The following is a 1,085,969-nucleotide window of genomic DNA, read 5'->3' on the forward strand; positions in this document are numbered from 1 at the left end:
ATGAGGCTTAGTTGAAAGGTGTACCATAGATATGGCTCAAGATGTTGAATTCAGCAAACTTCTGGCCATGCATTTCTGAAAGGACACTACCACTGAGGTCTCCAGTTGGAACCAAGGCCTTCAGAGCACAGGGGACTACGAGGTCCTACCTAAGTAAGTCAGACATGAGGATTGCTCCTTCACAGAAATGCCTCAAGGGTCCCCGGCTGTGCAAGGCAAATGTTATCTGGCAGCAACGTAAGAACAGGAGGTGGAAGGAAAGGTGAGAAAGTGTGATGCTCACATGTGGGGAATATAAAGCCAGGAGCAGGCAAGTGGAGAGACCCCAGGTCCTCTTCCCATCTTTGACACAGCTGGGGTTGGGCAACTGACGATGGACAGGGGGTGGATCCTGACGGTGCTATCGCTGGGGTAAATAATGTCCCAAAGAGAGGAATAGATTCTCCACTGCCTGAGCCCTTCTAAACAGCCTGGATTAAGCACTGGATCTATTAGCCTCTGAAAGGTCCTGCAACCTGGGTCATGGCAATCCCAAGCACAAATACAGGTTGGGCAGAGAATGGTTTGAGAGCAGCACTGAGGAGAAGGACTTGGGGGTGCTGGTAAACAAGAAGCTCAATATGAGCAGGCAATGCGCACTTGCAGCCCAGAAAGCCAGCCGCACCCTGGGATGCATTAAGTGTGGCCAGTAGATTGAGGGAGGTGATTCTGCCCCTTTACTCTGCTCTGGTGAGATCCCATCTTGAGTACTGCGTCCAGCTCTGGAGTCCTCACCACAAGAAGGACACAGACCTGTTGGAACAGGTCCAGCGGAGGGCCACAAAGGTGATCAGAGGGCTGGAGCACCTCTGCTATGAGGACAGGCTGAGAGAGCTGGAGTTGTTCAGCCTGGAGAAGAGAAGGCTCCGAGGAGACCTTATAGCAGCCTTCCAGTACCTAAAGGGGTCCTACAGGAAGGATGGGGAGGGACTCTTTGTTAGGGAGCATTATGATAGGATGAGGGGTAACGGCCTCAAATTGAAAGACAGTAGATTTAGATTGGATATCAGGAAAAAATTCTTTACTGTGAGGGTGGTGAGACACTGGCACAGGTTGCCCAGCGAAGCTGTGGATGCTCTGTCCCTGGAGGTGTTCAAGGCCAGGCTGGATGGGGCTTTGAGCAGCCTGGTCTAGTGGGAGGTGTCCCTGCCCATGGCAGGGGGCTGGAACTAGATGATCTTTAAGGTGCCTTCCAACCTGAACCATTCTGTGATTCTGTGATAAAGTAACCATACCAGGACACATGCTCTGGCCCTGAAGCCAACTGGTGCAGTGCTGCTTGTGTCCATACAACCATTTCCCTCAAGAGAGTGCCTTCCTCCATACTGCCTTTTGGGACCAGTCACTGACCTTTATGATCCCCTGGGAGACTAATACTACTGCTATACTGCCCTGTGGATGCAGACTGGGAGATGTCACAAGTGAAAACTGTTCCAGGATTCCACCAGCAGTGGCAAGCATGGGCCCAAGCCCTGCTTAGTCTAGCTTTAATCTGAGGGACCATGGTCCTGTAGGTTTAGGAACAGATAGAATGTAACAAAAGTACATTGTTCCAGAGACTTCGTAGCACTTTCAAAAGTATTCTAAAAATCTTTGAGAGCAATGATAAAAGCATATACGAAAATACAACCGACACAACAGGTAAAGATGTATGCTCCACAAGCCAGTCACAACTCCGGTTGTTAGACACCTGACCTTCCCCACCATCTAGGGATAATCTCTTCATCTGTTTGCATTAATAGACTTCAGTAAACTCTCTGCTAACCCTTGAATGAGCACTGGGGTACGGTGGCTAGAGAAGAGACTGGGTAACGCTGCTCCTTTGAGCCCAGGGTAATGCAGGCAGGTTTGCATTATTCTCCTGGTGCAGAAGGAAATGTGTCCAAGAAACTGTGGAGAGCTTCAGGACAGGGCTGAGTTTGGGGGGAGAAAGGACATGGAGGATGGGTCTTCCTCTGCCTCTCCAAGCTTTGTCAGGCTGGCACTGGCCAAGGCAGAGCTGGTCTACAGATAAACCGTAGCAATTTACCCACTGGTAAGGAACAGCTGTCAGCAAATTAATTTTTACTTGATATTCTCTATATAGCCCTCCAAAGTGGAGATTATCATAGACTTGAAGGGTGGGTAGAAATGCCAGAAGAGAAGCATCTTACTGTTCTTCACACAGAGAAAAAACTCCTCTTCTGCATGTGGCTTCTTGAGTGAGTCTGCATTTGCTTGTGGTAGAGTTCTCAATGCAGCAGGGCTTTTATTTTAATTCTGTAATAAAATATCTGACAATAAACTCTTATGTAATTATCTGTGCTCTGTTTCCGTCAGAAACTCACAGTATACCTGACTTCAAAAGATAAGGTTCTTTGCCAGGTAGACTAGGTCAGTTATGTCTTATCAGTAAATACTGCATCTAACATCACATCTATTTTTACTGAAGTCAAAATTACTATTTTAATGCCTTATTGGCATTTTTCACCTGAGTGTGTCACATGAAAGTATATTATTTAGCATCCGTGTGTCGCAAAAACAAAAGATGTGAAGAAACACATTGTCACCTGCAAAAATGAAAACAAATGAATAAAGTCAGGCACTTGCTGGTTGCCTCACAGGCAATGTCATAACAAAGGGCCACATCCCGTCCTTGGTGTCACCAGCGCAACTTGCAACAGGAGCACTGGCAATGATTATTTCCATTATATTCTGGTTATAAAGCAGGACAGTGAATGTGAGACCTGGGAAGAACTGTGTGCTTGAGCACAAGAACCAAAGTGCTAACTGAATCAGTGAGAAATGTGGACGGCAAATGTATAATGTGGTTTCTCAGTTGGCTTAAACAAAGGCTGCCATTGAAAGGGAGAGTCCCTCGTCATCTCTGCTGCCCACATCTGCATGATTCCTCTCCTTCTCTTCGTGGTTCACGTAATTTTACCGGGTGAGTGAAATTTTTCAGCTAGCTCAGTGGAGATGGCTTGTGATGCTTAATTTGACATTTCCAGTCCAGCAGAGCTAGGGAACTTCTCAGCTTCCAGGTCCAGTTATGTGCCTTCATCATGCCATGATGCAGGACCAGGAGGAGAGGCAGACACTTACTGACCTCTTCTGCCTCATCCTGATTTCCATAGGAAAGAATCCTAGATCTGTATGCCAGAAGGGAGCACAACACGCTGTGGTAGATCCCCATCTGGACAGCAGGGCCACAGAACCCTGTCCGGTCAAAGCCTTTACGCCTCAGGTAGAGACACGGAACAGAAATACGTGGAAATGTAAAATGCAGCATATGTGAACTCTGCTGCAGAGCTGGAGATAAATCTTTTAAATACCAGCCAATACTCCCAGTCACAGGGTCTTGAGATGTCTTCAGCATTTATCACTGAACTGAGCTGTGTCTGAACTGGGCGGGATTGATATGACTGTGATGACTTCTACACCAGCAAGCCGGCCAGCTTGGCTTGAGATCAAACTAGCCAAAGGAGTATCACTGTCAATAAGTTATGGTTTCTAGAAGCCAATGTCTTTTAACTATTCTACCACAAGAGTGCTACTGGGACGTGTTTTCTATTATCTAATTTGGTGAAGCCCACCCTTATTTAACATTATTTCAAAGTTTAATATAGTTTGTCCTTTTTTAGGTCACAGGACCCACAAATCAATATGTATTGAGTTAGCCAACCACAATGAGATAGTTAAGTCTTATCCACCACACTTTGAGCACTACCTGCATTGACTAGAGAAGGTAGAACTGGCTTCTTACAGTGAAAAGCAAGGAAAAAAACCCACTAATGATGTTGCCAAGAACTGAGCCCAAGTTATTTAAGTTGGAATTTTCACTGAATTAAACTATCAGTTCTTCCATATTGAGCAATGACTTTTTCAAATAAGCTTATAGGCATGCATTTGAAGCTTCTAGCCACGCTGTTCATACTCTATGGCCAATTTCAAACACATTAAAGGCAAAAATGCTACAATCTGACTTATACGGACACTCAGGTTCTTTCTCTGTTGCATAAATTGCATTTCAGTAAGAAGTTTCTGTATAAAACTTAGTGTTACAGATGAAAATAAATTTACTGCAGAGTGCTTGGCAACTAGACAACACCATAAGCCCATCTACACAGCTTATTTTTACACGTAGACTTTACCAGCTGGTAGCAAGTGGTTATCCTACCCGTAACAGTGTGAAAAGTTTTAGGTCTATAAAGCACCAGCTGTCATTGCCAATTCTTTCACAAAGCTCCAAATACTCAGCATTTTCCTTCAAATGTTAGTGTTTAGGTCTGTGTGGACATGCACAGCTCTTCTCTTCCTCTGATTAAAAGCAAAGACACTAATGGCTTTATGATTAATGACAAAAGCTTGGAAATGTCATTATTCACAACTTAAAACTCAAAAGATAAACAGTAATAATCCCAATGCATGTGGTTTAAAATTGTCAGAGTAATATGTAGACAAATACAAGTTGAAAAAACACAAACAAAACCCAAACTTCAGACTGGCAGTTATGAATGACCTGGAAAGGCAATTTATGGTTCACTAAGAGTGTGGGAGGGACGTATTCTTCTCAGTCCCACCATGGCAGGATCCTGAACCCAGGCAATGATTGCTTAGCATTACTACGATACACATAGATAATATAATTTTTCTAAGTGCAGCTTTCAGAGTCTTAGCATTTTTCGGCAATGCTGAATAGAAGATAATGCCTGAAGCAGCTTTCAATCTCTTGGGGATTAAACAGGCTGCTGCCCAAAGCCATGTCAAATTATCACTTTGAGGCTACCTACCAGGTAGTGAGAGACTAGAAAGCAGTCATGCCCAGCCTTGGTGTAACACCCTGCAAGACCACCACCAGAGCAGTGCCAAGGTGTGACTCGTGGAGCAATGACGGCACCCAAGCCATGGCACAGTCATTCTTGACCTGGCACAGGTCCAGGAGCTACTTTCCCTGCTTGTGGAACCAGCTCCCACAACCACCACTGATTCAGGCTTCTGACACAAGAAGTGTGTGGGCTTTTGTTTATGCAGAGCTGGGAGTGCAGCCATTTTAATACTCCTTGCCTTCATTAATTCTTTACAACCTTTTCAATCCAAATTTGCCACGTTCAGTTTTGCTTCAAGCTGCATTTATGGAATTTTTTTGCTTAACGTAGTGCTGCTCTTTCAGAAAACAGGTGAGGGATTATCTCAGACAGCTTCTATCGAGACATTTCAATTTTTTTAAGTACTTGCCTTTGCGATCTGAATTTTTTACTGCATTTTTGTTTGACAGTTTGCAATCAGGCAAAGGTCGTGTACAAAGTGAAATGCAAGGTCCTTGCACTTGCCACTTCTCTGGATTTGGTGGGGTTTTTTCCACCTTCTTTTTGTTTATGAACACAAAAGCAGTGAAAATTGTGACGCTCCTGTGATATGAAGCTTTTATTCATAATATCCACAGGAAACAGCATTTATAGTGGAATCAAGCCAAAACTATTGCTAAGATCTTTATTTCTCATAGCATTGCCCAAGTCAGGGAAGAATGTAAACTTGCTATTATTTTTTTCCAGCATTCCGCTATGTCACTACCTTTCTGTCTTTCTCCATGATTATTGTAATTCCTACTGAACTTTGTGTGTCTCATATATGACTATAGAGCAGTTTTCCTGAAACTTTGTCTCTCCCTTGTATCAAACTCTATGGAGAAGAAGATGCTACACTCACATCTATTAAACTGTCTTCCTACAGAGAGACAGAAGAGAAGGTGACAGATAAAACCTCGGTAAATCTCTAAACAAATGTCTTTAAGGGAGTAAGTTGCAGACAACCTGTTGATATGAATAGTTGGGTTATAGTGATGGCATTAACACCATGTAGCTATGACCATGTATAAATCTTTTAATCACAACCAAATTTTTCCCACCTGCAACATGAACTAGTATCAAGTGAACAGTATCATCCTACTGTTGAGGATTAACTTTTAGTTGCTTTTTGTGCAATAATCCAAATGTGTGCAAAGGCCTATATTAACCTCAAATTGCATTAAATATTCCTAATACACCACCTTCTGTGAACTGTCAATACCTGCAGAGAGACCTTTTCAAGCAGAAGTTTCTCAGTTCCTTTTAGTGTGATCAAAGCTGTTGCAAAAGTTTTCTCCATTTCCTTGGATCTGGTACCTCACTTAAATCTTTGTAAAATTTTGTGATTAAATCTTCACAGGATTAAAGGGTGAGGTTATAGAAGGTCTGTCTTGCATTTCTTCCACTACCAACAGAAAGCTCTTCTCTTAAATGCATCTGTGTCTGGTTTTGGTTCCAGATAAGATTGTGAACTTTGATTAAAAGTGATGAAGACCCTTTCAGGACACTTTATCGCTCTGCATCTTCAAAATCTGGACACAAACAAAGTCTTTGCTAGTGGCTCTCTTTTATTATGCCCTGTTCTCTGCAGTGTCAAATATTTGCTCTTCCAAGGAAGGAGACTTAAAAAGGGAGGGCCCACTCATTGTCCTTGCTGAAAAAGAGCAGCCAAGGTGGAAGAAAAATTATCATGAAAGAATTTTCCTCTAGATCTTCCAGGGAAAGCCTCAAGACTGGGCAAATGAAAAAGGCCATCTCCACCAGTTACACCTGACTGTTCAGAGAATTGAGTTTGTAATAGGAATGATAACAAATGCATTTTCTCTCATTGGGAGGTTTGCTGTCAAGGCTAGAGCCAGAGGAGGAACATTGGGCTGTACCAAAATTACCCAATGTCAAATTTAGCGATGTTAGAGTTCATACCTGCTGCAGCTGCCATTTTGAGCTGCCATTCATGTTTCCTTGCTGGTGCTGGCACTGGTGCTGTGCATTCTCCTCCACTCACCAAAACAGGCTAGTGATGTTTCCAGGACCCAGGCTGACGTTCACCAAGCCCACCCAGCAGTGCTGGTTATGTCACTGATCAAGTGAATAATGCAAACTAAGGCATTACTCTGCCTAAATGGGACAAGAGCCATTTAAAGGCAGTCTTGCCCACAGCAGGGAGAAGAGAGGGGCAGGTATGTTCTACAATGAACTATAAAAAGAGATAGAAAAGTAAATTTGTGCCCAAATAGCATACAATGATTGCAACCTCTAGTGCTGCCGTAATACAGTTTAATCACAAAAATATTTGAGCATAGCTAATTTTAACCTTCATGGTTATTATCTCTGGTTTGATAAACAATCACAGCAGAAGCCAAACAGCAGCCTTTTGTTCCCATGTCCTGTGTATGGATGAATCCTGCTTTTTTTCACCCAAATACAGTTGCAAATGCAATTGCATATTTGTGTGAGCTAGCAGAGTTATGATGGACCACAGGGTTCCACTGACCAGTGACAGGAGAGATGTTGGGACAGGTTCACGCTGAGGCCTGAGATAACAAGCATTTACTCTGATGAGGTCCTGATGCTGTGATGTTAGGGATGGGAGAGGAGGCCAAGAGAAGGGAGGTAGATTGGCCAATCTGATCCTTAGTGGAACCTCTGGTCCCACTACCACTTTTATAGGCAAATAAGCAAAACTCTAGATGGATGAAATCAGAAACAAGAGCACTAGAGATGGAATTTTTTCCATTTTTTGATACTTCCCACAACGCGCTGCATTACTCTTTATATCTTTTCTCTCCCTGCTATGTGTGTCACAGGCAGACTTGTCTGCTCCTAAAAAGTCATCACATGATTTATCTGCCATAAGGACCAGTCATGCTGTTGAAGATTTACCTGCCCCATACCTTGCTGTGGCTCATAACCGTTAATTCTTCCAGCTCATGAAATGTGCCAGAAACTGCATTTTCCTACAAAGTTGCATTGTCATTACAGATATATAAGAACTGGATGGTAGGCTGTGGAAGCCGCACATGGATGGAAAGAAGCAGGCTGTGTCTCATTTTCCAACCTCAGCAATTCCCCTAAGGGCACGTCTCCTGAGCTCACCTCACTTTTTGCCCAGGGCAGGGTTGGTCCCACAGCACGCACTGCCTGCTACCCCATGCACGCTGATCTGCCTGCAAACTGCTGAGCACAGCTCCTCCCTGCTGCTCTCTCTGTCCAAATTCTGCTCTTGTAGCAGGGTGGTCCTCATACAAAGGGTGCTCAGGTCTTTCTGCAGTGGAATGTGAATTTATCAACGTCTCCTTGGCAGCACCAACTCAGGTCTGGCCACCTGCTTTGTTCCTGCTGGGAACATTGTCTTTTTTTTTTTCTTTTTTTTCTAATGATCTACTAGAAAGGGAGAGATTGTGGGACCTGAATTTCTTAGGTGACAGACACCAGAAAAGGGTGGGAATGGGTGCTTCCAATGTGTGTGCAGGTTACGGTAAGGACCAAGGCTGCCAGAAATGCCTGTAATACTGCTTATTCAATTATTAAATCAGTGCTCTCCACTTTTTAAAGTACTTTAATATTCTTGGAGTGGGAAGATACTTAATTTGTACTTTAGATAGAACAAAGAATAGGCTGTGAGTTGATCAGATGCATTGCAATTGCTCCCATGTATTCCTCCAGGCAGGCACCCAGGATTTATTTACTGTAACGCAACAACACTGTCCACTTGGTAACTGCGCACCAGAGGATGGGAACAGGAGGGATTTCCCTGCCTGGATGTCAGGACCTTTTGCAGAAGCTGCTTCCTGTCCTCAGCCTGGCTCCCTCCAAGCAGCGGGAACATCGGCTAAAGAGTTGGGCACTGACCTCCAGCTGGTCTAGATCAGAACCCAGAGGACACAGAAGTTTGCTGAGAAAAGAGAAGGAAGGGCACTGCAGCCTTTCAAAGGTCATTCATGCCTCCAGGGCTGATCAAAGAGTCTGAGAAGTTGTTCAAGCATGTCACTAACAAACAGGCATCCAGTCAGCCATGTTGCGTTTGAGGTCCTTTGCCTAAACGGGGAGAAAGAGCCAAGAGAAAAATGAGCAGTCGGCAGAATGCATCCCCCAGTGTGTCAACTCAGCCGTTCCTGCCCCTGGTGCGTCAGCTGTCTGTCTCCCCTGCTGGAGGACAGGGCTGCAAGATATTCTCACTTTGCATGATCTGCAAAATCCTGCAGCTGAGCTCTTCATCATTAGTAACTGTTACTAGCTAACATCTACCCAAAAGCATGGATTTGGCAGCAATATGCAAAGTGAGAGAAGAACAACAGCCTTGGGTGATCCCTTCTGTGCCCAACTATCTCCACAGCAATGTGTGTTTAAGGATAATTTCAGTGGAAATTCCACACTTTGGAAACTCCTCCTCAGTCCTCTTTTTACTCCAGCCATCTTTTGAGCACAGCCCGTCAATGGCCTCTGGAGAACCATTTCTGTGGATATCAAACTTCTGTTCTAGTGCTGTTCACTTCTTTCTTTCAGTTTGTACACAGGCAGTAAACATGTCGGAATCTGCAGGATATTTTTGGAAAATGAAAAAGAAAAACATTGTGTGTATTTTGAGAAAACAAAGAAGGCAGCACACATTCTGTAACAGAGCCAGGGTGGCTGTTTAAAATATTGATACTGATACAGAAGGCCTGTTGACAGAATGATAGTTCGGCTTTGCATGTATTTGTCTTTCCCTTTGTTCTCCAATGAGACAAGCCTGTTTATTTATGCCGGGAGCAGATTGCATTGTGCAGATAAAGGCACTAAGAATGAATAATGAACACACCGGAGAGGCAAGGAGCACGCAGTAACCCTCCCTGGCCGGAGACTTTAATTCAGCGTGGTGTGCAGGGATCACGCACTGCTCGGGGTGGGAGGGAAGAACTGCCCTTTGAGCCCTGCCGTGCTCGGCAACCTGGGGTGGATTTAATCTCACATAGCTTTAGACATCTATAGCATCATCCTGGACTTCCTTCACAAGCAGTAAGAGAAATGGGCACCTACAGCAGTGTTAGAGATGCCCCATGTCAGCGGAGGTGACCCCCTCCAGCCACTGCTCACTCTCTGGCATGGATCTTCACTGACTCCAAACGGGGTCTTGGGGGACAGCGTGTATCAGGATATTTAAGTGCTGGTAGCTACATTTAGCCAACTGAATGCATCCTTGGTGGGTAGAAGGTTTTGGGTTTTTTTTTTGTTTTGTCTTCCAGAAGTTCTTTTTGCTCTAAATGTATATATTCCAACTTTTTATCTGCAACCGTTCCCTAGAGGAGAAGATACATGTGCAGCAAATCTAAGCTTATTGAAAAAAGCTTTGTTTTTCTTATTTACCTTTCTCTGACTGTAGAAATAGTCCTCTCACTTTGAAGGCTCCATGGACAACAGGGTATAAACCACCCAGTTTTAGAACGTGTATTGTGAGTGAAGCTATGAAATTAACCTTAGGGACACTGCTAGTGGTTTGTGGTTTATGAACCAGCGGGGCACCTCCAGAGAAGGTGATAACAAATTATGGAGGATGGAGAAATAAGAAACAAAATTCTGCTCTCCCTACACTGATAGAAGTGTGGAGAATGGTTATTTGGCAGTATTCACGGCAGGTTTTATCAAACTGGTGCTGCTAGCCTAATGCTCCTCTCCAGTAAGCCAGCTTTTGACCTTCATAACAGCTGAGTTAAGGCAACCTGAACATGTACTACTTTTCTCCATCACCAAGATGAGTGCTTCTGGCAGCAGAAGCATTGCAGGGGTCCCAGTCCCTGTGAATGATTTTGCTGCCCTTAGACCCAGCTTGACTTTATATTTGGGAACTATTTTTTCTCCAGGTGCAGCCTCAAAACAGTGGAGAAGAGACATTACAGGTGCTTTTCCTTCTGTATATATCTATTGTTTAAAGAAATACTGGCCTGACTGAAAAATATACAGTTTTTCTGTGAAACTCTGAAATCCCTCCATTGCCTGCTGGAGACGAGGACTAACTGTGCATCTGCTTTACAAAGAGACAGAAGCACTCTACGGTTGCCCTATTAAAATAATGACTGGCATAAAGGAAAGGTTTTGAAAACTCAAGCAGGGGGAGTAAAAGTGCATGAGAGTGTGTGTGCGCGTGTTGCATAAAAGGCTGAGTGAGGATTAATGTTATATTAGAAATTCAACAACTCTGAATCATTGCAGTTTTCATTTAATGTTTCACCAAATGACTATAACCTTAAAAGTCAAATACATGACAGATGCACTTAATTACCTCACTGTAAGAAAAATAATGCTCAGGACTGTTAAACAGAAGAAATGAAACATGACTAAGCTGGCATTTGTTACAGTGCCTAGTTTTAGTCTTTTCCAAGCCATTTGATAGTAAAGGCAAATCCATAAGCGGGAGGTAGTTACTAATGCCTTTTCATCTTCAGGGTGAGGGGAGTTGTGGTCAAAGTAACACTTTCTGTGCCACTCTCCATGCTGGGCATGGGGCTGCACCAGGTCCTCACCAGGATGCTTCTGCCAGAAGAAAGGGAGATCTGGGATGAAGAGAGGGGTAGAGACTGTGAGCACCAGGCTGTCCTCACCACTGTCGCCGCTGGGACTGGGGGAACCATCCTCTCCTGACCAAGGCCCCATGTGAGGTGACCAAGAAACAAATAACTTTGGGAAGTTTAAACTAAACAAAGATTATTTGTCACGGTAAAATGTAATACCCAGTTCCTCACATGCATGGTTCAGCACTCAAGTTGCCCCAGCAAAAATTACCTGTAGTTTTTGTGAGAAAACACAGCTGGGTGTCCAATGCAGAGAGCATTTCCGGCACGGGAAATGCTGATAACTTGTGCTCCTCTTTATCTGTTGAGAATCATCTTAATTTTGCAAAAAAGCTTGACATTAATGGTAAATCTAGCCATAGGCTGCAAAAAATATACCTTGTGAATGCCCTTGGCTACTAAGTCAGAACACAAGGCTTCTGATTGGAGTACTTTTTAACGTTGTGTTTCTTTCTTCTTCCTCTCCTTCTTCTTCTTTACTCAAATTTTTATTCATTACAAAGTCAAAAACTGTTAAGCTGAAAAATGATCACGTTTAAATTTCTTTTATGTTAAACACATCAGTGAAGCAGCAAAGTGCCTTTTGTATTTCTCCATTGCCCCAGGCATTTCTTAAAGCCTTTTCTCATTAGCTTCTTTTACCCAAATGCCTGGAAAAAGGAAAAAAAATCTTCTGAATGAATTGATTTATGAACACAGCTATTGGTTTTTAGCACTCATTTCATTTTTTGTCTTTCTCTCCTGGATAAAAGATACTTAGTCTCTGAATATTATTGGTTCTAAAAACCCTGTCTCATACATCTCATATAATCAGAGAGATTAGAGGTAGAGAAGACTTATTGGGTCATTTAATTCATCCCCTTACTATTACTGAACTGTCATCCAGACTATATATTGTACTTTGTTTTGTCCAACTCAAAATAATTCGATAGGTGCGGGCTTTTAAAATGCCTAGAAAGAAATTCCAGTGTCTCATCAGTCCCATGTTGACGAGGATCAGTCAAGATAGCCCTCGGTCTACCTAGCATAGTCACAGCACAGCTGTTTTTGTGTACAATTGTACAAGATCCTGTGATACAACTGCCACTACATGAAGCTGCTTCCCCAGCCCATCCACTTCTACATGGCTCAGATTTGGGCAGTTTTAGAAGTGAGTCTATAGCAACATTCATACTTGTACATTTGCACCCTTCCATCTCTTCCAGCTGGAGTGCTGGGGATAGGAGGGAGTGTGATAAAGCTTTCTTGTCCTAATTCCTAGGGAAGCACTGCATATCAGTTTGCTCCAATACTGGCACTTAGAAATTTCAGGTATACCTTTCTGGGTGGTGCTTTTAGGTATGTCGTTACTGTGATTTTTGTTTCTGGAGACTGCACCTTTGAATCCCATGGAGCAGAGTGCAGCAGTAGTTTGCTTGTAGCACATGAAAGATACACACCAAATATTCTCTGTATATCAGGGACTTTGCCTCATTTTTTTGCTTTTGCTCAGAATGTCCTAGGTTAAAACCGCTTTTTGCTGGCTGTGTCCTGACTGCAATTAGGTATTGGCATCCTCCTTCCCATGAGCTGGTTTTTGGGGGCAGCTGAGATCCAAGTTGAAGCATGTAATTACTCTATTGTATGTGAGTGCCTTTGGCATATTCAGATACATTTATTTGTTAATCAGAAATAACATTCGGCAAGGGCCAGGTAAGCAATTTGTGTTTGGTCCTGACAAAGTGCTTTATTTCTGGGTGGAAAACATTGCATTGCCCAAGCAACATAAATGCTGGCTAAGGTCAGTATCTTTTCAACAATATTTTATTTTGAGGTTTCCATCATTATTATAGTTTTCCAATAACACAAAACTCAAAGATAAACATTGACTGTCCTATTTCCTTGAAGGAACTTGAGCCAGATCGATTTGCAAAGTCCGTCACAGGACAGAGTTTCCTGTTATGCATGGGGCTATGGTGCCGGTCCCCCGCAGAACTGCCACGGTTGTGTTTGCAGCTGAGAAGAGGCCTCTCATGCTACAGTGTGTGACACAGAGTGCAATGATTACACTGAGCCTACGCCAGAAAAGGCCACTTGTTCAAATTCTAACTAGTTTTTAACATTTGAAGTATCCTAGAATGAGCGTTGATGAAAAAAGAGCAGAAACCAAGTCTTTCTGACAAGAGAGCCTTCGGGTAATATTGTGTTGAGGATAATGAACGGAGTGCTCAGATTTCCCTACTTCACTGTTTGTTTTTGTTTGTTTGTTTGTCAATATGAATCAAAAGAGCAGCTTCCACATATCTCAAGCACTTCCAGGGGATGCTTTTAAGCAATAAAGTACATGCTCCTCTTTTTCAGACGATGTCTTTCACGTCCTTTAGTGCTTATTGCAGTTATCTATTTAGGAGACTATGGTGAACATTTTTTTAACTTGAACTCCTGAATACATATCCAGGAACCAAAGTAAGTGCCTGGATTTCCACGTGCCAATGCCCAGGAGCTCACATGGACAGAAGGGACTGAGAGCAGGAAGAAAATCCAAGGACTTTATAAAGGTGCCTCATTTCATACAGCTCACTTCTTTGGAAAAAGAATGGCCTAGGAACATCAATAGTTACCTACATCCACTCAGGCAGACTTTTAAAACTCAGACTCACCTACAGCACTGGGATGTGTGTGCTGGGCATGTGCCCTTCACTGTGGGGACAGGAAGGTCCTAGAAAAGGGCCTCCTCAAAGATAGATCCACCTTAATGCTTGATGACTTTGCACAGAGTGCAGATGCCTGTGCAAATGCCAAGGTGTCTTGCTGGTTCGGGGTGTTTTACATTGAAAATGGCCACACCAGTTGGAGTCCAGACAGCTTGCCTTTCTTCTGCCAGCGTGGACCTATCTTCCTTTCTTAAGCCCTCTAGCGCTGCACCCTCCAGAGGCTGGCTCCTGCCTGTCAGCTCCACGCAGCAGTCTCTGGAATCACGCCAGCTTAGCTCTTTCCAGCTTTGACAGTGGCTGCTTTGAGGTGAACGCAGTGCGTTTCCAGGGGGCTGCTCATCATCCCTCCAAACCACTGGCTTCTGCAACAGACCTTGCAGATTTCTGCACTCCATTGTGTGAATCTTCTCCCTACTAGATCACACAATGAAGCTTTCATGTGACTCCACAAGAGGCTTTTCGTGTTTGCCAGCTCTTGTGATGAAAATGTGATGTATGAGAGTGATGTGGTTGGGGCTAAGATTTGAAGCAACACATGCAGGTTGCTAGCTAGAGGGAGTTTCTCTGAGGACAAAAAGTTGCCGGTTTTGGCTGCAACGCAGCACCATGGCTTCTCTGCCCACGAGGACCTCAGGACCTCACATACCACCGGCATCTGACAAGGCATCTGACATCCCATTTCCTGAAATGGGAAAGACCCTCCTGAGCTCCACTGAGTGCCTGACAGATCAGGCTGTTTGGCAGATGACCATGGGATGAAGTCCTTGTTATAGTACAAAGGTTATGGTGAGATTCAAGAGAAGATGATGGGCCATCTGTTCCCATGGAGTTACTCCAGCGGGGTTCCAGAAAGAAGAACTTTCAGAGGGAAGAAGAAATTCTTTGTTATAACTCCTGCAGACATCTCTTTCCTATGTACACTCTCATTCTGCTCACATCTAAATTCAACCACCCTTCTTAGAATATCCCATTAATTAGGAGACTTTCCTGCTTGGAAGCTCTTCCTCAGGCTATCCTCTCTTCGGCGTAATTTCTGCTCTCTGCTCTGTGTTCTGCTGCCTTTGGCTCCGATTCAGGAGTGGGCTCTAAAGCGGTGCACCTCAGTGGGATAAACAAAAAGTCAGCGATGACTTTCTGAGATACTACAGAGCCACTAGGAAAGTCCAAAGCTCTGCGCTTGACCCTCCTGCTCATGTACCATGCAGGTGGTGATGGAGGGACAAACAATCTGCATAGTTTCATTCATATTGTAATGGAAAGAACCGCAGTAGAAGAGGCAGCAAATACTATCATTAAAAAATTCAATTGAAAAATCCAGCAAGTTAGCTCTCTGATGAGCAGCTTTAAGCGTCAGGTATTTTGTTTGTTAGGATGTTAATTGACAGAAGAGCTAGGAATACTGGTTCACAGTTGAAGACTTTCTTCTGCAGAGCAATATTCCACTGAAAACTTTTTTTATAACTTGCTTATCACAGAGATTATGAAAAGAGGAGGTTGAGAAGAAGGGATCCAGGCAAAAATTCTAAACCTATTATTGAAACAGTTACTTCTATTAATCATGTGAAATAAAAAGCTTTGGGTCCCAAAGACTCATGTTGGGAAATTAAAGTTTGTAGTGTGAATACTTCTGATATAATTTCTTAGACTTGCCAGGGGTTAGTCTTCTTTCAGTACGGATTTTCACCTGTAGCAATATATCTGACATGGTCACTCTCAGGGGAGTTTTTCAGGGTAAATGAGATGAGAATCTGGCTTTTGGTGTTATAAAAAGTTGTTATTAAATTCATTTGGCATTAAATTCAGTTGTCTAAGTTTTGTCCTCTGTCCAATTGCAGGGTTCTGCCCAATAGCAAAGGAAGGTGGAGAAGAATGAGGGAGTAATCGATGCTTCTTCATGTCTGTTTTTCTGTAAGGCATCGGCAAATCCTGACCCAAACATTTGTCCAGGACTATGTAGCAACACAGTTCCACAATTTTTATTACTACCAGTTAGCAACTCTTCAAGACCCGTGCTGCACACGGTTCTCATGTTTTGGAGCTATATGCACACAACTTATCTAATTTTTGGCCTAGGAGGCAGTGGATGACTGGTAGCTCTCTGCACAAGCTGTGTCAAAGCATAGGGTGGCTGACTGTGTTTATGCCAAATGGTATTAAAGGAACAATTGCCAGCACATGCTGGCTAAAGATACGGCTTGCTTTACTTTTAAAGAACAGCCTGCAAGGTGCAACACCCACTCATCCCACTCCGGCAAGTCATGTCTGCTCAGAGATAAGCAAATATCTGTGAATAAATGTATTGCAATCTACATTTCTATCTGGATTAATGCTTGCACTGCTGTACCGCTTGGAAACTGCAGTCTTAAATCCAGGCTCTCAATGTGCTAGGTACTGTACAATGGCAGGAAAATGAATTTGGGGTGTTACTGATATTTGTTTGGGTCCCGCATCCCTGTTCACCCATCTATCGAGTAATCTTCACACTTTCCTAAGCAATTGCTATTATTTCATGGGAGGCTAGCCTTGTTTGCAAACCACCCTGGCTGTTTGAGCAGTAAGCAATATTAATAAGAAGAATGAATGGAATAACAATTAAGCAACAAAGCCAACAGTCTCTTCTGTTAAAAGGGGATGTGCAATACAGGTTTTTCTAGTAATCTTCATTATTTCCTATAAAGTAGCAAAGAAGCTGAAGAAGGAGGAAATATCGGAAAAGCAACACTCCCGATTGTGCTTGAGGGACAACTTAAAATTCTGCCTCCCTCACGCAGCTGCTTGTCAGTGGAGCACAGGACTCCAAAACGATGTCTGTAATTCAGCCTTTTCAACTTGATTCTAAGCAGAGTGCTGACAATAACTGGGTAATTGCAGATTACTTGCAGATATTCCCTTGTTCCCAGTTTAAGGGGTCTCGCAACAACAGAAACAACAACAACATTGCTTAGATTGTTACTTCAGAAACACTCAGAAATCACTGGTCTGCTTTCCAAGATGCTCCCTCGAAGCACGATATTGCCATTGTTTGTGGGTAAGCACAATGAAAGCCAACAGTAAGTGTTGTGACATACATCTGTACTGGAAAAGTTTCGAAGCGGGGGATGGGTAGGAAAAAGATGGGAAAGTGCTTTCTGTAGCTCTTTGTTGCTGTTGTGAATAGCATCACAATATCTCTTAATGAAGCAGATGTTCAGATAAACAATTTCAGGCTACAAACGCTAAAAAAAATTAGAAGTTTCCATGGGCCTTGAGTTCCAGCTCTGTTTCCCTTGTTAACCAGTTGTCATGCTCTGCTTGGCACGCCGTAAGCACAAAGGCATCTAGTGAATGGAGAATATTTTAGAAGTGGTGCCATTACAGTTTCTTAAACACATCTTGCTGTGGGCTCCTTCATCATCTTAGATGGAAACTTTGTTTTTCACACTTGTGATCCCAATTGCTATTTCTCCTTTCCTTCTCACGTGGGGCATCATGGCCCTAATACACTGCTGTTGTAAATTTGGGAAATAAGTTAATGTAAAAACACACTGATTTTGATTTAATTGCTTTTTTACTCTATGTGTCAGCACTTGCTAACTGGGATTGTGTCAAATAATCTCCAAAGCCTCATGAGAAAATTATGTTAACATCCACATTCGGTAATACTAAAATACAATTAATTTTGGGACTTGTGCTCATTTTTGGGTGTATAGATGATAAAATTGTAAGGTGAGGGGAAAAGACCTTTTGGAGGAGAGGTCTGTTTGGTACATTAAGTATGGGGTAAGAAAGTCACATCTCACTTTGGAGAAACCTGGATCACCTGTGGGTCTCACCATTGACAAAGTAGAAAACAAGGGATGGCTTTGGAGACTACTTCAGAGCACACAGCAGCTGCTTAAAAGCCTTGGTGAACCTAACATTAGGTTCAGGGCAAAGACAGTTAGGCCACTGGGTCAAACCCAGTGTTTGCACTGGGAACATCTGCTCTAGGTTTGTGTCCAGACTCTCGTGACCCCCTGTAAATCAGAGGCTTGGGCACAAAGTCCAAGCAGCCATCTGAGGAGCGTCCATCAGGGCATGCCAACCAGACGTGTGGGCAAAGGAACAAATCAAACCTGCGTACATAGCTTAGAAATATGCAATTATTTTTAAGCTGCTATGGTTGATTTTGAAGTGGCCTGCTTGACTTGTTGACAAGCAGGAATTTGGCAAATGGAAGCATAAAGCTGGCTAACGGGGAAAGGTGCACAAATCTCTGCAAAAACAATAGCTGGCTCTGTGCAATCTGGAGGCAAAGCAAAAAACATCATGTGCGCTGAGGTATAAAATGAACTGAATAAAAAGAAAAATGGGACCATAAAGGGCAACAGCAGTGACTACAGTGTAGCTGTGCTGCTTATGGCCTCCCACAGCCCATGTTAGGCAGCACAGATGCTGTAATCACTCCTCTCATGCTTTTGGCTGGGGAGATGAGTATTTTCCTTGTGAAGTGGAAGAGCTGTGTGGTGTGGTGGCCAAGACCATCTGCCAGGACCTTCACCGCTGCCTTTATCCAGCACACAGCTAGATAGCGCGCGTCCTTACTGTGAAAGTGATACAGAAAGACACAAGTCCCCTGGCCGCCCTAACTTAACTCAAATTATAAAGTAATAAGGTCTTGAGTTACAAGAGCCCTGCAGTGAAACCTCTGTGGAGACAGCTGGAAACACGATAAGTGTACTACAATAACAAGGGGTGGGAGTTAAAACTAAAGCTTCTGAATGTAGTAACGTTTGTGCAGACTGCATGAATATACATGTGCTTAACCCCGGCATGCCCCAGCTTCCACAGCTGAGTGTGCGTTTGTGTCCACACTGTGAGCCCAGGGCAAGCCAGATGTGGGAATGGCATCTGTCCTACAGGACATGGAGTGGTAACTGCTTAGGCAAAGAAAGCTCAGTTTAGCGCTCTATGAGACAGAAAAGATCCTGAATGTACAAGGTGGTATAGAGAGTAGAAGTCATGTGGATTATGCCAAATTTTGAAGAGCTGGTGTTTGGTTTTCATGCTTATTACTACATATGGATTCTTGGTGCTCCAAGGACGACAGACTGGATGCTGAGAGTCATTATAACCATCTTGCTTTTCTCATCCTCGAGGACATAGTTTTCTGAAGTCCACAAATGCAGGAAAGGGGGCTGAAAGCAAAATTCTGCTCTTTGGCTCCTGCATCTTGAGGCTTTTGCATCTAGAGACCACAGGTTATTCCTGGGCTACGTTAATATGCCTAAGGAAGATGGCTTTCCTATGTGAGTCTCTGTCAGGGACTGCAGCACCACCTCTTCTCTGTTGATTATTTTAGTTAATGACTTGAGAGGACTCCAGAGAAAGAGGGTACCTGAGTAAAAAGGACTTAGTAAGACCTAATAGGTCTTGAGGGTCTTAAGACTCAATAGGACAAAAGGAAATGGCCTCAAGTTGAGCCAAAGGAGGTTTAGGTTGGATATTAGGAAAAATTTCTTCATTGAAAGTGTTACCAAGCATTGGAATAAGTTGCCGAAGGAAGTGGTTGAGTTGCCATCCCTGGAGGTATTTAAAATATGGGTAGATGTAGTGCTGAAGGACATGGTTTAGTGGTAGCTTGGCAGTGTTAGGTTAATGGCTGGACTTGATGATCTTAAAGGTCTCTTCCAACCAAATTGATTCTATGATTCTGTGATTCTATCACTCTAAGTATGATCACAGAGGAATCAAAATAACTTTCCCCATTCAGACTTATCAAGATGATCTGCCTCTATGGGACTCTGCTGTCAATGGAGATGAAAAGGTGGTTAAAGACGGGAGGTCATGTGACCTATTTTAGATGTCTCTCTCAGTATGATGATCTTCCCCCACCTCTGTCCCCATTCACTGAATCTCCACTGACTTTAAAGGAAGCCTACAGTAACTAGCTCAGGTACAGACTTCTCCTTTTAGACAGCTAAATCCACAGGCTGATACAGGGAACCCAGGTCAAAGATGTCAAGTGCAAAAATAATAAAGAAATGAACAGAAACATTCATCAACCTCTTCTATTGGATGAAAAGCTGGTGCACCAGCAGCAGTACACAGCTATTTCTTCCTTCATTAAAATGTGCTTAACTTGGATTGCTATTCACTTAAAGGCCCTCCTTTACATTTCACCTTTTTCCTCTGAATTAGCCTTGGAACTCACAGCATTTTCTTTGAACATCGTGACCTCAACCTGTACTAAGGGTAGGGTTTTTTTCGCCAAGATTGCTGTAGTCTAAACAACGCTCTATATTAATCAAAATTAGGTCAAAACACTAATTCAGCTTCCTAATTTGGGGAGGGGAGGTCATTTGGGATGTTTAAATGATGCTGCAAACCTAATTAAACAAATCTAAAGGACTCTCAGTTTTCCCAGCTGAGAATATATCCTATGCTTCTTTCACAAAGGGCGTTGATCCTCCCAGTCACCTCTGCATCCCTCAGGAGATGCAAGGCTTTGCAGAATGAGCCGTTTGCATAAGAGAATTAAACTTGGTGCTCACAGCAGTCTCCTAACTGATAACGTGCCCAAAAGACAGCAGGGGGACTGCTTTCTCTTCTTTGGTTGGGTGCTGGGTGCCGAGCCCTGTCTGGAAGTCTACAGAGAGTGATTTATCTGGATGCCTCACTGCAGTTGTAGGGGTAATGGAAGGAAATTGCTGGAGTCTGAGTTGCAAGTGCAGCAAGTGCCATACTCCGGCACCAGTAGCAGACTACTGTATTTCTGTCAGTGCAGACTCTGTCTAACAGTGCCAGTTATGACCTTTTCCAGTCATTTATGAGGAGCGTAGGAGCCAGCAACATGAAGAAACCTGTCAGGGAAAATTCTTAATAGCATGAAATGCAACGCTAAGACAACAGTCTATAATTTCAGGTCCTCCCAGTCCCAGCACAACATGACATGACTTTTGTACTTCATTTTTTTCAAAGTGCTACAATTTCCTGAAGGCCAGGAACAGCTTGAGAGGCCAGATGAACCATGCCAGTCACAGGGACAATCAAACTGCAGTCTGGGACTAAGCCTGTGAGGAGCGGAGTATCCCCCTCAGTTCCCGTTGACCTCCGAGGACTGTTGATGTTCCTCAGAGATGTGCTCCATGCCTTATGGAGGAAAGTATCTGAGTCATTACTTATCTGCAGTAAGAGATTTTGTAAATCCATTTACTGCCTGCTCTCTGGACTTTAGGCGATGGGGCTCCGGCATGCAAGGCTGACTGCAGCAGAAATGGCTTCAGGAGTTCTTCAGTTTCCAACTTGAATATGTTGTCCCTGTTATTGGCACTGTGTGAGACCTCACCTAAGTAGTTTTAATATAAGCTGTAATCCCTACAAACACGCAGGGTTTAAGTATGTGCCATCCCTTGCTCTTGTGTGCCAGAAAGTTCTTCTGATTGTCTCTGCCCACTGCAAGTCCTTTCTTCATCCCTTGAGCCTCTCCATGCCACTCACAAGCAGTCTTGTGTAGCTCCCATGGAAGGTCTTCTATGATACTGCCTGGATACAGGCAGATGGGGAGCTGGGCATTTTAGTATGTTATTGACAGGACATATTTGAGGAGATAGCATCCCGACATTAAAAGTTGCTACCCTTGGGGTAATGAAACCATTGTTGTGTGCCATATTAGCCCAGTAGTAGCTGTGTTCAAAGTGTAAGAATAGTAGTACTGTTTACTTAAGAAATATACATTTTTAGTTTTGGAACCAAGTTACAAAAGAAGATTAAAGTGTAAAATACATCAGCAATACCCTTCTTGGCTACTTCATCACCTCATCTCTCTCCCTCTAGGTTATCTACTTAGTCTCTTTGACTAAAAGGGCTAGGTTTGCTCCTGTGCTTCTCCCAGCCTTCTCAAACGGGTGCTATGGCTCAATATGAGTGTTAAGGACTTCTTCCACACTCTGCCCTCTACATCATCTCCATCTTTCTCACTCCCTGCTAAAGAAAGTCAATGCCTTGTTGCTGGTGTCACTGCAAGATTTTGTGAATACAGCTTAATGTCTTCTTTACCTTTCTTCCTCATCCTCATCCAAGTTATCTAACGTTTCTTTTGTAAAATCTATTTGATACATCCTCATCTCAGCTAATTCAGCTTCTTGTCTGCAAACTGAGTATAATCTCAAACATTATATTATGAAACATATAACCTTAAATGTTATATTATGAAACACTTTAGATGCTCTGCATTTTCCCTGGCTTCATACCACTTTTGCTTTGCAAAGATCGTTGATCAAACATCGTGTTCCAAATAAAAAACTTGGTATGGGGTTCTTCATTTCAATCTCAAACCCTTGGAAATCATTGGTTGCATGGGATCTCTGTTCATTGGAGAGTGTCAGTCTGTGCAAGAAAAAGATAGACAAATAACTTATCCAATAGTCTAGTGGTTGTGCCAAACTGGGACCTAACTAATGTGGTGTCCAGACTATAGTTTGTTGCTCTGGATCACATTTTTCTTTTCAGTGACACTTCCAAGAAACTCAGTACTGACTGACCTGCGAATTTACCAAACTATTGCCTCTCCTGATGATCAGCTTAGATTCCTTCTGCTGGGCCATAAATCATAAACTTACCCTGAATGTTTGTACAGTGCATAGAACAGATGGAGCTGTGACCCATGGCTGAGGTCATTAAGCCTCCTATAATGACAGCAATAATAATAATAACAAGCTTGAAATAAATCTGTGCCTTCCTAGAGGTGCAGGGAAGGACATCTGCTGTAAGCAATTCTTTCATACCGGATGCAAAGAAGTACTGTGAAAGCTGTGGTTGTGATTTGTCACTGATTTCTGTGCCATCGTTACGCTTTCTCTAACCCAAATATTTTCATCTTCAGTTGTTCCCATATTGTTAATCCCTTTATTGCCATCGTTGTTTTCGTGGATACAATTTCTCCTCATAAGTGACTTTTTATTGTTACAAGCATTTTTTCATGGCCATATTGTGTTGTACAGCTGCTATTTTTCTGAGAATTGCATTCTTTGTCTGTAATTTCCTGCTTAGTACTTAGCACAAAACCCTATTGTCCTTGCCTATAATTTTTGCTTTTTTCCCTCCTCGGTCCAGTTTTCCTCTTGTCTGTGATTCAGTCTCCATAGACTTATTTCCTGTAGTATCCTTTTCCCTCTCTATAATTTGTATCTTTTGCAATATTCAGTGTGTTCCTTTCCCATTTCAAAGGAAAGTTGCAGCACTGTGTTAATCACATTCTCTATTTTCCTACATGCTGTTCCAGATTCAGCTATCCTTTCTTTTTCCTCCCATTTCACTATCATATTACCAGGGAGTGTTTTACTTCTTTATTATAATGCATTCTTTTCTGCAGTTTTTTTCTGCCACTTTCTGCCTGTGCCTTTTTAAGCTGTGTCATGTTTTTCTACTTCCAAGTTTTTGTTCTCCTTCCAGTACCACATTCTTGACTTACTTATATTTTTCCCACTCTCTAAAACAATGTCTGATACTGTAATGCTATTACAACTCCAGGCTCACACTGTTTCTAAAGTTGGTTTTGCCCCTTCGGCTTCATGTCCTGCTGGTCTGCTCTGGGGTTTGGCAGATGCTGGTGGCCATCTACTGAGACCGATGAATCCAGTGCTCAAGGACAGACTCTGAGCCTGCATCTGTTGATGGGTGAAACACCACCACTGACAGCAGCAGGACTGGGCTTTTGATGCCCACCTGGATGCTTCAGACCAGCTGCTGTCAACCCCTGAGGGCTAGTGGGGCTGGTGCAAGAGGGTGACCTCAAGCAGGAGAGGGCTTTCCCTGCCTGTGGGCAAGCGGTGAAGGTGAGCTTAGCCCTCCACAGAGGCCGTTGGCAAAGCTGCGGAGGTTTGCATGGGGAAGGACCTGGCTGTGTTTGCAAACTGTTGCTCTCCCAGCTCGCTGAGTACCGTAGGGCTCCCTGCGGGCTCCACTGAACGGTGGGCAGGAGACACAAATGTGCACCTCTCTCTCCCTGCCAGGGCATCAGCTGCGTGAGAGTCCCGTATTTCCCAAATACACCAGATCAGCCTCTTCTTTCCCACAGACACCAGGTGACTGAGCACTGCCTCTTACCTACTGTCTTATTCCCCCCCATCAGCCTGGTTTTTCCTTCCTTTCTTTGCCCCCCGCACCTGACTCTTGTATCTCTCTCTTTGAGCCACTATGTGTCTGCCTAAGCACTCTGAATATCGGGATCTAAATAATTATTTTGCTGCCAAATATTCCATTTTCTTTTCCTTTTCTGGTCTATAATTCTTCCCTGAATGGTGACTGCATAGTTAATCGCAATTCATTACACGGTTGTCAGAAATCCAAGCCCTCGCTCCTCTTGATGTATTTAATCAGTGTCCTCGGCTTGCGCGCAGTAATGTGTAGTGGGCTTTAGATTAAATTGTTACTGTTTTTTAACAGCTTGTACATCTTCCAATGCAGTCATTGCAGGACCTCGGGGGCGCTTGGATGGAGAGGCAGGGATAGAGCGAGCAGCAGGAGAAACGACTGCTCCCAAGTGTGATCGAAGGAGACGCAACTTCAGCAGCGGCTGAACCAGGACTGGTGGGAGGAGGCCACTGCCTGGTAGCTGTCTCCTGTGTTCTGTGGCCAGGTAGGGCTTGGGGATCTTGGTCCAGGTTGCAGCTGAAGCAGATCATAGAATCATAGGGTTGGAAGGGACCTCTGGAGATCATCTAGTCCAACCCCCTGCCAGAGCAGGGTCACCCAGAGCAGGTTACACAGGAATGCATCCAGGCTGGTTTTGAATGTCTCCAGAGTTGGAGACTCCACCACCTCTCTGGGCAGCCTGTGCCAGTGCTCTGCCACCCTCAAAGTAAAGAAGTTCCTCCTCACGTTTAGGTGGAACTTCCTATGATGGTACTGCTGCAGTCTGTGACAAGGGTTTTCCTTGGAAACATCATGCAAATATTTATCAAGCTTTGAAGCTTGGTGGACCAAAGATGTAAGTGAAGCAAGTGTTGTGGAGAGATGTAAAACAGTTTTCTGGATTGATTGTCATCACCGGCAAAAATAGGAAAGCTTTTGCGTAAACAAGCTCTTACTGCAGCCCAAAGTAAACTCTCCCACCTTCAAAGCTAAATTAAGTTCATGGTACAGCTTAAACTAACTTGCTGCTACCGTCTTAGTCATGAAGCATGTACACTGGTATCACACCCTTGGCGGCAGCGCAGCCTGCCCCGCGTGCCTACAGTCTGCACTGAGGACCTGCCAGAATAAGGCCAACCTTTGGGCTAGCCTAAATGTATTGCCTAGTTCATCTTTTCCATAGCCCTCACCAACACAGTTTCTCCAGACTGTATGAACAGCTGTAGGCACCAAAGTGGCTCCACACTGCAACAACTTCATTGTTCAGTCCTTAAGACTTTCAAACAGCCATAGTTCGAAGCCAACTTTAATCAGCATTTTACCTGAGAAACACAGTTGGCATCTTTATTGTCTGGGCTGAAATCTTGGATTCCCTCACTGGTTTCTTCAACAATTTTAGTACACTTCAGTCCTCCATCAAACGATCTGTTGAACACTGCTCTGGCAGTATCAAAGTCCAGAAACACATGGTCAGCATAAAAATGGTAACCAAAAAAACTATGATATATGAAGACGTGCAAGCCAGCACCGCCAGCTAGACATGCCCAGCAGTCATCCAAAACATATATAAAAAAAGATATAATAGGCTGTCAATTTTTCAACACCACCACATCTGCTCTAAGGGGGACCATCCCCCTGTCCTTGACAGTCTAAAAAGGCTGCTTGCCCAGCAAATATTTTCAACAGACAGTAAAATATGATGCAACTTTTCTCAGAAACTTGTTTCCTAAACCTTAAGCTGATCGCTAAACTCAACATTAAAAGGAAAATACCACAGACCAACGTGTACCAAGTGGAAACAGATTGTTCTTTGAGTAATGTGTATGAAAATTTTCAATATATTCCGAATCTTAAAAACATCCCCAAATCCTATGCTTGCTACACCCAGAATGTAAAATACCTCACCCACTTCATGGTGTCCTCATAGAAATTGTATGTATGAAACAGCCCCCATGAATCAGAAAGAACTTGCACAGGCAAAGCAAAAGGGCAGAACCGCACAATTGTTAGTAGGCGACGAACTTTTACAGCACAACCATTCAATTTCCTGTCTTGATCCTCAAGAGAAAGCTACAAAACACTTGCCAAAGGTGACAATCAAAAGGCATTATTCGTGATAAGAAAAAATCACAGCATCAACCGAGACAAACATTTATGGCACATTATAATTCTTCCCTTTCACCAGCACGCTCCAATTCGCTTCCCAGAGAAACCACCCACGTGCCAGGAGCCGTAAATTCTCCCTCTCTCTTTCCTCTCGCCTTGTGTATCTCCTTCCAGTAGAAGATACAGCCATGTCAACCTTTCAGTTTGTCATAGCCTTTCTTCTATACGGCAGGTATCAAACTTTTTTCTTTTTTTTTCCCCCTAACTGATTAAGAGAACCTAGTTAAATTCCATCCTTTGTTCTCAGCTCATACTCATCTTTGAAGTTTGGTTTGCCTATTCCTGGCCCAGCAAAGAGCATTTGAGCCCGAAACATATCTGTCGTTTCAGAGTAAATCAGTTGCTGTAACAACAGTCTCTGCTTAGCTTCATAATAACTTGTATCAATGCTGAAAAAATAACACCCCAAATCTATTTTGTTGTGTAAATATTATTCAGACTTGATTTTCATGGCTCAACTTGTAATTTTTAAATTTTTTTTCCTGTTTGGTTTGGTTTAGTTTGGTTTGGGGTTTTTTTAACTGTGTGGGAGCTCTAGTGGGCTAATACTGTCTGCCTTATTAGGAATGATATGAACTGGCTTAATTAATCTTTAAATAGTGTGTGCAGATTTCTGTGTATAAAATCACCTCTGCATCGACCTGTATGGTTTGCTGTACCAATACAGCATTTCATTCCTGTTCCTTTGGTAATGCAATAGAGTTCATGTTTAACTGCCTCAGCACCTAAATGTGAAGTATCAGGCTTTTAAAGCAATATGTCCGTGTTAAGCTATAAGATCTGTGTTTGTGTATCATCTACTGCAATGAGACGCTGATTCATGACTTGGTCCCCTAGGTATTACCACCGAAGGAACTCCATGCAGGGCCTAATCTTGCCGTTCATGTGGAGTGGTGTCTTGAACTTAAAATCGACGGGGTGCTAGATATGCTGCTCAGCATGGGGATTGCAAGCAGGGCTGGGCAAAAGACCTTTCTGAAGCACGAGTACATGAATCAGAGTAGCTAGTACTGGGCTTCTCATAGCAGCTGATCATAGATGGAAAGCCCCCAACTGATTTACATAGTCTGGTACATCATGGTGAGCAGCAGCTTTGAAACTGGGAAGGTTTTACCCTTTCTCCCATTGAGCACGGCACGTGATGGGAGTGCAGGAACATACCTGCTGCTGCTCCGGAGAGTGAAATGGTTTGATAGTAAAGCAGCCAACAGGCACCAACACCTGAGTTCAGGCACCTCATTTATGCTACCTCTGAAATTTAAACCGGCTAAGTGACTCCTCCTGAATTACTGTTATCAATCCACAAGGATTATATTTTATCTTTTTTTTTGAAAGACTTGTTTTCTTTCAGTCAGTAAAAGCCCATCAGACTACAAATCACTTCTGTACTCCTTTTGTCCTTAATAATGACATATTATCTCCTAATCTCTCTGTACAGGAATGCGCTAAGGAAGCTCTCAGGGATTGAAATTCCAGGGAAATGTTTCTTCAGGTGGACCACAGCAGGTGGAATGGCAGCTTTTACTGAAACATCTACGAAGAGTGACTTTTCAGTTCAGGATAATATGTACCCAGGTCTCTCTCTGGATTAGTGGTAGTGCAAACTACCTGCATTGCAAACCTGACTGATAACACATTCAGTCCTGCTTTCTTCAATATTAATTCCATATGTGTGACCCTGTGGCAGAGTCAAAGTAACTTGCATGTTCCCAAAATGCAGAAAAGACCTGGAGGAACTGTAAGTTCTCAAGAATTGATGGTGCTTTGACTTTGGTAAACATCTAATGTCATTTTGGCATGTTATAGCACCAAAAAAAAAAAAAAAGAAAAATCATAAAAACTTCAAATGTGTCTTTTTCCATTATTTATGCTAAGGACTTGTGCCTGTATGAGATACAAAGGGGATACTACTGGGGATTACTTATTTATTAAAAAATATTAGATGTAGTAGCTCAGTAAAAGAAGTGCCTGGTTCCAGTTGGGTGGAGACATTCAGCTGCACAAAAAGCACTGACTAGTGAGTGCTGGGGTGGGTAGTGGTGCTGCAGAAAAGGATTTGCACGTATGAGTAGGTGCCATGGCAAATGCGTCAATGGGATCATGAAAACAGACATCATGTTGGGATGCTTAAAAATGGTGGTGTGGGTCATCATCCATTCCCTGCAGGAAAAGCACCGATTCAGCTCAACCACTGCATTCAGTCCAGAGCACCCAGCAATAATGTGGACCACCCGTGGGAGATTTGAGGACGTAACTGGAGTTGTTTAGTCAAAGATGAGGAACAGTAACAGCCTTCATTGATGCAAAAAACATCTTATTAGCAGCAAGAGATAAACTGCTCACTCTGTTCCTGGTGGGTAGGAAGGAAAGAAACAGAGTTAAACTGCAGCAGACTCTTGTTAGTCATTAGGAAAAACCTTTTAAGGTTACTGAAGCATCAGGAGGGCCCAGCATCTCCACCTTTGCAAGTCCTTATGAAGAAGCTGTGCAGACAACTTTCGGCAATGATACATTGATGATTCTGAGCAGACCTGACCTCTGAAGGTCTTTTCTGCTGAGTGGGAAGCCAGTGGTTTGTGTAGTGCCCATACATAATTTAGGGAGCTTGCAGCTGCTGCCTATAGGCTTCCAAACCCAGCAATGCTCAAAAGTTCTTGGCTGCACATTGCTGTCTGTCTCAGTGGCGCCCAGGGGTGTAAGGGGAGGGAATTCATTTTTTTCTGTCTGAACATCAGAGTCCTCCTTTTACTTATCCTTGGCAAACCCTATGTGTTCAGGGGTGGCATGAAAAGCAATGGGAAGCTAGACCACTTCCTTTACCTAAGATATTGGCTTGGCAAAACCGAATTTTTCTTCAAGCATGGGTCAAACTTAGAAAGGAATGTCCAGAAGTCATTCAAAAAACCCAACCTTTAAACCAAAGTTTTAGTCCATTGATTGCCTTCACAGTTTTTCAATAAGACATTTTATTTTACCTTGGTCAGCCTGGCTTTACATTTTTCCCCCCAGGTTCTATATTTTAAAATAAAATATTTAGAGAACAAGAAAGAATTTTATCAAGTCGTTTTTCCCATTGACTTACAGCATTTTTTGAAGCTGTCTGGACACAGACAGGTCCATGCCTTACTTCCACTTTGGCTACTTTAAGGAGCAAATAAACATCAGAAAATCCCATTCAGAGCCTTATCTGTAAGCTCAAGTATATGATTGTCTTAGAAAGTTCATTTATTAATGATTTTGCCATGCACAAAGTAACTAGTAAAGCAGGGTGCTCAGGCCAGCTCCTGAATCACTCTTCCCTATGAAGAAATAATAGGATTTTGATTTGATTAGAGAAATGCTACTCTGCTTTACTACTGGTTCTAGCAGTCTCATAGTATCTTAATCCGCCTTTAACCTGACACCACTGGTCTGACGAGCTTGACCATACCTAGAGAGCAGACAGAGCAATGCTACAGGACAAGAAATGCAACTGTTTTCTCTCTGGTGGAGGGCTATGAAAAAAGCTGTTAAAAGATACCTCTAATAAAAAACATTTCTAGAGCCACCAGTGCTACCTGAAGAGCAGGGTGTCCTTGTAAAGTTATAGATTCCTTTCTTAGCCCAGCATGTGCAACATTTACAAGCTCATTGAGTAGTTGTTCAATAATATATTAGGTTCCTAATTATTCTTGCAGATGAGAACAGCTATATCACGGCCATCATGTTGTCCAGCTCTGCTTTTCTTATGAGCATTGATATTTGCTTAGCAGGTTTGCCACCTGGATGCTACATTTGCCTCATTTTGTTTGCAATGAGCGTGAACCTGGAAGATCTTATGATCCCTTTGCAAACCATCAGCTTCTCTGCATCGCAACTCATTTCTGGAGAGAGCAGAGAGGACTGAGCACCTCGCAGGGCCAGATTTGCACAAGAGTGGAATAACTTAGCATGAAAAATACTGTTGTAGTCAGCAAAATATTTCCCTCTAGGATTAGTGAATGTAACAGGAAAGCAAAGGAAGTTAATGTTTGCCAGAAGGGAAACAAGAAAGCTCCCCAGTATGAAGCTCAACTGAGCAATCAATCTTGAATATGCAGCCCAGCACGCCCAGAGCCAAACACCCTACTCCTTCTCCCCAGCAGGGATTTATTAGTTTGATACACTTTCCACAGCTTTCTCTCCGTACTCTACTCTCATAGCTTAGAAGTGCTCCTGGGGGGCAGGCACTTTAAAAGTGTGATTTGAGTAATTGTTGCATTGTTCCTTGAGAAGAGCAAGCGAGGAGCCCGATGCATCCCTTCCTCTGCCCAGGATGGCTGATATACAGTAGCATGTATTTTCAACTGACGAGGAATGTGGCACCCAAATGCTTTTGGTGGGGGTACTAGCCATAGCTCTGAGGCTGGTATCCCTCCAGGAGTTTGTCCCAGGGGCACTGCTGAGTGTGGTGGTGGGCTTTCCACCACCAGCAAAGGAGAGCCTGGACCAGCACTGCTGGCTGGGTGCAGATTTTGAGATTGATTCTCACTCATACCCCTAGGCACCTAACGTAGGCCATTCAGGAAATATCTTAATCTTCCAGGACAGCATAGTAGAGATAACAATTATTTTTAACCATAGACACTGCTTCCTTTAGGATCTATTGCAATTGTGAAAAAGAGAACTGATCATCTCTGTCTCTGCTGTGCTGGGATTGCAGCTGATGTGCATTATCTCACTGACTCCCTTGGGCTTGCCTCTGAGGTAGGATCACCTTGCTTAACTTGGGACGCCTGCAGGATAGAAATTTCCATCTGAGCCAGTCACCCTGACAGTCAGTGGGGACGGACAAGAACAGTCAGGGTGTAACCCACCCCGTCTCGGTTAGACCTTTCTTTTAGATGACTCACTCTAAAAGCACCTATTCCACCAATGACTATAATGGATGTCATGGTCTCTACTCCCACTCCAGACACCCGCAGTCGATCAGAATCCACCCCGTCTGCAGACTTGTGCCAGGTGTGGGAGGTCTCTGGGGACAGGACAATGCTTCTGTCCATTATACAATGCCTGACACTGGAAGGAACCATGTTTCTTACCGAGACCACCAGTTCTGACACAAACCTAGCCCGAAGGTTCGATAACTAGCATGCTGCTGCTATCAACTTGTGGTCAATAATAAACATGCTATTTCTATCAACTTGTTTTCAGTTTGTTTTCTGAAGAGGGATTCCCAAGGCAGTAGCAAACTGACCAGAGGCTGGGTCGGAGACATTGCTGACCTCTGTTTGCTGGTGCCATCACTAAATCTTAAACAGCCATTACAAAAGAAACCGTGACATAGTTTCAAACAGCCACTACCTAGTTTGAATGATGCTGTTACTTTTAAACTTCCATTTATAATGAATGCTGTCAGCGTGACAAATCTCCATTTTGTGGACTTGGTTAAAGATTTTGAAGAACATTTTTGAGGAGGGGATTGCTTTGATGATATACTTTGCACATAATACTTGAACAATCCATATCTGAAAGCTGTGTTGTTAAGATATCATTTTACTTCTGGTGGAAGCAGGGAAATGTTGATGGATTGTCTATAAGATGCATGAGCAGAGAAGGCAAATTAAACAGTGAGGTCTGGATGAATAATTATTTTGTGTACTTACCAGAGGAAATTGATTATCAGACATTCCTGATCAATTCATTTTCCCTACATCTGCTTTTTCACATGAATTAATATATTTCACTTTATGAAAATTTCATGGTCTAAGGGAGCTTTTAATACTGTGAACCAATAATGCCAATAAACTGTTAGTATGAACAGTCCAGCCTAGTAGTGATGTGCAAAAACTTCAAATGTGAAAGTAAAGCAGGTGGGAAAGACAGAGCAAACAGGAACAGCTAAATGAAAAGAAAGAAAGGTTCAGTAACTTATCCTTTGCCTCTTCCTCCTTGTGGTACTCCTTGATTAGAGTTTTCTGGCTATATGTCTGTCTGGAACTGTCTTCTTGCTCTCTAAAGCATTCTGCACACATAAGGCGAAGAAGAAATTATCTATAATGCCACCATGATTTTTGAGACTGGCTTTGCAAAATTAATGACACATACCCAATGCTGTTACCAAAACTCTGGGCTTTGAAATTTGTAGGTCAGTGCCTGGAGCCCACAGAAAGCAGCAATACGACAAAGTGCCATTAGCCCAGATTTATGTAGGGGGGACAGGAGACACGCACTTTGGGCTGTTCAGTGCAGTCAAGAATCATGAGTTCCTCCATGCACCCAGATGCTGTGGTTTGCTCCATCTGGAGTGGTGACCTTACTCTGCCTGAATCTGCAGGATTGACTTACCCTCTTACTTTCTTCCTGTCCCTTCTTGCTATCTTGTCAGTTGTGAAAAGGTCCATATAGTCTCTGCATGGACTATCTGCCATCTTTCACCCTTGCTTTTGCCAGCATTACCAGAAGCAGTTGGAAATCTGGCCCCAGAGATGATCTTTCACTCCTGCTTGGAAACTCCTTGAGGTGTGAGAGGATTTCTATGCAACTATTTAATGTTTGCAGTTGATTCGAGATGATACTGAATGTTAAGCAGACATAATTTCTGCCCCAGCTTCCATTCTTTTTATTACAGGGTATGTTTTGGTTCAACTGTGCCACCATCCAGCATGGGAATGGGAGCCAGAAAGAGTTTACAAGCCGGCAGAATATCTTTCCATGCTAATCCTGATAACTGATGTGCGTCTGCTTCTGCGGGAGCTGCTGTGTTAAGTGGGGATAGACCATTCACAGGCCATGAAAGAACTGAAGCCTGGATTTACCCAATCTAGCTTTAGTATCCACTCAGAGCACCCAAGTTGGAAGCAAGCTTACTACCTAGTCATTGGAAAGAAGTAGCACCACTAAATAGCGGGGTGGATCCCAGTGGACTGTTTTGGTTCGTTTGCTGGACAGGAGGCCTGGGCACACATCTATGTTTGGGTGAGAGCTATGGAAGTCAATCAGTTTGTCCTGTAGTCATAGGTGTCGTGCAGTGCAGAATCAGGGCTGCACCTGTGCCCACACCCCATGCACTTATGTTATTAATTCCTTGCATGGCCAGGAACTCCCCAGCTGCACAGATGAAGCAGTCATTGAAGTTCAAGCAAGGGACCAACCTGAAACAAGGGTAATGGCTGCACTCCTTGCCACCTTTCACAGAAAGCATTTCACTATTCAGTGTAGGAGCTCTCCAGGTGGGAATTTTGGAGGGTCCTGAAGACTTCCCCAGGTGGCACCTGCTGTGCCTCAACCTATTTTTATGTTTCAGGGCAATTTGTTCATTTTGACATGTTGATTAATAACCTGGATGGAGAATCTGGGCTCTCTGAGGTAGTTCTCACTGCAAAATGGATCAAACTTTACACGGATAAGAAAATAGACAGTAGAAACTTCTCTTGCAGATACAGAAAGGGTCACAAAGGACAGGGTTTTGTTATTCTGCACTGTTGCACTTTTTTATTAAGACAGGAGAAGTTTGTTTGCAGTTTAATATAACCAATAACTATGGATCATGCATTTGCTGTAGTGGACATGTAGGATATAAAAGCTGCGCTTTGGAGATTCTTGTGTGATCCAGATGGAGATGGTCTTGCAAAGCTGCTTGCAAGTCAGGCTCCCGTCACCATCCAGGCAGCAACCAGACACTGTTCAAGAGTTTTGATTTCCCATGTGAGAGTTACCCTTTGCAAAAGTTCCAATAAATCAGCTTTTATCAAACACTCTGTTGACGATTTTCTATGCAACTGTTAGGTGATGAAAGGTAAGTGAGATTCATTCATATCTAATCCCATAAAACAATTTATATTATAGCAAATTACCTAATCGAGGAGCCAGATATGTCATACAGTATTTAGAAAAATTTATCATGAGTTTGTGAGATGCAATTCTTTGCTATCAGCTCGGAGTTCTGCTTGTAATATTGTGTCCTCCCCTAAGAAACGCTTTCTGCATCAATCTCAAAAGTAGGAATGTTTTCTTAGCCAACTGTAGACTAGATGGGCAAGAGGGAATAGTAGCAAGGACGAAAGTGATGTCCTTGAATCCTTCATACAAATTATTTAGATTCAATCTGTATACAGAGGTTAGATACCAGTACATTATTCAAATCCCATTAGACTGTAACATCAAGGGTGAGATGGTATTTAGATAGATCCTGCAAACACGAATCTCCATTTTCTTTTCTTAATGCAGTTAACCTAACACATTTCACCTTATAATGCAGAATAAGCACTCTAAAGAAGCGGCAAGGAAATATAATTTAAAACAAAATCCCAGTTTCTTGATTAATCTTGCAAACAACATTACTGTTTGCATGGTTACAACTGTATCAATAGGTCCAGACTCATTTGAATTTCCAGGTTAAAATCACAACATTAAAATAAAAGGAAATTCTTTTCACCATGCATTATAAAGGACAGAAGGGCAATCAAAAGACTTAATTTGAGGGCTCCTTGTTGACTGGACTATTGACTCACTGTGATCATTACTGTGGAATTAATTTAACAGAATTTAGACACATAAAATGTAGACTTCTGGGTAGGAGTTGGTAGTTACCCTGGGCTCCCTGTTGGAAATTCAGCCAGAGAATTTTCAGAGAAGTTAAGATGCATTTCATCTCATCCTAAAGGTGTCTACAATCATTTTTTTAAAATGTTTGCTTCTCTCCACGAACTTAAGAAAACGCCTTAGCAGACTCGCTTACTAGACCACAGAAGTGTAGTGTCAGCTTAGGTGGAGCCAACACCACTCGTTTATAAGAGAGAAGCTGTAGAAGCACTTGAACATCTTAGTTGAATCTGTGAATACTAAACTGTCTGCTTTTCTTCTTGCTTCTGAAGAGAGGAGTCACACCACCATGAGTCCACGAAATTCCCAAAGAAACCCCTGGGAATGAGAGTAGGAGCACAATCCCTATCTCAGGCACATCTCATAAAACCTTGGGCTTGCCCCACACTGTCAGACCATGGGGAGAGGAACTGTCATGCTCGTTTTCAGGGTGCTAGAAACAGCATAGCTGTAAAAAGTTATAGGAGAAATTGAAAAAACTCTGAATCTTTGTTAACTGATGGGAGCTGGGGACAAGCCTGACCTGGAAATGGTTGCTTGCAAGAGCTGGTGAGCTGTACCCATTTCCATGACAGACTTTGGTCAGCAAGTCCTCTATGCTCAGTCCTAATTTCTGCTGGAGTAAGTAACTAGATTACAATGTTATAGCTACATGTGGTCCTTAGAACCAGTGAATCAAAACTTCCCTGCCTCTCCACAATCACTGCTGCTGCCAAGACGAGTGTATTTTGCACTAAACTTGAAATCTATGACTTTAAATCCGTCTTGCTCCAACAGCTAGGCTCACTTACAAAATGATAGTTCAGCCAGTTAATTTGCTGAAGAGATTATTGAATCTTGCCAAAATGCAAGAAGAAAAAGAAGACCTGGACTTTTCCATCACCACTAATAAAAAAGTGAAAGTGATGGGACAAACTGTGTGTACGGGAAATTTAATCTCTGGGACAAAACAAGCTGGTTAGCTAGAACGGGAGCCAAGCAACCAGGAGACAGTGACACTGCAATCATAAAACATTCCCATCTTTGGTTGCCAGGTTCTTAATAAATGCTCCCCTTGCTTCAATATTTTGCTCTCCACCTTCTGTCTATTCATTTCCTTGCCCTGGAAGAAAACTTCCCACTTCATTTCCGCATTTCAGTTCTGAATTCCAGCGTTCTCAGAGTTATTTTGTGTTGTGCTGTGCTATCTGTGGATGCCAAACTCTCCAATGAACTGTTGCAGCAATTTAGGAATGGCAACAAATTCCTATTTCAAGTGTTGTCCCAGCAATCAGCACAAAGGCAGGTGAGTCCATGATGGAGTTCCCAGATCTTTCTGCAGTCCTGTCTCTTCTCACTGTCAGCCAAATTTATTATAAGATCTTGACTGTAACAGAGTAAGAACTTCCAGGTGTTGACCACTAACATTAAAAATGTAGAAACAAACTATTATTAATGATACAATCCATCTTAATCGTGCGGACAGCATTCGTATTAGAGTTACTGGTCCAATGTTTGCTCTCCCTCCTTGAAGACCACCTTCAGGAAGAGGAATGAGAACCGGTGCAGCAGTCCTTCAGGCAACGCAATTTCTGGGAAATCCTGTACTACACAACACGCCCACCTGTAATCATGGACCAAAACCTTCCAGAATAACTACACATCAACCAAAACTCACCTTCTGAGCATACGACTAGCACTGCGAGGGCTGTAACTGTGACTGTTATAAGATTCTATTTCTAAAAACCAAACATTCACAAATACGTTGAAGACTGGTTGCTGCTGGCTGTTCATTGTTATAATTGTTTTTAATTACAGAGCTTGTCATGGTGAAATGTTTACAGGGCTCCCAGCTTTCACCGACTGTCAAAGGGAACAGGAGAGCTTACTCCCTCCGTGCCACTGGAAAAACTGGCACAGTATAAACCCGTCAAGTGGAAACAAGGAACCAAGCACCAGTGGTTCGCCGGGGCTTTGGTGACAGCTGCCTTCTCCTCCCCTCTTTTCATCGCCATGCTAACAGCTGATAAATGCGCAAGAAAAGGCAAAAGAAAAGAATCCCTTCAACAGGAGACAAAAATGAATCACTTTAGAATAAACACAATTCCTCACCCATGAAGGGCAATTAAACTTATTTTACTAGTGAAAAGGCGAGCTTAATAAAGTTATGAGTGTTTTAAAACTCATAAAAGAAATTTTTACATTCCCCCTTCACGGATGAGCTCTCGCAAGTCACAAGTTTGTGAGCTCATTATCAGCTGCCATTCAGGGAGTGGCAGGCTATTAAAGTGCTTTGTCAACTCTCTCTGTTTCCAAGCTTTTCACCATTAATTCAAGAGGCCTTTCTTTCCTTACACCCAAGGAATTCAAACCCAATAACAATTATGATTAAAACAAGACAAATAATGCATTCAGATGCCCATCTCCTCTCTTCATGCCAGCTCTGCAAAGTGATCAGACAAAAAATTGGTAGATTTTCTTGGTTTTTTATTCCCCCCGCAAGTAGCTGTTGGAAAATAGACAGGTGAAAATAAGTTACTTAGGCTCTGAACACGTGACCAGAGAAGCAAAGCTCAAGTCAATGTGATGGAACAAATCCCGAAGCATAGGAGAGATAAGCAAATAAGCAGGTTAAAGATAGGGATTTCAAAGCTTGGAAGGTTTAACCCTGGTTCATCCATGAGCAGAATTTCCACCATCTGAGAAGATCCATATTGCTTTGGAAGTTTGCATCATGTCTGCTGTTTTCTGCATTATTTGGATTTTTACCCCTAGTCTGGATAACTTGACTTGCCACAAATTGACTTATTTTAGTGGCTCTGGTCTAAAACTGATTTGGATTTACAGATTGAAATTGCCTTCTTTTTCAGCGCTTATACAATCACATATGCAGCGGAGTGAGCTGGGAGGAGAGGTCTTGATTCGTTTCTGGTTCCTGGGACCTCACCTACGATAGAAATGAACCTTATTTGTGACCTGCTGCATTGACGATTCCTGCATCTGCGAGTGCTTCATGCAGTTAATGCAATTCCTATGACGACAGTGGGCGAAAGCTGTGTGCGAAAGTACTGTCTTTTAACAGCAGCTATCTTGTATCTAGCAACATAAAATAAATAGTGAGCTGCAGTGCTTCCGTCACACTTCCCCTTCCTGCGGTGAGCCACACCAAAGGTACCACCTCAGATGAAATTTCAGACACCTAAAACAATAGCACAAAATAGGCACACATTCCCCAGGTGGTATTTCCAGAGGGGTCAGCATATGTGCAGTTGCAAGGACACTGCTAAAAACTCAGCTTTCATGCAGGCACCTCCATAAGTGGCCAGCTCTTAAAAAGCCAACAGCTTTGTTCCTGTGCAGGAAATGTTGAAAATGTTGAAGCTTTCAAGACGTTACTTCTCAAGATAATGACACGGCGAGAAAATCACACTTGCCTACAAAGTGATCTCCTGACCTTTTGTTCAATCTCACCCTCCTGCACTTTTTAATGCGTTTTTTTAAATGCACTGGGATGAAAAGGTTATGAGGCTGCTGCAGCGGTAGCGGTGCAGTTATCTGCAGGTGACGTTGGAGGCTGATTCAGTGACATTTTTGCTGGACCACGCACCATCAGATTTCTTCTCTGAATATGCTCATCGGAACTCCCCAGGATCTGTACAAGCACACATGTGTGCACATGTATATTTTAGGAAGCAACTTCTCTTTGAACCCTCGGATGTCAGGAATATGAGTATCGCTTTTCTTCTCCAGGACAATTATACTGTGTGCTTGTGTCTTGCTTATTAAGCCAGAGGCCATAACAACAAACCTACTGAAGATATTCCCAATATTAATCTTGTTCGTTTTTAAATCCTAGCACAGGAAACAATTTTTAAAACAAGGTGAATAAAACACCCTATCAAGCACATATTTTTACAACCTTAGCTCTCCTGCAAGAGTAAAATTACATCTAATCCTATCCACACCAATATCCTCTGCAGCTTCCGCGGGCCAAAGAGGAATCAAATCTCAATATTCAGCCCTCTACATGGTCATTGCAGAGTAATACATGAATCAGCATCGCTTATAGCACCAAAGTCAGAAGGGTTACACTAAGACCAACTGCATGTTAGCAGAATAAACTTCTGAAAATAATACGCGTTTTTCCCACTTGCAATGGTCATGTTTTTAGCAAATGTCCCCTTCAGACACAAATTCAATAAGCCCTTGGTATTCTGTGTGGCGCCCAAATATAATATCGTTATGTGATACACACCATTTTACTGCTTTCTAATATAACAGCTCTCCAGTGTGAAATACTGCTAATGATCAGCATAAAATACCGATCATTTTAGTACAGTTGTAAATCAAAATTTATTTTGTACCTGGGCTGCCATGAGGGTATGATTAACTTTTATAAAATGGGCAGGATTTGGGGAGCCGTTTGATTGGTCAATATTAGCTCTAAGCCACAGGTATAAATCTTTATGACTAAACAGGTCGAAATTCATTAGCCCCGTGCCCCTCCTTCATATCACATTGCTGTAAAAAGGCAAGAAAAAAAGTGCCGGTGGAAAAAAAATCTTTGTGTTCATTCCTTGATTTATTTTCTCCCAGCAGAATACAAATATACTGCGGGCTTTAGGTCCACACTTGCTGCATGACGAACTTTAAAGGTCTGTTACAGCCACGGGTTGGCCGTCTTTGGACAAGCCTGTGGAGGCTGCGCAGCTTGGAGGGGCTTGTGAGAGCCAGCATCCTGCAAAAGGTGCTCACCCCTCTCGGCCAAGGCCCAAAGCCATCACTGCTCCTTTCCTGTGTCCCAGGCCAAGACTGAGCAGCACGAAGCCACCTGGTGCTGCCTGGAGAGCCAAAACAAGGGAAAAAAAACATGGCATGGATTGAGCAGAAGTCCCTGTTGTTTTCAAGTCTCAGTCACTGCCTCCTCCATGGCCTGGGGCACCCACCAGAGCAGCATCTATTTAAATTGGAGGTGCTTAATTTTGCACTGCTTGTTCATTTTTTGCTTTTGTCCTTCCTCCCTAGAAGAGACAGCAGAGTCTACAGGAGATGGGGGATTCCCCCGAGCCTCTATGGTAAGCCGGTCTACAGTGCCCGTGTGCAGGTGCTGCTGCCCAGAGCCATCAAAACCAGCATGGCTGTGCTAGAAGGAGAGAAGGGGTCAGCTTCTTGCTTGCTTTTTGATTTTCTGTCTCCTTGCTCAGGCAGGTGTGGGTGCTGAGCTGCCTGGTGCACTGCGATAAAAGAGTCCTGGGGACAACTCAGCCCATCACCAGGGTGGTGAGGCTCCTGCCTGTGCCAGCCACTGCAGAGGTGCTCACAGAGCTGAGAAGCTTTTAACTTCTATCCCTCCCTTTGGGTGGGCATTGAGAATATCTCTGGGCCTACCTCGATGGAGACGTTTGCTTTCCTGCATAAAAAAATAGTCAAGAAAGAAGAAGCCTTGTTACCAAGTGTGGGCACCACCAGGGGTTTAACCCTCCTGATGACATGCTTTGCATCTATCAAACTAGTGCTGGCACCATGGGTGGAGCAGCACCCCAGGAATGTGTCCCCGAGAAGCTAATGCCCACACCTGCAGCAGTGTACGGACGTGGACCACTGCTTCAGAGCAGCAGCCACCAGGTGCCTCAGGACCCCCATGAAGCTCATCTCCAACTGATGGGGATAAGGACACATGGAGAGGCTGTTCCACAGCAGGAGCCCGGCCAGCACCTTTGTCACTCCTCTGTGCCACCCGTCTGGCAGCAAAACTGTAATAATTGTCTCCAGTTATTGTCTTACAGTTAATGATGTGTTTATGTATCAGAGTTTCTAACATGCTATAAGCAATTCTTATCATCCCTTTAAACGTCTTCCTTCAACCATTTTAAACTGCTGTTCCCATGAGATCTATAAATGAATATTTTTCATCTTAGAATCATAGAATCATTTAGGTTGGAAAAGACCCTTGGGATCATCGAGTCCAATGATCAACCCCACTCTACAAAGTTCTCCCCTACACCATATCCCCCAACACCACATCTAAACGACTCTTAAACACATCCAGGGATGGTGACTCCACCACCTCCCTGGGCAGCCTATTCCAGTGTCTGACCACTCCTTCTGTGAAGAATTTTTTCCTAATGTCCCCCCTAAACCTACCCTGTTGCGGCTTGAACCCATTCCCTCTTGTTCTATCGCTAATTACCTGTGAGAAGAGACCAGCACCAACCTCTCTACAATGTCCTTTCAAGTAGTTGTAGAGAGCGATGAGGTCTCCCCTCAGCCTCGTCTTCCTCAAACTAAACAGTCCCAGCTCCTTCAATCACTCCTCGTAAGATTTATTCTCCAGGCCCCTCACCAGCTTCATTGCCCTCCTCTGCACTCGCTCCAGCACCTCGATATCTCTCTCGTATTGAGGTGCCCAAAACTGGACACAATACTCAAGGTGTGGCCTCACCAGTGAACAATGTTATTGAAGTAATCCAAACAGAATCTGTTGCTTTATACTTGGGAATTAGGAGGCTTTATTATAGAAACTCTTCTAACCTTAATTACAGAGTGTTACTTTTGACTGCACATATTAAAAAAATATTTATTTATCTCTTGTAAATGCTAAAATATTGGCTCCAAAAACCAGTCCAAGAAAAAAACATAAATTATGTAGTAAAATATTTGTTATTTTGTTTTCCTTAAAACAGTCAGGGCATGACTAGTGCAGAGTTAGGATTAGGATAATAGTAAAACCCCTATTAGATGGGAAATAGCTTTCTTTGCTCAAAGGAAACCTAAAGAGATTTCCCCACTCAAAACAACAAATTTTAAATAAAGTTTAAGCAAAACTTGAAGGAGTATGCAAGCAAAACTTATTAGGCGAAGAGGACTCATTTCTTATCTGAGTGGTCAGAGATTTATCCTGTCTGTGAAGTAAATATCCCCTGCAGCAGATTTTAGCACCTTCCTGACCTGGTGGCCAAAAAACACATCCGAGCAGGTGAAAACGTGCTCACCGCTTCCCAGACCCTCACTGCTTCTCGTTTAGATCAGAAATGAATCATCTGAAATTTTAACAGGAGCCTTTGCCGACCTCTTTGCACGGATTTTTTGACTTCAGAGGGGACTTCCTGGACTCAGACTGTTCCTTCCAAGGGAGGATGCGCTGGTCTGTGTCTGGAGCAGCATCAAGCTGCTCAGCACCAAGCATCAAGCAGCACAGCACTTCTATGTATTGTGGATTCTTCAGAGTGATTTACTCTGATTTGATTCGATTGCTGTTAAAAGAAAACAAGCAGATAAATAGCTATGCTGAAATAAAAGCTGTTTCCCTTACTGACTACTATTTCAGGAACAGGAGAGCCTCTTCTTTCCGAGCAGTGCAGGATGGGACACATTTTGCTCCTCAGATCCAAGGAGCAGCCCCTTTAACAACGACACCAATAAGAATTATTTAATCCCCAGTACCACTTCCGAGTGGCGGCGTCTCTTCTCCGTTAACACAGATGGCTGAGCGCAGGCTGGGCAGACCTTTAAATGTTCTTCTTTGACTTATGCCCTCCGCATCCAGGGTTGATTCACAGTCTTTAGTGCCTTCGCACGGCCATCTGTTCTCCTGGCCGGCTGCCCGGGGACAACCTGCTCCTACCCTCGCCCTCGGACATATGGTATCAGTGCTGAGCGAGGGCAGTCTCTGCTGCAGGGCGAGAGGCGGCGCGGGCAGGGAATTGGGAAATTCAGGGAAATTCTCCTCTGTGTTCCCCTCCGCTCTCAGTGTCGTGATTTTGAGGACACTCAGTCTCTGCTCTGGTGGGGAATGAGGGAAATCCAGGCTGAAAAAATATCGATGGGGAGCATGAGGGCTCCCAGGGTCCCTGGTTGCTCATGCCGCTCCCAGAGGACTCTCAGCCAGGCAGGGGGGACGCAAGGTGGGTGACCCCCTTGAAGCGATTTACCCTGAGCTCCCTTGATAATCCACAGAGCTTTTTGAGTTGTCAACCATCTGACTCCCTTCAGGCTGCAATCAGACGAGCACATCCAGCTCCGAAGGGAGCTGCGGAGGGCTGGTTCCCACCAGACACCCTGCCTGCAGCCATCTACCCGCGGGCAGGTAGGGCCCCCGCTTCCCACAGGCTTCACCCAGTAACAGCTCCCACGGGATGCTGTGGGGCAAGACATTCTGGGGGGGAGCAGAGCCCCGAGGCACCCATCCTTTAAGGCTGGATTTGCATTTTGCACTGAGTCCTTTTAAGGCGTGGATATCACAGCATCAAAAACACAGCTGCAGTTCTCCTGGGTGCAACTCATGGAAAGCTGATGTTCCCCAAACCCAGCATCCCTTTAACAGCCATTGCCAAAAAAACATCTCCCTGGGAGTTCCCTTTGCGTACAGGCTGGCAGAAAGCAGCAGGTCGCTCTCACCACAGGATGCGCGGACAGGGATAATGAGCTCCAGGCTTTCATGCTTAGGGATGATTAGAGCCATAGAATTCTTCGAAGGGAGGAGATTTCCCCAGGGGATAAGGAGGCAGCAGGTTCAAACTGACAGGGAATTAAGTCAGTACTTCTTCCAGAAGATAGTCCATTTGCCATGATTTGTCACATATGTATAATTCAAGAATTAGTGTGCAGTTCTGTTCTTTCAATAGTGCCTTCTAATGGTTTTTGGAAGGATTTATTTACGAGGTCTTGTTGTGATATTTTATTAATTTTATTTGAACGTTTTATTACAGGTAACAGAAGCTGAGGAAATACTTTGAAATACTGCTACCTCTTATTACATTCATAAACTACCCTTGACTAGAGAGTGAAGTACTAGCTATTTCATGAAAATGTGAAATTAAATTCTTGCTTCACGGTTCTCTACAGATTTGGAAGATTCCTACACCCAAACCACGCTACACAGCTGCAGAGTTGGGAAAAGTGTCTCAAAATGAAGAGCCTATAGAGGAGATTTAGGAGTGAATTAATAGATTAAACAGGCCCAAATTGCTTGAGCCAGATGATATTAACTCAAGTGTTCAAATAGTACTCAAATATGAAATTGATGAATCACTAAGTATTGTTTAACTGAGCCTTCCTATCTGAGAAATGCAGGGCAACAAATACAATCTCGGTGGCAAATATAATACTACTCTTCGAAAGAGCTTTAGTAAGTGGTGTAAGAAACCAGAAATCGGTGATTTGGCCTTTGGCACCAGACAAAAAGTTATAAGACACAATAAAGAAAATAATTTGAAAATACTGATATGGAGAACTGATATATTGTGAAGAATTAATGGGATCTCTGTAAAAAAGAAATGATGTTTCACAAATCTCTTAGCATTATTTGCAATGTGCCAACGAGCATGACGATGAATAAGGTTTTGTCAGTGTAGAGAAGCTGGAGTTTCAAAAAACTTAAATTTCTCACCACAGACTGCTAAGGAAACTAAGTTCTCATGGGACAAGAGGGAAAGTTCTACTCCAGATTAATTACTGAAAGCAATTAAGTAGGAATTGCTTAATTAATTAATTAAGCAATAGGGTAGGAATGAACAGTTTTTCACACTAGAGAGAGAGAAAAGCTGGGGTCCTATATACAGAGATCCTATAAGGATCTCTATTAAGGTCTGTGTTGTTTGCATGTTCACAAATCACCCAGGAGAAGGGGTGAGTAACTAAACCAACACCTGACTGATGAGCTGTGGAAGACCCTTGTGATATTCTCTAAGTTCGAGATAAAAGACGTATTTCATTCATTCATTTCAGACCTCTTTCCCATTTCAGACCTCTTTCCCAGTTCTCATCAGCAGGTGTGTTATATGGGAACCCCAGACATGTCTTATTCTTTCTGTCGCTGGTAGAAGGTAGATCTGATGGCTGTGGTGTCTTTACTGAAGAAGTACTACATGGCATGTGGATGACTCCTGAAGCCATAGAAGATGTTTCTTTAGAAAATCCTGTCCTTCAACGTGAGACCTCTGGCTAGCATGTGATGTGCATGCACATATTGCAGTGGGGTTTCCTTGTATGCCCCGTGCCAGGGTGGTGACAGAAGCAGTGGGAAGGAGTAGAGGAAAAAAATTTGAGCTCGTGAGTGAGGTGCCCACATACCCCAAAGCAACCATAGGGCCATGGGCTTTGTGCACATGCAGGAACCCAGAATAGACAATGCGAACACCCTTCAAAGGCAACTTGCTGAGCCTTAATTTTATCTTCCAGTGGTCACTTACCTCCACATATAAATACAAACTGATAAACACAGGCAGACAACACATCACTAGTAAAATAAGTCAAAGTAGATGGAAAAGGTAAAGCAACGTTACTGCGGTGAAAGTGAAGTCCAGTAAACTAAGATAGCAGTGATATGAATATATTGGAAAGAATATTTATGTAAGTCAATACTGTAAATCCTTTTAAATCTCTCCCACTTCTTGGCAAGATGGAAACCCGCCCTTTCTGTGGCTCACTGTCCTGGCACCGCACATAAATCCTCCTAGGCAAGAAATTGATGCTGAATTTTTCTTAGCTTTTTTTTTTTTTTTTTGCCATTACTCTTAGACAAAATGAGTGTCTCCCTGTGCCAAATCTGTAAGCAGTGGTGTTCAGATTATGAGTTGAAAATTGGACCACTTGACAGAACACGCTACTTAAAGCCCAAACAAAGGAACTTTTGTCCCACAAGAAAGGAGGGAGAAGGCATCTTTGGTACAGTCCTTCACCACCTCATGTTTAATCAATTTTCCCTCAATGCAGAACCCCTCTATTTCCCTCTTTCCTTTTACTCTAACTATCTTTTACTCTAACTGAAGACTATCCTGCCTTTCCCTTAGGTAGGGTGAATCAGTCCCATCCAGTATTTACGGCAGCCCTTATTTCTTATTGATTATTTTTAGCTCTCAGCATTCAGGAGCAGTAGAATTCTCTATTGAAGTTCAACGTGAAATCTAAGTAGAGCAGCACTCTTGTGATAATTATTTTATGAATTAATTACAGGTAAGTGGCTGTGCATAAGGGCAATTGTAATTATCTGTATCATACAGTGAACTCTTGCAAACTGTCATGCACTTGGGCTTGTATACTTTTTCCCTGCCTCTTGAGAATAAGCCCATCGAAGCTAACAGAACTCCTTGCACCGGAATTTGGCTCGCAGACTGTGTTGATCGAATGCAACATTTCTGTCTTAGGCTTGTGGTTTTTCCCCTGAAGATCCTATTAGCAGCTTTTTCTTCTCTTCCATATTCTCATTCAGTTGCTGTGTGATGCAAGTTTCAAGGTCAGGCAATATCACCATGGGCCTTCATTCCAACACCCCTTCTTTGGGCAAAAATCTCATCAAAATGAATCAGGAAGGAGTGTGGAAGCATTTTTCTAATATTGCTTGCCTGTTTTGGGGATCTGCCTGAGCCCTGATTAGTTATGTGGCATCTCATCTCTGCCGCTCCACTCCGTCTTCTGAATCTTTCTAAGGAGAGTATTAAGACTGAAGCCAAACAATCATGAAATAATACAGACAATAAATTCAGGGCTTACGCACATCTCTCCTCAAACGCTCAATTGCAGTTTCATGTCTCAGAAACCAATACAGTTTGCAGAGGTCAAGAACAGAAGAACTGAGTGTCACTGGTTCATCCCAGTGGGGAGAGGTTATTTCCCCATTTCTCCGTAGGGCCAGGGTTACAGCCCAACCAGAATCCCCCCCTACAGGATCTTCTCCAGCAGAAGCTGAGCTAAAGCTACCTCCAGCCCTGCCTGCTCTGCCTGTGGCCTCATACCAAGCCTGGAAATGGTTTGCAACTATTTCTCACTACCACAGGCACTCCCCATCATAGAATCATAGAATCATTTAGGTTGGAATCCCTGATCATCCCTTTTTGCTCCCCACATCCCTCATTCTTCTTTAGCCAGTGTTGTTCTGGACAGGACTCCAGATGCACAAGGGCATTTAGGTACTTAATTCCAGTGTGGAGCAGGGAGATTTAGGCATCATAACAGAGTTGGGTTGAAGGAAACTATCCTTCCCCCAGGCGGCTTGGTTGTGAACACCTGTAGGAAAGATGGCAAAGCTCACTCAGTATAGACCGGGACAGAACCTGCAAAGGCAGGTTTAATGAGACATTTGTAGATATTCAGAAACTATCAGTATCTTGCACAGGTAGCACAGAGTGTGTGTAGGGGTACTGAAAAATTCTTGCCGATCAGGTAGGTACCATCACAACACTTGGGAGATGGGCAAGATGATAGCTCAGCCCTGATTTGAAGGCTTAAGGATCCCTTTGCTCTGCCCATCTCCCATGGGGATGTCTGCACACGTTCTGTGTAGCCCCCTAAGATCAGCTCCAGAAGGAAAACTAGTTTTTGAAATCAGAGAAGATGATTTGTGTGGGAAGAAGAAAAGATCAAAGACTAATTAACTTAGTTCTTAGGAAATGAACCACCACTCAAGCAAGAAAGAAACTAGAAAAATAAGAGAGATCTCAGGCTGTAGAATGCAGATCTGGAGAGCTGAAGTACTCTGCACAGTCTGCAGTGAGACCAGGAGGTCTTGTAGCATTTCAATAACAAAGGTGAGACAGGGTGAAAATAGAAACACTTTTCTACAAAGCCAGTTACAAAACAGTCAAGGAAGGCTAGAGAAATGTATAACCTCTGCTAAGTGCTGCTTCAAATGTGCAATTTTTTCAAATGTCAAAATCAATATAAATTATGAGGCATAGAAGTCATTGCCCCAAAAAAGTAACTTTGAGACATTTTGGTTACAGTGCTGGAAGGCACTGCATGTTAACTGCTCTTCAGGCCTTACTCAAGAAGTTCTGAGTATTTATAACACCAATGGAAGTCAGGAGAGCTGTAGCTTCTAAACAACTCCAAAAATCAAACTCTTAATATTTCCATCCTCTGGCCATTGTAAAACATTTTGATAACATTTCTGAACATCCACGGGGCAAGTAGCTACAGTCCTTCTCTTTACGGAGGAAAATAATTTTTTTAGACTTTGATTCTCCCCAGATCCCCTGAGCAGAGCTAAATAAGAGAACATGGATTATTGAAATGCATGGGAAAGGGTTAAAACAGAGCACAGGCCGAAACCTGTCCCTGTTGAAGAGTATCTAAAACTTCCATTGACTTCCATGGGGGCAGAACAACACATCTGCTTTGGAGAGGATGAATTTAATTTTATAACAGGATTAACACAGCTGCTCTGAAGGAGGTTCATCCAGCCCTAACTGCTTTCAACTTTCTGACGGTCTTTTGCAGACCTAATCTTTGACGTTGAAACGGATAAGAAAGGGTCAAAAACCCAGATGAGCTTTGGATCCCAGCATCACTGGGGAGATGAACCTTCGTTTCTAAGAGCAAAACTGGGAGCTGGAATTGCCAAGACAAGGCTCTGAGGGCAGAGCCTTTCCCATCTATTTTGTAGGAGGCTTTTAAATGGATGCTCCTTCCTGGAACGTGTCTATCAAGGAGAAAGTGTCCTGGAAGTACCAAGTGACATTTTGCTTGAGCCATCACAATCTCATGATCTTGTCAAGTCACAGGGGTTGGGCAACTAGCCACAGTAGGCTAAATACCCAGCAACACCCAGACACCTCAACCTTGCTTCACAGGCCTCTGACATTTAAAAAGCTGGGTGTTTAACTCCTCTGAAAAACAGGCAATGAGACTGAAATTCATCCATAGTGTAGACATCCCTATCTGAGCAAGTTGATGGAGGCCACAGAGGGTAGGGAACAGCTGAGCAGCCTGAGGTGGAGATCATGAATGGAGGTGATAAATCATGCCCTGAAAGTGCCTATGGTCTCTCCAATGACCATGAAGAATGATTAGCTTGGTTCACAAACTAGGTGAGATGAATCACAGCCCTAGTTAGCTAGAAAAGTGTACAGTGCATTAAAAAAAAAAAAAAAAAGCTCTGAGACTTTGCTATTTTGGTCCTCAATAAAGATACAAATTCCCAGTCTGTCTCCTGTAATTCCTTTAGGCTCAGAATAACTACTGAGCCCAGTAAGGAGGCAGTTCTGCCCTCACCCTCTAAAGATCTGAACTGCTTTGCGAGTACTGATGAATGGTGGTCCCCTGAAGAAGTTGAGACACAAACTAAGGGCCATATCACTTGCCAGTGCCATCAGAAAATCTTGCAATGGTCAGGGAATAAACTTGCTCTTCTTCAGTTCTGTCTCATGGCTGTCCATGAAACCATTCTTTCTACTGTCTGAAATCAGTAAGAGGACACAACCTCCAGAAAGGTATTTCAGACTGCTTGCATGATAAATCACCTTTCATTGTGAAGGGTGGAGAACTGACAACCTAGTGTCTACGCTTCTTAGCTGTGTCCTTTAGAAAGAAAATTGCTTTAATCCATTTTGAACTGCTTATTTAAATACTGGAAATTCGAAAGATCTATTTACATGGAAGTAAATTTCTTTTTCGTCCCTAAGCGCATCCATAATCTTATCTTCTGCTGTGGTTGAAGCAAAGTTCAAAAGTGATGTGTGGCCAAAGACAGGTTTATGATTATTTCCTTAGAATTACCTATTTATTTATGAGCTAGGTTATGAGATGGCTTATTGGCAGGTATTTGGCAGTCCCAGTTCTTTTTTTTAAGGAATATAGAATACCATGAGTGTTTGAGAAGTTGATTCTTATTAATTCTCAACCTTTTCAAAAGTCTGTTTTACTGCTGTCCTTTCAAGTGTTCCTCTCTAAGACGAGATGCTGACTACAGCAGCTCTCCTTGGGAAGTAATCAAAACCACTGAAAGAGCCCAGGAGAAGGCACAACTTATAGTCAGACTGACTCAGCTCTTAGAGACAGACAAAGTGACATCTGCCTCTTCTATCTCCTTATACTTTTAGGTTGGAGTGGCTCCTATACCTCAGCTTAGATGTCCCCTTTCCTCAGAGCAGAAATGTGGGGTTCTGGTTGGTGTCCCAACATGACCTTGGAGAAGCCATCTAGCCATTTATGGCTATAATATAGACTCTGTAAAACTGAATTCTGCAGGGACTAATCAGTATGAGCTGGGGCATCAGAAGAGGAAGAATATCTCTCAAATGTGTGTCTTTTTTTTTTCCCCTTTCCAAGATTTTAAACCCTCCATTAAGTAAATCATTTTACACACCGGAGTGCCTTTACAGAGTTGAAAACCGTAATGTTTTTCCAGGTTGTGAGTTTCCATGCTGTTATTTCACCTTTCCCTCCACACAGGTGAGCTCTGGGGGCTGAAGAATCAATTCTCATCTTCAAAGATGTTAAAGCAGTTAATAAGATTGATAGGGTTACCTTCATCTCCAGATAAAGCTGGCCAACTTTTACTCACTGTTCTGTATGCCAAAAATTTCTATCCCTCCTTTAGAAAAAGAAAAATAAAGGCTAAAATTCATTCTTGACCCATATCCTATAAACATTTGCAGACACAAAGGAAAGGAATGTGGGATATGACTGGTGACAGAACTGATTTTTTTTTTCATTGTTTTTAGATATTTTATGAAAAGGGCACCAGGAGTTACAACTACTGGGGAGTTTAAGGCTTCTACGTGTCTTTCAGTTACAATAAGTGTTTACAGCAATGAGAGGTCTCTGTTGTCAATCTACATTTCCTAACTTCTAACTGCTTGACTCTGCAGTCTCTGTAATGATTTTCTAATGAAAGTTTTGTTTAACATGAAGGTTCCTCAATCTTTTAAAAACCTACACAGAACCTCAACCTCCCCACTACACAGGATACATCCCACCATATGGTGTTGTATAGATTAGTCCATCTGCCAAAACCAGCAGAGTGAAAATGTGGTCACAGTCAGCTGGACCAATAAAGGAGAGCAACAGTAGGTCACTGTTTCCCGTGCAAACTGGCACTGAAAAAGAAGGCATGTAGGTAGCAAGAGGGCTCCACACTTTTCCACTGGTGGCAGGAGAGTCTGATGAAGGTCTGAACCTCTTTTCCATCCGTGGTGGTTGGAGTTCTTTCTGCCCCCCTTGTGGCACCAGTGCACCAGGTATCTCTCCCTTCCCTTCACTCCTGTTTGATCCCAGTCTTACTCCCCTTTCCATGGCTCCTCTTCTATTTCCTAGTGCTCTTCTCTTTGTCCAAGCACTTTTTCTAATTTTCTTTCCTTGTCTCTACCTAATTTAATTACCTCTTTCACCAGACTCTCCGTCTAGCACAGCAATTCCCCTCCCCACATTCATACCACAGGTGTACTGGGAGCGAAGAAGAGAAAGCTGTGGGAAGCACAGGAGATACAGAAACCCTTTTGTTTCCATGCCTCGCCTTCCCCTGACATTGGGGAGCTGGAATGTGTTGCAAGAACATCTGGGTCTGCCCTGGAGCTGAGAAGAGCAAATTCAGTCTCTGTCTCCATGCAAGTGCAGCGCAGGAGGGGTAAGAGCTGAAAGGCTGGAGAACCCCCAGTGAAAACCAGAGCCTGGAAAATGTTTGCTGTCAAGCTTTCAGAATTCTCTACTGATCTGGAAAAAAAAAAAGGTGATTTCCAAAAACTTCAGCTCGACAGATTTTCTAGGGATTTGCACAATTATCCTTGCTGTAAAGGTAACCCTCCTGCCAGTCTCCAATGGAGGAAGGGGTACTAAAGCTGCGAAGAAATGTCTCAAGGGTTGCTTGGCATAAGCACTGCAGCATGTTTTTCTCTACCCTCCCCTCAAAACAGCTGTGGTGCCTCTGCTGGGAGTTTCTGCGTAAGTTCAGCCTAAGGCAGACACATGGTGATGAGTTTTATTCAGATAATGGATGTTTGGCAAAATTATAAACAACTGAAAACAGGTCATTAAACAGGGACCTTAGTAATCACGTCCCACTCATGATGTGTGCAGGTACGTGCTTTTTGCATGTGTGTGTCTGTTCACAAGGCAAGAAACATAAAGCAGGTTGTTTTCCATCAAGTGAGTAGTTGTAACACCCTGACAGAGCCCCTAATTCAAAAGGTCATGGAAAAGTAAAAGCACGCAAACCCCACCTTGCTCTACAGGTCTCAAAGTTGGCTGAATAAGAATTGCTTCAAGGATTAATTCAGGCGAGCATCCTGTTCCAGCCAGGATATGCAAGCCCTGGCTGATGGGATTCAGAAAACAGAGAATGAAAAGGAGTGGAAACAGTGTCACCTTGCAAACGTTAGTTCAGAAAAGCAGTTCCACTGAGCAGACATGCTAATAAAAAACGAGACAGCGATAGCAGCCATTGCCAGGACTTTCACGCTCTGCTTAGGCTGCACCTTTGATCCTGCAGAAAATCCCCAAAGCTTCATGTCACCCGACGAGGATGCCCTGTCTCCTGCGAACTGAGCTAGTTTAAGGGAGGGATCTGTTTCTAAAGGACACAAAATGTGTGACACAGGCTCTACTTTGGAAAACCCTTATGATTTCATAAAAAGAGGGTTATGCTTCACTAGCTTGTTAGAACATGTTGAGTTTTACTGTCAGCGTAAAGGCTTCTGTAATGAAACTGATCACTGCGCTGGGTAAGATACTTGTAAAGCTTTTAACCCAATTCCTCGGTTTCCAATTAAAATAACATCTAAGAGGCAGAATTATAGAGCCATGAGATATTAGTGCAGTGCTTAAAATTAGGCTAACTCTAGAAACCCTTTCTTTAAAAAAAATATTTAATGACCATGAGAGACTCTGCAGAAGACAGCTGTGGGATGTGAGCTTTGTTATTGTTTATATTAACACTGGGTATAATGACACTGAAATCAAGGTTTTCTGGTTTGTAAATTATGCTAAAGACCAACAAATGATAATGGGCTTTGAAATTGGACTCTGAAGTAATATCAAATAGTGAATGTGATTAAATATAGATAAACAGAGAACAAGCAGTCATGGAACAAGAAACCAAAAAAGCAATTGTGAAAATGGAAATTTACTGCTGCAAACTGCCAAGAAAAGAGATTTGTCAAAGAAAGAGAAAATGGATCAGAAGATGTCCTGAGTTCAGACAGCAGCTTCACTAATGAATGCAAACAGGACTTTGTCTGTACTGCTGGGGAATATAATCAGTTGTAAATCAAAGGGAGAGGTAGTACAGTATTTCTGTACAATGTATTAATTAAAGGCCATCTACAGTAAGTGTCATTATGCTTTTGAAACAACCTAATTTCTCTTAATAGGGAAAAATAGAGATGAAGCCTGATACTATACAACTCAAAGATTCGAATGATGAAGACATTTAATAAAAATTAGACTTGTTCTTCAGTGTCTGATGAAAAAGGCCACATAGGTAAACATACAATCATAGAATCACAGAATGGTTCGGGTCGGAAGGGACCTTAAAGATCATCCAGTTCCAACCCCCCTGCCCTGGGCAGGGACACCTCCCACTAGACCAGGCTGCTCAAAGCCCCATCCAGCCTGGCCTTGAACACCTCCAGGGATGGGGCACCCACAGCTTCTCTGGGCAACCTGTTCCAGTGCCTCACCACCCTCATAGTGAAAAATTTCTTCCTGATACCCAATCTAAACTACCCTCTTCCAGTTTGAAGCCATTACCCCTCATCCTATCGCTAGACACCCTTGTAAAAAGTCCCTCTCCAGCTTTCTTGTAGGCCCCCTTCAGATACTGGAAGGCCACTATAACGTTCTCACATTGAATTAGTAACATTGCTCCTAAGACAAAAGGCACACAGGAAGTTGAAGGAGAGAAGAAATATAGTCAGCTCTGAAAACTCTTGTCCAAATTCCCTCCATCGCATGCCCTGCCCCTGCCATACAAGGGCAGCTCTGTTCACTGGGGCAGTGAAATATTGAGAGGTTCCCCTCTATGAGGTGTCCTTGATGGAGACACCAGAAATGTCCGGAGGTCCCAGTGGCCACTGTTATACACCATTTACAAAAAGGCGTGCTCTGTTCTAGAGACTTTTCAATGCCAACAAGGGAAACACAAGCAGGGAAAGAGACGTTTATAGCGACTTGGATGGGTGGTAGGAGTAGAACCAGCATCCCCACACACCACGGTTTTCTGGATTTAGAAATACACCACTTTATTTCTGAGGTGTAGAACATATGTGCAGCGAAGATTAATTCTGTTCAAAGCTTTCCCATGGGCTTTTTCAGCAACTGTGCTTCTTTTCATTTCTGACCCTCAATTTCCAGATCTGCCGTGTGCCCCTTCCCTTTACTGGTGCTGCTGTAAAGCTGAGCTCTCTAATGCATTTAATACATCCACCCCGTACAGCACAAGCTGTTCAGCATGAATGTAGTGCTCTTTACTTGTCTCTCTTGTGTTCCCATGACACTATTGTTGACAGGTTTTGAACACGTCACAGACAGAAAGGAGGGGAACGAGAAATGAATCAAACTAAAATCCCAGGCAATCAGCTTTCTTGCTTCTGAAACCTCTTTTTGCTTTATGTTTGATGAGAAAGTTCATTTATAACCTTTTTTTTAAGTGAGTTGCCTATTCTACCTTCAGGATCCTAATTGCTTTTTAGATTGTGTATATCATTAGTACTGTATATCTTCATTTTCTAGCCTAGGTAGTAATCGTGTGTTCAGTCATTGTTATACTCACCATTCTGCCAACATTTATTAAAATGAAGCAATTAACTATTGTCTTAAATGGAGTTTAGAGGTAAGGCTCATTAGTTTTAAACCCATTACAATTAAGTGGGATGATAAATGTAAAATTATTTTATCGCAGCTTTGTACAGAAACCTTGTTTGATTATGCAATGTCAGCGTTCACTTGGTGCTGAGCTTTTGCAGTTCATCTGGCCCCATTTTATGAAAACACCAGTCATTACATGGACAGTCTTATAACTGGGAAATCTATGTCCATTCACAGTCCCTGTGTTTGACGTTGGAGTTGTCCTGACTCACATCCAGTACAAGGCACCACTGCCTGCTGAGAACTGGATCTGCTGCCTTCTGATTGCAGCGGGATCTTCCAGTCCCAGGACCCGTTTCCCTCTCTGTCTTGGCCCTTTGGTGTCCAATTTTCCCCCTCACTGTTTATGAGTACAGTAGTTTAAAAAGGCCTATTCATTAGCACAAGGAGGCTGCTATTCCTCCATTCCCCTGGTGAGTCTCTCTATTGTACCAATGAGTCTCTCCACAGTACCGTATGTGCTGCTCTCTCCAGGTTAGCTGGTTGTGAGGTACGATGTCCTACTAGAAGATCTGATTTCAGAGGCTGATTTCCCCCCTGTACTCAGATTAGCTACGAACCTTTCAGATGAAGTCTTTTTCTAATTAAGGTCCTTAATGCAGGTGAACCTAATGAGGAAGCTATGTGTTCAAGAACAAGGTCAGAGAGATGAGGACTCCTGATGAGGTCCAGAAGGAGTACTCAGGGCATAATGTTAAGGCATATGATTAAGTACCTGGCTGAATGAAGGCCTCCAGATCTAAATATACCCATCCAGGCTTGCAGATACTGGTGACAGCCTCCTCAGAGGCCCCATAGCCCATCAGCTCAGACCTGAAGATGATACAGCTGCTTCACTCCTTGAAAGTTTCTCCTTTAACACATGACTTCCAGGATAGTATTTAACCATATTGCCGAGTTTGGCTTTTGTTCTTTCTTTAGTGACACAAGGGGAAGAAATATTATTATTGGGTAAGATAGGAGAGTCTGAGGGAAAAAAGAAAAATCATAGACACGAAATGCCACCTTAGGGCATAACTCTAAACAGTACAGCTTTTCTGTGCCTCTGGATAGCACTTTGAAGGTGTCTGCAGTTCTTGGAGATGGGGTATTCGTGTCCAGATATCTAAGTACACTTGCCCTTGCAGGACATGTCTTCTCCTGCAGCTTTCGGGTCACTCGAGAGGTAAATTGCATCACCACTTGCTTATATTCATGTTAGTAGATGGAGGAAATCCACCAGAATAGGGAAGGATCTCATCTGCCTGGCTCCACGCATCACTAGCTCCCTCCCCTATCTCCACAACAAGATAAAAGGGACACAGTTGGTAAACAGCTTTCTGAAATCTGGCAGGCTTTCCTCTCAGTTTGTGACAGCTTTGAGAATCCCTGGGCTGGCTGCAGAAATGCTGCTCTTGTAGTCCTTGCTGCAATCTGCTCGTGGTTGTGAAGCCACACTGCTAAAGCCAAGGGGAGTCTGGCTTCTATCTGCAGGGAGGGCATGACCAAACGCCTAAGAAATGCCTAAGAAAATTGCACTGAGTCACAAATGATCTTGCTCATCACAGAAATACCACTGTCAGATGAGGAGGACTCTGTTCCCTCACAAATCCATCAGTGAGTCCCCAAGGTGGACAGGGAAGCTCTATCAGGTCCTCAGCGGATGCTCAGTCTGGTGATATGTGCTCTGGGATGTCAGGTTAGTCAAGTCAGCTTCTGGAGAGATGGAACTGTGTGTTTCCTGAGATAAATCTCTCTTTGGAATCTCTTCAGGATTCACAGTTTCTTGCTGCGCAAGAAGACCTGGTTTTTCAGTTCATTAGCCAAAATGCAAAACGGGGCAAGGAGCAGTGGGAAAGAGGAAAGCATTTATCTCAGTTGAAAGTCAAAACCTTTGCAAATGAGGGAGTAACAAATAATTCATGTCACATTGGATAAAATCTTGTAGTTGGTCCAAAACAAAATGCTTATGTGAGGAGTCTTTTTAATGTCTGACTCTTTAATAAAAGCGGTCAAATTAAATTAAATCTCACTTTGAATGAAGGCTTCATCTTTTTAAAAATGTCAAAGCAAGAGGTGAGAAGGCAAGCTTGCAAAGTGCCGAGAGAATCACAGAATAGTTTAGCCTGGAAGGGACCTCTCTGGAGGTCTCTGGTCCTATCTTCATCTCAGGGCAAGGCCAGCTCAGATCTGCTTGCTTGAGGCCATGTTCAGTTAGGTTTTGAAAGTCTCCAAGGATGGAGATTTCACTATGTGTCTGGGCAACCATTAAGCAAGATGGTCATGGAGTACCAGTAGATGTGTCTCTACAGGAGGGGAAATCACGAATGCAGACACACGAGGCACCAGCTACCTGCCCCTGCTCAGCAGCAGACTGACCATCATACTGTCCACCATTCAGCGTATTTAACATTGTCAGGGCTGCTCTATAAATAAGGAATATAAACAGCTTTTTCAGAGACGCAGAGAAAATCAGATTTTCAACCCAGCCACCATGCATGCGTTGAGTTAGTGAGAAAGGCTGAGCCCGTGTTGCGCGCAGGTCACACCACTGTAACACCTGGGCACCACACCTGGGCTAATGGCGCTGACTCTCAGCACACAAGTACCATGAGGAGAGATGGTGCCTTTAGAAGCCTGCAGAAGGATTCACTATTCTTTCAGTAGATCTGCAGATAGGGCTTATAAAATGTCAAATGTGACGCAAAGTGAGGCCAAGCAAAGCCAGTTTGGAGCTGGACAGAAACTCACTTGATGGCCAAGTATTTGGAGATGATGTAACACTTACATTATCACTTTGGTTTGTAAAAAACTTTCCTTGAGATCCCATCTTAACCAGTTTTCAGTGATATTTTTTTCTATAAATTCAAAAGCTTCAATTTTGCCAGTGGTTTGACCAATTATTTGTAACGTGTAATGCAACATACAATTTAAAATATCAAAATAAAAACAAACAGTTGCTGATTAAACGAAATTAGTTGTTCTTTTCAATAAAAAATATTTCAGTAAGGACAGGTACATTATTTCAAACTATTCCGTGTTAAGGGAAAAAAACAGCCACAAACCACAAACGAATAACACTGAGCTTGTGTTTTCATCATAGTACCAGATTAAATTTCAAATCTGAGAATGCTTCCTGGGTCAGAAATTTTGGTTTTCAGCTTGTTCTCATTTCCTGGGAGAGGAGCTGAGGTAGCAAAGCAGACTCCAGAGAAGCTACAGATACTCTGAAAACCTGTAAGTAATATTCCAGGAAAGGTCCTTTGCGGTTTTGTACGGGAGGTACTGCTTTGATGTAATCAAGGAGAGAATTTGTGCCTTTCCGAGGGACTTTCACAGATTCAGTCACTGCCGTTCTTCAGTGTCAAATCCTCAGGAGCCAGCAGATTCATACTTTCAGCAAATAAATAAGATCAACACTGAATTATTGACTTCAGCAGCAAAATTCCAGGCAGCAAGTCTCACTCTCTTGTTTGGAAAGGGAATTTAGATGAACGAAACTCAAAGCATCTGACTTAAATGCCCACCCTGCAAATGGCTTATAAGTCCTGTAAATCGCTCTCAATTGCCAGCTTACCGGAGAGTTTCTGTTCACGATACTCTCTGATTTAAAAAAATTTGCTAGCTGCATGTGTAGGAAGCCTGGGTCACCTGCCTTCACCCACACGTCCTGTGTTTACCCAGAAAATAATGGCAGTGGATGTACTGATTTATGCGATTAGACATGACCCTGCTTCATATCTCGCTCAGAACAGAGTGCCTGTGATTAGTAGCTGTCTGTGAAATGTTCAAAGTTAATCGAGACTTAGTGGTCTCATCTGACTCCCTAATGGTCTATAATCCCTCCGCATGGGGGTTGAGATGAGTTGATGTGACGTAATTTGTAATTAGGCAGCTTGAATAGCAGAGAGCCTTCAGCTAGCTGAGTAAATCCCGCTTTCTCCAGAGAGCGTGTTTTACACAGCGTAAGGAAAAAAAGCAGCAAAGCGACCACGCGGCTTCCAACAAAGCCAAGAAACAGCCACTCACGTTGCCCACGGCTCCTCGCTTTGCTTTCGCCTTGCCTGCTGCAAATAGCCTCTTCCCTAGGAGGTTCCCTATGCTTGATAATGTGGCCTGTTTCCAGAAACAGTGGTTGCTTTCCGTATCGATGACGTGAATGTTCCGGTTGCACCTCTAAAGAAAAGGAAAGCAACGCTACATTCATTCAGATCCTCATTTCATGCCTATTTAGATCACTGCTGACTTCAGTAACCTTGAAATAATTTGATTCCTGTTTGTAGCAGATTTATTGGTTGCTTGTCACTCTATTTTAAACATTAATATCACAATTTATTTCAATAAATGGAAGAGCCAGGTGTTTTCTCAGGATTGAAAAGGTCTGTTTCTTGCCTTCTTTCTCTTAAATTTCCTGCTACAATTCAGAAGAGCTGGATCCTGGGGATCCTGACTGAATCCTTGCTAGAGCACAGGGGGTCATTGTCAGGGCTCCTGGGGATCTAAGCCTTGCTCTGGAGAGGACTGTTTTGTAGTGTAAGTTCATTTTAAGCCACTGCATTGCATTTTCACTGTTCAGCCTCCAATTCAAGATTATCTTCTCCCATCTGTTATTTATCCTACTGGTTACATGACCTGTGGATCACCCAGCTTTTCTTTTAAAATCTCATTCTACTTTGTGGGGGGTTTTTTATGTCCATTCATTACTTGCTGCTTATTTGTCAGAAAAATTGCCAGCATGCAGTTTTACCTGAAATAGTAGTAAGATGCATAATGGACAGCAGAAGTGCTTCTGCACGCTTCTATAGCTATGCGTGTTACTTTAATGTCAGCCCCCTGCCCCGAATGTGTGATCCCGGTGTTACACAGGGACAGCAGAAGTCAGGAGAAGCACACAAGTGTCCTTTGCAGCCCCTGACCAAGTCCAGATGGCCACGATGTGAGATTTTGCATGTGTGATGCTTCTTGAACAAACAGATACCCATCGGTGTGAGCTGAAAATTCATATCAGAAATTTTCACTGATTGTTTTTTCGCCGACCTCTGTAATTTGCATTGATAATCATCACCTAACGCAGCCTGTGCGTGAGCACACAGCTTTGCAAAAGTACTACTCTCTGGCAAGTGAAACAGGGAGCAGTTTTGCCGTCGTTCCTGAATTGCTGCACTTCTGCCTTTCTGGGTTGCAGAAGGTTTTGGATTCTGCCTATTCTTGTTAGTGCGAGCACTAAGATGCAACTTTTGACCAAAAATAAAATCCCCCCCTGCCCAGATAGCTCTAATTCAACTACAGCTATTGCACCTGAAACATGAATTAATACAAAGCTGTACCCTGCATTCATGTTACGCAGAGGTCTAACAAGTTGTTTGCACAAAGTCCCTTCTGGCTCTAAAGACATTCTTCCTGTCTTCTCTCCCACTAAATAATTTCTCAAGAGGGAGACTGAAAATGTGATATTGCTGCTACTGATATGCACTTTTTGCATCATATTGCATTGTTAAAGCTTTACTCAAGGCTGTATCCCATTATGCTGGGAGCTGTAAAAGCAGAGGGAAAGTCACTCTTGACCTCAGGGGAATCAGCATTTAATTTAATAGCATAAAACAAGTAGCTGCGAAAACTTGGGGATGGCAAGGCCTGGGACCATGCTGTACAAATGGAAGGCAGAGGCTAATGGGACTAGTTCAGAGAGGAGAATATATGGAAAGTTAAACCCTGATTTTTTCCACTTTAACTGCTTTCCGCTGCAATCCCTTGTTTAGGCTGCTTCAAAAGCAGAATTAGTCCCAAATGTTTTGTTTCCATTCCCATGTAAAATATAGTATTTTTTACTAGGTTTCAAATGCTTTAAATTCCTTAAATTCTTCTTGCAAAATTGTTGATATTACCCGGTGCTCCATCCATCCTTTTGATCAGGATCTGGATATACCAGACTAGCGGCTTACTAGGGCTGCTGCAACCAGGACTTGGAGCAAAGTCCCCTACACCGAAACTCAGCGTAGGACCCACCAGTTGTACTCCCTGGTGCTTCCTCTTTCACGTGTGTGGACACGTTTTTGCTACCTAAAGGACAACTAGTGATAGTCCTGGCGAAAAAGCAGAGTTGCCTGGCACCAGCTTTGCCCTTCAGCGATGAAGGATTCATCAACAGGGGAAGGAAAGCTAGTAAACAGTGCTAGGAGATATTACTCATGTTACAGGTGGGCTCTCACTGCTGAGCTCATGGGTTTATCTTTCTCTATTTTACACGAGGCCAAACATTCTCTTCCAAGCTTGGGAAGGAAGCAAGGGGCCAAGACAGGCTGCTCTTCTTCTCCAGACTTGATTTCCTCCATCCCTTCAGTCCTGCAATCAAAATATTGTCCTAAATGGCCGAAAACTGATAAAGTCCAACTGGGTTTTAATGGGCCACCCACAGAAAAAAGAGTGCAACATGGTGGATAGAGAACAAAGACACGTTTCTGTTCAGAGAAAGCTTAGCTTTCTACTGCCATAAAAAGAGGAGCCATGACTTGTCTCGGACGCAGGAGAATCCAGAGCAAGTGACTGTTCTCATGTTGCCTAAACCCCTTCCCTAAACTCCTCTCAGAGATGTGCCCTAAAATGCTGACCATTGCTTGTGGAAAGCAAAAGAAATCTCCCATGTCCCCTTGTCCCACTATTGCCCCTGTCTGTGCCGAGTAGAAGGGTTCTGGCAGCTATGTGCAAAGACATGTATGAGTGGAAGAAAAATACCTTTTCCACAACACCAAACTAAAGGCAATTTTTTTTTTCCTATGCAGCATTTACAAGCCATTACCCATCACATCCAGAGTGCTACGGGAGCTGTCAAGAGAAAGGAATCAGTGTAAAAACATTATTCCACTGGGAAATGTAAAACGGCAACAAGTTGGTCCCTCTACGATAAGTCCAACACTTAATATAAAACGACGTACAACTAACCTGCAATGAGTTCTGTGCAGGAACTCTCTTCCGGGATGCTTGTTTGTGATTTTCTTGCTTGTTCAGAAAAATAGCTTCTTATAAAAAAAAAAAATCCTTTTTTCCCCCCTTCTTTTTTTCAGCACAGACTAATGAAGAAGCTGAGTGATTCAGCTGCTAATGTGACCATGGGGGGGATATGTTTCATCATTTATGATGATTCTATGGTGATTATAACTCCCTCTCAGTTACTTTCCATGCCACGCTCTCTGCAACATGAGTAACAAGTGGCTTCAGGCACTTTTCTTCTGTGGAGGATGAAGTGTTGGCTCAGTGACCAAATCTTCTCCTCTTCGGTCTGCTCTCTGTCCTTCATGCTTTGTGCCCTTCTCTCTTCCATTTGCTTTCCCCTCACATGCTCAGTCTCTTCCCAAAACTTCATTTTACACTCCAGTTTGGATTAACCTGTGCTGGTGCATGGGTTCTCCCAGCGAGGGCTCAGGGACACTGGAGGAATTTCCTGCGAGTGTTTGCCCTGTGCTCCTTGAGCTCTGATTTCAGCTCCCAGATTGAATCCACACTAGCAAACGGTGACAAAGTGACTAACAACTGCAGCCTCTTTCCTTCTTCACGATCTTCATGTCTTTTCTTCCTTCATTCTCCCTTGATTTTCTTGCTCCAACCTTGAGGTTTCTTGCTTGCTCTATATTCTCGGTTCTTTTCTCCAATGAGAAATCTTGCATTCCCAGATATTGGCTGCCTTTATTCCTCTCATAGCTTCCTTTCCTGAAGTGGTCCACTCCTTCAAATACTTCTGAGGGAAAAAGCAGTGTTTGTGTCACTTCATGACCTAAGCTAACTTTAAAAGCCAATACCCATCACACCCAGCATGTTACTGTGGCTGTACTCACCTGCTTCCCTAATAACCTTATCACCTCCCTGGTTTCATTCTCCTCTCAACTCACTGGGAATGGTGATGACAATGATGAATTCAAGTTTATATTCCCCCAGTGATTTTTCTGGCTTGCTCTTCACCTAACTTTAGCTTCTCCCTGAACACTCGCTGACAACTTTTTTTTTGGCTACGTCTCCAGGTCTCCATTCCCTCCCTGTCCTTCTTGATGCTTAGGGTGCTTGTGATGCTATTTCTCAGTCTTTTTCAACATTTTATGGCCTATAGTCATAGAATCATAGAATCATAGAATCATAGAATCATAGATTCATAGAATCATAGGGTTGGAAGGGACCTCTGGAGATCACCCAGTCCAACCCCCTGTCAGAGCAGGGTCATCTTAGAGCAGGTTACACAGGAATGCATCTAGGCGGGTTTGGAATGTCTCCAGAGATGGAGACTCCACCACCTCTCTGGGCAGCCTGTGCCAGGGCTCTCCCACCCTCAAGGTAAAGAAGTTCCTCCTCATGTTTAGGTGGAACTTCCTATGTTCAAGTTTGTGCCCATTACCTCTTGTCCTGTCCCCAGGCACCACTGAAAAGAGCCTGGCCCCATCCTCCTGACAGCCACCCTTTAAGTATTTATAAGTGTCGATAAGATCCCCCCTCAGCTGTCTTTTTTCCAGACTGAAGAGACCCAAATCCCTCAGCCTTTCTTCATAAGAGAGGTGTTCCAGTCCCCTCATCATCTTGGTAGCCTTTTGCTGTCCCCTCTCCAGCAGTTCCCTGTCCTTCTTGAACCGGGGAGCCCACAACTGGACACAGTACTCCAGGTGCGGCCTCACCAAGGCAGAGTAGAGGGGGAGGATGACCTTCCTCGACCTGCTGGCCACACTCTTCTTGATGCAGCCCAGGATGCCATTGGCCTTCTTGGCCACAAGGGCCCATTGCTGGCTCATGGTCATCCTGTTGTCCACCAGGACTCCCAGGTCTCTTTCAGCTGCTCTCCAGCAGGTCAGCAACCTGTACTGGTGCATGGGGTTATTCCTCCCCAGGTCCATCACCCTACACCTGCCCTTGTTGAATTTCATAAGGTTCCTCTTTGCCCAACTCTCCAGCCTGTCCAGGTCTCTCTGTATGGCGGCACAGTCTTCCAGTGTGTCGGCCACCCCCCCCAGCTTTGTGTCATCTGCAAACTTGCTGAGGGTGCACTCTATCCCCTCATCCAGGTCATTGATGAATATATTGAAGAGGAGGAATAGTATCCTACAATAACAACTCTCTTCTAACTATCCTTGTATCCATGGTTTTTATTCTGCTTTTTTTATAGATCTTCTGGTCACTTTGTTCCATAAGCAGTACCAACCCCATTCCTCCCTTCATGGTCCCAGTAATGACCCATGTGTTCAGTCCTGTAATCAGCTTTCTCTGCCACCTTTCTGCTTCTTGGCATCCCAGATGCATCATGGTGACCTCGATTCTCCATACACAAAAAACAAACAGGATGGTGGCTGGGGGAAAGCTTTCCACGGGAGATCTTTGGTGTTGAACAGCTTTCTGTGCATTTTGCACTTCCATGTAAATTCCAATGAGTTATTTGTAAATAAATATTGCAGAAAAGGCATTTTTTGTGTGACCCAAACATTTGTAAAAGTTAGCTCATAGGCAAGCACATCTTTACTGTACGGCAGAAGTTTTACAGCAGGAATTTTCCAGGGCCTGCTAGACACTACGTCCTATTAAGATGATCTGTTGTAACCACTGTTCCTCCCTTAGGATACAGTAAAGAGTCATTCCTTATATATTATTTACACTGAGCTCTAGCCTGTGTAAATATGTATGGTAATGCTGAGTGTGTCATTTTGCAACTTGCTGTATTCACGTTATTTTACTTGCTGCGGTAATACTCTTATTTGCAGTGGCTGCTTCATCAGAATATCCTTCAGCAGGTCTAGTATCATCTCTCAGGCTGTGGTGCATCCGTTTTCTGAGGGATAGAGAGAAAATTGAAATAGAAGAGATTATTTTTTAAACCCCAAGATGTTTGTCATTTAGGCTGTAAATCAGCGATGCATTATACAGATACATTACTGCTTTTTAAAGTGTTTGTATTTGAAAATCAACTATGGAGGAAGCTGCAAATTCCCTCTGGACTTCCTGCCATTAGAATATTTTAGTCATGCAGCAACTTCATCCTCATTTTGAATACAAAGGGTCTGATTATCATGAATGTTAAAGACCCCCAGCCACTTTCTAGCCAGAGCAAAGGAGTGTTACCGGGAGCAGCTCAGACCTCTTCAGGCTGGTGGGACTCACCCTTGCTCCCACCAAGCTGCCAGCCTCACCCAGCCTCCCACCACGCCTGGTCCAGGGAACCCCTAGGACTGGGGTGGCACCTGTGTAACAGCACTTCATAGATTTTTCTCCCCTGAACTTGTACAGCCATTTCTTTAAGTCTATGAAAACTTTTAGCACTTAAAACAGTTATACCTATGACAAAACTCCCACAGTTTAAATATTCATTGTGCAAAAAGTACCCACTCCGTTTTTTTTTAAACTTGCCACCTCACATCATCTCTTGATGACCTTTAATTCCTGTATTATGAAGCCTATGTACAACCATCACCTTGCCACCTCCACCGTGACGTTCACAACTTGTATCTCTGCTCAGTGGTTCTACTCAGTCTAATCACTTTTTGTATGGAAATCATTTCATAAATCTATTCACCTTTGCGACCTCCTCTGAGCATTCTCCAATTGTCTATATCCTTTTCAAGATGAGAGATTAAAGTCGCAAACATTACTTCAGACGTGGGATCATTTAATGGATTCATATAATGGCATAATGATGTTTTCTGTTCTATTCTCTATTCTTTTGCCTTTTTTTTCCTGATTGCTAGTGAACATCCAGCTAATAGTTGGATGAAAGTGGCTTTTCTAACCTCAAGATGTTTTTCTTGAGTGGTAATAACTAGCTCAGAGCCCACCATCATGCACGCAAAGTTAAGATTGTGCTTTTTTTTCTTTTTGATACTTTTAAATGAAGCGCATTGCTTCACACTTAGCTGTTAAATTTCATTTGCCATTTTATCACGTAGTCACATAATACTGTAATTCTTCTGCAGTTCTTTGCAGTTAGCTTGTCTTTTACTACTCGGAATAATAAAAGATCAGCAAGCTTCCTCACCTCACTGATAAGACTCTTCCCCACATGTCTATGCGTAATTTGAAAAGTGCATGTGCTGGAACCATCTGTAGGACTTCACTGGTGACACCCCGACATGTTCCTGCCCTTTCACTCCTACCTTTCAGCTAGCTGCTCATCCATGCAAAGACCTTCTCGTTCATATATGACAACAACCAACTTCTTTTTAAAGAATTTCTGGTAAAGCACTTTCTCAAAAGCCTTTATGAAATGTAAGGAAATCTATCATCTGACTGGAGTCCTTTGTCCACAGACAAGATTCCTTCAAAGTACTCTAACAGACTTGTGCAGCGTGTCCTTTTCCTAACATATCCCCGTTTTCATCCATGCTAGTGGCAATTTTCATGCCTGCTAGTTTTGTTCTACACTACAGCTTCTACCAATTTACCCATATGAATGTCACCCTTCCCCAAAGCTAAAATTCCCTGCTTCTTCTGCCACCATCTTTTAAATCAGCATCATATTTTATCATCATATGGCCATCTACTCCTCTGGTATTAAGACAGTTTTAAACAAAAGACTATGTATTCCCTAGGAGCTCACCTATTTTATACTTCATTACCTTTAGTTTTTGGTGAATACCATCTAGTCTATGCCTTTTGTTATACTTCACTAGGTCAGTGGTCTTATTTGGCCTTATTTTTTTCTCAGAGCTCTTGTTACACCTTAATCACATTTTGCCACTCCGAGCTGCTTGCAAATGATGTGTCTGGAAAGGTTATTCAAAGATTTAAACAAAAAGAATATTCAGTTATGGGGTTTGGGTTGCATTCTGCTTGCGCATTTATTCTGATAGAACATACGAATATTATTTTTTCTTTTGGGCACAACCTCGGTTACCTAAAAACTGTTTTTTTCTAGTAGCTTTCTTTACCTTGTTCTCTAACCATGATGGCATTCCTTCTGTTTTGTTTTGGTTTTTGGGTTTTTTTTTGTGGTTTTGTTTCTTCTTTTTAATGCCTAAATAATATGCATTTTATTTGTATTTTAATATGTTATATTTAAATAATTTAAACAGTCTCTAAGATGCATGCCACCTTTTTACCTTTTCAGATGAAACTAAAAGCTAAAGAGTAAAATGCTGTAGGCAGATTGGGGATTGAGTGCTCTGTCAATCAGACGGGATTGATTCGCTAATTCTCTGAGCACAGTGACTTTACAAGGACTGCATAATCTCGACAGGTTTAACAGAATGTACTAATCTGCCAACTGAATTCAAACATCTCTGAGAGAAACTCTTCGTCGCTATGAAATTGTTGCGTGGTTCACCCCTCTCCCTTTGCAGCCTGTGCTCAAATCTCTGCTCCTTCCCAGCCCTCCCGGACAGAAGATGATCCATTGCAGTGTGTAGAGGTTCTGCTCAAGTGAAATAGCAACAAGGGTCCCTTCCCTCTCATGGGCCACTGTGCGTGGACTGAAAAGCAGGCGTTACTCGTGAAAAGTAACATTGGTGAAAAATCCGCATACATGTGGGGTCTGTGACTTGATTAAGGAGAGCAAGAAAGTAACAAATGAACAGGTAAAGCCATGTGATGGTTCAGGTGACAAGTAATTTGTCCTTCAGACAGATCCAGCTGGAGATTCTGAAACACCTGGAAGAAAATCCTGCATCTTGAGTGCCAGAGGCCTTTAAACTGGGGGAGCAGAGAGCAGAAATAGAGGTGAGCAGAGCAGGTTGATGGTCCACTTGTCTTCTGTGGAGCAGACATTCTGTTTTCAGGACTTGACCAAGGCAGTGATGAATTCCCAGGGTTTAATGCAGTGTGATTTCCAATAATGTCATTCAGCTGATTAACTGAACCATAATGATCGGAAAGCTGTAGTGAGTTCAGGCTTCTAAATTTGAATGGGGACCAGGGAAAAGAAGGTGTGTATGAAGCAATTATGCTGGTTTTACATCTGTAGCTTTCCTTATCTGCAGATCTTGTTTCAAATCCTAACTAAACCCGTGGATTATACGCTTCTTGTCTTCAAAAGATAAAAAAAAAAAAGGTTACACGGTTTAACAGAGCCTGCTCTAGCAGCTGAATTCCAGCTGCTGCAATAGTATTTCACAACGCAGTTAATTTATTCTCTTTTTCTTTTTCTTTAGAAAAAGTCTAAGCTTGAGATCTCTGGGAGTGATGTTTTTGGTAAAACTGAGCAAAAAATACTATTCTATAACCTCAGAACCTTTGCCAGTTCACTGGCCCATTTAGTGATTTTTGCTCTGCACTGCAAAATCCATGTACTAGAAATGAAGGGTGTGTACAGCTAAACACCGCTGAACCACAAAATTACTGACTGCCTCCTAAAATAGTTATGCCCCACTAAGATAAAACAGTTAAGTGCTTCATAACAAGTAAACTATTATCTGAAAAATATAGCCTTTGCTTAGTAAATCTTACGAAGATATGGAAGCTCTGTAGGAAATAGCTCAGATAATAAACTAATGAATGACAGGAAAACTTTACTGTATAATCTTGTTGTATATACATGGGCTGCTTAGCAGGCCTTATGGAATGAAGTTTTATTATCTAGTATACAGCCTTTACAACAAGGCTACATCTAAAGGTCTCCACTCATGCAGGGCCACACTGTGCTGAGGACTCTGAATACAAAACCTGTGTTACAATGGAGCAGCAGGAATTAGTAAGATTATAAAATCAGTTATGAAGTACTTACCTAAAACCTTCTTTGAAGTCAGAGGGATTTTTAATGCACCAGTCTCTTGAGTTGAAATTCAGTCCTTTCAAGACTAACTACTTGCTTCTTAAAGTTGCTACGGACTGTTGGGTCATGTAGTCTTACTGCTTACATACCAAAGACAAAAGGCTTTCATTTAGCTGTTCACACGGAGTCTATACAGGGAGCCTAAATTGTAGATAACCTTTAAGCACCTATGTGGGAGCAGTATATTTCTCCTCTGATGCTGTTGCTGAAGTTCTTCTGAATAAAGCACTTGTAGGCCATAAACTTGCAGCATCAAGTTTCATTCTCTTCCTTTTCAGTCAACTCAATAAAACTCTTCCTCTGGTGAAGAAGCAGCTGAGGGACTAAACTTTGAATTTCCAGAAATCTAGGATTGAAATCTCCCTCTCTGAAGGGAGAGAGGGTGACGAGACCATCTGTCGCTTGTTTAGTGGCCAGCCCAGCCCAAACCGCAACACAGGGACACACAGATTGCAGACACCTGTGCATCTGCTGAATTGTAAAGGGCTGAGGTGGTCCCAATCTACATGGAGCAGCAGGGGCTTCAGCTGCAACTGAATCACGCAACAGCAAACTAATTGCCACAAAGCCAAGGACGCATATTTCCATCCAGGCGACGCTGAACAAATGCACAGCTTGTACATTGTGCAGTAGATGCAATATTTTCAACACACCTCAGAGTCTATATGCCTGGGCTGTAGTACAGTTGATGTGTTACACATGAGACAATATCTGAATGTTCTGGGTAATTTATTTTTTTCTCCACTAAAGCAATACTTCCTGAAGAGGAAAAGAAAGAGAGAAGATGATGATGGACACCAAATAGGAAAGCTATCTCATCTACCAAGTTTGTTTCTCATAGCTCCTAATCCATATTTCACACTGTTAATTTGGAAAGGTTTGCTGATGAAAGCTACAAAAATCATTTTAGTGTTAGAGAAACTGTCTTAAACCAGGACGCTTAGATTTGCCCATCCAGCTAAAGGAAGAGATTAGAATCAACTCAGACTGTTGTTATCGGAGTACTGATGTGCAGGAAAAGTCCTGCTTCTGAAAGGGCTCTTTAACCTAGAAAGGAATAACAAGAACCAGTGTCTGGAAGTAAAAACAAAGGCAAATTTGAAAGAAGGATGTGTTTTTTATTAGTGTGACAATGTAACTGCTGGAAAAAATTCCCAAAGGAAATGATGGATTTTCAATTTGTTTGTCCTGAAAGCCAGCACAGCTTTCTGGAATAAATGTTCGAATCAAATACAAATTTCTGGGCTAAACAACAGTATCTGTTTGTGAACTGGAATGATGAGGAATGCAAAAGAGGTCAAAATAAGGGATCTAATGATCCATTTAGTATTTAAAGTCCTCTGAGTTCATGAAGCTAATCTTGTACCTGGTTTCACTAGGGATGCAGGGATGCATGAGTTACCCCAACTGTATGACCTGGCCTGATTACTTATTTGCAATTAGACAGATGGTCACTGTCACTTCATGTAATATTCAGCAGCCTATTGCATTTTTAGGAAACAGGGCATTACCTTGGAGGCACGATATGTGCAGTCGTGTTTGACCAAGTAATGACATGACCCTGAACAGGGGTTTCAGCTTAAACTCCCACAAGAAAAGGGTATCCAAGAAGAATTTCATCCCAGTTTGAACAGAGATTACTTGAGCCCAGTTCCAATATGATTTCTCTCTTTTTCTAAAGAACATAAATCCTCCAACATTAGGGTTATGTTCTGCATTAAGAGCCAGTGATACTGTCAACACAGCTTTGCCAAGACTTCGTCTTCACTTCATCTCCATCTCCTTTAAGAAGATGCCACACTGAAATAAGATGCAACTTGGCAATGCGGAATTTTACTATCTAACCCCTTGAATATTGTCCATTCCTCAAAGAGCATCTTCTGATTTTCTAAAGCAAAAAGGCATATCTTGCAGAAATCAAACAACTTTAGAGGAGATAAAGAGCATCATTGCCATTTTTGCATTTTTAGTCCTACTAGAAAATCAAAGAGGAATTGTTATAAATAGTTCTCAGATCCTCTAATAAGTTTATTAGCAAAAATGTTGTCTTGCTCTTTTCCACTGGGTTGTAACAGAAAAAAATAAATAAAATCACAATCTAGCATCAAGAGGGAAACTTGTCCCTAATTCAACACTGTATAAACAACTGTTTGTAGTACATTTGCTGAAAAATTATGTATGTGCTTAAGTGTATAGTTGAATCAGGACTTCTCCATGTCCCAAAATAGATTTCATTCAGCCCGTTTTCTCAAGCACAACCAGAGTTTGAAACAAGAGGATGTGTAGGTTCATATTTAACCCTTCCCTCCGTTCTAAATAATTAACCAAGATGTGTAAGAGTAGTTGTCTCAGTCACTGGTGAAAATAACTCGCTCCTCTCGACATGGGCAGCATAGGGCTACAGATCTCTGGAGATCAACCCACACCCCACCGTCTTCAGCCCCCTGGGAGTGTAACTGCCTGTTTCCCCACAGCTGGAAACAGAGGCATGATCCACACTGGGATCAGATTCCCGAGCACCAGTAAGAACACTCCTCCATGAAGACCAGCAAATATGTGCAGTGCTGCTGACCCAGAGGGAGGGTGCAAAGAGCTGCTGCTCTTCCTAGAACTCTTTGCCAAGCTGGCACTGCAAAACCTGCCTCCTTCTGAAGGCGGTGTCCTTGGAAACCACTTACCCGTGTTATCCATTATCATCCTGTTTTATTAAGAAAGTTGCAATTTTGCGTCTCTTTTGTTAGGAAGATAAGTGATGATAAATCTTAGGTTTCCATGTTCTTACCTCTCCATCTATCACCACTAGAATAACAAAGATACAAAAGCTTAATGCTGGGAGATGAAAATTATTGAAATGAATAGCAACCGAGCCTTCTCCGTCTGATTTTATTTCGCTCTCTCTCCCTCCTCTTTTCTCTGCTTACTCTTGAGAGTGGAGCTCTGTCAATTATCAGGCATCAACAGAATCAGAAAGAAATCATCAAGGCATGTCTATCTGCACTTTCCTTGTATTTCTTGTTCTCTTCCCTCTCTGTGCAAACCACTGGCAATTTTTTTTGCCTCTCTTGTCTGTCGCTGTCTATTTATTTTTTTTCACCAGCTTCACAATTAATGCATCTGAAAGGCATGCAGGATGTTTCAGGTAGCACACAGAGAGCAGCGAGCTCTCAAAAGTGAGGGCAGCAAACACACAATGCAGGAAAAAAATAGCAAAATATGATTCCTTCAGTGGCAAGCCTGGCTCACACTGTGAAACAAATGGACTCCTTTCTACAGCTGTGGACAAAATATTTCATGCTTAGAACATTCTTTTCTGCCTGGTTCAAAATGCAGATTGTGGACATTTTACTTCTGGGGCTAGCAGTTTCTATTTATATCGTGTCACTTGATTTCCCTTCTTTGATTGTGTTTCGAGTTGGCCACACTGGAACTGCAACTCTAGCGCTCACTCCACGATCGGTCGCAGTGAAGGCACGAGCCACGTACAACTGACCTCTCACCCAGGTGTCCTTAATTCCCAAGACCAGGAATTAATTTCCCATGGGAAGGAAAAAGGGGAATCCATTTCTCTCTCCCCTTCATCCTCATGAACTTCATAAGAGGAGGGAGGAGAAGGGTTTGCATCCTTTCCTCTTTCTTCCATCATCCCCCCGTGAAGGATACACTCCCTGTTACCTGCTGGGTGAAGCGCTGCCCTGGCAGAGCATGGGGCAGGCAGTGGGGCTCCTGGTCAGACAGGGCCCGTGTGCCTGCAGGAGAGAGGCAGCACACAAATCATCGTACCAGCTACTGCAGGTGTGAGCACGAAGTGTTGTGCCCCATCTGCACCTTGGCCTGAATTAATCTTATCTAATTTGGGCATTTAGATGTGCTGGGAGCCCAACCATCCCTACAGTTGGTGCAGGAGTCATTAGATCTTACTGCTCTGCTAAGCACAGCAGGGTCGGTAGCCTATTAATTTTATAGCTTAGGGTACTTCAGGTAAGTGACTTTAATTTGGGGAGAGGGAAAGCGAGGACGCTGGACTTTCACTCCTGAAGAGAAGGATTTTATTTTTTTTTCTGTAGTGAAAGTAGGCAATATTACTTTTAGACCTTCGGGAAAAGACTGAGGGAAACCGTCTCAGAAATATTCCTTCAGCTTCCTCCTCTAACCTATATATGATAAGGGGAATAAAGTGTGAGTATAGACCATACTCCAGGTAAGAGTAGAGAGTAAATAAACTTATTCTAACTAAGAAAGTGTGAGAATGGATATGTACTGAAGAAGCGTGGCTAATATTGCCCCTGTAACATGTAGAAGTGGATGGGTCATAAATCAACTTCACTGGAGCTGTAGGAAAACTGCCTGGAAAAACAGATTCTAATGCAGCTTCATGAGAAACCTCAGGCAGCTCAGCTGTAACTTCATAAGAAAATTAGATGTCTGTTTTCCCCAAACCTTGCCTTTCCTCCAAAACAGAAGTCACTCTACTTGAATTATTCCCTTCAACATGTCTTGCATACATCAAGTGGATACATCTATTTTGACATAGACTGAACAAGGCCAATTTACTGCAGTGTTGCTGGTATGTGGGTGAAGATCAGATACTGAAGATATTTTTAGTAGAAAATTATTAATACATTGTATTTACAATGAACTTCAGTCTGTGATGCACCTTACTGTACTAAAGTGGCTCTAGCAAAATATATTTAGAAAAATGCAGTAGGCAAAAATTCCATTGCAAATTTACTTTTAGAGACTTTCAAATGTATTCGTTTTCCTAATCTAGGTGGTGTAAAATGGGTGGTACATTTATCAGAAAAAGCACATTTCTAATCTATCAGATTTACGTGTGGCCTGCTATAGCAGTATCTATTACGCGAATTGCTATGTGTGAGGTTGAAGAAGGATCAAGTTGTTACTCATCCCATATTTATCACCAACAGTGGAGATTTGTGTGGTTATAACTATTATGTCTTATTAACTGGCACGTGACTATGGCACCATAGTCATCACTCCATCATTCGGGTTGGCTGGTTGGATAACAGCAAATCCCAGGTAGCACCAGTAGCCTGGGATGGATGGGGTCATTCAGGCTTATTAGTTTTGTTCCCTGCTGACCCCAGGCCCAAGCAGGCTGCTGTTTAGTCACTGGGTTTTCCCTGCACTGTGCTCTTCATGTTTTGTGTTTCTGGAGGAATCACTTGCAAGCCAAGGCACGGTACAAATGCATGGGACCAATTCAAATCTGGTCCTGTAACCGAGCTAACAAGGAAAAGCCTGTTTGGATTCAGAAGGACTTTTCTGATTCAAACCTAGCAGTTTGGGACCCAGGCTCAGTGCTGTAGAGATGTTCAGGTTATGCCTGCCCCAAGGGATTTGGGAGCACTTTCCCAGTCTCAGTCGCACATCCTGACTGCATGGCACCCCCAGGCAAAAAGCATTCTTCTCTCCTGTCCCTCGTTCCCCATGGTCATAGGAGTCAGTGCATTCCAACCAGCCTCCAAATGACAGCCTGGCTGTCCTGAGACCAGTCATAGCCTCAGTGGCTTGCACAGTTATCTTGAAGGTGATTCAAGGCAGAGGGTTTGTTGTCTTGGTTGTGATCCCTAGCAAGAACTAGGAAGACGCATTTGTCTCGATCCATCATGGTTGGAACTAATGATCCCAGCTCAATCTGAGCTGATTGAATGTGGAACTATAGAGTGGGGCTCCAACCTTGGTCCAACCAATACGCAGGAGGGGTACCTGTGCCAGCTCTAGATAGAGTAACTTTTATTCCCACCAGGTTTTTAATTCAAGTTGGCACAGCCCAAAACCAAATGGCCCTATTGCTGGCTCTGGAAATAACACAGCTGTATCTCCATGTGCTTCCTCAAACAGCACAGTTAGAGCTGAGTCAGCTCTGAAGCTTTGGCATGGATAACCCACAGCCCAGGTAGCTGAGAGTCAGCTTCATTCAGCAGTACCTTATCTTACACATGCATTTTTCAGGAGGGCATTGTAAATTTCAGTAGAAGAACACCTTGGATGTCAGCTAAGTAGCTAACCGTATGATAACCTCTGGGAGAGAAGATGATGTAGTTAAAAGGAACAAAGACATTATGTGAAACCCTGAACAGTAATCCTCACATTAGCAATACAGATATTTAAAAGGTACAGCTTTTCCCCTCTCCACATGTACAACTCCCACGGATATCACGGTGCAGATGTTTGCACAAGGATGGTGGGATCACGTCTGTGGTGATCTGAGAATCTGTAAGTGGGAGCTGACTGCCTTTTTTAAAGGGAAGAGGAGAGTGAACAAGTCAGCTACTGTAATTTAAAATGTTCAGCCTCACAGAATACCATGAAAAAAAAAGATTTTTTATTAGAAAATGGCTAGTCAAAACCATGTCTCCAGTACAAAAAGGCTGACTCTTGGACAAAAGAGATAAAACATATATCTTTGGAATGGCCAATATCCCAATGGCCAAATCTCCTTCACAGCCAGAGGAGAAGCCAAAGGAGAATGGTACTTTGACTCAAGTGGGAAGATGGGTAACCAGTCCCAGGTTTTGAGCTATTCTGAGATTTTTCTGTTGATTTTTCCTATGTAAGATCTCATGTTATTATTCTGATCCTGAACAAAACCTTCAAAACCTCTTCTTGTGTGTGTGAAGTTCACCGTTTTGTTTTTCTGGCCAGGCCAGGCTGTCAGTTCCTTTGAGGAGCGGAAAGAGGGAACCCACACAGCATATGGTAATAGTTGGCTGCATTGCTGTTCCCAAAGAAAGCTGTCTGGCTCTCCTAAAATACCGAGAGCCAAAGCATGTGAGGAGAAGCACTGTAGATTAGCACTGATATGCTGTGTTATCTCAGAAACCATAGTTATTTTTCTCAGAATAAGACATAAAAGCTCAACAGGACAAGATACTTAAAACACATACTTAAGATAGTGAGTATTCGTGAGTGAATCACTGAAATTGTTCAATCTAGCAACCTCCAAGATTAGGTTTATACAGGTATGCTGAAAGTCCAACTGTGGCCCCTGAGCGCTCATATTTACTGCTAAATATAAAGTTCACAGAACGGATGCAAGCAGTGGGCCTCTGATTTTCCACCCCATTTGGTCACTAGCTGTCTCTTTGGCTCTGTCTTGGGCCTCCCTGACTCCCTCTCTCTGACGCAACGTTTGGCATGGTTCTAGGGATGTGCTCTCCAGAGGCGGTGCCCTGAAGGCTGCATGGACAAGGCTCTCTTGCTTTCTGCTTCCCCCAACAACGGTCTTCCAATAGCCTAGAGCCATGTCCTATGCAGTGCGCGTGTTATTGGTCTTCTCTAAGAGGAGCTAGCCCCAGGCAGGGTGCACACAACCCAGGCTGTGCTGCAGGGACTTGGGACCAGGGATTACTGCCTGACCTGCCTATATTATATATGCTAAATAATATATTTATAGTAGATATGTGGGTACATTCACAGCCCCACGGCACACGCTAATCCTGTATCACAGCCCTCAGGCTGAGTCCCCAGTCTGGTTACTGTTCATGAACTGTCCTGAGCAGCCCCTAAAACTCACTGCCTCTTTAGGATCATTGCAAGGAGGTGAGATCAGATTTATATGCAGTGTAAATGTACTTGAACAGGATTGCTTCAGGCAATCTCGCTCAGCTATGCTCCTCTAAAGGTTGTGCCGAGCTGCATTGATTACGAACTCTCCCTGTCAAGTGTATTTACCAGCAGCACTTGTTCCCAGCCTTGCTGGTGGTCAAATGCCTACTGAAACACCACGAAACTGAGCTTTGCGGTTTTAATTCAAATGCTAGCATGTCATTGAAAATTATCGGCGGCCTCCCTACCCCTGGGTATCGAAAGGCCTTGGGAATAAAAACTTTAGTGGTAGCTAACAAAAGCGGTCTGAAAAGCCCTCCTCCCTGTCCCTTTCCTCCATCATGACTCTCCTGGTGACCACCGACCCTCTGATTTCAGTGTGCAAGTTGTTAACGTAGCAATTAGTGGAAGAGCTTAGAGCAAGGCAGGGACTTTGCCTAGCAGCATGGATAAGGTACTTGTGGGCTTTTGATAATCATTTAAGTGGATTTACTACGTGCCTGGTTTTCTCGGTTCTCAGGCAACCTAAGCTGCAAGTGCAGTTTTAGATAAGTTGAGGGGAAAGGCGTTTTCAGAGATGATTCTTCTGATATATTTTAGGTGCCTATTCTACAGCGAGATTATCATGTCCTAGAGTCCATTGAGTGATAGGTGAGATCTGCATTGACTAGAAAGGTGCCCATAGTGTAACACAGAGGCAGGCAGCTCCCCTGTAGGTACCTACTGCTGCGCGGATGAGTCCCATACTAAATACCCGTCCCAGTAAATTCAATCAGTCTGAGCCCCAGGATTTTTGACTCAAGCCACCTGTGAAAGGTGAATGTGCCTTAAATTGACAACTTGGGATCCCTCTGCTTACATTTCAGTAATATCGCTGTCAATATAAGGATGGTTGTTTCGTTTCATTAAGCAATTGAGTACTGGCTCTGCAGCTCTTATTTTGGGGAGAAAAGCAGCTGGGTATCCAAGCACTATAAATCAGTTTAATCACTCTACTTACCTTGGTATATGGAGTGGCTACAACAAAGAATTTAACTGACCATCTTTCTTCAGCTGTCAGCTGTTCTGGAGCAGTGGAGAGATTTCTATCCTTTAGAAAGAGCTCTGCAGCTGCCGAACATCTAAAGCAATTCAGGGACCTGTCATAGGCTTTCCTTGTGACAGCCGTGAGTGAAGCCTCGCTACAGAGGGGAAGGAAGAGAACTTACTTTGCTCTTTTAGTATGGATGTAATCAGCATCATTACCCAAGGGAATTGAGCAGTAAATCTAATGTCAACTTCAAGGTTAGTATCATCCAGAGGACTTCCCAGGGAGAGACAGGTTCACTGTGATGAAGTATTTTGACTTACTGCTGGTGCGTTACTTTTGATTATATAGCCCCGCAACCACACGAGCTGTTACCTCGGTGTCCATTTCCTACCTGTGTCCCCTTATGAAGGTGATTTTGAAGACGAAGACAGCGTGCACTGAAAACCCGCATGTCAGAGGAGGGGTTGAAGTGTCGTGTTGGGGGACAGAGCGTTAAACTGTGGTGCTCCTTGGCCACCACGATCCCAAATCCAAAGGAGAGGGTGGGTTTCATAAGGCAGCAATTTCCAGATGAATTTCAGTCCTGGCCCCTTCTTCCTCTGCAATACCACCTTCCACTCTCCTGCACAGCCTGCGCGCACGGTCTTGCTGTATGATGACTGGCCATTAATTATATTGGAATGGTGGTATTTCTGAAAGAAGCCAGAGAGGTTTCTCCAGCATTGTTATTTCCAAAAACTGCATTCATTTTCTCACTCCCATTCTTATGAGCCCTAAGCTACACCTTTCTAAATGTCATTCTGGTGAAGGTAAGAATTTCAACACACAGAGATGTTATGGTCAGTGGCCTGATATTTATCGTAACAAACACTGAGGCACTCCACTGAGCACGGGCTGCGAGTGGCTATAATTGTAGGTAATACGGGAGGGTAAGACCCTCCTGCAGAACGCAGTTTTAAATCAGAGATCAAAACACGAGACCGAACAAAATAATCACAGTAAAATCAATGGTGCTGTTAACCAGCAAAGACCCATGAAAGAGACATGAGGGAGGGTTGGTTTCTTTCTCATAACTGCTGAGTGTGCTTCGTCTTTAAAAATGCAACCAGGTGTATTTTACTAACACATTTCAGTCCCAAACTAGCAAAAAGGCTCCAAATGTTCTTTCCCCTTTCTATCCCCTTCCCAACCATGTTCCCTTCCCCTTCTCTTTTTTCTCCCTAGATGAATAGCTTGAAAGTGACTATTCATTTTTAAACACCTGTGATTGGATATTTTCCTGTCTTAACTCAAATGGATCTGTTCCCAGTGCATTACTTTATAAATTGCCTTCAAATCTGAATGCTTGCTGATGTTTGGGTGGACATTAAAAAAAATCCTCTGTTGGAATTTCACTGCACTTTCTAAATTCTCAGAATAAATTATCACAGCAATTCCTTGTAAGATGACCTTTAAATATGGTAGCAGTGCCCCCAGTAAGAACATTCCAAGAAGACAAATTTTTCTCTTGTTTTATTCCCATGTAAACCCACAGGCAAAATTTCAGTCAAAATACTTCAAAGCAACATCTGGGTAAGAAGTTTTCAATTTTGCAGAGCTCAGTGTGACCTCATAGGACCAGATTTCTCTAATCTGAAGCCTGGTCCTGATGCATATTTATGCACATGGAGGCTCACCACCGTGCAGCCAAATCATGTAAACTGCCATTTGTATATGATAAGACTTACACATGCAAGGGCTATAGCTGTTCTTGTAAATAAACAGCTTGTAAAGGCACTGGCAATTACGTACAGGGATAGCAGCCCTCTCTTCATTCCTGCTGGCTTTTGCTACTAAAGTTGGGTGAGAAATAGACAGCTTTTGTATAACCCTTTCTATCTTAACTGCATGACTTCTTACTCTGTCTTCAACTGAGATGCTGAGTGTTATGGTTTAACCCCAACCAACAACTAGGACCACAGCAACCACGAGAAAGAAAAGCAACTCCATCCCAGCTGAAATCAGGACAACTCTGCACCACAAGTTCTTGGACTTTCTCTAAAGTCCAAGAACTTGTGTTTTTACTTCTGCTTTCTCTAAAGGAAATTTAACACCCTAGGCTGAAAAATGGGTAGTATGCATGTTTCACTGTACCCTCCTAAGTTCAATTTCTACTATATAATGCAAGCTAATAAGACTAGAAACTGCTTTTGTAGTAAACCACATAATAGCTTCTCCCTAGATTGCTTCTTGGCATAATAACTTTATTTGGTGGCATCTCATCACAAGACTGATGGGGCCGTGCCTCTTTGTGGAGAACGGATAATGAAGCACTGCAAAAAGGCAATGCCATAGTTTAATTAGGAAAAAAATACATTATGCTAACTTGTAACATATGGGGCAGGAAAGAGATTTGCAATGTAACGCATTTCCTGCCTTCCCCCCCGCCCGTTACTTTTTTAGCATACAAACTAATAACCTGTGACATACAATTATAATAGTTAGAATTCTAGTACATAACGGAGATGAATGTAATTTAAACTAAGAGCTGCATGGTGACAGAAAGAAGCCTTAACTTCCATGACAAAGTGTAGTTGTAAGAGTGATCATGCACATGTTTGTGTGAGTCCTAAGGAAGGATTAAGATCGTGTATCACCGGAGTCAGCTCCACCCTGGTAAGGTTCTGTATATTTCTACTGATTATTGACAATATAGTGCCAAAAAACCCGTGGCCTTATATCACTATATCTTTCACCAAAAATCACTGTCTTTTGAAAATGCCTATTGCCTCCTACGCTGATTCCTTTCCACAGAGCAAATGGTCTCGTGGGGAGAATGCTGACCCAGGTCCAATTGCTTGCTTTGCCAAGGATGTCTTGAGGAGGTGGGAGTAACCTTTTAGTCTCCCTGTCCCACTGAGCCCACGGCCTGGTGTCATCGGGCTGTCCCATTCAAAGCCTGGGGAATGCAAATGCCTCGGAAGGGAGTTTTCCTACTTCCACCCAAGCAGAAAGGTGTCTGCACCAGCCGACAAGAGATGCGGCAGAGATGTGTTTGTTAAATCCCGCTCTCTCCACAGTTCAAGCCCTCGACGCATCACTTTCCTCCAATTCAGGATTAAGTCCTGAGCTCTATTCGTTCCTTGAGAAATACACCAGAGATCAATACTGCCTTACAAAGGATAGATTGCAGTAGTTACAAGGCTTATGTATCACACATACCCCATGTTGGATAATTCAGTAGCCATAAGGCACCAACATCGCCTTCGAGCGTATTAAAACCTTTAGTACCCACCATCTATAGAGGACAGAAAGCAAGCTAGCGGTCTCCTACTTCTCCCCAACTATGCCAAGCGAGTGCCCAAACCAACAGCCACTTAATGCATGCTTTTGGGTCGGAGGATCTTTATTCAAAATGCAATGGAGGAGCTGCAACAAGAGCAAATGAGAGAGACTTTCTTGCTTCCCAGCCCTCCCTCCCCAAAAACGAACCTCATACATACCCCAGGTTCACCTTCAGTTTTAAGGTAGGAGATGTGCCCATAATCACCTGTGATAAAAGAAAGCTGAACCCAAGTCTCCCAGATCCTGGTGGAGTGCTTTAAGAAGCTGGTTATTTCTGAAAGATGGAGACCACACGCCCAACTCAAGCCAGGTTCTGAAGGAATGCCACAACTGATGCTTGTTTTTTGCAGGCTAGCCTCAGCAAGATGTCCATCAGCCTGGGAGGAGAGGCAGATGGACAAACACAACCTTCTCCATGTTCTCCTAACTCTCGCCCACACAGAAACTCAGACAACATCGGGAGTTTTAACATTCAAATTAAAGTTGTCCAGTTTTTCACTACTGCTGGGGTGAGGTGAGGGGGCAGCAGTGAGTTTTGAGGCTTTCTTTGGATCTAGTCCTGGTTGTCTCCCTCTCTAACAGGGGAAAAAAGGCATTTTTGAGAGTAAATACACTGAAAATTGCAAGAAGTGTAGTTAGATGCAGTGGTAATTGGAGTGTTGTCTCAGTTGGGCAGAATCAGGTTCCAGGCAAATCTATCTGCCAGCGAAAATCAATCTGAAGGGAAAACCAAATCAAAACCATGAAGAAAACGGAATTAGAGTGGAGAAAATTCTAGTCTGCCATTTCCCTAACCTTATAAAAAAGAATAAGCCAATTCAACACTCCGCTGAAATGGTATTACTTTCTTATCAAACAAACTGAAAGAGAAGTCAGTGCTTTTATATATACAAACTGCATTTGTACCTATATTTTCTTTAAAAGGGTACAAGTCCAGCAAGAAAAATCTGTTTAATTTCAATTTTTTGCTGACGCAAATGAAAGAAGTGACTGAATACTTGTAATTTCTACCTTTTTTTTTTAATTTATTTTTCTATTTCAAGACCCTTTAAAATCATAATTCCTGACTACATGAGATGACCTAAAATGAGATCGCTACATAAGTTTCACTTTCTTTTTCTGGACATTAATAAACATTTACAGTATAAAGAGCTTCCTGTACCGTTGACAGCTTCTGCCCTATTCAATCAAGCTTTCTGAGTTCACAGAAATGCTGGACATTGCACTTGAGCTGTCACAGATGACAGCTGAAAAATGCTTAGCTCTAGAATCTGAATTTATTTTTTTTTATGAAGCTTGAAACGTAAAAAAGATTAATGGCAGATTAAATTTCCTACCCTCTCCACAGCTCCAAAGATAAAACTGAGTAAGAATAAGCCTCGATTAGCCTCCAGAGGTCAAAATGGGTTGGACTTCATCATGCAGAGAACAAGTAACTCCGTAACAACTTAATAGGCTGAAATTAAGATGAAAGACTCACAATAAATTTATATCATCACCCATCAGGACTTAGCAACTTGAGAAGAAATGAGATAAATACTGGCACACACATGGGGGATCCTTCAACTCAGTTTGCTAAATATATAGATAGATATGGATATCGATATAGATAGATACAGATATGATTATACTGTGCATGTGTGGGTGCACGTCTCTGTTTATACATATACATTGGTCTGTTCATCCCTAAAACCTTTTGCAGGATTTGGCCATTTTTAAGCAGATTGGATGGACAATTAAGAGCCTCCGAGTTAACACGAGATCCACGTAAATAGTTAGCCTGGGAGAGGAGGGATTGAGACTGTAGCAATTCCTGCCCTAGGAAAAGGGCTGCAGCATGAAGCCAACTTGTACTAGAGAATCCAAATCAAGGACAGCTGTTATGAAGATCCCAGCTGGAACAAATGCTTCATCTGAGCCTTGCCCTGTTTTGGAGACCAGAAAGCTTCTTTCCTAACCACCTGGTCTTCATTTCCTTCATGTTCCTGTGGCTCTCTCCCTGACATCCCCCAAGTTCTTCTTCCACTAGTAGACTTTCTGTCTTGGTTGTGCTGCATGGTATGAGAGAAATACAAAGATTTTTAGTCAGCCTGGAAGAGGAGAAATGTAACACTATTGAAGGATCAAAATGAACTGTGGGGAACTTTCTTTTGCCACCCCTTAGACCCATCCTGACATGGCCTAACGAGAAGCTTTTCCTGAAAAGAAAGTTAAGACCAGGCCCAGTGATTTTAAAACAACAACTGGAGTCTAGTTCTTTTGCAACAAATACACGTGCACTTGCAATGATTGCTAATCCTGGGTGCTGTTTCTGTCTAACTTTTAATGAAGAAAATGAAAGTTTTATATTTGTAACAACTATCTTAATAACACACCTCCCAATCAGTCCTGCACTGATTAATTCTAAATGTAACCTGTCAGCAACAGCACCCCAGTGGCTTAATTTACTTGTCAAATTAAGAGTATGCGTGCGTTGCTACAGAACCACCCATGTGTAGTGCGAGGTTAATGTGTAGGGCTTGGTACTAATGCTGCAGTCGATTGTTTTTATTTTTTTCACTTTGAATAATTCATCACTAAAAGGATCAACTTAATTTCCCCCTCCCCTTCCCAGACAAGACTGTAATTAACAGAGACCACATTCCTTATGAGGTTTTTACAACTTTAAGTACATAAGCTACACTGTGGTTTTGGTTTAAAAAAACGGACAGCGTCCCTTTAATATTAATTAGAATTAGGTAGTGTCTGCCTGTATTGCAAGCGTTTTCATCTTATTGATGAATTCTTTTGAGTTCCTATAAAGCATCATAGTGCAAATTATTCCTCATTGATCTCTCATACGGAGGTGGGGGGAGAGCCTAGGCAGAGTCTATGTTTCAAAGTAACTGGCTGTTAAATATTGATCCATTTAAGTTAACAAGAGCCACCTTGTCAAGTTTTCTCTAAGCTCCTATATGATTTGCACCTTTATTTAGTAGTCCATATAAAAGAACTTATTTCTGTAAACGGTTTGATAAAGATACCAGAAAGAGCATGCAGGAGGGAAAAAAAAAATAAGAAGAAAAGACACTTACACCTGTACAGCAACATATGATTAATTCTTTTGGTAACTGCTATAGCAATGATTGCTTCATTTGCTGCCCTTGATGCGGGGAGAATCTGTCATCTCAAAGGTTTTTTCTTGCTGTCTATGAATTCTCCTTAATGTACCTGTTGCGGGATACCCCACTTGTCTTCCCAGGCAACTGAAATTTGTTCCCATGCAGCAATGCCACAGGTAACTGCCCCTGGAGAAATAATATAGCCTGAATTAAAACAAAACAAGACACCAAACCCAAAACGAAAAACCAAAAAGTTAACCCCAGCTAAACCATAACAGATGTAGAGGCCGAAACGCCCTGTTCAGTAGAATATGTTACACTGTGCATTTTCAGGTTTTGCACTATAATATACTATAATTTCAGCTATAATAGTTTTTGTAGACACTATTAAGTTGGAGTTAATTGTGGTGCCTGAAGATGCCACCTTATTTTGTTGATGGAAGGGTTGACCTAAGACACATACCATCTAAGGGCTGACTGCAGCCTCAGGTTTTTTGGGGAACACAGACCTGACCCAACCACCAGGCCTTTCCCTGAAGTTGTTGGGTTGAACGTCCTGTTGAAACTTTCTGCTCACAGGTGGGAAGCCCTGGGGTGAGACGGGGACTGCAGCTGAAGAGCAGAGGAAGGGAGGGACCCAGGCAGTCAGCCCAGGTGAGTCTGAAGGATGGGCTCTGAGGATGAGATGAAGGAGAACATGCTCAGAGCCACGTTCAGTCTAAGTTCAGGCTATAACTAATATGCAGTTAAAATCAGGCTCAGTAGGAAAATACAGACCATGAGATACACAAGGGTGTTTTGTTCAGCAGATGAACAGCTAAGTCTTGCTACCACAAGCCGTGCTTGAACTTTTCTGAGGCCAGCCCTGAAACTCGGGAGCTGCAGAAGATCGTGTGAGAAATGAACCATACAGTGCAAAAAGATTTTGGCTGGTGTGAAACTTGGCTCATCACCATCTGCCTTTCAGGCTCTACCTTTGAGGTCAAATTCGGCACTGCAATACAGAGCAGGATCTGCAGTCCTGTATTGGAGGCTCCTCAATTTCACCTTCCTGAGCAGGAAAGCCACCTATCCTGCTCTTCTGGCTGCTCCGTCCCCGGGCAGGAGGTAGGCAAAACTTGCCCCAAACCACGTATTCAAGGCTAAATCCTGCCCTCTGGTGCACTGCCACTGAAGGGGGAAGGAAGACTTGATAAAGCTTTATTTTTCTGTACAAAATTAATGCACCTCATTTACTCCTGATTTTTCTGTCCATCAGATTGCAGCAGTCATCGTTATCTTGCAGCAGATGGACTTGTTTTGCGAAGCAGAACATTGGTATTAGGAAGGTCTGTAGTATGTCAGTTACGATTGCCAACATGTATCTCTGTCTTAGAGTTCTTACTGTGTTTTGATTTTTGTTGTGTTGTTGTTTTGGTTTTTTTTTTTAAATCTCAGTGGTAAGCAATAACTTTTCTTGCTGCTGCTTTACAGGTAGTGAGCGTGTGTGTATTCAACACCTCTTGCGATAATTATAAGGTAAATTATGTCCAAGCCAATGACACTTATACGGAAAGCACAAGGTAAAATGCTTAAGAAATGGCAGATGGATGACAGAGTGGATTCCTGGACAATCACTCCAAACAGTAGGTGACAGTTTGATAATTTCAGTGCCATGTAGCTTCATGTGCCTGCCACAGTGTCCTCTAGAAATATGCTTTTAGGCTCTTTGACTTCTTCAGAGCTTGTGGTGGCCGTGACGGGACCAGGACTCTGACCTGGGGTCCCAGCCCAAGGCTCAGTCCACTGAGTTGGGTTGTTTCACAGTGTTGACACAAGGCGTAATGGTTATTCCACCCCAGCTCACCTCTCATCAGTCACAGCTGTACCAAACTGACCCGATCAACCCTCCATCACTAAGGAGAGATACCACAAAAAGGGAATACAGATTAAATGCTTCTGTGCAATTCTTACCGGCTAATGTCACCTTCACCAGCTTATTTGTGTTTCTGTACACCTGACTGTTTTTTAAATACTGGACTGTAAAATATTTCAACTTCAAATTGCTTTTTTTTTTAATTATTATTTTTCTTATAAAAGTTGGAGGTTTGAACAGAGGGTCTTGGCAGATAACAGAATATTTACAGACAGTCTTTACATGGAGTTAAAGGGGTTTTGTCATTAACTAACAAATGGGCAAATGTACATGTGGCAATGTTGTATTGAAGCACTCAAAAGAGAGTTTTTTACTGCAAATTTTATGGGTTTAGAGTTTTGGGTTGAAAAAACTTTTGAATCGTTTAATTTTTGGACTTTCTCTGCCCAGTATGAAACGGGAGGGTAAAGGAAACGTAAAGTCCCTTCCAACCAGAAGGGACTGCCCAGGCAGAGGTGTGGGGGACTGACTGTCTGCTGGGGGCTGTGGTACAGACCACTGCAAACTGGAGGCACCTGCTGCAAGCTGGTGGGTCATATGTTGCTCATCCTCTACTTCAATTTCCACTGCAAGTTGGCCAAATAAACAGTTAAAAATGCAATTCAGAATTCAGAAGCTGCTATTTGATTTCTTCAGGAGCCTAATGCAAGTCTTCTTAAAAGCACCTGATTTTAGGGAGTGAAAGCTCACGGCTCAGCACTTTGTGAAAATGAGGAAGGTCTTTCAGGCCGGTTGTCCAATAACTGAAGCATTCAGAATAACTCATCTGGTTTCAAGAATCTTGGCTTAAAACAGCTTTTTGCTATTCCTTTTCCATCTAAGCAAATGCTTTAGTTGCCTCGGGGATACTGTGTGTCTGTGTTGCACATCCTTCATGCTAAAAAGTAGTTCACACAGAACAAAAATGAAAACTACGGCTGCTTGGGGATTTTCCATCAAAATTGACCAATGAAAAATACTGTGTTTTTGACTCAATAAGGGCAGCATGGATTTCCTCACCTCCTCAAAAAAAAAAAAAAAATTTAAGGGGATGGGGGAAGACTTTAATATTTTTTTGCTGGAAATTTTTAATGTTCTGATTTGAAAAAAAAATCACGTGTAATATATACATATAAAATTATATAATTAATAGTTATTTATTATTATATAAATTCTGATTTGGTGGATCCAAGTCTCCTTATCCTTCTCTGATGCTCAGGATCCACAGAGGGACCCCAGACCCCGTGCTGGGTTTCCTGCTGTTTCTCCAAAAGACAACCGTTTCACAACATGACAGATGAAGAGCAACTGGGAAGCCCTGGGAAATGGACTTTCCTCTGCTCCTATGAGCAACTCTGCAACAATCTTTCCAACTACTTTTCCTTTTTTTTCCAACATTTTATGGATCTTGAACTTGTTATGAAAATTATTTTTTTCTGAAAAACTTGCTTTGTTTTTCTATTTTTATTTTTCTCTTTCAAAAAAAAAAAAAACAAACTTCCTTTCTGAGGAAAAAATCTCCTTTAGGATTGCTCTAAGGAGAAAGTATCTAGTAAAGCTTGTTTTTGTTGTTTGGTTTTTTTTTTCATTTGTATGGATTTTGTACACAGTTTGACAGTTGCCAAAAGTGACCTGAAGTCCCAAAACAGCTAAGTGGTGACCAGTGCAAGGGTCAGTGATGCTCTTCGAACTTGTCACCCAACTCGTGCATGGCCAAAATGTTGCACCACCTTGTGGTCAGCAGGATAATGGCATCTACACTGCAGAAATCCCTCTCACCCCTGTGAAGGCAGTGCTCCAGCTTTAGTTCGATAGGTACCCCACATTTTCAATACAGATATACCAATATTTTTACCTGCTTCAGACAGCTTGCTGCTTCTGCAAAGGTGAGATTTAATAAAACTATTTCTCATTGCTTTGTTAAATTAAAAGGCCTCATATAGCCTTAATCTAGCCTTGAGTGCATTTGATGTCAGAGTTTATTGGATGATTTTTTAATGTTTATAATCTGTATAATTATGCAATATTTGTGTAACATGCCGTATATCATGATGTGATTTAATATCCCATATATATCATAGTGCCTGCAAGTAATGTGGAGAGATGTCTTTGAAAGGCCATTAAGTATAAATAAATTAGAGAAAGAGCAAGAGTGGTACTGGTGAATAATATTCCTCGATAAGGAGACCTCATAGACTAAATGGGATGAGTAAATTATTACTTAATAATGCCATGCTTAAAGCATTCCTAATAGTTAGGGCATTCACCTGGGAGTGTTCATGCATCTGGCCAAAGGATTGCTTACCCAGCAGCTGCGTAACGGAAAATAAAATGCAATTCCAGAAGAAGACACAAACTCCAGAAATACTAAGGAAAAGCCCTTATTACGGACTATAGATGATGTTCACCTTGGACATGTGCCTGATTTCTCTGCTGGGCAAGTTCATGGCTTTCAAGGGATGCAGGTTGAGTGCCTCAGCTGGGGCTTTCTGGACATCTCTGGTGCCCGGTGAATTTAGGAGCCTGTGGGACCTACAAAATACAAAAGCGTGGCTGTTTTCTAACTAGCTTGGGTGTTTTGCTTCCACTGAAGTCCGTTACCAAATCTAGTGCGTCTGTTCTCCAAGTGTCTTAGCGAAGCTGCCCGGCTGACCTGCAGCTGGAAGAAAAGGCGGATGACCCAAGGAGCTGAAAGGACCCAGTGGATCAGCAGCTGAGCCAAAAGCAAAGCTTGGATTCTGGATCCCACGCTTGTGCCCCAGTGTTTGAGGTACCACTTCCTCCTGAATTATGGCAGTGGGATGAGATAAGCAGGTGGGGAAAGGCCAGGAGGAGTATTATGGGCAAGCAGAGGGGTCCAGCACCCGTGGAATTAATTGGTGCTTGCTTTTTAAGCTCTCTTCTGCCATCATGTCCTGGGGGAACAACAGGCCAGGTAAAAGAGGAGTTGCAAAACGTAACTGAGGAGACAGGATGGGCTTGGTCAAGCTGGGAGCTGCTGTGAGTACACGAGGAGGAGAACGATACCAGAAAAGTGTGGAGTTTTTGGGCTCTTGCACACTTCTCAGATTCTCTGTGGGTCAGCTTCTTTCAGGTGTGGTTTTGCCACCAGCCAGCGCTGCAGCCTGCAGGGCACAGCAGAGACGCTGTGAGATGGCACTAAATGCGCTCGCTTCAGTACTGAAATTCGTCCTTTTTCGGGGGGAGGATATTGGACCCAGCTGGGCTCTGTGCTGGCAGCACCAGCTTGGGTATTCACCCTAAGTTACAGTCAGCAGGGATATGTCCCCATAGAGTCTGCTGAGCAAAGATTCCTCTTCATGATCAAGGTTTTGGGGAACTCGGAACACCTCTTTTTCCCTGCCTTTTCACAAAGCCTGAAAGTCCACATAGACAGCTCTGTTCTGGGGAGGCTTAGTGTGCACATCGGTGTTACTCTACACCAGCGTTTTCCCCATCATTACGCTAGCTTTGATTAACCTCCACTGCTGGTAGCAATAAAAGGAAAGCGAGAGTGGTGACTGGCTTTTTGCAGTTTCACTGCAGAGCCACCGAACGCAGTGTGGACAGAACAGGTTCAAGTGCTGCTGGGGTTATTCCCGCTTTCCAGCCTTTTGCTGAGTCCACAGCGGTGGTCCCAGCAGCACAGCTGCCAAGAGGAGATGCTCAGCCTTGTCTGCGGGTATCATTCTTCCGTAGTGTCTACTAGTGGATTTTTACCTATATTGCCCTAATAGAGACTAAAAGATTCCGTGAACCTCCTCTGTGCTGCTGTCATGAGAAGAACTGTAATGATCAAGCCAAACTCTGCATTAACTGTGTCCACTTGAGTGGATTCAAAAAGCTCAGTCAGGCTCCTGGCTATGACTAAATCATCTAATTATAGTCTCCCCGTGCTGTGCTTTTTGCCTTCGTTCCCGATCCATCATTGCATTGATTTTTAGAATTGTGTTCTTTAGCACTCCATGGTCTCAGTTTTCACATCCTCCTCGTCTCCTGTGCTCTCCACTTCTCCGCGCTCGCTGCATGTTGACTACTCACCTCTCTGAGCATTTTCCTTAAACCAGGCTTTTAATCGCATTTCTCTTCTGAGGTGGAGAGCAAGGTGAACCTTGAGGATTTCTACAATACTTTGACCTTTCTACAAGTGCAAGTTCGCATTAGACTTACTGCGGCCCTTTTGACCTGTGCAAAATGGATGCACCGTTCTGGTTAAGTCACAAGTGATGGTAAAAATTGCAGAGTGGTAAAGTGTTAGACTATCAACTCAGTCATCCTCCTGCTGAAAATGTCGGTGAAGGAAATCAGAAGTGTCGCGTCTTCACCATGTTATTGTGAAAACCTGAAAACCCCTGGAGTTTTCAGGTCACAGAGTCACAGGGCAGCGACACCATGCCCTAGACAGCTCAAATTCAGATCAAAACAGGCTCCTGGGAAGAACTCATAAACATGGGGAGATATTTCAAAGGTCCTTGTCTGAGCTGGAACTTGCCACTAGCTGGATTTAACAGTGTTGGCAGTCCTGCTGGTTTATCTTTGAGTTTTGTGATACCGGATGTTTCTCCAAAAGCCTCAACTTCTGGAGTCAGGATAAATATGTAAAGCTCTTGATTTTGATTTTCTCTCAATTTTACAGAGGTCATCTGTGGAGTATGAATGTGAAGAGCTCAAAAAAGCACTCGATACGTTATTAGATTTTATGACATGACTTTGGCTTTAAAATTTCATTTTGTTTTTAAATCTTAGGTCATGATTGCATGAATTTCCTTGCATCCATTTTGCATAGCTTTAGCTCAGCTCCAAAGACAGATTAGCGCTCTAACTAAATGTTCCCAAAAACTATGACTGAGCTTCCTTTTTAATACTGTTCTCAGCTGAGCTTATGTATAATCCTTTTCAAAGTGTAAAATGCCAAGGGATGTTTATATGCTACAGCTTATATGACAGTATATTGTTGTTCCTTCACACTTCACTGAACAGTCTACAAATACTAATCTATAAATCACTTACTTTTCTCACAGGCACTTGAAAACTTTGTGCTGTTTGTGGCATTGTCTGTTCTTTTCTAGATATATAAAACACTTCAGTTTAAAGAACAACAGACTGTAATGCTTTCCCATTTGTTTTTCTGCAGTATTTAGGGGCCCTCGATGAAATAAGGGCCAAATTATGCTGGACCGTGTAGGGCTGCCATGGGTATGTCCTGCTTTAGGGAAGTCGTAGGTGGATGGGCAGAGGTGGGATCTTCCTCAGTGCAGGAGGGGCACTGAGGGGCAAAGGAGGATGGTGGTGGTTTTTCCCCCAGGGTCACGTAGAGAGGCCTGGGCAGAGTTTGGAATTGAATCAATTCTTCCTAAATTTCAAAGGCTGCGCTTCCACTATGCATTCAGCAGCCTCCTTTCACGGATTAGCAAACATCAACATGCTTACTCATATTTTTGAAAGCAAAAGTCTTCTCCTGTGAACTCTCCCTACTACCCCAGTTGGAAGCTGCCCTTTCCTATGGGAGGTCCAATGCCATAAGGTTTGTCTTGGTTTTAGGGGAGAAGGGAGATTCCCGTGAGTGGGGTAGGCATTAAGTGGAAAAATAAGAAGAAGCAGGAGACTTTCCCTAGCTCTTTCTCTCCAAAGACAAAATGTGCCCTACGGTGGCAATGGACTCCCTGCCTGCTCTAATAGACTGGCTGCAAATGAATGAGGAGGAGGCTCCTTGGAAAGGCTGGTGGAGTGGTGTCTTTCGTATCCTGCTTTGCTTCAGGACCAAACTGTGATAAACCAGGATAGGGCAACACTCCCATGATCAGTCTGTGCAATGCCAAGAGTTTGCTGTGTGAGAAAGAATGTGTAGGCAGGAATAAATTTTATTCTTTTGTTTTCCTGAAGAATTTGCCTTAAGAGGTGGGACAAGAGTACGGATTCTTCAACTGCTCTGTGTAGTGGCCAGAAGGGTAGTTTTGCTTGCCTATCTCTTTTTTTTGAAAGTTGTTCTGTGTGTTTGTACAACTGCAAATAATTCCAGGGACTTCTGCATGTCTCAGTGCAACAAACCTTACTGAGATAATATAATGTAGCCAGAGCCTACCAAATACACAACTCAAAACTATAATTGGATTTATTAGGAGACATTGCCCTGGGGAAGATATGACAACCAAACCACCAAACAGAGCAGTGGGAGCAGTAAACTTCAAATCTTAATCAGTACAAAAAAGTGAAAGCCATCAGAGGGGTGTAGCAGGGAATAGTAACAACGTGGTATTTGGGGCTGATCACGCTTGATAGCTCAGCCAGGGTGCCAGCACCCAGAGCTCATGGAGGCTGGTGGTAAGTCCCCGAGGGGGACTTACTGGCAGCACTTCTGAGCTACACACCTTGTTTTGGTAAAGCCAGGGGAGCAGACACTGCACGGTGAAGGAGCAGAGTGTGGTCGTTACAATAGAAGAGCTCTTTGGAGAGGAAGGACTGACCCTGAAAAGGAGGTTTCTTCAGGGGAAACTTGTTTCTCTTATCAAACCAGTCATTACATGTCTGCTCTTCTCTCAAAATCAGCGTGACCTGCTCACAGGGAGGGAAGTTTGATGACACAACGTGGCTTTGGGACCTCTCTCCTGCCTCAGAGCTAAAAGGCCAGTTGCTCTAACAGAGTTTACCCTTTAACTACGCTTTCTTCTGCTATCTGCCCCCACGGTGGTCGCTCTAAATCCACTTTAGCCACAGAGCTGGAAGATACAGCCAGTTAAGCATGTGATGTGATACGTACCCTTCATAAAAGAAGCAGCTGGGATTCTCCAAAGCAGCATTGGCTTTGGTGCATGAGGAGCAACCAGAGCATTTCTGTTCCAGAAGCAGCGCTGTATGGCCTTGCTTACCTGAAAAAAAGAGCAAAGCCCAGAAGGTATTAAATTTATTTAAAGGTTTTGAAGTATGCTGTAGAAACGTAACAAAAATACCTGAAATTATCTATTCTGGTAGATTAATCCCTAAGAAAAAAATCCTGGTCTGATAAGATGAAGCGTGAATGCTTTTAGCCTTAGGTATCCAGATCTTCTTACTCAGACATAAGGTGGGTTGTTTTCTGGTTATTTGTGGGGTTTTTTTGCTACTCAGGGAACTGAATTTCACAAAGTTTTTGTTGCAAGCCAGAGAAGGAAGCATCTGGCCTCATGGGCTGAAGTGGAGGGATAGAACTGGGATAGAAGAAAATATCTGGATAATGACTCATGACAGGTATTTGTTTGTTTGTTTGTTTACTTAAATATTTTTACCAGCAAAGCAGAGTCTGGTGTGCAGCCCATATTTCACCAAAACAAAAGAAAAGCCCTGAACTCCAACACACCTGGAAGAGGAAAGCGAGACCCAAATCCTGCAGTTTGGCAGCCAGTAAACACCTGTCAATCAAACCACCACCACTGCAAACAGCTGGACTAACTGCCCCGAGCACCAGCGGGTCCAAAGCCCCAACCCTGGCGGAACCCTTGACAGTTTTTTAATGCCATTTCCCGCTGCCCACGCCGGGGGAGGGGGAGATTAAAACAAAATAACGCCGAAGAAGTGAGAGCCTCCCCCGGGGAGCTGGGGGCTCGCTGCGGCGGGGGGAGTTGGGGGGCGAGGCCGGGCCGGGCCCCGGGGCCGTCGCGGCGTGGGACAACGCGGGACACCGCGTCCCGCGGAGCCGTGCGAGCCCTCCCCGCTGCCGCGGCGGCCCCGGAGGGCGGGGGGCGGGCAGAACCGGGCTCGCCTCGCCTCTGCTTTGGAGGGCGGGGGAGGAAAGCGGGGACGGGGGCGGAGGGGGGGGGGGTTGGGGGTGTTTCGGTTTTTGTTTTGGAGCCGGGAAGCCGGGAGCACCGCCAAGGCGCAGACCCCGGCGGACGGGGGCAAAGTGCCGGCGCGGGGGCAGCCCGCCCTCTCCTTTCTTCCTCCCCCCTCCTGGCCCCGGCTCCGCGGGTGCGCAGGAGAGGCTGCGCGGGGCACCGCGCCCCTGAGCCCAACTTTCCTGCCCGTCCGCCGGCCCCAGCATGAACCAGACGGCCGGGGTGACCAACAATGTCCGCTGCTCCGGCAAGGGGCCCAAGGTAAGAGCGGCCGCGGGGCTCCGCGGGGCGCGCAGCCCGGCGCGAACGGGGCTCGGTGGGGTGCGTAGCGGCGGGGCTGCCCGGCTCCCCCCCCTCCCCATTCCGCTGCTGCCGTTCCCTGAACCTGGAGCTGAGAGCATCCTCCTCCCCGCCGGGCCGGGCAGCAGCCCCCTGCGCTCGCCGCCAGCCCATCACTTGGCGAAGTTCGGCATCTCTCTCCCCGCTGGTCGTGGAGCCTCCTCCTTGCAGCGCTGCGCGGGCCGGGCGGGTATCGGCTCCCGCGCCCCTCCGCGGGTGCGGTGCCGGGGATTTAACGCGTTCGGGCTGCGGCTCGGGGAGGTGTCGAAGCGGGTTTTTCGGAACCGGGGATGCTGCGGCCTCGCAGCCCCAAGTGCTGGAACGGTCCGAGCTCACGCTCCCGCTTCGAAAGGGTTAAAACGACTCGAGGGTAAAGATTTGTGCTGGTGTGTGACCTGGGACCATCTCTGTGTCTCCTGCTTTTGCTTCTTGCCACGGGGCGTTTGCAGAGCCAGCGTTAAAAAAAATAAATAACTGGGAGAAAACACCTTATTGTGGACTCAGCTGAATTCAACAGACGTGTAATTGGCTGCTCGCACCTGATCCAGATCAAATTTGCATTAACTGCTTTTTGATAGTGACAAACATGGCCCTCGCATTTGCCTTTACAACACTGACACAGTGCAATAGAAACTGGAGTTGGGTAGATGTATGTGCCCCCTTGTAGACAATTCTGTTGATGCTCCTTCTGCAACTCTTTGAAGTGTTTTTCAGTGTTTGTATTTCTGTTTTACAGTGGATTCCTTCCCTCCCTTCCCCCCCGCCCCCCCCCCCGAGGTTTCAAATGCCTTCTTGAGGTTAGTGTTTTGTAAAAAGACGTGATTCCATATTTGCAAATGCGATGCACCTTAAAGAAATGGAAAATTTACTTTTTGCCAGAAATGGTGCTCTGTTAACTTTTTTTTTTTTATTTTTCCTCTTAATACTAGCACAGCATCTCATCTTCTAGACTTGTGTTGTTGTTTGAAATGCTGGTGCTGCTGCTCATCTGGTTGGGTACTCCATGTCTAGTCAGTACAGACCTGACTCTACAAACTCTTAGGCACACGGATTTACCTTCTGCCTCTTCTTCTGTAAAGTGAATGCAGTTATTCCTCCTTTTCTCATACAATCTTTTTAGGATTAAACCCACTAATCATGGGGCTACGCAAGTATTAAAAGATGCGACATGATGAGGGCTGTGGAAGTACACAAGCAGATTAGATGAGTCTGCTGAAATTATTTACTTAGCTCCATGACTAATCATATATTTGAAGTTAAACCCATGTATAAGCTCTTTGCATAATTCTAGGGCCTTAAATTGAAGGTCCTCCGTGGGTCTTGCCTGTAATTTCAACGTTGGGCCTCCCTTCTTTGCACTTTCGGGTTTTCTTTGAGTTTTGGGTTGAACGGCTAAGGTTATTGCAGATCAGTAATAATTTATTGTATCAAGCTGCTGACCTAATGCTTTAACACAGAGGGAAGAGATAGGGCTCAAATGTGTATGTTCTCAGCACATGATAATTGATACATTTGTATTTGTCTTGAAGGCATCTTCATCTTATTTTCAAATGCTGTAGGTTGTGGATATTTCTTCCATTGGAAATAAATATATTTTTTCAAGTCAGAAGATTGACATGATTGATGGTTTCAGGTTTTTAATTAAAACACAGAAAGCTCCATGCATGACTGATTCAGTTGCAAGGAAACCTTGCAGAGTTCAAAAATTAGAGTGTATCAAACAGGGCTGAAAAAACAAATAACGGATCTATAAGAGGTCCATGATGGAGTAGACCAGGGGCAGAATAGAGAAGCTTTTTGTTATGCTAACTTCTAAAACACAGAAATGCTTGTGAGATGTTTAGTATCTTTAATATCTTTTTTTTTCTCCTGAAAAACAAATAAAACCCTAAACAAAATCACAAACAAGACTTTTCTGACTTTCCTAATTGCCTAACTTTTGAACTCACTAGCCAGTTTTAGCCCAAATTGTCAGAACACAAGTGTTGCAAATGTCAGCTTCCTACAAGTGTCATGGAAATCAATTGTTTAATAGAGAAAAAAGAGTATTTAATACACAAGTAGAGAAAGAAGCAAGGAGAAATATGGTCATACTTCCTTTACTTGCCCTATCCCAGCAACCAGTCAGCTGTAGCTGCATCATGGGCTGTCCTTTGCCCATCACAGGCTATGTAAAGGTTGTGAGGGAATGGGAGAAAGGAAGGGGTATAGCACAAAATGCGGAAGAACTGGAAGTTTATGGTGGAAAAGAAGCAGCCATGGGTGAGGGCTGGGGTGTTTGCAAGAGGGAGTGGGTTGAACAAATAATGCAGGGGCAAAAATCCATCATAAATCAAACACTGTTGTTTCCACTGCTCATGAAACCACTTGGTGTGAGTTTTCTTTCTCCAAAAAAATACATCGGCACGTTGTGTCGACTCAAAGAGCTGTAAATGCCAACTCAGTGGGGCAAGGTCATTCTTCTTCCTGGCTATGCTCTCGCTAGGCAATGGGCACTTAGACTTCCAATTTCTTTTGCAAGATTTACAGCTTTGCCCAGTTGTGATGAGCAAGGGAGGTAACAATTTCAAGGAGGGCTACAATTAAAGCCCTGAAGTAGGTAGCTTGATTGTAATTCCAAACTCTAGTAGCGCATGCCCACTAAAACATATATATTTTTCTTGACGTTTCTATGTAACGCTTTTTACCTGTTTTTAACCAAGTTCTAGTTCTAAGCCACTTGTGAGTGCTATTGAAAGACTGTGATTTATTGGCTAGAGAGAACTATTTTTGAGAAATAGTTTGTGTACATACAGCTTCTAATGCTCTTTTTTTCCTGCCTGTGACTAATCCCACTGCCTTTCCTAAGACAATTTGTGGGAGGAAGGTAAGAGGATTCACCCCAGTGCTGGAATGAAAAGCTTAATCGTAGGAACGTTTCTGATGTGTTGGGGTGGTGAGCCCGAGAGCCGCTGAGAGTCTGTACAAAACCAGCCACCTCTCTTGTGTGGGCTGGGAGCAGGCTTTGACTCCGATTAAGAAAGTACACATTATTGGAAAGTTATTGAGATCCTGGCATAAGAATTTGGGGTTCGGTTGCCAGCTGTCACATTTCAACAGATTTCTTGAAGGAATTAATGAGGGCTAACTCCATATGGGGACCCAGACTTTTCGGCACTGCATGTTGCAGCTCCTGGCTTTTGGCTTTTATTCAGCAGTCCAGAACCCCATGCCAGCCAATGCAAGGCACAGAAATTGTGTCTGAAAATTCACTTCTTTTCTTAGATTAGTACTGAGGAAGATGCTGTGAGAAGGCACTTTGTTTCATGTTGGGATTCCCAGTTTCATCTATCTCGAGAGAGGAAAATCTACAGAAAACATTGGGAGTCATTTCTTTCTTTAGAAACAACTCTATTTGGGGCCCTCCATCTGGGTGGGGTGAGCAAAGGGGTATCCTGTGGAGCAGGATTTGTGGATCTGGTGTCTTCCAAGAGTTGGTGAGGATTCAGAGACCCACCAGCTCCCATCCTTTGGGGGACTGTCATTACCAGCAGGAGACAGGCTGCTCCACAGCAGGAGCCCTCCCATCTCCCCTCTTGGAGAAGAGCCAAAGCAGAGCGCAGGGCTGTTTTTTGGAGTGGGGAAGGTGGGAAACCACCGTGTCTCTTGGGGAGGAAGGGGATGCATGGCTCCTTTATTTTATATGAAAACACATTTAGCCGAACCACTGGCACAATCTGGAGGGTAAGGTTTGAACCCCCAGCTTTGTACAGCAGCCTCAGCCGTACGTTAGTGCATACTGGTTGGCACAACGCTGCTGCTGATTCAGTCTCTTTTGACTTTTCTCTCACCGTATTTTTGAATGACTACAGCTGCTGTAGCTGTTTTGTGTGGAGCTCAGTCTTGGACATGGTCAGTGTATATCCTCGGGGTCAGGTCTCCTGACTCTGAGACCTGTTGTTGTGTGAGATGTAGGTACAGCTCCTTTGGCACACACTGGTGGCCCCAGTAGTGTATCACTGATAAGTACCCAAATAGCATATGTGTGTTTTGAGGGTAATGCAGTCTTTTTGCTACCTAAATTGCACTGATGTTGTGTTAGACGTTTAAATCTTTTTTTTGGATCTAGGCTTTAACCTCTTCCTGATTCTGGTCCTGATGTGTGGGTAGGAGATAAGTGTTTTCTTGTCTCAACAGGAGTCATGAGAGTCATTCAGGCTGTACGGTAAAATGAAGCAACGCTGAGTTAAAACTGAGCAAATGGTATGTGTGTTAATCATGGATTTTCTAGATGTGGCTTACAGGACACATTTTGGCTATAGCAGACACTAAGCAAGCACCCTTCCTCCCTCAGCTTCAAGTGTGTAAGCATGGAGAAAATCTTGTTGAATCAAAGTCTTGAGGTTGGGACTTCTGCCTGAATAACTGTAACCTGATTTTTAATCTGCAATAGTGAATGCTCGAGGATAACAGCAAATCATTTGGACAGATATTTTTTTTTTCTTTTAAAGAAGAGACAATTGTACTAATTAGCAATATTGGTATGTAAGAAAGTGGGTGTGAAAACAACTCGATGAAGTAATTTTAAGTCTTTGTTAAAGTAAAGCACACTCAATTAAGCTGAACTGGAAGTACGGTTTTGATTGCACCCTTGGTTGCTCTCCCATTGTTTTGAAAAGAACAAAATTAACCTATAAGAAAAGCAAATTGCTGATGTGGGATGTTCCTGCAGAACTGAATCTTTGCAAGGAGTTGCCCTGATCTAAAGGGGCAGTGCAGTGTTCATACAGCCGTGGTCAACAGGTCAATAATGTCCTTTTAACAGGATATGAGAGAGTTTGTTTTTTATAGTCATTCATTCTTTAAATGATTAATAAGAGATTATTGCATTTACAGTGGGTGAATCTAATTTCATTCCCTTTTACATGAACTATTCCCCCTCATGTGAATTCCACTGATTTCAGTTGAATTACTACTTGTTTCTGTTGGTTTAATTGCAGAGAGATTCAATACCTCTAAAGTTATGGAAGCAATAGAGCCACAGCATTTCTAGCACTCTTTGATGCAGAAAATGGAGATAAGGAAGCTATGGTAGCTCCTCTGTATTATTGCTGAAGCAGAAACGGGTTCAGTTTTACTTGCATCTTGCATTTTACTATGTGTGGCAAGTTACCATGTATGGGCACAGCTAAGCAGTATATTTTTGAGTTGTCCAATTTTAATACTCTAGTGGGAATGCAAGGTTGACTTCCACACCTAATAAGTGTTAAAGTAGGGCTTGATGTAGCTGCCAGGGCTTTAAAACATGATCAGTCAGCTATCTTTAAAATCCAGCCTAGCTTGGAGGGCAGTCCCTTAGAAATTACACTTCCATCTCAGAACATTAACCTTTCAGAGTGGTCTAATACAGTATTGCATGAGAGCCCCAGCAAAGATCAAGGCCCAGTCCTGATGGATGTTGCAACCCAATAGAGACAGAAACGGCTTTGCCTTCAGAGCATTTGTGGTTTAAGTTGACAATAAGAGGCAAAAAAACTGGAAGAAGGGGAGAACTACTCTAGTTTTACAGGCAGTGAAGTAAGGTGCTGAGTATAAACCACCAAGCAACAGAATAATAACAATCTCAAATTCTGTGGAAATTGCAGGCTAGGTAGAGAGGGTAGACTTGAAGTTGAGCTTCTCTGCCATGGAAAATAAAGGCAATGCTTGCTATTGGCCATTTAAGAGCCAGCTGGCTCATCAGCGTCTGTTCCTGACATCCCACGAGCATATCCCTCTCTGTGAAGCATGTTATCCCTTGCCCAGTGTAGGTGTCAGCAGGAAAAAGCTGTGGACAAAGAAAGGGGAGAAACCTGTAGACTTGAGTCCTCTGTCCATTAGGAAGCCAGGTGTTAGTTTGGCTCCTTGTGGAGCAAGGATTTGTTTTGTACGTGGCATGGAACTGCGTAGTGGTGATTTAACTCTTTCCCCTATACCGGTTTTAATTGTCTGTTTTCTCTATCCTTTGTGGGGGATCCTTCACAGAGCTGCAGAGGCAAAGCCAGGCAAAACCTGTCAAAACTAGGAGTGGTGAACTCCAAATAAAGAAGAAAAGCCAGGCAACTCCAGGGAAAGTGCTCGAAGCTGTTTTTTGTGGCATTCTCTGTCTTTCTTGAAATCTGTAAGTTTTCAGTTGATGTTATCCAGTACGGGTGCTGAATTAGTGAGAGAAGTTTTGCTTCTGTTGATAGAAAGAAGATTTCAGAAATTTCTAGGACTTTAAGCAACCCAGCCGAAGGATTTTAGGAGTAATGGCTGTGGGAAGTTCTTGACCAAATCTTGTATTATTTCAGGCAGTGAAATCTGCTTTCTCTATAATTCTACCTGTGAAGCTGACGGTTTTTGTCAGTTAATTCCAGCCATGTTCCCTTGAGTGCTTCCTGGGAGTGCCAAGTGTCGACTGTTCTGTAAAGCTCCCACCAACAGGAAATTTTGAAAGGAGGATGATGGCAGGTTCAAGACTAGAAGTTTCAGTGGAAGGCTAAAACACCCCTTTGAAGGATGGGAAGGCAGAGGGAGATGGGCAGGCTGACTTTATAAATGCCCTGACTGATCAAAAACCTCCTGGAAGGGGTCACGCTTTCCCCGACTGGAGGGAATCCAATCGCGAGATGCAACCTAGGGAAGAGCAGGCTCCTCTAGTCCTGCTGTTGATGGAGCATCTTGTCTAGGGTATTTTGGGTGATGGGGAGCAAAAAGAGCCAAGGGTTTTGTACCGTTGTGCACCAACGTTATACCTTGCTTAGAACAGCTGTTGGTTTAAGGTTTGAGAGAGCGCATGAGAATGGAGCCAGAGAAGGACCATTCTCCCCTCAGTAAATATTTGCCAGGAGCGTTATGGTGGGGCTGTGCAGAACTCGAGGGGCTTCCAGTGGTGCGTGGGATTTTGTTCTCCGTACCTCTGCAGTGCCCTTCGGCACGGGGAGCCCCGAGCCCTGAACATGAACGAGCTCTGGGGATCGGCGATGCCGGAGCCGTCCTGCTCCCCGTTGGTTTGTGGGCGCTGCTCTCTGCTGCTGTTTGTCATCTTTAATGAGAGCTGAACACGCCATAAAATTTTATTGGGTGTTTATGCTAACAAAACTAACTAACAGTTGGTGCTTTAAGAATGCAGCCGGAGCTCTGAGTGCTATAACCGGAATCTGCAATGGCTTTTTAACTGGATGGAGCAAGTGTGTGAGTGCCGATGTCGTTTAACAGTAAACTATTTTATATTAACTTTGTATTGACCATAACTGATTCATTGAAATAAAAAAAAAATAAAAATCTTAGCATGATATGTGCTTTAACAAAATAATGTTTTCAGGCATTTGCTAGCTAGAAGCTCTGTCAAAATTGTGGGGTTCATTTATAATACCAAGAGCAATGGGCTGATAATCAAAATGAATTAGCTTAGCCATTTCAATACTTTAATGCTGAAGTCAAATAACAGGAAAAATATTTATTTCAGCATTTTGATTATGATGTTTCCCAATGAAATAGTTACAATATCATGCTGTGAATGCTGTATGGACTGCTCGAGGCCATAACTTCAGTGAGAGTACAAAGGACCTCTAAGCTATAGAAAAAAAGGAAAAGAAAAGAGATTCACTTCAGACTCAGTTTCTTGTTCACTAGAACACATTTGGCTTATTTCTATATTAACGCTGTTAAGTAAACATAGGGAAGTAATTTGCTTTCATTCATTCATTTGTTTATTTAGCACTTTTATTTATTTTCATGCAGTTTTCCCATGCCTGGTGTGGACAGAGTTTGATGTTTGTGATCTTTACATTATGCTGGGCATTTTTATGCTGGTTTTAAAACAAAATAACCAGATTGACATGCTGGGATATTTTATTTTTTTTTAATGAAAAGCACCGATTTACCACATATTTACGCAGGTGTAGGTAGGGCTGGTTTGCATTTCATGGCATTACCAGAAATAAAGTTTGGCTAAAAAGACTTGTGCTAGCACTCAAGGGGAATGCCCCGATTCCTGGATTAAGCTCTGAGTTACACTGGGATACTGGCCAAGTGGTTTAGGCTTTATGTTTTCACATTGTCACTTTATCATAGATCCCAGCTCATTATCAAGGCCAGACACTGCTGCCGTCATGAAAATGTTCTCCAACCTGCTTTTAACCTCCCAGTGTAAGCGTGGTCTTGGGGATCTAATGTGAACCCACAGCAGTCAGTGGTAGTTGCATCATGCTGAGACTGGGGCAAATATTCTGCTGTTTTTTTTCTGTTGGTAATAATAAGGATGAGCATTTCCTTTGCATGGTCTGTGAGCTCTTTGGTGGAGAATAACAACTTGATAACCCACTAAGTGGGGTTCCCATCCTTACTCTTGGCCTTAAGTTATTGTTCTTAAAATCTGAGAATTTAGCAAACTTCAGTGTCATTAAGAACATATTCTCCTTTGGAATGAAGGAAAAAAGATATAGGAGGGACAGAGATAGGCAGTTGCAGGGTCCCAGTATGGTGACATGCAAACCTTGCTCCAGAAGAGGACTTTGGAGGGAAGCATACCCAAAGGGGCGAGTTGTGTTGCAACCACAGAGCATGTGGAAGAGAAGAGGGGAGCACACCAGGGTTTCAGCTCACTTGAAAGGAAGGTTATTAAAATTATAAAACCTCGGATAAATTAAAAAGAGAGCAGGTACGGCACTCCTAGGTGTCGTGGTTCAAGTAGGCAGAATGAAATAACGCTGCAGCAAAGCCAAGGCTTGTCCTCAGTGAGAGCCCCGGGGAGAGGGTTGGGGGCTGACAAAGGTGGTGGGTTCTGAGCTTCTCTCAGCTCTGCTGGCAAGTTGGAAAGGGGCAGGTCATCAACATTTTGAGGTCAGCTAACTTGCTCGTTTGCAGATGGCATCTGAAATTGGAATGCGAGGAAGAGGCTGAAATTATGGCAGACAGATGTGTGCTGCTGGTAATTTACTGCTACTCAGGGCAGCAGATATACACCATATGCCTTTTTTTTTTTTTTTTAAATGTTTAGTTTATGCTTCTAGGCTTTTGACTTTTCTTGGACTTTCCTTTAGCATCCCAACATCCTAGTGTTTGCAGATTTTTAGTGCAGTTTTTTATTCAAGTCAGATTTTGCTGGATAATGACCTCACACAGAGTCTTTGGCACTGCTTTACCTCTGTTCTCCGAAGTGGAGGATTGGTTAGCTTTTCATAAGAAACAAGTCCAGAAAAGATCCACCAGCAGGGACTCTCTTCAGTGTTATCTCTATTGCAGCACTCCATAGGAATGCTAGTTGCGTATTGGAACACAATTGAACGAGAGGCTCTCCAGCCCGAGAGCATAACACCGCTTCCTACATCAAAGAACTTACATTTTAGTTTGTTCGTTGGTTTATGATCATCTCTCAAACTAAGGATTTTATCCTTCGCTTTGTATTCTCGCTGCTTAGCATTGATTTCTGTGTGTGATCCCATTGATAGTCATGGGGCGTCTCTCACTCTGCTCAACATGAATCAGGGTTATATCTGGGACCCAGTGAAAGCACGCAGTATGATACGTTTTCCTTGACACGCTGTGTTGCTTCACTGCCAGTCCTCTTGCCTGACCACCTGTTGCACAATTAATCTGCCAGCAGAGAGGCCACCAAAGTTTTGCAGTCACTTACTCCAAGTTTAGCTGCTTGTTATTGTCATAGTTCTCTTCTCCAGCAGGTCAGGACTACCCTTGAACTTCCCGGGCCCGGCTCTCTGCATGCTCTGTAGCTCCATATTTTATGATTTGTTCCAACTTTGGTCACTTGAGTTATCTCGATCTTGCTAAAATTCCCTAAGGCTGCAGCTGCATCACAGAGCATATCTGCAACTTGCCCGTGTCTTTCACTCCTTCGTTTAGGGTTCATTCTTGCTTCCTTCCTGTATCTGCTCTGCTCTTGCTGTTTTCTGTATGGCAGGGGAGGGCACTGAATATTCCGTGATATGAAGAAGTTAATTTACTTCTAGTGGATAAAACCAGCTAGTTTTCCCTTATTTTGAATAGTAAGAGAAATCTGCTTGGGCTTTTTGTTAATCTGTGTGAATTGTTGCCCATAGAGGGCATTTATAGCATAAAAATATATTGCCTTGCTGGTTTGTCCAACTCAGGGACACCGAAGGACTGGTTCAGATTGAAACACAGGTATCTTCACATGGGCCACTGAAAAGGTAGTGACAGCTCTTGGTTGCTGCGGCTTGTGCTTTTATGAAGGTATTTCAAGCTGCCACTCAGAAACTGCACCTAGAATTTCTGGCCATGTATGCTCGTAACGAAGGTGATGAAGTCATTAGCTAAGGATGGAGGGAGGAAAGAAATTGTTTATGGACCCTCAAACTCTCTATTTATGGCAGTAATTCAAGTGTTTGTGTTTTCTTTCTCCTTTGTCCCCTTTTCTTTTATTTGCAGAACAGTAGAAAACTTCAGTGCTTTTTTATGACTTTAATGGAAAGTAATCAATGCTGTGCACCATCGCAGCATTATGATAAAAATACCTCAGTTAAAACTATCTTTGACAGCAAAATATTATAAGTGACCTCCAATGATTAGCCTTCCTCAGATACTTTCCTGAGGTAGCTTCATTATATTTTACAGCATATATTTTGCACCAGAGAAATTCTGATTGGCAGCTGATACAGACTAATGGAAAGACAGGGAGATTATTCTCTCTTATTTTAAGCACAGGAGGGACATCTGCGTCTAACTTCCCATAATGTCAGCAGAAGCAACATACCGAAATCTCTTATGTGCTGATGGAAGAATTGCCTCTAAAGGTGTAAAGCATAAAGTTTATTGAAGAACCCAGTAATGAAGAACTATGGTTCCCGGTGCTTAAAATTTTATTTTAGTGATTGTATAAAAATGAGGCTTCCAGCACTTTAAATTATAGTTTATAGAGATCTTACCACAAATTACTTATTCTTTCTTGAAACCTCCTCTCTTACTTCCTTGTGAGCGTTTGTTAGATTTGACTTTTGATGGGGAGATCATCCAGAAGGAAAAAAAAATTTAAAAAATCAATATTTTATTCAATAGAAGCTGTCACATACACTCTTATGCTTTGGAAATAGAAATTGAAAAGAGTTAGGAGAAAGCTAGCAAATTACAATGCGGTCCTACCGCTGTTATTCCCAGACTTAGCAACTTAATTAAGACCGTTATGCTGTTCATGTGAATGATGACTGTAGCCAAATGACAAATAGCTGTTCTTTGCAGAGGCTGAAGCACACAGACGCACCCAAATACTAAAATAAGATGATAAAATGTAGGTGTTACCAAAGCAAAGGTGTGTGTTTACACTGTGTTGTAGAAAAGATACCTACTGTCCCATGAGTTGTTTGAAAGCCAGGATGCATGATCTCGTCAGCAGTACCAAGTGACAGCGTTTGCCAAAAAAGGGATTGTTTTCATGAGTGGGAAGGGTATACTGGAGCATCACTGATGAGGCACCTTCTTTCGGATGTGTAAATGTGAACGAGCCTTCACATCTTGGCTACATATTTATATGTGCTGTAGCAGCACTCCTAATCACCACTATAACAGCATTCCTAAGCATGAAAATTCATGTATTTTCCAAGGTTTCCAATTTCATTTAATACAACAAAAAAGAAAAGCCAAAAAAAAAGAAAGCTCAAGTTTATAGCCAGTATTGCTGTAGAGGTGAAAAAATACCATCAGAATGATGCAGAGGTGTTGACTTGAGTCCTTAGAAAGACCAAAACGCTCTCTCTGCGCTAACTGGGTAATGGGTGTAAGGTGATCCCTGAAGGATAGGACTCAGTTTAAGGATTTCAGCACCAATATTTAGGCACCTAATTTCTGTTCACGTGTAACCTAGGGGCAGGATTTTTCTGCAGTAGTGCTGCGTGAGATGTGCCAGGTATCCTTTCAGCTGCTGTGCCACGGGGATATGAATTTCCCATGGGTCTTGTGTTGTGTCTGCCAGCACCAGCTGTGTGTCTTGGAAATGCAGGGACATCTCAAATGATGCTGGGTATCTTCATTTAGTCAGTAGAATTCTACTGGTTATAATTAGGTCAGGCAATACCTAAACTCCCATTATAGTCAATGGGACACAGTCAGTAGAGTCCAGAGAGCGATGAAGCTCACTCTAAGGTCGCCATGGGCTGGCTGCTCCCTGACTTGCTTCTTATATTCCATTGGCTTTTTTTGACTAGATCCATGTTAACTGTAATAGGAGTTTAGACACCTGACAGTCACGTATGCACCTAAACATAGGCATCCTAATCTCAAATTGCATCCTTGTAGCGTTAGCCTTGTCTAGTGTGTTGCTAGTTGTCAGTGTGGGTAAGAAAAGCTGGGAAGAATTATGGCATTAAATTCTTGTCTGTCATTTCCCAAGAGCCAGAATGTTTCTTGTAGGTCAGGACGGATGGCTGAATACTAGAGTGTAATCAGCATAGCTGAGATTGCTTTATCTATAATAATACAAGGCACAGCACTCAGAGCTTGGGGGGGAAATGACCGGTTTTATTTTGCCAAAATTCAGGTTTCAGAAAAACTTGGGTTATTCTGATCAGGGTAATTGTGTCAGCAGACTTAGGTTGATGTCTGCATTTCAATCTTGATGAATTCTTGGAGAGGCAGCCTGTTGTCTGGACCAAGAGAAAAAGGATGCCCATTTTTTTTTCTTTTTTTTTTTTTTTTTTTAAAGGGTAGTCCAGCCAAGCCAATCCTTTTGAAACGGGCGAATAAGCGTTGCAAAAATGCTGATATTGGTGCACAGAAGGTTTATGAATCTCCATGTGGAGCGGAAGGCAGATGTAGATAAAGCAGGCAAGGTTAAATCATGCTTTGCCTGTAATTGTGAGCATGATATCAACGTCGGTGTCTTTGACTGCAAGGTCCTTTGGGAGCCCTGCAGGGCACGGTACAAACATTAGCTGGTCAGCTACTACTCAGGCCGTGCCTCGTTTTGTAAATGTTGCTCTAAATAAATTTAATCAATAATGAGTTCTTGGATTGAAAAATACACTGCTTTCTGTTGATACCATATATTTTTTTGGCACAGCAGATTCCCCTCCCCTTACTGCTCTGAGAACTAGAGATGAGTATACACTTCACTGCTCAAAATAAGGACCAAGGCTCCCTCTCCACTCCCTTAACACGGGTTTAATGCCAGGATGGTGACATTTCCCTTAGTCCTGTTGTCATAACCCCAGTGGACTTCATCTAGCACATGGCTGTCAGTAAAGAAAAATCAGGCTGTGTCACTATTGCTAACAGCTCTTGCTATATTAACAGTCCTACCCTGATTCTTTCATATTTAGGAAATCAAATCTTATTTAGACCTTTGAGATGAGCAAGTGTTTGGAAGGTTATTTTTTGGGAAATATAGCTGGGTTTAGTCTCTTTTTCTGGTAGGTAGCTTTGGCTTGTTTAACATTTAGAGTTTTTTGTGGGTTTGGTTTTTGGTTTTTTTTTATTATTATTATTTAGTTCTGCTTTTTAAAGGGGATTTATTTTTCCATTTAGAAACAACTGTCACTATGTCTAAGTGACAGAATAATCTGTAAAGATCAGAGGGGAGAACATCAGCTCCTAGGGGAAAACATGGACACATTAGAAAGTTATTTTCAAAATTCTGCCAGTATTTAGTAAACTGTGTTTTAGAGGCATTATCCTCAGAAGGGAGGAGATTAGGAATGAAGGAAGAGGCAGTCATCAGCTAGGATATTTCCGTGGGCTCCATAGCAGTAGTGTTTCAGCTCCTCAAAACCTCTAATGAGATTTTCTTCAGATAACTGCTGATTGCTGTTAGATTGGATTGGATTACATTAGATTAGTGTTACTCCAGTTTTACAGACAGTGGAACTGAGAAACAAGGACAGCAGGGACTGGATTTTGAAAGATATTTAGTCACTTATGTATTCAAACATGACATTTGGTGGTCCCTGCACAAGTGTATGCTGTTACCTGGGAGGTGGGAGCTCTTAATAGAGTTTTTCCTTTTTGTTTGTTACTTTCTTTTTTGAACATCCCAGGAGTGCTTTCCTGAAACATGTAATTTTGAAGCCTACCTCGCTCTCCCGGGTTCCTCTGGGCCGCCTGTGGAAGAGCAAAAGAAATGAGTCCAGGCTTCACTGTTGCCTATCAATAAATGAACCGTTCAATTATTTTTAGCTCCGGCTGGCAGAAGGAAAGTGGTTGTACTCAGGTGGTCTGGCGACATCCCTGGAGACCACTGTAGCTGTTGCTGCTGGCCTATACATCTCTGGAACTGTAGGTTCCTGTCTTGCGCTGATTTCAGTGGGCTTATGTATCTAAACATTTCAAATGCTCTATCCCTTTAAAACTGCTCCTGGGTCTTTCTGACTTAGGAGTATCCACTGCCATCAGGAATAACAGCTTCGTGTGTAGTCCCTTGCTTCCATCTTCTAACTATCAAAAATACAATCCATTTTGTGCAAATGAAACACTTAGACCATGGTTTCAGGTAAATTTGAGTTTGGCCTTTGAATTACTTTTAAATTCACTCAGATAAACAGACCAAGGCCAGGCTGGATGGGGCTTTGAGCAGCCTGGTCTAGTGGGAGGTGTCCATGCCCATGGCAGGGCTGTTGGAACTAAATGATCTTTAAGGTCCCTTCCAACCCAAACCATTCTATGATTCTATGGCATTTGTAAACGTTAAGTTTGTGTTGTCAGAATTGGGGACCATATATGATAATAGGAGGATGCTCCACAGTGGTATTGAGGTGAGGTTTTGCAAGCTACATCTAAAACTGCCATCAGCTTCACTACTGCTAACTCTGTAAATAAGTAAGGTGTACCACCAATGAGTTATATGACTTCAATAGTCCTCAGAGCTTTGTAAGCACGGTTTTGATAGGATTGAGTTACTCAAGGCCTCCTACCTGTCCGTGGGCGGTGGGCATCTCAAAAAAAATAAGTGACTGGGCAGTGTCATCTGGAGTTGGTGGGAGTCTCCTCTCAGACCCAATGGAGAGAAAGGTGCAGAATTGAAGATGTCCCATATTTTAGCATTCCTGGTGGGCTGGTGCTGAGCAGTTTCAGGAGGTTTCAGGCTGGTTTTCAGGAAGCCCCTGTGCAGTAAAATGACAAGATCCTATTTTGAGGTGCTTAATTCTCTGCAAGGCAGTACATATAATCTAGAGTTTGGGACTTTACCAATGTCTGCTTCATTACTAAGTCTTCTATGGTCTCTCCACACTAAAAATTATAAACTGTCTTCCTGTGCTTACTACAAATTTTACAATATCATATATATCACATAGGGGAGGAACACTGATGCCCACCCAGAACTCCTATGGGATGAAAACAGAATACTACCAATTGTTTATTATTTGTAAGATCACAATCCAAAACTCCCAAAAGGGAGTTTTCTGGGATCTCCTGTTTTATCTGGTCAGGTCTGATGGCTTTCTGCATGCTGCGCCTGTGATATGTGAAAAAACGTAGATCCTTCATGTGGCTTCTGCTGTGCAAAACCCCTCCATGACACTTAATTAGCTCCAGTTTGCAAAGCTCTGAACAGAAGTCACTGAGAATCTCCCTCCTTTGCTTTCTCCTTGTGTTTGCTGCGTGCAGAGAGCAGGAACAGAGGACTGTGTAGTGACCTGAGTATTTTAAACTATGTTTTTTTGCCGAATGCTGCTTGTCACCTTTTCCCAGAGGACCTCTGTTCCCCAGCTCTGTTTAAGAGTGGGGAAGTTTGTCTGGAGTGAAGCTCTGAGGTCTCCTCATTCAAGCCCAGGTTTTTGTTCATTTGGACTCACGCACACTCTGCTTATCACCAGAGTGCTCCGCTGCTCCTTGCATTGCTCCATGACAATATTTTAGTCATGAGATTTTGGCATTGTTTTCCTCTTTGTAACATCCCTTTTTTCCCATTTCCCTCATTATTTGAAGGAAAAAGGGCAGTGAAAGTTTTTGGAATACGTGCATGCATAATTTTCTGTAAGCTGACTTGTATCCTCCTGCCTCGCTGTGGCTTGAAATTAATTTTAGATTTTTAAAGCAGTGATCTACACCATTAGAGTCTTGCTGTCTAACCAGGCACAGTGCTTCTTGAAAGCTGCCACTTCCTTCAAATAAAGATCAGAAAGATAGCAAACTGAGAAAACCATGCTGTTTAGAAACAGATAGCGTGCTTTATTGAACCAGAACAAGCAGGCTGCAGGGATGTACTGTTGGTGTGCATCATCTTCACCTGTGCATTGGTTGCACTCATGGATTGATAGCCGGCAATAATTGGCTGCGACTTTAAGACCCTAGCTGTGCCTCGTGCTTGACGGCAAAGTTTCAGTAGAAAATGTGAGTGTTATATGAGCGCCTACAGCATATTTTGACGTTGGTCTTTGGGCATAGCCAAATATCACAAGGGAAATTCAGGAGAGCACAGGGAATGGAGGTGGCTCTAAGGCTGTCAAGCTTGCACTAGCTTCTGGCATCCCAAGAAACTACTGCAGCAGCCAGAGATCAACAGTGACGGACCAGTTGAGTCTCAACACTGTCATGATGCTGAAATGTTTGAGTTAGGTTGGAAACAGGGTGCCTAACTCTGGCATGCCATTCCCAGCAGGAACCTACCCTTTCTCCTCCCCTTTGGAGTGACCTTTGCATGTGAAACCTTGAGGCCAAAGAGGAGTGGCAGTGCTGTGTTTTTGCAGCCAGCACGGCTCTTCTCAGCAGAGCCCTCCTTACTCTCTGGGTGGCTGCCAAACATTGCAACCCCCTCCTGCCACAGCGTATCATGCAATGCACGTCCATGCTGTTCCAGCTTCGCAAGCTCCCTGTGCTCTTTGCCCTTCACCGCACCCCAGCGATGGAGATCCTGATCCCCAGGGGGTCAAGTCAAGAAGCCTTCACTTGCCAGTAGCAAGTAGAGGCTGTTGTACGGCATGCAATATTTAGCACTCCATCCATCTCCTGTGCTACTTCTAAGGTTCCTTCCCTCCACCTGCTCTGAGCAGAAGGTCTGAAGCCTGGCTGAGAAATCGGGACCCTTCTGTCTAATTTGGTTTTATCTTTTAGCAGCAGCGAATTAACTCTCTTCTAATAAACGCCAGATATAATAGTAAGTTGCATACTGAATTCTGTGCCTTTCTCTTTAACGCCTTTAGTTTTTGTTGTGTTATGGAGAAACTACATGGTTTTTTTCCCTAGGAAAAATAAACATTGTTGGTCCTGACTATTCCGCTTTTGCCTGTCCCTTGATGTTTAGGCTGTGCTGCAGTTTCAGTTCAGTTTTTGCTGATACATTCAGCACTTGTGGTGGGTTTGCATATTTTCAAGATGAGAACTGGTGTCAAGCTATCCTTTTTTTTTTATTCTCTTCTGCTTTCCAACTCAGATTTTGGCCTCTCTTATGGTAGGTCGAATGGGCAATATTTGCACCCTTTGACTGCTATCTTGGCATCTGAGGGGTTTGGGATCCCAACCTGAGATTCCCCCTGTGAGGGGAATGTTTCCAGAAGGGCTTTAGCCTCCCACAGGAGAAGAACAAGGTCATTTATTCATCAAAGTTAGGTAGCTGCATATCACTTTTTAAAAATCCTAGCCAAAGTATATATACATATTTTATTTCACTATGGAATTCATCTGTTTAGATATTTAAAAAAAAATAAAATAATTACCTTTCATAAGAGGAAAGCATTTACCATGACATCCATTTCATTCTGCCCCTTTCTATCTGAAAAGGCTTCAGTTGCAACCTGTTTGGTTTTCACTGACTTCTGTAATTCTCTTTTAAAGTTCCTTTCATGGTGCACTGCAGAAGGAAAAAAAAGAAAAGACATGGAGAGATTTTATATGCTAAGGAGGCCACTTCAGACAGAGGCAATTAACTGGCGTTGTAGAGCTCATACAAGAAAATCAGGAGATGTGAACTGAAGATCAGTCTTTGAAAATGTGATTAACAGGCAGAGCTTGAAAGACTCCTGTATTGGGTTTGCATGACAAGGTTTTGGTAGCGGGGGGGCTAGAGGAGTGGCTTCTGTGAGCAGCTGCTAGAAGCTTCGCCCGTGTCCAATAGAGCCAATGCCAGCCGGCTCCAAAATGGACCTGCTGCTGGCCAAGGCTCAGCCCATCAGTGATGGTGGCAGCACCTCTGGAATAACGTATTTAAGACAGGGAAAAAGTTACTGTGAAACATAACAACTCCAGTTGGAGAAAGGAGTAAGAATATACGAGAGGAACAACTCTGCAGACACCAAGGTCGGTAAAGAAGGAGGGGGAGGAGGTGATCCAGGGGCCAGAGCAGACATTTGCCTGTAGCCCATGGTGTAGACCATGGTGAGGCAGGCTGTCCCCTTGGCCCATGGAGGCCCACGGTGGAGCAGATATCCACCTGCAGCCTGTGGAGGACCCTACGTCGGAGGAGGTGGATGCCCAAAGGAGGCTGTGACCCTGTGGGAAGCCTGTGCTGGAGTAGGCTCCTAGCAGGACCTGTGAACCTATGGAGAGAGGAGCCCACACTGGAGAAAGTTTGCTGGTAGGACTTGTGACCCCATGGAGGACTCACGTTGGAGCAGCCTGCTCCTGAAGGACTGCACCCCATGGAAGGGACCCGCGCTGGAACAGTTCATGAAGAACTGCAGACTGTGAGAAAGACTTGCATTGGAGAAGTTTGTGGAGGACTGTCTCCCATGGGAGGGACCCTATGCTGGAGCAGGGGAAGAGCGTGAGGAGTCCTCACCCTGAGGAGGAAGGAGCGTCAGAGACAACGTGTGATGAACTGACCACAACCCCCATTCCCCGTCCCCCTGCACCGCTCGGGGGGAGGAGGTGAAGAAATGGGGAGGGAGGTTGAGCCTGGGAAGAAGAGAGGGGTGGGGGGAAGGTGTTTTCAGATTTAGTTTTATTTCTCATTATCCTACTCTGGTTGGATTGGTAATAAATTAAACTAATTCCCCCAAGTTAAGTCTGTTTTGCCTGTGACAGTAATTGCTGGGTGATCTCTCCCTGTCCTCATCTTGACCCACAAGCCTTTCATTGAATTTTCTCTCCCCTGTCCAGCTGAGGAGAGGAGTGATAGACCGGCTTTGGTGGGCACCTGGCATCCAGACAGGGTCAACCCACCCGAACTCTCACTGCAGCAGACTGGGATGAGGGCATGGTGATTAGATCCTGGATCCTAAATAGTTTCCTTACTGCAAAGTGAGATGAGGACCTTGGTTCCCTTCATCCTCAGATTGACAGGTATGGGGTAATTTTGCTCCACGCTTGTTGGACGCAGCCTAGAAGTCTTTGACATAAAAGTAGTCTGTGATTACTCCTTTTTTTTTTTTTTTTACCAGTCCCTACTGAATTATTTTTGGGATATTTATCAAAAAAAGAATGCAAATGCTTCCCATCATAGTGAAACAAGTTCTCTAAGCTGTGTTGAAGATCTCTGACTGTTTTTACTCATTACAGCTGTGCAAAGCTATGAGAAATGCTGCCAAACAGAAATCCCCTGCTGCCTGGGAGCAGCCTGTTTGAGAGGGGTGAGTGACCTCCTGCAGGTGCATGGCTACTGAAATCAGCCCCGCGGACCCCGAGTTTAGGATTTAGTTCAGCTCACTGGCTGGTAACTCAAACATAAAGAATACTACCGATCTGTATCATCTTTATTTGTTTGTGCAAGAATCACATGTGGCCAGATTCTTTGCTGGTGTCGACACTGCTGAGGTCAGTGGAAATGCGCTTGTTCATGCTAGCAGAAGTGTTGGCACAGCTTTGTCGTCAACAGTCAGACACCCCCAAAGAGGGCTCATGCGTGTGCTGAGAGCCACAACTGCTCAGCACCCAGCAGGAGAATGTCCATGGGGGTGGAGGACTGGTTGGATTTACCCCAAAGTCCAGTCATGCGACAAATGAAATGGTAAAACAGAAAAAACAGCTACTAATTCCTCTGCAGATTAAAATACTGGGAAAGGGTCCTACTCCGGGAGTACCAAATGTACACAGATCAACTTCACCATGACTCAGGGGCCTAAATCATCTTTGAGCACCCGGGCAGCAGTCCAGTAAAAGCCAGATTTGTGCTCTACACAACAGATTTTCCCTGGTTCATCCTGAAACGTTGCATTTCTGGGGCTCATTTTATGCATATGAAATATTGCTAGGAAAGCCAAGATGGAAAATTCACAGATACCTTCTCAGACAGGAATTGGTAGGTCTCTGTCTACATGCGATTTTTCTAACATCTTTTTTTTCCAGACTCGGAAACCTAAGTGTAAACCCAAAACCTTGGGGTTGTCATGCAAATTTGTGACATATCTTGCACACCAGTCTATAAGGCAAGAGGTGATCTACTTTCTTTCATCAGTGCAGTTTTTCACTGTGAGAGGAATTATGTGTGTCCTTTGTTTAATACATAAAGTAATTCAGCCTGCTACTGTATGTTAAAAATTAGGGATTAGCTCAATCTGTAAAATTCCTTTAAACTGCAGGACTCGGGGTGTGGGCTTCAAAGTAGAAACACCGTTGCAACCAACTGGGGAATAAGCCAGGACAACCAGAGCAGGGACAAATGTCCCTTAGCTGCCTCCCAAGATGTTGAGGGGTCATCTCCAATGACTGACCTCCAAACCAAGACGATAAGGCCAACAAAGCAATATTTGGGTCGCTTAAGTGAGCTTCAGGTCAACAGAATCTGGTTCTTATGGTTGACTTCAACTACACAGACATTTGTTGGAAGAACAATACTTCACCTCACATGTCATCCATCAAGAGGACTCTTTCCTCATATAAATATTAGATGTGGCAACCAGGAATGAGGCACTGCTGGAATTGCTACTCACAAACCGAGAAAACCTGCTTTGTAATATCTCGGCCTTGGCTGCAGTGATCACAGTATTGTGGAGTTTGGGATCCTGCTGAGCACGCTGAAGGTTAGTACTAAGACAAAGGTTTTAGATTTTAGAAGAGCAAACTTGAGCTTGCTCAGAGCTCAGTTGCGACACAGTCTGTGGGAAGCTTCCATGGAGGATAAAGGAGCTAGCGAGTGCTGAGAGTTTTTCAAGAACGCTCTCCTGGAAGCACAAAACCAGTTCATCCCCTTGGGATGTAGATGTAGAGGGGAAGTAGATGGAGCAAAAGGTCCCGTTGGCTTTACTGCGAGCTTCTGAGTCTGCTCAAAACCAAAAGAGAAGAATACCAGAGGTGGAAAAGCAAACAAATACCTGTTGAGAACTACAAGGGCATTGCTAGGAGGTGCAGAGATGCAGTTGGAAAAGCAAAAGCTCAGCTTGAATTGAAATTGGCCAGAGATGTCAAAAACTACAAGAAAGGGTTCTTCAGGTACATAAACAACAAGGAGAAACAGAAGGAAAGGGAAAAAACGGGAGAGGTGAATTAGTCATCAACAACACTGAAAAGGCAGAGGTTCTCAGCGCTTTCTTCACCTCTGTCTTTACCAGCACTGTGGGGCCACAGGCCTTGGGAACAGCAATCCAGGTTGATGCAAACAGACCGACCACCAGTGAAGGAAGAGTTGGTATGTGAAATATTACAGGAGCTTGACCCCTACAAATCAATGGGCCCTGACAATATCCACCGGAGGGTGTTAAGAGAGATGTCTGGCATTATTCAAGACTACTGTCCATAATCTTTGAGAAGTCGTGGAGATCAGGGGATGTCCCAGAAGACTGGAAGAAGGCTAACGTCATCCCCATCTAGAAAAGGGCTTAAAGGAGGATCCAGAAAATCCTAGGCCTGTCGGTCTTAGTTCAGTCCCTGGGAAAGTTATTGAATGAATCCTCCTGGGGGCTCTCACAAGTCAAATGAAGCACGTGATTGTGAAAAGCCAGCATGGATTCACCAAGGGCAAATTGTGCTTGACATATCTGATCACCTTCTATGACAAAGTAATGGTTGATATGGAGTGAGTGGTGGACATTGTCTACCTGGATTTCTCCAAGGCTTTTTGACATGGTTCCCCACAGCCTCCTCCTAGAGAAACTGATGCGTTACAGTCTAGACAAGTGGTCTGTGTGGTTGGTGGGGAAGTGGCTGACAGGCTGCACCCAGGGATCAGTATTGGCCCCAACACTGTTTAATATCTTCATAAGTGGTCTGGATGGTGGGATCAAGTGTACCCTGATGAAGTTTGCTGATGATATGAAACTGAGTGGGCAAGCGGACACTTTGGAAGGGAGAGCCACCTTGCAGGAAGAGCACAATGAGAACAATCAGCCATTGGAATAATCTCCCCAGGCAAGTGATGAATTCCCCATCATTGGACACTTTCAAGATTCAGCTGGACAGGGTGCCGGGCCATCTTGTTTAGACCGTGCTTTTGCCAAGAAGGGTTAGACCAGATGATCCTTGAGGTCCCTTCCAACCTGGTATTCTGTCATTCTATGAATTCATCTTTGCTTTCTTAGGTTTTCCTATCTGGTATTTTTCGGGGGCTAATGGTACCCATGGAGCTGGCAGGGTTCAAGCACTGCCTGGTTCAAGTACTGATGGGCAATCAGAAGACATTGTCCTTCTTAGCTTGCCTCAGAGATGTTTTGGCCCCCTCTGTCATTTGTCCAGGTGTGTATCCTCCCTTGAAAATAAATATCTGGTGTTCAAATACTGTCTTTTCTTCTCACTTTCCTAATTAGTATGGTTTTGCAGGTTAATTACAGATATTTGTGATGGTTAATTATGTGGGTTACTTGCTTAGGAGTTGTTGACCTGGAGACATTACTTCATTGATATAGTCTGAGCTTTTTTCTTTCTCTTTTCATTTTTTTATTTATTTTTTTTTTTAGCAGCTCCCTCCTAATTTATAATCTGCTCTGCATTGAGTGTGAATTGACAGGTTCGGGTCTGGTGATCTCAAGGGCTGCTTCTATTAACCAAACCTGTCCTCTTTTTTTCTAGAGAGGTGGTTTGTGCTTTGAGAACTAAAGGCTATGGGTTCAGTGCCACCTTTTGTAGGAGCTTCTCTAGTTTCTAGTGTGTTTTATTCAGGGATTTAGGTAGAAAAATTTCAGTGCCCGTTTGAAAGCTGCAGAATGCAGTCAGGTATTGTAGCGTTTGCATGGCTGTAATACAGGCTGTTAATGTGGTTAATGAGGAACAGAGACTCTGTGTCTCAGTAATAATGCAGTGCATTAGCCTGTGATTCAGTGTTGACTAAGCTGGCACAGTTTTGTTTGAGATATTTGAAGGCAGAGCTCTGTTGACCAGTCCTGAAGTTTTTCTTGTAGCACTGCTCTCGCACTAAGCACGCCGGTATGCATGGAAGCAACCCATGCCACTGCCATGCACGTAAATCTAACTCAGTAGTAACGGAGAGATTCTTTTTTTGCCCCCATAACATCAAGAGAGACCCACTTCAAGTCTCATACCAGCAGGCTGCAGAAGTGATTAATGATGTAATTGGATCCAGCCAATTCTGCTCATTCAAGTTTTTACACACGGAGCCAGAATACATAAAAATCTATAAAGGATGAGGATTCAATTCTGCACTTTTTTTTTTTTTTTGGTGCATGAGTCAACTGCTGGGACTGGAGCTGATTTAAAATCAGAATTTATCTTTCCTCCAAAATTTTGTCAAAATTGGTATGGTTGTGTAAACAGAGCTGGTTTCCTCAATCTGGCTTTTCCTGGTGGAAATCTGTTCCAGCGGAAATCTTCTGCCAGGTCTTGTTGAAGAGCATATGGATCCTAAACCTGCTGTGACTGAGGAATAAGGCAGTTGTCTGCTTGTGCACTTAAAAAAATAATTTAAAAACTCCACAACAACAACAACAAGAGGAACTGCTGTTTTGGGACTTACCATCTCTCCATCCATCTCCGGTTTCGGCTCTCGGGCTGAACAGAATTCCTGAGCGCTCATTTTTGTTTCTGGGAGAACAGTTTTAGCACATGTGTAGCCATGCCCGTCTCTCTGGAGCAAACAAAACATTATAAAAACCTAGATGCAAGAAAAAATAAAATTAATTAATATAAATATTGCCTGTGATGGAAGGCTGTAGGTGTGCGATAGAGGCATATTCAAACTCAAGATGGAAATCCTGCTATCAGGGAGCTGAATGTGCTGTCACATAAACAAAAAACACTGTAGAAAGCAGCACGTTCCTAGTAACATTCAGAGAGATAATATATTCCATATAAAAGACAAGCATCCTATTATATGTCCTTCGATTGCATGTGTGAAATTAAATCACGGAAGTATACTTTCTTACAATGAATATATGTATCTTCTAAGAGCAATGCTGAATTTGGCTCATTGGCTCAATTCTGTTCTTTATGAACAGTATTTCTAACAAAGTCACTTAGCCAGGTTAGAGTTTGTGGGGTTTTGCCAGCTTCTGTGGTGTTTCTCCCAGCACAACTGGTCACTGGCTAAAAGTCCTCCAGGGAGGGTCAAATGTTGGCAGGAAGACGTTGCACTTCCCACAGGGACTTGGCTGGAGCCTCGAGTTAAAATGGAAATGGAAGTTTGCTGCAGTATAGAAGCAAACACACTTCTTTTCCAACACTGACATCCCAGATGTGCTTCCCGCATTATTTGAAATTCATGGAAATTAGATATTTATAGCACCGCGCTCATTAATTCAAAGAGAAATGGAGTCCCAAATAGTGAGCAAATGTTTTCAACTTTCCTGTGCTCGGTTGCATCAGCCTATTCTTAGCTTATTCGTTCCAGGTTGTGATCAAACTGGATTAAGACGTGCATTCATACGTAGTGACAAGTTTGACGCAGTGCCTTGGAAGGTGGGAGGATGGTTAACTGATTTCTACAGCTATCAAAGTATTTGCTTGTAATTAGCAATCAGAAGCATGAAAGGATTTTGTTGCAGCAGGGATAAATCTTTAAATAATGCCGGTACATTTCTCAAAGCTTGCCTTATACTGGCCTCTGTGGTTAAGGCAAATGAACAGAATTAGAGATGAACCAAAGGAAAAGGTGGTACTGGATAGAAAGGGGTAAAAATCAAATATCTTTTGAGAAGATGTCTATCACAGAATCACTTTGCATTTGAATTTTGGTGAGCCTTTTATTAGAGATGCGTGCTAGTTGCTTTTTAAACTGCTCTAAGAGAACATTCCTACTGTTCATCATCCCCCAAAATAAACAACAAATAATGTGTGAAATGTGGAATCAGGCAGGCAAAGTGTTCTGCTCGCTGTCTCATTGCAGGTCAGTGGCAGAAGGTGGGGGAGGCTTGTAGATCCCCAGTTCCCACTGCTTAGACATTACTGGCTCTTCTCGGTAGCTGCTGCCTGGAAGGGGGCAGTCAGAGCCCCAGCTGGCTTTCCTGGGGTGTTTTTGATCCTGAGAGCTCTTGCTGATGGATGGCAGTGATGGTTCTGGTGCCTTCTGGCTGCTCAGTTCAGAAATGGCAGGAAGGTGTAGGATGGAGCATTCAAGCGCTCTGTGTTTTGTGGAATGCATGTGTGCTTTGTACCCTGCAGTACAAGCTTGAAACGGCTTGTTAGGGGTGGATTTATACAGCTGACTAGTTGTAGTAGGAGGTTTTTCTGTCCCCGGAGGTGACTGTCTCCAGCTGACTATGAACTGAAGGGGGAAAAAGTCCACCTGAGCGTGCAGAACAGATTTCTGCTGAGCTCTGGATAAACACGGGCGCTGCTCTCAGCCCTGGTGCTACTGAGGGCTATGGCATGGACTAGGAAGGTGGAGGGCCTGCCTCCAGTCTGCAGTGTGTTAGGCAAGGTGACGACCATCACCTTAAATGAGTTCTGATCTCTTCTGGACCCAGTCTGTTGGTTCTCTGTCAGCAGAAGACTGAAACCTGGGTGCCAGCAGCTGGCTGGAAGTCCTGTGACTCTGCGGTACAACTTGTTCCTTTCCCTGCTGTACTCCTCATGTTAGAGCACTCTTCAGATTGCTGCCCCATAATCTGCCAGTGACAGATTTTTGGATTGAGTGTTAGTGGGATTGAATTAATTGTCCCTGCTATCCCCAGTGCTCCCTTCTATGCTGCTGCTTCCCTATGTGGTCCCTTCTGTAACGCCTGGTCCTTATGGAGAGGAGGCAGGAGAAGGGTACGTGATGTCCCCGTGCAGAACAGCCTGCACATTTCTGTTCCCTTAGACTGACAGGTGGCCTCGACTCCAGTAGATTAAATGTGCCTGGGACAGTTCTCAGACACCGAAGCCATCTGGCATAAACTGCCTGCATCTCTATTGCTAACCTCTTGGAGCCTCCGGGAAAGGATGCCGATTGCTTTTCGGCAATGGGCCATCACCTGTGTTAATTCCCAAACTGCACCCAGGAGTTGCTTGGGGGAGCACTAGGTGGCCTGGGCAAAACCCATGCCTGTGACTGTGTTAACAATTGAACTTTAGAAAGGCCTCAGTGCTAGTGCCCATGAATGGTCCTTGACACTGGTTGTGTCAAGGGGGGGTTGGAACTAGATGATCTTTAAGGTCCCTTCCAACCCAAACCATTCTGTGATTGTGGCCCTTTCCCTTCTCAGCGGACTGGTTGCAGAGTCGTGCCCAGTGCTCCTGGGGGCACAGCGGGCAGGAAGACGCCAACATTGTGAGGCCTTAGCGAAGAGAACAATCTTTTCTTAAAATCACGCAATTTCCTGATTTCTCTACATGGCTCCTGAAGTGTTTTGCTTACTGTCACAAGTCAGTAAGTAGTTTCATGGCATCTTTGGAGAACGGCAAAATGAAAGGACTGAAAATGAACACTGGCATCCCAAAGGCACCTTGGCTTGTTTTCAGTTTCTTTTCAAGGTAGCCATTCTGTTACTTAGATAGTGTAGGCACTTGGGCAGAGCTGCTTCTTTAAAGACCCATGAACGGATAGCCTATGTGTCAAAATGCAATTTAAAAATAAAAAAGGCACATAATAAAAACAATATCATTCCATAACTCTTAGTACCATTAAACCAGTCAGCAGGGGATGTAGAAGTCACCCAGGAAAGAAAAAGCATGATAATTTTTAAGAAGAACATAGCCTGCTAAATTACTTTGCAGCTTCCAACCATCTGGGGAGAAAAATAAAGTATGCTCATCCCTGCTTGGACTGATGAATTGAAACTGCAAGAAAGGCTGGGGTTTTTGTATTGCTGGTCTGCATGTTAATTCAGAGCCTGGAGCTGGTGGGTTCTGCATTGACTGAGCATAGTTAGCACGGCGGACGTGTTGAGAACTTGCCTCTCTGATATAGTCTGAGTCATTTCATTCTGGTGGAAATGGTTGCTCGATGGCAAGAGGGCGAGATCTTTAGTCTGGTTTCCTGGGGTAATGAGGTGTTAGGTGATCACAATGTGTGTGTGAATGCACACTTGCTTCTCCTCCTCCTCCCCAGCAGTTTCTTGATTCAACTGGCCAATATCAACCACATCTGATGAAAGGCCCAACAAGCTTCATGAATATCGGTGGTTTTGTAGAGGGGAGAGACTCTTTTTGAGCCTCCACCATATAAAAGGCCGCAGTATGGATTTACTCATTGGGGCACTGGAGGCACTGTACAAAAGAGGGTTAATAGGAATGCATCAGCGGGAGCTGATACCTTGTTAGACATCAGAGAATCTAGTCATGAGCCACAGAGCCATGGAAGACCAGACTTCAGTAGCTCCATTGCCCGGGGAGTTAATTTATTTTTTTCCCCTTGTTTTTCTTTCTCTCTGCCCTCCCAGCCAGCAATATAATGCTATTTTAAAGGCTATGGGTCACTAACAAATAAAGGAGATACGGCATCCTGCTTAAGGCTTCTGGAAAGTGGCCCAGCAAAGAAATTACTAGCAAAGAAACTGTCATCTAGAGCATGCTGCCTTCCCGAGGCAAAAACGTAATGGTGAAGCACGGGGTCTCTGCATCTTCCTTTGCACTCGTGGGCATTCCTGCTGTAAGGAAAGGTTGGGCCCTTTGTGGGTGAGGAGCAGTTATTGCTGCAAGGACTGGCTGTGCCGTGACGGGGTTACGGACCTTTCGTAACACAGCCTGTGACTTGTGTCCTCAGGACCAGCAGATAAAAGGGAAGCGTGTAGTTTTTAACAGGTCTTGCTCCTTTTTGGAGTGAGCAGGTTATTGCAATGTCTAATGAGTTGTTTATGAGGGGTGGGATTCCCCGGGCAAATGACCCCTGTACAGAGCCCCAGATCTGTGGGGCTCATGGTCACCCAAGGGAGGCTGAGCTGACACCCACTAATGATTCCAGTGACAGCACAAGTGGAGATGGAAGGAAAGCCGTTTCTGTAGGAGCAGCTGGGGAGATAAAAAAGTATCTGTGGCAAGACCTAGTGTCCTTTGATGCCCTTCACCAGCATGGTTATGTGTGCAAGAACTAAAACAGAAGAAGGATTGAAAACAGGTAACGAGGAGTCTGAGCCATACTCACAAGATGTGATTGTACATGTGAGCACTGTTTACCTAGATACATCTTCAAATAAGGACTTCCACGCTTTCTTCCTTTGCACAGGAGAAGCTCTGTGTAAGCATTCATGAAGCTATTCCACTGTCATCCTTTATAATCCTTCAAATTGCTCCTTACCATCCTTCATTCCCTTCCCTGTTTCTCTCCTGTCTGTATCTGTGTACTGCGTCCTCTCTAGAATTTGGCTTGAGATTTCCGGTGCACAAGCTCTCTTTCTGTCCAGATTTATATAGCACGTTGCACAATGGGTCAGAGCCCATACCTGATGAAGATACGGTATTACTTTTATAATAGTCATACTTTACACACACGGACATTTACTCATATTTACTCCTTTTTTTTTTTTTTAAATGAAAAGAGAAATGTGAACTCTCTGACATTTTGATAAAGAATTTCCCAGGTAGAGTTACTTGTGGGGTTTTGTTTTATTTTGTGGGCTTTTTTCTCCAACTATAAGGGAGTTTTATCCAGAATTTTACAGTGTTTCTCTTTTTACTTGGTGTGGAAACTCCTTTTTCCTGGTTGGAGTTTGGCTAGTGCTTTATCAGGTCCTGCGTCCTGTTCCTACCTTTTTTCTTGAATCTTTTTTAATGTATTTGGTAGTAACCTGCCCAATTCCGTCCTCGCTCTATCCATGTGGTAGGATCCTCTCCCGCTTCCAACAGGTGGCTTGGATAGCAGCAGCAGCATTTTACTCTTGATGCTCAGACCTGATTTTCTTTGCCACAGGGAGTTACGTGCTTGGGTTCATCCAACCTTATGGACAACTTTAAGTGAGAAGGCTGGTTCCCCACAGCCTCTCTTCATAGTCAGTGGGGTTTGATGGACATGCCCAAAAGTAATTTTTTTTCCCCCCTGATATATGAAACATTCTCCACAAGCGTCTGTCCCAGAGCTTCCAGTCTTGGCCTAGGCAGTGTCAGTGTTGGGCCACTGCGTTTCATGCGCTGAAAAGGTCACACAACTCTCATATATTAGGAAAATAGACTAGTAACATTACTGCTGTTTTGATTTCTATTATAATAAGAAATAAGGCATTTGGTAATGAGTTTTTCTTATGTATTGCTTGTGTTTTATGACTACATTGCCGCAGTTTATATGGCTTACTGTATATTTAACAAACTTAAAAACAAGGTCGATAAATCAACAAATAGACCATTAATGGGGATACATGAATTACAAATGAAGAAGCACAAACTAAGATCTTTGGAGTCACCTGAAGTGCAGTGAAAAAGGAAGTTTGTGAGAGCCGATCACCCAGGGCAAAGACTGGCTCTCTGACACAAGGCACTGATGATGGAGTAAGGCGATTACAGTGTTGGATTGAAACTCTACCTTGGCAGATGGGCTGTAGTTTGACGTCTTTTGGAGGTGCTATAGCTGAACGTATTGAGGGAAACCATTCCTGGGCGCAGACTGTAGTTAGAGGTAGCTGCACTCCCAACTTAGTGCCTTGAGTCAAGCACTGAAAGTCAGGTGGGATGACTCTAGATCATTCTTTATCTTTTTGTACACGTGTGAAAACTACGAGCTGTGTCCTATGATTTTTGCCTGAGGCATCCATTCCATATTTTGCATCCCGATTTCTAAAACCTAGAGTATGTCTGAGGCGTGAGGTAGACAGGATCTGCCAATTTATCAAGAGAAGTAATGTTTCACTAGGTCACAGCCACACTATGTCTTTCTAACATGGAAGACAAGTGTTGTTTAATGCATTCATCGTCATGTTACTCCTAGAAGGCAGGGAAGTCCTCCTTGCCCCTTTCTGCTATTGGAAACTGTGGCGTGAAGTAGTTCTTTGTCCAAGGTGTTTCAGGAGGCCTCTGCTGGAAGGAGGCTTGGATCAAGGTCCAAGGCTCACTTCTGAATCTGTATAAGATCATATCTCACTTGGGATCTTTACTGATGGGTTGGGACTGGCTACAAAGGTGGGTTACTTCTGACCAGGACAGATTCAGGACTTTGAAACAGCTTCTATTGCAACCTCAGAGAGATGGGGGACATGGGGATGGTTAGGAGCTGTTTGTGTACTTCATCAATTTCAGTAAGGGGCAAGAATTTAATAAATAACGAGCTTTGGGGCCGACAGGCCTCAATAGAATTTTTTTGATAAACAATACCCAATGTTCAGACTCACATCTGTCAGCTTTTGTCTTTTGCGTTTCTGAGTTTCTCATTCAAACTCTTTTTGTAGTTAAGAATTTGAATTTTGCAGGCTTGCTGTTCACTTTGTTTTGCTCTGCACTGCATTCTTTGAAAAAGCATGGGAGCTTTCCTCGATGTGATAACCAAGACTAGGTATAATATACCCAGAGAGGTCTTATCGCTTCCTTACAGTGTATAGCAATTATAGTAGCGCTTTTGATTTATATTATATTCCCCTAGCAACCACACATTTTGTTTGCCGCCTTCATTTCAGCCGCATATTGGACTTACAGCTTTGGGTTTTTTTCCTCACAGTAACAATCCTTAATCTCTTAAACAGTTCCAAATTACTTTCCTGGTCAGTGTGCTAAAACTTCTCATTTTTATCATGGTTTTTCTTTTATTATTATTATTATTATTATTACTTCTTTTTTTTTCTCCCTCCAAGCCCTGTTACTTTTTTCATTTTTGCATAAGCTTTAAGCTTGACAGCTTTAGTGATTTAACACCTGGCTGTACATTTTTTTAGATTTGAGAGGTTGATATAGGTACTCTGTGTCTACTCCAAGTTGGTATTTGCAAACTCGTCAATGCTATCCGAGTCTTTTGTGCAGAGTGAATGCTGGCACCCAGGAAGCATTTACTCCATCCACAATACTGTCACTGTTTGTGCTGCCGTTGAATTTCTGCTGTGAATGCCTTCAAGGGAAAATAGCATTTTCCTCCTCCCGCTGTCCGCTGGGAAGAGAAGAACCACTCAGAAGAGTTCATTTCTGTTGAGGGTGTTAAATTATTGTGGTGTTCTAAATTTATGTATAAACAAATGTTAATTTGAGAGCAGGCGGCTTTTATAGTGACAGAGCCATCTGTAGCGGACTGATTCTAATTTCATTTCTTTATTTCTGTTTCTGTTTCTAGAACACGACTATCACTCAGTCCATAGTCAGTGCGAAGGCGGGTGGGGGCAGCCCCAGGCAGGACCCGGTGGGTGCTGAGATACAGCCCAGCCAGTGCTAACGTGGGAGTAGTTTTCTCACGTGAATTGCTCCAAAGGCATTTCTCCCAGCCCTGCCCTCTCCATGCTGTAGGTAATGTCCATAGGCGCAAACCCTAAGGCTCCATCCTGACAAACGGTATTTTGGCAGGCACTAGCCCTGCAGAGGCATTAGGACGGTAATGGGAGCAAGTACCAGAGTATGAGTTAAAACTCCACCTTCCTGTCACCTTTGATAATCTAATCCCATGCAATGGAGCGGCCAGCCCAGGAGCCTCGGGTAAGCATACACTAATTATGAACTGGGGCTTCTCCTTCCTCTGGTCTACCCAGTGGGAGCTGGACTCTTTGAGCCAATTTCTGTATTGAAACAAGTGGCAACCTTGCCTTGGGTGGCAGATTTGAGCGTCAGTGGCACCGAGCAGAGGCGTGTGTGTATGGGGGGTGTTCGGAAAGTGAGGATATGGGAAATGACCTTTTATTTCATGATCCATCCAAAACTATTGTGATTGTATAATTTTGGGAAGGTTACAAGCAAATATGCAATCAACTCCTTTTGAAAATGCACGTTAAAGGTGAAAAGCAGCAGAGAATGAAGCGTATGGGTAGAACTGGGTGCTTTAGCACAGTTCCCGGTCCAGGAACCTGCATCCCTCAAGTGGAAGGCTTTGAAAAGTTTTCTTGCTTCTGTGGGATTTTCAAGGAGTGGAATTTATCCCTTTACAGTGCCATTTGTAGGGCATACCCCTTGGCTTTTTTTTTTGAAGAATAGCAAAAAAACCAAAAACAACTTAGGTGACTTTAGCACAGGATTTAGGAGTATCTTCTCTTACTCTGCATGTTTCAGACTCTGACCATTTTGACTTTTGCAAGTGCTTTGGATGAATTCAAATACAGGATGCAAGGAAACAAGAAAATCAACAGGTAAAATGTAATGTTAAAGCTGTAGTAGGAAAACACTGAGAAATGTCTATGCAGTGTGAGAAAACTGATAGCTTCTGAACTACCACCACGTGGGTATGTGACATGAGGGCTATAAATGCGCTAGGCGGACTGATGCCATTTCCCCCTCTTTGGATGTCTCTGGAAAGAAATAATTTCCTTTTCATACTGCTCATCTGGGTTTATAATTGGTGGCATTTACACTATTAAAAACAAGAATAGTTTTGCAGTAATTTTGCTGAAATTTAAACTAAAATTGAATTGACATTACAGCAAATTCAAAAGACGAACCATTACCTTTATTGTTCATGGGAATACGTTTTTTCCTGTGACCTTGGCATCTCAGATAGTGCCTCAGGACATTTTCTCTCATCCTCTTGGTTCAGACAAGATGATTATAGGGAGAATTTTCTGATTTATATAACAAGAAAGGGAAATGAAACCTGTATAAGAACTTTGGGCAGTCTCTGGCTTAATGCTGAAGTATTGCTTAGTACAAAGTGTGTTGGCAGAGATCATGTTTGTGAAAGACGGGCACGAGATTTCACCCCAGTGATGGTGCTGTGTATCCCAGCTGAATAACTTACACAACAAGTCTCAGATGCATCGGAAATTTATTTGGAAATGTTTCCTGTGCTTCTGTCCAGAATAAATTTTGAAACCATGTTATAGAAAATTTTTGGCTCAGGTGCTAAAATTTGAAGTAACCAGGAGTAGCAAGGTCCTTAAGGGACAGTGCAACAACCTGACAGAGTAAATGGTCCTGAAAATCTCGAGCTTTACATTGCTGATCATTTTCTTGGAGAGACATCCCTTCCAATGGGTGTTTGTATATTGCAGGGACTTCTTCATGCTGGCTGATAACTGGCATCTTTCAGCCTACACAATTTCAGCATAGATGAGGAGCAAGACCTAGTATTGCTCCAGTACCAGTGGACTCCTGGACAAGCATCTGTCCCACAATCTGTATTGTTTCCCACTAACTACTGACCTGGAAATTCACAGCTCAGATTAGAGAGATTAAATACGAGGATGAAGAGGAACAGAAAGTATGTGCAAAGATGCTTTTCCATCTTTCACCTCCTTCTGTCCCACTTAGCCATTTCTGCTGCCCTTTTTTTCAACCAGCATGAAAAAATAAAGATTTATAAATTTGTGGTTGTATTCATCTCCAGGGTAATTGCATGTCTTTCAAGGCTCAGAAGTCCTCAGGGCTTTTTAACTCATGCTGTGTCCTGGTACAGTGGAAGGATGATTAGTCAAGGTGACATATTTGCGAGGCAACGACTATTAGTTAACTAAAGTGAGTTTGCCTTTGGCAAGAGCCAGGTCGCATCAAGTGGTACTTTTGGAAATCCCACCCTCTGTCTGTACCAGACACAGCCTTCGGGTGTAACTGTCATAGGCAGATAAAAAAAATCCTGAATATTATAAACCATTGATAATCTATGGTAGTATACACTTTTCATTTTCATCTTTATAATTTTGATGTTTGGATGGTTTCATTAAATTTGGAGTGCTTGTGAGACTTTTGCTTGCTGACTGGAACTGCAGAGTTTCAAGCATATACTTGAAGAAAACTTGGATTTGGCCACGTTGACTTTATAAATTCCCCAGTCTGACTTCAAACCAGGAGGCAGACTGGAAGGAGCAGTGATGGATGCACGCTGACTACTTCTCTGGAAAGGAGCAGATTGTTATTCATAGTTCTGGACCTTCTGCATGCTCAGCATAGCTGGTGGTGCTGTTCCTGTGTCCTACCGAAGGATGGTGGCAGCACTCCAGGAAAATATTTTGTAATGATTGACGCTTTTCTTTGAGGATTGCACGCAGAGGCCCCCAGTCCTCTCTGGATTTCCACAGTGCCGTAGTCTCACCCTTCTCTTGCGTAAATCAACTGGCTTGTGCCGTGAGGGAGGCTCCCCTGATGTCACCTCTGATCTCCGTCTGTCCCTTCCGTTTGGAAGCTAGCTGAACTCAGGTACCAGCTTGGTAAAAGTTGTGTCTGTAGGAAACTTTCTGTTTTCCTTAGGAACTCTTCCGTGTGGTGCTGCTGATGAATTACCTGTCTTCCCCTCCATTTCCCATAGGAGGAACCATCTTAGCACCCTGACCTCTGCAAAACAGCCCCTTCTGCTTCACAGGTGCACGCTGCCTTTTCTCTCAGATGGTCTAACTGATTAAGATATTTCTTTAAATTCTGCACAGCTGTTCTTAGCTTAAATTTGTTTTGAAAGATGGGTGTTTCTGTGTCAGACCTGGAGAAGGTCTTTGTTTATCCAAAAGCTTGACAGTTTTTCCAGCTTTATCAATTGGTCTACTAAAAAATATCCTCTCTCTCCACAGAGAGGCAGAAAGGAAAAATTGGGGGGGGCTCATCAATAGAAAACACACTTCTGCCCATGGCAAACTGTCAACAGAGTCCACAATTTTGAGTTTTTCTTCCTAAGCATTTTACAAATGGTTCACAGCAATCTCTGACACTCACACATACACAAAAAAAAAAACAAACCAAAAAAAAAACTCAAAAAAACCCCCAGACATACCTTCCCATCTCTGGGGAGCTACGTGCCATCTTTGCCGGAAATAATGCAGGCATGATGGCTAGATCGTACACTAAATGCCTTCAGTACTTCCCACCTCTATTATCGTAGCATACTTTATCTGTCCTTGAAAAGAATTACGCTTTTATACCCAGGAAAAAAAAAAATCATCTAGTTCAGAATGGAGCTGTAAGTCTTCTCAGCAACATGGCTTACTGAAATCACATCACTTCTGTGCTCCGCTCACTCCACTGACTGCCTATATAGAGCAGCAAAAGGATTATGCAACTCTTTAATAGATTGGCTGTCATAACAAAACCCAAAATCAGGTGAGTTTGGTCTAAATTTGGGTTGTTGTGAATGCTTTTCACATAGCTCTGCATACAGCTGCAGATGTCTCAGTCTGAGGAAAATGGAGATTCATTAAAACTCAACATCTAGCTTCCTGATCTGTTTTTAATAGTTAGATTACACATAATTACATTTAGACTTGAAATCCCTAGCAGTCTCTCTTTTATAGTTTGTCTTTAATTAGCATTGATCCGGACATGCTGAGCAAAAGCTAAAATTTTAGCTTTGCCTTGTTCCATTCTTCCCTTTACTAGAGTAGTTTAAAAGATCAACTTGTCAAAAAGAATAAAAGACTCTCTCATGTTGAGAGTTCTCATAAAAGGCCCTAAGAGCTTCTATGGAGCCATTACTGTCTATTGTGCACGGCAAATCTGTAAAATACTGACATGGGGCTATATTTAATGCACTGAACTCTGTTAACATGATTGGGAATCAGCATGTTTTCCTGTGGAATTGGGCGCCTTTAGCCCCTGTCTCCAAGAAAGCCCTGCTATTGTGTACTTTCCGTTACTTACTTTATTGCTTTGAAACAGTGTGTTTTGTGGAGGAAGAAAAAAATGTAAAAAATGTGGGGGAAGACAGGAAACACTGGCATTACAGGTATGAGTAAGCTTTGTGCCGTGACAATATACATATTAAAAAGACAATTTAAGGAAAATTCATTTCTATTAAGAGTGAAAGAACTGAATGTGAAGAGACCTGAATGAGAAGCGTGAAATTATAAGAGACGGAGGAAATAGTGGGTGTCACAAAACTGTGTCAGACTGAAAAAAAACATGGGCAGAAGGGGACACTGAAACTTTGAAGAAAGATTGACGTGACAACAGCTGCAGTTAAATACTGCAGGAAAAAACATCCTTTCTACACAAAATACTGCAACCCTTGACTTTTAAGTCAGTTTAAAAGTCGCGCACAGCAGAAAAAAATAGCACAGAGGATTTGGGTAAAGGTAACTAAGATAATTAATCCTGCTTTTTTAGGAGTCTCGATCACTTAGAACTTTGACTTTATAGGAGAAAATTATCCTTTTGCATTATTTTTGCTGTAGCGTATGTACAGTCTGTGGGACACAGGCTATCTCAAGGAAGGCACAACAAGGCCACCTCATACGCTGTGAAATCTTGGTGTTCTTTCCAACAGCTCCCCCAGCAACCCACCCCAGAACTGCAAAAAGAAAAAGGAAATCGATGCTATCTTAAAAAAACCACAAAAATTTCTGCATCAAAAAGACATTTTATCAGCAAAGAGAGAAGCGGGTAAAAGGCCACAGAGTCCAGTAAGAATTTTGCTATTATTGCCAATTTTTTTAAGTCTTGCCCCAATACTGTGTGGAACTAAGAAAGGCTAAAATAGCTAAGTGGAACTAGTCAAGCTTAAAATGAAGATGAGCTTTTTGTGTGGCTAATGGAAATGCCCATTGTTAATATATGAGACACTACAAACATCTTGTCTTTTCTGAATTTCTTTGCTTGTTTGGGGTGCAATTAATTTCTCCCAACTGAGGGCCATGAGAGTTCATTTCTGTGGGCGAGCAAGTCACCAAAGGGACAATATTCAGGAAGACACAGACACCTCTCAAGGACTGCTTATTACCAGGCTGAGATGTTTAGATGAAAACTGCTGGAAATGCCCATTTCTCTCCATTGACAATATCCGACATTGATGCCTGAGGTTAGGGTGTCAGAGGAAATGAGATGAACGCCATCATCAGCCTTCGTATTTAATCTTAGCCATCACAACGTTATAATTACAGACTTCAGGCTGTAGTTTACGCTGCTTTCTATGGACTTTATTCAAGCGTGGTTCATTTTTGCGAGGACACTGGCTAAACTTCAGGAACTTAGTGAACCTTGCCGTTCATGCCTACAGCTTTTCTCATACCTTTCTGCTGCTTTCTTCTTTGCCTTGGATGCCACTGTGCTGCCGTTCTGGTGGTGGAGGACCTCCTTCGGGAGAGGTGTTTGCGTTGTGGTAGCGGCACAACACATTGCAGGCGATGTACGTGCCGCCGGCCTGGCAGCCAAGCTGGACAAAGTGGGATCCCGATTTAGTAAAGGGCTGAAAAGGTGGAAGCAGTGAAAATGAAAACAAACCCCAGATTCTTTCATAGAGGTTTCTGCCAAAAAAGAGAGGTTCGGTATTGTGAGTAAAAAAAATTTCCTTTGAATTGTATTTCAGGGCATTGCCCACTGTGTTCCAGGAAAAAAAAAAAAAAAAAAAAAAAAGAAGATTTTGTAAATTTTTTTCTGTGAATAAGCAGAATTACATCAGGGAAATAGCTGACTGTCATCCACCAAAACAAAATATTAAAGACCGTCTAAGCATTTGGATCAAAATGAACTTTTAATTTCTTTGGTTTGGACCTAAAAATTTCCATAATCGTTTCCTGATGTTTTCGCTAGTTCTTATCTAAATTTCCATGTTCAAGTATTGCTGTCTTTTGTCTCCCCGTATCATTGAACTTGTAAATCAGGTGATAGCTCCCAGTATAACAACTCAGCTTCATTCATTTCGTGCACCAGTCACTGTGTTACTGGAAAATAAGTGGAAAAACAGCTTATGCTTTTGCATTATCTAAACGCAGCTGTTCCAGAATGCATTCACCTACGGCATGAAGAATTTTTTCCTTATGCCTTTTTTACTATTTGATCAATTCCTGTGCATATAGTTGAAGTAGTTGCTGCCCTGTTCAGAAAACTTGGTCTCTTTAATTCAGTTGTCCATCCCAAAAGTTGTGTCCTCAGTAAAACTTGTCCTTACCTTACAGTGAGAGAGTAGAACCATATCAGTGTTTTTGTAATCCAGTAGCGCATGGTCCATACCCATGCAGATTCAGGAGCTTAATCTGTTTGCAGAACTTTTTACATACAGTGCTCCTCCACTAATTCATTTTTCCAGGGGGCTTGAATATACCAATATTGTATGTTTTTTAGTAGATAGGCCATTGGTAATTCTTCTCTCTGTGGAGGAATCCTGTTTTGTAAGTGCCCTTTCATGCTACAGGAATTTAAATTCATCCATGATTGCTTTCAGATTTTTTGGCATCACTGCTGTCGCAACACTGTAGCCAAAGTAACCTAAATTAATTTAGATCTACTGGCTTTGGGAGCAATTTACAGTAATTGGTGATGTGTCCTTTATGGTTAATGCTTTTTATATGTGCTTATTTTTACTTGCTGCATTAGCTTGGCACCCGAATCAGAATAGGCAAAGTTACATAATTTTGTCAAATTGTGGCTCATACATACTGATTATTTGACAAAATACTAGATTTGATCAAATCATCCTGTAATTTGCCTTGTTAACGTGTAAATACAGTTTCTTTCAGTGCTTCCTAGCCTGACTACAGCTATTTCACTTGCTTGCAAGTGTTGCCACTTCTGAGAACACATTACCCACAAAATCTATAAACAGACATCTTGGGAAAAACCTCTTCCTATCCTTGCTATGTTGAAAAGTGCCATGTATTCTTACTGTTTTATTTTTAACTAACTTCTAATCCATGGCATTACTTTCTCTCCCATCCTGAGTCTATAGAGCTCACACAAGCCCACAGAAGCTGTTGCGAGTCTCTTTCTGTTGTCCTTAGAGGGTTTTGGATTAAGACTAACGTTTTCCCCATACTGCCTTCTGAGGGATTTTCTAACCAAAAAAAAAAAAAAAAAGAAAAAGCTATGATATCATAGTTAGTCCTGCCATTCTGTTACAAAAGCACTGTATGACTACAGAGGTCTCACTTCTTCCCTCCGAAACGTCTGCTGTGTTGAGTCAATCTGTGCGAGTGAACTAAAGAGGGCCAGGGCAGCGCCTGAGAGCCGCTTGTGGTTGTCCATGCTGTTAGCCTCTTAGCAGAGCTGCTGGCATAGTTTTCATCTGTCGCTATCCCCAGAAGTGTTTGGGCACAGCTCCAGCCATAGCAGAGGCTAAAGACCTTTCCCAGTGGGCTGTCAGCATATGCTCCCTGTTTTGGAGGAGCAAGGGACTTCAGCTGGATGGATGTAACTATACTGCTTGGCCTCCGGACAGGCAACCGTTCAGTGGGTTATTTAATCTTTTTGCATAGACAGAACTATTCAAGCTGGTAACAAAACAAGCAGTTCTAAGCGATGTATTTTGTGTAGCTTTGTGTATCACAGTGGGTTGACGCAGAAGACAATGTTGCGCTTGATGCCCGAACGGGATTCCGGGGAGTTGAGTGCCTGAGGAAAGGTTGGCAGGATTGCCACTGACTACTGGACACTTAAGAGGCACAGAAGGAAATGGGAATGAGTTTTGATATCTTATCCTTCAGTCTTTGTCTCCAGACTGCCTTCCTACTTGTAGCTCGGTAGGCACAAAATGTCCTGGGCTGACATCGCGATGGGGTCACCCTCCAAATGATCCATGCAGGATGTTCAACGGTGCCTTTAAAACCCGTGGTTGCCTTTTGAGTTAGTTGGACATTATGTGTGGGCAGTTGGCTGAGAAGAAAGATGATATCCTTCACGTGTATCCTTTAAGGGAAGAACCTTCTATTTCACAATTTGACCAGAAAACAGTGAAGTTCACTATCAAGTGATCCACGTTAAGAAAAAAAGCAAACCACAACCCCAAACAAAAACCGCTATATAAAAACTTCCAACAGAAAACACAACGTTGCAGGGAGTTTTCAATTACATGATTGCACTTTTCAAAGACAAAACTAAGTACCAGAGTGACATTTAGACAAGAGACCATCCTTTCCCTAGAATAACCCTGTTTATTAAGTGCAATTGTCTTCTGCCCTTAAATGCCACATCTGTTGAAAACATTTTTTGGTAGTCCCTTAAGTCACACAAGGTGCATTTTCAATGCCCTCTGAAGGGGATCTTCCACTGGCTTGATGAGTAATCTTGAGCAAATGACTTTCGCCATTACTAAAATGAGACAGAAAAAACAAACAAAAAAAAACCAAACAAAAGACCCGATAAAACCAAAAACCCAACAAAAAACGCTACAACCTTCTCCCCTAAACCCTGAAAACAGGGAGAGGCTTCACGCTGAGGGAAGGACTGTATCGGACATTTCAGAGCATGTAAAATAACAGTTCTTCTCTCCAAGATTTCTCAGCAAACCTGCCTGCCTCATAAAATGCTTTGCGTTGGAAAACAGTGTGGAAAATGAGTCATTTCAGTTCACTGTGCTCATGTTTTTGTGGTCATTCAAGTGACCAAAGTGTGTTTCCATTCCTTAAAGTAATAATAAATGAAAAATTTACAATAAAATCTATTAACAGGTGCAATGAGAAGTTCAGATGCAGTTGTGCTCTTCCATGTCTACTTCCCAAAAGCATCGGCACTCATCAAGGCAAAGAAAGGCCAGTGCAGCCAGAGGGTATGACTGGGTACCAAGAAAAGATGTCACCAAAGTGAGAGGCAGGAGGAGAGCTGCCTTCTCAGGTAGCTGGAAGTGATGAATATCCAGAAACGATTAATCAAGAAGAGCTCCTGTCCTCCGGAGTCCCACTTATCTCCATCTCCTTCACTCAGAAATTTATGAACCCCCTTACTTCACAATTTTGCTTAAATCTCATTGAAACACTCAATGCTTGGTGCATAAAAAGATGAAGAAGGAAATGTTAAGAATAAGAGCTGTAAAGAAGTGCCATGGTTTGCTTCCCTCGAGAAAGACCATGAACTTTCACAAGGATGGTGCTCTTGCCTTGGCCTACCTTAGTCTTTCACCTTCATTTCTTATACTCTAAGCATTTTAGCACCACACCCCTTTGCTTGTGCTAACGAGCTCTCCTGTGTGTGTCTTAAAAATATAATTCCTCCACCCAGAGACCTTTCCTTGGTGTTTGGAAAGTAACATGCACATCGGTGGCACTGCATAATGGAATCACACTCAGGAAAAAAGCAATCATTTGGGATTTAGAAACCATGACAATATACCATTCAATAAGGAACTGAATTAACACCTCAAATTGCCTAGGTACGTGGGGCTGCAAAGGACATCTGGGGTTGGGGCCTGCCCTCTGTCATAGCCAGCCTCTGTCAGCTAAACCCTTCCATAAACTAATTAACTGAGCCATCTTAGAACAAATTAGGTCATTTGCTACCATTACTCCCACTGGGAAACTGTTCAAGAGTCTCACTTCTCTGTTGCTTTGAAACGTTCTTCTAATTTTCAGCCTCAATTTGTTCATGGGCAGTTTATATCCATTTGTTCTTGTGCCAGTGTTGTCCTTTAGCTTAAATAGCTCTCCTTCCTCTCTTGTTGTCTTCCTTGATGTATTTATAGACAACATTCATATCCCCTCTGAGATTTTGTTTTACTAGGCTGAACAAGACAAGCTTGTCCCTTCTCGTAACGCAGGCTCGTGTGTTGGTGTGATCGTCCTCATTGTTCTCCTCAGCACCTGGTCTTGTTTAAATTTGTTTCACCTCTATGTGTATCATGAAAAATACGAATAATTGATAATAATAGTAATTATCTCTATTCCAGGTTCAATAAAGCAAAAATAATCTGCATCAAATATGCATCAAAAATGGAAATGACACCTGCAGTAGGCGAGGTGGCAATATTTCTTATTTTTGTTAGCATTTATAAAATTCTGAGCTTATTTCAAACACGAAAGAAAACCCATTCCATACTCTAGAAAGTTTACACGTTACTTTCCCCCACTATCTGCATCTAATAGTATGGGGGGTTTTGCCACTTCCACCTGATGTTTTCTCCTCTCAGGCACTTTTTCAGGCCATTGGTTTCTTTTTGGTATGTCTGCGGTGGACGCAAAGGGGAGAGTGGGGGAACCTGTGCATTTGTGTGGCCACAGACTCCTTGAGAGGATGTTTCCCCTTTCTGTCCCCTCTTCATTCACAGAGTCCAGTTGGAGGCCTGTAACGAGTGGTGTCCCTCAGGGGTCAATACTTGGACCAATTTTGTTCAATATATTCATTAATGACCTAGATGAGGGGACAGAGTGTATCCTCAGCAAGTTTGCTGATGATACCAAGCTGGGAGGGGTGGCCGACACTCCAGAGGGCCGTGCTGCCATCCAGCGTGACCTGGACAGGCTGGAGAGCTGGGCAGAGAAGAACCTAATGAGGTTCAACAAAAGCAAGTGTAGGGTCCTGCACCTGGGAAGGAAGAATGCCAAACACCAGTATATGTTAGGGGCGGACATGCTGGGAAGCAGCTCTGAGGAGAAGGACCTGGGGGTCCTGGTAGACAGTAAATTATCCATGAGCCAGCAGTGTGCCCTTGTCGCCAAGAAGGCCAATGGCATCCTGGGCTGCATAGGGAAGACTGTGGCCAGTAGGTCGAGGGAGGTCATTCTCCCCCTCTACTCTGCACTGGTGAGGCCGCAACTGGAGTACTGTGTCCAGTTTTGGGCTCCCCAGTTCAAGAGGGACAGGGAGCTACTGGAGCGAGTCCAGCGTAGGGCAACCAAGATGATTATGGGACTGGAGCACCTCCCTTATGAGGAAAGGCTGAAAGAGCTGGGACTCTTTAGCCTGGAGAAGAGAAGGTTGAGGGGGGACCTGATTAATGTTTACAAGTATCTAAAGGGTGGGTTTAAGGAGGATGGAGCCAGGCTCTTTTCAATGGTTGCCAGCGACAGGACAAGGGGCAATGGGCACAAGCTAGAACATAGGAAGTTCCGTTCAAATACACGGAAAAACTTCTTTACGGTGAGGGTGACAGAGCACTGGAACAGGCTGCCCAGGGAGGGTGTGGAGTCCCCTTCTCTGGAGATTTTCAAGACCCGCCTGGATGCAGCCCTGAGGGATGTGCTTTAGGCAATCCTGCTCTAGCAGGGGAGTTGGACTAGATGATCTCTAGAGGTCCCTTCCAACTCTGAAGATTCCGTGATTCCGTGATTCATGTGCAATTATATGCCGGAGAAGGAGCTGCTATGTAGGTTTGCAGCACACCATCTCGTTACAGCTGACACCGCAGGTTTCCTCCTGTCCCTGTGGACAGGTTGGTGGCCTGAGGACTGGCCTCTGCGCAGAATGGGTTGAGAAGCCGTGAAAAAGGTGTTTCATGCGGCTTGGGACGTGTGGCGTGCCAGCAAAGGGTCACGTGGGGCATGGAGGTGACTTTGGTCCCTTGAGTAAATCCAAGCCTGGAGACTGGCTTCATCTTTTGTCAGACAGATCTCGTTCTCTTTCATGCTTTCACATGCTCCCAAAAGCACGTCCCGAAAGCTTCATTATTTATTATTTTAGTTATCACGTTGTGTTTGGTTTAGGGCAAGAACCAGAGATGTTGACAGCAGTGTATGAAATGCATACGAAAACAGTTTCAGGGAGTTTGTATTCTGATGCTTCAGTGCTGCATACATTTAGGTATCTATTTCACTTTAAAAAATATATGTCTCTTAAAAATATATGTAACATTTAGAAATATATGTTCGTCTGCTTCAGGTTAAGCAACTGTGAAAGCCTTTGAAGCATCATAGCCTAAAAGATGCACACAGCTGAGGTGCTTTGGGAGATGCAGAAAAGGTGTTAACACAGATTTATTAATTCAGTTACACAAACTCTCCACATGCTCTTCTCTTTATACTAAGAAATCTGACATTTATGGGCCTCACTGGGGAAGCAGAACTCTAGAAGGGACTTAAAACCTGGTGCTTCAGGTGTGGGAGATCCTTTAATGCGTAGGAGCTAGTGAGAAGGCACATACCACATTTCACAAACATTCCTGAAATCGTGTGTTATTCCTTTCTCTCTTGATATTCCTGACACATGCCATCATGAAATGGCCATTTCACGTAGCCAGCATCTAGTCACATCTCTTTTTCTCATCTAAAATACTTTCTTTCTGTCTTGAGCAGTTTCTAGACTTTAAGAGGTCTCTCGATTAGAGATGATCTAAAACATTTCAAATTTAACAATCATCAGGAAATGCAGCTTAATCAAAGTAGACACATTTTGCAGGAACAAATTGGTTTCAGTTTTGATACGATTCTAAATGGAGAATGAATGTAAATGAATCGTGTCAGCTTTGTTTCATTTAAATATATGAAATGTTTCATTTTTACTTCACTGTTTTGATTCATTTTGTTTCAGCTGTCATACTGTCAGTCAAAACACTGCTCATATTGCTGTTCATTGTGTATCTATTTATGTTTAATATTTAATATTTAATTAAAATACTTTGGCATTATCAACCTGGAACTTTCTGGTATTGTGATGGGCTTTTTTTTTTCTTTAGAGTTTTGTGTCGGTGAGACATTTAGATGGTCAATTTTTCTTTCTGTCTCAGAACTTCCTAATTCCAGGAATAAACTTGCAGTGAGCCCCTTCTCCGTATTTCTTATGCTGTGCGGGGAATACAGCTTCCCCAGATTTTCGTTTTATTACCGGATGATCCAGATCAGTCCTGCTCAGAGAGCCTTTGGCACCAGAGGGTTCATCCAGATGTCACTGAGTACCAAAAACTGGCTTGGCAGTTACAGATGTGCCTTTCTCCAGGAGATGATTCATTGTGTGGAGGGCAGCAGAGGGCTTTGGAAAAGGCAGTTTAAAGACTGTCTCTAAGAAGCAAGGGTACGAAGACTGGGGGAAGGCACGCTGAAGGCATGCTGAAGGGGCTTAGATGAGTCACAGGCTCTCAGACACTGCCTTTAGCAAAAAAACAACGACAACCAAAAAAAAGAATTATTGTGGAGCACAAGTTTTGCGGCTCAGACCACAGCAGGGAAGGCTGGAATGGCACTACCCACCTATGGGTACTTATAATGTGGATTTAGCTGTCTTTGCCATCCAGTGCCCTGCGAGCAGTTTATTATCTGGAAAGTTTGAGAGCCCTGTATTTCACTGATGGTTATGCATCGAGTGTTGCCTTCGTTCCCAGGCTGTGCTCAGACATCTTTCAAAATTATGGTAAATATTGATTTAGTGCCCTGCTTAAACATGCATCGCTGGCAGACGCTCCTCAGCAAGTGTGCCTGTGTCAAACGGAAGAATTAAATTCACAGCCAGAGTTCACTATAATAGCTGTCTTACTCATCTTGTGCTTGCCTTCTTGGAAAGCATCATGCTGTCATGTGTGTCTCTGAAGTACACAAATGAAATAAATGTATTAAAATGTTAAGATCTTTGACAGCGAAATGGCCCCTAAATGCTGGGAAAGTCACCCTTGAAAAGTGACTGTAAAAATGGTGTGTTAGGGCTGTGTGTCTCAGCTCCTAAGGGAGAGGCTCCCATCATCCCTTCCTTCATTCTCAAGTTGTACTTAGTTTCTAGCGTAGTACTTTCAGCTTGAGAAGCTGGTACTGTGATGAGCGTTTCGTCTCACCCAGTATCAGAAGTAAAACAGACATCCCTAGAAGAAACTTCGGTTCTTTGGTGTTCTTTGGTGTGTGGTGCCTGATGTGGAGCCTCTTCACCAGTGATGGGCCAAGTTAACACCTCTGGGTAGGAAAGCTTTTCTGCTGAGATTGATAGAGAAGTCTGAAGTGATTTTCATGGCTGGTGGTCTTCATGGAGAGCTTCCATGTGACCCCCTGAGAAGCACTCTGATGTTACTAAATTGGGACTTTTGCTAACTGAGTCTAATATTAAAATGAGTTTCTGGTTCCTCAGTATTAGCTCCCTTGACCATAGTTTTTACAACCACAAAAGTTTCTTATGTATGTAAAATAATACAGCTAAATAGAAAAGGGTTGAGATGGTTGTCTAAAATGGTTTGAGGCACAGGAAGGATTAAGCAGACTCAATTTAAAAAAGGAAAAAGCTAACGTCTGCTTCATAACAAACTATGTTAAGTTGTGCAGACCCCATCTCAGTTGGGTTTTTTTTCAGTGCCTATATGAAACCAAAAATATTATTCTCTTTGATGTTGCATAAAGCTCAGCCACTAGCAGTATTTAATAGCTAGCGTCTCTAGGAATTCATATTACTAAAGGAATTCAGTTTTCTTCATGTGGAACACGCTGTTGGCTGTACTGGATATGACCATTGGTCCAGTTTCTGGCTATGAGGTACTTTTGCTCCTGCCCAATGTTGCCTCTGCTATAAACTGACCGGGTTCTGCCATGTCCTGCAGGAATGGCACAGCCCTCAGCAGACCCATGAGGATATTTGCCTGGTAGTGTCTGCTGCTCTGCTTGCACAGGACCTTTTCTTGGTCCTTTCCTTTTACGATGCCACCCGTGATCTGCTTTCACCACTGGCTAAGTACTCAACACAGCATCTCGCCTAGAGCCACATCTTTTGTAGTCCACCCACATGCAGTGAAATATCAGTGAAGACTTACTTCTTTTTATTTCCATATGAAAAAATTTGTAAAAATAGGAGTTTCTGAGGTCCCCATTCTGCAAAAAACTCACCCATGGTGAAGGGAGGCACTGGAAAATCCCAAATGCTGGGAAGCACCTGTGGTTATAAAGGGGGGGGCAGGCAACAGGGGCCAAACTTGAGGCTTTTCCACAAAAAAGTGGATTGTAACCTTAACTTGCATATCGACAGAGGCTGTAAGAGGTGGTAGATATCACTAGGGGAATAGAACTGAAACCTGGAGTACCTTGCTGTTCTTGCTGTTGCTGTGTAGCTACTGCTCTGCAGCAGCATTTTTCTGGGATGGAGAGTTTTGCCTCCATTATACACATTTTCAAAATGGAGACCTGGTAGGTAGATATTGGGCCATGTCTGCATCTAGGAGGTTGACTACCTCATTAGACATTGCTTCTCAGCTAGACTTCACACTGAAAGGGCAAAAAAGAAAACTGGGCTCATTCTGAGCTCTGGAGCAGCCTTTTCCTTCTCTGAAAAGGGAAACATAGATCAGCACGGTATTTGTGCTGCTTACATTTCTTTGTCTCTTTTTTTCCTTTGTGTCTGTTTTTTCTTATTTTTAATGCCAGTGCCAGCCATCTTTAGAGGAAAGCATCTGTTTTGTGGGAAACACAAGGCAAGGCAGCTGCTGATGGCTCTGGGGAAGGAGGAGGACGTAACTCTTAGTGGTGTCATTTTAAGGTGCTGATGGATTAAATGTCAGATTCGGACAGGCTGGTGTCCCCAACATGCTCAGTGATGTGAGAGGTTAATTAATGGCACATGGCTCATTTAGATTAGGAGGGGCATCGGCTGGTCAGACTATGAGATGCATTTATGAGAGAGCATCACAGATAAAACTGGTTGTGTTGGGCTTGTTCATGCAGAAATGAGCTCTTCAGGTGGATCTCCCTACACCAGCCTCATTGACTGTGCTCCAGTGGGATTTGCTTGAGTGCCAAGTATCAATAGGACAAGAGGCGATGGCTTCAAATTGGAAGAGGGTAGATTTAGATTAGATATTAGGAAGAAATTCTTTACTGTGAGGGCAGTGAGGCACTGGCACAGGTTGCCCAGAGAAGTTGTGGTTCCCCTATGCCTCGAAGCGTTCAAGGCCAGGGTGGATGGGGCTTTGAGCAACCTGGTATAGAGGGATGTGTCCTTGCCCAGGGCAGGGGAGGTGGAACTTTAGTTGGTTGGGAGTTAGATAATCTTTAAGGCCCCTTCCAACCTAAAGCATTCTATGATTTGATAGTGTGTTTGTGCATGTTTATATGTGCGCTTTGCGTACTTGTGTGTATCCCATCACTGGCTCCCTAAAGGTCTTAGAGAAACTAAAGGTCTTCTGAGGGAGGATATCATTGATGGTTTCTAAAGAGCCAATAGAAATCTGGGTCCTACTGAGCACGCTGGCTACGATCCAGGAGGGTGTTTAATAACGTGCTAAACTTTTAGCATGGAAATAGTTACAGCAGGCCAAAGCACATGCATAAGTGCTTGGCTGGTCTGAGTCAGGTTTCTTAGCGTTTTGCAAGATGGAGACTAATGAGCAAGACTGGTCACAGTAATAGCGGTATTTCACAGAATACAGACATGATGGTTCTTTTCATCCAAGCACTTTATACAGGCTGTTTTTCTGTCTCATTTTAGTAATGGCGAAAGTCATTTGCTCAAGATTACTCATCAAGCCAGTGGAAGATTTGCTACTAAAAGTCAAGTCTCTTGATCCATGAGCCTTTCTTGGGAGTAAGTTCAGCTGAGCCTCCCTGAGGAGCCACTATCACATATGGGTGGTATCTACTGCAGTGTAGTTCTGGTTCCTTTGGTTCTACCATCATAAAAAATCACTGTGTAAGGAATTATTAGTTGCCACTTGGCCCCCATATCTCATATCGGTAAGTGTATTGGATGATGGAAAGAGTGAGCAGAACCCTTTCTTCAGTCACTGAGTGATGGTGTCACCACACCTTTTCCTGTGGGGATAAGCTTGTTGTGAGGGTATGGGGAAGAGGTGTTGCTCATCAGTCTCCTTCAGGTTTCCAACGGGAATGAGCACCACCACTGGGTGCTAATTTTGCGCTCATCCTATAGAAAGGGAGTTGTTTGAGATGGATTTGAGCTTCTTGCACCTCCATGTGTTGGCTGTGAGCCATTAGTTCTGTGAGAGGAACAGGGCAAACATGTGAAACAGTCTTTTAGAAGCAAACAATGGTCTATCCAATTCATATGGCCAGGACCATGTAAGGTATTGCTGGGAAGGTTGTGGACTGTACATGGCCAGTAACAGCAGCATGATTTTGTGCTAGTGGCAAGAGGTTCTTCAAGAAAACATTCTCTAAAAATGCTTGTGTTCCTTCATATAACGCAGAACCCCACATTTAAGGCAGACATTTCATTTTTAGGCGACAGTTAAGTGAAAACAAAACTGCTTGAGGCAGGTGTGCTGATATGTATTATTAAGAGCAGAGAGGTGAGTTCTTCATTTCTCTGTTATATATGTGGGCAACCTCCAGCAAATGGGTGTGTAATTACTGATAAATATTGGAATTAATGGGATAAAACAGTACATTAATGGAAAATGCTAAAATTGATTATTGTTCCTTACCAGTTTGTTGATTTTGTAATAAACGTTGATTTGGCTGAAGAGCCACTGAATGATAGGTATGATTGATGCCATTTCATCTTGTAAATTCTGGTGCTGTAGGTTGCTACATATCTTTATAGGTTATCAAATGAAAGATAAACATGTCTGAACATCTGCTGTTGACTGTCTTAGGAACACTTTGAGAATATATAGGCTAAGTTTGCCCTCTACTGGATTGCAAAATTACATCACTGACTTTATGACCAGCCAGAGAAGTTATCTTCTTGTTATTCCCAAGGAAGTTTTCCATTACATGATATAACACATACGTACTTCATCCTCAAGGCTATGTAATTTATTGTGTCATCTTTCCAGTCAGTCACCTTTGCTGTGTGAACCATTTCCTGAATGATTTTGTTAAGAGTTACTCCTTTTAAAAAGGACTCTGTACAGTGCTACTTTTGATTAGGGCTGGTATCTTTTTTTTTTTTTCCTTTGGATGAAAAGTTTCTGAAGTGGGAGTAATTCTGAACATCAGGAATAAACTAACAGCTGATTGACGGGAGCCATCTGCACAAACAGATCTGCTCTTTTCCCTTTGACAGCTTGTTTCTAGCAGGGGCTAGGGTCTCCAGCAAGCTGTATCCACAGCCAGGGAACAGCCCCTGAGGGGCTGCAGCTCCTGCTCTTTCTCTGCCAGTCAGGCTGCCTGCCGCGAATTTACTGAATGCTTTTAGCGTGGAGGCAGCCACTTGTAGTCAAGGCATGAAATTATGCTGCATCCTATTTCTAAGCAGGTAGGGGGATTCTTGGACTCATTTCGGTTTTTTCTTTTAATAATAGTAACAAGCATATAGATCTGTGACAGACTGTATTTTGACATCAGCTCTACAAAGGTGATCCCGGAGTTATGAGGTCATGTCCATGAAAGCTAAATTTGTATGGAATCATAAGGTATACGAGGCCAGATGCTCATCTAATGTAAATCAGTGTAAGTCCTCTGACCTGAACGGAGTTGTGTTGACTTGTGCTGGCTGAAGATTTGTCTCATTTTTAATGTCATTTCTCATTTGTTGTTTTCCTCTGTTGGATGAGCTTGTAACGAAGGTTTATTGGCCTTATCATGCCACTTCAAATTTCTGTCCTTTCTCATCATTTTTCCGTCTGCCAGGTTCTGTTTTACTACCAGAAATGCTATGTCAAACATATATTATGTTCCAAAAAGAAAATCAGTGTCTGACTGGACAATGCTCAGTAGATCTCTGTTCTGACCCTGTGTCCAGATTTTATTGGTACTGAAAAAGCATCATTCAGCACAGTGGGGCACCATTGTCACTATCTGTGGCAGTACCAATAACATGTTACGAACAGGTGATGACAATTTGTAGGGCTGCTTTTACAGGTCCCCTGTAGTCTTCCTTGGAGCCCCCAGCAGGAGTGTGAACCACAAAGCCATGCTGAGAGCTGTCGTGCTGAAAAAGCTTGGGTATTTTTTGCTGCGAAGTTGTGTATCCACAACCTGGTGTGCTAGAAGGTTGTGGTGAAAAGCCTTGAAACTCTAAAAGCTCTTTCCAATAGCACTATAGTTTTCCAGGGCCAGCAGGTTGCTTTTTTGTCATGATAGTTTTATATATGGATAACCTCAAAGAGGCATGGAGATTGAATATTATGTGAGCTGCCCACCAGTCAAGACTAAATTTGGAGGTGAGGAGGAAACCAGAATATCTTAGAGCATCGGGTATAATAGAAGGGGAGATATTTCTGGCTGGCTGATTTATTTGTCTATTTATTTCACCATCAATTTTGGAGTTAAAGTAAGTCCCTGGGAAAATGGGATAGGCAACAAATGATTAGTGGTGAAAGGTGTATGATAAATTAATGTGTCCATGGCTCTACAGTTCATCTCAGGGGCAGCACCTCCAAAGCAGGCAGAGGAGAGTCGTCTGCTTGTGTTTGGGAGGAAATCTTTTTTAAAAAGAACAGAAAAAGAAAAAAAAATTGGATATTTGAATGCTGGGTAGGTGGAAAAGGACTACTGTACCAGTGGAGAGCCCACTAACTGGGGGACCAGGGAGGCTTCTCTCAAAGTCTAGAGGAGTCAACCTCATCAGCCCTTGATTTCTGAATCTCCTTAGGAGAAGTCAAAGCTTGGCATTTGTCCCAGTAACTCATGTCTTGTAGGTCCCAGCCACTCTCTCAGTCTCTGTGGGAACTTTATGCTGTGGTTTCTTAGGTTGGACAAATTCTGGTTCCACTGGGGAATGCGCCTGAAGGCAGAAACCAGCCCAAACCCCTCAGATCAGGAGCTGTAACTGCACAGAGAATAGCCCCGCTGAGTAAGGAGTTTCTGTGTCTTAGGGGTTGTGGTTTGTTCCCAACTAGCACCTCTGTGCTGAAGTAGAAGTGCATGGACATCCTGGATGTTCTGAATACCATATTTCCTGAAATTTGAGATTTCAGGACCCTTTGGGTGGCACAAAACTCTTCCGCAGGGAGGATGATACAGCTCTGCTTTGTAAGCTTCGTGAGCAAGGCTGGTTGTGCAAGGCAGCACACAGGATATTCGCCCACTGCATGGGCCCCGCTCAGTGCCTGGAGGAGCTGGCTGGTGTCTGCTGGGTGCAAGCAGACCTGCAAATTCTGCCATTCGATGTAAATTTTTTCCTCTTTGTTAGTGAACGTTTAAGAACAGAGTATGTAGGTAGGACCTGAACAGTTGCATTATTGCTGGGCAAGCTCTTTTCTTAACAGTAATGACTTTACTTTTGGCTTCTAAGTGGTATTATTAGGAGAAATCCTGGACGGCAGTACATGTTTTTCTGGAATAGAGCTAGTAGTGTCCTAATTTTTCCATGGACTGTTGCACAGAGAAGCTAAGATCTGTGTCCTCCAAGATTTTTGGCACTTAATCTCAAGGTTGTGAGAGCACTAACAGGCTTTAATTGCCCTGAACAGCCTCACCTTGGACCTCTGCCCACACTCTCTCCTCATGGCCCAGGAGCTCTGTTTAAGCTTGGGCTCAGGTGTCCAGGGCTTGCTGAGCTATGTTGTAGGTGTTACTGAGCCCAGCCCTGTCTCCTGCTGTCCAGGCACTTACTGCCCTCCCAGGATGCCTCCCAAGCCTACAGTGTTGGTAGCTTGTCTCCAGACTGGTCTCCTGATGGAGCTTGCTATATAGACCTGGACCTGACCCACCATTGCACCTTGTGGGTGGACCTGTTACCACCCTGGCCCTGCTCAGATGCTGTGGGACAGTGCCCTGTCAGTGAGGGCTTGCACTGTGCCACCCTGAGCTCCTGGCTCATTCTCTCTGACGGAGCAGCCCTGCTTTTGCTGTTCCCTGGCACTCAGCCCGGTTGAAGTCAGTGGGCCATTTATAGACATTTCAAGAACTAGCCTGTGTCTTGCCTGAGGCCATGGAGCAATATCAGCAGACATGAGAAGTCTTCATTGAACCATCTTTCTTTTGTGCTGCATTGATCTTCAGTAATTAATAAGATTTACAAACTTATATCCATTACTTAATTGCTTCTGTATTCATAAAAATGTCACAGCGTTTCAGTTCCTTTTACATCTAGAGGCTAGAACTATGCAAACTGTGGGGCACCATGCAGATTTCCACTTGGTTATAACATAAACCTGGTAGATAGAGACATGAAGGTCTTTGTTGTTAACGCAGGCCTAAGAATTGACCACTGTAGACCGCAGGCTATTTTAATGAAAACATACTTTTGATAGAGAAAATGGAGACAAGCAATGGCAAAGAATTTGGGAAAATGAAAGAAAATCTGGAGGGCGGGTTGATTATTTTCAAAGATAGACCATTTAAAAGGGTTTGGGAGTAGATGAGGAGAGAGAGAAGAGACAGAGACCTGGATCATGAGCACCTTGCACAGAAATGGTCAAGGGGTTGTGCAGGGCCTCTCATACAGGAGTTAGAACCACTCCATTTTTCTGTAATTCATGTGAAAGGAAAAGAAACACCTGTGTCTGTTTTACTTCTGCAGGAGCCTGGCTATGATTTCAGTTCTCTAGGTATCGCAGAGCTAGCGAGTTAACTCGACTGGTAGTCTTCCATGTTTATATTTAAAAACAATAGCTATGGCATTGGAATGAATCTGTGGGAGTTATAAAGGAAAGAAAATAATTTCCCTTACGTTCCATCATCTCAGCTCACATCTAATTTATTCACTTCATCGATGCATAAATTCACACAGAAGTCAGACTCAGCTGAAAACAGAGTAGATGGAGTATTTATTGCATAGGCAGGAGCAGCCTGAGGAACATCAGGAAAAAGAGAACACCAAAATACATATTCTGTACTCCCATCTCATAAGCAACTTTGATTTCAAATTCTCTTACAGAGAGGGAAATAGTAACAGAACAACTGCTTTAACAGGCTTTATGCTACAACTGACTGGGGAACAGTTTCATCTCTCGTACAAAAAAGTGCTTACTTTTTATTTAATTTTTTTAAAAAACGGCAATGATTTTAAGAGGGAGTAAGGCATAACAACTGTGGTGGCAAATCTGCAGCATTTGGAGTTGCATCAAATTGTTCCACTATGACTTTGGCCCAGATTTGTAAGACCTGTTTTCAGTTCAAAAGTTATTTTCTTTGCATTCTGTAAAAATACTGAATGCTTAAATTTCAAGGAGGTAGCAAGCATTTGTGTGGAAGTGAAGGGGAGACAGAAGAGAGTGAATGGCTGCCTAAGGTGAGGATCTCAATCCACTTCTAACTACAGTAGCAGACGTAGGAAGATAAACTTTGTCCCACAGTAAAGTCTTCCCTAAAAACTGCTTCCAAGCTCTGTTTGTCCTCAGGTCTTCAGGCTATCTGCATGTGTCTTACGGCTCTTGGCCCTAGAGGACTTTGGGACCCAGCTCTTCGCTTGTGGGAAGAGCTGAGGAGAGGACACCTTGCCCAAAAGCTGTAGAGTGCTTGCTGGGTGTTGGTTTGCAGGCAACGCCAACACACAGACGAGCTTGTGAGCAGCATGGCTACTCAAAACCAGGACACTTGTGTGTAGGAGCCTGGGCGTATGTATATGAGCCCAGGTCAAATTTGCAGGTCACAAACCCCAGTGCCAGTGGGGCTGGCAAGAGATACCAGTGAAGTGAGGGCTGAGCAGCAATTCTCATGATTTCAGCTTTAGACCCAAACATCTAAATTCTGCTTATGTTCTGCTTTAGGCCTCCAAGTCTTCCACTGCCCTTAATTCCTTTTTCTCCATGTGTTTCCATTGAAGCACTACTGTGGTAATCTTTCCCTGACTCTGCCCATTCTGCTATGTGCCTGATCTCTGTGTCCTTTTACAGCATGGCTTTGTTAAAGTGTGCTGTTTACATTTCATATTTGCCATTAATTCATCCTTGGAACCAGTGATTCCACTTCTGTAGTGCATTTTGTTTGACTATAAATGATAATTGAGATGGGTTCACTTTGTAAAACATCTTCCAGATGGCTATCACAATAGTCAATAGCTTTTCTTATATAAAATATGCAAGTGTTGGTTACAGAAGTCTTTTGTTTTAAATATATTTTTAGCTTTGTTAGAAATAGTAGCTTGTTTTTTTTCAGCAGTCCGTACAATTGCACTTGACACAAGAGTTACGGGGGGCTTACAGGACTCAGCTTCTCTGGAAATTATTGGCTTAATAAATAATCAAATATTTTCAAACTAAACAATTTTGAGATGCAATTTGCAGGTTTTGATACATTAAAGTTTTCATGGCCAGAATTTCCACAGAAGCATTCACGTTTTCTTTTTGCTTGTGTATTCGTTTGTATTTGGAGAGGAGAAGGGTGAAGTTTTTGCTGTCTTGTAACCACGCTTTGGCTTTTCACGCCCTTGTTTCTGATTAAGATTCCTTGTGCAAGTCACTTTGTCCATATCCAGGATGTGAATAATACACCTGGTAAAGAATACAGTAGCTGAAAGCAAATGCCGTTTAGCCAAGGATCCAGGCCTGTAAAAAGAGTTAATGGCATATGAACTCCCATGATGCAAAACAGCTGCATTTCAAAACCAAGTTACTCATGCAGAATATATTTTTCTTAAAAAATTTCAGCATAGAAATATAATCTAGTCTGTAAGAGGAGGTTTTAATCAGCTGTACTTCAAAATGTTTTCTCTTGCTGTATTCCAAATGCTGAACTTCATTGGTTCACTTGTGCTGATTATCAATAAATTGGTTTTGTTTTTCAGCCATGACAAGGCAAGATGAATTTTGCGGAACAGGACTGTCTAATGGAGATGTGGTGTATAATTTGGGTGATGAATTATCAGAGAGCCGGAGTAGCCTGTGTTGTGGTCATTTTATTGTGCAGTGTAGTAATGGAGTTAAGTTATATTTACATTTTCTAATTAGAGTTTGTTACGCAAAAAAATTGTACGTAAATATCTTCTTGCCAAACCAACCACTGAACTCTATTCCTCTCTCAGAAAAAGAGAAAGAGAACAACTAAGACTGAAATAGAAAACAAAATAGATAATGGAAGCCCACTGAAATCACAGAGAGGCTCCACACTGCATTCCAGACAAGCGTCCTGCTTTTCGTCACAGCCGCGGCCTTCGCTTGTCCACCGAGTCCACGGCTCAAAGTCTCCTCCTGCTAACAGCCTTGGCCAGGATCCTTCGCTCACTGCTGCTTTGGGAAACGTGTCTTTAAAACCCCTTGGTTTTGGGATCAGCCAGGGAAAGTGCTTGCTAGAGGTGGTAGCACCCAAAAGGCTGTTTGAAATTATGGTCCCCTGTACCACGTGCGAAGGAGCTATAATGGTGACTGGGGGTGACCAGATCACAGCATATGTCATCTTCTCCCCACAGACCCCAGGCACAAAGCCTTATGCTCCGAAGGGATGGCTCAGGCTTTGGTGCTCTTCCATGCAGGGCGGTCACTCGAGATCTGGGGGAGCTGTCTGGGCTATTACTCCTCCGGGGTAATTACAGAAAGGGAGGGACAAAGTTTTAAGCAAGGAGCGTTTTTTCCTCATCTTTCCATAACATACCTAAGCAAGCTACTATCTGCATCACTGTATTGGAGCAAAACAATATTGTTGTTATTTATTTATTTAAACACACTGTATCTGCCTAAGTTAATTGAGAGTCTGCAGGGGTCCTATTCACCTCCCCATAATGAGCACCAATAGCTGATTTTCCTAAATCCAATTACAGTTAGTGGATTTGGTTTATCTGTTTATATCTATATGTCTTTGTAAGAGAAGGATGGTGTAATCCTTATTCTTTTTGATGGGATTTCTAGGCTTTGTTCTTTGCTGCTTTCCGGGCATTTGGTGCAATGAACCCCATTTTCCTTACTTAGCTGATTCACAACATATTTAAATGACTGTGTCTAAATTAGACCCAATAGGATGCATTAGAAAGCAAATTGAGAATATGTATTCATTTATGATTCAAAGTGAAACAGCTTACGACTGTATCTTTTAATGAAAATAAAGTCTGAGGCAGGTTTAAACTTTCGTTTTCCTACTTCCAAGCTGGCAACCTAACCTGATATCTAGAAAAATCAATAATAGCTTTCCCAGAGCTCCTTCTGCTTCCACTAGGAAAAGTGTTGGCCCCATATTGGGCAGCACTGAGTCTTTAATTCAAGGCAAAATGGTGATCTAAGTTATCATTTGCTTTCTACATACCTTGATTTAGAGCTCAGACCTGACCAAAGCAATCTAATCATTGTCTATTCCTCCTAAATGTTTTAGGCATTCAGAGACAAACCCTTGGTCTGGACCCATCTTACTAACAGTCAAAAAACAATCATTCTAGTGTAATATTTTATATTATTGGGTAGAAGTCAGGGCCCTGTTTGCTCCAGCGTTTTAGAAATATGATAAAAAGTAGACCCTACCCTAGAGAGTTCACATTTCATAGACTCAAATAAAGAAAGTTAAGTGATTGGCACAAGAGACTAACGAAGTCCTTGACTTTGGTGAACTCTATAAAACCATCCTAACAACTGTCTCACAGCAACAGACAACACAGATTACTTGGAGGCACGATATCCACTTCTTCAAAAGGACGTAGGTACCTAATCGCAAATAATTGAGAATTTGAGTTTAATTTACGACATACACCTAGGAAGACTAAATTGTGTGTTGTAATGGCTATCTTGCAAGATTTGGTCATCCACTGTAATGAATTCCACTGAAAGTCCAGTGAAAAGTAGAGCAAAAAAATACCTGCAGATGTAGTAGGAACATCATCCAACCGCAAGAAACATTAACATTGCCCATGAGGTGAAGAACTCAAAGTGAATTGACAGGCTTATATCAACCTCTCATCATAAAAAAAAAAAAAAAAGGAGTAATGCAATTAAGCGTAGTCTTATTTTGTTGAAATATTTTTGTCAGGCACAGAGTGTTCTGAGGTAATACAGATAATTAGCAGAGAAATTTAATCATCCGTATCACAATGGAAGAAAAAAAAATTGGCTCTTTAATCAAAACATAGACCCACCTGATCTGAAATTAGAATGTTTCAGTATGTCTTCCAGGCTAGAAGGTCTAGTTAAAAATTAATGGAAGCTGGCAAGCATTAAATTATCTACCTAGAAGATCCTATACAATTTCATGAATTAAATAGAAATACATTGATATTCACAAAATAAGTTATCTGCAAGACGACTGCACTGAAGTAGTGAAATAAAATATACCGAAGGCAGAATGCCTTCTGAGCAATATGCCCTCACCAGGGCATGTATTAAATAGAAGGTTTATTCGTGGGTCCAGATTTTCTACTTGGCTAAAGTGGGAACTGTACTATTTTATACCAATAGTGAGCTTGACTCATGGTGGTGTTACCTCTCTTATGAAGAAAGGCTGAGGGATCTGGGTCTCTTCAGTCTGGAAAAAAGACAACTGAGGGGGGATCTTATCAACACTTATCAATACTTAAAGGGTGGGTGTCAGGAGGATGGGGCCAGGCTCTTTTCAGTGGTGCCCAGCGACAGGACAAGAAGTCACGGGCACAAACTTGAACATAGGAAGTTCCATCTCAACATGAGGAGGAACTTCTTTCCTGTGAGGGTGGCAGAGCACTGGCACAGGCTGCCCAGAGAGGTGGTGGAGTCTCCATCTCTGGAGACATTCCAAACCCGCCTGGACGTGTTCCTGTGTAACCTGCTCTAAGATGACCCTGCTCTGGCAGGGAGGGTGGACCAGATGATCTCCAGAGGTCCCTTCCAACCCTACCATTTTGTGATTCTGGGGTGTTGCATGTTGAAGGAAAGCTAGACCCTGGCTGTAGCTGGGGGATTCAATGGCAGGACTTCTCTTGATTTCAATGGGAGGAACTTGCTTGGCTCTTAACGCTTGGCATTTTCTTGGCAATATGTGAGATTCGTCTTGGTTCTAGGACTTGTGGTTTTGGTATCTTTCCAACTTGGCTGGAATCACTGTTAGGAGTGAACACTTGAGCGAAGGAGAGTATGATGCTTTCTCAACAAAATTGTCATTTGAAAATGCAACTGTCAGGACGGTATTGAAATGAAATTTAAATTGTTTTAGAGGATAAAATCTGTTGCATAACAAACTTTCAAATGTTTAACACAAGTCTGTCTATATTTGCAATTCAGTGTTAATGCAAAAACTTAGCACATATGTTGCTTTTGGCATACTATGTTTTAGTTATGCTTTTGTGTATTTTTATGTGCTTGTTTTTTAAAACTCTGCAGTACCCACTTCTGCTGGGAGAAGCTGGGTAGCGCAGGATATTCTTAATTTAGCAAAGACACTGTGATCCATTGGTTAGGCAGTGGAATCGATAAAGTCCAGCTGGAAATCCAAAGTACATTTAAGGGTAAGGATACTTGCTAGAAGAGATTAATGAGATGTATGTCATTTCTACTAAAGGAACGTGCAGTTTTTAAAGTATAAAAAATACTAGCTCTGATTAACCAGAAGTGGTGCCTGCCTGAAAAGCAAGGTCTCGTAATGCTTCCTATTAGCATTTTACTGTTACCACTAGTGAGTCTAATGATTCTGCCCAGATTTTCCTAACATTCTCATATATTTAAATTTCATACACCCAGCTATTATGCAGAAGTTACATTATGAATGTTTTTCTTCCTACTCTGAATCCCTTAGCAACTTCTACAGTTTCATTCATGGAAAAGTAATTATTTGAATTCTGTATATTTTTAGCTTTTAGTAATGGAGTTTAAAAGCTGGAAATGTGGAAAAACCAGAAACATTACGGGGGAATCTGTAGTTCTAGTAGGAATCCTTCAGATTTTGCCCTCCTGTCCTAGCGTACATTTGTCAATGTCGCCTCCCGCCCAGGCTGCACTATGGAGTACATCTGCTGCCGGTCTTAGCAAGGAACCTTGCGTGCTCAAGGTGGACAGGGACTCATTTGAGTCCCAGAATTTGAAATATATACTTGGTACTTGTACCTAACAAAGTGAAAATACAGCACATCCACTAGTGCAATGGATCGTAGTATGAGATCTCCCATCTGATCTGCTTTTATGAGAGCACAGTGGAAGTTTCTGTCTAGGCTAGCTGAGGTGTCAGCATAACAACATGAAGGAGTGCCCCATGTGAGCCTGTAAGCTGTTGGACTACTCAAAAACAAGCTGGAGATCTCTGTAGCAATGTTAGGGTCTATTTGCAGCTGAATAATTCACTCGAGGATAATGGGGAATTGACGGCATTCCAGGTAGCTATCCACAGGTGATGTGTCTCAAGCCAAATCCCTGATGAATCTAACAAATTCCCATGTGTTCTAAGAACTAAATGGCAAAGCACGTATATGGGCATTTAGGGTCTAAGTGGTGCAAGAGAAATCAGATGTGTTGAGCTCCCCACTGTTTCCCCCAGGATGGAGCTGGTACATGACCAATGAACCATCCAATTATACCTTTGGTAAAAAATCTTCCTATTGGTGTAACAGGGACGCATAGGAAAGACTTTTTTCAAAGGCAACAGTTTTCAGATATGCCGTTACAAATTCCCTGAGCGCATAAAGTTGCTTGGTCCTGCACCTCACTGGGAGGGATGAGGAGTGGATGGCTACGCTTGTAAAGAAATAAGGTGGAGAACATGGGGAGAGGAGGAGAATGTCACCATGCAGTGACAATGTTGTCAGTAACCCATGAAAATTCAAGGGTTAAAAAGAATAAAAAATTAATGGTCCAAAGACAAATCATTCAAAATTCCAGTAGTTTTTGTTGTATTTCTTTTTTCCTCACAATGTCTGAGATAACATAATTTCCCTTTTTTCAGATTCTTCTCTCCCATTTGGGTTAACAAAGATGGCTTAAGTACCCTCATGCAGTAAGAGCTAGCAAATATTAACTTTTCAACAGCAGCTACACTGTCATTATTCTAATTTCTTGGAGAATTAGGGATTCTCAGAAGGAATTTTTAAATTTATTTAGCAGTGTATTTGCTTTATCTGACTCTCCAATGTCATCTTTTTACTAGAAGAAGCAATCACTGCAGTTGTAAATACACAGGCAAAATTCTAGCATGGTGTGAGTGAAGATTTTTCAGAATAGACATGTAGCATGGCTTGAATAACAGAATTCTCAAAATTGGTCTATGAAGAAAAAAATGTTGCTTGCTGTATGCTTTTTTTTTTTCCTGTGTTGTACTGATAAATAGCATTATGGACTATATTTACTATTACTAAAGCTCTGTTTCTGACTTCCATTAGGTTTGCACAGTATAACGCTCATCCATTTCATTTGAGATATCACCAATCCCATTCCTCCTGAATGTTACAAGATAATAGTAAAGCAAATACTACAGGTGAGCTCTCCCTCAGCAATTATGTCATTTTCTTGGCACTTGTTAGACCACGTGTGTGGTCCAGTTTTGGGCCCTCAGTAGAAGACTGATATAAATTGGAGCAAGTTCAGCACAAAGCCACCAGGATGGTCATAGAACACTTACCCCTTGCAGAAAGGCTGAGGGAGGTGGACTTGTTCAGCCTGGAAGAGAGATGGGTTTGGGGGTACCTGACAGCAGCTTTCCAGTTTCTTGGGGAGGTTATCAAGAAGATGGAGCCAAGCTTTTCACAGTGAGGTATGGCAGAAGGATGAGAGGCAATGGGCATATGTTGAAACAAGAGAAGTTCAGCCTGAATATAAGGAAAATCTTTATCCCTCTGAGAACAGTCAACTATTAGAACAGGTTGCCTAGTGAGGCTGTGTGGTCCCCATTCCTGGAGGATTTCAATACATGACTTGACAAAGCTCTGAGCAACCTGTTCTGACATCAGAGCTGACCTTGCTTGAACAGGAGGTTGGGCTAGAGACCTCCTGAGGTCCTTCCAGCCTGAATGATTCTCTGATCTCAAGCATTTAGACTGGATTCCTCCTCAGCATTTCTATTGAAAAGCACCAGCTTTTCTGCTTGCTTGAGAGAAAGTGGAAATCAGACTCCCCTGATGCTCAGTTCAACCTGCTGGCCCAGCGGAGGGCAGAAGACATGGCTGTCACAATGAAGCGATGTGCTGTGGACCTGGGTCTGATGGGATGTAAGGGATGAAGAGAAATCAGGGGAAGGTGTAGTATGACTTGGCCTGATCTTAGAGAGCATAATCTTGAAATTAGTCTGGAGAGAAGCCTGAGCTTGTAGGATCAGGCTGACAGGAAGAAGATGGGATCCTCACAAAAGGGTCAGACTGGAAAGAAAAAGCCGTTTGTTATAATTTGAAAACCCAAAATCTTTTATTGGGGAGAATAAAAAGTGACCTTAAATTAAGGAGAGGAAGTGAAATCTGATACTCTTAGAACTGACTTTTAGTACAGCAGCTGTTGTATTTGTCTGTGGTCTTACATCCTTAAAATATTTTTCTTTTAAAATACCGAGTAAATAAAAGTCTGCTGTAGAGCCAGCTAATACTATGTGAAATTAATTCTTTCCTTCTATTCAGAAGGACTGTTCCCAAGCTTGTTTGGCTAGTGAGAAGGAGAGCCAGCATCAAATGCACTGAATGGGTTTTATTTGATAAAATAAATTCTCCCACTCTCTTATCATCATAGCTTTAAATAAAGTATTGTGAATAGGATGTAAGCATTGTAGCCTGTGTTCCTTTTCAGATAAAGACAGTCAGCCTCAGAGTACTGAAACCCACAATGAATAGAATATCTATAAGGCTTTCTTTTTCGTTTTCTTTTTTTTTTTTTATACATATATCTCATTGTATGAGGGATGTGAGAAAAGCACATTTCCTCAAAATGTCCTATAAAAATGTTGGTGGATGAAGATGCCATGGTTGGTTTTGTACAGTACCTAAAATATGGAGAATATCTCGAGATCAGATATAAAGTGAAGCCTGTCTGAGTTCCCAGGGTTTTCCTCCTGGCATGCACTTTGGATACAAATGGACAGATTGCAGAAAAACCTCTCCTCATACAGGGGTTTCACTTAAGATCTTGCTGTTAAGATGCAGCTGGGTCTGGGTTGAACTTTCCCATGTTTATATCAAAAGTAACTCTACTGACAAAAGAGGTGCACCAAGACTAAACCAATGAATGCAAAAGTCATTAATTTTGACAGTTTTCCTCTGATAAAAAGCCTGACATGATGAAGAAACATTTTTATGTTTTATTGAGGTTTCCTGGGCCAGGTCTTTGGCCTTAAATACATAATAACCACCAGCAATCTTTTTAGCTACTTAAATCATACGACTGTATTGGGTCCCAGGGTGATTGTCTATCCTTCCACATCATTCAAAGACGGTAAAAAACGTTCCCTACAAAAATGTGGAAGAAATTTCAGATCATCTTTCTGCATTCACCATTTCACTTCCTAAACAAAAAAAGTTGATTCCTTATTCAGTGAGAGTAAGTATTTGTGGCAGCTCTAGTGAATTTCCATTAAAATGACATGGAGAACATCCCTCAAGAAGAAAAGCTCAACGGTTGTTTGAATGCTAGATGAAAAGGAGCCCACTGGGGTTAATGAACTCAAGTGAGTAATGTGGTAATATCACTTGTAGCTGTCTTAAACGTCCCAAAGCTGAAGGACAGTTTCATTGACCATTTGCAATGGAATCACCTGGCCAAAGCTTGGGGTACAAATCTGCAGTACAATTTAGTCTCATGCTTCAAGATCCAAGAGCAAGTCTTAGCTGTTCCATCAGCCAAACGAAAGCGTTTCAGACATAGAAAATATCAGCCAAAGTCATGATCAGCAGAACCCGAGGCCTTTGGGGACACAAAGGATGACGTTTTGGAATCATCTTAGGAAGTGACATAACAGTCATTTGTTAAGCAGACATTTTAATCTGTAACAAAAAAGGTCACTCAGTTTGGAATGTTGTGATTTTATGGGCCATAGGATAATTAGGCTGGAAGGGACCTCACGAGGTCTCTAGCCCACGCTCCTGCTCAGGGCAGGGTGAGCTCTGAGATCAGATCAGGTTGCTCAGCTTTTGGAAACCTCCAAGGGCAGACTTTGGCCATAAAAATTTCAGAGATAAACTGTTCACTACCTCTTTTCTCAGTGTCAAATGAGTCAAAAAGAAAAGAAAAAAAAGAGAACTAAAAGCTGCAAATCAAGAATTTCTCTCTCATAATGGGATTTTTTTTGCCCCAACATCACCAATGTCATCATCTTGCACAGCGTTGCAAAACACTGTCCCATTTCTCCTGAAATCTCTGGATTATGATGATAGGGACATAGTTCATTGCAGAAGTGGAAACACAGTAATGTACAAATGCTGGTCAAATGGACCCTGGTTGACGTTTAATAATAAAAAAACCCAACTCAACAACTGGATACTGTCAACAGTGAAACTAAGCATTTTGCCAGTAGTCTCAACTTTAAACAAAGCTGTTTTAATCAAGACAATGGCCACAGTTATGCCAATAAAAATAAGCACACAAATCCAGTAACTACATTATGACAAAGCTGAGGGAAAAATATCCAAAAAACCACTATTGCCAGAATTCAATATACGGTAAGTAATTGTATTGGTGTATAAAGTAATGCAGGAGGCAAATGGGACTACTAACTGTGAAGCAGATAACAAATATTTTGTGTTCATACATAATTAAAACACCTAAGGGTAAAATACTGAGATGCAACAGGAACTGCCTGATAAAACATCAAAATTGAAGTAAAGAAAGCAAGAGAGGAGAGTTTGAGGAACACAATAAAGAACTTCCTGCTAAAGATGCAGCATATATGAAGTGTAAGCAGTTCCCAAATAAAGACAAGGGAGAAAATAATCAAGACCTGCAAGTGAGGGGTGACATTTTTCTAGGACAAAAGCTCCCACAGGTGATCCTCAGGGACACCAGCATCATCTGCCGTTGGCATGTCTCACAGGTGCCTCGGGGTCTTGCTTCCCCATTACTGTCATTTTCAAGATATGTGCTTAATATCTTAGGTGAGGTATTTTGTATTTGAATATCTTTCAACAAGTGAGTGGCTTGAAGAAAAACACCGTGTGAGCGGCGCTATGGGATTGCACATGTGGTGCCCTATTGCTAGTGAAGAGCTATGGCCTGTGAAATAAAGATGCTGCAAGCTGTGAGGGATTAGAGTTCGAGGTGCTACAGATGGGCATAACCAAAGAACCCATGGAAGGGTCTGCAGTTCCCCCACCAAAAAAGAAAAGACAGAACTTCTGCTCTAGCCATTGGCTTAGTTAAACCTCGCATGACAAGAAGAGTTCCTGCTTTTTCTTTTTGTTTTTTCTTCTCAGCTATTAAACAAATAACTTTCTTCTCAGTTTCTTCTTTCCTTTTGAGTGGGCAACATCTGAAGCAGTTCTGTTCATGCCAAATGAAATCAGTGGGCACCTAATTGTCCTGGAGATGGCTGTAATTACTTCTGGTGCATCAGGGAGAGACAAAAGAGGCAGCTCTCTGGAAGGATTTTTTTTCATGTGTCAGGCTGAGGTGTAAATCTTTGGGATGGGTGGCAAGGCCGTTGTCCCTGGAAAGCTGCACCAAGGTAAGGGAGGTGATTCTCCCCCTCTACTCCACCCTAGTGAGACCCCACCTAGAGCACCACGTCCAGCTCTGGGGCCCCCAACATAAGAAGGACATGGACCTGTTGGAGTGAGTCCAGAGGAGGCCATGAAAGTGATCCAAGGGCTGGAGCACCTCTCCTATGAAGACAGGCTGAGAGAGCTGGGGTTCAGCCTGGAGAAGAGAAGGCTCTGGGGAGATCTTATAGCCCCTTCCACTACTTACAGGTGGCCTACAGGAAATATGGGGAGGGACTCCTTATGAGGGAGTGGAGTGATAGGATGAGGGGTAACAGTTTTAAACTGAAAGAGGGGAGATTTAGCTTAGATATTAGGAAGAAATTCTTTACCCTGAGGGTGGTGAGACGCTGGCACAGGTTGCCCAGAGAAGCTGTGGATGCCCCATCCCTGGAAGTTTTTAAGGCCAGGCTGGATGGGGCTTTGAGCAACCTGGTCTAGTGGGAGGTGTCCCTGCCCATGGCAGGGGGCTTGGGACTAGATGATCTTTAAGGTCCCTTCTGAGTCTAACCATTCTATCATCCTATGATTCTATGAGTAGGGGCCATGTTCTCGCATGGGCAGCAGGAGAGGACCATCTTCCAGCAGCTGCTCCAGCCACCTGTGGGGCAGCTCAGCTGGCGGACTGCTGCTGACAGCGGTGGAAAACGCTCACCGAAGAAGTGGGGACACCGCTAGAAAGGAGCAAAGGTGGTGGCCGGGGTTCAGCCGCAGACACACACGGGCTGTGCCCTCACCTTTGCTTTTCCCCGTGGTGGGGCCGAGCTCCAGCATCCACCTGCCGGTTCCTGCAGCGTGCGGCTTCGCCCCGGATCCCAAATCCCAGTGTTGGGGCAGGTCCAGGGAAGCCCCCTCTCCCCCAGACAGAGCCCGGAGCATCCTGCCGGGGGTGTGCGGGGCCGGGGGACGGCAGGGCCGGGGTGTGCGGGGCCGGGGGGTCTGCGGGCGGGGGGCAGGGGGGGCGCAGCCATGGAAACGCGGCGTGTGTCCCCCGCGGCAGCGTGATTCCTATTCCCCACCCTCCCTGCATCAGCCGTGGCCTGGCTGGGGCCGCGCCGGCTCTAGCCGATGAACAGTTAACGCCAGGAGAGGCGGCTCCTCTCCCCCCCCCGCCCCCCCCGCCCGGTTCCTGTTTGTAAAAGGCGCGTGCACCCCCCCGAGAGAGCGACGAGCCGGGCACAGGCAGGGGAGGGGGCGGTCGCCCTCGCCAGCTCCCTCTTTTTATTTATTGTGTCGTCGTCCCGTCCCCCCCAATCCTTCCCTCCCTACCACCTTTTCTGCAACTGGTCCCCCCGGGGTGGCCTCGGCTCGGCGGGACCGCCCGGGCTCGGGGCGGCGGCCGGGCATGGCCGGGGCGGGGGGCGTGTGTGCGGCTCCCTCCCTCCTGCCCACCCCGCCCCGCCAGCTCCCGCAGGGCAAAAGCTGAATCTGGGTGGTGACTGAGCCTGGCAGCCCCCCACCCCCCACCACGCCGCTCCTGCCTCCCCTCCCCTTTGACAGGGGCTGTTTTATTGCCTTTTTTTTTTTTTTTTTTTTTGGGCAAAAGGAAAAATATATATTGAAAGGGTGGGGAAGAAGGGGAGAAAAAAAAAAAAAAAGAAAGCAGGCACCCACCCCCTCTGCTGCTTGTAGTCCCCTCCACACCAAAAAGAGCCATCGCAAGTGCACGCCGGTTCTTCACTAAAGTGATCCAGCCGCTGGATTAAGTAACTCTGGGAGAGCAGCACACGCACGCACACACACGGCAAAAATGAAGGAAAAGGCAATGTTTCAAACGGCTAAAATGCAAGGGAACATGATGGTAAGTGGCTGCTGCTGGCGCCTCCAGTGACTGTGAGTAAGTGGCGGGGCTCCCTGCTCGGGCTCGGTGCTACCCGCACCCCCTTCCCCGCCCGCAGGGTGGGCGCGGAGCCCCGCCACGGCCGGGGCTGAGCTGGCCGGGGAGCCAGGCGAGGCTGCACCTGTGCTTAATGTCTGTGTCCCCCCCTCACCACCCCGTCCCTCGAAGAGGGTCGCCGGTGCTGCGAAGGCTGCTGGGGCGTCCCCCTTTGTACGGGGAGCTGGGGCGCGGCGGGGGCGGGGGGCGCCGGGGCTCGGCTGTACCGGGGCGGGCTGCGCGCCCGCTCCGCGCACCGCGCTCCGCCGCGGCCAACTTCGCCAAGTTGGTGACCACGACGTGCGTGTGAGCGAGCTGGGGGTTTTACGTTGCCTTTCCTCCGGCGTTACTAGTGGAAACGTTTGTCTTGATGCCATTTATTTATTTATTTATTTTAAGAAAAATCTACTCGGGATGCCTTTTAAATCAGCTCCCCCTCCCATAATCCATTAATGAAAAAAAAAAAAAAAGGCAAGCCAGCTGCTCTCCCGGAAGAAGCGCTGGTTGCCATCTTGTGCTGATGGAAATATATTTGTGTGTTTTGCCTGCTGGCTTGACCCGCTGGGGGCAGCGGGGCTGGCGGGGGTGCGGGGAGCCCCGCATGCGGGCGGCCCCGGCAGCCTGGAGACAGCTCGGTGCTGAGGGGGGTGCGCGGAGGGTGGGAAACGTGATGGCTTCAGGGCGCTTGGCTTTGAAAACAACTTATTTCAAATAACCTGAAGCCTGTAAAGGGTACCTGTTGGTCTTCTGTCCCCTCCCTCCTCTCAAGCAGAGTGTTCCTGTCTGTGTTTTGCCTCCCCTGCGAGGGGAAATGCTAATATTTAATACAAAGGTAGTATGCGTTTCTCTCATGCCTTGTGTTGACGTGTTCAAGAAGCGGCCAAAGTGTTCTCCATCCTTTAATCAAGTTCTGTAGTAAAATGCTTCGCTGGCCTTTTAAGGAAATGCCTCCTTTTCCAACTCCAATAATATTGCTTTTTCCAGTGGTAGTTTTTAAGAGGAAGGTGCAATGCTATGTGACCTGTGAATTCAAGTAAGGGAACTGAACAGGAACTTCTGCAAACATTTTTCCGGGAGAAATGAACAGCCTGTGTGACTGCATCGTACTCCTTTCCTTATGCCTTTTAAATGCCTGGGAAATATCTGGTGCTGGAACTTTTTTTAACATGGGGAAATTGAGATTATTATTTGCTTAAACTACTGATCCTAGAGGTCATTATAGTCTATGATTAGGATGTTCTGTATCAATAAGAATAAATAATTAACCACCTGAGATGACATTATTCGATTAAAGTACAGGATTAACTTAATTTACATACACAATGTGACAGAATTAATAAAAACCTTCTGCACGTTTTCCTTGCTAGTCTCAGCAGTCAGGGAATGATGAGCGGGCAGGGATTCCCCCACTCAGCAAAAGGCTAGGTAGAGCTTCTGCTGGGATTTTTGGCTAGCGCTTCTGAGCGTGGCAAAATGGATCCGCATATCCACACCTCTGCGAGATGAGCAAAGGCTGGAGTGATCGATCTGCGCACAGAGCTGTGTAGCAGGGGCTGTCCACAATTCACATCCCTCTGCTAGAGACAATAGTTTTTGCCTCTGATTCAAACGGCAGCAGGATCCGGCCCCCCAGGCTGCTAAGTCACAGTTATTTCTTACTGTCACTCCGGGGCAGTCTCCCTGCGCCTGAATGCAAGGTTTTCCTTTGAAGAACTCATTTTTGAGACCCTGTCAGTGACATTTCAAGACAAGGAAACTGTTACACTGACACAGTTGATTTCTTTAATTAATGTCAGTGTTTTTATGGGCCACCTAAAACACACACAGCTGGTTTCTGTGTTAATCTGGTCTGTGGTTGCAACTGGATCTGCAGTTTATTTAAGCAAGACTTAAATTTAGGTGAAAATTTGAGCTTTATGATCTTTGGACAGATTTTATATTTCTTCAAGGTAATAATTAGAAGACCTAATCCTGAAATCTCAAATACGCTTTTGATGGAAGTTCTAGCAAGTTAAGACTATTACTTTCTTTACCCTTTTCCTTAAGCTGTAGTTTTACATTTTAAAAAAAATAGTATTTTTTACTTATTTAGCACTTTTATTACAATAAAAATTACAATCCTGAACTAGTCGTGTCAAAACCTAATGCTGTGAGTGTCCTCCCTCACGTACCTGGCAGTCATTGGGAATACAGGGTTGTATGTGTGTGGAGTCCCAGGAGGTGCATGACAGTGTGCGCTGCATTAATTGCCTAACAGAATTTGAGAAGTCATTCAAAATTCAAAGCCCACCATGGTTCCTTTGTTTATTTTGTTTGTTTTCTGGCAGTTTTGCTGTTGCTTAGATTCTTGACAGGCTTCTAACTATGTATTGATTTTTCTTCTCTTTAAAAATCTTTCCTAAATTGAGCTATTTCATTCTTAAAATGATGTGGCGGCAAGTGATAATACTGGCACGCCGGTCCCTGGCCATGCAGTGGGCCCTTTTTAAGTGCGGTGATAGCTCATGGAGTCACTACACCTGTGATTTCTTTATTACCTAATTAGACCAGCAAAACCAAAGCCATTCTTGTGACACTGAGATAAATGTTTTTATCCCTGTGACAGTATTTCACCAGGGCTTTGTTCTGTTTTTCTTTTTAAACAACAGCGTTTACCTGGAAAGGTGCCTATTTTTATTTTACTGCTCTATTTCCCATTCATCATTTGAGCCAGGGGAATGTAACGTACGGAAATAGTCTAGGCTCTTACAGTGGGATTTCTCTTAATTCTACATAAATACTGCAGGGAGTGATCAATACGCAGTGGTTTCTTCTAGTAAGAATTGACATACGCCATGAGTTTTCCACAGTCTTTTTCAAGTTAATATGCAACAGTGTGGAAATAAACGTTTATCACTTTTGGAGATAAATTTAATGCACTTACATTTGATCCTAACCTTAGGTACAGCTATATAATTTATTTCATTACAATATTCCTGTCTCTTCCCTTACACATTCAGTTGTCAGGTCAAGGACAATAATACCAGTTACACTTGTTTTATTCTACTCTTGCTTGTGTCTTCCCAGGGACTGATCTACCATGTACCTGAGCTTTTTATTTTTTTTTTTTTCATTTTTGTTGGATCAAAAAGAGCTGTTCTGAAGAGGACCTGTAGAGTAGTGCCAGGTTCTTCTCTTATGTGCACTCATGCAAATCCTGAGAACCTGGGAATTTGGTAGAGTTACAGACAGTAAAGATAAAAAGGAGCTACTGCCTTCAGATGCAGACAATTAGGTGAGTGGAAACAATGGGCTTAGTGAAGGCAAAATTTAATGTGCTGTGTGTGAGCATGCTGTTGTTTTGGCACATTTAGTTGTCAGTGAAAGGAGTGAGCCCTCTGCTGTAGCCAGCTATCTCGGTTAGAAGGATTTTTCCGTGAAACTCTTATCTCACGTGAGAAATTTCAGTCTAGCCAGCAGCTGCTCTAATGTTTGGAAGCTACCAAGAGATGCTGTGATGTATGTGTCACTTTTCTACTTTACTCTGATGAAAAATTTATGAATGGGGCAAAAGAGGCAGTTCTGGTTCATTGAGAGCACTTGTAGAAGAGTGTGGAGATTTAGATGTTTAATTTAACCATTTAAATCCCAACTCTGATAGCTGCAGTTTGGATGTACATATAAAAGCAAATAAAAATAAGCCCAGAGGCAAGTACTGTCCCCTAGGAACTCTGCTGGCATCTCTGAGGTCTCAGAGACCTCAAGAGTACAAATGGCAAGAAGACCAAGCTACTCTGTCGTCCTTGGAGTGCTGCTCTTCCTGGAGACACACTGGTGCAGCCAAATAGGAAATCCAGCTTTGCTCCTGCCCATTTTGTATTTCTGGTGCCTCTCATGAGCAGTGAATCCATATTAAAAACACAAATAAAAGACATTGAAGTTCCATTGTAATTTCCCTTACTTGCTGTATTTCAGCCACAGGTTTATTGCTTGCAGTGATCAATCATGTTGCACTGAAACATGGTGTAATGCTTTTCAGGCAAGAATGCAGCCGACCTGCCATGGGGTAAAGAAGCTGCATGGAGACTAATTTTTCTTGAAACTTGCACAGTGAAGTAGATGGTGGAGTTTCTGATCCAGCACAGACTCCCCGCTACTTTGTCCTTCCCTCTGTCTCAGATTCTACTTGATTAGAAGCCAAATGTGGTCCAGATTTTGTGTGCTATTCATTAGCTATCTACTACCTCGGCTGAAACGTGGGGACTTCCAGAGCTGAAAGCAGGGGAACTACGGTAGCAGTTCCCAGATGAGCTATCAGGACTCCAGCTGAAGTTTAAAGCCAGACAGAAATTCAATTGCCAAACTACAGCAAAAATTGCAGCAGAAAATCTTTGGGCAGCTGCTGTTGCTTAGTGAGAGGCAGGTTGTGTTTTAAGGATTGTAACAGTCTGGTATCCTTTCTGGGTCAGGCATAAAGGGGAACAAGCGTTCCCCTTTGTTAGGATAATACATGCAGTAGGGAGTACAATCCATAGGAGGTACTGGAATTGCTGCATTGTGGCCCAGTGGAAAAAGCTGTGAGATATGCCTGTTCTAATGTCATGTTACTAGTTGATGGAAACTAAGAGTCTTTGCACATTTAGGGTGGGGTGGCAGAGAGCTCCACAAGGAAACAGCCAGTAGGATCCCAATGTTGTCCACTTAATGCAGTGCCCCTTTAGATACGTCCTTGCTTAGGGGATAGAAGTGCAGAGTCTGCCCACGGTGTATTGGAATTATAAGGGATCCATCAAAGTTGCAGGTCCCATGGGAAGTGCATGGGGCCAGTCTCAGAATAACTTTGGGAGTCATGTGAAGTAGTCCACATTGCTAGCTCACTATCTGGCAATGTGAGAATGAAAGTCTAACTTTAATTCTCATAAGTGGGGAGGTTCAAAATCTTGACTCCGATGGTGGACCTCCCACCTGCATCTCTCTCTTCAGTATCACCCAGGAGCTCCTCTGCTTCCTCTTGCTTTCAATGTAAGAGGAACACTTTTGTGTTCATTTCCCCCTCCCTCCTCTGAGTTGTCTGACTGATCGCAGGATAGCCCATCCCCTCCCCTCACTTTATAAATCTCTTCACTACTTTCCCAAACAGGAAGAGAGGAGAAACTGAAGGTACTGTCAGGATTTTACTGCTACCCACTCAGCTGTCGTTAGTAAAGCCCTGAGCAGCACAGAGCCACAGAGCCATCTGTGCCGTCAGGAGGACAGCATTGCAGTTGTCTGTATTGGAGAGGTTACTTTTGTCCAGTAAAGAAATCTGGATTCGCTTGATCTTTCTCAAGATAAATACCTAAAATGTGTGTTTTGGAGAGGTTGATGGCCTGGGGCTTTGTTTGATGAGGAGAGTTCTCCTCTCTGCACTGTGAAATGAGTCTTTCAACTCCCTTGCACCAAGTGTATCTTGTATATATAAGCGTATCCTGTGTATCTTGGAGGTTGCATTTCTTGGCACAGCTTTCTACTCACTTAGTGAGTCTATGTGACTATGTAAAGGGGAAGGCGATAGGGAATCATGCCTAAGCACACCTCCGGTTGGTACAAAACTTCTAGTAGCAACAAGCTCTGTAAAGTAGCTGACAAAAGCAGAACAAGATTCAAAGCTGGAAGTTGGGACTCAGAGCATTTTGGAGTAGAAGATAAAGCGCCCAGTTTTTTACAGTGAAGGTGATGAGCTAATGAAACGGTCTCTGTGGGAGTGCAGTAGTTTCTCTGGCTTTTGAAGTTCTTCAATGGAACAAGAAGGGGATAGGATTCCTTGACTAAACATTGACTTCTTCAGTGTAGGCATCTACATCTAAGGAAGTCAGCCTGGGCTCTCCTTATAACTTAGTCAGTGGAGTCTGGGGCATGGTTCATCCCATATTCATGTAGATTTGTAAAATAGGACAGAGGACCTGCACTTTTAAATGCCAGTTTCTCTCCATGGACTTAAGGAAATACAGGGTACTAGCTGAACCGTAAACATCTACCCTGCAGGTGTCTGTGTCTTGAGTTTGTTACTACTCATGATCATAGATATTCCAGAGCATCTTAAATGACACTAAGCACCCCATTAGTCCTGTGCAGTTACGTGAGACAAGTACGGGTCTGCACATCTATCCAGGGTTTGTCAACGACATCTGTAGTGGGATGCAAGGCTACATGAGCTGCATGTTTGGAGCTTTACTCTTTCCAGGTCCCAGCATCCTTGTGCAGAAGCAGGTTGGATCCCCCAGCACCTCAGTCCAGCTGTGGCAGACCCCAGCTCCACCTCAGCCAGATGCCATCTCACTGCAGAAATCACTTGGTCCATGATTTACATGTATACAGACCTGTTCTAGAACATTATAATGCACCTCTAGCTTTAAAATTACTTAATCCAAATAGTTTAGTGTCATCACAAACACAATACATGCATTTATTCTTCTAGGTCTGTGTGTTTGCATGTGTGTTGTCTGTATGTTATTGTACTAAACAGTGACTCACGTGAGATTAACAAGCAAAGCCCATTTATTAAATCATTGTATGTACTGTAAATCTTGTGTAACCCACTAATGCATAATGCTGTCACTTACGAAGCCTGGCATTCCTTCCCAATGGAGCATTGCATTTAGCAGGTTCCCATAGTGTTCAGTTTGAAAAGGCTGCAGCTGAGAATAAAATTTTAAAAACAAATCTAATTTACAGAATAAATCTAAACCCTTAGAGCCTGAATGCTCACAATACGCTAATCATAGAATCATAGAATTGTTGAGGTTGGAAGGGACCTTTAAGATCATCGAGTCCAACCTTTAGCCTACCCTGACAAGAGCCACTTCTAAACCATGTCCCTAAGTGCCCCATCTACCCTTTTTTTAAACACCTCCAGGGATGGTGATAGCTGTGTCCCAGCTGTAGCATGCATTCTACCTATAGATGCCATGGATTTTCTACCATTGTAAGGACACCGTAGCCAGCAGAGCTTGCGTTGTAGCAAGCAGGGCATTGTAGCAAGTGAAGTTTGCATTTGTAACGTGCCAGTTGCCCTTGAAATGGATTATCAAGGTTATGTTAAAATTCTGCTTTTGCAAAAACTGGCTTTGTGCACCTGTGGTGGTATTGGTAAGGTCCTGGGAATTCCTGGAGCACCTGTGTCGTAATGCTTAGGCTGTGCACTGGGATACGAGTGGTGTATCTTGCAGGTGGTTTCCAAGCACAAAATGTTCCCAGTGGGATCTGTATGTCCAGTGATACCGTCTTCATTGCTATGGAAGTCAAGGGTGGGAACAGGAGCAGTGGAATTGCCTGTGGTATTTTAACCAGGAGAATCATTGCGTGTGTAGCTAAATCTGAGTTCAGCCCTCAATTGTAAATAGGTGGTTCCCAATCCCAATACAAGGCACAATAGAAGAATTACAAACTCACTGCATGTTCAGCAACCAATACAGGGTTTTGTTTGTGATAGGTCCTCTTTCGCGGTATGACTGAATGTTTATTGACTTTATTACCAACTATGAAGTATTTTTACCATCTCATCCCTAATTACTACAGAATAATGATGTTAGAGGTTACCCTGAGTGCACCCAAATGTTCACTCAAATCAAGTGTGAGAAAACTGACCATTCAAGAGAATGGGATTAGCTGCAGTGGTGAATGTTGCACGGCCAGGTGAAGCACTGGACGGTACGCAGAATGGTCAATGCTGTGAAAAATCCCTCTCAAGTTACAGGAACACTGGCCAGAAGATTTTGTCAACTCAGGCATGTGTAGAGACAGTTAGACTTGGCATGAATTCCAGTCACACATTAGATGGCCTCATTTTGTAGTCATTATTCAGCACTTACTCAAGCAAAACTTTTGCTGAACTTAACGGGTTTACTACTCCTGCTGAAGTGAGTAAGAAATTTGTCTGAGGCTCAGGTGCCTTCAGACCTGCGTCTCAACACAAAACCCCACCATGTCACTAAGGATTTTCAGTATTTTTTTTTTTAAGGTAGCAAACAGTGAAATATACTGGAGTTGACCAAAAAGAAGGTGAAGGGCAGGGTAAGAAAGCAAGCAGAAGAAAAGCAGAGTGAGACAGTTATCCCAGAGGATGCTGCAGGTTAAGAAAAGCACGCTGGGGTTTTTACTTCGTCTCGTTTTGTAAGGTGTCCCCCATGGAGAACCCCATCAGCTCCTCTATGAGATGTTTCATAGAGCATGCTGCATGCTTGCACTTTTGCTTGTGTTTGTTTTCACCGATGATGATAAACTGGGAAACATGCTGGAAATGAAACAGTTTTATTTGTTTATCATTTGGGACTGAAGTTATTGCAAATGGGGAGAAAAACTGAAATGATAACTTGACATGTTTTCTGTAAGTACCGAGTAGTTCTTCTACAGTGTATACGCAACATAACCTAGAAATAAGCTTGTATGGCTCTTTTCTTGCGCCTAATTATGAGGATGTGAAAAATATGCTCATAATAATGCCTTCTCATCCATCTGTGAGGGGGCTGAAAGTACCTCTTATGAAGATCTAGTTTGTAAAGCGAATTATTGTAATGCGGGAGTATTACTATTCATGAGCTCTGAGTTTATTGACTCTGTTAAAAACCTGGATCTATGGTCCACATGAAGGATATGTAAAATGCTGTGGGTAGAGCAGTAATTCAGAAATCAGTTGCAGTTCATATCAGTATGACTGAACCTTTCCTGATCTCACTATTTGAGAGTTTTTCTCACAAAAGGGAAGTTCGTGCTACATTCCCCGTTGCTTCTATGTTATTCTCTCTGCATTTTATTTCATTTGCATTAACCACGTACATTTACATTTACTATTTGTTCAAAACTTTGTTAAAGAAGGTACTATTCAGGTGGATTTTGACATCCTTGTAGGAATCAATCTATACAAGATTCCAGACATTTTAAAAATAAAATTTACTTATCTCCTTTTTTGTTCCAGTATCTTTGGTTTTACAGATATACCTTGTTTTTTATAAAGAGAGCATGTCTCATCATTTTCTTATTCAGATGTTAACAGAACTGCAGTCTTGGTAGGGAAAGGAGGCTGTTGGTAATATCTAAGGGCAACAAATAAATAAAACCTGTACGTATGCAATTAAAGCAGAAATCACATACTCCAGAGACATGCTCCTTGTTATGTTCCCTGTTCAGCAGTGTACTTAAGCACCTGTTTAACATTAATGGTAAGCATATGCTTAAATGTTTCTGCTGATTTGGGAGTTACGAGAAGTCTGCCTTGCACACACAATAGTTGAACAGCCCGTTTTCCATCTGTGTGCGAGCCCAGAGCATGGTGCTAGCTGAGCATTTTCCAGGTTAATTAGATTGGCATAACAAGATCCCTAGCGGACTCTGTGCAGTCATCAGCTCTTCTGCGCTCTCCGGCTATCGGGAGCTCTGCTTGAAGTAGTGTATCTTTTGCTTGTAACTGAAACAGAATATTGCACTGTATTTCACCAGTGTGTTCAAATGGAAACAGAATTGAATGGATTGTGAGTACACCGTAAATACCAATTTGGCTCCATATTGCTAGCGCGAATATGGTGCATCCTTCAAATGCACAGTGTCTACCAAGGACTATTTATTCTATAGAGCTACCAATAATGGCTATGCTTTCATGAATTATGCATGTATTTGTCCCTAAACCTCACCTGACCGTGATTTGGAGTGTTCGAGATTTGAAGCTGGCTGTAACTATAAATTGCAGATATTTTTCATAAAATATAATGTCCTTACAGGTTTCTTTGCAATGTTAGAGTCTTATCATGCCTATATCTACAATAAAATAAAAAAGAAATTTGAATCAAAAGAATTCTAATTCAGTACAGGGGGGGAAAGCAAGCTTGATGCTCCAGACTCTTGCAAGAAAAGGCAAAATTACATGCAGTCAAAGGTGTTCTCTCCATCTATTCACTAAACCAAGTGAAAGGAGACGGAGTCTCATTGTAGAAATAAGGGGGTTGTTACTTGCCACATGAAGAAAGCAAAATGACCCCACAGTATGCCTAGAAGCAACTTGCCAAGGTGTAAAAATGTAGCAGTGAGAATCATATTAGCCATTGAGGCCTTTTGATGGGTTATAACGAGGAGAAAAAGCACACGCTTTTAGGGAGATGTTAAATAGATGAGGAGGAGTATGATCATTTTAGCTGAATTCAGTGGCACAAAATTTAGCTTTCCAGTATTTGCAGGGAGAGGCTGCCTTGGTTTCCTCTGAAGATTCCCTGTTTTCCCTTTTTATACAGTTCAGTCACATTTGAATCCCTGGTTTCTAGAGACTTCTCTAGTATTTAATTTTCACGTTCAGGTTTGTTTTGGGTTTTGTTTGGTTATTATTTTTTTTTTTAACCCAACCTGTTAAGTTTTTAAGGAGTTATATTCTTGTCAAGCACTGCATGTTAACAGTGACATCAAGGAAAACATTGAGACAAAGTGGGCTAATCCGCAGAACGGTGACAAATGGCTGTAGTGCTATCCTGAGCTCTCTGCTTCCTGCTATATTAAAGAAGACACATTATGAATAGATGCGACTAAAGAAAGGCAGACCAATGGAAAGGCTGGAAGGCTTTGGGCAATTTGCATTTGGGTACGGGGAAGCTTTCAATCTTCAGTCACGGTTTGAATCTATCCTAAATTGATAGTTATTGATGGTTGCTAACATCCATCGCCTGCTTGCTAATCTTTGTGTGCTGTAGAAGGAATTGAGCCCCAGCTGCATGAGTAGTTGCTGCGAACCAGCTTGTGTCTACACTGCTCAGGCATTCTCTGGAGGTGACTGATGGAGTCCATGTTGCACATCACTTGGCAGGAACCTCCCTGGTTCCCAAGCGGCCTCTTTGTTACAGGAATTAAAATAATTTGTGTGTGTGTTTTCAGCTTGAAGGGCAGGATTCAGTCCTTCTGAATGATGGTTTTGTTCTGTGACATGCAAACACATGTGTGTGGCATGCAGGGGTTGAAAGTGCAAGGCCTCCTGAGACAAGGCTGGAGGAGAGTCATGGGAGGAGGAGATGTGGCCTAAGTGTGCACTGTCTCTCTGGGACAGGCTCGGGAGTGGACTGTCTTTGTGAACTGTGCCTTAAGCAGAATCGCTTGGAAAGCAGCTTCGAGGTAAATTGCTGTGTATGAAGCACAGACACTCAAGTCCTAGGTCCTGGAGTGAAATAAAGAGCGAGTTAAATTTGTAGTCAGGACACACACAGTCTCCACTTATGGGTAGAGTCCATATGTCAAAGAATGCTGCAGTTGGTGAATTCATGCACAGGCACATCAAGAACTTGCAACACATAGGAAGTGTTAGATTGGAGGATACAGAGTCTAGTTCCCAGCTATCTAAAGTAATTGTAGCGTAGTGTCTTTGTCATTGGTGTACATAGGCGAAATTGTGCTTGTAGCTAGTAGAGTCCATTGGCTCACACAAGCCGAGCCCAGTAAACACATTTACTATCTGAAAAGTGAATTCAATTATTTCTCTTGTGCCTTGTAAATGTGTCAGACTGGCACATCCACTCTGCTACATTCAGTATCTTGTGCTTTCTCCTTTTGAAAATTCTTGTAGTAAGCCACTTTTCCTCTCAAATAACTAAACATGTAGAGACTTGTAACAGAAAAATTAAGATTGGTATGAATGAAATACAGATGCAAATGTGTTTCTGTAAACACTGGAAAAAATAGTAAAATAAGTCTTGAGAAGAGCGTCATGTACTGATAATAAAGAACATTGTTCCCAGCAACAAAACTGAGGAATGTGCTGTAGTTTCAAGCCCAGAAGGCCTGGGCTCTGATAAAAATCACAGTACAGGCATCTCTCCAGTACAAGACCGTGCTTTCTAAGGACACTAAAAGGCCACTAAATACTAGCACAATTCCTTCTCCTGTTTGCCCAACAAGGAGCTACACTGTAGTCAAACAGGTGTGTATGTCTTCAGACATACTCCATACAAGCAAAACCAGGTAATGAGCTGCAATCTTGCTAACATTTATGAATGCCTAAGTAGGCAAGATTCTGAAGCAAAGAACCACCCCTTATCAACTGTTGGCTCATAAAAGGTATGAAAGACCTCCCAAAAAACTCGCTTGCCATTGGCAGTCAAGAAAAACGCAAATGTTGCTGTGCAAACTTAATAGTTGGTATCCCTTGTCCACTGTGGCACATACGCATCGTCTCAGGCAGACCACTTGAACACGCACATTTTGATGCATGTGACAGTGTGATGAGTGAACTCTAAGAAAGAACGAGTGCAAGTAGATAAAACCAGCACATTCAGATTTCGTTAATAAATACCATCATCTTCCATAAGATCTTGCACCGGGGCTTGTTGTACTAATTTCATGCATACTCAGGAATTGATGTCTTTCATCCACTGCATGCTAACAGCAAGGATCTGTATGTTGTGGTAGGTCACGGATGATATGAGAATGGAGGAAGATTGCGTCTCCTGACCTCCCTAACCATGTGACGGCAACCATGCCAGTGAAAGACATGACTGGAAAGGATGGTAGCAGGGGGGCTGGAGGCTGTCAGGGACCAATGATGGCATGTGTTCAAGTAACGAAGCCACATACATTTGCAAATGTCTAGATCTGTTACACCTACACCATTACCTTTATCAATCAAATCTGTAATCTCATCAAGAAATAAAATCAGGTTTGTTTGACAAGACCTATTTTCCAGAAACCTGTATAGACTAACATTAATTATACTCCTATCCTTTAGTTCTTTTTTAATTGACTCCCATATCAGCTTTACTACTTTTCTATTTTGAGAAGGAGCCCTTCTAAAGGGAGACTAGTCAAGCTGTATCCTTTCTGTGGGTAAATAGGGCATTGGTTTTGAAAAGGCTGGTTGTAAATGTTGTAAGTCGTGAGAGTAAAATCAGCAAGAGCGAAGAGGAGATGCAGGGAGCCGCTTTGTGATACAAGGTGAGACAAAGCACCATCAGCAAGAAGGTCCATTCAAGATTCTGTGGCATCAGTAAAATGATACAGTGCGTGTGTCCGTAAGAGGACAGGAGAGTTTGAGGCAGAGCAAATTGATGCTAGTGAAAGTCCTAAGGCAGCAGTACTGTTATACATTTTGTTTGCAAGCAGTAGGAATGTATGCTGAAAGTGTGAGGAGAGGCAAAAATGATATTAATGATTCTGTAGAGAAACAACTTTATGATGAGAAGAAAGGCACTAACAATTCTCAGCTATAACGAGGACAGACTGGGGTAAGAAGCAGAAGAATACTGATGCAGTTCTGTGTATGCTGTGCTGGAGTGGAAGTATATGTCACGCAATCTGACGGAAAAGCCTATGCCACACTGCTATGATATGGAGCAACTTAAGAAGTTGTTAATGCAAATGTGTCCTGCCGTGGGGAGAAAAGCAAGTCTAGAGATTTGACTATAAACGAGAGGAAGGACTAACCTATGGTAATGGAATGCAAAGTGTCTGATCAAAATTCAGCATGTTAATCTGAACAGTAAATCTTTTATGTGAATGTGTCACTTGAGCCCCATAGTCTGCAAGGTTTTCTTCTTACAGTATACATTGTCCTTGATGTCCATTTTGATTGCAGAGTGTGGTAACATTTCACTGCTGCCACTTTGTTTGCCTGCCGGAGCTGCATGGAGTCAAATGGCTTTAGAGGTTTCCTGACTACTGGAGGCTCCAGGATGTGCAAGACAACTGTGATTTGTTAAAATGGAAAGTGTAGGGACTTTGCATGTGATTGAGAGTGTGTGATATTTAACCAGTGGCATTGCATCTGATCTAGTCGTAAAAAAATGAAATTTACAACAAAAACTACATTTAAATGCCAATGAGCGTAATGCTTACAGGAAACTTCACTAAGCAGTGGCCGTTGTGGTATTCTCAGCATATCTCCTTCATGCAGGCTTTGACATGTCGCATGGTTTCTGAGGAGAAACACTGTCCTGCAGCGACTACGCTTGGATTGGCATGCAGGAAATTTGCATTTAGAGGGAATATGGTACTGATTTCTTGCATGACCTTGGGCAAATAGCTGTGTCAGTGCAGGGCAGCTCTACCACCTCCTTCTGTGGTAACCGCACCCTACCCGGTGCTTCTTACTGGTCTTTACCTCCATTCCCCGTTTGTAAAATAGGGGTGTTCTTTTCTTCCATTCCCTTTCTTTGTATATTTTGACTGTGGTATTTTAAGCTCCCATACTATCCATCTGTGTTTGATTTGAACATAAACTGTGTCTTACTGTGCTAAATTTAAGTACTTGTCTGTACTTAGCATTATATTAAATGATACAAAGGTCATTGATCTATTGAAGATAACTGCGTTCAGTAAGAGATTATAGGAAAATATAAATATGTACGCTAGCAGTTGGGCTACACTTGTAGAGCAAGTTTATTCTAAATTACAAAGAAAACTGAGGATGATGTCTTCTATTCATGTCCACGTTTGTGTCTGAATCAGGGTTTTATTACGAATCTAAGCAGTATTTGTCACAGTTGGTGCACAGCAATTAACTTTTTTTAGTGCATCAGGCAATATGCTATATATTAATAAGTTGGTAGTATTTCAGTTGATGAGAAAATTCTGACTGATAGTGGAATCTAGTATAAAATTTTCAAATCAAATATTTCTTTCTGTATTTGCACCATTGACCTCATCTAAGACTATCATGGTTTTGATAATGCTTTGATTAGAAAAAGAGGAATTAAAGCACTCTACCAAAATCTGACAACTGGAAAAAACTATGAAATGTAATTCTTGATGGTTGTTTGCTTTTATGTTATATAAATAATATGTGGAAAATTAATTATTTCAGTTTTAATAAAATGAGATATTTTGATTATTGGGAACTGAAATTTTGTTTACTGGGAAGTTTCAACAGTCCTTGTTTTCATCTTGCATGGGAAGGAAAACAAATACTGAAGTAATTTTTCTGCTGAATGGAGATTTAATTTCCTTTCCTCACCTTAGTTTTGCTTTTTAGACATAATTTTCCCATCCCTCTACAACCTATCAATACCATTACAAATGTATTGTAAATTAAAGTGACTGAAGAAAGCATATTTAGACGCAAGCTATTAATCAGTGCTTAATTCATAATTTGCTGTTGTAGCTTTTATGTTATGCAAGACCACATTCTCCATGCATAACTCCTTTAATATCCAGCATGATATTTCAAGCATGAATTGACTCCTTGCAGGTTGCTTGTATAAATAAAGTGATCAGGATTGGGTCTGGAACTGTCTACAGGATAGAAACATGTTATATTAAGGAGTGTCTTGTTTCTCTGTCTTCATCAGAAAGACAGGTATCTGCTGTTTGCCGTCTGTAAGGGGTGTGTGTAACTTGCTTTATCTTGATTCCCTGTTGGATCTGAGATGATTTCAGAGGAGTCATTACAGCTATGACAATAAGAATGCAATAGCTCCTTTTCAGCCATGAGCATTCCTGTCAGAATGTGCTTTAAAAGTCACTCATTATGGAGAGTGCACTGGTGAGTACTGAAGACATCCTTAAAGGCCTTGGCATACATCATGGGTTGGTTTCAAGCAGACCATTCCAAGTTCTCCATATGGACAAAACTTTCAAACATGCCTAGCTGAATATGGCATTCACTCTGGTTTCAATGACACCCATTTAGATCTTGGTTCTCCATGCGTATCATATGCAGTTGTGTCTTTCAAGAGGAGCAAAGAGAAGGAAATGATGCTCAGGGTGAAACCACAGCATATAAAGACACTCTTCATCCTGTTTTCAAGCAGTCAGCCACTGACGGTGAATCTGGGTCAGGCAGCTGCTCTGAGCACCACGTTCCCATGATTGGTCTAATATCATCCCAGACCTGCTCGTATCGATATATCTGAACTGCTGTTACACCCCAACTCCATTTAAACTTGTCCTTGATCACAATTCCGCCTCTGTTCATTTGTTCTAAGTACTGTTCTGCCCTTGTTTGCCTTGCCAAATTTGCTGAGATGGGTGTGTTGGCTTTGGACAAATAGATCCTAGAGAAATGCTATCACTTAAGGTAATCCTTATTACATGGCAGGTTTGCGTGGCTCGTAGAGTGTAGGGTGTATTCTCAGGAGTGTGAGTTTGTGGTGAGAGATTCCAGTGTCTCAGGGTGGCTGGCAGCTATCTACAAGAATGGTGCCAACTGACTCAGAAAAGAGTTATGCACAAAAACTGGCCCGGTGGTTTGCTGTTTTTCTCCTAAAGCAGGCACCTTAGAGTTTACACTGTAAGTCAAGTGAGCTTTTTTAGAAGGAAGTAAAAGAAAAGGAGAAGAAAAGAAGAAAAGTGCTGAAGCATGGCACTCAATGAGTTCTGTGGAGATAATTTGTAAAGGATTACTTATTTAAATACTGTTTGAGTTTTTACAGTGTTCTTACCCCTTGCATGGACTGCATGTCTCTGGATCATTGTCTAAAAATAACTCTGTGAAAGCATCAGTTACAAAGTTTTTAACTGCAGTCCCAACCTGGTTGATTTTCTCCCCAGCCTGGAAAATCTAGCTTCCAACCTCTCCTTCCTTCAGGCCTTCCTTGTGATCACAAGTGTACTGTGGGATGAAAGTCATGCCCTCCTTGTGGTTTATGTCGCTGTACCTTTACAGGGTTATGGTGTATATGGTTATGGTCTTATTTTGCTGCGTTGTACAGGAGAAGCAGACAGTCTTTGAACTTTGCCAGGATACAGTTTGGATGTTATGCTGCACTATTCATATTTCTTACTATTTTTTCACTCAGCAATGTGGCAAGGAGCACTTCTGTATATTTTTGGGCAAAATATAATTGATAAATATTGAATCCAAAGCACTGGATTTAGCTGCTAGCGAGGTAGCTGCATACTTCTGTACACAAAAACTGTCAGAGTTTGTGTGCCAACTGCTATTGAGAATGAGGCGATGTGGCTTTTTTAAAGCAAAAAAACCCCACCTTCATTTCCAGTCTGCAGTGCATAAGGACCATGTCTTTCTAGCCATGCGATCTGCAGTCTTCTGTTGTAATGACAAAAAATCATGGCTGTTGGAAAACTGACCCAGATAGACCAAAGGATGATTTTGATGCAAAGGATGTTTTTGTTCCCTTTTCACTTGTGGTGCTCCAGCTTTGCACAGCAGAGACTTGTGGAGCTGCGAGTAGGATGGAGTGATCCCATAAGTGACCCTGATTATCACTTTCATAAATGACTCTGCATTTTCTAACCAAATGACCAATGAAGCAAAAGACATTGAACAAGATTTTTAATTATAACAAATGGAATCTGTGCACTCTAATCAGATTGTTGTATAGGTGGCTATTATTCATTGCTAAAAGTTAAAGCAATTAAACTTCAAGCAGTCATTGGGCAGATAATATCAAAGAATTACTTCATTTGAGGGTTTGGATTATTTTTTTATTATTATTATTACTATCTCTAGTGGAAACTCACAGGATATTGATCTTTCAAATTTGTCTAAAGGTGAAGTATTAATACTGGTGCCAAAACAGCTGTTGCAGGTGTTACTGTTACAGACTTGCAAACCTGAACAAATTTAATATTGAGTCCCCATTTTGTGAGACATGCTGTAGTCTTGCTGTAGTCTACTTGCTGTAGTAGGGAGCAGAAGGTAACTTCAGGTTTTCTGTTCTGTATCTTTTTTTTCTTTCTTTATCTGCATTTTCTATCTCTCAGCTGACTTTACTACGTCCTTTCTCCTTTTCTTTTCACGTGTATCAAAGCTGACTGCTTGCCTGTCAGACAAGTGTGGAGGGGGTATCTATTTTGGCTCTTTTGGAGAGTAGGGTGTTCTGGAGCAAGACTGAGAGTAGATGTGATCCCTCAGTTTAGTATGCAGCTTGTTGCTGATGCAGTGTGATCCTGTGTTGAAGAATAAGGCATACTGCTCCTTTGTAACGTATTTGTGCCAGGGATTTGCACTGATGCAGCTACTTTGGGGCAAAAAAATCTTGATTTTGGCAAACTCTGATTGACCTCATAGTATCTGTGTTTACCCATTTGTAAACCTGGCAACTTAATATTTGTCGATGACATGGAAGTATTGTAAGGTTTGCTGAAGAGTTGCTTTTAAAGCATTTGGAGATCCTTGGATGACAGACTCTATAGAAATGCACTGATTCTGTGCACTCTTTTAATGCTTTCCTTTTCCATTTTAAGTCCAGCTCAGCACTTACAACAAAATGTCAGCACTCTGCTCCTGTAAAAAAGCAGTTTGCTCACTGTTTTTATTGAGAAGTGGTATTTGTATTCCCCATGCATGCACACACAACGCCTTTAGAAATTAGAGTAAAGCCACCTAATTCCAAATAGATTTAGCTCACAGCAGGGCCACCACGAAGATGCTTCCACATCCAGGCTGAATGTTGCCAGAATTCCTCAGCAGGCTTTAGTTACAGAAGTGAGGAAGAAAACCAAGTCTGTAGTTTGATTGCTCTTCCCTTCAGGCCTGGTCATTTTGAATCACAGAATCAACTCGTTACTTAAGTGAGCTTTGAGTGATGTTACGAGCATCTTTCTTAAACGCTAAATGTTGCTGCTTAGTCGGAGGTTTTCCAAAAACCTTGATGAGATTTGAATGTGTGGTTCTCAGGAAACAGAATAATCCCCGGAGTGGCCTGGAAAAGCCCAGCCTGAACGCTGTGCTTTCAGAATGACCCGTGTTTTGTCACTTTACCGTCTGGATCTCGACTCAAAGGCATTTCTTTGGACGGGGCGTGTGAGGCGGAGGGTGGAGCGGGACGGGGAGGCGGGAGCTGTCCGTGGTGTCGCGGGAGCTGTCCGTGGTCCTGAACACGGCCGCGCTTCCAGGGGAGGGTGAGGGCTGAGTGTTGTCCTGCTTAGCACAGGGATGGATGAGTGCCAGCCCTCCCCCGGGTTTATAGCCCACAGGTCTCAGCCCTCTTCTTGCCAGTCAGCACACAGGGATTCCTTTGAAACTAACAAGTGATTGTAATAGAATCCTGTGTGCAAAAAACTGTAGAGAGGCTTGCTCCAAAGGTACCATGAGAATGGCGTCGTCTTAAAATATGGCCAGAATTAGCCATTCAGGAGTCAATCTGAAAACCCAGCACAAATATTCTCTGCCTTGTGTTGCTGTGTGTTGCAGATGAGGGGGGAACATTTATACAAGGCTATCTGCCCCTTTTTCCTTCTGTTTGGACATTGTCAGAGCTCATCTACTTGGTGGTCCTCAGCAAGGTTCATCTGAATTAACTAAATAGTTGTCAGTTGGCTATTTCAGTCACAATGAACTGTCATTCAGAATTAAAGTAGCCTTCATTTCATTTTATTTATTTTACTTATGAAGTGGATTAAGCTAAATTAAATTAAAGCTATTTAATTCCATATGGGACTATCCTCTCAGATATTTAATATGGCATAACTCATCCATCTACAATATAAATTTACATGTGTCTTCCCAAGAATCTCAGTGTAAACAGGTCCTTAGTCCTTATAAAAAAAAATAAATAAAAATCTTTGGTTGCTGTTAGACAATATACTTTGGAAGTGTGTAAAGCTATAAAGAACAATGGGACCAGGGGTTCACACAGGGAATTGGCATGGGACAGAAAATGGACTATAAATTCACATCTTAGATTAACTTGTAGTACTTTTCCCTCTATATAGACAAAACAGGTTCTGTTGAGGTATATAAGAATTTTCCTGTGGAATTTATGACCCTAGGTTCTGCTTAAAAATGTGATAATCACAGATTCATAAAGTGAAGTTGTAATCTGAGGCCTGATTCAGCAGGGAACACTATGCACATGCTTAGCTTTAAATACAGAGGTAGTTTGATTGACTGGTTAAGAATTGTGCTGAATTAGAGCCAAAGTGTGGTGGCTTTTTGTGACGTTTATATGGCTTCAGGATATGGATGTTCAATGAAAACTTCAATAACAGTCTTCCTTAATAATTCAGAAGTCCCGATTTTTCTTCAGAATTAATATCAGTCTGGGTGATACAATCATTCTGCTCATTTGAGTCCTGGCTGTATAAGGACTTGTTTGCAGGAAGTAACTTACTGATTACAGCTTTATTATATGCAGCAGGAGCATTGGGCTGTAACCCCTTTTTTAATTAAAGTTTATTTATTAAGGCTATTTTTAAACTATTTTTTTTAGTTTCCTGGGAAAACAGTGGTGTGCTTTCCAACAATTTTAATTTAGTTACATTTATATATGTGCAGCTTTTACTACAGGAAGTCTCTTTTCATCATTAGGAGGTGAAAAACATTAATAGCAAAACTATTGTGAAGTAATGCAAAGCTGTTGATTTACTTTATTGCAGTCACAGATTAATATATCCTGTGGAAATAATGATACAAAAGGAATCATTGGGGAAGGCTATGGGAAATCATGCACTACCTTATAATTGTTATGAAATTCACATATTTTTGCTACTATAAAGAAATCCTCCACCACTAATCCTCTTTTTGAAAACTAAAAATAACATTTTTTAATTAAAAAGAACATCCTTAAGGATGAAAAATAGCTACATGAATGATTGTACAAATTTACCTAGGCCGTTGAAAATTTCTAATATGAATGACTGTTTCTCTTCAGTGTCATTGGAATAGCACAGAAAACATCTGGTTTAAGCCCCTAGCCTTCCTGCAAAATACTGCAAAGCAGAATGAGCAATATTTGTGTAAAGTCCACAGTTACCTGATATATGAGTGGTCTGTCAGTCAAGCTTTAGGAAACATGAAGTGTACTTCAAGAAGGAACAGTTTTGTTTAATGCAGGTATATTTTTCGCTACTGATATATACATTCTTTTTTCCAAGTGTGTGGACTGAGGTTACAGATAAATATGCTGAAAAACCTTACATAGCCTAAAGTTAATAACCTAAAATAAACTTATTTTAGTATCTCAGTAAACGAGGGGAAAAAACAAATCAGAAAAACAAGTGTATTTTTCGAAGAAAGGAATAAATTTATTTCTATGTAAAAAGTTATCCCTTGATTGTAATTGCAAACTTTCAGTGGGTTTCTACACAGATGTCTAAAGAAAATTTTATAATGGAGAAATGCATTCTATAAAATATATATATATACATTCAGTAAGAAACAATTTGCTTACTAAAAAGTTAAATATGCAACTGAAGTCATTTGTCCCTGCTCAGATATAATTTTCCTCATCTGAGGCCTAGGCGAAAGACAAGGCTTTGAATCTGTAAATGCTTAAGTGCATGAGCATACTACATCTGCGTTTCGTACTTGGAACACACCAGAGAGTGTGTCATGTGCAGAGATGCTCACATGGGTGAGCGTTTGCAAGCCACCAGAGCAGGTCTTACACAACGGTGGTGCAGTGAGGGTTCAGAGCAGCACTAGTCCAACCCTCCTCCTTTTCCAGCTTCAGGGATTGTGGCTCTGTCACAACTGTTTGTCTTTAAGCTCTTACACAAAAGCAAGTATCAAATAATTTTCGATTGCTTGCAACCCTGTAAAAGAGGAGCTAATGACTTCACTCATGCATGTCAAGAGGTAGGAAACAAGGCAGTAGAGATGGAGGTAAGACAGGTCCTCAAGGTGTGGCAGAGGCAAATTTGGGATTAACGTAGAGCTGTGCCTCTAAATCTTACTTGAGGCCCTCTGTTGCGTAAGGTCAACGCTACCCTACAACCTGTTCCAATATTTCATTGTTAACTAAATTGATGTAACATTCATGTCCTTCCTATAAAGAAAAAATCTACCATGGGAACTATTACAGCTTTTTTCCTTTAAGTACTTTATTATCTGTTTTAGTACAGGACTATTTTAAATTAATTATCCTCTAATTTGTAGTTGAGGCACTCAGTGGCTGTAAGTGATAACATCTCCACAGTGCAGTTAATGTTATACTTCTTTGTGTATATAAATACTTCACAAATGCATTTTTCTCCAATGTAAATTGAAATCTAATAGGCTAAACAGGATCATTTCTGTATAGTGCTTAGCAACGCATTCCAGGTGCTTGAAAGCAATTTTGGAGAGGGTGAAAAAATTTCCACAAATCATTAATATCTTAGAATTTCTGTCAGTTTTTTCCAGTAGACCTCATATTCAGTTAATAGGAAATATCAAGATGTTTTTGAGTATGAATTTAGCTATTTGTGTGCAAAGACAGTGAAGTAATTTGGATTTTCTGGATTTTTGATAGAGCTTTTTAATGCAAGTTACTGGGATTCAGAAGAGCTGTGTGATAAATGAATGCTAGAGAGAAAATGTCATATTAGTGCTGTTAATACATTGTTTGTCTTATTAATCCTTCCACAAGGGGGAAAAAAAAAAAAAGCATGGTTACTAGGTGAGTGTTTGCTCTTTTAGATAAAGCCCTAAACTTTTAAAGTGCTCTCTGAGACATTTTTATGCATGTCTTGATTGTTATCCCTCCATCGTTTATGCTATAAAGCATTACTGGAAGATCTGGAGTAAATTTAATTTCCTTACCAGCTGCAGTCTTTTCCTTTTGGCACAGAGTGATTATGTTTGGCTGTGTTTAGAATGAGAATGGAAAAAGCTTTTCACAGGGCTTCTCAGATCTGTGGTGTTGTGACAAGAACTAAAGTAGGAACTTGTCATGGTAGAGACCCTGCGAAATGGGGAATGAGCCATTCTGCTACAGCAGCAGAGTTCCTGTTCTCCACTGACATTGCAAGGACTGTGAAGGAAGTAACTTCTTTTTGCCAGTACTCAGAATATAAACCATATTAGTACAGCTGGCAAGACACTGAAACTCCAACAGTGAGAGAACAATCTGGGATTCTTTTCATCAAGTCTACATCCAGGGTGTTGTAGTTAAAAGATGGCAAAAAGCTTTATCAGCAGTTCAGCATTACAGATGTGATTACCAAAAGTGTCAGGCTTAGCAGTGCTGTCGTTGAAGTCAGCGGGCATTTTCTCAATGACATTATGGGTATGGGAAACTTGTATGTTTTAAATAAGCAGTATGCAAATGCATGTCCCATGGGTACACTTCAAAGAGTCTCAATGCAAGAGCTTCATCATGTTGCCCTTCTCATAATTTCTTTTGATTATACCATGCTAATGTTGGCTGCTATGATACTTGGGGTAGGTATACCCCAGTATTGCTACTGAGTCTGTTCTGTTCCTAGTAAGCGTTTATCTAAGTCCCCAGTATGACTGCACCTCCAGGAGTGGCTTTGCACCAAGAATGTTCCCCTAACCTTTATGTACCTTAAAAAAACCCTTAGAAAACAGAAGAAAAGATAAATGCAGCATGATAACAGCAACAACTCCGCAAGCTTCAGTCTTTCCTAAATGCAAATCAGCGCAAACTTAGACTAATTAAATTCTGCAGTTAATGACAGACTATACAAGCCTGATTTAGCAGATCCTCTAATGAGCCCCTTGAGACTTGGAAAACAGAAGCACGCTGCCCTTATTAAGGCATAGCGTCACCATAACCTAAGATCATGGAGCTGCTACTGAGTTGGGGGCCAGGGCACTCGATAGCCAACCCAGGTTTGCCAGAGCTAAAACAAAGAGTAGAAGGGAAGCACAGCACCTTGTCATTGCTCCCTTAGTTGTTACCCACTTAGTCTGACAGAAGGAAAGTTCTCCAAGGAAGAAAAATTAAAGAGTTTGGGCCTGTTCCAGTATGTTATGCAACAAAAGATTCTTGTTTTTTGCCTGTAATCAGAGGGCTAATAACAAATGTGATTTTATTTGCATTTTTGAGCTTTGAACGTTGTCTACACACTGTTCAGAGAAAGACAGTTTTGATTTATTTTATTTCACCATGACAGAATTCAGGGTGATTTATCAGAGATCTGCAACCATTGCCATTTTTTGGCACTGTACCTCCAAATGTGTTGCCAAAGAAGTTAAATGTGAGGAAAGAACTAGTGCCGTTTTTTGCCATGTTAGAAAGAGTCCAATGCACACATAAGCAAAGGTCTTGAACTTTCATCTGAAGTCAGAGTTGACACCAATATCTGCAAGCTGTGAAACAGCTGTGACATGGAAAAGCATTCTAGGGATTAACATGCAAATAAAGGCACAAGTCTTGTGGTTTGTTTCCAAACTCCCACATTCGGTTCTGCTACAATAGTCTTTTTTTAAAGTGGAGCAGAGTTTGCCCACAGGATAGGTTTATAAGATCACTGCAGAAGCTTATTTACTGCTGTTAGGTCTTATCACTCTGATGCACTGATTTGACTTCCACGCTAGGATCCAAATTCTCTTTCAGTACAGCTCTAATTTCACAGCAAAGCAATGTCAGAGCTCCGAGGAGTGAAGTGTAAGGTTTGGGCAAAACAAGCTAGCTGTTTTTGTTAGAGCAAGCTGTTTTTGTTATCTGTGTGTTCTTAGAAAACCAAAAGCAAACAAACCCCCCCTCAAACTTAACAATTGTTTAATTTTCTTCTAAGCAAAGAAACCGTCTTCTGAACACATGGTAGATTACCATGTCATATCATCCCTTCATGAATCTGCACTGATGGTCTAAGGAGTTTCTTTTCTGCCAAGTTTCCATAATTTGCATCTGGGATATACTACTTTATAGTAGATGTGTGCTGTGATATTCCATTTCTTGACTATAGCTAAGCGTCCCCAAAGAGTCAAAGTGAGTATTTGTTCATATTGGCAGTTGTTCACTAGTTTGACAATGGTTTGCAGAGCATCTAGCACAGTAAGGCACAAACCTAAGTGAGGGCCTCAGGTGTTCCAGCGCAACAGTGACTGCCATAACCTTCTTCCTGCTGCCACATCTTCTGAAAGAGAAAGAAGACGCCAACCTGAAGTATGCATTCACACATTCACAGTGGTTCAAAAATACACTTCATTTTCAAAGAGTAACAAATAAAAGAAAAAAGCATTGAGGGTGGAGGATAAAGCAGATATTTCAGTGTTACTCATCATTACAAGTTTTCACCAGGCTTTTTAAATTCAAAACTATCTTTGATGGAAAGGAAATGAAGTTGGTGTAAATTTACATGGTGTTAGTTTCTCTTTGAGTGAAGGTTTTTCCAGGAAAGAGGAGTAGGAATAAGGAGAGGCACTGAAAGATGTTTAAGGATGAAGATAGGGAAGAAGTTCCTTGTGATGGAGAATTAATTTGTCCTTGTCTGACTTATCCTAAGAACAACATACTACTTCTGTTAAAAAGTAAGGAAACTTGAGTCTAATTGTTGTCTGGGAAAAGGTATGGGACTGCATGGTGCAATTAAATTTCTCATCCTCCCCAAGCCAAATTCCCTGTGAATCTTAATTCCCTTGATGGCTGCCCACAAGAATTCCTTGGCCTGTTTCCTGCAGTGTGTCCCCGGTGTTATGGGTAAAGGTCTTGAGTCCATTTAGACTCAACTACCAGGCCTTACTCATCTCCACTACTTATTCTTGGGAGATTGGCATGTTCTTCAGCATGATGGTCCACCACACAGCACGAGGTGCCGGGGGCTGCAGAGTCCTGAGGAGCTGCCTACTATGTTGTACACTGCTGGGAGAGCTCTTGTTTTGAGCTCAATAAAATTCTCTTGACTGGTGAACCTGACTGAACAGTTGAAGCTAAGATCTTGTGAGATGTGGGACGTGATATAATCGTTGCCTTTAATTATGAATGATCGTGTACCACTTTAGTCTGTGAGGCCTGAGTTACAGACCAGGACTCCCATGGTGCTCAGAGCAGAATAAAAACATGCTAACTTCCCCCAGAAACTCATAATTTAAGATTTACAATCCAACCGGTAGCAAAAATTAGTCTCCAAAATTACTGTGTTGTCAGAAAAAGAATTCACAAGGAAATGGGAAATCATCACTCTGAGGGCAGATGAGAGCTGAGAAAATGCAGGTCTAACAAGAAATCTACCAGTTTGAAAGTAGTCATCTGGATGTAAATTATTTTTTTAAAGCGTCTTTTGTTAATACAGTGGTTGATTAAGTACTCCCTGCGTCTGGTCCTGATTTGTTGAAAATACATTTTTTCTTTTAAAAAGTTCTTTTTCGAAGTTAAAATTTATAAAAAATCTTGCAAGTTTAAAAAATAATCATGTCCTTGCAGCTATTACCAAAATAAGTAATAACTGCTTATTTCCAGCATGTTAGTATCTAGGTTTACTTTCATAAATGGAAAATGTTAAGAATTACTTTTCTTTTAAAAAGTTTAAATATTGATTGCTAAGTGTGTATATATAAAGATATATACATGTGCATACATAGATGTATTTTTTGAGTCCGTTACAAACATCAGAAAATGAATCCTTTTCAGTGTTTCAAAAGCAGGTTTTAATTTCTCAGAGATTAATTTAAGTCGGATGTGCATACAATGCTAAAGAAATGCCTAATTTCTCTACTACAGCATTAATGTCTAATTTTCAGCATTTTCAAGTGAGAGTTGATTTTTTTTCAGTACAATTTGTTTTACAAGGTTGGGCCTCCTGCTGGGGAGTAGAGTGCTGTATCACTGAAGGTAGATGTCAAAGCAAAGTGCTTTATTTTTTTCTTCCCCTTCCTTCCTGATAAGGTATAAAACAGCCTTAAGGGTCTAGCCTCCACTGGGAAATCTAAAAGTGTCCCACTCGTTCATCTACAAATGATGTACTATCAGCTGGCACTAGTGTTTTAATCCACAATCCTGAGTAACCCTGCTGAGAGTGGGTCTAATCGGCACAGCAGTAATGGCCCAGAGGTGATGGAATTTCCCAGGTGTAGTCAAACCTAAAGGTTAAGTGCTATTCTCTCATTGTGGTTTTTAGGACTATCAGTGCTTCAGTTCTTCTTTCTGTGGACTCAAGGGCTTTGTTTATAGTTTAGGTATTGGCTTTATTCAGTGCTGTAATCTAAGTCCTCTAAAGATGCTTGCAGTCTTATCCAGCAAAAAGAGGGGAAGATCAGGATCTGATTGTTCCAGTGTAATACATTCCAGCAAACCAGTGCTAGCTTTGAAGATGTCTCTGCTAACGGGGAAATGTCAGTATTATTGTTTCATAACTTACTGAAATTACAAATTGGTGTGGTATAACTTGTGAAGGAGTTTGGTGTAAAGGAGACACCTAGAACCAGTTCTAAAGCCCCGAAGGGTTAATTGTCGGGCCCAGCCCTGGCATACCATAGCTGTGTAGGCAAAGCTGAGAATTGACAATGAAGGAGAAAACCCGGAGCTTGTTTACAAAGAGGAGTTACTGCAGAGCTGATAAAGGATTGATATAAAGCTTACTCTCTATTCCACAGTAATGCTCTGTGTGGCCTGTCCTATTCCATAATCAAAATGCCGTTGTGTGGTTTGTAGAAATTAGTGCCATGGTCTTCTTGACCTAGTAAGGGGGGCTGTTCCGTTCTGGTAAGAGGGGCTGGGACAGATTTCATAGAATCATAGACTGGTTTAGGTTGGAAGGGACCTTAAAGATCATCTAGTTCCAACACCCCTGCCATTTGAGTGAACAAAGACTGGCAAATTTATACGAATGATGTAGAGACGGTGTGTTGGAAGCAGGACAGTCTGCTTCTTCAAGCTGGAATTCGCTAGCCAAACTTAGAGGAACTTAAAAAAAATACTAAGCAAGGAGAATAAATGTGAATAAGACATAGGAATTTTTTACTGCTTTCCTCTTTTGCTCTGTGCGCTTTGTTCCTTTTGGGGATCTGATTAAATAGAGCTTTATGCTGAAGTCCTAGAGTCATTTTAATCAACTCACTGCTCAGATATCCCTTGAGTGAAAGGGCTTAGAGATGTCAAATGCAGTTACTCTTGTTGCGTTAAGAGTGCTGGAAGATGGAGGAGCAGAGAGAGACAGTGGCTGATCCCAATGTGGTTGACGCAGGTGGTTCTGCTCGGAGTGTGGTGCAGAAATCCCAGCCTGTCATCTCAAATAAAAACTAGAGAAAGGTTCCTGGGGCTCTCTGGCACAGGTCTCCTGGGAGCATGACACTGTCTTTGGCTAATAAAAGCTTCTCCCCAGTAGGGTGAGTGACAACTTACTTCCATATTTTTTATGAAGTAGACTCCTCAAACCTGGTGCCCTTGTTCATTAAAAGCTGCAGAGTTTAGGGGAGAAACGTAAATCTGGATTTGCTTTTTACATCAGAAGTGACTAAAAGGTCATCAGACTTCCCTTTGTGATTTCAGCAATTCAGATGTCTTTTTGAACTTTGTTCCTTTTTAACAGGAGTTGCTCGGTTCTTACAGTATGCTGATTACGTACTAGAAACAACTTTGAAATGTGCTGTGGGCAAAATGTCACCAGACTACCAATTTATGAAAATCATTTAAATCATTCCTGTGAGGAATTCAGTTTAGATTTCAAGACATTAATTTCTTTTAACTAGATACAATTAATTTTAGCCCATTATTAAAACAGAAAAGATAATTTCTTAAAAGAACTTAACTTCTGTGATATTTCTTGTCCACAGAGATAAAACTGCTTTTCAAAGGAGAATAAATAACTTCTTTCCAGTTATTCAACAGGGAAACTAAGTCACCAAACAAAGAGGTGACCTGAGCAAGACACATAACACCGAGTCATCTACAGTGTGAATGTCTCCATTTGTGTTTGTTATTCTGGGCTTCATTTATAGTCGGTGGAGAGAACTGGCATGTTTAGGGTACAATTCCTCAGACCTATTTTAGGTATCTACATTAGGAAGAGAGGAATCCTGCCTCACAGGCTGTTGGCTGTCAAGGAAGCTAAGGATGGCCAGCTCGGAAGTCTACAGTATCTACGTTTGATCAGATAATTCCCATCCTTAATAAGTATTTCATTCTCTGGAGTGATTTGTTGCAGTGTCTTATTTTTCCTTTATGGATAGTGAGCACTTAACCAAGGCCCAGTGAAATCTTATGTGGAGGAAGGCTGAAAATAAAAGGTGGTAAATATGTATCCGCCAAGTATCTCTAACTTGGGGAATGGTTCCCCTGTCTGTCTTTGTGACCTCCACTTTTCAATGCCCGGAGGTGAAACTTTGATACAGCTGATCACTATATGAACCTCAGGGTGTTCCTTCGTAGGAGGTCCATATCAGCACTGTTAGACAGTAGCTGGTTTATTGATTATCATTTTCACGTGTAGTCATCACTTACTATTTTCATACTCTTAAGAGGTTCCCGCTCCCTGCAGAAGAACCTGGCCATCTTTATTTCAGATCTCTGCTTGAAGTTTTGATTCAGTGTTTGGTACAACACAGGGAAGGGTGGGAGGAATAAGGTAGGTTGATAGTGACTGACTGAAATGATCAGCTGCGTTCTCCGTTTGTTGCATATCCAAGTACTTTCCTGCCCTGTCACTGCTTCCCACCTCCATCCTACATGTGAAGTTTCCAAATCCTGAGGAGCAGTTTGAATGGCTGCACTCTCAGCATGGAGTTTTTTGGTCCAAGTCAATCTAAAACTATCATCTCCTATGCTCCCTCCCTCTGCTCCTACAGTTGCACGGTGCTTTGCCTTCCCTTGCTCAGCAGTAGTGCTCATGTCTGGCGAGATCGGCTCATTGATCCAGCTGAAACTGAATCTTATTTTCTTTTGCTGGCTCTGGCTGGTTGAACGAGCTGATCTGATTCACTGAGCCACAGCATGACATCTGGGCCAACAAGGAGCATGCAGCAAAGAGGCTGGAGAAAGAACCTTTCCGGTTAGTCTTGGTATGGTGTTAGATGAGCTTTAACATGGCTTAACAAAGGGAGAGGGGAACTTTCTGGGTTTAAAGATGATATTTTGTTTTGTTTTGAGTTTTTTTAACTATACTTTTACTTGATTAATGAACGACTAGTTGTGCTTGCATGGCAAAATTGGCAGTGGTAATATAAGCAGATGTAATCAGCTGAGTTCACGGTAGCCAGTGCTGTATGTATGGTGAAGAGTAGTGCAGCGTGGCAACAGCCTGGATAGCTGTGAGTGCACTACCTCTGCATATGCCTCAATTTCCTGCCTATTTCTCTAATAAAGAATGTTCAACAGAAGAAGTAAAAATAAGTCAGAGCTGCCAAATTAGCGAGCAGCGTGGCTACCTTGGAACCAAGGTGAATGCTGACACATACATCAGTGGTTAATTGGTCACTGTAGCAATGCAGGGTAATAATCAATGCTGCAAGAACTTTCATTTTCTGCAGCTGAAAAGCAATATAAATAGAAAAGATTAATTATACTTCTGTTGCTACATAGGTCTTAATTTCAGAATAACTATTATTTTGGAATAAAAATGATTTTATTCCAGCTTAGAGTGCATGCACTGGAACAATATTAATTTACCTGTAGCCATGTTTTGTTTTTTTTATGCACTTAATTTCCCTATGTAGCTGAATTCTGAAATGGGCTGGCTTTGAAGCCCAAATGCAGCTGTAAGTGAGATGTGATACAGTGTGAAAATTGATCTGAATGTCACAGCTTGCAATGTAGAGGACACGGGTACCTGTTAGTACCTGTAATGTCCTACTCCTCAGCCTCAGGCATGATGGAGTAATCACTTTGAAAATTATCCAGAGTAGAGGGCCATCTCAAACAATTTGCTGAAAATCAGTTCCTGTGTAGGTGTTCCTGCTAAGCAAGTACCTCATTTAAGCTTCATGCTGATTAAGGAGGTCTTTCTATATACAAGGATATTAAAATGAGGTTGTTCATTTTTTCATAGTAGATTTAACAGATATTTTGTCTCTGGGGAAGAACTTTATTATTACCAGTTTCATTTGTTAGCAAGTAATAAAGTTGCATTTATTACCAAGTAACCAAGGAGAGAGCCCTGGTATCTTAGACGCTATAGACACAGAGAATAGGCAGCACTTACCCTAAAAGCATGTGGTCTGTGTGAGACAGATTTCTGGGGAACAGGTCAGGGGTCCACATTTTAGACTTCATACAAGCATTAAGACAGTTTTATGTGTATAGAGTAGGGCAGTGCACTTTTGTAATAGCTTCTGAGGCATTTTACGGTGGTTCTGCTTGTTCAGCTGGGAGTTGGCTAAAAGCAAAGCAATGGAGCAGGTGTGAAGTGAAGCCTGGGGGCAGACGATGAGAGAGGCAGAGGTGGAGAGAACTTGAGCACGTAGCATATTAGTACAGAGTGGAGGAAGCCCAGGCAGCACTGCAAGTGTTTCTGTGAACAGTTAAAGGCTCCTCATGTATTTGCTTCCAGAATTGTTTCTATTTTCTGGGGTGTCTGGAAGACTCTCTGCAGCTTTTCCTGGTGCTTTTTGCTGGAGGGGAGAGGCCAGGAGGACTGCTCAGTGGATAAACTATCCTCTTCTCAGCTTCTGGATCAGAGGAGAGAGAAGTTGTCCTCACTGGACATCACATTACTCTCCCTATCTTTCTCTCATCCCTTTCCTGATAATAATAGGAAACTCTCAAGTAGCGTTGCCGCTGGCTCACTGGTGAAACAGGGGTTTGCTTCTTGTTCACTACAGCAGTGTTTCCGTCATTTCAGCTTTCACTAGTTGTTGCAGGGATTTTATGAATATAAAGATGTTGGTAATGTTGACAATGTTAATTCTATGTAATTTTATGGGTAGCATCCTCTTAATAGGGATAACAGACAAAAGAAGGAGGTTGGAAAATAGACCTATAGGTGTTAAGTGAAATCAAGGCAATCACTGAGGTGTCCCAAACAAAAATGACAGCATTCTTCTTTTTTTAATTCAGACTGACATGACACCTTCTGCAGTCCTGCTAACAACACATGCCACAGAACATGCAGCAGGAGCAGAGCTGATTCTAGAGCGAAATTGCAAAGCAAGAAATACACAGCCTGAATCCCAGTTCTGACAGCTATTCCCAGTGACCTGGAGGGTAATTTCTGGCCTGCCACATTTGCTTCATTCTAAGGCAGCGTGTAACTCCCAACAGTCACATACTGCCCCTTACTCCTGCAGGGATCGTAGCACTTATTGCTGCGAGCTCTAAATAATACGCTCATGCACTGCAGGGGAGGGGTCCTAAGCATGACATTTAGTCACCAGCCCGGAGAACGTTCGTTGGTTGGTCCACCCCAACTTAAATCATCAATTCAGGAAAAAAAACAAGACATCATCGTTAACCTTTATATCCCTGTTCCCACGCAATGGCAGAGGAATAAAAATGGAGGTTATTGGACAGGTCTGTAGCAGTGGTATTTATTGCCTCAGGACTTCACATCAATGCGGATAATAAAATGCATATCGATATTGGCCTACATATAGCTGTGCATAAGAAAACTCTATTCTGGGAGAAGGGGCAGTTTCTCATTCTTTTCTATAAAATGTCAATGAAATCATGAGCTTGATGAGACCTCATAGGTATGGCTGTAGTAAAAATTATAAATGCTAACAGTTAAGGCTTTATTTAATTGAGCTGGGATTCTCTGGTGGCTTAAATGCAAAGTTGTTTCATCCCAATGACTGTCAGCACAAAGGATCAGTCTTTTTTGGTGATACTGTTTCAAAATGATGGATCTCTTAGCAATAAAGAAAACTGTAAATATCACCTTAAATCTTTGAAATGTAAGACAAACTTCAACTGATGTGAGCTTTAATTCTCCCTGCCTATTGCAACCCAGGGAACAAGTTGATAATACCACTACTTACGTGTCACCTTACTGTTAACAGCAGCTTCTGATAGGTATCTAGCAGAAGCCTTTTTTATCCTCTGGAGTATATGACATAGGAGAGATGTTCAGTGTTACTCTGTACAGGTGCTTTTCTGAAGTGTGTTGGTCTGGGGCTGTATTTCAGAATTTCTATATGAGAAAGAACATCGGAAAAAAAATCAGTGATCACATATTTAGTCTTTTAATGAAATGGCTCTTTTGGTGATAAACCTCTTTTGCTATTATGAAGGATATCCTTTAGAACACTATATTGAGAAAGAAGCAAATACTTGATTAGCACAGTCTTACACCACTACGCTAAAATCTCTTATTAAACTATATAATTTCTCTAGACAAATTCAGAGACGATATACATGTAAATTTGTTAATTATGGAAGTTTGGGGTTTGGATAAACATTAGGTGGTAATTGCAAGGGATTGTAACTGAATATGTAAATTAATTTTACATCTATATTTTACTCTAAGAGCATGCTTCAATAAAGTCTGTGATGAGGAGGCTGCACAAATAGTGATTCTTCATTTTTATTGGTGATTTTTTTTAATTAATAGCTATTGGACAAATTATGATTGTCTTGGATTTACCTCTACAGCTATAAAATAATTGTGCCAATGAAAAAGCAGTTGTGACTCTTGACTCCATGAATTTTTGTAGGCAAGCTGGGGAAAGGGGCTATGTACTTACCACCAAAGTACAACTTTTATAAAGAACTATTCATTTATCTGCTTCCTGGTGTAAGCAGATCATCAGCTGTAGCCAGCAGGGTAAAATTGCGCAAAGGTTCCTGTAACAGATTGCAATGCCTATTAGCACAGAGCCACACTGGTCTGGCGTGCCTGGGGTATTGCAACAAAAATGTTCTGAACTTGTAGTACTCAACAGAGTTATCCTGTACCTTTGAGTTACATGTGCTGAATGGAATAATTAGGGCAGTAATCAAGAGCTGAAACTTTACTGATGGATAATAATCCACTTTCTGGTAATGGTTGACCCCTGTGAAGAGTCAGCATGAGTTGCATTGATTAACAAGATGAGAGACTGCAGCTTGATAGGAACAATCCACTTATTAGTGTAAAACAATAGACTTACTGTAAATTGCACGGACTAACAAATGAGACAGCAGGAATAAATTGATGCTCGGGCTTTTTGAGATCTCTTGATGGAAACCCCTCTGTAGCATTAACAATAAGCTACACTTTTTCACTTTTAACTGCCTCTAAGGGAAAGCAAAACAGACCAGTATGGCAGAGAAAAAGCAATGGATGTTCAAGAAATGTTTGTCTGTGGTACACGTTGGTACTTAGGTTATTAGTCTACATAAATAATCTATGGTAAAGATCAGGAGTGGTGACACAAGACATAAATAATGTGCTTGGTAAACAACAGACCTCCTAGAAGCGGATAAGAAAATCAGTAAACTGTAGCCAGTAAAATTGTATATATGCTTAGTTTATGAAAAGTATACCCAGGACCTCCTTTTAGTAAGATCTGAGGAAGCTCCACGCCAGGCTTTACGGTTCCACTGTTCTCAGAGGTATGCAACATATCTGTACTTGTATATTGTACCTACTAGCAAAAAACTGCCAGAAAGTTTGGAATGGACTTAAAGCTGTGAGGTTAATTCCTTGAGCCCTGTGTATGACTCAGCTTTTCCTGGGTAGGACTGGGATGACAAACCTGTGTGGGTTAAATGCCAGAGGGGATAAGATCACGCTGCCTTGATAATCTGTTCCCGAGAGAGAGTTCTTTGGTGTGGACTGTGGGGTAGGAACCTCATATTTGTAATGATTTTTAGAAAGAAAAATAAAAAAAGAAAAGAGGTATTTGATGGAGTTTTACAGGCTCCGTTTCTTCACTCTTATTATAAAGGAAATATCTGAGGCAAAAAAATAATTAAATATTGATTATGGAAAAAAATACACACAACTTTGTACTGTTTTGTAATTGGGACAAGCCAATTCCAGGAAGGAAAATTGTGTTATAAAAGCAAAACAACAGCAGCAATTATAAATGAAAGCAAATAGGAATAAAAAAATGTCGCAGAAAAATCCACAGCAAAGCAAAACGTTTGCATTCATGATATGAACTTCCTGCTGACTTCAGGGAAAGAAGACTATGAGGAAAGGTGCAAAGTTTGACAAAAGATGTTACTTAAACTGTCAAGACAATTCTGATGAGCCCGTCGACAAAGTGTGGATACCTAATCTCACATGTGATGCCAGGGCCATAAATCTGAGCTAATTTATTCATGGAGAATTAGTCTGCCAGTGTCAAATGTGTATTCTGAGAGCTCGTTTACTGATATATGGCCTTAGTACAAAACACAGAAATCTACTCAGTGAAAATGTTTTTACACATTTTGGCAGTAAATGCCTACATTCAATCACAACCATAAAAGCATCTCTTGGTCCTGTTGTGAATGCTTACTGTTGACCAGTGATGCTTCCTTAGAGGTATGAAATCCAGGTTCAGTGGGGGTGAGCATTCTTGATGCTCACCATATCCTACATAAATCTGTTCCCTGTAACTCCATGGTCCTGTGCACAGTAAGCTGCCACAGGCACTTGGTGCAACGTGAAGGCTGAAGGACTTCGTGTTATGCTCTATACTGTCTTGTGTTTTGGACGGGATGAAATTGTTCAAGTGTCAAGTTCACACAACAGTGTATTTTCAGGTCAGCCAAAAGTTGTGCATAAATTTGCTCTGAATTTGGCCAATCCCTTTGAACCCCAGAAAGGGAAAAGGAAGACTTACAAGTTAAAATGCCCTGCTTTAGCATTTTCAAAATGAAATATTTTGGCTTTTCTTCTCAGAACAGTGTTTTGCTTTGTAGTGAAACCACATGTACTTACTTTCTGCAAAGCACAAAGATTATTTGTGTTTAATGAAAACCAAAGTAATGTTTTCTTATTTATTTATTTAGGAAGATAAAACATCCAACTTCTAACCTAAAACCTTCACCTCTGTGCTCTCTAGTTCTCTCTAATCCGTCACTAGCAAAAATATAGGGATTCACACAATTCAGGCTTTATTCTTCATGACCCCTCCTGTTTCCATCGAAGTCAGAGGAAAACATTTCAGGGCAACAGCAAAAGAGGGTTAGATACCGTTTGTGTCTGCCTTAGCAAGGTGGAGATTACCTGTCTCAAGTTCATCAGAACTTCTGGTTCCTTTCAAAGGTGGCTGGGCTAACCTCAATTTTAGATTCAATTTTACCTTCTTGGTGGAGGAGGAAACTGTGATAAAAAGCAACAAACTGTTGCCTTTAATAGGGTTATGAGTTCATGTTGGTGATTCCTGAAACTTGAAAGACTTGGAGGTCTTAATGGGAAGGTCAAAAGGATGAGCTTCATTCAGAGCGTGCTCTTAAGTGATGCTGAAAACTTGTATCTGTTCAATGACTTTTACAGATGGAGGTGGGAGAAACTTAAGATGGTAAAATGGCTAAATGCATTTCATGAACTCACAAAGCATGATTTTTCTTGTCATTAATGATGAGGTTCACATTGTTTAAGTAAAATCTCATGATCACTTTAAATGTTGAATGAAGAATACATATAAGCAAAATGAAAGAAAATAACTTCTTTTTTAGGAAGTTGTCTTTTTTGGTTTCTTTTAAAAACATCTTCTGTATCAGGTCTCTCATCTCTTGACTTCAGGTGTACTTTTCCTTGTCCACATTCATTTTGTGTGTTCTTGTCTAGCCTATAGTGATTTGTGATTTAACATCTTAAGAGTCTGTAGAGAGTATATGCCTTTTTTTATGTTTTGGGGAGATGGCCTTTAATTTGGACATCACTGCCATCACCAGTTTATTATAAAAACCACCAAAGCAGTATTGCTTTAATCAGTCATGTAGTTTTGCAGAATGCTGATGCTTTTGATCTGATTTACTATGTAGCAGAATAATAAAGGGGCCTGATTCTATAGTATTCCTTCAGGGGAAGTTCCCACTGTAATCACAATTGGCTCCAGGATCTAGCCAGGGAGTGCTATTGCCCGTAGTGATTTCTATTGCTTTGCAACACCTAAATCCTTATTTTATTGTATAGCATTCACCAATATTTCAATCCAGCCTGTTCATTACGCCAAAGAAAACGTGAAATCTGATACATGATAGGTCTCTTTTAAACTATTCTGTGTCTCTAGGGTGTGTGCAAACTAGTCTCATAATCCTAACCTTCGATAAATGATAACTATCAATTTACTGCACATTCCAATAGATAGCATTAGTTTATGGAAAATGGAGCAGCTTAAATCAACTTTTTGTTCCTAAATAAGACAATTAAATTCACATTTGGGCAAAAATCATCTATACCATTCTTCTTCCCTTCTGTTTTATTAGTTTTAACACACTGCAAAAATTAATTGTATCTGTAATAGTAACCGTTTTCCAGAGATAAGGATCATTTTTTCAGATGAGGTTTATTCCATCCCACAAGCATCTTTTCCTTCCACTCCTCCAAATTTGTGTTTTGGGAGGAAAGATAAGGACTTTGTGGATTTCCCCTCCCCACGCACATCCCCTATGTAGTATTGATTTGTTCTCCCATTTAAATACAGAGTTCAAGATTCAGGTGTATAAGTGCAACATAAATAAAATGGCATACTCTGCTGAGCCAAAGGGGCTATTTTCCTGGGAGCTGCAGTAATTTACGGTAGGCTTGGCACCGGCATAAATATTATCAGTTCGTTATCACAACCAAATGGTAAACCATTTCAGGCTCGTGGAAGAGCGGTGGTCTTGAAGAACAGAGAGGAGAAATAAAAGAGCGGAGAGCCGTTGCCACACATGTTGCGATGAGGGTTTGAGGCAGCCAAACCTTGGCATGGCAGTGATTGATCAGCCCTCCCCACCGCCACATGTGGCTGGGGAAAGGAGGTTGGTTTCCTTGAATGGGGGAAACGCTGATTTTTATTTTGGTGATTGATCGAACTCTGAGGAGGGTGATGGAAGGCTGATGACAAAACTGATGAGAAGACCCCAGGGGGCGGGGGCAAGATCCATTGGGGCCTTCAGCTGGAGAAGGGGCCTGGAGCAGGGCGAGCCCTGACCTGACTGGGAAGGGGGATTTTCCTTCTCTCTCCCACTGGCTTTGCCACAACGTCAGTGATGATTTCAGAGCAGCAAGAAGGTGACCATCACCCTCCTCCTCCTCGGCCTCCACTCCTCTCAGAAAACTGGAAGGCGTCCCTGCCCTCACACCCCAGCCATGAGCCTCCCTGGCTGCTCACCCCGGCTCCATGCAGCCCTCTCGGGGCAGGGCGTGCAGAGCCTCCCAACAGTTTGCCCACCCTTGCCTCCCAAGGCTTTGTTGGAGGGAGAAGCTTTTCCCTCTCCCACTCCATCTCGCGGCCTGGGGCAGCCGAGGCTGCTGGGCTCGGCTGTGAGGAGGTGCCTCAGAGGTGAGGGAGGAAGGGGGTGAGTTATGCCAACTGGAGCCACTTTTAGATACAGCCTCCATCAAACGGAGGGATAAATTAATCTCCACGATGCAGTTTCACTGTTTCAGCGACCTAGAAATTACTATGGAAATTGTATTTCTTAGCTCCTGCCTCCTGGTTCTCCTCGGGTGGGAAAGCGGAGTCAGCGGAAAGCGGTGTGGCAGGGGCCTGGCGGGGCTCTCGACACTGCCTGTTAAAAACGGCGTGGGGAGAGGCAGAAGGAGTGAAAAGGGGGAGGGAAAACCCCACCGAGGAGGACAAGTACCTCTCGGTGTGCGGTGGTGCCGCCCTGTGTCCTCTCCCCCGCCGAGCGCTGAGGGAGAGGGACCGGTGTCTGCCATGGCCGCCGCCTGGCAGGGAGCGGGCGCTGGCCTGAGGCACCCCGGGGCCCCTCGCCTCACCGGGCTGGCAGCGAGTGGGGCTGCGCCTATCTCTGAGGAGAAAAAAAGGCTTAAATGTCGACCAGCGTGCTCCTCTAAACCACAGGGAGGAGCGGGAAGTAGTTTTATTCCCAGGCAGTGATCTGGAGCCGTGCACAAGGCCAAACCAGGCGATGCGAGGTCAGCTGGTTATTTATTTGCCTGATGAACCCTCCTCTTGGATCCCCCTCCCCTTTGTCCTTCTGATACTGTTGCCAGATTTTGGCTTAGTGCATTGCAGTTAATATATGTGCATGGCTTTTTTATTATTAAAGGAAGAACTATTATGCGGCATCCCTCATGTTTCTTGCTGATGCTCGTCCGTGGAAGATGTGAAGACCACTGAACCAAAAGTTAGTCCTAAGATTTAATTTATCACCAGCACATCTGTAAGATCTATCACCTGAATGCCCTTAAGAAAAAGGCAAATCTTTTTTTGAGGATTAAGCTGAAAGTAAGGGGGGAACCATTTGGCAGAATAATGTCTCAGTAATGCTTCACTTGGGTTAAAATGCTGGTGTTTTTCATCCCCTAAGCACTTGGCTAATAGAAGGTAATAATTGGGTTGATTATAATGTTTAGTTTGTTTTGTTGGTTTATTCTGTTTCCTACTGTGAGAAATATATTTGAGGTGGCTTTAAACTGTTTCATTTTGTGGCTTGAAATCAAAATTAATCATAAGGCTCTCTTTTCTTTTTAATATAATGAAGTGTTTCAAGTTGTAAGATTCACCTTGCGTTGTACACCATCTCATACAAGCTGCATGCTTCACGGAGTTAAATAACAGAGTCAGGGCATTTAATCATAAGTAATGGCAGAGGCAGAAGCAAATTAAGAGCTGCAGGCAAGAGCAGAATAATGTGTCCTGGTGAGATTTGAGAATTGATGGTTTATGTGATTATTCATACTCCAGGAGCACCTGTGGGCTTTGCTCTTGGAAGAGCGGCCAGGTGTGGTAGACACATGTTGCACAGGACCTTCCTGATGGACAACAAGGGGCAAAAGGTGAATGAAATACACAGATGGAGCAGAGGATGATGCAACAGAAATATGCCTAGTTATGTTTTTTTAGGAGAGTAGCTGTGGGCATAATAAAGCTCTGTGGATGTTATGGACATTTGGCAGCAGCAGGAGTGGAAGAGGTCCAGTCATGGCTCCTTGGGGGAGGTTGGTTAGTGTGTAGAAGCACAAAGAGATGGTAATGCTCACAAAGTGGTTCCAGGGCACAAGAGCTGCAAAGGAAAAGGCGTTTAAACTCACAGTTTCCAGGTGATATGAAGAGACGGCAAGTAATTTCATGCTAGGCAAGAAAAACTCATCATGGATGTGATGTCATACTTGAAGTTGTATTTTATAAAAAGAAATAAAGGTTTTAGTAATATTGCAGAAAATGCCAGCTCTTGCCTGGGAACTGAGCACACAGTTATGAAGCCCTGAGAAGAGACTTGCCAGCTGAACCTTGCTGATATTTTCAGATTTCTGGAAAATCACTGCATGCACAGTGAACTGATATAATTTCAAATATTAAAAATTTATATCAATATTTATTAATGTACTTGTCTATCAAAATATGCTAATTCCGTGCAATTGGATCATCATAGCATTTAATATGTTTGGCTGATCACTTAACTCATTATCATTTCCAGCCTCCCTCTCCAATGCTTTGTGCTTGAGGCAGTCATTAATTTCCTGGGCAAAGAGGAATAACCCTCTGCCACAACAGAATTGTGGTTTACTCTCACTTTGCATGAGTGGAAATCATTTCACATACTGGGAAATAACCTGAGAGGACTTGGGAGTCCTGAAAGTAAAACTGGAGCAGTAATCTGTGATCAGACACTTCCCCTTTCAGTGCTGTAGAAGGTGGATTGAAGTCAAAGACAGTCCTCAGTGTTCACAAACAATTTTTTTTTTTTTGGCCGGTGATCATCAGCTCTGTGGTCATTTCAGTGGGTGCAGAAATGCTTTTGATTTCCATGATCTTTTTCAATGACTCCCATAATTTCTGTATTTCACTAGCCTCTGGGGCTCTATGGGATGGTTGTTTCTAGCTCTAGCTTGCCATGTTTTAGTCCCTTACCTCAAAATATGTTTTTTGCTTGTAACACAATGCAGCATAAAGCCTCTGGTGACAGTTTTCTCTGCTGTGTCACATTAAGATTTCCTGATGTTGTACTGCAATTAAAAAAAGCTTGAGCTTCCCAGCAGTGGCTGGTGCTCCTGCATGTCAGCTACTGTCAGCTGTATGCAGTACTTGCTCTTGTTTTTGTGTATCTCTTATTGACATCCTGCGTTTGCCCATTGGTCTCAGCATGGCTTTATTGTCTATCACCAGCTCTTGCTCACAAGTATTATGCTCTGCTGTTACTGCCTTGTCAGTGTTGTAGGGATAACATTGCATCCAGCTACTCAATCCTGCCGGAACAGAATTGGTCATTGACCTGATAGCGTAGCTGCCAACGTGGTGATTGAATTGCTGGCAGTTTTTCCTATAGTGTGTATACATTGATAGCCCTTGGTTTTGCTGAAGTCACATTGTGTAGCTCTGTGTAATTGGAAATCTCTGCATCTTCAATCACTGCATACATTGTCTTCTTCTCAGAATGGCTGTGGCTTTTAAAATTAAAAGATAGTGATTTTCAGCACATTTGACATGCCAAAGACTGCCTGTCTGTCTTTTGCCTTCTCCATCCCCCACCCCCTCCATGTATCCTGGACCCGAATGCCTGTGTGTCAGGTCTGCTTCTTGTTTTCTTTTTACCTTGGGCTTCAGTACTTGTTCTGTCTGTTGCTGTTTTAACCTTTTCCCTGTCAGTTCACTTACCTTTGCTGTTGGCAACCATTTCTCTAAGGTCAGGTGCAATTCAAGCCTCTCTCCTGCATGATAGAATCAAACGTCCCAAACTTTCTCTGATTAGGAGTCTCTGATGCCTACAGTTACATGCTGATTGCAGAAAGGTCTTTCTTACTACAAGACGTGACCCCTTAGCACTATGTTGCTCAGCAATGCTTGGTCAGCAACGACTAACCACTCTGTTCCATTTCTTCGTTCCGGCTATAGGAAGAAAGGTATTTCTCTCCAGGCTTTTATTTTTTCCTTCTTTTTTTCCCTTGAATATAAGTACTTACTAGACACTCTTATTAGCTGTTACAGGGTTTGAGGCAGTATTCCTGGCAAGTCTGTCTCATAGGCCTTTAATTTTTTTCCACAATTACACTGTAAAAATTCTCATTTTTATTCCTGATAGTTAGCTGTTAATACAGATTGTTCTTTCACTCACTGTCTCTGTGTTTAAGCAAAGATTTTGTGTAGAAGCTGCTTTCCTCCAGTTGCCAACCAGAAGTCTGAATCTCCATCTGCCTGCCTTAGTTTCTAGTAAATGATCTTCTGTCCTGTTACTCTCACTCCATTCTTTGCTACGTTTCTGTGGGTTTTTTGTGTCAATTGCTAGGTCATAAAATTTCCCATTTTTAAATCTGAACTCACTTTTTATTCAGATAAATGCTTGCTAAAATACTGTATGTAATATGAAAGATGTGAAAACACATTGATTGTCCTGTATCTTCACCAAACTCTTTTCAAGATCTGTTTTATTTTCTCCTGCCTTCATGGTGTTTGGCCAATGTAAACAAATGATTCAGCAATATATGAGACAATGGAAAACTTTATTTAATTTCTGGAGTGAAAACAAATTTGTTAAGATTGTTATCCACCATTACATGTCTGTGTTTTCTGGGTATTCATCTTTCTAGCCTTTTGCTATTGGCCGTCTAACAAATTCACGTCTTTATTGTTTTCTTTTTCACACACAGCTCGAGTAATAATTTTGTAGTAATCTGTATCTCGGGTTCTCCTCAATCCACATCAGTTGTACTTTTTGGTGCAGACTATAAGTAAAGTGTGATACAGACATGTTTATTGTAGGGAATGAGAGCTTAATCCAAAAACAGGATTCAGCTGATTAAAGCTGAAGCTGTCAAGAATTTAGGCATGTAAATCTAGGATTACAGTCCTGGGAACCTTGGCTCTGCTAAAGCTAAAACTAGGATACCTACATGACTTTAATATCTTACTTTTTAATCTTAGTTTGCAAGTGCCTGGACAGCCTCTCTTTGTATGCTGAGGTTTGTCTCTTTTTTTCCAATGTGTAACAGCCTCCTGCCTGTGCCATGTCAGGGGGAAGAGTGTCCAAGTCCCAGCAAGGCTGTTCTGGTAGGTGCTGCCACTCTGTACTTACCAGGCATTCATCAAATGTTACTGAAAAAAAGACCCACTTACAGCTGCTGCTTCAGATAGAATGATGGAGGAGTATAGGGGATGGATAACTTTAGCTTTTTTTCTGTAAGACCTGTGGTTCGAGTTTTCACCTATATAAAGCACAAGACACTTCCTCTGCCTGAGTGGGCTCAAGCCTGTATGTTCCTTCCCAGATGTAGAAGAGCATTTTCCCTTTGTCCTTTAAAATGTTAGCTTGCATGCAATTTGGGATTCATGGGACACTGACACCGCAAGACCCGCTAGCCAGCTGATTAAAGTGCTTATCTTTGGATGGGGAATCTTGGGTTCTCATTCTTGCTTCTAGGCCTGTTTATGTGTTTTGAATTAAACAGTTATTGGTTATAGCTCTGAGTCCTTCAAACTGATATTGGATGGCTTGTTTCATTGTATTTTTAAGTAGCATACCTGTCCTAAAGAGCCAGGTGATAAACTGTGTCTGTCAGATCAAAAACTAAATAAATGTAAATATCCCTTAGGCCAGGGAAATTCTCAGTTTACCTTGCTATTTTTGCAGTAATAAAAACACTTGGAAAAATCAGCATCTCAACTTCAAGAGGAGGTTTATACAGGAGAAAAATGAATACAGGAGAAATGTGTGCAAAAGCAATTTACTGCTTTCAGTGGCTCTCTAAAATCCCCCTTTGTTTAACCTTTATCCACAGCATATATTTAAAAAGCATTCTTTCCACACCTGATCTATCTGAGAATGTCACTTTAATCTTTGTCACTTTAGTCTATTGCAAATTGGACAGAAATCATGAATTCAGCATTTTATAAACACAGCAAATAACCTCTGGTGAGGCGCTTTAGTTTGTCTGCACTGACACTGATCTCTCTGACCTTGGGCAAATCCTGGGGACTTTGTGTGTAAGCTAGAAACTGAAGCAGGTGATACATCTGGCTAGCAACAGACCCTGTCCCTCCTTTTGCTTTTTAGGAACCCTGTGAAGTTCTCATATAGCTGCACCAAGCTTATGTCTGACCATCACCTGTGCATAGGCATTGTTAACACTTCTCTCTCTGGGATCCTGAAATACAGTTAATACCTTTTGTAGCCATTGGCATTAGTTGGTGATTAGCGGGACTTCCGCCAGAAGTATATATGGGGATTGGTCTGTAACCAGACTTAGGAAGGACCCTCACAAGACCAGCTGTATTTAGACTCTGTACTTTGCAAATAGCAGCTCAGCTTGGCATTAGAGTGCAGACATGCTTCTTCCCCTATGCTTAGACAGCAAGCCCTTGTCCTTAAGACAAAGGAGAAACTTCCATTGTTACCAAGCATTAAAAAACACTAGAGTGCCACTCTTGTTTGTCTATTATCTGATACATGCTGGTACAAGCATTAGCAACAAGGAGAAATGTAAAGGAAAGGTCAGAGCGTAATACTGATGAACTGGATGCTCCATCACTCATGTGCGCTGCCCCAGTGAGTTTGGGCAGACTGACTTGGGTGGCCTTTCAGCAGACCACTGTTCTAATTAAATTTATTGGGAGGTGAAAGAAGTTCTATGCTCTTACTGACGTTTTATATTAATATCTTGCAAAAACACTAGACTAAGCTATTTTTATGGCTTATGCATAGATGTACACATTCTGGATTGAGAAGTAATTAATATTTATTCCAATGCGAACATACTTTCTGTTTATGCTATAGTCTTGTTATTATCTTATGTTCCTCTCCTATCTTTTTATATTTGGCTATTGTACTCTGAGGTTAAGGCAGTAAGAGCCTTTGTATTACCAGTTTTTATGTTTTTGAGAGTATGTCAGTGTTGCTTAACATTTTATTGTGAACTTTCTCCCATCTTACAGTCACAATCTTGCAGTCATGTGTTTATTGGAAAATCTAATATTCAATTACAGTATTTTTAAAGGCAGTTTCTGTCCGTGATGCTTATGGACGAACTTGCAAATAGGTATCTTAGTCATTTGAAAAGCAAATGGCAAATAAAAGCACTGTAAGTAAATAAGTTTTAGACCACATTATTCTTAAGCTAGTTGCAGTATTTGAGGAAGTATTTGGTGGTGAGACACTGGAACAGGTTGCCAGAGAAGTTGTGGATGCCCCATCCCTCGAAGTGTCCAAGGCCAGGCTGGATGGGGCTTTGAGCAACCTGGTCTATGTGTCCCTGCCTATGACAGAGGGGTTGGAACTAGGTGATCTTTAAGGTCCATGCCACATCTAACCATTCTATGATTCTAAGTATAGCACTGGAATTAAGGCATACCTGTTCAAAACTTGTAGTGCTGACTTTTTGGTATATGTTTTTATCATGTGTTCAGTGATGCCTCTGGGTCCTGCTTAGAAATATAATGAATAATTATAACTTAGCAAATTGTTGGACAGAGTGAAGTATAAAGAGCATACAGGCATGCAAAAACAGAGGGAAGAAAACACTCTGTTTTATAATTCTTTTGAAGTTTTTCTCCAGTATGAAAATCCCCATATGAAAACCACACTTTATAGAAGCATCATAAATCTTCAGTAGGAATCTAAAACTTAACTGCACCAGGTGCTACCAAAAATGATAATAGATCCTCGAGTATCTTCTCATTAATTCCACTTTATTACATATTGTACTAGACATATGGCACAGCATTAGCATAATTTTAAAAAGTACTGTTAGGAAAAAAGTGGTAGTTTGTCTACATTTTCCCTTATTTACAAGGAAATGTTCACCCACCTTAAAAAGATACTAATTCAAGTTGAGCGGTAGCTATGAGCCCCATTCACAAACCAGGCCTGTGACTTTGTCTAGTGCTGTGCAAACACTGCACGAAGCCCTAATCCAGGTGCTTAGAATAAAAATGTGTACAGTGATTTCCTTCTCTGTTAGGATAACCACATGTAGAGGAAAATCCATGCAGTGAAATAGGTTCTTTTGTCCAGGAATGAGCCTTGATGGAGATGCTGAAAATATTGAGGGATATACTTGTATGTCACAACCATCTTTAACAGGTGTGTTTTTTCTCCCATGTCTCCCTGTTAGTCAGGTGCCAGTTGATGTTTGACTTTAACCTCTTAAAACACATTCCCAATTGCAGCTCATTTTAGGAGCTACCAATGTGATAAGAAATAGTTTTTCAAAAGTACTCCATAGTGGGTTGAGTACCTGGCTGGCTGCTCATATTAGTGAAATGTGGTGTTTGTTCCAATATCCAGCTCAATAGAGGACTGAGGATCAATTTTAGTTTTAGTTAACTGCCAAGGCCCAAATAGTGCAGAAGTTGCATTTTGTGTCATTTCAGACATCAAAACCCCTTAAAACAGAGTAAAGAGCTACAAACACTCCTTGGTCTCCTGCTTGTGAAAATACTGTAGGAAAAAACACAATCCTGCTAACAAAATGTCAGGTTAAGGACATTTCTATTACAACACATTGGTCTAAATGTGACTATTGTATACTGTGTGTTTACATGTCTTCTGCTGACAATGGAGTTAATAGTTTGTTATGTTTTTGTTTTAAGCACTTTATTATCTCTCAAGAAATGAGAGCTGCCAACTAGTATTTAGTGCTATACATCATTGGCTGGGCAGCAGTGTTCAAAGTGTCACTGATAACATTCTGGTCTGCTTTAGACTATGGAGACCTTGGTTCAAGTCTGTATTTAAACCCAGTGATTTTTTTTAAAAAACTCTCTCTATTCCGTACAGTTCCAGAGTGTCTGGCAGAAGTGAACACAAATGGTCCAAGCCAAGTCTTATTGGTGTCTTGATAATGGAGAAGTTCTGTTGGACCTGCCTTTCAGAAGAGGCTTGCTATTAGAATGCATGCAGCCATACCTATCTTGTATTTTTATGTATGTACTGCCAAGAAGCAATATGATTTTTCAATTGCAAAACTCATCATTCTTACAAAGTTTGCATGTGCAAAGAGAGAACAGTTTTTTGGCCTCATTGGAAAATCAGACTCCCAGGATTTTTCGCAGGTAGTACCCTCACCAGAAACAGCGGTTTTGTGTCTGTACTCTTACACTTTTTAGACCTTCAGCAACTTAGAAAACTAACCAAGAGCTCAGCCATTTGAAAGCCTCTGAAGCGGTAAGGTGGATATTATTTCTGCCTTTTCTCTTTTGATTTGTATTTCTGAGCTTCTGATAGAATTGCTGAGTTGCCCAGAATTGCTGAAACACTGTAAACAAAGCAATTTTTACTATCCTGTGCTGTGTTGTGGTCCAGACTTACTTTAGTCCTGTTGCTGTTGGAGCTTTTCAAACTATATTAAAGATGGAGGGCAGTACAGATCTGTGGGAACAGACAGGCCTATCTGTGTTCCCTGGAGAAGACAGAAGCTATGGCTTCAAAATCATTTGTACTCATCTGTGGACTACCAGATCACCCAGCAAGATGAACTGGATCTAATTTGGGTTTTGGCATGCACCCATATTTCTGTCAGCTTTCCTGGCACGTGTGCTGGCTTTCAGGGCTGCTGTGGAAGAAAAAAACATGCCTGATCTCACCAAAAGTCTGCTGATAGAACCTCAACTTGTCTGTACTTCTATAATGAACACAGACCATCAGAATGAGTTTCCACTGGGAAATGTTTTGTGTCAAATAGCTACAAGATTTTTGATCTGGTTCTGTGAGCCTTACAGCCAGGTTTGCTGTATTACTGAGCTGCGGTCTCAGCGAGGAAATGTGAAGTTTAGAAATTCTTTACTTCTTAGCTCGGCTTGTAAATAGTTAGGGGGCAAGGACATCCTTGTGCAGTTTTTGTTGCAACAGGAATTTTAATAAAATAAGGTCTATTAAAAACTTGCATGAAAATGAATTTACATTAATAAATCTAGTTTACACAAGACACTTATAGCTTGCTACAGATGCAAATGGCAAGTGAAGCCCTGAAAGTAGTGCACTCCCTAACCCCACTACTCAGGCTCTCAGTATTGTCTTTGCACTTTAGAAGTTGGTAAAACTTCACTTACTATTTTTTTCTAGGAGATTGACTACAGAGAGTGTAAAGAACCTTTAGAGAGGGTAAACAGTTATTTTCTTATAGCTTTGTGATCTGCTCAGTGTTTGACTTTTACAAAGCATTTTTCCTGATTGTAGTAGTTTAGGTGAGGCCTCTTGCTAAACTCTCCCTTTTTTTTTTTGTATTTTTTAAATAAGAACCAAGAATGATGGTAGTATCCTGTGTTGACATTCCTTGTCAAAGCAGCAGAGACTAATATATGCTAAGAAAAATGCCCCTCTTCAGACTGACAAGTTGAGTAGGCTTTTGAAACCGAGTAGTTGAGTTGGTAGTAAACCCTGTTTTAATTCTGCCAGTCTGCACTTGAGTAATGGATCCATGTAGTAGACATCTGATTGTTGGGAATCTGCTTATCACTAGACAAGATTTAGTGATAAAAAAATAAAATAAATGTGTAGTAAACAAATAAAGAAGCAAGAGATACAATACCAAAACAAGTCCCTGACATTATGCTTAGCAATAGGGATTTTCCTTATCTGTTCTAAGTCATCTAATTAGCTTCTACAACCCGTCATACCTGATGTGCCCTGGAGACTTCTTAGAGCTACATCTCCTCCTTTCCTTTCTTTCTTTTTTTTTTTTTTTTTTTTTTTTTAAAGCAGCCTGCTTTCATTTTAGTGTAAGGTAGAATGATCTAGCCTCAATCAGTCATTCCTTTACAAGATCTCATTTCTTTGTTACTTGTGATTTGGCACTGGGACATCACTGATACTATCACAGTATTAAGTAATATCTTTCCCCTGTCCTTCCTAAGGTTCCTTAATTAACACTTTTATGGCATATCTGGATTGGATTATATTCTTGGCTTTAGGCTTTAAGTTGCCTACACCATTTTACAGCCTTTTAAAAAGATGGTGATATGATTTTAGAAAATATGAGAAAGACTAGCAGCATGGAGTGATCTTAAAATTTGTAATATGTAGCTCACCACAGGCTTTTCTCAGGCATATTGTGTGTATGTACATATACAGATAAAAATTGGTCTTCTAGTAAATGTGTATGGCTAGAAACCCAAAACTGCCTAACCCTTCACTTTTCTTTCATTTACACTTTGTTAGGCTTGCAGGGATTTGACAGAGTTTCCATTGCAGGAGTCTAGTGCTATACTATATGCTCTGAGACTTATTTTAGGAAATGCTAGACTATTTTCTGACACAATACCCGACTTCAAATGCAGTAGCTGTGCATCTGTTGCCTTTTGTTGGCTGTATCCTTCATACCAAATGCTATTGCTCAGAAGAGGTACAATTTTAAGGAGATATTCCTGGTTAGGCTCCCATGTTACCTTAAAACTGATGTCTGTCTCTGACTGGGCCAAAAACCTGTTTTCTATAGTCCATCAATGAAAAACATAAAGGAAACATAAAAATACACATCTTAAGAGGCCTCCATAAATTTTGGAAGCTGTGCTTAGGGGTAAAAAAAGTCGCCCATGTTTTCTCTCACCTTCGTCTTCTAGACCCAAAAAGAACTAATTAGACCTTTCCAGGACATTGACTTTTCGTATACGTACAAATTTCCGGCAGTCAGGATAGACTTCAGGAGAATCAGTGAAAATACTTAGAAGTACTGATGTGGGGCAGGAAGAAAGCTCGATTATTGGTGTGTCCATTTTTGAGTCTTGTTCTTTTCTGTGGAAAAATCTCAAAAAACCCCTCTTTGATGCTTTGAGTTGGAAAACTGGTGTGTGTCAAACCATTTTAAATGCTGCAATTGTTTTGCAGAGCATTTTTCTCCAACGTAAAAATCAGTGAGAGAGTTAACCATGTCAGATGAGAAGTAGTCTGACGGTGAGGCATTTTCCACTCTGGTGCCCAGTGTGGTTGAGCAGCTATAGATACCGGTTCAGAATTAGAAGCTCATTATGCACTAATCTTGCATATGTCAAGTTACATATTTTCGGGCAAGACAATCAGGAGAATTTGCAGATTTTTTTTATCTTACACAGATAATTCAGTTAGCCAAAGGGATCCAGAGCAACACGGGCTGTTTCGTAAACCAAGGATAGTTTTAATGGCTTGTTTTAAAGTAGTTCTTGTTTCCCATTGAAACCCTGTGCATGTTGGCCTTCGTCCTTCTGCAGGTGAAGAGCTACTAGGGCTGGGGGCAACTGCTTGTTCTAGGCTAGGAGAGGGTGCTGTGCCAGTGAAGTGTGCTGAGTGGGTAGTCAGACTGTGGCTAGATGCCTGATTTTTACTGCTCGTTATGTACTGATGAGAAGGGGAAGGAGCTCTAGCTTCTCCTTTTCCCACTGGTATATGTTTGCTCTTCAGTAAGTGACTCTTTTCTTGATGGATGCTTTGGCCAAAAAGACAGCACTCTGCAGTGCCTCTCCCTCATTGCACTTCCAAGCCTGATGCGATGGAGTCCGTCAAAAAAAATTAGCTGAACTGTTTGTCCACGTTAAGGGCCCTTATAGATGAATGTGTACATTTAGGATCCCTAAGAATAAAACTGAGATGAAGATTAAAATATATCATTCAATTAGCTGATACCAGGAATGCGTCAGGGAAGGCTGGTGTCTTGCCAGCTGTGATGTCTACTGATTTGTTTCCAAAGCAGACTTCCTAGTCCTTTGAAAAGCTATTGAAAAATCTACTGCAGCATAGGAGGAGGTTAAGGAAGGCTGGTCCTGTCGATACATCCTAGAGTTTTTTCCTTGGAATCATTAATAAAAGCAAATAGACTTGATGCTTTCCCTGAGTTCTGCAAATACTACAGTCTGTTACTGATGCAGTAGATACACATAAGGACTCTTAGGAATTTATTTTAATGTTCAGAGTATTGATCGAATAGTAATCGGTTTCTCTAATGTTGACATCAGTTTACAAAATTATCTCTGATAATGTGCTAGTTCAGATTATGGAAAGAATCATAGATTTTGTCGCCTAAAAGGGATCATTATGATAACCTAATCAGAGCTTCTATGCAACACAAGTCCACAGGGGACCCAGTAGAGCTTCTGGGCTAGTGTGTCTGGCAGACTTTACTTGCAGAGCATATTGTCTCTTTCCTTACATAAAACTGGAATGCTTTCTTACCATTGTTCTGCCCTATGCTTGTGCTGGGCCCCGACATATGACAGGCTTCCTGCCCATGCCAGTGGCTCAAAGAATCTGATGAGAAAGGAGAAATCTGGAAGGTTTATTTCTTTTATTTTTGCATGAGATTGTTCCTGTTATTTTATTATTCTGGGGAGGTGTTCCACTACAGGAAGTCAAGTCGATAACCCTAGGGAACCCTAAGACAACACCACCTTCTTGGAACTCTAACTTTGAAATAGTTTCAAAGATGTAGTTTTGCTGTACACACAGATCCACTTATAGTGCTTAAGGCAACATACCGTTCTTGCATACCCAAACAGCTTTACTCAGCTACCATTTGTCAACAACACTTCTTTTGCTCCAGGCTATTTTGGGTAGGATATGTCATTTAAAAACAGGTCATTCTATCTATATGATTACATTAATATCTTTAGTCATGCATGCACAACACCTCCCCATTAATTAGGTACTTGTTCCTCCAAAGTGATTAACCAACTAATTTATTCTGCTAATTACCAGAGGATTTGACCCCTGACCTCGTGAATTATCATCGATTTGATTCTGTGGTAGATTCTGTGACTAGCAGATTAGAGATCCTCTCGGCTGCTGACAGTCTGCACAATCAGGGGAACAGTTCTCTCTTGAAATGGCTTTCCATCAATGGTGCACTATGTGAGGAACAGCAGGAGCTCTTTTATAGGGAGGAGAGGTGAAGCATTTCCTTTGGAGTGCTTATCTTGATTGATGATCCACAGAAGTGTTCATGGCGTCCTTGGTTAACCCCAGCTCTGGAGCTGAGATTGGTTTCCAAATGCTGGGGTTTCTGGGCTTACCTCCATTTTGGGCACTTCATTTTTTACTCCTCATCTAGGATTCCAGGATCTTCCACTTATATGTGTGCAGAAATCAGAAATTCTCCTTTATAGAAGTCGCCATAATGACTTCTCTTATGAGAAAGGCATTAGAGGTGTGGTTAGGCAGGCAGAATTCCTTTGCCATGAAAGTAACAAAACTCTTTTCCACCTGAAAAACACTTCTACCCTTTGTATTTATACTTGCAAGGGAAGATAATCTTGGTGATTATCAGCACTGTGGATTTAATCAGGTTCAACCTTCATGAAAGAGTTTAGCAACCAAAAAAGGATCATGACGTATAACTTGATGTCTCCTGGCTGCCTAAAAACATACAGTTTGCCAGTGCCAGTTATCTTCCAGGATAAAATAGTATTTTGGAAGGGGACATAAACTGGCTTTTTTTTGAATGAAAATTAGATCCTTTATCCTTTTGATTCTTTAAGACAACTGTGTTTGGAGAAAAACAGATGAAAAGTTACATACTGTGACTTTCCTAGAGCCTTTGGAGGTGGAGTATCTTCTTGGATGTCAGGACTGTTTGCTCATGGAGGGTCTCCAGGAAGGATAGTCTCAGCAATGCTATCTTTGGCAGTCCGGTGTTCTTGATATTGAATAGATATGCCCCTATTTTGGGCGGAGGCTTCTTCAGAGAGTTCTCTGAGATATACGGAGGCACGTTCTCATTCGTGAGTTTTCTGTTCAAAGTTTATGAGTTTCAATTTAACATTCTGAAGCTAGAGAAGCTTTATGTCTGCAAAAATGAAATTTGTGTGCAGAAGACGCCCACTTGAGCAATGATGTGGCACTGCTGGGGATCTCTAGTATTTTAATATTGAATGTAATTTTAGAATACTTATTAGAATGTAGTTTCAGAGTATTTTCAGTTTGGTTTAACTTGTAGGTTGTTGGACTTATTGTTGGGGTAATTCTGTGAGCGTTTCCTCAGATCCAGTCTGTGTGTAAAATAGTGAAGTTCATTAAGGCTTTTGTCTAGAGGAGGACTGAGGTCTAAAAACAGCCCCAGATTCTCAGTATTCCTTGCTTTGTGCTGCTGCATTTATGAACTCAGAACTGCAACTCACCAGGGGATGCAGTCACAGCAACTAACTGGAAAACCCAGCCTTTTGAGGAAGCCTGTCTGATTCTGTGAGCATTTCCTTACAATGAGATGAATATACTCAGTCACTTCTATTGTTTTGAAACAGGCTGCTGTATTCAGCAGCTTGCTGAAGAGCTTTTCATGTTACCTGTGTTTAAGAACTGCTGGATTGAGTTATAGATCAATCTAGCCCCAGCTGCAAGTTTCTGCAGGGGTTCATCTGTCTTTCTGTGTTTATGGAAGCAAGCAGTGTCTTAAACAAATACATTCATGCCACTGCCATCAAAGGGACAATTTATAAGCACAAATGAAACCTGGAGGATAGTAGTAAATAGCAAAAAAAAGCCCCAGAACATTAAGAATTTGTAATCCCAAATCCATTTTACTACTTTAGGGCTGAGTCTATTCTCATTTAGCGTAGTGTAAAAACAGGAGGAATAATGCTATTGAAGTCAGCAGGAGCGACGCCTGCTACAGTGAGAATAGAATCATAGTATAATCAAGTGAGGGATGCGTAGTATAATGAAAATAATCTTAAAAATATCTGCTCTGACACATGATAATTTGAAGGCTCTGAAGGTTTTTCTGCGGAATTGTATAATTTCAAATATGTCTAGTTTCCATAGAATAGAAAGATTTTTTTCCATATGGTTAAGCCTTGCAATCTCCCATGAGGACCTGAAAGCCAGACGGTAGACATTCTATCTTCTTCATCCACAGGAAGATCAAAACAAACGGAAACAAAGCTCACCACCAACAACAACTAAAAAAAAGAAATATAGGGCTAAAAGGGAACATTAGGTTTTACTGAGTTCGTTGCCCAGCTGCAAACTAAGATCAGCTCTGCCTTAGTCATTCTTGGGATGTGTCTGTTTAATGTTTTTGAAAACTGTAATGGGGTAGGTTTCACAATCTTCCTGGGTGATACTACAGCATCCTTAGAAAGGTTTTCCCTCTTTTACTTTCCTGACTTGTACTATCTGCTGTGCCGACCACAGACACGGCAATTTTTATCACTTCCTTTGTGACTGGCTGTTAAAAAGCCATTGGGCTTTTTTTTACCCCTCTCAATTAAACAGTTACTTTTTCTTCTGTGTAATTGTTTCTCTTTGTTTTTCTCCATGCTCTCTCCAAACTGATCTACATTTTGTGTCTCAAAATGGGCACACAACCCCGAATGCTCAGTCAAGTAAAAATCTTACTGGAAGTGTATTAAAAGCTCTTCTCTCCTTCACTGGTCGCAGCATGGTATTTGCATTTCCCAAAAGCATAATGTTATTGTCTCATACTGAGTTTAAGATTTAATACAAGATGCGTTCCCTCAGAACTTACATCTATCTGGAAATTCCTCAACCCATATTTGTGTACTTCCTTATTCTCACTGAAATGTACTTTCTTATCTTTATTGCATTTTTTTTTTCATTTCTCCAGTTTGAAATGTGTCTAAATTTTGATACTGTGGTGTTGACTAATACAATAGTCTGTTGGTCAGCTTATTCCAAAACAAGACATACCTGTGCACTGTAATAAGCTGGAGAGATATGTGTTGCAGGTGATGCACTCACATATGTTGACTTTGCAGTGGGTAGGAGGAGTACAGCTATACCCTTGTCATGACAAAGAAGATGCTGGTTGCATAAGCGACTGTAGATTTGTCCGGTCTGTGATGTTCACATCACCTTTCCAAGCCAAACCTTAGTGGTCCATTAATGTAAACTGCAGAGTAAAACAAGCAATCTGTTCAGCTCCTGATATAGAGGTATTCATCTCTTTGCAGAATTATACCCAGATATGTTTTATAAATAATGAGATACTACAGCATTTTCCAAACATCTATTAATATCCAGGATGTACAAGTGATAGTGATAAAAATCACTGCAGCATTACCAGTTCTTCACAGGGAGAATGTTGCTGTCATTCTTGGGCTGAAGGCAAAGCAGAAGAAATGTATTTTTTTCTGTAATGCTTTTACCCTCTAAAGAAATCAAGGTGAAATTAAACCCATCATAGCTGTGCTGAAAAGTAAAATGTACACGAGGAGAATATGAACGCAGTTTGTGGGCAGACTCTGTTTTCTGCCTCTAGGAAATACAATGAAAATACAAACCAGCTGGCTGAGCATGGTTTGTGACTGTTTTTGTAAGGCTGTAGGCAGGCTTGACAAGTCTCACATGTAAAGTGTAAGATCACACATTTGGTTTCCACCTCACGCTCCCAAATCCCTTGGCTTGTGCATCTTGCATTTGAAGTACACGTGGTTTTTCCCCTGTGCTGTGACCCCGTAGGATGCATGCTCTCCAACAGCAGCCTGGCTTCATGGTTCTTTTCTTTCATTGGGCTGTGATGCATGGGGACATATCCACATCTGACAGAAGAGACTCCACATCTGAATATCTCTATAGATTTAATCTTGTCTTCTCTGTGCACTTGATTCTGAGTATAGCAGACACTGCCAAACAGTGGTTTTTCAGTGGCCTGCCAGTAGGAGTTTAAGTACACTGATGCTTGCCAACGCATGGAGCAATTTTGGGATAGTTATACAGATACTGTTCTTCATTGCTTTTTCCATATTAGCTTAATCCACTGTGAAAGAGGATTAAACTAGAAAACAACGCTTTTCCTGTGAAAGAAGTTGATTGTAGTATTACCCTATCCTCTCTATCTCCTTTGTGGCTGGGGCCAGCTCTGTTTGTTTTTCCTCTTGCATTCACTGGCAAGTGACTTCACGTGTAGGTAAAGTCACGGGTATTCTCTAAGGATCCTTGCAGTTTTCACCACTATGAAGTCAATTGGCCTGTTCATCCCAGTTTCAAAAGTGAGTTAATGGTTGGCAATCAAAGGCATTTGTGCTCTCAAGTCAGATATGGAACTGAGTCCAGGCATCTTAGGTAGCTTGTGGTTCTGCAGACATTTAAAATGAGGAGTATTTGTTCACATTCTTATGCGTTTGTAGTGCCTTTATTTATGGTATTTACATATATACTACAGAAGTGATTATGCATGCAATTAAGAAACCATACTTGGTTTATTTTGGTTTTGGCATATTTGAAAATGATTTAATACACATAGAAATGTTGCACAGAGTTCTGGATAGATTCAATTTAGGTTAGATCCCAAGCATACCCCTTGTTTAGTAGCTGTGGTGTCTCCTTTGCTGTGTCCTAAGGCTGGAGGTCTCCCCCTGTTTACCTAAATTCTTCCCAAGAACGTATCAGAATATGTAGTTATTGAGGGCCACTCAGTCTCAGCTCTGCCTTGTCCTTCTGTCGCCACACTGCCATAATAGCTGCAAATAACAGTCTTTAATACATTTTTCTTCACAGTATTTTTATGAGAGGGCAGTGTTACGATCCACTTAAGAGACCGACAGGCACAGAGCAGGATTAATTCATGATTAATTCAGGATTCCTGATGAAATATAGACATATGCAGAGTAAACACCTTATAGTGAGCTGGTCATCCCAGTTTCATGCTGAAATTTATGGGGATCTAGTGAGTGTACTTACTGAGGCTTGCCCAGAACTCATCCCTGTATGAAATAGATGATCAAATTACTTTTAAACTAAAGTGGTTATTACTTACAAAGGGAGCCTATGTAACTAGAGCTTAGCTATAAATATTTAAATTGTAGGTGCTTAAAGGTGTAAAAGAAAGCTCAGCTCATACAGTGAGGGTATAGCATGGCCAACAGCTCAGGTGGTAAGAAAACAGTGAGTTAACTGTGGACTGGATACTTGGTTTCTAGGGAAAGTCTGACACGCTGTTGGCTTGAGATCCTTCTCTGTCGTTGTTGGGTTTGTCTTGTGTGACCTTGCAGACATAACTGAGAATGCAGGTTGAAAATGGGCGACTGTGGTGCATTGTAGCTGTTTAACTGTGTGTTCTTCTAAATATCACAAAAGAGAAGTTTTGCCATGCAGGAGCAAATCCATGGAAGTGAATGCATGTCTAAGTAGCATACTTTACCCTGGCCTATCTATCCTGTTTCCACAACAGAGGACAATCTAGAAGGGGGAAATTTGTGCTGTTGTGTTGAAATACAGGAATTTTGTGCTTGCTGAATAGTTTATTGCATGCTGTTAGTGAAGGTGTATGAAGAAAGAAGACTTACCGTGTTGATATCTGGAAGCTCTGAGGCTGGTACTCAGTATTGATTTAGTCATTGTCCACAAGAACACTAAGAATTATACCTGCTGTGGTTGTTATGCTCTCATCGTAAAGCCTTTATTGAGCAGCCTTGGCCAGTAATACTAATGGATGGAGCACTGTTAAGCGCACTGCTCTTGTAGGTCAAATGAAGTCTCAAAATTCAGTAGATGTGTGTCCTTTCTTTGTCAGTGATTCTGTTCACAGTTTTCCTGGAGCATGTTGCAACAACTAAGTTGTGTGAAAAATCTTGTTCTTCAAATAATGGGGCTTCATAGACTCTAGACACATGAGGAACCTGAATTGACAGTTACTGGAGACATTAGGAGCTCTCACATACCCTGAGACAGGATCTTAACCTCTCCTTCTAACCCTGAGAAAAGACCTGTATTCCAGTCTGGGATATAATCAAAGTAGGGACTTGAGCAGGGTTTCTGGTATCAGCATGATGTTATCAGTTACTCTACTGTAAATACTGTTTTTCATGAAAGTTTTCAGAGGGTGGGAAAACCACTTGCTAATGGTTGTAAACCGCAAAACTAATGGGCCAGATAATTGGATAAGTGTGTCATCTGGCATTATTAACAAGTGTTTTTAAGAGCTTAAAATTTCCTGTGGATCTAATGAAAATTCCAGGTCAGCAGACCCTACACTAGTATAGTTGCCTTTGATTTCATTGAAATCAGATCTCAGCATAGCTAGATACATAATTCATCTTGTAAACTTCATTGATTCATTTGCACATAGAAGCTTTCTTCCTTTGAATGTTTTGTTCTCTGTTTTGTCAAAAGTAAGGAAGCATTGATAAAGAATGCCCAGAAAGCAGGTCTGCTTTTGGTTGGAAAATGCATCCACCCGAGGGAGTGCACAGATGCAGAGGAATGTAGATGGTATTTCTGGTGATGGTAAAGTCCATTGACTTGTAGTTAATTCCTAGGAAAAGTATTGGATCCTAACAATTGTTGATCCTTCGGAAAGCTACTGGGCTTTTAATGTAAGTGAAAATTTGAGTTGGGAACATCTTAAAAGATACAGATTCTTAATGTATTCTTTTCTGCTTTAACTTTCTAAGGAAATCTTCCTATTTCGCATAATTCTATTTCTTATATACCAAAAAGAGTCTGCTTGTTTCAGAGGAGTTTGAAATATGGAATTGTAGAATTAATTTCTTAAGGACATACGTTATTAGGCTACTGTCAGAAGCATTTTCCATAAGATTGAAACGTCAGCATTACAGTATATTTATGTGAACAGCCACTTGTGATTCAAGGTCCTTCCTGACTCTGTTGAACGCTCTGTGTTTATCTGCATATGTAAGCATGTGTGTGCTGTCTAGTATGTTCATAAATAATCTTGGAATTACAGCATCAGCATCCGCCTCTTGATAAAATAGCCACAAGCTTTTCCTTCACTACAGACATTTTGAATGCAAACAACCCTGCTTTACTCTGTGGGTTTCTTCAGTCTTGCCTTGTCTTATGTGGAGAAATTTCCTGAGAATGAACATCTATCATGAATAACATCATTTTTTGGTGGTGTGAACTGAGACCTCTGGAAGTAGTACAAACAGAAATCGGCAAAAAAGATGCAAAATAAGAGTACTGAAGGGGAAAAAAAAGTGCTTGATTTTACTCTGCAAAGACTTTGTATTTTAGGCATGTGTAGGATTTAAATTTCTGTCAGCTTCGCTTGTTGTGGATTTTATTTTCTCAAGAACAACTTATTAAAATGCAATTAAGCATCATATGTGAAGAATCTTTGTGACTGAGAGCCCTTTAAGAGGTCAGAAAAGGATAGTCAGTCTATCATGATGCTTGTAAATCATAAATTTAATATAAATGTGTATATAGGAGCAGAGAGAGGTCTGAGAGAGTTAAAAAACCCAAACATTAATGGTCTTATGTTAAGTCTAGCAAATTAAAATTCTCAAATGAAATTAGTCTCTGATGTTTTACCGCCTTTGGATCATGCTCAAATGTTTTAGTGGACAACTTAATGGTAGGAGTTCTTCTGTCTTCACTGTAGGTTTCATCCTGCCTATGTTTGTTTGAGATATGTCACAGAAACATAACAAAGGCATTTTTCTGTTCTTGGAAGTCGATGATGAACCTTGTAGTCATTCCCATACTTCTTTCAGTGGAGAAGATCATGCACACAGAGAGGAATAAATCTCCTTTATGCTTTCATAGTCTTATGGCTTCATACTTCAGGAGATGAGGTGACCTACTTAGAGGAAAAAAAAAAAAGACAGTAAAAGAGAAGTAAAGGACAAAGAAGCAATAACCTACTGCGGATTCATGAAGAATCGTAGCAGAATAAACTGATCATTTTGTTTTCTGGAGGTGTGATTCAGCTTGTTTTCTGCTTAGAGCTCCTCATAGCTTAGCTTGCAGAGATCCTGTGGAAAGTGAATGCATTTCAAGATGTCAAACTGTTTTGATTAGCAGACGCTATGACAGACTGGACAGAGGAGAGGCTTTGGTATTTGGAGGGTGACAGATTTTTACTCTTAGCTTTGTGACTGGTTTTGCTGTGTGTATGTTAGTTCTCTCTGTTTCTTTTCTCACCTTCTGTCTGTCTTGCCTCTGAAGACAGTAAGCTATTCAGAGCCAAAATTGGCTTCCACTGTATGTTTATATGTTGTCTGGCACACTGAGATTCAGATCACAGTTGGGGTTTCTGCATACTGTTGGAATATAAATAATAAACCTCCTTTTTCTTTCTTTCACTAATTCTAACTGCATCTCTTGGTATTTCTCTACTTGCGCTCAGTTATTTGATGAGATTGCTGAGACATTTCAAGAAATGCCTGCAGTTCTTGCTTACTAGTTATTCTACTGATGTCAGAACATAACCCCAGTGACTGCACCTGAGCTTGGGATGGAGCATTATGAGAAATTAAGTTGAAGATGTGGTCCCAAATGGCTTTCTGGTAGTGACAGATGCAGGAATGATGATGATTTTTCTGTACATGTGATGCAATTTGTTTTGTGTACATTAAACTGATGTCAGGAACAATTGTTTTGGCCAAATGCAGCATCTTTCTCTTGCTGAAATGTTACTCACATCAAACCACACCTTAATATTCACAAATATCCCAGAAGATTTGTCAGGTCTTTGCCAGAACAGTCTCACAAAGGCTCCATACCTCTGAAATCTTGCCACTCCTTGGTTTTGTGCCAGCTCTGCTTCAGCATTAACGGTCTAGTTGCTTCTTTTTCCTCTAGAAGTCCTTCAGAATGAGCTTCACCACATAGTTCTTGTGGGGCTGCTCATAGACTACCTAATATCCAGAGACTATCAAAACTTGGCAATCACGTTTTGAAGGAAACTCCCTGGTTCCATGGAGGAGAATGTTTTTTTGGGATCCACTAGATCCACAGAGCTTTTTCTCTCCAAAATTGCCAACTTTAAGGATATTCACTTTAGGCACTCAGTTCAGGTGCCTTAGGGAGGAATGTGGGCTCTCTAGTCAATGGAGAGGAGGATGCCCTTACAGAATGTCATTTCAGAGCTCATAAATTTTAAGCATGCTTTCTTCCATTGACTGAAGACCCCAGCTGTAGAGAGTAAGTATAATTTTCTAATAGTTTCTCTTGTTGGTTTGTTTTTTGTTTTGTTTTGTTTTTTGTTTTTTTTTCAGTTTCCCAAGAACGTGAGGCATTTGCAGTCATGCTTGTGTGTTTCTGTCTTATTTTCCCTATTCTAGTAATTTGAAAAACAACTCCAGCAAAGCTGTCTGAGGGTAGAAGTCTATATTGCCACAATTTTCTTTGAAAATAGGTAGTCTGATAAGAAAAGACGCAATTCATAGACCCTTGAAGGGAGACTGCAGTGTAATTTTTGGTCTTATCAAGCACTAGAGGTCTTATAAAGGAAGAGTTATGAACTGCCACACCTGCAGAACAAACTTCAGTTGGAGCTGATACCTCATTAGACACTAGAGAATCTAACCATTAGCTGTGTCTTGATAGAAAAGTTTGCTTCACTAGTTCTGCTGCTCCACAAAAATACATGTTATGTTTTTATCTCCTGCTTTTATTGTCTGTTTTTCGGCCAGTTGTTTGTTACGTGACTGGCAAATCCAACTACTGCAATCTGCAAGCAGCAGTTCAAAATACCACCATGCTGCGAATGACCCTCATTCCTATGTACCCATTAGAACATCACCAAAGACATACGGTAAAATACAACAGAATGCTTCAGGGGACAGAAATGCAACTGAAGCAATATTTTGCTCTATACATGATCCCATCGACGCCAGTAGGATTGTCTGATGTTTAAATTAGCATATAACCTGACCTCAGCTGTTTAACATTAAGCAGTAGGGACAAATCTATTTCCATTACTCATGGCGATGGTGAATGTAAAATGTCTGCATTAAGTCATTGTGCTAATCTAAGAAAGCAAAGGTTGCTGCTCTGATTTGAGACAGTAAGAAATAGGAAGGAAATCTGTAGTAAGGAAATCGGCAAAATAAGTGGTATCAAAAAATTGCTTTCATGCAACCCTTTTTGTGCTGCTTTAGCTTTTTGCATTGTTTTGCTAAAACCAAACCAGGGTAATTCCAGCTGGAAAAGAACAGCGTCCACTTAATACAAGTTTGTGGCATTGATATTGTATGAATAGGCCACTGAACTTAAGGATTCTTCTGCCCTTTTGACATATATAGAAGGTTATAGCTTTTCCTGTGCATATTTGCTTTTCAAATAGTAGGAAGAAATTTGGTTATTGCAGGTGATGAGTTCATTCAGACTCGTAGCATTTCTCAGCTTGTAATGTAGGAGCTTGGGCAGGGAAGCAAAGCAATGAAATAGTATTCTGAACTGCTCCCTTTTATGGGTCATCAACAGGAAGCAGGTTTCGGAAAGATTAAAATGTATTTTGTAGTTGCAATATTTGCAGTTGCCATACATTTTACTGAATTGTAGTGCACTAGTGAAATGACTGGTGGTGCTTTGAACTGTCTGTGGTAATCACTTGTGCCAGAGTCATGGAAGATGTGTACAGACAAGGGCACCACAGGAAAAATTCAGAGTGCAGGAGGAGAGTGAAATGGTTCCCCATTGTAGAAATAGAAACACTTACTAAAATATCAAAAGACTGCTCATTTAAAACAGCATGCTGTGGCTGTACTTTCTGTACAAATAAACAAGAAACTTGGTTCCTTACATGTAAATAATCCCAGGAATGAACACAGTATCTCATAAACGTTCTACTGCCCTAGCCAGTACCTATCTGGGGTTAATTTGCCAGTCTTGGGAGAATTCTTCTTTCACTACGCAGAGGCCTAACGTCTTTGAAGACTGTGAAAAGACTGCCGTTGTCTTTAGTGGATTTTGGATGAAGCCTGAATTCCAGCTTTAGAGTGCCAAGAGTTTGGAAGCTCTGTATGTTTCTTGTCTGGACTGAGGTTCCAGACTTTGCTGTGCCAGTGCTCTGTGTATGTCATGTGTCTGTGTATGTATCATGGAACAGATCCTCCTCAGTACCATTACACAGCACATGCAGGAGAACAGGGTGATCAGGCCCAGTCAGCATGGGTTTGTGAAGGGCAGGTCATGCCTATCAAACCTAATATCCTTCTATGATAACGTGACCCACTTAGTGGATGAGGGAAAAGCTGTGGATGTTATCTACTTGGATTTTTGCAAAGCTTTTGACACTGTTTCCCACAGCATTCTCCTGGAGAAACTGGCTGCTCATGGCCTGGACAGGTGTACTCTTCGCTGGGTAAAAAACTGGCTGGATGGCCGTGCCCAGAGAGTGGTGGTAAACGGAGTTAAATCCAGTTGGTGTCCAGTCACAAGTGGTGTCCCCCAGGCCTCGGTGCTGGGGCCGGTTCTCTTTAATATCTTTATCAATGATCTGGATGAAGGGATCGAATGCACCCTCAGTAAGTTCGCAGATGACACTAAACTGGACGGGCGTGTTGATCTGCTTGAGGGTAGGTTGGCTCTGCAGAGGGACCTGGACAGGCTGGACTGATGGGCTGAGACCAATGGTATGAGGTTCAACAAGGCCAAATGCCGGGTCCTGCACTTGGGACACAACAACCCCATGCAGCGCTACAGGACTGGGGCAGAGTGGCTTGAAAGCAGCTCGACAGAAAAGGACTTGGGAGTGTTGGTTGACTGCCGGCTGAATATGAGCCAGCAGTGTGCCCAGGTGGCCAAGAAGGCCAACAGCATCCTAGCCTGTATCAGGAATAGTGTGGTGAGCCGGACTAGGGAAGTGATCATCCCCCTGTACTCGGCACCGGTGAGGCCCCACCTCGAGTACTGCGTTCAGTTTTGGGCCCCTCGCTACAAGAGGGACATTGAGGTGTTGGAGCGTGTCCAGAGAAGGGCTACAAAGCTGGTGAGGGGTCTGGAGGACAAACCTTATGAAGAACGACTGAGGGAGCTGGGGTTGTTTAGCCTGGAGAAGAGGAGGCTGAGGGGAGACCTTATCACCCTCTACAACTACCTGAAAGGAGGTTGTAGAGAGATGGGGGCTGACCTCTTCTCCCTGGTGACAAGTGATAGGACAAGGGGAAACGGGTTCAAGTTATGTCAGGGGAGGTTTAGATTAGATATTAGGAGACATTTTTTCACTGAAAGGGTTATTAAACATTGGAATAGGCTGCCCAGGGAGGTGGTGGATTCACCATCCCTGGAGGTGTTTAAAAAAAGGGTAGATGGGGCACTTAGGGACATGGTTTAGAAGTGGCTCTTGTCAGGGTAGGCTAAAGGTTGGACTCAATGATCTTAAAGGTCCCTTCCAACCTCAACAATTCTATGATTCTATGATTCTATGATTCTATGTGTCTGTGTGTGTGTCTACATATACATATAAGCACTGACATTTGCTAGCATTTCGAAAGTGAATCTGAAGTGCTCAAAGTCAGCTTCTCTCTCCAGTCACGTTTGGGTATGGGTGAAGGTGAGCTGGCTAAACTTCATCTTCAGTACTGAGGTCATGAGGGTGGAATGAGGAAGGAGACAGATAAGATGGCAGAGGTATTATCTGTGCCTTAGAAAGAAGGAACTGCATCTAATTCCCTTTGGACAATGCATGCTGACCTTTCTTTTCAGCTGCTTTATCCATACCTGGCCATGTGGCAGAATTATTGTTGTACTGTCTCAGGCCAGCTATGGAGATGCACAGATTTTCCTTCTGAGGGAAGCATTTTGTTTGGTGTGGCCAGCCCAGGATCTCTGATGGCCATTTTTAGGTCATGGGTGGTGCATTAGATGCCAGTTATAATCTATTGTGCCTGGAGCTGGTCCAGCACAAGGATCATGGTTGCATCATTGAGCTGAGATCAGCAGGGTGCCTGACCTGTATGCCCATTAAAACCTAAGGCAATTAGCTGAATGTTCTCCAGGACTCTGGAATGTGTTTCTAATCACAGATCTGAAATAGCACATATTTAAAGAATTAGAGTATATTGCAAAACCCACAGAGGACTTTGGTTTTCTTCCCCCTGCACTGAAGCAAGGGATAGCTGTGAAAGTGGCTGGCTGACTGTGTTTCTGTAAAACTGATTACTTTAAAGCTGTTGAAATTTTATTGAGTGGTTAATGATGTTAGGGCATTGAGAGCCATGGAGAGGCAAATTTGTTAATCATTTTAAATGTAAATAAACAAATAAGTTGTCATACGGCATGCAGTATTTCCATTCTGTTCTTTATAAATTACCCTTTCCTCCAGAACTCCCCTTTGCTCAGTGCTGCAGACAGAAAGCATCTCATTGATTTGGTTTGATGATTTTAAGAAATGAATGTGAATCATTCCATACTTCCTCAGCTCACCAGTAATCCTAGAAACAGGGAAGTAGCTGGGCATAGAAACACTGCTTCTGTGCTCCTGCCTTCCCATGCTACCCTGGATTGCAGAGCCCTCCGGCAGTCCTGTGTGGAGGGACAGTCTGGAAGCAAGAACTTGTGCTTCTTGTACGAGGGAAGTGAGAGTGGAGTGTCGCATGCTATTAACTACATAACTTGCTCATCTGCTGCCTAAAGACCCTGAGTCCCTGAGAGAAGAAAGAAGCCTGCCTCTCCTCTGTCCTTGTATGGATACACGGTAAATCAGAATTGCTGTCTGTAAGGGTGAAGTACACGTATCTTCCTCTGCTGTGCCCTGAAGCTTGGCAGAACTCTGTAAGAGATAGGTAAAGGGCAGACCACGATGGGCAGTGCTTTCTTTACACACAGCATCATCAGTGTGTAGCTCTTTGCCCAGCAAATGGCTTTCTCTGACATACAAAAACATAAGCTCAAAAGCAAAAGGTTTCAAAACAGAACATAAATAAGCACTCATGTCTGAACAGGGGAGCAAGGGGAAAATCCCTCCAGAGCACGGAAAGATGTCTCATAAAGAGAAATGAGGTAGGGCGCATCCTGAGGCAGCAAGAAAGGAAGGATGGGTTAGTTTCAGCTGCTTTTTCTAGGAGACCTGAATATCACAGGGTTGTTGATAAGTCTTAATTCTACTTTGCATGTTTTTCACTCCCCCTGAGGAGCAAAAGAAGTTACTAAATATTGAGAAGTAGTCAAGCTTTATCCTTAACAGACTAGAGAGTGATAGAGCTAGAGAAAGCAAGGAGTGAAAGAAGGATTGTAGCTTTTCACAGGGGGAAGGTGAGGGTGCTGGTTCATGATGTGATTGTCCAGAGTCTTACCACCATATTATAAAGTTGTAGCCCTGATCCTGCAAAGATTTCTGCGCAGGCTGAACAACATTTCTTACAGGACTGAGCCATACGATCACATTATTAGGATCACCCAATTCTAAGGAGGAGCATTTCCAACTTCAGGTGCAATCCTGCTATCACTGAACTCAGTGGAGAACTTTGCAGGGGCTTTGCTGAAGGATAGATGCTTGAGTAAAGGATATAACGCACAAACACACATGTTTTCCTGCAAAAATTGGGTAGTAGATTGCAGTTCTGGAGTATGTTCTAGCTCCTTGCTTCCCCTCCCCTCCAGCTGTTAATTATTCTTCTGGCTTAGATCTTAAGGGAGGAATTATTTATCTTTTGCTATTTGTGTTTCAGTGAAACATTAACAATCTCTTACTAATTGCCTGTGCTAATTATCTCAACAGTAGCAGCATTCCTGCTCGTCTAGCAAAGCCATGAAGGGAAAATATGGAGCAGGAGTAATGAAATCGCTTTGTTGTCCCCTTTCTATGCAGGCTGCACAGAAGTTGAGTAAAAGCACAGTAGATCCTGACCCTGCACAAAATACAGTGCTTAGGACATGCCCTTAGGAGGGCAGATGTTTTAAAATGCTTCTATGGAAAAGTTTGGGGTGTTTTGCCATAATTCAGTGTTTACACAGCTGTCACTCTCTCCTGTGTACATTGTCACAAAGCAACCACATGCTCCTTTGAGTTAAATATTTCAGCCCAAAGATTCAAATGTTTTAAAAACATTTGTGCATAGCAAACCACAGTGGTTTAATATAAGTGACAAGTGTTCCTCATTTGTAATGAGTGCTTACAGGCATTTGCTATGATACCAGTTATTTACAGAAGGAAAATTAGAAATGTTACCCAGCATGTTACTGGTATAATTAAACCGAGTGAAATATAAGGTAGGAGTGTGCAATAAATAATAAAATTATTTATTGAAAAAATTAAGGGCTGCTAACACTTACTAGTACAAAAGATTTTGCAATGGCAGACTTAATAAATGTGCCTTTTCTGTAGTGCTGTTTTCCACAAAACATAAATCCTTTTTGTTAAATAAGATGACTGAAAGAAAGCACAGAGTTATGGAAATACATGACTGGTGAAGAGAAGGCGATATGAGTTATTCTAATGTAAAAGGCTGTCTCACATCTCTAATGCTGACCTTTTCCCAGTGAAATACATTTACAGTGTTACACGTTACTCATTAATAATTTCAACTATCCTGGTCTTTGAGTTCACAACTCTTAGCTTGAATATGTATTTTGAAGTAATTGTGACCATTTTCTGAGAGACAAAAGAGTCTGATCATTTTTCATATGTTGATGTAACTAGGACAAATGTCTGTCCTTGGCATCCAGGTGCTTTCCTACCATTAATCCTCGCAGCTCCCTCTGGGGTAGGTGGAGGTTATTATGCACGCATTTTATTCCTGGGGTAACTTAAACAGAATCAGAGCAGCTTGCCCAAAATTTAATCCTGGTCTGACTGAAGTTAATAGGAGGTAAATGCATCACTTTGCTGGAGGCATAATTTCCCACATAGTAAAGATGCAAGTCAGTAATCAGGAGTTCCTGTCTGTGCATCCGACTGCCAAATCACTTGGCTGTGGCCTGTTTGCTGACTCTTCCTATATGTGTAGGCCAAGCTGGAGCTCCACATAAACCTGCGTGAGACGGACTCATTTTTTAAATGAGGCCAAGATGATATTCTACCTTCTTCTGCTATTTTTGTCTTTTAAAAAAGTCCTCACAGCAGTTCTCTAACTTGTAAAAATTATACATATCTTTTAATTTGCTCATTGGAAGTGTTCATCTGGTATTTGTGACCTTGATATAGAGAATTGGGTAGGTCTTGTGCTAATGTTAATCATGTGTAAAGGCATTGATAAAGGTATTTAAAAGGTTACCATTCTCAGAGGAATAATCAGGGCACTGTCTGCAAAGTAATGAAAATTTAAAAATAACTAGTTGAACAATGCAATATAGAAATGAATAGGCTGTAGAAGAACCCACATAATGTCAAGGTTGTCTGCCTATTTCTAACACCCTTTTTATCAAGAAAGGGAATATTGACATATTGGCTCTAATTTCAGATGCCCTAATAAAACAATGTCTTGCTACACAGGCTCAGGGTTTACTCCTGTGTCTGTAAAGTGTCTACAGTAGCTTTTCCTCTCTTTGTCTGATGCCGAGTATTGCAATATAGGTGCCAAATGACTTCAGTCTATTAGAGGGCTAAGGCCAAAGAAGAAGTGTGTGTCATTTGCAGACCTCTTGCACACCTCTCCTTGATACATTCACCCTCATGTCATTGCTTTCCCTTGGTCTTCTTTTGCTAGGGATGCGAGGTGCAAGCATTTGTTGAGCTGTGCATATGTAATGCATAAAGATATTCACTGGGGTTAAATCAATCTTCTTTTAAAATTGGGTCAGTTCCTTACCTATGCGAGTACAGCCCTGGAAAATGCATGTTGTGGATCACGGGTGGTATCAACTTCAGCAGCAGCACATTGTTGAATAGTCACCTGAGGAAGAAGACATAGAAGGAGGCTGAGACTCTCCTTCTCATTGCGGAGGGCTATTCCTAGTACTTCCCTGTTCATAGATGATATTCACCCTTGCACCAGGGCAATCTTACTCTTCTGGCTGATTGCAGTACTTTGACTTCAAGACCAAGGTCCAGGTAATCATCATCTTTTTCAATAGTTTTAGAAAGCCTTTCAACCTACCATGTTCTCGTTGGCACCCAGCAAAGAGATTAGAGCTGAGAAGGACTCAGGTATCAAGGCTTGAAAAATTGTGCTGCTCTGAATTGGGATGAGCAATCAATCTTGAAATGTCTGTTCTGTGGCAACCCAAAGAGTAAAAATAGTTTGGGCCAACTGAAATGATTTTCATTTCAGACTTTTTTTTTTTCATTCTTCATTGGGATTTCAAAATCACTTCATTTTTGGAAATAAATTTATGTTATTTTCAGTCTGAAAGTGGTCCATTTATATCTTCTACCCTTAAGCAATAAATCCCCCTCCGCCAATGTCTTTGAACTGGGAATTTTCTTTTAAACCAGCCCTTTTTCCACCAGCAGTTTTAACTTTGATGGATCAGCATTTTCCAAGAGTATCATCAAATAGTTCCTGACCAACCCTCTTGAGTGTCTGATAAGAGTCAGATAAAAGAACTGGAAATGGACATGCTTTCCAAATGAGAGCTCATTTTATGTGCAGTCACTATGCTTTCACATATATAGTGATTTCATAAATTTCTTTTAACTTCATTATCATATATTCTTTTTTAATGTTTTTATATCCTCATGAGCAAACAACATTTTTAGGATAAAAGGGAGGTTCTACAAAACAGGAGAATCCGAAATCATGTTTGACTCAGACCCTCCATTTAGGTTGCTGTGGCTTTTTTGAACCATTTTCTATTGTATTTTGGTATTGCTTTGTGTTTTACTGACAATTCATTATATCTCCCACAGAGACTAGTTCTGTGTGTTTCCTGTAGTGAAGAGTATTCAAATGGACTATAATCCTGTAATAGTTTATAGCAAAATCAATTTGATATGCCTTGGAAAACATTCACTTGTACTACAGTCAAAGGAAATGTGTGTGCAGAGCTGAGAATTTATACTTGTAATGAATTTTTTAAAGTTGGAAATGCATGTGCTTGTGTAATTGAGGGTTCTCTTTTGTTCTACCTAATTTTTCCTTTTTCCACCTCTTTTTAATGAGTATCCTATTTTATCACCTTAGTTAGCTAGGAAGTTTTTAGGATTTAAGCCTCTATTGCAGAAGAAGATCTCGTATTCAGCTGTATTTTGTGCGAATTTAGCTCCAAATGTTCCGAGTGCCTCCGTGGAAGTAATGAGATGAATTATTGCCACGTAGCTCTGTGTAGAGTACTTGCCTGGTAACTCATCTCTGAGTTAATATTTAAGAACTACTGCAGCACCCTCAAGTGGTGATGCTGATCTGTATTTACAGGGTTTTTTTTTCAAATGTTTATTTCTAGGATTATGAATCATTTTAATGTTTTGGGCTGACCTGCTCAGATATTGTCAGACCTTGCAGTCCTTACTCAGGTAAAGCTCCCACCGAATACAATTAATCACAGCGGAATCTGAACAACAGACTCGGGAAAGTTTTCCTTGGATTGTCAAATGATTTTATGGAAGGCATAAAGCATCCCCTGTGCCCGCAGTAATTCTGGGTTGTCTGTCAGTTGTGCTGGAATAAATAACCTGAGGACCCTACAGAAAGAGAAACCAGCATGTTAGGGTTTTTCTCAGGACTGCACTTGTGAAAGTAGAACAACTGCGGCATATGAAACACAATTGCGAACTACACAAATTGCTTGAGCCCACACACTCACCCCGGTGACATCTGTAGTAATGACTTAGGAAGAATGGTATTTCTCAGGGGTGTTTTACTATCTTTGTGGTGTAGTTCTCTGACTTCAGCTGTTTTTTCCTGTTAGCTGCCTCTTTTAAGCAAGCAGCTGTGTACTGGACCAGATGAATAGCCCTGGTTTGGGGCCCATTGCTTCCAAAATTAGCAAGTGGCATCTCTCCTGATGCTCCACCTCCTGCTAATTCCGCTAAGCTTTCCCAGTACTTGACCTAAAGAGAGTCGTTACCCCGTAGAATAAATGGCCATAGCACGAAGTCTGTGCGCTCTTCTGCCCCCAGTACAGACTTGCATGAGCAAATCACTTATGTCTGCTGGTCTCATCTGTAAGACACCGACAAGGAGTTTTATTTCAGAAGTTCACTGTAAGTCTTAATGGATGTTGTCTCCACTTTAAGGTCCTTAAGTGAAAACAGGTATCAAAATACTGACTCTCTTGTCACTTATAATAGTGTGTGCTGGGCAGAGGGCACAGACTGGTGGGAGTGGAAGTGCTCCCTCGCCACCGGCACTGCTTTGTGCTCTATGTGCTAATGCTGCAGGTTAGCAGAATGGCACAGCCGCTTGTTTACCACTGCAACTTCTACCAGGTCCAACATGTTTCCTCTATCAAACTCAGAGAATAGGCTTGACAAGCACTATAAACAAAATAATTTTATTTCTGACGGGTAGAAGGTGATACAGATTCTTGTTGGTAAAATTGTATTGATCCCAATGAATTACCCTCAGATTATTATTAAGAATTAATTAATAATTATTAAGATTTTTTTTCTTTTTTCCCTTTCTCCCAGTTTTTTGACATAGGAAATAGAAATCACTAGCTTTTTAGGCTTTGTCCTCATGTCATTCTTTTTTTTTTTTTGCCTCTCTTTCCATAAAAGACTCATCTCATTTAAAGTGTGCCATCTAGGTTGTCATGTATATAACAGACTGCATTGTGTTCGCAAGAGAAGCATGTCAGTAGAGGGCAGGGTCCAACAGCAGTGAGTTTCCAAAGGGATCTGATAAAGAAATGACAACTATTTTCCAATATGAATTAGATAATAGACAAAAATTATGTGTGATGGAGCATATTTAATATAATGTCTGTGCTCTCATCTTAACGGCCTGCTGTCAGCTTAGAAATCACACTGTGAACATATCAATATCTTTTTTATTTTATTTTTTCTATAGAAAGGCACTACTGGTTACACAAAAGAGAGAGAGAGAGAGAGATTACTTTGTAAACTTGCCTTAGGCTGCTCCTAAAATAAGCAGAAAGATGCAGTCAGACCTCTCCCACCATGGCTGCAGTACTAAGCTGGGATATGCTGGCAGCCCACACTGCAGCTGACCCACAAACCTACTTTAAAATATTTTGGGGCACGTGTAGGGCTTGCAAGGTGGCAGGATGTGCAGCTTCTGCTGTCTCTTAAACTAGGTGGCCTGGCTAGAGAATTGCCCGTGGCAGAGAGGGGGGCTGAAGCTCAGCATGAGAATCCCAGTCAAGACTCAGCCATGAGAACAGGGAGCCCCTCAGCCCTGGATGCTAAACTCAAAAACACAGATATATTACAGACAAAGCACTGCTTCTCTTCAGCTCCCTGGAAAAAGCAGGCCAAAGATGAAATCATCGTCAGTGTATTTATTTAGAAAAAGGCCTCGGTGAGCGTTCTGAAAGTAAGACTATTCCAGGCTTAAGAAACCAACAAATTCCAAAGGTTTGAGCCCCTTGCAAGTGCTTTCTCTCCATTTTAATAGAAAGAAAGCTCTGAGTGTCACAAAATGGTGAAGATGCCTTTGGTGGGAATATCCCAGGTCATTTAAATTCTTGTAAGTAAGTACAGTGTGACATCTCAAGTTCCAGCCAAAACACAATGTTGCCCCTCTTTTGGGGACTGTCCCACTTTCTGGTTATGTCATCTCTGTTATCCAGCAAATGTTTCCACCTCTGACAAGTTGTTGCCTGCATTTGTCATAACGTGCTGCAAATGTCAGTACTGCATGTGCTTTATCTTGAAGGACCCGTATGTTTATAGATGACAAAACTAGGCCATCCTAATTGGTTTTGAGGTGTCATCGACTTCCAAAAATACCAAGCAATACTGATACAAGGACATGTTGCTTTGGATCGGGATACTCTTTTCTCAGTAAAGGATATTTTCAATAAATTCATTATCCCCAGAATCAGTAGTGAATTCTGTTTTACTGAGTTACTGGATAGGCGAAGACATATTTAAATTGGTGAATAATGGCTAGAATAAACAATTCCCACAGAGAAATGGCAAACTTTGCTGAGTCTCATGAAATTGAAGAAGGTTTTAGTGTGGTTATTTATATGAAATCATTGAAGATGTAGTGTTGAGAAACAATTTAATGATTATCAGGAACCTTAAATTACAAATAAATGGTGGTGCTGTTTCTGTCTTCTCATTGCTGATAACGTTCCTGGAGGAGAGTCATCAGCTACTGTAGCAAGTGGTGTTTCATCAGAAATTGTTATTGCCTTAACAGTGGTGGCTTCATTTTTTCAACGATTGCTTTCAATGTTGGTGCTTTTACAAAACGTGGCTCTGTCTGTGTTGCTGAGGTCTTGTTGATGTCATCGTTGCAGAAACTGCGATGGACTCAAATGTTGTTTCTTGGAGCCCTCTTATGACATTTTTAGCTGTCTAGTTGCTGCTTGCCTGCTTTATGGAGAGGAACAAGAGGATCTGAATACTGTTGTGTGCTTCCATAACTTGGAGGGAATTAGATTATTTTTCTCTGGAAGAGCAAATCAGACTTCTTTCAGAGGTTTGAAATCATCAGTTGCAGTCAAAATTTCACAGGATTGCCTTTTTCACAGTCCTATTCAGATCATGATGAAGCAGCTTGTGTTTTCTTCCTTAGCAGAGTCACGGATTGCTTTTATCTTTGTGGTGAAATTATTGAACATCCCAAAGTTAGTTTTCACACTTTAGTTTGGTTCACTTGGCATGCTTTTATGATTCCTTGGCATATGCAAATAAATATATTTATAGATCTATCTCTAAGTCAAGAGGGCCTAGAAATATGTACACCTTGTTTCACAAAGCTTTGGGTTTATTTATTTTTTAAAGATGTTACTTAGCAAGCCAGTAAGATCTTTATCAGCTTAACTAGCAACTAGAAATCAAATGCCCCTAAATTTAGGTACATACAGTGAATACGTCAAGATGCATGTGAGTATCCACTGGAATTTTCCAAAGCAGCAGCTCATATTGATTACGCCATCACTGATCTGATTTTGATAATTCCAGTGTGTATTACAGTAACTCACATTGCTAAATACCTTGGCAGACTGACCTTAGCGTCTGTCATGGTTTCAGCGGTTAAACAGCTGAAACGACAGAGCCGCTGTTTGACATAGTTTGAAAGAGTGTGGTAAGGTTAAAAAGAAGCACGAATGTTGATGAGTTAAATCAAGGCATATCTTAAGAGGTAATTAAAATGAAAATCTCTCTTTGGTTGGTTTGTTGTTTGATCCTAAAAAACTGTGCTCATAAACCTCTGTTAAATTGGTAAGGACATAATTTATTAATCTCCTATCAGTATTCCATTCTTGTCCTTGTGTCTCCCACCTCTTGAAAAATGAATGCACTGTTTGGACAACCATTTATAATCCGGTATGTTTGCTGTTATATAATGGCAGTTGACCGAAAGCATTAACAAACCTTTAAAATAGCTTCCGAGAGCCTCAGTCGTTTTAGACTTTATGTTACTAAGACAGGTGAATTGGACGAATGGGGTAATTTGTACTTAGAAAACTGTAAGTGAACTGGTAAGCTTGTTTTTCTAATCAATTTGTAAAGACAAATGGGCAGGAAAGAGCATGCACCAGCACAAATAGTGAACTAGTACAAACATCTACCAATTTAAATAAATGCCAAATCCAAAAAGGAGTTATTTACTTTTGCGTGATTTCAGGGGACTTCAGATGGCTAATCGAGAACTGTGTTCCATGAAGTCCCTTCTTATGGACCACTTGGCTCCAGATGACTGGAACTCATTAGATGCTTTTCTGTTTGGTCTGAAAACTTTCTGAAGCACCTATATTGGCAGTTCTGTACATTCAAAATTGCCCTGAGAAGACAGCTCAAGGCAGCTCCTCACCTCTGTCCCATCCTGATGGGAAACAGAAACCAGACTGAAGCGTACCTACAGCCTTCAAGATCCCTGATCCGGTGTTTATTCCTAGAGAGTATCCAACGTGCTCTCTCACAGGGTGGGTTTTTTTACAAACCTCCATCATTGCTTGTTTCTTTGTAAAAGACTGCAAGAGAAGAATATTCAAACCAGCTGAAGCTGTGCCAAACTGGAGGAAGAAGTGTATGTCTTGCAGGGCCAGAATAAGAACAAAGGAGTAGAAGGGTATTTTGTTAGCCTAGTGGTAGTTACCCTTTTTGAATTGTCCATCTCTCTATATATGTATATTTTTCTCTACATATTCATATCTCTAGGGTCTTCCTTTAGTTCTGGGATTCCAAAATATAAAATTGTGTCATTGCATCCCTTGGGTCCTTTACTGGATCTAGGTTTTAGTTCTCATCCAAGCAACAAGCAAGCTGTCAATTTAGTGACAGCCAGTCTGAAGAGTCACAGGTCTGTTTAAAGGAAATCTCTGTATTATAAAGAAGTCGTCTTTGAATGAAAGTATTTTGTCTTGTCTGCTCCCTTTGAAATCTGTGGCATGCATTTGAAATGCTGACTGGTTAAATCCCTTCTGTTTCTCTAAGATTCTGCATGCACAAGTTCTTTACGGCAAGCAGAAATTCAGAATTTATCCAAGGTATGCCGCTTCTGTCTGCTATCAATTTTATACTGCTGAATTAGAGAGGAATCACATCATCTTCTCCCAACATGGGCTATTGAGGATGTACGTGTGTGGCGCTGGCACTTAAGATTGAGCAGGAATTTTGTGCATCTCCTTCACATATAGAACGGAGCATAATCTCTTGCCTCCAGACAGAGTCCATCTGAATTAGCTGATTGAAGTGCCAGTGGATTCTTTTGCAAGGTGGTTACTTTTTTTATGGACCTGCAAACAGCCTCCTTTTCCTTTCTGAAGAAAAAATTATTTCCTTTTCTTACTGAAACCCCCCTGGAGAGAACATATTAATCAGGCAAACTGGTTTTTGTCATGGTATATCTGACTTGAGCATCAAATACTGGCAAGTTGCAAAGCAGAGAAGAATATGCACAGTGGAGACCAGTTCAGCAACATTAGCTGAGTCTTGCACGGCTGCCAACTGCTCTTGGCATCCGAAGAAAAATGTATTTATCTGTAACTTTAATGCTTAACTTCCTGGCTTCTCTTGAAGTCATGGAATTGGGATCTTATCCTAACTTCTCTCAGATAAAGCTTCCAAAGACAGAACATTAATTAAAGCAAGAAAGACAGTCTTCAGTGCAAATTCCTATTTACATGTGTGTCAATACTGGGTACAGTGGTAGGCCAGGACCCCAGTGTGGTGTACAGCTGTACAAACACATGTGCATCTGTACCTTCTTTTACTTAGGCTTTGCAGTTATCTTTTCTAGCAGCAAACTTGCACAACCATTATTCCTGAGCGCTTTCTTCTGTATGGGCTTCTTATGCCTTTTTGTGCCTTTGCAACCCCTGAACCAGTTGCAAAATCATAAAAACTAAAGACGGGAAAAACCTTGTTGGTCTTGTGGTCTATCCTTTTGCCAGTTGGCAGGATTGTGCCTCACAGCACATTTTCTAGTGCCTTGTGCAGGCTATTTATAAATGTCCTCAGCATTAGGACTGTCACCCATTTCCTCTGGTAACAGTCCTGCTCATGCTACCAGGAAGTACTTGCTGATATCGAGCTGTGTGTTCTTGATTTCATTTAATTAGGCCTAGGCGTGTATTAAGACTCTTGGTGGATGAAATCACCTGTCTACTAACCATCATTTATCCACTAGGTATTGGAAGTACCCTCTGGAATAGCTGATCTCCCTGGCTTTGAAAATCTTCCCACTGTGTGGCTCCAATTAACCTTGTACCACTCCAGTCTGTCTCTCCGCTCTCCAGGCATGTTGGTGCTTTCCATCTCTGCCAGTTTTGGTCCATTTCTTCTCTGCCTCTTTGACCTCACTTGCCTTTATCTCCTTTTGCTCTCAATCCTCCTGGTACTTCACTGTGTTCCTGCCTCTTCTATGTGCTTTTGTTTTTCTTTCTTCACTGCTGCCTCTGGGTCCATCTCTTCCCCTGAACCGCCTTTTCTTCCAGTCTACTTTCTTTTCTCCCCAAAATCTTGTATCCGGTAAAGCCACCTTTGCCTACTGTTCCCAGCTCTTCAGTATCAGTATTTTCCCCACAAAAAGCCTTCATTCAACTACTTGTGGTTGCAGTGCCCAGAAAAACTAATTTTTCCAATGCTTCTCTTAGTCCAGCCTTGAAAGCTAGCTTGTTTGTTTGTTTAGGGATTTGGGTTTGTTTTGTTTTTTTTAAAAATCGTTGTAAGGCCTGCAAGATTATTTTTTTTTTAACAATCTGTGTGATGCCAGAGAGAAATATGCCTCTCTCTGTCCTAAGCTCACTCACTGCCCAATGTTGCATTTCCACAGAATTTGCGCTGAGATGCTACTAGCACAAATAATGACATAAGGAAGTGAACAGATCGGCATACTAATTCCACAGGATAAAACACCCCTCAGTCTTCAGCAGCCCTAGTGTCACTTTTCTTGACACAATGGTATCCTGCCCCCAGCACATACATTAGATCAAAATGAACGATCAAGTGTATCCCCAGGGACTGCTGAATTGGTGCATTTGACATAGGAAAGAGAATTTCTGCTCTGTTTTGGTTTGGTTGTGTTTTTAGGTGACACCAGACAGCAGATGTGTAGATGACAGAAGCCTGGGGCCATTAGAGATTTACGAGTTGGATGTTTTTATCTTGGCTAACAATAGTAAGAGGAGTTAAAATAGTGTATCTTTGTTTCTGTAGTGCTTGGAGAGTCACTGTTATTAAAAAAAAAAAAAAAAAAGAGGGATTATATTAATAAATGCAGTCATTTTAAGAGTAAATATTAATTTGGGGGTTTTCTGGAGACATATGAAAAGATAACCAGGGAATTCTAAAATTACTTTAAACGTTCACTGAAAAAGGAAAATATAAATTTTTAAATAATAAAAAGTGTACTTGAACTTTTGAAAAATTAATTTTTGTTAAAAAAAATTCACTAATCAGCTGCTTATAACTATCACCACATGAAAACTAGAAACATGTTTAGCTCTGTCTGCAACAAACTCCATGTTATTTAGATGACAAGTTCAAAGTTTAAGCAAACATAAATTGCTTAGTCAGAGCAGAAGAATGGAACATGAATAATGATGCTTGAATTCCCTGACAGACAGAAGTATATTTTTAAAAAAATACCTAAGAGAAATATTGCTGGATTTCTTCTTTGCCAGTGTTATTCTGAGAGGGCTTGTCCAAAAAGAAATTTTTTTATGTGTAGTTTTAAAGGTAGTAGGGCTTGGGTTTGACCTGCTTTTGATAGTGTTACATTAATAGTGCTGGAATGTGGGTTTGCTGTTTATTTATACAACGTGGAAAAACCAAGTGTCATTTTTATCTGTATGCTTTAAAAATGTCAGTAAAACGTAATTACTTTGCCACTGCAGGGGAAATATCTTAAGCTAACACACTTTATTTTGATGGAAATGTCACTAGTTAGGAATCAAACCTCCTTGCAAAACTTTGCTACTGAATTAAATATACAACTGAGAGACACTTGAGGACACTGTTTGTTTTGAAATGCCTTGATTTTTGTCTTGGGATCTGTTAGTGGGATTCAGGGAAAGGATCTTTCTTACATGTAAGATGTTTGTTTAAAGACAAGAATCTTACGTTTGTGATTCTGAAATGTTTTGATGCTTTAAACATATTTCATAATGCAAGTTGCTTTCTTCTCAAATCTTGCCATAGGCTGAAAAGGTCTTTTGCTGTAGTGAAACCCCGGTTACTGACATGGTGTTAGCTTATTGCTGTTTTACTGTTGTGTCTCAATGATTCCTGTGTTTCTTTTTTTGGCTTCATCCTGTTTTGTGTGCACACTGTATGACAGTATGTGGTCATATAACCAGGACATTGTAGAGGACTCTGGGCTCTAAGTCATGCACAGGTGAACAGCAAATTAACCATGGAATTGCAAGCAAGAGTAGAGGACTTCCAGCACTGAGCCGTGACTCAGGAGCGCTGAGTTGTGTCCCTCCCTGAGAGGCAAACAGGACTACCATAATACATGCTTGTAAAGGACAAGCTACATCCTGAGATAACTTGTGCACAGGCAGACTGAAGTGCTCTCCAGAGCCCCTAATGAAATCATCTGGGTCCCCTATGACTCAGAAAAATCCTCCTGCTTTCAATAATGGCATCAACAGACTGGTTCTGGTGAATCTTATTGCAGGGGGTTATTCAAGATATTTCTCCCTCCAGCTGCCTGCTCGGCCCTTCTACACAAGGTCACTCTTGCTGTAGCAGGGATAAAGAAATGTGTCTTGCAGTTCCCACCTTGTGCAAACCGTCTTCCTTCACCCACCACGATACCTAGAACATGACATGACTTTCCTTTGCTGTCCCTGGTCTGTCATGGAGTAGAGAGTTGGAATCAGGAAGGCCTTTAAATAGCTGTAATTATTTATTTCAGGGCAAATGAATCACAGCCTGAAGCTGCATGATCAGGATTTTTTGGTGGATGAGGACCATTTGCCTTGTTGTTTTTCACTGAGCTTTTGAAGTATTTGACATTGCAATTTTGTGTTTCTTTAATATAATTTTTTCCATTAATTGTGTACACACATACATGCACAATACTTGCATGCATGACTAGACAAAGTGGATTATGTGAAATCCTGGTTCTTAAGAATTAAAACCACAAACTGAATGTATTTGGAACTGAATTGGTCCTTAGTGGCTCTTTCCGTTTTGAACTGAGCTGTGAGGCAGAATGTTTTCTTTTTTCTGTACTTTCTTTGAGAGTTTTTAATTCAGTCATTTAATCTTTGGTGGTTTTTCTGCCTGGTGGTTTCATCTTGCCTTTTTGTGGCCTGCTTTGATTATTCCTTTGTGTCCTAGTTTTCCTTAGAAGTTAAAAATCTATTATTTCTTTTAATTTGATTCTCTTGTTCCTTTATTTTTTTTCAGTGCTAGTTGTCACCAATTCCAAATAGTCATAAAATCACTGTGAATGCAGTTCAAGATGGAATTTAGCTGAGCTAATTGTCCAGATTTTTGGTAGCGTATAGTCAATTCATGTCCGAAACATAACTTTACAAGGGGTCCAAGTGGCTTCTGGAAAGTTACCTCTGTTATGATGTATGTCACAATGACTTAGAAACTAGACCTTTGCTTCAGAGCATTGTGTGCTCAATCTCATTTTTTAATTAAATGTCAGGATCTCAGTTGTGAAGATCAAAATGATTCCTTCTTTCAAGTTCCATCAGGAAGGAGGCAGAGCGTTTGTTTTTGTTTTCTCTCCTGATGCGATAAGGTTCCCTTTTCATCTAAATGTTAAGACTTCATCCCTGACTTTGAAGACACAAATAAAAAGCAGCAGATGAAACTATTCAGATGTAAAGAGATTTTTGATCAGACAGTTGTTGAAATCATAGAGGGGGAGTTAGTTGTGCTTTAGAATATTGTATGCATGATCTACTGACGTGCGTTTTTTTAAGACTGATGAAATTACATATATCAAAGATGGTATTTTCTTAACAGCTAAAACTTTAAGTAAGACCCGTGTTTAGAAACATCTTAGCCCATCAAATCCACTTGCTAAAGTATAATCAAGTTTGTGAGCTCTTCAGCAGCAAGTCTGTCAATGGGAATGGGCAAACTCTGGTTTATGCTTTGTGTGTTTCCCATAAGAGGACGCCGGTAATCCCGATATCTCTGGCAAGCTTAGAGGTCAAAGAGGAGGAGGATTTCGGGGAGGAGAAGAGGGGACAGCAACTCTGCCACTTTCCTTTAAACCTAAGCATCCGTTGCTATGGAAACCCCGGAGGCTGATGTTGGAGCAACAGGAATTGTCACCCTCTGTCCCGATGCAGCCGAGCTGGGAGCGGCCGGACACCCGCTGCCAAATCCCCCACTGCCAACCTGAGCAAAGCCCCATTTCCTTCTCCGGGAGCGTTAATTAGTGGCCGCGGGTCCCCGGGGCCGAATGAGCGTGGCCCGGCGCACCCGCGCAAGGGCCGCTCAAAGGCGGCGCAAGGTCCGCGGCGGCGGCCGGTCCCGGCTCCGGTGCGGATTCGGCCCCGGCCCCGGCCCCGACCCTGGCACCGGTCCGGGTCCCGACCCAACCCTCCGCGGCTGCCCCCGGCGCCGGGGCCGCGGTTGTTTATCCCCGGCCGGTGTTGCCGGGAGCCACTTCGGGCGGATTTCCACAGAGGGGCGCTGAAGCACGTTTTAATGCAGCAAAAATGAATTAATACAAAAATAGTAAGAGACACAATTTTACCGGATTCTTTTAAAAAGCGACAACAACCACCTCCAAAAACCCGCAACCCACCCATCCTCACCCCCCCTCCCTCCTCTCCCTAGCCGTGGGGAGGCGGGGGAAGGAGGGGGACGGGGTGAAGGGGTCGGGGACCGGGCACTTGCCCGCTTGCCGGGCAGAGCTGTGCCCGCGGCCGGCTGGGGCAGGGCAGCGGGGAAGCTTTGCCCTCCCTCCCCTTGCCCCCTCCCCGGGGCCGAGCCGCTCCGGGCACACCGGCTTCCCGGCGCCCCTCCAGCTGCCGGTCCCGCCTCCCTCCTCCCCGCCTCGCCTTCCCCTTCCCCACCTCTTTTCTCTCTCACGGCTGGCGATCAGGTGTCTGTTGCTTTTTTTTTTTTTTTTAAGTTGTTTCCCCGGGAAAAAAAAAAATTAGGAAGAAGAAAAAGATGCTGAAAAGGAGATGATTGTAGAAGAGCCCTCCCTCCCCAGAAAAGCAACGTGCTTTGAATGAGGCTTCCCAGCCTCTTCCACTCCGTCTCACACACTCTGTCACTCTGCCTGTCGCTTGTGCACACTGTTGGTATGCGACCTCGGAGGCGACTGCTCCGCCACCTCTGCCTGGGGAGCCTCTGACAGCCGGCGATTGAGCCAGCCCCCCTTCCATTTTTTTTTTTTCCCCTGCTTTTGCAAACATACACGCACACCCCCAAAGCACATTTAATGCTGATCCACTCAGGCGCCATTATCGGGGGTACGTCTTCGTGGAGTGTTTTGATTCTTTTTTTTTTTTTTCTTCTTCTTCTTTTTTTTTTTTTCTTTTTTTTCTTCCCAACACTGGATGGTGCAGCATTCCCGGGGCCTGTGGTGTTACGGCTCGCTTGCGTGTTATTATTTATTTATTTATCTATCCTCTCGCTTCTCCCCCCTACCACTCCCCCCCTCCCTGCTCTCTCGCTTCCCCCCTCTCGCTTCTCTTCGGGTGCCGGTGCAGAGGACCGGGGAGCAGGAGCCCTCGCTCTGCCTTCCGCTGATGGGGGACTGAGCCTCGCCCGCGTGTAGCATGCTGTAGCCAAAAAAGAAGAGAGGAGGGGGAGTTAAAAAAAAAAAAAAAAAAAAAAAAAAGAGAGAGGGAGAAGCCTCTCTCTTTCCCTCCCCCTCGTTTCCCGCGGACTGACTTCATGGCTTCACTGTACCAGCGGTTCAGCGGGAAGATCAACACCTCCCGCTCTTTCCCCGTTCCCCCCGAAGCCAGTCACCTCCTGGGCGCCCAGAGCAGCGAGGAGGACGGCGCTGCCGGCAAGACCTCGCGTCCATTGCAACAGGAAAGCAGCCGGCCCCGCTTCCAGTACCAGCCGCGAAGTGACTGCGAGGAGGAGGATGTAAGCGCCGGTGTCGTTCGCGTGGGGCTGGGTTGGGTTTTGGGTGTCCCCCTCTCTCCACCCCCCCCGCGTCCTGCCTCTGTGCCCCTCTAGGCTGGCGGTGGTTTCTTGCGGTTTGTCCGCTCTTCCAAGCGGGTCTTTGCGCTCCTCTTCTTCCCCCGAAGTGCCGGGGATAGTACGGGACGGAGCCCGCACGGAGACGAGCCGAGCCGGGGCTTGCCCGCCCCCGCGCTGCCCCCGCACCTCTCCCCGTTACCTGGTTCCTTGCGCGGCTCTGCGCTGCCGCGGAGTAGGGCTGGGGGGCGCGGGGTCAGCATGTTTGGAAACGGCAAGTGCAAGCTCCGGCATCTCCCTCCAAGCGAGGCAACAAGGCTTCCCCCGCTATTTTATTTTTTTTAATTGTTATTCCATGTTTTACCCTTTAACACTCCCCCGGGGCAGAAAGTCTTCGCCTTGTCCCTCCCTCCTTGCTTTCCCGTCAGCCTCCCCCCAACCTGGCAGCGGGGAAACTTTTTAACCCCTGAACAGCCGTTTCTGGTCCTCTCTGTCTTCCCTCCCCGCCGCCCCCGGGCGAGTCCCCGCAAGGAAAGCTCAAACTTCGGCCGCGCACCTTCCGCTCCCGCGCTGCCTCCGAAGAGTAGCGACTTCAAAGGGTGCATCTGCGTATTGCCTTAGTAACTAGTGATTCATCCAGGCCGTAGGCTCGCTGCTGTGCCTGATGGAGTTAAACGAGCTTGGGTCGATCGTGCCTAATTCTTTTAGGGGAAAAGATGGGATTTAGGAAGCGGGGAAATGAAGAAGGGCCGGTGATGGGTCGAACCGAGTGGCTCCCCATCGCTGGTGTAGCCTGGGTGGTGTTAGGCTTGCAGAGAGATTTGAGGGTGTTTTGCCTCTGTGGAAGCACACACAAGAGGAAGCAAATGGCTGCAGTTGGGAATAATGTTTGTGTTGGTTAAAATACTTTTTGCCAGGCTGGGATGTGTTAGCTTTTCGACAGGATTCAGCTCTGGCTCTGAGAGCCTTCCCAGGAAAGGCACTGCTTGCAGCCGAGACAGCAGGTCTGCCTCACTCGGAGGAGAGAGTCGTGTTTGCAGGGAAGCTTCCTCCCGAGGAAGCTTTTAATTCCTTGTACTTGTCTTTTAATTCCTTGTCCCTTTTCCCATCCATTGGTAAGAACTTTCGCGGTTGGTAGAGCAAGTGCACTTTTACCGGCCATGAGGCAAATGGGCCTAAACCTCCCCGAGGTGATGGCTACGCTGATCCCAGGGACCAGCAGTAACAGAACCCTTCCCTGTGACCTGCTGACCGACAAAGATCTTGGCTCTGCTCTCCTTGTCCCCGGCCAACTGCGGCAGGGGACCCGTCCCCGTGCCTGGTCGCCCACACCCATCCATGACCCTTCCCCGTCGTGGCTCGGGACACAGGGCCCTTCCCGGTGACGTGCTGGTCTCTAGGTGTCGCTGCGAGCCAGCGGAGTGCCGCCGGTGGGGCTAGGCTCAGGCACATTTTCCTCATTATTTGACTGTTTTAATTTCGCTTTCCTGTATTTGGAGACGGCAGATGTCTGGAGCCGCTTCTCTGATCACCAGAAGCACTGAGCCGGGAAGCAAAGGACGCAGTTTAGCATGTGCAAGTGATTTGTGCTGACAGGCTCCAAAATAATATTAATAAAAATTATATTTAACCACTAAAAGGACGGGATTTTTTTTCTTTTTTTTTTTTCCTTTTTTTTCTTTTTTTTTTTTTTTTCTTCCCTCCCCTCAGGGTTTGTGTGTGGGTGGAGGGCATTGTTGTGTGGTGCCATCTGTAGAGGGAAAGGTGCCTGCCTAGGTGTCTCCTGCAATTAAGTGCAAAAAGCATGGCCAGGAACAGGAATTTGGGGTGACTTCTTAAACGCACGTGGGCACCTCGTGTGAATTATTTTTAAAGGGGGCAATGTGTCAGAGAAAGTTCGGTGGACTGGCTCGGGGGGGTCCAAAGGTGCTCCCGTCCAACTGGGCAGGCTGGGCTGGGGGTCTCCGGTGGATGGTCGCTCAGGTCGGAAGAATAAGGTGGTGACAAAGGCATCGGAGGTGACTGAACACACCCGGCGCCGGGGCCGGCGGAGCTGTCCTCAGTGCTGAACCCCCACCATCCCGGGGCGTGAGGAGCTGTCTGCGGTGCTGAACCCATCCGGGACCGGCGCCGAGGGGAGCTGGCGGCCGCCTCTTGTCCTTGGCCGTGGCGAGATCGCGGCGGAGAGAGGGGCTTTCTCTCCCGCCCCCGGCGGCGGCAGGCAGCTGAGCAAATGCAGCCCCGGGAATGAAATCCCCGAGGCAAAGAGAAAAGTGAGGCAGGCAGCAGGCAAGGACTATGGGAGAAGTGCAACAAGGGCGATCTGTTTGTGCAGAGTGCCAGGAGCATGTGCTGTTGCTTATCATGGGGAACATGTTTTCTGTTTTACACAAGTACTATAGTAGGGCATTCATATTTACTTTCATCCTTTGGCATCGATCTAGTAGGACAGCAAGAGCTTAAACAATAGAAACAAAGTTTTGTTGCCTGGCCACACTTGGAAATACTAAACCTGAGAATGAGGCTGTTCTGTTCCTAACTTTGTCATGTGATAAATAATTGGGAGAGAACTGAGGTTTTTTTTATAGGGTACTGATGATGACTTTCCATATTGAAATATGTCTGCTGCATTCAGTACTATATTTTTAAGCACCAGTACAGTCCTCAATGCAGTACAAAACAGAGGGAAAGACAGGATCTTGACTTTGAAGGTCACAGTATTGTTAGTAAGCATTTTGTCCACTGGAAGTACTACTGGTGGAAAATTACTAGAAGAAACCTATATGAAGCTAAAGAGGAAGCAGTAACTTTGTAATAAACAAAATTTAAAACAAAGACAGTGGTGACTTAATATGATAGCTGCTCAATTCTTTCTACAGCCACCATTGAGACGGACTTGAGAACATTGCTTTTGCAATATGGAAGTATAGCAAAGCAGAAGTCACAACATTCTTTAGTATTTTAACAAGTTTTTGTAATGTTTCAAATCATGGCAGGTGTATGAAAAATCTATATATAGTAGACCTAATTTGTGAACAAAACCTGGGTTAAATATTGTGGGTTTTTTTCGTGTTAATTATTAGCCTGATGAGACAATCATGTTATTTATGGGAGGAGTAATGAGGAAACTATGTCCTGTACAAATGACCCCAGAAAACTACTTCCCAATTGGCTTTGTGGCAGTATTGATAGTGAAGTTCATTATTGCAACAGTTGTAAACAAAATTCTGATGACATTTTTGCTTTGTTATAGGATTACCTTTTCACTACATTCATTTAGATATGAGGAAATATCTGTCAATACTCTTAGTAAAATCTAGTGTGGTGGTATAGCAGATTATGATGAATTTTGGTAACATAATTCTCCTTTTTAGATTGATGAAATTAATACTTTACATATTGTACTGTGGAAAAGATTTTCTCCTAGATGTTGACTTAAGAGGTTTTTTTTCCCCATAAAATAGAGCTTTTTCATTTTTTTCAAGCTTTTTCTTCTTTTGCATCACAGTGATTAATGAGTTTAATTTTTGCAGGCAACTGCCAGGAGGTGCTGAGTAAGATGTATCATGCTGATTGTGTATAACCCCGTTCTTTTTAATTACTGGGATGATAACAGTGCATTAATCAGGTGCATAAGAAATTCAGCACTTTTCCGTAACACAGAATATTGATCTATTCTATAAGGCACTGAGTATGAAATGATGATCACAGAAGTCCTTTTTAAATTAAATTTTGTATGATAAGTTATGTGTTAGGAATATTGAACCCTCCACTGAAACATCATAAAACTTTTGTATATAAAGAGCCATACCTTGCATTCTTACAGGTTCATTATTTAGCCAAAACTGCTATTGGCTTTAGTGTAAGACTTAACCATATAAAACCACCCAGACTCAAAGTACAATAGCTTTTGTTACTGTGAATATTCCTTCTATAGCTGAATATTTTTTTCATTCCTGCATTTGCTTAAAGCTACATTTGACCATATATTATACTTTACGAGTTTTGCTATTGGTTATTCAGATTGATTTACATTTTGAGAATATTTTCTTTCAAATATAAATAGCAATAATTTTGAAATGCTTCAGTAAAACTGTGTTTCCTGCTTGAATAAATTAAGGATTAAGTAAATCAAATGTTGTTTGTTAATAGAGTTAGTCTGAGAAAGTGAGAATCAAAGCCATTAGTGTAAAAAAAATTGTAATTTGGTATGTTAGACTTGCTGTTGCATGTAATTGAAAGTGTTAATTTTCAGTTCATTATTTGTCTAATGGGAAGAGATATTGCCTCCTAGAAATGTGTGTCAAGGATAGTGTTTCAGAAGGGTTGAGGCCTGAGCTGCAGACAACAGGCATTTTGGAAGTGGTGTGGTCTTTTCCCAAAGAGATGAGTGATTTGATTTTATGGAAGGGTTTGTAGGACTGCAGGATTCATAACATTACTGGAAGATATAGTCATTTGAATTGTAACCAGAAGTCTATCTACAGATCTGAACTGCTGTGATTATTGACAGAAGCCAGTGTTTAAGTCTGTCAGAGTCTCTTCTTCTGCCTCTTCTTGGTGAGTTCTTGTATGCTGAACTCAGTTATCCTACAGCCATTAAGATGTAGAGGGCTGGAACTAGTTCTTTCAATGGAAGTAGATAGGCCCTACTGACGTTCTGTAAGCTCACCTTTTGAAATTAATAAAAAATACAGCTTACTTCCTTCAAAAGAAATAGTTATAAACCTCATAAAAATCACAGGTTTTATTTGCATGGAAGCCTACAATATATTTTGTGATCACTGAACAATGGATACTCTAGTCTGGAGGTGATATGTTTTTTTATACTTTGCTTTATAGCTAAATTTAGAATTAACCCACCTTGTCATATTTGCTGTCAGTTTAAAATCAGCCTCTGTTTCTGCAATCTTTACTAGCCATGATGATGATACACGCACTAAAAAAAAAATCTGCCAGAGAGAATGTATTTTTAAGTATTCAGGAATAACTGTGAAGAGGCTGAATCATTTCTCTAATAGTAGTGAACCGTGCAATAAATTGGAATACCTCATGTAGAGTACTCAGCTCACGTTATTTCTCTTGAGCTAGTAGCTCAAGTGCAGAAAGAAGACACTTGAGGCCAGGGTCAGGGCAGCTTGTGTTGGTTTCCAAGGGGCCTTCAAGGGGTGGGGAAAAAAAAAAATCTATAAGTATGTGCTGCTCTCCATTCCTCTGTATATTTTTTGTTTTGGAAAAGGCCAGAAAGAAGATAATTGTCAAGGTGTCCATCACAGCTTTGAAAATGATCTTTGGGAGTCAGAAGATTTTATCCCTTGAAATAAAAAACTTTAGATTAGTTTGGGCTAATATATTTATGCTTGTGGTGGTCCAGCAAAAGGTCCCATTAGAGTTCATTAACTGCAGGTTGATTTTGCTGGGATTTTTGCCTGATGTGCTGGATGATTCCGGCACATTGCCGTGATGTACGTGCATTTTCATGCTTTGACCAAGGGGTGGCAGCGTGTCTTGATCACACTGTTCTATAGAGCGATTGGCATTTCGTTGCTTTTATAGTAAAGCACCAACCAACCATTTGTTTACATACTCATACCTACACGTGAGGGTTATCTTCAGTTCCTTATTGCAGTCTCTAGATTTGATTGACTTGGTGACAGTTTTTTAACTCTCTTTCTCACCGTCAGGGAGAAATACTTGTTTTCAAAGCTCATCAAAAAATGGTTCCACAGCAGTTTCAAATGGTCCCATATTCAAGCATGGGGGAAGGACGGGAGAAACAAATCATTCTTCTAAGGGAATGTTTTTCTCTTTTCTCCAAAGGAAAACAAAAAAACAGTCATTTCCCCAAAGCCTCTTGCACTCATACTGTGTTGTGATACAGTGTAAATTTTCAACTTTTTCAACTTTTTCACAGATAATTTAGGTTTGTAAAGTCAAGGGTTTTTTGTTTTTTGGTTTTTTTTGGTTTTTTGTTTTTTGTTTTTTTTTTTGAAGAGAGATTTATGGTCAAATCTAAAAATACATATTGGAATCTGTTTCCTAGTTAGGTGCATAAATACTCATTTTGGATCAGGTTCTCACTCACTTATGTGCCTTTGAAAATGTCTGTATTCATTAAGTTGCAGGTGTTTGGTAATGTAAGTTGCGGGTGTTTGGTAATGATGAGATTCAGTGTGGGTGAGTTAACTGAGTTAAAACATATTTTGAGCCTGTGCGTTAGTCTCTATGAACAGAACTTGTGTGGCATAATCTTTACTGCCAACATGTAACTAAAAATGAGAGTAAGACATGGGCCTTGGGCACATGCATGTTTTGCAGCAGGGAGCAGTGCAGAAGGGAACAGAGCAGTGTAGTGGTACGATCCAGTAAGGTGTTTTGAAAGGTGAAGGGGCTGTGGTTTTTGTGTGGTGGAAACACAAATCCTTCACAACTTTTCCACCTGCAGAGTGTTTGGGGACCTTAATTTCCAACATGCAATTGGCGTTTTAGTTATTTCTCAGTTTCTAAGTACTTTAATTTAGAGATCTTTCATATTTAGTTTTGTTAAAATAGCACTTGAAACTCTTACCAAAGATTACAGCAAAGAATAACATAGTTTTAAAGCCTGAGGGAACTTGTAATGTGGAGCCAGGGAGAGAGGAAGAGAGGGGTCTGATACTCATCCACATTGTAAGCAGTAAGTTTAAGCAAAGCTAATGGATGTATGAGGTAGTGTGAAAAAGACTGATATTGTGAATCTCTGCTGATGAAATCTTACCAGATTTCCATTGAGCATATTTTTTAATTGCTTATCACTTGTATAGTGTAAATTATTTTCCTCTAAACAGGGTGCTTGTTAGTAGAGCTCTGCTATTACATAGGTTCTTCCACAAGTTGCTGTCTCCGTGCCTTTTAAAACTGCATTTAACATTATTATCTTCACTTTGCAGGTGGAAAATTGGAGGCTGAGTTGACACATTGTCTCAGAGACAGTGCATCTCAGCTCTACGGCAGTGGCAGTTTGCTGTGGCTCGGCCCTGTGAGCTATTCCAGTTTCTGGTTCGGGGCTTCAGGGGCTTTAAAAACAAAAATTATTCCAGTTACCACCAAGGATATTCTTACAGGTGTAAAACTAATTTTGAAGTCTGGTGCATTTCAGTCTTTGCTGTATCTAGCACTCATTAATGACAGTTTTCATGTGACATTTCAAATGTCTGATGTTTTCCTCTCGCTGTTCAAGAGTTTGGAGCTTGCTTTGGGAGAAGGGAGATTTAAAGCATCCAAAATGAAGGATAGGAGTATCTTAATGCTTTCATTATATGATATTTTTGGGGTGGGGAGGGTAGTTGATTTCTTTTTTCTTTTTTTTTCTGTATTTGTCAGTAGCATCTGCTCCAGCATTTCAAATAGATTTCACTCTTGGCAGACCTCAAAAGTGAATGCAAATTTCTCCTTAGACTTGCTGTCTTGGACATACAGAGTTACATGAAATGGAAAAGCAGCAGTGGGAAATGCCTGGTAACCTCAGCTCTAGTTATACCACAGTCAATTTTAAAGTGTTTATGACAGAAGTATGTATGCATTCCTTATTTTCCATTAAAATGAGCTCCAGCTCTCTATAAAAGAAAGTAACCATGGTATTTTGGTCAGAGGAGAAATGAAGCCCATGGAGACTGAGCAATTACAGATGTTACTGGAGTCTCCAAGCTGTAGGTCTGAAGACACTTGGTGAGCAGAGCCAGCAGCATGTTTACACAGGATCTCTGTGGCTTCTGCTTTCCTCCCATTTTGGCAGAGGCAGAATAATGTCCAGCATCTCGGCAGCAGCAGGAGGATTGTTACTGCCTGTTGTCCCTTCTCAAGGGTATAAGCAGCAGTTTGCAGAGCCCGTCATGCAGGGTTTGTGTCTCTGGAGATGAACTCAAGCGTCCTGCAGCACCTCTTGCTAAGGTGGACTAAAAAAGACTTGTGTTTACAAGGCCAGCCTTTGGCAGAAGGAAAAGTATGAACTGCTGGCAGTAGCAAACCAGATATTTATGCTGGTGCCAAGGTCATAGAAAAGCAATCTGGTGGCAGCTGCTGCTGCTGGCAGCTAGGGTGTTATGGGGGGTGGCCCTGGGGTGGATGGCTCTTCCCATTTGCTCCCAAGACCTCCCAGTACCTTGAGAGCAATAGAGCCTGCAAGCACAGCTCAGCTCTTCCTCTCTCCATTTGCCCAGCCCTACCTTATGGGAGAAAAACTCAGTGTTGTTTGCACTGCCGGGAAGCCATGAGTCAGTTCTTCCTCCCTATCTAACAGGTGGCTGCTGGCAACCTTATCTCTCTCTGCCCTGGCGCCTAAAGATGGATCTCCCAGCGAAAACCTCAGATGGCTCCTCTCCAGCCGCTTCACAGTGACATGCCCTCTGGCATTGCAAAATGCAAGTTTCAGCTGCTGCCTGTCTCCCCTACTCTCCTCTCAGGACAGGCAGGTCGGGTTATCATGTATTCCAGAGGAACACAAGGAGCCTTGAGCAGACAGGAAAGAGGATGTTGGGATCTGCTTTAAATAGTGCTTGACCTCTTGCATAAGAGACCGATTGTCCCAAGATAAGTTTATTGCATACATGGCTCTGAGATTTGCACAGATTGCTCATGGGATTATGTTTCATGTGACCGTAGAATCCTATCTTTATTTGTTTGTCATTTATTGCTAAATCCCTGCTCATGTTTCTCTTTAATCTACATTAAATATGGCTTGTCTTTGGTTTTGTTTTTCCTATTTCATTTAGGTGACAGAAAAGAAAGGTAATATTTAAAAGACCAAACATCTATTACATTGTTGATAGGGAAGCTGTAGAAATCAACACCGACGTTGCCATAGAGACATAAATGGTTTATAGTGAACCAAAGATTTCCACTTTTACTAGTCTTCCTGCTAGGCATACTGAATGTAAGCACTTTATTGGTACAGTTCCTCTGTCTGTTCTATATTAATTCTTCTTTGTTGTTGTTTTAAACTTGTGCATTTGTAATCCCAGATACAAGAGGAGGCACCTGGAGAAAACACTAAAGGTATTACAGTGCTTCACAATGGTGTCTGTAATAAAGTGTGTGCTGTTGAAGCAGCTTCTTCGTTCTATTGTGAAGTGCAGCACAAACAACACTGTCAAAACACATACAGTGATTCACTGCAAACAAGAGTAACTAATAAAGACTGACGTAGCCAAGGCTTAGGATCACAGTAACCTGATCTATTGTACTTGCCTTGTTTTGTACTCTGTGTGTTTGAATTCTATGTGCTTGGAAGAAGCTTCTTCAAGGAGGGGGTAATTCTCACTGATTTCTGGGCACATTTCTATACCTTCTGTTTGAGGTGGCATGAATCTGTGGTAGAGCATTACAATGACCATTAGGGAAGCCTTGCCATTCCTGGGTCTGCCACTGACCTGCTGCATGACCTTCAGCTAGTTATTTATCCCTGTGGGGCAAGACCTGCGTCTGTTGGATACCATAAAGGAAGCAAGGCCGTGACTTCATTTGTGGCTTTGCCCTGGTGCTGCAGAATTAAATAATTTCCGCTTTTCGCCTAAATCTTTGGGCTAAAAAGAACCCATGAGATTATTAATAATTAGCAGTGCGGTCATTAATTCTGACAGTGGCAACATTTGTGGGAACATTGCTAATAACCAAAACAGACCTGATTGTGCTTGTTTATGATGGGCTAAAGGTCTCTCTCATTACAGTGTTTCACAGGCAGCGCCAGGAGCCGATAATCACTATAATGCACATTTTTCTTTTAGCTAAGAAAAGCTAATAAGCATCTGTAGTTTTGAAAATGTCAGATTGAGCCAAAGTGCACGCAATTAGATAAGGATAATGTAGCAGATAATAAGAAGATACATGATGCTGGATGAGCAGTTACCAGACTATTGTGCTTTGGCTGCTAAAGTGCTATGTGTCATATGAAAGAAAGTGGTTGTTGGTTGAGGGGAAACATGCCACAAGTTGTCAGAGATGGAAACGTGAGCTGATGTGGTAAAGCAACAAGGTTAGTCCTGGGGAAGTATAAACATGCATGTCAGGCTCTTGATAGATGGAAGGGTTGTCTGGGTTAAAAGTCATGTACTTGGGAAGGTGGGAGAGGCCACTGAGAAAAAAAAGGAAGCAAATGTGGAAGGGAAGATGGGCAGAATGGAGTCATTTGTGGTTGCTGTCTCTAAGGTTTCTTTTTTTCTTTTTTTCTATTTTCAAAGACTTTCTGTCTGGTGTGTGTGATGTCTGGGCTATTCTAGCTGCTTTAGTGTCTTAAAACCTTTCTGAAACAACTTCTTTGCCCAAGAGGAGATACAGCCATGATGTATTGATTAAGAGGCTGGATGTGAATTTTCAAGCACTGTCCTCAGTTTAATTTGCCACTGGGGGAAAGAATGAGGCAGACTCCAAAAGCAAGAGAAAACAACAAGGGGATGAAAACCAGACAAGGGACAATGAAAGGAAAGAAGAAAGAGGAAAGCTGTGATGCACAGAACTCTGCCAACCCTGATACTGGAAGCCAAGGAATTTTGCTTCTGAAATATTTTTTGCTATAGGGCAAAATATTTATTCTGACTGAGACAGAATGTTCCACATTTGCCCTTCCCTCCTACTTAGCCTAACCCAGGAACTAGCTCTGGGCAGGAAGGTGGGTTCTCTATAATCTGGGAGAAGAGGATTTTTTGTCTCGTATTTTCTCCTGAAATGTCTTTCCCACCCTTTTATCCCACCTCTGTTGAAGTGTTCTGATGTCCCCAGAGGAAAGAGGTTGGAAGCAATTTCTCCCATATTTTTGGTCCTGTGATAACTTTTACCAATTTTTTTTCTCTTTAGAATGCGCCAAGTGTTTCTTATCTTTATAAGATACCTGACAGAAAAGCTGGTTGTGTATAGTTCTCATCCTCTCCTCTTCTGTAAGTTTGTCTTTAGGACGATATTCCATAAATACTTACTCAGTGACCAATTATGTAGCGTTACAACTGCATTATTATCCTTAAGAAATGTTTGCATTGTGGATAACAAATTCAAGGTATATTTTGGCACTTACAAAACATTGCCCCTTTCTATTTCTATTTGCAACAGAATATATCCCTTTTTGGTGTAACTTCAAACTAGATTAACACTGTTTGTATGACAGGGTTGTACAGAAGCATGTGTTTGATACATGTGTTTGGAGAGGTCTCAAGGAGAATCTCCTTATATCCTCAGTCCTTCACTTACAGATGGGAGCTGAGGGTTTCCCACACTATTACTATCCAGTGCAGTCCACATTCCTATGTTGCGTGACATGATTGCAGTTACGTGGCTTTTCAGGCTGAGTCTCCATGTTTCCTGACCCTTCACCATTATGCATGACTGCTCAGCTAGGAGAACTGTAACTGAAAAACCCATTTTCTGTACCCCTTTCTTCTTACGTTCAGTCATTCTAGCAGACTCTTGTCCAGGTCTATCAATGTGGATTTGCAAGAACGGAGTTCATGGTCTGGGCTTGGGTTAGGTTTCTGTTAAGAAAGCTTTCAGAAAGATCACTGAAACATTCATTGTCTGTGAGCATTTAAGCTCAGGGTGGGTTGAAATTCTATTGCTATGAATTTTCAGGGAAGGTCACTTAGCGCATTCCCAGGATGCAAATTCAGAGCATGTGTAAACATGGCCAAATGGGTTACTTTTGTGGTTGTTTTTTTTGTTTTGTTTTGTTTTTACAGTTCAGTCAATAGGAAATTATATGCTCCTCAATAAGCTGTTCTGCTCCAGGCATTGGGCAAGCTTCATATTAGGGGAGAGGGCGAAGAGAGGAAATCGTCTCTCTCCTCTCATGTGGGGTCATGAGGGCGTACTGTCTTTCTCTCACAGATACAAGGATCCTCATAGCAACTGTGCAGCTCTGTAGTGCCTCCCTCCTCTTTGGATGAACTAGAAAGAAGTGTCTCGTGGCACTAGAAAGAGAAGGTGAACGTTAAGAGCAAGGTTAAAGCCAGTTTAATCACACTCTGTAAATCTGCACGTGAAATCCCTCAAATTACAACCATGTTCCTTCACTGTTTCTTCCTCTCTGTGCTGAGCTGAAGCTCTTGTGGAAGTGGGCTTTTGGCAGATAGCACAACACTATTGGGCTGGAAAGATACGTGAGAATGCCATAGTCAGCTTTTTAACTGTGCAATTTAGTATAAACTGTAGGGAGCAGCAGTGTGAATCAGAGGACTGAATTTTCTCTAAAAGTTCCACAAAAGGCTCTTTTTTTCCTAAATACAGATTGTGCCAGACCAACCTGAAAAACTGTAATTTAATTTGAAAGCACCATTCTGCATTCCTTTCACCTGATCTCGATTGGTGATGAGCCATAAAATTTCTCTGTGGTCCAGTGGAGTTCAATAGATGAGAATTTCCTAACTTCATAAAATGATTAAAAGCACTCCAAATGTATATTATTAGCAAGGCTTCTGTGAGACAACTCAATCAGCAGGCTTCATGTGCCTTTATGAAAGGTTTGGTGAGCATTGTTTGAATGGCAGATTGCTGAGATAGATACTAATTGAGGGGAAGACTAATAAAATGCAAGGCTTTATGCTTAAAGTAACTTAAAGAACAAATGCTAGTGCATCTGTGTGACAGAGGTTTTCCTGGTTTGCCACAGTGCTGTGTAGATGAACTGTACAAGGATCAACGTCTCTAGCAGTGGTAAGTGAGATCTGTATGGCTGATTTTGGCAGCAGCCCACTTCTGTGTTTTTCTTTAACCCAGTGCCTTGGACAGCACTGGAAAGCAGAAAGAAGTAGATTAGTTTTATGTGTACTGTCTGTATCTCATCTAGAAAACTCATCTCCTCCAGCATGCTGTATCATAAACCAAAAACTGAATCCACTTTCATCAAATGTTTGTGAGTGATGAACCATTTCAGGACCGTTCTGTTCTGTTCAAGGCGTTTCTACAAACAGAAGAAGAATGATTGATCAACTCATTGCAAAATACATGTTGGGCATTAGGGACTGCCTTTCCTCTCTCCCTCTCTCCCTCTCCCCCCTTTCATACAGGCTGGCTGTGACTTTCCAAACAGGCAAGACAATGTGACTACTTCTATTTTATTTTTCTCTTCCATTAGTTTTCACGAGTAGTAGGTAGAGGTTTGTTAAGGAGTGAATGGGCAACCGTATTTCTGGAAACTGAGCCTCTTAGCATCAATTTGGATACCCCAGATTTCTAAGTTTGGGTGAAGAGATCTGGTGGCTGCTTTTAGTCAAATGGGTTATTTGACAGTTTGTCTATTGACATTGCTAAAATTTCTGATGAAAACTTAGAATAAATATCTGTCATAGGTAGTTACTTCTCTTTTCTTCCCCTGGAGCTCAGAGCGCTCCAGCAAGGAACATAACCAAAGTCTGTTCTTTACTTCACAGTGACTTAATCTTCCAAGTTTCTAAATGTAAATTTGTGTGTTTGCTAAGAGGCAAAGAGGCGTTTTATACTTAATAGGTCTTATCTCTTATCAAAGCAGGAGATTAGAATTTTCCCCCTTTGCTGCTAATGGTGGAAATGGAGAATCTGTTCATCATCGGTATATCCATCCAGGAGAAAGTTTCATTGTCAGACCCAGGCATTCCCAGCATTTTTCTTGGTCAGCTTCAATAATCACTGCTTCTCATTTATTCAGGTCAATTGGCCCTTCTCTGGGGGACAGTAAAGTTTTTTAATTGGAGGATATTGTTGGAATATGAATAGATGTCTGTAATCTAGCCATAAATTGGTTTAGGCTGGAAATTACAAGATTTCTGAGATCTTGAGCATTGAAGTATTGGAAGAGTCTTCCAGTAAGAGTGGGCAAAGGTAAAAGTCATATCTAGCTTTAAGATAGATCTCTGTAACTCTATTTTTATGGGATTATATACCTGCCCTGGGAAGCAGAGAGAACATAAAGTCCCCCTTTACAACGAGATCGATTGAAATGTTGCATGCAGCCAGTGAAGAGCTCTCTGCCTCCAGCTAGGTAACAGGAACTTCAGTTTTAATTATGCAGGCTAAACATCTTTTAGAAGAATCTCCTGAAGGGTAAAGGTTATTATACTCTGTGTTTATATAAAAAAAAAAAAAGTATAAAGTGGGTTATATGGGGCTGAATCTGTCCTTTGCACGTATTTTTAAGGGCGTTTTTTTGGTCAGATTTATTCAAGAGTCCCCACATTACTGCATTTTAAACAAACTATGTCAGGTATACCAGGTATATGATATTTCTCTAAGGTTTTCTAGCTACCTCACCTGTAGGCCCAACGGTTTTCCATTTCAAGAGGCAAGATGTTAAGAGGTCTGTCACTTCTCAAGGGCAGCCGCATCTATAGGCATTTAAGTCACAAACGGTCTGTGTGGGCAAACCTAATTCAGACCAGTTATTTTTCCTTTATTGTTCGGTTCATCTAGGAACACACTTGGTGCCCTTCAATGGCTCATTGCATTATGTGGGTTCAGACTGGGTTTAACATGCGTTGTAAGGTTTGAGTCCATGATAAAACACCAGTTATTTTAGAAACTCTGCCCGGAGGAGGCAAAATGCCCCCTTGCTATGTGATGCTTTAGCAGCGGTGGCATTTATCTAGTGAGAAGTCTGGGTTTTGTTCTCAGCCTTGTTCAAAACATCTGAGGATGAGCTTTCGGCTCTTGCTGCAGGCTCAGGCTCAGAAGGTCTCTCCTCTTGTCCTTTCTGACCACAGGAGAGACGGATGAGTTGGAAAAGAAACTGAGGGAAAGCGAGCTGTGTGGTGGTGGGAAGAGCCCTGAGATGTAGGGCTCTGCTCCTCAGCAGATGTTGAGTGTAAAAAATGCCCAAGAAGGGGTACTACACATACCAGGTAATCCCTGTTAGCTTCTTCCCCTCAGTACACCTAATGCTGATTTTTTCAAGCTCATGGTGGGCTCAAAATGTTTACAAAGAATGGCAGTGCCTGGCTTGTAAGCAGCTGTGTCCTTTATTGTGCGTGGCCCTGAGCACTTCTGAAAATTTAACCTACGGCACAGGCTTGTTTAAAACTAATGCAGCCACTTCTTCAAATAAAGCGATGAGAGGCATACGTGTGAAGATATTTAATGTAGCAAGACTACTGTAAGGCAGCAAATTTCTTACCAGTTATTCCAACACTGGGAGAGGAGAAGGGTCTTCTCCTTTTTTTGAACAGCGCAGAGGGCAACAGCAGAAGTGGTGCTTTCTGAAATGGGTGCTGAGGGAGAGGTGGTGATGCTGTATCAGTGCCGTTAGAGGCAAGGGGTGCAGACGACAGCTTCTTACAACCGTGAAGAAGGGGTTTGGATGCACAGGACAGCAGGTATGCTGATGTGGTGGGAATTGCCAAAGTAATCTCCAGTTATCTCATCCCAGTAGCAGAGGGAAAGTATGCTGCATGTAAGCAGTAAGTCAGCAAACACCATGACTGTAGCACGTGACTGGGAATTAGAGAGTTGGCTTCTGTTCCGGTATGCCATTTAATTTTTCAGGAGCTTTTAAATCCCTGTGTGGTATTGGCAGATTTTCCAGAAGATTTTGGTTATGCAATAAAAACCATCTGATATTGTTTCTACACTGTTGTTAAGATGAAGCATTCTTATTATATCCTATAATCTTACTCGTGCTTTCTATTCTTGATGGTTTTTCTAAGCCCTGGGCTAAAAGGCATTGTGATAGAAATGATTCACCCAACAAAACATCCAAACTGTGAAGCATTAAAACTCCAGCCTTTTTTTCTACTTCTCAAGACAGCAAAGACCAAGCAGTACAGCTTATACCGCTTGAAAGTGCTAATATATGTTGAAGACTCAGGATTTTCATGGTTATTTGGGCTGGAATTTCACATGCCACCAAACATGCAGTTGATCTAAATCAGTGCCTCCCCAGGGCCATGTCTGCCCAAGGGATGAGCTTCCCTCCTGCCAAGGCTATACGTGCATTGCCCCAATGCCGTAGTCTTGTGGAAGAGCTGAGGGTACCGCAAGCACTGTGTTGCACTGATGCAGTGCCAGCTTTCAGCTGCTATTCATTCGTGTTAGTCAGAACTAATTTATCTACTGATTACTCACACGACTGTAAACTTTCACTTGCTGATAGAGGTCGTTCAGGGCTCCTTTGGATATCTCTGCATAGCATTACAATATACATCAGAGAAGTCATCACCACATCAGGCACTCAAAAAATACAAGCAGTGCTGGACTTAAAGTTGCCACTGAATCCCTTCATTCAACTCTCTTGTATTCATTACTCTAGTTTCCTTGTGTGCCTTACGTTAGTCTTTAATTAAATGATTGCATGTCATTGTGGGGGGTTTTTTTGCACAGGACCCCTCTTTCTGTGCTCACAGTGTTTTAATGAAAAGCTCGTCAACGTTTCATTTTTACCCCATTGTTTAATGTATGGCCCTAGGCCTTAATCTGCGTTCTGTTTAGATGTTGTTTAATTTTCTCATGGGCTCTTCCCTAGCATTTACTGGCACAGTATTTGAATGCATCTCAAAACCTAGTGAACTTGTTTTCACGGGACAGCTGCTGAGCATGAGAAGGGGTTTATTCCCATTCCACAGATAGCAAATTGAGGAACAATTCTTAATGTATTGAGAATACCTTGATGTGGGGACTGTTTTTATGGGAGTCCAAAACACAAGTCTGTGACCTCGGGGACCATGCTGACCCTCAGTATTTCTACAAATAGTGTCAGAAGTCCCATAGGTGAACGTTTGTGAAGTAAGTAACACTGTAGTGCTCACTTAGCAGAATTTAGCTTAAATGTTTTGCCCAACATCACAGAGAATCTGGTTGTAAAAGAGACAGGGAAATCATCTATGTCTTCAGGGTGTCAGCCCACTTGCTTAGTCATGAAACTGTCCTTCCTCTTTTATTCCAGCTCAGTGCTTCATTTACTGCCTGCTGTTTCTTTTCAGTCATGCGTGTCACCATGGGGCCAATTCCCTCATGAGGCAGTGGCCTTTGTAGTGGAAATCCCTGTGTGCTTTAAGACAAACCTTAGTTAAGGTTACATTAGGCTCTATCAGTTCTATATAGAACCCCGATATTGTGCCGTACTTAATTTTAAAGCAAGACTTGTAGGGAGAAGTAGTATCTTTTATTAGGGTGACTGGTCTTGTAGGTAGACAAATTTTCAAGTGCATGCACCCTTCAGATTTGAAGCATTTCTTCTTACCCCAGTTGACTTAATCACACTTCCTCCTAGAAACCCCATCTCTTTTATGTCCTCAGACCATTGAGTCTACAGAAGCAGCCCCATCTTAAAAAAGAAAGCAGGAAAACAAGAGACGACATAACATGACAGGAAATGGAGTCCCCTGTGATTCATCAGTAGGTTAGAAGTAGGAGAGTGTGACCACAGACTGTTGAGTTAATGGAGTAACTGAGAATAGTTTTGTTCTCATCCTCTCTAAGAATCAGCTATTGCGGGGAAATAAGTCCATCTCTTATCTGTAGTTTCATAGCTGTCAGGTCACTGGAAATATGTAGTGATTTGGGAATGCTGAATTCTTTTATGATGGCAAAGGGCATATTTTGGTAATTTCTACCTGACTCGTTAGGAAATTATATCAGCTGTCTCTGACACATTTCCACTATCTGTTCCCCTTTTGTATGCATGTTGTGGTTTAGGCCGGATTGGCCAATGCGTCTGTCTGTCTTTTGTATCATAACATAATTTAACAATAAATTATTTTTGGTAGAACCTACCTTTCTGTTGGTATTCATACAGTTAATGGCACAGAGAGAATGTGGTTTGTGATGGGGTAGTTATGTAAACTTAGCTGAGCTATTTTCCAAATGAATTGTATTTTTTTTCCAAAGCTGTGTAATTTCAGTTTTCATGAAACTGACAAGGTTGTTCTGACTTTATGGACAGTTTTGGCAATAAAAATTAAATTTAGGCTAAATTAAAAAAGGAGAAGCAGCAAGTTGGGTGACCAAATGGGTGAAATAATCTTTCTGAAAGTTTCGTAAACACTAAGACACAGGATTTTATGGGTCTGCCTTATAGAAGCCATACCACCTTGGAGCAAAGTTTTAAACCCAGGCATCTGATTTCCTAAGAGAGTATGTTAGACTCCATGGTAGAGAATTGTTATTGTTCTCTGACCTACATAATAATTCCAGTATTCCATGCAAAGTGGGTCAGCTCACATAGAAAAGAATTACAGTATCCTCTCCCAGCATATTTCCAAAATCTTTAGTCTGGGATATACAAGGATGAAATTCCAGGAGGTCCAGCAGTAGAACAAAAGCAACTAAGCTGAAAGAAGCAGTGTCCACAAAAACATAAAGTACATTGTTTTTTTTTCATGATCCTTCTTGTTCTCATGCATGTTCTTCTGGAATTTTATATTCTAGTTGTTACTGCACACAGTTTATTTCTACTGAAGCATTTCAAGAGACGTTTATCTTTTGTATCTTCAGTGATTTTATTCCTGAGAAAGACTAATTGAAATCTGTCTCCCGTTCATCTTCCTGCTCTGTGGGATATCACGTCTGAGTTAAGGTTAGGCAGAAATTCAGAGCTGATGTAACATACCTAGAGGATTTTCCTACTTTTAATAAAACAGAGCATCCTTAGGGTTTTAGAACAGTTGCTGGAGGAGTCAATAGGAAGAAATGTTCATCATTGCTTAATGGAAAACAATAGTCCTCCTACTAAGAGAGAAATGCAACACCATAGCATTTTTTTTTTATTGCTTTATGTGACACATGATCTGCTTACAAATTCTCTGAGTCTGGAGAAACTTCATGTACCTGGAAAACAGAAATTTGAGTGGCTCAAAGGACTAAATTTGAGGAAGAAAATTAAAATAAAACAATGCAGGTTTATGAATGAATGCAGAAGAAATTATTCCTGTGTGTGCTCTGAAGATATAAATGTCTTTTGGGAAGAAGATTTGCATAGAGTTGGCCACAAAGAGGAAAACAAGTTTAAAGTCTAGTCTGTTTGGAAGAAAGCTTCCTAAAGGTGAGATTCCTGAGGCTGCTGAGAAGTCTTCCTGGAAAGAAAGTTCAATTTCCCTTTGTGGTCTGTAAATATCTAGTAGTTTGCATTCAGGAACAATGAGTTATGGATTTAAGATCAAACAGAGCAGTGTTTGGTGCTATATCCTGTGCTGAAATGGGTAGTTCTGAACTAACTCCTTAATTATTTTCCATAATTGCATTCAGTTTATCTGATCCTCAGGTCACAAGATTTTGCTGCATTAGAACTGTGGATTTGGGTGCGGATACTGAACTAGTAAAGAACTTGTAGCTCTGAGAGCACCAGACAATATTCAATATTCCCCAAACGTGCTCAGCTCCTGTGTTAGAAAGAACAGAGGATTGCTGCATTACTGGAAATGTGCTGACATATTTAATGTCGGCATTAAGCAACAGCAGCTTGCATGCCTGATGTATGCAATGAGTTTGCACCTACTTGTTAAAGAAGAAATCAGAGTTTAGGCACGTGAGCTATTAGGTGGCAGCTCTCAGGCAGTAAGTGCCCATGTAAAGACTAAACTAATCCAAATTACTTTACATTTGCCGTGGGCTAAGATTATGCACAAAGAAAGTTACTGCAAATCAGCTGCCAACTGATAGTTATATTCCTTGCTGTAGCTCACCTGTTTGCAACTGAGCCCCAAGGAGCAATCCATCCTTTGGAGACAGCCTGTTTGTGCCTCACTCGGTGGAGTCTTGATCTGAGAGTGGCACTATGCCAATATAGTGATGGACTCATCAGTGTGAGTGAGAGCTAGCTGTTGTGCTGCTTCAAATCCCAGACTAAACTTGCGGTCTTCACTTGAATTTTTAGTGTGTAAAGCATTGGTATTCCTGTCCCTATCTACCCATCTCATTCCATGCTTCCTAACGATTGATGAAGTATTACCATTTAGTATGCCACTAATTTGGGAGCAGTATTTCTCATTTTCCCTGAGACTGGTAGGAGTCTCTCATCTCCTCTGCAGATAACCAGCTCATACTCATTCTACACCTTCCCAGAACGAATGTCTGGATAGCCCTGTGCTGATTCTGTCTGCAGGATTTCTCCGTCACCCAAAACTCGTAAGGATGCTTTACTGGTGTGGCAATTCATTGTTCCAGTCTAGACTGGACTGTAATAAGAAATGGTGCACTTAAATACAGATGTGTTTGTCTACTAGAAGGTTAAATTCATTGCAGTCTAGTTGTGTTCCTTCTGGTAGCTCACAGGTTATATGTGGTCCATGGGATACTTCCTTCCTTCCTTCCATCCGTCCATCCCTCCATCTCTTTTAGCCTAGCACAGACAATAGCAAGGTGCTTGCTCAGGAAATGCTGCACTGCCTTTGCCTATGGAAAAAGTGGAGTGGTGCTGCCAGGGCTGTGTACCAGAATTTGATGGAGCCATAGCTGTGTCTCATCCTGTCCAGCCATAGTCCAGCAATACATGGAGTATTGGTGCTGGTTGGGGCTGAAAGGCATCTTCAAAACCGCAATGTGTTACATGAGGTTGAATTGTTTGGAAGTGGTCTGACTGACACCTTCCTTCTGCATGTCCTGAGCTTCCATGAATTATGCCTGCTTTGAGCTGAGGAACCGTTTGAGATAGAGAGTAATCACAGAAGAATATCCAGTCTGATCTGAGCATGCCCTGGTGACAGAGAATCCATCAAGGTGTTTAAGTCATGCACTCGTTAATCACTTTGCTCTTAACTGCGTGCCTCATTTTTCACCTGAATTTGTCTGAATTTGTCTGGCTTCAGATTTCAGGCATTGATCTCTGCTGGGAGGCTGAAAAACTTTCTATCATTCAAAATGTATGGTGGGGGAAGAAACTAGTGCTTGATAAATGTGGGTCTCTGCTAATGTCACTTCCTTTTTTTCACTTCTTTTCCTACCTTTGACATTTAATGTCAGGAAAAAACCTTGACTTGCGTCTGCAAAGGTTTGTAATGGAATTACTGCAGCAGTGGAGGTAGAATTGCAACTCCTGTAGGTGTAGCCATGTCTGATAAAAGGCTGTTTTGACTGGGTGCCATTAGGAATTTAGTCCTGGCAGCACAAAGCCCACTGTGGGCTTCTTATGGCTGCCAGAGACAAGAAGTTTGTGTTTGCATGGCTGACCTTGCTGAACTTGCTGCTGGGACTTAACTGCTCCAGGGACCTGAACTTGCTAGAACAAAGCGAGTGTGGGCTGCAGTCTCCTATCACCGGGTAAGAAGATATACTGTGTTTCTTAATTTATTTCTCCCTGATACATATCTCTTGTCATGAAATTCAAATTAATTCTTACCACTTAGGAGTCAGCAAATGGCCTGTTTATTGTCTATGGGACTGATCAGAATGGAAGTTCTGCGGAATGATATTACTGAAGTTTGAATAAACAAGCACACTTCTGGTAGCGTCTGTCATAGCTTTAACATAAAACAAAGGTTTGGAATGTACTACTCTATAAAATCATGGTAAACACCTTACAAATAATAATAGTTTGTTTAACATTACAGTCTGGTTACATGAGAGAACTGAGCTCTGCAGGGCTTTGGCATTTACGTATCTCTGTAGATCTGGCCTAGAATCCTGCACCTTGGGCACCAGCATGCTGGACTCATGGCTTCTGTGTGCAGACCCCAAATGAAATTCAAGGATAAAAGAAAGAAAAAAGGGGAGAAGAATGAGTAAGGAGAGGAACAGCCAGTTCTCTTGCTCAAAATATACTACAAGTGTGTGATGAAACACAACAGCATATTGAGAGAAAAAGCAGAGGCAAAAATACAAAAATGGTGTCAAAAGGACTAAGAGAATAGGCTGGGAATACATGTAAATAAGACTTTTACAGGAGCCACCACTGATGCAGAGGGAGAGATGAATTTCTCCTTCCTATTGAGAGGGTATGAGGGTAGCTGGTAAACTAACCTGGATAATTTGGGGTGTGGTTAAATTGAAATTCATAGCTGCTGGAGAAGCTGATTTGCAGAGATCTGATGCTTCACCAGATACATCTGCAGGCCCTCAGCACTGCAGCTAATGCTGGTTTTCCTGGTGTGTTCAGGTCTGCTTTTTAAACAGACACTTCACAGGATGGCCCTAATGTTACTCCACTGGGCAACACGTTTTTCTATCTTAAGTTCTTAACACAGTTGAAGTGATGAGGAGAGTGATGAGACCAAGGAGGTTATCTCCTATCCTTCCAGAGCAGGCTTTTCTCCATAATACATTCTTGTGTTTGTCCAGTTTGACTTTAAATTATTCAAACTATGGGCATCCCTGACATAGCCTATTTCATAACTAGAATCTCAATGAGGCCCTCAGTTCCCAGAATAAACCCTGCTGCATGCCTCCGAGAGCTGTATGTACTGATTTGGGATGGGCTGTGGACCATGGAATGTACATTGTTCACGGCCAGACAAAGGGGTTCAGCGTGACCCTGTGATCTAAGCTGTGAATCTCAGCTTAAAACAACAATCCGTGGTTTGTCATTACTCCGCCGTTCCCCTCAACTGCCAGTTTCCAGATCAATGTACATAGTAGTGAACTCCTTCCTTTTAAGGAGCTAAGTCAATGGAAATCCCCAAAGAAGAATTGGACTCCACATTGATCAGTTGGTGGTAGCAGGTCAGCAGCGCATGTTTTGCAGCTTCAACTGTGCATGTCTGTTTTGTCATCTGGAACAGTCCTGCACAGCTTGCTTTCCCTCCTGGGAGTGAACACCAAGTGTGACTGAGCTTTGCCAAATCTTTACTTTTCTGCTTCCATGTTGCTGCTGGGAAGATGCACAGGATACACAGGATATGGAGACACTGGGAAGATTCACATCATGATCCCTGTTGCATCTGAAGACCAGGTAGCATGTCACATGTCAGGACACACATGTGCCGTTCTATTATACATATCACAAGCACAATAGTCTGAGAGGAGGATCCAGAGCAATACATAGCATAAATCCTCTATTGCTGCTGCCTCTCACATTCTTCCTGGCACAGGACAGCAGGAGGAAACATCTTTATGAGTTGAGCAATGCACTGTCATGGAGAAATGGAGCAGGTAAGTACTGAAACGGAAGATGTGCAGCATCAGTACTGCTGATTCCCAGCATCTGTAAACTCGAGCCTCCACAATTTGAGATCTACTGAAAATAATCAGGAGATTAAACAATTGTAAGTCTCCTTAAGGCCTTTTATGATTTGCTTCTGTGCCTTCAGGCATTGGGATTCTAAAGAAAGCTGAAGTCACCAAGTAAATGCCAGTACTAAAACACAGCAGAGTGCATACTGGATCACACCAAAGGTCGAAATAGTTTATTTTTTCATCTCTTTGACAATCGTCAATAGCAGTTTCCTGGAGAAAAAATATTAGACTAGTGTAAGGTAATCCTTATTTTTTAGGACACAGTGGAGTAGTTTCCCTTACGTGGTATCTCAGTGTATCAAGAAACTGGGCTCCCCTCTGCAGTCTAAATGACTGCCTAGCAAAGTGAAAGAAGCTGGGACTGACAGACGCTGACCTTGTGTCCAGTTAGAGCAATCCATTGGCACAAGGCAATAAATTTGCCAAACTGTTCTAAGTGAGAAGCGTATTGTTATTTATCAACAAGGTGAAGAACTCGTCCGGTTTCCACAAGTGAGGGTGAGCAGCAAAGCTCTGGATATTCTAGAAGTCTCTGGATTGCGTTAGCAGTATGTTTGAAATACATGTCACGGGGAGTACAGATGGGGAGGGCAGATGCTATTACTGTGAAGTTAACGCGCTGCTTCCCGAGGAGGTGTGTGTGAGCTCAGCTTTGCTGCCTCTCTTGCCCTCATGCTGTGAGTTTGTGCTGGAGTGGAGAGAGAAAGCACCAGTCTCTCCTGAGCAGTGTGATGCAGACTTGACTTTGATTTTTAGCTCCCAGGTGAGAATTGTGTAAAACTCGCATGAGTTTCAAGCTGCTATAGAAGTTCTCCAAATTTCCAGGAAAAGAGGGGAAGATAAAAGAAAAGGAAGACAGACCGAGAAAGAGAGAGTAAGGGACAATGCCCAGAAAAAGGAGAAATGAATAGATGTATGTCATTGCTTTTCATCCAAGTGGCTTTGCCACCAGGCTGGCGTGCTTGTGCATTGTAATGCATTTTTCAAGCTATATGGTGATTTGAAGCCATGTCTGGTATTAGAGACTGGAATGAAAGTAAAAAGCTGTCTGCCTTCTGCCCTGAAATTCACTCCTTGCCTTGGCTGTAAGCCACTAAACCACAATTAAAATAGCATGAACAGGATGTGTCACTGAAATGAAGATCACAGTGTTCCTTCAAACCCTCTGGTTGTGCCCTCCGGAGACCCTGAGACAGAAGGTAAGCCCTGCGTACGGCTTGCATCCCTTGGGCGCTGATGTACAGGTAAAAGGCCTTACAAGCACAGCCACGAATTTATGGCAGGAGCAGATGAGAAGACAAAAACAAGAATATAAAGCAAGTGACAGAACTGGAGACAAGACAATTACAAGTAAACTGTCTTTTCTTTTCTCTCCCTCCTTTTCCAGTGCTTTAGTGCTAAGAACAGGGCTCAGCATTGTCAGCAGTGAAGAGGCATTCTCTGTGTCTCCAAGCCCTTCAGCATGTCTTCAATAAATCAGCAATTTGATGATTGTTGCAGCAGCAGAAGCCCTCCATTGCATTGGCACTGTCGTCCACAGTAGTGAATTGCATGAGCTGATGAAGCCTCTCTGTGCGTACTCTGGCTGCAAATTCATGCCCTAAGCTGCTGTCTACATGGGCTGTTTGGCCCTTCTGCTGTGCAGTTTCAGTCTTAACAGTTAGGTGACTGGTGCCATGCGTAAAAGATTTTTAGATCATTGTGTTTTTTGAGTTGTCTCCTGATGTTTCATCATCCTCAAGGCATTTGAGCCCATCTCCCCGGCTAGTAAGATGATTTAGCCTCCTGCTATGGTATCTGTCTGTAGAGAACTGTGCTGAACTTAGTAGCCCAAGCTTGTAATAATGGCTACTTGGATGGCAGGTTGATCTGGCTTCTCTCACTGCTCCGAGTGCTAGTTATAATGTATGCCCCGCATTTGCTAGTTCTCTGGAACCTGTTAACTGATGACATATCTCTTCAGCTCCATAGCAGATCTGAGCCCCTTCAGCGTCACTTTGACTTATTTTGAGATGTAGGTGCCCACATCTATCTAGGCATTCATCAGTTGTGCCCACAGGCCCAGAGACCCACCTGACCCTTGTGTGCTCTATGGGCAGCTGCTTGAAGCCAGCTTGGAGGGACCCTTCGTGTACACGCTGCCTCCCAGGTTTGGGGGCAGGAGCTCTGGTCATTCTTCGTGGGGCTGTGGTAGAAGAACAACCCATGATTTCTGACTCTTCCTTTTCCCACCAAAAAAATATTCATCCACTGGATGGACGAACTGTTTGATTCCTGCAATTTCTCTGATGGAGAGGGGATCCCCAGAGCAGGAGAGAAATGAGAAAACCAACCATTTAGAGTTGGGCAAATCTAATATAATACCTTAACCTTTGACATGCAGGTCAAAGTCGCTTCTCTTCTGAGGGCTACTGCCAGTGGTCCTTATTCAGAAGAGCACCAAAGGGCACGATTAAGCTCTGAGTATGACACAAAAACTTCTTGGCTCAGCAGGAGACTAATGTTCTCACAACATGGTTTAAGCATGTGCTTAAAATGGAGCGCATGTGAGAGCTTTGCTGAGTCAGGGTAAGTGAGAGCAAACTGCTGTGCCATGAATAGCAATGAGAGCCAGAAAAGATTTTTCAGGACACCATCAACTTGAAAATCACACTCTGCCTGAAAATTGTATCTGTTCTAATTAGCAGTAGTCCCGTGACTGAGAGAAAGTAGCAGGGCATAAAATGTCTCTCCTCTTGGGTTGATAATTGTTCTCTTGATTGTGCTTTGAGCTCTGTTGTTCTTACTGCTTTATTTGTTTTTTGTGCTTGCTTTGCTTTTGCCTCGTGCATTAGCAAGATGGCCTTGCTCTTGCATGTGGCATGCTCCTTGCCTCAGGCTGTGCAGAAGGGCACATCCCCGGAGCAGCAGCAGGAGGGACTCCACCGCTCTTGCGGAGTTGGGTCCCCACAGGTGTCTCGCTATCCCGGTGAGTCCTCTGAGGGCAGAGGAGCAGCCTTGCTGACTTGCATGATAGGCCTGAGGAGTGAGCAGGCAGACCAATAGCACCTTTCTCTTCCTGGCCCATACACTGGACGAGGGTTAAGAGTATTTTTCTTTTTTGGGCTCTGTTATGGCCATGATAGGCAACTGAAATGAGTAGATTTAACTGTCAGCTCTGGTGCTGGGATTGGGGGTCAGGGGAGTTGTGGGGCAAGGTAAAACTTGCCTTTCTTGTCTTTGTTGGGACTATTTTTAGCTTCCCCCCTGTGTGTCCATCCCTGTGGCCACACAGACATTTGTGTCACTGTCAGGGGACGGAAGAGGCAGGACATCTTTTGGTTCTGGTGTCAGCTTAATACCTTCTCAAGTCATCTTTGTAGCTGCAATGTTAGCACCATGGGGCAAATGGGTCCTCCTGGAATGAGAACAATAGAAATACGGTTAACCAGTTTTCCCAGCTGTTTCCAGTCTTTCAGCTGTCGTCCAGTCCCAGCTATGTGCTCTGTGGGTCACCTGGAGCTTATATTCAAAACTTCTCCGCAACTCGGCACCTGACTCTTCCTCCATGGTGCAGCTCCCAGCCTGGGACCATCGGGATGTGGCGTGGAGCCAGCGGCCAGGGAAGAAGTTGTGATTTATGGGCCCCTCTCCCACCTTTCTACCTGCCTCTCCAGATGTGTCTCAGCACGACGGGCTTTATGCCAGGCCTTGCTGCTGCCTGGCAATCTGCAGGGGAAAAGACAAAAAAAAAAAACAAACCCACTGAAAATTCTGGTAACTCCTCAGTTTTGAAAGAGAAAGGCAACGCGTGCACCTGGCAGCTCTCAGCAGTGTTGCCAGCATGTCAGTAAACTCTGGCCAGCTCTTTAAAAATCCAGTGACCTGCTGATCTCTGCCCCTCAAGTGCTATTTAGGTTTTGATGGCCGCTCATGTGCTAGGATTTTGGTCTATAGCAATCATAAAGGTATATACTTTACAACCACATAAATTTTTGCACAATGGGAGGGAAGCATACACTCTTTATATCGTTCAGATAGAAACATGTTTTTCAGATAATCTGATGCCTGCTTGGAAAAATAATTTAGCAAATGGCTTTAAATATAACTGTTGAATTTGAAGTCTGAAAAAAGGCTTCTGCTAAGGATCACGTATGTATCTGGATTTCGCAATTTTCCTGTTGTCTGTGGAAGGCTTGGATTTCCGATTGTACAAATGTGGTAAGTTTAGGACCCTGATTATGCCAATCATTCATTGTCTCCATAAGTTATTTTTTGCCAGTATTGCCTGGTGTGGTGGTGACTTCAAAGCAGCAATGCCCAGTGTGTGAAATGTCTGAGCTTGGCAGGTGTCGGGTCAGAGATGGGCTCAGGGATGTTCTTTTCTACAGCAGCCTAACTGGCTGAGGCGTTTGCTCTTTCTGTGGCAGAAGGATGGGGCTGGAAGATAATTTTGTAGTACTGTGTGATCAGTCTTGAAGGAATGTTTGTTTTCATAGAAGAAAGAGGGGTGAATACGACACGGCTTGTTTACGTACCTAATGCACAGTGGTCCTTAGGGCAGCATAAACATTTCTCTGAAACAGCAGTTAAAAAAAAAAATTTTTTTCGGAGGACCTTAAGAGTGAATAAATAAAATCCAAACTATGCCACTGAATGTTTTTTTTGCTTATGTTTTTCATTCCAATCTATGTGCAAATAGGCAAAACCCCCGATGTGTGTATATGTATGGCACTAATGGCATTTAGTCAGCAGAGGGCAGGGTTTGCTGAGTAGAAATTCTTTCTGCTAAGAGAAATCAGGCTCAGGAAAGAGCTAGAGAGTCTCCGAAGGAGGAATTTTAAAGATGTCAGTGCATCAATACTTACACCACGGCCACCACTTCCCCCTGCCTTAAGTCAGCTGTTCTCCATTTCAGCTTTGACTTTGTTACTTAGATCTGCTCGGAAAAAACTTATAATTCTTTCAGGGTTTCCAGCTACAATGTACCATTAACTCTTTGGTTCAGTTAAGCTTCTTAGAATGTATTTATGAGTTTTGTAGGTTCAGGGTCTGTGTTCTAATTTTCATAAATGTATTTTTGAAAATCATTGCTGGCCACGTTCTCTACTTTGTGAAATGTTAAAAAAATGTCAGAGTTTAACAACGTAAAATTGCAATACAGAAAGAGTCATGGGGAATTTTTTCTGAGCTGAGGTCAGGAAAAAGCCAAAATCTCTTGCAGGAAGGAGTTTCAATTACAGTGAACAAGAATAAATTCTGGACTTCCTTGTCCTGGCATGGTAATAAGTACCAGACAAAAAGGTTGGGGAGAATATTAAGTATGCTGACAGTCTTTTACCTGAATCGAAGATAAAGACATTTGAGGCTTTAAACATTTCAGACCATATGTGGCAAATTATTGATCTATTTATCTTATCTAATATTGATACGTAATACCTGTGCGCTGTATATTAGTAGAAAAGTTTGTTGAACTACATAAAAAACCCAATGTTTTCCCTTCTTTGTTAAAATTAGAGCAAGAACTCATAGACAGTGAATAAGAAAACTGGTTCCTTTGAAAACTCACAGAAGAAAAAGCTGATTATATGTAGGAAGACTTAGATCTGGACCTGGTTTAAAAGTTTCCCTTTAGCTGCTGTCATCTTTGTCTGAATTTTGATCAGGTTTACATGTGATTACATATATGAAATGTGTGCAAGGTTATTTAGAGGAAAATGTCCCTGTGAAACAAAGGAGTCACAGTGACAATCAGGAAAATGTTGTTCTTAATCTCTGAAATACTTGAGGTAGTTTATTTTTGTGTTAGCCTAATTCTGCTTTCATTAAAATTTGGAGTTTCCGTTGCTTTTCAGTGTATATTATTAGATGAGTTTTGTCATTTGTCGAAGCAGTTAAGCTCTGCAGCAATCCAAGGAAATGCTACTGGTGCTTCAGACATGCCTGAAAGAGAAGGGATGAGAGATTAGCTTCTGTAGGTCTTTTCGTGTTCTTTCTTGTTCTGATGAGAGCCGCTCCACTGAGATGGCACCGCTCTGCTTCCAATAAATAGTAAGAAATGTGGGAATAGTCAGATCCTTGGAGGAGAATGAGTATTTTGGAATAGTCACTTCCTCAGGGGGGAATGAATATTTTGTCTGGGAGAGGCTAGTCCTTTTGAGGAGCCTCTTTGAGGCACCAGCTGACGTTTTGAAATGGGGACCTTCAACCAACAGCATTCTCTCACTTAACCCAATAACATAGAAGGATTTGGGTAGGAAGGAGTTAATTGGTTCATCATTCATAGTTCCTTCATTTGCTTCTTTAAAAAAAAAAAAGAAAAAGAAAGGAGGGACAATATGGTGCCTAAGCAGCGAATCTGTAAGATGTACCACATGGTGACAGTCTGGAGTTCTGGAAAGTCCCAGGACTCCCACCCACCAACTGTGCTGATGTGATTTGTTACCTTAATGCTTGAGACCATCACTGGTGAATTTAGTCTGTCAAATAAGGAGGGCTCCAAATACCTATTTATAGGTGGAGAATTGAGGGAAGAAGAGACTGAGAGCGTTGCCTATGCTGGCCAGGGAAGCCTGTGGCACCAGAAGGAATTAACTCCAAATTCTGGGCTAACACTTCTGACCACTGTCCATCCTCCCTTCCTGCAGCTTTTACCATTTATTATAGATAAAGGACTTTTTTTTTTTTTGCCATACCTGTCTCTCTAAGCAGTGAGACACTTGCAGAGGTCTGCTCTTGGCTTTGCTGTTCATACCTACAATCTTTCAGAGAAATATAAGCAGGAAAACGCCAAGCCGAAAAAATATTTTAAGAACCAAACTTTTCTGGAAAGTTGATTTCAGAAGTAAGTTGTGGATTTGTTAGACATATTCAGATTAATGCGCACTGCAGTGCAGTGAATATTAAAGGAACTGTCAAGAAGGAAAGTCTGTGTACAGGATAAATTAGGACTCTCTAGGGATTAAAAAGATGTAGGATTTTTTTTAAGTAGCTAGCCTACTATTGAAAAATAATGAGTAGTTTCCATAGCAACCTCACTTTCACATGGTGCACACATACCGTAGCAACATAAAAAAGAACAGTATCAAAGAAGGAATAAAACTGAGCTGTGCTATTTGGATTTTTAAAAATATTCCTCTGTCTTATACTCTGTTTACAATGCAAAGATCAGTAAATCGCAGAGGTTTTTTTCCCAAGAAAGTAATTATTATAACTTTCATCCCAATACTTGGAAAAAGGAGGCAAAGGGAGAAATATGAAAAGAGGACTGGAAAAGATTATGGTTCTTTCCTGTCCGTACTGTAGCTTGAACAAAGCCAAGAGTATTTCAAGCTATCAGCATCTTCTCATAGCCCTGTATCCCTAGTTGAGTTTCGTATGACCGGGAAACTACTGCTGTTATTTCCTGAATGCGCGTCAAGGTGTTTGACAATGTGTGATACACACGTTGGTCGTCATTTGACCTGTGCAGAATATTTGTGAGAAAGACCAATGGAAAAATCAAACTCTCCTGGCTATCAGTTCTCAAAATTAAGGTTAGGTTCCTCTGAAGGTTGACTAAAGGTTGTGATTTCTTCAAGCAAGGCTGGATTCCTTTGTGGTTTCACAAGGAAATCAAGTAGAAATGACATAATCTCCAAAGAGAAAGTCCACCCAACAGGTGACAAATTTGACAGAGGTTTGTTGTGATTTTTGCATGTCAGTTTGAATCCAGAATTCCCAACAACTGCTGAAGGCCATGAACTTGAGGGAACTGAAGCTCGGCAAAGTTTCTGACACCCTTACTTTGACAAGAGGATCTCTCACTGTGCGTTCTGCTCAGGAATAGTCCTCCAAGTGACCTGATGCCACAGTCCAGAAAGAAAAATACTATTTTTCTTTTCTAACCTACCTGTTCTAGAGAAAAAGTGAAAGGAGATTTTTAAATGCAAAGAGGGAAGGGATTATAAATGTAAAAATACTAAATCAGGATGGGAACAAAGAAAAAATAATTAGCAGTAATCATTATAATAAATTAGAAGACTGAGTTTCTAGACCTTTGGTAAGGAAAGACAAAGATGATGTCATTCTAAATATCAGGACTCATCAGACATAACCCTTTTCCCCCAAGAACAGATTTAGTTGGGTAATGGATGTGATATCTGAGAGTCTCCTGGCTCTGTACCACAGCCCCACATGGCACTCAAGAAACTGCAAGTGGACTAGTATGACATGTGCAGCCTGGTTAGACTAACACCTCACCACTGACTGTAACATAGTCTAATTATACATGGAGAATCATCGCAGAGCAAATGTGCTTCCTCATATCCTTCTCTATCCACCATCGCAAACCTTGTGTAAATCACCCATAAGAACTCATGAAGTTTCTGATTTCGCTCTGCTGATCTGTGTGTCAATACTAAAGACAGTGGGACCGACCCAGGGCAGCTGGGACCCGTTGGTAAGCGGAAAGAATGCAAAACACATCTGTTTCAAGAAAGTTACATATTGACAACAAAAAATATGGGTCATAGTTGATGGGTAAGGGAGTTTGTCAGGAGGAGTAATGTCTCTGGAAAGACTTTGTGTGATTGAGGAATTGCAAGTGAAGGACAAGCTCCCTGAGCATTACCATGTCCAAAGATGTTCATGTGTATTAGACTCTTCAATAAGAAGGAAGTTACAGTAGGTCTTTGACTGCCCCTGTTGTGTTCCTTAAAAACCATGTGAGTGCCTAGTGTCCATGTTTCAAAAGGAGTGTTGAACACAATGAAGAGGATCCAGAGAGAAGTCGTGGTGTTGAATAAGGGAAGGAAAATGTATTTAGTTTGTGTGGTAGGGTTTTGGTAGTGAGGGGGGCTACAGGGGTGCCTTTGGTGAGAAGCTTCTAGAAGCGTCCCCTATGTCTGATACAGCCAATTCCAGCCAGCTGCAAGACGGACCCACCGCTGGCCAAGGCCAAGCCCATCATCGACGGTGGTAGCATCTCTGGGATAACATAAGAAGGGGGAAAAAAAAGTCCACAGGACAGCAACCAGAAGAGATGAGTGAGAGAGAAAACTATGGAGAAACCAAGGTCAATAAAGAAAGAGGGGGAGGAGGTGCTCTAGGCACTGGAGCAGAGGTTCACCTGCAGCCCGTGGTGAAGACCATGGTGAGGCAGGCTGTCCCCCTGCAGCCCATGGAGGTCCACGATGGAGCGGGGGAAGAGTGCGAGGAGTAGCAGGGGGTTGGACTAGGTGATCTCCAGAGGCCCCTTCCAACCCCTGTCATTCTGTAATTCTGTGAGTCCTATCCCTGAGGAGGAAGGAGCATCAGAAACAACGTGTGATAAACTGACCACAACCCCCATTCCCCGTCCTCCTGCACCGCTCGGGGGGAGGAGGTGGAGAAATGGGGAGCGAAGTTGAGCCTGGGAAGAGAGAGGGATAGGGGGAAGGTGTTTTAAGATCTAGTTTTTATTTATTTCTACCCTACTCTGATTAGATGGGTAATAAATTAAATTAATTTTCCCCAAGTTGAGTCTGTTTTGCCCGTGATGGTAATTGCTGAGTGATCAGTGATTTCTCCCTGTCCTTATCTCGACCCAGGAGCCTTTCAGTATGTTTTCCCTCCCCTGTCCAGCTGAGGAGGAGAGTGATGGAGGAGCTTTGCTGGGCACCTGGGATCCACCCAGGGTCAACCCACCACAGGAAAATATGCCTTGTTGAGTGAGCTGAGTGAGTTTGAAGTGTTTAGTTTGTCAAAGTGAAAGTTCAGGGCTCTGCTGTATCTCTCTGATCTGCTTGAAAAGAGGTAAACACAGCATAGTAAAGGAAACTGAAATTAGGAAGAAGTTTCAAAACGATGCAGCCTGTCAGCTGAAAAACTTGCCAAGTGTCATCTATAATGAAGTTTATCCTGGGAAATTTTTTAGCCAGGATTACTCAATTGTGTACAAACCACTCTAATTGAAACAGAATTCAAATTCAGAGACTGTAGCCGCCGAGATTTCTGGATAAATGACTATAAATGTATTAATCTCTCTGATTTGTGAAAGCTTTGCCATGTGAACCAGTTATTGCACTACAGGAATTGCTTCAGGGTTGTTGATATACATCTGTCTGACTCCACCGTCAGCTCCTTGAGGTCGCTTGTCCCCCTTTTACTCAAGGTATCATTCAATCCAGACTTGATTAACTCAGTTTACCTTACATTCACTTCTGAGTGCCGGGTGACAGAAGTGGATATGTGCATAGTTATTGCAGAAAAACTGATACCTAGTAATTTCCTGTCCTCAAGTCCTTTAGAAATGCCAGCAGGTAACGTACTATAAACTGTGTTCTTTTTTTCCACTCCCAGGTCTCAAAAATAGAAGGTGACTATTTATTAATTGCAAACAGGTGAAAAAAGCCACAAAGATAATGGAATTTTGCTTTTGCAGCAAAAATTCTCACAGGTAGTAAAATGCGGTAAAGTCTGTCCTTTACAATCTAGAAAGCAGCTTCGATTTCGAAGCATCAAGCATAGTACTAGAAGGCTCATATCATTGAATTTAAGAATTTACTTATGTGATTTCCTGAACTAGACTATTTATTTACAGGGAAAAGTGCCATTTTCAAGTCAGACTGTTGAAGTAATTGTTTTTCTTGCTGATATTTTCCATCTGTTTTTCTTCTTCCTTGCACAGAACTTTTCATATGGCTTTAGTTTCATTAATATTAAACGAAAAATCGACAATAATGCAAAGGTTCTGATTTTAACTCCAGAAACACAAATTAGCAGGTAAAACCAACAATCACCTTAACCTTTCATTAATACCATCCAACACTTCTAGTTGTGTTACTTAGAGTTATGGCAGCTTCCTTGATAAAATACTTCTTAATGCCAAATGCTAATTATTCATGGGAATATGTTTTTCTGTAGCCCCAGGTTGTTGCAGAAAATGACAGCTTTTGATATTAGTAAATAAAATAATATATTGTTTCTCCTGTGGCATTTTAGTGCATACCACATCTAATGAAATGTAGATTTTTAAGGTCATTTCATTACTAATGAGCCCAATATGGTTCTTTTTGGCATCTGATTGTACTGCCGTAGTTTTAAAAACAAGTTTCTGAGTAATTTTATTTTTCTATGAAGTTCACTAGAGTTTCTTGAACTTTAAAAGTCTATTTTCTCCACTTACATTAGGAAAAAAGATCGTATATGATTGCTAGGATGAAAGCTGTGATGTGATAAGCTGAAAAAAGATTCCAACTCTTTTTGTTTCTGTGAAGATCTGAAGTGTGTTTCCCCTTCATCGGTTATATGACTCTCCATCCCACATCACTTACTTTTCAATTAACAATTTCTTTCCAATTCCATGCTCTTTGGGGAACGTATTTTTATTACTTCAGGAATCCTCTGCTGCTTTTTTACAACTGTTCGGATTATTTTAAATACTTTCCCTGTGAATTATGAAAATCTCTAGCTACTACTGCAAGACCTGGTGTTCACCAGAGAGTTATTTTAACCCATGCCTGCAGGCCTGATCCTGACCCATATCAAACAGTAGGGAATTTTGCCATTAATGCCACACAGGAGAAGATATATCCCAGCCACATGGATGCAGCTGCTGCATTTTTGCAGATGAACACAAGGCAGTGCCTGAGCTGTTGTCCTGGTAGGAATTTCCTCCCTTTGGAGTCACTCAAAGCCACCTGACCTGTGCAGGGCCACAATTAGTAGCACAAGATCAACCTTTGCAAAGCCTGTCCCCATTCAGTGTACCCATGCGGGATGCCTCTGTCCTGCTTTTCCCATCTGCCGTTGCTCCAAGGGGACGTTTGCATACCCAATAATTCTTCTAAACCCCACTGTAGCACTGAAATGCCTGAAAATAACTGCCCCTTTTTAGGTACCACTACTGACTAAAAGCAGTTTCTCGTCTTGTTTTAGCTACATGCCAAGGCACGTCGCAAGCTGCTGGTCGTGTGTCTTCTTCAAAGGATGGCTACCATCCTTGCTTACTTCTCTGCAGAGAGCAAAAGGCATTTGAAAGTACCTTCTGCCTCATCAGAGTAATGAGCGCTTAAAAAAAAAAACAACAAAAAAAAAAAACAACCCGAGAGTCAGCTCAGTGGTTCAGAATTTTGCTGGATTCTGTGTAATTAATTAAGATTTTTTTAAACGTTGGTTGCTCTGCCAGTCTGTGTATCTAGGTTGTGCCAGTTTCCAGGATTCCCCTCCACCCCCTCCCCGCCCCTCGCCCCGGTTCCTTGCACAGACGTGAGCAGCTGCAGCAATGGAAGACTTCTTTGTAGAGGAGGCAGCTCCAGTGGAACAGGTAGGCGGGCTGGGGTGGGCGCTCAGTGCCCTGAGCGTGCCGCGATGGCTGGCGATATTTAAAGCCAACAGACTTAGGCTCCCAACTAGCTTACAAGCTCTTGCTACCTGAGAAGGTGCAGGAGTGATAGAATCTCTTGGAGACACATCAGGTGTGGCTGAGAGCAGCCTCTAACGCTGGATGAAGATGTCTTAGTGTCCGCTAGGAGAAGGTTAAAAACTTCTCTGGGTGACTGAAAACCTCTGTGTTTTTGCTCACGGGGCAGGTATTGCTGTAAGCAGTGAGCTCTCTTCCAGGGAGGAAGGAATTCGGCAGAAATGATGCCGAGCAGGGAAGCTCTGAAGTGTTGCGGGGAGTGGGGAAGGAAAAGAATGGGCTGGAGGTTTCCTGCGCAGATCTGGGTGCGATGGGTGTTTCACTGATCCCTGTTCGGATGGGTGTCTTGGCGCCGTATTGCTTCTCTGTCCTTTCCACTTCACGTTGTGTTGGAGCTGGATAACTGAGGACATCGTTGCAGTACAGGTTACATCAGGACCAAATGTGCCCCTTCTGCCTTATGTTGACCCACAGCGTTTTCTTCCTATGTGATTCTTTTTTCTTTTTTCTTTTTTCTTTTTCTTTTGTGTGTGTTGTGTTGGTTACTCGTTAGCTATTTACACCTCTGCTAACCTTCTTGCTTCAGCCATGCTCTAGATAGGTGTATTTTCAGGCAAGCCGTAGCCTTGGACAAAATAATTTATAGCGATCATTGCATGGGTAAGAAATTCGAAACAGGTTAATGCCATGGAGTTTGACCAAAAGGATGCAGTGCAGCAGATGACTTGCTGGTGTTGCAGGTCCTTAGGCCAAATCCAATTTGGGGAGTATTTTCTTCATTAGGAGAAATGACAGTTACAGAAGTTACCTGTTACACTTCTCTCTTTCCACCATGCTGATGCTGTAGTGTTTAAAGAGTCTCACATTAGCAGTAATTTGGGTTGCCTAAGATGTAACTCTGTACAAACTGAGATTTTCAAGGTGGAAAATAATGTTAAGTAAATGCAATTATTTGAACTGGCTTTTTAACTGATGGGCGTATTTTGAAATGAGCTGTTCTCTTCGACTGGATCGGGAAGGTGGTCTGTGTTTTGCTGCTGTTTGAATAAGTCCTAAAAACATCAGCTGCATTAGCAGTGTCAGAACCTGCTGCACTTTTCTAGTGATCCTAATCCAGAGATAGCAGGCAGGAAATAATTGCTGAGAGCACACAATATCCTACGCCGACACAGAGTCTAGTTGGAGACCAGTGACGAGTGGTGTTCCCCAGGGGTCAGTACTGGGTCCAGTCCTCTTCAACATATTCATCAATGACCTGGATGAGGGGATAGAGTGCGCCCTCAGCAAGTTTGCTGATGACACCAAGCTGGGTGGGGTGGCTGACACACCGGAAGGCTGTGCCGCCATACAGAGAGACCTGGACAGGTTGGAGAGTTGGGCAGAGAGGAACCTTATGAAGTTCAACAAGGGCAAGTGTAGGGTGCTGCACCTGGGAAGGAACAACCCCATGCACCAGTACAGGTTGGGTGCTGACCTGCTGGAGAGCAGCTCTGTGGAAAGAGACCTGGGAGTCCTGGTGGACAACAGGATGACCATGAGTCAGCAATGTGCCCTTGTGGCCAAGAAGGCCAATGGCATCCTGGGATGCATCAAGAAGAGCGTGGCCAGCAGGTTGAGGGAGGTCATCCTCCCCCTCTACTCTGCCTTGGTGAGGCCGCACCTGGAGTACTGTGTCCAGTTCTGGGCTCCCCGGTTCAAGAGGGACAGAGAACTGCTGGAAAGGGTGCAGCAGAGGGCTACAAAGATGATTGGGGGACTGGAACACCTCTCTTATGAAGAAAGGCTGAGGGATTTGGGTCTCTTCAGTCTGGAAAAAAGACAGCTGAGGGGTGACCTTATCAACGCTTATAAATACTTAAAGGGTGGGTGTCAGGAGGATGGGGCCAGGCTCTTTTCAGTGGTGCCCGGGGACAGGACAAGAGGCAATGGGCACAAACTTGAACATAGGAAGTTCCACCTAAACATGAGGAGGAACTTCTTTACCCTGAGGGTGACAGAGCACTGGAACAGGCTGCCCAGAGAGGTGGTGGAGTCTCCAACTCTGGAGACATTCAAAACCCGCCTGGACGCGTTCCTGTGTAACCTGCTCTAGGTGACCCTGCTCTGGCAGGGGGGTTGGACTAGATGATCTCCAGAGGTCCCTTCCAACCCTATGATTCTATGATTCTATGATTCTATGATTCTATGATAAACCTGCAAGTGCAGAAGAAACCTGTGTGAATGGGGAGTCACTGGAGCGTGCCATGGTGGTGCAAGGCCTGGTTGCCAAAGCAGGACGTTGTGTTTGGGTGGTGGTTCACCAAAAGATACATTTCTCGGCTGCCTTCTGGGCAGACTCAGGATGCACAAATTTAGGAACTCATTCTGAGCTTTACTGCATGGACAGGCAGTTACTTATGTATTGGGCTTTCAGTCCTTCACTGTGAAAGGGGGATAATAGCATTCCTTGCCTCCTGGAGATGTTGTGAGGATAAATACTTCATGAGTCTTCAAGATACTACGGGACCACAGCTACATAAGAGGGCCTTGAATGGGTAAACTATGTTCACTTCATGACTGAAATGGTGTTTTGAACCCGATGAGGAGATCTGTGTCTCTGATTAGAGAAGCTGAAGAAGAACTTGAGCCTGCTCAATAGGTTCAGAAGAAATGTTCTGGACATTCATCTGATGATAATATTCTGAAGTGAAAGATTAATGTTTTGCAAAGTCACATCATGTTTCCTGACTTTTCTTTGAAGCGAAAGACCATTGTTTCTAAACTAATTTGGCAAGTACGTTGAGCTTGGTGATTTTTCTTTATGGATAGATGACAGTATCTGTGAGAAGAGTGAGGAGTTATATTCCTGTGTTAAATAATGAAGTAGGCACATCAGTAATAGGCTACCACTTCTTTAAGCAGATTTATTTGAGTGATTTAGGTATAAGCTCATAATTCAGTCTATATGGGCAATTCTCTTGTGCTGGGTAGCTCATTTTCATCTGCATTGATGCAGATGTTTGGCTACCAAGCAGAACAGGACTCCAGCTTAATGTTGGTGTCAATCTGGAATTTATGACTTCGAAAGTGGCCTGTTTAATTGCCTGTTTCCCCTGGGAGCAGTGTGCCAGCATGTAAAGAGCACTGTAGGATCCTTACAAAGTGTTAAGTTCAGCTGTTTCTTTTAGAAGTACTCCTGGAAGGAGGTACTGGGGAAGAGTGGCTTTGAATTGGTCAAATTCTGAAGTGGGGAATTTTCTGTGTGTTTCTTTCAATAGAAAGACCTTACTTACAATGATTATATCTTTCTGTAGACTTCCACATGCTTGCACTCTTTTTACAAAGGCTGATATTTTAATATGAGGAGGAGAGAGTGTGCACTGTAGCTACGTATTTGTTCTGCAAGCATTTTGGATGATGGCATAAAGAGTACAATTAAAGTTTGCAAAAACGGTAATTGCAAGCACTCTTGAAGAGGACAGACAGAATTTCAAATGATCGTGATGAATTTGAGTGACAGTGTGTAATCAATAAGATGAAATTCAATAAAAACAAATGCTAAGTATTGTAGCTAGGAAGGAAAGTCATATGACACCAGGACAAAAAGGGGAATAATTGGCTAAGCAGCTCTTTGCAAAAAAGGGGGGTTGTGGCTTATATATATAGTGGATGACAAGTTAAATATAGATCCGAAATGCGTACAATTGCGGAAGTGGTAGAACTCATTCCAGGGTGTATTGACAGATATGTTGTGTTTAAGTTATGGGAAGCAATTATTCAGCTCTATTTGGTACCGGAGAAGTCTGAAATTGGGTACTTGGCCTAACGCTTGGAGGAAAATTAGGGAAACTGGAAGGAGTCCAGATGAACTCAGAAGGGCTGAGAAACATGACAGAAGTTTGAAAAACTGTATTTATTTAGTTGAAAAAAGAGAAAACTGAGAGAAATAATTTTAACAGTCTTAGCTATACAAAAACTCTTTTTGTAATAGAGGTTTCTTCTGGGAAATCTTAATTTAAAACAACGAGATTTTGGTTAGATTTCAGGAGAAACTTTATGATAATAGATGGCTGTAGGAAAGATTATGGAACACTTTTTTTGTGAAGAGAACGATTCAGAACAGAGAAGACAAACATCTGTCAGTGGTAGATGGGAAACTGTCTGTGCTGGAAGGGACTGGAAATTCTCCTGGGCTTTCTTCAAGAGATTTTATTGCTATGGAAAGTACATGCTATGTGCTAGGAGACAAAAAAAAAAAAAAAAAAGGATTTTTCTTGCGTGCTTCACAGGAGTTTTGTGGTGCCATAGAAGAGATATGCAGAAACAAGACCTATGTGTGTGCTACCAGTCAGGTCCCGTGGAGTCAGTCGCAGCACATAGCATCCTTAGCTGTCGAGACTGTTTCTCATAAACGGAAAAGTGCTGCTGTTGCTCTCCTCTGGGTTAAGTGCCAGTGACTTCACTCCTGGAGATGAACGGCTTACTAACAAACATGAATTCAGAATTTTGGAGGAATTGTGATTCTTTAAATGATACAAGTGATTGAGCCTACATTGCTTGACATCATCCTCTATCATCAAATAACAACCCGTCCCTGCTGCAAAATTACCTACGGAAACATTTGCTTGCAGAGATGATCATTATTTTAGAGCTTTCCCAGCTTTTGACTAAAAGGAGGATATTTCACTGTGTTTTATGTTGAGCCGAGGGACACATGAATAAGAGGGTGAATCAGAGAAAGTTTTGGGAGTAGCTGCTATGATTCTTTTGCTGGAAAAGGTCCCATTTTACTGCTTGTCTAGCAGAGGAAGGGCTAAACAGAAATTTTTTTCCCCATGGGTTACAGTAAACAAAATCAGAGATGGAGAGTTGTCATCTGCCCAGGCAATTCTGGGAGAAGATCTACAGCTCTTGTGTAGCAGGCAAAGGATTTCTCTGGTGAGTTGGTATCTAGCAAAATCCTTAAATGAAAATAAGTAAATGAGGGTGCTGCTGGTAGCTGGGATATTCTTGGATTTCTAAGTCTGGTGATATTTACCAAGGTTATAATGCAAAACTTGAGCAATTCTTAATGCTTTCTGCTGAGAAGGGAGGTTGTTACAGCTTAAGCGTGATTTAACAGAGCAAACCGACATTTTTAAGAAGGACACGGATATGTCATGCATGTTTTGATCACTTTGATGGCTTTTTTTCTGGATTATCTGTTGCTGTGACAATCCAAAACTCTAGTGTAAAGCATGAAAAGGGCTAAAGCCATTAGAATATAGCCAGTAAACACTTTTTTTCCTGAAGAAAAAAACAGCCTTACCAACAACTCATTTCCTGGCTGATCAAGACAGTACATCACATTGTTGGAGTTTCCACAATAAAGTTAGAGGAAATAGAGAGTGCTGTACTATGGTATGGCTAGAGCTGGATCAATGAACAATTAAAATAAATTTATCCAATTAACTTTGCCCTTTCATCTATTCTTAAGCCGTTTGCAGATCAGCCTTGTCTCCTGTGTATTTGTCTTTGCTGCTTGAGTACAAACCAGATTTCAGTATCTAGATCCTCTGCAAATTATGATCACAGTGTTTTTCCTGTTCTGTAGCTGAATAACTAATAAATTTTAAAAGGATACTGTAAAACCAACATGGTCTTTTCTGGTCTGGTTGTTTAGATAACTAATCATCTTGAAATTCATAGATTCTCAGGATTCAGGAACATACTCTTAGATATTTTCAAGAACGTCCTTGTAGCCTGCAGCGATGCCGTGAGCCAGAGCTGTCTGCTTTTAGTAGTCTTAAATGAAATTTTCTTTAAATTTGTCCAATACCTTTTGAATCCATGTAACCTCTTAGGCCATTTTATGTGATGTTGCATAGTTATTGTATAGGAGGATAGAATGAACAAGCATTTTCTGTTCACCTTCTCCTTTCCACACATTTATATAGACTCCTATCCTCTTGTCCCTTTCTAGGCTGAAGGCTCTGAGTTTATATAGCCGTTCCTCGTAGGAGGCCAGCCTCTGTCTTCACTCATCCCTCTTGCACTTGTCTGTATGTTTTCCATTTCTACTACATTCTTTTAGGGGGAGGGAGCAGCATGGAAACAGCACACTGTCTTCAGGATGAGAATGTCCCATAGATTTATACAGTTGTAATTTTTGTTTCCTAATAATTCTCAGCATTTGGTTTGCATCCTTGGCTGCTCCTGATCACTAAGCTGACATTTTCATAGGTCTATTTATTATAACCCAAGCTCTTCTCCCTGAGTGCTAATTGCTCAAAACCCATCACCGTCTACGTAAACTTTAGGATTATTTCTCCTTTGTGCTTCATTTTACATGTATTTACAGTGGGCTCTTGTCGGCCGTTTCACCGTTCAGTCACCCGTGAGGGTTTGGTCTCCAGATACTTGACAGTCACTTGAGCAAATCTCAGCGTCATTCCTTTCCTATCCCACTTACCGTCTGTGACACGTTGGCTCTTCTGTCTTACTTGTTATTAGAGCTCGTTATGGGCATTAATCCTCGTTCCACCAAAGCTGGTGGATACACTCACAGGGATGCCCCTGGGAGAGACGTGTGCCCTGCACATGCCATGTTAAATTCCCTTTCCATGTGGTCTCCAACCTGTTGGTTTGATTTAGTAGTTGATAGTATTCATTTTCTTCCTGGCAGCATGATCAGAGATGCAGTCATTTTTGTTCAGGAAGATAATAATTTTGTTACAAGTTACATAATAAATCATAAAATAAACTGGCATTTTGGGGTTCTTCTCATGATTCTTGCAGTTTTACCACTAGACCTTGGGAGATTATACTATCTGAAAAATTTAGTCACTCTGCGGAGATAATTTGTCAGTGGTTTGAAAATTGGACATGCTAGATTTATGGTTCTGGCAAACTAATGATCTCTTTTTTCAGTGCTTTGTCAAAGCCCCTTGTGCTGCCCATGAGCCAGTCTAAGCCTGGGTGGCTGTAAGGGAGTGTTTTGGTGATTAACAAGATGTTGTTTTCATCATATATTTATTACTCTGAATCTTGTCAGAACAATTCTGATCCAGCGCATTTGTTAGATTGTATCTCTGTGTGCCATTGATGCCCCTGTGATAGTTTCCTGCGTCTGGTTGCAATAAAATTTAAAACAAAAAAAAATACCCAAAGAGCAATGTATATATTTGCATAGATTGCTGGAAAAGGTGTCAGGTAAAATATTGCTGTGTTTTTATGTGCTGAGAATGTCTTGAATTGCAGCCTTCCACCAGCTGATAAATTCCCTAGGTCAGGTACGGTTGAATGAGTTTTTTACCTTGGGAAGTCAAAATAAAGATGTGTGAGGGGTTGTTTGGAGAACTCACAAGGTGAAAGGAACAGGAAAGTTTAATGGCTTTAGGAAATGCAGTGAAGGTGGGAGAACGCAGATGCTTTCAAAGCCTGGAACCCTTCACACTTGTTTAGTTTGCATCCCAGATGTGATGCAAATGCAGATCTATTTCTTGATAAGAAGAAACCAAGAAAACTCCCTTTCTTTTAACAGTAACTCGGTAACTTTGGGGAATATCTGTGTCCCCTTTCCTGTGTATTCGATGTGAGTTGCGCTAATGCTATCGCTCGCTAAATCTTGCTGCTGATAAATACTGCAACCCTGTAGAATGCCCTGCTATGATTTAAAAATATTTTAAAGGAGGTTTTTCAGAAGCACAGCAGGCATTCAGGTGCCTAGTGCTCTTTGAAAGTCAGCAGAAACAGCAGTAATTTTTGCCCCATATGATCCCGGACCAAAAAAGCTTACGGTGCTGTGCCCGTTTCTGGGTTTGCACCACTGTGCTTTGGGAGTAGCACTGTATCGCTCTACAGTGACACGTGAGACCAAATTCCTTTGGGCTTCACATGAAAAGTTCATTTCCTCCGTTGAGCGTCACTGCTCCATATTATGCTTTATCTGTCAGGACACTGATATGTAAGCACCTGAGACTGCTTCTTTCTAAGTTAGTAGGATAGTATTGTAGTGGGTAATATGCTGCAAGGAAATAAGGCTACAGAAGGGAAGAGAGTGTGTTATTAGTGGCTAGGGGGTGGTTTTTATTTTATTTTATTTTATTTTATTTTATTTTATTTTATTTTATTTTATTTTATTTTATTTTATTTTATTTTATTTTATTTTATTTTATTTTATTTTATTTTATTATTTTTGCTGTAAACAGGAGTTGGAGCTGCTAAAAATTACTGTTAAATTAAAGAAGAGGTTAACAATTTATATTTCAAATACTTTCCAAAGAATCTTTTCTGACATACACTCTACCGTGTCTATTAATGTCAGTAAAAACAGTTTAAAAACTCTAATATGTGCTTTTTTCTATCATATCCTGATCAGGCTTTTTGCTAGGCAGATTTTCTTGCTGTTTTTCAATGTATCTGACGTATGTGTTGCAAGTGTTTTGTCCTTCTGGGTCGCCAGTTACTTCCAGACTGCAAGTTTATTTAGCAATTAAACAGTCACAACATCCACTTGTTAACCAGGCTATGAGGAACCTGGCAGCCATTTCCTGAGTCTTTATTAACAAAGAAGAACAGGGAAGCACACAGCGCGTGAAAGGACATTGTTTTCTCTGGCATCTCAGAGCACATCCGTGCTATAAGGGCTTTATAACAAAGGTCTCCTGGAAGAGCCCGCTCGCATAAGATGCAGCTTAAAATGCAGCACGAGCTTTTTACCGATGTAGCTAGCTGACCTTTCCACCTTTCCACCGGCTGACCTTTCCAATGGCTCTCCTGCCTCTTCTTCTCGGGAAAGGCTTTGTGTCCTCCATCAGCCTTGCACGGATGCTGCAGCACATGGACCGGCTGTATCCCGCATCCACTGTGTGCAGGGATTCAGCTGGAGCCTTTAACACTGACCTCAGGAAAAAGAGTAGGAAAGATTGGAGAGGCGTTTCAGGAGACAACATGTACCACATGGGCAGCTTAAGGAGGAGTGATTCATGTGATCAAGGCTCATATGGGAATGAGGTAAAGAGGAGTTCTAGGTACACAGTAAATACTGTCCTGGTGTATGTGCTCATGGTATGTTACTCAGCTATTAGATGCTTATGTAGCATTTCAGGTAATGTCTGCTCCTTATTAAACACCAGAGACCAAGCAAGACCTCGAGCTGGGCAGGTGTCTGTGTTTCTGTAGGACTCACATCGGTTGCCTATGGAAGAGGCTCCCTGTTTGAGTAAGGGTTGTGGCTGTACCTGCAGGACAGACTTTGTGTGTAGTTTTAAAAGTACAGCTGCATCTATTTATTCATTCAGCCTTACAAAACTGTCACAGAAATTTATCAGCCCAGCCACAAAGACTAATCTTCCAGCTTTAGCAGGATGGAAATACTAATGACATTTTACTCGTCCATCAAAAAAAATTATTTGTCCCAACTGAATGGGCAAGTAGAATTTGCAAGACTCAATTAAATACCTACATTTAGGAGAGTTTGTATGATGTTCTTGTTGTTAAGCACTTTCATTCTTACCAGAGCTGTATAAATTAACCACTTCAGTGCTTTCCGAGAAATCTCTTATGGGTCAGAACTCAGATTCATTGTCACCTTTTGCACTGTTAAGAGTGGCTTGCGCTGAAAGCAGGTAATAGAAAATGTCTACAGTAGCAAAGTAATTGCCACAGAATGAAGTAGTGGTAAATACCTAACACTAAATGATACATAGTAATAAATGAAGTGACACTGTATTTTCTTAAATATTTTTCTGAGACGTTAGTGCCCATTTAGTCAATTAGGAGCCACATATTGAACTGAGACCCACTGAAGCAAAGCCCAGCGATGATTACTGGTGTGGAGACAGTCCAGAGGTGCTTGTGAAGAGATTAATTTAACGGAGAAGCTGGGCTTCTCACATCTTGCTGCAGCGTCTCTGGCCTGCATGTCCTGGTCATGCCCGCTGTCCTCCAGAGGCCAGGATTGGGAAAGATGGTGATGGTCCCTGTGCTTTCTGCTCTCGTGTTGCGTATCCTTCGGGCAGAGTTGAAGAGGAGGCCCTACGCCATCCTGAGCACTGCAGCGATGAGGTACAGCTGCGTTTTAGAGCACCTTCGTACCTTAACAGTGTGATCTTATCATCTTCAGGGTTGTGATGAGAGAAGTCCCCGGATTACAGTAAACCAGTGTTTCTGATGAATAACGCACCAGTTTATCCACATGCCATGCGCCTTCTTTATAGCTACCGTGAGTCAGCTGGTGACGTTTCTGAGAAACAGGGAACCAGCGGTCGTCACCTGCAGGGACACTGCATCAGACATATTTGTGCCTGCCTTTTTGAGGGAGAAAGATTCCTTGATCTGTTTCCTAGGACCTTCCACATGCCTTAGCAGCTAAAAGATTTCTTCCAAGTAGCTGGTTTCCACTGCTGCAAAGCTAAGTGTTCTCCAGGTAGGTAGTTCTGGGTCTAATTTCTGACAAAGAGGAGATTAGTTCAGGATTTATGTAATGAAGTCCTGGATGTAGGATAAATTGAATAGCTCCATTTGTTCTGGCATAAATCACAAAGCACCTGCAGTCTGAGTGACTGTCCCTTAAATGTCACAGGGACATGGGTCATTGTGGAAATATTACAGGTTTGAGTCACACACTTAAATAGAAACATGAAAATTGGAAATCAAAGAGAGCTGTCAACTCATCGGGCTTGTCACCTTACTCGTACTGAATATGCCCTAGGGCCCATCCGGTGCGGCGTCTGTTGGCTAGAATAATACTCCACCATCAAATCAGTTCAGTGCAAATCTTGAAAGTTAACAACTACATATAAATGTAAAAGGCTCTGATGACATAAATGCATTCAAAATTACATTTTTTTTTTTTAAGTATGCCTGGCTAGGGCATTGGATGGAATATTTGTGAATAGCGTAAGAAAATATAAAGACTGTTTACAAAAAAGACCATAACAGGAAGATTTCAGTGTGTGTTCTGACATGTTTTATAGGCAATACTGAGGCAGTATGCAAAAGAAAGGGCAAATAATAAAACATTTTCCTCTTAAAAACCAAGAAAGCTTCCATCTATATTAAAACCTATAGACCACCCACCAGTTAATTAAGACCATTCAGCAGCATTAAGCACTCAGGATTAGGTAGCAAATTTGCTCAGCCAGGCAGTGGCATTAAATAACCATACACACATAACCTCAACTGGTCAATAAATCAAAGCTACACAAAATCACTACTCCCTTGCATGTCTTTTCCTCTCTGAGACTTCTTCTTCCTTTGCAACAATTGTGCACATTAAAGGCTTTTCCAGGGTGCCTGCTGGAAGGGCATCCAGTTGAGATGGACAAGGAGAAGGAACGAGTGCCAAGCCTTGAAGGAATGGTCTTGCTAAGGAGTCCTTCCTGCAAGAAGGCGCATACAGCTCAAATGCCTCTCCTGTGTGTGAATGAGGAAAGGTACACCTGGAGGTTAGACAACACCTAGTTAAATCTGTTATGAGTAGATTAGTCCTTGTGCTCAATTTCTGTGTTTTTGCAGACAGTTGGTCCATGCACTTAGTTTCTCAGTGACCTGGTTTCCACCCTTTAAAGAGTAAATAATATCAGTTCCTTTAATCACAGACAGAATAAATACGTTGCAAATGGTGAGACATTCAAATACCAGAGAACTGGAGCCAAAAACTGCCTTAAATTATAGGACATACTAGATCATGACCTGTGTGTTACAATCCATGCAAAGGCCTGTCCACAGGTGACCCTCAGCTCATCTGTCATGTTCTCCATGAAATGCTTCACATTTATTGCTTCACCCATGAGCAGGTAGAAGGTGAAGCCTTCTGGAGAATGTTATCGACATTATTAGAATCATAGAATGGCCTAGGTTCTAAGTGACCTTTTGGATCATCAAGTCCAACCATCAGCCTAACATTGACAAAACCATCACTAAACCATATCTCTAAGCACTGTGTCTGCCTGTCTTTTAAATGCCTCCAGGGATGGTGACTCAACCACTCCCCTGGGCAGCCTGTTCCAATGCTTAATAACACTGTCAGTGCAAAAATTTTTCCTAATATCCAATCTAAACCTCCCTTTGAGGCCTTTTCCTCTTGTCCTGTCATCTGTGCATTGAGCTCATCTTACAGTTGCATGGTTTTCAATGTTCTGAAAGTCTAGACGTTGTCAAAGGTCGTACAATGTAGTCCTGTCTTATTTAGGCATGGTTGTCAGGATCAGCCTCAGTGGGTCATCCCATCAGACCGGGCAGTGAAGTTCCCACCATGGGAAATTAGGTTATGGTCAGATAGCTACTGGGAGGCAAGCCATGACCTGGAGGATTGCCCTTGCCACCAGGTTTTTCATTCTTCTTAAAACAGATGTTTATTCCTAAGCCTTCCTTTAAGCAGGTGTCACTGGAAGTTGTGCATCAATATGTGAAGCGCGGGGGGGACAATGTATTAGAATTTTCTCAGGAAAAAAAAAAACGTTTTAAAATTTCCAAATAGCTCTGTTGAAACTCTGAAATAAACTTCTACAGCTTCTGCTGCTTTCTATGTGACTAAGATGGTAAGAAATACAAAGAGCTCAGTTTTAATGGTTATATCTTAAGAATGAAAGCAATAAAGAACTATAGATGGGACAGAAATGCAGGTAGGGACCAAATCAGTGGGCAAGAGGAAGGATGAAAGAGCTGTAAAAAACAGACAGAAAATTATCTGTCTGTAGCAGGCAGGAAAGCTAACATGATATGTAGAAATATTTAGAGATAAACTCTTTATGAGTATTGATCCATATTATTCATGCTTTCAAAAAATGTGCTGGGAAAAAGAAGTGAAACTCACTGTGCAAAGGGGCAAATACAGGACTGAATAAAAGTGCTTGCTGTATATACGGTTGTGTTTCCTGTATTCTATTATGGAAACCAGTCTCAAATTATTTCTCCCCCTTACAATTATCACCTTGTAATCATGGTGTCTTTTGGTTTAGAGAAGCGTGGCATTTCATGAAGAAGAATCCAAATGCAAAATCAGGTACCTGTAGAACCAAAGACTCCAGAAAGCCAGAATTTATGGTTCTGTAAACTCTTTGTAACAGTTCCTGCAAATTAGACAACATGTAGCAGTTGAAGAGTGCCAGTTTATCAGGTCAGTCGAAAAGGGCAGCGCCCACCCAAGCCCCATCCAGCACCAGCGGGATTTGAGTTTCTGGCAAATCTATTTAGACAGTGGTGGTACGTGAACAAAACCCCAGGTGATCAGGTTTGCAGCACAAACCCAAAATGAGTTTGTCACTCTTTTAAATTCCCACATACACTGGTGGAAAGTTGCCGGAAAATGAAATGAAGAAATGGCAGAAGCAGTTTAGTTTCCTGTCAGCTATGAGGTGCAGGCAACCTTACAAGAGTATGACACGTAAGCAAGCTCTTGTCAGAGTAAGCTGGGTAGTCACACTAGCGTAAAAGAGAAGGTGCTCAGATATCGATGGTCCATGGCTGGAGTTCTGTTACTGGGTCACAGTGGTCTCATCCCAGCAGCGGGCCTCTCTGTTGGCCTTCCCACCCTTTGCTTCTCAGGTAGGTTGTGCTCAAGCTGTTCGTCCTACAGCTGACCAGGCACGTACGAAAACAGCGGGAATCTGCCTGGCTCCTGGCAAGGCATACGCGTGCTTGCGGCTGCACTGCCGGAGATTCAGGTTTCTCATGCCGCACAGGAGCCGGTAAGTCTAATTTTGTTTAAATGTGGGTCCAGCAAAGTGTGGAACCGACTTTTGCTGGGCCTCAGGACATAGTCTAGGTCCTGTTTAGGGCTTAAAAATAAAAAGGAAGAGGTGGTTTGAAATCAATGAATTCTTTATTCTGCTTATTATAGGGTTAGGTGGTGCGGTTCGCTTTCAAAGTGGGTCCAAGAACCTCACCTTGGGACACACTTTATTATGAATAAGACTGTGCACATTTTGAGTGATTTGGAATAGCTTCTCTTGCACGGCTGTTTCTGGAATAATTTCTGGAATAATTTCTGTTTTAAACAAGCCCTTGTTACTTGATAGTTTTCATTCTGCCAACCCCAAACATAGCTTTCTTCTTCTAGCCTCCTTCCAGACGCCAGTTACAACTGAAGAGGTTGCAGAGGGTGCAAAGTCCAATGGACTGGCATTGCGAATACTCAGTTTTAATGCCAAACTGGGCTTCAGCTGCTCTCTCAGATCTGTGCCCAGGTCTTGAGTAGTGGAGAAAAACAGGGGCGCAGAAAGTGTACAGTATGTGTTTGTGCATCAGAGGATTTCTCCTGAGAAGCACTGAGTGTCTTTATTATTTACTATCTAATTTCAGGGGATAAATTGAGAGGCAAAGAGGCAAAGTCTCTCAAATGATCGGGCTCTTAATAAGTAGTAGCAACCCCAGTGTGACACGCGAACTGGAACGGTGTGTGGGGTCACGCCTCTCGTTCGGCAGCGAGTGACTTACATAAGGAAACCCCTGTGATTACAAACAGGTGTCACATCACTTCTTCTATTAAAGTGATCAAATGGGTTGAAATCCCCAGGGACTCTGTTATTGAGGTTCGTGCTCGGGGCTGCGTAGCCCAATTGACTGCAATCTCAGGGGAGGGGGAGCTTTGCACAGGAAATGAACTCTGGTCGGCTGAATTTTCTTTAATAATTGCCTTAAAGTCTATTATGTGTGCACCACATCAAATAATTACAGGTCCCTCTCTTTTTTTTTTTTTTTAACAATCCTGTTACCTAGGACTGTTTGCCTTGGAAAATCAAACTCAGTTATTTACTCCGTGAACTGTTTCTTCCTCTACCTTTACTGCGTTCGGGGATTTATCACTGGGCAGAGTAAAACTCCATGAAGGAAAAGCAGTCTTAAAAGTATAGTGATATGTGAATGGGCCAAACAAGGTGAAGAGCACAGAAATCAGGCTGTTGTTTCTTGCAGTGTTACTGATACATGGAATAAATCAATTTTTGGCGTTTACAGATTTTACAACCTGTTCCTTTGAGCCATTTTCAGGTTCATCTTTCATTTTGCATAGGGTAAGGGCGTTTATTGAAAACAAAGCATTTCGTTTCACAGTGACGAATTATCAGTCCGTGAGTTACTCCTGTGAAACCAGTGGCTGTTTGTAATCTCTGGGAACCCTCTTTTACCTCTTTGTGCTGCTCCCCCAGACTTCTCAATGAATAGGCTTCCGTCCCCCTTCTTGCGAATGGGGGTCCAGGTTATGTGGTTAACTTTTCTGCTGATTGTTCAAAACTAATGGAACCCAGGAGCAGTTTTAAAGGCAGGAGATGGCCTTTCACCTGCAAGATACCAGTGCCCTTGATGGACTCCACCGGGTTGTTTGAGAGCCCAAAAGCAAATACCTACCCTTGAAAGCAATCCTAGGCCACAGCTTACATTAAGTGGTGGGTGGTGAAATTAGGCACTAATTCACAGCACTTCCTGGTGCTCCTGCTCTGATACCAAAGGGTGGGAAATAACACAGAAGCATAGGATTTCCCCTTGCAATCAAACAATTTCTGACTCTGGCCCCGATGGATTTGTGCAGGTGCAGTGAAGCACACAGATGCTGGAGGGAGTTTTGACTTTCAATTTCTGTTTCAGGCTGGGGTTTTTGGTAGCAGTGCGTGGGTGTGATGCCTTAAAAACCACCACCATGTTAAGCACTCTGAATGATTTCTTTGCGTTTGAGGTAGCAACACTCATCTTTTTCTATCGGGTAACATCCCAGCTTTCCATGAATGCCCAATCCCAATTCCCTTGTAATTAAGCTGTTCCACTTCAGCCATAAATATGATCAAAATATGGTATTTTGTAGCACGGCAGCCGTTGGATTGCAGTCCTTCTGCAGGTGTGCTGCAGTAAGCCATGGAAATGCAGCTGCCACAAAAGCGTCTCAGAGAGCAGGGCCCAAATTACTGCAGCTGCATAGCAATCAGGCTAAATTGCTGTTGGTTTGATCGAAAGGACAAATAGGTTGACAACAGTACACGGCCGTATTGACAGACAGCCTTTTCGCAACAGCTATATAAGCTGAATAGAAAAGGTAGGACAGGGCTTCAGTGCGTACCCTAACAATTAGATTGCCCGTTTCTGTTTTATTTCTCCACTAAATGCTATTTTACTTGACATTTATGTGTGTTCACCACGAAAATTTTAAATTGCATTATTGAAATAAAGAATGGTATGTGAAAGCCACAAATGATAGCTCGTTTAGTGTTTTCCTTGTGGCTTTGGCTCATCGTGGTTTTTGACTTACAAAAGACTTGGCAATTGCACAAGTGGGCACACTGGGGAAAAAAAAAAGTGCACACATTTTGGACCAGATTTTTAAAAGAGTTGAATCTTCTTTGCAGTGGAGGTGTGTGGTCTGGAAGGGCGGGTTCACAGATGGGACATTTCTGTGGTGATGGGTCGTGGTGCATCCAGCAGATGTGCTGTGGGGGCAAGCGTGTGACATGGTGGTTTTCTGTTATTTTCTAGTGTAGGCAACAAGTTGTTCCGCTCTCAGAGGTCAGACTGTTTCAAAAGACAGCTTAGAAAGCCAGACGTGAAGGAATAATGCAAGAATTTGGAAAGAGAGGAAATTGAGCTGAGGCACAGAATAACTTGCAGCAAAAAAGTGACCTAAAAGGCAACAAGAAATGGTAGTATAAATACATTAGGAACACGTGGAAGGCAACATAAAGTGAAAAGCAATTACTTACTGTGGAAAGAAAACAAAAGGTGATGGCTGAGAAAAGGCTGAAATTCTTTTTGTCCTTTGTTTCATTCTTCTGAAAGAAATTTGTGACCCTATAATTATAAGTGATATATAACAAGGAGATTATAAGTGATTATAACAAGGAGATAGGCGACCACATGAAAACAGGGGAGGAGAAAAGGCTACAAAATACATAGGTAAGTCAAATGTGTTTAGTTCAGGGGTGCCTGACTAAAATTGCCTGTGAGTACTTGTGGAATGAACCACAAGGAGGGAAAAAGAAGCCTGAGAGAATGGTCAGCCAGTCAGCCTGACTCCCATAGCCCAAAGGAGGAAGGACCTATCCATTAATAAGCCTATAGACGGTAATAAGGAGATAAAATGGACCATGTGAATTTGTCAAGTTTAAATTGTGTCATCCTGGTAACAGGATAAGAACTGCCAAATGGATAAAAAGTAAGTGGTAGATGTGATACATTGTGAATTTAGTAAGGCTTTCGACACCATTCCAAATTACATTTCCCAAGCAGTCTAGAGGAAAATGCATTAGGATACTGTCATCTTGAAGTGGGTGTAGAGCTGCTTGAAAAGCAGTAGAGTAATCTCTCAATGGTTTGCTGTTGACCTGAGAGAGCATTTCGCTAGAATATACCCAGGCATCTAGCACCGGGCATTATTGTAATCAATATTTTCAGTGACTCGGATGATGGAGGATAATCTACCCTTCTAACATTTCCTATTGATGCTAGGCTGGAATGGGTTACAGAGTAGGTTGAAGTACAAGATTAGAATACAGTGTGACATGGATATGCTTGCCAAATAGCCTAAAGTCATTAAAATGAAGTTAAATAAACACAAATACTAACTACAAGACTGAAGGAAAAGAAATCAAATGCAGAGATATAAATAGGGAATATTTCCCTGGGCAGCAGCAGTGCACGTAGGGACCCGCTGTTAGAGTAAATCATAAACTAGACAGGCATTGTTGCTGCTGTTGTAAAGATGTAAGGGAATTTCATGTAGGGATGTATTAATAGGAGTAGCATGAGCAGGGTGTGGGAAATAGTTGTTCTACTATATATATAGTTTGTGCTTTAAGACACACTTTAAGAATGGTATGCACAAATCCAAGAGAATCCAGGGGAAAGCAAGAAGAATGACAAGATTAAAAAAATAAAATAAAATAAAATAGCTCTCTTGGAAGGCTGAGTTTGTTTGATTTAAAATTGGATGATTTCAAGGCATCCTCAGTGCAGAAGGGCTTCTTAGAAAATGGAGAGCGGTGAGTCAGAAACAGAGTAAGTGTGAATGGACTTAATTTTCAGTAAGGAAGATTTAAGTTTATTAGCAGGAAAAAACTTTGTGATTCTAAAAATAATTAAGCACTGGAACAAGCTTGAAATGGTTGATAGCAGAAATAGAAAATACGACCTTGTCTGATTAAGGATATTATGCTCAAACTGCTGATGCTCTTTAATAGCACTGGACAAACTTAGTAATGGTTTTCACTATCGGCCACTCAGGAATTCTCGCAGTCATTGGGACTGTGATGTGAAGGCAAGTCACTGACCAAGGCAGCTTGCGTTTTCTGTAACTCACTCTTTGCCCATCCTCAAATCTAGGGCAAAAGTGCAATTCATCAGATGCATCCTTGCAAAAAGGATGTTCCTTAAGTCTTTGCTGGCTATTCCCATTCAATGTCCCAGATTCAACATACAGCAAACCTACACACGTTGATTCCTGGTGTTCAATGGTTGTTTAATGACAGATAACTAAAAATAATCAAAATGCAATGAAACTATACGTATTATATTGCATGTTATATTTATGTATACTGCTATAGCATAATACAAAATATCACGCCCGACACTAAACTTGACTTGAATTAATTTCATGAGGGCAGTTTGCACTGCAGGTTTCCAGGTGATAATTAGCTCTGTTCAGTTCCATTTGCCTGTGAGCGTTAGGGTGGATGTGCACGAGTGGAACTCTGTGATGCCAAAGATGGTGAATGAAATCCTAGTCCTGCTGATATCAGTGATCATCGTTCTGGTGCCTTCTAAGACGGGGAAAATTGTATCAAAAGGAGTAGAGAAGAGAAATTTAGTGCAGCCCGTTTGAAACTTAGAAATAACAGTAAGTCACAAAAGCTATGCCCAAAAATAGACGCCCAATCTGAGCACCCATGTTTGTCAGGCCTGGGGATGCAGGGGTGTACTGTGCTGAGACAATACAGGCCTTTATTCCCAGTCACTGGCAGGAGAAGTTGACTGTCCTTCATAGTAGGACACGTGGAGGGTGTCGGAGAATGATCAGCACTTGCAGTCTTTGCCTGCTGAAACGTGTAAAAGTCACAGGCAATATTTCAGTGAAGCGGAAGATCTTACCTCATACTCCCACCCAGGGACAGGAGTCTCTTCTTTTCCCCCTCTCTATACAAGGAAGGTATGGGGCTAAATCTAAAGAACTTTATAATGTATTTATGCTCTTTAGTAGTTTCTGTGATTCTATGATTCTATTAATAATTATCAGGGATAAATATTATTTGCATCTTACAGATGTCTTGCAGAAAGAGGTTTTCTGGGAAAGGTGGTTTACTAGTCCCTGGTGAGCTCAGCGTGCACTGAAATGGATACATTGTTTTGTGGGGGAAAAAAAAAAAGAAAGCTGTTCTGATAAAAAATTGTTTTGGATCAAAAATATTTTATTTGATCAGTAAATGAAAAAACAAAATCAGTTCTGTCCTTCTTTTGGTCCTAGCTGCAGGCTACAATATTGCCTAAACTTTGAGAAAGTATTGTGGTTTTATGACATTTTAAAGAAAGAAAACTAATTCCATTTGTAGAATGTCCCTTTTTTTTTAACATTCCTGTTTATGAGAAAACAAATGCATAATGCAATATAGATCTTTTTATGGTGCAAATTATGTTTGAAATTGAAATGCATTCCATTTCAGAAATCATATGCTGTTCTGAAAAGTTAAATATGAGCTTGAAAATGTGGAAATAAATTAGGTCTTTTCATTCTCTCACTAGTAAACTTTAACAAATAAAATTTAATACCCTTGAAGGACAAATGATTCAGAGCACTGAAAGCAGAAAGCCTCTATGGATTTGGGTCATGCACTCAATCATTTCTTCTAAACTTAAGCATTGCTATGAGAAACACCCTTAGTTCTTTATATGTTAAAGCCTGGATCTGAACTCCATACTTTTGTCACAATTTGATTTTAAGATATAAATCACTAAACAGAAATCTCCATAAAGCCTCATTATAGAAGGGGCTTCTGTTAGAATCATTGATTGATTTGCTGATTTACTGCATGCTCATCATCGATCAGGTGAAGTTCTCAGCCTGCTGAATGTGTTCCACATGCATCAAGTGAAGGTGGTATTTATGAAATCGCATACACTGAAACTCAGACAGTTGTGCCTTTCCCAAACACAGGTTGAGCTTGGCACATCATGAAATTGTAACATGCATTTGTAACCACAAACCCACTTAAGGAAATTACTTATTTCAGAAAATGGGCTTCCACCCCATTGAAATCCACGGTATTTAAGCTTATGCTTAATTCAGTTAAGCTTGTGCTTTAATTTGCCTGAATGCTAGCCATGGTGTAATATTTATGTTTTGGTATCTAAAAGAAAGATGCTTGATTGCATTTGTTGTACACAGTTAAGCTTTTGGATTCCTATTTCTGAAAAAAACCCAAACCTTTTCATTTTGATGCTATTATTATTATTATTTATTGTTATTATTATTGTTATTATTATTATTACAAAACTTCTGAGCCTGACCGAAATGCCAAGTCTGCTTGACACATTGGCACATGTGTGGTCTGAAGTACCCAAAACGGACTCTGAGATACAGAGGTCACAATATCCTTTGGTTGAACAGAACAAGTAAAGAACATTCTTTCATGGCTTCTTCACAGAAGGAAGTGATTCTTCTTTTATTATATTTTTTTAATTCAAGGGCATGCTCAGATTAAAGAAGGATTTTATAAGGTTTTTCAGTGCTACTGATCAAAATAAATGCGGGCATTGGCATTTTTTCCCCATTTGCAACTAGTCAGAAAAATACACCCATCAAATTGGAAGCACTTTGGTCAGAGTGATGTATTTATTTCTACTCAGGTTTGAGTGCCGTACCTCATATCTTTCAGTAAAAGCAAAGTGGAGAAAGCTTAAGGCAAGGTAAAGTGTTTTCTTGGTTCAGACTTGGAAGTCCTTGCTTCCAACATGAAATGCTTATTGTGGTTTGGACAAGATGAGTAGTTTTCACCTTGTCTAAAATAGGGAGGGATTTCTTTTGTTCTGTTTGTAATCTCTCTCATCACTTCAGGTTTGTCGCTCTCATTGTAGAGGACATTCTTAGACCATTTTTGTATGACACTTAATGGTCAAGGTACAGAATCATCACAGAATTGTAGGGTTGGAAGGGACTCCTGGAGATCATCTAGTCCAACCCCCTGCCAGAGCAGGGTCACCTACAGCAGGTTACACAGGAAGTGGTTGCAGCACTAATAATAAATGCATGGATCTGGCAACTGGTGTTTACATTCAGAGTATGAGCTCAATAAAAAATCAAAAGTAACTAAAACCACAGATTATGGCAGATACTTAATTTGGAAAGCCATACGTCACGTCTCATGGCTTGATGATGAGGAAATATTTTTCATAAAAATCTTAGATTAGTCTTATTCCGTCAAGAATAAAGAATTCCTTCTGGAAGAAGAAAACTACTGGGGAAACCACAACAAACCACAGCAGGTTCCACTTCAGAGAAGCAGGCAGTCAGAAAAGCTTCTAAAACTCATACAGCAGGCACTTCTGTGGGTAAAATGTGATCGAAACACTGTGTGATAGGCTCATCTTCATGCACTACACACCTATCAGTTCAGTTAGCCTCCCTCTGGCTGATGAAATAATTACATTGAGAGCATGATGATGCTCCATTTTAAGCCTGCCATTGCTGATGGCTTATTATTTTGTCTACTTCAACTTTAAAAAGTGCAAAGAATGTGAAACCAGAATGCACAAACCTTTGGTCCCACTGGCAGAGTCTGATTTACTGGATTTCCTCTAACAGCATGACTGGAATGTCTGAAGAGGAATAACAAGCGTGTCTTGGAAGAAAAAAATGCACACCTGATTTTGCCCTGTGCAGACAGTTCATTTGAAGCGCGGAGTGCTTTTTTCTGTGTGTGCCAGAGGAACCTGGGCTGTCCCTGTACGGCTGCTCAGAGGAGGATCTGATTCCTCTTGCTCCATACCTGGTCTTCTGACAGATTTGCTGAATACTAGACTTTTCGACGCTTGTATCTGCTTTATCTAGGTAGCTCTGCTGCCTTGCAGCATGACATCCAGAGCTCTGCAGTACACCCTTTCCACTGCATGGGCAAAGTTCAGTCGTCTTAAGTAGACCTGTCTACCAGTCTGGATTTACTCCATTTGGATTAGCTGGCCCTTTTTGTTAGGCTTGTTTGTCCTTAAGACTGTAAATCCATTTTAAAAAGTAAGTTTTATGAGAGCACTCTGTATCTTTCAACATAATTATACTGTCTATTCCAAGAATTTTGGTGAGACAAATTCACCCTTGTGTCTTCGGTTAAGATGTTTATAGTCCATGTTACATTGTTGGTCAATACATTTTCCACTTTGTGACTTCCAAAGCCCTGAAGATACTCGATCATGTTCAAAACAACATCAAAGTTGGCTATTTACAACAGAATGATGAATTCTCCCTTATTTGGAGATTTTAATTATATTCCAACCCTAATGTAGTGTCCATCATTTTTAATGTCTTTGAATGCGCTAAGTGATGGTCAGCATCTGTCTCTGTGGGAGGAGAATGAGATAACTATTACAGCATTTCCAGCAGTTGCATGCCAAAGAAGGGCAATGGGTCTTAAATTCAGATTGGGACAGTGCAAGTTTTTTTCCTCCCTCCCTCCCTCCCTCCCTCCCTCCCTCCCTCCCTCCCTTCCTTCCTCCCTCCCTCCCTCCCTCCCTCCCTTCCTTCCTTCCTTCCTTCCTTCCTTCCTTCCTTCCTTCCTTCCTTCCTTCCTTCCTTCCTTCCTTCCTTCCTTCCTTCCTTCCTTCCTTCCTCCCTCCCTCCCTCCCTCCCTCCCTCCCTCCCTCCCTTCCTTCCTTCCTTCCTTCCTTCCTTCCTTCCTCCCTTCCTTCCTTCCTTCCTCCCTTCCTCCCTCCCTCCCTCCGCCTTTGCTGATGAGTGTATCCCTTATGCCACAGGGCACAAGTGGGTGCTGCCTCTTTGAACTGCACTGAGAAAGTCTACCTTTAGTGAAGGGGATGTCTAAGGAACAAAACCTTCAGTCCCACTTCTGTGTAAATGCTCTGAGCGAGCTCATCAAAGAAGCTGGCAGCTAGATAAAGGCATCTCAGACTATACAACTCTTTAGTTTTTCTTCTGTGGTTCATAGATGTCAGATCTTGTTTCTCTGATGGTTTTCCTGTAGTTCTCTCCATCTCTGGTAGTAACAGCAGAGAAGGATGAAATCTGCAATTTGTTCATGGTGAAGCAAGGCACTTAGGCAGTGGCAATTTAATTAGAATTAGAAAAGACAATAACACCATTGTGCTTTGGGTTGTATTATTATAGAGCATTAAAGTCTCAGTAAATGGCATGTCCTTTGGTTAAATGCAGAAGTTTCCAGAATAGGAAAATGTTGGCTGCCAGAACCATTAGTCCGTGGGCATGCTAACTTAATAAAGCAGTCAAAGTCATTGTTTACCTAGCTATATTCCCAAAATAGAGCCTCTAAATTCCCTTCAACTAAAAAGCCAATTTTTTAAAAAAGTTTTTTTAACAAAGACCCCACCAGGCTTGTTTCTGTACAAACGGAGAGCAGACAGATGGTCCCTGCCCTGGAGAGCTGGACTCTGAGACCTTTTCATTTCTCCTGGTGACTTTCTGTGTTTTCTCTGATTTGCACATAAGTGCTGGCAGGCCAGAAGACCTTGTTAGCTCCTCCTTCCCCCAACTCCTTTCATATGTATGCGACATTCAGCAGAGATGTGGACTTTTGAGGTTTTTTCCTGTTCTTTCACAACCCAGTAGCACTTTATAAACTCTTTCAGAGTCTGAATGGTGCCGAGTCAATGCAATCCTTCCTTGTTACTGCATCTCCTAAAAGCTCTATCAGTTTGGTAATTGTCTGGCGCATTACTCCTCATCTGCAAGCAAAATGGCCTTCTGGATGGAGGTAGAAACATTCAATACATGAGCCACTATGGAAAATTACTCTTTGATGTTAAGTAAATTGTAAGATCTACAATTATAGTAAAACACAGATATAATATCATCAGAGTTGCTATCTTTTATTAATAAATTAAGCCTTATGTTTGTCTCCAAGAGAATAATAGTTCATACAGGCTGGAAACATATAAAGGAAGTGACTTGCATTTTGCTGTGGAGAAGAAATTTCCTCTCTTTCCTTCTCTTTCTCAGCCTTTTTACTTGATTTGGCCATAAAGTTTTATTCCTTTTCAAAACTTCCCGCAGCATTTCTGTTCTGCTGTTTTGGTCTTCTTTCCTTTCTCTGTGCTGTCACCTCTCTGGAGGTGAGAAAAGAAGGATGGGTATGTGCCTTTTTCCTTTCTTTCAGATTTACTGGAAAAAAAGGAAGGAGAGGAAAAAGGGAAGACAGAATAAACAGGGGAAGATTGGGGAAGAGAGCAGGAAAAAAGAAAACTTTCTATCTCACTATGATTTTTCTAGATATTTTCTAAAATCTTGGTTTTTCTCTGAGAAATTAACACAGAAAATATATTTTTTGAAAAAAAAAACCTACTTATATTGGAAATGGTTTAGTGGATTTTTTTTTTCTGAGCTGTATTTTTTTCTTTAATTTTTCTTTCTGTTTTTATCTGTTGAGGAGTTCCAAGATTAGTCTAATACGTGTTTTTCCAGCAGACGCCGAAGAGTCCTAGTTCCCTACTCAGTCTTACTAGGCTGTAGAGTACCAAACTGCAGAAGGTACTTTCCAGACTCACGTATGTGTGTTTGACCTAAACGCAGATTGTCATTTCGTTGGGACAGGGGCTGGACCATTTGCTTTGTATGTTTGTACCACACCCAACATGGTGGGATTCATTAAAGCCAGGATCGTGGCTGTCAGGCTTTTTGTTTATCAGCTTGTTGCTCTTCTTAACTTCTGTATCTCCCCTATCTTTCCCTATTTTCTGCCTGTTTCTCCAACACTGCCCAGTTTTCTGAGTGCTTAATCTTCCTCTGTGCCTGCCACACTCTTCTGCTCTCCTTATATCCGCTGCCTCCTTTGGTTCATCTGTCCCCAGAAACGAGGTTCCTTCCTTGATTCACCTTCCCATCTTCCTTCCAGCCGCTCTGTATCACAGATCTCCCTGCATGGTGGTGGCTTCCCCGGGGAGCAGCGTGGTGCATGGTCATGGTGTTCAAGTCATCAGCATTTGTACACACCGAAAATTAAAGGGTTAGGAAAATAATGCAGTGTTAAGGATGTCAGATTAAAGGTTATGCAATGAATTCAATTAAATTGACAGTAGAGAGCTGGGGAGGCAGGGCTTCAATTTCTTATCCCAACTGGCAGTTATTTTACTTCCCTAGCTATCATTAAAGAGAAGAAAAGCTAAACCCTAGAGACATCCCTGACTGCCAGTGCAAATATTCTCATGGAAGTACAGTAAAATCCTTAACGCAGATAGGATTTATACCTTCTAAGCAGTGTACTTGACAGTCCTTAATCCTGTTGACTTAAGGCATTCTCTGAATATTCTTTTTACATTTCTGTAAGAGTGTCTGAAAAGTGGGACAGGAGATTTTCTGTCAAAAATAGTATGTAAGCATCAAATCCATTTTGCAGCTTGAAGATGTAGATTGTCCTGGAAGTAAATGGAGGGAGTTTTGAAGATAAGAGGAAACACCTTAGAGCCAATTACATATAAGAGAAGTAACCTCAAAGTCAGCTGGTTTTGTAAATCACAAACAGTATGTCAACTTTGGGCCTCCCCATGCTGTAGTTGACCGTACGATTCAGCATGAATATAATTGCTGATTATATTCAGAAAGTCAGAAAGGACTATCCCATTGAACTGCTGCATGCAGAGGTCATTAAACTTTCGCCTGACATCCCTGTATTCACCCCAATGGCTTCCAGTAAAAACAGAGATTTTAAAACATAGTGGGAAGAGCAAAACCAAGGAAGAAAAATACAGATGCAGTGTCGCTCCTTTGCTGCAGTCTAAGTGCTAGCTTTTTAGAAAAAGAAATGCAAAGTAGGTAATTCTGGTTTGTAATTGGAATAAATATAATCATGTATCCCTTCCATGTGATGATGGGGATGGACAAAAAATATACTGTCTTTTTATATAGAAGCATTTTAAACAGGCCGCCTTTTTTCTATTTTCTTACAGAATTTTAACAAGACTTGGGAAATAGAGTAGTTCTCTGGTCATTGCAGCCTTCCTGGCTGCCAGCTCTGAACAGCCACTGCATGCCATGTGCGTGTCAGCCCCGTTGGTTGTGTTATAAAGGGCTGGAAGTGGTTTAAATTCACAGATTAAGACACCTAAATATCAGTGTCTGCGTAACTGTCTGAACTCCCATTACATCCTATTCAGATCTAGCCAGTACAGTCAGTCATGCCTAGAGAACTAAAGATGATTTTCAGGCTAATATAGGTCCTTAATTCTAGGTACTTTAATTTGCAAGTTGAATCCCTCCCCTAGTGTCCCACCACCCTGTGGCGACTGTCCCTAATAACCAGGCACAGATTTCCTGGAGGAGCTGTGGGATTTTTAGCCTTGTCTCCACCCCACTGTACCCACACGTAACTCTGGGCATTTGCCCTGTCTGTATCAGGTGCCACATTGAGGGAGCTACAGGGAAGCTATGGCTCTGGGAACAGCTTCCCAATCACATCAGGGTTAAGGACATGGAGAGAGCTAAAGTTTTTCCACATTTGAAGCTCTGAATCATATAAAACCTGCCTTCATCAGTCGTTTCCACCTCAGATATTCCAGATCATTAATTATCTCTGCCCTCGCTAGTGAGTCTGACCACCGCCTCCGGCCTGTTCCTCTTTAGGAGTGTACTATTATTAAAAGACACTTTGCTCCCCACCTCAGAAGAGGTGCAGCAGCACCAGCGACATTGCCAGGAGATCAAGGACAGCATCGTATTAGTAACACAACAACTCCCTGTTCACGGAGCAGGAGAAAGGAAACGTCCTTGCAGCAATTTCAATGTTATTTTATAGCTCCCCAGAGCGTGCCAGGCATTTTCCAGATGTGAAATACTCAGTCTTCACTTTGAACAGCTTCCCACATAGTCCTAACTAAACATCATTGCAGCACGTAGTTTGGCAGGTCAGAGAACATTTCCCTGTGGTTGAAGACCAGGGAATCAGCTTGTCCTAGTTGTGTCACAGCTGCTGGTCCTCAGCCAGCCTGCCTGCCCACAGTCGTCTTGAAGACCAAAAGGGGCTTTTCGAACCACCGTTCATGAGTGCCGAGATGATTGGAGGGAGGTAGCTGTTGTTTCAGTTGCTCCCTCTAAGGAGTCGCCAACTCAATTGAACACGTAGGGAAAAATAATCTCCTATTAAGCTTTTTATTTGTATTTACTGTATTTTGATTCAGTTGTTTTTAGGCTGGTAGAGCCTTGGCTTTGTTATTTTCTCATGTGAATTGGATTTTCTTTATAGAAAAAGTGCCGACGTTGCTAACAATATTATTTTAAAAGTATTTTACATATCTGAGAGGTTCATTAAAAATGATTATACTTTAGCAATCACTCTTTCTAATATAAAAGCCAATACATTTCACATACCATCTGGAACTAGGCAGTGACTTTTTTCAATTATGTTAGGCATATAATTAAACTGAATGGAAATAATAGTTTTATAAAATATTTTGGTGGCAGTTCTGGCACTTTGCTAAACATAAAAATTTCTGAGAAAGTCAAAGTTATTTATCACACTTTCATCTGCTTTCAAGTGATGCCTTTCTTCTTGATGTGCTTGTTTGTTAGGTTTGGAAAAGTGCCGCTCTCACAGGGACGGCTGTGTTCTGATATTTTTTTTATTTTATTGGCTCCTGTAGCACCTTCCTCTGGTTTCTTTTTCAAAGCGATGGCTGCGAAACAAACCTAAAAGCGAGCTATACTCTGCACTACTAGAGGTGGAGTATGTTTTTGTGACATTCCTTGATACAGATACTGATTTAGGAGATACCAACATCTTCCATATTCCTAATGCAATGGAATGATGCATAACACACTGAAGTTAATCTGTTCCCTACCAGTTACCAACGGTGTGAGTTTGCTGCCTGCTTCCGCGCAGGTGGTAACGTCTCATCCTGGAAGTCCCACAGAAGAAATAAGACTCAAGAGAAGAAAATATTGTACAGGCAGTAGTCATTGAGAGTAAGACTGTAAACATAAATCAACCCATTTTCTGGGAAATAAAATTTTTCTTTTAGTTTTTCAAGAGGTTTACTTTTTCTCCGTGTGTTATCAGAAAGAGGAGATGTGTCTCTCCATTTATTAGTGTACTTGATCGCAACACCTCAGTTAAGCCAACAAACGAAGGCACAGAGTCACTTGTTCTGTGGCAAGACAATGACAAGCGGCTTTTAAAATAACCTCTGATTTTGAGCCCCAATGGGAGATACTGAAGGTCATTTTTTTCAGAAGCAACAAGCTCAATTAATACCCAAGCCACGACACCAGTAAAAGATGCCTATTTTTCAAAAACGTAGGCACTGACTATGCTGTTTCCTTCAGGAGTCTTTAATGACTGCATATACTATTGTAAAGGATAAGTTTCAGGACACCGGAGTTTATGTGACTATGTATCATTGCAAATGATGTAGTGACATTTCTTGGGCGCATCTCCAGACAAAGCAAGATACAGAGGGCAGCAATGTCATTTCAACCAGATAAAATGTGTTTTATCTACAGATGTTTCAAGAACAACCACATCTGACCAGAGCATTACCTAGAGAATGCAGTTAACACAACTAAACTCAGAATAAACTCACCATTTTCTGGGTAGATGCTATTCCCGACAGTCATTCGATACATCTTTTGATGAACTTATCTTTTTCTAGGAGCACAATCAGTTAGCTTTTATTCTATGAATTTTTCTTGACCATTGAGGTTACCATATTACGTGACTCTTTCTTGATGTAGAGCAGTTTTTATAGAAACCCAGATCTTGAAGAAAACTCAGTTCTGTTCCACAGTTGCTGGGCAAACATAGCAAGGCATTTTATTTAGTTTGCTTTTCTATAAGGATTAATAAAGAGTTTCCAAAGTCAGGTATCACTGACAAACCGTATCTCTCTAACAGTTTCCCATAAACAAACTTTAATCTCACAGATTCACACGTATTATGGTGTCAGACCACTTGTACGTTTCAGATGATAGTCTGAGATTCACTTACAAAGCACTTTGTATAATAAATAATAATTCTGCAACTCGTACAAAGAAAACAATACAGCTGATATGCAAAAGGCAAGCAGTACAACTCAGTATACAAATGCAAAAATGGTGCAACACAAACTAATACTATGTCACACCTTTTTTAGTGCCTTGGTCAGGGAATCCTACCATTGACCTCCCCTGGAATTGGCTTCTGCTTCACCAAGAAGCTAGGCTGAAAATTTCAGGGCAGAAGTTTGGCATTTACTCCACCCAGTGGAGAACATTTGGCTACAGCTCCAAGAGTGGTGAAAAAGGTATTTTTATTTTTTTTTAATTAAATGAAATAGCAAACGGGTGAGTTTGATATTAGTGGACCAGGAATGGCACAGGATATTTAAACAGTGTAAGTGAGTAGAAAAGGCCACCTTCAGAAAAACAAGCCCTTCACAGGAGACAGCTGGAGTTCTGCTGGTACCTTATGGTTTTTTGGATGGCACCTGTGTTTAGGCAACTGACACAAGCCCGAAGAATGGGATCTAAACATTAGGCATCTAAACGTGAGCAAGCCCACTAAGTTCCTGTGGTAGTGGAGGTTGTTGATTACATTAGTGGAGGCAGAATAATTCAGATCACCGTAAGACAGAAATCTATGTCTCATCAGTTGAACTGTGCCCAAAACTCCATTAGCTGCATCGACTGGATCTCCATGGTCTGTAGTGGGAACTCAAGAGATGTAGGTTGCGTGGCCACACTCAGGCATCAGCCTGCCAGCCCAGTCCCACCCTAAATGCTGCGTCATCCTCTCTGCATTTTTCGGTTTTAGCATTGCATGAAACTTCATATGCAGTTCATTGTAGCCTTGTGCAGGTTGTCGTAGTCGCAGTGTCAGGTTTTAACACAAAATCAAATAGGGCATTTGGTCCAAAATATGCCTGGGAGGGATTTAGGTACTGTATGATAATTATAATTGCCGTTTTCATGTATAAATAATCAAAAGGGAAACAGTTAATGTAGTGATTGTCCCAGTTCAGGGTTTATTTAAAGTTCATGGCTGAGAATCTGTTGAAGAGACCAGAACAGATATTGCTCTTCCCTTTGCTCCTCTGTTGTTTCATAGCCATCTATACATTGAGGAGGAATTCAGTGCTTTTGCTTAGCTCGCACAGTTTAGATTTTCTTCACAGCCCTTGCGGCTAGAAACAGCACTTCCAAATGACAGATGCAATGCTACTTCATGTTAATGAAATGAATGTGACAGCAACCTGAAAATGTCGCTAATCACAACTTTGCCTGGGGATATGAGACAGAAAAGCATTATTCCTGCCCTGTTTGGTAGCGTATTAAATACTGATTAGACTCCAGTGAAAGTACCTGGTATAAGAGAGAAAACGAGCTATCCCTGTCTCAAACAGTGCTTCCTTTTGTCACAGTGGGTAGTTTAACCTGTTTAGGATCTATTTTTCTAGCTATAAAAATGTCTGCAGATGATTGAGAATTACTGACTCCTCAGCACGACTCTACACTTTTGGATCTCTTAGCCTCCATTAGTCACAGTTCTGCTCCTCCTCAGAAACGCTGTTTCCTCATGGGTTTTTTTCTTCCCCTTCTGCAGGCAAGCTGGCACTGCCATCCCGCTGCTCAGTGCACCACATCATAACGGCTGCCTCTCAGATTTTCCGTTGTGAGGCTCGGAGGGCTTTTGGAGAGAGGGGAAACTTCTGCTCATCCTTAGATTGCCCTGGGAAGTGGCAAGTGGCTTTGTGCTGTGCCTTAAACTTTCCAACACCGTTCTCGCGAGCTCAATTCAGCCTGAATGAGGAACTCAAAGGCGGTGCAAGATGCTTTCTAAGCCATGCTTAATTAAAAAGTGTAAACAAGAAAGAATGAACCTTTCTGTCTTTCTCAGATCCTTTATAAGAGCCCAGATAAAATTTAAGCTCAACCTCATTGAACTGTGGTCCTCTCTCTCTCATTTTTACTGACACTTTTAGGCAATCCATTAAGACTACATCTAGTGACAATTGAGGAAAGTTCAGTAGGAACAGACTGTGCTCTGGGCTTCTCAACAGTTACCAATAATGATGTTAGAATGAAAGGACTTCTCAAAATCCAGAATAGGGTACATTGGGTATGAAGAAAGGTGCAGTGAAGATGAAGGTTTGGGTTGCAGGAGGCCTGTGATCTGCAGCTGTCTTGGGAAGTCACTTCATTCCGTGTCCCTTTGTTCTTCTGTAGTCCTCTCCTCCCCCCCGCCCCCTTTTTTTATTTTTAATGGTAGTACTTAATGGCAAGGAGTGCCTCCTGGTAGATGTTTACATGACAAGTAGTCCACAGACCCTAATTTCAGAAAGGGTTGTGGGCAAAATTATAAGCATCATTAATTATCTCTTCTGTAAGTAATTGCATTTTTTTGGATGAGCAGCTTGTTTGCTGAACTATCGGTCTGCTAAATAATAGCACCTTTGCATATTAAAAAATTTAAAGAACAAGAAAAGTCTCTGCCGTGGAGCATCTGAAGGATACAGTACTTAATGCAAGACCCTACCGGTTCTGTATTGCTATTTCTACTTTTCTTAGGCACTGTTGACTCAAGGGAAAACACGATAACATGTCCTGAACTCAGTTCAGTTTAAAACCAGTAGCTTTTTCTATGATACTCATGGTGATACTGAGCCCCCTCATCCCAAATTCATTGCAACCCTGCAATGAAGTAGACAGAGAGTCTAGGGAGATGCAAGGATTTCAGGGACTCTGAGGTGATGTTGAACACTTTTTTAATATGTCCCACTCAGGGAGCTTGAAATCTAATGGCCAAAATGCTTGAGTGAATTTAAGCATCACTATGGGTATGAAAGGCTTCTGATTCACATGTGACCATTACGAAAAAGAGTTTGATTTTATACTTTCGAGGTTCTTTGTTGTTCAACTGTTTGGTCTGCTTTCAGGGCTGTGATTGTTCTCTTCAGCCTTTGAGTATTGAGGTCAGCAAGGGACCGATCTGTTTTCTAGTTGTCCTTGAAATGTAGGCAAGAGGAGGTTTTGCGACAGCATGCTCCTTCCTCTGGCATCTCTTGTTTCTTTTGAAAGGGGAAATAAAGCAAAATGTTCCGTTTAAATACAACGTTTAAACCTGTGGGATTGTTTTCTTTGAACGTGAGGTAGGCAGGTGAATTTCTAAAGTCTCTGAGGTAGTTTTGAAGGCAGGAAACAAATGTAAGTGATTTTATGTCACGCTACCATGTGGCATTTATGTAAACGGCCGCTTGAATTACTAGGTGCTTGGGAAATCTAGAAGTGCACTTTTGAGGTACAGAAGCTATTTTTATACTTTGTTAGATAGTTTCTGAGTCCAGCCTAAAGCGGTGCATCCCTTGTTTTAAGTAGAGAGCGGGATATGTTGGGTGGAGCCAAAGTTGGTCTTTTCAGCAAGGAAAGGTCAGCCAGGAGCCGGGGAGCCGATGGGGCTGGCAAGGCAGGGCAGAGCAAGGCAAGTAGAGCTGGTCCAGGGATGGTAGCCTGGGCCTGCCAACAGGCCGTGTCTCCAGACCTGTCTGTAGGATGAGATAGGTCCACAGCCAAGCCAGAATTCAAGTCAGCAGGCCTGGACCACCAGGGCACATGGCCAGGCTCAGACGTAGCTGCAGCATCACTCAGTCAAGGACCCCGATTGAGGGTTGGAGCAAAAGCAGCTGCCAAGCGAAGGGATCAACCCGGGGTGGAGCCTCTCCCAGCTTGTCTCACACAGCCCCTTTCCCAGCAGCCTGCTCCCAGGTTGCAGCCACCCCGCATCCGAGCTGGCCCAGAGCTCCGGCAGCCAAACCCTTAGAGACGGCTATGGCTGTTGGTGCATCCAGGATCTGGACCCGCTAGAGTATGGTACCAACTGTCCCAGCCCCGAGGAGGACTGGGGAGGGGGACTTGCCTTTCCCTTGCTGCATTTGCCCTGCATACCCCCCAGTTATCTGCAGGACTGCCTGTGCCCGACGTCCCTGCTGTATGATGCTGGATTTTACAGATGCTCCTGAAGCACCTGCAGTGAGTGCCCCCAACAGTGTCCTTTCTCAGCTACGACTTTTGGCTGTGGCATAAAACTGATGTCTGAGCCACTGCGACTACATACCCCAGCCTACTAAATAGGAGTCGAGATGCTCCCTAGTCTTTCCTCACCATGTTTCAGTGTGGAATATTTAAGCAGAGCGACGCAAGTCGCTCCTGTACTTTCTATGCAGAAGGTAATCTTTTGAGTGTCTTCACCCTGCTGCTGTAATGGATGAGTCAGAGATGATAATGTGTCCTCCTCGGTGGCCAAGCCGGCCACATGAGTTTGTTGAAGGATGCTCTCTTATGTGGAGAGCGTGCATTAACTTAAGGGAAGTTTTCAGGTCTGAAGTGCTGCTGTTTTGTCTCTGGTGTCAGTCCAGATGGCCTTTCCTTTCTTGTATGTGTGTGCTGAAGTCACGTTCAACTAAAGTTAGACTGGCTCTTGTGCTGTACTACTCTGGAAACGCAACCTTTTGCTCCAAATGCAGACACTTGGTGAGAAGAAAATCAACTATAAAATATAAGATATAAAATTTGCTATTTATTTTTATTAGAGACTACACCCTGCTATTTGTATATGTGTCAAAAATATTTAGGAGAACTCAGTTTTAAGTGTAACTTCTGCCAAACCACTGTGCAGTTATGAAGGAAAGGTGACACTGTACCACTCCACTATCTTTGAATGCTTTGCTATATCTTCATGAGACACTCAGAGAACAACCTAGGAGAACAGATGGCACAAGACACCATATAACATCCTTATTCGGATGTCGCAGCAGTACAGATCTGATCTCTCCCTCCAGGGCTACTCTAGTATCTCATGAGAGCTGCACGGATGGGCTCACAGCGAGACATGATGAGTCGTGATTGCCACTGCTGTGATTCTAGAGACATTCTGGAGAATCTGTCAACACCATCTGAGATTACTAGATGTTCTCTGTTCTTTGGCAAATCAGGCTAATCCATTTTTACTTATATGGTAATACAGAAATTTCAGTAATTCCATCCTTATTTGTTTTATTTGTTGAAAGCAAGCTTTGAAAGCAGGCTGCATTGTGATATAGAGGAATCCAGGGTCAAAAGCTGCTGGAGGCTCATGTATTTGGGGATGAAAAGGAAAGTAGAGATTTGTATGGATAGGTAAAAGCAGCGTCCCAACACATTTGTTCCTCTGCACGCAGAATGCATGTTCATAGCCACGTTACATGGTGTAGACGCGCAGTGGTGTGTCACATCTGCAGCCAGCTCAGAGGGATGAGAGGTCAGACCTTTTATGTTCTCCAAGTAAAGGACTTCAGGAAATCAAGGATATGCAGAACAAAACTATGCTAGAAATGCAGACTCATTTTCTGATTGGTCTGTTTTAAAAACATAATTTGTTCACTGCAAAATGAAAACCTTTTCTTCTTTGCCTTGATAGGGAGAAATGGGAGGTAACATTAAATGAAGGCTATTCTTAAGAACTTAAATAAGAACTCCTTCCTTGAAGTTTCCAGTGTTGCCTTTGATGAGAGGGACTGAAGTTGAAATCTGAGGCCCTTTTTTGAAATGTTTTTGAATCCACAAAGACTCTGTGCTGATCTTTCTTACTCAAAACAAAACATTGTGCCTGCGGAGAGGAGAAAAGAAAATGGAAGTGGTTAAATACTCAAGAAAAGTTCTAAGCTTCTAAGCAAGCTGCTGAAAATGATAATAAATAGCAGCAAGAAGTTCCTTTCTTGTAACATTGATAAGAAAGAGGAGAAACCTGATGCGACATTGTTTGCATGTGGAGCTGACAGAGCTCCCCTCTTCAGTCTGGAAAACCAGAGCTTGCAAGAAGTTAGGAATAAACATGAAGAAGGTCTTAAACTTTTAGGGAAATGTTTCCTGTGAGAGGTGACATACCTGCCTGAGATTGCACAGGGAAAGGCAGACAGAGCAGTGCACAATCTCTGCAGCAGACTTCAAAATGGTGGGAAACTCAAAATCATTGAACTGTTGTTAATAAACGAAGAGATCGTGCCATGCTGTAATGACAAAACAATCCCAATCCATTGCTTTGACCAGTAATTTTAAGAACTTAAGTTTGTGTTCAGATAACGTGATAATAAGTAGCCTAATGAGCCAGGTACCAGACAAGGTAAAGTGGCTGGTCAAGAGGTATCAGGTTTATGATCAAAGTCTGGAAGTCTTGTCACTGTGTCTGCAACATGTCACCCTGGAATAGTCTCAGTTACGTTGTAAGCCTCATTACAAAGAGCATCTTGAGTGTTTCATTCACAGATCGTGGTTTGTACTTAATATTGTATGTGTAGTGCTTTTCAAGTTCCTATTTTTTGTAGGTTTTAAATTCACAGGTTTTAAATTCACAGAAGACCTCTGGGTCAAGCCCTGCAATTTGTGCAATTTGTCATCCAGGAAAACACCCTGTCGTATCTGGAGGTATAAACACCAGGGAATCTTCCCATTCTTTTGGCAGTGATGTGCACCTAGTTGGAAAATCAGAATCTCTGATACCTCTGATTTGACATGTGAGACATTTTGTTTGGCTTAAGGGAAATATCTCAGTGTCCTCAAACCATTTTTTTTTTCAGATGCTTAAGTGAATTATGATGGCTGCATTGATTTCATTCAGACATGTTATTGAACATGCTGTTCAGAGGCCATGTACTCCATCCTGTGACCGGGCACGTCCTTGGTCCATAGAAGACACATGCATGGGTGTTGTTCTAGGTGGGTGTTGGGTTAGCGTTGTGCTCATATCAACCATAGCCAAGACTGTGACACCTGAGAACCAGGTCAGTAATGAAAACAGGGTTACGAAGCATCTCAGGTATGACAAATAGAGCTTTCTGGCAGCTCAGGATGAGGACAGATCACAGTGTGGTCAACCCAGAGGAAAAGGTTTGCATTCATTTTGATGCACCAAAATGGTGTGTCTTTCAGTAGTGCAGATACGGAAATCTGAAATATGTGAGCAGGAGTCTTCCATGGAAAATGTTGATTCTCTGGAAATCGTGTTTCCTACTGCAAAGAAGGAGTTATTTGAGTGGTATATTCCCAACCCACTCTACCACAGAGTCTGTCTGAATCTTAGTATTGCCATCTGGCACCCAGTTGGAGAACCACAACAGCATATGCTTCTTTTATGTTACTATTTGATATTTATGAGTAAGACAACTTGATAATATATCTGGCTAATTACCTTTTAAAATTCCATGTCCAGAAAAATCATGGGAAATGTGATTCAAAACTTTGTTGAACAGAAGTGAACAGGAAAATGTTCTCAACCTGAAATAAAGAGGAAATCTGAAGTAAAGATACAGCACACAACCACACTGCAAAGCAAAGCTCTTCTCTGCACCAAGATGTGGTCAGTGAGGACTACCAAGGCATCCATCTCAGAAGTGGCCTACTGCTCTGAACTGAGCGCCGGGGTCAGACAGCATTTCTGATGCCCTCTCTACTCGAAAAGCCAAGATCATGAGAAGTTGTTGCCATTGTATGTCATGGGGTAGTCCAAAACATCTGGGAGGGGAGGCAACTGAACAACAAATCTCCATTGGCCCCTTAGCAGTACTGCCAAGTATAAGTATTTTGGGTTCCCCTTAAATCATTTACTGCTGAGCTATCCCGTAATTCAAGGAAAAAGATGGGCATTTACATTTTTGCTACACAAAGTTGCCACCTTTTCTGAAATATTTGCTAAAATAACAGTAGTCCTTTGAAAACCAGTTCTGAACTTCCCTAACAATTAAAAAAATATATCTTCCGTATAGATGCTTTTTTGACTAAGAAAAAGCCCATGGTTCTCTTGACGCAGCAGAGCACAGACCTGTGGAGGCTGTTACAGTGCCATGTAGAAACTCCCTGGAGTTCACTGGGCTGTTACTGGAATCCTGCTATAAGTTGTTATTAATTAATAACTGCAGATATTATTATTATAATTATATTATATTATATTATATTATATTATATTATATTATATTATATTATATTATATTATATTATATTATATTATATTATATTATATTATATTATTATTGTTACTGGTTACAGACTTAGACACAGAAATATCAAAACTTGATTCTTTAGCCCTTAGACTGAATCCATAGGTGTTAAGGAAAGGACAGCCATCGACTTTGCTGGAAGTTGGCTCAGATTCTGAGAGACTGCATGAAACTATATATTACTTTAATAGAGCCACATTTCACAATGCAACGCAATTTAACAGATTTAAATTGCACAACAAAGAATGCACTATTTTCTATGAGCAGTATAAAAACTGAAGCTACCTTTGGTAGAGTGTGTGCAGTGAAAATGAGAAAGGAACAGATGGGGAAGCATTTACATAGGAGATGGTAGGCAATTTCATTTTTTTCTATTGGCATGCTAATTAATGATCTTTCCAAAGAAGGAATGCTGTATAAATCTCCTAAAGGAAGGATAATAGCAAGGTCAGATGTATCTGCTAAACTATGCAGGAATTTGAATGCACAAGTATTGCAAAATCCTGTGTCAGATTAATAACCTGTTCTAAAGAAAAATTTGAAGTACTTGGTAAATACAATTTGAAATGCAGATATGAGGTAGAAGGGCGATGCTTTGGAATTTCAAGTTGCAAAACTTGAACTCTTGAGCAGTCCTGGATCCTGCAATTTGTTTAAATCTGTTGCACAGGGTGAATGTTGAAAAGCAGGGTGGGGAGCTCAGAGCTGTCGTTTTTCTCCCCTTGAGCCCATGGATGTCACCGAAGGTCTACATAGTTTAGCTGAGAAATTGTGATTCCAAGACTTCAAAGGGTTCGGTTTAGCTGAGATAAACATTTGAAACAGCGGAGGATTTTCTATAGCTTAGAATGATAGTCACAATATTTGCAGTAAGTGATGTAGCTAAGAGCTACGTAATGCTAGTGGCTCTGTAGTGCTGGTAAGTTAGCAATTTTTCTGTCTGTCCCAGGAGTATGGCTCACAACTACCAGGTACTCCTAATTGCAGTGCCTGGGCTGCTGCTCAACTAAGGAGCGTCACAGTGCCTTATGCACACCAAACCCCTGGCAGTGTAGGATTTTTCCCTTTTTCATAAAATATATGGTGAAATCGTCTAAGGTCACCCTGACAAGCTAAACCAGAGAACAGTAAGCCGGGACTCTCCATCCTCAGCTTTATCTGTCTGCAAGGCTGCACTACCTGCGTGTGGTTGTGCAGTCTCTCCTGCCTCTTCTCTCTCCTTATCTCGTGGTCTCTGACATTTTTGGCTCTCTTCCTCTATGATCTCTGCTGACTTTCTGTCCCTGCAGCCAAACCCCTGAGAATTCAGGGTTTCAGCATCTCTGTCTGTGCTAAATTATGTTTTTTAACACATGGAGATTATAAGCCTAAAATACACTGTGCCCGGAGACCACTTAGAAAACATTTTGAATAGTATGATTGTGAGGAGAGTTAAAAGATGTATTCCGGGGAAAAGACCATAGGGCCATGCTATGACTAACAGGTTGGCTCAGGACTGCGATTCTGGGAAGAGTTTGATCCGTAATATCTGTAGGAAATCTCTGCCCGCTCAGTGCCCAAACTGCTGGCTGTTACACTGAGCGAGGAACTGCTTGTTCAGAGCAGGCATTTGATCCTCCCTTTGGATCAGTTCCACTTGTAAATAGCTCTAGGCTACATTTACAAGGAAGACAGAGATAAGCTCCGAAGTCCAAAATGTAGAGCAGCCCCCTGACAGCCTCCTTGGAAGCCCTGCTGCTGGGCTTGAGCAGGGCGATGGGCACCTTGGCTGTGTGGAGCTACATGCTCAGGTATCTCACACTGTAGGCCTCATGGGCTCCATCCATTCCCCTCCTTTTCTTGGTATTTTCCATACTAGCTGAGACTCTTCTGCACAGGGAATTTTTAACAACTTTTCATCAGCCTTTAGTGGGAAGCTGAGGACGTGAATTTCATATCCAGAAATTACCTTTGCAGCACTAGGGCAAAACTCCACGTACTTCTGCAAGGAAACCTTAGGGAAACAAACAGAAAAAGAGGCAGGGAGTTGGAAATCAAGGCCTTGAACAACAGTAGCACAAATGTGATTGTCAGAAGTAGCAGCTGACAAAATAATACAGTAGAGTCTACTAATGAGTATTCACACCTCATCAGGTGGGAAACAGCCCCCATCCCAGCATTTAAAGAGAAAGAATTTAGATGGAAGAAATTAGCATCACGATTTTGTTCTGTACTTTCAGTAATAGGTGAGATTCATTAGCAAAATGTGACTTCGAGGACTTGACAAGCGAGTAGGATTCAGACGAGTACGCGTACACTGAGAAAATGAATGAACACAGCTAGAAATACAACAAGGCAAGCACTGAAAATTAATTTTAACCTTGAGATTGCAGAAAACGTTATGTATTATGTATTGTTATATTTGTGTGAAAAGGTGCAAATTCTAAGCATCGCATGAGCAAAAGAGGCTAAAATCTCCAGCAATAAATTTTCTGCAAGATATCTGAAAATAAATTTAGAGGTAAGGGTGGCTGCTAGCTTGGCTGGGTTAGCATCTAACTTAATAGAAAATGAGGCTCTGGCAATAAAATAAATAATGCTGTTTAATTACAGTCATGACCTTTAGTAATTGCTGCATTATTGCTTGGTATTGTAAGAGATTTATTGTATTTACTGAAATAATTGTGTTTTTTTTTCCTCTGCCAAAACCATCAGGCATTGGAATCGGAAAATATCTATTAGATTATCTGGTTTGTGTATCCCCTGCTGCGCAATGTCTTGTCCGGTTCTGCTGTAAATATCTTCAAGTGTCGTTTCGTGTGAAATGCACTGCAAGGTTATTCTACAGCCTGAAAGACTGGTTAGTCTTACTGTGGAAACATTTTTGCCTCTGGTGAGTTGAGGTGCAGGGTTACCTCCATCTCGTTTCTGCTGGCTGGATTACTTTTGATGCTTCTCTTCATCTACCATTGTTTTACCAACCTATTCTTCTTCACTGCTTGCACTCTTTTCCTGGAGTTGAACCCCTATGAAAAGGGAATAGTTTCTATTGGTTCGTACGACTGCTCCTCCAATACGGAAGAAAATATGAGAATGTGCATTTTTTTTCATCAAATCCTTACAACATTTGTGCAATCATTAATTCAAAAAAAGGCAAACAATGAGCACAATAGAGCTGGTGTTCTTTGAAACAAGAGATTCCCTGCTGCCCCTAGTTTCACAGCATCCTAATGGCAATGGAAGACATTCCTAGGGCAAAAGGTAGTAGTTTAAAAGCAAAAAAAAAATCAAACAAAATAAAAACAGACCTTTTGCCTGTCTAGGCCTAGTAAGGGTCCTGGTTTCAGCTGGGAAGGAGTTAATTTTCTTTCTAGTGGGTGCTGTGAAAGGAATGTCAATAATGTGTGTTGTTTTAGTTGTTGCTAGGTGATGTTTATACTTTTCAAGGACTCTAGCTTCTCTTCTAGAAGCTGAGAAGGAGCATAGACAGAACAACTGAACGGCCAGTGAACTATTCCATACCGTAGTTGTCTGCTCAGTATATTAGTGGGGGTTGGCTGGGGGAAGGAATCCGCGATCACTGCCCAGGAAGGTACCAATTCACCAGGTGGTGAGCGTGACTTATGTCAGTATTATCATTATCGTTATTTTCCTTTGCTGTTATTGTTCTATTAAACTGTCTTTATCTCAACCCATGAGGTTGTTTTTCTTTCTTTTCCCCGCCTTTTCTCGCTCTCCTCCCTGCCCTTCTGGGGGAAAGGGGGACAACTGCACCAGTGGTTGCGTGGTCCTAGGTGCCAGCTGGGGTTAAACCACAACAGTGAGTAATATCGGAAAGGCTTTATAAAAACTGCACTACAAGGGTGGAAAATAAACACGGGGATCTATACCTAATGTGTAAGATGTTTAACCAGCAGATGATAGCGTAGCATTTGTAATGAGCTCTCACACTCTTCCAACAGCTGAAAATTTAAAGAATTATCAGGATTCTGCAACGTTCTGGCATTGTGCCAACCAATGCTACGGCGTTTGGCTTTATTGGGTGGTGAGGTGAAATATGTAAGTGACTGACTGTATGGGGCTGCTAGGAATATGTACAGAGGTTGATATGGGATGTGTGTATATACCTCCAAAAGTAGATTTTAAAAATCACTTACTAAACGTGTCTGTCACAGGAAATTAATATCTGAATTTCAGGGGGGGGAGGGGGGAAGAGAAAGAATAAATCAACAAACTTTGAAAAAAATTATCTGCTTTTAGAATGAATAAGTGTGCTCAAAGAGTCAGTGTTGAAAGGTTATTCTGCCCCTTCTGCTGTCATGCCTCTGTAGTCCCCCGTGCCTCAGTTTCCCTTCATCCCTGCCTTCCCACTGGTTTCTTTCTGAGGCATGTGTGAATGAGTGAAGACAAGGGTCATTTGTATGGCAGAAGGCAAATCCCAGCCTTGCTGGAAGCTGAACACCATGAAGGGACTTGAAATTAAGTAATTTACCCATATGAATAAAACATCGAGCGCTATTTTTAGAAGCTTGACTCTTCTGACAGACCCAGTAGTTTTTCAGCTAATCTCGCTGCTGGTCCTCCTGAGCCAAGGGCTATCCCCCGTCCTCCAGAATTCAGAAAGTAACATCATTAATGATAATACTATGATTTTGATGGAATTTGCTACCTTTTAGCCGAGCACATTCCACTGGGGCCTGGAGGCTCATTTCAGAGGCAGTCTCCCTTAGATAAGCTACCTTGGCCAAACTTTCAAAAACTCATTCAGATTATTTAATTGAACCTCTCGCTCTTGCAAGGAGATATTGCTTATACTCAAAGACTTAATAAGTCTCCTGGTCTAGATAGTTCCCTCTCTGATCATTACAAGAGGCAGGGCCATTAATATCAGCTTATCAAGCTTTGCTGCCCTGTCATATTTTCCCTTCTTTTAATTTCACTGAAAGCGTTATATTAGCACGGTGCTTCTGAAGGAATATGAATTTTTTTGGCCTGATTTTCCTCCTGACTGTCCATATTTTCAAGACAGGTTATTTTGTTCATCAGCCCGTTGTAGTGACAAGCCTTTTATTTCCTTCTTAACGGATGGGAAATGCACATCAGCAGTGATGGCTGACAACGGGGTCCTCACTGGGGTCTGACGGATGCAGCCAGACCTAGACATTCTTCTGACTCCCCGTTTTTCAAATCCAGACCTTGCATTGCCTCTTGCCACTGCATGGAGCTGAGCTTGGGAGATCGCGGCACCCCATCTCTAGGCTTCATAGGGCCACATTGCGCCGAGGCAAATGGCTCTATCTCAGCTGTCACCAAATTCCTGGTATTGAGCCCTCCTAGGTAGGGGGTCACCCAGCTTATCTGGCTAACATTGCTATCTGACATTACCTCCAGGTATCATGGGCCATGTGGGTGAGACTTTCTGCAGGTAGGAAAGATCTTTAGAGAAGGCCGTGCCCAATTTCTTGTACCAGGCTGCAGAACTTACCTAACTGAATCCAACTCGAGCATATATTTGCTTGTCCAGTGGTTTGTATGCGTAATAAATTTGGAGTTTAAATAGAGCATAGGTGTCGCATGGTCTCTTGAGCCATTCCCAAACTCATCACTTATGGTGGGGAGAGCAGTGTGGGCTATAGATTCCAAGGACAAAACCAATCTCTCTTGGGGTACTGTTTCTCATTGAAAGTTGCCTGGATTGGTGATACCACTTACACTTTATCTCTGATAGACGCACCCAAAATCTTGAACTAATTCACTAGATTCCAGTGCTAACAGAAGAGTGGCAGCTTCAAAGAATCAAACTGGCCAAAAGATCCAACAAAGAAGCTTTTTTTAATCATCCCACTTATGTACTGAATAGATTGCATCCATCTTTTCATACTTGTAAAAATCAACAAAAGTGGTAAAAATGGCCCAGTAATGCTTCTCATATTATCTTTTAAGAAAAGTGAAATCTATAGCCTTTCAGAGAACTCAGCAGGACATTGCCTTTTCTTTGTTCCCCTTATTGTTCATTGTACTCAGGATAGAATTAATGATTCTCTCAAAGGCTTATTCCTTTCAGAAGTCAGTTCAGAAAAATCATCTGTCTTGGCAAAACAGCAAGAACTCTTCCAAAACAGGCCTTTCGAACTAATGGATTGCTCCTTGAACTTTGATGACCTTCACAAGCACTTCAGCTCGGAGAGAGCTCTCATCCCACAGAAACATTGGCTCCAGTGTGCTGGTGAAGGCAATGCTACAGACGTGCATTACCCCACACACATAATGAAGATTTTTTTTCCATGTGAATATTAACATAGTCTTGAACTTGCTGATCGTGACTTCAAATGGTTGAAGATTTTGATGGAGGCAGAAGGGGGAAAAAAGGAAAAAAATGTGGAAGTTGTTAAAACATTTCTATAGATAGGAATTGCCATTTCCTGCTCTAAATAGGGGAGAAGATTACGTTCTATTTTGGGAGCTACTCTGTCCCAGATAACAACATTTCTTCTGTCTGTCCTCACTTTGTCAGGACCGGGTATCTTTCCTCTTGGCACCTCTCTTCGCCTTTCAGCAACCTCCCCCTCCTGTAACCTTCGCTTATTCATATCCTTCTCACCAGGCTGCTTTATCACTGTTTCCTTGAGATTCTCTATTTCTTTCTTCCCTGGCCTTCAATCTCCTCAGATGTGCTCTAAGAGGATCTTTCTTATCCCGTATCTTTCAGCTCCAGGCTTGCCTTCCTATCCCTCCTCATCAGTTCCTTCTCTCTCAGCCTCCTCTCCCTCCCCGCTCTGTGGGAAGGCTCAGGTAGAGGCAGCCACATGGTGTATAGTCCTGTGCCTCCAGAGGGTACCCAGCGCATCCCAACCTGGATATTTATTGCCCCAGGAGCAGCAATCCTGGCAGGTTACCTCCTGCCCTTGGGCACGGCAGCCCCACGCTGCTGCCCCAGTTGTCCTTCCCTATGCACTGGCTATTTGCTGCTGCTGCAGAAGGTGGTTTGGGGGAAATATGGGATGGCATGACAAGATAAGCAGAAAAATAATGGCATATTTTTCAGAAAGTCCTAGAACTGAATTTTCCACACCCCTTGACATGAATGTTACTTTTTTGGCCAATACGGTCTCTGTGTCTGTGCATCCTCTGCCCCCTTCCCCATCCCCGGGCACTTCCATTGCTGGAACAGCTGATCTGGGGGCTTGCTGTGAACTTACGGTATGAGACTGCATTGGTCTAGGCCTTTATTTCATGCTACTTTAATTCTTTCTGTGGAAAAAAAATGCAGTCAAAACATTAAATTCAGTGCAAATCAGACACCTGGCTATGCAGGTAACACAAAAAAATTCTCCAAGTGACATTTCTGAGATAAACAATCTGTTGGATGCTGTTCCCCTGCTGAGGACTGCCCGTGCAGATGCACTCTCACAAGACTGGGTTTCGTCCAACCAGTTTCTATTGTGAAGCAGAAAAACAATTCTGGCAAACGTTTGTTCAGGGAGAGAGGCCACACAGATGTGAGGGGTCAGCTGTAAAAGAGGCATTTCAGCAAAAGAGTATGCTCTGTCTGAGCTCTCTGAGCAACGAGCCCCTCTTTTGTAAGGTGTAAAGAGATGGCAGGACCCTCTTGCCCCTAAAGCTTGGCTTCTCTGCGCTCCAGGTGTCAGGTATGAGGGTGGCATTTGCCTCTGCTTGCTGCAGAGTTCTCTGCTGTACCTCTACACCATCAGATGGGAAGGACAGCCGCATGTCTGATGTCACCGGCAGTGATGCAGCTTTATGTCCTCTCTACTCAATGTGATGCCTTATTGGTACAAACCCCCCCCCCCAGCGTAAGTTCATGTAGCAAACTCCATTTAGTCGGTGACGAATACGTCATTGCTGGTGCAGGCCTGTGAAACGCACTGGCAAAGTTGCCACTTTGACATTTCATCACTGTAACTTAAGGGAACAAAAACTGGCCAAAAAATGACATACGAATTTTCCTATCAACCTCTGAGTTCAGTCATCGTATCTATTTAAAAAGGCCATACAGCAACAAGGAATCCTTCATGAACTCAACGGGAAAATGGCATATCTATTTCTACTGGGTGTTTTCAGGCTGCCTTCAGTTTGTAACAATTAACAGGGGAAAATTATCTACTTTCCTGTGTTATTTAAGAAAAAAAAAAAAAGAAAACACATTCAGTTTCTCAACTTGTACCAGCCTGTTCTAACAGAAACTGAGGCAGTTTGCCAAAGGCTAATGATTCAGTTTTATATGATTAGTTTCTTTAGCCACATCCAGATATTTAGAGGAACTAATAATTTCTTATGCTGCTAATCTCTAAAATGCCTGCAAGGACTCAGTCTAACTACAGGACTTGAGTCATGACTTTTTTTTGTTCGTATTTTTGTTCTGTGTTGTTTGGAATTAATATGTTAACGTAAGAACAGAACAATGACAAGATTATATGACCCATATAATTTTTCAAAGCTTGGCTTCATAGGGATGTATAAGCAAAAACAACATAAGGGAGATGCACCTAGGTAGAAGCTGGACGTTTAATTAGAGAAAATTATGTGGCTATAAAATTATCAGTGTTATATATAGCTGACCTTGATCAATCAAACTGTCCTTAAGTGGGGGCACAGCCTAACCTTCTGACTGTATTTCTGCAATTTAGAGTAGACTTTGGTATTGCAGAGTGGTGTTTCAGTGATGCCTGATAGTTTGGGATGCCTTTAATCTTAAGTGTAACATGGAGAGAATTCTGATATTCAGAAATGTCGTGAAAATCAGTTCCCTTTATGATCACTTGTGCTGGACCTTTTGGACTCTGGTATGCTCAGGATTACTGATCATTTCTAAAAATGTAGCCTTATTGCATGTTGTAGTATTGTCTTCTTGTCTGTATCCCCTTAAGTACCAGCCAACACAACTGGGGTTCATAAAGGAACCTTCAGGCATCTGTACGATGCTGACTGTAATACTGCTAAACACTGCATTAAGTGGTACATATCATGCAGTACTCAAGCTCGTAAAAAAGTTTAAGACATCTGCCAAATCTGTAGATAACAACTGTGAAAAATGTTTCCCCTTTTCATTGTGTGTCTGAAGCAGCAGTGGGAGCCCCGCTCTTGCCTGCTGAAATCTGCAATGCCCCTTTCGTCTCTCCAGGTAGTGTGCCATGAAAACCTCCATTAAAAAAAAAAAAAAAAAAAAAAGAAAAAGCTTCTCAATAGGAAGGGAAGAGGGGGGGAAAGACGTCCTTTTCCTATAACAATTTTGACTCAGATTGGGTTCCGTGGCCAATGTCCATCTAAATTGTTGTAAAAACTAACATAAGAATCACCAGATCAGAATGTCACAAACTAATGCTCCATCTGGTCCAGTGTTCTGTTTCCAGAAGGGATTTCCACCCGATGCTTCAAGGGAGGAATAAAATACCAAACATTTAGAGAGTGCTATAAGTGCCCTAACCGACCACTAATGTGGTCGTTGGGCAGCTGTTAGGAAATCTAGTGGCGGAAGGATCCTGCCAGCATTTCTGCTTTTCTAGTAAATTGAGCGACGAAATGCACTTCCCTGTGGGGTATCAGTAGCTGCGATATCCAGCCCTGTGCGCATTTATCATTCCTCCTGACCTGCCATGCACTGGTGCATCCAGATGCACACACAAATCCTGTTCTCTAAGTGCAAAAAATGTGCAAGGGTTGCAACGCAATGGATCTCATCAGAGGTGAAAAGTTGCTCAGGAGACTCAGGGGGCTGAATATTTTTTAATCAAGCTAAGACATTTCCATCTGATGTAGTCACCCTAGGCTCCCTTTATAATCAAAAAAGCGATACCAGCACTTTCAGGTCATGACTCTTACGATTGGGTTTAGGTGTCTGCTTTAGGAGACAGTGGCTCCACTGACTTGAGCTCCATTGACTGCAAAAGGAGTCCAGGTTGACTAGCTCAAACGGAGATCTCTACAGAGCAAATGTCTGTGTTTCACCAAATGAGTCCCACCTTTGGTGGCAAAGCTAATATTTTTAGAGTGATAAGGGGTTTTAAGAATTAAGATCCAAAATAGTTAAGGCACCTGGGGACATATTTCAGTCTGCCCCTCTCCTTAGTCTCTCTTCTCGCCTGGGCAGTAATTACATCTAACTGAGTCTAGATGATTATGGGAGTGGGATAAGGAGATTTTTACTTTTAACTAGCAGCTCAGAATGATCCGTCTTCATAATGATCAAAATGTGTTAGCAGTAGATGGCCATGAAATGGGTTGATTGCATCACTAATGGTTGATCACACAAAATGCCCTCTGGATTAACATTAATTGGTCACCTTGGTGGAGACTTCAGATGAAAAATGTGTCTGAACGGAGACAGTGATTGGGCTTCTATTTCCCTTGTAGAGTTTGTCCTTTAAAGCAGGTGGAAAACCCGAGGGCATGGTTGCACAGTCACTAGAGGTACAGAGAGTTACCTGCCTTCTCCACGTCTGGTGTCTTCCAAAGTCACTACATCTGTGTTTGTCCTAATTGCTTTATAATTTTATAATTCAATATTAGGTTATCTAAAATACAGGTTATATTCTTAGGGGTAGAAACTGGCTTGTTGCGTGTTTTCTTTATGTCTCTTTTGTTAATCTTTCAGTTTATAAATCTTTGTCTCCCATGATGGCTAAGCAACAATAATGGAAATAATACCAGGGCTGGAAGCCCATTACCAGTCCTGACAACCTAGATCTACACAGGATATATAAACAAAAGCAGAAAACGGCTAGGCACAGTATTGTATCACCAATCAATGTCAGAGAGCAACATAATACAGAAAGACAAAACACACTCCCCCAAAAAGAACATATTATCAGGTCTGAGAATTAATATCATACCATTGATGGAAAATTAATTTGTAAAGTGTAAAAACAGGTATTGTTTAATGCCTTCCCTCACAAGGACACACAGTGACAGTTTTTATTTATCTAAAGAGTAATTGCATAGAGGGAAAAACTACCCTAGGTTTTGTGTAGGCACTGCATAGAATAACAACCTTGGAAAATTGGCTTCCTAGTGGTAGAGTCTGGGATATATTTCCTAAAAATATTGCCAGGTCTCCAACAGTGGAATCTTCTAAACTGGGGTTGGACAAATATCTGACAGGAATGGCTCAACTCTCTACTCCTACATTGTAAGTTGTTTTTTGTTTAAACTTTATTTCAGAGAATCAGGACTTTCTTACCACAAAGTGGAATGTAATTCACTGTATTTTGTTATATGTAGAACAGGTATACAGCGCCCTGGGTTCTGACCTCAGTCAAACAACAGAAATTTGGTGGAGGACAGCCCTGGAGCTGCTTGTCCTGAGCGTTACAGCTCATAGAATCATAGAATCGTTAGGGTTGGAAGGGACCTTAAAGATCATCTAGTTCCAACCCCCCTGCCATGGGCAGGGACATCTGGGCAGCCCCAGCTCCAGGGTACCTGGAAAGCTGAGATGCGCGGAGAGATCTGGTGACTCAGACAAGTGCGTCTTCCCGCGGACCCCAGAGCTCTCATCTATGCATATTTGACAATCTGCAATAAATTTAGCCTCTTAATATACTTTCAGGGTAGATGGGGTTTGCCCTGTCTTTTGTGCTTCTGTCTGTGCTTCTGTCTATCCACTTCTCTTTCATACTCCCTTTCTTAGCCCTCTTGCTCCCAAGGAAGAAGAGTGGTTCACCCAGGTGTCTCTCAAAGTGGACCCCACAGTAGACCCCACAGCCCTGCCTCTGTTGCTCCTCCTGGTTCTTTCTGCAGTCCAGAAGTTCAAGACATTGGGCACCTGAATGCAACAACATGTCACATAGCACTGGTGCTGCTGGTGAAGGAGCCGGGACTTCCTTCCCATTTAACCCAGTGGCACAAATCAGGAGTTGCTGTTGCTGTAAAACTGTCATGTGAGTGAGAATGGAAGTTTTCAGGTGGTTGATTTAGAAAACAAAATACAAAAAAAGCTGATTAATTACTGACTTCATTTACCTTAAATGTGATTAAGAAGGTTTTGCCTCTTGGGACTGAATTTCATGAAGGCATTGGCTATCTCGGATACCATGGTCTAAACACACTGGTGGAGATTTGAGGATGTTGTTGCATTTTCTTCTCTGAGTTCAACAGCTTTTATATGTGCTGAGGCTCAGAACATACGCGATGCAGGGAAGGAGACCCTATTAAACGCCTCATACTGGAACCCTTCAATCTGCGTAGCTGAGCTTGATGAAGACACTGTTTGCCAAAAGCATAAGATCCATAACAAATGGGGCGCTTTGTGACAGACAGTGGTGATGGCAGGCTGTCTCGGAGTATTTTGTTCCACCCAGAGCACATGCTGCTTTCAAGGCTTTTCTCCCACATCTCCTGCAGACTGGAAATCAGCCACTGAGTGGTGGCTTGGAATAACTAAGCGATACGTGCTACTTTTTGCAAAGGCTCCATGCCTGCAAGTGTGCATACTCATATATGAGGAAGGACTTTTTTTTTCTTTCATATTTCTCTGGCACAGCGCGTGGATGTGGCTGAAGTATTCATTCGAGTTAATATATATGCAAATAGTAGAGACCATTAAATATACATTATCTCCTCCTGCTAACAGTCTTCAGTACTTTCACACCGCTGTACTGTGACTTCTTCCCAGTGCTTTTTGCTTGCAAACGGCTGACTCTCACCCTGCGAGGGTTGGTGTTTCCAAGGAACAGGGGGCAGGTTCAGAAGTGCGCTGCAGCTCCCAGCGTGAGGGGCTGGAAGGTGATGCCAGCGACGGGAGCTGCGTGTCCTCAGCTTGCCAACGTAACTGCCTGCACAGGCGTGCTGTGGACCAGATCAACGTGCTGATAAGTGAACTGACCTGCCTTGAAAATAACCTCATAAAAAAGATGAATTTTCTGAGCCACCTCGCAGTGTGACCCTGCAAGCACTTGCATTGGCACAACGGAGGGGGCTGCACACTGCGGTGTGCTTCATGTTTGAGAGTATACTTTAAAAGTATGTCCTGGTTTTGTCTGCTAATGTTATTGAAGTGAACAGGAGTTCATGTCCAGCCATCTTTGTAGCTCACATGGGCACCATTTGACAGGGCGGTGTTGGGTAGGCAATGGGCATCTTGTTCATTAGTCTCCTGATAGCAGCAGTCAGCAGGAAAATACTTATCTCACTGCTGCAAACAGGCAAAGGTTGCCACGCAAAGCCCTGCTTCTACGCATGCAGCAGAATCAGTGCTGTCAGTGGCAAACTGAGTACAAGCAGTCCTGGTGGCAAGGGAAGAACGGAGCACTTCAGTTTTCTGGGTTTTGGACAAAAGCTATTGTCATCCTGGGGACACCACTGAGCAACTCAGGCTGGAGAGACAGGGGAAAAGTCTAGGTGAGAACATTTTTCTCTCCAGGTTTCTGACCATGAACCACGACTCTCTCTGGGCAGAGCTGGGCGCAGCATCTACAGGTCACCTGTAGCATTGGGTGTTTGCACCTGTTTTCGCCACAGTGTTCCATGGATGCATGCATGTCCATGCCCCAGCCATTGCAGGATTTTCATGAAATAAGATGGAGAGTTGGATGTTTCAGTTCCTCTCCTTTTACTTCTGGAAGGTGCTGCTCTTGTTGCAATAACAATTTTTGTGCGTGTGCGTGTCTCTGTTTTTCTCCCTGGGTTCAGCTTCTCACTTTTCCTGCTCATTGGTTTGGACTGCGTCTTCAGGTACCATACCCATTTCCAGAGACAGTTGATGAACTCTGACTGGAGTCAGCGTGCGGTTCTGCTCCTCTCACTCATGGGAACTTCCCAAGCAAACAGGACTGCAGATTGACATCTTTTCCTCTCTGTAGCTTTCCTTTGCTTTGGAGGGGTTTTTATGTTTGCTTTGCTCTGCCTGTCTAAACGTCCTGCATTTGCTGCCTTAGGTGTCACCATGAGCTTGTGCAGATATTGGTTCTGTTAGCTGGCAGAGAAATCATGTTGTCCCCCAAATTCCTCCTGTTAATAATGGTGGGGTATGTTCAAACAACTAAGTAGCTGCTCCTTCCTGTGCAGTCAGGAATCCAGGAAAAGATTCAAAGGCAGATGGAGGCTGTTAAAATAAGAGTGCTCATATGATGATAAAAGCTAGGCTAGGGATGACACATTTGGACTTGGTAATGGATGAGTTTTGAGTGTTGTCACATTTGTGAACCAAGAGAGCCCTGTGCCTTCAGCTTGGGAGACAAACTGCTGAAGTGTGAGCTGAGTTGGCTTTAACAGCAAAGGTTCGAACTCAGACATGATTTACAGTGTGAATGCACGGTGTGCATCTTATTTGCTTGCAAGAAGATAGCTAATTCTGGAGGAAGGTAAGGTTTCAGCTATGCTGTCCTTTGGTATCTTCCTGAAATTGGGCAGCTCTGAGTTTGAACTTGGCTGTTGTGACTGATGTCCAGTGCAGGGGTATGATCAGATCATGACCTGATGAACAGGCGATGCTTTGGTGGCATATGGACCCATGGGCTTACATCGGTAGATGGTGAAAGTTAGAGCAGTCCTAAAACCACTTCATGTGGCAGTGTGTGCTTGCCAGGAGAAGAGGGCCATAGCTGGTGCTCATGGCGCAGCTGAGCGCCAGGTTCAGTGTGCAAAGATGTGTGCCTGACTCTCTCCTGAGAGCGCTGTGGCCAGGATACCTCTCTCTCAGTGCGGGAGCTCAGGAGCTTGCTCGTGGATCCTTTGTATATCCTTCACCGGAGCAGAGAAAGTCTGATTATACTTTGGCATTCGCTTTGCCACCAGTGTATCTTCCCAGATTTTTCCACTATGGTGGATATACATAGAATCATAGAATCATAGACTCTTCATGGTTGGAAAGGACCTTTGAGATATTTTGGTATTTTTTTCTCCATTGTTGTATGACTTGCTGCATTAGAAAAGCTCCCTTGAGGCAGTTGCCTCAACTTTGTTTTTGCCAGTTACTCAGAGGAGTAGGAAATCGTTAGCAGCTTTTCAGGGTGGTGTGCTCCCCTCATCCCGCAGGTACTGCAGGTACTCTGTCGTTCTGTCCCACTCATAAACTGCTTGACTGGGATCTTAGAATCGTGTAACAGTTTTTCCTTTCTATTCTTATTAGGATGATACTCTACAGTTAGATGGTCACAAACTATCTCCTGATTTTTAGCTTACATTTGTCCTTTCTTCTTTATGTTCATCTGTCCTGTGTCGGTGTTGGCCTTGGGTTTAAATAGCTTTTCTTCCCCATTTCTGCTTCCTTCCCCGGTGTATTTATAGATGGCAGCTATATCCCCTCTTAGCTGTACTTTAATTAGGCTCCTGTAGTTTCTCTCATATGACAGATTCTCCATTCCCTCGGTCATCTGCCAGCCATTATTTGTGTTTGTTCCAGTTTTGCTTTCATTTCTTGTGAATATGAGTGACCAAAATTGCACCCACTATCCAAATGAGGTGTCAGCAGTACTCTGTGATTTCCTAATATTTCTCAGTCTTTACTGGAAATAAAGGCTTTCCCAATAACTCCTTGCATTGCAGATTTCTTTTTCACTGCCGCCCACACGGGTGGTTTATAATCCTGTGATCGATTAGTGCAGTCAAATCTTCTTCCTCTTCTGTTAATTTGAGATCTGCTATAGCAACCTGATTATACTTACAGGAACACACATACAGCGCTATTGCTCTCAGTAAATGCAGCTGAGGTGAGATTTTGAGCTTGCCGTAAATCTTCCGGGACGATTTTACTCCATTATGTTTAACTAAATTACTGGGTAAAAGCCGAGCCTCTCACCTTACTGGAAGCAAAGCAGCAAAACCCACAGCAGCGGTTATTTCTGGATGGCACAAAGAACATGTTAATGTGTAACCCATCAAGGCAGCCAAATGGAGAAAATTAATCTTGAAGAGCAGTCTGTAAGAACTTGAGAAGATTTTGGTAGTTTTCATGTCTAGAGTGTTCTGTTTCTTTTTTTTTATAAAACACCAATATGAGTTTTTTGTACCTGTGTTTATCTCCTTTTCTTCATCTGACTGTATTTCGTACAAAGCTCACGTAGAAGTTCTACGGTTTAATGAAGAGAGGACAGGAATTAGAGTGACACCTTATATTTGGTATAAGGAGGTTTATTTTGAGGTCAGAGTTTTTGGAAAGGAGTTGGGGGCCATCAGGGAGCAATTTGGTCATTAATCACTGGAGTCTACTCCGGCGTCCTCCAGCTCCCTCACCTTGGTAGAGATATCCTGAAAATGCCAATGTTTTGACATTTGTGGGCTTCACACTGTTTAAGTCCAGGGAGAAGCTGTTTTCCTGAACAGGGTGCCTGTCAGTGTAATGAGTGTAGTGAATGAACTACTACATTTATTTACGAATTAGTATTTTATCCTGAAACCATGGTAAAAATGTGCTGGAAGCCGCTTTTCAGCACAAAACCCCATAAACTGGTGAAAGCAATTTGAGTGATTCTGAAGTGGGTTTTATTCAGAAGAAACATTTTTCTTGGCTTCTAACCGTAACATGCAACCCACAAAGAAGAAAGTCACAAGGTAGAGTCACGTTTGGCTTGACCTTGGCCTGACGAGCAGTGTTATTTTTAAGCCCTGATCATGCCATGCGAAAGGAATGTCCTGAACAATTTCACTTACTATAGTATGTAAAGCCAAAAGCTCATGTCCATCTTTTGAGGACAAAGAAATATAAAGCAGATTCTTCTACTGCTTAGAGGAACCTTTTCAAGGAATGACTCCATTTCATTTTGGGTATCACTAGAGTCTGGGGAAATGTACCTTCAGCTGTTGGTGTCTAGTGGTGCATAAACGAAGATAAAGAGGAGAATAGCACTAAGACACTGACCCAGCTCTTACTGGGCAGGCACATGTTAGCATAAAGCTGTCAGTCTTGTTTTGGTCAGAGGCACAGTTAAACGCAGAAGTCGTACAACTGTCTTTGACACTGTCTCTCATAACATCCTCCTTAGGAAACTGAGGAAGTGTGGACTAGATGAGGTGACAGTGAGGTGGATTGAGAGCTGGCTGTGTGACAGGACTCAGAGGGTTGTGATAATGGAGCAGGGTCGAGTTGGAGGCCTGTAACCAGTGGTGTCACCCAGGGGTCAATACTCGGTCCAATTTTGTTCAGTATATTCATTAATGACCTGGACGAGGGGACAGAGTGTATCCTCAGCAAGTTTGCTGATGATACCAAACTGGGAGGGGTGGCTGACACTCGAGAGGGCCGTGCTGCCATCCAGCATGACCTGGACAGGCTGGAGAGCTGGGCAGAGAAGAACCTAATGAGGTTCAACAAGGACAAGTGTAGGGTCCTGCACCTGGGGAGGAAGAATGTCAGGCACCAGTATAGTCTAGGGGTGGAGCTACTGGAAAGCAGCTCTGGGGGTCTTGGTAGACAGTAAATTATCCATGAGCCGGCAATGTGCCCTTGTTGCCAAAAAGGCAAATGGAATTCTGATCTGCATAGGGAAGAGTGTGGCCAGCAGGTCGAAGGAGGTCATTCTCCCCCTCTACTCTGCACTGGTGAAGCCACAACTGGAATACTGCTTCCAGCTCTGGGTTCCCCAGTTCAAGAGGGACAGGGAACTGCTGGAGAGAGTCCAGCGAAGGGCAACAAAGATGATGGAGGGATTGGAGCATCTCCCTTATGAGGAAAGGCTGAGAGAGCTGGGACTCTTTAGCCTGGAGAAGAGAAGGCTGAGGGGGGACCTGATTAATGTTTACAAGTATCTAAAGGGTGGGCTGAAGGAGGATGGAGCCAGGCTCTTTTCAATGGTTCCCAGCAACAGGACGACGGGCAATGGGCACAAGCTGGAACACAGGAAGTTCCGATCAAATACACGGAAAAACTTCTTTACGGTGAGGGTGACAGAGCACTGGCACAGGCTGCCCAGGGAGGGTGTGGAGTCCCCTTCTCTGGAGACTTTCAAGACCCGCCTGGATGCGGTCCTGAGTAATGTGCTCTGGGCAATCCTGCTTTAGCAGGGGAGTTGGACTCGATGATCTCTAGAGGTCCCTTCCAACTCTGAAAAATTCTGTGATTCTGTGATTCCGTGAACTGCACTTTAACTGCACCTACACTTGGTGCATTTGCTCCCGTAACAACACTTGCCCGCATTTACCTTAACTGCAAGTGCTTGGTGCCTCACTACTAATACCACAAAACATCAAGAAGAGTTTCTCGGTGTTCTCTTACATCTAACTAATTGTAAACCAATCTAACAATGAGCACTATGCAATTTGAAGTATTCTTCTGTCTTTTCAGTGGCAGGCAGATTAAGAGCCTATTGTCAGAATGAGTGAAAAAAAAAGTCTGAAAAAATAAAGTTTGGAATAGTGTTGTTAGATAATTGAGAAGCTGATTACTGAGGGCGGTTGAAGTGCTTACAGAAAATCTAATGAGATCTATTTAGTCCTTTTAGATAAAAACAAGACATGAGTCTTTATTAAACAAAGGTCAGATTCTACTGCCATTAAAATAAATGGGAATGCTCCTAGAGGAACAATATTAGGACTTCGACATCAAATGTGAGAATAAAATGATCAAATAGATCCCTAGGACCAGTCTGTCATTTCTTTTATAGTACATAACTGCTCTCGGGGTCAACTAAACTTGGTATCCACATTTGAGATGGTGCTTTACATTTAATGAAGCATCTCGTGACCATCAGAAAGCTTGGGCTGACTCCTGAATTACTGGTCAACGCACATCCCCATAAGGGGATGTGTAAATAATGTGTAAATAATGTGTGCTCTACTGTGTAAATAATGACACATTGCACAAGTAGAACCTTGCAGTTTCAGACCTGCAGCACTTCTGTCTAGACCTTTCCTTGCAGAGAAAGAGAGGGCAAGTTTCGTAAGGGCTGTGTCAGTATTGACCGTAGTATCAAATGTAGCCTTATTTGTGGTGTAATCTGATCAAGTGCATGCTGCACAGTACTTTAAGATGTGAAGAGGAAATTTCTGTGATGCCGTAACACCAAGATAAATCTCTAGGGTAGCACAATGTGACGAAGAAAGTAGTATAATTCACATGAGAAAGTGGTGGCAACACCTTTATTCTTGTGGAGCGAGCCACTCCGTGTGCCAGATATTCAAAGCGAAGCCCTTTTATGTACCTCTGCTGAATGACTTACTTCGAGCCACCTGGGTTGTTACACTACCAGGCTTTCAATTAGAGCTGACACTTAAAAAGGGTGTCCTCTACCTCATCACAGCTGTAGAGATGGCTCATTGCGCACCACAGCACCACAGGACATCAGCTTTGAATTTGTAGCTGCCCATAACAAATCATAGCGTTTGTCAGACAAACTTATTTTCTCATTCCAAAAATGGACTTGAAATATGGTGAGGGTTTTTATGTTTTACCAAAGAGATATATTTCACACACTTTCTGCTTGCTTTTCCGTTTCCTGAAATTACAAAAGAGAAAGTAAGAAGCCCCGATGTATGAACAAATAAACCAAATGGCTCTTCTCTCTTACAGCAACCTGTGAACTGGAAAACATGAACTGTGGTCAAAATTTTTTTCATGGTTGGGACTTTCCATGGAATCTGCCTCCTGGATAGATTCTCTCACTGCCACCTTTCCCTTAGAATAAGTATCAGTACAATTTCCCGGTTCATTCACTGATTTTCAGGAAACTGAAAGATTAGCATCTTTGAGACTTCTATTTTATATGATTTTTTTTTTTTTAATTTTTGATTTAAAAAGGGACAAAGGGTTAAAAATCATTTGTGAGGAATGACAGGTATGCACGCTCACACCATCATATAAACCTCACATCCTTGGGAAACCACAAAAATAAAGCAGAAAACACTAGATGAAGTATTTCTTACCATCATTCCATTGCAGCACATTGCAGACATTTTTGAAATATCGTGTGATTTTCGTATATCTTAAGTAGCTTTCATTTTTTTTTGGCTGTAGGATTAAAACAATCCCTTTGTAAAGACTCATCATGACAGTGCTTTAAAGTGCCACGACTGTCAGCTCACAAGTCTTCTTAAAGTTGGACGGCTGACATAATAGCGTCTTTTTTTTTTTTCCACTGACCTAAATCAAGTATTGGATGGATCAAGACTTCTCCCCCTATGATCTCAAAGGAGGGATTTTTATTTTTTTTTTTTTTTTTAATGCCATGTTCGGCTATTGGTTACTTTATGCTGAGCTGTGAACTGTGTGGTTATTGGAAGCAGCATTAAAAGCCAGGGAGTGCCTCTGTTTTCAAGAATATCTATCACTCTACTGTTTTAGGCACCCGACCGGTGGTAGAATATATTTACAGCCATATAGGATACATATTTGACCTGCAGGCATCAGAGATGAACAAATCCAAATTGTCCAGAGTGAAGAGATTAAAAAAATTATGGAGGGTGAGTGAAAAATATGCATTAGTCTGTTAGAAAGATTGCAGTGGTAACAAATAAATGGCAAGCAGATAATGTTGGTGTTTGTGGACAAGCTGTCCTGCTGCATGCACGGTGTTCGATCAGACTTTTCAGTGCAGGGGTTGATTGTGTGTTTATTGTCGTGCAGATTAGTTGCATCTTTGCAAATTTCTTAGAGACATTAAGCATTCGCGTTAATTTGGCTTTTGAGACAAGTTTTAGAGAACCGGAAACAACGACAACATGAGGAAACTAAGCTAAACCGATTTCCTCAGTGGCCTTTAAAAAATGCCGTTTAAGGGTGGATGAATATAAAAAAATGAATTACAAAACAAAACCTCTTTTCCCCTCAGGCTGTATTTTAGACCTGAGATATATTGTGGAGCTGAACTATATGGAACATGTTTAAAGCCCACGTAGCGTTGGAATCTGGCATGATGGTCAAATGAATTAAATAATAATAGAAGGGCAAATTTACTTAATAAACAATTGCGTATCTTCTAGCTTGGAAATAAGAACTCAGAGAAATTGAACAGAAGATTCTTTAACAAACATAAAGTTAATTTGGTGCAACAAGTGAAATGGGCATATCTCTGATGTCTCATAAACTGGTTTTATGGGATTTCTTGAGAAGTTTGAGGTCAGTTTTTCCCATTGTTAAATATGACGCAAACAGTAGTAATTTTAAAAGTAACTTTAAAGTCATTAAATAAATTTGTTTGGATGCTTTCAGAAGATGGGGCTCTGATATCAGTTAATTAAGTTGCATAAATTAGCTTGCATTATTATTTAAACAATGTGTATTTTCCATGATCTGAAAATCTGTCGACTTGCTTCCTGATAATATTGAGTATTTAAAAGTAGCTTTGATATGAGATTCCGTCAATGATGAGAAATGATGAGAAATTGTTGATGTCTCTAACATACAGCAATTTATAGTCAGGACATTGAGCAGTAGAGGGTTTCCACATTTTTAAGTCTGTCTTGAAATAGAAGTAATGTCTCTATTTATGGTTTTGTTTGTTGAAAAGTGTTATTGCCTGAGTGAAAATTATATTTTAATCATCATACAAGTTTCATTTGTGCAAACAAGAACACTTTCCTTAGAAATTAAAACATATCCATTAAGCATAAGTAGATATTCTATCATATTAAGTGACATGAGGTAATTACCGTAGTCAAAGCATGGTACTTAAATGGGCTCAGGGAGCGGTTTAGTTTTAAGAGGCAAAATGTCCTTCTTGGATAGAAATATTTTATTTGTCTATAGCTGTGTATGTTGCTGTGCAGCTGAACACTTTGTCCTTTACCTCCTATTTGTAAAGCTATTAAACTGCAGGCTATTAAGCATCCGTTAATTGATGCATTTTGTGCTCTTCTCCCTAAAGCATTTGTCCCTATTCCATCATTGCGGTACCTGATATTTCAGGGTAATATAGCTCAAAATTAAATTTCTGCTGAAGCAAATGTCAGTTTTAAATGCTACTGTTTCTTTTTTCCTACTGCAAACTATTCTGGATAGAAGTATGTCAAAATCTCAAAGAGGGCTTTTATGATTGGGATTAAAACAAAAAGGGTAGACCTTTTATTGTGCAAAGTGTGCATTTGTAATAAGCCATAATATATTTATGCAGGAGATTATATGTCTATGATATGGCGCACACTCCCTTCCTCCACTTAACTCTCGGCATTAACTTGCTCAGTATTTATGGATATATCAAAATTATGATTTACCTTGTACTTATCATTAACGTCCCTTGCAATAGCTCTGCATAGTTCTCGCCATCCTTCAGAATACAGTCATAAAATGAAGAGATTAACAGATAATTAAATTAAATCCTTAATTATTTGGGGATGATGAATTCACTCTGTGATTCCAGAAAGGTATAGAGAGCCTTTTTCACAGGCAGTATAAATTGAAACCAATGGAGCTATGATGATTTATGCCTGCTTGAGGATCTGACTCATACTGTTAATTATCTACTCCCCTTTTAAAAACATATTAATAAAAATCGGATGTAGGAACTGTTTATTAAAATATGAAGCTTTCAAGATATTTTTGAAATATTATATGCACTCAAAAGATAGCATTGCTTGAAAAGTATCCGTCATTTTTCACACCAAATAGAATGTCCTTCAGCAAAAGGCGGGGAAACTTCACTTTTGTTTCTCCAGAGGTTTCTGACATCCATGAAAAGCCTCTCATTGTCGTCCATTAATTTCTTGATCTGGCCTATGTTTCATGGGGATCTCCAAAGCATTGGCATATATCACTGACAGTTAAATCTTCCAAAGTGCTCAGCAACTATCCACTTCTGCTGGTGAAGTGGCTGGTAACTAAACACTTCTGAAAATACGGCCAACTCAGCTAATTAAAGACAGAAAGCCAAATTTATCAGAAAAAAAAAATCAGAAAAATTAATTGTAGGGTCAAAACCAGCAGCAACAATAAGCAATCAATCTTTCTGTACTCAATTCCGAGTACATTTGCTTAAAAAAAAAAAATATCTCTACAGTCATTATAAGGAAGATTACAGATTACGACATTTAACGGGCATGCTGGGTTATCATGAGGGCTGGAGATTATAATATTTAATTTACATACTGAGCTGTCTTGAGAGCTCATTAGTAAAGGTTGTTAATGATGCAGAGATATTTGGTTAACACTTGCACCAAGCTTGGAAGGAACACTGCCAAGTTTTAGTAGTAATAAAAAAGTAAAGCAATTGTCGTGGAAACATGAAAATTGATATGAAAGTATATAAAGGCTACTTCAGAGCCACCGAGTCTCTTGTGGAAACCTTTATTTAGAAAATGTTTAGAGCACACATTATTTACTCAGTAGTACCCCCATTGTGATCCATCATACCTATAAGTATTTAAGCTCCTTTTTTTTAATGGATTTTTGACCCAATAGTCTGTGACGGCTATAAAACCCTATTATGGTCTTTCATGCCAAGTGTTTGAAGGGATATCTGGAGTAAATATGCCTTTTAAAAAATCCCTATAATTTGTTCTGGAAAGTACTTATGGTGGTGGGCTGAAGCAATTTGTTCTCTTCAGGAACAGCTCCTGGAACTGTCACTGATTCCATCAGGAAGCTGTACTTTTCTGCTTCATAATTTCTGTATTTCAGGCTATAAATTGGTATAAAAGCACGTATTCTGAAGCAATTTCTCTGTCTTGCTGCTTCTTAAAAACATGTCTTGATGAATATTATTTTACGTGGCTTGTGTTAGCATGCATAGGGACTGAGATGTAAAAAGAACATCTTATTTAAGTGCTTTTAAAATACTTTAACGTTTTGAAGAATTATAGCCTGACCCCTCAGCCCCAAAAGCAACAAGGCTGAAATGCTTATACCTGTTAACAGAATGTATATCCAGTCTTTTGGATATACATTCTGTTATACATAAAACCCTGACTTTTAGATAAAAAGGCTTTCACCCTCCCTCAAGTGGCAGTGACCTGCAGTTTCATTGCTGAGACATGAGTGCAAGTTCCAGCTAGTGAGGACTCATATTCTATTTACTCTCCATAATACATCCAGGAATATGGTGTAACTTTAAACCTTTTTTTGTGAAATGCCATTTCTTCCTTGGAGCATGCAGGACAGATACTTCTGGGTCGTGCTGTGTCATAGCAATCTGCAGGAGCTCTGCCTCTTCTGCCCAAGAAAGCGTACGCACGTCGTAAAAGCTGATGGCACAACATCTGAATGAGCAAAGATGGATTTAGGAAGGGAGCATGCATCTCAGGAAATTTCTTGATGACTTCTTTTCTGTCTCTCCCTCTAGTAGCTTTTAACAGGAGACTAATGGGTGCGAAAGTCCATCAATTAGCACTCCCCCCGCTTCCATTTCCAAGGATGCCTCTCTCATCCTCTGCAGCAGGCACTAATGGGAGAAGGACAACTGGGAGAAGAGTGCGAAAGAGGGAGGAGGCATCTGAAAGTCTTCAGATGACCCTCAGTGTGGGCAGGCAGGGAAGGGCTGGGGCACCCTCCAGCCCCTGGCTGAGCCGCTCCTCCATTCCTGCAGCGGAGAATGAGCCTGCAGCACCCATGGGTGCCTGCCCAGCCGGAGCTGGAGCAGCCCTCCTGCGGCATGAGCAGCGGGGACCTGCCCGATGCCGATCTGGTTAGTGCTGGCAGGTAGGAATGAGGGTCTGAGAGATGCAAGGGAGACAGAGACCCCCCCCAAATCCCAGGTACAGGGGTGGGAGGTGGGTTGGGGGAACCGCTTACTGTGTTGGGACAGGGCAACAGAGGGGTCAGAATCTCTGGTTTTGTGGTCCTCCCTTCAATGGCTTTGTGATCAGCTGGTGGAAGGAAGGAGGAGGAAAGAGGGACTTGGATGCAGCAGCTCACACCACCAGCTTTTTCCTGGGAGCAACTCCCGTCACTGGGAATCCTTTGTCCTTGGGTAAGTAACCACCCAGGAGGAGCAACGGTGACTTATGTGGCTTGTAGTCCCTGTGTTTGGGGAAAGATTTGTCTGTGTCCCCCTTCAAGTCCCCTGCTTTCAAGGACTTCCTATGGCTGAGTCAGGAGGCTCCGCCGTTCTCCCCTCCAGCCGGTGGTTTGTGCCCCAGCCCAGGACTCAGCCCCACTGTAAGGACTTGCTTGAAAAGTACCCAGCCAAGTGAACGGGGAGGACTATTAAACATCAGCCAGTTGCATGTAAATGTGAATCAATCACTTATTACTTCCTGTTTATGAAACTGAAAATGTCCAGTCGTTCATCTTCGGGAGGCCACTTGGCACTGCTGCTCTGTGCGTGATGCTTTTTGCTGCTGAGGATGGCTGAAAACAAACTGCATTGATTTAAAATAATAATGGAAAGCGTTTTAATATGTTCTTGGGCATGGCAATTAGTGCTGCAGAGGTCTTCCCTGCAAAGATAGATTTGCTTGAACTGGTCTTAGTTATTCAGGGCCTGCCCTTTGTGTTGGGAAACTAGTGAAACGAACTATAAATCAATAGAAATGTAGATTACAGATATTGCTGTATATTGCCCCTTTTATTACTCTTATAATGTTTCTAATTACACTTAAGTATTAATATCTGGTGTATTGCTTCAAAATGGGAACTTATTACTTAATTCACTACATACGTGAAGTGGTGGATCTCTCACTGCTCATTCCCCAAGGTCAGTAAGGGACTCCCAAGTATGGTAAAGCTGTTAGATGTAAACTGGATTAGAGAATTTACACGTGCCTCCAAATCTCAGTGACCAGGCTTTGAATTACTTGATTTAATTTTTTAAATGGACTTTGTAAAGGAATCTACAAATACATCCTATTGCAACTTTAGATTAAAGCATAGAATGAGTGAAATTGCACATGCTATTTTAAAATGCTGCTTCTGCTTTCCATTTGAATTCTGCAAAACCCTAAGGCTAAAAAAAGCAATATTGAAACTTAACACACTGATCCTGCAAACCCTTATTCACGTAAGTGATTTCACTTGGGACACCGGCTCTTTCAGTTTCTGCGGGGTCTGCCCATAAAATTAAATATACCTATTGCATTGTTAAAAAATGAATTAAGGTAGGTGTGCACTATCCTGGCGATGTCGTGAGGTTTTTGTATAGAGTGGATTGTTGTGTTGCTGAGCCATAGCTACACAGACCAGGAACCTAAGGGTGGTCTTCTGGTGTATTCATCTCCCACACCTGTGGGATGGCAATGAAGTGCCAAGGAGACCTCCTTTGGAGAAGAGGGTGCCCCCCAACATTAACATTTTGGCTGTCTTAGCAAGTTCCTTTCATTTGGAGGTTATTTCGTCTGAAGATATAGCAGAGGCTGATTGTTTATTAACTTTGTTTCAGTTTGAGTTACAGTCGTACCAGGGATGACATCAGAATCTCTTTAGCATTTTAAACAAAATTTTACAGAAGAAATCACGCTCTTAAAGTATCACACTGCAGTTCAAGCACTTCAGCAACATAAGCATAGAATCATAGAATCATAGAATGGTTTGGGTTGGAAGGGACCTTAAAGATCACCTAGTTCCAACCCCCCTGCCATGGGCAGGGACACCTCCCACTAGACCAGGTTGCTCAGACCCCCGTCCAGCCTGGCCTTAAAAACTTCCAGGGATGGGGCTTCCACCACCTCTCTGGGCAACCTGTGCCAGTGTCTCACCACCCTCATGGTGAAGAACTTCTTCCCAATGTCCAGTCTGAATCGTCCCAGCTCTAGTTTTAATCCATTCCCTCTAGTCCTACCATTACCCGACATCCTAAAAAGTCCCTCCCCAGCTTTCTTGTAGGTCCCCTTAAGATACTGATAGGCCACTGTAAGGTCTCCTCGGAGCCTTCTCTTCTCCAGACTGAACAACCCCAACTCTCTCAGTCTGTCTTAGTAGGAGAGGTGCTCCAGCCCTCTGATCATCCTCGTGGCCCTTCTCTGGACACATTCCAGCACGTCCGTATCTTTCTTGTAGTAGGGGCTCCAGAACTCGATGCAGTACTCCAGGTGGGGTCTCATGAGAGTGGAGTAGAGGGGGAGAATCACCTCCCTCAACCTGCTGGCCATGCTTCTCCTGATGCAGCCCAGGATATGGTTGGGTTTCTGGGCTGCTAGTGCACACTGACGGCTCATGTTGAGCCTCTTGTCTACCAGCACCACCAAGTCCTTTTCTTCAGGGCTGCTCTCAAGCCAGTCGCTGCCCAGCCTATATCGGTGCTTGGGATTGCCCCGATGCAGATGGAGGACCTTGCACTTGGTCTTGTTGAACTTCATGAGGTTGGCATGGGCCCACCTCTCCAGCCTGTCAAGGTCCCTCTGGATGGCATCCCTTCCCTCCAGCGTGTCAGTCGCCCCGCAAAGCTTGGTGTCGTTGGCAAACTTGCCCTGAGGATCTTAAATTCTATTGCTTCGTGGTCACTGCAGCCAAGGTTATCCCTGAGCCTCACGTTGGTCACCAGCCCTTCCCAGTTGGTGAGAACGAGGTCCAGCATAGCACCTTTTCTTGTTGGTTCCTCTACCATTTGGAGGAGGAAGTTGTCATCTATGCATTCCAGGAACATCCTGAATTGATGGTGCCTTGCTGTGTTGTCCCTCCAGCAGATGTCAGGGTGGTTGAAATCCCCCAAAAGGACCAGGGCCTGTGAATGCGAAGCCACTTCTATCTGCGTATGGAGGGCCTCATCTGCTTGGCTCTGCTGGTCAGGTGGCCTGTAGCAGACCCCTACTGTAACATCACCTTCCCCTGTCTTCCCTTTAATCTAAACCCATACACTCTCAACGAACTCCTCATCCTTCCCCATGTGGAGCTCCATCGATTCTAGCCGGTCAATGATGTAGAGGGGAACACCTCCTCCCCTCCTACCCTGCCTGTCCGTCCTAAAGAGGTTGTATCCATCTATCCCTACATTCCAGTCATGGGAATCATCACAGCAAGTTTCAGTAATGGCCACTATGTCATGGCTTTCCAGCAGCATAGTAGCCCTTAATTCATCCTGTTTATTGCCCAAGCTGTGTGCATTCGCGTAGAGGCACTTCAGCTGGGCTGGCCGTGTCACCTTCTTGTGCAAATCCCCCTTGATTCCCTTGGGGTGTCCCAGTGCGTCATAAGGTGAAAATTGAAAATTCAGCAAGCAAATGAAAATGTGCATTTAAAACTTTTTTTCAAGTGTTTACTTTTTTCGTAGATCACTTTTCACCTGTGATCCTCATTTCATGATAAGAACACGCTAAGATGTTGACTGCACATCTATTTGGAAGTCAGTCTTGCTGATGCTTTGCTAACGGCTGTTTGTAATCACTGTTAGCAGTGACAGCATGCTGTACAGAATTTACTGTAGCATTTCTATTCAGCATTTTCACTGTGATGAGATCCGAGGTTTCTGGAGTGAAATCCTGGCCTGCTTGAAGTCATTGGCAGACCTCCTTCAGCTTCAATAGGTCAAGAATTAGATGCTGAGGGTCTTCTGGGTGAATGCATCTAATCTAACAAGCCATGTGGCACAGGGGCTTAGCTGCTTTGATTGCACAGTTAGGAGGCTCCAAATATTCTGCTTTTAAATGAGATGCAGCATATTCTTAATTGATTTAATTTATTTTTAAATTATAAAGAGAGGGGAAAGAGGAAGGGAAGCACTGAAGTTCAGCTCTCCTATTCAGGGACAACATGAGCAGCTTCTTTTATTTGGCATTACTTATCTCCAGGGTGGAGGGACCTCATACCACCACAGCCCAGTCTCCTTTTGCTCTTTTCTGAAAGTACCCGTATGGGCTGCAGCTTTAGTTCCCATGGACTGAGCTTCTTGGCACTAACAAAACAATGATGGGGAGCCAGTGCTTGGCATTTGATTCACTTTATATAGCCACAATAATCTTCTTGGTAGAGTCTAGGGTTTTATTAAAATTAAGGGTCCATATGTTACTATTGGATATAGGAGCTTGAGTCTAGCCCTCCTAATTTAAGTTCCTAAATAGGATCTGGTCTTTTCCCTCTCTTTCCACGTAGGAAAAAGGGGAAAAGCTATGAATATTTTTGTCTTCCCAAAAGTGTTAATGGCAGAGAGGCTGAAATGTAATTTATTTACATTCAGCAAAAATAGCTTTTTATGCAAAAGTATATGGTTACCATTTGCTGCCTCCGACTGGAGGGCAAGTGTTTATTACCCAAGGGGTCGTGCACCTTTGATTCAAAGAATAGTTTACATAAGGAAGGAAGCACGTGAGCCTGGTCCAAGCCAGCACCTGAGGAACACCGCTGCTGGTTGATCTTGCATGTGCTCTGTGCTAAATTGTTTAATCTGAAAATTTTATAGGCTATACTCATGCAAACTAACGTGCAAAATTTAATAGCAAATAACACAGTCAGTGAAGGCCTACTTATAATCATTTATTATTGCTTTTTTTTTTTTTTAAATTTTTAAGATTGTAGTGGGGACTCCTCTTGACCCTGTCTCCTCAGAGGGTAATGGTGACTCCTCCTCCTTTGCCCAGCAACAGCGCTGGAGGATGGGAAGGTGAAAGTATCCTTGAAGTGTGGTGCAGAATATCAGTTTGTTAGATAATTGCTGCACTTAGAGTGGGTACAGAATTAATGGTATGGTGTCCTTCTGGCAGAAAAAAATTGCATGTATTAGAGAAACAGTGCTAATAGCTCAGAATGCCTCTGCAAATGCAGAAGTTTGCATAATTACACAAATTTGGTGAGTGTAAAAGCCATGTAAAAGTAATGATCTCTGATGGCAGTAAATAAAATGGCAAGTCTTTCCATTCATAAAGAATTTGTTTATGCGAACTCTGGAGTTTACTGAACTCTAAGGACTTGCGGCCTTTGCTTTTAGGTGTTTTACTGGATGATCTGGGACAAGACAGCCTGACGGTTACCTCCTTCCTCTCCAGTGAATTTTGAACAGTTTTACCACAGGCTGATAAACAGAAGAATTTTCCTTTCCACCTCCTAACACAGCATTTTCCAGATCCCTTTTGTCCTTGCCTCAGACATGCTGTGGTTGTATTTATGGCCATTTTTCTCCCATTATGATTTTGTTTTATTACTATTGGCTTCCAAATAACTCATGTGTGAGGCAAGGGGGAAAAGTATTTCTGTGTGTTGGCTCTGTTCTGCTCTAATACCTACAAGGGGGAAGGCTGGGGGTCTCTTGAACCTTTCTGAGGTCAGTCCTGATTTTGTCATTCTAGCTCATTGCTAAAAAGGAAATGTCCTTTTCGTTTTCAGCACAAAGGAAAGGGCAACATCTGGAGCTAAGTAATGCCAGCAGGCACCCCTCATGTTGGTAGAAAGCCCAAGAGGGCATTTTTTAACGAGGAGGGTGGACGGAAGCCTGCTAGGGTACATTTGAGAGCATGTAGCTTAATTCATTCAGCCTCAGAGACTGAGAAAGGGAGAGAAAAGGTCTTTCTTAATATGTTGACTGTTAGTCTCAACCATGTGGGCAAGATGGTTTTGTTATAGAAAGCTTTCTATCATCCAGCGTACCCATTTGTTTTGAACGTCTCTGTTGAGTTAATGTATTAGAATAGCTGAGCTGCATTAAGTGTAATAAAGTTGCATCCCACAGATGTTCTCGGAGAATAAAGAGGTGCAGTGACTCAGAGGAAGGTATGCTGATTTACCCCAAGATGGTATTCACATCTAGACTTTGGACTGTACAAAGCTGAGCCCTGGCAAACAGGGAGGCTTTAGAGGTGACTTGGTTGGCCCTTTGGGAATATGGCCAAACTCCTAGCTGGAAAGTCAATAGTATGATAGAATTTATGACCATTTGGTTTGAAGCTGGAATCTGATCTGTACAGAGCGTGGAAAGGATTTCTAGTGAGCGTTTCTTGCCATTCCTTCTCTTATCCTGTTGTTGCTCCCCATAAAGTTTGGAGCAAGCACTTGCTGGACCACACGAATGAAGCAGGTTTACGGCTGCTTCCTGCATTTCACTGCTTTTATTGCTTCTGTGAAGCCGTTCCTGAGAACTAAGTATCTCTCAAATAGTAACTTGATTGACAATAAGTAGATGGGATATTGCTCTCCTCAACATCTGCTACAGTTTCAGGCTATGTATAGCAATCGAGAGGGCAAAAAGTCCTCTTGCAGAAGGACACATCATCCTACTGTCTTTCTTTCAGTGAAGAGCAATCCCTCCTGGAGGTGTATCGAGACTGATGGATGGCTGCAACTAAAAGCTACACTAGGGTGGACTGAAGTATTTCGGCCCTTCGTTCTTCACAGAAGTACAACAAAGAGATGTGACATGGAGACTTCCAGCTCTCAGCTTCAGTCATGTTCCCTGTCAGCTCTGCCAGAATCCTTTGTTTGCTCAGAAAATGAAGCAGTAATGTCATCAATTACTTAGAATAAATTCGGCTTATTTTAAAAGCAATAAAATAATCATGTGAAACTGAGATCTATTTTTGAAAGACACGTATATGTCTCCCCACAAATCATAGGATTTGTGGTAACTCATAAATTCTTTATGGATTCTCCTTCAACAACTTTTTGCCTCTTAAATGTGAACTACCTTTTGGTAGCTTATAACTAATTATATTGAGGTTTAGTCACCTCGATACTACAAAAACTGATACATGAAAACTGTAGCTGTTACATAGGGCAAAGGGCTCTCCTTTCCCAGTCCGTCTCCCTAAGGCTTGATGAGTGCCTCAGAATTTGCATCTTAGGTATGTATGCACATTAATTTTGACCACTGCAGATTACGGACTTGATGTTGCAGTGGGGTTGCGTACAAGGCACCCACTGAGCACATCCATGATTCTCTGTAAGTTCAAAGTCTGGACAGTTTGCTCTTGCTGTCCTGTACAGGGAGCTCCTCTGGGAAGCGACCTAAATTAGCCCCTGGCATCTGAATACTAGGTACAAATCTGGAAGAAGCCGTGTCCTGCTGACAGAGCTACCCAAAAAGCAGGGATCATAATCCTTTTGGCAAGACTCAGCCCACTGCTCAGGCCAGCTCTTAGCTTCTGTGCATGGTCCTCCTCCCGTACGCATTTCTCCCATCTACTTCTAATCATGCCCCAGTATAAACTGACAGCATTTTTAATGTTTCTGCTGATAATCAGTCTAAAACCATGGGTCTGCTCTGAGATCTAGCTCAGGGACTGTGTCTGAGTGGCCAGGCGCAGCTCGTGGAGGTTTTGCAGAGAGAGTGAGCTCTATGCAATTCATTATTAAAAACTCTCAGTCTCTTTCTTTCACCACTGGGACTGCTCCTGAGGATGAGTCTGCTCCTGGTTCCCCGTGACTGAGCACTCAGGGACCCGTGGGGCTCCCCGAGGAGTTTGCTCCTTGCAGCAGGTCTGGGGGCAGCCTCGTGCGCAGGGCGCTCTGCCTCGCGGGGGATGCCAGGTGGGTGCCTGGCTGCTGGTACCCTTCACATGTGTGTAAACTGCGCTCATTTTCCTTCCTCATCCTCTCCGCAACTCATTTCTTCTCAGCCCATTGTACACCAGGACAATGTAAAGGGGACTCTACCTTCCTGAGCTGTGATAAAAGCGTTTCTAAGAATATCTTGCAGAAATCCCCTTGGCCTCTCTTCCTGCCATATCAAACCCAGAAATCATATTTGCCTTACCCCTCTCTGTTTTGCTTTCTGCTATGAATTCATGTCTCCTTCAGCACTCTTTCATAGGATTACATGTGGGGCGAGAGGAAATGATCAAAGGATTGGAACAATTAGTGTATGAGAGAACATTAAAGTACGTATAAAATGTTTTGATTTAATGATGAGTAATGTGGAGACGGGTTTATAACAGTCTACATATTTATGAAAGATGTAAACATGAGGAAAATGAGAAAATATTTGTCATAACAAGTTGGGGTTTAATTTACATTTAAGGAAAGAAATTTTACATGGAATAATGTGTACTGAATATAAAGCAAAGCTTCCCGCCTGTAGCATCTCTTCAGCTATGGAAGAGTTCCTAGGGGATGCAGCTAAATCCCTTTGCCTTTATATGAAAATTTTCAGCTGACCTAGAGGAAACACTAAAATATTGATTTAGGAGAACAGACTTGCATCAGTAAAGAGGTGGTCTGAATGATCTCGTGTTTGGGGTTGTTTCCCGTCACTAATTCCCAGGATCCAACTGTCTTTGAATTTGGCAAGATCTGCAGAGAGTAAACAATCTCAGAGATGTAGTTTTAAGTTTTTGTGCTCTGCAGTGAGGATAAACAGCAACTGCTGCAATCAATTCCAGCCTTCATGAGGCTATGATGATATCGCATCTAATTGCTTTGCAGACTATATTATATTTTAGCTTGATGCTGCTTAGGGGGGAAAAAAAAAGGTTTCTTATTTCCTTTTTGCACCAGCATTGCTTTAATGGAGAAGTGCTAATGCTGTTCTAGCAGAAGCAGTGTCTGTGTGGTGTGGCGGATACAGTTCCAGAGAAAACTCCCGGTATCGATGCAGGCTGGGGGATGAAGGGATTGAGAGCAGCCCTGTGGAGAAGGGCTTGCGGGTACTGGTGGATGAAAAGATGGACGTGAGCTGACAATGTGCGCTTGCAGCTCAGAAAGCCAACCATATCTTGGGCTGCATCAAAAGCAGGTCCAGGGAGGTGATTCTGCCCCTCTACTCTGCTCTCATGAGACCCCACCTGGAGTGCTGCATCCAGCTCTGGAGCCCTCAGCACAGAAAGGACATGGACCTGTTGGAGCGGGTCCAGAGGAGGGCCATGAAGATGACCGGAGGGCTGGAGCGCCTCTGCTATGAGGACAGGCTGAGAGAGTTGGGGTTGTTCAGCCTGGAGAAGAGAAGGCTCCAAGGAGACCTTATTGCAGCCTCTCAGTACTTAAAGGGGGTTTATAAGAAAGCTAAAGACAAACTGTTTAGCAGGGCCTGCTGTGATAGGACAGGAGTAATGGTTTTAAACTAAAAAAGGGAAGATTTAGACTGGATATAAAGAAGAAAATGTTTACAGTGAGGGTGGTGAGACAGTGGAACAGATTGCCCAGAGAGGTGGTAGATGCCCCATCCCTGGAAACATTCAATATCAGGTTGGATGGGGCTCTCAGCAACCTGATCTAGTTGATGTCCCTGGTCATTGTAGGGGGGTTGGATTAGGTGACCTTTAAAGGTCCTTTCCACCCCAAACTATTCTATGATTCTAAAACGATCTATTCAGACTACCTATAGCAAAAGTTATTCCTTAGCCCTTCCACAATATTTAGGAATTTCACAGGACAACACAAGCAGTAATTAATTCTCCAGCAGCCCTCTGAGGTGGGCAAGCATCAGTGTCCTCATTTTACAGGCTAGGCTCCTCAGAAAGACCTTAAATCTCTCCCAGAGTTAGAGGCATCATGTGAACCTCCACTGCTGTATGCGCTGGGGTTACTCAGCACCTTTCAGAACCAGCTTGTGTCTACAAATTGGGTTTAGATGCCCAGCAACAGTCTCCCAGGTTAGAAAACTGTTTCTTTATACGCCAGCCCAAAGGAATTGATGGCAAAGTCAGAATTATAATGTAAAGTACTAGCTTTTTCCGCTACTCCAACTTTTATCTGGTCTGCTTTTAAGCAGGCATCCCACATTCTAGTGCTAGCAGTTTTTTCAAAGGTTTTTCGACAGCGTCTGCCTGTGTCAGTGTCAGCTGCGACAGCGTCTCGCAGCCCCGGTGAAGCTCTCCCTGCTGAATATGCCCTGGGCAGAGGAGGGAGATGGACCCAGCCTGCAGGTCCATGGGCTGCGATGCTTCCCCAGCCTTGCAGGGGTCAAAGCACTTTCATCCTCCGTGGCCTCGCCAGGACCCACGCCAGTGCAGACCTCTTGGAACCTCATCACACGGCTGGGAGCTGGCACGGCAGCTCCCGAAAGCTTAAGTGTGTTCCCCCCCAGAGGTCCGGCGCTGAGAATAGCCTGGGGTAGCATTTCATCTGATGGGACATGTGCCATAATGGAAGCAGAGAGACACGATACCTGTGCAAGGCTTTTTAATCATGTTTTGCATTATCAAGATAACATCATACTGTTCAAGATAACACGCTAGTATGTAATTTGCTGTGTAGACTCCAGATGTGAGTTGGGAACCATCAGATTCAAAGGAAGAACTTTTTTCCAAAGAAATGGAGCTCTTATTCTAAATATGAAGAATTTTACTTTGAATTTGACATACTTAGTAAAAGATGATGATGTGGCAGATTTATGTATTACAGTCGCACAGAATAAATGAGTGCATAATTATGTGGATAGTAAGTGATAAAGAAAATAAATGTAAGAAAGAAAAGAATTTGTGAAAGTCAAACCAGAAAGAGAACAGTAGCAGGCATGTAACCTAGTCAGGGAGAAAAATCTTCCCTGACGTACCTCAGTTCAGAGGTATACGCTAAGATTCAGGAGAGGTTTCAGGCCATCTGCTAATGTAAAGCAGGATCAGTGCCAAGGAACACCACCTTGGTATGAAAACAATCTGCCTTTTATTATCCTATAACTTGTATGAAGTTAGCTTAGTTTCGCTGAGGCAACTAAATATGGCATTATTAAATTCTCTTAATACAAGCATGGTAAACAAATATCCACGCTGCTAATATGAAGTTATTTTACTCTCTGTAAGGTAATGAATATATTTATTCACTGATTTGGAACTCATCTGGCTTTCTGACTTCTGCCCGCAGAAAGCTGCAGGCCGCTTCTTCTGAATCTCTTTACTTCTAGTGTTTTCTGGAAATCTTTATTTTGTATTCACATAACTAAACAGCACAGATGAAGCCTACAGTTATTGCTTGTCTATGCTAAGCTCCTTCATGTATTGTTACATTATTAGATATCTTATTATTGTTCCTTGTAGTATCTTTTGCTAAGTAATACATATAGGACGACAGAAAGACTTAAGATTAAATGATAGGACTGCACTTAGCTCAGTCTTTCTGCCATTCTTCAGCATTACTTGGGATTTAGGTCATCATCTAAGGATTCATCTCCTAACTAGCAGATAGGTTTTCTTTGAATCGTTAAATCTCACAGGTCTCTTCTTCCCACATCTCTGAAGTGGTTCATGAGAGGCTTGTTCACTTATGAGCTCCTGGCATGCTCAGATAACTTTCTTACATGGCTCGACACAGTATCAAAGTCCATTATTTACTTACCAACCATAATCCCTCCTCTGGCCTCCCTGCAGTGGAATACAGCTGAAGCACCAGCCTGTCTGGGACTCAGCCGAACCCTGGCTGAGGGCTGCTGCATGCAAAAGAGCTTTTCATAATGGCAAAATCCCCTCATTTGCAAGCCCAGTGCCAGGGGCAAAAATTCCTTTTATCCTCACAAACTCATTACAGGGGAAAAATAGAAAGAAGGCAAAGAAATAACGTACTCAAAACCAAAACAGCAGTTTGATATAGATATGGACTTCTTGGTATCAAGTGTGATTCAAAGGAATTCAGAAACAGATTCCCTAGATCTTGTTATTCTGTTTTAATGTATATACGTACATACAATTACATATACAGACAGACATGCAAACTCCAAATAAGCCATAGTCCCATTAAGCGTGGATGTGTGTGTGGCTGTACGTGTACAGTAGTCATTCGCAGGAAGGAGAGCTACATTGCTTCAACAAAAGGTGTTTAGAGAGAACTTTGAACACTGTAGCGGTAAAGCCATTCCAGCAGTACAAACCTGGGGAAGATGAACCACTCTTAACTTAAATGAACTCTGCATAGGTTGAAAAACCTCTTTTCAACACTGCCAAATCTTTGAAGTGGAAATCTGCGCGTTGTGAGGGAATGATTGAAGTGTGAAAACCACCTGCCCATGAGAAGCCTATAAAGGATACCAACCTGCACCGATCAGTGTGACTATATAATACGAGCTATTGCTGTATGCCCGTCTTTCTTTGCACTGCATATTTCTCCAGCGCCAGTGTCAGTATACGGCTAATGCCATAGCAGTATGGAGTTGCCTATCAAATGCACAAGACCACACTGACAATGTAAAGGGCCACGGGACACAGAACTGGGGCAGCCAGCTTTGCTGGTGGGCTGACACAGGGTAAGAGGATAAAAAGCTTCCTAACCCAGTTACTCAAAGGCAAGTCTTGCAATGAGCAGAGAGTGGATATCCGAGTTGTGCTGTTTGGGTTGCATGAGCATGGCAAAATTCATGGGGAACTTAATTGGGAGGAGAAGTTTTACCTTCCTCTGGGAAGGTGAAGGTTTCCTCTGTTTTTTGTTTAAGAGAGAGAAACCCTCTTGTTCTGGTTTGGCAAAACTCCTTGCCATAGAGTTGGGGCCCTGCAATCCCTTTGGTCAAGGGACCAGCACCTTCCTACTCCCATCTCCATAGGCACAAGGCACTTGCAAGGGTCCCACTCCAGAGCACCAAAACTGTGCTCGAGACCAAAGGCTACATTTCCCAGGGATGTGCGCTCTCAGTCTTGTGACTGGCTTTTGTTTTTATCAGCTGTTCTCCCTCGCAGTCACAAGCCAGATTTCAGAGAAGTCTAATCAAGATGAAAGGATGGTGGCAAGCTGCTCAGGTGATGTGATGCCTGAGCAGACAGGAAAATAACACTTGAGTAAAGGTGCTATTAAGCACTTGTGGTAGATATACATTTTTTCTGCAGGGAGAAAATAACCCTTTATTATTTCTTCTTTTTTTTTTCTCTCTCTCTCTTTTTTTTTTTTTACAGTACCCTCATGCTTCATCTGTTACCATAAAGCAAACGCTGTGTATATATAAAATGGAAGGCACACTGTGATGGCTGTTCAGAGAGTTTGACAACGTGATTGGTTGAATGTCCTATAACTTGTGAATTGTGAATGTCCTATAAATATTTTAAAACTCCTGCTGCTGCTACAGCCTCACTGAAATCCAGATTGAGCCTTCGTTTTCCTGACAGCTGCTTTTGGAGTTGCAGTTTTGCCTGGTCTTGCTGTTGCAAAACTTAATTGAGAAAAACAGGTCATTGCTGGTTTAAGCCTATTCTTGAAGTATTTGGTTTAAGCTCGTATTGCAGTCATCACCACCTTTTTGTAATCTCAGACCATTTTCCCAGACCAATGGGCTCTGTGTCCCTTTGCAAATATCTTTACAATATTGTCAGGGATTAGTTGCACCAAACATTTATTCTGAGGCTGCGGGGAGTGGCTACTTGGATTTTACAGCCCTCTGATAAAAAACGGTGGCTCTTCTCTCCCCTTCTTTCTCTTGGGATATGTTGTGCACGGTGTCCTCCATGCTCCATGAGAAGTGGGTGAGGACAGTCCCCTGGACAAGGCATGACTGCGGAGCCAGGCCCAGTTCCCTCCTTAGTGGGAGATGCTTTGACAAGTAGGTGCTTTACCTTGGAAATTGATTAGTCCTATTTTTTGAAAAAATGGTTATGATAACATTTCCACACTGCACAAGCATGCTGGGAAGATAATATCCAGCGAGGAGGGAAAAGTGTTCAGACACAGCAGTGATTAGGATTGGATTTGTGCATAGATCAATGACAGTGAAACACCCTTGAATAATCTCTGCCTCAAAGCAAAATTTGACTTGCCTAATGATCTCGTTTTGTCTTGTTGGGTGACTAAAAGGTTATGATCATCTCAGGGGATCCTGTAGCTCCTCCGCTGAATGACTATGTGCAGTTGGGCTACTTTTCTACGCAAACGTGAAGGAAATCAGAGTTTCAGGGCTCAGTGGCTGGAAAAATTTCCATAACAGTTTGGGGTACAAAAGGAATACAGCATCTGCCCCACGGTCATTTCCATGAAGATCACTGGCAGAGAGGTGTAAATTAACCCTGGCCCATGTGTAGCAAGTCAATAATAGCAGGACTAACAGAAAGAATACAAGTGAAGCTTTTAAACAAACATACGTTCTAGGATTCAGCTTAATTTTCTGATTGGTTTACATATGATATTCATACCTACCAATACCTACCAATTACCTATAAAGTCTTCCACCATCTCACAAATCCTGCACTTTTCAAAAACCCAAAAACCCTCGGCTGACAATCTCACTGAAAGATTTCAGAGAGTTACTCCAGTTGTGTCTTGTTTCCTGCACTTTATAATAAGAACCAAGCAATTACTTTGTGGTTTTGTAATTTGTAAAATTGATCTGCTAACTAAAAGTCTGATTCACTGGCAAAGAAAAAGTAAATGCAAGAGAAATGTCTTCTGTAAAGGTTAAGTGTATATTTTATTTGCAACAGAGGATTAAGGATCTCACCAGAAAAGTTTTGTGTATCTGAACGGTCTTGTAAAAATGAAGCTTCTTTATATAAAAGCTGTAGTTCTGTGGTTAGTGAATTTTCTGAATCTTGACTGCTGTAGATGGTCTCTGGAATAGATTCTCCAGTGCCTACTAACATGATCGTGTTCATCCCCAGTCACTTTGTTCCATATGGATGTTAACTCTCATCTGTCTTCCCTACTGGGTTGCCTATTTCCACAAAACTTCTGGGACCTTTAATATATTTGTTAAAGTTTACTTCTTTGTGAAATTTTGTTGAGTAACCACAAGTCCAAACGCGAGAGGGGCAAACACACACACAGCATAGTCTCATCAGATTTATTTCCTTAGAAAATCTGGTTTAAGAGATCAGATTTAAAATAAGCAGGCAGCGAGGAGTTCTGGGAGTCCTGTTTCCAGTGGGTTTGAGGACACAATGATGCTCTGCAGGGTTTCAGCAAAATCGGAGTCCACAGTCAGAAGCAAGAGCAATGAGAGGGGGTTTAGGTAACAATTCTCAAACTGTTCAGGATCCTTGGAGGCAGATTCTCTGCAAAGAGAGCAGGAGATAATGGCAAAGAAATAAGTAGAGCAAAACTTGTCTGAGCAGAAAACGACTGCAATGTGAGGTAAAGCTGGAGATGGCACAAAGTGTTTGCCCTCTCGCTCTGCACCTTCTGCTTTATGGGGGTCACATGAAGAGAGGACAAGCAGAGCTCTCCTTCCCTGTACTTAGTTTTTCAGGCTTTGCTGGTAACAGAGCTGCTTCCCTAAATTATGAATCTGTTGCCTCTGAGGGCAGGTGGGGCAGCATTAGCTCATATTGTGCTCCCCTCATATTTAACGTGAGTATTTAGCATGAAAATAATTTGTGTAACTTCTGTATATGGTGTCTTAGGCTTGCGGTTTGTTACACCCCTTCTAGGGCACCAACACCCCTCCCAAAAGACCACAGGATGGAAGAGAAGGCATCAATCTCTAATCTTTGCAGTCAAAAGAAAATGTGCTCCATATCACGTGAGATTCAACTAAATAGAGATACGGATCCCTTTTTAAGCAGCCTTCAACCTGTAAGCCAACCTGTAAACCAATGGCACTAAAATTATCAGCACACAACCTTTCCTAGAGCAAGATGGAATGATGTTTAAGCACTCTGCCAGTTAATGGGTGATTAGTGGAAGCCTTTGCTCATTACTCCATCAAGAAACTTGCTCTCAGTCAAAGGACAAGCAATGAGAAATGCTTTAATTGTTCCTAAATTATTTTGCAGTAATTAGTCAGCTGCAGTCCGAAGGAAGACAATAAGTTGAGGATAACAGCAGTATTGCCTGAAGAAATATTTGTACCCAACAGTGATTACCTAAAAGCAAGGTAGTGCTTTGCAGCCGTGTATGGGTCTGGGAGGACGTGCGCCGATAGCATAGTCCTCAGTCTTTGCTGTATGCTGCCTGAGTACTTATCAACTGAGCAAAAATGCCAAAATTCTGCCCCTTTTTACATCTTGGGTCATGCTTCACACTTCCTCCAAGAGTTAATAACTACAAAAAGCATAAATAGGGGAACTTTATATATATTCTTTAGGCTGTGTGACTCCGTTCTAAGGTTAGATCGTGTAACCACAGTTGTCCACCCCATTTCCCTCCGTTTACATTGATGACTGGATATGTCTGTCATTAGTCAGTTATTAACTGTTGCAGCACGGCTCTTGCTTGAAGGTTTCTTGGCAAAATTTGAAACCCACAGAAACAATGCTGTGAATTGTGGCTGCTGCATCTCAGTCTATCTAATGGTAATGTAGGGATGGGTTTCAGTGTGGAAGTGAAAACCACCTCTAAAGTTGAGTGTGTACAGCTAATTCTGTGAACGCATGAAACATTTTGTGTTTGCAGGCTTGTGCAAGTGATTTGATGCTGTTTCGTTAATCATAATGAATCAAAAGTAGATAAAGGCACGACTCAACAAATTGTTTAGAATCAGAGCACTCCATAACTTCCGTGATAACTTTTATATATCTGGGCATGAAACATATAATTTCTTCTGTAGTCATACAGAATCTTCCCAAAATCTTCCATGTTAATTTAATAAATGTGTGTTTACGTTATCGAGTGCTAAAGACTATGTAAGTAATTCTTTTTTCTTTTTTTTCTTTTTTTTCTTTTTTTTTTCTGCATATAGTTACCAATAAAGCAGTGTCTATTCTGGACAGATAATTGAACCACTGGCACTAAGCCTGACACTGAGTACAAAAGGCACCACAAAAGGTAGCTCGGCAGCTTTTCTTCCGTAGTTGTAACTTGCACACTGCGTCCTGGGTTTTTTCTCTCTGTCTAAATCAGGCAGCTGTACAGCAATTACTGTCAGCATAAATTGAGCAAGCTTGCAAATTGTCTTCAAAGTCATCCAAGAAAGCAACTTCATCCTTCAAAGTAACTGAAATATTATGTTGATATTATATACAATTATTCAGATAATTTATAAGTTTTCTTTGGGACAAGTTAAGTGCACTTTATGTGTTTTATCTGGATGACTCCTAATGCATGGAAATGTGAATTATTCATAAATTGCCTTTTGGTTGTAGGAGTCTTTATATAGCTTTTGTTTGCTAATGCATTTGATAGGCTATTTTGTGCACTAACACATTATATAGATAATGCTGGCCATAAAACAATGCTAAATTATACATTCTGTAGTTCTGCATTAAGAGCTAGTAGAGTGTGCTTCATCAGTTTTCCTCTGTTCTACTTCACAAATCTAAAGATAATTGATACTGTGAAGCTATCATCTAACTCATCAAAAATACACTGCTGCTGAACTATTACTGTATATGTTAATGTAGAACTGGCGTTGTTGACCAATTTGTTAAAGCAGTGGAAACCTAAATATCTAACATGGAAGCTTCCCTATAATACCCAGAGTCCATTTAGGCTTCTTAAATTTGTAATAGGAACAAATAGAATTTATAGTTATCATCCAAACAAAGTAACTGATAATAATCTTGAGTGCTTGTGTGCGAATGTCGACCTCTAGCTAAACCGATGGTCTGACTCCCCCTTCCACAAAGAAAAATAAAAAGAAAAGAAAGAAGAGGAGAGAGCAACCTCCTTAATGTTTTTTTCACCCCAAAAGACACAAGATCTAAGGGACTACAAACATTTCCTGCTTCTTTTTGTGTCACAGAAGGTTTCTTATGGATGAAAACATTGCCAAGGTAGCATCCATGAAATTCTTCTGTTGCAAACTAGTGAATCTTTCCAGGCAACCTGCTTAATTTGGTCAATATGGTGCCTGGAAGCTGCTACATGGACCAGAGCTCCATTTTATTAGTGTCTGTTATGAACACAAAAGGTGGTTCCTGCTGGGAAAAGCCTGCCCCTTGTGTTCCTGACGTGTTGTTCACAGTATGAACGAGCCAAGGTGATTTAGGGAGGGCTCTGCAAACACAAAGACCCCTACATGATGTGGGGGTGGCACAATAGCTGGCTCCAGCTATGTCCTGCCAGATCCTCTGAGGGAGCAGCTCCCTCGTGCCTTTCCTCAGCCAAGGATAGCTATGATCATAATTAACAAGCAGCTTTAATACAATACAGAGTTTCAAGTGCTTATCATCAATTAGTAACTGAGTTAACAGTATTCACTCATGCTCCAGGGCACTTTGCACTGTTGGATCTCTTCAGAGACATCAGTACTGCGGCTGTCAGGCAGGGCTAAGCCCTTTGCTTTGGGTTGCTCACGCCGTCCTTGGAAACAGTTGCCGGCAAGTTAGCATTGCTCACAGTCATTTTTCATGAGCAGGGTCTTCTTAATAGACTTCTGCAGTCTCTCAAAGTCTTTATTAGGATGGATATCTCCTCTCTGCTGGCCATCTTGATGTAGGATTGCTCTCCAACTCTGGGTTTGCACAGCTAGATTGGGCGTATCTTTCCCCTCAAAGGTCAGCATTCAAAGGAACTGTTGAATGACTTAAACCCTACCGCGGTCTCCCTACACACTTGGCAGTGCTAACTCTGCCCCAGGTATGTAAAGCGGACTCTTGTGGCTTTGAACACTTTGAGACCTCAGCATCGTTCATCTTAGTGAAAGTTCCTATTATCAAAATGTGGCTGCTGTGGCAGATATGTATCCCTGAGGTATGCTGAGGAGATTTTTCACTGGAAATGGGTATTTCAGCAGACAGCAAAAGCAACAGTAACCCTAGAAGGCAAGTACCAGATGTAAAAATACCAGAATGAACAACAGAGGCAGGAGCAGGAACCATCTTACAAATTAGGGACACTACCTTTTACGTGGAACTTATGACTCTAGCCTAATGGCTTGGACATTTCCATATATGTTTGGATCCTTAGCTCATGCTCTTCTCTACCGTATGTAAGATACATTTCCTTACAGCTACCTGAGCACCTTATAGTGCCAGCATTATATTCTACCTTTGTACCATTGTTGAGAGGCACTGGAGTAGATGGATGTCCTCTTGTGTATGTAGTAATTGAATCGTGGGGGAAAACATTTGCAATTTTGTATGGGTTGTGTTCAGCTTGAGCCTGGCACCAAATCCAAGTTCCAAGTCCACCCTGAGTCCCACTTAGTGTCTGGTTTGCTAGTTCCTGTGAAAAAGGTGTTCATCTATTAGGTTTGTATCTTGCCTCTGGCAATGATCAATATGTAATGTTTCAGAAAAGGGACTAAAGGGAAAAAAAAACCCCAAAATGTAATGCACTAAACCATTTACAACACTATTAATTCATTCTCAATGCCCTATAAGCATTTTTGTGAATTCTCCAGCCTAAGCTGAGTCTGGCCTCAGGTTGCATAAATAAAAAATAATTACTGTTAATGAATATTTTTGGCATCTGGATTCAAACTAGCCTATCTTAATTAACTCAGAGCTGGTTTTCCTTAGTTTTTGAGAAAAGGAGCGGTCTGAAATACAACTGAAAACCAAAGAGAATTTGCAATGCATGTTTTTCCAAGTTCATACAGACCAACAGCTGGTCCATTGGCACCGTTCAGATTCATTTATTAAACTTTTTCCATTCCTCTTTTATAGAATCACATACTTCCCACTCTGATATAAACCAAAAGGATCCCATTAATAGCATTATACCATTCTTAAGGATCCCTGGTTATGATCACTTGTGAATTAAGCTCTGAAGTAGTTGAAAAACACTGCATGTTAACATCTCATGAGTCAGATTTACAGTTATGACTGTAAAAACATATCTGAAAACAATCTTTCATTGATTTTTTAAATTTACTAATGGTTTCTTAGTGATGTGCTGAATATGTTCTCCTTCCCCGCTGCATTCTCTTTCGTTACGGATTTTTGTTGCTTCTGATAACTTAGTTGATAGTCATTTGAGCATATTCATTCACAGGAGCTATACTTACCAGAAAAAAATTGGAAGAGATAATTTATACTTTTGAAAAAGTTATAAAAATGGTGTTTTATTTTGTTTTGGTTTTTTTTAAGATTGTTTAATTTTTATCTTAGAATTTCAGAGCTTTTCTGAATTTCCAGGGGATCCATTGGTTAAAAGTCATCAGAGTGCAGTTATTAAACTCTCTTGAATTAAGAGTGTGGATGGATGAGCAGCTTTGGAGGGGATCCAAATCTTCATAAACTTTGTGAATTAGGATATAAGTACTTATTAAAACATATCATTATTCAATTAATAATGGGAGCCTTGTTTCTATATTACTTAATCTTTGTGCTTATTAGTCTACAAAATATTTCCAAGCACAGCAGAGTATTCTAATAAGGATTACTGCTTCAATTCTAGTCTAGGAACCTGTTTCTCTGTTGCCTTGTGACTTAAGTGATCTTTTCACACTAGGGAAGATTTAGGATGAAATACTCCTAAATTAGAATTCTGCATTCACATCACTTGCAGTCTAATGTTACCCCATACTTTTTTCATGGAGATGTAGTTATATGGCCAGAGCTGCAGGCTCACATGTTGCACAGCTTCCAGATTCCTGGAGTTGAGAAGAGTGTGGAGATACCAAGCTTTAGAGGACCTGTAGGAGATAATGTGGTTCGGGACCAGAGGTATGTAGAATATAACCAAAGTGTCAGTCCTAATGAAGATTTAACATGTGTTGGTAATGGAGAGGGGTCAGCACAGTGTCTCATTGAGAACCTTTGCCCCTTCTGTTCCCTTTTGGTCCCTCTAGAGCATGTTATAGCTCAGAATGTAACAACAGAAGAGAAGCAGGGAGCTCATTAAACTCGTCTTGGAGCGTTAGGACTGTCAGCGTATCCAGACCTGCTGCAAAGGCACAAGATTGATAGAAAATGTCATTTACCTAGTTGTACTCTGTCAGCTGCCGCCTTCTCATAGAAATGACTGCTGTAGACTAGTCCTAATCACATAGTAGGTTTTAAAACCTGTTTTCATTTTTCATGGAACAGGATAAAGAATGGAGTGTTGGACACTTTGGAGATCTTCTGGTTTAGATTTTGCTTGGCTTAATTCATGATTAAATAGACTCAAAATAAGAGACTTCGTAGAATCAACTGCAACAGTTCATCCACCTTTAGAAGGAAAATTTCAGGTAGGTCAACTGTAGAGTGACAGCAGAAGGACAAAGGATAGAGAGAGCTGGGCAGCTCTGAAAAGTCAGGACCAGTAAGCAATATGTGGTTAGAAAAATCATTTCCTACATATTCCTATTACTCCAAGAACTAAGGGGACTGTGTACTTGTCCCTTGAATCCACCAGCAGAGGCTACTCAGTGTCTCTTTTTGTGTGACACGCACTTACCCAGGTTGAAACCAACATGGATTTGGTTTATTTTGGTTGGGTTGGTTTTTTTTTCATTTGCTGCTTCTTTCTTCTTCGCTTTCCTTGTTGGGAAAACAATTTACAGAAGCCAAGAGTTGTGGATTTCAACCTCCAATTTATTTTAAACATAATACATCAGCCAGACTTTTCAAAAAGGGCAAATCTAATCTCTTCAGAAGTTCTTTCCTGTCAAGATGTAAATTGCAGAGTGTCCCAAATATAGTGTATAGCATCATTGTTGAGGAGATTAGGCCAATTTCTACAATAGGTTCTAGAATCCCCTAATTTAATAAAAGCATGAAGTAAGCGTGGTCATCCTGAGGAGAAGAGAGAATATTAATGAGGCAATCATAAGATTTGCTCTCTAAAAATAATTTGATTAGTTTTTATTTTAACAGGGTAATTAGAAAAAATGATTCACATTTTACTGATTTCATTTCCGATAGTCCGTATAAGGACATAAAAATTATTAATAAAATGTCAACGTGGAATACTAATTTAGGTATATCTTCTTATGTTCCCTACTTAAATTTTGTGTTCGTCATTATTCTTCGTGTGTTGCAGTGCTTTACAGCTGAGATTTCTGAGACATACACTTCCCACTGACATTAATGGGAACGGTACATCAAAATCCACTAGGTGGCTTTGAAAATTTCAGCTATATTTTCAGTGTACTGTGGAAATAGTGCGGAATTTATCCTTACACCACCCCTCAGAGACAGGAAAATATCCTTTAAATATATTTTATTGAAGTTGAACAGTGCGGAACAGAAACGTGAGAGACATAACGGGCCTAATCCTATTGACTTATTCTGGCATTGGAAGCATAATCATGAGCCAAAACCATTGAGCATTCATCAGCAAAACTAGCCTGATACTGTATTTGCCTAATAGTATTTAAAAAGATGAGTTAGAAAAAAATCTGTGCCACTCTGATTTCTTTTTAGGTGTGTGAGGGTGTGGAGTCCATTTTCATTTATTTTGAAGTGAAAATCAAATTATGCATTTATAACTGACACTGTAATGCCTCATGGGAGATGTAGCTCTTGTGCTGCATATTCCCTTCTCCTTGGCAGAACTACATGATGCTGTATTGTTTTCTGTCTTGGAATCAAGGGCATCTCTTCTCATGTCCATCACAAAATAAATCACCTGGTTACTGTGGGTAGTCCAGGTCATTCATGAGTAAAGTGGCCAATCCATTAGTCAAACCAGCATTTTTTTAATTACAGTCATTTGGTATTAAAATTATCATTTGCTGCAAAAACGAGAAACCTGTCAAGAACATTTTCATTGTGTTGAAAATAGTTTCTCATCAAAACAATGTTGACCGGCTGATTATTTATCTAACAGACTCCTGTAGCTGGGCCAGATGCAGAATTTTTCTTCCATTGCCCCTAATTTCTGTACAATTCCTCTGCACTTTGTAACTGCTCTTCCCCCTCTGTTCACCATGTGTGAGACCTCGTTTGGACTACTGTGTCCAGTTTGGGGATCCCTGGTAAAAGGAGGACGTCAATAAACTGGAGTGAGTCCAGGGGAGGCCACCAAGTTGGTCAAGGGCTGGGGAAGGGGCGACATGAGGAAGGACTGGGGGAGATGGCTTTCGCCAGCCTGGAGAAGAGCCAGACTGGATACCTCTTGGGAGTGCACAGGTGAAAGGACGACAGCCCAGGGACACAGGTTACGGCAGCAGAAGTTAATGAATTGCTGTAGAATTTAATTTAAATCATTGTGCAGTATGTCTTCACATGAGAGATACTAACACTGCAAGGAGGCCTCAATTAAAAGTGTTGGAAAAAACTGTTTTGAAGCATGGCCTTGTGCTTATGGCAAGAAATTACAGGCTTCAGTAATGTGTGATTGATGTCAGACATCAGGAAATAACAGTAAAGTTAGGCAAAGGAGGGATAGGGTCACCTTTCGGTACTGTGGGATCCCCATTACTGGAGGTGTATCAAGACATCCTGGATGAACCTCTTTCAGGAATGGCCTAGGGGGAGTTTACTCAGGTTTTTGGAAGGACAGTTTGACAAAACAACCTCTCCCAGGCTCTTCCACACCTGTTTTCTGTGGTTCTTTCGATAAAGCGGAGGGCAAAACTTGGGGTCGGTGCCTCGGCTTGGCTGCAGTATTCTTGTGTGACCTTGGGTACATCAGTTAATTTGAGCTGTGTTTCAAGTCCATCTCCGAAGTGGAGATTATTATTAGTGTTTAGCATGAGAGGTGCAGCGAAGGTATAATCCATTAATGCTTTTAAAGCGCTGGCATATTACGTTAATGATAAAGATAAAGAAATGTCCTGGCCCTGCAGAATTTATAATCTAAAAAGGTCAGACAAAGAATGTGAGAGCAAACATCAATATCCTTGCCTTACGGATGAACGACAGGGCCGCAAGGAGAAGTGATTTGTCAAACGTGGTAAAGCAAGACTGAGACAAACACCCAGATTTGTCGTGTATTCCTTAAAGACAAGACCGTGCTTCCTCTCTTAGCATAAGCAATCACAAATATTGTAAGCGATTTCCTTGCTTTAAGCTCCTCCATCGGTGTTTCTTCACAGGAGTAATTTTTCGTGCCAGATTCAGCAGGAGTAGTACAACTGGCAGCCGCTCAATTTGACTTTATTTTAAGCTGGGAGCAAGTATTTCCAAATTAACAGGACTAACCCACTGCCGTAGCACATCCTCCCGTCTTCTGCCCCACCACAACCTGGTTCGCGCTGATGTCTTTCTCAAAGGGTGGCTTGCTTACACTGTGCAGGCACTGCTATTAATAATCGAGATGTTACTCGTTTTTTATGGGTTCCTGCTATTGCCTGGCATCCCTTTGTGCTTTTTGACTTCAAGATCTTTGGACCCGAAATTCTGCCGGTCAGTTTGTTCCAATGCTCCCTCATGCTCAGAGTAGGCTTCCTCCAGATTGCATCAGTCCTGCTCTTTTTGCATAATTAAAGATGATCTCTACAGCTTTGCTGGGTTTTGTAGACTTTACTGAGGCCTGAGGCAAACCACATTAAATAACTTATTAATTTTAAAAAATGAATTCATCCAAGAAAGCACATGAAAGGGCTGGAGAGCGCTTCGCCTTTGGATGAGAGCTGTTTTCTCTACACGGAGTGATGACGGCAGAGACAACCGGTGACTCATAAGATTATTGTGCTGTTGGAACAGCCTGTCAGAGGCTGATACATGATGCCACCAGGACACCGTCTCCTAGCAACTGCCCGGAGTTGCTGTCTTTACATTTAACCCTTCCAAATTTCCAGACACACCAGGATGCCACCAGGATGTGTTTGCACAGCAGCTTCTGCTGCAGTTTAATCGATACTTCTCTTCCACTGTTCTTTGAACAACGCAGGGCAGGCCAGAGGGCTCCAGCAAATTGACTCGGCTAAATGGGACAGATGGATCAATCTGTGATGCCAACGTCATGGCATGAAACTTGTTCCCCTTCTTTCACCTTTCTATTTCTTTTCCCTGTGCTTTTTGGAGGTGGGATTGTTTCTGCTTTATCATGTGTCCAATAACTGCTATGTTTTCACTGAACTCCACCTTAAAACATGCTTCTATGGAAGCCTGAGTTTGTGATATCCAAAAGGAATACTTTAAAATGATCAACTGGTTTAAATAAGACGGTGGAAGATCCAGCAGCAATCTGAACTTTAAGACTTTCACTTTGTTGTAGACTGGCAGAGAGATGATGCATCTCCGTGATGCAGCAGCTCCTCTCCCGTTCCCAGTTCCTACCGCAATGTGACATGTGCAAACAACAGGAAACCTGTTTCCGTGTGGAGAGGAAGACTGATAATGAAACAGTCTGCAAAGTTTTTCACTACACGTTTTTGAAAAAAAAAAAAAGAATATTGGTGGATTTTATGGCACTAATTCAGTGTCAACAAGCTAAGTAAAGGAAATCATAGTGTCATTGATTTAGAAGTACACAAGAAAGAGTTAACAATGTGAGAGAAGGTACTTATCAGTTATGTGATGGTAAAGGCATGGCTCATGCTCAAGTTGCAGTGTTTAGTAAACTGACTTTTGTCTCAGAACAGAAATGAACTTGGGTCTTTGTTTAACCTTTGTATGTCTCTGCATTTATATTCAAGAGCACTTATCTGAATGAAAAGAAAACTTTTCATATTTTGCTGTAGATCTAATTTCTGAATCATTTAGGTATTTTTTAAAACAGCATTAGGGAAGTTGGCACAGTCCAGTTGCTGTTGAAAGTGTGCTGTTTGTACCGGTCAGGTGTACAAAGTGATGTTATCCCTGTGCTATCCCTTAAGAGTGTGCACGCCTGGTGGCTGTCCCATCTGGAAGCACACATAGCATTTAGATTTCTCATTTGTACCCAAAGCCAGTGGTGCTGAGCAACTGGCACTTGCTACTTGGAAAATTAATTTGAAATTTGAAAATTGGGACCTAGCAGAGTCCTCAGCCCTCGTGGTGTTTCGCCGTTTCGAGGTCAAGTTGTGAATGGCCGAGAGGGGTGGCGAGTGTGCAGAGACAGGGTGCGTACACTGCCTGTCTTCCCACCGTAACCTCGCGCAGGTCCCGTGATCAAAGGTCCTTCATTTCTCTCTACTTACCAGCACTAACATCCCTGTTGCAAATCACTTTGGTAGTAGCTGCCATTAATTTAGTTTTGTGAATCACCTCATTGCAGCAGCACCGCTGCTGAGTGGCAGCGCTGTGCTGTCGTGCAATCCATGCTCATTAAAGAAAAAAGTTTCAGACTTTTCGCAGGTTTACCTAATATTGCAAATCTTTCAACGTGTATTAGAGCTGAAGCTTGGGGCTTGAATGCTAATGGGACTGAAAGTTAACACGGAGGTGATCTGGCAAAGTCGCCTAAGGAGGTTTTCATAAACCTTTTGTACAATATCTCTGCTTCCTTGCCAGTGAAAATTAACCTCTACTTGCACAAAAATGAAACTTCACCTAACTCATTTAGAAATAGCAGGGGAAAGGAGAAAATCAATTCATAATGAACAGTATCACATTAAGAAAATCTAATTAGAAATGGCTTCTCTTTTATTGCACTGATAATGGTAAGCTTTAAGAATGACATCATTACAAAATCCAATAGCTTATAACTGAGTGAATTTTTTAAAAAGTGTTTAAACTACCAGATCAATAAATTCACACGCCACATAATTAAATTGTACAGAAATTCTCAATAAACGCTAGTGTTAGAAACGTGGTACTCTATTTTAAAATAAAGTACACGTTATCTTGTGCTGCATGTACTTCTAAAAGTTGCACTGATATTTCTGAAGGGTGAGAATTTCCTTTTAGACACCACACTGAGGACAAAATCCTTTCTGCGCAGTCTTACTTACTCATCTTCAGCTGGAGTTGGGTGGAATAGTTTTCTGCATCTATGCACCAACTTCTCCCTAGAAATGTTATTTAGATTGGCATGTTTGGGTTTTTTTTTTAAGACTGGGACTTGAAGAAATAGTAGAAAAATTCAAAACTCTTCAATGTAACTTCCAGTATTTTCTTTTCCAATAAATCTCTTGATTTCTTCAGAAAGAAACAAAACTAAGAACACGTCTACTAACTGTGAATTGTAAAATTTTATCCAGGGTTCCCTCTGTTCTGCAGTCTCCAAATCAACTTCAGTTTTACAAAAGTAAAAGACCCACTAATGAGTTTTTATTCAGCCACTGCACGATTTAATACTTGGGATAATCCTTCAAGGTTTGGGTGCAGCTAAGATACAGTAATGTGCTGCATACCTGTTACATCCAACGGCCCAAGGAATAACTTACCAGTGTCAAAATATTTTTTTCTAAATGCGCACAGATAATCCGCACTCAGATATTGTGCCCGCTGGGGGAGCGGTGTATCTAATGTGTAATCTTTTTGTAATGAGCCTATTACTCTGGTTTCTAGGTAGAGTTCCACCAGGCATATCTGTGGGCAGTTTCGTTCGTACCCTCATTAAAAAACGTCTTAGGAAGATTAGCTGCTGTTTGGCAATTTGCATGGCTAGATACATTTGTTTATAACAAGAGTAAGAGATAATTAATACACTTTATATGGAAAGCTTCAGCTATGAGAATAAAGAGGAACAAGATACAATCAGTTCTGTTCTCTTTTTAACCAGTCAAGTGTTGCAGGAGTTTCAAAAAGTGTAGGAAAAGGATTCAAGGTTACACAACAAAAGAATTTCTCTAGCATGGAACTTGCAGATAAGAAACAATGTGCCGCACATAATACTTCTGAGATTTGAATTAAAACTGCCAGGGATATTGGCAGTGGAGATGAGCACTGTAATGCACTGTCTGCAAAAGGAGTTCATCCCTGGTAACAGAATTTGAATTATGCTTTACTAGATTTCCTGCATATGTCAAAAATAAGTAATTGCCAATTATCTCGCTCAAAAGAGCTGGTGGGGTACAATCATTTCACTTAAGCATAAGTGCAGAGCTGCAGAGCGCCGAGGAAAAAGCTCTGCAGAGGGAAAGCTTCAAGAAATAGTTGCTGATGAATCGAGATAACTTCAACTAAAGCAAAGGCTAATTTTAACTTCGTCCTAGCATGCAGATGCTCAATAGTACTTAATAATCTGCAGCAATGCACCAACTAAAGCAATGGGTTAATTCCAACAATAAATACACTTACTCACTGAGGAAGTACCATTAACTTTATTGTCCAGGAAAAAAATATATACTGGGACTGTGGCTTGACTAGAATAATTGTGGAAGGCCAAGGATGAACCTAGGTCTCTTAAGTTTACCACCCTGTCCACTGGAGGCTGCTTTCTCTGGATGACCAGAAGAGAACTAATGACAAAATACAGTTCCTTATATAATAGCCCTCCCCCCCCAACTTTTTTTTTCTTTCTTTTTGCAACATTTATTGAATCCAGATAGATAGGAGCCAGAATATTTAATGGTTAGATCAGAGTTCAGAGCCAGAGCTCCAAATTTCTATCCCTGTTTCTGCTGCTATTTCATTTTAGGCAGGTCACTTGTTAGCTTCCCCAGTGGCTAAAATGGAAATAATTATATGGAGTTTATAGTGGTGCTATGAGACATACTTGTTTTAAATTGCTTTGGGCTCTTTGCAAGAAAGACGATAAAGAAATGTCAAGTGTCGAAGTATTGCAGTCTTTTCAAACGTGAACAGGTATGCCTGGAAACTGTGCATACAGTAAAAAAAGAAAAAAGAATAGAACAAAAAAAAAATGATGTAACCATATCATAACTGTATAGGTTTGCCTATAAATATACTCATCTTATACAATGCTTGGTATGACTAAACTCCCTCTGGCACAAGTAGAACTGAGTTTGGCTCCAAATGTGAAGGTTTTGCAGATTTTTGGGTTTCTGTATATGTTTGTGTGATAGATGTATTGTATTAAGAAGAGATTTTGTAAACAAAATTTTCTGAGAGTCAGGCTCGATTGCAGTTTAGAAGTGTTGGAAGTTCTCTAAAATGTATCCCCCTGATCCTCAGCGCCTACACATAAATTCTTGAGACCCAAAGATTGCAAGTGGGGCCCGTAATAATTATGTGGGAAACAGCCAGATAGTCTCCTGCGTTAGCAAAGAGAGTGCTCTCAGCTGTGTTGAATAGGAGAGACTATCATCTCCTCAGCCCCAGCCTGCCGTGGGGAGGATATATTTAAATTCTATAAAATTAAATACTCTAACTAGTGCACCTGTGTAGAGGACCTGGCAGACCTGCCTCAGGTGATGCTCTTTGATATCTCAGGATCCTGGAGTAGCTCTTTTCTTCCCTGAGTGCAGAAGGGCCACTGTCAGGAGATTATGCTGGTGCCTCCAGGCTCATAAGATATTGAAGCGGGACCTCGCGGAAACCTGTCAGGTTCCTGTAGCTTCTGGGATCTGCTCAGTGCAGGGTGTTTTGGAGACTGGAGACAGAAGGTTAAAAGCACCGAGAGGTGCTTATGCAGGCTGCGCATCCTGAAGTCCCAGGTGAGCATTTTATCTCTGTGGTTCCCTGGGTCTAGCCTTGGGTTGCTGAAATGATGGACTGAAACTGCTAAGAGCAGCACAGCAGGCGGTGAACTTCACCCCTGGAGTTAAACAGGCCTGAGATTACCATTTAAATTAATCTGTGAGTTTTGGCCTGACCCTTCAAACTGTTTATCAGACCTAACAAACCCAGTAGCCAGAACTCAAGGGAGCGCAGGGATTGTGTGCTCAGAAATTTAGGAGAGAAGCGGTGTAAAACAGTTGTCTCTAAAAATTCTTATTAGCTTCTTAGTTTGTCTGAATCCTAAATTCAGAGAAAAATTGAGGGAGAAGGGACTGGTAAATTTGGATCTCTGTGAAGCTCCAGCAAGACCTGAGTTTGTTGCTGTGATTGTGCCGCCCACTTTGGGGTTCTATAGCGTAGTACGTGGCTTGTGGTCTGCAGGGTGATCTGGAGTCTGAACCTCTCACTGGGGTTGTGTGGTTTCCTCTGCCAGCTCCAACCCACATCAGCTGAAATAGCCTTGTTGTGTACGGTGAGGTCACTGCAACATCTATTGTCGTGGTAGGATTGTGCCCATCTTAAGAAAATAGGCTCAGAATCTTTTGGGTGATCTTTCAGATGAAAGCAAAAATAAATCAGGTAAAATATTTTTTTGAGTTTTTTAATTTATTTTTTTTCTACTGCAAGTAAATAATGTGCATATAACCTGTCAATCAGCTTGCCTTGAGGCTTGATGACTCATGAGCTAGGTTGACCTCTGCAAGAGAATCCGTTCCCTTCCCCTTCCATGGGAGACTGTGGCCTCAGCAGGATTCAGCTGTGGAGTGAAAATCCAGCCGTGTTCACAGCACTGCCTTCCACGGGGAAACAGCTGCTGCATTTTAATGTCTGACTGGAGAGAAAAGTAGGTTAGAAGGTTTTGGTGTCCCCCCTGGAGCTTCACCCCTGGCTAAGTGGATAATAGCTCTCCAGAAAAGCACTCCAGCGGTCTGGTGTTTTCAGTCCTTCCTCCCTGCAAAACTGGCTTGCTTGCCCTTCCTTAAGGAGGTGAGGAGGGTAAACCTCTGCAATTAGCAGCTGATCCTGCATTGAGGAGCTCAGGAAGATTTGATTCGCGTTTCGGGGCTGGGCTGCCTTGGAAAGAACTGGTCTGTAATCTGCACTTGACATCCCTTGGCGCTGCAGAGCAGCTGACAGGCTGCAACAGGACTCTGGTTTGCTGTGAATCCGGCCTGTAATTTCTGTACAGGCTTGATATATGTTTGCAGGGGGGAAAAAAAACCCCAAGAACAGTGCCTTGAAAGCAATGATGGCAGCCCGTGTGGGATTTCCCTCTTGGAAGTATAAATGCTGGAAAAAAATTCGTGTATGTGGTATGTATTTGACTTAGTCACTCCATGCTCTCTTGATAGTCATGGAAGAGAAAATGGCACTTCGAGGGTGTGACTTGTGACCCAGGTTCTGCCAGGCGTCCCGTGCAATATACTGGCAGATAGCTGTTGACTAGAAAGCCACTGATGACACGGAGATCTCAGGTGTGGGTATCTTCCTTTAGTCAGATGAATCCCATGCCCCACAGCTGGAACAGCTCTGTGGTTTTAGGACTCCTTGCTGTCATCCTGCAGCGTGTGTGCCGAGAATAAACGCACATCTAATATACTTTCTTTCCTAAAGTGTGACAGAAGTCTGTTCCCCTCCATCTCTGGTTTATTACCCAAATATCGCCCTGAGGACAGCCTGTTTGGAAGGTCTTTTTGGAAATCCGTTGTTATTCTTCAGCTTTTTTTGTTATGGCTGTTCTGAGAAAGAGTAATGTGCTTAGTGGCTTGACCCCAGCTTCCCCTGCTCGTCTTATTTGGCTCAATTGCTCTGGCAAATACTACAGTGGCTTGTGGGTTTGGCCATATCTGCCCGTTCTTTATAATAGGCACTGAATTGCCTTTTCCCATCCTTTTCTCTCTCGTTCAGCATCCCCCCTGCTGTGTTACTGAGGCAAGACCAAGTACTGCATAGCTCCTAGCCCTCTCTCACCCTCCGGCATCCTATTGAATAAACAAACGTTGCTTTGGCCATCCCCTACCACTTTGAAGCTGCGATTTAAATAGTTTAATACTAAAATATTTGTTTACCTTAGTTGCTCACCTTCATTTCTTCTGCGCTCTTGGAGTGATACCAACCAGCCTGAGTGATTTATTGCATTTTAATTTATCGAACTGTTCTTTCACCTCTTTTCTCAATACATCTGCCTTTGCAAGCGTCTCTGCTTCCTCACCTGTAAAGGGTCACCTTGGGATGGATATTTCCCCTTCCCCTTCTGAAGTGAAAGAGAAATGAAAAGAAATTAATTTAGTTTCTCTGCTCTTGGACTGAATCATTTACCTTCTCATCTCCTTTGATCGACACTTTTACACCACAGCGGTGCTACGAACAAACTTTCCTGTGGGCTTCCTGCTGCTGGCAAACCAGGAACTGGGTTATTCCTCACCTTCGTAGTCTTGGTTAATTCATCATCACCTCTCTACCAGCGCCTCTTTGGTAGGAGGTTTGCTGTAGACCCAGAAAATAAAGGTGTGCCCATGTGAGGTGACTTTATTACTTGCCTCTCTTTCCCTGAATGTTTTTCTGGCCTGATCTCATATGTCCTACTTGTTAATTGCATTTGGGGGAAGGAGAGGGGCTCTCTGCTGGTTCTGCTTGTTTGATTTTTGAGGACTTTTCTGGATTCTTACAAGGTGGGCATTGTTAAACTGCACACAGATTTTTCTGGGTGTTGTTTTTTGTTTGGGTTTTTTTTTCCCCCAAGGACATAATTTACCCCCAAGGACATAATTTACCGTGACTTTCTTTGTTATTTAGAAACTCCCTAAAAGGAAAACTTAAGAGAATAACAAAAAGTGTCTTAAATCAGCATGGCAGTAGGTAGGAAACACCTTGCTGGAGTTCCTGGAGGGTTGTCAAGTCAGTAAACAAAAGCAGACACTGTGCACGTGAGGAAATGGCGCGTCCCCTGAAGTCTGTGGATCTAAACCACGCCAAGAGGAAGGGAATTACTGCTGGTACTGCAGGGCTTTCCTTCTCCCGGGCAGTGGGTAGAAGGCTCTGATATTCCCCACTCACCTGATCTGGGGCTGGTTTGTTTTCCCCGGTTTACCCAGACACAGGACAGGATATATCGAGAGCACTATTTCGCTGCTTGTAGCAGAATCTTACTTCAAGATTAATTTGTTTAAAATGTGGCTACTTTGATTAGTTGACTCAGTCACCTCCAATTACAAAGAAAGTACTTGTATAATGCTGGAATTTATGTAATTTCCTCATTTTTCCTTTACTGATTTTATTTATTCTCTTTCTACATTCTATTCTCAGCATTAAAAATCTCAGCTCTTCTCTTTTTCAATTCAGTAAAATGGAAATTTATAGACATGGAACAGTTTCTGATTTAAATTAGACATCTAATTTGTTTCAAGGTTTAGACATCAGGATTGGCTGCACTGTATATAGCAGCACCAGGCTGAACTTTTTCCTTTCTTGGATTTGTTCTTCTTAGACTATCCTTTCTTAGCCCTGCCTGCCAACATCTAAAACGCTATTATCTGATCCCTATAAATACATAGTTCTGCTCCTTGTAGGATTAATCATCTCGCATAATTCTTTCAAAGCACCTTTTGGCTTCCTTTCCCTCACCCACCAGATCTCTTCTACCACTTGCTCAGATATTATTTGTTTTCATTACCAACAGCGTGCATATTTTTTTTTTTTTGTGTGTGTGTTTGTGTAAATCAAGACTTCTTGATAAGCTCCATCCTCAAAAAGTTCTCTGGTGCCTGTTTCAGTTAACCACTAACGACCATTCTTCCACCCTGTCATGTCATTGACGCATGGAAACAATGCAATTATGGTTGGTTGGTTTGGTTGGTTGGTTTTTTTATTTAGCTACATCTGTTTTAAACCTCTGTAAAACACAACAGTTGGCAGTTTACCCTGCCACTGGACAAAGTGGAATACAGCACTGTGCTGATCAACTCCAGAACAGCTTTGCAGCCTGGGTCAAGCATCAGCTAAAAGACCTGTTAAAACAGAGTCAGACTTTATGTCCTTTGCATTGGGCTGAATTAGCTCTTATTGACCGATACCTCTTTGTATCCTGGGCTGTCTAGAGAAGTTTACTGTTCTTCCATCTTCTACCCCAATTTTGAACAGAACTCCTGATTCTGACATGATATATTCAGCTGCTCCGACTTGGTCTTCTCTTGCACTCTTTTATATCCCACATAATGACTATGTGTTTTATACTGAACTTTATACTTCATCATTGTAGGATTTTATTATTTCTTAGATTCTGCTGCACTAAAAGTGCCCTTTAGAATATATTCTCCTGAAAAATCTGCATTCGTTAGGACTAACCCCTTCTTCTTTCCTAGTCCAGTAATTAGTAATTACAATTCCTGCCTCCCATGAGAAGACCAGCAGCTATTGCCAGCATTCACAGTCGAGTTTCCAAGCCTTAAAAACATCTCCCTCTAGTTCCTCCTGTGCAGAAACCATGAAAATCACCATCAGCAGCCATGCCTGAACTTCTGTGTCATTACCCAAGTCCGTCCAGAACTTCTGAAGGAACACAGAAACCCTTTTTTAAAGAATCTAGCGCTTGAATGAGTGGACCCACTGTGGAGAGGAACTTAGAGTAGCTGGCATGCGTCCTGTAGATAGTAAATTAAACTGATGGAGCTTACAAGTTTTTTCTTGGTGGTACAAATTTTGCCAAGTTGTGTTGGCTTTGTCCTCCAAAAGCTACCTATTGGTAAGGATGTTCACCTTCCCACCACACTTGGGCGTCTGTGACGTGGGAGGTGTTCTTGTATTGTTTGTGTGATATCTTAAAAAGTCAATATCAAGACTGTGGCCTTGCCTAAATTCAGAAGCTGTTTCATTCTACCGTTAGGACTAAAGCTAATGCAACAGTGTGGAGGCAGCGTGTGTAATCTGGGGTGGTGCACGCAGCCCGGGGCTGCTGTAACCCCACCAGCAGGAAAACCCCTCTGGGTCCAGCATAAGCATGTGGGTGCTCTGCCCCACAGCAATAGCAACAGAAATGGGGCAGTATAGACGGGACTGCAAAGCAAGGGTTGTTGAATCTGGGAACCAGAAGCAGGCAGGAAGAAATGTTTTTATTTGCTAATGCCAACGTTGAAAGCTCTGCATTGAGCTCGCCCTGCTTTACTTCAAAGGCTTATCACTTAGAAGATCCTTGCAAAAGATCAGTTTTCAATAGGAAGGTTTTTGGTTTTCTCCCACTGGAAATGTCTTAACTCTTCCAGCCAATTCTCATTACGAAGAAGGAGGAAAAGGAGAAAAAAAAAAAAAAAAGAAAAAAAAAGTATTTCTGAATCATTTCAGAAGTCATTGGAAGTGAAAAGAACATAATGAACAGAACTTGCCTGAGAAAAGCTACCGTTTCATAAGAGTATGAGAAAGAAAGTGACAGGTCTAGGTTTACACGGCAAATCTTCTGCAAAACTGTGATTAATACAAAAAATTCCTGATTAGACATCCAATTCCTTCTTTTCTTCTAAGTAGGAGTATCTAAATGAGCAGATAAATAAATAACCAGAGCAAAGCCAATTGTTGCAACTCTGAGAAATTCACAACAGAGAATTAAACACTTGGGATGGGGATGAGGGGAGGTAATTAAGACAAATTTGAAGTCTTAGTAGAAATAAAAATGAGGAACTTTCTGTCAATGAGTAATCTCAATTGCCAAAGTACTTGCAGATGGCTCTCAGCCTAGAGGATTTCAGCTGGGAGGATCTTCAGCAGTACAGTGAGCTCTGTGAGTGCTGACCCATAGTAAGTACCTAAACTAATCTTAATTTAAAATATCTGGGGAATTGGAAAACAACTGACTCTTGCCCGAGCTTTTCTCAGGTGCATTTTGCAAAAGGCTCCCAGCAGACAGAATGGCGCTGCTCACAAAGACATCAGTAATCTTCCCAACCTCATCTGTTCTGGTACAGACTTGTATTAAAAATAAGAGAGTCCCGGTGAAATTAATGCAAAATACAGTTGGGAACAACATAAAAACTCTTTTCTGACAGTCTTTAGACTGCTGTGAGCATTGCTCACTTCCCTGTTCCAAAAAGGATATAATAGTCCTTTTTAGTGTTTTGTTGTATTTGAAAGAGGAACACATAAGTGTTTTCTACATTTTTTTACCATTTTTTAGTAACCTAAAATGCAAATTAGATGAGGACAACATATAATGTCCTCGCTTATGATTTTTTTTTTTTTCCTGCAGGAAAGATATGTTCAGTATTTTAATAGCACCATCTGTCACAGTAGCAAGTGCCAAGCTGCAATATTGATCTTGTCACTTTGGGGAATGGTATGATATTTAGGATTATAAATAACATTTTCCTTTGGTCTGTTCATTGGCTTCTATATAAAAACTAAACACAGCTCCAGAAACCGCTCTTATCACCTCATAAGACGAGTGCTTTCTTACAATCCGCAGCAGAGGTGTCGTTAGGACCTGAAGCAGTATTTGCATTATTAGCTGTCACACCTTCGTAATGTGAATAACCTAATTGGTCTGCGCAATTTATATAGCGACAACTATAGTCACAACTAAGCAAAGATAATGGCTTCTGGTGACCACAAGTCATCGTTGGTCACTAGTTTTCTCTCTTTAAATGAGAGGTGATTATGCTGATGAGATTTTTTTTTTTTAAATAAAAAGCACTCAAGCTGAGGTTACAAAGAAAGCAGGTACTGCGTTTCTCGCTATTTTATATATCGAACAGCAGCCTTGGGGCGTTTAAAGGCTCTGTCCCCTTTGTATCATCTGGATTTTGTTTTATATTTTCATTTAGTCTGTCTTGGAAAAGAGGAGACACAGTATGTAGGCTCACTTTTTTTTTTATCTCTGAACAGACTCTCTGGAGGGGCGTGAATGGTAGGATCGGGCTGAGGTTATCATGAACCTGGAAGGGTTTCAGCGTGTTGAGCTGCTTGATTCGGAAAGAGGTTTTTCCTGGCAGGTTGCGGGTAAGGAGGAGGCAGTTCTCCTGTTAATGTGAAAACTTGTGGGTGTTTCCTTCCCCATTTGCGTTTCTGGATGTAGATGTATTTGTCAGTGCACTGGGCAAAACTCTGATGTTCATAGATGGTTGAAGACAAAGATGCTGGACAGATGTAAAGGGCAATGAAATTTTATGAGTGATACTGGTATTTTCCAGGATTTACAGGGTTGGATACTTCTGTTTGTAGTACTCTGCTGGACATAATTAACACTTTAATAATATGCCAGCATTTTTTTTCCTGCTCTGCAAACTTTTTTTCTTTTGGGTTGGATATGACATGAGTTCTATGACTGCTTTAGTAAGATTTCACCTGGGGTTTGTAGTGTTAAAGTGTTAGAATAGAAATACTTTAATGCTGCTTCTTCTGTTAGTAGTTCTGCTGCTGAACATATATTTATCCTCTGCATGCAATTTCATTCACAACTTCAAGGCAGCACATGGTGTTCATAAGTACTGCATTTTATAGATTTTTCAGGAGTTGTTATTAAAATCTCTCTTCGGGGGAAAAAAAGAAACCCTAAACCAAAAACATTTACACAAAACATCAAAAGCTTGTACTAAAATAATCCATTATAATCCCATTTTTGATTTCTGACAGGCTGGGCAAATTGATTTCATCTAAAATATTGCCCGACTGTATTCAAGGTTGGGGTTGGTTCTTTTATCTCTTTAATTTCCCTTAACTTAAAGAGATTTACAAAGTGCAGTGTTTTTACTGTGGGAAATATAAAACCTAGTAAATAGTTTTCTCGGTGCTGGATAGTGAGGATCTGGCTAATCCATTCTCTAACTCATGGTTTGGTTTTGCTGCCTGATTTCTCAGCCACTTGCTCAGCTGCGGCTGAGTATCAGCATTTCATTACAGTAATACCTGGCGTAGAGGACAGCCAGGTTTGCAGCCATGGATGCAGCAGAAATATATAGAGAGGGCACATGGAGGTTGTGTGTATGTATCGCAATGTATACGGAGCTCACACAGCTTAGAGGGGCCGTTGTATACGCATTTACAAGCAGTCGGTAGTAGAAATCAACTAACCACTGTAGAAAATTTCACATATAATTGTGTGTGTATATATATACGTATATGTTGTATAGGGCAGTCGCCAAAGTCTCCTAGTGGCACTAGCTTTTCCTCGGGCTACCAAATGTGAGTTCTGGGTAGCTTTTAAACAAGTGGGGCTCTGGCGGGGGCTGATCTGCAGCTTTCGAGAAGTCTGGTCAGGCAGCGTCCAGCCTGTGATTTGTGGCAGCTTGTCCTGCTCTCCACGGACCTTAGCATCGTGGTGGACAGGCAGCACCGTGGTCTGGCAGGGTCCAGGTCCATTTTGGGGGGATTTATTTGTTTGGTTTTTCGTTTATTTTAATCAAAAGGGAATATTTACCTCGCCTTCTCCTTGCACTCTGGCAAAATTGGCACAGGGTACTTCTGCATGCATTACCTTATGTCTGCAGTTATTCAGTGCTGGTGTTTCCCTATATGTGGGTCGCTGCTCGCAGGTGCTAATGGCTAATCCAGCCTCCTTTACTGGTGCCCGACTCGCTCTGAGCCAGTAATGCCTGGCTGCAGGTGGGAAAGGGGACAACAAGAGACACTGCTCTGCTGGAGGCTTGACGCAGTCAGCTTTTGCATACATACTCCTCTCCTCTGTCTCTTGGTGGAGGAGGGGAGCTACACGGTGGTTATCAGCCAGCAGGGTGTCGCAGGGGGTGTATATTTACAGTGAATTCAACTCCCCTGGTGCCTTATGCTTCTGTCTGCCTTCCCAGGGGCAGAAAGTGGAGGATGCGCTGGGCTGATGTGGGTCAGCAGGAGCCCAGCTGCTGGGGAGAAAGGCGAACTGGCAATAGTCTCCCCTTTTCCTTGGAAATGCGGGGGGACGACAGGGAGATGAGGTTCGGCAGAGAGCCAGGGGAGGAGGAGATGGGGTGAGAGCATGTTTTGTAGGTAAATGAGTAGAGGGAACTGAGGGGTGGGGAGGAAGGATTATATGAATCTCCTGTGATCAAAGAAAAGATTTTACGTGCTTGTCTCACCGAGAGGTGCATCTCCTCTCCGGGCTGGGTTACACAACTTGCTTGAGAAATCGCTGCTCGACAGCAAGCACGGGTAGTTCTTCCCGTTTGATGATCAAACAGGAGAGATGCATAAAGTTACCTGAAGTGCCTGATTAAAACCGAAGCCCACCCCCCACCAAATGCCTGTGCTGACAATTGTTTCGAAGTATGAGAAGTTTTGCGCAGCTGGACGCAGCCCATACAGACAAGGCGGCACCTGAGAAAAAAGGAACAATTAATATCCCTGGGGAAGCGGAGGAGGCAGTGGGGAGCGCAGCGGGGAGCACAAACCGGAGCAGAAGCGTTGCTCCGAGGAGAGCAGAGAGAGACATGCACTTTAAATGCAAATTAATTAAGCGGCAGATTTAATCTGAGGTTTATGGGCATGACTATGAAAGAAAACATGTCAGACGAATTGCAGTTAAAGTATTTGTATCTGTAAATAGCTTTTTATCAAATAGCTTTTTATCCAAGAGGACATAAAAAGCACCAGTTTTGGAGAGGGGGATGAGATCTAGGATGGTGAATGTCCCTTCATCAACATACTAGGAGTGGCTAGGTGGGGTTCCTGGGGACTAGTACCCAGTGTGATAGCTAAGGAGAGATGAGTGGAGAATGGTGGCATGGCCTTGTTTGTTAAGGAAAAGAAAAAAGAGGGAAAATGTTTGTCTCTAAGTATTCGCAGAAATATAGACTAGAGGCAAGTGACTCTAGTAATAAATGGCGCTGATGACACCTTTTCATTAGAGACGCCACAAGGATGATTGGGGAGGGGGGGAAGGCAGCCATAACATAACTGCAGCAGGACTTGAGGAATATCCTGCTTCAGCGAAGAGCAGACTGAATCATGTCAGAGACAACAACGCTGCAAGCAACTTCCCTGTCCTTGGTGGGACACAAAGATCTAACTTTCCGGAAGTTATTTACAGGGTGTTGGGTGTCTCCTTTCCCTGTTGTGGGTGTCCGAGTGGAGCATCCCCAACCAAGACGCTCTCTGATGCCCAGTGGGAGGACTTTCGCCTTGGCCCCGGCGTCCTGGTGTGCAGCAGTTCCAGCCCTTGCCCTTGTTATGGTGGTCGCTGGTTGTCCTGCCCTTGAAATGCAGATTTGGCAGGGGCTGAGCATCCACTGCCTCAGCCATGGGATCTGAGGGGAGTTGCAACTCCAGAGCAGCCGTGGGTATGTTTTGGGTCTAAACTGTGAGGCTCAGGGCTGCAGGGATTCTGGCTGTGACGGCTGCTGACTGTAAGGGAAGTTTGGGCAGGCGACCTACACAATCAAAGCATCAGAGAAAATAGGAATGGACAGGATCTCTAAAGGTCATCTAGTTCACCCTTTTGTCTGAAGGCAAGTTTAATTATACCCACACTGTTCCTGAGAGATGTTACATCTCCTTGGCCTCTGCTTCTCTAAATTAAACTGTCTGAATTCTTTCAAGTTTTTCCTCAGATATAATGTATTTTTGGAAATCTGGACTCTCTCCAATTGATTTGCATCCTTCAACAGCCCAGGGCTGAGTGCGGCTGGTACCCCATGCATGACCTCTCCAACTCTGGAGAGAACTGAGCCATAGATGTCTCCAGAAATGCATTCAGCTTTTCTTACTGATTTGAAAGGAGCGTCTGCAGAGATCAGTTTAGCATCTTGAAGAACTCTTGGGTTTGTGATATGGGCCCCTTTTACCAGCTTCTGTCAGGGTAAAATAATGGGCCAAGTCTAAATTTGAAAACTTGTAGAAACTGCCTCAATGTAAACAACTTTGAGTGGACCGAAAATTAGTACAAAGTTTTTGATAAATGGCAAAGACTCTCTCTACAAGGAAATGCTTATTGCAGCTGTCTGTGTTAGGTCAGGTCTCATTTGGCATCTTCATTTAATGATCCTGAAGAGGGAGTAAACAGCCTGTTAATGAATTTGTGTGTGATGCTCTATAGGAAGGAACTGTGAGTAATAGGCAGAAAAGAAAACTATTACAAAGGGGCATAGAGATGATAAATACTCACAGATAATGGAGTTAATTTCATCTCTGCACAATACAAATTAATGTGTTTGGGTGAAGCGGAGGAAGGGAATATGCTTAAAAAAAAAACAAACCCTGGCTTAGTTGAAAGCCTTTTATGTTTGTGTTATTGCTCCCAAAAAGCTGAATGCCTGTTGGGACTGTTCAAGGAACAGGTCACAGACACGTGGAATGTGGGAATCTCTCCTCTCAGTTGGACTATTACTGGTCTGGGTGCTTTACTACTAAGGAGATACTTGAATATACACCAAAAAAAGATAGAAATGAAGATGAAGGGGGAACCATTTAACGAGACCAGATTTGAAAACCTTGGATTGGCTGATTAACCCAAGGGACAAAGCAGTCTGTGGATATAGATTTCAGCAGAGAAAAAAGAGGTAACATTATGTCAAAAAGGAAGAAGTATGAGAAAATGCAGTTGAGAATGGGGAAACCAGCACCTGCAATAAGGCATTTGATCTGATCTCGTGTGATGGATTAGTGTAGACTAGTGCCTAGAAAGGCACTAAGGCGGGGAAAAAACAGTAGGGAAAAGCTGGATTGGTGGGAAAGATGGCATAGAGGACAAGGGGTGTCATCCTCATTCTTATTTTAATTTATTTTAACTCCCCCTCACATTATTCTGACAAGAGTAGCACAGGAGGAAGCATAACATAAATGAGAGTCTGGCCCTAAGAGCCTCTGCTGTGAGCAAGTTCCCCCCAGTGTTTCAGCTTTTCAGTTCCTTCTGCATATAGAGACAAGGATCAGACATATCAGAAACTCAAAGACTTGAACGTAAAGGCTCATAGGTTTTTATTTCAAATTATTTCCTCTCTTTCCCTTGTGAGTGTCCCAATGTACCGGAGCCTTGAATAAGGAAAATTACCTACCTGAACTGCAACACATCCAAAACCAATTCCTAAATGAATGTGTGTGTGCACACGTATAAAGAGAGTGAGGGAATGTTTAATTAAGGCTTTCCTTTAAAAAAAAAAAAGTAAATAGGTCCGCTGTTCAATGCAGCTGTCAGTCTTGTCACATCATTGTTGTGAGAAAAACTTAAAAAAAAAATAAACATCTGCATAGAGAAAAGAAAAAGGCACCTAATAATTAAGCTGGGCCAGTTAGACAGTAACTGGAACACGGATAAACAGCCACAATGTCCTTAAATATCACAGAAACAATGCAGCAATGCAGAGGTCAATGAGGGTGTTAAGAGGCATGAGTAGGGAGTGACAGATGAGGTTGTCATTGCAAAGAGCCTCCGTGAATTCTTTGCCTTAGGTATTAAGAGAAAAAGCTGAAGGTCACTTCAGAGACTAGAATACATTTTCCTGGGGCAATACAAAACGCTAAAAGGTTTTATGGTTATGCCAGAACAGATAGTTAGGCAATTAGAGCTGTTAGAAGTTGACAAGGCACTGGGTCCAGATGAGTTTCATCCCAGAACTGAGATGGAAGCAGCAAGTGGAATTGAAAGCTTTGGCAGAGATTTTTTTTTTAATTTTTTTTTTAATCCATCTGCAAGGCTTGGGTGGTTCAAGAGGATTGTGCAGAAGGGCTAATGCAGTTGCTATATATAAGCAATGCTCATGGAAAAACTCCAGTGTTAATGCAATTCTTTGGTAAGAATATAACTGATAAGGGAGAAATATGTTTCACTTCTGCAACCACATGACAGAGAATTGTTTGCTTGGGCTCGGGAAATGCGAGTTCTTGGCTTGTAAATTTACTTGAGTTTTGGAAACACATTATTGCACCAGAAGACAAATGTCAAGCAAAGTCTATAAATTATCTGACTTTCCTGAAAGCATAGCGTGCAAAATATTGATCTACTTAATAAATGCACATTGTTTCCTGAAAATGATTAAAAATTAGCTCAGGAAGAAGAGCAAATAGTGTCAGTGTCCCTCCTTGCAGAGGGGTACAGAGAGCCGGAGAGCAAACACGTGTTGTGTGCCGTCTACGTTAGGTGGGCTTTTACAGATCCTTATGCAACGTTTGCATTGTTTTGAGCGTTAGACTTACAATATTGTAGAGGAAAAAGGGGGAAATCTTATCCTTCCTTGTGCCACAGTTTGTGTTCACTAAGGGGCAGGACCGTGACAAGCCATTCAAGGCTGTGCACGATAACCTTTAGTCTGTGTAAAGTCCGTCCACCGTTGGCAGCGCCTGCCCTTGAGGCACAATTCCATATTCGAAGGAGCTCAGCTCTGTCTTGGCCTCATAAGTATTAATGATGGCAAACTGGATTGTTTCAAGCACTGCTGAATGTGATGTCGGAAAATATTTAGCAGAGGATGAAGGATGCAGTATGATAGTTTCAGCATTTCTCCCTGCGCTGGGCTACTTCCCCAGGGAGGATTCCCACACTTATTTGGAGACGGGAGCCCCCAGAAGCAACGGCAATGGGCAGCTGTGTGTGATGTTCCGCTCGATTCCTCAGGTTTCAAAGTGACAGAGGTCGGTGCTACATTGAACCGGCTGTGTCTTGAGGCAGTAGATGTGGTACTGGAGGGGCAATTTTCTTTTTTAATGTGTTTTTCCCCCGCTTTGGGTCACTTGTGTTTCTTTCTAGGGGCGTTTTGCTATCTTTTGCAGACAGAAAAAACGTTAACAGCTTTCCTGCAGGTGAGACTTCTATTCAAAGCAGAGGGAACTGCAGTCAGACCATGACACCGTAGGATCTATCCCACGGTGTAAAGGGAGCGTGCTCTCCATGCATGCCTTCACCGCGGCTCTCTGTGTTGCACTTGACCACGTCAGAACAGCCCTCTCGCGCTGGCCCGGCAGGAATGCAGATAGGAATTGCAAGTACTCGCCACCTTCAGGGATCCGGCATTGTGGTAATCTCCTCCTCCAGCATAATCTTCATAGCTGAACCACTGTTAATGCGTTCGCTATTCATCTGTTCTAGCATTTAAATACTAATTATTAGTAGCATATTCTTTTGGGTGATCAGCCCAAAGCTGCAGTGGAATAGTGTGACCTTGAGGTTTTTCTATAGACAACGGAAATTAGTTGATAATGGACAACAGTAATTGCTCGGATGACAGTGCACCTCTGGAGCTGCATCGCCACAATACATCACTGAGGCCACGAGCTTAGCAGGATTCAGGAGAAAAAAGGAATTAATAAAATGCAAACAAGATGTTAAAAATGCGTAAAAAAAATGGCATGGAGGATAATACAGAGGGTAATTATAATGTAATTATATAAATATAATTATATAAGTAAGCACTGTAGCTTCATTGGGAACACTGCGTGCATGGCTGGGCTCAGAGATGGCTGATGAGGGTGTTTTGAGGCTTGAGCAAATCTAACACCTAGGGAAATTGTTAAATATTGGTGTTATTTAGTTTTGGAAAGGAGACCCCAAAGAGGACGTCAAACTGCAGCACAAGGCTCTTCAGGTGTCAACCTGTGGGCCATATCTAGCCCATGAAGGGCAAGTGTCCTGCCAGGAATTGGCATCCCCAACTTTACCCCATGCATGAGGAGAATGGAAAGGGATGAATGAGGAGCTGAGGGCACTGTGGGAAGGGGAGATGTGTCCTCCTGCTGCCCATCCGTAGGGTGGTGAGGAAGCTGGGTGCATGAAGGGTGGTTGGAGAGGAGGGATGCAGTAAATGGACCTGTGGCAAGGCTGGGGGATAGGAAGGTCCTGGGAGGGGGATTTGGGTGAGTGAGAGGTGCTGAAGTCTGAAGGAATTGGGCAGAAGTCAGTGGTGTCCAGTAGGAGGAGATAGGAGGTTGTTGAGCAAATAAAATTAAACGGTCATTCAGCAGTTGGGCAAAAAAAGGTGTGTTTCTGATTGGGGGTGTGCAAAATAACCGTAGGGCAGGAGAAGGAAGGGGTAGGACCTAGGCACCTGTGAGTTTGGAGCCTTTTTCTCTACCAGTAGAAGGGGATGAAGGAAGGGGGTGGGATTAAACAGACTATCAGGAAATCTTTTCCCCTTCTTCACATGCAGGTGGCCAAATGGCCGTGGTCATTGTTGAACAGATACACAAGAAGCTGCAGGGAGGAAGAAGCCAGGATAGCAGAAAATGGAGCAATGATATTTCCCACCCAGACTCCTGTTAAATAGTCTTCCTTCTTACCCACTTCCCCAAAATATTTCCCTTGAAGCTCTCTGCTGCAAGGCACGATCGAGAGAAGGGAAACCAAAAGCTTCTGAACAAATGTAAAGCCTGGCGTTTCCAATGTTTGAGTTCAAATCAAATATAAGGACCTTATTCTCACACGTGGAGCTTGTTGCCAGGAGAAGGTGCTGACAAAGGAATTCGTCCAGGTTTAGGAAGAATATAGAAATTTGTATCAAAACTAAGAATATTGCTGCTGTTCCGATTGGCAGTAACACGCCTTAGGAGGGATAGTCAAACTGCATGACTTAAGTCAAATTTTAAGTGCTAGGGATAAAGATAAAAGCTAAACTGGAAGCACAGCATCCTTCCTGTTTGTTTTGGTCTTGTTTTTTTTATGATTTCTGAAATTAATTCTGCTTTCTACACAATTAATTCACCCACTTGTAATTTCTAGTCAGGTCTCCTCTGTGCTCCTGCGTTTACATGAACAAAAAGCATTCACATTTATAAGCACAAAGATTAGAAATGTATAAAAAGAGCTTTTTGGAAGGAATATTGGTATCTCTTAACAATGGAAAAATTGTGCCTTTAAGCAGGTTTGTGAAAATCTTTTTGCACTTTACTCTGGCTCGTTCTGGCTGTTGTACTATGAGGTGTGGTAAACTGATCATCAGGTTGATCCAGCGTGAAGTGTTTTGTGGTTTTTATCTTGCCTGCTGACTCAAAGATATCCTTCATTCAGAAATGGCTTCACCTGTAAGGTGGCTGGGCTTACAGGCTCCAACTTTATTACAGTATTTGACAGATTGATACCCTCATTTAATTTAGTATTGCTGTATGATAGACAACAATAGCAAAACTAACTGCAAAAACAGAAAAAAAAACCCTTTAATTTTTACATATTGAAAACAAACTTAAATTTATTTTTGGCCAGGTGGCTGCCTTCAAGCTGAGGAGAAAATGTATAATTTCATTACTCTGTGTTAAACTGTTATTTTTCCTTTGGAGTTTCTCCAGTGAAAGCTGCGTGACCAAAATCTTGTTCACTTTTGTCGTTTTTGGTTTTTTCTTTTTTTTCAAGAAACTTGAAAATGGGTAGTATTTCTGTGATATTTTTTTTTTCCATTCTGTGATTTTATTGCCGGGACAATATCGTTTCTGTTACGGCTTGTGAGCAGTACTTTGTATCTGTTCTTAAACAGATCTGGTGCATGAAATGGTGATGTTCCTGTGCTTTCTCAGGCTTTGAAGTTATTAGAGCTAAGTATTGTCAAGTTTGCTAAACATTTGGGTGGACGAGCTGCTGTACTGTCAGACCCAAACATTCAAGAAGTAATAATACATATTGAAAAGAAAAAGAGTATCGGCATTTAAAATAAAGAAAAGGAGTATTGGCGTTTTGAAAAGGAATGTATTTTCAGGCCTCTTTATCTCTCTTCTTGGTTTTGCACTTTTTGTGTGAATGAAGTCAAGGTTTTCCCCTTCTTCAGGAAGGCCAGAAATTGTTTTCTTCTTTTTAATGGAATTTGGGCTTCTTGCACGCCTCACTGAGTGAGGAGTTTAAAGAAATCTCCGTACGTCATTCTTTCCTGAAGATGTAGTCTCACCTTCTAGCAACCTCTCCAAACACGCCTGTCTGCACCATCCTTTATCATAAATACTTTCCCGCTTTGCAAATGTATTTTAACCCTCAGTAAAAGGTTGGTAGCTCAAGGAAATCCTGGGGGAGGGGAGAAAAAAAGCCACACCAAAACCAGCTGGCCCTTGGGATAGCAACCATGCTATTCCTTAGTCGCTGACTAACTTGTCATTAGGGGCAGCTGTGATTTGGGAAGAGCTGCCTCGCTTCGCCCCGGCGCTGGCTGCGTTTCCGTAGTGGATAAAGCAATTATTGTCGGTTTGCCTTGTAAATGTTGAAAGGCATCTGCTGTTCCTCCGAGGTGAATGGTGAAATGGAAATTGATGCTGATAATAAACATAATTATAAAGAAGGCTGCTGGAAAGGCTCCTGATCTGTAAGGGAAGAGTGACATTTTAGGGGCTGTGCTGTGGATCTAATGAGAATTGGTATTGCCTTTTAAACTGTCGTAGTGAGGCTGGAATGATACATCTGATAGTCGCGCACATTATGTGACACTATATTGCAAAAAGTTCTTGTTATATCAAATGTCCGTGATGGCACAATGAATTAGGTTGGAAATTCTTTCTCCCTGTACTTCACTTTCAAACCTCCAGCTTTGGGCTTTCATTGGGTTTTGGGTTGGTTTGTTGTTTGGTTTTTTTTAAATACAGAAGGGAAAGGCGACAAAGAGATTCCCTTTGAAACCTTTCCTGAGTTCAGTGAGGCTTAAACTGGCCAATCCAGACCATCGTCAGGAAACTGTAGGGTTGCAAAACGCAAAGAAATACGGATGTCGTTGTTTGGTACAAAGCACCTGGCTTGACCTGCTTGCAGGATCTAGTCTTGAAAACAGTAACGTTGAAGAGGATGAGAACACATATCATTCTAGAAGATACGAACTACCTGGCAGTTTGTGCCAGGTGTCTAGATTGAGGTCACAAAATATCAGCCTTTAAATTAGAGACATCTTTGTGCAAATGTCAGTGGCAAAAGAGTTGAGTTGAAAATAACATTAAATAATTACTGTGAAATTAAAGGACTCTTTTGAAGTTGTAATTGAGTTTGATGCGTCATGATTATGTTGTTGGTAGCAGTTCATGGCTCATCCAACGTTGTTATTGTAGAATCGATGTTTTCATTTAATGTTTTCTGGATCATTGTAATCGTCTGTGGTACTTAATTGAATAAAACACAAGATTCACTTGGAATAGGTGCATATACAAAGTCCTAAATTTCTCAGAGGAAGAATGTTTTCACTTTGTTTCACCCAAAACATTAGTTTATTTGCAAATGTAATTGATACTGGCTTGAAGAGCATTCCTGGAGTACATTAAATGGGACACCCGTAACAACAGTATTAGATTTGTGGCAGAGGAGTGTAAATAGTGCAGTATTAACTCTAATGGATTCTGGACCGTAAACGTGCCATCGTGTCCCACTATGTGTGGGTCAGGAGTCTTAGTCATGAGTGACTCTTTAGAGGTGCATTGTACAAAAGCAAAAAAGCCTGGTATTTTGAATTATCTGCTGATGCTTAACACGAAGCTGTATGCTTCTGTGGTGCTGAGCTGCAGGGTGAAGCCCAGGTCCCGGCCCCCAGCAAGGCTGCGGTCTCGGTGTCCAAGCCCAGGGCTGCAAGCAGAAACACAATGCTGAGTTCAGTGGAGCACGCATCAAACCTCACCAGGCACTGGAGGGCTGAAAGAGCCTGGAAACCAGTGAGGGAACTGCACCTTTTCAATCAATCTTTGCTCAACCCAAATGGAGATGGAACAGAAACGAAAGCTCTTGAAGGGTGAAGTGAACCATTCAACCTTTTTATAACTAGGAAGGGTGCTTTGGAACAGTTTCTGAAAGGATGGGGAGAGACGCAACGCTGTGCACACAGAAGGAGTCTTTTAGCAGGGTTCCTCAGAAGTGCGTACTGGAAAAAGAAATGTCTGTCCTGTGTGGACAAAGGAACTCACTGACAGTAAAAATGGTCAGGAATAGACAGCAGCGTGCCAGGCGGATGGCAGGCAAAATATTCTTCTTGGGACTGTAAGTTATTTTCGGCAGGATCTTGTTCTGTTGGAAACATCTCTATCCCAAAACACAGGGAACCCTGGGATGTGCAGCTCCTGGGTGCAGCTGTAATACAAATAATATTTAAAAAAAAAAGTTTATTTTTTCATTTAGTTTCATTACAATGAATTCCTAATATGTTGACTATATTGATTGAACGCAGCTATACTACAGGACTATTTTATGAATAGATGCTTTTTGGGTTTGACTTCAGCACACAAAAATGGATTTTCATTTATACTGTCTACATTGCACTTCTCTGACTATGTAAGGAGGCTTTAAAATTGATGTGCGTTGCACTTACAGCCACTTACAGCCACTTTACTGAGGCAGAGTAGTGTCAAGCAGCTTTAATGCCTGGGAGAAGAAGAGGCATAGAATTTTGCCAGGATGGAAGCTCTATCACCCTTCTAAAGCAATCAAGTATCTCTGATTACAGAAATTTAAACCTCATTTACAGTGCAAAAGTCTGATGAATATACTAAAGTTTCTGTCTCCCAGAAAAGGATTTGTACCAGGTAAATTAACTACCCCTCTTTCCTCTTGGAAGGAGAGACAAAGTGAAGAAGCGTTCTGGTACCAAGCTCTACAAAGCAGCGTGGGCTCCACTCTTTCAGCAAAGGCCTTCACGTGTCATAACGATTTATTCTACCATCTGTGTTTGTGTTAACTTCTGTTAACATGCCATGCTCTAATTGGGAAGAAAATGAAGTCTTTAAAAAAGGTTTCTCTAAGGGAACCGCTTGAATCCTCTAACCATGTTGCTAAAGAATATATCTGTACCAAAGAAAACGATACTGCAGAGTGTATTTAGCAATGGTATACAAAGGATTTCGTTTTTATTCATGTCATCCTAATGGACCAGATGATAAGAAAGCATTAAAGTGTAATGCTGGATGGACTGTAAATGAATATTTACTTGCTTTTCTACAACTAACACCTGGGTAAACCAACGATCTCAGGCTAGTGCCTAACTAGTAAAATGAAGTATTGAATCAGGTGTGTCTCATTCCGCTGCCAATACTATCTGAAGTGAAATCAGTTTGAAGAAAATACCAAACTAAAGCGTCCTTTCAAGACTACAGTTGACTATTCTGCTATTTTTGTAACTCTTAATAATATGTAGCCTATCTGTGGTGTCTATGAAGGGGAAAAGAACGTTGAAAATGAATCAATCTGTTTTGGAAAGCGTATCTCTTTACTTCATTTCTGGACATAATTAAAAGCCTGATCTGTTGGTTAGAATTTTCCCCACGTACTTTGACTTTTCTTTGACTACTGGAAGGGGCAAAGTGATCAGGTGAAGTACCGCTGAAAAATCCTGTCCATTGAAGCTTTGTACGATAGTTTCCCTTTTCATGCTGAGCTCAGATTTATGCGCAAGCATGAATGTGTATACTTTTCCCACCAACCTTTTATACTTTTAATCCTTTCAGAATAGCTGTTACTTGTTCTGATATCACCAGAACACAACACGAGGTGAAAAGTAGTTAACCAACTACTCAGTACTCTGGATTGCTTTGGGCAATGGATGGCAGATGGAATTGATTTCCCACCTGCCACTGCTCTGGCCAGCTTCTATTTCCACTATTCCATGCTTTTGCAGCTTAAGCCTCTACATGTCCCATTCTGCAGGCACTTCCCACACCAGCAGAAGTCTTGATCTATAGAGGACAACAATAGAAATGAAAAGACTGTTGATTCCATGAATAAATATCCCTGGAAAACATGTCTGAAAGACTGTCTTTTGGTAATATTTGCAATAAAAGGCTGATAGAGTTCTCAAGTGTGGTGAAATCTGCCCCTTCTTGTTTTAAAAGGTCTGCTCTGTTCAACAGAGCATGCAGTGATGGGTGTTGCAACTTCTTTTTTTCTTTTTTTTTTTTTTTTTCTTCTTCAGGTATGAAGGTGAGACTTCATAAGCTTTCTAAACGCAACGCATTGCAGTTGTAGGTAGCTCACAGGTAGAGCTGGGCAATGACCCAGAGCTTTCCAGAACACATTGTTTAGAGCAAAGCCCGATCGAAGCACATGGTATTGATCTGCTATTGCCTCCTACTGCTGACATTTAGCCAGCAGGTTTTAAGTCCTTCTGCTCCTCCTCTCGTAACTAGGCCATAGGTGGGGATAGCAAAAGGCTTGGCTGATAACTGGAAGCAGGAGTGGGCTCAGCTCTTGTCTCTTTGTGGACAGTGTTGTACTACAGGGTTTGTAGGCAACCACATGTGCCACTTGCGTCTGCGATGGACCTGTGATCTGATTTTTCTATGTGTATAGATAATGGGCATATAACGCGTAATGACCTACGTAGATTTGCAAGGTATGTGAATAAGATGTGCATTACTTATTTGTGACACGTGTACGGTTCTGTCTGGTACACTTTATCACACGCGAGCTCAAATTTCACACTCTCATGGTTTCCTAAGGGATATGTGTTCAGGGCGAAAAATGCGTATTCTTGCATAGCTTTCTCTTAGCTCCAAGGATTTGTAGGAGTTGCGTAGCAATGCTATGGAACTTTCTATTAGTCTCCAGATATCTCAAATTCCCATCCTTATGCTACTTTTTAAACTAAAGGAAATTGCAGATTGGGTTTTGTGTTTGTGGGTTTTTTTATGGAATAATTCAGAGATACATTCGTTTATTCAGTTGTAGGCTACTTTGAAATGTTGTGTCGTTATTTCTTCTTTCCTGTCTTTACAATACGCTAAAATGGAAAGGTCATAGATACCATATCAAACAATAATATGGTAAAAACTGTGTTATTGGAGACCAGCTCACTTGTGAGTGCTATAGAAAGAATGCATTTGTTGATTTGGGTTGTGTGGAGGAAGGTATTTAAGTACATCACAGAAAGTAGCTGTGTAATGTTTTGGGGACGCTGCCACCTATCTTATTCATTTTATTCACAAAAAATTAGTGAAGACCTGCAAACTGTAGTGGAACAATCTTAAAGTCGTATTGAGTTACCGTGTGTTAAGCAGAGGTCCTCAGTCCCTTAATGAATGCCACTTGCCGCTCCTGGGACCCTACGGCAGCACTTAGACATCCAGAGCAATTACATATACCCAGTTCACTGCCACTTACTCTTACTGCTTCACCCTTCCTCTGCCTGGCTGCTAGACCTCAAGGGAATGAACATTTCACATGGGAAGACACAGGGAGTAGTCTTGAACCCTGGCAAGAGCCTTTTTATGCTCCTGTACACTTTGGACACCCCACCTCTGCTGCTGCTCTTGCACCCCAGCCAGTCACAGCCTTTTAAAGCCTTGTTCTTGCTTCCAGCAGGGACAGGTGGGGGCAAAGTTGAGGCACTCTTTGTCATTCCAGATAGAGATACGAGGGCTTTCATACCTCCTCTACTTGCGGCACATCAGGCACAGAGTTGTAAACTCTGCCTGAGCGCCTGAGGTGGTAATGCTGAATGCCCGCTATGTCTCTGTAATTAGTGAACATTATCAATGCTAAGTATGTCTTACCACCTTCTAGAGGTCATACGCTGTGCTCAGAGCCCTACTGTTCTCCAGAAGGTTTCAGTAAGATGTATAGGATATCTAGATCTTAGCATCCACACAAGCAGATCAAATAGATGGATGGGAACGGGACCTTGCTGCTGCGTTACTTGAATAACTTATGCTATTTAAGTTTGTATTCAGGCAGTTATGTATTGTGTGCGTTTGCACATCATGCCATAAGATTTCCGCTTTCTTTACGGTGTCATCTGGTTTCAGATGAGTTGGGAATCTGGTTTGGTGCAGTATTCTCAGAATTGAAGAGTACCCCACCGAGGCAGGTAAAACGAAGACAGTGCTAGCACACTTGTGAAAAACACCTCTCACCTGCTGAAAACAAAGCCTCTCAAAGGTGTTCCAAGTGGCACGTGAAAACTGCTGGTCAGTTTTTAAAAATTAGAGCAAGGCATTGTTTTCATTTCTGTTTGCTTCATCACAAGGAAAGCAGACTATTGAGGCTGTACGAGTAATAAGTCAACTCTGTTTATCCCCTTCTTTCTCTTTTTTAAAAAAAGACATACCTTTACCTCTGTGTTAGGGATTCTGGGTAGGCTTTTCCAGTTGGCCCATTTTCCAGAAATAGCGTTTCCACTAGAGGGCATTCAAAATACTGGGAACAAGTTTTAGCTGTCCTCTGGTTTAGTACATGTGCTGTGGAAGACCCACAATCCAGGAAGGTGAACGCTGGGGGGACGCTGAGGCATAGAGGGGGAGAGTGGGAGAAGTGACCTGTATCTGTGCACCATTTGTTTCGTCCACCTAGGGAAGCAGAGTTATGCCCAAGTGGTGTTTTCTGCCTCTTCCTTACACCTTCAAAGACTTGAGTATAGGAATCAGAAAATATATTGGTTTTGCTTTCTCCGTGAATAAAGAGGTGAAGCAGACAGGAAGGGCCTTGGATCCCTTTGTGCCTCTTCTAGAGAAGACAAGCGTCTGCGGTGTTTTCGTTGTTCAAACTCATGAAAAGGCTACCTTGGGCTGGTGGAAAAGCTTATCTACCATAGAGCTAGTCGGAATGCAGCACCACATGTTTACCATAACAGGTTTCATCCCAAGAGATCTAGAAATACTTGGGGAAAACCCACACTAATATACAAACACTTGCAGCCATTGCAGCCCCCACCAGTAACTGAGGGCAGTGACCTCTACAACCCATCCAACTCCAGTAAGCATTTTGGAGGAGTCAGTAAGCTCCAGTGAAAATACTAGTGCAGGTGGCAGAGCTGGCACCTTTGCCCCTCTTGGTGTTGTTCGGGAGCACTTGTGAGAAGCTGTCATGAAGCTACCACGGTGTTCAGTGGGTGACCGCTCATCAGGGCCCAGCGGTTGCACCCTTTGCTACGGATGGTAGCAGTCCAAGGAGATCCTCTCCACTGCGTAAAGCTCAGCCCTGCCCAGCCTACAGGGTACGATGCAGCCACCCGTCAGGTTTTACCTTTAGAAAGTAAGGACGTTTGGTCCTTATGCATGCATCGCTTGTGAGACCTCATCAGCGGTGGGGGTGTAACTTCCAGCTAAATATGACATCGTTAAAAGATGAACGTGTGTTATGTGCATCTAGCTGCTCTAACAGTGTCAGTATTTTGCATAACCTCCCTATTGAAAGTGTACGGATCGTGTTGTAACTTCAAGTATTTTTTTTCTTTTTTTTTTTTTTTTGGTTAAAGCTGGTATAAAAGTAAATGAAAAATAACAACCATTGAAATGAAAAGTGTACTTCATAAAACAAATGCTTAAAAAGCCACATGCTGCAGCTGTGGCTTTTATGTACGAGGTTCTCTCAGGCAATTGTATGTGCTTACATAAGAAGTCTTTCACAACATTTACATTTAAACCAGTCATCATCTTATATGCAGATCATTTATTCATCCTATAAATCACTGTTGCAGCTAAAAAAGAAGATGAGGCTCTCCCTCTTCCAAGCAGTGGGCTGCTAAATAGGCTAATATGTTTGCAGCTGTTTTGAAGATGGGGATTCTCTGTTTGACAGCAATTTGGGGGGGGGGGTTATTTTGTTATCTCTGTTTTCTCATCACTGGTAATCTCTTTTACATTTTCTGACCTGGATATTTGAGTCACAAAATATATATAGTGGCTATTCTGTAAAACTTATGTTTAAATAAAGAGGAAAAAGAAAAAGGAAGGAGCGAAGAAATAAGTCTTTTCACTCCTAAAACAACAGTCAGAAAGAGCCCGTACTGAATCACTGAGGGATTCAGCTGCTACTCAGCAATAACCAGAGAGGGGTGGAAAAATGTCAGTGAAGATTGATCCCTAAGATTGCGGGGAGCAGAGATACTAAGCCAGACGGTGAGGAGGCAAACTTTGAAAAACCAATTTGGAGGCGGTTCACAGCTGGCACCGAAGTTGGGGCCTCAGAAGTCTCTCTCACACAGATAAACAAGTGAGAAAGAGGCATCTGTTGCATTACAGCTGCCAAGGTCACACCAGCAGGAAGAGGCAGAGGGGAAGAAAAAAGCCAGCGGTAGGGTCTGTATTCCTTGCAGGGATAACACAGTGCCAAACAACGATGGCGCTGCGCATCTTGTGCCTTTGGGATTGGAGTCATGGATTTAAATATATATGCTGACTTAAAAAATAACCCCACAGTGGATCAAAAGTAGCACCTTTTGAAAATTATAATCTGCTTGAATAGGAATACCTGACTATCAGCGCACGCACGTGATCTTTGGGGTAAAAGGAACAGAGTGGATGCATAATCCAGAAGTGAGAAGGGCACAAGTACCTGCTGTGTTCCCCAGAGCCCCGCTCCAATTTAGGCAGGAAAGTACTACGCAAAGCAGCTTGAAGCTGCGCACAAGTGAGCAGGCTTCTTCACAGCTTGCATCCCAGCGTTGTCTTATTTGTTTACCGTGAACCGTGGGGTCCCAGAACTTGGAGCAGCAGCGAGAAATGGGAAGCCGCAGAATATAGCACTTCAAATAAAACTATTATAATCACTTTAAACCACTTTCTCAAGCTCAAGCTAAAAAGAAAAAAAAAAAAGATACTAAGTGAGGCTTCATTAATGCACAAATAGTAGCAACACCATGGGACTGTTATACAGATCCACAAGTTGATCTTGCCATGCCCATTGTCACTGTGTCTTCTTCTGCACGTATCTGCTGTCTCATATAGCAGGAGTTTTCGAGCTTTTTTGAAGTGTATCCCCTGTAGGAACGGATATTCATGCAAATAACTAATTAATGGCACTGACTAAATAAACTGGATTTGATCTGTTAAATGAAAATACCACACCAAATTGCTTTCTTAATGATCTTGGTCATGGGTAATGGAAATGTGATGTATTTTTTATCTGTAACTATATTCATAATCTGTTATTGCCTCTAGCGTGTTCAGAGAACCTTTGAAATTGGAAAATTATGCATCTGAGTGGATCCCCAAGCCACAGAGGTTCTCAGTGGAGCCCCTGAATATTCATCTGGACATAGAGACTCCCCCATGGCTAACCCTTGGCAGAACCAACATGTTGGAGACAACTGGAGGGGGGTGACAGTAGCAGGGCTAGTGGAAGATAAAGCTTTGACCTTTAAGGATATGTATTAATTAGCTTTTTGCCCCTTTACAATAAAATTATTTTTGGGATGCCCTTTGACAAGCTGAGAAGTCTCACCAAAGACGGGATTAATTTGGTACAAGATTAAGTGGTTTTGTGGTCTTCTAATAGGGACGAGGTTGAGAAGCAGTGCTGGGGATGGTGTGTAAGTAATAGAGATGCTCTGAAGCCTTTTTAGGAGTAGGGCTGATATCAGCTCATCTACCACCTAAGTGTTTCCAATTCCTAATTCAAACTGCGGGCATTGCTGTGCAATAACGTGATGTTACTGTTGTCACATTCTTGGAGAGGGGCAGGGCACAAACGTTCTGTGCTTTCAGAACAAAACAAAATTAAATTCTCCCTCTCCAAAAGCTTATTCAGATGAGCACAGAACAGAGACCTCCAGAACGGACAGCCAGTGTGTCTGGCTGCTTTTGCAGCGTCTAAAAGCATGAACTCTTGTAAAGAGAGTTTTTAACCATGCAGCCCTCGTGGTTTTACAGCGCTCTCTTCTGCTCTGGCATCCTCTATATGAGGAGTGCTTCACCTCCAGAAGGATCTTCAGTGTGGAGGAGCACAGATCCCTCTGACTCACTGCGTCTCGGCCATAGAGGTCCAGAATAAAGAGGGGCTGTGCCATTGATTTTTGTGTGGATGAGGTGTTGGCACTGGGACTGAGGAGAATGAATTGGTCGCCAGCATGCCGTGGCACATCTGCAGGACCGTGATGATGCTATGGACAGCCTGCTTTGTACAGACTTTGAAGTTCTCTAGGAAAGTCTTTGAAGTTCTTTGAAGCTCTCTAGGAAAGCTGGAATGGTGGGGCAATAGGGCAGCTGCAAATGTTTTAAATCAGCCTTGGAGATTAAATGGATTTACAATTTTGGGAGTATTCCACTGGTCCCGGAAGAGCATGGGCAATGTAGGCCGCCTTCTCAGATAGCTGCTGCAGGAGCTGCCAGCCTGGTGTCCCCATCCTGCTGCCTCCCCCCAGCCCCCGCCCCATAAAGCTGCACCGATGCATACTGAGCACTGTTCCCCTTGCGTCCTGTGGGCTGATCCAAGTTACATCAGTCACCTTTCAAACGACTGAATGCTAAAATCCACGGCTATGACACTTTTACGAGCTCACCTCACCTCTCTTACGCTGGATGGCCAGCAGTGCTAGCAGACTCTGTCTCTCTGCCCGAGGTATCTTACTAACATCTACTACCTCTGTAACACCGTCTCCTAAAAACGGTACCCTTAGGACTTTTCCTTTGTAGCCTACCTGTGAGTAGGTTTTTCCATTGTCACAGCTTGCCAGAGTGCGTGCTTTGCTGGGCCACGTGTCCTCCCTGAACTGAAAGCAAACCAGCCAAACCGATGGGAACTGGTAGTGAGCGTGGAGCTCGGAGGGACTGGCTGTACAAAAGCAGATCGTGTGGTGCGTTCTGCTGGAGGTATCACATTACCGCACCCCAGTTACTAAGAGTTTAGACCCACTAAAAGTTTCAGATACGTAGCTCTCCATGGGATTTGGTCTTTATCGGGTGAGGGGAGAACATTAGCAGACTGTGCAAAGGTATAGTTAATCAAGTTGAATTCATTTCTACCCATTCTGCCCACTGGCTTCAACTTCCTTGATGTGGTAATGAAGGGGGAATAAATAGCCCAATGTGGTACAGCCAGAACTCCAGGTTTTAAAGGAGCAGAAGGGTTCTGCATCCAATAACTGTACCTACTGCTGTTGCAGGCTTATTACTGCCCTTGCTAAGGCTGTACTCCCTTGAACAGATGTGTGCAGCTGGAGGGCTGCCTGTGAGCGATGGCTGCTCTTGAATCTGGCCTCTGTAACATGGAGGGGAAGGGAACGCTCTGCACTGACTCCGGAGAGCCCGTTGCTGCTTCCCAGGAAGGTGCTTCTCTGCCTCCATGGGCAGCAGAGACCTTTACCTACATGGAAGGGGCAGGATCAAGGATGGTCTTAGTAAACTGATCTGCTTAAAAATGTTTGGGAGCAATAACAAACCTAGCATGCATTGCCGTAATGCATGGTCATAAACAACGGCTATCGTGCTTTAGCTCCTAAATGTTCATAGGTCTTCCTGGTGATGACTTTTTAAGGTTTTAGTCCACCTTGTCTTCCAGAGCCACTGCAGCATTATTTTCCATTGGCACCGTCCAAGGTTTGCAACAGTCTTTGAGCATGAGGGAGCTTTGTGGTGGTGGTGGAGATGCTCTCCAGGGACTCCTGGGAGTGTTTTGAGAATGATCCTGTTCCTGCCAGTCTCAGGGGAATGAAACACTTCCCTTCTAACAGGAAAGGCTCTAGGACATGTGTGACTAATTCGTTACAAGGTAATTAAAAATTATCTGTCTTACTTCAGCGCTGCGTGATTTTGTCGAAAGGAGCTCTCTGGGTGAAGATGAGTTGAGAAGCTGGGAAAAGGTCCTTTCACCTGTCACTGGTTCCTCTCCTGATGGGAGGGAAATGGCTGGCTGTCCTGCCACGGTGCTGGAGGAGCTAATGGATGTCAAGTGTGGGGAAGCCATTCATGTGGTTGTAGCTGGCATTTTGAACGTGAATCTTGGTTAACAAGGAGAGGTGTTGTCTGTGCTCATAGGAGTGCTCCTGAGCTGTCCCAGTGATGGCACAGCGTGGTCTATATGGATTAACGGAGGATGCGCATGATGGGAGTGCAGCTTGAGTGGCAGGGAGTGAACCTGCAGACAGACCCTGCGCATAGCCCACGCAGCCAGTGGAGACAAACCTGTTGCAAATGATGGGTGGGAGGGGATGAATGGCCTGAAGCATCTTCAGACTTGGCGGGTAGGAAAAATGTGCTGCCCGTATCCCTGTGATCCGCTGAGGTGCTATGGGGTGGGATGGATGGGAAGGTCATATTCCCGGTGTCCTTATGTGCCAGTGCTTCCTGCAACACCCTAAATGGGACTGTCTGTATAAATCCTTCTGCCTGAGCAGCTGCTGAGGTTGGCAGATACTGATTCTTGTCTTGTGGTGGGGATGTATTAATCTTTCATAAGTGATGACTCAGCCAAGCAATAAAGTTGGTACCCTAACATAGCACAGAGGTCAGGATGGATGGCCTCAGCCCTGCTAATATGTGAGCAGATTATTCTGTGCCTCTTCGTAATGAGTATTTCTGAATGGCAATGGCCACCGCTTCCTCCTCTAGCGTCTCCCCAGGAGGTGTTTGGCAACCTCTGAACGCCTTTGATCAAGGAAGGATGGTGTCAGAGAGCTGGAGGATGTGACTATCTTCTCCTTCCACTTTGTCCTGGCAATGAGCACGAGCTCATGGCCATCTGGGGGGACCAAACGCAGGGGTGACAGAGGGGTAGTGCCGAGCAGAGAGACCAAGGCACTTCAATAACACTGGGGTAGCGGTGCCAAAACATCGGGATGCGCTTTGAGAACAGTCAGCGTGGTAATGCACCTCTGTAATGAGGCTAAGCCATATGCATTTGCATAGCTAACTGCTGGACTAATTAGCACAATTAGCTTCCTACGTGTCCAACAACAAGCTTATTGGAAAAAATCTACATCGTAAGGAGAGTGGCTATTTCCAAAGCTATTGAAAACTGCATGTCTTAAATTGTTAACCGTGAAAGAATTGAATACGCATGGGGAGGGCATGCAAAGGTAAACAGACAGGTACAAATATATTTATTTTCAATAACAGTGCAGTTAAGTTCAGTGATTGCCAGTGCACTGAGGGGTCAGGGACCCAGTGAATGGTCTATGTTTTGAAAGGGATCTGTTTTGCAGAAATTTCCAGGGTATGCCGTAAGGAAGTTAAACAAAAAAAACCCAAAATACAGTTTTGTTCTGTTTGAATTCCTCTTGGAAAGAAAAATATCAAAAGTGTGGAGTAAAGCAAGCCTTCATTACTACCCACAACAGGTAGAAAAATAGACCAAGCCAATTGGAAAAGTCAAACTGATCCACTTATACAAGACCTTGAAAGCAATTGTGTTCTGATGGCCGGGGAAAAAAATGCATGAGCAAGAATAACCTCACTGTAAGCATCTACAAAATATTGTGACTAAAACTATTGGGACCAAAGAGATGAAATTGCAATGTAAACTGGGACTGTGTCATAGTACAACCCAGCAAGAGGTTGACACAGGCTGTTAGATTTAAATGTAAATTATTGCTTCTTGTTAAGAGAGGTGCTATTCACTTTTTTTTTCTTTTTTTTTTTTTTTTAAATGAGCTGTTGCCTGGATCCTGGTGCCTGGGACCAGGCAAGGTTGTCCAGTTTCCTACCAGCACAGTTCCATGTTGCAGATCTTCTGTGTCGCAGTTTCTATGAGCTGGTGTGATATGTAATGGTGAAAATGCAGAAATGCTTAGAAGGTCTGAGTGGTGGCTAGTAGATAATCTCTAGTAAAACTTGGCCTCGTGTTATTCTGTCCCTGAACCAAGGAGGATCAGTTTCATCCCTGGTGTAAGGAGAGATTGCCTCCAGTGGAGTTGCGCTTCCTGGTGAACGTGACCTTGTATAATAAATCCCTGCTGTAAAATTTAGGATCAAATGGGGCAATAATCACTTCCTTGTCAGATAAATACTCTGATGTTCCCTTTCCTTAGCTGGTTATCTGCAGACTCAGCAGAGATCCCAGTGTCACGTGAGTGAGAAAACATTTAGCTTTACCCAGTGCTACAGCACAGGGCTCCGGCCTCCATCCAGCCCAGTATGTTGGGAGCGCTGGGAAGGAGGTGAGGAGGGGAAAAGCAGCAACGTGGCGGTTTCGTGTCAGCTGATGCTGGGGTGAGCTGGGGCTTGCGTCAGTCCCAAGCAAATATTGAACAGCCTTCATGCTGCTCTAAGTTTTGTCCAACTATGTAAGGTCCCCCAAGGGTTACTGGAGGGCGGTACGGGCTTTATGCCTCACGCTCAGGCACACCCCGTGTCACCCCGTGCTGACAGCAAGGTGGGCGAGTGGGCTAGGAGGGCTTGTTTGACAGCTCTGCCGTGTTGGAGAGGTCTCCGTTATGGCAGGGAGTCCGCGGGGAGCGAGCTACGGCAGCGTGGAGCGGAGCAGGCAGCGCTCGCTGGCGTGTCACCCTGCAATGTGACCTACATGGCAGCTGCAAGCGCGCGGGAGGCAGCCACGATCTCAGAAACGCAAAGTGGCCCCTGTCACATCAGGGGACATGGAGAGGACCGGGGGAAGCCGGGGACATGTTTTACCCTGGTGAACGTGCCACCTTTTGGCAGTGAGGCCAGCGGCTCCCCGGGGAGCGCCGGTGGTCTCTGCATCCTGTCAGTGGGAACCTGCTTCCCCGGGGGCGCACATTGCATCCCCCCAAACTGCCCTGGCACAGCTTTCCTTCATAGCCGGGGGCCGCCAGGGCATCGGAACTTGCGCGAGTTGGGAGAAGAGGAGAGCCCGTCTGCCAGAAACTCCGCATCCGCGGGACTCCCACGTCGCTGGCAATGCGGGATTTAATTCCTGAGCGCCGGGTGTCTGCGGCCCCTTTCCGCGGGCTGCGGGAGGGGAGATGAGTGCCGAGCTCCGGCTCTGCACATCGCCAGCCAGAGGCACATTGTGCTACGAGGCGGCCGGTGCATGCGCATCGCGTCGGCTGCCGCCGTGGAGGTGGGGAGCGAGGACCACATCGCTGCCTCCCGGCTCCGAGCTGCCAGTTGCTGGTTGCCAAGCAGTTATCATTGTTTCTGTGACGATTGCAGAGGCTGTTGCTAATTGAAGAAGCCCCCACAGCATCCTTCTCTCTGCTCCTGCTTCTGCTTTTATTTTAGAGGCTCAAGGGGGAAGACAGCTAGACTAGGGCTTTTTTACATTGCATTTTTATTTATTTCTTTTCGTGGGGGTGGGAAATTTCTCAGCTGGTGATTAAGTGATGGACTAGTTACTCATCCTTATCCCTTTAGTCTTTGTGTGTGCGTGTGTATGTCTGAACACACACAGACAAGCTTCCACACACACACACACACTGTAAAATCCTGTTTGCCACTGCAGTGGGCACAAATAGGTGAGCATGACTACAGCCAAGGAGCAAAATGCATCAGGGAAACAAGCCCAACAACAAGAACAGGTAATGCTTATTTTCCTGAATTTCAAACAAATACAGATTTGCATTGTATAACTCTGTGTTTCTTGTATGATTATTGTTTTAATTTTTTTTATTTTTTTTAATCTTCTTGGTGTGCATTCCTAAAATTGTCAACTGAGTCACCAGTCAGTGGCAGGAGGAAAGTACTGTGTAGCTGGGTTCAAGGTCTGCTTTCTCGGTGTGTGTAGAGGCTGGAGGGGGCGGGGGGAGAAGCTGAAATTATGCTATTTTTACCAGCCTGCACCTCTTGCTGAAGGCTATAGAGGTTTGTTCTGTAACTTGCTCCTTGCCTGCGTATGTGGGGGGCAGGATGTTGGGACGGAGGCCCCTTCTCGCTGGAGGAAGGGGGTAAGGCTTTTTCACGGCCCCTCTGCAGATGGGTCTAAAATTGCAAAAGTGGGTTTCAGCTTCTTACTTTGTCATGTACTTTCAGGGATTTATTTTTTTTTTAAATTTTTTTTTTTTTTTTGGCTGACATTTTCTTGGAGGGACACTTCAGGGTACAGCGTGTGCTCAGGCTGTGCGTGTGTGAGCGGTGATGGTGTAGGGGGGGCGGGGGGCGCAAAAAGCAGCTAGAAGTAGGCATAACTCCCATTGACTTTGGGGAAAATTGCAGTGCTCACACCATGGCTGAACCTGATTCATTTTCTTTCTCCTGGTAGGTGCTGCATGTGTTTCTATAGGGGTAGAAAGTTAAAGACTTAATTTTGTCTGTCGTGCCTGGTTTTTTTAGAGGGCATTTCTAGCTGACTGCACTTACCAGGACAGAATGAAGTCAAAACTTTCCCTGCCAAAAAAGCAGCGGGTGGCAGAAAAAGGGGACGTATCCTCGGCTGTAAAGGGTAGGCATAAAGAGCGGTGGCATAAGGGGAAGTCTGGTTGCGATCTCTGAGCTCCAGCTGAGGATGGCAAAGGTTCGCGGGCTCCTGGCGCACCGGTGGAGCAGCAGCTCCATCCTCCTCGGCACCAGCTTCCCCTCCCCGCGCTCGGCCCCGTGCCCGGGGGGAGACCACGGAGCAGCCCGTACGCTCCAGTTCTTCGATTTTCATCGTCTCCTTAAGGCACTGGAAGTTCACTGCTTTAATCTTCGGTTAGGACAGCATGGGAGGATAATTTAAACAGATCTCTCAGGGCACAAATTAATTCTTAAAATAGTTCTTCCTGGCTTGATAGGCTGAGCGCCTCGCACGTTGTTTTTCTTTTTCTTTTTTTTTTTTTTTTCTTGGAGCTTTATTTTAGGGGATTGGGGAAAGGAAAAGTATGGGAAGACACCAGGCACCACAAGTAGCATCATATAATCTGCATTTTCAGGGTGACATTTTACTAATGCCCCAAACAGGATCAACTGTTTAGTTAAAACAAGAAGAAAACAACTTCGATACTGAGGGTAAAGAAACTGTGCCTTCATCTAACCTTGTGAGGTTTCTCTGCTTCTCTCTCCATTGCTTTTTGGAATATGTTATTTTTTCCACTGTTTGCTGCAGATTAAAATTAGTGTCGCTGTGTTTCTGGGAGGCAGGGCAGGGGTGTACAGGCAAGTGCCTTTTCTGAACAAAGAGAGCTGTGGGGCTGTCCCCTCCTCCTTCTTAGAGCTGTGTACAAGTGTCAGGGTTTTGTAAGTCAAGAAGTATAAGTCAGTTGCCTTTTATAAGGGAGCACAATTTTTGTTTCAAGTAGCATTACCTGCTGTTTTGCTACTGGCATGCCACGTCTTTTCTACTTCTCTCTTCCCATATGAAGTATAAAATGCCCAGAATAGGTCTTTGGTATTATGCAGAGTCTTGATTGAGTATATTCTAGAACTGATTGAGTTGCAATTATACCCATATGGTACGCTTAAATATTCTGAAAGTACACGCACTCTCAGCTCTGCCCTAGTGTGAGCATGAAATAGAAATACCAGGCATATATAAATATCAATGACATGGATGAATATTAATGTTCGAGTCTGTAAGCAACTTTGCTCACACCCATAATTATTATTTTTTCTTTTCACAATACATTATTAGTAAAATGGCTTGACAGTGTGGGGTCGAATCCAATCTGTGTCCATTGATTTGAGTGCACTTTCATCTTTTAGCACCAAACACGGATTAAACCCTTATCTTACTTAAAACAGTTCATAACTGAAAAAAAGGCTCTATCCAAATTCTATTTCTGGCTGCAGTTCTATTTCCAGGCTTGTGCATATCAAGAATTGCTGAGATTTTTTTTTCGTGCCTAAAACTGATCAAGAAACTGAAAATTGTAGCTGGGAGACAGTTGAAGGCAAAGTGCTAGTCTGTCTGTAGCAGACCGAGTGTTTTTCAGAAGCAGCTGCTGCTGTCGTAAGAGATTGTGACCGTCCCTTTTCTCTCTTCCTTGCTGTGACATTCCCTGGATCCAGAGGCAGGCAAGTGACACAGTTGGCTTAAGTCTATGCTGTCTCCTACCATGCTAACCCAAACAGAAGCTGGGCGTGAAAGGACACTGCAGGAACAGGGTGGGAAAAGTTTGAAAACATCTGCAGATGCTTTGCGGGCATAAATTTAGAAATCTAATTCAGTCCCATGTGTCTATATGCAAATGAAGGCATGTGCTGTCTTGAGATTTACAACAATTATAATAATTAGAAAATGATTGGGATGTGGAGATAAGCAGTGCGCTGCCTTACCTGCTTGAAGCCAGGCAATAAGCATCCCTTTCTTCCCTTTGTTAATTAAAAATGTTTCTATACAGTTTCTTTCTGATAAGCAATGTTGCTCACCTCCGTGCCGGTTAAAGTATTCAGAATTTTAATCATTTATCTCCTTGCTTATCTGTTTCACGGGTCTGAACTTTAAGTCTTTTGGGCATCATGTACAGAAAATGTTCTGTGAGTGGTGTGTAATAGTGTCTCTTACTGTCAAGTTGTGACTGCTTGATCAAGATGTAAGTTGAATGCAGTTGCCTCTGTACGCTTAGGTGCTTTTGACACGGCTATGGTTTCTTGTTCGAATGGTTGGAGTTGGATACGGCGCAGTGCTCAATGATTACAGTTGGTTTTTTTGCTAGACCCAATGCTCAGAAATGCGTAGAAAAGCCTGCAGGCATAGAAAAGACTTGGGATGTGGCTCAAGAGGACTAGTGAATCTTGTTTACTGTCTTGGGGATTGGTAGTTGCACGTGTGAGTATAGCATTAAAACCACTTTTCCATTGAAAAAGAAGAAAAGTACAACAACAGGTCAAGTACTCGGTCAAGGTTTGGTGATTTACACTGGCTGAAGATCCTTGTGTTTTAATATGAGCCTGTAAATTTGTTATCTTAGTTTAGCCCCATTCTTGTTACACTTAATGGCCTTTGGGAGTGCAAATAGCTCTACAGCCATACATAAAAATAAGGAGGCTGGTTTTTTATGAAAATGTGGTAATGGGCATAATGATAAAATGAGACTTTTAAGTATTTTAAAAAATGAGTCAGCATATCAAGGATAACAGGATCACAGATTCTGAGAGAACACCTTTTTGTAAAACATATTTAAAGGGTTGATTGGTTAATTGTGTACTTGAACACTCAGAATAAATGATTGTTCCCATTTGTTTGGCTGCATAGAGAAGAACTGTCATGGACTTACAGGGAGCGAGATCCTGCTCTGAAATGTGCTCGTGTCCTAGACAAGGTTGTTAATGATTGTTTGCATGCAGCTTCATGTAAAAGACCAAAAATTAAGTAAGGAGGCAAAATAGCTTGAGGGCTGCCTTTTATTGAAGTGGGCTCTGTGGAGGAGTGGATTCAGATCAATAGAACAGTTCTGCCTATTAGCTGTCATTAAGGTAATCAATTCTGAATTTTACAGAACAGATGGAATTCTACATAATAGGTGGCTTCAATTGGAGAGAGAACACATTTAACTTGGAAAACCTAGGCCAGACTCAGGAATAACGTGATGGAAAGATTAATATTTCATGCTCCTAATGTTCCCTTGCCACTCTGTACTTCACAGAAATAGCCTGTAGTATGTTGAAGAGTGAGTGTGGTTGGTGTATCTAATATACTCAGCTGAGGTGTGCCTTTATTTGAGTAAACTTATCCAAATAAGAAAAAAAGGATGCACTTCAGGTGCATTGTGCAGGCTTTTTCCCTGCATAGTTATAATCCAGGTAATTCTGGGATTCCCATAGCAAGGTGCGTCAATCCCCGTGTGCCCTCCCCATGTCTTCCTTCAAGGTCATAACTATCTTCAACCATCGTGAGCTGAGTCCTATGCTGTTACTTCATTCCCAGACAGTTAAACTAAAAGATATGGGTGTGCTTACATTGGGAAGTAGTATGGACCCACCCCATGAGGGCAAGAGGGGTGGTATTGAGGTCCCAAATACACATTTTGGACTGGGGGTTACTTCAGGCTAGTTCCAGATTGACGTGAGTGCCTATTAACGGTTGAACAGCATCTTCTCATTTAGCTGCATCCAAAAGGCAGCCAGTTTGTGTGCTCTGAGGCCGCTATAAAACATGAGTTAGAGCATGGTAGATGGGTACAATTGAGAGATTTGGTCGGTAGTGCAGTTCTGAATTGAACAAAAATACCAGATGTGCCCCACATGTCTTTAGGAGGGATGGGAGATGGGGTTAAATAAATGCAACTTCATGTGAGCTATGTTCCTGTACCTGAAGATATCTTTAAATGTTAATTTTTAATGTTTTGGTTTTTTTTTTTTCTGAGATGTGGCTTAAAATCATTCCATATCTGCTGTGCTCCCCCGAGGCCTGTCCAGCAAATCGTCATCCCTGGGTGCCAAATGTCCTGGTCAGTTCAACATGCTTTACCTGAAAGACTGCAACAATCCTGGTTCTCTGCGACACTACAGCCTCCTTACACCGCGTGAGCGATACCAGTTGGCTCCAAAGAGGCCACTCCACGGAGCGTACAGTTGACTCCATTGTACACAGGATGTAGTGTACAGCAGGTTGAGGCACATATTAAAAGTTGTGAATTTTATGTGTCGAAATAGGAAAGGGACTTTGCCCTTTTATTTGTCAATACCATCCCTGGTGTATACTAGACCACAAAGAACCACTGCTGAATCTTCTGTTTTCTTAGCAAGGTTCGAGGCTACGCATTGTAACCCTATGTTCGGAAGCAGATTGAGCTTTGAATGTGTTACAAGAAAGCCCTGATTGACGGTGCCATTAGGTCTCACAGTCAGACTCCCAGAATCCCAGTGGCATAAAATCCAAGCAAGGGAATTGAGGAGCACCGAGACATACCCCTGCAGTACCCAGATTCAGCAGAGGGCTGGAAGGAGCTTGGCCTGGAGCTGTTGAACAGGTGGGAGTGAGTCTCCCAGGAGATGAGCTAATTTAGCGTGTTGTCTCAGTGACTTGTGATAGCAGAGCTCCTACGTTCTTGGCTGGAGTTGAGAACTGTCATATCCGAAAGGTGAGTCCCTGCTTGTGAGCATCCCTCATTCTTGCTGACTTGCTGCAGGATTCTGGCCCTGCTTATTACAGCTGTGCAGAAATCAGGGAGCAATGTCCACTTTTGGAAGGTGCCTGCCAAGGAGAAGGGAAAGAGTAGAAACTTGACTCTGACTTGCATAGAAAACAAAGGGTTGGGGTTTTTTTTGTTTTAATGGAACTGTTTAGTGTTAGTTGTTTAAATGCATAATTTTTTAAAAATGAAATTGGTGATATGAGACAATACTTTTTTTTTTTTTATTATTCATGATAACAGCTCTGTAAATTATGTATTTTATTGTAGACCAAACACAGTCTTTCTCCAGGAAGTTGTAGAGAACATTTGTGTTTCATTCTGTTAATGGTATCTGATCTGTTTCTCAAGAGATTAAATTTCTGTAATAGCGCTCCTGAGAACACTGTATTCAAGAACATGAAATTGCATCAAACTGGAAGTCTTTTCAAGCTGTTAATTTGCCGTGAGGAATACAGGCAGCTAAGCAATGGGGAGGGGGAGACTGAGGTGGAAAGGAGCATGTCTCAAAAGGAGAAGGCTATAGAAAAGCTTTTTTGGTGCTCAGTACTGAAATGGAAGTGCTTCTGGAGGGCCCCAGATTTGTCAAGACCGCATTATGGTTGGTCTTCTAAGGGTTCGTATACTTAGGTAGGACGCTGTTTGAGATTGTGTATGCTTTACGCTCTGGCTGTACCTTGACAGGTCGAGTGGAATGTGCTCTGCCACTTGTCCGTGGGACAGTGTTGGTTGATTTCTGCTCCCTCCACTCCTGGCAGATGTACCTTGTGCTGCAGCCTTTCTCATTATGCCTTTCTTTTGCTGTTGGAAACAAGACAGAATAATTTGTCTCTGTAGTTCACGAGTTATCTGGGGGTCATGAGACTGTGCTTGAACCCCACATAAAAAAAAGTCGTCTTAGATTTTTATTTCTTTTAAACTCTTATATTAGAGCATCTGGTGCGTCATTCCAGTTGTGGACTGTTAGCAGTGCTATGCGTTGCTACAGTCATTTCATGAACAGTGGTTTCATGAACCTGCTTGAAGTTCTTATGCCTCTTATTCTGCTTCTTTGTGATCTTTATCATGCATTAAGCTGTGGGGAATCATGGCCACTTTGGATGATGTAGGCAGCACTTTTTAGATGATGTACAGTAATGTCTATTATTTATGTAGTTTATTTTGTATGTTTTGCATTCAAGTCATCTGTTCTTTTGTTCTTTCCTTTTTTCTTCCTTTCATCCTTTCTTTTGTCCCTCTGTCCTTCCTCCTCTGATTCCTAAGTGGGATTTAAGTAAGTGAAATAGGTTCAGAGGAACGAGAGTGTGGGCAGCATCAGAACAGGAAAGCTGAGTGCACCCCTTCTCCAAAGGGCTGCTGCTGATGTAGAGAAGAACTAAATGCAGAAGTGAGAGAAGGACATTGAATAAGTTTGCAAAACCCTTGTTAAACAGAAATTTGGAGAGGGACTTGTATTTGAAATCAATGAAGGTGATCAAGAATGGAAGGGTGAGTTAGTATCAATTTCTGATTTAAAAGCAAAGTTTGAGTGAGATTGTCAGGTGGTTTTGCATGATGGTTCACTGCTTGGAGCGTAGAACTTTGTGCTTCTTGTGCTGCAGGATTTTGTTGTGGCTCTGAGCAAAAGTGTCAGACATAGGTCCTTGGTCGCAGTCAGCAGCTGCTCTTGTCCTGAGGTAGTCCATTGTCACCTTACGTTGGAAAATAAAAAAGACCTGGGGGCCTCCTGAGGTTGAAATACAGGGTTCTGAGATACTGTTGTAACTCAGGCTACACAAGTAAGTACCTGAGATATCAGAGAGATGTACTCCTTGACGTTTAGAGAACGTAGGGAAAGGATCATAAGACAAAACCTGAAAGTTAAAATTCATTCTGAAGACTTAGATATGAATAAGAATTTCAGTACAAAAAGGTCAAGATAAAGGTAAATCCTGGCAGGACTTCAGATAGTTATAAGCAAACTTGCAAATGAGAGAGAGAGAAAACACATAGAATTTTGGGATTTTATCTGATTTTGGGAACTTGAAGCAATTTTAGAGTTTGAGGTAAGGCAGAGATACATCTTACAGCTCTCTGTTGCATAATGCAGAAAGACGTTTTCCGAGAAGGAGTAATTCAATTTTTTTCAATAGGAATGCTGCGGTGTAATTAGGAGCCATAGAGATGAAATGGAAAAGTAAATGTGGGGATGGTGAGCCAGGGATGTGTGTGGTCAAGGGTAAAAACAAAACCTTTCAGCAGTGAAACCAGATGCTGAAGTTTTGGGGCCCAGGAGGTTGATGGAGGGCATCTTCCTGAAAGTCAGGACGAGGCTATGAGCCAAGGCTGAAGCCCAGAGCCTGGTACTTGCTGAGAGAAAGCCCTGACAAAAGTTGTGGAAGTTGTGGAAAGAGCTCTTAAGCGTGATGGAAGTGAAGAGGACATGGCTACATCCTACCACCACTGGTGAAAATCCTCCACAGATGAAGGAAAATGAGAGAGGAGATGAGTGGGCTAAAGAGTAATTATTAACCATGTGGAGGAGTGATGGGAATTACAGCAAAATTATGCTTGGATTGGGTGGTGAAAGAGGCTTGTGGGGGAAGTAGCAGCTGCAGGTAGGCAGCTGGTTCATAAGGATCATAAGCAGAGAACACATGGCAACACCCTTCCCTGACCCACAGGGAGGTGGCAGCAGGAACAGAGAGGCAGTGGAAAGAGGAAAATCATCTATGACCATGTTGTCGTCATATAGTGATGGCCCTCTGTACAACAGCCAAGTTGTACAGAGCAGCAATGACGCTTGTTGTTCCCAGGAACACATTCGGTGGAGGATCGCAGCAGGCTTTGCAACCTTCCTGAGGGCTCGCAGTGAGGGACAGCGGCTGCTCTCCAGGGAGCATGTGGGTGATGTGGTGGCACCATGAGAGGGATGAGGTGCATGGGGAGGACTAGCTGCAAGCCTTGTGTGACAGAGGGAGTTTGGAGACTATGCCGTCTCTTGCCTTTGCTGGGCATTTGTGTTGTAGCCTTGGGCAATGCTTTGTCTCCGTATCTCCATTCTGTAACATGCTGGTAACTGTTTACCTGCCTGCCTTGAGGGAAGCAGTGGCTGTATTTTTGCCAGCTCTGAGATATCCTGTGTCATGTCAGAAATACCCTGCCTTCAAAATAAGTTGTTAAACAACACATTAACTAAAGATACTGCCTTCTCTTCTGTCACATGGTGGGGTGTGGTGGGGAAAAAGCAGCAGCTCTCTTTGCCAGGGGAGAAGATCCCCAGAAGAACAAGAGGAAGAAAAGGGTTAAGCTCCTCTTCTTGCCCAGGGAAATGGCACTGCTTCAATTATTCTCCCTTGTATTACCCATCCCTGAGCGCCCTGATTGTCTGTGCCCTTACTGCTGCTGGAGTAAAGATTATTTTTTTTTTGAGAGGCAACCTCTGTGCTGTACGTGTGATGTATGGTAACTGGCAAGCAAGGTATGGCTATTACTATTATGAGATATTATTTTGTGATGGAAACTGCAGGTGAAAAGTGCAGATAGACCATAATTTCTCAGAGTGGGATTTGTCCCAGTCTGCTGGACAACATCTGGTCACAGAGGCGTAACAGGGACTCTGTTTTGGGATCTTCTTTCTACAATCTCCTGAAAGGAGGTTGTAGAGAGATGGGGGCTGACCTCTTCTCCCTGGTGACAAGTGATAGGACGAGAGGAAACGGGTTCAAGTTACATCAGGGGAGGTTTAGATTGGATATTAGGAAACATTTTTTCACTGAAAGGGTTATTAAACATTGGAACAGGCTGCCCAGGGAGGTGGTGGATTCACCATCCCTGGAGGCGTTTAAAAAAAGGGTAGATCTAGGGGCACTTAGGGACATGGTTTAGAAGTGGCTTTTGTCAGGGTAGGTTAAAGGTTGGACTCGATGATCTTAAAGGTCCCTTCCAACCTCAGCAATTCTGTGATTCTATGATCTTGTCTCATTGCAGTGCCAGCGTCACGACTGTGTCTCCGGGCTCAGCAGCCTTGGCAGGAGAGGCTGGCGAAAGGATGGGGCAATCTCCCTGCATCCCTGCGAGAGAGGAGTGCTTTTGGAAGGCATTTCCCCTGTCTCCATGGCCACCTTAAAAAAGCTCAATTGCAGATGACCATGTACAGAGACTAGGCTAGTTTTGTTAGAACTGGCGTGTGCTGGGATGGAGCGAGTTGTTCCAGAGGGGATTGTGATGAGTCACCAAGAGAGCAGGAGCGTCTAGACATCGTCTCTCTGCTGCTGCATCAAACTTGGCGTGTCCCTTACAGCTCTTCGGTGGGCATACGCACCGCCGCCGTCCCCGTGTGGGAAAGCCTCGTGCCCGCATTGCATCCGCTTTCCCGGGTGTGAGTGCACAAGTCTGGGCTGAGTGGGGGATCAAGCCCTGGTGAAGGGCGGTGAGACAGGCTGAAGCACTTGGGAAGAGCTAAGCTGAGCTTGCACATGAAATGATCGTACAAAACCCCATTACAGGAAGAGAGAGTGAGTTTAGGTGAAACAGTAAAAGCAAGCAAATCTCAAGGCTGCGCTGTTGGTTGGGGGTTTTTTTTGAATCCTTGAGTTTACATCCTTACCTTTGTCAGTCGAAAAGCAAATGGCGTCTGCTTTTATTGTTTATAAAAACTAAAAGAGATGAAAATAAAAGTAAATTTCATATAAAGATTTGCAATGCTTTGACTAAAGTAGTTTATATTACTGCTTAACTGCTGCTGAGCTTGAAATTGGAGAGATAATAAGCCTTCATCTGAAGCAATTAGTCTGCACTTTTTGACTCCATTACCTTCGCTTATGTCTGTAGCTGAATAGTTACATGCAGATATTTAAGGCTTCGTTGTGGTATATTATTGTCAAAAGTGAAATCACAACTTAGACATTAATTTATTGTTAATTTGGCCTGTCAGAGATGCCATAATAAACATGTAATTGACCGGGGGTGAACGTATGTGGTGCATATTAGTTAGAATGCATTTGGGGCCTTTAATTTAGCTTAATCAGACACTGTGACCAACCTCTCAACTCTTTTTGTGTAGGGTTTAAAGGGGTCTGATACTTAATCTTAATGTGGCTGTAGGGATTAATGAACGGTACATTAAGTTGTAACCAGCCTTAAGTGTGCTGACAGCCTCGCACTTTTATCTTTCTGTTTTCATGGCCAGGAGCAAACAGGTTATTTTCAAGTACATGTGCAACATTTTGTGACAACTGGTAGAGAGAAACTCAAGGATGTACAGGGAAAGCATTTTGCAACTTAGCCCGTATTAAAATGAGAGTAAGCAAAGGCACAAAGTCATGGGTTTTTAATTGTGCAAAACAGTCTATGGCAAAGCAGATGATATTTCTTGAAGGATGTAGTAAGCAAAAACTTCAGGCTTTTTATTATTCTGTGGTACTAGATAAAACGGAGGAATTGCTGAAGGTGGGGAAGGATAATTATACTTACTTTCTTTTTATTTCCTCATTTTCAGATTCCGTAGATGCTATTGCACTGAGCGTAATAAGCATTGACTGCTCCTCGTAGCAGGAAATTTCTATCTAAACTTTCATCTACTTAAGAAATCCTGGCACTTCAGAGTTTAATAGAATCTAACACCACTAGCAGCCTTCTTTTTCATAATTTTCATGTCCAAATATCTTTGTTGTAAAAGTTAATTTACAAACGTTGCTGAGAATGCTGATCCATCGAATCTAATGAGTATTTGAGATTAATCTTTGTGAGTTTAATCATTGGAGGCTTCAGTTGCATTAAATTGAATTATTTTCCATGGCCTTTTACTCATAAGGTATAATACATGGTTTTACATGGATCATATTGATGCTTGACTTTGCTGTTGCAAGTCATGCTGTAATTAGAAGTTTTGTTCCAACACTCCAAGCTAAACCAGCCAGATAAAACAAAGAGCAGTTGTGAATGTATGGGACAGCAAAATCCACGGAGAAATTGATTGAAATAGCCCTGGAAAGTACTTAGCGCATAAGGTTTGTGCATTAGTAAGATGTATATTGATTAGGAAATGTTTGGACTTTCCTTGCTAAAGGCTTTTCGGTTCTCACTTGTTCAAATAGGTATCTCTTGGCAGGACTAGCTGACTTCAGTTACTACTCGTCTCAACAGAAATGTTATCTTCCTTCCCATAAGGTCTTTAAGGTTGATAGTAAGTAAATAGATGATTTCTTCATTTGGTTTTGTTCCTTGTTTACATCCCAGGCTTTCCAGTGCCCTTCTGGGAGATTAGCAGACTGTGGTGTTATCTACTAGGCATCTTTCTCTCAAATATGTTGAGGAATTCAGCATTGATACTGGGCTGCGTGTTGACAGAGTATCCCTGTTTAAAGCAGAGAACTTTAAGGAATTCTGGAAAGTGCATATATCTGAAAAATGATGAGGAGATGTTTGGAGTGAGAAGTCAAATTGAGAATGAATCTATTGACTTTATCAAGCCTTGAGCTGGCCTCTGTACTGTCTTTCACTAGTCTGAAAGCCCTTATGTAGAAAACAGGCTTTAAATCTACAAAAGCAACGAACTTGTAACTAACAGTTTTGTTGCAACTGGACCATTGTGTTTTCATGTGGCTTTTATGACAAAAAAACTAAATATGGTAAATGGCTCCCCTCTGTACAGTTCTGTCATGATGGGGAGAAATGCTTCTTTCAGAAGTAAAATTTCTCTTACGTCTTCTGCTGAGTGAACTCTGATGGAGCTCTGTCTGAGAATGGACTTCAGGGTTAGGACTACAATATACCTCAGGCCATGTTTACACGTTGGAATAAGGTTGCAGGCCTGGTCTCCTCATCATTTGTTTCAGGAGATTTATTTTAGCACCCGTTGCCTCCCATCCTCCTATTTGTGAGGAAATACTGTTCACACTGGTCTTCTCCTGACCTCGAGGTGGAAGGTGACTAGAATGCACTTGGGGACCAAGTAGGTCCACTGTCAAGCCTCCATACTAGATAGCATTCTTCCTATAAATTCCTGTAGGTTCCTACAAATTTTAGAACTTCTTCAGTCAGATATAATGCTCTCAGCATCTGGGTGGGTCAGTAAATAAATTTTCATCCTCTGTGTTGTGCCAGGGAGCAATTTTTTTGCTCTTCAGCATCCTAGTGGTAATTCCAGAAAGACTACAGTGATCAATAGCACACAGCCACTGTCACAGCCTAAGCCCAGATTTCAAGTCTTCAGTGTTCACCTTGCTGTAAATTAGAGTGGTTTGAAACTATGATGTGTTGGTTTTTTTCTGTAAAATGCAGTTCATCTGTACCAGGGATACTCCCACCAAATCATCTAACTCAAAATATTTTGAGGAGACCTTTCAAATCTCCATGAGGAACATATTTGGACCATAAACCTAGTTTTACTTAAGTAATTTATATACATCTACATTAAAATGGAAATTGGTATTTGATGGGATGGGGAATTACCAAACCAAAAAATTCCCATTGATCTATAAATTGTTCCTGCTGCCAAAATATGTGATAAGCTTCTGGTCTTATTTTTGTAGGTTTAAAATATCTGAAACCTGAAATTTTTTGTCACAGTTTGTGATACAACTGGAATTAATTACATCTCTCAATTAATATCAGAAAGCTCTTCCCCATCTCGTTCTAGGAAAGAAAAGAGTGCTTGGCTGGTTGCTACTTCTGTAATAAAACATTCTGGAAATACTGTTTTATGTACACAAAGATATGAAGTAATTGAGCTCAACAGGCCATGTAAAATACACATGAGGAATAACGTATGTACTTGAGGCTAAAAATATAAGCTTAAATGAATCCTAGTGGGATGCTCGGTGCTCATGCTACTTCTCCTCCTCTCACTGAAACTAGAGCTTATTTCTCTTTGCTTTTGTTTCCCAAATAGCTTCTTTGTCATCTTTTCCTTGACCTCTATGAAAAAGTTTGAGCAAGAATCAATTCTTTCTTCAGCCAAGTTGCTGCGGCACAGGCTACTGTAGTACACGAGTCGTGCCTAATCCTTCAGAGAAGAACAGATGTGCCAGAGGTTTGGGGAAGCAGTTAAGGAGAGATTATAACAAAGCTACACAAGTGTGCTCTTTCTCCGGGGAGTCACTCTGCAGGGGGACGGCGATACATTTTTCAAACCATGTTCCGTGTTATGTTTCATGCTATTTTATCCACACTCCCATGTTTTTGGTCGCAAGCGCCTATGGGTTGCCAGAAACGCAGCCTCCAATAACCACTGAACCTATGTTTTATCTTTCCTTGGCCCCTTTGTGTCAAAGAGAAACTGTTTCTGTGAGGAAAAGGGAATTAACTTGTTGCTGTTCACCAAATACTGTTTGTGCTTTTACATGTGGTTGGCTGCTCGTCGGGCGTAATGCATATCTTTTATTTATTTTTATTGCTGAAACTGATGGAAAAAACAAGAGATGACAGTTGCTCTAAAGAGACTGAGTTTAGATGACACTCGCATGTTTATACTTCATTACTTTTCATTGTCTTGACAGTTTCCATAGAGTTTCTTTCCATCACATAAGCCTTCAATTACCAAATGAAGATTAGTCCATGGCCCCAAGCCAAAAAACTGTTGAACAGCGTTTTTTTTAATATTATTTATCAATATGGGTAATACAACTGACTCAAGAAGAGATCAACTTCAGTTAAAGGTTTCTTCAAGACTGGTTGTGTTGGCAGTGTGCAAAAGTGAAGATCTAAGTCTGTCTGAAAAAAGTGTGGCATTGACTTGTCCAGTTGTGCTAATCGCCTTTGCAAATGTCACCTGTCACTGGATTTTCCTTTTGCTTTCAGATCCGGGGAGGGAGGAGAGAACGCACACACACACAAAAAATGTATTAAGCCAGGCTATTAGCTTAAACAAACTGACCAATAAAATCGTTGATGTCTGCTTTGTGAAATTCCATCGAGCAAGAGAAGGCTAAGAACTTTATTTAAAAAGAAGAAAAAAAGAAGAAAAAAAAAAAAGGAAAGAAAATCCACCTGTGACTCTTGCCTGCAGGAATTATGGATTTAAGGGAAGAACGATTTTTGCAGCAGCAGCTGCTGCTGTTGCTAGAATCTCCGATTCCCTCCTCCCCGCCTGGGAGGTGGTTTGTAAAGGGGTCGGGAGTCGGGAGACAGCCGCTTCCCGTTGCCCGGCTGCGGCGTTCGTCCTCCCGGTGCCTCGGTTGCAGCGTTCCCGACACCGCGGCAGAGGCAGATGGCTGAGGGTGGCACTGAAGGCTCCCCTCCATTTTTAGCAGCAGATTCCAGCACCTGCTAGCCATTTACTCTTTTTATCAGTTGGGCAACGCTGCAAACTTTGGCCACATATTCAGTTTTAAAAAAGCTGGGGTAGCTCCTGCTTTTTATTTAATTTTTCTTTTTTGGAGCATTTGGGGCAAATATCCTGCCGGAGTTTTGTCTGGGTAATGCCACTGAGGGATGCGATCCTGTTTGTTGTGAAACGCACTCTGCATGCGTGAAACGCTACTGAACAAGCTGCAGAGTATTATTTAGATCACTGGGATTTGGCAGGAGATGACCAGTTAACACGAAAAGCCAGGAAGAAAATCAAATAGCTGTGGGAGATGTTGAAAGTAACAGATGAGAAGAGGTTGCTTGCAGAATTTTGATTCTACACAATAAATTATTGCTGGCAAATTGAACTGCTGCCTGCTTTTCAGTTATATTAGAGAGCTGGAAAGAATGCATTCTTTGGCCAGGCAATCATCTGCTGTCTTTTATTGACAGGCAAGTAAAACCCGAATGGGGAAAAAGACTAATTAATCATTACTTTATGTAACCTGTACCAGCGTAATACAGTTTTGACATTTCAGTCCTAGTGTGCAGTGTTAATTTAAATTAAGTTTGGGGTTTTTTGCTGTCAGATCCAGGAATGAAACATGTGGAAATACTTGGAGGTGTTTGATGGGAGCCTAGTAGATTTAGGTGTCCAAGTCCAACTGAAAATGACAGTCTCAAATGTTTTAGCTTTCTCTATACCACGTAGCTGGTAAATAATGCCCAGGGGGGAAATTGTTGAGTCGTGATAAATTGTTGAGCATCCAAAAGCTATTGTTGGTCTCGCTGGGGACCGCTGAAAGCTCAGCGCTCTTGAAAATCCAGCCAATTATGTAGGTGCTTATGCACCAGCTTTGAAGGCTCACTTTTCTTGCGTACTAAAAAGGATGTTTTTTTAAAAGCTTTCTGCTGTTACTGGCCATTTATTTTTCCCTCTGTTTTCTTTTGAAAACACCTAAAAAGGTAGCGCACTCGAAACAAACACATTTGAACTGCTGTGTAGTGAAATTATGGCATTTAATTCTGGGAAACTGAGGGTTGTCTGCTGGTCAGTAGTAAGGAGGAAAAGGGAGCAGTTTCTCAGATTTTAGGGCATTAGATAATCCTGTTGAGTTTTGTCTTTTTCTTTGCATCCAAGAGATAACAATGGAACCGAATTGCTATTTTAGAGATAGAATATAGTTTGTTTTCTTTTTTTAATTGGAATGTAACAGACTCTGAAAGACCTCAGGACAGGAGATGCTTTAAAATAACTATTTATACTATTGATGATGATAATGAAATGTAATTATAGGCTTATGTTATTTAAATATAGTCTCCTTACAGAAAGGTGTGTGTTGCTAAACTGGCACCTTCCACATGTAATAATAGTACCTAATGGGTTCTTTGTGCTTTATGTCTTCAAATTGCCTTTAAGAATACTTTTTTTGACATCTCGGTGATGTGGGTAAATCGTATTACCCGCACGTGGCAGAAAGGGAAGTTTAATATGACAAGGAAGTGACTTGCCCAGGGCTAAATTGCTCCTGTGTTTCAACCTCTGAGCCCCCGCAATGCAACGATGTTCGGTGCTGGGGGGCTATTGGTTTGGGTCAGCACTGTCTTCAGGCACTTTGTTGCAAGGCGCAGACGTGTCCTACATTGCTTAAACATCTTGAAAATGTTAACAATGATCCATTCATTCATTTGATTACTCAGGTTTTGGTTCTTTTAAATACGATCAGACACCCTTGGGTCTTTGGATCTTTATGGGCTCTTCTAGAGGTTTGGCAGCCATTTAAAGAAGCTCCTCCTAAACCAAACTCTAACAAGTGACGGTGGATATCAACGCTCCGGCAGTAACACTTGTGCACACTATGGTTTATATGTTTGTGCACACATACAGCCCCACCAGGAAAATCATCAAATGAGCCCTTGGGCCTGCCAGCACCCGTTGAACTCTGAACCCGAGAGCAAGAAATCACTGCCTTAAGGCTGAGATGCTTCCAGAAAGGTGTTGGGCAATATCTCTCCCCTTTGTGAACGCCGCATTTTCCAGCTTCCACTGGATTTCTACTGGCCTAATAACTGACTTGGGAAAGAAAAAGCAGACTAGTACACCACTTGAAAAATGTCTCATCTCTGGAATGAAGAATAGCCCTTCCCCTGCAGGTGGTTTTAAATTTGAAGTGGTTTGTTATTTGTTTATGAAGGAAGAAAAATTTCATGATATATGGTGGTTTGTGTCCCCAAAAAAAAAAAAAATTATAAGAGCCGTGGGTGAATGCTTTGCAGTGACAGGAGAAAAAGAGCCCCAGAACTGCCTCTTGGATTCGCTGATATAACCTCCTCCCGTATCTGAGTGCCTCACCAACTGTTAATGAATTTAACATCAGCAGTAGGGATGCTGGCATACCTTATGAAGTCTGAACAGACCATTTTGGTTACTTGTTTAGTGTTTCTAACTATCACAGGCTGCACACTTACCTTTCATCTGTGCTCCTCCTTTTCACAGAGAGAGGAGGGAGGCACAACGAGATGATCCAGCTCTGTCTCAGTCCTGGCGCTTCACCCTTGCCTCCCAAGTCTTCAACGCTTTCACCACCAAACTAGCCTTTCTCCTAGAAAATTTAGTATCTCCTGTCCTCACCCGGCAGTGACAGCAGTATTTCATTACCTGCAAACGTCTTTGCTTCCCTTGAGGGGCAAAATATATGTCATTCCTTAGTGGGCAAATAGGAATGAGGGCCGTGCGAACAGCGCTGCTTTTAGCTCTCCTACTAGACAGATAGTTCTGTGGCCATGGGTCGCTGGCCTGGGAAAAAGAAATATGATGCGGTTTTCAGGAAAATCCCTTAAATTTCTCTCTTTCTGGTTTTCGTAACGTGGCAAAGCAACTGCATTTTCAGTGAGCTACAACTAATGAGGACAAGGAGGGCCTACAGAAAGTGTGGAGGCTGGAGGAAAGGGAGCCTTCCCTTGAAAATAGACGTAGTGTGTTAAAAATATATATGTGGAGAAGAGGAGAAATCACTAGTGAAATAAATCATCGTCACCCTCCGTTTTCTCTTCTTTCTGGCAATTCTGCATCTGAAACTAGACGGTTTCTGTCCTGAAATACTCCAGGTGGGCTTTCCCCTTCCCTGTAGCACTCCAGCAGTGTTAGTAGCATACAGCTGTCTCGACAGTCCTGCATTTTCCAAAAGACAAGGATTCTGGCACTTGGTTGACTGCAATAAATGCTGTTTTCAAGAAATATTTTCCAATTAAGTAAGATAGTCCATTGCCTCTAATAATTTCAAATGACTCTCCTTCCTTTGGTTTAATAGCTCAACTTTAAATGTATTTATCATACATACACTTTTGGTTGTTTGACTATTATTCACCCCTTTGTAAAGGTTCATGATATGGAAAACTACTCAAGGTATTCCTTTTATTTTCATTGCATCCATGTATTATCAAGCAACGCATACAAATATGCACACGTGAATGGGCATGCTCACCCACCCAAAACCAACCTCTCCTAGCCAAAGAAAGAAAGACAGACTTGAGCCAAATGGGAGGAAACTTGGAAAAACCACACATGTCTAATTTCAGGGGTTTCAGCAAAGCAGACTTTGATATTAGGGTGAATTATGGGGAGAGTGTGATGTTGGAGTGTAATAATGATGAGTTTACTATCTAGGACATGGGTTGAGTTGTTGGAGGTATCAGAAGGGGTGTAGGGAGCAAGAAAGGAAAGTCTGGTGGCTGAGAAGGTTAAATGCTATCATGGGGCCCCTCACTCCCTTGTGCTGTAACTTCTGTGTGATGCTGAGTGATCTCCCTAGTCATTTTTTTTACAGGTTCCATAGTTCTCATTTGTCCCATTTATTTCCAAAGCTCAGCTGGATGTAGTTGCTCGGTAAAACTCTGGATTCCAAACCAACATTATTTTTTTTTCCTGACTTTCAGGAGCGCTAGACATTTCTAGCTACAACTGAACTAGATAGGAGCTATACTTAACTATATAAAGTTATGATAATTACACTGAAAAAAAAAATCTTATCTCAGGCGTCTGAAATTGGACATCCTAAATTAGCAAAATGTTTGACCTTAATCAGTCTCTGACTCAGCTCCCCATCTGTGCAATGGGATGATATCTTCTCTTGACCACGTAGAGGTGCTGTGGAAAGAAAGTGATGAGTATTTGAAGCACTCACATATTGTAGTGAGGAGCTCCATAGAAACCGCTATGAGAAAATTGATAATTCTGCCTTTAAGGCCGGCCGGGATTGTGTGCTGCAAATAAGTCCGCACACACAACGGTGAGGATCAAATGAAATATTGAAAAGGCCTCATTACGTGTGAGCTCCAGCCGCTTGGTGCAACATCGGAGCCAGTTGGAAGCGTGTAGGATATGTAATTAGACTCTAGCACAATACATGCACACAAGGGGCTGAATTACAGCTTGTGGACCTTGAGGCTTAAGTCTGACATTTCCCAATTTACTGCTTGCGTGCAAACCTTAACCTTAAGGTAGATTTTATCTGTTATTGTTGAATACAGGTGAGATTTTCAAAAGCACTTGGCTCTGTCCTCTCTCTGTTGCTAGTAAAGATAACAGGACGTTATGGTTGACTTTAGTGGGAGCAGAGTTAGGCCAGTGTTGAGTACTTTCAAGTGACAAACCATGTTTTGTGTTGCAAATTGTCTGAAAAATACATTGGGAAAAAAAAATGCTTGAACTCAGTGAAGCTCTTGTCATTCCTAAGGGCTGTTAGCTTTCTCTATTAAGAACAACCTTGTGTGTGAGATGCTAAAATTAGGTATTGGCAGTGTTTATTGTTGTTTGCTAGTGCATAACATGAGTATGCACAATTTCTTTTATTAACCTTGAATGCAGAATTTCATTGACCTGATTCTGAACATCAGAAACCTTGAAGTAACCTACGGAGGATTTTATCTGACATGCACCAAGTAGTATTTAACTCACCCAGAGTCAAGTTTTAGTATTATTTATATTATGGCAAGCATCAGAGATCAAAACCCTATTGTGCCAGGTTCTTTATCAGATACTGCCATGAAGATCTGGCAGTTTAAGTTGACAAATCGAGTTTTCTTATTCCCGTTTTACATGCAGAGGAGGCAGAATCTGGCCTGCAGGGAGCTGAACTTGTTTTGCACTTGCTGAAGATGAGGAGAGACTTCCTCAAAGTCAGGCACCAACATCTGTAGTAGAATCAGTACCTGAATCCAGAGCTGTTGGGTCAGAAATGTAATTTTGGCAGCATTAATTCATTTCTCTTCTCCTTTGCAGATACAGTCTTCCAGCCTGCTTGCTGACGTTTTGTCTTTTTTTTTTTTTCCTTCTCCATTGTTTTAAGACTTCTTCTATACTTTTTACATATGCAGTATCTTATGCTAGTAGCAAATTACTGTCTTCCTCTGCAAAACAGAATTTTTTTCATCATAGCTTTACTCATGCCACCTACCACGCCTTGTTGGGACTTTGCAAATCAGAGTGTACTGAAGTCAGTGCTACAGCGCATTCCTCCCACCCCCAGCGTAATTTTCTACCGTACCCTTGGCATCGTCTCACGGATCCTGCACGTTTTCTTAGCGGTAAAGAAGAAACATTTTAACTCCTGCAATTTATGGGACCTCGCAGGGAAAACATACTTTCCTTAGAAGTTGCAGGAGCAAATAGAAGTATTCCTCACAGTGAGACTTCAAGTGAGTTAGCAATTGAATTGAAATACCTCTCTTAACTCCAGGAAGCTGTCCGCTTTCACAAACTAAGGGAGTGCTTTGGCAAACGTCTGTCAGATCTCTCCCCCATGGAAGCCCACTTGTCTAGCACACTATCTTTTTTCCATTCCACCTACCACGGTGATTTGTGATATCAAATAGCAATAATAGTCTTTTGGTAGCACAGATACGGCCAGGTACAAACTGAGATCCACATCATGGAAGAATGTTTCTTTACCTTGCCGGACAGGGTGTATCATGCTGAATTCTGTTTCAGAGACAATGGCATGTAGAGGTGACTAGACTAGATGAAGATAGTGTTCTTTCTGGGAAATAATTGTCTAAATTTTTGTCTAATTTTCTAATACAATTTAGTTTTCAATACCCTTTATCCTCTCTTGGCCATCAAATCTAACTCCTATTTTTCGATTATCATGTGTTTATTCCTATTGTAATAGTATCTAGTTGCTCCGGTCGGTATGATGGTCTCTGTTTCCAAAGAAATGAAGATTTAAGTGTAAAGCAAGAGTTCATGTTGATGATGAGCACAAGCAGTGAAACAGAAAGAAACAAGAAGAAAACAGAAAGGCCACTCTCTTCCTAGGGCTTGATAAGGATACCAAAGTACAGGGCTATACATTGAGCACGTTATAATACCTAGGATCAATGAATAGAAATGAATAACGTGCTCATCCCAAAAGAGTGTGACTTTTTGGAAATCAGTGTTTTCTTCAGTGGGACTCTGAAAGGGAGGAAAAGTTCACTTGCAAGTGGAATCCCTTCTCCTATTCTTATATTCTGGAGGGAATTTCAACTTGCATCTCAGCGAGCCCAGCTGGATGGTGGCACAAAGGAGAGACTCTGTGTTCGTTATTGCCTGCAGTAGTTCTGGCAACACAATTCAGAGGAGAATTTGAACAAAGTGATTTCATTATTCCTTCTCTCCTAGTATCTCATCTCTTTATGTTTTATGAGTACTGAACTCTCTGCTTTAAATTTGTTTTAAATCGTATTTCTGTATTGTTTCATTTTTTTATTGTTTTTATTATTGCCCCTCGAAAAATTCTAACAACCCTAATGAGGTAGTAGCAGTCCATATGATGATGCAATTTTAAATGTTATATATAAATTAGTCTTAGGAATAACAAGGTTTCATTCTCTCACACAACAGGAATGTATCACTAAATCTGTAATATTAGGTGTTAAATGTGTTCTTAAGAGCAGCGGGGATTTCACATGGTGTGCGCTCACGTAAGCCCATCTGTAAGAGATGAGTCAACTTCTGGAAGTCACTGTGTGACTCGGTAGCCTGAAATCTCACTCCTCTGTCTACCACACTTCAAGATTTGTTCTTACAAGGAGCATGATTTTCAGTGCTGAAAGGCTGAGACCAAATTCCTTGTGCCAGTGCACACCTATGTTTTTTGTGGGCGTCGGTGAGATTGCTGTCTGTTCCTCTGAGGGGAAAAAAATCAGTCCCTTGTTGTAACTTAGCTGATTTAGCATGGGAGAGAGTAAAAACTTTCATCCCAGTAAATTTCTGTAAGATAAAGAAAACACATGAAAATGAGATTTCACCAGAAATTGAATTATCGTGTGCACTACAAAGCTCCGTTTAATAGTGAAGTTAATGACTAATGTATTTTCATATTCCATTTCTTCTGAGACTTCAGCTGTTTTTCTAGAGCTGGATGGAGAAGCTATTCCTCAGCTGAATAGGAAGAGCATTCATCATCACTGTGGCAGGACGACTCTTGGGAGAAGTTTATAGGAAATAACTTTTGTCATCTGCCAGAAGGTTTCTGCAGCTCTTGAGCCGTTCCATTTCTGCAGGTCGGTCCGTTGAAGGACCTGGACCATCCCACTCTTTGCAGAGTACCTCTTCGTCTGCATGAGCTGTTGCAAATGGGTCCATCATTGGGACTATTTCATTAAAGTGAATAATGTCTATAGAAATCATGTCTATAGAAATCAGTATAAATGCTCCAGTTACAACCTTCTCCAGGTCATAACAGAAAACACTTACAAGCAAACCATTTAAATAAACCAATTAATAAACCCAATTTTTAATTCTGGGAACCGGGATTACTATTTAGAAATAGAAAGAGAATGTAGCGTAACCAGTAATTGCACATCAGGCTTCCTAAAATGTTAGGATTATTTAAAAAGTACCTACAAGGCAAGTGATATTTAGAGCCACTGAACTCTACTACTCGAAACACTGTTATTCTTTTAGTTATATTGATTTCTTTTGTGACTCTTGGTCTTCTTCCCAGGAACTTACAATGCTTGCTAAAAGCCCACATTATTTATCTTCTATGAACTCTTGCAGATCTATGGTACTTTAGTAAAATTCTATTTCTTAGCAATCTGCTCTAGATGACATATTTTTTTTTCCCGAATTTAGCCACAGGCTAGATTGTTTTTCATCTGATACACAAATTATTCAAAGATATGATGTCTGAGAAATATTGTGAGCAAAAAAAAAAAGGAAGGATTCTGGAATTCTCGGGTACAAAGCTAGTCAAAATTGGGATCATTTTTTTTTTAGTATCTCTTTGAACCTTCTTTCAGCACAGCTCTGATTTAATATTATTCCATGCTTTCATCCCTCCTTGCTCCTCGCTTGAGCTCAGGATGCCGGTCATACCAATGTGGGAAAGTGAGATCTGTTTACAAACGTCTACTAGCAAAGAATTCTGGGCTCAGTTTTGCTCAAAGTATGCCCAAATTATAGGAGGTATTCAATAAATCTTAAATTACACATTTACTACTCCTGCGTCTACTACTGTCTGGTCTGTTGGTAACGGTGTTGCCTTCATGTGATTCCTCATCAAACACCTTTCTGATGGTGAATTTGGGTGAGACATCCTCCCTGTGTCAGCTGGGGCAACGTCTACTCCTGAGAAAAAGGAAATAAACTGTTGGTTTCTGGAATTTGCGTGTTTGCAATTAATGTACGTATTTCTCTATTGGCAAACGTGCAGGAATGAGCGATTTGGAAGCATTTTCTCTTGCGTAGGTATTACAAGTCTTTCCCTGTGTAGTTTTAAGAAAATATTTCTTCGTGTCCTGCTTTTAGCTTAGGTGCATCAATTATTGATGTCTCTTGATAGGCAGACTTCTGGTTATGCTTAGTGGCTGCCCTTTATTATAATGATATTTTGCAACTTTTTGTGTGTATGACATGAATAGTTCACTGCGTTTCAGTGAGCTATTTCTGTCTGTTCAGTTTTATTACTAAAATTATAAAATGTGCGGTATTTAATATTTTTATTTGATATCTGTAAACAGAAAAATGGCAACTCAGCACTGCATGCACCTTGATAAATATTTTTGGCTTAACATTATTGCACAGGAGAAGACGTCACCACACAAAGCATGAATTTGCTTGCATTAACAATAGGACATTGGAAGTTCCTGTAGGAATAGTCTTGCGGTGACTTGGGCATGTTCTTTGAAGTGCTGTGTCGGAAGAAGTGCTCAGTTTCTGATAAAGGTATTCTGTTTGAAATGGTATGAAACAGTCATTACTCACGTCAGCCCCTTTGGCCAACGAACCTGAAAACATCCTCGTGCATTAAACTTGCCTTCTTCCTGACATCCCTACCGTACCAAGGCAAGGATAAGGTTGAGAAATTTCATTTATGGTTACAAGCAGGGATATCATTAGTCACCACTCATCATTAAATTATATGATTTGTTTAATGGACCTACAGTATATTTAAATTGCCTAAAAATCAATTATATTTTTTTCTACATAGAGAGTTGTAGCAGAGGGCCTACAAACACACATAAATACAAATTTATGTGAGACTGTCATAGTAGGAACTAGTCAGCAGACTGAATTGCTGTGATAATTGCTAATTCTATCAAGCCTTTCTTATTTCTAAGAAATGGAACTTGGTCCAATTGAAAGATTGTGTTTTTTCCTACCATTAAGAATGGCATTCAGTTATTTAAAAGTAAATGCCTAGTGCCATTTTCGTGCCCTTAGTTGTCCAAGACACTTGCGTAGGTTTGACATCTGCCGTATACAGAGAATTTAAGACCTGCATCCTTCTGGAGTGGCAGAGGGAAGCCAAGCAGGATGCCCTATGACATCTAAACCAGTTTGTGACATCTGGGATTAGGGAACAGAATCCTACTGTTATCCCTTAGCTATATTCATTTTTTTAGTGACCTTTCATTTCTTTCTGGTTTCCTGCAATGCTCTCTAACAGGTGATGTTATTTGCCTTCCGTGCAATCCTGCAGATCCACAATACTTTAGCAGCATTTAGTTTCTTAGAGACTGTTCCAGCTAATAATCTTTTTAAAGATCTTACATGAGTTGCCTTTCCTGTCATGTGGTTTATATCCCGTAAGTATAGTTTCACATTAAGTTCTGTATGCCTCCTCTCAGATAATAATTGTATACATTTATGAGTGACTTAAAGGTAACATGTTTTTACAAAATATATGTGGACATCATTTCAACTTCCATTGAAATGAAAGCAAGCTGCTTGGCATTTACAGAATATTTATTGTCTATCTGAAAGGATTACAAGTAGGATTACCTTCTGTATTCAAGTTTCTAGTATGAAAAAGTGATTTTATCTTCTATATTTATCATAAGCTAAACATTGAATATATGAGCCACAGAATCTGAGATCTATTGTTTCAAGTGAATGTGGGCAGAATAGACTAAATGATTATGAACTAGGTTAAAAATACATGCTATTTATGCAGTCCTCTAGAAAGCAGAATTTTTGCATTTTGCAAGAATTGATAGGATAATTTTTTTTGTATGGCTCAGCAAAAGACAGCAATAATTGCCAAAAGATTATGTACCCGCTTGTTGTAATGCATATAGAAGGGATGTTTCAGTTGCTTACACTGAAACTAGATTAAGACAGCATGTGACCGGAGAGGTTCATTAAAGTAATTCTAGTGTAATTTCAAAACCCAAAATTCCAGAACTGCTTTTTATTCGGGAATGCAGCAGGAAATACAGAAAGTGGTAGTGGCTGCTGAGGAAGGAGAAAAAATATACCATCGTCACTCACATAGACAGCTTGGAGTGTGACAAAAAAATGGAATAAAGTTATTTGCGAGACTAGTTCATACCTAAAACTGTTCATTCTGGTAGGACAAAGTCTTTGCACATTGATACCAAAACCTTTTAATTGAAAAAGCACGTACAGGCTCTTTGTCCGTGCCTTCACCTTTCTGTCCAACTCTGCCAATGACTGTAGAATCCAGCGGCTGATTTCAGCCAAACGTGACAGAGCGGGCAGTGATCTCAAAAGTCTTAAGTCCAAATATGAAAATTAGTGGCTGCATAGGAATAACGAAACTCAGATTAATGCCTCCACAGGGAAAAAGGGTGGAGGATGAACTTGACAGTTGCGTGGGCCGGCTGTCCTGCCAGCTGGCTGATCAGCACACAGAGTCGTTTCCTTTTCCATAGATAATTTTCTGGCTTGGGTTGTAACTCTGTCCAGATCACAGCTGTAAAGTTCCCTGACCCTTTTTGTGTGGTTTGGAAGAGATTTGATACTCCTTTTTCAGCAACAGTAACTTTCAGGGGAACAAGATAACTGGAATTCATAAATGGCATAGGCAAATGTTGAGTTAAAGTTAAAAAAGTGTCTAGAAGGTGAACTTTGAGGTTCTGAGCAAAAAAAGCAGTGGAAGTTGTTCGGTTTGGCTAGAATCCTCATAGAAATTCAGATTTCATAGTGCTTAGTCACAGGAGTATTGCAGCTTGGGAAATGGGCTCTAAATCCTGGGTGGCTGTAGGAATTCCCAAGGGAATAGCATATGTTGCCACAAATGAATTGTGAAGCTGACAGCTTTTCTGTCTCAGATACATAAGAGAGAAAACTCACATAGTAAGGACTCAATGGCTATGTAAATCTTCACCTGGAAGAATGTAACTTGCTTGACGGACTCCAGGCAGGCTAATGGCTTCTGGCTGGAACCACACGTGTGTGCGTTTTTTTGTATGTTGGATAATGTTATGTTAGCAGAAGTAATGGGTTTCTGTCCTGTGAAGGTCTGAATGAGGAAAGAAGTTTAGAGCTTGACAAAGCAAGAATTCCCAAACAGAATACAGCCACTTGAGATTTACAGCTGTGATGTTTAGCTTTCCTTAATTTCTATAATTTTCTTTGTTTCTTCTCTATCAATCTGTTTGTCTCCCCACATTCCTGTAACAGAGATACACCGGCTTTTTTTTCCCCCATCATAAACTCTTCTATGCTCTTTGATTCAGCTTCTTTTCTTTTCTTTTCTTTGTCTTTTTCCTCCCAGATAAATTATAGCCTTTTGTTATTGGTGGTTTTTTTTTCTCTTAATACATAAAGTCAGCTTTGCTTGTATCATCCACGCAATCAAATTACCACCTGTGCCCAAGGTTTCCAGCCAAACTGAAGACGACTAAGCCTGGCCTTCAAGCGAGTGTGCAGGAAGTTACTCCTGAAAATTTAGGAGTTCCCCTATGCCCAGAGCCGGCAAGTCGGTAATCACTCATTGGGACAGTTCATGGCCCCAGACCTTTTTCCTGTAGCTGGCTGCTGTCAGAGTGGATGTTTGTGCCCACGTGGCGCCATGTGGTCTTCACTAGGGCTCTGCATGGAGGAAAACGTGCCTCTGAGCAAAAACTATTGCCCATGGCACAAATCCTCCTCTGTGATTCATGTATACCCACAGGATGTACTCACGGAGACAAGGCTGCCAACCTAGCGTTTGAAGTCATATGCAGTTCAGGGGAGGATCTGTATTTCTGTTGATTTCTGTAAAGCATCCGCGATACTCCCATCCTATGTTAACCTGCATATTGAAATACCACCTGAGCAATTAAAGCTGTATTGTACTGGCCGTAAACAAGAATAACAGTAGGCGACAGTCATGGCCCCCAAAGGGCTTTTGTCTGAAAGACAGCATGGCCCACGCAGGAGACATGGAGAGAAGAGGGGAAAGCGGAGCAAGTGACTCCTACTGAGATAAATGCGAGCACAATAAAGACTAATATCAGGTGTGGAATGATTCCAATGAAAGATAGAATTTATTCAATAACAAATATTGTTATCTTGATGAGCCGCTGTCTCCAAGAAGACAAGCGCGGTAGAGTGAGGATATCAGTTTTCATACGCATTATTGTGATTCCACATGCATGGTAATGCTGCTGATTTCTTCCCAATGAAGTTAAGACAAGGAACTTCCAGCTACTTCAGGGCCAGATAAAAGTGTCACCAAGAAGCTTTATTTTTTTCGAGATGTGGGAAGGATATACATGATTTAAGCTGGAGACCAAGGCATTTTTTAAATACCAAGCTGCTCTGTGCCCCCTTTTTCACCCATATCCCTTGTACTTCTTTCCATTTCTAGTTACATAAACATATTAATTATGTATCTGTAATGAATAAAGTATAAGTTGTTATTGCAGTTACTACTTTCTCAAGCCTTTATATTACTGGTTGTGTCACATTTATGGGCAAATCCTGCACACCTGACTCATGCAAGTAGATCCATTAAGTTTAGAGGAGGTGTCTTTTAATTAAAAATTGTTCATGTAATCGTGACAGACCAAACAATGGCATTCAGCTGAGAATTGGTCTGTCAGTATTCACTCAATTTTAGAAGTACCCATGAAAAAACATTTTGTTTTCTCTGACTTGTCTCCCTGTATGAAGTGCTGAAGAGAGAATCATAAAATTCTCAGTAGTGAGGCTTTAAATCTTGCATCACCATTGGGATATCACGGCCTGCATTCTTTTGTACGAGGTTTCTCTGCTGTCTGCAACCCAAGGGAAACAACACACTGCAGGAAAAGCAAACCTTATTTTAAATGCTCGTGTAAACTCAGGGTAAAAGACCATTTGTTTTATGCGTAGATGTATCTATACTTGCATTTCCTGCATTTTAAAAAATGCTTGAAATATCAAGAATTCTAGGTTTTGATTTCTTATTTGAAGGGCTACAGGAAGTCAATTGTGCTGCCTCTTATGTTATTAAGAGGGCGTCCGGGCTATCGGATCTATCTCAAAATCTTCCTTTATTGAAAATTATAGGTAGTCATTGAAAGACATTATAATAGCTATGTAAAGCATAATATTTTCATGGTCTCTCTATTTATCATAGCCACTATACAACAGAAGGACTTGTATCAAGTAGAGGATGAGGAAGGATAGTGGAAAGGGAAGCAACCATTTTAAGTCTTTGCTTTTTTCAAAAAGAAGCGTAACTGAAGTGTTGAGGGAAAATAAAATGCCTCGGTGTGGGATAGGGTTGAGGTTCATGTGTCTGTGTGTGTACACACGTGTGCATGTGTATACACGTATATGTTTTCCATGCAATATAGAAATATTAGCTCAAATTTCCTACCTATTAAACACAAGATTTATTTTTTTTTCCGCATAGAGAATTTTAAATTTTATTAATGTTGGGGTTATTTTTTAAACTTGTTTTCAGTACTTTGCAATATGTTTGGGACACCTATTTTAAATACCGTCTATTTACTGCTTGTTTAATAGGTTTGTCCGGGTGCGAGGCCCCTTTACACGCCGTGTTTTGATCCAAGAGGGAAGCTCTTACTACGGTAGCCTGTGTGTCTTTCACCGAGGCAGCAGGTGTTGGCCTTGGGGCACTCATTGAGCTGGCAGTAGCGAACGGGTTGTGATTAGGTGCGTGTGAGAATGATATTTTGCATGTCTGTGTGCAGAATTTAGTTGGAGAGTATTTCTTTCCTCCCAGCGCATTTTAGAAAAGAGACTTTTTTTTCTTTCTTTCTCAGTTTTCACTGCTGGCATTTAATTCTTCTCTTCTGCAAAATAGTTATGACTATCCTATGTCATCTCTTAGTAAATCTAATTTTTGGTGTCGCTATCAGTTGCTGAATTAGCTCTTGATCAAGCAAATCAGCATTATGAATGCTGAAATTTTATCCTAGCTTGCCAAGAGCAAACAAGGGGACACCTCATAACCTTAAATAACAGTACTGTTAGCCTTAATACACAACGATAAATACACACAACCTCCCTTCCTAGAAAGCAGATTAATAAGGATGTGTCTCTGACCTGATAAGTCCTTAATTTTCATCATAAAATCAGAACTGAAATGATGGAAATGGCCTAAGAACCTAAATATATTGAAACGTTCCTTTGGTGAGCCTGCGGTATCTACTTTTTATTGAAGTAAATAATGTTACTAAATTATTTGAAATATTCGCTCAATTTGGGAGTTTTAAACTAGCCCATACAGGGCCAGGATTTCTGCTTATCTAATCCTGCCTGCTCTCTAAGGCATAGCTCTTTATACTGAAACGTGCTGTTATCAAAGAGTTCTACTTGTTCTGGGTTTCTCCTAGTTGTCTGTGGAGCACATATGCATCTCTCTGAGGTTAAAAGTGCTAGTGACGCTTGGAAATAGGGTACCCGCTCAGCTAGAGCATCGTTCTGATCCTCAATATAGAATCCAAAGTTCGCTTTGTTGTTTTGTTCGGTTTGATTTTACTTAACTGGAGTTTGAAAGTGCCAGGGGAATTTTGTCAGTGTCCTATTTCAAGGAAATCTTATTAATCACTTTCAGTCGTGCTGCATTGGTTCCTGCTGTGTGTTGTTGCTGAGGAAGGAAATTCCAGCCTGGTATTTTCATTAATGATTGCAGAAAGTTGGACTGGCACTACTTAAAAATGTTGAACCAAAAGGGGTTATATGAAGACTTTTCATAATGTGAACTACGTCGTAAGAGAAAAGTTGTACCGTGGTCATATTCTGTCTCCATTAAGGATTATACTACATGAAAGCAGCAGCTAAAGCAGCTACCTGCAGAGAATAGTAGCCTTAAGAAAGCACTGTAGGTTTTTCTATCTGTCTCTTAATACACCAGAAACTTGCAAAAATATAGGGAGTCAAGTTCTCAATGCTTTCTTGCAAAGTTGTTTTTTTTTTTAATGTAGGTTAGTGATTGATAACTAAGGTGCACCAGGACCATGTGAGCATCTACTTCTGTGAATGTTCTGTGCATTTCCGTAGACCAGTATCTTTGCCCTTTTTTGTTCAAGGATTACATACTCCTAAAATAATTCCAAAAAGAATTCCAAACCTTCTTGTGCAGAAGTGCATAAGGAAATAAACTTTAGGCCAAACTTTGAATTTTTATTTGTTGTTGGTGTTTTTCTCTGTTTTATTTGTGTTCTTGTTTGCCCGCGTGGGAATCTGTGTTACCTTTTGGGGGGCTGTTTTGTGAGCTGCCTGCTGATGAGAAGTGGACTGGTAATGTCCCAAGGACTGTTGAGTGACGATACACTCCCAGGTGCCATAGTTTGGGAATCCATGAGCTATTATCCAATGAGTCATACGTCATGAAATGCTTGTTCCTCTAAAGTCAGAGGATGAGACCCCTCAAAATCTTCTGAAAATATAGTTCAAAAATAGATGCCTGAAGTTACTTAGGATAGCTAACTTGCTCTCCTACTTACCCAGTTTACATGAAGGATCGGGACTTCGCTTCTACTTATAGGTAGTTATGTATTTGCAGACTCCTGATTCATTGCTCATATTGATACATGACATGAGTTGGTTGTTAAATGTCTTTCAGATCCTATTATATTTGCAGCATATTCTGAGGACAGAGCTTAATGCAGTGTTTCATAGTGATGCAGAATAGATGCAGGTGACTCAGAATCAGGGAGAAGTGACTAAATTATTTTGACTGCTCCTGAAGGCATTTCTGTCATAAGGAGATACTGGGAAAGGATACGAATATTGCATCAGAAGGGTACAAATTAAGTCAGAGAAAGAAAATGGAGTGCGGCAATGGAGAGTATTGGTGCTCTGGATTGGATGGAAGATAAGAAGCCTGTAGAGCAGATAAAAGCCAGCGTTGGCGAGCTCCAACGTGCCGTTTGGAGAAATACAAACTACAGCCTCAGAGATTTTAGAGAATAAAGAATTTAGAGAGCAGTACTTACGGAGGAATATTGAAAGGGAAAAGAATTAAAAGTTTCTCTGTGAAGACAAATATAACTTATTTGATATAAAGTCTTGCTTTATATAGTATGTTATTAAGAACTTGCTTGATGTAAATTAGGTTCTGTATCCTCGCTTAGCATTTGAAATATTGCATAAACTGCAACAATACTTTTAAATACTTTATCATATATAAGTACTGAAAGTTGTGTAATTTTTTTTACTTCCCCTTGATAAATGATTTGCTTAGCTTGTCGAAGCAGAACATTTTTACTGAATTCTGGTGGAAGCCCCCATGAATGATGTATAAGGTCTCACTTAATTGGTCTTTTGGTCTTTCCATTGTCTACTGAACTCACTTCGCTTCCTGACTGAGTGTAATGAACTTGCTGTCTGTAGGGAACATTGATATTAACGCTGCGGTAGTGCTCAAAGGCCCGGGGCGGGACTGGTTTAAGGTGCTGTGCAAACACACTGATGTGATCATGAGCCCCGATTTCATTTTGCCAAACTCGTTACTTGAGTTTCACGCGTGCAGCAAGCTCAGCTAAAAAATGTTTCCTTTGAAACCACGTCGTGGCAGTGTAACTACTGCTCAGCAGCAAGGAGGGCAGTCCCTTGAACCCTGCAGAGTAGGGTTCAAGGGCCTGAATAGCTGGAACCATTGAAAACATTATGTCAGGTCTGTCCATGTCCTCAAGTCCTTCTGTATTGGCCTCAACAGCTCAGCTTTCTTGAGCGGGGGTGGTAGGTTTAGTTTTTCTGCATCGCCTGGTTCACTCCCGTATTACTGCATGGATCACCACGTTGTGTGATGAGGGGACAGGAAAAATATCCTCCTAATTTTAAGCAGATATTAAGGTCTAGAGCTAGAGCTCTCATTCTCCAGTTTAATAAGGGAGTAGTGTGAAACATGCAGGTGCTGGAAAGGAAAAGTTATTCTTCTACACACATCTACTTTGATGAGAGAAGAGGAATTTTACGTATTAATGGACGCAGAACTGTGTCCAGGACACTCGTCCTGGCCTCACACCAACTGCGCGTGTCTGATCTAGCCTTGTGGGACCCCACCACCTTCCATGGTAACGCAGTGCTGGGACACTCGCAGACCTCACAGTCAGATGGTTATTGCAGAGGCCAGGGTGGACCTGGACAACTGCTTTGGGGCCGGACAGTGATGATGATATTCTTCCTTTAGTTCTCTAGATGTCTTATCAGTAAACAAAAGAGCTTGCAGGGTCTAATTAGGAAAATGCAAAGATGGAATTGATGTGCAAGCAGAATTAATTTTCATCAATTTAAATTAATTTTTAAATTTTTAAGTGAATTAATTTAAATATAATCGTTTCTATTAGGAGATCTGCCTGCTACAGGCGGTCATTGTGATCACCTCTGCAACACAGATGCGGAGAGAGAAGTACTTTTCCAAGATTAATGTATGAAAATTGGACTGTCAGTGTTCCTATTCCTGTTTCCAATTTTATCACTGATTATTAGAGTAGCCTTGGTAAAATCACTTATTCACCCTGGACCTTCTTTCACTTTTTTCCTCTAAAAGAACTCTGTAGAGTTCACAGGGGTAATGTAGGTTAAGCTTTGCCAAGTATTGTAAAGTGTTTTGAAATTACTAGATGAAAACAGGTTATCAGTGCAGGGTACTGTTAAATTATTTCACCACCAAGTGACTCATCCAGAGAAGTTAAAAATAGGGTGCCGATGGGTTTTGTCTTTCAGTTGTGTCGTGACTCTGGAATTATATTATTGCAGCTGCACAGCCAACTCAAAGGCCATGTTGCCCTCGTCTAAGACCGGACAAGCACCCTCCCTGCTCTGATGGTCTGCAGGCATTTGTGTCTGGGGCAGATGTTCGCAAGAGACTTGCCACTTGAGCAAGGGGGAACTGATATGATGAAAAAGAATTTTCCACACTGTTGTGAGGGAGACTCCACAATTCCTCGAACTCTGGTCTTGCACTGGGAAATGCGTTTTGTGGTTTTTGTAACCGCAGCTGGAAGCTTTGCAGAGAGCACACCTTATGTATGTTTCTGCTTTGCTACCCCTAGTGAGTTTGATGAAATAGTCCCAGTTATTCTCCTCTTGATCAGATTTATTTCCTCATTCAGGCTGAGCAGCTTCAGCGTGCTGCAGTTAGATACACTGAGCAGTCAGGGTAAATTTATGTCCACTTCTTCATTTTTGATTCATATACTTCTGGTTGTTTCTTGGTTTTGTTTTGTTGAGGTAGGTGAGAAGAGGGCAATGGGAAAACAAAAGAGGAAAATGTCCGTGTAATTTCCCACAATGATTTCTGCCGGGTTTTTTTTGCTCGTCGGAGGTCAGACCGTGACATTTAAGCCTTTTTGGTTGAGAGAGGAATATTAAAACCCATCAGCGAGTATTTTCTCAGTTGACACAAGCACAGATTTAGCGCAAGTTGCATGTGATGGGAGGAGAGATCAGTTCAGCTTTTCCCTGCCCCGTCTCCTCCATCTGACTATGACGCTGAGCCCCAGACTCACACAGTCTTGGTGTCGCCCACATCCTGGAGTTTTCCATGCCTATGAAGGCTTAGAGGCAGCAAAAAAAGAAACACTACGTGTCGGGATCTGGATGAGATCAAGCCTGTGCGAGACTGGGCTCCGCAGAGGGATCTGCCCTTTTACAGAGATTTCTTATCAGTGAGTGTAGCTCAGGGCCACCCTTTTCATTTGCGGAGAGGCAGTGGTTTGTTGATGATTTCTGTCTTTCAGCTTCTGTCTTTTATTTGATAGACCTTTTCTCAGTTCCGAATAGGTGAGGAATACCCAAAATGCTGTTTTCAAGTGTCCTGCTCCCAGGTAGTGGGATGTTTAGAGTTAAGTCCTGATGCCTTCTGAGGTGCCCACGAGCCTCCCATGAGCTTTGTGTCTGACCTTTACAGCTCGCTTCCTGAACAGGTTTTCAGAAGATGTGGTTTTCTACGCTTTCTGGTTTCAGTAGCAGCTCTGATTGCTGACTATTCATTATGAGGCCTAAAAACTCGTTTCCTTTACTCTCCATTTTCACATTCCTGAACGGTGACAGGTCAGGAGGTTCTTTGGTTCTGTATAGAATAACATCTGTAATGTGAGCTCAATTATTTGATGTGGTAGGCCGTGAAGTAAGATGGGGACTTGATCTGTAAAGTGCCCTGGGAGGGGACAGAAACTGGTGGCTCTATTAATTTGAGAGTGAGCTTTGGTGAATCAGGTTGGTTCAGCCAGGGAGGATTAGTCCTTTGAGCAGTGAGTCCTCCTGTATGAGACTTCTGAGGAGCTACAGCACATGGAGTGTGACAGGAGAGAGAAAAGCAAACCAGAACAATGGACTTATCTAAGTAGGAAACAAGGCAAGAGCATCTTGGCATGGTGCAACCTGGTTCCATGTCAAGAGTTACAGCCTTCTCAAGGCCTTACCTTGTATTTTTGTAAAGCAATTATATTTCAAGCTTTCTATGATCTTTCCCAGAGCCAGAGTTGGCCATAAAGCTCCAGGCTTGCTTCGTTATTCCAGTGTCTCTGTAAGATTCCCCAGCCTGCCTTGGAGGCAGTTCCCAGGCAATATGCCCAGGCTTGCCTGGGACATGTCCTTTTTCTCCATGGTGTGAGATACTTTGGGTGTACGGAGTTGCTTGACTGGAAGCACTGGAAGTGCTTGACTGGAACTTGGGGGTTGGACTAGATGATCTCCAGAGGTCCCTTCCAACCCTATGGTTCTGTGAAGGACTGTAATACTAAGATACAACTGGAGAGCCCACTGGCTAGCTGAGCTCCTCTGAACATGTGGCAGATCCTGTCCTCACAGTGCAGTACAACTCGTGAACGGCTGCAGGACTCTCCAGCGGCTGTGCCTGGCACTGGGGAAGGAGTGTGAGAGGGGCTGCAGAACTGCGTAAATCAAACTGCAGAAGCATGAGGTGGGATACAAAAGTGTGGTCTCGCACCGCATGTACTGAACTTCACAGGTCTGTGATAACCCTTTTAACTACAGCTAGATAATGGTTGGGTGGAACATCTTGCAGCTTTATGGGAGTTTTAGGTGGCTTGCTGGAAATCTTGTGTGCCTCTATGGAGACCCAACAGGTATCTCATGCAAAAGCATATTTTTGAGACAAGTAAGAGGTACGTGGTGAACTAAAAACATATTTGCATAACCTTGATAAGTCTGTGTAAGAATTAGCTTTTACATCTGGCAAATATAATACTGTGTAAACTTTCTGTGACCAAAAGATGACATTAACACAAAATGAATTGTAATTAATCTTAGTTGACTGCTAATTACCTGTAAAATCTGATTAAAGGGAAAACTAAATTTGCCTGCAGTAATTAGTGTTTCGATATGAAGTCTATGTCCATGTAAATATGTCTAGTTCTCTGTGCTAATTTATTACCACTGTTATTTATGAGCTTTTTTTCCTTTCTGCAAAGGTTACAGAGAATGAAGGACAAAATTAGAATAATGAATCTTTGTTTATTAGCACAGCATCAGAACAAATATTGTATAGACATTTTATAGACTCCAACATTACGATATTGTCAGAGAAACATAGTGTTTCAAACATATTAGCATAGAAATGGGTTTGTTTCCTATTACTTCAAATAGTTCTGCTTGCACTGGTTTGTCATTCAGCTGTCAGTAGAAAAGCAACAAACATTCAGTGTGAATTGACCTCCAAGAAAGGACTGGTGATTCTGCTATTCATTGACAAATGGATTTTGAAATATTCACATAATGAAATCCCCGGAGCAAATGGACTTTAATAGCTGATAGGGTTTCGTAAGGCAACATGAAATCACAGCTGGACATCCAGAGTGAATTTCCGTAGGGATAGCAGCAAGCATATACCCGCTTACTAATGTGATTGAAAGGAGTAGCACATGTAATTCTCCAGTCTGACAGGTAGTAAGTCTTTTCTCTATCTTTTTAGCACAAATTCATTAACTACCTTGTCCTACATCAAATTGTCTGAAGAATATTCCTGTACCAGGGAACCTCTGTAGGTATCATGTTCAAGAGCAAAAAGAGCAATCTATAAAGTATTCTTCACCGAAAACTCACAAACCTCCGTTCTTAACCGCTACACAACAAGGTGTTATTCAAACCCGCCCCGTGCTCATGATGTAGTTAGATACCACTGCATCGGCACTGAGGGGAAAACGCAGATAGCCCATCTCACCCACTTAACTACAACTTTCATGCCGCAAGATGCTTTTCTGTGGAAATAATTACATCTTTGAATAAACAACCTGAACAGCACACTTAAGCACACTCCTAGAAAATGTCTAGGAGCTTTTTGCTACTGCCCCATATGGGATAAAGAAACTCACTCCATGATTACCCTCCTGCATTGGAGAAATAACATATGCTGATCCTCTCCCTTCTACCCTTTAAACAGCTCTCCCAAACCTCGCCAAACTGATTATCAGAAGCTTTATAGCATCAGGTTATGTGAGAACAACAAATACAAAAGCTGCCAAAGTATCTCCAAAGCCACCACAAAAAAATTGTTCTTGACAACCGAATCACCACTGAGCTCTACACGTGGAAGCCTTAGAGCGTGATATACTTTCTCTAATGTACCAAATACCCTCCTGGAGTTATGTGAGTGAAACAAACAGTGACTTTGCACCAAAACGCTTCTGCACTAATAATCGGAAAAGGACAGAAAAGCCAGTATGCGGAGAAGAACATTTCTTGCAAACAACTGCTTTATCTCTGACTTGCTGAGCGTGGTTCTCAAGGGAGATGCACAAATACCTTGAGGGAGGCAATTTGGGATAAAACGCATAACTTTGCTGGATATTAGAAATACAGACACAATAGATTCATTTTTACTTTGAATTACAATTTTTTTCTAAGCCTTCCTTCTTGATAAACCCTTTCTGTTCCGCCTTCTGTCCAACCGATAGGGAAATGAGCCTTATCACCTCTCCTCTTGGTTACCCTTCATGACGGTCTTCTCTCAAGTTGTTTAGCTGATTAACATAACTAAACGAAGCTCAGAGCAGTGTGTCCCAGTTTGTACTGAGACTGAAGTTTGCTGCCTCCGTTTCAGCCAAAACTTTATCAATTGCTCTATAAAAGATACTCAGATCTTCAAATCTTGACAGTCTTATACAGATAAAACATGGTATTTCAATGTTTGCAACAAGAGTACTGGTAGCTCTCTCCTGAAATTGCTCTCCCATGAGAACAAGGGAGCAAAAGTTGAGGTAGGTTTCGTCATTCAAATAGGAACTGGAAGGATATTAAAGCAACTTCCTGAATGTGATCCCCTTCCTCTGTGCCTCCTTGGAGTAAGGGTGAATGGATGTTGTCCTAGTAGATGTCTACTGTCGTGCTCTGCTTATAGAAAGTCAAAGAAGAAAACTGTAAAAGTTTTCAGCAATATCTCCAAAGAAGTGCAGTTCTGAATTAGGCCCTTAACACTGCCTGAATGTGCCCAAAGGTTATAGTATTAATTGCTAAATACTAAATAATCCCATGACACCATCCATGTCTCTTTGCCTCTTTGAAAATTTGCCAATCTTTACCTCTTTGAAAATTTGTACTGCCACATAAATCAAAGTGGAGCGGGATTTGTTCTTGTACAGAGAAATTGATAAAACATCTATGTAATTTAAGCTTGATGGTATCCTTGGTTATTTCTATGCAATCTCATAGTTTTAAAGGTCTAGCCGTTTGTTACAGCGAGTAAAACTTAGAAATACGAATAGACAGTATTTACGAAAACCCCAGTAAAAATAGTTTGGTAATTTCTGTGGCCTGTACTTTCTAACATTTAATCTATATTCCACTGTTGTAAGTTTAACTGGACAATCCACAGTGACCAGTCTCTCACCTGATGCTATTTCGTGCTTAACTGGGCCAATGTCCGTAAGAAAACTTCACATGTCTCTGAAACAACTGTTCTGTTTGTCACCCTGGGAACTGTGTCAGCAGAGGTGTCAGACATCACGGCTATGAAGCCTGAGCTGACCAGTTAGTCTGTGAGTGGACGTCTCTATGCTCAGAGATTAATCAAAATCCCAAGTAGGTATGTGAAGGTGTATATGTAGCCAAGTAGAAGATTTCAGTCCTTATCGTTTTCTGTCCATTACCATTAATTTAGCCAAAGCGATACTATCTTTCAAACTAATGACCTGACTACTTAATTCTGTGATAAAACTGACACTGAATTTGAAAATGGCCAGGTTGTGCATTTGTGAGACTGTGTTATTCTATTCCTGTTACCTTTGTTCTTCCTTCCTTTCTTTTCCATATTCAGTCATTTCATACAGTTCAAATAAAACTCTACTTATCTTTAGGCTGGGGTCATACATCAATTGCAATGCCTGAAACTGTGAAGGCAGTTTTGTCTAGAGCCTTTTGCAATAGAAATAACAGTGCAGTGGAAACCTGTCTGATATGTACTAAACATTGCAAGGGCATTGTAACGGATCCTTTGTGGCAGATTTTCAGGCTACAGTATTTGTTCTTATTTTGGGATGAGAAGGCATCTCTCATTCATTTTATTGTGAGGAGCAGGACATGACCTCAACATCATTTAAAGAAATGTTTTGATTTATTTCCCAGTTGTATTTCTCTGCAGCAGTTTCCTGTGATATTTGATCGTGTTTAAAATCCATCCATTTGGTTACATTTTTCTGGTACTATTGGGTCAGTTGCTAATATTCAGTAGGCAGAAGACCAAACGTTTTTGGTCATTAGGTACCGAAGAAACTCTTCTGTCCATTCTTTCCTAACACGTACTGCATCTTACACAGAAACAGTTGTAAAATTACATCTTTGCTTTATCTGCTCCATAGTTTATAATTGGCGTAATTCTGAAAGGCTGAAATACTGATGCTTCTTTTGGCAATTCATCCCAACAGAAAAGCGTACAGAGGTTTGTGCCCATCTATAGGGCAAGTAGTGTGTCCATATTTCATTCCTGAAGTGCAATTCCGTTTCTCTCTAGAAAACCATGAAGAAGAATATTTGAATCAAAGATCTCGTACCAGCTTGGTTTTGTCCCAATACTGCAAATACAACCTAGATTCTCTGTAAATAGGACTGGAGTTCTACAATAAGAGCTTACTAGGAATTGTTTGTCACTGATTACTCCTGTAAATGCAGAGAAGTCTCTGTAGCGGATCCAAACTTCTTCCAGCCAAAATTGTTTAGAAACCTAAGACCGAGAAAAAGGGTAAAAAATCCATTACTTTCATAATGCCTTTTTCGTGCTCAGTGTTGCAGAGCTTTTAATCTTGTTGTCCTCAAACCCTCCAGTATTCCACATAGGCAACCGCTAAGTCCTGCAGTAACAAATACTTATTTTCTCCGAATTGCTAATTCCAGTCGATGGGAGACAGAGGAAACTGCCTGTCCATTGTGCCACAGTCCTGAGCTGGACCACTGGCTTGCTGCGGTCTTTCATGCCTGGCCTTGCTTCCTTCTAGCTTGAATTTCAACTAATTCTGCTGTTATGACAACCGAATGGGTTATAAACACTTAAAAGACCCCCAGGACACGAGCAGAAATCAGCGCATCTCCATGAATAGCAATAACTCACCTTGCCCGCAACGAGTGAGCTTTTCACTTCTGGTAGGAAGCCCTGAGAACATTGTCCCTTTCACTAACACGGAGGGCTGTAACCGTCATTTTTTTGAAATAAGATGCTTTCACTTCTCTTTTCCTGAATTAACGTGTGCAGCAATGATTTCCGAAATTAGCGTCCCGTTTCAGAGAATACAAACCTTCAGTAAAGAAACAGCCATCCCTATGAGTGGATGGTGTTTCCTCTCCAGCGTTGAGCCGGGATTCGTGTCCTTTCCTACGCCCCGTTGCTGAATTTAGGGGTGTCGAGTAGTGGGATGGTACTTAGAAATGTGCTTGAGAAACAAGGTCGTGAACCTTTCTCTGCTCCAGAATATTTCACACCACAGTGATACACGCAAGTGGACACATCTGTTTGTCGTGTGGAAGTGTGTCTCGTAATGCCAATGTAATTGAAATGCAGCAAAACTGTCATTTGTAAGTAAAGCTTTTAATCTGAATATGGAAAGGGGTAGATTAGAGAGCGAGGCAAACTTGCAGGTTTTGAACATCTTACAATAATCAGAAAAGGGAGTTCATAGGATCAGATGAAAAAAAATGTCTTTTTTCTTATGGGAGAACCTGTTCTTAAACATTTTTACATGGTAAAAGGTACAAAATGCAAAATGGCTGAAACTGCCAGGTGAATTTTCCTGTGGACAATTTAGGGACAATTCCATGGTAACTGAATAGGGTGGAGTATGCCTTTCTTCTGGTGATCATTATCAAAGAGCTGATAAAATATCTAACCAGATTAAAAGATCTTTGGTTATCAGGCATTGGCTAAGCACATTTTAACAGTGCTCTCTTTGTGCCATGGGCATGTGGGGGTTTTGGCACTGGGAAGAAGAGTGTGGTGGGTTTTTTTCCTCCTAGTGTTGAGATTTAGCTCTGATTACTGAGGCCGATTCTTCTTTTATGTGAGAGACAAAAGCAGCCAATGATTCAGTCTATTAAAGCCGAACTGTATGGAAATGACTGGTGATTCTGTGCTGGAAATCAGCGATGGGCTACTGCTCGCATTAGAATAAAAACCAATCCTGATAACATCATTGATTCAGGACTATCCAGTCTACATCTTTAAAATTCACAAGAAAAACAAAAGGAGACTCAACTGCTGAATTAATCAACACAGGCTGAACTTCTTCCCAGCAAACAGATTATCTTCAAAAGAAAAAAAAAAAAACAAAACAGAAGAAAAAAATAATAAAAAAGTAAAATTAAAAAAGAAAAAACTGAGCAAGCTGATAAGAGAGATGTATGACAGGTGTGTATAATGGAAGCTACAGAAAACAACAGACCCTGAGCAAGCTTTATTCACTTCTGTTGCAAAAAGCCAGGTAAGATTAAATCCCCCAGCTTCATAAGAAAAGAGTGGAACAGTCTCTTCCTGGCTATTGCAACAGAAGAAGGAGGTGTGAGGGTCTGAGACAAGCTTGCATATCTTTCAGTGCTCATTTCCAAGTGCTCCTTTTTTTTTTTTTTTTTTTGTGCTCCTAATTTCTCTAGGCTTCTAATTTGCCTATTACTTTGACTCAAATATCCTGAGGGCTAATCACGTGCTTGAACCGCCCCTTAGAAAATGCATAGCAAGACAACCCAGCAAGACGGAATGAGCGCTGAAGGCAGAAATAAAGTTCACCTTCGCAAATCGTAAGGAGAAGATAGGTGAGAGCAAGTAGCCCTTGCAGCAACAGCAGGCTTCAGTCTGCGCCAGCCGGTTCTCTTCCTCCTCCCATTCCCCGCAGGAGCCAGAGCCCTGAAAGGACTGGTGCTGGTTTTCGCTGCTGGAGGTTTCTGGAAGTCTATTGAGCATAAACTGTTCCTCTCAGCTGTTTTAAGCCTCTAAAGGAGGTGTGATCAATGACAAGTCAGGGTGAATGACAGGTTTCTTAATTCAGCTCACGTCTGGTAGTGGATTTTGTATCACCAGGCTGATGCATATAAACTGCGTGGCTAGACTTTTTTTTCCTTTAGCATACATGGATAATGTTAAAAATGGAACATTTTTAACTGAAGTTAATAATATTGGGCCAGATTCTCAATGTGTGCAAACCAGCTGTGATTTCTGTGGAGAAGCTCCGAGCTATCCCGGATGGGATGGCAGGTTTTTTTGGTGTACTGTCTCACTGGTCTGGTCTAGCTGGGGTTATCACCTTGCCTAAGGGAATTAGGCAAGTTCATTAGTTGCCTAACTTCCTTTTGGTATTTTGAAAGTGCCAGATGTAATTAGTGAAGTTTCTTCCACCGTGGACTTCATGCTCTTTTCTTTCCCCATGCTGCCCAGGTGCATCTGCAGGGTATGGGAAGACCATAGGACCATGGATCTGCTCCTACGCCTTTCCATTCCCCAGGCTGTCACATCCATAGTGCTGTGCAAATGATCATTTTTTCTTTCTACAGCAGTTCCAAAGCAAAAATGAAGAATGGTTCTTCCCCAGCGCTGGGAAAAAGTTAATAGCTTTGAACCAAATTAAAAATGTTGTTGCCTGTTTTGGTTTGTGGCTAGTATACCTTTAAAAAGAGACAAGAGCAGACTCATTTTGGGAACATCACAAGGAAAAAAATCGACTTTCTGTTACACAGATGTTTTGTCAGAACCCCTTTTTCTTATTGCTGCTATTAATATAGTGTTCTGCCTCTCAAGTTTTGCCTGGCTCTAGGTCTGCTTTGCTCCGGTCCCTTGGGATTGGAGTTCTGGCCCACTCCAGTCAATCTCAAGGCTGCTTTGCAGTCTCAGTGCTTCACCGAGGCCACACAATCATTTGTCTGTGCCTTCTCCACAGAAAAGTGCAAGAGTCTAGGAAAAGTTGCCTTATTTATTTTTCCACCACAGCCTGCAATTAAAAGGCATTCAAGCTGTCTGTCATTAGCAAAGGTTTTCTGCAGTCCTCCGTATCGTTATTCCAGCTGCAGCTTCATAAGCTGATGTTCTAGGTTAGAAAAAGTATTTATTGCAGAGTCAGCTGTCTGAGATTTAAGCTAAAATGCTGTTTGAATACTTTTGTGTGGTGTCGTGAATGTAGATCGGTTGAAACGCTCCATCTATGTATCTGTCTAATCATATACCTACTGCTTGAATCAATAAAGTTAAGCATATGGAGATCTATTTGAAATACACATCCAGAGAAAAGACACTTACTTTCTTTAATCTTGGACCAATACTTGCACAGAGGCTGTTTCATTAATATATTGTCTCTGAAAGGTAACTAGGTTTGTTGGAGTTGAAGTAAGATTAAATGAGTCAGCTATTGTAGTTCATCTGTTAAATCACAGCACTTTGCTCTCAGTTTGTAAAATAATCTCCAGACTAATGAAGTAGGGTCAATCACGTGCATTTTTACTGGAACCAAATGGCTATTAATTGTGTCACAGCTGTGGATAGGTCAATAAATGATGCCATTGTACACTGACTATTGCATTGCCAGAAGATAAGCCCTTTTTTTCATTATGCGGTGCAGATTTAGCGTCTGATTTCTGCCGTGTAGAAATTAGCGCACGTGTCGGGCGGAAATATCGTTGGCTACTTCATCTGAAAGCGCCCCATTGGTGAAACGGCTGACTTAGCAATGGGCAGCTGGTATTTAGCACTGCGGTAGATCTGGGAGTCATTCAGCTCCCACAGGTCCCTTTTGTAACTTCAGCGTATTGTACAACTTCTGAAAAACATATATTATCCACAGTTGTGCTGTTTTGTCTGGTGGTTCACTGGCGGATGAGAATGGCAGGAGAAACATTTGCGATAAGTAGTGCGTGCAATGTGTTGACTAGCTACTGAGGTGATTTCATCAGGGCGTGTATTGAGTATTTAATTTGTTAATAAAAAATAATCAAGAATGGGAGGGAGGGAGGACGGTGTTAGCTGGTAAGATCACACCTCCTGGTTGATGTTTCAAGGGATATCAGACAATGTCGAGCCATCTGCTTTGATGCAAACCTCTGGCACTCTGCAGAAGAGGTTTAACCAGGCTGAGAAGACACAGACAATAACAGTGACCTTGGGGAAGACTTCAAAAGGGCAGGTGAGATGAGGTGAAAAGGAGAGGAGAAAACAGCTGCCCCAGCACAAAGGGGATGGAGAAGGAGTGACCTACGTAAAAGGCTTGGGTAAACTAGACCTCATCACAGATTATTTTCTCTGTGTTAAAACTTTTTTTTTTTATTCAGTCTTTATCGTTCTCTCTTTTGTTAAGATTTGATAACCTTTGACCAATCTGATCACTTGTACCAACCTTGGGTTGAAATCTTTGAAGAGAAAAGTGTGTCGGTGCCAAACCCAGCTGGGCTCTGGGCATAAGTGCTACCGGTTCAGAGCCTGCTGTGAGAGGTCTTCAAACGGGAGGGAATAACCGGATCTTTTCCAGAAAAGCAGAAATGGAGAGGGTATCACCAACTCTTAGAGTCCATAAAGGGACCAAAGTTGCACCACACTTTTTATTTGTGGTTACGTGTGGGAAGAAATATTTCTGTCTAACAAAAATGCTCAGTTTTGTGGTTTGTTTGTGGTTATTTGTTCATTTGTTGGGTGGGTTGGGTTTTTTTTTTTGTTTTGTAGGGTTTTTTTGAGATATGCTCTTTTTTTTCCTGTTTTGCGTGGGTGAAAGCCCAAGAACTGAGTAAGTTCTTGGTAAAAAAACAAAGCTTAGAGGAGCAAACTGCAGAGAAATGAGGGTATTTGCCATTCTCCCATCTCCCCGAGGAATGTGCTAACCATTCAGCAGTTCGCTGCTCTGGGCTGGATTTCTCTGTCTTTCTTGTTGCAGCTGCATAAACAATTAAATATTAATTGGACTAGAAAAACAGATTGAAGAAAAAAGACACTCACCTGGGACGTGAGTGGCCAAGTTCAGCTCTCAGCTCTGAAACCGATAAAGTAAATTTTCCTGACCTACTTCTGAGTTGTTGGTCTCGGTCACTCGATTATATTTTATCTCTCTTTCTTGTTTTCGCCCATGGTCTCTCTCATGTTCAGACCATTCTAAACGTAAACCACCTTTTCTAATGATTTCATCAAAATTAGCACATTCCCAGCAGAAGTGTTGGTTTCAGAGCCTAGATCTTGTCAGGTTCAACACTTTTGTTTCCAGAATTTTGACTACCTCCAAAGTGTTAGGAATATTTCTTCAAATGGACCTCCTGCCACAGTTGGTTTTTTTCCCCAGATGAACCTTGGAAGCTGAAGCATGAAAATACATGCCTGTTAACTAGCTCTGCCCTTTTTACTGGGAGGATGAATGTTGTGTTACCTTTTGCAAGTTGCTAGACGCTTTCCGAGACCAAGACGTAGCATATGCTGTTTCGCTGTCGAGATAGATTATAGCAGCTATTGGGCACCCAAATACTGAGTTTGTTGCCTCAGAAGAGCTCACAAGCCCTGATTTTATCAGCACACATAGTGCAAAAAGGACAAAGAGAGGGGTCTGGCATGATGAAATACCTAATTCAGAAAGCAAAGAAGGAGGACCAGAAGTCAAAAAATGACCCCAGGGAGGTTTGTGCGGTTATACATCAGGAAGGAATAAAGCGTTGTTTTTTGGACTTTTGAGCACAGAAATTTTTCATATGCCAAATCACTGTTATGATGTAACTTCTTACGTATATTCAGGTTTACCTGTACTTCCCATCCCACTGGAGTGGAAACTAAATTAAGAATACTGCTTAAAGAGGACTCTTGACTAATATTCTTATCTTTCAGTTGTTTTCAGCTTTGAATTTGATCCCTTTTGGTCTTAGAAAGGTTAAAAATCAAATGTGGTATTTGGGATGCCGTTCTGTCCCCAGCCTGCTTCTCATAATTCTCTCAAAATTTCTATATCTGAGATTATAAATTAGCTACTGGACGAAATTTAGCAGTGATGCTCAGTACAGAGATGGCGTGTTTTGAAAACCAGGCTTAATTGTTCTCTGTTTCCTGTGCATCTCCTTTGAAGCTAGCGGAGCTGGCGTGGGAAGAAGAGCATTTCACTACTGCTTGTGCTGCCCGATGCGGCTCATCTTAAAATTTTAAACTGGGTAAGGCACAAGGGAATTTCTGTGGAGATCTCAGTTGTGAAAAGGGCACAAGATTCCCAGTAATTCTCAGAGAAGAGCTTGGCTTCTTGTTGTCACCGTTTTGAATACTGTTGTAACAAGTATGCTCTGTATTTGTCAGTATTGCAGCAACTTAGTATGCTATTACATTCAGCTGGGCAGCAGCGTTTGCCAAAAATTGTTATCCAATGAGGCAGATAAACAAAGTGTGGGGTTTTTTTGTTTTGTTTTGTTTTGTTTTTCTTTCGTATTAAATGAATTTATTAGAAGCCAAGTCACATAGACTTTTCTTTGAGCTATTTTAATCAGCAAACCTGCAGGAGCAAATGTGTTACAGGAGGATGGAAATGATCACAGAGAGGTTTGAGCCATACAAAGAGGAATTTCAGGGGAAGAGGGAATCTGTTTCTTAATGCAGAGCTGTTCACCAACGCCAGCCCAGCATTCGGCTGCTCTCACTGGAGATACAGTAAAGGGCAACGAGGCAAACTGTATTAATCAGGGATCTGTTCTGATTTTTGTCACCCCTGCTGGTCTTTTGCGTTAGGAGAGTGTGACTTTGCGAGCAGCACAACGTTAAGGACGAAATCTCCAAAATCTGCAAGTCATTCAGGGGCACGCTTGTTTTTCACTTGTCCTACTTGCGCTTATGGGCAGCGCATTGCAATTTCCAGAGGGCTCCTGAGAAGTCCAGCTGCTGGGTCAGCGACTGGAGCCGGGATCGGAGAAATGCCTCGTGGTGAGAGATGGGTTGAGCATCCTCCCTCGTTGACACGTTCAGCACACACTGGTAGATTACAGTAGCACTGCTGGGGACTGGTATTGTTGCATGCGAGGTTTCTTTTTTACATGTTTTTGCCCCACCAAAGAAAGCCCAGCTGCCAGGGCAGCGTTCACTGGGAGGTGCCTCAAGGTACCAGTATGCGTTTACTGTGCTGGTCAGCTAAAGCAACAAAAGGGTTTTAATCGTTGCAAAGGTGTTGGCCTCTGGAGTTGAGAAATCATGACTTGAGTTCTCAAGAAATTCATGGTTGTCCTAGATATCAATAAATTTAAACTGTTTGGGTTATCTTGAGTTACTCTTTGGTTTTCTGAATCTCTAAGGGATCATTCAAATCATGGTAACAAACTTTCCCTGCGCTATAAAAGCTTCCTAACCCCCCACACCCCTAAAAAGAAGCACTCTTTATTAATCATGTGGCAAAAGGAATACGAGCATTAAGGAAGTATCAAGAGTTTGCCAATACTGGTGAGTAAATCTGTGCACTTACAGCTCTTATTAAACTGAACAAGAGTCGTGGGAATTGGAAGACTGTGGGAAGGCAGTTTTAAATCTTTAAATCCTTCTGATATCTCCATGGGGGCATATGTTTTCTAACTATTTTATTTACGGCCTTCTGGCCCCTTTCCTCATCACTGATCTTCACTTACAATGCTGGCCTGGCATCACACCAAACCAAGAGACTGGTGCCCCTGGCTGAGCACGGACTCCCCCAAACTGCTCTCGGGGTAAAAGAGGACGAGAGACTTTTCCAGCCTGTCCTAGTTCTCCTTTTCACAGCACAGGTCCCACAGGCTAGGAAAACCATTCTGCCAAGACAGGGACAGATAACAGAAACGCTTCTTTGGGAAGAGTTTTAAAAAATAATGATCTGTAGCATGTTTGGATTGGACATTACAGGGAACTGAAGGTTTGCAGAGTAACTCTCTGATGCAGGAGACGGAATTCATTCTGTAGCAGCTGCTCTTTTTGCAATGCGTTTGGGAGCTCTCAGCCACGGCTCTTCCCTCTGGTCTTATGTCTGGGTGACTGGTAATTAGGAAAATCTATTAAGTGTGAACATGATTTCTGATGATCCTTCAGCTTTTGGGTCATTAGTGGACAAGAAAGTGACAGGGTTGGTGACAACCTGCTTTTTTAGTAGGCGTTCTGCACTTGCTGACGTGTAAAATATGCACCGCATTATAAATTTAGAGGTTTTTTCTCTGTAAGGGTGAGGGACTCCATGTCTGGTAGTTGTGATACTAACTGGAGACCTGTACTGGGTGTCACTGGAGGAGTCTGGCAGGTTGGACTCTTCCTGCATTGGAACCAATGGGAATGTCATTTTTTTTTTCCTGTTAGTCTCTGTACCTTGAGCCTCCTTCAAGCAGAGTGAGCTCAGGAGTACTTCAGCATTTCACGGGAACACAGGGAGGACAAGTCCTTATGATTTACCTAAAGTTCATCCTGACTAATGATTTAAAAATCAAATCAGACACTAGATCAGATGAATGAAGTTGTGAATTTTTTTTTTTCTTTTGACATGAATTACTTCTATAAAGCATTCCTAAAAACAAGGAGCCCTTCTGCTGATTAATCTTACTTAGCAGGAGGAAGCAGGAATACAGCCCCAGTGCTTCACACAGTCCTAGAGGGCTGAGCTATTTTGTTCCAGCACTTCAAAAGACAGATGAAGTAGGGAATTAATTATAATATTGATTATAGTTAAGTTAGATGAAACGGTTTGTTCGATACCAGGTGATTTTTAAAATGCGTTAAACAGTACATTATTTACAATCTCCATTTAAACAAGAGGGTCCAAATATTTCATGTAAATAAAGAAATGGATTCTGAGGCGTGGCCCTACAGACTAAATGAGTAGACTCAGGCACTTCTGGAGATTTTTGCTCTCCAAAAAAACCCATAAGAATGAACTTTGGAGGGCAGAAGATCCATCTAGTCTAGTGCCTTGTCTTCTCGGACAGCAGTCAGTAGCGGATAGCTGCAGAAGAGCATAAAAAAGGGGCAAATGCACAGCTGCGTTTTCTCAAAATGCTTTCCCTGTTTCCAGCCATATGTGGAGAAGGGCTTGCACCACCAAAAATAGCTTTCTCTAGATATAACAACATATAATGTCACTGAAATCAGTGGTATTGCCATAGATTTACACCACTGAAACAAGTCTAGCCTTTAGCTTCCCACCAAGAGAGTGCCTTTGAGTCCTGCACTGACTCCAAAAGAAATAAACAGAAAAAGGTGATTTTATTGCATTAAACCTCAACAAGGCCAAATGGACACCTTTAACAGGGATCAGAATACAATAAAAGCCAGGAGTGCAGTAGTATGTCAGTGATAAAAATCACACATCAAGATTATGAAGATGAATTATACGGCAGTTTGCGGTTTCTTTTGAGTCTGAAGATTTCTCTAGAGAATTTGACGTTTAGATATAAAATGTTTCTGGCTGATAGAGCTGCTCATATTGTTGCCATATCTTGCTGATGTTTTCCCCTGAATTGGTATATTTAAATAACATCTAAGGTTTGTGTCCTGCAGTCCTATCAGTGCTGACACTCCTTAAGCTACAGAAAATGAAAGAAGACGAGTATCTCTGAGCTGAAAAGACTGGTTTTGACTTTAAAATTTCCAGGGGTAGCCAGTAGCTCGGGGCTGTCACCGCAACCATGCTCAGTATGTGGATCTCATGATTTGAAATCTTGTCATTGGTACTGATGAGTCAATGGCCCGGTGCGTTGCTAGGCCAAGATGTGTTCAGGAAGACAGAAAAACAGTAAAAGATTGTATTCTCACCAGTCCCTGTGTGACATGTTTCTCATCAATTCCCTGTTGCTTGAGTTCCTGACCCATCTCATTAAAATCCCGACCACACACAGCTCCTGTAAATACTGCAGCCTTCTCTCCCACTATCGAGGACCTTGTGTAGCCACCAGCGTCCCCACAAGTTTCAAGTGAGATTTGGAGAGTAGCAGATCTGGGGCTTCCTCCGGCAAAACATGAGTGGAGGGGGAGGCTTCGCTGGGTTGGGAGCCACAGTTTTTATCACAGTTCTCACAATATTTGACGTTTCTCTTCATGTCCTACTCCTGGAGGCAAGTGACTGCATGCAGACTTCAACTTAAAGCAAACAATTGGACAAAAAACACATGTGATGCATGTGATTGCAATGAATGTGTTGGGAACACCAAATCCAGAAACCTAATGATACATTTTAGGTTTTCTGTTTGAAAATATTCATGGTTTCTCAAAAAATCTCATAATTTGGGCTACGTATGAGTTTAGCTTATGATCTTTGGTTACTGAAGGGTTGGCAATGCTCAGTTATCAAAAAAAAAAAAAAAAAAGTGGAGAACGATGCTTTTTTGTCTTATTTGGCCATGGTGTCCAGATATTTGAGTCTCCTGTGCGGAGCAGAGGACTTCAGTGTATGAGATTTCCAAGGAGGACCCCTGGCTTGCAGGGTGTTTCCCTTGGGTCTGGGAGAACTTCCCAATGGAAAAGTGTCAGAAGCGTGCTTTAGAGAGGGTTTATGTGTAGCAAGGCAGGGAAAATAGCCGCAGTCAAACGAGGTAGCTCTATTACGAAGTGAAGGCAGAATCCTGGAGCACAGCAGAGCTTCTCCCATACCTGTACTTTGCTATTTTCTTAGCCATTTTCTGGATGAAATACCAGCCAAATCTCCTCTCTGTGGTGGTGAATCAGTGGGAATGCTCTGTGCATACTCATTAGACTTCAAAATCCTCATGCATAAAGAAGGGCTCACAGTCAGGCAAGTGACGGTGTTCAACCAACAGCATCCTTACTGATTTTCTTTTATGTCCAGTGCTGAGAAATGTTGCACTTTAAATTGTAGTTTAGATTGGTTTTGTTGCTTTTTTTCTCTCTTAGCATGTGTTTTCACACATGGGAAATATTGTGCTGTTTGGTAGGTGTTAAGCAATTAATAAAACGGCATATTTTGCATTCGATTATGTGGGCAGAATGACAGAGCTCTTCTTGTGTGTACAGATAAAGGCAGCAACAATAAAATCCCACTGTACGACTAAAACTGTCCGTTCTGTGCGAGACTTGCACTGTGCTGCTGTTGTAGGGTTGGTTTTTTTTGATGTTAGGTATATTAGAATACCTTACATTGTGTGGTATTTTTAAGGATTTTTTTTTGGTTTCATTATTCAAAGCTGGCAGCAAAGGATTTTTACACAATTTCTCTTAGCCTTCTTTTCGGTATTAGAAATCCTGTATGGGGAGTCAGTTTTGTCATCGGCTTGGGACACAAAAGATCGGAGTTCCTCTTCTTCAGCCAGCTGTATCCTATGTGGCTTTGGGTACCGGCTGTTTGTAATAGCCTTTTGCTATGAACAGGTCAGAGACAATCAAAGATTGCCGACAAGCCATCGGCTTCTAGCGGCTTAAATGCTTTGATTATCATGGAAAATTTGTGTTTGAAATGTGTGGGACAATTCATTTAGAGAACTTTGCAAAAGAAAAAAAAAATACTCCCTAATCCTGTAGCCATTAATTTAGGGCCACATCACCTTCATAGAACTCTATACAGAAAACTTTGCAAGTCTGGATTGAGAGCATCTATACGGGTCTCGGTAGAAGGCATGGTCAGATCCTCTCCTGAAATCATCTGCCCAGGACTTCTGCTGCACGATAGACCAATAATCAGGGAACCATATGCTGCATTTCATAATTAAACTGAAATAACCTTCATTTACACCAATAAGAGTAGTAGGAATAATGTCATATTTTGCATTTAATTAGGAAAAATGAGTTGAGAAAGTATGTAATTTTCCTTTATATGACAATTAGAAATGTGCCAAAAATTTCAGTCTGGAATTTATGTGCAGCTATCCTTTGCAATTAGTCATCTTATTTACTGCCAAATAAATGTGTTTTTAGCAGAATTTCTGTGGAACTGCAATTACATCTAGGGAACGAGTAGATTAATCCCATCTGCATGTACTGTATGGATCTTTCCGCAGATACTCTGCATCCCATCCCCACATGCTGTATTTCTGGGTGACTTTCGGAATCCAATAAGACTGGCAGAAGGAAATTCTCTGCTCTCTTCAAATGAAAAACTGAAGCAATATAACTTAACCTTATTTACCAAAGAAATATTACATTTCCCTATGCCACCTCCTATCGTGGCAATTCTGAGCAGGCTGAACACATCATTCTGCTTTGAGGATAGTATTGGTTGGAGGTCGGGACCTAATCCTGCAGCCCTTCCTCCCTTTGCTAAAACCAGGGTGCGTTAGAAGAGAAAAGACTGCAGGATCAGGCCATGACACAAGGAACAATTGAATTATGGCGTGAGATGAAGGGGATAATAAATCATGTCAGGATTAACTTTGTGTTTTTCTCTTTCGGAGACAGTATGTGCCTCCAGAAACTCCTGTCCTTTAAAATGAGTATGGTACAGAGGTCCTGTTTTGAGGAATAATTGGGATTATTTGTCGTGAGGCGTTGTTAGTTGATAAATTCAGGTAGTGCTTCGTGTTTTGCACTTGTGTACAATAGACAAAACCTTGGTACATGTAAGACTATGCGCCAGCGGAGTCTGTTTGTATTGTAAGGCAGCAACATGCGTCTCCCAGTGATATTCAGATACCTACACATTGCAGCACATACATGAACATGTGGGTTGACAGCAGGGCTGGACACAAGCCGGAGCATTGGTCTTACTGCTCCCATTAGCTGCTCCTTGGCACTTTTTTGGCTCCTGTCAGTCAGCACTCTTCCGGGAACACAAGAGGCACAGTTTGGGGAACGAGGCGTCCCATGACCCTTCCAAACATGACCATCCTGTTTTGAGGAGCAGTTGTGGCATTTGGCCCACAAATCAGAGATTGAGCTCTGGCCTTGTTTGATTAACAAGATGTAGCTTTTCAACATCATTTGCAGACACACACGTCGGTCTTGCGCTTTTCGTACCCTGGAGGATCTTCCAACTGTGTCAAAGGAAAGTTCTTTCAATGTAAGAATCCCAGAGTCTGAGCTTGACATATTCATTATTACTAATAGTAAATGAGTTAATTGTGGTCACGTTTAAGTTTTTTGTTAAAATACTTTTTCAATGTGAAGAATACGTGAAGGAAATATCCTCTGAAATTTTACTATGGTATTTCACGGAACCTACCCAATCAGAAGGCCCCATTCACATCTGCAGGTTGATATTTCTGCAAATATTGCTGTTTTAACATGTCTTAGGAGTTAAACTGTACCCAGATGATGATTACAGCCATTTGCTAGACCATCTGTCTTTCAGGACTATCAGAAAGTCTAGACGGATGATACTATAATTTGGAACTCGGTATTCCGTTCCCTTGAATTTACTTATGTCATACAGAATACAGCTCAGTACCATTTCTAGTAACGATGATCTAATTGCCTCAGCCAAACTGTGGCATCTTACTGGGAATATGCATTTTTTGGATGCCTACTCAGTCACGGGGAGATCTAGAAGGGATTGTGCATAAATAACCTATGAGATATTAGTATGATTGTGCAAGTGGTATCTTCAAAATGAGGTGGATCGGGAATGTCCTCCATTTATTTCCTTCTCATTTGGAACAATGGACATGTCCATGGTGCAGTGGGGAGAAGTCTCTACACCCCGCTATGCATCATAAGCCATGTGGAGACATCACAGAAGGACAGTCACAGAAAAGTTTAGGTTGGAGGCACTGCTGCAGTAACCTAGTCCAAACCTGCCCCAAGCAGGGCTGGATTGCAGTTACATCAGGTTTCCCAGGGCCTCGTGCAGTCCAGCTTTGAAACTCTTCAAGGGTGGGGATGACACAGCCTCTCGAGAACTTGTTCAATGCTTTGCTACTCCTATTACAATTTTTTTAAATGTTTAATCGGAATTTCCCATGTTGCAACTTGTGGCCATTGCACTTGGCCTTTGCTGTGCGTGAAAGAGCTACCAAGAAATCTTTCTGTGCTCACCAAAGGTCTATACAAAAAAAAACATAAAAAATCAGGAGCATGAGAGACACTCCCATTCATCAGCAGTGTCCACTTAGAAATTGCCTGTAGATTGATCAGCAGAGTCAAGCTGCGTGCAAATACAAAGTCTCTCCTGTATATGCAGGAATCCTTGCACAATCTTTAATTACATGATCACACCCAGATGTTTTTTTTTTTCACTGGACCCTCTGTGCTATTCAGTTTCCAGGCTTGATGACTTCAGAGTTTAAGCCGAGGTTGTGTAGTGAAATACACTGTTGAGTTCCAAATTGGTTGTAGAAGTGGAGAAGGACACAGTGGATGTTACATTAGGTATCTCAAATTACAAGTAAATCTGAACATTCATCTGTCTAGGCGTTGATTCTACGTTTGTAAAAAGAGGAGAATAATTCTCACTTTCTTCAAAAAAGTGTTAGGAAGAAAAATTCCTTAAATGAATAAAGCCTGAGGGTTTTAGATTGATGAATACCATAAGCTATGGCCATCCTGGTAGGTGAAAAGCAGGCTCACAGGTAGGTCATTCACACCTACTTCCACAGCCGATATGTGACCTGTCAATGTTGACATCTATAGTATAATCTTAATGAGTGCAAGTTTCGGAAGAGGTGGTGTCCAGATATTTATTAGCGGGCTGGGATGCAATACGCTCTGACACAGCCGTGCCCAGTCCATCCAGACAGGAACAAGACCCTGAAGCAGTGTTGTAGTGCCGAGCTGTGTCCCGGGGGCTGTCTGCTGCAGAATACGAGCTTGCAAATCCCCCATGTGAACAGTGGGAGAGTCCGGACTTCACAGAGTGCTCAGACCTCGTCTGAGGGTGTAGAAATGTTAATGGAAAACTTTCAAGGGAGTTAATAATCTTTAAATTATGACATTTATAATAATGAGATTTCAGTGGTGAGTAGTAAAAAGGTGAGAGATACAAATGGAATAAAAATAATTAGTGAAATATTTGCGTTGAGCATACCCGCAGTGTGAAATAAGCTTTGTGAAATAAATGAGACACAGTCTTAGGCAAGGATACTCTGTGACAAGGGTACGGTATTGCATCCAAGTGCTTACAGCCCGAAGAGGCAACATAAGTCTTGGCTTTTTCTAATTCCTGAGACCCGACTTTGCAACGCGGGTCATTTAGTGTATTTTCTTTTAAGCATTTAATGTTATTAGTATTAAAGCATCCAAAACTCTGCCAGCATTTTTAGAGGCCAAATATATTAGCGCTCATCTGTAACAAACATGTTGCATATTCAGATAATTCATATGGTGCTTTGGAGAATCAGCGTATTTTGCTGGACATGTGGAGATTTGTGATTTGTGGTGAAGGACAGACTAGCCATGGATTTGAGCAGATGGTGGTCATTACTTGTGCCAACATGTGACTGCATTTAATTATAACAGAAGTGCTGAGGCAGATTATTTTGCTGGGGTCTTTACATATATCTTCATAGCAAAGGGAACAAGTGTTCAAGGAAGCATTGCATATAAAAGATCAGAACTGCAACAGATTCATTTAAATCATTGCTATATGACACAATACCTAATATTTAGAAATTCACGGTCTCACATAAGTTTCCAGGTAGATCCTTCACTTGAGAGCAGTAGGCTGTTCTCGATGTGCAGTGCCCACTTAATGCAATTCAATTTGATGGAAACTACATTTTTCCTTGAATTCATGAAGCAATAGAGTAAACTGGCTGCATGTAATAAATAGGTCTGCAGACCTTAAAATACAAATACAGCTTGCCATTTCAAACCACATTATATGGAATTATCTGTAACACAATATGATTCCATCTTGGGGACCACACTGTTTTATGTTTATATGCTCTCATTGGATCATATTTTCAATTTTTATGGGTTATTTTATTATTGTTTTGCTAATGACACTCAAACCTCTTTCTTTCTCCCTCCTAATGCATCCTCAGTGACAGATAGTGTGGTCTCTTGGCTGTGAGTTTGTGGTTGTGGAATGATTTTTAGCAATTAAACACTTTATTGATTAAACTATTCCTTCTGTTCCATGATTCATGTCACTAGACAGTACATGGGGAACAAAAAACAGCTGCAAGGGGAGGACAAGGTGTAGAGAAGAAGAGGGCTGTGTAGGATTCTCCCTCACCAACCCTAGCTTTTAAATCTAACTTTCAGCCTCAGCAGCATCTTGCAGTCAACAACCCGTGCTGAAATGCTCCAGCAGAAAACCACATACCGCATGCAGAAGTAGCACATAAAGCGCGTGCTGCTGGAAGCAGTACTGACGTTTCCTATGTGCTTTGAGGTATATACTGGAAAAGTGGCAAAAAGCTGGTTAGAGGCTTAGCAGCCTGCGACATACGTTGTCTGCCCTGCCTTATGTGGCTTGGGAATAGGCTTGCAGGAGCAGTTATGGCCGGGATTCAGCGTACTCCTTTTATACTTAGAGAAAGGCCTCTCTAGCTTTTTCAGAGACTTCATCTCTCTGCCTGTATTCTAGATTCCAGATCCCATATTGTTCATATTCTGTCCTATGGCTTGAATTTCCTTGCGCCTGCATGTACTTTTAGTGTTAGAGGAATTAGGATGAAACCAGATGAAAACATTTTTGCATGTTCCTTTACCAATGTAAAAGGTAGAGAAAATAAAGGTCTTCCTTTAGTAATAAAATCTTATGTTTGTTGCCATATGGCTCATTTTACTGCCCACAATTGATGAACCATCTCCTAAACCCAGCTCCTACCTGCCTGCCAAGGTCACTGATGCCTACAGATGTTGTAGGTACTGTTCTGTGCTTTTCAAATGTTTTCATATACCTTTTGATGTGTTTCTGAATCAGCAATTCTGAACTTGTCTATATCAACACTTTATTTGTCACCACGTACTTGTCAGCATTCCAGTAATCGGGGCTCCAGCTTCATCCATTTCATGATTCAAAGGCCTTTTGAGATTGATTCTTGGGCATCTCAAATGGTGCTGTTCCTCTATATTTAGGGAATTTTAGTTGCTTGAGATTAGGGCCTCGGGCACTTCTAATGTAGGTGGGGTGGATGCAGAATAAGAAATTTCGGTTCTTGGTAGGTCTGGGTTTGCAGGTTGGTGTAGGTGGCTGGGAAAGACGAGCAGACCAGACATGTCTGTATGGGAGTCCTTGGCTCTCTAGCATGGGAGAACAGGCGAGATGAGTTGGGGACACAACCAGGCCTAGCCCAAGGCTGGGGGAGACAATGCTCCCCTGCCGAGAGGCAAGACAAGATCTTGCAATTTATTCTTTGAAGCTTTGCATGCAACTGACCTTCACTTAAGCATTTTGTACTATATAAATATTTCAAGTGAGCCATGAATCAAGATTAATGCATTAGGTGACTACCAAATCATTAGCAGTGCAGGATGTAATAAAGTTGATGCCAGGGCTTTATTAAGCAGGGCGTGTTAGTCATTAAGACAAAGTAATGTTGTTGTGTAAATGTGAGAGCAGAACCCCATTTCCTCTGAGTGTCTCGTCTTAAACAGGTAGTAATGTTAGGAGTGGCAAGTAGCAAGGTAGGAAATCAGGCATGGATTAAATTGCTGTGGTGACTGAATTCTGATTAACTAATTTACTGCATCTCTTCTCGCAGGAACGATGATGCTATACCTTATTTTCTATTTGGTCTCAAAACCATAATCTGAATAGTGGTAAGAGAGCTGGTTTCTCAGAGTCAAAACCAAATATTGGAAAGAACATAGAGCTGGGGAGCACAGCAAAGCTCACCGTTTGCAGCAAGTACACAAATGTCTAATTTTCTGCCTTTTTTTTTTTTGGTAGTAACTGAATAAGGATGGACAATGAAACATCAAGAGAGGCATTTCAAGAATAAACACAGGAAAAAAAAATGGGATCCACAAATTATGTTTATGCTAGAAAATTTCCTTGTTTCATTGATCATCATTCCCTTAGTTTCTTCATTTTGTTTGGACCCCCGTATAGTCTGAGTTTGTGCTATGAATGAGATAAAAAAAAAAACAAAACCAAAACCTGCTTGCAAAGAGTTTTTTGGATAACAGCTGAGAAGTTCACAGTGTCAGCATCTTCCTTTGTTTCCATTCCTGAGAATTCCCAATGATGAGAACGTCAGCCCATTTAAGAAATGCAAACTGTGATTTGTGTTCGGACAGGAATTCTTGCACTTGCACCTGTGTTCATACACAGAGGGCTGAGCACTCCTTTCCCATCCCTTGGTGGGCCGTGGTTGGTCACACAAAGACAGGGAGATAAAATGACCTTCACTGACACTCGCTCTTATCTCTGGTGTCAGCAGCTTCCTTCCCCCTTCACTCACTGTAACTCAGGTTTTCTGTAACTTTTAGGTCATCATTGTTGACTTCAAAACTATTTTGAGCTCCTGATGATTTTTGTTTTACTCTTTGTAAATTAATCCCTTGAGCTATTGGTGCTGATTGTATCTGCTTAGTTCCATTTTTAGTCTTGTTCTGTCTTGTTCTCTTCCGTCTCTGGGGGATAAAGTTGGGGAGGGGCTGTTTGCAAGGGCATGTAGCGATAGGACGAGGGGGGATGGTTTTAAACTAGAGCAGGGTAGGTTTAGATTAGACATTAGGAAGAAGTTCTTTACAATGAGGGTGGTGAGACACTGGCACGGGTTGCCCAGAGAGGTGGTGGAGGCCCCATCCCTGGAGACATTCAAGGACAGGTTTGATGGGGCTCTGAGCAACCTCATCTAGTTAAAGATGTCGCTGCTTACTGCAGGGGGGTTGGACTAGATGACCTTTAAAGGTCCCTTCCAACCCAACACGTTCTATGATTCTATCTCAAGTAGCATCTTTACCACTCCTACTCTCTTGGTTTCTGGTGAAACTGCTGCTTTTTATCATCTTTCCATCCCTTTTAGCATTTCATTCATCACTGGCTTTTCTCACCCCCTCACACCAACGTATTTCAGGGATCCATCCAAACAATGGATCCATCCGAACAATATTCACAGAACCTCAGCTGCAACGTCTCTAGGCAGGATGGGAGCCACCTTTGATAATTTTTTTTCTCTTTCAACTCAAAACAAATTTTGGATATTTAAAGTTTTGGTCTGCTCTTTGCTAGCGCAGTGGCTTTTGTTAACAGGTTTCTCATCCTCAACTTTCTTCTTGAAATATCGTTCATCGTCTTCTTCAGATTGTTTCCTTCTTACCTAAAGGTCAGGGAGTGTTTACAAGTATAGTAGTTACAGGGTAAAATACCAACATAACATTTTCCAGCGGCCAAATCCTGCAAACCAGGCAGCTGCTATTATGTAGTTTTCGGAGAAAAAAAAAAGCCCATGGTGACTTTAAAAACTGATAGGCGGGACTGAAGTGTGTTACTGAGGAATTTAAACTTTACGTGGATATCTGTTTTAGCTGATGGCTCTGCCTTGTAAACCGCCCTGCCTTTTATAATGCATCGCCCTTAGCTGAAGTAAATATATTTTTTGTATTCCTTATTTTTGTGAGCAGTAACTAACATGTGATTTAAATGATCAATTTATAACTATCTGATGTTTATACCTTATCTTATGGTGATTTATTTTTGTGTAGAATGTGCTTTTACTACAAGTGACATTTCCATAGCGTATTGCACTCTCTGGAGTCCTTGAACTATTTCCAAGCAGTGAGCCTGCTGGGGTTTAAGCCAGTTTGGAAATCTGTCTGTTGGGTTGATGGATTATAGTCCATGTAGTGAGCACTCAGCCTCCACAAGGTTCATGGCATCTTCACCTTTAAGTATCTAATTTATGTAGAAATGCCAATAAATTATTTAGAAGGGCGTGCATGCTGATATCAGCAGTTCTGGAGCAAGTAAAAATGGTATGACTTTGAAAATCATTGGAAATGTTGGCAGATCTTCAACAATTCTTTATACATCGCGGCTATTAAATATTTGAGAAGACAAAGGCTTGTTTGTCTTCTTTTCCCCAAGATTTTCTTGACAGTTCTTTAGGATTTTATCAGATTGTTCTTGGAATAAAGTCCACGTTGATTCTGGAAAAGCATGCATCCCAGAAATGTGTGAGAGGACAACGAACGTTCACTGTAATATAGATATAAAAGAGCTTCTCCCTTTCTTCCTGGCTCATTAAGGATTTGTTCCTGAGTTTGCAGAAACCTCACGTCTATACCAATAAACTAACCACTGTAATGGTCCGTTCAGAGACAGCAGGACACACTGACACCTCCACACTGTTCAGCTCTTTTACGCTGCAGATCAAGTTGGCCACCTGACGCTCCTGGGCCGAAGTCAAAACTTTCCTCTGGGATTTATGTTTTTATCTTGTGGCATGAGTCAAAGCCATGCCAAGGAGTTGCTATGGTATGGACAACGGAGCCCCACTGCCTGGGCCAAGCCATGTTTAATGAGTATAGGCACATCTACAGGGGGCAAGGCAAGGATCCAGGTTAGCACAACATGTAGCATATCTGACGATGTAGAAGTTTGCCCTGAAAGCCTAAGTAATCCTGCCAGAGAACTGCAAATGTTGACTCTTCAGGTTAAATATCTAAATCTGTCTGAAGGTGTCTATCTAAAAGGCAGTGTTTTTGCAAGTGCTGAACACCTGAGTTCTTTATTAAATCAACAGGAATTTGAAAATCACCTTGTGGACACAGTGGGATAAAATTAACATTTATTAATGTACAGGTTATAAGAACTTGCTTTAGAAGAGAGAGGAAAACCCAGTTGCACCATTCCTACACCTGGGGTTTGTAAGATACCACCAGTCAGAGGAACAGCTGCAAACTCTAACGCTCTCTCCTTCCCCCAAAACTTCCTCTCTGATCCCCTCAAGATATCCCTGAAAGCAAAAACAAAACAAAACAAACCAGGGAAAGCAAAGATAGCAAGGGAAAAAAATAGCTTGACTAATTTTTATTTGATTGCAAATGAGAATTGTCATTGCACTGCTATGTTAGATGCCTAATAAAAAGCAGGTGCCGCTGTGCTGCCTCCCCTGTGGGAGGCTGTTCAGACGCAGGGCTTCTGCCTCCTGAGCCAACCCAAAAAGTCAGGACGTTACTTGGACACCTATTGTAAAAAGAAACATGCTGGTATGGAAGGTAAATATTTTTTACTCTTTTCATTTCATGTTTACACCCTAATAGCAGTCACTGAAAGCTGGACTTAAACGCACGCACAAATGAGAAAACAAGCTATACTGCAGATAATATTTTACAGGAATATGGCTGTTGGAATATTGATTTTCTTTAATCCTGAAGTTCACTGGAGTACTGAAGCAGTTTTGTTCTTAGCTTAGATCTGTTTATCTAAAACTTTAATGACTAATTTTTTTTTTTTTGGCGAAGCCTAACTGAATTTTACAAACGGGATTAGATCTTTAAACTCTGAAGCAGAGCTGGGAACGATTATGGAAGACCAAACTAAAGCAGTTTTCTGTTATTCGCAGTGACAGCATGGCAGGCTGCTTTCTAAGGGCATCATGTGCAAACAGCTGTTATCTTAGCATGGATCTGGCTTATGACTTTACAGCAATTTGGAAAGCTGGTGTGTTTTCACCTGAAAGAGTAACTTTGGGCCACGGAGCCTGATTTTTGTGTGTGAACACATGCTGCTAAGCTGGGGAGCAATGTGCACAGCTCCTACGGCAGGTAGTGCTACCTGCATGGACTTTGGTGCTCTGTTGACTGCTAGTAACTTCTGCATCCTTGTGGTGGCTCATTGCTATTTCAAATGAGACATCCATCACATCTATGCAAGAATCTTATTCTAACCAGTAAACGTATGGTGAGCATAGCTGCTCTTTACTGTGGCCAGATTACTGCAATTTTAGGTGTGAATCTGCTCCAGGGCATTATCTTGAGACCAGGTCAGGTAGCAGAAGACAGAGCTTCTTGAAATAGATCCTAATTCACATGAATTTGATTCATATTAAAAAATTAGCTCTCTGACGTTGTGTCAGTATGTAGAGGTAGAGGGAGCCTCCAAAAGCACTTTCTTATGGACAGGGTTGGGCGAAGCTCCTTAACAATTTTAGAGAATGTCATGATTTTCGGCTGCTGGCTGTCTCATACGTACATTAATGATGTTAAAACATTTCAGGTTGTCAACACTAATTTGCTTAACAGAAGCTTTAGTGTCAACACTGCTTCTTTTAATTAAGCTCTTTTCATGTAAAGTTAGGACAATTTCTAACACAGAGAGGTCATAATTTTGATGGGAACTTTTAGCATCCACTGTCAAGACTGCCAACAATTTGAAAACCTGGTTATTAGCAGGATGATAGTCACTACTGGTAAATTCTCCTGTATTTTTTGTGGATATATGAGTATGTCTATTGCCTGCATCTCACCCTCTGCATGCAATGCCAGCCTAAACATTGCCATCTTCTTTAGAAGCTGGAGCATTTCTTCTAGTAATTGGCAATTTACCCAGTCATCCCATTACCTTACTGGGAGGCTGGATGAATTTGGAGGAGTCTATAAATGAATAATTAGTCTGAGGAGGAATCGTATCTGAGAGAGGAGTAAAGAAGTGGTGTTAATATATAAAACTTTCTTTCTGAATAGTTATGACAATTGTGGTCATTACGTTTTGCTCCCCCATATGTTTCTTGGCTGCTTGCAGGAGTGCTTTTAGTTTTGCATTTCTTTCCAGGAGTTTTTCAAATTATTTTGTGTGTTGGGCTTTCCCTTTTAGCTCTATCTGGAAATGTCCCTCAAAGACAAGTAAGGACCTGTCTGGCTATCTCAGGGACTGCATCTCTGATAGCTGCTTTGATGAGTGAGTAACCACCTGTCTTGCAGTAGCCTGAGTTCATGTAGGGAGAAAGACAATTTAGAGCTACAAATCAAAATGAAACTACTGGTTGAATCCTACGACGTGTTGCAGCATCGTCCAGAAGAGCCTTGTTAGTGAAACTGAATGAGCTGCCTGTTGAAATGCTTAAACCTCTCAGAGAACTCCCAGTCTAAAGAGAGGAAACAGTAGAGGATGTTATCCTGCCTGAATGAGCATACATTTAAGAAGACTGTAGGTATGTGAAACTATACGTATATAATATGGTTCTGAAATAAGAAAAATACAGTGTGAAACGTGATGAAAAAGGCAGTCGGGATGAATATGGAAGTTTGAGATCTACATTTCAGGTTTAATTTTTAATCAGTATCAAGTCCATTAGAGAAGTGAAAATAGAGTATGCTCAATTGATATAAAAATATTTTTTCCAAAAATGTTAATGTCTTTATTATGAAGTAGCACCTGCTACTGCATTGAAAGTTATTAGATTGTATGTGCATGAAGTAACACCCACAGAAGTTAGATGAATAACCCATAATAAATCACACACCACAAGGGTATGCAGTTCATATTAGGATTAATTATGGGCTGATTTGTAAGTCATTATATCATAGATAGCAATGTTGAGGTTTAATTTTTCTCGAAAAACTGATGAATTCTGATATAGCTGCTTAACTGTTTCTAAGCACCCTTGAGATGCAGGCTAAAGCAAGACAAGGAAACATATCACTATTCCATTGGTTTGCCTGGTATAACGGAGTGGTTAAATCTACAGTATCAATCACTCTGAAGCTTAATTAGAGTTTCTGTTTTCTAACCCAACCTTCTAAACACCTCTTCATGTTTTGTCTTCTGAGGTGTGTGGTAGCAGGCTGTTTTTCTTATTTTTACACTCCTGATAATCTCCTCTTGTAATGGTTACACTGCGGCATCATTTTTATCTGATTTATTAAAATGATTTAAAAGCAGGAAAACACAGGATATATTCTGCCATGCTGATGAAGTTTTATGAGGTGTTTAATATGTTGTGTCAAATATAATTTATATTCTTGAGTCATTAGCATGTGAAACGCCATAATAGTTAATTCCCTTTCCTGATTAAGGGCCAGATCCACTTAGAGACAGACCCCTGTGAGTTGGGTGATGAGTTGGCTCAGCTCCCCACACTGTGCACAGAGAGGGCTGGGTGCTGCGGGGAGGCGATGCGGGAGTTTGTGCGTCCTCCCACCAGGGCAAGGATACCCCTGTTATAGACACCGGCGTTGTGTCTTGGGTCTTCCTCTGCAAAGCAAGTGTTTACTTTGCTAAATCGTATACCGAAATGTGTAAGAAGTGCTTACGCACTCATATCTGCATCCCACTGAAGTCCCTGGGAATTGAACACAAGTCTAAATGGTTTCCCTAATACAGAAGGGCATCCCATTAAATGCTTTCCTGAGTTCATCTGCAGCTGAGCAGTCCTATGGGGCATGTGGGACCAAAGGTAACAAGTGCCCTTTCCCGGCAGTATTTCCCCTGCGGATGGAGGAGAGCATCCCATCAGAAAGGAGGCAGAAAAGCCATAGTGCAGAATCATGCATTAACTGACAGCAGCATTTCTTAATTGGTATCAAAAGGATTTAGTCAAGTATTACTTGACTCAATTACTGTTTTTAGGAGCTGCCCATAATATACAGCGTTAAATTTATATTTAGATGAAGAAATCAACAATACTCCAAGGCAAATTGTGCAGTTACTTAATAAAACTTAGACAGACAAACAAAAAATAGGTATTAGAGTCATGTTTTACTTTCTTGGAAGTTACAGGTTTTCCATTCCTTGGCTTAATTGCCCATATTTCCCTTAAAATAAAAAAAATAATAATTGCCTGCATGCATATATGGATGACACTTGCAACGCAGAGGAACTGCACACGTCATCCCCGTACATCACACACCATCCCTCTGAGCTCTGAGCTTAAATGGTGCACAGAGGGTGATGTGTGCCATCTGGAGTAAGGTAAATGTCATCCCTCATGGACATGGGAAGCATTTGTCCGGAGGCCGATTCCAAGCACAGCACCATTATCAAGCAGGCCAAGCATCCCCACCTCTTGCTGACCCTGCATCCACCCACGGCAGTGGTCTTTGCCGAATCAGGCTCCGTGAAAGGTGCTCAGGCAGTTTACTGTGACTGCCATGATCATCCCAGCAGCAGCAGAGGGAAACACGTTTCTTCTTCCCTCTGCAACAAATGTTTTAATAATTGATAATGAAAGTGGTAAGCTGGAACTATATGTGGTATCCATTCATGCAGTGTAACAGGAGCTGATAAAATATACGGAGGTTACGTCCACCTGTGCAGAAGAGCAGATAACGAATAGCATGCCCGGTGGTATTCTTCAAGCCAAGTTCAAATGCTCCTGTCCTGACAAGTAATGAAGAAGCGCTGATTGCTGGCTGTGGTGAGAGTTGATTAGCCCTAACAGCCTGCTCCTCTTACCTGACGATGCCCTTATCTCCCCCCTTGCTGCTTACACTGCAGACGTGCTGCCTGTGGGCACGGATGTAAGACCAACTTCGGGGTGGGAGCATGTGTTTTGTTATCTGGCCATGGCTTTAGAGGAGACACCACTGGAACACAAGAGCACAGCGGGGAGGCTGGTGTGCCGCGGTGCGCTCTGGCCTCTCGTGCTGAGCAGAAATAAGGGGAGCTGTACCCTTGCTCTGTGCCCTGGCCAGAAAACCTCTTGTGTGATGTCCCTAACCTTCAAAGCCTACTCCCCTGCCTCAAAACCCTCATGGGAGATAATTTTTTTTGCTCTTTGTGAGCAAAGAACCCATAGGAATATGGCTTTTAGAGAGTGCTGCCTCAGTTGGAGGGGTGCTTAGGGGCATCAGTTTTTACAGATGTTTGGGAGCTTCACCTACAGGGAAACTGAGGGCAATTGGGCATTTAAATAGCTTTTACCAACCCAGCCCTGTTTTTGATGTAATTACCCAAATATCTTGTATAGATGACCGAGTAAACCTTCCATTTTCCCCACAAATCTCTGTTCCTAGGGTGAGGATGTCCCATCTCCTCACACTATGAAAAGGAAAACTATGGGGAAAAGGGCAGCAAAAGCTACAAACCAGCGAGAAGGTAGGAAGAGGCAGATTAGAGGGTGGTTAGCATCACTACTAAGTGAGGTTAATAAATTGTCAATTACTGGATCAACATCTGGATCCATACCATGGGCTCCCACTGTGCGTGGTTAGTCACTTCAAATATGGAGTGACCGACTGATGGGGAGAGGGATTAGTTCAAAATCAGAAACCTGAACTACTACAAGCATGGAAAAGTCCACACAAATGAAACTTTTCCAGCCTTTTCTCTCATTTGGGCTTTTCCTCATAGTGCTTTTTCTGCAACAGATGCGTTTGCTGGTTTAGAAATTTGAATTCTTAATATAAGGCTTAATATAAGCGGGAAATTAATTGAGTTGTAATTCGGAGGTATGTAAAGTGTGGATGGTATAGAGTATAGGAGGCTCTTGGAAAGTCCATGCTCAGCACGAAGCCAAGCATGGACGTCATAGACACATCTTTGGAGGATGTCTGGGTTCAGAAGTCTTGTTGTCAAAGGATCAGGATTATATCAAGACATCTTTCATTCCCATGGGGGATAACGACTTCCTGCCTGGATGGCAAATGTTCTCATTTCCCATGAAAAGTTGTAGGACAAAGGTTAAGTACCTCCTGTAATTTCACAAAGAAATTTGATACAAGCCTCTAGCTGTCTTTTCTACCTGTGCCAGACGTTTTTTGTTGTTCTGGAATCATAGAATCATAGAATCATAGAATCATAGGGTTGGAAGGGACCTCTGGAGATCATCTAGTCCAACCCCCCTGCCAGAGCAGGGTCACCTAGAGCAGGTTACACAGGAACATGTCCAGGCGGGTTTTGAATGTCTCCAGAGTTGGAGACTCCACCACCTCTCTGGGCAGCCTGTTCCAGTGCTCTGTCACCCTCAGGGTAAAGAAGTTCCTCCTCATGTTTAGGTGGAACTTCCTATGTTCAAGTTTGTGCCCATTGCCTCTTGTCCTGTCCCCGGGCACCACTGAAAAGAGCCTGTCCCCATCCTCCTGACACCCACCCTTTAAGTATTTATAAGCGTTGATAAGGTCACCCCTCAGCCGTCTTTTTTCCAGACTGAAGAGACCCAAATCCCTCAGCCTTTCCTCATAAGAGAGGTGTTCCAGTCCCCCAATCATCTTTGTAGCCCTCTGCTGCACCCTTTCCAGCAGTTCCCTGTCCCTCTTGAACCGGGGAGCCCAGAACTGGACACAGTACTCCAGGTGCGGCCTCACCAAGGCAGAGTAGAGGGGGAGGATGACCTCCCTCGACCTGCTGGCCACACTCTTCTTGATGCACCCCAGGATGCCATTGGCCTTCTTGGCCACAAGGGCACATTGCTGACTCATGGTCATCCTGTTGTCCACCAGGACTCCCAGGTCTCTTTCAGCTGAGCTGCTGTGTGGTACAGCCTGCTACACAGGGGCTTGTTAGGACTTTGGAAGATTGATTATTTTACACTTCATGTCTTCAGCCTGCAAAGGGGATGTGTGGTCTGACTGGATAACTCGCGCTGAGAGTATCTCCTCACGTGGCTCTTGCACCTGGACTCTCGGCATCGCTGGAATGGTGTTACCAGACCCCAGGGAAAAAAAGTAGAACTGTGCTTATTCCCTGCAAGGGAATTTTTTTGTTACTATATTTTTTATGGAAGCACAACAGAAGCAGATAGATTCCAGCTCTTTGTCCTATTACCCAGAAGATTTCTTTCTCGCTCTCAGGAGGGGAAAAAATACTGAAATCACAAATAAATACTGATGAAGCCATTAAACAAAATGGAAATTAAGGGCAAAGTGGGAATGAGATACTGTTGATGTGAATTTTAAGAGTCCTTCACAAAGGGTTCTGTAAGAGAATGAACTAGATTCTGATATTTTTTTATTAAATTCATGCCAAGAAAATGAAAAAAAAAAAAAAAGAACAATCCAAGGTTTGTAGCACCCCATTAGTTTGCTAGGAGATTTCCTGAAAATAACAGGACATTTTCATTTTACATTGTAAGGCTACGATAGCGATATTTTACGAAGGCAAAATACTATGTACAAAAACGCAATGCTTTTTCTTTTCTATTTCAAGACTGCAAAAAAGTGTTGGGCACTAGGACACAGCCTTATCATATTTCTTGCTAACGAGCAGAGGTCATAAAACATGCAGTTCTTCTTCCTCCATCCTCCTCCTACTAAAAAGCAAATGAGAGCATGTCTGCTTTGCAGTCACTGTCACAAGTCCTAGCTTTAAATTAGCTCACCGGGGTCCCAAGAGCAATGTGGCTGCAAGAGCCTGAAGCTGATCCCAGGCTGACGCCCCCAGCATTTATCCCAGCTTCTCAGGCAGGTGTCGTAGCGCCGAGATCCATGTTTCAAATACAGCCCAGCTCAAGGTGCCCCAGTGAGTTACTGGAGACACAGGGCAGATATATCAACCTTGGAACAGGTTGCCCAGGGAGGCTGTGGATGCCCCATCCCTGGAGGTGTTCAAGGCCAGGCTGGATGGGGCTTTGAGCAGCCTGGTCTAGTGGGAGGTGTCCCTGCCCAGGGCAGGGGGGTTGGAACTAAATGATCTTTAAGGTCCCTTCCAACCCAAACCATTCTGTGATTCTATGATCACCCCAACAGCCACCATGCTCTCAGGAGCACACATGGTGACGGGGTGTGCTTTCAGATTTAGGGGTCTCTTTTTCCCCGTGAGCCCAAAGAAGCCCATGGGAAAAAAGAAAGAAAGGGAAAAAGGAAAAAAAAAAAGAAAGAAAACCACTAGCTTTTAGTTCTGCAATTCCTCTGACTCCTTTGAACTTCTGATCAGACATATTTTTCATTAATTATTCACTACAGTCATAGTCCCGCACCATATGGGAAGGGAATTAGCTGAAACGATGAACCTCTGCTGCAGTTCGCCGCTGATGCTTGGTCCTACCCAACGGGGAAGGGGCTGCAGCTATTGACTTGCGAGCTCTTTCTTCAGAGGAGCCAGGGTCCAGCTCCGCTCAGCTTACAAAAGGACAGTTTGTTTCGCATTTCAAAGGAGATGAAAGCAAATGGGCAAAAAAGAACTGATTTCTTGTACAGAGCTAAGTAGGTGCGTGTGTAGAGGGTGAGTCTCTGCTTTCCCATGCCAAGAAATGGAAAGAAAAAAGGGGGTTGTGTGTGTGTGTGTATTGATGCGTATGTACTTCTCTGCTGTAGCAATATAATGCAGTGACTGAATCTGTGCAATTGTTTTCAGTTGGGTTTTTTTGATCCCGCCTCCCTCATTCCCCTTCCAAACAAATGTGACAAAAACGACTGCAAATGTTTTAGTACCATGGATTGCTTGTTTGTTTGTTTATTTTCAATTTTGCGTGAAACGGTGGCTTTGACATGGTGTTTTATCCTGGCAACCAAAAGACTAGTGCTTGACACTCCCTTCATTAATAGCTCAAACCAGCTGTAAGAGGAGGGAATAAATGGTCTATAGCAGCCTGGTCAGATACAAAAGACTACTTATATATAGTCATATAGTCTTGACATTTACCAACAGATGAAGAATTTCTGGAGAGAGAGGTAAAAAATCCCATGATACCATGAAGGAACAGGCAGGGCAATGTGGCACCTGATCAGCAATGTGGGGGACACTGCGGGAGTGAAAAATGTCAAGAGCAGAACACCCTTGGCCTGTCTTCCTCAGGGCAGCATTTGGCAATGGTCGAAGATTCATCTGTCATTAAATAACCGAGATCTTTACATTGACAGTTACCTGCTCTCTATATGGAGAGGTTTCAGTGATGGCCCAGATGAAAGGCTGTTGAAGACATAAGGGGAACGACGCAGGTATTTATGTCAATGAAGTGGAAGGAAAATAACACAGCTGATTTATCTTGAGTGGCTCGTACAACCTGGCTGTCCCTTCTTTGTGCTGCTGATATCTTTTGGCACCCAGCACGGTGGCCAGTATATGAGCACAGATCAGTTGTGCCATGTTCTTTCTTCACTTCATTGATGCAGAGCATGTCACAAAATCTTGCTGTCCTCAGCGCCACCTTTCAGTTCCTGAGTTTGGTGACAGCAAATGTCGCTTGAGAAGAGCACAAGGGCTGCAACTGGTGATAGTTTGGGGAAACATTGTGAGGAGCTGTATCAGTTCGAGGTCATGTTCTTATTGTAGTTTTGGGTGTGAATGTCACTGCACTGCTGGGTGTCCTCTTCTCTGCAGGTGAAAAGGTTACCCTACGTATAGTTGTTGTGAGCGGGAGAGGAGTCCGTAGTTCGCAAGTCAGATAATGCGGAATTGAGAGCCTGTGACAATGCGGTGAAGTTATGGGAACTGTTTTTAGCCCTCTTGAAAAAGCAGGATTTCAGCTGTCAGTTGAAATTCTGGAAGCCTGAAAAGTTTGGTTCAGATCTTCTAGACAGGTACCATGAGTCCAATAGCTTCATCATTTTTGCCCTCAAATTTCTTCATGTCTTGCGGAATGGGAGGTCTGGAGTTCAGAAACCAAACCCTGCTTTTTCTGAGTATGCAGAAGCGTGTGCGACCGGAGTTAGAGGGGTCGCAATCTGGTGAATGTGAGGAGAGCTGACAAATGGTATTTCTAACCAAAATGACTTTATATTGCATTGAAGAAACTGTTGAGCTGTGCAGGCTGGTAGGAGGGAGAGTCCTGCTTCTAATTATGATTCGACATTATCTTTCACTGATAATAGCCTTTTTATAATCAAAGAAGGTAAAAACGAAATGCATGTTGCTGTTCTTTTTTGTGTGCACCAATGAGCAATACAATCACAATGTAGTTTTAAATTAAATTCTTTTGTTCCTTTTGTTAATTTGAGTTTGATGGTTTTCCCCGGTGCCAGAGCCAAATTTACAGCCAGAGAAAATTCCCTTAAATTGATTTTTAAAAATGCACTCACATACACTACATTAACCTTTTCATTCCCTTATGGTGTGTGTCAAAGAAAAATGATCCCTGTAACTCTGCTTATTGGAGAGACGCATATGTGGAGTAGATTAATTGGTAGAGTTCCCATTCTGCTCTGGACAGATTTTTCACACGGTAAATGAAATCCTGGCTGTGCTAATGCTTGACTTTCTCTTTAAAACTACCAGTCCTTCAGCCCCCATCATTTGCCTTCTCCCACTGCTACGTATCTGGTCACTTCTGAACTCTTTTATTAGTTATGGATGAGTTTTATTTTTGAATTTAGACAGGGAGAAGCACCGAGGCCCAGATCCTCAGGAGTATTTCTGTGCCTGACTCCTGGTGAAGCCACGGGGTGTTAAGGATCTAAACACCTCTGAGGACGTTGGCCTGGGCATGGTGCAATGTGGTGTTTGCGGTACCACATAAGATGGCTAGACGAGGTACTTGGTAAGGAATCCTATACTGGAAGGTTTTTGCAGCATCACATGAGTTTAGGATGTCTTGAAGTCTTGCAAAGTGAGTGAGATGGACTGAGAGATAGAGGACCTTTTTAGGTGTCTTTAGATCAGGAGTTGATCTGAAGCTCCGCTGAGTACAGTAGCGAAACGTGGGCATGGCGCGCTCTGCCTGCTGGGTGTGTTAAGACCCCTTAATTTCAGAAGCCAAACCCTGCTTCTCGAGAGAACAGCAGATTGGTGAGGTGCAGAGGAGAATCTCCTTTCTTGGACTCCTGCCTTTTTCCTTCCCATGTCTGGAGCATTTTTTCATGGGATGGAACGAAACCGCCACACACAAGTCATTGTGTCTCCTTGGGTGATTTTTCTCTTTTCAAATCCTAGCGCGTGGGTAAATCAATATGCTATCCCTACATTTAACTTCAGTTTCAAATACATTTGCCGTCGGAAGTGAGAGAGTCCCAAAATTAAAGGGAGAATTTTGGTTACAGCAGAAATTTTATGGCTTGAAGACAATGAAAAGCAGACAGATAAACCGGCAGCATGATTCAGGAGAAGAGCTGCATTTGTCAATGCTGCTAAGATGCTAACGTGAATTGTGCAGGGAGATTAAAAATGATCAGGATAATGCAGTGGCTTTGCTGCTGGGTGGCGGTGACCCTCGTGAAATAGATCTGTGAGAAAAAAAATTGCCATTTGTGTGTCAGTGGATTTGGGGTTTTTTTGAGTGAGAATGTGGATGTCTCAGTTCCATTCTGACATTCACTTACTGAGTCTCAGGATTGTATTGAATTAAGGATATTTCTTTCAAACAAAAAATGAGCAAGAAAACTGTTCTTTCGATACAAGGAGTCATTCTCCTGTGGTGCTGTGCCGCAGCTAACACAGCTCAGTGTGGGAAAGAAAGTTGGCATCTTGCTTTCCCGAGGAAAAATGACTTACTGTTTGTTTTACTGTGTTTACTGCTGCCCAGATAGTTTTGAAAATGAAAATAAATGACTTTGCAAAGCTCTTTGTAATGTGGTGTGAGAACCCTAGTAAAAATAGAAATCAATTAAAACAGACCAAGCATAAGACTCGTAAACCTTTGGAGACCTTGGAGTCACTTTGCCTGACAGCAGCGCTCGGTGCTGAGCCAGCCCGCTGGCATCTCAAGCCAAAAGCCCGAGTACCCTTCGAAGGGCCGTAATTCTTCAAACTGCAGTTTTCCTAAGCTAGAGCTGGGCATGGGCTAGGGGGAATTAAGACCTTTTTTTAAAAAACCTCATGAACATCAAATCAGGATATCCATGAAGTGGTTTCTGGTTCAAGAATATCTGAGAAATGACCAAGAAAATCCCACTGTAATATGGGTCTCCCAACTATTTTGAGGAGAGTCTCTGCCTGTGGACTCTGCTCCCTGCCCCTGCATCCCAGCCGCACTCATGGGAGTCAGCACAGGTTGCTGCTAGCCAGAATGAAATAGTTATAACACTATAAAAATGGAAAAGACAGCTGTCCTTTTGCTGTTGTGTCCCTTGCTCTTTACCTCTGTGTGAGTAACGGTATGAACTCAAGCAAATGATTTTCCTTAAAAGCAAGCACTGCAGCGCTGGGGGTGAGCCTGGTGGCTGTAGCTCAGGTTTAGGATTTGGGATCCCTGTGAAGTTCAGGGCTGTGTTTATACGGTGAAGTAACCTGGAGGGGTGCAGGGACCAAGCATTGGTGATCACTGATGTGGTTCGTTAGCATGTTCCCAAGCGTGGTTTTGACCGGTTACTGCTGGGACCGTCCCAGGGACGCTGCGGCAAAGCCTGGGGTTCAGAGTGGGACAAGGGACCGTTTTGGTGAAGAAGTTGTGATACGGTCGTGCCGCGTTGCAGTGCAAGAGGGTTTGGCTGTCGTGGGTGAGAGCTGTGCTCGGCCAGTTGACCTTGGGACAAGAGAAAAGATTTTGGTTTCGTTTATTTGCTGTATCTACTTGCGAAATCAGGAATGGAAGGTCCAGGAGGTGGGAAGACGGGTAGAGAGACTAAGCGGAAAGGTCTTGGCTGTACAGACTGGGGAGAAGGGGACTTAGCTGGGAGAGAAGAGCCTTCGTACCGTGTTGTGCTCCAAGAACTGCTAATGTCTTTTAATTTAAAACGTTGTGTAAAACACAGGCCCAGACTTACGCATTGTTTTTCCATTGCTCAAAATTGTTGAAATTTGTTATCAGAGAAGAATATTCCTTCTATAGTTTTCCACTAAAATCTTGGCTACATACTGAAGATGGAAAAAGCGTTAAGAGACCCACACATCAAATATGACTTGAGTGTTTTGTCCTTTGATCCTAGAAACAAAAAGTTAAGAGTCTCTTAAAGGTAGAATTATAAGATAATTAGCACATTAATATAAATATTGCTACAATAATGAATAATGCAATTGTGTTGTCTTTGAAACATCCATACATCAAACAGTTTGGGTTTTTCAAAGCAGTAAATGATTGGTGCAGGAAATGAAAGTTGAGTAAAAGATGTATAAAAATAATCTGTGAATTTTAGCACCTAGAATAACTCTGGAGTTTGCATTTTACGCATCTCCTCTATACTTTGATTTTAATAAGATACTCAGATGCTTGAGAAATCCAGCACCATAATCTGATTAATTTATGATACATAGAAAAGATTAAAGGACTCAGGCATGCTACTAAAAATGTTGTTATGGACCCCAATAAGGGTGGGTTCTGGCTTGAAACGGGGAGGAATCTTTACTCTTGTGAGACTCTACTGGTTTATTTGAGGGATTTTTTTTTCCTGCTGAACTCAACTTTTATGTGAAACACACATCACTCAAGTCCCATGGAGGACACAAATATGTGATTTTTTCTGTTTCTTTACTAAATTTTGAGGGTGTTTTACTGAGCACACAAAACTGATTTTATGATCACATGGTTGATAGTTTGGACGTTGTTTCTTTGTTCAGTAAGTAAAAACATTTTACATTGTGACTCATCACGGAGGTTCAGGTAATTTTTGTGACTTCTGAAATGCCATTATTATGGGTTCTGATCAAATATTCTCTCCCCTAAAAAAGCTCTGAATTGTCACTGCAGCCTCCTCCTCCCTGCAGTGCCATCCCACACCGTCCTCTTGCCCTTTGGTCTGTCCATGCCCCTCCCCTCCCCGTGTAACTCCAGGACTCGGGGGTCAATCCTGTCTCTGACCTGGTTTGCCCAACTGCTCCCAAGGCCGCGGGACCTTCAGGAACCATCACCCTGTAGCCCTCACACCAGCCAGGGACCTCATCTGAAATGCCCAATCCACCACTGTCCACCACCATTGGTAGGGAGTAATGACAAGAGAAACGTATTTTGAACAAAAAGCAGCTGATGTATTTCAGATAGTGATGGTAGATGGTGGCTGGCGTGGTAGGTTGTACTGAGGGTGGTTCTCTCTTTCTGTTTTCTTATGTCCTCATATGTGCATGAAGCTTTGCTGTGTGTTAGTGAGGGTTATGTATGTTGACCAACAGAGGAGCAACCCTCCCGTAGCCCCCAGCTGCTTTAATTCACACATGAATTCATGTCATAATTACTATATCGCAGAAGTGTTTTCAAGTAACCTGGCAAGGTAATTTTTACTTTCTTAGCACGCAGTGCATTTTCTGCATCCTGAGTTTGATGGACACCTCAGGAGAGTGCAAAATGAAATTGATAAACCCATTTTCTTCCCCCCTGCTGTACACACCATTTTCGTGTTCCTCTTCCTACTGTTTCTGCAGTGTGGCAACCTCAAAACTCGGCTGTCTTCATGGCTCTTTCTCACATTGTTCCCAAACAAATTATTATTTAGGAATTAAATTTTCATCACCTCGTGTTTTCCTTCCTGTACCATTTAGAAACAAATTATTTACAAACTAGATTACAGAAAAAAAGATGCTTAGGAGTTAGTAAAATATAATATTGAACAGAAACCCTAATGCTGTCTTTCTACCCGGGGAGATTAAACACCTCACTACTTCCCTTATCACAAATTCTTCCTTGGTGTTCAGAGTCATAAATTAAATGATATTTTCTTTTTTTCTGAAATATAGTTTCACTAAAAATTGCAATTGCCTTTTTACAAATGTAAGCAGAATGGCATTTTTTTGGAATTAGGGGAGATGACAAAGCTAAGAGGTGGTTTTGCCAAGCTCTCAAATCTTGCAGAGAAGCTTCTTTTCCCATTTCTTGAGATCATAATTCTTCAAGAAATAGAGTAGAGAGATGTCATCCTGGCATGCCTTGGCAATATCACCTTTTGCAGATGCTTTCTGCATGGGTATGAACTGTTTCAAGGCTTGTGTGTGCATTGTGGCTAGGTTTGGAGGGAGCCAGGCTCTTGGAGCATTATAGTGTAAAAACTGGAGCTAAGCAAGTGCTGTGGCATAGAGGGGTCCTGGGATCAGTGATTTAATCCACGGCATTTGGGCTTGCCAAGGCTTTCCATGCATTTGATGAACACACAGACTCTTATGGAGTAAAATCCTAAGCATCGAACCAAGTTTTACTGGTGCCATGGCAGATATTTCACCCTAGGAGATGATTTGGTTCTGTTTTAGTGGATGAATGTGTGTGTTTATATCAAACACTGAAATAAAATCAAAGAAATGCCGTTGATTTTATGGGCTCTGTCACTATTGGGAATGGATCTTTAATTATGACTTGAATTAAAGTAGCAGCTAAGGGCCCCTGTGAGGATTCGCGGTCCCACTGTGCCAGGTGCTATAAAAACATCTAGGTTACAGCAGATGGATGAACCAAACTGATGGTGGGAACGTGAAGAAGATTAATAAGGTGACGTTAAACCCAGGCCATCTCAGTTCTTGGCTCAAGACTCACATACAGCATTGCCATCTCCTTTCTCCTGGGCACGAGTCAGAAGATGGCCATGCCCTTGGCTGAAGCCACGCTTGATGCAACAGGTCCAGCTGGTGTTCACAGCTTGAATTTTTGTCACCTTGAGGATAGGTTCCTGGCAGGATTTCAGAGCCCATGTTCCCAACTTCTAATTTATTTTGGAAATTCCATGTAGTCACTTTGTCCCTAAGCACTAGAAACAATTTGGGAATGCTTCAAATGGCAATGCTGCTTACATATACATTGCAAGGTGGTCAGATGTTGCAGTTTGGTTACTATACTTGGTTACAGAAGTCATGTGAGATGCCAGTTTGAAATACAAAGATGCTAAATTAATCTTCTAATGCTGCTAGGTCTGGAGGGGATCCAAAACTGTTTCATCATAGGGCTCATAAAAATGATGGGAAGTTATTAAATATCCATTTCTGCAATACAGTACAGCTAGGAATTCCAGATATGACTGTATTTAGATCTTTTTACAGATTTATTTTTTTTTTTAAATTTAGAAGTAGCACTGGGTTTCATTTGTAGCTGACACAGGCTGGCTTTCCTCCAGTGGAGCCAGTGATCTGTGTCAGTCAGTGCTAGCTGAGGATCTGGTGCCTTCTGCTCTAAAACTGTGGAAGCCCCATCATCTGTTAAAGCTAACAGTTAGGTGTAAGGTACAGATGGCATTCATTTTCTCCCATTGGCTTTGTAACAGAAACATGTAAGACTGAAAGCTCTATCAAAGCATAAAACATGCAAGGTTTATTTTTAAAATAGGGCTGAGTGTTACGGATACAGCCTTTTCCTCGCTTGCTCTCAAACACTGCATTAATGCCCAACCTCAAAGCATTTGCGTGTGAGTACTTTGCAGAACATCTTGAGAGGAGATGGAACTACAGGGCCAAAAGGAGTGGCTTTAGGGCATCCATAAAAAAGCTTCCCAGAAACTCAGGGCAGGACAGTGTGTTGCGTTGTGTGCAGGGCGAAAGATTTTTCTCACGGTGCTGGGGAGTAGACAGCAAATATGTTAAATCTGTTAGTAAGTCTTTGCTCCCTATCAGTAAAGGCATTTATTATCAACAGAAGATGAAGAAAAACATAACGTAGTTGTCTCTCATCTCTGCAACAGGCAGGATGGTCTTATCCGTCGGAACCCTTCTGTTGGGGTTTTGCAGGAAAGCCCCCACACATGCCATGCCTCATTTGTGAAAACAGACCAAGTTTTTATTCCTCTCACTCTGAAGTGTCACCTTTAGGATCTGAACAGCGGAGTTTCCTGTAGCCTCAGGCTGAGGCTCTCTGAGTCTCTGCAAGCCGATTGCTATTCAGCATCACACTTCAGCTGGAGCACAGCTCAGGGTGGTCTGCGGCAGCCGGAGGGGGAGGGAGGCGAGCGGGGAGGAGAAGGCAAGGAAAGAAAATAAATTTAAAAAAAAAAAAGAAAAAAAGCAAAGCAAACCGAAGTAACTCAGCTTGAATTCAGAGATGAGAAGGATGCAGTTACGTGCTTATTGTTGTTTATCCGTATTATGGCACTGCCTAAGTTCTTCAGTGATTGAGCTTTCCACTGTGCCGGGCAGGGTACCAAAAATGATTCCTGCCCACGAAGAACCTCCATCCGAAACTTAAGGCAGAGGATCCAGACAGGCGGAGGAGTGCGATGAGACAGGGAGGCAGTATCGATCAGCGATACAACCAGAGGTCTCAGCAAACCTCCTGCTGTAACCACTGCAATGCATCTAATCTAATGCCGTTATCATTGCAATTAATATTTCTTTATTGCAACACGACGTTAGTAGTCTGACCCTATGGGTTACCTACTCTTTAGCTCATTTGTTGTGCTGTTTAGCAGTTATAATCCACAACAATTTTGTATTCTAGTGATCTAATTAACAGCAAGATTATTTTTCCGCTGAATGTCACAGGAGTTTTTCCCAGGGACAACAGCATTCCCATATCTTAATTACTCGGCAAGGTTTTTATTCTGGGCTGTGTTCTGAAACTGGTGAGCTGACTTGCCAGAGACATTGCGCTCATATCATGAGGCAAAAGTTTTAATTCAGAACCAGGTAGCCTGAGGTGAAGGTGGAATACGTATCCCTCAATTTGACTGTGTGTTGACAAGCTTGCTAGAAGATTTTTCGTTTACTGTGTTTGTCAGCGTGTAGTATTTCAGGTTATTTAGTTAAAATTTAGAAGCAAGTCAAAAAAATCAAGAAGCAGAGCTTGAAGAATGGCAAGTATGGAAAGCATACAACCCCTTCCTATAAACCCCATCCTGCCACATCTGAAGCCGATAAAAGGTCTTGCATCCGCTTTTGTTTCTTACCGTTAATTTCTTGTGTTTTCTGTGTGGTTTTTTTTTTTTCCTTTTTCTTTTCTTTCTGATTTACACTGGTGTAACTGAGCAGGGAGCTCAGTCTTCTGTCTGCAGCCATGGTCCAGGTGAGCCAGTGTCACCCGCTTCAGCAAAGGCCCTCACGTACGGCACGTGTTAGATATTCCAGTATAACACACCTCGGTTTTGTTGTTAGTGCGCAGAAGTGGCAACTCCGTGTTGAAAAGGACTTAGAGGCCCACCATGACCATTCCTCTATTGATCCTTCGGGGCTTTTGGTCCAGGATGTATAGCTTTTTATAAATAATGCCAATGCTTGACAGGTGATGTCTATATTGTCCTTCTTTCATTTAGCAATGGTGACATGGCTATTAAAAAAAAAAAAAAAAAGTTGTGCCTGATGAGTTTTTGTTTTTAGAAGCTTTTATACTACTGTAACGTGGCCACCATGGTGGCAGACTTTTGGCAGGTTTCAAATAAACATGCCAGAAATAATTTTGTTGACAGCATCTTGGATTGGAGCACATCCAGCCTTCATCCATAACGTGTCAGTACGGTGATTCTTTCGCAGGCAGGAAAATATGTCATCACAGATCTGTATTTTAGAGTCTTAAAATACTGTAGATGTCTGGATTTACGGCTTCAAAGTCAACTTCACAGGTGGGTAGCGTTATTTTTCAATCATAAATGAAGATGAAAGTGATAACATTTACAGTTTTTAATATGCAGCATCAATGAAGTGTGCTTATGTTAAAACCTGTGGTAACATCTGTTTTACTTTCCTAATCCAAAAACAATTAAGATTTTATGTAAGAGAAGGAAGGGGGTGGAAAGCAAACAGCAAAGGAAAAAAGGAGAAAAAAACAGGCTGAAGGGCCTCAGCTTCCTTGCAGAGGTCACGCAGGCGTTGCGTTAGTTCCTCATGAGCAGCGAGCAGGTGACTCCTGCCGATGAGTGACTTTGTTTTAATGTTTGCTTGTGTGCTGTTTTTTAATAGAATCATTTTGTCAGAGCAGAAACTGCGCATGCTTGGTTTATTTCCCTTTGTGTAATATGCTCAGGTTTCAGTATTAAAACCAAAGTGGTAACTTTAGGATTAACAGCCACGGTTCGCGAAGGGTATTTCGCTCGCGGGTTGGTTTAGCTCTCTGTGTTTGCGTCTGCAAGCTACAATCTTTCAGGAATGGGCAAATTATGGCTTTGTGCCGTGCATGGGAAACAAACCCTCTGAGGTGCCGCTTCAAGAACATTATTTACGTGCTTGGATCTGTACCTGCCTAGGGCTTAATTAAACCCCTTCCTGGCTTCGGTCCCAAGCACGGGGGCTTTCCTGAGCGATGCGAGTAGGCAGCTGATCCGGTTGAAGGGGTGGGAGTTTGCTGCCGTTTTGCTGCCAAGGGCACGGGCTGTCACGGACCGGTGGCGAGGCTGTAATCTCCTGGAAGTAAAAGCTGGTCACAGTGACACAGCAGCGTCTCTCTGGAATTAACAGAAATACCGATAGGAAAGATGTAAGGCGGCGCTGCTATCACCTGTACAGTACGATGTCTGTGCAGCAGTTTTACTGTAGGTGATTCCATCGGAAGAGACTTCAAATGGCCGAGAGCAAAAAAAGCTGCTTCCCAAGCCTGTGCGGAATAAAGCTGTTTACCTTTCTTTGAAATGTCATTTATCTCTTCTTGCTTTTTATCAGGGGAAATTTTCGGATGGAATTTTGAAAATAAAGCGAAAACGTTCCTTTCTGCCTCCTTGCAGTGTATTAAACCCCGAAGTTTTGTTTATGAATAGTTTTCCTTCTCTCGATACACTAGAAATTCCTAGCCTTTTTTGTTGTGATTTTGCTCAAATATTGATTGGATTGCAGAAGAATTAATGGGATTGTGATGTGATAACGGATTGAGTGGAAGTATCGATATCCTGAAAGCTGAAGCGCGTGTGTGGATTTCTGTCACGCTGGGACCCGTGGATGGGGAAACCTCACTTAATGCAAGGTTTTATTAAGCTTTTGAATTACATCCGGGTTTGTGGATCGCATTCAAGCCAGTAGAACTATTTTTTTCAATTTTAAAACTTCTGACCGTACGTGGGGAAGAGGTTTGTTAGATTATTTTCAGGAATGTGACCGTTGCCATCAGTCCTGTAGAGCTGCCTGCGTCTTACCTCTGTCCTTCAGGTACTTTCAAGGCTTGGCTGGGTAGAAGCACCGTGGGTTCTCAGCTGCTTCTCCCCAGTTCTCCTGTCATCCCTCTCGCTCCCACTGTTCCCTGCTGTGAAAGGACGAATATTTCTGCCACTTGCTAACAAGACCTGGATTCTCTTCCTGGCTTTATTTTTCAGTTTGTATGTGACCCTGGGAAAGTCACAGACTCTCTTTTGAGCCTATTTGCAACACCTGAAAAACGGAGGTGTAACAGCTTCCTAAAAAAGGCGTTAGAAGACTAAAATAATTAACATTTGTATTCACGCTTAGGGTGAAGATGCTATAAAAATGCAAGTATTTATATTCTTTCTGTTTGTTTGTTGGCAAAATTGCATTCCTCTAGGCTCATGACCTACTTTTCAGATTTTTCTCCAAAAAGAATAATAAACTGTAAATTTGTTCCTTCTAATTATTTTTCATTTCAAATAGAAAGACAAGTGCAAATGAGGGGAAGCCAAGAAGGGGAAGGGGTGCTAACCTTTACACCTCTTTGCCAGAAGGAAGAGAACCATCGTGTCTTTTCCAAAACTAGAGTAAATAATGAAATACAGATCCTACCTCAGATGTTTAATGCCTCAAAGATGGCTTTCCATTGCAGATGTATAGCCTTTGTAATCCCCAAACATATAGGAAGAGAGTCTCAACATTATCTTTTTCTGTGAAATGGGATCTTGATATGGAAAAAGTTGAAAAGTATTTTCCAGCGTTTTCTGAAATCAAAATGGTGAGGTTTGCCTGACGTCCCTGTTCAGGTCGTGTTACTGTGTATACGAAAAAGGTACAATAAGTGAAATGAACTCTCTGAATTGCTTCCGAATTACAGAAGAACTTTGTCTATTTTACAGCACTTCATTTTCCTGAAAAAATTAAAAAAGAAAAACAAGAAGAATCTTCCCAAGAAGTACCAGCAGGTTTATTTTAGACCCACCATCCATCATAATAAAGGAAATGAGGCAAAAATTCTGAATTGGTGAGGTTGGCAAGGCAGAGGAGCATCCAGAGATTTTCTGGCTGTGAGGCCAGATCCCTTGAGTGAACTCAGCCTTCCAGGAAAGTGGAGCACACTGATATTTCATACAGTTCCTGGGGATGCTTCAGTGCGTGCATAAAATCACATTTAATGCACAGCGCTAAGGGGAATCCAGCAAAAAGCATGAAAGGGATAAAGTGCAATAAATATTTAAGATCTTGTGAATGCGAACACAGCACTTCATAAAAACCTCAGTCTCGAGAGCAGGGGTGTTGTATACATCGTAGGCAGAACATATGGTACAACTACGCTGAAGTCAAAGCTAATCAGTGAATAACGATTGAGCTTTTAAATCTAAAGTTTTAAGGATGTGATTAAATGTAATGTATATGCTAGACGTGAAGCCTATCTTCGTGTCCTTAGACCTACCAACCTAAGAATGCATGCCAGGTGGCCTGAGGAGATGTGATGTTCTCTAGGAAGGCAGAAGAGTTCACCGTAGAGATATCCTCATTGATTTTTACCTCCGTACGTTCCCCTGTGAATTATTTGTCTTCCTGTATTCCTCTCTGGCATCTTATTATAAAAGTCTCTTTGAAAGTTACTGTAAAGCTCTTTATTCTCAGACTTAATGAGGTTTGGTAGGAAGTTGACTTTTGATGAGTGAGTTTGGATGAGTGGTGCTGTGGGCTGCTGGTGCCCGTATGCGAGGAGGCGATGGGGAGAGTGGGTTTCACTACTGAGCGTCCTACAGGTGCATTGCGTTTATTCATTGTGTAATATGACTTGGGATGGGTTCAATCAATACCACAATGTATTATAATGGCATGAATTGTATTTGGCTTATGGGCTTCACCCACCGTGGTCGCAGGGTGCATGGTGTGGTTCTGTGGAAATAGGTTGCTATTTAGATTCTGCTGTTTGTTTCCTTGTCTAAATGCCTTTTCTAAATGTTTGCTTTCCTTTGATGTTTCTAGGAGCTGGTGGGGAGTAATCCTCCACAAAGAAACTGGAAAGGAATTGCAATTGCCTTACTTGTTATTCTCGTTATCTGCTCCCTGATTGTCACCTCTGTTATACTTCTGACGCCAGGTATTTATAACCTTTAACTCACTTCCATTCTGGTTTTCTTCTGTAATTTTACACTTCCAAGGGTAAAGGGATTGCAAACCGACTGCAAAGTCAACATCAAAGGAATCATCCTTCCTGTTCTTTAACTTGATGTGAGCTGAGCTCAAGGCCATTCCTAGGTAGATTGTTTTAGAGTTTTACATTTCAATTCAAAGATCAGGGCTGCTGCACTGAAGGTGCAAGGGTGACACTTGGTTGCCTAAACATAGATGGGGAGCGTCATTTTAGATGTGCCAGGGTATGAGAGACATCTACATAGGGCAGTCAGTTGGGACACAGGAATTCCTGAAGTTCCTGCCCACATGGAACAACAGCCGCCAGTTGGATGGCCTATCCTAGAGCATCTACAATGGCATTAGATGCCCATGCTTAGGCACCTAAATCCCATCCCATTCAGCTGTACTGTTTTTTAAGTTAGACCATAGTGTTCCAGCTTTACGAAGGAATTCCAGATATCTATGTGCCAGATAGTACTTAATGACAGCAAATAATTAGTAACTTTCCAATAAGGGATTCTCTAAATTAATCCCCTTACCAAGTTTCTGCAAAGTTTTGTGCGTGTAGCCTCCGTAAATTACTTCTCTAACAGCAGCTGCTGAGGTTGTAGGCTTGAATTTTCATGTGATATCATTATGATTGTTGATTATTACGTATTTATACAGCCCTGTAAATTTCCATGACCACTTACGGTGTAGAAATAATGTGCTTTTGCAGTTCTGAAAAGCTTGTGATCTGAATACGAAAAGACAAACGAATGAGAGATGAGACATAGAAAAGAGAATTCAGCGTCAGAAAGGGTTAGGAGCTACAAAACATAGAAGGCAGCAGAAGGTCCCCTGCAGAGGGACATAGAGGAGAAGAAAAGGGGCTCCTTCTTGGATGAGTACATGCGAGTGATTCCAGGGGACAGCAGGACAGAGCGCACAGAGCCGAGGAGGGGAATGGAGGCAAGGGAGAAATGAAACCGTAGGAAACGGAAGAGCACGGGACGGTGAAGTGGAAACATGAGATGGAAGTTGTGGAGCAGAAATGTCTAGCTCGTAGTGTGTGAACTGACACGCAGTTCAGCAGACTTTGGGGCACCTTCCCGACACACTTCTTATCCCATGGTCCTGCTGTATGATAGACTGGAGACAGTGATAAATCAGGAAAAACAGGACTGCACGGAGTTAATTTGAAAATGAGTGAAACAATCACTACGCTATACTTCTGGTTATTTATCGTCATGCCATGTTCCGTTTATTTCATGCTATCCTGACGTTTTCAATGTAAATATAAGTAGCACTTGGTCATGCCAGAGTAATTAATTAATTAATTTAATTAAGGTTAAACTTAATTAAGGATAATTTTTTAAATTACTTTCACCAGGGTTCAGATTTAACACCTCTGGCCAGTGCAGTTCATCTGTGAAGTTTTGGAGCATGGTCCGTGGACTGTACTCACATCAGGCACCACTTATTTGCAGTGACAAATATTGTCCGTTACCCGTTTTGTAATGAAATGTTGCAGTCTATTTTATGAAAGTGCAGTCCCAGACTTCTCAGAAATGCGTGTTGAAGTCCAGATTCCTAAACCCATACTTGTGGGCTTCAAGAAGCTGTCAGTGGCTCACACTGCATTAATGAGACTATGGGTACCACTTCCATCGAAGAGCAGAATTCCATACAGGTGGATACCTGGGGAGAAGCGTAAACATACCTGTACAGCCTTAACTGTGGTCTGTCACGAGTTTTTCCTTTTACGTCACCAGCTGTAATAAGGATTTATTTATAAGGGTGGTCAGAATGATATCTGGTGGGGGCTTAGAAGCTCTGGTTTCAGGTCTGGGCTCCTCTATAGACCTCATTTAGGACTTCTGCTGAACCCTACTCCCACTTGTCCATAGAGAAAATCACCCATAAAATCACTAATGGCTGTTATGACTATAGATACCGCAGTTCTGTTGTCCAGGCAAGTGCCTAGACAGAAAAGGTGTACTGAGCACTGAGACCCTGTAGTCAATGCTCTCTAATTGAGGAAGACACGAGTAAATATGGGTTATTATGATGAGGGTGAAGTGGGAATGTGACATACACGCATTGAGTTGTAAATTAAATGTACGAGTGTATTTGTGTGTTTATATCTGTATATGCATACACAAAGACATTCTCAGTTTGGGATATTTATGCACGCACGTGTATACACATAAATCATACAGTTATTAGTAGGTACTTAGCAACAACTCCAAACAGCACCTTTGAGAGAGTCTCTGTGTTTAAAACCTAGGAATATGCAAAGTCATTTTCTATGCTAAAACTTCCATTCGTGTTTTTTTTAGATTTCTAATTACCTGATTTGCTGTTAAACTGGGTTTGGGTTGTTTGATTATTTTTTTTCCCTGCTGGTGTCTCGGAACTGTCCCCCACATGCAAATGCAAAAACTCTGAGCTCAGTACTGCTTCTGTTTTTATTATGGATCCAGACTGCTTCATGGTGAGACTCTGACAAGGGTAAAATAGATAGCTTCAGTTGCTGCTGTGGCTTGACAGCAGCTGAGTTTAGTTTTCTGGTGGCCCACTGGCCCTAGAGCTTTGTTACGAGGACGCACTATGGCAGAGGGTAACAGGAGGCTCATTTCACAGGCATTTCCCACCAGCCAACGCAAAGTGAGACATTGAGACTGGTTTGACAAACGTAAAAAGTATCACATTGCTAATCCTGACTGGGGATAGCACATCCCAACAAGGTAGGAGTGGGGAAGGCAGAGGAGCCTGTCCAAAAGGAGCAGCAGAATCTGCATTTACATGCCATAAAATAGCTTACTGGAAGAAGAAATGTTTATCCTTTGATAGCCAAACTGAAAAATAAGCGGTGGATATTTGAACAAGAGGTGAGGGAGGGACAGGAGGACAGGGAAGGAAGGAGGTGTAGCAGTTTTGTGGATGTTCATGGAATGGGGAGCTGCTGCCAAGTGCGAGAGTGGCATCAGAAATGAAAAGAAAAAAACCCTCTTCGCTGGAAATATCTCGAGCGGGGTGATGGAGCCTGGCCTGGGCAGAGCACAGTGCTTGAGAATACCTCCATTTTATTTAAGTTTTCTTTCTGATGGTAATGTTGGAGTCCAGACGGACACTGTCCTGCTGGTACAAATACCCTTTTGGATTTTACCTCTGAATTCCTTGCTTGTACCTGTCTATCTTGTCCTTCTCCCCTGCCTCGGAAACCGTTCTTCTCGAAGTATTTACTGTTGGTTTGAAGGTCTGTTTTGCCATGCAACACCAAGGCATGAGATGCAGAGATGCTCTAAACCCAGTGCTGAACATCATGCAATGCCTGCAGAGAGTAATTTGGGACATATCTGGGAAACAGTGAAGCAAGCAGGCTTGTAGTCCATGTTGAGACAGAAAAATGGTTAATTGGACCCATAACTTGCATCGTGGTGGTGGTATTTCCCAATACTGTGAAAGCTGGGGTAGTCTCCTGGGGAGTCTCCTGCAAAACCAGGAGTTAATAGTGAAGTGGGAAGTAGGGAAGGTTTGCTTAGCAGAACAGATAATGATTAGGGTATTTAATAACCGAGGAAAAAAAGAATTTATATATTCCTTCAAGATTCTTTTGCGAATCAGCCCAAACCTTTAAAGAAGGTTTTAACCCTGGATTTGGCTTCAGAAAGGCTGAAATCCCTACGGGTTTCAGTTTCTCAGAGGCAGGTCGCTCACCCTGCTTTAAGATGAGCTCATAGACTCGGAGCAGTGCTCTTTGCATTCAGCAGATGTTGTAATTGCAATACCAGTGCTTTATTGCTAGCTAACGCTTAGGTCTTCTTTTATAAAATCCTAATAAAATTTCAGCATTTCTATGATTTGTACATCCTTTGGTGTTCTAGAACAACGTTCTCAACAGAAGCGGTAGCTGGTGAAACGTGCGTTTAATGGACGCGCGGTAATACCGCATGCACACGATTGCCTACGCGGAGAGACTCGGATTTCATGTGTGCGTGAGCCCTGCCGTTCCACCCACCTTTGAAAAACGTGAAGCTATTTATACAAATGATAAAAGTGTGGGACTGAGCCTTTCCTAATGGGTGGTTGCTCACTTGTTGCAACAGATGGCACCCGCACGGGTCCCGTCCTAGCAGTGGTGTTTGTGTGTTTATATAAAGATGTGCAAAAGTGTAGAGATATGCGTGTGCGTGTGCACGCACATGTATCAAAGCTGAAGAGAGGCCCCAGTCCTACAGAAATCGTGATGAAAAAAACCTTCCCCAGATTCCATTAGACATTTTGCTTTTGAAAAGGCTGCCTTCTACTTCCCCCTGTTTGGAAATGGAGGCAAACATGGACTTTTCGCACATCGGTTGCTGATATTTAAAGTTTTCTGGAGATATACCTCAAGTTTGCTCCTTTCAAATCTGACCTTTATCTGAAAAAAAGAAAGTACACCCGATTCTGTTTTAAAATTCTTACAAAATTCATAGGAAACATTTTTTGGAGAAGATACTGAGGTAGTCATTGCATAGCATTAATTCACAGCACGCCGTCAGACAGCCAAATGCATCGCCTGGTAAGCTTTGTATGACTTTTGCCAGTCAGGAAGAGCAAGGAATTATCCTGTGACCAGCTGTGCAGGAGGGTAGTTTGTTTGTTCACAATTGTTATATGTAAATATATATCACATGCCATTAAAAAAAAGTGGGATTTTGCAGAAGGGAGAGCGGCTGCCTGTTTGCCTGGTCTGGCCACTGCCTTTTGGGAGTCATCGGGGGCAAAAGGGGCTCAGGTCTGCCCAGGAATCGAGCAGGTACGCTGAGGTGGGAAGGGAGACCCTGGTGTGCTGGGTCGAGTCTGCTGAGAGGTGGACATCCATGGACACACACTTGCCCATGTGCTTGCGGTGCTCAATAGCCCAGGAGGTGTGTGAGAAAAGCATCTGATATTGCCCTGTAACTGAGCCCCAGGGGTGACAGAAAGAAAGGCGGGCACCCAAAGGGGACCAAAACCTTCTGACCCATCAAGCAGCCCATGCGCATTGCTGGAGTTGAGAGAAAGCGTGAAAGAAAAGGTTGGTACTGCCGAGGCAAAACAGGCAGGGAGGTCAGCACATAGCCCTTCTTTCTGTTTTGAGTTTTCTGGGTTTTTGGAGGATCTTTGTTTTGTTTGTGTTCTGGAGAGCAAGGGTTTATCAGTTCAGTGCTGACTTCAAGGATGAGGTGCAGACGGATGAACCCAAAAGGTCTGACCGATGCTGGGTTCCCATCGTGCCTTTAATGTTGAATCAAAAATAAAATGGACATGTTTTTCAATTGATTCTCTCGGCACGTAGCTTTCCTGTTTGAATGGTGGGTTTTTGACATGGCACTCAAGTCACAAGTCCTTATGCCACCTGTACCACTGCCTTGCTGCTGTGCTGTCAGGCCCTGGTTGGCAGCTACCACCTGGATCTGCTGGTGCGGGGGCCATGAATGCAAAAGAGGTGGTGGCACATGCTTGGTCCTCCCTTTCATAAAGTCAAGGAGGCCCTAGTGTCTCTGCAGTTGAGTGGGGACACAACTTGTGTCTGCCACCTGGCTTAGACACTCTAAGGCGATCTCAGAGACTGCTGCTCAGGAGAGGGTGGACTACCTGAGATCCTGCAAGCGCACTTCTTCCTCTGTAAATGTTTTCACTGCAAATGGTGCCAAAGGAATAGAGTGGGCATTCTCAATGAGCACTCTGACTTAACTGTGTTACGTGAGAGGTCAGTAAATATGAATTTTTTACTAAAAAAATCATTGCTTGATTGATTATTTAGTTATTTGTTTCCTCCCCAGCTCTACGGCTGAGACTGATGTTGTCTGTGGTTCATTATAGGACCTATAGCAGCACTTAGAGCTCACTGCAGGGCACCGTAAGGGAATCTCAATAATGTGCCTTAGGGATGCTCCAGGGCGTGCATGGTTCGGTTGCTACCTCTCCCTCTTCCTGCTGTCCCTTAAGAGGAGTTTGAAGAGCTGTGTCCTCATGGGGGGGAAGAGGGTGTCCATATTTCTCGGGGTGGCACTTGGGCAGCAGCGCCCGAAACAGCCCAGGGCTGTACATGGGCTCCCACCTCCTGCTCTGCACCACCTGATCTCCCCACGTATCCAGTGCTGGGGCCTTGCACCATGATGGGAACTAATTGGAACAGTTTAGTGGAGTTTCTCTGACCTATATTATCCATTTTAATAAATAAAATGATGCAGGAGAACTTGCCATAGTGCTGTCACACGGAGTGATTTAGCTGAGGACTTGTATTAACGTGTCTCAGTATTTGGAAGCCACATTGAGCAGTGTGGTTGAAACCTCAATCAGACTTTAAAAAAGTATGAACATTGAAGACTATAATTTAATTTAGTAAAAATGATAGTTCATATTGAAACACCTTTCCATGGAACAAAACATTGTTCATAGGTAATTTTCAGTGGTCTCAGGTAGCTGAGGAGCTTCAATTTAGCATAATAAAAAAGACTCTTTTCCTCAAATAAATGGCTTCAGAGAGTCTGCTTCCGCTGTTTCTAATCACTTGTTCAGTGTAACAAGTTTAGTACTAAATAGTGTCAAAGATAGCTAAGGCTGCGTGATACCAGTAGACCTCAGGCACGAGGATGCTGCAGTGAGGAGAGATGCTGAAGCACACACACCTGCTGGGGAAAAACTCACCATGTGGCCTCACATGTTCCTTTAAACAGCAAATGTGTCTAAACTAACTGAATGGTTTACATTAAACTATTTTTTCAGCAAAAAAATGGAATGTTGGAAACAAATTATTCATAGAAGGCGATTGCTTGTTATAGCAAAAGTATTACGGTTGAGAGAAAAAAAAGAGAAGAAAGAATATGTTAATGAAAATTGTTGGTTTCAGTTTTTGCCTAAAAATTTCATGTTTGAGAAAACAAAAATCCATTTTCATGTTGACTAAGCAGCCGGTATAGGGTTCTGTGGTGTAATATATATACTCTTCATCTGTAAGGCCCAACAATCTGTTGATTTAACATAAATACATCAGTTACAGGCCCAGGAGCCTCTGTGTTATGTTTATGAAAATTGTTACATAGCGGAGAGGTGGCGATAGAAATTACAAGGTATAATTTTTGGCACAGGAGAAGATGCTAACTGCAGCAAACTTCAAGTGGTTAATTTTGTGCCTTGGTTTTATTTGGTTTGACTCGTGCGTTTAGACTTGGTGGCATCCTAGATGAAACCGATTTCCTTCTAACAATAATATGTATGCGGACAGAAATCAGTTCTGTGTTTTCTTCAGATTATGCTTTGCATCAGAAATCTGCTGGCAGTCCCTGACTGAATCGTGGGAAATGCAAAGAGGACTGCATGAAGGGCAGCGGAGGAAGACGTACAGCGAGTATTTCTTTACAGGGAAAGCAGAGTGCTAGAGTAGAGTTAGGGAGAGCAAACGAAATGAAGGACACTTTATTACAGGTTGATCTTACAGTGTATTCAACTGGCAGTCTGGTCCTTCAATGTAAAAGCTGTCCAGATTTCCGTGTTTGCAAATGAAACTGTATATCCTTTCACTAAAAAGGAAAATTAGTATGGGCCAGGTATGCGAAACCTAAGGATTTGGAATTATGTCTCGTAGATTTTTCAAAAATATTTCTGCAGTCGGTTGTCTGATTCCCGTGGAGAACATTTTGTGAATTCCTGCAGTAGTGTGTATGAGCCCTCATAGGGCTAAATACCTTTCCAACTGTGGTTCTGTGTGACATTTTTTAAGGAAAGAAAAATATAAACCATAGAAACTTGGTCATTTTTAATTATTTTTTTTTTAAATTTAACTAATGATTTCAGAATACTCTTAGTGTTAAGTAGCTTTAATATTCTTCAGAACAGTCAGCATTATATAGCACTATGACATCTATAGGTGTGCTTTCATGACTTCTGAAATCTTTTTTTGATCAGGTTATGTCTGAAAATATGTGTTTTGGACCGCATCTTGGTCTTTTTGTAGTTGTTGAGTCCAGGCGTAAATAACCAGGAGGTTTCTGTTTGTGAACCACTGACAGTGGGATGGGGCTAATGTGTGACAGAAAGCTTAGCACGACCGTTTCTGTACGAGATATGATGTGACGCTATTCACAGTTGCTGTACTTTCAGATACATTTCAAAGTTGAAGTAATGGCAGTTTTGGTTTTGAATGTTTTACAGTTGAAGATAACAGCTTGTCTCAGAAGAAGAAGATAACGGTGGAAGATCTCTTCAGTGATGATTTCAAAATTCATGACCCAGAGGCTAAATGGATAACTGGTGAGTACGGCACGAACATGTTGCAGTGTCTTTGTTTCGCTTCGTTGCTCTTTGGGCATCTCTTTCTTATTTCCTGCATTGTTCCTCCTGTTCTGTGTTTTGCTCTTGATTTGACAGAATCAAGGAGTGGTTGAGGTTAGAAGGGACCTCAAGAGATCATCTTGTACAACCCCCTCCTCGAGCAAGGGCAGCTAGAGCTGGTTGCCCAGAACCATGCCCAAAAATTCAATCCTCAAATTCCTATTCCAGCTTTCCTCCTGATAAATATGCAAACACCACTACTCTGTTGTTATAATTTTTTATTTAAGGCTCTCCAGTGGGCCAGACATTGAAAACTACAGCCTTTGTCCCAAAGAGCTTCCAGCATTCAGTAGGTGACGTAGCACGTGGTTGGAAGAAGTGGTAGGAGCACTATCACAGTCATTATTTTGCCATAAACAAAACTTCAGGTTTATATTCCCCCGCCGAAACATTTTTTTCCAGCAGAGAGGTGAAGCATTGCTAAGCAACCGGGAAACAGTGGTCCAGCAGCAGCTGGGCTGGTGCTTTCACACAAGCCATGTGCTCTTTTTATCCTTTTCTGCCTTATGTTTTCTAGTCAGGGGAAAACCAAATAATACTTGAATTAATGCACATAGCATTTGCTGGAGTAGAGCTGTTTGGGGGGGATGTAGATTCCAGCTCTTGCTGGAAATTGCTGCAGTCTGAACAAGCTTTGGCAAGAATAAAATGATTTGTGGTATGCTGCTCATGTAGGTTCCAGTACAACTCCTATTATCACTGAAGTTATTAGTTTTTCTTTTGAATTTAATGGGGAACTGGATCGAATCCTTCCTCGTGTTTGACTTTCCTTGTCTGTTATGCCCATTGGGAACAATTTTAATACCTGTAATGAAAAGAGCGTTAAAGGGTAGTGCTGAATTAACGCGTTCCCCAGCAGCCCTGAGCACAGCTGCCTCCGGCTTCTCCCACCAATTCAACTACAGGGGAAAGCAACTGCGGATGATACGCACCTTCACAAACACACCTGCCAATGGGCAGGAGCTCTTTTTCAGGTTGCGCATTCTGGGGTAACGGTGCTCCCCATAATCGCTCTCTAGGAATAATGATAATGGAACAATTAGCTGCATTGCAGTCCAGAAATATTTGTCTAGCACCCTTTTTTTTAGCACTGGTATCCCTAATGGCCCTAATAAAGGAAGAAGTGTTTTATTGAGACCTTTGCTGCTATTTTCTTTATTTGCTAGAGTATGAGGGAATGATAATGAATTAAATAAACTTTAGCAGGAACAGTGAATGAAGTATTGCCATACAGTTGGGTATAATATTCCCCCTCTGATGAGTATACATGGATGTAAGGTGTATTTTCTACAAAACTGCAGTCTTCCATGAAAAAAAATGATGTCCCATGCTTTTCCAGTTACGATCACATATTGATGCCACGTATGCTTTTATTGAGGCTCCAATCTCCGCATGTTTTAAACTCCATCGCCCTACTCCTGTGTACTCTCACTGACTCCAGCACAACTTAACATCGGTCTCGCCTGATCTGAAATTACTACAATACTGTTTCTGTAAAGAACAAAGCACGGAGTAGTATTGTGAAAACCGGTAGAGATGTTTTAGAAGGACTTGTGGTGCTGTGCTACTAATAGCACTGATACTGGTTTTAAAATATCTAGAGAAATTTTATGAAGCCAATAGATATTCCGTAGATTTACCCAAGGGTGACTTCACGTTTAAGGGCAAGACTAATCTGCAGTGTCATTCATCCAAGGACCCAAAGCCATTTTACAACATTAATTACTTTTCTGCATTACAGTTGCTTTTCTCTAGCTGGCTAAGTGGTGTAATCTTGATTAAGGTCCCTGATAAGCAAGATGAAATACCTGATTCCCAAGCACACATTCTTATTGGTCTCTTATTCTCAGTTTTTAAAATGCAAACGAAAGACTCTGAAAATGCCAAAGTCAAAGTAATAAAACTTTTAGTATAACTAGAGTGCTGGGACGCCTTAGCAGAAAAATTGCATATTTTAAAATTGCATGTTTAAAATTGCGTGTCAACTCACAAAATGAGTTGGTGTTTTGTGGGGAATCCACGCAATTGTTAAAATATACCTAGCTGTTGTCTATCCTTCTTCCCCTTCTTCTCCTGTTAATTATATATCAAAATATCATGGTCATTCAGAGCTCTGCAAAATTCAGTCCTCTTGGCTCTTCATGGCTCCGTTTCCTTCCTTTCCCTCTCCATTATCGCAGAAGATGGGAGTTTGGTAGCCTCGCCTGAGATGCAGCACGTTGTATGTTTAAGAGTATTTGAATCGTCTGAGGGATTTGCTTCCAAAAGAGTTCAGTCGGTAAAATGTCTGTGTTCTTTCCTGTAAGAGAGCAGCTGATTCAAACCCTCTGAAGGAGCAAGGTCTTTCCTTTAACTTGAACGGAGCAAGTGTTAAAATAAAAATTAAAAAAGAAAAAAAAAAATGAAAAGTATTTCTATTCAGGACGGCACTTAAAAATATACTGAAAGCTCATGAAAGCTCACTGAAACTGATGGCATGAGCTGATGCTTAAGCATTTCGGTGGGCAATTGGAAAAATATTTATGATCAATATCTCTGTCATCCCGTTGATTTCAAAGGAGCTAGGGAAAAAGGAAAAAAAATAATGAACGAGTCTCAAAGCTGACATAACTGCACTTCCAGTGCAAAGATTACAGGCTTTCTCTACGCTTTCAATCCCAGCTTCTGGCTGGTTTCTGGATATGTTTGCATCTTTTTAATGGAATTGTGTTAATTTTACTTAAGTGAGGGGTGTGCCAAAGATGGAACTCTCAACCTCTAAGAATTTCTGTGATGCCACCTGTAATTTCAAATTCCAGTTTGCATATTTATCCAGTGGTTTAGGGAGAAGAAAGAATATTTCATCTAATTGGCTGCTGCTTTCAGTGTCTTCTACTGCCCCAGCTATTTGGTGTTGACTCAGTTAAGAGCACTCCAGAGGGGAGCAACACATTCATAGACCAGAACGGACTGCTCCAGAGTTTGTTCCACTTCCAAGGATTGCTATCACTTGCATTTGCCCTGTAGCACAAGTAAGCACTGGATTTACTGTGAAGCTTTCACTCTTCAGGACAACTTAGTATGTAGTATGTATGAGTGACTATATATAGTATAGTATATATGGTATGATATAGTAGGTATATAGGAGTATAGTACAGGAAATTTGAGATTGTGCTGGTGATCAAATGGCATCCCTCTACCTTGCAATCTAAGCGCAAAGAATCCGACCTGTGTCTCTGTTCCAGCCCCCTCCATCCCGTGCCTCCTCCTGCGCCCTTCTGCTCATCGCTCCGTGCATCGCACCCCGCGCCGTTCTGTTACCGTCCTCTGTTGTGAACTTCCCTTTACTGTACAGCTCTAATTATGTTGTCCATATGCTAAGCGTGCATATGAGCTCCAATTAGCAGCCCATTTCATACTGCGTATCTTAAATGTTGTATTTGGACATTTCCTCGTTTGCATATCCTTCTCCATAGCCTGTCGGGAGTGTCCTGTGCCGGCCTTTCGTTAGCCCTCTCACGGATGACAGATGGCCCACTCGTTAGTCTAGTCCCTAACTGCTTAGCAGTTCTGCTCTCAAGCTCCACATTACTTTGTAATTAGGCTTCACAATTCCTGGGCTTTTCCTGTAGTTCCTCTCACACAGGATTTTAGCTCAGGTTTCCGAAAAGCTCACTGAGGTGCTGCGATGTTCCTGTAATTGTGAGCAAAACACAAGATAAAGAGGGGTACCTGCATTTCGTGCTCAAGAGCAGCTCAGCCAACTGAGTAGTCTTGAAAACAATAATTTGTAGTCATTACCTGGACCTGGCCTGAGAAGCCGCTCGGGTTATGAGGGCTGTCTTTGCGGCTCTGTGGAGCTGCAGTGATTCCTCTCAGCTGAGAATCTGACCCCCAGCATCTCGGGAGCGCTCCTCCTTTTTCACGGGGGGGGCAGCATCCTGCCCAACGTCAAAGTAAGCAGCAGGGATTGAACCACATACACCACTTGCGGAAACTTATCTTCTGTCTTTGCACTTAATGGCAAATACATTTTGCCCACACAGAAAATACTTGGCTGCTGTTGTAGTTAGAGAAACATAATAGCAGCCTAGAATATACTGCCCGTGGTTATTGCGACTGATTGGATGCAACACGCTGTCACCGCTTACTTCTTGGAGGATGTTTTTTCCAGCCTTGCTGTTGGCATCTTGCAAGACAGAGTGTATGCAGCGGTGGCTGTTGCCAGGATTTTTGGCTGTATGTTAGTGACTGGAGGCTCCATCTAGGAGTGCATCTTCTTTGTGCTAGACACTGGCCAGGCACGGCGAGACGGTCCTTGCAGAGAGGTTGCAGCCAAATGAGAGAATAAAGGTTGAAACGAAGACCACAATATATTCAAGCAGTGAGGGGCACCGAGGCACAGGGTGCCAAAGGACACATTCAGGGTCGCAGGGAGTTGCCTTAATAAAAATCTGAAAATCAAGCCCTGCTCTCTGAGGTTCCTGCCCACTTGCTTCACCTGCAACGCTGGCGAAATAGTATTTATTCTTGTCCGAAGAGGAATGGCGGGCAAATTAGCAAAAGGCTCTGAATGGTGTTTTCAGAAATGGCTCGGTTATTTGGAAACCTGCCACACAGTGAGAGCCAGAACCGCTGCGTGCCTAGCTCGCATCTGAGAATGGCAGCTAGGCTTTTATCGCCAAAGCCCTTCTGAAAAATACACTAATAACTAATTTCTACATGTAATAGAGTAATTCTTTTCTCTTTAATACTGAAGCACATATGTTTTGTGGCATGTTTTACTAATAACATCATAGAATCTCCAGGCTCTTTTAAAGTCTAATATTGAATTTAATGACCTAGAACTAATAAGTTTTATTTACCATGCAGAAAAAAATCATTGTGTAGTAACTGAGGTAATTTATTTCAGTTTACCTTTTGTAATAATGCTCAGATCAACAATAGTTGGATAGCCCAAATGCCCCCAAGTCTATTCTGTGCAGTGTAAATCCATTGCACTGTATTGATAAAAGCACTGATGCATTTCAAATGATGCAGATGCTTGTGGAGTAAATGAATTATTTATAGTTCGCTTTGCATAGATATTAAGAACTTTGTAAGTGCTAATATTTTTCATTGTGAAAAAGGGTTTGCGTTAAGGTGCTACTTTGACAGCCCTTAAGACAAAAATTGCCCTGCTAGACAGCTACAACATGGTTAACTGGAGCGCAGGCTTGTCCAGGCTGCTCATCCACCAGCCAAAAGATTGACCGCTTCCAAGCAACCATCCAAGCTGTAAGGCAGCAGGAGCCTTTCCTTTGGCAAGGTTGGGCTGTTGGCAGGAGAGAAAAACTCATCTTTCCGTTTGTCATCGGAGGAACAAAGTCATCTTCCTTGGATAGAGCAGTTTGCAGTGTGGTTTGGGATCTGCGTTAGGAACGAGCAACACTGCCGCGAATGCTGGTGAGCCCCAGAGATGAGAGCCACACGCTCGCCCCAGTTCCCATCTTACATTCAATGGATGTCGGCTAGAAACTGCTGACAGGTGGTTTTGTTAGTGTAAATCTGGTGAAGGAATAGAGATAATTGGGTTACTCTATTGGAGTGTTTGCTTCGTTACCCACCTTGCTAAACAGAGATACTGGTTAATTAATTTCAGGGTGTTTTAAATATGTGTTAAAAGGCTTAAGTGAATGGGTTTACTGGTTTTAGTGCTTCAAAGAAAACTTGTCCTGCTCCCAACTCTGGTGTGCCAAAACTCATATCCTACCTCATGACAGCTTCTTTCTGCAACGTTTTTGTGAGTGCTCTGGCTTTTCAAGTGGTTTTGAAATATTTTCTAAGACACACAGCAAATTACCTGGAGCACAGCACATTGATTTATGATGTATAAGGTTTCAGTGAACTTCCAGCCCCAATTGCAGAGACCCAAAACCCTGAGAAGCCATAACGACAACCTTATGCTGAGGTAAAGACACGGCACTGAAGGAAAATGCTGTGTGAACCAGAGGGAAATACAGGACAAGGACTGAAGGAGGCTCTTCTGGTCTAAAGCTTCATGGAAGAGTGGGGCAGTGCTCCTCGCACACCCCCACATGGAGGTTTTGCTGGGCATGGCCTTCAGAAACCTTCTGTGTGATTCATGAAGATACGGATACTGGTTCAGTAAGCACACGGTGAGCTTTTAGGTAGTGTTGGTGTCAGTGGAAGAGTCCGTGTGCTTTCAAGGTGGTTGATTGTGGTTCTTAATCTAAACGCCTTTGTGAAGTGACATCCTGTGTTGCCAAAGCAGGCAATGGGCTCATGCTCTGTCAAGACTGTTACAATAAGCAAGAAGAGATGAAAATGTTAAACCACTTGAACCATAATTTTGATTTTTGATCCCATCCTGGATCACCACCTTCTGCGGATCTGTGTTCCGAGAGCACTGAAGAGAAGCTGCCTTGCTCCCTGCCTTTCAGCGGCTGGGCAATTGCCGAAGTTCAGTGGTGACAGTAACCCATTCACTGAAGACAGGAAACACAGGAATTAATGCCTTTTTAACATACTGTAATAGACCATGGAGGAGAGCATTTCTGCCATGTAGCTGTTTTGTTCATTACTGCTAGAGAGAATGAAATGAGAAATCAATTTGGCTCTTTTAAAAATTAATATAGTCTGCAGGAGCAAGCTGGGGAGGAGCTCCGTACCTTGGCTTTAGCAGTGCCTCGGTGCCCAGCTTCTCCGCAGCGCCGGGGTGCTGGTGGGGCACGCGCGCTGCTGTCAGACTGAGAAAAATCATCCTTTGGCCTGTACAGCAACTTCGGGATTTGGAGGAAGAAACGTACCGGAGAAAGTCCTGCTTGTGAAAAATATCACACCCCAGAAAAGCAGAAGTAACGTTGTAGTGGTCAAATTAGAGGGGTTTGTTTCTGGTTTTTTTGAGTAGCTTGATGTCTTGAGGAGGTTAAGATTTTCATATGTGCCCAACCCTATGTTTAGGCACCTCCGTAGGTAACCTAATTTCTCCAAAGCCTGATGAACTCTAAGCATTCCTCAGTGTGTCACCTACTGCTGTTGAGCCTGAGTCAGATGCCCTCCTGAGGTACCAAACTAAGTGGCCTCAGACATTCAGTGCAATAGCTTTATATTTGTTACGTCCCTGCACCATGCTAGGTAGAGTGAGGAGTCCGACCCAGGGACCGGGCCGGTGGCTTGAAGGTCGCCTGGGAGAGGTGGGATGAAAGGGAGCGAGTGATGAGGAGGGCATCGGCAGCGTCATGCTGCGCTGGGAGGACAGGCTGCAGAGTCATGCAGGGGAGAAGACCAGGCAAGCGGGGAGGTTCCTGGGGGCGTGCAAGGAGGAGCAGGAGCTGGAGTTGTGCAAAGGGCGAAAATGAGCCTGGAAGTCAGTACCATGATGTTGCCTAAGAAATGGCTTCATGGCCTAAGACAAAGAGCTGGAAAATACATTCAATTGCTTGGGTGATATAATAGGGAACAATTTATGAATCAAAGATGGCTGGAAGAGGCAGGAGATGTCCTTGGACTTTACTTCTTGTTTGGGTTCCACCAACACTGCCTAATTCTGTTCTCACTGATTTTTTTAAAAAGAGCAGGACTTCTCCCCTCAGGGAATGTGATGGTCACACTCCACATGTTGGGCCAGCAAGCTTGTTTCCTATATTTTTTGATAGCCATTAGGAAAAACAGATTCCATGTTTCCCTTTCAAGTCCAGCTCCACTAAAATTAGTGCTTTTCTCTCACTGTAACTCAGAAGCGCAGCGGTGCCTCCTGCCAGGGCTGTGCCTGCTAGCGAGGAGAGGCTTTGGGGAATAATTTGAAGATATAAGAGGTGTGAAAGCTAGGACCACTTGGGCTCCTTTGTGTGTTAAATTTGTTTGCCGATTTGAGGTAAAAAATCCATGGGAATTAGGTAGAAGCTGCCCTCTCTGCTCCTCCCCGTCGTCATGCGTCGTCGCACCAAGGTGCGCAGCGGCGTTTCCCTGGCTCTCTGTTGCCGGTGACTAATACAAAGCTGCTAAATTGAGTGCTGGGTCCTTTTACCCTGCCAGCCAGGCAGACTTACTGCAACTGCACCCAGTGCGCAGAGGGGAGCCTTTTGATTAAAAAAAAAAGGAGAACAGCAGGGATGGAGAGGGGAAGGAAACAGCACGCTGCCCCCGGGAGCGGCTGCGTCCATGGGGGACTTTTGAAGACGCGGCTCACATCGGCGGTGTTTCTGCTGCTGGAAGAAAAGAAACGCACGCGGCAGTTCTGCCTACGTGCTTAACGGTTTGAATCCAGTTAAAAAAGGATCTGGGTTGTTTTTGTTGTTTTTTTTCATCTCGTTCAGAGCGGTTTGAAATCAAAAGCTGCTGCTCTCTGAGCCGAAGGAAAGGCACTGGTTTTACAGGGGTTTAACTGGGAGAGGGATCAGGTGTTCTCTCAGTGGGTGTTAGTTAAAAATTCAGGTGAACGACTCGAGGTACAGTGTGACACTGCTAGATGCGTTCCCTGGTTGACACCTGCGAAGCGGGTAATGGTGAGCTCCCAGCGGTCCCCAGCCCCTGGGGAAGGGGGAACTGCTGTGACAGAAATTGTCTTCGATAAGCCGTTAAAAGGATGGTCACAATTGCAGCCCAGCTGGTTGAATTTGTAGTAAAATAAAGTTGTGGGGTTTTTGTTTCCCTTTGCCTCTTCAGAGGAGTATAACACAGGAAAGAGGAGGGAGAGAAGCAAGGAAAGCCATGCTCCTGGGTGATGGAGCAAGCTGGACGCAGCAGTGGGTTGCGGTCTTCTCCCATGCCCAGGAGGTTGGCAGTGTCTCACCATGAGGAGGGTTGCTTTGGAAGGGAGTAAGAAATATATTTCATTTAGATCTAGCACTGCTAAGAAAATCTGGGCAGATAAGTGGGGAATTCCATTTGGAACTGTAGGAAAGGAATATCAAGAATGAGGGTTTGTTTGCATGAACTTGCTGAAGGTTTTCCTTACAGTCAGGCTGGTGTAAGGGTGGAGAAGTTTTGGGAAAGGAGTATCTAGGAGATGAGCATCTAGGAAAAATCAGAGGGAAGAGATGAGGTGCATAATTTCAGGATGTGCTGGGCAAGAAGCATGTTCAAAGGAGGACTGTAGAGGGATGATGGAGAAAGGAGAGCTCTTCAGGGTGTTTGGGCCTCTTGTTAAGAAGCTGATCCTGATTATAATCTAATACTGATGCCTTCAGTAGAGATTTCCAGAAAGGTTTATGTCTTTCAATACAGTCCGTCTTTAGGTGCCCTCTATTCTCTAGGAGGCAACTTGCTTACTTTTTTTTTTTTTAAAAAAAAAAAAGGCAACTTTGCATTTTTCCTACTGCCCTGCCTGACTTTGATTCCTTGTTGAAGATTTTTACGTGGTACAAAGCACATTCTCCTACCTCAGTAGCTTTCCCTGAGAGCTTGCTCCACTGTTCTCAGACACTTGTTGAACGTGGAGTAGTGCTTGCTTAGGATAATTAGAGCAGCATCTATTCTTCCACTTGTTCCTTTTAATGAGCATTAAATAAATATACGATGAGACACCATAATTTCATAATTTGGAGATGAGAAATACTGTATTTCTGGTGATTAAACTTCATATCAGATATTTGTAATTGAAAATTTAGCAGGCAAAGATTTACTTATCTGAGAAAGAAAGTCTCTGGTGAGTTTGGATCTCCTGACTGTATTAAGCTGTTGAACATATAAGAAGCAGTAGGGGATTTTTTTCTTACAAGAAATAGTACCAGACTTATATAATTCATTAAAAGAAATTCAGAATGAGATAATTATCACCGATCAAGGGAATATAATTATACTTTTAAATGTAGATATACAAATCTCACATCAGTGAAAATTCAATTAAGAGCAGCAGAGACCAAATATTTACCCAGCCCAAAATTCTGTTTCCATGAGAAGGGATATGCGTGCGCACAAGGACGAGTAAGAGTCCAGCGAGCTTCACACACTTTTTAGGTTATGGAATTAGCAGTCCTCTTGTAGTTTCCCTATTTAGTAACCCAAAATGTATTTCTCTTCCAAGTCACTTGCTAAGTGTCCTGCAGAGCCTCTTGCATCCACTGTGTCCTTCATCAAGTAGTTTCACTGGCCTGAGTTCCCAGAGGAACTGCTTCCTTCTGCTTACTTGGGAGCTTGCTCCTGGTTGCTTTGCTTGATGGCCCTTAGATCAGTACCTTGGATCATCCTGGTCATTTCGTGAATGTTTTCCATCTCTAATATATCATTTTAGAGAGGACGGGATGGGAACTACACACAAGGATTACATGGAAGTATTGGGCTGGGCTTCTCAAATGTGTTCACATTATTTGAGTTTCATGGCACTTTAAGGCAAGTGCATGCATATAGTATTGTACTGTGTTAGAGTTAAAGTCTATAGGTCCCAATACCAAGTTATAGCCCACTGAGTGATCACAATGCCATAAAATCATGCGATAGAGGTCCCCAGCAGGACTTTCAGAGCTTTACGTGACACTAGTGCTGGATCTGTACACATGCCCTATGTTTTAAAACTTATCACTCTGCTGACGTCTCTTTCCATTGCCAGTAATGAGGAATAATCTCTGGTAGAAAATAAGGTGATTCTGTAAGTGATCCCGAGACAGAAGTGGTCGTGCACGCTGTGAAGTAATCCCTGATTATCGGAGCGTAATACCTCTTCAAAGCCACTTCTAGTCTCCTACTTAGCAGAAAAGAACTCAAGACAACAAGTGTGAAGAAACGAAAGAAGGAAAACAAAAGGCAAGGAAAAGGAGAGTGGGAAACAACTCCCTAGAACATTTGACTGATGGAAAGAAAGAGCTGAACACGTAACCAGGTTTGTGTATGGCTGGGCAGGGAGTTTGCCTCCACAACGCCGCCAGCTGGGTATGATGCCGGACTTTCATCTTGCTACTTGACTTAAAGTCCCAGCTTCTGGGGACAGGTGACTTACAAAAATACTTACTTTGATACAAAAAGAGAATGAAATAAATCTTAAAACTTTTTTGGTCTCAAAGAGATTATTAAATCACATGTATTGGGGCCTATAGGAGACATGGGGAGGGACTCTATGAGGGAATGTAGCGATAGGACGAGGGGTAATGGTTTTAAACTGAAGGAGGGGAGATTTAGCTTAGATATTAGGAAGAAATTCTTTACTGTGAGGGTGGTGAGACACTGGCACAGGCTGCCCAGAGAAGCTGTGGATGCCCCATCCCTGGAGGTGTTCCAGGCCAGGCTGGATGGGGCTTTGAGCAGCCTGGTCTAGTGGGAGGTGTCCCTGCCCATGGCAGGGGGGTTGGAACTAGATGATCTTTAAGGTCCCTTCCAACCCGAACCATTCTATGACTCTATGATGTCTAAATGGCCCTCCAAAGGCTAAACATACTTGGAAAAGAATTCAATGTTTAATTTCATTATAAAGGCTATTTTAAAAAAATCAAGTTTTTTATAGCCTTATTAGTGATTTGTCAACACTTAAGGTTTTTAATAATTCACAAAATCTGGATAATCAGCTTCAAAGCACATTAACTTTCCAGGAAAGGCAGATGACAATGGCATGGATGGTAAAATTAAACAGTCTAGTAAAAAGACAGTGGGAAATTCCAAAATCTCAAGCCAAAATTGTGAAAAAAATGTTTCAGCTCAGAAGCAATTCCATAAAGGGCAAAATTTTGGATCTACTGGATGAATGGTGATTATTTTGGCATGCATTGATCCTTGTAAAAAATCAACTGTACGTTGCAGGGGTGGTGAATCCAGCAGTTCAAAGAGACTTTGGCCTCATTGCAGTTGCGTTCAGTATGGTCATTTACACAGCGTAAGCCAATGCAGGTGCTGCTTGGAAGTGTTGTCCTTGCCATGTGTGCACTGTAGGAATATTTGAATACCGTGGTACCTTCAGGCAGGCTGAGAAGAGCCGGTAAGAACTCAGACAAACATGTAAAATCCAGCAATTCTGGCTGGACAAAGTGTCCAGAATTTTTCCCAATAGTCTAAGTTATTATCACCCTCATAAACACTTATTCTGTGCTCAGCAGCCAATTTTCCTGTTTCCTAGCGGACAAGAGCCCATACCCAAACCCTGCTCCTGCAGCTGAGGCTGATTGCTCTCCGGGCTGGCAGCATGGGCAGAGCCGAGCCAGCGGGGGCTGAACTGGCCCATCCCTCCATAATCGGGTTCATGGACATATGCTGGGCCATGTGAAGATGTTTTCACTACTGTTTGTTATTGCTTCAATTGATGAACTGACTCTTCTACAAGACATATTCCTTGGAAGACTTGTGCATAAGCCAGGACCCTTATTAATCATTTGGAGGTATCTTTTACTTCCTTATTCTCCTTCCCGGTGGAGGTGTGGGCTGTGAACTGTGACGTAAAAAATGTCTTAAATCCTTTCTTAAAAATATCACCGAGAGTATATGTGTATATACATATTTTTCCTATGAGTTCTGTATTTTCCTTCTTCCAGATTTCAATTTCAGAGGCAGAATTTGTGAGGGTTTACTGTTACCTTCTGCCCTGCAGCATTTAGCTAATACTGAACTCAGTAGCATGCATAAGATATGGACTTAAAACAAATTAACCTTTAACATTTATTCTTTATTTCTTTTCTATGTGTAATGCCTCACAAAGGAAGATATTTTTTATAAGTAGAACTATATACCAATAATTTTAGTATTACTGATTTTTTTTCGTAATGGGGACGGAATGGCTGATATGGCTAAATTATCAAGACAGAGTAGTACAAGTGTCAAAAACAGGAGAGGGCTTATTAGAATTCCATATTTTGTATTTTCTTTCCTTCTCCTAGGGCAGGAAACTGAGAACATATAATCAATTTTCTGGTGCAATCAGTTTTTTTTAGGGGAAACAATATTGGGCTGTATTCAGGAGAGAGCAATACTGAAAATAGCATGTTTTTATCCAGTTTGGGGGACGTTATGACCTTGATCACTACCGTGAGTTTGGGTTGCTCCATCCAAAAAAGATAGATTGTAGTGGGAATAGACATGGTCCAGAGAAGGATAGAGACCATGACAGAAGCATGGAAATGCACAATAAGAATTGCTCTGAGAAACAAAGAAATTGTGTAAGGATATAGAAAATAAAGAAAAATATGAACAAGTCAAGATCTTTTAATTGAATAAGGACATTCTTTGGGTTTAAAGCCATCTGCTGAAAGTTGTTAACCCATTGAGAACCCACTGAGAAGATTTTTTGGATCAAGAGTTTTTGTCCAACCTTTGGACAAAAAGTTGCCCCGGATTCAAGAAAGGACGAGTCATTCTTTTGGTGTAACCATTTTTCATCCATCACACTTAGACCAGGTGTTCGTATCGGCTCTTTTGCTTCAGCACCTGCATCAGCGTGTTTGCCCTCTTAGCAGCAAACCACTGCTGATTCAAGACCGTTATCATGCAGGGCAGTGCGTGATGCACGATGTAGGTTCCTTGGCAGAGAGAGGACTAGGAGCGTAAACAGGTGAAATAAGAAATTCAGGAACCATTTCTGGGATTTGGTGTGGGGCTCCCCGCAGGAGCTGACCCGGTCATTGCAGGGAAACTCATTTGGGATGTTAAGGGAAAACTCTTTACTTAGCTGACGCTAATTTTTTGCATTCCCTAATCAGTTAGTTTAAAAACTATGGGATTGTATTTGTAATTGTAAGCTCCTCCTGCCATTAGCGGTTCCCTTGCAGTTGGGTGCGAGGAGTCTCGGCTCCCCTCCAGGTGCTCTTCTTTGCCAGGTCTGCTCCCCAGCATCACATTCGATTATTTATTAATGGTTTCTTGCAAGTGTCGAAAGTGTTTCCATCGGCTTTGTAATATGGTGCCCTCTTGTGACCAGTCTAAAACCAGTAATCACACACCAGTAACCAAAATGTGTAGGATGTTGGATTTCGTGTCTTATCCGCCTTGATTTTCAAAAGCCCGAAGTCAGGGTGATCTGTCCCCAGCCAGATCCCTTCTGCAGCTGGACTTCAGCACAGTCAGACTTTGCCAGACACATCTGAAATGACAGAGTAGCATAAAAGGGATCGTGAAATAATGAAAAGATAATTGAAACTTTATCCAGAGCTGTATATACAGAAAATTTGCTTTTTAATATACAAAGATCTCAGTCAGACAGTACTGAAATTTCAGTACTCTGCCCACGATAATAATCATAAAAAGGGAAAAAAAAGGCACTTTATATGTTCTTTCCCTCCATCATGGCCACTAACAAAGGTAATTTGTTTGGGGGCAAGGAGAAGGAGGCAAGGAAATGCACAGAGGAATTAAGAAAGCAAGCCGTGGGGTCGCATTTTAAGGAGAATTTATTCGTGGATTCCTTTTATTCTCCACGTCAAACGGATTATTACATTTACGTGTAACACTTTGGGTTATGCGCTCCCCTGTGTGAAGCCGAACTAAATGAGGCAGGCAAGACCCGGTGCGTTTGGCCGAGAAGGAGAGGGGTCACCGAGCGGCGCTGCGCTGGCCTGGGGGACAAGCAGGGAGTGCTCGGAGCAGCGGTACCTGCACGGAGCCGGCAAGGTGGGGACGACAGCCAAGCAGGAGTGGCAGCTTGGGCTCTCCTGTGAGCTAGCAACTACTGTGGCAAAAGCCCTGCAGGTTTTATACTCCCGATAAAATCCGTGTCACTGTGTATTTGGAGCTGTGCCACGTGACGGAGCAGGGACGAGCTGTTAGACACTACCTGTTGTTCGCACTTTATTTTGCTGTTTAGGCACGTGGTGAGACCGTGCAAAAAAACCAACACGTGGGATGTGGATAAAGGCAGCAGGGACCGTTTCCTGGGAAATTAGCTTTTTTTTTTAGGGTTAAATTGCTCTTGGCCTGTGCTGAATGTGGGAAGTTTCTTGGCAGGGTATCAAAGGGTTGAGTATAATCTGGTATCGCCAGCTGTCCGTACTCGGGTAACCTAGGGGTCATCTGCACTTTTCCTGTTATAACATCTAGGGTTTGAAGAGCACGTGGCAGGAGCACAACTGAACAGGAAAAGAAGATGGCAGAGAATTTTTGAGGAAGATTTCTCAGCTCTGGAATGCGTTAAAGTCAGCTCCGTGTGCCGCAAAGCCCCCACGCTGCTGTCAGTCATTGCAGAGAGAGAAAGCGAGGGCAGCAAGCAACAAGATGTACGTTTTTACTGTTGTTGTTAGGATTTTTGCAGCAGTTTTGTAATCGGGATGATTTGCCCTGGGTGGAGTCAAAATGGATTTACGCAGAGGATTTCTCATTCGTTTTTTTCCTAATTGTAGTGTCTCTCTTTCCCCCCCCTCCACGTGTTATAAAAGCAGGTAGAAGCAGGGAAGAGGAGTTATTTGAAGTTGAAACGAGTTCTCTGTTTCTCACATGGACTTCAGCTTTTCATGCCTGTGCCACTAAGCCGTGATCGGAGCGTACAGAGTTCCCAGAGTGGGGCTCTTTGAAGCGGAGTTCAGTCTCGCAAATGAGAGGCAGCTGCAGAATTGTGTCTGGTTTCAAATTTGGGATTGAAATTTCAAAGTTGTGCTCTGCCTGGGTTTCAGGCTTGGTGCAGAGGTCAATGAGATTGAATAAGCTTTTCTTTTTTTTCTACATTTGGATCTTGAAAGATTTGGGATTAGACAAATAAGAAAAACAGACTGGCATTACTGACTTTTATAGTTTTAAGTTTTCCCAGGACTCTGTCTTCTTTGAGCTTTTGGCAAGTTGATTTACAAGCCTACGAGAGATGCACCTTGATATGGGAATTTTCCTGAGCTCTAGGTGTGTTTTATTTTACTAGTACTACTGTGAAAGCACTATATTGGTGCACCAAGTGCAACTGCATTGAGGTGATGAGCAATTAAAACCACTCGTGCGTAATAAAGCACATTCTATCTTGTTGCACTTACTTAATGTACCAATGCGACGTGTTATACAGCATTTAACTAAATTACGGTAAATCACCTATTTAAAGAAGTTTTCCTTTCAGACTCTCATAAAAAAAGAATTGCTGGAAACAGTGAAAGGATAATGACCCATAATGCCAGAAAGATAAAAATGGCATTTGAGTTGTCTCCTGGAGTTAAAGACTGTAGCGATGTCGTTAAAGGCAAGCTGTTCTCTCCTGTTGCTGCCTTGCATCAGCATCACAAAGTGTAACAGGCTCTTGCTTATTTCTGCGCTGCAGAGTAGCAAAGCTGAAGAAAAAGGAGTTGCTGGCGGAGGGCGGGTGGATTGAATTACACACAGAATGGTTTGGGTTGGAAGGGACCTTAAAGATCATCTAGTTCCAGCCCCCCTGCCATGGGCAGGGGCACCTTGAAGACAAAAAGCCAGGGGGCTGTGACGAGTCACAAGTGCCAAGGTCTATGAGGACCTAAGGACCAGCTCTCACTGTGGGTGGGGTGAAGCTGGGGGCACGGAATGGGGTTTTGTTGCCGTTCACCACTCGTGCTCCTTCCCTCCCTCTCTCTCTGTTATCCCAGAGCCCGGTACTGCAGCAGCAGGGGACAGGGGATGGGAAGCCTTCCCTGCATTTTCTCTCTGGGAAGCAGCTTGATATCAAAAGCAGCTTGGCTTCTGCTCTGGGGAGGGAATTTCAGATTCAGTCATTTATGGGCACGTGCTCTAAATATCAAATAGATGCGCTGCAGTATGTCTAGAAAGAACAACAAATCGTAATACTAAATGCATCGTCACAATGGTCGTCTTTTCCGCTTGAATTTGGGATTGCATCTGCCTGGACACCTGAATAGGCTTCCATCGGGGACTGATTGTGCTTTTATTTTGCATTATGTTCTGCGTGGTTAAGTTTTACAGCAGTTAGCGAGCATGCGTGGTCCTAGCGTTTGTTGAACATCCATTCCCCGTGCTTTTCTGAGTGAACCCTACCTGCCCCAGGGAGCGCAGGACCTGAGGGGGCCACTCTCCTACATGACTCCAGTTAGGCAGATATTGTCCTGTATGAATCAATGATCCTGCGGGCTACTTGATAAGATACATTTTCCCCCTTTCATGAAAGCAAAGTAAAATAAGTGTTTCCCAAAGCCTGCCTGTGTTCATCTTTCTCCCTGTTCATATCATGCTTGGCTTCCTGCCTCTTGTTTGGTGCTTCTTGTTAATGTTTGCTGGGTTGTTTTTTTTCTGAAAGCTTTTATTTCCTCTGTGAGTTTACCCTGTTCTGTCGTTTTCCTCTCCGCTTCCTCCGAAATCTCAGTCTCTCTCTCTCTCAAAACCGGTCTCTGAAGTTAGCAGGCCTGTGCTTGTGCTGCATCTGGCAGGGTTGATGGTTTTTTTTAAGGTCCTGGTCCTGCGCACAGCAGCCTGTTAACCTCAGATTGTCCTATTTCCTCCCCCGTGTCGCTCAGAAAGCACTTTTTTACAGGAAATCCTAAATCCCCCCCGGTTTACTTTCCATGCGAGACGCTCACATGCGGATGACTGTACTCAAGGTGTTTGCCTGGTGCTTTGCCTGGCGCTGACGGGCTGCTCTGCCCCCTGGGGCCCTGCTGCGTGTGGGCTGGCTTGTGGGGGCAAATGCCGATAGTCACAGCAGCGAACAACCCCCTCTGCCAAGCCCACAGCCTGCCTGACTACCTAGTTTGGTCCTGACACCGTTCCCACAGAAACATACTGTATTTCAGTGTAAACTGGCAGACTCCCCTGATCCTGCAAACATGGGTAATCACTACAAGCTGGTATTATTTTTCCTATGTGTCACAGGTATGCTGTGGATAGTCCGGATTTTCTCTCTCCAGCCAGACCCTTCTCTTTGGCCCCCGGGTATGTGTGCTGGCGGTGAGGGCTGTGAGATGCCCCAGGAGCCGCCCGAGGAGCCCACCCACTCCTTTCCCCACCTCTGGTCTCCATCCACTGTGCTGGGCATCACTTGGCCCTTCAGAAAACTTGTTGGGATACTAAACAAGCAGAAGTTGTTTGTTTTTTTAATTTGATTCCACTGCCTCATCCTCATTTATTATTCCAAATGAATACGACTGTATTCATTTGGACATGTAGTACATGTCCATGTTGCTAGTCTGAAAATACCAACTCTGTCTGAAAAAACATCTGTCCTACTGTTGCAACCTTCCTGCCTTTTATCTTGTTAGATGGTAAGTGCTAACTAGTTGTATCCCATCAATACTGGCCTGGGAGGACTCCAGGAAACCCTCGGCTGGTTCAGGTGCTGCCATCGTGTCAGCAGAGGAGCTCAGCCTGGCTGAGTGCGGAGTGATGCCCTGCACCGCGGCAGACAGGGCTGCAGGGCTGGTGGAAGGCTCGTCCTTCGGATGTCACATAAAATTCTAAAATCATAGAATGCTTTAGGTTGGAAGGGACCTTAAAGACCATCTAGTTCCAACGCCCCTGCCATGGGCAGGGACACCTCCCACTAGACCAGGCTGCTCCAAGCCCCATCCAGCCTGGCCTTGAACACCTCCAGGAATGGGGCATCTACAGCTTCTCTGGGCAACCCGGGCCAGTGCCTCACCACCCTCACAGTAAAGAATTTCTTCCTAATAGCTAATGTAGATCTACCGTCTTCCAGTTTGAAGCCATTACCCCTTGTCCTTTCACATATCCTCCCCATCTTTCCTGTAGGCCCCTTTCCAATACTGGAAGAGACTATAAGGTCTCCCTGGAGCCTTCTTTTCTCCAGGCTGAACAACCCCAACTCTCACAGCCTGCCTTCATAGCAGAGGTGCTCCAGCCCTCTCATCATCCTCGTGGCCTTCCTCTGGACTCGGTCCAACAGGTCCATGTCCTTCTTGTGCTGAGGACTCCAGAGCTGGACGCAGTACTCCAGGTGGGCTCTCACCAGAGCGGAGTAGAGGGGCAGAATCACCTCCCTCAACCTGATGGCCATGCTTCTTTTGGTGCAGCCTAGGGTATGGATGGCCTTAAACACCCGACAACAGCTTTTCTTTTTTGGAAGAGAGAGGGTGATGACATCAGGCTCTTGACTGGCTTCCCACTGCAGTAATTGGCTTCATTGGGTTGAATAGGATATGGATTTTTCACTTCTCGCAAAGCTCAAAGGACTCCTTCAGGGTTTCTAACCCCACTAACATCAGAATCAAACTGCCTGCCAGCTGGGTTGCACCCAAGGTCACGTCTAGCAAGGACCTTCCTACAGCAGCAGGGATGAGAAATAACAGCAGAGTGCCCAGTCCTCTCCTGGTGGCCCCGTGACATTCGCCGTGCCAGCGCAGAGCTCCATCCCAGCAGCGCACGTGGCCCGGTGCAGTGTGACCTCGGTCCCTGGGGAGCGATGTGGGATCGCTCCCGTGGAGCAAGCTGACATCTGCTCTCTTGACGAGGCATAATTTGTTTGCCAGCCTTGCTGGTTATGCTGGTATCTGGAGGCTCATTTATCTGAAATGGTTCAGAACAACTTCAGGATTTAAATTTCCTTTATTCACCAATCTCCCTTAATCTTAGGGATTGAGAACGATAATTCCCCCGATGCTGACTTTCATCAGACTGAGACTCATTCAATTATCTTTCACGTCTGTTGATCTGAAACTGCAGGACTTGAAAAGTTGCCTTTTCCTCTAAGTCTGTGGCTTTAAATGACTGGAACTGTCCTAACAGTCCTGATGCTACTTTCTGCCTTTCAGTAACTGTGACTGCTGACTTGCCGCATGTGAATTTCATAACTTTTTTTTCCCCACCTTTCATTCATCAGTTGCTAAACTGATAGAAAATTACAATTTTATTAAAAATACATATTTTTAGAGCGGGATTTAAATTCTTATTCCTTCCCGTATTTTATCACATAGTTGTGCTTTCCATAATCTCTGACAAATAATGAAAATTCTTCTCAAAAGCATGTGGGTCCTCCTATTATCTTATAAGCCAGTCTCTCATCTCTGATAGTGTGTACTTACTTAGTCACATCAAAGAAGCTGCACAGCCATAAATTTGTGAGCACTGACGCAAATCTCTGTTCCTGTAGCTGGATGTAATTCCTTCAGCTTCTTTGCACCACCAGCATTCAAACTTACTCTTTCTAGAGGTAAAATTTTCCCAAACCTTCTTGTCCACTCTGATGAGCTATTTAATCTGGTGCCCAGTTTGACACATAGCAACGTAAAAAGAAATGGTGTTGGTTCAGGCAACTGCTTCTGGTTGAGCTGGTGAGGGACTTTTTAGGATGTCGGGTAACGGTAGGACTAGAGGGAATGGATTAAAACTAGAGATGGGTCGATTCAGACTGGATGTTAGGAAGAAGTTCTTCACCATGAGGGTGGTGAGACACTGCACGGGTTGCCCAGAGAGGTGGTGGAAGCCCCATCCCTGGAAGTTTTTAAGGCCAGGCTGGATGGGGCTCTGAGCAACCTGATCTAGTGGGAGGTGTCCCTGCCCATGGCAGGGGGGTTGGAACTAGATGATCCTTAAGGTCCCTTCCAACCCGAACCATTCTATGATTCTCTAGACCAGTGTTGGGTCGCTAACCGTGGCAGTAGCCGATGCTATGTTAGACCTGAGGCTGGCCCCTTTCAGTGGTCCATAATGAGGCACCCCTGCATTAGGGATGACAGTGTATATCCTGCCTATTTCCTTTAATATCTGTCCGTTCATCAGTTGTCCATAAATTTTTGTACTCCCTTGTTTTATATGATGGCAAAGGATCCATGTTGTCTTGCTCTCTTGGTGGCGCCCAGCGTTTTCTTGACTGTTTAAGCTGCCTCTGCATATTGAACTGATGATTCGGGGTCCCCAGATGATACCAGCAATGGCCTCATGATCCTTCTCCTGAGTTTCAACTGCCCCTTCCAGGTTCAGCATCACGGCAGCACCAGTGGGCACATTTCCAGAGACTCCGTGCTTTTTCTGATGGTAAAACCTTGGGAAGGGTTGGCCAGGAAAATGCCTGAAAATGCGAAACCTGCATTGCAGCCGTAGTGCTTAATGCATTATTCTCTGAAGAAATTTTGTCTCGTTTTGCCCTAAAGAAGAGACGGGCGGGGAGAGCTGCCCGGGGAAGCAAACCCACGTGCGGGCTGGTCCTGGCGAGGGCTCAGTGACTGCAAGGGACACGAGCTCCCTGTCGCTAGATCTGTTTTCTCTCTGTGCGTATTTCCTGACCGAATTTAAGAGAGATGCGTACAGAGAAGCTGGGTAGCTCTGACACTGCAAATACATCATGGGTCTTGGGTTTCCTGATTTCACCCATTCTGCCTGGCAGGTTTTTAAAAATTTCTGCCGAGGCTCCCCCATTCCTCTGCGCTGACTCTGTACGGCACCAAGGCTGCTCCGTTATTTCCAGTAATCACTGCTTTTTGTAATCAGTCACTTTTGTAAGCGTGACTGCATATCTGTGTCTACACTCGCAGACACATAATGTATTCTACCAACCAGACAATTTCCTGGAAGTTGAAAGAGGGGGAGGAGTTGGCGAAGTGAACTCTGCTGTTGAAGAAATCCATTATATAATGGAATAAATGGCTTTATGCCTGAAAGTTACAATTTTCAGCATCATTTACACTGAACACCAGCCCCAAAGAAAGGCAGGTATAAAAAATGAGATGCAGCGATGACCTTTATCAGCTGTGGTGACAACTATAAATCAGGCTGCAAATTCTCATCAGCTCGCTGGACAGAATTCATTACAGGCAGAGGCTGCTGCATTGCTTTTTGTCTTTGATTGAGATATGTCCCATTTAAATAAACGCTCTTGCACCGGAACAAATCACACGTTTCAAAACAGAAGTCCAAGAATATTATTCATTGATTCTTTTGAGGACTAAGATAATACGACTTACAGGCCAGATAAACCTCACAGCGTTTTGCTTGGAATATAATACAGATCAATTTGTTCTTCTCTTAAGCAGACCAATTTTCTGTTCATTAATTCAGATGCTGTGCTGATGGCTTGTATTGAATATAATAGCAAGATTTACAGCCATAACAAATCAGCGCTGCTTCATTTATTCTTCCTTTTTCATACCAGAAGTACACGCAGCAGATTAGCACCTCGTTTTAAACTTGTTACACTTTAACAAATAGTGGGAAAGTCTTTCATCTCCTACTTCCAACTATGGAGCAACTTTTATGTAATCATCTTGAAGTTTCACAGTTTATTAAAATGTTATGGGTTTTTTGGAGCATAGAGAGTGATAAAAGTTTAGTAGTGGTGTCATTACGGGCAGTAATGTAACTTGTATCAGTTCATGCAATGCTCAAGAAACGGCTACCAAGTATTAACAGCCCCACAGACTCATTAGATTAATAAGCGACTTTACCTGTGTACTGAACTTTGAGCTCAGTTTCATTGCTAGTTTTTTCTGTAATTAGGAAACATCCTGAGAGGCTTACAATTATCCAAAAGCTTTTCTGGCTATATTTAAAATGTGAATTTTCTTTCTAGAACTTAGTATGTAATGGGAAAACATTCTGTGTTGGTGATTATTAACGCAGTAATCTTTTGCAAAATGCCTGATAATTAGGTAATATTCTGTCTCTCAAATTAGTTATTGCTGTTATTTCTGGAATACCTGAAAATAAAAATTTGGACGGTATACTTTCCTCATATAAAAAATGATGCTCCAGCCTTAATGGCCTAAGGATATAAAGGCAAGGTGTGTAGGGAGCATTAACGCCTTTTATTGTATCGCTTCCTAAATTGCTCCATAAAGGCATTCCCTAAGGATCTGAACACAGAAGCTGGAAGGTAAAATTGTAAATAAATCGGTGCTGGATCAGACACCAGAAATCATCTCTGCTGGTGTCTGGCCCGGGACAAGGACAAATGCTTAGGGAAGATTTTAAAAAGCAAGTAAATTTCTCAAGGTGATAATTCAGGAAATGCTTCTAGTGCCTCGCGATCTCAGGTTCCAGGGCTTTCTGAAAAGCGTCTCCCCTCAGGACCCATAATCTTTGATGGATTTTTCTTCCATTTTTCTAATTCTTGCCTGGACCCATATGCAGCCCTGGCACCCGCTCTACCTCAGGCCTGTGACTTCCACAGCTTATTTACTGTCAGTGTGAAGAAATAATCCCTTTTATTAGTGTTGAATCTGTCTCTGACTGGTGTCATTTAATGCCTCCTAATATTTATTTTGGAAAAGGCAGGGAACAAGCATTCGTTATTTATCTCCTCCGTGCTACCTATGACTTTTTTGACTTCTGCCCTAGTTCTGTTCACTCACTTCTTTTACAGGTTGAAGAATCTTAGTTTGTTCAGTCATAGATCATATGAAGTAGTATTTTAAAGTTCTGAGTGTGATCAGGCATGCTTATGAAAATGCCATGCCCTTGGACAACACTGCAGAACTAATGACAAAACCTTAATACTGTCAAATCCAAACAGGAACTCGGTTCATTTTTCTTGTCTCAAATGTGAGTCTCAATCTAATTCAGATCCTGCATTTTTTATTCAGGACCAAAGGTGCTGATAAAATTTATTCCGTAATTAAAAGAAATAGATGTTTGGAGAACTTTGCCTATGAGCCTGAAGGGCTGCTGCTGTGATTTGGACACTGAGAATCTTAAGTCGCTAAAATCTTGCCTGGAGAGGATCATCTGTATTGCAGCAACAGTTTGGCCTCACACAATCTGATTCATCCCAGTCTCAAAAAAGATTTTTTCTTCCTACTCTTACGTGTGAAACTGTGATGTGTAGGAGATGACTGTTTTTATTGATAGTAATAAGTAGAGCGTAGATGCTTTTCATGTGAACTTCCAGAGCATTTTACGAAGTTGGTTAATGACTGTGGTAGAATTGTTATCACCAGCTTAGAAATTAAAAAAAGACTGAAACATGGGTAAGGAAGGAGTATGCTAGGTCTGTACACTGAGGTTTTGGAAGAACTGGGTGTCTGTAATTGGTGTGGTCTTCAGCAGGTTACCCCGAGCTGGGCAGTGCACAGGTGGTTGTGGTTATAGTGATTTGGGTCTGTGCTTTTATGAATATGATAGGATTTAAACTCATCTTTGACTGATCCCAGAACAACTCATAGGTAATGTTTAGCCATTCTTGTGTCCCTAACACTTGTGGATGCACCATGGTAGCCACCTTGTGGTGGCCACAGTGAGGGTAGGCAAGGAGGAATTGTTTCCTTGGCTGAAACTGGAGGCAGAACTTTGGTAGGATCCATTAGTTCTTAATCTTAGTTTAGCCAGGTTGCAAAACACCAGTAACCCTACTTCTGTGTCAAGAAAAGCTGCTGAATCTTTTAATGGCAGTGTGCTTGGGACATGTTTTATGTTTTATCCATGTTTTATGTTTTATCTGTGGGGCAGTGCATGTAAGCACTGATCAGACTTGAACTTCAGTTTATGGCATCTGACAAGATGACAATACTTTATTGTAATGTTTTTTTCATCCTGAACATTTGACCTGCCACCCAAACCTCATTTGGAGTCTCTTTCATATGTCTGCCCCAGCCTTTCTGTCACATAGGTTTTGAGCTTTGAGAGCTTGAGGCTATCTCCTGCCTGTGCAATAGCTACTGGAGGAGACTCTTGTCCTTGACCAGGTGTCCTGAGAGCTGGAGAAGTCCCAAAGTGCAATAGGAGCAGGCTGATTTGTCTTCTTCCATGTGAAAATGTCAGTTTCTTTGCATGCCTCTCCTTCCCTTGTAAGTTTGCAGGACAAATGGTGGAGTCGGAAGATCTGCCCAATATTAGGTTCCAGAATATGCTTTGTTAGAGGGTGATTTGCCTTTAACTTTCAGACACTTTCTAGGCATCTGGCTTATTAAACTCCTACAGAGACTGAGGATCTTGGAAACCTTTAAGCATAAGGAATGTTTTTTGGCCTTGTTTTTTTCTACACTAACAATATAGCAAGCTGTGTATGTACTTTCCAAACAGGTCACGCTCTTGCATTCAGCTCTGGGAAAGTGTGGCAGAATAAACATGAGACAAACACTAACCATGTTGTTTAATGACAATCTTGGAAGCCACTTTAACATCACAGCAATGTCTGCATTAAATATATATATATATCTATCTGTGTTCTTTAGAGGAAAGTTCCCAGCAGTCCTTTTGATTCAAGCCCATAATTACGTTCTACACAAACAGACAATTTCAGGTTTCCTTAATGTTCTTTTCTTTTCCTCCTTGCAGATAATGAATTCATTTACAGAAACCAGAATGGCACAGTGATTCTGAGGAATGTTGAAACTAACAATTCAACAATATTAATAGAAAACAAAAAAATTGTAAGTATTTCCTATAATGAGTAGCAGAATTTCACAGTTCTCTTGCAGTTGGATCAGTAAAGCAGAAAATGACTTGGGTTTCAACTTCATGTATTGTCAAGGAGAAGCAATACATTGGTAATACTATGAGCTACGCAATGACTGATAATGTGAAACTGAGCTCCAGCTTTGGTTATAATTCTGCAAGCTCAGTTTCTTTCATGCTACAGGAAAGTATCATATAGATATTTGAGGCTAGTCTTGCATATCATATATAATTGAAAGATGCATAATTCTCAGCGTTGCGTGCTTAATAGAAAAGACAATTGATACAATTTACTGTCTGTTGGTACCATTCTCCATGCAAATACTTATTTTTTAATTTGTGGATTTGCAGATTTTTCTTGCCTAATGGTTGAAATGTAATTTCAGTGTTGTTAATGAATAGTGTTGATGAATGGAAATGGTTTGCATATGAGAGAAACCCTAAGAAGTTATTGGGAAAATAAGTTAGTAGGTGGCTATTAAAATGAATGAAAAGAAAATAGACCCACAGCTGATACAGAGTATTATTTATAATGATGAAAGTGTTTTGTAGCATGGTTTTTTGTAGTAGAGGAAGCCAGCATTGTGTCAGAAGTTAGAACATTAAATGTCAGAGCGTTTTCAATATTTCCTGTATGAAGTTAATTTCCGAAGTAAAGTACACTTAACATTTGCTCCAACCATGAGATATGAATCACGTCGTCCTTGTAAAATTGTCACTTATGCAGTGACAAAACCTGCCTAAGGTTTTGATCAACTTGAGGTGTTTTTGTGTTTTTGTTGTACTGTATCATTGCCAAACTACAAAAGCAGACGATAGCTAACAGAGACTTACCTTAATGACCTAAGATCTGTAGAAAACAGCTTTAGAAACTCAAAAGCTAAAAGTAAATCTACAAGAAAACTATAAAACCACATTCCAGGTTGATTTTGCAGTATGAGGATATGACTCATACAAAGCTCAAGTAATATTAATTCTTTTTTTAATGAGACAAAGAATTTATCACTGAATTATTATTGCAGGACCCAACCTTAAACTTCAAGTACTGCCATATAACCTTCAACTTTTCCTACATCATATGCAAACTTCTTTCACCATAGCGTAACCCCTTTCTTTACAGTTCTGCTAAGGGTAAAGGAATGGGCTGGCTTCCTTTAATGTCAAGGTCTGTTGAAGTCAAACTGCTTCCATTTGGCCTCTGTTTATTCCCCTGGTTTTTAATTTTTGTCGTTTGTAAGAAGACCACAGTGTTACAAGATAACCCTACTTTTTCATGCCATGACCTCCCTTCTACCCTTGCTCCTCTGCCCTCTCGGTAAATAAATCTGCAGAAGATCACCTCCAGATGAATCTCAAAAGTCCCAATACAAGAGCTGATGTTACGCCTCATCCAGGAACATTGTCCTTGTCCTCTTCTTTCCCAGCCCTCGGTCAGGAAAACTTCTGCTACCTTGGCACGTTTTCCTTTCTCCGTGTTATTAATAGAACAGTAAATAAAACCTGTCTTCATGCTGACGCTGCTGGCTCTCACGCTCCCCTGTCACCCCCATCCTGATCCATGCTGGCCTATCAACCCACCAGGTTGCCCAGAGAGTTGGTAGATGCCCCAGCCCTGGAAACAGTCAGGGTCAGGTTGGACGGGGCTCTGAGCAACCTGATCTAGTTGAAAGTGCCCCTGTTCATGGCAGAGGGGTTGGACTAGATGGCCTTCAAAGGTCTCTTCCAACCTAAACCATCCTGATTCTGTGATTGGTCCCCTCTGCCCATGGCTGTCCCCTGGGCTCCCCACGAACCACCGCCAGCCTTGCTGGCCTTGGGGAGGACTCTCCCAGTGGGATGCTGTGCATTTCCCTGCAGGCTAAATTCCCTCTTCCAGTTTGGTATTCGGGAATCTCTCAAGGACTTGCATCTAATTTGTTATGTGAGAGGAAGAGATGTAAAAGGCAGTGGCTGAGCGGCGTGTTAGTGGCACCTCTCTTGACCTTGGTGCACCAGCAATGTATTATATTGAAACCTTGGAAAGGAGAAGGGATGTCTGCACGATACAAATGATAGATGGAGTAGGGAAAAGGTAATTCCTGACAAGTCTGAGATATTTTGGCATCTCTTCTTGTTAATAAGGCTTACGGCGCAGCTTTTTGCAGAACCTAGGTCAGGGTGCACCTGGAAAGCTGTATCACCACATCATCCCACAGATTCTTTTAACTGGGTAAAATGGGATCATTTTCCTCAGCGTTGTCTTAATTGAGACAGGTGGTCATGTGTCTTTATAATATTTTGCTCCAGCAGGTATTTACTGTTTGTTATCTCCAGCACTTTGGCCAGTGACTGCAGGGAAGGAGAGGGAATTAACAAATTCACATTTATCAGGGTTTTCTACTACCTGCTGCCCGCAGCTGCCCCACCAGCCACTGAGCAGTAGGTTTGTAAGGAAAATTCCGGTTATTTTGAGGTAGTTGCCTGGTCTGAGTTACAATGCAGTTATGCTTTCTCTTATGGGAGCATATGTGTTCCCACATAACATTTCTGGTTTTTGAAAAGAGATGTGATGTATTATTTTTTAAGACAGTCTGGCAATACTCTTCATTGTTAGAAACAGGGTCATAACAATTAGTTCTAGATATTATTGATTTGAAAACTGAAAAATATATATTCAATGTCTGATTTCTTTTCTAGGTTTCCTTAAAGGCTATTCGATATGAAGTGTCACCTGACCGGGAATACGCACTTTTTGCTTTTAACGTTGAACCAGTAAGTAAATAGATTTGATTTCAAAATACACAGCCAGTGGCAAGCTTTTTTTTTTTTTTTTGGTTTAGTTTTCCCACTTCTATGCCAGTAAAATCATATTTTAAATTAATTGCTTCCTATGAAACAAAGAAAGAAACCCCCTCACTTAGATATTCTGAAAGCATGTCATACTGCCATCTAGTAGAGGAGAAAGGTATAAATTGCACCGTAGAGGAAACACTGTCGTTGCCAGGGTTTTATAGTCTTTGGGAGGGGGATTGTAAGGACATGTCTTTGCTAGAAGAATTTCTATTCCTCTTCTGCGTAATTTTTTTTCCATGGTGCCTTTTTCAGTCACGCTATAAATTTCTTCCCAAGAACAAAAAGCAACTGTCAGTGTCTCCCACAACTGAAATAATACATTAATTATGGTGTCACCGATCCCAGTGCTGCAGTTAGGCTTGAGCTATCACTTTCATTATAAATCCTTTTCTTCAGAGGATTAGGTATAAATCATTTGTAAGAAATCACTGTTGAGTTACTGCTAAGTTTTAGATTAGGGTGAATTTTCTACCAAACTTCAAAAGAGAGAAGTGTAATGAGTCATTTTTAAATGATGACTAAAGTATCAGACACATGGGAAGCAGTTCTTGGGCATGAATAATATTTATTTTCTTTTTAAATTCTGCTGGTATAAGACCTGAAATGTTTGAATGATAGCTATGCTGTACTACTTGGGTAAACTAAAAGCCCCATACATTTTGTTTCCATAATCTAGAATTGCACCAATTCCTCAAAATGGAAATAATTCATTCACCAGCAACTGTAATTCTTCATCCATAAAATAAATCTAGTTTCAGCTGCTAACCAAAGGCAATTTGTTGCTCCTTTAGGTAGTAGAGGTTGTGGCTCTGTTGCTCATCCTATTTCTCTGCTGTCATCTGTGGAGTTATTCCTCACTCACAGTGGTATAAAAGTCAGGAGAACCATGGTTAGCATTAGAAAAATTTCAAATAAAGCTGTATCAGAAACTTTAGGGGTAACGCGTAAAGACTTTTTGCTGGGAAATCGTTCTTGGTGCAACTTCACTAACCCGAAGCTTAGCAGAGCTCTAGGCAGAGATGCATGTGGAAGTGTTAAGTCAAGTCTAAATATGAGGAAGACAGCCTAAAGGCCCCTGAGCAAGGAAAGCCTTTGCCTGAAAGACCCCCTTGCCCTGTGTGCCAGAGGGGTTTTGTAAAATTCAGTTCTTTTAGTGGAGATTGGCCTTTGGCGGTGGAAGCCCTGTGCTGACACTGCTCAGATGCATTGCGCGAGCTGGAAGAGCCCTGAGTAGAGAGGGCTTCCTCAGCTCCTCTGAGAGCGAGAGAAAAATTCCTATAACAAGAAAAAATATAATGAGAGAAAAAAATTGGTTCCTAAAAAGCAGTAGTTAGAAGTTCCCTTTTTGTTCTCAACCTTTACCCATCAAAAGGGCTGCACATTCAGAACATCTGCAGGAAGCACAGTTACAGAGGCTTTTGCAGCCCAGGCTTTGCTTGCCGCCTGCAGAGGAACACTTGATGCAGGCAATGGAGGAAGAGCAGGATGGAGATGGAAAGGGATGGGCTGGACATGTTTCCTCCACATCCTCCTCTCTACATTGCAGTGCTTGCAGAGCTGTGGTTTTGGGGTGAAGGCAAAACATGGGGTTGAGATGCCCGGCTGGAGAGGAGCCAGGTGCTCCCTTCCTTACACCACATTTTCTTCCAGAAAGGAAAACCCGAGGTGGCAAGCTGGAAACATGGCCTGAGGATTAGGGGGTTCGACTAGATGACCTTTAGCAGGTCGCTTCCAACCCAAACTATTCTATGATTCTATGATTTCAGGATGTGACCAGACATATGTTCAGTGTAAAAAAGCATTGCAAATTGTTCAAGTATTCATATATGAGATTATGATAGCAAAAGTCTACTGAAATAGTCTTCTGAAAAAAAAACAAAACAACCCCCACCTTTTTCCTTTAAGATCCATGCTTACAAAGGATACAAAGATATTTGTTTTTAAGCAGCATGCTAAGAGGGGTAGTAAGATTTACTCTTGAACATTGCATCCCTAAGCCATGATGGGTGGCTCTTTGTTTATTAAAGTTGCAATAACTGTTAAATTACTTATTCAGCTTTCTTCTCACTTGGTATGCAGACTGTGGCTACAAATAATTGCACGTTAGTTAGCTTTTCACATTTTCTGCATTTCAAACTGTATTCTTGGACAAAATTCAAATTACGCTGTTTTCTGCAACACAAGAAATTGATTAGCAAAGCCTTGGGCAGTTGTCCTTGTTGCAAAGTCAAAAGGAAATTTCAGGAAATGTATTGGCAAAGGACATTTGTTTTAAGTTTAATTCTACAAATACATTCAAAAAGAAAATTCTTGAAACTATCGTGGACTCATTTTATAGGTGTCAGAAAGCGTTGCTTTATTTTTTTGACATTTAAAAGTGTGATGGTTGTGATGGTCGTGCCTTTTAATTGGTTGTAAGCATAGATGTTTTAATAATTTTTTCACACAATACAGTTGCGCTGCATTTACATATATATAAAGTGTCTTAATATACATCATATGAATTAATCATTTATCTGAATTCTAATATGAATGGGTTCAGCCTCTAATTTTAATACTGGCTAGGAATAAAAATCAAAATAGAAAAGCATAGTGTGTCACTCCAATGAAGTGAAATATTAAAAAAAAATGCTACAAAGTCATTTCCTACCAGTAATAGCTTTCTTCTAAGGTTTTTCTGTTTATTTGCACAGAAGCATCCCTGCTCAGTGTCGGGCCTGTGTAACGGCACTGACACCCACATTGGAATAACACAGCCCTGAACTGGCAGACGCCTATTTTGCAAAGATATTGAGGCAACTAACGTGTGTTTTCCTGTTGTATCACTTCATCATCTTAGAGGACGATGAATTAAAGTCTGTTCCTTAAAATACATTTCTCTCAGGAAGCCTGGCAGGCGGTTGTGAGACTGGCGTGGGTACATTGTGGCTAGTTGGGCTGTCAGGTTTCGTTCTAAATGCTTTTTTGCCGCGCTTATATTTACAGAAGTTTAATCTTTCAGGCAGCAATATTCTGGGTAAGCCTTGTGCTAATAGGGAACTTTTCTAACCTTGAACACAGAAGATTTGTTCTTTTTCTGGAAAGGTCATAGGGAAGGCGCCAGGCTTCCTTGTCTTTAAAATACTCTTGCAATTTTTCTGTTGTTTGTTTATTTTTTGTTTCTTTACACTAGAGCAAGGTCGAACCTGAGGCTGAAAGCACAGGGTGATGTTTTGGGAAAGCACTGGGGAATAAATATACCCGTAGAGAAACTTTGATTTTAAATCATCCTTCCCCAAAACAAGCGTGAGGAGCTCTGGCTAAAGAGTTCGGTAACCCCAACACCACAGGCAAACGGGAGTTTAGCCACAGCATCTCAGCAGAAAGGACGCAGAGGGTCAAGGCTGTCCCTGGTGGCATCAGGTCAAAGCCACTCTTGCCCAGTGCGTGGCTCCACCAGCATTGGCCACGCCAGCTCCGTGCTCCCTGCGAAACCTCCTGGGGAGACACAGAGGTCTCTGGTGTTTGGGCTGGAATCACGTTTGTGGGTCTCTGTGGCCTCCAAAACGGGATTTCCAAAATAGCCGAGCGACAAACCACCTCTTAAATTCAGTAGCGTGTCTGCGACTGGGGGAGTGGTGGGGTGAGAATAATGAGTAACCAAACCCCATGGGCTTGTGTAGATTCCTGTGGTCATTGGAGTTAACCATTGGAGTTTGTGTCACGGTGATAAAAGAAATAGAGGAAAGTAAATGAGGAGAAAAGTGATTTTCTTGAGTGACATGGTGAGACATTAAATAGAGAATATTTAATTGCCTGTATTATGAATAGCTATCGTTGTGTTGCAAGAGAGGAAATAAAGTGGCCGAGATTCTTCTTAAAGCTATTTGTTCTTCATTTCCAATTTACCAGTCCATTACTGTGTTTGAGCCTAGTTAAGAGCAATTACACACAGGAAGCCCTGGCTGATTAATATGGACCAAGCTGCCAAGTCTTCTGAACAGCAGTTAGGGCTTAGAGACTTTTATGGCTGATACAACAGCCGCTATTACCTATTTTGCAGTTAAAAGAATGCATTTTTGTAATGCTGCAAGCTGCAAAGAATTAATCATCATTGTAATCAGAGCAGGCCCAACTATTTTTTTTTTTAGAGTGGTGAGTTTAGGGTTTTTTTCCCCCCCTGCCTGTTGGCATAGACCTCACGGGGGTGGTGGGACCAGAGAGACCTCAGAAAGACCCAATCCAAACCCTGGACTTTGTGTTTAGAGTAGAAATGAAGTAAAAAAGCATTATTTATAGAAAGTAGCATATTATTATTGTTGTTGTTCTTATTTTTTACTCTTTGTCCAAGTCTGGTTGTTCTGTGGAATGAACAGGTTTTGTGCTTATGGCTCCAATTACAACCTCATACTGCTTTAATTAGTCTTGTAAAAATTAAAATAATATAACGCTTGTTATTTCCAAAACACTAATGGGTATAAATATTAATGAATCCTCACAACATCCTTTTGAGTTAGGTGAGAACTATTATTATGATAAATATGCCTCTGAAAATTAGACACTATCATAACTACCATCAGTAATACTGCTAATATTGTAGCTGTGATATTTATTACTTAACTGAAATGGATTTGCCAGTGCTAGAAATAGGTTTGCATAAATCTGTTTTCTTTCTGCGGCAATAAATATATTTCAAATTTACCTTTTTCATTCCCACCCAAAGTTGTTTTCAGGAACAATGAAAATGTATAGTGTTTACAGTATGTAAAGTGAGCGCAGTTAGAAAATTTGTACCATAAAATAATGCCACCTGTTTTAGTGATTGGTTTAATTTTTGGTGTTTGTTGTAAACCAGTAGAATCTTTGAATGGAGAGTTTTGAGGGAAAACGCTTCTGTTTCTAGGTTTGCTGTCTTTCTTTTCATATGAATGCAGTTTTAATTCTTTGTTGTTCATAAACCAAAAGGACTCCCCCTGTTGTAAAGCAGCACAATATAAGGGTAGTGTTGACTATTATCAAAGGCTAGCGGCTAAAACTATTTTCCCAACATTTTCAAGCCTAAAGCACTGTAACTTTGTTTACTTTTGAGAATTGGTTACCTGTTATTAGAATAAATAACTATTTTTTCACTTCCTACATAAAAAGAAGAAAAAATTCAGTCCTAATAATGTAGAGTTTATATTAAATGTTTTTCTGTTATTGCATCTGTGCTTGTATCTTCAAGCAAAATGTCTTCTCTTTTCTCGTTTCACTGGAGGACTGTAGTCATTCAGTGCTTCTGTAACGAGAAGTCGTCAGGTTATTAACAAATTAGTGGAACCACATAGACCAGCCACTCGTCAAATCTGATGATTTGCTTAATCTTGAGTCTCTTTCATGAAAACAACATCTTCAGTTGCTTCCTATAGAATAAATATTACTAATACCATTCAGCTAGTATTTAATATTTCGGTTAAATGCTCACAGCTTCTGAAAATTGCACCATTTTTATGAGCATGCCCATGTGGGGTTCTGTCGAGGGGATCTTGTGGTGCCAGGGCTGAAAGTGGAGGGGCCTCTTTTTTCTCCTCCTTCTTACATGTTCTTATGTCCTGTTTTGAATCATATTATTTCAACAGCCAAGATCAGTAGAGTAAATATCCTTGTTTAATAATGTGCTTTTTATCCTATTTGAAGTGATAAGGAGAACAGAAGTGCTCCAGCTACATTTACATAACAAAAGCTAAGGCTTGTGTGTCCAGAAGTATCAGATAACGAGAAAGTACTGAGAACATAGGGGAGGTTAATTTTCTGGGTGATAGTTTACTTTGGATTTGAAGCTCAAGCAGCAGCTATTATTTGACAAAATTTAGAGGCAAAAAATTATTTTAAAAGGAGAGCGTTGTGGGCTTTGTTGGTTTTTTGTTTTTTTGTTTTTTTTTTTTAATTATTAATCTGGTCTACTTAAAATACCCTTTGTGAAAGACTTACTATCTTTTCTAATCTCAAAACCGCCATGAATAAATTCCCTAATCTGCCGTTTTCAATGCGGGCTGAACAGCAGCAACCAGATAGACAAAAGAGGATTTTCAAAGGGATCAGGGAAGGTTGATTCAAAAACGTTTCTACGCTTCCATTTGCTTCTGTGCCAGACCTGGAGGTGTGCAGCTCACCCAGGCCAGCGCCCCTTCGCGGTCACCTTGCATTGAATAAACCCGAGCTGCCAATAAAGAAAGTTTGAGCAACCGGGAGATTTTCCTACCGATGGATCTCAGCTCAGGCGGAAGGAGCAGTACCAACGTGACGAGTTTTTCTGTCGCGTGTTGGTATCAGTAATTGGTTCAGTCTAATTAATGTTTGATATCTGCAGCGGCACAGAGAGAGAGGGAAGTTTGCCACACAACTCTAGAGGGATTTATGGGTTTTCAAAACTCTATTACAGCGTTGTGCAAACACGGTCTTCTCAGGTGTCCTCAGTTGTGCCTTTGACAGCAGAGCCCTTTCGATCACAATATTTTTTCTGCTGCACATGCTTACGAAATTAAAAATTTTTGCTATGGGAGGGTGGATACCCATTTTAATTGAGTAAACATGTTATCAGGTGGTGGGAATATTTGTTCTTGCTGCTCAGCAGTCGTCGCTCTGTCCAATTTCTGTCACATTGTGTGTTTAGAATAGAAATTTTTGGATGCAGGCACAGGATGGTGGAGCAATAATTGGTGACAAGTTTAATCCTAGACCTCCCTTTTGAAGGGGAACATACAGACACTAATTTCATTTTGGTAACTTTCAGGGCCAATTTTGGACTAACACAGGAGAAAAAAAGAGGTCAAACCTATTCTTTATTTTATTTGTTTTGAAGGAGCCTCATAGTTCATTTCAAATCCCTACAAAGCTCCAGCAGAAAATGTGTTCCTTTATGTAGCCTTATTCTTTGCTCTTAGCAGCAATCCCTCTGCTTTGGCACAGCCCAGTTTAATTACAGAAAAAATTCCAGCGTAAACAGGAAGGTAGAGTGGGGTTATGCACTCAAATACATGAACATCAGAGACATTTTGGCAGTTAAGTTCCTTGGGCCATGGGGCAAGGGGTTCCTAGGTAAAATTGAGGGTCTGGCATTGTAACTTGGGGTAGAAGCAGCAACAAAAAAGTGGAGTGAAATGGCATATCCCAAATCTGCATACTTTTTCTTTATTTTCCATTCTTTGTAAAGGGGAGATGATAGGCACTGAATCTCAGCAAAGGGGAATGGGTGGGTGGAGCCTTCCTGTGTTTATTGTCCATGGAAAAAGGCATTTGCCTGCATTAAATGCAAGGAATGGGCGCTCACCCCAGCATCGCTACTAGAGCAGCTACTCTGGGAGTGGGATCATCTCAATGTCGAAGGAACCGGTGGGGACCCTGCGTTTGTCGTGGGTAGCCACCATGGTTACTTGTGGCCTGCAGCTCTTTCCTGGAGCAAATGATAAAACCACATTGGGATCCCCGTTCTTTGGCTCTGTTGCTCCCCGTCACAGGGCGATGTTTTCAGCAGGAAGTTGGTGCTTATGAAATGAAGATCTGGATGCATTCATAAAACATGATATGATGTGTTTGTCTGAGCTGGGAGGCAAAGCTCTGCCCAGCAGGTCTTCCTGCCGTCCTCAGTCCCCATATTCCAGTTTTGCCAATGCGTACTCCCTCTGTAGCAACGGTTGCAGTAAAACTGCACCAAATCTCAGTTTCTTACGGAGTCTCCATTCCAGGGAGTGTTTTTTAGTCTGATTATTGCAACAAAACACTAACTGCGTGAAATGGAGAGCATTAAGAACTGAGTATGCTGACTTCAGCTGCGGTGCCACCTCTGAACTTTAACTATTTTCTATTAAAAATGAAGGATTAAACTCTTGCTGTTCTTCTAATAACATAGATAAATAGAGTTAGGACTAAACTTTAAACCTCCTGGTTTAGCTGGGAGACTTCCATACAAATCGCACAGACATGACTGAGTGCAAAATAATATTTCAGACTAAGTTGGCCAGCCTTGCTCGTGTAGCCGAGGCCAACAAACTGTATCCTGCATTTATTCACAGGCACAGATATACATCGGTAAACTGAAAAGCAAATCCACAGTTCCAGGGAAGACTAGAATAATATCAAAAGTCAGAAATAATTATCCTGTCATGCAAGAGTACATAGGTATATGATGTATCGGTATCAGCTATCAGCAGTCTTCCTCTGTAAATATTTTCTTTAGCAAATGAGATTTTCATCAAACAGAGAAGGGAAAATAAAAAGACTCAAGGCAAAACACTATGATACAAAAAACCCCCAGTTTTTCTTTGCTTGGATAAGATTATATTTTTCATTCTGCTTCCTTTTTTGAGTGTATAGATGATCTAACTTGAACAGACAGACTGGTGGAGATTAATGTTCTAACAAAATCCACAAAACAACTTAAAAAGAACCTACAATTTATTTTTGAATAAAACATAGGTAAGGTAATTGTACAAGGTCTCCTAGATAGTCAAAATCAGATAGAGAGTCAGCAGTAAAATCATTGCAATTTTCTTTTTTGCACTACTATGGGAATCCATCTTAGTGAAACACAGGGGAACCTTCTGTGCTTTAACAGGAATGAAATAAATGTAACTTTATAAAAATTATTGAAAAAAAAATTAGAACTTAATAAAGAACTAGGTTCCTTGCAACATGCAGAGGCTTCAGAATTACATTAGAGCCGAGTTCCTGTTTTTCGCATAATTTTGCTTCCTAAGTTTTTAGGGACAATAAAAATCCCATTGTGTGCTGGATTCTCATAAGTATAGAAAGTTATTTTAAGATGTTAATGAAAGAAATTTATTAGGAATAAGATGCAAAATGGGAAAGCAACAGTGATTTAAAAGGCATTAGAAAGCAAAATCAGAAAGAATTTAATTCTGGTGTTGACGCAGAAACATAGGAAGCAGTCTCAGCCTGCCGGAGTTTATAATCTAATTCTTCTGATTTCCAGTCTCTTTCATTTATGTATTTTTAATCACTGAAATAGGAAAAAAAATATACTTAGTGCCCTCTTCTGGAAAACCGCCGCTTACTATGCAGAGCACCCCAATGAAATTTCTGTACTCAGAAATGCAAATCTTCTGAGGCAGATGTTCTCCTCTTTAGCTGAGTTACTTACCTAAATCCAAGGAGCGGATGGCGCTGTGTTTACCCTGAACGAGTGCCCTTTATCTCTTTAACTGCCTGCAGGACTCTGTTTTTATCAGGGCTATGTTAAAAGCAATAGTTAACGTTCCTCCTTGGGCAGCTAACGACCCAGATTTGAAAATGGAATCTTCTATTCTCTTTTATTCTCTGCTCAAAAAAAACCCCAAAAACCCTCTTTCTTAAAAAGGGAAACAAATCATAGGGTTGTAGTCAGGTCTTCAAAAGCACGAGTCCTCAGATTTTTATGTGCGAGGGTGGAAGAGTACCCGTACAGGGACGCTGTTGATGGTGGTGCTGTGAAGGGTGGTGCAGCAGGCAAGGAACAGGGGGTGCTCTGTGCTTCTTCCTCTCGTTTGCTCTCCCCTCGCTTTCTGAAGAGGTGCCCATCATCACCATGGTCCATTTACCCCTTGGAAGAGGTCTACAGTATCGCATGGAGGACAGACAAAAAGCTCTGTTGTCTCGTATGTGATTTCAGTTTACTTTTCCTTATGTCAGAAAATAGAAATATTGCCTCCAGTGACTTAGATTCACGTGTACATCGAGGTGCAGCTCAGAGCCTTCTGATCTCATATGTAACTAGAAAATGAATGTTTCACTGAACAGAGAGAGCATTTTTGGACCGAGGTCCCCGGCATATATCTGAATACTTTCATTCTCCTTTCACATCCACTTCGGTGCTCTTAAACTTCTGCTCTCTGATGCTTTTTGAAGGTCTCATCCTTCTTGCCTTGGATTCCTTTCTTTGAGTCTTCTAAGAGTGCCCTGAGCCTATGAGCGTCATTTCAATGACAGTGCTAACTTCTTTGTATTATTCACCCTCTCGACTGCTATAGAAGAAAAAGCAATTTTGATATGCTAAGAGTAAATTTTAATAGAAAGAACATGCGCTGTGGTTCTGTAGTTGCTAATTTCTGCCGCTAAAGTGAATTATTTAAAAGTGAATAAATTAATTAGTTATACTAAGCATTCAGCCCATTTTCATGGCTTGGTTCTCACGTAATTGCTACAAAGCTGCACCATTTGGACTGTAAACTTCATAGAAAAGAGGTTTTTAGACTCTTTCCATATCCAGTCTGCCCAGCTCAAGAAAAGTTTCATTTAAAGAAGGCGTTATCTAATGTTTCAGTAAAAACATTGATTATTAAGCTTTGATCTCTCGTGCTGCCCTTCAGCCCTCAGACTTGCAACTCCAAAGTCAACGAAGGTGAGCGTCCGTCAAGTGAATGTAGATGTGAACAAAGTAAACTCCCCATCTGCATCAGCTACCCCAGGCTGCCTTCATAACCAGTGTGCTCCGGGGTGTAAATCTGAGGCTAAAATAGACATCAAATTCTGGTCGGAGGAATCGTACCCCAAAGAGGCTTTTGGCACCATTGTCTGGGAAGAGGGTGTTGCTACATGCGGTTGTAGGTGCAAAAAGGGGTAAATGCTTGTAAAGAACGACCGGGGAGGTCAATGGCAGGGACATCCCTCAAGGCAGACAGCTGCAAAGAGAGTGGCTCCAAGCGGCAAACTGCAAGAGCCTGGGGAAGTATTTTGGGGAAGGATGACTATAAATAAGCTAACTCCAGTTTTCTTTCTGAATTGGCCTGGGGCCACTGTCTGAGCCAGGATAGCAAACTGGATGAGCTTTGGGTCTGACCCAATATAGGTATTATCATTATGTAATATCATGTGTATGATATTAGAAGAGAATCACAGGTGCATGTTTTGTATGTTTCTATCGATTGGAAGGTTTTCTGCATTTCTAGGTTTGGGATAATTGTCTCCTCCTAAAAGTTTTATTTGGCCCTAGGCTACTTTTGTACTCTTATTACATAATAATACAAAGTTGTTTGTTTATCTCTTACCTCTTTTCCTTAGATATATTGTTTGGTATGTTAGAAACGCAACATTAACTTTGTACTAGATAATTTAATTCTCATTTCCAAGTTTCTGAACTGGACTATAAAGCAGGCAAGCGCAGCACTTGGAGAATTTCCATCCAGTCTTACACTACGCCTGCTGCAGCGTGGGAGGGGAGCCTGGGAGTTTATACCATGTGACGTGAATACCGATAAAAGTTTAAAAACAAGATACAAAACGAGCTCGTTATTCATAACCCCCCGCTTGTAATTCTTAATAACTCGATCGCAGACGCTTCCCAATAACCTGAGCAACAACAAGCGCACGCAGGCTGGTGCGAAAATCCTACCGAGTGTTTCGTAGCCGCCGTTTTATTTACCAGTAAAAAATGGAGCAGTCGTCCTTTAAGCCAGTGACTGCAAGTGCTTGCTGGTGCTGGTGGTGCCAGTGGAGCGCTGTGAGGGACAGGTGGCTCTGGAGCAAAAGGAGGCTTTTGTAATTGCTTGGCAGGGCAGAGCTGTGTTAGAGTGCAGCAGCAGTTGGCAGATTGGATTAACGCTCTCCTAGGGGCGAGATCTGGCACACGAGCTGTATGTTAATACCTGTAGCCTAAGTTGATTCTGGAGCTGCGTTTGTAGCAAAAAGAGCATCCACTTTACCTCCACCATGTCACCAAGTCATAAATCCTAAAGCCGGCCTTGAAATTCCCTTTCGGCATTGTCAGCAGTATAAGGCTCTCAAAAGTGTAATTTGGAAGCAAATCTTTTAATAAAGAATTATTATCATGAAACAACTGAGATAGATAATCAGTTTGTGGAACATGGAGTAACAGCATTATCTTATAACACCGCAGTCCATCTATTACTGTAGTGGATGTTGCCATCACATTTTATTTATGGTTACTTCGCAAACTGGAGATGACACTGTTTGTGAAGGAGTAACTCCTGGGCTTAGCTCTTTCAGAGACCTTTGGTTTGGTAGCTGGAAAATCAGCTTCTAATCCCAACACTCCCCTTCTATGTTTGTGGGAGAGATTTACATATTAACTGTGCATGTCGCCTGCAGCACATGACCCTATTACAGTGGCTTGAGCTTGAGTTACGAACGCTTCTAAAATGCAAGTGCCTGTGGCATGACTGTGCTGTCCATTCCTGATGTCACCTTGAGGTGAGACTGCTGCTGCTCCAAGGAAGCCTCTCCAGTGTGGGTGACAGGCCATTCGTAGCACTGCATGAGCTGTTCTGGTCGTCCTCTATGCACCAGTGACAAGCTTGTAGAGTAAGGCTCCTTCAGGCTTGTATTGCAATGATGTAGTTTCCAGTCTTAGAGATTGAATAGTTGAGGAATTTGAAAAAAAGCCATGCAAAGAAGACTCTTCCTGATGATCCACTGCTTCTTGTCTTCTTCTGCTCTCCATCCCTTGTACATAGCATTTTATTCCCTTCTTCCAAATCAATTGTTAAAATTTCTTCCTGGTTCTGGAGATACCCAGTCGCCGATCCTTGATTGCCTACGACATTGGGTAGCAGTGGAGCAGCTCCTTATTCATAGTGGTGTGGCTGAGATGAGACACCGACCCATTGGGTCTCTGAGACATTCATGACTTAGTGTTGGCTGTGCCATTTCAGCCAGGTCTAGGTATGCTGCTGGGTCCAGATCCTTCCCTTTCCAAGAAAAATCGTTTCATTTTTTTCCCTTCACTCAGCTGTCATATGTGCATTCCCCAGGTATAGATCTTGCTCCCTTTGCCCAAATGTTAATTAAACAAAAGTTAGTTCCTCTGGAATAGAGATATTTGTAGCAAAGGCAACCAGTTGCTAAATGTTCTTTATGTCACTTGATCCAGAGAGATCACCTTTCCTGCTCAAACCTATTTTCCCTATCTCTGCTCTTCCCTGAGCTCCCCAGACCTCCCCGCAGTGTGTTTCAGTGTGCACTCTCTGTGGTTGTGACCATGTTACACATGTGGCTGATCAGCTGGATACCGTGCAGTGGGTAAGAGCATCCCAAATTAGGTATTTGATAACAGCTGTGGGTTATTTAGTTGCTGGCTCAACCAATGCACAGGAAATGCTCATTGGTAGCATTTCATTATGGTTTTCCTAATTTATTAGAGGCACAAAGAGAAATGAGCAGCGTTCCTTGGAGGGCTGTAGAAACAGGTTGGCACACGGCATGAGACTGTATTAGAGGTACATTGCTTGGGAAGTGATAAAGTATAAAGGGATAATTCAATGTAGAGACAAAAGAGAATTTGCTGGCTCAGAAGAAAACAAAATAGGTCAGTATCACAATGAATTTGAAAGGTGAGAATGTTGAAAAGACCTCAAATTATAAGGCTTTATTGATTTGTTTGGTTCTTGCAAGCAATCAAGCTTCACGGAGCGTAGAGTACAAAATAGCATTATGGATTTTGGTGTGGTTTTTTTTTCATTACAGTGACACAAAAGGAATAGATAGTATGTGGTTTTTCAAAGAATCTAATTCCGGGCTGGTTAGTATGGAGTGCCTATTAGCAATAACATGGTGGTAATACTTTGCTAAAATAGTTGGGCTGAGGAGAGTACTGCTGACCAGTCTGTCTCTAATAATAGAAAAAAATGAAAAGACCATTATCTAACCACCCACAAACCATGCCTCAGCCAGAGGTAACCCCTTGTGCTCTAAGTCACAAAGACATGGGAGAATGAAAGATCAGAAATTGAACAAAACATTACCAAGAAGTTGGTGGTCAGTTACAGGAATGGTTTTTTCATCCCTTTGGAGGGCCAGGTCAACACGTAATGGGAAAAGACGGATTTCTTCTCAACAGAACAGAGGGAGGGTTCAAGTTATTCATCAGTTTTCAGGTCGTACAGCCCCAACAAATCAAAAGTATCATAAAGAATTTTGATCAAGGCAAATGATGTTGACTCATTAAGTGAAAATTTAGTCTTTAGTATTAAGTTTCTTCAAAAATACAGAAAATTCTGCAACAAACAGGTACAGTGACTTGCTTTAGCTCTCTACAGAAAGCCATAATGAAGTATGGCAGTGAGATATTTTTAGTCAGACAATTATCCTTTTCTCTGCTGGAAGATTTATGTGAATGACATAGTTACTCTGTAAAGATAACATGGTATTTGATTGGTGGCTGACCAACAGAAGAATCAATGTGATAGAGTGGTTGTGTCTGTGGGTCACCCTCTACTGTACACGATATGTGCATGTAGTAGAAGGAAACACAACCTCTGGCTATCGTTTGCTTGTGATTTTCCTTTTGAACCTGGTTTTCCCTCCCATTCATGCCACTGTGAGATAACAGGGTACCAAATACGTGAGTCGTTTGCCAATGCAGCGCAGCAGCCTTCCTGCATTCTATTTTATTCTCTTTCCCTCTTAATTTGTCAACTTCAGAGCCTGGTTAAATATCACAGATATTAAAGGCCAAAAGGCAAATCATCTTTTACCTGCATGTTTTGCATCACAGCATGAGTTACCGTTTAAGGGTGCCAGGACCATTTTGAAAGGTGGAGTATGTAATTATGTCAAATGTTTGGGATTATTCAATCGGTTTGACATTCATATGTGCATTTAGGGATTTGTCTGTTCATAGCACAAGTAGGAAAATGGGCTATATAATCTACTTCCAGCAAGTGTCTTTTTAGAGACTCTTCGTGGGAAACCCTTTTAATGGATCTGGCAGTTCCTGTTCCACCGGCCACTTGTGCTGTGTTTTTACTGTCCTACTGTAGAGTATAAAAAGGAATAGATTATAGACAATTTGGGTCTATTAAGAATCCTGAGGGAATCTATTATTTGGAGATATACTTTATTGTTACGGAAAAAGAAGTGATTCCTTTTACCCAGATAACTACTGAGCCCTTTATGATTAATTACATTAAAATATATTCTTGGTATTTTCAGGCTTTAGCCAACCATTGTACAGTTTTATTTCCGATGATTACTTAGAGCGTTCATTTTTATTTGGGGGCGTGGGATGACTTTTTGGATGAAACGTGTGATTCCCAAAAAAGAAGATGGACACTAAATACTAGGAATGTTGTATTAATCCTTGCAAACTGCTTTGTAAAACAGCTTGCACTTCTACTCTGCCCTGTAGCTGTTCGCTCTCAAACTCTAAATTCTATGAGATTTTTTGTGAGTAATGCAAATAACACTACTGCATGAAGGACCAGATAGCTCTATGGAGTCACTTAGAAAATAGATGCAAAGGAGGGTTTTCTTCCTGTATTTATCAAGTAAGAAATAATCCCGAGATCATGGCAGCCAGGCCACCTGGGTTTAATCTCAGACCCACAAACTGTTTAATAGGCTGAGTGGTAAGACGCTAAATTAGCTGTTTTGGTAGAACAGCCTGTTGGAAGAGGAGAGGGTTGGGCTGATTTGGAGAGTCTTCTTCTAAGGGCTTTTCCCCCCCCTTCTTTACTTGTAAACCTCCTTGAAAGAAAGTCTGCACCTCTTGTTTGTATCGATTCATCGCCTTGTCATACGAACATAAAAGAAAGCCTTTCGACAAATGCTGATTACTGCTGGTGCTAGCATGGTATCAGCCCACAAAGTGTGACAGAAACCAGCGCAGAAGATCGAAGTGTAAACTAAACTCTTCCTTTTTCATGACACTAGTAATAAATCCTCAGCAGGCAGCGTAATCTTTCATACCAGCCCAAACGTGCTGAAAACACATTTCACATTTTCCTTCTAAAAATTCCCTAATTTCCCTCTAAAACCTTTTCCTAATCATTTGTGAGTTGCACTGGCAGTGCCAAATTGAAAATAATGGGGACGATTTCAAACTTTTAACAAAAAGTTAACGAAGGCAAAGGCCCTGCGTGTCCAGCATGTGTCTGCGTGACAAACCAGGTGAGATGTAGGGAGGTAACCAGGATCCCTCCTGTCTTTTTGGACTTACGTCGAGTATTTGTGCGGTTGCTTTGGGGCAAGAGCAAAAGCTATGACCTCTGATTTAAAGCATATGAATGGTCACAATGCATAAATGAGTCCAAATCGATCCTATTCTTAAATAACGTGTTTTCTGATTAAGTAAGCCCTGCTGGACTAGGACCTGTATCCTTGGAGATGAAGCAAGTGCTTTCGAGGCGATGTTACTCTCCCATTCACACCACACTTTGCTCTGCAGTGATGCGGCACAGAAATTGCTTCTTCCATTTTGTTTCTGCAGCTTGTAGGGACCACAATTTACTTGTTATTTTGGAATCTGGTGCCGGGGAAGAGGCGGATGCTCTTCTCTGCTGCTCTGTCTGCTGCACTGTTTGCATTTCCACTGTCATCTGGTCAAGTCTAGGTTTCTTTTGGTGGTTGCATAAAATAAGGCCAGTGGCTTCACAACAAAGTGTTGTCATATATAATTAGTCCGGTATTTTTCTGAATTTTAGAGAGATAATTGCCTTTCCAAAACTAAGTGGAAACAGATAGATCCGTCTCTTAGACCCTTTATGGTGTCAGCGTAAACATGCACATGTTGCAGAACATAATGTAAATTGAAAGTAAGCGAGATCTGTGCTTTGATCTGGGATGAGAAGCCCAGTGGGAGAGTGTTTCTGGCCCAGTGGTTTCGGTACAATAACTTTTACAGCACTCACTGGTCCCAGCTGGTATGGGAGCTTTTGTGACCTGGTTTTGGTAGCACCTAGAACCCTTCAGAGCAGTCTCAAACCTGTTCTAACTTATGTTGGTGGGATGACTTGGCACACAGGGTCTACAGAACAAAACAGTTGCCAAAAAATCTGCCGCCTTCAAATACGCCACTCTGCTGAGAGGAGCTGTGCGCTTCTGGGATCCAGCCAAAAATCGGGGCTAAGAACATCAAATCAGTGCTAGGTCTTCTACCACACCCCTTGGATAGATAAGGGGAACACAAAAATACTGCTATTTTTGTTGGCTACAGCTCAGAAACAGAGATTTTAAATGAAACGAATACGAACTTTTAAGCACCGTCCAGTCTCTGAGGCTTAGCTTTGGATTCCAGAAGAATGCTCATCTCTCGCCTACACTTTTCCCTGGTGTCAGGCTTTCCTTCTGGTAAGTGAATAGCCTGATTCTGCTTGACCTCAGCAGAAATTTTAGTTGAGATATTAAGCAGATATAGTCATCCTCTCAAAAAGGTAAAATGATTTCATTTAGTTTGCATATTTAAGAGGAAAGCAGCCATTTCATTTCCCAGAAAGACATTAAGTGATGTTTGTCTTGATTCCTGCGTGCTTAGGAGGGTTGCTCGCAGTGTGTTTTCCAAACATGTTTGAAATAGTAGAGATGAGGAGGACTTTTGACCTGCATGCACTCTTGTCCTTAAGAACAAAAATAATAATAAATGTCTGATCCTGAAATCTTTGCTCAAATAGTTGCTATTTACATAAGCTAACCTACTGATTTTAAGGATTTATTTGAGAAAGGATTGCTCCTGTGAACGAACTCTGCCAGCGACAAGCCTTTGAGAACTACATGCTACAGGCACAGTAAATGTGAGATATTTCAGTCTGGCCAAAGACCCGAGAGGACAACTAATGTTCAGAAAAATAAAGGAGTACTTTGAGACTCCTGGAATTTTTGTTTTCCCCACTCCTAAACTGTTTCGGCAAAGAAAATCTTTTACCTTGGTCTCCATTAATGGCTCTAAGACAGCTCTAAACTCTCTAGCATGGCTGCGGGCAGTCTGTACCACCAGCAGGAACATCAGCAGATGTCCTGCTCAAAGTTTCCCTGGCTGCTTCTTTTCCCTCCAGCCTGCTACGTTTCTTTATTTTCCCCTGATTGCCTCTGTTCACTTTGGGCGCTGGCTTCTGCCTCTCCCTCTCACATCTTGCAACACAGCATGGCTTGTTACCTTGAACACCAGTCCTTGCCTCAGCTCCCATTTTATACGTCTACATCATTTTCCACATCCTACTGCCAGGATATTGGAAGACAAAAGTTGCTCAGTGTTTAATGACAATGTATTACCAGGTTGTTCAGCTCTCTAGACAAATTTAGTCTTCCAGTGCATTTTCTTTAAGGAATTTTAGCAGTTTTAAAACTTCACCAATGCTGGAATAAAATCTAAGGCCACGTGCATCAGCCAGGTCTCCAATATCAACGTTATAAGATTCAAGAGCTCTTTGGTATGATTGGGTGTGGATGAGATAATGGTACTTTATTTGACATCATCTGAAACAGGATCTAAAAAGGACACCTATACTAAAATAAATGCTATTTTGCAGTGAATTAATTTGTGCTTCTAGACCTTCCCTGATATCAATACACCAGAGACTCACCTTGCTGGAGGAGTCTTTATGCATATGAATGCCTAAAAGGAGATATGATTTTTGGGATGTAACCTGATGATGTCCTTGTAATGAAGGGAGTGAATTGCACAGGGTAAGAAAGGGAATCGCATCAGTCTGGCGTCAGTCTCTTCATTTCATGGGTAGAAATCCAGTGCTTTCAGCTCTATACTCTGGTGGTAACTTTTTTTCAGGGGGTTCATGCAGTGGTGTAAGAATTTAGTGTTTTGAATTCAAATTGTAGCAGAGAAGGTTGTTTTAATATCTACAGGATGATGAGCCTTGTGTTTATCTGCCTCTCTACTGAGCCCTCCCAAGAGGGCTGTTGGTGAAACACTGGCCCAGGTTGCCCAGAGAGGTGGTGGAGGCCCCATCCCTGGAGACATTCAAGGACAGGCTTGATGAGGCTCTGAGCAACCTGATCTAGTTAAAGATGTCCCTGCTCACTGCAGGGGGTTGGACTAGATGGCCTTTAAAGGTCCCTTCCAACCCAACACATTCTATGATTCTAAGATGTAAGCTTGTTATAGATGCCACTATGCAGGCTTGCCCTCGAGGGTGATGGGTAGTAAGTCATGCTTACTTGTCTGTGAAGCTAGTGGTGTGCTTGGGATGGCCACTGCTGAGGCTGGCAGCACCACCCAGGACATCTCATGGTTTCTTGGAATAAATAAAAAAAAATAAATGTGCAAAACCAGAGGTATCTAGGAAAAATAATTTTGATCAGACAAACTTGATAGGTGAAGCAGGTATTCAAGAAATTCCTCCTTTGTCCTCTGGACAGGATGTTTTATGAGAGTTACTGGAGAGCGAGTGGCTTAAAGATTTAAGTAAAAGTCAAATGAAATGACTGCTAGGAGACGTATTTATTTATTTATTTAGTAGCATTTAGTAACAGGATAGAATTGCAAGAGTGACTGCCTGTCTAAAGGTGTGTAAAGTCATTCATATTTAGACCTTTTCACACTAGTGCCCTGACTCTTATGCTGTTCAGCGTTGCTCACCTTGGGCAACCACAGAGCCCTGTTAAGGATTGCGTGGTTACTAGTGGAAAATCAGTCCGCCAACTCTTAAATCGCTGACCTTGACTCCGGTGTTATTATTTACTACTTAGAAAATAAGTGATAAACTCTCCCTTCTGAGCTGACCAGCCATGCAAACTGACGAGCTCCTCCCCAAGGCCCAAAGAGTGCAAATTGATATGAAGGTGCAACGTAGCAGGTCAAACAAATGTGAGGTCAGCTTTACGCCCTAAGTCAATAAGTTTTCATTTGCTGGCTGACACGGGTATTAGAACCCGCTCTGAGATCAGCCAGTATCACTCCCTGTTTTATTTATGCGGGAATAAAGCAAAAAAATATTCATTCTGTCCCTGTTGTGTCTAGTTATAATGATGGAGAATGTCTCCAGCTGACCAAGGTGTCCTCATTAATGATTGTTCTATATTTAGCCCTTGCAGAGACCATGTGCCCCCAGTTTAATCAAAGACCTGGTAGTCATGGCAACGACACAGAGCATCTGGATGTATACGATTTGCCAAACACTGTAATAAAGTGCAAGATGAAAAGAACACACAACAGCATTAGGTGAATTAATGTATTGTTCTTTTCTACTACGGATTTTGAAGTGTTTATAAGTGCTCCCTAACCATAAATGCTAGATTGTTTTTGCAGAAAAAGAACCCTAGTAACACAGGTGACAATTACTAATCTCTTTTTTTGTTTGTTTTTCTTAATTTCATTTTGCAGGTGTATCAGCATTCATATACGGCGTATTATGTCCTCAGCAAAATACCTCATGGGTAAGCAATTTTTCAATGTCTTAATTTTAAAACTCAACCATTAAGAATTCTGCAAAATAACATGTATTGTGACAAATGGCTTCAGCTGCAGCATCCGCTGAGCTGTGTGTTGTACAAAAGATGACATAGTCTGGAAACAGAAGTACTCAGCTTCCCTGAAGAGTCAGACTACATGAATTTCGTATTCCAGTTTTCAAGTTTTTGGCTAGAATATGTATGTGTTGGTGTCTGGCTGAGAGCCGTGGTTGGCCGCTCACCGGAGCACTGTCAGAGGATCTATCCAGGTGTGTTTAGTCCCTTAAATGTGGTCAGAAATGAGGTGTCGCCCTTCAGTTTTGGATCTCTCGGCAGATTCCCTTGACACAAGCGCTCTCTCTAGCATCCCGTCTGAAGGCAGACAGACCAGAAGCCTGTTCCCAGGATCCTGATGCTGCTTACTTACATGCACTCACAATTATACTGAAGCTACAGGCCTTTGGGTTTATAGTTTATCTTTTCCGAGTGTGAGGTAAGTGCAGACAACAAGAATGCCGCATTGGCTTTACACAGCATTTCTAAACTTAATGAAAGCGTGTTGCTTTACCTGAAGCGCATGGCCCGAAAGATTATGTATCATTATAAGTAATAAACTCCCATCACACAATGCCTCTTCATTTAGCTGCCCCCATCCCCTGAAAGTCCTGAAGTAGGCTCGGTGTTTAACGTAGGCACCGATTACCTTGAGAGGGTCCTTTAGCTTTGATTAGTCGCGGTTTTTTAAATACCGTTCTCAGCTTTGACTTTCTGATGCTGCAGGTAACCTGCAGCTCCAACTCCAGCACACTACAGCTCACCTCGCCTGTCTTGTTTCTCTAGAGTTTAGCCCATAGTTTCTACCTGCTTTTCCCTTAAAAGATACCTTTTCTTTAATATACTTTCAGGACTGGCCCAACCGGTCAGGAATGGGACACCACCACACCAACACGACACATGTAGGCATATGATGATACATGGTGTTTCAGAGGGGCATTTCCATAGCACCAATGGAAATGCGTGCATTGCACAGCAAAATTCCTCAAGTCGTTGTCAATAAATACTGAGGTAAAAGCCAGGAAGCTGATGCCGGGCTGTGTGTCTTAAGTATCGTATTGGTAATAGCTGTGCGAGAATGGTGAAAGGGAACAATATAGTTGTGCTCTGCCGTTTCTGTAGACCATTGCACGTGACACTGGTTATAAACCATGTAATTTCAGTTTGCGATATGCTTCTTCACTAGGTTGTAATTTCTATACATTATGGCAAAACAGGTAGTAGATGCTTTGGATGCTTGCAATAGCTGGCAAAACCTGCAAAGTTTTAAAAAAATCTGTGTGGTTTATACACAGGGTGATCACAGGATCACCGGATAAGTCAGGTTGGAAAGGATCTTGCAAGGTCCAACCTCCAACTCAAACCAGGTTGCTCTGAGCTTTATCCCATTGGGGTTTGAAAACTTGCAGGGATGGCGACTGCAGAGCCTCGATGGGCAACCTGTCTTGTTGCCTGACTGTCCTCCCGGCGGGGAGAAAGTTTCTCCTTACATCCAGTCTGAACCTCTCTTTTTGGTTTATATCCACTCTCTCCCACCCATCCCACCATGTTAAATGCATTACTGCTGCTCTGACTTAGGAAAACACTGGAGCAGGTCCTAAAGTCCTGTGGATTTCTGCACCCCTGGGCCAAATGCCTACCCCTGAGAGAAGGCAGGATCCTGGCCATGCCTGTGTGCTCGCTGTTTCCTACTGCTTTTCGTAGACTGCTCCCACTACGGCTGTGTGTGGTGGACCAGCAGCCTGCCCACTGGGCAGTCCTCAGAGAACCTCACTGTCTACGCAGGAAGGATATTTTAAGGGCAAAAGTCCTCGAAGTCAGACATTGCAACACCTAAATTTTCAAAGGCTGCGCCCTCTTCCCAGTCCAGCTTCTTTGGTACGGTAACCTCAGTGGCTCAGTTCTAACAATAGAGAAGTACAGACTCAATGGCAAGATATAAACACATCTCTCAAAATTTCCCACCTCTAAAAATACTAGTTACATTCAGGTGTTCCTCAACGATTTGTCTCAGCACCCTTGTGCACACAAGTAAAAACAAAACAAAACAAAACCACTAAACAAAAAAAACCCAACGAAATAACTTGCTTTGGCTTCTACCTAGAAACAATTCTTTGTACAAAAAAAAATCTGTACTAGAGACACACATGTTTTAAAATCCGTGAGCCCTGGAGCTTGTGAAGCCTGCTTCCCTACAGCTTGTATCTTGTGATTGACTCACCACAAAAAATCATGAGCTGGAGGTTGTTTCCATGTACAGTTGGAACATGGGAATTAGGACATTTGTCACCATCGTCCATGTCAAAACTCTGGTGCCCCAGTGTGACACATTCCAGACTTCTTCGGTCTCCTTCCTTCCCTGCCTCCATGTGGTCTTTGTTTTCACTTAGCTATTTTTTTATTTTGCTTTCTCCCCCTACCCCCGCAGGAAATTACTGGACTTATTTAATTTTTGAAAACTCTGTCTTTCTGGCAATATGTCTGAAATTAGCTTCTGGGCTGAAAAGGTGTTGAACAACAGGATGAACACCCAGCATGAGCACATAAGCTTTGTTTCTGCAGTAAACCTGGCTAAGAGCAAAAGCATTTGACTGACAGCACAGTTCTATTCCAGACGCACAAAAAAAAGGTGGAAAAATAGAAGTATCATGCATAGTGTGCATCAGAAATGCTAAAAATTAAAAACACAGGAGTCCGGGCAGGTTTCCGCTACCCCATGATCTTTCTTTGTCCGTGAAAATCAGCTTGTTTCCCCCAGTTTCAACTATATTGTGCACTCAGCTGTGTTTCACCTTGCTCCCCGTGTTCAGTTGAGCAGTTGTGGAGGGTTGGTTTCAGAGGAGGAGTATCCAGTACAAAGGGATGATATGGAAAGTGAGAGTGTGCCAAGAGGTGTGCGAGTGTGTCAAGCATTGATGTCCCCGCAACACGGTATAGCGCTGCATCAGGGAACCATTGGCAGGAGGAGGGCTGGAAGGATGGCTGCATTTCGTGTTGGTACAGGCATGGTTTGCAACGCGGTTTAGGCTGCAGGTACCTATACAGGCATTGCAAACCATATCGTACAGTAACAACTGCATTGACCTTGCAAACCATGTTGTACAGTAACAATTGTATGGATCTTTCAGGTGATCATAGTGCGTGGGAGTGGTGGAAAGAGTGGCACATTACCATTTCCCCGGAACATGGACATTTATTGTTCGTTGGAGTTCTGCGTATATTTTAGGGTGGTACGTGAAAGGAGAGGCCAGGTGTAGCAGGTGTAACAGGTGATGAAATACATCCACTGAAAGTAGAGCCTCTGTTAGATGAAGGGATAAAAATCTCTTCATCTCGTATTCCATATTTAACACTGGAATATTGCTCTAACGGATGTGTGTGGTTGAAGATTGTTGAGGGCAGGACCAATGCACTGACGCAGCACAAGTTTCAGTTCAGTTTGATGTTCCAGGTCCTTTGGTGATGACAAAATTGGCAACCCACAGGCAGCATCCTTGCCCTCCACTTGATGATAACACAAGTGACAAAAGCCTTTGACCAACAACCCATTTGCCATTTCTACAAACTGTTTTCATGCATTAATCCTCTTCTGCGAGTAGACACCAGCTCTACATCCCGTCGGCGTGTGCCAGTGGTGCCTGGGCATACCTCCAGCTCAGCAGCCGCGGCAGTGGCTGCTGGTGAACGAACTCACTCCCCTCCCCAATATCCCTCCTGCTCATAGACACTCACTCCTGGAGACCGGCTGTGACACCGCCCTCTCTACCCTCTTCCTCATCCTCGGCTACGACCTGCCTCATCAGGAAGGCCAGACAGTTCAGGCTTTGTACCCACTCACGCCCTTGCTACACCCCTGCTGAGGCTAATTAATAAGGAAGCCAGTTAATCTAATCTGTGGCATCACTTTTTTAAATAATGTGACATCAATCTGCCAGCATAAATTGCTTTTTAAAGGGAAATTTCTAATTATTTTTGCCGTGTTCTGCAGACTCTCCAGATTCAGGCTGTGTCTGAAGTCAAAACTACCAGCATTTTCCAGATTTCATTCCAAGCTCTCCGTAAATTTGACAAGCCAATTTGGGCACATCCTTAGCACATAAGCTAACAAATGGCATTTTATACAGGGTGCAGGACTGCAACATTTTTCCATGAGAGCTCTAGTGGAACTAAACTCCCCGGGTAAGGGGGAGTAGCGCAATTTGACTCTCTATAGGACAACTAATATGTGCTAATGACAGAGAGTCAAAGGATGTTATTTAAAAATGAAAATAAGCCCAAGGCAGAAGAAAGAATAAATATCCCTGCAGGGACCCTGCACAGATTTAATTTCTCCTTTTTTTTGTTATTTCAGCCTTCTCATGGCCTCTTGGTAAACTAAGGGTAGAAACCCCTACCGTTTTTTTGCCACATTTGCCTTCTGTTTTCAATGGCCCGTGGCTTACAGTTTTCACAGGGGGAGCTGGCTAAGATCTGCAGTTCTCATTTTCCTGGGCTGAGGTGTGTGGGGAGGTTGTGTTCAGTTCAGCTTTCCATCACCCATTTTTCTCCTGCTGTTCACCCAAAAATGAGATGCTGGTGCTGGGTGCCATCTAGTGGAACAAGCCCTTGTGCTTGCTGCTCATGGTCCCTGGTAAGAACATCTCCGTCCCGTCCCATCTGGTTTCCTCTTTTTCAGATATATCTGCCGATAGCTGCTTACAGCTGTCTGCATTATAAATATTTTTGCAAAGCTCCTCTCATAACCCCACAGTTGTGCTTGCTGCATTGTAATTGCCAGCTAGTTTTAATTTATAGGTACTGCGATAGCATCTGCGGGTCTAGATGTGGAACAGGGAGCTCTCGTGCAAGGTGCTGGGAAAAAGTGGAACGCAAATACCATGTGCAGTTATTTGCTAATATTATTTTTCCTAACTTTGGAAAATAAAAATTTAGCAATATGATGTAGGCAGCAACCTACTTACGAAATCCAGCCACCGAAAATGGTTTTATTCTTTTGTGGGTTTTAATAACGTTGCTCCTACTGAGTCCAATATAGATGATCCTAGTCATTCACATCCTTCACTGAAATAAAGGAAAAAGCTTAGTTTGTTCAGGGTTTTCCTGGTCAGGCCCAGACTGACCAGTGTTTCCCTAACCTTGTTGCGGGATTTCCCTCACCGGTGTTCAAGTCCTTTCACACCAGTGTGTGCTGCTGGACCACTGGTTTGATCTGGCACTGCAGGTCCTAAGCAAGAGCTAATTTTGGATTGATATCCACGGGGGTACCTCTATCTTTAACTTTTTGCTGCGGCCAGCAGGGATGTTACACGTTTTTTACAGTTCTGTGTTGTGTTTGCATTCCCCAAAATAAAGCCCAGCATAAAACGTGCGTTTCCTCAGACCTCCTAGCGCTCATCCAGCTCTGCATGAACCCTTTCCCTCTGAGCACAGCTAAGTGCCAGCATTAGTGCTGACCCCCTTGGATGAGCTCTCGGCATGGTGTTAGCGCATCCAGCTGGGGCATGTCAACAGGAGCTTCCAAATAGGCTTATAGGGATCAGTGAGAAAATCGGCAGTTATTCCCACTCCTCATTGATTTTGTGTATGGGAAGGAGGGAATTGCACACAGTTACTCCCATGCAGAATCCATACTTCTTCCCAAATTTATGTATTGTAGTCAGAGGAACGCGGTAGGTAGATCACAGGAACGATCACGGAGCTGAGTTCAGCTCTTCCAACCTACACTGCCAAGCGTTTGTAAAATACCATACGCATCCCCCAACAATGAACTCCCAGGAACTCCAAGAGAAGTCCCATGGGGGGAGTGACTGCAAAGTATGCGTTGGGGGTCCACAGAACTGATAGCAGAAGGAGGAGCTGAGCCTGTGCTTCACTGTGAGTAAATTTTCAAAGTGATGTCTGTAGATATCTCTGCAGAGCTCTCACTAATATTCCTGTCTCCTCCTTTTGTACAAGCTACTGGCAGAAAAGAGGTTAAAGTTAATTAAAGAAAACATAATCTGATTCGTACGTACCCTATTGTATAATATTTTGAAAGACAACAAGGTTTTCCTTGTACATGCTCTCGTTTCCGTGTTCACAGTAAAAAGTAAGTGTGTTCCATTATTTAAAATCATGGTTAAGAAAACTTGAGGGAACCGGCTCCGCTGCAGACATCTGTCCATTTGACCAAGGCTGTTCTATTCCATTTTGCTCTGGCCTGTTATGCCCCTTCTCTGTAGCACTGAAGAAACTTCCCATGCCTCAGTGTCCCCATCAGCAAAGCAAGGAGAGAAACATTGCTTACTCGACAGAGGTGATATGTGATAATTGCTGTAGAGAGTGCTGCACAATTTCACTCTTCGACATTTATAAACTTGTACTAGAGCCCACATTTTATTTTAGGAGGAAAAAGTACTGTAATTAATAGAATCTGTTTTCAGCTAATTAAATTTGACTTAGAGGAGCTGAATATTTTCCCCCAACAATGATATGTGGAGGTTGAAATAAACCCTTATAAGAAGGCATGTAAAAGCAAATAACAACGTGAAATTTGATAAATAAGTAGATAAATGTATTCTGCATTTCATGAAGAATCTGCTATTGCCACTTCTCTCTCCTCCCTCTTTATCAGTTATCATTCCATAGTTTTTGAAATAGTTTACATAGTTAATTGAGGCAGCTCTGCTGCATACCGTGGTGGCTTTTATGCCAGACTATAAATAACAACATCCTCATGACGCGATATCCTTTCCAGTTGTATTTTGACAACAGAAGACTGGCCCTTGGAATAGTTAAACTTGATAGCTTGATTGTGGAGCCTGACCTTAAATCCTCTGAAGTGGATAGGAATCTTTCAGTTGATTTTACTGGCATTTGGCTCAAGCCCTGATGGAGCTGCTGGGCCTCTTGCTTTTTATAATCAACAGAATTAAACACTGTGTAAATCACTGGAACAGTGGTTAAATTACGTACCGGCTTATTGCTTGCGAATACATTTTGTACCTCTTTAAAAAGAAAGAGCCAGCATTTTATTCAGCAAAGCCGTTATTTGAGCATCACTCACTTCCAAGCAGTGGCAGGTTGAAAGCAGCTCAGCCTCAGAAGGCAGCTCAGGCAGGACCCTTGGCTGCGCCGGTGGGAGGAAATCCGCTTCAGCAGCTCAACACCATATCATTTCCCCGGGGGATTTGCCATTTGCTTGCCCGTATTGGTCACCACATAGCATTTTGAATGTGAAATGTTCCTTTCCTGTGTAGGCAAAGCCATTCTTACCATATGCTTCTCTCTTCCAGAGTCAGTTGTGATGTGGGTGGACACCTTAGAAACCAAGTATAGCGATAATAATAACGAATAGTCCCCTGATGGGAGGATTTGATACCAAGAATTAGAGTAATGACTGCTGAGACTGAAAAAAAAAGATCTTGGGTAATTAATAGTTAGATACAGATGTTGGCAGTTCAGCAGAGAAAAGCCCAGGAATGAACCTCCTTGTGCAACAGAAAAGGTCGATAGCTTATGGCTCACCAGGAAAAAAAAATGGAAGGAAGAAAGGTTTGAAGCAAGATCTCCCATAGTCTTTGTCTGACACAGCCCCCCTGGAGTTGAGGCAGAGCTCCTATTAAATTCTATTCTTGAATAAAATGTTCTTGGCTGGTGAGAAGCTTATCTGGATTTGGAAATGTTTGCGTGTCTGAATGTGAATGAACCTCCTCCAGTCCCCAGGCTGTGGGCACTCCCCAAACCATAGACACTGCCACAGGGTACGTGCACATCCCAACACTGACCACAGCCAGGACTTGGCACGTTGACATGGGTTTTCCGCCTTGTTCATACTCAGCAAGGTTGAGTTAGTCCATAGAGTTTTGGCAGAAAGGGGAATAAAGGCGGATAAAAGAAAATGTATAAAATGATGGTGCATAGCACCACATAGGCAGCTATCTACAGCCCGTGCAATTGCTGTTTCCATGCATCACCTTCCCAGAACTAACCATGTTCTCTAGGTGGATTTTCATAGTGGGGATTGGGATTTTTTGTTTGTATTTTTGTCCAAATGTTCAAGGTTCTGGGTTTTTTTTCACTAAAACGGGAGTAAGAAACATTCATTTCCCCAGGGCACCACTTTTGCTCCGCTGCTGTTGGGCTGCGGAGATACCCTGCAGCCTGGACCTCGGTTATTTGTTGCTGTGTGTGGTTGGGTGATAAACTCTTTCAGTTTACTTAAACTCTTAGTGCGTTTTTGTTTGGTTACGCAGCATGAAGAATGTGCGCTGCATGTTATAAAACACAGGCTCATTTTTTCATAAGCACCTGAAAAAAGCCAATTTTGAGGACCCAAACCTGCAAGATTATGGGCATTTCCTCACTGTCGTGGGATTTAATGGGGCATGGGGTCAGGTTATACAGTGAGGGCTAGATAGGGACCTGTGACCAGTGACTGAGGAATATATAGCGGTCTGTGCCATAGCACCTGTGTGCCTCAGCAGTGTCCCGGGGCTTCCTTTCTTCCTCGCTACTTGGTTCTGTGACCACTTCACAGGTAGGCACTAACCAAATTTAATAGGCTGACAATCTCTTGTTATCCCAAAATAGGGATCTTGCTCCCTTTGGGAGCTCAGAACATATGGAAAAGAAGGGAACGGGGAAATTTAGGAAGTGCAGGAAAGTACCTTTGGGTGGAAAAAGGATACTACAGCCAGGGCTTTCCTTGATACAATAACCTTTATTGGCTCTTTATGGCAAAGGTGGAATAATCCCAGGCTGATAGCACAGACTGTGTCACACCAGCCCTGGTGTCTCTTCACCCCATACCCTAACCCTCCATTTACTGAATGCTCCGCTACAAATTTGAGCAGGTAAGACAGGAATGGAAAAGATTTATTTCCCATGTCACACGCGAGAAGGAGATGGAGGAATGAAAGGACCTTCCATATGCAGAGTTGTGAAGGCAGAAGTTATACCCTGTTTCAAATGTGAGCATTTCCTTTTGCGTGGATACTTGGGGTTTCTGCATCTCTATTACGGGGCAGAACTGTGGGGCTAAAGTAGTATTTTATTCCTTTAAATAAGGAGAGTATTTTACAACCCACTTTTAAAGTGTATGTGAAATTAGGCTAATTGTGGTATTGCTTAAAAGTCATCATATAACTGTTGATAAGAAATGGAAATAATGGCTCTACTGAGTGTATGCCATGTTTATTTTAACTGATGACATGATCTGTGTGGGTAGACACTGTTTAGAAGAGTATTGTGTTTCAGTATTCCCGAGAACGTCGGCACAAACTTCTGAGATCTCCTTATCCTGTTGACTTGAGAAGAAATAAGATTTGCTCTTATTTCTTACTCTTATTTTTCAAAAAGATACGGAGAATTCTGAGTCATTCTGGTTTTGTCTGAAACCCAGTAACACAAACTGTTAGATTAGTTTAGAGCACAAGCCAAAGAGTCAATCTCTTGCCCCAATTAAAAGTGTGAGCTGGCGCCCAGTGAAGTCATATTGTAACGAGGCCCTTCTGCTGTCTCCGGCAGTGAGGAGATCGCAGCTGCATCTCATTTGATGTACTAATAACCCCTTATTGCTCTCTGCAGGCATCACATCATGGTGCTATATTTTTATTAGGGTTTGGAAGTCAGACAAGGTCAGCTGGATGGAAAACGTCAAGGTTTCATCACAAACGTCCTTTCCTGGAGACTGGCAGAGGCTCTCTGAAGGACCACGTACTTTCATCCTGGGCTCGTTATTGTTGAGATCTCCCCAGTTCGTTCTCAAGCACCTCAGTGCTTACTAGGTTGTTTCTCTTCAACCTGTATTTTTGTGCCTGTATTTTGGATAGCTGATCTGTGGATAGCTGTAATTGTGACTAGCCTTCTTGATAGCGTTCAAATATTTGGATTTTCTTGTTTCCACACCTCTGTTGCATATAAACAGACTTGAAATCCTTATAAATCCAGTGCCTTACCTCATGTTTCTGAGATCAGAGCTGGCTGAGAAACGTCGGTAGAGTAAGTGAAAATTACACGAGTAAGAGAAAATTACTTTTAAGTGGTTTTGTTTATCACCTGAATTCTATCACCTCTCTTTGTCTCTTTAGGGGACAAAATATGACTCCAGGAACAAAAGTCCTTGAAAAAAAATGCAGTAAAAAATCACTGTGTCATCTGTGATTTAGAGGGGTCACATGAGAAACATGATAATGTCGTATTTTAAAAATAACCCTACCGATATGTAAGGACAATTTCCACTGTTTGCTTACTCAGGAAAACCTAGAGATTTTGATCAACAGCTTGCAGTCCTGCATTGCTGTGACCCCTAGCCTCCTACCAGTCCCTGATGCATTTTTAAATCAGTTTTTGTAGACCTTCACCAGAGAGGCAAGTCTGTGCCATCATTTTACATAATTCCCAATGGAAGTTGGTGGCTCCTTTTCTGACAAGGGATTGATTTTAAAGGGGTATTAGTATAATGCAAGATTTTGCAGGACTGGTAGCAGATACTACATTGATAGATGCTTTACAGACACCAGCACACTATAACCAAAAAGTCCTCTGAGCTCATACTGGTGTCTTGAATCTGGCTGGATTGACAAATTAGGGACAAATGTTTCAGATTCCTTTGCTTTTTGCCTTTTGTGCTCTAAATCCATAGAATTCGTTCATCTTGGACAAAATGGGTGGTGAGCTCAGTTGTTTTTAAGAACAGCTGAATGATCTGATGTGTATCTGTAGCTGAAATTAATAAATTCAAATTGCTTTCATTACCTCCTCCTACTTTTGTTCACTGAAAAGTGCTGTAAGGAAAATATGTGTGTGTGTGTGTGTATGTGCATTAAATATTTAATAGTGAATGAGCCCAGATGAATGGAAGAGCCTTCTCCATCTATTTAAGCACTTTTATTAGAATTCCAGGAGGATTCTTTCAGCTGCATCTTCTGACAGTCTGATTTCTTGATTATCTGTTCTGGCAAGTCTTTGATTCCCTTTTGTATTATATTTTATTCTCACTGCGAGTCTCTGCAGGGCTGTGTATCTACTGGGAAGCAGGAGATAATGGCACCTGTCTCCTCTTCTCCTTGGTGAATACTGAAGTAAACAAGTCATTTAATTGTTTAAGAATGTTCTCAAGAAACGGCATTCCTTCTTTTTGGAAATCTTCCCCTCTTTCTCCAAGTCCTCATCTATGGTTCTTCGTACATTTATGAAAACACGTTTTACACGCTTTTATTTCTTTTTGCAAATTTTCTCAAGTGCACTTTTTTTCTCATCGTGCATCAAAACGTCTTAAATGTTATGAATTTTCCAGTTCCTTATAACCCTTCCAGATTTCTTCTCTCCATGGTGGTTTATCTTTTTTCCTCCCTTCTTTCTAAGGAAGAAGAAATCTGTCTAAGCTGCTGTCTGATTTTATGCTATTAGAAGTAGACATGAAGACACCAAGTTCTGGTGCTGAGACAGATAGTTTAGATAGATAGATAGGTTTTATAGTTAACCACAAAAAAAGGCTTAAAGTACTGCGAGCTGATATGCTTAGGGCTGTTGTCTTTCAAAATATCCAGGGCTGGCTTGATGCAAATAACAAGAGGGGATATTTCTGCCTTCCCCATGCTTTTTTTTAACTGTCTTTATTTCTTCAAACTCTTTGCTTATACTACTGAAATCTTAATATACTTTCTATATTTTCCCAAATTATGGCATAGTTAAGCAAGGGGGTTCTAAGTTTTTCTGAAGAACTCACTCCAGCTCGTATACATAGTTTGGGTTACTTATTTAGAGGCTAGATACGTCAGAGCAGCCTTTGGTGCAAAGTGTTGCATTTTTACACATATTGCCAGCATGTGCAAAGAATTTCCATACAAATACTGTTGTTCTGGATTTAAAATTAAAAGTTATTATAAAAGACCCTAGAAGAACAGCCTATACCCCAGACTTTGACTGCTTTTTTCAGTTTCAGACTTTTTCATTCCAGCACTGCAAAATATTCTTCTTGAACTATCCTTGAAGTAAAACGAGCCTCTCAATTACAGTGGAAAATTTCTATTGTTTTTTTAAGTTGCTTTTGAAGAACTTAATATAGAACAGTTTGTCATGTTTGTGCTCAGGGGGAGACGCAGTGCCATGAATTCTCTGCGGGAAACTGGTTTTCTTTAGAATAGGATAAAATGTCAGAAGAGGGAACACATAGATGCAAAAAATTCAGCAAAAACACCACAGTCACTTCAAAAAGTAGTTCCTCATTAATCACAGTATTTTTTAAGGTGGAAATCAGGCAACCTGATACGATTTATTAGTTTGTTTTATTCTACATGTCTCTTCTGAGCTAAATTACAAGCAAAATGTTTTGGCAGACAGCACGCTAATTGCGCTCAAGAATTTTCCTTATTTGGCAATTTTGAGGGGAGACTTTTTGGCAGAAATCTTCACCTAAATGAGCAAATTTCACAATTTACTACTTCCATAATATTTTGTGAACATTATGCTGAAAAGATGCCCGTGTCTGGAGCAATTTAACAACCTCAGCTCCAGACAATGTCGTGTTAACATGGAAGAGTTTATACAGCACCGGCTCCATCTTCTGTCTGGCCTAAAACAACGTTATTATTCCCTTCTTTCCCAGGCTTTGAAACCGATCATTTTAAAAGATGAAAGAAATAACAGCGACTCTTTAATAAGGCCTTGCCATTTCTTTGGTTGGAAATGAAGATTTAAGTTCTTTTCTGGAAGGTGAAAACTGTGAAAATAGTGAAAACGGTGAAGCTAGTTTTTTTCATGCAAACCAATACCAGGAGATATACAGGCTGCCTTCAGAATAGCCCATTTCCAAGCCAGCATCCTGCACAAATGAGCTCACAAGGGGAAGGCTCAGATCCAGCCAAGGCCTAATTACGAGGGTCTGTGAGGAGCACTGGCTCTTTGAAGAGGCTGAGATGACACATAATATTGATTGATTCAAGAAAAAAAAATACTGAATTTTAAGCAGCATGTTTTGGAGGAGAAGCAAAGATGTAGCTATGGAGGACTATACCTTATCAGCAATCACATACCTCCCAGAAGCAGTTGACCAGCATGAGATCCGTTTATGCTACTCTTGGAAAATGAACAAGTACTTTGGGGATATTGGTGCGTATTTGGTCTGACTCCCTTAAAGCATTTTTTACCAAGGAGAACTGAAGGTCCAGAATAGTATGAGATAATGTGAAATGTGTTTGATTGCTGCTCTCCAAACAGGTTTTTCAGTTTGAGGATCACAAAGACCTTTCCTGGAGAGGACTGTGGCCATCCCACCTGGAGATGATGTGTATACAATTCCTCCTCCTCCCTCTATAGGTGATACAATGGGTTTATAATGGGGTTGCTTGGGGCTTCCAAGGAAGGGTTGTCCACGTATTCCACTCCAGACCATGCACACAGCACAGCCTGTGGGAATTTGGTCTTTCGCTATAGGGTTCACAAGTAAGTGAACTCCAATTTCGTGCCACCTTCAGGCTTGCTGACAGCCCAGTCTCCCCTGCCCGCTGCTATACAGCCCATCTCCAGTTCATTCCTATGGTTTCTCTGAAGCCTGCTAGCTCAGGCTTGGCAAGGAGGGATGTCTTCTCAATCCCCTTGGATGTGACATTGAAGTTTCCTGCAGGTGAGGGAATGAATGTTGCTACTCTAAGGAGGAGGATTCTCCTCAGAGGAGATGAGGAACAAGCCAAAATCTACCAAGAGGAAAACGTCCATCTCTCAGGAGTGTTTGTGGGGGGAAACTAGGACCTTAGACTGCTTTCATAGCCCAAGGTAGAAAAGAATATGAGGATGGATGCCTGGCTACCCCATACCTTCAGTGGTCTACATCACAGCCTGGACGGGCATGCTGTTTGTTACGTGCTGAATATAGAGGCAGTTTATGGTAACTAGGTTTGTAAATCAGGTGCCTCCTGACAATACGCAATTCCATCAGTCAGCCTTTCTATCTGCATATTTATCAAAAGGTTTCAAGGCGAGCAAACAAGATTTTGCTACAAAAGAAATTTCCTAGCCGTTCTGAACAAATTCAGAAGGAGCTCAGGACACGCAATTCTATTTTTCCTCAGCCATATCAGAGAAAGGGAAGATGACTTTGCTTTTTTAGTCTGCAGCAGAGCTCTTTGCTGGGGCCAAATGGAAGGCTTTTCCTTCGGCTTTATCAGCTACCAAAGCTGGTTTATGCAACGTTTCTCTTTGCATTAGAGTTTTCCTCTTCTAAAAGATGACGCAGTGACGGGACTTGTCTGGGCTCTGGTCTGAATTATTGGCTGTAATTGGTGTGTCTGTCCCTTAACTCCACCAGTTTTATCTGACACGTTACAGGTTTGAATTCTTACAATTGTATAATCTGTTTATTTGGGGATGATATTTCCCCCTCTATTTATAATCTCTTGCTCCTCTTCTCACATGAGTAAAAAAACCCCAAGAACTAGATAATCCATTTGACAAATAACAAAGTGGGGTTTTTTCTCTCATAAGACATTTTGATTTGATTCACTCATTTTCTCTCTTCTTCCTGCACTCAGAGTTTGCTCTCTGTTGAGATAATCAAGATAGCTAACCAAAGAGATTTAGTCTGAACAGAAATAGCCGACTTGAAACTTAAGTAGCTAATGCATAGAAGCTTGCAAAGATCCAGAAGAAGGTGTATGGCTATTTTTATTGCTGGAATGGGAATTTTGTGGCTGCTATGAGCAGAAGTTTAGTATGACAGTTGTTTGTTCTCTTCTCGATACCTTACAAAAATGACTTTAGGCTACCCACAAAGACACCTTCTGGTTAAAACCCATGGGAAGAAAAGATGATTTTACTCCACTGGCAGCAGTTGCGGATGACACTTTCCCTATAGAGCCAAAAGCTACCTGGGCACCCTGCGGTACGCTTAGCCTTGAAGGGTCAGTGCTTCAACAAACCGCTTTTGCCCCTCCTCATTCTTAATGGATCCCGTCTGCATCAAACCTGTCGTCTTGAGGACTTCAATGTTTAATCAGCTCCACGGACCTCTTCCCAGGGGCCTTGCAGACATTATGTATTATGATTCATAACCGCTGATACACACCTTGTAGCAGGAGAGCAGGAGTTGCTGTTCCAACTGTGGGGATTATGGAAAGGGGAAACAGTGGCCATCGGTGTCCTCATCTAGGGTCTGCCCTGATTCTAGCTGGCCTTTGAACAGAAGTCCACAGGAAAAGGTAGTTTTTTCACATTGGAAAGACTGCACAATATCAATTTCTAAACAGTCCTTTTCCTGCTGTCTTTGGACTTGCTACAACAGCCCCAGCGCAGTAAATGAGCAGCCAAGGGAGATCTTGCCTGAAAGGGCAGAGCTGGAGCACAACTGTGGTACAGCACCAGGTCACAAAACAGGCGATAAAGAGAATTCAGTTAGTGTCTAATTATTGCATTGAGTTTTGTTCTGTTTGGAAAATATGGTCTGGAAAATATTGCCTCTAATGAAGAAATAAACTCTGTACAAGAAGAGAAGGCCTTTTGCTTACAGGCTAGGCAGGCTTTGGCTCTTTTCTCTGGTTTTGGATGATGTTGGCCTCAAATTACCTTGTTATCCCCATCCGTAGACCAGTGACGATAATACCCTTACTTTTAAAAGCAGTTTGAGATCTGCTAAGGAGGCATACTGAATGCAGACTTTATTAGTGTTCTTGTTTGTAGAATATTACTATACACAGACTTGTAGCAATGTGACTTCAGAATATGTAATGTAATTATTTGTGCTGAGTATAAATACAGTCAAGGCAATGCTGTCTGTGCTGTGATAAAATGACATTATGCTGCTCTGACATTTACCAAAAAAGCCGCCTTTTTCTATATTGCATTTGCTATGTCTCACCGATGTTCTGCTACAAGATGAAGGTAATGGATGAAAGAACAAGAAAAGCATTTGATTTTATTTTCTAAAAAATGAGATATTTGGTATTAATAGCTTTTCCCTTGGAAGCCAGGCTGCATATCAGTTGTTATACAGATGTTAAACTTTTCTGCTGTCATATGCAAAGGAAAATTATTAGGCACAAAAGCCATGGGGTGAAGGAGATGAAATTATTTTTCTTGCAGCAGTATGATTCAAAAATATAATTATTGTTTATCCTTTGTGAACATCATCAGTGTTGATAAATACAATTACTTTGTGTGCCATCCCTCAACTAATTCTAAAGGCTCAGGCAACTCAGCAGTGAAACTAATGTGTTTAACTTCATATTAATAAGAAACAGAAATCATCAGTTAAATACCTGATCTTACCAGTGCTTGATAGTGGTATAGTGCTTACTTTACTTTACAGTAAAAAAATCTGCAATCTGGCACTAAATAATAGATTATTCCAGCTGAAAGCTAACCTTACGAGGTCATGGTGGATTTCCAAAGCAGGTGTGCACCAGCTTAAATAAGGACATTTCTGAAGCTGAAATCTTATTTTTCTCTTTTTGCAGGGATCCCCAGAATTTGTATCCCCCTGAGGTCAGCAATGCAAAGCTTCAGTATGCTGGTTGGGGTCCAAAAGGGCAACAGCTGGTAAGAGAAAGAACAAGTGTGCAAATGCATTTAGAGACCATGCTGCTATTGTTTGGAAGTAAAGAAAAAATAATTCTTTATTGACTAGTTTCCTGAAACCTCTGTGACAGCTTCTAGCATCTTTATGGGGATTGTTTTATCACGTAATTTATTTATAAAATTCCCAAATATCTACATTTACTGCAAAGTAATTGTGTCTAAAAATGCAGAGAAAGAACACTTTATGGAAGCTCTTTGAGAGGATGCACCTGCTTCTCCCAATGTTGGACACAGGACAGATTATAAACATAATAGACAGTACGATTTAGTTAGCATATCATTGCTTCACAAGGGCATCTTCAGACTTGCAAACTTGGCACGAGGGATATTTTAATATTAGCAGCCCTGTTTGGAGGATGCATCTCTCTAGAGCAGAGTTGCCCTGAATTTGCCCTGTAGTTGTCTGCAAAATAGGAGCGGAATTGTATTCTGGAAAGTTTTCAGAGCTGGCTTTAAAAAAAAAAACAACACTTGACAGGGATTCATTGTGTTTCATGGAGCCTTTCATACTGCAACAATCCCGAAATCTCCAGTGTTTTGTCCCTCCGTCACTGCCATCTTGGATTTGCTCATTTTTCAGAGCACGTATTTCCTGGCCAGATCCCCTGGCTTCGTTTCCTGGTGCAGATCCAATATTAAGGTTTTGCATATTTCAAACACTCTCTTTCTACTGTAACAAGAAAAGAAAAAGTGGCCACTTCTTGTTCGATATGGAATTTTTATACCAAGAAATGAGCTTTAAAAGCTCATTATCGGAGAAAATCTGGTGTGTGTCTCCTGTCACCAGTCCTCTCTTGAGGGTTTTTTCTCTGTGTCCTTAACTAGATTGTTTTCATATTTTGTGATTTAAAAAAGAGCAATAGGAGACATTATAATTGCCAGTCTGCAAGTCAGGTTGGGGGAAACGTAACAGATCCAGGAACAGGAAAGTCTCTCCTCTGCTCCATCGGGGAAAATCAGGTTTGAGAGAGTCATCAACCTCAAATCTGATAGGAGTGGAGACGCAGCAGCCTCTACCTCTATACAAAATGACTTCTGAGGAGGTCATTGTTTTCATTGTACACATGTACATGCCCCACTTTCATCCTCTAACACGTGCCGTTTCAAATCCCGTAGCCTGCTGCCCAGCGGATCACTGCGGAGCAGTTTGTACCGACTCACAGAGATTGGGGTCTGATCATGACCAAACTCTTTTTTTTTTGTATGTTCGTTGGTGAAGACCGATGTGATCTCGTCATCGGGCTTCTGGGCAACTGTCGATAAAGTACAATCAGTTGATAACACATTACGTTCAAAACTAGAGACTACCTTTAGGACATGGCAAAGAAAGCAAAAAACAGACCAGCAATTTTTTATTCACTGTTCACTCGCTCTTTCTATTTTACATCTAACAAACTGAGCTTCACAATGTATAGCGAATGCTACATCTGCTAATTGAAAGCGAATATGGAGTTGCAGTAGTGATTTCCTCCATTTCACAAGTGATTCTTCCTTTCTTTAATATAGTTTTGCTGTGAACTTGCGTGCCTTCAGCACTGCGAGTCACGGCATCTTATTGATTCACATTCTTGTTAGCTTTACCAGCTGAATGGGTGTGCTTCCACCTTGGAGAGAAGATTTAACTTTTTTCATACCAAAGTCAAGACAACCAATTCAATTCCTCCATTGCCTTCTCTACCAAAGTAATATAACTATACAGAAAGGAAAAATATTCATATCAAATGGACAAATTATATATACAACAGGACAGTATATACAATCCAGGAGAAGAAAGGTCTTCTTTATTCCCAACTTTCTTATTTAATGCTGAAATAATTGATACCACTTTCCCCCAATTTTTATTAAGAAACATACAGTGAAAACTTAATTCCCTAAGAATTCCCTAAGACATCAAGTGTAGTACATGTTCCTTCTGTGAGACCCCTGGCAGATTATTTTTTTAAGTAACTTCAAATATTCCTGTTACTATTGAATTCCATATGAATCTTGGAAATATCTTGCAACAGTGGATTTGTTCTATATGTTTCTTTTTTTTTTTTTCTTTCTCATTGGCTTCCAAGTATGTAAATCTGTTGGCCTGTAATTCAGCTGTATTCCCTGTTCCTGCATTTGGAACCAGGGTAGGTGAGGAGAACCTCACAGGCAGTTTAAGCATTACCTTTCATTCCTCTAACAGATGTGCATTTTTGCTCTTTTTCTTGCCAGTCATTTACATTAAAATAAAATTATAGCTGTAGTTTATAAAATAGGCAGGCTTTTACATGCATCGATATAATCTATTTATAGCTCATGATCAGCAGAGAATTGCCAGAGAAAAAAAAAAAGAAGCTTTTTTTAAAAAAATCTACAGGCATAAATGAGATAGATAGACAAAATATACAATGCTCACTGTTCTGTATTTCAGGGCTAATTGAGTTACTCAGAATATAATTGACAGTGAAATTCACGTCTCCTTATGTAGGGACAATGTTGAATGCAAAGGCAGAGAAAAATTAAGGTCTATTTAAACTTGATTGTGCAAAAGTGTTTGCAAAACGTAGGCTGTGTTGTGTTGCAGGAGAAGGAGGGAAAAAATGGCAAGTGGGATGGAAAGGAGTAACGTGCTGGGAAATAGGTGCCAGCTCCCTTGGTTCCAGGTGGTTCCAGGGCCAAACACTTGTTTGTGAGAGTATCTGAGGGTGGTCCTACAACCGCGTTGAGGTGCAGCCCCCTCTGTGCACAGCCTGCAACCCGACTTCGTGCTACGTCTCCCAGGGAAGGTGGGAGCAAAGGGTGGGTGGGTTTTGCATCACCTTGAAGATACCCCAATTTTCAGGAAATGCAAAGCTTTCCCCTTGAAATCTCCTGGTTTGTTCTTCTTTGGCAACACAAAGGAGAGGCTGGGCAGGACAGTAAGAGGGTTTGGTTCCGAAATTTTTTATTCTCTTTGTAGTTTCTTTTTCATCCTTCCTAGGGGAACTTTTGGTCACTGCGTGTGACCTCTTTCTCTCTTGCATATCTAGTCATTCAACAAAGAAACAAATATGAAACAGAAGCAGCCTGGATGATCTGCGTTCTTTGTGATTAAAAATAAAAAGTGGAACTTTCCCAGGAGCAATTTTCTATTTATCTTGTTTTCTTTTGTCCTTACTCATTAAATTATCTGCCAATTTTTAGATGATGAATTCCTCAGAGCATGGTTCTTGACTTCTTACTAGCCTGCAGAATGCCACACATGCCAACAGAGCTGTATAAATAATGGCAGATATTAGATCTGAGAAAATCTATGTCAGAAGATCAGAATGCAAAAAAGCCCTCACTTCTGGCACCTCAGAAAAACGCTTCAGCCTTTCTCAGATCACAGCCAAAGTCTTAAAAAATTAAGTCTTCCAAAGCTGTTGGAAGAACTGAGTCCTTGCGAGCGTGAGCTTCTGAGTCAATAGACAGGGAGCCACTAACTTCAGTGCAGGAGGGAACACATTTCCTAAATGTGTCTGTCGCTAACGGGCTCGTTCCTCTCATTTGTCCTACGACATGAGCCATCATTTATGCCTTTGTAGAATAAGTGCAAAATGCCGTTAAATTGGAATAACAGTGTGATCGGTTCACTTTTTGTGGGTGTAAATGACTGTGAAAAATGTCTATGAAAAAAAACCATCCTTGCCATGGTGCATCCCAAAGTGTCCCTTAGTATTCAATGGCACCAGCCCACTGGCCTTCAGCATGGTGCTCGGTGGTTTTCAGTGAACAGGCCGTATTATCCTCAGACAGGTTGGGTGATACTTTCTAGCAATGTGAGGATGTTGGGGGCACGATAGGACTATAAAAAAGTGTTGCACTGTACCTTCGCCCTGTTCTGCATATGCTTATCTTTGTAAAAATCTCCACTCCTTAGATTGCCGCTCTTTTTCTGATCTTGCCATTTATGACTCAACAGCTATCCACTTTGGGAGTTTCAACTCTGCCACAAAAAAACCCACCTTCTGTTAATTGATCTTAATGGAATATTTTACCAGTTTCATCACGTTACATCTTTTAGAGTGAGGTTCCGTTCCGCCCATGTGCAGAGGGCTCATGTGAGGTTTTCGTGGTACGTTTACCCCAGTAGTATCTGTGCAAAGGTTAATAGCCCCTGTGAGCCTGAACTCAGTTTTCATAAGGCTTGGACAGGCTTGGACTTATCAAAAAAAAAAAAAAAAAAGTACAGTGTGAAGAAGTTTCCTTTGCTGGTTCGCTTGGCAGCACGGCTGAAGGCAGGGAGTGCTTCAGGAGCGAGAGACTGTCTAGTGCCTATCTGTAGCTGAAGTGCTCAAGGAATCCAAAAATCCTGAAGTTTTGGGGATGCTCTTAACCTAAGTTATCCCAAAATGAGCACATCCGGGTTCAAAATACTTGCTTTAAGGACAAGGCAGGTCTATACGTGGGCCCTGGTCAAAAGGAAGGAGCAGGCAGTGGGACTGCTCGAACGATGTGCAGTGAATATTTGCCTGCATTGGCAGCATTAAAGTACAGTTCACAGGAGCTGTTACACTCCGATTTCAAAAGCAGAAGTTGTTCTGCTGTGCTGCTATTTTCACTTTTTTTTTTTTTTTAATCAGAATCTGTAACAGCCCTGACAGATACTAATGATAACAGTGACACATCAGATGCTGGGGGAAGCAGTTCTGCACAACTTCAGAGGCAGCAGTTATAATTCAAAAACACCTCTCTCATAGATCATAGTATTTAGTCTTCAGCAAAGAGAAACATTTTTTTTGAGGTTCTCCTGGCCCAGTCAGTCTCTTACTGTTTCCACTGTTTGTTTAAAGTAGCAAAAACGTACATATAGTTGCTGGAAGTTTTGTATGCCCCTGCACTTACTGCAACCCCACAGGACGGTCAAAATGGGTTTCTCCTGCATTCATAGTCAACAGACCTTCCCAATGTCAGCTCTTCTGGAGAAGGAACTAACTTTTATTCTTGTGGGTTATGCAGCAATCAAGTCTATAATTGGCTCTAAAGTAATAGAAGTTATGTTTCACAGCAGGTGCAGAAGTTGCGTTAAGAAATCTCTGTTTCTGTGAAATGCAAATGCCAGGAAAAACAAGGAGTAAGTCTTTCAGCCCCTACTGTGTTAGAGGCTTGCAGGTGCCCTCAAACAATGAATGGTAATGCTGGTAAACAGCTTCTTGTCGTAGGTATTACTGTTTAGAAAGTGCAATACAATTTAGAGAAATATTGGAATTCATTCACATATAAAACATTTGAATGATAGATCCTGATGCACGGGGCCAGAACCTGTCTATCTATCTTTTTTTCTTTTTTAACACTGTAGCACAATGTCTTGCTAATGAGGATATCTAGATGCAAAAAGCTGGTTAAGTGATGACACCTGGAACTAAACTGGAGTGACTCCTCTAATTAGCAGGTTTTTCCTTGCCCGAATTTGTGCCTGTCATGCCAGCTTAGTTCCAGGCAGAAGGGCTGCGCAGATATCAAGTGAGGAGGACCATTTTCACAGGAGGTACTGAATCATCTGCTCTTGTTTCTAATCCAGCAGGGCTTTTCGAACTGCTCTGTGTATAATTGCTGTAGGTCTGTTTGTCTTCACCATTATTTCATAGATTTTTACATCATTATTTTCAAGCTGCTGTTCTCTCACCCTTTCTTTTTGCAATGACATCTGAATCAATATTTAGCCGTGGTCTGCTGTACGTGATTATTCTGGCTTGGTTATCGTGCTAGTTGCAAGGAAGAAAAGCCCCCCACACACACCTTCCTAATGTCTATATAAGCCCTATTTAAGCCTGAGGAGGGATATTCAAACAGCTTCTTATGTGGTCCCTGCATTCCGGGAAAACAAGAGTTTCAGAAAAATGATGCGTCGTCTCCCCTCATCCCCTTTTTCAGTGTCAAAATACGATATTTATTTTTAGGGAAACACCAGACATATTGTGTGTACGCTGAATACCTGGACAGGTTTCTCTGGTCGGGGATTCCCCTGACCCTCTACCCCCGTTTTGTTCAAAGAATTCCGCTGGAAGCGTGTGGTGTTTGTTTTTTCCTTTGATGCTCTGCTCTTTGGCTACAGTGGCAAGTGTCCTGGTTTTTTTTTTGCCCATCCTTGTCATTTGCTTTGGCGTCAGTGGGCTTTTTTTTTTGGATGTGTTCAGTCCTCGTTCACCGAAGGGAAGCTTTGGCACCGTCAGTGTTATGAGCTCGGCTGAGAACAGTTGTGTCCCTTCCCATCTCAGCGTTCTTGGTACTGCGTTTTCACCACTGACAAAAGAGAAAGATATTTAAGATAACTGAAGATGTCGCAGTAAGTGTTACTGAAAGAAGATGTAGGTGATTTTATTGCGAATAAGATGTTGCTCTGTTTTGTGGGCATGAAAGATTTCAGAGGAAAAAATGAAACTGATTATTTGCCATAGAAGTTTTACCAATAAATCAGAAAAAATATTACTGTTCTTACGTCCAAATATTAGACATAGGATGACGTAGCATTAGGGCATCACCCCTCGGCATGAGACACCGCCATAGGCTTCCTCTGTGACGTTGTGTATGTCACTTTGTTTCCTGGTTAAATTACGGCATGAAGATCGCCATATATACCTACCTTACAGTGGACTTACAGAATTAATATATTAAATGTTGCAGAGATTCACGCTCTGCATTAAGGAAACCGAGTATGTACCTACGAAAAATGCATGTATCGATGGACTTGCTAGCTTAGAGCGATTCACCATCTGGTTGTGCTATAGAACAAGTACTGAATTCTCTTCCTTTACATGTTACTGCATTTTTTTTATATGCTACTGCAGTTGCATAAAGTGCAAAATTCCTAACAGTGCAACACTCTAGCATAGGATCAGTTCCACTGAAAATAATGCCCTCCTCTTGCAGAGATCTAAAATGTTGTTATTACTTTAGTTTCAGTTGTGTTTTATGGATATTAAACATGTATCATTTGTTAAGGGCATTTTTTGTTTCTGAGATCTAAGAGCTAGAAGTATCTGCTTTGGATCTGTGCATAAGGGTTTCTGGCATCTTACAAAACTGTGGTTGGTAGATGATGTCCATTGAAATAAGTGCTTATGAAAAGTGTTGTTCTTGGAAAGCTGCTATTTTGTGCCGTGAAAATAGTTACCTTTTACTTTAGATAGCAGCAGTTATTGGCAAGTGTGTGTTTAAGTGACGGATGTGAGGATGCCATGCACAGGACTAAGCAGTGCCATCTAAGGGACTGTGGAGTAGCTCACCTTTGTTTGTGGCGGTGGTCTCTCCATCCCCAGAAGCTGCCATTCCTCGGATCCATGAAAAAGCTTCAGGAACCATTCTATCAGCTCTGTTCTTCAACTGCTGGAATCAATGTTGATGGTTTCTATTACTAAATGTTGTATTAAAGAGGAATATCACACCGACTAGCTCACCGTCCAAGGTCAGATGTGTACCTGGAAGAAACCTGAACCCCGGTTGCCAGTTTCTTTATGCTGACAAGTAACGTCTCTGCTCTCCTTAGCCAGATATTCATTCTATAATACAATAAAATATTAAAAATGAAAACTGTATCATCTCACATTAAATAATCTAATTTATAGTGATGCCCTACATAACCATCAGTGATATTAGGTTACAGAATACAAGATAATCCATCAAGTAGAACTTAAAAGCAGAATCAGAGTTCCATACTAAATGGTACATGTACTGATACATTCTTTAATATAACAAGGCAGTTATAAATTAAAATAACCCCATTAGAATCCAGGGCAAGGAAATCCAAGCAGACATGGTTCTCTTTGTTGAGGTGAAATAAACCCTCTTTTCTTCCCTGAAGAACAGAAAATAGGACAGCGTATTTTTCTTGAAACACATATTTTTAAATCTTCAGAATCGTGATAATTGCTTATTTGGCTGGACTCTGGCAGATTCGAGGTGTGATTAGAATCCGTGCATGTTGTGGACTAGCCTGCTCCCAGAACACGAATGGAAATGCACTGCGTTTGTAATGATGCAATGTCAAAAATGTAGAGAGGCTTGTAGGAACCTGAGAAGAATATTAATGCTCTTAAGGATTTAAGCTGTGGGAGGCAAGACAAAAAATCTCTTCTGTGCCCAATTTAAAAGGAAAAAAGTTTGTGAATGTGTCTCCAGATCATATAATTCAGTCATTACTCCTGTAGTCCATTATATGGGACTTTATCTTGACTACCGGTTTTGCCAAATTTGGGTTGTCTCTAAAGACCTTAAAAACCACGGGATCTTACAAACTCTTCTCTTTCCAAAGGGAACCTTAACATTTCTTGGAGAAAAGATCTCCAGACTTTACTGAATACTGTAGACACACCACAAACATGATTTAGTAAGAATGGTAATCTTGGAAAAACCTTAACTGTTTCTAACAAGGAATTGCCATATATAGGCTTTATAGAACATGCTTAATAGCTAAATAAAATTACTTGCAGCAGATCCATATTTTCCCTAGACTTTCTTTTGCTGGTGATGTACTTATAGAAGCCGTTCTTATTGCCCTTCATGTCCCTCACTGAATTGAGCTCCAGACAAGTTTTGGTTTTCCTAACCACATCCATGCACAATCAGACAATGTCTCTATATTCCTTCCAGGTCACCTGTCCCTGCCTCTACCTCTTGTACACTCCCTTGTAATGTTTGAGTTGTGTCAGGAGCAATGTGCCTCCTTTGCTTGATTTCATACACATCAGGATGGACCATTCTTAAGCTTGGAGGAGGATACTTGAAAATCCAACAACTTTCCTGGACCTCTTTTCTCTCCAGGGAGTTATCCCATCGGATTCTTCCAAGCAAGTTCCTTAACAGGCCAAAGTCTGTTCTCCTGAAGTCCAGGGCTTAATGCTTTTTCCATGATATTTCCTCTCGTGATCCAGAACTTCACTACCTCATGGTGTGTGCAGCTCAGGCTGCCCCCAGTTTTCCTCTTCCCCTGGAGTTTCTCCTTGTTTGAAAGTGTGAGGTCCAGCAGAGCATCTCCCTTCATCAGCTCTGTGATGACCTGTGTCAGGATGTTGTCATCAATGCCTTCCACAGACCTCCTGGTCTGTGGACAGCAGACCTCCTGGTCTGTGGAAGCACATAATGTTTAAGGTCCCCCATGAGGACCAGGGCATTTGAATGTGAGGCTTCTTCCAGTTATATGAAGAAGGCCTCACCTACTTCTTCCTGTCAGTTGATAGCAAATGCTCACCAAAACATCACCCGCAATGGTCTGCCCACTAATCCTGACCGATAAGCTCTCATCTGGTTCTTCATGCGTCACCAGGCAGAGCTCCGTGCATCTCTGCTGCTCTCATGTAAAGTGAAACTCCGGCTCCTCAGCGTCGTGGCTGTCCTTCCTAATGAACCTGAATCCATCCATCAAAGCACTACAGTCATATGAGCTGTCCCACCACATCTCCATGATCCTATAGAGATTGTACCTCTACAACTGCACACAATCCTAAATTCCTCCTGTTTATTTCCCACGCTGCATGCATTAGTTAGTGTACAGGCACAGAGAGGCACCCAGCTGTGATGGTTTACCACAAAAAGTATGAAAGCTTTCCACATGGAGTTGTGTGCTCATCTTCTTATTTTTGTGCATTGTTTGAGGTAGGTCTCCTTCAACCCCGCTCACCAGAGTCTGTCTTTTCCACATCTCATTTTTCTTGCCAGCCTAGTGTACCACTTGCTTGCCTGACTGTGGGTCATCATCTCCCTCCCCAGGGTTGTTCTGGGTTTAAAGCTCTTCTCCCCAGGCAAGACAGAGCTCCCAGCCCCAGCATTGGGGCACTGAGCGTGGTCTGTAGCTGCAGATTTGTCAGCAGAGCAGGACTCTTCCTCATGGTGACTGAAGTCATCAGCTTCCAGCCTTCACCTTCAAAGGAGTCTCCATTTACCAGCACGATCAGCTTAGACTCTGCCTGCCCCTCCTTTCATAAAGGGTCTCGGAGAAGATCCTTCAACATCCTTTTGACACCTCTGATGTTGAAGAGTCTTCTGACCTTCTCCCACTGTTCCTTTACTTATTCCACGCATGCCCACCTCCTGCAGGCAAGGTGACATCTCCCCCAGCCCCAGAGAGAAGTCACCTCCAGACCTGAAGAGCTACGTCCTCTCTCAGAAGCTCTTAAATTGGGCCTAGACACATTCTATTTCATAGAATGGAAAATATTTCTTTATTTGAAGACATGATGGAATGCTTTTCCATTTTCTCTGACTTCTTCGTCTCTTTCTTGGTTACTTGCAATGCAAGTAGAATTAGGTTCTTAATGTTTACTTTACAAGGGATGTTAGAAATTTCCAAGGTATATGGCTAAAATCAGGAGATCTGCACAATTTGCAAGTGGTGACTCTTCTACACTTCCTTTGCTAGATATGTAATCAAAGCCACTGAAGACAGCAGATTTTTCATTTGTCTTTTACAGGAACTCTGACAGTTTTCCTTTGCAGAATCAATTACATGTCCTTTCATTGCATTGATTTCCGTGCAGTTAATCTCTTACACTACTGATATCAGATGCGAACAAGCCTTCGATCTCCAATGAGAAGTCATGAATACCGGGTTTGATGTGTTTATGGATCAGCACGATTCTTACAGGCATCAATCTGTACTACTGTACTCTGGTTTTAGTGGTCCCCTGGGGTGCTATCAGCTTCTCTGTCTTGAAAGCCTTCCTGCATGTAATCATTTTAAAACTGGTGTGGTTCTCACTTTGGTCTAAATGCCACCTTTGCCCGTCTCAGGGCAGGGGATAACTGAATTAAAATAAATCTTATCTATTTATGGCGTACCTTCAGAAACTGCTAAGTCCTCTAAATCCTTGGCTTGGTAAGGAGTTAGCTTCTTACTTGGAATGAAAGCAAAGCTAAACCCTCGTATGAAAGACTGAAACTGTAGCCTTTTCTGACAATAATTTATCAAGATGTGATTCTCTGCAATGTGTTGATTGTGGGGAAGAGTCTCATTGGTTCACCACCAGTTTTTAATAATGGCATTTTGGTTTTGTAAAGAAAAAAAGTTGATTTAAAAATTCTTTATCTTGCTTCTCCATCGTAATTATTATCTATCTCTTTCCTAAATTGCAAACATGAACCATTTGATGGAGAGAATGAAAATATTTTTAAGTTTTTTGTCTTACTTCTTTTTTTCCCAGATGCTATCAAGCTATCTTTAAATGGCAATAAGAAAAGCCTAATTAAAATACTTGCTCTTATTATGTAAGCTCACTGGCGAGGAGCAGTTTATGGTTTTATTACCCTTTTTGAAGAACTGATAAGAGTTGGCGTAATCATGTCATATGCATTAAGAACAACACTCATGACAGAATGCATTAATGGAAGCTATTTGAACATCAAAGTTTGCATTTTATGAGGTTCAAAAGAAGAAATTGGCAGAGTATTCATTAAATAATGCATAGTCAATCAGCAACGAGCTTTAGAACTGATTTTGAATTGATCATACATTTTTCTCCTGCAGTTGATGTAAGAATGATAACTGCAAAATGCCAAGACCTTTCCAGTACAATGCTTGTCAGATTCCCTTGATATCTCAAAGTGAAAACACAATTATCATATCTGCTCCAAGATGCTGCATGGACAAGGATGGGCATGCTAATTCTGTGTAGTAGTAAGGACAAGTTTTAACTTGGATAAAACAGCAGGAAATCTTTCTCTCTTTGCAGTTTTTCATTTTCACAGTACAGGTTTCATATGGCAGTTGCAGGAGGAAAAAAAAAAAACAACAAAAAATCCTGGCTTGAGAAGGGCTATCCCCAAAATATTTGGATGGATTTAGAGAGCACTAGACATGGAGGGGAGAAGAGAAAGGTCTTTCTGGGTGCGCCTTTCCAGAAAAAGCTGGATCACGCTCAAAACTACTTGTGTTCATGGTCTGGTATTTCCAAACTCAGGTTACATGCTGTGACTCTGTTGCAGCCCTCAACCAGACACTTGTCATATAAATAAAGAGGTAATTTTTTCTACTAATTTTTTTCTACTTCCTGGACATGTTGGGAAGTTAAATCTGTGTATTTTTCTGAGGCTTTCAGGCCTATGTGATGTGCAACACCACAAAAATATGTAGATAGTTAATATACAGTTCAGCACAAAACGTTCCTATCATTGACCCCCAAAAAAGACTGACTATATATTAAAAAAATTTAAGAGAGTATCTTACACTGAAAAGTTTTAAAAAAGCTCCTTGCTTAAACTGTGGGACTGTTGTGATGGGTTTACTTTGGCTGGATGCGAGGTGCCCACCAAGTCGCTCAGTCACTCCCCCTCCTCAATGGGACCTGGGGAGAAGATACGAAGAAAGGCTCATGGGTCGAGATAAGGACAGGGGGATCACTTACCAATTACCATCATGGGCAAAACAGACTCAACTTAGGGAAATTAATTTAATTTATTGCCAATTAATCAGAGTAGGGTAACTGGGATCTCTCTCCAGACAGACTGAATCATGCCTTTGGAACCGGAGATCTAGAAAAAGCCACAGAAAGTCCTGCACAAGATGAGTCAGGATTGAATCCTACCAATGTACGTTGGCAACGTACAATGGCAGATGTACGGAGCAAGATACGTACAAGAACTATTTTTCTTTAATATTTCTGCAAAAGGGATTTTACAGTAGCCATAGGACTGCCTTTGCAGAAGGAAATACCAGTTCAAGTATCATGTTGAGGCTGACCATGGCTCTGCAAGTGAACGGATCAGTTAGACATGCAGTTCATAGCAGAACAATGCACATTTTGGATCTCTCCTCTCCCAGTCTTCACAAGCTTATATAGTCTACCTGATATGAAATGGTGATTGTAGTAGGGATGATTTTGTGGTTAAGGCATTGAAAAAGAGTTCAAGCTACCCAAGTTTGACTCACAGTCAAGACTGGGTTTGCTACTCTTCCTGTGTGACGTTTGAAATAGAATTTGCCTGCTTAAACATAGTTTCCTAGAGCACCTTAGATAAATAGTGTTAAATGTATGTGGCCTTTAGATGCTACTCTGTGAGAGCACAGGTTTCCCTGTATCATATCAGCCAGATGCTTTAGACACACGAAGGGGCTTGAAATGGCTTTAGGTGCCTATGTTTGGGCAACTGAGTCTTGTCTCTCATTTTTTCCCCATGTTGAATGGAGACTATAGTGCTTCTTTGTCTATTAAATGGTGTGTTGTTGGGGTAGGGACTGTCTTTTCTGTGTGTTTGTTCAGCATCTGCAACAGGGAAGTCCATGGATAATTACCTTTACACAGATATTTTTTCCTGATTCTGCAAAATAAAGATAAGCATTTCTGAGAGATGCACAGGATTATAAAATGAATCTGTTATTTTATTTATTTTGCCAGAACACTCCCTCAGGTAAACTAGTTTTCCAGCAAAAGAGCAGCCTTCTACATGGGATGGGTGGACATAAAAGAAAGCATTAACATTAAAAACAAAGAGCAGTGTTGTACATTATGTTGGAAAGAGAGTAGCGTGTTGATTTGTAGTTATATTTCCCCACTCGCTGAGTCTTCCCTTTTGTAACTGTTTTTGCCAGACTCCAAGGAACTTTGGTCTGATTTGGAATTTAGAACAGTGTCAAGGCAAGACTTTGTGCCTGTCTATACACGAAGACCAGTTCTTGTTGACCAAAGTGGCCAAACTTTCTATGTTAACTGCTCTCTCATAGTTAAATCCTGTGGGCTGACCTTGCAGGGCGGAAGTCTGCCGCCTAACGTGTAGGAAACATTCATGCTTCTACAATGTGCTAATAATTTAAAGTAATAAGCATCCAGGCATTAACTTTATGCTTTGGAGATGCTAAATTTGAGTGATGTCGCTCGTTCAGTTGACAAGTTATGCACCTTAGAAATCACGGGATAAAGAGAACATAAACTTAGAATGCCGCCCTACAGTTGGAAAATAAATAGAAGCAGTAGAAATGCAGATTAATGCATATGAATTTATTTTTTCTTGGTCTGTGAAGAAATAGAAACTTCACTCATCTCTTTGACTGGAAGGAGGGTGGCTTGAACAACTGTAAAAGGGGGTGTAGTATTCACCTTCTCGATATAGTTGGTCACTGTGACTTTTGCAGTGGGCTTGAGGAGATTTTCTTTAGATTCCTGAAAAGGTCCATAAATTAATCCATTTTAAAGTACCAGTATTTTAATTACTGCAGCATAATTACTTAATACTACTCTGTGTCAGTTCGGTAGAGAACATTACTTCAGAAGCCCTTAATCACTTGCAAAAAAATTTAAATGAATCCTCCTTATGTCAGTCAGTGTTGTTAAGGCTTTTGTATGTTTTAAGTGAATTCAGTTTATTTAGTTGTGAGTTTAAACATTTACCTTACTGTATAAATTTATCTTATAGGATAAATACTTAATCTTTGACTTAAAGTTTTCCTCCTGTCTCAGGCCTTTGGTCTAACCAGTCTAGTGTTTTTCCTCCAATGTTAGTTGTGTCACCCAAGGATGTCAAATGCTTTGAAGTAATCGGCTCTAATACAAGTTGCAAACAGGCAGAGATTTCTTCCCAGCCCCCAGGAGTTAGTGGTGTGTTGATACCTGAGGCTAAAGGGGTCACATCATATGCTGAAAGTTTCAGGTGACATCCTGAGCCACATAAAGCCAACAGCAAATCCCCATTGATTTTTCTCTTTATTTTTTTTTACCCTGGAATTAAGTGAATTCATTTAAAAAAAACCAACCAACCAAACAAACAAAAAAACCTTTATCTTAGTCCCCCAGGACATTCCAGTTATCTTTCTTGAGTATTTAATCTTTTGAGCATCTATTATAACATCCAGCAGGAAGAGAATGAAGTTTTTGTCTTCTGTTACATCCAGTGGCAAGAAGTTCCACACATTAATTCTGATTTCGCTAGGAAAAATATTTTTACCAACTTTTAAACAGCTTTCTTCTAAGTTTCATTGGTTTCCTTGTTGCTTTGGAGAAATTAAAGGCTGAAAACATCCTTTTCCTTTTTTCTCTTTCCTCTCCTTTATCTTGTAGAGCTTATGTCTTCCTTGTCTATTCTATAGAGTTAGCAATTTCATTTTCTTCAATCTATGTATGGATGTTTCCATTCTTCTTAATTCTTTCAGAATATCTTCTCTTTCCTCTGCATGGAATATGTCTTGACAAAAAAGGACATGGCATTCAGCATGGGGATATCTTCCTGACATAGCCCAGGTTTATTTTCCATGCCATTGGTTGTGCTCAGTGATGGACTTTATCAGCTGTCCACGATAAAGGGCATATATATAGCAAGAATGTTGGGGGTAGAGTCTTGCTCAAATATGCGCATCAAAAAAGAAGACACCAGAAATTTTGGGTCTGGTCATAGTCTCCTGTACAGAGAGGCGTAGAACTGAGCTCGACCCTTTCTGTTGTCATTTTACATTTGTAAACGCTATGTAAAACAAGCATAAAATAATGTGAAAGTGATGCCCATACATTTTTTTTATTATTTTTCTTTATTAAAATTTCTTAGCTTCTAATTAGCTGAAAGGATTGTGATCATTTGAGAGAAAGCACTGCTTTGATGTCATAAAACCAAAACAGAAAAAATATTACATAGGTATTTCATAATATCCTCTAATATCTTTCTAACCCAGAATGTGAAGTAATCCAAAGACATTTCTTTTTGATGAATAACGGAAGTTCAAAAGCTTTTTCTTAATTTATAAGATATGTTACACAGAAACCTTCCTTGTGCTGCTTCAGTTATCTTTTATCTTGATTATGGTTGACGTTTTTAGGGTACAAGACACTGTGGTTAGGAGGATAATTTTAAATTCTCTATGAGGTGCTGCAGTTTGGCTCTGAATTATATGGGAGGCAGTTTGAAGTCAGCGCACTCTGTTATTTTTCCATTGCAGCTACTGGGTACCTCATGCAGCCTGATTAGTGCAACGAAGCTTTTGAAAGACAAAACAGTGAAGACAGAAAACTTTGCAGTGCTTTACAAAGGGAAGGGCAGGGGCAGGAGCAGGTTGTCCATCCACCTTCTTTATTTTTCCCGTAAATTAATTTAAAATTGAATGCAGTACAAAATATTGCAAAACCTTCATTTGCTGGGAGAATCTGGGCAACGGAAGGGTTGCATCGCTTGAATGACTCCTCTTGATCGTGTGCCTGTCACAGAAGAGCCCCCAACCAAGCACCCCCAGCATGTTTATCTCTGGGACACAGAGATTTGGATTTGTTTGGGCCCAGAGTATTTTATTTTGCTTAGTCTTCCTGATTTTTATGTACATTTGAGCTTCAACAACCCTCCCATATGCAGACTAGCTAACACATAAAATTCTTTACTTGGCATCCCTCACCTGGCTCCTCTGCTTGCTAAACATCAAGTTAGGAAAGAGAATGTAGTATCTTCCACAACGTATTTTTTACTTTCAAAAATAATGATTGGATGCAGCTTTTCTTAGTTTAAAAGGAATAAAAGCAAGTTACAGTTTCAGTCATACTTTTTACCCTTTAGGCAAACTCGCCATAACTGCTGCCAAAATTAAATTAGGATCTATACTTTCTTCTGGAATCTTTCCAGCTCATCTTTAGGTGAAACGCATACCATAATAGGATGTAAAACAGGATCTGAAAGCAAATATTTTTCCCAGTTCTCTCTCTTCATGAGTGTAACATGAGAAATTTCATTCTACTATCGTGGTAAAGATGCCTAATATTTTTTCCTACATAAAGGTTGAGCGACCTGGTCTAGTGGGACGTGCCTCTGCCCACGGCAGGGGCATTGGAACTAGGTGATGTTTAAGGTTCCTTCCAACCTAAACCATTCTATGATCCATCTGTAAATGTCTACTAAATTATTTTAACAGTTGGTCTTTCAGTCTAAATGGTTTTCTGATACCCTGTTCAGTACATTTTTGTAGTCTGAATGAAGTTTAATAATATTTTAAAAACAAGAGCTCCACTTTGAGCAGGACACAGTTCGCTTTGGGGTGAGGAGGGGACAAGATCAGTGTCATCGATGACAGCAAAACATTTAACCAGATAATAGACTGATGCCATGAAAAAATGTTTTTTTAAATGGATGGCTAAGGTTTTGCTCGCTGATCAGCGCTTAAACACCTAAATAAACAGCCTGTTTCCCAAAAGCATTCTCAGAGCAGTAGATCTAATGACTCGCATGAAATTAGCTTTTAAAAAAGCCATGAGGCTTATTTGCGAGTCTTATGTTAGGCTCCTCTCCTGACAATCTTGAATTGAAATTTTATGATTGGTAAGAATTTTACATCTATAAATTCATCTCCAAGATGGAATTGCTTTCCCACCGACAGCACCAGCTGTGCCAGCAAGTGTTTGCAGGGAGCCTTTGGCACCCGAAGGCGATCCTTGGTGTGGGGCTGCCCTTGCACCCCCAAGGACCTATGAGGTCCCATAACATCTGATCATGTAATCTTTCAGCAACCTCAATCCACCAGATTTTTGCCACTGTAGGGAAGAGGTTTCCAAAGGCGGGCTGGGTGTTTTGGCTGGCTGCATCCATGCTGGCAGGGAGGTGAAACCCCATGGGTGCCTTCATCCAGTCCACCCTGCTTCCCGTGGGAAGGTGACCTGGGGACCAGGGCAGGGTGGGAGGTCTAAGCACACCCCTTTGGGTCCTTGGAGTGTGTGCATCTCCTCCCCAACCGAAACATCAGCCTCCTCATGGAGGTTGTGCCTCGTTTGTTGCAGTGACATAACTGCCCCCTGTTCGATAGCACATGTTGTCTTGTTGCATCCGCATTAAAAACTGGGTTCAAATTTATTTAATAGGTTGCCAGCTGTGTTTTAAGGAAATAGGAGCAGCTGGAAACAAGCAAGAAGCCATTTCCAGTAGGCAGTTCACTCGCCACATAACATCACCATCAGCTCTGCAAACTGCTGCTGTGTCCTGGACCACTTTTTCAAAAACCTGAGTGATGGCGTTCTTCATTTCCCGCCCTCTGACTGCACCGCTCAATTTCTGAAATGAAGACAGGAGTGAGAAAAATAAAGCTGGTATCAAAGGACCAAGGCTTCAGTTTGTTGTAAATTAGCATCTTTCTATTAGTTGATGGAATTGGAAGCAAGCTGTGGAAATCCTTTTTTGACAAAAGGCGCTATAAAAATGTGATATGTGATTTTTGTACTGCCAATTATTGTAAAAGCAAAATACAACATTTTATAATGGAGCCACTGCTTAATGCTGTTCTCTTTTTCTTCTTCCCTCCAAATCAGATATTTATCTTTGAGAATAACATCTATTACTGTGCCCATGTGGGGAAACAAGCCATCCGAGTGGTCTCCACAGGAAAGGAAGGTGTTATTTTCAATGGGCTCAGCGACTGGCTGTACGAAGGTAGGACACACCATTTAGGGGAGCAGTTAGTTACGAGTTGAAGTTACACTCTAGATTTACAGCACTGGCTGGAATTAGACGTTCAGCAGTGCATTTCTGGGGACTGGTGGGCCATGGAGCTAAAAATCTGCTATTCTGACAGTTTTCTGAAGTGCTGGGCTGGAAATAATGTGAAATGATGTAAGAATTCTGTTTTCAGGCTGTTTTTCTTTCCCTTAGTCCAAAGGTAATAAATCACAAAGCTTTAATGAACAGAACTGCTTCATTATTTAATGGCACCTGCAATCACTCATAGATGTGACAGTTTTCAAATCACAGAAAAAGAGAGAAACGGGGAGGGAAAGGGGGTTTATTTTAAAGGAAGAAGCGAGGAAACAATTTTACTTGATTGGTTGTTTTCCACATCACTAGGTGGGCCCTGGAAGCTGCCCAGATCTTGCTACCTAAAAATTTTCTAAAAGCAAACAGGTCCTCGCAGTAATTGACTTATTTCCCTTGAAAATGGGCCTGGTGGGGTAGAGGGTCATCACTGGAGCACTGATTTGCTTTGGTCCTTTCAGCTGGCAAATGGCCCTTTAAGTTTCTGTGGGGAGCTGCTTGCAAAATAGTCTCAGCTGCTCACTAGCTTAGGAGAGGATCCCAGCCATCCCCAGTTCTTTTGGGGGATGTTATAGGTTTTTAAGCTAATACTTTATCAGAATTAAAATATATATATATATATAACATATATATGTAACATGCATACAACGTGCATCCCTTTCTCTGTTGCTAGCTATTGCTGCCAGCAGTTTCTTTTCACAAGGATCCTGGTTTTGGGACCTGGCAGTGTCTTTTTCTTGTGATAGAGTTTCCCTCTAAAGTCCCACTTCTTTCTGCAGGTCCCAGCACAGTCCCAAGCTTTTCTTACCTCTACAGAAAGAAGTGTCCAGATGCTTCTATTAACTGCGCCCTGTTGGCTGCTCCCAGTTTTCTTGAGGTTTAATGGAACAAAATAGGTTGCAAAATGCCATTCACCATTAATTGGTGTAAAAATTGGAAGCACTCCTTAAATTACTCTATATTACAGCTAAGCTGGGACTGTTGGACTCAAAAGTGAGGGAAATGAAATAAATTCTTTTGTTTGCCACTCCCAGAGAAGCCGGTCCCATAAATCAGCGTACAAACTCATCGAACGCATCAGTGGAAAAATGTGATAGTGGTTTAGATTACTTTTGATATTTAAATGTGGTTTACATTGTACAACAGAATATTCGCAAGTGAATGTCCTCCTCGTGAAGCACTTTGTAAGCAAAGGCGTGGCTAAAAGGGTACAAAATGCAATTTTCTTTAATTTTTCTTCGCTTATTAATTTGTTGCTGAAGTTGGGGGCAGGCCTGTTGGCTGTGTAGGTCGAATGAGCATATTAGTACCTGGATTTTGCTGATAAACATCATTTAGTACACAAGGTCTTCTCATAGAGTCCTGCACGCAGCGCCATGCTGACAGGAGTTTGTCAAGCTGCTGAACTCCAAGCACACCGGCAAGCCCGTGGTGACACTTGTGTTTTGCTGACACATATTTTTATTCAATTATGGGATTGCTCAGGCAATTGCTTGGCTGACATTGACTTTCAGGTTTGTCCTTCGTAATGAACTTTCTTGTTAACTTTATGTTAATGTACTGGGATAAGAAATGAATCTGTGATCAAAGCAACCTGATCTAGTTGAAGATGTCCCTGCTTATTGCAGGGGAGGTTGGACTAGATGACCTTTTAAGGTCCCTTCCAACCCAAACTATTCTATGATTCTGTGAAATACAGTCAGATATACCAAGCCAAGTTCTGTAACCTCTCTGAGCAGCATGTGCAGAGTAGGGCTGCTGGACCTGCTGTTCACTGGGGGTAAGTTTTGCAGAAATTTGGGTATAGCATCCTTTTGGAAATGTCATTTTCTGTCCAAGTACAGCTTGCATTGAAAAAAAAAACAAACACCTTTTCTTGCATCGCAAGCAAGGTGTAGAAGGACCCACAAGAAAACCTTAGATAAAAATGTTCCCAAGTGATGGGGTGCAGAATCCAAAATCAAATCGCGAGCTGGACCGTGCAAACTGAACTCCCACAACGCCACTTGTGCGGTCCTCATGGACGTAAACCTGGGACTGGACTAAGGACTGAGGATTCGTGGCAGGTGTTTGAACAAGCTGTGGGGCCACGGGATCGAATGGGTCTGCAGTGTTCAGATGTCAGCTCTCTGAATGCATGGAGGGATGGAGAGGGATCCCAGAAGAAATGGAGTATCACGTGGTGGTAAATGGGTAAAGACCACTGGGAGATGGATGACACCTCCTCAACGGAGTCCGTGGGAAGTCCATCGTTGTCAGTGAGACTGAAGTTTTCCCCTAGCAGCACTGGGATGCTCTGTCAACACACTGTTACCGGCACCTTTATTTTTCCAGCTTCTCTCCTTTTCTTAGGTGCCTCCTCTTTGGTGGCATAAATGGAAAAAATTTTTTAAATCCAAACTCGCCCGACTGGAATTGCTTGATATCTGGGCAAGGATCGAAATTTACCACCTCAGGGCTATTTTTCCTCTTCCCTCATTCTGACTGACATTTGTAGATGTTCCTTCCCCAGCTCCCTAACAGAGCTGGATGGGATCCTCAGAGCCGTGTTTGTTTGCACTGCCGCCGTCTCAGCGAGCTACCGGGATGGATGCTGAGCATATGTAGAAATCTCATTCCATCTGTGCAGCCGTCTTCAGCAGATAGTCTGCAAAGGAGCTGCGGGAAACGCTGAAACGGGATCACGGAGAGTTCAGCGCACTCCTCTTCCCTCCCGTGCTCTTTTTCTTGCTGCAGTTCACCGCCTCCGGCAGCGGCAGCCGAGCCTGCCCGCAGCGCCCGACGGGTGACTGTGACAGCTCCTGACCCGCTTCTCGCTTTCCCTCAACGCAGCACACGGGGGGGGGGGGAAAAAAAGAGGAAAAAAAAAAAATCTTGATGTTTTCTATTTGAGGAAGCCACTTTTTAAGGTCTTTTATCCTAATCGGCAAGGGCACATCAACAATCCCCCACCCTCCCCGTCCGAGAGCTGTTCGCAGAGCGCGCTCTGCAAATCACAGTCCCAGCAGTGCCACCGTTTGGGGGGGGGGGCAGCTCCTGGCGCTTGATACGAATGGTAGACCCAGAGGGAACACTTTTCTTCATAACATGATTGGTTTTGTCACGACAGGATAGATGCACAGTACTGTTAATCACAGGTTTTTACTAAGTCCGGAAGGAGAGGAGATCTAGAGTAGATTTGACAGGTTTTTTGCCCTGGAAAAATGCAGAAGTTCATTTCAATTCAAGTTAAGCTCTGCTTTTGTAAATCTGCCAAAGGGGGAAAAAATTTCTTCGAGGTGTTTATGCTGATCTGTAGACTTTTGATAATATAGTGAAAAACATTTCAAATCAATCAGAGCTTAATCTACTTAGTGCATTTAGCTGGAAGGTTATAGATTGATACATAGATTACTGTAACATGAAAGCATAGATTAAACATGGCTTTTATTACTAAAATAAGCATTGACAACGTTTTCATAGTCTGACTTAACATTTCCAGAGCTGTGCCTGATAGATGCCTATACTAAAATGGAGTGATATCCTATAAAAGAGAGTTTAAAGTTCTGCAACTGAAACCAGCCGAGCATTTAAATGCACAGCATTGGCAAAGAGTGGTTTGTGTTTCAGTTTGCTTTGTGATTGTTGTTGGCTTGAGAGCACGTTTTACCAACAATGAGGCTTAAAGATAATTTTAAAAGAAGTGGCGGTATAGCACAAAGTACTTTCAAAGCAATAGGATAAGAGTATTTATATGTTCTTTATGTATATATATAGTGCTTTAATAAAAGTAATGTGGGTTTTAACAAGTAAAGTGCAGGTAAAATTCATTTCATTTAAGCACTTTGTTACAGCACTCTTCAACAGAATGAATTCTGTCATGGTGTAATTAAAGTATCTTCATTTGCTACCGGGCACTTGGGGAGATCGTTCAGATGCTGTGAGAAAGGGTGGCAGCAAGGGGCTCTGCCTGTGTGATCCTGCGATGTGACAACGAGAAGGTTGGGATGTCCCTGTGCTGCAGTTTGGAAGCTCGTTGGAGTTCATTTGTGTTTGGGAGTGTGGAATGGGGCAAGGAATGGGAGGAATGGGGCAGAAGGACTTCCCTCCCCACAGGTGTGCTGCTGCCAGATCCGGGACGCCCCATCAGGGTAATTCAGGGTCCCTTTAGGTGGCTCTGATGAGCAGGACAGGGACCTTTCCTGGGCTGCACTGCTCTAAACCCTGGTATGACCTCCTTTGAGCAAGTCTGTGCTCACAGACAGAGGTACGTGACTTCTGGAGAGCTACTTAGTTTCTTAGCATCTTAACTTAAAACTTCTTGGAAATCATAGGGGAGCAGGACGTGACACAGTGGCATGTGCTCGTCACCAGCAGGAGCGGAAAGAAGGATTTTCACCTATAGATGGGCCTGTCCCACCCATAGAGTGTGAAACTGAGGGTTTTCCTTGTGCTTTGCTGCACGTGTCCCCAGATGTAAGAGAAGTCCCTTAGAAGCTCTTTTGCAACTTGTTCTGCAGGACACATTTTTGTTTTTTTGGGACTTTGGTTGCAAAAGGAAGAGTGGCACGTGGGTTACTGCCTTGTCTCATGTCACTGTCAGAGAGATCAGAAAGGTTTGTCCTGTAAGTCTCTAAAAACCATCTCAAAGTGAGCATCCCCGGTCCAGACTTAGTCCTGACACGGTGGCTGTGATGTCTCATCTGGACATCTCCTCATCCTCACGTCAGCGTGAGCCACATCTGGCAGCCCGGCACCAGCCCCAGCTCCCGCGGCAGGCGTTTAAAACTCTTAGGCGATATGAGCGATACGTATCCATCGTTCAAAATTAATACTCTGCTCTGTTGAGCTCAATGCTCACGGTGTTGCTGTGCTTTATTTTTGGCTAGGGAGCAAGGGGAGGAGTGAAGAGAGACTCTTTTTCAGCGATGACTCGTATGCCTTATCAATCTTCATTCTGCCGGCATCTTATGTTATCACCAACAGATCCTCTTATGTGACTTCGCAGTGACACCTGGTGGGAGAGGCCAGGATGTCATCGTCATTAAGACAATGAAACTGCAGATTTTTTTTTTTGCTGCAAGATCTAATGAAGGCTCCCGATTTCCCCTCACATACAGATCCCTGAAACTCTCCCTGAGCTTATGGGAACTACGCATCCAAAGCTACAGGCTGATTCGTGCTAATGGTGGTTCCGTTACTTTTCTAGGCTTTATAAAGGTAGGAGAGAGAACACAGTAATAAAGAAAAATCTTTTCCATAATTTAATCAGCATCTCACAAAAATCGGAGGGTATATTTAGAACATGTATGGCTGGTCTCAGAGGTGCCGTGCCTGGTAGCAGCTGCCAAATGAAATAGCAGTTATTTTGAGCAGTATCTTTTATGCTTATAGTATTTCAAGCAAGTGAAGTAGGTATATTTCTTAAGTTTAGAAGTATTAATCCTGGGACTGTGGAAATGGTCTTAACACTGGGAAAATGCTAGATAAGCCTCCTGAAACGGTGCCTTACCTCATTTGTCTTTGTGTAATATGCGAACACTGAACTTCTGCTTGGATACAGGAACTGTGATGATCAAATTATACCTGAATTTGAAAAGGGACATTCATAATTAGGCTGAAAGCAAGTAACTCCTAAAACTCCTGCTCAGTGTCACCAGAGAAGGAGATCGTATCTCCTAATATTTCACAGTGTAGGGCTAACCTTTACCAGTAATTACTAGCTCCAAGACCTGGTGGGGGAGGATGTGATGAAGACGACTGAGTCATCACTGAATTTTTTAAGGTACTCTGGATAAATTAATTTCATGCCGAAAGGATGCTAAAGCCAGGGCTCAGGACAGGAAAAGGGGCCAGCCCTAATGTGACTAGAAATGACTGATTCCTTTTTGACAAGATATGTGAAGAATCACTGGGACAGTGAATACAGATTCTTGTTTGCCTGTTTTTAAGAACTTTCACGTCTTCAGTCACAGAGAAAATAGTTCATGGAGGTGGGTAAATTGCAGTTCTAGACATCTGCTATGGGATAAAGGAGGTAGGAAAACACCTGGCACTGGGAAATGGCCTCAAATAGTGCCACAAATGCACCCCAAGTCTAAAAATCACTAGTTTGTCCTCAAGTACTTGCTGCTCTTATTCAGGGCTTTGGGGGAAGCTGTACGGAATTTGCTCCCTCATTTCTGTGTTTGTTGAGGCGAGGTAGCGAAGCCAGCGTGGCACTTCAGTGACATTGTCACCCTGTTAAAATGGAGAGCTTTCCTCTCTTTTGCATCTCGGACATCAGTCAGCGTTGCCCGTTCAGCACATGCAGCTGGTGTTTAGCACTTGGGCTTGTGCAATTCCCAGTTAGCCATTATTTATCTGCCTATTGAAAGTGTAGGTGGCTTTTTTTTTTTTTTTGGTGCACCTTTATTTGCACGCTCATTTATACCAAACGTGCATAAAATCTGGCTTTTTCGGTTGCAGTCAAAATAAGAATGAAGAGCAGCTCTTGGCCTCAGCCTTGTGTTTAAAGTGTATCCACCGTATGTAATTCTGTTGCAAGGAAGATGAGCTAGATTCAACATTATTCTGCCTAATTCAAGTTAAAGCAGAGGAAAAGAGAGCCTTAAATCTTACCGGATTATGTCATTAAAGGTTCGGTAGAAGTTCCCTCACCTTCTTGCTTTGGCGGAGGTTCCCCTGTCACGGGGAAGCTCACGCTATAGATTGCACCACCAGGAGCAGCCTTCTGGCCCTTCTCAGTTGGCTAAGGGCAGGGAAAATTGAACCATTTACAAGGCACATTGCGAATGCCTGCCTAGAAACCAGCAAGCTCCTGAAAACTTTAAAATGTGCCGTTATCTGGACTGGCTTCAAAATCCAGCACCGCACCACGGTAAACCTTGCCAGCTCTAGCCCAGTCTTTAACCTTCCCTTTCCGCAGAAGGTTGTTGTGAAGGGGGCTGCCAGCCAAACCCAACACCTGTCATCCTCTAATTTTTGGATCGCCATCAGTCAGGCTCCAGGATGGCTTTTGGAAGGAAAACGGAATATTATTTACAGTGGTCAGTGATGTCCTTGGGGCGGTGGAGGGAAGCCAGGTGTCCATCCTGATGTCGCAGGTTAGCCAGTGGCTGCCAGTATTTTACGTAAAGAGGTGTTCAGCAAGTCAGGTTGTTGTGTTTCTGTGGAAGCTTCTCCTTTCACAGATATCCTATTTAAAAGGGCATTTCTTCAGGAAAAGCTCTGAGCCAACCGTCGTTGGATGATTTCTTTATACTTGCAGTAATGGTAAAAATAAAAATGTCATGCTCTGCTATTGCCAGTATTTTAATCTTTTAAGGTAAGGCAACACTCGTCTGCATTGCAACAAATTGTGAGTGACTTGTTCAGGTCTGCTTGGCTACGTGATTAAAGAGATTGCTGAAATTTATATCAATCTTTTCCTGAAAATAGACTTGCAGTCTGTATAGCAAACACGACAGCACAAATTGTGTGCAGTTACAGACGTTTAAATCCAGACTAAGTCTTTTGATCTCTGCAGATTTAGTTGAGACGTGCAACTTCCCACAAAATTTAACCAGCTGCTGTGGTACAATCTCTTCTCTTTTCCACTGTTATTTTACTGCCACTGCTTTGTCAGGGATACAGTTACTTCTTCAGTTACCTTATGTGAGAAAAGACCTTCCCAGCTTGCAACCAAATTAAACCCAATTAGTTAGCTACTGTTCTGCGTGAGTGAGAGTATGTGAATAAAAATGAAAAACTGACAAATAAAATACACAGAACAGTATCAGAGTACGAAAGTAGCACCTGGCAGGCATCTGAAAATAGATATTGTATCACTGAGTCAAATATTTCCAATAAATGGTATATTAAAAGTTGTATAACAGAGCTACTATGGTTTTCTGCTTGTACGTGAGTTCTATTTCTCTGCACCAAATTCATTGCAGTAGCCTTGGGTTAAATCCTCTGTTGGAGATCTGTGTCCTCATTTTCTGATCATGCTGGTATTTTTAATAACTAATTGGTACACTAGCACTTTAAATATTGCAAAATAGATTTTGACCTGTGCCACGCTGATCTGAAGTCTGGAATAACTCCACGGAAGCCAGCAGTGGTGCTCTGGATCTGCACCAGGCTGCTGAATGTGAGGGTCTTGCCATAATATTCATGCTTTATGTCCACTATCAGGTTTGCAAAGGGAATGTCTTAAACTGATGTTATTCCCAGGAAAAAAAAAAAAGAGTGAATGTTAGAGAGTACGTGCAAATTCACTCAAATTTGAGAGCTATGTTTTTCCTCCATAAAATGATATCAGTAGTTTGATATGATAAAACACAGAGAATACATTAAGGTGATCAGGTTCGCTGTGGATTAAACAAAAATGCGTCATTTCCGTGTTGGTGGCTGTGACACATATAAGAGTTTTCCAGGCTGTAGAATGTTGGAGAAGATTAAAAGAATTGGGTTCATTTGTGTGAAATTTAGGTACATTGATCTTGGGGGGAAGTATATCAGTTAGGGTATATTGCCTAGGGATCTGTAGGGATCTCTGTCTTGGGGGATTTTTAAGAGTGAATTAGACAGGTTTTTGTCACAGGTTGTTGAGATAAACATCAATTTCATTTCACTGCAAGGAGGGGATTAGAAGATTTTTTGGGGGGGGAGCTTCTTCTAGACCTAGTTATATGATTTTATGTATAGTTTTGATGGCTTTTTCTGATCTCTGCAGTTAGACATGTTGGCTCTGAGATTACAAAGTCACTGTAGGAGCTTTTGGAATATCCCTTCAGAAGTTACAGAATACCTGTTTTTATATACATTAGGGTAAATACACATAAGCCACTTATACAAGTCATACATATCATGATAAATTTACATTTGCCTCATTATTCCCCTGAGGAAAATGGGTGGCTTTCTTCTTCTGAGAGTGTCCACGAACTTCTTCTTGAAAAACATGTTTTAAAGAAAACAACCAATCTTAATATTTTTGAAGTGCTGCAATCAAGAAGTGATTAAAAGGACAGAAAGAACATCCAAATTATAAGATAGCCGTAGAAGTTTTGTGGTAGTGCATAATTCCATCAATTTGACCTGAAAAGTAAATTTCTGTATTTTTTTTTTTTCTTGATGCACTTGTTCTTCCTTGGTCCAGCCTTGCTTATGGAAATTCAGGGGACAGTGAAAAAACTACAGACTGTTTAAATATCTATCCTCTTTGTCTCGCTGCTCCTTGTCCTGAATAAAGAGTATCTGCCGTAAGAAATTGAAAAAAAAAAAAAAAAAAGGCAAAAATAAGTGTACTCTGTCCAAATTAGACTGAGTGAAAGCCGCATACATGAAAGGGATGAAAATTCTGCTGACATACATGATTCTCACTAGAGAGTTGGCCTATCCATTGTTGTAAAATAGTAGGAAAATCAAAAGAATATCAGAAATGACAGAAGTCAGCTCATAATTTGTGTCAGCTCTCCTAATGAAAACAACAACAAAAAAAAAAATAGAAGACAAAGAACCAAACTGCAATACGGTTAAAAAACTACAACTCCAAATCCTAATATCAGTTGGAAACAGTCAGAGGTCGGAGCAGGTCTTTGGCTGGAAGAGGGGAGGAGGTAACGACCTGCGAAACGCAAAGGGTGAGTTACTGCCGAGGGCTGGCTGGGCACGGAGTGTCCCCGCAGAGCTGAAGTCCACTGTTTCCTCCAGCAGAACAGGCAGGAGGTTAAACCCTCGTATGTGAAAAACGACCTTCAATATTCCTATCCGTGCTGCATGTGCTTGACGTCGCATGAGGAATGATAACTATCGTGCTCAGATCCTGGTACTGGGAAAAAAACACTCTTAAAACAGGACTGGATTTTGGGTTTTTTTTGCACCAGTGTTTCAAGCTACCAGCTCTCCACTGGACCTCAGACCTTTAGTACGTGAGGGATGTGGGTGTTACAGTACGAGGTATTTTTCAAAAGCCCAGTGGTGACTGCAATGTTGATACCAACCAGGACGTGGAGGTGACTCTGCCTGGATTTTGCTCTGGATCAGGAGAACTGAAGAACTAGGGCAGATCTTTGAAGTGATCAGATTGACATACCAGCAGTTTCTAAAAGATAAAGCATCCAGGGATTCCGTCAGCCTCAACACTCAATTAGTTTACGTAGCTATAAGTAACTACCATATGGCGAAGCTTCCATGCCAGTTGTTTTCCAGTCTTCAATGGGTACAGGTCTGCAGGGGAAACTATGCCACGGAATTAACGGTAATTAGGAAAGTGGAGGAAAATAGCGTATTTTAAAGATGATCTTAAAACTTTCAGATGGGTAAATAGTAAAATACAAGTCCAGGTATGTGTTGGCTGTTGTGTGTCAGGCTGGGGGCAGGAGTTGCCTGCAAACACCGTGCGTCTGCAGCAGGGCGGGTTGCAGTGACGCAGACACAGCTGCTCCTGGTCTGCAGTGATGCAGAGCCACCAGCATGGGACAGCAGGAACCGAATCCAGGTGGATGGCAGAAACCTTTAATCACATCCTGTTATCCTGGGATGAGAGCTGAGGACGCCAGGGACCAAGCAGTGCTGTAACTGGTGGGAGATGTTCCCTTCAAACCCATGGGAAGCACCAGCAGGTGCCGCTCCAACCTGGCACCCGGCTTCTGCCTCCCTGCAGCCCTCGCCCACATCCACCATGATTTCTCAGGGTCTGGAGGTGGGGTTACACATCACAAGCCAGGTTTAGATGTCCACCAGACCATAGGTACCCCACCAGGAATAACACTAAGGAGTAAACCAACGTTTCTACATCTGCTCAGCTCTGCAGCCTCCAGCAAGAACAGCAGCGACCACTTATGTTTTCCCCAGCCTCTTTGCCTGCTTTCCACTCGTTCCATTTCAAACTGGGCTTCCTACTATTTCCACAGCACAGCCGGGCTGTGTGGAGCTGGATTTGATGCCGTTCATCCCAGTTCTTTTCTTCTAAAGGGATCACAGCCATTTCTGTTTTCGCCTGGGTCATCTTGATGTTGAATGCTCACACTTGCAGCCAGCTTGTGCTACCGGCTTGACAAGCTATTGTTTGCATGCTAGAAAATTATGATTAGACTCCTTTTTTTTCCCTTTTTGGTTTTTTTTCTGGGTAATGACTGGAAAACTGTTGCGCCCTTATCTCCAAGCATAACAAGTTTTCAGGCCATGAAAGTTCTTGTGTATCACTCTGCACTGGAAAATTTTAGTCTATTGTTTTGAGTTACGTCAAAGAGCACGGCAACACAAAAAGCTGCTAAGAGCTAAATCCTGTAATTTATTTTAATTATTTAAAATTCTTCTTATTAACAAATTGCTTATTTGTGGATTTTGAAGGACTCTCTTTTCATCTCTAAAGGATTTTTGAGTTTAATGTGAGAGGAAACATCGTATAGTACCAAAGCAAACTATCGTGTGCTCTGTGTTTTTATCCACAAAATTTCCTGTGATGTAGCTAGGTCTGCTAGATGGTTTTGCAACTGTAGCGTCTGTATGGATGTAAGCTACACCAAGAAAACATTCACTCGTTGTCTCACCTGGTACTTGCTATACAGCAAAGGGCAGCCACTGCAGTCTGTTGGGCAGAGTATTTGAATTCCAATCTATTAGCAGAAAAATATTTCCTACAATTCACACAAACGTGCCGGAAAAGTAGGTGTAAAATTCACAATTACAATCTCGCTTAATATGTACAACAGCCTGATTTGTATACTAGATCCAGAGCAAAATTATACAATTAAGCAGAAGTTGATACCTCTGATAAACGTACGTGTTCTTTAAACTTCTCTGAGTTTTGCTTTAAGATTTTGTTTCTCTTTTGATTGTTTCCACTGACTTATGTAGTACTGTATGCTTGAATATAACCAATGAAGCCTTAAATCTGTGGCGCCTGGGCTGGGAACCAGAGGACGATACCTTTCTGCTGAGACCTGGTCATAGTTCTATTCCAGTCTAAGAAGTATCAACACTTCTTCAAAAATGTGGAAAAAAAGGTTGACGTTGTACTTTAGATCTAGACTATATCTACAAACTGATTCTAAAATGAAGCAGTAGCAGATAGATTGGTTTTTTTCATTGCCTCGGTAGCACTGTCATTTAAAATGAAGACTACGGATTTACTCCTTAGTGTGGTTTACAAAGGCCTGATCTCTCATGGATCCCCTTTTCTATGCGTCTGTAGTACTTTTCCAGGCTGAATCTTTTACTGGTTTATTTTGTTGTTGTTGTTATGTACCTATTCCTAATCTTTCTTTTTGTTTTTCGTGTATTATTTTTAAGCTGGTTTCAAATCCGTTGCAACTTTTTCTTTCTTTCCCCATTTCAGTGAGACAGCAAAAGCAACATAAACTAAAGGAGAGAGGCACTATCTTGGAGGGAAGGAGTTAATACAGAAGGGCATATGAATGCGTGTCGGCAAAAAGGAATCATTCCGGAGTGGTCCTCAAAACTTGATTAGAGATCAGAGAAACAGGCAATATTGCATTAGCTGAAAGAAAAAAACTCTTTTATAACAGGGTTTAATGTCCTTGGAAATGTTGCAGAGTTTATTTGACAAATTTGGAACCCAACAATACTCTATTAAATTTATAGAGGAAATGGAAAGCAGAAACTCAGAAGACCGTAATTGCCACCTACAAATATATTAGAGTGAGTAAGAAGTAACGAAGGAGGGAATCAGAGGCGACTCACCTCCTTAGCGGGAAGGTGGAAGTTCCGTTGCCACCATGTGGTAAGGCTACGGAGAGCCTGGAGCAGGCGGCTTCACTGTCAAGATTCACACAGAATAGGAGTGCTGCAAACAGTCAGAAATCTGGAAAAATATAGTATGCCAATAGCATCCTGATTAAAAAGAAGCCATGTGAGATGAAATCCCTTTTTGCTTTTGATTAACGTGTATGGCTGGTTCTTTGGTGCTGTGTTTGTGGGGGCTTTTTTTGGCTTGAATTTTAATTCAAAACTCAGTTACATAAAATATTCAGTGGAAAAAAAAAGTGATCCGAGTGCAGAAAAGAATAAAAAAAAAATCTCTTTTTAAAATGAGGTCATTTATAGGCTTTTATGAGTACAAAAATCCATCATTCTGTTGCTTGTCTTCTTGAAGTCGTCTCCAAAGTTTCTGCATGAATTTTGATTTTTCTTAAATTCTTCTGAAAATCCTGGGATACTTCCCAGTTCCATCACATATAGAAATAGAAGCCTTAGTGTTTCACAAAGAACCTTTTAGAGCACACCATATAGAAACATAATTATTTTTCCAATGGGAAGTCTTCCAGTTCTGCCTAAAGCAGGATTTGGGATTCACAAAAGTGTGTCAGCTTGTTCTTTCCCCCCCCGCCCCCCAACTTTAGATCGTAATTCTTCGTGACATGACAACCGGTTGCTGTAGAAATTATTAGGATTCCGGAGCATGATTTCACAGCCTGAGTCGGATGAGCTTTTCACAATCCCCTTTTTGATCAGATTAACGCTGGCCCCTGAGCTGACCCGCAGCCAAGGAGAGCTTGGCGAGCCTCTCCAGCACAACCCTCCCAGGGCAGGGATTGCCGATGGCTTCGCTTGGGAGAGCTCTGTCCTGCTCCACTGCAAGGTCCGTTTCTTGTACCTCAGCGTAGCATGAACCTTTCTCTTGTCTCTAATGTGTGTAACCCCACTTGCACGGGGTTGTTCGGGTGTCAGTGCAACAAAGTGCTTAAATCGTGCTAAATAACGGCGGTCACCTTCGTAAGAACAGCTCTCCTCCTTAGCACCCTCACGCTTGTAGCTGAAATACAGGAATGAGATTAAATGAGCATCACAGATGACGCTCAGCTGTATCTCTTGGTACATGGCTAATCATGACCTTCACTGAGGCAATTATTCTGTCTTGATCTTAATGCCTTCTGCAACCATCAATTAATAAAACTTCACATAATGTCCTGGTAGAACGGGAATTATTGCCATTTTTTTTTAGAAACAGGCGAACTGAGGCACAATTATTGACCTGGTTTTAGATGAGATGAGAGAAATTAGGACGCAAAACTGCGGGGAGAGTCTCACCTCGGCCACTAGACGCCAAATAGAATGCAGAGGATTGCACGAAAACCCAGATCTGGCTGTTCTCAGCATGTTCCTGGGATCGTCAGGGCTGGTCCCAAGGTCCCAAGTGATTTCAACAGGAGTAGGAGCCCGGCCAACCCATGGGGCACCCTCCGAGCAGAAGGCAAACGCCTGCTGTTAAAGCTGTTTGGCCCCTGTGGAGGGGCTGACAGGCTCTCACCTGACTTGCAAATCCCAGAAAATAGGAGCAAATCACTTCAGTCCTTCCCTTTTTACACATATGACTCACAAGCATTTGCCTCCCACGTTAGTTTTGCTTTTCCTCAAAGTTGAGTCATTGTCTTGTATTTGATTTAACAACAATAGCAGCAAAAAAAAAAAAAAAATCGGCATCAGTTGCTACTGTGTAAGACTAGATCAAAAGCAATTCTTTAAAGGAGGCTTTCAAGATAGCTAGATTAAAGATTTGGCAAACTGGTGAGAAATAGAACTGAAGAAAAATAGCTTCTAAAAGCAAAACATTATGTTTTCATGCTATTGTGCTTTTAAAATTGAAGGCAAGAGTCTGAAAGCAGACATCGAAATAAATCTTACTGGATGGGAATTATCTGGAGATCATTGTATTTATTGCATTTGTTTTGATTTTCCAGTCTCTGCCTCAGACTGTAGGCACAGAGATGACTTAAAAGATTCAATAGCTCATTTTAAAAATTAAACTTTACTTGATTATTGAGCTGACCCGTGCTAACCTGGAGACTGTTATGTCTTATTCTGGAGGATCACCAGCAGGCTAGAAATGGTGAGAACAGGAGGCGAGAGCTGCCTCCCCCATAGTTTGACGATTTCAGGTGGGATAACTGAGGCTGTGCTGCCCCTCGGAGGCACGGCACAAAGTTGCAGCCCATGGGGAGGGAAAGGATTAATTACGGTGCTTTAAAATCAGCTTGTTTTTTTCTCTCCCTTCTCTCTACCCTTCTCCCCCGAACACCCTGTGTGTTGCCCGAAGGTCTATATGTGTGGAGCCCCTCGATAAGGGCCCTGTGATTTAGCACATCTTGCCCAGGTTGGATCATGAGCGATGATACCCTGGAGAAATCATTTGCCAGACAAATGTAGGTATGTGAGAAACCTTTCCTGCTTCTTGGCTCTTTTTCCTAATATCTGGCATCTGGAGCAACGGTGGAGGTCTCATCAGCTACTGAGGATAAAAAAACCTGGTGGGATGGGAGGGTCAGGAGAAGGTTCAGGGAGTGGATGCATTTATTGTCCAGCACTACAGAGCAGGCAGCAGTTTGGGAATTTTCCTGTGGATTTCCCCATTTTAGCCAGGTCTGTCAGTGAAGCGGCTGCTCTGGCTCATGGGTACCACTGATAAACACCAGACCCGCAGCAGCAGTGGGAGAAGTTGGCATCCTTCTGCTGGTAAGGCTCAAGAGACAAACACGAAGTTCACTTCTGCCCGCTCACAAACTCCAGTTTCTTTTGAAAAATGCCATTTTTGGGAATGCTGGACTCAGTTAAAACATGATGTTGTTTGAGTAAGAACACCACAAGCCTGTGTAGGGGGCACCTCTTGTTTAAGAGCCTCTCTCTGAATTTTGGGCATCTGATTTTGACCCCGCTAGCGAGAAGAATTTGAAGTCTATGCGGACCTAGCAAACCAGGAAACCCTGGCACATGTCAGAAATGTTTCAGCGCTTTCGTGAGGTTTAAAAAATGATGCAAGAAAGAGTAATAACCCCCAAAAGGAGAAAAAGATAACTTTAACAGGGCTGTTCTGGCTGCGTTAGCAGAGAGCGTGCGGTGCCAGGTGAGAGGTGGGAGCAGTAAGACAGAAATGCAGATGTAACAACAACTTTTTTTCTAGCGTGAGCTGCCATTTCGGAGTGTTGTAGTACATGATCTGCTCATCACCGAGGCCCAAGATTATCTTTAATGAGCAGATCATACAGCACAACACTGTTGAATGGTGCCTCAGCCTGAAGGGAGGTTGCAGGGAGAGTGGAGAAGCCAAGAGGGACGTTTTCCTCCATCCCAAGGAGTCTTCGAAAGGGCCACCACAGACTCCAGTCCTGGCACAGCTCCTTTCCCTGGGAGAAGAGGAAAGCAGCGACGTGATGGATGTAGCCATGTTGCTCAAAGCCCAAACGCTGACCCTGACTAAGCATATCAGGGTTAAAACGGCCAACCTTTCTGTTCCTGTCCCAGAAGTGTTCTCCTGTACGAGGGATTTGATAGGATGGTGTAGAAATTACAAATGCAAGTCCGCGGAATGCTTGGTAGTAAGCAGCAGATCACAAAGCATTTGGCTTTGGTTCCAGCAAAATAACATTCCCGGGTCATTCAGAGACTGTCTCTGATGAGCTCTATCCCGTGTTTGACCTGTTCTTCTCCTCTAGGAGAAAGAATGCATTTGAAAGCACAGTTTAGAGGAAAAACTAGCCCTTGGCCTTCAATGCAGCAGCTAAAATGTGCCTGAAGATCAAGAGTCACTTCTCCTGTCTGTCTCTACCTTATTTTAAGCTGGTAGTTTAGATTAGTGGAAACAGTGTGCACTTTGCTGACCACTTGAAAAATGGAAAGAAAGCATAAAACAGTTGCTTGGCTGCACAGTTTTCCTGAGTAAATGTCTATTTTTGGTTTCAAGTGGAAAATAATGAATCATGTAGTGCATTCACCGGTATGAAAGGAGTGGATTTGGCTCCTTCAAATACAGAAGTCCTTAATGGACAAGCATAACACTGTTACATTTCTTTATATTACATTGAAAAGCAAGAACTGGATCCTTAGTTAGTGTGTATCACTAGATACATTATTCATAACAGCTATGGAATTGGAAAAAAAACCCCTGTACTAAGCCAGCTCTGAGTACACAAGGCACAGAGAGACAATTTACAGGCAATTAGTCAACCAGGTGGTGGTGTTTATAGCAGTGTATCATGGTCCCTTTTTCAGTTCATGAACGTAGATCTGCAAAACAGAAACCAGACATCCTGTTAGCGCTCCTTAGAGAAGTGCTCTTTGCACTGTAAAATAATAAAAATCTGTGTAATCATGATGTAACCACGCTTTGAGTATCTTCACATACTGGTGGAATCCTGCTAAGCCTGATGAAGATGAAACCTCGCATCTAACGAGCCAGCAACGTAATTGGGATTTATAGGCGCAGACTGGAGCACACAATCTCCAGAGTTTGGAGGGAATGACAGAGGAGTATCACCCTGAAGAAGCCCCAAGAGTAAATCACAGCCTCCCTCTCTGGTGGACGCTTCCACACGCAGGAGCAGGACAGAGAACCCACCTTGGGGACGTGTCATCATGGGAAGGGACATTCAGCCAGCCCAGAGCAGCCACGTGTCATCGGTGGGAAGGGACATTCAGCCAGCCCAGAGCTGCCGTATATTCCAGGGGGAAAGTCACCATGACAAGATGAAAAGCAAGAAAGGAAGGCTTAAAAAGAAAGGACAATATATATTAAAATTGGCATCTGTGAGTGTAACCCACATCCGAACGCTCCAGGAAGAACAGGACTTAGAAAATGACTGGTTTTAGTGGTAAGCAATGGAAGGGCAAGGAGAACTCAGCAGTTCTGGTCTTACTCAAGAAGGATGATGGTATTTTCTTTGCAATTTGATAATGTTTACCATCTGAACATTTTAAGGCGTTCCAAAACGTACATTTCATAGTCCGGCGGTGGGAAAGTACTTTCCAGCTTGGTATGTCCTGTGTCCTACGGCTGTGCCTAGCGCTACACACACATATCCCCAAAACCAGACCCAGTCCCCAGACTGCTGCAGGGAACGGTGAGATATCGATCAGCCGCGATCTCTACACAGCAGCGCTGTGAACGTCGTGGATGTCACGGTAAAAATATACTGGCAGAAAAAGGAGCTGCTGTAAGGAGCCTTTTTTATGTGGGAGTCGCCCTCGATACTGAATAGGAAGCGTTTAAGGGTAAAGCAGGCGATGAGGGCCTTGGAAATGAAGATTAGTCTGCATTAGGTATTGTGAGCTGTTAGGTAGATAAAAATGGAGCCATCTCCATCCTGCCAATAAACGCAACAGATAAAGAGGGGGAAAGGGGGGAGGGCCTTTTTTTTTTTTTTTCCAAAGCCACCCTTAATCAGCAAAAAACAGCAGACGAAATTATCTTTGGTAGATGGGGATTTGTGGGGTATGGGTTACGTTTATTATCTGTTAGGTTATAAGCTTTATTATAATTTCCGGTATTTGCCTGCTACATCCTAAGGAACAATATGAGCTGGATCTAGTGCATGTCATTTATGACTCTGTGCATGTCATTTATATGGTAATGGGGGAGTTCCCTCTCATCCCCGGTGATTTCTGCAAAATTCTACATGCTGCTTCTCAGTGTATTTAGCTTACTCCAGTGTAAATTAAAATGCACATTCATGATCTTTGAACAAAGCGGGCAAGGATAATTAGTAATTTGATACTGTTCTGTACAACGCAATTCAAAGTAATACTTATAATTTGCAGTTAATTAATCAGGGTTTTTTTCCCTTAAAATTCTTAATTGCCTTTCTATGGTATTCATTTTTAATAAGGTTTTTTCCTACCAATTTTAGATCCAATTATGCAGACAATTTCTTTTTGCTCTTACCGCGTGGCTCTGTGTGTGTGTTTATATGTATATTTCTCTATGCATTTTGGTAATTTTTTTTCAGAAATTTTTATGTGCTGGTTTATGCATGGGGTTTTTGTCAGCTGAAATTAAAAAGTTGAAAATAATGGAATAGGTGTACCACTGCGAGAAACAAGATACAACAGGGAATAGAAAACACAAATCAGTGTGACAAAAAAAATAAAAAAATTAAATCTCTCAAATTCCATTGCCAGTAAGAATAGTGATGGGTTTTGTCAGTGTTGGGTTGACGGTTGGACTCGGTGATCTGAAAGGTCCCTTCCAACCTAGGCGATTCTGTGATTCTTTGATTCTATTCTACTTAACCTCATCTGGTATTTAATTCACTATCCAATTAAAACTCTCATTAGAAGACTCTAATTGTTGTAGCTTTAAAGTAAAACCAGCGGTCGTTAGAGACACAAGCTTCAGACTCTCCAAGGAAATTAAAATGGTCATAAATTCAGAAATAAAAATGTTAGTGACTATAGACATGTGGGGGGGTAGTGCCTGCGGTGAGAAACGTGTCACAGACCAGGCCTTTGCTGGGTGAGGCGCTGAGTACTCCGCGCCTGACCAACCCCAGCAGCTCCCTCCCGGGAACAGGAGGTGGGTGATGCCACCTTCCTCACCCCGCTGTTCCCCTTTAGGGCCCTTGAAGGCCTTTGTACCCTTCGTGCTCTGCGTATGTGGAGGGAAACACCCACAGCACCTTCCTTTCCACCTCACTAGAAGAGAAGGTGTTTCCCTACTTTGTCTGTCCGTATCTGGGCATCTGCTTATTGCCTTAACATAAAGGGCTTTTAAGTGGTTGTTGCAGAAATGTTCTTCGATGCAACCTGATTTATGCTTTGCCAACGTTTCCCTATTGGGTGTTCCACAGATGGAAAACGTTGGGTTTCGTTGACTGTCCCTCTCACTTCTGTGAGTTTCTGGGCTGTGGATGTCAATGGGAGTTTCGCAGACTCGGTGCCCTTGCCCTAGGTGCTTTCCCTCTTGTCGGAGCGCAGCTGGAGACATCACCCATACCGAAAGCGTCTGTATAACTGGCTTCTAGGCATTAGTGGGGTTTAGCCCGAGAGAGGTGGGGCAATTCCCAATGATCCAAGGAAAGTGACTATGCAAGCTTTTGTCAGTAGATTTAGAATTACTACGCAGTAGTCCACAGCGCAAAAATATTGAAGGAAAAAAAAAAAAGAAAAGGATTTCCTAATGGTAGAGAAAAAAGAGATTTCAGTGGGTCACATTATCCTCCAGGTGTGTTTGTCTTTTCTGTGTGCTTACCTGAGTCAATACTGGAGGGCCTTCGAGACTTGCACCGAGGAAGAGCAGAACTTCTGTTGGACATGCAAGTGCCACCACTCTGATAAACACAGCCAAACCACACTGATCCAACAGCGGCATAACCTTATTATATGCCATTCCCTTGATTAAAAATAAGAATGTTCTTCTCAGATATTGCTATAAGCTAATTCGGACTCTGTTTTTATCCTGCTCTTTTTTATTATTCCTGGGTGACTCTATTGATCTCAGTAGATATTCAGTACTGTAAAATCAGATTCACCCTCTGAGTCATTATTGAGCAAAATCTCTCAGTTAGCCAGATCCTGAATCACTGTTCAGGTTGAAACCTCTGGGAATATTGCCATAGTAGGGCAATATAGACTCCGAGTGAGTTTTAATGGCTGTTCAATGACTGTAGCAGTTTAAACTGGGTAAGAAATTTGGAGCTAAACTGAATTCCTTCCATGTGCTACAGTTCTCTTTTTATAACGCAGGGCTGTATTTTGCAATATGAACTGCCGTTTATTAGCACTCATGCTAGGCGACTAGCAGGTGCTGCTCAGAGTGAATAAATCACGCACGTAATACAGAAGAGAGACAGCTTGCGCAAGTGCTGATAGAAGTCCATGGGGTTGAAGAATCAAGTCCTTTAATAGCAATGTCAGGCTGTTCAGTCTTCTTATCTCTCATATTTCTTTATGAAATATTAAAAGAGATTGCTTTTGGGCACTTGTGTTCTTGAACTATTGCAATCGTCTAATGAATTTTTGATAGTCAAATTCTGAGGGTTTTGTGATCACTAACTTTCTTGATACATCTGGAGCTATTGAAATGCATCCCCTGTGTCGAGGTTGGTTGTCCATCTTCCTCCTATCATAAAACCCAGAGATTAGTTGGGAAGAACCTGCAACTTTTAATTTAAAGGAAAGGTGAAGTGGAAGCTACTTGAGCAGGTTTGAATAGAGTAATATTCAGCATATAATGAAAGCCTTGATTTGTCTCGCTGCGCTGCACAGATAAGCAAATTGTATTTCCAGCCATAGCAACCTGTTAAGCAGCAGGGGGGAAAAAAGAGAAAGGAAAAAAAAAAAAAGGATTTGACTATAAGAAGCCCTACTCCATCCAGTCAATTGGCAACATGGATTCTGTCTTGTTTAGGTCCTTAAGCCATTGAAAAGGTACGATACGACCTTGCGATGGGCATTTACCCCCAGCAATGAGCTGCAGCGCAAATTAGTCAGAAGACTTTTGCCAGGAAAAGTCTCTACAGATTTAGTGCCTCTAGCTAACAGGCTTTCATGGAGAGCTGACAACAGGCTGTGGGTTTATGTTTATGCCAGCTGATGGAAAAATGCCTTCTTGTTACGCATTAGGGACATACAGCAGCGTGCTGCTGCGGACGGGTTTTGTAGATGCATTTGCTCTTTGGAGTGAGCGTTAGAAAGAGGAATATCTGGCGATATGATCTCTAAGTAATATTTCTACTTTCATAATTTAGTCCCCATTTTCATTATTGCATCTGGGCACCCTGACGGATCACGGAACTTGCCTGGGTTGATGAAATGTCTGCATGTCGGTCTAGCCAGCATGGTCCAAGAGGTTTTTACTGTGGCTGCGGCTGACTCACACCATGAAAGGAGGAAACCTGCTAATTGTTGGGAGCTATTGTGAGCATTAATCATTGATGATTTTGAAAGCAAACAGCTAAGGCTTGCTAAGGATGGGGCACAGGGGAGAAAAAGCCGGAAGGACAGAGAAGGGAAACTTCTGAAAAGAGCAGAAAGAGGATGTGGAGGCAACTCAGTGTTGTTCTGCTGCGTTTGTCCAAAGAGGTGTATCTCTTCCTTTACATTTTGCAGCACTTAGTGTGCCCTCGGGATAGTGTGGCATTGTCTATGGCACCCGGTAACTCTGCCTGCTGTGGATGCTCTGGAGAGGGTGCCGGGCATCCCAGGGAGCTGCTCGTTGCCGCTGGTGGAGGCACAGGGTCCATGTGAGATCCAAGGGACAGACCTTTTCCATGGCTTTTTGCACCTCAAGTGGGATTTGCACAGCTGAGGGTGCTCAGTGTGCCAGGAGGTGAAGATGCCCTGGAGGAGCCCCCAGCCCCTCTGGCCATTTCTGAATAGCTGAATTCTTCTCTTATTTGCGAGGATCTGCCCGCGCTTCTCAGATGACAACATGCACTTGTGTGCACCTATTTTGTTTGGTGTATTTTTGTCAACAAACCAATTTGTATGAATGAGGGAGATTGTAAGCATTCGTGATTTCTTAGTTATTACCTGAGCCTGACCTCCTGCGTGTGCTCTGGCAGGAGCTGCAGAGGTGTACCCGAGGAGAGGATCAGGCCGGTAGCCAATACCGCCAGCATTTTGAAGCCCCCAAGCGCTCAAACAGCAAAGAACGTCTGGCAGCTACTTGTCAATAACCTTGTAAACAACACCCCAATGCCCTGACTCATATAACTACAGGATCTTTTACTGCTGGAAACACAACAAATTAGAAGAATCGATGTACCAGGGAAAGAAACCCAAGTATTAAACCAGCAGTTTTGATGTGAGCGAGATGAGCAGCCTCACAAAGTCTCTCCTGTCTGTCAGCAGCTTGATGCCATCCTAACACGATCTCAGTCCTGCTCCCTGGGGAGAACGCGTCCTAAAGATTGGCCTCAGAGGAACAATGGTGCGCACCCTGGCTCTGCTGGTAGCTGGGACTCTGGATAAGGAGCCTGGGTTGGAACAGTCAGGATTTGGCCAGGCTGCCTGGCAGAGCTGCCTCTGATGTCCGCACCCTGGATCTGCTCTTCCTCCCTGTATCGTTCCTTGAGGGGTCCTTGACGGGTATCAGAGAGCATCCAAAGGTGATATGTCTTCTGATGGAGCATGGCAGTTTCTGGTGTTGTTACACAGAGCCACCCTCAGCTTGCAGACGCAGAGGTGGACCACAGCCCATTTGCTTTCAGATTTGGTGGGGTTTGCTTCTTTGCAGCAGCTTTTCAGAGATGTGTAGGTAAGATGTGACCTTGTCGACCGCGCAGAACACATGAAGAGTACCATGGGGTTGTCCTCAGTGTCCGGCGTGAGCCACCCCATTGAAATGAGCTTCCCTCCAGGCCCTCATCATCTGGGCACAGGGAGGCAGAAAGCACTGGCCAAACCCTTCCCTGCTGTCTCAACACAATGTTCTGCAGGAGCAAGGGGCTACAAGGCTGCGCGGGCAGAAAAACAACATGTGTTCAAGCAATTAAATCCCATGACTAAGGGGAAATTAATGATGCTTGCAACCCACACCTTCCCTGTTCTTGACGAGGTGCAGATCTCCTGGCTGGGTTCCTTTCCCCAAGACGAGGGGCTACCACCTTCTTGTGGCTGCTGAACCCATGGGAGCTCCCTGCCTGCGTCTGTTCAGTTCCATAATGCTGCTGCCATCAGGTGGTGAGCTTTTTAGATCAAGGATTTGCTCTTTAAAGCACGTTCTCTAAAGCATGTCCTCAAAAATGCCCTGAAAGCAAGTAATATTTTACTCTTCGTAAGCTTGTTGCCTGCCAGTGGCAGAGGAGGCTGCGTGTTTCCACTAGAAATAAAGGGTCATGGGGTGGACAAGAGTTAAGAAACTCTTGGACGACGGCACAAACACCTTGAGAATGGTTGTTGTCTGCATACAGGGACTGTGGGATCGGGCTGAGCCTGGAGTTTGGGCTCAGCCAGGAAAAAAATTATATTTTTTTATTCTACAAAAGATTGGTGAATTGTTTAGTGGCCCTGCAAAATGACTTTTTTTCCACCTGACTCAATTAGACAACTGTGAAAGAGGATTAATTGCACTGAAATCAATAGTGCTGCAGGGCTATTGCTGACATCAGCATAAAATAATGTCAACACAGGAAAATGTAGATTGGATATAGTAATATAAAACAGTTTTATACTATTTGCATACACTTGACTACTTTTACACCCATTTTAGACCTATTACAATGACTTAATGGAAGTCAGTGTAGATCCACAGTACAGCAACGAAGACAAAAATTTTCTTGTGTACGTATGAAAGGTGGCAGGGTGGTCTTCTAAAGCCATGCCTGAAACACACGTCAGTGAAGGCCGATATGAACGATGTGTTTTCCCTAACTGCATAAAAATACTTGCTTTCAAGCTATACAATAGTAATCGATTTGGACGTGTGGTTGGTGGTTTGAGATGATCTAGTAATTGATTTTAAAACAGATGGCAGCTGTCAAATAAGCATTTGTATTTATTTGATGTTTCTATGAGAACCCTTGGGGTTTCGCTATCTCAGAAGTCTTTGTTTTCTCCTTTCCTAGACCCCCTTTCTGTTCTCTGATCTCTCATTCTCTTATGTTCTTTTGATGCTTCCTACTGACAAATTCTTTTGAGCTTTCTTTCCTAATGTAAACCATGGCCTTTATGTTAGGCTTTAATTTCATTTTGTTTAAAATTCCTTTTTATTAACAGTTTTAATAAAGCAGCAAAATGTCTTCATATACTTCATATACCAAATACTTAATGATCTGAGTATCATCTGCTATACATCACACAAACAAAACCATTGATTATGCTTCCTGGAATGGCTACACTTTACCACATCAGCAATAAATGACATAGAAGGGGAAGTTCCTTCTGTCAGACAAAATCTGGCATGATTCTTTGTGTAAAAATTAAAATATTCTGAAATTAATAGGTCTGTTGACAGAAAACTAGATATGTTTGTGTGGTCTGTGTGCTCTGCTCAGAGGAGAATGAAACTCTATTTTCCATCTTTGTATTCTGCGGACACAACATTAATAATATTGTTTTGATTTCCTACTGAAGAAGAAAATGCAATGTCTGGAACAAGAAGAGAATTTTAATTGTTTAAAACAAATTTATTTAATAGGTAAAACCTCCTAAGTGCCTCTACCCATTGCACCCTTATTTTGACCTTTTGAGATGCAGAACGCCTCTACTTTTCTACATGCAGTTAAAAAACCCTTTCTGCTCATGCTCCAAGGACACCTCCTCAGCTGTTATAAATGGAAGTTATTTTTTTGAAGTGAATGACACTGCAGTTGTTAACTGCAGCTCATCTGTATAACATGAGGGGCTTCACAAGGGTGGACACACCATTCAGATCTCCAGAAGATCTCTTTATCTGCGGTACAGATCTATAAGTGCGTTACTTTTTTCTTGGAAGAGATGAGTTTCTTTGCATTCATTGTAATTTTTTCCCTGGGCGTTCTTGTTAGAAGACATTAGCAGTTAAAGACTGAAAAGCTCTTTGGACCAGTCTTGCCCCAACTTGCTTGCTCCTGTAGAAGGGCTTTATGTGCCACTGCCAGTGGGGCTGTGTGGGTTAGCACTGTGCTCCCTACGAGGGGTGGCAACGTGGACACATGGGCACGGGCACATCCCGAGGATGGCTGTGGAGTGATGGGCTCCCGCCTTGCACAGAGCAGAAGCGTGTGGGTGGCCAAAGCAAAGTGGCTGATCAGGGTGGTGTCTCCAGCTGTTTTCATTGTACGTGGGAACTGGGGTATTGATGCTTGTAATTTGTGTAGGCTGGGTGGGTAAATTATACAGCTAATACAGCTATACACCTCTGTTCACTGTGATGGCAGAAAAAAAAAAATTCATTTGAAATTTTTTTCTTTATTCCTTTTTCATATTTTTTTCTCCTGACATCATATTCATTCATTTTTTTTTTCTTTTGGAAGTGATAGAAACAGGTTGCAATGGTACCTGTCAGAGGACTGGTCTGTCCAAACATCCTTGTCTTCTTGTGCAAGTCTCTATTTTTGTTAACTCACACTTGAAAATTACAAGTTATTTGTCGTGACTTCAAGAATTGAAAGAAACCTCTAAGCTACCAATGGATTTCCCAATCAGTCATTGGTGAAGGCTTCATCCTTTCGCTAACAGCAAGCCAGAACTTTGCCACCTTCAACAGAAAGGCATAATAGACAAATATGACTCAGGATGGTCAAAGGCTGCGGAACTAGTTAGATTTTTAGAAATGCATGAAGAAAACCCCGTGGCCATGGCATTTACAAATGCTTATTAACAAAGAGGAGCTCTACCAGTCTAGGACTCTGTGCAAGCCTGGGAAGTGGAGTTATCATGGAAATGTCTGTAGAAATACCACAGTGTCAGATTATATCTCACATTAAAACCATCTGTGGATTTCCAAATGTGGTTCATACAACAGGTTTTATCCAGAGTCTGCTGGTTGCCACTGGGCTGCAAAAGATAAATCCCTGATGCTTTTCCCAGCACCAAGTCTATAAGGAAAGGCAGAGATCTGGACTGACTTCAGTGGGATTGTTATGTCCTTAGACAGGTGGACATGAAACTTAAGTGTTTGATTTCTATGGCCAAACCTTTGCTAAAGGTCCTATACAAGTATCAAAAGGTATAGCAAAATCTGCTTGTGGAGGTTCTTACAGTATTGGAGTAGATACTGTCCATGGCAGAAGGGGATAGATCATTTTTTGAAGTCACTTCCAGTACTATTTTCTATGATTCTTGAGGATTTTGTTAACTAAAGTAAGATATAAGTCTCCATTTCGTTGCTCTTGCAAGTACTGCTGGCATTAACTCAAAGTTTGAAACAGGCAGACACCTCCTTTCCTTTTATACACGTGCTGGGCTAGTTTTGGAGAACACAGCTACTAGAAAAGTGCATCCAATCTCTGATCCACTCTGCAGTCCATCCAGGGATTGTCCTTATAGTATCATGGCCAAATGCTACATCCAAATCCAGATCCATCACACCTTGTTACTTGGCAGCTGAGAACCACAGGAAGGGACTTCTTTTTCCTTCCCGACAGTGAGCAGGAAAGCATCTATCAGGAAACACGTTCTTCTGAAGAGATGACACTCCTGCTGAGAGCAGCACGATTCACTCTGGATGCTACTCAAGTCTTGATACCAAAGACTACGACCTACGTATTGTGCTGAATGCAGCAACCTTTAATTCAGCTCAGGGAAGATTCCTTCCATCAGACCTCTGTTACTGTCTCCAGTTTCTTTTCTCATCCAGTGATATCAAAGTCATTAAAATGGATATTTACCCAATTGCCACTGGACATACTCTGACCTGGAACTTCAAATGCTCCTCCTGAGGATCTGTTAACTTAGAGCACTCTCTGTTTCACACAGCTTTCAAATGATCATTCAATTGAGTCTTATTCAGCTAGAAGAGGGATTAAAATACACATACTGTAACACTCTTTGCGTGTAAACATTTCACTGGATTACCAACTAGCTAGTATGTATGCCCACCAAAGATTCACTACTTATAAGCAAGTCATCCAGCTGCTGAGCAGTTCAAAATTGAAGGTAGTATGTGGAATAAGCATTGACTTGCCTCAGACGTTGTGCTTGAACCCAGTCACCATGTCAGAACAGACGGTGTCCCAGTCCTTGTTCGGGTAACTGCACACTTCATTCTCACTGTTTTTAGGGTGTTCACACCCCCAGTGTGATGGCTGGCAAGCAAAGCTGTGGAGAAAGAAGCAGCGCGAAGCCACTAGCAACTGACTGTGAGGAATCTCTGCAGCTCACTCACAGCATCCCTACATCACATGGCCAGCAACTGCAAGCAGCTGCAAGCTTTGAGGAAGAGAGCAAAAGATTTGATCAGTTATCACTCTCTACTCTTAGCTAGGAGGTCATGAGGTCTACATGGAGGGGGGCTTTGGTGTTTTAAGGAGAACCTGCTTTCTTATATATGTGAAGTGGGTTCTGAACTGACTTTAGGAAGACCCAGGAGTATTGAACGCAACTGATTTTCTGAGCATGTGGTAGATGCAAGTGCAAAGAACAAAGTGCTCAAGAACAAATTGTCTGCACATTGCATTTTATTTTCAGCTGAAACTTGCTGGTATTAATGTATTTTATATCTCATAAGAATGTTCTCTAGTTTGCTAAAACTAACTGATCTCTCTAATGATGGCAAGGTCCTGGCTTTGTTTCAAGGCAAAGGTTCACACAGTTAAATCTCATTAAGAGAGAACCACAAAACCTGCACTAAAACCGTTCTTGGCATGTGACCTTCAGCAGAACTGCTTCATTAAGTCTGAGATCCTGGAGAAAATGTTTGCTAAATAAAGTCATTCCTAATTAATGTTAAAATGTCAAGGATTCTTCTGCCATCCATTTTTACTCCTTTTCCTTTCTGCTTTTAATTATCTCCTTAATGAGCAACTGATATAAAAGTCAAAAGCAGCATCTTTTAAATGTATACACCACAGGTGGTACAATGCAGCAAAGAAAAATCGCCAGACATGTGCTTTCCCATGTAGTATTTGCAACTTCCTAGCACCTTTCTGAAACCTCCCTTAGGTGTTTCCATTAAGTATTGATTAATTCATTTGTTATTTGTAGAAGACATAACTATTGAGGGTGATTTTCCCTTGCACCCTTTCTAATGTTACCTTGAGTTTTGTCTCAAGCCATATGCAAGTCTGGATTAACAAAGGTGTTCATTTGCTCTATGATGAATGTCATTGTATGTCTGCTCTCCAAGGATGACTCATCCCATACTTTTTTTAAAAGACATAAAACAGTCTTTGGTATATTTCTACTCTTCAGACCCGAGAGACGTTCTGGCTGGATCGAGGGGTCATCATAGGGTGGTGTACAAACCTAGTGGGTCTGTACTCTGAAAATCCTTGTCTGTTTTTGCAATGACCAGCAACAACAGCAGAAGTTGGAGCTTCTTGTACTTATATGGAAGGACTTCAGTGATGAAGGCTTGGAAACACTCCGCAGCCCCTTTAATTCTTATTCTCACATTAAAGTAATGAGACCTGTCTTCCTGCCCATCAATCTGTACAGCATATGCAAGTCCTTCTGCTATGGTTTAAATAGGAATGACTCATATGATATTAAGCCTCCTAATGAAAATGGATTACATTATTGCCTTTCGCAAAATGGGAGGTTTAAAAAGCCAAGTTAGTGTCTTCCCAATGTCAGTAACTGGAGACACTTTGGACAAAGAGTGAATTTTATAGCTTGTCGGGATATCTATAAGCTGAAGTCATCTTTTCAAAGAAGGATAGTAAATTATAAGAAAAAATATTAGAAATTAGAAGTTCTTTGAATTTGTGTTTAGTAAGAATTAGGTTCTGTCAGCCTTCAAAATAATTTCTTAGGATGACAATCTTGTTTTCTCCTTACATGCTTGAACCCTGACATGTTTGTATTGGCATCTTTCTGAGTACCTTTTCAATAGCAACTACGTTATTCGAATCACCAAAAAATCTGTAATCCCAAAATTCAGTGGTAAACAGGATCAGTCTCTAGCTATTTATTAGAAATTGCTTTGCAAAAGTTATGTAAAAAATTCAATAGGGATAAAAGTCAAGATGGTATCCAAGCCGCAGACTCTAAAGCCTGGTATCTTGTAAAGTTTTACAAAGTGCCAGCATTGCATAACCTATAGAAAATTGCGAATTTTTTGTTTATTCCCAACTGGCAACAGAGTTTAGGAAGTTTTGAATTGTAGATGAAGCACTTGTATCTAAGTATAAACACTGTTTGAATCCAATGATATGTCTCTGGTATGACTTTGTGGACTCTTTATGGAGGAGAACTAAATCTCAGTCATTCCGGTTCTCCACTGGCCCGAGGGACCCTCGGTTATGTTACCTGGGGGAACCTTGGTTATTTTACCATCAGGCAGGTAGGAACCCAAGCTCTGCCAACACGTCCACCTATATGTGTTCACATATCCATGTACCGGACACATAATAGGAGCAGCAGGGCCTTTTATGCTGTCATGAGTATGTGTACTAATATGAATAATTTGATGTTTCTTGAGCAAGATAATTATGCTTAATAAACTATATGTTCAGAGTAATTGTTATCAATTGTATTCATTTGTGTACATGGCATAAATTTAATGAGTATTTTTAATTGACTTTCCTGTGGCATCTTCCCTGTGCTGTGATTAGACTGGGATTTTCATATCTATGCTCTTTCATTTATGGCTAACTAGTAATTTCTGTCTAATAGCCTTTTTTTCTATTCTCCCCCTTCCTTTTTTTTTTTTTTTTTAATTAGAGGAGATTTTGAAGACTCATATTGCTCATTGGTGGTCTCCTGATGGCACGAGGTTAGCGTATGCAACAATTAATGCCTCCCGAGTCCCCACCATGGAGATCCCAGTGTACACTGGCAGCCTTTACCCTACTGTTAAAACGTATCATTATCCAAAGGTAAGGGGAAATAAAACAAATGGTCTTGTTGTTCTATCAAAAAAAAAATTAGATTTGTTTTCCAGGAGGCTCAGACAGGAGACCGTATAATAGTGCACATTCATAGCCAATGAGAATAAACAGATCTAAGGCAAGATCAGCTGTTCCCCAGTGAATGTGGTCTTCATTACTCTTTAGTTGCGTTTGTAAAATTGCAGTTTTCTGACTCAAGCGTTAGTCACCGTAAATATAATGAAAATAAAATTTAAAAATTCTTGCTTTGTACCCGCCTAAAAGCAATTGTGCTTCCACGCTGGATAGGTGTCTGAGAATCTGGATGCCAGCATTACTACATTTAGGTACATTTAAATTTATATAGAAGGAAAATGTAGTGTTTGGGCTTCCTTGGAATACCCAGGATGGCCTAATGTCAGAGGAGATAGCTTGGCTTCGGAGCCATGTTGTGCTTGGGCGTTACACAGAACACGGCAAAAGACAGAAAAGACTTAGGAGCCGATCTCCTTGATTGCAGAGACCTGTGCAGGGGGTACACAGCGCCAGCACAGCTTTCTACCAGTGTCGATACACTGCTGCTGCCGTTGCTGCAATTTTCTACTATAAGACAGTGCAGAAGTGTGCTGTGCTGCAGTCATTTCTTCTGGGTATCTCGCTTTAGGCACTGATTACCCAAGACCTCGTCTGTTGGTCCAAATTGAAGCGTAATTTAACAGGAGAGATAGCAACGTATATGCAGGTTTCGTGGAAGGCAGCAGTGATTCGGCAGGGGATGCCTTTTCCTACAATTCCAAATGAATCAGTGCTTCACTATATCTACTATCATCCTGTTAGACAACGTTTTATCAAAAAAACCCACCCTAAAATAGCAATATTTCTAGTCACCATGAAAAGGAGCATTTTTTTAGCAAGGGTAGAAGTGTCCTAAGTAAAATTACCCCTGGGTTGTGCTTACCGACCTCGCCACGCCTCGGTGCCGTATCACTGCAGTCACCGTTTTCTCGTGGACAACTGCAGCAGGCCAGTCCGTAACCCCGTACACTGGGAACGCATTTTTATCATCCATGGGGACGTAACGAATCAAAACCATTCTGTGTTGTATAAGAGATGGTAATTCGTTCTTATTTTAAAATCCAGGCTGGAATGGAAAATCCAACTATTTCTTTGCATGTGATTGGTCTGAACGGACCTACCCATGACCTGGAAATGACTCCCCCCGACGATCAGAGAATGAGGTAGGTGCTTTCTTGCTCTGGGATGCTGGACCCCCCATTCTGTCAGGGATTTAAATCAGTCCCTGACTTTTTTCAAGATCATTTTGCAGTACCTTTCTCTGCCAGTGTCATTTTGTGTCAATCCGTTTACAATTTTTTTAAATTATTTTTGTTCTTACATGTGTCTTTATAGAACATTATTTTTCTTTCATCGTTTTGCTTAAAATGGCCATGACCCAGACTAAGTTCGGCGTAAGGTTATTTTCAGAGAACCTGGCAGAATGTCCCAAAATCCGTAACGCGTTCAGTTCACGTGTAATCACGGGCATTGTAAAGGGGATATTGTCTGCACCCGGTGTGAGAGACCGTGAGGCAGAAACACGGCAGCCCTGTAACACAGCGAACCGGAGCTCACTGCTCCGTGACGTGCTCACGGGAATGAAGCCAGGCAGATGTGCTGCAAATACATTGGCCAGCCTTCATTAAAAACGAAAAGGAAAGCTCTTTGCGGATTTTAGGGCAAGCGTATTTTAGAAGTCGGCCTGCGATTCAGCCAACTACTTAGACACCCATTTCTAATTAAGTAAGTGCCTAAATCTGCGTTCAGCAAGAGTTTAAAAGTTTGGCTCAGACTTCAGCGTGTGGTGGTCAAAGCTTGAGCTACCTTTATGGGTCGGTGAACACTTGAAAGGAAGATGATGTTGTTCAGGAGAGAAGCAGCTTTAGATAACGCATGGCACACCTCCCTGCAAAGCTTGGAGATTAGACTCCAAATCCAAATTCCAGTAACTTTGATTTAAACTTGAAATAGCAGGTCAAGAGAAATCTGTCTCTGCTTCTACATCTGAAGTATCCGCAGTGACCCTTCCAAATGTAACGCTGCAGGATTATCCTTCCCAGGCACATCACTTGATCTTGCAGGAGCATCCACCCAACGTGCGTGCTCACCTTTCCTTACTGATTGCTAAATTAGTTTGCTGGATCTGTAATTCCAGTGCCAGCAAAGACGGAGGTACAGCACGGAGCTAATGAGACAGGGCAGCTTGGAGGGCAGGGGTGATCGTCATGACGCGTGGTAAATACATAAGGCCTCTAGATAAATAGTCTGCGTAGTCATCTGATGAGAGGATACTAAACCAGTGGGATTATTTACGGTGGGAGTTGCCTGTCTTTGCTAAGAAAGCTAGTGTCAGCCTCAGAACGTGTTTTCACTGAATAAAATACTCCGCATCCACTTATGCAGCGAAAGGTGTTTGACCTGTGGCCAAACCAAAGGGGCGTAACTGCCCTTGCCTTTCAGTAAAACAGCTTCAGATCCAGACACAGCAGGCAGCGGTCCAGGATCGCATCCCATCACAGTATCCCAATCACAGAATCAGAACTGCAGCTCCCGCACGGTATCATTTTTCTTGTTGCTAGCTTACTCTGTAAACAGAGAGACTCGGGGACGTTTTAACTGTAGTAATAACTTCAGACCGCAAGATCCAAGTGTTGTTAATAAATTTGTCCTATGTGGCTACGGGTGGCTGTAGTTATTTGGTTGCAATCGATATTGTAAAATGACAGAAAATATATCCTAATTAATTAGTCTCTGTATATTTCATCAAAACCATGGCAATTTCCATCCCTAGGGCATGGTGTAAGTAGTGCTGCTAGAGCAATAGGGGTGCATTTTCATTATGCATATGTTTTCTGAAATGAGGGGATTAGTGCGATAACGTTTCATTAAAATAGGCAAGAGGGACGTACCGTACAGTTAGTTACAGAAGGGAGTTTCAAAGAAGCAGGGGAAGCCGGTGATAAGGATCTTCAAGCAGAGCATCTGAAGCCTTTCAGCGTGCGCAATCTGTTCACGCAGCTGATACATGGGCAGAGTGGTGCTTCTTGGTGTGCTTTTTATCTGGAGCAAAGGGGTTTGGTACAATTAATAAAGCTGAGAATAAAGTGGAGATACGCCAGGGTCTTTTCTCTTTCAGAATTAAAGGAAGTCAGAAATTTTCCACAGAATAAGGATATTTTTCAGTTTAAAAAAAAAAAAGGAAAGAAAAAAAAAACAAAGCTGATGATGGGAAAACAAATGTACAATTTTAATAATTTTTCCTTTTTAAAAATCTTTCATTCTGAGCATTTTTGCCAAATCTTCCCCAATGCCATGCTTTTCTGGGAGAAAAAGAAAGTGAAGGGAAGGGGTGGAAACTGCAGCGGGGGGAAGAAGTATTAAAACATTTAATGTCTGACAGGCAGTTTTTTATTTTGGTGAAAACTGCTGGACCCCGAGAGTTGCATCAGCAGATGGTCAGAACTGAACCATGATCCAACTTATTTTTCACGTTATATTTGCATCCCAGGTGGCGAATTAAAGAACGATGTCGTCTCCTCTGAGTGCAGAAATCATCACTGGTCCTGCCACGGGCCGTGAACAAATAAATAATGGAGAAACTCAGACAAACTGGAGTCTGGATCAGAGGCAGGAGCCGGCGGTGCCCCGGGGACCGCGGGTTGTGCTGCTGCCTGTCACTTGGCCATATAATATATCATTGTCCGTTCTTTGTGGCATTTGTGGCTTTATTACTGTTGTCATACTTTAAGTATTCATATTGTGGATTCATACCTCCTATTTTAGATTCATACCTCCAGAAAGCAGCCAGGTGAAGTTAGGGGATGGATAAGGGCGCTGCACAGTGACCGGTCTCGGATGACTGCAAACCCAACCGCCAACGTCTTTACTGGGATGGGGAAACACGTTGCAAACCTCAGCGTAACTGCCCCCTTCCAGAAGGGGCTCGGAGAAGTTATTCCTTCCCTTTGGGAGGGTGTAACCTGCTCTGATGGGGATGTCTACGAACGAAGCCGTCGGGTACCTGCTGGTCTAGATTTCGCTCTGTGGGAAGAAATAGGTTCTCCTTAAATCAGCTCCCTATAAAATCTGGTTCAGGTCAGGAGAAGAGGGCTTGGGAAATACACTGACTCCCTGTTTCTCTCCTCTGGCTGCTCAACCGGTGCAGCTGCCAGAGCTGCAGATGTTTAAAATTAACTGAGATGAATCACGCCTTATTGTCTCATTTTCCTCTGCAAAATGGGAAACATAAAAAACTTGGTTGTCCTACAGAAGAGATGTGAAGTGGAGTAAATTACAGACTTCACACTACTCTGGGACTAGAATAATAACTATACGACTGTCTGCAGTTGTCTGCTGGCTGGAGTATCCGTGGGTTTGATGGGTGGGAAAGGCTTCAGAGAGAAATTAAGACTCCATGCCCATCTCTAGGGTGGTAGGGAAGATAGTATTTGACTTAAAATAATAATTAAAATTTCCTGAGGAGGAACTATGGCTCCTGTGTTCAAACAGTGAGAGGGATGTAAAAATTGAATACATGTCCTTCAAACTTTAAATTGGATTTACGGAAAAAACGCTCCAAGCCACAATATGTACTAAATTCTCATTCCTTTTCTGGGGAGTCTGAATCTGCTCAGTTAATTTTGGAGAGAAAGAAGAGATGGTTATACGGTTTAATTTTGCTTTGTTGTCTTTTTCCTCCTGAGGTCTATGCTGTTGCTGATAAAGAGTAAAATTACGATTTTATTTCAGGCACTGAATTTTCAGACTGCTGTTGTCTCACCTGAAAGTATCCTTCCTTCCAGTGCAGTGGATGCAATCGTTGAGGTCTTTTGTTGTTTTTCCCCAGCCAAATTCAGGCACTAAATATTACCGAAAACTACGAAATCAATTTCCAACTTGTTATTTTGCGAGACAAACGTGCCTTTGTTGCTTTTGCCCTCTCTCTTCAGTATATGTGGGAGCGCTTGCCAGAACACAAAGTACTCTCCAGACACAGCACATTAATTCCAATGAGAGCAACAATTCCTTATACATATTTTATAGCAAACAAATGAACTAATAAATTTTTTATAGACTGTATGCTGTGAAAAGTCATATTATAATTTAAGGATGTCTTTGGCCCATGTAGCCCAGCAGTGTATTGTAACATTACCAGCTTTGTCAGCTCAGACAGGGGTTTACCCTACAGATAAAGTGGTGAAGCCCTGAATTGCTGCGGAGGTGGACATCTGTGGGTACCACCGCAGAATGGCTCCGAGAAGCCGACCATCACTGTATTTAGTTGGGATCCTGTATTCTCCAGCCCAGCCTAAGTGGTTCCATTGCTCACTGTTGCATAGGACTTTTCCTTAAGACGCTGATTACAGGACCGTGCAGCCCATACTAGTGATTTACTCCAAGTATTAGCACAACCTGAATATGTCCAGCAATAGAGGATGGTAGAGGGAATGTGGAACAGTGGTTTTGCCGGTGCAAACTGTCACATCTCTGCTGACGTCTTTATGACAACCAGCTGCATCTACTTTGCAGAAACCTATGTCTCTCTAAACGCTATCCTTCTTGCTATTTTCCTTTTAATGCAACGCTCGTGGACATTTTGGTGTGCAATAGGCAAATTTAGATGCCATTAACTCTTCATAAGCATAAAGAATCCAACCATTTGGCAGTGATGGGTCTAAGTCAGCCAGTTAGTGTGCTCAGAATGGAAATTGTTTGCAGTTTCTTTTCCACCTATGCATAAATTTGTCGCTCCAGGCATTTCAGTCCTTCTTGGAAGACGGAATAGCTTGAAAGATTCCTTATCTCTGTATTCGTCTCTTCTCTGAAAATGACTTTCAGAAGTGGCAGATAAAACACCTGCACAGCCCTGAAAGTGTCATTTTTAGGGGCTGAAATCGGTACGTAAGGAAGCCTAGAGACATCAAGACGCAGCATTCTTAATAACCAGAGATCTCTCCTAGCTCGTTTGCCTGCAGCAGCCTCCGCCTGCTCTGCCTTGTGGCAATTCATTAGGATGTCAACACTGTGATTTGTCTTACCTGTGTCTGCGTTTGCAGGGACTACTACATAACCATGGTGAAATGGGCAACCAGCACCAAGGTGGCGGTAAACTGGCTGAACAGGGCCCAGAACGTGTCTATCCTGACGCTGTGCGACGCCACCACGGGAGTCTGCACGAAGGTAAGGCGAGATGAGCCAAATGGTCGTTCGTCATCGGTTTTCATAACCCACACCAGGAGAAAGTAGTTCAGTTGTTCTCACCTGGCAACAAACCAGCTGGCACACATTTATTTGGGCAGAATATAAAAAATGTTTGCAATATTTACTTTTTTTTTTTTTTACACCTTCTACAAAGCCGGGAACAGAGAGTGTGTGTGTGTGTGTGTGTGTGTGTGTGTGTGTGTGTGTAAGAGAGTACGCACAAGCACACACACACATTGAAAGGGCTGTCACGCATTGGAACAGGCTGCCCGGGGAAGTGGTTGGGTCTCCATCCCTGGAGGTATTTTAAAAGGCAGGTAGATGTGACACTGAGGGACATGATTTAGTGGTGGACTTGGCAGTGTTAAGGGTACAGCTGGACTTGATCTTAACAGTCTTTTCCAACCTAAATGATTCTATGATTTTATATATTTAATGGCATTAAAAATGGCTCTTGCTTATCTACCCGCATTTTAATTGTAGTTAATTAATCCCTCCTTTAGACACACTAACGTAAATGGCATATTGACATAACCTGCGTAAGTAACAGCAGATACCACCTTTTAAACTGGCTTAGGTGTTTCCACAGCAGAAAAGTGTTCTGATATATCTATTCCTCGTAAAAATGATGCAATACTATGCATAGGGCACAGTGCAGAGTCTTCACAACTTTTGTTTCAAACTTTGTTTATTTTTTAAGAAGCTTTATTTCTTTGGGGAATTATATATCCTGTGGGTTTGTGCGTTTTGTCTGTATGAGTAAAATGTTTTCTCGAGCGAGTGCATGCTTGTTCACCAGAGAGGAAAGACAAGGAGAGCAGTCACTGGATTACACTCCTGAAACACACATTTAAACAGTTTCGTTGCGCTTCTGCACAACTTTTCAGAGTCAATCCAACCGCTTCCTGCACTGATAAGTTAGATGTAATACATGCAAAGTATGGCATTTAATGATCTTGTTTTGTTTTAGAAACACGAAGATGAAAGCGAAGGCTGGCTGCACAGACAGGTAATAGTGATCTTCTCTTCGCGGTCAAGTTTTTGGTAGGTTTTTTATTTCATTGTTTTTCCCCCAAAGAGAAAAACTGATTTCCAGACCTAAGAAAGATACGTGGAAGATAGCACAATTTGTATTATGGAAAAGGGTTTCTCAGTAATAAACTAGTTCTTATTGAAGATGCCGTCTTCTCTGATAGGTCCCATAGTTCTTAGCCTTCAATTTGCTTGGATTTAAAAGAGACGAGAAGCTGATGCTGGTGGAAGTTCACCCCCTGACAGTATCTGTGTGAGACTCGTCACCTTCAGAGGCAGTCCTTCGTACCCCGCTTTTGGGACTGATGATGATTGTAAGCAGCACAGTGGTTGCATTCTTGTCTTCTAGGCAGGAAAGATGTTCACTGTCGAAAACAGAAGATCAATGGTTGTTTCATGAAACGTGCCTATGTCCATTCAGAGACAAAATCATGCCAATGGGACTTTTAAGTCATTTGAGCTAAATTTGACAAAATTATCTGTGTTACTCTCCAGCTATTTGCACATGTAAGAAGGGTGAAAAATAAAATTAAATTGTCAGTGGGGTAATTGAAACCATGAGAGCTTACACGTGCTATGTGCTGCTATCCCCCAAATGAAATAAAACAAAGATGAAAATAAACCCTGAAAAAAAAAAAATCGAAAATAGAATAGAAAGTTTAAACGCCCGAGAAGTTCTGATTTATGGGATTTTTCTTTTTTTTTCTTTTTTTTTTCTTTTCAGAAAAGAGTGTTTTTTTCAAGGTATGTCTGTATAAAACCTCTAGATTTCCGGCATGTAAGTCTCCTGAAGATCATTTATAACACTTCCCCAGCAGTCGGGTTGTGAAGTGACCTCAGATTTGATTAAGCTGTTCTTTGGAGAGAAGCTGCTGATACCAATTCAGCCACAATAGCGAACTGTTTTTCATGGGATATATGAATGCCAGACAGGGAGTAGCATATCAGATGAAGATCTTGTACTATATTTTTCCAAGTCCAGATTTAAAGCATTTCACATTTTTGTCACAGCTTGTTCAGAGGATCCAAGAACCTGTAGAAACCGCGGTACATCAGTTCACAGCAAGAACAATGATCTCCTCTGTTCCAGTGGCTGTCCTACAGCAAGGGGCTGTGTCTGATCCAGATAAAAATTGATTTTACAGAGAAAATAGATTTTGTGCTCCAAGCATTTCAAATAATCTTTTGCTGGTATACTCAGGTACAGAGTAAAAGTGCTGCTGAGTATTCTTTACATTTGTAAAGGCAGTGTTGGCTTGGGTAGAAAACAAAAGCTTCAAAGACAAGCCAAGTCAAGAGAAAATTAAATTGCTCATATTTTGTATCTTTAAAATTTAAAAAAAAAAGAAAAGTAGTTCACAGGATTCATTTATTTTATAAACCCAAGAACGGTTTTAATCCTTTAACGGCTATTTACCGGGACCTCCATTACTGCAGTGTAGTAAAACTTGTGTTTTTACAGGGCTGTGGTTCTTTAGACGTTCCCCTACTACATGGACAAGCATTAAAAGGTGGTGCTTTGTCCTGAGTAACTGTAGTAAATGATCTGTCAGTCTTTAACGGGCCTGCTCCAAGGACGATCTGTCTCCAATAGATGCAGGAGAAAATAGGATATAGTATGTCTCCAAACATGATATACTTAGTTTGACATTAGAGAAGTGTATTGATTACAGCCAAATGAGTCAGACGTCTCAGAATTAAACTAAGATAACACTTGCTATGGACTTTGGAGACATTTGATAATGCTCTTCAAAAGCTTTTGTAAGAACATGAAGAATTATAGAGCCCTTTCGCCTGTATTTCTGACAAAATTACTTAAAATTCTGGTTTTGACTGAATATTTGATTACTAGGATAATTGGATTCTCTATATTTACCTTTTACTCTATGACACATTCATCTAATAACTGGAAAGTTTCTTTCATGGCAGGTGTGTCTGACTACAAGAATGATGGGAAAATGCTAAATGCTAGTGTGAGCCCCCTAACCTCTTTAAGGAGGAGATGAATTCCACTTTAGGCAGCTATTGGAGGAGCTCAGGAGTGTGACTCAGCTCAAGATGAAGACTCCTTGGTTGACACATTTTAATATAGGTGCCCAATTCCCCTCTGTAGACAGACAGTATGGTGAGCAGTGTGGTCACACGGTCAACGGACCTTGAAAGTGATTCATGCCACCCTGAAGAAGACACCCATTGCCTGGTTGGCCAGCTTGCTCTGTATGCTCCATTGACCAGACCTTTTTTGAGAAGGACCCCCATTTTAAATCAGTAGGATCAAGGAATCTAGCTCCTTGCTTCATTCTTTAAAATACTCCTTCAAAGTACTCCAAACACCTGATTTGGAAACCATATGAGAGCTTTACCTTTTTCTTGGAGGTTTAAGTAAATCTGATCTTCCTGGAATATGGGCAAACTTCACAATAGACTGGAAGTAGGAGACAAGGAGAGGAAAACATCGGTATCAGAAACGCACCAAGGACGTGAGAGAGTCTCCAAGGATGACAGGGTTGACTCTTTTCAGCTGCCTGAAACACTGGGCGTTCTGAGATAGGGCGTACAACCCATGAATTTGAATTTTGTTGTTATAGTAGTATCTCAGTGAAATTTAATAGTCTGTGTATGGAAGGTCATAGTAAATGATCTTGTGTTCCCTTCTGGGCTCATGAATTAATTTTATTCAAGTTCAGAAACTTTGGAGAGCTTCTCTCCAACACAGGCAAAGACAAATACTGGTGTCACCATCTGTGTAGCTGAAAAATAGGATAAATTATTCAAAATATAGTGAGAAATATACAGTATTTATACAGACTAGAAAGTGTCTGTCACTCCTTGTCTGATGATATGACCAGAATTTTCAAACCTTTTGCACAAATAGAGCAGGTGCATGTTCACTGAAGCTGCCTAGGGATTTTGGAAGTTTTTACTGCTTTTATTTATATATTTGCTTGTGCACTTCCGAGCATAAAAGCCAGATTGAACTTTGCTCATACTTTTGCTTAAATATACAAATTCTTTGCAACAGTAATTATAGCTATAAGCAATTGTGTTTCAATTTTTTGTGAAGAAGCCATTTCCCAATAGTGCCGGTCATGGTCATATGCAGGCAATGAGTCAGCAAGGGAGAAATAAGACAATTCCTGAGCACCTGCTGGAGACGAACTTTACTGGCATTTTAATTGGCTTATTTATTTAATTGTGAATGTGGCCTGAACAAATTTAATTATAAACCAGGGTGCAATTCCAACTCCATCAAAGGCTATGGACTTTGACGTTGACGTCGGCAGGGCCAGGAGATTACCACAAAATTCTTTAGAGACATATAACCTCCAAAACTGCCTGAGTGGGCTGGCTGGCCTCCCCCGATAACGGTTCCTTTGGGCTGAGTTTTTCTTTCCAATTCTCCTATTTCCCTAACGTTTCAGGGCACCTAAGTCTGAAAATAAAGACTTTTGCTCTATCAAAAGGTTGAAATGTTGAGTACCTCACACCATTTTTCTTTTATAACTCCCTTGTCTTAAAACTGACAGCATAATAACCCAGTAATGATTCTCTCATACGAAGTTAATAGGCAGTATGAAATGAGATTCTTTTAAATAAAAACAGAGCTCGGAGAACCTTACAAACAGGACTGACTCTTTCACCCTGTAAAGCCCTTTTGTCATGTAACAACCCCATAATTGACCTAAAGTTGCCCTAAAGACAAAGGATGAAGCAGAAATAGGACCCAAATCCCCGTATTTCAAATGCACAAATTCACCTGCCAGAGCTAACCAAACAGCGTGTCGTTACAGTGTCTTTGGTGCTTAAATGAAGAGTCCCGATTTCGGCCAGTGGAGGAGATTGATACTCAGAGGCATGGGCTCCTCTCCAGTGATGACCTTGTATTTTGATGGCAGGTGGCCTGGCTTCAGAGATGGCCATTGGTGTGTTGTGTCCAACCACAGATGATCATGGGGACAAGGATGGAGGATGAAGCTCAGTATTGCCCCCGGGGATGAGTGTGGCAGAGGGTGAAAAGAGATCTTCCCCTTGCTCTCAGAGGAGGAGGTGACTTTGTTGTCACAATAATGCCGATGAGAATCTATAACACTTCATTGTATTTCAATGAACTGCTTACCAAAACGCAAAGAGTTAAAAGGATTTATATCACACCTGTTTATCAGAGCTATTGCCAGGTGACACTTAAAGTATTGGGGAATTTCCCTGAAAGAATAAATACCTACAGAGCAAAATCATTAATTCTGGGATCTGGACAAAGGTGCATCAGAAAGAGTGGCTACAGATCCAGTGATGCTCAGTGATCCCTCTCCATACCTCTGGAATACACTTTACCTTTTTTTTATTGTTATTCCTTGTTCCAGGACTTCATGCCCTTCTCTAAGATCTCAGACTGCCCTTAGTGTTGTCCCCTCATGCATCCTGATTCTGTCAAACTTGGGATAAGCTTCTGAGGCACTCCTTGGTTTCTTCTTCTCCTGACCATTTGCAGATACACTGTCCTGTGCTGCGCAGCTCTGAACTCCAGCACTGATTCCTCCAGGCGTCAGGGAACCCTCCAGCAGCCTCCCATCACCTTATCTCTTCCACAAAAGCTGAAATCTTTGGTGGCATCATTTTGATACACAGCGTTAAACAGGTTGCTGGAAATGGAGTTGCTGCTGCTTTCTTTTACTGATAGCGACGCAGGTTGGTTAGTCCCACCGGTTCCTTCTGCAGACACGGAGTCATCCTTTATTTAGTGATTGTTCCTTCAACTCTGAGGGTGACTGGGTAGTCCTCAGCTCCAACCACCAGATTTCCTTCCTGCTCTACCCTGGGGACAATCGCCCATCACAGGTGAGCAGCTCTGGGTAGATCTGCTTCCTGAAGCAGGCCACTGCCTCTTCACATGGGTCCCGGAAAGGCAAATGGGATCAGGGACCCACATTTACTGACTTAGATTTAAGCTTCAATTTAAGCTGCTGTAGAATCATACAAGAGCTTCCTTACTTTTTTTTTTCCCCTTATACCTGAGTCTTCAGAGCACTGAGTTACTGCTAGGGGTAGCTGACATGAGGACATCCTGCTGCGTAGGAAAAGTACTTTCTTTTGCCAGCGTCGAACTGATCTCCTATTATTTTCAAGGTGTGCTCTTCTCGTGTTTTGGGCGTTCAGTGAATAATAGTCGGCCAAAAGCTCAAACTTTTTGTATCACATGCAGAACATTTTAATTACATGCCCAGTGTAGCTCCCAACAGTATAAAATCCTGTTCCAAAAGCCTTTCAGCCTGATGCGTCCCCCTCATTTACCATCCAGGATAAGTCACCAGCTCTGTCGAGATCTTAAAGTTCCGGTTGTATTAACGTGTTGCCTTCCTGGCAACAGGAACACGCAAACAGGCTGTCGCATAACATCAGCCGAGCGCTAAAACCTCGCGTCTGCCATCCCTGCCACGCACCTCCTTCCCCCGTCACTGAATGAACCTCAAACTAATCCGCGCAACGCCTGCTCTCCCTGGCAGAGACGGATTGCGGGAATATATAATGCAGTAGGCGCAGATATAGAAACGTAGGGTGAACTCATCACTGTTTCCCTCAGTAAAGGAAAGCCCGTCGAGCAGAAGGTTTGCCCGAGTTATCACCGGTTGTTTTTCAATGAGGTTTCTCCTGTCGCGAAAGACTTTGGAAATAATATAGAGTTTCACTTTTCAAGTTCCGGAACAATGTCAGAAACAAATGAAACCATTATTTCATAGAACTGCAACAAACTGCAAATGGGTATATTTTAAAATATACTGAAAATCTAAGCGGGGAAAAACAAAAGGAAAAACAAACAGTTTGAAGGCCTAATACAGTGTTGATAAATCTGATAAATAGTGGAAAAGAATTAATCAGTAAAGAACTGGGAGCAAAAGAACGCACAGTAAGAATAATGTGTTAGCTTATGAGAAATAAAAATGTTTATTTCTTTGCTGTAGGTGTTTGCATTAGCCATAAGTCTTCCTGCACAATCAAATTCTTCTGGTTCAGCGTGGTATCTTGACATGCGCCAAGCAGAAAGCTGAGGTGTTTGATAAACCTTGAACCAAAGGACGACCCAGAAGAGGCTGAGCAACGATTTCCCTGTTGATTGTTCTTGAAGAAGGAGCCATGAAGCTCCATGGAGCCAGAGGCCGGGGCAGGCAGGGCTCAGCCGGTCCCCAGAAAAGCCTGATATCACAGGAAAGGTTCAGCAGTGGTTCAGCTCTTGTTTTAGAACCAACTATTCAAGATGCAGAGTGGAGGAGCTTCACCTAGCCAGTTCCCTTGGTACAGTGCTTCTGTGTCACAACACACGGACCATACTTCTGCTTTCCCTTGTAATCTGCTGGTCAGCCGTCTCCTGCAGCGGAGACCTTCCATGTGTCTCGGGGTTCCTGTACAAAAAGAAAACAAAGACCCTTCCAGCAAATGCTTGCTTGTCACATGCGGTGTTTGATTTCCTTCTGCTGGGTCTCTTCTGCCTCTGCTTGAAAGTTCTAGTCACCCAATAAAAGTCCATCATGGCGTTCACCTGGGAGCTCTGTGTCAAAGACAGTTTTGCAAGATATCCTCCCCTTTGTAAATAATTCAGTGAAATAAGCATTTGTAAGAGGGTAGGAAAAGACAGCAGTTAGTTGTGTTTCCTCGAGGACAGGAATAGATCAGTTCTTCCAGCAGAGTAAACAGGGTTTGTCATACTTGTGCCGACAGGGTTCAAACCATTTCTAAAGGCTTCATTCCAACTGCCCCGACCAGCCAGCGGTATGTGTGCACTGTTTGCTTTGCAAATAGGAATTTACTTTATAGCCAAGGGACTCTCCTTGCTGCCTGTCTCCCCACAGCTGAAAGGTGTCTGCTTTCCCGAGAGCACAGAAGCAATAATTTTCGAAACTTTCTCTGGTTTTCAGTGTTTTTTTTGTTTCCCTCAGGTTGCTGTTAAAGAGCCCCCTCTATTCCCATGTGAATTAATTTCACAGGGGTTTGCAGTGCTGAGCAATTTTAAATACAATAAATTAACGGTAATGCAACCCTTAAATTTGCCCCTTACAGAACGAAGAGCCAATTTTTTCCAAGGACGGTCGGAAGTTTTTCTTTGTCCGAGCCATTCCCCAGGGAGGACGCGGGAAGTTCTACCACATCGCCATGTCGTCATCACAGGTGACTCACTCGCTGCTGCTGATTTGGGTCTCACCTGCAGTAGAAAGCAATAAAAAGCAGTATCTGTGCTCATAGGGGCCAGACGGGAAGGTGCAAATGTAGAATGTGGGTCTTGTGCACAAAACAAAACCTTCAGTCATGGCTTATTGGGCATAAGATAACATGAATTCCCATATGAGATGGTACTTAAAATAAAAAGGTCAACCGTCTCTTTCCAAACAGTATCATTGCTTTGTTTTGGTTTTTTAGTGCCTTAGTTGTACATAAATAAGTAAATCCCTGAACTGCCATAAAGGATTAATCAGAAGCTCATGGGTACGCTGGATTAGAGGAAGGGGTTTGAAGCCGTTGTGTGCTGAATTCATCCCATTATCTTCAATGGAGTTATGGTTGAGATGATTCTGACGCTGTATTTTTTCTATGCCTTCGGATTCACAGAAATAGCAGGGGGAGGGGTGGAAATTACGCACAGGTGGTTTATTTTTAATAGGTAATGGAGTCAAAAGAGCTCCCTTTTCCAGCAGAGAAGCTTTGCTCAGATACCTTCTTTTAAGAATAAAGAAATCTAATTCTCTTTTCTTTCTGGCAGCCCAATAGTAGCAGCGATAACTTACAGTCTATTACATCTGGCGACTGGGATGTGACAAAGATATTGGCATATGACGAAAAGAGGCATAAAATGTAAGTAAACTTTGGTCCAACAAATCAGTCTTCCCTTGCTTAGCCTTGCTCTATAGTGCCAATGGTGTTGTGTATGCATCTGAAATGTATGAGCAGAAGGAGGTGGGGATAAGGCAGAAGGAGAAGCATTTTGTCTTAACCTCTCACACCATTCCATATATTTTGTCTTATTTTGGTTTTGTCTGCATGGTTCAAACCTTTCGTTTTCTGACTATTAACTACATTTGTGTAGAGGAGTGGTTTCTCCTGCTGCAACTTCTGTATTAACCACTGAAGTCTATCTTTGTTGGCCCCCTAGACAGTCAGTTTTAGAAAGAGACCTTCATTGACCAGCAAAAATATCAGTGCATCAGAAAACAAGTATTTAGTTAGAATAGCAAAAAATCCCCACCCTTCTTCACACCTGTTTGTAAGATAACTTCTGTAAATGCTTACTTTTGAAAAATACATTTCAAGAAATTACGTAATAAAATGTTTGAAAGGCTTTCTGGAATCAAATACCAGATAGATTCCTTTCCCAGCAAAGTTTCAGCTGGATACAAGGCTCTCACTCCTCATTTTCTTAAGGTCACTGAGTGAAAAGCCTCTGGAATATGAGAAACTTTGAATGATCATTAATAGCACAATGCTCCTTCAAGGATTTGAATGCCCTCAATTACCGATGACATCAGTACGATATGAGGGTCTTTACCACTTGGCAGAGCTAAGCAACAAACTAGCACCAAAGTCTTATTTGCATTTTAACTGTCCAGTCCAGCAGAAAATACCAGGTGCAATTTGTGCAATCAAACTGTACGTCAAGGCACGTGCAGCTCATTGGAAGTTGGTCGGCCAGGCTGAGTATCCTGCCTGATGTGTTATTCACCCCGTGGATGCTACATTTGCTCCTGTGGTCTGTCATTATTCACACGAAATGCTTCTGGGGGATCGCTCCGGACCCCATACATTGGACTGAGGTTGGCCACCTCCAGCAGCACCTCTCCGTTACCTCCAGAAGCTGTCACCACACAACAGGGCTTTCACTGTTTACCCAGAAAGGGGGTTCACCGCAGTCTCAGCGCAAAACAAGGGCAATGACATATTCTTCAACTTCATCCTCTACCTCCCCTGAAAGTCCAACTCCCTTTTACAAAGAGGACATTTCAGTGGGTTTCAAGTCAGACCTCGGTTAGCTATCCACCTGGGCAAAGGGTAAATAGTGGTCAGAGAAGTAAAAATTGGTTCTAGAGAAAAAAGAAAGATGTTTAACAGTAATTCTGCACCATAAAGCTTGAGGTGAAGATGTGAAGGTCTTTCACTTAATCCCTTGATCCTTTTTGATCCGCTGACATGACAAGTCTAGGGCCCAAACGTTTACATGGTTTTTTTTAACTGCAGTGCAGCCTACGACGTTCTTGCTCGAGCCTCCGCAGTGATGTGCCCCTCTGTACGGTTTTCTAATTCTGTTTAAACATTCCTTGCCTTTACAAGATCAGGAAAACGGCTATGGGAATAAAGATGGTTTTGTATGAGATCCTTGTAAACACCCTTCTAATCATGCACTTGTCTTTTGAACTTTTTTTTCCCCAGTTATTTCCACAGCACAGAAGATTTGCCAAGAAGGCGACATTTATACAGGTATGTGCTTTACTAACTTCACACACAGAACTTCCCGTTTTTTCCATCTTGCGCAAATCATTACATAGAGATTGCAATAGAATCAGTTTCTCATGTGTTCGCCTTTAATGGCACTGCAAGATCTTGCAGTGTGCCACTGGAATAGACAGAACAGCACAACAATAGTAAACAAAACGCTTGACATTTGGAAATGTTTTACATTTAGCAGTTTTCTCATTTTATTGCAAATTTTAAATTGGTCTCAACTCACAAAACTCTCAAAATGAACTGATTAACACTTGAAAGAATTCAGAATTACATAAACTAAGGGTATAAACTGGTTTTATACTTCCAGACGGCAGTTTTCATGGAAATTTGATAGCACCTCACCTCTTTACAAAATTGAAAAGAAATAACAATATGTTATGTTTGCAAATGTTTTTCTGCAATTCCAGATGACTTTAGTATCTTCCGGAACAGTATGATGAGTAAGAGGCTGGTTTTTAGTAAGCTATTGGTAATGTAGCTATTGTGCAGTATCGTGGGAGCAGATTACAAAGGGGAGGAAACCCAAACTTTTAAATAATAATTTTGGAATTATTATTCCATTTGCCATATTTTTCCTCTCAATCCCCCTGCTGTCATCTCAGCAGCTGCAATGAAGGGCAGAGTCGGCGATAGGTTCAGTTGACAGGGACAGTCAGTATGTTTTCCTTCTCTAACATGATGTCATACCTTTTTTTTCACCAGTGGGAAGGAAACTAGAGCAAAATAAATTACCTATAATTGAATCGTTTTTTCCTTTTGAGACCTGTATGCCTGTTCACTGCACTCCACTGTGTTTTTTGAGAGTAGCTCAGCTCAGTGGTTTTTTTTTTCTTGGAGAAAAAAATAATCAAAATTATATTGACCATTCATTTCTCTTGAAATGGGAAGAAAATCTCATTTTAAACGCTGAGTCCAGGTACGGCTGCTCAAGAGCTGCTGGCATGAGCCAAAGAGCTTCCCACCCCTCGCTCATCTTGGCATGCAGCTCCCCCGGGTGCCTTATGAACACAGGCAACAGGGAAAGGGATGCCCAAAATGCTGATGTCCTTGACCGTACTTTGATCACACGGTGATCTTGGCCTCGCTTCACGTGTTTGCTTTCCTGCGCTGGGTGGTTTGACTGTGTCTTGTCCCAGCCCAAGCGGGTCAGCTCAGAAGCGTCCTTGGCACGTGTTCATTGACAGAGCTCCACTGGAGTTCTGACAGCTTATATCACATGAAGATCTGGGGTTTGGTTGTGGTTTTGTTTTTTTTTTTTCTTCCTTTTTGTGTCTGATTTAGTAGCTTGTAAACAGGATTTAAGGCAGAAACATGATCTGAGCCTAAACAAGAACCCAAGAGCTGCTCAGTTCAGTCTCCGTAGCTCTAAACAGGTTGCTCAGCCTCATCTCATTCTACATCGAAATAGTAGCAAAAACGCTTATCTGCTTTACAGTAATAACTGGAAATTTCTATTAGTTAATATTCTTGAAGCATTTTGAAGTTTCAAAATGCCATAGCAGTGCAAAAAAATTTATTTATTAATATTTGTTAATAATCCGTAATTCATTCTTCAACCTTCAGTAGACTCTTACAAAACACTTCTGAGCGTGGTGGACAGACCACATTGCCTTCTTCAAAAACAGACCCCTAAATCTAATCTTTCCTTCCTACTTGGACGTTATAAGAGCAACTATTTAAACCCCTAAACAGGGCTTTGGCCTCTGAGGCAGCTGCTGGCAAACCAGACCAGTGAGGCAACCAGTAAGAAACTTAAATAAAGCAATTCCAGCTCTTTATGGTCTGTTGTAATATAAGTAGGTGTAGAAATACTGCTCCATTTTTTCATGCCTTCATTCACCGAATTATGACTTCCTCTTGTGGAATTGCAACCATCATTTTCTTTTAAAAACTATACCTTCCCTCATAACCACCTGACCTTGCAAAAAAGACATCGGTATCCTTTTATATATTCTCCATTCAGGCAAAAAAAGCCATTACCGCTATTTAAACTCAACCGAATGGAAATGCTTTGTCTCTTACTAATGTTGGACACATTATATTTATGGTCTTGTTCTACGGTACAGTAAGGTTCAAGTCATGTTGCTTCCAGATAACATTTGCTCAGTGACCTTCATGGGCTTGTATTAACTTTTGCAGCGCAAGCACAAATGGGAACTTCAACAGGCGGTGCCTGTCGTGTGATCTGATTGAAAACTGTACCTATTTCAGTGCATCCTTCAGTCCCAAGCTGGAGTACTTCCTACTGACATGCGAAGGTATGTTGGGGTTTGTTATTTGCAGTTGTTGTGCCTAAGGATGGGATTTAGAGCTGGCACTGATATCTTTAGATACACCATGTACCTGTGGGCAGCTTCGAAAGGCTGGCCATAAATATCTGTGTTACTTTGCTTTTAAAGCTTTACTCTTTACTTTTTTTTTTCTTTTGTGTATTTTTTATTTTTAACTAAAAGCAGGTACGTGCAACCTTTTCCTGTGTATATCTGACCGTTGAAGACAGGGGTACACGCCTTTACCCACTCCAAGCATCCTTAAGTTAAAGTAACAGCAAAACCTAGAGGAGATAAAACATCAGAAAGTTTGTGATATATAAACCAGTGAGGTGGGATTAACTGTGGGAGAGTGGAACTGAGTTCCAAATACATCAACTCATACCAGTACTGTGAGCAGGGGGATTTGAAGTAAATTAGTTACAATGAAAAGACAGTTTGCCAAGAAAAGACAGTTTGCAGAAAGCTGCCTAATGGGCAACGTGAGTACAGAACTGCTCGTTCATCATACATTTCCCTTGGCCTGGAGGAATCTATAGGTCTGACAGAGATTTCTAGTGTTGAATATGCCTTACAGTATCCAAAGGTCTAAGGATAGAGAGCATTTCAGGAGGAGAGCTGTAAAAGTCAGCTTTCTCCAGCTCTGTGAAGAACAAATGCAAAACTCCACAGCATTTAATCCTATGTAATTTAATTCTGCTTAATTATCCTAAATTGCACGTACGGTGCGTGCACCCAGACCTGGATTGCAGCCCCCCATGGTAAGCGTTATTCGTACTGGTTGGCCGCTGCTACGATTGAAGCTGCTCAAATGGCTGCACACCCTATAAAGCAACTAGTGCAAAGCAGCAAGCCGACAAGAAATGCCTTATTTTCAACAGCTCAGGAACAAACAAACGTGAGTAGCATAAAAAAAAAAGTAGCTACTGCGTATGCTGTTGTAGAGCAGTGTGGTGAGTAGGGCTAGGGAAGTGATCGTCCCCCTGTACTTGGGCACTGGTGAGGCCCCACCTCGAGTACTGTGTCCAGTTTTGGGCCCCTCACCACAAAAAAGACATTGAGGTGCTGGAGCGGGTCCAGAAAAGGGCAACGAAGCTGGTGAGGGGTCTGGAGAATAGGTCTTATGAGGAGCATCTGAGGGAGCTGGGGTTGTTCAGCCTCGAGAACAGGAGGCTGAGGAGAGACCTTCTCGCTCTCTACAACTGCCTGAAAGGAGGGGGTAGAGAGGTGGGGGTCAGTCTCTTCTCCCAAGTAACAACCGATAGGACAAGAGGAAACAGCCTCAAGTTGTGCCAAGGGAGGTTTAGATTGAATATTAGGAAAAATTTTGACACTGAAAGGGTTATTAAGCATTGGAAGAGGCTGCCCAGGGAGGTGGTTGAGGCACCATCCCTGGAGGTGTTTAAAAGACAGGTAGACACAGTGCTTAGAGGTAGAGTTTAGTGATGGTTTTTGTCAGAGTTAGGTTCGTGGTTGGATTAGATGATCTGAAAGGTCCCTTCCAACCCAGGCAATTCTATGATTCTATGAGGTACTCTCTCTGCTGAACATCAGCAGCCTGTTTGGTGACGCGTGGACTGCCCCTTCTCTGACTGGCAAGTATCCATTGGTACCAGTAACTGTTCACGGTGAACACCAAGGTTAAAGAAGTATTTGAGATGGCAGAATGGGAAATAACCGGGATAATCAAGATCAAGGGGAGAAGTGAAATGGTTAACATGATACTAAGCAAAAAGTCGAGATGTGGACATCTGTAAAAACATGTTCTGCCCCAAGGAGTAGAGATAGACTGTATTTGGGGGGTCATTTATAGGTATTCTAAAGAATAGCTTGCAATACAGTGCAGTGAAATAGCATTGACAGTACAGTGGACTAATTAACTTAGCAGACTACAAGTAAATCTCCGAATCTATAATTATGGCAGACGTATGCAGAGTGTCATTTCCCACTAAACATTCAGTTCTGTAGTAAAGGTTGTTAAGTTTATGAAGTTTGTCTCTTTACAAGAAAAGCCCTGTATATTTTTCTTCTTGTTTTCATTTGAAGAAAAGCTGCCAATAGCTACTAGTCCAGTGTCCTTTTCCTTTGAACCAAGGTAATTGTTTTACCATAGTTAGATGCATTTATGAGTAACAAGATTAAGGTTTCTAAAGGGTCTTATCAACAATTATGAGGTGATATGTTTCTATTATGTTATGTCTCATTCACAAAAACCCTGCAGTGATACCCGAAGAGATTAATGAGTTTTATTAGGGTGTACATTAATCCAAGTACACAAGATAATGGTTTTGCATAACAAACCGTGGGCCAGATTCTCAGCTGCTGTAAACAATACCTCCATTGTAAGGTCATTAGAGTTTGATCTGTTTACATCTACTGAATCTTTGTCTGAATTTTCATTATGCAGGACTAATTTCTCAAACTGTAATCTCAGTGTAGCACAAATTCAGTGCAGCTTGAACTGTGGAGCTAATGCGGATGTCTCCATACAGATACCTTTGCAAAATATGTATACGTGAGAAAACACAGAGATCTTGGTAGGATTTCCATTTTCAATGATTTTATAAAAATATCGTTTGGTGGAGTTCTTCCTTATTTACATAACTGAAAGTGAGAGGTCTTTCACCTTCTTTGCTTTTATGCGCTTTACGGGAGAAAGAGACATTTCTTTTTAGCACTTTTCGTGTAGGATCCGTCTAACTTCAGGTGTCTGCTATGGGTACATTTACAGCAGAGACAACTCCTTCTGGTTCCTGTTGCAGCTGGTGTGGGTCAGGTCAGTGGAAACATCTGTTCTGGCTGCAAAGCAGGCTTCTGGATAAAATCATCCCGGCAGCCTTTGGTCATACAACTAGGGTGGAGCTGTTGCAGTTTGATGGAGGATCATTTGGATCCACTGGTAGAAGACTTCATTCTCCACAGCTTCTCAGGCTCCTTAGCTAGAGCTTGGCCTTGCCTCACTTTCTCAGGGTTTTGTTTTATTGCTCATAAGCAGTCATACTCTAGTAATTTTTTTGATTACCAGGAAATCCTATTTATTCATATACAGATATAACACATAGATGGAAAAGCTACTTGAATGAGGATCTGTGAAGGAGTCCTCCTTACCCTGTCGTTAACCAAGCAGGTAGAGCAGCAGCCCACCAGAGGGGACAAGTGTTTCTCTTACAACATCTGCTGCCCAAGGGCTTCTGCCAGGAATTCCCACCCCTGCTTCCCCAGAAAAATCCCAGGTGGAGTTGGTGTTAATGACCAGAGAGTGGCAGGCAGTACCTATTGCTGCTTGGTGCTTTCTTCTCCATCTATGCTGTATGAAAGCACCCAGAGCTCAGGTCTTGCTGTACACTCTGTGAATGCCTACTGTAGCAGTAACTGGTGTATGACTTTATGTCAGACCCATATGTATCTTCGAAGGTAGCTAAACATAAATGATTTTACTCTGATCAAGCCTGTAATAATTTAAAAAATTGGATTTTCTCAACTGTCCACGGGACAAATGCATGGGCAAATAATTACGGCTTAAAAACAATTTATGTACTGACACTTAGAGACTAACCTCCACCATACCTCGGTTTCATTACATACCTTCTATTAACTCGCTTTGTGATCTTTAGTTGCAAACTTTGCTGAGTTTAGAGTCGCAGACATGACTGTGGTCAGCTTAACTTCTCTAAAACAAATGGCAAGGTTTTTAAGATTTGATTAAGCAACCGATACTTATCAAGTACTCTGTGATGCTTACATGACAGGCTATGGAGAGGGAAAACATCTATTTTTTAAAAAAAAACCAAGAAAGGTCTGGCATTTCGTGTTTGATCCCAAAGGTGAAAAGTTGGAAGTTTTCTACTCACCGCTTTTGTACTTTAGAGGCAGCATATAATTGTCTTAAAGGATTTTTTGCTGTCCTGCAGACTATGCTTAAGAGCAGAACTACCTGGCACAGACTGAAATGAGAGAAGAATAATAAAAGGTAACCTCTCTTTCAAGAGGACAATGTAATGCTTACTGTCAGGAGGCAACATTTATTGCAATCACTCAGTCCCAGAAGGCTAGTTACCTTATTTTTCATCTAATTTTATATGCTCATGATTGAATTACGATATCAGGATCTAAGGAAACATGATGCTTTGCAGACTGCTGTTAGATTATCTCCTCTAGACACTGTCGAAAAAGCAATATGTGCTGGAGCAAGGTCAATCCTGCTGTCACTTTCATCATAAAATATGGGCTTACACTTCTGCCTCCTCTCATAAACTAGCACAGGCACTGCCACTGATTCCCTCTAAGATAAACAGAAAGAAGATCTGGATGGAAGGTTTTTGCTGCTTTATACATAAATTTAATTGAGGATGAAGTTTTCTCATCTGGAATGGGATGTAAAATTCAATTGCATTGGGAAAAGGGTAAGAAATTACAAGTTTTGGCTGTGGAACACAATTTATTCCTGTTTCTTTAGTAAGGCTCAGACACGTATGGTGCAAGCTGAATGACACGGAGCCAGTAAAGTGCTAAAGCCCATTTTCAGGTGGTGGCTCCTTCTCTGGAGGATGAAGCCTTAGCAATGACTACCACTGTAGTCAGCTGTGTAGTGTTTTGGTATTTCCATTTTAAATAAGGGCACCTTTTCTTCAATGACTCCTTCTCTCGCTCCCCAGTGTAAGCTGCCAGCACTGTTAAAACCTGAGTCCTAATGAGGTTGTTCATGGGGGAAGAAAGGACGTGCAACCATTTCTGTTGCAGGCTGACGTCCTCTGACACTCGGCGTGGCAGGTTTGGGTACAGTGTCTTCACTCTCATGTAAAATCTGTGAAGTCACTGGGACTTTTGCTTGGATGCACAGAACTGGCAAAGATTTTCTGGATCCTGGAGTTCAAGTCACTGCGCTTGCAGACAGTGGCATCGTAGCAGCATCCTTTACCTTAGTTGATCAATCTCCATCAACTGATCTCAGCCATAAGCTGATCTTGGCCAGCTCAATGCACGTGGAGAGGCGTGAGGTTCCCCACAAAGGGTTAATGCCTTCTAGCTCTGAGACAAGAGGAAGAGTGAGGAAGACCTCTGGCACATGCATACATTACTGCAATTAATGCCATTTAATACATGATGAAAATGAAAGGCGGGGGGGGACGCAGTTGTTGTTCATGGAATGCCTACCAGCCTGCTAATTAAAGTTCTCCATAATCATGCATTATCAGGAAGGGATTAATCATTTTTAGGGATGATACAAAGAAAATTGGTAGTTACACAGAAGGGAGAGGACTGTGATGAGGGCTAAGAGAAAACTATTGTCTCATGCTGGGCATGGTTGCTGGTGACGGAGAAGTGCCTTTGCCACAGCGCTGCGTATTATCCTCTCATTCACTGACCGATTTGGGAAAAATCAGCTTTCACTTTGAGAAGAGACAACAGTGTAACAGAATAAGGAATGCAATCTTCTTCTTGTGACCAGCAGAAGTAGGGATGTGATTGTCCCCCTGTACTCAGCACTGGTGAGGCCACACCTTGAGTATTGTGTCCAGTTTTGGGCACCTCAATACGAGAGAGATATCGAGGTGCTGGCGCGAGTGCAGAGGAGGGCAACGAAGCTGGTGAAGGGCCTGGAGAATAAATCTTATGAGGAGCAATTGAAGGAGCTGGGACTGTTTAGTTTGAGGAAGAGGAGGCTGAGGGGAGACCTCATCGCTCTCTCCAACTACTTGAAAGGACATTGTAGAGAGGTTGGTGCTGGTCTCTTCTCACAGGCAATTAGCGATAGAACAAGAGGGAATGGGTTCAAGCCGCAACAGGGTAGGTTTAGGCTGGACATTAGGAAAAAATTCTTCACAGAAAGAGTGGTCAGACACTGGAATAGGCTGCCCAGGGAGGTGGTGGAGTCACCATCCCTGGATGTGTTTAAGAGTCGTTTAGATGTGGTGTTGGGGGATATGGTGTAGGGGAGAACTTTGTAGAGTGGGGTTGATGGTTGGACTCGATGATCCCAAGGGTCTTTTCCAACCTAAATGATTCTATGATTCTATGATTCGAGTCTCAAGTCCTTCCTCCTTTTCCAGAAACAGTAAGATTGTTTTGATTCAAAATACCATAAAACCACTATAGTTTATCCTAGCTTTTTGAAGATTATCTCTGCTGGAACCTGTGTTTGTAGCTGAGTGGTAGTCTTTAATGTCAGTATTGTGCAGGTCAAATGACTTTCAAGCTGTCTCTCTCTTTGGGGAAAGGAAAATAGATTCTTCTAACAAAAATGTTAAAGTATTATCACCTGATTTGGATGTCCTCTCTACCACTGCAGTTATCAGTAGCATAGCCTAGATGCTGTAGATCAGTGATCACAGGTAACAGGAATGAAGTCATTTCTGCCTTTCCTAGCAGGCAATTTTGTAGCTGTAGAGCAAAATGATGTGTTGTAACTGAGCTGTGCTTGATAAAATACCTAAAGAACCAGGGAAAGGGAGTTATCTGGGTATACATCTGCTTTTCCCCAGGTATGTCCTCTGAGCCAGCAGCCCCAATGACAACAGCCCTGAAACTACACTCCTGGCCCTACAGTGCTGAAGGATGCCTATAGGCCCGGGAAATAATTAAAAATAGGATTTATAGCTCTTAGGTCCTGCCAGATAAAAGCCTGGTTCAATCCCATAAACACAGAACAAATAGTGCAAAAGCACAGAGTAGGAAAATGTTGCAATTTAAGGATTTTCTTTGGGAGTGATTGACACTAATGAAGAGGCAACACAGCCATAATCTGAGTCACGTTCCTCATACCATTGTACATGTAATTCTTTCTGTCTGTGTATTTCTGAGTTTTAAAGACAAGTGCTGCAAGTTTGTTCTTAGTGGAGGCAGCATGTGGCTATAAACTTCTTAGTTCCTTAAACTATTTCTTGAGAATTTAATTATCTTCTTTCCTCCCTCTTGGTGGAATACGGAAACACCATCTGGACATGGGAACACTTAGGAGCATTACTTGCTGCTTACACTTATTACATTTATTCTGAGCATTAAAAAAAGTCCTTTTATTATTCTACATTTCTGTTATTTTCCAGATTTTTGTTGGAGTCAGCAAAGACTTTTACTACCAATTTTTATCAAATCATCTGGCTCTACTTTGTGGCGGGTTGCCCTGACCTCACTTTTAATCACATTTTAACACTGAAGGGTCCGGAGCAGGATTTAGCAAGGTTCAGCCTTCCAGCATGAAGAGATCTAAAACCAAGTTTTGGAATAATTTTACAGATCTAGGGTTTTCTGCCCTCTGATGTGGTTGCAGCACCAGCTCCTGCCCACACAGATGGTGCAAGTCTGAAATGTATGGTTATGCTTCTAGGGGATACCATATACACAGAAATTTTTAGTGTGGGCGATAAGTGAAATCATTAATTTATAATGAGGGCTGCTGTAGGAGGATGCATCAGCTCAGCATTTATGGCTATTGGGATCAGGATTCAAAACAGGGCTCATGTTCTTGATCAGTGCAGTCTTTCCAAACCCGGGTAGTGATTGCTAATTAGCACTTCTCCTGCTTTCTTTTAATAATGTGGCATGGGCTGTTTACTAAAACCCACTAGCCAGCACTCCTGTGCAGAAGAATTTTTAAAGGAGGCTGGAGGTGGTCAGAAAAGTGGGAAAACTGGGCGATTAATGCATAGCCCAGTGCTGTGCAGCATTGAGATAAGCTCAGCCAACAGCCGGGTGGGTGGGAACATCCGCTGAAAGGCCAGCGTCCAGCACCGTTACCGTTGGCATAGTTCAGCTCAAGGATTTAAAACCCATGATTTTATTTTTTTTTTAATGTGAGTAAACACAAAATTCTGGGCATTGTTTCTAGTATTGAGGCTATACTTAGATGCCATTACTGCATAAAGAATGTGTCTTTTTTGAGGATATGTATTCTGGAAGATCTCCCAGGGTTTTATTCTCTCATGGGATTACCCACTGATTTAGCCAGGCTTGAATGCGTCTCAAAGAAAAGCTAAATTAAAACCAATAAAGTGCTTGGATTTGTTCATGAATTTTACTGTGACAAAGTACCATTTTATTTTGCCCATCTTTTTATGGATTCAGTTTCATCTGCACTTTTTATAATGCTGAAAGCAGGAGAGGGACTTTGTACAAGGGCACGTAGTGATAGGATGAGGGGTAACAGCTTCAAACTGGAAGCGGGTAGATTTAGATTGGATATTAGGAAGAAATTTTTCACTATGAGGGTGGTGAGACACTGGCACAGGTTGCCCAGAGAAGCTGTGGATGCCCCATCCCTGGAAGTGTCCAAGGCCAGGCTGGATGGGGCTTTGAGCAGCCTGGTCTAGTGGCAGGTGTCCCTGCCCAGGGCAGGGGGCTTGGGACTGGCTGATCTTTAAGGTCCCTTCCGACCCAAACCGTTCTATGATTCTGTCATTTTGGGGAAGTTTTCCCCCAGGAAACCCCATAAAATCCTAGAGCTATGAGTTTTAATCAACAAACATCTTCACAAAAATGTACTAGTTTTAGCATATCACTCATGAGAAATTTTTTGTCTGTAATGTTCGTCACAGAAAAACGGGTTTCTGCTGCTAGGGGTTTACTTTCTGAATAAAAGTGTCTGAATCCTTTCTGCCTCAGTAAAGAAGATCGTGACATTTGTCTTTCACCGTGAGTGCATCAAATCACATTTTGCTTTAGTTTCTCCATTAATATGAGGGGGGCACGGGATCATCACAGACGCGTTATTGTCAGTAACGTGTACATCTATGTCACTTTGAACAGGGAGAGCTTAATATCATTTAATATCTCAGGATAATTCTATGTTGAGATTTCTCAGGATACAGGTTTTATGGTTGGTAAACTAAATGCTGCACTAAGCGTTTAATTCAAGTTATGGAAAGATATGCAAAGCCCTTTGCTGCCTTTCCCCAGATGATCGTTTTCATGCTTTTACCAAGTGGGGAGCAGAGGTACAGCCAGAATTAGTGGTTTGCCTATGGCCATGTCTTGAGTCAAGTGTCGTGACCCCCATTTCCTTCCTCATATTGCAAGACAGCACTCCAAGGAAAAGCACCGCCGGCTCCTGGCACAGACCAGAACTGTCTCTAGCGCTGTAGCCTCTCTCCATCAGTGGATGGTGCATAATTACCCTCTCCAGGATTTTTGCAATAATGTACCCATGTCTGCCCAGCTCCCGCAATTAGAGGTTGGTTCATGCCTTCAGGCAGGAGGATAATGAACCTCTTTCTACATCTTTCTCAGTTCCTTCATTTAATCAGACCTTTTAACCTGTGCCATTTGGACCAGACCTACCATCCCTGGAAAGCCATGGAAAATCTGGAGACAAGGATTTTTTATGCTAACTATGGACAAGCAAATGCCATGAGCTGAAAATTGATGTAAAATATCTACCATTCATGAAGCAAAAGTTCATAAAGCAATGTTTCATCTCCAAAACCTAGCTACGTTGCTCATATATCGCCTTGCATATCACATGGAAATCTTCTATATCACAGTCTCATAATAGCATTCCTGGAACTAGATTGGTTTTTAGTAGCCGTTATGCTCAGGTAAACATCAGTGCAAGCAATAATGAAAGTACGCAGCTCTTCCCTGGATGTATTTGGCTATTTATGGACTATAAAACAATTCAATATTTAGGCATATATATCTGCAAAAAAGTAAGTGGACTGTTTTCTTTGTTTCTTTGTTTCTTTTCTATAAGAAAACAGTCATGTTATTTCTATAATACTGTTGGATTCTCTAAATCCTGAGTTGAATGTGGACACCTGTGATACATATACTTACAAACAGGTGGGTTTTATAGTGGTTGTTTTAATTTGTTGTCCCGTATCTGGACATGGAGAGTTCAAAGACACATTTGGTAGCAGTGGTCCAAGAAGTCGTAACTAGCTGCAAAATGCTATAGGTAGGACACACGGGTTTGATTTTTTTTTCTCTCTCCTTTAGAGAACTCAAGCAGGTCGTGTAATTCCAGCTTCCTAGAGGTGTTGTGAAAATAAAATGCATTGCTGGCTGCAACGCTCAGATGTGCAGGGACACTAAGGGGCGTAGAGGCTCCTAGATGGATAAATTACCAGCGTGGTTTTGAAAGATTCAGTGAATCTTCAGTCTCTTCACCGCAGAGAAACCTTCCTCGCAGAAACCCAGCGATTAGCATGCCGGAGAGCACTCCCGTAACAAAACCAGCATGTAAAATGATTAAACCATACCGGAGTGAAGAGTTAACAAGGCATGGCTGCACACGTTTGCTGTTAGCTCACGGCACCGCGCGATGTTTCGTCTCGATAGCAATTCGGTAACTAGTCTGTAATTACATCCCAGGCCTTAATAAGCGCGGGGCCAGTCCTCCCAGGTGCTGAATGCTCTTCACTCCCACCAGCGGCGGCGCGAGCTGGAGGTACGTCACGGGATGGCACTCCAGCAAGACCAGCCTCCCGTGCCACCCTAGCATCGCTCAGTGCCTGTAGAGAAAGGCAATGATCATCTCGAACGAGGGATTGAATTTTGAGTTATAGCAGCAGTAAAGCAATTATGAAAAATATAACAACCCGTTTTGACTTAAAGCACATCATTATGCATTATGTTTTTATAGCATCATGAGGGTGCTATAAAAGACACCCGGTGCAGCTGCAAGGGACAACTTCATTCTGTGGCTTTTTTTTTGGTTTGGAGGGTCGTTAGACATGTGCGTGTGTGCAATGTACTCCTTGTGGGTGACATGGAAGTACTGATCTTCTAAGAAGGATTCAAACAGGGAAAAAAGTGTTTACTTCTCGAGCGCTACAGGGAGAGTGTTTTATTAGGAGTGTTTTTGCTTGATGACACCCAGGTTAAAATGGTAGAAATTCTCTTTCTTGCTTTTGAGAGATGAAGAAGCTGAAGTTCCCATTTAACGTCTCCAGGTAACTTCACGTGGCTTGTGGCGTGTCTGGCAGATGGCTGGGGGAAGCTGGCTGCTGTGGGTACAAGTATCTCACTCCAGGGTCTGAAACAAACATTAAACGCACAGGGGGGAAATATCTACATTTAATCCCTACTTAAACTTAGTTACGTAGAAAGCCCGCTGTCTGGCAGTATTTCTGAAGCCTGTGGGTTTAGTGTCAACTAATAATATCATAAAACTACCCATCATGGTAATGGCAAAGCATCTTAGAGAGTCTCCGAAGCACTTCTTACTGAAATTCAAGTAAATGCTTTCTAAGTGCAGCTTGTCCTACTGAGAGGGCCAGAGCTTGGCAATTCGGGTGACCTTTAGCGAGGATCATAATAAATGGTGTCATTGAGGTAGTCTAAAGAGACTCAATTAGATGCTGAAATAACTACTAGAGCTGGAAAGGAGTTTTATTAACCCAGTCGAGAGCCTATGAATAGAGAAACACAACAGGTGCACCCTGGTTTAAACAAACGTGAAAGGTTGCTTCCCGGATTTTACTGGTGCGGTATGCACCAGCTGCCACCACACCTCAGCGCAGCCATGGCGTTAGCTCTGAAGACACCAGCCAAGGCTGAGAAACAACTGTAAATGCTTTTCTTACTGCAGACACCATAAGCAATAGCTCGCAGGTGGTGACTGGGAGGAAGTGGCTCAAGGGAAGGTGGTTTCGACCTGCTGTCCCGACTGATGGTGCCTCTCTCTGCCCCACCTCGCCTTGCTGGGAAATGCAATAACCCCCTATAAAGCACCTTATCGTATTTGTCATCAGTATGTCTTGGAGGACCCCAGCTCTGTATGTCCAGAAGGGCTGGAAGACAAAGTCAGTGCTGCCATTGAAAGAGGCAGCTCCATCCTCTGCCCACCCTGGGGGCGTTTTCACCAGTCTGCTGCCTGTGCCACAAGAGAGCTTGCTCTGAGCTGGGTCTAGGAACTGAACGGCATGAAAATTAAATATAATATTATTTTTCTGTTGGGACCAGCTCTAGAAACTCTTCTGCTATTTTGCTGGATGGTTGTACAAACATTTCTGATCGCGCAAGGAAATGCTGGGATGGGACCAAGAGGCAGAGGTGGGATTGGAGGTGGACAACACTAGTCTAAATTTTTTAGGGAACCACAGAGTGAGGATTTGGGAGTATTTTATGGGCCATCTGATGACTGCAGCTTATTACTGCTGCCCCCCAGAGTAGGATGGTATCTATGTTCTCCCTTATTCAAAAATAAATTATGGTTTTCATCTGCTGGCCCAGAGTTACATTATTTTCTGTCACAGCAGGTGTTATAATATGCTTCAACAGAGAGGTTGGCTACTTACTGCCTTATGTGCAGCTCAAATTTTCTGAACGATCTGAGCTGTCCTTGGCCTGGATCTGGGGGTGTACAGCAAGGGGTAGAAAGCCAGTGTTTGACACTCTGTGCCCTGGGGGTCTGAACGCAGTGTTGCCTTCCTGGGTAGAGCAGAACAGGCAATCCCCAAGAGCACGCTGCCCTCGTGCCTCTGCACAAGCCAGGCGTCCTAGCCAAGGTATCTGGCTGACAAAATCCAAGGTGCCTAAGAAACATGGAGGTAACGCTGAAGTGCAACTAGATGTCCTGCGATGTGATAGCGGCCTCCAGGAACCAGGCAGAAGCCACCAGTATGGGTGCAGGTTCCCAGCCAGACGAATGCTAAATGAGCACAGCAGCCGCGCCGGTGCCTGGAAGGCAATCCCGGTGGTTGCTCACAGATTAGGTCACTGGGTGACTGTTATCTGTTGTGACCAGAATGGTTTCCTATACAAGGATGATTACGAAAACGCTTGGGTTTTTGTATACCCAGTAGCGGGAGGCTGTAATTAGTGCTTCCAGGCAAACTGTGACCTTTTGGAACTTTTCCTGAGGCTTATGAAGCTTAAATTAGTTTCTGCTGTTTGAAAGCATGCACAGACTTAATCTCTGGGTCCTATTTATATTATAATTACTATATAATTCACATTTGCATTCACTTGACTCCCTTTCTTACTTAACAGCCGAGGTTGGCTCTTGTGTCTCAACTCCTTTGTGCGCAGTTCATGGGTCAGAAATCCCGTGGGTAGCGGCAGGATGGGGAATGCTCGTTCTCGCTCCCTCACATGCCCGTATGACTTCACAATAGCAGGCTGGTGTGAAAAATCCCTTGTGCGCAAACAGAAGGTACCACAAGAGCTTTTTCTCCGGGAAAAGAGAAGATGCTATTAGTGGTTTGGAATTCGAAGGAGAACTTCTTTTCTACTGGCTGTTAACAACGTAGTTATTAAAGTAGTCTGAGACTAATTAAAACGGTGGCTTTTCCGGGTGTTTCAGTCACATTTTGTCTTCCTTTAAGTAGACCGTTCATTTATGTTATGAAATATTTCACTGTATTGTTATACATCTTCAATGCAGTGTAAAGTACCCATAAATACTCAATGACATAGAATAAGTGAAAAAAAAAAATGCATGACTATTTAATAATAAAATTAATAGAAAACACCTGTAATTTCCAGTGCACGGAAAAAGAAGATTGTGGAATGAAAGTGAAAGTCCTCTCCGCTTTAAAACTACCTCATTCTCCAAAGCACTATGTGTTCCTTGCTTTTACATGCTTTGATCCTGTTTTCGTTTTGATTCTTGCTTGTAAATATGAGCTGTCTGGCATTGCCCAGAGGAAGGTGATCTGTCATCTGCTTACAGCCAGGGTTCTTCTCGTTCGGTCATTCTGTACATATAAAATCTTATCTGGACTGCACTCGTAGGAGATAAATGACCTTGACAACAGGCTTCCTCCGATGCTTCAAATAATGAAGCTTCACAAATCAGGCGGTGACCTCCCGCATGTTGAGACTAGGGTGCATGTGCGTTATTTCCAGCTATATGAGCAACCTTGGTTGAACTCATTGTTCTGCAGCGGATAGTACAGATGTTGCCATCCCGCAAGATGTAAAGCTTCCTCTAAGGAAAACTGCTTCTCTCACCTTGTTTGCCAGCTGGCCCAGCTGTAAGGTTTATTGCTGGCTTTTGTTTTCTGTTTGCACGGTGCTTGTTTAGTCCATTGTTAATGCAGTCAGTACATTAAGGATATATTAAAACCTGAGAACTCATGAAAGGAAAACAGCTTAATAGCCAGACAATATGAAGCAATGTTATTTACAGGTGTTTTTTTTTTTTAAAAAAAGTTAATATCCAGCATCGGTTATAAATTAACTAGCTACATCATTATTTTGTTGCAAGAGAATTTTGCTTATGAAAAAGAATAAATTTAGATTATCTAAATCAGTTTGTACTAGGCTTTTAATGGAATAAACACAAAATATGCAATGGGGTTTTATTCTGTCAGTGTTAATGAGTTGTAAATGGCACTGAGAAGAGAATATTTTCTTTCATGCTGCGATTACAAGGAAAGATCTTTTTCCCTTGAATATATCATCAGTATGCTTATTAGAGGAGTTGGGAGGAGTAACAGGGACTGCAACACTCTTCCTCCCCTTCCACAGCTCTACCAGGGCATGGCTACACAGTCGCTCCGTCACGACGGCCCTGCCATTTGTGACATTTTTTAATCACGGAATCACAAAATCATAGGAGAATCCAGATTGGAAGGAACCTCAGGAGGTCTCTAGTGCAACCTCCTGCTCCAAGCAGCGTCAGAGAAGACATCAGAGCAGGTTGCTCAGGGCTGTGTCTAGTCTTGTCTTCAAAGCCTCCAAGGATGGAGAATGCACAACCTCCCTGGGCATCCGGAGTTATCCAGAGACTTTCCAAGGTAGACAGAGAATACAGAAAACATCAGGCATGTTCCTCCACATGTGGTGTTTCTCTTAAGATTAGCATATACTAATCCAATAAGAAACTTATATTTTAAAAAACAGAGACAAATGTTAAACTGTTGCTTTCGTCTCTTTTCAAAGTTTGCAGAAAGCCTGGATCAAAACTGAATTGAAAGAGGTTAAATTAATGAGGGATTCAATTAGAAATAGCAGGAAATAGAAGAGGAATTGGAAAAAGAAAGTAAGTTAGGTATGGGGATTTCTCTGTTCGGATTTGTTCTTCCAACCATAGATCTGAACCAGAATACTAGAACAAAGTGCTGTAGCCTCTTGGGAAGGCAGTGAACCCCGCGTGAGCTGGGGTGGGTCCCTCCTGCCTCTGGTACTTACACCTCCAGGTACACAGTCTTGGTGCTATATCAGGTTCAGGAATTCTGCAAGCCAATTCTCCTAAGCTACCTCCTTCTTTATAGCTGATCTCATCGCTACAGCGGGTGAATGTACCTGCAACATTTCTTGAAGCTTGTAGGTTTTCCACGCTCCTCTTTGGAACCATCCACATGCATTATTGCGTTATGGGTTTTGAAAACCTTAGCCAAAGCCTTGTGAAAGGAAGGAAATGCTTTCACTCAGCCCACTCGACGTGATGCCTCCTTGGATGGTATTAATTAAGAAGGAGAGGATGGGGATTAGTGAAAGAATTGTAAGGGAAGGTTAAGTACCAGCTAAATGATTATGATGAAGAGAAATATCAGGCTAATTGGAGATCAACAGTGGGGTTCATTAGGAGCTGGTCTTGGGAACGACCTTACTTAGATTGTTCCCTGGCAGCCTGGGAACCCAAAGCTGGACGCAGCTAATGGAATTTGTTAAGGCCACAAAGCTGATAAGCATCATCAGAAGGCAGAGAGAAATCCTGGAGAAGTCGGCTGTCTTGCAGGGCTGGAGTGGAAGAAATTAATAGTACAAAGAGCGAAATTAATAGTACAAAGAGCAAAATCAAGCACATGATGACTCAGGGCAAGAATTTTTCTTGTATGCTTGAAGCTCAAGGATTATAAATGCCTCAGAAGCGCAGATGGGTGCCTGGGCGTGCAAAGGTGATCACTGGATGTCTGCAAGCCGCCTACCAGCTGTGGCCATGCAAAAAGCTCTTCTAGAATGGGTCAGGCAAACATTTTTCTGTGGAACTGTGCAAGTAGCAGTTTCACTGTATAAGGACCAGTTAAGACATCCTCTACAGCAGAGGCAGAGTCCTGGTCATTTCTGTTTAGGAGGAACTGAATGCAAAATGCTCTAGCATTAAATAATAAGAGGAAAAGAAACTTTGTCTTACAAAAGGGAGCTGAAATAATCTAGTTTATCCTACTGGATGAGAGCTCTGGGGACACATGACTGCTCTGACTATAATGAGAATACTCATGATCAGTAGAAAACAGCTTGTTGGAACAAACCCAAAAAGGTGTAAATTGGAGTGACAGCCAGTGTGGCTTCAAGTTGGAAGGCAGTTCCTACCAGAAGAGTGAGACACCAGTAGGAATTACATCAGCAAAGAGTTATATTTCGAGGGCATTTGTCAATATTTTTATAATACAGGATTAGCTGAAGAAGCAAGGAAGGGTGTTCTCAGACCCGGAGGTCCCATGTCCTTCTGTGTTTCAGTGGCCACGGGACAGACCATGGGATGGAGGTGGTTAGTGTCAGCCCAGCTCCCCACACCGCTGCTTGTAGGCGCCTCTCCAAATCCTCTGGAACAGACACGGGACCTGACCATGCTTATTTTCTCAAACAACCTTTTGAAGAACTCCTCGGAGCTATTTTGTGTAGTATAATTAAGGACAAATCTCTTGCTCTTTTGCCCTCTAGTCACTGCAGACTGAAGCCGCCTCAGAACAACCAGATTTATTTCTGCTGTATATAAAGTAAGCATGAAATTTATCACTAGTATCAGAGGGGGCAGAAACAAACAGCGCTATCGGTGTGGTTTGTGCAAGCCTGCGCGTTGCCCGAGAACAAGACAGTATTGATTATTTTACAAGACAAGTTACATTTGAGGAAGTAAAGATTAGATTAAAAATTAAATGCCTTGGGGAGGGTGAATGGCAGCGCAAATCTGTTTGATGTTTGTGTCAACAAGGTTGCCAAAGCAAAGAGCACGAACATCTGTCTGTAGCATGGACTGGAAAATACTGTAAATGGGGAAATATTTTAATTGTAAGCAGTGGTTCGCAGAACTCCCCGTGTCTTTATTTATTAGGCTGATAATATCACCCCAACATACGAACTTTATGCAGCACGTATAAATAATTCATGGATTAGCAAATAAAGAGATCTGGAATCTGTACACAGAGATGGCTGTTGCCAATTATCTCGCTTGTGCAGAGCCAGACCCTCTCAGCTCCCATTGCTTGCAGCTGCTCTTTTAAATCATTCATCAGCGCTTAAGAGATACGCTGGTGGCGCTGGCAGAGAGTATTTGAATTTTCATTGTTTACACACTATGAATTTAGCTGCTGGTCTGAAATTATCTGCCACGTTGAAGCCTTTGAGAATATGGGTGAGAAGAATAAGACAATTCCTCTTTTTCCCCCCTCTTTTTAACACTTACATAACTTTGATTACCTTTTTTGCAATTTTTCTTCATATTCTTTTATAATCACTACTTTCATTTTAAAGTTGCAACTGATGTAATTCTCTATGCTGTTTAGATCATGAAAACATCAGGAATACTGTAGAATATTCTCTTAAAAGTGTTACAAACCAAACGTCTGGTAAATATTTTATTCAGAGTTGTATGATTTTCCGTCTTTATTCTGGAAATCTATACCTTACCAGCTAAATATCTGGAGTTGCTTCTTTCTGATAGCATTTAAGCAGAACCGGCTTGGAAATAGTAATGAAAGCTGCTTAAAAAATTGATGACGAGCCACAGCCAAGGCTTTTTCTTGTCAAATTACTGAGGCAGTGAGTTTCTGTGCCCTTTCAGATCGTGGCAGGCAGTACTTCCTTGCTAATAAATTTGCCCGTGTCATTATAGTAATATGGCTTAATTTACTTCTAGCACGGATAATGACGGTAAAGTTTTTAAAGTCAAAGGCCTTACGATAAAGCCAGACTTTTAGCTGTATTAATTGAAAATCTCCTTCCTGTAACTAGAGATGTATGCAGCGTTATTACCTACGCGTCTACCCAGGAATGTGTAGAGTACGTCTATACGCTCCGAAGTTCTCCTGCCAATGGTTTTGCTCCTTTCTCTTCAGCTATAATTAAAGCAGCAGCATTAAAGCTTCTGTCAAGTTACTGGGGTGAGCTGGTGCGATGCTGGAGCCAAGGAGAGGGGAGCGCAGCCTGCAAGCCAGGTGAAGCGGTTCCAGCTGATGGTGCCCCACTGCAGCCCATCCTGCTCCCTCCAGAGGGATGCAGAGAGGGATAACGGGGTTACAGAGCCCATATGGTGCCACCCAGCATCCTAAAAAATCTGGGGAACGTGTCAGGGAGCAGCAGTGCCAGGTCCCACACCTCGGGGCGTCTCACAGCTGGGGGAAGGAAGAAATCCAACGGCATCATCATACCCTCGTCATGCCAGAAAGTGTCCTGCCACCCGCAATTTTGGGAACATCCACCCAGGTGATGGAGTATGTGCTGAGCTTCTCTTACCTTTTCACATCAGGGCTTGCTGTTGGCTTTACTTTCTTCCAGTGGAGCACTTTGTGTTTTATTCTGCAAGGAGCACAAGCAAATGCTTACATCCAGCCTGCACCTGATGCTCATATGCACTCAGGACCTCTGTAAGCAAGAGGCAAAGCGTTTCCAAAGTTTCCAAGGGGGACGGGCAGACACAGGTGCTCATCAGCGCTGATTAAAGAACAGAAGCAGCAGAATGTGCCAGGGCTCAGGAGTCCCAATCAAAGCCCGTTTGGAAGGGCTCTGGAGAGAGGAGGCACGGAGCAGAGGATGTCCTCGCTCTGCTTCTGTCAGCTCCCAGCAGTTCATTGAACAAATTAGGTTTCACTCTCACATCCGCAAATGACAGTGGATGGCATTTACCAGATGGCATGTGTAATGGGACTGTCACACCGTTATAGATTCAAAAACAAAGTATGGGAGGCAGCTAGTGCGTATACACTTCCTAATTTCAAGAATTTTGTTCTGTCCCTGTCAGGCGTTAGGCACTCGACTTGCGAGTGTTGAAAGACATGCGATGTGTGTGTACTAAAAGACATAGTGTAGTATGTAACTAGGTTGTTTTACTTTAAAAATTGGCCTTGAAATAAGCAATTTACGTCATTCCTTAAAAAAAAGTGATTTTTCTTCTTAATGACTTTCGCCCCGCTGACAAGTGAAATGCATTGTTTAACAGGAATGTCATGATTGGGAATGTTTAATATCGAGAGTAATCTTTCTCACAGACCTGACGATTCTGCTCTGTAGATTTCTGGTTTTACCGTTTTTCCTTATTTGTTGAAAAAAAAAAAAATGAGGAACTTAAAAGTATACTTTTTCAAGGATACTGATGCATATTTTAAAATATTTTTATTTTATATTAACTCAAACTGAGTATCTTTGTATGGGACCTCACTTTAAAATACTGATTTGGGGAGATGACAGTAAGGTAGTGAGAGACTAAGGAAACGCAATATATAATACATGGAATTTTTTAAACTACATGCTGGCTTTTTTTCCTTATTTATTAGTTTCTCACAGTTTTCCCAGTGCCAACTCAAAAAGGAAAAATAAATTAGAAAATGAAAGGATTATATGCATTGTATTTGTTTATCCCTTTCTTTTCATTAGGCATTTTTGTGTTAATTAAAGGACTGCTCTAGCTCCGATTGAAGTCATTTGGGAGGATTCCTTTTATTTTCAGTGATGATTTTATCACGCCCATGATGAATTGTTTATTAGGTTTGTTGCTTTTCTGGGACTGCGGGGAAAAAGCAGGGGAGATTTTATAAATAAATATGGTCAGCATATCAATGTATATTGGTAGTAGAAAGGTGAATTCAGCTAAATCCTGGTGAGTAAAACACAGTTTTCCTCTGTGCATTATACTCACTTAGCTGCAGTCAAAGAAAACGGTGCAAACAAAGGAATAGGATTGTTAGTGAAAATTCTCAATTACTAGGAAACAAAAGTCGGGCTGCCATATCAGTCAGCTTAATTATAAATAAAACCTTTTTCTGCCTCTTCTCTGTATGCCTAAGGTCTACATTAAACACTCTTGGTTGTATGCGATGGGATGTGGTTTCTTGGCAGCACGGGGAAAACCGTTGACACAATTATACCGCCTTAAAGTCTTTCTTGCTCCCAAGGACTTATGCCACTTGCCGAACCAGCACGGATGGCTCGCAGTAACCCGTTTTTGTTGCCATTTGTGTGCGCACCGTCAGTCACAGCATTTCAGGGGCAGTTTCTCAGCCAGCTGGTGCACACGACTGGTGATCACGCAGGATTTGCTTGTAGTTGGAAGGATTCAAGAGATCTTAAAAGGGCTTGAATGTCAGTGAACATCAAGCCTCTTTAAGCTGTCTTAATGTTGAAGCTTAAAAAACATTGGGGTTTTTGATATTCAATGTAGTTCAACGTGGCCTGTCTGCCAGCAGCATGCCACCAGGTTGTCGGAGCCCAAGAAAGTAGGAAACATGGTTTCTAACAACTTTTCCTCCATGGGTCTTTTGAACAGATGGTTCCAAATTTTGCCATCCCCACCAGCTGCACACCCTCATTTCATACTAAGTTTGAACTGGAAATACAGTATATACAAAAGAGAAGTGCTGTCACGAAGACTGGTGACACCACACCACAAATACTGTGTTCAGTTTTGGGCCCCTCACTACAAGAAAGACATTGACGTTCTGGAGCAAGTCCAGAGAAGGGTAACGAAGCTGGTCAAGAGTCTGGAGCACAAGTCTTATGAGGAGCGGCTCAGGGCGCTGGGGTTGTTTAGTCTGGAGAAAAGGAGGCTGAGGGGAGACCTTCTCTCTCTCTACAGCTACCTGAGAGGAGGTTGTAGGGAGGTGGGAGTTGGTCTCTTCTCCTAAGTAACAGGTGATAAGACAAGAGGAAATGGCCTCAAGTTGCACCAGGGGAGGTTTAGATTGGATATTAGGAAAAAATTCTTCACTGAAAGTGTTATCAAGCATTGGAACAGGCTGCCCAGCGAAGTGGTTGAGTCGTAGATGTGTAGATGTGATGCTTAGGCACATGGTTTTGTGGTAACTTGGCAGCGTTAGGTTTACGGTTGAACTTGATGATCTTGAGTTTCTTTTCAAACCTAAATGATTCTACGAGTCTGTGAGTCTATAACCTGTGATCTTCACCCACACACAGTGTGGGAGCCCTCTGGTCGTGCTCTTGGGATCTTTGGTGGGTGTACGGATGGTCGTTCCCCAGCTGTTCACTTTTGCTGCTGCTGCACCCTATCACGTTACAGGGAAAGGGAAGGAAAGTAAGATAACCAGTGTCTCTGAGGTTAAGAATTAAGCATTTCATCATTGCAGTGCTTCTTTCACCTTCTGGAGCAGAATTGTCAAACTCATTGGAAGAGCTACGAACAGGTATGGCAGCAACGTACAAGTGGCTGTACTGGTTCAGACTGAAGCTTGTCTTGGCCCAGCATCCTGTCCCCAAGAGCTGTCATCAGATGACAATTGAAAAACAAAGAGAAAGAATCTGACAACTACAAAATGAACATAATCTCATGTGCCCTCCCATTTTCCTATTAGTCAGCCACTTGGTGAATTTCTGGACAAAGGGTTGAACCCAGACCACTGCGCTATGGACTATAGCACCCTACAGCATCCTGTGCTGAAGACTATCGGATCCTGTGGGAAAGCCTACGGCATCCTAAAGACTGTAGCATCCAACGGCAGCGAATTCTGTCGTTCGCTCATGTGCATTGCATAGTAATGATAATCCTCTTTGTGTAATACTGACTGATTTCAATACCCAAATGCTGCATTTTAAGACAGCATATGTGGCCTTTTCTAGTGTGAGAGAGAAACTGGTGTTTAATTCATTTAAAAAAAAAAACCAAACAACAAAACCAAAACATTTGCAAAACAGCAACAGTTATCCATAGCATACAAAATGTAAATGCTTTGTGCTGTGATGTTTGGGTGTCATTAGAATAATTTTAAAAGCAAGTGATTTAATTGTGTTTGTGCTAATTATAATGTTTACAAATTAGGGAAAGATGCATTTAGTGGTCCGTTGGGAAAGGGCTTTGAAACCTCGCAAGTCTTCGAGTCTACAGTACTGTCATTTATTCATAGACTCTTTCAAATACCAGGGTGATTTGCTTTTTAGATTACTCTTGCATGGAAAGTGAGTCTCAGGAGTCTTCAGCTCCTTGGAATTCAAAACCAGGTTCACGTGAGTCTGCGTGTGCTTCGGCAGATATTTAACCAAGTTCTTTTCTTCTTCTTTTCAAGGTCCCCGAGTCCCGATGGTGACCGTTCACAACACAACCGATGCACAGAGTAAGAATGGGCTTGAGCCCTGCAATTCTTCAGAGAAACGTAGCCAGGCAGGACGCTGAGATGTAGCTGCTCTTTGGTAAACTTAGACTGGCAGGAGCCCAGACTCTGCCTAAAGACGAGTCTTCTGCAAGTCAGAGGGACTTGCAGAGCTGTTGTGCTGCCGTCACGTACCCCATTTCTGTTTGGAGTATGAAGACAGTGGTTTGGGCAGGATGTTTGTTATCAACTTTCTTAAAAACTGCACGGTCCAGATATCTCTCTCTCTTTTTGTTAGTCTTTCACAAATATTAATTTACATCGTAGTCAAAAATAAGAAATATTTACCTTAATCTACGATTTTCCTACAAAAATGACGCTGATATAGATTAACGGGTTGAAAGAGATAACACAGAGGAGTGAGGCCCACAAGTTGTACCTCTGCCTGGTTTCCTGATCTGTTCAAGGGGACTGTAGCACTTATTGTTTGGTAAGGTTTTTCCGTGCTAATGATTCACACCTACACCGGTGTGAAACTGGAATTATTCCAAATACATACTTTTTCCCCCCCCTCACAGTCCTTGGCACTGGCTGTAGCCGTTGCCAGACTGGTTAGGACTCCCTGTAGAGTGCCTGTAGAGTGCAATCCCAAATTCTGATTGAATTTTTTAAAAACAAATTTAAAATCAGATTTGTGGCATATTGTACCCTTTGCCATTAAAATAGAAATACTTGGTAGTGTTCCATCTAGTGTCAACAGTGTCCAATATTGTTAATGAGATGTATTGTACAGTTAACTCTAATTTATCCCTCCATTGTTTTCCATATTTTTTTTTCCAATTAAAATGTTCCTTTGCAGAAAAAAAGACATGCATAAAATTTAGCAGCATCCTGGAACAAGTTAAATAAAACAATATACTGCTGCATGACTCTTCTGTAAGGGCAGCGAGAGAGATCTTTGCTGCCAAAGCAAAGCAGCACAATGTACCCTGGACCACAGCTTAGGCCATCTGCCATCATCTTGCTTTCAGGATGACCATGAGATAAATATTTCATTTCCTCGTGACTCAGTTTCCCCACTGGTCTATAATTTCTGGATAAAAGTGCCGTGACGGAGCTGACTGATTTTGCTGTCCAGAGGAGGGCTCTCGCTGTGGAGCCAGGGTTATTGCTGCTGGCAGTAGTGGGCTGGGGGTATAGCTCCATGTGCCGGTCTGGTCCCTTGTGAAACTACTTCTGCTGTAGACGCGTGAAAGTTGGCACTTGTAGCTTTTCTGGTCTACAGAAATACAAGAAACTGCTTTTTAAAGTAATAATGAGAGAAAATTGCAAACTCCTGGCTTTTCAGTCTCTCTGCGCCAGTGACCACTCGTATCTCGGTCTGTGCACAAGGGTGTATCAGCTCTTCTTCTCCCCAACAGAGACCTGGGCTTGGCGGTGCCTTGGCTGAGCCTAACTCCAGAGCATCCCTGGTGATGCCCACAAGGCTCTCCAGCCCACAGAGGCTGTTGCCCCAGGGCCAGGAGAGATACCTCCGGCCTGCAGCTCCAAAGCCGCTTTCTTTTTTCCCCCCCTTAAACACAATACCTGAATTTTACCATAGACCTGGAGACGGCTGACTGGCTGTAACAGCACATGCCGCATAGCGCTCTCATGAGCTGTGTTATAGCCGCCTGTATAGTTTTATAAAATACTTTTAGGTGAACAAAGTGAGAGATACTATAAAACAGGAGCAGCAAATGAAGGGCTTGAAAAAGTAACATAAAACACGCTGAGTCTAGTTTTATTTTGACAAATATATATGTGTAGCATTTATCACATAGAGAACTCGATCTAGTCATGCACAGAACACATCCCCTACTGAAATTCATGATTTTCTGCGTATGATTAGCATTTCCCCTGGTTCCTTTTTCCCCCCTCATTCTTTTGCTTTTGAATAAAGGGCAAATGACAGTTGCATGTTACTGAATTTACTTATTTAATATGAGCCCATTACTCTATAAAGGGAGTTTGCCTCTGTATTCTGCAATAATCTGATAATAGTGAGTTGCACTGAATATTATAGCGTGCTTACATTTAATTAAGCAATGACCATTTGTACTCCACAGACCCAAGCTCCCTGTGGTCCTAAAGCAGAAAAGAAAGTCCTTTAGGAGATATGCCAATCTTTTTTATTTCCTCCACAGTCTTCCTGGCTTTCTGTGAATGCAATTATACGAACAAATAAAACGGCTTGACTAAATTCCCCTACGTAGCAAGCCCCTTTCTGCTGATAAAGCTACTTGTGTGTGCCGTAATTAAATGAGAATCTTAATATTTAACTAAACGTAATAGGCTGTTGCTTTGGCACTTTTGGGGGGGTTGCGGTTTCAATAGAGATGAGCCAAGCTTTTCAGAAGCAGGGTGAATGGTCATTGAATCAATACGCTATTGCAGAAAGATCTGTGAAATGTATTAACTGGGAAGGGCACGTTTTTGTGCTGTGCCTGCCTGTTCAGCAGAGGTGGGCAACGAGAGCATGGTAATTGGGTACCGTAAGTATGATTTGAGGCGCTGGGGTCACACATCTGTTTGTCAGCGTGTCACAAAAGGGAAGTTAAAGTCAAGGAAACACGCAATTTGGTGCAAAACCTCAAACTCTCCTTGGGTTCCCATGGCACAGATAATGCCCTGGATCCCTCTGGTTCAAACCCAGCCTGATGCCATGGGGATGAGCACTGCAATGGGCTCCCCAGGCCAAGATTCATTGCCACCACAGTGGGATCCCCCCCAGCCCTTGAATCCCTCCCCCACGGGGCTCAGGAACCTCACCATCACCAGGAGACATTTCCCACCGTCTAGGACATACAACCTGAAATGTCTCCTAAAGATGGGCCCTTTCCTTACCAGCTGGGAAGGACTTGCTTTTTCTGATGTTGGAGGTGGTCGCTTTTTCTAGAAGAGGTTCAGCAGTTAGAGCACATGGCCAGGATGTGGGGAATAAAGGTTAAATCCTGGGAAGGACGAAGGAATCCTCAATTTCAGTCCCGGAGTCCCTGGGTAAGACACACAAGCAAAATTAACAATTCTTGAAACACTCTGAAAGCCAAAACTGCTCCAAAACCTGACGCTGCAGGTCTGTATGATCTTTGTCCACTCTTCTCTCCCCGTGGCTTTCCTTCTCATGGATTTTCTCTTGTGTAGCAGCACAGCCTTGGTCTGGAGCCCTCCACAGTCTCCTCCATTTTCCCATCTATCATGTGTAACTTGGGCACAGACCTCAGGACTTCTTCATTTGCTATCTAGCTTTGCATGGGAGTGAGATGTCTAACCGGGACCAATAGTACTGCCTCAACACAGGTCACGTTCCCATTTGCTGAATCAGCTGAATGTCACTGATTTCAGGAATACAGCTTTTTGCCAACGCACAGCCTGTGAGGGGTTTCAAAGACTTAAGCGAATTAGATTTCTGTGAGGACTGGAAGGGAATCGGTAAAGAAACTTGTGTTACAAATATTAAGGTGGCTATCAAATGTTAAAATGCTTTTTCACAAACGATGCCAAAAGGTTTTGTGATCTTGTCCTTCTTCTTTCAGAAATTTTTGAGCTGGAGGTAAATGAAAATGTGCAGCTGACTGTAAGTGACAGGCAAATGCCTAAGGTAGAATACATGGAAATCAAGATAGACGATTACAGTAAGTAGTACTCTTCCTCTCTCCTTTATTTTTCTTTTTCTTTTTCTTATTCACTGCTATTGCTGTGAAATGATACAGTCGTCTTGGCTAGACTGGCAGGAGGAAAAATGACTTTGGCTCTCAATAAACTCGCACAGTTTGCAAAGCACTCTCTTAGGATGTGCTACACAAGGAGGTTATAACAGAGACAGGATTTGATGACAATGCAGCTGAAGAAAGGAAAAACGATAGGGTTGTTTCTTTTTTTTTTTTTCTTTCCCTTTAAAAATTTTCTCTGTAGAGGAAAAGCCACTGCAGGAGATGGCACGGTGTGGTGGTGCCCCCATTGTTCAGGGAATTTGCCCTAGCAGGACTGGTGTGTTATTTGAGATGGGTTTAAAGTGGGATACTGTGTGTGCTTGCTGGCTGCAGCAGCAGCTGCCTTTCAGTGTACAATACTGAGCTGGGGTGAGTGAAGATGACTCACCAGCGTCTGCCCATTGGAGTCGCTCAGGATTCTTTGAGAAAGCAATATCGTTATATAGGGTTGGGGAAAAAAAACAACTTTAAGAGAAAAGCCAAAAGAGATTTCACCTGGAGGAAAGACGGCAGAAACTTGGAGTAGTTTATATCCACAGATGGTGCATTATTTGTACCACTTGTGTAATTGTTCCCCACACATCTATGTGCCAAAGAGGACAGAGAGAGAGAAAAGCCTAATGGCCAAAAGCCAAAGTTTAAGAATTTTCTGCCTGTCTCTGTACTTGTACCTGAAACAACCTAAAGCCTGCAGGAAGGATGGGGAGGGACTCTTTATCAGGGAGTGTAATGATAGGACGAGCTGTAATGGCCTCAAACTGAGAGGGGAGATTTAGATTGGATATCAGGAAGAAATTCTTTACTGTGAGGGTGGTGAGACACTGGCACAGGTTGCCCAGAGAAGCTGTGGATGCCCCATCCCTGGAGGTGTTCAAGGCCAGGCTGGATGGGGCTTGGAGCAGCCTGGTCTAGCGGGAGGTGTCCCTGCCCAGGGCAGGGGGGTTGGAACTGGCTGATCTTTAAGGTCCCTTCCAACCCAAACCATTCTGTGATTCTGTGATCTTACCTATATGTGTAAAATCAGAGTTGTGCGATGGCTCCCAAAAATCCCAGTTTATGTCTATGGTGTCAACTCTAAAAAAAAAAAACAACAACCCAAGACCCTGGGTTCAAAGTACAACCCATAATTTTTCCCATACCAAAAAGGAGCGTACCACTCGGATGGGATGCAGTGAAATGAAAGCAGTGAGGTGTGAGGGATGGCAGGCTCCTGATTTCAACCATTGCCAAGTGTTACAAAACATGAAGCAAAGAAAGGCTGAGAGACAGTTGCCATTTGAAAAGGATCATAATGGCCCCAAAATGTTCTGCTTGCCGCATGGGCATTAGGAACACAAACCAGTGCATGAAATAACAAGAAGAGATGTGCATTTCCAGGCCCTATGGGCAGGAAAAGACGGGGGAAGAGCCTGTCACAAAAATCATGTCTATCCCCACCGCGAGCCAATTTGTAGTGGCACTGGCAGATTATTAGGAATAACTCAGCTTGATGCTAAATTTCTTAACTGCAGGTATCACTGAAGTGTGATTCTGGTCATTTAACCTAAAACATATATATGTGTGTGTAATAAATACAAGGTGGCCGCAGCCGTGTGGCTGTTCTTCTGTGCTCTCCCTGTATTTCCAAAGCTTTGGGCTTTACAGCCTTGGGAACACTGCACGTGCTTCTTAGTTATATTTAAAGTCAAGCGATGGCCTTTTTGGCTGTCCCTGGGCCATTGATCCAATTTGCAGCTATTAGCATTCAGATGGAATAACTAATTAGGCGGAGTGTCAGACAATGATTGCAAAGCAAACCACTTAAAACCGCACGGTTAATCTGTGTATTAATCTACTGAAAATGCTCCTAATACCGATTTAATTGCTGGGCCTTTGCTAATCTGGATTGTAGTTAACGTTTTAAAAATAAATGTGTCCTCGTTAATACGGAAAGCATTTGTATGGCAGCGTTTTTGGCTATTGATACGAAGCCATAGGAAGCAGTTAAATGAAGCTTTGGTGAGCACGTCCCCCACTTCCCTTGGTTCGGTACCAGCACAACGGCGGGGGCTTCGGCACGGTTACCTCCTGGTTTACAGCAAAATTAAGCCCTCTGGAAGTTAGGATTAAAATACATGTTTCTCTATCCGTCCTCACACCGTTATAGCAAAATAATCCTATTCTTTCCCCCAGCCACCATGTATAATTGGGTTTTAAATTATCATTTTCATCAACGATTTTCCCCCTCTTCTGCTGCCCTGAAATATTGATTTCTGGCTGCGTCACTCATCCAGCTGCCAAAAAAGAAAATTATAGCTATTGCCAGATGTTAATTGAATGCCGTAAAAGTGATGCATGACTGAACAGCTCGCGCTGTACTCCCCATTTACATTTCTTGTCACCTCGGCTATCATAATATGGCTCTTTTCTTTGACAACATCTGTGTTCCTAAGGTGTTATTTACCAGTGCAACTGATGAAATGCCATTTTGTCCCTGCTCAAAAGTGGCCAAAACACCAGAAAAATCTATTAGAGTTATGTCAGCGTCCCCACACTGAAGACGTGCTGTTATTTGTTGTTTTTTGTCTAGAATTGCCAATGCAGATCTTAAAGCCAGCAACCTTTTCGGACACCGCGCACTACCCCTTGCTTTTGGTTGTGTAAGTTCTCGCTCGTCCTTTTCTTTCTGTTATTAGGGCAGCATGTAAAACCTTGGCCATGATCAGAGCCTTTTAAGATGTTTTTTACAGTGAGTGCCAGACCGCTTTAGCACATAAGTCCAGCACGTTGGTCCCTACACCCCGTCCCACCTTGGAGCTGGGAGAGGCTAGATGGAGGTCCCTTCTCTCCTGTGTTTGAGCCAAGGGTTTCAGCTCTCAGGAGGGTGCCCTAGTGAAGCCCAGCTGAGTAAATTGTAGGATTTTGTAAGGTTGTCCCAGGTACACTTGCAATTCAATAATTTTGAGGGCAGAAACATGAGGGGGAGGAATAAAAGATGGACGTTGACTTTCTGTCCCAGTGCTTAGGGCCCTCACCCTGCGCTTAACGGGTAGTTTTAGAGTGGGATGCAGTCAGCCTTACTACAGCTTAAATTTTAGATGCCCTCATGCAGCAATCCTTCCCATGTAAATGCCGATGTTCCCTGAAGTGACAGTAAAGAGAAAGACAGAAACCTTTGAAGATCTTCACAACGTTAGCATTTATATTAGGTAGATAGGATTTCCTCCTGGCAAGCATAGCAGATGGGTATTGCTTTATGCAACATTTAGTAATAATAATACACATTACTGAGTTTTTTCTGGCAATTTGAAAAGAAACTGGGGGAGGGAAGTCACTGACCTTGGAAGAACCTGCTTGGCCCTGTCTGCGTCCCACTGCGTCGCTTGCTCCCTGCCAGGGAACCCCCCACGAGAGAGAAGCCTCATCCAGAAGTGATGAATGCCTGATGAATGCCTGAGCGCCATCCTGCACATCCCTCCACGAAGGACAAAAACACTGCAATAAGCATGTCGTTACATCACAAAATTACTGCGGAGAAAATGTACTTCATTATACAAGTGCTTGAGGAAGATTGGTACTCATCAAGCTAACAACACTTGATTAGGCTGCCTCTGAAGCTGGATGTGCCTGTGTCTCGCTTGAATAAATGCAAATGACTGAAGTCACATGCACATTAAAGTCCTATAGCGAGTTGCCTGATCCCTCCAAGAACCCCAAAAAAGACAAGAAGTAGATGGAAGTGCCAGTGGCTCTACAGTAATCCCAGTCCTAAAGTATTACTTATCATCATCATCATCATCATCTCTTGATTTTTCTGAGCTGTCTGGTGAAGTGGGGTCAATATTTCTTGAGAGAGTTCCCCTGTACAGGATCGGACCCTAAGCAGAACGGTGAAGAGGGAGTCTTGCCCATCTCTTCCCTTTACCCACTATTTTTGGGCCAACCTGGGCATTTTTAAGCTGTTAGTTTTATTGCTTTCAAAGTGTCCTTTCCCTCTGCACTTGTGTGAAGCAGTGGTGACAGAAGGGATTGACAGCTCCATCTACAGCCACTCTGGAGAACCCCGTGGGAGAGGGAAGGTCTGGGCTGGGTGAATGGAGGCAGTAAATGAAAGCCCAGTGCTTGCCAGTAAAGGAAAGGACGATGGATGTCTGCAAGCTTCATCCATCATATTTTGGCAGTGCCAGAGCACCTCAAAGCCAGGCTCCTCACAGAAATCCCTCCACCAGAAAAATCCCTGTAGAAAATAGCTATAGATTAGAACAGGCATAAATGGGAGACAACCAACTGACCTCTGCGTCGCTGCCCTGGTTTAGTCACAGGAGGAATCCTGCCCAGTTAGTGATGAGCTTGCTAGGTTTGTTCAAAGTTCAGCTTAGCGCAGCGATAGTTGCTGTGCAAGGAGGGAGCGAGAAACCAGACTGCAGCTTCCACCCCAGCCTCAAAACCCATCCCACGCAACCAGCCTTCCCCCCATCATGGTTGCAGACACTGGTCTCCCCTTCTTGAAATCTACCCTGCCTTACGATGCATGGGGAGATGCCCGTCCCCATCGCCACCGCAAGCTCGCGGCCCCGGGGAGGGCGTTTGGGCCATGCTTGGTGCCGTTGCCTTTGGCTTGATGCCTGTTTCTGTTTCAGAGATGGGACGCCTGGCAGCCAGATCGTAACGGAGAGGTTTGAGGTGACGTGGGAAAGCGTCATGGTCAGCTCTCACAACGCCATCGTGCTGAAGTTCGACGGCCGCGGGAGTGGCTTCCAAGGCACTAAGCTATTGCACGAGGTTAAGAGGAGGCTGGGCCTTTTGGAAGAGAAGGATCAGTTGGAAGCCGTCCGGTGAATGACACTGTTATTGAAGAAATTAATTCATTACTGATAATTAACCCAAGGCTGTCATTAGTCCTGGTTGCTTTAATGGTGTGTAGGGTAGGGCAAGGAGATGGGAGGGAAGGACAATGCAGTCATACAGCTGGGACCAAGTGATGGCATGTGAGAGAGAGCTTATGCCAGCCAGAGCAGAGGGAGGAAAACAAGCCTTAAACAGAGATGAATTAGAGCACACTTATCTGTATCACGTGTTCAAAGCCTATTTATTTTTAGCTCTGTACAGTCATACAGCTACAAACAAGTAAGCTTGAATACCAGCTCTTACATTATTTTTTTTGCTGGCCTGGTAGTTGAAAAAAGTCCATCTTTAAACCCTTAAATTTTTTAAACGAGAAAAAACTGTGCAAAACCCTAAATGTCAAGTCATGTCATATCACAGAATATTGCTAGATTTATTCTGCACGTAATCACGCTAGAAACACTATCAGAGGAGTGCAATAGCATCAGCTTTATTATGACTTTGAGAGGTAGTGCAGGTTATTTGTTACCGTTGCTCGGTCAGATCCAACACAACAGGTCGCAAGATTAAATCGAACAGAGGCCCATGTGCAAGCAGCGTGTAGCAGCGTGAATTTAGATTGCCTACATTGTTTTTCTGCGGCCACCCCAAATTCAAAAAAATCACACTGTGTTTGCTATATCTCAGGGAAAAACATTTTTAACCCGTTGTTTCTCCTCTCTCATGCTCTAGGACAATGCTGAAGGAGCATTACATTGATAAAATGCGAGTCGGTGTGTTTGGGAAGGTAACGTTTTCCCGTTGTTCGTCCGTGCTCTTCTAGTTGGCTGATGTGGCTAAGCAGCTGAGCTAAATCCTGGTTTACTGAATATGTCGCTGGTGACTTTTTTATTATTATTTATTTTTGAGATAGACTGCTTCTTGTTCAGAGATGTTAAAGATGAAAGCTTTCGTTTTATCAATGTATTTGTCAATGGTGGCGGTTTTTTTTTAATTAACTTCCAAGTGCAGAAAGTGACTATTTGTCAGAAAAGAGCTGTCAGAGAATTAATTATTTTTTCCCCTTGCAAACTTTCATTTCATTTTCATCTTGTCCCTTAAGGCCTGTGGGAATGTGTGTAGACCTAGCTCGTGTCGTACAAATGTACAACAACAATATTGATTTCTGAGGCTGATTCGCACCACTGTGTGTGCCCGGCCGGGAAACTGCAATTGCAAAGTGCACACAGTTTGAAATGAGAATGGGACCGCGAGTGGAAATTGTTTATTGCGGGAGATACGGGCAGAGAGTGGGCGAAGAGATCTGCACATACAGCAGCATCTCTGCGGGGAATTGTTTCACAGGCTGACGGCAGACGCTGAAATTGTGATGTTCATTTTAAATAGTGAAAGACTGGGGTGATATTTTGGAGAGGTAACGTATCTGACCAGACCTACAGCCATAAAGTGGGATGGAAAGAGGCGAGCTCTTGGGCACTCAATCCCCCTGCCTTCAGGAGAGTGCAATGAGTATAGATCTCATCTTCAGACGCATCTGCCAGAGCCAGGGAGATGTCCCTTGTTTTGTGCTTTTTCAGGGTAAGGTGTTAAAGGTGCTATAATGGCCGAGAGTTTACTGCAAGGTCTCAGCTCCCGTGTTTCTGTACCCAAAAGCAGCAGCGCCCCACGGCAGGACTGCTGATACCCCTGCCCTCTTTGTGTTCCAGGATTACGGCGGCTACCTGAGCACTTACATGCTTCCAGCCGGCGAAGAGAACCAGGTGTTCGCCTGCGGAGCTGCTCTTTCCCCGCTGACAGACTTCAAGCTATATGGTAAACGCCATCCCAGAGCTCACAGACGCTCTTGCTGACCACAAATGTTTCAGCCCTGACCTTTCCCAGTTATCTTCTCTTCCTTCCCTAAGATCCTGCCTATTTTGTATTGTGTGTCTTCTTAGGACCAGCCATAAACCCTTTTTCCCTCCTCGAGCAATTTTGCTGGCACCAGTGGGACCAGCCATGGTGGTCAGAGTAATCAAATAACTTTTGTTACTCACTCCTTTTAAATAAAGGAGGGTTGCCTCTAAACCCCCCCCAGCCTCTGACACCAACCTGCATCAGCGCCTTGAACATGCCTCTTTCTTGCCTGGACCATCCATCCATGGGAGCTGTGGTCCAGTCTGCCCGCCTCTCTCTGCTGGCAATACGCCACTGCGCGTAGTGGTCCTTTCTCTCAGGGACACCAGTTCCCTTTGCACTTAGAGAAAACCAGGGGACTGCCGTGAGAGTCAGCGGTGTTAAGCCAGTTTTCGGGTCCTGTACAGTTATCCCTGAGACCAGCGGGATCTTGCAGTAGACTGTTGATGGAGACGGCCCGGTGTGAAAGGAGAAAGGGACACAACATGATAGTGTTCTTCCTCTTCTCCTCTCATGTCTTGGTTGCGTTAAGGAAAAAAAAAAAAGGCTCTTTTGTGACTTATTTAGAAACCATAAGTACGTGGTGATAATGAAAGACTGTAGTATCATACATATTCTTAGTGCGTTTTCAAAAACTTTTAGAAATATGTCCTGTGTAACTAAGGCAATGTGAGAAAAGAAGATCCTCTTTAGCATTTGAAATATTTGACTCTGAAGCACCAGGGTACTCACTCATGACTGAAAGAGATGTTTTCTTCTTTTTCTTTTTAAGCTTCAGCCTTTTCTGAAAGATACTTGGGCTTGCATGGAATCGATAACAGAGCATATGAGGTAACTGCATGGACGCTGCATTTCCCTGACAAAATGTGAACAGGGTTTTAACTCTTCCTCAATGTGTTCTCTTTTGGGGAGGGAAAAAGGATATGCAAGATGGACTCACTAATAAGACAGACTATATTTAAAAGCCAGCAAGGTGTCCTTCAGCCTGCTTACTGCTTTTGTTGTCTTAATAGTAATGATGGATATGGTTTTTATTGATTAACCTTCGCATCTGCCTCTCTAAATTGGGTAAATACAGTTATTCCAGTTTTACAGATTGAAAGAGCTGAGGCTGAGTGACTCAGATGTGCCCAAGTGGACACAATGTCATGACCTCCTTTAAAGTTCATCCCAATAGTCTTGCCACTTTGATTCTCTCTGAGGTATAATTTTTGACCCAAAGTCAAGTGAAGCTCAGCTTCTCTTGGCTTTGTCAAAGTAAGCACGGCTGTGATATTTCAGGTAGGCAGAACTCTGTGCCAGAGTTGAGCAGGACATGGAAAAGGAGACACGGCACCGGTTAACGAGGACATTTTTTGATACGCATGATGAGATCAGTTGGTTCATGTCTTCTTTCCTTCAATTACTTGGAGGAAGAAACCTAATAAAGAATAGTCACACAAACAAAATTTGTTATACAGAAAATGTTGTTAAGCCTACTGAGCCTTGTCTTCAGCTAGAAGACATGAAGGCAGCATAAGTTTGAAACTGTTTTCTTACAGGGAAGGCAGGTAGCACCCCGTGCCCCTGCCGTGGAAGCCTTCCTGGATGTCTAAATACTGAGTTCGTTGTCTCTCAGGTTTTGTACTCATGATCTCTACATCATTGCAAACTCTTTTGGTCCTTTTAGAAATTTGAAGGCAGGTCAGTAGAGGTGAAAGCAAGGGAAAATACTCCAGAAATTAGAGCGTTGTATTGCCACGCGCTGTTTGTGCATCGAAAAGCTGACCTAAGCAAGTAGAGGTACTTTTGGTTGATTTGGAATTAACTGCTAGGAACAGCACCTGAGCTCTCTGCAGAGCATGACGCTTCTCTGGGTACGCTTCCCTAACTGATACACGGTTCCTACATGACACGGTTGAACTATGAATTGCTTAGGGAGAAGAACTGCTCCTAACCTGTGGACCAGACATGAACTTTATGCAGGTCGCATAATTCGAGACTTGATGTAGACTCCAAAAAAGCTGTATTGTCGTGTGGTAGGTTACAACTGAGGGAGCAGAACAGAAGGAGCCATAGAGGGGAAGAACAGAATGCAAGAAATGTGCATACAGCATCACAAGACTTAAGCATCACAGCCAGCAATGTGAGGATGAGAGAACTCGTTAATGAAGTCTAAAAATAGAGGGAAGATCAGAGGGCACCCTTGCAAAATTTGCAAACACTTTCTAAGTCCATACAGTGTGTGGAGCTGCAAGAAAGCAAGAACAGACCTGCATGCACCAAAATTTCTAAAAACTTGCCTTTAGCACCAAGGAAATGCGCAGGGCCACTTCTAATGTTCAGACTTGCTTTATCTTTTAAATGAGGAGAGATACTCATAATCTGTAATGTAACGTGACAGTAACCATATCTTAATAATACATGCCAATGTTTTTAGCCAGCTTATTTGACCTCCGTAGCCAGGCATGGAGGGTCCTGTTGGTGTTGGAGATGCACTTGTCTATCTTCCGTGGAAACCACGTGGGAAGATGAAAACAGACATAAAATAGGATTGATACAAGGGTGTCTTAACTGAAAAATGCACTAAGTCATGTAAATGAATGAGAGCTAGGGCACATGCACTTAAACAGTGAAGGAAACAAGAATTTAAGTTGAGACAGCTATCATTCCCTGCCCCCTTTAAAACAGTAACATCTGTGATTTGAGACATACGTTCCTTTTGCCACCCCAAGACTTTTTTGGAGTCTTTTGGAGTTTCCACGAGACTTGTATTCTTCTGAACAATGCAGCAAAAAGCGGAGAAGTCCTTGATTTCTCTTTCCCAGTAGCATTTGCAGTCACTCAGATTTGTATTTCCCCTGTGCATCTGCATGACAGTTGGGGGCAAAGGCATTCTCAGCAGTGGACACTTGAATTTAGTATCAGATCCTCCCCCGGGCTGTCAAAGCTCATTGAGGTTGGCTTTCAAACCATACCAAAGTCACTCCAGCTCTCTGAAGAGTCCTTAGGTGTATGCACCTGGGCATGCTTTTCATCGGTGTTTTGTATTCACTGAAAATTCACTTTGACATTTTCCATGTGTTCTGCAGTTCAGGCTTTTGGTGAACGTTATCAGAACAGACGAGGGTCTCTGGCCTCTTCCTGCTGCTGATACTGAGCCTGGAAGGACACGGTGGGGGTCTATTTTACCTCCAGAGTGATTCAAGTGGCCAAGAGAATATGCTGTGCCAGTGTCTGCTTGTTATCCTTGTGATGAAGTATCAAATGGAATTAAGCGCTTCTATTTTCTCCATATAAATTACTAGTTTCTAGCAAGATTTTTAATCTTATTGCAACCTTTACCTTCACAGATCACCAAATTAGCACACAGAGTCTCATTACTGAAGGAACAGACATTTTTGATCATTCATGCTACTGCTGACGGTAAGTTAGCCCATCATTTGAGCTCATTATATGTTTGGGATGGCTTTGATTTTTCTTAATTAAATTTGCCTTTTTAATGATTGTAATCTGTTTTTACAGAAAAAATCCATTTTCAGCATACTGCGGACCTTATCACACACCTAATTAGGGCAAAGGCTAATTACAGCTTGCAGGTACAGTATGTGTTTTCCTTTTTTCACATTTGAACAGTTATTTCCCAGTTTGAACTCAAACCGCTGTTTTGAAGCAAGCTTTGAAAGCCACTTGCAAACTCATCCTGGCAGTAGAAATAGCACCAGCATATAATGTACTCCCGTGCTTAATTGATACCAATATTTTGGCTTGGACAGTTGTTGAACAGTTACTAAATTACAGAAAATTAGGGTTTGAGAGAGACATATCTCTAAGGAATTGGTACCTGTTTACTTTCTTCGGGAACAACAGGCTAAATTCAGGATGACTTACAGGGAAACGGGGATCTAAATTAAATCAGCCAGAAAAGTTAAGGAGAGAGATGTCTCTTAAATCTGACATCCCGCTGCAAAGGGCGTGTTCTGGTCTGGAAAGCCCCTCTTTCTGCCAAATTACATCTCTGATTTGACGAATGGCCCACATCCAAGTCATTAAAGCTTCCAAAATGAACCCATCCACCAGCCGTGGGGATGGTACCTGACCTCTGCTGCATCTCAAGTCACAGCCAGGAGAGTGCAATTACCCCAGGATCGAACCATGCCAGGGACCATGCGACAGCTCACTGTAAAGACCGTGATGTTGCAGTGCCCAAGTTCTACTAACACTTGATTTACTGAATACCAGCTCCCTCTGGCTGCATTTCTGCAGAGCTTCATGTGATGGGTATGCTCACTCCAACATTCTCCAAAGGCAGATAGGATGAAGCACAGACACAGGAGCTAAGCAATGAGCCCGGCATGGATTTCGTCAGCGCTACAATGACTGAGGTGCCCCTGCATATTTCCCAGTGCAGAAGCATTAGTACATTGGAGCTTGAAGGCACCAATGGGCTTGACACATGTCAAAGGTCAGTTGAGGACTGAATGGAGGGCTGAGGGATCTACATCTTGGATCAAGGTACTCAGAGCAGCACTGAGACACCTCAGTCCTGCCTGCAAGCATCCAGCCCTAGAAATTGATTTTTTCCCCCGTCAATATCCCATTCTAGACAACCCATTATGATCCTCTTGCATTCCTTCAACTTGTGCAGAAGTTATCTGTTCCATTTAAATAGAAAGTTGTGTTTAGACTATTTCATTTCTAGCTTCCCACATTTTTTCTATTTAATTACTTCTCCAGCAAGCTTTATTTCAATTTTTTACTTAATGACATTTTTTTCTTTAAAGCCCTCATTTTAGTCAGTAAAACCTAATGCCATTTCTCTCCACAGACTTGCACTGTTTTTTTTTTTACTTTTTACAAGGAGCAAGCACTGCTACTTGTAAGTGTAATCTGGTTCTGCTTAGCCTGAACTTGTTCAGAATGGAATTAAATGGAAAATCCTCCCCAAGAAAAGTTCCTTTGGAGGGAAGATGCAAGTCTGCGCTCAGAATGCTGTGGTGCCTGAATTACCCTGGACCTCATGTGCCTCTACGGGAAGACACACGGTGCTGAGGAGAAGCCGTGGGTTCACAGGCCAGCTTGAGCTGCGGATGTGGGCGGTCAATCCTGAGACTTTAAGCTCCTAAAAGTGTGTGTTTTCTTGTTTCATTGCAGATTTACCCTGATGAAAGCCATTACTTTAGCAATGCAGCATTGGAGCAGCATTTGTACAACTCCATCGTCAACTTCTTCGTAGCATGTTTCCAAGTTCAGGACAAACTCCCAATAGCCCCACTGAAAGAGGAGGAGGACGACGATTAACCCTACTTGTCCGTGCTAAGCACAAGGCAGATCTCTCTAACAATATGCAACTGGATCATTTTCCTGAAGAAAGAGATGTTACGTTGTTAGCATGTATTTAAAGAAAACTGAAAGCAGCTCATCTGCTTTACTTGACAGCAACTCCTTCCTAAATGGAAGAACATGAAGCATGGTGAACTCAGCAGAAACTGCTGTCTGAAATTAATCCGTCACAACCAACATCTTCTTTTTCTTTGTTTTTTTTTTCTTTTTTTTTTCTTTCTTTTGTTTGCCACAAAGTGACTTCTAGCATGAAAGTGGTAAGACATTGAACTTTAAGGAACACCCCAAGAAACCGCTTTGAGGACTGGAAGATTTAATGTCTCTTTGCATTCAAGCAATCAAGCAGTAACAGTGAAATCCGTCATCCATATTAAGGTTACTATAGTTAGCATCACACTGTGTCAAATAAAATCTGACCTAGTACATGGAAAAGATTATAGCACAATTATTTTGAAGAATACTGATTCATACATACTTGCCTGCTCTTTCCCATGTTCAGAAGGTTTGTCATTGATACAGGACATACAAATTCAATTGTACGAAATATGCTGTAGTTACACTGATCTTTACCTTCCTGTAATTATTTCTTAATTTTGTATAGATTTTACTTCTGTTTTCATTGGGTGTCATGCTTACCTTATTAGCTTCTCAACTTGTTCTGGATGGGGATAAAACATACACTAAATTAACCAACTCACTTTAGACCTTAGGGGTCTAAAGAGGCAAACGGGGGTTGAGGTACGCAGACATTAAAAAATCTATTAGAATAAAGCAAAGGAAATATCACTCTCATGTCCCCGGCTTAGCCTTAGCCTGTAAGATCAAGTATTTTCTTTGGCAGCCTTGCAAAATATGCACATAAATAAGCTAAATCAGCTTTGAGATATTTTTATTGTACTATAGAAAAATATGCGACCGTCATGATTATTCTTTTTCTTCTTTTAGTGTTGGAACAGTTGGTTGGCAGCCAGTTGAGGAAGAGCTAGATGAGGCTATGGTAGCAGGAATTCGTACCAGATACTTCGCAGATCATCTCATAAAGCCGTTTAAACAGAACCAACGTGCAGAGATTTATTGCACATGCTGTCCACGGCTTAGTTTTATTCCAGGTCAATGATTAGCACATTCCAAACATGTTTAATTATCTCTTCTGCTCAGACGAGTTTAGCCAGGCATAAAAGAAAAACAAAAAAAAAAAAAGGAGAATTTTTGCTTTAAAATATCTAACACTTCATTATAGCAGTGCAAAGCAACTTTTAAAACTTCTTGTGAAAACATTCAACCTTCGGAAAGAAATCCAACCTTCATTCACTTCCACTTCCTGTCTCATAATAATTTTGACTAGTGTCGCTCCTTGTAAAATATTCTGACCAAATGTACAGCCAGTATTAATACTGTATATTTCATTTTGTTGTATATAAAGGAATGTAAGTCAGTTATTCGTCAGGTCCCCGATCCAATATTAGTCTTGTGTTGAGCATGCATGCGATAACACTTCTTTGCTGATCAGGACTCTTTAGAAGTACTAGCTTGGAAATATAACAATTAATGTAATTTCTTTTCTTGTTTTGACAGCTTGAATGTCAATGCCGGTTTCTACTTTTTACATAGTACTGTGGGTAAACTCACATCCTGACAGCAATGATGATGTTTCCATTGTGTTCTTTAGTGCGTCTGTTTTGTTATGTTTATTTTAAGCTTTGAATGTTGGTTGTACTTTGACCATCATGAAATATATAATGATAAACCATAGAAATTACCTAGTTTGGTTTTGATTACCTTCTTTAATTTACAGTGCATCCACATTGTGTGAACAAGAACTACGGTATAAATCTGCTTTATCCGGCAAAATGCCAAATAGACAATAAGAATGCTGCGTGTCCAGATTTTGCTACACCGAACAGGCTCAAAAGCCTGAAATGAACTTGACTTGAGAAATGTAAAAATCTGCTCTGTCCACAATCTTTTGTAGAAAGAACTTTAGGATGTGGCATGGTAGTGTTTGTTCATTCATGGAATAAAACATTATTTTACCACCCCGGTTGCTACTGCTGTTATTTAGTGTTAAGTACTCAAATAAGCATCGAGTGCTATTCCTGGTTGAACTGTGCCCAAAATCCAGGGTGTAATCAGAAAAATGAGAACAAGGCTTCATAAAGAAATACACATCACCATTTAGTCTTTACGTTGGTAAATGGTGACTGCTTTTGAGGAAAACATGAAGTAGCACAAAGTGGGTTCAATCCCAAAGTAGCAGTTCATGAGAAGACCCCTATCACCCTCTCGTCTTTGGTGAAAATGTACCTTTCCTCCCTTTCTGCCTGCTGACCCCAGTGTTGGAATACTGACCTGGCACACAGGCTTCCTGAGGGCATCAGCCAGGCACGACAGCTTGACCAAGGGGATTTTTGCCGTTTCATCCATTGTCCCTTTTCCCAAAGGTTGTTTTTGGGTTATGAAGTGGGAACAAAGCACTAAAACTTCCTGAGTCTGCCATAGCGGATTTTTCTGCAGCTGATTGTCCACCAGGAAAGGGGCAAGTAAGAGGAGGGAGTCATCCCACCCAAATATTGTTTCCCTTGAAAGCAAGAGAAGAGCCATGTACCTGCCAGGGCCATCTTCAGACACCTCCTTCGAATGAGCGGCAGCTTTTCCATGTGCCTGTTTGGCTCGGATGGCTGCGGGGACAGGAGTGACTATGCCAGACTGAAAGAGCTCGGAAACAAACTAGGGCCATCCCTAGCTGTCCCCTGTAATGGCACTTTATGGACTGCAAGATCAGCTGGATGCTCCTACACCTTCTTTATACCTGGAAAGGAAATCCTTTCCTGTCACAGATTTGCTTGGAAAATGGAGATTTTTGCTCAAATTAGAAATCCTGGCTATGACTCAACCCTACCATGAACCTACTGAACCCTCCTCTTCATCTCAAGCAATAACTTCAGGGAAGGTTTAAATCTGCACAAACATCCATGTCTCTGGGCCTAATAAAGACATGAAAGATGTTTTAACCCTAAAGGACTAAAGCACGTAGCGAGGCTGAGATGCTAAGCAGCCACTAGGAGATACAAGGGTGACAAGGGTGTTTTCCAACGGCACCTGCTGACTTGCCCCACCTCATCGGTGTCCAGGGTGATGTCCCATCAGCTGATACCAACTTAACTGAACCAGATTCACAGGAAGAGAAATTTAATATTTCACAGCAAAGCCAAGAAACTACTGTGGACACTTACTCTAATCTTTCTTGCCAGCAACTCAGGAAAGAAGAAGCTTGAGCACAGGGCAGGCAGATTGCACTAGTACAAAATAGCTTTGCTGTTATTTTGCTTAATTACCTAAATATAACTGATATATTTTTATTGTCCAAACAAATCAAGCTTATACTCTCAGCTAACTGGCATCTCTGGATGCTGTAATGTCCAACTGTGGCATCCCAAAGCGGAGGAGCACTAATTCAGAAGGAAACCACAGAGGGAAAAATGAGGCATTGCTGGTAGCTAATTAACAAAGCCAGGCAGCCAGCCATGTTTGCAATTGTCTATGGATTCAGGCATGGAGCATATAAACCCATCCAAGCTCTGTCCACGAGCTCAGGCCAAATCAATGCTGCGTCTCTGAAGGGTAGGAAGGAAAAAAATGAGTGGAGAAAAGATACGTGGGATGTTCACAAAACTTTTCCCATAAGAAGACCAACAGAGAGTGTTGTTAGCAATGGGGAGAATCCTAGAATCATAGAACATGTTGGGTTGGAAGGGACCTTTAAAGGCCATCTAGTCCAACCCCCTGCAGTGAGCAGGGACATCTTTAACTAGATCAGGTTGCTCAGGGCCTCATCAAGCCTGGCCTTGAATGTCTCCAGGGATGGGGCCTCCACCACCTCTCTGGGCAACCTGGGCCAGTGTCTCACCACCCTCATTGTAAAGAACTTCTTCCTAATGTCTAGTCTAAACCTACCCTGCTCTAGTTTAAAACCATTGCCCCTCATCCTATCGCTACATGCCCTTGCAAGCAGTCCCTCCCTGAGAAATGGGAGTTCAGTGGGGAGACCAAAGAAACAAGGCCAGTGCTCATGCTCCTGTTGTCTCCAACGCTCGCTCAGGTTGGCAGTGGTAAGACACTGGGTGGTTTAACGTTGCATATTGGGTCATAGGGTGGATTTGGTCTTCTCTCCTTTTTGGCATTCTCCACCTAATTCAGCTGCAGAGCCAAGGGAAAGGAGGACATGGCAGGAAAACCGGGCAAGTGATGATCCTGCCCTCTGGGAGCGGCTGCCAACCTCTTTGCTAAGTGTTAACAGAAGCAAATCTTCAACTGTCCCTATGTCACGACATCGGTGTGACCCTGTGTCTTTTCTTAAAACATCCCAGTGTGGGACTCAGGTGTTTGTATTAGAACTAGAGTTTTCATTTCCAAAACAAGCCCCAAAAGCCAACTGCTGTCTGCAGCTTTTTTTTTGCTTTTTTTTTTTTTTTGTGTCTTTTTTTTTTTTTCATGTGTGATTGTAACAACCTGAAAACGCCATCTGCCTTTTCCACCACAGCTGAAGAAATGAAGGGCCAAGGACACCCTTTTTCTGAGTACCCTCAGCTGGGATCACCCTGGCTGACCATCTCCGAAAGGAACAGAAGGAAAGTGGAGGGACCTTTGGGGACAAGGACCGGTGGGAGAGGAGAAACCACCCCTGCTGCCACTCCCGCACCAGTGCGAGGAGCTGGGGACAGGTCTCCTGCCTTGGACCTGTGCCAGGATGGGGGAACCGGCTTCTCCCCATCCCACGTCTGAATGCAAGACCACCCTCCTGGGGCAGTCTTGGGTCCTTTATTTGGCCACAATAATCAATATGTCCTCTGTAAGCAACAATTTCTGCTGCAGCGGTTGCGTTGCCAGCAGCTGTGAAGGGGAAGATTCAGAAATCCTTTGTAAAATGGATTTTTTTTCTTCTTTTTTTTTTTTTTTTCTTCTTCAAGACATTCATTAAAAGCCTCATATTAAATGAAGCTACATTCTGCCTCCTCACTGGGATAACAGCTTTAATCAAAATGTCCATTTCCATGATCGAGAGAGAAGAAAAGTAAAAAGCAAATATAGATGGAACAAGGCCCCAGGAAAGCACAAAAGTAAACCATTCTCCAGTATTCCTGTGGAATAGCAAGGTTCCCTCCAGGTTTTTTTTTTCCTTCCTTCATTACAAATGTACCTTTTGGGTCATTTTAAAGCAACAGACAACTCCTTGAGCTGTTGCAACTGCTCTCATCCTGGCTGGAAAAGGTATCCAAGCCTTACACCGTCTTTGCAACAGCTTTTGTCAATGTCCTGAAATGTAGTTTGTGCTGAACATTTCCAGTAATTTTAACTGACACGTAGTTTACAGTGAGTATTGGTAACCAGCCTCCACGAGCTCCCCACCACCTCGTCTGGGAGCACCTGGAAGTGGGGTATGTCCCTCACCTGCAAAACCAAACCCAGGGCACAATGTGAACAAGGCAAATCCTCTGCTCCAGGTTCTGCTCTGAAACACCATGGGAAAAGAGCGTGGAGACTCAGGAGCCCAGCAAGGCAGTCCTCTGCAATAGTTTCTGCCTGACTTTTGCTCCCTGTAAATTCCCATTTGGATGGAGAGAAAGCAGGAAGTTCCGGATGCTGGTTTGCCTGTACGTGGCTCCTTCTTCATCAAGGCGATGTAACCATCACATGAGGCGCGGTACGCAGGAGCCCATGTAGCCATCGCACGAGTCTGGCATGCACCCAAAAGTTTGCCACCTATTAAAAAGTGTTGCAGAGGAAAGGGGAAAAACAAAGCAGAGCCCAGAGATGAGAGACCCCCGTCCTGAGATGCAGTCCCTCCCCTGACGTGGTTAGGGTTGTGCCCACGAAGAACACAGAGATCCTCCACCCCGGATGCTTTCAATCTGTGCACTAAGAGAGGTCCACGAAAGGCAGATGAGAAAAGCGAGCCTAACGCCTGTAAGCTTAAATTTACTGGCTCGCAAGCCTCAGTGGGAAATCTTTAGGAGACTGGAAATCAAAGTGAGTTGAAAATGGCTGAGATCTGGCTCCCGGCTGTTCCCCCAAGGCAGCGGCTCTGAGCTGCTCGTCACAGCCCTCACCCTCGGAGCCGCCGGGAGCAGCCAGCGGTGCATGCGTGGAGGTGCTGAGAGCACCAAGGCGGGGGCAGAAAGGGGCACCTTCTCACCCAAAAGCTGCCAAGCGTGCCCACGATTTTAGCCTGTGTCTTGTGTTCATGGTCACGGAGGAAGTCAGCAGTGGCAACACGAGCAGTAACCACACGTCAGCCGTGCAAAGAATTGCTCTGAAAGCCAACGAGGGTCTGGTGCAGTCATAGGAACAGGAATCACCACCTCCGGGCTATCAACACCAGAGGCGGCCATAAAGCATTTGTCAGCTGTTGTTGGTGACGGTGGTGTAGGGCAAAGGAGCAAACAACGCCCCGGCTTTAAGTGGAAACCAGAGCCAGCGTTACATCAGCATTTTTCGTCCTTATCAACTTCGCACAGTGGGCGGCAGTTCTTCTTGAAGAGGCGTTTTTTTGAAGGTAGAAGCCCTGAAAACATTAAATTCATGCCTCATTAACTGCGTAGGATTTACGCGGGATCCAGTAGACTTCTGTTTTCGCCGTGATGATTCTTATAATTATATAATTTATGAGGAAATTGGGATAGGAAAAGCTTTCCTCACTTGCCTCTAGTGGCAGGCTGTAAACAATTTATCACGCAACACAGCGACGGCAGCCGGAAACTCAGCCCAAACTTCCTTGGAAAATTCTGCAACTCTGGCTCAGCAAATAGCCGTTGGAAAAGCCCTTTCCTACATCAGGATTTTAAAGACAAAATATCCTTCCTTCCCTCACTCAGCACCTTCAGAAAAGAAAGTAAAGAAGAGGAAGAAATCCCTGTCTGAAGCACTTCACTGGATGCAAAAGTTTCTTTTCCCCGCAGAGCCTCTGGGTTACCTGTTTTGAGAACTTCTGTACCAAGATGCTTTTAAGAGACGCCATTTTTTCTGGACAAATGTTTACATTGAACATCTCTGCAGCTGAGAAATCTAATCTAGGCTTCCTTTATAACTTTGTTTTCAGAGGACTAATAGGCATTTTCAGGCGCAATTTATCCAGCCAGCTCCAAGGTGCCCATTTTGTGAGGGACCGGGCGGATCTGGGTGAGCAGATCAACTATAGATATCTCTTTTCACCCGAGGAGACCGGGAAAGCAAAGAAAGCATTAGATTTGTAAAGGAATGACTTCTAAGAAATGAACAAACCCCTCAGTTTTCTACCAAATTGCTTACTGCAGCTATAAGCAGAGCACAGCCGCTTGCTATTATATATTTATTATACTTTACAGCGCCAGGAAAGCTTTTGAGTGGTAGGATGCCATCTGCTGCTCCGAACGGTTATTTCCTCCCTTCCTTTGCCTTCCCAGCGGGCAGCTTGTGCCGATGGGGGGAAATTTGGAATATGTTTGGATCATCTGCAAAGTGAAAATATTTTCATCCATGAAACAAAATCTGCCTGGATAATAGAAAGCGGAGGGAAGAGTTTATTCTCATGAGCGCTGTCTCAGTTACGAAGAAAAGTTTATGCAATGAATGAGGCATCCCAGAGAAGACGTACGGTATTTGCCCACAGCCCGGCATGCAAAGAAGATTGGATTTTGCATAATTTCCAGCTCAACGCCAAGACTTGCTGCTAATTCTGCTAGCGCCCATCTCCATTACCGCAGAAACAATCATCTCCACATCTGTGAGTCGATGCAACGCCCTGTGACCCTGAAATATAGTCCCAGCACGTCTTTCTAAAATCTGTGGAGTGAAGAACAAATTAAAACACACTGTTGGCTCTCGGGGACTGGAACTTAAACCTGCGAGCAAGCTCTATTAAGTCCAGTAATAGACACCAGTCATACTCAGCCACACAATGGAAGTAAAATGGGATGAATAGCACACCATCAGCTCCGGCACTCCAGCAGTAATAAGCATCACGCTGGGCTCACTGCACTGACTAATCCATAATTTATTGGGCTTCATAAATATCAAAACATACCACAGCTGTTAGTACTTCAGTGCAAAACTCGCAAATATTGCTTCAATTATTCAGGAGCTCGTCGCAGGAGCCAGTCAACCGCTTCGAAGGTGCAATTTTAGAAGGTATCAATTACTCGGGAGTTTCAGCAGCGCAGTTGCCGGATGGGCCCCCAGGGCAGCTGGTACGGGGAGCGCTGGGAGCACCAACAACAAGAGGAAAAATTGCCTCTCCCTCAAAAATAGCCTAAAGCCTTGAACCGCACAGAGGGAGGGATGCAGGCAGCTCGGTGGCAGCGCTCAGAGGGGTTATGCGTGGTCCCTTACAACCCTTGGAAGAGCCTCGGCTTCATCATCTCAGTCTGAGGGGCTGCTGAAATGACCATTAAATCAAGTCCCAAAAGCTTGCACTCCTAAATTCACCCTCCATGCAGGACACAAGGTAAATGATGAAGTCCAGCAGTTCGAGTCGCCTCTCCAGCAAGGAACCACCATTTGAAGCCATCCTGGGCTTTCCCTCCTGAAGACGCTTCTCGGTCCCAATGACATTTGGATGCCGAAGGCGCCACCAGAGACTGTGGCCAGCTGATTGGTGAGTTGAAGTCAGGGTTACAATTACCCAATGGCACAGTGGTTAATGCACGGGCATCAGGTTCCACGCACATCATCCCCATCCGTGCTCACCCTACAGATCCCCGTCTCCACTGGAGTTCATACGTCACATCCCCTCTGTTTAAAGCCAGGTTTCCAGGTCAGACTGATTCAATCACAGTGACTGTGTGCTACTTTGCTAATTGTCTTTTATGGGTCGATACAATTCTCCACCAAAAAAAAATTACAAACCAAAAAGATCAGTTTAATTCTAACTTCTCCCCTGTGCCATACTCCTGCAAAGAACTGGGAACAGGAAAAAAAGATGCTTGGAGGAGAAGGTGGTATCTTAACAGTGCTCCCCCATAGTAAGGTATACACCCAGTGGTCATTTGCCGTTGGAAAAGGAGAATCTCAAGGATAATTATGTATTTGCATTTTTATTGTCTCAGTGCAATGAAACAGCCTGACCTAATGTGTCCAAAGTGTCTTAGACAGTCCTGACACCATCCAGGTGCACCACCACAGCAGTGTCACCGTCCTCCTGACCCACAGGAGAACAACAGAAGGGTCCAACTTCAGAGGAGGCACCACAGAGGGAAAAAAAGGAGGCGAAGTCCTCTGTCCAGAGGATCTAGAGAAGAGTCCTATGGCTGCTCACCGCCAGGGAATCCTGAATGCACATTTTGAGTCGCCCACAAGGATGCCTGTGGTTAGACATCTCGGTGCAACCGACCCCTTGGCCTCTCTTCTTTCCTTTCCAGGGCAGCCAGGGTGTGGGGGGAAAGGGAAGTGCCAGGGGCCAGCAACCATCACGGGCTCAGGCAAGCATGGAGCAGCACAGCACCTGGATGCATGCATGGGTCTGAGGTCCCAACATCATTCATGGAACAAAACAAAGAGAATTACCTGGAATAGATGTTAGTGTACCTCAGGAAAGGGATTCAGCCTGGCCAATGCCTGCAATACCTTTAGGCAAGCAGGAAGGACAAAGTCAGATAAAACACAAGTGTGACCAGACCTTTAGCAAATCCCCTTTGAAGATCTGAAGCCAAACTTTGTAAATTAAATTTATTTTCATGTCCAGATGCCAGAGACTTGCTAGCCCAGCTTGGTCCAATCCTCTGTTCCAGAACTGGGAAGCTGCTTTCCTGCATCTCCAAAGCCTCTAGGAGGTTTTTTTGATCTTTAATGGGAGCAAACCAAACTCCTGGTGTTTCAACATGGCCAGAGCTGTCAAAAAGTCTCCTAGATCTCCAAGGTCCAGCTCTTTTTTTAAGTAGACGGCACCTTCCTGGTCCCATGACTTTTGCAAAGCAAAACACACACAAAAAAGCCAAACCAAACAAACAAACAAACAAAAAAAGTCTTTGCATGTTGTATTTCTATTACAGGGTTTGCTGTAGCAAAGCCGGGCCATTCTCTGCAGTAAAGGAAAGGGCAGCCGGCAGGGAAGGGCACCCGCTGCCAGGCAGGGCTCCTGCGAGTGAACAGAATGAAATTTTCATGCAAATTTCCCACCAGAACCTCTTGAATAAAGCTCCAGATTTCCCTACCCTTAATGAATAAATCACTCAGCCTCGTTAGTGGAGTCTCCGGCAAGAGGGCAGCAAGCATCACCTTTGCTGCTGAGTTGACCGAAGAATTGACGTGACCGGAGATGGATGTTGCTCTTAAACTTGTGCTGAAGAAGACAGGGAAAATGCGTTAGCTCATAATCTCGCACACAGCGACGCAACATGGGCATAATTGAGATATAAGTGCTGCTGAGGCACCTACTTCAGAAAGAGTTTTTTTCTCCCTTAGTAGGCTAACAAACCATTTCCAAAGCAATGAAGCTCTTTAATGTAATTTTTTTTTTTTTTTTGCTAGGTATAAATGTTCCCCAAGTCTTTTGGGAACTGGCATTTTCTTCTAGGATGACATGTGCATCTCGGGGGACTTTTTGTACAGCACTAAAAAAAAAGGGGGCTCTGAAAATGGCCCTCTTGAAATAGCTCTGATAAATCTAATACCGGGGGCTGCGGACTCTATGTCTGCACAGCCCTGGGAGCAGCCTGGAACAGCCCCGCGCATCCCCAAAGCCTGCAGCAATGGTCTCGCAGGCCTTCCCCATCCTCCTTGAAACCAGCTGAGCACGGCGTGCCCTGCTTCGTGCCCCATCTCCCCCGTGCCGGTTGGCCTCGACCCCAGCACACAGCCACCACCAGCGGCTGATGGGGCCGATGCCCGCTGGCCTGCTGAGCCGCAGGAGAGGTGTCTCAGTCGGTGGCCTGTGCACTGGCATGTCCTGGGGTTTTGTGCAAGGCTCAAGCATCTCCTGTAACGCCCATCTCATGGCTGTCGTACAGCCCAGTCCTGTGGGAGCCTTCCTGACTCTGGGCTGTGCTTCGGGAAGCTCCACAAGCAGGATCTGCGATGCCGCACAAGAGTATCATTGAAAAAGGGATTGCCGCATCCACTCTGATGCCCGTTCATGGTCCCCAAGAGGCATGGCTCCCCAGCTACACCGTCTGCCTCTCAGTCCAGCTCTGCTTTCTCCCTCCTTTCTCATGAATAAATAAAAAGAGGGATAGAAGTAAACTTTCTGGAGCTGACTCGCATTTCAGAGCAGGTGAGGGTCTCAATTTCCTCATCAGGCATGTTGGATGGGGCAGTGTGGCAGGAAGAAGTCCAGCTCTGAATCCAACGTTGGCTCTGAGCATATCAAGTGAGCTCAGTCCTTGCACGGGGCTGGTATGGAAAGGGAGGAGCAGCATCAGCAGTGCTGGTTTAAGAGCAGAGGTCTCATTTTCCTGGATGTGAATGGACCTGGGCCTCCTGAAGAGGGAGAAGACATTTAGGGTGTGCAAGAGATGATCCAGCCCATGCCCATGCAACAAAAAAAGTGCCAGTGCTGAAGCGAAAGGCTTCTTGTACAACCTCCACTCCCCGCACGGCCCAGGGAACGGGCAGGTCAACGCTCCAGCGTTTCGTTTGCACAGGACACTGGCCTGCCTTAAGGCATGGGCATTGCCTGGGAAACCCTCGCTGGACTTTCAAACCCTCCAAATGCACCTCTCTGTCACTCCGAGGCCAGCTTTAAATTTTCACGTGTTTTGTATATATGAGTGTTGCCCTTTCTCCAAGCTCAAGTCATCCTGGCACGGACATTACTCATCTGCTGAGAACTCACAGGCTACAAGGTTTATGGGTTGGTTTCCACGTACAGAAGCCACAAAGCAGAGTGTCGGTGTATTTGTGCTGTAACTTGTTTAACTTACAAGTAATAATGTTTTTGAAAGAGAGATGGAAAACATAGAAAAACAAACCCACCTGACTTGTGTCTCCCCAGGACTGACCACTTGCTCACACTCTAAGAAGTACATTTGGTGGCATCTGCCACATTCGGTCTCTACCACACACCTTTGAGCCAGGGATTCTCAGCACCTTCCTTGCTGCAAAACCTTGGTAAATCCGACACATACACATTGAGTCTCGCTGCGATGAAGGAAAACGTAAATATAGAAAGCCTACTACAAGAAATGTAGATTAGCAATTCCCAGGCTTTCAGTCAGTATATGAACATATGGAGATTGTCTGGTTTTAAACATCACACCTTTCTCACACGGAAGAGTATTATAAACAGCCGCTTTTCCGTGTATGCCTCTGACAGCTTTAACTTCAATAGTATTTAGAGGGAAAGAGGCAAACACTTCCGCTGTCCTCAGCCGAGCACCTCCTTGTGCACAGTCAGCTGGAGCAGATAAACACTCTGCTCTTTAAAAGCATCACAAAACCGTCTGTCAGTGCTGGATTACACTTGTTTAACAGTTCAGTTGATCTGGATTATCTGTGGAAGTGTCCCTGCTGCTGGGACGAGACGTGTTCAGCGCTTCCAGTCCCAGGGGGCTGCTGCCGTTTGTGCTGCTAATGCCCTGCTTCCCAACACAGACAGGAACACTTGGAGTAATGAAAAATAATAATACCGATTAGGGCATTATTCCTGCTTTTGGAAAAACACCAGGCTAAGATCCACACTAACTTACCCCATCATTTCGTGGTGCAGAAGCTCATGATTCAGAGTCTGAAACGAGTGGAGTCATAAACACAAAGTCTCTCAAATGTCTAATGGAGTCCTCAGAGCTGCTGAAGAGGAATGTTGAGTATTTACCTGGATATCGAGTTTATTGAGAAGACAAAGGAATGAAAGATCTCAGCTCTGCCTGCTGTCGTGTTGTTTCAACTCTGGAATTACTCCCTCTAGGACCTTTCTGCTCCTTAAGCCCTGAGCAGCTCGTGCCTGTATCCCTAGGGATGGTAGACTCCAGAAATTTTGTACAGGGAGGTCTGGCTCTGCCAGGAGCCAAAGGGATGATGAAGTTGTCTCCTCCTTGTTGCACCCAAACTTTCCCCTCTCTGCATCTCTGGCAGCCTGCAGAGATGGAACACAGGAATGCGTCCCATGAGGTCTTGGGGACACCTCCACAGGGACGGACACCACAGCAAATCCAGCTGTTTGAAGTGGGAGCTGGTGCTTTGCCTTTGGGGCATCCTCCTTTCCAAGCAAGACAGCTTCATCCTGGTTTCCATGAGAGTAATTGAATGAGATGTTCATCCAGAAACCAAAGAACATTTTACAGCTGCGAATCACGATTGTGTGAGACAGATAATTAGGCAATTAGAACAATTAAATGTTAAAAAGAAACCATGTCTAGAAATGAGGGCAAAGAAGAAAAGAAGACGGGACATTTTTTGCAGGTTTTTTTCTCTGGAAGTTTTTCAAATGATGGTGATGCCAGAGCAAGCAGCCGGAGAGACAAGGAGGGAGGAAGGATACCGACGAGACACTGAGCTGTGGGCTGTAAGTTTTCTTGGGCAGGGCATCCAAAAATGTATAGTTGCCCCTGTGAATTTAAGGTGGAATTTCCTACTTGCTTGATTTGGCTCACCAAAATTATTAATCAAAAACCTACAGAGAACACTAATTACACATTATTTGGGCTTTGGGGCCATTAACAGACTTTTTGCAACCTTAACATTTTGATACCGTGGTAAGCCAGAGCCGCCGTTCAGAGCACAGTCCTGCCTCTGGGCATCTCCCTGGGGAGCTGTGCTTCCTATCAGGCTGCAACAGCCTCTTCTTCTGGGGGATGAAATTTGCTTTGTCTGCCTGCGGTTTTTCAGTCTCTTGTGTCTTGTACGTGGCTGAAAAATATGTGCTCTTATTAGAATTGGATAAAACTGATCACAGAGTCCTTCCCGGTCTTTGCTTTTTCTGGGTTGTTAATTTGCTCATTCGCAGAAAAGCTTCAAGGTGAACCTCGGCTCGGAACGAACTTCAGTCTGCCACATCGGGAAAGTAGTTTGCTGCACAATCTGGGTCTTCTCTTTGCAACACTGCAAGGATTTAATGTTTACCTCTATATTTGGAAGGGGCATTGGATGCGTTTCACACACGTGCCCCAAGACCCCTCTTTGATGAGTGTCATAAGTGGAGACAATTAGGATCGTGGTTTCAAAAGCATGCTCCTGATCTGGACTAAGAGGTGAATGGAGACGCACATGCACACAGTCAGTTTTTTCCGCTCTCTTGAATCACTTCCAGCTTTGCATGGCGGTGACAGCAGCATTTCCCGTGCAGGCCTTGGTGCTGCAGCTGTGGCTTCATGACAGTGGTGTCCCTGGGGCTGAGCTCTGCAGTGGCTGTCCCCAGCTCTGACCAACACGTGTGGATGTAGCTACAGCTGGATGCGGTGATATGGTGGGATTTCAGAGAGATCCCCCTGGAAATAACAAGAAACAAGTCCTCCTTCCCTTCTGAAGGAGCACCTTGGGTGCACCAACCAAGAGAAGGTGTATTTGCAAGGCTAAAGAACTGATGAAGTTAACACAGCAAGCACCGCACAGCCATCTCTTCAACTGCCCTGCCATCAGCCTGCCAGGAGCCACTCTGCTTCTCATCGCAGGGACCAGATCTGGTACCGGTAAGTAGAAGGGACTGTGGCTCTCCAGACTGCGACTTTGAGAGGTGCTCAAAGATCGCCCCAGCTCTCTGGTTGGGAACTGTATTTGTCTGACTTGCTATCTGGAAAATCACATGCAGAAATGTGAAACTAAAGGTTGGTTTGGGGTTTTGGGGCTGGGATTCAGGTGAAGCTTATAGCTCTGCTCCCAGCTTTCTGGAGATCCTTAACCACTTTCTGACTTGTCCAGGCACTTGGTGCCCACAGACATGGAAAGCAGTACGGTTCTCCTTGTCAAAGCCCATCAAGTAAAACCACTTTGGCAAAGGCAGACGTTCCTTTCTTCTTGTAGCAACGGTAGAGGAAGGCTCGAATTGCTGACGCTAATGCTCGAGGCCTTTTTCAGCATTTATCTCTGCCTCGCACATTGGGCTCTCCAACCTCCCATCGCCTTGTGCAGAAGAGTGGGCACCTTCCCAGCCTTCTCGCCCCACACCACGTCTCCACTTGTGCCTGCTAAGGCTCTGCCTGCTCCTGCCCCACATCCTTGGCTCACGTCCCCTCTCTTGCCTTGCCTTGTTAAACCAGCCTTTCCAGCTCTTTGTACCGCTCTCCATAGAAGGAGAAAAAAACAACTTTTACGTGCAAAAGGGCTGTTCTGATTTTTCACTGCCTTTGTTGGGTTTTGCCCTGGAAGAATCCTTGATGCTTGGGAAGGGGCCGGACACTGCCTTTGTGTCACTCCAGCACATCCCTGCTGATGGGACCGCGGTGCAAGGTCCCACGGTGCTTGTCTGTCCAGATGCCACAACAGCCTCCAGGCTGAGCTGAAATAATCCCTTCTTAACCCAGCAGGCAGATAGAAAACCATTATGAAGATTCACTTCCCACTTTCTGCGTTTGCCAGCAGAGCGAAGGAGACGCACAGGGTGGTTCTTGCTCCCCTCTGCCCCCGTGCTCCTCCCCAGCCCCTCCTGCCGCTGCCGTTGTTTTATATTTTACCTTCACTCTCTTGCATTTGTTTTACATTTTACCTCCACCCTCTTGTATTTATCCCAGCCAAAACTCACCTTTAATTTTGATTAACAAAAATTCTTCGAAATCTTTTGGTGAGTGCTTGCCAGCCACCTTCTAAAAAAATCTGTCCGTCCCCTTCCACCCCTCACACGATTCAAACCCTGCCCGTACCTCACCATACAGCATTAGACGCTCCCCCCTATTCGATATATGCCATTTTATTGTTGTGACTGTGTACAAGTGCCAGCCATGACTGTTTCCTACGGGATTCCTTGTCGCAATCAGGTTTTGCAATGAGGTTACACTCTCTTAGGTGCCCATTGACACACTTCTTTAAGCGATTGAGGTACCCGTGCTGCAAACACTTTAAATAGCAACTTTGTCTGTTCAAATCAAACATGCAATGGCATTGAAAAAAGATTTTTAAAAGTGGAGGAAATTTTGATCTTATTGAATGAAGCAAGTGGGAGTTTTGCCACTGACGTCAGTCAAGGCAGGGTTTCGCCCAGAATTTGAGGCAGGGAGCTCAGATGAGCCGATAATAGAAACAAGCCAGCTGTGAAAGCTGGATCTGCAATCGCAACCTGAACTCCCCCACCCTGCAAAGATTACAGCATGGCTCTACCTCTAATGGCTGTAAGAACAGCCGTCTTATTGTCTACGTCTTCTGCAATTCCATTACGGGATGAAGGACGCTTCTGATGATACAAATGAAAGGGGGAAAAAAACCCACCACCAAAACCCACACGTATTATCCTGCCTTATGCACTTATGAGATGAGAATGTCATTACAGCAGAGAGGAATTAAGCTACAGTGCTGACGCTCTGTCGCGCTGAGGGTTTACAGAGCGGTAATTAAGAGAAGCACTTTCTGCATAAGAGAGCTCTTCTGCTGCGAAGGAAGAAAAAACAATTCTGCTCATTTTAATCAGGCATTGATGGATGGTGTTAATCAGTTGCGATAACGTGTCACCATCTCCCTTGTGCTATGGCTCTGCAGATCTCCCAGAGCTGCTGCATAACCCCGGCACACGCACTTGGAGCCTGGACCACAGCCCACGTCACTGGGGAAACACACGGCGGTTTCAGTGGGCACCGGATCCGGCCCTTTTCGGATCGATTAGGACAGGCAAACACCAGCCCCGCTGTTTATTTATTTAAACATTTCCAGCACGGCTTTGAAACCCCTGCCGCTTCGCAGACGTTAAACCCTGGCGTCTCTGTGCACACGCGAAGGAAGGCAAACCCCTTCCCAAAGGAGCGAAGTTGCTCCTCCCTGTGGGCATAAATCACTGGAGCAAATTCCAAAGCAAGTCACACAAGCTGGACACATATCTGCAGCAGAGATGGACTAGAAGGACTTTAAATGGTGCGTCCTTCTTTCCCAGATAGTCCTCATCCGCTTCCATGAGCAGCCTGGCTCTGGGAGGCTGCAGAGAGGACATCAGGAGCAGTGCTGTGCTTTGAAGGACTCTTTGCACCCACCCACACCACAGCGCCGGGAGCATTCACCCCTGGGAGGTTGGGGCTCCCCTTCCCTCCATGCTACAGGCGGGGAAGAGGAGCAAGGCAAGGATAAAGCGCTCTGCACTACTTTCAAAGCCAGCAATATCTGTTGCACAAAGTGAGGTGACCTGGGAGGACTGGGAGTGAGTGGGACTACCCACCACGCAACGGCAGGACCGTGTTTAAAACAGTGTCCAGTGCTACAGCCCACGATGGGCATCGGGGCTCAACCCAAAACCTGAAGATCACTGAATCCTTCAGAGGTTTCCACCTGCTCAGCGTCTTTTGAGGCTGTCAAGAAAGAAGTGCAAAAGGCACAAAATTGTGACTGATAGGAGTGACCTCCACTGTGCTCAAGTGCAAATGGTGAGAGAAGGTAGAGAACAGCATGGGCTTGGGGGCTTGAGATCCAGGCGCCTAATCCTGCTCCTCATCCCTTTACCCAGTGTTTGAGGGGCTTTGAGCCAAGGAAAGCCGTGAAGGGGTGCGACAGTGAGAGAAAGCCAAGCCTCCTCCTTCGGAAAATGCTTCTTGACTTGAGAAAGAGGTGGAAACAATCTGCTTGTCCTCCTGCTTGTCCAAAATCGGCAGGGGACTTTCTCCAGCATCTGTCTCCTTGGGACATCATGGGCAGCTTTCATTTTATTTTAAATCACGTCTCTAAAATGCATGGAGAGAGAACAGCCCCTGGACACGCTTCAGTGGAGGGTCAAGCTGGGTGCCAGAGGCAAGTACCAGGTACGGCACTGGCGAGGTGCAAACACACATGCCCCATGGTCCTTCTCAGCAGCCCTTGTCCTGCAGGTGCCAGAGCTCAGAGCCACAGCTGCAGGTGAGCAAAACACAGCACAAAATGGTGTTTCTTTGAGTGAAAAACAGCCTTCCAAGGAGACAGCTGTTATTTCGAAGAGTAGGGCAGGAAAAGCCATGGGGGTCTTGCTTTAGTGAGCTGCTCAGTGCCAAAGGCACCATCCAAAGGAAGAAAAAGGGCAGTTGGAAAGCTCCAGGTGACTGCCAGGAGCAGCTCTGCATTGACCCTCAAGGCAAGGAAATGTTTTTGGAAAGAACTGTGATTTTGGAAAGCATTATCCTTCCCACTGCTTCGCTCCCAACCAACTCCAGCAGCAGGTAGGGAGAAGAATTAAGTGATTTGTTGAAGGTGGACTTGAGGTGGCCGGGTTGTGCACTGGTGCAGGTGCTGGGAGCGTGAGATGTTCCTGGCAGCGCTCGTGGGGACACATGGCTCATTCGGAACGATATCTGCCTACCCTTGCCTGCTGCTGGTGACAGGCCCGGGTGCCCTGCCCCAGAACACGGTGCTGAGAGAGCTTAGATAGCCACAGTGATATGTTCGGACATAAATGAAGGTAGACTAGACCGATGAAAGGAGGCAAGCATCATTCCTGACTCTAGATAGGCCAAATTGCAGAGCTCTTAATCATGCACTGAGGAAGGACAGAAATGCACGGGCAGCTTGCAGAGCTCATATGGCTAATCCTGCAGATACAGTGTCCAGTCATAAGTCCACGATGGCGCTCTGCAATTTTGGAAGCAAGACTTGGAAGACAGACCCCGGTATTAAGCCCACCATGGTGTTCCTGTCCCACCGGGCTGCAGGGAAGGTGATGGATAGAGGCATCACCTAAATTTCTCTGAGCAGAATCGGGCACCTCCAGCACCTGGTTACAGCCATGACCTCATCAGTATCATTACTGTCCCTGGAACTGGAAAAATGCAGATAAAGAGCAGAGTTGGTGTCTCAAAGGGGATGGATTTATGACTGCTTGGTTAAAGTTTCTAAGCAGAAGCAAAGCAGAGAGACACAAGCGTAAGAGAAGAAGAAACAGCAGGAAAAATGCCCATGCTCAGACAGGTTGAGGTTTGGTTGGTTTCGATCTGGTTTTTATGGGACAGCTTCTGCTTACCATGAAGGAAAAGAAAAAAATCACAAACCACAGTGTGGTTTTGAATTGTAACCAGCTCTTACAGGAAACCGCGGGTCACACCTTTGTCATGTTGACTTGTACAAGCCCATGAGGGCTGCAGATGGCTTCCCCCGCTGGCCTCCCAGGCAGCAGATGGTGCAGGTCCTGCCTTTTCCCCCAGCCTGGGACAGAAGATCATCCAAAGCTCTGGGATGGCAAAGGCTGATGCTAAATGCATCCACCAGGACTTTCTGTCCAGCCTCTGTTGTGTGCTGGGGGGGTGACAAAGGAGCCAGCACGCTGTCCCCAGCCTGCAGCTGCACAGCAAAATGCAGCTTGTTGGGAGGTAACTGAGCTATCAGTGCCAAGTGATAACACCGCACAGGTGTCCTTCCCAGGGACAAGGGACGGGGGAGGAAGAGGGACTCACATTTGCCAAGATTTTAACAGTCTGCTGCAAAGTGCTCCAGTACAAAAACTATAGAGACTACAAACTTAAAGCGTGGGAATAGCCGAGAACAAGCTTTGCTTTTATGTAAAATGTAAACCAAAAAAAAAAAACCTTACAAAAAGCACCAGCAAACAAGTCCAAGCTTACTGGCCAGTCCATGTCATCTCACAGGCTGAATTTCCTGCTCTTTCTTTTTTTTTTTTAAACCAAGGTTGAATCTCTCTCAGAGTTATTGTTTAGATTACAGTCTTGCCCTGGAAAAGGATATATCTACCTCTCTGCGCCACCAATGACAAATGCTGCTATTCACATCTCATTGGAGGTGCTAGAAGAAAGTAAGCGTCGCCTGTAAATAAGCTGCCTCAATAATTAATTGCCAGCACATACAGCACAATAGAAAAGCTCCAGAAATAAGTTATTGCAAACACAATTTCAAACTAACAGGGCATGGATAGCTTTTGAAAAAAGCCTCCAAAAAGCAGAGTCCGATTTTCAGAGAGAGGTAAAACACCACCAATCAACTTGTGTCTGCTTTCTGAATGGGAGGTCTCAGCCGCTTCCACTTCAGTTGAGGCATCACACAGCCCAGAAATGAGCCCCCATCAGCAGCCCCTCCTTGGAAAAGAGGAAAAAAAAATTAAATAAAAAAGGAGGTTCAAAGTAGCAGGTATGAGTGAGCAGTGGCATGCTCATGGGGAGCAGAGAGGAGGAGGGAGAAAGAAATGTGGTGGGCTGCTGGCTGGCTGGCTTGCTGGACGTGGTCCGTGAACGCGGTCAGTGAGAAATGCCATCGTACAGAGAGAGCAGCCACATGACAACAACCACAAGCATCCTCTGCCCAGGGAAGTACCATCCAGCAGCAATGGGAAGAAGAGGAGGGTGAGGAAGGCGGGACCACTTTAGCCGCTGTCGGGAAGCATAGACATTATCTGCACCCTCCCCTGAAAGGCGCATGGAGAAGACAAGTTTTAACGAGGCTGAGCTGCCACACACTTGGCCTCCCCAGAGGAACATCTCAGCAGTCTGTCTGTCCCTGAAATCACACAACCGCAGGTACATCCCAAGGTGTTGGTAGAGCATACAGGGAAGGGCTCGGGATATACTTTGGCACAGACTTTGTGCAGGGCAAGGCACTGGCATAGTTACCTACATGGCTGTGTACGTGTGCATCCAAGAGCCAAACTTCTTGAAAAGATGTATAAAAGGGAAGGAGATGGGGTGGTCAATGCCTGAAGCCTGTCAGTGCTTACGAGACATTTGAACAATGCCCTCATTAACATGCTTTAACTTTTGGTCAGCCCTGAAGTGGTCAGGCACTTGGACTAGATGATAGTTGTAGGTCCCTTCCAACTGAAATTTCTATTCTATTCTATTCTATTCTATTCTATTCTATTCTATCCTGTCCTATCCTGTTCTATGATTTAGGACAATTCAAAGCTCATTTTAGGATATCATTAGCAATTACTGGAGGGATGGCAGTGGAAGAAAGCAGGGAGGAGAAACTGTAAATAGAAAAGAAAGGAAAAAAATACAGGTCCAAGTGAAATTTATAATTCCCATATAAATGAAGGGAGAGGTAATGATGCACATCAAACTAATGAAATTATCCTGCAGACTGACTACTAGCTAATGAAATTGCTTACTTAGCATACATTAACTGAGCCACAACTGGCATTTCACTGCACTTGCATTAGCCAAAACTCTTCCCGTCAGCAAAGAGAAAAATGCCACAGGGGTAGAGCGAGACAGCTTCATTTTACACAATACCCCAGCACGAAGTGCAGCCAGAATCAGAGGTTAGCCAAGGCGCGGGGTCGGCCGCGGGGGATGCTGAGGCTCAGCTCTGGTTTTTCAGCAGCTCCAGATCAGGCGTGCTCTGATTGTGAACCGAGTGAAACGTTCTTCTGATCTGACAGCCCTACTCGTGAGGGCTGGAGCACAGAAGTCAAAGCAAATTTCTTCTGGTTCACGGGTAACCAGCGGGACTATTTTGTGGCTGGAGATTCATTATGTAGCAATTTTGCTGAGGACAGTTAAGCTGCATGAGGATACAGCTCTCCACGACTGTATGTTTATAGCTCTAGGACAACGGATCAACGCACACCTCTCCACGCACACAGCCCCCCACACCCAGGGCGCCTTTCTTACCCTTGAAGCATGATGGACTCCAGAGAAGAAGTTAAGGTACTTCAGGTTTTAAAGAGTTATAAGTGTTTTTATTCTGGAAACACAAAGCCAGAGGTTGGCATCACCTGCAGAGCCCACAAAAGACCTCCCAGTAGTTTGAGACAGGGACAGGAGGTGGGCGGCAGCCAACCGTGTTGGGAAGCCCCAGAATCAGATGGGGAAACTGTCCTGCTGCCCGTGCCCATCCCGTTTTACATCCTGATAGGTCTGCTCTCCCGTATCACCGTGGTGAGGCTAAAAGAAAACGTGCTGAGTGGAGCCACACCTGTGTTTTCACCTTTCTAGGGTATTTCACAGTCTCTGTCACTCAGCGTATCCATGGGCACAACGACATAGCACCAGCCACAGCCTGACACCGTTCGGATGGACAGGAGGGCCTTCATAAGGCCTCCAGAGAGCAACCCCCCTAGTGTCAATTACTGCTTTTTTAGAAAAGGATTAGCGGTTAATGGTAGAAAAGTACCCACGCAGGAGCTGACGGCTGCTGTTACGGAAAACTCTTCCCCCTGGTTTGCTTCTGTTTGGTTTTAAGGAGCCTTTGGGAGCATGATGCTGTCACGATGCTGAAGTTCAGCCGTAGATAGCGCTGAATCACAGCAAACGTTTCACTTAAAAGTGAAACTGATCCTAGATTTAAGAGACAGATGGGATTAGATTATTTTTTTCTGAATTTTAGTCAGATAATATACACATTCCCTTATCTAAAGATGTAATTCTCAATCAATACTTAAAGCTTTAAAGTATGTGAATTTATCGTAAATTTTTCAGCATTTCTTTCCATGCTTTGCAGCTAAATTGCAAAAGACCAGAAAACTTGGCTGAAAAACTCTCCATCATGCATTTTTGTCCCTTTATATTAGGATTCAAGGTAAAACATTCAGCAAGGTTCAGCTGGGTCTGCAACTCAATGAAAAAGTTTGGCACTCTGGAAATCCTGATCCCACCACACACCTACCCAAAAAAGAATAGATATCTTGCAGGGAGGGATCACCACGTCAGGGTCCAGAGGGTGTACTCCAGAACAGACTCCAGGACAGACCCCAAGATGAACCACAGGAAGGGGCATCCCAGTTTCCCAGAAATGTCCTTACGTCTGTCTAACTGCACTGCCTAAAAAAGTCCTTCTCTAACACCAAGGTGATGGTTTCTGTGTTACCCCATCATTGCTGAATAACCACCCCTAAATCTACTGCGTTTTTCTGGTGGGCGAAACAATCCCCATCCATAAAAGCCATAAAAGGTCTTCAGGATACGAGCCGCAACACCGAGATGAAAGACCTGTGAGTCAAAGCTCTGCTCCAATGATCAGCTGAAGCATTGCAGAGCGAGAGAAACGGTCTCCACTTCCCACTGATCAATGTTTCTTCAATGCCAACCCTTCAAGGTCAGTTAAAGTTTTCAAAACGTACTTGACAAAAGTTGTGCAGCTTTAGGAAGCAGCCGCCTCTCCGGGGCCCCGGCTCATCTGAATAGCGTGCCGTAACCTTCAGCCTGTCTTGATGTCTGATTCCCTGCTTGGATCCTATTATCATTACTCACTGGGGAGACCAGGTATGTTTGAAGGAAGCCAAGTCTTCCAGCTTGTCAGCTCTGAAATATGTTGCCTGAGGCTGCCCAGGCTCTTGTTATTCCTTATTCAGTACATGGGCTGAGGCTACCCGCAGCTTTCACCCTCTTTGCTGCGCAGATGGATTTATCTTTTGACCGCTGCTGTTTACAAAGAGGGGAGAGTCATCTGCAACGTTGGACACATACCATACAGTCTTTAGCCTCGTGAAACATGACTTTATTCCGGATTGCAGTGCCTCAAAGTGACAGAGGGAGCGTTGCCCCGTGAAACCTGGCAGTAAAGCCAGCACAGGCTCGCTGCTGGTTTGCAGCTGGATGCGCATCTCTAATTTATTTACTTTTCATCTTCAGGCATCCATTTGTCACTCTCTCCCTATCTCCTCCCACGGTGCATCTCTAAGGAAGGAAGGGCTGCTGTCAAACGAAAGCGTCGCCACCCACGCTCTCACCCCAAGCCAGCGCAAGTCCTCCTGATGGTGGGGCACCAGCTCTGGGATTCTGCAGCCTTCTGTCTGCAGCTCTGCAACAGACCACTTCTGAGACCACACTGCCGTGCATGAGCACCCGACACCACAGCTCTCGAAACAGATGCAGGCACCACAGGATGCTTCTGTGCGTGGACGTGTCAGGACTTCAGAGCACAAGCCCACACGCAGCAGCTAACAGCAGGGCTAGGAGATGAGGGGACAAGCTTTCCAGCACAGGGCAGTTCTGCTGGCACCCTCCTCCAGAGCCGCTGGCATTGGCCACCCCAGAAGGGACAATGAGTGAGATGGGCCCCAACCTGGCATGTGGGGCCATGCAGGTCAGAGGCACGTGCGGTCACTGCACTCTGGCAAATGCACGTACACATTCGGTGGCAGTGATGCCCCGAGAACCAGCCTGGGTGTATCTGATCTCCCACGTCCAGGTGAATGCCTCGGCTGTGGCCAGGCGTCATGCTGGAGGGAGGTGTGGTGTCACCATCTCCAGACCCAGCATGGACTCAAGGAGAAGCAGCATTTGGACACCTGAGGCCCAGGCTGCCCTGCACGGACCCTGCTTGCCAAGTCGTCCAGGCTTCCCCAGGCTGCATCTGCAGGAGGGATGTGCAACTGGGTGATACCAGTTCATGCTGCAACGTGGGTCAATTCAGACCTTCAAGCTGAAGTGAGAGCTCCCAGCTGATGGCAAGAGGCTCTCATGAACACCTAGGTGCCGAAAGCCAGGCCCGGGGAGGCTCTGCATTGCTGTGAGGATGGTCATAAGAGTGGTGCACCACAATGGGGCTACCTGCCGTAGATGGGGGGACCCCAGAGAGGGATCCCTGAGGAGAGTGAGCAGGCCCGGGGACATGGTATGGGGATGTCACCGTCCTGTGACACAGGGCCACTGGTGCTGCTGGCTATTCCTCCCACAGCATGAGCGGCCAAGAGGCTTCATTCCAGGCTGTAGGAGGAAAACTACATTTTCCTACAGGGAAACAGATCTCTTCCTCACATGTCTCAGCTGGCAAACGTTCTTTTTATAACGAAGTCTTAGGAAAAGAAAAACCTTTTATGTTCGAAGGCTGTTGCCTTTGCAGTTGCTTTAAAACCACATCCAAGCCCTTCCCCGGCTTTGCTGCGGCTCAGACACCGCTCCATCTGGTGGAAGTCTGCTGCAAAGTGCCACCTCCGGGAGCGCAAGGAGCCCTGCAAGACCAGAGCTGTGAAAGGCGAGGCGGGGGGGGGGGGGAGTGTGTGTGTGTGTGTGTGTGTGTGTGTGTGAGAGAGACACAAAGAAGGCTCCAGACCAGCCATCGCGCAGGCTTCACCCTGCTGCTGGGGCCGAAGGACGCGGGCAGCAAAGCTCCACGCTTCGCTTCTGCTGCACCACCCGCGGGTGCTGTGGTTGGGAGGGGAGGATGCCCGCCAGAGCTGGCAAAGGCACGGCAGGAATTCAGATCTTACTGGTCGCGTAGCCCTGAGTGTCTTCACAAACCCACCGAACTGGAGGAGCTTGTGCTCCTGGTCCCTCTCGGGGCAGGCAAACTGCAAACCATGCCCTGCTCGAGCTCAGGAAAGGATTTGAGCGGAAAGTTCTCCACCGTCCACCAGCGCGCTCCAGTGCGCCGGTCACCGCCTGCTCCTTCCCTCCCATTTCGGAGATACACCTCCCTACCAAAGTTAGCCCCTAATTTGTAATTTTCCTTTGATTTTTGTTAAAAATTCCTGAAAAACATATTAGATCAGAAAGAAAGTCTTTAAGCCCAGGGTAAAAATGGGGTATTTGCAACTCACTGGCTGCTCTACAACTTCCCCCACCACACTAACAGCCAAACAAACAGGTTAAAGACGACTTCAGCCACAGAATTAGAAAATTTTCCTGTTCCACTAAAAATAAAGAACTGGGAGAAATCATGTGAGAGAGAGAGGGAAACCAGGATGTGGGGTTACTCACATTTTTAGCTAAGCAAGGCTTGTGCAATTGTTCTTCGCAGGTACTGTGTTGATCTTCTTGCCTGCCCTCCTCCCTTCCCCAGCCCCAATGGCTCCCTAACCCACAGCTCAGTGTTAGCGGAGATAACGGGCCCAAAGATATCGAGCTACAAGTTGTGTGAAAACAGGTGCTTGCATCGAATGATAGCCCTAAATGTCCTCACTGAAAGACTAACATTTACCGCATATCTGGGAATTTACACATGAGAAAGTCCCTAGAAACCAGGTGTTTGTTCTGCTGTTCTAGAAACCGGTTCTTTCTCATGGGATGAGAAGAGAGATGAGATTAGTTTTTACCTGGCTGAGTGATGTCACTCTAGTTTTAAATCAGAAGGGAAAAGTCAGACAAGTAAATCAAAGTTATGGCATAATTTCACATTGGTGCAGGACTGACGTTGTAAGTTTGTTCATAAAATCCCTCTTGCCGCCTCCCAGGCCTTGCACAGATGCAAAAGCTGCTAGGTCATGGTCAGCAGCGCTGGGTAAAGCTAAGGTTTACCATAAAAAGTTCAAATTCACCAACGTAGCTCATGTGGTACCCGGGATCCTGGCATGGAGGTTGGCGTTAGTGTTTTGAAAGATGTTTCTAACCTCAGGATGCTGCTGTGCTGTTGGAGGGGAACTACGTGAGGACAGCAGAAGTGACTCAGCCTGTCATCGCTGTCTGCACTTTGTAATTATAATATATAGCACTTTCCTCAAGGAGCCGCACACACATTAATGAAGCAAGTCTCACACCAGCCCTCCACAGGAAGCATTGGGAACACGGTGTGACCGCTGGGAAAACTCGCAGAGAGACACAGCCAGGCAAGAAGTCTCAGCTGAGGTTTGAGCAGGGCTTGTACAGCAGGGATGGGGATAGGCTGGGATTCCCCCGGCTCCCGCTCCACACTCGCATCGTCGAAGGCAGCGGCTGTGCCAGCAGCTCTCAGAAGGTAGTTCAGCCTTCTCAACTGAAGGCTCAGCAGTTCAGCAGGGACCCTCTTTCAAAACACAGCTACTTCTCTGAGTGCAGCCCTGGCAAAATTGTAACTGGAAACAACATCAGTTGGTGGAGGCATCAGCATGATTATTTTTTTTTTTTATCTTTAAAAGTGGACTGGGGTTTTGTGTTTCCTGATGGAGAAGCACCTCCCATTGTCGGAGTTCCCTTGGGGTGAGCACAGTTAGGATGAAGTGCCCTTTCTAACAGGATAGATGGGCAGAGGCGGTCACTCCCGCACGCAGGCAGCAGTACCACCCCTCAGCCCTCCCTCGGAAATGGATTCCCTGGAAATAAACCCCTGGAAGCTATGGCAGCTGGGAGAGGGCGGGAATAATAATCTTCCTCATTCTCGTCAGAGGAAAAGCCGGGGCCGGGGGGGAAGAGCCGCGCGTGCTGAGCGGCGGCGGGCCGGGCGCGGGGCGGCGCGGGCGGCAGATGGCAGCAGAGGCCGCGCCGAGCGGCCGCCCGGCAGCGACGGGTCCCGGCAGCGCCCCCGGCCCCGCCGCGCTCCCCGGCGCCGCCGCGCTTTTCCCGCTGAGAGTTTCCAGCCCCGTGGGAGGTTATTCCCCAGGATCGCCGCCAGATCCAGCGGTCAGCAAACAGCTGGAAAGGGCCTTGTCACTGGGGTTTGGGTTTTTGGTTTTGATTTTTTTTTTCTTTTTTCTAAACCCAGCCGTTATTGACCAGCCGCACCCAGCCATTTAGGGGTTGTACGGCCAGAGCCCTGTGCTGCTCCCCTGCAAGGGACAAGTAATTCGGACACAGGCTGTGAGAGCTGGGAGCAAGGAGGAGGGACACACAGACTACCCCAAGTTCCCACTGCAATATATCCCAGTTGAAAGCTTTCCAGCAGTGAAACGCATTCTGAGGTTTCACCTCTTCCTTTCTGCATGTTACAGTGTTATGCAGCGAAGGCTCCTTGCTGCAGCGTCCCCTGGCACCTTCACAGAGAAGGCCGTTGGCCTTAGTTCAGCAGGCATCCATAAAGACACTGCCCTTGCCAGCCCAGGCCCATGATAATTTTGAGACTCTGCAGGTCACCCTTGGCGAGAGGTCCAGGGATCTAGATCCAGGTAGCAGCTCCAGGTGCTGTGATTTTCTGCCCTTACTGTACAGCATTGTCTTTTTGAGACCTGAGGTACAAACGAATTCCAGCACTTCCTATTTCTGCAGTTCTTTCCATTTCCTATCATAAAATAAAAAAAGTAAAAACCCCATCCCAGTCAATGTAGGGGGGATAAAAGAAGAGACTTTTTGCTGGCATTTGTGATCCAAGCTCCAAATGCAGGGGCTGCTAAGCAGAAGTCCAGATATCTCCTCTGGTGGCATTTTCATGGAGATGACCACAGACCTTAGTGACTGATACAATGAAAAACTGTTGACTTTATTATTTCTTTTATTCTTACCTTTCTTCCCGAGGAGCAGGTTTGAACTACATGGTGAAGATACTGTTTAATCCAGCTCTGTTTGCCTCATGGGTGCCAATTTTGGAGAACGTCCTTTCCTCTTGTGGGGAATCACCTCTAGCAGCTGCTGTGCACTTCCTGGTTCGCCTGAAAGAGCGATCACATCTGTACTGCTCCAGGGCTGCTGTGCCATCGGTATTACAGCGTATACTTTGAGCACTAAGCAAGAAATGGCTCCAGTTAATAAAAAACATTCCTGGGTGACTCTGAAAACTGAAGAGTCTCCCCCCCCCCCCCCCTCCCCGCTACAAACAGGACAATTAATAAGGGGCAAGATATTTGGCAGACAATATTTTTCATTTTCCTTTTTAGGCTGAATGAGTAGAATGAGCTTTTAAATTTATTTACATAGAAAGAATCTAGATTTAGATAGCCCAAAGTTTTGAAGAACCAAAACTGACTCTGAAACCCAAATAAAAGCAAACTACTGCAGTGATTCAGATGTTGCTGTGCCTCAGAGGTACAGGGTGGGGGCTCACCTAGAGACTCCGGACGTGAAGTGATGCTCTACAAAGATGAGCACGGAGAGGATGAATCCACAACTTTTTGAAGACACAAGTACTAGGACTCCCAACACCCCCCCGGGGGTTGGATTCTCTTGTTATCACTTCAAAGACGCTCATTCTTGTGAAAGTTGAGTTTCTTGTTAGAGTAAGCCTTGTTTATGGCATAAGCAATAAATTTCAATTCCACTTATCTCTTTATTTTCTGTCTTGTTTTCGTTTCATAGTTGTGTTTCATTAGGTGACTCTGTCCTTGTGGCTCTCAACATCCTTGGGATGTTGAGACATCAGAACTGTTTAAAGTTATGAAAACATAGTTTAAGGAAACCTTAACGTGACCTGCAGAATACAAGGCAGCCTCTTCATAAAAGACAGAGAAACCTGTTAAGCAATGCAGCAGTACATATTACATAGGTTTTTAATGCTTTTATCACAGCTGCATCACACTAGCGAATTATAGGGTAGAAATTGTGAGACAAGACTATTTAGTCTAGAGCACTATTTATTTTAATTAAGGTGTATTAATAGATATAGTATGCCAGAGTCCCAGAGGTGCAGCAATAGGTCTCGAGAGGAATGTATGCAAAACATCCTCTCCTCGTACGGGAGATCTGCCTCATGTGCTGTATCTCCTGTGCAAAAAGTACTCGCAGAGGAAAACAACTACCTCTTGTAAGTGCTTAGGAAATATCGTTATGCTGGTGAACATGAGAAACGGAGTTTCAGGGGGAAAATATTGCTGCAACTCAGGGATTGAACATGTGGCAGAAGAGTCTCTCAGCTCCTGACCTAATGCATATTGATGGTGAACAAGTTTTGCTGGTTGGTGGCCTGGGGACATCCCTTGCTGCCTGCAGATGGTCTTACCTCTGGGCTGGCATCAGGCTGCGGTGAAGGGGCAGTGCAGGGGAAGGGGAGCCCTGCCCGGTGGCATCATCTCTGCCCACATGAGGGACGCTTGGACCATGTCTAGCAGGCGAACGCTCCAGAGCAAAGCCACCAGGAGATCTGTGTTTTGTCCCTTTGAATGCATGTTCCCTATAAACGGAGAGGTGAGTTTTCCAGTGTTTCTTTTCCAGGCTCAGAGGGCACAGTTGTACCTGCACATCTTTCACTGGTGTCAAACAAAACTTCTGCCTAACATGGGCTGAGCTCGGAGCCACTGCCTGAAGGGGGGAGACACCGTAAACGGTGCTTTTGGTGTTTTCTGATGTTCCCAGCTGAACAGAAAAGCAGATAAAGGAAAAACGTCACACCCCAAAACCTACCCGGCCATCTATCCGGCTTTCCACCTGCTGAGCCTACCCTGGATGCTGCTCCCTGTGTCCTTGTCTGGATGGCAGCAGATGTCCCTGGGGTTGGCAGCTGCAGCCCTGCCTGTGCCATGGCCCCCGCTTGCCTCTCGGAGCTCCTGGGAGAAGAGCAGCCAAACCACCCAGCACAAGGCATCTCCTCGGGTAACACCGCTTTTGGATAAAACAATACTGCAAGATGAGCTTAGATAAAAAGTCACGTACAGGGAGAGGCAATAGCTAAAAACGGAGCAGTCGCACCAAAGACTGAACTCAGACAATCTTTCACCCCGCAACTCAGGTTGCTAAATCCACGGGCAGAAATCCTAAACCCACAAGAGAGGGCGCTGAAGCAGGGATCAGGAGCAGCCTGGTGTTATGGCAAACAGGCAAACAGACCCTGGCAGGCAGCACCCTTCTCCCGCTGTTTCTACAGAGGAGATGGATCTCACCCTCCTGCTTTATGCCCACGATCAGTAGCCTTGGAGATCCCACACTAGGACGACAAGATTTCTCCTGGAATGCCCTAGGGCTTGGGGGTATTTTTAACAATATTTCAGAACAGCTACTCATTTTAAGCCACTTCAGGAAAGTTACAACACTTAATCACTACCATTTCCAGGAGTGGAAAAAAAAAGACCAGAAGTATCTCCAGAGAAAGCCTTCATCCCTGAAGACCAGAAAAACTGATTCCTGCCTCTTTGCAAGCAAGATCAGAAGGAAGAATTTTAATGTGTGCTTCTGCATGTGATTAACACCATGCGAGAAGATGGCAGCTGCCTTTCTGGAGAACTTAAGATTCACTGGCAGGGAAGGAGAGGACAGACAAAGGTTATGGCAGGATCCAGGGATGTCCTCTGCAAGATCTCCTTTGCTCTCAGCGCACATGGAAGCAGCATTGACTGAGCTCTGCTCTGGGTTAATGCAACATATGGCCGGTGCAATCCCAGCCCAGCACCGCTTCGCCAGCCCATTTGACACCATCTTTGGTGTTGATGTATGAGTGGGGAAGAAGGAGCTGCCAAGAGCAGCCAGTGAGTCGGCATCTTTGTTGCACTTCCCCGTCTATAGTTATTGTTTTCTTGCACGCATGGATACCGAGGGGTCAGGCGAACCAGCCTAGCGTGAAGCCTCCCCACACCAGACACATGATCTCACATTATCTTGACTCCCTCACCTTTAAAAGCTGATCCGATTAATTGGACTCAAAAACCACAGGTGTCTACCAGGTAGGCGCCGGCGCCTGGGAGGGAGCCTCGGCTGGATGCAGGTCGAGGCAAGGTGATCTTCGGAGTCATCCTCGAGTAAAATAAGCAGTGAAACACGGCAGATGAGCCGTTCTCCAGGAGCGCAGCAGTAGCCCAGCCCGGGCAGCTTTGGATTGTGCGAGAGGCTGCAAAACGTCAGCAACAAACACTACCAGGCCACAAGCAGACGGGAGCAGGGATTTGTTCCTGGGACCATCTGAAGGTAGGAATTAAGCCCAAAGAAAAGCGATCTGGTAAACAGGAATTGTTTTTCTGTGTTATGCTGATGCCACATCTGCCTGCAACTTTCAGCTCATTCCACTTTTAATAAAGCTAAAACTGGAGTGAAAATGCTTAAGTGGCTTTGTTAAATTGCCGCCAAGAATACGAAGAGCAGAGCTGTAGAGCGTGAGTGTCTGCCCCTCCTTTTCCTGGGAGGTTTTTCTAGGGCGAGGGGAATCCCACAGACCCCGTGAGAGGAGGCTGCTCCTCAGCCCCCCGTCTCCCCGCGCCTCTGCTGTGGGCACACGGCGCTCCCTCTCTCCATCTCCGCCTCTAATGGAGGGACTAAAATCAATCGTATTGAAAAAAGGGAAGTCAAATTAATACAGTCCATACTAATGCTTATTAAACGGAGAGGAAAGCCTTTTCACAGCAACCTACGCAGATGCACACATCCACAATTATCTTTTTAAATTCTAAATCAAAGCAAATTAGCAGTCTAGCGCTGAGCAGTAAACATGATTTGATTAGGCGTTTCATACCCAGGATACAACAGGATTTTTTTTTTAAGAATTTAATTACGCTGGTGAATCCGGCTTTCGCTGGGTTATGAAGAGCTCACCACCCAGCAGTGACAGCTCAGACCACAGGGTCAGATTTTCAACCACAGCTCCAGCTCCTGGAGTCACCAAGTGCAAGGTCCTGCACCTGGGTGGGGGCAATCCCCAGCATGAATATGGGCTGGGGGACGAAGGGACTGAGAGCAGCCCTGCAGAGAAGGACCTGGGGACACTGGTGGGTGAAAAGTTGGTGATGAGCCGTCAATGTGCACTCACAGCCCCAAAAGTACAGAATCACAGAATCTTCAGAGTTGGAAGGGACCTCTAGAGATCATCGAGTCCAACTCCCCTGCTAAAGCAGGATTGCCCAGAGAACATTACTCAGGACCGCATCCAGGCGAGTCTTGAAAGTCTCCAGAGAAGGGGACTCCACACCCTCCCTGGGCAGCCTGTTCCAGTGCTCTGTCACCCTCACCGTAAAGAAGTTTTTCCTCATATTTGATCGGAACTTCCTGTGTTCCAACTTGTGCCCGTTACCCCTCGTCCTGTTACTGGGAACCATTGAAAAGAGTCTGGCTCCATCCTCCTTCAGCCCACCCTTCAGATACTTGTATGCCATAATAAGGTCTCCCCTCAGCCTTCTCTTCTCCAGGCTAAAGAGTCCCAGCTCTCTCAGCCTTTCCTCCTAAGGGAGATGCTCCAGTCCCTCCATCATCTTTGTTGCCCTTCGCTGGACTCTCTCCAGCAGTTCCCTGTCCCTCTTGAACTGGGGAGCCCAGAGCTGGACACAGTATTCCAGTTGTGGCTTCACCAGTGCAGAGTAGAGGGGCAGAATGACCTCCTTCGACCTACTGGCCACAGTCTTCCCTATGCAGCCCAGGATTCCATTGGCCTTCTTGGCGACAAGGGCACACTGCTGGCTCATGGATAATTTACTGTCTACCAGGACCCCCAGGTCCTTCTCCTCAGAAATACTTCCCAGCAGGTCCACCCCTAACCTATACTGGTGCTTAGCATTCTTCCTCCCCAGGTGGAGGACCTTGCACTCGCTTTTGTTGAACCTCATTAGGTTCTTCTCGGCCCAGCTCTCCAGCCTGCCCAGGTCACGCTCGATGGCAGCACGGCCCTCTGGAGTGTCAGCCACCCCTTCCAGTTTGGTATCGTCAGCGAACTTGCTGAGGATACACTCTGTCCCATCATCCAGGTCATTAATGAATATACTGAACAAAATTGGACCGAGTATTGACACCTGGGGGACACCACTGGTTACAGGCCTCCAACTAGAGTCTGTGCTGCTGATCACAACCCTCTGAGTTCTGTCACACAGCCAGCTCTCAATCCACCTCACTGTCACCTCATCTAGCCCATACTTCCTCAGCTTCCTAATGAGGATGTTATGGGAGACAGTGTCAAAAGCCTTGCTAAGGTCAAGGTAGATGACACCTACGGCTCTCCCCTCATCCAGCCAACCCGTTATAACATCATAGAAAGCTATCAGATCGGTCAAGCATGATTTACCCTTGGTAAATCCATGTTGACCACTTCCAATAACTTCCTGTTCCTCAACGTGTTTGGAGATGACATCCAGAATGAGTCGCTCCATTACCTTCCCAGGGACAGAGGTGAGACTAACCGGCCTGTAGTTCCCTGGGTCCTCCTTCTTGCCTCTTTTGAAGATTGGAGCGATGTCAGCCTTTCTCCAGTCCTCAGGCACCTCTCCTGTTCCCCATGACCTTTCAAAGACAATGGAGAGTGGTCTAGCAATAACATCTGCCAGGTCTCTCAGCACTCGCGGGTGCATCCCATCAGGGCCCATGGACTTATGAATGTCCAGCTTGGCCAAGTGGTCTCTGACCCCATCCTCCTCAACTGAGGGAAAATCTTCCTCTCTCCAGACCTTCCCCCTTGCCTCCAGGGTATGGGATTCATGAGGGACAGCTTTAGCAGTGAAGACCGAAGAAAAGAAGGCATTCAGTAACTCCGCCTTCTCTGTGTCTTCCACCACTAGGGCACCCGTCTCATTCATCAGTGGGCCTACATTTTCCCTAGTCTTCCTTTTTCTATTGATATACTGAAAGAATCTCTTCTTATTGTCTTTAACTGCCGTGGCCAAGCTGAGTTCTGATTGAGCTTTGGCCCTTCTAATTTTCCCCCTACATAGCTTCGTTATATCTTGATAATCCTCATAAGTCGCCAACCTCCTTTTCCAGAGAATGTAAGCTTTCCTTTTTTTCCTGAGGTCCAGCCAAAGCTCTCTATTTAGCCAGGCTGGTCTTCTTCCCCATCAGCTCGTTTTTCAAGACATGGGGATGGCCTTCTCCTGTGCTTCTAAGAGCACCTCCTTGAAGTACGACCAGCCTTCCTGGGCACCTTTGCTCTTCAAAACTGCCTCCCAAGGGACACTCTCGACCATGCTCCTAAACAGGCTAAAGTCTGCCCTTTGGAAATCCAAGGTGTCAGTTCTGCTGGCTCCCCGCCTTGCTTCACCAAGAATTGAAAATTCTACCATTTCATGGTCACTGTGCCCAATCATATGTGTACATCATATCCTGGGCTGCATCAAAAGAAGCGTGGCCAGCAGACCAAGAGAGGTGATTCTCCCACTCTACTCTGCTCTGGTGAGACCCCACCTGCAGTACTGCGTCCAGCTCTGGAGCCCTCAGCACACAAAGGACATGGACCTGTTGGAGGGGGTCCAGAGGAGGCCCACAAAAATAGTCAGAGGGGTGGAACACATCTCCTGTGAAGATGTGAAGAAATTTTTTATGCTGAAGGCGGTGAGACTATGGAATATGTTGCCCAGACGACTTGTAGATCCCCCATCATCAGAAGTGTTCAGGGCCAGGTTGGATGGGGCTTTGAGCAAACTGATCTAGTGAGAGATGCCCCTGCCCATGGTGGAGGGGGGTGGGAACTAGATGATCTTTGAAGGTCCCTGCCAACCCTTCTATGATTCTAAGAATAACACCAACAACTTAGTTATCTAATTCCCTATTTAAAAGCATGTTTCTAACCCTGTGACTAATGAGAAAAGCTTGCCAATATGCTTTAATTGCTCAAAATTAGATGGCAAATCCGTGTTTTAAGTGTCATAAATCTCAAATCAGCGTCTGAATCCTAAGCCCTCTGGGGTGGCAATAGTGAGTGTTGGTGTTCACGTCACTCAAGTGAACCGCATAATTTCAGGTGGTCCTCGCACAGACAACCCCTTCTGCATGATGCTGCCGGACCGACAGAGGATGGGAGGGTCCAGAGGAACTTTACAATGACTTTGTCCATCACAAAGGTCATGGCTTTGTGCTCAACAACTATATGGCAGGTGAACTCCAACATGAAACACAAGGATGTGTCTTTGGGAGACTCGGCATACAAATGCCTCAGCAGCCCATTAGAGTTGAATATACAGCTTTAGAGAAATGTTTAACGCTCACTTGCATTAGATATAAATAAATATATTCTTACAGGAGGGACATTTGTGTCCAGCAAACATCACATGCTTAAAGCTGTTGTGATGGTGGATAAATAAACAATAAATCTCAGTTAACGAACCTGTCTGTAAATGGCTTGTTTCTCACAAGCTTCCGATGTACTCTAAAGGCGAAGCAGGAGGCGAACATCAGGAACACAGTGTTCTGCCAGGCTGCAGAGCCCAAGAAAATCAACAAACAAAATAAATCAGCATTAACAAGCTCGTTACAGCCGCGGCAGAGCAAGACTCCACTATTCAATCTGGTCCTTCCAAGCACTTTTTTCCATGGCATGCTAAAGAAAAACCCTCTTGTGTTCAAGGCTGCCTTTAAAGCCGAAGGGTTTGGCCGTGCTTCTGCACGAGCAGCGCCGAGTCAAATATGAAGAACACAGCTGGGAGGAGAGGTGGAGTGTAGGTGCCAGATTGCAGGTGGACATGCCATGATTCCTTCCCTCCTTCCAGAAGGAGCATCCCTGCCCTTGCCGTGACCACGGAGCCCAAATGATCCTCTTTTTCCTGTTAGAAGTCACGGGACCCTGAAACTACAGCCAGTTTTGCTGAGAAAGCAGCACACTGGTGTGCCTCTACTCTGTGACACTGCCTTGCCTTTCTCTATTGTCACCTCCCGCCTGCTTTTAACAGGGCCTGGCAGGACCTATTCGTGTAGGAGGAGCAGCATGTTGAGGAGCTGCAAGTAATAATTATGATGGAAACCTTTGCCACATGTGTTAACCGGTAACTTGTCACTCAAAGAAGCTGAAGCTGCGGGTGGCAGATGACAGTGCAGAACTTGTCAGGCACCAGGAACGTGTCTTGACCTACGGTCTGGAAGAGGACAGGTGGCAAACACTCAACCGGGACTGAAAGAACCGTACAAGGCAACAGATCACGCTGTAAAGGCTAGCAGTGTCTTCTACGCAGACACAATAACTAGCGTCGTCACACAGATTCACTGTTGTATCAAAGCAAGTTGCATATTCAGGGCGTTTTATGGGCAGGAGGAGTGAGGCAGGGATTATTATTCTTTTTTAACGCTGCTGAGTTATTATTATGAGTTTTCACCCATGCTGGAATCGGGATTCACTGCGAATTGGCAGAGCACAGAATCGCAAGAGACGCGTCGTCAATGAGACCAGAGGTCTGGCTGCGGGTGTTGGCAGCCACAAACCACACCTTTGGGGAGAAAACTGCCGCGATGGGTAACATTCACGGGGAGGATGGAGCCGTGTCGATGCAGGGGGGTGGGACTAGACATCTGCGTTTCTGTCCGAGTAGCTCATTGGTAGGATGTCCTTCTGGTCCTTGGTTACCCTCAGCCTCGGTGCTCCCGCTGTGGGTTTAAATTTGGGGATGACGGCAAGAGAGGTCAGTATGGCTGCTTCCCCGCTTCACGTGAAACATGTGGTTTCATTCCCCAGGGGCTGAAGCTCCCTAGACTTCACTGGATTCAGCAGCTAAAGGGCAAAACCCAGGGGGAGCCATTGCTGATATACTAAATTCTTTTTTCAGGACACAAAGGGGTATATTGCCTTGCCGAAAATCCAGGGAGCCGTATTCACTGCGGCAAAGCAAAACAGACCATCCACAGAAAGAAGCAAAGCAAAACAGCGCTGGGTGCAACAGCTCCTTCGACCTCCTTTGTCATTTCTGATTTGATAAGCAGAGAAGCCCAGGAATTGTATTTTCCACTATGAAACATAACCCAGTGCAGGCTGGGCTTTGGGAAAAGTATTTATCAGAGGGGAAGAAATGGAATTAAATTCCTTATAGGTAGAAAAAGAGCTCGGTTTCTGCCTTTATATTTCCCAGGCTGTGCTTTTTAAGTTCATAGGATGGTGCTATCAAAGCTGTAATTTTCCTGACAGTCCTTTGAAGGATGCGCCTCTCCTTAGACTCCTGCCCCTCTTCTTTCTTGGCCCACTTGTGCAGAGGATGCTCAAGATGGAAACTCCTCTCGGTAGGGGCTAGAACAGCTCTTTGCAGCTTTTACGTGGAGGGTGGGTGATGAACTTCTGAAGGTCTGCGTAAGCGAAGGTTAAACAATTAATAACATCAGTTACGATCACCAAAATAAAAGACTGAACTGGCCTGAAGTGCTGCGTGATGTTGTGCTAGCAATTTCGTTGGAGGTGCTACAAGAAGTAGCTGGTAAGTTAGCAGTTATGCCCAGCGCGGCGCTTGAGGAAAAAATACACTTGAAAATTTCTCTCTTTATGTGTTCAGAGTTTGGATAAACCGCAACCTTCTGCAGCGTTTCAGCAGTTATCAAACAACGCTGCTGCAAAACTGGAAATGCAAATTCCTGCTTGAGTTTCCCTGCGGTGAACAGGTTTGATTACAGGGGTACAAAATGTCTTGTTTCGGCTTTGTTTTCTCAGGTAGTTTCATTCCAATTACTTCATTAGTTGATACTTTAATAATTCGTTTTGCTTTCCTAGTCAAAAAGTCCCAAACTAGTTTCATCAAAATTGACAGCTTCTTGTTTTGGGAGGAGGGTACATTTTCTTCCAGTGCCTGTAGGCTCTAGCATGGAGTTCTCCCTATCGCTTGGTATTATCCCTGCATCTCTTCCAAAGCAAGCAGGGTAGTGCTATGCCTCCAGGGGATGCTCAGCTGTCCCAGTGACTCAGTTCTCCAGAGCCATCCCAGCATGTACCTTCACATCTGTTGCACTCCCTCCTTGTCCTCGTTGACCCAACTATGGAGCTCAGTATTTCATTTAGCCTTTACACCTTTCTTGATTCTTAGAAAGTCCCTGCATCTCACATCCATGTGAAAATAGGTTTTATAATGGCTCTGTAAATAGTTTATCATTTGGAATGACCTGCAGAGAGAAGCACCACAGCTCCAGCCCGTGGGCAGGTTTTGTTCCCTTGCCATCATATTGCTCACGAGCGGCTGATGCTCCCAGGGGTTCACATGGCCCAGCTCACTGACGCAGGGCAGCAAGCGTGTTGGGAGAGATCACAGAATGCTTTGGGTTGGAAGGAACCTTAAAGATCACTTAGTTCCAACCCCCTGCCATGGGCAGGGACACCTCCTACTAGACCAGGCTGCTCCAAGCCCCATCCAGCCTGGCCTTGAACACCTCCAGGGATGGGGCATCCACAGCTTCTCTGGGCAGCCCGTTCCAGTGTCCAGTGATGTCTTTCACTTAATCAGGTGATATCGTCAGATAAGATACAGGATTTTTCAATCAGAAAAGTCTTTCTCCAGGTGCACGCATGATCCAGATCTTGGCCACTTTGATCATCCATACCAGCTACCCTAGGAAGAGATTCTTGCTCTCCTTCTAAAGCTTTCTCTGATATTTCTGGGTCATCACAGAAATCACTGTAACAGCGTTTCCAAGGGTTTGTTAATATTGGCATTTCACCACAAATGTAAATTAATGGATATTCGATGGAGCTTGCATGTGATCCATGTGCATTTCCCTACCTTACAGCAAAACGCATCAGAGCAGTTTACGAACGTTGTTTTCTTCTACCTAACCTCTGTCTCCAAGATCCAGAGAGATACTTCTTGTAATAACTAGACTTTATTATATCGTCTGTTCCATGGAAGTAGAAATGCAGTTCGCAATAAAAAACTCCTCGGCAGGGTAGGGGAGGAAATGAAGGCGCATCAGTCACTGCCGACCGAGAGGGACGGGCTCTGTAAAACAGACACGTTGAGACATTCATTGCAAAGGAACTCTGGGGAACTTGCTCGCGAGCCAACTGCACGATTTCCTCTCCAGAGCCGTGCTGTGACCCCACGTTCATGTGAGGAACAGACAAGTCGAAGAGCACAGGAGGAAACGAGAGCTGCTGCTCACGCTGCAGACAGCATCCCGCAGGGTTTAGAGTCTGATCAGAGGCTGAGGACGCAAAATAATGCCCTCAGAAGCATTTTTAATATCCTGGATAGCTTATACACCACGCTGGGCGCTCTATCAGAGAGATGGCGGTATTTGGGAGGCCAGGTAAAGCAGTCTTCAGCCCAAAAAGAGCTAGCGAGTCTGGCAAGTGAAATACACGGCCATTGCAGCCTCCTCTGGACAGAGAGGGAAAAGGAGGAGCCGTTGGGAAAAGCGGCATGGAATGGGAGGGTAAGAAGCACTGGACTGACCAACACGCTGCATGAGAAGCAAAGATGCTGGTATTGCCAGGGAGATGGGAGTGTCATTCCCACTCTCTCCAGGCAGAGCCAGAAATCGGAAAGATGGGCTTGCTGCCATTGAAACTCTGCTGAAGAGGTGATTTAAATGTGCCTTGGACCACAGCTCCTCCGAGTCCTCCCCTTAGGTGATGTGAGCTGCAGCCATCGAGCCCCTCAGCAGAAGGATGCTGGAAGATGAAGAGTATGTCTGTGTTTTGATTCCTCTTTCCCCCCCAGCACGTTTCAGTCATGTCTGCGGGGTCTCTCCCCCAGGCTCCCCTCCAGATGGGCTTAGAGCGCAAAAACGCACTCGCCGGTACCATTTCTGTAACTACAGCAATATTCAGGTTTGAACACTGGAGCGAGTTACCACAGAAGGGCTCTAACGGATGCACAAAACTTCACTGCACACAAAACGAAGCCGGTTTATTTCACATCTGTCCCAGCCTTGGAGTCCACAGCCCAGCCAGCGATCTCGAACTTTCTAACGCATCCTGATTCATCTGCAATTCAGATCCTTCTCCAGTCTAGCCCAGTGGCTCCCAGTCTGCCTCTCTCCATGCCGGGCTGGAAGCCACCATCATCACGTGAAAAATCAAACTCTTCTCTCCCCTTTTTTCTTCTTTGAAAATATTTCACTGCTTTACGGAACATAGAAAATTCTGAGCAGGTGAAAAATACTCAGATATTTTTCTTCAGAGGGTTCTTCCTGGGATGGCTAACCGCCTTCGGCTTGTCTCTTGGCTGGTGTATCCCTGAGCTCCTCTTCCTTTCTCTGCTCCAGACTGGCCTCTGGAAGGCTGATGGGCTCCAGTTGTTTTGGGCCCCGTGGGTTAACCCCTCCCTTCCCAAATGTAGCTCAAATACAGAGCTTTTCCGACCAAAGCCATTTCTCCATCTTCTCTCACACAAAGGGATTGTAGGACATAGTTTTTTGTCCCTAAGAAGCTGCGAGTTTATCCAATTTAAATGTCAAATTCCAAATGCCACGAAAACCACGAGGAGGTATCATTGTTCAGTAAGATATTTTCAATATCTGGAAAGAGAAACCTCCTGCCCACCAGCAAGGACTGCGCAATTTCCCACAACCCCAACGCCCCGAGATGAATGAAACCAAGTGAGGATCAGCCCTCTAAAGCCACAGAGAGCAGGGAGGGAATCCGCTGTTTCATCTCCTTTCTCTTTGATGTAGCTGCTTCATTTAAAAGTGCTTTAGTTGCCATACTAATAAAATCTGACCTCTGGAGCTTAAAATAGGATTGTGTTGGTTTTTTTCTTTTTAGCATAGCCTGCTATGAGGAAACATCGTAGGCAGGCCCAGTCAAAGCTGTGTCCAATCTGCCTGATCTGGGGTGCCCCCAACTACCATGCTTTCCCCTGGCAGACACAGCCTGGTCTCCTGACAAAATACTGCTTGAGGACCAGAGAGGTACCATACTGATAAGGGTGGGAATACTTTTCCAAGCATCACTCACTCATCACAATTGTCTGCATATGTACTCCGTAGGTTAAAATTCCCTTGGCAGAGCTCCGAGCATCTCCCAAGGGCTCAGGCAGTCACTCTCCACTTGGCTTCCTCTAGGGAAAGCTCCTGTATCCCGCTGAGGAATCTTCTCAAGCATGCCTTTCCCTTGGGAGGGGCCTGTTGTATTTCAAAGACACTGGATGGCTTTTTTAAGAAAACCTAACCCACTTAGGTGCTAGCCTAACCAGCTCTTCCCTGAACAGACAGTACAGGGATCACATCCCCTCATCCGAAGAGCGTGGATGGGCAGCAAGCTCAAGATGTTGACACGGAAAGTACCACCATTAGCATCACAATGAAATGGGTTGGCTACTGCTGCTTGTGTCAGGGCTGCTGGTCCACGGTCTGCACAGGCCACAGCAATAGCCAGGCAGAGAGACGTTCGGGAACCACAATAACCAGAAAATATTTATTTTTTTTTAACACTCGGAAGATTAAGAAAGCAGCAAGAAGGAAGCACCCGTAGCCTGCAGTGCTTCCTGCAGAGTTTGCAGAATGCGAAAGGACCCATTTTGGAGATAGTGTCTCTCAATCTCCCAGCCCTACAGGTAAAGTGAAACACATCCGCAACTTCCTTATTAACATTTTTTGTATTCGTTAGCGCCATTCCATAGAAATTCTAGGAAAACTTACTCCTAGTAAACCCTTTGAATTTAGCTAACCTGGGTTTTATTCCCTGCTTCACCACTCCAAGCGCAAACTTCTCTCTGAATCTTAATTTCTATCCATAAAAAGGGTAATTCTTACTTAACATAGCCTACGTAATCTCCTAGCACCTTTTAAGGCATCGTGATATTTAAACATAAAACATATAAACACCAACAGAACTGTCTTCTCATCTACCCCTCTGCCTTGAGGCAGGACAAACTAACTAAACTGCGCTTAGAAAGCGTTTGATGAAATTTTAATAGTAGAGCTGCGTAAAGGTTAAAGTTGCACAACCTTCCTAAACACAGCCGTTCTGGTACTTACCTGCTCCGCTCAGATGCTTCACACATCTTGAACTGTGCAGCTGTTTTTTTTTATTCAGGAGCAGCTCAGCCCGAGTTGAAACTAGCAAGAGATGTGAAAGGCAGAGTGAAAGGCTTCTGTAAATACATCACTGGCAAAAAAGAAAAGGAAAAGAAAGAAAAAAGAAAGTCTGCTGCTCAACGTGGCAGGGATGTAGTGACGGAAGACACGAAAAAGGCCAAGGTGACCAGCACTTTTTTCTCTTTTCGGTTTTGGGCTCCCCCATACAGTAGGACAATGACCCAGTGGAGCAAGTCCAGCAGAAGACCATCAAGATGATTAGGGGGTGTAAGTACGCAACGCACAAGGAGAAGCTGAGTGCGCTCAGCCTTAAGAACAGAAGGTCTCACCGCTGTTTCCAACTCCCTGCTAGGAGAGTAGAAAGGATACAAGAGCCAGACTCTTCTTGGAGGTGCAGGGGCATGACATTAGATCCAACAGCTACTTGTGAAACAATGGGCATTCTGACTAGACATGAGGATGGTTCATTTGTTACCTCAAGGGTAGCAAAATACAGAAATGGGATGCCCACAGAGGCTGTGGCATCTCCATCCTTCGAGATACAGAAAACTTGCCTGGACCTCCAGAGGTCTCTTCCAGCTGCACTTCTACAATTCTGTTCTACAATTCTACTTTATGATTCATGGCAAAGCAAGCTGCAGGGTAACGAGCGGAGACCATTTCCCTGACTGCCAGCAGATCCCTAACCAGTGGAATGCCTCTGCTATCACACACAGGTTCTATATTTATCTTTAAATAACTGCTGTATCAGAACACATTTTCTACAAAGAACATAAGCTTCTATTATGGACCTAATGCCTCTGCAAGCAACCAAACGATTTGAAAGTTATTTTTTCCTGAGTACAGGAGACAGGATCAAATAGACACTTCAGTATGTTAACCTTCCACTGAAGAAAAGGCATGTTCGTAACAGCAATCTAGTATGAGCATACTTCATCAAATCCTTTATCACTAATCACATGCACGGTAACATCTGTGCAAGCCAGTTGGCTCTGGACACCTCCTGCGGTTCTTGAAAGACTATTTCTTGGCAGGTTCTGTTTTTTTACTCTAATTGAAAGGTTAATCAAATCAGTCATACTTGTATGTTGGCTAAATAAACACACTGTCTCCACTGATGATGAAACAGATGCATTACCACTCACGTTTCCCACGGGGTTCATTTGTTCCATGATTGCATTTGGTTTTCTTCAAGCTTCTCTACGCAGTATCTGACAGCATTTTGGATAGTTTTCATAAGGAAATCTACCTTTCAGCTGCTACTGCATTCACATATCTCTTGACTCTTTGGCAAAGGTGTTATATATCCTCAACACTGCTTCGTTGTGGAAGAAGTTAATCCTAAAAAAGGTGAGAACTTTTACTGAGGCAGAAATGCGTTATCGAGTCTAGCAGTTTACGTTCCTGAGGCAGAACCTGCTAACACATTCAAGCCCGGTTTCTCTCTGCCTCTTCTCCCTCGGTGCTGGGTCTCATTCTGCAGGAAGCTGTTTTAGCAGGTCCTCTTCGCTTCTAGAACCCAGTCCTGCAAACTCATATGCCTCGCGTTTGATTTCACGCACAGTTAAACAGTGCCCCTGACTCATTACATCCACGTATCTCTTTTTAGTGCTTACATTTGCTACAGCAATTCATCGTTCCTGAGGCAGACAGAAGATATGCTGAATGCATGACAGGTAGGAAGTATTTATTCAAGGTAAGTTTCGTGTATCACATTTCCAAAAGTCCAAAAGCTACAACAGGCTGGTGCTGGTTTTAAAGGAAAAGGCATTAAAAGCTCTCTGCAACCTGGTAACTAGTATAGTGAAGGAAGTCTCAAGCCATACAAAGATTAACACAAAGATTTAGGTGATTTCAGCATTAGTGTATTTGAAGGGATAAAAAAAAAAAAAAAAAAAGGTGTACTTTTATCTACACAAAAAAAAAAGTATCTATGCAATGCATTACTGTAGTTCTCTAGGGTGGGATTCATCTCACCTGTTCTAACAGATGTAGATTACTAAACTACTTTGCTAAACTGTTAAAAAATGCACCCTCCGCAGGGGTCTGGAAGTAACTCAGGTTTCAGAGAGATTCTCTCCCTCCACTGACAGTAAAGGGAGACCAGACTTGCCAGGTCTGCACGTCTAAACAACCTAAGTCATTTGCACAACAACTCATCAGCCAACAATTAACTCCCACTGCATTCCCTCCTCCTTTTTTTACTATTTTTAAAAGTTAAAGCCTAAAATTATGTTGTCAGCTTGCAATCTTAGGTCTCCACGTTAAAGACTTTGTCTTAATCTATCTCATAATGAAGAGGAAACTGTATTACGGAGAGCTGAACATCACACAAAGAAAAGGCACATCACTCTGCTGTTACAAGTAAATGGCATTTGGGGAAAAATACCACTTTCTTCCACCCTGTACCGCACTTTTTTAACTTCCAATGCACCCAAAACCATCTTGAGGCAAAGTATAACATTCTCATTTAGTACATTTTGTCACCTTACCAAAAGTCACGCTGATAGAAATTTTAGCTTCCCTGTTATCATCCTGTAGCCCCTTATTGATTACAACAGAAACGCCAAATCCAGGAATAAATTGGGATAGCTGGGAAACCCAGAGGCAGCCGTAACAGGCAAGAGGCACGGTACTGACCTCCGTGGGAATTCACCCATCTTGAAATTTACTCCCACTGTGTTTTTACAGCTTGAATTTGTCCTTCACTTGAGCACTTTGTTGAACTGAGATGTGGGAAAAAAGGCAACAGAAACAGTGGCCAAGTATCAGCTGGATTTACCTTTTAAGCCATAGCACAAAAGACATTTGAAATGAATAATTTCTCTGTAGAAAGCTTTGCATACACTAAAAATAGCAGCTTACCTCAGTTTAATGATACTGTAATTGTAAAAGCTTCTCTGTAAAATGGTTCTGCATAGAAATACAAAATGTTTGAAAAAAAAATAGCATGATAAGCTATTGTTTAAAGTAGGTTTTTATCTTGTATTTTGAATCGTTCCGTGAATGGTTCACAAGGCGCTGTAATACACTTGATGACATACAGAGAAGGAGATATCTGCAATCCCCAGCCGGAGTTTAATGGCTTGCTGATCAAACAATAAATGCTTTTAGGATAACTTTTTCATCTACTAGAATCTGAACTGACAAAAATGGCAAAGTCAGGTTATTAGAACTGTGCGTGTATTAGGAAATACAACTGAATATAGATTTGGGAGACTAGTTTTTAATATTTATTTAGTAAAACTCACTATACAAACAAGTTATCACAACAGCATAATATGTGGGCTTATATTTCCTCCTTCCTTCAAGCTATTTCTTTGTTGCAGTAAAAACACATATATACATTTACAATGATTTCCCTTTAAAGCACTGGGATTTCATATATTAAAACATACCTGGTGAAATAAGCTTGAAATAATTGTACATTGCTTGGAAAAAGATTTGAGTAATTTACTCTTACCAGAGTGCCATTGTTGCACAGTATTCAAAAAAATGAACCACCACTAAAATATAGAGTAAAACATTTAAAAGTACATTTATTTAAAATGTGGGCAAAATATCAATATAAAAGAAAATAGAGTATAAGAAATAAAAATAAAGTACAAAACATTTTCATCTTCAACATCCATAATTTAATAGATAGCAAGCCCTTTTATTTTTACATCCAAATTACACTTTTGGCTGAAGTACCATCATTTACGTTAAAATGTTTAAAAACGGGCTAATCATGATAGCTAAAGTGGGCTCTTTTAAAATGGTAGTATAATACAAAACATAGTAAATTATGTTTCAGCATAATAAAATTACACATCCTAAAAAAGATGCAGTTTATTTTTGCTTTCCTGCTTTAAACTGCTCATCATCCCTAGGAAAACAGCTGGAAAACAGCATCCACAGGAAGTTTTAGTTGCTTTGTACAATGGCTGAACAGCTAGATTTAATGCTCCAAGGATTCCGAAGCAGTAAGGCATTTTACTACCCATCAAGTAAATTTATATGTATGTTTGTTAAGAAAGAACAACTTTAAGAAATGATTGCAAAATAGAACTTTTATAAAAAACATACATAAAGACATAGAACTCCTACTGGTTCCTACACTGCATTTATCAAACAGGGTTTATAATCCTCAGTAAAAAGCTATTTTCCTCATCCACAAGTAACTCGTGACCAATATTTTCCATCATGACAAGTTGTTTTCTTCCTATTGCTTCATATTCTAGTATTGTTATTTTCTGACAACCCTGACTCCCACCTCCACTGAAGTACTTCCTATCAAAAAGTAATTCCACTTTGAATTTAAGCTAGGTTTCTGGGTGTTAAACTGCCCTCCCATCAAGTAAACATTACACATCCTAAAACATTATAAATAATGAGTTCATAATTAAGAAAACCTTTCAGTAAACTACAGTTCCCCAAGCAGTGGACAGCCTTTACACAAAAAGGATATGATTCGTAATCCAGTGTTTGAGTAAGTACTCCAGTCAGGACAAACTCAGCATTGTGGACATCTGGAAATACCAAAAACATGCACAGATTTTACACCCTGCAAAGACATTCTGCCTCATGTCTGTCAGGAGGGGCCATTCTGTACCTTTCTGCTCTCCACGCAAAGGTGTAAGGGAGTATTGTCCCACCATTACCAGAGCCCTACTGTTAGCTGTTACACACGGCGCTAGGCTTCCAGCGCATGTCTTTATTAATAAACACACCGTGTCCTGGGGTTCTACAGTTCAGTAAAAATAGATAGTGAAAAACCCCAAATCTTTAACTAACTCGATGAATACTGAGACAGTAATCTTGCCTCAGGCAGGACAGAAGCCTCAAGTTCAAGCCAGTGATTTATGGTGACCTGGCTATAAAATACCTTTATTAGAAAATCTAGCAAACAGCTGGCTCAGATTTCTCTGCGGTTTGCAGGATAGACCACGTATTCCTCTGTTATTACCTGAGAGCTTCAAAAGATGTGTACTTGTAAAATAATAATAATAAAAAAATTAAAACACCAGTTGTATTGTTCAAATTACATTGATAGCTTATACATACCTATGGCTCTTGCGAAATATTCTCGGCATAAGTGAAGATCATTCTCACAGGAAATCAAGATTATCTCAGGCAAACTCTAAACAAAAGAAACTAACGGTGAGCTCAGAATAGCACAGTAAGGTATTACTAATACATTTTCAAAAGCAACACTGTACACACTTTGTTCTGCTTATGCTCCATGAGTTTTCGAAAAGAAGGTTGTTTAGATAATACTTTTCCTCCCGCACACTCCACAATAGCTTTCATGGTGGAAAGGCTGGGACAAATTCCAGGTGTAATGTAAAAATATTTTCCCTAAAAAGAGAAGAGAAAGAATAAGAAAAAAGCATTATTTTGTCAATTGATTTCTGCAAGACGTCAAGTTTTATTATCATGTTACTCCTATACAATCACAGGGCGGGCTTTGTAAGCTGGTGTTAGATACCACAGCTTAAAGCAACAAATTTCATCAGCTGTTGAGTTGTCCTTAATTAGCACTGATCTGTTTTTCCCGGTGAGGCAAACCCACAAGTTTAATAAATATGAACAGCTCAGGTGTGCCTATTTCAACACCTTTAAAATAATAACCAGGAAACCTTCAAATGACCACAGGTTAAACTATGGTTAAAGAAAAATAAAAAAAAAAGCCAAAAAACCAAACAAAAAATCCACCAACCCCCCCCAAAAAAGTTAACTGCAGCTTGGTAAGACTATAGGAACAACAGTGTTCCTTGTTTCTTCAAGCACAGGGACATCTCAAGTGTCACAAAAGAACTTTCAGCTTTTAATTGGTAGCCAATGTATTACTTTCTGACAAAAATTATCCTCCTGCATGACTGAGACTGATGGAGGTGATCAGATCACAAAGTAGATTATCTTTGTTTACCAGCTAGGAATAAAAAAAAACCAAACCACCTTGCCATTTAGACTGCAAAACTGAGTGAAATGTATTATTTAGTCTTAATAAAAGACACAGATTCTTCTTCATTACAAGTTGTAAAAATACCCTTTTTAGGTGGTTTGCCTCAAGAAGTCTCAAATTCAGTTACACTGAAGAATCTCTAGCAACTTTGATTTCTGCACTCTGCACTGTAACACAATTTTAACCAGAGGCATGAAAACCATCTTGCACCATCCCTGCAAACAGCCTGGTGCTAAGTACAGTCTTCAAGGAGAATTGGACCAGAACTCCCTGAGGCTGAAGTGCAAACTCACTCTCAGACCCCCAGTTTGAAGAGCAAGTGCTTTGACTATCAGGCCGGTATTGAAAAAAGAGCAAAGTCCCTTCCATAAGTGGCATTTTACAAATAATAGAGCAGTGTTCTAGATTTTGTAAGAGAACAAATACTGTTAACTATACTGAGCGTATACTGAGCATGTTTTATTCACATCTACAGGATCCAGTCACTTAGAGAGCTTAGATCCATCCCAACAATGCTTAGGCAGGATATAGGCATAAAGTAACAAACAAAATTTAAACCAAATGCTTCACGTTATATGCTAGTCTGTTTTATAGCCCTCGACTACAAGAGCTGTGGTCCCAATGCCTAAAACATCAGGTTGAAAAGCTCCAAGTATTTAAATGTTCTTTTAAACCACTTACCTTGAACAGTGGAGCTACTTGTGCTCGCTTTAGAGACTCCTCTAAACTAAAGCAGAATAGCACCTCAGCTTCAGCATCTCTGAGCACAAAGTTCTGCTCATCTGAAAAAGAAAGACTGATGATGTAATGTAGGAAAGAAAAAAACATCCACGTCACTCAAGATCTAGTATGATCAGAAAACTTTGGTGGGAGAGTGCCTCTGAATGGTAAACACTCACTAATTTTAACATGATTAGGCATCTTGTAAGGATGACCCACGACTACTTGGAGAATAAAATTGTGTGTGTATTTTCCACTTGTGCATCTAGCAACAACCATTGTCCTATAAAGTCCCTTTTTCTAACTTATTGTGGGAACCTGCGAACTTTTATTTGTTGATTCTCTACAAAGAGGCAGAATGATTAAGTTTAAGTTCAAATCACTGTGAACAACTTACGGAAGCCCAGAAACTGTCTTCAACTCCTCACGCTGCCTTAACAGAACAACCTATCCATCTGGTTTTCCCTTGTCCTATTATTCACCTGATTTTTCTTTTTTTTTTTTTTTTTTTTTATGAGGGATGGAATTTTAGTCTTAACTTACCTTTTCACAAAAAGCTATGTCAAACACATTTCGAAATCAGCTTTAATTCAAAATACTTAAATTTAACGAAAAACAGAATGTATATGGAGAACAAATTGGTCTTTCCAAGTATAATTCTGACAACCTGCAAGAGATGGTGTTAACACTCTTCCATAAGACCAAGAAAACCAATAGGACAATTTTTCTAAACAATTGCTGTATTTTAAGTCATTGTACTAGGTACAAAATTGAAGGCAGCCCATTAGCTACAAATCGACTAAATTTCAGTAGACAAGTAAAGTACTTCAAGTCCTAGATCAAAACAGTCATCCTTCTGTATCCCCTGACCTTCTTTATCTTCTAACAGCTTTCAAAGGCATTGATTTCTCAGCTCACTGATGCTGAACCAAGCAAGTCGCTTTCTCCAGATTTATAAAAATGCTTATAAAAATGCTTGCTGTTTATTGATTTAAGTCTTTGTGATGGTTAGGCAGCAATGCTATACATTTGCTCCTTTCAAATGAATTATATAAAAAGCATAAAACAATCATAAAACAAATAATCAGCCTTTAAGAAGATTTTCTTCAGATTCAACATCCTTGTCAAGTAGACTTAAACCATCTATGTTTTTCTCTTCAGCTGTCAACAGAAAAGCGGTGCAAACACAAAGTCAACATATTCCAAGACAGTTACGGTACTAGACCAATTAATTTTAATTATTTAAATGCATTTTTGTATTTACAACATTGGCTTCGTTCTTTACAACTAATACTTTAGAAAAAATATTGAAAACAAAAGCATTTGGGGTTTAAAAAGTAATGTAATCAAATCTGCAAAGGACCACATGAGAAAGAAATATAATGCTTAACAACATGCAACTATTTAAACACTCTAAAGTCAACTTTTAAAGTATTTTTTTTTACTTCATTTAATGGAAAGAAACAACATTACATGAAATAAAAACTAAAAGAAACAAAATGTTCTGTTGAAAGAACTTAATAAAAAAATAATACATAATTTCTTCTTATTTAATGACACCAAGTGAAATACAAACCTCAAGTGAAATACGAACTAGCTGCTAGTATAATTGTTTAAACATAACATGAGTTATTAACTATACTAGTCAGATTTGCTGTAGACTTAAAATCTCTGCTGTCAAAACTGAACTCTTTAGGAAACTGGCAAGAGAAGACACTAAAGTCAGAAGTCAAAACAATTAAGTGTATTTAAATATGCATGCTCTCTTCGCATACTTAAATCAGCAAGCCTTCAGTTTACTATATAAGATGATACTAGTTTAACTTACCAACAAACTTCTGGCATTTGAAACACTCTTCTAACCACTCTGGAGTTACTATGTGCTTGACTACAGAAATTGCTGTCAGGAACTTGACGGTTCGGGTCACTTTACTGGCAATTAGGTGGGTACATTTCTGGGCAGATTCTGCTACTTCACCTCCGAGGATATATAGTTTCTGAAAGTTGTACAACACAGAAATCAGAATGGAACAGTCCTTTAAAAACTGGAGGAAAAAAACGAATCATAACATCACCATCAAGTAAAACTAAGCTCCTAACGAAACAGTAAATGTAGGAAAATTCTGTATTACAGCCATTCGTTTACTGAAGATGATTAAAGGGCAGAATTTACAGCATTGAATATCCAGGTATTTCCAGACACAAATTTCATCTGGCAAGACTGAAAGCTACATTCTGCTTCTGCAGTTTTTCTGGGGTTTTTTTGTTATTTTTTGTTTTTTTAAGAAAGGAAAGAAATAATTATAAGATACAAATTAAAATCTAAGTACAACATGCTATTAAATTTAAGTAAGCAGAAAATTTAATGATTTTGCTCTTTTCTATGGAAGGTGTAACATACCCTGTAGCTACAGTAAACTTAATTTTGCTAGTATTTTCTTTGAAGAGAAAAGCAACTCATGAAAAACGTGTTCTTTAAATACACTAGTTCCACATGTATTTTTGATGATACTGAGTAACTACCCCTCAGTAACTACCCCTTTCCTTGGTTTAAACTACCAAACCCAAACTAATTCTTCACAGTTGCTGCCTTGTCAGTTAGATAGAAGTCATTATCTGAAGGGATTAGTAATACAACTAATTAGCTGGTGAGGCATATCAAATTACCACAGGTGTTAGTTACAAGTAGAGTGCTCCCTCTCATAAACATTTAAAGAATGAAAAAATATTTGGACAGCTTCAGTATCTATGCACCAGGGATTTCTGATTTTCTATGACGAGCATTTTGTACAAAAGAATAAAAAAGCCACCAATATCTTTAAGTATAAATATTTAACATACTGGGGTGATTTTACTACAAAAGTCATCAGGAGACACCCAAGCGAGAAGCCCTATGGGGTTATTAGAAGCCCTGAAAGATCTCTGCCATCCCTCTGTACTGCTCTGATAATAACGAACAAGTAGGTTAGACAGGGACAATGTTTTAAGGTTTTCTTTACCGTGCTGGCTTACTTTGACGGTTTGCATAAAGATTATATACAAAAATAGTATTCAGTGACACTGAACCTCTCTACTATTTATCCCCTTCGGGTACATATAAACACACTGTGAATAGCACACCTGTACACCTACAAAAGGCAAAGGCTGTTATTTCCATAGTTAATACATGTTCACCTCAAACGCTGTACACCTACGAGGGCAGATCTTGTAAGGTTTCCACCCTGACGTTCAAGGAACCCTTTGGGCATGCAGGCAAAAAAACCCACCCCTCCATCCCAAGAGGACGGGGAGTATCCAGACTCAGGTAGGTACCCGAACTCTGAAAGGTCTTGATGATATCATCGCTGACAAGTTTAGATTCAACTTCACAGGCTTCGAGGCTGAAGTTGATTTTTCATTTCTGTGAGCCATAGCTGTTACCAAAACAGATTCTCCATATAACTAACCCGGTACCAACATGACAAAAAAATGAGGAGCTGACACTGGAACTTTACATGACAAGCTAAAAAGTATTTTAAGTCCCAAAATATTTAATACCAAGCTCCAACCGCAAGGGAATAAAGTCCAAAGTTTTTACTACTTTAAAAAGAAGTTTAGGTAAAATAAAGACATTAGGTATTTTTGAGTACACTGACTAGGCCTCATTTACTTTTGATTAGCTGGAGCAGGCATCGGCGTCAGGATCTTTCATGCACTACTGAGATCAGCAGTTAAAAAAACCCTGTGCCAACATGTGACAAATAACGTAAATTAAAAGTTCTTTTGGAACAAATATTTACTAGTTATTAAGGTTCAAGGAGTGATTGGATTTTTATACCATTAGAAGAATGTTACAAATTATTTAGAGGTAAATTCTGGTACAGCTTTATGAGGGAACAGAACAAAATCTCCATGGGAACTTATTATCTCACACCTGCCATAAGCTTTGTCATCAGCTTGCTTTGAAGCATTTGGCCTTACAGATAACAACTAGATTAGAAGAGTCTTGGGTCTCATCCAGTACAACCATCACTACTTTTCTCACCTAAATTTAGTCATGAAGTTTGCTGATTTAAAAACAAACGTGGAAGCAGCCTTCTTGCTTTTTAAATAATCGTATAGAAAGAACAAATAAGTAGCACAGAAGCACGAAGTAGTTAACTAAAGCAGAACACTTACCAAAGCTCATTTCACGTAAATCTATGCTCTAACCTCAGCCCCAGTAAGCATGGGGTTTTATCCACTAGATGTACCTTAATCGAGTCTTAGATAGCAAAAATTCAACATCAAGAAAAAAGTTAGGAGATGTTTCAATGTAGTTCACAGGAGATAAGCATGAAAGTCACCTTAATGTACTGTTGAACTTGCATAGGTTCAAATCCTGTGAAGAGCACCATCGGTGTCAATTCTGGGGTGAGTTTTTTAGTAGGTGGTGGTAGGTCTTCAATCCTACAAAATCCATGAAATACAGCAGAATGTGAAGTTTGGGGCCAAAGTTGTATTATTATTTTAAAACTACACAAGCACACTCTTGCAACTTTTATCAATGGAAGTACTCAGATGAATGAGAATTAGGCAGGATCAGTCTCGTGAAGAAAAAATTGCCATGCTGAGAACAGGACATTTTCTCCTGCTTCTATTCTCTCACAATTCTCTTAGTACTTCACTCTCTACTTATTATTTTATTCCTGCCAGTTGAGGAGCTGGCAATATGCAAAAACCATTTATAGTTATTTCAATTAGCAGGGCAGAGGATGGAACTAGACTGATGGCCAGCTGACACTTCTGTGGGAAAGTCAATTAAGGACTACCGGCACTGATGGCACACTCGTCTTACCTTGCTCTTTTGGCAGATGGCTGAAGACTGGATTCATTTTGCTTTGGTTTCAAAGGCAACCTCACACCCTGAAATTAGAACATCTACATGTTTACATCTGAATGGAGCAGGGAAACCAATTTCTGAAAAGAGGAAAACTATACATTGATATTCTGAGATTATATTAAAGAAAATTAAACATAAAAAAACAATGCGCACTGGTGCACCTATTGCTTACACAACTGACTCAAGAGCAAAGCTGAGAATTAACTAAAACTTCTCCACAAAGTTACGTAAAAATGTAAGTGTACACCAAATAAAATATGGTGGGACTTTTTTTCCTTTAAATAAAGCTCGTAATCATCAATGGAAAACCCAAAGAAATAAATGAGAAAGAGAGTGAAAAACTTGTCCATTTGTTAAATGCATGATGACTACAATATTCTTCCAGGTGCTTAAATATCAACAGAAAATACTGGCACCTGCGTTTTAAACGCTCAAGTTCCCTAACTACATAAAGAGAAGCTCCAGTGGATGCTCAGGTACTCACTGGATAGACCCTCCCGTCTCCCCAGTACTAGATCAGCCACTAGAGCGTTTGCCCAGGAGTAGAGAAATGCAGCTTTTAGGCTCTCCCTGGCCTGAGTAACTTGAAACCACAGCTCTCACTTGCAGGAGCCTGTGACAACAATTCCTTTTTAACCTGCAAATCCACACCTGAAATTTAATGAGGAATGCTAGAGGCACATGACCAAAAAGAGACAGGCAGCATTATTCCAGCCTTGCTGTGAGGATGGTCCTTTGGGAGGAACAGGCCACGGGGGTTTGTCCCCTGCTCTCAGGAATGAGTGGTTTTATGCTAGACAATCGCTAGTAAGAGCAGCTGGAAAGAAAAGCGCACACGCTCACTTTTTGATAGACATTTCAACTATGAAAATGCAAAAAGTAGATGGCATCAACACCGTCTGACAGGCAGCTATCCTCGAAAAAGATTTCTGGTGCTCTGCCTTAGAAACCCTCATGTGGCCTCATTTTCAGATAGTGTTACGTATTGACTCAAAAAATACCAAGCCTTTTCTAAAGGTTTGACGTAAAAATTGAAGAGTGAAGCACTAGCTCAAGACGTCTCAAAAGTAACTTGATTTTGTACATCACAGTGCAGGTTCTTAGTTCTGCAAAAGATTATTGCTCAGATTTCTCAAAATAAAATAGAGAGAACACTAGCAGGAAGTAAAGCCAGGAGGTTCAGCACGGCTCTGCGTAAGTCCCTCTGGCCTGCTGCACACGACATACACGCATGTGCTCACCCATTAAAAACACTAAAGAGTAATCTTACAAAAATAGTTGTATATATACACAATAATTCAACATACCATTAGAAGTTCTGGTGATACCTTTAATGGGACTCTCCAAGCATCTAGGAAATGAAGAACAAAACACAAATGAAAGCACTGCAAAGTTCTTTAGAACAGAAGATGCATCTATCGATTAAACAGGTACATATATAAATGCTACAGAACACAGGATTTGGGGCCTGCCGCTCTTACCCAAAAGGTTTAGAACTAGATGTTGACTAGGAGAAAGCGGATCCTGAAGACTGAACACTGTATACCGACTGTGCTGTATCTGCCGTAAAGCTTCAAAATTTCCTAGCAGTATGTCACAGAGCCACTGCGCATTTACACATGGTATTCTCCACTCTTTAGCCTTCTCATACTTCAAGCCACTGGGCCTTATTGTTCAGAGATGAAGAAAAGAAAATATATTTTAATAAAACAGTTAAAACAGCAATTTCTAATAATAAACCTAAAATATCAGTATATGTGTGTTGGCCTATTATCTATTTTAACTGTGACAAAGTAGATACTCTGAAAAAATACTTTTCCTTTATGTGCTAGAACAAGTCAATTAGGGGAGTATTTCTGCCCCAAATGGAATCAAGTTAGACCTCGATTTAACTTAATTGTCCCACCCCCGACGTTTTAAAACAATTATTAAAAAAGAAGATATTTTACTTATAGATGATGTAACAGTCAGCATCACTTATAAAATATTGTGAAACAGTGGAATTGGAAACGACTTCTCTTTTGCCTGTCTTCAGGCCAAATTTACCGTATTACAGTGTGCAGTAAATTAGCTCAAGAAAGAACATCACTAAATTTATTGCTATGAAATCACAAAATTGATTAAAATTAACATTCTTATGATGACATGTAATTAGCACCTCACGTTAAGAAAAGCACTAACTGGCAACAGGCAACTGAGAAGCTGAATACTGCAGGGATAAACCACTTACTCTTTACAGATGAGAACTGTATTGCTGCGACACAGGTAGCCTGTGTATTTGGCACCTGCTAGGTAGGCCATCAGTTTGAGGTCATCTCTGTCACTATCAACAAATCCTGTCACCGAGATTATCTACAGATAGAAACAGACAGTTACGAATAACTGAACATAGATGGTACTTACAAAACACTCCTGTTGAAAGTATTTTTGTGTTACTAACTTTTTTACATTACAGCGAAATACACAGTATCGTTAACTATGGCACATGGAAAATTAAAACATGGTTTGTAGAATAAATAAAGTACAATTTAAAAGTGATTTGTTTATACATAATCATTTCAGGTTTTCAGCACTAATTCTGACTAAGGAAGAGCCATTTTCATTTTGCTGGTCAGCTTTTTCTCATTTAAAGGCTACAACGTTTTACTATGAAAGAGCTCACAGCTAGTTTTCTTCTGGCACATGCGTCGCGTCTTTCTTCTGCTGTTGTTTACATTCAGGGAGAGAGAGAAACGCTTACACGTACTTGCTTGCCCTACTCTACTTTTAAAAATCTCCTGAACGCTGTGCTCGACCCCGCCATGGCGCCAAGTAAACTGTGTCAGCTGATCGTAGGTGGTGAACGGTAATTCCACCTCTCCCGTTCTTATCCTTAGTCTTGCCAACTTTTAATTTTTGCTATTCTCTCCTTTTATTTAGGAAAAGGCAACAGCAATGTTGTTGTTGATAATAAACTACATTTATTACATATTACACTTACTACTAACCACTGTGTTCACATGCATGTTGTTATATTCTAATTTTCCCAAACCTGTATTTCTTTTTATACCTTTTAGAACAGTCTAGTAGTAAGGCCATCATCCTGAACGCCTGCATCCGGCACAAAGAAATCCAATGCCAACATATACTTTGGAATCTTGTTTTATGTTGCACAGTGTATTTCAAGATGTAACCGATTCAAATGCAAGTCTATGTTTCGACGCCACAAAATCCAACTTCCTCGGGGCTCCTCATTGCACAGGTTACTGGAACTGTAACCTCCTGCTCTCTGATTAACAGAACAGGCTTCCTTTTCTGGTATTTGCTAGGTATTGACCCAGAAAAACCCTCAAAAAATACCTTCAAAATATTTGGTTATGGTACAGGAAGCATATACTGTTAGACATGCTGTTAATCAAAAACTATGCAGCTTGGCTTCCTGCCGTCCTGCTATGTATAACTCACATAATCTTTGCACCTCAGTTTTTAAGAGAACAATTCACAACACAGGTGTTACTCCTCACCCCTCAGAACTCAGTGAGACTTTCAAAGCACTCTGAATCACCCCGTAGCATGCACCACATCAACACAGGACCTTAAGAAGGTTTTCTTCCAAGACGAAAGAAATGTGTGTTTTGCTTTGATTAAGCACTTTCTAGCTATATTTTAACTGCTCATGTAATGAGCCGAGCATCTGTTAGAAGCTTTTTCTTCTTACGTGTTGAGAGCATGGCTTTCCTCCTGGTGGAAATGCCACTGGAAAATGAAGGGCTCGATGAGGTGGTACCATTTTCTTCTTCTTCAAGATTGAGTTCAGCCAATGTGCTGTAATACATCTCTTCCTTTCTCTTAAAGCCTACAAATACGTGCATAAACAGCCTTTAAAAACCAAAATACATCTTTATTTTATTTTAAACTTTTCCTACAATACAAAGCTTTGATTTTAATCATTTGTTTTCCCCTACTTTTTCAGGATCCCTCTTCTCATAGCATCTTCCTTCGTGTTCTCTGGGATAAATCTACTACATGCATTATGAAAGTTTGTTATACCACAAACGATAAAAAAGCACATCATGAAAAGCTTTAATTATAAGTACATACTGGAAAGGTCTACGTTTCCCGTAATAAAATTAAAGCATGCATGAATACACGTTACTGGTTTGCTTACCTGAGCATACATGTTACTGACTTGGCTTTCACAAAGAAGATGTGTACATCTGCTTGTAAGGGTAGGGTCCACTGTCCCACCATGTGCTTGAATGATCTGGTAAGAGAACAAACCCAAAACTTCTAATATATATATACATATATATATAACAATTTAAAAAATACCCTAAGAAATGAACAGTCTTAAATAAAGTCTGCTCTTTAGGACATTGTCACCATTAGCACCATTTCACTGAAGAGTTACCCCCCCAAAAATGTTTGTTATCTAGCTTAAAAATGTTTTTGAAAAAAAAAAAAAAAAAAAGGGAAAAACCAAAATTAAATATGCACCTTTTCACTGAGCTACAAAAAGTCTATTTTTTTAGAATCAATTAAAAAAAACAAATAAAGATATATAAACAAAAAAACCCTTCTCATATTTTTTTTATTTTTGCAGTATAACTATTAAACAATTTTTCATGAACTATTCAATTCTATTTCAGCAATAAACACAAGTGCTGTTAAAAATGTCAACAGCTTACTTGATTATGCAAAATTGAAGGGAAAATTCAACTATAAAATCCATCAGAAGTTTCTGAAGAACACCAAAGTCCTCTCATTTAGGAAAGGATACAATCAGATTTTTCTGAAAAAGAAGTTGGCAAAAAATAGAAACACTCTGTTCTTCCATCTTTTTCACTCAGGTGGATACCTCACAGGCTACTAAATGCCAAGATTATATGCAAAAAAGTCTTTTTATACAATCAAGTTAAAGGTAGAGAGCAATGCAATATTACATTTGCTGCACGACAGCTGCCTAATTGAAAACATTCAGGAAATAGTTAAGGCTGTAACTTACTTAGCCAATATTTTGACTAAAGATCTAATTCAACCAGGCTTCATATCTAAAGCATTTTTATTACTTTTTCTGGTCAGCTGCAGTGGAATAATGTTTTTTAGGTTGTAAAACAAACATTACACATAAGGATGCCTAAAGAAAAGTGAAAAGTGCTGAAATACTTCCAATGATTTCTTTTAGAATATAGTTACTATGACATTATGTTATCATAGTTTTTTAAAAATATAGCGGAATCTTACCCGTTTCCAGGTCGCTAACAGCTGTTTGTCAGACATCTGTTCAGGGTAATCAGCAATTGCAAAGACACAGCCCAGTAGGAAATACTCTTCTGGAACTAGAATAGTTTAGCACAGAAAAGAACAAAAAATTAAATACTCGCAAGTCGAAAGAGTTCATCTCAGAACATATTTGCTACACTAATCTCTCCTATTACCAGGTTATAAACTTAATTTTGAAGAAAATCTTTATTGGAAAAAGTAGGATCCAAAATTTCCAAGCTGACAGCCACATCTAAAGGCGCAGTTCAGCCCAGGGTGTTTGGTCTGGGTGTTTTTTCCTGGAAAAAGACGGGCTAAAAAGGGGAGAGGAAGGGGCACCAAAAGGAAAACGTAAGACAACAACTTAACTGTTTTATATAGATTAGCTATGAATAGTCAGAACAATTAAAAAGCTTTCAGTTCTACTAGCATGGACACAATTCAAGGCAAGGTACGACAACTTTCCGATACTGAATCCTCATTAATTTACTGGTATTTCCTAAATCTAAGCCGTCTTTCCCAGTGTTAGGCTGTTTGACAGCTTCCCCCTTCCCCTCTTCCAAAGGAAAAAAAAAAATTAAAAAAATTTATGGTATGCGTAGGCTAACACTGTTCTTATAGTATAATTTATATGCTGGTGGCATAAAGTATGTATTTGAAAAGAGAATGTTCTCAGTGCTCTCATACTTTTCCGATTTTTGGATCATCCTTAGTTATAATTTATATATGTTTGCCTAAAAATTAGTAAAACAGGTCCTGAGCCATGAATGGCATTTATAAGTGTTACAATCCCATACTGTAAACACAGCATTATTTTTTGGTATTCTAACCCACATTATGTCATGTCATTAGCCACTTTTCTCAGGATCAGAGGACAATGATTACTAACTCTCTGCTGCTGGATCATGCCCAAAAAGCGGCTGCTGCTGCAGTTGTTGCTGTTGCTGCTGGTGGTGTTGTGGCTGCTGGGCTGCAACCTGATGCTGTAGCGTTTGAGATGTCTGCGTTAAGTGTTGCGTCGCCTGATTCTGCATTTGCTGCTGCTGATGCTGTTGGTGTAATCGCTGCAGGTGCTGCTGCTGCAGCTGCTGCTGCTGCATTTGCTGCTGCTGATGTTGTAGCTGCTGTTGCTGCAGATTCTGTTGCTGCAGCTGCTGCAATTGCTGCTGCTGTAGCTGCTGCTGCTGCAGCTGATGCAGTTGCTGTTGCAAAGCATGCTGCTGTTGGAACTGGAGCTGTTGCTGGGGACGGTGTAGCTGCTGTTGCGCGTGTAACTGCTGCTGTGGAAACTGAAGCTGCTGCTGTGCGAACTGGTGCTGCTGATGAACCTGCTGCTGCTGTTGCGGAAATTGATGAGGCTGTTGCTGTTGGAAAGTCTGCTGGGAAATCTGGGGTTGCTGCTGCTGCTGCTGCTGCTGGAGCTGCATGAGTTGTTGAGGTTGAAGGTGTAAGAGAGGATGGTGCTGTTGCTGCTGTGCTTGATGTGACTGCTGCAATAAATGTGTCTCTGGTGTTAGTTTCACTTGACTAAACAGCACCGCGTTTGGATGTCCCTGTTGGCTATGATTTACTTGTTGTTCTAAACTTTTTGTAGGTGCTGAAAGTGATTGTAATATCTAGAAAACAAAGATTAGTTTTTGTGACCTTTTTGTTGCCATTCAGTTTTAAAAACACTTAAAGAACTACTGGGAAAACACAATTCTCAAAAGAAAAGAACTCTATGCTTAAATGCATTGCGAGCTAAACAAAAATCTTTACCTGTTAATAGCAAAATGAAAATACAGGACTTTCACGTAAGAGAAGCATGGAGCTACATGTGGCTCCTAATACAAGGCAATGCACATCTTAGCAAAATTTAAGAATAAAAACCATCCCCGTATTAGTGATGATATCTCTGGTAATATTATGACTATTAACACTATATTAATAACTACATTGATCAGCTCAATCGACTATAACATTTACTTCACAATCCTCTTGGCCCATTAAGTTCATAGTTTAGTTCCATAGTCTTATTTTCTTTAACTTAAAAATTGCAAATAATGCCTCTAGTAATTAGAATAATGTTTGAAACATGGGAACTTAATACAACCTTGCTTTCTTTTGAACCAATTCAGGAATATTTAGGTCTATTTTTTAAACTGAATCTCAAAATACAAAGAAAAACATTGATCTGCTAAGCACTAATAATTTCTTGGAAAAAACCCCAAAACAATTAACCAACCCGTACTTAAGAATAACAGATTTTAGGTTTATACAGATTGCTGAAGTAATCTAGAGTTTAATTTCATTTTTAGATGCATAACTCACTGTTAAGGGAAAAAACGTTTCACACTAAGCAGACGTAAGTTAGCAAGTGAGTTTTTAAGGCATCAGAAAAGGGAAAAGTAGGGAAATTCCTAATAGATTAGGATGAGTTCTACATATTTATTAAAATATTTTAATATAAGCTACCTATTAAAAATTAGAAGGGACAATAGGAAACTCTAGACTCGCCATTCTTAAAGTCTTTTAAACATGAAATCAGCTTTGGTGAATCCTGCAAAGCTTATTTCCTTCACCCACTGTATTTCATCACATACAGTGTAAACTTCAGTGATGTGTGTCTGAGAGAGGGAGGAACCAAAGCACATCACTAAAACACAAAGCCAAATAACTGTATCCTCTCAATGAGGCCTCCACCTTCATTAGAGGTGGCTCAAGTGTTTTCTCAATGCACTTCGAAACATCTCAGGTTTCATGTAAGTAATTTTGATATTGTTGGTACAGCATACATTTACAACCACGATTATCAATGCATCACCCATCCCTAATATCTAGACAGCACCACAGTATAAACATTCAATAACTAAAAATAACATACACAAAAAGAATGTTTCCGTGGCTCAGTATGAGGAGAGATCTTCACGCTGCTCCCCACAAAAAGTCCCAAAAGTCAAAATTACAGAAGCTTCAGGACATATATTTCAAAATAAAGGGATAAAACTTTCAAAAGTATCCTAGGGCTCTATTCAGCAAGTAACTTTGTATCTGCAAAATGCCTTATTATTACAGATCTTGCCATTTGGCAGAAATCTGAGGTTGAAATTAAACAGTAACTTTCCAAGATTCCAAGACGTGGAATCCACCCAAGACTGGTACCCAAGCAGGATACAAAGTACAATTGAACCTAGGCAGAGGGATGTTACAAGGAAAAAAGTAGAATTGTTATTCCCCCCTCTAGGAAGCAGATTCACAATTCGAAGATGTAAATCTTTTCTCCATGTGCTGGAACTAGCACGGCAACCTACACAGCAGCCCGATTTGGTACTGGAGTACAGTCCTTGCACAACATAGTCAAGTCCCTAGTGTAACTGACTTCTGGAGAACAAAGTCCACCTGAAGCACGATACCATCCCTGAGCTCTATAAATATTACTTAAAGAAAAATACTTCCACAGAGACACCAATAAAGAGTATATGACAGCACAATGTTGTTGTAGATGCGGTGTTCAGACATGAAAGCATCAGCCAACTTACCAGCACTGGCCAACCCACCAGGACTTTGGTGGTTCTGCTCAGTCCTTACCCAGAAGTCCCAGTCCTTAAACAATTCAAGGCACTGAGAAGAGTAATCTAAGACTCAGTTTTAAAAGGGAGCCCGTTTTTCTGTTTCATATTCAGCAGTCATATAGACAACAAAGAACGAACATTTCTGAGTGACTCCTCTTTTTCTGTTTGAGTACTAGCTGTAAACTTCTATATTATTCAGGCACCTTTGAAAGTTTTACCTTCAGATGAACATCCAAATAAATGCACCAGTACAATTATTTAAGTAAAAGATATGTCTAACATTTACCAGGACCTACTTTTCTCATGTTCCTTTCCCATGAACATCTCAGAATTTCAGTGCTGCAAGTTATTTCAGTGCATGCTCACTCACTTTTTATTTTCTTCTAAAAATAAATTCAATACAAAAGCTGCAACTATTTCAACTATACGAGTGGCATAAGAACTTGTAAGTTAGGGCTTCTGCATCATAATCCTGACTATACGATATAACAACTTAATGATGCCCAGCAGAACAACACAGTATGGAACTGAACCTACTGTGAGAACAATCCATTTCATGGTTTTATGTGTTTATAGCACAAATAATTCCTTGCACTGAATAAAAAGCTTGAAGGGTATGAAATCAGGTTTCCTGAACTAGCCAAATAATTCTAAATTAATGAATTTTTTTTTGCTCTTATCAAGAAATCAATACTGAAACTCTAAACCACACTATAGTTAAACATAGCTTTACTCTTTCAAACATTTTTTCCAAATGCCTTTTTACTCCTGTGAACCTGCTAGGAATGAAGTTACTTATTAAGGGGAGGTTAGTAATTTGGCCACAACTTTTAACTAATATGCATAACTTTTAATCCCTTGTACATTTAAAGAACAATAAAAAGAAACTGAAGTTCTTGGATATGATAGTTCCTAAGAAAAAGTCCAATATCTTATAAATTAAAAATCCAACACTTACATGTGCTACATTTGATGGTCTATTAATCTGCTGAATATCAGCACTATTAGTAATATTCCTTAATGTCCGCACGGCTGGACTCCACGTAGCCATCATTTCCTGTCGATCAGAACCTTGGGCACCTTGGACTGAAGCCATTAGATTGCCTCTCAGATCTGGCGGCAAAATATTACCTGGCACTGGTGGGACATTGGCACATAAATTAATTAACCCAGAGTCTTTCCCTTGAGGCAACCTACGCTTTGCTGCAGATGCCTGTGGGACCTCAGCTGGTGTCCAATTCAAATTCCTCTCTTGCTTTTCTGGAGAGGAATCTGAAGAATCATCAAACATCAGTTCCCCTTTTGCCTTATCAGCAGTAGTAGATTTTGGTGAAAAAACTTGATCACCCAAAGGTGATCCTTCTCGAGAAGATGCTGGGCTTGATAATTTTTCATCAGTACTAGCTTCATTTTGAGAATCTTGTTCTTCATTTTCTGCTTCCTCCTCCTCTTCCTCCTCCTCCTCTTCTTCCTCCTCGTATATAATTAAACGAGGATGATAAGGAGTCTCTTCTTTTTTAGTCTTATCAGCTATAGAATCCAGTACCCAGTCTGGTGTCACAATTTTAATGCTGTCCCGTTTACAAGCACATTCATATTTTTCCTGGAAAAAAAAAAGAAAAAAAGGATGGATTTTATTTATAGACAAAAAATCCAGAACTTCTTTGAGGGCAGGGCTAGAGCACGGAGAGGCAGATCACCAGAGGCTGTCCAGTAACAGAAAGTGATTTCTCCCAGAACCAATGGGACAAACTACACTGCTGTGTGTAACCACAGGTTCCAACAGATTAAAACAAAAACCTTCCCATTTACAATACAGAGGACTCTAAAAGGCACAACTGCAGATGATTAAGTCTTCACTTAGAAAAACACCATTACCCAAATTTTTCGCAAACCACATCATCACCAAAGGATTTGAAAATCATGAAATTTAGTTGTGAAAAAGCCTTCAGAACTCCAGCAGCTAGGAACATCACAGGCAATACTCAGATGCAGCTGATTTTCAGGTGGACATTAAAGTGAATCTAAATACGGCTTATACTTACATTTTCTCCACAAAAGCATTTAGGGAAAAATCAGAATTTCATAATAAAGCAGAGGCAAATATTTACAAGGTGATCACTGAAAAAAATGCATTTCAGCAGGAATACAAATCAGAAACTGGTCAGATATTTCCCATACACCTTCTCAGAAGCGGAAAACTGTAAGGTTGCCCTCAACTTGAAAGTTACACTTCTGTCCAAATATTTACTAAATGCATTTCAATGAGAAGTTAGGATGCTGACAAAGTAGAAAACTTCTTTATCCCTCCCTCCTCCGTTATCATTTCAGCATTTAAAGATATATACAAATAGTGAGACTTCACTGTTTCCTTTCCTAAGAAAGAGAAATAGAAACAGGAGGAGTGCTCTGTTTGTTCAAAACTTCCTCTCTGATGGAAACCGCTCACAAATATCAAGAAGGGGGAAAAAAAGAAAACTTTTTTCAGAATGTGTGAAACTAATTTCAGGATCTAATATTTAAAAGTGATTGAACTGGGATTTTCTTTGTATATCAAACAATATAAATTAACAACCAGCACATTCAGAGGAAATGAATTTAATTTAATGATTCTCTAGAGTTATTTCCTACAATGAAACTGTCATTCATACACAATAAAGAGATTACAGATGAAACCAAGTTTATTTGCAGATATGAGTTTTCATTCTTTCTTTGTGGTGAGAATATTAAGAATTTTGTTTTATCATCCTGTGTCTAGTCAAAGCAATCATTTACGGTTTCACTAGTGTCAAAACTGTTATTACGAACTGCTGCAGATTCCCTTGTAGTAGTATGTCAGAGCAGCGGGACGTAATCATCCTATAAAATTTTTCCCATTCAGTGATTACATAAATTAAACAAGTTATTTATTTTATGCTACAGATATTAAAAGCTAATGTGTCTTTTTCAGTTTCTTGATTGGCAAGCTCAAGACAACATCCTTTGCTCTAAAAACCTTATAACTTAAGGCAACACCTTACATGTGTACCATTGACTCTTAAAAACACCATTTTAGGTGGCAAAACTCTTCTTCCAAGCATTATGTTGTGATGGAGGAGACAATCAGGATGGCGTTCAGTACACCCTTCCAACTCTTCCACAGAAGAAGTGTGTCCAGAGAAGGGCAACCAAAATGGTGAAAGGTCTCAAGGGCAAGACTTACGAGGAGCAGCTGAGGTCACTTGGCTTGTTCAGCTTGGAGAAGAGAAAGAGAAGGCTGAGGGGTGACCTCATCACTGAGGGGTGACCTCATTGCGGTCTACAACTTCCTCAAGGCGGCAGCAGAGGGGAGGTGCTGATCCCCTCTCTCTGATGACCAGTGATAGGACGTGAGGGAACGGAATGAAACTATGTCAGGGGAAGTTTGGATTGGAAACTGGGAGAAGGTTCTTCACTGAGAGGCTGGTGGGTCACTGGAACAGGCTCCCCAGGGAAGCGATCATAGCACTAAGCCTGTCAGAATTCAAGGAGCATCTGGACAATGCTCTAAATCATATGGTTTAGTTTTAGGTAGTCCTGTGAGGAGCAGGGAGTTGGACTCAATGATCATTATGGGTCCCTTCCAACTTGAGATATTTATGATTCTATGATGGGAGTGATCTGAAGTATGACTGCTTTATCAGCAGTTGGACAGGAATGCTGTGTACTGTTTATCCTACCATCTCTCTTTAAGAGGAATGACTTGAGGAATTTCAGAGTTCTTTTTTAAGAAAAAAAACAACAAAAAAAGAAAATAACCTGTTCCTCCCCCTGCTGGCTTTATTCCTCTCTCCCTCATAACATCAAAGGGCATTTAATGCAATTTTTCAATTTTGTCCTTCATTTTTCTTCACTGATTCTGTATCTACACATTTACAAACCACAATCACTAATGATGATGACATGTCAAAATTAGGTTAAGATGAACAGAATAAAGAATGAAATGCTTTATTCGACCAGCAATACAAGTAACAATATGAAATTGAACATCTTCTGAATTAATCAACTGAATAGCTGCAATGCATAATTGTGTTGAATTTAGCTGTTCAAGACTAACCAACAGTCTTAAGAAACCTGACTTGAGGGAGATGGAAAATTTTTGATTATTGAAAAGCAAATGAGAGCTACAGCAAGAAGAATTGTACATGTAATAAACTCTTACCCCCTTTGGCTCAGGCACAATCAAATGAGTACACTTATTATTGAGGCTCAGCTGGCAATTCCCTCCATAAAAAGTAATCAAAGCCCACAGCGTACTTCGGTCTTCAGATGAAACCTAAAAGGAAGGTAAATAAGCCTTTTAGTTCTATGCAACCAGCTGCATTTTGCTTGAAGAACTTTAGTACAATCCATGACATACCATTTACAAGTCTGGCTAATGTATTACCTACCACTTTTCAACACCAAATTAACATGAAACTTACAGAGAAAAAATGGTGACAAAGAGACACAAGAAAAAGACATTAAACAATGATTTTTAACCTGCACAGAGAAAAAGAAAACATCCTTCACTCCTGTAAAACTCAACACTAATATATCACCTTCCACAAGAGAAAAAAGTTAGTGATCAAGCAAACACGAATTATTTATCTTAGACAACCTGTTTAAATTCATTAAACAGAATTTTAGCAAGTAGACCAAATTAATAGCCTGTGTAAAAACATGAGGTGTTTACTTATAACAATTTATGTCACAGTGACGTCCCCCTCCCCTGCCAAGAAAGCCACATGTATTTAAGCCATTACTGTTCAGAGTTAGCGATGCTATTACAGGAATAATTTGTTAAAAAATCTAAAGCACATCTACACATATATTCCATTAGCACCTAGGGCCTTATCCTGTCTGTCTGCACACGCACACGTCGGTCACCCACAAGGCTACTCACGGATCTATAGAGCTGGCTATCAACACAAGCCACTGAAGCACCACCTTTCCACTTACTTTCCTCACTGGCACCTTTGTCAAGGTTTCAGTGCATAAGTAGGTAAAACTTGTTAACTGAATATTGTGTTAAATGCAGAAATAGAACAACGGGAGCAAAGACTTTACAGTCTTAGTGTACTCTGCATTTTCGAATCACCTTACAGGCAAATACAAGACAAATTACTGGTTGAATGTCCACAGTTTGAAATGTTCATGCCCTCATTTTAAATGAAAAACTGGTTTAGATGATAATTCACCTAACATACAGAAAAAAGGTCATAGTACAACAGAAGAACTGGTAACTCTCCTAAAAGAAAAAAAGCACCGCACACATATTGTACACTGGAGTAGACTAAAATATGATTCACTTCTTACCTGAGAGAGACAGGCAGTGACTCCAAAAAAGATCTGACACGATTCTGGAGAAAAGCCATTTACGCTGGAAAGCAGGTGTCAAGGATGCAAAATAATTTAAATGAGAGTTTCCTGATGGACACTAGAAGGAAATTAAATAGCGTGCATTTGTACTTCTCAGATATTATCAAGTATTTGACCATGCAAAAACTTCTGTCTTTAAAAGCACGTTGTCTGTTTCCAATTCAAGTTATATGCATCAGGAAAAAATTGAGGTGCAAACTGGGTCAGGACACCTCTAGCATTATGACCGATTTTGGTAACATTACAAACATGCCTCTCCCCAGAACACCTCCCTCAGCCCATCTCAGGATGCTAAACACAAGAAGTTTAGCTTATAGGAGTCAAGTCATTACCAAGAGCTTCCTTTCATTATCAAGTGTTTATCTCCATGTTTAAAAATACAGGACAATCTGAAGAAGGTTCTAGGAGCTACTGTGAGAAACAAACTGAGAAAACATCACACTGGGATGTAAAAACAGAAACACGGCCTGAAACTAACATGAAGTTTTCCATGATGTTTCAGAATTCAACAAGACCTCTGACAGCAATGCATATTGGTTTTCAGATGCATCAGAGACAGATAAATGAAAGAGTATGCAAAAAAGAGCATGCAAAAAAGAGCAGTGAGAATTTTTACAGACCTAGTAAATATGACTTAGAAGAAGAAACTGAAAGACCAGAATTGATGTGCTAAGGAGCTAAGACAACACATCTTCAAATCCTTTAAAGGCTGCCAAATGAAAAGAGAAGTAATTTGTTCTCCGTGTTCAGACTGGCTCAGATAAATCGAAACAAGGTTAGACTGCAGCATGGTAATGGGGTTAAACTCTAGCAACACAATAGACTGAGGCACTGTAAAGTGCCAGCGGAGACTATGAAACCTCCACTACAGGAGGGGCTTTGTGAAACAGGAGAGAGCAGTGTGACAGAAGTGACCTGGGAAAGACAGACAGACCAGCTGACTTCTGTGACTTCCCTCCCTTTTCTACACTTTCATATGATTTTGTGTTTAAGATACACGCATACCTTGTTGGAAAAAAGGACTTCAGGAACAGATGTGCGTTGTATTACCAGTACACACTGAGATTTTTGTAACGAAACAAAATTATTTCCCCCGTGCTATTGACAGATGCACCAGCAACACTTAAAATTTTGAGACACGTAAGAGACAACACACAGCAAGCTGACAACAAAGCCCAGGGCACTTTAACACTTAAGAACAGATTACTGCCATTATCCAGAACGCTCCAAGAAGTTCAAGTCTGATGAATGTCCTATATTTCACGGTGTTGCTCAGTATCTCATCAAAGATAGAGATTCAGTACTGGGTCTTTCAAAAGTGTACAGTTGCCTACTCCCTGCCTTAACATCGGCTCCTAGCACATAAAACAGCAACAGCTCGGTATTTAACTTTTAAGAGGTCTATCAGTGTGACTACAGCTTGCACTCTCTAAAGAATAGGAGTGAAACAGATACTCTTAAAACAGTTACAAGCAGCAAAACAATAAGGTTCCAAGTGGGTCTGCAAACCAAAAAAGGAGGAATGCAACAAAACTCACTTTTTTTTTTTTCCCTCCCAGCAACAAAAATTCAGAAGTGCTTTGATCCTCTTTTATCTGTACAAGACCATGGAAAAATAATCCTTCCTCATTCTTGCTTTTGCTGCTATCAAGAGAATTAATTAAGAAATCACCAGCTCTCTTTATGGCATTACAACTGAGATTTTCACACACAAAATTGTATTTCCTTCTTCAAGGCTGCTTTCAGATTAATTTTTCTGTAACTTCCCTTCAACCGTAGGTTAGTCTGATATTGCAAGCATCAGATAGGAGTGAACAGGAGAACACTCTGCCTTCTGAAGTTCGCCCTGATGAAAACGACTTTCACAGTGGAATGTTAAAACACATTTATAAGAAACAGGCAAAATTATTACGCTTCAATACTGTGTTAAATCTTTCTACGTTAAACTTCACCATTAATAACTGACAGGCAAATGCCCATCAAATAAGTACCATAATTGACAAGCAAACATAAAATCTTTACGGCTCTTATTAGATCCGTATGTCTAACTGACAAAAGATGTTTCTTTTGGACTTGCTTTTTCAGTAAATTCAATGACAACTTTGAGTATTACATCTCCAAATCAAAACACAACCAAAAGACGAAAATGCAGCACCTCAAACTTCTGCCTAAACAGGGTCCAAAAACAATCAACTGGAAAAAGTATGCTATTCCTACTAACTACATTTTTTAGATTGTGGCAGCACCCAAACCCCTAATGAAAGGCTGGACGACACGGCACTAGAAGTCGTAAAGAGACTGAAACAGCACAAAGTTAGGACTTAACAACCCATTTTAGTGAGCACTATAAGGTTCAGAATAAAATCTAAAACCACCAGGTTCTAAGGACATGAAGTGCTAGAAAGAATAAAGTCAAAGGTCCAAGGACACATTTACTGCTGACAGGTGTACAAAACTTCTTTCTTCCATACAACCCAAGAATATGATACTACTGAGACCTGGTCTTTTCATTTGGTCATTCCTATATACCCACAATAAAGACTTCCTGAGCAATAGCCATTCAGGGCTACATTCACACATTTATTGCTACAATGTAGTTATGGACTGCATCACTCAATGGTTTTATCTGTTGATTTCTCTTCTGGGTATGTAATAACATCATCTCTTAGAGCATCCTTTTAAAAAAAACCTGGTTTCGGACAGAAGACCAATTTTCTAATAGTGCAACTTCTCCATGGGAAAGAATAACACTAATGATGCAATGCTAGATTACCTAAACCTGAAAATGTAGCTAATTCCAAGCTATTTTATTATTTTTTCAACCAGTCCTCAGGAACAGGGAGAAGGCTTACAGACATGCAACATAAACAACCATACACTTCCATTCTGATGATGAAAGGATGAGAAACACAGTTATTATTTCCAGATGCAAAACACAAAAATCAGCAGCTCAGATCACATCACAATAAACAAATTATTTTTCATACAGGAGTAGCTCTGCTAATTTGGGTTTTGCCATGTAATGGTTTGGTACCTTTTTTTCATTCGGAAGAGAAGTTATTAATGGAAAACTTATTCTTAGGTTTGAAGACTACCCATGACTATGGCAAGTGCTTCATACTAACTGCTGAATCCTATCCTACATGTTGATTATTGTGATCGAAACAGCTGCAAAGAGTTGACTATATCATTTTATCTGATTCATTCAATGCTTTCTCTTCCTACAGTTCACCCCCTGAGATTAGTTCTCCCAGGGAAGTAGAGAATATACAGGCTATTTCCAAAGTTCTCCCAGGGAAGCAGAGAATATACAGGCTATTCCCAAAGTAGTCGAGACACAGCAAGATACAAAGGCACATACCTTGAAATACTGGGAATAAAACATGAATTCTGAATCACCAAAGCACACTAAGACCCGAATTCCTAATATGAACACCTGGATTCTTGTGTCTACCACCTCTTGTTTTCCATTATAGACACAACCACCTGCTAACCTGATTCCAAAATGAGATCTCATGCCTGAGAGCATACCTTCCGTAGTCCTGGCATTCTTTGTTGCAATCATCCGCTCGTACCTGTACTGAAATGTATTGCTCTGCTTCAGCTTTTCCACATACAGAATCTTTATTGTGAATGGTCTGAGAAAAAGATGCATGATTTTTTTTTCTATAGTAACAGCCATTACCACTGTTCCTATTATGCAAAGAAAAAAACTGAGGGGAACACAAACACGAAACACTAGTAACTGACAAGAAGATGAAGGAATATGCCATCCATATGCAAGAATATATTCTCCAAACAAGTTAAGAAACACAAATCTAGCCAAAATATGAACAAGGGTCTACCAAAGGCAAGGACAGACTATTCCAAAAATGGGAATACTAACACTATCTGTTAATAAAGTATTATTTATAATACAGTGTTGATATTAGTCATTGTGTATTTATCCCTTACTTAACTCTGCTTCTAGAAAAGGCAGAATAGGCCATTCTACTCAGAACCAACATTTGCCCACTTACTGCACTCCAGCATTTTTCCTGGATCCTCACAGTTAATTATCAACTTCCAGCTAAAATGTTTTGAGTCCATTTGATGACAGTTTTCTTCCAAGTGCCTATTAAGCATCAAAATAAGCCAGAGGGACAGGAAAATGGAAGGAAGACAAAGAAGCACCAAGCACACTGCAATCTTGGCAGGCAAAACACATCCTATCATTTTAAAAATTTAACTGTACGTACTTGAAGCAGTCTTTAATCCCTCAATGGTATCTATTTTAACGTATTTCCTACAGAATTGATTCAAATTTGAACTTAAAGGATACGGCAGAAGAGCTCCACAGCGAACAGACAAGATCACCCAGGAAGGCTGAAAAATAAAAACCACAAGACGTTAAAACCTTGGTCTGTGTCTGTGAAATGTGAATTACCTTACAAGTTCATACTATAGCTAGTTTCAATATGTATCTCCCAGGTTCAAGTGTTTCACAGACATTGTACTTAGGTCTTTACAAAAAAGACTGTTCTGATTTATTTGTAAGAGTTAATACAAAGACTGCTCAAAGATTGTGCAGCAATATGGAAGCAAGATCCCTTTCTCTTGTCCTTCTATTGTGCCAGGAAAACCATTAATTATTCATCCTCTCCCATTTTTCAGTTTTCCCCGCTCTAAAAAAAAAACAAACCACCCTACCTTATGCTTATCACCAAGGAGTCAGGAACCATAACCTTATACAGAATCACACAGCGATATGGGCTGCTAAGCACACAGGTGATGACCCCTAACCGACAGTGTTCCGGGACAGTATCCCCCCCTCTAGGAAAGAGGGAGGTTGTGGAGAAGGCAAGAGATGTAGGACAGTGGTCCCAATAGAGCATATAAGGAAGAAGGGGGAAGGAGTGGCACGCGTTCCTGTGCAACCTGCTCTAAGATGACCCTGCTCTGGCAGGGGGGTTGGACTAGATGATCTCCAGAGGTCCCTTCCCATCCTGTGATTCTATGATTACTTTTTCTCAAAAAACAAACAAATATATTGTGGTAACTATGTATACAGTGTCAATTCTTGCTATTCTCTCTCCCTTACAAAAAGCCATAAAAATTATATAAAAACATCTAATTCATAACTCTAATCCTCTGCAAAAAATACCAGGAGATTTCCCTCCCTCAAGTTTTTCTCTTTCTTTTTTTTTTCTCTTATTGTCTATGCCTTTTCTCTCGATAACAAGCTACCTTTGCCTCTGACTTCCACGCCTTTAATAATTAGTCTAATCTTCTTGATTACAGATCATGCTGTGATGCTTTCAGGTCCAACTAAGTGACATTACTAAAAGACTTGTTCTCATTTGGCAAATGAAAAAGTTTAGTTAGTTATAAAGAAAATTAAATTATTTAAGTAAAAGGCATTAGAAAGCAGGAAGTGCTGCTACAACGCTTCACAGGAGAATGGCAGCAGTCTTCTTGTTTGTAAGATTAAAATTATGCCACAGAACACTTCACAAAAAGGTACTAAAAATTAATCAGCACACCCACTATAACCATAAGGTCTCTAGCTAAGCACCTTTTATTTTTTGGACTTAATTCATACTTCTACACTGTCAGGTGAACTCTCATGACACAAGCTATCAAAATTCTCTACTGCCACCTGCAACCATATGGAAAAAATAACCCCAAATCATGTACCGAAAGGTACTGGCAGTGAAATACTAATGTTTTTCTTCTAATCACTCTCATGACTTGCAGCATGACAAGTTTACATTTTCAAACATGAAGCCCAGAATTTTTCACGGGAAAAATAACCCAGTATTGCAAGACAGTAACAAAATAAGGGTAATTCCAGTATAAGAAAAAAAAAACCAAAACCAAACTAAAATCAAGAGAAAAAAAAAATATTTTTCTGCAAGTTCCTATTGCTTAAAATTAGTGTAGCCCACATATGCAGAATCAACAAAATCATTTTTCACCTTGCCAATTATGTGTTTAAAAAAAACCCTCAGCAGTCTACTGCTTATTCTAAATTGAGGTTTTCCATTGCCAGAAGCCTGTAAGAACCTTCCCACCAGAAACATTTCTCAAGTACAGCTAATAGGACACCACCTCACAGATGATGGGAGGAAGAATCTGTAAAAAAAAAAACCAAAACAGAAGAAAAAACCCCAACCCCCTGATAGATACAGAGCAACATGAGAAAGGAGAAAACAGAATTGTGAAAGGAGTCTGTAAGTCAGGATAAAAGTTTGTGTAACAAGGATAAAAGATTTTTAAAGATATGTTTCATTTGGTCATCATCTAAACATGAATATTTTCTGTTATAATAATGAAGTATTCACATCAGGACTTTCATAGTATCATGGATGAGTCATTCACCTTTACCACAGGGAGATCAAAAACTTCACGAGATTCTCCAACTTCTGGATTGTCCCCATCTTCTGAAATAATATGTGAAGCCAGTGCATTGTAAGAAACTTCCTTTGCTTTCCCAGCTTTCAGAAGTTGAATAACCTAAACCGAAAAGAGAACAGGAAGAAGTCAACAATTTTTAGCATCTTTTATTTGAGAAAAATTTTAACGCAGGAACACGCAAACACATGAGAGGAATGAATATGACCTTCTCTCTTGGTTGTCCTCCTGGTAAGTGGGTGACACTCTTTTTGAGGTTTCCAAATGCATTCCATTTAAAACCTGATCAACAATGGTTTACATCTCTGCCATATTTTAATCATACAAGTTGAAGATTTTCTTTCCAAAATAATTCAGGCTAGGGCAGAAATCTGGAAAGTGTCAAAATTCCTCCAAAACATATATTCCTCAAAAAACATATCAAAATAATTTTATCTCAGGCAGAGTAAGAAAATCCTTCTCCTCGTTGTTTGTTTTTGTATACGGTATACAGCTTTTGTATATAGCTTTGAAAGAGTTTTAGTATACTTTAAAAGAGCTGGAAGTTTAAAAAAAAAGGTAACATCATGACTGCACACTGCAGTCTTCATCGGACTTTCTTCATCTGACTGGCCAATTCTTACAGATTTGGCCAATTTTGGCCACCTGCCTAGTTTAGATCATGTCAACTTCAAAACTCCTCTCAGAACACATGACTTCTTCAGTTTAAGTAGTGACTGGACTACTGTTGTATTGGCACAGTTAAAGAACTTCACCTATGCTAGTATCAACCATATACCTATAACTAGAAAATAAAATGCTTAAAAGCCCTGATACGATCATTGTAAAAATCTTGCACTTTAGGTGTTAGCTTAAATCCGTTAAGTGAAATTTCCTTTTTTTGGGCATATGAATTTTATCCTTGTTCTCTCCCACTAAAATCTGTGTTAGAAGAAACAAGAGGAATAGTTCAAAACTAAGTAAGACAATGGGCATAAAAAAAAAAGATAACAATAAACCAAGAGATAACCAGAAACCAAACATCCTTCTCAAAGTCCTTACGCTGCACTGCATTACTTTTTATCTTTCTGTATGAAATACTGATTTTAACTGGTGTTACCAAACCATGATGGTTTGGGTTTTAGGAAAGCAGGAAAAGCATTTATTTAAAAAATAATAGCTGATATCTACTCATCACCCCCTGTAAGGTGTGAGCAGCCAAGTGCACATCCCAATGGAATGGATTCGAAGTTGAAAGCCAGCAGCCTAATTCTCCCTCATTTGCCAAAACACATCTAGGCACAATTCCAGACTTTTGTTTCCCTTCTAGTTCATGCTGCATATGTTTTAACAGGTAGTGGGTTTGCAGTTACTCACCTGAATATATTACTTTTTTTCCTTACTCTTGGATTTGTTTTGATTAGAGTGCTCACTCGTGCTAGGCCTGTTTATTAAGACAACTGGTCTTCCATGAAACTATTTGGAAATTTAAGCTGATCAAAGTGTGCTCCTCTCCAAAAGATGAGGGAAGAAATTTCTTTTCAAAAATCAAGAAGTAAAAAATTTGAAATATATTTGTAAGTTTTATATTAGCAAAGGAACAACACTTCACTATAAAAACTGTGTTTAAAAGCTACTTCTAGAGTTCAGTTTAGAATTACTCCTTTCTGCCTCAGTTTCAAACACAACCGGTATATACTCCTCTTGTTCAGATTGCTTCCAGGGTACCACAGAGGGCAGCTGCAGAAGGAAGGACAAAAGCACCCAAGAAGAACCGTCTCCAAGCCCAGCACAGCACACTTACTCGCTCCAACTTGGCTCTGCAACCCAACCCAGGCAGGACTCTGCCCAACCTGGTGCCTCCTGCTCCCAAGGGCTCACCAGCACAAGCACCAGTGTGGACGGAAGCCGGCCCTGGCCTCCTTGTAACACTGGGCCATGCCAGCAAGCCATCTCAGAAACCAGAGAACCGGAAGGAACGGTGTTTAAACAGGCCAGCCAGCTGCAGAAACAACACAGGTCCACAGGACTTCTCAATTCAGGCATCACTCTTGATGAGAAAGTGGCTCAGCATGACCTGATCTCGAAAGCAGCGTGACCACCTCTGTGCAGCGCTGTGCCTGACCTCATCAGCTCCCCCAGATAAGACACCAGCTCCGGTGTCTGCCTGCAACCCAGGGAAGCCATCCACAAACAGAGGAGAATTTAGTGTACCTAATTAAGAGCAAGTCAAAGCCTTAAGACAATGGCAGTAACCGCTAAGAATAATAAAACTTTAAGAAAGAAAACTAGCTCAAAAAAAAGCTTGTTTACTAACTCTGTGGGAATACCGCTGATTGTCTTGCTATGTCAACACAAAGCTAACTACATGCCTTTTGGGACACTACTTATATGATAAATGATATACAAGACTCCTATTGTTTTTTGCACTCATCTTCATATACATAATATTGCTGTTATAGGTTTTTTTTTAAATACAGGAATTGTTATTCAAGCTCTAATGCTTCGTGAAAAAATTTATGTCTACAGACCTTTGGGTTTTTTTTTCCTGCTGTTTAACTGTATTCCTAGCCCGTGTTACTTTCAGCATATAATCCTATTCCTTTGAATAAAAGTCATCTCCATGGGTCAGTGCCTACATCTCAATTTCACTTAAAGGCCTACAAGACTAGAGTGCTCGGACACAAGATTAAAGGAACCCAATGCTGAACAAAGATTCGACTGCAGCAACTACCAACGAAGCAAAGACTTTCATTTCTGTGTGAAACATGCGGGAACCTGCTCGCACGAAGGTGCTGTCCTAAAGCTAGATATGGCATACTTCAAACACTTCTCTAATTGGACACGCCACAGAAACTTTGTTTTTAACCACCTTTGCCCAACACGACTGGGTGTTATCAACAATAAGGCCAAGCTTGTTATCCAGGTTATGGCCTTAGGCCAGAGCAGGCCAACCCTGTCATCCCGGGTACGGCCTTAGGCCGGAGGGTCGTTTGTCAGCTCCTTCTGCCCCTCGCCCCCACAGGACGCAGGCAGGAAAAACGCGCACATGACATCGCACCCATCGGATGGCTCTGGGCCACCTCTGGGCACCCAACGGCTCTGGAAGGTGGCGGGGGGGGGGACGGACACACACCAGGGGGGTGCGGAACGAGGCGGGCAGGGAGGGGACAGCCCGCCTCGCCCCTCCGGGAGCGGCCTGTCACCCTCCCCGTCCTGGGTGCGGGCAGAGCGGCGCGGCGGGGGCCGGCTCAGCGGGACGCTGCGGGCGGGGGGAGCCAAGCGCGGCCCGGAGGAGCGTCGGGCAGAGCCGCTGCCCCCCGCCCGGCCCGGGCTCTGACAGGAAGTCCCTGCGACCGCCCCTCCTCCGCTCCGGCGGCCACGGGGCCTGCGCGGCGGGGGCCGCGGGCTCCCATGGCGGGTGGCGGCCCGCGGGCACCGCCGTTAACGGCCGTTACCTCCCCTCAACACCCCCCCCTCCCGGTGAGACCCGGGCCCGCACCGGGAAGTGCCCGGGGGGAGTGTGGGGGGGTGGTTTTGAGGAGCTGGACGATCCCACAGTGGCCCCCCCGGGGGGGGAGAGGTGTGTGGGGGCGGGAGGAAGGCGCTGAGGGAAGGGGGCGAGGGTGACCCGGTACCTTGGGGTCGATGTCTCCCACCACGAAGAACTTGACATCTTTGAACATCTCCTCCGGCACTTTCAGCTCTTCCTCGTCCGCCGACATGATGCCGGCCGCCCCCGCCGCGGCCCCCCCCCCGCCCCGCGCCCGCCGTGGAGAAGCGCCGGGGCCCGGGTCTCCCGTCCCCCTCCCCCCGCCGAGCCGCCGAACCGCGCGAGCAAGGCGCGCGCTGCGGGACACACCATCCCCCGCCGGGGCGCAGGGGGGGCGGAAGGGGGAGGGGAGAGCCGCCCGGACCAAGCGGCTCCCCCCGCCCGATCAGTCACCCCCGCTGCCGCAGGACAAGACCCGCTCCTGAGCCACCGCCGTTGTCTCTGCTCCTCCCTCCCTCTCCGAACCGGACCGGCAACCAGCATCCGGGTCCGAAGTTCCCCCCCCCCGTACGGAACGCAATGGACTCGCCCCGACCGACAGAGGCGGGCGGCGGGGATACCCGGCCCCGCCCATCGGCGAACGCGCGAGAGAGGGGGGGAGGGCAGCGCACCGCCCTCAAGCCACGCCCCCTATGCCACGCCCCCGCCCAGGCCACGCCCCCTCGCTGGCGCGCCGTGGGCAATGGCCGCCATGGCGGCGTGTCCCCTCAGCCGCCCCGGAGGGCGGAGGGGGCCGGGGGGGCCCGGGGGGTGGCGGGTTCGTGTCCCCGTCCCCAGTCCCGGTCCCTGGGCCGGGCCTCGCAGGGCTCTGAAGGCCCGAGCGGGGCTGGAGCCGCGGCCGCGGGCTCCAAAGGGCGGTGGAAGGCAGGAGTGGAGGCCTGCGGTGCTCCCGGTTCCTTCGGTATTGCCGGGTCTCGTCTCTCTTCAGCGGGGAAACGGGCAACAAACCGGTGACTTCACCGCTGCAAGCGGTGACGGACAATATATACAATATATAAAAAATATATGCAATATATAGACAATATATGCAATATACTATATGTGCTCTACCTGAGTTACAACATTTTGCACTTTCCAATTTTGAACCGTTGTTTCAGTTCATCGCGAACATTTGAAAATTCAGTTCCCTCTCAAAATATCCAGCTGGGGGTCTCTGCAAATCCAAGAGGTGTAATACGTATTCCAGCATCCAAACCATTAATGAACGTATTGACTACTACCCAAATCAGGCGTTTCCCTCAAAAGCCTACTCCAAGCATCCACCATCCAAACCTGGAGGGGGGTGTTTGTCCACTAACTTTAGATAACTGATCAGAAAACTGAAATCATCACTTTAAATTACCTTTGTAGTCGACAGAGAGAAATGAGCACTTTCAGAGCCTGATTCATCTGGCATATTTTAAACATCCGTGTACTGTCAGATAAATCTTGCCCCCGCACTATGCTTTCCAAAGGAATTTTGGACCCCTCATAATACTTCTCCGTGGACAATATTTCCCTCCCATACGTACGAGTGATGTTACAAGATGCATCAAAAGTCTTATTGAAATAGAAAGAGAGAACACTTATACCTTGTCTTCTATCTACAAGGCCTTCACGCTTTCCCAGGCAAAAAAATCATGTTTATTTAACTCTACTTATTCTTGTAACAGACATGGCAGAAACTATTGATCTATTTACAAGAAAAATATTATTTATCTAGCATTTTGGGGGGAGTTAAAGGGAAATTTGTAATATCCAAGTTCCTAACTTCCTTTTCCTTTTTCAAGGAAGGTGCTTCATCTGCCTTTCTTCTGTTCTCCTGGATCTCCACATGACATCTACCCCTTTCTGTCCAGCTGTGTAAGAAATACACAACCAATTGCCTGTTCTTTTTCTACTCCGGAAAGAGATCTTACCCTTTGGTTGCAGGTTTTATTGTATTGCCCTCCCAATTACAATTTACTTTTTAAATGAAAACCAAGGTAAGAAGTCCTTAAACTTTTATATGATACACTTTTTTTTCATAGTACGGGGATAAAAATTAGACATCTGCTTTTAAATCTGTGTATCCCTTTCATCCAATCATTCATATTCTCATATCTTTTCTAATAACTCTTGTTTAGAGTCATTTTCTTTTGCCCCAAGTATTTCCTGGACTGCCTTTGAAAAACACTTCTCTGAGCCTTGCCTTCCTTCATCACCACCATGTCCAGGCCCCAAAGTCCATCCCTCACTTTCTTTGCTCCGTAATTTTCACTCTTTTCAACTCCTTTTTTGATCCATTTTGTCTTCTCACTGAATTAGAACTACTTTGACCAAAATCTTCATTCACCTGCAGCGAAATATTTTTCTTATTCTTCTTGACCTATCAGATATCATTAACATTATTGCTTCCTGAGTCCTTTCCTTTTGGATTTCGGTGCCGCTGTAATCATGTGCAACTTCCAGCACAGGTAATTCTCACCTCTTTTCTTTCATAAGTATCGCTGTCTCTCAGGTTTCTGTTCCACATTTTTTTCTGAGGGTTTTTTTGCTTCATGATGTCATTTATTACTTGGCTTCATCTTCTTGCTCAGTGTGATTGATTGCTAAATTGCCCCTTCTCACAAGAGTACTCTCTTTATATCAAATCTCATACACTATTGCATATTCCCACTCCACGCAAAGAAAACCAAAGTGATTTGTCCTCTTGATTTCCCTTCTCAGCCTATTTTCTTTGTTACTCTAATGAGTTCCCCTGGCCTTCCTATCCTTTGCATTTACCATAGCCACGTTATTTTTAGTTCCTCATACCACTCCAAGATTACAAGTATTTCAAATCAGGCTATGCTAATACTGACAAAGAAGCATAATGGAAACAACCGGCACACTTTGAACGTAATTTTTAATAATAATAATTCCCCTTTCCAAACCTACAGCTGAAATTGTGCTATTGCAGCACCAGGTCGGGCCGCTGTTTGTTCAGCTAGTCAAATCAGAAGAATATGAGATAAAATCAGTATTTTAAATCCCAACAATTTGAAAATTCTCTACCATATATCATATATTAGCAGTACAAGGTCAGATTACTGCGTTAAATCACTGGAATTCATTGCCAAAGCAGTTTTCCACAAAAAGGTACCCATTAATAAGGTGTCAACCCTAACCAGAATTGTTCTTTTTGACTAATTATGACAAAAACACAAGAATAAAGTTTAATTTCATCCACAGTATGGAATTCTAATGCGATGTCAAAAAAAAAGAATTTTTGTAAAGAAAAAGTTTTGTAAATCTTCATATTGGACTTCAGGTCACGTAAAGTGTCTATTGGCAGTGACAGTAATCTCCCTACACAAAAGTATCTCTTCCTTATCCACAGTTTTGTTGGCTTCAAGATGACCACTCCCAGAAGAAAAGACTACTCACATCAGTCACAAATTCTTCCCCTTAATTATCTTCTAAATAAGCAGTATAATTAAATTAATGAACCTATTTTTTACTTCTTTATGTATTTCATGAGTCACCTGTCAACAAGTTATTTAAATTCTAGTGATCTGCTTTAAGAACCGTAAGAAGAGAAAACTAGATTGACAAAGTGTGTTATTGAGCATGAAAAATATCCCCTGTGTTTGCCAGAAATAAATTCTGGGTTCCGCTCGCGGGTCAGCACACACAACTGAGTCAAATCAAGTGGGCTGGTGCCATTGCTAAGTCATAGCAAGGTGTAGAACAAAGTGCTCACCTATATCTAGCCTCAGTACGGGTTTGTTTATGAGATAAAGCTCATCTGCATGAGCTCAGAGTGTCAATGTCAGGAGGAGGAGCCCAAAGAACACCCTGACAGGCTGCTCCCAAGCCCATCCAAGCGGCCATCAAAGGCCCATCTGCACAAGCCGGAGGAGCACAGGGGCACCACCAGCAGGTGGGAACCCAAACCAAGGTACTACCACTTTGTCTGGACCCCTCCCAGGGCTGTCCCGGCAAAGCTGTCAGCCCCAGATCAATCTGGAGCAGGCAGTGAGTATGTGAAGTGGCCCAGGGGCAGTGGATGAGTGTGTCTCCAAGGGCCAGCTCTGGTTGTGACAGTGCCTGTGTATCTCCAGGGGCAAGAGCACAATGAGGTTACCTGTGCGACCTGAGAAGTCATTCAGATTCAGAAGGTGCAGATTCATTTCATCCTCTTTCAGAAGGGTCTGCAGATGTTCCCTGTGACATCACAGAATCATAGACCTGTCTAGGTTGGACGGGACCTTCAAGATCATCGAGTCTAACCATCAACCTAAGACTGACAAAACCACCACTAAACTTCGCTGGACCTAACATGGGATACTCGTGTGTTGACCCTAGCGACTGTTGGATGCACGTAGGTCCAATCACCACACACAGGGATGAGACTGGTTCAAAGGAACTTGACTCTCGCAGAGGCGCTGAGCACATGGCAGAACCTTAATCTACCCAAGAAACATCCAAGACTGGACTCTAAGTACAGCCTCTGCTCTGATGCAGCCACGACATCAACTGCATGGGAGCAACCACTTGCAGAGATCAATTATGCCTTAATATGAGTTCATTTCTGGGCTTAATTACTCTAGTGAAGAGACTGAACAGACACGGTGCACGTTGCCACAGTCCACAGTGATCTGCACAGCACATTATCTGTACTATAAACACACCAAGCACAGCATCTAATGTGTCTTAACCATAAGAGTTCTGGACACAGAAGTTTACGGCCATGTTTCCAGAAAAGCTGTAAAGCGGTGTTTATTTTGCCATGGGCGTTGCTTGCACATAGTGAAAGCCCACTGAGTTGACAAGATTTGTGCGGACAATTAGGCTTTGCTTACATAAGTGCCTTATTTGTGTGCACAAATGATTAAATGAAAAATTCATATGCACCTACAATATCATATTTAGGCATAATTGCTTGTGAAAAAAACCCAACACTTTGATTTTTTTCTTGCAGTTAATTAAATTCAGAGCTTAGATTAAATTGTATATTTGTTTTACTCCGATGAGCAGAAGGCTTTCCGAGCCCTTTGTTAATAATACATACTCGTTTGGTAGCAGCCGGCTCTCTAGGTGTTACTTTTCCAATAAAATATATATCTTCACACAGTACCCAGTTTTTTACAGAAAGCTGATGTTCATTTCAATGTATCTGGGAAGCTGTTGAGCAGTCACAGGAGGTGTGCTTCCTGCATTATTACCGTACCGACTTCTTCACGTCAGTAAGAATCTGTTTTTTTATAATACGAACCAAAATACGCAAAACGGGTACATAGAGGGCTCCGCTTTGGCTTGAACTGTCTATGCATTTTTCCTCTTCCCTTCAGTGAGACTACTTGCAACAACAAATATGATTTATAATTAAAAACTTTCTTTTTATCTGTGCTGCATCACTGAATCCTAAAAGGCTCTCTTGGAACTGATCGTTTCGTTTCTTTTCCAGTTCCAGAGCTTCACTGAGAATGCCTTTGTCATTTGCTTGACAGTTTTCTTTTTTAACGTAATAGTTACAAAATGTTTTGCAATGCCAAGTACCTTTACTATGTGCATAAATGGGCAGGGGAGGAGAATGCTCTCATTAGCACACCTAACGTCAGCGCATTTTTTATCAGAAGTGAGAGGTAGTATTAAAGGAGGAGATATTCTCCTTTCTGTTACCTGCTAAGGAATGTGGCTGGCATATTAGCCCGCAGGGAAAGGTGAATGAGACGTTGTGTGTCACATTGCAAGGATAAAAAACCCAGCCCTGAGCTGCAGCAGGGATGTCTTTATCAAAATCTAGCTAGCGGGATGGTACATGGTGTAATTGCACGTGTTATGTTGTCTGAAGCCGCTCCTGCTCCAAGAGCTTCTCCAACAAGCGCAACACCGCATCACACCGTTACAGGGCTTGCTGGAACTACATCTATCGGGAGGGCTGCATAGTAGTTTTTAGCTAATAAGGGAATTAATTATGCAGGCTGGAGCAGGGCTTTTCAAAACTGCAGAGTCTCCACGTAAAAAACTGAAAGGAGCTGCCAGCATGGATGGGGGAGAGCAGGAGGAGACCCTAGTTAATCCCTCTCCTTTAAAACTTCCAGTGATAACGTCTACACAGCCTTCCCAGTACCTTGGTCTTGTCTTGTAAAAATTCCTGATGGTTAGACAGTCTTCCCTGATATCTGATCTAAATCTTCTGTTCTGTAAATGAGGCTGATTCTTGCTTTCTGTCTTTCCCTTAGACTACCAATAACCCTCCATAGATACATTTTCTAGCTACGTACATACTTTTATATATATATAAGCATAGAAAAAAATATATAACATTATTTTATAATGATTTCTTAATAACTTCTCAACCTGATTGTATGTAATGCACCAGGAAAGAAGAATGTTAAGTCCTGCCAGTGCTCTGGGTAAGAACAAATGATTTGCCATAAATAAAATGTGATACTATAATTTATAGGCTCCGTTCTTTGCATCTCAGGAGAAGTCTTTGCTTCTGCCCCTACTAAGTTACCTACCAATTCCTGTATATTTTCCAAGTTTCAGAAAAAATGCTTGTGAAACGTGGTGGGTAATTATCCCTATAGCCCTTTCTTGTAGCTTGTCAAGATTTCCTTCGTTTACAGGCTTCCCATTTGGGTAAATTAGTGTCAGCCAAAGAATGGAGAATACAATTTTCCTTTAAGCCTAGGCTTTCATTCATTGAAAAAAAAAAAAACGTTAATGAAACCTGGAGTTACTGAAATGAGTTTTTCTAGAAAGGAACAAACTTGGCACTATTTGTGCCAAATCTTTATTATGTGATTCAAAGGACGCTAACACTTGTATTTATTTTTTACATTATTAATGCATAAATGCAGAAAAAGGCAGCTGAAGTTGGTGGAATTCCAGAGCATGTTACAGAGCAGTGTGAAGAGTGACTCTGGGTACTTCTCTGAGATGATCTTCATTATTCATTTATGGCTTTGTGTTTATGAGTAGAGTAAAAATCCTCAATTCATGCTGATTAAACCTTTACATCACATTGCTGTCTTTGTGTATGTTGTCCAGGAAGTTAAATGTTTGTTTTATGCATTGGGAAAGAGGAATGGACAGAAGACACTTGCCTGAGGATGTGGCATCACATCACAGCTGTGCTATTCTGCTGGGTCCCTGATGCTGCAAAGAGGGGCAGATTTCCTCCCTCCTTTCCTGGTTGATTGGTTGTTTTTTGCGACACTTCTGTTGCTCCTCTTGAACAGGTTGTGACTCTTCTCAGACCAACGTGGAGCCAAACTCACTGAAAGCGAACCATCTGGTTTAGTTCTTTCAGCCAGCTCAGCCTGGATTTATAGAATCATAGAATCATAGAATGGTTTGGGTCGGAAGGGACCTTAAAGATCATCTAGTCCCAACCCCCCTGCCATGGGCAGGGACACCTCCCACTAGACCAGGCTGCTCAAAGCCCCATCCAGCCTGGCCTGGAACACCTCCAGGGATGGGGCATCCACAGCTTCCCTGGGCAACCTGTGCCAGTGTCTCACCACCCTCACAGTAAAGAATTTATTCCTAATATCCAATCTAAATCTACCCTCCTTCAGTTTGAAACTGTTACCCCTCATCCTATCATTACTCTCCCTGATAAAGAGTCCCTCTCCACCTTTCCTGTAGCCCCCTTTAAGTACTGAAAGGCCACTATAAGGTCTCCCTGGAGCCTTCTCTTCTCCAGGCTGAACAACCCCAGCTCTCTCAGCCTGTCCTCATAGCAGAGGTGCTCCAGCCCTCTGATCATCTTTGTGGCCCTCCGCTGGACCCGCTCCAACAGGTCCACATCCTTCTTGCGCTGAGGACTCCAGAACTGGATGCAGTACTCCAGGTGGGGTCTCACCAGAGTGGAGTAGAGGGGCAGAATCACCTCCCTCGACCTGCTAGCCATACTTCTTTTGATGTAGCCCAGGATGTAGTTGGCTTTCTGGGCTGCAAGCGCGCACTGCCGGCTCATGTTGATCTTCTTGTCTACCAGCACCCCCAAGCCCTTCTCCTCAGGGCTGCTCTCAAGCCATTCTCTACCCAAGAAGAATGTAAGGCCTGAAGCAGCGTGAAGGAGAAGTCCATACTGCTGAGATGGGAGGAGTTGTCTTCTGCTAACTTAGAGCCTCCAACCTGCAATCTCACTTAAGTTGACTTGAACCACCCCAAAACCTCCCCTGGTTCTGGTCGCTCATTTTTGCCTCTATACTTTTTTCAGTTCTACGCTCACACAAAAGTTTCAGTGCCTCAGGGTGACCCACGCTGATCTTGCTGAGAACAGGCTATTAAAAATGGTTGTTTTTTACACAAGGTCATTCTCCTGACTCAGTTGACCTCCTGGTGCTGGCTCGGGGTGGGCAGTGACTCAGGGATCGCGGAGTGGGAGACGGAGGGCAGCAGCCACACGAGCCCGTCTGGCTGCCTGTGCCGCCAGGGAAATTCATATGTAGTCACGGGGTCTTAGTGCTAAAACCAATGAAAAATATTTCTGCTGGGAAATTTTCCCTGGCTGACGTCAGTTCATAGCAACTCCATCGTCTTCGGAGCAGTTCCTCCAGCTTCCAGAGTGTAAGGCCAGAAGGTCACTTAGATTAACCTTTTTCACATGGAGCGCTGGGAGCAGAATTGATCACACCATTGTTTTTCCTCTAAAACCTGCCACAGTCTGGGAGCACGTTTCTGCCTTACCACCTTCCCAAATGCTGAATGAAGCTCAGAGCAGCATTTTCAGGGTAGCTGAAAGACACGTGCCCGCATGCCCTTAAGCACAGACACAGAGCTGTAGACGCTCATCTGCCTGCGATACGGGACAAACGGAGAAGCTGATTGCATTTGTCACACGTTTGTGGCTGCGGCTTTGGGGGCCTCCCGGCACCTACAGGTGGATGTTGCTGTGCTATGCAGACAAGGAGTTATTGCCGGCAGGTTCGACTACCGCTTTCTTTTTCTGTGGAAGGAACCTGACTTCTATTTCTCACGTATTTTAAATGAAACGAAGAACTGACATCGACATTCTTGAAAAATGTGTTCTGACAGCATTCTGGTAACAGCCTCGTGGCTAGAAGACATCAGTAGATCTTCTGGACAGCCTTTCTTGTAATTTGCCCCTAAATTTCATCCAAAATATTCTTGCTCTGAGCTGAGTACCTTGAGTGACTGGTTAGTCAAAGTGGAACTTCCTGGAAGATATTGAATCTCAATCTGAAGACATCAAGAGATGAAGAATCCACTTCTGCTCTTAGCTGATCAATAATTTTAACACAACCTCGGAGCCAGCTTAATTAATTAGCGATTGATATCTAGAACTCTCTGCCTCTTTAGTATGCCAAGCAAAAAACATTATGAAGTAACACATTTGTTACTTAAGTCCCTAATTGTCTGCGCTCTTCAATGCAAAAAAAAAAAAAAAATTAGGATTATTGATTGGGTATGTACGTAAGTCTGTTTTAATGACCTCAGCTACTCGGTACTAACCAGGAGTTGGGATTCAAGGAAATGCGTCTCACTGTCCAGACTTCTCTCATTAGAGCTAAACTCAGGACGGATGCAGGCAAACTGCTTATTCTCTCTGGCCACTCGTGGCTTTAATCCTCTTTTTATGCTTCCAGGAGGGTTTCAGGGAAATAAATAAGTCCCTAAATGTCCTGTATATTTGAGAGATATGCTCTGTGATATCCTGAAACACCCTTAGTATGAACAAATATTTCTCTGAACCAAGAAACCCTGTGATCGATATATGTCTCAGGGTCCAATTCCTCCGTGAACTGGCTGAGGCCAAAGGCCAAATAAGGATTAAGTTCACGTGTGGCTCCATCAGTGTCTAACAAGATCTTTCATCCCTACCATATCCCTGATTCCTCTACATCCCAGTCAGATACGGTTGAAACTAAAGCCGAATTGAGGAAAAGGGACAACTGCCATACCACATGCAAGAAAAAGTCATCACATTGAACCTCTCCAAGACACCATGCTAGGAAGAAGCTGTTTCTTTTGATTTTGGCATACTACAGCCTGAACTTGTTAGCTCTCCCATGTGCTTAAAGGACCGTCCTCCTCCTCAAGGCACCATCCTTCTCCTTAAAGGACCGTCCTCCTCCTTCAACCCTGAAGCTTCTGCCATATTCATGTCAGTGTTGGTCATTTTTAATCTACGACAGTGCAGTAGACACTCACAGCTACAAGTTTAACCTTCAAAGAAGCCACTGAAAACTTCTCTGGGTTTATTTCCAGCTTGCTGAGTTCCCTATAGAAATTAGAGGAGCCTCAGGGGTGCAGGATTTGCCAACTCTGAGTTCTCAGTGTTGCAAATGGAAGAGAGGGAGGCATGAGGCAGCGAGCACCAAAGCCGTAATGATCTTCCTTCGGGGTGTCAATTACATTTGCTGTTTGCCTTATGGCACACGTAGGTGATTACAGTGTGAAGGCCAGGATGCATTTGTTTAATATATCCTTGAACTCTGTTACATTTTCCACTCGTCTTGCTAGAGCCTTATCTTCAATTACACTCCTTTCCATATGCCCCAAGCTGTTACTTGTTACAAGACCAACCTGACCCTCTTGTATCCAAAATGTCAGTGAATTAAATCAAATTTTTATACTTTTCAACTTGAACAGTTATCTCACGATGCACATAACAAACAGATAATGAGATCTGCATTTTATTAGACACAGTAGCGCTTACTGATGTTTAACTATTAGGCAGAACCATTTTGCTGCTCGCAGTTACAATTACATTATTTTTCTCTGTGGATAGCCGTCAATTGATTTAACTCATTCTAAATGTCTAGTATAGTATTTTCCTTAGTGCTGCTTGCACTCATACTTAGAGAACTGGACACATTTCTATTCTTTTTTCCTAAAAGGGAAGAGACATTTCCATAGTTACGTTTCTCTACAGTCAAAGCTTTTTGCCTCCGAGATTTTGTGACATTTTTCCCAAGCTTTCTCTCTGAGTCAGGGATGCTCCAAAATCACAGTCTTAGCTTTAAGCGTACCCTCAAACCCTGCTCGTTTTGATAGGACTAAAGCAGATACTTGAAATTAAACACATAAGGATGCGTTCCTGAAATAAGTCCATGTGAAAAATGACCCACTGGGCACGTTCCAGTGGCGAACGTGTACGCCAGCTAGCTGTAGTGCTCTACACATTTTATGCTTTCTATGCACATGCTTATAATTTGTGATTCATACAGTACTCATAACCATTAAATGATAAAAGCACTAAACTGGGATCTAATCAATGCAAATATTTAGGTCCATCAGGGGACACACGAAGATCCGCCCTCCCCAGAAGAGCCGAGCTACCGCGTGGCTCTCCTACACGCCGGGAGTCGACTCACACATTCATAAATAATCCAGTTGGCAAATATCAAAATGTTACATACCCTCACTGGGTTTGTGTGCATACTCCTGTTCTGGCTCAGGGCAAGGGAAGGAAGAGAGCCATGCCGGGAGGCAAATCTAACCCTCTTTACATTAAGCCGACAAGAACAGAAACACATACATCATCATTTACTGCACCTCAATTTGCGGAGGGTAATTTCTCGTAATAGGCTGACTTGATTGCTTACTGAACATACCTCGGAGACTGTTTGGTCTTGCTTTTGTACAGCAAAAGCTCACCCACGTCTCTCTTGACTCTGAAAGGATAAAGGATATAAAAGCTACTATAGGGATATTATTATTCAGATAAAGAAAAGAAAGCTTGATTCAGATAGGGATGTCTTTTTGAGATTTACTAAGCAGTCCAGAGGATTTAGTACCTATGTTCTTGCCATTTCAGTTTTATACAAAAATCTTATTACATTTTAAAATCATAATCCCCCCTGAAACGAATGGAAGAGAGGCACCCGGAGCCATGGATTGCGTAAGAAAATCTATTTCCTCACCTATTTCGCCGATGCTCACAGAAAGCAGCTGCCGTAAATCTTTATAATAAACGCTAGGCATATTGATGGCTAACTCTGTTTACACAACCCAAGCCCTTGCACTGAACCTCACCTGTGTAAAATAGTCCAGCTGGGTGTTTATCGGTAATTGTTTGCGAGGTGCACGCTAATGAACTCCTTGTGCTTCTCCACGACCCATGGTGCTCTTCTCTAACACTTGTCATTAATCTGAAGCTGTAATGCGGCGTTTAATGAGGCATGCCTCTCACTGGGCAGGAGGGATTATCTGGGGCAAGGACATCGGGATTTATGGTTCCTTACAGTCACAGCTGTCATAAAAACGGAAAAACTGTAAGAAAACCTCCTTGGAACAGAGAACATGCACTGTGGCAGAGACTATTTGTTGTATCAACGTACCAAGCCCTGGACTGCCCTTACAGACTCCCACCAAGCTGTGGCCGTGCTGCAGGAGGGACAATAGCAGGAGAAGGACGGAGCACCAGCAGCCAGACTGGCTGGAGTGATACCAAACCCGGAGGGATGGGGAGTTCCACGTGTGTGTGGGCGGCTCTGCAGGACTGAGGAAAGGGCTAGGAGTCAAAGCTGAGGGACGGGAGACGTTGTACGTGTGAATGTTGGATGAAAGGCTTTAAACCGGCAAAATGTTAAGTGGTTTTTGTCTCATTTTTCTATTCAATTATTGGCCACGGTTACAAAATGGCACTTATAACCCTACTGCCAAGCCAGTTGCTAGTGGTGATGGCTTAAAAGCTGACCATGTTAACTATTCTAGTGCTCAGTAAAGGACGGAAGAAAGAAGAGGCATTAGCATACAGTGAAGATGTTGAAGTGTCTGGAGGAGGAAGGACACTGACAGTCTGCCCAGAAAGCTCTGAAGATGTATCAGGTCAGATGAGGACTCCTTTTAAAAAATACAGCAAGATTTCTTTGTTTCCAAAATGAGATTCAGCTTTTACATGAGCCATCTTCTGTGCAGATGGATAATACCTTCTTTAATGAAGACACCCCATGAACTGTGCTCCTATGAGACCCTGAAAGAATTCAGTGGTATCGAAATGGAAGATTTTGACTAAATTTATGCTGAAATTCTGATAAGGAAGTCGCTTTTGGTTCCTTTAGCAGCTGAGTTCAGACCCACTGCGATACAGTCAAAACCTGAAAGTAGAGAGTAACCACAGAAGAGGGTCTGTGGTACTTACAGGTAGAAGAAGGACATATGGGAAATGCACTTACAGAAGCCACCAGCTTAACAAGGCCAGCCAGGTCCCTTGCCTTTCTGGTGACATGCTAAAATCTGCGCAGGGACAAGAATTCCAAGACAGATTGCATCTACCTGGAGGCACCTGAATAAAGGTGCGGCTCCAAAAAGGAAGGTGAAACTTAACTGGTGGCCGGTGCCAGCAGCTTCCTCCAAGCCTGGTGGCTTCCCTGCGGGACAGGGCATGGATGGGCACCCAGAAGGTAACTCAGAGATGCTGGCCTCAGCCGCTCTTGCTGGATGGGTTTTCCCACCACCAGCTCTTGCACAAGCACATTCCCGCTGTCACACGCCATGTCCCCAGCGTGGGAGCAGAAGGTGAACCGCTGGTCAGCTGCTGCAGCTCACAGACCACTGGGCCACCACTTCTCAGTGACAGTTGACCAACCACACCTCTCAGACCAGCAGACAGAAAAAAAAATCAGCTATTCTATAATAAAATGCATTGCTAGACGATTAAGAAAGGTCTGGCAACATTTTGCTGTCAAAGTAGCGAATACCGGTTGTCAAAAACAACGATGCTACCAATAGAAGTCCTTGTGAAAAATAGAGGCACATTTAGACACATTTATATGACCACTTTCATCCCATGGGTTCAGAGAATTGTATAGCTGTAGCAAGAAGACACTGCTTGATCAGGTGCCTGCTGCGGTGGAAGGAACCAAAATAAAATATTTGTCACATGGTACTGCCAAATTCTGAGAGAAATGATGGTTTAGGTCCTTTAAAAACGGCTCTCTCTGTTCAAATAGCTGGAAAAGTTTGCTGTCTTGCCCGTGATCAAAAGGCAAGCTTTTTGTCAGCCCACAGGAGACGTCTGCAAACGCTTTTCTTGCACAGGCAGGTGAGGAGACTCATTTTAGTTACAGAAAGAAAATGCGTGGTCTTATCCTACCAGTTGGCTTTTTGTCAGTTGTAAATAATTCCTCTTATTTGTATGAGCCTCTCACTAGCTTAAATAGCAACACGGATATGAAAGATAAGTAAAATTCCACAGCTTTCCCATTTTCTCTAATGACCTGCCATGTTGCACGGCTTGAAAATAGTGGGAATTTACCCTGCTTAAATTAATAGCAGTTTTGCTGATCTGTGTGACCTGGGCAGGCAGGAGCAGGGAAACATACAGGAATGATCAGGGGGAGGAAAAAATATTCCACAGCTGGAAGGAAACGGCAAGCGAATACGAATCTGAGACTCTCATCAGCGATACCCAAGCTGAGAAAGCTGCACAACTATGCTGGTGCTTCCTTTGGCAGGTAGAGATGTGGCTGTGGCTGTTCAGAAATCTCCAGGGAAGAAGGCGGCAGCCAACATATAAAGAAATTAGGCTGTTGGGGTGGAAGAAGAGAAAAGAATCTCCCACTGAAGACGTCATTTGATGACGGACATCGATGGTTTCAGTTTTGCACATACTGCCAATTCATTACAGTTAGAAAACCAGTCTTGAATGCTAAAGTTAATGGTGGTTTGGGGACAAGGTATTCCAACCAAGGAAGACATGGGCATGGGAACACGCTGCCCAGGAGCCACAGGGAGAAGAATGGGGGCGGAAGGAGGTATAAGAAAAAAAGTTGAACGACTGCTGGCCTAGAAAACTGTTTAGAGTGATTTCTCTCCTTATGGTAAATGGATCTTAAAATGTTTTGCCTATGGAGTTCTGAAAGAGCATTTCCAGACTTGTTCAGCCTGGAGGAAAGGAGGCTGAGGGAAGACCTTATCGCTCGCTACAGCTACCTGAAAGGAGGGGGTAGAGAGGTGGGGGCCGGTCTCTTCTCCCAAGTAACAGGCGACAGGACAAGAGGAAACGGCCTCAAGTTGCGCCAGGGGAGGTTTAGATTGGATATTCGGAAAAAATTTTAGACTGAAAATTTTATTAAGCATTGGAACAGGCTGCCTGGTAATTGAGGTACCATCCCTGGAGGTATTTAAAACATGGGTAGACATGGTGCTTAGAGATACGGGTCAGTGATGGCTTTTGTCAGAGTTAGGTTGATGGTTGGACTAGATGATCGGAAAGGTCTCCTCCAACCTAGGTGATTCTGTGATTCTGTCATTCTATGACTACGGATGGATTTATGTAAATAACGGTTCAGAAACCTACCACCTGCAAGGAAGCAGAAAGGTAACCTGGAAAACAACACACAACAGGAAAACCCATGTTCAGCCCAACACTATCACAGCCTTCCCTATAGCTTCACACCTATGCAAATTATCTGCCAAAATGCATAAAGCTCAAGATAAACAAATCTCTTCCACAACTTGGCATACGGAAAAAGGGTCTGAACTGAAATGATAATTGAGTTTTAGAGACCCATCCATTTGCTGTCATCATGCCATCTGTCTCCCTGGCAGAGTCATGATAGTTTGCATTGGCAGCTTTGGTTGCCAAAGCTCGTGTATTAAGTTAGAGGTACCTAGTCTTCCCACACACAGTTTCTTATTATTTTTCTATTGGCCTGCTGTTCTAGATGATTGACAGAACTGCAGGGTGCCGTGTATTCCCAGAAGCATAATATATTTTGACATAATATTTTTATTTTTTTTTTAGTCAGAAATATGGTTAATTTTCCATTGCAGTCAAGTCCATCAGGGTCCAGAGAAAGGTCTACATCTCCGGGACTGACGACAGGTAAAGAAGATCACAGGTGTTGGTGTATATATGTGTTAAGTATTTGCTATCACCAGAGTAATAAATGGAAACTGTGGATGGCTTATGAGGGCAGCACCCCCTGAGGCTGGCTCCAAGTTATTGCATTACTGTCATAACTGCTCACTGCAATATGACACCTAGCACAACTCTGCTGACTCCCCTGAAATTACACAGCTGATTAATGTTGTCCCTTAAGGTACGAAAGAAGTGATAAAATTGTTTACATTTCATTTATTTACACAGAGCGCAACTTTAACTGCGGCGGTGAATGATGTGGGAGTTGCCCTAAGACTTTATGAAGTTATGTTCCATCTGGTCCTTTGACCGTGAACATGTTTTTTTCCTATGCAAAACCAAAGGGTCTAATTCCAGCAGGAGTTAATTCACATTGGGCAGAAGACAGATAAACACTCCTGGCAGTTCATTTACCGAGACATACACAGTAGCATGAGGTACTGGAGTCCATCCTCCCTTTGGGCTGGCTGTGTGATAGATTGTGGCCAAATTCAAGAGGCACAAGGACCAAGACACTTACCAGGGACTTTACAGAAGAGAGGGCTGTGCTCTAGGCAAGTTGGATACACAGAGGGGCTGCTCTGTGGAACAGCTTTTGGTCTTGTTCTGCTTTGTTCCTATTGCAGAATTAAACAATGCTTTAGTTATGTCACTGAAGTCATGCAATTGGTGACAATTCCTAAAGGAAAGCTTGCATGCCCTAAACCGAACGAGACCTGTCATTAGAGGCTGGATGAGGAGTAGTTTTCCGGGCATGCAAACAAAAAGAGAACAGGATTTCAACTCATTATTTTAATTTCTGCCCCAAGACAGAGAGACTTTCCGAAGTTCCTCATAAGCATCTGAAGGAAGGGAACCCAGTTTGGCAACCAGGTCGGTCACTGGGGCACTCTGGGGACGTGGAACACTCAGGTCCTCCTTGTTCCTGCTCCAGTGTGCTCCCACAGTCCTGCTGGTTGTCCTACTAACACACGGCAGGATTAATCTCTGCTTTGCAGCCAGTAGGAATTGCTCCACTTTGCACTAAGTAATTACATGTTACTGGGAGAGAAAGGCTGACTCCGTCCTTCAGTTGCTGCGGCACTTGACTGGGATGTTAGAAAACCTCAGGAAGGTCAATGCTCCAGTAAACAGGTGATTATTAAACAGCTTCAGCATAAGAAACCTGAAAGATAGCTACCCAGAACAGCCAGCCGCTCGGCAATGAAATTGCTTCCATGAGATATGAGGTATCATGATTCAAGCCCGTAGCCTGAGCTGGGATGCTTTAAACCTTGGTTGCCTATGCCCCAAATAAATGCTCAAACTCGTGGACCATTGGAGAGGGAGGGGATCACTGAGTCCTCCTCCCAGTCAGAGCTACTACCCTGGACCTGAGACCGCTTTTATGGAATGAATTAGGCAAAGAGATGAAAGTCCCATAAAAGCTGGTGCGTGTCCACGAAGAGCTCTGGGTCGTCATTCCCCCTCTCCACTCCCGCAATGACATTCCTAACACCACAGGACACTCAAGCCAGAGGTGGGACATCATGAGAGTCTATCACAGTGCAGATAGACTCGAGTGGAAGACTAGAGTGAGACTCAGATGCGTGGAGGGGCTCTGGGGGTGTGAGAGCAACCTCACGCTCTGTGCATTTTAACTGTGCTCGTATTTGAACGTTTTGTTTTTTACAGAGGAGGAGCGGGTGGTCTGCAAGGCTGTTCAACAAGCCTGTCTGTGTGTAAAAAGAGCTGGAGTTGATGAATGTTAAACGAAATTTAAGCGCTGATTGCCTTGATAGGATGCAGACGTAGGGAGCAGTCTGGCTGGCAACTGAGCAGAGCCTTCAGTGGTGGTGCATGTACGCGGCGAGTATACGTGTTGCTTTAATCCTCGTTTAACCTAGCAGCTCCACCTACCCTCTAGACTGAGATTCTCCTGTACGCATTAAGTATGCTCAACAAAAACACCTCCTGAGCCATTTCCTCTCCTTTTCCTTCCAGATACAAGTGCAGAGGTTCAAAAGATCTGCACGCAGGTTCACAATACAAGTCCCTTCACCCTGTCCCCAAGAGCAGATGCTACTTGGTGCACACAGGCAGTGGCACTGATTGTGTTGGGGATTCCCTCCCAGCCTCCAACTGTCATCTACATATTCTTAACTGGAAGGTACCTCTAGTAAATGGTATTTAGTAGCAAGCGGAATTTCATGGTCTCTACTGGAGGGAACCCTGCAAAATCTAAGGAAGTCCTGTCACTTTTAATTCCTTCTGGCTCCATCAGCGCGGACATGAGATAATCCTGACTTTGTAGTGTAGATCCTGTTCTTAGAGAGTTTCATAGATGTGATCATTCCACAAACATTACCCACTCATCCCAGCCTTCCACTCACTTTATAAATATCAACAGTTCTGAGGAAATCAATGGGTTTACTAATCTGTGTAAAGTAAACAGCATCTTGTCCTTAAAAATAACAACATTCAGTCGCCTCCTGGTGCATTCAGCCAACACGTTTAAAGATTACAAAATCAGAATCGTGGAATGATCTCGGTTGGGAGGGACCTCTGGAGATCACCTAGTCCCACCACCATTAAAGAAGGGCCAAGATCAGAGCTGGATCAGGTCACTCACAGTACTGTCCAGCTGAATTTTGAGCATCATCAAGGATGGAGATTGCACACCCTCTCTGGACCCATTTCAGTGTTTGACCACTCTCCAGGTGTATATTTATTTCCTAATTTCTAATTGGAATATCTGATGTTGTGACTTGCATTCATTACATCTTGTCCTACCGCTGTGCACCTCTAAGAAGAGTTTGCCTCCACCCCCTGTATACCCTCCCCTGAGGTAGCTGGAGACAGCGGTAACATTTGCCCCTAAACCTTCTCTTTTTAAGATTGAAAAACTCAGTCATTCCTCGCCGTATACATCATACGCCAATCCGCTTATCGTCTTGATGACCTTTCACTGGACTTCATAGAATCACAGAATGGTTTGGGTTAGAAGGGACCTTAAAGATCATCCAGTTCCAACCTCCCTGCCATGGGCAGGGACACCTCCTGCTAGACCAGGTTCCTCAAAGCCCATCCAACCTGGCCTTGAACACCTCCAGGGATGGGGACTTCCACCAGTATGTCAGTGTCTTGCACTGAGGAACCCCAAAATGGACATAAAATTCCAAGGTTTGTTGCACAGAGGGGGAATAGTTAAATCCCTCAATCTGACAGCCACACTCTGGCCAATACAGAGCAAGATGCTACTGGCCTCCTTTGCCATGATGGCAACTTGCAAACTGCAACTTCTTGTCCAAGAGGTCACCCAGGTCCTCTTCAGCAAAATGCCGCCTCCCCAGTCCGTCCCCAGCCTGTACTGTTGTATAGGGTTCTTCCGCCCCAGGTGCAGAACTTTGCATTTCCATATATGTTATCTATATATGTGTTTGTCTATATTTTCTATTTCCAATTAGTACTCAGCTGACCCATTCAACTCCAGAATCTGCTAATATATACTGTTAAAGTCCACTAAGATAATGAAAATATTCATAATTTTTCATTAGACCGTAATCTAGTTTTACTTCTTCAGATTTAATACATTTTATTTCCATTTCCCTTTAAATGTAATTTTTGCCTATTTGTTCCTGAAGCAAAAAATAATAATATCTTTTCAGAGGCACATATTCCATAATTTGTGGTTGACTCCGTTAATTCTGGGCTTCACAGGCTTCTCTGGGAAGGGCCCACGCAACAAAAAGCTCTCAGTCCTAGCAGTTGCTAAGTGTTTTCATCAATTGAATGACAGTCAAGGATGTTTGGCACCTTGCAAACCAGGAATTTTAAATCAGGAGGCTTTATGAAAGCCTCCAAACCCCATTTGTCCTTTGAGTTGTAAGTAAAAAACCTACCCGTTCCAAAATTGTCTAAAATTGTCTGTATTCATGTGTATAAAAGATAAAATAATCATCTCTCCCCCAAAAAGATGGCAGTATATTTCCAAAATTAAGTTACAGTCTCTAAGGCTACATCTGTTCTAGTAACTACAATAGGCCAAGTCCTGTTCTCTGGTTCTGAGGATGAATATCGCAGCACAACACGAGTCCATATGGGGAAATTCCCATCCCACCAAAACAAGGTCCCGGACCTTTTTGGGATACGCTGCCCTGTGGTTCGCTTGGCAGCATGGAGAAACAAGTAGCAGCACTAGAAAACATCTTGTTTCTTTAGCGCTTGTTATCGCTACTTTGCTGTTTTTCATTAAAAAGTCCAGAGAGGTTCAGAAGAGACAGCAGAAAGCACCTGTTTGGTGTTACCCTCCGTATACCACAGCACAGTATGCATCGGGTACTCCCCTCAACATCGCTTTCGTTTGCCTTTTCTCCCCCAACTCTCTGAAACTGCAGTTCACCAGCAAGTGTCATCGTCACCGATCCTTAACACTGATGCCCTTCCTTCCTTCTGCCCCCCCAGAGGCAGACTGTGAGCCCCATGTTAGTGCCGGCCAGCTTCTCCCATCATGTGTCAGCTCCCACCCAAAAGCTCTTTGGACCTGTTATCCTGGGACCGTGCGGAGAAGCAGGGTGCCAGAGCCGGTACAGCCCTGCCTGAAGGCGCTCCAAGGCTTGTGGGCTGGAGTTGGCTGGCATCCCTGCACGGAGCCCGTGTGTGGGGACACCTCCTTGGTGGGCTTAAATCCTGCCTTCCACTACAAGGCCCACAGTCCCACTTCTCATCCCAAGCAGCCTGATAAAAACCAGGTGAAATGCTCAAACATTTCATTAACGTTATTAATTTAACGATTAATAGTGACAGCCAAGGGATAGATTATTTCCAATAAAAGGCCCGCCAGTTGCTAACAAGTTAGGAAATGCCGGAGCAGAAGTTCTCAAAGAAATAATCCCCTGACACATCCATCCCCCCTGCACAGAATAACCAGGATTGCTAAGGGGTTTGCTGGACGCCGGGACGGGAGCTATAAAATCCCCGCGGCGCCTGGCTCAGGCGTTTTTAGAAGAGCCCGGGGACCGTTTCCCAGGGATGCGAACTTTCTGCGCCTGATAACGGCGTACGCTCCGCGGGGAGGGGGTGGGAGAAGCCGCCCCGAGCCGAAGCGGGGCAGACAAAGCCGGGGGCTGCAGCGCGCTGGGTGCGGGCAGGGGGCTGCGGGCTGCGGGCAGCGGGCAGGGGGCTGCGGGCAGGGGGCTGCGGGCAGCGGCTACCGGCGCTGCCTTCATCCCGCTCCTCCCGGCGCCGATTCCCGGGGACAATCCGCGCTCTGAAATGACTAAGCACGAACTCGCAAGCCCCCCTTACCCCCCCCCACCCACCCCCCCACGCCCCCCCAGCCGCTCACCCGCTCACTCCGCACCCGCGCAAGGCGGGGAGGGGACGGGGACGGGGGGACGGACTCACCTGCCCGCCCCGAGCCCCGCCAGCGCCGACTCCTCTGCAGGGGCAGCCGCTCCGCCGCCCGGGCTCCGCCGCCGCGGCCGCAGCCAGCGCCGCCCCGCTCCGCGCCGCCCCGCGGCCGCGCACCCCGCCGCTCCCGCGGAGCCGCCGCCTCCCGCCGCCGGGGCTGGCGCGTCGGGGCGGGTCGGGGGCTGCCGTCAGGCGGCGGCTGACGCAGGGCTCCTCTTCCTCCCGGGGATGAAGACCCCGGCGGCGGGCAGCGAGGAGCCGCCGCGCCCGGCGCCGCTCGGGGCGGCCGCGGACCCTCCGCGCCCGCGGTAGGGCGGTGCTCCCCCCCCGCTCCGCACCCCGAGCGCTGCCGCCTCCCCCGGAGGAGCCCCGGAGCCCCCGGCATGGAGCGCCCGCTCAACCTCAGCTGCTTCGCCGATACGACACTGGACGCCGGCAACCGGAGCGGGTCCTCCGCCGGCCCGGACGGTGGACGGGCACACCTCTCTGTCTTCAGCGTGCTGGTCCTCACCCTCTTGGCCATGCTGGTGGTCGCCACGTTCCTCTGGAACGGGCTGGTCCTGGCCACCATCTTCCGGGTGCGCACTTTCCACCGGGTGCCCCACAACCTCGTGGCCTCCATGGCCATCTCTGATGTGATGGTGGCGGCTCTCGTCATGCCCCTCAGCTTGGTGCACGAGTTGTCCGGGCGGCGGTGGCGGCTGGGCCGGTCACTCTGCCAGGTGTGGATCTCCTTTGACGTGCTGTGCTGCACTGCCAGCATCTGGAACGTCACGGCCATTGCCCTCGACCGCTACTGGTCCATCACCCGCCACCTGGAGTACACGCTCCGCATCCGGCGCCGCATCTCCAACATCATGATTGCCCTCACCTGGGCACTGTCTGCCTTCATCTCCTTGGCCCCGCTGCTCTTTGGCTGGGGAGAGACTTACTCAGAGGACAGTGAAGAGTGCCAAGTCAGCCAGGAACCTTCCTACACCATCTTCTCCACCTTTGGCGCCTTCTACCTGCCCCTCTGCGTGGTGCTCTTTGTGTACTGGAAGATCTACAAAGCCGCCAAGTTTCGAATTGGATCTCGGAAGAGCAACTCCATCACCCCCATTACGCCAGAAGCCCTGGAGGTAGGTCTTCTCAGTTGTATTTTGCTCTAGTCAACTCCTGGTAGCAACCAAGCCCTTGAAGAAGTGAGGGAAACTTAGAGCTAAAGCGTGCAAGCAAGCAGCATCCCACCAAAGCCCTGTGAATCCTGGAGGTTTTCAAGGGAAAGTTGGCTGCAAAGCTTGCGAGCCCGGTCTTATGACTCCTTCCGAGTCCCCAGCTGTGAGCACGCAAGGTGTAGCTAAAGCAACTTTGGGCCAGATTGCGAGCCTCAGCTCCACGTGGGCGTGCGGTGACTCACAGATGTCCCCCCGTGGAATGCTGAATCAGTGCTCGCGAGTGTGAGTAAGGGGTCACCGTTCCTCCCTTGGGGAGGCGTGTGGGGGTGTGAAAGGATGGGATCCCGTCTCTGCTGTGGATGATAACCCAGCAAGCAGCCGGGGCTTTGGCCAGGCTGTGAATTTACCCACACAGAAGACACACGTGCAAAACGTCCTTGTAAATCCTCCCTAATCCTGGCTGCACCGTCTCAGTTCATCGCAGGCACGGTGACTCTGCACTGTGAAGACTTCTTGGGGGGAGGAAGGAAATGTGTGCTCATTTTCTTGCCTCTCCTACTAAGGACTCTTATACTCAATGGGTTGAGAGAAAGCAAGGAGACTTTTGTGCACAGCATGTGGGTGTGTGTCTGTTCTACTGATCTGATTGTAAATGGGGAAATAATCTTATTGGGATGCTGCGTGAGCAATTCGGTGTGCCCATCTATCGCTCCACTCTTTAGTTTCTAGCCTCACTTAAAAATAGTCTCTGTTACCCAGAAGAGGGTCATACAACCAATCTCCCCTCCATTGGAGAGGGATGTAGGTGGCCCGCGTTTGCCCCTGAGCCCTGGGCATCACTTGCACAGTTTGGTTGCGTACCTGCTGCGTGGGATCAGCTGACTGAGGCACATATGGTGCAACTTGTGTTTGTGTTTGGCAGGTAAAAGAAGCTGCCCAGCAGCCACAGATGGTCTTCACTGTCCGTCACGCCACTGTTACGTTCCAGACGGATGGAGACACGTGGAGAGAGCAGAAGGAAAAGAAAGCTGCTCTCATGGTGGGCATCCTTATCGGGGTCTTCGTGCTCTGCTGGATCCCCTTCTTTATCACGGAGCTCATCAACCCCCTCTGCTCGTGTGACATCCCACCCATTTGGAAGAGTATTTTTCTATGGCTAGGCTATTCAAATTCCTTTTTTAATCCACTCATCTACACTGCTTTCAACAAAAACTACAACAATGCCTTCAGGAACCTATTCTTTAGACAGCACTGAGCAGAAAAAGCTTTTCCCCTGACCCAGGAAGCTGAGTTCAACTCTCAATGAATCCTACCAAACTCTCGAGGAAGTTCAAAGCCACTGATACTGAGGTGATGCTAAATGCGCATCCCCATGGGCCGTATGTCCCAGCGACGGTCCCGGTTCCTACGCAGGCTCTCCATCCCAGCCTCTAAGGCAGTTGTTATTTTCCCTGCAAGCAGCACGTAAGGGTTTCTCTGGCCAGGAGCACAGCATTCTTCTTCCAGTGCCCCCCCGCTTTCCTCCCGCCTTCCTGGTGACGTTCTGTTTGGTGGCAGTCACGGTGCAGAGGAGTCTCCTGGCAAAGAGTCGTATTTGAAACTCGGGTTTGGCCCCTGCTCGTCCCTCACTGCATTAATCAACTTTGTCCCCCGTGCAAAGCTGGGACCCTTTAATATCAGGAGGTTTTGTGATTATGTATGAATCTAGATATTTTATGGCTTGGTTGAAAAGGCCGTTTGTCTTGTCTTTTGATGATAGAGATTAAGTGTTTGTATTTGGGGAATAAAACCCTCAGTAGGGGTTAAGAGACTCCACATACAAAACCTTTTCTCACATGTTTTATCAACAGCGAATTGTGCTATTTGCTATGGGGTTCCGTGTAGCAAGTTTTTTAAAAATTTATTTATTGTGAAAGCTTAATGCATGGTGTACCCTGGAATGAGAGAGAATGCGTGGGAACTCCACCTCTCGTTCTCTGACTACTACGTGTGAGCATCTGCCTCAAGACCTTTACTTTCAGAAACACCAGCTGTAAATGTTAATCTCTGTGTCTGTGTTTCCCATTCCAAACCACCGATGTATTTTGAGCGGCTGTGGGGCAGGTTTCCTGTAGTTGCAGGGGATGCAAAGAGTGTATTTCAAATTGCCTGTCAATGAGGAGCTGCGTTTTACTATTTTCTGAGTGCGATGCAGGTCTTCTTGAAACCAAAGCAAAGACCTCACTTTGTTTCTGCGGGCACTGGATTGCAGGCAAATGGCAGTTAATGACCAGTTGTGCTTCATTCTGGAAGCATACGCAAACCATAGAGGTGCTCTGCTGCAAGGACCAGACTTAAATATTTATTCTTTTGCCCACCCCTCCTTCTCTTCCTCCCCACTAAGGCTCCAGTCCTGCCTGGTCGTTATTCCTCTGCTGCCTCCCTGCCTTTCCATGTTGCCAATGTAATTACAGTGGTTGGCATTTCACTCCCGGAATTAAAATTACGCACTTGATGCTGCACCGCTGGAAGACTGACAGGCCTTCAGATAAAGGAAAGCGTTAGTTTTAACTATCGGTTCTTATGGGGCAGCCACTGAAATCAGCCCAGAACTGAAATGGTGGAGGAAAAGACAAGGTGGGAATCGGAATGACATGATTTCGTGTCAGATATCTCAAGAAGAAGAGATAAAAGAGGAAAATGTCAATAAATCATGGGAAAGCTCCCTCAGGGTGGATAGGATTAGTTCTTATCCTTAACAGATCATGAGACATCAGATGTTAAAATTGTCACTGGTCCTTTAAACCAGTCAAAAATCCCAGTAGAGCTGGTTAAAAAGTGCTTTTTCTTTTCCCATCTCGGGACAGGTGAAAATAGAAGCAGAGCTCAAGGTGCTATCAAGTGTGGCAGCTCTTTCAGGAGCAGTTAGACAAACGTCCATGAGGACTGACACAGATGTAGCTGGTCCTGCCTTGCGGCAAGAGGAGAGAAAGGTTGGCCCTTGAGATCTATTTCAACACTATTTTATAAAAGTCTCTTAGAAATATTAGGTAAAATCCTGCCCTCATTGAAAGCAACGGACAAGTTCTCAGTGACTTCAAGCAAATCGCAGTTTTATCCAGCATGTCTTGTCTTGTAAAAGCATAGTATTGATGTTAATTAATTCAAGGAGAAGATGGGTGGGATGGGAGCAATCTTCTAACTCCCATGAATGAGTCTCTGATCTGTGCTAACCACGGACCAATCTCTCTACAGCTAGTAAAGAGCATTTTCTTTCTTTGTTACATATTTTATAAGTATTACTAGTGACATCTCTGACGTATCAAAAATTGTAATAAACTCTCGAGCTGCTTTTTTTACGGAGGATATAAAGCTTGCACTGCTTTCTCTGGACAGTCCATCACCAATGCAGACTTGTTCTTTTGGGAATTTACCACTTTTGGTGTGTCAAATGTTGTCTAGGCAAAAATGAGTTGGAAAAAAAGGTTCCTTGCCCAAGACAGGCCTTCAGCTAAGCTCAGTAGGAAACTACTTGTTAGGCCACCACGGAGACACTGTAAACACTAAAGCATGGGTTAACCGGGAAGCTGGACTTAGTCCACCGTTTTAACACATAACACCATGCCTACACAACTCTGCTTCAATCCAGGCTGTGCTCACCCCCATTTTTATTTGCTCTTTAATGAGTACTGCAGATTCTCCGCCTGTGTGGTGTGGGATCCTTCCACAGGTTGTGGAATCACCTGCAAACTCAAATTAGTATCCGGTGTAAGCAGACAATAATGAAACTGAAATCAAAGGGAAAGATCCCTACTTTTGCTGCAGCTCAGTGCTGGGATGGAGGTCCCTTTCCTTATATCCTGTGTTTATTCATGCTATGGCTTAAGCGGTGACAAGGAGATGGGGGAGAATCTTAAAATGACACTAAAATCTAATTCGTGTACGGTCACGGAGAGCCCACCATCCTGGTGTAAATTACATCCACATTTATTTGACAGCCCACATCCCATACAATCTGTATTGATCTTCTGCAAATAACAGCTGCCACTTGGTCATAAGTTTTATTCCTTTGAATCTTGACATAATTAGCAGTTACATTATGGACCAATTCCTACCGCTCTTACTTGAGGCTTGAGACCATCGCCTTTTTGTCTGAGTGCCATTCCTGCAATGCAATCCGATCATGCAGGAAAAATACCAGTACTCTGGAGACAGTGCTGAGGAATCATCCTGAAACCTGTTGCGATGGTCCGAGCACAGTGAAGGGGCACAAAGAAGCCTTGACTTCAGATCCTGGCTCCGAGGCTTTTTCCAAACCTCTCAGTATTCAAACACAGAGGCCGAGTGGGGTCCCAGAGACACAAATCACGTTTGAAGACATAGACAACCCCAGCTTCAAAGGGTGTATCTTGTACCTTCTTGTTCCCATTTATAAAACAGAATCAGTGGCGTGAAGAGATCTGCCTCAGCGAGGCTTTGTGAGGATTAATTAGTAAATGTTTATCATGTACCAGGAAGGTGGAACGCTCTGGCTTGAATGCCGAGCTGCATTATAAATTGGGCTTCTATTTAATTCCTCAGAAGAACATTATTACCCATTATTATTGAGTTTCCTGTGCAGTTTAATGGCTATATAATACTTCCAGAATGGATTTAACTAACCTTCTTCCACTTACGATTAATTTATTTTCCTCCCAATGCTCTGACTGTTCAATGAACATCTGTATGGGAGCTCGATCGCCGGGGCAGCGCTGAATGCTGTCTGCGGAACCGCTCCGCGCAACGCTGAAGGCATGTTGTCAAGGTTCAGGGAGCAGCAGCTCTCCAGGCAGTCTGCTACCCCGTTTCCTTTATTTTTTTTAGGGAGAAGAAAAGGTCACAGAAGAACGCCCTTGGATTACATGACGGGTTGGCTGACCACCTTCCTCCTCCACCCCCATCCCGATGACCTTTCTTCTCCATGCAGGCAGGTCAGACAGGTGACTCCGGGACATGTATGGAGCCTGTACAGCCAGAGGTGGGACACGCATGACTTCACCCTCCCATTAATTTGCCTGGACTTTTCCTAAGGATCACCGCTGGGAGACGTGGCCTTTAAAGCGTCAGCGGCAGCTGGAAGTGGGAGTTTCCTGGATGTGAAGTTGCAGGCAATTAAGGAAATTTCACCTGACAAAGGTAATTAATGACTATTAGTTCCAGCGATTGCTGCGGTGAGGTACGACTGACAGAGTGTCAAAGTGATTTTTGCAATGTAGTGATTTGAGCTGCTTTGGCTCACGAGGGGCTCGTAACCGTTTTGCTCTCGGATCCCTTATTTTACCTGCACTGGTACGGCAGCAAACTGGGACACCAGCAAAGTCATGGTGAACGTGATCTGGCCATCATTAATGCTCCATGTGGGAACAGTGGGGTAAAACATCTGCGGCAAAATCTGCATCCCCGCTGCGATACACCCTGGCTGAACATCATGAAACTGCCAGCATATTCATCGCATTTAAGAGGTGGCCAAAGAGCTCTTTAAATCACCATTATTTTCAGTAACACTGAAGTGCTGAGGAAGTTGCAGAAGACTGGAAGAGAGCTGAAGTTGTGCCAGTATTTTAAAAGGGCAAATTGGGAGAGCCAAGTATTTATAAGGCTGATACTGTTAGTGATTTACAGCTTGAAATTGATCCTTGGCAAAAATGTGGAAGAGCTGATAAAGTACTCAATGAATAAAAAATTACAGGAAATAAATATAATTAAAATAAATCACATTGATGTCTTTCTTTGATTGCAGCACATGGTTCATTGCTGATGGCGATATAAAGTACTCACTCCTCAATAATGAATCTGACTTGACAACGCTCAACACTTCCATGAAAAAGTGAAGAAGAAATCAATGTGAGGTTCAAACTGTCCAATATTTGCTAATGACTCATGGCCTGGAAAAGGTGTAAATGCAGAAAATGAAGTCACTTGTACAGAGAAATGAGGATGCCAACCGGCCGGGGACATTTTAGCCCAGCGTGAGGCAAAGGCAAGCACCGGGAGCCGCGGGATGGGACCCTTGCTGCCGGTGGGGATGCACGGCTGCATCAGGGTGTGTCGGGAGATGAACACGCAGGACTGTTCAGCGTTTTGGGGACAAGCAGACTTATTTATTACGTGCGCGCAGGCTGTGTCCGGCTATGGATTGTATCCTGGTCACTGGAGGGGAGGCTACCATTCCAGTTCATCGCCTTTTCGCAGTTCCCCCCCCCTCCCCGCTGCTGCCCGGCAGTCAGCCTCAGCATTGCCGTTCCCTCGGCCGTGTAATTTCCCATGCTGGCCAAGTCAAATACTTTCCCTGAGCATCCTAAAAAGCAAGACAGATGGGCCCTTTCTCCGGATCCCCCAGCGCATTGCTGTTGTTCCTCTGTAACGGCTTCAGGGGTGGGAGCAGCAGCTTCTGCAATGCCGAATGCCGGCTGCCTGCTCGGTGGATGGGACCAAGCAGGGCAGGTCCATGAGGCAGGCACGGCCCCACCGCTGCTCTCCGACAACAACTAGGGTGGGGAAAGAGAAAACAGGAGCGATACCCTCACCTCGGATTTCTGCCGGAGCCATCCCTAATCCTGCCTCTAGTTGCTCTCCCTGCTTCTGGTGAGACCAAACGTGGCCAGGCTGCCCCTGCCATGGGTCTGGTCACCTCTGCAGGGATGCAAAAGGGAGGGGGAAAAATTTCCCCAACCCACTGCAGCTCTAATTGCAGGAAAAAAAATCCCCATCCCTGACTGCCTCTCTGGGAGAGGACACGTTTTCTGCATGGTTTAGGGTGGAAATCTCTGTGTCATCCAAAACTACCTGCTGCTGGCCAGGTCCCCAGGTTTGCTCAAGCATTGGCCTGAAATGTTGCATTTTTCATCATTTCAAGGCTGCAACCTGAGGTCAGTGCTTCTTCCTTGTGCCTTTCTGTCACCAAATAGTGGTTACACACAGGTCCCACCAGCTGCTGGTACAGAGGAGGGCAACCTTTCAAAATTAGCATCTTTCCTTGTCAGGAAAACCCCCTCATCTCTGGGTTCAAGGCACCAAACCAACAGCTGAGGTGCCACAAAATCCCCAGATCGGCTTCGTCTTGCCTGAGATACCATGATTCAATGTTTGAATCACCTGGCTCCTCACAAGACACCTGGTTGGGCGGTCCCAAAGCTTAAACCGTGCCTGGTCTGGCTCATTTTGCTAAGGTTCATCACATGTCCCACCTTTCTACCACTCTCCTGTGATGCTGCGTTGGAGCTCTGGACACCAAGAAGCCATTCACACGTTGGTGAGGGTGCTGCCTCTCCAGCGTCTCCCTGGCCTGGCGCAGCTGGACCAAACAGGGAGGTTGCCAACCCAAAAGAACCCGTGGAACATAAACCATGGTGAAAATTAATGTGATCACCTTGCAAACCCCCTTCTAGATCTGCCACCAGCCTTATATCGTGCCCCACAGGCTACCTGCCAGGCAGACTCCATAGGGGAAAAGCAGAGCTCATGGTCACGTAGTTTCACAGTTGAGATGGAAGGGGGAAGAAATAATTTTGATGCAAGGCCAGCCTCGGCTCTTTCGGCGGGCACCGGAGCATATGGAGCCTCTCGCGCAATTGCCTGGGAGTTGCCGGTCTGCGATGTTTTTTTCTCTCCTCAGCTGCTCGCCCGGTGCCAAAGTTTCCAGGTGCGTCGAGGCAGGATGCCCCCGCCGCGCGTCTTGGACCTTCCGCCCGCACATCACGGCCTCGGGGTGAATATTAAACAGACAGGAGGAGCACAGCAGATGCGAGGTGCAAGTACACTTGCTGGCACAAGGGGTTACTCAATAGCTGGAATTTGAACGGAAGAAGAAACTGCAAGCCCATGGTATTAAGCAATTAAGATTTTTCCCGAGGTTTTTTAAAAGGAGCCGGGTAGATGCTGAGGCGAGATGATGTGGCACTCAGCCACACTCCTCTGCTTCCCGCAGTTTCGCAGCACAGACCTCAGCCTTACCAGGGATTTCAGAGCACGTTACCCTGACTAAAGCCCTAGGGCTACTTTATAAGCTGTTAATAGTTGCCAACCAAAATGACTGTCAGGGCTGTTCCTTATTAAAATGAGCATTTAAGGCACCTGGAGAAGACAGTAAGTAGCATAAACCCTTTAAATTCCTTCCAAAACCCCAGAAGTGGCCAACGTTTGCATGCAGAATACAGCAAATAATAACTTTGAAATGCAACCTATTTGACGGCAAATCTGATGCTGCTCCGCAGGTCAGCTTCTCCACCACTTTTATTCACATGTGTCTCCAAGACAGCATGTACCCACCCGCCGTGTGCGTACTACAGCATCTTCCCAGGGTGGTTCCTGAATCATTGGCCTGTGACTGTCCTGCGTGGGACCATGCCCTGGTTTCCCCAGCTTTATGTGCAAGGCAGCACCTCCGGCCATGCAGACTCCTGCCCCTGGGTGGCCTGGCCTTTGGAGTACACTGGGTAATTCATCTGGGTGCGGAGCAGCTGGTCTGGTTTTCACTCTGCTGTTCCTCATCCCTCCGACCAGCAGCTGCAGCATCCCTCCGGCCAGCAGCCCCCGCATCCCTCCGGCCAGCAGCCCCAGCTGAGCAGCAGCTCCTACCCCACAGCGCTTCTCCTGGCTCCCTTCTTGCATCTTGGGTGGCTTGGGGGAGCCTGTTTCCCTACACGTTGCCACGGTGGTGCTTCCAGAGTCGGGGCTGCACCTCCACTCAAGGGCTCGTAGTGAAGATAATCACTTCATAAACCGAATGAGCCGTGCCCTAGATCAAATGAGGTAATAAAAAGCTGGTGGGTTGCACCGGTATCCTCTGAAATGCCTGTTTGTGATGGGCTCCAGGCATTTCAAAGCCATAAAGTAGCACGGTCCTCACAGAGGGAGACTTTTTTCAGGGAAAGAGGGAATCGTCTCAGCCCCAGCCTCTCCGTTGCTGTTAGTGGGGGAGGCATTTGTGTCTTTTAAGACACCTTTTCTTACTGAGGGGCTTGCATGCACCCTGAGCGGTGCAGCAGGACCCCCATCCACTGCAGGCACCCAGCACCAGTGCCACCAAGAATCACAGAATCACAGAATGACAGGGGTTGGAAGGGGCCTCTGGAGATCACCTAGTCCAATCCACCTGCCACTCCTCACACTCTTCCCCCGCTCCATCATGGATCTCCATGGGCTGCAGGGGGACAGCCTGCCTCACCATGGTCTTCACCACGGGCTGCAGGTGAACCTCTGCTCCAGTGCCTGGAGCACCTCCTCCCCCTCATTCTCCATAATTGTATCTCTCAGTCTTGTATCTCTTGGTTTCTCCATAGTTGTATCTCTCACTTCTCGCTCCTGGTTGCTGTCCTGTGGATAATTTTTTTCCCCCTTCTTAAACAGGTTTTTTTCCCCCTACTTGTGTTATCCCAGAGACACTACCACCGTTGCTGATGGGCTCGGCCTTGGCCAGCGGTGGGTCCATCTTGCAGCTGGCTGGAATTGGCTGTATCAGACATAGGGGACGCTTCTAGCAGCTTCTCACCGAAGGCACCCCTGTAGCCCCCCTCACTACCAAAACCCTACCACACAAACTAAATACATTTTCCTTCCCTTATTCAACACCACGACTTCTCTCTGGATCCTCTTCATTGTGTTCAACACTCCTTTTGAAACATGGACACTAGGCACTCACATGGTTTCTAAGGAACACAACAGGGGCAGTCAAAGACCTACTGTAACTTCCTTCTTATTGAAGAGTCTAATACACATGAACATCTTTGGACATGGTAATGCTCAGGGAGCTTGTCCTTCACTTGCAATTCCTCAATGACACCAAGTCTTTCCAGAGACATTACTCCTCCTGACAAACTCCCTTACACATCAACTATGGAGGGCCTTACCCGTCGGCTCCGAGGCTTGGCTCTGCCCCGCAGGAGCAGGCGGCCACTGGGGCAGCAGGAGCTGCAGGTGACAGACAGCACGCTCTGCCCGGCACCACCGCCCCTGTCGTGGTTTTGGCCAGGTTGACCCATCAGAATGACAGATGGCCGTCCCTCCATCTCTCTCCAAAGAGAGGAGAGGAAGAGATAAGGAGATTATAAATAATAATAAAATAATTTAAAAAAAAGTATACAATATATACAAAACCGTATCCAGCTCCCAGGATGATGATCGTGTCACCAGCAGGGAAAGTCCCAGACTGGAGTCGGTGACAGACAGGAGCTGAATTCCGGATCTGGAGTCAGGAATGCTCGGATCAGGATCAAAGGCGAACAGACAGGGTCCTCCTTGGATGTCAGCCATTGAAGAAAGAGACTTGACCTTTTGATCCCTCAGCTTTTATACTGAGTGTGACGCAGATGGGATGGAACACCCTGTTGGACAGTTTGGGGTCACCTGTCCTGTCCACTCCTCCCTGCAGTGTGACCCCTCCACGCTTTTGCGCTTCCGACCCTCTAACGGGGCAAATAACGGAGCTAGCTGACCTTGGTTGTTATAGCAATAAGTATAAGCAAGAGCCTCTGTGCATACCGTTCCTTGGTATAACCAGGTCTTATCACTCTGAGAGCGAACAGTTTCTGAACAACAGGCTGTTCATTTCAGACTTCAGTCAGTTAGAAGAGACCCAGCTAAAAAGTAAAATTCCCAAACCAGAAAATTGGTTCTGTTTTATCTCAAACCAGGACAGCCCCGCACCTTGGCAGCAGGCAGACGGCGAGGTGACTCTGCTGGCTTGCAGGGAAGGAGACGAGGTCAAAAGCACCGTCCGGCCCGCTCACCTTTCCGCTCCTCTGTGGCAAGACGAGAGTCTGTCTGGCAAGACGTGAGGTCGAGGGCTGAGTCTGCTCTTGTCTGCTCGAGGGTGGCAGCACAGGGCAGGAAGAGACCAATTATTTTTCATTTTCTTCTGCCAGCTGCCATGCAGGGGGGTGGGAAAAAGGAGCAATGTCCCTCTTATTGTTCCCAGATGTGGTCCTTGGAGACGGTGAGATGCTTAGACTGTTGGTTTTTTTATTTGAATGGTAAGGTCCCTAAATAACCCAGATAACCCAAACCTTAGTGCAGACGGCAGAAGGAAAGGAGAAGTGCACTCTCTGCCGCTGAGCGAGTATCCTCCAGCTTTGCGAGATGCCTCAGTACTGTGCAAAATGAGCAGCGTGTGCGTGCCGTCCAGCACTTACCCAGCTTCATGCAGCACTTGGTAAGTGGAAAACATCTTCCTTGCTTACCCTCTACAGCTGCTATAATTACCCTCTGAGCCAGATCAAATCCACTGTCCTCCTTCCCCTTCCCCTTTGAGTGCTCTGCATTTTGAGATGCTCCGGAGTAGGATTAGCACCGTAGGTTTCCAGACTCCTTTATCCAGCTTTACACCCTCTATTCCATGCACATTCTGGCTCTTGCCGGCTGGAGTCCCAAGTGATGCGTGTTGCTCAGAGCCGTGGGCTTCGGGGTGTCTGCGCAGCACCAGGGAAGAGGCAGCTCTGAATTAACTCAAGCCTCGTTGCCCCAGATCCTACATAAATGTCCCATAGCATTGAGTAGGCAGGAAAACCAGAATCACCCAGATTGCAGGTATCTGAAGAACGGCTGATTTATCTTATGGGGCCAGGGTGTAACCTTTTTGTCCACAAGTGTTCTCAGAGGACTTTAAAGAGACAGGTGAGCCTCTTCTGTCCTTTGCCTTCTGAGCAGAGCAGCGCAGGGGCCGTGTGAGCGCATACACACCCATCAGTTTCACAGATTCTTTGCTCTGAGCGCTCCCGCCAAGCAAACGGCACGGCGTACCTAAATATACCCTGGGAAACACGTTCTCCTTGGGCACAGTGATCAGCCCACACGCACCGGAAAATGCCAACACAGATGCATAATTTTCCTACAAAACATACACACGCATACGAGCACACGGACACTTCTTTTTACGCTGCATCAACTATTTTAGTCGGATTTTCGTTATTTTGCTATTGGCTAGAAAGACAGTGCAAATGTATGAAGGACAAAAATCTCGCTCAGAAAAAGATTTAATTACGAAAGCCTCCCTCTGATGAAGGATAAAAGGAAAGGTGAATCAAAAGTAAACTGATTTTCACCAAGGAAAATTCTGTTAGCTTGCTGATTTTTCCTATTGCCTCAATTATGTGTCATTTGAGGAGATAAAACATTTCCAGAACTCTTTCTGGTGGAGCTTAGCAAAATGTTTTTGGAGATTGCTCTGATCACTCAGGACTGAGTGCTATTTTATTAATCGTTATGCATGAAGAGTTGATGCTATAGACAGAGGCTGTTACAGACAGAGCTAAGAAATGAGACCAGGAGTTGGCTGAATCACGGGATGGTTGAGGTTGGCAGGGATCTCCAGACGTCGTCTGGTCCAACCCCCCTGCTCAAGCAGGGCAACCTAGAGCCGGTTGCCCAGGACTGTGTCCAGATGGCTTTTGAATATCTTCAAGGATGGAGACTCCAGAACCACCCTGGGCAACCTGTGCCACTGCTCGTTCACCCTCACAATAAAAAAATGTTTCCTGATCTTCAGAGAGAACCTCCTGTGTTTCAGTTTGTGCCTGTTGCCTCTGGTCCTGTCACTGGGCACCACTGGAAAGAGCCTGGCCCCATCCTCTTTGCACCCTTCCCTCAGGTGTTTATATACAAAGCTCCCTGAGTCTTCTCGTCTCTAGGCTGAACAGTCCCGGCTCCTTCAGCCTTTCCTCGTAGGAGAGAGGCTCTGGCCCCTTCATCATCCTTGTGGCCCTTCGTTGGTCTCCCTCCAGTAAGTCCATGTCTCTCTTGTACTGGGGAGCCCAGAACTGGATACATCACTCCAGGTGTGGCCTTACCAGCGCTGAGTAGAGGGGAAGGATCACCTTCCTCAACCTGCTGTCAACGCTTTGTCTCATGCAGCTTCTTTGAGCTAGCACATTGCTAGCTCATGTTCAACATAAACAGGACTCCCAGGTCCTTTTCCTCCAAGGTTCTTTCCAGCTGGGTGTCACCATATATATATATATACTGGTGCGTGGGGTTGTTCCTCCCCAGGTGCAGGTCTTTGCACTTCGCCTTGTTGAACTTTATGAGGTTCCTGTTGGCCCATTTCTCGAGCCAGCTGAGGTCCCCCTGGATAGCAGTATGACCATCTGGTGTATCAGACACTCCTCTCTGTTTGATGTCATCTTCAAACTTGCTGAGGGTACATTCTGCCCCATTATTAACAAAGATGTTAAACAGATCTGGACATAGTATTGACCCCACTAGTCACTGACATCCAACTGTTTGCACTGATGATCACCACTCATCCAGTTTTCAATCCACCTCACCGTCTGCTCCTCCAGCCCATGCATCAACAGTTTCTCAATGAGGATCTTATGGGAGACAGTGGCAAAGGCCTTACAGAAGTCCAGGTAGACAATACAGTTGATGAACATGGTCACCACCAAGTGGTATTTTCTGGAGCATCAAAATGCCTAACCTCCCTAATGCCTCACTGAAAAGAAGTGAGGTATTGTTAAAAATACACATTTTTCCACTAAGTATGAAAAAAGCCTACAGACACTAGCTTACATTCAGACATTATACTTGAAGACTTTTCTAGGTAGGTGAGATCAATCTTACTTCGGGTACAAATTAATTTAAAACCAGGAGAAATGCAGAAGTGCAGTTTACAATTTTTACCTCTCTGACGACTGGATAAATCTAGGAGGCAGGCGGAGTTTTTTCCCATCTTCCCTCTTTTGGTTCTCCTCTCACACATAAAAAAAAGGAGATACATGGAGAGCCAGTTTTGGTCCTGTGGGCCTAGGGCATCTGGGTTGTGAAAAATGATTTTTACCACTGTATAATGCTTCACAGAATCACAGAATGGTAGGGTTGGAAGGGACCTCTGGAGATCCTCTAGTCCAACCCCCTGCCAGAGCAGGGTCACCCAGAGCAGGTGGCACAGGAACGCCTCCAGGTGGGTTTGGAATGTCTCCGGAGACGGAGACTCCACCACCTCTCTGGGCAGCCTGTCCCAGGGCTCTCCCACCCTCAGAGAAGTTCCTCTTCATGTTTAGGTGGAACCTCCTATGCTCAAGTTTGTGTCCATTACCTCTTGTCCCGTTGCTGCTGTGCTGTCCGTTTGCCAAGCTTTTTTGCTTTCTCTGAGGCCCCTCAGACTCCAGCTAACCTAAGGAAACTTGTCATCTTCAGATTTTGCCATGTCTCCAAATCATTGCAAGTGGCAATGTATATTACTACTAGGATGCCATGGAAGCAATAGAATGGGAGCCAGTACTGAAGCTTGTGATAAGCCACAGCTATCCTTTGCCATTATAAACCTCCATCATTTAATCCTTTTTGATTCCGTGAATGGTTGCATTCTAGGAAAACATTTTGACACATGTGCTTGGAGTTACACCCCAAACAGGTCCAAGTATTCATGATGCTCCTATTTGAGCAACTGCCTAAAAACAAAAGCATCTTGGACCATGGATGTTTCAAATTCTGTTCTGAGCTTAGAAACCAATATTAGCAAAAACATTGCATTTGCAAAGCCGGTTTCTCCGTTCGCTGTTCTGTAACCTGTGCCATTCACTCTTACTTTCAGTGACTCATGACTTCAGAGCTAGAATTGACTGTTAGTCTAAAGTTATCAAAATGACCTGAGTGAGGTTTGGGGTTTTTTCAAAAAGCCTTTAGCTTTAGACTAACAGGGCAGAAAAACTTGCAGGGTCTCGCATGTCATTTGGACTCCAATATGCCAGATAGCTTTCTCTCTTCACATTCATACCCTCTATTGCAATTAAATCTAGTATATTGTTCCAATGTCTCATTGCATGTGGGAAGCAGGGATATAGCTTGTACTCTCACTTACAGTATTCTAGGAATTAATGAAAACTATTTTTTTTTAATAGAGAAAAGAATTTGTTGTCTCCTTCTTGTTACTGCCTTCAGGGATCATCTGGAGAATTCTTGTAGCTGCACGTCTCACAAGTATTTAAAGTAGAAAACCATATAATAGCCTCTTTTTTTTTCTTCTTTTTCTTCCTTTAGAAAAAAAAAGTAGTGAGTTGTGTGGAAGTTGTTTGCTGGTGTGTGGGTGTATTATAGGTATGTCGAATTCACTATGGGAAAGCTAATGAAGAGTGAGGAGCTTTGCCCACAACTTAAACATCTCTTCCAATCATTCATCTGACTGGCATTTCTGGGAAAAGCCAATGGTTTAAGGATTAAAGAAAAGCCAGAAATGTGGAGGTGACAGACAGTAATGTTCAGTTGTGGCTGATGTCGCAACGCGTCTCTGCAATTCCTGCCGTAAGGCCGATCTCTCGGGAAGATGACAAGCTGCCATTTTGCCATCAGGTTGCCCTGTATTCAGGCTCTTCTTGCACTACATGTCTTGTGGAGCTCAAAAATGTTCAGCCACCCCCGTGCACCGCTGAGGAGGCAGCCCCACGTGCCCGGCCGCTGTGCAGCATCTTTGCCAACAGTTGCTTGGGTTTTGTGGCACTTCAGTGCTGGCTCATGGAAATGAAGATTAATCCGGTCAGACAGGAAGAGTTTTTGGCAGCCCTTTGCTGTTCTTGTTGTGTGGTGCTTCTGCTTGAGACAGTCTAAATGGACTTTGCCACAAGACAGAGCTCAGGTATATGAACAGGGCGGATCACTTGATGATAACCCAGCACATCTCAGGCATGAGAAAGCTATCCATAAATCTGCTAGCAAGAGGGTCTGGGAAGTATAAGCTTCTCTTCATCCAAGATGAGACTTAGATGATATAAACTTTTTTTTTTTTTTTTGAGAATAGCTCAAGTGTTAATTACGTGGGGGTTTTTTTCACTTGGTGGGATGGGAGGGAGCACAGCAGGACTTTCTTCTTTAGCCCAAGATCCTGCTAGTCAAATACCTCCTTGGAGTGAATTCATAAAATCTACATTGAACAGGGGATTTACTACAGCTACATCACCAGACAATGGGGAAACGAATGTTTTTCAACAGGTGACTCCCCAGTTCTTTGGGATTGTTCAGCCTGGAGAAGAGAAGGCTCTGGAGAGACCTTATAGTGGCCTTCCAGTACCTGAAGGGGGCCTACGGGAGAGATGGGGAGGGACTCTTTATCAGGAAGTGTAATGATAGGATGAGGGGTAACAGTTTTAAACTGAAGGAGGGGAGATTTAGATTAGATATTGGGATGAAATTCTTTGCTGTGAGGGTGGTGAGGCACTGGCACAGGTTGCCCAGAGAAGCTGTGGATGCCCCATCCCTGGAGGTGTTCAAGGCCAGGCTGGATGGGGCTTTGAGCAGCCTGGTCTAGTGGGAGGTGTCCCTGCCCATGGCAGGGGGGTTGGGACTAGGTGATCTTTAAGGTCCTTTCTGACCCAAACCATTCTATGATTCTATGACCATAAAATGTAAATAAGAACATGACTGTCCAAAGGCAAAAATATTGACGTCATTTAAAGTGATAGCTCCTGTGGTCTCACCCTTTGGCAGTTGAGTATTACAATAAATACAAAAAGCCTTACCACTGGCAACTGCAAGTGTTACATATATTTTTGAGCCTGAAGACAAATAAGCAGGCTGCATTTCCAGCCCACAGTTTCATGTCAAAAGCACCCATCCTAAAGATGCCAGAGCTTATGCTTTTTTGCCTGTCAAAAGTGAGTGGAAATTAATGTTGGATTTACCAGCTGGAGTTTTGAATATCTGCTCAAGAAGTGAGACATGGATGCACATTGCTCATGGGTGGGAACAGTGCTTCAAAACACACCTGCTATCGACTAGTATTAAATAGATCATATGTGGTCCTTATTTGGCTGAAAATCCATCAGGCAAATAGCAGGAAGTCACCACCTAGATAAGCGTTGTCTATTGGTGACTCTGCTTTTCTTACTTATTGTCAGGTTATTCCCTGGCAATTCTGCACTGCAAAATGGTAGAAGGTGCCTGGCTGAAGTGGTATCACCTTATTGCCTATATTATGGTCTGAAAGCATGAAAATGTCGATTGGGTTGGCGCTATTCTTGTGTTGCAGCCTTTGCCTGGCCATGGGCCCCAACCCTGACCCGCCTGGCCTCGGCTCATCCCTGTCCCCATTCCCATGGAGGTGCTCAATGTCACCTGGCTGATGCTGAAGGGACTTCCTCGGGAAACGCTGTTGAACGAGGGGAGAGTTCAGAACCAGGTTTCTCACTTGCCATGAGGTTACTATATAATATATATTATATATTTTTATATATAGCTTCAAGTGCCAAGTTCCTGGGCAAGGCTTGCACTTCAGAAGATTCCTGAAGGCTCTGCTGTTCCCCACTGGCCGTTGACGTGGGCTGCTCCTCTCAGCTCCCTTTCCATCGCTGCTAAACCCTCCATAGATACAGGACAACCCTAGACACCGGCCTTATGTTTTCCGTATTGCAGTTAGATGCCTAAAGTATGCAGGCAGGCAATGTGGATCTTGCCTTTGATCTGTGCACGTGCACCACCCCCTTTACTCTTTTACTACCTGTTGTAAAATCCTCCCCTCAAAAGGACCGTGATCCCAGCTAGGGCTTCTTGCTGCAGACGCCAAAAGGACTTATGGGAGGTGCAAGCTGAAAAAAAGGCTCAAAGGAGGAGCTCTCAGTGCAGACGGTTTCCAGTGAGCAGTGCTGGATTGGCGGCGCCGGAGAACAAAACTCTCTTTGCATTTGCAGTTCAGGTTTCCACGAAAGGAGAAGGGGGAGCTCCTCTCCCAGTGCTCACTGTGCTGTAACCTCTCCTCCGTGCAGCCCCAAGACCTGTCTCTCTGAACGGGACCATCAAGGCAGCGTCCCTTCCTGAGGAATAACCTACAGAAGCGATGTCTCAGTGAGGACCAAGGTCGCTCTTGCAGGAAATTTCCTGTCCTGTGCTACAGAAGTTAGAAGGGATGCTCCAGCAAGCTCTGCAGTCTTGCAGAATATGAATTGTCCTCTTTTCACCCACCTATCAGATGGCTCTTAATATTCCTGAAGACAATTTTTGCGTGTGAGGTATACTGCTCAGCTGCATGGTAGGTACTGCTTGATTTTAAAAAAAAAAAAAAAAATCCCCTTCCAAAAAAAAAAACCAAACAAGAAGAGCTCTGAGCACGGCTGGTTCCACCGTCCTATTCCATGGGCTGTCTGTTCTGGGATCACCATTCCACATTTTGTTATTTACATTCTTTTTAAATCCACTCATCTGAAGTGCCTTTAAAACTGGGAAAAAGGACAAAATGGGGGCTGGGCAGAAGAAAGAGGGAAGCTGTGAAGGCTGATAAGGACTTGCCCCTCCAAGCAGAGCGGAGGGCAGTGAACCCATCCCAGGGTGGGGAAGTGCTGGTTCTGTGGGATGGAAACAACCCGTGAGTGGGTGATCCCAGCGCGGGCACTCATCCACCCATAGCCCTGGTGGAGCCTGGTCCTACTCGTAATTCAGAAATAAACACTGGACTCAGAGGGAGTGAGTCCTAATGCCAGAAGACCTTAATGCTTAAAGAAATAGGAGCTTCTCGTCCAGGCTTAGAAATGTTTGGTTTAGACCCACGTGTGTGTCGTGAGGGGGCACAGCACTGCAGGTAGCCCCGCTACCCAGCCACAGCGAACAGTGGATGAAAAAAAGAGCATTGGTAAGTTGTGTGCTGGTCTTCCTTTGAATCAGCTCTCGGCTGCAAACCCCAAAGGGCTCTGATGTGAGAAGCTGAAGAGAAAACGCCGTCAGAGGTGCCTGAATGGTCCACTGGTTTCCGAGGCTAAATCAGTAGCAAGGAAAATGCAGGCAGCAGTGACAGGAGCACCAGCGAATCCAGTATTTAGATTCTCAAAAAGCAGCAAAGGATGAAGCAGCAAATACAGAATTTGGAGGTGCTTGAACAGTTGTGCTAATATTTTCAAAGCATCCTAAAAAGGAAACACCCAGACTGAATTTCTTTAATTTCTTTGAAACCTCAAAACATTCCACAGATTTCAGAGAAACAGGAGCAAAAAAAAACCAAAACAAACCCTCCTGCCGTTCTGTGAATCCAACTGGAAAAGTGCTGGGACGAGAAAACAGCCCCGTGTGGCTGGCCAGACCAGAGCAGCATGCGGCAAGGAAAGCAATTGTGGATATTTCTCGTCCAAGGACCTTCCTTACATCACCTTCAGGCTGAACTGAAAAGCAAATCACCAGAGCTTAGTAGGCTCACAAGAACAGATTTGCCAAGGAGAAAATTTTGAGAGGTTGAGAGAGTTTGTAGTGGAGTTCAATGTTCAGTGATGAACGTATCCATATTGCTGCTCTGGGCTGATGCCGGGTTTCAGTGGGAAATGAGCTGAAGTCTTGATACGGAGATATGTCACAGCACGTGCTCTGTTGCGGTTGTGTTTAACTGTTTATATCTCCTCAAATTATACGAAGTGGAATTACTTAATTCACAGAATCACAGAATGATAGGGATTGGAAGGGGGCTGTGGAGATCATCTAGCCCAACCCCGCGGCCAAAGCAGGTTCACCTAGTAATGGTTAAGTGTAGTACCATGGAGCAACACATTCCCTGCCTTCTTGAGTATCTGTATTGCCCTTCCTTGTGTGTCACCCATGGTTGTTTCCAAGCCAGAAGATCTGGGTTTGAATGGCCAGATATGAGGTTGGTAGAGGAAAAAAAATCACCTTTTCTCGGTACAAGTTCCTTGAGGATCGCTGTGGAGCTTCATGAGGCTCTTGCCATCACTTCCCTGTAGCAAACCACAGATCAGAGTTTCTCCCACTGCCTGCTTTGCGTCCTCCTGTTTCCTCTCTCACAGGGAGGCTCTGACGATAGGGACCCTCCTCAATAGGGACCGAACTGAAACTCAACCACATACGAAGAAGCCAGTTTTTTGCCAGGGCTTTTAACTGTGGCAAGACCTAACCAAGCACTTTACCCTTACTTGGAAGCATATAACTGTTTTTTCTAAAAGATTCAGACCAGGAGGGGCAGAAGGGCTGAGGCTGGTGAAGGAAACACGGGCTGGAAACCTCTAGAAATTATAATAAGGGGGAGGGGTTATGCGATAATCCCAATAGTCAGTCAGAGATCTGGAATTATTTCTCCAGCTTCTGCTTGAGTTCTGATTTTAGTTCCCTCAAATACTACTGGCTTCAATACTCACTCTGCCTCGTGTTTAAAAATTACTGCCCTGCAGCCTGAACCTGAGAGACGCTCACAATAGCATTAATGCAGCCTTGGACTCCCAGCCTGCTAATCCAAAAAAAACCCACAATAAACCATTCACTTGATCCAAATCGTCAATGATATGCACTGAGAAAGCTGCAGTGAGACATCCCAAGGTGAACAAGTGCCCAGAGGAGTGTTAATGGTGGGAGGCGAAACCCGACTTACACCGATGTTTGGATTTGGGCAACGCCTGGAGCTGTTATGGATAGATGGGGCATTAAAAGACCTGAAGACTGACAGGATCTTACCTGCCCCCAAAACATAGCTTCAAGGCCCAGAGCAAACCCTTAAAGTTCATTGTCCTAGTATGAAAGCTACAGCGATGTTACTCATCTAAAACCAAATGTCAGAATTCAGATTGCTGCTAGAATTTATCTCTAGTTAAGAAAATTACCAAAAACAATCCAACTCAAAAAATTTGGGAATGCTCATTGCTGAGCAGGAGCCAAGAAAACTTGTTTACAGCTCGCTCTCCGTTTAGAACAATTAATCACTAAGCCTTGGCTGCATTTCCCACAAATCACCCGAAAAGATGCCTGTCGGGTTGTGTCAAGCTGAAGCGCAGTGATAGAGTCAGCTACTGCCTCGGATACGGATGAAAACTGGCGTGTTAGCTCACTGCTAATAGGTGATTTACCCAAAAAAAGAGAGAAACTATCCATTGAGGTAACAGGGAACACCTTTTTTCCCCTTAATTACTTCCTGATGCTCGGACTGAATGCACGACCAAGGAGATGTATCTGAGATGCTCCTGGAGCTCCACAGTTGTGGGCTCTTCTCGGGCCATGAAGGAATAAAAATGCACTCAGAAGCATGCTAAAGATAAAACTAATGAGAGAGGGGAAAAAAATGTGGAAAAAAGGAACAATTTTTTTCCACTATTTTTGGAAGAGCTACTGTCCTGACGGAGCGGCAGAAGAAGTGGCTTTAACAGCAGATACAAATTTGGGAAACACCAGAGAACATGAGTTTGCGTGGGCAGGCCCATCCACAAGGTGAGTCTTTGCATTTGGAAACACTGAGTTTTTCCCTGGCCAGGGGCTGGGTGAGGGCTCAGCAGCTTCCTCTCCAACCACGGGTATCCTCCACCGCTGACCATCACCTTCCCTGTTTGGCCATGGACCTGCCTGGACAGGGGACATTCCTGGAGACCCAGCTGGTGGCCATCATTTTGTCTGCATGGGGAGTCTAGACGGCGGGTTTATACTGTCAAAGGTTGTTACCTCAGTTAGAAAAGAGATAAAAATGATACATATCTCTCATTCATCAGCATATTAGATAAGTTACACACACCATGAAAGGAACCAGAAGCTGAGTTTAGAATTTTATGTGAAAGCAAGAGAGTATCTTGATCTGAAACAGTTATTTTTGTTTAAATGAGAAAATAAAGTCAAGATGAATGTGCGCTACGTTCCAAAACCTTCCCTGAAGAAGCATGAACTTTACAGATTTATAGGCCTGTCTGGAAATATTCAGCAGCATTCACTTAGGTCATTATCCCACATAAACTGGTCCAGGTACAGGCTTCTAATTACTTTTAAAAATAATGAAGTGTCTAGAACGTAATTTCTTGGCATTTCCAATTGCATTTTTTCCCTGTACTGCAGATATAAAGTGATGACTGTGGCTCTCAGCTGACACCTGAGAAGCACCAATGAAAACAGAGACATCAAATATTGAGAAGTCTCTCATTTATACAATCTGTCTGCAAAAGAATGTCTTTCTTCAATTAAGCAGTGAGTTGTTTTTTCCACATCTCCTCTCTTGTTCCAGTGTAAAGTCTTCAGCAAGAAGAGAGTTTTCCATTTAGCAGATCCATTAGCATGTCTACACTATCTTTCAGAAAATACTTAAAATTATTTTGCCTCCAAATGAAGACATTTGCATTTTGTAATGCATTCTGATTCCAAAACACATTTCAGAAAAATTACACACCAAAGAGATATTCTAGAGTACATTTCAGCTGACTTTTCCTTAAAGTAGCAGTTATTCGTGATAAAAGTTTCTTCTTTCTTGAATATCATTGTCTAACATTAGAATCATAGAATCATTTAGGTTGGAAAAGACCCTTGGGATCATCAAGTCCAACCATCATCTCCACTCTACAAAGTTCTCCCTTGCACCATATTACTTAACACTACATCTAAACAAGTCTTAAACACATCCAGGGATGGTGACTCCACCACCTCCCTGGGCAGCCTATTCCAGTGTCTGACCACTCTTTCTGTGAAGAATTTTTTCCTAATGTCCAGCCTAAACCTACCCTGTTGCATCTTGAACCCATTCCTTCTTGTTCTATCGCTAATTACCTGTGAGAAGAGACCAGCACCAACCTCTCTACAAAGTCCTTTCAAGTAGTTGTAGAGAGCGATGAGGTCTCCCCTCAGCCTCCTCTTCCTCAAACTAAACAGTCCCAGCTCCTTCAATCGCTCCTCATAAGATTTATTTTCCAGGCCCCTCACCAGCTTCATTGCCCTCCTCTGCACTCGCTCCAGCACCTCGATATCTCTCTCATATTGAGGTGCCCAAAACTGGACACAATACTCAAGGTGTGGCCTCACCAGTGCTGAGTACAGGGGGACAATCACCTCCCTCCTTCTGCTGGTGACACTATTTCTAATACAAGCCAGGATGCCATTGGCTGTCTTGGTCACCTGGGCACACTGCTGGCTCATGTTCAGGCGCTTGTCAATTAGAACCCCCAGGTCCTTTTCTGCCGGGCAGCTCTCCAGCCACACTTCCCCAAGCCTGTGGCGATGCATGGAGTTGTTGCGGCCCAAGTGCAGGACCCGGCACTTGGCCTTGTTGAAGTTCATACCGTTAGCATTGGCCCATCGGTCCAATCTATCCAAGTCTCTCTGTAGAGCCTCCCTATCCTCATGTAGATCAACACTCCCGCTTAGCTTGGTGTCATCTGCAAACTTACTGATGATACACTCTGTGTCCTTATCAAGGTCATCAATAAAGATTTTAAACAGAAATGGTCCCAACACTGAGCCCTGAGGGACACCACTTGTGACCGGCCGCCAGCTGGATTTAACTCCATTGACCACCACTCTTTGGGACCGCCCATCCAGCCAGTGCTTCATCCAGCAGATCGTATGCTCATCCAGGCCATGAGCCGCCAGTGTTTCCATGAGAATTCTATGGGGGACAGTGTCAAATGCTTTTCGAAAGTCTAGGTAGACAATGTCCACAGCCTTTCCTTCATCCAATAATCGGGTCATCTTGTCATAGAAGGAGATCAGGTTTGTCAGGCAGGACCTGCCTTTCCTAAACGCATGCTGACTAGGCCTGATCCCCTGCTTGTCCATTATATGAGTTGTAATGGCACTCAAGATGATCTGCTCCATGACCTTCCCTGAATTAACAGCAATAAGCAACAATTTGAGGCATAGAATGTTACTGATCAGATTGAAATTAAAACACCAAGTCATTTATTTAAATACTAAAGCAAGTCACTTAGACAGAAGGTCAGATGGGCCACCAGAAGACAGCTGGGTTGATGCCAGCTATAGACTTGCTCCTCGGCACTCTGAACTAGGCATTTGGTAGCATTTGGTAACGGTATTGGAGGTAAGGAACATTTCAAAAGATCAGGTTTTTTCTTTCTTTTTTTTTTTTTAATCTGACCTTTCTGACCGTCACAGAAATGTTTCAGGTAAATGGCAAGGCTATCTCCAGCTCCCTGTGAAGAAACCAGTGTCCTTACAGTTATGCAAGTGCATTAATTAGGGCTGGCTGTCTCCAGAGGAAAAGGTCTGCAGATGAAGAGCAACAAGGGGCAGAGCACTGATGCAGGAGAGGGGACATCAGTTCATAACTTACACTTGTGTGAAATGTGTGACCAACTGAAGTTAAATTCCCTCTCCTCTCCTCTCCTCTCCTCTCTTCTCTTCTCTTCTCTTCTCTTCTCTTCTCTTCTCTTCTCTTCTCTTCTCTTCTCTTCTCTTCTCTTCTCTTCTCTTCTCTTCTTTATCAGGGAGTTGAAGGACTTTATGCACTAAAATTTTCTTCAGACTTGCTTACAGATTGGCCCTGCTGGGTCACACAGCTCCTCTCTTGGATACATGTCCTGGCTGTCGGACAGGGCAGTTGGCTTCCCAGCCCATGCCAGGATACAAACTGGTTTCTATCTACTGCATCAGACTGCGCCCAGGGCTGGGCAGAGCTTGTCCATGGAGGTTTAACCGGAGGCAGCGTATCCCGTGTCCTTGGTGCTGTCTTTAGGACTGGCACGGTGGCAGAAAATAACCCGTGTTTGGTTTTCACCAGCCTGCTTCCTTCCAGGACTGCCTGGAAAGGAGTCCCTCCTGCTTTTAAAGCCTGCCGAGATCTGCACCTGGCTGCTCCCGCCCCCCTGCTTTGCCTTTTCAGAGCAGGAATTCCCAACATCACACACCGGCAATTCCAGGGCCGTAACATTCAATGTGATTTTATCGGATTCATGTGGAGAAAAAAAAAAAAAAAAGAAAAAAAAAAGAAAAAAGGGTAAACAAATCAGCTTTAATACAAACATGACCAAGCAGTCCAAACTGGAGCAGAGTGCTTGCCAGTGCTGGGGTTTTCAGTCCAAATCCCAATGGCAGCAGAGGTAGGGAAGGCCCTTCAGAGAAATCTGTTGTCTTTCGAGTTGTTTGATGTTTCCCAGCTGCACTCTGCTTTTACAAAACAGACTTTCTCACACCAACAATCAAATTTGTCGTCTGAGGAGGGAGAGAAGCAATTCCCACTTCCCATTCTCCTAAACACTCATCTTTTTTGAAACAGGTTTATTATGTCTCCTTTCGCGATGAGAAATGTGCAAAGTAAGAAGGGCACGAAGCAATTTATAGCACATTGGCTGAGCTCTTTTCTCGGATCAAGGCAGCGGTACGTTCTCCCCGGTACGCAGGCCCCTGTGCTGGCTGCGGGAAAGGGCTGATCCCACACGAGCCTGGACGAGATGTGTTTGTGTGTTACAAACAGAATCAAGGCCAGTGGAGTTCAGATCCCATGTCTGCAGAAGATGTGCCAGACTGCCTTGGTCCGGCTCTCCAGAGGAAACCCTGGAATACATCATTTCTTGCTACACCAACAAGGAAGGCACAAAAGGGGACAGTTTCACTGGGAGGATCCTTGAAGACCAAAGTTGTGGCCCTACGTGCTTATTGCCTGGCTCTGATGGCTATGAATTCTGCAATCACCTGCAACTTCTGACTTTCCAGACTGGCTTCCCCGTATATTTGCAGTCCACATGCAGTCATTCATACACAAGCACTAGGCCAGTGAAGAATTTGGACACTTAGGTGGTACTATCAGTTTTCTTACGTGCTTTTTCTATTTTCTATTCATGTTTATAAATAGGATACAACATAGAAAGTGTACGTATTGCTCACACTCTTCTAACCTACCTGATAAATGGGAAAGAGTCATAGAATCATGGAATGGTTTGTGTCAGAAGGGACCTTAAAGATCATGCAATTCCAACCCCCCTGCCATGGGCAGGGACACCTCCCACTAGACCAGGCTGCTCAAAGCCCCATCCAACCTGGCCTTGAACACCTCCAGGGATGGGGCATCCACAGCTTCTCTGGGCAGCCTGTGCCAGTGTCTCACCACCCTCACCGCAAAGAATTTCTTCATAATATCTAATCTAAATCTACCTTCTTTCAGTTTGAAACCATTACCCCTCATCCTGTCATTACACCCCCTGATAAAGAGTCCCTCCCCATCTCTCCTGTAGCCCCCTTCAGGTACTGGAAGGCCACTGTGAGGTCTCCCTGGAGGCTTTTCTTCTCCAGGCTGAACAACCCCAACTGCCTGAGGCCATCTCCCCAGGCACATGAATTAGCCCACGTACATCTGTGGTAACCCCTTTAACAAGTTCAGACAGTCCTCATGAAAAGTTTTGGAGAGGTTGGGTAAATATCACAAAGTGAGATCACTCTACACGTGTCACTCGACTTGTCCTCGTATCCCACTGCTTGCTCCAGGGCTGTTATTTCTTGTCCAGAACTGCTCATAGTAGCAACTATCTTTCTACAGCAAAGGATTGAAATCCTCTGTAGTAAGGAGTGTGTGGGTTTTCCCATGCTATCCACTTTGTTCACAGTTTGCAGGCACTTTAAAATCAGCTATTGAAGACACAGAGGCAGGCTCTGCCTATTATGCGAAAAGCTCTTCCGAAAAAACTTTGATATAATTTGCTGGGGGGTGTTTCATAATACTGAATATCCATAATTTTAAACAAATACATTTTAAATAATACTTTTTAAAGCTGTCATATGAAGTACTGCCTCAGAATAATCCGACCAATTTGGAAACCCAGTGCAGCATTTAACTCGTCTCTTCTAAATTGCTCTTTTAGCACATATTCATTCCCCAAATCCTTTTTTAGCAGGAGGGCTGCCTTGAAAGCTGTGGAAAGTGTATAAGCCTCAGAACAAGATATATAGTAATGCCCATTACCGCTTCCATACAACATTGCCCAACTGGAGTGTGAGCCCTTCACGGCAAGAACACTATGCTGTTTAGAAAGCACTCTTAATATTGACGTTTATAAATAATATAAACCAGCCATATGTATGCATGCCTGGTGATGTGCAGATGGGTGTTTGTCTGAACCTTGGGATTCCCAATTCAACTGTTTTCAGCCAAGTGAAGAACTCATTAAAATAGAGGAAAATTTAATTTCAGAACACAAGCTGAATTTCAAGCTTATAGCCAACGAAGAGGTGGAAGATGCTTTCAGCTGTGAATGTTTGCATGTGTTCAGTTGCAAGAAACAAGCCCACTCGAGGAGAGCATGGACACATGGCCTTTCAAGAACTAGGGACACAATAGATGAGTTGAGAAGGAAGAAAAATGTTCACTACCGCCGAAATCAGCCAAGAGAATAAGAGTCTCATTTGTTAAACCAAGCAGACAGCGGTCATTTAGAAAATAGCAGCCCTAAAGGGCTCAAATGTCCACTTTGGGGAACACTTTTGGATTTTACTCATTGTATCTATGACTCTCCTGGTGTCACTGCTATCTCTCTATCAGGATTTCTATTTTCATTGCCTCTCAGTTTATTCTGTCAGGTATATCTGCGCTCCTTTTGCATGTTGAGACACTTACTCAACCCCCTCCACAGCATTCAAATCCTGCACATCAAAGCATCCAACAGGCAAATCCAGTTACTTCCAACTAGCATTTATATAACTAGATTTTGTAGTGGGTTCAGTATGCAGAAAAGGTAGAAGATATTTTCAATGAATAAATTGAGAGGGATTTGGGTGCTTTATATTTATTTGAAATTCAATAGGCATGCCGTGTAATGCTTTCTCCATGAGCTTCCCAAATGTGCCAGGAACAATGCGCAGGCTGAAAGCCATCATTTCAAGGTGCCGCAGGCTTTGTTCTGCTGCGAAGGCAGATTTCCCCCCCATCCTCTGGATTCACTTCTATTTGCAACGTTTAAAATCTAAAACAGAAAAACCAAAACCCAACCTGCTACAGTCTCCAGGGAGCCATATGTCTGTGCTAATGGATAAGAACCTCAGAAGTGACTTAATTTGGTTTGCTGCCATCTGTTTCTCCCCAGTATCATTTTCTGGCTGAACCAGTGCAGTACAACTTGTATCGAACAAAGTTGTATACGTGTTAGAGTAGGAGAGCATCTCCCAATTCCTGATCAAAATACCTCTTGGACCATCTACTAAGGAACCTTAACAAGTGCCGGTGGCACTTCAGCAGTCCTTAAAGGTGAGGTTGAGAGCTCAGCTTCATCCTCAACCCATTTCTCCTCCCACCAGCCTGATTTCACCTGCTAGCCGACGTTCAGGGCTCATGGTCTCAGCTCTCCCACCTGCCACTTGCCTCGGACATCCAGCCCATACAGAAGGCTCTGCCCTGCCTCCTGTACGGACAGACTCAAACACATCTTCCCTTCCCTAAAATGCAGCTTCAGGCTGGTGCAGCTTCTTCTGCAGAAAACTACTTCCCTGCAAACCAGCCAGGCCACATCTCAAAATGCAAATGCAGGGTGTCTCTCAGATCCCCCGGTATCTGCCTGAATAAAATCCCCCCCAAAGCCTTGCTCAGCCGTTCAACAGAGCCACGCTCCTCGCTTGAATTCCCCCAGCCCCATCTGCACCTCTTTTGGGGTGGTAGCCTCCGTCCCCGCACCTCACCTGAGGACACCGCAGAGGTGGCCGCCCGTCGGATCCATTCGCTGACCTCCACAGCGCATCTCCTCTCATCTCAGAGATAGCTCGTCCGGTGTCCAACAGGCCATTCCTGTCACACATCTGACTATGAAAGGAGCCAAATTCCTGTTGCTGTTGTTGTTGCTAACCCACCCAGATGGAAATCAGACGTGGAGAGGTGATATGTCTACCTCCAACATTAGCTTCTTCAGTTCAGTGTTCCTGTTTCACAGAATGGAGGAGTAATTTCAATTTTAAACTAATTTATCCTGGGTAGTCTTATATTTGTGGTAGCCCTTTTTCTTGCCAATTTTTCCACTCTGCCTGCAGTTAACTAAACTGCTTCCCTTATTTTTTCCATAATTGCTAATTTCCCTGGTATTGCAGGCTGGATTTATGACTTTTTCTAAGCATTCAGTAATGTCATGAGCCAGCTGAGGATCACTTTTGCCCTTATGCATACTAAACCCAGCTGTACAGGGAGCTCACGCTCTACCAACTACTTGCTTTCTAACAAAAGTCAGAATAAGAAAATGGAAAGGTCTTCTCGCTGTGTTTCCCCCAAATGCTGTGAGATCCTGTCTTGTCCGAATGGGAATGGGGAGAGATTGTGGGAAAACTGTCCTGACTTCTGATTCCTGGAGGTCCTTCCCGACCCAAAGTCTTCTCCGGCTCCACAGAACTGCTGTAAATGTCACATCTCTACCAATCACACCAACTGGTCCAACTGCATTGCCAAGCCTTGGCTCACACTGAGTCCTTTCTGGTGATGGATTTTTGCCTTCTCTTCTTCCCCTCACATCTGTCAGCAAATCCCAGGTCAGCCAATATTTCTCTGATTTCCACTATTTCTATAGCGGGTTGTGGGTCATTTTTTTGAGCCGGTTCGCTGTTCCAAAAGGGGAGATTTGCAGATGGGCTCCCAACGCGTGCAGATGTTCAGCAGTTGCTGTTCACGGAAAGATGCTGTCTAGCTGTTTTGTGTTTCCAGGAAAACTGACACCTCTTGACAGAGATCTGATTCTGTCTCCTTTGGCAAAGTCTCTGGGCTGTAAATCCTTCACGCCACATCCTGGTTTATGACCCTTTCTATTTCATACTCCGCCTTGGACAGCTCATCATTCTCATTAAAAACCTGGCTACCTCTGCTGTCTTACCCATCACCTCTTTTTATTTTAGTGATATATAAATCGGGGCTTCTGCAAGGTGTTCCGGTTGCAAGGCAGAAGGAGAGGCACAGCCATCTCTCCCTGATGTCACCATGTTCGGGCACAGAGACATGCACAGCGCTGCCTTGCTGAGCATAGGAGTGACCCAGCCACCACGAAGAATTTCATCGCTTCCCCTTCAACCAGCACTTGGTCCCAAACCTCAGTCTCAAAGGCACATGGGATTGCAGGGAACATTGAAGCTTTCTTTGCTACCTGCATCACTTCTCATCACCCGCTCTTTCTCCTTCCAGTGCCACGCTCTGCAAACCTCCTCCCAAATTGCTGGCGCTCCTGAGTAATTTCACATTTGCCTTTATGAGTACAAGCTCCTGCTTAATCGTCTGTGACGCTGCTTCGCGTTAAAGGTGCTGATTAAACATCTCGCTTCCAGTGAGGTGTATTCCTCCTGAGAAAAAATCACCCCCAAGCACGTGCCGTACCACTGCCGCAGGCCGTGACCTTGACTTTCCTCCCCCAGGAAGGCAATCTTCAGTCATCCCTCTAACAACCTTCCTGGATTTGTCCCTTTGTTCAGCAGCTGCCTTCCCCTGAACCCCTTCAGCTGCTCTACACTGGGGGAAAAATAACACCAGTGTGAGCAGAAATGGGCAAGGGACAGAGTTAGGGTCAGGTTGCTTTATTTTTTGGTGTAATATATGTAACAGCTGTAGCAACCCTGATTTCTCATGGTGATTCTTTTGATGTTAAGAGTCCTGCAAGGGAATATCTGACCAAAAAAAAAAAAAAATACTTGAGCAAGTTCTGATTGCTTTCCTCCAAAGAAAAACCACAAACATATCATTGAAGTTTCCAACCCCCTCTGCAACGATGCCACACAACATACCTCCGCAGCAAAGGAGGAAGATCTGTTTTCCATCTCTGCACAGCCCACAGGATGCCCAAGTTTGGTTTCTCTTCCACTTACAGCCCTGTTTGCAATACCTGGATCACTTATGCAATGAGTTTTCTTTTCCTTGCTGCCCTGGCCTAGGATGAAAGCACTATTGCAACACAAAACAGAGAGTTTGGGAGTCTCAGAGCTATGGTATCGTGCCACCTTTCTTCCATGGCTACTCACTTTGATCTCACTTTGTGGGCAGAAATCCCTGAAACTGAGGGTCAAAGGATAAAAAGCTTAATTTCCTGCCCTCCATGGAACAACCTTCCCATTTAAAGTTGTGAAGTAGACCAGGTAGAACTGGTAAGTCTTCTTTTTCCTCTGTCTGATCTTTGTGTTAGCATCAACAAGAGTTGAAGTAGCTGAAGTAGCTGACCAGTTGACCTCCAACACTACTGTGATGAAGAAGAGCCCTTGCCTTCCCGGCAGCGCCGTGGCAGGCACTGTGCAGCCTCTGCTCACACTGGCTGTGCCTAAGATGTGTTTTCTATGTGCAGGCTGTTTTTAAAGGGATTTATTTCTCTCTGTCTTAGGTTGGAAAAGCAGATCCACCCACACAGACTACGCTGACGAGGGGAGAAAGGTCTGGGCAGTCAATGGATAAAAGAAATTTCTGGGGGAAAGAGTCGGAGGATTTGAGTGGCATTTTACGCTATGTGACCCTAAACATACCCTGAACCCATAAATATTTCTTCTGAAGGCCTGAGTGTACGTGCCTCCTGTGCGTGGCAGAGTGAGACAGCTGCTGGTTGCTCATCAAAGCTGCCATTGCCATTGCAGCAGCCACCTGGATGAGTCCCCTCCCGCTCACTCGCAGGTGAGGTGGCCTTTGCATAGCCAGAAAATGGTAGGTTTTCTGTTTCACGTGGCCACACTGAGGCTCCTTGCCTGCGTGTGCAGAGCTGTTACTCACCGCCACATCCCGCCACACCAGGCCTGGCCACAGGTCCATAATGGTGTCAGGGTCGGGGCGGCGACAACGCTTTGTGATCAGTGGATGAAGCTGGAGAATGAACCGGTAGGGAAAACCTCCACAAAACTACATATTTTAAAGGAGTGAGTCAAAATGCTTTGTTTTGCCTGTTCCAAATGTCATGTTTCTATTTTGCAGTTTTAAATGACATTTCTAAATTTTATTTCAACTTCATTACAAAAGCCTCAGGAAGTTAATGAAGCTGTTATTTCTCATCTCTCTCTAGACATTTTTCAGTGGTTTTGTTTGACTTTAAATGATTTTTCCTTCAAACGCTTGATGCATCTAATGAACTAGCACACCAAATATGTGCACGAAGCTGTTTGCTAACGGGTCTCTGGGCTTTTGTCACGGCAGTCCTCAGCATGAGATCATGGGACATCAAGCTCAGGACTTCCAGGTGTCAGCAGCAGCCCGGTTCCACTGCAGGTACGAGCACCATGATTCATAACTACCCCAAGTAACCAAAAATCATTGCACTGACTCAAAATTATTTCTTAAATAAAAAACAATATATAAATGTTTTGAATTAAGGACCATCTTCACAATCAGCACATAGTTCATGATGGATCACTTAGCCCAGTCTAGTGCTGTACACAGGTACTGAAGTTTACAGAACTTCAACATGTGTACACCAAACAATTTTTATCAGTTTTGGTTATAGGTTGTTTCTCCTTTTCTTAAATTTTAGCCTGTATTTTAGCTTGTGAAGCTTTCCTTTATGTCTATTAAGGTGAGTTTTTTCCAGGAGGTAGAGAGGAGAAGTCATAGAATCATAGAATCTTCATGGTTAGAAAGGACCTTTCTGATCATTGAGTCCAACCATACACACACAAAAAAACCCCTGCAATCTCTGCCACTATAGCATGCCCTGAAGTGCCACATCTAGACGTTTCTTAAACACCTCTAGGGATGGTGACTCAGCCACCTCCCTGGGCAGGCTGTTCCAGTGCCTGACCACTCTTCCAGTAAAGGAATTCTTCCTAATATCTAACCTAAACCTCCCCTGCTGCAACCTCAGACCATTTCCTCTGGTCCTGTCGTTATTCACCTGGGAGAAGAGGCCAACACCCACCTCTCTGCAGCCTCCTTTCAGGTAGTTGTAGAGGGCAGTGAGGTCTCCCCTCAGCCTCCTCTTCTCCAAGCTAAACATGCCCAGCTCCCTCAGCCTCTCCTCATATGCCCTGGTCTCCAGACCCCTCACCAGCCTGGTAGCTCTCCTCTGGACACGCTCCAGCACCTCAGTGTCCCTCTTGTACAGAGGGGCCCAGAACTGAACACAGCACTCGAGGTGAGGCCTCACCAGTGCCGAGTACAGAGGCACCATCACTTCCCTGCTCCCGCTGGCCATACATTCCCACTACTCCAAGATCTGAGACTTTAGAAACACTGAATGTTATGGGACTTGCAGAAAAAATGGCAGATCTGGACACTGGTTGTGATCTCCTCATACAAATAGCTAACACTGCATCTTTTTTAGAGATGTGTTGACTGAGAGCCAAGCGTTTTGTAGCTCTGTCATAAAGCACACAGTGTGTTTAGTTGTGCAGGAAAACCATTCAGCTGAAATATATGCAGCCATTAGTACAAATTTCATCAAGATGGATTTTTTTAACCACTAAAATCCCTTTTAGCAAACTGAAAAACATATTACAGTAACAAGCTGTCTATATGGAGATAACACTTTGCAGAAACAAGGGACACATCTCCAGTATCAAGACAACTTGTGGAAGAACAAATACAAGCACTCACTGAAACTCATCAGAAGCTGCAGTTCTTGTATTCATGGGTAGAGATTGAACTCTCAACAACATTGACAACTGGGAAATTCAGAAGAATTACTCGGGTCAGCTTCCCCCTCTATAAACCGTGGAAGCCAAACCATGTTTATGACCACAGTGTCCCACGGATGCTTTTAATCGGTACCCTAACTTCATGCATTGCATAGACTTGGTAATATGAACAACCCTGCAAAGGGCTGATGCAGCACAGCCAATGCTATGCGCATTTAGCTGTATGGACAGTCAGCCACTCAAACAACTCGCAGAGCTCAAGAAGTTCCCTGGGTTGGTTACAGCTCAAAAGCACGGAAGTGCAATAAAAAAAGACTCACGAGGTCCAAAAGCTTGCAGGACTGGGAAGAAGCGGGAATTAAATGCCAAAAGTATGGAGTCAAAAAAGCAGTGTTTCAGTTTCCTGCTGTAGAAACCAAGAAATGAGTGATGACTGCTTTCACTGCTCTGGCCAAAGAAACTTAACAGTTTCATTTCGCTAGGACACAGATACCAACTACTGTTCACCTGAGCTAAAGAAGAAAAGAGTGAGTAGGTGGAAGGAAGACATTCAGTGACTTAATGAAAGCATCTAAGAAGGAGAGAGTAATGCCTTTGTCATGGGAAGTACCTGGGAGGAGCCACCTTGCAGTCAGTGAGGAGCTGGTGGAGAAAGCTTGGCTGGAAGGAAGCCGTAGCACAGCCTTGCACTGGCAAAGCAGACTGTGATGGAGGAATCACCAGCTGCCACCGGGCAGCTGGTGGCAGCCAAAGATTCATGTTATTTCTAGAAAGGACAGCCCATCAAAATGGTAGCTCACATCCTCCTCCCTTTTGGCCAACAACATGGACAGTAAGTGCAAGGTTCACCCATCTCACGTCCCCCAGCCATGGCACTCTCTCAGCTGAGAGTGCTGCATTTACCACTAAACCTTTCTGCTGCTGCTCCTTCCTGCACCTAGCAAGGAAGACACGTCCCTGTGGGACCACCTCACGTCCTGAGATTTCTGTGCAGGCACCACGAGGAATGGTGGGTCACAATGACCCTGAGGCTTCCGGCAGAGAGAACAAAATAAGTTTCAAATTTTGCAAAATGAAATGCCTCTAACTATTTAAGTCCTTATGCACATTTTAGGGGAAAAAAAGAAAATAGGATCCGTACATTTGAGTTGAAGTGCTCCTCCTGTGCATTGCCAGACCCCGACTCCAAGCACCCTGTAAACCCCAGACTCAGAGGCAGCATGGTCTGAGCAGCCAGACAGGCTGTGTGTCGAAAGTGAAAAAGCTGCACACGCCTGGAAGCCATTAGTACTTAATTCTTCTGTTGATCAACACCTGCTGTTCTACCAACACCTGAAATGCATGGGAGCTACACCTCACAAAAAGCACCTCATGCTGTTCACTGCACCATGGCTCTGTGCCGTGCTGACGTGCGCTACACGGCTGGGCAAATAACCCACGTAACCTAAGCAAACCATAAAAATATATCCATTCTCCAAAGTAAGTGACCAAGTCCTGCTGAAGACGGTTGAAGACATGCAACTCAGTTTCCCACAAATCTCTGACCTTCCTGCCCTTGGTTGCACACAACCGAAGGGAGATGTTGTGCAGAACTCAACACAGTTGAAGCCAGAGAAGGGCTTTGCTCAGCAGCATCAAGCCTTACCGACAGTGCCCGTCAGTGTCCTGAGGGCACCATCTGCTCTGACCCTTCAGCCTGCTGCACTTGGACACTTAATCTCCATGACGCAAACACCTCATAAGACTGTCATAGCAAGAGGATGCCAAAAAAAGCGCCTTCCAGACTAAGAAGTCTCACTTTCTTAATTTGGAAACACAGGCAAGAGAGCCTGGAGTTTTATGAGTGAACTCCAGACCATAACATGTGATTTAATATTTAGAAGCATGGTGCCATCAACCATACCATGGCAACTGAGTGCAAAGCCAAAGCTATTGGCCACATAACCGACTGGCCAAGGTTGGCCAACTGCGTTACACTGGTGGTGTCTTTGAGGAGCAGAGCGTGCATCCATCCCAGAGTCCTGCTCAGGACCATAAGTTTCCAGAGAGCAGCAGCACAGGTACACGGATCAGGAAAGAGTTTTCCTCTGGAGATGCAGACCCTTCAGCCCCAGGATCAGCTCTGCACAGATCTTCATGTGAAAGCCACCTTCTTTTTCTGGAGTTCACCTACGCATTATCCCAAACGCACAGCATCGCTCCTTCCTGCTCCCATCGGTGTCTTGAGTTCTGAAATGTAGCTACAGACAGTGAAAATTGTTTTCAAAAGAGCTCTTCTTCTGAGACCTGCTTCTCAGTCTAGCATCGTTCTTGCTCCTCCTACCAGCCCTGTCAGGGAGGAGCTGCAGGTCTGGAGAGGGAAGTTACAGCTGCTACTGCTAAAATGGCAAACAAAATTGCATGCCATTGAATGTCACGCAGATCCAACTGTGTCATTATGTGTATCCACCTACTAGCTCTGCACAAGAAAAAGGCTGTGAAAAGGCTTTATAGCTCTAAACTGGAAGAAATGAGGAATCTCATCACAGAAAAAAATCCTTTGGTCCCCTTCTGCATTCAGCAGATGGGCTAGATCCCTTCCCATGACATCGGTCCTAAAGAAAAGAAAAGGAAAAGAAAAGGAAAAGAAAAAAAGCCTCAGTCCTCTGCACATCATTCTGTTAATCCCAGCCCACGCGCTGCTCCAAATGGGGAGGGGTACAAGGTCTTTGCTCAGAAATCCAGCTCCTGTTGCTAAATTTGTACTGGCATCTAATGGGTGCCATAAATAAGTCTGCCTGAGAGTACCCAACTGACGTTGGGTGCAGGGTTGGGATTCGCATTGCCGTCTTTATCAGTTGTTCCAAAGACTGGTTCGTTCGTTAACTGATGCTTTTGCCTGATAATTATTGCACGGCAGTACCTGTGAAAGAGTGATCCTGTTTGGTGGATGACTTAATGCAGAAACCTCACTGCATGAAGAAAACAGGAGAGGTGTCATGTTTATTAATGTTCAGTGGTTGCTACAGTAAGTGCTTTTGCAGACAATACCCACACTTGCTCCGCAAGAATGTATAACTAATGCGCTTCTGGAAAGGACCTCAGGAAGCAGAAACCATGAAGCCAAGAACAGATGGGAACCAAACTTTCACCCACTGCTGCATTTTGAAATGAGAAATCATTTCTCAATAAGAACTCAAATGAACAAAGGGAGTGCAGAAGCAGAAACACTCGGGATGTGGTACTTCCAGTCCTTACTTTGGAACATTCAAGTCTTCTCAGAAATGCATTCACGTTCAGTGATTATCTGCCTTTAAAAAAAAAAAAAAAAAAAAAAAAAAGTGTGTAATTGTGAGAAAATAATTACAGCGGAGTTAATGTGATGTGCTCGGTGAATGCTTCTGTGTATCATTAAATATCTTCGAGGAAATTCTGGATGTGTATCAGTTGCAATTGGGGAGGGGGGAGCGCGGCCTAGCTGCAGCTCACTAGTACAGACAGCTCAAGGAGTGAGAGGGAGGAAGAAGAGTTCACTGCTGGGAAGCAAGGAACATCTGCTCCATCACACGTCTTATTAGGCTCGGTCCAAGAAGAAAAAGATGCAAGGAAGTTCATCACACACAGGACAGGAGGTAAAGGTGGGTGGAAGGACTGACAAGCAAACACAGGAGCGATTCTGGAGAAATAATGAACAAGAAATAAGGACGGCAAGAGGACCGAGGGAAATGGCCGTGAGTTTGGTGAATCTGTAGGAAGCAGACAGGCATGGTTTATCGTGTATTTTTTACCATTTGGGTAGATTAGTGGTCAGATTAGTTCCTCTCCCACCTTGTGACTTTTTTTCCATGTAGATCAAGAAGCAAAGTGAAAAGCATGAGGTTCGTGGTTTTGAATTTCACCCTACGGGTGTGCAATGAGCATGCTCAGCTAGCAGTGGCTCACAGAGATGGTGTCCAACCATGAATTTCAGGGCTAGAGGTTGCCTTTGCACCAGTCCCTCCCCTGTATGCTACCGGAGGGGCACGAAAGCACTCTGGAAGGGAAATAAAGCCCATGGAGATGCCTAGGGCTGGAGCAGGGTGGAGGGTTCATCCTGCTGATGAGAATCAGACCATAAATCGTAGTTTCTCGTAGTTTAAGCAAAGAGTTGAAGAGTGGTGGTTCTGCCCCCCATACAACGAATCCCTTGGGCAGCTTTGCACAGCCTGAGCTGGGGGTAACCTGGGCTTCAGCATGGACCATACAACCACCCTGGCGTCTGCACCAACAGCGGTGAGCTGCTGCTAAAACCACGAGCAGCTCAGAGAAAACTGGGAGTGGAAATGCTGGAGACTGTCGCGCTGCTGGAAAATCACCGCCGGAGCCTGCTCCTTGTGCAAACCCGGAGATGAAAAGGCCATTTCGGTACGTCTCATATGCACTACAGAGGACTAAAGCTGCCCGGGCTTTAAGAGGAGATTTAGGGCTCATCTTCTGGCTTGTCATTGAATGATTTTAGACTAATACAGGGAAAATAACAGTAAAGGAATCAAAGAGAATGTGGGTTAAGTAATCAGATAACACATCTAATGGAGATAAAAATGACAGACTAAAAAGACTGGTTGCCTTTTTTTTTTTTTCTTTTCATTTATTCTTTATTAAAAATACAAAGATGAAAGACACGCAATATCTTTGAGAAATAAGTGTGGCTGAAGTGCGAGAGCCACATGAATTACCCGTCATCTTCTCTAAGGCGAGAAGCCTTCTGTGCAGAGCTTCCCCTTCCCCAGGCCTCCGAGCACTTGCCTGCACCTTGCGAATGTCCCTGTTAGAGGCACCGAAAGCAGACCCTGATACAAGACTCCTGCCTGCTGTTACGTTAACCCTTTTAAACAGCTTAAGAAAGACCAAGGTGCTTGGCGTTGGATCTGCCTGTACCTATAGCTCTTCAGAACAACTGGGCAGAAGCCAGCATTATCCTTTTCTCTATCTCTGGTCTTTAATCCTACTTCTCGATCTATTTGCAGGATCTTTTGAAGTCCCTGGCAGCAGGTCCCTGGAGCAACTCCGTTCTGCTGCTTCAGAAGATTTTGATCTTTCACAGACTGTGACCAAAACACCACTTCACTGAAAGGAAAGGAGATCCTGATGGCTGAGAGGCTCAGCTCTAGCCCACTTCGGTTTCACACACTTGTCCAAATATTTTTCTAATGATCTCACACTGCCCCAAACTTCCCCTGGCATCCAAATCTTTCAGTCCGCGACATCGGATATATGTTAAAGAGACCGCAGGGCCACAAGATGTTACAGGATGAATTGTTTGCTGTCGCTTCTCTTTCAGAAGTAGAAATTGCAATGACATTTCTGATTAAAAAAATAAGCTGAACAAAATGCACTGTGGTGGGTTGACCTTGGCTGCCTACCAGGTGCCCACCAAGCCGCTCTATCACTCCACTCCTCAACAGGACCTGGGGAGAAAATACAGCAAAAAGCTCACAGGTCAAGATAAGGACAGGGACATCACTTACCAATTACAGTCATGGGCAAAACAGATGCGACTTGGGGAAATTAATTTAATTTATTGCCAATTAATGAGTAGGGTACCGAGAAAAAAGAACAAATCTAAAACCACCATCCCCCCACCCCTCCCTTCTTCCCGCGCTCAACTTCACTCCCAGGGGGACGGGGAATGGGGCTTGTGGTCAGTTCATCACGCGTTGTTTCTGCCGCTCCTTCCTCCTCAGGGGGAGCACTCCTCACACTCTTCCCCTGCTCCAGCATAGGGCCCCTCCCACAGGAGACAGTCCTCCACAAACTTCTCCAACACGAGTCCTTCCCACAGGCTGCAGTTCTTCACCAACTGCTCCAGTGTGCGTCCCTTCCATGGGATGCAGTTCTTCAGGAACAGACTGCTCCAGGGCAGGTCCCCCATGGAGTCACAAGTTCTGCCAGTAAACCTGCTCTAGCATGGGATCCTCTCTCCATTAGGCCACAGGTCCCGCCAGGAGCCTGCTCCAGCATGGGCTCTCCATGGGGTCACAGCCTCCTTCGGACATGCACCTGCTCCAGAGTGTGGTCCTCCACAAGCCGCAGGTGGATATCTGCTCTGCTGTGGACCTCCATAGTCTGCAAGGGGACAGCCTGCCTCACCATGGTCTTCACCATGGGCCGCTGGGGAATCTCTACTCCGGCGCCTGGAGCACCTCCTCCCCCTCCTTCTTCACCGACCTGGTGTCTGCAGAGTTGTTCCTCCCACATATTCTCACTCCTCTCTCCAGCTGCTGTTGTGCAGCATTTTTTCCCCATCTTAAATATGTTATTACAGAGGGGCTACCACCATTGCTGATGGGCTCAGCTTTGGCCAGTGGCCATTGAGGGTGAGAAGGGGCAGGCGTGAGAAGGGAGGGCTGAAAAAGTGAAGGAAAATGAGAGGCTCCAGCTCCGTGCAAATGAGAAGGCAGCAGAGGGACATGCAGATGGGCAAAGGTGACCAAAGCCATGGGCCAGGCTGGAGGAGGGCAGAGCACAACAGCACTTACCATGGCCAAAGACAACCAAGCAGATGCAAGGACGATGCTCTGAGTGTATCGGCAGCGCTGAGCCGCTCAATTATCCTGTCACAGGCAATGGCTTAATCCCAATTGACTTCAACAGAAGATGAATCAGGTCCCAAAACCACAGGTTGTTTCTGCGTGTCTCTAAATAAAACATGACCCAGATGCAATATGTATTTTCCCCAGTGTTTTCACTGCTGCACTTTTTTGTTGTCTCCCTTTTCTTCCATTCCACCTAGTTTCCATACAGGGAAAACTGTTCACATAAAAGTTGGTTTCTTTTAAGAGTGTTTGAGAGCAAGAAAGGGAGGTGGTGGCTTTGCTCATGCTGCTGTGAGCATATCAGGTACCAAAGAGTGGTTCTTTTCTATATTTACTGTGCAGCATCACATCTTGTTTTGCCAATTTTTCTGGCCTCCTAAGCAACAAAAAAAAAAATAGGAAGTTCACGATAACTTGTAAGATCTTAATTTCTGGCTTGCAGGAACACCTCGAAATGCTGCATTTGCAAATCTAAAAAGTTAATACATTTTTTGACTATGAGAAGCAAATCATGAATATTTGAGTGGGCTTAGCAGCAGGGGAAAAATACCTTTGATATGGAATAGTACCTACAATATGGGGACATGCAAAATACTACCTGTTACTTTAATACACAGATTTGTTTGCTTTCTGCTCTGCATTGATTTTGTACCTGGTGAATTCACTGACTTTAATGCAGTAACTATTGATTTGTACTAGTGAAAGAGCGCGGAGAGTCTAACCCCATCTGTTATAAACAAACAAGGCTCTTTTGGGGTTTGTAGCAAAGATTTTGCTTCAGAGCAATTCTAAATGAAACTACAAGTTCCAATTGAAATACAGTTTTTTTCCAGGTTTAGACTGAAGAACTTCCTTACAGGGGGTGGCAGAGGCTGTTCAGTCACCGGACGGTGGTGATTCTAGCGTCGAGGGGACCGGAAAACCTCTTCCGAGCTGCAGAGGATTTGTTTCATAGAATCATAAAATGGTTCGGGTTGGAAGGGACCTTAAAGATCACTTAGTTCCAATCCCCTGCCATGGGCAGGGACACCTCCCACTAGACCAGGCTGGCCTTGAACACCTCCAGGGATGGGGCATCCACAGCTTCTCTGGGCAACTTGTTCCAGTGCCTCACCACTCTCATAGTGAAAAATTTCTTCCTGATCTAATCTAAATCTAAATCTAGATTTAAGAGAAGATGCAGGGCTGCATCTTATATTCCTTGTGGCTTTTGCAGTGAACAGAAGGTGAGATCCAAGCAAGGCTCTTGAGCTCTGTTTTTTCCCTCAAGCCCAACTCCTCTTGCAGCACTCAGACCTCGGTCTCTGCAGTGGCTCAGCCTCCGCTGCCCTGTCCCTGCACCGCTGCTGAGTCTGCCCGGCCCCGTACCTGCCTCCTGGGTGTCCTCCGCATCTCCAGTGCCCAACCTGGCAAGCACCATGGTAATTTCTGCAGACGGAGGGATGGCAGGTATGCACCCCTGGCCAGGAGCCAGCTGCACCCTGCTGTGCCCAACCAACACCAGCCACTACTATCTACCTTCACATGCTTCATTAACCTAAACTAAACTGCTTTAACCTGATTCGCTGCCAGTCAATCAGTAATTGGGTTTGTTGACAATCATAGAGGCAGAAACGCACATCTCCATGCTTCAGCCACCACGTCTGATCATTCCTTCCTCCTGGCTGCTTTTGTTTCTGGTTTGTCCTTGTGCAATTTGGAGCTGGTAAAACATTCCCTAGGTAATAAAACCAGGGTCTGTCACCATCAAAAACAAGCCGATAAACACCACTCGGTCTGGCAGGAGCGTGTAAGTCATTTGGAGGTTTGAGATTGTGAGTGACCCAGCCAGTCTGTCCTCAGCTGACATCGTTTAATGAGCTTCTCAATCAACACCAAGCCCAGAGCAGCGCTCAGGAGAGCCTGTTATCTTTCCATGATCCTTGATTCACCCAAAAATGAGCGAGGCTTGTGGAACCTGGGCCCGTTATGGGCATCTGTGAGGATCTCTGGCTGGAGATAAGTTCTCATAAAGAGCTGCAATACCCAAACTAATCAGGTAAAGTGCAAGATTAAAGTGGGCCTTTTGGCTTTATGGAGAGAAGGCTGAGCAAGCAACAGCTGCCTGGGTGCTGCAGGCATCCCTCGTTGAAGGACCACTCCTGTCAAATGAGCTTGCCTTTCTGTAACTAAGCAGCGTGCAGGGGCAGACCTGAGCTACTGGAACAGCACTGAACTTTCCAGGTGTAATGCCAAAAATAAAACCTGGCTACGTCTTCCTACAAATGCCTGCTGGCTGCTGTGTCAGCCCATGATTGCACCTCTCTAAGGCCCCATCGGCGGCGCTCTGCCAGGGAGACGTGGCGGGGAATGCGTCATCCCAGCAAAACGGCACTCCCAGTGATGTGGCTTCTTTCCCTGGTGAAGGAAGGTTTTCCTGTGCCTGCATGAAATATAGCCCTGTCGAGTTGTTGTGCTCACGGTAACTGGACTTTGCAGGCATCACACTCCACAAGCCCAGCCTAAGGCGGGTGTTGGGAGCAGGCGTAGCCTCGGTGTTGAGCAGCAGGAGGGATAGGTTTCTAAATTGTGCACGGACAAGGTAATTTATCACATTGAAAGTGACACACGAATAGCAGCAAATGAGACGGCCTGTTCAGTGCCTAATGAAAAGGAGAAACCATTTCCAAACAGAGCAGCCGTGAACATTTTTGGTCTCCAGAAAGCTCCAGAAAGTTGACAGTGGGATGTAAATATCACCGTAAATGATGAGTTTGTGTGTGGTTACTGCGGCAGGGGAGAAGACAGAGTTCCCGCAAAACACAATCCCGGGGTAATCCTGAATGCAGAAGCTAAGCCCAAGGAATGATTTGGAGCCTTGCAGCAAGGGGGGAGTGATGGACCCCGTCTCTCACCTGCCTTCTCAGGTGGTTGGTGCAAAACCACTCAAGGCCCCGCACCTCCTCAGAGCTCAAGCTACTGTTAGAGAAAGGGCCCTTGTGTGGCTGTCCACATGTGCTGACTTGTTATAGGGATATAACAGGGTAGATAAATAAATAGGGAAGAAGAAAATGGGTCTATCCTCAAGGTAGGATAGCTGAAATGTGCTTTAGTAAGACATTGATTCAGCTACATCCAGGGACACAGCTCGCAGCCTGAAAGACCACATACTTGTGGTAGCCACTGACCAGGAGTTACCTTCTGTACAGAGGTCTGAAAAAACATTAGTCCACTTATGTCCCGTGGTGCCGGCAGACTCCTGATTGATTGAGTAGATTGAAGATGGATGAATAATTCATTAAATAAATCATTCATTTGAAGAATTTCTCTCCTGTTTTGTTCGCAGATCGGAGTGTGGCACAGACAGTATCACACTGGTATGACATTATTTCCCAGCTACTTCCTACCCGTAACTGTAGCTGTGACAACAATGCCGACAGCTTGTTTCCAGTGCTCGATGGTTGCTGTTGGTGCTGTTGGTGGGGAGCGGTTCCGGCTGGTTACTGACAGTCTCAGCCCAAATGGAAGCGGGGCTGGAGTTTCACCCAAGCCAAGGCCAATGCGATGCCACGAGGAGTAGAGTAGAGTAGAGAGATGAGGATAACAGAGTACCAGGTCCCCCGTTGTCTGGAGGGTGAAGAAGCCCTGTGACAGCTCCATCCTTTGAAGCAAGGTTTTTCGGGGTGCTGGTTATACTACAGCAAACCCTCCTGGGCTTCTAAACCCAAATACGTTGTTCACTGAGAGGACAGCCTGTAAAGCAGTTATAAAGCCCTCTTGCCATATCTCCACAGACCAGATTCACGGGTCACTGCCTGGAGAGCTCAGGCCTAAAGCCAGTCCCCATCCACTGCCCCTCCTGCCCTGACTCACGTGCAGGTGGAAAACCATCCTCCTCACCCTCATCCTTGCGTAGCAACGAAGCCAGTCTTGTCACGGCCAAGTAGAAGTTGGGTTTCCCACGGAAACTGTTACACGTACTCATTTAAGCCAACTATTTACAAATATTTTCCTGTTTATTCTGAAACACTCCACAGTCATGCGCATTCCTGTGCGTTAATTCATTGCCTGGAATAGCCATGGAAAAAGGTAATAACACGACCTGTTTTATAACCATGCACATCTGTTCAAGTCTTTGTCTCTGCAGCATTTTTCTAGCTTTGGAATTAAGATGGGAAGGGAACGAGCCAGGTGGAAATGGGAAAAGAAAACCCATCCCCAAATTCAGGTTGTCTCCCGACTTCTGGTCCCTTCTGTTCCTTTGCTCCCTTGTAAAAAGACTAAAAAGCAAATTAAGTGTCCAGTTAATTAACGTTTCTTTGGCCTTTCTATCTGAAAAGGACAATGATTTTTAAACTATGTGATACATGTTGAGTAAATGTACCATCTTTTGTGTACCATCCCTTAGCGATTATATATATTTGGAATGTCCAAATTGCACTGAAATAAAGGTCAGCATCCTCTCAGTGCCCTGTTTCCAAAGGCACACAGCAAAATCTTCAGCCCATCAGCGTTTTTAACTTCCTTTGTGTACTTAGTGTTATATCTTTTTTAGTTTAACAGAAGAAAAATCCACTTTTAAAACAAGATTTCAGTATTGACAGCACTGCAGGCACGGCTTTGTTGAGCTAGCTTCTGCCTAGCAATATTCAGTGCATTTTTTCAAGGATTAGATAGATGGATTTTTTTCCTCCCTTGCCTTAGCAGTCTTGAAATCAATGGAATTACACAAGTGGAAGGCAAAACTTCAAGATAATACAGAATTTTTCGGCGCCTTTATTATGAGCAAAGGCATGCCTGCCACAAAGGACTCATTCTGAAATTCAGAGCCTTTGGGTTTGCTGAGTAGCAGTGTAAGGAATATCGACTCTTTTTACTTATGTATGAAGATCATCTACACTGCAAGGATAAAGAACAGAAGATAGGATGGGATCTAATCTCCAAAATTACCCAGGTTCTTTTGAAAACTGTAGGTAGACTCCCGCTATGGAGTTACTCAGGGTGGGATTGAATTTTGACTAGTAAGAGCACATGAAGGCTAAAATATCATCCTATGCTTTGAGGGAAAACAGTCTTAGATCAAGTGTAGGTCTGAAGGAGATGAAAGCCCACCCAAACCTTGGTCTGTGGTAGCAAATAAAACAGGGTCCAAGTGTGCAACTTTCCACCAGGCACCACTCCTAGGAGGCACAGGGACAATGTTGGGCTCCCTCCTCCCTATGTCACAACTCCTCTGCTTTATTTAGCAGTGTTATTTACCCACCTCTGTGCATATTTTTATGCCATTTCCCCCCATGTGCATTACTATCTATTTAGTGATGCTGAATTTCACTGGCTGTTTCACTGCCACTGCCTGGGTACTCAGGAGGACATGGCGAGACACGCTCTGCAATGACAGGGGTTTGGCATCAGCCACCACTGTCACTTCACTTGGTGTTCCCTTTTTCCCAATCATTTATGGTATTTTGAACAGCACAAGGCCCAGCGCAGATCCCACAGATCCCTTGCACAAGATCCCACAAGTAGGGTCCCTCTACTGTGAAAATTGAGCATTTCTTCCTGTCATTTCTTTCCCACTGCCAAGACAGTTATTACATCCAAGGACAGTATGTCCAGTACGTTATTACACTGGGGTCCAAGGTTGTGCAGGTGACCAGAGCCCTTGCACACAGTGTAACATCCACTTTTGCTGTGCTTACATGTAAAATCAAGATCTATTGCACTTGTGATACTGAGGTGGCACCAGATGCATCCAGGCTCTTCAAACAGCCCTGTCCAGAGGACCTTCCCTTTTGACTAGCGTACCTTCCTTAAAAACCTCAGGGGAGAAGTCCTGCCAGAAGCTTCCTGACATGCAGATATTGTCCATTATCCATCTTGCCCTACGCTCTTTCACTCTTTTTGGAGAACTCAGACGTATGCTGGTACATAGCTTTCCTCTAAAAATATGAAGTGAATGTTCCCAGGAACCCAACTAAGCACTAATCAATCCTTCCGTGGGACAGATGTGTTTTCTAGTAATAATAGTGATTATCTCTAAAAGCCCTTGGAAGCTTGACTGTTGTTTACCAGGAATAAATAGAAATAGAAGAAGAGCTATTTCAAGTTATAAAGCCAGGCTGCTGCTGCTGTGCTCATAGAACCAGCTCTCTGCTGCAAGGATCTTTTAGTGATCGCAGCTCCCAGGAAGACTACTTTACTAAGGGTATTTCTACAAGACACAGGAAAGGAGAAGGATTGCAGGTATAGAAGTATAATCCAGCCTTGGAATAGTGGGGCAAATGATAATGAATCACCACTAAATAGCTCACCGCTATTCAGATTTTGTTACTTGAATGGAGAAATGACTAACACACTGACATTCATGATGGTCTTGGGGAATACACTACCAATGCGCCCATAAATTACCCCCAGGGCAAGTTACCCAGCAACACCGTAACTATTTTCCGCCCTCCCACTTGGGCACATGCACACGAATGTGGTCCGACACCTCCACCCTCTCACCAACCAGCCTGTTCCAGATAAACACAGAAATAGGGGTTCCACCGCACAGTGGAAAGTCAGTCCAAACCCCAATCCTTATAAGAAATATGCACAAAGCTCTCCTTAATTCAAATAAAATAAAGGGGTCTTCCTTAGAGGAGCCGTAGATATGACACGGCAGGTCTTCCCATGTAGATCTTCAGCATGGCTGAGATCTCAGAGCAGCTCAGATTTATAGCCAAAAAAGGGTTATTAACGCTCCAGGCTCAGAAAAATGTGTTGAGGAAAGCCAGCCTTTGTTTTATCCGAGTCATTCATTTCCACAGTCATTAGGATTCCAAGGGCAAAAGAGGAGTAAACTTTGTAACCCTGTGGCTGTGCTGGTCCTGTAGGGCATCCGGCACAGAGAGGACTCATCATCAAACCGAGCCCTGTTCCTGTGCAGAGGACACAGGGAGCATCCCTAAACCTTAAATCCCAAACCCAGCCTTCACTTTCTGCCTCATCTTATCTGTTTTTCAGTATTCCCTCCAAACAGCGCTATCATCAACTCTCCCAGGCAGCATCTTACCAAGTGCTTTATACACACAAAGAGGAATGAGGGAAAGAAATGTCATCTTGGGTTAAAAAAAACTAAAAACCAATAACAAAAGCAGTTATTAAGAACAACTAAAAGAAATTATCATGTGAGCAGACGTCGTCAAGACCCACAATATAAAAATCTACAGTCTAACCCAGGTCACTCCAAAGTCAATGGAACTTTTTTTCATTGGTGTGTATTGGACCCAAAGCTCCTGTTTCTGGCTTGGTTCTTCTGCCCTGAAGTCAATAGTAAAATTTTCATTAAACTCTGGTGGGAGCTTAGATGGGCTGTAGCCACTGCTGTAAATAATTTCTCCTATAGATGCCAGAAAAAAAAAGAAGAAATAAAAAAAAGACTTAAAGCCTTTTTGTGCAAGTCTTATGGATGTCTGAAAACTATAATAACTGTTTACGATCTCCTGCAATTGGTGGCAGAAGGAGCATAAACGCAAGGCTGAAAACAGCATCCTCCTCTACTGCTCTGCCACTTGGACGAGCTCCATTTCCAGAAGGAAGGGGAGAAAACAGAAGAGAAAACGAGGGCTCCAGAGCAGCTCCTGGAGTTCAGCTCCGCTTAAAAATTTGCCTGGGTTTGTTGTGCAAAACTTCCTCCTGCTCCCCAATTATTTTTCATTTCATCCCCAGCTGCACGCGGTTGTGATAATTCCTGCCGTGAGGAGAAAAATGAAATATGCGAATTTTAAAAATACAGTCCTCGTGCCATGACTTTGTTTAAAAACTCACTTCAATTAATTGCCCTTTGGCTTGGCAATGCCGCGCAGCTTAGTACCTTTCCTGCCAGAGATGGACTGCATTTAGGACATTTGGGAAACATCGTGATGTCAGATTGAGGGATATTAAGGGGAGATTTGGATGTTACTGTGAATTTGCACATTTCTTGGCTTGCAGGCACCTTGCAGACACTTTCAGATGGCTGCAGGAAGAATTTTTCCGGCGAGAAGTAAACACGAAGGTGTTGGCCTCTCTGGGAGGTGGAAAGCAGTTAACTTTGGAGCTAATTACAGGGAGGCTGATGGAGGCTGACAGATGTATTGTCCTGAAGAAGGACCTGCCACTGGTTCTGCCGCAAGAGAGGGAGTAAAGCTTCTCTCCTTCTCTCCGCAGGTCCGTGACACCAGGGAGCAAGAAGACAAGGATGTCAGGACTTCTAATTATACACCAGGAACCTGCGAAATCAGAGCATTAAAAGTGTTAGTTAAAAATAATGCCTCATGGTGATGAAGTCAAGCAGCGCGAGAAGGAAGAGTGCAGAGGTGGGAGCGAGGGGTTGGAGAGGAGGTCTTCTGCTCGTCCCCTTGCTGATGGGGTCTGGTGGGGCTCCTCGCCAGGGATGGGCAAAGCATCCGTACAGTTCTGCATGTGCTAAAGCCTTGCCTGCATTTTAATTTGAGGTGTGTTTCCAAAAGCAGTTTTAAACACAGTCTAAAGCCGCTTCTGCTGAAAACATTGCCAGTGCGACCTAGCCTCCATCCTCCAGCCCAGAGGAAAGCCGCTGTCATGCGAAGAGAGGAATGAAGTGGCCAGCCTCAGGTTTTGAAGACCTGTGCTTAGCTCCCAGCTCTGCCACTGACAGACCAAGGTAAGGCACACAGGCACCTCTGGAGTTAAAATTTATTGCAGATACGCTTGAAATCTTTTGTATAAAAGGGAACTTGTACACATTGAGCTTTTGTCCAAAAATCATCTGGCATGTTAATGTAAGTGACTTAAACCAACTCGGAGGAGGGTTTACTGAAAATCTCCCTGCATCCTCAACAGGCGATGATCCACTAAGGGGGATGCAGTTATGACAGATACTGAAATGGTCCTTGTGCCTGGAGCAAGACTAGCGGGTATCTCAGTGCAAGGGGGAACGTTGACCAGGATCCAGCTGTTGCTGCGGTACAGCTGGGCTGTACCAGTGCCGTGTACACCGAGACCTAGGGGAGAACCTGCACCGTGCTGAGATGCTTTGAAGAGCTGGGCTATAGCACATGCAGTTGCATTTTGTGGATTCCCTCATTCACCTTCAGTTCCAAATTTTCAGTGATCTGGTGGCCTGTGAGGCACACACTATGTAAATTATTGGACGTTAATTGGACAGGAGAGTCTCCGCCCGGAGGGATGACCTAACCAGCAGACAGCAGACTCATTCTCATGTCTGGTTCAACATATAAAGCACTCCAACATCCAAAGCAGCTAACAGCAGTGGGAAGGACAGAGAAACTTTGCTTACCCAGGTGCTCAGTTGGTGGCCCTCAGGTGGAACGCCCTTTCCAGGACATTGTCCATCTCTTGAGCAGCACTGGGTCCATCTGAGCATCTCTGTGCACATCAGATACCTCACCTGCCCATCATCACCACCACCACAGAGGTGATGGCGAGGCAAGGTGTCTGGTGGGGTTTTGAGTCTGCTCTAGACCCGCCCTAAACCCAAAAACTGGACAATTAATAAACCTGTGGGGCTGTTGCTCTCCACCTGGCATGGCTGATCACCTTGCAAGCTGGTGGTATCACAAAGGTTAAAACTTGACCGCCTGCATGCAGGAAAGGCACTTTTATTAGAGCAGCACATCCAGAAATGAAAAAGTGCTGCCATCATATATCTGGCTCCCGGTTTTATCAGTGCCCACAGCTCCAAGCCAAAATGAAGTATTAGGAGGTAAATCACCTCCGTACATTTCTCACAGGCACTTAGGAAGAGAAAGCAATTTTAGGGAGGACCACAAGGAATTCCTCTCCCTTGGTGGGGGAATTCTATTGTCTCTCCTTGTGCTCCAGCATAGCCTGTCAATATTAAACCGAATAAATAAGAGAGATGGGGAGAGAAAACCAGACAGAAGCAGTCAGGACCCTGAAATGGCACAGGAGCGCAGCTCTCTGCCTTGGCCCTGCAGCTCACGGCACCTTTGAGCTCTGTCTTAGTTTAAGCCAGCCGCAACTAGGACCACGGAGCCGTTCACTCACCCCCGCCCCAGCAGGGTAGGGAGAAGAGGAAGAAAAAGGAGAAAGAAAAGTCACGGGTTGAGATAAGGAGAGTTTAATGGAACAGTAATAGGAGAGAATAACAGTAATAATAATAATAATGGGAAAAGAATATAGAAAATAAAGGGATGCAATACAGTTGCTCTCAGCACCCAGTGATCGGTTGCCCAGCCCGTCCTGAGCAGTGATCATGGATTCCTGCCCCCCCGCCAACCCCCATTTATACACTGAGCATGAGTCTATGGTACGGAATATTCCTCTGGCCAGCTTGTGCTCTCTGTGCTCCCTCTCAGCTTCTGTGGGAAGCTGAAAACGTCCTTGACTTAATATAAGCATTACTTAGCAACAACTAAAACAATACACGTTATCAACATTGTTCTCACACTAAATCCAAAGCGCAGCAACCACTAGGAAGAAAATTAACTCTGTCCCAGCTGAAACCAGGACAACCTCTGCAGCAGCGTGGGTGTTGCCCCCATGGAGACAACAGCACAACTCCTCCTCTCTGCAGGGTGTTGGGCTCTCCAAAGAAAACTCCCCTTTTTTTTCTTTTTTTTTCTTTTTTTTTTTTTTGAGGTATTTGCCACAGTTTAGCATCATCCAAGGGTACAAATGCAGCCTGAGGTGCACAGACATACCAATCTGTCACCCCCTGAAGAAATGCATAAGCAGCTACTGATGCTCTCATCATCTTTGGTTTTGCGGTTGTTACATTTCATCAGTCTACTTATAGTCATCACTTGAAGGATCACAGAATTTTCACAATGAGTTTCCAGAGGCAACTTAAAAAAGGCACCAAAGGCCCTGGCAAGTGGGATGAAAGGATAGGAAAGCAAACTTTTGCTTGATTCTGAGTGCCTAAACTCTACAGGCTAGACAGCTGGAAGCTTGCAGAGTAGGAGCTCCTGGAAGAAGAATATGTCCACCCAGAGCACTGAGTGCTGCCTTCGGTACTTCTGTGCCATGAAGTGACCTGAAATGCATCGATCATGGTAAAACGATGCAGTGTGCCCATCAGCCAGTGCCCATCACTTTACAGAGGGGCACTGGCAAGGCATTAGCTGGAAAACTGCAGAAAACTGTGCAACTGTTCAAAACCAGCAACTTGAAACGCCAAGAGGCGGCAATAATCAGCTCTGTGTGTCTCTGGAAGAATGGGCCAGTGGCAAGGGCAACGCTGCAGAGCGATGCCTGCCTGGAGGCAGTGCACCCTCCTCTTTGGAGGGCTTCAGTAACAGCTGCCAGGGTTTTACATATACTTGATCCATTTTCAGGACAGCGGGAAGGGTCTGGAAGACCCTTCCAGCCCTGTGATCCACATCTCTGTATCACACACAGCCCTGACATGTGCTACGCCTCTCTGTTCTTTCCAGGGAGGGAATCACTCTTCCCCACAGCAGAAGGGCTTTGAGGATGCCAAATCAAGACCATTTTGAAAGGACTCAGCCACTGCTCTGTTGAGAGGTTCCGACAGTGCTGCGTAGGTGATACGCATCTCCCGCATTGCTTTTGCTTGTTTTAAGGGATTAAAGTAATTCTAGACATTCGTTGCCAAACTCTGCCCACACCCTACATCCATACACAGTCAAGAGTAACCACCAGAACATGCCAGGCTTCAGGCAAGTGAAATACAGGACATGATCATGCTCTGACCATGCAGGAGAAGGGAGTTGCTCCAGCAATCTCAGAACCATGAGACGAGCCGCCGGAGCGAGCGGGGTGAAATAGGGCCTCGTAATAAAATTGTCATTATGCGTGGAAGGACAGTGAATGGGAAATTATAATAGAAATTGTCCATTCTAATGAGAAAAAGGGATGGACGGTGGTGAGCAAAGAAGGGCATTTCAAAGGAAGGAAAATAATACCTTGTGGAAATTGCACAAGGCTGCTGTTTGCTTAGAGGTAGCAGAGGCTGAGACCTGACAGTTTCGTCAGAGAAATTGTTTAGGAAATGACCAGGGGAACATACTTCATTGTTCAAGTGTCAAACTGCTCGTACCTAGAGAGGAGAGCGTGCATTTATCAGCAGCAGTAGTACACACCCCGTGAAGAATAGCAGAGAAGCCAAAAATTTTATCATAAATCTGCCGTGACTCCGATATCCCTGGTGCTCTGGCTGAAGATACTACACGGGAGAGGAAGATTCATATTACATTTCCTAGAACAGAGGAGCGGTGGGTAAATACTGAGCATGATATAAGCCCTGGCAGAAGACAAAACAAAGCTTTTCCCAACCATTAGGTGAAAAAAAGGCGGTGCATGATCTCAGTGCAACAATAAACAAGAGAGATGCATCTGGAGTAACTGACAGCTATTGAACGGGGGCAGCCACGAATAGACGGGAGGATTCAACCTAAGAGGTCAGGGGAGTACAGCTAAAGTAGTTTATTTTGTGGACAACAATAGATTAAGACAGATTTGCAAGAAGAAAAATTGTACTGAAAGCAATTTTTCTTTAAAAGAACGACTAACATTTTTCAGGTAGAAAATGAACACCTCTAAGGGAATAGACGGAGGATATGTGCTGTGTCAAGAATAAACAGGTTTGTTGTGACGTCTCTAGAGAAAAGTGGAAGAGGAACACTTCTCTGCTGGAGGTGAATCGCACACAGGGTTTGTTGGAACAACTTTGGTGCAAGAAAAGGTGTCTTGCATGACATGCCTTTCGGTTCAAGCCTCTTGTTCTTTAATATTTTTGTCTAAAAGCCACATATTGATCACAAGACTCTTGTTCACATCATAAGATACTGAAGTTGAAGCACAAAACTGGAGCATCAGAGGTGAGGTGCAGGTCTTAGAGTTTGAGGCTCTTCATTTTGCTTTTGGATCAGGGTAAGTGATGAACGAACCCACCTGTGTTCCATTTTATCAGACCTGCTGCATCTAGACTGAACTGCTTTGGATATTTGTGAATCAAATCTTAGGGAGGCAATCTAGGTCAATAACCAGGATGACAAATTTAGGCTACTAGATATAAGAACTAACCGTGAAAAACTGCAAAAGCACTTTGTGCCACTAGGTGTCCAAGCAATAAAATGACACATGAAATTCTGTGTAGATAAATGTGAAGTGATGCAAATGGAAAAATAATTCTAATTTTTCTTATATAATGGTGGATGTGAGTTATTACCAACCAGGAGAAAAATCTTGGGTTTATAATACATGGTTATATGAAAACGTCAGCTTGGTGCAAAGGGTACATTGGGAATGGTTAGAAAAGGAACAGAAAACACACGCTACAGTCAAACACAGATCTGAACCTCTAGCTGGAGATTAATATCACATAAACTTAATGTTGTAGAAATGTAAGAATTACAGAGAAGGGTGATGGGATGATAAAATATGTAGTGAGGTTTCTGCATAAAGAATTTCTGAATAGACAAGGACTCTTCAGCCAGGGAGAGAAATGACTGAGAGAATCTATGGCAGTCATCTCAAAAATAATGAACGATATTCATTAAGGTCATCATCTCTGGTCCAGCAGCTCCACAAGCCACAAGTAACTGGAGTCTAGAACCCCCTGCTGCGGGGGGGTTGGACTAGATGACCTTTAAAGTCCCTGATGATGATGACGTTCTATGATTCTAGGATCCTGGGGAAGCCTTACCGCATCTGTGCTTCCTTCACCCTTCCTGAGGTGTTCACTGTTGGCCTCTGTTGGAGACAGGTTGCTGGGTTGGGTGGTCTAGTCTGACTTAACTTCTCTTACATTTTTTGGACATTTAGACCGTGAATACAGCTATTCATATCCCACACAACATAAAGTAGCATTAGTTCTTCTTATCTCCCCTCATCCCTCCTACAGAAGCCATACAGTTCCTCTCCCTCCTATTTGTTAGGATCAAAATTCTGTCAGGACTCCCAAATATACTCACTTTTATATTGTTTCCTGGTGGAAGTTATTGGCCCAGGTGTCAATGTGAACCAACTCCGGCAAATGCACGTGTCACAGCACATTGCAAGCCACCTGTCTCCTTGCTCCTTCTCATATGCTACCCCCCAGCTTCCTTAAGAAGGTGCATCCACACTGGGAAACACTGACATACCCCAACCAATTCTGTAGTATGTACGTATACAGGTGGTGCAGAATGACTGGCTGGACCCATGCAGCTCAGCACTGTCATCTTGTTTGACCCAGAAGCTACAGCAGTAAGAGCTGTTCTGCTTGCAGATGGTAATTTTGTTAGCATCCTGAAAACCAAGGCGCAAGAAGAACTGGAGTTTACAGTTCAGCCTGCAGTGAAAAGGCAGCGAGTCTCCCTCTGCTATTCTCAGAAGCTACTTGCCCGGTCTACACACTGCTCTGATTACTTATCAGCCCTTTTTCACATGCGTGCAGATATTCAATCATCTCTTGGCTCTTCAAGCTTCTAGGTCAATGGGAAAAAAGTCAATGAGTCTTTTTGAGTCAACAAATTGGATTGAATGAGTCAACAAATGGATTAAATTTATGCATCCTACATATGAAGAATAGAGGAGTACAGCAGGTCCTGACTAGGAATGAAGATTCAGAGGGGAAAATGACAGCAAAGTACTTGAGATGTAAACAGCTTTGTATTTATGGTGATCCAAGATGCAATCAGGTAAGTAATTTCTGAATAGGACTGTGTCAGCTGGTGAAAATGGCTCCATGCAGTTCCTGGTAAGCTGATAATACGGTGACATGGTTCACATTAGAAAATCTCTCATGCATAAAACCCAGTTCCCCGTCACCTCAGTTGCCTCAACACAGGCACCGTTTGCAATGCCCTCAGCGTCCTGCCTGACCTCCCATCTGGAAGGGCACAGGATTCCCGTAGGACCCATGCCATATCTGCCACACCATGGAGCCACTGGTCTCTATGGGAAAGCTGCAGATGACCAAGTGATTTCAACCCAACAGTGTTTAGGCCACTGTGGGAAAGCAACGGAAGATCGGCGAGGAGGATTGTAAGTACACTCAAGTGACTCGCACCTGGGGGTACCGGAAAACACATACATCGCACTAATTGTTATTCAATCTCCGGTGCTTGCAAGAAAAACACTTGCACTTAGATAACATAAGCCTGTGATGGGCTCAGGAACACCTTATCTAGCCGTTTGAGAATCCTGGCCTGTTGTTGAAGAAGATCAAAGCACGGTGGGAAAACTATGCCTGTTTGAACCCTTTTAAATACCAGCAAGAACAGGGAGTCCGCGCCCGCTCTTGCTCACAAGGACTCTCTCGCTGCCAAGGACTCTTGCTAACAAGAACTCTCTATCACGCCGCGGTGCCTGCGGCCCCTGCTTGCGTGCCTCTGCCCAGGTGTTGCTTTGGAGATTCTCCGGTCTGTGAGGTATCGAGATTACATTTGTTCTTTGCCTTTCATCCGTGGTGTGTGGCTGTTCCTGAGCCCTGCCTGCATCGGCTCACACAGCCACTGAACCGAGCCACAGGCTTCATGCTTCCCTGAAAAAAGGCCAGGCATGGCTAATGTCAGTTTCCAAAGAAACTAGGCACAGAATAAGTGATAGTCTGGGCAATGAATGGTGACGCTAGAAAGGGCTCTCAGTCTTCCCATCGTGCCTTCCCTTCCTTACGTACCGGCGTCATCCCACGCCATGCGTGCCGCAGCAGCCGCTTTGGCTCCGAGTGTGCAGCAGCTGTGACGAGGACGCTCTAGCAGGTTGTAAGGACTCTGTAAACCTGTGCCTTCAGGTTCATGGCAAACTTAATTAGTGGCCTGTTTACTTGAAAGAGGACGACGTGCCCAAGTGCTCCTCTTGTAAGTGTAAACAAAGAATTATTAAAAGATTCTCAAAAATTTGAGACAGTAATTGAAGAAGATGAGTGATCGTCACAAACTACCACACGGCTGCTTTCCGGATGAATGTTGCGAAGCTCCTTGGCTGGGATGTTACTGTGATTGCAGAGTATCATCTCTAAGGCTAAAGATGTAACAGGATTCCCGCGCATCTCTGTCTAAGGCAGCGGTACCTTGCCACGCACGGGGCGCACAGCCGCTACGTGACAGACGTGGTGCTCGGCGCCATGTGGAGGGGAAGGCAGCAAACTGGTAACCAGTGTCTGGATACGGAGTGAAAAAAGGGTGTGAACAGACCCGGCAAAGCAAACACCGTGGGAAGGGGGTGCCTTTCCCATGCCCTTCCCGGAGATGCCACTGGCTAAATGTAAAATTCCCTACAAGTAAAATGGAGATAAAGTTTTTCTTAGGAAGAAAAGAGCTGTGGGCAGCAGCCAGGTATGTGCAGTTCCAGGGAATTGTTCATTGGGGACAGCCAAGTTAACAAGAAAGACCATTTTTAAGACACTGAAAAACTTCTCTGCTCCTTCTTGAATAGAATTTGATGTGTCCTTACTCTGCTTAGTGCAAGCTAATCCCTCGGCTCATTTGTAAAGAAAATAGTGATATAAATGGATAAAGCTCTCAAGATAGCTGCTAACAATCATGTTCCAAGCCAATTTTCTGCTTCACTAATACTCTGAAGCAAATCAGCATTTTTCTAAACGATCCCTGTATAATACTGGATTTTTCTGGCCCCGAAATATTTACTTGGAAACATTTATGCTGGTCACACAACCTGCCACTTATTTATACTTATCAATTAAAGTATGTTTTGCAGAAATATTTCTGCCAGCTGCAGCTCCCAGAACTGAGTGACCTTCTCCCAGGCTTCATGTTTCCCTGGCATCCGAAGCTGAAGGTGTCTGCGTGCGAGGCGAAGGGCAGCGGGATGGAAGACGGGTGCCGGGGCAGATGCTGTCACAGCAGGTAGCAGAGGGGCAGCAGACCAGCCGCGAGCTGGGCAGGCGGAGGCTTCACCGAGCCCCTGATATTACAGACAAATTGAAGAGCTTGAGCTGGTTTTGTCCGGAATCAAGACTGGGATCTGCAGGTGGCTCTGGAGAAGACACGCAGGTGATGTTCCTGCCTTTCAGGGCACGTCAGGTACGGGGCTACCAGAAACTGAGCTTTTATTAAGCCCCACCACACAGATTTAAACTTACTATTGCATTGCCCTCTCCAGAAATCTTTGTAACAACTAGTGTTAAATCCACCAGCTCTCAGTTTGCTGATAAAGAAGCATATTTAAGGAGGGAACTACATTGGTGGCAGTTCAGCTGTTTCATCCTTGGCTTCCCACCGAGATCCTGGATGAGTATCACCCAGTCCCGAGCGTTACTCTTCATTTCGCAGATGTCTTCCATAAGCTTTTCTACCAACAGTTCAGTTTGGGATGAATCCTCTGATGAGTCCCAAGTAAAGGAGCTCCCCAAGATACATTAAGATGAACACAGATGAAAAAAATGAATCCACTTTTTCTGCAATGGCCTTATCTAAGTTCCCCTTCTATACCTCAGTCTTCTATGGGATTTACCATTCTTGGCCAGGCCTCCTGTCCCAAAGTAATTAAAAAAATGTTATCATATGTTATTTTGATGCCTTTTGCATGCTGTTCTTCCAACACTTTTTATCCTGTCTGGCCATTTGTAACCTAGCAGAGTTTAAACAAGCTGCCATGTGGAGAGCGCTGGGGCTTCAAGGTCCTTGTGGGACGCCCAGCATAAGTCATTTATAAACATATACCTACTATTATTTCCAAAAGAGTCTCAGGTCTCCAGGAGAGCAAGGCTGAGCCACAAAGACTACAGAAACAGGAGACAGTTTCCGGAAAAAAAAAAAACCAAAAACCAAACAGGGCAAGTTAGAGATATGGGGCCTCTGCTTCTTCTGATATGTTGATATTTTTAGCCAAATTTGTGTTTGAACAGCTTAATGTTTGCTCAGTATCTCCATATCAAAAAGTATTTAACCCATTTTTACATTCTGTGCAGGACTATTGCTTATCTGGGGTCTTTCTGAAGGCAATGACTCCATTAAACAGCACCTTTTGCTGTTATTGACATACCAGGTGCACGGTACTGCAAAAGGGTCAGGGAAAATATTGATGGCTGCCTCTTAAGAGCCTCACAAGGAGAAAAATTATGTGGGCTGTGATAATACCACAGGAATCAGACAGGAATGGGTTCAGAAAGCTCTGTAATGAGCAAGATGCAGAAAGAATATTGAAATTTAGAGCTAACTCCATTTAAGAAAATCTTAGTGAAGATAAGTGAAGCATTTGCTATTTATATCTTTCCATTTACAGTAGAATTCATACTGTTCAACAACTTAGTTTCCTTTTTTTCACTTTCAGTCCCGTTCACATCTGAATGAGAAGTATTCCTGGAAACTGAAGTCAAAGAAAGCCAGTATGACTCCTTGCAAGTGGCATCCTTCAAAAGGTTCTTTCCACTACATCCACTTTAAGCAAATCCTTCTCAAGGATTTCTGAGACATAGAACGGTTTAGTTTGGAAGGGACCTTAAAGATCATCTAGTTCCAACCGCCCCTGCCATGGGCAGGGACACCTCCCACTAGACCAGGCTGCTCAAAGCCCCATCCAGCCTGGCCTTGAACACCTCCAGGGATGGGGCATCCACAGCTTCCCTGGGCAACCTGTTCCAGTGTCTCACCACCGCCGTAATGAAAAATTTCTTCCTGGTTTCTAATCTAAATCTACCCACTTTAATTTTAAAACCATTACCCCTCACCCTGTCATTGCACTCCCTGATAAAGAATCCCTCCTCACCTTTTCTGCAGGCCTTCTTTAGGTACTAGAAGGCCACTGTAAGGTCTCCCCCGAGCTTTCTCTTCTGCAGGCTGAACAACCCCAACTCTCTCAGCCTGTCTTCCTAGGAGAGGTGCTCCAGCCCTCTGATCATCTTCGTGGCCTCCTCTGGACTCGCTCCAACAGGTCCATGTTCTTGTATGTTTGTTGTCCGTGTATGTTTGACCAAGATACAGGACCTGCACTTGGCTTTGTTGAACTTCATGAAGTTTGCACCAGCCCACCTCTCAAGCCTGTCCAGGTCCCTCTGGATGGCATCTCTTCCCTCCAGCGTGTCAACTGTGCCACACAGCTTGGTGTCTTTGGCAAAATTTCTGAGGGTACACTCAATCTCACCATCCTTATCGCCAACAAAGATATTAAACAGCACCACTCCCAGTACTGACCCCTGAGGAATGCTACTTGTCGCTGGTTTCCACTTGGACATCGAGCCGTTGACCACAACCCTTTAAGTGTGGCCATCCAGCCAATTCCTTGTCCACCGACTGTTCCATCCATCAAAACCATGTCTTTCCACTTTAGATTCCATGGAAGATTCACAAGTTCTGTAAGCCCCCAAAATAACTGATTTAATTTATACATTTTTAATATTTATTAGTATGTTTTACCCACTGGAACAAAGACCTATCAAGTAGATATATGTCAAATTATTGCTTTGCCAGCAAGTTACACTGAATGCAGAGAAAGTTCAGCAATACTACAGCCTTTCTTAATTTGTGGTTACAGTTAGACCGAGTCAAATATTTGACCTCCAGTTACATGAAACCGTTGTATTTTCTGATAAATTTTTTAATTTTGATTCATAAAGCAGATAAATCTTCAAAATTTCCATCTAGGTAGAAATTACTAAACAAAATTCATTTTAAAAAAAGCAAAAAAAAAAAATTAAAAAAACCACACACCCAAAAAACCCAAAACTTTGAGCCTAAGGAGGTTACAGGAAGTTACAGGACTCCCCAGTCTGCCCTGTAAAGCACAGTAGCTAAAAGTCCCGTGCATCCTACTTTGCAGAGACTTTAAAGAGGCTTCCCATATCATGAAGCTTCTTCCCCCAGTATCATAGCAACCTTGTTTTCAGATCAGCTTAATAAACTAAATTATCTCGAAAGCATTTGGCACTGCTCTGCTTGGAATGCTGTGGGAACATTACAATTCTAATAATTAGAAACTTACGATTAATTTCTGGGTTAAATGTATGTGTGGTCATTTTATACTTATTTGTTCTCCTGCCAACATTGCCCGCAACTGAGAGCTGGGAACCCTGAGAGCTCCAGGATGCCAGGGGAGCAGCACTGCTGGTGTTCTTCTCACCTGCATTTCAGCCAACGCACATCAAAGTCAACATATGCCATCAGAAACTTCCCAGGTAGCTGCACGTGCAATCATCTGCTGATCCACCGATAACGCAAACGGAAGTTTTTCACATCTGGGAGATTTTCAGGAGGTGTTCAACTGAACAAATGTACAGAAGAGATTCAGTTGCCTAGATGCATCTACTGCCATTTCAGGCTTCTCTGAGGTCTGGATGCTGCAGATAGATGTGGCATAGGACCTGAAAGGGTCTCACCGATCTCTGGAAGAGACAGGGTATGTTAAGGCACCCCCAAAACCTTTAGACAACTCTGTTGGGGACCTGAAATCCATCTGGGTGTCCACCATAGTGTAAGCTGGAGAGCTCTGTCGAGACTTGTCGACTCAATTTCCTCAGAGATTTGTCAACTCAATTTCCATTAACTACAATAGGAGCTTAACCATGGCACTCACAAAGAAATACGGACACATAGACATCTGAATATAGGTGCCTTAATTTCTCACCTGAATCCCATCTGGTCTTCCGATATTAACTGGAGAATCATTATTTTCCTGGACATCCTTATCGATGATTTTCTGGACTCCCTTATCAACAGCCTAAATATGGTGTCTGTATTTAGGACACCATTAGAAAATTCAGCATATTAGCAGAAGAACGGGGCTAAACAAAATGTAAATCATAGACACCCTTCTTGCTTTTCTCTAAGGAGTCACAGTGGCAAAAGAGTACCCCTAAATTTATTGTGGACATACAGAGGGTTTTTTTCAGCCTAGATTTCAAGTGTCAGAGTTTGAGCATTTTTTATAGTTGGATTTTATGCTCTCCCAAGGCGGAAAGCATAAAAATTATAAGAAGCGTATTAGAAAACCTGGTCTGACCTAGTTACAATTAGAAAAGATGACATTGTAAGAAAGATTTTGTCCTCTAGAAGTGAGATTTCTTATGGCATTAGGCTACTGTTACCTGAGGCTCTTGCAGTAGAGTCAGAAGATGTCTCAAACATGGCAGGAAAGTTGGGGGGCACACCATAATGGAGAAGAGAAGGAAGAGTGCAGCCAGCATTGGTAAGATGGAAACTTAAATAACACATTGGACATCTCTAGGTATAGGTCAATAAAACTAAATGGAAGGATAAGGATAAAGCAAAGAAGATCGCAACTGAATTTCATTATTTCAAGAACACATCTCTGATATCACAATGGGTTGTTTCTTCAGAGAGGTGGAAAGAGTATCTGAGAAGACTTGAATGTGCTGAAGGTTCTGGCTGCCCTTGCCCGGTATGGCAGGACAATTGTCAGTCTCTCCCACCAGCCAGGAGAAATGTCTGTAGGAAAGAGCTCCAGATACCTCGAGAACAGTAATGGAAACAAGCAGAGAGGCAACAAGGAGTGGCATAAAGGAGCTGTCAGAGAAGAAAGCTGTATCTTTAAAGTGAAGAGCTGTAGCAATTGAAGCAAAAATTGCCAGTTGTGTTTAGCCAGACCTTGTTGCAAACATTAAAGCCAGCAGAGAAATGTTCTGCTGACACATACATGGACATAAGCACAGAGAAACAGGCAACAAGAGGCTTGGAGGCAGAACTGCACAACAGATGCTTGTCTTCAGCCCCGTTTTCAGTCAGGCAGCGCTGATGCTATCCATGGGCCAGAAGGAGGAGGATGGAAAGAGCAGGATCATGGCAGAGTCGGGTTGACCCTAAACTCCAGGAATTTCACACCCAGCAGCCAGAAGGACCCGTTCCCCTTCTTGAGTCCCTCTGGAACCTCTGGATAGCAACAAGCATTTTAAGCTAATCTGTCTGTCCAGGAATGGCGTCATATGACTGGAGAATAACAACTTTAAAAGGGAGAGAAGAAAGGGAAGGAGTAAAATGCTCTTATGTCTGACCTCAAAAACATGTAAGATTTAAGATCAGATTTTGAAGAAAAGTATAATGGAGATAAATGATATAACAAGCAGTGCGGACTTACCAAAGTTAGCTCAGGAACATAATTGGCTTTATAGATGCAGAGAGTGCAGTAGGGCTCACCCATGCTGGCTTGAAGAAAGCATTTGATTAAATACCATCTGGGAGACTGAGCTCAGATGGGGAGGGTGGAAATGAAATGAATTGTGAATGGGGTGTGCTGCTGGCTGAAGGGGAGATGGAAACACATACTGCTGCAAAGGTAAGGATCAGGCTGGAGGGAAATAATTAATAGAGTTCCCTTAGAAACAGTCTTGAGACCGCTATTTTTATTAATTTCTTGGGCACAGGAAATGCCTGACAAAATCTGCTAAAGACAAAACTTAGAGGTGGTTTCAATATGGAAGTGGAGAGAGGCATTCACACAAAAAAGAGAGGAAAAGGGCGCAGCTGGATCAGCCTGAGAACAGAGGCTACTGGAGCAGCTCCCTGTGAATGCACAAGGGGTAAATAGATGGGAAGGAGGAAAGACATTTAACTGGCAAGGTAATGTTGGCAGAAGAATGAACTGGCACAAACTATCACAAATAATTACAAGTTAGAGTATAAAACAAAGTTTCTGACTGCATATTAAGAGCAATACTGGGGAGGAGCCTACCTGTCTGCAAGAGGGAGCTTAACCACTTCATGGGAAGCACAGCATGCCTTTGCTTACGGCCAAAGTAATGAACTCAAAGAGGGTCCTTTGGGCAGGTCCTTTCTGGCCCTTTACTTTTGAAAAGGGATCCCCACTGCACGTCCGTACTGTACAGTTACAACGAGGCACAGTGTTTCCTTTTCGTTCTCGCCCTAAACTGCTGCGCAGAAAGATAGTGAATAGCTGAAGTTTTAAATTATAACTTTCCTCAGTGAATTTTTGTTTGACCTCCTCTTAAAGCAGAGTCCCCACAGCAGCCCGGAGCCAGGGATTTCCCCCAGCAGTTCAGTCCCGGGCAGTGCAGCGGCACTCACAGCATCCACCAGCCTTACCGCACGGATAATTCAGCGTTTACCAAGACCAGCCACCATCTACACTGGCCTTCCCAACAGCACTCAGATTTTTGCACCCAAAATTGCCTGAGGCATGGGGGCTGTTGCCCTCATGCCGAGATGAGCAGCTGTTGCCACCTTCCCAGCAGGAAAACGGAGGCAAGAGGGAGTTCAGGGGGATGCACCGCGGTGCCAGAAGAAAGCAGAAGGAACAATGTCATTGTCATGCCTACAGAGGCCAGTGTGACCCCAAGAGACTGTGACAGTAATTGTGTTTTATAGTAATTCAATAACCGTTTGTGCCAGGAGGATGAGTTACTCTGACTGGGCTTATTTACTAAGTTCACAAAAATAAGAGGATTTTCATAGCTGGCGCAGAGAGGCCACTTTGGTTGCCTGTCTTTTAATACAGGGAAAAATCAGAAGTTGCTCTAAGTGGACGATGAACCAAATCCTTTGACATGTTGAAGACCCTCCAGCCTCAGAGAGGCAGCTGGTGCTCTGCGGAGCTCACGGAGACGGGAGATGCTGAGCTGGAGCTGAGCACACCAGGGCCAAGGAGAGGTGGTGGCCAGGGCTGAGCATCGGAAGCAAAGGTGGGAGATGCAGGAGTCTGCTCCTGTCTCCAGAGCAGCTCTGCTGCCTGCGAGGTATCTCCACCATCGATGTACTCCCACACGGAAATTGCATTACTGTCCACTTGTGGTCCAGCAACTCTGTCCTCATCTCCCCAAAAGCATAACAATAGGGAGATGGGTGAAAACCTCCATTCTTGACCACATGTCTTTCCTCCTGTGCTTCTGGGGGCACAGCAGACCCCGGCACTATGCTCAGAAACACAACTGCTCCGGAGAAATACGCACCGCAGGCAGAAATGCAATCGCCGCAGTGTGATTAGCTGGAGGTGGAGCGCACACAAGGTGATAAAGCTGTGGAACTGGGAGGAATCCAGCGTGCTTTTGGCATAAATGGAACTTGAGAGGGAAAGGGATGAGAAAGCATAAACACTCTAAAGACTCTCCCCAGACTCGCTGAGGATGGAGAAAATGTTGGAAACAGCATCTCTGTTTGCCTTGAAGACTCAAAGGTGAGAATTACATTTCTTACAAAATAGCTCTTGATTTGTGAGCAGTAACAGGTGGGACAAATCCTGGGAAACGCACGGGTCCTGTCCTGGCTGGGCGCTGCACCAAGGCACACACGGTGCACGACTCCCTCTGTCAGAGCCAACCTGCAAATGTCTCCTCTTCAGACTTCTTTTGCGGACATCCATCAAGCGCAAGGTGTGCAGAGCTACCTGATGCCCCAGTGACTTTGGGGGTCCCGGAGCTGGGAGTTAGGCACCGTGGTCCCAGGATCTCAAGCCTCAGTCATGCTTGAAGCTCCTTCCCTGGCAAGACCAGCCAGCTCTGAGCTGCTTCACCTCCTCCTCCAGCTCTTGGCAAGCAGCTTCGGCTGCTGCTGGTGAGCCAGGAGGTGCTCAGGAGAGTCCAGGTCTGCACAACACCATCCCCAGTTTTTGTTTTTGCCTGGAAAGAAGTGTCCCTCCTGTGGGCAATGAGGTCTTACTAGAGGGCAGTGCCCTCCAGGGGCACTGCTGTTTGGGGGGGATTTAACCCCCAGGATCTGCCAAGAATCCCTTTTTCTCGCCTTAGCAGGAAGAAGAAAGCAAAGTTACAAGAAGTCTACGGAGGCACCAGGAGCCAACCCTAGCTCTCGAGAGAAGTACAAAAATGCTTCATCTGCAAGACTTTCCTTCCTTGGGGAAAAAAAAACCAACAAAAACATACCAAAAAATCACACGATCATTTGTAACATTCATTACCCAGACTTGCTGAAAGCCACTGAAACGGATCAAAATTCTGCATCTCATGCGATGTATTAAGCAAGCGAAAAATACACACGCTCTCTTTGGATGTGCTGACACATATCCCTGTCAGGGATAATTAAGGCTCCCATTCTTCTTCTTTCCTACCAGTAGTTCTATATATTAAGTTCCATTCTAATTTAATTACCCTTATTGCAGCATTTCTTCATTCAAAACAAATAGCTCCTAGGAATGGTGCTTTCAGGGGAACGCAGTGGGCTTTTTTTTCTTTGGCACTGGTAATTGGCATTTGCAGTAAGCATGGGGAAATCCCAATTCCCAGTGCCTTGGGGAAGATAATGAAGTTTGCACAGTTCTGAGAAATAAGAAGGGAACTGGAGGTTTAAAACAAACTTTACAAAAGAAAACAGGAAACTTACATTAGTTTCTGCAACAGGCAGCAAACGGGAGGCTCACAGACAAGCTAAACCCTCGTAAAGAAGTTAATTCCCCATGTTAATGTTATTTATGTACCACGCAGCAGCCTCTGAAGGCTCCGTCCAAGCCTGGGAGCCGTGTGTTTTAGTATTGTCCAGATGGGTTACAGTAGATCATCCACACCACCTAGGATCCACAGCAAGAGCTTGACGAAAATTTCCCTTAGGGACAATTTTTCTGATGGAAATGGAAATGCCTGCAAAATCACCTGTTTTAGTCTGGCTCTGGTTATTTCAGATGGGGTAATGAGTGTGGCCAGCTTGTGCCCTGCGCCTGGGTCCTGGCAGATACCTGCCCTCCTGCTGCCGGGGAATGTCCTCTGGTTTGGATTTTAGGGCTCTGTGCATTCTCCTGGAGATCCTGAACGTGTTTTCTGTGCAAGGACAGCATTTGATGCCTCTGAAAGCTGTTGGAGGTGCTGCAGCCTACAAGGAGTTTGTCCATATACATCCAAAAACTCCGATGTGCAGAGCTCCTGGTACTACGTGAACATAAACATTTATTTCTCCTGGGGAAGGCCCGTTTCTTAGCAGAGTGGCACATCATGGAGCACATGTCCCCTTCGCAAGCAAAGGAACTAAGTCATGATTGCACACATGACAACAAAATCAAGAAACATCCTCTAGCTGACAGGTCAGCCTTGCTTTATTTTTTCTTCTGTAGGAATAAAAATTTTTTTCAGATTCTGTATATGCCGTTAACTTTTGATCCGAAGAGGTACATGGATAAGATGAGAAAATGGGGAGAAAAGTGGCTAAAAGACAGCGTTCTCTGGAGACTCAAGCCCAAGTGCCTTTTCTTCTCAATCCTAAGATTTACAGCCGCTAATCATTTTGTGTTTTTCCTTTTTAGACATCCATGCAGGCTATTTGTTGAAAGTTGATGTTTGCTACTTCTCATCAAACAACTTCTTTTAAAAGCTTTTTCTTTGGCAACTGAAAGTCAAGGCACACGGATCTCCAGTTGCTTTTGGAAACTGAGTATCTTGTATCGTTGAAGAACAAAAATGTCCCACAAAGTCTATTCTCTCCTTCCTGCATCTTTTTCAAAAGCAGGTGCGGTGAATGCTCTGCCTTGGTACAACTTCTTCAGCATCTTTAATGCTTTGTGTTAACCGAGGAAGCTGGGTGGGAGAGCTGATGCCACTGTCCTTTGTGCACGTACCATCCAGTCGGATTTGAGAATGGATTATACAAACACCTTCCAGAGAGACGGCTGGAGCCGAGGTCCCCACTTCAGCTGCTTTTCCCTACCGAAATAACTGCAAAAAGCAACAATCCATGCAGGAAGCAGCAAAATGTCTTTCCTCAAACTCTGTCCCTGAGTGTTGCTTGAATCCCCCAGCATCACCCAGCCGTGAACTTCACCAGCACGCTGCTAAGCCGTGCTGCTGGCATTTGGAGTACAGTAACACAACCCATTATTGATATTTCCTTGAATATTATACAACCTCTTGACAATGTAATCCATCACGAGAGTGAAAGCAGATAATTTCTTGGGAGCACGTTGAATTCCTGTGTTTAGTTTCCTTTCTGGTGAAGCCCACTTGCTGGTCCCATTGTATTGCTGACTGTACTTTGAATTGCCATTTATGAATTGTTCCGTGTACAACTAACTCTTGCGTAAATGGCTTCAACAATAGCGATATACAGTCAAATGCACATAATTGCTTTTACAAAAGGAAAAGAAATCACATCAAGGAACATAAACTTCGGTCCCTGTGTACTGCAGTTTAAAATAGATTATGCCCTATGGCTGATAACGTACTTCAGTTATAATCATTATGAGTCTACTAAATAGAAGCTAATTACTGTTCTAACAAGGCATTCATTAGTAATCTGGACAGAGATCATATAGATGGTATATAACAGCTGGAAGTGGCAAAGAAAAGCAGAAAAGTGATGGGATGAAGGCACAGGTATAATAAGTAGAGCTGCAGCGCTTTTCAAAGACCTGGCTTTAATTAGGAAGAACAGCAACCTGCCACCAGCAACTCACGCTCCACCTTGCTGGGTTTCTGACAAGTGCTGTGCTTTCTCCAGCCTTTAATGTGGGAAGAAACCAAACAGCACAGCTCCAGAGAAGCCACCGCTGGGGCCAGCACAACCTGAGCTCTGCCCTCCGGCCCAGTCACGCTCCAGCTGGTGGCATTTTGTGCAAGCACAAAGGTATCACATCATGCTCGGAAATTAGCACCGCGCGTATATAGGACAGGCCATCTGAGAATGTTTTAAGGTAAGCAGCGCTAGCATTTGTTCAGGTAACACCAGGCTGAGGTGTCCTGAGCTCAAAGTAGTGCTTGAATGGCAGATGAGTCACTGCCCTGTGGAGCTATGTGCTTCACACCCCGTGGTTCAGCTGAAAAAACGGTTGATTCCCGCTGCTAAGAGATTTCAAGCTGATCTTGCAAGCAGCAGGTCTACAAACTGTTCTGCAACCTAATAGCAAGCTCCTGCCCTAGGGGTCTAGGTGCCACCATCGCTGTGCGACACTACATGTTGAGGTGAAGGTGGCAGACAGTTTGGTGGTAGATGTCCTCTACATCCCTGGATGCATCCAGGGAGCTTGACAGAAGAAGTTCTCTCATTAGGGTTTTTTCTGGTGCTCCTACCCAGGTCAGGAGCATAAGGATTGGCCCTGGGAACTCTGTGGGAGAAAACTCCCCTCTCTGGGGATAGCTGTGTTACGTTGGTGCAGAAAGCTCTCTGTCAAGCAGATGTTGCTTTTAAGTTGCTTTCTAGTAGACAGGAGAAATCTTCATCTGCACTGGCATGTGGGTCAGTGTGGAGATGACACCCTGAGACCACATGGAAGTCATCGTCAGTCACACGGGGAAGGCTGAAAGTGGACAGAAAATGTGTCTAGCGGGGCCACTGAAGGGAATGGATGGAAATCCCTCACCTTGGCCAGGAGAATCTTTGCCGTGGCTGGCAATGTCCCCTGGCAAAGGCTGTGGCCAACACCCAGAGCACCATGTGCTACTCATGGTGACCAGCTCAAGGGAGGTTTGCAGTGACGCAGCCAGCAATTCGTGCTGTCCCAAGTGCAGGATTCCTGTCCCAGACTGTCGCAAAGGCTGTCCCAAGGCCTGCTTGCCATGAACTCGGGTAGGACCCAGCTCCTCTCAGGCCTGGTGAAGATGTGAATACGGCTTGGAGGAGCTGAGAGTCCCTGGTGGTAGCTGGGGATAGCAGGCAACTATCTAGCATGTGTTTCCCAGTCTCAGTAATGCCTGTCTACTTGAAGGTCCTGCCTCTCTCCCCATGATCGTGCGATGGGCATCAGGCTGCCATGCCAGCATTGAAACCCATGTCCCTGGAAATGATGGACAGGGCCCTTGATTTTGGTTGGGAGCAGCAAGTTTTTCCAGCAGAAGCTGAGAAGGTAAATAAGTTCATTAATCACGAGTGCCCTTTCCTTTGTAGGAGAGAAAGGGAACAGAAAATTGTTGTCCTGCTTCCTTGCAGCATGGCAGTGAAGGGATTGTTCCATCATCCCTCCGTGGGCACTTCTGAAGATGAAGGGAGCAGTTTCCCCTCCAGGAAGATTTCCTTTTGGCATCCCTAGTGCAGGGCTGACCACCACAGTGGCATTGTGCTCCCCTCGCCATTCCCACCTAGTAGCTGTAAGCACCCTGTTACAGGGAGAAGGGGCTGGAGGGCAGCGTCCACCCCACACGAGCCCACCTGCATGGGATGTCTCCAAGAGAAGAGCTCAGTAAGGCACCACAGCAGAGGGACCTTCTCTCACCTCCACATTGCAAAGGGAAAAAAAGTTGGTAACTGTGGTTATAAACTGAATATATTTTATAATGCACAGTCCAACAGCTGCGGCTATGGTTAAACTGGCTGAACTCAGAATAACCCTACCGGGGCATGTTCAGATACGTCTGGGTGAATTACACACAAATTTGGGACAGACTTGCAAGATTTTTTGGGGGGGAAAAAAGGAATGGTGAAAGGGATGGTGCCAATCACCAGCTGCTCATCGGTTCTCAAGCTGGGAATAAGACCTGTGACGAAGGCACCAAGGCAATCTTCCAGTCTGATTAAAGAGGGCAAGGTCTCCTGTTCTTTTTGCAGTAGTTGGCACACCAACCTATCAGTGCAAATGCCACTTACTCTTGGTCTTTTTTTTTTTTTTTGCATGTAGCAGTTTTACGTTACCTTACACGCTGCTTTACTTGGACTGGAAAATGCTGTGGATGGTAGGGAGGGCACAGCCTTCATAGAACCATAGAATCGCCTGGGTTGGAAGGAACCTTTCAGATCTAGTCCAACCATCAACCTAACTCTGACAAAAACCGTCACTAAACCATATCTCTAACCACTAAGTCTACCCGTCTTTTAAATACCTCCAGGGATGGTGACTCCACCACTTCCCTGGGCAGCCTGTCCCAATGCTTGAGAACCCTTTCAGTGTAAAATTTTTTCCTAATATCCATCCTAAACCTCCCCTGGTGCAACTTGAGGGCGTTTGCTCTTGTCCTATCACCGGTTACTTGGGAGAAGAGACTGACCCCCACCTCTCTACAACCTCCAGAATGAACCTGGAGTGATGGAAAAAGTGAAATTCAGCGAAGAACCAAAGACTTTGCTGTTTAACCTGTGAAGGTGTGGCAGGAGGTTGTTAGTCAGATGGATTCCCAATGGGAAACAGCCTAATGGAGTGCCTCTGCCCATCTGCGAGGGCAACGGGGTTTGCCAAGGGCAGGTGATTTCAGCCTCCCCTTTTTATTCGATTTGCCAGTATCATGCAAAGGGTTTGTTTTCTGTCTCTTTTGGAAGCCAGGGAACTCTCTGCTTATGTAAGTATGCAGAATAAAAAAGCACACAAATGCTGATTTTTTTAAGCAGTGTTTTACAAAAATCTTCATCGATGACAGCGCACATGTCTTGTTAAAACACTGTCCTGTGGACCTACCAGCGAGTGCTGATACACAGGCACTAAATCTTCTCCACTGCCAAATTACACATTTGCAGGAAGAGGTTTCTGACACAAACCGAAGAATTCAGTTGCATTTATTGCCTCTCTGGGTTTGGGTTGGATTTTTTTTTCCATTTTCTGCAGTGATTGGTCCCTCTGGGAGGAATTAATCTTTCCTTATTTTAGGGGACTGATTCCGCGTCCAGCACACCGACAGTGCACTTGAGATGCCCACACCGGGCTGGCCGAGCCCCGCTGACCCCACAGCAGACCCAGACCTCTGGGACTGGCAGCTGTGGGACGTCCCAGAGCAGACCAAGCCAGCCTGGTGTCCTCTCCATGAGGCTGGTCTCTCTTTCCCTGGCTCGCTCACCCAGCCGAACGCAGCATGGCGCAGCGCAGCGTCTAACGTGCTTCCTGACCCACCAGCATTCGTAGAGCGATGGAGGGGCAGACGGGGGGGTGTGAGGATCTCATAACAGCCTGCATTTAAAAATAAGGTCCATGTACTCAATCTGTTCTCCCAGCCTCTTTTTTATGGTTTTACTAGGTTAATCCTGCCCTCTTCTCTACCAGCAAAGATACAGGGGGCTGCGGGAGCTTACAGAGGTGGGAATGACTGTGATTAACTACTGTTGCATGCAAACCCCGCTCCTTTCTTCTGGTTTCAGCTCTTCAGGAAGAGTTAGGTAGGGCATGGGAAAGTGCAGAGGGTGGAAGCCCAGAGATGCAGCGCAGAGGATGCTCCGCTGGGCTCCAGTATGGCCTTCCACGCCTCAGTTTCCCCGCCAACGTCGCCCAGAGCTCAGCATCCCCCTTGCCAGTGTTCTCAGGCCAGATTTGGTATTTGCAGAGTCACCTGGGAGAGGAGATGAAGGATTCCACATCAGCGCCGTGTAAATCGTTATTAAATGAGAGCTAATGAATGATCACGTAAATCACAAACTGGAGCAATTAGCCACTTTGCTGCTGCCAGAGGGTATTTTTCCTGCTGCCACAGTTGCCTCTAGGTGGCTGATTTTTAAATTACTCTTTCCTCATCGCTTCAAGATATTGCCTTGGGACCCAATCAAGCCTTTTCCTTTTTTTTTTTCCCCAACAATGCCTAAGTGCTCTTGTACATCCAAGAGCCGTGCTCCTGCTGCAGCTCAGGTGGGGCTGAACCCCTCACTCTGGATGCAGTTTATTCCTGATGAAAAGCTGATTTTCTTGAGGGGAGGATAAATGGTGGGTAGTTACAAAGCACACACACCCCCACATGAGGAGCTACAAGACCGGCAGCTCCGGTGCACGCCAGGTCGTAGGTGCAAGGGCAACTGTTGGCTTTGTCTGTGCAGGAAAATCTGCTTCATTTCTTGCAGCAGAGCCCACACTAAGGCAACAGCGTGACTTGCTACCAAGATTTAGAATCATAGAATGGTTTAGGTTGGAAAAGATCTTTAAGATCACCAAGTCCAGCCGTTAACCCAGCACTGCCAAATCCACCACTAAACCATGTCCCTAAGTGCCACATCTACACCTTTTCTAAATACCTCCAGGGGTGGCGACTCTACCACTTCCCTGGGCAGCCTGTTCCAATGCCTGACAGCCATCTCAGTGAAGAAATTTTTCCTAATATCCAAGCTAAAGCTTGGTTTAGGTGGGAAGCACTTTGAGGCCGGTGGTGTAACTTGAGGCCGTTTCCTCTTGTCCTCCAGGTACCCTGGGACTTGCTGGGACAGGGGTCAGTATCTCTGGCTGGGTTTCTATTATTATCCCTGGATGTTGAGGCAGGAGGAAACTGAGTCAGGACAGGCAAAGGAGTCTCCAAAGTCCTTCAAGAGGCAGCGACAGGGTCCCCGGAGTTGTGCAGTGAGTTGGGCTCACGTGGCTGCCACCACTGACTGCTTCAAAACACTAACAAAAGCCAAGCAAGGAACCCAGCTTGGCAGGAGATAGGCTTGAAGAAGTCATAGGGTTAAAAAAAAAATTCTTGTAAATCCTGGATTTTCAGAAAAGCCCCATTTTCATATGTTTTTTGTGGGTATGAGGATTTCTGTACCCAGACAATCCCAGACTCAGGGACTGAGGTATGGTCTGACATCCAGAGGCGCAAATCGCAGTCACCAGCGCTGGCAGCTCTGGACCTTTTGCCTGAATATTTTTGTTTCATCCACTTTGGGTCCACTTTGGGCGTATAAGAGCTCAGTGCATGTCCCAGCTGGCAAGCGAGTGCGGCAGAAGAGATTTAGGCACGTAGCTTTTTTTCATTGCAAAGCTGGCAAATGGCAGCTGGAGGGTAGAAAATGTTCTCTGCTGCCGCGTCTCTCCTGAGGTCATGTCTCATAAACTTCTTTATGGCTCGTGTAATTATTTCACTCACCCATAATTAATGTCCTTTTGCTCCCTGCAAGCTGGGTAAGACGGCTTTTACCATCCACGGCAACGTGTCCATGGCTCACTCTGCAGAACTGCTGCTCCGGCTGGGAAGGGGCGCGAGCAGCTCCCACCAGCAAACCGAGCACCACTGGTGGGATCTCAGCCATGAACCAGAGGCAACCACCTCACTTCAGCCCGGTTTCCTTGATTGACTGCACCTTTTTAAGCACTTACTTCAGCCTCTCATGATCGGCATGACTTCCTAGACCTTGCCGTGCTCAGAGATCTCCTGGTACGGAGGTTTGCCCCAGGGGAGGACGAGGGCAGAATTTATCCAAGCGCTGCCGGAGCTATAGCCAGCCCTGACATTCTTTTCCTTAGGTTATAGCCAGTTCAGCTGGGCACATCCAGCTCTGTTTGTATTTCATCGACACAAAAAAGTGACTTCATCGCCATGGAGACAGCTATGATTTGCATCTTAATTAAGCAATGACAGATGCCCTACTGATAAAGGCGATCTTTAGCTACGCATCCCCGTTGACTTCAAGTTCCAGCATTCCCATTTATTATTAGGTGCTTCCAAAATCAAAATTTTACCAGGCGATTGGCAGGGAGTTACATCTTAATGCTTTTGCTGTGCTGATGTGAATAAATATTTCTCGCTGGTGAGTCAAATACTCCGGGCTGAGGCAGAGGAGGACGGGCAGAATACTGTCTGCTTCTGCAGGGGATAAACCCCACCGCCTAAAAAGGGGGGATTTGGGGGAGCACAAAGTGATCAGCAAGGCAGTGGCCACAGACATGTGTATGGTGCTGATAGTGCCACACCAAGCTACCCAAAAATGTCTCCAAAGGCTGGAGAGTCGGGCACTCAAAGAGCAGCCCTGGCAGGTCTTGCCCAGTTGTTGGACACCGAAATCTTCTTTCCACCTCCGCTGTGCTGAAGGGACTTCGCAGAAATAGTGTTTTCATTCTGGCCTGTGCACATGGTAGCAAACAGGGTGAAAGGAGTGTCCTGGTTTGAGGTAAAACAGAACCAATTTTCTGGTTTTGGAATTTTGCTTTTTAGCTGGGCCTCTTCTAACTGACTGAAGTCTGAAATGAACAGCCTGTTGTTCAGAAACTGTTCACTCTGAGTGATAAGACCTGATTATACCAAGGAATGGTGTGCACAGAGGCTCTTGCTTATCCTTATTGCTAAGTATATATACTTATTGCCAAGGTCAGGTAACTCCGTTATTTGCCCCGATAGAGGGTCGGAAGCGGAGAAGCGTGGAGGGGTCACACTGCAGGGAGGAGCGGGCAGGACAGGCGACCCCAAACTGACCAACAGGGTCCATCCCATCTGCATCACGCTCGGTATAAAAGCTGAGGGATCAAAAGGTCAACTCTCTTCAACGGCCGACGTCTGAGGAGAACCCTGTCTGTTTGTCTGCCTTTGATCCCGATCCGAGCATTCCTGACTCCAGATCCGGAATTCAGCTCCTGTCTGTCACCGACTCCAGTCTGGGACTTTCCCTGTGTCTGCTGGTGACACGATCATCATCCTGGGAGCTGGATACGGTTTTGTATATATTATATACTTTTTAAAATTTTTGTTATTCTATTATTATTTACTATTTCCTTATTTATTATTATTATTTTCATTAAAGTATTTTAGTTCTTTTTCTAAACTTGTAAATCTCCTTATCTCTTCCTCTCCTCCCTGAGGAGAGACGGGGCGGGGGAGGGCCATCTGTCGTTCTGATTGGCCAATCCGGCCAAAACCACGACAAGGATTCGGTTGCAAGGGTGGAAGGAACAAACAGGGTGCAGGGAGCTGGTGTGGCCATCGCGCAGGGAGAAGGGGAGCGACAGGGAGTGAGACGGAGCTAACCCCGGTACAGCGCATGTCCCAGGCATTTGGCACAGCCCATGCCATTGCACAACCCCTCCTCCCACTGCAAACTGCTCCCGTGCTCAGGGATGTGTCCACAACCCTCTCATCTGCGTCTCAGAGCTTCACCGCCATTAGTGGATCCAACAGCACAGCGCTTACCACCTTCGGCAGCTCTATCATTCTTTGGCTGTGCACAGGGCGCTGGGGCAGAGACAGACACGCTGTAACTGCCAGCAACACCCACTAATTTGGGGTGCCCGAGGAGTAAGGATGGGAAATCCAGTGGACCTGGCAAAAACATGATCCAAACCCGTTCTTCTTCAATGACCACATACCGGTCTCAGAGCGCATGGTTCAGGTGCCAAACCAGACAGATCAGATCCCTAGAAATTAGGCTTGTGGTTCATCTCCTGGTGTATAGCATCAACCAAAGACACAAAGGAACACACAAACCTTCCAAACAGGAGGTAACTTGACCACAAGGGGGGCGCAGGTGGGTGCCTGCCCTTTAGGTAAGGATGAACTTCTCCTTGAGAGGTGTAAAGGTGAGCACCAGAGCTTCCAGAGCCTGGTGCCTTTTGGGTTTTATCCCGTAGCTGATTTGCTGGCCTTGGAGAAAGTGTGAGTTTAAATCAAAGCTCTTCACACTTCAGTGGATTTTATTCACATTTCGTTCACATTTACAAGGGCTTTTTGCCATGTGAATTTGCTGGCACTTGATATGGCCTGGGTACACGTTGCACCCTCCCTTTGGCAAAGGTCCACAATGTATCTGTCTCCTCTGCTGCCCATTTTCTCCAAATTCAGGCAAAAATCACTTATCTTTGCAACTTCTTCTCACCTGCAGAGTTTGCTGAAAGCCGGCCAAAGGCTGGGGGAGGACGGGTGAAAGGAGGATAGGCAGGCAGCGGACTGACGCCTGTGCACGTTATAGGAAACAACTAGAGGTCAGTTGTCACAAATTATTTACGGGATTTCAGTCCAAATGGTTATGCCTCTGCAGGCGTATTTTGGAAATATTGCGTGGAGTGCTCTGTCCTACAAAAGACGGTGGCTCCTACATCAGAGGCATGGATTAGGCCAAGCAGATAACAGACCTGGGAAGGGATGTAACCGCAGCTGATGACAGAAAACCTCCGTTTACCCACAGAGCTGTTTCGCTGCAGCCCATTCTCTGCCTTTACGGCAGAAAGTAGAGAGGACGTTTCTTGTTCCGCCAAGTAAAACCGGAGTTAGCAGTCAGGTCAGGTGCCTCCCAGGAGGATCATTTAGCCCCCTGCGCTCCTTCGAGTTTTATGGCATGCTGAGCATCTCCCACGCTTGAAGGGCAGTAGACCCGTGCCCGAGTACACCAAAAAGTTAATTGGAAAGAGCAGCCGTGAAAAAGGCCTGACCTTTTCCTGAATTGCAGCCCAATGCTGAGTAGCAGAGGTCATCCAATTAATGGGGAATATGATGCTGGAAGAGAACTTTCCGCCTTGAAGGCGTGACATTGAGACTTGTTAGCAGGGCCCCGTCACAGCATGTGAGGCGAGATGGTCTTCACAATGAGAAAGCAGTCTGGATGTGGATGGTTGTCACCGACACCAAGATGGCTCCTTGAGCTCCAGCAGCATTGCCAGAGATTGGACATGGTCCCCATGGCCTGCTAAAATGATGCCCCTGGTTCCTGAGGCTTTTACTGTCAGTAAAGTTGAACTTTGTTCCAAGGGAAACGTCCAGGTAAGATAAAGTGCTTAGACCTAGCAATTGCCTATGCTAACACAAAGAGAGAAGAGCGTTACGGTATCTCGTACTCTCAGCATATGCAAGCCCTAACAGGTTTCCTGGTCTTCACGGGCATTCAATTTAAAATGAAACTCCTCCCTTGACACTTCTTAAAACATTCCCAAGGTTATTCTCCAGGCTCCAGCAGACTGAATCAACGGAACTTCTTCATGCTGATTCAATGGTCTGTGTCACTAAAACATATCCATTGGGATGTTTCTCGTTTCACTGGTTAACGAAGATTTTCCTCGTCTATTTTCTGATGAAGGAAAGCAAACAATCACAGCTCAGTGTCACAGGGTATCAGCTAACAGTGCAACTGGCTTAGCGCAGATAAACTCAACTCCTTTGTGCTTCAAAACGTTGAGAATTCGTGTCAATCTTGAACAAGGTGCTGTGAATAATTTTACAAGGGGTGTATTAAAAGAGGATGAATCAGGATACCGATCTTTCCTCCACATTGACTTTCTGTATATAGCATAAACATTTATAACCAGCCTGATCCCCAGACCTGGGACTGTCTGTCTTTGGGTGTGATGAGATACCCCACACTCACATCATTCTCCACACTGTACTCCCCAGATAGTCTTAAAAAGCCAGGAGAAGTGCAAGGGAGAACCACAATTCACCTTTTTCACCTTCTACGATTCCATACAAGTGACAAAGCTAAGGCTAATATGAGAAAATCAGTCAGGATGGATCTAATTACATTTTCTCTAAATCCAAACAGCCTTTTCCTTGGTTAGAGGTTCAAAATAAAGCAGTTGGGGAATTAATAAAGTCAGAAAAGTGAATGGACCTGTTAACTTGTCAGTAACTTCCCCACCAGCTATTGCCAGCCACGCCAGTCATATAGAAAACAAGAAACCCGGTGTGGGATCCTCCACAATTCATTGGTGCTGACTGATGGCACTCAAGAGGAGCACCAGAAAATAGAGAAGTATTAGATGGTGTAAGAGATGGAAACAAATGCTGACAAGTAAATGGATGGCTGTTCAGGGCTCCACGGGAAAACCAAGCAGCTGGAATCTCAGATCACAGCCGGCTTTTAAAGAGCAGAAACGTAATCCAGATAATACTTCCTAGAGTGCTTTCTCCAAAGAGGTCTGCTATTCCCTCACCAATTTTGTTTATTGTGGCCATAAAGAGAACAACCAATACGTGTGGAAATAAAAAACAAACAGGGATTTACCAGAGCAGTGTATTAGAGACACACCAGATTTACCAGAGTACCTGTTAAGCAAGACTGAAATCTCTTTTTTTTTTTTAAAATATAATTTCCTCATTTTTTAAATAGGTCATTGATTACAGCTATTTGCTTCAAGTTGAAACATAAGCAGGTGTTACTAAGAGATTTACTCCCTTTGGCAAGAGTTATACCTGTTTCTCTAACAGAAGCATATGAGCCCTGCGTGACGAGGGGGAGTCTTTCTCCCGGTTTAGTGCAGGAGAGATATGTGTAACTAAGTGCTGTAATTAAAACTGACATTTTTTGCTTGACTGCTAACAGTGACCACGAGGATGAAAAATGACATTAGTTCCACCAGGGGCAGAGACGCCGCTCGCTGTAAGAGATTAGGGGAGAGCATCATGGTGGTAATGAACTGACTTACAAGCTCTCGCCCAGGGATGCTGGACCGCTCCTGTGATCCGCAGGGCCATTTCCAGCGCGATGACTGGCACCGGCACTGACGGGGAGGAGAGGTGCCAGCTTTCATGAGAGCCGTTATTTGCAAATATACTCCGCGGCTGAGATGTAGTGAGAAAAACGCTGTAGTCGGTGAAGGCACAGTGCTGAGAGCTTCAAGGCCTGAAGAAGGGTGTTGTGACAGTGAGAGGGTGGGTAGGGTTGGTTGCTCTAAAGGGGGCAAACAGATCAGTGATTCAAATATTGATGGGCTGGCATGGAGACTCCACCACCAAACATTCCTGAGGCTGTGGTCTTATTCCGCATCTTCTGTGTTCGTTGTAGACCCAGGAAGAGGCCAAGTGCAGAAAAGTTGGATTTTTCAGGAGCGCCTTTTGGCATTCATCTGGCATCACAAGTTCCCAAGGGTTGCACAAACTTCACTCAGGCCAGGATCCTGGGGCCAAGGGGGTGACGTGGCACTGGAGAGGAGCACAGTGGATGAGGAGCTCTGGAGATGTGGGAACCTCAAAGAAGGTGATGCCGAGGTGTGACAGCTGCTCTGGGTACCTGGGACATTCACACAGAGTTGTCTATCCATAGGTCTATGCTTGTCTCTAGGGAGGAGTCCTGCCAGGGAGGGCAGGGGAGAGACCTCATCCGACCTTGTTACCTTGCGTCCTGTCCAGGTGCATCCCCAGCCCTGGTGCTCAGCAGCTCCTCTTGGTGTCCAAACAAGGAGCCCAAGACACCGTCCTTGGCAGCCACATCGGTGCTCATTTGCAGAGGAATTAAAAAAAGATGTAGCAATTTCACAACGCCATGACATCAATCAGAATTCATAAGTAGCTTCCCGAAATCATCACATATGGTAACTACACTGCATCTTGCCGGTAATTAGATGTCAACGTTTAAGAAAGTGTGGCTGATTTGGCATCTCTGGCTTTCTGCTTTCGTTTCTGCTCTTGTTGCCTCTTGAAGTGGAAATTTAGGTAATTTATTCTGTCCAACAGCAGCATAAAATCTTGGGTGCGAGCGTTGCATTTGTGTCTGAAAGGAGGCTCTCATGGTCCCAGTCCAATACCACCTATTGAACAACCAGGTCAATAGTACCTTTGCTCTAACTCTGCATGAAATTTGTGAGCGCTACCTATCGCTTGATATATAATTATGTGCTTTTCTTTTCTTGGGAAATGAAACACAGAATTTAAATTATGCTTGCATATGGTCAGCTCTGCAAATTGCACCCAAGGAACTGGTGTGGGCCACTCCACGAGGAGTAAAACAGCATGAAAGCAGTCAGCAACAGCCCATGGCTTGTAAAAAGCGTATTTTATTACCTCTAAAAAATAAGATAGAAGTGTCTTAAAATAAATGCTCAGCAGAAGATTGATCAAAACAACTTTAATTAGAGACATGAGGCTATTTACATTGGCTTTTGCTTTTCTAATTTAGCTTTAATTTTCATGCTTGAGAGTAACCAAGCAAACAAAAACTCATGTGGCTTAGTGGAAACTTGGGCTGTTAATGAAAGCATCTCTCACCCTGTGCAGCAAAATAGCAAAGGAGATGACAAGGAAACAGCAATCCCGCTGCTGGTATTTTTCGAAATGCCGCAGGTCTCTTGACATGATCAGGTGTCCCTTGCTCTGCGAAGCAGTGTCTGATCCTTGCTCCAGCGTGGTGATCTCCTGTCCAGGCATGACCTCTTCCTGGAGGTGCTGCAAGCTGGTCCCAGAGCAAGCGAGCCAACGTGTCCCCAGCTCCTGTGTCACCCCCAGAGGCTTCTTACGGCCTCTGCCACCATGCACCCAAATGGAGCTACACACTGGAGGGAGGGCCAGCACCTCCATCCAGACCTCACGTGTGTTTCAAGTTTGGATTTGACCTAATTCCTTATAGAAGCACAGTCTGAATATCTCCCAAAGCATCTGCACTTTACTTCTGGTGGTGCTGGCTGAGAATTGTCTCTACGTTACAGAAAAATTGTCTCATCCCTCTAAACGAAGAGCCTCCTCCTGTACCAGTAGGTACCTCCTGTACCGCCTCCTTCCTCTACCATTTGGAAAGGACGTTGCAATACAGAAACATGCGTAGGAATATGCCATTTGGAAGAGGGGATACCACTTTTGGCAGTATGCTAAAACTGGAACAGGATAAGGGTGGAAATGGGTGAGTTCTTGGGTTTTCCTGGCAGGACCAGCAGCTTGGGTTCCTTGCCTTACCTGTGCGGATAGAAGATAATCCTTTTCAGGCATTTTCTTACTTTCTTCCTTTCTTTCTGAGCACTCTCTCCATTCAGCCCAATGACGTAGAAGGTACATCATGGAGAGAGATAGACAAAGCCCACTGTTGGCTCTGCAGTCCTGCACCCCACCTCTGCCCACGACTCCGTGGGACACCGCTCTGCCTGGGGTTAGTCCATCACCAGCCAAAACACCCTCAGCTCTCGCGGTCAGGGGGTGCAGAGGACACTGAAGCTGGGTGGGCTCAGGCTCTCACTGACAAGGTCGGTGTGTGGCAGCTACCGTAGTCCAGCAGATCGAGTCAAAACACGGCAAGGGGTGTTCCTCACCTTCCCATGGGTGGCTTTGGCCCCTGTGTGTTTCCTCTCCACCTCATGGGAAAGGAGAGGTCAGGCACCCCCCACCCTTTGCTGGGGAACAGTGTTTGTTGTGGTGGCGACAACCTTCACCCGCTGCTAATGCCTTGTGTGATCGATTATGCATTCATGCTGGAAGTTAGTCAACTCCAGCGGCTGTTTATTCCTATGTGTCTTGCGCAGTAACAGAAACCCGGCCTTAATCCTTCCTGGTGAATGGAGCTTGCCACCGCTGTGCTCCTCGGGGTTCCTCTGCGTGCCTGCATTGCCATCGCCGCATTCGTCTGCTCCGTCTCCAGCTGGACAGGGGGTGAGAAAGGGCAAGAAAACCGGGAGAGGAGATGGCTTAAAGGTCAAACGGCAAAGCTACGTGTATTGATAGGGGATTGAACAGCAAGGCAGCCAGTTTGAACGATGTCTGCGCTCTTGCGAGGTGGGAGGGAAAGAGGAGAAATTCTAATGAATGAAGTGAGAGCAAGACGTCAAAACATTTAGCGGGAGAAAAGGAACATAACTATGCAGAAATGCAGGGCTGGGGTAGATGGACAAAGGCGATGGATTTCGGGGGAGCCCAGGTGCTTTGCAGCTGCTAATAAACAGCCCAAGCACACCCCTCCATGGCACACCTCCCCCATCTGATACACCTGAGCCCCTCCCTGGGAATACAGTAAACTTGCTCTAGAAATAAAATTGCGAGTTTCAGAAATAGTAAAAAAACCCACATTCAGACAGCAGCCCCATCCCAGCCCAAACGCCGATGCATGTCCTCCCCACCCTCTGGTATGTTGGGTAGGGTTCAGGTGCCCCATGGAAGCTCCTAAACCCAAGATACCTCTTCCTAAGCCAGTCTCCTTTACAGCCTGCGGAGAGAGGTGAGCACCTGCTGTAGCCTGGGATAGTGTCCGAGTGCTCACACGAGTCTCTCTCTGGAAGCATCTCCTTTCTGCTGGCTCTACAGGGAAATGAGAGCCGCTGTCTGAGATTACCACGTCTCAGTCTCTTCCTCCAGGTCTTCTCAGAAATCCCTGCTTGGACATGGAAGAGCCAGCCACTGGTCCACCAGGAGACAGGATCCTGACCGAGCAGAGGTGGGGTCACCCCACAAAGACAGTCCCTCATGGATGGGGTGGGAATCCAGCCTAGGAAGCCACAGCTACCCTGCTTTTTTCCCTTTCCTTCCTCAGCTGTTTCTTCTTCTTACTCACCTCAAATGCTCTTAAGTTTTAGTCTGGCCATGCTGTAAGAGTCGGGGGGGGGGGGGGGGCGGGGGAGAAAAACTCGAGCAGATAAGCAAGGCATTTAATTATTTTTCATATTTCTCCCCCACACCAAATCTAATGACACAAGACCAAATTAATAGCAGGACAGATGCTACCTGTGATTTCCGTTTCAAGCAGAAGCAGTGATAAGGACCAGGTGAGAATAAGTAAATAAAGCTCGATTTGATCAAATACCCGCAAGCGATTCACGCACTTTCTGAGCACAGCTCTTGTGACATCTGCATGAAGGACGGCCCTGCTTGTGCTGCCTATCACAGCCCATGTGTGCACAAGCTAAGCCTCTTACTTCAAGCGATAAAGCTTGATTAATAAATCATTGCAGACCAAATGGTTGGTAAGCACTTAAACATTACAGCATTTATCAGCTGGGCTGCAAAAATGGAATTAGAAATGAGCTTATACAGTAAGATTAGTGCAAGTGACTCTCTCTGCAGCAGGAGGGAGGGGAAGGGCTTCCAGCACAAGAGCACAGCTGCACGGGAGACGGGTGAAACGTGACCTGTAGGAAAGGCTCATAAAGTCTGAAGGAGACTGAAAACAACACTGTCCTCTCAGAAACCTAGAACAAGCATAAATACCACTCCTGAAACTCGGTAGCACCTGGCTTGAGCGATGACCTGTGTGAAACAGAAGGTATGCTAATGTGGTGACTTTAATTTGGGAAAGAAGGAATCATTTTGAAGGAGATACTTCATCTCGAGTGTCCTGGTTTCGGCTGGAATAGAGTTAATTTTCCCGCTGTGTTTTGGATTTAGCATGAGAATAATGTTGATAAAGCATATTGTTTTAATTGTTGCTAAGTAATGCTTCTATTAAATCAAGGACGTTTTCAGCTTCCCACAGAAGCTGAGAGGGAGCACAGACAGCACAAGCTGGCCAGAGGAATATTCCGTACCATAGACTCATGCTCAGTGTATAAATGGGGGTTGGCGGGGGGGCAGGAATCCATGATCACTGCTCAGGACGGGCTGGGCAACCGATCACTGGGTGCTGAGAGCAACTGTATTGCATCCCTTTATTTTGTATATTCTTTATTCTTACCGAGGAACAAAAGCAGAGGAGGTGAGCAGGGACAATGAAGACCTGGCCAGGATATGCACCTCTTCACTGTCTGCTCCATCAGCCACCCAAGTGGCTGACCCCCGTCTGGGAATTGGTGGCAGGGAGGTGACATTCAATCCATGACAGGGAGGTGGCATTCGGACTTGTCCATAAATACTTCCATAGCTATCAATAGAGATGACTTGGCACGCGGTTCAAGAGGACACAATCTTCTGGCTCCAAGGAAGGACTGCAAGGACAAATGGCTTTTTAGCAAGGTCCAAACCAAAAAAACTCAGGTTAGTTTTCCTCTTGTAAGAACGAGGAGGTTTATTGCTTCGATCTCTCTAACGCTTTGAGCCTGGAGGGCAAACTGGAAAACCTACATCTACTGCACACAATAAAGATGATTGAGGGAAATTCCGGCTGATATAAAGCAGGAAAGGAAGGCAGAAATGCAACGCTACATCAGCATGAACATGGCACAAGTGAGCAGGGAGGGACTAATAAACTGGAGACTGGGAAACAAAGCTTTATTAGCTATGTTACTTGTAGCCAGAAAAAGTCTTTGTCAGTGAGATAAAAAACACTCACTTTTCCTTGCTTCAAGCATTACCCATAAAAGGCTGCACCTATATTGCCTCGAGTTCTGTTGTGTTATTAAGTCTATATGCTCATTTGTTTTTCATTTCCCACAAAAACACACACCCTATTCCATAATCGTTCTGTTTCTAAGGATGAAAAATATATGTAATCAACTTGTGAATTTCAACTTCCTAAATATATGTAATCAAGTCCTGGAAGCAGGGACAGGTATCCTGGGAAGAGTACAGGGACACTGCCCGGTTGTGTAGGGATGGGGTCAGGAAGGCCAAGGTGCAGCTGGACCTGAACTTGGCAAGGGACCTAAAGAAAAAAAAGAAGGGCCTCTACAGTTATGTCAGCCAGAAAAAGAAGGTGAAGGAAAGTGTACCCCCCCGAATGAACAAGACTGGCAAACTGGTAACAATGGATGAGGAGAAGGCTGAGGTTCTCAACAACTTTTTTGCCTCAGTCTTCACTGGCAACGTCTCTCCCCGCACCTCTGGAGTGGATGGACCACAAGGCAGGGAATGGGGAGAAAAGTACCTCCCACTGTACAAGAAGGTCAGGTTAGTGGCCACCTGAGGAACCTGAACAAACAGAAATCTCTGGGACCTGACAAGATGCACCCCAGAGCCCTGAGGGAACTGGCTGATGTAGTTGCCATGCCACTCTCCATGATATTTGAAAAGTCACGGCAGTCAGGTGAAGTCCCCAGTGACGAAAAAGGGGGTTAAAAGGATAGAAAGGAGGACCCTGGGAACTATCGACCTGACAGCCTCACCCCTGTGCCTGGGACGGTCATGGAACAGATCCTCCTAGAAGCTATGCTAAGGCACCTGGAGGACAGGCAAGTGATTTGAGACAGCGAACACGGTTTCACCAGGGGCAAGTCCTGCCTGACCAACCTAGTGGCCTTCTGTGATGGAGTGACTGCATCAGTGGACAAGGGAAGAGCTACAGATGTTTGTCTGGACTTGTCTAAGGCCTTTGACACGGTCCCCCACAACGTCTTTCTCTCTAAACTGGAGAGACATGGATTTGATGGGTGGACTGTTCAGTGGATAAGGAATTGCATCCAGAGGGTAGCAGTCAATGGCTCAATATCCAGATGGAGATCAGTGACAAGTAGTGTCCCTCAGGGGTCCATACTGGGACCAGTACTGTTCATCCTGGAGAAAAGAAGGCTCCGGGGAGACCTTATAGCGGCCTTTCAGTACTTAAAGGGGGCCTACAGGAAAGGCAGGGCCAGTTTAGCAGGGCCTGTTGTGATAGGACAAGGGGTAATGGCTTTAAAGTAAAAAGAGGAAAGACTTAGACTAGATATAAGAAAGAAATTTTTTACAATAAGGCTGGCTTTTTTATAATAAACTGGCCCAGGTTGCCCAGAGAGGTGGTAGATGCCCCATCCCTGGAAACGTTCAAGGTCAGGTTGGGCAGGGCTCTGAGCAACCTGATCTAGTTGAAGATGTCCCTGCTCATGGCAAAGGGGGTGGACTAGATGACCCTTAAAGGTCTTTTTCAACCCAAACTATTCTCTGATTCTATGATTTCACTTGCCTTTTACTGAAGATGGACTTTGTCAGAAATATCAAATAAAGTAGAAGAAAAGGGTTTGGAAGAAATTTTTTTAAGACCTTCTTCTATTCAGGGTCTGATTAACACTTGGCAATCAAACCACCAATGTTTGCAAAGACCTGACTTATGACATAAGAGGAAAATGCAAAAATCGTAATAGCTTATTGCAAGAACTTCCAGCTTTCCCAGGACAGGTGGCCACCTCTTCCTGCCTCTCCATCCCACATCCCATTCCCAGGGAAGACAAGGAGAAGCAAGCCAACCAGGATGCAGAGGAGATCACAGCCTGCTTTTGTGGGGCTCCCTGAAGTCATCCCTTCTGACCCCACAAGGATACGTCCCTGGGGACTCGAGCCCCACTGAGATTTCTTGTGCAGCTTGGTAACGGGCAGCTGAGCCCAAATACTCTTCCCCGCTCCTGCTTCTTCAGCAGTTGCTGAAGAAGTTGCTTCAGCAGTTATGGATTCCCCCTCCTGTGGAATAACTATTATTCCTGCTATCTGCACCTGGAGACAGTTCTTTAGATACGTGCCTGGATGCGGCCCTTTGGCCCAAGGGCAGGCTTGAGCCCGGGCACTGTGTTTATCCACATCTGGGTGCTGAGCTGCATTGCACCCTCCCGCTTCTCAGGGCTGTGTGTAACACCCCATTAACCTTCCAGGTCCAACAATCCCCCAGATTCTTTTGCAAATGCCTCCTACTCACTTCCCTTATCTCTTTAACAGTCTCACAGTTATTTAATTTAGCTCCTTGGAGTTTCATTTTCATTTTAATTTCCCCAAGGTTCCCTTACCTTTTTTTTTTTTTTTGCTGCATCTATTTCAACATCTGCAATCAGCCCTAATTGAAGTTCTTTCTGGGCCGAGCCCCAACGTGTGTAACTGGTGAACATTGGTCTAAATCATCCCTCTGCTTTTTTAATTCTGCAGTTAAAGATAACGTATTATTTGAAGAGATTGTCTGAAGGCAGAAATTGCTGTTACCTGAATGCTCTGCTTGGATGGGGAGGCATCTCAATGGCAGACGTTAAAGCACGAACAGAAACACGTGTGTTGTGCAGCTGCTGACCCCAAGTTCATGAGGGGTTGTAGGCATATCTGTGTGGCCGTTTGTGTTAAGTTTTACAACATCCCTGGCTGATTTTGCTGTGACAGAGCCTGAAAGAAAAAAAGCAAGGGGTTATGACCCAAAGTGTGCGGTCAGTGACTCAGACTAGAAGTATCTTCTGGGTCCACAGGACAAACTCCAAAAAGTTTGGTGGATCTGAGACATTTTCTCTGTGGAAATTATTAAGGCCCAGAGATCCAAGATAATTGTAAGGCAAAATATGATCCGTTATCTTTGAAGCGTTGTTTCTAATTTAATTTTAATGAGGCTTATGAGAAATGTGACGCCTGTGTGTCTGCTTTATAATTGCAGCCTATTCTGTCTCCGAGGCTTTAATGTCATTTTACGGAGGGTCTGTTGATTTCCTGTTGTGTCTATCAGAATGCAACTTCAGACTATTTGGTAGATATTCTGGAAATTACATATTATATTACAACTTCCCTCCTCAGACATGGGTTATGTGGCAAAACCTACTTTATTAGCTCTGTCATAACAAGCAACAGCTTTGTCTGCTGTAGCTGAGGCTGCGTTATGGATCTGAAAGTATTAGAGTCTCTTATGGAAGCGCATAAGGAAGTGTTATACCAATAAGATATCCAAAACTGTTGGAAAAATAGAGCTCTTGAGATGTTCTGACTTCGTCACAGTCATTGTCCCAGCAGTCATATTATCTGTATTTAATTTGAGATTGCTGGATTAATTCACTTTCTTTTTTTCCTGTGGGTTGCCAGACAACGTGAGATCTCTCCGCTCTTCCCATTTCATTCGGTCTTGCTCTGCGAAGGCATGCCCTTTAGGATCTAGAGGCACATTTTAAGAGATTATTTATTACTCTCATCCGTTACAGTAGCGTTTCTCTTTGGACAAGAAAACACTCTGATTTTAGTTTTCATCTCTCCAGCCCTTTGGGACATGCCAAGAATTTTATTACAACAGTTTAAGCACCAGAAGCGTTCATTAAAACCAGTTGGTTTTGGAGGCACTTCCAACAACTATTGCATCTCCTAATTTCAGGTGCTCCTCTCAACCCTGACCGCTGATCCCTTTCCTTACCTGTGCATAGCAGTAAAGCTATAGAAGAACCAAAGCAACATGTAAGAAGTTTGCATTCAAGCTCAAATCTGAGGTTTTGGGCAGCCTGGTGCTCACCTTGAAATAAAATGGGAGCAGATCTTCTATATCTGAAATGGTCACCTCTCACTTATCCCCTACAACATTCCTCCATGCAAACCTTGGTGCCAGCGGGCCGGAAAGCAGCTCCGCAGAAAGGGAGACAGATGTCCTGGTGGACACCAAGTTGAAGAGTCAGCAGTGTGTCCTTGCAGCAGAGAAGGCCTCTTGCATACTGGGTTGCATTAGCGAGAGTGCCGCCAGCAGGTCCAGGCAGTGACTTTTCCGTTGTACTCTGTTACAGCTCTTGGGGCACTCAGGGCGCTGCCAGAAGACGAAGCCAAGCTCTTCTCAGAGGTGCACAGGAAGAGGACAAGATGCAGCAGACACAAGTGGGAAATCCTGATTAGATGTAAGAAAAAAAAGGGTTCCCAACGAAGCTGTGAAGGAGCCCAGAAGTACTGGGGAATCTCCACCGTTGGAGCTAAGCAAAGCTTCGCTGTACAAGGCAAACCACCTGATCTAGGTGTGTCCTGGGACCAGGCAACCTCAGAGGTCCTTTCCAGCTGAAATCTCTCCACGAACCGGTGATCCCACACTTTCCCTGTCTTCCCTGACGAAGCAAACCAGCACAACGAACAAGCCCGACTGACAAAACCAACAAACATAAGGCAACTGTTGTGAAGTCTATACAGTTACGCTAGTATAAAAGAAACCTAACACCTCTTTGTACTGCAAATAAACTGACAAGCAGTTTTATGCCCATCAAACACCAGAAAAAACCCTCAGCGATTCCATTTCTCACTGCTCTGTTCACACCAACGTTTTAAGCTATTACTGCTGTAATACATAAATAATGCTTTCTTATTTAGCAGTCTTATTAAACCCTGGAGACTGACTTAAGCTCCTAGTTTGTTACATTATTAAGCTTGTCATTCATTATTAGATCAGTCTCAGTTTATTGTAGCTTTGAGCTACAGACTATTAAATGCCGAAATTGGCATTTACATAACACTAAGACAGCACAGGCCAACAGAAAGTTGGAGGAGTCAAAGTGTAAGCTGGCACTTCATCATTCATGTTCATTGAAGAGGAAGAAGCTGGCTAGCAAGAATTACAGTGACAGAGGCTGATTCTTCATGGCCTTCCTCCCATGAGGAAGGGTCATACCACACCATCCACCTCCACGGTGATGGATGAGGTTGGATTTGTTGGCTGGGAGGACTCCAGGCCCTAGAGGAGGTAATGGCCACAGAGCAGCTGGGCTATCCGAAGGGGAGCTGGAGCAGTTTCTGTCCTCTTGGCAGAAGTAGTTTCATCCCATTTTTCTTAGGGAGTTCCCTGTCTGGCTCTTGTCTGATGCTGTGTCAGATCCCAATCTTGCAATATGAAGGAAATTATGGCAACCAAGCCAAATTGAGGCAACCACACCAAATTACATTTTTAAGGTGAAGCTTAGGCAGTCCTTCGATCTCATCAGGGTGGTGGTATCTTCTGAAGCGCAAACAGGAGGCATCCATACCAACAGCCAGCATTTATATCATGCTTTGCAGGGTCTGGCACGCACACTGGCATGCAGAGCACCCGTTTGCCCGCGTCCCCCGCCATCCAGCTGTGAGTGGGGCCGCAGGACTGCGCATCGCTGGGGCTTATTGCCTGTGAGCCAGCCCCAGCCTGGAAATGAGAGTGGCTCCAACCCCATGTGTCTGCCAGAGAGCACCTCACCCCCTGGCAACACTCAGGTGTGCAAAGTCTGTGCGCTTCTTTTTTTCAATAGGGGTGAATAAATGGGCTCTCGGGACAAATGCAGATCAGCCATGGTGCTCAGCCCCTATGGGACTTCCTTCCTGCTGCAAGAGGCAACCATGGTGTATGCAAGGAGGGAGTGCAAAGCAGAGGAACACTGTTGTTGGAGATGCTTAGAAGGACAGGTCTTACACCACCCCTCTGCTGATGGACTTGACCCCATTTTAAGAGGTTACTTGGTTTGCAGGCAAAGAATTGTCCAGTATTTGAGTTTTTCTTATATAACTTCAAGTTTCTATGAAAGGAAAAGCAATTTCTGGCCATGTGTTGAAATACTGCTTTTCCAGGGTACACCTTCTTGTATTTTTAATTTCAGATCTTACTAGTTTCTTTCCCCCCGCCCACCAAAATTCTAAATTCTCTGATGCGTTTCTCAAAAGGGCCCTGCAAAAACTGAAATGCCCACTTTAAAAGAGCAGAGATTTATGTAACTCAGTATTTTTTTTCTGCAGAACGCACCTGTGATCAGTCATCTGCATTTCATTTCTTTGCCATGACAAGGGTCTCCTATTTGATGTTAACAGGGGACATTCTTCCATTCATTTCCTAAACTGTTTTTCTTTACAGTTTATCGGGATCAAAGAGTACACATCATAGCTTCTGATCAAACACGGACTGATTTTGTGGCTCTCATCTTCCCCTTTAATTATCTGGCCGTTAAGGGAACATGAGTAATGCGCTCCTGGAGGGGTTATCAGCTGCTTCGTCCTCCTGTTCGGTCCTTCTGGTCATGTTATCATTTTTCTCTTTAATTCCTCTAATGAACTGAGAAAAAGTATGTGAATCGATTAGCGTGAGAGGGAAGGTTTCACATACTGTTTAGGAAGTCAAGGAAGTTCAAAAGTCTGGTAAGCGTGTATGGCAGTGAATTGGCACCTGGATGAGCACATGAGCATCAAAAATGCCTTTTGGTGAGCCACTCAACCACGCATCCACAGCTACACCAGCTTTTCCTGGCAGAAGGTCCCAACAGTATCATGTTGGTTGCTGATGGCATCTGAAGGTCAAGTCCTTGTTTATGACCATCGCTTTGTCTGTAGCTCACTGGATAGGACCGGGGCCTTCATTCACCCTACCCCTCCTTACTGTGGTACTGACTGTGATTAAATACTGGGTGGTCACAGGTTTTTTATTGTTATTTTATCAACAGGTGGTATTGAAGGCTCCAGAATTTGTATTCAGAAACTCTCTCATCAGCTCAGCACCATCAGGTTAGCACTGAATCAGCCCCCCAGGATCTCATTTGGTGTCAATCTTTATTCACAGATTGGTCTGAAGATCTACAAGGCTGCACCAGAAGAAGCAATGAACCAGGCTCCCATTTCCCCTTCACTAGGTACCAGGAGATTTGGGCAGAGAACAAATTAATGACCTAATGTTGAGATACTTTTGAGAAGAGTGACTTTAATCATAAAATCAAAGCTGAGTCCGTGTGGAGCTTCTCAAAACCAAAGCTATGTATAGAGAAACACCCTGAGTTTCAACAAGACAGTTGCTAAAGGGGTTTCTCAGGTTTAAAATCACATCCCAAGGACACCAGGCATTTTGCTAACACCCAAATGACCTATGTTCAAATCCATCATGCACTTCAACACGTACGACAGCAGTGTTGCTGTAGCTGTCGGCTTTGGATGTTGCTGCTTTATTTCATAGTTGAAGCGCAGTCTGTGTACCTGAGAGCTTTTTTGTTTTTCACGTCTTTTTCACTTGGTCTAAACTTAATGTGCCTTGCCATGAAGGGTTTCGAAAGGCCTTGGTTTCACTCTGACAGAGAACAGCTCGACCCTGTTGTGAAACGTCATACTCCTCTTCCAGCTTTCTCTGTCAAAAACAGGAGTTCTTAAAAACACCCATGAGCAGTTTATTGGCATAACTGCAGCTAAGGCAGATTGCTTGGTAATGAAGACACCGTCCTCCGTGCAACCCTCCAACAGAACACACTTTCCTCTTTTAATATTTCAGCCCACGGGGAAACCGTCTCAACAAGCGATTCTGGGCACTGACCACCCCTTTGTGCATCTCCTCTTCAGTAGAAAGAAACCACAGAAAAAATGTGATAGACCATCAGGCAAAGAGGAGTGTTCAACAAATATATATATGAGCTCCTTAACTATGTCTTGGATGCTGTCCTCACTTAGAATAACTTTAATTTTGCTAACGAGGAGTTTAAACCTGTTTATGAATTTTTACTATAGGTGCTTTTAGCAACTCCTGCCACTGGAGTTGATTTAAAAATTCAGCGTTTGAGGTCTATTTAGAGCTATGCTTAGAGTTTGAACATTCAAAATCTCAGTACATAAAAACTAGGAGAATTACAGAATTGTTAACTTTCAAACGCCCTTTCATTTGGCAGTTTGACTGTAAGAAAGACAATAAAGAAAAATCAGTGTTATTGCCATGGTAAATCAGTTGTGCGGCAGGGGAACAGCAGGTCCAGTCCACAAAACTTTCTTTGTTTATTTTCTGAATTTTCCACATGATAAAATCTCTTTTAATTTTACAGCACTCTCTGTGTTCCTGGCTTGAAGCTCTTTATGTGCAAGATCATACCCACTTCAGCTCTCATTTCAAGGTGGGCATCCAATTATTTTTTCCAACTTTCCCAATACCTTTCTACTAGGAAACCCTTTAGCCAAAAGCATTAAAAATTAAAAGATATATAAAGAAAAGAAAAAAGGCTAAAAGTATGTCTCAGATAATTAAACAACATTTCATTTATTTTCCCAACTGTCTCTCCAGACAGCGCTGATGCATTGCTCAGGGCATCTTCCCCTTGCCTGTTCCTCTCAAGAACATGACTTTTAGAAACTTCCTAATTTCAATCACGTCCTGCAACAAAGCTCTGAATAGAAAATTAGAAGCTACAAGAAGAAACTACAAGAGACAATGTCACTGAAAAGTGACAGGCTTGAAAGACCTTGCTGTGAAATTCAGGAGACATTACAGCTGATGTCACCAAGCCCATGGAGTCCTTGCACGTCAGGCTCATGGTTACCAATGAAACTGGCCTGCAACGCATGGCTCAAAATCTTCATGTGCTTCCTTATGGGCTTTACAGGGCTAAATATGCACTGAGCTACTTCAGAACCCAACGCCAGAGATGGTGGGTACTCTGAGCCTCCCAGACCGCCCCATGTCACTTCCACAGGACCTAGTGCCACTGTCTAAGTGGGCTTGAGTGACTTCAGAGCAGCTGCTTTAGGACCTCCAGTTCCTCCAGCAGTCAGTGTCAGAGCTGGTTGCTCCCAGAGAGCACATACACTGGCAGTGTGGATATGTCCCCGTGTTTTCTCAAAGGGCCATATGTGTCTACATGTGTCATGGTTATCTCTGCCTTTCCCTGAGGTGATAAACATTGTGGGGCTGCAATGGTAGGTTTCCTCCATGACATCTCTCCAGCAACGAAAGCCAGAAGCCCATGGCTCCTGTTCCTGCATGATGCAACAATTTGCATATGAAATGTTAGCGTGGTTGTAAACCAGAACAGATTCGGAGGACGCTTCATAGTGCAGGTTACCCTACGAGCCAAGCACTGGGAATCAGGCACACTGGTCTGTGGTGGAAAGAAGTCAAGAACTATTTTTGTGAGGAGATCTTGGCTGTGCTGGGTGAAAGGCTAGAACCATCCTGGACCACCATGAGGTCAGAGGTGGAGGCGAAGGATGGAAGTGTGAAGCAGGAACTAGGTTTTCCATTGCTGTTGGTAGGTCCATCACTAGAGGGAGACCAAGATCTACCCTATGGTGGGTATTCATCTCACCTCTGATTGGAATATACGAAAGATAAGCTTTGACAGCATTTTTCTGCTTATTTTCCCCAAAATGTTTGGGGTCCAGCTTAGGGACGTGATTACTACTGCGATGCAGCACAGTCTGCATGGATGGTGCATCATACCCTCAGGATTTTCTCCCCGCCTGATGTCATAGACTTGGTTCAAACTTACCAAGCACTATCATTTGCCTGGTTTTATTATATGACTTAGAGAGAAGGATTTGGTCTGGTCTCAGGGGAGAAATGTCTACATCTGAAGTACATTCATTAGGCTTCCAGTACCAGATGGGGCTTTGCCACTGGGAAAACTGTCTTGTTGCTACACTTTTGTGCTTTAAACAAAGTGGAATTCAAAATTTTATACTGTAGGTTTGGAGTTTTTCTCTGTTTCTTGTGATGATCAAGATGAGATTTGCTCTGAAGGTTAATCTTGCTTTTGTCCCAGTGTGTGCCAGCTGGAGAAAGACTCTGCTGAAACACACTGGAGGTGTGGGCTGGGGGGGACGGGCACAGCCAACGCTCTGCACCTCTGCACCTTCAGCTGGTGCTCGGGGTCAGCCCTGGGGGACCCTGGAGAGGACCCGTTCCGGGGCTGTTCCCCTACCATAACCCCAACCGTCACACCCAAAGAGGAGGCGGCCATGCAACACCTAAAGTCCATTTTAACCATAGCAGGATAACCATACCTGTACAACAGGTAACACGAGCTCTTTCCTTCATGAGCAACAAGCATGTGAGGAAGGATCTCAGACAAAATCTCATACCAGCTGGTCGGTTCCCTTTCCTAAGTAAGGTGCTATTTTTGTAAGAGAACAGATAGATAGACTAGTTTGAAACCTATATGTCTATTCTAACTTCCAAGATATTCTGGCAGTCAAAGTTTCTTACCGGTCTTCAAGCTTCTTTGTCTAATTCCTAGCACACTTCTATTTTCTGGTGCCTTTCTGGAGTACGTGCATGAACTGAAATTTGTTTGCAGCTTGCGTTCGCTAGGTGCTCATGGCCTCTCCACCACACCGCTCCTCCGGGACCAGCTGCTGCAGAAAGATTTGCACTGCAACTGGATGAAGTTCATAAAACACTGTTAGTGTAAACACAATCAGATTTACAAAACGGTATGTGTCCGACAGCTACCGGGGGCTGCTATCAATGGAGACCGTGACAGCCACCATTCGTCATTTGGTGAAAGGGCAGAGCTCACGTCTCAGTCCAGCCCCGGTTCTTATGCAGCCGCTGGGATGTCTGTCCTGTTGGGATGCAGCCAAAGCCACAAGGGACGGAACCTGCTGGAGAGATGCCACCAAGCCCTGCTCCTCTTGCTGCGGGCAGGGGAAGCAGCAGAGGATGGTACGGAGCCAGGGAGGGAAAGCACTGCCTTGGCCCTCTCTTCACTTCAGTGTGCCAGCCACTGGTGGAGAAAGTTATTGATATTTATTAGCTTTTGCATCAGATTGCGGTGCTGCAGCTGGTCTCTGCTCCTGTGTTCCCTAAAGCCCATCCTCCCATGCGCTCGGCTCCCTGGCAGAGAGCTGCTGAATGTTTGTGTCCCTCGCTTTTTCACACTTTGGCTGTTTTGCCTCTTTTTTTTTTTTTCCTGGTGCTGCTGATGCTGCAATATGTTATCTGTCAGATGAGATTTACAGGCACATGAGTCTGCCTGACAGCTAGAGCATGCCCGAAGACTTCTGCACACACGCTGCTCCGATGCGGCTGTCTCCTGCCTAATGTAATCGGGAAACCAACCCAATGCTACCCTTTCTATTATCCCTACAGAAAAACAAAGTGCTGGTCTGTTAATCTCTGCACTCCTTAGGACATATTTTCAAGCGAAAGAGGAGAGAATTAAGGGTTTAAAACAATATTGGGATTCCTGCACATAATTCCTTGCACAGTGTTTTTAAAACGCACCCTACAAATCACACTCTTGCCAGGTCCTGACAAAACCTAATCAGTAGTTAATCTTGTCACAAGATAACTTCATCAGCCAAAGCGACTTGTGCTGGATTCATTTAGCCACAGCATTAGTTCATGACAACACAGCCTCACTGCAGGCTAATCTTCTCCCCAGCCCCAAAAGGAGTCATGGAGGCAATGACCCATCTCCTTCCAGCTCCATCAGGGTTGTGGAAATACCTGTCTGTCCAAGAAAAAGTCAATGTGACACCAACCATCCTGTCCAGCCATCTGCCTACCTCACCTGTATGCCCTGGGTGGAACGGCTCCACTGGGAGAAGAGCAGGTAACGCTGGGAAGGCTTGTTTAAAACAGCTGCTTCATTTCATCTGCTTCTTTCAGGTGTGCGTGGGACACCTGAGCACCCCTGCAGTCTTGTTGGGTGCTGATCCGGACTTTGCAAGCTACAGGTGCTCCTGAGGCATCACTTCAACATCAGCCACATCGCCCAGCGCTGGTCCTGGCCCCTTGGCTGGTCCCTGAGGGCTCTGATCTCCGTAGAGCTCCTCACAAGCCAGGAAGAGAGCCAAGGCACATCCACACATGCCCTGCCACGGCAGAGCACAACGTGGATGACTGGCTTCTTTTAGGGCTACGGGGATCTTTGAGGTCCCTCACTTTGGCACCCGTAACGCCAAAGCCATGCCTACGGATCTGGAGGAAGCGTGGGGTTTTCCTGGGTCTCAGCCGGAGACTCGTCTGCTGAACCGGGGAGGGGTTTCTTTGCTCTGAAAAGCTCCTAAGCCAAAGCACTAGACGTTGTATCAGGGAGGCATGAAAGAACAGACCTGAAAACTAGAGATATTTTTTGACAAATCACAAGGCTTATGAAAGACCTGAGTGAAGAAAAAACACCATGAGGAACAAGTCACGGAGCCAGTTCATGGGTCAGCCCGGCTGCTGCAGCCCACAGCCTGGCAGCTCACCGCACAAAGTTTGTTTCTTGTCTCCATCTGCTGTCAGGTCAGCTAACCCACATCACAGGCTGGCTTTTCTGGGTGTTTTAAGATGCCCAAGCAGCGTCATGCCACTTGTTTCAGAGGGACACTTGCTAGCTCAGCATCAGTCTAGATCAAGCTGCTGGCACCTACAGGCAAAACTTTCCTTGGAAATGTAATGTATTGCTTAAAATAAATGATAGTTTATTGTATTATTGCTTAAAGTAAATGTGTCGGGGGTTATCCACAGATTTTGCTTAGCAATAATTCCCGTGGCAGTCCAACTCTGAGTGGCTTCAGCTGGGAATAGTCCTTTCAATTCAAGCTGGCATGTTGTTACTGCAGCAAAACTGGAGGAGCTGCTGATGGAGCAGTTCTGCACTGCTGTCAACCGAAACCAGAGCTCTGAACGTGCCGCTCACTGCCTAGTTTGTAATAATCAAGCTTATACATAAAAGTTACCTAAATACTGCAGTGATCTGCCCAAAAGTAAAAACTTTCATGTCTGTCTTGAAATAAAAATATACTCCACCAGCATCGCTTACTGTAATTTTAAATCTACAAGGACACTGCTGTGTTATCTATTAGACAAGTAAGGACAAAGAATGATGACCAGAACTAGCACCGCAGCAATGCTGTTTGCTTGCTTCCCATGGATGCCTGAGAAGAAGCTGGTCAGTGCAACCAATTGCACTTGAATGTCATCCCAGAGAAATGAAATCCTTTAACAATGTCTTGTTACCAGAAAACCATTCTGCAAGGTCTTCTCAGGAAGATTTGCTCATGTTCCAAGCCCACTTCAAGTTCATCCTCAACCTGGTCAACCACAAGTGCCATCTTTACCCTGCTTTCACATCATGGTGCTCATGGCAAAACCACCCTTACTGCTATTGAAGGTGCTACTGGCACTCATCCCAACTCCCTTTTGGTCACACTAGGTACAAACACTCAAGGAATCCCCCTCTGGTGTGATTATCTCTCTCTGTGGGCATCATGGAGGGTTTACAAGGCCAGGGTAGGACTCAGACTGCAGAGCAGGCCACTGAAGTTTATGTGTCAGTACTGCCTGAAGTGAGTAAAGTTTACATGTCAGTAATGCCTTCTCTTTAATCACTCTCCTTGATTCTGGAGAGCTTTTCAATCCACCCTGGAGCAAATATACACCTACATTTGGTTTGCCAACTTATTCCATGGAAGGAAATGGGAGATGAGACACCTAACTCTCATGGAAACGCCTACGTGGTGACATCCTGGCATAGGTGTGTAATTTGGCAAGTTGAGTCCCTCCCTGGAGGGAGAAGCGGGGATCTATGGGATTGCAACTGTTCCCATCAGGGAAGGAAGCAGTATAAGGGTCAGTTGACAGTATCCCCCAGGAGAAGCTCTGACCTTCAGAGCCATGCGGAGCTCACAGTCACAATGGATAGCAGCCAAGGACACTGAGCATTAACATTTTCAGGACAGATGACTATGGAATTTGGGCTTTGCGGACGGCACAAAGACCAACCCAAAATTCAGTTGGGATGGTAAAAAAGACAGGACTTTGCTATAAGTGACCACCAGTGCCACATGCCGTAAGAAAATTCAGTGTTTCTGGGTCTGTGGTTCCAGATCCTTGCTTGGCTGCAGTCTCATGCGTCTACTGTCAAGTTATAACCTCAGATCAGAGGTGACAGAGTTTGAAGAAAAAGTTTAATGACCAGACAGGTTGGTGAGGGGGAAGGCTGTACCAACCAGGCACTGTATGGAGGTCAGAAGCTCTTCATCAGAACCAACCCCGTGGCAAACAGGCCATGACAAACCCCAGCTTGCCAAAGATGTTGGCGCTTTGAGAAAGAGTCGGGGTGGAGCTGGTAGATGATGCCTGTGGGAAGGAATGTGAGGACTTGCACTTTTGCTTGGAAGAAGCAGAGGAATTGAAAGACAACAGGGAAATAGAGGTGGGTGTAGAAGAATCTGATATTTTTTCCTGCCCTTCAGGGAAGGCTATAGTGTTACAAGTGGGAGATGTGGCCATCGCAGCAGCATGGAGGCATGGGATGGGGAAGCAGAAGGGAGCACAGCATCTTCCTGGGTGCCTCTAAACTGTGGGCTGGCTGGGCTTCATCCCAGCATGGTGAGCTACAGGCTCTCCTGGGGGAAATGCTGCGCTTCTGTACCACAACAGCAAAAATTGCATGTCAAAGCCATCATCACTTTGTCTTCACCCATGGTGTCTGGAGCAAGTCACGTGCTGGGTCACACCATTATTACATAGCAACTTCAGCCGGCTTTGCAAATGAAGGGGCATGGAGGACTCTTCTGCAAAAGGAGAACAGTATTAGTAAGTAGGCTCTGACTCTCTGCTTTTACCTAGGCATTTGCTAAAACTGTTTATTTTTCTCACCTCTGTGTCAGTTTTTCTTAGTCTCAGACTGCAAGCTGTTGGCAAATTCCACCAATTCTGTGTATTCCGCAGCAAGAACTAGGAAAGTCCATGTGTTTGACAAAGGCTCCCAGGTACTTCGATAACGATAAGAGTAAATAACAATAAGATCATTAATTAATCTCTGTGTATTTTGTATGTGAATACACAGTTTATCTGTAAAACAACAGTTACGGGCTCAAAAAACAAAAAATGTGAAATTAATGTCTTGTTGGTATCCATTAATTAATTTAGTTCGGTATCTTGTTGGTAAGACCAGGCAGGCCCCAGAGTCATGGTTTCAAAAAAGAGGAATTACCCTAAATGATTTTAGCTCTACCAATATTTACGTCATCATTTCAAACTGACAAATTAGCCTTCGATGTATAAAGATTACTTATACACCTTCCCCGACTCGGTCCAGGGGAAGCAACTGGTCTCTGTTTCTTGTTTTGGGAGATGAGAGCCTGTGCATCAAGAGCAGCTATGGAGGTTGTGCTGTGGGACGTGACAGCCCTCTTGCAGCCTTGAGTGTGAATGTGGGAAGGCATCAATTCACCACCAGTGAGCTAACAGCCTGTTGATCTTCCTCCATGAGACAGGAAGAGCTACAGCCCGAAATCATGAGGTTTAACAAAACTGACACCTATAAAGTCATGAAATTCAATAAGGGCAGGTGTAGGGGGCTGCACCTGGGGAGGAATAACCCCACGCACCAGGACAGGTTGGGGGCAGACCTGCTGGAGAGCAGCTCAGCTGAAAGAGACCTGGGAGTCCTGGTGGACAACAGGATGACCGTGAGCCAGCAATGTGCCCTTGTGGCCAAGAAGGCCAATGGGCATCCTGGGGTGCATCAAGAAGAGTGTGGCCAGCAGGTCGAGGGAGGTCATCCTCCCCCTCTACTCTGCCTTGGTGAGGCCGCACCTGGAGTGCTGTGTCCAGTTCTGGGCTCCCCGGCTCAAGAAGGACAGGGAACTGCTGGAGAGGGTGCAGCAAAGGGCTACCAAGATGATTAGGGGACTGGAACACCTCTCTTATGAAGAAAGGCTGAGGGATTTGTGTCTCTTCAGTCTGAAAAAAAGACGGCTGAGGGGGGACCTTATCAACACTTATAAATACTGAAAGGGTGGGTGTCAGGAGGATGGGGCCAGGCTCTTTTCAGTGGTGCCCGGGGACAGGACAAGAGGTAACGGGCACAAACTTGAGCATAGGAAGTTCCACCTAAACATGAGGAGGAACTTCTTCACTTTGGAGCATGGCAGAGCCCTGGCACAGGCTGCCCAGAGAGGTGGTGGAGTCTCCAACTCTGGAGACATTCAAAACCTGCCTGGACGTGTTCCTGTGCCACCTGCTCTAGGTGACCCTGCTCTGGCTGGGGGTTGGACTAGATGATCTCCAGAGGTCCCTTCCAACCCTATGATTCTATGATTCTATGATTCTGGCAGTGACGAAGTTCACATTGCATCAAGCCAGTGATCTTCACTGCAGCAACTTAAAGGTCATCAGAAGCACTACATGGACTTAAGCTACTTAAACCTGTCCATATAGAGGACAGTCCCCTTCCCTGGCCTCCAGCACCTGACACAAGGCCCACAGGATTCAACTCACGGTCTGCAGCCCTGAGCATCACCCTGAAGGTGAGCATGTTTGGCCTTCAAGAGCCGAACAGGTTGTCCCTTCTCATAAAACACAACAGGCTACAGTGAGGCAACACCCCACATAATATAAATGTTTGGAGCACTTCATCAAAGGGCTGGGATAGGAAGTAAATGAGGCTTCTCCATCTTCTGCTCCACTCACCAAACAGCTAGATGTTGCACAACTGCTGCTCCCTTTTTCCAGCCATGTTTCAAAAGAAATCGGTTACTGCTGATTTCGTAAAGAGCCTCATCCTGTCAGAGCTGGATGTTCCCCAAGGCTAAGGGATGCTCAGGGAGCACTGCGAGAGAGCTCCTTGTGAAGGAACTTGCCTGAATCCCAGCATCGGGATTGCAGAAGACACCAGGCAAGAGGGAAGGCAGAGGTCTGTATGAGCGGCACGTGAAGCAAGAACAACCCTTCCCATGCGAGAACTGGGACTGGTTGAATGAAACAAATAGATAGTAGGTTACAAGGAGTTTACTATCTACGCAGCAAGTCATTAAGCTGTGGTTGGCCACAGGATGTGGCAAGTACCAGAAATTTCCAAGGCCAGGTTGGACGGGGCTTTGAGCAGCCTGGTCTAGTGGGAGGTGTCCCTGCCCATGGCAGGGGGGTTGGAACTAGATGATCTTCAAGGTCCCTCCCAACCCGAACCATTCTATGATTCTATGATTCTAAGCAGATACGAGCATGGCAGAAGAACCCTGTATGGGTCATTTGACACAAAGAAACTCCTTCTGGCTTAGGAAGGTCCCAAATCACAGATCACTGCAAAGCGGGGAGTGTGCGGGGGATGTATCCCTGCAAGTATGCCTGACACAGTTGTTACTCTATTCTCACCCTAGGACAGTCATATTTTAAGTAATAAAGTAAAGAACTTTAGAAGTTCCCAAAACACTATTCACCTGCTGTGGAGGGCAGTCAGAATCACAGTTTTGAGCTCAGGCACCTTAATTCTTTCTGTGTCTCAACTGAAACACTTACACTGCCTACCGATTCAATAAGGACTTCACTAATTCTCTTAGGTTTTTGGGAACCCGCCTTTTCCAAGATCCAGTCTCTTGTTTTGTCGCCATGGTATAAAGTCTTTAATTCTAAAATTATAAGTTTACTTTTATTGCTTAAAACATCTTTTTTGTTATGTTCAAGCTGTTGAGCGATTAAGGTCATGCTATGTAATTTATATGTCTGCCTTATCATCATGCAAACAATCACCGTGTCATCTGGATATTTTTCACCTATTGCTTATATTTTCTCCTCAATTTATGATAGCTCTATGACCCTATGATAAATACACAGATACAACTTGGGCAGAGGTATAATGCCAGAAGAAAAAATTGGCTGATAATTACTAACTAAAAATATTAACTTGCTTTTTGAGATTAGACAGATAATCTTTAATCTATTTAATGTGCTGTACCATTTTTTAAGCAAAGTTTTAACAAAGTTAGAGCATACCATGTGATGATAACAGTTAAAAAAGAGTAACTACAGTGCATTCAATTGACCTCTATCAGCTAAACCCGTTAGCTCACCAAAGAACACTATCAAAGTAATTTAAGAAAGAACTATTCTCTATGAAATCATCTTGATTGTTGCCAGTATTTTCCAGCTCATAAATTCAAATGATCATCTAATTTTCAGGAGAGGCGTGAAGGGTGGCTGCTGCGGGCGAAATCAGGGAGGAACACAACAGCAGCAGGACTCACAACAGCCTACAGAGGCGTCAGGACTTCTTGGCAAGCTGTATCTATTTCTGTAAAACCTGCTTTATAGAAATACAGTTAAGTAAGGTAAAACTAAATGTATAAAGGTTGGAACACAGCTACCAGGGCAAATCTAAAGGACCGGTGATTGTATCCTGTAAAACTGCAACTCTGACAAGAATGTATAACTTGCAATGCATACATAGCTCAGCATTATATTTCCTTAAACAAAGCGGAAAGAAAAGACCCACAAAAGGATGGAAAAACATGGGACCAGAAAAGTAATTTTTACCTGCATACATATACCAGAGGCGAGATTATCTAGGGAAACTAAAGTACTGAACGTGGTTCTCACTGGCAACATTTTTGAATGGATGTTTAACGACGGGAGAGCTTTTAGTAAGAAACCACAGAAAGATCTGAGAAGTGAAAAAGTACAAGAACGGAGAAGCTCCATCCGTTTGTCTTCATCAAAAAAAAAGATCAAAAACTGGTTTGATCACAGAGCATAAATACCTTCAAAGGAAGGAAATCCTTGGAAGAAAGGGGACGTGAAACCAGAACCAGTGGCTGAAAGTTACAGCCGGACAATTACCAATCAACTACAGAACACAATTTTTGAGTGCAGAAGGTGATTAGCCACCGAGGCAAACTGATTAAGGGAGGGTTCATACCTTGGTGGTTTTCTGAAAGGTGAGAAGCAATGCCACCATTTCCTGCAGTCGATGTGAAAACCACCACGTGGATTCCAGTCCAGAAATTGATTTCTTCTACCCTTTAACTATTCTGAGTCTAAGACCCCTCTGTGCCTCCTCTCTAGAAAGCAATGGAGGAATGACATCCTGACTTTCTGGCCACAGCTGACCCCACTAAAGCGAATCCGCCTTTTCTGACACCCTCTAATAAAGGAGCCGTGGTTTGCAGCAGCCGACCGCAGAGCGACGCCAACACTGGGTTGCTGCAGGCAATGCTGCAGAAGCCGTGCAAGGGCTCTGGAGGTGCTTACCAGGGATCTGGAGGCTCTGGGAGATGCTTACCAGGAATCCAGGCGGGATTCTCTCTGCAGCCTGCATTAAGATTCAGCAACAACTTCTCCACAGCAGAAAAATTAAACACCGCAGGCTCAACAAACCAGCGCTGTGTTTTGCAATGTTATTTTGGATCTTGCCAAGCAGCCCCAGCGAGCCCCAGCGTCACTGGACCCGTGCACACCATGAGACATGAGTGATGTACCTTCAAGGGAGAGGCATGGCTGATGGTTTTTGTCAGTTCCACTGAGCCGTAATCCCCCACCGCGCTCTTCCCCTTGTACCTAGGAATTCACATCTCATCCTGCCTTTTTTCCATAACAAATCCTATTATTATTTGGGGTGCAAAGCAAAAATATAGCACGCTTTTGGAGATGCCTGCACTGTATCTTCGCAGCTGTCAAATCCACTGTCTGCAAAGCAGATGTTACTTTTACCACATGCACTCAAGGAAACAGCTTACCCTAGCTATGGTTTTCAAGAACGCAGCCACAATATTTCAAATATGTGTACTATCATCATGACAAGTCTGTCAGTCAGTCTGTCTTGGGAGCAGCTTTATTTTTCCTGCATTAGCTGTACTGTGATCAGACCCAAGAGCCTCAACGTGGCAGACGCTGCGTAAAAAAAGCAGTGAAAACCCAAGTTCCTGCCAAGGTTCCTTGCATTCATCGCAGATCCTTTGGAAAGGCTGCTGGAGAAGAGGAGCTCTCACAAAAAGTCTGCTGTGGTGGCTAGAGAGGCTTCATCGCTGTGCTACCCACTGCCTAAGATCTTCTTCAACGGATAAGGGAGGGAGGAAAGGGCTTTTTGCGTGGATGGGATGGGATGTGCATGCAGGGGCAGGAAATGCGTAGGGATAACATATCAGCCTCCCTGGAACAGTCATCTACGTCCATGCAAAGAAAATACAAGCTGCTCCTAAACGAAAATGCTCCTATTTTACACCTATTTATTCATGTGACAAGTCAAAGCTTGACACGGGGGAGAGCAAGACCCGTTTCCCTTGGAATGTGACCTGAGGGGCTGCAGCCATCAGGGACCTCCTCCCCTCCGCAATGGCATGAGGGAAAACGTCCAGCCTGCAAACTGATGGAAAACTAGCAAGAAAGTCTTTAGCTACCCTTCCAGCATGCCCCTCATTTATCAAGAGTCCATATTGCACAGCAAAAGGGAAAACTTTAGAGATTAATAGATTTCTTTTCTGTGCAGGCACTTCTAATGAAAGACGCTTCTTGAAAATCGCTAAAAAATAGGTCAGGATTTGTTTCAAATTTTGGGAGATTGGTGCAGACTCTGTCCGGAATTCACATGCACAATAAGCCTGTTGATTGTGGAAGCTCTTCCCACCTCTCCCCTGTTAAGTGTAGGATGTAGTACTCCATTAGTTCTGCTCACCTCCTGCATTTGTATCCGGAATTAGTAATCCTTGCTGTTCTCTGCCCAGCATCACCCCACTATAACCCCAGTAGAGCCATTCATCATTTACACCACTGTAACCGGCCAGGCAAGGATGCAAAAGCCATAGAGCCTTATTTCATAGCATGAATATATTTGTATTGCCACGAGGAAAAGCTGCAGTCATGCTACATGGTCTCCGTGTGGGACCAGGGCAACACTGGGAGTGCACTGAACACAGGCCGTATGGAGCAGGACACTGTTCATGGCTGATCTCGCAGCCCTGACAGCACTCGGATTAGTGCAGAGCAGAACTCAATTACGGACCGCGGCAGCCCTTGTCATTCTCGACAGTACGAACCGTAACTCTGCTCAACCCGCCGTGCACGCGGGGACGTGGCGATACGGAAAGCTGACTCTCCTTGGCCATGCCAAGTGATGGCCTCAAGCTCGCGATGGAGGCTGTCAGCTGTGTCAGACAACTCCCTCTGGGATGCCCAAAGGGACAGAGGAGCGGTGTTGTCCCTAGGGCAAACCGCTTTTTTATCCTGTTAAAACTCCCCGGCCGAGGCATCGTCTCGCCAGACAGAGCAGCCGTGCCGGGGAGCCATCGCAGGTGGCTCTACAGGGTACGTAATAGCAAACGCTGCACTGACGAGCTGAGCTCAGATGTCTTCAGGGGGAAAAAAGCATCTTTGCTCCTTGTGTGTAGAGCACGCGCTGTGTTACACTGTGCTGTGTTACACTGTGAGCTGCCAGTCACAAACGACGATGATCGTTGGTACAGACCCCAGTGGCCGATAAAAATGGTGTCGTCGAAGCCTGATGCATCACAAAAGCAGAACGGTGATCCAGCTTGCTTTTTCGCTTTTGGGATGCACAACCAAGCTAAACTCATGGCACCCGCAACCAAGCCAACCGGTTTGGCTCTCACCGGGCCAAACTCCTTCGCTTCATTTCTCCTCACTCCGAGCAGATGAACGTTAAATCCAGATGCAAATGCTGCCATCACCTCAAAATGATATTTTATCTATGCAGAAGCAAAATGCAGTTAGTGCAGGAATCCCCGGTCTCTTATCAGAGTCACACATTCCTTAAAGCCTGCGGTGGAGAATCTCTCCTTGCCCTCATGGTCACACTCACGCAACCTGCAGCCCCAGGCAGCAGCTCCGAGCTGGTGGCCTTTGCTGCCCAAGTGACGACTGGTGTGAATATGGCTGTAGCCAGGCTGCTGGCAGCTCCCTGTGCTGGGGGCTGTACCTCCGCGCTCCCCCGCTTTGCCTTTGCTCTCCAGCGCTGACCAGGATGGTCTCCAGGTCTCCACAACGTGGGGGCTGGGGGTGTCTCTGCTGGTGCCTCAGTTATTTTGGGGAATTAGGGTTGTGCCCTTCACACTGTAGACACACGTGTGTGGAGAAGACAAGAGTGTTATTAGGACACAGATGGGGCTCAGTGGACACCAGCAGGGCTCCAGAGATGTAAGTGTAAAAACTGTATTTCTGAACTTTGTCTTTCCTTAGCGTGAACCCTCTTTTATCTTTATTCAGTAGCGTCAAATTCATAGTGGCCTGTAACAGTGAGGAGGTGCTTAAATTGCCTTTTAAGTGTTCCCTGTCTATTTTTTTTTCCTCTTTCATAGATTTTAGAATCATAGAATCTTCATGGTTGGAAAGGACCTTTGAGATTATTGGGTCCAACCATACACACACAAAAAAACCCCCTACAATCTTTGCCGCTAGAGCATGCCCTGAAGTGCCACATCTAGACGTTTCTTAAACACCTCTAGGGATGGTGACTCAACCACCTCCCTGGGCAGGCTGTTCCAGTGCCTGACCACTCTTCCAGTAAAGGAATTCCTCCTAATATCTAACCTAAACCTCCCCTGCTGCAACCTCAGACCATTTCCTCTGGTCCTGTCATTCTTCACCTGGGAGAAGAGGCCAACACCCACCTCTCTGCAGCCTCCTTTCAGGGAGTTGTAGAGGGCAGTGAGGTCTCCCCTCAGCCTCCTCTTCTCCAAGCTAAACATGCCCAGCTCCCTCAGCCTCTCCTCATATGACCCTTCACCAGCCTGGTAGCTCTCCTCTGGACACGCTCCAGCACCTCAATGTCCCTCTTGTACAGAGGGGCCCAGAACTGAACACAGCACTCGAGGTGAGGCCTCACCAGTGCCGAGTACAGAGGCACCATCACTTCCCTCTCTCTCCTTTGCCATTTCCCCCAACAGTGCCTGACTTTAAGCAAGACCTGGACTAATCCTTGAGAGGGATTCCGTGATGAGCAGCCAACCTCGGAAGCCACTTGCAGCGCGTCCCATGGCAGCTGCGCAATCGAGCAGGACTGAACCTTCCTGCCCGCAAGGAGACGGGGCTGTTTAGTTCCCCAGTGTTCCTTTGCCAACATCTCCAATTAACCTCCTCCCTTCTTTTTAATGTTGTTGCACGTCCCTCCAGATTAAAAAAAACAATAAATCATGGCAGTAGGTGGTTATTACCAACTCATTAGTCCATTGAACCTACAGATCACCCTCCCCTACTTCTTGCCCAGGTCCCTCTGGCTGGTGGCCACTTCTGGACAAAGACCATCAAGCAGAACATGACAACGCATTACCAGAAGAAATGAAGACCTAAGGCACCCTTGCAAATGAGCGACGGCAAGGACAGAGGGAGGAGGCTGCTAAGAATAATAACATGTTTTTATCCTTTCCGCGGAGATCTAGTTTGTCACATAATAATACGAACAGTCAATAGCTTTATCTACCTTTTGCAGCTGGCGGGCAGAGAATGTGTAGCAACATTACCCCCTACAGTTCAACACCAGGCTCCCACCTTCTTTAAGCTTTCGGTATAGCTCCGAGTTTTGCTTATCTTAAGCCAGGGAGGAAACTCCTTTTAGTTTGAATCTATTAAACCTGTGCGTGTGTGGAAAACGCCCGGAGGAAGCAAAAGGAACAGGGAAGTCGGCAGCCTGTAAAGACTAATTACTGCAAAGAAATCGTGCAAAAACCACGATGCGTTAAGTTAGCATAAGTAACTTCCCATTTGCACTTTCTCCTTATTTACAGCTTTTTTGGCCACAGGTTTTCACCTGACCAAGAAAAATGGTGACTTTTCCCACCTTCCCTAATGTTTTCATCTACTATTTGAGAAGGACATAAAATGTCTCATAAGATGGAAAAGTTACTTGAAATTTCAGATTTGGGAACTTTATTGGGAAAAAAAAAAAGGCACGTTCTTACACAAAAAGTTGTCTTACACAGTTCTTTTCTTAGGCACAATGTTTAAAAGATAACCACGGTTACCATAGTGCTGCTGGCTGCCCGGGGGGCTGTTCCACGGGCTCCTCCGTGTCTCGAGGATCCCGTTCCTGCGGCCCTCGCAGGGCTTGGGGTACTCCAGTCTGGCCTCGGTGGCTGTCCCCTTGTACTGTTTTCTTTTTATTTCATTTTCTTACACATGAAATGAAGAAGAAGAAAGACAGTAGAGCTTTTTTAAAAAAATATCGTAAGCCTCGTGAAATACAAAGCACCTTTAAAAGGGGCTGTAAACATCTTTAGGGGTTAAATGTCCACGGGTTTTAGATTTAAGGCAACGCTTCAGGGAGCGGTGCCTTAAAATACGGCTGGTGCAGCACAGGCACCTGACTGTGTAAAAGCTGAAATTGGCTTTTCGGAGCTCATTTGCACTCCTGCGTAGAATTGCAGCAAAGCAATGATAGCTGGGACACACGCAGTTACCTTTGCATTTGTCACGGTTTAACACTTACGACTGTAAAATACCTGAGCTTATTTATTATCTGATAAAAATAACAAGGGATTTTGAAAGGCTCGCTGCCCAGGCACAAGTCCGGGAGTGACACGAAGGCGCAGAGGAAGAGGATGATGCTGAGCCACCAGTCCCCATTCCCGAAAGCCCACCCTTTTGCTGCAGTGGTGCACAGCGGAGCGCATCCCTGCCCTGCCCGCGTGGAAACCTGCACCCGCAAAGCCGCTTTCCTTCCCATCCCGAGCAGGCGAACGACTTCACCACCTCACGCGTGGGGACGGAGGGGGGAAGCCGCCTCTGCATGAACACACCTGGTGGCTCGCAGCATCATCAGGGAGGAGCCAGCGTTGCGTTTTGCAGCGTATCACGCAAATTGCAGCTCATACAAATAGCAGGAGAGCGATTTCCTCAGCCAAATGTGACAACTTCATCTATACCTCACATAAAAACAGCGGTACGGAAAATTACTAAAACAGAAACCCTGACATTCTAATCACAAATCTGAATGCATTTTGGCTTAAGGGTCATAAATTTAGCACTCATCAGTCTCTGGCTTTGACTGCCACCATTAACAGCACATTTAAGAATCCAGAAGAATTCAGTTTCCAGAATCATTCCTTGTGTCCTGCCCCTGTTATCATACTTAGATTTTATCAGTATAGACCAGATGACACGTGTGAGCATTTCCTTGCTGGGAGAGGAAAGCCACGGGCAAAGCCTCTGCAGACACAGCTTTTAATGGATCTTGTTAGATCGCTGCAACCCTCTGCTCGGGGCTATCTGATTTTTGGTTTAAAAGTACCTTATCTTAACTTAGCAGTGAGGAATCAATTTTGACTGCAGGTTGCTTTCAGCCATGGGGTCAAACTCTGCAGGTTGTTTGTTTGGAAGGAAGGGCATATGCTTTGTCCAAAATAGGAACCTATTTTCTACAAGATGCTGCGTGCGGAGGCTCACGGGGCAGGTAACGGCAGTCACGCCTTTGCTGTGCAAACACCAGGGCATAAACTACATGCACTTTCCCCAGCTTTTCCCCAGCAAATTTAGAGAATAGATCAGAATTCAATAAGTTGTCCAAAGCGGTTTTCTCTTCCTTTCGAGAATCCCTGACAGCAATGACCAGTTGCAATCAATTAAGCTGAACATGCAGTAGCAAGGAATCCCTCAGTTCCCCATCACGCTTTTAATGTCCTCGGAGAGTGGAGCTTGAAGGAGAAGCGCCGAGTTAAGACCTCTGTAGGCACATCTGTGTGTTCACAGATTGATCCTTCAAGAACAGCTCAGGGCCAAGGGAGCCAAACGCCGTATCAGAAACCAGGATTTCCAGTCCCGGCACCGGTTCTACGTCTCAGGCTGCAACTGTCCCACTGCCTGACTTGGGATAAGCATCAAGGTACTCAGATCCCAGGAACAGCAAGAAGAAACCTGTGAACACTTTCAAATTGAGCTTGGTGGGTTTTTTCCCTGCATTTGTCATTATTGTTGTCGTTGTTTACATTTCTTTTTCTACCTAAATCGCCATTATTCTGATTTTTGCCATGATGAAATGAAGGCTGAAATGTCAGCATCCCCCAGGGCTGGCACCGAGCTTTCCAACCAGCTATTGCTGGATACCCGCATTGGGCTCTTCTGGCACGGCACTAAGGACCAGCACTCAAAGACGGGAAGATTTAGCTCCAGGTGGGTTGATAACCCCCCAACGGACCAGTGGGGAGCAAGTTGTTCCTCTGGGCAGCTGATCCTCCACTTACTCTGGTTTCCAGCCCACTTGCTTCCCTCCGCAGAGGGTGTAAGCAGGGGGTAGAGCGACGGTTTCTGAGCAGTGCTAAAGCGCCCCGAACACCTAAGAGACGTGCTACACATCAGCACTAACATTAATGCTAAAAAATGAGGTCTCAGGGCGGCAATGACAGTGAGAAATGTGCCTTGCCACATACCCTCACCAAAGGAATTTGAAACTCTGTGTTTTAAAGAAAGCGAAACCTCAAAGCTCTTAACTCCTGCGCAGCTTCACAACAAGACCTGCGTAAAAAGAGCAATCAGAGCTCTCATCGACACCAATTTCATATGCTAAAGCGATGTCAAGTAATTATTGCAAGACACTGCAGTACAACTGCCTCAAGTTCCTGTGTGATCAGCATATTTTAAGAGGAGTTTTGCAGTGCAGTTTCTGGATGTTGCAATCACACAGGAGCACTGGGGAACCACGGCGGACTGCCTGCCACGGCTGGGTTCCACCACCTCCTTCTCAAGGCAGGAGGCCACATTAGCAGCAGCCTCTGGGATCCTTCAGGATCTGTTCCCTGCCTATTCCTACTCTGCCTGACACCAAGCACCCCACGGTGGGAGTTCTTCTGTGGGATATGGGCGAATATGGTCATATCCTTCTCTTGCTGGGGTGGGCACTGCAACCAAGGGACTGCCCAAATCCAGTGCTGCAGTCGAGTGGATCAACCCTTTGGCCATAACCAGTTTCAGTGGAGCCTGAAGGCATGTGCTCAAACGCGCAGAGCCAAAGTCAGCTGACAAAACTTAGGGCTGAAGACCCATTTGAGAGACCCTAGGGTATCCAAGACATTTTCCTAGAGCTTTTCCATGGGACCCTATGGGAGAACTGCAGCTTTCTGGGTCAGCAGCCGGAAGCCAGGCAAGATACCTTAGGACATCTCAAATGGCACTGAACGTGCAAGTTTAGGTGTCTGAATCCTGCCCAAAGGATGGGATTCAGCTTGAAGATTAAGACACCTAAGTCAAAGAGTCTTCATTGTAGGTGTTGAGGTGAGCAAGGTGTCTAGTTCCCACTACAGTCAGAGGAGACCAGAGGCTTGATTCAACTGCCCAAATACAGGAATCTGGTGTACCCTGAAATGCTGTAGGGTATCCCATTTGGACTCCAGCTGACACTCCAGAAGCTCAAGGCTCTCACAAAGGTTGTATGTGGATGTCTCAGATATTTTAGGATATTTTGGATGGCAACAGATGTCTACATGTGGACACCGAATTGAGCCTTGGATCCCCATCATCCATAATGGCAACTCAGCATTTTCCTCACGGGCGTATACATACCCACACATAGACACCAAGGTATGTGTGTCTTAATCTGTGAGCTAAATCCCATCCGTAGCTATTTTCTTGTTCTGTAGATCACAAGAAATTCACCTTCGCTGCTCCTGTAACCGCCTGTGATATTATTTCCCCGTACAGTACTTACAAGCATATGACAGGCTGGATCCCAGCCTGGCGGAGATTTCACATTGATGTTAATAGGATCAGGAACATGGCCTACGCAAAGATCAAATATAAGCCTCTTACCTCAGCACCTAGAGGCAAAATAGCATTAGGCACTTTAGAAATGCAGATAAAGTCTGTGCTGGTACAATGATGTCAAGAAAACAATAGAAAAAAAGATAGTTTTGTTGCCTGTTGTTTTGAATTTATAGGAGACATTGCACAGATCATCAGAAAATATTAACAATTAATCACGTCTAAAATATGTGCTTAGAATTTTTCCAGAACCTACCTAAACACAAGAACAAAAGGCTTTTCTTCCTCAAAACAAACATAAAATGCTATCTAGTGTTGGCTCTTTGCTACTGCAGTCTCGCGTAACTATTTCTGAATTAAACAAAACGAGCTGCACCGCACACCCGGGATACGGGACCCTTGTCTTGTTTCAAAGTCTATTCTCAATTTCAAAGACCGCACAGAGCTCGCACTTGCTGGATTCCCAGCCTGCAGAGGAAAACCGGAGCAGGGAAGAAAGACTGGAAAGAGAAGATGTGGAACGAAAGGTCTAAGCAGCTGCTGACCCAGGCACCAGTACCAGCTTAGCTGTGCTCTCTCGTTTGGCTTGACACAGCACAAGATTCTCTCCAGCCAGAAAATAGATATTATTTTTAATATATTTTGACTGTGTGCACTATAACATTGAATTACATAATTTTTTAATATTAAACATTTAAAATATTTATTTAACAATAAGTACCTGGATTTAAACCTCAAGGGAAGGAATGGCAATGGACTGAAGATCCCCGGGGTTTCAGATCGATCCTTAATATTTATCTCATGTGTTAGTCAAAAAAAACCAAACAAACAAACTCTTGCAAGTAAGTATTTGTGGTTTCCATTCTGATGGCTGAGTTAATTAAAGATCAGATCCTGCCTCCACAGCCGCTCTTGCAGGAGAACTCCTGTAACCACGCTGATTTTCCACCAGCAGTTTTTCTGTCCATCAGCCAGGCGCTGTGACACCTCGGCACGTACAAAAACATCTTCTTTAAATTGCCATCAGCCTTGCCTAAGACGGATCAAAACATCTCAGCTTCCCCCGTGTGATGTGTCTCAGAAATGTCACTTTTATCCTCAGCAGGTGACGCCCCAACTAACAGTTTTCATGTCCTTCCAGGAGGAGGGAGCGGAGGGAGGGAAGGGGGAGCGGAGTCAGCAGCAGCCATTAGCATGACTGCTCACATGCTGGTTTTGCTTTCCCAGGCCAAATTCTGCATCGCTGACTCGATGAGACACATCATATACCTCTGCTTGTGGCACGTATAGCTGGCACTGCGCTGCCTGTGAGGAGTCCACACAAGATTTGGGGTGCTTGGAATAGAGGCCATCAGCTCAGCCTTTGGCCATAACATTTTTTTCTATACATTTTTAATGTGTCCCATGGAAGCGTATTTAATTTTTAGTCAGACCACTGCAAGTAAAGGCTCAGAAACATTTTTCTTCTGAAATCCACAGTTTTCTTCCTGATGTAAAGGCAGAATGAACTGTGCGTGCCAGACGTTGGTTGTGTTTCTATTGTCAGACTGGAAAATTATTATATACTTGGAAAATGATTACACATCCGGAAAATGATTATCACAAGAATATGATCAACCAATCAAAAAAGTGTTCTCATAAGATTTTAATTGCAGTCTTGTATAAGCTCACTGTGCCAAACCTGTTCTGTTTGCAGCACTACACAGCCCTTGATCAGGCAGGTTCCTACTGACATCCTTGGAAGTTTTGTCTGGATTAATCACAGTGCTTAGAGTGGAAATGTAAAACTTTTCACTTCCCAGCGTCCCTGCAAGGCTGGCCATGGGGACTGCAAGCGCAGGACACCCTTTGTGCCCAGGCTCCACGGCTCTCACCTGCGACGCTGATCCTGCTGACAGGGCGGCACGCTACATGGTTATGTTTCCTACACGCCATCCCCAAAGGTTTCCAAAAATCAATTCATAGTATGGCAATAAATTCCCCGTGACTCACAGAGTAGGAAACAAGTCGTCACATCCCGGCAGGAGCAGCAGCACAGCGCTGCCATTTGCCGGGCGACAGAAGCAGAGGCCAGTAGGGACCCCCAGAGCATCACGTCACTCCAGTGCCACTCAGCTGCATTCACACTTCTTCTCACCAGTCCCAGATTTTAGGTGCACAAAAATGCTTCATTCCTCAGAAAACACAAATGTGTGCTGAGAAGGGAAAAGATGAGACCTCCGGGGCCAGGACGCCTTTCCTATGCCAGAAATTGAGAGGTGAAAGACAACCAGTTGATCCCAGCAGAGAAAATGTCCCATTCTGCAGCTGCAAGGGAGAAACCTTTGACATTTCTGGAGAAGCCCAAAGGGTTTGGGGAGAGTCCCTGGCCAAGAGGAGGGGACACAGACACAGGCGGCAGTAGCCTGCCAGGGCACACGCCGGCCAGCCTTGGCGCGCCAGCAGCAAACGGTGTCCAACATCTCACACTGCAGAGAATTCATTCTTCGCCAGAACTTGGTATTCTGCGAGCGTTGAGCGCTGACGCCACACCACGCACAGCAGGCAAGGACAACCTACAGACTGGGCTGTAGCCGTGATACCAGCACAGGAACACAAGGGAAAGAAGCAAGGTTTAACTGGGACAACCAGGATATATCTTATTCCCGTGTCCAACCCGTAAAGAGGCAGTTGCCAGTTCTCACAATGCGATTTTGTTGCTACTTGTTCCAGCTCCCGGAGTCATGCAGTTATGGACAAACGTCAGCTACCGCTGCAAAAATGGGCTCCAAGACCATTCCCCTGCAGGGAACAATCTTTGAAAATGTAACCCCAAAAGGCTGGAAAACCACAAGCAAATAAAAATTTTTGTGCAAGCCATAGCAGTCGTCCTCTTCTTTTTTTCATCTCGGTCTCCAAAGGTGAGATCCATGACATTTTAACAACCGAGCTTGTCACTACGAGACAAGAAGCCACGGGGGCCGCAAGGGCTGTCTGGGGAAGAACAGAAGCACGTTACAAACCCTCGTGCTGGGACCCCATTTTACAGCTCTGGTTGAAGGCATGCTCCAGTGACAGATAAAGAGACTTATCACAACGAATGGTTATTATCTAATAGAAATACACACGATACTCATCCCTGAATGAAGATCCAGAAGGGTGTAGTAACACTTCAAAGGGTCCTTCACTGCAACTGCATGTTCCGGGCTCTTGGAAGTTGAAGCAAAGGCAACAAACTGTCTTGTCACACAGGGGAGATGCGATCTCCCGCTGAGGCAGAAGGCTCCCTGGGGTGAATGTGGAAAGGAAATGCCCTGAGCAGTAACAATGCCGGCTTCACAGCGCAGGCACAGGCATCCCTTCCATATGTGTGAACCGATCCCCTGGCCCGTGATTCTGAGCCTTTATAGCACAGAAAGGCATCGCTGAAAGAGTGGGTTTGAGCTGCAGGCTTGCACACCATCTAAGAGGAAGGAGGCATTGAAATAAGCGGCCGTGCTGAATGACAGGGTCTTTCGGATTTTTCCCTTTCACAAAAAGAGCATCTGCTAAAAGTAAGATTAACAATGTGTGGAAACATGTGGACTGACCTGAACACGTCGGGCTGCAGAGGTAGCTGCTGGCAGCTCGGGAATGATGAGCCATGAATCTGTCAGGCACTTGAGGGGGTGAAAGTGCCATGCTACATGGCATGGGTACAGCTGCCATGTGTCGTCCCTGTTCCAGCCTCTCCTTGCTCCTGCCCCCTCCCTGCCGGCCCCTCGCCTGGCTGGCCCTCCCAGCGTCTGCTCCCAGGGCCCAACACCATTCCCCAGATCTCAGTCTCACTTTCTAATGGTCTTTGCCAGCCCGTGCTGCCTTCCCCATGACCCAGCAACCCTTCAGCTCCAGGTCCTTCTCCCAGCCTCCCCCCCCGTCAGCGTGGTCCCAGTTTCTGGTGGGTCGGTGCAGCACAGGGACACTCATTTTGGTCCCCAGAGATAGAGATGCTTTGCAAGGAAGAAGCACCTGGGGTGCGCCCAGCTCAGGCAAGTACTGATTTTTTTAATTCCACTGAGCTTTTACAGAGCCTGTACCATGCACAGTGACCGCTGCTGGTGCAGAGACAGGTTTTACCTGTTCGATGCAGCCCTACTCCATCTACACCAGGACTTTTCCAGCTTAGATAGGTTAGTTAAATGTATCATGTCCTTAATCAGTGTAGGTAAGGTGGCAATCATTGAACCAAAGTGACCTGGGAAGATCTTCTACGTTGCCCATCGACAAGCTGAAGCTCCCCTGCCAATATCCCATAGTCCTTTCCCTGCTTTTGTGCTTTTTCTCCCTTCATTTACTGTTCTCCTCCTCCTCTTTTACTCCTGAGAAATCCCCGAGGTCTGGCAGCATACCTGCAGCTCCTGAGAGCTTTGCTCTCAGCAGCCGAGCTTTGCTTTTCCTGCATTTCTGCCACCAGGGAAACTCGTCCCCTTTGGGTAAAACTGAAAGACTGAGGCTGACATTATTGACACATGAAATGTTTTAAAGGAACAACCTCGAGTGCCTGTGGGAAGTGCCCTGAGCTCAAGAGCAAGAGCTCTATACTTGAGAGATGTTTTCAAACATCTTTAAACCCTCCCTTGATAACAAGAAGGTTAAAATCCAAACCTAAAACACGTTTCTGCAGAGGTAACACAACCTGAGGGTGGTTCATATGACCTCGAGACCAGAGCATTGTTCCCAGCCCTTGTCACTCTGGAGGATTAAGGTCATCTTCACCTGGGCCTTGGTCACATTACTCACAGCATCTCAAAGAAGGAGAAAGAAGGCACTGGGTCTGAAACAGCTATTCCTCATCCCAGGCCGCTGCTGCACGATGGTGCCAAGCATCCTGACACCTCAGTTTCACAAGTCACTTGTTTTCTGCTAATTTCAGAGCATTTTAGCACCCTTCCCCCTTAGGAAGCCCTGCCTTCTGACTGTTTTTTGGCTATATAGCTGGTTTTTTAAGCTTGTTGCCGACACACTGCATTGGAGCAGAACTGAAAAATGAAGTGTGTTGTAGAAAAACACGTGCTACAAGGGCATGGTCCTGCCCAGGTATTTTAAGTCCTTATTGCCTACCAAATCTGTAATGGTCCAGAGGCAGAAACCAGCCTGGTGGCTGCTCATAGCTCACATCCCGCTGCATTTTGGGCACAGATTTTTAAACGGAAAAACCCTACAAATAACAAAACCTTGGGAAGGCAGCTATTTACCGAGTGAGAATGAGTCACTGTGTTTACTCTGCAGACTGCGATGTGAAAGACAAGAAGCCACAAAAGGTCACAGAGGAGTTGTCTCCTTGCCACTTATTTTGCCTGTTCCTCTGACAAAGGCAAAGCCATCTGCGGTACAAGCAATGAAGCAGCGATGACCAAAAGATTTCAAAAGGACATATGAAGAGTGCCAAACGCTCTTGATAAAAAAGCGAGTGAACAAGAGGAGTCATACAGCTCTTTGTGTAACCTTTACTCCACTGTTAAGTGCACCAGTTTATAGTAATTATGGAAAAGCCACTGATTGTATTATAAATGTAATGACATTAGCAGGACTGTCACTGTGTTTGTAGCAACAGTTGTGAAATTAATTTTTTTCTTCATTAAGGAGATCCTTATTTGCATGATTAAAATGTCAGCCCAGATAAATGCATGTGCTGGAGAATGAATCACTGAGCAAAAATGCCACCTGCCAAGCCCAGAGAATAGGACAAATAAACAAGCAGCGAGGAGCAGCTCAAAACTTGATCCAGCTCCCAGTGGGAGCCGTTCCATCATCCTCGGGAGCTGCAACAGGCTCCGAGCGAGCGCCAAGGCGAGGAGGTACAGCCGAGTAACAGCCCAAATGCTTGGGATTTTTGCTTTGGCCACGCCCAACCATCTTGGAAGGGAAATCTACAGCCTAATAAAAACGGTGTCTCCATTGTGGTTTAGAGGGTACAAAAACCTGCTGCCATGAAAGAGGGTAAAATATATGCAACCCAAACTTACTCCTTTGCTACTATTTGGTAAATCAAAAGCCCAGCCGTGACCCCTCTAACGTGGCTGAAGCTCATCAACTCTGCCTGCTACTACGAATAAACAGTATTTCGTATTTACTTTCAAGCTCCACTCAAATACTTGCTAAAGCACATGAATCCACACCAAAAAAACATGCCTTTGTATGAAGTTCCAGGCTTGAAGGCTGACTTACAGTTGTCCCTAAAAGTGCTGGATCCCAAATGACAAAATTGAGAATACCGGAGTGAAAAGCACTAAGCTGTTTTCCTTTTGCCCAAAGTCAAGAAGGAAAGCTGAAAAGATAATATGGTGTCAAGGAGACAGCAGATTTTATCTGTTTTAAATAGGTCCTAATCCTGACAGAGTATTTTCACTGATAATTAAAGCAAAGAGAAAAAAAAAAAGGGGGATAGAAAAATACTATTAAACTATTATTATCTGGTTTTCATGCCAAATTTCATAATTTGGACTTTTTTCCATTTCATAAAATTCAGCGAAGCAAGCAATTTTGATATTTCCTGCAAACTCCAAGGAAATGTGTTTGTTATTCAAAATGTTGGATTTTGACACGGTGAGAAATTCTAATTTGATTTTATATTTTGTTTTGTGGGACTTTAAAACGTTATGAGCTGAAACGGAAAGCCATCTAGAAAGGTGAGAACAAAAGACTTTAGAAGGCAGTGCAAGGCTGTGGCCTTGACGATCCATGGGGACAGTCCCAAAGAAAATGCCTTAAACCAGTGTCTTTCGGTGAAATTCTATTTGATAATTAGCACTTTCTAGAAAATGACTTGTCAGACAACTTTTGCCCAGCTCAGCATCACGCCGTCACGCCTCTCCGGGGGAGCAGACCTGCCCTGCTCCCAGGCAGGCGGGTCCGCGGGGAAGGAGGGCTCCTGGGCGGCAGTTCGCTCTGCAGAGTGACGCAGTGGCAGGACAGGCAGGACAGGCAGCTGCCAGCTCAAGACGAGCTGCCAGTTTATCACAGCTGAACCGAAGAAGAGGAACAAGCATGCTGGAAAGCTGCATTAGCGCACGCGCGCGCACACACCCACCCCCTCCTCATCTTCTTGAGCAGATCAACACCGCTAGCATAAAATCTTTCTTCTGACCTTCAGCAGAGCAGAATATCCTCATCAATACTAGTCTATATTGTGTTATGCTCCAAAAGTGTTTTAGGACAGAGACTTTTTTTTCCCGAGACTCCAGTGAATCAAGTCTCCATATGTTAGAAAAATGCTGAGGTTATTTCTAATATAGCTACACTCAGTCTACTATGAGCCATGCTGGACAAGTCATCCAAATCAGACATCTCTTAAGCTTTCAAAAATAAACTGTCTGTTCTTGTAAAAGTTAGGAAAAAAGTGGCAATTTCAGTTTCTGAATGCTAATTTGCATGTACCGATTTATGTATAAAAAGGTATGTCTCAGACCATCATCACGAAGCACCGCTGGTGGGATGGAATGAAAACAAGGCAGAAGTCTCCAATGGGGGGACACAGACCACAGTATAGAGCTCAGATCTTCCAGCAGGTGTTTTAACGCAGTTATGGCCAGCGCACTAAAGGGTTTGGTCACTGAACAGAGGGCGAAACCCCTTTTTCAAAGGGAATCGCTTGTAGCTGTTGCCCAGGTGGACATGTCGCTCTTCCCTTCCATCCCACCTTCCAACCATGGGGCCCAGTGTCTGTGTCCCTCTGCAGCCTGCAGCCTGGCTGTCACAAAGCCATATAGGTGGGTTTGTGCCCAAAGGGAGGGTGTTCTATAAGGAGGAAATGCAGAAGACACAGCAGAACTGCTGCAAATGGCTCGGCAGCACAGCAAGAGCGTGCCGGGATGCAGCACTGTCCTGCACCGCACAAAACCCAGGCTGCGGGAACCGAGAGGACCAAACAATGGTCAACGATGATGCCCTACATGCAGGTTGTCACAAGGATGATGCCCTACGTGCAGGTTGTCACAAGGATGACAAACAATAGCTGGACTGGGAGGAGTCAAGCATTTTGCCAGCTCAGGCAACAACATGATTCAGGGTCACAACCAAGATAATGGTTCCTTATTTCCAAGATAATGGAGAGATTCCTGTTGGCCTCATCAGGCTTTTATGAACCTTGGCTTGCAGAAAGAGGAGTAAACAGAAAACACAAAGCAGTTGTAAAACCAAGATTAACATGACTTTATCCAAGGCCCTTATCCTGCATAACTTCTGCTGTCACCCTTGCTTTCCATGGGTGGCGAAGGCCCAGCTTTCATAAACACAGCTCCCACTGACTTGTTGTCCAGGAGCTGTACAGAGCAAACATGGCCCAACTCAGCACCCTTGTGGGTCATGGAGGGTCCTTCCTGTGATTTCAAGAAGCCTTTAGATGGCTCTTGGTGCTTAGACAGGTGTAGTAGAGGCAAAGCAAGGAAAGAAAGTGCATGGAAAAGGGGAAAACAGTGATTCTTTTCACCAGACCTTGCGGTTTTACATTGAATTGCGCGTATGTGCAGTTGATGGTGCACCCTGCAGCCCTGCTCCCCTGTCATCCAGATCAGGTCCAGGCTGCACAGCAGCAGAGCTCCCAGTGCTGCAACGAAGGCCTCTCCCATGGGACCTAGGGCATGGGGCTGTCATGGGGTCGGCATGGGTACGGAAAGTGCATGTCCAGGTCTCATCTCCTGATGGATTCACCACATCAGCAAGGAGCTGGGGAAAGCCTCTTTGGCCCAAGTGTTTGACATAGGACAAATCCTCACTTCACACATGGGCAAGGGAGGGAGGCTCTTGGTCTGGATCAGTTCCTTACGTATAGACAAGGTCTTGGCTGTGGAACTAGACAGCCTCTTCCAGAAAGCTTCCAGGGATTTAGGGGAGCTGCTGCCTCACCTGGAACTTTAACTCTGTGTTGCTTCTGCGATGCAGTGACTCTCAATGACTTTTTGCGGAGGTTTCAACCAAAGCTCTGCAGTGGTGCTGTCAGAGCTAAAGTGGAAAATACAAGAACAAGCCTGTCTTGCAACATGGCCTGAAGTGCTGAACACAAGGTGCTTTGCCTCCTCTCTTCTGTCATCTCCTGCAATACCATGACTTTGCACTCTGAATTCCTGCTGGGTTCAGATCTCAGCTATTGCTTCTCCCTCTGCTTCAAGCCCTGCTGCTGCTGCTGCTAAACAGACTGCTGCTGCAGCTGGCATCTCACTGTGTGATAAAGTGAAGCTTCTTCCTCTGCAGGCCATAAAACCAGCTCCAGATGTGGACTTCAGCAGTGTTGGACTTGGTGTTACTCAACATCAGCACAGGGCCTCTAGAAAAGTCTACCCTTGACCTACCGAAGTGAGCTTCTCTCAGCACAATCAGATTGCAAAACTCACCACAGAGTACAAGAGGAAAAGCTCCCGAGTCTGATGAGAGCCTACTGACAATACACGCACTACAAAAGGCTCGCTCTCCCTTCCTAAAGTCTTTCCCAGCAGAATTTGATTCCTGGCCTCGGATCTTGACTCTGGTGTGCCCTGCCAATGATAGCATCTGAATCCTCTGACGCATGCCCCCTGGCTTCACTTGGCATCCAGATCACAGGCACGCCTGCTGGAGACAGACGTGAGCTCATCCTCTTCTTCTGCATTCACAATGAGTTTCTGATAGCCGCAGACCAGTTTACCTCATCTTCCACCAAGACGCCTCTCACCAACATCCAGGTAACTGGCGGGGGTCCCCAGCCCAGACCCAAGCCTGCAGGATCCTGAATGTACCTTTAACCACCATCAGTTACTTTTGCTCTGAATGTTATTTTCAACAGAGTGTTTCAGTATGTGAGTTTTGATACTATCTCCTACTGCTGTCATACATAGACGCAGGAAAGCCAACAAATCCTTATTACTTATTGGTTTTCAGGTAGGTTCAAATCAATTTGTATTACAGTACGCTGGACGTATATTTAATTCTTGCATCCTTCCTGACACCAGGGAGACGGAGGGTTTTTTATTATTATTGTGGCATTTATGCCAAAAAGTTTTGTGGCCACTGTGCAAAGGAAAGAAGAAAGATGGAGTGATACGCAGAAAGTCAGGGGGTGCAAAAGAAAGTAACAGCACAGAATAAAAAACAACTGGTTGAACTGCACAACGTAAGATATCATGCAGGAGAAAGGCATAATTAAAACACTCTTCATTTGCAAGTTATTACCACTGCCAGCCCTGGGTCTCTGGGAGGATGGGCCCACGCTGTAAGATTAGCTGCAAAATGCCAGTGAAGTTAGTAAGAACTCGTAAAGCAGTAACAGCATCTCTCCCAGGTGTATCTCTGCTGCCTGGGCTCCCTGGGAAGCCCCCATTTCATCTGCATCCCTTCCTTCTCTGGGTTCCCAGTCAATGTCTTTTCTGCATTTTAAACTGTGAACTTCGCAGCCACGGACTTCTTCCTCCGCTCTTGCCACAATACAAGGCACATGAGCATGTTCTCTAAAACTAGTTATGTTAGGGGAAAAAAAACTGTAATAAGAGAAAAGCTTTCCTTGACCTTGTTGTATAGTTGGATCAACATCTAATTGCTAAATGCTGCACGTTTCCCTAAAGACAAAACAAATATGAAGAAAAGCCACTGGATTGTGAAGGCTGGCAAAGCTATCTACCATCTGCAGAAATTCAGCTGGGCCTCCAGCAGATAACAATGGCAGACAATACCTTGATTTTCCTCGTTTTTCTCTCCTCTAACACAGCGGAACATCTTCTCCACTTAGAACTTGGGTCCCCATTAGTCTGACTGAGAAAATGTTTTCCTGGGACCCTGCCGTTGTGAAACGCTGGAACTGATCTTTTCTGTGTATTTGTGGTAAAAGTCAACATCATCGTGAAATTCCAGACCAGAATAATTGCCTCTGGTCTTAAAAACGATCCTCCTGCTACTTCAACTAGAAAAAGTGCTTGCAAAGCCTGTGCTGCAAGCACATGCAGTTCTGAAGGTCAGGCACAGGTTGGCTGGCTATATTTTTGTAAAATCTCTTGATTTTGGACTCTTTAAATGTATCTCAGAGTGCAACACAAGGCCATCTGTTGCCTGGTCCACATGTGAGCAATGCAAGGTACGGGAGGAAGGAGGTCTCTACAGGAATGACTTTTTGCTTTTGCATTTTAAGAACAAACCAGCAGCACTTTCTGTGCCTCGTGTCGGGATCAATTCAGGCAGTTCTGCTCTGGAAATAAATGTCAGAGCCAGAAGCATGTCCACGTGCCCCAGGGACCTCGCTGGGGATTCAGCATGGTGCTGCGCTGTCTGCCTCTCATGGGGAGAGCTGTCTCCCCGTTCCCCACCCCCACTTTTTTTTTTTATTGCTGTGAATTTCAGGGATTTTAGACCACTTAGATAATTCTGCTTAGGTACAAAGATTACACTGGCTCTTGAGTTCCCAGATTGCCGCCCTCTCCATAAGTAAATGAACGGCTTCATCTCATCCACGCAGACGATGCTCCTATAACGTGATGCCATAACGGGATGCTGCTGGTTGCAGCTCCTGGCATCCCTAGTCATGGAGCAGAGCTCACTGATGTTTGCCGTATTACACCAAGGGTAGCTACTTTCAAAGTGACTTGCTTTTCTTTTTTAATTTATGCCTCTAATTTGCTGTCTAAATGAAAGCTTCTCCCGTGAGTATTTCTTTTCTACAGTCAAAGGCCAATGTTTGGGGGCAATTGTTTCCAAACCAAGTGGCTAAAGGGTTGATACTGTTATAATTATGTGAGTCTGTATTATGCAGACTTGATTCCCTTTGTGTCCTCCTCTAGACTGTGGCAGATGATAGTAATGGAGAATATGCTGCTGTATTGTCTCCTAAAATTTCAGTTTCCTGTTTTGGAAATTCGTATATCTCATGTATTCCCTTTTGGTAAACGTCCGTGCTCTGGGGAACTGCTCCCTTGCCCATGTGCTAATGAGTACTTCCTATCATTAGACCCACGAATCATTACTGTCTAATCATAGCTGGTTACAAAGCAATTAACAGGGAAAAAAGCTCTTAAGAAGAATGCTGATGGTGTTCAGGAGCAGGTCCCGTTTTCCAGCTGCCACCTGACATGGGACTTACAGAGGAAAATATCTAAAGCCTGCCCTGCTCCCACGCCTGTTCCCTAGCCTGGGCAAGGCACGGGGGCTCACCTTAGCCCCCACGCACGCACAATGGCCAATGCACAACCCAGGCTGGCTCATCACGTTGACTAACCACGTGCTGGGCCCATGCTCATCCCATTATTTCCCCATCGCTATTTCCTCTGCTCAGGGAAATATGACTGTATTTAGATTGTTTTCTCCTATTGCTGGAGAACGGTGATGAGATGCCTCTGGGCTGCAAGCACATCCATGAGGGACCCAGCTGGCAAAGAGCAGCCACCCTTTGGTGGCCAGAGGCACTCACCCCTGATGCCCTTAAACCAAAGGAGATCAGGAATACAGTGAGGGGATGCAATGGCACGGTTCAGCTTCCTCCAAAGTAAAACCTAAATCTGGACAGCTGCGCTCAAAAGGGAGCCTAAGGTGGGTCTGCACTAGGTCTCTATTGCAGACACCAACCGTTAGCTCAGATTTTATCCTCACTTTCGGGTTTCAAAGTTGTTTGGAGGATAATGGCAGAACTGAGGATTTTATTCTTTTTTGTTTTCTTGCATCCCTGACCAAGCCAGTGTTTCAGTGGTAAAGCTGCCACTACAGCCGGGAAAGAAAATCAATAAACGAGTTAGCTAAACTCTATATCCCAGAGATAAAGGGAATAACTGGTCCCCGTGAGGCCTCACCCTACTATCGAGTAATTTATATCAGTCGTGCATTTATTCTTACAAAAACTCCTTCAAATTAAGGTGTTTGTCTACACGCATCTGATTGATAAGGCACAAAGACATCCAGAATGATATTTGGTTTAGGGTCCCAGTTCACTGCTGACCTGCACCAGCATCAGTGGGAGCAGGCTGTGGTTCAGTTCAGACCAGAAGCAATGCTCAGGTCTTCTCTGGGCAGAAACCAGCAGTTGTGGGTTAAGTACAGCCAGGGAAACAGGATTTCAAGTGACTTGCTCTAGGTCAGAAAAAAGAAGTTCATGAGAGAATTTGGACTGAAACCTGCACTAGCTCGGTTCTGCACGTACACCTCCACCGGGCAACCATCTTTCTTCTCCCTTGACCAGGGCGCATGCACATAACCAGTATTGGATTCAAGCTACCCTGTGGTCCAAGCAAGTTCCGTGCACTCAGCTGGAAACCATCTCTGTCTGAGCTCTGGCCCCAGTAGCTCTCATCAGGAAACTGCATGTGCCTCTATACAAAGAACATGGTTATAAAATGTACAGGGCACGTTGCATGATTCATCCTTCCTCACTGACCTACATAGTCATTTATGCCAGAGCGGGACTGAAACAAAAGCATTTTTCGTTCTAATTTGGGAGCACGGCGCTGCCTCCTTGCCCAGCTCTAACCGATGCCACATGCCATGAGGCAGGGCAAGGCCAGAAGTACACGGGCATCCAGATGCACCGTCCTTCCCCACATGTGTTGATCTAAACTGCAGTCGAATTTTCCTAGGTTTGAAGTCAAAACGCCAATGTTTTAAAGTGAAAAGCAAAGGAGCAGCTTAAAGCCATAAAATAATACGTTGCAAGAAAAGACTGACTAGCAGAGGGCCCTGTGCTGGAAGAACAGCAGTGCTGGAGGGCAGGACTGAAAGCCATTAGCTGAGCTTTGTGAGGATGCTGGCACAAGTACTCACTCGCATCACATATGACATCGTCAAGGCTTTCAGTCCTCTGTTTAATGAAGGGTAAATTGCTCCCACTGGCTATATCTACACGGAGGATTTTCTGAAATCTCACTAGCCTCACTGAAGTGAAGCTCCACCAGCACCAGCAATACTGGTACTCTGTTACTAATCCTCCTTGAGCAAGGTTGTACAAAAATATGGTTAAAATGCCAGTCATAGCAACATTCACGCTGCCATGAGGCTACAATGATCAGAGGAACCAAGGCTTGTAGGCAGGCATAATGTCTTTTATTAAACCAATGCTTTTTATTAGCTATTCCTGGAAAAATCAAGCAAGGATAAAAGCTGTCGGAGACAAAAAGTTGGCAATGAAACGTATTAGACTAATGAGTCCAAGCTTAGCCTCTGTATAAAGAAGCTGAAGTGAAGAGTATCACTCTCTGTCTCCTCCAGGCAGCCAAGCAGAAGAAAAAACCTTTGGAAAGAGGTAAAAGGTGAGAACTTTGTTGAAGAAAGCAGTCACTGTGCCAAACAGAGGTAGTGTGGGGTGACATTATGAATGGAGAAGCTGCTCCCACAAGGTACTGAACATCCCTCAAGTCCTGCTCTAACGAATTAAGCCCGGCATCTCACAGTCAGATCCTGAGAAACTAGTGGAAAGCTTCCTGATTGATACGCTGGAAGACAAGGCACAGAGCCAACTGATTGAAAGCAGAGAGTCCTGCAGCAGCTGCCAAGATGCTAAATCACAGGTGGAATCCAAACAGGGTGTATACACGGAGAGGAGATTTATCATTGCCAATAGCTGGCAGCATTGTTTATTGATCCAGTCGTGTAGGAGCATTAGACGCTGCCGCATCACACAAGTGCCACACCGAGAGCAGCACGTCGCTCGACGCTCCCGCGGTGCTGCTGTTTCAGGGGTGAGGCAGCTCTGCGAAGCACGCCATCACGCTCCGCACGCAGCACGGCAGTGGTTCCCAGCAGCAGCAGGGGCGGTACGAAAGCCTCACGCCTGGCACGTCGCTCTCACTGAAAGCTGGGAGGGTGAAAGATTAGTAGCTACGGGTTCTCTGGCCATCAGGTTATGTGTAAGGTGATAGTTTAACTTACTCTCTGCCTTTTTAGCTGATTGCTGCTGGCTGTTTTTAAATGCGCGTGCTAAGAAAATGCACGCCATTCAGTCTTCAGCTATTCCCCAAACTGAAAAAGCGCTCTGTAAAATTCTTGTTCTGCATCCTTGCTGTGAATATGCCTTAGAATGAACAAACTGTTGTAGTTTTACCAGAGAAGGAGTAAAATTCATGCAAGTAACGGCTTCTTGGCAATGTCGAATGTGCTGCAGCACTGGCAGCACCACTCTGCTGAAGCACGGCACAGGGCTCCGCGAACAGCTACGCTGGAGTACAAGTCATCACTACGCTAAAATGAGAACTGAATGGGGTTTGCTCTAGCAGATGTCACACCGAGTAATCTGATGTTGGAAAATATGCTCTAACTGATATCCTGACGCCTCCTCTCTACATCTGAGATCCTCTTTCTAACATATTTTTCACCCAGGTTGAACAGAGGCAGAGATCGCGCCTCCCGGCGGGTGAGCAGCCCCCTGCCTCTCGGTGCGAACCCTCCTGCCACAGGTGCAGGCACAGGATCACTTTCACCTGTCCGTGATGCCAAGAAGAGGAGGTTTAGTGGGATTTTGCTGAAAACGTCACATTTCCTTTCAAAAGATCCACTTCCTCAGGGATCTTCACTTCTTGTCAACTTTTGCATAACTTGCTTTTCCTATGGTTGGCAAGGGAGCTCGCCCTGCAGATTAACTCCTTCCACCCCCTAACCAAATATATAAGCTAAAGGTTTATGATTTAACATCGGTCCAAATGCAAGGGCACTCATGTTGTTTTGCCAGCTGAGCTGCAATGAGTTCTAACATGGGATACTTCCTCTAGGAGCTTTCTATATTCTTAAAAGTAGATTGCAAGAAATAAAATAGTCTTAAAGCTAACAAATCAACAACAAATAATTTCCAGCTCTCAATCTGCGTATGCAGGCAGCAGCAACTTTTGCCTGCATCCATGTGACTGAAAGAAGCTGTGTCAATGACTTCAGGGTTTTAAATGCCCACGATAAATGGAGCCAGGGTGCCAACGAAAACACCAATGCAAGGAACTGTGGTGAACTTTGCAACGTATCGGGAATACAGGCATGTCTTTAGTCTTCTGACTGGTTTAAAAAAGCTTGAGCAACACAGACAATAATTACAGCTGCGCTGGAAACTTGACTCTGATCCCAGCAGAAATCTGCTGTACCAATAACATTTTTGAAAGCTTGTCAAAGCATTTTCTTAGTTTTTAATTACCTTGTGCAAGAGGTCATGGCTTACAGCTTGGAACAGAGAGCTGGGAGTAAAGACATCCAGGGTCTATTCCGAGCTGGGGAAGTGACAGGACAGGTGGCTCTGGGCCACTGGCTGCAGCTCCTCTGCCCAACTTCCATTACTGTAAAGTGGGTAAATAATACTTGCTGCTCAGGGATGATGTGAGACCTAATTAGATGTTTGCAAGGAGCCCGCTGCCCCTCCGATGAACAGTGCAAGAGAAATGAATCATATTATCATATGGGTAATGAGCTCTCACAAGACAGGGACTCCTTTGTTCAAAGAGACAGATTTTTTCAGCAGCAGCCAGCTTCCAGCAGAAGTTTATTAGAGAAAAGTGAGCGTTGCTCATCTCTGTGTAACTGAGAATATATTGCTTTATATTAGGAGGATTTATCTGCGATGAATTGCATTCCTCAGAGTCTTTACCTATAGGGAAAGCCTTCGGAATAACTCCTTAATGCCTAGTTTTGTTATGAAAATGAACTTTAGCTATCTTATGAATTGTTTATCTTAAGGCTGCACAATCACTTTGATTATAAAAGTCTAGTGTTATTCAAAAGACTGCAGAATCTCAAGTGAGTTGATGAATGTTGAAAAGATATGAGGGACATTCTGCTTTTCTGATTCTGTTCCACTCGTGTGCCCGTTTCTCATATGAAGAAGAACAAGAGTGTAATTGTATTGCAACCTATTATTGTGATACAGAAGAAGTAATTACTATATGTATACAAAAAGATCATTAAATATTTCCACTGGTAACCACGAGTCATGCCAGAAATGTATTACTATCATACCGTGTTTTCATTACATTCCCCACAAGAAACTTAGTTAGCAATTAATTCCAGCAACAGCATAAGGAAATCGAAGCGGAAGATAATTTTTCAGCCATGCTCACAAGTAGACTGAAATGAAAAACCGGGTGACAAAAAGTAACTGAAACTTTGTAAGTTGTTAGCTAGCAGAATAATATATGCAGACTTGCGTGACTACAGGGTTTGCAGCCACAGGAGTGCAAGGTGGAGCTGTGTCAGTGCAGCAATGACGCCCTGCACGCCGAAGAGGTGAAGCAATCAGCACAACCCTCTGTTTTTCACCACTGAGAAAAAAAATAAACACTGACATCCCTTCTCCCACCCGCACTTTGCCACCTGCACCAGCAGTTCAAGGCAAAAGCTCCAACAGCTCCCGCACCTCAGGTTAGAGCCCCGTGTGCTCACAGTCCAGGCCAGGACACGGCTGCCCTTGAAAAGTTTGTGTGTGGTGGCAAATGGCTCAGAGGCACTCACTGCTCTGTTTCTCTCACTTTTTCCTTTTTTTAGTGCCTTCGCCAATGATGGTAGGAAACACTGACGGGTTTCTCTTGCTTTATCATGTTTCCCTGGATAAACTAACAAGAGGTTACATGCAGCAGCCCTACAGTATCAGAGCCATGAGTGTAAATGATGCAAACAGTGCTAATGTATGACATTTATGAATTATGTATGAACTTCGTATTGCCACAGTGCACAGTGCCACCAGACCAGTAATATTAGTCTTACGCCTCTCCTGCACCACCTTACATCCCCACACTGCGCTGAGCTGCCCTGTCTCTCCCACTCCCTGCCAGCCGGCGGTCACTGCAAGCACAGCTTCGCTGCTGTGGCCGTCGAGAGGAGAGGGCTGGAAAGCAACCGCGCTCTGTCTCACCTCCTTTCCTCCATGGGCAGAGCGCCTCTGTCGCCCCAGAAAAGTGGTCCTTCAGAGCAGAGCGTCTGCGTGGGTAGTGGCTGCACCAGACGGGAGTGGGAGTGGGAGTGGGAAGGAGACCCCAGCTCCAAGGTGGGTAGTAGCGGCAGGGGCTTTCCAAAGAGGAGAGAGCAGTGCAAGAGGAGAAACTCCCACGCCTCAGAAGGGGAGGAGGATCATGAGAAGACCCATAACAACATCTTGTGCTGCAGCACCCAAAAGGCAGCAAAGTCTCCCAGGCACAGGTCCCAGCCTGCCGGTGAGGTCTGCTGCGGCTCAGGGGAGAGGCAGAGAGAAGGAGAGGCACTCAGGACGTTTAAAAGAGAAGCTGTTGTGGTTATCAGTGGACTTTTTTACTTCTCGCACCCTGTGACAATGCCCAATTAACAGGGAGGGTACAAGACATACATCTCTGTCCTTGTTATAGTGCAGAATGGGAAAATGCTAAATTCTTTCTCCCCTGAAATGTTAAGAGAAACCGAAGAGCTTTGTAACTGCTCACAGCCAGATTACTTAACAAGAAACTCCAGGCAGTTGTGAAATAGGTATAAAACACTCTTCCAGAGCTCCTGAGGTTCCACATGCATTAATCAAAGATAAGTCAGAACAATAGCACCAGAGCCATCAAGTTAGCTTCGCTTGCAATTGAAGACAGACATTGCAACAAAGTGATTCCCTTTCCACTGTTTATTTCCAGCTGGTTTGTAATTTGTCGCAACTATAAAGCCTATGGTCTTTCTCAGCTCTTTGAAGCTGTGTAATAACTCCAGCAAAAAAGGTTAAGAGGAGGCCAGTTTTGAACTAGCATTTTATCAGAGTTCAGCTGTAATCTTCCTTAGTTTTTGTCCGTATATAACTAAATTCAGCAACTGCAGCGTGACTGCAGTCCTCTAGCCACGTAATACACGCACCAGAGAGAGGGAAAGCTTGCCTGGATTGCTTCTTTACTCTTCTTCTGGGAGGAATCAACAACTGGAAGGAGAGGTAAATTAGCCTGATGCCACTGTGATGGTAAAAGCTGCCACTTCAACGTGGATAACACCTATCATTGGCAAGTCAATGGAACATCTTTCTGGGTGAGTTTTATATCTTGGAGGTGAAAGTTCTGGATTTAGCTCCTATTTTCATATCTTTATCCACTGGAAAGTGTTCTGATTCCACCAAAACTAGGATAAAAATATACAGAGAATATAGCACAACTCTCTGATACGTCCACTACTTAAATTTCAGGTAAACTTGTTTAAGATTAGATCAATGTAATAGGATCTACTCCAGATTAACATAAACACAAGCACAGGACTGGAGATTAAACTGAAGGCCTCAGGGTCCTTCTTTCTGGATGTCTACAGCTGTTCTACACCTCTATAGCTGTTCTCAATCTGGTAGATGTGATGAAAGTAGCCTACACAGCCAAAAAAGGTGTTTCCCCTTTGCCAGGAGTTACTGCCAACATTTAAGCAGGCAAATATTGAGTAATCCCTGTGACTCTGATGATGTTCTGGCGTATCTCTGCTTGGAAAACAGGCAAGTCAGCAGCTGAGCAGAACGATTTCTGCTGTAACAAAAAAAAAAAAAAAAAAAACAACAACTTATTTGCAAAGCACTTCTTATAACAGATGTTGTAAAGAAAAGGTTAGTAGGTCAACAGATGAAAATGTGAGGGCATTTTTTCTACAGCATTTTCCAACCTCCTACTCAGTCTACTTCTGAAACTAAATGGCATTCATCCCTGGGGGACCCTCTTAGCACATTCTAGATCTTGGGAAATACATATTTTCTATTAGTAATCACTTTTGCCTTTCCTTGAATTTCCACCATCTGTTCTTCCTATGTTAGTTGTGTCCTCATACAATGTTTACCTGGAGATTTTTTTATTAAATGTTTCTATGACAGTCTGGGACACCCACTGTCTATTCTTCTAATCTGATGCAACTACTCGTGGTGTTCAGAGAAGAGGGACAACATGCTGAGTGCAGAAGACAGCCATCCTAGACCAAATCAAAGGTCTAGCTAGCCCAGTATCTGCAATGGCCAATGGGTTAAGAACAGCACAAGCTTGCATGGTTTGCCCTCCAGAATGTTTTCCCAGCTTCTAGCAGCTTCTGGTTTAGGAACTTTATGAGCAGAAATGTTGTCCTCATATTTAGTATAGTTATTTTATATCTACACTTCTTCTAGTTATTTGTTTTATCCCTTTCTTGGTTCCTGTAAACAACGTACTGTGGCAGGTTGCAGATTTCAGATTCTGTTTTAGAAAACGAAAACAAATAATTTTTTTACTGTTATATAAGTGGAGTCTTATCATCCGTGGTTATTTCACGCCTAATGAAAAGAACAAGACTATGCTTAATTATAGTCAGATTTCAAAAAAACATTTAGGTTCTTCAGGTTTGGATATTGGTGATTCAGTAGGCAGCGCCTTTCCCTGAGTCATTAAAAACATTGCCTCAGCATGCGGATATTGCTGGAGGTATCAGCCTTAATATTGAATAAAACCACAAAGTTCTCAGCACTTTGAGACTTTAAAAAAGAACTAATCCAGCTTGAGTATTGCTAGTTCTGCTTTCCTCAGCTGGCATGGCTGAAATTATCTTATTGATGGTCACTTAAATGCTCATTTTTTGTCCTCAGTTGCCACATATATTTGCTTTATTTGATGATTGCCCTGTTCCATCCAAGAGGAAGCCGTACATGAGGAAGCTGTACAGAGCTGTACTTGGAGGCAAATTACTACGTTCATTAAGACCTCACCCCACACTCAATTTTATGACTTTGGTGCTGGCTCTAATTACTGAATGGATTGAACAAGCTAAGCACTCTAGCAACCTGTTATTAAGATTACCTGAAAACACGGGTGAGTGTAGCTATTAGAGGTGTGACCAACTTTGTTCTGGAAAAAAAATATCTAAATGAGAGCAACTCCTCCCCTTCCATCCAGTCTCACCTGACCTCTGCTGATCGGTCACACCCTTAATATTTTTAGCTGAGTAAGATGAAACTATAGAGGAAACCATGAGTTATAAGTGATTCAGTACCAGCTTAATAGGATAAAAGGAGGGTGTCCTTGTTCCTTTACTAGTGCGCTCTGAGCAGTAACTCCTCTCTTCCAACGCTACACTGGCCATGCTTGCTAGTTAGCCTTGGAGTTAGCTTTGGAGTTCGCCTGGGCTCTCTTAACAGAAAAGACACCCGTATGAGCCCATCCTCACGAGTACCTGCTGCTACAGTGGTTGATACAGGAGCTTCTGCAGAGCGGCAGGTAATGAGTTTGCTTAGCCAGGACTTGCACTGTCATTGACCGAGAGCACTCTCACCGCAATGGCGTCAGCACACCAGCCCAGCAAGGACCAATAAAAACCTCCTGCCGTCATAAGCATTCAATTCTTGCAAAAATGTGTCATCTAGGAATACAGGCTGCCAGAAGCACATACAGACAAATAACTTTTGGATGTGCGTGGCAGAATGAGGAAATATCCTAAAAACCAGGACCAGTAATTCAGTGGGAGAAATAATCCTGTTATCCCAACATTCCAATTGCCACATTGAAGTCAACGTGAATATGGCCAATGACTTCAACGCGTACAGGATCAAACTCCTGGGAATTAGTTCTGCAAGGCTTCAAGCACTCCCGAATGGTGCTGAGAGTGCTGGCTTTCCTGTAGAAGCTCAGGAGTTTTGAAGAGTCTGAAACTAAAAAAAAAACCTGCTAGTGCAGATACTTCCTGCAAATGAAAGAGATGCAAAGACACGGATGCAATACATTGAGTTAATTACTTCTCACCTGCTTTCAGCAGAAACATAAATGACTGGTTTGACTGATTACAAGAGTGCAAGAACACGGTTAAAGGTGAGATAGCACCTCTATCCACAATCTCTTTGGAATAATGAAAGATGAAGATAAAAAGGTAAACACAAATCTATAATTTCTTTCAATTAAACAAAACAAACTAGATCCTTCCTGATGATATCATTTTAGCACAGAGTCTATTATTTAAACACCTAAACATTTAAAATTGAACTGATAACCTGCATTAAGGCCTAAACTCACCACATTCTATTAACTTAAAGTAAATACAAGTTATGGTCAAGCAGTCCACGTTTGCTACTGAAGGTGAAAGGAAAACCAGTTTGCTCGGGCCACCAACAGGAAAACAAACCTGTAGCCATGACCAGTTTCTGGTAACAGCAGCCATGCCTAAAAGCACAGTGTATTCAGTCTACTCCAGTTTAGTACTAACTAAATTAAACTAACTAGTAACTAATTAGTTTATTCAAAGCTGTGAATTCTCACCCGTGCTGGAAGTTTAAGGAGCAAAGGAGATTGTTTTCTCAGCTTCAGACAGCTGAGGGCCTTTGTAGATGCCAGCATAGGTCCCAGAGCGTAAATAAGCCCGGGTTGATTCAAGGTAAGAGTGCAAAGAAGTGTTATATCCCTGCCTTGCTCTCTCCAGGCTCCTCTAGGAGCCTGACCATGACAGCCGATTCTGCACACCGCCGTCGGAGCCTGGAGCGGCTGTTGGGGAGGCCTTCACACAGCCGTGATGCAGATAATCTGCTGCTGAACTGGAGGGGGCCATGGATTTGACAGATGTTCATGCAACAGTCTGCTTGAATCGATACAGCCTACTGGTCTGAAGTCAACTTTCCACGTAGTAAATAAACTGAGGTCAGCGTATCCCCAGCCTGGTTAATCCGCAATCCAGACAAGCCATGCGTAGATAACTGAGAATTGATTTCCACATTGAAATGGTAGACAAATGACTGCAGACTGTCCATTCAATTTGTGATCTACAAGGAAAAATAAATGTTTTAATGGTTATCAGTGATATCTGAATTTTCTTCCGAAAATAAAAAACCAAAAAGATCCAAAACAAAAGATAACTAAGTGACTTATTTAAGGCATGGTTTCTTGTTTGCTGATTTGAAAAGCAAGGCAGTGCTACTAAGACAGATAAAGAAGCTTGAGCGGTCTCTTGGAACAGCATATCCAGCACAACTTGACACAGATGAAGGAGTGAGCAGAGGAAAGCGAATTTAAACCAGATTTGGATCCTCCCCCTTCCAGTCTTCTCAAGAGATGAAATAACATCTAGTGGCATTATCAGATGGACTAAATGAGGAAAGGAAATAGGAAATCAGTGTGAAACAGCTATGGCTCAGGCAGTTTGAAGGAAAAAAAAATAAAGCATTGTGGTTACCAGCAAAAGAGGTCACTAGTAACACTGCTACAGTAGCTAATCCAGTCATAAATATTAAGGTTTGCTGTATTTTCTCTTGTTCTTCAGTTATGTGTTCATACCTACTACATCGAGCTGTGGGAAGAACTTTTATGTGCATTAGTTTGGAATAAAGAAGCAAATTTTGTTTTTTGGCCCCTTGACCAGTTGAGTCAGTGGATCTATTCCTAATAGCTGTCCAGAGGAGGATAAAGCTTTGTTTGCCTTCTTGATGCAATAAACTGTAAAGGAACTGCAAGAGACGAGTCAAACAGTATTTTAGCTATTGGGAACAAATCTTTGCAAAAGACCTGAACTAAAAATTTCATATCTCAGTACAAATTCAAGCTTTCCCAAAAGGTAGGACTGAACAACTGTGCAGCTGTGGGTTAGGTCCCAACAGACGTCTAGAGCATTCATTCAGCTCAGTATCACTCTGGGCAGTAAAAAAGCTTTTGTGGCACTTTTGGTAACTCAAGTCTAGGTCCAAATTATTTTTCTAATGCTTGGTTTAAGCAGAAGATCCTCTCATCAAGCCATTTCTCTAGGGCAAAACGCCAACTGCGCTTTCACCGGTCATAAATATTCTCTGTTCTGCTTGCACTTCTGCTGGTCCTTTTCTTCATGCTGAAGAGTAGCCTTTCAAAAAGACTGAGTCAAGTTGTTTGATGGACAGTATTAAATAAAATTATGGTTTTAATTGTTTTCCAGCTGGTTTGTATCTGTTCCTGAAGAACGGTTTATCGCAAAAGCAATGACACACTCCACTGCCTGGGAAGAGTTAAAGACAAGCTACTCTGCAAGTTTGCTCCTCATGAGGAGTGTGTTTGCTGAACAACCTTCTCCCAGTCCTTGTTCTCTCTGTTCCCCTGGGAAAGATATCGATGGACATATTTCATCTGCAACATGAAACAGCAGCAGGCTTTATTTTTACAGAGAATCCAGGTATGTTAGGCAGACAGGAGCATTAAAGATATGCCAATAATTCTTACAGTACTTATTATACTGTTATTGCAAACATCAGTTGAATTAATAGTTATCTGTAAAACGCACAGTTAGTCTAGACTAAAACACTCAAACCAAATATAGTTAAATCTTTAAAAAAATTTGCAGATTTACTTTTTCATTCAACAGGATTTTTCATTCATTTCATGAATGAATCTTCTGGAACAAACCCAGGTTTTTGCTTTTCCCATTGAAATTTATTGGTAAAGGGTATTTCCTAATACAAAGCCAAATGTTAATGACCTCCCTCAGCAAATTCAGTTGTGGACTTTAAACATGTGCTTAAAAATTTCAAGTGCAAATTTAACTTTTCCTTACGGGGAAAGTCATTGGACAGTGAGGCATTTCTGACTGGCCGCCAATCCAAATACCAGATAGTCATAATGAAATTTCTCTTGTGAATGGACAGGACTCCTAGCAGATCCAGGTAGGTGAGTAGAAGCAGAAAAGGATGTAGTCCTTCCTTCCTCAAGCTTATGAAAGCGTCTCTGCTACTTAAATGTGTCTTCGGTAATATCCCACAACCAATCAAGAGGACAAATTCTGCTCGCCCAACTCAGATGAGTATTCTCAGCAAAGTCAATGAAATACACATATAAACCAAGTCAGAAAGCTTTGTCCAAATCTTGGGGCAAAACCAGATGGAAGTATTCAGAAAACACAGTGATGGTGGGACGAAGGTCTGATGGAGAGTGAGAAATGTCCCAGGCGACTCACACACATATGACCAGCGTCACTAAACACAGCACCCAGAGAAAAGGCGAGACTTGAAGGAGGAACTCATTTCCATGGGTGGCTGTCAGAAGATGAGGATTAGGTGCCACTGCACTATTGCTTCAGATTGTTTACACCCAAGAAGCAGGAAAAACACTGTAGAGAAACAGGACTGGTAATACTAATCTCAAAATCACAAGGAAGACTGTCTGTATATATTTAGTATGTTAACTAATATCAAGTGGGGGAAGGGAAGTGGTACCATTTTTAGCCTGCTTTCTTAATGAAAAAAGATTTATTCAGCCCTGCTGCCTTGTCTAGTATTCACTTTCCTACTTATCCTCTACCTTTAAAACCACTGACCAATTTTTACCTGATTTTACAACCGGATAAAGGTCATCAAGCAAATAAAGTACAAGATGTTTTCAGAATGAAAGTGACAAGGAAAAGCACAGAATCATACATGCTTTTTTATAAATTCCAGTTACACGTGACTGAGGGAAATATTTGACATGAGCTTACAAGAATCTACAAAGGAGCTCACAAAGACCGCAACAGGAAGAAAAGTTAGAGTCGGTCTGCCATCAGTTGCCAGGTATGAGCTCATAGGAGACTTTTCAGCACAGCCCTTGTGAAATGGCTTGGTGGGGAACTGCAGAGACACATTTTCCAAGGAGGGAAGGCAAAACAGGCCGTGGTCCGACTGACCTCACAGGCTCCATCCCTCTGTAGCTGCTTCTTCCCACTCACCACACCATTCGCAGGGATGGATGAGAAGTGGACTAGATCAGAGAGGGGATACAGCCAAAACCATCAAGGCAATCTGTGTTATCTGGCTCACGTGCCCGTTCTACTCGACAGAACAATTACACAGGGAGGTCTGCAAGCACAGTGTAGGGACTGGCAACAGCAATAACTATGCAGGAGTAGAGATAGGGCTGAATACCCGGTCAGTGAATGCTTGCTCAGAGACAATCTGAGCTTCAATACACACATTGTAAAGGCTGACAAAAATCTGGGACCTGTAGTAAATGATGAGGGGGAGTGGAGGAGTGGATGGCTACGCTGTGGTAATAAAAAGCTTAAAACAGATTGGGAAATTTTACTCAGTCTGAGGGATACTTTGCACCAAAATTAGTATTGATGAACCCAGTGGAACTAATAACGAAGTAAGATACCAGCCAGTGTAAGAGCATCACTGCTTGGCCCTGTGGAGCTGAAACTCTAAATTACTCCTATTTATTTTTTGAAGACAAGAATAAATAGCTGAACCTTGAAGAAAATAGTGAGAATTTCAAACAAGATAAATAATTGTTAATAAAATAAAACTCTAATATATTAAAGTTTTTTCTTAGACCTACAGACAGGCACTGGTTCCCTTAAGGCATGTGTGAGGCAATGGCACTAGGAGGCTAGGCAATTCTTTCAAGACTAGGCAGGATAAATCAGTTCACAATAAGCTCCAGGTTTTCATAGCTACAGCTACACAGAACTAGGGTCAGGTCTACACAACATCTCAACGGTGGAGTTCAATTTCACTTTTCCTTATGTTACAACTATTTTTATTAACCTTTGCACGAAGAAAGGCTCAATTACCTATTAACAGTCTCTTCAGTCATAGGTCTTCATTACAATCTGTTCATATGTGTGTAGATCTTTATAGTGTACCTTGTAGCTTAGCTAATGGTAACACATGCAATAGTCACCCACAGGTGAGGTTTATACAAGGTATTTATTATATATACAAACACACCTTCCATGAGCACCACAAGCTTGCAATCATCCAAACAGCTTCAGGCATTGGATCTATTAATGTTCACTTAGGAAATTTCTACATCTGTGGAAAACTCACCCTTGATATCCAAAGACAGGCTGGTAAATAAGTGCCTTGTTTTTCAACAGGGCTAAGTCCCAGCAGAAGTCAAGCACTTTTGAACATGAACTCAGTGAATAAGGCAGCTTCCCCCTTCACGGCTGTAATCACAAGACCTTTGAACCGGAAAATATAGTCCACCTATAATTAGAAATAAATATGGACATGACAGTTGTTTATACTAAATCCACTTTCTACGGTCTCACCATAAGAAGTGGCCTTGTAGTTACCAATTTTATTTAAACCTTTACATTACCAGGCTGGTGTAAAAGGCCATTTATGTCAACAGGAATCCAGCCCTCTTTGTCTTCTGTGCATGCAAGTATAACATTGCAAATATTTACCCAATTAGACAGTTAGCTCCACCCGAGTACGAACAAACAAAAACAACTGCTCATAGCATTCCAGACGAACAACACAGCTCAAGAACAAAGATTTCCACACGCAAACACAGGCAACCAACTAACCACAAAGCAGCAAAACCAGCAGATTCCTAAATATTAAAAAATAGGGGCAAGTTTTCTTTGATATCTACAAATCTTTGTGCTGCTGATTCAGAAGCAGGGAATAGATGCCTGCCCGATTTTTCCACCTGAGATTCCTCCCGTGAATGTGAGAAAATTAAATACATATTCAGTTGAACAGATGCCAGGGCGGGACAATGAGAAGACCAATAGCTTCTCAGATGGGATGCAGAGACTTTTTAGCCTCTCGGATGGGACACAAAGCCATTTTATCTTGAAGCATTTTGTATTTGTTTCTTCTGTTTCCTCCCCGTCCATAACCTGATAGGGTTATGGTTCATTATTCCTTGTGTTTGTCTCTCACTCGCCAGATGCAGGCAAAAGAAACTAGTAACACCCAAGAGGTTAATGCCCGTTTGCCATGAGGTCTTTTTGCAATCACAGTTTCTGAGCCTCTGCAATAGATGTGAAGGTACCGATCTCATCTTTACAAATGTCACGAACACCTGACCTTGTGAGGCAATACACAAACAAACCTGACCAAACACTGAAACCTGGGTGAGTTCTGGACCTATAAACCACTCCATACGATAGCAGGGTAGAAACGTCTAGTTGCCCTCTGACCTCAAAGCTTGAAGCTATCCTACTTCGCTTGCTTCTGAATAAAGCAAGCAGAAGCTTTCACTGCAATCAGAGGAGAGAAATGGGCTCCTCCCAAGGCCAGTCCAGACAAACTGGGATCTCAGCAGCCCTCTGGAGGTACTATTTCCCCCTGCTTTCTCCAAGGGCAACTGAAAGCAACAGCTACTAACTTTTACATCTCCATCTCATGCATCCCTCTGAGCAAACCAAGTGGGCACAGTGCATGTTCCTAAACCATGCACATTGTTCTTCTATGTGTTTCGAACTCCTTCAGCATTTTCCATAAGCAATATCCCCAAATAAGCCTGAATAAGTTGCTGAAGCTGGCAGTGTGCAGCTCAGATCACTACCAAGATGAAATTTGCAGAATCCTAATCCAGTATTTGATTTAGACTAATCTGTTAGCAATATCTGTAAAAATAGTAAAATTTACCGTGGCGTATTTGAAGCTGTTGTATAAGGACCAATCCTGCCTTACAATGATAGCAAGAGCTACATTTGCATATAACTAGTACAATTTAGAACATAATTATGTCCTTTGAGTTTGCCTGCAAAGTGGCCTGATCTCATTATTACAAGTAAAGTGTGTCCTTTTATGAGTAAAAGCTGAAGGGTTTGGCTTTATGTAAATAGATTTTTCAGCACAACCTAGCTTCAGCAGTTTCCAAAGTATCGCTCCAGGCAAAGTTGTAGACTTCCCATATGCTGCACTTTTTAACTTAAAGTTCAGCTCGGCAGTCTGAAAACACACCTAACAGCAATTCTTACCATCTAGGTGTAGTGAACTGCATTTAAGAGTGCTGATGTAATCACTGAAATGGGAATTGTAAGATTTGGCCTGAAAAGTGGCAATGTTTACAGTACTAATCATGATGCTACATGGAAGCCACACTTCCAGACCACTTCATGCACTAGTGCATACACAAGTTCTCTCTCCGATGTTGTTTCTCCTCTGCGTTGATCTTCCTGGTTGCATTGGGAGCTTTACCCTGGAAAGCTTTTCCCAATGTCCTGTTCAAAACCAAAACTGTTCTCTGAATATATGACACTACAGCATGATGGGAGAAAGATTAACTCTACGTATTCACACTCTCGAGACAGCAGCCTGGAGGAGGCACTGGTAGTATTCAGGCACCTCCTCGCACCTCTTTCATGCAGTCATAACATAGTCCTGGAAGATGAGCTATAGATATCTTACTTTTTTTTTTAAAAAGCAATATGAATTGGGCAGAACCATCCTATGCTTCTCTGCAAAAGTGTGTTTCCCGTACAATAGCAACAGCTCTAAAGCTCTCAGCCTTGTGCCTCAGAGTTCAAGGGACACGAAGATGTACAGATATAACCAGAGTGTGTGATACTGAGTCTATTCTTGGTAGCCACAGCTCTGTGATTTATAATTATTACACCATTAAGGAAGGGAAGGAAGGGGCAGAGCAGAGAAGAGCTCGTCTGATATAGTCCTTGGATATCTCATCAGACATCGAGGCTGCAGCTAGCCCTCCTGACAGAACAGTCCTTCCACCTGAGACAGTGAGAAGAGTTTGGAAAGTTCCTTCCTCTCCTGTGGAACTACTCATTCCAAGCTGAATAGTTACAGGAGACTGTCACTACACGTCTGCCGGGCTGTAGCATGACGAAACCTAAAGATTTAAGCATGTACAGGGGGAGTAACTCCTTTGCGGTGGCTTCATGGTTAACCCTAAAAGACATCATGTGAATTCCAGAAGTATCTTCCTCAGGCTCATGGGACAAGAGTTTAGTGGGAAGGTTACCATCCTGAGAGAACAAATAGCGCTGGAATTGTGTACCACGAGAAGAGGGCCGTAAGGGGAACCTAGTTCGTGTTGCAATCCTTGAGGAAATATCTTTTTTATCCTATATGGGAATGACCAAGTCCCAAGGGGCCAAATAAGAGAAAAACATTTGAGCTTGCAGTCAACCATGGACACAACTGCACACACACCCTGGAGGAACTCTTTCACAAAACTTGATGTTGCATAAGGATCAGTGATAGAAATGTGCTTGGTTTTCTCCTTCATGCAAGTAATGTTTCCATCAAGAAATAAATGCATCTAAAAGACCATGTTCCTTCTGGTTTTTTTTTTTTATCACGATACATCTGTTTATTTCACCTATTTTTTAGATTATAACTTGGACTACTATTATAAGAAACAGGCCATCCCCTCATATGACGATTGACTAGCTACTCATTTACAAACACATTATAGCCAATACTTTTACCTTCAAGGAAACCCGTTCCTTATAGTGCCCTGCTTTTTATATCACAACTAAAAAAACAAAGGATGTAAACACTACTTCTAATCGGTATCTTTAAAGATCTGGAGGTAGTATAAATAAATGTATAAAAGCAAATATAGTAAGACCAGAATCCCAACATTTTTTAACCACACCTGGATAGAACACCTTGCCTCAGTAACACTGCGCATTCCAGCCCCACAAACCCAATAATCCCATCAAAGAAGTGATTTTTTCAACAACATAACTAGAGAATCTTATTTTGTCATAATAAAGTTCAGATCAAATCACTGTCTTGAATATAAAGTATGAACTCATTAAACTCGCTGCTACATAAATATACCGAACGATGGCGATGAATGAAGCTGAAACCGAAACAAAGATGCTGTCTGTGTCAGGACAGAGGTTCATTGACAGTGAGTCAGTGCCCACAGCTGCATGTGGGATGTTGATTAGCTAATTATATGATAGTTGTTACATGAATTTATAGACACTTGAAGACTGCAGCCTACATATAATTGTTCTTTCTGTTTTCTTCTGGTAAAAAAAGCAGCTAGAGAAATGTCGGCAACTAAACAAAAAAACGTCAATTAACATTTGTCATATGCCCATACAATATTACTAACTACACAAAGATAGAGCTTTGTTAGGATAGCTTAGGGTTTAATTTCCATGTTCAGACTCCAGCTATAGTTTCTCATCCTCAGATTATGTAAAAGCAGACAAGTTTTCAAGTTCTGCTCACTGTGGATGACTCACATTATTATATACTAACCACCAACACATTTTGTTTTACCCCTTTGTTTTACATGCCTGAAGTGTTCTGGCTAGGGTTTGTCTTGCTCAGTCTGTATGTTTCACATACTGCTTATTGTACCATGTAATCACTCCCCTTTTAGCTTTTAATGAGCTCCTGCACTGGGACTCGGGCAATTTCACAAAACTATACTACAGAACTCAGCGTACACCATTTATTACTGAGGCACGCTGACCTCCGAGAAGGCACCATGCGATCTGTAAGCTTCACTGCAGATTCCTGAAAATTCACACAACTACACTGGAGACCGCTGATAAAGCAAAGAACTCAGTCTGATAAACTGCTGCTGATGTCAAAAGATTTTCTGAACTCTTGTACATAAGGTTGGCATCAGGAATCAAACAATGCATGTCACTAAATCCTTTTACGGAGACATGGGAGATTAAGGCTTAGTTTATGACTGGGAAGGTTTCTATTCTCTGTATCAATAGGAAAAAGTCTTGAAGGTGAATAAATTCCAAAAAGTCTCCAGTGAAGCAGAGGGAGAGCAGCTTTAGGCATAATACAGGTCTTGCTCTGTGATTCTCTACCACCGCCTTCCAAGATTGTGTCAGCAGCCAGCTCATTTTTTGATCTACTTTAAGTAGTGAGAAAATAAAATGTCCCAGTATCCTAAGTTTCCTGCCGAAGAGGCCCATGAACCAGTCATCGTGAGACAAGCACATTGTCAGATTCCAGAACATCACAGAGTTTAATAAAGAAAGCATGAAAGAATAGGTGAAATTATTTATTTATGTAATGAGCAGTGATGCTGAGTACCTCCAGGTTCTGCTGTCTTTACTAAGGAATGAGATAAAAATAACAACGTCATTAATCTTACCACATGAGCAGTTCTTTCCAGAAATAACCATTAAGTATAAAATTTCAGGTATTAATCAAAGCATGCAGAGGCCTAAAAAGCATTATGACTGTAAAGCAACACAAACATAAAGAGGCATTTAAACTTTATTCTAAGCAGGTAGCTTCAAGAGAAACAAGCTTAGGGCCAATTTCTCAGCTAGTGCACGGTCGTATTGCTTCTGCTGGTTTTAGCAAAGATGCAGCAAGTTTTAGCATCTCAGAAGTTCGTCTCTGCTGTTTGAAAGAAGTCTGGAAGAAAGAAGGGCACCACCACATGACATTATGAATATGAAAAAAAAAAAAGTAATAAAAAGATGCTGCAGGAAGTAGCAAAGGAGACATACCCATGAGGAAATGAAAAACACAGGATGAAAAAATGCTTAAGAGGTTTTTTCAGGAAAGAAAACTAGCAGACGCAGCACAAGGGAATGCGAACTCTGCCCAGACACTGAGAATATGGGTAAGGCGCAGGGGAAAAAAAAAATACAGAAAGATATCTATTGAAAAAAGTAGAGACGTAGCACGAGCAAGGATGAATTATATTTGTTTCCCATAGGTCAACTCCAGAAAGAGATTTTTCACAAAGATGGGTCATTTTATCTCAGATCCACAGTCCTGTTGATAAATATCGAAGTGATTCAACAAGGAAGAAAATTTCCCAGGGAATGAGTTGTAGCCCTTATTTAGAGCTGCCGAAGGTGTTGCTTAGCTGTCCAGGGATACAGATAAATTGCCTGTGTCGCTTCAAAACTCGTACACAGTTGCCATGAAGGAAGTGTTATGTCTGCATGTGATTTCCTGGAACAAATCAAATGTTTCCGCAGAGGAACCCATAAAATGCTGACAATACATTAAGACTGCTTTCTCAGAAGATAGAAAACTCAAACTTATAGTCCAGGTCCACTGGGTCAGAAAAAAAATGAAGGGAAATAAATCACATCTTAAAAAATCTGACAGAAGAATCCAAACAATTTTAGCATATGAGACTAAAACTAAAAGCTGTTTTGGTACACTGTTGAGATAAAACAGCAATAGAAACTGAACATTTCCAATTCCACGTACACAGTATACGTATACCACAGTCCAGCAGTAAAGTCCCCGAGACAGGGCTGGGCTGATCCCAAGCTAGTCGGCATTAAGAGAAAAATACTGGGCTCTTCTGTCAGTTCCAACAGTGGCACTACAATTTGTCCATCATCAAGACAGTTGAGTACCTCATCCAAGGGCACGTTGCTCAGCAGGCTCAGCTATCCCAACTATTTGCATCCCTGCTAGAACTGAGAAAAAGTCAGAAGGAATAGCCAAATCCTAGATGAATTTTACTCTTTACCATATACAGAAGACCTGCCTCTTTGAGTATCTTTAATTGATTCTGTATTTTTTATTTGTTACATTTAACACACCAATGAAAGACAACTGGAACCATCACTGAACCATCATTGAACATTGATGGTCCAAGAACTTGGACCATCATTCTGCCCGTCACAGGCATGGCTAGAAATTATTCTTAAATCCTCAATGCCTTGGGTTGGAAGGGACCTTTAAAGGCCATCTAGTCCAACCCCCTGCAGTGAGCACTGACATCTTCAACCAGATCAGGTTGCTCAGAGTCTCATCAAGCCTGGCCTTGAACGTTTCCAGGGATGGGGCCTCCACCACCTCTCTGGGCAACCTGTTCCAGTGTTTCACCACCCCCATGGTAAACAACTTCATCCTAATGTCTAATCTAAACCTACCCTGCTCTAGTTTAAAACCATCGCGCCTCGTCCTATCGCTACATGCCCTTGCAAACAGGGTCCTGGAGAACTAGAATCTTAAAAAAGAAGCCTAGCAGCTGAGTCCTGCTACATAGACAACTTTTGGTGCTGAACTCTAACATGATGTAGAATCACAGAATAGTTTGGGTTGGAAGGGACCTTTAAAGATCATCTAATCCACCCCCCCTGCCATAAGTAGGGACATCTTCAACTAGATCAGGTTCCTCAGAGCCTCATCCAACTTGACCTTGAACATTTATAGGAATGGGGCAGTACACACACTTAACCATCTGTGCTAGGTCAACAATTTCCAGACCCTTGCAGAATCCAAAGGGTGAACTTGCTTTTAACAGTACTTTTAATGATGCTACACTAGGCTAGGTGCATCACGACCCAGGCTTTGCCGGTGCTGGCAGAGTAGCTGCTCAGGTTGTTAGCACCAATGGCAACAGTCAGAAGTGTGGGGTCTGAGTGCACCCCATAGATGGCTGCTGACACAGGTTTGCCAGGATCTCCTCACACCATCATTTTAGAATTACAACAGCCAGGATCACCGATCCCTTGATCTTCACGAGATGCCACATCAGATGCCTTCAACTTTCCCCATGACTAACAGCCATCTCCCAAGCAGACAACCCACCATGGCGGGGTGGGCGAGCAGGCAAGGGCTGGGCTGCAGAGGTTGCCGCCACCTTCACCACCACCATCATCATCACCACCACCACCAGTACCTCCACCACATACACCTCCACCACCAATATCATAGAATCTTAGAATGGTTTAAGTTGGAAGATCTTAACTTAAAGATCATCTAGTTCCAATCCCCCTGCCATAGGCAGGGACACCTCCCGCTAGACCAGATTGCTCAAAGCCTCATCCAGCCTGGCCTTGAACACCTCCAGGGATGGTGCATCCACAGCTTCTCTAACATGTTCCAGTGTGTCACCATCCTCATTAGTGAAAAATTTCTTCCTGACACCTAATCCAAATCTACCCTCTTCCAGTTTGAAGCCATTACCCCTCGTGCTATCACAACATGCCCTTGTAAAAAGTCCCTCCCCATCTTCCCAGTAGGCTCCCTTTAAGTACTGGAAGGCTGCTATAAGGCCTCCCCAGAGCCTTCTCTTCTCCAGGCTTAACAACCCCAACTCTCTGCCTTTCTTCATAGCAGAATCTCTTCCTTAGTATCTGATCTAAATCTACCCTCTTCCAGTTTAAAACTGTTAGCCCTCATCCTATTGCTCCACTCCCTGATAAAGACTCCCTGCCCATCTTTCCTGTAGGCCCCCTTTAAATACTGGAAGGCCGCTATAAGGTCTTCCCCAAGCTTTCTCTTCTGCAGGCTGAACAACCCCAACTCTCTCAGCCTGTCCTCACAGGAGAGGTGCTCCAGCCCCCCGATCATCTTCGTGGCCCTCCACTGGACCTGTTCCAACAGGTCCATGTCTTTCTTGTGCCAGGATGAGTATCTCCACCACCACCACCATCTCCACCGCCACCAGTATCTCCACCGCCACCACCAGTATGTTCACCACCTCCCCGGGGCGGGCTGGTGGGCGCACCTCGTCCCCGGCCTCTCCTCAGGTCTCCCCCCCGCGCCCTCAGCGGGCGGTTACGACCGTTGGCGGGAGGACGTTGAGGGCCGCCCCGCGCGCCCGCCGCGCGCTGCCGCCCCGCCCCACCATTGGCCGCGGCCGTGCCGTCCCGCCGCCGTCAGCCGCGAGACGAGGCGCGGGGGGGGGGGGGGGGAAGGCGGGTGGTGTGTCCCGCACGTCATATCAGCCGCCCGCCCGCCATTGGCTGCGCGCGCCTCACCCGACTGGACGCGGGCGCCCGGGCTGGCGCGGCGCCTCCCGCGCTCGGCGCTCGCGCCGGATCCCGCCCCGCCCCGCCGCGGCCCGGCCCCGCGGGTGAGGGGAGGAGGGAGGGGAGGGGCGGCGGAGCGGCGCGGAGCGCGGCGGCGGGGCCCCCTCGCTGCCTCCGGCCGCCGGTAGGTCGGCGGCGGGTAACGTGACACCCGCGGCTGGGGGCTTATAAACCTTAAGACGACAGCGGCGGCGGTGAAGTGGCAGGGAGGTGGCAGAGCGGTGGCGGGTCGCCCTCCCTCACGGGCCGAGGCGGCGGGCGCAGCCCCCTGAGGTGAGATGGGCGGGGAGGCCCCGGCGGGCCGGTTTGACGCCAATCCTGAGGGAAGAAGGGGTGGTCTAACGCGATCCCTGAGGGAAGAAGGGGCTGCGCGGGTCTGACGGGAGCTGCGGGCGGGGGGATCCCTGTCCGCCGCCGCCTCTCCCGGAGCCGGGGACCCCGCCGCGGACAGGCCGAGGCGGCGCTGGCAGCCGGCTGGGCTCCCGCTTTCCCCCCGCCCGGCGGGTGCTGGAGGCGGCGGCGGTGTGATTGGGCCGCGCTGCCCCGTTGTAACGGGCCGGTTTACCCCCACGTGTGTGTTTCAGGACGGCGGCGAAGCCGATGCCCAGGCTGGAGAGCTGCGCCTGGAGCTGCTCCTGCGCCGCCCGGGGAAGGCACAAACCCCCGCCGGGGGACGCAGCCGCCAAGGCGGGCGAGATGCTGAGCTCCTCCGTCCCCGGCCCTTCGCTGGCGGTGGCGGGTCACGGAGGACGCAGCCCCACCGGTGCCACCACCAGTGCCACCAGCGGCACCTTGAACTGGAGCCAGCACCTGGTGCAGCGGAGCGTGGTCCTCTTCGTGGTGGGCGCGTTCATGGCCCTGGTGCTGAACCTGCTGCAGATCCAGCGGAACGTGACCCTCTTCCCCGACGAGGTGATTTCCACCCTCTTCTCCTCCGCCTGGTGGGTGCCCCCGTGCTGCGGGACGGCAGCAGGTGAGTTACTGATCCCCACGCGTGATTTTTCCCCCCCATCCTCCCGTGGGGAGGCAAGGCGGTGGGGCTGAGCGTGACCCATGCAGGTGGGAGCTCAGCACTTCCACCACCTGCGGCGAGCGACGCCAACCCTGGCTTTTGGAAGGATGCGTGCCCACGCCAGCTTCACCCACGGGCAGCAGCCACCCACGCGTGTCCGAAGGCTTTTTTTTTTTCCCCTTTTTTGCACTCATTGTGGGTAAAGTGTATTTTGGACACACGCGTCCGTCCCCCCTTCCCCGTGAGCGCGGCGGCTGGGCGCGGGATTCCCCCGCGCTCCGCCCCACGGCGGGGCACGAGTGGGGCCGCGACGCGGGTCTCCGCCCCCTCGCCGGCCATTGGCTGCGGGCGAACTGGTGAGTGGCGGGCGGCGCTCGCCATTGGCTGACGGCGCGAACTGGCCACGGGCGGGGCCCAAAACACGGAAGTCACGTGCGGCGGCGCCCGGCCTGGCCCGCTTCTGTTCGCCACACGCCCTTGGTCAAGCCCCCCCCACCCCACATTAGCGCCTCCAGAGCTGTCGCGCAAAACATCCCGAGAAACTCCCGTGGGCCTCGGTGCGGTTGGCGGAGCAGCCGGTGTTTACCCGGCGCGTTAGCATGCGTAACTCCCTCCGCTCCTTGTCAAAATAAAGCCTTGATGAAGGTTTTAAAGGGCTTTAAAAGGCCTTATATAAAAGGGGAGAAAAAAGAAAGACGGAAAATAAAGGAGAAAAAAATAAGGAAATAAACCCACTGTAATCTTTTTTTAATTTGCATTGAAACTACTTTGAACAACTCTACCATGTTTTGTTTTGGTGGGTTTTTTTAATGCAGTGATATTGTCCTGTGCTACTTGTACCTCATAGTAAGGGAATATGAATGATAAACTGTAAACTTGAATGAATGATAAACTGTGTAGTAAAAAGATTGCCAGGGGATATGCTCTAATGAGAGGTCTTGTAGTCCTGTCACAGTTGGATAAATCTTTGGCATTAGCTGTTACTGTAAGGTAAAAGTCCTGGTAAGTGGCATCAGAATAGTGAAGCTGTTTCAGTATCAGATGATATGTTTTTCTTAGAATGGTTTCTCTTGTAGCCTTCTTGACATAGAAGCTATTCCTTTTAGGGGTGTGAGTAGGGGGGAAAAAGGTGTTAGGAAAGGAAACAAAGAAACATGGATATTACATACAGTTAAAGCAGCTTGTCTAACTCTGGAGCTGGTGACAGCATGTGGAGTTGCAAGGCTTATAAGAATGGAACTCATCTACTGTTTGTGCTAGCAACTGAGATAACAGTAGCCTTTGTTTTTCTTCTGCAACTAATTTGCAGACTGAGGATGAGAAAATGCTAGATGCGGATAAAAACTTTGTCTGCTTAATGTGAGTAGGTTTTTTTCCCTGACAATAAATATGACTGATGGCAGATACTTCTTTAAGTTCTGCTTCTGTTTGGTATCAAAATTCATCTAATTTGGATGGCAGCGTAGGCTGATGTACAGCCCAGCAGAAGGAGAAAAAGCAGCTCTGCCAAGAAGCTTTTGAGTCCAGGCAAATATTTAATTTGGGGCCTGATTCACAATTGATGAGTTGAGTTCATAAAACTGACTGCCCTGCTCATGAGCAAAAACCACATATTCCATTCCTCGTGGTAATTAAGCTTTTTGTTATGCTTTATTATCTATTGGTACAAAACGAGCATCTGATCAGGATGTCAAATGATATACACTCATGGGAGAAAAGGAGCTTGCAGTCAGATACCTTAACATTGCAATATATATATCTACTTTAAAGGTTCAAACAGAATATTTGTGTTAGTGTTGTGTGGGGTTTTTTTTGTTTTGTTTTTCTTTTCTGGAGGGAGGTAGTAATTGTCTTTTCACCAGGCTTACAGTAGCGTGATAAGCACCTCACTACTTTGTCAAGTACTTATTTGTCAAAATAATATTTAGTGATATTGAAGTAATCATTGTATAACAGTTAGTACAAGTAGTCTTACTTCTCTTGCAGCTGTTGTTGGCCTGCTGTATCCCTGCATTGACAGCCACCTTGGGGAACCACACAAATTCAAGAGAGAGTGGGCCAGTGTAATGCGATGTATAGCAGTTTTCGTTGGCATTAACCATGCAAGTGCTGTATCCTTGAACTAGTTTACATTGTTGGTTGATGTGCTTAGTCTGTTTTCATGAAACAGTTTCCCCCATTCATGTCTGGGAGAATTAAAAAGGTAAGGATGGTGCTACTGGCAGAGACATAAACTACTGTGAGACATGCAGTATTCTGCAGTAGTTAATTTAAGATAGATGACACAGTTAACTTAAAAGTAGTTGGGGGGGACATCTGGGAGGGGGGACGGATAGACATCATAGTATATCTGGTGCAACTGCAAGCATAGCAGTGTAAGTTGTGTTATTTTAATCTGTATGTTTTATACATCTAATATTTAACACAATTAACTAGTGGGGTACACTGAAGCGTGTTCTTTGTGTTGAATAATGATGCAGAAAACCTAAATCAGCAAGGATAGGTTACGTGAGACAAAAATCCATAAAAGTTAAATATGTTACAATACGGTATATTCTTTAGATGCTCAGTGTGACAAAAATTGATGTTGCCTTTGCACTCACGCTCCAGTCAAAGTCAGCAAGAGCTATGATTGCTCAGCAAGTCTGAAAACCAGATCCTTAACATATTGTATATATAGAGACAGAATCATGCTCACATTCAGTTTGATTCCTCCCTTATCCAGTTTCAGCAGCAGGATGTCTGCAAACTTAAAAGGATTGTCCTTAACATCTTTTTCTAGAAACTAGATTTTGCAAACAACGTCCAGCTGTCCCTGACTCTAGCAGCCTTATCATTGGGTCTTTGGTGGACATTTGACCGTTCAAGAAGTGGTCTTGGACTTGGAATTACAATAGCCTTTGTAGCAACTCTGATAACCCAGTTTCTTGTATATAATGGTGTTTATCAGTAAGTTACTCTTTTAAAATACTATTTCAACTCTCTTGTCTTAATTAAAAACGGGTTCACGTGCACTGGAAGTTAGTTATTAATGTATTTGGCATGTTCTTGTAATAAGACATTTTATTTGTCTAAGGCAGCTAATTGTCTGGTTGTTCCAAATGACCAGAATGAGAACTGGGGGTGGAGGGTGGGGAGCAGATGAATTGGGATGTGTATTGAAATGGTAACAGCTCATCAAACTGAACTTCTGCTGTCTTGGTGTATCATTAACTGTGTCTCAGGAGAGAGAATTTCTGAACCATGCTAGCTAGGACATTGGGTTTTAGAAGCTTTTCAAGTCAACAGACTTGATTTGGTCTCCCTGTTTCTCCTTCTGTGCTATTGGTTTGATTTGGTCTCTCCCTGGACCCAGGGAGAGAATTCTGTGGCATCTTGTTAAGTGTGCTAGGTGATGATAATTACTTGTCTCTAACTTATTTCCTTTTATTTACTAGGTATACATCCCCAGATTTTCTTTACATCCGTTCTTGGCTTCCATGTATATTTTTCTCAGGAGGTGTGACTGTAGGAAACATAGGACGCCAACTGGCTATGGTAATTACTGTATAATTAGTATTTCCTTTAACAATTCAAATACTTTCCATTGTTTTTAGTCCAAGAACAAACTATGCCTTTAAGGGTATGACTCACAAATTGACAGAGATAAATATAAGGTATCTTCCCAAGAGTTGAAATGTAAGCGTACAACCTGTGTTGCCAGTAGAGTGGGAATTGTCTTAGTGATTGTTTGAGGATCTTCTGTAGTTAACTTCTTCCAGCAACAGCCTAAATAAGACTGGAATCAGTACGCCACTTCTGGTGAGAATCTTAATAACTCCTGCTCTGTCAGTACTTCGAATTAACATCTAAGGAAGCTAGAAAACTGAGACGCAGATGGGCTTTCACTAACTATTCAAGCGGTAAAGCTTTTTTGTTATGTAGATGAAAGGAAAACTCCCTATATAGCATTAAATTCCACCACTTTAGAACCAAATACACTCTTTTGGGTCACTTAAGACATAGTTCAAGTATCACTCTATATATGGGATAATACAGTACAAATGACTGTCTCATTTGCGAGGTTCTTAAGTATTTCCTTATAGTGTGCTTAAGAGTAAACCTGGCTGTATGCTTGCATGTCAGTCTAAGGTTTGATTGTGAAAAGTGTTCTGACAGTGATGGATAGTAATAATTAATACTGTATTGATTTAACTTCTGTCTTCCTTGCTACATAAACCCTTTATCCTGGAAAACATCCTTCAAGTATTTCACTTAAAGGCTGCTGCGGTTTAGGTACCTTTAATTTTTACTGAAAGAGGAGCCTTTGTAGACTTGGGAGTTCCTGAAATACTAGTCTCTGAACTGTTCAGTAAGGGGGAAAGCTGCTTTTTGTGACTGAGACATGAATGAGTAAAAAGATTAGTCTAAAACTAGCTGTCTTGTCTGTAACAGGGCTTTCTGTCTCTTCTACCTAGCCTTGCTAACCCAGTGGATGGATGCTAATGTACTTCTAGAGTGGATAGTCTGAACTTGATGCTGCAGACGGACAGGCTTGCAGATGAGCTGGGGAAGAGCCATGTTGCTTGATCACCACTGGCAAACGTTAAAGATCAATTGCTTTAGTATTGATTCTCGGTTACACTAAATTAACAGTAACCTCTGGTAGAAAAGGCTGTTTAGAAAAAAAAAAAAACAACTTGGGGTAAATTTACTCCTACTCCTGTTCTTGAGGTTTTTTCTTTCATGCTGACTTGATGCCAAGTTACGGGTTTCCTGGGACCATGGTCACAATCATAACTTCACAGTCAGTATTGGTTTGCTCTGAGGCTCTTTAAAATACAAACTCATTTATCTCCCTTAAAGTCCCAGCGGTGCATGTGTTTTTTCTTAGGACTACATGTATGGGGGGAAGAGAGGTATAATTACTTTTTTTTTAAATTTGCCACTCACATCAAGTGAAAAAGATATGTTACTGTGGTTTTACTTTAGCTTTGCTATCGCAAGCAGAGTCTCAGAGTAAAATTATAGTCGGTTTTATGCCACAGTTCTGTATTTCACACTTGGCATATGCAGCACTTCCACTTGCTATGCTTCTTATGTTAGAAATCAGTGGAAGGTGATCTTAAAGAAGAAAGAATTAAAAGAGTTAGGCACATAGGATTATTTTTTTCCCTTTGCTGTCTTTTCACCTGGCATCTCACCTGAACGTAGTTAAAATCAGACTGTCTTCTGCCTGCAACTTGCCTGTCAATCTTGTCATCTTTCCTCCAAAGAAAAAGAAGTTGGCAAGGCAAAGCATTCTGTTCTGTTTATCTAGAATTATCTTCTCATGTGTTTTACATTACCATTACTTAGTCTGGAAAAACTTGGAGAAGCCCAACATATTCATAGGAACACTTCTGCAAGTCACTGTGAAGCGTTCACTGCTGGAAATTCAAAGAAATACACTTCTAAACCAGAATGGTAGCATTCAGTCTACTAGGTTTTTCGTCTATAGAGATGACCCAAAAGCATCAGTCTATTTTGTCAGCCATTACAATTATGGCAAGAAGAAGGAATATTGCATTTTCTAAACTAAACCTGAATAAAACATTTATTTTTGTAGCTATATTTTCCTGTAGTCCCTGAGCTGTTTGGCTGCCTGTGGTAGTTGCAGATCAAACATTTTCTGGGCATGTCTAGAGCAGGAGGTGGCATCTGTGGAAAATACTCTAGTGGGGTAAAGTTGCCTTGCTTTTTCCTCGGCCCCTGCCTGGCATTTGCAGTTAGAAAAGAAATTAGAATGAGAACTGTCCCCGAGACGTCTCTTCCCATCCTAAGAAATGTTAGCTGGGAGATGATTGCTGCTTTTCAACCACTGGATTTCAAGCTCACTTGAAATTACACGCAGTAACCAAGTGCAGGGTTACCTTGAAACAAACCTGCTGTTAGCAGAGGGTTTTGCTCGTTTGTTGTTGGTTGTTTGGTGTGTTGGTTTTACTGTCAGCTTGAGGGTGAAATTCAACATTTTCTTTAATAGCTTTATTTCAAAAGAAAAGGTGAAGGTGCTGCTGCCGCCATCAACTCTTGCTGCTCATTACAGCACCTAAAGTTGCTCAGTCACTGCTTGGCAGCTGGGTTGAAGGGATGGCAGCACTTCATTTTGAGTTGTAACCATCAGTTGTAACCAACATCTGGCAAACTAGGGTGGTATTCAGAACTTGGTCCTCACAAATATCTATTGTTTGCTAATGTGTGAGGCTGCAGAACTGTGAACACATTCAGTACTTGCAAATACATTGGCATTTTCACTGTAGAATGAGAAGAATGTATTACAAGCTTTGTTTTAAAGAAAAGGTAGTTAAATTTCTTACACTGACATATTACAGGGCTTCATACTAGAAAAGGGGCTTAGGAGGAAATGAGTAAGTCTGTCTGACACCAGGCTTTGATTGGAAGGTAAAGTAACTTGTGCTTGAAGACAGTTTGAAAGAGGGCTGTTTAAAAAAAAAAAAAAAAAAAAAAAAAAAAAACTGAATTAATGCCCATTAATTGAAGAACTGTTTACCTTCTGCTAAGAAATAAACTGGCATAGGGAGGAAAGCTAACAAAGTCTTATGAAAAGCATTGCAATTGGTAGATGGATTTATCAGATGCACTAATTGAGGCAGCACAGACCCATAGTGACTTTTCTGTCCACAGTTAAGGAGCATATCTTTGAGCTTTTATAAGAAGTCTGATAGGTCATTGTCAGCCTAAATGAAGTTACTTGATTATTTAAGCATTGAAAATATTGCATCACTGATCAGATGGCATTAAAATATAACCTGTGTTTGTTGGTTTTTTTTATCCACAGGGTATTCCAGAGAAACCACACAATGACTAAATCTTTGAAGAAGAGAGCACGGTGCCAGTGTGAAAGCAACATTACGAAGATGTGTTCCTGTTTTAAATTGAAGATTATTTAGAAAAAATAATCTTTTTATGGGCTCACTGCACAAATGACTTGTGGAAAAAAATATTAATCCACTCTTAGAATAGCCAAGTGAAATTAACTGCTTATCTCAAAATCTTACCCTGATTTACCGCATAAGCATTTGCGTATGGCTGTTCTCTGGAAGAGTTTAACACCAAGTTGCATACAACTATTCAGGCTAAGTGGCAGCTTTCCAAGTATTAGATTCCACTCTAAGTTATTGAAGCAGCTGCCATATTTTAAAGCCTTGAAACTGAAATTTAATTACAAGCTCTTGTATCAGTGCCCAAAGGAAGTAGATCGACGGTGCTTAACAATGATGAAGTATGGTTTAATAGGAATAGTATTTATCCAAATCTTTAAGAAATAGGGTTATTTAAAAATAAGAGTGATCGAAACAGATTAAAGGCATTGCACAAATGCTTTTAGGAGTCTTATGAAGGAATCATGCCCTTACTTGTAATGCTGCATTAAGTTTCTGTCTTTGACAGTGGAGAGGGTTGGAGGAACGAAAGGCTGGAAGTCACTTAGTTTGAAATTTCTAAATTGCTTCAGTATGATAGGTGAACACTGGCGACAATCTTGTTCTAACATGAACTTTATCAGGAAATTCTGACTGGAAACTTCATTATTTCTGAAGCTTTCAGTCAGATTTGCTAGAATCAAGTTCTGTCCCCCATTCAGTAAGAAATTCAAGTGTGTGTGCATAATCTTAATACTAGATGTATGCTTCAGTATCTTACTGAAGGAATTCTTTGGTATCTTAAATGTCTGGTGTCACTGAAAAAACATGCACTGCAGGCCATTGCTTGACCACTGAGTATGTGCCCCCAGTTCCTGAGATCTGCGGTTTCCTCCTAGAAGTGCCCTTGATCTTCTGTTTGAGTCAGGGTTTTTGACTGAAATAGTTGGAAACAGAAGCAGGCCTAAAATGTGATTTAAACTGTATGTGAAGAACAGCTCGTTTTCTCAGTTCAGTTTCTGAAAGAGATCACTACTTGTTTTTTCACAACCCTATAGAACTTGCAATCTGTGATTGCCTTCTTAAAAAGAAAAAAAAAGTGCTTATGTCACTACATTAAACATTTGGTGTTTCTTAATACTTAGTTCTGGTGAGCACAACATATTCATTTGATAGCTTAGACCACAGGAGACCTAAATAGCAAGTATTAGGTCTTAAAGTTGAAGTGCAATGTACAGTAAATCTGAGCCTTGTGTTCTCTTCAATATCGATCATTTCTTATGAGAGATTAAAGAGAAAAGGGTTCTGAGTTCATTTCAATGCTGCATGGAGTCAAATGGAGCAATAATTTATTTAACTAGTAAAGCTAGTTTTGTTGTATCTTTCATTGAACCCAAATTTTTAGAAATACTCCAATTTTGTGGTTATGGTGTACTTGTAAACTTTTATGGATTTGCCTTTTTGTATTATGCAATATTTTTTTTGTGTTCATTTCCAATCCTACATGGCTTCAGATATAGTTAGAGGCATCAGTTAAAGACTGACCCATCAAAAAAGCTGTTGAGGCGAGGAAGCAGTGTTCTGGCTGTTTTCACTCTTCTAAGGGAATGCTATAACTGCTGCTTGTGCTTTTTTTGTAGCAGGAAAAGTTTAGCACAAAGTCCGTATTACGGAGCGGACCCCAATTCTAATCTTGCTTTGGTGTAAATCAAGAGTAATTTCATTGGTATAAGATCCTTCCTCAAATGTTAAAAGCCTAAATAATCACATTTTATAGGACTACTTGAAGAAATTAGATCCTCAGATCAGGGTTGGATCAGCTCAGCTATTTTAAGAAGCATGCTACCTGCTGGGGAGACAGTTTTGTGATCATCTTGACAGCAGTCTCAAAACATTATAAAAGTAAAGGTGACAGTGACGTCTACAGCTGTTTGATTGATAGAGAAGTATTTAAGATTTATTTGTAAAGGCTGAAACTAAATCTGTTTGTGTTAGAAATAATGCAGCCAAAAATGTAAGTCAAAAGTTCATTTTTTGCCAATACTTCTTGAGTATGTTAACCAAAGTGATTTAAGTTTGGAAGAGGCAGGAGGGGAGTGAAGAAAATTTGCACTATTCTGAATTTGAACACTTAAATTCTCATTCTTACTGATAAGTTTTCCGCGGTGTGTTTGGTTTTACACTTTTTTTACTATTAAAGTTTTAAGATCAAGTCGTGTTTGCCTTAGATTCTCTGTATTCACATTATGCAGGAATCTTTCTTGAAAAGGACAGTTGTTATGGTTGCATAACAAATATTCAGTCATGCATACTCAGTGGCTTAAAAAAAAAAAAAATCCTAAACTGAATTTAGAGATCAGCTTTTTAGAGGGGTTTCCAGCTTGGGTCACACAGTTGAAGAAAAAGAGTCTTGCTACCTTGCCAAGAAAGCGGCGTTAAGTGTGTGTTATGGTTATGTGACTTAAGGTAGAGAATCCTATTACCTTTGTCTTCCAAGGTGCTGAAATTCATAATTTGAAACAAAATATGGAGGGGGCAGGGTAAAGACGCAGATTCCTGTTGAGGCTTGGTTATCTGCCGTAGTGGTTAATAAACTCTGAAGCGTCTTAAAGAGTGCAACCAGTAAGAATGAGTAAGCACAGCTGGTAGGGCTAAGCAATTCTAAAACTCTTGCATCATCTAATTTAGGGAAGATGGCATCTTGCAAATTTAGACAAAAAGTCTTCAATTTTACCACACTTAAATATTTACTTAGGGCTTCTGGAAGCTGCTATATTTGTGGTGGAAACAGCAGAATGGCTTTTTGACCAATCTTCCTCTGTATCAGTACAGAGTCTGTTGGCTTAGGTGAAGAAGGCTTAATTAAGAACTTCTTAACTGTTTTAGCTTAAATAACCTGTGCTTGCTAGCTTCAGTGCGTGACAGCTGAGGAGGTAGGTGTTAACAGCTCTAATCTGAGGATGGCCGGGATCCTCCAGGTACATCGCTTTCTCTAAAACTCTGCTCAGATTTTGCCAAAAGGAATTAAAAGCATGTATTATTGAAGAAAAAAAAAAAAAAGGGATACAGCCTTGTCTTGGAAAACTAGGACATGATGGTCTCCCTTTGAGACAGGAAAGTGTATACAAAATTTCTAAAGGAAAAAAAACCCAAAGTTTTCCCAGCAAGAATGATGATTTGACCTGTGCGTAGTTCCTGCAGGTTATTCAGCCCTTGGCTTTAAGCATGGGGATTTGCAGGTGCTAAATTAGCCACAGGAGGGCCCATAGTCTGTTCTCTGAATGCAACAGGAGCATATTGAGATGAATAATGAGATTAAGTCTCAATTGCCTTATTGCACATCAGAGTAGCTCCAAAATTCATGAGAACAAAGCGTTACATGCTGCATTAATTGAACAAAGCATACTTTATATGAGAGATGATTGAGGGTCTTGGAAACCTGTGAGAGGTAGGGGTGATCACAGGTTCTTCCAGCTAAAAGGTCAAGAAAAGGTACCTACAGGTGATGGTCATTTCCCTGGGCAATGAAGTACCACATGAGTTGCCCCATCCCTAGTTCGGAGTCTTTCCCTTGCATTTAAATCCTCCTGTTGTGCAGTGGTGACGTTCTGTCTTCATGGGCTACAGCTGGGGACAGGTGAATTATATATACAATAAAACCCTAGTCCTCATGCCCAGCTGTGTGATAAGAAAGTCTGTAGGTTGTAATGGTGCTACTGGCCTGCTCTGGTTAACTTTCAAAGATGGGATTCAAAATATGTATGATAATTTCTATAAATAATGTGTTACTGCCCAAAAAGTCTTAAAGGATCGGAGCTCAGATGAGTTTTACTCTACAGTAAAGTTTTTCTCCAGCTGCAAATCATGTTTTCGCTATTACAGTAAGTCATGCCTGTGTATTAAGTAGTTTCAGTGCTATTGTATTGTTATATTAAATATCAGACGAGCGAGAGATAACACCAACTCGCTGTTTCCTAGGAATTAACGCAGCAGTTACAAATCAGCATTTTTGCACAGAAGTCCAACACAGCTGCTTCATTTCCTCCCAGCTCAGTGGCCGGTTGGTGGCTCCAGCAGTGCCCTGTAGCAGCCAGGCGAGTCTCTCTCGGGGCTGGGAAGGGGAGGCCAACTCCTGTAGCTGTTACAGGGATGCTCCAAGCTCCCTCTTCCCAAAAGCAGTAGATGTTGAGTATTGTTTGTGCTGATGTTGATTATTTGTTTTTCTAACTGGTCAAAAGCAGCTGAGTAGGTCAAACAGCAAGAACTGTAATAGTCACAGAATGAATTTCAGCATTTTGCTGGGCAGGATGGAGGAGAGGAAAGTTATTTCCGCCCTTTCTCTCCACGTTCCCGACGGATAGAAAATCACACATTCCTGCATTGCAGAATCTGGCCTGAAGTCAGGGTTGAATCTGGGTTAGTGCCACCACAGCAGCTGATGTTACGGTGTAAGTAAAAGCTAACTGACTTCACGGAGGTCACGTTTATTCACCCTGAACATTCTTAGCCCCCTTCAGAAAGCCTTGAGGGCTACGTACCAGCAGTATTGAGCTGAACTAGCTTCAGTTACAAATATATACGCACATATAAAAGTCCTGTTGAAGGCTGTGTATGTTTCTTACCTGCATATGAATCCTTTCCAAGGTATCTTAGAGTAAGTGCCCAACAATTCAAACAGGATAACCTGGATTCACAAGAGTCGAAGTCCCATCCAATAAGGGTCTGTGACAGAAAGGCTTGCTGAGATGTTCCTGCAGCAATAGAAGTTGTTTGTACGTGATTGTGGAGTTCTTCAAGACAGAAGGTCTGGTGGCTTTTCTGGCTGCATTTGGAGTTGCAGTGTACTAGAGAGACACAAGAAAGCTTCAGATCAGGTGGCTTGGGCCAGCCACAGCTCGGGGAGGACTTTGTCCTGCAATGCAGAAAGGCCCATGGCCAGCTGGGAACATGCCCAGCAGTCCTTACGGCCTTTCCTACCCATCACTAATGAACTACTGGGACATGCAGGGTTGAAATCCCTTTTTGGGGGGGAGATTTCTAAACCTTGGACTTAGACGCAAAGGAGATATTAAGTTATAAACAGAGGTCGTTCAGGAGCAGGAGATGGTGAGATCACAGAGAGGTCACTGAGGTTTGGGTTTTCCAGGGCACGTTAGGGTGCTCCTCAGCTCATCACTTGAAACCTATTGGTCTGGTCCACGATGTGGGACTCTGTGGGTTCATGTTGCTTCTTGTCACCACAGGCTGGCATGGAGCCTGGGCACTGCCCAGACCTGTGCTGGTGGGCTAGGCAATGGGCTCCGATTTTTCCCGGGAATTTGCTGCTGCTGGGCTGGTGGAAGAGGTGAAGCGAGCTGGTGTAGGAAGGAGGTTCAACACACCCCAGCCAGCATCGCGCAAGCCCACTCCAAATTTTGCCGTGCGAGGATCAGACATCCTAGTCCGGAAATCTCCATGAAGCTAGCAGAGGTGCAGAGCTGAACTAAGGAAGAATCGCCAGCTGACTTACCCAGCATTAGCAAAGTAAACAGGGAAAAAATCAAAACTTCAAGGGCTCTCTTGTGCAACAGAGACCTTGTCCAGACAAGCAGAGCTCGTTTGTTTCCACGGAGAGCTCTGCAGCAATGAACTTCTTTGCAAGCTCTGGTTTTAAACATTTTTCCTTGCTTTACTGAGGCACGCAGACAGTCCAGGCGGTGAAGTCCTGATCCCAGAAAGGATTCAAACCCAAGGGCGTATCGTAGGTGAAGCCAGTGGGACTGGAGATGTGCTGAGCATCACAAGCAGCTCCAGGTCTGGAGTTCTGCTCGCAGGAGGGAGCAACAGCCATCGCGGAGCAGCAGTGACCGTCACGGCTTAGGGCTGGAGGTCAGCCATTGAGCAACCCTCCTACCAAACCTCCCACAGGTCACCTCCCAAGCTCCTTGCTTAAAGCTATTTTGGAACAAGTTGAGTAAGAGTGAATAAAAACATCAGGAAGAGAGCCACACTGTAGTTAGAACTATCAGCTGGAAGTGGAAGAAGGTAGTATCCAACAGGATAACTAGTCCTGATGATTTTACTTAGATTTTTATCAGACTTTTTCTTTTCATGTAAAGAAAGCACTTGGTATCACCAGGGCAGATCCTGACATCATTGCTTAGTTTTTACCCAGTCTTTACTCAAACAGCTTGCAGTGCTGTTGGGATGAGAGTCTTATCATGGTATGAATGAGTATGAATTGAAGATACGACCTGCGGACTGGTGATTCTCTTGGGTTTTACAACTGAGTTGTATAACAGAGACATTACCATCATTTTAGACACCCCAGGGTACTCAAGGCATCCCTATGGGGCTGATAGATTGGGCACAGGAGACCCATAGGCAGGAGCAGCAGCTGAAGGCCACACAGACTATGTGAAACATCTCAGATGGCACTAGGCTCAAGTTTTGAACCCCACCCTCAATGTCCACTAATATGTGAACCAAAGATGTTAATCAGTGTTTAAGCTGAGAAATACCAGGGTTTCAGGATTTTGCCCAACAATCAAACATTGCAATAGACGCTGAGGCCAACACTGCACAGACACTTCAGCATCATCACACCCACAGCTCATGGTCATGAGGAGCAATCTCCTGGAAGGTGCAGCCGGGTGAGGGAAGTTTGAACGCAAAGTTATGAGGTTGATGGAACAAGTAGCCTCACACAGGAGCCTGCAAATGAGTCTTTCCCATCAGATCTGCAGTGGGACTTGGGAAAAGAACAGCTGCATTTGCCTGCCTACTCCTTGGGCATGTTCCACCTGCTTAATTGAAGGCAGGTCCAAATGAGCCATCTGTTGACCTGGTTGAGGAATCAGAGCTTCCATTAATTTAAAGATATTTTTACACGTTATTAAAGGCCTAGAAGAAAAGGAGAGGTGGATAAAAAACGACAGTAAGAAGCTTTGCCTTAGAGGCACAGGTAATATCTGTAACAGCTGCTACACCCTATGCCTCAGCTAATTGTTAAATGAGTCACCCTGGCAAAAGAAGCATTAATAAAGGGAAGCGAAGACTGAACATCTGGAAAATAATATGAAAGGGAAGAATTTTCATATTTTGGAACTCCTTGCTGGGTGGGAACTGCTTGGGGAGACGGCTCTAATTGCTTGTCTGAGAGAATGAGAAGTGAATCTATTCCCAGTCTGAAACCAGCACAGTCATTGCATATTCCTCTCCTCTCTCCCGTCCCAGTGCCACAACTGTTACGTGGGGCACCGACCTGCAAAGAGCAAGACACGCTTTTCATCTTCTGCGCCTCAGTCAGACAGCGATGTGGGTCCACGAAGCCAGTGGTGTGCTCCAGCCTCCTCAGGACCTGGGTCCCAGCTCAGGAGAGGTTGGTTTGAGTGCAAGATGCGCTATCAAAACAAGGTTATTCCAGTAGCACTTGTGATTTGGTGCTAATGGGTGGTTATTGGGATTTGTTTTGATATACTCTCTTTCTGCCTAGGGCTGTCAAACTTTCTTGGTGATGGCCATGGGGTAGGAGGGGAGAACATCAGGCCTTCTGCTGCCTGCTCCCGCTGAGCACGGCCCTGTGCATTGTGGCTCTTTGCTGGGTAAAGACATGGTCAAGTTTCTCCCTCTACAGAAAAATGGCTTGGCCAACGTACAGCAAACTCCTCCCTGCGCACCTCTGGGGAGACACAGTCCACCTCGGCAAGGAGCTCTGCAGAAAGTGTGCACACCACAGTCTGAGCCAGACCCTTTCCCTAATTTGACACTTGAAACTGGGCTGGATGAAACTCGGGAACGTTCTTGGGTCTCTTTCAGCTTTGGCAAGGAGAACCAAACCGGGATACAATGGGTCCCTCTGATGGCCCAGTGCTGGGACTTTAGCACATACCTGGAAATCGGGGTGTGCTGCAGTGCCTGTGCTCGAACTGTGTCTGACTGCGCCGAGCTTTTCTGCCCACAGTTTCTTCTGAGAAGCAGCTCCTTCCATGTGGTCTTCTCACTCTTCTGTCATTTTGCACTTCCTCTCAGTCTCCTCTTCCCTATCTTGCCGAAGAAGCTCCTTCACTAAACACCTTCAAACTGCGCTGTACAGCCGGGAGATCTCCATCCAGCCCTGGTACCTGTCAGCCCGGGGTTGGTCTCTGCACAGGTGAGTAGGAGAAGCAGTTCCTGGCCAGGGCACAGTGGGTCTGCAACAGCCACGTGGTGAGGGCAGGGGAAAGAAGCCCTGAACAAAGGCTCGGCAGTAAGACAGGGGTCACAGCTCTCTCGTTTCAGCAGGAAGGTAAAATATGAGCAGCTTGATCCACTTTTCCAAAGAGAGCCTAAAAACAGCTCAACCACCATCCGCACACGATGCCGCTCCCAGCCCCAGCTTGCAAGGCATCACCGGTGGCACATCAAGCCCTCCTGAGCTCTTAATTTCCACCTGCAAAAGGAACATGAGAGTTTTTCAGCATTTTATGTTTGCATTTTTGAAGGTGAAGATGCCAGCCGGAGCAGAGGCAGCATCACCATTCCCGGGGTCCCCCAGCACCGCCTGGTGTGCCCCGAATCTCACCCCTCTGCTGCCACTGACGGGAGGAAAACATAAGGACACCTATTCAACTAGTTGAACACAGAATTGTCCGTAACTGGCGACTCCGATCTGCTTCTTCCCGGTTTCCTTCTGGAATAGGCATGCGTGGGAATCAATTTTGCAGGCAGAGGAATCGGAGGGGTTGAACAGATCTGGCACGGGGACGTGTCACCAGCCTGTTCACTGCATGTGCCCTTGTGGTGCGGGGCTCGGGAAAGATGTCCGGCCATGCCGGAGCGGAGAATATGGCATGGGTGCCTGGGACAGGGATGGCGAGGGAGGGCACCCTCGGGAGCAGGGTGCCACCGCAGCAGGGGCAGGGAAGAGGCTGCGGCAAAGGAGGGGACACGGGGCAGGGTGGGGGGGGCCGGGGCCGGACCGGCACGTTCCCAAACATCCACGCAAGGCTCCTAAAACGTAATTATGAAATTTTAAAAAACAACTTGACGTTATAATTATAACGGCTCCTGGAGGAGCCGCGTAATTGAATTCTAGGGTGTCTCGCTCTTATTGCAGACGCTAACAAGAGAACGGCTCAGCTTCCCTCGCAGCCTTCCCGGAGCCCTGCAAAGCTCGGGAGACACCCAACAATTCAATTATTGTTTCCCTCTGGAAAGCAGATCATTTTAGACACGCGGCCAGCTCTAATTACAAAGGAGAGGGGCGGGAGGTGGGGGGGGTAAGGAAATTTCTCATGTCCAAAATTATTTGACTCATTAAAAGGCTTTACTTTCCATCAGGCCTAAAGAGTTTGAAGGTGGGGTTGAAGGATGGGCGGGAGGGGAGGAGCAGCAGGGATGGCAGGGAGCGCAGGGACCCCAGCCGCGCAGCAGCATCCCCGGGACCCTGAGCCCCTCCAGGTCCCCCTTCCCCTGGTAAAGCCATTTTCCACGCAGAAGGGGAAAAAAAAAAAAAAGGGAGGGGGGGAGCTGCAGCCAGGGGGTGTCCGGGAAGGCAGGTTTCATCCATCCCAAGGGCTGCTGCCGTCGTCGGGATTTGGCAGGAGCGAGGCCAGGGCTGGGGCTGAGGGGACTTTCCTCCTCCCCGCTCCCCTCAGCATCAAAACCAAGGTCTTTTACTCAAAAGCTTCATTGTAGTGTTGTGGGTTGGGTTTTGTGGGTTTTTTCTCATATTATTTTTATATGCTCTTTTGTGGAGAAAGCCAATTTTACGTAGGGGAGGTCCCTTTTCCAATTACCATTAATTAACTCATCTCTAATAGATTTTTTTCAGAGCCCCCCGTTGCCCGTGGCTGGGCAAAGGTGGTGGGCAGGAGCCTGAGCTGCTGCTCTGCCCCAGGATGGATCAGCCCTCCCCGAACCCCCTCGAAACAGCACTTTAGAGTGGTTTCATATATATTTTTTTCAATTTGTGTATATATATATATATATAAAAAATTATAATAATACCTTTATAGACTCTGCAGGGGTGATGCTTCTGCCCACTGTGCCCAGCTGGGGCAAGGGGGAAGTGACACTGGGCACAGGGCTCCTGGGTCACCCCGTCCCCCCATCCCCAAGCCCACTCCTTCCCCCCTTTCCAGCGCAGCCAGATGAATCCCGATGTCGTGTTTATGGTTAATTTGAAATCCAGCACTTGTTAGATAATCCTGTTAGTTGCTTGCGAAAACAAGGGACCCCTTGTATAATCAGTAATTATAACAGGCGTTTTATGTTAAATTATATCTAATAGGCAAGACAAAAAGGGAAATGTGTTTTCGGATGGAGCCTTCCTCGTCCAAAAAAAAAAAAGGAAGAGAAGTCTTCTCGGGGGTGAAATTATACGTTTAGGGGGGAAATTAAAAAATCAAGTGGTGGGGATGTCAGAGCCGGGGTGCCAGGGAGCAGGAATCGGGGGGGTTTTACCCGCCCCCGGCAGGACCTGCCCCAACCGGGCACCGTCGAGGGCTGCGGCCCCGAGGGCAGGAGGAGGAAGAGGAGGAGGAGGAAGAGCGTGTGTACCCCAGGGCAGAGCCGTGCCATCCCCCCCGGCTCCCGCTGCCGGGCTCCGCGCCGACGGGACGGGCGGGGAGACCCGCATCCCCCCGCATCCCACCGCCGGCCCTGGGCGGGGGGCGCAGGCTGCGCGGCCGGGCGCGGTTTTTCCGCGGCGGCGGGCGGAGCGCTGCAAGGGGAAGAGCGAAAGAAACCAGGGCGGGGGGTGAAGGGGGATGGACCCTAACGAAAAGCGGCGTCACAAAAAAAAAGAAAAAATAGAAATAAAAATAAGAATAAATCCTGCTGCCGCGGAGAAAAGGTCTTTGTGACACCCCACCCCCCCCGGGGGAGCAGCACCCCCAGTCCGGGGGCAGGCAGCGGCCCCCACTCACCTGCCCGCGGAGGCCGCGGTGTGGCCGCGGACGCGGGGCGCGGGTGCGCACCTTCAGCGCCGGCTCCGCGGGGCCTGAGGACTCCTGTCCGCGGGGATCCGGTGACAAAGACCCTTTTGTCTGGCTGTAGGGTCACCGGGCCCCGAGTTCTGTGGTTTATTGGTTGTAATGTCTGATTGAAATAAAATAAAATAAAATAAAATAAAATAAAATAAAATAAAATAAAATAAAATAAAATAAAATAAAATAAAATGCCAGGGCAGGCTGGAGCGCGTGGTTCTCTGCAACTTTTTCCCGTCTTAAAATTATACTTTCATTAAACCGTCCCCTAAAATGTGACAATGTTTAAACACCGGAGTTATTGTAAATACGTTTAATCAAATAGACTCTCGAGGAAATCTCCCTCCATAAACAGGCAATCTTTTCCTTTAAACATGCCTATAATCAGAAAATCTAATTAAAAACTAATAGGAGCGCCACGTTTTGTTAATTTTGCGCAGGGCGCGGGCAGGGCGCTGCGCAGAGGCGGCTCCGCGGCCGGGCAGGCTCATTTCAGGTTTTACATATTAGATGGCAGATTTCGCCCGCCTGCGCGGATTTCAAACACGATGTGTCAGGACGAGAAGCAAATGTTGTTTTAGCAGGGAAGTCGTAATAACAAAGCCATTTATGCAAGCACATTAGAGCGGCGGGAATCCTGCCTCTTAGTTAAAATTTTTGAGCCAGAAAATTAAAAACAAATATTTAACTTCGCAATTTTGAACCCCTGGCTGCTGCCGCCGTTAAACTTTTCGCATGCATATTCAATGAATTAAACCCAACCTCTCGCCCAGCCGAGGGAAATGGTTTTTAATGCGGTTTAAAAATAAATTAATGAGGGGGTGGGTGGATTCCTTGCCGAGGCGCGGAAGGGACGCGCTGCGCGCAGCCGGGCCGGCGGTAACTTTGTCGGAGGGCGGCGAGTCCCCGGCATCACCGCGGCGCCCACCGGCGCGGAGGGGGGCGGAAAATCCTGCGTTTCCCACGGTTTGAGGGCCGGGTCGGCGGGGGAGGAGGCGATGGAGCGGGCCCGGGGGAGGCGGTGCCGCTCCCAGCGGGGCTCCGCGCTGGTTCCGCGGGCGCGCAACGGCGGCCACCGCCCGCTGCCCCGCCGCGGGGGCTCCGCGCCCGCGCAAGGGACCGGCAGGAGGTGCGCGGGTGTAAGGAGGGAGCGAGGGCCCTGCGCAGGCCCGCGGAGTGCGGCGGGGCTGGGGGGTGCGCGGAGGGGGAGGTGAACTTGAGCGGGGCTGAGCAAGGGGGAATGGGTCTGGGGCTTTGGAGGGGAAGGGAAAAGGGCTGGAGAAAATCGAGAAAGAGAGAAAGAAAAAAGACGGAAGGAAGGGGGGGGCTGGAGAAAATCGAGAAAGAGAGGAAGGAAAGGAAGGAAAAGAAAAGCAAAAGCGAGAAACAGAAAAAGACAAATCCAAAAGAAAAAGCAAGCAAGAAAGACGACGGAGAAGAGGAAAGAGAAGCAGCAGCCGAGTTCGCCGGGCGGGATTTGATTCCCCTCTCGGCGGAGCACGGAGGGGTTTGGGGCGGCGGGGCCGGGGACACCCCCCCGGGGCAGCGGGCATCCTCTGCGCACCTCCGCGTTGTCACCGCAGCTCCTGCCCTGCCGCTTCTCCCCCCGCACACAAAATCACACATTTATATTTATCTATTTATCCTTCTCCCTTTTTTTTTTTTTTTTTTTCCCCCTGCCGTCAAATTGTCAACCGGGCACCATTTCTCGGTAAAATTCAATTTAACGGCTGCAGGATGCAGCGAGCGCCCCGGGTCCTGCTGCAGCGGGACAGGGCGTTTGCTGGGGCCGGGGGTAATTGCAGTTTTTTGGGGGGGAGTTTGGGAGACGCTCAGCATCGTGAGCCACTAAGTGTCATTTCCTCAGCTCGCTGGGGAAGTTTGTGGAAGTTATTTTTAATTGATGCGCTTCTTGGTAGATTGTTTTGGCAGCTGCAATTTCTGTGTGACATACCCAGCCTCTCCTCCGAAAATCGCCGGGAAAAAAAAAAAAAAAAAAAAGAAGAAAAAAATGCTTTGACATTTATCCCCAGCTACTGCCGCTGCTCAGTAACGTTTAATTACAAAACTCAGCTGCGATGCCAGCCTGTATCGGTCATTAGGAACCTTTCTTAAAATCTTGTCAGCCTGCAATGAGAAACAGATTTAATGGAGGCAACCACATACCTCCTGGTCTGCCAGCTGAAACTGAGACTATGCAAAAGAGGATAGAAATGCCAAATAAGCCGCCGCATTCCCTTCCTAGCAACCAACTCTTTAAATTTATTGCTTTTTTTTTTTTTCTTCTCTCCCCCCCCTTTCCTGCCCTCCCAACCTCCCTTTGAGGAACTGGGCAAGATCTTCTTTATTTTTACAAGGTGCTTTGGGGAGGGAGAAACAAGTTTTGCCCGGGGAGGTGTCGCTTGGGTCGGTTTGGCTGGTTTCGTTGGTTGGGTTTTTTGGAAAGAGGCGATGAGAGATGGAGACGGCCGGTGTCGTCCTCCCCCCCACCCCGCCCCGTCCCCCCTGTGCCCTCCCCGGTTTCCCCGGTCCCCTCCCTGGTCTCCCCTGCCCCCCCCCCGGCCCCGGCTGTCCTTGCAGCGAGGGGACGCCAGGGGGCAAGAGGCGTTCACAAAGGCTGCCACCCTCCATCCCTCCATCTCCATCCCTCCTTCCCTCCATCCCTCCATCTCCCCTTCCCTCCATCTCCCCTTCCCTCCATCTCCCCTTCCCTCCATCCCTCCTTCCCTCCATCTCCCCTTCCCTCCATCCCTCCCACAGGGGTTTCAGCATCTCACAACAGCAAAAGTCGGACTTCTTATTAGAGAAAAAAAAAAAAAAAAAAAGGAAAAATCCGGAAAGCAGTGTCTATTTCTAGTCTCCCCAACCTTATCTAGGCGTGCACCTCTTGGGCACAGCACCGCGCTGCCTTGCACGCAGCACAACCAGGCGGAAATGATATTGAGAAGCCTGGTAAAGAATGGCGCAGTTTATTTAAGCCAGTCATTAATCCTACTCACCTTGCTGCTATTTGGACCTAATCCTATTTCCTCCATGCATTATAAGGACAGTGAAACAACACATTTTTGTTCTCCTGGCGGAGGCTGGCCAGGAGGAGTGTGTCGCCGGTGCCTGGGCTGCCGCCGGAGCTGGAGGAGCAGGATGCGCTCCACGGGCAGCGGCAGCCTCCAAAGGAAATCACTCAAGGGAAACTTCGCCGGAGACAAAAAAAACCCCACATTCGATTTCCTGACTACTGCTTTCCTCCCTGACTTATTTATTTTGGCAATCGTACATTCAATAAATGAAATATTCAATCAACTGACCTCCTCGCCAGCTCGTATGATTCTTTCAGGAGTCCCTTTTTTTTTTCAAAATTTTATTGCTTAAATAAACTATGGGGAGGGCTCCCGTATCCCAGCTTTGCTTGGCAACTGGTGCATTACGTGGCTTATGAATTTTGCAGACAATGAACCCCAGTGTGGATGAAGCGGACCGTACACACATATACATGCCATTTCCCGGGCACGTTAGACATTAGGGCAAAGTATCGCTTATTCTTTCATCTTTTTCACACCTTTTCCTTTCCCAGACTTTGCCCCAAATGCGGATAGCTGGGATGTGAAGCTAATGCCAGAGATTTTACTGCAGAGACAGAAACCTCTTAAAATAATCAGATGGCAAAATACCAGGCTCACCCCCGAGAGCAGCGTTTGTAATGCTCCTGCCTGGCATTTTATTCCCTGCTTTATCTCCCCGTATCACACAAATCCATACGCTGTGTATCATTTCTCTTTGAAATGCCATGAACTTGGTGTTTTAAATCGAACCAGCCTTTCTTTTCTTTTTTTTTTTTCCTTCTCTCTTTTTTTTTTTTTTTTTAGCTGCAAAACAATAGAGATTGTCAAAGGCCCCCGGGTTGAGCTTTTCTACGTGTTCACAAAGCGTTAAAGCTTTATCGAACAAACCGGCGCTGTCTGACCCCTGCCAGACAAAAGGCAACTTCCATTTTCCTCTGCGGAGGAAAGGGGTAGAGGGGGACGGAGGGGATGTACAGTAGGGGACCAGGTGGGTGCCCAGAAGCAGCGGTGGGATGTCCTGTCCCCCAGCCAGGACCCTGCTGCTGCTCCTCATGGTCGTTTTGGGAATGCTGCTGATGTGCTCGGCCTCGTGCAGGTGGGGTCATGGTGCCAATGCAGCCAGAGGAGCAACAGCCCTGAGTGCTGGGGGGCTTGGACACAGCTTTTGGGTTGTCCTGTGCTGCACCGAGAGGTGCTGTGCCCACCCCAGGCAATGCTGCACCCACCCAGGGCAGCGCTGCACCCTGATGGGGCCAGGCAACGCTGCCCAGTGTCAGGCGTACCCCAGGGCCACCCTCCCAGGACACAGGCCAGTCCAACCGTGCCCTCCTCGGCCACCCCATGCCATGTCCTGCTCTTGTCCAGTGCCTGCCTGGTGCTGCTGTGTCCTGCCATGCATGCCCCAGCTGCACACGCCTGTGCCCTGCCCCAAAAATCACTACCCGGCATGGAGCAGACACGTGCCACAGGGCTACATTTCTCTCCCGGGCCAGAGCTCGCTCTGATGTCCAGCCAGAGACACCAGTGAGCCTCGGCTGAACAAATAACCCCCCCGATGCGAGTGGTCCTGGATGCTTTGAATTTCTCCTTGAGGCTCTGCAGAGAGCAGAACCACTCCAGCGTTCCTAAGGTCCACCCTGGTGATTTATCATTTCCATGGAGGAGTGGGGTTTAATGAATTTTGAACAAGACAAGACCATCTTGTTCTTCTGGAGCACCATTATGGCTGGGAACCATGGCCAGGCATCGATGAGAGAAATGGTAAGAGTGGTCAGAAATGGTCAGAATGGTCTTCCAGGAAACACCATGGGCAGGGGGATAACTGGCAGATGAAGGCATCTGTAAATTCCGATGTCTGGATGCGGGCATCTACATGAGCTTGGGCTCTATGTTGCCCATATGGAGCCCCACTTGACCTCCAGCTGCTGCTCCAGGAGAGCATTGATCTTTTGTAGGCCCTTGGTGACATCTACCATCACCACGTGGTTGTCCCAGACACCCTTCCTCTGGCACCAGTCTCTGCTAACTGCTGCTGCAGCTTGTGCATTTTGGTCTCACGTAGACGTCGACACGGAGACACCACGCTAAATCCTGCCCAGCATGTCTGCAGCTTTGACAAGAGCCTGAGCAGCGTTTCCTCCAGCCCCAGCAGCAGCCAGGCAGCAGATGAATCATTTTATTGACGAGCGCAGTGATGGCCGTGAGCAGAGACGTGTCTGGAGCACCCTGATGCCGAGCAGTGCGAGCAGCCTATTACTTGGACCCACTGTGCCACCTTCTCCTGCAAAAGGACAAGCTCAGGGATGCCCTTCGCCGGCACCTGGGGCTGAAACGGGCTGCTCAGAGGTGGGTGGGAGAAACCCTTGCCTCCCATGAGCTGTGCTTCGGGGTTTGCTGGTGAAGTCCACGCTATTTCTCCTTCATGTCTGTTCATTTGCAGACACCCTGCTGCCCTACGCCCACCACTATCCCACGGGCAGCAGAGCAATGCCAGCTCTGCCGCAACGGCAAAGACCACCTTTCTGTGGATATACCGTGTTCTCATGGTGCCAAAGCACCCACTAGTTTCCAGTCCTGCTCATAAAATTCATTTCCAAGGAGGACCGTGCTCAGCTTTGGGCTTGTCGAGCTCTGGGTGGCGGGTGCAGGCTGCTCCCCCCCCCCGCCAGCAGCGTTTTGCATTACTAGTTAAGGGAAGCTGGCGCTCGGCTTTGCCGTCAGCAGAGATTTGTAAGCCTGATTATATTCCTAAGCATATGTTTGGAAATGAGCAGCAGCTCTCTGAAGTCGGTGGAATTGCTCTGATTGAAAATCTCCAGTCAAGAGGAGGGAAGCCTGGCTCCGGGTCTGAGCTCCGGCTCGGAAGAGCCGCAGGCAGCGAGTAACAGCTTTGGGCTCTGCCTCCCGTGCCGGGGGGGAAGTTGAACAGAAACCAGAGCAAACATCTTTGTCGTGAAAATCCCATAATATCACAGAAGTGTTTGTGTTGGCATTTTTTAAGTGCATAAATGGTGAACCAAATTACCTGGGCGGGCAGGTAGTGCCTGGTACCTTTTCCAGGCTGTTTTACACAGTTTGGAGGAATATCCCAAAGGGAAAGGAAAGCTTGTCGAACTCAGGAGGCACCAGATATTCCCACCAGCAGATGCTCGGTTTTCAGTGCTGGAACAAGTGGCCAAGGCTGAGCAGCAGCAGCTTCGCATCGCCTTGCAAGGTTCAGTGCTTCATGTCGCTGGGCTCAGCCGCTGCAAAAGCAAATCTCTCTGAATGGGAGCTGCGGTTTCATTCCCAAAAAACCAAATGGTTCCCAAGAGCCCATCACTTATTTTGGGACAGCACCGCTTCCCTGGAGTCAGCCAAATTTGCCTGGCACAAAACTGCTGCAGCAGAGCAATGTGAAGCTTGAAGCAACGAGAGATTTGAAGGACTGGAAAGGCAAGTGGGTGCTTTGGTTGGACCACATTAGAAGCGGTGGGAGATGAACGCCATAAAACATTGCTTGTACAGGGTCACAACTCTGCAGCAGCCACACGTACCCCCTCTGCATTCCCTGCCTCCAAATACACCGGCACTCAAAGCTTGACCACAAAAAAAATGCTTGGAAAAAATAAATTTCAATTGCATCCGTGCACATTTTCACATCAGGAAGGAAGACGCGGCTCACCCAGCGAGGACCTGACCCACCGAGGCTGCGACCGGCCACCCAGAGCAGCCACCAGGCGATGCATCCCGGAATATCCGCCCTGGCTTCCCGCTCGCCGCAGGGCTGGGGATGGACCCTCTGGTGGGCAATAAATCCCAGCCACGTGGCTGGAATTACTCCCACTTTACACCAGCATAAGGGATGGTGGAATCAGGCTGACTTTGTGTTAACTGGGACAAGAGAAAATTCTATTTAAATTCTGCACCCCACTAGTGAATCTTGCAGCAGCCTAATTTTTTTATGAATAATGCCTTGGGCAAGGCTTATGTGGCCCAGAAAAGGAAAAAAAAAAAAAAGTTCGAATTTCCTCTATCCTGCTTATTTGAAACCTCCTTCTAAATGGCTGGTGAATCTTGGGAGGTTTGGCCCGCTGGTGGCCAAATCAGGGCTGCGATGCTGGAGAGGGCACCCGGCCGGGGAGCGCCGGCACCCGTCGAAGTGAGGAGGGCACGGATACGGGGAGTCAAACACTTGTGCGATTAAGCCAGAGAGCAAAAATTAAAAATAAAAAAAAAAAAAAAAAAGAACAAAAAATTAATTGAGTAACCTCAAATTACAAATCAATTTGAGGAAATCCCAATCTAGCTGCAGACACTCTGCGAGCAGTTCAAGCTAAATTCATTGAGTAGACAGCTCTAATTAGCACACAGTGCCGGCTCGCTCCGACGAGCTCCACGTGGCTTTCTCCACGTCGGGCATGCTCAGTCCTGAGCCGTGACACTCATCAATCTGACCCAAAATACATCGAAGGCGGGGTGTCACCGCCTTGAGATCGTTTAGGGGCTGAAGGAAGTCAAACTCCGAATTTCCGCGCTCCAACACCTCTGTGCTGCCTTGCCCCAGCCACCCCGGGCTGGTTCCTGACCTCATTCATGCCAGTGCAAATCTGCAATAACTTCACGTTAGCCACAGGGTTTATTGCAAATTGTCCTTGTGCAAAGAGACCAGAATCTGGTTTATAAAGTTGGCTTCTTTTCCCTCATTCCCGTGCAAGAAACCCTTCTGCAGCCGGAGTCAGTGGGACAGCTTTCACCTCCAAACTTCGGGAGAATTGCTCCCAATTCACAGCGGTGGAAGCAAGGGGCAAACCCATTTCCTCCGTAATCGCAGCGTTGCTTTGGTGGTGCAGGATTTAGCCCTTTAGATCGAGTGAGGATTGAACTTTCTGCGGGGGAGGGAGCCCGGCTGAAGACGAGTGCCAAGGACCCCACCGCGGCGAGGCACGTCTAGTTACTGGGAGAAGAGTATGAAACGCTGCACCAAAAAAAGAAAAAAAACAACCAACCCTCTTTCAGCTTTAGTGAAAGACATGACCTCATTCTTTTCCTGGGGCTGTAGAGATGTGGCATTTTCCTTGTAGAGGAGTGTATTTTTCCTTCGGGAAGGGCTGAAAGACTATTTGGGTAGTGTATTATTTTAGAGATATTTCGCATTCCTGCTCTCCCTCGGAAAAGGAAGCTGCTTTCTCCCACTTCTGCGACACCTCTTTATTCCCCTGGACCAAACTGCGTTTGATCAAATGCGCGGGACAAGATCCGTGGCAAACACAAGCATCCATAACACCTAGAGATTTACACCTCCAGCATGAATTTCTGATTTTCCTATAATATTCATCTTAAACCCCATCCTTCCTCAAGCCTTTTATCCTTTTTTTAACTTGATGCCTTCCACCGGGAGGAAATTTCTGATCTCTCCATTGCATCCTCTTGCGGATATCTGGAGCCCAAATCACATTTAGTTCTGTTTGCATAGTGCTTGACAACGGATTGGGAAAACGTAGGTAGTATTGTCACGATCTCGTACTTCTTGGGCTGCGCTGCCGGAAGGAGAGCTTGAAATCTTCCTGCTGTATTGAAAACATCACTGTAGCAATAGCGGTTATTGCTCTTCTGAATTGAAGCATTTAAATGAGGCAACATTTGTGGGGAGAAATAGTACCTTTCATTAGATTAATTGGGGCAACTGAATACAGCAGATAGCCTTTGGGGTGCTCAGCTTTCAGATCGGAAGGAAAAAGTGGGTGCGATGCACCTCGTCTGCCTTTCCAGCCACAATACAACCTCATATATCCTTCCGGGTGGAATAAAAAGTATTCCCCTACCTACGGCCGCCGTCCCTGGGAAGCTTCTCACTCACCGGTCGTGCTGGGGTTGCTGCTGCAACTCGGTTGGGAGCAGATGGCTGGGATGCATTGCCCAAGCGTGGACACGGGCATTGCAAATGTCACTCCCAAGCCTGTCACTCGGGCTGCCCTTATGGCCGTGGGGAGAGGTGGGTGCACCTAGGGGGTGAAGTTCCTCCCCAAAAGCACCTCAAGCAGAGGAGTTCTCAAAAATACTCTCTTCGGTCCAGCAGCTGGAAACACTTCAGGTGAGGGGCTCCCTGGCAAATGTCCTGGGAGGAGGGGTGAGCTCCATCCCCAGTCTCCCTTCATCCTGGTGAAGGGGTTGGGAAGGCACCCAGGAGCCGGTGCGTCCATCCCGTGGTTGCCCCTACAGCTCCCACTGAAGACATCTGAACCCAAAGCTGCCCTTACAAGCCAGGTACAGCTCAAGCAATTTCAGGATGGGGTCCAAGCAAGTGGTGATGGCTTGATGATTCCCTTTTTCTTACCCAGGAAAAGTCATATAGGCTTCCCCAGAGAACAGCAAGCTTTCCGTCGACCCCGTATCTCCCAGGGTGTACACTGTTGTTCCATTCCCCAAACGCCGCTGCAATCATTTCTGCCCAGATTTATTTCATTTCAGTAACATCCCTTGGGTTTCATCTCTATTAAATCGTTTGGATGTTGGAAAGTGGGATTCACCCCGCTTAGCTGCAGCTCTCTCCACTATACATGTCTCCCCGTGGGCTTAGCACCCTGGTCCTCCACAGGGTCGGTGGAGAGAAACAAGCCCTTCTTGTGTCAACTCAGATACACACAGGGAATGAGCAGCACTGCAAACTTCATGCCGCCGAGAAGACGGCCCAGGGTGACCGATTCCAGTGTGTATGGTAACATGTGACGAGACTAATCCCAGCTCAAGTATTTAACTTCCTATGTTGGGTATTTTATTTCTCTAAAATTTTTTGAAGTGAGAGTTTTGAAGCCAAGTTAAGCAAGTGCACGTAAATCATGGAAACAGCTGTATGAAGTAGAGAAGACACTAAATTCAGGCTATTCCAGACATTTTCAGTGCTGTGCCTGGATATACCCTTCTGGCCTCCATTGAGTTGAATTATGGGAGAATGTTCCCAGCTTTCATTTCCTAAAAGCCATGTTTTGGGGAGAAAAATACAAAAATAAATGATGGCGCTCAAATGTAAACAAGCAGGAATCAGCCTTGGACACGGGAGTGCACAAACCCCTTTGCTCCATTAACCTTGAGCCTGAAATGTGCTCAGCGCTGAGGCATGTTTTGGAAATAGGGAAGAATGAAGCCGGGTGTTACTCCTCTTGGAAATCAGGGCAATGGGGAGAGGATTTTACCTGTTTAGAAAGAAGACGACCCTGACATTTCTGTATATATTGCAATGTCTTTTCAAAGAAGTCGTGTTACTGGGTGGTCTGACTTGCATTCCCTGTGTTGGCACGTACCGCGTTTGGCTCCAACAGCAACAGCAGAATTGCTGGGGGATGGGTCTTTTTTTTAAGATAATTTCTTTTTTTTTTTTCCAAAAGAAAGTGAAGTGCGGCTTGTATTAAACTGGGTAATAATTAGATAGTGAAAATGTTCCTATCTAATGCTTAGATTATTACAAGCGCCTGAGGCAATTCTTCAAGGTTTATAACAGACACAGAAATCAATGTTTAATGTCAAAAGCGATCCTGGAAAGTGTTTATTGAGAGTTATTTTTTAATATAAAATGTAAAGATTAGAAAAATGCTTTTATTCTTAGTTTTACTTCTCGGGGTAACTGGGGAAAAGGTGTGGTATCATCAGGGAGAAGTATTATCATAAAAGCTGGTGTCAAATGTTCTTTTAAGATTCTAGATCCAAAATACCAGTTAAAACCCAAACAAGTCAGTATATTTGAAGTCAATATTCCCCTGGTTACTCTTACATTACACCGAATTCTTACAGCTGCTATAAACCTGCACTAGACACTTTCATCGGTAAAGCTTTACTACCGAGCCCTGCGAGAATCTGGCCCTTCAAGAGAAACTTTCTGCAGGTTTGGGTTTACATCCGTTAAAAACTCTTGTTGTACAACAATGCAGTATGAAGACTGGTTTCCCTCTGCTGGAATGATACACTCAGCGGTAACTGGGACAGCAAAGCTGCCTCAGCTTCCTCTGCCATCCTTCACTCGCCCTTTCCACCCTTCACCCTACACTTCCACCTTTCACCTTCCTCTTCCGTGTTTCAGCCTGCTCTTCCACCCTTCATCCTCCTCTTCCAATCTTCACCCTCCTCTTCCACCCTTTGCTGTCTTCAGTCCTCCGCCCTCCTCTTCCACCCTTCCTCCACCTCTTCCAGCCTTCATCCTTCTCTTCCAACCTTCACCCTCCTCTTCCACCCTTTGCTGTCTGCAGTCCTCCGCCCTCCTCTTCCACCCTTCCTCCACCTCTTCCAGCCTTCATCCTTCTCTTCCAACCTTCACCCTCCTCTTCCACCCTTTGCTGTCTTCAGTCCTCCGCCCTCCTCTTCCACCCTTCTTCCACCTCTTCCAGCCTTCACCTTCCTCTTTCACCCTTTGCTGTCTTCAGTCTTCTGCCCTCCTCTTCCACCCTTCATTCTCCTCTTCCACCCTTCACCCTCCTCTTCCATCCCTCTCCCTTCTCACCTGAGGCAGGGAAGAGGGGACACCTGGCGGGGCATAGGTCCATCCCCACATCCTTCACACCTTCTCACAGCCACACAGCCCCAACCCCACAGCACACAGCACTCCTCCTCTCAGGCTCCTTCCCCGCGCGGTGTCCTTTGCAGCCCTATGATGTCTTCTGGGAAACCTGGGGAGATAATGCAGTCTGCTCTCCCAATCTTCTCTTTGATCATGTTGTTCATCTATGTACAGGCTCGGAGTCACTCAAATTTGGAGAAGGCAGCGCAAGAGCTGGTACACAGCCATTGGGTTCCCCCATAGGCAGCTCCTCTGGGTGTCCCTGTACCACCACAGATGCTCTGGGCCTCCCTGGGCTGCAGCCAATTCCTGCATCCTTATCTCGGCAACGTCTAAGGTTATGGAGATCGTGCCTGCCAAGGACTGCAAAACCACACCTTTTTGTTTGCCTAAGGTTTTGGTGACTTGAAAATGAGCTATAAAAGTGACCAAGAGTATTATGGGATAAATCAGCATGCCCTGTGGATGTGAACACCGCTAATAAAAGAGGCTGATGGGCACTGGTAGGAGTTGTATAAAATATTAAACACACATCTAAAAAATATGTTGTGCCAACCCTTGAAACCCACTGTGTTTCAACAGGATCAGTCCCAATTACATCAGAGTAGGGACAGCAGGATGTGGCCTGGGCTGTTTGTCTACCTCCCATTGTGTTTCAAAACAAAATCTCAAAAGATAATCTCATTTTGCAGTTGTTTTTTTAAGTTCACTGCACTAAAATATTGTATTTTTCTGATCTTCAAGGACTTTTGATTATCAATTATACACACATTTTTTGGTATAAAATGTTGCAATATTAATGGGGAAAGTCTCAACACTAAACCTAACGTAATAATGACTTATTACAGCAGGAAAGATATATTTGTCCCTAAATTATGCCAGCGAAGCACTGAAATCAGTTTGTCTCTTGTGGTACTTTTGTCATAAATCCAACAGGCAATTAGAGCATTTTAAATCTTGCCTGGAGTAACTTCTTGATTTACAGATTTTCCTGCACAGCTGTGGACAGCCGAATTGGGTATAAAATTCTCCAGTGAGACTGTGAGAAAGCCCATTTTTGTCAAAAATGTCGATCTCCTTTTATGACCCTGTGCGGAGTTCGGATACTAACGTCTTTGACAATCAGGCCGCTCATTGTACCCTTAAGTGTGGAGTTAGGTGTCCAGTTGTGGACACCAAAGTGTCTGAAAAGCTACTGTTCTCTTTAGCTTTTCATCCAGATCCACCTGCCTTCAAAGTTTGTAGAAGCAAAGATTGAGAAATGGCTTCAGAATTTGGCCGTCTCCAAGGTGTCAAATGAGAACGGCAAGCAAGGATCCCTAGAAGATGCCAACCCAGGTTCTGCCCACTTTAGGGACCAGGAATGACATTTTCCCTGGGACAGAGAACGTTTCCTCCCTTGTCTTTGTGCAGCATCCCCCACATCCCTTCCAGCAGGACTTTCCAGAGCTGCTCTGCTGCTCACCGACAGGGATGGTACCGGCTAGTGGATCCCCAGCACAGACTTCCATCCACATCCTGCTCACGTAACAGACCATTTGTCTGTGATGGACAATGTTCTTCACTACCATGGCTTTTTACCTGATCCTGGGCTCGATCCCTACAAGTATAACTTTTCCCTGTGCATTTCCAAGTTTGCACATCTATTAATCACAAGCAGCATTTTCCTTAGGCAGCTTGTCCTTGACACTGAAGGGTGATGTCCAGCAGTCAGTGAGGAACCGTATGCTGAAGTCAGCATATACTAAAATTTGGTCTGGCATAAAATACACTCACATTCTTTATCCCCCCGGTGCAGCATGTAATCTCTCAGTATCAGTTGGACGATGGATGTGTTTTTCGGTGTATGCACAGTACCTGTGGTTTTATATACGTTGGTTTATCCTTTTCAATTAGGGAACAAAGTTTCACAGCTTGATCAACTATGTGCATCTTAAAGAAGCTGGGGTGGGAAGTTTTGGCTATCCAGTGTAAACTTTGAGCCTCCTTAGCTTACGGTTTCCTGACTCCATCTCCTTCCCTCTGTGCTTGAATCCATCCCTGCAGTTTTGTCTACAATGTCGCATTATTTTTACGGTATTCATCCCAGAGGTGTAGATGTTGAAACAACAGCTTTGACGTCCATGTGATCATTTTGAACTTCTGTGAGCGCATACAAAAGCCTCAGGATACGAGACGATGATACGCACTGAAAAATACCTTTCACTGAAGAGAAGAGAATCAGCCGGAACGTTGCCAGCAAGCGCCAGGAGAACTTCATCCTGGGCAGGGCTGGGTGATGGGTTGCTACTGCTTCCCTGCCTGTGGGACGGGAGAAGGAGGAGGTCTCCTGGGACTCAAGGCCAAGAGAGACATTAAAGGCAGCCGAAGCCCCTGCAGCTCTGGTTTGCTTCAACAGCAGAACCACTCTGTGCTTTCTTTGGTACCTCCAAAGGATGGAGACACCCATGCCTGGACACCAGGGACTGGGTAATCCCCTCGCTGCCAAGCCAGACGTGATGGATGGAAGCCGGGAGGATGGAGGTCCACCTCCGCTGACTCCTCTTGCCCGTGGCGAGCCGTGCCGGCCCTGTCTGCCGCAGGATGGCTGCTGCCTGCGCCCGGCAGTGCGCACGCCTGCGCTGCAGCACTTTTTGAAGACGGCAGAAAACTGACGGATCAAAAGTTTAGCCCGGAGGCTGCTGTCAGTTCGCTCGAGCAAATAACTTCATACAGTTTTCAGAGATCGGCGGGATCTCCGTGGGCGGGAGGGAAACATAAATAAATAGGAAAGTTTTTCTGCAGAGAAAGGCTGGCTCCTGTTCCCCGGCTTCCCCGCTGGGCCTGGATGGGGAAACGGAAAGGGTGTGGGGCTGGAAGGGAGGGGGAAGCAAAGGGGACCAGTGCTGGGCTGGGGCAGGTAAGCAGGAGGAGACCCCAAAGGGCACAAGTAGGGGCAGGACCTGCCACTGAGCACTGCAGAGACAGACTCTGCTATTGCTCCAGCTGCTGAATGACACCGAGTCCCCTGTGCTGGGGATCCTCCTCCCTGGGGAAGAGAAGGTCACACATAATGTCATCAAAGTTGCTGTCAAACCTCAGTAGTTACTGCCTCTGTGCCTCCAAAGGCACAGCCCTGAGCCTAGTGAGGATTGCCAGGGGGCTTGATCCCACCAACGCAGCTGCAGAGCCCAGGAAGAGACGCTTCAACATGCTGGAAGGGTCTGTTCAGAAACCCCATGAAATGACCTGTAGCCTGTGGGTACCTCCATCCTGACACCGCTGACTGGCAGTTCAGGGGTGTTCAAGTGTACATGAAAACAGCAAAACATTTAATTCGTTTTCTGTGCTGCCCCAGTTTGCCCAGTTCTCACTCTTGGTGGGGGGTTTAGGCCATTTAAACAGTGTTGCTGCCTGGTGTAGCCCCCCAGTAGAACTCTGTGCTGGAGATGGAGAAGACGTTCATATCAAACACTAGCTGAGAAGGATGTGGTCAATGGTCATGGGCAGGGTCACTGATGACTCTCTGGTCCCTGCAGGCTGCAAAACCATGGTTTCTGCAAAGAACATTGCGGGAGAGACTTGCTCTTTGGGTTACTGTCTGCTTGCTCCATAGAAGACAACCATGGAACAGCAGAATGCCACAGCTTCATGTGTAGCTCAGTCACCTCAGCTTTGAAAGCATGACAACAACGGTGGAAACAGTAACTTTGGCTCCTCAAAACTAAGCTCCACGTAAATGTGCACATCACCATATTGACACTCACGGATCTGATTCCCCAGATGAAGAAAACAGCCAGGTTTTGCAGTCGTCTGAACTTTGTAGGCTGTGGAGGCTTTTCTACACCTTCTTGCTGTGCAAGCAGCAGATCTGCTCCTGCAGTGCCTTCCAGTGATGATGCTGTTGGCCAGAAACAAAGTTCAAATCAGTGTTGGTTAAAAGAGAGGCTGGCTGGACCGTGTTTTCTGAGGAACATGGTCAGCATTTCAGGTCATGTACATGCCTCTCTGTGCCATGGGCCCCTCGAAAGACTTGGTCCAAAGGTGAACGTCTGGTTGAACCAAGACAGCAGTCTTTCTTTCTACAGGTCTGTTTTGTAGGTGACCCACATGAAGGCTTGAGACTGGTGTGGACTGGTGCTGGTGCTGGGGTAGTGAGTGGGACTGAGAGCAAGGCCAGCCCCATGGAATTAAATCTGATGTATTTATGTATATTCACACAGTGCACGTGTCTGTCCATCTAGACGCATATACCCATAGACAGACACGAGAGCATCTTATTTTGCTACAGCACCCAGAAAAAGCCAGACCAGAGCCCTATGTGTCTGCTGAAGTGACCAACGCCGCCTGCCAGGCACTGCCACCTAAGACATGAGAAATTGTGTTTGAACACTTTATCCCAGCGTTCAGCAATTTGCTAAACCAAGATGAAGGGTTTTAAACCAACTGTTTTAAAATGAACTTGCTTGCAATTCAGACAGACACCTTCCCTCTGCCAGGCCATGGGTTTGACAAACACACCAGGCTTACACCTGGGCTCGCCGAGGATAGCCTGTAAGCGCTGTGTGACAGACTTGCCACTTTTTTTTGGAGACAGAGGAGAAATCCCAATTGCTGGAACTGATGTCAAAGCTTCTCTCCTTTAGGGTTTTATTTGTAAGCTCTCAATTCCTTGCCTTCGGAGTCAGAGGCAGGGTAGGACAGAACGGGAGAGGATGGCTGAGAGGTGACTTCCCCAGGAATGTTGTTTTAATGATGCTCCTTTTATGTGATGATATGGAACAAGGAGAAACCTCACCATTTCTCTTTTTTTTTTTCTTTCAGTCTTGTATTGTGTGGGTCTGGGTTAGTTTGCTTTTTTTCTCCCTGAACTTAACAAAAGGCAAGTGCTGGTTGGGACTGTAGGGCACGCTCCTGACATGAAATGGGGATCACCTGAGAGCAGACGACTTCAGCTCTTTCACTTTGGAAGCTCAGACACAGCTTTTACCATTCTGCTGTGCTTCAGACAGGCTGGGACTGCGGTGGTTTTTCCTGGATTTTGGGGAAGCAGGAGGGTGCAAATGGGATCAGGCCCCAGCCCAGCCCCTCTCCCACATCCTCCTGAGAAACCAGGCTCCGGTCCCCGGGCAGCCAGCAAGGGGGACGCAGTAGAACACACTGGTAAAGTGAAGCTTCTATTTCCACTTGCCCTGGTCTGACTCTGGAGTCCAGGTCTCACAATTTCCAGACTTTTGCAGGGGTGGGTGAGAATCCTGTGGGGCCATGGGGTGGAGAAAACACTCCGGTTTTGCTCCTGCCTTCCTTTGGTGCACGGTGGTCAAGGGCAGAGGGTGCTTCTTAGCTCAAGCGATGCCCTCAGATCTTGTCTCAACCTCAGTGCCAGGTTTTGATACCACCATGGGGCTGAGCCCTGGGCAGGGGTCCAGGGAGGGCTCCTGGTAGCGTGCTGCCGGGCAGGAGACAGGCAAGAGGGAGCTCCGGCTCCGAGTGTTGATCTGGAGACTTGGCATCCTTAACTCCATTCCAGGTTTGACCTGTAAGGACAAAGAGACCGCATGCCTGGCAGCGACTGTGCTCTGCCTCCGTGCCAGGCTGCCAGCGGGGGGCTTGTTCTTTTTTGCTTAGGGTTTTATTTTTAGGTAGAAGCCAGAGACACTGGCGAGCTGCGGCGGTGCGAGGAGGCGCGGGCAGGGCTTTCACCCTCTAGAGCACGGACGGCGTTTGAATATGTGATTTCAAAAGAATTTGTCGAGCCTAAAATTGCATAGATTAAGGCCTTCAGAGCGAATGCTTCTTAATTGCCCTGTCGTGTTATGAACAAGCTTTTCCCTGAGCAGCTGATAGTTGTTGCGATCGTCGTCATCACCATCACCATCACTATTCCACTGCCCCATGCAGCCCTGGCACGTGCAGGTACCATCCCCCTGGTGTTTTCTATGCCTAAACCATAGCACTCCTCATCCCAGCGAGTTCTCAATCTGCCGAGCCAGATCAGCAGGAGAAGGGGGTTGTTATCTATTTCTTATGATTAAGTTACAAATGACAAACAGAGCTTTTGCTCTTTTCCAAGGTCACCTGGCAAGGTCACTGCAGCATCACTGCTCAACTAATTAGTCTGTTACCTGAAAACCTAAATCCAGTGCCTACTGGTCCTTGAGTACATCATCCCAAGGAGTAGAAGTGCTTTGTTTTGCGCTACAGTTCAGAGGACATCCGTCGTTGGGAAACTGGATTTGCGTTAGTTTGGTCCCAGTCTGGGCAATGTGTCTCCTCGGCCGCGTGGCCGCTCATCGGAGCAGGGAGGCTCGAGCAACTCCGGCTGTTGCCATCCAGCACTTCCCAGATCATTTAAACATGTTGATTTGCACTTCCCATGCCCGGAGCAGTTACATTTAGCGGGTGATTGATGTCTCAAGGAAGATGTAATTGAGCGGGCCCTCTCAGAGACAGTCTTCTTGGGGCTTGCATCCTTTTCACTCAGCGTCTGGGAGCACATGTCAAAAAGGTTATGAGCAAATTTCCCACTCGGTAAAACTGATGGGCGACCGATACCGCACAGTTCATTCCTATGGGTGTTAGGAAAACACCATGGGCGTTACCTGAATATTTCTGGTCTCTGCCTGCATAAGCAATAACCACACGGCTATTGCATCCCTCTTTTTCAAGACAAGCGATTTGATTTATTACCTGGTAATTCAGTCTGTTCTTGCAGATCACCTTGCCCTCACCTCACAGGGATGTGGATAAATATTAGAGCCACAAATGCACAAGAGAGGAAGGTCCTCATTCAGGGAAGGGTCTGTGAGCGCTGGTTTTTAAAGATCTTTACTATACAGTAGCAGCTGCTTTCTTACACCTGCTCCCCAGCGACAACCCTGCCAAATACAGTGAAGTTCTGTCAAACTAATGCTTTAACATCATTTCATGTTTTGGTCACCGGAGCATTTCAAAATTATCAGGTACAGGTTTGGTGTGATTATGTGAGGAATGGGCCCATGTGAACCTCATGAGGTTCAACAAGGCCAAGCACAATGTCCTGCACATGGGTCGGGGCAATCCCCGGTATCAATACAGGCTGGGGGATGAAGGGGTTGAGAACAGCCCTGCAGAAAAGGGGGTAATGAAAAGCTGGACGTGAGCCAACAACATGCACTTGCAACCCAGAAAGTCAACAGTTTTCTGGGCTGCATCAAAAGAAGTGTGGCCAGCAGGTCGAGAGAGGTGATTCTGTCCCTCTACTCTGCTCTGGTGAGACCCCACCTGGAGTACTGCCTTCAGCTCTGGAGCCCTCAGCACAGGAAGGACATGGACCTGTTGGAGGGGGTCCAGAGGAGGGCCACAAAAATGACCACAGGTATGGAACACCTCTCCTGTGAACATGTGAAGAAATTTTTTATGCTGAGTGTGGTGAGGCACTGGAACAGGTTGCCCAGAGAAGCTGTGGATGCCCCATCCCTGGAAGTGTTCAAGGCCAGGTTGGATGGGTCTTTCAGCAACCTGGTCTAGTGAAAGGTGTCCCTGCCCACAGCAGAAGGGTTGGACTAAATGATCTTTAAAGGTCCCTTCCAACCCAAACCATTCTATGATTCTATGATTTTAGTAAACTAACCAACGATATTTATCAGTCAGGCCCAAACCTGCTTGACCAATGCCCAGGATTGCGGTTGGGATTGGCCTGAGGTCTCCTGCCTGCAGGAGAGGAGGGATGCTCTGTGCTGGTGGGCACTTGCAATGCTCGCAGACCCCCATCGCTTCCTCTTTCTTTCAGAGTTAATCTCTTTTATGAAATTTGACATTGAAATGCCTCCCTTATACAGCAGATTATCGTTGTAATTAGCTACAGGATAAATAAGACTGTATTGAGTATTACACTAGACTTCTCCTTTATTCTGCAGTGAAACATTTTTTTCCCCTATTGCTTCTCCCAAATCATCATGAGACTTTTGTAAAGAGAATATTTGCACAAAAAGCTGTGGGCAATTGCTCTTGAAAAGATTCTTGCAGTTACTTAATACTGTGAAAGGGCAAAATGAAATGCTATTTAAATGTATTTTCATGCCAAATTAGAATAATGAAACTTCCTCTTAATGCTCTGACAATGAAATTGGGAACAACTCACTTTACCCAGGTAAACTGTGCAGACTGCGAGCAGCTCCTCACGCATGAGGAATGGAGGTTAGCCGTAGATGTCTTTCTTTTAATGTTCTAGATGATTGTTTGCTTTAAAAAAAAAAGAAAAAAAACAACTCTTTTTTTTTAATTTATTGTAGTCTGCTTCACTTGAAAACTAACTTCTAATATGTCACAAGATGGGGGGAAAGAGGATTCCTTGACAGGAATCAGGGCAGCTTTTGGCCCCAGTGAAGAATGAGGCTGGTTACAGGCTCAGGGGCCCCACCATGAGGAGCACTGGGGATGGACTGTGTCCGGCAAAGAGAAGTGACATTCTTCGGACGTCATCGAGGAGATGGACGATACCGCAGTTCTGTGGTACAGCATCCTCGGGCTCCTCTGGGGTAACGACACTGCGGCCCCTGCCCGCTGCGTCTCCCACCATCCCAGCTCCTGAAATCACCTAAAAATCCCAAGCCTTTTTCAGTGCGTGGCTGCTGCAATCAGCTCCTCTTGTATAACTGATTTTATTTTCTTCTCTTTTGAGAAAGGGGTTTTAAACAAACCCTTTCCACTGTGAAAAACCATTAGTTCAGGTAATGCCATGGCTCTGAACAGAAAACCCCGGAGCTAGCCGGAGATCCGAGCCGATATTTTCTCCATGGCGTGTGCCCTTGTGCTTCCGGATTTCACGGCTCTGGAGCAGCGTGTGGCCGGGCTCGCCATATGTGCTGCGGTACCCGCACACCGAGCCGCTCTCCCTCCGCGCAGCGCTGCCCCTGCCCCTCCTCGCTACTGCGGGCTGGAAGGGTGCCGAAGCATCGCTCCAGCGTATATCTTGTGGCTGGTTAATTATAAGCATGTGAAAGTGAGACCTCGATTCCTCTCCCTTGACCCTACCAACGTCCACTGTCCTCAAGGTTAAGTTTGCAGACTTGGGATGCTCAGGTTGACGGTATTTCTCCTTCTGCAATTCGCTGCCTAAACTTCCTTATCCTATTCCTATAGAAAAGAGAGAGAGCAGAAATAAGGGTAGGAAGTCTGAACGTGCAAGGAAGAAGACAGGAGAGGAATGGCAGTGCTTTCCAGCACGGATAAATACAAATAACCCCAGCGAGGGATGGGGATCTCAGCAGCCCCAGGACACAGGTATCCCCCAGTTGTGTATACTCCAGTACAAAAGCTAACACTCACTTTCAGTGTGTGCAGGTATTCTTATATATATACACGTATGTGTGTGTTTCATATATATATGTACGTTGTGGTTTATGCTGATGGTTTATATATATATAGAGAGAGAGATGATGATCTTAAAGATCTTTTCCAACCAAAACAATTCTATGATTCTATGTATGTATATACATATATACATGCCTATATATACACACATATATGTGTGTGTATACATGTATGCTTGTATATAGATATACGGACATATATGTAAATATGTGAATAAATATCTTTCTATATACTGTATATACATACTTATATATGTACATCTGTTTACCTTCTGTCTCCTTGTTGATGCCCAAAGAACATCACTTCTCTTTGCTGGACACAGTCCATCCCCAATGCTCCTCACGGTGGGGGCCCTGAGCCTGTAACCAGCCTCTTTCCCCATTGCAAGCCAAGTGCTGCCCTGATTCCCATCAACGAATCCTCTTTCCCCCCATCTTGTGACACTTTAAAAGTTAGTTTTCAAGTGAAGCAGACTATAAAAATTTTTTATTTTTTTAAAGCAAACAGCCAGCTAAAATAGCAAAAGAAATCCATCTACTGCTATATATGTATACACACACATATATATAAACCAGCAGCCAAAACCATGACCCTGCAGTATATGACAAAGCATCTCGCTTGGCTTAGCAAGAAGCAACTACCCTGATTATTCTTTCACATCTCAGAGCACTTAACCTCACATCAGATGTATATTTTCCTGTTGTACAGCTCACCTGAGGCTACGTAAACCTCGCTGAGCTGCCGCTGCCTGTCTCAGCATTGGGAATACAACTTAATGATTCACTCCTCGCCTGGACCAACGTGTCAGCCCCTCCTGATCGCACGACTTGTTTAACCTCTTAGGAATAGGAGCTACCCTGACACCTGATGTGTCACATCAGCTATCAGGATGCCAGAGAGAGATCTGGCCGCCCCATCTCCATAAATCCTTGATCTCCATAGCAGGGCTGTCACTTCTCCCTGCAGAGACCGTAGTTTCGGGTTTGCTTTGAGCTGGCTGCAGCACACCTTGGGTTTGATATCTTCATCGGAAGCCGGAGTCTTTGTGCCAGCCCGACCTGACAGGACGGCGTTGCTGTGACCGCTCACGTTGACATTGCAAGGTGTCCAGCTGAGGACTTCAAAGCATTTGCAGATGCTTTTCAATGAAGTCTCGTGGCAGAGGTATAAAGTAAACAAGCGTCATTATCTGCCGGTGCAGCCGTGGAGAGGAGGCATCCGCTGGCTGACACCATCCCTTAAGGTCACACCATTGAGCAAGTTCGACTGTGATGAGGCAGGCTCCGTGTCCCGTCCCAGCCATTAGAGAACACTTTCTTTTCACCAAGTTGCCACCTCTATAGCAGCAAAGTGGCCATAAAAAATAGAGTAGACCTGCACTGCTGCTTTGAACGCAGCAGGCAGCACGAGAACCCACTGCAGCCCGTCCACCTCCACGTCGGGGCTGCTCTCCTGGAAAAAAAAAATCCTGGAAAAACATCCTGGCCTGGGAAAAATCCCACTTTCTGATCTGGGAAATGCCACCTATTGCAAGAACTTCTCCCTCCGCCTACCCCACCCCCCCGGCCCTTTTCACCCATCCAGTTTCCGTTTCCACGGAAACGTGGCCAGAAAATCAGCTGGCCAGAGGCAGCCGGGGAGTAGGGAAACCCCTGGGGAGGCTTCCATACCTGAAAACTACGAGGGGTAATTTGCAAAACATGGGCTTTTTGTTGCTCTGGGGCTCCCAGGTCTCTCAAAATGTTTAAATGCATCTAAAAGATGAACGTGTTTTCTGTACATTATAATAAGCACGCAGTTTAACAGCCAAAAGTTCCCACCTGAGCCTGGGTGATGTTTTGGGCTGGTGTCTGCTTCTGATGGAGGTGCTGGTGCATGGTGCCATCCTCTGGGCCAGGGACAATGGGGTTTTGGGTTAAAATAGCACCAGGTTGGTCCCTGCTTTTGGGGTGAGCCCTCCAGGGCAACTCAGCAGCATCCCCCAGGTGAGGGGACACTGCCTCTGCCTCCCACAGCCGTACTGCGAATGGGACTCAGTTTTTTCCCCAAAACAGAGCAAGGGGACCCCATGTCTCCCGTACTGCCATCAGGCAGCCTGGTGTGCAAGGACCAAGCCGCTACCAGTTCAAAGAGGTTATCCTATAGAAGTGCTGGCTTCCATGCCACGTAGGCGTGTGCATCGAGACATCTATATTGTGAGAGATATATGGCATGAAAAGACGCCTCCAAGTATTAATACAAAGAGAAGAAGAGATTATAGCTTAAAAGGCATGAATTGTAAATATTTTAAATATTTTTAGTGACAGAAAGCATTGGTAAGTGCAGCTATGGGCCACCCCTGGAAACCAGAAGCCATTTCCCATCCTTCAGAAAGAGTGTCCAGCCCCAACCAGGTGAACCACCATTCTGTGCCATTGCACCGCAGGGAAAACAGCCTAACATGATGCACGTGGAGGCAATGCCACCGTTTTGGCCCATATGCAAAGACTTTTCCCAAAAACATTTGCTCAGGCACGTCACTTCCCCAGAAGAAATCATCTGGGATGGTCCGACTTTGGACACTCACGCAAGCAAGGCTGAGAAAACCTGCCTTTAGCCCCTGGATGGATGCTGCTGTCGACCTTCCCGCTCGCCGTACTTAATTCAGGAATCCAATTATATCATTTTTTAAATCCCCAAATCTTGTGCTCTTTCTCCTGTGCACATCTCTTCTCCGGTCCCGATCGATATTTCCAAGCCTCTTACTAGGGAGCAAGCGGCAGCCGCGCTGCAGGATTTGCTCTCGTGCCGCCAAAGCAAAGCTCTTCCCCGCTGCTGCCCGTGCGCTGCGCTCGCTCGGGGCCTGCCGTGCCAATCAGGAAAAATCACCGGGGTCGGGGGGGAGGGATGTGGATGGGGCCAGACCACCTCTCTGTTGCTAGAAAATTAAAAATTAGAAGCCACATCTGGGTAAGAAGCCTGCGGTGCCTGGCAGGCAGCGGCGTGTGCTCCCTCTGCCGTCACTGCCGCAGCAGTGAAGGGCTCTGGGAAGAGCTCTGGGCGGCCAGGATGCACAGCCCGGGGAAGGCGAGTCCAGCCAAGGACTCCATCCCTTGTTTTCTCCATCAAAGCAGGAGTTTTAAGAGCTGATGAGGATGCTCTCTGCCTGGGCAGGGGGCTCCGGCTGCAATGCTCCCAGCAAACAGAAAGGCAAGCTGGGAAACTGGCTGTAAGTGAGCTGCAGGGAGAAAGGTGGGCAACCTGTTCCAGTGTCTCACCACCCTCATTGCAAAGAACTTCTTCCTAACGTCTAATCTAAACCTACCCTGCTCTAGTTTAAAACCATCGCCCCTCGTCCTATCGCTACATGCCCTTGCAAACAGCCCCTCCCCAGCTTTCTTGTAGGCCCCCTTCAGGTACTGGAAGGCGGCTACAAGGTCTCCCTGGAGCCTTCTCCTCCCCAGGCTGAACAACCCCAGCTCTCTCAGACTGTCCTCATAGCGGAGGTGTTCCATCCCTCTGATCATCTTCATGACCCTCCTCTGGACCCACTCGAGCGGGTCCATGCCTGTCTTATGCTTGGGGCCCCAGAGTGGTTTGAACCATTGTTTATCTCACCTTAGAAGTATGATCCAAATCCTTCTTATCTGGCATTTGGATGGATCCCCTGGGTTGGGGCACCCAAATTTTCTGCTTGTAGCAGCAAAATGTATCAGCAAAGGACAAATATCTCCAGATTCTCTTAGTCTGAATATTTAAAACAAGCCATTTACCGTATCTCTAATTCAAAATGCCTTCAAGTCGGGGCTATGTCTTACTCACAGAAGTGCCACTGGCTGCCTCTGCTCCCCCAGAAGGCGACATTTGTCCTTGTGGACGGGGTGATGGAGAAAACGCAAGTTCCTGCAAAGCCCTCCGCAACTCCAGCGCCAATCCCATCGAAAAGGACCCAGAGGACAATGGGTGGGGACATATCTGTATGTTTTCACAAAGTGGGGAGGATGTCAAAATTGGCGAGGGGCCAGCAGGAAGTATTTGTAAACACTTTGTAAATGATCCAGTTTTCCTGAGCATCTGTTCACGACTCACTTGCCAGCTCCGTGGATCAGATGCAGGTTGCTCAAATGGCGAAGGCTGGAAAAGCCCCAGACTCGCTGTGACTTCAATCCCGTCAACAAAAGCAATTAATTCGCAACAGCTTCGTTTTGACAATGCGGGCTCCTTAAAACAATCAAAGCCGTCATCACGAAAGTACCTGCGTTATTACCGCGTTGCTTTTCAGAGCAAGGTGCTCCAGCCCACGGACACTTTCACTGGTCTTTCATCAACATCGTTCGCCATGGCAAGGGGATGCCTGCTTTCCTCCAGGAAAGATGCCTGCAACAGCTTAGATTTGTGCATTTTCTATGCTGGAGTTAGGGCTAGCTATGACTAAAACCTAGTTTGGTTCTAGATAAGCCAACAGCAGTGGAAACAAGTGCTTTCCATAGGGGGTTAATCATTATGGTGAGCCTGACACAGTTTCTAGGTCTTTGGATAAAGACCGAGCTCAGAAATTGGCCACAGTCTGTCAAGATGAAATGACCTCATATGATCTCTGATTTCTGTGTCCTCTTCTGCCCTTTCCCGTGGAAAGTCATCAGCTCCTCCAGAAAAATGAAAGGAAAGCACAAGGGCATCGGTCTCCACAGACCCGAACAAATAGCGACAATCCGGTGGGGTATTTAGTGCTACGGTCCCAGCTACATCTTCATCTGGTTTATTTTTTTCTCTTCAGGTTGGGCAGGAATCACAGGACCAGGTCTCCTTTTCCAGCATACATTGGGACCCTCTACGGACAGCCTGGATTTGCAGGCAGGACAGTTTGGCACGCATTTGGGGAGAAGACAGAAGCAGTAGAAGGGATGTGCTGGTTCTTCATCCCGTGTTGGTTCTTCATCCCGTGTTGGTTCATTCTCCTAAATGGCACAAGGTGCTGCCTGCTTCCCACCATCGCCTGGGAATTTCACCTGGCTAATTCCTCATTATTGAAGGATGTGGTGACACTGGGGATGCCTTTGATCCCCACTTTTCTCTCCTTCCAGTAAATCAGTGCTTAGGTGGGAAGAGCTTGGACATTGCCCCGGGGTCAGCAGTGCTGTGCGTCTGCCAGCATTTGGCCAGTCGGGCACTTCTGTCGTTGATGATCATGCCGTGCTTTCATGCCTTGGCCTGGCATTTTCAAAGATGATATATTAATATTTTTTTTCAGGTGGAGCTGACCCCATTCGTGTCTTCTCATCTGTTTGTTCTCGTGCTAATAATTAGAGCAGCGAGAGGCTGGGGGAGCACGCCTGGCAAGCCCGCTGCCTGGGAAAGCAAAACTCTCCTGCCTCAGGGAGGGTTTCATCAGCCAAAGGAGAAATTGCCAAAAAAAGAAAAGAAAAAGAGGAAAAAAAAAAAGGCCAGCAGCCTTTAGACAGTCTGTGTCTGTCACAAGGACAAAATGTCTCTCCGTGTAGTTCCCAATAAAGAGAGGGAATGTAACATCTCCATTAGGAAGCAACCACAGGAAAGGCATGGAAGGATGGAATTACAGTGTGTTGGGTCAACAATTTGGGATCTTGTGCTAAGAACAGGAGGCTTTAAAGGTTCTGACTCCACTCTCCTACATCACCATCAGAAGCAGCCATTTACCTGGATTTAACAGGATGATGTGGTTGAAATGAGTGGGAAAATCTGTTCCTAACTGGATTACTCAGAAAACACCATGGGGTTTTTTTTCCATGCAGGCTCCTCTGTAAATGAATTTTGGGATTAAAAAGCCCATCCAGCCTTCAATCTGGACTTGCACCAGTGAATTCATGAGTTTGGGGGTTACTTTTGGGAGGGGTGGGCTCACCGGGTGGGCTCCTTGCTGCGGGGGATGCTCCAAGGGAATTAATTATGGCATTGCTGTCTTGTTGCCTACACCAGGGAGTGGTGGTGGGTTAAGGAAACTGAGTTTATTTTATTCTTTTCCTGGTCTCTCTTTCAATTCCTCTGTCACCCGCCTTGTTTCTTCCTGGGAAAATGGACGTGAAAACATTTGGTTGGTTGGTTACAGACCAGCTCATTGCCACAGTAGAGCAGTAGTGTGTCATTTTGCTGGCTAAAAATCCCCAGAGCAAACTTCCTCATCCAGAAAAAGGCCCATTTCAGGCATCTGACTCATTGCTGGCAGCTCATGGCGTGGATATGGTGGGACAAACCCTGCCTCAGCATCGGAGATGGGATTGCAGGAGAGAGGATGCTCACTTCGGCAACTGGTTGCCACTGCTCCCACACCTGCCTGAGCAGGTAGAGCAACCACCGCAAAAAGAAAAAGCAGGATTCATGGTCCCTTGTCTTTTTATAGCTCATAGCTCTGATGGTCACTGAGCCCAGAAATGCAGTTTCCAAGGAGCCACCAGTGTTCTGGAGTGAACAGGACCTCATGGTTGCAACTTGCCTTGAACCAAGAGGGAACAGCTATTCCCATTCCTAAATCAATTGCTCAGCCAGAGTCCCTGTATTTTGCTGTGCTGAAACATAACTGACTCTAAGATGGAAATCCCCCCTTCCTTCGCATGGTCCAGCACAAAAACCTTTAGCAGCATCATTGCAGCTTGGTTTTTTTCTTTCATGAAGCACAGCAACCTGTCCTTGAGGTTCCCCACAGCTTTGGATGGTTGGGGTAGATCTACACCCCTCCGGCTATGGCAATGTCCATCAAAGATTTGAGGCTTTTCTGGCTTGGAAGAAGCCTGGGCAATTTTTTATGCCACAGGTAAGAATGAAAGCAATCTTTTTTGTGTTGCATATTTTAGGCTCTGCGAGGGTTTTCCTTCAGAGTTTGCATTGATGAAGGTTGGAAACAAAAAAAAACCCAGTCTTGTGGTTAATGTACCCCTGGGCCTTTTGGGCTCATCAGTGCAATTTTTTTTCTTCTAGTTGTCATTAAACCTGCCTATAGTTGGTTTTGTGATCTTGATTTAAAACCAATGAAGTCTCAAGTGGAAAGCCTGGGTTAATTTTCTTGGGAGCCTGTAGACTCTCTACTCAAGTTCCCGGTAGCATATTATGATGCTGGGAATTAACTGGAGTGCCTTTTCTTGTACCCAAGCATGCAAAAGTCTGGACTCAACTTAACGTGTAATAAAATCTAAATGGTACCTACGGGATAAAAGGCAACACACGCTTTGAACCAGCATGGTGAAATTGTATGTAAGCACTTTGAAAGAAAATGGCTCATATGCATTGAATAGAAAAAAAGTATGTTTTTCTGGTGTTGGGTTATGGAAATAGAGGTAGGAGGTGCCCTTAGCTGGGCATGGTTCTGTACCAAAGAAATAGAAACCATGCATTATTTCCAGGATAAAGCTACATGGACTATTCTGCTGGTTATACAAGGCAAATATTACCTGCCTTTGAATTGAGCTCTGGTTTTAGTCTGGTGTCTGCGGAATCCAGCTCACCCCTGGAGCACTCTTGATTTACACCAGTGTGCCAGAGAGCAAAGCCAGGCCATGACGAGCCGAAGGGGAATGGCGAGAGGTGAGAAGTACAGACATATTTTTCAGTTTACCCTGCTTTTTTTTAAAAAAACCCCATTGTCCGAGTTTTATAATTCTCTGAGCCCTTGGTGTCATAGAATCATAGAATCATAGAATTGCTGAGGTTGGAAGGGACCTTTAAGATCATCGAGTCCAACCTTTAACCTACCCTGACAAGAGCCACTTCTAAACCATGTCCCTAAGTGCCCCATCCACCCTTTTTTTAAACACCTCCAGGGATGGTGAATCCACCACCTCCCTGGGCAGCCTGTTCCAATGTTTAATAACCCTTTCAGTGAAAAAATGTTTCCTAATATCCAATCTAAACCTCCCCTGATGTAACCTGAACACGTTTCCTCTTGTCCTATCACTTGTCACGAGGGAGAAGAGGTCAGCCCCCATCTCTCTACAACCTCCTTTCAGGTAGTTGTAGAGGGTGATAAGGTCTCCCCTCAGCCTCCTCTTCTCCAGGCTAAACAACCCCCAGCTCCCTCAGTCATTCTTCATAAGGTTTGTCCTCCAGACCCCTCACCAGCTTTGTAGCCCTTCTCTGGACACGCTCCAACACCTCATGGCACAGACCAGATGATTTCATGGTCTTGTGTTGGGTTATGGACAGTGTGTTTTGCTGTATTTTAGGCTAAATGCATCCCATGAAAGCAGCTGGAGATACTCCACTAGAAACCCCCTTGTCATGCCACAGGGAGATAAAGACCAAAGGAAAAGAGCTGTGCTGGAGATGCTCTGAGCCGGCACTGCCCCTCATTCCTGCCTCTGGAGTCAGACCTTGGCCAAGAGCACCGGACAGAAAGAGAAGGGGGTGTTAAAGGAGGTTTTGCCCTAAGCTGAGGATGGTGATTTGTCATACCCAGTGAGGCCTCTGCATCTTCCCTTCTTGGGAAAACCTTCATTCCCCGACGTGTAACTACATCGGAGGACAGAGGTACAGCTCCTACAGAGAGCGCAAAACATTTCTTCCTCTGAAATCCTTACAAAGCCTGAGATACAGCATGGAAACAGCAAGCAGCACACAGAGGAGAGGGACCTTGCTGAACAGGGGGTGAAGGAGGACATCAGTCCCTGCTGCTTTGGGGACCCAGAGGATCAGCACTGGGATACTGGTGCCACTGGTGAGCTCCTCCCTGGCTCACCGCTGCTGAGGTCCCTGGCTGGGGATGGTCAGGAAAGCCCCTGCCTGTGCACTTGCAGCGGTGACACAGTTTGTTGCAGCCTCTTGTCTGTGGGAGGATACTGGAGACAGGAGAAGTGACCCAGTGCTTTTTAATCCATTGATAAAGGATTGCGGTGAGGCTGTGGGGAGCAGCACTGGGGCACTGGGCTGCAGAGTGGGGCTGGGCTGCATGAGCACAGCAAGGGGCTCTCCCTCCTTCCCTCCATCTCTTCGTCCTTCCTTCAATCCCTCCCTCCTACCCTCCCTCATGGTTTCCCCTCTTTCCCTCCCTCCATCCCTCTGTCCTTCTCTTTATCCGTCCCTCCATCTTTCCTTTAATCCATCCCTCTCTTCATCTTTCCCTCCGTCCATCCTTCTTCCTTCCCTCTATCCCTCCTTCTATTCTTCCTTCAGTCTCTCCATCTCTCCCTCAGTCCCTCCATCCCTCAACCCTATATTCCTCCCTTTATCCTTCTATCCTCCCTCCATCCCTCCTTCCTTCCCTCCATGCCTCCATCCCTCCCTCTATCCTTCCTTCCCTCCATCCTTCCTTCCTTACCTCCATCCTCCTCCATCCCTCCCTCCTTCCCTCTATCCTCCCTCCATCCTTCCCTCCATCCCTCCTTCCTTCCTTCCATCCTCCCTCCATCCCTCCATCCTTCCCTCCATCCTTCCCTCCATCCTTCCCTCCATCACCTTCTCCTTCCCTCCATCCCTCCCACCAGCCCTCCCATCCCTCCTGGGCCTTTTCAAACAGGGTCCCCCATTCAGAGGGGATTTCTCCACGCCAGGCCGATCAGGGGGATTAAAGAGCAATTAAACCCGATAAATTATCTGCCTGAAACATTTTTTCAAAGTGGCCACTGTGCTGGAGCAAAGTCCCTGTCGCTTCATTTCCCCTGTGAAGGGGGATCAGGGCAGATCAAACCCCGGCGACCCGCTGACCTCCGCCTGGGCATGCCGGCGGCCAGGGACCCCGCGGCGGCACCGCGCTCCCCTCAGCACACCCCACGGCCAGCGAAACCCCAGCCTCCCCTCCTCTTCTGGCAGGGCTTTGGCCTTTAGAAAGCGTGAAGGATGTCTCCCAGGCTGAGGCAAGCGAAGCAGCAACGGGAGCAGCCTGCCTCCTTTAAGGCTGAACAAACAGCCTTTGCCTTCAAAGCTCCCAGAAATGGTTGTCCTAATTTCTCTCTGATTCGATATTCTGTGGCTGCTTTTGTGAAGGCTCCAGCTGCCTTTTGCCTCAAACCCTTTCCGGCTTCTCCTTGGCGGCGGCAGCCAGAGCAAGGGGCTTTAATGGCAATAATTTGGACTGTCACTCGCTTAAATAAAAAAACAAACCTACACCGGTCCTCAGGGACGCTCCAAAACACACTGCAGTTTCTAGCTGGGTGCTTTGAACTAGTGCCTGGTCTTGTGCTGTTATCCCTGCCCTTCCTTCCTCTCCGCTCCCTCGCTCAAGGGTCCATAAAATCCCTGCTTTTATTTTCAGCCCCGTGCTATTGCTCAGCTCAGCTCAGCCCCAGTGCTGTTAATTACCCACTGCCTGCCCTCAGCTACGACAGATCTCCAAGGGGTTCAGCCCCATGGAGCTACTCCAGATTTGGGGCGATGTAATGAAGAGCAGGATCTGGCCCCCACGATCATTCATTTCAACAGGGAGGTTGAACGACCCCACGCCTGGCCCTTGCACGTTGCTGGTTTTCCCTGCCATACCTTCAGTCCATTAATTAGAATGGGAAAAGATGCCAAAAAAATATTTGGCGGTGCATTAAGTGCCTCGTATTAATGGGTGCTACAATGTGCCGTGTTAATGCAATACAGCATCTGCCCAAAAGCTCGTGGAAACAGTACTGCTCTGTGTGGGAGCACAACACCATGCACGGCCATGCAAACCTGCGGGAAGAAGGGGAGAGCAAGGACGAAAGTAGTTTCTGATAGACTAATTAATTGAAAATAACTGTGAGGTGAAGGATCAGACTGCTAGGGGTCTATGTTGGGGTTTTACAGTGCTGCACAGCTGTACCCAGATTTCATGCCCTTGCTGGAGTCCCCCAGCTCTTGACTCTCAAGTCCAGTCATTCAGAAAGCAGTTTGACCAAAACTGGGTCACTCAACTCTTCAGACAAGAAGATCACCCTCTTCCTCTGCTCCTCCTGCTCTACCATGAGCCTTGGAGCTATGAGGTAAAAATACCCCTGAATTTAGAAACAGAATTGCTGCATGGAGAAGTTCTGTAAAGACAATATCCAGCTCAAGAAGATGTTCCAGTGGTGTCCTCATAGTTTAAGATGATGGACAGCTCAAAAAAATATCCTGAAATGATCACTTATATAAAAAATCCAATTTGCTTTGGCCATGTTCTCATCTCTTCTGCCTTTACTTCCCTTAGGTGGCCTAACAGATTAATTACCTGGCTGAAACATGCCTGCAAAGACAAGACTGTAAGCAAATGATAGAAAAGATGTCCAGAAATTTTCCCTGGTTCTGATGGTACCATCCCCCTGCTCAGGGTAGATCAGTGCTAGCGTCACTCAAGTGTCCAGCAGCACAGGCCACCGCTGGGAAATGGTAAACTCTCCCAGTGAATTGCTTGTGAATAACCTTTGGGCTGAGAATGACCTTAGAAATATGCTCACAGACAGTGAAATTCCCCCATCCTCTCTACGGTATCTCTGCGAGACACACACAGCATCCTTCAGCCTGGAGGCACCTGAAAGGTCCATATGCTTTTGCGAGGACATAGGAGTTTCTTGGCCTCTGTGCTGGCCTTTTGCACCATCGTTGGTTTTACTCAAACAAAACCAACACGTATGGATCTACTTCGTCCATGTTTAGGCAAGACCTTTGATCATCAGCTGGAGAACCTGTGAACCAGAGGCTGTTCTGTGCTGCAGGGCTCATGGCATAACTCAGCATGGTTCCAGAGATGGAGCCTGGATGAGATGCCTGGTCAGGAGAGAGCACTCTGTTGCAGAAAATGGAAGGAGAAAGATGAAGTGATTCACCTAAAGACAGGAGGAAGCCTGTTGTGAAATCGACATTTCACCCCAGAACCCTTAATCTCTTCCCTTTTCTGGCAGAGGTGAAAAATGCCAGATGTCCATGTCCTGGGAGGGTTTGGCAGCATTAGCTGAGGGCACACGGATATTTACGGGCCAAAAGCACTCAAAAACAAGCTTTCTGCTCAGGGTATTTGACACCAGAGGGGCCAAGCGCACGCAGCATCACTTCCCACCCAAGCCCATCCATATCAGCTCATCCACTTCTTGCTCACCCCCTCACCAAGCAAACCATTCTGCTCAGGGTGCCTCTCCCTGCCCCAACAGCCACCATCCCAGTTAACATCACAACATCCTTGTGTGTAACAGCCAGGAAAACCCAACTCCTTCTTTCTCATTTTTGTCACCTGCACTCACGTTTCTCCTCTAGTAGTTCTTCATCTTCGTCTTCATCTTACTCCACTGGGAAGCTTGTAGAGGTCTCCTTCTCCTCCCCCTGTGCCCATGCTCCCAGGCAGAAGCTTGCTGGAAAACCCAGCTGTCATCACAACGCTCCTGCTATTGGGCATAATAATGCTGCTGGGATTATTTCCCTCCTACTATAACTGATTCATTAAATTGATTTCACGAGGAACAGCTATTCCTGCTCACCGCGCCGTCTGTAGCACGCTAGGAGTGTACAGCATTATTTACATTTGTGTTTGCCCACACCATAGCCGACTCTACCTCCATAAATATTTATAGAAGCCGTGCGTGTTTGTGATACCCAGTCAATTCTCGGTGAGCCGTGTGTGCCAGGCTTTGTGGTCTATCCTGCAGTTTTATATAAAACTGATGATGCAGAAAGGGAAGGGGAAAGGGAAGGACAAGCTCCCAGTCCACACAAGCCACCGGTCTTTGCTGGCGTGGGGAGAGCCCACACCGCTGGGAGGGGTCCCGCAGGACAGGACAGTTTGCAGATGCATGTAAGTCCGGTAAAGTCAGGGCATCTGTGACCCAGGCTCAGATGGGCACAGGAGCCACCTCTGCACAAGCTGGTGCAGCTCCAACGCCTGCGAGCGAAAGAGTGAGTGGGTTTCCCATCCTCCAGCAGTTGCTGTGGCAGCCGCAGTCGAGTGGCATCTCCAGTGCTCATGGCTGGGCATTCGCTCCTGTGTTGCAGGAGGACATTTACTGAATGACACTAATAAAACCCAAAAACAAAGTGGGTTAATGTCAGTAATTCCCTTGGACAATTTAAATGCACATATTTTAGGAGAGGAGCAGCCTCCCACATATCCCTTCTCATTCTGCGCTCGCACATGCTCTCCAAATATGAAGGACAATGTGGCCGCTGCACTTCGGAGAAGAAAGCGAGAATGAATTTAGGGACTGGCAGCGCCAAGCAGAAGCCACAGAGTGCTGGCTACGTGCTACCCAAATGTCACAGAGCCCTGGGACTGCGGGAAAGAGTGGGAGAGGTGGTGTGTGAGCATCCTCTCCATACAGGCACAGAGGGACAAAGCTGTCACAGCAAGAATGTGGCCAACTCAGTAACATTTGCCTCGAATGCTATGCCCGGCAAATATCCTGCATCTTCCCATGCAGCCCAAGAGGGAATGTCGCTGCATTTGTGTCTTGGTGATGCTCAGGCCTCAGCATGGCAACAGAGTGACTGCACGCCACTGGTCTTGGAACCCTGCTTGGGTCACATGTGGTCCCCTCTCCATCCTCATCCCAGGAGGAAGCACGGCCAGCTCCAGCTCTCCTTCTAAATGACCTCTGGGATGTCTCCCCAGTGCTGCAGAGAAAAGTCCCAGCTGCTCACCCATGCTGACAGCACCCAGGGAGCAAGGGAAGTATCACCACCAGCACCTTCCCTTGCCATGGTGGGGATCACTTATTACCAGGGACCCCCTGAGCACAGGAGATGGACAGTCCAGGACCCAAACCCCAGCTAGAGCAGAGAGAGATGATTGCATCCCTCTTAGGGATGCTTGCATCCCTCTTAGCGGTGGAAAAGTCATTTTCTATCCATGGTGAGACAGGGGCTGCATCTCCTTCTCCTTGCTGCCCTGCAGAAACGGCCCTGGGCTCCTGCATGGGGCAGGGCTGGGCACAGTCCCATTTTGGGACTGGTGAGGGGAACGGGCTGTGCCCTCCGAGAGCGGCCAGGGAATGGGGAAGGGGTCGGGCAGGCAGAGGGCATGTTCGGGGGGAGACGCAGCCGCCTTAGTTGGCGTTCATGCTTGAGGCTAGGCAGGGTGCTGCCTTTGCAGGGAGGCAAAGGGAAATGCCCCTACATCCCTCTCGCTGACCTGCCTTCACCAGGGACCGTTATTCAGCAAAAACCGCAACCGGCACAGATGGATGCAGAAGAGGGGAAGGGAGGGTTGGGGGCGATCACTTGCGTGGTTCTGTGCCTTTCCATCGCTCGGCTCAGCTTCCCACAAATACATGGCAGCCTCCTCCTTCCTGCCCCAGCAGGGAGCAGGGCTCCCCATAGCCATCATCCTCCACGTCCCACCGCTCGCCTGAGCCGGAGCTCCGAGGGGCCGCTCCCCCACTGTCATGGTTCCTGCTGGATGACACAGAGGATGTGAGGTTTGGGGCGTTGAAGCGAAGGATTTCACCTCTTTGCATCCACTGAAAGGTGCCTGTGTGGCACCAGGGACGGCCCCAGGGCCCAGTGGCTTCCTCCAGCCCTGGCCCCCAGCATTGTCCCCTCCGCCACCCCCCCACCTCCCCTCGGCAGCCCTTCTTCCAGGTTTGGGGAGGCTCCGGGGCTGCTTTCCCTGCGAGGTGGAAAGATCGCTCCTTTAATCTCGCCCCTAACCCCGTGACCTTCCTCCCTTAAGGAGCTTTTCCCCTTCATGTCACTGCTTTTTAAAGCCTCCTTTACAAATAAAAGCAATTTCCTTTTGGAACTGTAACTATGACATGGGGAGATGCGCTTTTTTTTGGACAATAGAGGGGTAAGAATGGGGGGCCGGCTCCCTTTTGGTGTTTGTATTCGGCCGGGTCTGTTTGTTTAGATACTTTACATAAGACAGTAAACACCAGGCGAGTTAAAAGCTTTAATTAAAAAAGGTGGTGAGCTGAGGAGGGGAGGAAAAGGGGGAAAAAAGAAAAAAAAAAAAAAGCGCCTTTCAATTTACACAGCGACTTAGCGAAGCAGCCCCAGCCAGACGAGATAAATACGTCCCGGGAATCCAAGAAACCTAGAGGACAAAGATAACGAATAAGGCGATATCTACCTACGGAGCGCAACGGCTCAGCGCCGCGGCACCGTGCGCTCCCGCAGCCCGCCCAGCCCTGACACCCCGCCGATGGGCTGGAGCCGACCCTCGCCCCTTTTGTCCCTCCTGTAAACAACCCCTGCCACAAGGCAAGGGACATCACACCCTTCTCGCCGCCGCCCCGCAGCCTGGCTTTGAAGTTCCTGCGGGGTTTATGTTATTATTCCCCCGGGGCTGCGTGAGGCACTGGCGGGTCCCCCGCGGCCCCCGCCTTGTCACCCGGGCGGTATTGCAGGGACGCGCCGGAGCGGAGCCGGGCTCTGATGGCGGGGCTGGCACGGCACAACGCCCGGGCACGGCCCCGCTGCGGGTATCCCGGCGGGAATATCGTATGGGATGCCTCCGCGGTCAGGGACGCCCCGTAGGACGACACCCCTCCACACTCACCCCGCCCGCCAGGAGATGCCGGGCCGTGGGGCGGTTGCGCGCCCCGCTTGCTGCGCGGCGGCGGCTGGGACCGGCGGGACGAGAGGGGGGATCGGAGAAGCGGGGGGGCGATGGAGGGGAGCCGGCCCCGCGCGGCTGCCGCCCGCCCAGCGCTTGCGGACCCCCGCTTGGATGGGGAAATGGTGGTTTGCGGTAGCCCCAGGGACCGGGGGGAGCCGGAGTGACGGGAACTGCGGAAAAAGGGGAGGGGAAGGGGAACGGAAAGAGGGAAAGGGAAAGGGAAAGGGAAAGGGAAAGGGAAAAGGAAAGGGAAAGGGAGAGAAAGAAAGGAAAAAGAAGGAAGGAAGGAAGGAAGGAAGGAAGGAAGGAAGGAAGGAAGGAAGGAAGGAAGGAAGGAAGGAAGGAAGGAAGGAAGGAAGGAAGGAAGGAAAAGAGAAAAGAAGAGAAAAGAAGAGAAAAGAAGAGAAGAGAAGAGAAAAGAAAAGAAAAGAAAAGAAAAGAAAAGAAAAGAAAAGAAAAGAAAAGAAAAGAAAAGAAAAGAAAAGAAAAGAAAAGAAAAGAAAAGAAAGGAAAAGAAGAGAAGAGAAGAGAAGAGAAGAGAAGAGAAGAGAAGAGAAGAGAAGAGAAGAGAAGAGAAGAGAAGAGAAGAGAAGAGAAGAGAAGAGAAGAGAAGAGAAGAGAAGAGAGAGAAGGAAGGAAGGAAGGAAGGAAGGAAGGAAGGAAGGAAGGAAGGAAGGAAGGAAGGAAGGAAGGAAGGAAGGAAGGAAGGAAGGAAGGAAGGAAGGAAGGAAGCTGGCGGCCCCTCTCCGTTTCCCCGCAGCCGCCCCGCACGGAGACCTCGCCCCCGCCGCGCCCCCCGGCCCAGCCTTCCCCCGCCGGGCTCTCGCTGCTCCCCGCCGTCTTCCAGGCGTTGCGGGACGGAGCGGCCCGGCCAGGCCCGGCGGACGCGGGGGGGCGCGGGGGGCGTCGGCGGGGGGCGGGGGGGTGTCGGGCCCCGAAGAGCGGTCGGGTGAGGCCGGGGAGCGCCGCCAGCGCCAGGGCAGGACGGGGGCTGGGACTGTGTGTCTTCCCTGAGGAACTTTTGCCCAGAGCAGAGAGTGGCGACAAGAAGCATCCTCCCTGTCCCCTCCCCTCCAGTCTGGACTCCTGCAGCACTTCTCTTTTCAGGGAAAACCCCGCTGAGAATAGTCGGTTTTGTTTGTTTGTTATTTTTGTTGTTGTTGTTGGGGTTTGTTTGTGTTTGGTTAGGGGTTTTGGGGTGGTTTTTTTTTTGTTGTTGTTTTTTTTTTTTTTTTCTGGAAACACAGAGAAAATGAAGTGTGTGTGTGCACCCGGCGTGCCCGGGCCGTGTCCCCGCCGCTGCGGGCAACCCCTCGGCCCAAGCGGCCCCGGTGCCCCGGGAGGGGTGGGAGGACACCCCGGGGAAATGAGCATCCTCATCGGGAGGAGACAAACAGCCCCACAACCCGGCCGAAGCCAACCCCCAGCACAGTTCTCCCTATCTCTTCTGCAGGGGACGGCTGTCCTGGACCCCCACCTCCGCCCCCCCCGGGGCACCACCTCCACGACGGAGCCCCTCACCTCCGGCTTTCCGGAAAGCCTCTGGCCGGCTCCGCCTGTCCGGGGAGGGCGGGGAAGGGACAGAGAACCCCGGTCCTGCCGGGGAGGGCAGGGACCCACCCCCCCGCAGCCCCGGCGGTCCGGGGTGCGAACGGCTGGGCTCCCGGTCCGCGACAGCTGGAAAATAGCCTTCGAGAGACCATAAATGTTGATTATGCGGTGGGGTGCTGGAGTGGAAATTACCTAGTTAATTAGAGCGGTGGCTTTATTCTAGCTGTGAGTAAATGCCGAGGTGTAAATCCAAGGGAGTTTAAGGGAATTAGCTGCCTCCGTGGAAAGTGCAGGAGCAGCTCCCAGCATCCCGCCCCAACCCCTGCTAATGCTGGGGTCGGTGTAGAGTTGCTGAACTTTACCGTCACAACAGCTTCTATTGTGTCTCTACGGATTAACTCCTCCGAGTCGCGGGAGAAGCGGGTGAAACCGTCCTCAGTCGCGATATACGCGTGTGTGCACACTTGTGTAGGTGCCGTGTGTACGCCTGTGTGTGTATATGTGTATATATATAGTGCATGTGTGTAACAGCAGGGGGATACATCGTGTTGGGAAGATTAAATAATAAAAAAAAAAGCTTTCAGGGAAATATTTTCGCACTGCTTTGACGCTTTTCTGCTTCCGTGGCTCCAGGTGGGCGAGTGAACGGCGAGCCCGGCGGTGGTCCCGGCGGATCCTCTCCTGGAGAGGCGCCGGGTGACCGTCGCAGCCGCGGACGGGGGACGTGCGCCCTGCCCGGGACAGCAACCGGAGCATCCCCCGGGGCGGGCCGGGCCGGGCCGAAACCGGGCACATCCCACCCAGCGGCGGGCGACAGAAATTGGGGGGAGGTTTTCTGCCTCTTTACGAAGCGTCTGCGAGTGTAACTCAAAGACACAGGCAGGAGCTTTCGCTCGCAGCTTTTTTATCATTCTTTTTTAACATTTTTTTATTATTTTTTTTTTCTTTAGGAGGGGACACAAAGTATTTCTTTGCACAGGCCAAAAACTTTCCCGCGGGGGCTGGGAGTTTCATCCCTGCCTCCGCTTCGGTCTGGTGGGTTTGTAAGGAGACGGCTCGGCAGAACAAAGTCCAGCAGCCCCGGGGAGGCAACTGGCACCCAGTGCCACCCAGTGCCACCAAGTGTTCTGGCGAGGCCCCGCTGGCTCCGGGCGACCGAACCAGCACTCCGCCGCAGGGGGCTGCCGGGCACCGGGCCGCGCTGCAACGAGCGCTGCCCCCACCCTGGGAAACCATTGGGTTTCCTTTTTCTTTTCTTTTCTTTTCTTTTCTTTTCTTTTCTTTTCTTTTCTTTTCTTTTCTTTTCTTTTCTTTTCTTTTCTTTTCTTTTCTTTTCTTTTCTTTTCTTTTCTTTTCTTTTCTTTTCTTTTCTTTTCTTTTCTTTTCTTTTCTTTTCTTTTCTTTTCTTTTCTTTTCTTTTCCTTTCTTTTCCTTTCTTTTCCTTTCCTTTCTTTTTTCTTTCTTTTCCTTTCTTTTCCTTTCTTTTCCTTTCCTTTCTTTTTTCTTTCTTTTCCTTTCTTTTCCTTTCTTTTTTTCCTTTCCTTTCCTTTCCTTTCCTTTCCTTTCCTTTCCTTTCCTTTCCTTTCCTTTCCTTTCCTTTCCTTTCCTTTCCTTTCCTTTCCTTTCCTTTCCTTTTTCTTTTTTTTCTTTTCTTTTCTTTTCTTTTCTTTTCTTTTCTTTTCTTTTCTTTTCTTTTCTTTTCTTTTCTTTTCTTTTCTTTTCTTTTCTTTTCTTTTCTTTTCTTTTCTTTTCTTTTCTTTTCTTTTCTTTTCTTTTCTTTTCTTTTTTCTTTCTTTTCCTTTCTCTCTTTTCCTTTCTTTCTTTTCTTTTTTCTTTTCTTTTCTTTTCTTTTCTTTTCTTTTCTTTTCTTTTCTTTTCTTTTCTTTTCTTTTCTTTTCTTTTCTTTTCTTTTCTTTTCTTTTCTTTTCTTTTCTTTTCTTTTCTTTTCTTTCACTTTTCTTTCACTTTTCTATCCTTTCTTTTGCTTTCCTTTCCTTTTCTTACCTCTTCTCTTCTATTTTCTTTTTTCTCTTTTTTCTCTTTTCTTCTCTTTTCCTTTTCTTTCCCTTTTTCTTTTTATTTTCCTTTCTTTTCCTTTCCTTTTCATTCCTTTTCTTTTCTTTCTTTCCTTTTCTTTTCCTTATTTTCCTTTTCTTTTCCTTTTTTCCCTTCTCTTCCTTTTCTTTTCTCTTTTCCTTTCTTTTCCTTTCTTTTCCTTTCCTTTTCTTTTCCTTTCTTTCACTTTTCTTTCCTTTCTTTTGCTGTCTTTTCCTTTTCTTACCTTTTTTTCTTTTCTTCTTCTCTTCTCTTCTCTTCTCTTCTCTTCTCTTCTCTTCTCTTCTCTTCTCTTCTCTTCTCTTTCATTCTATTTTTTATTCTAGTCTCCTTTCCTTTCCTTTCCTTTCCTTTCCTTTCCTTTCCTTTCCTTTCCTTTCCTTTCCTTTCCTTTCCTTTCCTTTCCTTTCCTTTCCTTTCCTTTCCTTTCCTTTCCTTTCCTTTCCTTTCCTTTCCTTTCCTTTCCTTTCCTTTCCCTTTTTCTCCTCTCTCCTCTCCCCTTTTTCTCCTCTCTCCTCTCCCTTTTTTCTCCTTTCTCCTCTCCTTTTCCCTTTTCTTTTCTTTTCTTTTCTTTTCTTTTCTTTTCTTTTCTTTTCTTTTCTTTTCTTTTCTTTTCTTTTCTTTTCTTTTCTTTTCTTTTCTTTTCTTTTCTTTTCTTTTCTCTTTTCTTTTCTTTTTTCTTTTCTTTTCTTTTCTTTTCTTTTCTTTTCTTTTCTTTTCTTTTCTTTTCTTTTCTTTTCTTTTCTTTTCTTTTCTTTTCTTTTCTTTTCTTTTCTTTTCTTTTCTTTTCTTTTCTTTTCTTCTCTTCTCTTCTCTTCTCTTCTCTTCTCTTCTCTTCTCTTCCTTCCTTTTCTTCTTTTTATTTTCTTTTTCCATTACTCTTCTCTTCGCTTCACTTCGCTTCTCCCTTCCGCCAACCATCACCATATAACCGAGGTCTGGGCTGGCGTTTAGCTCGTGGCCGGCTCTCCACCGAATTTTGCCGAAAGTCTTTGTTTTCTTATTGTTATTTGCCGGTTTTCGATCCGGGCCGGGAGGGCTGCCCGCGGCCACAGCCGCCGAGCGGGAGGGCACGATTTGGGCGCTGCCTTGCGGGAGGCAGAGGCAAGGGGAGCTCAGGGGCAGGAAGAGGGGCAGGGGGAGGGGGAGGGCAGGGGCAGCGGGAGGAGAGGGCCAGAGGCAGGGGGAGGGCAGGGGCAGGGCCGGGCCAGGGGCATGGCGAAGCAGGGGGCGTCCCTCGCCCCCTCACCCGCGCACCCTCCCTCCCGTGGGACCGGGCGGGAGGGTGAGTTTACCCCCTGCCACGCCGCACTGCGGGCGGCAGCCGTGACCGTAAGCGACTTTCCGAGTCAGGACTCTGACATTCAACCTCACCCCTTCACTCCCGAGCATCCTCCCTGCCCCACGCCGCCGCCCGCGGGGGACCCCGGCCCGGCCCGGGACGCTCATTAAATTGTCATGATCCTGCGGGAAAGTGGTACCCACGCTTTCCATCCCGTCCTTTTACCCTCGTTGACGGGAAAGTCTTCCCCGTGTGAAGTGGATGGGCGCTGCCGGCCCCACCACAGGCTGCCGGGCTGGCAGCCCGACGACCGCAAACCTGCCTTGATTCCGCCTGGCACGGGCGGAGAATTCAGAAAAATCTGAGTTTTTTAGTGTTGGGTTTTGGGTTTTTTTTCTGGTTGTCGGCGGTGCAGTGAAAACCCGGCGGCGTTGGTGGAAATGCAGCCGCGAAGGCTGAGCTCTCCCGGCCGGCCGGCTCCGGGAAAAAGCCAGCCTGGGGCTTGGCGGGGGTCGCTTTTCCCCTTTCCCAGACGGATGCGGGACCCCGGGGGGAGGCTAAGCCCGCAGACGGCCGCCCAGCGCCTGGCACACCGCCTGCGGCACGGCCAGCCCCGGCGGAGGGGAGGGGGGAGAAGCGGCGACCTCTCCCCTCTCCTCCGCCCTCAGCCACCGGCTTCCGAGGCGCTGGCAAAGCTGCCGAAAAAAGGCAGCGCTCGGAAATAAAGTCGATGCCGGGAGGGAAACGGGGGGCGGTGGCGGGGATGCGGCGGTGTGCCCGGGCTGCGCCCGGTGGGGCAGCGCCGCTGACAGACCTTCTCTGCTGGAGGAGGGTCATTTTCCTCATTTTCCCCCCTCAAGAGCTGAAACTGGGGGGGGGGGGGGGGATCGCTGAAAACCCGGCTAAATTTGGTGCATGCCAAGGTTTTTCAGGCAGTCACCCCAGCGCTGGAAGGATGGGGAAGGGATGCAGACCCTCCCTGGGCTTCCACCACTGCTCTGGGCATTTTGGCTTGCCTGCATCTCGGGGTTATGTTGTTTTTCCGAGTGTGGGGAAAAGCTGGAAGGAGGATTTGCTCGGAGGAGCTGCACGGCCGGCTCCGGAGCCTGCCCGCAGCCCGGCCCCGGCCGCGGGGGTCGGCCGGCAGCTCCCTCCCTCCTCTCTCCCTCCCCCACCACCGGGCTCCCGGGTTCCCATCCCGCTTTTAAACTTCTCAGTGCCAAAAACACCGAAGAAAAAGCAGGGTGCGAGGGTCAACACAGGTTTCCGTGGGGCTGTGCCCGCACACTCGCCTGTTTGCGGGAGGGAAAATATATATATATATATTTTTAATGGGTGGCAGCGCGGAATGAGCTTCGTTGAAACTACGCGGGGAGCGCAGGGGAAAGAAATCTGGCCGGGGTGCGGGGAAGCAACTTTCGCAAGCACTAGGGCTGCGAGGGGAGGCTGAAGCAGAGAAGACAACGAAGCCAAAAGCCCGTTTCCAAGCCACCTCTCCCGGTGACCCGCAGTGGTTCCCGTGGAAAAGCTCCCGCACGCCGCGGTGCCGCTGGCGGGGCGCCCGCAGACCGGCGAGAAAACGTGCTGCTGGGGAATGTTTCTACAGAGATTGAGCTCCCAGATAAAAATAACCTTGGGAAAAGAAAAAAAAAAAAAAGAAAAGAAAAAAAAAAGAAGAAAAGAAATAGATCATTCTGATTTCCTCGGTTAGGTATCAGATCACCCCTTCACCCCCCGCCACCTCCCCCGCTGCCTCTGCATACCTGAGGTGCTGGATTATTGTCAGAGGACAGGCAGATGCAGTAATTGTTTTGTACAGCTTTGTTTATCTCCTGCTTTGGAGTTTATCTCAGGAATTCTCCTCCCTAGTCCTATGCAGGGTATAAATATCCCCGCCAAGGAGCGGGGATAACGAATGGGAAGGATACCGCGGTACCGGCAGCGAGCTCCTGCCCGGCAGAACGGGCAGGTAACGCGGGGTTCCAGGAGGTTTGAAGTTTTTATCGGCAAGTTGGGTCCGCCCGGGAGCGAAATATTTGAAGTGCAGCACCTTGAACACGTTTAATTATGGGGTAGTAGCAAAGCGAGAGCTTCCAAGTAATTAGAAAATACTTCTTGGGAGACAGGCTAATCGCTTTTCATGGGGCGCTTGAAGAAATTAACCTCTAGGTGCTTGTTTGAGCAAAACAACTTTGGATCAGCGAGCGCTGGGCTTCGCTGGTGGACCCGACCCACTGCGAAATACAAAGGAAAGGAAGAAATACATATAAAAATCAAATAAAAATGAATGATTAAAGGTAAAGAGAAGGGAAAAAGGAGAAGAGGAGAGGAAGGGCTCGCTGTCCCTCAAGGCGGGGAGTGGTTCATGTCACCCGCAGGGAAGCCTCCTCCAAATAAAAGTGTCACTTAGCGGGGAAAGCCGGGGGTCGGGGTGCGGCGGCCGCCGGAGCCGAGCCGCCCCCGGCCCGGCCCTGCTCGGCCCTCGCCGTGCGCCCCGTCGGGGCGATGACACCCGCCGGGCCCCGGGGAGAGATAACGGGCCGGCTGCGGCGGAAGGACCCCCGGCTCACCTCCTCCCTCCTCCTCCTGCGCACCCCGCGGGGGATCCGCGCCCCACAACTCCCTCAGACCGCCACCCCCTCGGCCATCCAGCCGCACTTTGCTCCCTAATTTTGTTCCGGGGGGCATTTCTCCCTAAAGACAAAAGGTAAAAGAGCAGCGGACGCTTTCCCGTCCGAAGAAGCAGTGATTTTTTTTTTTTTTGGGGGGGGGAGCGGAGAGTGATGGGCAGGCGTTGTTTTTTGGGGGGAGTAGGGCACCGTTTCAGGCAGGGGAGATCAAAGGCTCCCGTCCGGCTGCGGGAAGGACGAGTCAATTACCGCACCGCACCGCGCCGCGCTGCGCCGCGCTGCGCCGCGCGGCGGGGACGCGCCGCTCCGTGTCCCCCCCCCGCCCCCGGGGCAGCCCGCAGGCACCGGGACGGGCCCCGTTCCGCACCCACCCCGCGCCCCCGACCCCCTTTGTATCACCGCCGCTCGCTTAATATTATTTATGCATTTCTGCAAGGAATTGTGGGATACCAACTCCCCCCCCCCGGTAAACAGCGAGGGCAATTAAAAACCCTAATAATCCGGGGTGGGGGGGGGGAGTAAGGATGGGGGGGCGGCGGTGCGCGCCCTGCGGCGGGGCACCCCCCCACCCTTCATACTCCCCTCCGCGCATCCCCGCGGTGCCGGGCCTGGCTTGTGGATGTGTGTGTGTGGGGGGGTGGGGGATAGGGGGGTGGTGGTGGGGAGGGGCGTGGGTGCTGTCACTTACCGGAGCTCCCCGCACCACGTGTGCGCATGCCCGCATTATCATTGGCCCGAGGCACGTGTCGAAGTGCCCGGGCCGGCGACGTCACCGGCGGGGGCCCCGTTAAAACCTAAAAGGACAACAATCCGGAGTGGAAGTGTCCGGGGCGCGGCGGTGGCAGCGGCGGTGGCCGCCGGGGCGTAGCGCAGCGCAGCGCGGCGCAGGGCGGGCGGCAGGGCGGGACGCCCCCCCCCCCTCCCCTTCCCCGACCCCCCCCCCATCCACCCACCCACCCACCCACCCGCGGAGGCCCCCGCATGTGCGGGCGCGGGGCGGCGTGGGGCGGTGCGGGGCGAGGCGCTGCCGGCCGGAGCCCCGCGGGGAGCCCCTCACCGCCCTGCCCTCCGCGGGACACCGGCTGCTGAGCGACCGCCTCCACCCCCCGCCCCGGCACCGGGCGGTTTTTTTTTCCCCTTTACCCCCTTCCCTCCTTCCACCCACCTTCCCCACCACAATTATTATTTTTTATTATTCTTCTTATTATTTTTTTTCTCCGCGGGGGCGGCGGATGAGGCTCGGCGGCGGCGGCGGTGGCCGGGGGAGCAGGCGGCAGCGCGCCGCGGGACCGAGCGGCTGAGCGGCGGCAGGAGGCGGCGAGCGGCGGCGGCGCGAGGACCGGAGCCCGTGTATTTTTATTTTTTTGGCAAAGTTGGAACTCGCGGAGGCTCGGCTGCTGGCTTTGGGGTCTCCCTGGTTTTGTTTCCTTATTATTATTTAAAAAAAAAAAAAATTACTATTCATTTTAATTTTTTTTTTTTTTTTGCAAACTCTGGATTTTGAATGCCGGGCGAGGCCAGGAGAAACGAAAGCAAATAGACACCTGTGCGTGTGTGTATATATATATATATATAAAAAATATATATATTAAAAAAATTAAAATAAAGAACAACCGACTGCACCAGCAACAACAAAAAGCGCTAGGCAGCCGCCCGGCCGGCGGCGGGGCGGGCAGCGGAGCCGTCGGCGGGGCCGGCCGCGCAGCATGGAGGAGGGCGGCCGGAGCCCCCGGGAGGAGGCGGCCGAGCCGCAGGAGTCCGGCGGCGACGCGGAGCCCGGCGGCGGCGGCGGCGGGAGACGGGGGCTGCTGCTTCCCCCCGGTGACCCCCCGCACCCCCACCCGCACCCGCACCGCATCACCAACTTCTTCATCGACAACATCCTGCGGCCCGAGTTCGGGCGGAGGAAGGAGGCGGGCGGCCCCGGCGGAGAGCCCCGGCGGCCCGGCTCGGAGAACCGCCGCAGCCCCGCCGCGGCGCCGGCCCCCGGGGCTCCGCTCCCCGGCGGCGGGGCGGGCTCGCCGGGCCGGGGGGAGGGAGGCGGCCCCGCCGGGCTGGCCCTGCACGGAGCCGCCAAGAAGGGGGGGGACCCCGCGGCGCTGGAGGCGGCCCTGAAAGCGCGGGGGCTGAGCGGCGGCGACCTGTCGGTGAGCTCGGACTCGGATAGCTCCCAGGCCAGCTCCAACGCCGGGAACCAGCCCATGCTCTGGCCCGCCTGGGTTTACTGCACTCGGTACTCGGACCGGCCCTCCTCAGGTAAGAGCTGCTCCCCCCACACCCCCCCCACACCCCGGACCGCTCCCCGCCGCCGCAGCCCCCTCCCCGGGCTCCCCGGTTCGCCTCCGCCCGCCCGCGGGGCCAGCAGCGCGGCGGGGAAAACACCCCGCTCCCCGCTTCCCTCTCCTCCTTCTTGTTGTTATTTTTTCGGGGGAAGATGAAGGAATGAATGGCTTTTTAAATTTTTTTTGGGGGGGGCTGGTTTCTAGATGAAGGGGTGGCTGGGGATGAGCGGAGCCGGAGGCACGAGTGAGGGGTCTCTGCCTCCCCGCCGCCGGGCCGGCCGGGCATTGCTCACCGGCTGCCGGGTTTTATCAAAGAGGGAGGGAAAAAATCCACCCCATATCTTTGGATTTGGGGCTCCCCGCTCGTCCTCCCGGCGAGCTGCCCTTCTCCCTGCCAGGAAAACACCCCCGCGCTGTGGTTTGGGGAGGGGAGGGTGGATTTCCGCAGGCCTCGCCTTGCTTTGATTATTTTTGCCCAGCCAAAAACGAGCGGCGAACGCTTATTTCTCTAAAAGAGGCCTCGGAGCGGCCGCCGTTTCGTTTCTTTCTTTTATTTCCCCCCCACACACCCCCATGTGCTGCAGGTCAGCTCTGTAGGGGCCGGGGGACATTTCCAAGAGCCGGGGAACTTCTTTGGCAGGGTCCGCCTCTTGGCAAGGGCTTGGGCAGAACCTCCTGGAATTATCGATGAAAACATTGAAAAAAAATATGTAAAAATAAAAAGCCAGGGGGTAAAATCTCCCTCTGCTACCGCGGGGAGAGCAGGGCTGGCCCCGGCAGATCGGTAAAACCCTCGTTAAAAAGAAGTATAAACCACTGGGGGGGTAGGGGGGTGGGGGGGGAAAGCATGGGAAGCACCACGCAGGAGATCTGCTCCCAGGGAAAAAAAAAAAAAAAAAAAAAAGGGGGGGGTTTCTCTTACAAAAGCGGCGAGCTAGGATTTTCACCCGGAGAGCCGGCCAGCTGAAGGAGGGATTGTAGGACGAGTTGAAAATTAGTTCGTAATGTCTGAAAACAAACTCTTGCACAGAGGTAATATTCAGGGCTGAATTGGAATTTACTCCATTGTTCTCCAGTGCTCTCCTTTGTTAATATTTAATTAACATACATCCTCACAATGGCTCGGCCCGGGCAGAAAAGGCTCCTTGTGCTGCCGAGAATAATATTCCCGAGAATAATCCCGGCGATTCGGATCGGGCCGTGCAGCGCCATATGGGCACTGCAGCAAAGCGGCGGATTTCTTCTCGCAATGTAAACAGGCGGCTGATTTCCATTTTTTTTTTATTTTTTTTTTTTTTATCGCGACCCACCAGGAAAAAAAAAAGGCAGGAAAAAAGTATAGAGGTTTCCTTAAAAAAAAAAAAAAAAAAAAAAAAGGAGGTTTTATTTTTTAAAAAATATCTGTTTAGGGAATAAAATTTAGCTCCGTGCCGCTGCCTCTGGTGCAGCTTTACTTGCCGGGATGAAAAGGGCTGGAAAATGTGTTTCTGGTTGGGGTGAAAGGGGATGCGGGGGGGAGCGGGGGGGAGCGGGGGGGGCTGCAGCTCCCCTTCCGCCGCCTCCCGAGCATCCCCTGGCAGAAAGCTGGGTTTATTTCACTTAAAGGGAGGAGTGTGGGGGGGGGGAGGTGTGGCGGGGTAGGAGCGTGGGTTCCCCCCCCCCACGCGGGACGGTGTCGGAGCGTGTCGGTGTCGGCGCTTCTCCTCTCTCCCGGCCGTAGGTCCCCGCTCCCGCAAACCAAAGAAGAAGAACCCCAACAAGGAGGACAAGCGGCCCCGCACCGCCTTCACCGCCGAGCAGCTGCAGAGACTCAAGGCCGAGTTCCAGACGAACCGGTACCTGACGGAGCAGCGGCGGCAGAGCCTGGCCCAGGAGCTGGGGCTGAACGAATCCCAGATTAAAATCTGGTTCCAGAACAAACGGGCCAAGATCAAGAAGGCGACGGGCAGCAAGAACTCCCTGGCAGTGCACCTCATGGCCCAGGGGCTCTACAACCACTCCACCACGGCGAAAGACGGCAAGTCGGACAGTGAATAGCCAAGGGAAAAGGGGGGGGGGAAGAGGAAGGGAGGGGGGGTGGTAGGGGAGGGAGGGGGCCGTTTGCAGTCAAAGTTTATACAATGCAATAATTTAATTAAAAAAAAAAATAAAAAGAAACATAAGGGCCAGTGTATAAAGATTATACCAGCATTAATAGTGAAAATATTGTGTATTAGATATAATTCTGCAATATTCTATGTATATATAATTTACAGGTAAGGTGGTGTAAAAATCCAAGATATCTGATTATAAAATATTTTTTTGATTTTTTTGGTTTGGTTTGGTTTGGTTTCGGGGGTTTGGGCCGGATGTTTGGTTGGTTGGTTTTTTTTCGGTTGTATGGAGATTTTAGACGCTATCTTTATGATTTTTTTTTTTAATGCTTAAGTTACATTTTTATCGACTTAAGCGCTGTTTTAATGGACATTGGACGCTGTTTTTTGAAATTCAAAAAAAAAAAAGAATTAAAAACAACTTTTGCTGAAGTCCAAAGATTTTTATTGCTGCATTTCACACGACTGTGAACTGAATAAATAGTTCTCCTATTTGTTCTATGAGTTTTACCTTTTTTTTCCCCCCTCCCATCCCTCCCCTTTTAATTTTCTTTCTTTTTTCTTTCTTTCTTTTTTTTTCTTTTTTTTTTTTTTTTTTGGAGGGGGGGATGTGTGTGTCTGGGGCTGGCTTTGGGGCTAGAGGTGGAGAATTTAATTTAAAAAGAAAAAAAAAATATATATATAAGTAACGATAGGGAAAGAAATCTCAAAGCACCGTCTTAAGACGTGTCCGGGGTCTTTTCCTGAGCCCCCACTCGCTCATCACCCCCACCGAGACCCACGGGCGTGCGTGGATGCGGGATGCAGGCGTGGATGAGGGATGCAGGGGTGGGGTTAGCATCCCCCCCCCTCCCCCCCAAGTTGTTGGGAAAACTTTGGGACCCCCAGCTCCGAAAGGTGGGAGTCGCTCCGGGATGCGGCTCCAGCCGGTGGCCCCCACCCCCGTGGTGGGGGGGGAAGGGCGGCAGCGGGCCCCCGATCGGGGTGGGGACCACGGGTTGTGGTCCAGCTCTGTTCCTGCACCACCTTCCCGAAGCATTTGGGAGCGTTTTAACACCACCCCTCCCCCCAAAAAAAATAATAATTAAAGTAACATCTTTAGTTTCCTCTTCCCCTCCATCCTCATCCCCATCCCACGGCGCGGTCCCCGTACTTCGTGGGAGTGGGTGCTTCTCCCCACGCCCCCCCCCCGCTCTTCCCCACGCAGACACCCCCTTGCAATCGGAGTTTTTTCGGGGTTTCGAGGCGTTGTGCTGCGTTTAACCCGTTTCTCCCGGAGCGTGGTGTCGCCACGGTACGCGGGGGGGTGGGGAGGGGGGGGGCTGTGTCCTGCGTGGGCCTGGGTGTGCGTGGGCGGCTGCTCTCCTGCGACGCTGTTGGGGGGGGGGAAACTTCTCGCTTTGCCTTAAAACATCTTTATTTTGCAGCTATAATAGACACACATTGTACATAAGTAGTATAAACTTCAAAAAATTAAAAAAAAAAGGAAAGAATCCAACTATAAAATATAAACTGTAATTTTAAATTCTGTGAATAATCATCAGCTGCTTAGGAGCCAGGATGAAATGACATTGCCTTTTAGCAAGAAAGCACAGGGTTTGTTTTCTTTTTTTTTTTTCTTCTCTCCAGTTTATAAAACATGTGCATTTTACAATCGCAGTATCAAATATTTATAATCGGATGAAATATGAATGTTTCTATTTGCAACTTGTGCTCTCAAAATTGTGAACATTCTCGCTGCATTTTGTGTGTTTCAATTCTCGAGGACTGCATTAAATAATAATAAACAACAACAACAAAAAACCCAACCCCAACCCACTTTATTACGAAATACAAACCGTCTCACTCAGGCGTTGCAATGGAGCTATTCGGGACTGACTCTCCCTATATCTTTATATAGTCTTTAAATTGCACTTCGGAGCGTTGGAGCTCGAGTTAGAAGCGTTTCGTAGTTTCGGCGATTTGGAGGGGGGTGTGTGTGTGTGTGTGTGTGTGAATTCCGTGGCGATTTATGAGAGAGGTGGTTTTTGCAGCCAGGCGTTTCACCAGCCTTTTGACTTCGTGAAGAAACTTTGGGGGATTCATTTCGTGAGACGAAGGAGAAGGGCAACCGCCAGCCGTAACCGAGCACCCGGCGTGTTAACAAGGACCTGAAAACGGCCAAGAAAATCTCTTTAATCTCACGTACTGTCAACAGGTTTCACCTTTTCAAGACTTTAAATACCCGGTGGTGCGATGCTCTGGCGTTTGGAAAACCTCTGCTTTGATAAACGCGTAGACCTGGAGCTCGGGAAGAGAGGTGATGGGAATATTGCCGATGCCACGCTCCGAAAACAAGCACCCTGTAAAAATACTTGGCATCCCCGGAAAAATGACAGGACCACGATTTTAGGACAGGCTGGACAGAAATAAAACGGTCACCCCGCCTCGCTGCAACAAAGGGCACAAGAGCTCCAAAATAGTCAGAGCCTCACCCCTCCGGGCCGGCTCCTGCTGCAGGAGACGCACTCACAGATAAAACTAAAGGGTGTGTGTTAAATATGATTTGATGTGATTTTTTTTAAAGCTGCTCCAGGAGCAAAGATGCCGCGGGGACGGTGCGCCCAGGGGTTCACCTGCCCGGAGAAGGGCTGAGAGCCGCGGCCGGCGGCGGGGGGAGGCTGCCGGGCTCGCTCCCCAAACCACGCTTTATTTTCTCAGCCTTTCAGGTTTACTTGCCTTTGAGGAGTTTTTCCTTTTTTTTTTTTTTTTTTTTTGGTCACCTCCACTAATGGAGGCAGGTGATTTATAATCCCGAGGGAGAAAATCGGTGGCCGTGAGGACTGAAGAGGAGTTTTAAATCTGGACAGAAAAATAGCTGCGGTTATCCGATGGGGCAAAACGGTACCGTGGGTGTGTTACACACAGCGGATAAGTCCCACGGAGATTTTTATTTATTTATTTATTTATTTATTATTTATTTATTTAGGAGTCACTAAGCCTGCACCGAGGGAAATTTTGGCCCCGCTCCTAAGTGTGCAGTGGGGCAAAGTTTCCACCTGTCCTCCCCCAGCCTGCGAGAAGAGCTGGGAACAGAAAACAGATGCGTGACACCAGCAGGAATATGTATTTAGTTTTAAGTAAAAAAAAAAAAATAGTATAAAATAGTGGTGAAACTTCTCTAAGTTAGCTCAGTCTCTGGAGCAAGGACAGAAAAATATCTCGCTGCTGCCTGGATTTTATCCAGAGCGGAATACAAAAATATTTGCAATGGGTGAGCGGGGCTTTCAGCTGGGAGCAGCAAACGGCTCACACGGGCTGCGCTCCTCACCTGCCTCCGATATTTTTTTTTAAGGGGGGTAAAAAGCTGTGATGGGAAGAGGCACAGGTTCGGAGAGACTTGCTCTTGCTCTGCTCCTCCTTTCGCCATCTTTTGAGCCGCTGCTTGTTCCCGTGCGCCGCCCAGCCCAGCGCTCCCACGCCCGGGCAGCGGCTCCCCGCTGGCTCGGGGAAGGACAGCACCGCTAAATTAGCCCTCGTTAATTTAAAATTTCAAATTAATTTAACAGAAAGGGCTGCCGCGCAAGCGCCTCTTGCAATTTTAGCAGAGCAACATCGCTTTGCTTGGAGGACCCTTTCTGGAAAAAGACAAAACCACAGCCCTAAACCACACAAGCCCCGAAGCCAAGCCAAAGCCTCCCCCGCAAAAAAACCTGGCTGCGTCGGGGCAGGGGCAGGAGCAAGGACAGGGACGACGGGGCAGGGCTGCCCTGGAGTCACCCACCGCCTGGCAGCGTTTTTTTTCCTGGCAGGCAGCTCTCTGCTAGCCGGGCAGGCTGCTTCTCCTCCAGCCAAAGCAGCAGAGTACCATAAAAAAATTAAATAAAAATAAAAATAACCAACCCAAGCAAGTATTTTAGGGCCGAGCAAAAATACATCTGCACTTCCCCGGAGCCAACCAGCCCCTCCGTGTAATTAATTAAGGGTATTTTTTTCCCCGTTAACTCTGTTCAATAAGCATCTGAGCACTAAGGTTTGGTGAAGGTGTTCCTCCGCTCCGCTGTCTGTTAATGCAGTATATCGCACACGCGGTATACAACCCCGGACCCAGGCACTATATATGCAAATGCCCGCGCCATTTATTGTGAAATGCATATCAGAGTTAGAGGGGGAAACTATTTAGCTAGCTCGGGTTTGTGGAAAAAAAAAGTAATTCTGTATCCCGCTGATTTAATATCCGACCTCCGCATTCAATCCCCGCCCATGCAGCTATCAAAAGTACCCCTGGGATGTTTGGATATCATCTTCAAACTAACATCTGTGATTATGAAACGCTCAGAAGGGGAAGGTTAATAACAATTTGTTTCAAAGGGCCACGAGTCAATTTTACAAAACAAATTCGCGTCGCCTTAAAAACAAATAAACAAACAAATAAAGGGGAAGCCGGCAGCGGGGGCTGTAAGTGGGTGCTCGGGGCAGGATTTGTGCCCGTTTCCCGCGGGGATGGAGCCGGAGCAGCCCGGGATGAGCCCAGGAGCAGCAGCCGGGGATGGCAGGGTGTGCAGGGAGGAGAGCTTTTTACTGTGACAGCCCGGGGGATGCTCCGTGGCACCCGTGGCTCTGGCAGAAACGCACCCAGACACATTTGGGGAGCTGAAGGCAAATCCCGGTTTTCTTTGCAGAAAGTCGGGACGGTCCCTGGGAGCGGAGCTGGGCTTCTCAGCGCTGGGAAAGGGGGAGGGAAATCCGTGCCCTGGGCTTCCCCCCCGCCACACTGAGACCATCCCCGCAGCTAAACTCAGCGCTTGCCCGTCCTCAACCTGCTCTGTCGCATATTTGGGACCCCTGGCAAACTCAGGCGAGGCTGCCGGCCAAAGCCCAGCTCCAGCCTCGGGAATAAGCGGCCTGAATGAGCTCATGCGGGAGGAGAAGCCGGAGCCGCAGCCGGCCGCTCCGCCGACCCCCGCGCCCGGAGCCCGCCGGCAGCCCCCCGCCCGCCCCCGCCTGCCCACGCTTATCACCCGCGTTTCCTCTCGCCCCACCGTCTCCCTGACCTGGAAAGAAATTTAAATGTGGCGTTTGACACATTTTAACGTCTTAAAAAAAAAAAAAAATAGAGGCACACACGCGTCGGGATGATCCGCCTCTGCTGCGGGGCCGTGCGTGGGAACCGACGTGAGCTGGGGGGGGGGGGAGGGCAGCCCCACTCCCCGCGTGTCCCCGGGGCTTCCCCTGCCGGGGGGGCTCAGCCCTCGCCCCCTCTGATCTCTCCACCAGGAGAGCGGGGGGATGGGCGGGGGGAAAGGGACGCATGTCCCCGGCAGCACCCCGGTGCTTGTGGCGGGGGGGCGGAAAGGGCCGCCCGGCTCAGCCCGGGGGGCTGCGGCCGGTTGCCCCCGCCCTGTATTTCTTGGGAAAAGAAGGGAAAAATATAGTTTCTCCTCCTAAAGGAACTTCTGTGTTCAAAGCCTCGCACATCGCGGGGGTGTCGTTGGTGGAGGCGGCCGGCCCCAGCTGCCCGGCCCGGCCCCGGCAGGGCCCCCCCCGCCCCGCTCCCCGGCGTCCCCGGCTCAGTGGGAGCCTCTCCCTTCCCCGGGAGTCCCGGGCCGCCTCCCCTCGCTTTCACCCTCCCAAGCCCCCGGGGCCAAATTTCTTCCGACTGGCTGAGTTTTCACAGGGCTGATGCCGGCTCCTCGCCCCCCCCCCCCCCCCGCTCTCCCTGCGCCCACCAGTGTCCCCGCAGGGTTGGTAGTTGGGGAGGGATGCCCGGCCGTGACCCCCAGCCGGGGCAGCATCCCCCAGCCCGCCCGTATTTGCATTTCGTGGGTAAATAGGATAGAGAGGGTGTTCGGAAGGGGGAAGAAGCCAAACCTGGACGGGTGCGGGGCAGGGGTGGGTAATCCTGCACCCTGCAAGTCCCTACATCCCAGTCCAGCAGAGGTTCCCCCCTCCAGGAGCGGGGCCAGCCGCCCCCCGCAGCCGGGGAGCAGAGGGGTTGGGAGCACACAACTTCCCAGCACCGCATCTCCGCTGGAAACCCCTGTTTCTTAGAGTTTCACTAGCTTTTCGGTGTTGGTTTTTTCTTTTTTTTTTTTTTTCCGGTGTGCAATATAACTGCAATAACGCCATGATAAGCTATTTCCCCTCCTTTCCAAACGGGTCTAAGTAACCCTTTTAAATTAATTGGTGTTCCTATAGCTAAAACATAATAGGCTTTGATTACATGCTAAATAGAATCAAACGTAATCCTTGAGTTAATTATGTGGAGATAATTTTATAATTATATCAATTCAATTTAAAAAGCAATGCATTGTAACTTCGCATTCTGAACGGGAGTAATGATTCCAAATAAAATTCTCATTAATTTGGAGTATCTCAAACTCACATCAGGTCCCTTTCCTCCCTCCCACCTCCCTTCTCCCTTAAACAGCAAATGGGAACGTACATTTATCTCGCCTTTTGTCGTATTACCTGTCTCTGCTCATATCTAGAAAGTGGAAAACACTGGAAAATCACAGACAAAAGAGCCTGTCTGAGAAGAGCATTTCCCAGCATTGACCTGCTCTCAAATGCTAAAGAAGCTGATCTGCATTTCTATTCTGCCCAGCTTGTATGTGGAAGTAACGCCCAACAGCCAGTGACTTGATGAGCCGGGGGGGGAAAGGGCCGTTGTGTCTCCCAGACGCTCCAGCTCGCCCTGAAAGGGGCTGTGGCCGGAGCCGGGGTGAAGGTCAAAGCCTCTGTCACAGCTGCAGGTGGCTCGTTTCCTCTCCCGCCTCGCCCCCCCCCCCCCCCCCCCCATCCAGGGCAGCCCCCGCCGCCGAAGCGGTGCCCGCTCTCTCCCTGGGCCGCCCCGGCAGATGCAGCCACCTCTGGCCACCGCCCCCCCGCTCCCCGGGCTGGGATCCCCCACCCGCATCCCACGGGGATGCCCACGCCACCGGCAGCCTCCCTGCCTGCGCCGGGGTCTCGCTCCTTTCCTTAAACCTCCTTCCCGGAGCATCTCTGTGCTCCGTCACCCAGCGGTGGGGATGCCCCACGCCACACGGAAAGGACCACATGGAGCCAGGAGCGATGCTCTGGAAAACAAAGCTGGGGCAGCGTGTGTAAACCCCTGAAGTCGTGGATCCTGAAGGGTCATCACAGGCCCAGGCTCTTGTACCGCTGCACGCAGGAGTTCATCTCCAGCCCACAACTTGTACGCTCCTTCCTAGGTTTTAACCCAGGTAAGAAAATCTGGGAGCACCGAACTGACTGTTGGCTCTTGCTGCCTTTTCTCAGCAGAGATTTAAAGCATCCTGCCCCTTCCCCCCACAGGGTTATTTCATCCATACTTTTTTTTTTTTTTTTTTTTTTAAATGCTTCCTAGTCAAACTTGAATATGCAATGAAGCTCCAGAGCTTTGTGGCGGAAATATAATTAAACTGGTGAAAGATGTAAAAGATGAAGAATGGGGATGACATCAGGCCGATTTCACACTTGGCACTCGGATGGCTGGGCCCAAGCCGTGCTCTTGCCACGCAACACAGATCAAAGTGCACTGCCACTGCTAAAAAGGCAAAAGGGGACTTAAGTATGCTAATCCCCAGGACAAATATATTTTAATCTTGTTAGAATACAAGTTAATGCTGCAGCTCAGTGGCTGAACTTTGTCAGAGTGTAGAGATCCACTTTTACTTTAGCTCTGAATGAGGTAGACCTCCTGGTTTATTCATACTTTATAAAAGTAAATTTACTAAATGAGCTTCCTCGCAGCTCACCTAGAGGCTCCTTTAAATGGACCAACAAAAAAAACCCCAGTGACTCCACTGTCTGAAGCGATTCCATGTTCCCAACAAAAGCGCCCAAGCCTTGGGAAGACCCGAGCACCTCCTCTTTTAGAAAAGGACCCCTTCGACTTGAGCATCCTCAAAGGCTTGCAGCCCCTCTCAGCACCCTGAAAGGCTCACAGCCCCCCAGCACCTGAAAATGTTTGCGGCCCCTTCGACCACCTGAAAACACTTGCAGTTCCTCTAAGCGCTTTAGAAAATTTCGGGCCAGGGATTGCAAGGATTCCGATGTAAAAGTGGAAATAATCTGCGAAAGGAATGTGGCCCTGGGCAAGAGCTGCTCTGCCCCGGTTTTGGGAGCTGCAGCCTGCTGGGAGCCTGGCAGGGACCTAGTCCTCGGCGGCACCTGCGGCACCGGCCGCAGGAAAACCCAGACACTTGGGGTCCTCAGCAGCTCGGTACCTCTCCCAGGGTGCCCTTTGCCGGGCTAATGCAGCCAGGGCTGCGACAGCAGAACCTGGCGGGGAGGAAAATGGAGAAGTTTCAATCAGACCAGCGAGAACTGGGGGGAAAAAATGGTGCAAATCTGGATGTAAAGTCTGCTGGATGCAATCTCCTTCACTGCATTTAATGTCAGAAAAATACTTTCTTCCTTCCTCAGTATTAACAAGCTATAGCTGCTCCCCCCCAAGCTGTAAAGACCACCCTTTCTCTTACTCCCCTTCCCAAAACCGGGGGTTCTCCTGCTGCTAAACCAGTTGGAGGTAAGCTCTTCCCGAAGCACATGCGAAGCCAACTGGTGAGGAGCAGCATGCCAGGACATCACGCTCCCATGGCCAGAGCAGTGCCCGATAGTCCCGGAGCTGCCCTGTGCCCGCCTTATAACTTCTCCTGCGATTTCTCCAATTTTGTCGGGGGGGGGGGGGGCGTGGTTAACTGGGCCTACAAACCCCGGCCTGACTCAGGGCTGCTTTGCCCGAGCTGTGTTTTACTGAAGGTGAAAACTCGAGGAACATCTTGCCTAGCGGTGGGGAAAAACCAGCGGCAGCCCCTGCCTGGTTTCATTTCTCCCCGATTCAAGCTTTTCCTAATTCCTTACAGTGTCACTATCAGGGCAGCTTCTGCGGCGTTAGCAAAGAGGCGAGGAGTGCCGCAGACAGCACCTTTCATGTCACATCAGACAAATAAACCACCCACTTCAAAAGCTTTCGGTGAGTCTCCGTTCCTCAGTGCCTATAAAACGCCACGACAGTCCGGGACCCAAATCTACAAACAGCAAGAGCTGCTATTTATTTACCGAGTGTAAAAATCCCCCATCTCCTCCTTCCAGACTCACCCTGTAGCCCGAACTTTCAGAAATCAATTTACATTTTAAAATTCCTTTATGAGTCCTTGGTATTCGACAGCATTTTCTTTGCTCACAGGGATCTGACAGGCTTTGTTCCAAGATATTTTTAATATTTAGAACGTGGAAGAGATACTTAAAATATCAATTATCTTGTTTGGATAAGTAGCCATTAAACATGCAGAGTAACTTACTTGAACTGCAAGTCTGCAGGCTAAAAGCGCCTCACATTTTATATGACATTCTTCATCTGTGCTTTTCAAATCATTTTACAAGTACTAATGAATAAAGTTTATTAGCAATCCAAGTGAAGGAGGCAAGAACTGTTATCCTCTTTCTATGGCATGGAAATTGGGAGATATTCGTGTGTAATCTCATTTGTGCTCGCTAGACGCCAAATGATTTCAAGTTCTTTTGCACCTCTCCAGCATTACAAAACACAATTGAAGCCATTGAACTTTAAATTCTGCCACGATGGGACCCTCCATAAACGTGAATCAGCTCCAACATCGAGTCCTGGCACCACCGTTGACAGCCAGCCTTCGGTCCCCTTGATGGCATCAGGTCTGACCTCGGGCCATGACTCCATCATATTTGGAAACAGCTGAAAATGGGCGGCGATTTTGGCTAAAAAAAACCCCCCAAAAAAACCTTTATTGGATTTTTTTAATGTAGTGATTTTTCAAAATTTTATTTTCTGGATGTCAGGTGCGTTTAAACTGTGTGTTTTAGTGCTCCTCTTCAGAGATGAATAATCAGGGGCTTGCAACACTGTCAAATTCTTAAGACCAAAAAAATCCTCTCAGGGCCACTCTCGGCATCTTTAACTGCAATGTTGCAGTCCAGCATCTGCAAACACCTGCACGTCCATTTAAGCACTTACTGAATCCGAAAGAAAGACAAAATGAGGGGAGGGGACCTGCCCTTCTTACCTGTAGGGTAAGAATTTACCCTGCCCTCGATAAATTCTTACGTGAACCCCAAACTGGGAGGTTGAGTCCAAGTTTGAATCCATTATCCAACCTTAAAGCGTTCGTCATAGTGATGTCTTTTCTTCCTCAGAAGCACACATATTTCTGTTGCTAATTGTGGCCCCAATTATTCTCTCTCATCCCATGAGGGAATAAACCAGCAAAGCAGTTGACCTACTAGTACATACACCCGGGAGGACCTTTCCCACGCAGGGTCCCCTCTCAGCTTGGGATTTGGAGGGGACACTCAGGTCCCCGCAGACGTTAACTGCCCCCCGGGGGTCCATTTTCGCAGTTGAGGGAGTTACATTACGTACGTCAGGAGGTGCAGGATTCGTCCCACGTGAAGGACAACTGTCACTTCATTAAATAGTGATATCAATGATCGCCTGCCTGGCAATGGCTGTGCCTCGGCTCGCGGCCCTGCATTCAGAAATCGGAGCATCTTCTGATCGAAAAGACCACTTTTTATAATCTCATCCCACACGGTTTTGCATGCGGTAATACATCCCAGTGAGACTATTAGACAAATAGGGTCTTAAAATCTTATCTCAGATCTCGCTTAAACATGAGATTTTTGTAATCATAAATGCTAAAAATACCGCTCGCGTGTAAGAGCACTAACCGCGAGCGCGATTCAGGCTTGCCTGAAATTGCTACAGTCCAGGAAAGTCATAGTTAATCCATAACTCTCTTGACAAACAACTCAGATGACAACATACCTATAATTATAGTTATATCTGATCGCATCGCCCGGGGAAAAAGGAAGGTGGTACTGCAAACGCAGAGGGGCCACATCCTAATCGCTGTCTCCCAACCAGACCCCCTTGGACCTCTCTGGGAATTACTGCCGACTGATGCCGGCTAGCTGGTCCTGGGAAGGGATCTGCTAGAGATGCTGTGCCCTCACCTGCGCATCCCTAATTTCGGTACCCGCTTGACACGACGTTGGCAAATTAGAGCAGCCTAAAAAGGCAGGCAGGTAATAGAAGCAGGGTAGGCTTGAGCTTACGTCTTCCGTCCCTGGGAGGTTTGCAGGGCTGGCAGATGGGAAGCCAAGTACTTACGCCGTCGTCATTACTACCATGGTGTCGCTTGTATGCCAGCTCCCCGGGGTGCGACCCAGCTACCGGGGCTGTGCGAGGGACAAAAAGGCCAGTGCACGACAAGGTGGATGGGGAGAGGCCATGGGGCTGTGGGGTTCGTGTCCTATATCTTTGGGGCTCACCCTAGCCAGTGCCAACCTCCTGCGGAGCTGCTCTATCGGCGTCTGCCTGGGCCACCCCTTGGCTTGCCAAGAGAGCTAACGGCCTTTGAGATTTACCCAGCCTGCGGTTTCACGATGCCTTTGCACCTTCTGTGCAATCACAAGTATGGAAAACAACCAACACAACCGGCTCCGCTGGGCAGGTTCCTGCCTGTCCCCTTTTTCTCCGGGCTGAGCACTTGTCCCCATCAAACAAGACGCCATCGGATGCCCATGGAGTTCGGCGGACCGAGTGGTGATATTTACTCTGTATTTACACTGCTCGCAGAGATACGAGGCTGCTGTTCTCCTTGCATTCACTCTAAATACTCACTAGATTCCCAGGATGAATATTCCCAGGGTGAATATTCCCAGAATGAATATTCTTATATGGTTTTGCAACATTTTTTTGGCTGAGACAGCAACATTTCCTAATGCGTAAATTTGCCTCTTTTTTTTTTTTCTTTTTTTTTTTCTATGCATAAGCTTTAAACTCTATCAATAACTAATTGTTTCTTGTGTCTCAGACAAAGTGTAATCAACGGAGAGGATGGTGGAGAAGTGTGAAATGACAGAGTGACATTCTATGCTTAAATAAGCAAACTACACCCAAATCGAACAATGGCTTGAAAATGTTTCCATAATAAGGGTGCATAAATTACCCCATTACTTGGAAAGCTCTTACTTGCATCTTACCAGCCACATTTCTAGTATTCACGAGCGCTGATACACTCCAATCATGATAGACATGCCTCTGCTACAGTAATTATAAAATGCTTTGTGAAAATATCATTGTGTCTACAGAGCTACTGAAGTTGTACGGTCTCCTTGGTATTTGTTTATTGCCTCCGTGAATTTAAAAAATATAATTAAAAAGAGGAAGAAAATCTACATTTGGAAAAAAAGATAGACCACTTTTTGATATTTATTCTCCGCGAGGGAAAAAGGAAACATACTTCAGGGTGTGCCAATACACGATAGGCATCGGCTGGATAATACAAGGGGGGAAGATTCGTTGGAAAAATGCGGGCAATAAATCCCAATCGGATGAAAACATTTCAAGAAGATACGCTGATGGTTTCCCATGTGTGACCTCCGTCACATACATGTGTGTACATATGTGTGCGAAGGGCACGGCAGCAGGAAGGCTTTATTCTGAGAAGGCCAAAGCCACCCGGGGCTGGGTGCCCTGGCAATGCCACCCCCGGCTCCACGCCGCCCCTCCGGACCCCACCGAGGGCGAGAAAATTGCTCCTCTCTCTTACTCTTATCTTACAGTTTGCAAAGCAATTGCTAATCAGTGCACAAGTATCTTTTTGTTTTATTTTGGGGGGGGGGGGGGTGTCCTACAATTTGAAAAATAGCAACTTTTTTTTTTCCTTTAAAGGAAAAAAGTTCAGCCAAAAATAGAGCCCTTATAATTATTCATTCCAAGATAATAAATCCAATCGAGTTATATCTTCTTTTTTTTTTTTCCCCTCAAATGTTTTGTTTTAGTTGAACACGTCTGGAGATGTAAAGCTATAAAAAGTGAACACAACTCTTTCAGTATTACCGAAAATCTAGAAAATAATGATATTAACAATTGAAAAAGAAAACACAGCAGTAAAAGAGATATGATTTAGTTTTAATTTCACAATTGGATTTATCATTTCACCAAGCTAACATAAAGTATCTGACCTGCACATGATTTCAGTCCTTCTTACAACTGCTGGATTCATTAAAAAGATTGCATTAACTTTACTTTATTAGTGGAAGGGTCTCGAAGTATAAGTATTTTCAAAATTAAAATCAGTGACTGTAAATTAAAGACTTGAAAAAATCTGAAATGCCTTAAAGGATTGTTCTGAATTATTTTTAACACACAATGTAAGAGGAAAATGTACTTATATCCTATTATTTTTATTATAAAGATGCATGTGGAGCAAGTTTGGAGAGAAATTGTCCACAGGCAGTGAAGTGCAAAGTGCCAAATAATAAATATACTTAGTTTTTAAAAAATTTGCCCCATTTTAAGAAGCCGACAGGGTATGAATGCATGAAAGGCATCCCCTGCATTTCAAATTAACCATAGCAAGCCCTTCCACTTACCTGGAAAACCTGATCCATACGCTAAGATTTTGTATGTTAATTTATACCGCAGAGTTCTTAACATCTGACATCGGCTGTAACATTACAAGTTGTGCTATGACTTTATTAAGGGATGATTTCCAAAGCCCTAAAGAATACTTATTATGTTGTAATATATATTTCCGAAGAGGATTAGGTCTGTGATGCTAAAACCTAGACGTTTTAAAAGCGAGTTTACTGAAATGAAAAAGATTATGTACGTTCCTTTGTGTTGCACCAGGTAGAGCTTTTTCACCTTCATTTCAACTGTAGCACAAACCTCAGTGGTACCACGACCGAGAAACGCATTTAAAATCCCTCGGAGTTTCATTACCGAAATGGGATATTCCAGAAAAGGACCTGGGGCTTGTGCTGCACCACAAACTCAACAGCCAATGAGGGGAAAAACCTGGAAAAATGGGGGAAAAAAAGGACACGTCCCTACCTTCAGTGTGCTAATGAGATATATTGGACCGAGCAGCAGCTGGATTTCGAGGACCGTGTCTGTTTTCGGATGCCAGACTTTAAAAAGGATTGAAAAAATTGGAAGAAGAGCAAGAACGACGAAAAAGTTTAGAAAACTTGGCCTGTGAGAAAAGACTGATGAAACTGGGTTTGTTTAATTTAGGAAAGCGAGGACGGGTAATGGTTTTCCAAGATGTAAAAGGCTGTTGCAGAGAAAAACACCGTCAGTTGTTCTCCAGATCCACTGGGGGTAGAACGAGAAATAATCAGCTTAATTTGCAGCAAAAAAAAAAAAAAAAAAGAAATGTAGGTTAGATATTAGCTAAAATGTCAAACTATAACGAGAGTTAAGCACCGGGAGAGGTTACCTGGGAGTATTGTAAAAAATCTGGCGCTGGAGGTTTTTGAGGCTGGGTTAGAGGAGCAGTGGGGGATGCTCCGGGTACCAGGAGCTGCCTCGGGCACCAGACACAGCGTGTGTCCTTCAGGGCTCACCCAGCACTGCCCGTTCCCCCCCCCACGGAAATCAAACCATTTAAATCAATAGCCTCGTCGGGTTGGGATTTTCAGACCGCAGCGGTTTGTTTGCAATAGTCCTTTTTTCAGCTGTCAGCATCAGGAGAAATAATTTCCTTTTCGCATTCTCCCCCCACTTTTTTGACATTTCCCCTCTCAGGTCAGTCCCTATTTTAATACCAACATATATAAACATACACACACACATATATATGAAATTATATATATCTCTTTTAAATAGGAAAATTGATTGATTACCTTCATAGAAGGCAATTTACATTATATATGAGTAAAAGCAAAAAATTTTTGGTTTTTTTCAGTGCTGCCTGCAACCCCTGCCAGCATCACCTGCAGTACACGTTCCCTGGAGCTCAGCACCCAAACCAAGCTTGCCTCTCCCTAAAGGATGGCTCATAAAGGTCTCAGTCCTCAGCACCGAAGTCTGCTCTGTCCCCAAGGTCACTCACTTCCTGCTCTCAGATGAGGGGATATGGGATATTGGTCGATCTGCCTTCCTCAGGCAGACAAAATGCAATTTTTTGTTATTATGGTAAAACTTATTTGCTCAGAAGGGAACTTTCCGAGAGACCCCCTTGAGATGGTGCCATGAGCTCCTGTGGGAGCTACGGAGCACTGAAAATCCCACCACATCATGGGTTTTGCAGCAAAACGGGGTAAAATCTTATTTTTTATGATGTAAACTGAGGGAAGGGAAGGGAAGGGAAGGGAAGGGAAGGGAAGGGAAGGGAAGGGAAGGGAAGGGAAGGGAAGGGAAGGGAAGGGAAGGAAAGGAAAGGAAAGGAAAGGAAAGGAAAGGAAAGGAAAGGAAAGGAAAGGAAAGGAAAGGAAAGGAAAGGAAAGGAAAGGAAAGGAAAGGAAAGGAAAGGAAAGGAAAGGAAAGGAAAGGAAAGGAAAGGTGAAATTTTATCTTTCTTGGGAATGCATAAGAAAAGAGTAAACCACACATAGACAATGAAACTATTTATTAATGTACACCACAAAGGCATTAACCTCTGATATCAATAAAAGACAGTAAGAAATCAGGAATGACACTTCCACTTCCAGGCTTAGCCTGACCCTGCAGACGGCAGCTGCCATGCTCTTCCCTCTGGCATGATTGCCCCTTACTTCCATGGCTGGGTTTGCACGGAGGTGTGTGTCCTGCCACACACATCCCCATCCTCCCTGCCTGGGGGCAGAGCCAGGAGCCAATGGGTGTATTTTTTCTGTAGGTTGGAGCAATGAGCACCCGGCTTTATGGATGGCTGGAGCGGGAGAGCAAGGTCACCGCGGGAGGGATGCTCATGAGCTCATAGCCCAATGGCTAGAGCAGTCACCTGGGAGAAAGGATCCTGGTCCTTGCATTGCATCTTTATTAAAGATTTAACCATCACTGGGTAAAATACGGAAAGGCTAGAAGCAGCTTTCCCCCCCGGCCAGTGGCCGAGCCCCTGGGTTTGGTGAGCCCCTTCCAGGGGGATGCAGGGTGCTCAGCCTCTCCCTTTATGGTAGCCAGTATTCCAGCCACGGGACCAAATGCCTTTGTCTTTATCAGGGCTGCTGAAAACCTGTACAAATTTTAAATGTGTTTTAAATTTATGAGATAAAAAAAAAAGGGGGGGGGGGAGCTGTGAATGGAGCACATTTGCACAGTGGCTCAACTTGAGAAGTGTGTAAATCTGCACTCTTTTCATCCAGCTCTGTTCTCTTCTCAAAGAAAATCCCCAGTGAAATACTATTCAGAAAAGAGTCACTTTCAAATACGGGAAATGACAGTGCTTTTAAAGTGGCATCTACATGCCCCAAATCCAGGGAAATCTTAAAGATACAGCATGAATCTGCTCTCAAGCACTGATGCCATCATCCTTTCAGACACAGAATAAAACTGTATCTGATAGAAAAGTTGCTTGCCAGGGCCTACGTGCCAAACAGACCTTGACTGTATCCTCTCCATTAAACCAAACACTTCTCTCGCACAGTAAAAATGGAACATAGATCAGCAAGAACTGAGTTTTACTGAAAAAAATCATCTGTAGGTGTTATCGGGAACTGAGGATGCTGTGTCTCAGTGACGCGCTATCAGCTCACAGTCAGGTTGTCTCAAGATACACAACGCTGTCAGGTCCCTCACCAGCACGGGATAGCTTGTTTCTGTCTGTTTGCAAGTTATTCGCCCACTACTCATGGCCTTAAATTGTGCTTTTCACCATTTCTGTCGACAAGGTGCACCAAAGGTTGATTCGGGATATTAGGAAGGTTTGGGAATGGAGAACCCACGTTTGCCCCTGGTAGCAGCAAGCCTCTGTTCAGAACTGCACCCCATTGCATTGTCTTGTTGGTTCCTGATGTTGCCAATATTTGCAAAATTTTCGGTACCAGATTTTACCTCACTGTAACAAAGAGCTTTTATTGTGGCCCTTTCTTACTTACTATTTCTCCTGAACAAATTCCTTTCTTGGAAAGAAAGCAAAACAAGGCTTCTCTTCCCCTCCGCAAACCTTTTTATCAACTCCCAAGCATCTTCCGTACACCTGTGCTCCCCGGCCTGGCTTCCTCTTCTTGCCCTCCAGCTTCCGTGAAGCACCTTCTCTCCCACCTCAGCAAATACACATGCATCCTGCTACCCTGAAAAAAAAAGAAAGAAAAAAAGAAAAAGAAAGGAATATCGTAACAGGCACAAAAGCATCAGTGTTCCAGATTTTCAGTTGGGTTGGGTATTGGAGCTGTGAATGCTCCATTCTCCCATCCCTCTATCCTCAACCTTTCTTGCTGTTCCCTGAGCATCCCTCCATCCTGCTGTTTGCATGGTGCCTTTCCCATTCCCATGCCCATCTTTCTCTTCGACTTGCTGTTGCTCTGGAGCTTCCACCCGTCCCTCCATGGTAGCTCACAGGCTGATCGGCCCCATGGAGAAAGGTTTGGCTGCACCAAGATGCATGTTCAGCCCGTGGCTCAGCTGCCTCCTTCCATCCCTGGGCTGGAGGCAGAGTGGGTCCTACATTCCAGGGGTGTCCACCAAGCCACGACCTGGGTTTCAATCTCCCTTCCCTGCACCCGGGGTATCTATCTCCATCTGACTTAGCACCCCAAACCAGAGGCTTCAGAGGAGGCACCTCCAATGTTTGAATTTTTCTTGTTTCTTCTCTTTTCTGCTCCTCTTTCTCAACGCACATCTTGAGTGGGTCCTGCAGCCACTTTGCTGCACGCCCACTCCCTCGCCAGACACTGCTGGTATCAGGGCCCCCGAACACACCGGTTCTGTGTTGAAACCAGAGAGAAACGGTGAAAGACAGACCCAGCTTTGTCACCACCCGCTCCTGCTTGCAGGGGATAAGAGCCTCACCGTCGCGGTCTCTGAGTCCGTATTACTCTGCCTTTGTTCATAACTCAATCCTGCCAGTCTCTGAACTATTTTTATTGCTCTCCTCTGAATAATTTTCAATCTGTCACTATCTTTCAGGTAATGTGGTGCCCATAATTAAATACTGCAGGCGCTACCGCACCAGAGCCATATGCAGACGGACTATTACCTTCTCGCGCTGTGATGTGATGTCTTCAGCCCCAAATCAAATTGGCCTTTTTTTGCTGCCGTATCTCAAGGCAAACTCATGTCTAATTTACTCCACACTATCATCTCTAGATCTCTTGCAGCATTACTGCTTCTCAGGTTTTTATCGCTGATTGAATATCTGGGCTTTAGATTATTTTTCCACAAATGTAGTAGCTTCTATTTTCTATGTTGAATCTCATTTTATTCACCACTCATTTTTCCTACCTTTTCAGATTCCTTCACGTTATTTTGGTCTCATCTTTGGGATTTCCAAATCCACCCAGCTTAGATTAATTTGCACGTTACATCAACAAACCATTCACTTCTTCTTTTAGATCATTAAAGCAGCTGGTAAATAAGATCCCTATTCGGCAAATCATTTCAGCACACGCTTATAACCTTTAGGAGTCAATAGGGCCCTGGAATGGTGCATGCTGGCAGGCTTATTAGTTTGGTTGTAATAAGGAGAACATCCTTCATGTTCGAAGAACATCAGGTATTTGTGGTGGGGCTGTAGCGGGGAGGGACAGGGTGACACAGGGCAGAGGAAAAGGGGCACTGAATATCGCTGGTGAGGCAAACCCATCATGGGCTGCCAAGTGCATCCACACATCCTCATCTGCAATGGCTGGGGCTTGCGTGGGGGTCTTGTGCTGTTGAGATGCCACCAGAGGGTCCCCCAGATCAGCTCATTGCCATTCCTCAGTTCTTTCTGCTGAGAGACGTTCGAAACCACGTCAATCTGAATTAACGTTGGGAGTAAGACGCCGGGAGACAGCAGTGACTGTTTTATTAAAATCCAAGGACCCAACTGAGCAGTCCTGAACTGTGCTCACATGGATAATCCCACATGTTTTGCGAGTCAGACCTTCGTTCACAAATTTTCTAGTTCTGTAAAAAGAAGCTCAGTGTTTGCTGGTCAAGATCTGCTTTTTGTAAATCCATGCTGCTTGTTGGCTCTGTTAACCTCTAAGTGCCCGATCCCACCAAAGTCAATGGGAAGGTGCCCTTTGGCTCCCAACAACTTCAGATCTGGCTGCAAGGATTTACCTACCTGGAGAAAAAATTCTGGGATACCCACAGTGAGTTAAATCGGTCCCAACATCTGAAATACGTTCCTTGGATAATCTGCTCTAAAGTAAAAAGGCATTTGGTTCTGGAAAATACCACTCAGAAGATACGGTGATTATTTGAACTGAACCCACGTTTATCTGATGATATTGCCCACATGGAGAGGTGCTCCAGAGCAGCTATTTCCTAGTGTCCCTTTTTTTTGGGCAGAATGACTTTTATTTGGCAGAGTGACTTATTTCGGCCAATTTCCCTACATAGACAAGCCCCAACTGATGCTTCTCTTATAATATTTATTCCTTTACCTGAATTGGTACAGTAGAGCTGTTAGCTTTACTAGAAAACAAGTGGGACCCGCTTTTTTTCTGGCATTATTAACATTTTCTTCCTAATTTTTCTACAGCTCTTGAGCTTTTCATTAAGAAAAGAAAAGAAATTGGCAGTGCTTTAGGAAATTTGTTAGCTAATTCCCTCAGCGGTGAAGAAATCCAGGTTAGGTAGTTTATACATGGTCGTATTTTGTAGAATCAAAGTGAATTGCCTTATTTATTCTGCTTGTCCTTAAGAAATTCCAGTTCAGATCCTGTAGATATTTGAGTAAACAGGTTTGTTGTAGGACGACTTGTGAAAAGCCAATTTTAAGCATATAAGTAAGGATATTTTTAGAAAATAAACTGGGATGATGAAGGCGGGCGGCTGATGGCAAGTTTGTTCCTGATGGGGCGGCTTCAGGCGACAGCAATGCAAACCCCGACCTCTCTGGCCACCCAGACGAACCCACACAGCCTCAGGTTTGAGGAGCAAATGCTCGTGGCGAGCGACTCAGCATCAATGCACGCTTCAAAAATAATTTTCTGAATAAAATTTGCAAGGATATCTAGTAACAGACATCTCAGAAACATACACCACCCTCTCAGACAGCCCGTGACCAAAAAAACAGGAAAAAATTGAACAGATAATTTGCTATTTTTTTTTTTTCCCCACTGTTTTTACTTTTGCTTGCTTATTTATTGTACTAAATTTTCTGGCCTTCCTACAAAAATCACCTCAACTTATTTTATTCTTATTAAGGATAAATTTTTTTTTAAAAAAAGTTCAGCCATCCAGCCATTTTTGATTAATCCTTAATTTAATCCCCTTCTAATTAATTAATGGGCCTACTGTCTCTCCAGAATGTCCTTTCCCTTTGATATAGGTTTTAAAGCCCTTTTTAAGTTCTTTGGTTAGCTTTAAATTCTTTTTTGCCCCCCCTTATCCTTATTATTTCCCCTATAATCCCTAACTGAATTTGAGTATGCTTGTTTGATTCCTTCCCCTGCCCCCTCTTGCTTTCTAATTTTGACTACAGCTTTTTTTTTTTTTTTTTTTTAATTAAAAAAAATTAAAGCCTCAGATCTTTGCACAGTCCCTTATGAAGCCACATTGGCCGCTTCTTGTTCTCTCCGTTCTTCATTTTGAGAGGAGCAGGAGTCTCTTGCAGCTTAATTATGGTTTCTTGCAGGAGTCCCCCTGCTTCCCCTCGCTGGTGGCTGTACCGTATTCCTCCTCCTCCGCAGACTTTTGTTAAATACAGTATGCACGGCGCGTACCAACCTTTTAGATCTACCAGATTTCTCCCCCGTTGATACACAAAAATACCTGCCTATGGATTTACAACCAGGCGGGCTTTTTGCTGTCCCTTGCCTTGTTTCTGGCATTAAATCCACTTCCTTTTGTTAGCTTTTGTTAGCTTCAGCGCTTGATTTTTTTATTTGTTTTCCAGCAAATGCCACTACGAGGTTGCAATCGATCCACGGCCAACCTTTTTGCACGTTTGATATATTTCACCTGAATATAGCTGTAACCAGGGCTAGATCCTGTGCAGGGGTAAATCTCTGCAGCCTTTGACTCCCTTAGACCTGCTTTCTGCTAGGCGGCGGATGCGGCTCAAAGTTCCTCAAGGCACTTGGGACTGATTTCAAAGCCCTTCTAATTTTCCTGATAATATTGGCACTCCTGGGTGCTAGTTTCCTGGTAGCTTAATTTTTTATTTTTTTTTTTTTTCCTTCTCTCTGTATAAACCTGCAAATGTTGATAGCTTGAGTTTCTGGAATCAACTCTCAGTCCTCATGAAGCTATTTTAATTAGAATGGGAGGGCTCTGTTAACTAAAAGTGGAAGAAAGAAGAAATATCTGTACGAGGACGCTCTGAATTGTGTCTAGCGAGCACCATGTAACTCTTTGTGAATGCTGAACCCTAAGAAATTATAAACAGAGTTGGGGGGGGGATTTACTTTTTTCCCCTCTTATTTTTTTTTAAATAATTTAAAAAATTTTTTTGTCTCTTCCCCCCCTCCTCCATTTTCCTCCCCATCACCTACTATACCCGCCTAAAATCTTTTGTTCTTGCATCTGTAAAATACCACGTTCCCAGCCGCCCTTTTCACAACACACGCCGAAACCCAGCAGGTTTATAACATCTTCCCCATCCCTAAGCCCACATCGGCTGCCTTACAGCCCTGTCATATTTGTTTACATCCACTTGGTTTTGGTTCCTCGCTCTTTTTCTCCGCAGAGCCTTCGCCCCCCGGTTTCCTTTGAGCTGCCTTTCATGCCAGCAGACCCCGGCCGGTTAATCGTTCATCCGGGATAGGCGAGGTTGAGCCGGGCTGAGGCGCGTTTCCTCTTGTCGTGACAATTGTTCGGACTGTTCGCCACTTCACGCTTGGATGAGTTTTTCTCTCTCCGTTGGCTCCTCCTGGCCGCAGACACATCCCGACACCGCGCTGCTTCGGCTTCCCCTTCGGTGAGACTTTCCCTTTGCCTTTCCAGCGATTTTTGGACATTTGGGGTTGGGTTGTTTTTTTTTTTTGCCATCCTCCACCGGGGCTGGGGGTTTTGTCCCGGAGTCAGCGTTGCGCGGACTGCCCCAATATTGACTCCCAGTCCTCCCGGACTTTTATTTTATTTCATTCAATGTTGGCACCATATGGCAACTATGGCAACTGAATATATAACCCTATTCAATTTCTGACTCCAGTCTGGCCTATTAAAGGGCTCCATGCTCTGGTCTGGAGAAAAAAAAAAGTGATTCCTATAGGACATAGTGGTAGAGAAGTTCAAATAACACTTAGCTGCCTTTAAAGTTTCCCTTTTCTGACATGACAAACAGGAAAAAAAAAGGTAAATATGTTTGACAAGATTTCACATAGGGCAAACATCTAATATATGATGTTGAAAGTGTAACAGGTTACTTTGAATTAATAATACAATTATAGTATATGTAAAACCACAGTACATATAAGGCCCATCAGCAACACTTTTCTGTTTGTTTTTGTTTCATTTTATTTGCAAAGAAAGCTGGAACCCACCGCTTCTCAGAAAGCCGTTCTCTCTCTTTATCAGCAGCTGGCTAATAAAGGGCAGGAAAAAATGTCTGTGGGAAATATTTAAAAGCATCCTGGTGACTTGGGGACGTGTGTCAGTTGGGACACATCATTTATTTAAGCATTTTCAGAAGTTGCAACTGGAGTGCTCACTTGCTCACATGAGTAGTTTTACTTGCGTACTCCCTTTGAATTCAAGTTAAGGTTACTCATGTGCATAACTCTCTTCAGGACTGGGCCCTACGGCTGTTTCTTCCCCCTGAAAAAAATACTGAGGGAACTAATTTTTCTGATGATTAATCTCAAACACTGCACCTGCAGTGCCTGTTTTCACTTGAATGAGAAGAGATTGATTTATCTCGCTATCTTTCTGTCTGTCTCATTATCCATCTCCCGTAGCATCTCAGTACCTCAAAAAATTATGACAAACTTATCTTCCCAATAGCCATGTGAGGCGGGGCGGTATTATCTCCGCTTGCCAGATGGGGAGATCAAGGTAAGAAGCAGCAAAGTGATATGCCTGAGGTCATGTAAGAAGTTGGTGGCAGAGCCAGGCAGTGCAAAGAGCTTTCTGGACTCCCAGACTTGTGCCATAATCCCAGTGCCATCCGGACTGCTTCTTAGATTCTCTGGAAAGGATTAATAAATCCTGCCGCTGTTAATAAATCCCAGCTGCTGTTCGTGGAGAAGCAAAACCTTGCTATGGTCCATCACGACTGATTTCTTGCACTGTTACTTGAGCAGAGAGCTGCAAAACACACATCCCCTGGCAAGGGAGCTGCGTGGGGGCTGGAAGAAAGGAGCAGCCTCTCTTGTTCTTTAGGAATAAGAAAAATATCACCATCAAAGCTAGGATAAAAAGTAGACATCTCTTGAGATTCCCCCTGTGATTCCGTGCGGAGCAGAGCTCTAGTTAGGCAGGAGCAGCAGGGGGGAAGATGAACACATGAGGCTGCTTGGAGGGACCCCATCTATGAGCATGGCATGGGCAGAGCGGACACGTTGTGGGTTGGGGTCTCCTTTGGATGGGTGAATATGAGGGGCCAGCTAGGAGAAGGATGCTGACAGACCCGCTGGGTGTTCCCACCGCTTGGCCTGATGGCCGCTCCAGCCCAGGACACAGGGAGCTGAAGAACATATTCAGTGGTCGTGTCTCCAATGGCTGGAGAGCAATCCAGTCCTGGCCATGCTGTGTGGAAAGTCCTTGTGGCAGCTACCCTCGACACACGCTTTTTGCGTGAGTATTTCAACATTTGTGGGTGCGATTCCCTGCCAGCACTGAGGGCTTTCCCCAAAGACATGCAATCCCATCCATCTTAAGAAGTGAACCAGCAGATAGACGCTCCAGGGTGAGAGACATCTAGCCCAATCTGTGGTTTTCTGAACTCCCAGGGGAACCTGGGTTTCTTGCCTGACTCCAAACCACAGCTTGAACCCAGGCTCCCTGTAGCACCTATGGGTGGCCCAGACACCAGCTGGCCCTGGTGCCTCCTGTGCTACTCGTCCAGGACCGAACCGCTGGGGCGCAGCTCTGACTTGCTCTGGACATGACCTGGCTTTGTGGTGACCCCACCAGGAGCATGCCATGAGAGAGGCCACCTCAGGCATCCCAAGGTGAGTGGAGGGGACATTTTTGTAGATATCAGTAAAGGGAGACACAAACCAGAGCACTGAGACCAGACCAGAGCCACCAGCCTGTCCTCAGAGCTGTTGCCTGGACAAAGGCAGGTGACAGCAGAGCTCAGCTCTGGCAGGTGACACCACTGCAATTGCAGGCTTTGCCAGGCTGAAATCCTACAGCAAACGGGCAAACAGCATTAATTAAATTCCAAAAGCACCAGCTTTAATTAACTTTTATGCTGTCCCGGTGCCCAGTAGCACTTCCCACCTCCAGCACCAGGAGGACCACGCTGTAGTGGCCGCCAGCTGATGGAGGTGGCACCATGGCTGCCCAGGTGCCTGGGTACGACCTAGATGGTTGCCAATGTGGCTGCTGGGGATGGCAGAGCCCACAGCAAAACCAGCTTTGTCCTCATGCCCCAGCCCCAGCCAGCTCCTGGCAAGATGTCCCTGCTGAAGCTGTTTGTAGGTGGCGTGGGAGGAGGAACTGGCTCAGCTCAGGTTAACTTTCCCAGGCACGTCAGCTCCATGGCTTTCAAGAGGGTTACGAGCATGGAGGACCTCACCTTTCTCTTTTCTTAATGCGTGTCTTAATGCGCAGTCGATGGCGTTAGTTGTCTTGCCAGGGGCCTGGGGTAACCGGGGGGCTGGTGGGTGACAGCAGCCAGCAATAGTTCTTCGCACGCCACTTTGTAGTGTGCACCCAAGTATTACAAGCCTGGGTCCAATACAAATAAATAATTAAGTGCATTTCCTGGGGCAAGAAAATGGAGACTTGGAGCTGGGGCAAGAATGAATAAGTACGAGACCTCCAGACCTGCAGCGCACGCACGCAGCATGTGGCTGACAGTGGGTTTCTTGCAGCCATCACATCAAAAGGCTCCAGAAAACTGCCTTGCCGGGTGTCACCGAGAGGCAAGGCTTTGACCCTTCAGCCCCACCAGCCCTGCCAGAGGAGAGGACCTGGCTTGCCAGGTGGGGGCTGTAATGTAAGCCATGGGACTCGGGATTTTGAGCACCCCGGGGAAACTTTGCTGGGCTTCAGATGGCACCATCCATTTCAGCACGTCGGTCTTCGGGTGAAGAGGAGGACTCCTCTCCCCAGGTCTCGCAGGTGGAGGGCAGGCAGCATGTGAACCTCCAGGCAGGACGCCAAGGGAGAAGCAAGTTTTCACCTGCATCACCACAGGGCTCCTGGCTCCCTCCAGAACTGGTTCTCCTCCCATCTCCCACCCCAGCCCACCCGCTCGTCCTGCCTTACTCCTGGCAGCACTCAGGGCACACTTATTTCCTCAGAAACACCGGTGCAAGCCTTAAGAAAGGAGGGAGCTTTAATCCTCGGCACTAAAGATCCTCCCGTCATGTCGGCTGCCATGCTGGTGACGCCCGATGCCCGGGACTGCTGCTTGGCACGTGGGGCTCTCGGTAGGTGCGCTGGGAAAATGTCCCAGCAAAAAAAGCCATCCTTTTCCAGCAGCATGCCTGGCGTGGCTCCTAGATGTATTTCCAATATGTAAAACAGAGTGGGGATGGCTGGGGCATGGGCAGCAGGAGGCTCTGCACACACCTGTGTGCTCGGCTCGCTGCTATGGAGGGAAGGGGCCAAAATCAGGCTCCCCAGATCTTCACGCTTTTCCCCAGCCAAGCTTTTTGGTGCCCCTGCAGAGTTTTCTCCATTTTGGAGAATGTCACCTTTGGAGGAAGGTCTGCACCTCACAGCAGGTCGATGCAGCATAAAACACTCCCAAGGCACCACTCGAGTCTGCACTTTGGCCACCAGCTCCTTCATGGGACCGTTGTGAAACAGTTGCCTGGTGTCACTGTTTGAGGTTGCATTTTGGCCTGTCCTTTTCCAATAACCTGAATTTTTCCTCTTCTCTCCGTGCAGATTAGTGTAAACTCACCTTTTATTTAATTTCCTTTGGGGATCTTCGTTTCTTTTTCTTTTGAATTTTGTAAATAAATTTTCTCACATTTTGGGGAAAAAGAAGTGCAGCCCAGTATTTCCTGCATCCCTCAGCAGATACTACGCTGCCACCTGCACTACCACCATGGTTGTTTGGGGGAGGGACAGTAAATATTTTCTTTCTTTTAAGAATTTTGCTACTGATAGTTGTTTTTATGAAAAAAAAAAAAATCCTTAGGAAAGTCATTCTTGAAAAAAAAATCCCCAGCAGTACTTAATTTTCCCTGATGCACCTATAGCTCCTCTCCGCTGGTGTGCTCAACTGGTTTGGGTTTCTCCCCTCCGATTCCTGGTATCCCTCATGCTCCATGTGGCCCTACTTTAACCCCTGGCTCCACACCAGACCTTTTCTCTCCCTTTTCCTTATTCTTTCCGTATTTCCTCAGTCCTCTTGTTTTATTCAGCCTTCTTGACTCTGCCCCATCCCTTCCCTTCTCTTCTACAGCCAGGCTCATCCCAAGACTCATTGCTTCTTCCTGGGGTTTCAGAGCCTTCCTTAGAAAAGACACAATCACTCAGTAGGACACAACCAACTTGGAGGGGACAGTGGCATAGAGTCTTCATTTCTAGAAAGGACAGGGACTAAGCTTGTGTCTTTTAGACACCCATGAACCCTGGAGCACATGTTACTGAAAGGGCTGTGTGGTGTAAGACTGTGCCCCAGCTCTGCCTTAGTTATTTCTCTGTTCTCTACCTTAATTCAGAAGCCTTCACACAGTGAAGAACATTAATTTTCTTCAAAGGATTACACTTTATTAACTTCAAAATTGACCTTCTGATCATGACCCGGGGGAGATTTCTTGGAGACAACTTCCTCCAAAAGAAGCAGGTCTGCAACCTGTCAGGGAAGCAGCTACTGCAAAATCATTTTGCCAGAGAGAGCATCACATCCTCTTACCATGACAGATGGGAAACGCTGCACAGAAGTGTGGCTGGGACTGCAGGTTTGCTAGACCAGAGACCTGCAGAAGAGGCCCCTGCCCTGGGACGAAGACAATGTGAGAGCCCTCCTGGTGATACGGGCAGGATTAGAAACTAGAAGATGCCCACAGTGTGATACGCACAGAAAATCTCTGCTTTTCACTCACTCCTTTCCCACATGCGCTCATCCATGCCACAAATTTGGGAAGACTTGGATTGAATGACCATGAATCCAAGACACTCCTTGCATCATCAGCTGCCCAAGAGAGAGGTTGGTCTTTGCTAGTCAGTCCTACCCTTCAGTTTATTTAAGTTTTGACTAGTAAAAGTTGCTAATTCTAGTGAGATATCTATGCAAAGATGCTGGCACCTTGTTTGAAATAAGGAGTTGTTCCTGCTCATCCCCAGGAGTGAGGAAACTGGGCCAGAGGAAACTCATCCAGGCAGAGTCGAAGAGCAGAAACCAGACCGAAGCTGAGCTCTTTGCGTTAAAATTGAGGCTGATAACCTTCCCCAAATGCACATACGCAAACAAACTTTTGTCATGGAGGGATAGGAAAGCACTTATCTGGAGGATTTGTATGAAGAACTCCAAAATAGGTGTCCTCCTGACAGTAGGACAAGTGCAAGATGAAATAGTGGGAAGCTGATGAGGTTAAATGCAAGTAAGAAATTGTCTTATAGAGAAACCTGTGATATGAATATAAAGTTATTTTTTCCTGTCAGAATACCAAATGAGATAATATCAACCAGTAAGACGGGATCTCACAGATGTGATAGCTGTAATAGAGGTGATGTGGTAGATGTGATAGAAGTAATAAGTAGCCTACATCGACATGCAGCATGAGACACATTTCCTTAGAAAGTTACTATCAGTTTCTGGAACTATTGTATTCAAGCTCTGAGACAGTAATAAGGAATGAGTAGATAGAAATTAGCCCTACCTAAATATTAGTGCTGGATCGTGGTACAGCAATGTAACATATGTCCATCAACATACGTCACAGTCTAGGCTCCAGGTAAGATGACGCAGAAGCCAGTGTGGTGCTTCCATTGTCAGACTCCTCTATCTGCCACCATTCAGTCTTTAGGAACCACAGTTTTTCTTTGTGGAAGGACCCTTGTCTCCTGAAGCTAGAAATGTCTCTGGGGACAGGATCTGAACGATCCTGGGTTAGCTACAGAAGAAGCAGAAGAGCTGGCTGTTGGGATGGACGTTGTGACGCCACATTTCAGAGGCACAAAAAACAGAACTAAAGTTTAGAAATCCCATCTTTACTGATTTCTGTGAGGTCTCAAGAAAGGACTTCCATCCAGAAGGAAGCTTGGAGTCCTCCTATCTTGGAGCAGTGCTGGAGGGACTTCACGTTTTGCTTCACAATAGTAAGTTTTTTCAGTTCTTTCCTCTCTGTAGGAGAAAGAAGTGGGAAAACATGCTAAAAAAGAGAAAACTTAATCTGAGTATTCTAGGTATAACTCATTCATCATCTAAGATATAATCCTGAACAAGACCTTCTAGAGATGGAAGTTGATGCTGTCCATGAAGTGTCAGTTAAGAAATTGTGCTGATTTGTTCTTAACTTGAACAAGAAAAGCTCCAAATATTAGATGAGTTGCCTTGAATTGGTAGTAAAGTTTTATATAGGGAACTCAGCTCTTTACATGCTTCTGTACAACCTAGCTTTTCCAGGAATCCTCCGTTCTCAAAAGTCTAAGATAACTCCTATTTTCTGTCTGAAGCATCTCTTAGAATTACCTTCGGTGGCAGAGAACCATGAAAGAGTCTGTCAAAATAGAGGAGCTTAGATTATTTGAGGTGTGTTTTAAATAAACTCTGTATGTCCCATGGGGGTTGATGCATTTCTTATATTCAGATCTATGGAAGTCAAATTTAAAGCTTTGCAAATAGTAAGGCTCTTGTGGAAAAAACAGCTGTAGTCAGATATCTTATTTGGACAGTAAGTCAATAAGAAAAACTCTTTTTTTGTAACCACATCAAGATGTTGAGTTCACTTCCCCTGCATCAAGAGTAAGTTCAGTCAAATCCCTGAAATTTTCATCATATAAAATAAGCCTCAGCAAGAAGGGAATTGTGCTCTTACAGCATTTAGGAGAGTGATACGAATTTCACAGCACATGCCACCTTTCTCTGTAGTGTCCATGGAACCGGAAGAGAGTATACACCACCCGAAAGATGTTCTGGACAACTTCTGGAGATGTTCCCGTAAACATTAAGCAAACAGGACCTTCCATACAAACTCGGGGCTTATACAGAGTCTAAAAAGCCTGGAAGCATTGCTGTAAATGGAAACTCATTGTGAGGAGTTGAAGAGCGTCTCAGAATAACTCTGGTGGCTCCAGACCACATTGCTGTATGCAATGCTCTAGATAAACACAGGCTACATCCCAGGTACCACCAAACTTCACCTAGAGTCTTTTCTTCCTTAAGTCATCCACTAAATAAACCGCCAGCAGGACACGTCTGCCATGAGATCATACAATCAATTCTCACAGCTTTTGACAAGTGGAAGTGTCTGGAAAGCAATTCTCCCTGTGTGTTTCATGTGCTTAGAACTCATTCTTCCTAATTTCTTGCACAGTCAAGACAAGATCGGAATGTCTATGGGGCGGGTAGCAGTATGGTCCATGCAGACACCAAATTGTTGCTGAGAGCCCTGCTAAGGAAGTGTAACCTACCTGCCTTTCTGAATACAGCCATGAAAAATCAGCTTCATGTCAAGGTAAACAAATATTTTATTAAAAACAGTTGTCATATAGAACTAAATCCCCAAGCTGTGAAGTATAAAAGAAGCTTTCAAGATGACTTTCCTTGAACTGTGGCAGCTTAAGTCTTGTTGCCATTGCTGAAGCTCATCAGGAAATCATTTGAAGGGCTCAAAGGTTAAGAATCTGTGTTTTCATCTAGACGCGAAGGTGAAAGATCAGATGGTTGATGTCAGCCATTTGTATTTTGTCTTTTTATCACGATCTTCAAATGAATCGAGGAGCCGTTCATTCAGATTCAGGAGGGCAGGGCTTTCTTAGACGTATCCAGGGTTGTTTACAGGCTTTCCAGGAGAGATGGAAGACCCTTCCTGAAGAGAAGCAGCCTGAGCTGATAATATTCTTGTTATTTCTGTCACAGCAATATTTCAGGAAGTCCCTGAAATTCGACAGCCTATGACGTTACGTTTTGTACCAATACGTAATACAAAACATGAGCTCTGTTCTTACGATTCAAAGAAAGACAACAGGTGGATAAAATGGGCAGATTGGACTGAAGGATGGAGGAGGAGAAAGGAAAAAAGATGAAAAGCAAGAGGGAAGTAAAGTCCACAGTGACTAAAGATACAGTCACTAAATATAAAACAGAGCAACAGGCTGGGCCCTGAACTTCCAGCAGAGACAATAAGGCAGGAATCTCTCAAATATGAAACTCTGGAGTAAATCCTGAGTTCCCCCTTAGGAACTTTGGGTCAAATGTTGGCCAGCCTCAAGGTGCTCCACAGGAGAATTGCCCTTGGTGGAGGAGCTGTGGAGAAACACAGAGGATGCACAAGAACATGTAGCTATGGCTGTGGCCACCACATGGGTGTTGCAGCTGCCAGGTCCGCGTCTTTGTCTGGAGCAGAAACAACACGCTTGAAGTTAAGCCGTGAAACACACGCTTGTTCCTGGAGGCTGGGGAACATCTCCCACCATGGAGGCTGGGGAACATCTCCCACCATGGAGGCTTTACAAAGTCAGTGAGAGGTGAGTGACTGCTCGTGCCTACAGCACGTCCCTCCAGCACATCCCTCCTGGTGTCCCAGCCTATGGCTCCCACTAAGGAGAGAGCAGCTCTCTTATTCCACATGGGATACTCCAAGGCTCTTCCCCAGTACTTTTAAACCTCTCCACAGTGCAGCAGCTCTGGGCAGAAAGAAACAGACTCATAAAATGTCCCTTAAGGGGAAACAGTCTTAAGCAAAAAAGACTCCTCCATGGAGACAAGATGCTTCCTTGCAGGTTCTGAGTGAGAAAGGGCTGCAGGCAGATAGATCTTCATGTCTGTCCCTCTTTTGAACCCGGAAGGCAGCAGACAGGTGGTTTTCCTGAGAGCTTAAGGACTGACTATACAGGAGAAGCAAAAGTATGGGGAAAACAGGAGAGTCTCTCATTTTGGGGAGAAATCAGGGTTAACATGAGGCAACCTGAAACCAGGATCTGCCCCGTGAATGGAATGGTTTCACACGAATGCTATGCTATCCTACGAGAAAACCTCACAAGTGCAACCGGCCGCAAGGTGATCGCTGAGGTAGAAAGCCTGGGATGGAGTCGGGGATTTTGCTGACTGCTCCCCTCCCTTGCGGCAGAGTTTGCATCTTTCCCAACCATTCCTGCTGCGCCAGAGTGTCCCCAGCACAAAGGCAGCTCAGCTCAGAAGGACCTCGTCTGTCATCCTTCAGTGTGCTGCCCTGAAATGTCCTGGCTGTGCTCAGCACCACTAGGTTATTTCTCAGCCTAGTTTCAAGTAGCAACCAGCGCGCTGACATTTAGAGAAGTGGTTGAATCACCATCCCTGGAGGTATTTAAAAGACACGTAGATGTGGCACTTAGGGACATGGTTTAGTGGTGGACTTGGCAGTGTTAGGTTTACAGTTGAACTCCATGATCTTAAAGGTGTTTCCCCACCTAAATGACCCTATGATTCTATGAGTCTATAAGTGAAGCGATGCCACCAGTCACCCTGGAAAGGGAGCACAACTGGGGAAACCGTGTCTGTTGGGAATGAAGGCCAGTAACCCAGGGAAGCTGTGACCACCCATCGTGTCACGGTCCTCCTCTTACCTGGGGCAGTGTAACCAAGGGCTTTGGAAAGGAGGAAGTCTTGATTTTCGTGCAGCTTCCCACAGACAACATTTGAAGGCAAAGTTTCATGATAGCCCATACCATGGAAATGAAAAGACCATTATAATAACTAATAAAAAAAGCAACGTATGTCTGCATGCCAGTACCTACGTCAGGTTAAGTAATGTGGTGCAGCAAATCAGGAGCTGGACAAGGAATGAGGATGTGTGATTTCTAGTCATATTTCTGCCAAATTTTGTCTCTGTTCTGTTATTTTAAATTGCAGGTAAAGATGCTTATTCACCCTGGCAAACTGCTTTGGTGTGTTCAGGTTGCTGTGATGAAACGCACGATCAAAGGCTATATGAAAATGACTCGGGCTCAGAAAACACCAAGTATCTTGAAATCCCTTTTATGGGTTTACCTGGTCATGCAAAGCGAAACCTTTGAAAGCCAAAGAAAACTACCCCCAGAAAACCAGCCTCGCATATTCCTGCTCCCCAGGGTTCAGGCGCCGCCACTGTCCTCCCAGGCTGCACCATCCCCGGGTCACTAAGAGTCTCTCTGCTCCCACGTGGCTGCAAGCATGGCCAGGAGGGCTCTGGGAGACACGATGGCTTCAGTCAAAGCCCATTCCAGGTAGGTGAGTGTTAAAGCGCTGGCTGAGTGTTAGGGCTTAATTATGCACGGGAAGCTTCTTCAGGAAAGGCAGAGTCCCAGGCTGGGGGCTGAGGGCTGGCAACATTGCCTGCGCTGGAATTGAGCCCAGGGGACTGGAAGGAAGGAAGATATTTGAAACCATAAGATCTACCAAACCTAGACAGCTCAGTTTTAAATTCTGAAATTCAGTGGTAATGGGGGAATTAGGAGGGAAGAACACACACGGGGTATTTTGATAACCAAAGCCCCATGGGAGGCACAGCCCCAGCTCCCCTGGAGCTCATACGGCACACGGCGCCTGGAGGCTCATACAGGGTACTCGGGTGCTCTCTTTGCATCCATCAGTCACAAATTTCACAGATTAGGAAGGAGACCGGTCCTTCTTCTTCTACCAGAAGAGCCAGGAGTGCCTCGCTGGATGAAACGGGGTATACTTTACCGTTCATTTTGTGTGCCACACGGGCAGAGCAGCGTGCAGTGGGCTGGGAGCACGACCACTCTGTCCTGCTGCTGGCCAACCTGTCTGAGCATGGCAGGAAACCCCTAACACAGCTAATTGCAATGGAGAAGTATTCATCAGTCACCAGGATATAGCTTACACAGTGAAAGAAGTTGAAACAACTCTCCATCTCCTTTGGTATCAGCAAACAGGCACTTATTCACTGTTTTGTGTCCCCAAATAATACTTTCTAATAATTTACCGTCCCTGTGGAGGCCAGAAAAGATGGCTGTGTGGTTTAGACCCAGCCACAGCAAGGCCAAAGGTGGGCAGGTTGTTTAATCTCTGCCCATTCCCAACCTGTGAAAATGAAGGAGCGATACTCCTGCACCGTCTGGTGCGTGGCGGCAGGAGCAAGAACTCCGGGTGAATCAACTCTGCTGCTCGTACAAGGCCAAGCACAGGGGATGCCCATCCCGAGCAGAGCTGAGAGCCACTCCTCTAACACACCTCATAACAAACAATGATTGATGAATTTCAAAGGCAAAACAGATCAGCTCGAGGTACCCTGGTCACCATGTGGCACACTTTGCACAGCGCTTAAACTTCATTTTCCAACTCTTTACCAGCACCAGCGTCATGCTGAAAATTATATCCCGAACATTGGTGCTGCTCAACAGCAAATGGCTGGCGATAACCTTATTTTCTGTGTATTTGACCCCTGGCACAGGTCTGAGCAGCGACATCCCAGAGCTGCTCCCGTGCTTCTGCCACGCTGGCACCGGCTGGAGCCCAGCCCCGAATTCACGGGAATTGGCAGAACCGACCAACGGGCGCAGTCACATAGACACAGCCCTGCCGAGCACCAAGGCTTTCTGAACTCTCACCTTTTGCTCATGTCACCTTTAATGTGACAGAGAAGATTTTTCTTTTTTTCCCTTACCATTTGAGAAACATTGCCATATCGAAATCTTTCCTTTCTTCCTTCATTAAAGTCTGTGTCACCTCAAGCATTGTTATAATTCCTTATTGGCTGCTCTTCCAGAATTTGCTTTAAGAAAACTTCAGCTAGTTTTGAATGCGGCTGCAAGGTTAACTAGAAATAGAAAATGTCATGAACATGCTGGATATATATCCCTTCTGCTTCCCTGCCACTAAGCCAGCTTTTCATAAAGTTTGAAACTGATATTAATATTTAACTTTTAACTCACAAGATCTTTCATGGTCTCAGCTCTGCTTAATTAGCTGACATTTAGCTCCCTCTATTCCACAGCACACACCTAGGAGTCCTTGGGTACCGGTTTATTAACATTCCCCAAAGTAGATTGGAGCAAGCGGTTACCAGAACCTTTATCAATTGCTCCCGAAGGCGATGGAATTTATTGCTGAATGCCATTAAACCAGCCAGGTCTGTAAATATGGTTAAAGGCACGAAGACACCCTTGTTTTCCAAAGCTTCTCGCTCACTTTAAATGAGCTTTGTGAATTGGTCTCTCTCGTTCTCTTACTCCACCGCGCGCAGCCTTGTTGAGGCGCTCCTAAAGAAAGACTCTGTATTAACCTATATTGCATTAAGCACAGTTCTGCTGTTAATCAACGCTCTTACAGCGATATACGCTGCTGCAGCGCTGCTCCGGCATAGGCACGGCTGCGTGGAAGTCGCCTAGCGTAGCAGCTCCACCTCGCATTTATTTGCTAACCTTTCACGATCTTCCCTTGCTAAAGGCTTTCCTTCTTTTCATCCAGCCTCAGAAATCCCCTGCCCAGACTAAATGAGGCCTAGGTGCTGGTTTTACCTGTACACTGTGCCCACAGGGACATATCGAGAGCATTTCTCCCCTCTTTACCCCTGGCTGGTCTCCTATTGCCACCTCCACCCCGGAGGTGCTCCTGCCCAGTCAGTCAGTCACTCCAAGAGACTTGTTCTCAGAGTAGCCGTATCCATCCCAGCACTAAAAGTGAGGACAATTTTCAAAGACCGACATAATTTAAGATCGCTCACAACTCCATAACCGCAATACTAATTACCTACTTAAGCCTCCAGAACAAAGTACGCTGTACTTGGATGTGTACGCCATAATTACGAGGTATTCCTCACCGCTCCTGCCGTGAGACCCATTAATAGTATTTCATTTAACACGTAGCTGGCTCTCCTCATTTCTGGTAAACTTAATATGGTTAGGAACACCGTACAAGTTAATATTTTGCTCATAAAATTCTAACGTGTTCTTTATGTCAATGAAATAGCGACAAGCAATATGTATTTTCTAAAAACTGTGTTTTGATGAAGCTATCACAGCATGAACAAATGTCAGACCACAAAGACAAATATGAATAAAAAATATGTCTAGTTAGTGAACAACCTTGTTTTAGGGCCTATCTCGGTAAATTAAGTGTTGATCTTGCCCGTTCAGGATCTTGCTTCATCTGGTTTTGGTTCCTCAGCGAAACTAATTTAGTGACCTCAACACATTCAGTGTAAGCCACGTTTGAAATAAAGTCTGTCACCAGGAAAGTGCTCTTTGCCTTTGGTATATTTCGTATGGAAAATGAAATAAACTGTTTTAAACAAAATGTATCAACAGTCCTCACGAACTGGGGACCCCCAGTCTCCCCAGGTCAAATGTAACAGCTCTATCCCAAGTCAATAGACTAAAGCTACTTGCTCTGGGTAAGAACCTGGTCCTCCTTTCTTAGAAATGACCTTTACATTTCTGTTGCATTGATAAAAGGCTCAGTCATGACGTTGGATACATCTCTGACTTCATCAGAGTAGAGTGAGATAAATAAGGGAGAAAAGACAGGGTCTGAAGTCAGGACATATTTCTCCAATTTTCCATAAAGGTTTTGAGATGCTCATCTCTTGGAGGGAACTGAGGAGACCAGCTGAGGACAGCTATATAAATATCTGGATAGATGGGATCTCAAGCAGTTCATGTCATATCGTATCACATTATACCATATCATATCGTATCGTATCGTATCGTATCGTATCATATCAATTTTACTTAATCTGGTAACTCACAGAAGATAAAACGCATGAATTCTTTCTTGGACAGAGCACTTCTAACTGAACCCAACATGACTTTGGCTTCACAAAGGGCCTCACAAATTTTAAGTTTGCTTCTCAGTATCTGCTTCAACAAAGCAATAGTGAAACAATCTGCATATTTACCCCAAAGATAAATACCCCAGGCTGGTGACAGCAGGTATCAGCTGTGGTCCACTACAACATTGCTCCAGCTGCACCCAAGTTACACCAGGATAAGACTGGGGGGATACAGGGATGAATCTGGCCCACATCTTATCATTGATGCAAAAAAACCCAGATATAAAAATCTTCTGCTAGCTTTGCACTGTGAAATTCAAAGACAGAATGTATATGTGCAAATTATAGCTTAAAGAAAGACTTTCCTTCTGGGGGCCGTACATCAATGCTATCATCTCGTAGTGTGTTCTCAGCACAAACCCCACTGACCTCAGTGGTGCGTCGAGCACGGCACTAGGGGACTCGATGCTCAGCAGAACAACCCGGCCAGGTAGTCAGGATCTCTTTTATTTCACGATCGTGAACAATTTTGAGGGCATATCCAACAAAGTATAAGCCAGAACTAAAATTTTAAAATGTCAGATAAGAAAACTCTAACATACCTGCCTGAAATAATTTACCAGTCACTGTTACAGAAAGCACACAATTTCCCTCTGATTATTAAAAAAAAAGATAAAAATAGGAAAAAACCCCCCACAAATTACTCTCTTTTGCCATCTTGGTTTGTTTATTTTGATCTTTTGATAATGCTTGTCTGCTTGCACTACGCTGTTCTTCTGGGTAATCAATTTTCTTTGTTGTTTTTAGGGGGTTTTCACATTGAACGAGAAAAAGAGGATGCTGGAAAGAGGGGAAATATTTTTAAATTCAAGGAAAAAAGATATGATTAAAAATAAGGTAAAAATTATCTAGACTTTGAAATAGTTGCAGAGATTCCCAGCACCTGTGTTCCTGATCATATATTTTTTCAACACACTTTGGGCCAAATCTGGCTTTTCAGTCCACTCAAAAATTCAACAAATTTCACAGAAGGGAAATAGGAGGGGAATCCAACGTTTCCCATTAGTTTGATATGTTTATGTTTTAGTTCTCTATGTACGTAATACATAAAAAACACTTCCCTGCTCTCGGAGTATAATCGGAGCCAGCTGACTGTAGGTTTTGCGTATGGGGTGAGTTTAATATCAACACCGAAGACCCCATCTCAGCGTAAATTGGCCATTTGGAAGCAGAACGAAGTAGAAAGGGAGTTCAAATATTTGAACGTTGCTTTAAAAATCGTTGTCTACATACACATGAAAGAAGGTGCTGACTTGGATTAAGTGTGAAGAAAGTCTTCCTTAAATATTGAAGGTATTTCCATTTTATATAGTATAGCTGCTCCGCAATACTCAAAATTATAACTTTGACCAAGCATTCTGCAAAATCTGTTTGTCAGTAAGAAATGGCAGAAAATATTCCACTCCGAGCAAAAACTTTTTAAAGGTCTTTTAACAAACATTAAGCCAGACAACAAATCCTTGCGTAACAGATTTAGGGGACCAGATGTTAAAGTGTTGTAAATCAGTATTGCTCTAATGGCTTCTGCGAAGCTCCAACAAGCTACACTCGCTGAGGGATGGGCTGTGGTGTTGTTGAAATACTTAACTTTACAAATGTTGTAAAAATCTACAAATAAACTTTAAAATTACGTGACGTACATTAAAGAGATTTCTAATCAGTGCGGGGTGGGTTTTTTTTCCACAATACAATTCATCGTTTTATATTCTTCAGTGGTTACTCAATTTGCAGTGAAGGTGACATATATAATTTTAGAAACTTTTTTTTTTGTTATAAAGCTTACTTTTTCTCTCAATATTTTACTGTTTTAAATGAACTATCCTTGTTACTTTAAACCCACAGTTAAGTAGTTAAACAGTGCTTTCGTCGGGTATTGGAGCCTGAAGCAGATATTCTCCTACTTTTCTCTTCTGGGGACACAGCGACAACCTGAACTGAGTCCCAGCTCTGGGTCAGATTTATGATGAAATATTTTATACTGATTAATAAATTTTTTGGACCAAAAAGCCCCCCAGTGATGAAAGGCATGGCCCCCGTCAGGAATATTTTGATGGTATTTTGCTGTTTCTTCAGCAAAAAGGCTTTAATTTTAAAAAGTTATTACAGTAGTGGTGCTCAGGTTGGGTGAACATTTGTATCAGGATCGGTAGAACTTTGATATGGAAATTTTAAAGGAATGGCTTGTTTTAAGGAAACTGCACACATTCCACTTAGTTATTTCGCCTCTAAAAGGAGAAATATTTGGGAAGTTTCCCGTCGCCATCTCACCAGCAGCAATAGAAACTCAGCAGCTCTTAGCTATAAACTATAAACAATTTTCTGGTACGGAAATACAGATGAATTGTTCAGCTGTTAAAACAAACACGTGAACTTGAAAAATTAATAGGTTTATTGAAATTATCTTAGTTATCTTTTCCCGCTGGAGCAGGAAGCTCAGGTTTTACAGACTCTAATTCTGTTACAAGCAGACGTTGATTTTGTGAAAATCGGCACAACTGAGATGAACACCTTGGGGTAAGTAAAAACCTAAACGCAGAAATAAGGTCAAATAGCCAATTGCCTGTTTAAACTCCATGTTCTCACCAAACCCTCTGCACGTTGCATTTCAAAATACCAGCAACAGAAAACCAGTTAAAATGAAAAAAAAAATGAAAAAAAAAATACCAGGGAACGTGGGCACATTTAAAGATCAAAAGTAGAAAATACGAGAGAGATGACAATGGCAAGAATTGATTACATCAGAAAAAAATGATGATTTTATCTTACTTCATTCTGAAATGAGGAGCTGATCTCTTCCATAACCCCGTGTGAGCAGCAGCCTCTGCACAGGCGCCTAAGGAAGGAAAAGTTCCCTGCGATTTACTGACGTCCTGAACAGCAACACTTTGCTAAAAGCACCTGTTTCTTTAACAAAAATATATATTTTTTGAACTAGAAAAAGACGGGTTTTCTCCTTGAAGCGCTTCCACCACTGAAAGTGTTAAGGTGAAAATTAAAGAACGTTAAACTACTTTTTCCCAGTAAATGAGGAATGCGTGAGACACAACCATGCCACACTGATAGTGAGTCAGGCTTTTTTAGATATACTCTTCGAAACAGAGCAAGAAGGATTTTTAAAAAATGCAGTAAAGCAATGTATTCTCAATTCTTGTCCTCAAACATATTTAGTAATTCAGGGTCCGACTCTTCCCTTACGGGGCATGGACACGACCCGAGCATCCCCACGCGAGGTGGCATTTTTGCAAAGCCCTGAAAACCCTCGCGCGTTTTAATTGGAAAATTATCCCACAACGCCGGGGTCCCTAATGATTTTCACGTCACCCAAACGCAGTTTACGGAGAAATAGTTGCTGGAAACCCAAGTCAGGAAGGACCCAAGCTCTCGCGGTCAACCTGCTGCTGCCCAGGTGGGTTTCACAGCTGGCGTTGGGCACTTGCTGGTGCTCCCGTGGATGGGGTTGGCCATGGATGGGCCTTGGAGAACAGACCCCAGCATATTGCACCCTAAGAAAAATTTAACTACACCAGTAAACACAGAAAATACCCCATCTCTCTCTCCAGAGGGGCTCACATTAGTGTTTCAATCCACTTTCCCTTGTCTTCCCAGTATAATCTTATTGCTGCAGCTAAAATCTGGGGGGGAGGGAAGGAGGTTTAATCAAAGTTGATATTTTAAAACAAGCAGTGTCACGGCCCAGTTCTTTAATAAACCCCACCGATATGGATCCTTCAATCCCTCGTAGCGTTCAGGGAAATCTGTGCTCACAGATCCTGTTGCAGGGCAGGGGACGCAGAGGCTAATCTCTCTCTAGACTGGTCTTTTTCCTAGTTGCACGGGGAGAAAAATGTGAGAAAATATGTATTTCCCGGGTGCTGTGGCAGCATTAAACCACAGCTTCGTACCCCATATATTGCCTTTATTAAGCATAATCTTGCAGAGGGTATTAAGGTAAATGGTAAATGGTTTAATGGCAGTTTAATATTCTGCACATACCCATAACAGACATTTTAGTTGCTTTTAATTGATGTAGCTGCTAGCTTTGTTAAACTCTCCAGGAGAGTAGTTCTCACTGGGAACGAGCCTCCTAGAAAGTATCAGTTTGCAAAAACACAATAGTTTGAGCGATAATTGTGCAGAAAGAGACTTCTGGATTTCTTTGCAGTTGAATAAGAGCGTTTTGTTTCACTTTTGTGTAACTCAACATCGGGTGCCTAAATTATAGTCAGACTTTCCAAACAGCTAAATAAAGAAATACATGGGTTAAGTCACTTTTCAGATAAAACGTCGACTGGAAGGTTTTAGCCAAACAGAACATTTTTATAGCTGTGGGCACATTAAAAAAAAAAAAAAAAAAAGATGTAGGAGGAGAAGTCCTGGTGTTACTTAAACAGCGGCTTTCAGCACTCATAAAAGATGTGGTATTAAATTATTTTCCACTTATAAATCAACTGGCCCATGCTCTATACATTAGCACAAGCTCTAGCTGGTCTCTGGCTTCATACTGGTCTTCTTCGCATAACTCCATCCAACCCCAAATGAAAAGCTGCTGGCGTGGCACTGAACCCCAATTATCGCGACTAAAATTTATATATATAAACCCAGAAAGAGCACGCAGAAAACGATGGCAATCAGCAAAGAAAATTAAAGGGTTCTGCAATTAAAAAAACTTCCATTATTCCATTGGTCCGACTGGCACCCGCACCTCCTGTTTGGGAGGGATAAAAAAAAGGTGTGGGGGTGTAATCTCCCTGAAAATGAACTTTTAGATTTTTTTAAGCTTGTAAAAATAGTAGACGATCTGAAGGTGTGTCTCAGCAGGTTTTTCCTGCCTGTCTAGCGCCGAGACTTTTTGCGTGATCAAAGAATACATGACAGCGAACGGATCTATGCTTGTAAATATCAAACGGTTTGATCAGGCTAAAAGACTTTATTGAAGTTTCCCACTTTTTAATCAAACAAGAAACAGTCACCTCCAGCACCCGTAGAAAAAGGGCTAGTATGATATTAGGATAAAAAAAAGTACTAAACGTGGCTTACAGATAAGGGGTTTTCTTCCTCTAACATGGCACTTCCATTAATGGCATGTTTGTAGGCTGAGGAAACTGCAACCCTTAGAATTTTACCACAGCACGGTGTAAAAAGGGTTCGATTACGCCGATATTCATAAGTCCGCAATGGGCCACAAGAAATAAGCCATGTTCACATACGCAGCCTTTTAAAACGGAATTAAAAGCATAATAATGAGATGAATATACCACTGACTTGTGGGTTTTTTTTGGTTTTTTTTTGTCCTCCTGCTTTATGGTGAAATCCACAGCATCAAAATCTGCAACTGGCCCGTGGAGAGAGGTTTTCTATACTATTTCTGTCGCTTAGTATGATAATTTGCCCCCCCACCCCCCCCCCCCAAAAAAAAAAAAAAAGTTAAAAATGCCATTCTGAATGAACACATGGAGCTCTGAATAAAAAAGAGCCAATAATTTACAGTAGGACGATAAGAGTGTAATATTGCTTTAATATAACGTATTAATGAAAATTGCCATTGTAAGATAGATAAGACTTAATAACACAACCCTCATTGTGCTCCGCGAGTTGGAGGCTTTGGTGAGTTCTATGTTAGTGCCGCGTGGCTGGCGTGAATCCCGACACAATTTTGAAGACTCTCCTTTTCCAGTGCCACCAGAGCCAGAGTTTATTTTCTCTACAAAACCCCGGACGGGCCCTTTCCTGCTCTGTCAGGTACCACTGTGCTCCTCCGCCAGCTCCCGCCTGCCGCAGAGTTCGTGGAAACACGCTTTCAGTATTTTTAATGCCATTTAATACATTTTGTTTTCCTCCCACTTCATGCGTAGAGCGAGTTAGCTTTAAAAAAAAAAAAAAAGTCTCTGTGGCTTTTTTTTAGTCTTTATTCTCCAAGCTACTGACATTTTTCAAATGGGTGGCGGGGCAATAGAGGGAATGGCGGATTAAAGTCTTGCCCGTATTTTTATGCCAGGGTAGCTCAGCATCGCTCTGTGGTGCTCCACTCCTGCAAGCATCTTACATTTGCAACGATGAGGGCTTATACTTCTGTTTATTAAATGGCAGCTTGTTTATCTGTGCTAATTACCGGGAAGAAAACTAACCTCCTTTCCTCTCTGCGGACCGCTATTTATAGCGGGGAAGACCAGCCCTGCCCGTATGCAGGGGGGTATCTGTGCGAATCAGGCTGCCGTGAGGTTACAGCCATCCCTTCTGCAAGGAGGGAGGAAATCATTGCGTTGCTGTAAGAAGGCTGAATGAGCCCACGGTGCAGGTTTTGAACCCAAAATGCAGTTTCAAAGGGGAAGAAAAAAAAAAAAAAAAGCTTTTGAGCAGGTCCATGGCGGGGGGGAAAAAAAAAAAGGAAAAATAAAAAAGAGATTTTTAACAGCGTGAGCTTTGGTATCAATATTTTGCATGCACCTTTGGCAAATATTTTTGTAGTGTTACTCAAGACGCACAAAACTGCAGTTTGTTCTCCAAAAGGGTGAGAGGCTGCTGTGAGGGGAGCCAAGGAGGAGAGGGGATTTATCCCAATCTCCTCTTCTCTGAGAAAACCTCTCCGGAAAATGATGATTTTTCTCCGTTATCCCACAGCCCCTTCTGGGTTTTGTCGCTGAAATGCCCAGAAAGTTTTTCTGTCCAAGTCCTGCTACCAGAAATCCTCCCGTCCGTTTTGGAGGAAGTACGTTGTTTTCAAAATAATTTGTTACTCGGTGCGTCTGCTCTTCTGGCACGACAGGGAGTAGCTCCGTCATGGCAGATATGACAAGTAAGAAATATTTGCAAAAAAAATCAAACCTGTTCTGGAAAGTTTAGTTTTTGGATGTTATCTGTCTGCACCGATTATAGAGAGAACTTTGTGTGGTTGCAGGTGGAGTTCTCCAGTGCTCTGGGCTACGCTTTTTCAATAAGTATTAAAAATCCACTGATGCTTTAAAGCACACAAGCTTATTTCTGTGACCTGCTAGTGAGTCAGCTCTCACCAGCTTCTAGTACTTTTTATGTAGGGATTCTTACACCCCAAATAATGCTTCCAGCCTTTAAATCTCAAAACCACACACCAATATTTACAAGCGCTGATTCCGAGATCAATATTTTCATGCATATTCTATCACTAACGGCAGCACGTTGAGGAAGGATAATCCAACTTCATTTATAATCTAACAGCACTTGGTGCCTTCAGTGATTGCTTTTTAGATTCAGAAATTAATATAAGAGTTAAAAAAAAAAACAAACCCAATGCTCAAAAGGAGGGCAACAAGTAGAGGAACGGAGGAAGATTTTAAAATAAGCTATAATTAATTTTTGGAAGCGATTTCTTACTTTGTCAGGGTTGAAAAGAGGCCTTACTTATTGGAAATGATGTATTTTATGGAGAAAGAAAACATTTATAAAATCCCCCCTCCCTAGCAGGTGATGTGGGCTGGGCAGCCCTTCTAAGGACAACTCTTGTCTGATGGCAACGAAGAGTTCATCTGAAAATGAACAGCACATTTCTCAGCCTGCGCTCTCCTGGCTCGCAGTTCAGCTCAGTGGCCGCAATTAGCAATTAAACAGGAGAAACAAACGCCTGCATTTTCTTGCAAGAGGGTTAGTTTCATTTCTGACTTGGAAATGACAGCGCAGACGCGCAAGGAGCAAAAAAATCATGTAACACCAGGAGGAAAACACGCCGCGTTCGCTGGGATGCTCCAATCGTGCTGCATTAATATGCACGAAAGAAGTAAAAGAATTAAAAGCCTTTTTAAAAAAAAAAAAGGGATGTTGTTTTGTTTTTTTTTTTAAAAAAAAAAAAAGTCGTGTAGTGTCATTGCTTATTCACCAACAGCCCGCTTCTCCTCCAAAGCAGTACGCTGGGTTTGAGGGGAAAAAAAAAAAAAAAAAAAAAAAAACACCAACAAGAACCCAACCCCACACCGCTGTAGAGAGAGCACATGTTACATCAGACACAGTACCTGATTTTTCACTGCACAGCTTGTCAGCTAGATAGTCTGCCTCTTGGGCGATAAGTGAGAATATTTCATCTTCATACTCTTCTAGGATACTTTCCCACTGTAAGGATGGAGAAAAAAAAAAAAAAAAAAAAGGAGGATACTCTGTCTATGCTTTTTTTTTTTTTTTCTTTTTCCTTTTTAGCTAGAAATAAGGGACGCGGTTTGCGATGCTGCGGCGAGGAGCCCCCTGCCTCGCTCCGCTCTCCCCTGCCCTACGCAGCGCGGGGATGAATGGGGGCTGCCCGAGAATTAATGCTACCAAATATTACTTAAACTTTATGCCCAGCCTCACTCTTGTTTCAAAACCACATTCACGGGATGGGGGGGGGGGGGAAGGGAGGGGGGAATGGGGGGAAAACCCTTCCAAAAAGACGTTTCGCTCGCTTAGGGGACACCCCCCCACACCCCCCTTTCCTCTTTCAACGTGGACTCAGGGAGGAGGCACTGGAAATTTGAATAAAACAAGCCCATTTTGTATTCTGATATTAGTGGTCCCGACGTGCAATAAATAGAGCTCCCTGGCCAGGCAGACGCAGCTCTGATTTCACCACAGATAGAGCAGTCGACAGCCGTGAGTGAGGAGTCTCTCTGTGTGTGTGTCCCCCCCAGTCTTTAGGGGGCTGATGGAAATTCAGGGCCCTGAAATGGGTCTCTGACCCCCTGGAAAGGTGGAGAAATGTGGCTCTGAGGGGGGGGGGGGTGGGGCAGCGGCCAGCCTGGGGTTTGGCACCTTTTAGGAAGCCTGGGTGCGTAGGAAAAGGGAATTCCTGTCCCCAAAATCCAGACTTCCACCCATGAGCAAGGGGAAGCCCTTTAACGCGGGTGGAGAAAAACCAGACTGAAATAAAACCCGCTTGCTGGAAGTCGTGCTCGGTACGCAGACACACGCACACAAAAAAAAAGAGCCTTTTGCTGTGCTTTGCTAAAAAAAAAACCCACCAAAACCAAACCAAAGGAATATCTGCCGGGACATGCAATAACCCGCAGCTGCCGGTGACCGCGGCAGAGCTGCTGCCCCCCGAGCTCCACGCCGGCTCCTCGCCCGCCTCTTCCCAGTCCCCAACTGCTCCAAAGGCCACGGCCAGCACAACTCCGTGCCTTTTTGGGGGGTTTTTTTTGGGTCTTTTAGGTTTTTTTGCACATTTTCCATGACAGCTGGAAAAAAAAAAAAAAAAAAGACCGCAAAAGCATTAAAAAACCCCAAATATATACATATATATTTGAAGAAGGGGCTGGCATGAAGGCAGGCGGAGCACCCCAGTGTTTTTTAGCAGAATTAGCTGAGAGAAATCCACCCCTATGCCACGAGGCCTAAGGAAAAAAAAAAAAAAAGAAAAGATGACATCCCTCCCCTCCTCCCCTAATTTGTCCATAAATATTTGAAACTACTTTAGTAGCGATCTGGATTTTTAGCCACTAGTACAATTCCCTTATTTCCTGCACAGAAATCAACAGAGATATTTTTCTGGGAAATGCTGATTTATATTTAATCACGTAGGAAAAAAAAATAAATTCCCCAAGTAAAATGTAGTTTTGAACTGTTGGAGTTTAGGAAATTTGTAACATATAAAGCATCTGGTATAATCCGTGGGTTACTTCTGCAAGTGACGTGCCTTTTGTAAATGCTTTATTCATATTTATGAAGCCCTAAATGGATCCAAATACGTTTCTAAATAATGTTATAAAGCATCTGACAAAACGCAGCGCTATCTCCAAATACTCAGCCGGTTTCTGCGAGGAGCCAGCACGGAGCACGTGAAAATACGGCAAGAATCGTAAAACACGGCACGATCTGCATGAATTTCCTAGTGACGAGAAAGCGTGGGCACGCCGACACAGCTTTCGCTGGAAAATAAAAGGTTACTCATTCGTTACGTTGGCTTACCGCAAATTTCAAAGGTTTGTAAGCAACAGATTAAACCCCAAAATATTTATTTTTCTTTTAAGTCTGCATAGATTTTTCTCCTTTTGCCTAGGAGCAAATCCCTCCCATCTCCTTTCCTGTCCCAACAACTCTGTTAGACGGCCCTCTGACTTTGCTAAAGGAACCTCATGAAGGCCAAAATTGATTATTTTTTTTTTTTTCTGCTTATTACATCATGAAAAACAACCCACCCCGCTTTGTACCGATAACGCCTAGCGAGCTCGCAGATGGAGAAAAAGAGCATCCCCCCCCCTCGCTATGTAGAACTGTTGACACATTACATTACACACGTAATTAAAAACGTCAGCTCCGGCGAAGGTGGCCCTTGGAGAACCTGCGCGGCCCCTGCCGCCTCGCAGCCCCACCAGCCCCTCGCCCTCCTCCGGATGCCGGACGCTCCCGGCTGGAAACCTCCCGGCGGCCTGAAGAGACGGCGGCGAAGGGACGTTGAGGGCCATGAAAGCCCTTGACGCTCCGGCCACTTGTTTCTCTAGTTGAAGCAGAGTTTGTGAAAAGTCCCGGGCTCTCAGTTGTCGCTCTGTCTTTTAGCCGCTGCTCGCCAGGCTCAGATGCAGCTGTTTAATACCTCCCAGGGGTTTTGCGTGGAAAATAATAGCTTACAAAACCTAGCTTCTCCCAGGTTCTACTATTTCAGCTTTATTTCCGAACAGCTGGTCCGTGTCTTTGTCCATCCCCTTCCCTCCCTGGCCGCAGCGAGAATTCGGCAGGAAAAACCTCTGGCCGTTACCTACGCCCCCCGAGAGCCAGCACCGCTGGCGGCGGGGGTCAAAGAGCAACCCTCGCCCTTGGAAACGGGCACAAAAAAAAAAAACAAAACAAAACAAAAAAACCCAACCAAAAAAAGCAATTAAAGAAACCCCAAAACCCCCCCAAACTTCGCGCCCCGTCTAGACAGGTCAAGGTGCAAGATGCTCCTCTCCCTGTTGCGTCTTCCGGAAAGGGGCGTGAACCGGAGCCAAGTGCACAGCAAACACCCGCGCCGCATCCCTGCCCCTTTAGAAGACTTCTTTTTTTTTTTTTTTTCCCCTTTTTTTCCGGCCCCCCCCCCCCCCCCCCTTTTCCTTCTTCTTCTTTTTCTCTCCACCCTCTGCTGATCAAAGTAGGAAGTTTTCATGACAACCATAGTCAAAGGGCCTGCATCGCAAATGAACTCGATTTCGGCGATGTTGATATATCCCGGCTCCATTGTCTCTTTTCAGACACAGTATGAACCCTTCCGGTCTCAATGATTACATTACAGAAGGACTTTCACATGTGGGCTTCATTTGCACAAAGGGGTTGCCTTGCTTCACCACCATCTGGCCACAAATCAGATAAATAAAGGCAGGAGAATTAAAATTAAAGCTTAGAGGAGTCTTTTTTTTTTTTTTTTTTTTTCCACCCTCCCTCCCTCTCTCTCTCTCCCCCTTCGTCTTCTTCTTCCATCGGGGCCCATTATGAAATCCCTCCCTCCCCCAGTCACATTCTGGATGGGGAGACTACTTTTTATGAAACCTGGGAAAAGCAAAAAAGTGCCTAAAAAACCAAAAAAAAAAACCACAAAAAAAAAAGTCTGGGAAAAGCAAAAAAGTGCCGGGGGGGAAAAAGAAAAGACCAAAAAAAAATAATAAAAAGACTGCAGTCTTTCACTCCCACCCCTGTTTGTAGGGCAGCATAACCTATTTTACAGTAAAGATAGGCTCGTACAAAACGGCATTTTGCTATTAAAAGTCAGTCTCTTCCACTGGGATGCAAATATTTTTTTTCAGGAAAACACAATGTCCCATAAGCTGGAAAAAAAAGACAAAAAAAAAAAAGAAGCAGCTGGTGGTGGCAGTGGAAGGCGGTGGCAGAAGTTGGGTTTGAAACTTGTGCTCCAAACTCTGCTGCTTCTTCCTCCCACCGGGACGGGGAGCGCAAAGGCTCCGGCAGCGCTCAGACACGGGGCAAGCGCTTCCCCCCTCCCCCGCCAAAAAAAAAAGAAATATGTGGCAGTTTCTGAAGGTAGAAAATAAAATAACCCGCGAGGGCGGGAGGAAGGTGTTACAGCCCTGACAATAGAAGGTGAGAGTCAACCTCACGGTCTAATTTCAGCCCTGGCGTCCCTTCTATTGAGGTCAGTGTTGCTCTGGGAGGGATTTATTATTATTTTTTTTGCAATCTGATTGCTATAGAAATAAATTGCGCTGAATTTCATCCCTCTTCTAAGCTACTTCCGGGTAACTTAAGTCAGTAACTTAAGTCAGCCGATGGGGAAAGCCACATTTCATGGCTGTATTTCTTTACACGTAGTCAGTGTCACAAGCGGAAGGGTTTTACTCTGTAAATTCTGGGAAAGAAGATTTTTCCCTGTCTGTATTCCAACCGATATTCGGGTGGGTAGTCACATCCCCTCTTGCCCCCCTGCAGCCCCTTCCCGTGGCCTCCCGGCCGGCGGGGAGCACTGTCCGTGTGGCTGAGCCAAAGCCCCCAGATGCCGCAGGGTGCCCTGCCCAAACTCGGGGCGCTCCCATCCCCTCCACCTTACCCCCTGCAGCAAAGCCCAGCACCGACCATGCAACGTCTGAAAAAAATAACCAGCCCCCAAACCTCAGGTGAGAAACCCCCCAGTTTTACGGAAACGGTTTTGCTGCACGTGCTTTCTTTTGGATGCACGCGCAAGTTTTTATACGCCGACGGGCACCTGTGTGATGTGGCTCAGGCCGGGCACGGCTTGTATTTAGCATCATATTTAGATTTGGGCTGTATTCCCTTGCTACTGTAATGAAAAGTATTTTAGAGATAACATATACATAAAGAAGATGAATAAAAACGTAAGAGCATAACTTGCCAACAGTTGGATTTACTCATTTTTTGTTTCTCCTCAATAAATTACACATCGGATGCGTAATCTCTGAATAACTTTGTCTTCCTTCGCTTGTTTGGAGTCAGGCTCACGCTTTGGGGTAGCAACTATTATTATATGAGCCCATGCCTTGTAAACCCGTGGACGCAGAAGCTGCCAAGATAATCTATTAATTTCTGTTGCCCATTTTTGTTGGGTTTCGCCTGGGGAAAATTTTTGCAGAAATAAATATATGCAACTTGAATTTAAGCAAAGTATTTTTTTGCTGAGCCGCGCTCTGCCCGGGCGTACAGGGCTCTAGGCAGTGGAGAGTGCTCTTTCTGAAAGTGTTTTAATAGTAAGAGAGGAATAAGTATTTGGACAAGTGGTGGAAAACTAAAGCCTTTCTTTCTATACTGTGAAGATTTTGAATAGTACTTGTCAATAAAGCAACTCCTATTGTAATTGTACCGGAGACATGGGCCTCCACCCCGAAAAAGCTGTCTCAGAGATACTAACCTCATTAAAATATGAATGAAAAGGCAGCCATCATTGTAATGGGAGAAAACCATTTACTCGGCAACAAACTTTATCTGCTGCCTTTTGTAAAAATATAAATATGATATCCAGCAGATTTTTCATTACATTTAGCGGGGACGTCGACGAGCACATGATTATTATTTTCTTTTTTAAGTTTTCAAACAAGTCATAAAATCTGATCCTTCCCTCCCGGCTTTTTCTACTGAGCATTTCAAAATCGGAAGCACCTTCAAATCATTTGGAATCTTTAAAAAGCCGGGGGGGGGGGGGGAAGAGGGCTTTGTTTCTTTTTTTTTTTTTAAGTTCGAAGGAAACTTTCGCATTTATTTTGTGGTGTTTTTTTTTTTTTTTCCCCCCAGAATATCTCATCCAATTTCAAAACAAAACAAGAGAATTCATTACGGACTAGTGTGACGACACCTTAATAACAGTCAATTATAGGGTGCTCAAACGCCTGCTCATTACTATGTCTCTGTTAATCTAGTCCTAAATTTCTTGCTTGATAGATACCGCAACCGGCCAAGAATACAATTGCATTACAAAGTGCAATGAAAAATATACAAAATGTGACTGCAGGAAGTAGGCAGTTTCAAAATAACCGAGCTGTCACTCAAACATTTGTCAAAACAATTAGACATATCTGGTCATTTTTTTTTTTTTACAAAATACAGACAGACTCGGAATGGATAATATGCAAAGCCTTAAGTTTAAATAGGAATTGTTTCAAAGACTTTGAAAGAAGTCTTTTTAAAATGTTTCATGTAGTTTAATCATTATCTTTTCATCCACAAAAGTGTTCAAATCATTTTTGATATTAGTTAAAAGTCAATATTTAGAAGTGAAAATTCAAACCTCCTTTGCTCTAGGCTAAAACAGGAGCAACATGAATGCTGAGCTACTCTAAAGGCTGATGGGATATATAATTAGCTATTATGTTAATTGAATCCACTGTGAGTTTGTTGTATGAGATTTCTTCATATAATATGCAAATAGCTTCGAAGGTTTAGTTTTATTAGACAATATAATTAGAAATCTTCTAAAGGAGTGAATTCTAATGAGGCATAATAAAGCTTTGTAAAATATCTGTTTGCTGGGTGAGCAGACCACCTGGGCTTAATCAATACCGGGAACTTTATTGTGTAACGGCCTATTTTAAGGAAAGTTTAAGAATTTACCTTTCTAGTTCCATTCATCGTAGCTTTATTTTAGGAGAAGGGTTCATTTTAGCAAGGAAGGAGGTGAAATCCTTGTAATAAGGAAGGAGGTGAAATTCTTGTAACTTCAAAAATAAACGATTCCAATTCTGCTTATTTAAAAGAAAATAAAAATAAATAAGAAAAAAAAAAAAACCTCCCAGCTGTAGTGTCAGTTATGTGCATCTTGAGACCCTTAAAGTGAAATGTTACATGAGCAAAGTTAGCCATTATTCCTGCCATTAAATGCCTGCTTCAAGCAGATGTACATACTTTAGCTTCTGTAGTGTAACTAATCAGCGTAACTCCACTTTTAGTAAGATAGCCCAACATGTTAATATGTGGAATTAAGCACCCTCTTCTAAAAGAAGAAATTCACACCAGGGTATTCCGGAGTCGGTCCCGAATTCCACTCTCGCATTCCACTTGCTTTAAGACCACCACCAAAGACAAAGCTTAAACTATTTTAGCTAATGCCAGAATGCCAAAAATGTGTAATCTCTCATCTAATTCGCCTTGTTCGCACTTTAGACTGTGCCAAAGCTGCACTATTCAGTCTTAATATTAATTGAAAATAATAAAGACAGGATACTTTGTGCTAGCGTAGCGTTCAGAGAAGGGTGGTTTTTTTCCCCTGTCGACAATAATCAGTAGCAACACTTTTAAGAAAGAACCAGAAGCCCCAGTTGAAGCAGTAGATTTAACCAAACCAAAAAACCCCACGTTACTGCAGCAAGTGCCCTGCCAGCCTCGTTGGGGAGGGCAGGCAGAAGATGACCTGAGGATACCTAGGGAATGTTTCATTTCTTCGTGCCATACCCCAGTATCCCTGGTCCTACGCTCCACAGAGATGCTCTCTGCAATGACAGAAGTCTGACAAACCCGTACTTAATGAAGATGATATTGTGAATGCGTTATAAACTTATCATGCCTCATATAGTATGTTATAAAACTGTTGCACCTAGGTCTGGGTGGAGGCCTAGCTGGTACAAGTGGCCGTCCATTAGCACTTCTCTGATCCGTACACTGAAAGTCCGCAGCAGCAAGTGCTTGTTCCTCTGAATGATGAGGATCTCAGCATGGCAGGAAAGGATGACATTGTACACATCGTTTTCAGCTGAAAAAAAATAAATCACTGGGCTTATTTTCCCAAGTTCTGCTCTAAGCTGTTCAGAAGTTGTTTGCGATCTCTCGAAAACTCCCCGCCGCCACTTGAGGAAACAAATAGTCAGTCAAAGCCAACCTTCTTCCCCAAATGTGAACTTTATTCACTCTCCAGTCTTTTATTTCTTCCTTAGCTTCAAAGTGTCTGGAGAAGATAGCCTGGAGCAGCCTTCAGAAATCAGGACCGTGCCCTGGAGAATTAGTGTCAGAAGAGGATGTTACCTGTTTGCCTTGCCTGCTATCCTCCCCTTGTCCCCTAAGGGAACAAAACCAGGCGGATTCTGCCTAATGTTAATTAAATCACTCTGTTAATTAGAAGTAAGGTGCTTTAGCAACAAGCAAACAAAGGGCCCTATTCCTCCTTTGCTCTGCAGGGTGGACTCAAACACGCCCAAACGCTGACCAGATAAACTCGGGAAGCAAAAAGAGACTGAGGAGAAGCCCATGTGATTTGATCAGCCTTTCCCACCTCTTCCCCAGGCGAAACGAGCTCTCCTAACGAAGGGTTGCATGCGAGGAACGCCAGAGGCCATTAGGAAAGGCTGACTAGGCAGAGAAAGTGAGAACACCTCATGTATGTGACCGAGTGCCCAGCAAAGGAGAGAAAATATGAAAAAAAATTAAATGCGAATATCTGCTGTGCTGGAGAAGGTCTACGTGTTCAGGCCCATGGGCCACATCTGCGTTAACAGACTCGACAGGCACCACCGCAGGCCCCGAAAGGCAACTCTCTGTGCTCTTGGGCTTGGGCTTGGGCTTGGGCCAGCTCCTTGGTGGGGACAGCTGTGGAGATCTGCGGGGTGAAGGGCTGAGGTGGTCAGGCTGGAGGTGAACACCCCATCTTGGAGTGCGTGCACGGACACCACCTTGGTGCTGGAGAGCACGTCGTGGGTTCCTGTGGGATCCAGATTTGAGCTGAGTAATGGTGCATCCCCAGAGCCGTCAGTTCCAGCCGGGGGGTGATGCTCCCTGCTATTGCTGGCTGCTCCTTGGGTGTGACACCCTGCACATCCTGAACCTCTTTTTTCATTCCCCATGAGCAGGTGAGTCGAAAGGGTTGCTACTCCCCAGTATTCAAAATACAACAGCAGATCCTTCTCATTGCTCTATTAAAGTCGTAATTTTAAAGCAGCAACACGCCTGTCAGGGGACAGGCTGTGACTACAGCGCAGGAAATAACACTGATAGAGGGAAACCCCGCTGGAAATTTTTAACTAGTCTTATACATGACAGTAGATAAAATTTTCTAATCCGTGGACATTTCTATGCTTCATGGATTTCCTTGCTAAAAGCTCAGAATTTCTCAAACTCCTCACTCCTCCTCCCCCAGCCCTCCCTGCTCAGAAAGGCAGGTCTGCGGTCTCCCCCCCGGGGAAATCCAGCACATCCTCCGCAGCACTAAACCTGCACCGGGAATATCTCACGAGCCTCCATCCACCCCTGCTCCCTCCACACTTCCAGGGCAAGGAAAGGGTGGCAGGTTTCGTCTACTTGACTGCAGCCTTCTAAGACCACCTATGGACTTAAGCCTGTTAAATTAACGTTAATACCTTCATTATTCCTCTGCTGGATGGTAACCATCTGGCCATGACTTGGTGTTGCAGTTAACCTAGGCTCCTGCTTAGGTTTTAGCTGAAAATTTGAGGCACCATCCCTGGAGGTATTTAAAAGACCGGTAGACATAGTGCGTAGAGATACGGTTTAGTGATGGTTTTTGTCAGAGTTAGGTTGATGGTTGGACTAGATGATCTGAAAGGTCCCCTCCAACCTAGGCAATTCTATGATTCTATGAAATCCCTGGTTTTTGACCATATTGTCACAGCACCGACCGAGGCTGGGACAGGTTTAAGCTGGGCTATGTCTCCCCAGCTTAAGTGGGGATGTGGATCAATGAATCCCATCCCACTTAGCCCAGAGTTGAAGCCATCAACTTTGACAACTTTACAGTGAGGATATTGGCAGGTTGCTGGACATCCTCTGGCTGTCCTCTGGTGCCCACACTCATCCCTCCGTGAGCACAAGGGGTTTGAATAACAGGTCTCCACATAAGCGATGGTTCCTACATACTTTTATCTTGGCTTTTCTCTTTGCTCGGGGATGCAGTTCAAGCAGTTTAATTTTCACTTAAAGCAACCTTTAACATGACATTAGTAGCATGGATGCCACCTAAGCTAGAGCTGTGATAGCTCTCCATTTTTCCTTAGGGGATGGATTTTGCGTCTCCTCTGCCTACTCCATCCCCATTCACTCCATGTGTGTCTGAAGCTACATACCCAGCCCAGGGCCACTTCTCATGGCCTCATTTACTGAGGCCTCCTCTAGGACAGGGCCATTTCTGTCCTCAAGGTCCCATGTGCACATCCCCACTTGGACAAGGAATGAGGAAATCCATCACACAGTCCTTGTGGACAGCAGCTTGGGGTGACATTGCCTGTCAGTCAACAACAAGAGATTATTTTTCCTTTCCTATTCCTGGACAGAAGATAATACACCCTTCCACTGCCTGGGAAAGCTCTTTCCACCTCTGTTAACCTACCCCAGCCCAGCGACGCAAAGCCCTTCGAGGAGAGAACCATAAATTAGCAGACAAAGAGAAAAGCCTTACTAACGAAACACAGCCCTGGCTGGGCTGCCATGTGATTTTATCACATAATTTCTTTTTTGTTTCTTAATAGAGCTTTCAGTTGCATGCTGCATTGTTTTTTGAATGTCCAGGAAACAAGAAGGGAGCAGGAGGTTTTGTTCAAAGGTATTGCTGAGTCGCAAAGTAATATAAAGCCGTGGCAAAATCGTCCATTTGAGGTGTATTTTAAAACATTGCACAGCACCACGTTATTCCTCACTTACAGTAAGCGCTTCAAAGCATTGATCCTTTGACTTTAGTGGGACATAAGCATTACCTATATGCTTATATATGTGTCATATACATGTATATGTGCTTAAATGTATGTGTCAAGCTTAAAGCGGGTATGTAAGTGCACTGGATCCAGAAGGTCCAGAAGATCCTCACTCCGGTTCCTCAGCACAAAATTGCTGTAAGTGTACCCGTCCTGAGAGAGGACATCTAAGTATAGTTTAAGGCTAACTGAATGGTGGATCAAGAGCAGATGTCATCCAGGTGAGCTCTGCACAGAGAAGAGCAATTGGCCGCCCAGGAGATTTACCTATTTTACACCAGATTTTCTACAGCAATGCACAGTCCCAGCCTATGTCTCACATAGTATAAATCCTGCACAAAACTAGGGAGAGCAGAGCTCTTGTCCCAGCTTCAGGGCCCTGCTCCTCCCTCCTGCTAGGGACAGCTGTAACTCACAAAGCTGGGATGCTTGGGACGTGGGAAGGGAGCACAAAAGCCACGGGCATCCCCACTGATGCTTGATGAGCCCCACGGAGCATCGCCAGCACCCTGGCAGCCGTGAGAAAACCAGGTACTGCTTCTTCCTTCAGCCAGTCTGAACAAAAACAAGGGCATTTAGCCTTTGTGGAAGGTATTCAAGGAATGTTGAAATTTTGGGGTCTTTTTGCTTTTTCTTTCTCAAAAATATCTGTTGCAAACATTTAGAGCTGCCCTCCAACACATCTACCCACATACCTGCCCAGGGGAAGCCAGCAGAAATTCATAACCTCACCTACGAGCAATCTAACCTCAGCTTCCCTACCCAAAAAATGGACTCCGAGGAACTTAGCAGTGGTGAAAAGAGACCCAGTTGATAAATAAACATCGCCAACTAATTCTGTGCAGACTTATCAGCTATCGCTTACCAGAGGCAAAGGGGATTATCACCCCAGCTGGCAGGAGCGGCCGCCTCTCTGCTCCACTTACAGGTACCAAAGGTCAGCTTCTTCCAGCGGCTTGCTGGGACTCCCCCCATTTCTCCAGGGATTTAACCCCCATTCTGCAGAAAACGAAGGGCTGCTTTTACTTAAACACTGAGAAATGTTTATACACGTAGGGAAATTAACAGTAAGAACTACTTTCTGGTTTTATCTTAAGGGGATGGTTGTCCCTGAAGCATCCCTTGTGTACGGTTGGTAGGACAAAACCCAAATCTGGCTGCTTTTCTGTTCAGTGCACGAAGGTACTTGAAACAACTGGATGTTATTTAAGTTAAGAGAAAAAGTTGAGAGCAGTTGGTTTCTTCAATTAAGCCTAGTTTTCTACAATTAAGCCTTTCTAATTTCTACCTCGGCTTCTACACTGTTTCCGGGGATGGTAGATCCAGATACTCCAAGCACACACATACATTTATGAGCCATTTGCTTTAAGGATACATTTGATAATGCCTTACATACAGCTGTGTAACTTTTCCAGATTACCGTAAGCATTCACGAGTGTTTTTTCTACGGCAAATGTGGATACGAATCTACAAATGCCAAAGTCATCTGTTTTCAAATCAAATGCAAATTAATGGGGATGACTGCACACACAAAACCGCAGGATAAAGCCAGGCGTGTCTGCATGCCATGAGCTAAATACCATGAGCGTAAATCTGGGCTGAACCCCAGGCACAGCATCCAACCCCCAGATATCTGGCCGTCGCCGATTCCCCATCCCGCAGCGAGAGACTCCACGCGATATTCAAGAGATGATTATGAGAGCACTACCCCACCTAGCACTGCTGAGGAACGGCTCCCACGCTGAAGGGAGTCACAAATAATTAAATGTTTCAAAACACAATGGATATGACATGCTTTCAAAATAGCATCTATAGAATCACTTCCAGTAGGGCGAGGAGCTCTCGGGAGGGAAAGCCCTTTCACTCACTTCAGTTGATTACCTGTATAAAAGGCCTTAATTCCTCCAGAGCGTTTCCTTTCCAAATCACCTCTTTTTACCAAAGCCATCGCGGCAGGAGTGGCAGGTACTCATACAACCTGTGAGATGACGTTTCCCCAGGCAGAGCTCTGAGGACATGGGTCCTGGCTAGACTTAATTTTTAATATGCAATTAAAAAAAAAAAATTAAAAAAAAAAAAGGATTGGCAAAAAAATCCCATTCCTGGGCTGTAGTTCACTGGTAAAATGCCCAAGCTATTAATCAGAAGTCTGACCATGACTTAAGATTTCAGCTCAGGGTGTTTCAGCGATGTCTGGAAGCTCCTTCTTGGAAATCACCCTTCCCATCCCAATTCTCCTGACTTATCGTGGAAATCACCCTTCCCATCCCAATTCTCCTGACTTATCGAGAGAGATGCCCTTCCTTCACCCAGTTTGACAAGCAGCAGGTTCCTGAAGGATTTTGGCATCCCCTGGCTGAGAGCTAGCCCAGTGACTGGCCCCCTTCAACACCCGTTTGGGAAGAAGGGGTTGCCCAGCCCCTTTGGCCATGGTGCCCCGTGGGTCACTTGTAGGCTAAACCGAAGCATTTCTTTGGTGGGTTCCTGGAGTTGTGTCCTAAAGTGGTAATGCTATTTTCAAATGCCTTTAGATGGGAAATGCTGGATAATGAGTGGTTTTGAAGGATTGCCTCACTTCTTTCAGTGAAGAAATAGTGTTTGGGGAACGTGACTGCGATCACCCATTAAGAACAGCTTGGCTGAATAATTACCTTAAAAACTAGCTCAGTATGTTAAAATCCACAAATAGATTAAATACTTCAAGAAAAAAAAATGTGTGTCATTATAAAGCTGCGTAAAACAACCAGATAACCAAAATCGTAGGGAAAGGCAGCGCAGAACACCCAAACAAAACCGATATCAACTTTTAACATCTGGGGTCAGCTGCTATTGACTTCCCGTGATCAAGGATTCGAACAACTGTCCCTCCGCCCCTGACACCCTGTGGCTAATTCAGAATCCGTGTCCCATTGACAGCAATAGTGCTCTCCATTTTATCTGATGGGAGCCAGATCAGGTCATTGGATACTTCCGTGTTTATTACCTTAACACGCTTTTAATTCTTCGGTAGTGTATATTTATATCTGGACTTCCTGAGGGTTTTATGCTCTTTTAAAGGATAATTATAACCGGTTAGGAAAATGCCCTTAAGTTCTATAAATACATTCTAAACTCTGATCTTCATTCTATACAGATGTTTTCTCTGGGATTTTCTCTCATTTAAAAAAAAAAAAAAAAAATTAAAAATGCGTACCTAAGGGAGCGAGATTAAGAACACAAGAATTTTGGGTAGGCATGCATTGCTGAAATGTTCGTGGATTTGTGGGCTTTCCCAAGGTCTTTATGGGACACAAACATTTTTACAAGCTTGAGTGGAATGAGGATAAAGGACATGTAGTTTCTAGAGAAACTGTTGGAGATAAATGCAGGCAGTCTGGACCTTCTTATCACCAACATTACATCTCAGAGGGAAGCTCGCGTGGTGGCTGGCTGTTAAAAATAGGATGCTAATGTCCCTGTGTGCACACAGGTATGAGGCTGGTGCCAGTAGAGATGCAACTTGGTGAGGACACACACAGGTTCTAACCCCTGTTAGTTTGAATTTGGCACTTACTGGGTGGTGATGTTCTCCCTGGAAGGCTGGGTCTGTCCGGCCACCCGCAGTGCCCTCTCTTGGAGATCCCCATTTGTGTTGGTGGGACCTATTTCCTCATCACCTTTGCGCTCTCTCTTCAGGAAACTGGAAAACTCGAATCACCGAGCAACTAAACAACTTAAAACTCGGATAGCGACAGAGATAAGAACAAAAGAAGAATAATTAAGCATTAAAAATCCTATGTGAAAATGACTTCATTCTCAAGTGGGTATAAAACTAATATACGTGTGGGACATTTGAAGAACACCAAAGGCTCATGAGATACTGCGGTGAAATTTAGACCACAGCTAATTTTATCTTTTCTGACGGAATGGTTTTTCCTTTTATCCCCCGGTTTCCAAATTTTCAGGGCAAACTCTGATTTCTCCTATTTTAAAAATACCTGTTTTAATTGTTAAAGTTATTTGGATTAGAAACACCTTTGGGCAAAATCTGGTTTTCTGTAATGTCTTTATGCTGGGTCACACAGAGTTGGTTGCTTCGTGATTAAGAATATTGGCAGTATTGAGATGCCAGCACTAAATAGGAGGAACTTTTTAGTGCATCCTTAGTGCATCTTGCTTCAGGAGACATGGTGCAAACACTGCGGAATGGGATTATTAAAGAAAAATCAATTTGCTTTGTAACAAAACACAAATCGGAGTTCTTGTGAAAGTTTCTGTTTAGTTTCCATAAAACAAAATCTTGGAAATGTCTGGGAGAGGGAAAGCATCTGCTTTCTTCTCTAAAAAGCCAGGCACTCGTTCTCCATATAGGAGACAGCGTGGTCCAGTAGATGGTAGCACCAGGTTCCAGAGTCAAGCTCCACCATCGACCAGGTGAGCCATATAGTCAGTTACAGAATCATCGAATTGCCTGGGTTGGAAGGGATCTTTCAGATCATCGAGTCCAACCATCAACCTAACTCTGACAAAAACCATCACTAAACCATATCTCTAAGCATTACGTCTACCTGTCTTTAAATACCTCCAGGGATGGTGCCTCAACCACTTCCCTGGGCAGCCTTTTCCAATGCGTAATAACCCTTTTAGTGTCAATTTTTTTCCTAATATCCAATCCAAACCTCCCCTGGCGCAACTTGAGGCTGTTTCCTCTTGTTCTATCGCCTGTTACATGGGAGAAGAGACCACCAAAATATTCAGAAACAGCAACCCTGCTTCTATATACGTGCCAGCAGCTGAGCTGGGCTCGGACAGATATTTTTATTTCCATTTGGATTATTTGGAGGGATTTGGGGAAGCAAACTGCAAGGATACTCTGTGTCTATATTTCACCAGCATCTTTAAGGTGTTGGACTGTGTCTTTAGCTTCTCCTCCTTGCGAGGAAGTGCACACCAGTAAAATGGGTGGCTCCCAGGGCGGGAGATTAGACCTGTTCACACCCCGGGGGATATTGGAAGTGACAAGAATATCTAAGAAGAGCTTTAGAAGTACAGCTTATCCTCCTTACATTGCCAACCTGCCTTTCGCTGAGAGCTGCCTGGGAACGGATTTCCCACTGGATTAATTAATTCTAATTATGACCTTCCATCATCTACCCATAAATTGGCTTGGTGTGGACGTAGGTGAGATTTCAAATACAGGCTGCACATTAAATATACATATATATATATGTATATCTCTGTGTGTGTGTGTACATACACAAGCAATTCTCCATCTGGGACTGCACGGCAACTGTGCCGGATGCTGTGTGCGCACACGTCGCCAGAGCATTCTGTCTCCATATTCCTGTCTCCATCAAATAATGAAAGCCAACCGGGCTGGCAGGTAGGTAGGGAGTGACATTTTATAAGTGACCTGTATCTTCAATAGCAGATGCTGGGGTTTGGCCAAGGCTCCACTTTCCTCCAACTACAGTCAACCTTAGTTTTGTCTCCGGGTTAATTTTCTCCTCTCAGCTCTACGTTTCCTTGCTTCCAATGCGCTCCAGGATCTCAGCGGGATCTCTCAGGGACGCAGCAGTGCCTTCAAGGCTGTCCTCAGGGCTGTTGTAGAACACCGCTAAAAGCACCCAAAGCCTCCACTTCCATTACACTGCAGAGCATGAAAGGTATGTATATATATTGGACACTTACATATAAATTAATATTAAGAATGCTGTTCAAAATAAAGCACTGGAATAGGGCCTCAGGGGTGCCAAGCCAAGAAAATGACTGTAAACCTTCCATCTGCAACTCAGCCCGTTGAGTGTGGAATGTGCAATGTGTCTTCCCTTGATTAACTCCCCAGATTGGATCGGGGGTATGGGGTTGCCCTGGTCTTGCAATTGCTTGCCCTTGGCAGCAATATTCTGCCTGCCAAAAGATGTGGAGGTCTCATAGTCCCAGCAGGGAGCTCAGCCACATCTCTTGGGTGATGTGCACAGCATTATCAGAACCCAGGCCTGGCCCAGTGTTTTCTTCTTTCCAGGGAAGGTTTTGTAGAAAACTGCTTTTTATACAATATTTTGATCAAGAAGATTAATCTATTTTTTTTAAAAGGAAAAAATAATCACAAATTATCAAAAAGGGGAGAGTAAAGAAATAATTCTCCTTTTCCTGATACTCTGCTGCAAATCTTCTAGCACAACAGTTGCAGTAAGTATCAGCTACTGTTCGTAATCCATATGTGTGGAGCCATGTGTATTACACTCTGGATTAAGGCAACCAAAGCCCATCTGATCTTGGTTGTCAATAAATCACATAGACCCAGCAGGACTCGTAGGAATCTCAGGAATTGAAAAGCTATAGTTACCTCTTTGCCTTATGACATTAGCAGTGATTCACAGAAAGTTTAACACTGGTGATGTAAAGAAAACTCCGAACTACCCTGCAAAACCGTAGTCATACATCGCTACTCTGAAAATGCTCAGAACGGGTCTGTTTCGAGAGTGTCAACTCTGAACTCCAGGAAATTCCTGGAGAAAATAAGAAAGGAACAGACACTGCTTTATAAGCTTATTTTTTGAGCGAAAAATAATACTTTACGGGATCATATCCTTTTGATGATGCTTATAAGAGCATTATCCCCTTTAACAACTTTTCACAAGACCAGAATAATGGGCAAGCAAAGCTCAGAAAGCCTAATTATTTTATCTAAATTAAGGAAATACATGGCAGAACAGCTCCTCTTTAAAAGGAAGCTACATTTTTTAATGCCTCAACTCCACAACTCCTCCTGCAATTCACCTAACCCAGTGCAAATTTTTCCTTGATTATTTTTTTGGTGGGGAGAAAAAGAAAAAAAAAGAGCAAAAAAGATCAGTGTTTAGGAAACGGGTACTGCCAGGCTAAAATAAATAAATAAATAAAATAAATATCCCTGCTTCCTCCCTGTCTCTTAGTGCGGGTCAGGCCATCTTTGGGGGCATCCTTTTGGGAAAGCACTGCCCTGAAAGAGTGCCTGCCCTGCAGCCCAGAGGTGTAACGGCAGTAGTGCAGCGCAGCGGGGCTGCAGGCAGAGCTCGGGCTGCCTTCGGGGGTCTTTTCAGGTTTTGAGGTGAACCTTGATGTTTCACATTTCTCTGTACGAAGACACGTCGCCATCGCATCAATAGAGTGGGTTTTGTTGTCCAGAGCAGGCTCCTAGAAGCCTGATAGCTCCTCTGTTATCTTTTTATGAACTGCAAGAGAATGGGAATATACACTTAAGATTTAAGGCTCCTATGTGTGGAGTATTTAAATACATTTTTTTTCTGTCTTTTATTTACTGTTTTTAAGAGAACACTTGCTCTTTATTTTACAGCTCCATACTGCAACTGGAAGCAAAACTTCCTTCCTTTTTACTTTCCAGAGCCCGCTCATCACAGGCGTACTGAACGAGCCCCTGAGATGCTCTGCCACGGCATCTCCAAATCACATCCCCACTTGTTTCACCATCCAGGACTGGGAACCCGGTGAGCTCCTCGGCAGGTCTGGGATCCCGTAGCCCCGGCAGATCCCAGGGCTGACACTCCGCAGCGGGGACCGTGAAAAGCTTTCATTGATCCCAGCAAAATGTGCTGCTGCCTCAGCCCCTTATTGTCTCTCGCACTTGCGATGTGCCATCTAGGCGTTTCCTGCTGCTGTTATGAGATGCTTCGATGGCTGCACAAGTCATTTTTCCAGTCTTTTATAACAGAGTAAAGCCTTTATTTGATTGCAAGAGCAAGATCTGCCCTGCCGGATATTTTTGCGGCTGAAAGACCAACGCAATCAAATCAGGCAGATGCAGCATACAGGAAATAAGGACTTCATGCCAGAGAGATGACACTTCGAATCACATGCCATTTGAGACACAGGAAATGAAAACCCCAAAGAGCCTCTGAAGAAATGGAAAGTCGTTTAACGTTTCAATATTTCTGCATCAAAATCTCCAGGTAACAGCCAATACCAGTCTTCATCAATTTAGGAGGCTTAGCAGCACCACAAGGAGACAGAGATGAGGACTCCCAGGATCCAAATCCTGGCAGCCAGAGGGAGGACAGCGGGTGGTTTATTTGCCTGGGAGACGGGTGGTGTATGGTGGTGTACCCCCCCGCCAAGGCCGACAGGTAATGAGTGAAGCCCATAGGATGCATTGCACCAAAGCTGCTCTTTGCTGCACCCTCTGCAATGCCTTAAGTAATGTATTGAATTGTCCAACTTGCCAATTAGCCGTAAACGAATGCTTCTGAGCCCAAAGGTGTCACACTTTCCTCCAACCCCTCCCAGGCTCAGCCGTCACTGAGAATGTGAGAATGCAAAGAGACCATGAATGTACGACTAATGGGTTTTGATAGACACTATGGAGACAGGAAACAGCTATACTTTTGTGTGTATAACCTGGCAGAGAAGGTTCTTCCAACAGCACAAGCAGCCCAGCTGGGGCGGCTTCCCGTACCTCCCCGCCCCGGAGAGCAACTGCAGCTGGTAACCAGAGGCAGAACAAAGCAGCCGGTTTGGTGGTAGGGAGACACGCAAACAGCTCTTCAGAGCCACACAGGGAATTTAAAGTACGACCGGGAAAGAAGCGAGCACGGTCTGGTAGGGGAAGACTAGCAGGGACCAGAGGACATGAAGTGACCTGGTGGACTTGCAGTTGCCTCTACGTCAATCAGCGCAGTGAAACTGCGAGCAGGTGGGAGACATGGGGTGCACCAGCCCTGGGGGAAGTTGACTTGGCAGCCCTTCTGCCTGCTCCACCACAGGGTAGGGACCAGCTTTCACACAGGACAGAGGGACTGGAAGAAAAGGGCCACCAGGCTGTAAGCAACGGTGGAAAGTGGTAAGCAGAGTAAGCTTAATATCAACAAGAACAGACAACAAAGAGCTGTAATGAGAGGTATGTAACGACGAGGGCTCTCTTAAAACAGAAAAGAAGACAGACAAAGAAAGCAAAGTGGGAGAAAAAGGCTGTGCTGAAAGTGCAAGAGCAGCAGACAGGAATAATTAAATAATCCAATACTTCTCTCCTGAAAACTGCTCTGGAGGCTTCTTACCTTCCCACATCTCACCTTCCCATCTCACAGAGGAGGAGGTGGCTCCAGACTTTGTGTCAGCTGAGCCTTGTCCAGCTGTGTTAAGGGTGGGCACTGAGGAAATTTGTGTCACCCACCTCTGAAAGGTCCTGCCAAGTCACCTTGCCCAGGGAGAGCTCAGCCATTCAGCAATGCAGAGTCAACTGGACTGTAGAATCACAGAATGATCTGGGTTGGAAGGGACCTTTAAAGTCCAAACCCCCCTGCAATGAGCAATGAGATCAGGTTGCTCAAAGCCTTGTCCAACCTGACCTTGAATGTTTCCAGGGATGGAGCATCTACCACCTCTCTGGGCAACCTGGGCCAGTGTTTCACTGCCCTCATTGTAAAAAATTTCTCCCTTAAATCTTCCCTCTTTGAGTTTAAATCCATTACCTCTTGTCCTATCACTATAGGCCCTACTAAAAAGTTTGTCCCCATCTTTCTTATAAGCCCCCTTAAAGTAGTGGAAGACTGCAATAAAGTGTCCCTGGAGCCTTCTCTTCTCCAGGCTAAAAAGCCCCAACTCTCTCACTCTGTTGGAGAGCTGTTCCATCCCTCTGATCATCTTTGTGGCTCTCCTCTGGACCTGCTCCAACAGGTCCATGTCTTTCCTGTACTGATCAAAGGCATCTGGGGAGCTGCCACAGGCTAGAGCTACTGCAGCTGGCGCACAGGAGATGAGCATCCCAAAGGTGACACCAATGTCTGTCTAATTTTGGGGGCAAGGAAATGACAGAGAGGAGGGAGGAACCCATCCTGCTCTCCCCACACCACAGGAAGAAGGGGATGCTCTGCACAGAAGCAGAAGTTACTTTCAAAGGTCATTACATTAATATTGCTTGAAATGCCTCCAAAAGTTTCTGGAGACATCAGCATAGCTTGGCCAGAGTTACTGCTTCTAGCAGTTTCTTGTTGTACCAGCGCTTTTCATCTGGGGCACTGAAGTCCAGGTCAGTCTCCTCTCACCTAGGATACGGCGATGGAGAAGATATGGCTTCATTTGAACATCCTGACCAGGATCAGGATGATGGTGGTATTAAGAAAAGATAAAAACAAAAGCTTGCATGTGCTACAGCTTTGCAGGTTTCAGAGCTGACTTAAGCCAAGAGCTTTTCTGACACAGGTTAGCGTGTCCTGCACTGTCACTGCTTGGCCGTCCCTGGCTTGCACTGGGGGCTAAAAAAATCCGTTACGTGATGCCGTTGTGAAAGTAGCTGGACCTGGCTGGACCAGGCGCATTGCAGAGGCACAAAGAGGGAGACACCTGAGCCTGAGGTGCCTTCCCCGCTGCTCTGTGATGGTCTTCTCCATCCTGAGTCACTCAGACCCATTGTCCCAGTACAGTGGAGTCAGTCCTGTGGCCAGTCTGGGCCGAGTAAGACATGAGATGGGTCAGCTGCCAAGTTTGTCAGACTAAACTCGAGATTAGACAAACATTTAAGTCAGAACAGTTGGTTGATGAGTATTTCATTGTGAAGCCCTCACAGAATATCAAAGGGCGTAAGTTTCAATGCCCTGAGGTTAGACAAAAAAGCTCAAAGAAACACAAAGCAGAAAACCTGAGCAGCCCTGACAGAGGATTTAGGGGACAGGTAACAAAGAAAAGCAATCAGTATGTGGACTTTGTGATAAAACATCCTGAGACTCCTGGAAAATGTGCCTATGCGGGAAGTTGAATCGTATTTGTCTCTGAAAAACGGTGAGGGCGCAGCACTGGGGGGAAAATAACTGGAAGTGATCCTCATTAAAGAAAAACACGAGAGAGGGATGCGCTCGCTGGCTGCTTATAGCACTGCTGAAGGGTGTTCAGGGAAATGTCAAGAGCAAAGTTTTCCCTTTTTTGCTGCCACAGCCCAGTTAAGCGCTGTTTGTGGGAGACTGTAAGCAACATAACTGATCGGCAAGTAAATGAGAGGACTTTAATGCCTGCCAAGCCTCCTGGACCATTTCACTTTAAAGGCTCTAAACTGCCTAGGACTTCTGACAGATGAAAGCAGAATCGGTTCATTTGTTGAATGCAAACTGAAACCTCTCAAAAACGTTAAGTCCCATTGTAGGGTTAAAAAAAAAAAAAAAAAAAAAAAAAAGTCCAGCTCAGGAGTCAGCCTGCAGATTTCTGCTGTGGAAGACAGAACGCATGAGCTTCGCTGCTGCAGAGCCAGGTTTCACATGCCAAGGCTGTAAGAGCATTTTACAGCTCCAGTGAGCAAACAACACTACACCCGATGGCACAGAAGGTCATGTCTGTCGAGTTTCTTAAACACCAAAGTTTGATTCAGCCCTTCAGGGGAGCTCAGGCTAGGAAATACGGAAAGCCAGCGACTGAAAGGGAGCCAGGAGAAACAGAGAAGGCGGCGCAGCGAGCTCGCGGCAACGCTGCATGAAGCAGCAAATACCTTCAGTGGGCACCAAGATTCAGGCAGTTCGCACGCTCCTCTGTTTAAAATCTATGGATAAATCTTGGATATCTTGATAGCAAATGCTAGAAATAAGGAAGCCATATATATAAAGGAACTAATAAAGAGATCTAAGCATATTACATTACAGGTCTCGTCACACTGAGGTCTCATCATACTGAGTCAGGACTACTCTAGATGAAGAGTTTATTTCTATTATGGCAACGTGTTTCTCTCCACATTCTTTGATCCTGCCTGCGGTACCACAGTAGCCAGCCGTGGCAGAAAGGGGGCCATAAAGCAGTTGCTGAGAGGTGGGGTAATGCCGTTGGGCTGATGATCTACAGGCAGCAGTCCTGACGGAGAGGACTCCTCTCCATGCACACGGATGCACACGAATTACAAGCTACCAACAACAAATGGAGAATTACAAGGAAGACTTGTGCTATGCCTGTGGATTAGGGTATTCATTTTGTGCTACCTGTCCCTTTTACTTTGTCTTTGGAACTGATAAAGTTGCAGTGTGCAAAGGAAATACTGGAACCTGGAAGCCTGGAAATATAGTTTTCCTTGTAACATCCAGTTTCATCATCTCATAAAGTATACATCCTTTGCCCTGAACTGATGGGTCTTTCCAGATTAAAAGCAAAATCTTTCAGTTCTGGAATAGGGGAATACACTGCTAGCTGTATGGAAGTTAAAGATCTCTGCTTGCTTCAGGTTTTTCACTAAAGGATCTAGTAAATGGGGGAACTACATAAAATGCAAACACAACTTCTCGCGGAAGGGGAAAGGGGGGCTTGACAGTACAGCCTTTCTGGAGAGTCTTCCAGCAGAGGATTAGGAACTATGGATGGTATTTCCATAAACCCTCGTTTTTGGCCTGACGATGACTCCCAGAGAAGCTGATGGTAAATCTGCCATTGTATCCAAGAGGAACAGACTTGAGACAGCGCTGAGCAAACTGAAGATCCCAGCCTTTGACTCCGTAGTGTAAATATTTCGCCTTTATAAGCAGAGATTAGTAAATTCAGGGACGTTATTCAAAATGCAATTTGGTAGCTGCTTCACTGAGCAGTATCCATACACACTGAGAATACTTATCTCCCACGGTTTTAAAAACTGCTTCGTGCCATTAAGGAACAAGGACATAGATCACAAAAGCAACTGCAGTCAGTGTCGTGGCGGGTAATCTCAGCACAAAGGAGATGAATGGGTCACAGACATATTATTCCCTTTGCACCCCTTACAATGCCCCCCCTGCCTCAGGGAAGGGTGCATGGCCGTGGGGATGGGTGCTAGGAAATACAGACACTGCTGTTGGCGTAGGTGCTTGATTCTGCATGAAGCCGGTAGCCTTGGTCTCTCCTGTCGTCGATGTGCTATTTTGAATGAGAATGGAAAAGAGTTGTGGGGAAAAAAAGCAAATTCCTGTTTGTGTTCAAAGTCAGAAATATTGTCGTGTATAGAGTGAATTTAATCCGCTCGGTCGAAAAGTCCCTGGCTGAAAAGGTACCCAGCAAAGATGTTCAGAACTGCTTAACTGAGTTGGAGAGTGGATTTTCCCTAGCTGTCTATCCAATATACACAGCGCAGATCAGGAGACAAGTGCAATGTATCTTACCTTGTAGCTATAGCAGTGTGGTCACAAAAAAAAGTAGATGTCCACAGACACTGTTACCCACAAAACGCTTCGTGCAAGGAAGAAACGGGATTTCAGACTGATATTTTGGGCAGTCAGGAAAATGTGCTTGTGCTTTCCTGAAACGCTTCATTTCAGTAAAGCAGCCTACAGATCCGTACCAGTCTTCATCCGAGTACTCTGCCTTAGCTAGGAAGTTCTCCTGCCTTACTATTGAAGGTTGGAATTTGATAATTCGTTGAAGGACTTAAAACAATTTCTTGATCTTAAAGAATCTCTATAATTTTATATTTGAGAGGTATCAAGACTCCATATTTGGCTTAAAAATGCAAAAATGGAACTTGTCAAAGAACTCAATTCAGGGAAAGTCTCTGACTTGAAATTCGTGTGCCTGGAGACTCTACTTAACCCCATGAACAGGAGTAGAGGGCGGCTGGCACGGTCATGTAAGGTGCAGAACACTTGCAAAGTTGTGGCCTGCAAGCTTGTGAGGGAAAAACAAGAACTATTTGTATAGCAATACTTTTAATATTTGGAGCTTTTCCCCAAACAAGCCAGTAACATTGTGGCGCGCAGAAGTGACATTTTGCTTAAATATTTTGCTCCTGCTGCAAGATCTGACCCTACAGTTACATTTCACCTGCCCAGAGTATTAGCTGAAGAGCAACCTTTCATGTCACACACTAGATTAAGTCCTGTCCATTGACTTCTCTGAGTGTCCAAGACAGCATTAAGAAGTCCATCTGTCTCTGTACTTTGGTGTGACAGACACTCGCCTCAATGAGTTTTTGCAACAGAAAACTTTTGTTGGGGAAAAAAAAAAGCCAAGAAGCCAAAGAATCAGAGCAAAGACAGCTGGCTGGAGAGAAATCATCAGAAAACTCACATGACAGAAAGGGATGAACAGTACCAGAGGTTTTTGGTCTTTCCATCCGCTGTAGAGTTTTGGAGAGCAGTGGAAAAGTGGCAAGGCATTCATTTGAGTTCTTGGTAGATGCAGAGGAGGTCTGCCACCAGTCCTCCAAAGTGACTTACATGAGATAGGGTAGCTCCCTAATTTAATTTATTTTAATGGAATCCTCAGTGCCTGAAAGAGGAAACATCTCTCCACCTAAAACTGAGAAGTTGATATATCTGAGCTGAGCTGGGCTGAGCTGATCTAGTTCCTCTTAGTTTACTTCTGCGCTCTCCATCAGACCCGCTGACACTGACAGCCCAGGAGAGCCTGTCACCCTCAGACGTGCCTCAGGATCCTCAAGAATCGCTGCTCTGGCTGCTGGAGTCATCATTCATGGGTTCATGGAGCCTTCTCATTATTCTGGAGGTAAACTCTACATTTTGAACTGGGACTTGAAATGATAACCACAGCCAGCATCACCACCACAGACTTGTGTGTGTTGTCAGCAAGTGTGATACTCCACTCGAAATTCACAGTAGGGAGAACAGACAAGGAAACCTCTCCCAATCACATCCGCTGGCAGAGTGCAAGAAGAAGAGATGACAGGAATTAGTGCACAGCCCTCACATGAACAGGAGACCAGCATCTACCATAGGTTTCCATGAAAACTGGATTTCTGTTTCAGTGCAGCCACTCGTTTTCCTGCACGGTCATCACAATCTTCTGTCAACTTTCTTCCGAGGTGACACTTTGCATCCAATCCTGGTCGTCTTCAGCCCAGATTAATTTCCTTGGCTCCATCTGCTTGCATTTACAGTGAATTCAGGATCCTCCAGAAACAAGTATCTTGGTGCTTGCTCCAGCAGTCCTTTGAGTCAAAAACTCCGATGAAAAAACACTGTCCAATGAATTCCTCTTCCTTAAAACCAATGTTAATGCTACCACGGCCCAGAAAGAGAAGCATTTGTCATATCAAACAGTAATGATCAGACGTCAGGGAGCAGGGAAAGCCGTCCTCCAGACACAGCATGGAAGAGTCGTCTGCGGGACCGCGTAATGGGAATGTGGAAACCAGCTTCCTTTGGGAACAGGGTCGGACGTGGAGCCCTGCTCTGCTTGTTCCTCCCCAGCACAACTAGAAATCAAACAGAAGAAGGATTGTGCTGCCTCGACCCGAAGCAGCTGAAAAAGGATTTCATTCACACCCTGGCATTTCCATGGATCGCTTGAGCACAGGAATGACAAAGTGGTGTTGCATAACTCCAGAGAGTAAACGTTCTGGACAGCATCCAATGACAGTCTTCTGAATAAACTTATAAATAGTGATTTTCCCCCTGTCTGGAAAAAAATCCTTGCCCCAGTCCTTGGGTGTGATGCAGGGCAGAGCCGAGGTGCTGGGGACCAAGCGCAGCATCTTACATCGCACCCTGCGCTTCACCTAGTCACCGACGGCTGAGTGGTGCGTTGTCCTCTCACCCTTCAAGGACTCACACCATTTCCATGCAGTTTGTACTCATGCCAAGTACCATAACTTGATATTTTTTTCTGATGTCTGATTAATCTGAGCTTTTGCTCTATGACTTTCTGCCTCCAAAGGAATTCCCTCCCTGTGCCAGCACTAGTGCAGGGTCAGAGGCACCAGTGATGGCTGGCAATCTCCTCTCTTCTTCACTGTGCTGTCACCCTGTGCACCGACAGTGCTGCTTTTCCTTCTGGATGGATGCCACCCATGGGATTTGTCCACATTAGTCTACCTCAGGAGGAAGAGACTGAAATTCTTCCAAAAAGAGTTCCAGTGGCTACCCATGACCCTCCTCACAACCCTCTTCATCAAGAGACTGAGCTTGTTCTCCCTCCCCAACACATATGGACCCTCCTCAAGAAAGGACGCAAGGTTTCCCTGGGGGTTTGGGCACAGGAGGGGACAGGGAAACTGGGATGGGATGGTGGGGAAGAGAGCAGGGTCTGCACTCTCCTGCACCGCAAATGCTGGCTGCTCTCTGGCCTTCAGGGAGAGGGAACGATGAGGGAGAACTGCAGCTCTGGGGATGCGGTGCTGCCTCGGACACGTTTCCTCTCACCAAAATGGCAGCCAAGGGGCTGTTTGCCTCCAGAGATGATTTCTTAGTTGGTTTTTTTTCCACCTGGAAAAAGCAAACCCAAGCACCCCAGCCCACGCTGTGCTATGGGACCGAGCCCTGGCTTGCCTCCCATAAGGGGGGCATCAAGCAAGGTATAAAGATGCTTCCTTTTATCTCTGCCCAATAGCCCCACTTTCCTTGTGAAACCTGCGGGGGAGCCAGCCACGATGTACACTTCGGCGAGAAAAACTCTGTTGTACAGAGAATCCCCCCAAAATACAAGTGCTGCTCTGGCAGATGCCTTGTGTTTGATAAGAGCTTGAGCTCAGGCATTTGTGGCATCTTGAAGTTTTGTGGATGGAAATCCTGGCCAAGCCACCTACCACCCACCACCGCGGGGGCTTGTAGGATGGCTATGGGATTTGCCTCCAGGCTTTGCTAGCCAGCATCCAGTGGTTTGCATCAGGAGTGCAGTACCATGCCGATAAATACAGTGAAAGTATTTTTCTTTTACATTAGGGGGGCTGCAGAGGACGGGGGGACCCGGTGCTGCCTCCAGACTCTCCGGAGGCTGCTGCAGCCACTGGCTCTTGGCACAGCAAAGGCACAGCGGCGTTAATGTTGTTTTAGAGAAATAATGGCTACAAACCTTGTGGCTCAATTGGCAGCAATCTGAAAGCAAAGCTTGGGTTTTAATAAACCCTGAGTTTGGCAAATCTGAGGTGGAAGTGCAGATCTGCCTCCATTCCCCACAGCCCCCCGCCTTTGAAAGGTGCGCGAGTCGCGTTGTCGTCAGCCTGCTGGAAAAGCAAGGGGAAAAGGCAACCCTGAGCAAAATTCTTTCCCCGAAATATGTTTAAACTTGCTCTCTCCTGCTGGTTGCCGTATCTCCCTCCCCGACGCTGCTATCACCACCACAGCGCGTACGTACAGATGATGCTACTGAAATGTACATGTGAGTGACTTCAAAGCAGTGAGCCAGTGCGTGTGGAACCAGGTGTGGTGAATGAGTCCGAATCAGTCGTGACACGGCTCTCCTCGCCGGCCTGGCCTGGGTGCCCAGGCAAGGTTTTTATTCTCGTTGCTTTCTGATACGATAGAGCTCTTCTAGCTGACTTTTTTTTTTTTTTTTTAACCTCCTCTGACATTTAGGGCTTGTCTATACTGGGGATTTAACTCAAATTATTCGAGGATGTGAATTTAGAGAGGAATAATTATTCTTGATTAACTCCCCATGTGGACAGGCTTGTTCCAAAATAAAAGTGCTTGATTTCAAATGGGTTTAATTGACTCCAAGAAAATCAGTAGGTTGTTTTCTCTAAGAAAAAGGGAAAGGAATGATACAAAATGGAGAATATTCTTTTCCTTTTCAATTTGTTGGAAAATGCAAGGACTTTTGAACACTATGGAAGTTTTAACTGAAAATCGCTCTATGTTATTATGTATAATTTGCACCTCTGATAAACTGCATGCTGTTAAAATTATTGTTCCATGAAAATAATTACACAGCAGCCAACATAATTAGACAAGCAATGCAAAATCAGAGGCAGAAATGTAGGACGAGACTCTGGGAGGGCTGTTTGTAGGGAGGTTGCTCTGAGGTGTGTTTTATTCAGTCCACACACTCGCATCCAGCCTGATTTGCTGGAACCAAAACAGATTACAGAGTGTAACAAGCCTCACAAAAGCTTAATCAAAAAACGTTTCTCAGATTTAGGATAAATTTTCTGTTCGAAGACAAGCAATAAGATGAATCTCAGAATAATCAATACTCTGCTGGGGAAAATCAGAGATCGGGATACCACAAAATGTCGAACAACCCCAGTGGTGGAGGCTCTGATGCTGCTGATGCCTGTGGTACCCAGAAGTGAGAACTGGAGTCAGGGAGGGCTCTGTCTGCCAAGTGTCACACACAGGCTCAGGCACTGATCTCGTATCATCCCTATTATTGAATTGATCTCATCCCAGATATCACTATTTAAGAGTATTTAGCTATTTGTCTGGGGACTGTGCAGGATGCAGTGGGCACTTTAGGGTGAAGAGTGTTTAGTATGGATCCAGACACAACTCATGTCATACCTTTTGCCTGCAGAGCAGGGAACTCGTCCTAGACTTGTTGGTCACCAGCACAGACCTGCCCACCTAACCTCCTCTTTCTAAATAATGGCTTTGCCTAGGTGGCAAGCCAACCTTGCACATGAATGTCCTCCTGGACGTAAAAAGCTTATCCTTATGAAATTGCTATCAGAGCTGGTTCGTGTGATTCTTCAAAAAAACTGTCGTCAACAGCAAATCACTGTTTTCTGAATTAAAAAAAACCAAACAAACAAACAAAAAACCAAACCAAAACAAACCAACCTAAAAAATTCAAGACCCTTGTGTGAATCAGTAGATGGGAAATCTTAATCTGGGGCTTCCAAGACAATAGGAGCTACCTGTACTGGCCTAACATGAAGTACAGGCTTTTCTTGGTTTCCATTTTTTTTACTTTTTCATTCCAGTGTAGGATGGGGAATCTTTGAAAGACTTCTTTTTTTCTTTCCTGGGGCAGGAAACCATTTGCCACCCAGCAGCAATTTGCAGTAAAGCTCCTGGATCACAGCTCTGATTTTGAGAACATATAGGAGCATGCTGGGATCGAGATAATACAGAGGTCTACAGGACAGCTCGTGCATAAAGACATGGAGAGCTCTGCAGAAAGAGAGCCTAGAATTGAAACTGCTGCTATCATACCAAGAGAAGTGGGAATCTGAAATTGAAAGCTTTCAGAGAAAGTTCTTCTCTTTGTTTTTCTGGCATTGTTTTCAATATTGAGTTTCACTGACCCTTCTTCTTTGCGAAAGTGGAAGAGCAATCTACAGACAGGAGACAATTATGCCACTCTTTTAAAACCAATTCTACATGTTACACAGTTAGCAGCTCAGCTGAGAAGAGAAATCCTATGTCCACCTCTATCCATTCTCTACGTCCACTTCAAGGTACATCATGAACCCCTACTCACTCACACCAAGCCAAACCCTTCCCTTCTTCTTGAAGAGCAATATCCTAATAAAATGCACTCCTTTAATTGTCCAACCCATCAGACCAAAACAGATCATGGCGAAAAACCCTAGAAAGACAAAGGAATTTACCTTTTCAAAACACTGACGTAGCTTGAGCTTCCTAAACCTTACGACCATGGGAGACGTGGGTTATGTAGAGAGCGTGGGCAGGTAGGCTTCACTGCTGTCTCACCATCCCGGTCACATTCGCCAGGTCCAGAATGAGCAGGAACAACTGCAGCTCTTGTCTAGCCCACCCCCACCCCCCGCCCAGGTCTTGGTGGGAGGGAAGGTGATGGGTGGACAGACCCTACTGTGGGATAGAAATGGGATGTGACAGATGCAAACGTCTGAACTCAGGAGTTCAGGAAAGGTCTCCAGTGCCATGCTTTAAATATGGTGGTGCAACTTTGGGGAATTTCAGTAGAGCTTGGGCTCTCTGGGGCCTGAGCCATTCTGAAAACAGGACTTCAGGATGTTTTTGTAAATTTTAGTCAAGGTGAATTTATACTGAAGTCTAAATCCACAGTTAATTACAATGAAGTAGAAATTGTTCTGAAGAGATTAGGGATGAGCTTTTGAAAGAGGCCTCTGAATTTTAAATAACCAATTCTCATTGAAAGTCTCTGGGTTTGGGCATCTATGTCCCTTGCTCACTTTTGAAGATCCAAACTAGGGTCTAAAACTCCTTCCGTTAACAAGCCAACCAATATTTCTTTCCTGGGAAAGCAGTCTTCTGATATCCCAAAATTAAGACAACAGAGGGCTACATTTTTTGTTTTATTCTCAAAGGCTAATACTGAAACAATATAGAAATCATTGTGAGAAAAAACTACAGCAATTTAGATATTTAGTTTTCAAATCAGTTGACAGGCATAGCAAGGAAATGTTTTTACCTCTGAAGAAATAAATGTAATAAAATACTGTTTAAATAATGTTTAAGTGATGTGATGAAAGACGGGTTCACGAACCCTCTGTTATGTTAACAATTAGCAGTGCAGGACACGGATTTTGTTTAAGAAATGTGTACTCCTAATGCTGGGGTCAACATATGAATAAACAAGAATGGCAGTATGCTCTAGAGTCAGACTTTATTAACGTACGCTTAGTTATCTCTATTGCTCTACTTACCATACCAAGACCTACTGCAGGCAGCTCCTGTGTGTCCGTGTGTCCACAGGCAGGTGTGGGCACCCATTCATACTCTTGCCTACACCAAGACACCATTTGTGCGCTGAAGTGACTTTCTCGCTCAAAGAGAGGAAGACACACACGTATCAGCCCATTACTGAAGTCTGAAGCCAACCCATGCTGTTAGAGGCAGCAAGGCCCAAGGGTTGCGGTGCTGACCTGGGACCACCCCAGGAGCACCTCAGGAGCTCTCTCTTGTCCTGCTCTAGACTAACCATGCAATGCCAGGCAAGCCACTGTGCCCTCCTCTCCCTTTGTCTTAGCTGTTAATCTTATCTGACCACAAACTGGTCTCTTGCTGTTGGCCACAATGGTACCCCAAGACTGAATTTCTCACTGACAGATAAAGTTCTTGGAGTCAGACTTCAGAAGACTCAGACATCTCGGACAGCGTCTGATTCATCTCACCTCCTGCCACCTCAGAAAGATGTGGCCTCTTTCTAAATGTGTCCTTGGACAGCTTGGCCCTCAGTCCTTCTCAGTGATGGCTTGGTAATGACATGTAAAGCCAGGCTTGAGAAGCATCACCTTAAGAAGGCTGCTGCCATTTACAAAGAAGCAGCTTTCATCTTCATTATGCCTTAAATAGTCTCTTAAGCCTTTTAATTTACAGACAGCAATGATGGAAAAGTCCGTTATCTGAGTCAACAACCATCTTCTGAAATATTTGCTGAATGACCTAGCTCAACAAATGTTTCCAAAGGCTTTTCTATTTACATGCATGTAGTACGATCTCTACTTTCCACGCTGCAAAACACACAGACTAAGCCAAACTCTGCTGCTGGAAGTTGGCAATGTGAGGACATGGTCCAGAAAAATGTTGACCACCCTCAGTTCCCACCATGGGCAATGGAAGTTGAGGGTATCCAGCACTCACAAGAAGACCATGGATGGCAATGGACGCTATTTGGACCTCCGGTGCAATGCCTGATTGGATAACAGTCTGTCTCTAAGTAGAATCTATATCCTCTCCCTCTCATTCTCCCTTTTTCTTTCCCCGTCTTAATAATGCGTGTAGCTCTGATTTATTTTTTATCAAGATTAACAATGGAACAATACTGCTTCAAATATTAAAAAGGCAAAGAAATGTAGGTACTGAAAAGGAAGGAAAATACCTCAATTTCAAGCCTAAAGATTACTTTGGGTCCCAGAGGAAGCAGAAGCAATTTAGTGGCTGATACCCTTAGCAAGAAAAAAGGTTGTAAGATTAAGACCAACTGCTGTTTGGATAAGTGGTTGGTAATTGCACATATCAGCAATTATGTGCTGTCATATCATTTTTCTGTTACCTTACTCCTCTCTTGTGTCCCGTCAGGGTTTACTTGGAATGACCCTACATCTATGGTCCTCTTTGGATTCACCTTCTTAATGTCACACAACAGTGCCTTGCAAGTTCAAAGGAAAAAGAAGTCATTATTACAGGAGATGCCTGGTGGAGGTGCTCCTCTTCACAGATGTAGCTAGAGGCTACTGCTATAATAACCAGGCTTCCAGGAGGAGAAATCAAGAAAGGCCTCCTGAACCTGCAAAAGCCCTCTTTGTCCTCCAGCCTCGCAGCGGGAGAAGTGGCTGTGTGTGCAGGGAGAGTTTTAGGAGGGAGAGGTTTGAACGGGGGAGGAGGGGGATGTCTCTGTGCGTGGTTCAGGTGCCATCCACCCGTGATGCTGCAGCACCTGGCTCCGGGTCACACTGGGGGGTCTCAGCGGGAGCTGGGGGTCCTGAGGCTTGCTTGGTTGGGGCAGTACAGGTTACTATATTGAATCCCCTTCAAATGAAAAGGGGGAGCTTGAGTACACTGTATGTAGGCTGCTTATAACTCCTGCCCCAGCTGGGCACATTTCGGGAGGAAAACGGTGGCCTGCCCTTGAGCTGAGCAGCGGGGCTCGCTTCTGTAGCTTGTCAGAGGCTTTGCATCGCTCAGAAATGCGGACGCCGTCAGAAACACCTCTTCTCTCACAGAAGTAACTGATTCCCCAATAAAGCGTCAAAAGATAACAAAGTCTGTTCCAGCTAAACTCATCCGTTCATTGCCTGAGGGAAGCCTCCAGCTTATATGGCACTGGGTGCTCCCATGGAGCAGAAAATATTTAGCTCGCTAATCGGATTCAGGCAGGAGCTGTAACCGCCGCGGTCTGCAGTGTGCCGGCGGTGTATCAAGAGAGGACGGATGATAGCTGGCTTTCAGGTATCCTGGTACTGACCTCCAAGCCATACCTCTGGGGTCGACGACTTTACAGGGGTGTAAAGGAGAGCAGGGTTTTGCTCGGGCATCCCACCGCACGAGCAGAGCGAGTCCTGTCTCTGCAAGGGCCATCATGGTGAGAAGCTCTGGGAAGGACCAGCAAACCGCTGTGTCAGGCTGTGGGAGATGCCAAACCGCAGCCGAACGCAGGAGTGATAGCAGTGATAGCGAGCTGCCACCTAACAGCTCATGGAAGAGCTAATATCCTTTGAAAAGCAGATAAAAGATTCATCAGCACAGATGAAGATATGAGGGCTTGGGCTTAGACAGCCTGTAGCTCCTGCCAAGAAATTGTGTGGAAGGTAGAAATGAATTTAAAAGGTTGAGTGGGGGCCAGCAAGTCAATAACTGAATAATCCCACCCAGATAGGAAACCAAAGCATAAACAAGAGTCTCCACATACTGACGAGTTAGCACTGGTTGCACTCTGGAAAGGATCCTAAAATAACAGAGATTCCTGGAGACAGAATAAACACATCTCTCGGTTGTCATCCTGAGCAGAGGGTAATTGCATAGATGTCTGATTGACTCGCTGCTAGGACTAAATATGTAGTTCTCTGACATGCTGTCACCCCCTTCGCCGTACGTTTGAGATTTTTTCAGTAAAGCACATCAGGAATCAAAGCAAATGTCCACAAGGAAAGATGCATCTCGACCTTGAACTTTAATCACTGGCAAAGGGCTGAAAATGTGTTTAAAAGGAGTGAAACTACTGCATTCCTGAGAGTGACATTTAATCTCGAAATTCCCCGGAGGTCTGTGCACATACGATCTAACCCCCCCAGCCGAGCAACACGGAGTCGCAGCCCCCGTCCAGGGGCTGGGAGTTGGCGCGTGGCTTTCTGAGCTCCCCAGTCAGACCATCACACGGTCCTCAACTTCCCATCTGATTCCCATTTCCTTTCCGAGGGTTTTCTTCGGGGTTTCCTTCGGCATGTCTCTTCCCAGTTTGCACTGCCAGAAAAGACAGAGGAGCAAAGCTCCCAAGTTAGTCTTCCTTCTAGTTTTAGCAGCAATTTTAACCCAAACCGGAGCACTTGATGCCTTCTCATGGCCACCACAAGGCTCTTGGTTAGTGATTCCCACGGAGCCCTGAGCAGTCCCGTCTACCCTGCTCATGCTTTCCTTCCTTCCCACCTCAGAGCCAGCCTCAGTTTCAGCTATGTTAAACTTTTATTTATGTAAATGTAAGTGAACCTACCCAGAAGCCTTAAGACTGGAAAGTTAATATGAATTTTCAATAACTTTTGAAAGTTGTGGAGGGCTGGACGAACGTGAACATAATGCTGATTTTCAAAAGTCAAATGACCTGGCCAAGCCCTAAGCTGGCCCAGCTCCTGGGAAAGACGATGTGCTGGTTCAGAGTTCAATTCATAATAGATACAAAAAATAAGATACTAAACGCAATGCAGTGTGAGAAGGTAACTGTTTGTTAACTTGATATCATACTCTCATGTGTAACAGACTTCTGTAAAATAATTTACTCCGTACTCTGCAATAGCTTAGGCACTGAACTCAAACCAGAATTAAGCTGGCACATCATAGGAGAAAGACAAAGGTTTAAACAACAGGCCTTTAAAGGTAACTATAAACGAAAACTATAATTAGATGAACATAATTCTAAAAGAGTCCCAGTTCTAAGTCCTTGGTCTTTCTTATTATGCACCGTTTGAGCAAAAAAGCAAGATCACCATCAGAAGGCACAGCACTGGATGTGTAATTAATAGTGAAAGGATAAATCACGGATGTGGGGTGATCTGCATCACCCATCGAGCTGCACGTGAGCAATCGGTGCGGTCAGACACAAAGGAATTCCTCAGCAAACAAGGAATGCCAGCCAAGCTTCGGCACAGGCTGCACTGGGACCAGTGGAAGGCCACCATGAAAAACAGCTAATGCAAAACCCGGGGAAAACCTCGAGTGGCAACTAGAGGAAGGAGGTCACATCACCCCCACTGAGGGTCTGCCATGGTCCCTGCTGTGAAACTGCCTCCAGGACAGGAGCCCAGTGCTACCATCAGGTGATGGAGCAGGAGAGGCTCTAAGAAGCTCCACACAGAGACCAAGAATCATGTCGTGGAGCAGGTGGAGGAACAGTTTCTTCTTTCTCCCCCCCGAAAAAGGGACACTGGAGGCACAGGAGGGCTCAGGCATGTGGCAAGGCAGTGGAAACCATGCACCTCAAATCCAGGTTGGTGGCCCGAGGACAAGACCATCTTCTCTATCTTTTTGCATTTGAGAATTCGCCCCAGTGTGAACTGAATTCCAGGTCAGAGCAAGCTTGTGTGGCTGGTTTACAAACCTGTCCCCTCCCCTCCCCTCCAGCCTGTGCAGGAAAAAAAGCATTTTCTTACAGAAACTTCAATGGAGCTATCACTTTGTGAGCACTGCAAATATATATATATATATGTGAAGCAACTTGTCTAATATATGTTCAAGATAGAAGTTTGAGATGTCAGAGAATTTTATCTGAAAAAAACAGGCATTCACGCACAAGAGGATAACTTCAAACTTATCTACCTATCTATTCAACTCCGAGCTCTAGGTAGATAGAGAAATCAAGCGGAAGCTAAAGCAGGTGGACGCATGTAAAATGATTTCTGCAGGCAAAAAAGAAGAGGATGTCCCTACAAGTACTGCTAAACCACGTTTTGGAGAGAAAAGTGGCAATTACCCATCCTGTGCCTCCTGCCCTCACAGGCACGACTTCGGGAGCGAAGCGATGTGCTCAGCTGAGGCAGGCAAACGTGCCCCAGGGGACTGGAACGGCACACGTCTCGCTGCAGCCAGCTCTTGTTCCACCCGCGATGACCTACTCATCTTTCTCTTTTCTTTTACTGTAGGAAGAATGTTACAATAAACCAGGGAAAAATGGGGTAGGAAGGCGTACAGCACAGACAGGAGGAACCCAACCCAAGCACAAGACCAGGTGCTCGGTCAATGCTCCCTTGGTCTGATTTCATGCCAGCGATGATTGGAAATAAGTCCAGTGATTTTAAACAAGTATAAACGAGTCCTAGCTTGGGGTCACCATACAGTGAATTCCCTTTTTCTCCCAAATTGTATGTGTCATCAAGAACCTTCAGTCACAGAGAATGCAAAAGCTCTCTCTATTCATTTACATACTAAAACTCAACAGATGATGAAGGAGAAGCGATTACTGGAGACAGGAATAGTTTTCTTAGTTTTCTTAGTTATGTTTATTCATTTTCTTCTATGCTCAGTAAAGTACATGCTCAATGAAAAGCCGATTGTTTCAGACACCTCTGTAAGTGGCGTCTTACACCACCATACGCTAGTGTACAGCACATTGACTTAAAGGGATCTAACGCAGCCAAAATGAAGGAGATAAATGAAATGCGAAGGAAATGTGTGGCGACATCTTTTGCTCCTTTCATGAGCAACGCCTGCAGGGTGCCCTGCCGTTTCAGCTGGGCTGTGTCTGCCGCCCCGTTAGAGGAAAGGTTTGTACGCAGAGCCAGGAGCTGGGCAACCCCTCGAGGCAGTGCTTCAGCCAAGGGTGCTGCTCCCCTGCAGGGGAGAAGAACAGAAGTTCTCCTCTGTCCCAGCAGCAAAGTTGGCCATTGCAGCCTTATCTTCGGGATTGCTAAGGGGATGGGTGCTCTTTCCCACCTCTGCACCAAGATGGATCCTGGAGATGATATTTTAAACTTCCATTTTCCCTTCAAGTGCCATTTGGATTTATTTTTTCTCTCTCCCACATTGTTTCACATTAACTGTATTCAACTACAGGGAGTATCAGAAAATATTACCTTAGCTTGAGAATAGATTTGCTCTCAAGTGACATCTTCCAATACTACTGATTTATACCCTTTTCCTGCATTGATCTGTTGGGAGCTTTCATCAGCTATATCTGACATAAACACTGTATTATTCTGTATTGCATTATACCCTAGAAATCCACTCAAATCCCTTTGCTCCTCAAATTAAAGCAATATGCATTACAGTGTCCTGATTTCCTTCTATTCTTGCATTTGCATTTTTGTATCATGCTCTAGATTACTCATGTATATTTTGGCATAAGCACCTCCCTGTTCATTTAAGAATATTGCCTTTAATCTTCGTTATACCTTGAAGCATACAAAATCTCGGCCCCAAAGGACACGTGGAGATGTTCAGTTCCCACGGTGGCTGAATTTCTGTGGAAGTTATTTAAAGCAAATGTCATGTTGTTCAGAAGCCCAAGCCTTGTTCCAGGGCGATCCCGTGGACACCCGCGGTGTGTCTCTGGTCTCACTGCTCCACACGCCATGTGAGGTTCCTCTGCCACACTGCAGATCATGGCACTTTCGGGAAGGGACTTCTCCTCCTGCCACAGCGGCACGGACTGCAGCTCCGCAGCCAAAAGATTTTAGTTGTGCGGCCGTGCTGGGATGCCAGAGCTCCTCAATAGTTTAACCACCGAGTTCGTTTGCCTGCAAGCAGCTTTTTGACGGCAGAAATAGAGTGGCAGGTGTAGGCTGTACTTGTGCTGCAAGAGATCGGGTGGATTCATTCCATTGTTGTTACTCACTTTGAGCATCTTCTGGCCATCAGAATGATCCACTATTGTACTTCCTACAGAACATAATGCTACAGGAGAACACCTCATAATGTATCTCGTAGTTTGGTGGTTTGGGTGGGGTTAGGATTTTTTATGTGGGTCTACATTACTTCCCAGGTCAGTTCTGTGGTAAGACTCCATGTAGGTCCAATGGTTGCTCCAATCAGATATTAATGGTTATACTGGAAATGTATTCAGTCATCCAGAGCCCTGAGTTCAGTACAGCTACGTGACATATAAGAAAGGGCAGGATTTTCCTTGAAAGAGGAGCTTCAGACTTTTCTGAGCTATTATAAAGGCATGTTCATTCAGAGCTGCTCCATTTGATAGCCAGTCACGATAATGCGGCGTAGTCTTTATTCTAGACTTTCCTGGATTATTACACCCCCCAGAATGTTGTCTAAAGTAAAGCTGGTAGGAAAAGATGCGTGTAATTTAGGGACAAGTAAGTCTTTCCATGGGTGGGAGGGAAGAGAGAAGACCCAGGCTTTATTCCAGTTATGGCTGAGACCGTCATGCTCAAAGGGACCCTATTATTGTCTACTCTTATTTTCAAACATCCACTGTAAGATATCAGAGATCTGACTTAAAGATCTGAGCAGCACAGATTCTGCAGGCAATCAGAGCACAAGGTGCACAGAGACACTAAAAATGCCTTCTTGACTGGGCTCAGGACAGGCTCTCAAGAAACATCTTGAAAGCTGCAATCCCTTAAAAAGAGCAACAAGCAACCCACAATGACAAGGAATACACAGTGGCACGTAAAACCCATGACCCATCACAGTGAACACACGCAGCGTGGCCTTTGGGTCCAGTGTCAGCAAAAACCTGAAATATTGACCATGGTCCTTGGAAGGGAGGAGCCTTTGTCTAAAGCAGAGCAGAAGCTGAAGACGGTTTGGCAAGAAAACCACTGGCACTTGGAGTCATAAGGAAAATGTGTCTGCAGCTTCCATGTCAGAACAGGAAACCTCTTTCTCCATCTGTATTTAGGCAATGCCCTCGTGCAGAGCCACTAATCAGCCCATAGTAGCTTCGATCACAGCCAGCAACGTGGAGCTCTCCTTAAAGGACAATCCAACATTATTGATGTACCCATGAGGAGAGCACAGAACCATGGAATCACAGAATGGCTTAAGTTGGAAGGGACCTTAAAGATCGTCTAGCATCTCCTGAAACCTCCCACAAAATGCCCCTCCCTGGCCTGCTTACATACAAGAGCAAAAGATGCTGTTGCTGCTAAAAATTTAAAAAAATGTATATCCAACCTAAGCAGAAGAGACCCATCTCTGCTAATGTCTACTGGGTGAGAAGCAAAAAGGACAGACAAAAAGACTGAGAGCTAACAAAAACAGCTACGTTGTGCCTATCAAAGCAAGCAAAATACCATTGCATATTCATTAAGATTTGTTCAAAAGTTCAGAAAATTCCCTCCAGTAATATAATGGGTGATAATTCAATTTATTTATGTTTTTAAGGCATGAAGACTAGCTTTAATTTCCTTCAACTGCGCCTCTATTATTATTAATCTACTTATCTTCTAAAAAGATCATCTAAACTACACTTCTACAGGGAATGTGATCTTTGGCCATGTAGGGCTTTGCAATTATCCAGTTCTGAATGAACTTGTTGTTAAAACATTTTTTAAGTCTAATGAAAACATTAGATCAATTCCTCGCAGTGATAGTTGTCATTAAATCAATAGCGTGTGTAAGTCCATTATACTGATATTTGACACGAACTGCCGAAGGTCTGCTAACAATGAAACCACACTGAAGCGTGTCCTCTGCTAAACATATTTCATACGAGATAAAAATCTGTTAAGTCTACAGTAACTGAAACTTTTCTTCTTTAACTAAAATAAACAAAATATCTGAAATGTTGCTGTAACTCACACTAGGACCACCATGATCACACAGGTTTCGGAGCCGGTCCTTTTTATCACACCTTTATCACAGCTGCGCTCTCAAATCAGTTAGAAAAGCTTTTTTTGATTGTTTATCTATAATGGCTTACCAAGCACAGGCAGAGATTTCCTAATGAACTTCTGCTAAGCGCGGAGGACCTGCTCCTGCCCCTCCGAAAGCAACGGCACTCTCACCGGCTTCAGTGGAAGTCAGACCGTTCCTCAAGTCCCTGGGAAAGGAAAGGTCTTCCCAAGGAGAAAAGGCATCTCTGCGTCACAGCAGAGCAGCTTGCGGGGGCAAGAAACACAACCAGGCCCATTTCCCTGTGGAGAAGAGCAGTTTCTTTGTAGATGCCATTATACAGCAAATGGGAAAGATTATTGAAAGACCTCTGGCTCTGTGGTCTTTAAACATTTTTCCAGTGGCCTGCAAATTTAGTTTCCGTTCCTACCATGGGTGCTTCAGAAAAAGCATTGCTATCAATGCAACCCTGCGAGAGTGTGATGGCTGAGGTGCATAAGATATTATGGGATTTTTACCATGAGAGGAATATAAAACTTGAGAAAATGGCTAGCCGATGGAAAGACTGAAGTCCAGAGAAAAGCCATTCAGCGTGGCATTTCTTATGATTTATAAACCTAATAATTTTTCAGTAGCAGCACATAGCATTTGCTCGCAGGCAAAGGAACTGTGAGCACACAAGTGTAAAGGGAAATAATGGTCAATGGCAGACATTGACAATTTTCTGGCTGAAAAGGCCATTTTAAAATGAAGACTCAAACTACTTTATTTGAAAGCTGTAAAAAGTTTACTGGGAGGTGGGCAGAGGATCAGTGAAACTCTTCATCAAACAATTTTTTGGAAAATGTGGTCCTCAGAAACGGCATTTTTTCCCAAACAAACAAGGTAACCGATAGAAAAAAAAGTCACCTGAGACATTCTCTGGGACTTTGGCTTCTGTAAGTCTCGCAGCAGAAAATCCCAGCCGGTGCAGAAGTGGAGGGAGAACCCGAGCGGAGCAGGGTCCTGCCCTGCCCTGTGCTATGGCTCCCACTAACGGCAGCAAGGGAAAGCTCGGTCACTCCCAACAGAGCGGAGAGAGCAGGAAAAATCTCCGCTCAAAATGTTCTCCACCCCATTTTGGGTGTTTAGTTTTTAAATGTCTAAAAATACACCTACCAACCAGACTGTCCTGAATAATTTCCACAGTCAGAATATGAGTTTAACAGAAAATAATCTGAGCATTAGCCTCCTTGGGTGGGTTTTATCTCGCCTTCAGGCATCTGCAACGTGGACTTCTAGAGCTACATCCTCATTACGTCCAGGGGAGTGAGATCCAGCATGGGACTCCCATTGATGGTCTGACCTATTTCAGGCATGGGACGAATCATGAAGTCGATTTCGCTGCCGACTTCTGCCTTGCCTGTACATGGAGCTGGAGCGACTGCTTCAGACGCGTGGTGGAGATTGCCCCGGCGTGACTGCATGGAGATGCCACCCAGAAAACAAAGCCTTGTGCTCCGCCAGTGAGGATGATGGTGGTTGAAATGATGACATTATGTAGGACTGAATCGCCTTTAGGGAACAGGAATCGGGGGATCAGTGCCACGGGATGGAGGTTCTTGTTTACAGCCGAGGAGAGCTTCAACCCCTTCACGTGGGGTCTTTAGATTTTGATCGAGTCTATGCTCCAGTTTGGTTACAAGGTGGGAAAAGTCCAAAAATCTCAGGTGAGAACCAGTAACTGTGGAAGGAGACGAACAAATATGTTTGTTTTATGTGTTGGTGCTGAGCACAACGGAGATTATCAAAACAGCTGAGTAATTTTCTGTTGGTACCGCGGCAGAGCTATCTCCCCGCAATCAGACGCAGAGACCAGGTGCAGACTGTCCTTGGGTCCCACTTCTAAATCTCAGATACATTTTTATAAGGCCCCTGACTCAAGGAATAAACATGAGAGGATTACAGCTAATCAGGTAAGTATGTCTTTATTTAACTGTAACATAAAAAATTAAGCTTGCAGTATGTTCTTAAGAGATAGAGTCTTCAATCTAATTCAAAGATTTTTTTGAAAGATTTTTTTTCCTTTTAATTAAATCGTGTTGATTTTATTTGACATTTGATTTCGAGAGAACTGCCAGTGTTTCTTCTTCACCGTCTGTCTTGAAGCTGTGTGTAACGTGTCACAGCCAAAAAAGCCTAACCTGCTCCTCCTGAAGGTTGCTGTATTTTAGCTTCTCCGTGGGTCACACAGATCGCCCGAGGTACAGATCGGCCACTGAAACATTTCCCACTGAAGACCTGGATTTCTGTGTCGTGCCGCAGAGCGCTGTGCAGGTAGCACAGAATGCATTCATCACGCATGTACACGCAGGGAATGAAAACCTGCTGACACAAGGTAGGCTTTCCTCACACTGAGGAACAAGTTACACTGGGATAAGCACCACAGCAAATACCCTGCAAATACCGGGGAAGAGGTTTTGGCCACCTTGTCCCCCTGCACTGGTCCGTGGTGGGGCCAGACCGGCACCCACCGGGGGCAGCCAACAGTGGGAGGTTGCAGCGAAGTAATGCTCCTCCTTCCCAGCAGCCTGTCCATATTGCAATGCATTTTACAATTCCGCTTCATGGACGACGTCTCAGCCTTGGTCTCAGCCTGGGTCAGTCCTCCGGTCTGGCTCCCCATGTGACTGCAGCACCTACCTGCGATGCTGGAGGTGGGGAGGGCAGAACTTCCCCTTTTGATGCCAACGCTCCTTGTGGGACCACAGCGGTGGTCTTTGGCGACCTCCTTGTGTTCAAAACCTCATGCATAACTGCAGAGCCCAAGGAGGAACTTCTAGAGATGCTCCATATGTTAAAACGGTATAAGTTCTTCAGAGATGGGATCTGATGTACCAAACCATAAAGGAGCTAAAAAAAGATGCTGTGCTACACAGAAGTAATTACACAAATATATTAAGGTTACAAATCAGGGTCTCAGCGGTCTGAAAACGCCTGCGTTAGCATCGTTTGGGAAAGAGCCCCGTGTCCACTGAATTCCCCTCTCATTTGTTGCTGAAACTGGAAGCTGCCCAGTGAACGAGGCAGGAAATTTGAGGAGGAGGAAGGAGACACAGTGAAGGCAGCTGAATGGTGTCCTGGGGAACTGGCTGCTGTCTCTGTCCCTGCTGAAGACTTTCTCTGAGATACTGCCAAGTCATCCAAACCATACATCGAAAGCTTTGTCTCGGTAATTGTGTGGGGTTTTGTTTTTTGAATGCATAAATTAATGCCCCAAGTTCTGATTCACAAAACTGCTGAGCACTCGTTGCTGTGAAAGAAAACAAGGGCACTGTCCTTCCAGCGCATAAAGTGCTAGAGAACGTAAAGTGTTCAGAAAAATCAGGTCATTAGGCATGCAAATTGGGTCATCAAAATTAGTGGATCTTTTTGACATTAATCTCTCTAGACTTCTTCCTGGGAAAACAGGGAGATCCCATACCCTACAGGAGAGTTGTGAACTAAATTAATTTAATGTTTGTTTCCCCACCAGCTCCCGCTCCATCTGATGCTGATGCTATTTGCATGTCAGGCGGGCTGTTTCCGTCTCTTCCTCGCTCACTGCAATCACCAAGGACACGGTTGAGGCGTGGATCGCTACCGTACCGGTACGGAGCATCCCCAGCCCCGGGCAGCCATGGAACGGGAGACCAGCCCTGGCCCCTACAGCCACACCAGGCACCTCTGGTGCTATGATTTCCAGCTCCCAAATTCTCAGATTTGGTCATATTTGAGGATTGTTTCACGTGTATCACGAAGGCCAGGATGACCTGCCCACTGCCCAGATTTAGGGCAGTGCTCCACTACGTAGAGCTTTCCACCAGCAAAAGCAACTTCTGAACGCGCTTGTCCCTCAAGGTGGTTCGGCTCCCCTTCCATTTAGACAAGCCCAAGCCTATTATCCCTAAAGTAAAATGCTAAAACTCCTCCCGCAGATGTTTTAAAGCAAGCATTTCTCAGAACAAAGAGCTTACTCAGCTTGAAAAGACTTACTACCTACGGAGAAGCGCTAACGCCTTATCTCCCCGCTTCTGCAGTCCCTGGCATCTGGGGGCCGTCTCAGTCACTGCTCAGCCTGCCACCCCAAATCCTGCTGCCGGCAGAGGCAGCAGGGTGGGACCCCTCAAAACTGCTGTGCCTCCGTCACCCACGGCTTTGTCAAGGGATTCGGGGAGAGAGGTACGGCTGCGTCTGAAGCCACGGCGTTCATCGGGGAGGACTTATTTCAATATGTTGTTGAAACTATCTGATGTCAGGTTATGTGTCTCAGGGGGACGTGCGTTTCGTGTAGTTTGTTATGCCATCTGTTAAGAAATGCAGCCACTCGTCTCGCCGCTACACGACCACAGATGGGGAGTTTTTCCCCCTGTGTGCGTTACTGTCAATATATGCCAAAGCCTTCTTAGCTGGAGCCAGGTGGAATCACCACCACGACGAGCGCGCCTGGGAAGAAGGGTGCTGCACGGGTCTTCCCGAGCACCCTGGCTCATGGCGTGCGGACGAACTTAACGAACAAAGCCAGCCTACGCCAGTGAGGTCAGGTCCCCAAAACCCCTCAGGCTCACAGGGTCCCGAGCGACGCAGTGGAGCTCAAGGAGGAGGTCATGCATCTTCATGCAACATGACGTGTGGCCCCTTGTTGGAGATTTGACCCTCCGGTTGACCAGCTGTGGATGGTGCTTGCCCCAAATCCACCGTCTGGCAACAGCACCGGGAACCTCAGAGGCAGAAAAAAAATCCGAATCCTCAAGGGCTGCCTCGGTGGAGATGCCACAGCTCTCAATGACGGCTTGGTGTGCGCTTAACTAAACACCGCGTCTCCCGCGCTCCAGACTGCGAAGGAAACCGTGCTCCGCCGACTGACCCCCCGGGTCCTGCAGGGGAAAAAGCAAACACGAAGCGAGCAGCAAGTCCCCCAACGGCTACAAGCAGCTATTGACTTAAGCGTCAATAACGCTCCTTTTTTTTTTTTTCAGGGGTGATTATCGCACCTTTTAATATTGGGCTGACACTTTTCCAGCGTGACCGGGTCCATTCCTGAGCCTGCGGGTTGGAAGTTTTAAAGGGAGGTTTTACAGAAAGGAGACTGTAACAGGAAGTTTTATTGAAAACTGGAAATTTAACAGAAAAGGGATGTTGGTTAGGAAGGGAAGTTTAACAGAAAGGGGATTTCATTAGGAAGGAAAGTTTTACAGAAATGGGACTGCAAAGCCAGCCTATTCTGATCACCCTCCACTCGCTGGTCTCGTTGGGACAGGTATTTCACCCAAGCAGAATAGAAACTGGTATCAGTTTTATTTTCACTGGACAGCAAATGGTTGCCCTGCTCTCATGGCACTGCTCCCATCACACGGGTGGCAGCACCCGGCGGCATTCCCCAGCCCAAGCAGCGCTGCTGTCCTCTGGGAAGACCCAAGTCAGCAGCAGGAGCAGCAAAGCAGCTCCCTGGGGATGCGGAAGCACTTCTGAGGCTGGTGGGCTTGCCAGAAAATCTGTCTGAAAACCGAACCAAACCAACATAATTTTTTCCACCAGTGTTAGAAAGATCTTCCCCCTCCACCCCTAGGCCCGCTCCCAGCTGCAGGTGATGCTCAGCCCTTCCGCAAGCCTGTGTTCAAAGCTCAGACCTGGGATGCTGCCCTGGGAGTCAGCATTTTGGGGCACCAGCAGACATTTGCACCCATCAGTTCTTATAAAAGCCCGGTTGGCCTCACTGAACACTGTCCCCCAATCGAGCCCCTCACCTCCCCAAAGCTCCACAGGCTCCTGCTCCCTATGCCCACCCTGGCCAGGCCCCCTGGACCAGCAGAGGCAGGCGAGGTGGCCCCAGCTCCAGGGGGACCAGGCACCAGCCCCAGGAACCACTGGGGACAGTGGGGGACCTGGAGGTGCCACCAAACTGTTCTGAGGCACCAAATGACCAACACTTGCCCATCCTGGATTTTTATAACCAAATGCAAGTTTTGACTGATGTCGAGTTCGTGCAGCAAGAAGGAAGATGCTCTACGCAAAGATTTCCCTGGTGCTCTGTGGACTTCAGGCTCCTTCGTCCTGTCTCACACTGCAGGACTGGGGCTTAATTTACCAATTGACTAACCAAAGCAAAAAGTGAAAGCACTTTAATAGAATACGGTGACTAATGAAAAGGATATATTAATTTGCAGATATCTTCTCTACTTCTGCCATAATTTACTTCTGCCATAATTTAAGTTTGCACATGCCCATGGGAAAAAACAAACAGTTTTCAAATAAACACATAGATTATGCGTATATCCCTATGAGGCATATAAAGCCCTGTATCTAAAGCCACCTCTGTCAGAGCTCTGCCTGCCGTGAACTCTCAGCAGGGACTGCCCGCACGCATTTATTTTGAGTGCCCACATATTGCACCTGCGTCTCTGATGGCACGGCAAGGAGGCAGCTGGCAGGATCCTGTGGCTTTGGGATGCTTCAGCCACGGACCGAGTTCATCAGCATCTATGTGAAGCCCCACGTAGCCGAAATTTTCCTCCGTGTCTCTTACAACTGGGAGGCTGCCAGTGCTACATCTGCCTTTACAAGTTATGAGTCCAAATAGCAGATATTTGGACTCCAAAAAAATAGGGCCCCAGGAGAGAGAGGATTAGGCGCAACCCTTAAAAAAAAAAATGACGCCTTTGTGTTTTAATACCCGCATTCATATCTCAGCCTCTGTCAAGCTTTTCACACAGTGCTTTGGGTGGGGGGCAGCCAAGAGTCATGGCACCTCGGAGGGAGCTGCCGGTTGAGGGAGCATGTCCTTCCACGCCAGGAAGGGCAGTGACAACGCAGACCTTCGGGAGGAGAAACACTTGCTCCTTTCTGCACCTGTATAATGCCCCAGATGGACACCCACTGAAAATACGAGTCGCAGCAGCTGGAGGAAGCTGTGAGGAGCTATTTTTCCATCATGTCAATGAAAAAAGAAAAAAATTGGAAATGGAAGAGAAGATGGAATAGAAATAGAAAAAACAAATAGGAAAGGAAGAGTAAAAACTGCAGGGAGGCCAGGGTGGAAAGGAGAGGAACAGAAGTAACAGAAAACAGGAAAAAAAAACCACAACACACTTTCAGTCCTGAAAATGAGTAAGTTTGGAGAAAAATAATTCTGCTTTTACAAAAATTTGCAAAAAAGTCCAAACAAAACCCCCTGAATGGGCAAAAATGCTGTCCCTCATAAAAACTCATGATCTCCTCGATTTTTTAGGCAAATGACCAGCAACATGGCAACTTTTGTGCATCGATCCTCAGGAAACAGCATTCCCCCCGACTCCTGTCAAGACGGACAAGGGATTAGCTCAGGCACCGAGGAGCTGACATAGTTAAACACTGCTGCTGGCAGATACAATCCAGTTTATGACTGAGGTTGTAAAAACACGCATGAAAGCAAATTCGTAAGAAAGATACTCTAATGAAGATGTATAGAAGGGCTGTAATGCCATGTAGCCTCTTGATAGCTAAGGCCCTGATCCTGCAAATTAAGCTAAGCGGCGAAGTTAATCAGATGCATAAGCGTTTGCAACATCAGTGGGTTTTTTTTTTTTCTTCCCCAAATGAGCTAAATTCAAAAAGCCTTGGTTTAAATTACACGAAGATATTAGCAACATTGGTTCTTTATTAGAAGCGGTTTATTCATTCAGGGTGTACAGTATGGAGCAACACGCCTGGCATGGTTAGTGATGCGTGAACCTGAAGGGAAAGAAATCCCTTTGCATTCCCTTCACAGCCAAGTTGCACAACAATTCAGGCTGCTGCCTCAGCAGCCAAATGGGCAATTTTCCAAGCCTAAAAGTCAGCAACGAGCCCAAGTGTTAAGGCAGCTTTGTTCTCCCTTAAAGCTGACCAGATACCCTTGGAAAGCTCCCGCGGATCATTCTTCCTCCCCATCTTCTCCCTGACAGCCTCTTTCACCAGGAGAGCGGAACCATGATGCTGCATTTCCCCGCCCTCCGCTCCGAAGCAAGAGGTGAAAACCCCATGTGGCTTCACAGGGTCAATGGCAAAACCTTTGGTTCGTGGCAAAGCTATACATTTCCTGGGGAGGATGACAAAATTAGAGCAATGCACCTGAGGGATGAGGAGAAGAAAAAAATCCAGGCACTCCAATAGCTTATCATCTATCTCAGAGGTAAGTTTAAAGCTGTAGCAAATGTGTGTTAGCAGCAAGCATGGCAGGGTCACCCTCAGGAGCCACCCTCCCCGTGTCTTCATGGCAGGGAATGAAATACCAACTCAAAGCAGCAAATCCCACTTATAATTTGCACACCTCCAAGACGTCGCTAAAATCATCTCTTTTGAAGGATGCAGGTTGTCCTGTTCAATGAGAGAGAAAAACTGTCAAAAGCTGAGCAGGCAAAGGAGGGCGAGAAGCCCTCTCCACGAGCAGAGCATCTCCATGATCTATAGAACGCGATCAAGGCTGGGAGGCCAGGGGACCTTGTTGTGCTCTCAGCACACCCATCAGCACCCCATAAGATTTTTCGTGTTGATCAGTTGAACAGTAATGGTTTCTCCTAACAAAGCACCCGAGCAGCATCCATCAGGTACGCTCCTGAGATATCGGTGCGGGGGTGATCCGGGATTACCTTCTCCACAGTGAAATGTAGGCGAGATTGAGATGGGATTTTTAAGCGACACCGTAATACACAGCAACGCCGTGTAAAGGGGAAAATTGTGTAAAACCCTTTAGAAATAAATTACTTTATTCAGGAAGAAATACAACACGAAGGGGCAAGGGGAATACAAAAAGAGCAAGTGAACAAATGTAAACAAAGTGAAAATTTCTAGAGATATTTTTCAGTTAATTACCCATTTTTCTCAATAGATATCCTCTCCATTTTCTACTGGCTCTGATAAACTTAATTTTCCATCCACACATTCCAGCAACCTCCTTTACTAGCATTGCCTATTTAACAAATATTTTCATCCCACACCTTGGCTGTACTCGGGTCTTTCGTAGCCGGTCTGTGCTGAATGGCCACAATGCATTTAGAAACCAAAAACATCTATAAATATTTCACTGTGCATAACCTGACATTTCAGGGAAACACTTCCCCCCCCAAATTCAGTGGCCATCTGTGGTCGTTCATGACTTAAATTTTGCTGCAGAGCAAAGGATCTAACCTTGTCTTTGAACCTTGGTCCCATACCAAGTGAAAAGGAAGATGGCAATGACAAGAGTGAAAGCGTATCACATGCCAAGGTATCATCTCTAGTCCCCCAGCCACAAATGTCTGGAAAATATTTTGAGTACGTATAAGTGTTCTTGCTCCCTTTTTTGGTCTTGGCTCTACTTACCTCTTACCGGTCATTCTTGCAGACAAATACTATGCCAGACGGACTTTTGTTTAGACCTGGTACACAACTTCTCATATGGTTGTAGGATCAAGACACAGCTTTTCAAACGTTCCCAGGTTTGGATGTGTTTCAAAGGGAAAAATAGAAAAGAAAAAGAAATGCCATCAACCTAGTAACATTTTTAATTTATTTTTTTTTACAATTCTTCCCTGCACTATTTGTAATAACCAGAAAAGTATTAAATAGTTACAGAATGGCAAGAGGAAAAGCAGATGGAAAAAGGAAAAGAAAAATCCTTAATAGATCGTTTTATTTCCTACAAGGCAAAAAGAGGTGAAGCGAGTATTAAAATTATTTAAGAAGTGAAAATAAATGCTAAGGATGATTAGCAAAGCATAATGCTGTTTCATTTCAAATCTGCAAGAGAAAATCTGCTTTTTTAAAAAGAAAATCATTAAAAACGAATTCAATTCATTCATGAGGTAACCTCTTCATTTCAGTCTAACCCCGCCGCATCAGAGCGCCGGATGAAGGGGACACAGAGGGAAAAGAAGAGGGGGCTTCCTGGAGTGCTTTGTGCCGAGGCTATTTTGGGTTGCGTAGCAGCTGGTGGGCAACTGTGGGCAGCATCTATAAGCTATAGCAACGCTTGGGGTGACGGCTGGCAGCTGTGCCAGCCCTTGGATCAGTCCCGAGGCCCAGAAACGCAAAGACATCCCGAAGCCGTTTTCCTCCCTTGTCTTGTGTTGAGCCTCCTGGGAGGCACGAGACAAAACCTGGCATTGACGTTCTTCTTGATCTCTATCGGCCAGAGCTTCCACACCCAAAACTCACGGAGACATCCACCCTACATATGCATTTGCAGAATTGGTCCAATGCGTTTCAGAGATCGCACTTTTCTTACAGTTGGAATGATAACAAACTAGATACATGTCAGCTCTTTGGAATAACTGCTGGAACAAGATCAAATTGGTAGACGGGATGTTTAGTCCAACAAAGCCTGGCTTTCAAGCCAGAAACATTCCGTGACAGCCCTCCCTTAGCTCACTGCAGAAGATCCCTTTTGCTAAATTCAGGCACTGACAAGGGTTGCCGACCTGGTCTGTTCACAGGACACCCGGCACGGTCTGAAAGCACTTTCTGAAATAATCTGTTTTAACACAACCCCACAGCTGCTGTGCAAACGTAAGGAATGAACATGAGCCGGTACTTGTGCAATCACTGACCAAGACATTTGCTCTCGAGTTGATTCACATTGACAATGTAAATTGAGCGGGTTCTGGGAGGTACAACGCAAAGTCAGTGCCATCAGTACTGAAGCAGGCAGCGTTGGTTCCCGACTGCAACTGTGCATTTTGGCATAGATCCTTCTGGAAAGAGAGGAATGAGACTGTTAATCCCTGGCTTCCGAATAACTAAACACAAAATGCTTGTCAAGAAAAAAAAAAACCAACAAAATGAATCTTTTCTGTAAGTGGTTGACAAACCTGATGTAGACAAAATATCAAGCAGGCGAAAGACGCTGCAGTTTTCTCTGCAAATCTCTAACAGCAGCGAGCACTCGGCCACGGCTCTTCCCCAGATTAGCAAGAAGGTCAGCAGCTCTCATCAAAGAGCAGCCTTCGCTCCACAGCCGCAGCCTGACACCTGTCACCTTCATCAGCTGGAATTGAAACCTTCCCCAAACCCTCCGGCTCTGCCTGGGAGCAGGCAGCCCAACCTGGACTCAGTCAGGGCCCGATGCCGATCGATAAGTGTCCTTCTTCTCACTGGCATTTGCAGTCTGGTGCCTACGTTGGAGAGAAATAGCACTTGCCAGCATGTCATGGGTCTGCTCCAAGGGCTCTCTGCTACTGCCACCACCCTGGGAGGTGACACCAGGGACCTAAACGAATGGAGAACTGGGGAGCCTCCATGGCAGAGCCTCCCGCCTTGCCTGCACGAAGCTCCAGCCAGGTAGCACCAGTGCAAGGCCGGAATTGGAGTTACCATGGCGAACCAGCCTGCAAAAAAATGACCTCACCGGAGACTTCGGCCTTACAGGATTTCTGGGGGATGCAGTGCAGCTGATTGTGATGCTAATTTTCTTACAGGACTGCAGCGCTGTATTGATGTCAGATGCTGAGCATCGCTGGTTGCAGGAGCAGCCCCTCCCCCTCAGGGACCAGGAATCCTGCTTTAAGTCATCAATAAAGAGAGTGTTTCAGGGTTTCACTAATCCCCAGTTGGTTGCATCACAGGAGTGTCACACACACACACACAGAGCGGCGTCTGCCCCAGAAAGACGCAGAGCTAGGATTTCGGGGCTGTAAGGAGGTCTGGGCTGCACCTTGCAATGGCTTCAGCATTGGTGGCTGAAGTCAACTCTCTGTGCTTTTAAGTCTTATAAATGCTCTCATATTAAGCAGTGTCCCCTCATCCCACAGCAGAGGTGAACGCTGCTTCTAAAATAACTTTAAATGTAACCCAAATGGTTGGAACTGGCTGGTCTGCTAGGACAGTAGTTTTGGAAAGTGGTGTGGGTGTGGGTGTGAAAGGATGTATATGGCACATCCTGACATAGACAAACACTGGAAATCTCTGCCTCCACTTCAGGATTCATTGATGCACCTCAAGGTGTAGCTAAGGTTGGGATTTTTGCTATTGTACCAACAGCTGCACCAAGATGTTTGGAGACTGAATGATGCCCCTTCCATGGCCTTACCCTGCATCAATCCTGTTCATGATTTATCTGCTTTAATTTTTCTTGTCTTTCCTCTCTTACATCGGTTATTTCTCAGCTTCTCTTTCCATAGGTCTCCAAGATTGGAGGGGACGGTGGCAATTATTTTGTCTCATCTCCTGCACTGAACACGCAACAGAGTTTCATCCAGCCCTCTGCTAAGTCTATTATTTTCGGCTGAGCTAGGAAATATCATTAAGTAAACGTTCTACTCCTGATGTAAAGACTTCTACTCATGAGGAAGCCACCACATTTTTAGGTAAAAGCATGCACACATTTATTTTAGAGATTACAGCATTTACAGATTTTCCAACAGGGATGACCCAAAAATTTGATTTCAGGCTGTAAGATGCCTTCCCTGTCATCCAATTTCAGGTGTCAGTTTGGTACAAAACGGAAGAGCCCTACTGGCTCAGAACAAACCACCTCCAGATGTTCTACACAGTGAAATGCAAGGAGATCGTTGGATAAATCTGGCTTGCATTTTGTCATAGATGCTAGCGTTAGGTAGTCCTAATTGCTTGTTCCCTGAGTGTTTCATTTTTAATATCTAGGAGACTACACAGCACCCAGTGAGGCCATACCTGGAGTGCTGTGCCCAGTTCTGGCTCCCTAACACAAGAGAGACATGGACATGCTGGAGACAGTCCGGTGAAGGGCCACGAAGATGAGGAAGGAACTGGAGCATCTCTCCTATAAGGAAAGTCGAAGAGAACTGTGACTGCTTAGCCCGGAGGAGAGAAGGCTCAGGGGGGATCTTAACAATGTATTGCATCTGCAGGGAGGGGGCAAAAGAACAGAGCTGGGCTCTTTTCAGTGGCGCCCAGTGACAGGGCCAGAGGCAACGAGCACAAACTAAAACACAGGAGGCCCCATCATCATCAGGAAACACTTTTTTTTACTGTGAGGGTGACCGAGCACTGGCACAGGTTGCCCAGGGAGGTTATGAAATCTCCATCCTTGGAGATATTCAAAAGCCATCTGGACATGGTCCGGGGTAACTGGCTCTGGGTGGCCCTGCTTGAGCAGGGGAGTTGGACCAGATGACCTCTCTAGAGGTCTCTGCCAACATCAACCATTCTGTGATTCCATGAGGCTGCTGCCCACAAATCCGTTGCCAGTTTGTGAATTAGACTGGAAGGGACATCACGTTCTTCACTTATAACCTGGTGTAAGCAACTTTGCCTCTTCAAGCTCTTATTCCTTTTCCCATCTTCTCCATTTTACCTTTTAGACTGTCATTTTTTGGGACAGGAACTACCTTGTCCTCAGCTTGTGTGGTACCTTATGCAAAGGATGATCTTCTCACTGAAGTCTTTTGATTGACATTGAGATGTTAAACATCACGAAGATAAAATGGAAATGTAATGTTAAGTACTGAGTGCTTCATTTTTCCCTTACTTTTGAAGTAAAACTGAAGACTTCTTTTCACCGACCTTGGCTTCCATCAAAGTCGAGTTAAAGAATGTTCCTGTGGCTGCGATTCTGCAATCAGACCCCACGAACAGCCACCAAGCAAATGGTCATGCAGCCAGTTCTGTTCTTGTCCCTGGGGTTACCCAGGGGTGCAGATCATGGGCACTTGCCCCACCAGACCCCAGCTGCCACCACTCTCCCTGGATGGCAGGGCATGAAGTCAGCAAACTGGAGAGCAGGCGCTGCACAGTATAGTCTCCATATGACCTTCAGATGGACATCTCTAGTCCTCTGGTGTCTCTTAACTCATTCACTTTTCTTGTTTAAGCAGACAAGAAAATGCTTTGTTTTTTTTTTTTCCCAACAGGTAAAAACCAAGCTTGTTCCATATTGTTAAAAGAATTTTTAACTGACTTGCAGCTATTTAAAAGAACTTTCAAGGTATTTTGCCATTTGAGGTTGAAAAGTGTTCTTGTCTTGAAATATTTTGTCTAAGCTTAGTTTCTTTGTCTAACTAAATCAGTAAACTGATGTGTGACCCAAACATAATGACTGCATTTTTAAATCAGTAAAAACTTCAAAGAAGCATGTTCATTGAAGACTAGAAAACCGTCCTAGAATATTCACTGACATACTCTACATCGGGAAACATATACATATTCATTAGCAGTTTTTATTTATCTTCAAAACACTACAGTTCTGAAAGAACAAATCAAACAAAAGTCTAAAAAGCCTTTGTATTCATCCAAGACTCTTCTCAGGAAACGATTAGTATTACTGCAGTTGTACTGAATAGACAGGATTATTAATTAAGACATATTGGTTTGCTCTGGTGTGCTCTATCCGCAGCAGAAGATCTGTCAAGTTATTATAGTTTGTAAAAAAGTTTTCTCTGCATATCAATTCTCATGTTTTCTAAAATGAAAACTCACTCGAGGTCTTTGCGCTTTTAAAGATCTCAGGGCTATATTTACTGACAACAATGGCAAAATTCCTACCAAATATAATCTGAGCAGACTCAATCCATAAATATATTTGTTACAGCTTTACAAGCATTATACTGTCCCTCCAATAGATAATCACATAATTGAATTTAGGGGCCATCAAGTCTAGGAACAACTGCCAACAGCCCATGTTCTGTGGAACAATGGTCTTCAAGAGACTCGCGTTTGATTTGCCGCGGAAAAGAAATCTAATGTAAAGAGAGGAAGAATGCTTCAACAATGCTGTATAAGGCTGAGATCCAGGGGAGAGGAATTAAATTCTGCTGTAAGGTCAAACTTCTTGTATGACCTTGGAGAAAACCCTTGTTTTGTCTCCACTGCACGACGCAGTTTTGTGCTGGAACACCCAGGTTGGTCTGGGAAGCAGTCTGACTGGGATGAACTGGCGGATCTGGAGCCTCATGCTGTTGTGGCTGGGCTGTTTCTGGATGCCGAGCCAGCTTCAAGTGAGTTCATGCCGGTATGGTTACACCGATCTGCGTTGTAACCCTGAAGGTATATCTAGAGTCATAGACCTGAGAAGACTGGAACATTAGCTTACATTGAGTCCTGTGACACTAGACCGCTAGCAATAGCTGAGGAAGCTCAAATATCTCCGTATACCTCAAAGCAGGACAATACCATTAGTCCTTTTAGATCATTGTTCTCCACTTTAAAATGGGGATGGTAGTGCGGACTGGTGAGGTGAGAACATGTACTCTGAAATATGTCAGGTAACAAGGCAATGTAAAGCAGATCCGAAACACTACAAGTCACCTCTTGTGCACATGTTGCTTCTTAGATAGGACTTTCCTCACAACCAAGTGAGGAAAGTATCAGTATCAAGTACTGAGAGCTCCAGGTGGAGTTATACACACATGTATGCACAGATGTAGTCAAGGAAAAGTATTTTGAAACATAGGTCTTCAGCCTCCCTTTTATCTGTCTCAGTTTCCTTGCCCATTGCCTAGACACAATAGCTTGCCCGGGTAATAAGCTTCAAAATATTTGGATGAAAAGGGGTTTTTTTGTTTCTTGAGCGAGAAAGAACTGCCCCTTTAAAACAGGCGGCAGAATCACCAGTTGTACCTACACTCGCAAAGTGAACGGGGCCAACACATGGACTTGAGCCTGTCCCCATTATTTAATTCTCAATACAGTCTGTGCTAACCGGTCCTCACCCAAACACTGCCTGGGCACCAGCGGGAGTTAGCATGCACCAAGGACCACTCTCACAAGGTGGCCTGAGCCTGGCCACCCTGTTTTGTGGGTAACGTAGTTCAGTGAGCCAGGCCACTCCTCCCCAGGGCCACGGGGTAATCTCTGACTCTTCTCTTTATCGATACTGGTGTGGCTACTCTGCTCATTCAAGGATTAATTTGTTTTTCTAATAATGATCCTATGGTAGATCATTTCACCAATGATTTTGTGCTAACTGACTAAATGGCCTGTGAATGTGTCACAACCTCAACACTTTCTGACAGCATTGATGCCTAACATGGAAATCCCTATTTTCCATAAACCAAAGCTGCAATGAACCAGAAGAGGCCTATTTGTAATATAAGCAAATTTGATCTAGACTTCAATTGAAAGACAACAAACAAGATATTTCTTCTGTTTCTTGAGCTACTTTTTCCAGTAGCTGCTCTGAGTAGAACTGCATATTGATTCTTAATCTTCTTAGAGCTTTGATGAAAGCGATGCTCTTACGAGACCTTTGTGTTTCAGTACATCTGGAGACTCCTTTTCCTAGCTTTTGTGACTGTCCCTACCTCAAAGACAAACATACCTCAAAGCAAAAATACAAAGCAAGACAACCAATATATTTTAAAAACAGTCCTGAGGATCATAGAGGAGAACAGGGGCAATTTTGGGAGGTGAAACAACCACTGTCACAGCATTGCAACTCCACATAGAGCAAGTTTCATGTTTTATGTCCTGAATCAAGCACAGCCAGTCCAGCATTGCGAAGAGGTGTTCCCCTGAGATGTGCACAGGTCACAGCAACTCTTCTACCCATCACACACTCAACGCGCAGGCCTTGGCATGTTCAGCCAGGCTGCAGACTGCACTAGCACACACTTCTTCCTGCAACTGCTTATTAAAATTGGTCTCTCTTAAAAAGTACTCCATCTGGAATTTTCACAGATAATTTGTCTGAAAAATGAGCAACAAACACCCTTTGGAGGTGGCTTTTTTCCCATTCTTCCCTCAAAGTTAAGAAGAACATTTTGGTCTCAATGGCAAATATCAAAGCATTTAATTGATACTTATCTTTTCTCTGTCAAGTACACATTACTGGATTCAGCCCAAATCCCTGTGTCCAGCAAAGCCTGAATTATCATCAACATCCTGACACGACTATCTACAGTTTGAGTTCTGCTGTGCTTAGCTGGAGCTCTGTCTTCTTCTTTTTACAGCTTTTATAGTTCTTTACCTTTTTTTTTCCAACCCTCCTTACGCCACAAGTCATGTAAGGATATTTTCCTTTCTTTATTTTCTCCATAAGACACTCCTCATATATATGGGACAAAATATACAAAACTGTAACACATTCAGCTTCTCTGAGTCTGCCAGCGTGGAAGCTCCCTCTGCAATACAGGTCATCTCTGAAAAAAGGGAAAGCTTGAGCCTAGATATATGCTGTAAAACCCTCCACGGAAAATCCTATGACTATGCAATTAAGATGTGTAGTCTTCATGTACCATCTAGCAGAAGGAGTAAGACTTGATCTTTGGATTTACTGAAAGGCTCTTTGCAGATATTTGGGGTCTGTCTGTGCTGAGGTAATGCAAAATTCTTTTCTACTTCAGCAGATTTAGGGTCAAGCTGTAAAAGCAAAGAGATAACCACAGTGATGCGGAGCCTAATACAGAGCTTCCTACAGTGAACAGCCCGCTGGTTTCTCTGGGACTCCTTTGGGTGGGATGTTGTACAGCTGGCACTAAAAATTTGCACACCAAAAAAATCATTGCTTTGAAATAATGAAAGCATTTAAAATTCCTTTGGACAATAATATCATTAAGAGTTCACAACATAGACATGGACAAGGATGGGAAGGAAATGGAAGCAGAGAAAGGTGCTGTGTCTTGAGGAAGGTCACAGAAAAGGTCGATAGCAAGACCCAGAACAGAAACCAGGTGTCCTGGCTGGGGCTTTTGTAACAAGAAAATACCATCTCTCTTCTCATAGGAACCCCTGATCTTAGCATAATGCTGAAGTAACCACTGAGAGGACCGTGTAAACCCAAGCATCAGCCAGCCACCTTTTCCAGGAAGGAAACTCCTAGAAATTTTGGCAGACATCTACTATGGTGTCAAACGATCTCTTCCCAGAACACAGCACCAACGTAGGGTTGTGACATGTGCAACATTGTGGTATTGTATCAGCAAGACGTGTCAACGTCCTTGGAAAAAATCACTTGCATTAGATGGCACATTCGGGTGCACACAACTTCAAAAGTAATAATAATAACAAAATTAACAGCTATTGAGTCAGCCCTTACGGACTGGCCATTTCCAGCAGAACTGTTTTACCTGCAGCCAGTGTTTTTTCTTCAATTCTTGTTTAAAGACTAAAGGACTTTCCCCTCATTATTTTCTCGTATTATACAAGGTATTCTAACAGCTGCTGGAAGCTGTATATCATGTTAACAATACATAATTTAGTAAATGTATGCCCATATTCACACTGAAAGAAAACCTGATATTGCACCGCTGTACTGTGTGTTTTTATTATACTGTAAGTACAGTCTCAAACATAATAGGATTTATTCATAGCATATTTACTCCGCTGAAGTGAGCATAAATATGTAAATGTCTAAGGCGTAGACTGGGAATTGCCTACTGCTGCTTTCAAGTCATGCAGCACTCTCTGCACTCTAAATGCAGGCTGACAGCAGAAACGGCAGAACTGTACATCCAAGGAAAGTATTACAGAAGGATCAAGCCTGCATACCATTACCTTACCCCTGACTTCTAACACAGAATGACAGTGGACACACAGTTGTAGCTTTCACACTACTTTAATGGAACAACTACACAGAGAGACCGAGAGAGCAAACATCGCTGATTGGGGCAGCTCCCACCAGAGTGGGATTTGAAGGAAGAAAAATCCCTTTTTATAAGATACCATTCAGATGCATGAAGCAAAATAATTTCATGTTGAACCACATGTAAGCGAAGGGGGTTGATTTTGTTCCCTGGTTGTCAGGGAAGAAGAGGACAGCAGAGTGCCTGCTAACAGCACTCAGACAAAATCTTTTTTCTGAGTGAAGTAAGCATGAAATGGTGGAAAAGTTATTCTGCTCAAGCCAGCGGCTGAAGCTCTGTTGGCTTCTCTGGAGCACAAGCCATCAGAGACCTGTTTCAAAGGCTTGCAGGCATGAGAGGCTACACCAAGGTGAGGGAGCTCTGTATGGGGTATAAAGGTGAGGGAACATGCTTATAGCTTTCTCTGAGGCAGAAAGCTCAATCAGTTTTCAAAGTTGCAAATAAATAAGTAAAAAGACACAGCAGAAAAATTGCTCACGAGGCAATTACTGAAGGGTAGTTGGAGCAAGAGAGAATAACCCCAGCTTCGCAGCTGGGATTTCAGGTCTAAGCAAATGTCTGAGTAATCATCTTTAGCTGTGTACACATTTTAATTCACACCTTTCCACTCACTTATTGCTTCCGTGCCTGATGATACTTTTTAAAAAAGTGAATCAATCGCCCATAAAAGGTGTCAGATTGTCAACAATGGAAACGAAATCCCCTGGTTACTGAACAAACAAGCTCGGAGCAGCACTACAAACTTTGTCTCACCACCGAGGCAATTTGCCTCCCGTGTAACCTGGAGGGTATCTCTCATTATAACCGCTACTCGGTCCTGGCTTGAATTGCTCCAAGCACTTTTAATACAATCTGATCCCTTCAGACCCTGCTTTACTGCCCTTGTTCAAGCATGAAGAATTCAAGCTAGAACAGGTGCAGAGCAGGATGATTAATACAATCTGGGGAACAGGGAGTCTTTCACAAGCAGAGCTGCCAACCCTATCAATTTATGTGGTAGACAACTGCTTTGGGCAGTAACCTACTGGATTTCCAGTATCTGGCAGCTTAAGTTCCTGGATGCCTGGAAATTCAGGAGAATTTCACAGAGCCCACACAAAGCAACTTGAGGTGGAATGAACAGCGAGTCTTATACGTCCCTGGTCCCCAAAGGGGTACAGAGTCAATGCGTGGTTGTCACTTCTGGACCTGCAAGGGCAGAACGGTCCAAGGGGGGCTTGGTTTATGTAGCATAGTAAAGGATGGCTGCTCTCTGGGCTTACAGGGGGACGGGAAGGAAAAACGCTGGCAAGGAAGAAATGTCACTTATGCTAAAAGATAACATCAGCACATAAGGACAAACAAGTATGGACTGGCCAGGGATACAGTCACACTGTAAACTGGAAGATCTAAGGTAACCATTACTACAAGGATGTTGCACACTGGCCTTCCGCTAAGGGAAGGGAAAGCAACTGCTTAGGTAATTCTTAAAAAAGCTTGAACCTTTATGAAAGGATTATATTAAAAAAGTGTCTGTAACATTAGAGACTAAATCTGTTAAGTCCGAAGATCCTGCCCTGTTTTCAACCACACAGAAGCCCTTATGTGCCTTTCTCATAAAAAACATGTGATCTTCTCTCCTTTCTCTGGAATTTCCTCTGTTCTTCTCCACTGAGCATTAACAGTAGTATTATCTTATGTTTTCCAGCGTGTTCATCTTTTTTTCAGTGCCAGTTCTTTGTACTAGCCTTAATTTCTTTACAAGTTTTCTGCTTATATGTCTTTATATCACACAGGTAAAGGACTAGAGATTTTGGCATCATTTAGTTCAGCTGACAACACAATCATTAAAAGAACTGTCTTGAAGTTTTCCGTATCCCCCACTTTCTTCTACTGTGTAATCACGATATTTTCTAAACTTTACAATATAATCACAATTGTAGCCCTCTGAAATCAGCAAGGAATGAATCTCTTTTATGGCCCTGGCATCATGGAGTCACTGGAAAATCTCCTGCAGATCAGAGGCTAAATTTACACTTGAGCTGAGAGCTGGTGCATTGTGAATAAAAACTATATAAAACCTATTAATTTCACCCAGTGAAGGCCACTGGTAACATTCTTCCCTGTGACAACCTCCCTTATAAAAGTCCATCTGAATCTTTAATACTAAGCCATGAAAAAAAGACAACAACCTAGAACTTAAAAAATAAGGTCTTTTCAATTAACGATTTAAAAACAGGGGAAGGCACCTTATGTACCTTTTTCTTATCTTTCAGATAAAGACCTCTTGGGTAAGCTTGGTAAATCCTTATCTGCTAGATAAAGGACCACTATGATGGGTCTTATCGCTTAATTAAATCCTAGTACTATGTACAATGAAGTCAATAATTTGTTATACAAGATAGCACTTCAAACTGTGGCTGCGTTGGATAATGCATCTCTATCGGTTCCCTGTACCACAGCACGCTGTAATGGGTCATGTTCCATAACCTGTTTCTGGGCTCCCAGGAACTCATTATAGAAAAGGTGCCCAGCTTAATGTGGACAGGCTGTGATAAACAAATCTGTTGGATCAACTAGATAAAACTAAGGTTCCCGGATGAAACTGATTTGATATGTAGGGCCTAATTCTGTCAGTCTTCCTTGTAAGGAAACTAGTGAAAGGCTTGTGGATTTTGGCCCAAATAAAATACCGATGCTGTCGGTCTCTGTAATGGAAAAATAGTATAACCAAAGTTAACGTTAGAAGATGTTGTAAAACACGTGGAACAAATGCAGCTACTGAAAAAACACATGACAGGGTCTAAATCCTGGCTATTTTACTCATTAACGTTCACATTAATGCTTTTATATCAACACACATCAGGGCAAAAAAAGAAAGTGGTCAATAATAGCTACAGCAACCATCACCAGATATCATACTGGTGAGGTCTTCCTGAATACTAAATCCAGGCAAAATTATTCTCTTTTCCACAAACACATTTGCATGAAGAAGTCTAATAATTGCAATGCTTCATTTCACTAATTGGCTTACTGGTAATGTGCTAGAGTGATCCGTTCCTGAGTTTGTTTGGCAACAACACTTTTGTATATATGGATAATCCATAAAATCAAGTGCATTGTATCTCTGAGTCTCTGAAGGATTCCATTAGAGCCTAAACCCCTTACCCACTAGGCCCAGCAAACACAGAAATAGCTTGATCCTGCAATGTGGACTGAAGCTGTGGAAGCCAGCACTCTTTCCCTGGTAAATGTGGAAAATTTTAAACTTGAGATCTGCTACTGGCTCTAATCTTGCTCAGCACTGTCAAAATAGAGACTCTATGGTTGGGATTTATTTCCCTTCACTTTTATCAAGACAGGTCTCCCACGGCTAAGAGCCGCCATTCAGCCCATCTGATGTAACTAAACAGAGGAGGTTCACCCAATGAGCTTAGATTAGGCATCTAACTTTTAGACAGCTAGAGCTAGATGACATTTATTCTTCCCTTAGAAAGAATCCCCGAGGAGTGTCTGAGCACGTAGCTGTAGCAGTGATATGGCACAGATGTCTGTCCATGAAGGATGGGGTATCAAAATTCCTGGGTGCTCAGTAAGACAAAATGTCCAGATGCGGATCTTGTTCATACTGAAGACAGTGATTGCTTTGAAGTGTGTTATCTTTATTTATTTATGCCAATGATATGCTCGGAACTACACTACCAATGTTAAGCAGAGACAAGTCCTGGCGACCAGGATAAACAGGAGTAACCATAAACTGACTCTAGATTATGCCAACCAAAATCATCCCTTTTAGGGCTATTCTGTAAATTTAGCATCTCCACACATTTGCAGGGTTTTTCACAATCACATTCATGCTTTCCTAAAGCTGAGGGCACAAAACCTGCTTCCAGGAACCATTGGTATCGAGGCCAGGCTCAATAGGGTCTAAGTTGCTAGAGCTGTGTGCAAGTTCTTGGATTTCACAGCTGGGTACTTCTAGCAAATTGTACTCCTTTCTGTGCATAGTCCCGAAGGATTTTCCCATAAATGCATAGACCTAGTTCTCGCATGTCTGGCAAACTCTTCCTGTGTGCTTGCCAAGTTTTAAAGGGCAAGGAATCAGCAGCTGATAATTTATGCCAGGAACCTACAATGATCCAAATTCACCCCTCGTGTAATTCTGGTAAAGCCAGCAGAGTTCCAGGGGAGAAGTTGTTGGCTTAGCAAAGTAAATTTTCACTGACATTTGAGGAATACACAGTATCAATTAAAGCAGAGCTAATTATTGCTACTATTATTTGCATTGCAGTAGTTCCCAGAGGCTTTTAACAGGATTATTGCCTTCTGGTATGAGAAGTTCTTAGGAACGTAAGCTCTGATCTGGAAGTTCATGTACGTTAGCTGACATTTGGTACCCGGGCACAATGTCTCTACGTTCAGTGGTGCTCCACAGAGCACGGGGCTTTGCTCACAGGTAGGAGCCACAAGAATCCAGGACACAGAAGCTGCTTGTGGTGCTCTGAGGTTTGCCCAGAGCCATCACATTTCCTTCTGTTCTTTACAGAGTGGAAGGGGCCAGCCTGGCCTGTGTCCAGAGAAAGCAAGCCCTTCCCAAAAACTCAGCATTTGGGCAAGGCCAACGATGCCATACATTGGCTCCTTGTCAGGAAACCTTGGGAAACACTCAACCTTTACTTACTCTGATATGTTTATCATGGGGTACCGCTCCCTTTGCCTAAGAATGGGGCATCTTGGACATTTTCCACTTTATTCTGAGTCATTCTTGAAAGGAAGGACTGCCCAACATTTGCCAGCTTCACCTCAATTTCCTGCTGCCCCTGACACCACATGGGCTTGCTGGTGAAACAAAGCAAAGCTTAGTCAGTAAGGCTTCCAGCATCTACATTGAAAATGAAATAATTACAAATAAAATGCTGTAACATGTTTAACGCTTGGATTCCTTTGATGTTTCTTGATTTCGTTTCTCTAGATACCTAAAATATATTGCAAACACTGGGGTCCAGGGCAATACCCAGGCTTCTGCGCGCTGCTTTCAGTTCAGAACCCAAAGCTACAGCCCAAACCTCCCCGCAGCCAGTTGCAGCTGGTAATAATTTATATATTTTACACTATACTTGAACAATATATCTGTTCTGTTGAGATTTCAATCTTTGGTGGGTGACCAGCTTTCTAGGGACTCCACACATGACACATTAATAACCCGCTTGACAGACACATTGCTTGTTTAGACCATTTCTCAGCACACAAGCTCTGCTGTTCTCCACCCTAGCAGCTGTTTCAGGGGTCCCTAGGTCACGTTGCTCTGAAGAAATTACAGCTGAAATAAGATGCATCAAGTGGGTTGCAGACAACAAGGCAGATAAAGTGCAACAAGTGGATAAATAAGCAACAAAAATGGGGGAGGAAACAGAAAGAAAAAGTGATAAAAGCTGATACACATTAACACTGACCACAGCTCTGAAACTACGGTGAGTCCGGAGACTGTAACACACTCGGAGTGTTTCCTGTTCAAATTTTACCACGCTGGTGTTTTTCATATATTTTAATTGTTTTAATCCTCATACTGTTCTCTTTCCTTAAGTAAGATATTAGTTTTTAAAGTCTTTCTCGTTTCCTCCTCTGCCTTTGCCCTTCTGGGGAATATGCTCAAAGAGAAAGCATCTTTCACCTGCCTGTATCTTTTAAGAGGTCCTGCTGCCTCCTGAGATTGCTGTCGCTTCCATTAGGTCATTGATCAGGCCCAGTGGCACCTACAAGAGAGTGAACTGGCTTTCACACCCCTCATTTCATAGAATCAAAGAATTGTCCAGGTTGGAAGGGACCTTTCAGATCATCGAGTCCAACCATTGACGTACCACGGACAAAACCATCACTAAACCATATCACTAAGCACCACATCTACCCGTCTTCTAAATACCTCCAGGGATGGCAATTCCATCACTTCCCTGAGCAGCCTGTTCCAATGCTTGACAACCCTTCCAGTGAAGAAATTTTTCCTAATCTCCAATCCAAACCTCCCCTGGCACAACTTGAAGCCATTTCCTCTTGTCCTCTTGCCTATTACTTGGGAGAAGAGACCGACCCCCACCTCTCTACACCCTCCTTTCCGGTAGTTGTAGAGAGTGATAAGGTCTCCTCTCAGCCTCCTTTTCTCCAGGTTGAACACCACCAGTTCCCTCAGATGCCCCTCCTAAGACTTATCCTCCAGACCCCTCACCATCTTCGTCGCCCTTCTCTGGACACACTCCAGCACCTCCATGTCTTGTATTTGTATACTTTAAAGCCAGAATTTCCTGTCAGGTGTGTCAGAACATTTGCTGCCTCACAGGATGTTGCTGAAATAAACCAAGGCTTGTTTAGTGTTTGATTTGGAGGAACTCGTCTGAAGACAAGCTTAACTTTGAATGGAAGACAGTGCCTTGGAGTTAAATGTCACTTTGAGAGCTTCATCATAAGAAGGTTATGAGCCAAACCCACAACTGGACCACCCATCTCGGCCAGCCTGCCATGCTACAAAAACTCAGTCTGGTTTTGCCTGAGTGGGACTAGAATGAAAGCTCATGAAGAGGTAGCCCAGCCAGAAGCACATTTTCTCTAGGGAACTAGGAGCCGTTTGCTGTTGATAGCACCGTTCTTATTACCCACGTATTAATTTTGAGTGTTTAATGGAATTAAACTTGGAAGTCCGCTTTACTGGATTCTGAACAGTGATTTTTAACTATTTGAGTATGTGTGCAAAAATAAATAATAATTTAAATTAAAAAAAAACCAACAAAAAATCAAAATATAATGTGTCTGCTCAAAAAATAAGCTATGAAATATTTTGGAAAAAATATTAAAATCCAAAACTAGCAAAAATAAAACTGATAGTAACTACTGCAGTGGAAGCAGCTTAATGTAGAGAAGTCACGACACAACAATTTTTACCAAAAAGTTTCTAATAATCAGAAAAAAAGAAGTTTAGCATTATTCTCTGCAGCTTAGAGAGGGAAATCTGAGGCAGCAGATGCAAGGCAACCTGACCCAGTAATGCAGCAAGTGAGTGCAAAACCAGGATTACAGGTTTCTTGAGTTCTGTCTCAGTTATTTACTTAATCTCCTTGCAAGACAATCTATTGCGTTCCCAGTTGCAGCTGGATTTGCTTTGGGAGACACACAGGCAAATACAATATTTATGCAGAACTTCCAAAAATATTTAAATAAACTGATGATGATTAGTTCACATAAAGTCATTTTAATTCATGGATTCCAGAGGTGGCAAGTATGCTAACCCCCATTTATAGAAAAGAGAGGAGCACACTTGCATTTTTTAGCACAGGTTAAATAGTATTGAGAAAAAGCTGGATTTTTATTATACAGAATCCAGAGCAACTACAGTTCCTGGAATTTGAAAACTCATGGAAAGTCCTGTGTGAAGGTGAATAGAGTCACCATACCTGCCTCTGTCATCGTAGTTTAGGTCCCTGTTCCGCACCTGCTGAAGTTCAGACATCTGGGAACGGCCACTTTTTTGTACCAGAGCCGTAGGGTCTGTATATTAACAAACAGAGTAATACTGAACTATTCTGTTATTCCTCTTTAATATTAGGTTGGTGTGTTAAGCAAATGTTAACCTGATTTGTGTTCAGACTGTCAGTCATGGAAATCAAATCAGCTATTAAAATGAGCAAAAATATACAGCATAAAATGCACTCCTCTACACATATGAATGCCACAAAGATGCTCATTGTGAATACTGCTTACGTTTAACACTTCATTTTCCATCCTCGAACAGATGGGACACAGGGAATTATGACAAGAGAGTCAAGAATTGTAACAGGCTGCTGCTGAGACTGGCTCACTCTCACCTCACACACTTCTCCTCCATCCTGCCTTTAAAGGGTCTAGCAAACTCCCTCCCTTGCAAAGAAATCCTTTTGTGTTGCAAACCAGTTACCCAAAAGAAAATAACAAGGACCAATGGCTGAAACCTTGGCCCCACTGAAATCACCATTTTTTTACCATTGATAGTAGTAGTGTTCCCTTAACTTACTGCCTCCACGTCAGGTAATCAGAGCTAGACTGATGGACTACATATTAAATTATCAGCAAGCATCAATTACTGATGTAATCTGTTTCCTAAATTAAAGTCAGAATTTGGCTGTGAGTTTGTAGGAATATGTAAAGAATAAATCTCTAGCTGTACAGTTGTGAAGAAAACCTAAAAAAAGAGACCAAATGCAATGCAGAGATAAGTCTGCAGGGAGCTGGGAACAAAGTGACATGAGAACTTCCCTATTCTCATAGCGAGGGTTTAATCAGATAACGCCGATAATTTAAATACTAACATTGTTAATTATTTCCATGAGGACTTGTCCACCTGGGAAAGTTTTGCCATTTACTTTGAACTAGTCTTGTTATAGTAGGCTCCATTAAACTGTTTTAGATCAGATTGGGCTTCTTCACAGGTAGCATAACCTAGAAGTTTGTTTTATATCAAGGCACAATTTTACACAGTGTTTAACCTGGTCTGTGCAGAATGGCACAAGTCCTGATTCCCCCATTTAAAGGAAAACTAGGAAAAGCTGGGAAGGAAACTCAAAACGAGACCTCTTTTTGGTGAATTACTTTTCTGTGGGATCAGTGATCCAAATTGATATACTCCGCAGCCATGTGATCACTAGGTCCTTTGAAAAGGAGAGCACATAACTGAGCAACCAGGAAGGGTGGGCTTAGACAAAGGGCTAGAAGAAAAGGACTTTTAGCTTGCAGTGAAACTGTATTTAGAATAATAGAATGGTTTGGGTTGGAAGGGACCTTAAAGATCATCCGGTTCCAACCCCCCCTGCCATGGGCAGCAACACCTCCCACTAGACCAGGCTGCTCCAAGCCCCATCCAGCCTGGCCTTGAACACCTCCAGGGATGGGGCATCCACAGCTTCTCTGGGCAACCTGTGCCAGTGCCTCACCACTCTCACATTAAAGAATTTCTTCCTAACATCTCATCTAAATCTACCTTCTTTCAGAATTACCCCTTGTCCTATCACTAGAATCTATTTAGCACGTTATGACACTGAGCCTGTAAAGCCATGTACCCACGTGAGGTTTGAGTGCAGAACCAAGAACTACATGGCCTGAACTATTTCAGTTTAGTTTAAGCAAGCGTTAATTCCCCTGCATATACAAGTCTTAAAAGATGAGAGGACCACGGACCTGCTCAACATAGCCCAAACCATGGCTTTTATGGTGTATTTTAATCCTATTAACCCGTGTGGCTTTTTTCCGCACAAGAGGTAGCTCAACTTGGGGCTTGAAGCTGGACCTACAACCTACTGAAGCCTCAATGCAGCCCAGGCTGCCCTGGGCACTTTGGAGTGCTGTAAGCAGCCTCCCGCTTTGGCAAAGAGATCCTTGATGGGGAGGCCTGGGAGCACTGAAAAGCAGCACCTCCTTCTCCCGTTCCCACTCCCCACTATTTGTCCCGGTCCGGCAAAGTCACTGCAGCCGGCGCGGCCGGCCCCGCACGCAGCCAGGCCGCAGCCAACAGCCTCCCTCAGGGCCGGAGGCCGGCGGACCTGCTCCCCTGTAGGGGGCGGCTGGGCCCAGGCAACACGCACTGCCTGCAAAGACCCCAGGCAGGGCGCGGAGCCGCCCGGAGAGGGCTCCACGGCCTTTCCCCAGGGCCTTTACCGACCCAAGGCCAGAGGGAGCC

General features: G+C 43.8%; 5 protein-coding genes across 9 annotated transcripts; 4 read left to right on the top strand and 1 right to left on the bottom strand.

Annotated features, from left to right (window-relative positions):
• The first annotated feature begins 93,103 nt into the window (after nucleotides 1–93,103).
• On the top strand, nucleotides 93,104–663,338 carry DPP6 (dipeptidyl peptidase like 6). Of its 4 annotated transcripts, none has more exons than XM_074574110.1 (26): nucleotides 93,104–93,175; nucleotides 482,622–482,736; nucleotides 490,935–491,033; nucleotides 516,123–516,217; nucleotides 518,919–518,993; nucleotides 539,098–539,150; nucleotides 555,650–555,731; nucleotides 573,956–574,076; nucleotides 604,179–604,333; nucleotides 605,465–605,562; nucleotides 610,438–610,561; nucleotides 611,553–611,591; nucleotides 618,665–618,772; nucleotides 619,362–619,453; nucleotides 621,023–621,070; nucleotides 623,237–623,355; nucleotides 645,483–645,530; nucleotides 649,082–649,180; nucleotides 651,828–651,897; nucleotides 653,878–654,072; nucleotides 654,815–654,869; nucleotides 655,789–655,894; nucleotides 656,751–656,809; nucleotides 659,311–659,383; nucleotides 659,483–659,556; nucleotides 661,112–663,338. In XM_074574110.1, the coding sequence occupies exons 1-26, from the start codon at nucleotides 93,119–93,121 to the stop codon at nucleotides 661,256–661,258; spliced, it is 2,406 nt and encodes an 801-aa protein (XP_074430211.1). In that variant the 5' UTR covers nucleotides 93,104–93,118; the 3' UTR covers nucleotides 661,259–663,338. The 4 variants fall into 4 exon arrangements, with proteins under 4 accessions (XP_074430211.1, XP_074430212.1, XP_074430209.1 ...); XM_074574111.1 differs by lacking the exon at nucleotides 93,104–93,175 and adding an exon at nucleotides 160,092–160,157; XM_074574108.1 differs by lacking the exon at nucleotides 93,104–93,175 and adding an exon at nucleotides 241,563–241,898.
• Nucleotides 663,339–706,942: 43,604 nt separating this feature from the next.
• On the bottom strand, nucleotides 706,943–739,234 carry PAXIP1 (PAX interacting protein 1). 2 transcript variants are annotated; one of them, XM_074574112.1, is made up of 21 exons: nucleotides 739,138–739,234; nucleotides 735,488–735,622; nucleotides 733,449–733,492; nucleotides 729,065–729,128; nucleotides 727,929–728,042; nucleotides 724,707–725,351; nucleotides 721,087–721,813; nucleotides 720,180–720,274; nucleotides 719,104–719,199; nucleotides 718,654–718,791; nucleotides 717,187–717,308; nucleotides 716,438–716,622; nucleotides 716,264–716,307; nucleotides 714,912–714,979; nucleotides 714,421–714,523; nucleotides 711,924–712,092; nucleotides 710,057–710,157; nucleotides 708,634–708,768; nucleotides 708,475–708,550; nucleotides 707,879–707,939; nucleotides 706,943–707,429 (listed from the first exon to the last, which is right to left on the bottom strand). In XM_074574112.1, exons 1-21 carry the CDS (start codon nucleotides 739,222–739,224, stop codon nucleotides 707,414–707,416), a joined length of 3,225 nt encoding a protein of 1,074 aa, XP_074430213.1. In that variant the 5' UTR covers nucleotides 739,225–739,234; the 3' UTR covers nucleotides 706,943–707,413. The 2 variants fall into 2 exon arrangements, with proteins under 2 accessions (XP_074430213.1, XP_074430214.1); XM_074574113.1 differs by having other exon boundaries at nucleotides 707,282–707,425; nucleotides 707,875–707,939.
• A 21,385-nt stretch (nucleotides 739,235–760,619) lies between these two features.
• Nucleotides 760,620–762,695, top strand: HTR5A (5-hydroxytryptamine receptor 5A). The gene is made up of 2 exons (XM_074573413.1): nucleotides 760,620–761,357; nucleotides 762,316–762,695. The coding sequence occupies exons 1-2, from the start codon at nucleotides 760,620–760,622 to the stop codon at nucleotides 762,646–762,648; spliced, it is 1,071 nt and encodes a 356-aa protein (XP_074429514.1). The 3' UTR covers nucleotides 762,649–762,695.
• A 144,509-nt stretch (nucleotides 762,696–907,204) lies between these two features.
• Nucleotides 907,205–917,281, top strand: INSIG1 (insulin induced gene 1). Its single transcript, XM_074574114.1, has 6 exons — nucleotides 907,205–907,431; nucleotides 907,743–908,131; nucleotides 910,157–910,281; nucleotides 910,953–911,119; nucleotides 911,608–911,707; nucleotides 914,988–917,281. The coding sequence occupies exons 2-6, from the start codon at nucleotides 907,759–907,761 to the stop codon at nucleotides 915,015–915,017; spliced, it is 795 nt and encodes a 264-aa protein (XP_074430215.1). The 5' UTR covers nucleotides 907,205–907,431; nucleotides 907,743–907,758; the 3' UTR covers nucleotides 915,018–917,281.
• A 53,560-nt stretch (nucleotides 917,282–970,841) lies between these two features.
• Nucleotides 970,842–974,204, top strand: EN2 (engrailed homeobox 2). The gene is made up of 2 exons (XM_074573415.1): nucleotides 970,842–972,141; nucleotides 973,888–974,204. Exons 1-2 carry the CDS (start codon nucleotides 971,592–971,594, stop codon nucleotides 974,202–974,204), a joined length of 867 nt encoding a protein of 288 aa, XP_074429516.1. The 5' UTR covers nucleotides 970,842–971,591.
• The last annotated feature ends 111,765 nt before the right edge of the window (nucleotides 974,205–1,085,969 follow it).

This window comes from Larus michahellis, chromosome 2, assembly GCF_964199755.1.
Source record: "Larus michahellis chromosome 2, bLarMic1.1, whole genome shotgun sequence".
NCBI classification, from domain to species: domain Eukaryota; kingdom Metazoa; phylum Chordata; class Aves; order Charadriiformes; family Laridae; genus Larus; species Larus michahellis.

Coding starts and splice junctions, on each gene's coding strand:
- HTR5A (XM_074573413.1), top strand. CDS start 760,620: ATGGAGCGCCCGCTCAACCTCAGCTGCTTCGCCGATACGACACTGGAC. Junction 761,358..762,315: donor TTACGCCAGAAGCCCTGGAG/GTAGGTCTTCTC, acceptor TGTGTTTGGCAG/GTAAAAGAAGCTGCCCAGCA.
- EN2 (XM_074573415.1), top strand. CDS start 971,592: ATGGAGGAGGGCGGCCGGAGCCCCCGGGAGGAGGCGGCCGAGCCGCAG. Junction 972,142..973,887: donor CTCGGACCGGCCCTCCTCAG/GTAAGAGCTGCT, acceptor TCCCGGCCGTAG/GTCCCCGCTCCCGCAAACCA.
- DPP6 (XM_074574108.1), top strand. CDS start 241,698: ATGGCTTCACTGTACCAGCGGTTCAGCGGGAAGATCAACACCTCCCGC. Junction 516,218..518,918: donor TAATAGAAAACAAAAAAATT/GTAAGTATTTCC, acceptor TTTCTTTTCTAG/GTTTCCTTAAAGGCTATTCG. Junction 623,356..645,482: donor CTTCCTACTGACATGCGAAG/GTATGTTGGGGT, acceptor CTTCTTTTCAAG/GTCCCCGAGTCCCGATGGTG.
- INSIG1 (XM_074574114.1), top strand. CDS start 907,759: ATGCCCAGGCTGGAGAGCTGCGCCTGGAGCTGCTCCTGCGCCGCCCGG. Junction 908,132..910,156: donor GTGCTGCGGGACGGCAGCAG/GTGAGTTACTGA, acceptor CTTCTCTTGCAG/CTGTTGTTGGCCTGCTGTAT. Junction 911,708..914,987: donor TAGGACGCCAACTGGCTATG/GTAATTACTGTA, acceptor TTTTATCCACAG/GGTATTCCAGAGAAACCACA.
- PAXIP1 (XM_074574112.1), bottom strand. CDS start 739,224: ATGTCGGCGGACGAGGAAGAGCTGAAAGTGCCGGAGGAGATGTTCAAA. Junction 728,043..729,064: donor TCACTGCCTGTCTCTCTCAG/GTAAGAAGTGAA, acceptor CCTTCCTTTTAG/GTTTCATCTGAAGACCGAAG. Junction 708,769..710,056: donor AAGTAGCTCCACTGTTCAAG/GTAAGTGGTTTA, acceptor TTCTCTTTTTAG/GGAAAATATTTTTACATTAC.